Source organism: Lemur catta, chromosome 18, assembly GCF_020740605.2.
Source record: "Lemur catta isolate mLemCat1 chromosome 18, mLemCat1.pri, whole genome shotgun sequence".
Classification (NCBI taxonomy): domain Eukaryota; kingdom Metazoa; phylum Chordata; class Mammalia; order Primates; family Lemuridae; genus Lemur; species Lemur catta.
In genome coordinates, this window is record NC_059145.1 from 44,086,723 (window position 1) to 45,240,155 (window position 1,153,433).

Consider the following 1,153,433-nt stretch of genomic DNA (forward strand, 5'->3'; position numbering starts at 1 on the left):
ATGGAAACATCTGCCCATGTGTACCGATGGCAGAGCTGTTGCCCACAAGCGCCTTTTATTTAGGGTAAAATTAACAAACCCATTCTGTTCCTTCAACCCCTGCTTGGTACATATGACCTTCTTTAACCCTTTCATTTGTATGATTCTGGGGTTGCTTCAGAAGCATTATTTAGTGAATTATTCCCATGACTTGACCCCCAGGATTCTATTTTGTTTAATGGACCTTCTATCGAGAGCATACAATACGAAGGCCTATTTAGGGCAAAACCATTTACTGCGTATATTCGTTTTGTGTACTTGCTGTCCATGTCGCACAAGCCTCTTAGTGTTTTCGTGTAACAGCATAGATCTATTTTGAGTAAATTATGGGTATGTTTTGACAAACTCTCACAGAGTAGTAAAATCTAAACTTGGGTAAATGTATGTAAAGAACATGGTATAGTCATTTATATCCTATGTAGATATAAATAAATGATGTGGCTCCAGAAGTGGGAGGAGACTAACTCTAAGGCGTTTATTAACATGCGTGTTTGCACTTGTGTGAAAAATTCTGAGTTATGCGTCCTTTTTGCTGGATGGTATGATGTGGGGCTGACAGTGGGAGGGGGTTGTTGCGAGAAGGTCTTCTCGTGAAGTCTAGACAGGTGCAAGGGTTCAGATAGCCGTTAGCAATAATCGCCACCCAAAAGAGCAGTCACGTCACTGCACTAGGGGCTGGGAGGCCTGCTTCCTTTGCAGGCTCTGCCTCCCCCGCTGGGTCCCTGGGCAGGCATGCTCCCTGCTCTGGGCTTCTGTCTGTAACTGTTACCTCCCAGGACCAGCCTAGGCACAGGATGACCACCAGGAGGCGCAGCTGCTGGCCATATCATCAGGTTCCCAGCCTGGGGCCTGTGCCCTTTTGCAGAGGCCGTTCCTGCAGCAGCTGATAAAATTCCCAGAAAGGAAGCAAATGCACCATCCTCTCCTGACTATCGTCTAAACACACTGGGGAATTCATACTCCAAGTATCACTATACCATCTGTCCTGAGTCAGAATCTTTTAGAGGAAGGCAATAACTTCTGAAGTCAACATCTGAGTTACTGGGTGCTGGGATTTGGGAGTTGACAGAGCTTCAGATACCATCTGGTTTAACCTTCTTGTTGCTCAGGTGGGGAAGCTGAGCAACGAGAGGAGGGAGCCAGTGACAGTACAGCCCAGAGCTCTGTCCCCTGTGAACAAGGGGCAGCAGCCACAAAGAATAAAAGGGGGCTAGGTGCCAAGGCTCACGCCTGTGATCCCAGCACTTAGGGAAGCCGAGGCAGGAGGATCACTTGAGGCCAGTTCAAGACCATCCTGGGCAACATAAGCAAGACCTGTCCCTACAAAAAGTAAAATAAATTAGCCAGGCATGGTGATAGCATATGCCTGTAGCCCCAGCTACTCAGGAGGCTGAGGCAGGAGGACTGCTTGAGCCCAAGAGTTCAAGGCTGTAGTGAGCTATGATTGTGCCACTGCACTCTACCCGGGTGACTGAGGGAGACTCTGTCTCAAAAAAGAATAAAAGGTGATTTTGGCCCATGGAGGTGTCCGTTCTATGGCAGGAGGACTGGGGAGGAGTTCAGGCTAATGTGTTGCCTTCTTTTTTCCTGGGCCCTGCCCCGTGAAGGGGGCCAGCTGCCAAGCTCCTTGGGCAGTGCCACTGGAGGAGAGGCTCTGAGAGGAAGGGGCCACCCCTGCCTGGCTCAGCTGAGTCAGCTCCTAAGATGTCGCTGGATCAAATGTGAAAGGCAAAATCTATAGAGTTCATCAAAGAACACGCAGAATACCTTTGTGGCCTGTGGTGGAAAAGGACTTTTTAAACGAAAATGTCATGGGCACAACCCTGAAGGCAAAGAGATCGACGAATTTAGTTATATATAAATAAGGATTTCATGGGCAAAATTACAATAATGTGGGAAGATATTTATAATGCCTGAAGGGATTAATACAGAAGCAATTCCCATAGCTCAGCAAGAAAGAGGAATCCAAATAGAAAAATGAGCAATGTACAGAAAACCCAAAAAAGCTAATAAGCATATGAAGAGATTTAAAATCATTACATCTACAGAGAAATACATATTAAAACAATAGTTTTAATTTTTTAAATACTTTTAAGGTACCACATTGCATCTCTGAGTTTGGCCAAACCTGCAAAGCTGGGTGGCACCGGGTGAAGGTGGGGGTGTGGGCTGCAGGGCCCCGCGCGGAGCTGGCAGTGGTGGGGAGGCAGTTGGAGACAGGACCCTTGAAACTGGGGATGGACACGCTTGAAGCTCTGACTCGGTGGAGCAAGGGCAACATATGTAAACTAAACATCTGTAACCCTGTAATATGTTAAGATAAAAAAAATTAAAAAAAAAAGAGGTAATTGAAATAAAACGAAGTCCTGTAGGTGGGCCCAAGTCCGTTAGGACTAGTGTCCGTAAGAGATTAGGACTCAGGCCCAGGGGAAAGGCCACGTGAAGGCGCAAGGAGAAGACAGCCATCAGGCACCTTGATCTCCGACTGTTTAGCCTGCAGAATTATGAGAAAATAAATTTCTGTTGTTTAAGCCACCCAGATTCTGATACGTTTTTATGGCAGCCCCAGGAAACGAATACAGCGTACCTGCCCAAATAAAGCATGTGCACACCTTGCGATATGGAAATTTTACCCCTGGTTATATGTCCCGTGAGAATTCCTACACAGATCGTTAAGGGAACATGTATGAAGACGAGTTCACTGAAGCACTGTTTGTGTTGGTGGAAAGCAACCTGTGTGTCCATCATGGACAGGTTAAGTGCGCACCATGGAGCGCCATGGAGCAGGCAGAAGTATCAGATTTAGATGTAACATCACAACATGGATGGATCGTCACAACTCAGAGCTGGGTAAAAAATGATGTTTATAAGATTAGAAATAGATGCATACAAAATGGTGAAATATTTTGTAAGGATATATGCAAAAAGATACACGTTAAATACATGGGAATGGGTGCCTGCAAGGGACCAGGAACATGAGAGTTAAGTGTAGGATAATAAGGAATTTTAAAAAAAGAAGGTTTCTAGACTCAACAGTCAGGTCTGAAAGCTCTGGGAGAACAAGATGGGCTGCATTTCCCTTGGGGGATCTTGTCCTGGGTGTTCCCAGCCCCGGAGGAGACTGAGAAGGCCGGCCTTTGGGGGACTCCAAAGCCCCGTTGTGCTGCCGGAGCGTTTGAGCCTGCCGGGCTGCTTGGGTAGGGGGCATCTGAAGCCGAGGCCAGGGGCTGTGTTGGTCAGGGAGGGCTCTGGAGGCCATGGGGGATGTGGAAGGACGGAGAGCAGAGAGGAGAAGACTCCAGAGGGGAAAGCGGGCTGGTGGGAGCTGGCTCTGGCCACCAAGCCACCAGGGACTCTCTCCTCCCCAGATTCAGGGCGTCTGACCAGTAGTTTCCTGGCCAAGGCTCTTTCCCACACGACGCACGCACTCAGCTGAAGGGCTCTCACGAGGACAAGGGACACAGCTGCTGGGGGAAAGAGGTGCTCCCCAAGGCAAGGCCTTTCTCCCACCCCAGAAATAGCCTGTTCTGGCCACAGCGCCCAGAGGGTGAGGCTGGGGAAGGAAAGCTGGAGGCCGGTGGGAGTGGTGGGTGGGTAAAGGTGGCCAGGACCATCATGGCCCTGGGGGGTTGTCCCAGGAACATTTTCTGAGGCCCCAGGGATCAGACCAAGGGCCAGGGGCAAGGAACACAGGGCCGACATTGGAATGAACTTTCTCACAGAGCTGTCCAGCGGGGGTTGCACAGGCAGGGAGTGCTCCACCCGGGAGGTGTGCAAGCAGAGATGGGATGTGTCGGATGGGATCTTGGAACATGCTGTCCCCATCCTGCAGACATTGTCTTGTCCTGAATGCTGGCGCAGGAGGGGACATTTGCCTATCTCCCGCATACCTCCTGTTGCATCCATCCCACAGGGCAAGCCAGACGCCAGTTGCAGGAAACAGCCTGTGCCAGCTCCCGTTTGAAGAGTAAATATTAGTCTTTTCAAGAGCTGCCTGTTCTCTGTCACTTGGCACTGAGGACACTGAGCCGGGGGGCGGGGGGGGCCCTCTTGTTCCCCACGGCCAAATGGAGTCTGTGAGCCCAGATCGCTGCTGCAGTGGAGGCCCAAGAAACAAGCCTCTCCGCGCCCAGCCAAGCATCCTCTCCCCATTGCTCTGCCAGCAGTGAGCACCTGAGCCCCTGCGCAAGGGAACGGGGTTCAGACAGTGCTGAGACCCCGATCCCCAGCCCCAAGCTCGCCTCGGATACTGTCCAGGCTAGTTCTGCAGAGGCAGGGACCTCAAGGCCTCTGAGCCTCAGCTCTGACACACCTGGTTTAAAATCCTCTGATTTTCAGGAAGGAGTGGACTGCTCCTGCTTCACTGCCAACCCCTTGAGGAGGCCTCCTCTGACCACCCCAACTAACAGAACACCCCCTCACTCTAGCCCTCACCCTGTTTGCTTGCTTCTGAAATTTTTCTCGTTTATTATCTGTCTCCACACATTAGAGGGTCAGCTCCATGAGGGCAGGGGCTCTGCCTTGTTCTCCATGGCATCCTGGGTATCTAGAATTGTGCACACAGGAATTATTTGCTGAATAAACATAATGACAGTAATATTTTGAAAACATCAAATAGATATATTTCTCATCTCTCTGCCCCTGAAATTATATCCCTCTGAAGCCACTCCACCATTATGACCCAGGGAAAGGCAGAGAAGGGGATGTCATCTCTGAAAGGAAGAAGCCAGGATGGAGGGGAAGGGAAGGAAGCCCACGCTACAGCTGGTGAAGGGTGGAAAGGAGATGGGGAAGAGTCTGTCTGACACTGATGTGTCTCAGTCTCATCATCTGGGATGAAATTTTGGGGGAAAAATTGAAAGCTGAAAATAGAGGGGGGTGTGTCCCACTCTGTGTTTGGAAGACAGCTCCCAGGCCACCTATGCCCTGTAAGTGCCCCTTCTGGATAAAAATGGTGGAGCTACAGATTTAATGGCCAGAAGGCCTGGAAGGGATCCACAAGTTCCTGTGTGCTCCCCAAGCCGTGAGGAAGGTGGCCGAGTTGGAACTGGCGGACCTATCATGGTGCTACCATGGTTAATGGTGAAGTGAGTCTGCCATAGAAGCCATGGTGAGGGCAGCACACACCCAAGGCTGGATGGAGGCATGGCTGAGACTGACTGGAGGGGTCTGAGAGGCCAGAGCGAGCCACAAAGGGACTGGGTCAGCTTGGGTAGACCCTGGGGCTCCATCCCAGAGAGCAGGCTATGCGTACTCCAGTGACAGTCTGTAGCAGCAGGGCCAGCGAGTGTCCATGAAGACCCTAGTGCACAAGGACCTTTGTATGAGGTTCCTCTTCCCCGCCCCCAGCAGGCCACCCGTATTAGACCCTCTGCCTTGAATCCTATTGGCCCACCTTTGCCAGCTTCCTGCAGGAGTAACCTGACAGCAACTCAGCTCATCTACACCCCATAGCTAGCACTTTCTGCCCAAGGGCTCCTCTGGCTACGTACGGGGGGACACTTGCAGGAACCTGCTTAATGCTCATGCCTGCCAAGCCTGGAAGGATGAGGGGGTTGACATGGGCAAACCTTGAGCACTAGATGATGGGAATCAGTGGCCAATGGTCTCCTTTTATGTCCCACAGGAGGACAATTCTGAGGCGTGTCTGCCAGCTCCTCAGCAGGTCCCAGTGGCAATGAATTCCCATTGCCCCAGCAGTGGCCACCTCAGTAACTAACCTTTATATTGGCTGTCCTCATTTCCCTGTTTCATTCTTCTCTGTTTCCTGGTCACAGACCCTTGTCTGAGGCTCTGCTTTTTGGGGACTTGGGCTATAATGCCACCCAGGTCCCTGTGCTAGAAATTATCTATTGGTATTTGGTCTCTTCTCTTGCCCCTTCCATATTCCTCTGTGTTACAGGGGCTGGAAGGCTCAAGACTGCCTTTCCCAAATTCCCGTGCTGCTAGAGATCTAATGCAACTTAGGCTCTGCCAGAGGGAAGCACTGCCAAGAGAGTCAGAGGTAGGAGGGAGGTGGAGGCCTACAGCATGGGGCTGATGAGTGGGATCTGGCAGACAAGAGTGTTTTGCAGCAGCAGGAGACTATGTTCCTTCCACTTTCTTGTCACCAGCTTAATGGATGTGCAATTGGGAGGTTGCAATAATTTTCTGCAAGGTGGCAGCTGTGGTGGTGTGACCATGAAGGATAAAGGTGGTCCAAACTTCCAATCCTTCAAGGCTTCCAACATTTAATTCCCTACATTAAATATCTTTCTGCGCAAAACACCTAGAGTGTTTTATGTTTCCTGCACTGAACCAGGTTTAGCTCCTTCACCTTCACCATATACTACATCACCAGGCTCAGGTAGAGGGAATCTGAAAGATCACACATTTACCCAAAGAGACATCCAAAAAGGGACTGTAAGTCAGACTCTGTTGCTTACCTACTCAATAGCCATTCCCTCCTCTTCCTCAGCAGCTCAACTTCCCTTATAGAAGCTGGCCTCTCTTGCAGCTGGGATTTGGGTATGTAAACTAATCCAGGCCTGAGGAGAGTGTGCAGAAGGTGGGTCCTGGGATAGGTTATCTCCCCTGATTAAATGACTCACATAGAAGAAATTCTCCTCCCCGCCCGCTGATGGGATTCTGTGAGAACATGATGCTTGGGGCAGCAATGGCCATTTTGTAATCATGAGAAGATAAGTCTGAGGCTCAAAGTCTATATACGAGAATGGCAGAGTGGACAGATATAAAACACCCAGGTAGGTCTATGATGACATTGTTGAGCTGCTGAATTTGTCCTGGAGCTGCCTACTTCTAGCAGGCCTCACCCCGGCAGGATCCTCTTCTGAGCTACATAGAGGCCGGTCTAGAGCCCTCCAGAGTTTCTTCCATGCTGAAATCCTGGGACTCAGGGATGCTGGGAGCCCTGGGGGCTGGGCTGGGACTAGGGTGAGGCAAGTGAGGTACTTGCCTTGGGTACAAAATTTAAGGGGTGGCAAAAAATCTTGCTAATCAAGATAATATTTTAAAAAATGAAAATTAATGCAAAAAGTATAAGAACAAAACATCAAGATTTTATACATAGAATCAGAGTCACCAACTAGGTCTTCTCTTCTTGTGTTTCCACACAGGGTACCCCCGGTGGTCTCCTTTATGAAAATCCATACAACAAAGAGGCAGGGCTCTGGGATTTGGAGAACTGGGTTCAAGGCCAGGCTTTACCAATGATGGTGCTGACAATCCCAAGCAAGTCCCTTTCCTTCTCTGGACTTTGGCTACCCCGCCTGTCCTGCATGGAGGCTGGGGCATTGCCAGGGCGGCCTCCTGACCTATCCTCCTCATCCCCATGGCCTGCTCAGGACACAGCCTCTTCCTTGGAGGCTGTGTCTCCAGGGCCATCGACTCCTGGCTATTAATATCTCGTCCATCCCTGCCCTGATCAGGGTGTTTAATGACTGCCAGCTGTGGCTCTGGCCCCCTCCCCCGGGAAAGATAAGAGCAGTTCCTGTTCCCACATTGGAGGGGGGGCTGGGTCATTGCTCATTAAAACAGGCCCTGGGTGATCGGTGGGAATGGAGGGCTGAATCCGACTCCTCGCCCCACCCCTGCCAGCACACTCCCCACACACCCCTCCCCTACAGGGGCTGCCCTCGTCTCCCAGCTCCCTGTCTGGGCCCTGTCACTTTAGGTCCTGATTCCAATGGGGCTTCTCCACAGACGTCCCACAGACATTACATTCAGCATGTCCCAAAGCAGGTCATTGTCTCCCCAACCCTCCTCCTCCTCCCTCACCTGGATGATGGATTGACAGCCTTGCCCAGGCCTGCCCCTTAGGCCCTTCTCAGCAGCCAGAGTGGCCTGCCCAAAGCCCACCCGCCTCCACTTGGCCTCACGTAGGAAGCCTCCACGTGCTCCTGTGGGAAAGGGACCCCTATGCCTGCTCCCCTGGATTCAGGTGTCCTTGGCAGCCATCATGCTCCCTTGGGCCCCAGAGTCCCCTGCCTAGTCCTTGGAGAAAACCTCAGTGTTGCCTCTCCTAAGAAGCTGTCATCCATTCTGCTGGCAGACTGGATGTCCTCCTTGGGCAGCCTGTGCCCTGGTGTGGCAGGAATCACCCACGTGGTGGCCTCCACCACGTAGAGGATGGTGGCTCTCTGCACTGGGATGGTGGGGGCTTCCTTGTCCTTGCCTTCCCAGGAGGTACCCACCTGACTTAATTGGGCCTTGCCCTCAGGGACTGGGGTCAGGGCTCAGGGAGGGGCCGGGGTCCAGCCTGTGGCCAACCAGAGGCTGGGTTCTACCTGGGGTTGCAGCTGGGCCTGAGGCAGGGTTTGTGTCAGTGGCCTGGGCCTGAGGACAGGCCTTGGGCCTCCTTCATTCCATGCTAACCCTGAAAACCAGTGCTGTGGCCTCACCACCTCCTCCTGCTTGTATCTCCCTCTGCCTGGACCTCAGGAGAAAGACCTGCCCTCTGTGTCACTTGGCCTCCTGGGAAGGGGCCTTGTTTGGGCCTTGAGGCCAACTTTGGCGAAGTCCTCGTAGCACCCACCAGGTGGCGATAAAGATGAGTTGGCCTGGCCCGACAGGTGCCTGGCAGGGCAGGAGGGGGACGTGGGCCTGGGGAGGAGGAAGGGGGCTGGGAGAAATCTGCTCGTGGTCACCCCTATCCATGACTGTTCTCGGCCTCGGATGCCTGTCTGTGGCCTCTGCCCACCTGAGACTGTGTTTCAGTTTTCCCCATCCCCGAATGCCCATCACTGAGCTTTTCCTCTTGTCACCTCTCTGGGCAGGGCCCCACCTATGTTTTCCTTTTTGTTGCCCACGTCTTGGGTCTCTCTGCTTCTTTCACTCTCCACCCTCTCAGCTGATAACTTCTCCCCTCCCCAGGGCTGCCTGCCTTACCCTAAAGCCATTACACACTAATGGGGGATTTCAGTGGCTGTGGTGTGTGGGCCAGGTCCAGCTCGGTGTGGGGGCCCCGCCTGGCCTTCACACAGCTCAGGCAGCCCGTAGGGTCCCTGACCGGGAAGGCAGGGTGCTGCCCTTTCCTCTGCAAACACTCTGCTCCCACGGGCCTGCTGGTTCTTCTCATTTCTGTTTCCTCTCTCCCTCCGCCCTCTTCTACCAGCCTGAGCTCGCCTCTCAAGAGGGAGTCCTGCCAGTTTCTGACCTTCTCCCTGCACAGCCTCCATCCTCTGTGTATTCCCCAGCCCCCCGGATGACTTGAGCTCCCCCTCTCCAGCCGCTGTCCTTTCCCTGAGCCCAGAGTGGGTGGCAGAGGGCTCTGGGCTGTCCCCTCCTTGTCAGCCATCCACACCTTAGCCAGGAGCTAAGCTAAGCCAGCTAGCACCCTCCCCTATTGTGCAGGTGGAGAAACTGGTGCCCAGAGATGGGTGGGGGTCTGCTCACCGTCTCTGAGAAAGTCTGAAGCAGATTTGGGACTAAAAGACTAGGGCTGGGTCTTCTGGACCTTACTGAGGGGCATGGGCGGATGAGTTCCCTGGAACTGGTTCAGAGAGGCACTAAGTAGGGAGGGGAGTGAGTGACACGCCCCAGCTGGATGAAGGGAGCATGGACAGACCACCTGCTCCCTATCTCTCATCACCTATGCCTCGGGGAGGCAGGGATGTGAGACACCCAGGGAAGACTGGAACCAGTGCCAGATGCCCAACACCCCACCTCAGCTCTCCACTATGGGCACTTCATTGGCAGTCATCACTGTTGGTCTGGGCAGGGGGAGGGGAAGGAGGGTGCCAAGAATGCTCTCTCCAGTGGGCCTGGAGTGCCTGAGGCCAAGACCAAGGGCACCATGTCCTTGTCATCCTACAGCTGAGCGTGCACAGGGCAGGGCGTGGAGTGTGAATCTAGAGGGAGAGAGTCTGCCACCCCCAGGGATGCTGGAAATGCTGATCAAAGGGCATTTCCCTGAGGCTGCCCAGCCCCAGGTTCACAGTCACTCTTATCCTGGCCTGATCATCCCTGACCTGGGCCTCTGAGGGATGCTGGGTTGGAGCTGTCCTTTGATGATGGGTCCTGGGCTGGCACTGAGTAGGACAAGGCTTTGAAGGAGCCTTGCAGGCACATCTGAGCCTTTGCCAGCCTATTCTCACAAGTTTTTACCAGCGTGGCATCCCTCTCCTGTTCCTTCAGCAAGTTTGCAGGAGGCAGAACCCAACGAGGGTGGCTCGGGCAAGGCTTTGGAGACAGCTCTTGCTGAGTGACATCTACTTCACCATGCTCCATCTCCATCTAAACCTTTCTATTAGTCGTATTGTCTCTGCTCAGTGACATTTGTGCTGTCCTCTACCTCTTGGCTGAGCCCTGGGCAATGAAGACACGGTCATTCTATACCTTGTTTGCTCCTTGTCTTCAGGAATGACTGAGACCTGTGAAACACTCCCAGTTAACTATATCTGGGACCACAGGAAGCTCTGTCAGATGTTTTGTATTGATCCAAGACTAGAATGATCGCTTCTTGGCTGGACTTAGGGATTGGGGGACATAATGGAGACCGGGTCTAACTTCATCACACTCAGAAGAAAGAGGATACAACTTGAAAAGATGGGAGTTGAAGGCCCTCAGAACTGTGTGGTTCTCACATGGAAATGGGTGTGTGTGAGGAGGTTGCTGTCAAAAGCCAGAGGGGTGGTGACATCTGGCTTCAGCATTGCTGTGGACACCCCTCCTTGGGGTGGGGGGAGATTGCTGCAAGGTGAAAACTGGTTCCCATTTTAGGCCATGTGAGAACATCAACCACCAGGAGAACCAAGCCAATCCAAGCCAGTATTTATTGTCGCACAAGCCTGTGCAGTCCTGAGGGGACCATCTGGTGGGGGTGTGGGTAGGAAGCTGTGTGGCCACAGGGGTGAAGGGCAGACAGAGGATGCCATGAACTAACTCTTGTCCAGATGATACATGGGCTGAAGGACACCCCAGCCACACTCCAGGGAGGGTAGGGTGGGAACAGGGACTCAGGAATAATGGCAGTAACAATATGAGTGGTGATACAAATAGCCAAGAGGATCCAGCTGGTTACAGTATACAAAAGGTAGCAGTTAAGAGTCTGTGCTTTCACCTTTCCATCAGCCAGATCTGAGTTCAAATCCTGTCTGTGCGACAGGGGTGAGGTACCTGCTCTCTGTGAGACTGTTTCCTGATCCATGAAATAGGCACAGTAATTCCCACTTTGCTGGGTTGATTCGAGGATGAAGGGGCCCAGGAGCGCACGTCTCTGAGCCCGGTTACAATAGTTGGCACATAGGTGGGCAGCCAAGGAGGGCAGCTCTTGATCCCTGTTGCTTCCACAGCCTGTGGGATGCGTATGACTGGTGTCACTGATTGCACTTGACGGATGAAGCCGGATGGAGCTTGGAGAGCAGGTAGGCTTACTCCGAGACCTCAGCATTTGCTGGCTGCTGTCTCCTCACTTTCCGGAGGCCTCAGAGTTCCTCAGTCCGTGGGTTGCATTGTTCCAGCCACCAGACTGACGCTCCACTTCAGGGGGACTACAAAGGTAGCCGTGCTCCCCAAACCAAAACTCCGGGCAGACAGACTAACTCACTCACCTTGAGAAGCTGGTAGCTAAGAGGAGGGCACCCGAGGAGAGACCCGCATCTTCAGAGAGACGCCTGAATGGCAATGCTGAACCCACAGGAACTTGGCAGCGATGGTGAAACTTCAGGCACTGTCGGGGCTGGTGGTGGTGGCGGCCCTCCGGTGCAGGGCCTTTCTGCCCGCAGATCACAGCGTTGTTTGAGGGTGAGCGGTTGCTTTCCTCTGATTGGGCAGAAGAGCTACCAGGGGCGGAGTCAGGATGAAAGTATGCAGATTTCTTGCCCTTGATTGGAGGAGGGACCTCTAGAGGAGGAGTCTGATGACTAAGTCCCACCCCACATTCTCCAGGGGACCGGCTCCCAGATCTGCTACTTGCCTAGAAACGCACGAGGCCGGTGCGAGGGCCGCGTTCTCCAGGAGTGTCCGGATGCCCTGGGGGTTGGGGCAGCCTCCGAGCCCAGGGCTGGGGCTGGCCGCGCCCGGGGAAGGCCTCAGTCCCCAGCACCGGCCGGGGTGGGTGAGAGGGGGCGGGAGGGGCCGCCTTGGGCCCCTGGGCTCCTGGTGGTCAGACCAGGGAGACTTCGGCCTGAAAACTGGAGGAGCGGCGCGCGCCCGGGCTGACGCGGGTCAGCATGGACACCTGTGTGCTGCACGTGGCGCCGTTGCTGCCTCCCAATGGGTGCTGGTATTTGGGGCTCCAGCCTAGGACACCCTGCAGGTGCCAGCGCCGCCACTTCCGTCGCAGCTCCGCCTGCACCTAGGAGAGGGGAGGGTGGTTGCCCACTGCTGATTGGGCTTCTCTCGATTTAGGGTGCTGAGCCTGCCAGTCATATCCTCTTTGGGAAGTCTAAATGGAGAGACCCAGATGCTGCCTTGGGCAGTGCAGAGTTGGGACTGGGTTGGGGTCAAGGTCAAATCAAGGCCTTGGAGTGGGAGGAGGTGAGAGGAAGAGAGGATCAGAGAATGCAGTCCAAGGAGGGAGAGGGATGCTGCCTAGGGGCGGCTGTACACAGTTTTCCTTACCCTGGCCCTCCAGCTCACTTGAGCTCATCCAAGTGGATTTTTGTGCATTGTAACCAGGGCTCCACAGTAACTCAACCTTCACTTGCAGCGCCCCCCTCCCCCACTCTGCACACAGCCACTGAACTGGGTGTTTCTCAAACTCTAAGGCACACATGAGACCCCAGGGGTTTTTGTTAAAATGCAGATTCTAAGCCAGAAGGTCTGGGGTGGTCCCAGGGATTTGAATTTTTAACAAGGTCCTAAGTGACCCTGATGCTACTAGTGGAGCATCACAGTTGGAGTAATAAGGTTTAACCTGTCTTGCTCTGGACCCTGGGCCTGGGAGTTCAAGGTCTGGGAGGGGCTTACCTCACCATTGAGGAAGCAGTAGAGGATGGCCACCACAAAACCCTGGGGAGAAAGGGGACAGGAGAGGTGAGGTAGACAGGTCTCAGGAGCTCCCAACCCTAGCCCCACCCCTGTGTTCCCCTGGTTAAGGAAAGGGCTAAGCACAAAGTACTTAACCAATACTTAATACAGTGAAAAGACTGGAATCCGGTGGCAAGGCCCCAGGTTAATCCCCCTAAAGGCCAGAGGAGAATGTAGGCTTAAGTCAACAGTTCGTACCTGGAAAGACCCCACGATGAGCTCAAAGACCATTTTCGCTTCAGTCTTAAAGTTGTCGGGGAAGAAGGCAAACATGATGTAGTGCACTCCAAACAGGGGGATCAGCAGGAGCGTGGACTTGGCCAGTCTCCTGAGGACAGGGGAGGGGCAGGCCCTGGGTATGTGTGTCCACACGTGTGGATACGATAGGGCCTGGCATGGGAAGCTGGGAGCACAGAGATGGGGACACTGACCAGGATGTGTGAGAGGGACTGTTGGCTTCCCGAAATATTATGCCCACATATGCTCCAGTTCCATATCCGCAGTGCCTCTGCCCTCATGCCCACAAAGGGAAATGCTGTAGGGAAGCACGAGGGAGAAAGAACCCCCCTATTCTTGCTCTTCTGGAGGAAAGAGCATGCAGGAGGGGCCGGTAGGGGATGATGTATAACAGCGGATTTCAGCTAATGGAGAGATGTTCTCAGGTAACAAGAGATCGTGGTTCCGCCTCTCCTGGTCTCAGTTTCCCCAATCTGTATGATGGGGTAAATGCATGCTAAACATAGTCAAATTACAGAAACAGGGGCCCACTCTAAACTTGGAAGTGCTTTGGGTGCTATGAAGTGCAGTGCATTTACGAGAGAACATTCCCTACTGGGAATGAAGACTTCTGGGAAAGAAGTCTTTCTAATTGGGGTGCTGACCACAGGGCCACTTGGGAGGGTGATAGGTGCCCAAGTTTGTGCTTGCTCACCAGGGATGACCCAGGGTTAATCAGTGGAGTCCTCTGTCTTTGGCTTTTCTACTGTGTCCACTCCTCCAGGAGTTGCCACTTTTCTGTGGGGTTGCATCCCTCTCCCTATACCTCCCCATGCAATGCACACACTCTCAGTATGCTCTGAGGGACCAGCTCCTCCTTCACAGCCTTGTGTGTTCAGTAGGGTGGGCATTCACTCTAAATGCCCGCCCCTCTCCCATGCACAGAGTTCAGGCCTCCCAGCCACCTGACCTCATAGCTGGCCCTGGCAGTGTGAGCCGTGGTTCCCTGGCTGGGAGAGGTCTGGGTGCAGGGTGATTAAGGAGAGTCTCTGCCTCTATCTCTCCTGCCTTGGCAGTCAGGCCAGGGAGGCCTAGCCTGGGGCCTGAGGTCCCACAGCTGGCCCTGCCCTTCCCAGCTCTTCCCCGACCTGGTTCCCAGTCATGCGAAGATCCTGAGCACTGCCCACCCCTCCTTGGCTACAAACCTATCCTACATGCCAGAGACTGACAGATGGAGGCTTTCTTTAAATTGAAGGCTTATGGGGAGGTGGAGAGTGGGAGCTCACAGCCTCTCCTCGAGGAGCTCCATCTCCAGCTCCTCCCCCCTCCCCTGCCTGCTGACAGCTGTTTCCTTTCCATCGCACCCACATGGACCTGGCCATGACCATGACCAGCTCTCTTTGCCTCAGATTCAAGCCCTTTCAAACCTTCGTACATTGGGGGAAATAAGGCCCCATCAGCGAAGGAGAGGATGCGGGTGCACAGGCCAGATGTGCTGCCCCTCAGCAAACTGCAGACCCTCCAGGGCCCTTGCTTCTCAGACAGGAAGGGAAGCTCTGCCTACACACCCAGCAGGAGAGCATACTGTCACACCAGGAATGTGAGTCTTAGTCTCATCAGAGACAGTCACAGCATTCCAGAATAGAATCCTAAATCCAGCAGCTCGTGACATTCTAGCCGGGAATCTTAGAACCACAGCTCAGACTCCCTAGGGAGAAGCCAGGCCAAGAAGAACATTCTAGAACCTCAGGACTGGGAGGCCCTTGTGGGGTGTTCCAGGTTTGTCTTGTGTGCACAGCACTGCTACTCAATCTCTTGTTCCTGTCCGTGGGCATGCAGACCCTACTTGCCTTCCCATAGCCTCCCTTTTCACATTTTCATGTTTCTTTAGCTCTGCCTTCAAGCCCTGTGGCTCCCGTGAAAACATGCCTGTTTCCCCAGTCCTCCCAAGCACAGGGAACAGTCCTCACACCTTTCCAAGCACTGTCCCAAGAACACTGTGCCCCCTTCTCCCTGCCCATGGTGATGTGCTCCCAAACCCTGAGGAGGGGGGAGTGTGTATCAGTTTCCCCTCTGTAAAAAGGGGACAATTTTACAGGGGACTGTGTGGATGAAATGAGATGACGCAAGGAAACCCCTTAGCACATGTCTGGCATGTAAACTGCAGACACCATTATTATTATTGGGGAATATTGAGTCCTGAATGTGCTGCCTCATTGGTACACTGGGAGTGCCTCCAGGGCATTCCTCTGCTCTGCATTTATTGCACCCCCTTTCTGTGCCAGGTACATGCCAGGGACTGGGCACATGGTATGAATAAGACGCAGGTTGTCTCTGTCTTCTCGAGTCTCCTGGCTTGGCAGCAGATGCACACCTGGGAAGGATGCCAGGTAAGTGAGTGCAGAAGCAGACTTTGGCTCTGAGGGCAGCCTGCTGAGGGCAGGGCTGTGGCAGGGGACACTGGTGGGCTGAGCCAGGCCATGGTGGAGGTGGGCAAGAGCAATGTGGCTTTTTGGTGACTCTGGATGTTTAGGGTAGGGAGACTTCAAGGAGATGTGGGATGGGTTGAGCACCGGGGGTGGAGGTACTGGGGGATCAGAGCACTGGGCCCACACTCACGAGTATGGGCTGCTGTCACTCTTCCTGATATCTGGGGGCTGCAGTTTCTGAACCAGGATTCGGATGATGCAAATAAACAAGATGAAGTTCACCTAGTGGGTGAGGGCCCAAGATCGGGCAGTCAGAGACGGGAGGTTGGGGTGGCCAGTCCCCTGGGCTGCCGGCCTGGCTCCTTCCCCAGGGTCCTGCTGCCCCCATCTTCCCTCTTCCTTAGCTCTTCCCCTGTGGGCAGGTCATCCAGGGACTCTGCTTCGTGTCCCAAGGACTGGGTCCCCCAACCCGTTTACTCTAGAGAAAGAACTGATGGGTAGGGATGGGAGTGGCCCTGCATTAGGCATTGGGAAGCCTATGTTTCAGCTCTCACCCAGGCACTAATTTCCTGTGTGACCTGAGGTAAGTTGCCTCCCTCTGGGCCTCAGTTTCCCCATCTCCAAGTGGTTGGAGGCCTTACCAAGATGGAGGCGAGGATGGGGCCCTTTATGATCCACCACAATGGGGAGTCGATGGTGTCCCAGCATCTGAGCAGAGTATGGTGGGGAGAGAGAGAGAGGTTGTCCTCAGCAGAGTCAGCAGTCCTCTCCCTTGTCCCCGGCTCTGCCGCCGAGCCCTTTGGGAACTCTGGGCCCAGAATCTGTTGCTCCCCAGGTCCCTCTCCAGCCTCCCACTCTGGGCCAAGTGCTGTGGTTTGTCCACATGCCAAGCCTGGGTGGCACCATCAACCCACCCAGGGGATCTGTCCCCAGTGATGGCAGCCGGGGGGAACGGTGGGTGACAGCTCACCCATAATCCTCAAAATGGATCCTGGTGATGGTCCACACCATGGTGAATGTGCTGGGCACCCCTGTCAGGGCCAGGGGACAAAGAAAGAGAGAAAAGGGCATGGGAAACAGGGGTAGAGGGCATGAGGGAGAGATTTAGGAGGAGGAACCAGAGAACGGGAGAGAGAGAGAACAGGGTGGATATTCAGGGCTGCCATCTATGGTTGCCTAGGTTGTTCACTGTGCAAAGATGCTGCACTGAAATGGTGAAGGTATATGCCTGAGGGGCTGTGTCCACTCAGAGGGACATCTGTTTCTAATTTTGACAGAGTCACCTTATAGATTAGGTATGTTTCAGGGGCTGAAGGAGAAATGGAAGGATATTCACAGAATCTGTCCCATAGGTCAGCCCTGGGTGCAGCTGCCTGAGGACACCTCCCTAGGCTCAGACATTTGGGGGACTTTTCTCAACCCTTGGCCAAGATCCTTGTATACAGGCAGGACCTGCAGCCTAGGCAAGATCTAAGACTGCAGGCTGGGTTGGCACCTTCCCCTAGTGAGTTCCCCTGGCCTTGTCCCCTCTGTCCCCAGTTTGGCAGCCCTCCCTGGTACCATACCCCAGCCGATGAGTATGTACCCCCAGAAGTACTTCCTCTCGGAGAAGAAGGAGACGGCAAGCAGGGTGTGCAGGTAGAGGCCCTCCACCAGCAGCCAGAAGAAGTTGGCCATGACACAGTACTGGAAGAAGACCATGGCCGCCTTACAGCCCACCTGCAGGGGGAGGAGCAAAGAGAGGACTCACTGGGGCTAGAAGGGGTCTTTGACTGCCCACACCCCTGTCTGGAGGGACAAACCTAGTTACAGTGCAGCCAACTAAATCTCTTAGTTGTTTTGTATTATCTCCTTAAAAATGTACTCATTGGTTTTCTCATTATCCCTGATTTTAGATCATCTGATGCTTTGGGATAAGCTGGTGATTTTAATTATCCATCCATCAATTCATCATCTATCCATCTTTTCTTCTACATATCTATCCACCCATCTACTTGTACAATTATCCACCCACTCACCTATCCATTTATCGATTTAGTTACCCATCTATGCACTAGACATCCTCTACCAAGTCATCCATCTATCCATCTTCCATCCATGAATCCATCCCTCATCTATTCATTTCACTTATCTATCAGTCCTTACACCCATTCACCTATCTCTCTATTCATTTACTAACCCACCCACCCAGCCATCTATCCATCCATGCATCTATGCACCTACCCATCTAATGCATCCATTAGTCCACTCATGCATCCATCCACCTATCTTCCCACCCACCCCTCTACCCACCGTCTGTTCAATCTTCCTTGCTTTATCCATCTATTCTTCTGCCTACTCAGCTATTCACACATCTATTTACTCCACTAGCCACCAATCTGCCCATCCACTCACACCCCCATTCATTCATCTCATTCCAATTAGGATTGAAAGTAGCTGGAAGAAGTATGAGGGAGAATTCTTGCTTGAGTGTGCACGAGTCTGCTGAATGTGTGGGGGTGTGGGCTGTGGACTATTGAGTGAGGCCCAGGCAGAAGTGTGGAGCAGAGACGGACTGAGAAGAGGGCAGAGGAGGGGGAAGTAGAAGTGAAGGAAAGAAAAGGGGAGGGTGGCCATTCCTTCTGGGGGTCAGGGAGACCCCTGAGTAGGGTAGTCATGGGGCTCTGGGTGTCCCATCTGGCATGTTTGGAAGGTCTCTGGGCCCTCTGTTCCCTCCCAGAAAGTCTCCCATTTCAGATCAAGCCTAGATGCCTGTGAGCCAGGGCTTCAAGCCACCCTTCTCCAGGAAGCCCTCTAGCTTCCACGTCCCCCTGTACCCAGAACTCCAGTTCCCACCCTTCCTTCCTATACTCTTGTCTTTGAGACATCTTCAGAGAGACACTGCCCTTCCCCTCCCCTCCCCTCCCCTCCCTGTGGTAGGAAAGTCTTTCCTCAGGCTGTGCTTCAGTCCCTCCAGCTACAGGAGGGCTTGTGCCCTCCACCTTCCCCCCATTTGCTCTGCAAGAATAATTCAGCTCTTTAAGGTACAGGACAGTTACCTGTACTTTCACCATGTCTTAGAAAAGCTTCGCAGAGGTGCCGGTGAACTGGGAAGCCAGTCTCCACAGTTACCCTTAGCCAGTGCACTGGGGGCTGCAGGCTGTGCAGTGCTCACACTGCGCGTGTCTGACTTGGCCCCCAGGTCCTGCGATGGATCCTCTGAGGAGCTCTGGGAATGGCCAAGGTGGGTCCCTGGGTTTTCTCTCCCCCTTGTTGAGATGCCTGTGATTCCACTATCATAGGTTCCCTCTTTGGGGAGAAGGTACTACTGACCCCTGATATAGTGCATTGCTTCTGGGGTCACTCATGAAGCAATGAGTCACCATTCCACAAGGAATGGGTGGGAGCTAGGGCCGGTCTCAAGCTTCTGTCCTAGCTCACGGGCACTCAGTGAGGGGCCTTTAGCGCAGAATCACTTGGAGGTGGACCCCCTAGTGACTGGCAATGAATTCCTTATGTGGTCCCTTAACCTTCCTTCTGCAGGGGCAGAACAGAAGAGGAGGACCCACTCCAGATGGCAAGGGGAGGTCTGGGGAGTGGGAAGGGTGGCATGGTGAGCTGAGCCCTGGGGATGCAAACAGCAGACTCAGAAGGAATCTTGGAAGTCCTTGCACAGATGGGGAAACTGAGTAAGTCCCCCAAGGCCATACAGGAAGTTAGCAACTGGGGTGGGATGGGGCTCTGAGCTGTGGCTGTGAAGTGTCCCATTTCCCATCTGCTTTTCTCATTGGCAGGGGCAGGTCAGTAAGTTCCCAGATGTCTGAATGACATCTGCTGTTGCTGGGAGGGGAGTGGGATTTGAGGAGTTGCCAGGTGGGGCTGGGTGGGGGTTTGGCCACCTTGGACTGAGAGAGAGAAAGAGAGGGAGGGGGAGGAGGGAAGAGGGAGAGGGAGGGGCAGGAGGGGAAGAGGAGATTTTGGTGATTAAAGATGAAGGGAGACTGGGGAAGGTGGGCCATGGCGGGGGTCCTCACCGAGCCCCCAGAGCAGTGGTCCAATTCCCCGCTGTTGTAGAGGATCAAGTCTTTGATGAAGACTGCGGCAGCCCTCAAGATGAAGGATATGAAGAGGTTCATGTGGATGTAGTTCCGCGTGCAATGGAGCTTCCTGCATGGGGCGGGGCAGATCTGGGAGGCTGAAGGGACATCCACCCCCACCTCAGCCAACGTCATCCTATGCTCTGAGCAAGGGGTGCTGGGGAGCATGTGGCCTCCAGAGTGCAGGCTCTGCCTTGAAGGGGGACCCGTCCTGAGCTGCAGGCCTGCCCCCAGGAGCCCCATCCTCCTGTGCAGCTGGGCTTCTAAGCGCTTCAGCCTCCACTGTGGCCCTGCCCCAGAAGCCTCATTCCAGGGTGCAGGCCCCACCCTCTGGTCTCTACCCCCAGGTGCAGGGCCATCCTGTGGGGGACTAGGCTACAGCAGATGGAACACCTTGGCCACCTACCATCTCTAGGGAGGCTGGCCTGGCAGGGTGGCTTGGGCAGGGATTGTGACAGTGGAGGGGGCCAGGACATGCCTGGGCCAGTATGGGTTTGACCACTGGAGTGACACTTGCAGGTCTGCTTTGAGCCCGGTTGCTTGGGCTGGGCCTCACCTGAACAGGCTCAGGATAGCTGTGGCAACCAGAAGGGTGGCAAGGGACAGGCTGTAGCCAATGGTGTAGCCGGTCTTCACAGAACTGTAGAACATTTTCTGCTGCTGCTGGGGGAAGATGGGTAAGGACTTTGCGGGGATTTGGGGGGCTTGCACAGGCGGTATTGGCAGGGGTGCCCCAGCCTTGGCAGATAAGGCCCGGGGCTACCAAGAGCAGCTGAGGGGCATCCTTCAATCCCCTGACCCCCTAACAGCCCAGTTGCCACGGACAGGACAGGACCGCATCTCAGGGCGGGAGTGGGGGTTGAATTCACTCTGTCCTTGCTTCTTCACGAGGGGTAAGTCATTGAGGGAAAGAGTGACGACCTCATGCATTCCATGTGCTCATTGGCTCCTTCTGCAGCTCTGTGCCAACTCTGGGCTCAGCACCCTAGGGGACCCCCATGAGGCCCTCTCTCTGGAGGCTCACAGGGAGTGCAGAATGTTAAATATGACCCCGGGGCTAATTTCCCACTTTGGGCTCTCAGGGGCTGGTGTCAGCAGGATCAGGGCAAAATGGCCTTTCTAGGGGAACAAGGTTGGGCCCCAGGGGCTTCTTGCTTGGTCCCTCTCCCGATGCCCTCCCCATGGACACACGGACAGAACAACAGCCACCGGGCAAGCCCCTCCTTCCTCTCCACCTCCCACACCCTGCCCCAGCAGAGGCAAGCAGTTAAGAGGGATTTAGGGGAATTAGGGCCTAAGGCCCCAGTGGGCTTCAAAGGCCTCTGAGAAATCGCTGCTGCCTTGCGGGGAGTGAAAGCCCTGTGCGGGAAGGGTGGGGCAGATGTCATCATAGACAGACACACATGCGTTTATACCCCAAAGCGGTGAGGGGCTCCTGGCTGAGGACCCCAGTTATACTCTAGCCTCCCCATCTATATCACTACCCGGCTCCCCAGGTCCTCACAGAGACCACCTGTGCTCAACCTGCTGCAGAGGCAGATCCCTGTCCAGGGACTGAGGACAACAGGTCCTGTTCCTGTCTCTGTCCTTGTCCCTGTCCCTGATTGGCTTTTGAGTATCTGAGGCTGGCTTCTTCTAGGACCCACACCTCAGTTTCCCCTCTGGATGTGACAGGGTGATGGTATCTGCCGGCCTTGCCACCTCCAGGACTGGAGCGGGGCTCCCACCAGCCAGTCTGGGGGGCCCCCGGCCTGGGGATGCTGCTTTTGCTGCTCTGGGGACCCCCTCCTGTGCATCATCCTCATGAAAGCCTCCTCCCACTCCCTGTCAGGGGCAGCCAGGGGATCAGCCTCCAGAAAGGCAGGCCTGGAGAGGGAGGAGGCTTGAGGAGGGCGGACCCGGGAGTACAGGCTCCCACACAGACAGCAGCCGTCTGTGGGCAGGGGTGAAAGGTGCCCAGGTGGGCCAGGTGCTCTGCAGGCGGGGTAGGGGTGCACTGAGGCCCACCTCATGCAAATTTGATGCCTTGTCATCCAAGCCACAGGCAATCGGGTAGGGGCCGGGCTCCAGGTGTGTCCAGCCTTCATCGGTGCAGCTGCGGCTCACGTTGTGGCCTGGGTCGGGGGCAGGGGCAGGGAGGAGGGAGGCTGAGGCTGGGAGCAGGGCTGGTCCCTGGAGTAGGCCACGGAGACCTGGCTGTCTGTGTGCTTGGCACAGGGCAGAGGACTCAGGCCTGCTCCCCCCAGCCCCGGTGCTGTCAGACTCCAGCTGCCTGGACACCCAGGGCACCACGGGGCACCTGGGGCAGGGAGGAGCCCCTGCAGGGCTGCCAGGGGACCCTCCTGCACAGATGACAGAAGCAGAGCAGGCATTCCTGGGCTCATTCCTACCCCTGCCATGGTCTGAACCTGACCCCAGGTACAACATAAACTCTGATCCTTGTCACAGACTGCCTGGATCCTTGTCACAGAAGGATCCCTGACCCTTGCCGTGAGCTGAATGCTGAACCTCGTTCAGCTGGGGCCACAGCTGGGGTGGGGGCGCGTGTCTGCCTCGGCCTGCGGGGCTGGGATTCCTCCCACACCTGGGGGAGCTCAGATGTGCTGCTGGAGAGGCCCCCAAGTGTGGCTATGGGCGTGGGGGCTGGAGGACGCCTGATGAGGGTGCAGATCTGGAATCCTCGTAGGTGGAGAAGCAGGCAGTTCCCGCAGGGGCACCTGCCCAGGCAGGGGTGCGTGAAAGGGGAACGGGGCAGCACAGCACTGCAGGAGCTTTGGGTAGAAACCAGTTGAGGCTGGAGCTACAGGGCAGCGGCACTCTCCACTGTGCTTGCAGGCTAAAGGCCGCAGCAAAGGGACAGGGCTACTCAGGAGGCACGTGAGGTGAGGGGTGTCACCAAGGCTCCCCACTCTCCAGCCCTGGGGAGTGTCCTCTCCCCTGAGGGAGGGGAGGGGTTGAATGGGCAAGGGTGAGGGAGAGGATTACTCATTCATCACCGGCACTGTCACCACCGTTGTCAGCTTCGTGCGTCAGTTTTTGAGGACTTTTCACGTGCTGGTGCTGCACAGATCACTTTAGGCACATCCCGTTTAATCCCTTCACCATCCACCAAGCAAGGTAAGTGCGTTTCACAGCTGAGAAGTGGAGGTCCCAAGAGGTGGGTCACTTGCCCCAGGCCACACAGAGAGGACAAGATAGAGCTGGTCTGGTCTCGAGTCTTCCCAGGTAAGCTTGGCCTCGCCTGCACTGAGGTGACCTGAGGACTTGCTTCGGTGTCCAGGTGCAGAGCTTTGGGAGGGGTCAAGCTGTCCTGTGAGCTCAGGGAGGGTCACTGTGCACGTGTGTTTGATATTTCCAAACTTTGCATTGTGCCAGGAATATGCCAGATGTTCCATGTTCACTGTTTCTGTAAATTGTGGCAACCCTTTGAAAGAGGCCTTATTCCCCTATTTTATGGAGATGAACTGAGGGATGGCTGGGGCTGGGGGAGGACAGCCAGGAAAGAGCAGCCCAGGGCTGGCTCTATCTCCACTGCGTGGCCCGGGGAAGGCAGGGAAGGACCTTGCCGAAGAAGGGGCATTGGGCTGGGCCAGTTTCCTGCCTTGGCAGCCCCTTTTCTTCCCCGGGGTTCCCAGCCACATCGGGGCAAGAGGCTCCAAGGTGAGGAGAAGGGTCTTAGCTGCCCCTACCCAGCCCTCCCAGCTTCCCACCATTGCAGCCTGAGGTGGGCCTGGCTCGGAGCCCTCAGTCCAGCCCCTCTTCAAACTGCAGGCCCGGCCCCAGCCTCAGCTCTCAGGAGCTCACGCGGGCTCTGAGGCCATGGCTCCACCCCAGATCCGATTCTTTTGGGGACTTCCCCCCACCAGGGTCGGGTGGGTCAAAAAGAGGGATAAGGCCCAAATCAACCAGCTGTGAGCTGGGCCTCTAAAGCTCCGGCTTCCTATTCTCCAGAGGGACCAGAGCTTCATGAGGCCAGGCACCGTGACAAAGCGAGCACCTGGCATCGTGAATTACGCTAGCAGCATAACTGCTATGACTCATCAGCACCTACACAACCTACACGGCAGCTTCACATGCTGTGTGTGTGTGAGTGTGTGAGTGGGGTGGCAGGGTAAACATTAATGTGTTAAGGCTAGCGATCAGGAGTTTTCATTTGTCCCACTGAAAGGTGGGGATCCCCAGGCTAAGAGAAGTGAGGTGACTTGGCCACGGTCGCAGCAGGCCTGGGATGCAGACCAAGACTCCAGATCTTCCTGGGCTCCCAACAGTGGCCAAAGGGGCACCCTTGGAGCCCTGGCTGCCGTCGATGGTGGGCAGGGGACAGGATGGGGGGTCATCTTCAGGGCTAGATGGCTTCTTTGGGGAGGCCTGGGACTGTGGTCCAGGCCTCAAAGCGAGCTGCTCTCTAGGAGATCCCAAAGGCGGTCACCATGGGACCCAGAGAAGCAGCCAAGAGTTTCTCTCCAGGGTGGGCCTGGGAAACTGCAGGCCCTGTGTCTGTGGAGAGGGATATGGAGGGCAGGAGGGAGGTGGCAAGGGACTTTAACCCCGTGCTGGGAGGGGCACCTCCATTCTCCCAGTCTCCTCCCACTCACCATGTGTCAAAGAGCGGTCACGGCCCCTGCTCCTCCCTGGGCTTCTCCACCTCCTGAAAAGCACCACTCAGTGACTGGAGCCAGAAACTGGGGGGTCATTCTCTCCTCACTCCCTTCCCCTCTCCCCCATCTGTCACCAGTCCTATCCCAGACTCTCTTCCCTCAACACCACCACCATCTCATTTCCCCTGCATTAGGTAGGAGCCTCTGGATGGTCTCCCTGCTTTCCTACCCCTGTCCCCCAAGCAGCTGGGAGGATAGTTCTCACACCCAGGCCTGACCACGGAGCCCTCCTGCTGAAATTCCTCCCATGCGCCCCATCCCAGCCAGCAAGGGCAAGCTTCTTAGTTGGCACGGAGACTTCCTTATCCATGGCATCGTGACGCAGGTGGTGGGGAGAGGAGGTGTCCCGTAGACTCCACAGACATGGTGAGAATTGATGTCTATTGAGTTTTCTCAACCAAAATAGCCATCCTACTTTTTATTCTAAAAAAAAATCTCTTTATCCACTCTCACTGCAGGTATGAGTAACAACAACAGAAAAAATGTCTCTCTAAATATTTGAAGATAAAAACACCGCAGATCTGCAGACTGCAAAGTAAAGAAGTGAGCCACCATGAACGCTTTGGTGCGTTCATGAGCAATCCCTTGCCTGGCCAGGCCACCTCCTCCAGGTGTTTCCTCCAGCCGGGGTAGATGACTTCTTCCTAAACCCCCATGATTTTTATCATCTGTAAGCTTCCCTCAGCTTTGCCTGTAGAACCAGGTCTCTTCCTGGGGGGATACTCCTTCCCCAGTCCTGTTATCCAAAGACATGGGAGTCAGCGTGGGCATCATCCTACCCTACACTTGCAAACTTCTCTCTTTGGAATTTAAGGTCAGTTGCTCACACCTTCTTCATCTATTAGTAGTTACTCAGGAAAACACCCTCTTGCCTCTACATTTTGAAACCCTAATCACAGTCTTCTATTTCTCTCCACCGTTTTCAGAGACTAGGCCCACCAAGTGTAGCTGTGCAGGTTGTTCACTGCACAAGGGCATCTGGCCGATGGCCACGGGGGCAAAAACCTACTTCATATTCAGCTTGCCACTTTGGGCTGTGGGCTCTAGTGAGAGGCTGATTCTTCTGGAGCAAGGGCTGACGTTTTCTCATCTGCACAAAGGCACCGTGTGGACCCCACTGATGCTGGCAGCCTCAGGGTTAGCCAGACAGGGGGCTGGAGTCCAGGTTCTCAAGTGAAGGAGCTGCCCTGGCACATTCCAGCAGGGACAGAAGGAAGAACCGTTGGGAGGAATGCAGTTAGCAGAGTGTCAGGGAGGAAGGCAATTAGCAGGTGCTTCCAGGGATCTGAGAGAAGGCTGGTTCCCAGGCTCTGCTGATGGTCTGTGCTGTGAGACCTGCCAGAGGAGCCCCTCTCGGACCTGCTCAGGCACTGGGTCCCCCTGGTGGAGGGCTGGGCCAGTTGGGCGCCAACCTGGACCATGGCACTGCCTGTGACTGTTTCCAGACTCCTCAGGAGGGCTTTGAGGTCTGTCCTTCACCAGTGAGGGCACAATACCAAGCACTGCGGGGAAAACTGGCCCATCCCAAAGAGACTATTTGGTCCACCTCCCACCCCCACTTTACAGAGAGACGGGGGTCCAGGGAGGAAAGGCCGCCTGGAGTGAGAGGCAATCGAGTCTTTTTGCTCACTCCTTGAATCCTTATCTAAGGCTGCTCCTTATAAGTACCCCCTACCCAGACCTGCTCCTCCTTCAGTCCTCCCCACCCAGTCCTGCTCCTCCCTCAGTCCTCCCACACAGACCTACTCCTCATAAGTCCTCCCCATCCAGACCCACTCCTCCCTCATCCCTTCCCACCCAGTCCTGCTCCTCCTCAGTCCTCCCCACCCAGTCCTGCTCCTCCTCAATCCTCCCCACCCCGTCCAGCTCTTTCTTCCCTCCAGCTCATTAAACCTAGACCTGGGAGAGAGAGGGGAACCCTTGATTCCTCCCTCTCTCCCCCTCGCTCTCCCCCAAGCCCTCCATAGACAAATCTCCCACTTTTCTCCTCCACCACACTCTCTACCAGAATCCGAGCCATCATCCTTGCTCACCTGCCTTGTGATTGGGTTTCCCATTTACACTCCTAGAATCCTTCCTTCTCACAGAAACTGGAGTTATCAGTTAAAAACCTAAATCGGACTGTGTCAGTTTCCTGCTTAAAACCCCGCCAGAGGCTTCTCACTGGACTTAGGAAAAAAACCAAGTATTCGGCTCAGTCTGGCAGGCCCTGCATAGCCTGGGCCCCGTCCCTGCCCCTTCTCTCCCCTCTCCTCCTCCCCTGCGCTCTCTGTGAATGCTTGTTCCGCGGGCTCTGCGTTCTCTCTCTCAATTGTCCGCCTGCCTAGGATCTTTTTCTCGTGGTTCCGTCTCACCTCCAGGTCTTTGGACGGCACCCGAGGTGTCTGTCACCTCCTCAGAGGTGTTCATGAACACCGGCCTTATGTCGTTCCCACCCTCCTTTTTCTCTCCCCCAGCACTTCTTATTGTTTAGGATACATTTGTTTGTTTTCTTACTAAACATCTCTCCAACTAGAACGCTAGCTCCCCAAGAGCAGCCTGGGGGCTGTTGTGTCCCCTCCCCACCATGCTTGTGCAGCCCAGTGCCTGGCACTCCAGGGCTGCTCACTCGCTGTGTGACAGAATGACCGAATGTATGTCGTAAGCCTCTTTAAGCCCTAATGGCAAGAAAGCCCACTTCCTGAAGGGGCTCCCCTTCTTCTTTTCTGCCTCATATGTGAACATTCATTTAAGCAGAACGTGACGGCGTGTGTAAGCAGAGCCCCAGAGGTCACTGGCTCCAGGCAGTGAAAGACTGAATCATGACCAGCCCAAGGCAACAGGAACATGGGAGCCATAATGTAATCAAGTGCCTGTCAGTCAATCAGTTATCAATTGTTGAGCAAATATTTAGCGAGCCTTTCCCACAGGCTTATCTGTATGTGAAGAGCTAATCAAATCCCATGAGTCCTTCAGAGGCCCAGTGCCATGGCCTTCTCTGCCAGCCCCCCAGGCTGCAGCCCCTTTGGCCACTTTCCTTTGCCTGTCCTCCTCCTTGAGAGGTGAGTCCCCACTCCAGGCGGCCCGCTCACATCACCCCAGCTCCCTCCCTTCAACCTGGGGCTCCTACCTTGAATGGGGGAGAAGAGCGTGAAAATGGCGGGGCAAGCCAAGACGACCACCTGGCCCTGAGGGGTGGCTGGCCAGCAGGTGAGGTTGTCCCACATCTTGCTGCAGCCTGTGGGGTGAAGGCAGAGGACACAAGGGTCAGCATGGTCACTAGGTGTCTCCAGCCCTGGGGCCTGAGCCCAGAGGCACCCACTCTCTTCCTCCTGCCACCAGGCTCCCACCTGAGACTCAGGTCTCAGAGGGGAGGCACGGCCCTGCCCAGGCTATATTGGGCCTGTCTTGACAGGGAGGCAGGGAGAGGTGGCACGACTATAGCTCCTCGGTCCTCAGTGAGGGATGGAGCACCCCCCATCACTGGCGGGGGGGAGGGTTATTTGTTGCAGCAACTGAGGGGCCTCACCTGGCATTTGATGGACAGGCACCAGGGATGCCAGGCAGGCAACCTGGATGGTCCTGCACAGTGATGAACTGTCTCACGTTCTGCCTGGCTTTCAGATGAGCCACTGCAAATTTGTGTAGATGAAAACCTTTCGTAATGACCACGGCCTGGACTCTTACTCGTTTCACATATAAACACAAGGTAGCCATTGCACAGGTTTGACATACATGAAGTTTTCCAGGAATGCAACCACTGAGTAAAGGGAGCCAAGACTGTGCTTTATTTTGTTCGGAACTTTCCTGAGAGTTGTTCAACGTTTTGGAAAATCATGTTACCTACAGCAGAGCTGCCTGTAATATTTGAGTCACTGATACAACCGCCCGCACATGTCAATCTACATTTATAGGTCTCACATTCCCGGAATTTATATTTATAGGCACAACCTACAGACTACATCTTCTTTTAGTGCAATCATGCCTGAACGTGTATGCAGTATTTTATTAGAAATTACTTGCCTTTTAATTATTCTTTCACATAACAGCTAGAACATCACTTTTTATAAAAGTGAATGAGCGTGTGTCCTGAATTTCGTTTTATGACAGTATAGGAGGCATTAGAAAAAGTCTGTTATAAAAACAAGGTGTTGGGCTAATGAGTATATTGGGGTATGGCTAGTTCTTGAGCAACACAGGTGCTCAGCAGCCCTGGCCAGCAAAGCTCAGATTGTGAATTGTGACGGTGGGGGTGTTGTCAGAGAGTGAGCTCAGAGAAAATTGCGTCACAGGCTGTGTTCTGCACCATGTAGCTATTCACCTTGCAGAGCCTGGCCAGGGACGGGTGCTCAGTGGGGTTCCTAAGGGTCTGCTTTAAGGGCAGACGCAAATGCCACGCTTTTGCCTGTTCAAGAGCTGAGTGCCCCTGGAGGACTAAGACTACTCTGGACCCCCTCCCTTGAGGGAGACTTAATTGTCTCTTTGCAATCCTGCCAGTCCTTAGATTTGCTCAGGAAACCCAACCCCTGAGCCAAAGTCAACGCCAGCTGGGCCAAGCCCAGCCCAGCCCAGGTCCGAAGGTTCACGAGTTCCCAAGAGGGGAGTCTGGGAAGAGGAGGTGGAGGGATGTCCTCACTTGGGGAGCAGCCTCAGCACTCTGAGTGCTGGAGTGGGCTGGCAGAGGGGAGGGGTCCCTTCTGGGGCTGCAGCAGTCGGGCGGTGCCTGCAGCTGAAGGCTGAGGAGGACCCCCGCATCCTCAGGGCCTGGCCGAAGAGTACGGCCTCCCTTCCTCGTGGACCCCAACCATCTCCACCCCAGGCTGTCCTGAGGGCTCTGTGGTGTCACCCTGGCTGCCAGTCCCTCTCCCATTCTGTGCCAGCTCTCTGGAGGCCATGTAGGGGCCCTTCAGACCAGTCAAATCCTGCTCATGGTTCAAGACTCTGTTATTGTAATAATAGCAAACACTTACATAGCCTTTGTGTGTGCCAGGCACTGCTCTAACCACTTTAAATGAATGACTTATTTAACTCTTCTGTTTCACAGCGGGGGACACTGAGGCACAGAGCAATTAGGCAACTAGTCCGAGGTCCCACCGCCGGTGAGTGGCGCGGCCTACGCACAGCCTCCCTCTCCTCCTGGCCAGGAGGGCTCAGTGTCATTTCTCTGGGAATTTTGTTGCTGCTGGACTTTGTTTACCCTTCTCTGACAGTGCTGGGCACACCCTGTTTTGTAGGCCAGCTATTGTTTCTGAGTCCCGGCCAGGTTCGGACTCTCTGAATCTCCAGCCGCCGGCACAGGTTGGGGAGCAGATTTGGGGCTGGGTCTCTGGCCCTGAGCTCTCCTTCACCAGGGGTGGGACAGAAGAGAAGGGGACTGGGCTCTGCCCTTGGGGAGGCCACACTTGACCTCAAGGAATCTCAGCGCAACCGAGGCTGGGCTGTGAACTGCACTGGGTCAGTGAGCAGGGCAGTGGGCCGGGCAGGGGAGCCAGGGAGGAGAGGCCAGTCTGGGGGATGTGGTGAGGGGAGGCCCTACAGGAGCCAGGGCAGGGCTGGTTTGCTAAGGCAGCAGGGTTGGGGTGACAGCAGCAGAGGGGGTGACAGCCATGAAAATATTTAGTGTCTGGACTGGCCTGTTGTCCTGGGCTGGGCCCTGGGAGTATTTTGGGTGTGCTTGCCGCAGGGAGACCTCACAGGCTCCAAGACACACGTCACCAGGCCCATAGAGACGCCGGGCCCAGGGTGGCTGTGTGTGCCCATTAGGGACTGTGACCCCAAAAGGAAAGCCCAGCCCCAAGCCTGGGTGGGGGATGGTGAGGCCAGGTGGGGTGAGCCTCTGCTGTGTCATTTCATAGACTTGTGTGCACACAAACACACACACTGACATGTACTTCTAGGCACACGGAACCCCAGACACACATGCAGACATACATACCTGTACACTTATCTGGACATGGGAAGACCACGGACACAAGCAAACAGCACACAGAGACACACAACCCACAGAGACATGCGTGCATAGGGACAGACATGTCTGGGCGTACCACCAGCATTCACACTGATGGGCACACGCCCAAACTGACACGCAGCACACCAGGCGGACACGTCTAGCCATGTGCGGGCCTAAGTAGACACACACTCCCGACTCACAACGACAGAGTCAGACACAGAGTTACAGAGACACCGGCCCGGACAGACGTGGGCCAGGAGCACACACCTGGTTGTGCACGAACATACAGAGAGCCCTACACGGCCATGGGCAGACCCATGGCGCCTGACCCATGCCTGCCTCCTCTGGATCCCAGGCTGCTGGTGACAGGCTGTTGGCACCCAGCAGGCATGCTGTGCCAGCAATGACCTCATCAGAATCACGAGGGTGGCCTGCCTCAGGGCCTGGGAGGTGCTGCAGTGAGGCCTAGAGTCTGGGGTCTGGGCCTCTCAGGGCTGCCCGTAATCCCACCACTGGGGCCTGCGGAGGCCTGTCTGCAGCCTGGGCCTGCCCCCCTGCCCTGGCGAGGTGGGCTGGGGCACGTAGGGAGTGGCAGGTCCAGCCACCCCTTGACCCAGGCCTCAGTCTCCGGGGCCTAGGAAACAGGGGGCCGTCCTGCCTTGAGACCCAGGGGAGGCAAAGCCTCTCTGTGAGGCTGAACACACTCACTTACAGCGCAGGAGCCGGAGAGCTGGGTACGGGGGCTGAGAAAAGGGACCCGGGAGGGGTCACAGAACCGTCAGCCTCAGAAAGGTGGCGAGGGAGCCTGGGGGCGGGGAAGACGTAAAGATGCTCCGGCTCCTGAGCAAGGCTGCTCCGTAAGGAAGCTCAGCCTCGGGGCAGGGCCTGGGACGGAGACCCAGAGCAGGCACTGCCACCTCTCTGCCTCCAGCCCTGAGGCGCCAGCCCCCCCTCCGCATCGTGAGCCTTGAACCTGACACCCCCCTCCCACTTCCTGCGTGCCTCCCACCTTCCCAGCCTCTCTGTTTCTTCCCACCTGCCCACCCGCCAAGTCTGGCTCCAGTGGCGCCTCTCCCAGGAACTCCTCCCGTGCTCACCCTGGGCTGCTCTGAGCTAAGGGCGGGTGACGGCCCCGCTGTCTGGTCTGGGAAGCCGGCACCACCCCTCGCACTGCCAGGCTGGAGCTCTCCCAGACCCCTGAGGGAGGAGCCGGCAGCCCCGTGTGCTCAGCCTCCGGGGCTGACCTTGACTCGGCTAATCAGCAGGATAATGAGCTGATGGTTCCTCTGGCCGGCTGAGCCTGGGCTGGGAAGGGGAGGCCAGTGTGTGCACCTGGGTAGGCCTAGGGGCCTGCGTGTGCGTGTGCGTGTGCGTGTGTGGCGTCACCATAAGTCCTCTGGGTGTCCCGGTGGCAGAGCCTAGGCTTGAGAGGAAGGAGCTGAGCCTCCCTCCCCGCCATGGTGAGTATTCCAGACCTGTCTGACTAGCCTGGTGCCCCTTCTTGCTCTGGACTGCTGAGCTGGCTTTGAGCTCCACGTGGCCCCTGTGGGGGTCACACACTGTGACTGAATGTCCCCTGCTCTTTGAGATGCTAATATAGTACAGGAGCTAATCCAGGAGTGTGGGGTTCTGGGGCCGTTGTCCCCATCCCGGCCCTCCTTTGGGTGGGGTGGGGATTCCTGGAACTTGCCTACTCTGACTGGCCGTGCGTCCCGCCACGCAGCGCCCTGGGCCTCCCATCCCTGGTGGGCTGGCGGCCACGGGCCTCATCTCCATTTTTCCTGGAGAAGAGGGAGAGGGAGCCCAAAGGCAGATTGGCTCCCTGCGCTTTTCAGAGCCCCTGTTTAGTACGTCCTCCTCAGCTGGTGCAGGGAGCTCCCCAGACCTGGGCTGGGGTACGGGGGACGTGGAGGCCAGTCAGCCCCTTCCTTCTTCCATCTGGCCCCCCAGGCCCTCCTCACCAGCCAGCAGCTCCGTGGTGTGATTCCCTGTCCTGGGGTCCCCATCCAACAAACGTGGAACGAATGTGACTTGGACCGGGGCTCACGAGGTGAGGAAACACGGGGTCCTGCGGGGGTCTGCAGCACCCCCCCCACGGTGCCCTCACCTGCGGTGGTGTCGTTCTCCAGCTGGGCCTCGTCCAGGCACTGCTTGCGCTGCACCTCGATCATCCGCAGGTAGTCACACTCCTGCTGCAGCATGGCTGCCTGGCTGCCCTGGGGGACAGAGACGGGGAGGGGCTCATCGGCCTCACCACTCCCTCAGGAGTGCGGAGGGCCCTGCGCCCAACTGCTCTCACCCTGGAGGAGACCCAAGTTCAGCTGAACCCCAGTTGCAGCCCCAGACTGAAACCCGATCCTACCTGGATCTGACCTCAAACAGTTGTCCACTGTCCCCAAAGTCAGGCCCACCTTGAGGGCCCTGTCATGGCTTCTTACTGGCTCCCCCAACAGTGCTGCAGCTATAACAACTCTGTCTCTTTGTGGGTGGCACGACCCCGGACAGAGGCAAGAGGGCCTCTCCTTAGAGCCCTGAGCTGGCCCTCTGGACACTGCCACTCTCCAGCTTGGCTTGGGGGTCCTCTGTCCCTGCCCGGGTCTCCCTGGATGGGTGGGGCCCAGCTAGCGCTACCTTGCTGTGGGGAATTAGATCCTGGCCTCTGGTCCCTGGGGCCAGCCCTGGGAGGAATCCAGGAGTCCGGCTACATTTTCCGGCCTTTGTCCTCGCTCCAGGAGCCTGCGCTCTGTCCCCTGGTTTCTGGGCTGGGAAGGGGACTCGGGCCCTACTTGCCCAGATCTCCCCTGCCTCCTTTCTAGGGTCTAAATAATTCAAGCTGTGCCAGATCTAATGGGGGTGGGGAAGTTTAAGGAAGTAAAAGAGGCCCGTCTAGGAGCCCAGCAGCCCTCCCCTCCCCCGAGAAGGGGGGCAGAAGGGACAGGAAAGCCCAAGCTTCTTCCCTCACCACCTCTGGGCCTTGGCCAAGCATCAGGGGTGGGGCCAGACCTGTGTGACAGGGGATGCTGGCTTTGGGGAAGAAGACATGTGAGTCGGGGGATTGGCTGTCCAGGCACAGCCAGAGAAAATCAGGCCTTGGGAACTCTTGGGTGGGGAAGGGCAAGTGAAGGCCTCCACGGAGAAACCGCTGAGCAGGTGGCAGCTCTTTTCTCTTTGACTTTAGGAAAGTGGCTGCTGGCCCTGGCAACCCCACATAGTTTCCTCATCTCTGCCTGGGGAGGAGAACGTCACAGTCCCTGCCGGGGGCATAGGAGAGGGTCCAGCAAGACCTCTCCAGAATCACACGTTCTCAGTGTCTCCTCTAGCTTGGCCCTCCCACCTTGGCTCTTGCCTCCCTGGGCTTCAATCCCTCCCTAGGGACTTAGGGTTTCTTACAGTGGGTCTGTGGGAAGAGCATAGGTGGGGGGCTCCCCCTCATTTCCTTCCTTTAGGGGGCCCCACCTGGCTTGCAGGCACCAAAATACTCAGCACTTTGACCATTGTTCTACGTAAGTCAGCCCCATTGTGGGCTCTGCATCCCAGGTGGCAGTGAGCTCTCCATTGCTGTGGATGGAGAGAGGTCCAAGCGGATGCTGGACACCACAGTGTCCAAGAGGCCACACAGTTAAGTCCCTGCCACCTCCACAGCTCCCCCATTCCCTGCTGAAGGCTTTTGTTGGGCCTCATTGTGTCACAGGTCCCCTGTCGCCCAGCTTGGCCATATGCAGATGACACCATGGCTGACCTGGCCCAGGTCTAGGGGAGGACTCCTTGCCCAGGGCTGCTCTCAGTCTCCAGCATCCAGACCTCACCTGCCCGTGTGCCAGTGGCCTGGCAGCCACACAGCAAACATGGGTTCTATCTTGGATTTTTAACTTTATCAGCGAGTTGGGGTAAAGACATTAAATGGTGAGTCATTTAAAACTTGGCATATACTAAAGTAACACGGATCCGTTATGGAGTGGATACAGTCATTAATATTTGTATAACTGTTAAAAGAAAAGAGACGAGACTTAAAGGAAACTCTGTGCCTGTGGTTTCTCTTTGGGGTCATGTGCTTCCCCTCTTTCCCATAGGGTACTCAGACTGAAATGCTCAACGTGCTCTGTCTTGAGGGGTCTGTTTCTGGCTTCCTCAAGTATAGGGGGAAGAATGGCCAGGTGGATCTCAGAGGTGGCCTCTGGAAGAGGAACCTGGGGACTGGCTGCCCAAGCTTGTGTCCCACCTTTGGTCTATTTTGCTTGTCTTGGAGCACACTTCTCTCCCAGGTACCTTCCTGGCTCTGTTGTCCACCTGCAACAGGTTCTTTCTGCTTTCCGGTCCCTTCCCAGCCTCTCCTGATCCTCCTGCCCATTCCACCTCCCATCACACTGCAGCGTGAATGCAGGATGGTTGGTAGTGGACATCTGTTTCCGCCTTCCACCATCCTTTACTTCTCTCTGGTGCCATGTCCTCACCTCTGTCTGGGAAGCTGTCTCCTTCCCTACTCCGAGTTCATGGGGGTCTGATGAACCCTCTTCCAGGAGATTGACATGTGACCAAGACTTAAGTCAACCAGAGCATTCCAGGCCACAGTGCCTGGCACATGGCCCACGTCAGGCTACTCAGAGCCAGGAAGCTCACCCCTGGGACTTTGGATTAAGCAATGAGGCAAGTGGATTTGTTTTTTCCCACTGGAGTGGAAACCTTAAAGGACGCAGGGGCTGGAGCTTCTGCTGCCATCTTGTCGACAAGTGAAACGTGATAATGAAGGCCGCACAACTGAAGGCAGAATAGAGAGCTGGAGAAAAACCAGGCCCTCTTCCCATGATCTGAGCCCCTGAATCCAGCCATGCCTGAAATCAGCTCTGCTTCCAGCAACATAAGCCAATGCTTTTCTTTATGGCTTGAGTCAGTTGAGTTTTATGTCCCTGTAACTAAAAGTGTCCAGCCTTATGGGCTGAGAAAGGACAATGGATGACCTTACTTTCTGGGCCCTCCTAAGCTAGGGCTATGGCCATGTGGTTTGCCAACAGATATTTCGTTCCCAATCACTGTGGGCACCTAGGGTTTTGGCAGCTTCCGCTTCCCACTGTCTGAGGGTAGAAGGTGTTGGGTCAGCTTCTCTAGCCAACTCTGCTCCCCTAGCAGCACAGCTACAGAGGCTTCATGAAGGGCAGTTCACAGAGAAGGGAGGGGTGGGTACGGGAGCCTAGGGTGTCTCTGAATAAAATGGGGGTGGTCTGGAAGATGAGCTCTGTCTTTGCCACAATTTAGTTGAGTGCTGGGCCCATCTGGAGAGGGGTAGAGGAAATGGAGACCTAAAAAAGGACCTGAGGTCACTCAGCAAATGCACATTCCCAGACGGGACCTAGGTCTCTGACCACTGATCTGGACCCCATCAACCCTTTTGCACAGCCTTGCCTTGGGCCATCTGGTCAACCATTGCCCTTTGAGGGCCAGGGCCAGGGCCAGGGCCAGGGCAGCTCCCTCCAGCCCTTATCACTGAGGAATTCAGGCAGACTTTGGACTTCCTTTCTCACTTATTTCCCTATTCTAAACATCCTCATTATCCCTCTGGACTCCAGGCACGTGGAGAGAGTTGGAAAATTCCCTGGCTGAATATAGCCAAGTCTACTGATCCCGGGGAAGAGTTCTAGGGTGGGATCTAGCTGGAGTGTGGGGTTCATACAGAGTGGGTATTCTGTACCCATTCTGTAGGGGTAGGTCTTGGAGGATATGTAAGAGTTAGATAATTAGAGGTAGAGTAAGAGCACCCCAGAAAGCAGGAGTGGCTTGTGCACAAGCATGGAGGCATGCAAATGCCTAATACATGCAAAGTTGCAAGAAGCTTGGTAGAGCTGCAGCAAGGAATTCTGTGGGATCAGGAGACAAGTTGGATTAGGGGTGGGATTGGAAGGGCTGGGATGCCAGTTTTGAAGTAGGAACTTTGACCCCTAGGCCTTTGGGGACCATCAGAGATTTGAAGCAGGAGCCTGAGGATGGGGGTCACACATTTTACAAAGATCCCTCAGGTTGTAGGTGGTGGGGGTGAAAGCTACTGCACCAGTCCAGGCAGGGACTGATGAGGCCTGGGTTGAGGCAGGCAGGGGAGTTGGTATAGAGAGGAGAAGGCCAAAGTGATCAGGTAGAATTAACAGGATTTGGTTAATTCCCATCCCCAACCAGACTCAGGGCTCTCTTGCCAACTCCTTTTCAGTCACTTCCCACATCCAGCTAATAGCATGGTACGGGACAGAAGACGACCAGGATTGAGGAGATGCTGTGGGCTTCCTTACTCCTGCCTGGGTCCCTTCTCCTGACCTCAGGAACGCCTGTCCTAGAGAAGGTATTGGGAGCCCAGTCTGGTCCCAAACTTTCCAGCCTCAGCTCAGCTGCAGGGTCAAGCTGACTTTAAGCTTATTCTTGGAGCTCAGCCCAGCACAGGAATTGGTGAGGGGCTCAGGTGAAAGTCCTGCTTTCTCCTCCCCATGTGGGCTTCCTGAGATCTGGGGCAAAGGCTGGGGTGGGGATGGGCGTGAGGGTGAAGATGCTTGGAGTTGTAGCTGTTAGATGCTAGGAGCTCTGAAAGACAGGGTGGGTCCAGCTCCGGTTAGTAGGCCATATCCAGTCCCCTTGTGGGCAGCCTGAGACCAGCTACTGCCTAAGGTCAGAACCCCCAGCCTCAACTCCGGGGAGCAGGAGTCCCCCTGAGGAGCAGCTGGTCTCCGAAAGGAGGGCCAAATGCAGTAGGCTGGCTAAGGTGAGACAGGAGGAAGACTCTGTCTGCAACTCTCCACGTACTGGGAGCCACCATGGAAGATTTTGATTTGTGCTTCTGAGGTTTGTCATAGGAGGGCTCTTTTCTTCCTGCCCGAGCCTGTTAGAGGTGGCAGGGGGATTGGGAGTAGAGGGCAGTAGAGGAGGCTCGGCAGTGGTCCCATTTACCTTCTCCCCCACTATTCCAGCCTTTAACAGAAGCCATCTCATACTCCACCATTTATTTACGCCAATCCCAGAAATCGTGGGGTAACAAAGAGACACAGGGGAAACCGAGGACTCGGAGAGAAAGCAGTGTGATCAAAGGCACACGGGACCACAGCCCGACATCCCAGCCTGCCCCTGTGTGCTGGCTCTTGTGTGTGAACTGGTAAGGAGATGGAGGTCCTGTCGTGAGAGGCCAGCGGGGAGGAGGGAAGGGCAGGAAGGGAGGCGGTGAGGGACATAGGAGGGTGTGGTAGATGGTGGGATCCAGAAGTCACAGAAGAGAGGGGAAACATGCTCCCAGCTTTGCAGACTGCACCAAAAGAAGTTGAAATAAAGCCTCATCTTATACGTGAAGAGGCAGGAGGACGCCTGCTGGGGTGACAGGAATGTGTAATAGATTGACCTGGGTGGTGGCTACACAGGTGTATACACACGTGTGACAAATCACTGAGCTGTCACTTCAGATTTTTACATTTTACTATTATAATTAAAATATCTCTAATGTCCCAGGGCAGTGTGTGGTGTGCCATAGTCCCTCTGGAAGAAGTGGCTCTTCTTGGTGAGGTGGCAGAGCACAGTTAAGATCACACGTTCCAGAATCAGACTGTCTGCCACTTCCTGGCTGGGTGACTTGGGCAACTTAATCATCCTCATCTGTAAAATGGGGACAGAAACAGTATGACCTACTTCTAGGGTTGTGTCAAGGGTCACATGTAAAGGACACTAGCCAGGCACTAGGGGACAGCCAGCAGGGTTAGCAGTTATCGCCAAAGCCCTAGTTTGGCCCTCATGCCAGGCTGGCCCTGCCGTCTATGCCCCGGCCTGGCCACAGTCGTAGTGCCTTGCATAATCCCAGGCAGTCTGAAGGTCCTACCCATAGGCAGCCATACCTACCAGAGAGGTCTCGAGTCTGTCAGCTCCCCTCGTCCCCTACTGCAGTCTGATTTCTCTTCCTTTTTCTGTATTTTTACATCCCTTTGCCAATAGCCCAAAGTCTGCTCTCTGCAAATCCAAATTTTGCCAGCCACACCTCCTCTTGGGGAAGGCTGAGCTCTGGGTGGTAGAAGAGTAGAATGAGAAGTGGGGTGTGTGTGTGTGTGTGTGTGTGTGTGTGTGTGTGTGTGTGTGTGTGTTGCTGGAGTGGGAGGGTGGACACAGGGATACAGGTTTGGGCTTCGGGCCAGAAAGAACTTTCCACAGCTCAGAGTGATACCAGGACAAGAACTCTTACAATTAGGAGAATCCAAGCAAAGACACTGAGCTGGTTCCCATCTAAGGGCTCTTCTTGGAAAGTTTCCTTTGGGCCATGAAGCCTTCCAGGGTTTCTTTGCAGAGGATCATGTAGTGATGGCAGGGACAGCAGGGATTCTGGCTAAGCATTCAGTTTAAATCCCCTGCCCCTTGAAAGTAGTCCTGGCCACCCCTAGGGAACGGGGGTTTGCAGGACTCAGTTTACAAACACAATGCCTGTGGGCGACATCGGAGTTGGGGCCACCTGCAAAGAGTTGGGCACTAGCACAGGGAATCACAAGGCTGTGAGTCCTCGGTACACAGAGATTGGTTGGTGACTCTTCCTCTCCTCTGGTGACCCGTTGTTCAGGAAGAACTTGTTTTTAAGTTAGATAGCAGGAGGCACTTCCTGAGAGATATAAATCCTCATCTCACGAACCACATGAGAAGGGATGCGTGTAAAAACAACCCTGCCCGGTGCAGCCCAGCTCGATGTTCACTGCCAGGGCACCCTGCTCCTTCCTCATGACCTGCCAGCTCTCGGTGCAGGCCCATCAGACAGAGATAGGAAAGCTCCTGTGACAAGGCCACCCCCCAATGACATCATCACTCATCTTGTGGTGCTTGATTAAATTCTGGCTGGGGATATTTGAACACTAGATATTAAGGGATCCCTGTGAATTTTGTTAGGTGTAACGATAGTATCATAGTTATATGGGAAAATGTCCTTTGGTTTTAGAGATGTGTCTTGAAATAATTTGGGGTAGAAGGTCAGGATGTCTATATTTTACTTTAAAATACTTCAGCCAAAAAGCAAATAATGCAAATCTTAATTGTCAAATGTTGATAATTGTCAAACCTAGGAATTTGGGTAGTTGCATGTTCATTATAGTATTCTCTCTACTTGTTTGAAAATTTTCATAATAAAAGTAAAAATATATAACTGTACATGTGGTGGAGAGATTGAATTATGTTTCTTTTTCATCTTCACAAATGCTTCTAAGGTATTAGAGAGAGTTTGTACATATTGAAATTTTCCACTTGGTGTAATGAAAACCGTTTTGTGTTGGGAAGTTGAATGGGAGGATGCAGTCTGGGAGGTTGACAGAAGGCGCTGGGAGACAGGGACAAGACCTCTTACAGTCCGCAGGCCCCATTCCTCCTGCATGGCTGGGGGGCCACGGTGAGGGGCCCAGCAGTGGCAGGAGGGTGGCAGGCTAGAGGCCCCACCCTGGCGTCATGGCACATGCTGGATTTCTACTGAGGCTGCCTGTGGTGTGAGAGGTCCCGGAGCCTCACCCCCCAGGTTGTCTGGCCACCTCATGAGGTCACCCCCCATCCCCAGGACTCCTGCCTGCCCTGGGGACCCCTGGGCAGGTGGGGGGAAAGAGATGGCTGTATAAAGGTCCACAGGGCTCCCAAGCTGGGACCAAGGGGAAGGGATGACTCATTACACAGTTCACACCACCACTTTCACTGCCTCCTTCAAAGCTCACAGGAGTCCTCCCTGGAAGACCAACCCTGTTTCACAGAGACACTGGGCTCCAGGGGAAGATTATGTCCCCAGGTGGGGCTGGCTCTAGCCCAGCCTCCTCTTCCCAGTTCCCTGTCACCTCCCTTTTGTGGTGAAGAAACTGAGGCCCTTGCACAGAGATTAAAGATGTTCCCCAGACCAACCGACCATCGCCGTGGAGTAGAGTGGGGACCAGGTCTCCTGGACCCAGCTTGGGCTCCCCATGGAAGCCCCAGAAACTTCAGGGCACCAGGATGGGAGGGTGGAAACTTCTGAAGGGAGCTCCTTCTTCCAGCACAGTCCCTGGGGTTCCCTGGGCAGGCCTAACTGAGGCTGTCACTTTACTCGAGGAGGGGACCTAACCTAGCTGCAGCCCAAAGCTCACAGGGTGACCTGTTGGGGGCCAAGAGAGCCTGGGCAGCTATGACCAGCCTCTGGAGAGGCTAGAAGCAGGCGGCAGGGGCAGAAGGATGCCTATGGCAAGGTGAGGCCTTCAGGAGCCAGTGGCCAGTACCCTATCTTAGAGGGATTGGAGGAGCCAAGCCTGCCCCAACTCCTGAGCCATCCCAGACTCTGTGGGGAGCTGGGAGTGAGCTGGGAGCTTCCTCCTTCTTCTGGGGTCAGGCCTATTGGTCCTGCCAACAGAGGAGTGAAAGGTTGTTCCATTTGGCCAAACTATTCACAGCACTGTCCTGCCTCCTCCAGGGAGCCTTCCCTGACTGTTCCTCTCACAACCCCTGCCCCCAGTTCTGGGAGGCTGTGCTCTCACTCCACCTGGGCTCTCCCTTCCAAGTCACTGGGTCTGGTCTCCCCCACCAGCACGAGAATCTTCCCAGGGCCTGGGTCTGCTCCTCCTCTGTGACCCGTGGTCACACACCCCCCTACCCTTGTTGCCCTGAGCAACTCTGTTACCGGTGGGAAGTCCCCGTGCCTGCTGTACAGGGGGGCAGGGGCGGTGGAAGGCCCGGCTGGCCTTGGGGCACACTTCCTGCTCTGAGACACTGGAGGTTTTCTTTACCTTTTTGCTTCCCTGTTCAGAGATTTCCCTTTCCCAGGCGGAGGTCAGGGCACCACCATAAACAGGAGTGACTTAGCCTTGGGCCTTCAACCTGAACTTTGCAGCTGCCATTTTATGACTGTGATAACGTCCTCCCTGAGTCTGGCTGGAGCAGGATTGCCTGGTGTCCATTCCATGAGGGAGCGAGCGGTAGCTGGAGGGGAGGAGGGGGAGGCAGAGAGGAAAATGGGGGCCCCTCTCTCCAGCCTGACCTCACCCGGTCCTGGCTGAGTCCCTTCCCCTTGCCCTGTGGGACCGCCCTGCACTGGGCTGTGAGGAACATGGGAAGGTGAGAGACCCCAGCCCTTGACCCCACGGGACGGTCAGAACAGTCCCCACTGGGAGGTGAGTAGAGCTGAAGGGTTGGGGGGAGGGTTTAGTTTGCGGAAGCAATCAGGGAAGGCTGTCTAGAGGAGGAGACAGAGTTGGGCACTAAATGAATACGATGTGGAGAGACAGGGGAGGTAGGCATTGGAGGAGCCAGGCTTGGGCTGTCTCAGGAGGTGGGAGGCAGATATGGCTTGGTGTGAGAGGAGCCCCCACTGAAACCATTCTGCCCTGGGCTCAGAGCCTTCAGGGAGAGGGGGAATGGGGCATCAGCAGTGGTCCCAATATCCCTTGCTCATCCCAGAGGCGTTTCAGTGGCTGGGGCCCAGGGTTGGGCGAGCCAGAGAGCTGTCAGTGAGGTCTGGAGGCTTCCTGACACTGAGGGGCTGAGAGTGGTGGCAGAGCTGTGGCCTAAGGGCCAGAGCTTGGTGAGGCTTCAAGTGCTGGGGGGGGGGGTGTCTCATGGCTATCAGTGGGAGGAGGGGAGGCTCCTGCCAGTTGCCAGAGGTCTGCTCCCAGGACAGGCAATGAGCTTCCCTCCCCAAGGTGTGCAAGACATCAGCTAACAGAAGCACAGAGATTCCTCTCCTGGTGGGGGCGACAGTAAGGGAGGTGATCATGGGATAGAATGGACTAGATAATCAAGATCCCTCATACTCTCCCAGCCAATCTGGAGCGGGCATTTTAGGCCCTGCCCAAGCAGCAACTCCAGATTACTCAAGGCCTGGGGTAGGATTAGGGAGAAAATCAACTTCCGTCCAGGGGGACAGGTGTGTCACTTGTGTCTCTGGGCCTCACTTTGTCCATCTGTAAAATGGCCTTGGGTAGACTCCGTGAGCCTTGAGGTCTTCTTGTTTTTAGAGTAAGATGAACCATGCATCTCCTTCCTCAACCAGGGTCTACTCTGTGGCCCAGGTGAGTCATCCACAGACACATACACAAGAACACCCACACACAGGGCACATGGGTACACATGTGTCAGGGGCATACACATGCCTCTGTTGGTAGGAAGCAGGAGGCCACTGTAAGTTGGCTGTTGGCTCCCTGCTCAGCTTTCTCCATGCACATGCCTGTCCCCTCCTGTTAAACACCATCCCTAACCCCGCACTGCCCACCCACCTTCCACCTTGACTTCCCCTATCTTTTTGCTCTGCTCAGTGGGAGGGCAAAAGAAGGGGTCTGCCTGCCACCCACCTGATCCCAAGAGCCCCTTCTCAGGCCCAGCGCTGGGTCTGATTCTGACACCCCACAGACACCTCCAGACAGGCTCAGCACACAACGACGACCCACAGTGTATCAGACCTTCCATTTCACGCGACCACAGTGCCCGACCCTGCGCCCACTGGCCTCCCCACTCCACGCACGCCCGCAGCCACTACAAGGAAGGCAAGTCTGGGGCCGACGCTTTCCCCCCGCCCCTCCACCGATGCTGAGCCGCGAAGGGCTGGGCAGGACCAGGACCCCAGCCCTCGGGTCTGGATCCGGTCTGGGACGGAGAAGGCGAGACCGGGCGATCGGCGCCCCTATTCCCCCGACACAGACGCGCGCACGGACGGCCGGGCTCCCGCCGCCCCCACTCCACCCCCGGCTGCAGGGACTGCGGGCGGCGCGGCGGACACTCACCGCGGGGCCGAGGGCGCAGGCGAGGGCGCCTGCCAGCACGCACAGCCAGCGGGCGGGCGGCAGGCTTGGCAGGCGCATGGTCCGCCCTGAGCCCGCGGCGCGCGGTCCCGCGCCAGTAAGGGGCTGGCGGGCGGCGCACCACGCGGGCGGTGGCCGGGAGCCTGGCAGACTGGAGCTGCCGGCTCGGCGGCCGCGGCGCTAAGAGGCGCCGATTGGGGCCGGGGGCGGGCCCCGGGGGCTCGTCTGACGGGCGGCGCGTCTAGCCAATGGATCGGAGGGGGCGGGGCCGCCGCGCAGGTAGGGGGCGGGGCCGAGGCGCCCCCGCGAGCGGGGAGTCCCCGCGCTCCCTCCGCGGGCCGCACGTCGGTCTTCCGTGGTGAGGCGTTCGCAGGCCTTCTGCTCGGAGCTCGGGGACCTCGAGACCCCGGCACGCCCCATCCGCCCCTGCGCGGCTCACGACGTTCCCAAGCGCCTGGCTGGGGTCTCCCACCTCCGCACACCCGCTCAGCCCCATCCCGGGGCTCTGCCTTCGGAGCCACCTCCTCCACGAGGCCTCTCCGGCAGCCCCCCACTTCCCACTTCTGCAGCTCAGAGGGCTTGTGCGCGTAGACCCGATTGCCAGACAGAAAGTGCCACTTACCTGCCCCGGCGGCGGGCTGGGGCCTCGCACAGGGCCTGGGGCTGCCAGCGACCGGGAGTAGGTGGGGCCGTTGTCTGGTCCATTTTCGACCCCCCCAACTCATCCGTCGCGCCGAAGAGGCCGGGGAGGGAGGGGAAGAGAGGGCGCGAACCAGGCCGGACTCTGAGTTCCTCGGCGCCGGCCCTGCTCCCGGGAGACGCGGCGGGGCTCTCGACTCTGGATGAGCGCCCCAGCCCCCGAACCCCCGGGGACCTCTTCCAAGGGGGATGGCGCGTCCGCGCCCTCGCAGGTCTTGGCCGGGCACCTCCCGAGGGAGGCGGGGCCGAAATTCCAGCGCCCTCGCGCGGGGAAGGAAGGTCTGTTTCCAGCCCGCGGATCGATTTGGCAGCTGACCTAAAACGAACCATAGACCTCGTACTCACCCGCTTTCCCTACTTTGCAGCCAGGGAGACTGGGGTGCAGAGGGGCCAGGACCCGAGCTGCCTGCCTCTAGTGCTGCGCTTCCAAGGCTGGGCGGCTCTTCCCCTGGGTGACAGCCGGCTGGTCCTTCGGGCTCGGTCTGTTCGCCCCTAGAATGGCGCGCGGGTTCGCCGGCTCTGCGCCCTGGGAGCGCGTTTTCCTGTGACCAAGCGCAGGTGGCTGACTCGCCCTCCTTCCGAGGGTTCAAACCCGCACAATAGAGGCTGGAGGTGGCGGTCGTGGAGGCGGGATAGGATGGATGGTGGAGCAGTGTGATAGGAGGAGGGCGCAGGACGCGCGGCTACTCTAAGGAGGCCCGGCTCCAGGCGTCGGCTGACCAGCAGGTGCGCTGCAGTTCCCAAAGGACTCACTCGGGCTTCCCTCCCTACAGCGAGAGACACTCGGGCCGCCGCAGTGGGGTGGGCTTGAGGGGAGTCAGGGAAAAGCTGGGAAAGGATGAGCTCCCAACCCTCCTCTCCCAGGCCTATCTGGGGTGCTCACACTTGCTTTCCTCTCTCTCTCTCTCTCCTCTCCTTTCTTCCCCCTTCCATCATTCCACCCTCCTTCCTTCTTTTCTCCTCTCTCTGCCTCTGTTCCCTCCTTCCCTCTCTCCTTCCCTCCCTCCTTCTTTTCTTCCCACGCATGATTATTAGTTGCTTGTTGTGTGCCAGACCCTGTGCTGTTCACTGAGGGCACAGAGGTGGAGAAGCTGGAGGCAATCCCTTGCCAGAGGAGGACTCTGGCAGCTATCGTGCTCCCCACAGTTTCTACTTCTCTCTAGATATAATCAATGAGCCTGGACACACGCCTTCCCCCAGATTTGGGAGCTGTGGTGGTCCTCTGCCCTGGCCTTTCTGGGGCTTGAGCCCAAGGCCCCTAGTGGAGAGAGTGTCCAAATGATCGCCAGATATCTCTTGCTAACCGCACTCCTGGGGGCCCCCATTAGCTCCGGAATCAGGGATATCTGCTCTCAGTTCCCCAGCAAAGCAGCAGAATAATGTCCTTATTCTGGGGCATTGCCTCTGCTGGCATGGTGTCCTAGGAGCCTAGACATGAAGAGCAGATCTGTGGGCTTTGGCTCTCGTAAATCTTCAGCCCCATGGGCTGAGGCCTCAACACATTCTGCAGAAATCCCACCATTAGTGCTCCATCCCTGTGGCCTGTTGAAGTTCTCCTACTGTCTCTGAGGATAGGGGTCTTGGGTACTTGAGAGTGCATTGATGGGGATGAGGGTGGGGGATAGGAGGGAGCCAGACCCCACTTTGCCATGTGACTGGCCCCCAACTGGTGGCTGGTGGTCAGGGTGAGGAAGGAAGGAGAGGGAATCTTAAGGCTACCAGTGGGGTGGGTTGCCTTCCCCTAGCTCTGGAGGATGGCCCACATCCCCCCTCCTCAGTTGGAGGCTGGAGGAGTTAAGAGTGATCAGCGGGGCCTCCTGATGCCCTTGCAGTCCTCGATCCCAGGACAGGACTGGAGAAGGTGACTCAGGGAGAATAGTTTCCCTGCAGATTCTTTGCAATAAAAATCAGTTCTTTGTTCTTTCAGAATTGTTCCCCTGGGGGATCCACCCTTCCTTACCTATCAAAGGGCCTAAAACATATTCAGAAGTGAAAGGAGCAGAAAAAAGAAAATAGCAAAACTGAATAGAAACCTACAAAATCCAACCAACACTAAGTTTGACCATGTTCCAACTAATTTGTTCCCAAATGTCCTGTCCTATATTCTGAGGCACTTGGGGTGGAGGATGATCAACCATGGACCCACTCTTGGAAAGTCCTGTGGAATCTGATGAGAGACCCATTCTTTGGCTCACCCAGGTGATCTGGGAAGGCATCTGGGAGTGGGAGGGACATCAGAAGAAGAGATGGGGCAGACAGGCTACCTGAGGGAATGGGAAGCAGTCACAGGAATCTCTGTTCCTCATCCCCCACCCTGTCCAGAGCCTGAGCCCCTCTGGAGCCCAGTCCAAGCTGTGGATGGACCACAGCCAACTCCTGCTCTCTGTTCCCCCATGCCCTGCTGCATGGATTTCTCCCTGGGGTCCCCGTTATTGGATTTCTGAAACCTGTCCCCAATCTCTTGCCCAAGCTCCCACTTCCCTTCCAGATGCCAGCATCTCAGGGCTGCAGGATGCAGGAGGTGGGGGGGGGGAGAGAGAAGCAGAGTCACTTGCCATCCCCCGTGACAACAGGCACGGTGGGAAGGGAATCTGCAGTTACTCATTCTGAGCCTGCCTGGCTTCCTGCCTGTCTCATCCCTGTGGTGTGTGCCACCCTCGCCTCCTCTAGTCCTTTAAGCCACCTGTCAGAATCGTGCGCTCACTGCCTTCAAGGCTCCCAGCTCAGGAGCTCAGTGGTGGTGAGGTTCGGTGGTGGAGTAGGAGGGACCACAGGGTGGCCTTGACCTGCACGGTGGAGGCCAGGCCATGGCAAGGTGAGGAAACCACCTGGCTTGTGAACTCACTGCTGTAGGATTCCTCTGCCAGAGGCGCCCACACTGTTGTCTGGATGCAGGCAGTGTTCGACCTTTCTGGGCTTCTGAGTTGGAGGGACCTACACCTACACCCTTTGGTCTTTATCCGTCGAGTGGGGCTGGATAAAGCCCCAGGGATGTGACGTGTTCACCACCTCCCCGGGCTGCCCCTTCCTGTGTAGGGCCAGCTCTTCCTGCGAGGAGATGCAATTTAACTCCAAGCTGTGATTTGGTGGAGGCCAGGAGAAGCCTGGGCAGGTATTTAAAGAAGAAATATTCCCTTTATCCCTTCTGTAACAGCATGCATGGAATATCATTCCTTCTCCCCTCACATATCACCACCTACAGGTATGGCCCTGTGACAGGGGCTGGGGATGTGACTGTGACTTAGACATGGGGAGCCTAGCACTGCTTGGGTGGGGGCGTGTGGGGATCTTCTGGTGGTGCTGCAGCCCTACCCGGGAAGAAAACCAAGTGCACGGAGTGCAGGTGATGGAGGAAGAATTGTCCTGACTTGACAGATGTGGAAATGAAGCTCAAGGACCACTTCTGACGTGGCCATTCCTTGGTCCTGGAGGCTGGGGCTTAGAGCTCTGGGTGTGTGTGGGGAGAGTGTCAGCTATGGCTGTGTCAGTTCAGATCCTCCAGTGAGCAGATGCTAAGATGGAGTTAGGCGAGTGGAAGTTTATTGGATGGCAGGGGGACCTGGGACAGAGAAAGGAAGAGAAAGCAGGATCGGGCAGAGAGAACTTTAGACTGTGATGCAGATCTGAAAGAGCCAGTGGGTTCTTATGCAGAGGTTGCACAGAGCAGTCTTAGTAACCCCACTGTGCTCAGTCAGTGGCGGGGGCCATCTGGGAAGAGCGTGGTGTTGGCTCAAACGCTGTGTGCTCGCTGCACTCCTCACAGCTGAATGGCAAGCTCTTTCTTGAGAAAGATCCAAGTGATGTACCTCTATAGCTCCTCCAGAGGGGAAACTGAGGCATGGAACATGAAGGGGAGTGAGAGAGCTCTTGCTCCAGGGGACAGAGAAAAAAGAGACCTAGGTCCTACCCCTGAGAGCTCCTAGGCTGGGCACAGGGAAGACAGGCCAGAGAAGAACTCCTTCCCTCAAAATTCCAGGGCTGAGTTTGGTCCAGGGGGTCAGTAGTCTGTCATCAGGCAGCTTAGCATGGGAGTCATGGTGCAATGAGTCTGGGAGACTCCAGAGAGGAAGACTGCTCCCTGCTGTCTACTATTCAATGGCAAGCCACAATCTCTGGTCAAATGCTTACTGCAGCATCTGTGTGTGTGTGTGTGTGTGTGTGTGTGTGTGTGTGTGTGTGTGTGCGCGTGTGTGTCCGTTCTTGAATGTCTTTGTGTGTCCATGTATAAGAGCATGTGCCCTTGTGTTTGGGCATGAGTCTGTGCAGACACATCGCTCCCAGCCAGGGGTCTGAGAGGAGGGCCTGGCCAGTGTGTGTTGGGAGAAGGCAGAGTTAGGGGCAAGGTTCAGAGTAGATGGGGCAGAGAGGGAATGAGACTGAAAGAGGGTGCCCAGCACCAGAGCACCAGATGGTACCAGAACAGCCCTAAGAGCTAATTTCAGAGGCAGTGAATTCTTGGAGGGTTGTGGGGGCACTTGCCTCCCCAGGGAGAGCTCAGACTAACTCCACAGGGGATCTCAAAGTTCTCACGCTCACTTCTCCCATCCCCAGCCCTGTTTTCCTGAGAACTGGTGTGTAGCTGAGCTTGGGCAGAGATTCTGATTCTGGAAAGGGGAGATAATGTGGGAGGGACAAAACAGATATGGAATTTAAGTAGCGTAATCAATGCCACCAGAGATTAGTGTGTGTGTTAAAATTTAAGAGTATTCACTGAAAAAAACAAAGGAAGTCCCTATGTAACTCCTAAACAACTGGAAGAAGGAAAAAATCAAACCAAGAAAACTCCATTAATCCAATAAAAGATTTTTATGTATAGGAGGATTCAAAACAAAAATACATGATAAATAGAAGCATAAAATCGGATATCAGGAATAATTACAGATATTAATCATCATAGTCAATGTGAATGAGTGAGAATTTTAAATGGAAAACATTAAAAAGTGCAAAAGCATAGTTCATATTTTTAGACCATTCAATTTATCAAGAAGAAATAAAACTGCTAAACATCTATGCATCTAATGAAATAGCTTCAAGATATATACAAAGATATATTAAAAGAGGAGGAATTGTCAAATCTACAGTCATGGATGGTGGAAGACTTGAGTACCCTTCTCCCAGGAATTCCATTCAGCTGTCAAAATAACTAGAGCCACATCTCTCTTTAGGGGTATATATAACTAAAAATATGATGAGCAAGGAAAGTAAGTTGCAGAATGGTATATATGGTACCATGTTTCTTATATAGCACTTAAAATCTATACTACATCTATCAAACAATATTACGTAACTTTTATGGATACATAAATCTGTAGCAAAGTATAAAAAATATCCAGGAATGCTAAACACCAAAGGCATGTTATTGGTTACCTCTGCAGAGAGAGGGAAGGGAATGGAATAAGGGAGACGTATTAGTTTTCAATTGCTGTATAACAAGTTAGCACAAACGTTGCAGCTTGAAACAACACTCATTTATTATCGAAGATTTTCTATAGTCAGAGGTCTAGATATGGGTTAGCTAGAAGTCAAGATGTTATCCAGGGCTATGGTCTCATATGGAGCTCAGGGTCCCCTTTCAAGTTCGTTCAGGTTGTTGGCAGAATTCAATTCCTTGCAGGGATAGGACTGCCTTTTATTTTTCTTTCTTTATTTTTTTGCTAGCCATTGGCTGTGGGGCCATTCTCAGCTCGCAAAGGCTGACCTCAAGTCCTAGCCACATGGCCCTCTCCATAAGCAGTTTATAACATAGATGCTTACTTTTTTTTTTTTTAACCAGGCCAATAAGAGAGCATCTGCTCCAGCTTTGAAGCTCTCTAACTTCTTCTGTCTCCGATCTCTAGAGCCTTTTTAAAAAGGGCTCACCTGATTAAATGAGGCCCACCTAGACTCAAGGGGAGGGGATTATACAGGGCGTGCACACCAGGGAGCAGGAATCTTGGGTGCCATCTTAGAATTCTGCCAACCACAGGAGGGATACACAGAGGGTCCTCAATTACACTGAATGTTTTATTTCTTTAAAAAAATATCTACAGCAAATATGGCATTATGTTAAAGTCTAATAAAACTGGGTGTTGGATGCTTTGGGTTTAATTTTCTTATTCTCTTCTCCTATGTGTTTGGAAATAATTCACATACATACATAATTAATATATTTAAGAAACACCAAAAATCACCATTCTAAGTAATTATTGTAGTAAGGAAGTAAAAATTGAAATGACAAATTAGTTAAAAATGAATAAACAATGAGTACTATTAATAAAACTAGAGAGATATTAACATTATAGTAATTAGAGGAAAATTGATAGCCTTAATTACACTTATTACAAGGAAGACTGAAAATTAGTAAAATAAGTTTACAGCTAAATATACTAGAAAAGAAACAACAAATTAAATCCAAAGAAAGAAGGAAGGAATTAGTAAAGATAAAAATAGAAAGTAATGCAATCAAAATCAAATATTGAATTAATGAATAAAACAAATAAACCTTCCTGTTGAATAGACCAGTAAATATACAAAGGTTTAGCAAGCCTGATCAAGAATGAAAGTGGAAACATAAAAGAAAAGGAACATAGAACTAGGAATAGAGAATATTTAAAAACTGTAAGAAGATACTACTTTTATGTCAGTGTATTGAACATCTAGATGAAATGGGTGTTTTTCCAGAGAAATATAAATTATTAAATTTCCCCTTAAAAAAGATAGCAGGCTAAGATAGCTTTATAGGAGAATTCTAAAATTCTTTAGGGCACAGAAAACTCCTGTGTAATTAAACTGCTCAGAAGCAGCAAAGAAGATGGAACTTTTTCCAGCATATTCTATGAAGTGTCATACTGCTGATATTAAAACAAAGCAAGGATAGGGTAAGTAAAGAAAACTGTATTTCCATTTTATAATTTAACGGATATTAATACATAAATATATTTATGAATTACTTTAATATATAATTTAACATTTAATGTTGAATTCATGTTCATACATAAACACAGAAGCAAAAATTAAATGACAAGGCCCCTAAACTGCAAAGTCATCTCACTTCCTGAGCTGAGACAAGGGAGATAAATCGTGGCTGCCCCACTGGGGACGTCTGTCATTAGCTGAAGGCCTCACCAGCCAGGCAGGAGTCGAGACTGGAGGAGAGGGTGCTGGCTGGTGGCGTGGAGGCTGCCCTTGGTAAAGTAGATGTTTCCAGAAAGGGGTGGGCCCAGAGTCAGGGCTTCCCTGGGCAGAGAAGGTAGAGCCCAGCCCAGGTGTGTGCTAGTCAGGCGAGGGCCTTGGGACCCTGAAGAAATGCGCTGGGGAATCCAGGCACAGACATCATCTTTCAGGGAGGGGTGGGCGCGTCTATTCAGCTTTTGTTTCACGGAACAGCAGGACCTAGGATCTGCCCTGAGGCCTTTGCAGTGGCCACTGTGTGATTCCCCAGACTGAAGGGTGAGCCCAGGACTGGGGCCAGGCTTGTGGCTTGAAGACCAGGCAGAGAGAGCAAGAGACCTGGGATAGGTTAGGAGAAACTAGCTCTGGTCCTTCTTCTGTCCCCCACTCCGGCAACAGGTGTCCAGCAAAGAGGCCTCTGGGCACATAGGCCTGACTGTGCTAACAGGCAGACAGCCATGCTCACTAAACGCTTCTTATCATCTCTGTTACTCTGATTATTCCCAGAGTCCCAGCCTCGTGCTCTGCCCTCTGATATCTCTGGGAGTGCGTGTCTACTCTCCCTTGGGAGACGAGGCTATTTTAGAGTCCCAAGGCCCTCTTGAAAGTGGCACGGTCCCTGCTGGCCGTCCACACACGGTGAGGAGGGCTGGTGCCCGGTCACTGGACAGGAACAGTGGTCTGCAGTCTGGGGTCTGTGGCAGCCAGCCTCAGGCCTCACTGGGGCCAGAAGCCCTCAGTCTTCCTCCCAGCCTTTCCTTCATTTGGGTGGGAATCTCAGTCCACAGACTCAGGCTCAAGAAATATGGCTTGTATTTATTTTCTAGAATTCAAACTAATTTTTTCTTTATACCCTCATTACACCAGGTTGGCAGAATATAGAACTTCAGCCTTGCTTGGGTTTTGGGTGGTTTGCACCAGGGAAACATTAGGGAGCCCCTTCCTTCTATCCTTCCCTTGGTGCTGGGCCACGTTGGTTGGTGCCAAGACCTGCATTAGCCCAACTTGCATGGTCCTGGCAAGTCCAGGGGCTGCAGCTTTGGGGCATCCTGTGTCCAGCCTCCTGGAGTGGCCTGAAGTCCCCATCCTGAGGCAGGAGCAGGTGAGGAGCACTGCTCAAGGGAGGCAGTTTGGGGGAATCCCAGGGAAGTCCTCCCCTTCTCCTCACCAGTTCCCAGGCTTGGTAACTAAAAACAAATGCCTGGACAGGAAATGTCTTAAGGCCACTTCTGCTTTCCTCCCAGCCTCAACTCTCCTCTGCGGTGAGAGATCATCTGCTGAGAGAGGAATCATTTCCAGGGAGAAGAACAGAAAAGAATATCTCCTGCTCTCTTTGGAAAGTTGGGCCCTATCAGCACCCCCATGTCCCTACATCTACTCCCCACCAACTGGGGCCAGAACTGCCTTAGGCTAGGGTGATGTTCGCTATAAGGAGGGAAGAGTAGCCCCAGCAGCACCCTCTTTCCTCCTTTGGAAGAAACTCAGAGGGGGTAGCCTTCAGCAAGGAGAGACCAGGCCCGGGAGGCTGGGGTGGTGACCAGAGAAATCAAACTGAAGCTACCTGCAAGCTAGTTGCAGAGACAAACCAATTGGGTGGGAACGAGGCCAGGAAGATGCTTGCTGAAGATGAAAAGAGGCGGGAGGAAGGAGAGATGCGGGAGGAGGGATGAGGAGGGAAGGGAGGGTGGTTAGAGGAAGGAAAGTTGGGAGAGAAGAAAGGAATGGGGTGGGGAGGAGGAAGCCCAATCCTGGCACAAGGGGAGGAAGGGGAAGTCTTCCCCTGCAAGCCCGTCCCTGCCTCTTCTGTCCCGCCCTTTGCTTCCAGTCTCAGCTCATCTTCATGTCATCCTCACCTGCTCACCAGCTCACCTGCTCACCTGCTCACTGCAGTAGCTTCCTCAGAATCTCTGCTTTCTCCTTGGCGCCCTACTCTCCAATCTCACCATCTGGGTTGAGTATTATGTTATTATTATTATCTTTTAATTTCCTAAGAAGAGCTTCAGAATACACAAAGTGGATAAAATATTACTAATGTAATGATCTCTCCTGCACCCATCCCTTAATTTGTTTCCTCTGTGCCTCCACCTCAACCATGATCCCTTTGAATCGAGTCGCAGATCTACCATTTTATCTGTAAATATTTCAGTATGTATCTCTAAAGGGTAAGGACTCTTAAAAAAGTCACCACAAGACCATTACACACAACACCATGCCACACCTACAAAATACAACATTCCTTAACAGTGTTCATACCCAGTCAGTATTTCATTTTCATTGCCTCATAAGTGCCTTCGTTGTCTACCAGCTGTTGGTTTCAGTCAGATGCACGTGTTAGAATTTCATATCGAGGCTCTCTGTCTCTGCTTGTGCCTCCTTCCAAGCTCTCTTTTGAAGAGAACTGGGTTGTTGGTTCTGTACATCATCAGTATCCTACACGTGGAGCTTGATGATTGTGTCTCTGTGGTGTTATTTAACCTGTTTCTCTCGGACTGACTATTTTGGAACACGTTGTAAAATGTCAGTGAGATCCCGTGGCTCCTTAGTTCACAGTGCTCTCCAGGCTTGAGCGATCCACCTGGACTCCCCTTCTTCTCCCTTCTTATCCTCCCCGCTCTCCCTCCAGCCACAGCAGCCTCCCTGCTACCTTGAGAATTTATTCCTAGACCCCCTTTTGCTTTTGGGCCTGCACTGGCTGTTCTGCTGTTGGGAATGCTCTCCCCCACATACCTCCATGGCTCCCTACCTCTCTTCTCAACACTGCCCTCTTTCCTCAGTACTGTAACCTGCTTCCTCCCCCAACTCCCAAACCTTCTTACTCTGTCTACTTTTTTTCCATAACGCTTATCACCTACTAAGTAAGGTCCATGTCATTCAATTTTTCGTGAATTTACTTTATTATAGCCGTTCTCTCTCCTCTCTGCTAGTAATAGAATATCAGTTCCATGAGGGCAGGGATTTTCAGGTGTCTTGTTCCACAATGTACCTCAAGTCCCTAGAACAGTACCTGGCACACAGTAGGGCCTCTATTCTTATTTATTGAATGAACGAATGAATGAATGAGTTTTCCTAAAACTCAGAGCTGACCCTGCCCTCCCTCCGCCCCCAGGTTTCTAATGCTGCCCTCCTCCCTGGTCTGAGGAAAACCCTCCAGGCCCTTCTTGCCTGGCCTTGGAGGCTCTTCACCACCTGGGTCCTGCAGCCTCCCTCCCTGCCCCAGCCTGGGCGCTGCCTTGTGGACCACTGTGCACTGTCACGCCTCTGCACCTCTGCCCGCCCCCCTCACTCTGCCAGGAATGCCTTCCTCCACGCGTCTCTCAGGGGAGACTTTGTCATGCCCGGGGCTCGAATCCATGCCAGTCATGCCCTCTGGAAAGACTTCGGGGGGCTTCTGCTGAGAGGCCAGAGTGGATCAGTGAAGCTTGGACAAGCGAGAGAAACTGAGATCTCCCCAGAGGCCTTTCTTGCTCAGACCTATCTCTGATTCTAGGCGTTGGCCAAGCCTGCCCCGTGACCACAGGCTGATTTCTAACTCTGATCTGGGCCTCCAGCCAGGGTTACCCGTGACTCCAGGCTGACCCCTGACCCCAACCTGATCCCTAACCCTGATCATAGCCTCCATCCAGACTGACCCATGACACCAGGATGATACCTGACTAGATACAGGCCTCAGTTCAGCCCGACTTCTGACCCCATGGTGATCCCTGGCCCTGAGCCCAGCTCCAGCCCACACTCCTGATGTGGAAGTGAGAGAGTGTGGCTGGCTCCCAGCAGGCGGTCTCTGAGTCTCTGGGTCCACAGCCTCCAGTGGACAGCCAGGGCCTTAAGGCAGGGAGTTTCTGGGGCACCTGACGGCAGTTCTTACATCTGCTCTCTCTCTACCCATCCCAACCCAGTGGGCACTACCTACCTGGCAAGCGACCTCCAGGCTAGCTGCCAAGGGATGGGAGGAACTGGCTGGACAAGCCCCTGCCTCTGTTTGCACTGGTCTGAGTAAAAATAGCCTCAGCTACACAAGCCTCTCTCACTTCCTCCCTGTGCTGGAGCCTGCCCAGGCCTGAGCCCCTTGCCAACTGTGCCTGGCCCCGGCCTCCTCTTGCCCGAGATGGGACAGGGCCCAGAAAGATGAGGACACGGGCTCTGACAGTGTTAGTGGCCCGGCTGCAGCCCAAGCGAGCCCAGACAGCTGCTGCCACTCTGGGAAGCCACCCTGAGTTGACTGTTGGCTTCTTTTGCTTTGTGGTGGCCCTAGTTTATGACATTATTTATCCCCGTTTGGGTGTGTACCTGCCTATCCTCTGCCTTGCGGCTGGAGGACCTGCGGTAGGGAGGGAGCAAGGAGGGAGCTGAGCCCCTGGCCTGGGAGCTCCCAGGCCACTTGAGGAGACCAGAGTTCCCTGCGGGGATGAGGCGGGGTATGCGTGGTGGCTGCAGGTTGGGCTCAGCCCTTCTGGGTGGTGTGGATCAGGGGAGGGCTCAGTGGGAACGTGCCCTGAAGGGAATGGAAGATCAGGAGGAGAGGTTTTGCACTGGTGGTAGGCGTGTGTGTATGAGTGTGTGTGTGTGTGGTGTGTGTAACCTGCAGCGTGGGAGCACAGGGGGGCTAGCGGGCAGAGGCCTTGCTGGAGGGTAACTGTGGAGCAGCAGATGACCACAAGGAGGCCTCCTGCCTCAGGAAAGTACAGAACCGAGTGTTTTAAAGAAATGTCTCACCCTGGCCTAGGGAACATGCCAATTATGGGGACACCTGGCCTTGAGGATCCCTTAATCTGGGGCCAGACTAGGGCTGGGATCTTGGCCTTCTCTCCACAGGGGTGGCTTGGACATGCTTTATCATGACCAGGCTGCTCTAGCCTGGCACATGCTGGCCATTCGGCTGTTGGAGTCACTTCCTTGTCCTCCTCATGTCAGTGTGGAAACACACTAGCGTAGGACATGTCTGTCACCCAGTGCCCTTCTGGTGGGGAGGAAACCACCGCTCCCCTGCTCTTGGCCCAGTGGTTCCGTGTTGGGTGGGGCTCATCTCCACTCTGGCTCCAGTGGTGAGCGCCTGCCCCAGGCTTGGCCAGCGAGAGCCATGTTGATGGTCACATGCCCTGAGCAGGGCCAATGAGCATCAGTTCTGGAACTTTTGCTGGAACTATGGGAAAGAGACTTGCTTTTCTGCTATCATGCCAGGAACATGAAAGCCTGCTGCTGTTGTGGCCCTATTTACCTGCCTTGAGATTTGAGCCAACACAAGGAAATCAGATCCAAGAGATAGTGAGAGGCAGATTTCTGAGGACGTTGTTTGAGTTCCTGAATCCAGCTGCATCTAAAGCCCCGTGGACTTTGCAGTTTCTGAGATATAAATCTCTTCTCTGCTTAAGCCGAGGTATGCTGGGTTTTTGCCACATGGAACATAAAGAGTTCTGATAGTCCTCCAGTTGTTCAGGGACAGCAGAGGCCACCTTGGGGAGGAGTGGGAAAGTGCCTGTGGCGTGTCTCAGCTCCAGGACAGAGAGGCACTTCCTGTGCCCTTGGTGTTGCCTCTGCTGCCGCCTCGTGGAGTCTCTCCTGGGTCTGCTGCTCTTTCTTTTCCGTTAGCGAGTAGAGTCAGCGTGGCTCCCCAGGTGCTCCTTCACAGTGGGGACAGCCTCAGCCTCAGGCTGGCTTCTGCATCCCCCTAACCCCACCCCTCCTGCATTCCACGTGGAAGAAGTGCTAACGTGTGAAAGGGAGGCAGTCTTCACGATATGGAAGACAGTGGAAGTCTCCATTTATTTCTTTATTTCCGGGGACTCGTTTCCATGTGAAATCTGTCAGGAGAGCACACGTTGGGCGGAAGTTTTGGATGCTGCATTTGTTAGGATACTCCTTCAGCTACGTGCGACAGAGACCAAAAGAACAGTGGCTTAAATAAGATCCAAGTCTGTTTCCTTTTCCTAGAGAAGCCAGGGTTGGTGTGGGGCTGTTGCTGGGATGTCAGGGGCCCAGGAATCTTCCACCTGGCTGCCCCACTCTCCCTTGAATGTTGTCTGCGTCAGTTTTTGTACGGGTCTGCTCGGGCTGCTATAACAAAGTTTTAATATCATAGGCTTGGTGGCTTAAAAAGTAGAAATTCATTTTCTCACAGTTCTGGAGGCTGGAAGTCTGAGATCAAGGTGTCAGTAGAGCTGGTTTCTGAGTGCTGTGAGAAGCCCACCTATCTCGTCAAGCATCTGGTGGTTGCGGGAAACCTTTGGCCTTTTTCATGGAAAAATTGTCTTCCATGAAGACGGTCCCTGGTGCCAAAAATGTTGGGGACCGCTGCTCTAGCTCATGCCTGGTACCTTACTTCTTGGCCCTGTCTCCCCTGCCTTGAGTGACAACCAACATGGGCCCTCTCCAGGAAAGCCCTGGAATGTGGGCGCTGTCACTCCCAGACTCCCAACTGGGAAATGGAGGGCTGCCCCGTGCATCCCTGGACATAAACCCCAATCCAGGCGGCCGCAGCCCAGCGCCCACTGGGCTCTTGCTCTCTGCTCCACCCTGCCGGGATCCCTCTCCTGCTATGCTCCATGCTGGGCAGAGTGGAAACATTCAGAAGTTGAAGGCATAAATGTCAATTTAAAAAATAATTATTAATAGAAAGAAGACAAGATGGAGAAAAGCGCTTTTCTGGGCAGTCTGGCAGCGCAGCCCCTGCCCCAGAGCACTGGTTTCTAAGCGTTCCCGCCCACCTCTGCAAGCGTTGAATGAGAGCCCCTCCTGGCTGGAGCCCACCTGCTGCCCTGTTTCGTGGGGGTCTCTCCATGGCAGGGGTTTGAACCTTTCCGCTTCTTCTGAAGCCCGTGAACCCTCATTAGGATGTTTTTAAATGCATAAAAAACAAAAAAACATAAAGGTTTATGAAGAGCGAGACCCCATCTCTACTAAAAATAGAAAAAATTAGCCGGGCATGGTGGCGAGTGCCTGTAGTCCCAGCTACTCGGGAGGCTGAGGCAGGAGGATCACTTGAGCCCAGGAGTTTGAGGTTGCTGTGAGCTAGGCTGACGCCACGGCACTCTAGCCAGGGCAACAGAGTGAGACTCTGCCTCAAAAAAAAAAAAAAAATGATTATGAAAGAAATCAATTTGGGTCCTAGTGATGGATACGTGTTTTTTTAGTCATGTATCAAATGGCAAGATCTACTGGCAGGCTGAGTAACCACAGTGATTTTAAAGTAGTGATGAGAGTAAATGACATTTTGAGACATCTCTACCCATGGTGATATGAGATGAAAATGTGTGAAATTTCTATTGGTGACAAAGTCATAGCTCCTGCTGATACCGCTGGCTTTGTTGCCTACCTTCACAGTCAAAGAAAATGCTAAACTTCAGCTAAAATGGAATAAAGTAGCCATTTTTTCCTACTCAATATGTATGGACCCCCTAAATTTCTATTCAAGTATTTCTTGGGGGCCATTGGACCCAGGGCTAAGATCCCCTGTTCTATGGAAGCGTTAACTGAGATATGTCACCTTCTCAGGCCACATGGCCCACACCGGAGACTCTCTCCCTGCCTGGGTGGGTTCACTTAAGCCATTGAAGTTGGGGGCCCTGCCAGCATGCGTGGCTTGTGCTGATGTTCTGTGTCCAGACATGGGGAACAAGAGGGGAGTCTTGAGACATGTTCACCATGGATTCCGGGTGTTGCGGGGTAAGGACGGTGGGGCTGGAAGGTATTGGCCATCTCCTAAGGAAGGACTGGGGAGCATGCCCCTGCCCTGCAACTCTGCACTCAAAAAAGGCTTTTCTCCTGATAGGTGGCTTGGGCATGGTTTTGGTTAAGCTCTGAGCCCCAGGAGATCCCAAAGGGAGTGGAGAGATGTAGAAGGTGCCTCAGTGGGCTCGAGTTCTCCTGTGGATTAGGGGTAGGATCGTCCAGGAATGAGGTCTGGGGCTATTGCAGGGCTTCCTTTCCAGTGCCGACCCTGCAGCATCCTCGGTGGCCCTAGACAGCCGGGTGAGAACCTGGAAGAGGAAAAGAGGAAGGAATACTGGTTTAGCGGCTACTACAGGATCCTTAAACTTAGGCGTGTAAGAAACTACTTTCTGTTCCACGACCCAAGTTATTGCTGATTTTGGGCCTCTGCTCTGGCTACAACGGCAGAAAACTAAGTCCCATTGATTTTCCAGGTTTGTTGCCTTTTTCGGGGGTTGAGTCAAAGCTCTGGGGGCTGATAGGGGTTCCCACGGTGGTCTGCTGCTTGCTTGCTCTGCCTGTGGGGTCAGAAAACTGCCTGAGGCTCTGGCTCTGCCTGGGGACCCAGATCTCCGGGGGACAGGCAGAGTCTTTTCTGCAGGGCCACCCCAGCATGTCCACTTCCTCTTTGGGGTCTTTCTGCCTCCAGGGGGTTCTGTCTGGGGAGTGGGCCTAGGCCATTTTGCTCTTGAGTTTCATGACCTTTTTCTGCTGTCACCACTTCCTCGTGGGTCTTGATACTGTCCTCAGGGGCATCTGGCATTATCTATAGGCCAGGCGGACTCACAGGTGTTTCTCTCCTTTCTAGTCCCCTGCCTCCGTTGGATTCCTCTAGAAACAGGCCTTGAGACCAGAACTTGAGCACAGATAATTTATCTGGGAGGCCATCCTAGGAAGCACTCGCAGGGGAGTGGGGGTGAGAGAGGAAAGGGAAGGTTAGTGAGCAGGTTGCCACTGTGGGGGGGCCGGAGCTGGGAGACTGTAGAACACACCTCAGAGTGTTCCCATTCCCATCTGCAGGCTGAGGAAGCTGGGGTGTCTCTTCATCAACTCCCATCTGTTGTGGTTTGAAGGTGATCCCAGGGAGGCCTGACCCCAGCCTGCCCATGCATTGTCCTTGTATATCCTGTGCCCCGAAAAGCCCGTGGGCAGGGAATTGTAGGTGCTCCCAGTAGAAAGTTACAGGTGTGTTTTGCTAGGGAAGTGCGTGCAAAGGGGATATGGGCAGGGCACCGTCCACTCTACCTCCCTTTCCTGGGTGATGTATCCAGGTCCACAGGCTGCTTGAGAGGAAGGGGAGAAAACCTCTGCTACCTGTTAGAAACACCCTCCTGTGCACTGGCCTCCTTCAGGGCTCCCCCCGCCAGTTGTGCTCTCGTGCCTGTGTTTGGGGGTCCCTGGATGGAGCTCTGCAGGCTGGATGGGGAATAGTGCAAAGATGAACCAGATTTAGCCCTGGCTGGAGGTGACTGGGACAGGAAGAAATGAAACACTGAGACAGTATTTTACGTGAGACAAACTATTGTCCAGGCCACCAGAGGCAGACAAGAGTGCTGGGGAGCCTTCAGGAAGGAAGGCAGCATCTCTGCTGGGAGCCCGGAGGTGCCAGGGAGGCGCTGGCCTGTGAAGCCCAGCGGGGTTTGCAGGGTGGAGGGGGGTGAGGGCATCCCCAGTGGAAGGTGCAGGAACAGCAAAAAAGCTGTGGCTGCAAAGTCCAGGGAGGACAGGACTGGAATGGGGAGGGGGGCTCAGCCAGGGCACAGGAAAGGAGATGTCAACAGGCAGGCAGGCTGGGCCCAGCTCCACCCCGCTAAGCCCTAGGGCACTTCCTGCCACTGGTGCATGTCTTGGCTTCAGGGCAGCTCTGCTTGTGCCAGCTGCCAGGTGCTCCAGTTAGAAGCCACTACCCTCATGAGCTAGCGTGGGATCAGCTGCTTTGAGGCTCGGAGCTCTGGATGCCTTAGAGGTTTGTAAATAGCCAGATTAAAAAGCTAATTGCAGCGTTTCCCTAAGCCTGGCTCATCCCTGTCAGTGACCAGTTTTGTTTGATTTCTGGTGGGGGCTGTGGAAGCTGCAGAGATGGGCTCAGTGGGATCCCGGGCAAACCTGAGCCTCAAGGCATGGAGGGTGCCCTGCCCTGGGAGAGCAGGGATCTGACTTCGAGGGCGGCTTTGGCTATGCCCACCTGGCCTCTGTGCTGGGCAGTGACATTCACCCTCGAGTGCACTTTCCGGGAGCCTTTGGAGGAGGAGGGAAGAGCATTCAAGGGCACCAGCCAACTGCCCAGGGACTAATCGAGGGCTCAGCCTCCCTCAGCCCCCCACGCCCTGGCAGGAGGAGGAACAGGCTACAGGGCTGCAGAGCAGAGGTAGCAAGGCTCAGAGGCCACCAGCGCACTTCAATCCAGCCTGACCCTAGAGATGCTTGCTGACCTAGGTGGCTTTTGATCAGCATCTCAGCTCTGCCCCTTGGTCCTCCACTACCTCCAGCCCATCCCTGGGTGCCTGGCTCTGGGTCTCCTGTCTTACTCCTTCAACCTCTGTGAGTTCCCACAGCCTCCCAATCTCCCCACAGCCTGGTTTCCCACCCACCTTACTGCCCTGCCAGAGAAGCCTTTCCAAAACACACCACCCTGTGCCACTCTCCCAACCCCACCTTCAAGGGCTCCCGTTGCCTGAAGAATGCAGTTCCTCAGACTGACATCACAGCTCCCCAACTCTTGACAGGGTGTGGTGAAGCACTTTGGAATGGGGGCAGTGCACTTGGGCTTCTTGGTTTGAGTTCCAGCTCCACCACTGTGTGACCTTGGAAAGGTGCTTAACTTCTCTGTTTCCACGGAAATCTCAGTTTCCATGTCTGTGAAATGGGGATAATAATAATCCCTAAATCCTTGAATTTGTGAGGATTAAATAATTAGTACATGGAAAGCACTCAGCACAGTTCGTGACATGTAGCAAGTACTCAGTAAAATGTAGCCGCCATCTTGTTTCCCACTACCCTTGCCCCCACTGCCACCTAATATTTTGAGTCCTGACAGCCACCCTCAACTATCTCAATGACCCAAAGTGCTGTCAAGCTTTCCCAGTGCAGCCCTGTACTAGTTGTCTATTGTTGTGTCACAAATGAGCACAAACTTAGCAGCTTAAATCAATGAACATTTATCATCTCCCAGTTTCCGTGGGTCAGATGTCTGAGCATTGCACAACTGGGTCCTCTACTTTTGGGTCTCATGAGGCTGTAATCAAGGTGTCACTCAAGGCTGTGGTCTTATCTGAGGAAGGATTTGCTTCCTAGCTCACATAGCTGTTGACAGACTTAAGTTCCTTTAAGCTATAGGACTAAGGACCTGGTTTTCTTGCCACCTGCCAGAGGTCCCCGCAGGCTGTGAGCTGGAGGCTGCTGGAGGTCCTTGTGATGTGATGTCCCCAGCATGGCTGCTTGTTTCCTCACAACCAGTGAGGGGGAGACTCCAGCAAGATGTACACAACATTTTTATATAATGTAAGCATGTTATCATGTATACATAATCACACACATCTTGTCACCTTTCCTGCACTCTGTTTGCTAGAAGCAGGTCACAGGTTCTGCCCACACTGAAGAGAAAGGATCGCACAAGTCAACACCAGGAAGCAGGGATCATGGTGACCACCCGTCTGTCTCAGGCCCCAACTCTGCTCCTGCTCAGGCTGCTGCTGCCGGCTGGAAGGCTCTCTTTCTGTATTTCAAGGTCCAACTTGCTCCCTCCCTCCCACTGGGTTGGGTTCTGGAGGTACCAAAATGAGCAAGACGGTCTGGCCTATCGAGTTTTCCCTCCAAGAATCTCTCCCTCATCACCCATAACTCTCAGCTTATATGCATAATAGGACGTTTGTGCTATTGTCCCTGCGACAACATTGTGGTATTTGTGTAGACAAGTCTGTCTCACAGATTCAGGTTTCTTCTAGGGTCCCAGCCTCTACAAGTTCAAGGCTGAGTGTGGGTCAGGGTCAGGGCTTGGTCCCAGGCCAGGCATGCTGGAGAGGGACTGGGCTTGTGTTAGACTGGTCAATGAGAACGGATCAATCGGTTTTCAGAAACAAGCACAGGTCTTTTCAGAAGCCACAGTGAGCCTGAAGCTGTCAAGACCCTGGTTCTCTCCACGAACTAAGGTGGTTGCACTGACAGCTGCAGGTAGCAGCTGACAGCAGGGTTTATTTTCCATACTCTATGGAGCCAGCAAGAACTGGCAGGAAGCAACAGGAGTGAGTTAGGTGTGTCACAGAATGAGCTGTTGTTTCTTGCTGTCAAAGACCCATCCGGAAGGGATGAGAGGCAAACCCACCCTTCCAGGAGCCTGGTTCCAAGGTCTGGGTGCTCCTTACTGCCAGGGAGGAGTCAACAGCCTCTTTGTATTCCAGAGCTGGCACTTGGGAGGGATAGAGGTGTCCTACCGGGCTCCTGGAGGAAACAGGAGGAAACTGGATTGTCCAGGAAAAGGGAGGGTGGAGGCTTTGCTTTGAGGGTCTGGGTGGGGGTTGGTGACCAGACCCTGGGGTGCAAAAGTTCCTAATTCTAATTATGGATTTTCAATTTCTTTTTTCAACTGTCTCACGTATTTAAGGCTCTGTTATTTGGTATCTATACATTTAGGATTGCTATATATTTCTGGTGGATTGATCCTTTTATCTTTAAATAATGACCCTCGTTGTCTGTAGTATTTTTTTTATCTTGACGTCTACCTTATGTGATATTAATATAGCCACTTCAGATTTTCTTTGCCTTGAAATCCACTGTATCTGATATTAATACAGCCTTTTTTGGGCTCAATGTTTGTATGGTTTTTTCCACCCTTATAATTTTGAACTACTTTTGTCTTTGTATTTCTTGTAGGCAGCATATTGTTGTATCATCTGTTTAATCTGCTCTGCCAATATCTGTCTTTTTATTGGTGTATTTACATTAATTGATGATTTGCCATTTTATTATATATTTTCTGTTGTTCCATCTACTTCTCATTTGTTGTTTCTCTTTTCTTACCTTCTTATAGGTTACTTGAACTTTTGTTAGGATTCCATATTGATTTATTTATAGAGTTTTTTGAGTATATTGCTTTGTATAGTTTTTCTTCTAGGTGTAATTTTTCAGTACGTAAAAAATGTGCCACTTTCTCCTCATATTCATGGTCTCCGATGAGAAATTTGCTGTCATTTGAATTGGTATTGTGCCATAAGTAATGCATTGTTTTTCTTTGACTGCTTTTAAGATTTTTTTCTGTCTTTAGTTTTCAGGAGTTTAATTACAACATGTTTTGGCATGGGTTTATTTGGTTTCTATTAGTTGGAGCTTGTCAAATCTATAGGTTTATATGTTTTCTTAAATTTGGGAAGTTTTCAGTGATTATTTATTCAAACAATATTTCATTTCTATTTTCTCTTTCCTCTCCTGGCATTCCAATAGTATGAATATTATGTCTTTTGTGACTGCCCACGGGTACCTTTAAAAAAATTAATACATTTTATTTTTCAGAGCAGTTTTAGGTTCACAGAAAAACTGAATGGAAAGTACAAAGAGTTCCCACAAACCTTCTGACCCACACATGTACAACCTCCTCAACTATTGATATCCCCCACCACAGTGGTACATTTGTTATAATTGATGAATTTACATTGACATACCATTATTATTAATACCCAAAGTCCACAGTTTACATTAGGGCTCACATTTGGTGTTTTACATTCTAAGGATTTTGACAGATATATAATGACATATAGCCACTATAGTAGTATCATACAAAATTGTTTCATTACCCTAAAAATCCTCTGTGTTCTGCCAAAACTGCATAGTTGTTTTAAAATGATCACTATTAGTGTAAACAAGTCTTGTGCACTCTTCTCCAAAGTAACTTCTTATTGCTTGGTAAAATAATCTGTGAGGTATGTATATATAACCTGAGAAAAATCTGAAAAGCACACATTCATCTCAGCAGATTTATCTCTGCCAACATGAATCTTGGTAGTATATGCAAAAATGAGCTCAGAATTACACATGACTCTAAAAAAGAACCTCATGTTTTGAATTAGAATAAAGGCAAATCCATGCAGTATTTGTGAAAACTAGATCCAAGTCACATAGTGTTCTCAAAAGTCCCTATTTTGAGTTAAAGCAGATTAAAACAAATCCAAGCAGTATTTGTACTAACAAGCACAAATTCAGACAAATTTAGGTAGTCTTTGGTATCTAGACCTTGAATCCGGACCTTGGAACTGTACCTAGACCTTGGGCAGCATGCTGGTTTTTGTGAACCTGTGACCTCAATTCAAGACATTTTATTTTTTGTGGACTTAGAGAATGGATTGATATCTTTAATTTTGGATCTAGATCTTGGACCCAGACCTCTGATATGATCATGATATGAACTTGGATATGGACTTTGGTCCTGTACCTTGAAACTGGACATGGACTTTGGAATGGACCTGGGACTTCTACCTCCAAACTCATAGTTGGACCTCAGACCCGAACATCAGACCTGAACCTGGACATGACTATAGATGTGGATGTTGGACTGGGACTTCTGACTTGACCATCAGCATTGGACCTATAATTTGGACCTTGCTTCTGGACTTTGGTAATGGAATTCTGGCTATGTTACTGGACTTGGACATGTTCCTTGGACTTAGGCTTTGAACCGGGGCAAGGACTTCAAATGTATACATTATATCTTGAAGTTGGTCCTAGGACCTGTACCTCAAATGTGAACCAGAATCTGGATAATGGACATTTGGCCTGACCTCTAAATTTGGACATGGACTGTGAACATGGATGTGGATGTTGGACCTGGGCTTTGGACCTTTGAAATAGACCCTGACCTTGTATTAGCAACTTAATCTTGGACCTGAACTTTGTACTTGAAATATGGACCCAGACCTCAGACGTAGACTGTGGTCTTAGACAAGGGTCTTGGGCCAAGACCTAGTCCTTGAATCTGAACCTTGTACCTGGATTCAGACCTTGAACTGGTCCCTGAACCTTACACATTGACCTAGACGATGGATATGGATTTGGACCTTGGACCCAACCTAGGATCTCAACATTGGATTTGGGTTTGTCCAGGACCTGGGACTTGACCTTGGACCTTCTCCTTGGTCATGAACTTGGATTTGGGACTTTAATCTTAGGCCTTGACATTTATTTTTGATCTTGGAGCTTAGACTTGGGCATGATCTTGTTTGAAACTTGGTGCTAAAACTTGATCCTGGACCAAGACTGTGGGGTCAGGCTTTGGACCTGGATCTTAGACCCAAATTTTGACCTGGTTCTACATATTGAAACTGGATTTATGATGTGGATTTGAATTGGATCTGGGAGCTGGAACTTAGATCTGTATCTTGGACCTTAGACCTGGACCTCTAAACTTGGACTTGGACCTCAGACCTGGAATGCTGACCGGGACTTGGAACTGACTTGGGATGTGAATTTTGGACCTGGAATTTAGTCATGGATTTTTTTTTTCAGTTCTTTGGATCTGCCAGTATACCTGGAACTTGAACCTGGATCTGGATTTTATACTTACATATTAGTCTAAACATAGACTAAGACCTGGACCTTAGATCTTGTCCTTGACCCTCTAAAATGAACTTACATTGGAGCTGACCTTGGATCTGGAACTAGAGTCAGATCTTGGAAATCAATCTTGGGCTTTGGACCAGAACCTCAGTCCTCGATCTTGAACCCTGACTTCATACCTAGATCTTGGATCTAAATTTTGGATCTTGACCTCAGACTTTAAAATTTGTTTCTTTGATCTGAACTTACATCTTGAAATTAGACATGAATCTGGGCCTTGGGCCTGGATCTTGAACCTAGCTTTGATCTAGAGATTGAACCTGAACTTAGATGGGGAAATTAGACTTGAACATGGACCTCGGACCTGTATATGTATCTGGTCCTTATACCAGGACCTGGACCTTGGGCATCTGCATTGAATTTGCATTTGGATCTGGACTCAACCTGGAATTGGACTTGAACCTTTAAATTCAATCTTGGTCCTTGGACGTAAACCCAGCCCTGACCTTGACCAGAACCTGGACATGGTCCAGGATGTGGCTGTTAGAACTTTGATTTGAACCTGGGGCCTGGACCTCACACCTGGAACTTGAACTTCAACCTAGACCATGAGCAAAGACCTTGAACTTTGTTTTTGAAAATCAAACTGAAATTCAAACTGAACATTAAACCTTTGAACTTGACCTGGATGTTTGATTTTCACTTGGACTCTGATGGGAATGAGAACCTGCCATTGTACTTGGATTTGTCCTGGACCTTAAACCTAGACCTTGGACCTGGACCTGGTCCTTGGACCTAAACTTTGAACTTAGAATTCAGACTTTGAAATATAAATTGGACCCTGGGCTTTGACTTAGATTCATCCTGGACCTTTGACCTTGGATGTGGATTTTTCAGGACATTAAACCTGAACTTAGATCTGTTTATTGGTCAGGACCTAAAACGTGGACCTGGACTTTGATTTTACACCAGTCATTGACTTCATAATGTTCCTCTACCTTAAACCTGGAACTTTCACATGACTTTTTTTAAACCTTGATCTGGACCAGGACCTACACTTTGGAACCAGACCTTGGACTTTGGACTTTGACTTTGGTCTGGATAATTAACCTTGAAAATGGACCTCAGACCTAGACCTGACCTTAGAGATTGATTTTGGATCTGGACCTCTGATCTAGACATGTATATTGAACCTCAACATTGAACCTGGGTTTTCCTAGTTACTTGGATGTGACCTTAGAGCTGGAACTTGGATGTAGACCTATACCTTGGACTTAGACCTTGGACTTGGGCCTTGGACCTGGAACTCAGACATGGCCCTCTAACCTTATGTGTTGACTTTAGGCTTATACCACTGTCATGGACCAGGACCTGAATTTGTATATGAATGTGGAGTGTGAACCAGGGACTTGACATGGACATAGGACCTGGTCTTTGGACTGAGACTTGTATAGTTCCTTGTATCTGACCTTAAACCTGGAACTTGGTCTTGGAACTGGACCTTGGTCTTGGATCTTGGCCCTATATCTGGCTTTGGACCTTGGACCTAGAGCTCAGAACTGTGCTCTGCACCTGGACTTTGATCCTGAGCATTAGATCAAGAATGCTAACCTTAGACTTGGACTTCAACCTTGAATGTGACCTTTGGACCTTGTACCCAGACCTAGAACCAGAATCTTGGATTTTGCTTTGCATTGGATATTAGGCCAGATCTTAGACATGGAAATTGGACATGGACCTAGACCTTTTCGTTTGACTTTGGACCTGGACTTTGATGTAACTAAAGTTTGGACTTTGATTCAGATTCTGAGCTTGTTTTCTTTCTTGTCATGGAAGTATATCTGACTTTATTTAATTTTCAGTAAGAACATACTTTTGAGAGCAATATATGAGACTGGGCTTGTGTATACATTTGGGAAAACTGCTTGTTTTTTCAAACACTTATCTGATTCATCTTAATTGGCTCTAACGTTCAATAAGAAAGTTCTTTTGATAACAATATGTGATAATGGACTTTTTCACACAAACACTGTTTAGATTCACTTTAACTCACTCTAACTTGCAATAGGAACTTTTGCAAACTCTATGTGGTTCTTGGCTCATTTTGTGATAATGGAATTTTTCACACAAACACTGTTCAGATTCACTTTAACTCACTCTGACTTGCAATAGGAACTTTTGCAAACTCTATGTGATTCTTGGCTCATTTTCGCAAATGCTGTCAGGATTCTTCAGTGTAATTGAGAGGAATGTGTGTTTGTTTAGATTTTTGCTTAGATAATACTTAAGTTATTATGGTTTGTTTTACAAAGAAAGGGAGGTCCATGTCTGAGGTCTAGGTTCAAAGTCTAAATTCCGTTTCTGAAGTCCTGAACCTAGATCTAACACCAATGGTCTGGATCCATATCAAGTCTAAATTCTAGGCCTAAGGTCAGGACTAATATGAGTTCAAAGCAGGTCCAAGATCCAGGTCCAAAATCCATATTGAAATCTGAGGTCTAGGCCTAGATCCAATGCCAAAGTCTAAATCCAGGTCCAAAATTCAGTTTCATGATCCAAGTCCAGAGCAAATTTTCATGTGTTAAGTCAGCTCCTATGTGTGTTTCAAAGCAAGATCCAAGGTCTAAGTCCAAGATCCATATTCAAGTCTGAGATCCAGGTTCAAAGTCCAGTTTTTAAAGCCCAGGTCCATGGTCAGGTCTAATGATCTGGTCAAATCCAGTCTAAGGTGAAGGTTTAATGTCCGGATACAAAGTGTAAGTCCATGTCCAAGGTTAAGATCAAGGTTTATGGCCCAGGTTCAAAGTCCATGTCCATCACCCAGGATCTCATACCCAGATCTAGGTCTACAGTCAAATTTGAGGTCCTGGATAAATCCAAGAATAGCTTGAGGTCCAACGTCCAGGTCAAGTGTCATGTGGCTAGAGGTCTTATGTCCAGTTTCAAGGACTTCATTCAAGGTCAGTCCAGGTCTATGTCCAATGTCCAGGTCTGATGTCACTGTCCAATTTCTAGGTCAAAGGCCCATAGTTTATCCTTAGAGTCCAGGTCCAAGGTCTATGTCTGAGTTCTATATCTGAGATTTAAAATCTAGGACTTCTTGTTCTTCCCTGTGATGCAAAACAAACAAAAAATAAATAAATAAAATATAGGACTAATGTACTGGTCCTAGTTTCATAGTTTTATTTCAAGGTCCAAGTCTAGGTCCAGGTCTAGGTCTATGATTCAGGTTCTAAGTCCAGTTAAAATTCAGTTTCAAGGTACAGGTACAAGGTCAGTCTAGATTGAGGCATAAGTTCCACATCTAAAGTCATGATCCAATTTTCATTTCAAAGTTATGAAGTTTATTCTTATTCAAGATTAATATTCAGAGTTTCAATTCAAAATCCAGGTATAAAACTCAAAGTCTACAATGGAGGTCCAGGTCCAAGTTTCAAGGTTCTGTTCCAAGGCTCAGAATCTGGCTTCAGATGTAGGTCCAAGGACTAGGTGTGATATCAGGTCAAAGGAGCTTTCAAATTCTGGTCCCAGGTCAAACTAAACACCCAGGCCCCATTCCAAGAACAACGGTTCAAGTCTACATCTGAAAAACATCCAAAATTGAAATTTCTCTTCCAAAATCCAGGAGTAGATCTTGGTCCTGGTCCAAAGTCCAGGTCCAGGGTCCATGTCTACAGTCAGGTCTAATATCAAGGTCCATGTTTATGGTCCTGAACAAATCCAGTTCCAAGGGTCTAAGGTCAGGTCCAAGGTACTCATTAAACATAATGTTATTTTTCATCATATAACTGAACACAGTTGACCCTTGAACAACACAGGTTTTAACTGCATGGGTCCACATATATGTGGATTTTTATCAATAAACATACTGAAAAATTTTTTGATAATTGAGAGAATTTGAAAAAACTCACAAAGTATGTAGCCTTGAAATATTAAAAAATTTAAGAAAAAATATGTCATGAATACATAAAACATATGTAGATACTAGTCTATTTTATCACGTACTACCATAAAATATACACAAATCTATTTTAAAGAGTTAAAATTTATCAAAACTTACACACATACTTACAGACTGTACATGGTGCCATTTGTAGTCAAGAGAAATGTAAACAAATATAACAAAGCAGTATTAAATAGTAACTGCATAAAATTAACTGTGATGCATACTGTACTATTGTAATAATTTTGTAGTCACCTTCTGTTGCTATTGGGGTGAGCTCAAGTGTTGGGAGTAGCCACTTAAAATGCCATGTGATGCTAAGCATCTCTACATGAGCAGTTCGTCTCTCCAGTAAATTGCCTATTGCAGTAAAAAAGTGATGTTTTGCAGCTTTCACATATTTTTCATTGTGTTTAGTGCAACACTGTAAACCTTCAATAACACCATGGGACCCATACCATGCCACTAATGATGCTGGAAGTGCTCCAAAGCAGCAGAGAAAAGTCATGACATTACAAGAGAAAATTAAATTGCTTGATGTGTATCATAGATTGAGGTCTGCTGCTGAGATTGTCCTCCATTTAAAGATAAATCCGGTGTAAGGACCATTGTAAAAAAGAGAAAGGGAAATTCATGAAGCTGTTGCTACAGCAGATGCAAAAACCTTGGAGTTTTTGTGAAATAGCTTTTTATCTTCTATTGGAAATGCAACTTTTATATGGGTACAGGACTGCTGTAAGAAAGGCATACCTATAGACTCTTACGATTAAAGAAAAAGTGAAGTCATCATGTGACAATTTAAAGCAAAAGAGAGGTGAAGGATCTAAAGCTGGATAATTTAATGACAGCGTAGGATGATTTGATACTTTTAGAAAGAGATTTGGCTTAAAAATTTCAAAATAATGGGAGAATCAGTTTCAGCCAACCAAGAGGCAGCAGATAAGTTCACAAATGCCATTAAAAAAATCATTGAGGTGAAAGGATATCTGTCTGAATGGGGTTTTAGTGCAGGTGAAAGTGCACTATTCTGAAAAAAAATACCACAAGGGATATTTATTAGTAAGGAAGAAAAGCAAGCACCAGAATTTAAAGGCAGGAAGAGATAGGCTAACTCTATTTTGTGCAAATGCAGTTGGGTTTATGATCTGGACTGCCCTTATTTGTAAAGCTGTCCTTTGGCCAATCTTCAGAGACTTTGAACGATTGTCTGCTAATTTTGGTAAGTTTAATAGATGTTTCTCTGTGGGAGTAGTTTCCCAGGCTCCTCACACTGCCATCCTATTGTAAGGTTCTATAGTATATGTTAAGCTGTATAGTAATAGCACTAGAAGGTATACTGTGATAAATGAAAGAAATATACTATTAATATAAACACCAAAGCAAACAAAAATAACACAGCAATGAGCTAACCAAGAACTATTAAATCATAAAAATGCTTAGTAAAAAAGGTAGAAATAGAGGAAAAGGGTAACAAGGCACAGAATGAAACAAATAAAAACCCAACTTTTTTATATTTCTATTAAATATAAATGGTCTAAGAAGATCAATTTAAATGCAGAGATTGTCAGACTACATTTTAAAAAGCTGCCTATAAGAAATCTCTTTAATTAAAGACAAAAAGGTTTTAAAGTTAAAAAATGGAAAAAGATATACCATGCTAATAATCAAAAGAAATATCAGATCAAGTTGATTTCAGGGCAAAGACTATTAGCAGGGATAAGGAAGATAATTTTATGATGAAAAGGGGGTCAAAAAATCCTAACCATTTATGTTCCTAATAATAGAGCTTCAAAATACATGAAGCAAAAACTGAGAGAACTGCAAGGAGAAGTAGACAAATCCACAATGCTATTCAGAGATTGTAACATCTGTATTGGTTTTTTATTGCTGCTGAAACAAATTATCCCAAACTTAGTGGTTTAAAACAACATATATTATGTTATGGTTCCTTATGTCAGAAGTCTGATGCAGATGTCCCTGGGTTAACATAAAAGTTTGCCAGGCCTCATTCCTTTCTGGAGGCTCTAGGGGAGAATCTGTTTCCTTGTCTTTCCCAGTTCATAGAGGCCGTTAGTATTGCTTGGCTCATGCTCCCCTTCCTCCATCTTCAAAGACTGTAATGTTGCATCTCTCTGACATTTTTTCTGACCACATCTGAGAAAGGCTCTTCTTTTTTAAGGACTCATGTGATTATATTGAGCTCACCTTGATAATTCAGGATGCTGTCCCTATCTTGAGGTCTGTAACCTTAATCACATCTGCAAAGTCACTTTTGTCATGTGAAGTCAAAGGTACCATTCAGAGGTCAAGACTCAAAATCTGAGTTTAACATCAGATTCAGGGTCCAGTACCATACTAGGTAAAAGATCAACGTCTGATTTTCAAGTCCAAAGTCCAAGTACAGGTCCATTGTATAGGTTGTAATCCAAGGTTAAGGCCAAGTTTACGTCTGAAGTCCAGGTCCAAGACCTAGGCACAAAGTCCAATTCTAGGTTTGAGGTCAAGATTCAAGGTCAATGTCCAAGGTTCACTTCCAATGTCCAGGTCCATATTTGGTCCAAAGTCTATGTTTAGATCTGAGTTCCAGGTCCAATATCCACGACAAAGGTCAAGGCCAGAATCAGTTCTGAGGTCTGAGGTTCAGGTCCAAGGACCAAATCCAAAGTCCACATTCACTACAAAGGTCCAAGGAACAAGACCCAGGTCTAGGTCCATGTTCTGGATATAAGATCAGATCCAAAGATCTGGAAAATCTCCATCCAATATAGGCCACAGTCCAAGCCAAGAACCATGTCCAAGTTTAGGTCTGAAGTCCAGGTTCTGGGTCTATATCTTAAGTTATAGGTCCAAATCCAATGTTCTGTCTCAACATCTAGTTGAATGGGACTTTGAACGTGAACATGTACATGGACCTGGACTTTGGAACAGAACCTTGAACACTGGCTCTGGCCCTGACACTGGATATCTGACTTGCACCTGGGACCTAGACATTGGAACTAAACCCTTAAGAATACACCCTAAGGTAATCTGTGGCCCTTTCACCTGCATCTTAAATGAACCTTCTAATATCTAGGCTATTCATTCCTTAATCTCTCCTACTTCAAAATGCTTGTTCTCAATCCTGCCTTTGCTATTTAAGTCCTGTGTTCACACCCAGACTTTACCACTGCCAATTAACTGCAACTGCTACAATCTTAATGTCAACATCCCACTTTCCGACCACCATCTGCTAACTTTCTTGCTCACATCCTTCAGCAACAATTCTTTTGACCTTATCAGGATCTTCAATCCGGCTGACCCCACCACCTCTTTGTTGCCTTTTACATACCCTCCAGGTCTTCACTTCCATTCTTACCCAGCCTAGTTTCCAGGGTCAGTCATTATAATCACTCCCTCGCAGATACCCTCAACTCCCTCCCCCTACTTTTACTTCAATGTATCCACTAAGCTAAAGAATAACCTTGGTCAAACCCACCTAGCCACTTACCATGTGCCCATACAGCTCCATGTGGCTGGAGAAATATGCATAACATGCTACTAATCTACTGTATTGTCCCAGTTTATCTCTCTTGCCAATTGCATGTTTTCTCTCTTCAAACCTCAAACACCTCTCACCCTCACTCTCAGCTGATGACCTCACCTCATACTTCACTAAGAAAGCTGAAGTAATCAGAAGAAAAAATTCACAGGCTCCTGCCCCACACCCACCAACATACCTGTTTGCATCTGAGCCCATAAACTCTAGCTCCTGTCTTGTTGCTAACAACGAACTATGTTCGTATCGAGTGCCAACTCCTCGCACGTGCGCTAGATCCCATTCTGTCTTGCTTTCTAAAATATACTGCTTCAGCCGTTCTTCCCTCTCTTTCCTGCATCATCCTTTCTCTTTCTACTGAATCTTTTTCATCAACATCCAAACCTGCTGATTTTTCTCTTGTCTTAAAAAAATCATCTTTTAATATAAAATTCCCTTCTATTTACAGCACCATTTCTATTCTTCTCCTTACAGAAATACTTGAGTCTTCTGTGCTTATGCTTTGCAGTTTATCTCCTTTGAATCTCTCCTGCACAGCTCCAATCAGGTTTTTGTCCCCACCACTGCACTCGGACTGCTCTTGCCAGGATCTCCGTTGGCTTTCATGTTGTTACAGCTATTGGTCAACTCTCAGGCTGTATTCTATTAATACTTGATCTACTATCAACATTCTACGCAATACCCCACTCTTTTCTTTTTGAAAACCTTGGGAGAAGGCCGGGCGCGGTGGCTCACGCCTGTAATCCTAGCACTCTGGGAGGCCGAGGTGGGCGGATTGTTTGAGCTCAGGAGTTCGAGACCAGCCTGAGCAAGAGCGAGACCCCGTCTCTACTAAAAATAGAAAGAAACTATCTGGCCAACTAAAATATATATAGAAAAAATTAGCCGGGCATGGTGGTGCATGCCTGTAGTCCCAGCTACCCGGGAGGCTGAGGCAGTAGGATCGCTTAAGCCCAGGAGTTTGAGGTTGCTGTGAGCTAGGCTGACGCCACGGCACTCACTCTAGCCCGGGCAACAGAGCGAGACTCTGTCTCAAAAAAAAAAAAAAAAAAAAAAAGAAAACCTTGGGAGCTCATACTGAGGGGGCAGACCTGGTCTACCTCAGGTGGAGGTACTGACAGAAGGACACTGGATGCCATGACACAAGGGCAGATGTGCACAGTACATTCCACAGGTAATATCCTAGACAGAAAATCCACAAATAACAAAAAATGCCTTTGCTGACAACCCCATCATTCTTAAGGGCAAATTTCCCATCTAGATCAATTGGTTTCATCAATTAGTCTGCCCAAATACTAAAAACAAGACTGTATGTTCCACAGACTGTAAGTTTTTTCTTTTATAAACCTTTCCTTTGCTTTTTTACATGATCAATCTCCCTTGGTTACAAGCAAATTTTCAGCTGTGCTCTAACTAAACATTTCTGCTTACTCTTACCAATTTTTGGAAGTTACTGTTTAAGATACTGCTTTCTTTTGAGCTGATCAAATTATGAGCCTGAAAGTGCCCTCTTTGGTCCTTTGGGTCCTGGCTCACCTTCTTCATCATCTCTGCAAAGTCCCACTGTTTGGTAACCAAACTCTTTGGCTGTTGCACACTGAGCATGGCTCTTGGCTGTGTCTGGTTCTATTCTGATTGTTTTGCACATGGCCATTCTATTCTCTCTGTTAGTGGTGACAAAGTGTTTGCTGTACAATATATATATTTTTTTACTTTCTGTCTTAAGGATTCTGATATCTTCTGCATTGGGGGTATTTGCCTATTATCAGACCACAAAACTTTGATTCTTTTTGTTTGAGACAGAGTCTCCCTCTGTTGCCTGGCTGGAGTGCAGTAGCGTCATCATAGCTCACTGCAGCCTCAAACTCCTGGGCTCCAGTGATCCTCCTGCCTCAGCCTCTCAGGTAGCTGGGACTATAGATGCACATCACCATACTTGGCTAATTTTTTCTTTTTTTAGTAGAGAAGAGCGTCTCACTCTTTCTCAGGCTGGTCTCAAACTCCTGAGCTCAAGCGATCCTCCTGCCTCAGCCTCCCAGAGTGCTAGGAATATAGGCAAATCACTTATGTACTTCTATATTATAAACTATTTGTCTTTTTGTCTGTTACAGTTTGGGGCACTCCACAACTGTGCTTAGGTTCAGTAATTTGCTAGAAGGACTTGCAGAACTCAGCAAAGCTGTTATATCCATGGTTACGGTTTGTTACAGTAAAAAGATACAGATTAAAATCAGCATGGGAAGGCCAGGCACAGTGGCTCACGCTTGTAATCCTAGCATTCTGGGAGGCCAAGGCGGGAGGACCACTTGAGCTCAGGAGTTCAAGACTAGCCTGAGCAAGAGGAAGACTCCATCTCTACTAAAAAACTAGAAAAAAATAAGCTGGGCAATGAAAAATAGAAAAAAAAAATTAGCCAAGCATGGTGGTGCAAGCCTGTAGTCCCAGCTACTCAGGAGGCTGAGGCAGGAGGATCGCTTGAGCCCAGGAGTTTGAGGTTGCTGTGAGCTAGGCTGATGCCATGGCACTCAAGCCTGGGCAACAGAGTGAGACTTTGTCTCAAAAAAACAAAAATAAATAAAATGAATAAATAAAAGTCAGTCTTATAAAAAAAATCAGCATGGGAAAAGCACACAGGACAAAGTTCAGGAGAGACCAGGCATGGAGCTCCCAGTTGTCCTCGCCCAAAGCAGTCAGGTGTTCAGTGTTTATTTCTCCAGCAACAATATGTGGCAATATACACAAAGTATCGCCAACCAGGGAAGCTCACCCGAGCCTCAGTGTCCAGAGTTTCTATTACGGGTCAGTCACATAGACACGGTTGACTACGTTGGTCACTGACATAAGTCTGTAGCCCTCTAGATGTCCAGCTGATACCACGTGGCCTAGGGCTCCCACCTGAAATCACATTGTTAGTATAGACTCTCTGATGGCTCAAGGCCCCTAGATAAACAATGACACTCTTATCAGGCAGGACATTTCAAAGGCTCAGAGGTTACCTTCCAGCAGCTAGAGGCAAAGGGCCAAATCCTTCTTTAGACAAGGTTAATCCTTTATTTCCCAACTGTTGATAGCATCCTCTCTGTTATTTGCTTATCTGTGCAGCCGTGTGAACTTAAATCACTACCAAATAGAATTCACCCCCACCTCACACCAAACATCCTGAAATGAACAATAGCCCCGGATGAAGAAATATCACAGTAAATGCACCTTTAAGAACCTTGATATTTCCCTGCACTTCCTTTGTGGATCTCCCCTAACTTACTGGCGAGTTTATGCTGAGACCCAACAAATCGTGCTCATTTTCATAGCTGATGACCATTTACCCGTCTATTATATGTAGTTACATGTTGTTGTCTTTCTTATTTCAGAAATGGAAACATCTTGGTCCTTTAGGTCATTACTGCCTACCAGCTAAAGGCTGGAAAGAGTTGCACTTTGAGAGTGAGAGTCTAAATCATTCTGGTCTGGGCACTGAAAGCTGTCTCCTCGTTGAGAGCCTGGCAAGACCTGGATGAGCACCTGTTTTTTGGTTTAGAACCTAAACTCAAGTGGTCCTCCTGCCTCGGCCTCCCAGAGTGCTAGGATTACAGGCGTGACCCACCACGCCTGGCCTTCCCATACTGATTTTCATCTGTATCCTTTCACTATAACAAACCGTAACCATGGATATGACAGCTTTGCTGAGTTCTGCAAGTCCTTCTAGCAAATCACTGAACCTAAGCATGGTTGTGGAGTTCCCTAAACTGTAACAGACAAAAAGACAAATAGCACCTGTCTTTTAGTTTAGAGGCTCAGATCGCAGTCCTGGCTGTGATGTCTGTTTGTGTGTGAAGACCTCAGAAGCTCCAATAAGGCAAAGAGAGTAATTGACTTATAGGTGTCAGTACTTGCTTTTGACTGGGGGTGGTTTTTGTTTTTTGTCTTTTCTGAGACAGAGTCTTGCTCTGTTGCCTGGGCTAGAGTGCCATGGCATCAGCCTAGCTCACAGCAATCTCAAACTCCTGGGCTTAAGCAATCCTTCTGCCTCAGCCTCCTGAGTAGCTGGGACTACAGGCATGCGCCACCGTGCCCGGCTAATTTTTTCTATATATATTTTTAGCTGTCTATATAATTTCTTTCTATTTTTAGTAGCGATGGGGTCTCGCTCTTGCTCAGGCTGGTCTCGAGATCCTGACCTTGAGCGATCCTCCCACCTCGGCCTCCCAGAATTCTAGGATTACAGGCATGAGCCACTGCGCCTGGCCCCTTGACTGAGGTTTTAACAGAGAGACTTCCAGTTCTCTGTGTCTGTAAATGAGGAAAAGTCCTCCTCTCTTTCTGTGTGAGTGTAGTCCTATTATGGCTGTGGCCACTTCTCTTTAGGGGGAAGAATTTTAGACATTAATTGGTCATTTGTCATTTGTGTGCACCTTGGACATGCCTAATTCATACAGCCAATCTACCACCACAGGAAGGAAATGTATACAAAGAGTTACAAAACTGAAATTGGTTTTTCATGGTGTTGAGAGCAGCAAGCTATAGCTTCTAAGTAAGATTAACCGATTTGTACAAGAACTTTACAAATGAGCCTAAAGTGTGTATTCACAAGTTTAAATTCCAGCTGGAATGGAAATGCTAGAAATAGATCATTGTATTTGGCTTGCCCAGAAATTCATGGATGCCCTCTACCCCAAAGCCTAAGTTTTGAATACATCATTTTTTGCCTTCTCCTTTCTCTTGAATATGAAAAGTTTTCTGAGCAAACGAATTAGTATATCCTTCCCTCCCTTCAGAGGAAACCAACAAGTTAAATTATAAACTCTCTTAAATTTAAAAAGTTCATTGAGAACAACACGTGGCTACTTAAATCCACCATTTATTCCTGACTATAGGCCAAACAGCAAAGGGAACACTCAAGCTGCAGACTCAGCACATGACATCACAGAGCATCTTCATTCATTGGCTAAAACAGTCCTGCAGTAGAACTATTCTAGCCTGTTCTCTAGCCAGCCAAAGGGATGTGTGTGTGATAGCTAATGCATCTTGTAATTCCTGGGTGACCACTAAAGGGAGAAGACAATCAACTGGGAGAAAAGGACACTTGGTTTTCTAACGTTGGCCAACCCAGTCTATGGCATATTGCCCTGAAGGTGCCTGATCTCGCCTAATGTTGGCCAACCTGATCTGTGGGATTTAGTCTCTTGGTGAAAGTCGGGCTGATGAGGAAACTGGATAATGAAGTGGGTGTTATGTTTTTCTCTTGGTATTTGCAAGTATATTCTTTCTTGCCTTACTCTGCTGTTTCATCTCTTGGTGCTTAAACATTTCTATACAGCTGTTAACCCAAGCCGACATCCAGCTGATGGTACCACATCAAAACGAAACTGGGTCCCTGTGGCTTTCTAGTTTTGGGGGGAGCTCAGATTGACCAAAAGGAAGACCGAGAAGTCACATTGGGGGCTTGGAGAGATGACCTGGCTGAGCCAAGGTGGAGACACTGGCAGAAAGACCCTGGCCACCGAGATAGAGGCAGGTGCACCAGCTGCACTGCAGCAGAGACCTGTGGGCTTCTCAGACGCCTCACAAAGAACCGAACTGCCTTCCCTAACTCTGCCAGCATTTTGAAGGGCATACTGCCTTCCCTGGGTGTTTTCAACCATCCTACTCGAGGACAACAATCAAGGCTCTGCTCCACAGGCTGTTGGTGAGTTTTCCTTTACAAATCCTGCTTTTGCCTTTGTTTAGAGTGATGATTTACACATGGTTGCTCTGTCTGGTACATGAATACATTTTCAGCTGTTCACAAAGTTAATGTCTCTAAGTTATTCTTTGGCATACTTTATTCATTTGGCTTTTAAGCCTCTCTGCTCTTTTGATTTCTATCTACCCCATTTGGATCCTCTTTCTTGGGCTCTTTTGCTAATTCCTTCTCATCTCCCTGACTTCTAAACATTGCCAGTGTCCCTGGGTTCAGTATTTGGACCACCTGCCTTCTCCATCTATATTCATTCATGTTTATCTCCTCCAGACTTACAGCCCCAACTACCTCTGTATATATTTAATAATTACAACTCCCAAATTTATGCCTCCAGCCTAAGCTCTTCCATGATTACCAAACGTGTCTCAGAAGGAATCTGAAATCTCATTGGGTAGATATTGTGAGTACCCTATTGTGGCGGTCAGGAGTTCTCCCTGGTTATGCCTTGGTTCTGCTCACAGAGAAGTTATTTCTTCTCCATTATCCTTCTTGGCTAATCTGAGGTGGGAGTTGGGAATATATTCTTGTAGGCTGCATAGATGTCTTACCCTACTTCCTGCTGAATAAAGAAAGTTGGGGGACCAGGGGTCAATCACAGGATTCTTCTAGTCCAGGATCATTTCTTTGGCAGTTCAAAACCTTAGTGAATTGACTGTCTGTCTGGTCCTGGTCAGTTGCATGGACCTGCAACCATGAATGCAGTTCTTTCCAAGACCCAGTTCTCAGGTTCACCATATTCTTTGCTTTTTTCTCCAGCTCCCTTCCCTCTCCCTCGTTCTCACTCCGAAGAGTGAGGGTACCAGACTTCTATGGAAAAGCTCTATTATTAATCTGATTTTTGTCAAGAGTCTGAGTTTTAGCAGATTTTGTACTCAAAGGCTTTCTCAGCGTTGTAAGTGGAATCTCTAAGCAGTTGTCTTTTTCAGTATTGTGAGGCCCTACATTCCTATATTATCTCTATTTAGTTTTATTTCTGATGGCAAATGAGTCCCAAAGTGCTTCTTTTTCTTGTAATATCTGGCCACTGAGGTCAATGCCAACTGATACCATTATTTCATTTCCAACCTTCTGCTAGAGCCACTAGTTTATTAGTTACATGATCTACCTCCCAAATTATTGCAGGTGAGAGTTTTCCCAAAGGTTTTGCCATGACATAACTTGGCATATTATCTTTCCAGGCTTCTGTATCAGTTTTCTTGACACTGTTGTCTGACTGTTAAGCCATTTCTTAGGTTTTTGTTATAGCAGTACCTCTTTATGATACTAATTTTCTGCATTAGTCAGGATCAGCTAGGTTATGCTGTAGTAACAAAAATCCCCCAAATGTCAGTGATTTAACACAACAAAAGGCTATGCATACTGGCAGATGGGATGGGAGACTGCTTCACAGTCATTTAGGAACTGAAGCTGACTGAGGCACCATCATTTTGTAGTTACTATATCTGGGACCAATGGCCAAGAAAGGAGAGAGACTGGAAACTTCTACATGAGACTTTTTCACTGCCTCGGCCCAGGAATGTTACATGTCACTTCTGTTCATATTTCAGACTGTTCATATTTCATAGGTCAGAACTAGTCATATGATCCCAAAACAATTACAAGGAGGCTGAGAAATGCAGTCTTCTCTAGATATTATCTACCTCATTTCATTGCACTGGCGGTAGCCCTACAGTCTGTCCTCAACACAGGCTTTGGTTTTATTATTATTATTATTTCTTGTCTTTTATTTACTGCTATATCCCCAATGCTTGGTACATAGTAAGTGCTTAATAAATATGTAATGAATGAATGACTAAACAGACTAAAGTTTCTTAGCTGAATGTAATGGGGTGGGGGGAGGGAAGAAACCACCAGGTCCAAGCACCCATGGGCACATTGGAGAGTTGGAGTTGAAGGTGTGTGACCTCCAGGAGGTGGGTGGATGTGGACTAAATACATACCTAGGGAGCTGGGGTACATAATCCCTTCTCAGGGAAAGGCGCTAAGGCCCTCCCTGGATATGTCAGGGCGTCAAACTTACAGCTGGGATGGTGCCATCCTGTCTGAGATCCCGTAAGCAAGGATGGAATCTCAGCCTGCCAGCCTAGGATCCTGTCCAGAAATGGTCCCAAGGTGGAAACTGAGTTTTCCATGAATCACTGGGCCAGGGTTGCTGGTGTGTATTGGGCCCAAATTACTAATTTCATTCGTGGTCTGGGATCCTTGAACCATGAAATCAATTTAAAAACTGATTCTGAGAAGACTTGCATGTGAATGTTCTTAGCATCTTTATTCATAAGCTGCAAACTGGAAATAAATATTTATAATAGGAAAATGGATAAACAGTTTGTGGTATAACATCATACAACGGAATCCTACCAGTGATAAAAAAGAACAAACTACTGAAACACACAAAAACATGGACAAATTCCAAAAGCATTATTTAAGTGAAAGAATTCAGACATAAAAAAGCACATACTATATGAGTTCATTATGGGAAGTTCTAGAACGGGCAAAACTCGTCAGGGAGTGCTTCCTGGCAGGGTGTGGAGACTGGCTGGGAAGCTGCCCAAGGGCACTTTCTGGAGGGATGTAGACATGCCATGTGTGATCAGGGCGGTGGTTACATGGGTGTGTATGGGGTCAAAACTTATTGAAATGCATCTTATTGACATAACAGACACATTTATAAAAAGTCATTAGAAAATAAAAAGTTGATTTAAGGAGACAAAAATAAAATAGATTCTAAGCTGGTGAACTCAGTGGGACCTGGGCAGAGGTAACCGCAAAACTGCCGAGAGCCGACACTGTTGGTTGTGAACCCACCTGTCTTGTTCAAACCCCTCCTCGTGGATTTGACCCATCACCAGCTCCAGGCATGGGCAGCCCTAATGGTCCAACCTTGAGCTCACTCCTCTACTGGTGACTGGTTCACAGAAAGACGTGTGACACAATTTGGGCCAATGAGAAGCCAGAAGTCTGTTGGGCATTCCTCTTGGGACAAAATTTCCATACTTCTGTAAAAGGAAATTAAATGGGATTTTTTTTCCATCTCAGTTTCATCTGAGGACCCAAATGGGTCAAATTCTCACTTTGTCATCTACCAGCTATGTGCTTCAGCTTCCTCATCTTTAAAGTGGGGATAACAATAGCAGCTTTGCTTGACATTGTTGATTTACTCATTTTGTTACAAGTAATTTTTTGAGCGCTTGCTGTATGCCAGGAATTGTTCTAAGGGCTGAGGAATATAGTATTGAACAAAACTGGTGGCATCTCCACTATAAATGAGACAATGAAGGTAAAATCCACAATAGCATCCAATTCACAGTAGTGGAAGTTAAAGGATCATTTTCAAAAACTGGTAAACTCGCAACTCTTATATAGATATAAAAATGAACACATCATAGGAATTTTATGTACCTAATTAATGAGAGAACTGTAAAAATGTCACAGATCAAAAGAGACTCTAAAGAACAGATACATTTATAGATAGATTAAGAATATTAAAATGAATGTTCAAATGGATGCAAAACTGGCTTTTCCGTAGAAGACTGAACAGAATTTATTTACATGTCTCTAGGCAAGAACAATTTTGCATTGCTATCAGTTATCTACGAAATACACAGCTGCAAATTAGCTTCCATAGAATTAGGATCAGCTAACCCAGACCAGTGTGCTCCAAACAATGCATAGTTTTCCACTGAAGTGCAAAGTTTTCAGTTCTGTTGGCCAAGTGGGTTTCCTGTATAAACTCAAAGAACTTCTCTAATTGTGAACCCAAAAGTGCACAGTGTCAGAGGAGCTCTGGGTGTGGTGGAGGCACATGCCAGGGGCTGCAGAGTAGGTTATCAGGGCAGGCTTCACGGAGGAGTTGATGCTGGCGTTGTGTTGAAGGACGCGTAGGTATACACCTGGCAGACAGCAGGGAGGAGAAGGGCACACCAGGAAGAGGAAACACATCAATAAAGGCAGAATTAGTTACAAGTAATAGAAATAGACATGAGTTTGTTTAAGCAAGAAGTGGGGATTTATTATATGGTCACAGGGTGTCTCATGGGCCTAGAGGCAAGGATGAAGGAGTGCCTTGGAATGATCTGGAAGCAGGGACCTGGGAGCAGTGGTATGGGCCCCCATTTTCCACCTTTACTCCTCTTTGCTTAGTTGTTTCTTGCTCTTGTCAAAGATAAATCAGGACACTAGTTGGAGCAGTAATGATAGACTTCATTTAGCAAATAACCATTGCGATGGGAAGAGGATCCAACTGAACTGAACTCAACCTCAGCTTGTGCAGAGCCGCCTGAGCATTTTAAAGGGGTAATAAGGGAGTAGAGATGGGGAACAAGCTCGAGGGCTTGAGCAGAGACTGGGTTTGTTAATCCTGTGTGTGTCTCCTACAGGAGAAAACAATGCAAGTTAGAGCCAGGTACCCTGAGTCGGGAGAGAGAGCGCCCAGTGTTCGCATTTCAAAGAGATGGCTCTCAAGTCCTTGAGAAGACAGTTCTGAGTGGTGGAAGATCTACATTTTAAAGGGGGAGAGAAAGATTTCCAACTTAAGCTTTCTGAAGTAGCTGCTCTAAGTGGTGGGGGGCAGGGGTTTGGGTGCCTGTCTATTGTTCCAGGTTTGGGCTGGAACAAAAGTAAGTTCTCCTGGCAGCAGTGAGCTTTCTTAGGTGGGCACAAGAAGGTGGGTAGGGTCATCCTAAAGATGATGTAGCCTTGAGTGGTTAGTGTTTGTTCAAGTCTTTCAGCGTGGAGGTGGACAAAAGCATTTGTGCTCAGAGTCTACAGTTTTTAATAGGCCAAAGTTGAGGGCTAGTTGAAAAGAGGGCTCAGAGGAGCCTGTCTAGAGTTTGGTCAAGAAGACCAAATGTTGTCACTCTCTCCCCACAGACTGGCCCCCTTTGTTTTCGAGTCCATGTGGTAGAACGGGGCTGCTTTAGGCGAGTTCCCTGGAGGCAGAGCCTGGGCTGGGGATGTGGATCATCTGTCGGGGCGGGGCTCTCAGGTGAAGCTTGTGATGGAGGGGAGCAGCATGACGGGGAAGGAGTGGGGTTGAGCAAGGATAAAGCCTGCCCCAGTGGAGGGGTCTTTGGGATGTGAATCTACTGCAGAATTGTTGTGCCTCGAGGGCTGTCGGCTGGGGGCTGCCAGGCTGTGCAGCAGGAGATTTTCCCGAGTAGGGGTAGAGTTGGCATGTTAGCAGCCAACACAGCACATGTGAGATGGGTGCACCTACCCTGATAGAGGGATCTGGCCTGGGCACCCACAACATAAAGTTTCGAGCTGCCACCTACACCTCCTTTGAGATCCCAGCCAATCTGAGCTTGGAATCTCTTACATCTGCGGTCCCCAACTCCCTTCCGGGTCAAGGACCGCTGCTGGTCCATGGCTGTTAGGAACTGGGCCGCAGAGCTCCGCTCCTCCCTCCCCCCAGCTTCACCCCCCATTCCCCCACCCCCGTGGAAAAATTGTCTTCCATGAAACTTAGGAATGGGGCTGCACAGCAGGAGGGGAACAGCAAGGGAAGAAGCTTCATCTGTATTTACAGCCACTCCCCATCTCCGCACTGCCCTCCCCAACCCCTGTCCGTGGAAAAATCATCTTCCACGAAACTGGTACCTGGTGCCAAAAAGTTTGGGGACTGCTGTCTTACATCAATTTAATATTTTGAGGGTGGGAGCTCTCTGATTATTAGCCCCACTTCAAACCAGTCCATTATGGTCTGCGGGCCAGGCCCACTTGCCCACTCTTGTGGACAGTAGGGGTGGTGGCAGGCATTTTGCTAAGATGCCAAGGCCCCAGAGGCACCACTCATGTTGTAGTCTATGTGGCTGTGGCCTGGGGATGCCATTCACACAGGACACAATGTGTAAGGTACCCTGCGGTGGTATCATGGGGTCTTTAGTGGCAGGGGGTGAAGGGCATTTCCCAGACAGGAGGCTGGGCACATCAGCAGGACCCAGAGCACAGAGGACTTTGTCCTCCTCAGTAAGGCTTTTTACCCTCACTCTTCCACCCAAGGGGGGGAGTTGGCAGAGAATTGCCAGCTGAGGACAAAACTAGAAAGGGGGCTCTCACTTCAGTGTCCCAAGTCAGTGGGGGAGGCCCCTTACTGAATTGCATCTTCCTTATCAAAACTTTCTTGCCCCATGTCCCGGTCCCTTGGCCTTTCTGTCTCCTGCACAAGAGCTGGCTCGTCTGGTGAACAGCGGAAGCACCGATGCCTTAGCAACATACGCAAACCTTGGCAACCACTGCTCTCAAAGTGCCTTTCCTTGAAGGAGAGACTCTAATCGTGGGAACCCCAAGCCCTTTGGGGACAGGGTTTCCAGGAGGGCTTTAGGAACGTGTCTCATGGCGATTGTCTGTTTCCAGCACACTGCCTCCATCTCTGTCCTATCGGCCTCAGTGGGAGCCCCAGGCACGGGGCCATGTGGCAGTATCACCACCAGGTGGCAGTGGCGCCATGTTCTTAAGGTCTTAGACATTCATTCAGCCTGACGGTTTACTTTGTGTAAATAAAAGGAGAGCAGGAGGGATGGAGCCCAGGCTGTGGAGCCACCCAGTGGCATGGGAATCACTGCTCTGCCACTTAGCGGCTGTGGGCCTTGGGCAAGGGGCTGGATTTGTGCCTTGGTTTCCTCCCCCATACTGGGTAGTTGTGTCAGTGATAAAGTCCCAGGGTCAGAACTAACCATGTCACTGCACCAGGTTTCAAGCTAAGCCCCAATCTCCTAGAACCATAATTTATTGAGGGCTTATTATGTTTCAGGCTTTCTTTGCATATATTAACTGATTGACTCCTCAGAAAAGCCTGTGAGACACATCCCATAATCATCCTCATTTTCCAGAGGGGAAAATCGAGGCACAGAGTGGTTCAGTAACTTGTCCAATGTCACACAGCTAACATAAAGCAATGCTGGGATTCAAACCCAGGCCAGCTGCTTCAGAGCCCCTCTCACCTAACTACTTGGCTAAACCACACCTAACACCAATGGGTGTTACGATCCGCTCCCTCTTGTGGTCACTAGCCACAGCCACGGCAGAGACTGTTTTCTGAAGAAAAGAAAAGAGAGTAAAATCAGAAGAAAGACAAAGAAAGATGCTTCGTCATCAGGCCACCCAAAGCCTTGTCAGCTTTGCAGGGTTCATGACATGTGAACCTAAAGCTCTGCTGAAAGAGCCTTTCACATGGCATTAATGTCTTTTGCATCCTACAGAAGTAGCCTCCATCACCCTCTAAATTTCTTCCACTCCGGATGAAATGGGTCTCTGCAGCCCGGCTTCTTAGAGTATGCAGGGATCTCGAGGGAGGCATTGCGGGCTCTCTTCTGGAGCCATCACTCCCCTTTGGTGCCCATGCCGAGAGTCTAAAACATGTCTCCTAATCCCCTTCACGCAGCCTCCTGTGCCCCTGCATTCCTGGCGGGCCAGTGCTGGCATGAAGGATGGCAGCTGAATCCCGAGCACCTTCTGTGCTGGGCTTACTGTCACCACAGTGGCAGGAATGTCTTTGCCCGGCGCTGCCCTCACGTCACAGGGCCTGCGGCAGCAGCCACCTGCTCTGGAATCCCTCAGCCCACGCACGCTGTGGGCAGCCTGCAGGCGAGCCCTCACCCAGAAGCCGAGTCTGGGGCTCTCTCGGATGCAGAGCATTTTCCTTCTCCTGCGCAGGCCATGGTGGCCGTGCTCCGCCAGACGTTCCGGGCCCCCTCTGCCCTGCAGCCCTTCCTTGTCTTTGTCGTCCTCACCATGCTCAGGGAGAGGAGGCTCTTTAGGTCTCCCCTGGAAGAGTGGAGCAAGTAGGGCTGCCGGACTCAGCAGATAAAAATACAGGTCACCCAGTTAGACTTGAGTTTCAGGTAAACAATGAGTACTTTTTTAGTATAAGTATGTCCCACATATTGCATTTTATCTGGCAGCTGTAGGTGTGGGACCCTGTCCCCTAGGATCCCCCGCTGGTGTGGAGTCTCCGTTGTATTCTTCACACTCCACAGGATCCATCTGGAAACAGGGCCATTTATGGGAGTGGGGAGGGGAGCCCCAGTGTTTGCCTCTCTTGCTACCCCTTGACATCCCAGATGCTCTGCCTACCGCTCTCTGCCCTGGGAATCCTCCCCTCCTCGGAGGCAGGAGAAATGAGCCCTGATCTATATCACGGGTCTTCAAAGTTTATAGGTAATAAATTTCATGCCCTGAGTCCTTCCAGTTCTTACAACTCAAAGTTGACTTTTGGAATTTAAAAGCCAAGATTTCAACCATCTTCTCCCATCTCTGCCGTATCAACCCTTCTCTGCAGGAGGTCTTTGCTGTTGGGGCTGAGGAAGCGCCAGGCCCGGGAGGAAACGCAGCGCACGTTTCCAGGCGTTCCCTAGCAGCACACAGAGGGGCTCACGTAGATCTCCCCACGGTTCCATCCTTATTCCTGTCCCAACCCGTTGTTTCCATGGCCACTGGGGTGTTGGTGCTACAGTTGTCAGACTGTTAAAGGACAGGTGTGCCTGGCCCATTCACATCTTTCTCCCCATCATCTGTCAGAAAATGCAGCAATCAGCTCTTTATGCTGCTCCCTGGAGAGGCCTGTCATCGTGTCTGCTCCGTCAGCGGATGCCAAATGCTTCGCCTCGGAGAATCCCAGCCCATCCATCTGCCGCGTGATCAGGACTGAGCTGAGAAGAGAGAGGAGGCTGCGGAGACTTTTGGAAACTGAGAGGTTCTTTACTGCAGCCAGGCACCCCTTCTAGCAGATGTTGCCGCAATGTCCCTGCGTCTTCCTAACCGAGCATCTGCGGAATGAGCTCAGGACACGCAGCCTGGTTCTGCAGACGTGTTCAGGAGCCCGAGGGCACCTGGGCATGACGCTCCTACACGGCACAGTGAACCTGTGAGACGAAGGGAAATGGGGAGCTAATTCTGGCAAGTGTTTTTCCTCCGCCATCAGGCTAAAAACGTACCCATTGGTGTAAGACACAGGCCTTAGTCACAGAGAAAAGTGAACGTGTGACGAAGAGAAGCGTCCTACAGTTGGCAAACTTGCTGCGAATTCGCACTGCCTAAATCAAAGTCACTGACATTTTTGGAAGATCCAAATTTAATCAAGGCTTTTTTGAAAGATTCAAACTGAATCAGGAAGACATGAGGGCTTATTAGCAGCATGAATCTTGATGACGAGTTGGGGTTGTGTTGGCTAGAAAGCATAATCACTGAAAGGGGTAAGAAATTCAATTTCACAGGATTTGGGAGAGGGGCCGGTTTGAAGTCACGTCATTAGGGTCAAGTGAGGGAAGAACAGTCATGTCTGAGATGCCAGGTTCACCCCAACGTGGAGCTTGGAACATCTTGGGAATAGACTCCTGTGATTATCTGACTTTTTGATTCTAGCCATCCCAGTGGCATAAAATGGCATCTTGTTGTGGTTTTGATTTGCATTTTCCCGATGTTGCGCGGCCTTCTCTCACCCGTGTAAGGCTGTCTGTCCATTCCGCCCGGCCTTTCCCCACCGATGCCCCCTCAGACAGGAGCCGCCCCTGCCGTGGCTGCTGGGAAAAGGCTACCTTTCCCTTACAGGCCTTCTGAAGGGCAGCGCGTGGGTCCTGGCGGCTGGAGGGAATTTTGTTTGCCATGCATGAGCTGGGGTAGAGTTCAATTTGGTGGAGAGTTGCAGCGTTTGAAGGAGGGAGGGCACGGGAGAAGGTTCGAGCAGTTGGAGAAAGATCAGGAGAGAGAAACTGAGCATGGCTGGTGCCCAGCAAGGGAAATGAGGGGAGAGCTGACCAAAGGGGGAGTTTGTAACGAAATGCCATGTGCCCTACCGTGGAACCTCCCTAGGAGCCTGCCTCGGGATGCCAGCTAGGCTTCACTGCTCACAGAGGTCTTGTGGAGAATTTTTTCATCTTCATTTTGTGTGCATGTCTGTGTGTGTGTGTGTTTGTGTGTGTGTGTGTTTGTGTGTGTGTGTGTGTGTGTGTGTGTGTGCAGTGATGGAGGGAGGATGTGAGGCAATCTGAATCAGACATCTGGGTTGGTGTGGCCTGAAATCAGGGATTTGCAGGGACAGTCAATATGTAGGTGACAGGCCTATTGGCACTAGCTGAAGGAGTGTTTCTTAATGTATAGTTGGAGCAGCCAGGTGCTCGATAAATGCTGGTTCCTGGGCCCCATCCCAGACCTGTTGAATCAGCGTCATTTGGAGTGGAGCCCAGGAGGCAGCATTTCCAAGAGCCACCCTGGGTGATTCTCTTGCTCCCTCAAGTTTGAGAACCACCAGAGGGACCCTAGGACCCCCTGTCTGTTCTTGCTCCCAGCCCTTTTGTTTCCAGTGGTGGGGACGAGGGGGTCGTGTAACCCCAAACCTCGTGGACACACTTCTCAGGGGCCAGGGCCTTCCGAGCAGGCTGGCTGCAGGCCCACCTTGTTTGGTTTCCTCTGCATGTTTGCTGTAGGCCTCGCTCCGTATTTCTGACATCTGGCTGACATCTAGCAAGCTTCCTCTCATTTTATATTTCTTGAGTTATTTCACAGAGTGGGGGGGAGATGGCCAAAGCCTTCACCAGGATGTCTCTTTGGAGTCCTTCCTCACACTCCAGTGACAGAGCCAGGCACAAACGTGTGCTCTCAGATTTGACTGCTTTTATTTATTTTTTTTAAATATTCAGGCTGAGCAGGCCTGACCCCCTCCCTCCAATCGAGCCCCCACTTTCCTTTTCTACCAACAGGTGGGCTCTCGAGTGAGCCCTGGGCAGCAGGAATGGTACGTGTGTGATTGTGGCTCGCTAAGCCTCACGGTCCAAAGCCCATGCAAGGTTCTAATCTGTAGAATAAATTTTCCCTCCAATGGGTGATCACATTCCAGACATTAATAAGAATAATGATTAAAAATGCGGGTGAAACTGGTACATTGAATAAGTACAATTCATGTCATAATCAAAATGCAATTTTATTTTTGTCTCAGGTGGTCCCTTTAAATTTTTTTCAGGTGAGTCATTTTCCCCACCCACCCCCTGGACAGAAACGTGAATAACTTGTTTCCCACTCAGTCTTAGGTAACGGACAGTCTTACTTTGAGTTAGTGATGAGAATGCACCCAACTGAGGATATTAATCAACACCTCAGTCTTTGCCTCTTTTAAAATGTGGGTTTGATTATTATTCACATATGGGGAGGCCAATAGATCAGAAGATGGCGGCCATTGAAAAGACAGTTTTTTTATGCTCACAGACCCCAAGAGGACACACCACGCCATGGGGGCCACGTGGGGCAGCACCAGGCTCAGGCAAGAAACTCTATTGTGGTTTCGCTGGAAGGAACAGGTGAGGCACGTCAAGCAGGTGTAGGACCGGCTAGTTTGAATAATTTCCGCAGGCTCTGGGGTGCAGGCTCTGCCTGGTTGCCTGGTGGCTGGTGCTGGAGTGATTAGGGTGGGTAGACTGTGGCTCAGAGTGGGAGAGCCTGATAGGAGAGGTGGCTGGGGAACGGGCTCTGGACGGGTTGGCTGCATATGAGAGGTATGCTTACAGGCTGGTGGAATTTCCTTTTACCCCCTCTAGGAATTGGCTAGCCTTGGGAGGGACAGTCTCTCCAGGGTGAACTTGGCCCCAAGATGTCAAAGTATCGAAAATATGGACTAAAAAGACACGATTACTACATCACTCAAAGGTGAGACTTCTCTCCATGCCAAGGTCTGTGGTTGGCAGCTGTCTCCCTGCTTTTCCTCCACCCCCTCACCCCCACCAGGAAGCTGCTGCTTGAGATGCCACCAGGGTTAAGTTGGAGGCGGGAAAGTAGGTGTGGACTTGGCCAGTAGTGTGTAGCACTGTGTGCCCCATGACCCTGGGCTGGCCCAGGTGGCCCACTTTTTATGGCCCTTACCCTCCCAGCTGTCCCCGTGAGCAGGATTTAACATGGCCCATATCTAGGCCACGGGACACACACTCCCTTGATTTCCCAGGTAACAGTGAGACTCTAGGCCATGGTGCCCCCAACTCAGAGACCCCGAAGAAGCAGCTCTCTGCACGTTCCCACTGAAGCCCCCCTCTCTGGACCTGGAGTAGTGGAGGTGGCACCCCATCCAACTCTTCAGGCCCCCGCATGCTTTCTCCAAAGAATTCCACCTCCAGTCTTACTGTTTCCACACTCTGACCTGGTTTTACGTCCTGTATTCAGCTGAGGGTTCCCTCTTCCTCCGTTAGTCTGCATACGGGGAGGCTGAGTCTCAGACTTTCTTCGTCATCGGAGGGTTATCATGTGAAACATCCTCTGACTCTGAGGCCCGGGGAGCTCTCTTTTATCATCCTACTACATACGCAACAAGATTGTGCAACTGCTCAGGCTTACCTCTTTTCCTGCTGCCTGGGTATTGGGAACTTCATGATTCATAGAGCAGAGTTCCACTTTTTAGAGTAGAGTAGAAACACAAGTTAGCAAGACAACATTTTCCATGAGTTTCTGGGAAGATGTTTCTTTCCAGGTTATTACCTTTGCCCATCCAGAGCTACCTGGGGAGGGGCCAGAGCTGCTCAGATGGTGACTGCCTCCCCTGACTTCCTTCTCCCCCTTCCCTCAACTTATTTACTAAAAATACTCCATATATTTAAGGAAAGCCCCAGAGGGCTGGAGGCGGTGGCCCGGCGAGGGGCAGATGGGTTGGAGGGATCTCTGGGATCATGAATCTGGAGTGAACTGAGGTTTCCCCCCGAGACTTCATCTGTTTATCCCCAAGGATCACTAACACCCCCCTGAGTCCAGCCTAGATCGGGAGCCTGTATTTAAGTCCACAGAAGCAGGTCTTCCTGCACCCAACACACTGAGGAGTTGTAGGGGGGAAACGTGGTTGGAGACTGAGCAGAATAGCTTCAGGAACTTACAGTCCCTGATAAGATATATTTCCAAGTAGTCAGTTCTCCACTTTTTCAAAGATTTTATGACTTTTCTTGTCCAGAAAAAAAAAAAAAATTCAGGCATTTGATGTTTCTGAAAACCAGCTTCAGGCAGAACCTTAAACGCGTCTGAAGTTGTGATCACAGAAGCAATAAGCTCCCGTGGGGCTGAGGTGCTACAGGGCATTTCATGATAAATTGATCAGAGCCACAGGAGCCAAATCTTTATAAATAATTCCTGCATCCTTCATTACTCGTTACTTGCCATCAGCCCACTGGGGGCAATTAGTTTGCAGAGAAAGAAGCAGCTTCCCGTTTACATAGCCGCATTCACTGCACTTTTATTTTTATGAACACTTCATTTCCTAAATCTCCAGATTAATTTTTGCAGTGCTGGGGATTTTTTTTATTTATGAAAACCCTGTAAAACTTTTGCGCTGCAAGTGAAATTAAGGAATTATCCAACCATTTTGGGGTCCTCTCCTAACAAATTGAGCCCCCAATGTTTTCTGGGCACTGTGTTAGGAAGGGGATACAAAATCCATGCAGACATGTCCCTGAGCTGGAGGAATGCACAGAGGTAAAATCGGTTAGAGTTCAGTGCCACGAAAAGCAGATAAAGGGTTAGAGGAGGATGCCCAGGACAGCTGGGTTTTGAAGAATGTATAGAAATCAGACAAACAAAGGAGGGAGGAAGGGTCTGCCAGGCATAGGGAACAGCGTAGGCGAAGGCATGGAGGTCTGATGCAGTGTGGGGGTCCAGGAGCCAAGAGGACCCTTCCCGCTCCTGCTGGTGCCTGGGGAGGCAGCAAGGCATCAGAGGGAGGAGGGCTGTGTCGTGCCTCTAGGCAGAATGGGTCACTCCCTGGTGTTTTACAGAGTAGAAATATATAATCCCGGGTGAGTCTGCTATTTAGAAAATACAAAAAGCTTCAAAAGCATTTCTGCAAATAATAGAATCTTATTAATAAAATTGCAATTTAAAGAAAAGAAAAAAGAGACCAATTTTGAGGAAAAGAAAAATAAAAATTTCATCTGGCCAGGCGTGGTGGCGCATATCTGTAGCCCCAGCTACTCAGGAGGCTGAGGTGAGAGGTTCGCTTGAGCCTAGGAGTTCAAGTCCAACCTGGGACTCTCTAACAATACAAAACAAAAACGTTATCAGAAAGTAAAAGAAAAGTATCCAAAAGAATAATTTCTTGAGTTTGATTTGGAAACTGTAGTATGTATCTAATACTTCTAAAATACATCCATATATAAAAATGCATATATATGTGTATATATATGCACATATATTAGTTTGTGTTTTTTAATTGAGGTATAAGTTACATACAGTAATATTTACAAATATGGAGCTTGATGAATTCTCACATATGCATACACCAGGACACAGAACATTTCCATCATAAGAGAATGTTCCCTCGTGCCCCTTCCAGGCAATCCTCCCAGTCCAGACGTAACCACCGTTCTATTAATAACTTCTGTCCCCATACATTACTTTTGCTTGTCCTTGAGCTTTCTTTAAATGGAATCACTCAATATGCGCCTTTTTGTGTCTTTTTTCTTTTGCTCAGCACAATGCTTGTAAGATTTATCTTTCTTGTTGCATAGTTTGTTGCCGTTTGTTATTTTTCATCCTTGAGCAGTGTTCCATTGTATGAATATACCACACTCTGTTTATCCATTCTCCTGTTGATGGACATTCGGGTTGTTTCCACTTTTTGACTATTGTGAATAAATTTGCTGTAAATATTTTTGTAGGGTTTTTTGGACATGCACTCATTTCTCTTAGGTATCTGCCTACTTTTGGGTTGGCAGTCTAAAGTCATGGTATTGGTTTCACACTTCCACCAGCAGTATATGAGTGAATTCTATTTTCAAGATGAGTAATGCAGCATCCAGTAAGTACACCTGGTCACTCGCATTTTTGGAGGACTTGCCCAGTGAGCACAGGGCTGGAAACAGGGACCCTTGGGTCTGAAGCTCAAGCCCTGCCTCCCAGCCCTCTATGTGGTGCTGGTCACCTCATTTTTCTGTGTCTTGGATTCTTTGTCTGTAAGTAAGTGTAGGGGCATTCTGGGTGGTCAGGCTTCTGTGGTGGCTCAGGGCTTTCATTGAGACAGATTCAAGAAGCAGGAAACTGCTAGATTCTTAAGGCCTGGATTCCGCAATCGATACAAGGTCACAGTGTTACTTCCGTTTTATTCTATTGCTCAAAGCAGTCACAAAGCACACCCGCATTCAAGAGGAAGGGACATAAATCTTACCTCTCAAAGGGAGGATTGTCAAAGAGTTTGTAGATTGTAGCTGCTCTTGCCACGGGGGTTGCAGGCATCGGGAAAGGGAACATGACCTTGGGTGAAGAAGCTCGTGGCAGCTGAGCTAATTGCCAAAGGGGCTGGCAGCTGAGGGCTGTCTGCCAGCAGCACTCCCAGCAGCCAGGGAAATAACTTCTTTATTCCTGCAGGGAGATCTGGAAGGCATATCCCAGTGTCTAACACAGGGCTTATCATAAAAATTATAATGAGTCATAAAATGATGAAGAAAGTTACATTTCTTGCCACCTGCATTTGTGTGCTGTGAATCATGCCTCCAACATATGAATTCCATGATTTCAAGAACAGGACTATATGAGTTGTTGCTCTGACGTAAGACTGATGATCTTCTTTGCCCTTTAGAAAGAGCGAAGGCCCCTGGTCTTCCTTCCCCACAGACCTGAGCATAAAACTAGGACCCACACAGCCGTTTGCCTGTAAACTGCCAAATGTCAAGGGCAAGAGGGGGATTGTTATTTTATTTTCTTCAGTGAAAGGTGAGAGAGGCCCATAAGACAAGAGCATCTTATTTCTTGGTTTTCCTGGAGCCAGGAGTCAAACAGGACAGGGGCAGGAGCCTCGGATAACAATTGCCTTAGGCAGGGAGTGAGACCTTTCGCCAGGTTGTCTCTGAGACGTGAGATGTTTATCTTATGATAGTGGCTACTTGGAATTAAATAATGTACTATGTCTTGGACCCTTTTACATATTCCAAATGGGAGTGACTGGTTGTGAGCAGCAGAGACAGAAAATGAGCTGTCATGAAGCCGAACCCAGACAGCAGCATACTGTGGAAGTGCGAACTTCCACATCCCTCAGGCAGAAATTTTGGGGATCTCTGTCCAGCTAAGAAATAGAAAGGGTTTCTTCTTCAGGGGTTGTCTCAGTCAGTTTGGGCTGCTACAACAAAGTACCCTAGACTGGGTGGCTGATAAACAATAGAAATCTATTTCTTAGGGTTCTGGAGGCTGCAAGTCCAAGCTCAGGGTGCCAGCATGATTGGTTCTGGTGAGGGCTCTCCTTTGGGCTGCAGACTGACAACTTCTTGCTGGGTCCTCACCTGGTAAAAAAAAAAAAGGGCTAGCAAGCTCCCTGGGGTCCTTTATATAAGGGCACGAATCCCATTCATGGGGGCTCCTCCTTCATGACCTAGTCACCTCCCAAAGGCCCCACCTCCTAATACCATCACAGCGGGGGTTAGGAGGTCAATATATAAATTGGTGGGGGGACACCAACATTCAGTCCATTGCAGGGGGCCATTGGTCTATCAGTGCTGTTCAACAGAGCTTTCTGGGATGATGAAAATGTTCTATTCTGTTCTATCCAATATGGTGGCCACTGGGCACTTGAAGTGTGGCTGGTGTGATTGACAGGCTGAATTTTAAATTGATTTAATTTGGCTAGTCCACTGCGTAGGACAGCTAAGTCTACAGTCCTGCTGTCTAAGTGTGGTTTGGAGAGTAGCAGCACAGGCAGCACCTGGGAGCTTGAGAAAAAATGCAGATTCTCAGGTCCCACTCCAGACCTGTGACTCAGAATCTGCATCTTAGCACAACTCCCCAGGGGATTTGTGTGTCTAACTGAAGATGACTTTTTAAGGACCCACCCCACTCCCAAGCCTCACGTTCTATCATCCCATGATCCACTGTGGAGGAGCGTGAGCAGGGGATTGGAAAAGAATGGCAAGATCCCGGGTTTCAGAAGGAAAGAACTGGGTTAGACACGGGCAGAGTTTCCCGGCAGGTGGTTGCGAGGGGCAGGGTGTTCTGTGAAGGGGCAGGGATGAGAACAGCCTCCTGGGAAGGTTTTGGTGCCTGCACCCAAGTGGCCAGCCAGGAATGTGCTTAGGAGACCCACCCCGCTTGCTCCAGAGGATGGCAGGCGACTGGAATCCTCCTGGGACATCCCCATTAGGTCTTTTAGATGGCTGGGGACAGCCTGAAAATGCGCCCCCTTTGTGTCCCCCAACTTGCCAAATTCAGAATCCTCTCAACTGATTGGAAAATATCTGTCATGCTCCTCTTTGGGGTCAAACACATTTTATTTTATGTGTTTCAGATAGTTTCTTTTCCATTTTTTAGATCTCTCCTCTCCCCTACCTTCTTTTTACTTTAGTTCTAGCTGTCAAGGCTGTTATTTCAACCCATTCCTACTTCTTTTAATAGCTACCTCATTTTTTTTTTTTGAGAAAATCCAGAGTTACTGTGATTTCTGTCCTCCCTCCCCCACCTCCGCCCCCTAAGTTTGATGTCTGTCTTTTAAACAAGCTTTTCTAGTTTCCGTTCTTTCCCTTGGGGCTCTGTGGTTGTTTGTCTCTCCACATGGCAGTCATTTTTACTTTCCCTACATTCCCGTTATTTCTCTGTAAAAGCCATTAAATCTGAGGTAATAACACTTGCCCACAATGAAGAAATGCTCAGCATCATTGTGCTCTAGCGTTCCCTTTGAGGCTGCCATATATTTTTTGAAGACAAGTTTGTGAACATGCCTCATCTCTCCAGGATCTGTTAGAAAAACAGCGAGACTTTTTGCTCCCCAACCTGGGAGCTAGAAACAGGGGAGCCACTGCTGGCACCAGCCGAGCGTCACGAAGTGTACAGTGCAGGACAGCTCAGTGTCGGCTGTGGATAAGACGTTAAATGTCATGCCATCTGTTCAGCAAATATCCACTCATTTATTCAACACGCAATCCTTGCGTGCCTACTGGGGACCCCAAAGAAGGCTGAACCCAGTCTGGGCCCCCAGAAGATCACAAGTAATAGTGGTGTCCCCTGTGTGGTATCAAGCAGGAGTGGGAGCCATGGAGCCTAGCGGGGTGGGGTGGGCTGGATTGCTAATGTTTTCATAGGAAGAGAGGAGGAGTGAAGGAGTGAACCCTGCCCCCCAGTCTGAAGATGGGGAGAAGCCACATGGCTAGAGCACTCTCTATTCCAGTTGATGTGTGTGGTTTGGGGCTCACTGCTGGAGGAAAGATAGGTCGGGAAGACCAAGCATTTCTGTAGGGAGGAGTGGTAGAGGGGAATGGAGGAAGCAGGTGACAGGAAGTGGATGGCACAGGGGCAAACTGCTCAACAAGGGATGTCCACCCGGGCTCCAAAGGCCTTGGGAGATGGATATGGGAAACCCCAGGAGGCCTCAGCAGTGAGGCCTCGACCCATGTGTGATGTGGGTGCACAATATCGGGGTGGGGGGGGTGGTGACCAGCTGGCTTTGAAATAAGCCTATGAGCTCCTCCAGTGAGAATAGTTCAAACCTCCATTAGGAGCCAGGGAGTATTCATTTCAGGGGAAAACCAGTGAGGTGGGATTGCAAACAAAGTCTCTGGAAATATGTGCATGGAATGGCCGGGCTCTGAAAGCTAACTGGTCCCAGCAATATTAATAACAGTGCATCCTGCGGAAAGCTTCTCTGGTGCCAGGCACTTTTCTAAGGGCCTGTGTTAGCTCATTTCATCATCACAGCAATCCACATCGACCTGCACTCAACGAGTGACTACTGAGTCTCTCCCACGTGCCGGGCGCCGTATGTACCACGTGCTGGGGTTACAGCAGTGAGCCTCGCGGAGAAAAATCACTGCCCTCCTGGATATTACCTCCTAGCAGGAGGTTTGAGGGCGATGATAATCAAATATAAGTACGTAATATATTAGACAGCGACAGTGCTATGGAATGTAAAGGCAGGAATAAAGGGGAAGGGGCAGTTAGGGAGGCCGAGGGAAGTAGGTACTATTACATCACCATTTCACAGATGGGAAAAAGCTATACATCAACGAATTCTTGAAAAACTGCCTATTAAATGCTTTAAATTAAGTATTGGGCAAATCGATGAAGCTGTTTTGCCAGAGTCTGTGATGGAGTCCGTTCTTTATCTTGAATGGATTAAAAATGTTTTGGAAAAGAGCAACATTCCCTGTTGCTTGTGCCAATCCTTGCCATATAAAACAGTAGAGTAGGTATGACATCCTGCCCTCTCACCACTTCACCCCTCTGAGTTCTAGCAGTTGGTGTGGAGGTGAATGCCAGTAGCAGGGAGGAAGGGAGAGGAGACAGGGAGAGAGAGAGGGAGACTCACTCCACTGTCCAGCCTGAGTCCAGCTTCATACCCCTCAGGGATTTTGCTCCTTCAGGAGCCTCCTACATCCTGTGGTGCTCCCTGGGTGGGACACTGAGGACCGATAGGCAGAAGGCAGGGACAGAACATCCCCTCCCCTCCTCCCCCCACCCCATACAGGCTGGTGGGCAGAAGGGCACTACAGCAAAATGTTGCCACTGTGCATCCCAGAACCCAGGTAAATACTCCATAGTTTAGGGGGAATTGATCATCCAGTGAATTCATTTTCTGGGGCCTGATTTGGATCTGTGCCTAGTAGATTCTGACTAATAGATGATTGATCATTTCTCTTCTCTCTCTCCCCATACGTATTGTTAAATTGTATGGACTCCACCAGTGGTTTCCAAATTCTGGACTCAGGTTATGCTGCCTGAATTAGAATCACCTGGTGGTGGTGGTGGTGGGTGGAGGCTTTGAGACAATACAGGTAACCCTGCCCTACCTAAGAGATTCTGAGTCAGGAGGATGAGAGAGGGAGAGAGGCAGAGAGTGCACCTGTGCACTGGAATATTTATTTTTTAAAAGCTCCCAAATGATTCTTTAGCCATGAGACTAGACCCACAAAGAGCTGGGTTGTTTCACACTTCTCCTGGTAACTTCACCTTCATTTCTCTGACGGTCTATCCTCCCTCAATCCTTGTACTCAAGGTTAGATCATGAAACCTAGATAGGTTTCACTGTCTGGCAAAAAAGAGCCCCAGAGGGTAGGCTGGAGAAGCCCTGATGGGCGGAGGTTGGGCTCCATGGAAGACTCTGGATTTGCTGACTGGGGTAGGGAAGCCGAGGGGAGGAGTGGAGTACACTGGATTGCAGAGGGGGTGGGGAGGGGGCATCGAGAGGGCTTGGGGGGTGGATAACATGGCAAGGAGGCAGAAGGGATGGAGGAGAAGACTGAAGTGATAGGATGTCTGGTGGGAACATTTGAATAAATTCGACTTTCATAACCCAGCTTCCCATCCTGTTCCCAAATCTTCAATAAACTCTATATTACCCACCAGTGCTTGGGAGTTTTTCAACTTTTAATTAATATTTCAAACACATACAAAATTTGGAGAATAATATTATGAACCCACATGAATCACGTGTTGGCCACGTTCAATGATGGTCAATGTCAATGTTAATGTCCTCCCTCTACTGCTCTCCCAGATTATTCTGGAGAAAATCCCAGAGAGTATGTACTTTTATCCGTAAACATTTCAGTGTGTGTCTAAAATAATATTTTTCTTTAAAAACATAACCACAGTACCATTATTGTAGCTAAAATTTAACAATTTATTATTATACACAGAGTCAGCATTCATATTTATCAGATCAACTCAAATTTATTTTACATTTGGTTCATTTCAAGTAAGATCCAAATATGGTCCATGCATTCCAATCAGCCAGTAAGTTACCTCTCTTATTTTTTGAAATTTTTGTGTTAAAGAAACTAGGTTGCTCACCTATAGAATTTCCCATGGTCTGGATGTTGTTGATTGCATCTCCATGGCAACATATAAGAAGTTCTCTGTCCTGGGTATTTTTTGAAAATTGGTGGTTTGATAGAGGCTGTTTTGACAAGACCATTTCACGGGTGTGCTGTGTTCTTTGATCAGGAGGCACACACGGTCCAGTGATCTCCGCTTCGGGGATGTGAGCAGCCACTGATGCTCAATACTCAAATCCACTAATTCATTAGGGGTTGCAAACTGGTGATGTTCTAATTTCATCATTGCTTCTTCATTTATTAGCTAAAATTCTTCTGTAAAGAGAAATGCCCCCTCAACTTTTCAGTTACATTCAGTTACAATGTGTACAGGGAAAGCATGATACATGTTTTGATTCTTTCCCTTTATTAATTTTCAAAACAATAAGCACATCTCCTAGTACTCTGGGAGTTGTGTCTGGATGACAAAAAACTGAGCTTGACTTGTGCAGAAGGAGGGAGGGTGGAGCCCTCACATTCTCTAAATAGCTTTGCAGGAGAGGTGTTAACATGTTCATTTTTATGAACGAGGAAATGGAGACCCAGAGGCAGTATAAATTAATAAGTGGAGGAGCCTGGATTTTATCTCAGGTTGGCCTGGCTGCAGAGACCAAACTCTGCTGCGAGCCACAGCTCTTTTCCTAGGGCTGTGGGGAATTCACCTAATCCTGAGGTCTGGCTGGCAGAAGCGTCTTCCTGCTCTGGCTTGCCAGAAATCAATAATATGTAGTCTGGAAAAATGACATGTGTATCCTTGAGGAAGAATACTCTTAATTGAAATTACATTTTAATCACAATTACAGCACTGAATTCTTTGTTTTCAGAAAACTTGTTTTGTTAAGTAGTTTCCCAAAGTCAGACCTCAGGCTAGGCTGCTTCAGTCAGGTTTACATGATTCACTTATAACAATAGGCTGTGACGGAATATCATGATTTGCAATCGTGTGGTAAACATTCCGGGTACATGTGACTGAAAGAACCTTGTATTGGAAGGGGCTTATTTATAAAGGAGTCTGAGGATTAACCGTAGGAATGAAAGGATGTACTGAAAGCGGAAGGGCAGCATAGGTCATAAAGAAATTTGTATATTGACATTGTTTAATTGGCAGCTGCATGAGGAATCATCAAAACAGTCAGTGAATTAATGAAGATTATCCGTCAAGGTGCCTTCTGTTGCAAGAGACTCAAACTGGGTTGAGCATGGAATCACAGGATTTATTAGTTAAACTGTCCAGGGGTATATCTGAATGGACTCCAGGGCTCAAGATGCTGTGTTCAGGACCTGGTTTCTCTCTTTGCTTCTTGGCTCTACTTGCTTTGTGTTGAATGCATGCTCACAAAGACTCTCCTCTGTGGTCCCAATGTGGCAACTGCTAGCTTCTGGCTCCTGCAGCTACAGCCTTCATGGCTGGCATCAATAACAAACTTAACTGGCATTTGTTTAATTTTTATCGAGTCTTTTTGGTACTGAATGTGTCGCGTGCCTATCCCTGACCCAATCACTGTAGCCAGGGGAATGGAACACACTGATTGGCTCAGCCCTAGGTCACGTGCTCCAACCTCGTGCTCAGGGGCTGAAAGTGGGTAGACTCTAAAAGGAATAAGGATGGTGATATCAGAAGAGTGAATGAGTAAGGGGAAGCAAACACAGCAGAATTCCATTTTGGTCTTATCTAGAAAATTCTGAGATGGATTTAAGGAAGGGATTCAAGGGTCTGTGGGTTTCCTGAAATTGCAGATACAAGTTTGTGTTAATGTCCATTTTTCAGGGAGAGGATGTGTAGCTTTGATCAGATTATCAAGGAGGTCCATGACTCAGAAGAGTTGGCCATTCTGACATAATGGCAGATACTCAACCAGACTGATTTGCTTTTTAAAAACCGAGACTTTATATTTGTACTGTCATCTTGAATGCTTTCCATATAAGATGTAAAATTTGCTTTTTAGCCAACTTTTATCAAATGACAGTGAAATACTGATAAGAATTTAGTTTATATCATGTTTTCAGGATCTAGAAGTTATAGATTCCCCCTTTTCTCCACCAAGAAAGCCCTGTGGCTGGGGTCACAATACGACAGAGGTCGCCAACTCTTCAGGTGAAGCAATGCCTATGGACCTCACAGGCCTTGTCACTGAGTCTCCAGACTCATGGCATCGGAAGCTGGGGGTGGGGCCCAGCAACTGTGTTGTGTTAACAAGCCCCCAGCAGACCCTAACGAGCACTCCAGTTTGAGAACTGCTGCTCTAAGATTCCACAAAGCATGGAATGTCTCTCCCAGTGTTTATTTAGGCTTTTGCCTTATCCACAGAGGGCAAGCTTGTGTCCTCACCAGAAGCCAGCTGCCACCTGCTCTCCTCAGAGCCTGGCTCAGTGGCCCCTGTTTGCTCATGGATGGAGATCTGCTCATTCTGGCTGAGTAAAGGCCCTTTGGGAATTACTTCCTTGTAATGATTCCAAAGCCTCTCACAGGCTGATATTTTCCTGCTAATCCCAGGCCAGGGCCCAGTGTGTGTGTCGTTGACACCAGATAATGTAGTCTTCTGGCTGATACAGTGGCTGGTGAGCAAACATTGGGCGGCTGGCAGAATCCCTGATTTCCTGAACATTCACAATCACAGATTCATTGAAGTTTAAATGCACTGAGACCTATGCCCTTGCCCTTTGTGTTTGCCAGGAGATAAGGTTATCCATTTGCAATCGTTGTAAATAGCCACCCCTCATTTCCCCTCCAACTTGCACTTTGGATTTTAATCAGGTTCAAAGCCTGCTTGGCATTTTGCTTATTTTCCTTATCTGTTTGACTCAAAGGCTAGCCCAGGGATGCTTAGACTTTAGTGTGCACACGAATCACCCAGGGATCTTGTTAAAATGCAGATTCTAATTCAGCAGACCTGGGGTGGGGCCTGAGATTCTACGTTTCTAACAAGCTCCCAGGTGATGCTAATGCTCCTTCAAGGTCCACGCGTCTAATAGCAAAGGGCCAGGCCAATGGCCTTCCACCCTGGGTGCACACCAGAGTCACTTGGGGAGTTGCAGAAACACTGGTGGCTGGTCCCCACTCTCAGATGCTCAGAGGTGGCTGGTGTAGGTTGTGACATCTCAGGTGATTCTGATGTGCAGCCATGGTTGAGCACCCCTGGGCTGACCCTCTCAGCCTTCAGTCTCGGCCTGCTAGCTCCTCCTCACCTGCCAGAGTGACCCGCTCACAGCCCCTCTGTGCTGTACTCATGGGTACTCTTCTTCTTGGTCCTTGCCATTCACAGACAGCTTACTGTGGGCCGGGAACTGTCCACACAGCCTGATGAGGTCAGCACTACTTTCAGCCCCATTTTGCATGTAGGGACACTGAGGTTTGAGAAGTGAGGTTTCTTGTCCTAGGTCACACAGCTATTAAGCAGCAGCATGAGGACCCACCCAGGTCTTCTGTCCCTGGAGCACAAAAGTAGCAGAGTGTGGGTTTAAAAGGATGATGTCTGGAGGATCCACGACTTACTCTCTGTGCGACCTCGGGCAGGTACTTAGATGGTGCAAACATTAGGTGTCCCTGTAAAACGGTGGTCTCAGTACCCACTTTCCAGGACTGTCAGGAGCATAAAAGGAGATGACCTATGTAAACCATGCCCCAGAGCCCCGACCACAGGAAAGGTTGTCACTGTCTCAACACCAGGGGCATCTCCATGGCACTTTCTGTGGGCCCCTGTTCTTTGGCACTGGACACAGGCTTCTGGATTGTAACTCACCTTTTCTATGCTCACATCAGCTCTTCAAGTGGAAAACAAGTTCCTTCAGGGCAGAAAGGTATAAGCATGAAATAGGTGTGAAGGTGATTTTTTTTGATTCATGGCTTCAAATGTGTTTTCTTTGCCCCACAGGGCCTTGCAGTGGGAGGTAGTGGATTCCCCAGTGTTGGTCAGTTGATGGAATTTACACTTAGCCAATGGAAGATAATCGTGTTGGAAACAGAACTATCATATAAATATAAGCAATTACCCAGTTGGAGTCATTCGTTCATTCATTTATTCATTGCCTTCTGTTCACTTAGACCCCATGAGTGACTGAAGACAACTCAGCCTGAATGTCCCAAACCACAGGCAGGCCTGCTGTGCGGCTCCTTCCCCACATTAGGGGCTGAGGGCTGAGGAGGGGGAGCTCTAGCTCAGGTGTATCTCATGTATTCATGTACCTCCTTTTAGAGGCTCCACAACCAAGACATTCCTACTTTTCAAGTCCACATCCTGGGAAACCCCTCAGTCCCAGACAGACTGGGACAGTTGGTCACCTTACCATAGCCACAGGTAGCCACACAGGTCCAGGGCCATGTCCCTTTCTTTCCCAAGCCCAAGTCCTTTGTGCCTTTCAGCCTTCTTTCCTTATGGAGGGCCCTTTGGGATGAGAGGACTCCTGCTGGTTTTCTTCCCTCCGCTTGGTGACATGGGCTCACAAGCCCCCCAGGCTTGGGAATGGCATTTCTGCCTCCCGCCACGCCTGAACTCACAGGTCGTGATGGGTCCCCTGCCTGCTCCCTGCGCAGTGTTTCTCTTGGCACAGCCTGACATCTTTCTCCATCCTTTTCAGTGCACTGTGGGCAGCTGAGGGTGGCTTTGTCCTGACATGGGCAGCAACAAAAGTGTTCACAAAAGAAAACACCTCCACTCCTTCCTCCTTTAACCAGCCGTTCTCAGGGCGTGAACACACTTCGCCTCAGACAAGCACTCAATGAGTACACAAAAGCAGGGCTGTTTTCTTTCTGATGCCAGTTGAATATTTTTAAACTAGGCAAGCAACACCCTAGCTAAAAATGCTCAGATTTGAAAATAAACGTGTGGCAGACTTACACAAATCCCTTGAATCAGTTAGGGATGCTTTCAGTAGCAAGGAACAATACGTGGCAGAGGGGGGCTCATGCAACAGGGCTTCGTTTCTCTTACATAAGAAGAAGTCTGGAGGTGGGTAGCTGCTGATATTGATTCAGGCTCTGAATTGGTGTCAATGCCATCCTCTAGGCGCCTTCATGTCAAAAAATGGCAGCAACAATTCCAGACATCATGACTCGAGCAGCCATGTTCAAAGAAGAGGCGACTGGACTAGCACAGGGACGCTCTCCTTCCTTTTCTGTCTCTTACCAAGGAGGGACCAATGGTTCCCAGCACACTTCCCCTTACATCCTACTGGCCAGAACTGGGTGATACACCCACCCACAGGCCAGACGGGCAGATCCCACCTTCTTTGAAAATTAAGTGGTCTCTGTCCTGTGTTTATACTGGAGTTCTTTTAGGGAGGGTTGGCTCTGGTTGTGCCACCAAAAATGTATTCCCAGCCCTCTTTCTTTGGGACTCAGAAGCCCCGAATTCTAATCCTGGTCCTATTTACTGTCTTGCTCACATATGAAGAACATGCTGAACTGGATGCAGCGTCCCCAAGCCTGGATATGCCCTCTGTGGGCCACCTGGGAAGGAAGTACAAGAGGTGAGCTGGTAGTGAAAGATTCTGCATGAGATCACTTTTTATTGATGGATTCACGGCAAGAAACAATTTTGAAAACGGGTAAATTAGATTGTTTTCAAGGTGAACTTCTACCTGGAATGTTTGTGAGTGTCTGCAGGATTGCCTGGCCAGCATCTTTTCTTGTCTCCAGGCACTCTTTGCAGTCGCTGTACAGATACTGACACAGATACAAATGCAATTATAGACTGTGGTATCTGATGGTGTCCACAGAACAGATGGAAATCCAGCTGTGCGGGAAGGCTCTGGAAACGTCCAGCGAGGGCCAAGGGCTGGGGCAGACTGAGGGACCTCAACTCCATGAGAGCAAGTGGAACTCAGGGGTTCAGGGCCAGCTCCACATCACCAAGTCGGCAGTGGCTGAGCCAGGCCCTGATTCAGGGCTTCTGGCTTCTGTAAGTGACTTGAGACTTGAATGCCACTGGCTGGAGAGGGGGAAGGAACGCCCTCTTCCTCTCCCCTTTACTTCCTCTCCCTCCTCTTCCTCCCTACCCCTCCTCCTCCTTTTTATTCTTCTCTTTCTTCTCCTCCTTCTACCCTTCCCGTTCTCCTCTTCCTCCTTGTTTTAATGTCAAAAACAGTATTTATTGAGCATCTACTATGGACCAGGCACTGTGTTAAGCATTTTACATACATTTATCTCATTTAATTTCCCCAATAAGCCTATGAGGTAGATTCTATTAATATTATTATCCCCATTGGATAGCTGAAGAGTTGAAGCAAGAAGAGATAAATTATGTGTTCTCAGTCACACAGCTAGGAAACGGTAGAGCCAGGTTTTAGAGCCCCAGGTCTTTTTATAGCCTCTTTAAAAATCTACTTATTTTTCACGTTAAAAGGATGGTGTGATGTGCGCCTTTCTGCCCCTCAGCCAGGCTTTCTGGCTTTGAACAACCTGCCACTCCTGCTTAGGTCTCTCTTTCTCTCAATATATACACATATAATACTTCCTTTTTGTCAAACCATCCAGAATAATCATTTGCAGACAAAGTTTTACCCCTAAATACTTTAGTTTAAGTCCCAAGAACAAGGACATTTGCCTTTCTAACTTCAATGCCGTTGTCAACCCAAGAAAATCAACTTTATTTCAATTACATGATGCAACGCACAGACCATACCTGAATGTCCTCAATAGTCCCATAAATGTCCTTTATAGCTATTTTTTTTCAATCCAGAATCTAGTGAAGGTTTATGAACTATTGCCTTTGGCTATTATGAAACTTTAATATCCCCCAGTGAAGGACAGTTCTCCACTTCCCTCCATTCTTTGTGATCCTAAATCCTTTGGAACATCCTTCAGAACAGTCTTTAGAACATTTGTATTCTGCAATTTATTTCTTTGTGATTATTCGGGTCAAACACTTCTGGTAAGAATGCCCCAAGGTGCTGTTGTGTGTCCCCTGCATGGCATCAGGGGCACATAATGTCAGGCTGTCCCACTGCTGTCAGTGCCAAGCCAGGCACCTTGGTTAGAGTGAATTGCTCCATGTAAAGCATCCTCAGTTGTAATTAATCTAGGCTGGGGAGGGAAGGAAACTGTTATCAGTCGGAGTCCTTGGTTGTAAGTGACAGAAAACCAATTCAAACCTGCTTCAACACAAAATGGGAATTTACTGTCTCAAGTACTGGCAAGTATAAGGGGTTTTCTGGCTTTAGTTTGCTGGATCCAAATTTCAACATCATGTCATCAGGTTGTCAATCTCTCTCCTCCATCTCTTGATGTTTTCCTTTCTGTTGGTTTCTTCCACAGGCTGGCTCTTGCTCCATGACGGAAAAAGTGATTACAGCTCCAGGCTCACAGATCCTTACAATTAGTCATGCCAGGAAGAGACAACTGGTCTACAGTCAGGGGTGTCATGGTCCAATCACAGTGAGGACAACACAGCATCCCAGGAGGGACACAGTGGATTAACTTGTTTGGCAAAAACAAAATGGGACACAAAAGGAGAAACAGTTCCAGTTATCTAAGAGAGGCAACCTCTTTGCAAAATAATATATACAAAGCATCACCCAGGCAAGGCAGCCGGGTGGTTGGACATGTATCCTCTGAGTAAGACAGCTGGTGTCTTGTAGCTTGTAACCTTGGGCAAATCGTGTAATCTTCCTGAGCTCAATTTCCTTACCTGTAAACTGAGGATCTAACTGAGAAGGTTACTGAGCATTAAATAAGATGATACATGTAAAAGGCTCAGCCCAAGTCTAGCATATAGTAAGTGCTTAATAGATGCTGGCTATTATTTTCACAAGGTGTTTCTTTTGTATGGAGTAGTAAGATGCTATGTCTATGTCTTATGGTGGGTTGGGTAACCAGACTGAATCTTCTGATGAACAAAACTAAAAATGCTACATTAAAAAAAAATGCATCCATGAGGGAAAAAAAACATCAAAACATGCCAGCCTAAAATTCAGTGACAGTGACAGTGGAATCCAGAGAGGTAAGTGGGATATTGTGTCTGGATTTTGCCTTGAGGGCACAGTGTTGTGAGGCTTTGGGGAGGAGAGGTGGTGCCCAGCTGGAGACCTCTATAAAGCAGGGGCTCCAAAGAGACCCACACTCAGTGCAAGGTGAACCAGTGCCCCACTCTGGGGACTGCAAGGAAGATTGCTTGTCTTAAACCTGGGTACTGAGTGACCGGGGAGAAAGGATTTCTATGTCCTCTGAGAAGTCTTTACCACCAGCTAGCCTGAAAGCATAGACAATAGGCTCACACCTGGCAGACCTCAGGTATTGGAATATTGAGTCAGAGGATATAAAATACATGTGTTTAATATGGTTTCAATAAAAGAAAGCCAGGTTAAAAACATGAGTAAAGAAAAAGCAGATTTGAAAAAGAGCCAAATAGAGCTTATAAATATGAAAAATCAATGAGATGAAAAACTCAATTTGTGGATTTAACAGCAGATTCAACATACCCTAAGAGTGAATTTGTGAGCTGGAAGATAGATCTGAAGAAATGATGCAGATATTCAGACATGAGGAATAGGAGAGGTTAAGAAACATGGAGGATGGAGTGAGGTGACAGTGCCTAAGAACGACTCAGAAGTAATGAAAGCATCTGATCGACAGATTCAGGGAACTCAACACACCTCCAGCAGGATAAATAAGTAAAAGGAAACCCACTGAGTGAAGGACACAGGGAGGGACATGCAGAGTGCCCAGAGTACCACTGAGCGACATGGTGGTCCCCTTGGGCAGGTGGCAGGGGGCTGAGAGCATGGTTTCCAGAACGGAGCCTTTGCCCAGTCACTTAACTGGTGACCTTAGATAAGTCATTCCTAAACCTTAGCTTCTTCCTCATAAAATGGGCCTAATAATCCTAATACTATTTAACAGTTGGGAAGGTCGTGCAGATTAAATGACCTAAATGACCTAATTCATATTATTCCCTTAGTCTAGGTACTTGACACTTCAGCAGGGCTCAAGAAATGCCAGCTTCTGTTCTAGAGGAGGTGGAGCTTTCCACATCTCTAGAGGCACTTGAGCATGGTGCTCCTGGTGGGTAGGGACCGAGAGAGGCAGGTCTCGAGCACACTCCACCCCCTCGTTCTGGTGACCTCCTTGCCCATCCTCCAGTACTGTTTCCACATCTCCTCCTCAGTGCAGCCTTCCTTGTCCCCACTCTGCCCCACCCTGGGCAGGTTGGGGCTTTCTTCTCTTTGCCCCACAAAATTGTGAATGAACTTCTATCATGGTATTTCTTAGAGTGCCACTGATTATTATTTTTTTAACCTGCATAAGTACTCCACCATGCTATGAGCTTGTTTTCGTGTCCCTAGCACTTGGTGCAGTTTTAGCAAATATTAGGGCCTAAACGGTATTTTCAGATGAGTGAATGTGGCAAAAACCATGAGCCATTTCTCTAAGATAGAGAGAATTCTCCCCACTTGGCCCAGTGTACACAACCAGTGCATTAGACCCCGTTGGTAACAGAAAACCCATTCCATCCAGCCATGCCCAGTGACTCAAGAACAGGGCAAATGATGGGGCCACAAACTCTAGTGCCTTTGCCTGAGGAGGCCCCCTCATCATGAGAGATTCTAGATCCATTTTTCTGGGAAAGGTAAATACCATATCAGGAAAAAAAGGAAATTCTCTTCCCTCTGGGAATTAGACCTTTGCTGGAGGTTGCGTGATTGCGATGTCAGACTGACAAGTCAATTCTGCAAGAACGGTCATAGGGTGGCTTGTCAACAGGCAGCCCGAGCAGATGGTTGCCTGGAGACTCAGGCCACAGCAAGAACAGAGTCGCAGGGATGTGTCGGTTACCAATTGCTGTATAACAACCTCCTCACCCCAAACTTAAAGCAGTGGCTTAAAACAAGAATGATCCATTATTGCTCACTAGGCTGTGGGTTAACTGGACAGTTCTACTTATCTCAATTGGATGTGATTGATCTTGGATGTCATCATTCATCTATGTATGGTCATCTAGGGCCGGGCAATCTAGAGCGACCTTACTCACATGTCTAGTAGTTAACTGGTTGTCTGCTGTGGCAACAGGGGTGACCGGTGCCACCCATCTCTCAGATGAGGCCAGGCTTGTTCGCGGGGAGGTGGCAGGGTTCAGAGCAGGCAGAGGCTGCAAGGTGCCTTGAGGCCTCAGCTCAGCCCTGGCATTGCATCATCCCACTGCAATCTACTGGTCAAGACAAGACACGAGGTCAACACAGACTCAAGGGTGGGAAAGATGACACGCTTTGATGGGAGGAACTAAAAGCCACAGAGCAAAGGGGCACGGATTGGAGAAGACTGTGGAATTGTGGCTCATTTCTTTCTAAACAGTCTACCACTGTGGATGAGGGAGATGTTTCTTTTTTGACATCATGCCTTTTCAGTGATGGCAGTTTCTGCAGATGGAATGTTTCTTGATTAACTGATTTCTTTGAGAACATATTGGTTTTCTATCAACCAATCTCCACATAAGTCTGCTCTTATGCCCCACCCACATCTGAGTTCTTTGATTTCTCTGAAAGGTCCCCAATGCTGAGGGTGCTGGGTCCCGTGAGGAACGAGCACCAGCCCAAGGCTCTCCCAGGCCTTGAGCAAGGAAAGGAAAGGACCTTCTCACGGAAAGCCAAGGAGTTGCCCGCACCCCTACGGCAGCCTATTGAATGAAAGCTTCACCATGTCAAAGGGGAGGGCTGGGGCCACTTTGGCACCTTCTCTGGATGCCCAGATTGCTCCAAGGGCAGAGAACTGAGCAGTGAGCTCTCTGTGCAGGACCCGCTTGAGGGAAATGTCTCTGCAGTGCCAAAGGGGCCCGGGAGGCTCCAGGGCTTGTGGGAACTGGGACATGGGGAAGCTCTAGGACCAGGGGAGAGAATGTCTCAGCACTGCACTTTCCCCAGAACAAGGGCACCCCCTGCAGGCTCAACCCTCATGGTGACACAATGCTCTGGCAAGCTCCAGTCTTTTCCTCTCGGGTTTTAGGGTAGTGGAGTATGCCTCTTTTCTAGTAATTTCCATCAAAATCCTAAGCTTCTCTCTGATTGGCCTAGCTTAGCTCACTTGATCATTATGGAACCAACCACAGGGCCCAGAAAAATGAGATGTGCTGATTGGCTTCCACCTGGTCACGTGCCCTCTGGGGGCTGTGGGAGGACCCGCCTTATACCACAGGAGAGGGAGGAATGGGTGTATGTGACAGAAATTGTGGGGTGGTGTTCCCTGTGTGGAGGCAAAGTGTAAATGTCCACCTCACAGAGGTTGGGAGCACTCTGTAGTGACAGAGACAGATTTGTCCCTAGTGGATGCAGGTTCAGCACACAACAAGTGGCAGCATCTCATCCCTTAAATCTGGAGTTCAGGACCAGCCTTGAGGCTGGTTCAGTCCGTTTTCTGTGCACACTGAACTTTTGTACATTATTTTTCTCTTGACTCTGTATATTTTATTTTTCACATTTGTCTTCCCCATTAGCCTGGCAGTTCAAGTTTAAGGGCAGGGGTTGCGTTTTGTTCTTTACTGGAGCCCAACCTGGACCCGGCACATAGACTGTGCTTACTAACTGCTGTTTCAATGACCGAATGAATTTGGAAAGAAACAGGAGTAGGACGTCCTGGTTTGACGTGGGGTGGGGGAGGGACAGCTGTGTCTGACTATAATCATCGTCTAACTCGGAACCTGGACCTTTTGTCCAGTCCACAGTCCTCAGCTCCACCAGCTGTGCTATCGAAGTGTGAGCTGGACCTTTTGTTTATTTGCATAGGCCTATGCATTTTTTCCTAAATTTAAAAAACAAAATAGCTCTAGAAAGTTCTAACTAGATTCATGCTGCCAAGTTGCTAAAAACTGATGGGGGCTGTGTGTGTGTGTGTGTCTGTGTGTGAAAACTCACAGCATGAGAGCAGTTATTCAGTCTACTTTCTGTTCCACCATTAAAACATTTCACAACATTTTATCTAATTTTTTGAAAAGATAATTTATTTACTTGTTTTAAAAATCATAGTCATTGTCTTAAGTTTCTTGCCTATCTTTCCATACACATAACAAGCAAATATTCATTAATATTATCCTCTTTTGCAAAATGGTTGCATACCAAGATACTGATCTGAACCTCCCGCTCTTCTCATTTAACCATATTTCATGAATATCTTTCCATATTAGGATATAGAAAGCTGCCCCATTGATTTCAAGGCTGCAAAGAAGTCTATTGAATGAAATTTATTCATAATTTATGCAATCAACTCCCTTTTGATAGAGACATAAGTTGTTTTCAATTTTTTCTACTTTAACCAAATGCTTTGCTGCTTCAGTGAGAACATTGTACATATATCGTCTCACACACTAAATGCACAGGAGCAGAGTTCCTGGCTCATGTGGAATGTGCGTTTGTATTTTTTTATTTTTGGGGGGTAATTTTGCTAGGTATCACCAAACTGGACATCATAGGAGTATAAGTATTTATACTCCAGACTGTGTGAGAATGTGTTTCCTCACAGGTTTGCCAGTACGGTGTGTTATCACACTGGGATTTTGCCATTTCAGTATGGGATACATGGCTTTGATTTGCACGTCTTTTATTATGAGTGCATTTAGCACATTTTCATGTTTGAGGCCATTTGCATTTCTCTTTCTGTGAACTCTCGGTTGATGTCCTTTGCCCATTTATCAATTATTCTTTAAATAATGAGGCCTTTTGTTTCAGGTTCATCTATGCCTCTTCCTGGGAAGACTTTTACCTTGAAATCAGCTACTAACTTTATTCTGAATAATTAGAATTGGCTAGGGGTAGGCCCCCAGCAAAATGAATTTGAACTCTACTAGCAGCACCCTCTTAGGAATGCTTACTCTGTGGTGGCTCTGAGTTTTATGCACGTGGTCTCATTGTAGCCTCCCAACAACCTACCTTATTGATGAAGACACTGAGGCACTGAGAGGATGAGTGAAGTTCCCTCGGTCACACCGCTAGTGAGTGGAAAAACTAGGATGCAAACACAGAGCCACATTGCTTCAGCCAAGTCCATGCTCTGAATCAGGGATCGGCAAACGTTTTTGGTAAAGGGCTGGATAGTGAACATTTTAGGTTTTGCTGATCCTTCTCTGTCTCAACTGCTCAACTCTGCCATTGTAGCCAAAAGCAGCCATTAGACAATACATAAACAAATGGGTGTGGCTGTGTTACAATACAATTAGTTATAAAAACAGTTGGTTGGCCAGATTTTCCCCGTGGGCTGTAGTTTGCCAACCCTTGCCCTAAACCGTTCCGTAATGTCCCTGTCCTGACTTCAGTAACAATAACAGTAGCAAGCTTTGTGCTTTCTAGTGCATCTCAAAGACCCCTGTTCTCATCCCAGCAGATACACTGAAGTCTCTACACAAGATTAGAAGTCTGGACAAACAGCAAGGAGGGAATGGGGGAGGCAGAGAAGGTCTAGTAGCCACGCCAACTCTGAAGGACCTCAGTTCCCCTATCCTGACTCTGGAAGAAGAGACATAGTCCTTCATGGCTAGGGATTTTCTGGAAAACATAAACATTCAGTTTTATCTTTAAAAAGCTATTTACAAGTACACAAAGCTGCAGAATGCTCTATGGTGGTAAGTAGCACTACTGATTTCTGAAAATCCAGTTGAAGGGTATAAGGAAATAGAAATGCAGCACCAGTACTAATCTACAATTAAGTGTGCATAAGGCTCAAGGCAGGATGGCCAACCATTCCAGACAAATACGAGTTGGTCACCCTAGTTCAAGGTAATAATCAAAACTAAGTTGAGTGCTTTGAAAGACTTGATAAAGGCAAATTATTAAAAAGATACTTTTCTAAAGGAGTAAGAGTGAGCAATGTAACCAAGAAAGTTTGGGAAAATCCTAAAAATCCAGAAGACATTGCTTTGCTTATGTCTTGACCTTCTTGCTTCACTTTAAAGATACAGGAAATAGAAATGGAACATAGCACGGTGTGATTTACACAAAAAAGTTTAAGCAGTGCTCTAGCCAGTGACTCAGCTAAGAAAAGGCCAACACTAAAGATTGGTGAGTGAATAGGCACTTATAGATTTAAGCTTCAGTGTCTATGGCCTGGTTTTACTTTTTTCTTTTACAATTCTCCACATGACCATTTTCAATTAATCAACTAATTACCAGTCCTAACTGAGTCAGCCAGAAGGACTTCTGTATTTTCAAAAGGCCAATTTACCCTCCATCATCTCAATATATCTTAACTTTTGGAGCCAAAAGGGATCTTAAAGATAACCCAGTCTGATGCCCTCATGACACAAATGAGGTTGCCCAGGTTCCAAGAGAGGATGACCTTGACCGTGGCCCCATGGTGAGTAGAGGAGCTAAATGAGGGCTTTTCCCACTGCTTCACCTAGAAGGTGGTCCTATGATGGCCCACCCCAGAAGATTGCTGTGGAAGGCAGATTACTGGTTCCCCAAATGTGTCCACGCCTTAAGCCCTGGATCCTCTGAATATGTTAGTTTACATGGCAAAAGGGGCTTTGCAGATGTGACTAAGGTTAAGGACTTTAAGATGGGGAGATTATCCTGGATAGTCTCCGTGGACTAGTCTAATCACATGAGTCCTAGGAAGTGGAAGGGGAGGAAGAAAAGTGGGTCAGAAAGATGCAACAACAGAACAGAAGAAGAGGCAGGAGAAATTCCATGTGTGAAAGGGTTTGACCCACCCTTGCTGGCTTTGAAGGTAGAGGAAGGCGGACAGAGCTGAGAAATGCAGACAGCCCTTAGCAGCTGGGAACAGCCCTCAGCTGCCAGCCAGCAAGGAGATGGGGAAGTTAGCCCTACAACTGCGAGGAACTATTCTGCCAGCAACTCTGCTGGCACCTTGATTTTAGCCCTGCGGGACCCAAGTCTGACTTTTTTTTTATTCTTTTTTTTTTGAGATGGAGTCTCACTCTGTCACGCAGGCTGGAGTGCACCACTGGTGCGATCATAGCTCGCTGCAGCCTCGAACTCCTGGGCTCCAACAATCCTCCTGCCTCAGCCTCCCAGAGTGCTGGCATTACAGGCGTGAGCCACCATGTCTGGCCTGACTTCTGAGCTATAGAACTTCAAGATAATAAACTGTGTTGTTTAAGCCACTAAATTGATGGTAATTTGTTTCAGTAGCAATAGAAAACTAACACAAATGTGATGGTGACAGACCCCTTCCTTTTTCTGAATATTCTGGTGCATAGCAACTGATGTCATAGAAAAGATTCTAGAAGAGCAGGTCTTGCAGAGGGACCCTTGGGTGAAGGCAAACAAGTTATTGAGGAAGTGGCATCTGAAAACTCCAGGGAAGCAAGCGTAGGTAGAACAACTTCCCTGCAACAGACGCCAAGGCTGCGGCAGCGGCTGCTCTCCTGCTCCCCTCCGCAAGGCACCGGCAGACTGGCAAGTGGGTATGTGGTGGGCAGGGGCCAGGATGGGCAGGACCGTACCCAACTGCAGGAGACGCTTATCAGAAATTTCACTTAGTGCTCCTCGGGTGGCAGTTCTGCTGCGAAGAGTAGTTTTTGTTCATCTGTTCATTTAACAAAGGTCCCTTAAGCACCTACTATGCCCCAGATTTGTTCTAAGTTCTGGGGATAAAGCAGAGAACAAAACAGACTAGGTTTCTGCATTCCTCATGCTCACGCTCTGGTATGGCAGACAGAAAATAAGCAAGTGAACAAATAAATGAACGAGGGAATTGCTGCTATTGACTTATGTTAGAAAGAAAATAAAAATAATCTTCTGTGATGGGGCAGTGATCAAAGAATCTTCTTTGAGGTAGTGATCATCGGAGCTGAGATCACGACAAGAGGAAGCAGACTATGTGATGGTCAGGGTGGTCGTGTTCTAGGCAGGAGGAATGGCTGGTGCAAAGGGCCTGTGGCATATTCAAGAAAAAGAAATATGCAAGGTGGCTGTGGTGAGGTGGAGGTGAAGGTGAACAAAGGAGAGAGTGGTGCGGAATCATCCTGGAGAGGCGCTCAGCAGCTATGTCAGGAGGGTCTTGTCAGCCAGGTTGAGGAGTTGGGATCTTATCCTGCAAGGGGAATCCATCGCAGGTGAGTGATGTACTAGATACAAGCTTTTGAAAAGGCCCTTCTAGCTGCTGTGTGGAGAATAGATCTAGGGGAGTATGTCAGAGGGGAATATAGTCAGAAAACCTCTACCGTGGTCAGAGATGGTGGTGGTCTGGACCAGGATGATGGCAGAAGAGATGGAGGAAGGTGGGTAGGTTTTGGAAGAACAGCAGACATCACTCCCTGCTGAACTGGCTGCTGGAGAGGAGGGAAGGTGACAGGACTCAGCATGCCTTTTATGAGTTGAGACAGGGCCTGAAAATATTGTTTGATCTGTTGAGATGAAAACATCGACTTTCCCCCTATGTGCTGAAATTCAGTTCTTAAGCTAAGGACATGGAGTGCAGCCAGAGATCAGAACAGCAAGTATCCATAGGAGACCTAGTGCTTTGCACATTTAACTCATTTAGTCTTGAGATCAACACAATTAGTACTATTTGAATCTCTGTTAGAGATGAGGAAACTGAGGCACAGAGAAGTTGAGTAACTTGTGTAAGATCTCTGCTGGGATCACTGATACTCTGGCCATGGAGGGGTAAAGCTGGGATGTGGACCCAGGCGATCTGGTTCCCAAGTCTGAGCTCTTATACACCAGGCCCTGCTGGAGTTTGCATTTGGCGTGATGGTCATGTCTGCAGCTGTACTTCCTTTCCTTTGCTCAAGTTAGACATTTTGTCTAGGTCAATGGTTCTTAACAGGGGGCAATTCTGTCTTGTTTGGGACATTTCTGTTTGTCACAACTGTGGAGGCAGAGTTACTGGCATCTAGAGATCAGGTATGTTCCTAAACAATTTCAATGCACAGGACAATCCCCAGAGCAAAGAATTTTCCAGCCCAAGTGCCAAGGTGGAGAACCCCTGGTGTAGGTGAATGTAGCCTGGAGGATATGCGTACGCCTGTGAATGGTGACAGACAGGAAGGTGCAGTTGATTGGCCAGTTGATGTACACTGATGGAGTGTTAGGGGCCATGGGAATGCTGGGAAGAAGAGATGTCCTAACTTACAATTGCTTCAACGTGAAATGAGTGAGATACAAACCAAGAAGAAGCCAGTGGGTTTTGCTGGAGGGAGAGAAGTGGTGGTGGTGGACAGCGGGGAATTCGAGAGTGCAGTTGCCCTGGAAAATAGGAGAAGAGGCAGGGCCTCAGGTATCCCAGGTTTGCAGTGACCTGGAGCAGAGAATTAGGATGGGAAGAAGTATCATGGTTATGCCAGGCGAGACTCCCATTTTCCTGAACACGCTCTACTGCACACCCCTGCCCCACAGTGCCCTTCTCTTCCTTCAGAGGACCAGTGTCCCCGTGATCTTGGTGGGAATTATCTGTGACTCCGCCCACTCACCTGGCCACCATTGCCCTGTGCTGCCGAGCACCTGGAGAAGATGAAGGCATCTGTGGTTCTCTCCCTCATTGGCTGCCTGGTCGTTTCAAGTGGTGCTCGCATCTTGGGGCGTTGCACAGTGGCTAAGAAGCTCCACCATGGAGGCCTGAGTTATTATGAGGGCTACAGCCTTGAAAACTGTGAGTAGGCCCTCTCAGCACGCCCCCACTCACCTCCTTGCCCTCCATCCCCGGCCCAGGCACCCCCAACTCCAGCTCTCCTGAGAGCCACACACCTCCTGTTCTTTCTTAGGGGTGTGCCTGGCTTATTTTGAGAGCAAGTTCAACCCCACGGCCGTCTATGAGAACGCAAATGAAGGCTACACTGGCTTCGGCCTCTTTCAGATCCGCAGCAATGACTGGTGTGGCCACGGCAGGAGCCGCTGCCACATGGAATGCTCCGGTATGTCCCCTCCTTCCATCCCACGCTGGGGCACTGGAGGCTGTGGCACTGTCCTCAGAGGTCTGCCTTCCCAATGGCCAGAGTTTACGAGTTTGGAAGAGGCAGGAGGAGGGCCTGGCAGGAGCTGGGCTAAGCTGTATCGAGGGAGGTGTCCCAGGAAGGCTGAGCGTGGCACTGCCAGGGTGGACAGTGAGAAAGGGCTGTGGTGAGTCAGGTAAGCTAGTGATGGAGACCCACATCCAGATGGGCAGAGAAGGTGCTGGGATGTTGAGAGGAGCTGCAGGCATCAGAGCCTGTCTCAGCCTGAAGGGTGGGCCTGATTTCACCCACGCTTAGCCACCACTCCCTTCTGCAAGGGGGCAGATGCTGCCACTTGGACAGGCAGAGTGGTCACTAGGAGGAGACAGGAGCAGGTCATCCTAGGGAGACCTTGCCTACTGCTCTTAGGGGTCCCAAGTACCTGTGGTCAAGAGGAGGCAGTTGTCCAGGATTCACTCATTCCAGGAGCATTTATTGAGCACCCTCTAGGTGCCAGGCCTTTTGGAGTTGTCAATCTAGTGCTTGTTAACTGCCAGGTACTCTTCTAAGCCCTTGACAGGTATTAAGTCATCTAATGTTCATAATGACCCTCATGACGTGGGTACTGTTATTATCCTCATTTTCTAAATGGGGAAACTGAGGCCCTGAGAGGGTGAGTACATGCCCAAGGCCACACAGCTAGTGAGTGGTAGAGCTGAGAGGCAAACCCAAGCACTTGGCTCCCAGGTTGGGCTAAACCAAGGGGCTGCGCAGCCGGGCCAGGTCTCCCTGATGCCGGAGGCTGTCTGTCTGCAGAAGGAGGACTAAGCATCCCAGCATCTTCAGGGCCTCCCTACTGAGCAGTCCTCCCTCCACCTTGATGGGTGAGAACTGTCCTAGAGCCTGTGGCTTCTGAGCTGGGTCTTTAGGAGACAGGGTGGAGAGGGTGAGGCGAAGGCTTGCAGCCTTCTCCTGTGGCCTGGGGACCACCTGCCTTGTGTTGGGTTCCATGATTGGCCTTGGGAGTCCAGAGAGGAGTAAGAAAGCCCCTGGATTCAAGGAGAGGCAGGACTGCAAAGTAGGAGGAAACGGCACAGGAACCTGGCAGGAACCTGGCAGGAATCCCAGCCGCTCCCATTAGGAGCCACATGAGCTTGTGCAAGTCACTTCCTGGAGCTTCCCTGTCTGTGAAGTGGGGACAATATTAACTAACTCTTAGGGTTGCCGTGAGCATTAAATGGGATAATGTGTGTAAAATGTCATGCAGGGCACATAGTGAATTACAACAATCATAATCTAGTTGGGGAGACAGATACATTAACAGTATAATTTAATCACATTTGAAATCAATTACATTAATTAATTTGAATTTAAATAGAATGGTGAAATATTCAGTGTTACCCTGAGCTTCCTGGTAGCCAAGGCAAAAAGAGAAACACAGTAGGCTCATAATTTATATTTCATATGAATATGCACACAGACACACACACACACGTATCTTCAGAATCCAATGGGAGAGACACACGATTATCTATCTGTAATAGAGTTAGTAGTGGGTGTTGTGATGAAAATATGGTGGGCTAGAGATCCTGAAAAACTCTCCTACTAGGTGGAATGTAAAAAAGAAAATAAAAAACACCCACATCTTTTAAAGTGCCTGGCTGAGTTGGCAAGGAAGGAAGGGAAATCCCTAGAGGGTAGAAAGGGGAGCGAGAATCCAGACATGTGCGTGAGGACTGAAGCAGATAATGATCGTGAGGCATCAGGGATTCTCTGCAGCCCAGTGCACAGGTGTAATGGCCACAGTGTCTGCAGAGCCTGAGCGAGGTGAGGAGGTGCAATGGAGACCTCCACGGAAAGCTGAGACACGGAAGGCCTGCATGGTCAGGGGATAGGGATGAGCTAGAAAATCCCCAAAGCGAAAAGATTCCAAGTAGAGGGAGAAAACAGCCTTCCTTGGGAATTCACAACCGCAAGCCGATCAGATTCACAAGGAGACAAGTCACCACGTGGAGGTACTAGACCCTGAGCTAGGTGCTGCGGGCAGCTCAGAGGAATCATATACTTCTCCTGTCAGGCAAAGCGAGGAACAGAAATAGCACAGGCTTTGAGGCCACACGGAATCTTGGCGCCACTTCTTACAAGCTCTGGGCTTTGAGGCTCAGTTTTCTTATCTGTAAGATGGAGATAATAACAATATCTATCTCACAAGGCTTTTATGAGTTATTGGTGCACTGTCATGTATGTCAAGTGTCGAGCACAGTGTCTGGGATACTGCCTGGTGCTTGACAAATACAACTTCCCTCTGTCTGAAGAATTTACAAGGTAGATGGGGATTAGGATATATGTATGTATGTAACAGGTAAGTACTGAATCAAAGTGGCATTTTATTCAGAAGAGGGGAGATGGTGGGGTAGGTCGTCAGTGGCAGACTTTTACGGACTGTGCTGCTTGGATGAGCAGATCCAGGCTGGGAGGTAAGCATGAACAAAGTCCTGGAGAGAAACTGCCTATGATCCCTAAGCTGTGGGTGTCGTGGGCAGAGCAGCCACCTTCAGGGTGGGCACTATCTGTGTCTCCTGCCTGTGACGTGCCTCCCATGGGCTCGGAGAGGGAAGCAATAGGAGGTAGGTTTATAGAAGTGGGAAAGCATATTGGACACCACTGGACTAAACCGAGGATTTGGAGTTCTGTTTTACAGGCAACCAGGGGGCACTGAAGTGACTTTTTAAGGAAAAGCAATCAGACTAGATTAGAGAAAGGGGAGACTAGCGTGGATAAGAAGGAGGGTAGCACAACAAGTGGGAGGTCTTGGGTTCCACATTCTGAGGAGGGAATGGAAGGATGAGAGCATAGACTTGTTGGTTGCTCAGAGGCACTGCTGGGCTTTCCCACGTGCTGTTCCCTGTGCCTGGACAATTTTCCTCCTGTGACTCCCTCGGTCTCCTTTACTTACCTGCTCCTTTAGATGTCTCTTTGCCCAGTAACCTTCCCTGACACTTCAAGTCTGAGTTAGGTGCCCCTACTAAATGCTCCTTCATCAAGCTGCATCCTCCCATCATCCTAGGTATCCAGTGTATTATTTAATATAATTTCCCGTGACTCTACCCCCTTCCAGATCGCAGGCTTTGTGGTGACAGGGATCAGTTTGGGGTTTATCGTGTTCGCCTTTGTATCTTCACTGCTTCTTATATCGCTCAGAACAGAATAGTCAATACACACATATGTCTTAATGGAAAACTTATTATGAGAATTACAAGAAAAAAAATCAATGAATTTGGGAAAAGATGACTACATCTGCTACCTGCTAGGGTTGTCTGAGAAAAATCTAGGGATAGATTTCCTCTTGCAATTACACAAAGCCTTGCGTGTGGGAGTACCCTGTACCTTCCCTGACATCACGCTAGCTTCGCTGTCACATGGTGGTGTGGTATATTCCACTTTATTTTCTCCACAGATTTACTGAACCAGAATTTGCAGAAGACAATTGAATGTGTCAAGACAATTGTAAAAGGGAAAGATGGGATGGGATCATGGTAAGTGTACATTTTTATATAGCCTGTATCAATGGCCTTCGCCCATTATCTTTACTCTTGATCTTGGCCAAATCTTGGCTGCTGCACAGCTGTAGTCCCGAACTCATGGGCTCCCACACCAAGGCAAGTAGCAGGACACTATCGAGTTCCACGATCCCAGGGCCATGGAAGGACGGAAATAATTATCAGACAGATTGTATTGAGTTTGAAACAAATTTCTGTGTTTATTGTAATAATATCTGCATTTTTATAATCATCTCTGATTAAACTCTTACAAGGTTTTTGTATACTTTTAAGGTTCTTGATGCATGTGGTGAAATGACTCTCTGGCAGACTTGTACCGATTTCTATTTATTTTTTCCTTTTTTTTGAGACAGGGTCTCACTGTGTTGCCCTGGCTAGAGTACAGTGACATCATCATAGCTCACAGCACCTCAAACTCTCCTGGGCTCAAGCGATCCTCCTGTGTCAGCCTCCCAAGTAGCTGGGACTACAGACATGCACCACCATACCTGGCTAATTTTTCTATTTTTTGTAGAGACTGGTCTTGCTCTTGCCCAGGCTGGTCTCAATCTCTTAACCTCAAGCAATCCTCCTGCCTTGCCTTCCCATAGTGCTAGGATTACAGGCACGAGCCACCATGCCAGGTCCCAATTTCTATTTCTATAAAGAGTTTAATGAAATGCCTATTTACTGTACCTTCATCAGTCACAAAACCTTTGCCATTTGAAGGATGAGTAACAATTTTGTCTTCTTTTGTCTTTATACTATCCCATTAGGGCATTTTCCCCTATTTTTGTTATAGATATTATTTCATGCTTTTTTTTTCCGTCCCTGTCCTTTGCCTATTTTTTTAATTCAAGTCATCATATTAATTTGAAAGAACTCTTTATATATCAGCTATATTAACTAATTATTGTATAATTGCCATCCAAAATAACTGCAACTCTGATTTCCTCTTTAATCAGATATTTGTTTAGGGAAGCATTCGAAAATTTACATGTGGGCTTGTATCTGACTTCTTTCACTCAACATTATATTTGTTCATGTTATTGTGTGTAGTTGTAATTCATCCATTTTCATTGTTGTATAGTATTCTATTGTATGAATACACCACACTTATTTATCTATTCTTTTATTGGTAGGCATTCGAGTAGTTTCTACTTTTTCAGTGCTACCCATGAACATTCTATACTTATCTTTTGGTGAATATATAAATGGCTTTCCATTGATTATAGTGAGGAATAAAATTTCTGGCCGTAAGATATGCATATTTTCAGATTTTCTAAAGAGATTTTTATCAGTTTATACTGCCGTCAGCAGTTACGGGTTTTAGTTGCTCCCCACTCTCAACAGTGCTTGGTATTTTCTAACTTATGCTTATGACTGTGTAGGGTATTGCATTATGGTTTTACTTTGCATGTCCCTGATGACTGAGGTGGAGCACCTTTTCAAATGTTTATTGGCAATTTAGATGTCCTTTTATCTGAAATGCCTGTTCAAATCTTTTGTCAGTTTTGCTATTGTGCTGTCTTTTTCTTATTAATTTGTAAGAGATATTTATATATTCTGAGTAAATATTTTTTGTTGCGTACGTGTATTGCAAATATCTTTCATGCTGTTGATAAACAGAAGTTGTTAGGCTTAATGTAGTCTAATTTATTACTACTTGCCCTTTATGGTTATCTTTAACAAATATTTGCCTAGTCCTTGGTCATGAGGATATTGTCCTTTTTTTCTAAAAGTTTTATTGTTTTACCTTTCATATTTGGCTCTACAACACCCTTTTTCTTACTTTATTGCATTGGCTAGGATTGCCATACATGTTTAATAGAAGTGATGATAGTGGCACCTTTGTCTCATTCCTAATAGCGCAGGTAAGAAGTTCAACATTTTATCATTACATGTGATGTTTTCTTCAAGTTTTCTGAGATATTCTTAATCAGATTAAGAATGTTTCTTTATATTTATAGTTTGTTAAAGGTTTTTAAACATGAATTGGGTGTTTAATTTTGGTTATTACATTTTTAGTGTTTTTTTTTTTTTTTGGCAGTTCTGTGTTAGCTTATCCAGCTTCCTTTTAAAATTCAAACTGTTGTCTTTTTAAACCTCTCTTCTCTCCCAGTACTTTATCCAGAGGTCATGGCTGATTTCATCTTATTGAGGATATCAATTTTATGAAACTTACTTCTAGATCCTGTAGTATATTATTTTCAGAAAAATGTTCCTCTAAATTTTATTATGATGCCCCCTTTTCTTCTTGTGGTATTTCCTCATAGGTGCCATATTAGTTTTATTTTCTTTACTATTCCTTGAATAAGGACAGATTTACCTATATTCAGTATTTGCCAAATAGATTGCAACAGGCTTTTTCTTATCTCTGGTCACTGTTACTTGGGTGATAGCCAAACCCTTCTCTCAGATGTCCATTTCGGGGTGGACTGGTGGCTCATCTCTTGGCCCAATTTCCAGTTTGGAGATTTTGCTGGTGTGAGTGTTTGGCTCTTTCTGATAGGCTGAACCAATAGAGTACACGGAAACCCTCATTTTCAGCATGTACTGCCACCACCTCCATCTATGCCATTTATCATGGCAGCCCTGCACCATCCAGGGGACACTTACCACCACAAATTGACACCTTTCCCTGCCTTTTTTCTCCCTATCCCACATCTCATGATTGCCTGCCTGGGTGATTCTGGGCATCGTAGTGTCCAGTTAGATCTATAAACAGTGTCATATTTCCTTAATTCTGATGGTACCATTTTTCCTATCTTAATATTTCTGAAATTAGTCTTTACTTTGCAATCAATGTATCCTCTCCCAAAGGTTAAATTATTGATGAATCTTAAAAGAGAAGATATCTTACAATAGAGAAAATCCTTTAATGATAGCTACAATCTCTTGACTGCTTTAGTGTATAGACTTTGTATGTTTACATACACATCATCACTTAATATCCTCACAAATCCCTCTGTATTGAATATTCTTATCTTCATTTTTAACGTGAGGAAACTGAGGCACAGAGAATAACTTACCCATGGCCACAGCAGTAGGATCAATCCTGGGTCTGTGCTATTCTAAGCCTCAGCTATCCCCAGGCTACTCAAAGAGATGAGGATGGTTGTCACAGAAGATCTGTGCTCTGGCTGTATAGAAAGCAACCAAAGGACAGCTGTTCAGAGCTCCTGTGGGACCAGACTCAGGGTTTCCGAGAGGGTCAGACAGTGGGAGGGAGAGACCTGCAAGTGGACTCATTTCATGGGGAAAGCCTAGGTGGTGGTGTTCCCTATCATAACCCATGAGCTGTCTAGGCAGTGGGGAACCCGTCTAGGATCTGGCACAGGAGTGTGTCTTTCTCAGACGTTAGGCCTTTTCGTTGTTGCTTTTTTTTTTTTCTTTCAGTCTCTTTAAGGTATTTTGGAACCAAATTCAGAGATTGTTTTTCTTGCTTTTGTATCTCCATCATCTGGCTTTGTGCCTGGCACATAACGGTTGCCCCCTAAATGCTGGTTGAAAAGATAACGCTGCATTTGGGGCTATTATCCAGAAGCCATTCATAACATTTTTATTTTTAAAATTTATTGTTTATTATTTTTAAAATGAAAAATAAATTTTTTCCTCTTAGCAGCCTCCAGAAGGTTACCACTATTAATATATCTTATAAATCAGAGAAAAATGTATGCACAAATATTTTTAAATACATATGGAATCCCAGTGTAAACACTGACCTGCACATTGTTTTTTTTTCTTATTAATAGAGCTCATGAAACTTGGCCTACTTTAAGGTCTCTACAGTCTCTGTAACAGCTGTTTAGTGTACCCCACTGTATAGATGCTGCAAGTAATTTATCTGCCAGTCCCCTACTGATGAACATTTAGGTTGTTCCCATTTTTGTTGTTGCTGCTGATGATGTTACAATTCTATAGTAAGTGTCTTGCTTTTGGAACTTTTATGTTCCTTCAAGTGTATCCTTAGGGAAATCCTTTGAAGGGGATCTGTTGGGACTAATCAGTGCATTTAGGGTAGTTGCTAAATTGTCGTTTGGAGAAGGGGCACCTTCAGCCACACTGCACGAGGGGTCCTGTGTCCCCTTAGCCCACCAGCCTGGGGTGTCAAAAATTTATGCAGTTTTGGGAAATTGGGAGATATAAAATCATACCATTCTGTTTTGCTTTGCATTTTTAAATTACAAAAGAAGTTGAGCATCTTTTCATGTGATTATTGGCCATTTTTCTGAAAACTGCTTACTCATTCTTAGCCCATTTTGCTACGGGATTGATGTTTTTTTCTTCTCATTGACTTTTTTATGTGTCCTTTATAAATTAGGTTTATTAGAACTTTGTTCATCATATCTGTGTGAACTATTTTTTCAGGTTTCTTATTTGTATTTTGACTTTTTTAAATAGTATTTTCATCCTACAAGAGTTTTACAGTTGCACAGAATCAGATTCCTTGATCTTTTATGGCTTCTGGGTTTATACAAAATCTCCTTCTTAGAAAGGTTTCTTACACTCCAAGATTGTCAATAAGTTGAGCCATGTTTTCCTCTGTATTAGTACAGTGTTGATACAAAATAAGCCCTACATTAAATTTTTGATGAATTAAAAAATAAAATTTTTATGATTTCATGTTTTTATGATTAAAATAAGTCCCTCTTGGAACTTATTTTGATATAAAAAGTGAGCTAGGGGTCCAGCTCTATATTTTTCAAATGGCTTGTCACTGGTCCCAGCACCACTTGGTCATTAACCTATTTTCACCACTAATTTAACAGATCGCATTTTAAAATAAAAGTCCCTTATTAACGTTAACTGTTTTCGGAGTGTTTGAAATACCTTTCATACATGGTCTTGACTTTCCAAGTCACTTTGGAAGCTTGTTTGACCCCCTAGGGTAAGCACTAATGAGCTAATGTCAGCCTTGCTGTATGGCTCTAAGTAGAGAGATGTGAAGCCAGGCTGACCAAGGCCTTCTTACCCACCCAGGTTCCCAGTGTGGTGAGCTCTTATTAAGCTAATGGGCAGCCACGTCTTTTCCAAAGCTCAGATGGGGCAGCTCTGTGGGTTGGGACACACGGGAAAGGAGAAGACCAAGACCCTGGAAGTCCCCAGGAGTCCCTTCTGCAATGTCTGCCCTGGGGACATGCAGAGCCTTGGGATTTCTGAAAACTGCCATACTTTTATATTTATTTTCCCTGCTGCTATATAGCTATGAAGGGCCAGTTTGCACTACAGGACCCCCTACCCTGGAGGACCCAGGGAGGCCCGCCCAGCTGGGTGGGGCTGACCAGACAGGATTTCTGATGTCCTACAGCTGCTGGTGCTTCCCCCAGCCTGTCAGTAGCCAGAGGAGAGGCTGAGGGGTGGGTGCCGGCACAGGGACTGGGAACAGGAGAATCACTTTTAGGGGCACCAGGAGAAAAGGTTAGAGAAACTCAGTCCTGCTGAGCCAGGCGGGGTGGAGGGAGGAGTTGGAAAGAGTTTTGGAGGGTGAGGAGAGAAGCAGGCACATGGAAAGGTGAAGGTGGCCCTAACGGTTCTGCTCTTAGCCCTCGGGTCTGCCAAGGACTCAGCACATGACCTCGGGCAAGTCACAGAACATTTCTGAAGCTCACTTTGGAGAAGCTAATGATGATTCCCTTGCAGTGCTGGGGGAGAATTTCAGGGTTCACAGCTCAGCCTCCCCGTCTCACCATGCAGGGTTTTTGGAATGGCGTCATGGTTCTGTGGGCACCAGGGTGGGGGAAGCACCGGCATTCATTGGGGACATGGCCCTGGAGGTGTACGAAAGCCTTCAGAGTCGTGCCCACAGCAGGGGTGGCAAACTCAATCGCTCCAGGGGCCAGCCCTGCAGTGTAAATGCTTGGGCTGGAGCCCCTCCCGTTCACTCTCTCTGCCTTCCTCTCCGCAGGCCCACCTGGTCCCATTTCTGCAAGTATTCCGACACCCTGGCGCACTGGCTAGACGGTTGCAAGCTGTAGCCACCCGAGTGGTCCCCGTAACACTCACCAGTTGCGTCTTATGAGTGAAGATGCTTTTCTGTTTGCTGCTTCACTCAATCCTGTTGATTATCTCACCGCTTGACAGCTCCAGATGGAAAAGGACAAAAATTTGCTTCATGCAATGCGGGACGCAGAATAAACCAACTTAGTTACTCAACCTGGGCCAAAGGTCCCCGCTTGTATTATTATATTGCAATTGTTACTCTGATCACCATTGTTATGATTCATTATTATTTAATCCCAGATGGAGGATTTGAAGGGAGGAAACTATCCGGAAAACAACACATATCCATGAACCTCAGTATCAAATAGGGAGAGGAAGGAAAGACACCGTGGAAGCAAAGAGTCAAAGAAGAGAGGAAGTGAGGCTGGTCCAAGCAGGGCCTCCAGTGCCAGCGCGTGTCCACGCTGGGACACTCAGGGGGACGTGAGGTGATCACGGAATCCTCTTCACGCTTCTACGCAGAAAAGCAAGAGACAGTTGCTCTTTTCTTGTAGAAAGTTAAATAACACATACACTAGAGATATTGTGAAAATACAGATATGTTAAAAAGGAGCAGAGTCCTCCCATGGTCCCGGTACCCAAAGACAATTGCTGTTTTATTTTGATTGCATTTCCTTCTGGTCTTTTCTCTGGATAGGGTTTTTATTCTTTTTCAACGATGCTGTGATAATACTGCAGATGGAGAGTTTTGTGCCTGATGTTTTAGAAAGAAAGCAAACAAATATGGCCATAAACATTTCCCCTGTGTGTCTTCTGATTTTAAGCAGAAAGGGGTTTACTTCAGGAGTTTAGTGGCTTACAGACTCCTTGCATGGGATGGAGCAACAGGTGTGAGCCTGGGCTTCCTGGACACGCCTGCCGAGACCTGGCAGCAGCAGCAGTAGCAGAGGTATCTGCTCATCAGGTCAGGTCACCTGTGGGGCCCACACCAAAGGGGGTTTGGAAAGCAAAGACCTTAACCTTTCAGCTCTTGCACGGGAAGGAAAGAACTAGAGTGGTTTCGAGAGATCGTGTTTGCAGCATCTATGTCAATGTAGTGATATAGATTGTTCAAAATGCAATTTTAGTGCCAGTTAATATTCTAGTGTATGAATGTACCATATTTTGTTTCACTTTTTCCCTACTGTTAGATTTTTAGATGTTGCCATTTTTGAAACCTTGCAAAGAATGCTGTAGTACTTGCCTGGGGCTGCTCCTTTTTTTTTTTTTTTTGAGACAGAGTCTCACTTTGTTGCCCAGGCTAGAGTGCGGTGGCGTCAGCCTAGCTCACAGCAACCTCAAACTCCTGGGCTTAAGCGATCCTCCTGCCTCAGCCTCCCGAGTAGCTGGGACTACAGGCATGCACCACCATGGCCGGCTAATTTTTTTTCTATATATATTTTTAGTTGTCCAGATAATTTTTATTTCTATTTTTAGTAGAGACGGGGTCTTGCTCAGGCTGGTCTCGAACTCCTGACCTCGAGTGATCCACCCGCCTCGGCCTCCCAGAGGGCTAGGATTATAGGCACGAGCCACCGCACCCGGCCGGGGCTGTTCCTTTTAAAATTTTTTATATTTAAAAAATTACACAAACAACTTGTATTTAATGAAGACAACTTGGAGAGTATAGATAGCCATAAAGAAGGAAATTTAAAATACCCATCATCTCCCCACTGGAAATGGAAGTTTGCATCATTGTTATGTAGCTAAAGTTGAGGAAACCCTGACTTAGGGATGGCTAGTGTTCAACTTTTGGTGTGTATCCTTCCCTACATTATTGTGTGTGCGTATGTGTGTGTGCATTTTTTCCCCCTTACAAACATGGATTACTACTAAATATACAATTTTCTACCTTGCTTTCTTCACTCAATATTTTGCGGTCTAATATTTCTAGGTCTATGCCAGGGATCCCAGAGCCATTTTTAATGACCACATGGAATCCCATTATATGGACAATCTGTGATATTTATAATCACCTTAAGGGCAGGCAGAGCTTAAGCAAATTAGCCCTTCTTTTTGTTTGTGTCTTGGTCACTTTCAGGAAGGACAAGAAATGGCTGTAAGTTAGAATTTCAGGGGCAGAACTTTTGCTCAAGTTCAGGAATGATTGATCAGTTTAACCAAATGGTTCTGTGTGGTTTTCCCTCCTCTCTAGAGAAATGGGTATTTGATATTTCCCTACCACACAGCATGAATCAGACGGTACAATCCCTGCTAGCAGCAGCACTTTCTGTTGAGATCAATGAGAAGTTTTGAGACCTTGAGAGCAACTTTTTTATTGAGCTGGGAACCCCACACTGTTTCCGAGGGTGGGTTCAAGAGTGCTGATGCACATGACCTCAACCCAGAATTAATGACAACCCACAATTGATTACAACACTGTCTCCTCAAGTGCCAAACCCAGCGTGCTGCCGCCTCCTTCCAGCCCATTACTTCTGCTGCAGCTCATCGTCCTCTAATGGCCACTGTGTCAACACGGGCATGAGGCGTGAGGACAAAGCAAATGTTAGTGTATTGATTGGAACGGCCTCTCCAGGGTTTCCCAACATCAACTCCTGGCTTGGTGAGCTCAAGCCCACTGATGTTGGGCATTACAACGAGCATTCATTCTGGGGCCAGAGAGCCTTGTCTGGTGCACAGAATGATCAAAGCTGGATTAGGAAATCTCAACAATAGCAATGCCTGTTATTATTACTTCTATGTCCAGCAGCTACCACATTAACTCCAATTTTATAAATATTACACAAAGACCTTTGCATACAGTGTTCCCAAACTTTGGAAAACCTTATTAGGTAGGAATGAATTATAACCATATTGCAGGTGGGATAACTGACACTTGGAGGGGTTACAAAAGTGATGAAGATGGGACGGTATCTCCTCAAAACCCATGGCTCTTACACATAACCCCCTCTAAACCCTGGTACTGTATTGGTGTTAATTTTCCATTCCATTCATTAGCTAGAAAATTGGGTCTCCAGCTTTTTAATTAAGATGTTGTGTTAAAGAGGTATTAGGCAACTAGCATAAGACATTGGGTCATTGTCATGGTGCCCAGTTCAAAGGCTGGGAAATTGAGGGAACTTTCTCAACTGCATAAATCAATAGAGAAGACAGTGTGGTGATCTGTAGCATTCGAAACTTCTGTCATGACAAAATTCACCTGTTAAAATGCTATTTCCTGGGCTATGCCCCAGACCTACTCTGAATTCATATCTCCAGGGGTGTGGCCCAGAAATCTGTATTTTAAAAGTATGTCCAGACAAATCTGATCTTTGGGAAATTTGGGAGAAATCTGGGAAATTCGGGAGCACAGGGTTGGGAAGAATCAGAAGCCGTAGGGACCATACCTGGCTCTGCTACTTATGGTTGAACCACTTCACTCCCTGAGCCGCATTTTTCCTGTCTGCAGACTGAATGACACTGGCTGGACCAGCCACACAGTGGCGGTGTTGCAGGGGTGGCAGTGAGGCCATGGGGCTTCTGGTTCCCGGGCCCTCCAGCACCATGCTAACTTGATGAGTGAAAACTCTGCTACAGGTCTGCCGCCAGGAGGGCCCGGAGTGTGTGTGTGCGTGTGCGTGTGTGTGTGTGTGTGTGGCCATTGCTCCCTGGTGCCACGTGTAACCTGCAGCGTAGTCTGGCCAAGTCAGTTACTGGGGTAAGAAGATTGTACCTCACTCACCCTCAGGACACTGCTTTCCAGCGCTCCCCTTCAGTGGCACTGGTCCCTGTGTGGTTCTGGAGCTAGAGGCAAGCCAGGAGCCCCACTCCTCACTGCTGCCTCCTCCCTGAAGTTCCTGAGCTCCTTTGAGGCAGGTGCTCCTCCTCCACTCTCCTGCCCCTGCCCCTCCTTCACTGACGGGCTCCTGATACACTGTTTTCTGAAGTCATCACTTCTGATGGCTTCAGTGTTTATGTAGATGAGCCACCAGCACCCTGGCATCTCAGTTCCTGGAGGTCAACACCTGCAAAGATCTCATCCTCCACCTTCCTTCAGCTACCACTCTGATGGCCACACCTTAGCCTTGTCATTACTAGTAATTCCATCACCTTAAAAATCTCAATTCCAAGACCCCATTCTTTGATCACCACCTTGCATCTTTTCATTGCACCCCCAAACAGTTCTCTGATGCCAACAATTCTTCAACTCCACTGGGGTCTCTCAGGGTTGACCCTATCACCCTTAAACCATCCCTCATCTCCCTCATGTCCTCACTTCTCTCCTGCCCTGGCTTAGATTCCAGAGCTGCCACTGCAATGATGTCATGCGTGCACCCTCATCCCCCCGCCCCGCTCTCCTCTTTCTGACATCCTCACGTGGCTACCCCATCCCAGTGAAACCCAGCTCTCTGCCTACTCTGCATTGCAGCCAAGTGGCTGTACATATTTAGAGAAGAAAAAAACCTCACCAAACTGTGTTGACTGGTGTCACTTTGAATTCCTGACAACCATCATCAAATGGGCTTTTATATTTCCAGTCTCTTAGGTGACTGTTTCACACCCAATCCTCTCTCTTTAAATCTCCAACACCTCCTCCCTCACCCACCCTCTTAGCTGCTGCTTTCTCTTCCACTGAGGAAATAGAAGCTTCAGATAAGACCATCTGCAGCCCCATGCCCACCTCTGCCCGCTTTGCCCCTGTTGTCATGGATGAACTGTGGATGCTCCTGGCAGCCAGCCTCCACCTGCTGCCTGGATCTCACCCTCCTCCCCAACCCCGCCTTGTCTCACTTTACAAGGGGCAAGTGATAATGTGCTGTCACTTTCCCCTCCTGCTCCATTGCTTACACCATCATTACAACTTATTGTAATCTCTGCCAGCCTCTGATTTCCTGCCATTTCCTCAGAAGATTCCTCAGAACAATTGTCCCAGCTCCCTCTCTTCTCTGAATCCTTCCCATTCTCTCTTGAACCCACTTCATTGGAAGCACGTTTGTTACAGTCACCAATGATTTCATATGGACAAATCTTCCGATCAATTCTCAGTCCGCATCTTCACTCCAGTGGCACTTGACACGGTTGATCCCTCCCTCCTTAGAACATTTAACTCACCGTCTTTCGGGCCACCAGATGTTGTCCCACCTCACTGGCCATTACACCTTCACCTCCTCTGTTGCTGTTCCCTCTTCTTCCTGGTCAGTGTTGGAGGGACCCAGCCTCAGTCCTCAGACCTCTTCTCTGCTTTCATCTACACCCACAATTTAAAGTAGTATTGGTATGTTTCAGACTTCCAAATTTATACACAGACACATATATATTTATTACCCAATATTTCCCTCAAACTCCAAACTCACATGCAAAATGCCTGTTTCACAGTCCACGTGACTGTTTATTAGACACCTGTACAGACTGTACAGCAGCAGCAGAAAGTGGATGTGCATTGACAGGGGCCCAGAGATCTCGGGCACAGACTTCTTTGTCCTCACACTGCTGGGTCACACAGGACACGCACTGTCTCCAGGTCTTATACCGTCCTTGGTGTGCGTGGGGTGGGAAGCACCTCCGTACCAGAAAGCCTGGTCGTGATGGGGGTGTCTCCCACTGAGCTGGTCACATGGTCATGCTGTAGCTGTGTGACCAGCCTCAACCACTGAACCCTCTTCCAGGCTCTACCAAAACCAGATGCAAACTATCAGTCTGATTATCTTCCTAAATAATGCTGACAGGCTGGTTCATCTTGTTCCAAAGTAACTCCCTGACCTAAGGGTAGAACATCACTTTTCTTTAGTTAATATGTCCCATAGTACTGGTCTCAGGGGTCATTTGCTCTAGAGATAGGCATGTAGTCATTATAGACCATCTACAATGAACGCATGCTATGCAGATGCCACAACAGTGAATGTGGCACTCTGTGGGCCCGTGGATGGGGTGAGGGCGCTGGTAGAAGCATTGCAGGGAGGTGGGGAGGGCCGGCAAGCATTCCCGTGAATATAGACACAGCTGCTCCTGCCAGGACAAAAGGGGCCCAGTATAGTTCCCCTACCCAACAGTGGCCAGCTGGTGCCTCTGGGGAATGGTGTCCTGTTAGGGGCATCAGTGGTCTGTGCGGCTGGTAGGTTGGACAGGTCAGTTTTGGCAAAGAGAAATCCATGTTGCTGAGGACATCTGTGAACTTCATCCCTGCCACCATAGCCACTTTGCTCACCAGGTGTGGCTGTGGAAGGAGGCTGCCAACACTCACAGCTCATCTTGTCTACTGGGCTATTGGAAGCCTCACCTGCTGTGGGTGCCCTACGGTGAGCATGCCCACTAGAGGCAGATGTCCTCACACTCTGTCCCCATTCCTTGAGGGCTATCTGCAAATCCCTTCCCCAGCCCTTAACGGTCACCAATCTTCCAGTCTTGTTCCTTCTAAATCCCTGGCCATCCAGCCAAATCCTCAGCCACCTCCTATAAGTCAGCATGTATGTCTACCTTTGAACATCTTTCTTTCCAGAAAAAGTGAACAACCCACTGTCTTGTTTAAAGTTCGCCTGTAGGGACAATTTTCCTTCCCACTGTCCTCTGCATAACGCAATAGCAGTTTGCATCTAGTTGGTGCAGCACCCTGCATAGATCCATCCATGAATTTGGCCTGAGTTTTTTTTTTTTCCCCCCTCAGTCAACATGTCATAAAGAACTCCCCAGGAAGCTGTAAGTGAGGACGGAGGGAGTAGAAAGAGGTATGACAGGGATCTGAGCCACCTGCTTGGGCAGCTTTCAGCCTTTAGGATGTGCTTGAGCCCCATTTAGATCTGTCACTTTCACTTGATGAGGGCCTGCTGCTGCACACATTGTGACCTGGACAATCAGAGAACATCTACTTCAAAATGGACGGTTCAGATCATATGGTCACTTGGTCTCCTACAATCAGCCTTAGTAGCAAGGCAGGGACTGCTTCTCAAAAGGAAAATAGTCAATATTTCCGGAACAGAGCACAGCTTTGCTTCAAGACCCAGGGGACTATGCTGTGACTTTCCTGTCAGGGCTTTCCAGAGGCTCCACGGAATTAGTTGCTAGCAAAAATTGGCAGAAGAGCTACAGGAGCAAAAGTCAGCCACCTCTAGCGTGCACTGCAGCCGTGGTGCGAGGAGTCAGAAAGTTGCTGATGCTTCCAGGATGGCTGGAACTTGCAGGAAACTGCTGCCAACTTCCCAGCAACTCGGCAGCCTTGAGTGAGTAAGTGGCAGCGGAAGACGTAGCCTGCTGCAGGAACTCTGGCCTTCAAAGTCTAGACGTGTACCAGTTTCTGTCGGATGAAGAATGTCTATTACCTCCCTTCTGCCTTCTGAATCTCTGTGAATGCATCTCAGCGGTGAAGCCCAGACGGCATCTGGAAACGCATCGGCACAGGGACCTCCCAGGCCCCCAGCTCCCACAACCCCGGAGAGGACACAGAAGCAGGTGCGAGCAGAGCTGAGGGCAATAGACAGTATCTTGGCCGTTTGCACTTGGAAATGAATGAACAATGCGATTGTTTTGCCTAGACGCAATCGTGTGGCTGTCAGTCCCTCAGTAGCCCCAAACTTCTTGGCTAGGCACGTAGAGCCCCCCTTGCTTCCCTACCTCTCCCCACCCTATCCTCAAATCTCAGTCAGGGCAGCTGTCATCACAAAATGTTTTTATTATCTATAAATCATCCATTTTGAGGGCACATGGAATTTTAAATTTAGGTTTCGAAAATAGCCTCGATAGAACTGATTGTCATTTTTACGAGATACCCCATCTACGTGTACAGTCATTAAAAACAAGGGCTCACATAACTAGCATAGCAATTCTGAACACCTTTTCAGTGAATGTTTAAAAATTTTACTGGTGTCAGTTTATATCCAGGTCTCTTGGATGCCACCTCTCTTGTGCTGAGGGTCTCAAGAACTATTAAGCTCTGCTGGCACTCAGAACTCATGGCTCTCTGAGGGGGATTCTCTGCGCGTCTCCCCAGCTTCCTGAGACAGCTGATGGATCACGAGTGACTACAGGGGAAACTGAGCTCCCGAACAACCCTCAAGCCTGGTGGAAGGAGCCCGGTTTGCCTCCTCAGACGGTCTGCATCTGTGCTGTTGCTCTCCAGCCATGAGTGTTCACCCGGTCGCTTGTCTCCTGGGAGCTTTGTTTTTGTTGTTATTTGTTGTTGTTTTCGCTTTTAAGATCAGGATAAAGTCCAGGCTTGCATGATTACTGGAGGCTGGAGAAGCGTCTGATGCAGCTTCTGACCCTTGGGCAGGGAGCTCCAGAAACACTCTTTATTTGCCAACCATGCGCACAGGTGGGTGGGAGATGTTTGTAACTCCCCCCAAGCGTTTCACTGACTGCGTTGTTTCCTGCGTATGCCTCCCCCTTTGATGGTTTCTTCTGGCTACCCACTCTCACAGACGAGCTGCAGGGAAGGGAGCCCCACTTACCGGCCAGGCATGAGCAGGAGGGGAAAGGAGAGAGGGGCTGTGTGCGAGAATCACTCTCCTGCTCATGCCCCCTGGAGGCTGTGGTTGCCATGTTTTTGCTACCTTGGAGCCTGGGAGGTGAAGACCGCTTGGCTGACAGGTGGGAAGGGTCTCCCTGGCTCAGTGAGCTCAGTCCCAACCATCAGCTGGGGAGGGCCTTCCCCCTTTAGGCAGAAGCGGCAGGTGGTCAAGACAGAGGCCCAGGGCAGTGTGGGAGAGCCGGTCCTGGCTGGCGACAGGAGGACCGAGGAGGGAGGCAGGTCTGCAGGGCATCAGTGTTGCTGGGCTATGAGGCAGAGCGGCTGAGCTTGGACAGCTCGGCAAGTTTCATGTTCCTGATATGTTTTCTCTTCATTTCTCCTTTCCTCTTTTTGAAAATCTCTTCTCCCCATCTCCCGGCCCCCCCCAAACTTGTTTAAAAGGAAATCAATGGCAGCGGGAGGGTGGTGGGGGAGGGTGAGGGGTGTAGCACCAAGTGAAGAGGTGCAGAGACGAGGATGCTTCACCCCCTGGGGCTCTCCCTCCACAGCTTTGGGGGCTCCAGCAGGATCTGTGTTTTCCCTTCACAGGAAAGTCAGGCTCTTATAAGGAGAGACAATACATTTTCTATCCTTTCTCCGTCTCTTCTGTAGCAGTAGGAACTAACATACATACAAGAGATTTTCTATTTGTATGAGGCGAATGCTAGGTGGTTTACTTAAGTTATCCCATGAAATCCTTCATTCCAACCTTATGAAGTGGGCATTTGGGTTCCAGCTCCACCATGTCCTGACCTAAGGCACAAAACTTCATCTTACCAAGTCTCTTTTCCCTCAGCTGCAAAATGGGGATAATAATAGATAATAATAATAATAAAAAAACATTGGGTTGTTGTGAAGGTTCAATGAAATACTGCACAGTATGTGATTATCATCCTCAGAGGAAGAAATGAAGAAATATGGAATGACTTTGAAATAAAAAAGGAAAAACAAAATATGGAATACAAGTGAAATAAAATGGGGGGAATGGAGTAATATTAAGGCTTGAGGTGGAGGAATCTAGTAGAGAAGTAAAATGTGCAAATATAAAGGTGAATTTAAAAATCCTTTTATTATGGAAAACTTTAAACATGTAAGGACAAAGCACAGTGAACCCCCATGTCCCCATCGTTCAGTTTCCTCCATTATCAACTTGTAGCCAACTTTGTTTCTTCTGTATCCCGCCTCTTCCTTCAATACAGGTTTGAAACAAATCCAAGATATCACAGCATTTTATCTGTGAATATTTTAATATGTCTCTGAAAAATAAAGACTTAAAAATCTAAATAGAACCATTATCACATCTAAAAAATTAACAGGAATTTCTTCAAATCAACAAACTTCACTGTTCAAATTTTAAAGAAAAAAATTTAAAAGAGAGAGAATAGTAAAATTATCTAACTTCTTGTTACTTCTGAAAATCTACTTAAACCATGTAATAGGCACAATAATGGTCCCCCCAAAGAGATAATAAAATGACCATTTTCTGCTAGTGCAAAGAAGAACAGGCACCTGGATATGTGGAGGGGCAGGGGAGGGCTGGGGTCTGACGGACCCTCAGGTAGGCTTTGAGCCATTTAGCCTCACTTTGACCACACTCTCAGGAGTAATTGCTGAGGTACCTCAGGTTGCATCCATTATGCTGCTGGCCGATGAGCCAGCTTTCTGGGGGCTGCTAAGTCAGTTACCACACAGCCATCTGCTTTCTCACTTCCAACATGCTGTCAAGTTGTCTCTTCTGCTTGTCCTTGAAAGTTTATATGTTTTTTAAACAATCCTTGAAGCTAAAATGGAGGCAATTTAGGGAAGCAGTTTAAAACAGGGCCTTTGGGGTCCAGTGGATCTAGGTTATAGTTCTAGCTCCATGATTTACCAGCTGTGGGAACCCGGGAAAGTTGGTCACCTCTAAATCTAAATAAATTGATCTAAATAAACTAGACAATTAATAAGGAAACTGGGAAATTAATATAATGATTGGGGTTATATGAAGAGTAAATGAGATGTACCCAATGCATGAAATACACTAAACAATTAATAAAAGCTAGCTAGCATATCACAATAATCACAATAATAATTTTCTTGATAATTAAATATTAATATGACATATAATGTTGAATAGATTGAAAGCCTGGCAAATAATAATTTGTCAAAGACTGTCTCTTCCCTGGAACAAAGACTATCTGTCAAGATTACAAACACAAACACACACACACACACACACACACTTTCTGTATTGTCTGCTATGGGCTAATTTAGTACATCCCGTGATTAAGGAATATCTTTCTACAACTTTGGTTAGCAAGGGAAGAGAGAAATGAGCCAGCCATTAGGACATTGTGCAGTCTGACCCACAGAACAGACTGCAAATATTAGTTATTGCTATTAGTTGAAGACTTTGTGTATGCACCATTGAGCACCATTCCTGGCACACAGTAGGTGAGCCATGTGTGGCCTCTGAAGTTGCATCTGTATTCTTATTCCTTCTCCTCTCTAGGAGATAATTGGCCCTCTCTGTTTTGCCATGATAGATGCTTTTTTTTTTTTTTTTGAGACAGAGTCTCACTTTGTTGCCTGGCCTAGAGTGTCGTGGCGTCAGCCTAGCTCACAGCAACCTCAAACTCCTGAGCTCCAGCAATCCTAGTGCCTCAGCCTCCCGAGTAGCTGGGACTACAGGCATGTGCCACCATGACTGGCTAATTTTTTCTATATATATTTTAGTTGTCCATATAATTTCTTTCTATTTTTAGTAGAGATGGGGTCTCGCCCTTGCTCAGGCTGGATAGATGCTTTAAAATCTTTAAATGTGTGTTAGAATACAGTGTGATTCCAGGGATGTTTATTCTCCTTCACATAAAGCTATAGTTTGTGTTAATAGCTTTATACACTTTGGTACAGGACACACAAGTCAGAGTGTAATTCAGTTGGATTCTAACGAAGGTCAGTGACCAGGACTTGGCCTTCAGGAGGTTTCTCCTACCGAGTGTTTTGAAGGGCAAATATAAATGAGAGTTCCTATGACTATTTCTTTGGGCAAAGGCAGATTTATTTCTGTAGAATTTTATATTCTACAGCGATCTCCATCCGATGAAATGGGACCTGGCAAAGAAGTCAGTGAATTGCTTAAGCTTTCCCATGAGACTTGGCCTTTAAAATATTTCTGATTTTGGGTCACTTTTTGCCATTTCAGACAGATTTTTCTTCCAAGACATTCCAATTTATTATCTCAGCAGTCAATTCTTGCTCCTTCCAGATGTGCTGTCATTTCAATGTTGGCTTTCATTTTTTCCCAGCTTCTTTCAAAGTTCAGGACCATATGCCAACTTTAAGCCAGTTGGCTTTGATCACCTCACACAGCCAGCAAAGAATATGGCCCAGTTCATTGTGTATGCATTATTTTTAAACGAAATTCTTGAATAATCTCTTGGTTTAGTTAATTCCTTTGGTGTGGGGAGGACTTTCTTTAGATAAATTGATATAGATTGAAATACTGAAATTTGGCAAAGACAGATTCAAGATTGCATTCACGTCTTGGGGCAGGCATTTATAAAATGAATGGGGTGAGGGAATAGCTTAAAGAGCAGGAAAGGTTCAACATGGATCATTGCATCAGTTAGCTCTTGGCACAATGATGCTATGTAACAAACTACTCTAGACCTCAGTAGCCTGCAATAGTAAGCATTTATTTTCCTCTTTTGTGTCTGCAGGTCATCTGATCTAAGCTGGGCTCAGCAGGACTTGGCTCCAGCTAGCAGTTGGGCTCAGGTCTGCACCATTGAGTTTTTCACTTTTCCTGGGACCACTGAGCTACCCTGGGAAGTGCTTTTCATGGCAGAAGCACAGGAAAGCAAGCCCAACCACACAAGTATATTTTATGTCACATCTGCTGACATCTCACTGGCCAAAGCCAATAACATATCCAAATACAGAGTTGAGGGGCAGGGAAGTGCACACCAACCATGAGGCCAAAAGAGGTCACATGGCCTAGCCTAACATCAATGGAGCAAGGAAGTACATTTCTCCCATGGAAGCATGGTGGGAGGAGTGAATATTTGTTACCAGTCATCCTTGATCAGTGCACTCCAGAGGTCCAAGAAAGAGAAATCCTGTGATGCAGATGTTTGTTCTTTTAGACGAGTGGTTCTCAAAGTGTGGTCCTTGCACCACCATCAGCATTACATGGGAAATGTTTAGAAAGAAAATTCTTAGGCCCACTCTGGACCTACTGAATCAGAAACTCTGAGGGTGGGATAATCACATGTAGAGAGAACACTCTGATCTTCTAATTTTAATACACAGGGATTGAGTTTACACTGAAGAGAGAAGTATTAGTTAACGTGGTTCAGCTGACCACCAACCACTTTCAGCAGAGGAAGCTGGTAAATGCAAGGGCTACCTGGTTCTGTGATTTTGTTTACTCCATGCCTCTTTATGGGAAACAGACCATGAGCATAAATCCTGGCTTCACAATTTACCGGCCATGTGACTTTGGGCAAATAACTTACACTCACTAGATCTTAGCTTACTTATCCATAAAACAGGGCAGGAAACATTGTCCTTCTTTGAGAAGATGCCTGAAGTGTAGGCTTGGCCCCCCTAGCCATAGGTGATAAATCCCAGATAGATAATTGACTTTAGTTTGAGCTTCTGTAACAAATTACCAGAGACTGGGTGGCTTAAGCAACAAACATTATTTCTCATAGTTCTGGAGGCTGAGAAGTCCAAAACCAAGGTGCCAGTAGATCTGGTATCTGGTTAAGGCCTGCTTCCTGGCTTGCAGATGGCTGTCTTCTTCTTGTGTCCTCACATGGCAGGGAGCAGAGGGAGAGATCTCATGTCTCCTCCTCTTTTCATAAGGGCATTAATCTCCTCATAAGGGTTTCACCCTCATGACCTAATCTAACAAGAATCACCTCCCAAAGGCCCCACCTCCAAATGCTATCACATTGGGGATTAGGATTTCAACATACGAATTTTGGGAGGACACATTCAGTCCATAACATGACCTGAGTGAGCCAATCTGATGACCTTTTGAGAAGTTTGGGATTTTGCGATGAGAAACACAGAAGCTGGAAGATAGTAGGGCTGAGACTCTTTGATGGTAGAGTTCTAGCGAGCAGGGATTTAACTCCTAGTGATGAAGCATATGGGTCTTTTGTTGGTTCCTGGCCTTCTGGGATCCACGAGATACCATGAGTACTACTAATAAACTCCTTTGCATGAGCTGGTGTGGTAGATTGAAAATATGGTCACACATTTTTGATATTCCTCCCCTCGAGACGTGGGGTCTATGCCCCTCCCAGAGTCTATTAATTGGTGATTGCAAGACTATTAGAATACAGTGGAAGTTACGTTATACCATTTTCCAGGTCCAGGCCTTAAGAAACTGCCAGCTTATACTTTCTTTCTCATGATCCTTGCTCTTGGAACCCAGCCCCCATGTTGAGGGGAAGCCCAGGCTGCCCATGTAGACAGAAACTAACCACCAGCACCAACTTACCAGCAATATGAGTGAGCTGTTTTGGAAGAAGATCTTCCTGCCTCAACCCAGCTGTCCCAGCTGATGCCACATGGAGCAGGCACAAGCTGTCCCTGCTGAGCCCTGCCCAAATTGCAGGTTTGTGAGCAAAGCAAACCATTGCTATTGGTCTAAGCCACTCGGTTTGGAGTTGCTGGGTGCACAGCAGTAGGTGAATGGAGTAGCCAGCTCGAGTTTTTTTTTTTCTGTTGCTCACAACCAGAGGAGGAGTAGCACAGAGAATAAGCACTTGGGCTCTGGATTCAAATCCTGATTTGCCACTTGCTAGGTGTGATTTGGGGGCCAGTTGTGACATCTTTATGCATATTGGTTTTCTCACTTGTTAAATGAGGAGAGAAATAGAAAAACAGGGCTTTTTCATTAGGTCATTGTGAGAATTAAGTAAGATTATTCCTGTAGAGTATTTAGGGCAGTTCCTGATACAGTGAGCACAGAATAGCATGTAAGCTGCTCTCCATCTTATTAATACAGAATTGTTTTTCAGGGATGGCTGCAAGGTAGCACACCTTAACACATGGAATCAGCTGAGTAGAGGTGAGGTGGGAAGAAATGAGGAGTCCCTGACCCCAGCATGGGGCCTCTTACTCACAGGGGCAAAACAGGTCATTAAACTACCACATATTGTCTCCTAGGAGCCAAACCATGTGGCCAGTGGTAAAGCATTTGGGAACAAATCAGCAAAAATGTCAGAGTATTGCAGGGACTGGAGACTGTCTACAGACTTTAGTAAGTGCCTCAGGAATGACACAAGCTCCAGGCAAGCTGGGATGGCCACCTGAAAGCACAGTGACAGCCACAAAATGGATATATAACTCTGGCAAGGGAGACCCTTGCTGCCAACCCTCTGAGGCTGCAGAGAGGCAAACAATCAGGTCTTGCTAAATTTCAGAGGCCATGCTCTCCTGCCCCTAAATGAGTGCCCTGGTGAACACTGCAGGCCCCTGGAGGGGCTAGAAGAGACAGCATTGCTGATTTTGTGCCAATCCCAGCACCTCCTGCTGCGCCCCTGGGGACCTTGCCACCCCGGGAGTGGCTGTTGGCTCACAAATCCTACAGCCCTGGGAATAGCTCATGAATCCCATGCGGATGAGCCTTCGTGGGTTTTGTCTGCACAAAACATCCCCATCCCGTTGGCCATCCCAGACAGATCCAGAGGAAAACCTAATCTTGGCTGCATCCAACATGCTCTTTGACCTCGGACTGAGAGACAGAGACAGTAATGTCACCAGAGACACATCAGCAAACCTGCTGCTGCATCCACAGACCTGCCGGTGGCTCCTGCTCTTCTCAAGCCTTGGGTTGGCCTTTCCTTTTCACTTCAAGGCACACAGCAGTACTTACCTACTAAATACCACTTTTTGTTTCAGCTAGCCAGAATCTGCCACCCAAAGTAATGTAATATAATGGATATTTTAAAACCCCAGCAAGTGATCTACCCCTTCGGCACGCAGTGAGGGTTAGAGGAGATGAGTGGTCAAGGTAACCAGCCCAGTGCCTGGACAAAGTATGCTGAACACATGCGCTTCCCTGTCACCCCATTCCTTCTCCCAGGTACATGCTCAGGAGACACACTTGTCACTACGGAGGCCAGACTGCTCTGGGATATTGTCCTACTGCCTCAGGATCCTGCAGCCCTCTACTCATCTCATTTGCATGCCTAATGCAATTTCTGAGTATGATGTGTAGTCATCACAGCTACAAATGCTGGGAGATTTATTAGATTCCCTAGTTCTATAGATGAGGTTCAATTTTTTATAAATTCTTACTTTTGCTGAGCAATTTAATATGCCATTGTCTAGGCAACAGCATTTTCCTCAATTAGATTTTGAGACTAATATGGAAGGAACTTTCCCCCTTCCTCTGCAACAATATTAGATAAGGCCACAAGTCCTGACCAAGAACAAAATTTGCTGGTGCCTCACGGGGAGTGTCAAACCGGATTCTCTTTTGCAGCAGTGTGGCTTCCCACCGTCCCCTCTAGGGCTGGCGTCTTGTTGGGGCGGTTGAGGCTGCCAGTGGGAAGAGCCACAGCCACAGTGGGGGCCAGGTACTGGCCATCCAGAGAAAGCCCCACCAGGGGACACTGGCCTTGGAGAAGGAGTCCCTCGTTGGGGTCTGGATCTCAGCCACATAAACTTAGAAATTCAATCTTTAAAGTTCCAGCAGTTATTGGATGCTTGAATGAATCACCATAACCAAGGAGGGGCCTGAGAACAAACCGGATACAAAATTGAATAATTTCAAGCAGCCTGGAGGTTCACATCAGTCGGATGAGCACATCTCCCTGGAGGCCTTGCTCCTCCGGAAGCCAGGTTGACCCGCAGTGGCATGGTAAACACGACTGGGAATGCAAGGCTCTGACTGCCTAATGTGACGATTTAGTGGCTCCAGGCTTCCCAGGAAGGGGGGCGGGCGGGCCCTGCAACCTTCTTCAGGGCTCCCTAGTTGACCACCCTCCGTGCACGGACCCATTCTCCCTGCAAAGGGTCGATTCCACTGCAGGCCTAGAGCTTTGCACGACTGCGAACTCCTCAGTGAGCTGATTTTATGACTTAACTTTCAGGACAATCTTAACTCCTTCCTTTCCACGCTCTTGGGGGTCTCTTTCAGTCACCCCCATGTGGGTAGAATCATGGTTTTGACTGCACGCGAGGGCGGGGAGGATCGGGGGTTGGGGTGCCGGGCGGAATGGGGCCGCGGTCCGCGTGGCGCAGGGCTAGGAGTCGGCGCTCAGGCGGTGCCCTTAGCCCGTTTAATCCTCCCAACCCTCCTGTGAGCAAAGTGCTAGGATATTTCCCAATTGGCTGAATGGCAAATAGGATAAATTTATTTGTTTCGTTTAATTATTTAGTTTTAATTGAGCAGTTTCCATTCTGTCTTAAGAGCATTTTAAAAGAACATTCCACGTCCTCACTCTCGCTTCCTGCTGCTGCCACTGGAGCCTGAGGATGAAGAGGGGGCAGTAGGGGGAGATAAAAGAAGTGAAATATATTCTTTAATAAGGAGAATTCTTATGAGCATATTCTTCATTTATGTTTTCTTACTCATAAGGACAACATATTCCTATGGCATACATATTCTCACGCATGTGTTCGCCTCTGTGTCCCCCCGCAGCTGGCCCCTCGCTAGTCCCCTGGCTTCTGGGCTCTTCCCTCACCACCCCCCTCTCCCCTCCTTGCTCAGCGCTTCCATCTGCAGCTGCATCGGCAGAAAGTTAGGGCAGGCACAAGTTGCACACGCCATAAAATCCTGTTGTGGAGACAAGATGAAAGCTGCAAAGAAAAATGGAACACTTAAAGTAATCAAATAATTTGGTGAGTCGCTCACTTGGCAGATTGGCTCTCAGCGTATTGGGCCCAACTAGTCACTGGGCTTGGCTTTGGGGTAGCTGTCTGTAGGTGACCTGGACTTATTTTCTGGATGAGGAAGCAGAGGCTGGAGATGCTGAGGAAGTTGCCTCAGGTCATGATAATCAGTGTCAGATGCATGATTTTGAAAAGGTCTGACTGAAATTCAGTTGGTCTTTGTGTCATTCAGTAGGATAAGTGCATAACAGAGAGGACAGGATGAAACTCAGAGTGGCTCCTGCTCTTGGTGCAGCTAAAGAGCTGCTTGCAGGATAGCTGATTTTCAAGCACCCAAACTCAAATACTACAAGGGCCAGGAAGGAGAGAAAATCACTGAGGAGTGAAGAAACTAGAAAAATCTAATTTACTCTAAGAAAAACCACAATGCAAAACGTGATGCTACATGGCTCCTGGCACTTGGCCCCAGTGGCAGAGATATAATAGGGGCAGATGGGGACAGTGGTAAAGGAGGAGCTGCCATCAGTGTTATGGATCCTGTGACTTTTCAAAAAGAGCTGGAAGGTGAGGGGTGTGGCTCACGCCTGTAATCCCAACACTTTGGGAAGGCGGGAGGATTGCTTGAGGCCAGGAGTTCAAGACCAGCCTGTTTCTACAAAAAATTTAAAAAACTAGCCAGGTGTGATGGCGCTTGCCCTGTAGTCCCAGCTACTCAGGAGGCTGAGGTGGGAGGATCGCTTGAGCCCAGGAGTTCAAGGCAGCAGTGAGCTATGATGATGTAGACTCTATCTCTAAAAAAAAAAAAAAAAAGCTGGAAATCCTGATTTTGATATAAAATCTCCCAAGTTGTAAGTGTAACTTCAAATCAATTTAAAACACAGGTGGGCAATTCTAAGCAAATTTACATACTGGAGCTGGTTTATAAATTTGTGGACTTGACGGTTGGCATGGAATCATTACTGAATCCCAAGGTTGAGTCAAAAGTATAGGTTTTGTGGGGTGCTGGGAGGGACTGAAAATTCTGACTGCAATAAAGCCTAGATGAAGCAGCCAAGAAATGACCCAATACTTACAAGAATGACATTTAACCACTAAAAAGAAATCAATTTCAAATACATCACCCAGCACTTGGAACGAATAGTTTAAAGGACAGGCTTTGGAACTTGAAAAACCTGGTGTTGAATCCCAGCTCTGCCACTTACCTGTTGGGCAACCCTAAGCAAATCAATTAATCTCTCAATGCCTTTGTTTGCTCACATCTGAATTCTCGTGAGGTTTCAATGCAATAAGACATGATGAGCAAGATAACTAACAGATGGATGGTTCTCAAGAAATTGTACTTACTAAAGTAGCTATAATGAAAATTATTATGATGATAATGATAACGATTATTATCAGTACATATGTTCATAAACCTCGAGGAAAGCTCTAATGGGAACTCAGCTTCTGAAAGTTCTTTTCCTAGGTACTTTTTCGTGAGGATGAGGCACATTGGTGTCAGTTTTTCATTTCGTTATACATTTGGAAGTAACAAATCTTTTTGTAGCATTTTTTTTTTTTGTAGTTCTATCCACAAAGCATTTAGGGAGCTCAAGTAATCTGTTCAAATCCAAACCCAGTGGGAATTTTTTGACACTTAACTTGTATAGATGCTTAAGGCATCTCAAAAAGCTTCTATCCACTGGCCTTTGAGGGAGGCTGTGCCTTGGGAGGATTCACACCGAATTCTGCCCCTTCTCATGCACAGGCCTTCTTGATTCTGTTCTCCATCCCTTCCAGCTTGCCCATCTCTTAGTGTGCTAATCGGCTCAGCCCAATCTGAAATCACTGCAGGTGATCAGAGAGGCGATCATCCTCAAGGTTCACCTACCAGGACCTGCACACACACATGCACACCTTCCCCTGCTCCCATACTGGGGCTGAAGCTAAACACTTTATACTGAGTGCTGGGTAAGGGTGTGCATGTGAAACAGGGACCTTTGTGTTTTGAAAAGAGTGAGAAAATCTCTCAACATGGTCCCAAGTTTCCCCAGGAGAGAAAATTAATATGCTACAAATGTGGCCAACACCCAGGAACACAGGGCTTGGGGCTTCTGGGACTACTGATGACAAATGTCTGGGACCCTGTACTCATTTCCAACCCACTCCCTACCTCCAGGGCTCCCTGCTCCAGCTCTAGACATCTAGGTTTTGCATCCCAGTTGCAGCCCAAGCTCAGACCTGATATGACAGATCTGGTTCTCCTGATGAGCTTTGGGCCCTTGGGACAGACGCTGTGGGTTCCCCACCCTGACCATTCCCGTGCACACGGACCCCATGATGTCAGCCTCCAGCAGCTGCGACTTGTTGCCTGAAGAAGGCTTTCTCTGGCTCCTTAAGGCCACTGAGCTGGTGCCAGCTGTGCTGGGAAGTTAAGCCCCGCCCCCAGCAGCCCTCACCGGTGGTGGATGCGAGGTGGGGTGGATAAATACCCCACTTCCTCACCCTTTGCTGGGGAACAACTCTGAGGTGTGCTCCACCCATCTCCTAGATGTGCCCAGTGGGACTGAACTGCACCTGCCCTCAGGGGTGACCTACACATTAAAGCACCCGCATCGCTGCCTCCCTCCCTGTGACTCACTTTCCCACCCCGTACTGGTGTTTCCTAGAATCACATCCCGGATCAACTCTCGCTCTCCACTCCTTGTCTCAGTGTCTGCATCTGGCAGCCCTCTCTCTTAGCTTATGAAGTAAGAGGATATTCACTCACCACCTTCACGTGTCAGACACTGCACTCACCTCACATCTGCTCTCTGACACGGGTGCTGTCATCACTCCCGAGTGACAAATGAGAAAATGGAGGTCACCAGGCCAGCAAGTGGCAGAGCCAGGATTTGAACTCAGCTCTTTCTGGCTCCCAAAGTCTTTCCTGCCCCATCACATGACACTCACCTAGTTCCTTCCACCCTGCTCTCTCCCCTGCCTGACTAAGCCCTGGCTACCAGGACAGAAGTGGACATGGCTGACCAGTTACTGTGACACCAATTATCACTGTACGTAAAGAGCAGGAAATTGTAATACAGGCACTGATTGTACTGAGACAGCTGGCTCCAGCCCACAGAGGCAGGCAGCACTATTATTTTAAGAATCTTCCTGGGCACAGACTAGCAGTCTTTGTGGCTGTGGAGGTTGGCACAGGAATGGTGATGCCCTCCCCATTAACAGGCTGTGTGGGAAGACCTAATGGAAAAACCCAGCTTGGAGACTCTCTAGTCTGCTTTGCCATGAAACTTTCTACTCCTTGTGAGGCCTGGAGAACTGACAATTTGGAGGTCTGGCTCCTAATTCCCACGCTTCCCTTTATTGTGTGCGTGAGTTTAGGCTCCTTGCTTCCCCACGCTGGTCCTTGGGTTTGTGGGTTACACATACTGAATCTATGAGCACAAGCCGACATGGTCCCATCGACTGTTGCATGAAACACCGAGTGAATTCTAAGTGTTGGGTGCTTCCTTTGGATGTTTTTCAATAATGTTTGGTGTGTGGCTGACCCCAGACCAAACTTCATTCTTGGACAGGGTAAATGAAACAATGGTCATGTCCCATCTCAGATCAAAAGAAATACATGATTGGCCAAAAACATATTTGTATTATGTTCTGATCCTGGTCCAAGATTCTAGAAGAGGTAGACATTTGTTCATCCGTGGATTCAAATAACCAACAACCCTTTAGAGCATACCTGAGTTTGGCATCAGGGTGTGATGGGTAGGCATGGCCAAGTGACCCAGTCCTGGGTGTAGGATAGCCATGGAAACTTAAGAGTTCTAGAACCAGCTAAAAATGGAAGATTGGGTGTTCTGACCAACAAGGTACTTGTTTATGGACACAGCCCCTGCAAGCTGGCTGTAACTCTCTCAGTCCTGTCCCCTCTCCTCCAAACCCAAGCCCCTTTATAAAGCCTATCTGCTGTCCCACTGCTCAGACCCCCCTTATGTGCTGCCAGTTTCTACACAAAGTTCATGCAAGACTAATGCTTTTAAAATGAGGTCTAAGAAAGAATTACTAATCAAGAGTATCGTTTTTTAAACAGAACTGCCTTTTTCTACTCTTTATATAAACTCTATTGTGTTGGTCTAACAAGGCACTATTTTAAACTTTTTAAAAAATTTTCTCCGATAGCTCTTAAAGATATTTTGTAAAGACTTTGCTATAAAGATTTTGTAATAAAATGGTCTAAAGTTTCCATTTTTTAAAACATTACCATTTTTAAAAAATGTTTTGAAAGCTAGAAAACAACTTATGCATATTCTGTATATGTATAGCAGCACATTTCATTTATGGAAATATGTTCTCAGAGTATTTATTTACTAATATTTTATCTTAAGCCATGTCTTATGTTGAGAGTGTGACATTGTTGGAATAACCTTTGAAAATGAGTAACACAAGGCCCTGTAAATACATGATAACTGCACACAGATTTTACATATTTGCAGACCAAAAATGATGTAAAACTAGTTGTAGTCTTCTACGGTTTTGTAACAAGTTGTACAAATGACTATAAAAAAATACAAAAGTAGACAATACAGGGCCTTTGACTGCAAGTGTCAGGAAATGCCACTGGAAAGTAGTTAACAGGGATGTGTGTGGTGGGAAAAGACTTGGGCTCTCTCTGCCTCTCTTGAGTGATGGCCTCAACGAGCTCCCCTCTAGTAAGGAATAATCCCAGCAGCTCTGCAGAGGAAGATAGGCACTGTCCAGACTGCTCCCAGCATTGCAGGGGGAAGAGGGGAGGCCCAGGGGAGAATCAGGAAAGGCTTCATGGAGGAGGTGATGTTTGAAAGGTGCACAGGACTTCGGCAGCTGGAGAGGGAGAGAAGATGCTCCAGGCAAAGTCTTCCAGGGAGGGGCAAGGGAGCCTGTTCAGGACACAAGTTGTTTCAGTCAGATGCAGCCGAGGCTACCTGAAGAGAAAGAAAGAGGAGAAAAAGGCTGGAAACGACCATTCAGATCATACGAGGAAGCTTCTGAGTTCAGACCGAGAGGCAGGCAGTTCTGCAGAGGTTTGGGTAGATGAGCTCTACTCGTGTTTTGAGTTACAAGAAACAAAGATCAGTTCGAACTAACTTTAGCAAAGAGAGGAATTTATTAGAAGGCTATGATGAAGGCCACAGAAATGAAGGAAAAGTTGACCACTGGGTCTCAGAAAATATAGGTATCAGGACATCTAGAAGGAAATAGTGGTGGAATAAGGAACAGTATATTAGTCAGATGTGGCTGACATAAAGCTGCTTAAACAAACAGTCCCCAAGTCTTAGTGGTTGACAATCACCAACATTTCATTTTTCTTGTTCATAGGCCTAAGCATCGGCTGGGACGGCTCTACTTCAGGCCGCAGCTAAGTTTAGGTCTGTAACACATGTCTCCTCATTCTCCCTGGGCCAGTGGCTGCCTGGCCAGAGCAAGTGCCATGGAGAAAGAGAAGGAAAAATAAGGAGCTGGGAGTCCATGAAAGGTGTGTGTGTGTGTGTGTGTGTGTGTGTGTGTGTGTGTGTGTGTGTGTGTGTGTGTGTGTGTGTGTTGGGTGGGGCATGTGTTTCAAGGAAAGATGTCATAGCTACTAAATAGGGGCGGTTTTGCCAGTGGGATTACAATACTGAGGCCAGCCAGCCAGAGCCCTTCCTCTGCTCAGAACCTTCAGGACCAGCTTTTCCCTACTTCTGACTGAGGATGCAGAGCACCCTGGAGGCATCAGTCTTATCCCCCAGCCTGACAGCGTGGGAGCCCTAGAGTGGCTTTACACATTCCTGCTCGGACCAGGTGAGAAAGCAGAACTCGCAGGAAGCAGCCTGCACGCCCAGATGCTTGGGTGAAGCCTTGAGCCGTGTGGCCCCCTGGTACTCGCCAAGGCCCCAAGAGATCAGATCGCTCAGGGTTTGAGGGGTAGGAGAGTTAAAACCTCCCTTCTGGATCCAAGATGAAAGCACGCAGCTTCCCACTGGCCCTCAGGATGGGGAGCAAAGCTTCCAAAGTTTGTCCCCGAAGCCGTCCCTCTTCCCCAACTCTCTCTGAGAGCCTGGGGCTCCCCTGGGAGAACAGCCTTGTCAACGGCATCTCGTTAGGTGCTGTGCCTTTGGCTGCTCTCTAGTTCAAAGACAAAACTTTGTATTCCAACTGGTGATTTTCCTCTCTTGGCCAGGGCCGAAGCTTCTGTTTCTATAAGCGGAGCCCTGGTTGCTAGGTGACATCCTCACTCCTGGTTCCAGAGGCGGCTAAGGTAGAAATGAACCAAAGAGAGCTGAAGCTTCCATTTTAAAGACAAAATACGAAAACTAAAAGAGGAAATAAGACCCTGAGTTAATTGGAGAGTTATATAACAACCAGACATGGTTCTAATGACCTCCCCATCACCCTGCCAAGACCAGTGGGATAAATTTAAATGTATTTTTCAAAATTGGAAAAAAGTAGGAAGTTGAACTGATAAATATAGTTGACTCCTTTGATTGGGGAAGGGAACTTCTAATTACATAGCTTTTCTAAGCTCCATCAATCAGATGTATACCTTCATTAGCCTCCCAGTTGTTAGTGGGACTTATTAAAACAATTAGCTCTGCGGAGAACTGCAGCCATCAGCATTTCTGACAGCTGTGCCAGGGATTTAAACTTTTCATTAAAATTGGATGGAGGCTTTGCAAATCAATAAGGAGTAGATGAACATTCCAAGTGAAAAATGAGCAAAGAATGTGAATAGGCAATTCACAAAAGAACCACAAATGGCCAATAAACAAATGAAAAATTTCCAAACTCATTAGCAACTGAGGAAATACATTAGAACAATAATGAGGAAGCATTTAAAATCTATTAAACAGCAAATATTTTTTAAATGATAATATACAGGATGGGCGAATGTGTGGTGAATCTGCTGTTTTTATGTGCTTGGTTGGAAGGCTGGAAGGCTGGAAGGTTGGAAGGCTCCTTTGGCCAGCCTAGATAACTCCAGGGAACCGACAGATGACAGAGCAAGAAATAAATGCTGGCCAGGCATGGTGGCTCACTCCTGTAATCCCCGAACTTTGGGAGGCTGAGGCAGAGGGATCACTTCAGGCCAGGAGTTTTAGGTCAGCTTGGGCAACAAGTGAGACCCAATCTCTACAAAAATCTTAAAATTTTTTTTTTTTAAAAAAGAGAATCCTTGTAATTGCATACTACTGAAATTTGGGGGCTATTTTGTTATACAGCATTATTCTGGCAGTTGATGATGGAGGCACCCTTTGAGATCTTTTCCTATACACATTTTTAAACCAAAATAAGATAATACTATGCAGTTTTGTAAGCCATTTGCTTCCAATCTTATATTTAGATAAATTTTTATTTTATCTAATACTCAATCCATATTTGAATTTCTCCAATTGGCCAAAATTTACCCTTTATAGCTGGTCTATCCAAACCAGTTTCAAATCAAGGATCTGACTTTGCATCTGGTTATGTTCTTAAATCTCTTTTAATCTAGCACAGTCCCCTTTTGTATGACACTGGCATGTTGAAGTTGGATGTTTTTTGGCTAAAGTACACTGTGTGTTTCCCAGTGCAGCACTCTGGGAGCAATAATGCCTGTATGTCCCTTTTTGTGACGCTCTCTGATACAAGACAAGGAAACCCAAGGCTAAAGCCTGGCTGGTTTGATCAGTAACGATACAAGCAGGCACTTTTGGATTTACAGTTGATTACTTACAAAGACCGTGAGAGGAAGTATGCTAAAGGTACCAGTTCTCCTGATCCTTGTCCTGCATGTCAAGAAGATGACACTGAGAGAAAAGGGGGCCAGATGACTGCAACGCAAGCTGTAGGATGCTCCACTGCTGAGGAGCCGGGTGTGGACTGCAGCTAAGCAGAGTCATTCTCTGCAGCAACACTCTGAGGTGGGGAGTGACGGGGGGAGCCCTATAGCACTTCAGAACGTGGGGGCGATGAGAAACTCTTTCGTGACAGTCTCCCAGGGCAGATAGGGAGGTGCGTGGGAGATGGCCCACAACTGCTGTTTGCACGTCTCTCATCCTCTGGTGTTCCGGGAGGATCACTAGATGTTCTGCCAAGACCAAGACGAGCTGTGGCTCAAGCCTTTGGCTGTGTGTGTCATGTGAGGTCACTCCACCATGGTGGAGCTGTTTCCCTACACCTTCCTGAGAGACCACACATTTCACTGTCACAGGAGGCTAGTGACAGTCTGAATCCTCCACTGGAAATGACCCGTGTGACATTCCTATGGCGCCGTATGGGTGCTTAGTTCCCATTGGCCATTCACCCGAGGATTGTAACAACGAGTACCACTTGCCTGAATCACCCATTTCACAGTGTTGGTGGAGTGATGTTTCTCTGTTTGCCATTCCTTCTACATCTGTTAGCTCGATTCTTTGGTGATGCAGGGCTTTCCCTCAGCAACTCAGGCTGTTTCCTCTGAAATAAAGTTCCTACTGAAAATGTGGGGTTGATGCTTGATTTTTACAACTGCATCTTCCAACATTTTATTATTAAAAATATATAGAAGAGTTGAAAGAATAATATTGTGAATACTCCTATACCCACCACTTAGATCAAACAACTGTTAACATTTCCAGTATTTGATTTATCTCTCTGTGTATATATATATTTTTTTCTGAAAATAAATTGCAGATATCATGACACCTCACACCTAATTATTTTAGCATGCATCTCCTTAGAATAAGGATATTTTACTACATAAACACAATGCCCTTGTGACTCCTAAGATAATGAATCCCTAATATCAGCCAATATTAGACCCATATTTAAATTTCCCCAATTGTTCCCCCAAATTATTTCTCTTATAGCTGTTTAAAAAATAAGTTGAGTCCAATCAAATTTCATGCATTACATTGACTGTGTCTATTTAGCCTATTTAACCTAGAATCATAATAAACCTATTTTTTCCCCATGGAACTGATTTTTGAAGAGACTAGGCCAGTTGTTTTATAGAATGTCTCACATCCTGGATTAATTTAACTGCTTCTTTATAATTCACTCGACTTGTTCTTCTACCTTCCTGGATTTCTTTTAGATACAAATTTTGTCCAAAAGCTTGATTGGATCTAAGTTAAACAGTTTTGGCATCCTGGGTAATGCTGTATCCTTCATGTTGCATATTTTCAGGAGACACATGTTAGATTGTTCCACTGCAAGGAATGCTACATTTAATCACTTAGTTAAGTTGGTGACTACCAGAGTTCTCCAATAGAAAAGCACACTTTCCCTTGTATACTAAGGGTGATTCTTTGGTACAGTGTTAACATATATTCTCTAGTAGCCTTTCACCTAATGGTTTTAGCATCTACTATGTTCTGAATGTTTGTGTCTCCACAAATTTCATAAATTGAATCCTAGTCCCCAGTGTAATGGTATTAGGAGGTGGGGCTTTTAGGAGGTGATTAGGTCATGAGGGTGGAGCCCTCATAAATGGGATTAATGCCCTTATAAAAGAGACCCCAGAGAGTTCCCTCATCTCTTCCACCATGTGGAGAAACAGTGAGAAGTCACCATCTATGAACCAGAAAGCAGGCCCTCACCAGACATCAAATCTGCTGGCAACTTGATCTTGGACTTCCCAGGCTCCAAGACTGTGAGAATAAATATCTGTTATTTATAAGCCACCTGGTCTATGGTACTTTGTTGTAGCAGCCCAAATGGACTAAGACAGCATCCAAGAACAATTATTGCCTGAATTGGTTATTACATTGGGTTTTGCAAAATGGTGCTTTTCTAAGTATATTCTTCCTTCTTTGTCTATAAGCTGTTATTTTTCTGTAAAGAACAGCTTCCCCTAATCAACTGGGAATGAACTAAAGTTCCTACACAAAACAAGCAGAGCACATGTCTTTTTTGTCCTTGAAATATCAATAAAGACTTGATATATTAGTTATCTCCAATGGCAGCAATTGAATTTTTTCTTTTTTCTCTCTCTTTTAAAAATTATTACTATGGACTTGTGGGTCTTTGTTTATTCATTGTTTTATAATACATTGCAACCATTATTCTTTTTGAGGCTCAAACTGTATCAAATTTGAGTGGGAAGCCTTGCAAACTGGCTCTTGTGACATGTCCCTAGTGTATACTTCACCATAACCCTCATTACTTAAAATTCTTTTACTTAAAAAGGAATACATCAAGAGTGAACCCTGATGTAAAACATGGACTTTGGGTGATAATGATGTGTCAGTGTAGGTTCATCCATTGTAGCAAGTGTACCACTCTGGGGCCGGATGCTAGTAACTGGGGAGGCCGTGCATGTGTCAGGGCAGGACTGTATGGGAAATCTCTGTACGTTTCTCTCAATTTTGCTGCAAACCTAAAACTTAGCTGTAAAAAATAAAGCCTATTTTCAAAAAAGAAATATATTAATTTCAATTATAAAATAGCAAACAATAATTATATAGAATAAAATATAGAAGTCTTCATCACTCTTCTGTCCTTCCCTCCTCTCCCCCTTCCCTTCTTCCCATCCTTCCAACTCCTTCTCAGAGGTAATGGCTGGGGACTGTTGAGGACACTCCATTTCCTGCACCCACGCTGTGCTATGCAGGTGCGAAGAAGAACAAGGAAGATGTCCATGTGCTGATATAGAGTGATTGCAGGACATATGGTCAAGTATAAAAAAATCAAGGTGCAGAACAGGAGAAATAAGAATATACGCATGAGAAATAAGAATATACGCATGCATATATTACACACTTATATACATTTGCTTGCTTTTACAAAAAGAAACACTGGAAAGGTAAACAAGAAACTGATAAAAACAGCTGCCCATAGGAGGTGGAATGGGGAAAGTGAAGGAGAGGATAGGAAGGGAAATGAGGCTTCTCTGAATGTAGCTTTTCATATAATTTTGACTTTACATAATCAGGAAATGAAATGAAATCAAACAGAAAAAAGGCAAACTTTAAAATTGAAAATGTATTAGGCTAAAGGAACTCAACTGCATACCAAATTATTAGCATAGTCACACAGAGAAAAAAATGTTTTTCAGACATCTCTGACACAGTTCTCTGGTTGTGTATCTTTCGTGAGATATATTCCAAGAGTAAAAAGAACTGCAAGAAGATATTCAAGGTCACTTTTTAGTTTTATTAGTAATAGCAATAGTAGTGCTTTAATTTTGGAACAATTTTGGGTAGGTTGTAACATAAAGCAAAGAAATAAATACTTGAAACTATTCTATTTACGTCATAGAATAAAGCAAATAAGTAAATATATTCTAATATTATTAGGAGCCAAATTTTTTCAGAATAAGGGGAAAGAGATTTAAGTACAATAGACAATAGAAAACCTACAATGTTAAATCCAAATTGAAGTAAATATGAACTCATAATTTTATATATTTGCCTTGTCCACTAAAAGGGGCTAGAAGCCATAATACCCCAGAAAGCAATGAGCACACCAGGCACCTGAATCTTACCTTCCAAACACAATACCATTCCCCACTCAAATGAACGAGGGCTCCTTAGAGAAATGGCTGATTCCAGGGCCGAGCCAGGGAAGTGCAATGGGAGTCTCAAATGTCTTGTTGGTCCAGAAAACAAGAAAATGCTTAAAGACTGATGGTACATTGTTTGCCGGGGCCTGAAGAGTTCCCTATATATAGGACTTTCAGTTTTAAAATTGAGACAAACAGGACACTCTAATCAAGTCCTCTATGAATGGACATTTGGATTGTTTCCAATTTTTTGCTATTATAACTAATATCACTATGAAAAACTCCTGTATATGTTTTTGTCATTCATGATGATTGAGATCAAGTTCTTCCAAACTCCTAGGAATGTTGATATTTTGACTTCCTCCCATGAATCATGAATGTTCTTAATGGCATCTAGAATGGCGAATCCTTTCCAGAAGGTTTTCAATTTACTTTGCCCAAATCCATCAGAGGGAGCACTATCGATGGCAGCTATAGCCTTATGAAATTTATTTCTTAAATAACAAGATTTGAAAATCAGACTTACTCCTTGGTCTATGGCTGTTGTGTTAGCAGGCATGAAAACAACATTCATCTCCTTGTACATCTCCATCAGAGCTCTTGGGTGACTAGAGGTACTGTCAATGAGCAGTAATATTTTGAGAGGAATCCTTTTTTCTGAGCAGTTCTCAATAGTGGGCTTAAAAGATACAGTAAACCATGCTGTAAATAGATATGCTGTCATGTAGGCTTTGTTGTTCCATTTATAGAGCATGGGCAGTGTAGATTTAGCATAACTCTGAAGGGCCCTAGGATTTTCAGAATGGTAAATGAGCATTGACTTCAACTTAAAGACACCAGCTGCATCATCCACTAACGAGAGAGTCAGCCTGTCCTTTGAAGTTTTGAAGCCAGGCATCAACTTCTCTCTAGCTGTGAAAGTCTTAGATGGCATCTTCTTCCAATAAAAGGCTGTTTTGTCTACATTGAAAGTTCAGTGTAGCCACCTTCATTTATTATCTTAGCTAGATCTTCTGGATAACTTGCTGCAGCTTCTCCATCAGTACTTGCTGCTTCACCTTGCACGTTTGTGTCATGGAGACAGACAGCTTCTTTCCTTAAACCTCGTGAAGCAATATTTGCTAGCTTCAAACTTTTCTTCTGCAGCTTCCTCACCTCTCTCAGCCTTCATGGAATTGAAGAGAGTTAAGGTCGTGCACTGGATTAGGCTTCAGCTCAAGGGCGTGTTGTGATCTCCTATCCAGACCACTAAAACTTTCTCCATTTCAGCAATAAGACTGTTTTGCTTTCTTGTCATTCGTTCACTGGAGTAGCACTTTCAGTTTTATTCAAGAACTTTTCCTTTTCATTCACAACTTGGCTAACTGTTTGGCACAAGAGGCTTGCAGCCTGTCTTGGCTTTCAACATGCCTTCCTCACTAAGCTTCATCATTTCTAGCTTTTTATTTAAAGGGAGAGACATGCAAATCTTCCTTTCAAACTTGAACACTTGGAGGCCATTGTAAGGTTATGAATTGGCCTAACTTCAATATTGTTATGAATCAGAGAATAAGGAGGCCCAAAGAGAGGGAGAGAAATTGGGGACTAGAGGTCAGAACACACACATTTATTGATTAAGCTCACTGTCTTCTATGGGTGCGGTTTGTGGTGTCCCAAAACAATTACTATAGTAACATCAAAGATTACTGATCACAGATCACTGCAACACATATAACAAGAATGAAAAAGTCAGAAATATTGCGAGAATTACCAAAATGTGACACAGACACAAAGTGAGCCCATGTTCTTGGAGAAATGGTGCTTACAGACGTGCTTGACACACAGTTGCCACAAACCTCCAACTTGTAAAAAATGCAGTAGCTTATCTGTCAAGTGCAGTAAAGCAAAGCTCAAAAAAATGAGATGGTCCTGTATTTCAAAATTTTACCACTTGTTAAATGTGTATAAATGTTTGTTATATTATTGTCTATACTTTTCCATATTTTAAAAATATTTCAGAATTAAAATATTTGTAGGCATGTATATTTTAGAGAGTGAGAAAAAAGTCAGAATGCAAAAGAGTGAGAATGACATTATAAGACCAGAATTAAGACCTCTAATTTGTATAAAGGATGAAGGGGAGGAGGGGGTGGGGGAGGAAAAAGAAGGAGGAAGGAAGAGGAGGAGGAAAAGGAGTAAATCCATTTACAAACACCTGTACTCTAACTCCATTAGCTACAAATTCCCTGTAGGACCACCTGTAGTGGCCCGGTAACACCTTGGGCAGTTCACCAGCGACTGAAAAGAGTGCAGCTGACTTACCTATAAGCCCTGGTGTGGAAAATCTCCAAGATGCATTCTAGCAAGTGAAAGAAGCAAACACTGCCTGACAGTGAGAGTGTTGTCGCCTGTTCCCAGTGATTATCTCAGAGGAGGGGTAGGACAGAGGGAGGGAGTGGTGGAGGACTAAATTCCTGCATTGCTTTTTTAATGGAAATGATTTTAAAGTGGTGAAGATCACGGGAGAAGTGCAGGCAAAGGCCCTTAAAGGAAACAAGGAAGGCTCATGGAGGAGGTGCAGGCCCTGAGGAACAGGTGGGATCTGGAAGGCACAAGTAGGCAGGGGAAGGGACAGGACGGCAGGCCAAAGCCTTTGAGGGGGAGAGTAGGGGTGGCTCTGGGAAGGGCTTATGCACCTGGATCATAGGCTGGGGCCAGGTCGGGCTGGATTAGATGTATCAGACTAGGAAGTTTGGTTCTACCTACCCCTCAGCATCTTCCCCCAAACAAACAGACCACTGCCTTGAGGAGCAGCAGTTGCCCAAGCAGAGCTGGGCCCCGCAGACCGATGTGAGCTCAGCCTGGAGGCTGCCGGGAGATGGGCCAAGGCAAAGACCAGCCCCAAGTGCCACATTCCTGAGAGTGGAGGTGGGTGGGAGGAGAGAGGCCGCAGGGCAAGCGCTTCCCTCCCCAGCTATGGTCAACTGCTGGGCACAGGGCTTGGTGCCAAGAATGAAAGTGTAATCTGCTAATTAAGCTAATTGTCTGAAAGGGACTTTTTTTGTATAGTCATCAAAAAGAGGCATAATGAGCATAAAAACAAAGGGATCTTTTATTTTCTCATTCATGCCTTAATCATCATTTCAAGTACCCTGGCCCAGTGGGTGTAATTACAGCCTCTTGGTACAGAACTAAAGCTGGTTTCCCAGAGGACACTGAGTTCACATCCCTGTTCTGCCAGAAAGCTGGCCCTGTGCTGCTAGCAACTTCGGGAATTAAGAATCTGCTTCTCTCTGTGCCCAGAGTTAACTGGACACCTTCCAACCACACAGAGATGGGCCTTTCAGAACACCAAGAGACAGAGACTCTGGAACACACTTCTCTCTCCCTATGCAATGGAGAAGTCATTTTGTGATAGAAAAACTTGGTGTGTAGTGGGGCCATGGGTGCCGGGCAGCCAAAAGTGACAACTGTCCCCTCTGGACAGTGTTCCTCTGAGGCCTGCAGGCAGAATGCAGAGCACTCTGGCAATGAAACTGGAGTGTTCCGGAACCCGTGGTGAGAGGCCACTGATGGGTGGTAACAGAGAAGTAGGCAGAATGGACACATGAGCCGTCCCCAGACCCACTGGAAGGCCACCTCTAGGCAGCTGTTCATCCACATGGCCTGGGAGACCTGGGCCGTCAGCCATCTTTGTTGAAGGGCTGCTCTTTCGCAGCCCACTTTGCCTGCAGGGGAGAGGGAGCGGGGAGACGCAGGGAATTCACACCTGGGCCGCCATTACGCAATGACTGGCAGGTGGGAATGCCCCAGCTCCATCGCCCCTGGCCCCCCTTTCCCAGAGTTTCCCCTTAGGATTAAGCGCCAGTTGCCCACCGCAGTCACTGGCTTAATAACACACCCTACCTTGCCCAGATATCTTTCTTCTTCACCTACCCATGTTCCTTCTGCCTCCAAAGTAAACTACTTGCACTCAAATCCTTGTTTTAGAGTCGGCTTTAAAGGAGTTCAAACTAAGATCCACTGTGTGAACCTTGCTGAGAGTAACTCTGTCCTTAAGCCGTCACGCATTAGGCCATTTGGTTCATCCAAGCCCTCCTGAGTCCTGCTCACCACTCAGCCTCTGCACTTGGCTGCCGGTTCCCCAGCTGCGTTCTGCATCCTTGGATGTGCCTCGGGAGCCTCTACGGGAGGAGGAGTAGGTGATTCTGGGGACCCCTCGCTCTGTACCAGTCTGAGTGGCTCTGCTTTAAGCTGTTTTGCATACAGATTGAATTTAAAGAAAGGGTCTGCTACTGCTGCTGAAGGGAAAAAGGTGATAGTGAGCGAGCACTAAGCTCCCCACAATGGGAATCTGCTCTTAAGGGTTCTGAGCTCCTCAACGTTCTGAGCTTACCAGCTTGCCCATGGTCACCATGCAGGGCCACACGGGAGATGTCTGCTGGCTCTGTCCCTTTGCCACCACCCTGGCATTGCAATAGCTGCCTGAGCAAAGGATGTGCTCCATTGCCACGTGTGCCCATGTTTCTCTCCCTTCCTGAATCTCCAGTCTGCACTGCTCTTCCACCTCTTACATTCCATCCAACCCAGTTAAATGGACTGTTCACTCTCCCTAATTTGCAGGGACACTGTCCTTACTTGGTAGCTGTGGTAGGCAAAATAATGTCCCTTTCCCAAAGCTGCCACTCCCCGGCCCCAGGAACTTGTGAATATGTTACTTTGCATGGCAAAAGAGACTTTGCAGATGCGATGGAGTTAAGGATCTTGAGGTGGGGAGAGTGGCCTGGAGTACCCGGGTGTCCCAGGGCAATCATGAGAGTCCTTGTGTGAAAGAGCAGGGCAGGAGGTCAGAGTCAGAGTGCTGTGACGAGAGATGGACTTGGCCAGCTGTTGCTGGCTTTGGAGATGGAAGGGCGCATGAGCCAGCGGATGCGGGTGGCCTCTAGAGGCTGAGAAAGGCAAGGAAATGGATTCTAGAGCTTCCATAAAGAAATGCAGCCCTGCTGACACATTGATTTTAGCCCAGTGGAATCCATTTCAGATTTCTGACCTCCAGAACTGTGGATAGTAAATTTTTGTTGTTTTAAGCCACTAAGTCTGTGGAAATTTGTTACAGCGCCATTAGGAGACTAACACCACATCTTTGCTTTGTGCTGCTCCCTCTGCCTGGGACGCCTCCCTTCCCTTGCCCCGACTCCACGAGTCCTCCTAACCTCTCAATGCCCGGCTCAAGTGCCACCGCTTACCATGAACTTCACTGGATCTGGCCTCTCCCCACAGCTGGCGTCCACCCCTTGGGAAGTGTCCAACACTGTCCCCTCATCCACAGCCCAGGCCCAGGACGGCTCCTTTGCCCATAAAACGCTCCAGTCAGTAGCAACAGTTTTTCCCTTTAGTACAACTGGTTCAGACCGATATTTTCAAGAATTTTACTAAAACAAAGGGCAAAGAGAATGACCTCCCAAAACACACACGTGAGAAAAATTTGTGATGTTCCCAAGTACAAATTTTTGATCCTGAATATCCGGTAGTAGCAGCAAAATGCTGTACTGATGTCCTGTGATTTCCTGCTTAGAGCGGCCCTAGGCACGGCCCTGGTTTCCTGGCCCGTCCTCCATGCCTGGCTCCGTCCGTGTCTTCCAGACAATATCTTGTCCATGCTTGAGCCGCCTGATCCCCTCTGAGACCTCCCTCATTTGTGGGCTCACCGCCCCCCCCCCCACATCGCATTGGCTCACTCGATTCCCAGAAAGTCCCAACCCGTCTGCAGCCTTAGGAAGGGTTCTCCTGATGCTCACAATGCCAGAGGGGCCGTGTAATTGACCGTCCAAACTGAGACACTTTTGAGAGTGAAAGCAGTTATTAATATAATAACCATACTTGGAAAATTGGTGTAAACCCGACTGTCCTGGGCCAACCAGGAGGTTTGGCCACCCTGGCAATGAGTGGTCTGCCTCCTCCTGGCTTGGGTTGTTTGAGGACCCCCTGGGAGCAGTCAGGGCTGTAACCCTCCTCTCTGCAGTTCATCCACGAATGCTGACAGGTGGAACAACGTCCTAACCTCACTGTAACCACCCAGACATAAAAGAATGACAGTCAGACACCAACAGAAGGACCAAATCAGTGGAGGATTAACAAGTATTTTGTGAAAAATTGTGCTCTGTGCTCAGATAAGTCTGGAAAAGCTGGTTCACATAAAAGTGAGAAAATTTTGGTCTTTAAGTGCGGAACTTATCAGGACTCTTAATATCTTAATGTGCATTAGGAAGCTCCAAGAAGAAAATACAGTATGCCATGTTTCCTAAATTTATTTTCCTATGGCCCATGCTCATCTCAGAATACACATGGCCACCTTCCCGGAATCACATATCCACGCTCCTTGAGGGATAATTTGAGGCAGATCCGAAGTATCAGAGTGGACAGTGTACTCTGATTTGGGAAATCCCAGTTCCCCTTCACAGGAAGGCTCCGGAAATAGCCAGCTTATCCCCAAAACATCCTTGGGATCCAGCAAGCCCTCCTTCCCCCTGTGTGGTAGAGAAGGCTGCGGGGAAGAGTAGGGTGCTGCCAGCCAGGAGCTGAGTGACAGGTAACTCTGGCCTGGCCGGGCGCTTTTTCTCCTGAGAGATGGCTGTTTCAGCAGTTGCTCTACCTTTTGCAAAGAAACCCAGGGGACTGTAGATAGTGAAGTGATAACCCAGCGGGGGTCTCTATCTTCAGCCTCACCCTTGGACTTGAGGCCCTGAAGATAGGCCTGCTTCCTATCACAGATTTATTTTTACTGTCTTCCGAGCCGGACAACAGCACAGCTGTTTATAGGTGGTGATTGATCTGAGCGTTGATTTTTGCCTGGAGGAGCCAAAGTCCCTGCAGTCTGCACAGCTACAGTCCTCATCCATAATGCATGAGGCTGGAGACCCATAACAAAGACACATCCAGGCCAAGGCCTGCAGGAGCTGAGTATCCACATGGGGAAAATGAGGAACATTTTCTCCTGCAAGAGTCGGCATTTATCATCCCCCCGTTTCTGTCATCCTCCTGGGCTTTTATTCCTAGGCAATTTTGTATCTTCGAGTGCTTCATGATTAGAAATGAATCAAACTCAGCTCATCGTATTGACCAGGGGCAGTTCACACCCAGGTATTGTGCAGACAGGGCACGTGTGCAGCGGGCAGAGCGTTGGTCAGGAGACTGGAAGACCCGGGCCTGTCTCTGGTGTCTGCCCCTTGCCAGCTCTGGGTCTCATGCTTGCTTGTTTGTTTGTTAATCCATAAAATAAGATGTTTGAGTAAGATTATAATAAGTGAGTCTGGTATATCAAAGTTTACTCACCAAGACTCAGATATGCGTACAATGTAATTTTGTGTATATACACACACACACATACACACTTGACAACATATTGCATTAGAGTCATTCCCCTCTAAGGTCAGAAAACATTTACATTTACCAATTAAAGTTATTTCTGCCTCTCCTAATTTGAATGCCTCTTTTGTGTAAATATTCAGTTAATTCTAAGTTCAACTTCCTGCCTGGAATAATGATGCTCACCTCTCAAGGAGTCTCCCTACCCCTCTTCCTTTCCAAACAGCTGTCAATGCAGAGGAAAGCACATGAATTCTCATGGTGTGTCAGGGAAGAAGGACTAGTCTCCATGCATCGTCCTCCAGGTCCCTGCCAGCCTTCTCTGAGCAGCTGTCACCCCACCCCGGCCACCGGCTTCTCTGCACGGCATCTACTGACTAGGCTGTGGCTGCTCCTGCCTGGTCTTCAGGTACAGAGCAGGGTCTCATGCTGATGGCCGTGATCCTGCCATCGCCCCTGGTCTGGAAGTCCCTGTTATGAGTCTTCCTTGTTCCAGCTCCAGGCCTCTCTGCATTCGCCTGGACTCTCTGGTGGCACCTGTAGCCTGAGGCTTCCAGGAGCCCCATCCCAGTCCCACCCCCCTGGGCACCTCCCTCTACCAGCATTGCTCTAAGCTGGCACTCCATGCTGGGTCTGAGATCTGTGATCCCTGTCATCTTGCCACCCTGCAACCCTGGGTCAAGGCCTGGGGGTGGGGGATCTTGAATCTCTTCTTAAAGACCCAGGTGCTCTGTGTTAAGAGTAAATCTTTGTGCATGGACCTCCAAGCTTTGCTTTGATATACAAAGGCATGTAGTCCAAAGGGCACAGCTGTTCTAGATCCAAGGTCCCTCTATCGGGTGGAAATAAATTCCATGACAGGTAAGGAGGTGGGCAAGAGAGGAGAGATACACACATACAATCATTCAGATTCTGACTCCTAACCTGTAGGTTCAGACCTGGTCAGGATGACGTAGAAGGAAAGATCTGGAGATGGGTCTGAGTAAGATACATGTAGCTATAGAAGCTACATGTATGGTCTCAGAGATGGTCACCAGCATGCTAGAAAACTAGACCTGTCTCCTCCCACCAGCCCTTCCTCCCCCACCTGACTTCTAACTGAAGTCTCTGGTTGGGCCACATGGAACAGTTCAAACCAGAAAGCTGAGAATCACCAACTCACAATTGACTGAGGTGTGTGGCATGGGGGTTGGCTTTAGAAATACTCTGGCTAAGCCCCATCAGATGCTAGAAGAAACCAGAACCGAGCAGCCTTAAACCTATATAGCCTGAAAAGCAGGGAAAAACTATGAACAAGTTAAAGTAAATGCTGAGACTCCTAAAATGTCTTCTACATTTGGGTGACGCTAAGTGAGGAGCAAAGCTCTGTGGGGCAGATGCTACATGCCGGAAGCAGTGATCCAGTGGCTGGTGACATGAGGTTGATGGAATGCTGGTAGAGCTGAGGTTTACCTCCAGTCTTTATAGCCATTTCTCACTGATGCAATGCCATGTCCCCCCATGATGCCTGCCCCCAATCACAGGAGCTGATGCACCAGAACCTCCATTATTACCAACCAAAACTACTGGCCCAATTTTCCATGTCTTTCAGTCATGCAACCCCTCTAAACTGTCTTAGTTTGGATTCCCCCAGAAGATGAACCTGAGAAAGAATTCAAGTGCAAGTCATTTATTTGGGAGGTAAAGGGAACGCCAGGAGGGGAGAGGGAAAGTGAGACAGTGAAAGAAAGACAGCCAGCAAAAGATGTTTTACTGCCAGCTACCATGTAACTAGAGCTCATTTGCCTCTTTTGCAGACTTTAGTGTTTTGCTTTCTTCACATCCAGACCTTTGGGGCAGACCTGGCTGACAGCCAGCCTAATTTTTCTCTTTCTTACTAGCATCATTCCCTGGTGGTGTTGGGCATAGCCACATACCTAGGTGGAAAAACTACAGTTCCCAGCCTTCCTTACAACTTAGAGAGGCCACATGACATGATCATGTTCCTTGAGACCTATATGGAGGTTGTCCAGGGATTTTGGGGAAAAGGGTACTTTCTGGACATAGGTGTCACCTCCCTCCTGGCCCCTTTCCTTTAACTGCTGCTAGAATATGGGTATGGTAGCAGAAGTTCAGCAGCCATCTTGTGGTTGTGAGAGAAAGGCCTAAAGATTTGGAAACACCAAAGAATCGGTCCTGATATCCTTAAGATACTAAGCAAACACACTATGTTACTTGAGGGAAATGAGCCCCAATCATGTCTATGTCACTTTTATTTAGGTTTTCTGCTACCCAAAGCCAAACCTAATCCCTTCCTGGAACACTTTTCTTCTGGAAACAATAGTCAATTTTCCTTTAGGGAACCATCCTCTCCCATTCTTAGTGCATGGAATTTAGGTGAAAGTGACATCAACTTCAGGTTACCGGGGTGGGCACATGACCCAGGCTTGCCTAATCAGAACACAGTGATTAACTCAAGTGGATGGCCAAAACTGGGCCACTAGAAGTCCTCTCTGTGTCTCTTGCTGGAATTATTGAGAAAGAGGCTTTCTCTACCCACTAAGAAAATAACTAAAAAATCATTAAAAGAATTAAATGTTACATTAGAAAATATTCACTTAATGCAAAAGAAAGCAGTAAAGGAAGAACAGAAGAATAAAAATAACATGAGAAAATGACATTTAGGAAAAAAACTAAAATGGCATTGGCAAATCTAACTATATCAATAATACCATTAAATATGAATAGATTAAATAATCCAATCAAAAGGCAGAGATTGTCAGACTGGATTAACAAAAACAACATTCAATTGTATGCTGACAATAGGAAACACACTTTAAATTCAAGACACAAATAAGTTGAAAATAAAAAGAGGGAAAAGATATATCATACAAATAGCAGCCATGACAAAGCTGGAGCAGCTATACCAATATTAGAAAAATAGTCTCTGATGCACAAAAAAGTTACTAGAAATGAAAAGGAATGTTTTATAATGATACAGGGATTAATCTGTCAGGAAGATGTAACAATTATAAATATATATGCACTGAACAAGAGAGTCCCAACATACCTGAAGCAATACTGACAATTGAAGGAAGAAATAGAAAAGTCCACAATAGTTCATATTAATTTCGTAAGACTACCATAATAAGATATTACAAACGTGGTGGCTTAAACCAACAGAAATTTAGTCTCAGTTTGGAGGATAGAAATTCTAAATCGAGGCCGGGCGTGGTGGCTCACGCTTGTAATCCTAGCGCTCTGGGAGCCCGAGGTGGGAGGATCTCTCGAGGTCAGGAGTTTGAGACCAGCCTGAGCAAGAGTGAGACCCCATCTCTATGAAAATAGAAAGAAATGATCTGGCCAACTAAAAATATATATAGAAAAAATTAGCTGGGCATGGTGGCACATGCCTGTTGTCCCAGCTACTCGGGAGGCTGAGGCAGTAGGATTGCTTGAGCCCAGGAGTTTGAGGTTGCTGTGAGCTAGGCTGACACCACAGCACTCTAGCCTGGGCAACAGAGTGAGACTCTGTCTCAAAAAAAAAAAAAAAAGAATAAGAACTATCTCAAACCAATAGCCTAACCTTCCACCTTAAAAAACCAGGAAAAGAAAAAAAAAAAAAACTAGATAAAGAAGATCTAACTAAGCCCAAAGTTAGCAGAAGGAAGGACATAAAAAGATTAGAATGGAAATAAATGAAATAGAGAATAGAAAAAAAATATAGAAAACCAATGAAACCAAAGGTTGATTCTTTGAAAATCAACAAGATTGAGCAATCTTTAGCTAGAATGACCAAGGAAAAAAAAAAGAGAAGACTCAAATTACTAAAATCAGGAAAGAAAGAGTGAACATTACTACTGACCTTACAGAAAGGATTATAAGGGAATATTATTAATATGAACAATTGCATGCCAATAAATTAGATAACTTTGATGAAATGGATAAATTCCTAGAAAGAAATAAACTATGAACATTTATTCAAGAAGAAATAGAAAACCTGAATAGGCCTATAACAAATAAAGAGAGTCAATTATCAAATTTTTAAAAAGCTCTGTGTGAAGATAAAGCCAGATCTAGATGGCTTTACTGGTGAATTCTACCAAACATTTTAAAGAACAACCAATAGCAATTCTTCACAAACTTTTCCCAAAACTGGAAGAGGAAGGAACACTTTCCTACTGATTCTGTGAGACCAAAATTATTCTGATACCAAAGCCAAAGACATCACAGGAACTCTACAGACCAATATATCTTACGCACATAGAAACAAAAATCTTCAACAAAATACTAGCAATCAAAATCCAGCAACATATAAAAAGCATTATACACCATAGCCAAGTGGGATTTATCCCAGGAATGAAAGATTGTTTAACATCTGAAAGAGTATGAATGTAATACAGTATATCAATAGAATAAAAACCAAAACCCACATGATCATCTTAATATACTTAGGGTTTCATAAAATACAATATACTTTCATGATTAAAACACTAAACAAACAAAGAATAGAAGGGAGCATCCTCAACTTGATAAAGAACATCTATGAAAACCCTACCGTTTACATAATACTTGATGGTGAAAGACTGAAATCTTTTACTCTGAGATAAGGAAAAGAAAAGGAAAGTTCACTCTCACTGCTTCTATCCTCCAGTGCTGTACTGGAGGTTCTAGTCAGGGCTAGTAGGCCCGAAAAAGAAATAAAAGGCATCCAGATTGGAAAGGAAGAAGTAAAACTTTCTCTATTTGTGGATAACACGATCTTGTATGTAGGAAATCCTAAGGAATCCACAACAAAACTATTAGAACTAATAAAAGAGTTTAGCAAAGTTGTAGGATACAAAAGCAACACACAAAAACAACTGTATTTTTATACAGTACCAATGAATGAGCCAAAAAGGAAATTAAGAAAACAATTCCATTTACAATAGAATCAAAAAGAATAAAATATCTAGGAATAAGGTTAAAAAAAGAAGTGCAAAACTTACACTCTGAACACTAAAAAATATTTTTGAAAGAAATTAAGGTCTAAACACATGGAAAGACACTCCATGTTCATGGATCAGAAGACTGAAGACCTAGTAGGGTTAAGATGGCAATACTCTCCAATTGGTCTATAGATTCAATGCAGTACCTGTGAAAACCCCAGTTGGTTTCTTTGTAGAAATTAATAAGAGATCCTAAATTCATATGGAAATTCAAGTGACCCAGAATAGTGAAGGGAATCTTAAAAACAACAAAGTTAGAGGACTCACACTTCCTGATCTCAAAACTGCTATAAAGCTGCACTAATGAAAACAGACATATAGCTCAGTGGAATAGAATTGAGAGTCCAGAAATAAACTCTCATATTTTGGGTAAATTGGTTTTTCCACAAGGATGCCGAGGCAATTCAATTGGGGAAAGAAGAGACTTTTCAACAAAATGGCACTGAAACAACTAAAAAAAAGAGAGCAGCTTTTTCTCTGGTTTTAAACTGGCAGAATAAAAACTTGAAACTGCTAGTGATCATATGTGCCTATCTCTGAATGAAGCCCACACAAAAGAAAGACGTGGTAAGGGGAAAAGTTTCCTGTAGATATCATATGAGCTCCTGATTCAGCCATGCCTGAAGCCATACACTCCCTGGACTTATTGGTTACGTGAACCAATTAATTCCTTTGTTTTGTTTTAAAAATTCTATATTTGGTTTCTGTCACTTACAATTGAAAATATCCTGACTTGTATAGCAATATTGGCAACCTGGTTTTGTAGGGTTTCCCTTGGTTTTGAATCTCACTTTACTTTATAATATGACTTCCAGAATTTTCTCAGCTACATAAACCCTGGTGTGGGTAAAAGGTACCCAACTCTGTGCACAGATAGGCTGGGCCCTAAGAAATGTCTCCACTGAGCCCACCCCTCACTCAAGGCAGAGCAGAGGTAGAAGCCTAGTGACCTGGGGTTCAGAGCCAACGGTCACTATGGAACACAAGGCTGATTTTGCAGCAGAGGCAGCTTTGATTTCCGCCACTTCTTGGAAAATGCTGTAGACAATCAGATGTAAAATATAGAGTGAGTGAACTCGTTAAAGCCAAGAATCATTTGATGTGGGGATAAAAAGTGACACAAAACCCAGTTAGTTTCTGAAAAATTGAAATTTATTCAAGCTATCCAATTTAGCAAAAGCAAGACAACAAATATAAATTTTTAAGCTGGAAGAAATCTAAGATGTTATCTGGCTCAGCGGCTTCTATTTTACAAACCAAGTTAATTTAAGAAAAACAACTTTCCTTCCTCTTCACTTGAAATAGTACTTTTAGGTCCTTATTTCACTCCAAATAAGCCCAGGGTGGCAGGGGAAGCCAGAGCCTCATGGTTGGCTGTCAAGATGCCATGGACTGGCCATGCATTGACCATCCAACAATGCTATTTTCTTACCAAGCCAAATACCATCATCTTATTAAAATTCACTCTGAGCAGATTTGAAGTTGCATTTTTAAATCTAATTACACAGTCTGGGTTTGTGAGGAAGTGATCTGAGGTAGGGGTAGGACTTCAGACAGACAGGCAGCGGTCGAGCTCAGAGAGGAAGGCAAGAGTAGAGGGACCAGGGAAAGTGTCTGAGGTCCAGAAAGCAAGAAGAGAGTCCACAGTCAGTCCAGGGTGGGAGAAGAGGGGTCAATCAGGTCTCGCTTCCAGGGCTTCAGAGAAAGCAGGAATGAGGAGCACTGGGTAGGAGACTAAAGAGCAAACGCTGGGGATCTGGGTGAGGTCGGGGCCCGCAGAGGTCAGCAAGAGGACCAGAGGGCCGTGGAACCAGGTGGAGCTCAAGGGCAGCAGCAAGGACTGGACAGGCTCCCGTGTTCCTGGCCAAGTGGACAATGCGGGGCAGTTCCTGCCTTCACCCCTATCTGGCTCTCCTGAGGTCTCTCTCCCCACCTTGACCCGGCCTCAGACCTGGCCCCCACCTTCCCCCTTGCTGGGCTCTGCGTGCCCTGGCGTTGGACCTGGCGCCAGCCTTCGGAAGTTGGCATCTGCCCTCCAGTGTACTACCCGTGCTTCTGACTATAAATCAGCCTTCTCACAACCCCTCTTTGGGTTGGATTAATTTGCTAGAACAGCTCACAGAACTCAGGGAAACACATTTGCTAGTTTACTGTAAAGGATATTTTAAAGGATACAAATAAACAGCTAGATGAAGAGATATATAGGAGGACGTCTGGAAGGGTCCCCAGCACAGGAGTCTCTGTTCCTGGGGAGTTGGGGTGCACCACTCTCCCTGCTCCCTGCATGGGGACAAATAAGCCTCCACTTGTACAGAGTTCTCAAAAGCCTGTCCTTCAGGGCTTTTCTGGAGGCTTCATTTTGTAGGCATGATTAAATCATTGGCCATTGGTGAACTTAACCTTCAGCCCCTCTTCCCTGCCTGGAGGCTGGAGGCGGGGCTGAAAAGTCCCAACCCCCTAATCCAGCTTAAGTCTTTCCTGTGGCCACCTCCCATCCTGGAGCTACCTAGGGGCTGCCAGCCAGCAGCCAGCTCATTGGCATACAAAAAGACATCGCTTTGGAGATTCTGAGGATCTTAGGAGTCGTATGCCAGGAAATAGGGACAAAGACCAGATATATATTTCACAATATCATACATGGGCCCCAGGAACTTGTAAGTCAAATCCCCATTTCATCTTAAAAGCTTCATCACAAACATGAAACTGTAAGTGCACCCAAGGGCCATTCAGACCATACTGCTAGGTAGGCTAAAGGGAAGCCATTTTGCCTCCCATATGCTTTTGGCTTGCTCTGTCTCAAGGTTTAGAATCAGCCTGCTGCTTGCTTACACAGCTGCCGGGTAGGAGATCAGAAAATGACCTTAAGAAAAAACAGATCAAGAGTCCAGAATAGGCCAACCACAGGCGGCTGATGACAAGATCCGACCTCTATCGAGCAAGTCATGGCGACTTGCACAAAGCTTGCTTTCTGCCACCAACTCCCTTCACCCCTTCCCTTTATAAGTTGCTCAGTGAGCAGAGGAGATGAGATGGTCTTTGAGACAATAGTCTGTCATCGCCTCTCGTGGTTGGTTCTAGGGTGGCAGACAGCTGAACCTGCATCTGGCAACAAAGCTACTTGAATTTTTAAAACAGTAACAGTGCAAGACTGCAATGCAGTGCTAATTAGATATAATAGCAATTAGTATTTTTAAATGGTGTATCCAGAAGAGAGGTGATGATTAATATGACAGGGTAATTAATCCATCTGCTGAATTAATTACCACTTTTCTCATCATCTGGGCTAGCAGAGTGTTAGACAAATTAGAGGAACACTGTTGGTCAAAGCAAGAATATTAGAACCAACCTAAAAGTGTAGTTGAAAAGTTTAATAAATTATTTATGGAATACTCTGGATCTCTTTTTAAAAATGAAATGAAATTCCTTGCTGTGTCCTGAGAAGATATCCATGGTTCTTAGTACCTGGCATAGAGACAGCACCAAGAAAAAAAAAATTATTAAATGAATAAGTGGAGAAAACTTAATTGAACAAAATTTTGTTAAGTAAACAAAAATAAACAATACTTAGAACATAATTCCATTTAAAAAGGGATATATGTGTTCAAAGATATTTTTTCATATCTGTATATTAAAAGAAAAACATTAGACAAATTAAATTTAACAGAATTTAATTGCACAAAGAATGATTCTGGAATTGGGCAGCCCCCTAGAATCAGAACAGGTTCAGAGAAATTCCAGGGCTGCCACAGGGTTGGATAGTATTTATGGACAGAAAAAGGAAAGCAACTGACATAAAACAGAAGAGATGTATAGAAACAGGTGGGATGGTTAGTTACTTCTCAGCATTTGCCTCCTTTGAACATGATTTGAACAGGTGGCCACCTGTGATTGGCCAAGACTCTGTAACTGGTACAAGAGTAGGTTACAATCTGTGTATACATCCCGTTAGGTTACAGTTCACTATGTGCAGAGAAACCTTCAGGCTGAACTTAAAATATGTAAGGAGACAGCTTTAGGCTAAACTTAATTTAACAGTAGAAACACAACAAATATCTGGATGAGTATGTGCCAAACTGCTACAGTGGTTACTTCTAAAAAAAGGGATAGGAAGACAGAGAAGAGATTTTTCACTTCAGAAAAAAAATAAATCAGGCTTTAGAAGGATAAGTGCTCAAGGTATGTAAAATGAAACAAGCAAGATATAAAACTTCACATCAATACAATCACACTTTTATAAGACATTTAGGATATATATTTGTTTCTAAAAGTAAAAGAATATGCAAAAAACTAAGAGTAATCATCTTTAGATGGTGGGTGGTGACTGACTCTTGGGATTTTTTTATGCTTTTTTTGTATTTTCCAAATGTCCACAGTAAAGCTTCATTATTTTCATCATATGCAGACTTGTGCTTTGTAAAAGAAAATTTTAAAAATAGGAAGCATTCCCATACTCAGTTTTGCTAGTGTGAAGGCATGTTCCTTATACCTGTAACTCAAGGGAGATTTGCCTGGGTTGCCTGCCTATAAAATGAGAAAATCTTTCACACTGGCAAGGGACAGAAATCTTATCCAACAACTTGAAATCCTTTGTAACCTATCCTCCCAGGTACCCACAGGGCAAGGGAACAAGCCTCTATAGCATGTATGTCAAGCTGTCCCCAGCCAAAGTGACTTCTGACTCATTGTGCTGCTCCCAATAGATTTCGGGATTAGTCAGCTTCAAAACAAAATGGTGCAAGTTTTACATAAATAGGCAAACATCACAAAAAATTGGAATTCTGTGTGTGTTTATAAAGGGGTGGTGCATACCCAGAAGACCCTGTGATAGAATAAAAGGCAAGTTCAAATACCAGGGAGCCTCTGCAGGCAGCTTTGCAGGCAGCAATGGGGACAAACAGCAAGAGAAAGGAAGAAAAAGGCACATGCTGCATGTTAGTTTGTGAACAATATAAACTTTAGGACACCCCCTCAAAATAAGTGAGGGTCACTTTGAGGGGTCAGTTTGATACCATATGGCTAGCAAGCCAATAGGCATTTTATCCAAATAAGGCTAAATCTTCAAGCACAAGTGCAAATCATAAGGGACAACAGTTTCCAACCTCCTCTGTAAGAGCACCCGACTCCGGAAGGCAGTAGAAAAACATCTGCCATGTCTGGGAGGAAAGTGTTGTGAGCTAAGAACTCTACACCCACTAATTTTGTCTTTCATGAGTAAAGAAAACATAGATATTGTCATAAAAGCTTGAACCTATGACAGGGCAAAGACCCACAACACCCAAATGTGGGTAGGCAGGGGGCATCCCTAAGAGTCAGAGAATCCCTCCCACAGAGCTTTTCTAGAGACCTTAGACTTTGATTCTTCAGATCGAGGTAGCCCATCCAATACACTGTGAGGCTATAAATAGATAAAACCTAGAGTGTGATTTGTTAATGTGAAACAACAGTCTTAAATTATATATACACTTTGATCTAGCAGTTCCACTACCAAGAAGAAAAGAAACCAAGTCCTGAGCAAAGATTTATTTGTAAGGATGCTAATTATCATAAAAAGAAATCAGAAATATTGTAAATGTCCAAATATGGGGAATTGGTTCAATAAATTGCAAGACATGACCACCCACTGAATATTACTAGTTGGTTCTCCAACTTTGGGGCACATGACTGGATTGCATTTTCTGGCCCCCTCTGGTCGGGTGTGGTTATGTGTCTTATTTTGGCCAATGAATAGTAAACAAAAGTAACATATGTTCAATCCAAGTGTATAATTACCAGTGCTATACCTTCCAGAGGTCTCTGTTCAATCTGCCACAGTGACCAGCAATGTTCTAGATATGGTTGCTCCATAAGGCTGTGTCTGGGAATAATGCTAACAATGACATAGAGCAGCAGAGTACCCGCATGTAACCTGAGTGAAAAATAAGCTGTGAGATTTGGGGATTGTTTGTTACTGCAGCATAACGTAGCCTATCCTGAGTGATACAAAAATAAATGATGCAACCTCTGATAAAAATGATCTAGTATATTTAATGACAGAGGCACATATTCACAGAATACTGTTACATTTAAGAGCAGCTACAAAACATCATATTCAATTTAAACCAGTTTCATATATCTATACAAAGTAAAAATACTGAGGAATATTCCACAAATTTTGTTGATCAAAGTTATGAAATTATGTAAGAATTTTGTGTGTATATTAATGAGGGAAATCAGTACCTTCTTCATAAGCAAAATAGTTTTATGTCACATATCCTAAAAGTTAAAAACTTTGAAAAATCCTATAATTCTTTTACAAGTATAGATCTGATCTGCCTTTCTTATTTATATTTTAATTTTTTTCACTATTACTCTACCCTCCCTACTCTCATAATGTACACTTGAATTCTTTTCAAATGTATACTCTTAGTTTTGTGGGTTTTTTTGTTTTTGTTTGTTTTAGTACCAGGACCTTCTTCTATAGCTCTCAAAACAATTTCTGAAAAGAGGGAGGGAGTCTTGTATTACACTCATATATGTAAAAAAGAAATAAGATGGAATTGTCATCTACTTCTGGCTGGTGGAAACTCCTCAAAAGTCATATTTTAAAATATTTCAAGTCTGGTCTTATTTCACAACAGTGTTTCTCTATATTTTTTCCCCAAAATTTCTACACAGAATATGCATTAATATAATTGGGGGATAGTTATATAAAAAATTACTTGGGCCATCCCAAAACTCTGCATTTTTAAAAGACTCCCAGATGATTCTAATTTGTACTAAATTTTGAGAACCACTCTTCTAAACTTATTCTTTAAAATCCCTCATCCTTTTCCGAATTTCAATTAGGATGGTCAAACAAATATAACCGAAAGCTGAGAGAAGATACTGCTAGAATGGAATGCCAAAAACATTCAGGAATATTTTCAAGATATAGCAAAATGAGATGAGATTCAGAGGTGGGCTGACTGATGCACAATTCATCACAAGTGAAGGAACCACTTCTGGGGAGAAAAGCATGGGAGACCCACAGCCCAGCAGAACCCTGTTAACATCCCTTTGCTCCCAGCCTGGGAGCTGGAGAAGAGTGCAGACCATGGGATGATACCATGGGTATCTAACAATACCTTTATTATTGTAGGAAAGTGCTTTCTATTCCTAATTTGAGTGCTTTTATTTTTTCTTTCTGGAATGAGTTGATTTTTATTAAATTTTTCCATCATCTATTAAAATGTGCATATAATTTTCTTCCTTAATATGTTAATAAAGTGATTTACATTAAACATTTCCTAAAGTTGAATCATGTTTGCATAGCTGTTATGAATCTTACTGTTAACATGTTACTTGATTTAATTTGCCTTTTTTTCCTCAAAATGCTCATTTTTATAAACTGAGCTAGGTGTACAACTTTCCTTCCTTCCTTCCTTCCTCCCTCCCTCCCTGCCTTCCTTGCCTCCTTCCTTCTTCTGATTTTGGTATCATGATTATGCTAGCCTTGTAAAATATATTCAAAAGATTTCCATATTTTTACTTGATTAAGTAAAATATTATTAATAATAGAAATTTTACTTAAGTAATATGGGAATTTTTAGTCCCTTAAAATTCTAGTAAAACTTGCCAGAAAAATTGATTGAACTTGGTAACATGTTAGTATAGACAATCTTTCCAATTTTCCTCTATGTTTATTGATATTTTTAAATTTCCTATTTCTTTTGTCAATTTGATCATTTGATTCCTACAAAATCATGTGGGTTTTTTCTCTTTCAAATTTGTTATTATAAAGTTTTGTATAATATTCTCTTTGATTTTGTAAAACTCCAATGTATTTGCAGTCACAAAACCTTTATCATTTATAATGTTGCTTATTATTGTCTCCTCTTATTTTATCTTGATTAAACTTGTCACAACTTGTCTGTTTTATTTGTGTCCCCTCTCCTCCAAAAAAATTTTCTTAAAGGAAAAAAAGAGAAAAAGTACTCCTACAGGTTCTATTGCTCCATTTCATTGGTTTCTGTTTTTATATTTATTATTTACTTACTTTGGGAGGTTACTTTTATGTGTTGTTCTTAGCTTCTTGAGTTGAAGGCTCAGTTCATTTATTTTTTAAAAATACCATATTTTCTAATAAATATATTAAGACTATGCTTTTTTTTTTACCATGACTTTGGCTGTATCCCACAGATTTTTTTATATAGTGCCTCTTGTCATTTATTTCTAATTAGTCTATAAGTTCAGTTTTATTTTTTTCTCTGTAATTCCAAGTATTTTGGAAGGACTGTTTTCTATTTCAATCAAGTAAATCATTTGGGGGAATTTTAAATTTAGTTTATTTGTTTGTTTTTTGCTGTCATTTGTTGTTTATTAAATTTGTAGAGTACTTCTTTTTAGAAAAGGTTGAAATTTGCTTTTAGGTCTAAAATATGCTGCTTACATTTTTGGTGAATGTTCCACATTTGTTTAAAAAGAATGTGTGTTCTTTCATGTAGGATATAGAACTCTTTATGTAGCTGTTATAGCAAGCTTAGTATTCAAATCCTGTAAAGTCTTGCTTGTTATTTGCCTATTGATTTCTACACTTGATCTTAGCCAAAAGGCCGGGAAGTTATGCCTATTGATTTCTGAGAGATCTGTTAATCTCTGCATCAATTAGCTATTTCTGCAAAACAAACCACCTCAATTCAAGGGTTTAAAACAACAATCATTTATTATTACTCATGTATCTGTGGTCAAGTGGGGCTCTATTGATCTGTGATAGTCTTGGCTGAGTGCCTACTTCAGGCTGTGGTGGCCAGGGTAGCTATGGTGGCTCTGCTTCTAACTGCAGGTCAGTGCATCAACTAGGGTGGCAGTAGTTGATTCTAGTCCCTACTGCCAGTCTGTGGGTTAGCTGGCAGACCAGGTCAGCAGTGAATAAAACTGCTCTGCCAAGTCAACTTGCTGGTTCAAAAATCAGGAAAACATGTGCACCTATGTAAAGAATTCTGTTCCATCCAGTTTTATAATCTGCCCTGAGCCTGGTCTAACACTCTAAAGATCCACATGGTGGGTTAAATAGTGGTCCCCCAAAACATGTATAGGTCTTAATCCCCAATGTCTGTGAATGTGACCTTATTTGGAAATAGTGTCTTTGCAGATAAAATTAAGTTAAAGATCTTGATATGAGACCACCCTGGCTATAGAGTGGGCCCTAAATCCAGTCACCAAATGCCCTTATAAGAGGCAGCAAAGGAGAAGACACAGAGACACACAGAGAAGGCAAGGTGAAGAGGGCAGAGAATAGAGTGATGCATCTGCAAGTCAAAACACCAAAGAATTGCTGGCAACCACAGAAAGCTAAGAGAGAGGCATGGACTAGATTCTCCCTCAGAGCCTTCAGGAGCCAATCCTGCTGATACCTTGATTTTGGACCTCGAGAATCTTTTGGCATTTAGAACCGTGAAATAATAAATTAATGTTGTTTAAGCCACTCAGTTTGTAGTCACTTGTCATAGCAGTGTCTTAGTCTGTTTGGGCTACTAGAACAAATTACCATAGCCTGAGTGGCTTATAAGCAATAGAAGTTTATTTCCCACAGTCCTGGAGGCTGGAAGTTCCAGATCAGAGCGCCAGCATGGGCGAGTTCTTGTGAGGGTCGTTTTCTGGGTTGTAGACTGCTGACTTCTCACTGTGTTCTCACATGGTAGAAGGGGCAAGGCAGCTCTCTGGGACCTCCTTTTAAGGCTACTAGTCCCATTCATGAAGCTGCTCCCACACATGTCCTCTAGGTCTTGCTGACACATAGTAATAAGTTCCATAAATTGTCTTGACATTTAAGCTATTTCTTCCCCATCCTGGCTGTACTTGGGTCTGACTCAGTTGTTCGCCTGGAGGCAATGAGAAATGGTGGGACCAAGTCTGGAAGAAAATTAGTATCTCTTCGTGAGGCAACAGTTCAAGTGAGGTCAACTCAGTCTCCAGGAAAAGGGAAACTATTCTCTTCCGACAGAGGGAAGAGGTTGCTTTTGCCAACCAGGGGAGTTCAAGGGAATGTGGGGGTTAAAGAATGTTTGATTCAGCTACCAATGTGTTCCCAATCCAGATCTAACTCTTTCACTATTAGCTACCTCATATAGTCTTTGCTGCATCTCTGCCATTAGAATCAGATTTTAGGTCTGATTTTCAGCACAATCTGATCCATGACTATAGCAGATAAGGATCTCCTTAAAAACTGCCACACAGGTGTTAGAAGTGAGGACAGTAGTCACCATTGGGACGAGGGAGGTGGGCATGGAAGGGAACATAAGCAGGGCTTTTTAGATGCTGGTAATTTTATATGTATTAATCTGGGGACTGGTTAGATGTCTGTGTTCACTTTGTGGCAATTCATCAAGGTCTATAGTTACCATATGTGCACTTTTCTACAGGTTACACTTCAATGAGAGTTTTTCTTGTAAAAAAGGTTTAAAATAATGAAAATAAAAGCTGCCATAGAAGCTCTCTGGCTTTGCAAGTATATTGACTTAGGCTCCAAGCACTTTGGGAGGTCAAGGCAGGAGGATTGCATGAGGCCACGAGTTCAAAACTAACCTGTTCAATATAGTGAGACCCCATCTCTACAAAAAGTTAAAAAAATTTAGCTGGGCACTGTGGCTCATGCCTATAATCCCAGCTGATTTGGAGACCAAGATAGGAGGGTTGCCTGAGCCCAGAAGTTTGAGTGTGCAATGAGCTGTGATTGTACCACTGCACTCCAGCCTGGGTAACAGAGTGAGACTCCATCTCAAAAAAGAAAAAAAGAAAGAAAAGAAAAGGAAAAAAAAGTAGATTGACTGCCCTGAGCCAGTCATTCCCTTTTCATAAGTTTCTTGTGCTGTCATAAATACCAGACTGTTCCATATTCATTTTAATTAATATTATTTCCATAGCAATTAAGGAAAGCTACTATACAGTCTCTGAGGATGTTGCCTTATAACGCGTTCTTCAGAAATCAGAGTCTGAGGCAAGAATTAAAGCGCTCACATTTTATTTGAGAGATGCCAACCCAGAATAATAGGGGAGAGGGGAAAGGGAAATAAACAAGAAAAAATGAGGGAGGCAACGCACTCACCACTGCTTCACAACGAGGCCACAAAGAGACACGCTAGACCTACAGCTGACAAGTTAATGCACCACTTCAAATCTTCTCGGCCCTATTTCTTACTCCAGTCACTTCTGTGGCAGCAGTTCTACACAGGTCCCAACCAGCTTTACGCAGGTGCAGTCTGAGAGTGCCTTTCCCTGGCCCTCTCCTCCTGCCCCAGGGTTACTCTGACGCCATGGCTTGGGATGCTGGGGGAACCCACTCAGTACGCATGCGTGCACAGCCTGGAAATACCCAGGAGTTAACATCCACGGGGCAGCAGGAGCTGATGGATAAGTGCTTCCCTTTCCTACCACAGAAGGGCAGTTCTGAAATGCATCTCACAAGGCTCCTTAGATCACCACACGTCATCAAGCACCAGTCACCAGCCATAGTGGGGCCCACTTAATCACGGATCTTGATATTGGCTTTCCCTCCTCTGTTTCACTCCCCCTGTCTCCCACTCCTGCTCCTTGGGATCACTTCCCAAGTTAATGATCTGTGTGCTAGCCTAGTCTCTGGCCTTGCTTCAGGCAGAACAAACAAAGCAGAATCATTCAAGAGGATGTTTGTCCAGCACGCATGACAGCTCACAAGTAGGAACTACACCTTGAAGTGGTCACAGGAGAGAGAGGATCCCTCCTATCTCCCATTTTCCCTGGTCAAATCTTACCTCACAAGGAGACAACTCCCAGTCCTTCTAGGTTGTATCTTCTGGCTCCTTGTTAACCATTCAGGAAGTCTGATCTCATGTTCCAAGGGAGACTGATGGGGTAGGTGGGAGTCAGGGAGGGGATGGAGCAAAGCAACCCAACAAGGTGTACAAGTTTAGTGTCCTATACAAGGGAGGACATCATATTAGGAGAAGCAAGAGAATTGAAAGTTGGCAGAGTTTAAGAGTCTACAGAACATTCATTCACATGGAGAATCTGTCCAGAAAGCTGTTAAAGTTCAGATCTGGACCTCAGGAGAGACACCAGAGCTGGAGGTGTGGATTTGGGAATAGTCGGGACACAAGAGGCCTGGAAGCCATGGCGAAGACGTGGCCAGTCTAAGGAAGGGAGAAGAGAAACGTTCATGTCAGAGCTCGGGATCCAAGGAGGGCAGACGGACGGTGCAGAAGAAGGGAAGCCAGGGGGAGAGGACAATTCGAGTGAGAGGGAGCACCAGGGGCGTGTTCTGCCGTGGAGGCCAAAGGAGAGAAGGAGAGAGTGTGCCAATGCTGTGGGGAGGCCAGGCAGAATGAAGACTGAGAAAGCATCTGTCCTGCCGGGCAACTAGGACGCCAGCTGTGAATCCCGTGAACACTCCGCTGGGCAGGAACGTGGGCACGGGAGCCAGACCACAGCGGGTGAGGGGAGGCCAGGCGGGAAGTAGCACCGGCCTCCATAGACGCTCTCGGAGGAACCGCAGTGTTGGCAGGGAGGGCAGAGTTGGGGACAGGAAAAGAGCCAATGTTCACCCAGCGAGGACTTCCCGCAGGGTGTCCTCCCCAACTTCGCTCCACAATGCTGGGAGACGGGGACCATCCCGGCAAGAGAGGAAAGGAAACAGGCTGGTGAACTTGCTGGTCCAAGGTCACAAGACTGGTAAGGGGTGAATTTGCGCCCAGGATCATCTGACTCTGATTTTTCTGCTACATTATACAACAGAGAGGAAAGAAAAGATCTGGGAAGGGCGCTTCAGGCTGGGAGGGACTGGAGTTTACGCGCAGAGGAAGAGCCAGAGGAAAGGAGGGGCTGGAAGACCCAAGTAGAGAGTGAGAGTTGGAGATTGTCCCAGAGACGGTGGGAGGCGGCGGGAGAATGCCATAGGTATGTCATCTGGTGGAAAATTCAACAAATAATAAAAGCATGGACATGTTTTTATCTCTGTGTTGCGCTTCTCTTTATTTTCCAGTCTATAAATGAACAGATAGCCCTCAAACTTCCTTGCCCAGAAATTAGGTCATCTTGCTCACTAAAATAGCACTGGGCCTGGAAAAGCATGAGTAGGTGGGTGCAAGAAGCCTCTTACCCACAGGCCCAAGGCCTAAAATACTCCTCGCTAAGGATGAAAACAACATTATATAATGAACAAGAAATACCAGCACTGCTGTGGAAGTGGCAAGAGACTGTAAAAGAAAAGCATTTTTTTCCTTGTCTACAATTTTAAACTTTTTATTTTAAAATGATTAGAGATTCATAGGAAGTAAAATAAATAAAAGTTTTTGCATGAAATTATTTATTTTTCTAGCCAGTTGGCAAAAAATATTAAATATTAACAATATGTAATGTTGGCAAAGGTGCAGGGATAGAGGCTGTTTGGCGGACAATTGGACTGTACCTTTAGGATTGAGCACCCATGTATACTTTGATTCAGTCGTTCCAAATGTAGGAGAACTACTTAGACATCTGCACAAAGAGGGTAACTGTTCATCAGAAGGGACATAATACATCAATAAGTGAAATTCCATTCAGCCATTAAATAAAGATGGAGAAAATGTATGTCTATCAATATAGGAATTTCTCCAAACTGAAAAAAAGCAAGTCAAAAAGCAGTACTATAGTACATTATGACATTATTTATTTAATGTCAGAACAAACATAAGTCAAATTATCTTCATAGCTGCATTAGAGTCAAAGGAGAGAAATGAGAAAGCAGGATAAGATAATTAATGTGGTATTTTATTGTCTTGGTACTGTCTTACTGTTTTGCAATGAGAATACATTTCACATTTCATTTTGTGTTTAGATTTTTTTTAGAGAGTGGATGAGAACTTCTAGCAGGATAATAGCTGCGTGAGACTGCATCTTCCTTCTTTTCCTTACTGTCACGTACAACTCCATTTTAAGCAAAACTAGACTCCTACCATTCTCACCCAAAGTTCAGCAGTTTTTAAAAAACAAATCCTCCTCATTTTATTGTTTGCCTTTGGTTTATTCCAAAGCCCTGAAATCATCATTTTTTAAAATATTTCCACCCAGTTTTTAGTTGTTTTTGGAAGAGAGGATTTGGGGTCCTTTTCACTCCATCATCACTAAAACTCAACCATTTAATATTTACTTGAATTTATGATTTTCTTTCTTTTTTTTTTTTTTGCAGAGCCAATGTTTTTATTTTCATACAGTGTATATTAGTTTTCTAAGGCTGTCATAACAAAATATCACAAACTAGGGGACTTAAAACACCAGAAATTTATTCTGTCACAGTTAGGAAGCTGGAAGTCTGAAATCAAGGTGTGGGCAGGGCCCTCCTCTCTCCGAAGGCTCTAGGGGAGAGTCTGTTCCATGCCTTTGCTCTTAGCTTCTGGTGGTGTTGGCAGCTGCTGGCATTCCGTGGCTTGTAGGCATCACTCCAGCCTCTGCCTCTGTCATCGCGTGGCCTTCTACTTGCGTATCTTCACATCGTCTTCCCACTGTGCGTGCCTACGTCTGCTTCTCCACTTAGAAGGACACCAGTCATATTGGATTAGGGCTGTGAAAGTTGTCAGAATAAAAATAGAGTCACTTGTGTTAGAAACCCTGAGAAATAGAGCCAGGGAAGTCTGTGAAGCGGGGGTTCTCACGGACAAATGCCTGATAACAAGGATTATCACAAATGCAAAAATAACAACCTTGCACAAAGCCCATTGCAGGCTTACACAAAAAATACTCTGTGAGGACATCTGCCCTGCAACTGCCTGTCCAGCCTTGGACTGGCACCACCCTCGTTATCTTTGTAGCTAAGGATAATTATCTCAAAACAATTATGTAATCCTCTTCATTTTTCCTTTAAAAACCTTCGTGTTTCTTCACCTCTCTGAGTACACACATAGTTACTACGGCACACGTATTCCCCTTGCAGTGCCTATTCCTGGATAAACGTCATTTTCTTTTAGAGAGTCTTTCTCTCTGTTATTTAGGTTGACAAAATGGTGTCTCCGAAGTGGGACTGAAGTGAGCTCACCTGGGGTGGACTGCCCTGGAATCAGTACTGACTGAGCCCTCTGCACTTCCCACTTCTGTGAGCCACCTTTTCTGCCCTGGTGAATCTCCTCTTGAACTCTTGGACTCCTTCCCTTTGGAGGATTCTTTTTTACTTGACGTGGGATCTGATTTGGTGATAAGGCCATCTTAATAAAGTACCTTGCATCTCTTCTGGGATGATAAAAGACTTTTTGTCTTTTCTGGCAAGCCCTTTCTGGTATAAGAACAATATCCTCCTGGCTTGAGTACTCTGATGTCTACGGAATTTACGTTTCGTCTGGTTCTGCATGCCTGGTTAATATTTTGTTTGGTCTGCATGCCTGGCTTAAAATTTTTGTGAACACTCTTATTTTTAGTTTCATTTTGGTTTGGTTATGTGCATCTGTAAATGATTTGGCTCTTTTTTCCCCCCTGCTTATTCCTGAACATCTTCTGAGAGCAAAAATAAACATTCTAAAGGGTGGGCACAAGATAGGCAATTAAAAGCCACTAGGGCAGTCACCACTATCTAAAACATTGGTCCAAACTCTTTGACAAGAATAGTAAGATTTTCTTTGCTCTCAAAAGATTAATAAGAAACAAAATGAGATACTCAAACATTAAGACGTGCCAGATTTTCAGGGACTCCCATTGGTTACATGGCTATTTTTAATGCGTGTTTTTAAATCAATGGCCATTTTGAGGATCATTCAGACTCCCCAAGCTTATTTTTCGTAGAGCTGAATTAAAAACTGCAACTATACAGTTAACATGTAGAGCCTTCTGAGTTCTCTCTCTCTCTCTCTGTCTTTTTCTGCCTACTTTGAATCTGCTGGCTTTGCTGCTGGTGTTGAGGAAAATTTGCTGCTTATAGAATTCCACCCAGGATTTTTAAAAAATGGTGTTACAGGGCTTTCAAATTAATGGCTTTACAAGTTACAACAGCTCCATGGCAACCAACAGCCCAGACACGTTTTAGAAATGTCAGTTCAGGTTTACCTGACTAACAATTGCTTAGGATGTGGAACAGTTAATTAGAGGAGTAATATTCTAAAAGAAAAGAACTAGATAAATGTTTACAAAAGTTAGACTCTCAAATCAAGCAGGTCAAAATCCTGAGCTCAGAGCAGTAATGTGAGGTATCTCTGTCTTGCATAAAAATTGCTCTGCCTGCCATGCAGGAGCCAGGAAAAGCCAAAAAACAAGCAAACAAACACACACCGCACTAAAATGCTTCCTTGTCCGTATTGACCAGCCAAGAGCACCACACACACACACACACACACACACACACACACACGCACACGCACACACAAAGATAGATTTGCTACTAAAAAATTCAAGCCTACTTGGAGATTTTCTTATACAATTCAGCCAGTTCTAGCCAAAAAAAAAAAAAAAAAATTGAATAACCCTAAACTCATTTGAAACTGAGAAAAGAGTAAAAGATTGAAAAAAACAAAACAAAACAAACTGCTTTGCCCAAAACTTTGGTCCACAGTCTTCATTAGATTACCTATCAGGGCAAATAAAATTTAGCCATGGGAACCAGGTCCCATTTTGTAAAAAATACAATTTGGATCCAACTGTTTTTTTATAAACCAGTGAGTTTTTATTACTATATTTTACTGTCTCATGACTAATTCTAAAATGAAAGCTGTAAGATTTTCTTTATATGTGTGTATATGTGTTTGTGTGTTTATGCATGTTATATGGTGTGTCTACATGGTAAAAAATGGCATAGTCAGCCAGAAATTCCTCAAGGAATTCTATTTTAGTTGGCTTAAATAAAATGAGCTCTCATATAAAATATATAGTAATTAACCTAAATGCCTATTAGTGTATGTGACTTAAGTAAATCTTTAATAAATAAGCTGGTTTTAAATTTGTTGATAAGATAAAAATAGCAATGTCTTCAGAATTGTTAGCATACATTTTTGTCTGGGTTTACTGGTCAAACAAGATTCTATTTGTCTCTGCTAAATACTTTAAGATCATAACACTATAAACTTGGCCTAAAAACAAAATGATCTTTGTATAACTCCTTGATAAGTAAGACTAATTTAACGTTGTTGGTTTAATAAAAGCAGCGGTATCTTCTGAGTTACCAGCAGAACACTCATATATTTAACTTTAAGGTTCTTACTTAGGTGAACACCTGCTATCGACAGACTATAAAAATGGTTAACAGGGAAATAACTTGAAATGATTACTAGCTTTCTCAAATATCTCAGTTTTCATAAGTGATCTGGGTATAATTGATAAAAAAATAAACAAATTGGGTGTAAATGGGATAAATGTTTATAAATCAACTTTTCATGTAATTTAAAATCTTAAAGTTATGTTAAGTGATAGATACTCATTAAATGTCTGGGTCATTTTCAAGTAAGATAAAATACTGGAAAATAAATTGCTGAACATAAATATAAGTTTGTTCTTGGCTTCTTATGTTTTATAGAAAAACTAAGTATATTTGGGTCTATTAATACACATAAAAATTATGTTACGGGGAAACATATTTTATGAAATCATAAAATGATTCTGGTCTATGAAATACTGATAAGTGACAGTTCAAAATTTCTTGCTTCCTTGATTTTCACTAGAAACTAAGGTTACAAAGAGTTAAAAATCCTAATTAATAATCAATCCTGTGTATAGAATGTATCAGAAATGCATCTTAGATGAGAAAAATTATAACAAAGGCATAAAAATGTGTTCTTTATTGAGGAAAAAAATAATAATTTTGTCTAAATGCAGAGGTTATTAAATATTGTTTCAAAATATGGATTTAGGAAGGAAATATAAACAAGATAGAAAGAAACCAGTAAGAGAGAGAGAGATGTGAAGAAAGTTATAAGTATGAAGATGTATTTAGGGTAAGGAAAGTTAAAAAGAAAAAAGAATAATTTTGTATGAGAAGGAATCTTGTGTGGCAAATTTTTTTCCCTAAAGTAAATTGACTTGTTATTTAAGAAAAAGGAATTATAGGACAAAGCAGAAAATCTAAGCATGTCATGGAAAGTCTGTGTAAGTCATGAAAGGTTTGTGAAGGATGAATTTATGAAAGAAGTTTTTGTATGTTGGCAAATTCGCTATAATTAAAAGGAAATTTTAAGTCTTCCCCAAAAAATACACTGATACAGGCTGAGCAGTGGCTCACACCCATAATCCTAGCACTCTGGAGGCCGAGGTGGGAGGATTGCTTGAGCTTAGGAGTTCAAGACCAGCCTGAGCAAGAGTCAGACCCTGTCTCTACTAAAAATAGAAAAATTAGCCTCTAAAAATAGGAAAATTAGATAGGCATTGTGGTACACGCCTGTAGTCCCAGCTACTCGGGAGGCTGAGGCAAGAGGATCGCTTGAGCCCAGGAGTTTGAGGTTGCAGTGAGAACGCTGCACTGTAGCCTGGGTGACAGCGAGACTGTCTCAAAAAAAAAAAAAAAACAACAAAAAACCACTGATACAAAATGAAAAATGTGCTAACCTAGACAGTAGATTTGTGACAATATCTGTGAACCACCACAGTGCCTCATGCCCTGTGTCATCAACTTCCCCAGTGTAAAGGAACATGGGTATTCCTTCACTTCAGCCTTCCGAATGTCTCTTGTGGCCCATGCCAACTCACAACTATGCAGAGAAGGGAATTTTTGGCCAGGTTGACAAAATAGGAGAATGGCATGATCTGACTTAAGTTTCTTTTAATAAATTTTATTTCTTAGAGCAGTTTTAGGTTCACAGCCAAATTGAGTAGAAAGTACATATAAACATTCATGTGAAGCTCCCATATGCCCTGTGCCCCCACGCATGTACAGCATCCCCCACTACCAATAACTCACATCAGAGTGCTACATTTGTTACAATTGATGAACCCACATTGACACATCATTATTTCCCAAAGTTCATAGTTTATGTTAGTGTTCACTCCCAATGTTGAACATACTGTGGTTTTGGACAGATGTGTAATGACATGTATCCACCATTATAGTACCATACACAGTAGTTTTACTGCCCTAACAGTTCTCTGTGCTTTGCCTATTCATCCCTCTCCTCTCCCCAAGCCCTGACAACCGCTCATCTTTTCACTGTCTCCATAGTTTAGCCTTTTCCAGACTGTTACATGGTTGGAATCATATAGTTTGTAGCCTTTTCAGATTGGCTTCTTTCATTTGGCCATATGAATTTAAGGTTACTCTATGTCTTTTCATGGTTTGGTAGCTCATTGTTTTTGGTGCTGAATAATTTTCCATTGTCTGGATCTACCACAGTTTGTTTATTCACTAACACATTGAAGGACATCTTGGCTGTTTCTAAGTTTTGGCAATTAAAAATACAACTCCTATCAACCTTCATGTGAAGTTTTTGTGTGGATATAAGTTTTCAGCTCTTTTGGGTAAATACCAAGGAGCACAACTGCTGAATTATATGGTGAGAATATTTTAGTTTTGTGAGAAACTGCCAAACTGTCTTCCAAAGTGGCTGTACCATTCTGTATTCCTACCAGCAATGATGAATGTTTCTGTTGCTCCCCATCCTTGCCAGCATTTGGTGTCAGTGTTATGGATTTTGGCCAACTAATAGTTGTGTAGTGGTATCCCATTGTTGTTTTATTTTGCATTTTCCTGAAGACATAAGATGTGCAGCATCTTTTCATATGTTTATTTGCCATTTTTATATCTTCTCAGGTGAGGTATCTGTTCAGGTCTTTCCCCACTTTTAAGTTCAGTTGTTTATTTTCTTATTGTTGAGTTTTCAGTATTTGTATATTTTAGATAACAGTCCTTTATTAGCCATGTATTTTGCAAATATTTTTTTCCCAGCCTCTAACTTGTCTTCCCATTTGCTTGATAACTTAAGTTTTTAAAGGATTACTCTGGATGCTCTTGAATAATCCAATTGAGGCACACCTGTGTCTTGGACCAGGGAGTACTGGGAAGTGGTTATATAACGAAAGCACAAGAAAAAGAACTTGCTGATGGATTGGATGTCATACGTTAGGAAAAGAAATTGGTTAACGGTTACTCTAAGGTTTTTGGCATGAGCAACCTAAAAGATGGAGTTGCCATTAACTGAGATGAGGTGGCTGGTGGAAGATTTTCCATCTTTAATGATTTCAATGTACTTCCCCTGGTGCCCCACCATCTCTCCAGATGAGGAGGCACTCAGGAATTGATTACCAATTCATTTGACATTAATTTCTAATGTAATTGCAATGTGGCTTTATAAGAGATTAAAAAAATGATTTTTTCAGGTAGCAAATATTGGCCACCTGTAGCCCTAAAATACTGAAAAGACCCAAGATATGAGAGATGATATTTGTTCAACAATAGAATTGTACTCGTCAATTTTTTATTGCCTGGGAGAGAATATATGGGGAAAATTTGAGCATGATTTATTTGTACATGTAAATGATATCAGTTTTAATGGCGCCTTCTTACTGTCTCCAAGCCTAAAATTAGGTCCCAAAGGTAGTTTACTTGGTGGTAATGGTGGGGCAAAGCAAAGGCTAACTGCCCACAGTCTCAAAATGGACCTTGTCAAGTTACGCTCAGCACTTTTAAATGTTCACCCGATGAGCTAGTCTTAAAGTATGTTTATATAAAACACTTTAAACCTTCCTTTAGGAGAGTCAGACCTGGATGAGATTTTAGGATGCCTTTAGTCCATTCCTCTGCTTTAGACTGGACCATGGCTACTTCAATTCATAAAGATAAGAATGTATCTTTTTTAAAAAATGGAATGCCACAAGGAGCAACTTCACTATTTCTGCAATTAATTTGCTTCATTGTTTAGAGACGTTGGCATTTAAAGGCAATCCTCCTACATTCCTTGTGCTCCGGTTTAAACTTAGTTTCTTTGGTTCTAAGCTTGGCAAAGACAAAGCACCCAGGATCAGTCCCTGTGCACCTCTCCACCCTCATTTCTCACCATCCCCTAACACGCTGGGCTCTTCTTGGCTAGCTCCTATTGCAAAGTTCCCAAATCACATGCCACCGCCCAGGCTAGCATATGGCTTGTTTCTCAAAGGATGGCGAGAGAAAAACTTCTAGGAAGTTGAGTTGGGCAGAGAGCGCCTCCCCACCTGTTCAGAAGGGGCAGCTCCATCCTATTGAGACACTGTTTTTTAACTTGCTTTAACATTATTACTAGAGGTTCTAGAAAAATGGAAACTAATCTACAGTGACAGAAAAGAGGTTAGTGGTTGCCTGAGTCGAGGTGAACTGAGGGAGGGAAGGAGTACCAGGAAACTTTTAGGGGAGATGGACGTGTTTGTTATCTTGATTGTGGTGGCGGCTTCGTGGGTGTGTACATATGTCAAAACTGATCAAAGTATACACTCTAAGTATGTGTGATTTATTGTATTTTAATTACACCTCAATGACGTTGTTTTAAAAATTCTTACTAGCTTTTAGTTCAACTTCTTTCAGATCTGGCCTAATTTCAGATGCCGTGGCTTACTAATTTGCAGGGCTGATAGCTTGTCTCTCTCCAGTCCCCAGAGCTGGAAACCACAGCAGTGACATCCTCACACAAGCCCTGCTTTGTAAATCAGCCTTCGTTCCCTGTAATCATGTAACCACTTGACTGTCAATGGGGCTTAGAGAAATTAAGTAGATTACAATTTGTTCCTGCCAGAGAGCGCCACACTCGCAGTTCAGCTGTGTGTGGGCCACCCTGTGACATTGGAGAGGCAGACCTGGCTCAGTACAATGGACATTCACAGATGAATATTCTGAAGAGGACATTCAACTTCGTGCATATAGACTGTCACCCCCGTGAAGGCCTTCTCAAGGCTATGAGTAGGTCTCACTCATTCAAAATGTTTGCTGGGGTGAATTGGGGTTCACTGAGTATTTCCTTCCCAGGACTATCCCAGCTGCGTGAGAGGGGAAGAGATCTAAGTCTCCCCTGTATCAGTTCCACCAGTTTTCCTCCATCCCCTTTGCAGGGAGCAGCGAAGAGAGATTGGAAGAACACTGAGCATCTTACAACTCCAGAGCCTTCCAGAGCAAGGGCTCAAATTGCGTCTAGCTCCAAGGCAAGGCAGAAGAAAGCTGGAGAGGATGATGATCAACACACATATCCACATCTGAACCAGCTTCTCCAAGGAGGAGTGTGGATCTTTGATTCCAATCACAGATATCCGTCTGGTTGTTCTTCTATGGCCACCTAAACAGAGATGATCTCAACTTCTTAATAAGTTAAAAACCACTCATTTAGATAGTTCTATATATTTTAAATGAATTTAACAGTCAGGCTATCAGTCAATTGGGAATCTAAATTGCCACAATATGTATCTTTTGCAGGTTATGACCTATCACATTATTAACTTGAATAAATGACACTAATTGCAATTAATAATGATATTATTAATAAATATATTTTAAAATGCATCAACAGCACCAAACATTTGTATTCCTGGCACTGTCGTATATTATAGGCACTGAGATATAAAACACGGTCCCTGCTCTCAGGAGTTAGACAGAGGGCATCTAGATCAAAAAATGAACACAATACATTAAAATGAAACTAGGGTAGATGCATGACAGTCTAGGGTGATTAGCAAGGCTGCACTGAGTCAACGAAAGTTAAACCAAGGTTTTAAGAAAATGAATGGTACCTTTACACCTACATGCATGGTTTATTTCATTTATTCTCATTGGAAAATTTCTGCCTCAATTGAAAAATACTGTATCACAGTTATTTTTTCATTAAACTAATATTCCTGCCCTGCTCAATAGTCAGTAACTTTATTTAGGTGTGATAAAGCAACCTAACATCACTTTATTAACCCCCACAGCCAGAATAGAGTCTCAGATAGCATCTTCAAATAATGAATTGCATAAACAATGTGACCAACTTTAATTTCAAGGAACATGCTGGTCACGTGGGATTATAAAATAAGGAAGTTAGTAAAAATTGAAACATCCACCCAGACAAAAAAGAAATCTGCTTCCCTGAAAGCTGGGAAAAAGAGAAGAATTTGTATCCACATTAAACATAATTCTTTGATAATCATCCTACATGATGCATGAATCAGTCACAACTACCACTTGTTGCTTTGACATTTATTTAATCTAAGGAATTTGGCAATTTCTCCTGCCTTCAGGTCCAGATACTTGTGGGTATCTTCCTTTTCATGACCTATATAAAGTACTTGGTTATTGTTTTCTGAGAAAATACGGAGTTGTAATCCCTTCTCCAATAATGAATATTTACTTCAGTAACATATCCAGGTTTTACCGCCTTTCTCTGTTTCTGTGCATGCAACAAGTCTTCATTTCAATGCTAAGTTGTAGTGTAACTTTCTGAGGCATTTTAAATAGCACTTAAAATTAACACACATAATACCAATTAATGCACATTGTTGGAGTGATATCAGTATGAACAATCAAGGCCAAGTTTGTGCATCTGCAGGCCCTGACAACCACAAGCCATCTAGTCTCCAGCAATTGTAAGATGCTGTAGATTGTGACATATGTCCTTATTTCAGAAATGTTAAATGTGGAAAAAATATCTAAAACTTAGAATTGACAAAATATGGTAAACATAAATTTTTATATACACAACACATATATTTTTTATATGACCTAGAACCATATCTAAAGGAAATAATTTGCTTACAAAAGGTCTTCTAATTGCAGTTCCCACTTTGACAACTTCAAGCACACTTCAAAGTTAGATCACCATTGACCTGTTAGTTGGCCTAATTTTGCAAACTGGGCTACAATTTAAGCACACTTCTCACAAAACGAAAATAATTACAATGTGGGTATTGTGAAGGGCATTCCTTGCACTCACCACACACACCCAGCTGGGTAAGTGTAAATCATCTGAAGCATATGTCCTTTCCTATGGGGACTGATTTTAGTTAAGGGTTGCTTTCTCAGACTCAGTAATTACTGTAAATGTCTCTGCCCCAAGCATGAGGGGAAAAGATGCTGCTGTAGGACTTGCAGCCTTTTCTTAAAAGCAGAACCAAGGCAGTTCCCAGCTCTGGGCTGGGGTTTGTGGGAGAGATGCTGCTGGTGATCACAATGCCACACCTTCCCCCCAGCCCTCAACCCTGGAAACGTACATGAATGATCCAGGCTCCTTACAACTGGCTTTCGGTATATCTAACTTTTCTAAAGTTGGAAACTATTATATTTAGGCAAGATGAGAGTTTATTTCCTTAAGCTAACCCTAAAAGTGCAACGTCTTTTGTTATTGGTTTTTGACTTTCCAAGTGTCTAGGAAATTTATTAGGAAATTCCAATGAGCAAAAAGCACACTTCAGTTTTCAATGATGATAGTAATAGTTGGCATATATGATGTGTGGTCATGTGTTAGGACGTCACATGCATGATCTAACCCTGACAGCTACCAGGAGAAGTAGATGCCATTAACATGCTCATTTTGTAACAGAAGGAAGCGTCTGAAAAAGGGCAAAATGTTTTACAAGTTTTCTCTTTAAAACCCCTCACCCTTGTTGAGGAATTAAAACCTGCATTACTGCCCAAGGCCAGTAATCAGAGAGGCAGAGGAGTGTTCTTTGTTCTCTGTTTTCTAGTATCTTAAACCACAAGAGATGGCTGAACAGAATTATCTGGACAAGGTCACAAGATCACCTTCACTGGAGATGCTATAGTTAAACAGCAATCACCCGAAGCTGGAAACCCCCTTTAAAAACCCTTTTATTCTGCTTCAAGGGGGGATGATGGTTCTTTAAGACAAGAGTCTGCTAACTTCCTCATTTGCTGGCAAATTAATTAACTTCTCTTTCCTTTTCCTCAAATCACGTGTCCTTATTCTTTGTTTGGCCTTGGGGACAAGTACCAAACTTTTGGTAACAATTTTGCAGATGAAAAACTGAGGATCAGAGAGACAGAGTAACACAGGCAGGGACACACAGCTGGGAGGGACAGAGCAGGTATTTAAAGTTGAGCCTATCTCATGCCAAAGTCCATGCTCTTATGACTAAAAGAATGTTCTCCCCTAACACCCATGCTTCCTCACCCAAACCCCCTTCAAGTATAACCTGCCATTTCAATTAAGAATAGTTTTTCACCCAAGAGAGTGTCTGAGAAGGCAAGAAATAAATGCTAAGCTCATACCTCAAAGTGCAGAGTGAGCTCACAGTTGGCTACAAGTGTCCTATCCCAGCAGAGTGGGGAGAAGCCCAGTGAGCACCCCATTTTCCAAGCCCAGCAGGCGTGGTCTTTACTTGATTCACCAACATCACACAAAGTCCATGGGTTCCCAGCTTCCCAGTACCTACCCGATTCCTTAAACCAATGTTTGCCGTAAGAGGGGTTTGAGAATCTATTCTCAGGTGTTCTTGGCCAAATCTGGACAAACATAACAGGCAAATTTGGAAAACTCAGCTAACTGTAAGTAGGGGAGGGAAAGGCTCCAGGGTTGAGCTGGAGGGCACCTGGGCACAGAAACATTCTTCTGTAGATGTCCTTACTCTGGCTTGGCCCCAGAACTCCAGCCCAGAGAGACGGCAGACGCAGGTGGGGAAACTGTGGAGTCAGGAAGTGTGGAGGTCACTACCAGAAAGAGCTCCTGCAGAGGCTAGTGTTGGAGTGATTAGTTATGCAGCAATAGGTATTCAAATAAAAGAAGAAAGGAAGGAAGGAAGGGAGGGAGGGAAGAAAGGAGGGGAACAAGGGTTGGATTCAGGAGGCTGTGATAAGAGCCCCGGTAAGAGCCAACGAGGACCTAAGCTATAGAAATTGACAGAAAAAAACAAATTCACCTTTGATTTGACTCAGAAAGCTCAGAGCCTCTAAGCCGTGACGGACGTGCGAACAACCCCGCAACCAGAATTCCCACTGTCGAAGGCTTCAAAGCTGAACGATAAACCATCAGACATTTTGGTAGCGGCCCCAGAAAAGGGCCTATTTGTAACTTTTCCCTGAGAGGAAAAGCATGTTTTGGCTGACAGAGGTGAGCCGGTGCCAGCCACCAGAATCGTCATTGCCCTCCCCAGCAAGTCCTCCGAAGGAGCGTGTCCCGAGGGTGGCTGCCCGGTGGATACAGGTGAACACGTGAGTGAGGGGAGGGATGTGTCACATCCCCGTGGCACCTGGCATCCCTCCTTCCCTTTCCTAAATGCGTCCGCTCTTTTTTCCTTTTCATGATGATTCAGCAACTCATTTATTTTATGTGGACAGAATCTCTCTCCCACCAAAAAGAAATAACAATAAGCCTGGTTTTCCCAGAACAGTCCTAGTGCTTGACACCAAGACAGCTGCTTAGAAAGAACAGCCTGTGAAGAGTCTCTCTCTCTCTCTCAGCATTCAAATAATTACAACTGGGCCTCTCCATTCAGAAGCCTGTGGGGACTGGGATGTCCTTTGTAGCATCCGTGGGGAGGGGAGGGACTTGGCGATAAGCCCTGGGGCTCCTCCTTCCCTTCCAGCACAGGGAGGCTTTGAACGTTTCACCCACTCATGCTCAGTCTAATGCCATGCATGTGTGTGTGTGTGTGTGCGTGTGTGCGTGTGCACATACATGCTAACCCACCAGACAACTAGAAAGAATGAGAAGGCATATTTGCACATCTCAGTGGTGGGGAGATCTCAACAGGAGCTGGCTTGGGTCTAAGCCCATCTGGAATTGACTACATGAAGCCCCTTCCCCCATCCCCACTCCATGGTGGGGATGAGGGATGGGGGTCCAGCAGCCTGAAGTCTAATCGTCTGCTGTAGTGGACATTGTGTTCTGCCCAGGTGCCCTTGGGTCCCTTGTGTGGTTTCTATCCTCCCTTCATACCCCTCCAGCTTCTAGTGGTTTCCACTTGGGACCTGTCTGGCGGGCTGTGTTCAGGCTGTGACAGTCTCTCTGCCTGCACCTACAGAGAACCACAAGTGCCGGTGAGTTTACCTGCCCCAGGCCTGCCCTCTGCCAATGACTGGCAGGTGTGGGAGTATGAGAGCCCAGCACCTTGCCACAAGCTCCCGCAGATCTTCCCTGCAGGCTCAGGCTGAGGCCACCCTCTGTGGGACTTTGTGTGAGACCACACCCTTCCTTGGCAACACCTGTCCCTGTCCTGCTCCCCCGCCAGTCCTGCCTGGGAATGCTTCCTGATGCATCACTCAGGTAGGCTTCTGGGAAGCCCAGCCTAAGACATCCCAGCAGCCTGTGAGAAAGAAACCTCCCGGCCCTATCTACAGAGGTTCCAATGCAGTAGGTCTGAGACGAGGCCCCGACTTTGCCTTTGTAACAAGCAGTCTGGATTACTCTGAAGTAGGGGATTGGTGGACTCCATGTTGAGAATGATTGGTCCAAAATTAGTGACTCAGACTCGAGGAAATGTACACTTAGGGGTTATTGTGTGGTTTGATGGTCCTAAAAAAGGATGAGGGTCTGGATGCTGGGGTGAGGCTGCGCCTATGGGAACATTGAGGGCTATAGAACGTTCAAGCTTGACGAGCAAATGCCTTGTCAACTTGTATAAAAGGAACCTCCTCAACCTGCCAAGATAAGTCCTAGTGTTCATATCCACACGTCAGCCCCTGGCCCCTGGCCCCTGGAAGAAGGAAACTCTTCAAAGCCAAACATCACTACTCCACTTATCACTGGATCAAGGACTGTGCAGATCTCTTAGCCACCTGACCAGCAGGGAGTTTATTGCCTGTGCACGGGGGTGATCCGCATGAGGCATATTTTTAACTCCAGAACATGACTCAAGTTGATGGAAGCTGGGAATTCAACCACCACAGTGTGGGTTTCCTCAGCAGTAGACCCTGAGCAAAGGCTTTAAGGGCAAGTGGTTTGTTTAGGAGGTGACCCCACGAAACTCAGGTAGAGAAACAAGGAAGTGCGACTGGGCAGGGAAGGCCAGTACAGGGTGCATTTCTGAGCATGTTACCACCAAGGGCCCCTGGGGCTGAGTCCTGCTGGGGAACCCCAGGAGCCAGCGTGGAGCATGGCCTCAGAGCGAGCCCACCCACAGAAAGGGAGCACTGGGGCATTTGTCCACCACTTGCCATCAGTCACTGGTGGAGGGCTGCTCCCAGGGGGCATTCATTCCCCAGGACTTGAACCCTGGCTCCCTCAACAGAAAGAACACTTGAGCAAAAAGTCACAGGGCAGGGAGCTGAAAGTCAGGCCAGCTTGCAGAGAAAAGACGTGGGCAGGGCACCCACAAGGTCTAATAAAGCATCTACATTAATAGCTGCTGGCCTGCCCTGCAAAGGCAAGCTCTCCCCAGTCACACTCCGTCACACTGCCTATTGTAGGATCCTTTTTCAAGCAAGAGAGCAAATAGTTATGAGTGGAAGAAAAAGAAACACAGCACATCCACGAAACCAGCAGCACCTTCTCTAAATGAATCCTTTAGGCCCATCTGTGTCTACCCAAGGAAAGCAGATTGCTTTGTAAGTTCCAGGGCTTTGGCTGCTAACAAACCCAGCTCCTGGCGTCTGATTTTCTCGGCTGTGTGCACAGTACTTGCGTATGCCTTTAGCAGCCTGGCACCTCTTGCAGCAATTAGGGTTGCCAAGAAATAGCTGCACTTTCTCTCCTGCTCTCTGCATCCATAATTCCTCTTTAAAATTAGCATCTTGTTATACAAGGGGTCGTCCACAGGGAGCCCAGAATAAACCTCCTGCAACTTGGCAGTTTTAGTGGACTTGAGCTTTTAGTGTCATTTGCCCTCTACTTTTACCTCAATGAAGCCACCGTTCCCAAAAAAGAAAATGAGTGAAGAACCCAGAAGGCTTGGAATGGATTTGTGTAACTGAGACAACCCCAAGATGCCTCTCACCTCTACTCCGTCCTCCCGTGGGTTGTTTCCTCCATGGTTCCTCATTCTGGGACCAGTCTTTTTGTTCTCAGAAGAGCTGAATGTAGAAAAGAAGTAAAAATGCAAGTTTTCTTGTTCCCAAGACCTCACCTCATACCACTGTGGTTTATCCCCTTGATACCTCACAATGTTCTAGGAAGCGATTCTGACCCACCTCATTTGAGAATTGTGCAAATGCAGGGTCTTGAGACCACGGTGGCTTGCTCTGGGTTACAGACAGAAGGTGGGAGACTTAGGACTCAAATCTAGTATCATTTTCACTATGAAACCCCAGGGTCAGAGAGGAAAGAGAATGGTGTCCGCCATGAGAAAGAGGACACATGTCTTAAATATTTCTCCTCTTGGTGCACATGTTCCCCAACAACCAAGAAGAAAAGGAGACTTGTGTGTTTCTGCAGTTTCAATATGTTACAGCATCTTTCCTGGGGTTTACACTTAAGGGCTGCAAGAGACATTGTTGATGCTTCACCCCAGAACCCCTCAGCCCTTCTGAGTGCACCTGCAGCTGCAGGGGACAGTTCTCGTGCAGGCTGCTGGCTTCCCACATCGAGCACCTGCATCTTTCTCCTCTGCCTGTCTTAGTGTTACTTGCCCCTACCCTGCCTTCACAGTAACCCCCAAACAGTAGGAGATAGGAGTGGTGGATAAATGCTCCAAGGGGACAATTCTAAGGTGTTTGCATACAGTTTCTCAGAGGGGTCCCAGCAAGACTGAGCCCCAGTTGTCCCCAGCAGTGACTTAACCCATACTTTGCGGACTTTTCTCTCTTCCCTGTCTCACTTCCCCACCTAGACCGTTCAGCTCTCTGGCATGGCCTCCACTATGATACCACCTGCCTCCAGGTCTTTGTCTCAGGGTCTGTTTGGGGGGTTGGGGTGGGAATAAATAAACCAAGACAGGATCCAAAATATAAACCAAGATGCTTGTTTGAGGACCTAGTCTATTTTTCCTCCCAACTCCAAGCTCCAGCAACTTACATAAGAAACACAATCTGGCAGATAAAATCGAATTCTCGTTCCTCTTCAAGTCCTCAGTAGCCCCTGGGCACAGCACCCAGAAGCTCCCCGCTCACCTGGAGGCCCGTCTGGAGACACCATCTCTGGAGAAGTCAAGGAAGCTCGTAAACAAACTCCTTCCTTCACTCATCATCCTGGGTGCTAGGAAAATACGTGCACAGACCCCTCATTTCCAGGCTGCCAATTTTCCGAATTTTGTTGTACCGGATGGAGGTTCATGCTATTCCTCAAGGAAAGGACGTTGTGCAAATCTAAATAGAATTTTTATGTTCATTGTAAAATTCCTGCTGCCCAAATACCACTGCTTTGTAGGATGAAATGTTTTTCTCTTTTTGTTTTGGCTGCCTTCCCCACTAACATGCCCTCTGGACACTGCTCAGCATTCTCCCTATGCGAAGTAGCCTCAAAGTTGCTTTTCCTAAAACCCTGGACCTCCAGAGAACTATTAAGGCTGGCACTGTCCACCTCCCTGCTGAAATCTGGGACCTTTCTTTCCACCTTTGGGTCTCAGGTTTGTCCAGGAGAAGTTGGGCACAGACGGGGTGATGTGGTCAGACCCAATGGTCACTAATTAGCAGGGAGACGAGGAAGAAGAAATGTGTGTTTGGTGATCTTTTTGCACCACTTCTCTCTTTTGATGACCACATCCTGTCCCCGACACACACACACACACACACACACACACACACACACACACACACACTCCATTGCATTTTGCTGGAGCCCCTGCTTTCCATCCCTGCTCCCAACATTTGCTCTCCTGCTTTCCCCAGGTTGAGTTAGGGTACAAAGAAAGAGGTTGAGCATGATTAGGGCATGATTAGCCCTTAGATGTCCACACTCTTAAGGTCTGGATCCCCAGTCCCGTCTGACTCAACATCCCCTTTTGACAACACATATTTCACATTCTCCCTTTAGTATCCTGAAATAACATTTATAGCTATTACAACATAGCTACTGACAAAGGTTCTCTCCTTGACCAAACTCTAGCCAGGTTCTTCTGAGCTTTTTCTCAACCTTGCCCTATAAAGACTTGAGCAAACACTAACAGAGTTTCTAACAGCCCAAGGCCACATCCTTACGGTGACTCTAGCCCCTTTAAAGTGTTTGCCTGAGAAAACTCAAGGTTACCGCGAGAATCCACTGCTTGCTCCAGCCAACACCTGAAGATAGGGCCCCTGACTTCCAGCCTCTGCAGAAGGGAAGGAGCCTAATTTTGAAAAGCGCCAGTTAACAAACCCAGATGGGTTTCACATGGACCAACGCACACACTCACCTGCTTCCCACTTTCTGTAATTGTTCACTTCCCCGACTCTACTGAGCCTCCGCTCACCTGCTTCCCTGTTCCTCATTCCCCCTTTAAAACATCTGGCCACCTCTGTACAAATCGAAGTTAAGCTTGGTTCACACTGGGCTCTTAATAGCATATTACTGATTAAAGTCTGTCATTATCACTTTAACTAGTGTCCAGCTTTGTTTATCTTTTATATTACACCCAGGATGTTTTAAAAAATCAATATAATGCCCCAAATATAATATGAATAGAAAATACATTATATACTAAAAGGAAAGCAATTTATAATGCAATGATATGTATCGCAACATGTAAATGTTCAGGCACAACTAACTAGAAGACACACGAAATTGTCCGACATGCACCCACTTAGGAATGAGTAAGTCTGGATTTAAGACAAGTAAAACTGTGCAAAAATACTTCAGTTTTTATAGGTTACATGAAGCTAGATTTTAGGCTTGGATAGTTATAGACAGACTTTTCACCTATGTGAATGTCCAGTGGGTCATCCGATATCATGTGCTCATCCATCCAGAGGGTTGCCTGGTCCCCTCCCACCAAATGCCAGTAGCTACCCCCATGACTGTGCCCACCACAGTACTAGCTGCACTTTAATTCATCAGTTCCACTGCTAGGTAAATTTGGGGATGTGTAGAAAGATGTATATTTAAGGAGCACTGGTAATAATTGGAAAATATTGGAAACTATTTAAATTTCTATGAATAGGGCACTGGCTACGTAAACTAAGGTACGTACCATGGCATATTCTACAGACATTGAGGTAGAATTATGCTAACAATATAAAGTGACCTCAAATTCATATTTTAAGTGAAAAAAGCAAACTAGAGAAATTATGTGTTATATGCTTCCTTTGAAGACTATATGTGTGTGTGTGCGCGCGCGAGTTTGATACTTAATTTGATTTGCTCATATGTACATGGACTCTGTCTGAAAGAACTTAGTAAAAACTGGAAGAGCATCTCGCCTCTGTGTGGTAGAGAGACAGGGATGAGGGGAAGAATTAGTTTTCACTATATACCCTTCTGTACCTTTTACATTTTGAATTATCTGCATTTAATACCTATTCAAACCATTTCCTTTTACTTTAATTTTTAAAACTATGAGCCTTCCCGCATACGGTTGTCCGGGAACAGCTGTGTCCCCAAGCCTTAAAGGAGAGGAAATGGCTGCCACTCGGGCAGCAGGCAGGTTGGTAAGGTGGGAGACGTCTCTGCTGGTGGCTGGGACCATTCCAGGGGACACAGAGTTGCCCTCCGCTGTGAGGGGACCTCAGCTTCAGAGGGGAGCTGGATCAGCAGGACCACAAAGACTCCCAAATGCCCGTCAAATCATTTGGGTCTCACTGTTCACTGACGATTCTCAAGCAGAGCCTGAGAGGCTTCTTCTAAACCCTCCGCAAAGGAAAGTGAGCCAGAGGACAGGCCTGAGGACGCTGGTGGCTGGTTTTTCCAGCAACTAAGCAGCTCCTTGTGGCTTTTCAATATTATTTTGAAAAGCGAAAGGAAGTCTGGAGGTCACTCAGCTAGGAGCTGGCCTCTCGTTCCTGTCATTCGTGAGGTGACCTCCCATTTCTGGTGGCTGTTACGTCCCTGGCTAAATGAAATGGTGCTAAGACCGATCCCTGTGGCTAGTTGGGAGGCAATGAACATATCAAGAGTCGGCGAGGACTTTTCATTCACAACTGTGCGCCTTCTAAATTCAGTCAACTAAACTGATGAGACTAACAGCTGAACTTGGTAAACGTTTATAGGTCACTTCGTACGTGTCCAGCACAATCCGTGCACTGGGTGAATAAGTCACAGTTCCTGCCCCCGGGCAGATGAGATGCTCACATAGATGAAGAATTCATTTAACAAATATTCATTGAGCAGCTGCTAGGTACCAAGCATGCTGTAGGAAATTAAGATAAAATGTAAGGCCGGGCGCAGTGGCTCACGCCTGTAATCCTAGCACTCTGGGAGGCCGAGGCGGGTGGATCGCTCGAGGTCAGGAGTTCGAGACCAGCCTGAGCAAGAGCAAGACCCCATCTCTACTAAAAATAGAAGAGAAATTATACGGACAGCTAAAAACATATATATATATAGAAAAAATTAACCGGGCATGGTGGCGCATGCCTGTAGTCCCAGCTACTCGGGAGGCTGAGGCAGAAGGATCGCTTGAGCCTAGGAGTTTGAGGTTGCTGTGAGCTAGGCTGATGCCACGGCACTCACTCTAGCCCGGGCAACAGAGTGAGACTCTGTCTCAAAAAAAAAAAAAAAAGAAATAAAGAAATAAATGTCTGTTGTTAAAGCCACCCAGTCCCTGGTATTTTTGTTAGAGCAGCCTGGGCTAAGACACAGTCACCACTGATGTCCTTTTGTTTTCTCCCCTGTGGCTATTCCCACCTCAGCCATAGGCTTCTATCTCCTCTGCCCCGAAGGCTTATTCTGGCTCTGCAGGGGCCTATTTGGAAGTGAAGGGGGAGCTAACATCCCCTGGAGCAGTCCTCAGCTAACGGGGAAATGGGAGTTGGTGGGAGTTGGTGGGTAAATGCCGCAGACTCGCCTCCTGGCCTCAGGTGGGCTGGTTAGGAGACATGTTCCAAGAAGCATCTCAGGGAGACCTCAGGGGGACTGGTCCACAGCAGTAACCCAATCATTACTCGCATGTCATTGTCTTCCCTTTCTCCCCTGCTCCCTCACTCCTGCTTCCTTGGGACCTCTCCCAAATAAATTCCTCACACCCAGGTGCTTGTCTCAGATTCTGCTTTTGTAGGAACCCAACCTAAGACAAGACATTCCAAAGACATTTATCATTAGGAAAAGGAAACACTGTTCACAATGACCACAGCTATGTGAACTAAAATAAAATCCTAAGTACCCTCCTGCTCCCACTGAGTGAATGGACCCACTCTTGGTCAAGGGGACCCATAAAAAAACAAACAAAAAAAGCTTAAACCTGAGTTGCTGGCCATGAGCAGAAGGGAGGTCAGACACCTAGTCATGCCCTGTCCCTTTGGAGTTATTTTTTGTAACAATAAAATACAAAATCACTAACAAGCCTAAGGCCATGTAAGGCAAAGGTTAAACCCGCTGGTCATTGATTTACTTAAGTAAATCACTTGAATATCCATATATGTCCAGTGGCTTGTCTCTGATTAACAGACTTCTTTAACTTAAAACAGTCCAAGCGTTTACACAAAATTTCATTTCTTTAACCAATTGCAAATCAAAGAATCTTTAAACCCACCTATAACCTGTACTCCCTGATTCAAGATGTTCTGCCTTTTAGGGCCAAACCAATGTACTCCTTCCATGTATTTATTTATGACTTTATGTGTAATTCCTGTCTCCCTGAAATGTATGAAACCAAACTGTAACCCAGCCACATTGAGACCACTTGCTCAAGGCTTCTTGGGTGTGGCTCTCTGGGCCATGGTCGCACATATTCGGCTCAGAATAGACCTCTTTAAATTATTTTAAAGAGTTTGGGTTCTTTTCTGTTGACAGCTACTTCCTTCTTTTCAGGCAAATCATTCTAGATATTCGCAGATGAGAACGGTTATGTGGGCCTTTGAAATGTTCCAGGACAAATAATGTATTTCTAATATTAATATATGTTTAGGAGAAAAAACACAAGACCCAAATCAGAAGCCTTCAAACCATCGCATCTCTGATCACAGCAAACAGTCTTCTGACCTCTGTTAAATGGGGATAGCTTGTAACGACCTTAAATTCTATGAATAATAAATCAAGAGGCTCTAGCATGTCCCGGGAAATTCCAAGTTTTCTACAAACACAAAATGGACATGACTTTGAGATACTTCCCGTGACTAAAACATCCTACATTGAAAACATCACATCTATTTCAGGGACTGCTTTTCGGGGATGCCTCCCCAACTCTGAACCAGACCTCATTTAAATTCTTTTCAACACAATCAGATGGAAATTTCTAGACTCCAAAGCCAGTAAGCAGTCACAGGTTTCCTCTCACCACTACTCCCTTTCAAATGGGGCACATGGACGTGATCTCTGTGCTTTCGGTCTTTTATAACCTCCCATATCCACATCATGAGGAGCTCCAGGCCCCAGATGGTAAATCTCACTCGGGTACTAGGAAGCAGTTGGGGGCGGGAAGAACAGAGAGGCCACTGCCTTTTTTATTCCTTTCCTGAGACAAGAGGACGGGCTTAGGATAAAATGTAATTATCATCTCACATTTGATGAAATACAAAACCACCTCCAAGCAAGGGTGAACTCTCCAATGAGGTAACTCTCATCACAACTTCCCTTTTCTTTATTTGGACTGAAACCATTCAGCAAAACCGTTCTTTGTAAGGTACACAGCGAGGACACAGCAAAGAGCCTAGCAGAGGGTCCTCAGACAGAGGTTTGCATGTGTCCGTGCAGATTCCCTGCCCAGCCCCTCCCCCAGACCCTCACCTTGCTCTACTTTTCTCGTAAGGATGTGTGTCCATCCTTGACCTGCCATGCATGAGATGTATTTTTCTTGTTTATTATTGTCTCCCCCCACTGGAATGGAAGAACCATGAGCACAGGGATTGTGTCTGTTTTGCTCACTGTCATATCCCAACTCTACCTGTTAGAGAGTTGCTGACTTTGGTAGGATTATACTGAAATTAGGCAGACTTGGGGCAGGTGGTTTATTTGGGAGATGAGAAAGAAATGAGACATATAAGACAAGGAAGGAGGAAAAGCCAATTAACGAGATGTTATCAAGGGCACTGCTGCTGGCAAAGGACCTTTGAGAAGTTTCCAGAAGCTTCCAGAACGGTCCATACAGATGAAAGACTGGGGTTTCTATCCCTCATTGTCTGAAGATTGCCCTCTGGGGAGTTAACACCCTTACTTCCAGACTGAACCTCTGCTGGGGCTGAGCTCTGAAGGAAAGAAGTAGAGGGGGGTGGTTTGGAAGCGTGAGGTGGCAGTGCTGTCTGAGAGCTGAAAACTGCCCAGCCCAGCTGGAGCCAGAGCTGGTGCAGAGCACCCAAGGCATCTGCTTCAGGAGGCATCAGGCAAATACCTTTCTAGTGACCAAATGGATTCTCTTTAATGCAGATATGCATATGCATTGCAGGAAAAGTGCAGGCTCCAGGCCCAACTGGCTTAGGAACAATGGTCAGAATTACTAGTGTCCTCTGACCCATTAAGAAGGAAAAATTGTTACTATGGCCAAGAAGTTCAGAACCCTTTTGATGTTTTATTTTCCTAACAGATCTATAACACACTCCTGCTCAGAATTCCCATTTCTAGGGGGTGAGGGGCAGAGTGGCTACAGCATTATTGTAAATGAAAATGCCCCCACACAGCCCCTCTCCCAGCTTCTGATAGACCTTTTCCCCTCTGGCTTCTGCCTGTGGCATTTGCACTCTGGCCTCTTGGCCACTCCTCTGGTTCTGATCCAGCTCTTTCCTTAACCTGCTCCTGCATGCTGTCACTCCTCAGGGGTCTGTCTAGAGGCACCCCCCCTCACGCCACCTGCCTTTCTTGACTCGCTACAACTCCCAGGCTGGCAGCCACCACCCTCATGTCAGACTCTGGGCCCACATCTCCAATGCCCCTCTGTCCTGAGCTCAGGACACAGGTTCCTAACCTCCTCTTGGACTGTCCATGCACAAATGGTAAGCTCAATCCCATACGGAACTTATGGCCCACCCTACCTCCACACAAACCTGCTTTGCCTCCTGAATTCCCTGTCTCCAGTAACACTTTGCTACCCGCCCTTGCCCCCCAACTTGGAAACTTAAGGTCAGCCTCAGTCACCAGGTCCGGTTGTTCCCACAGGTTTCTTGAACCACAAGCAGTTGTTCCCTGGGTGGCTAGAATCTTTGTTCTTTTCTGTAATTTTATTTATTCTGTCATGTTCTCTGAACACTTATGACTTGCATAATGTTTATTATGTTTCTGAATAATTAATGGGTTTCATAATGGTTTATTTTCCTAAATATAAATCTCCCTTGATCCCTTGTGGCCCTCAATCCCCAAGCACTCCCGCCCAGCCCTTCCAGTCTCTCTGTCCTTGGAACACCTTCTGCATCACCACCTGATTCATTTTTCTAAAACCGTAACCCCATTCCCTAGGTCCCCTCATCAAAACATTGCTCTGAGATGTTACCATATACATCGCTAGCACATGGAGGTGTTTGTTTACTTGTTCCTCCAGCTCCCACGTTGCATTGTCAGCTCCTGTTCACACAGCATCCCCAGGGCCTGGTACAAAGCAGTGTTCAATAAATAGTAATTAAGTGGACAGAGGGAAGGGAGTTAAATAACTGGCATAAAGTAGGGAAGTTCTATAGAAGTGTGTTCTCAGAGTTCTCAAAGTGTGGTCAGACCAGCCGCTTCATCATGGCCAGGGAATGTGTTGGAAATGCAGATTCTCGGGCTCCATCAGAAGCTCTACATGTGTTTGAACAAGCCCTTTAGGTGATTCTGCTCTATAACAAGTTTACGGTTCCAGACATGTCTTGCAACCATCACAAATAAAACTAGTTTCCCCAACTACACAAACCTTAGCAGCCTTGTGGGGAAATCACTGGAAAGCATTTAATCAGCTGCTGTTTCAAAAATGTTGCCTGTAGGTTGCAGAAATGCAGCTGCCTTTCAGGATTAGAAAGGGAGGCAGCAACCAGAGGCATCTCCCGGCCCCCGCGCCCACCCGACCCACACACAAGCGAACCCACCGTCCCTCCAAGCTGGGAGTTCCAGAGCTCAGTACAGATTCCGATTTTAAAAGAAACACTTCCAAATCTTCCTCCTTGCATCCGAGAGGGATGAGGGAAGGAAGAGGGGAGGAGTTGAGGCCCTGGGGTTCGGCGATGGCCCGTGGTGTCTCCAGGTCCCAGGCTGGGAGACCCCGGTGCGCAGAGACCCGGAGGGCCTTGGCGAGGCGCTGTTCTTCCTCGCGCCTCGGTTTGATCGTCTGTGAAATGGGGTTGGCCGTGCCTTTGCAGGGACCGTGGGCTCAAGCACCAGCCAGCAAACTCCAAGCCAAAGGGCTTCAGGGTGTAGACGACCACGACTTCGGGTGGCCCCGCTGCGCAGCCAGGGGGGCAACAGCGCGGGGAAGGGCGCCCGGCAGCCCCGGTGCCTTCCTTCTCTCCTCCGGGCGGTGAGTGGCAGGGGCGAGGCCCTGGTCTCCAGGCCGAGCAGCCCGGGTTCTGGCGGGGACCGAGCTGGGGACGTGAGTGCTCCGGGAGGCTGGGAGGGGCGGATGCCGCTGCCGACCCGAGCTTGGGGGGCTCCCTGACCCTCGCCGGCGCCGACGAGGAGCTGCGGGCGCCGCGGGAGCGGGATGACCCAGGAAGCTCAGCCCTTTCCCAAACCAGATGCCTCTGAGCAAAGCCAGTCGGTGTCATCCCCATTTTACAGCTGCTTAAGCAGAGGCCCAGGACGGTGACAGCCAGCTGTGGCCGGAACCCTTTCACTGGTCCGGGAACTGTTGCCCTCGGAATCTTGGGGGACTTCGAGGGGGACTATTAAAAGGGCTGAGAAGAAAGCGAAGACCCCGGCTCCTCCTCCCTCCCTCGAGGAAGCCCCCAGGGGCGAAAGGCCAGAGCCTCCGGGGCTCTGAGAGGGGCCGCCGCCACCCCCCGTCGGAATTACGCCTTGCTGACTCTCAGCCCTGCCTAGTGTCCCCTCAGTTTCCTTTGTGGCCCCAAAGCGGACTAAACCCGGGCACTTTCTCCATCCCTCCAGGAGGAAACGCCAGAAACCCGCGTCCCCACCCCGGAGAGCCCCGCCGGGACCGCGCGGCGGGGAGGCAGCGGGACAGGACGGGGCGGGGGCGGGAGCTCCCTGGACAGGGCGGGGGACTGGACCCGGGGCGTCCCGCCAACCCCCTCCACTGGGCTACTTCCTCTCTGCCCCCAGGAGCCACTCCAGACGGTTGTCGCCCCGTGTCCGCCCTCCGAGCACGTGTTGCCGCGGGGCTGCGTCAGCGCTGGGTGAGCAGGCGACTGGCCGGCGGCGCCGGGCGGGGCTATTTAAGAGGCAGCCGGTGGCCCGGCCATCCCGAGCCTGGCGCGGCGGCGGGGCTGAGCCGCGGGGACGCTGAGCCGGCGGCGTCTGAGCCGAAGGTAGGTCCCTGCGCTCGCCCTCGAGGGAGTCAGCCCTCTTGCGTCTTTGAAGAATGCTGTCTTCAGCTTGGTACCCCTTTCCCTTCCCCCCCCCCGTGTCTTCCCTCCGACAGCTGTAAAGACATTTCTTAAAGTCAGAAGTAACGGCAGTGGGTCTAAAAATGAGGGCCGGGTGGGGAGAGCCGCTTTGGAGACTTTCCCACGCCCGCATGGTTCTTCTCTTTTGCGTACAACGCTGAAATACCCATTTGCTAGGATTCGCATGCAAATCAGGGTTTTCAAATAAAATACCAAGAGGGTTGAAGGCTTAAATTCATTTCCTAAATACCGAAGGAAATTTCAAAGCTTTGGGGAGGGAAAGAAACGTGCGGGTGTTTTATCTGCTGCCGGATCTAGAATGCAGCGGGGCTTTGGCCGCGACTGAGGGCTGGGCGCATATTTCTCATTTTTAAAACCCTGCCTATGTTTTGCGAAGTGGTTTATTGCCATTTCCCATGTGCACCGTGAGAAAACTTTATAAATATGGCTTTTATTCCTCCTACATTTTAAACTGTGCTTCTCTTTTTTCACCACTTACTGTATTTGCATATTGAAAGTTTCTTAGGTATCTGGGAAGGTGCTTCCTTTCCTCCCACAGCGTCTTCCCTTTTGGGTATTTTTCTGGCTATCTTTAATCCCATGCTATTCCGGTTAGAAGAGAGGCACTCTACAACAGCTTCCTCAAACTTTAGGAAAGCAGACATTCCTTCTGCTAAACACGGCAGAACACAGGGTCTCTCTCCGCCGCTGGGCACTGGGTGTGGATTACCCGAAAGACGAGCCGGGTGCACCTGGATGCGCACGGTGGCCCTGGGCTGGGGTCTGCACTCGGCGAGTCCTGGTGCCGGCGCCTGCCTGGCAGGTCCGGAGCGCCAGCGTTTGGTCTGAGCCTGCTTCTGGGAGCCCGACCCCCCGCAGGAGGCCTGGGATGCCCAGCCTTTCCGTGAACACCCCCTCCTCCTTTGCTCTCCACAGCAATGAACCGGGGCGTGTGCCTGTGCGTGCTGATGGCCGTCCTGGCGGCGGGCGCTCTGACGCAGCCCGTGTCCCCGGCAGATCCCGCGGGCTCCGGGGTGCCACGGGCAGAGGAGCCGCCCCGGAGGCAGCTGAGGTCGGTGCAGAGGACGGATGGCGAGTCCCGAGGGCACCTGGGCGCGCTGCTGGCCAGATACATCCAGCAGGCCCGGAAAGGTAAGGATGCTGCCTCCTCATCCCTCACTTCTTCCCCTGCCCCGGGCTCCCAATCCTGACCCCCTTCGCTAGCGCCTGCCTGTTGGAAGTAACCCCGAGGTGGGAAACACAGGCGACAGGTTAAACTGATAGGCTTTTTTCACTCTCCTTTCCTGAGTTACACTGCACTGAACTGTGCAGTTTTCTGGACGTCTTTTATAGCAAACAGAGATAGTGTGGAGGACTTAATTTATTAGTAAAGGGAACCTTCTTAAAGAGCTCTCTTTGAACAAATGTTTAGCAGTGGTGCTGTTTAAGCTCAACACCATTTTATGAAGACATTAAAAGATAATTACTGACCCCTAGAAAAGAGTTCCCAGATATACTGAATACCCTCTACTGAAAATGCGCAGGACCTGGGAGCCACACAGACAGCAATCATGGTCTGGACTGGAGGCAGTGTTTTCTACCAGCTTTATCCATGGTGACACTGATGATGAACACTGGCTGTGGGGCAGGGTGCTAAACTGGACAAACACACCTTTCAGCAAGCACAGTAGAGGGGACGTGGGAGGTGGGTCCCCTTTGCCAGGAAGCTCTCTTACCCAACTGGTGTGCCAGGGCCTGAATTTGAACCCTAACCCATGGCTTGACTGGAGAGGGAGAAAATGGAGGGCTCTGTTCTCCAGAGTCTCCTGTGGGTTTATGTAAAGGTGAGACTGGAATTCCTTGACCAGGGGATTCAGAAGGAAGGAACAAGGTAATCTGTTATATTTCTTCCTCTCTTTGGGAAATTGCCCCAACTACCAACTTCTGTTTTGCTTTCCTGCTAGTTAACTTGAAAGAGATGGAAATACTAGTCAGATGACAGAGAAATCTTAAAGCTTTGGGGTTCCTGCTGATTCTCTGTCTGAAAGTAATTCAGTATCTGTCCTCAGCTGTGGGTTGAATTTTAGCCAAACCAGTCTGAAATATATATCCTAGGCTATTCATTGAGCCATAAATCTGGAACCCCCCTCTCCAACTTTAGGGAACATCCGAGAGAAACTGTTCTAGCAAAAAAACTAGTTACCAAATTATTTCGTAGAACCAACACTTGACAATGGCTCTTATAGTACAAATCTCAGCTGGAAAGTTCTTCCTAGGCCTTCTTCTCAACTCCCCTCTCCGTCTGCCTTCAGCTTATTGTGCCAAACAAAACCAGGTGGGAATAGCAGTCATTTGGAAATTTAGCTACCAAAACCCAGGATCAATGCTAGCCAGAAAACAATTCTGTTCTTCTATTTGACAAATGTGCACTAGGAATACATTCTTACACATGTAAATACTGCACAGTTTCTTTGGCTATTTTGCATATTTTTAGATCCTATCATATTTTACTCAACTATAGTATATATTATGCTTAGAGGTTCTAAACATGACAATGTACTCTTTGAGCAGTGCTTAAGAGGTTATCATCGGGACAACTATTATATAACCATAATAATTTAAAATAAAAAAATTTAAATAAATAAAATAGAGTTTATCATTAGTAATTATCTGTACAGCCTTCAATGATCTGTGGAAAAAGCAATTCTATTGGAGGGCTGAGGGGCTGAGACATCTACACCTGCCCCATGGCCAGGAAAGCCCTGATGCTATATCTGTATTGCCTCTCTCGGTCCTCACAACTGTCCTGAGCAGTAAGTATTATTGTACCTATTTTGTCAGGGTGGAAGCTGGGGCTCTAGAAGCATGAATAATCTACATGTGCTTGTACATCTAGGCAGCAGTAGGGCTGAGACTTCTTCCAAGTCCTGTCTCCCCAGAGGATCTGGAAGCCATGCGGCTTTCCAGCTGTACTGTCCATTCTGCATTTTAAACTGTAAAGAAGCCAGTCCCTTCAATTCAATTCCATAGATCAGTTTTGAGCCCCTAGTCTATGTCAGCGCAGGGAAATGAGTGAGGACTCTGGTGAAAACAGATGACATGAGGACAGAGCTGGAATGGGAAAATTGAGGTGTGTAATAAATGCCACTTCCATGGCTGAACACGGTGCCCCCACCAACAACCGAGGCTGCTTGTTCACATTGAAGCTGTCACTTTGCTTCCACTATGTGGGTATCCAGGTTGTGCCCAGTCCTTACAGTGGGCATTCTTAATCAGAGCAGGCAGGAGGATGGGTCATATTTCCATGTGACTATATACAGGTAATTGGGTCTGCAGGTTTTGCTGGAGAAAGGTGTTGAACAATTAAACAGCAGAGGCTGTTTTTCTTCTGCATAGGCTGGGACATCTGCACAAAAGGCTGGAATGTGCTGCGTTGGTTCTTAGTTCCAAGACTGAGCGTAGATAGGGGTGGGGAGAGAAAGGTGGGGATATTCTTCCTGTTTATAACTTAGCTTACTTAATTGCATTACCCAGTAAGACAGGATAACTGCCTCTGCGGTGTCATTCATCAGTAACTAAGCCACGGTCTGACTATAGTCCACCTATGGGCAGGAGCTGGCAAGGGCAGCCTCATGCAGAAGGGCTACAGCCAGCATCAGCAGAGGTGGGGACACGGTGAGCCCCAACACAAGGGGAACCATTGAGTGAGTCTCCACTCCTCTACTCCTGAAGGGCCTCCTTTCTTAACCCTTAGTTTGCACAGGAGAAGGCATTATACTGATTTCATACCCCTGAGGCCACTCACTGTCTGTCCTGTGGGCTTCATGTCCCTGCTCCTTCAGTGTGAATTATACAGGAGGATCACCCTGTTCCTGAAGACTTGACATCCATCCCAAAGGACAATTTCAGGTTCAGTTATTACATTTTGGTCAAATGGCTAATTTAAATCACCTCTATTATCACCTGTCGCCCACACTTCTTTGAGTGTTACTGACTCAAAGTGCCAAGATTTTAATCTGACAATGTGTCTTTGTCTGAATATAATCTTTTTTAAAAGAAGGTAACTTTCAAAGTAATAATTTTCAAACATTATTTATATAGCAATGGGACTTGATTCCATTTTTTAAAAAATCATTCCAACATCAAGATACTGTAATTGCACTACCTTAATGACAAGCTCTCCAAACACGTCACATATCCTCAGGGATATCAAGGGGTGAAATTTGGAAATGGGCAAGTACTGGAGAATTCCTTGGTTCATCTACATAAGCAAGACACCCTTAGGGGCAGGGAGACTATAGGAGAACCTATGCAAGGGCCCAGTCTGTGCAAGGCAGGAGGAAATGAATCCACCTAAATACTCGTAGAACATAAAACACTCTGATTACTAGTAAATATTGCCTTCTCTCCGGTGACACAGACATGGGTCTTTCTCCTCGCTTAGGTTTTGGTCCAACAATTCCACTGCCTTGATAGCTCCTTGATACCTTTAAGAAGGTCTACGTTATCTTTTGTCTGGCTTTTTCCATTGTTCTCCTTCACTAACTGAACTAGTGAAGCCCTCAGATATGATACCCCTATTTCTTTCCTCCCTGTTCCTTTCAGCTCCTTCTGGCCGAATGTCCGTCGTTAAGAACCTGCAGAGCCTGGACCCCAGCCACAGGATAAGTGACCGGGACTACATGGGCTGGATGGATTTTGGCCGGCGCAGTGCCGAGGAGTACGAGTACCCCTCCTAGGGGACCTGGCCTCCCTCAGCCTGGCAGGAAGCAACCTCCTGACCCAGAGGAGACAGAATAAGAAAACAATCACACTCATAACTCGTTGTCTCTGAAGTCTGACATTTTAAGTATCTATTTATTAAGTTCTCAATGTGAAAAATCTGTCTGTAAGATTGTCCAGTGCAACCATACACCTCAGCAGAATTGTGAAAATGGAAGACAAAATGTTTCCTTCATCTGTGACTCCTGGTCCTAAAATGTTGCTATCCTATTAAAGTGATTTCATTCTGCCCCTCACTCCCCGTGTCTACTGAGGGCAAAGGGCTCCATTTAGTCCTGAGAACGTGCAAAGAGGGAAGGCTGATATACGGCACCCCAGGATGAACCCCTGTAGGAGATGTCCCAGAAAGGGATTGGGAATCGAAGGTAGGGCATGGAGCTCACTTCCTTGCTGCAGGTGAGGCAGCCAGCGAAAACGCTTTCTGTGGCCGGCTCCAGGGCCCAGCTCTGGCCACCCTGACACCTGCTCTCCTCAGCCAACCCCGTCCCACACCAAGCTTTCCTTGAGGTTCTCTTGGCTTTTAAACAAGTTATACCCAATACTGGGCAGTGCTTTTGCGTGCATTTGATTGCTCCGGGGCCCTGTGGCCCAGAGGTTATTGTCCTTCGTTCACAGATGAGAAAACAGGCTCTGAGGGGTGATGGTGACTGGCCACGTGCCCCAGCTAACGACATTCACAGACTGCTAGGTTAGTGGGACCTTCATCATTCTAGCACTTCTTAAACTCCAGAGTGCATGGGCATCACCCTGGGAATCTTGTTAAACGGCACTTTCTGATGCAGCAAGTCTGGGCTGGGGCCTGAGCAAGCTCCCAGGTGACGTCAATGCTGCTGGTCCCAGACTGCAGTTGGTGGTGGAGAGAAAAGCCTGTGACTGCTTTTCCTGGAGCCCTGCTATATTTTACAATCAGTGGGAGTGTTGGGAGGACTCTGGTAGTTATCCAGGGCAGAAGCCGATCCATCCGTCGGTCCTCCACAGGGATCAGTAAGGGGAACTAGGCGGAGGGGACACCCAGAGACGATCCAGGACCCACCACCCACAACGCAGCCTTCCCATGCCTCCTGCTGAGGCCTCCAGGACCTCAGGTCCTCGTCCAGCAGAGGCCCTAGGCGGCCCAGTGCAGCAGAACATGACAGCCCCATGGGGAAAGACATTGAAAACAATACTGGCAAATCTGCAGGTGGTCACAGAGGGGCTCTACCCAGCCTGCCATCTCCCACAGCTGGCATGCAGTGCCATCTCCCTTAGTGGTGGAGACGGGACACTATGAAAGTCCTCAGAGGGAGCCCCAGGAAGACTGGGTCAGTGCAATTCCTTCATTTGAGCTGAAGTTGGAATTCAGTGTAAAACTTAGACTCCAAATAGATAACACACAGTATTACTCCCTTCTGAGAGTCCTACCTCATCCACTCCCTACAATTTGGTCTCCAAGACTGCCTCATATCATAGCTATCCAATCCCCATTCAATCCAAAATATCCAGATGCCTGTTTTTTAGAACCCCCTCCTTGCAAAAAACACTATATTTGTGGGTGTGTAGGGGACACTGGCTGTGAAAGGGAATGACAATGTGCACCCATGTGTGTGTGTGTGTGTGTGTGTTGTGTGTGTGTGTGTGTGTGTGTGTGTGTGTGTGTGTACTGCGGTTGGGGAATGAATGAGGGACTTGGAACTTAATATAAAATCAGTAGTGCAGACTGAATGATGAAAATCTGATCCGAATTAATGAATTATGAATCATCAGAGAAGTGGGTGTTCCTGAAAATATCATTTCAAAGGTAAAGTCATGACTCATACAAATACAAAATGAACACATGTCAAAGATGTCATTTAATTCATCAATTAATAAAGGAACCAGTAAGATGTTACAATCACTTCAAAGGAGAACCTAAAGGACAGACACATCTGGACAGTCAGGAATGCTGAAATGAATTTGCTAACCGACAGAAAACTGGTTCATATCTACAGGTCAATAAAGTGCAGCGTTTGGAATAGTGTAAGTAGCCCAGCCAAAGACCCAGACCCCAACAGCATCAGATAAATGCCCAGGAAGGTTCCATAGAAAGGACACCCAATAATCCAAGTCTTTCACAACTTTTCCTAATGTGGGAAAGAGAAAGGAAAGAACGTTTCCCGGCCTCCTCTTGGGTGCAGGGCACCAGACAAAGAGCCTCGTGAGTATCAGCTCAGGAAACTGTCCCAGTCCTGCAAGGTAACCATGATTCCGCTCCTCCAAGAGGAAACCAGAGCTCAGAGAAGCTAAGTGACTTGTAGGTGCACACACTGCCCACAAATGGCAGTGCCAGGATTTAAGCAGCTGGTTCTGGAATTTCTATGTGAGAGGACTTAGAGCCACCATCCGGCAGGGAAGGATCCTGGAGACTTGTCTGGAAGCTGCACCTACACAATGAGGATGCAGAATTAGTGTGTATGATAGTGTGTGGGGTCTCTGAGGGGATGTGATGGAGCTCACTGGTCAGGACTGGGAGAGCCCAAAGACCTGTCCGTTAATGCTTCCAGCACCACCGCTGGATTCAGGCTGACACCTTCTAACCGCAAGGTCCCTGCTCTCATCTCTATGCCACATGCTGTCGCAGGGGCCCAGGAACAAGGACATACAACCCAGCCCTTCCTTCCTCAGGGGGTCACGCCAGGCTCCCGCAGCTAAGCTGACTGACTCTCACAGACAAGCCAGCTGCTCCTCAAGCTCCACTTTAAAGAGTCCTGCAGAGCTCACATCCAATCAGAAAGCCACATCCTCTGCCCTGTGCCCCCATCCCTCCACCGACACCTGGCTTCCACTTGCTCCACACCTCACCCCTCCTCCCCACCTTCGCTCTTCTTTCCCGCTAGCTGTCTGTCCTTCTGGAATCCCTTCAGCCTGTAGGAACTCCATCTGGGCCATGTCCCCCTACAGCTGTTCCTGCTGTTTCCACCTTCATCTCTGCCAATTAAGCCTGCTTAAAAGGCTCCCTTATGTTTATCCACTGGAATTTGAAAGCTGAAAATGGCAACGGCTATCATTCTAGCCCCACACACATCCTACCCTACCCCACTCCCATTTTATAGATCACAAACTTGCCCCAAATCACACAATGAATTAGTGACGGCTTCTCTCTGGAATGAACTCCTTGCCAGGCTGAGACATAAAGGATTGCCTGGTGGTCCCTGCATTTGCTGACACTTCTGGATTTTTGGCTTAAGAGACCTAGCCTGCCCTGACCTGTGGCTGTGCAAGTTTCACCATGGCCAGAGGGTGGGCAGGATTCAGTCGCCCAAGATTTACTTTACCAAAACCTGGCTGTAACATCTCTCCCGTAAACAAAGGGAACATATGCCCTTAACCTGTGGAACTCAAATGGCATCTTCACTCTCAGGCCCAGCCAACCCCAGGTAAAAGAAAGGGAAGAGTGGGAGAAAGATAGTCTATGTTCATTCTTTTAAAAAACAATGAAAACACCCCCCTTTTTTCTCACCTCTGGTTTGAAGAGCCAAAGAATCCTGACTGCCTAGCTAGATTCCAGGTACTTTGAATTTTTTTCCTAGCATCTTCAAATTGATGCTAGGCCTGAAGATAAATTAAACAGAAGTCAAGCAAAAAGAGAGAAAATCGTTGCCTCACTAATTTCCCCTGGGTTCTGGGTTCTGAAAACATCTACCACCAGACATTAAAATGATTTGTTTGTTTCTGTCTCCTACTCTGAGCTATATCCTCCCACAGAACCAGGATGGGGGTGGGGGTCCCAGATGAGAGAGCGCCTGCCCTGACTCCCCGCATCCCCAAGGCCCACGCTGGACAGACCTGCCCCCAGACAGCCTCATCGACACTCCCACCTCTCTGACCTTGTCTCTTATCACCACCCCCCACTCACTCATTCCGCTCCAGCCTCACTGCCACCCTTGCCGTTCCTTGAAAACACTGAACTCCTCCTACCTCAGGGCCTTAGCACCTGCTGTTCCCTCTGCCTAGTTCACTCTCCCTCCCAAAAGTATGGCTGGACCTCTCAGCTCATTCAGCTCTAACACTTCCTGGTCAAAGAGGCTGTCCTGACTATCCTCTCTAAAAAAGCTCCTCTAAGCCAGGTGTGATGGTTCATGCCTGTAGTCCCAGCTACTCAGGAGGCCAAAGAAGGAGGATCACTTGAGCCTAAGAGTTCTAGTCCAGCCTGGGCATCTGGACCCCACCTCTAAAAAATTTTTTTTAATTTAAAAAAATTTAAAAATCCTCTTCCAGCTCTCTATCTCCTTCCCTTTTCTTTTCATGCTTATTATCACTTGGAATTACATTGTATATGTATTTATTCATTGGTTCTGCCTCACCAGTGAATACAGAACACCAATGTTCCGTCCGCTCTGTTAGGGCAGGGATTTCTGTCTGTTTTATGCATTGCTATATTCCCAACACCTACTACAGGCTAGGTACATAGTAGATATTCAGCAAATATTTGTTTATCTGCATAATTAATCAGTAAGGGAAAAATCTCTCTGGATCCCTGCTACTCGGGTCACAGATTGGTTTTAAAAGCATTTTCATCACATAATTTGTTTTAAAAATTAGAAAGGGAAAGCAGGCTCAGTGACAGGGCCAGGTCCTTCCAAGATAGGCATAAGTTGCAGAGCAGACCACCTGCACAAAAAGATGGCTAACAGCATGCACGGCATCCATGGAGAGTAAAGTGTGCCCCACCCCAAACACACAGGCGCACACACACATGCACACACACACACATGTCCTGCCCTATTTCTCTTGCTGCAGTTAAAATCCAGAAAGGGTTGGCAATACCTGAGAAGGAAAAAGAGGAGCACTGACAATTTTCATTACATTTACTCAGAATGTTAAAGAAGGGCAAACTACCCAAATTAATGTACCTCCAGTTAGCTAATGTACATCCAGTTAACCAAGCAATTATTTAAATAATGAGTATGAGGATGATGTAGAATTGAAAAATGCTTGTGATCCACATAAAGTGAAAAGGTCTTCTGATCACTTTAAGTTTATTGGCCAATTAATGGGATTACGTGAAAATAATGGTCGCCATGGTAGGGTCACAGGATCACAGGTATTTTTCTTTCTCTTCTCCGAACTACCTGCAATATTGGTGGATCCTCCTTACATCAGCTGTTATAAGGCTCAGCTCTCAGGCTACGCCAGTCTACAGAGAAACATCGGGTCACAAGAACAGCCACAAAACTAGTTCTTCACCCACCTCCTTTACCAAGGAAACATCCCAATTCTCTGCAGACGATTTAGCCAATCACTGAGTTTTGTCACCTGCGTGGCCACCCACATGTCCACCCTTTTCCCCGCCTCAGTTCCCTCTCACTAAAGCCACGAAGCCCCCAGGGGATATCACCTCTGCTGGCAGAGAATGTTTCATCTGACGCACCCACCCACAGGCTCTGGCCCAGCATCTAGAGTCTTCTGATGCCTCCCATCCTTAGCATGGGAGCCTGGGCCATACTGCTGGCATTTTATTCTCTCTGAGTCTCAACAGCATCCTGCAAGGCCCGGATGCCATGGGAACCTCTGTCATAAGCAGTTACTGTCAAAGACACCAGCTGCCCCAGCCAGGTGACTGTACTGCATCCCCTCAGTGTGTAAGTCCTTTACTTGACTTTATCGTGTTCCAGAAACACCATTGGCCTCTGAAGGCCACTTTTGTACATCTGAAATCTCTGCATTTACTTTGTAAATTGAAAATGATAGTTGAATCACATGGGTAATCCATTCTTTATACCTGGTGGCTACCCTTGGGCTCAGCAGGGAAGAGATGATGCTGAGGTGCCACTAGGCCCTGCTGGGATGGAAGCAGGGCATAGCCTCTGTCTGGGGAACTTCATCAATTCCTTTACAGCAGGTTTGCTCCTACGAATGCCCTTAGCTTTCCTTCTTCTGAGAATGCCTTTATTTCACCTACATTCTTGAAGGATATTTTTGCTGGATTTAGAATTCTAGGGTAACAGTTCTTTTCTTTTAGCATTTTAAAAACACCGTGTCACTTCCTACAGTCTCCGTGGTTTCTGGCAAGAAATCTGCAGTCATCCAAGCCATTGTTCCCCCACAGATAATGAGCCCCCGTTTTCGCTGACTGCTTTCAAGATTAGCTTCATCTGTAGCTTTCAGTAGTTTGATTATGTTCTGTCTGGGTGTGGATTTCTTTGAGTTTATCCTGTTCAGAGTTTGTTCATGTCTTGAATGTGTAAGTTTATATTTTTCACCCAAATTGGGAAGTTTTCAACCTTTATTTCTTCAAATATTTTTTCAGCATCACACTTTTTCTTCTCTCTTTCTGGGATCCTGGTGACACAGATGTTAGACCTTTTGTTGTTGTGCCACATGTCAGAGAGGCTCTGTTAATTTTATTTTCATTCTTTTTGTTTGTCTGTGTAGTTTACATTGGATAATTTCTGTTTACATATCTTCAAGTTCACTGACTCTTTCCTTTCTCATTTCTATTCTGCTAATGAGTCCAACCAGTGTTTCTTAGTTTGGTTTGTGTATTTCTAAGTTCCAAAATCTCTATTTATATCCATTTCTTTGCTAAGATTGTCTATTTTAACATTTGTTTTCAAGAATGTTTGCAATTGCTCATTTGAGCACTTTTATAGTAGCTGCTTTATAAAGATGTCGGACTTTATACTAAGTCTAAAGTCTGTGAAATCTCATCATGGGTGCCTGTTCATTGTCTTTTCCAAAGAAAATTGAAATTTTCCTCGTTCTTCGTATGCTCAGTAATTTTGGATTTTATCCTGGACAATTTAAATATTACATGATGATACTCTGTATCTTGTTTAAATCTTATGGAAAAAGGTTGACTTTTTTTTTTTTTTAACCAGGGGATAGACCTGGTTAGGTTCAGTCTGCAAGTTCCCACCTATCTTCTGTGGGCTGTGGGTCCAATGTCTGCTCAGTTTTCAAAGATTTATGCGGCTGGTTGGTGTCATTTCAGGTGTGCGCCACCCAGTGGCCAGACTGGGGACTCGGTGGTGGTCTATCCATTACCTGAGTTCTCAAAAGCCTTTGGCATGTTAATTAGGGCCACGTGTGGCTTGAGGTGAGCCCCAGAATTCATAAACTGCATGGAGTCATTTTCCTGAGCTCCTTCCTCTCTGTAATCAACACAGTACTTTGGGTACCCTGGAGCTTCCCTTTTTTGGTCCTTCACCCAGAGACTTGGGGTTCTGGTTACTCTGATGCTACCACACATCCATGTTGGGGACTATGTTCAGGCCCAAGTGGTAAGAGAACTGCGAGAGGGAACAAATCAGTGGAGGATGGCCCACCCTCGGATCACCGCTCCCCTGAACGAAGAGCGGGGTTCCCTTCCTCAGAGTTCGGCTCCTACCGGTCTCGCACCAACTGTGGCCACTGCAGACATCCAACAAAGAGAATAAATAAAAACCCGGAGAATGGTCATGCTCTCTCTGGGCACAAGGAGTTCCCTTTTTCACCCCTTGAGCTGTGTCCCCCAGAGCCCTCTTCCAGTTTCCTGCTCTGTTAAGTTCAGGCCAGGGGGTGCCAGGGGACTGGGGGAATGGTAAATGCACTACTGTTTGATGTCCTTCAAATTCTGTGTTCTCCCCCAATCTGCCTGCTGCTGTTTTCTTTTCATTGTCCTCAAATAGCTGCTTTATACATTCGCTCCAGGAGTTATCATCAGTGGAAAGGATGGGGAAAATGCACTTACCACATCTTACCTGGAATCAGAGCATCAGAGTTTTTAAATGCAGAAATTTCCATTCATAGGGTGTCGGGCAGGGAGGAATGGATGGGTATATTCACACCTATTGGGTGTGGTGTGCACCGTCTGGGGATGGACACGCTTGAAGCTCAGACTCAGGTGGGGAAAAGGCAATATATGTAACCTAAACATCTGTCACCCCGTAATATGCTGAAATAAAAAGGAATAATTAAAAAAAAAGAACTATCTCATTAACATCCCAGCTTTCTCTGAGAATCTGGCAATGATGAGTCTGCATTTCTGCATGGTGACAATGTGGGGGCCATGGCTTGGCTGTCACTTGAGACAGGCGTGTGCTCTCTCACAGGCCAGCCTCACACATTTGTGTTACATTTGCAACCGTGGCTTTAAGGGAGATTGAAACCACCTACTCCCCGAAGGTCGGGCTGTGTGGACGCCACTCAGACGCAGCTACGCAGCTGCCTCTCGACTCGCCTGTTGCCAGCTCTTTCCTCTCTTCCCAGCCTCTGGCCCAAGTTCACCTGCTGAAGGCCTGGCTGAAGCCTCCTCTTAGGGCCCCACCTCATCTTCCCTCAATCCCCCTGTTCTTCCTTTCATGTTGGCTTCTCTCCCTCCTGCTGTTCCCCCAGGACCTCAGCCCAACTCTGAGCCACTGGGCCCAGCTGCACCCCCATGGACTTGCCCTGTGGCTGTCTGCCTGCCACCTACCCTCGAGAAGGGCACCAGCCACTGCCTTCAGGGCCTGCCCCTGCCTTCTCTCAGCCTGCCAGGGCCTGGTAGTTTCTGCTGGAACTCTAAACCTGATGAAATATTATCTCAAGATGTGCTGAATGTTTAAAACTGGTATCAGGCTCTTCCCTAAGAATGGAAGGTTAATTTTATTATCTTAATTTGCAATCCTTTAATGACTCCCAAGAGGCTTCTGATGTGGAAAATCTCCAGAGGGAAGAAGAGTCTCTGACAAGTGGGATGAGTTATATTTAATCAAGCTCCAGCACTAGCATATTTTCTGTCTTTTCCTTCCCAAGGCTCGCATGCCAGTCTGGGCACATAGAAACGGGCACAGTAGGCAGTCATTCGAGCCTTACCTGCCCTAATGCCTCTGAACTGCAGCCACAATGGCTTCAACACGCTCCATCTTCCTCTAAGTCCGATTCCAGAAAAAAGTCAACAGCTCTCCTGCAGCAACTTGTGTGGACTATTCCAAGCCTTCACCGGCTTAACAAAGTGTGCTGAAATGTACGTGTTTGCCAGGTACTGTGTTGATGTAGCAGGTACAGAGACCCAGCCATGTGGGGGATTCAGAAAAGGCAGTCATAGGACAATGTGCCAAGAACTATGACAGATAGTATGCAGAGGCAGGAAGAAAGTAGAACAGCAGAGCTGACTGACACAGGTGGTCAGCCAGGCAGCGGCCTGGGGGTACGAGTCTCTAAGGAACCTCTGACACCACCGCAGCAAATAGGAACCCAGGAGTCAGTGAAGTTCTTCATACCCCCTAACTGGAGAAATGCAGTCTGTTCCACCCACTACGGAAGACAACAGCACCCTCAAGTGGAAATTTTTTTTTAAAAATACTCCTCAAGGTGCCAGCTTCTCTCTGTTTAAGGCTCTGGCTCTACAGTAGTCCCCTTTATCCATGGGAGGGGTCCGTGTCCAAGACCCCCCCGCCCCCGTGCATACCTGAGACCGTGGATAGTGGCGAACCCTATGTATACTATCTCATGTTTTTCCATCTGATAACGAAGCCGGCTGCCAGGTGACCAGTGGGGGGAGAGCGTCTACGGTGTGGCTATGCTGAACAAGGGGGTGATTCACATGGCGACAGGATGAAGTGGGAGGGCACAAGTTTTCATCACGCTGCTTAAAACATTGCTCAATTTAAAACTTATGGATTATTTCTGGAATTTTCTGCTTAATATCTTCAAACTGGTTGGTTGACTGTGGGTCGCTGAAAACACAGAAAGCAAATGGCAGATAAGGGGGGACTGCTGTCCAATCACTGAAGTCTGCAAGATTCGGGTCCATTTCTCCTTTCCACCCAGTCAGCGGAAATTTTAAAACCCGATAATTCAGGGCATGGGGCTGTTTTCTAAGAATGGGTGGTTTATTGTATTATTTTACTTTTGAACGTTTAGTAGGGCTACTAAAAGGCTCCTGGATTTGGAAAATCACCCACCCCACGAAACTGAAGAGGGAACAAGGAAGACTGACAAGTGAAACATTTTTTGTAGATTTAAAACTGAGAAAATAAAAAAAAAAAATAACCTCAGAGGTATTTTGAAGGCAACTTGGTAACTATGGTTACCTCTAATTAGTGAGTGCCTTATGCCTTCCAGATTTGAGTGAAGAAAAACTGAAAGGGAAAACAATTCCAAATAAGTAAAAATGTTAAGTTCCATCAAGTGCATATAATGAACATAAAAACAAGATACAGACGTTTGTCAATAGCAAATCAACTCTCCTCACCTTCCCCTTCCCCTTCTGTGTCTCTCCCTGCCTAGCAAGGACTCGCAAACCAAAACAGGGAGTTAAGAAAATCTCCTGGATGGAGGTGACACCGGAGGGCAGCATGCAGAAGGACAGGCAGCTCACTGCAGAGTCGGGCCAACACCGAAGTCCTAACTGTGGCTGAATTACGGCGAAAGTGTAAGCTACCCAAACGCACTCCTGTTCTGTGCTGAACACTGGGGGGCAGATGCACCTGGCTATGGTCCCCATCAGAAGTACCTAATCATTTCTGGGATTTGAGCTTGGGCAGAGAGGGAAGGTCCAAGAGGAATTGTTCTGGGGTCCACCCTAGGATTCCTGTGAGAAGGAGCCACGAAAAACACAGCCACACACAGAGCAGAGAGGAAGCAGCATCTACTGCACACATCTCAGTTTCCTCGCTCTCTCCCGGAGCCGAGACCCTTGCGAAGGCCCTGTCCCTTTCCTTCGCACCTTTCGTCTAGCCCTTCAGTGCTTGGCTTAACTTTAAAATGTATTTAGAATGCACTCACTTTTCACCACTGCCATTGTCACTACCTTCGTGGCCGGACATGGTGCTGCCACACCTTCCCCAGACCCTGCCCCTGGAAACTGGTTAAATGCCTTTTGAGCAACTGGCATTGCCACACCATCTGAGCATGTGCCCAGTAGTGTGGACCAGTTCAAGGTCATTGCACTCTCCCAGCGAGTTCCAGGTGGCCTGCGACTGTTTGCTAACAGATGCAGGCAATGGGGCCACATTACAACATGTGAGACTCTAAGGTCAGTTGGTCAGCCATAAGACAACAGCGTATAAAAATCTGAGCAAATGTAAGCATGTATTTATTTTTCTAACTAGTTACTTTCACCATCAAGTTAATTCTAATCAAGTTTTTTTAAAACTTATAGTTCAACGTTATTATCTAAGGTGGGGATGTAAAATGTGTATTATTTATTTATTAGCCAGAATTTACAGATTGTAAACAACAAAACAAGCTCCACTGGAAATTTTTTGTCAAGAAATTAGATTTATCATCTTTCTTTCTCATCGGCATCTCTTTCTGAGGCTGGTTTCTCTATCATGTTATTGAACGAAAACAAGCTTAGACACTATCGCCTGCAGATAGCACTACTGTCAGCCTGAACTAGCTGAGATAAACTGAAAGAATACAGTCCTCATTTATCACACTAAAAACGTTAATATTGATATAAACAGTGCTCATTCAAAGTGAGGGTATGTGTTTGATACAGAAAATTACTACTTCACTCGTAACTTATTTTTAGTTACAGCTGCGGAATGACAGCAGTTGAGTATCTCAGTGAGTCTCTGTATCGAATGCGCCATGCACACTTTCAGTGAATAATGGTACTGTCTTCATAATTCTTTTATTTTTTCCTATGCTTGTTCTTATGTTTTTGAAGGGTAATTTAATGTCTGCTGAATCTCATATTTTTAAAAGGGGGCTTATATTTTGCATTTCCTTGTTTTGTATTTTATTTTTCCTATAATTCTTTATTATTATATTTTACAAAAATATTGGCCAATGGTAGATTGATAAAAGTTAAAAAAAAACCAAAAAAACCAATCCTTCTCCACTAAGGAAGGGTTGAGGAGTACTGAGCTATGTGTCTGAAAAGTCCCAGAGGCTTCGATGGCCACTGCCACCCGGCTAAGCCATCCCTTTTCATCCCTGTGCACAGTCATGCCGAGTCAGGACTCCAGTCTTGAGAGGACAGCCACAGAGGGACCAGAGCCTGGACTCCGGCTGACGGGGTGGAGGTACCTACACACCTAGTTCCTGAGTCAGGCAGCTTCACTTTCTGTGACGGGTCAGTTGCACAGGTTGCTCAGAACCCCAGGACCGCTGAGCACACAATACAACTGCTTTGCTAATCACAGGCTGGTGGCCCAAAGGTGGCAGAGGCCACCATTAGCTGGAAGTCAGGCAACCAGGAGAGCTGAGTTGAATGCTGCCGCTGCTCCTCTGGGCCTCAGTGTCACCGGTGACTAAGAGAGGCCCTCAGGAAGGACTGTGGTCTATGTACTGGGGAGTGTGGGAGGACCCAGCGTTGTTCTACTCTGTCTTTTCTAAAAAGATGTGCAGAAACCTTTCCTGCCACTTGGGAATTTCCTCTACCAATGGTCCCCAGTGCTACCAGCTTCCTGGAGCTTGGAAACTGCTGAATTCTGCCCTGCCCTGCCCGTGGTGGGCCCCAGGTTCCTCTCTCGCTTCCTTTCCCTGGATCTGTCACATCTACTCGCAGGCATTGCTGAGCCTCGATGCTGCTGCTTCCTGAGGCTGCTGGTCTGCACTAAAGGAGAGGATTTCCCTCCTTGGTTTTAAGTTCTGTTTGTGGGACCTCAGTGCAGGATCAGCCAGAACCTTGGGCACTGGGCACAGGGAATGCCCCAGTACTGCCGAGCAAACACTTCCTTTAACCCCGGATTCAATCATTGTGCTGGGGCTTTGTAGGGCTTAGGAGATACAGGCCTAAGTACTAAGGAGAAAAGGGGCATAATGTCTGCAACTCACTTTCAAACGTTTCCAGAAAAAAGCAAAGAACAACAATATTTTTAAAAGAAAGATGCATTTAAAAGAAGTGGGTTGATTTCAAAAGGTGGGAAGTACCCTAATAATGCAGAATATGCTTTGTAAACTCTTTTTTAATGCCTTCCTGTTTCCTGGGTGTGGCAGAAGGATATGCAAAGTGGTTTCCTCCCCATTCTGTGCTGAATTTCTTCACTGAATTTCCAAGCCTGTGGGCATGCTGCCCTCCCTCCTGGACACCTCCTTCCCCTCACCTGGAGATCCTAGACCGCCTGTGACTCCTCCAGCGGCTCCCCACCCCCAGCAGAGGGACTCCTTCCACCATAACCATGGCCACTTCTGCTGCCCCCACAGACTGAGGCCCTCGGGGGCTGGGACTGGGTCTGGGTCCTCTCTGGATCCCCAGAACAGCATGGGACTGAGTCCTGACATCTTGAAAGGAAGAGTGGGAGGTGAGAACTCAGGCGAGAAGACCCCTCAGCCTAAGGAATCCTTGGGGGTCTAGCACTGCACCACTACCCCCAAGCCACTGCAGCCCCCAAACCCACTGAAGCTCCAGAAAGGACGCCAGACCCCTGGTCCTGAGGAGCGGCTCTGGAATGTGAAGGGCCAGGCCTTCCTCCTGGGCATTTTCTCCCGACTCGCACCCTGGACAACTCTCTATGTACAGCAATGCTGTTGTGCTCTGGGAGGCACAGTTGCCTGCCCTGAAGTGCATTCCTGAGAAAAGCAAACCCGCCTGCTCTTGTGACTGCATCCCCAGGGCGGGGTCCTTCAGGTCTTCTGCTGTCATCGAGTGCCCTCTACTGGCTACAGAAAAACAAACCCTCCTAGGATGTGAAGTTCCAATGTACTCAGATGTGCAAAAAATTAATTTTGTTTTTTTTTCCCTAAGTCTCAACTTAATCCCTGTTATGAGCACCCAAACAATTCAGATAATTCAGAATGACTTTCCCCCTCCACAGCTTCTCCCCAGGTGGCATCTAGGTTCTGGGTGCCCAGACTGGCCAGGGCTGCAGGGGAAACACGCATCCATCTCCTTCGTCCTGTTGGCAACCCCCTGCTCCAGGGCATACCTGCCTCCCTGCTCCCAGGCAATGTGTGGAAGTGATTCCCTCACCGGTCTGGGGCCAAGTACTTCAGGATCTCCCTGAGACGTCTCCGCTGAGACCCACCTGCTGCCGTCTCTACTTTCCTCACTGCCCCGCGCTGTTGCTGCTCCTTGATGGGGGTGAGTTGCTGCGGAGGAGCTCTGGGACATCCCTGCTTCCCCAGGCCCCCCCAGCAAAATGAGTTCATCTGTCCTTGGATGCCCAGGCTCATCCGGGGCTTCTCCCATAACTTTGAACGTGGCCCACGGACAGGGAAAGGTGAAGGGTTCCCACACTGGTTGCAGGCTGGAATCCGTCTCCAACTCCCTCCGCTTGGGGAACCTTTGTCTGGTCCTTGTCCTGTGTGTCTGGCAAGTAGAAGTAGCAGAGGGACAGTGAGTAGTAACAAGAAAAACTGGCTCAACGGGTTTTCATTCCAAATCTTTTGGTCTTATGCAGAAAAAACCTATGCTCAACTTTTTCTTTCCTCACAACTGAAAACCAAGAATTTGGCATCTTTGTTTTCTGGTCCTATCAACCGCCCCTTTGACAACTTCCCCCTTAGGCCATGGTGTCCTCTGGTTGAACTCCCTGGGCTAGGGGCAGGGCTCGGGATAGGCATGGAGAAATTCAACAGAGAACAGGGAAGAAGCACCCAACAACCCTGAACTTCCTCCTGCCACACTCACAAGACAGAAGAATGCATTTGATATTATTAATAATAGCTTACAAAATGTGTATCATTACAGTGCTTCCTGCCTTTTGAGAATAACTTTTTTATGTGCTTTTTTTTTTAAAAAAAAAGTCTTATTCTTTGCTTTTTCTGAAAACTTTGAAAGTAACTTGCAGACATCAATCCCCTTTCTCTTAATCCTTTAGCATGTATCTCCTAGGAAATAGTGAAACCGCCCTTTATAAAATTAATAAATGGTCACAGGGTGGGAACTGTGGTGGGGAAATATATATATAAAACCAGCCATTGTTCCCGAGCTTGCTTTCCTGTAATTGCTCACTGCTCAGGAGTCCCCTAGCTGATGGTTATGAAGATTCTTAGCTTTCTTCACTGCTCCCATAAATATCATCACCCTTCAGAAACCTAAGGGCTAGTTTTTGAGATGTCTTCCAGGCCCTGCATTCCAGTGGACCAGCTGACCCACCCAGACCAGTGGCCCATACCAAGGAGCTGACTCAACTAGTCTTGTGACCCACACCCAAGCACTGACTCAGCACAAGAAGACAATTTCTGCACCCCTATGGTTCCACCCAAACCCAGCCAATCAGCAGACCAGACTGCCTACCCCTTTGCCAACCAAACTATCTTTAAAAACTCTTTCTCCCAAATTCTCGAGGAGATGGATTCGAGAACTTCTTCACACCTGCTCGCATGATGCCTGCGATATTAAACTCTTTCTCTGCTGTAGCCCCTGCTGTCTCAGTGCACTGGCTTCCTCCTGAATGGCAGGCAATGAACCTGGTAAGGCTGTAACAATAGGATGTGCTCTTACATATCTACAGTACAACCATTGAATTCAGGAAATTTCATACTGACACAATTTTAAAAACATATGCTCTATATTCAAATTTCTCTAACTGTTCCAATATTTTATACCATCTTTTCTACTCCAGTATCCAATTCAAACCATGCATTGCATTAATTGTCTCTTTATCCTCCTTTAATCTACAACAGCTCCTCAGTCTTTCATGATGTTGACTTTTTTTTTTAAGGGATAGCTACATTGTTTTATAAAATATCCCTCAATGTGTCAACCTCCTCATTCAGGCTTTGCATTTGTGGTAGGAACAGCACGGGGACATATGTGTCCTTCCTAGTGCATCACAGATGTGGTGACTGCTATCAGTTTGTCTCATTTTGGGTAAATTTCATGACTTGTTTAAAGTGGTGTGCCACAGGTTGTCTACCTCAAAGATACCTCCCCCCCTTCCCTCTGTAAATTAATAAGCATTCTGTGGGAAGATACAATGTGTGTAAATATTCTGCTACCTGACAAATTCTTCCCCTGTGGTTTTAGTATCTCTTGTGGTCTGAATTAGTTGTTATTGTTATGGTTGCAAAATGGTGTTTTTTCCTAATTCTATTGTCCCTTCTATATTTGTCACTCATCGTTCTACTATTACTATAAGAAAGAGCTTAAAGGAATGTATTCTAGGACCCCTTTTCACCCCTCCTCCACACCTTTACCCTCTCCTTGGAATCCTTCCCCACTTGGCAAATCCTGCTCTTCCTTGAAGCCCAGATCCAGGGTCTCCTTGGCTCAAAGCCTCCCCTGCCCCAGCTGGGCAGATAAACCTGCCCATTCTTTCTTCCTTCCCTTCAAGCAAGGTGGGCTGCAGTGTCTGGCCTTCTCAGAGCTCCTGACACAAGGAGTGGCTGGGGAAGAGGAACCCTTCCATGGCAGAACTCCCACCCAACCTCCACCTGATCTCGTGCAGTGGTTCTCAAACTGAAATGCCCACCAGAATCACCTGGAGGGCTTCTTAAGACACAGATGCCTGGGCCCTACCCCCACAGAGTCTAATGCACTAGTCAAAAATCTCACTGGTTTAACAGCAAACGCTTGTTTCTCCTTAAGATCACATCAAATACGGGTTGGCAGGGAGCTCTGGTCCACACACTCAGAGACCCAGGATGATGAGACTCCATTTCAACATGAGGCTTCCAGGTGTAACACAGGAAGAGGGGAGCATGGAGAATCGTGCATGGATTTTTCTCTGCTCTCAGCCCCCTGGCCAGAACTAATCACATGACCTGCCCACTGGCAGCGGCTGGGAAACATGGGGATCAGACGGACCATTTGCAAGCACCGTGGCTTCTCTGCCACCACTGCGCTCCCCTTATCCCACCAGCCCACAGCCACATGGGCCTCTCTGTGCTCCTCAAACACACCAAAGCACGTTTTTACCCTCTAGACCTCTGCACTAGCTGCTCTCTGCCCAAATGCTCCTGTGCCCGACCTCACATGGTTGACTCAACTGTCTCCTCCCAGGAGAGGCTTTCTCTGCTCAGACCGAAACACCCACCCACCCCTTCACACCACTCTATTTTAATTCCCTGCACAGCCCTTATTATTCCATGCTTGGTGTCACTGTTCTCTCAATAGAATGTCCATTCTATGAGAGCAAAAATTGGCTCACTTGTTCATCACTGTCTCCGTAGTACCTACAACAATGCCTGGCACATGGTAGGTGCTAAAATATATTTACTCAACCAATAAATGCTGAAGTGTATTACTGTTTCCATTTTACAGGTTAAAAAAATGGAGGACCCAAAGAGGGTAAGTGGCTTGCCCAAGGTCACACCACTACCAAATGGCAGCAACTGCTTTAAAATCCATGATGCCATATTCTACTAGTGTGTTATTTGCATGATTTCACTGCTTTCAAGTATTAAGGTGGCTGAATAAGCTTTATTTTATCCTTTTACTCTCACAATTCCCCATCGAGTGGGTCTCCGCTGTCCTTGGTTCCTAAGTCTCTTTTTTTTTTTTTTTTTTTTTTTGAGACAGAGTCTCACTTGTTGCCCGGGCTAGAGTGAGTGCCGTGGCGTCAGCCTAGCTCACAGCAACCTCAAACTCCTGGGCTTAAGCGATCCTCCTGCCTCAGCCTTCCGAGTGGCTGGGACTACAGGCATGCACCACCATGCCCGGCTACTTTTTTTTTTTTTTTTTTGCGTATATATATTTTTAGTTGTCCAGATAATTTCTTTCTATTTTTTTTTTTTAGTAGAGACGGGGTCTCGCTCTTGCTCAGGCTGGTCTCGAACACCCGACCTGGAGCGATCCACCCGCCTCGGCCTCCCAGAGTGCTAGGATTACAGGCGTGAGCCACCGCGCCCGGCCCTTCCTAAGTCTCTTAACACGACTCTGTGGAAGGCAATCTGGCTGGCAACATCTAGGAATTTATCCCCCAGATCTGCTCATACATGTGGAAAATCACGTGCAAAGTCTTCATTACAAAGCTGTGATAGCAAAAGATTAGAATTAATTCAATAGCCACCTGTAGGAGATTGGTTCATAGGGGTATGGATTCACAGGGGGTATGTGGGCACGGTGGAATAGTACACAGCCCTGAAAAGTGAGGGAGAGCTTCAGGTTCTGGTTGGAAAGATGTCTAAGGTATCACATTGAAAGAAAGAGGCATATAATTGTATATCAAGCATATGCTTTTCATTTAATTTCCCTAAAGAGCTAAATATCTTCAAATCTTACATAAAGAGATCATCTTCTTGATGAAAATATAAAAACAAAATAAAAATCAAACAGCAGTGTGGTTTCCATCATTTGAACTTATTTTATTGATACTCATTAGTGAGTAAAATTTTATTGTTGATTTTTGATGCATTACAACACACTTTTGGTAGTGGTTGCATAATGTTGATCGTTTATTTACTATACTAAAGACTGCAACCTCCGAATTGCCAATTTTTTACACGGTTTTTCTGGTGATGATGGGTGGCTCCTCTCTCTGAATACATAAAGTGGTCCATTCAGTCCATAGTTTTCCTATTCCTTTGTTATTCTACCTACTGCTTTAAAATACATTCAAATAAAAAGATATAAGTTACTTGCAGTGAGTGCACACATACAACAGCGAGGAGAACTGAGATCATAATTAACCAACACTCTTTGTGTTCAGAGAATAAATAGTCTGAAATCATGGGACTGAAGCTTGCTCCTTGGGGACTTTCTCAGAGTATCCTCAGTGGACATAAGGTTGCCCTCACTTAACTGAAGGACACATCTGCTGGGGGGAGGACACAGAACGACAATTTCATTTACACGGGATGTTTTCCTTCTATAAATGTCTGGAACAAGTGGTCATGGAACACCGGGATGGAAAGTGCAGTCCTCAGATTAGAATAAATAAATAAACTGCTCGGATTGGAATGCCACAGACACACTGGGACTGGAGCTGGGAGGAGAGGATGTTTGTTTAAAATACGGCACACACAAACAATAAATAAAAGTTTGAAACTTAACCGGCGACAGCAACAGGACCAGGCTCCCTTGTTTGTTCGTGGTTCTTTTCACAAGCACCTCTATCTTTTCCTAAGGATAAAAAGTGGCACAAGGAGACAAAAGGCTTTGAGGGGAGAAAATATTTTGTGGTGACCATTCACTGTTTTGAGACAAGAGGGAAAAACACGTGGGCCTTGACTGGCCACCCTCGAGTTCCGGAGTAAGGCCTGCGGCCGGGAGGACGCCAAGATCTCGTTTCTCCCTTGAACCAGTCTGGTATTGCATTTGGTTGTGGTTCTTCCCCTTTACGTTTACTGCTGACACAGGTCTTTAATAAGCTTTTTCCCTACCCTCTTTCCTTTCAATCCTATTGTCAACGTTGTCTTGGGTCTGGTCCTACATCAATTTGGTTGTGACACTGGGTCCCAGAAATAAGCCGCTATCTCCTTAGCAGCTTGGTGTGTTTGAAATTTGTATTTCGGAGTCATAGAACCACACAGAGAACATACACTACCAGTACCGTTACTTCCCTGCATATAAAAAACCGGAAAAATAAAACAAATCACACAGAACACGGATGGGGCTGCTGAACAACGCAGCAGGGGCGTAAATACATTCTCTTTCGGGCCAGATGTTTGGCCTGACAGCTGATTACAAAACACAGGATGACTTCAAGTTGAAGGCATGGAAAGAAAACCTCGAGAAAGAAACGACTGCCCGCTGAGGCAGAGCAGTGAAGGTCGTGGAGAAGCTGGGCCACCCATGGAAGAAAGAAGAGCTCTCCGACTGTGAACGCTACAGCAGCTGCACGTGGCTGAGGACGGAGGCTCCTCGCGCTCTCACAGGGTGGGTGGGCAGGGCCAGGTGTCCAACGGCACCCAGAGGCATCACGACCCGAGCCGTGACAGCTCATAGTGTGCAACACAGGTGGTCAGCCACGGAATTCACTGGTTTCCTATCCACGGGACAAGAACACACGTGGGAGTTTCAGTGCTTCTCGGAAGGAAAGAAGAAAAGGACACCACCTGCCCCCAGGTTAGCAGGGGTGACGTCCTCATGAGAGTGGTGACAGCACAGGGGCACTTCCTGTGGCATCTGAAGACAGAGCAGGGCAGATATGAGCTCTCCGAGTCCTATGTACACATTTTACAGAGTTTCCACTCCCCCTCCATTAGGCACGAGGTTGGTTTGTGTAGTTCAGGAGGGGATGGACGGAGAAAGGAAGAGAGAAGAGAGTGCACTGAGGGGGGAAGAGAGGGAGGTGGGGCACAGGACGGGAGAGTGTTGGTCTCCTCCAGGGCAACGGGGCCCCTCCCATCCTCACCGTAAGCTAGTTTGTTTGGGGAGCTTAGCACCCATCAAGATGCCCGAGGTGAGAGTCACGGGAGCTTTCATCTGCATGCTGGACCCCACCATGGTGGGGAAGCTACGATTCCGTCGGATGCCACTGCTGAGCTGCAGCCCGCCGATGGCACTGGTGACTGTGGGGCATCCGAGAGGCAGGCCCTCGGGTACCAGGCCTCCAGGGACAAGGGCTTGTGCAGGCCCTGGGGGCCCACAAAGGAGAGGCCCTGGCTCCTCAGTCAAGGTGGGGACGTGGGCTCGCCCTGAGTTCACCACTTTGGCCACCCCAAACCTCCTGACTTTGTCCACGAGGTTGAGGTTGGAGACAGACACGTCTGTCTGGCTCTCGCTGCTGCGCACGTTCTTCTTTTCCCTCACCTCCCTTAGGATGGAGCTGGCCGGCTTGGAAGCCAGGAAGTTGTCATAGGGAGGGCTTGTGCACTTGAACTCAAAGGAGGGCGGGGAGGACGTGGGCGTCTGCATGGGCGAGTTCGGCGGCGTGGAGGGGATCACAGCCATCCTGGGAGCGTAGGAGTGCAGGAGGGAGCCCCGGCCGGCCCTGTCCCAGCTCTGCGGGTCATAGACAGCCGCGGAAATGCCCCGCTCCTTCAGCAGCCACACGAGCCCCAGGGACGTGCTCATGGTGGTCGTGGACTCACGGACGTTAGTGAAGGATTCGGCCAGGCTCAGTCTCCGTGGAGTGCATGGTGTGGCCACCGGCGTGGACTTCAAGTGGCTGGCGCTGCCACAAGCTGGAGTTGGGGCTGAGTTAAGGCTGAAAGGGAGACGCGACAGGTTATTCGTCACAAATGCCCACATGCGCCACAGAAAGGCTCAGTGGCCAGTCTCCTGCAGGGGGTACAGGGCAGGCCTGGGACACGGCGAGGGGACTCCCCCAGCTGAGGACCTCCAGATGCCTCTGTCCACGTCTGCTCCTCCGTCTCCCCCAGGGAGGCCTTGGATTCCCTTAAATGGGGGCAGGAAGCCACACATGATCCCCTGTGCACATCCCCGGCAGGTGGGTATAACTATGCCCTTGCAGATGAAGAAACAGACCCAAAGCTTACGTGGTTTCCTCGGTTATCACACTTGGTTATTAAGTGGACAACTCCAAATTCAAGTGCAAGTCTCAGTGACCCCAAGGCTATCAGAGAAGAGGGAAGGAAGCCCTTTGAGAAAGAAGCTTTCCTTCCCTACGAAATTTACTCAAATCCCTAACACCTACTTCTCCCTGAGGTGAGACATGAACCAGGTCTAGGGGATATGAGCTCTTTCTTATTTTAGGAACGGCAAAAATGGCCACAGCGGGTGGGCCAGGCAGTACACATTGTCAGTGGGCTCCCAGCTCCCTGGCACGGTGCTCCTTCCTCCATACTGTGCTGCCCTGAATCCTCTTCACCTGCTTGTCCAAATCCATTTTGCCCAGTGGAGCTATGGGGTCACGGGAGGCCACGTCACGTATGAGTAGATCTGCGTCTACAGCACTACCTGAACAGAGCCCCGCTAAATCCTGGGAAACCTGAGTTCCCAAAGGAAAGCAGAAAGATTTGTTCATTCACTGTGTCAAGAGGGAAATGTATTGCTGTCTGCTTAAAAAACAGGGAAGGTTCTCTTTTAACAGCTGCTACTGGGGTGGGGGGAAGCCCTGCACTGATTCTAAACGAGCACCCAAGGGGCAAAGACGAACATCCCTCCTAACAGTCTCATGGGACCTCCCTGGAGCTGCTTGAGGACTTGGCTGGAGCTGCCAGCACCCCTTGGAGGTCAGCTGGGTGGTCCCCAGGAGCTGGACCGAGACCCTCTCCCCAGACTGGCAGTGGGAGGTCCAGATGCTTTGGCTAAAGCACCAAACAGGGCAAAGGGAAGGCAGAGGGCCCATCGTGGAGCGGGGCCCCCTCCTCTGGGCAAGACAGTTCAAAAGCAAGGACAGCTGGAGGCAGCACTTGACTCCACACTCAGGTGACCACACCACGGGCCGGGCAGCACAGGGTGGGACCACAGAACAGGCCCATCTCACACACGCTCAGGAGTGGGGGTGCTGGCAGGTTGGGAGCACTCAGGGAAACATGAGATTAGAAACCAAAGCAGACTCTTAAGGTTAAAAATGTGGATTTTTCAAAAGGCACAGGTGGAATTTTACAAATGTTGATACGCAGTCAACAGAGGGCAAAAAAGTTCTAGACTTAAAATCTTGTTCATATGGCCATTCCTAGGGAGATTTTCAACTTTGTTCCAAGTGGCCTTGCTTTCAAACTCAGGCAAAAGAGCCCTCTCTTGCTACCGACTTGTGCCCCCGACGTGGCTGTACGCAGACACGTGTGTGGCTGAGTCCTCTGGCTACGGTCAGAAGAGTGACATCTAGTGACCTAGGGCACCAGCCTCCCGCGGGGGAAGCTGTGTCCCATGGTTTTTAGAAACAGTCTCTTCCAAACATAAAGCCACAGGACGAGGAAGCCAGGTTCTCCGGGGGCAGGGAGGGCGATGGGGAAGACAAAGGTAGAATTTACAGATCCCCATCTGGTGAGAACTTCGGGTTAGGCCTTTATTAGTGCTGGCACTTGGCTCGACCAGGGGTGTTTAGACGGGGTTAGGGGTATCGACTGTCAAAGGCCGCGTTAGCCAGGTGCAACCACAGAGACACATCCACGGCTAAGTCCCCGGGTTAGTGGCGGCCACGCGTGCACACACAGCCCCTTCCACGTGACCCTGCCAGGGCAGGCCCTGCTGGCAGTGTGCTCACCCCCCGCCTCGCCTGTGGGCTCAGACTCTCTGCCCTACATCTCCTCTCAGCTCAACGGGGCAGAGGGCCGCTTCGCCGTCCTCCTCACATGACCTGCGGAGAATCATTCATAGTTTAAGGTGCCCCTTGGGTGGCTGCTGCCTGCGAGCCAGCCCTCCTTACCGCCCTCCCTTCCTGCTGCGCCTTCCGTCACCCCAGCACCTTGCCTGACTGCGTCACAGAGAGGACGGCCGAGGGGGTCTCTTCTGTGTCGGGGAGACCATTTTCCCTTTCACTGGAAGCTGCGGAAGGCCTGAAATCAAGCCAAACAGACCAACCACCCACGCAAGTCCTCCCGACAGGCGGTGCACGAGAGAGCGGGGCACACGGCTCCATCTTGGAGTTTTGGCATTTTGGTCACTATAGTCTGGCTGTGGCGCGTGGCTCCTGGCATCTATTCCAGAGGCACAGGGCCCCCCACGGGGCTCAGTAACGCCCTACTGACGAAACTTTGGGACAAACGTCCAAGAGGCTTTGCTGTAGAGCCTGTGGTAGTGTCAGCTTCAGCTGTTACGGAGGGGCCTAAGAATCCATTCCGTGGCCAACTAAAAGGGCAACTGAAGGTGGGTCCAGGTCTCTTTATCTGAGCTGGATCTGAATCAGTAAGATCCTCAATCAAAAGGAAAGATGGGACCCAGAATAGACAATTGCAAACGCTGATGAGATGCTTAAGCTGGCTACAGTTGGTTTTTAAACGACCCTCTCTACTTGGCTTTCCTCAACATTAAACCTTGCAGGTAAGAGGGTGCTCCAACCTCACCCCACCCCTCCCCACCTGGGGCTGGGGCCCCTTACCTTGGTGTGACCCGAGTGAGCTCATCTGAAGGATGCAGGATGCGGCAGGTGGTGAAGGTGAAGGTGGAGTTGGTCTGTGACATGCACTTCCCAGGGTGGTGCGCTAAATTGGGGGGAACAAAACATATTCCTTGCATCTAAGTATAATAACGTTAAAAATAAAAATCCAGCATGACCCTCAACAGATGCAAGAAATGATGAGCTACCTTGCTGACTGGACCTGGGCGGGGAAGGTGAAACACACATGTTCTGGACTGAAGGTGGTTCCTCAAAAAATAACTACAATTTTGAGCAGTGGTCTGCAGAGCATAGAATTCCAGCTTCCGACCCAATCCAGACAAGGTTCCTCATCAGTATTCTTGGGCCAGTAGTGGATCCAGTTGGAATGAGGGGGAGGGCATTAAAGGGCCTTTGTGGGTAAATTTGGTTTCCCTCCTCAGGTCAGAATCTGGTATCTTCTTTTGTTGCTTTGTATTTGTTTTCATTGGTAAACAGGTGCCAAAACTCTGCTTGGAGGAAGGGGAGAGGTGCAGGCAGGGAAAGGCACATGGCACCTGGAAACAGGGCAAGGCTCATGGCTCCCTTTTCTGTTCACACAAAAAGGGGCTTAGGGAAGCTGGCTCCACTACTGCCTATTTGTGATCACCACGGTGGGAGATGGGGACCTCAGCTGCCTCAGCGACAGTGGGGCAAGAGCTCCAGAGATTGGGGCTCTCTGGGGTGCTAAGCTCCAGGATCAAGTCTGGTCTGACACACGGTGGTGCAAGCAGCATGGGTCCCCCCTCCTCACCCCCTGCTGCTTTCTTGTCATCTCTGTGATGTCTGACTTCTAACGAAAATGAGAGGGCAACACGTTGTCCTCAATTTACTTCCTTTCAATGCTCTAACAAGCTGTTGTTGAGGCGGCTGAGGACTATGTTCAGGAGCAGAGTAAATCACAGAAGTGCTAGGACCATGCATCAGAAAGCTGGCAAAGGAATGAGTAATAGAGGCTATGGGAGACATCATGATTGCAGAGGTCAACCTCATTCATAACTCAGGCATCAGGGGAAAAAAAAGAAAAAAAAAAAAGATGCTGCACCAACTAGCATGCACAATGAAGTACTGGGATGATTCTCCCACCCCACCCTTTCCCTCCCTCCCCTCTGCCCCTGTAGCAGCTCAGCCCCCAGAGACCTCCTGGGAGAAAACGGATTAGGATATCAGAGGCCATGAAGATTCAAAAGGCTGTGAACTAGAATCTTCTAGCTCCTTATGGTAAGTTTTCTCTTGGATTTGACAAAAAGGGAAAGGGAAACAAAACAGAATAAGTTGGTGTCCCAAACCTACAGATCCACACACAGTTAACTGTGTCTTAAAAGAAAACGAGGAACAAAAAATAATAATAATAATAATACTGGAGACAAACAAATTGAAGCAAGCAGGACAAACCAGAGCACAAAAATGGTGACAGTGACTAGAGGAGCAAGGCAAGGCTAGTTTGCCCCATTGTGGTCTGACCCAGCTCTGTGTCAAAGGAGGCCCCCGTGGCACCTGGCGGGGCAGCCAGCACACGACCGCGAGAGCAAACTCTCCGTAGGGAGCTCCAGGCAAAGCGGGAGAGAGGGAAAAAAACACATAAAAATAGCCTTTATGAATCTTTGTCTCCCAACCAATAAACGTCATGGTTTCGGAACTCCGATAACTAAGAAATTGCTGCAAGCAAAACGAAAATGGAATAAGCTATGAAGAAAAGGCAACCAAACAATCACGATTCTCTTACTGCAATCAGGTCTAGAAACAAAAGCAACAAAATGCCTGAGAAAAGCATCCCAAACAGTAGGCATGAGGAGTTATTTGGGAAGGGAGGAAAAAGCAGGAAATAGAAATAATTAAGACAAAATAGTTGAAAGAGAGATAACATTAAAAAAAAATCAAACAAGGCTGGATTTAAAATCAGAAGTGTACCCCATTTAAACACATGGCCAGAATATCAAATCAAAAGGTCCCAAATGTTCACGTCCTCCTCCCCCACCCTCATGTATTAGATCTTCAATCACAACAGGTAGCGCAAGATGGACATTTTAGAGACGTAGTTGGATCAGCAGAAGCAAAACCCATCTTATACAAATGGGTTTTGGGGATAGGAAAAGGCTGCTAAAAATTCACAAGTCACCACTCCCCAGAAGCAATGAATAGCTTTAGAAGACCAAGGAAGATCAACAAGTATCAAAAGTGCCAAAGCCAGAGGTTCAGCCCTTCCAAAATACCACAGGGACGCCTGGACCCGCGAGCTGTCCGCATGTCACCACTGACTGCCGGGCCGCTGCTGCACCACCCTTCCTTGGGACAACAACATAGACACAGTGAGTGGCCCGAGGCTGGGCTCGCCAGAGGCTCCTCGTGCTTGCCACAGAGAAGCAACAGGCTGATTCCCAAAGCCCTGGATGCAGGGAGAGAGCAAGTTCTAAAAAAAGAAAAACAAGAGGCACATAAAACATTCTTCTTGGCAGGGCACAAGGGACTCGTGGTGAGGGTTCACCACTTAAGTCACCAAGACCACGGCACACACTGAAGCTTTATCCAAACCAGAAGTTCTTTGCAGGTATTATGTGTTCATCTCGTGCTGCTCAATTCGGGAGTTCAAAGGACAGGTTTTTTAGATTTAATGCTTTAACTTCCTACTTATTCTCTCTCTCAACCTGGCTTCAGAGTGTTGTGAGGAGACGGGCAGACATTAAACGGGGTTAGAGTATTAGGAGTGACAAGTACTTTCACTATTTAGCAATCAATTTGCATTTGCCAATAATAAACCCTAGTCTTTTATTATTTTTAATTGTTTTTCCCCCAGGTTCTGACACTGGTACAAAATTTGATTAATCCTTGATTATTCAACATCTTCTATGTTGGTGGGCCAGCATGTACATTTTTTTTTTTCCTGAAAACATATCACATGCAAGCACACAGCCTTCAGCTGGCCGCAGGTGGGGGCATCAGAGGACTTCACAGGGCGGGAGTGCTCCTGCTCACCCGCCCTCAGGTGGACTCCGGCGTGCCTTCCGGCTGGAGCAGGTGCGTGTGTAAGTGGCACTGACTCCCCTGCTCCTCTGGGGCCTGTGAGGCCTGGGACTAGAAAACTGGTGGTTGGGATCCTGCTGCTGCAGCCAGTGATGAAGGGGCCCTGACACGGCCCCCAGTCTCCAACAGAGTTGGGGCACCCTCCCTGGATGTCCCCACAGACTGCGCTGTATAGACCAGGTGGCTGCAGCTGTGTGGAGTGCTCAGGCCTCCCAGGGGCAGGAAAGCCCAGTGCTTTCATCGTGAGAAGAGAAGAGCACAGACAAGGTGCGACACTGGCGGGGCCCAGGGGTGCCACAGGGACTTGGGGGATGACTGGAACTCTGCCACAGAGGCTGCCCACAGAAGCTCTGGACACACCAGCTCCTGCATGTCATTCAGTCCTCGTGGTGCTTTGCTTCCCCCGTCCGTGGGGAAGGGCAGACTGGTAATGTGCTGGGGATAGAAGCAGCTTTCTTTATAATAGGATAAAAGTGATCTTAAACTATACAGTATTTGTACAGGATGATATTAAACCCTTATTTCCAGGCTTAACACTGGCTTGTTTACTATTTTTCTCTGCTTACGTATCTTTCAACAGAGCCCGTCTGGTCCTGCAGCTCTGCAGAGACCTGCGACCGCCCTCCCCCCACCCCCCTGCCATCAGACATCTGGCCAGCAGGAACTCAGGAGGCTTTTATCACAGACTTTGAACCACAAGATCTTTCTCTGGTTTCTGTACAACTTATTTTTGGTTTCTGCAAAATTAAAAGTCAACTCTTCCCACTAGACCACTCTGTCTACTTTCCGTTTCATCTAAGAAGTATATGATTTACGACATGAACAATTTCACAGCATCGCACAAAGAGGGCCAGCAATTCTCTCAGGTGCCCCTGGGGTATCCTCTAGAGAAAAGGGGATTTTTTTGAAGGCTGTTAAAATGTCAAAAGGGCAAATGCAAGAATTTCTTTGGATCCTTCCCAGGACAACAAGGCTGGACCCCATGCCCTCTGTCCCTCCTTCACTAGCAGAGACCAACAGGCACAGGGAGCTGGCCTGGCCGAGCTGCACTGAGAACTTTCCTTACTGGTGATTTCCAAGCCAGTTCAAGAGCACTTCTCCCGAGCCTTTCTAGGCAGAGCAGCAGTACAACTCATCCAGACCTGGACACTGCGTGTTCCCTGACCACGTCAGAAAAGTGGCAGGTGCACACGCCTACTGCTCTGAAACCCACGCAGGTGCCTCTAGGAGCGCTAGAGGGCTCTCCCTGGTTTTCAGGGGTGAGGATGCCATACAGAAACCGCTTTCAACAAGTGGGCTTTGTTCTGGAAACTTTAAGCAGGGTTGACTCCATGCCATTTGTTTTGGAGGAGTCAGTGCTCTCATTCTTTGTTCATTTTTCCACTTCTGGGTTGTAGTTGGCCTGTTTTGCTCTGGTTTAACACACACTCTGTGCAAGAGCACAAGCGCTTCCTCCACATCTCCAAACAGAGGTGGGTGTGAGCAGACCATCCTCCCTGTCCATAACGACCGAACTCCCCTGGAACTGCCACAGAACCAGGGCTGGATGGAGAGGTGTCCCATCAGAGTGGGAACTCGCCGTCACTCCCTCAGGGGAGACCACGGAAAGAAACTTCCCTACACCCAAGGGTCTGTGAACTGAGTGTACCAGATGTTTCCTTTCAGTTCCATGGAGCCCCCAGGCCAACTTGTCCTCACAGGCCCATCTGGACCCTGCTTCTGTGGCCTGTGGTGGAACTAAGGTGTGACAGGACACGGGCTGGCTTGGCTTGGCTCTAACTGGCCCTGCCACCAGGCAAAGCTGCAGGAATGCTCGGCTTTGGCCTTAATGTCTGGCTCCTTTCTACCCAAGCTGTTCTCTTCCCTTCCCTCACTCAGTCGCTGCTCATGAACAGAACCTGGACCCGGCTATCCAACGAGGAAGAGACAAAAGAGGCTAATTCCTGGCTTTTGCCTCTGGGGGCCCCAGATGTGGGAGATTTAGAGGATATTTCAAGGGCAATTTTGACCAAGTATGATTTTTGCCTTCCGCACTGACTTTAGGATCTCAGCCCCAGTTATGACACAGCTCCACTGCAGGGCCATTTCCAGAGAGGATGCCATGAGCTTGTTTGAGAATATTTCTCCCACAGGAAATAGTTTCTGCATATATGAGCATTAAAATTAACTGACCTTCAATCTCTCTATCAGTGTGGTTTGGCTTTAATCCCACCTCTTTCTCACTTTTAATGGTCAAGACAATTCAACTGAACTGTCCGTCCCACTAGCCAACTACTGATTTAACTGTGCGACTTTAACTCTTAATCCTGTACCACATGCAGGCTCTTCCCCACACATGAATACCTAAAATTGAATACTCACAGGACAGGATAATGATTATTTCTGATCAAGTGTACCTTCTATATGAATTAAAACATAAAACATGTCACTGAAATAAAGTAAAACTATAATCTAAAAATTGTTTTAAATAGTTCATTTTAATCATCTAAATTATTTACAATACAATAACATGGAACCATCCTTTTTAAGACATGGGATTATAAAAATCAGCAAATGGTGCTTCAAATAATACATTAAAATATATTAATAATTTTTTTTCAGTGCTCAGAACTTTTTCTCCATGGGACAGCAGGCCCTAGACAAAAGTGCCTAACAGATGAGTCTTCCAAATTTCCTCCCATTGTAAAGGTTTTCTCCCTACTGAGTCCTCCCAGGCAGGTGGCAGCTCCTGGGATAGTGCTGTTTGGCAACACAAAAGCCCAAGCATGGAGGACGGACCAAGGCAGGCACCAGACCAGCCTGGATACAAAGCCTAAGACAGAGGATGCCCTGGGCCTCCTCCTGAAGCCCACCTGTCTGTGACTCCGTGATTGTGGCATAGAGCCACTTGGAGCCTCCGGGATGACTTATTTAGAGACTGATGTACATCTCACGTTCTAAGAATTAAAATGGTCCTGTCATTCCCAATAGAGAAAAAAGAGGTAAATCATTGTTTACGGTTTCCCTCTGAAACCATCTTTTAAAAAGATGAGTCTTACCCAGAAAAGAAGCCCAAAAGAACTCTGCTCTAAATGATCAGATCCTTCCTAAATTACCTTCAGCAACCCAGATAATTCTTTTTTGATCCACACACCTCCAACCTTGCCCTTCCTTCTACAGTTTCAATTGTAAATGTTCGTACTTCGCTTCAAATAAAGTTGCTGGGATGACTGAGCTGCAGGTTTGAGTCAGGAGGGAACAAGCACAAAATATGTCTCTGTTTATGGTGAAGAAAGTAGTCAGGACTCTTTAGTCCTCATAATTGGTCCCCTCTCTCCGTCTGTCCTCTGAGAAAAGTTCTTTTTTGACTTGATAAGCTTTATTCCTTCTGTACAACTTCTCAAAGATGCACCTAATGGTGCTTCTTTGAACTTCTAGGACTCATCTTCTATTGTACCTGTCAGACTGCAGTGAGGACATGCCACTTAACACGATGCCTACCCCCTTCAGCCATAGAACTCAGGCAGACGTCGTGTTTCTGCACCATTGCCTGCCTTCCAGATGGGCACCCGTGCTGATAACAAAGGAGGTACGATGCCACAGCTGGTTTCCCTTTCTTCCCTTTCTTGAATGTGTAGATACGAAATAAGAAACATTTTCATTCCCTCACATGCTTAATCTGATCACTGCTAAAAAAATAAAAACAAACAAAAGAAACCCAAACCATAAACAAACCTATGTGCTAAACAAATCTGCTTTACTTGATGACTCCTCTAAAGTTTATCTCAAAGAAAAAGACAGACCGGGCGCGGTGGCTCATGCCTGTAATCCTAGCACTCTGGGAGGCCGAGGCGGGTGGATTGCTCCAGGTCAGGAGATGGAGACCAGCCTGAGCAAGAGTGAGACCCCCGTCTCTACAAAAAATAGAAAGAAATTATCTGGCCAACTAAATATATATATATATATATATATAGAAAAAATTAGCCGGGCATGGTGGCGCATGCCTGTAGTCCCAGCTACTCGGGAGGCTGAGGCAGAAGGATCGCTTAAGCCCAGGAGTGTGAGGTTGCTGTGAGCTAGGCTGACACCACGGCACTCACTCTAGCCCAGGCAACAGAGCGAGACTCTGTCTCAAAAAAGAAAAAGACAAAAGTTGGTCCCAAATAAAGTCCCTTGACCACAGCTGTCTGAAATTAGCCAGAGGATGCGAGACACTATCAAGAGCCTCAGCTCTTTCCTGCCTTGTATTTCACGGGGAGTGTTGTGGCCTTGACAAATGAAAATCATGAATCACAAGGATATATGTCCTTTCTTCAAACTTGGTGAGTAATGAACGTTATGAGGATGATAACATTGGGTTAATTCATCTTCTTCTGGGTCTCTCCCCTTATCCCACAAGAGCTCTGTCTCTCAAGCACAAGGAACTGAGAGGTCTCGAAGTCAGGCCAAAGCATACTGTTGGGGTAAAGAGTAACCAGGTGACCCCATGAGTCCCAGGGGCCCTGAATACAAAAGCTTTGTCCCAGTTGGCAATTTTGCAAACTCAGGGCCACACCTTTAATGCTGGGGGCAGGGGGAGGTCAGGCAGAGCTCTTTTCTGGATTCATCTAGTGTCTTCTCTCTAGAAGAGCTTAATGATAGTATCTTGGGGCTTATTTAGTTAAGGAGTTTTGCTCAAACACTTTTTCAAAATCCACTTCGAACACAAGTATAAGCTAGAAAGAAAACAACATATGTACCTTCACTGAAGTTAGGGAAGTAAAAGGCTGATCTATCAATGTTGGTCTGAAATCCTGAGTATTTCCTGGGCTTCTTTCTATTTTAATACAGCATACAGGTAAATAGCTTCTTTCTTTCACCTTCTGAACGACCCAGCAGTCATAATTTCCCTAAAACTGCCCAGCCCAGTTTGGAAATCACCAGGGGACTTGAGAATCCGCTCCTCAGACACAGGGAGACACCCATAATGGGAAGAAGGCCGGTGATGTTCTCAGGAGACCCAATAATCCACTTCTTTTTAGCAGCCTTTCCTGCTCCCACTTTAAGAGCCCTGCTGGGCCATGCACCTCCAAGACGGGCAGGGAGCTACACCCATTTGTTACAAATAGGAGGCATCAGACTCTGTATTTAAAAACAGAACCACGCGACGGGAATGCTTTAATCATCACCCACACAGACGAGCGGAAGCTACAGACAGAGAGCCACTACGGATGGTGCCCGGAACAGAGGTGAGAATGGCCCAGAACTCTGCCTCCGGGAAAGGTGCCAAGTTTACAGGACTTATTGTGGTGCCCTCACCAGACCCCTCCTCCTCCTCCTCCTCCTCCTCCTCCTCCTCCGTGGCCGCTGGCGGCTCCTGCATCTCCTCTGGGGAAGCCTGAGGCCAGCTTCGGTAACTTCTGCTGCCTGAGACAGTCGCGTGTGCTCGGGACCTCTCACCTGAGGTCTCTGGGTGCTGAACTGGCGTGGAGGTAGCTAGGCCCGGGAGAGAAATGTGGTCACCTGTGTCATCTTCTTCAAAGTCGTTAAGGCAGTATACTTCGTCCAGGTCAACGTCCAGCGTCCGGAAGCCCTTGGTGACCACACCAGGCCGGGGGTCCAGGATGCCCCCAAGGTGAGGCTGGGCCAACTGCTGCCAGTGGTGAAGGGTGGCAGAACCTTGCAGGAGAAAGGGAAGAGAAGAAGGGAGAGCAGGGAGAAGAGAGGGTTAGGATGAAAGACTAAGATGACGGCTGTTTCCCAAACTCAAAGTGCTTAGTGTGACCCCGGCAAGACCTGAGCCTTTATAGGTGCACTACGGTGGGAACTTCGGTGGAGCTGCCTTGGCCCTTTCTGCCATGCAATAGTAGCTAAGATCCTACCATGTCCAGAAGGAGAACCAATTGAAGGAATCAGCAATTTTTTAAAAAAAGTAAAATTAAAGCCATACTCCGTGTCAAGAGGATTTGGTGACAAAGTCTTTATTATAATCAACTGATGTCAACCCCCAAATTCAACATATTATCATTTTACAACTAGAAGAGGAAAAAATGGCAAGATAAACATAAAAGGAAGGTGCCATGGGTACCAATTTGATGCCAAATACAGATTGCTGATTAACAGGGAGGACTCAGCTCAGGCAGAATAAAATAATGTCAAACCAACCCCAGGACTCACAAGAGAAAAGCAAAAAGAAATTAAAGCAGCACACAGAGATAAGTGATAGGTGTGACCATCACCTCCTTTCCTTAGGTTCTCTGTATGCTGCCAGCAACCTCAAGAGGCCGCGGGCTTAGGGAGAGGAGTCAGGTTAAAGAGGTGTGATTTAAGAACACGGTTAAGTTCACACAGAGGTCTAAAGCAGAGGAGCCCATCTCCTCAGTGACATCAGACCCTGCGACTCAGATGACATCGGGCAAGGTCTGTAATAACACCAGAGTGTGTCCCTAAGGACCTCAAGGTGTCACAGGTGCTCAACAAAGAGAAGCATTCCAAGGCCAAATGTGCTTAGGAAACCTGGATTACGAAGTGTATTTACAAAGGGGCATCTCAGAACCTTTAGTGTGCCATAATGCCCTGGGTTTCTGCCCAACCCATGTGACAAAGCAATCCTTTTTTCCCCTTGGAAGACTCAGTAACACCTCACACGATGCTGGTTATACTGGCGGACGGACTATGAGGCTGAGTTCTAGCCCCGTCCTACAGGTGAAGTCAACCAAGCATACACAGTCACACAAACAAATGTTCTACACTCAAAAGGTGCTTTTGAAAAGGTTCTCAGGCAACAGAAGGCAGGAGCACAATGGATGCCCACACAAATGGACGCCCAGATAGTCGCCATGGATTTACCGAGGGGATACTTATTGGATAGGTGAGGATCCCCCTAGGCTACCAGGCTGCCCTGGGGAGTGAAGAAAAGGAACCAGGGGTGCTAGGAACCAGCAGCTCAGAAGCCAAGATAAAAGAAGGGAAACACCAGCAGGTGGTGGGATGAGGAAGGACTCTCTCGGGTGCCCAAATACCACTGGGACATAATCTCTCAGACAGGAACAATCTCAGCCAGGAAGGTTGAAAAAATTTTGTAAGTGGGCAATTTCAAATCCACTTAAAAGAAAAAAAACCCGTACACACTTCTAATACATGTTTAAAGAGTTCCTAGACAACCACTTCAAGGTCTCTCCCAGTTTCATGTGTGTACATGTATAACAGCAATCTACTTAATCTGGATCTATTGAAGAATATAAGTAAAAATACTCCAAACGCAAAAAATAAAAAAGGTAGTTAAGAGTGAATATAACGAAAGAGGGCATCACATGCCTGTTCTCTCACTAGGTGGCAATATACATCTAGAGCAGTGGTTTTCAACTAGAGATGATTTTACCCCCAGGGGACATCTGGCAATGTCTGGAGACATTTTGGTTGTCACAACTGTGGAGGACGAGGGGGATGCTAATCGCATCTGGTGGGAAGAGGTCAGGGATGCTGCCAAACATCCTACAATGCCCAAGACGGGCCCCACAACAAAGAATGATCCGGCCCCCAATGTCAACAGCGCCAATATTAAGAAAACTTGCTCTAGAGCTGTGGTTCTTAACTCTCAGATATTTTGAGAATCTGAAGGAAGCAGGAGAGCTCCCTTTGGGGAGGACACGTTCCCCAAAGAGAGGGAGCTCCCATGCCAGCAACACTGTCAAACACTGCCAGGACTTTCACAGGCCTGCTGAGACCAGCTCCTGGGATTCTGAGTCCCACGTGCCACGGCTTTTTTTTTTTTTTTTTTAATTAAGCTACCACGTATTGAAGCATGCCTGTATGGCAGTTTGTTTACATGTATTACGTCAACTGACTCCTCAAAATGACCCTATGAACTAAGTAATATTATATACTTGAAAGATGGGGGAGCAGAAGCTGCCTAAAGTTAGATAAATTTACAAAGTCACTTAACCAGTGGTGGCATGGCCAGGCTTCAGAGCTAAAGGCCAGGTTCTTTCAGGAATCTCACACTGCCCGCTCCCCTAAATCCACAGGTCTGAAAACAACAAGGATATCCCTGTTCCATTCAGAAGCCCTGGCCCCTAGCTGCATAAATGGTCAGCAGCAAAACTTCCCAGGGTGTCCAGGGCCTGCCAGGAGATACGCTCCCCTGCTGATGGGAATTCTCGGCCACCCCTAGGGACCCCGTGCACACTACCTAACGGGCCCCTGTCCCTGTGCTCACTGGCTGCATAGGCACATTCCTGATAACAAAACAGCGCCAGGGAGAAGTCTTACACAAGCCATTGTTATGTTCAGCTCTGTGCACCGGGGTCTGTGAAGGATGATTAAGAAATCCCCAGGTACAACGTGGCCACGTCACCTCAGCTGCTGGAAGGGGAAGAAAGGGAAAGCCAACAGACTCTGGAAAGTGAAGGACCATGGCAAGGAAAGGCCTAATTTCCTTGTCCTTCTGAAAGGGGTTTGAGATGTCCACGGTCCACAGGGAAAGAACTCAGGGAGGCTGGAAGTCGGGGCCCCAAGAAGAGTCCTGCAGGCCTCGCTCCTCCATCTGTTCAACAGGCTGCCTCGTCCCTCCACCTCGCACCCACGGGCTCGAGAGAGAAAGGAGCTACAAAGGGTCTGCTGTGTGGCGTGAAAGAGGCTACAGAAATGCATTCCCCGAAACTGCACAGCCAAGGAGACTTAGATTACAACTAAAAGATGTGGAAACGTGCATCATACATGGATTTTTACCCCATGCTTTGCACATCCCTTACATAAGAATAGCCAACCTTTACTGGGCACTTACTAAGTGCTGGGCACTCTTCTGAGAGGTCTACACTTACAATTTGTTAATTCTTCACAATAACCCTGCTGTCTCTATTTTACAGATGAGGAAACTGAGTACAGGGTGGTAAAGGAACTTGCCAGAGGTTGCACAGCCGGCAAGTGGCCAATCCAGGACTGAAACCGAGGCTGGCTCCAGTATCCACTCTCTTCACCCCTATGCACTGCCTCTCAGCAGTGAAGAGGCCTCTCATACACAAGCCTCAGAAATGTAATCAGTAACACCCTGGAATGGCTTTTCTAACCCCCATGCAGGTGTTTTCTCAAACCCTACTGTGCTGTTCCAGTTATGTAACGCTGTGGTGCTCACGGACTATCCCCACTCCTGGCTGGTCCCAAGGCCCCTGGAAGGTTTGCCAAGCCCAGCACCTGGGCAGAACATCTCACACTTCACCTCCCTGCTGCTGCCGCTGCCTGAGCCCCCAGGAAGGAATTCTACCCATCCTCCTGGCTGCCTGAGTCCCTTCTTTCACACAAGAGGGTACACAAATCAAAAAGTAAAAAGCCCAGGTTGCCTCTTTCCTATCCATTTTCCCAGCTCATTATTCAGCCTGGCTTCCTTTACTTGTCAAACACAAAGCTGAAGAGTCTCTGTATTAGCTCCCATTACCAACTCAACGTAACACTGGCCCACTCCTCCCACCCACATAAAAATGAGGCAGGGATTAGGCAACAGGACAAGGAAAGAGAGGAACCTTTCTGTTCGTGGCTGCCACCAAGATAAAGTTCTGTGGAACAAGGGTGTAGACAGCAGGGGAAACCTAACGAGGGTCACTGCCCCTTTCTCTCTACATCCCAGTGTTTCCGCTAAAAAGTTTCCACATCATCAAAGGAGAAGAAAACCAAATCCATGTATGTCAGAGGAGCAGCCAGGACTTAAAAGAACAAAACCTGGGGGATAATGCACAGCTTAGAAGTATATGCTTTCTCTTAATTACACACTGTTTATTTGGAAATACTACCATGGTTATAATTAATCAGAAGGGAAGAGCAAAATTCAGGAGAAGAAATACTGCCTGCCTCAGTCTTTTTACCATAGATCTCTCTCTATCTCTAGTTTGAATGTTTTGTTTGTTCTTCAGTGGCTTAAAACTTATCAGGTAAGATGAAGAGACAAGAGTGCTATAGCATTCTTAAACACCTAGCTCAGCTACTTTGGCTGACACAATAAGCAGATGGCAAGATTAATTAAACAGGTAAGGGAGACACAGATGGGAGACACAGATTGGCTATCTACTGTGATCCCAGCCAACATTCTCCAGGGTACTTTTACCTGGGCTGCTGGAGATCATGGGAATCCTATCAGCTTCTCAGCAGACCAATGGAAAAGGATAAGGTAAGAACATGACCCTAGTAGGATGCTGGTCCAGGTCTCAACACCAGTAACTTGGCCCTGTAGACTTCAGCTGCCGGAATAGGGACAAGTCTGAAGAGCTCAAGTTTAATAAGCACCTGTTAGGTGCCAGGCACAATACAAAACACATCACATTTACTCCTCACAGCAATCTTGTTTGATAGCTATGAGGCTATTTCACACTAAGGGAAACAGGGCTCAAAGGATGGGGTAACTTATCCGACATCACAGAACTGTGCTGAACCTGCAGTCAAGCAGACTTCTATGTCAGCAGCCCACCTTATCAAATTTAACATAGTAACACAAAAAATAACCGGGGAAGGGAGGGAAGAAAGAAAATATTGGATGTACTTTAAACAGCTAAGAAGACAGAACTACAAAATGGAGCCAAATGGACCTGTATCACGTGTTACAGGCCAGAATGATAAGTCATGACTTTTTAATGGTAGTGACTTAGCCTCCAGGGGTGCAGAGTACTATAGATAAAATTCATCTTGCAAATCTAATGGGATTTCCTCTTATTTTTATTAACTGATCACAAAAATACCACTAAGTCACAAGATTAAAAGAAATAAAGATGAATTGGTCAAAACAAATTTTAAAAAATCTCTTCCTGCGATGTGCTTTGAAAATTAATCCAAAAACATGTTCTTGGATGATCTAATGAAACACAGAATCAAATATAGAAAGCAGACAAGACAGAGATGATAAATTCTAATGATCTTTGAAAGACAAAGCAGGAAAAAAAGAAAAGTAAGGCAGAAAGTAAAATTGCAGAAATGAAAGATTTTATTGAAAGAAAAACAGATATAATGTGGATCAGCAAACAATCACCAAGCTTACAACAGAATAAACAATTTAAAAAGAATGAGCCATACCTTTTCTGAACTCTAGGAAGGACCTCAATTATACAATTTAAAAATAATCATAAAAACTGAATAGTCCACTCTTCCTTCCTTAGGGGAATATAGGACCCCCGTCATGTCTTGGGTCTTTAACAAGCACAACCTCACCTTACAGCATGCAATTTCAACAAGGGCAATAGTGCCCCTAAGGGGACAAACAGGTTATTTTGAGGTGAAAATAATGGTATTCTTTTTAGGCACAGGGCACAGATACATGTATAGCACAACAATATACCTGTGTTATTAAAAGTTTGTGAGAGGGATAAGATTACGAAAAAAATGTCTTAAACGGCTCCTTAAAGGTGGCAATAATTTTTAGAAAGTTGAGAAATATTTGCTTACAGAAATTCTGATTTGGCTTTGCATTAGAAATGCAACAGAGAATTCTCAAACACCTTGTCAAATTCATATGGGTTTCCAAACTAAAGGCATACAAAATGGAAAATAAAAACACCTGGTAGCTTTTGGTAGGGTCGTAGTAGGTAAAGGCAAAACATTTTATAATGCCTAAAGCAACAGAAAAGAAAAGAGAAAAAGAAAGAAGAAAGGCAGTTCTTCCCTGAATGTAATCGTCTGAGAGCCCCTGCTACTGACACCGTGGCCGGCCCTGGCAAAGTAGCTGGAGGTCCAGGACTCGCCTCCCTCCCCAGCCGCGCCCTTCGCGGCCGGACTTGGGACTCTGCAGTCTCTTTATAAGGACAAGTCAGAACAGGGGAGCCCACAAATCACTTTCAGGTGGTTATTGGCGGGGGTGGGGGAGGAACCAAAACAGAAACAGTGCTGGCTCGGCAGCCCTCCCTGGCATCAAGATTGCTGCCAGGCCAAGGCCTTCATTCCCCGCACTTCCGAGCCCCCCAGGCTGGACCCGGTGGATTCTGGAAGGCTCGGATTCCCAAGGCTCTAGAGGCGCAGGCGGGAACCCGGAAGGCCCCCCGGCCTGTCCTGCGCCGTCCCCCCGCCGGCTACAGGAACTCGAGCCAGCAGCGCGGGTGGCTGTCGCGGAAGAAGAAGGAGTAGGCGCTACAGGGGGGCCCGGCCCGCCGCACGTGCAGCAGGGCCCACAGGGCGTCGCCGACCAGGGCGGACAGGGGCCGGGGCCCGCCGCGGTCACCTTCCAGCGGCTTCACGATCTGCAGCTTCTCGGGCAGGTAGGAGCGGCCGCCGAAGGCCACGCCGGAGAGGCCGGAGAGCTCGGAGAGGCGGGAGTGCGCGCCCAGGGACGCCACGCTCTCGGGGGGTGAGCCCCGCTCCGCCAGCGCCCGCAGCTTGCGCTCCTGCTCCTCCTCGAAGAACCTCCGCTCCGAGAGGTAGTTCTCCCGGCGCAGGGACAGCCGCCGCAGCGCCGTCTCCAGGTCGTGGGAGCCGGGCGTGCCCGGCGTCCCCGGCTTCTTACTCGGCTCCTCGTTTCTGGAAGGAGAAACGGGCGTGAGAGCGGCCGCCGGCAGGGGACACGGGGGACGCGCCGCTCACGTGCAGGCGACAACCAGAGGCAAACGCCGGCCCTGAAGAACTGCTCCCCTCACTGGGGTTTTCGGGGGTTTGGGGGGCGCAGGGAGGTGCCAAGGACTACGGTGGAATGAAAAGTTGCACATACTAAGTTAAAATCCAGTCGCTCTAAACATCTCCCTCAGGAACATTCTGGAAGAAACCTGCAGGTTGCAGGTCCTGCCTACCAGAAGGGCAACTGGTTCAAGGGACGCTTCTCTTTCCTCTTGAAGCAAAGGAGCTGAAAACTGTGAACAAAACCAGCCCTGAGGGCCGAGTGCGGTAGCTCACGCTTGCAATCCCAGCACTCCGGGAGGCCGAGGCAGGAGGTTTGCTGGAGGTCAAGAGTTTGAGACCAGCCTGAGCGAGAGTAAGACGCCCCACACCGCCGTCTCTACTAAAAATAGAAACAATTAGCCGGCATGGTGGCACACACCCCTAGTCCCAGCTGCATGGGAGGCTGAGGCAGGAGGATGGCTCGAGCCCAGGAGTTTGAGGTTGCAGTGAGCTACGATCACACCACTACACTCTAGCCGGGGTGATACAGCAAGACTCTGTCTCAAAAAACAAAACAAAACATCCCAGCTCTGATCAAGCAGTTTCCCATCTGACCCAAGCAGTCCAGAAGAATCAATTTTATTAAGGAAAAGGGTGCACAAAGTAGACAATGTTGGTGGAGGGAGGAAGTTCGGCAAGGCCTCAGGACAAAGAGGAACTGACCACTGCTGAGGAAGGCCCACTCTACAGATGCACGGCATGACAGACGCTTTTGAGTGCCCTGACTCTCTGCACCCACCTTCTGAAGCAAACCCGATTCTGGCCAGGAGACAGAGAACCTGAGTCCTCCCCAGCCTTTCCAACATCCAAGGTACAAAGGGGTCACAAAACAATGTCTATTTTGTAGTCTAACAGTGAAGATTAACAGAAGAAATATTCATTAATCCTCCCCTTCTAGAAGTTTACAGAAAAGGAGACTTTCTGGTATCATCTTGTTATACCTCTTTAAACTGGTTAAAATATCAGTATCAAGGATATGCATACGCTCAGTGGGTTGCTAGGACAGATTTGGGGAACTGTAATGTCTATCTTTCAGGCAATTCTCATCAACCTCCCTCTTATGATTACTGAACTGCATTCAAACATACTACCCATCCTCTCCCCAAAACAGAAAAATAAGACTCACAGCTCACTCACCCCAGGTCTGCTCCATCTGTTTCCAGGATGATGCTGTTGGTCTTGTTATCAAGGACAACGTTGCCAACATCACTGCCATAGAAGCTGGACCGGGGGGTGCTGACGCAACTGGACAGGAGGGAGTTCATGGCCGAGGACTGGTTGGAGCCGGGGATGTTCATGGGGGAAGGGGTCAGAGACCTCTGCTTGACCACCTGGTTGATGTTTCTCACTGTCTCAAAGACTCGCTTCTGGTGACTGGGGAGAATGCACAACACCCACGAATAAGCAAATGCAGGAATGACCCTGGAGTTAAACCCTCCAAAAGTTATCCATTGAGAAGCCAAAAAGGCACCTGGCCCACGACGAGCCCCCAAGCAGCCTGCTATCCTGTGCCTCCACATGTTTCTCGGGGTGTTTGGTTGCCTCCTCCACCATGTGAAATTTGAGAGACTCAACACCCACTGAATCCAGGACTCCAACGCACAGCTGTGTGCTAGCAAGAGTGATACTGCTCTTCACATCCCTAAAGCTTGACCTACAAATAAAAATACTTACGTATTACTTCTGTCTCTCAGCTAGTTTTCTTCTTTCATGATACGCACTACAGTGCAAGCTCCAGGAGTATGTAGGGCTCAATAAATATTTGTAAATGGATATTTTTTGACCATTCACATAAAAAAAAAAAAGACCTAGAATCAGTCTTAAACTTCTACAATGAGATGAAAAATCCCTGATTTGTCTATTTCTAGAAACTGCTATTTCTAAGAGCAGAACCACACTTTGATGCTAATTGGTTCTGTTTTAAAGAGAAATGCGTAGGCAGGTTTCTGTAACAGCTGCTTCCTTAGGGGCCACAGAGGGTGTCACACATACACTGAAGCTCACATGGACACTTGTCACTCTCGGGATTTCATGGACGTTCCGTCTATGGAATTTGGGTACGGAGAAATCATAATGAAACCTGGTCCACAGGTTCCTTATAAACCACAAGATCTGAAGTTAGGAAGAGAGACAGTGGAAGCCGACATCCCTGGTTGTATTTATAAAGGAAATGGAAGCCTTGCTCCCACCCCTAGAGGAGCCATTCTGTATCTCATACCACATAACTATATTTCTTTTCCTAACAGACGTTACAACATTTTTTAAAATAATGTTCTCCACTGAAAGGAAAGATAAAAATTTGCAGCTATGTCAAGATGGAGCTTGTGTTAAGAAAGATGGGAAATACATCTCTCCTTTTCTAGAACTTTCTGGACGTTCATAATTTGTCTTTAAAACCTAGTAAGAGGAGCTAAGGGATGTTGTCAGCTGTGTCCTATTATTTCCCTTGATCTAGACCGGGAAGGACCACAGTCATCACTGTTGGTGGCGGAGGCCCAAACATTGCTGATTTTTAAACAGCACAGGTCACAAGCTGTCCCTGAGGAGCTCAGAACAATAAAAACTGTCTGGCCGTACGTGATGTCTGGAGACTCGGGCTCTTCCAGCTGCAGCTCCTTGCGCATGGTTCCCTCGATCTCTGCTGCCAAGGAGTCCTGGGAAAAGCCGGAAGACACACCCAAGTGAGCAGCAATTCAAATGCTGTCTCTAAAACAGGTATGCAGCCAGGTGATCCACGCACAGTAAATTGAGCCACCAGAGCCCACAGACATCCCACAACACAAGGCTAACAGATTCCTGCATTGTTAGAGATCCTGGCTGAGCAATCACCAAGGCAGATTCTGAATGTAGCTGTACCATCAGGCACTGAGTGTAAAGCCCCTAACTCACACGCAGCTAAGTGTCCAAAAGCAAACCCTGCGTTCACTTGGCCAAACAATGGAGCTGCAACTGCGGCTACAAGGAGGGACGGAGAACTTATGGGGGAAAGGGGATGTTCAGAATGATGGGGACAGGTGAATTTCCAGATACCTCCAAGCTTACAAACAGTGACATGCATGGCATCACAGCCCACACCCCAGGCTAAGCTATTGTCTATAGGGTCTGCCGCATCCCTCAGCTCACCCAGGATTCTAGCACAGACCGTGCAGGGGAGGGGAACCTGCAGCCTTCTGATTTCAAGATTGTTCTTTTTTAAATGCCAAAGGAGGCAAGAAAAGCTTCATCTTTCTCTTCTGCACCCCTTTTAATAAAAGGATTCGTTCTGTAAAATTTGGATTCAGTCAAAAGGCCCCACTTAAGGACCTAGAAGGCCACAGGTTTCCCACCCCCAGATGGCCTTCCAACTTTGGCTCCCAAGCAAGCATTCCCCACCTCCAAAGGGCACTCTGGCTCTGTGCTGAAGAGAAGGTCTCTACGTGCATGACCTGAGTCATGGGCACTGTCATCTCTAGGCCTCTGCTCTGGTCCTCCCTGGCCTCCCATAGGGAAAGTTCCTCTCCCCAACTATCCATGGCCTGTCACCTTTTAACGACCTGCTCAGGCAATGCAAGATTTCTGTTTCTACCAGGAATCTTACATTGCCTCCCAAGCAGACACCAAACACATTTAAGTCTTTGCTACTTTTCTGAACAATCACTTACACAATGCAGGTGGATGCCCAGAGGACCAAGTGTGTACACAAAAGCACCTGCTGAGCACCAGAAGAGCTCAGAGCAACCTAAAGGGAAGAGCTAAATCTGTGTTAACCAACAGAACTTCCTACAATGCTGGATATGTTCTCTCTCTTCACTGGAACACGTATATATGAGAGCCACTACCACAAACAGCTAGCGAGCACTTGAAATGTGGCCAGGGTGACTGACGAACTGAATTCTTAGTTGTATTTCATGTTAATTGATCTAAATTGACATAGCCACGTGCCCAGTGGCTCCCAGCAGACAGCACATGGGGACCCCAGGGCATCCACCCCCAGCCCCACAGTCCACAGGGACGCTCCAGTCTGGAGACTGGAACCAAGCGGGGGAGACTCCAGAGGAGCCAGTGGGAAGCCCAGTCAAGTGAGGGCTGCTGGGCTTGTTTTCAATTCTTATTCACAAATATGCAGTTTTACTTAGTAATTATTCCCCACAGATTGCCATTAAACATCAGTCTGGTAAAGGGCTTCCCTAGGTGAGTCTGACATCTTTTTAAGTCAGCTTATTTTTCGTAATACTGTTATTTACCATGTAATTCACATTTGGAGTCCTGCAAAATGGAGATGAAGAGACCTTCATACACCTTAAGAAAAACAAGGTATCAAATTTCTACAGTCGGCCCTCCCAATCCATGGGTTCCATATCCTTGGATTCAACCTACCTCAGATGGAAAATTAAAAAAAAAAAAATACAAATAAAAAAAATACAGAGTAATAACTGTTTACATAATATTTACATTGTATTAATATTAGGGTATTATAAGGAATCTAGAGATGGTTTAAAGTATTAAATATATGGGAGGATGTGCACAGATTATATGCAAGTACTAAGCCATTTTATGTCAGGGACTTGGGCATCTGAGGATTTGGGTATCTGTAGGGAGTCCTGGAACTAATCCCCCTGGATACCAAGGTAATTTCAAAGCAATGCTGCAATAAAGTCACAAGCAGGCTCTGAGACTTTTCTGGGCCATGACCCTCCCCCTCTGGCAGTCTGGCGAAGCCTGTGGACCCCTTCTCAGAATAATATTTTTAAAAGAATTATTAGGATTACAAAGGAAGGCAATTATATCAATATGATAACATTTGTGCTATATATACATACATATATATGGCTTCAGGACTGGTAAGTACTATCATTTTGAAGTGGAGATTAGCATCAGCAGTATTTTGAGACATCTGTAACAACTAAAATGTGCTATGAAAATATCTGTGATTTCTACGGGTGACAGACAGAGTCACGGGTGGTGCTAATATCACCGTGGCTTGTTGCCAACCTTCACATAGGAAGGAAACACTGAATACACTTAAAGAGTAATGAAAATAAGAGATATCATTTTCCCCCAAAGTTCCCAGGCCCCTGAATTCAGTCTGGACTCCAGATTAAGAACTCCTACGATAAGGCAAGAGACTTGAACATAGTTGAGCAAAAAGTGCTACTCACTGTTTTACTCAGCAATTAGAATGGCTGGGAGCAAAAGAGGCAGATCTGGGTATTCTGCATGGTGCCATCTTTAGACTGCTTTAAATACCTTTAATGCATAATGCACTTTTAAAATAGCCGTCTTTAAAAACTGGGCTCTGCCAACAGCAACAGAAAAAGGCAAACAAAAGCTTTACCTCAGCAAATACGAAAGCTGAAAATCCCTCCAGAAGAAACTGAAATGCAAATTTTCAATTCAGCTGTTCTCATGCAATGGTTTAGTTTTCAAAGACAAGGTTTGTCCTTGAGAGTGGGTAAGGCAGTGGAGTGAATCTGGGTGCCCAGGAACTCACTGCACCAAGATGAGGTGCCAGGAAAGGGGGGACCCAGGCAAGGAGCCTGCAGAGCTACAAAGGCCAGCGTGTGAGCTGAGTGCAGTTAGTGCTAGATCGGGGAACGTGGGGGTCAGAATGTTCTTTGCTGCTTTTACTGGGATTCCTGGAATCACTGGATCATCCATCTGCCCTTTGAAAAGCTGACTGTGTCTTTCTTTTTGGTTTCTCTTACATTTCAATGAAGAGAGAAAGAGAAAGTTCTATCCTGATTTTGACATGGGTGTGTAAAAGCAAAGAAAAGAGATCCTGATTTCGGGAGAGTGAGCCAGACAAGGAGTAGGGTGAGGACAGGATTTGCTGGGGGTGGCGATGGGAGGCTGAAGGGAAGGAGAGCTCCAAGGAAAGGCCAAATTCAGAAGGGACCAAATTTCACACACATTTATACAGCCATCCACTCCTATCTCATTTGGGGGAGTTTCTCTCAAAATCTCTTCTCTCTTCACAGAGAATCTGGTGTTTCATCAAACCATGGAAGTAAAACCTGAATATAAAGGAGTTCTTGGGAATTCGCTCTTCAAGCCACCTATCAGCCTGTCCATCCATCCATCCATCCAAATGTAGTATCTATTAAGCGTCTACAATTCTACAACATACCAAGTGCTGTGCGAGGTACAGAATATCAAAAGAGGGAAAATGTTACAAATAAGACCTGGTCCCCACCTTCAAGGGGCTTTAGTCTCACAGAAGATAAGGTGAGTGAGCTCATACCCCTGTAACATTTGATTCAGCCTGTGTTGCCCAACTTCTACAAGGAGATTAACCTCCTGGAATATTCCCTTCTCAACAATGTTCCCTGCCAAAGCCCAAACATGAAACAAATCAGGCCAGGGCTAAAAAATTAGATTATGGGGAAATAATATGAAAAATATAAAATTACCAGCCCAAGCACAAAGATAATTTTTTTTTTTTAGATCACAGATACTTAAAACCATCAAGAAAATGATTACTAAGCATACAAAGAATCAGCAAAACTATATGAGCACTTTAGGAATTCCAGAATGCACTTCTGAGGGCAAAATAGCACATACTCTAATAAGATCAGAAAAAATCAGGTACAGCTTGAGCATCCCCTATCTAAAATGCCTGGACCAGTAGTGTTTTGGATTATGGAATTTCTCAGATTTTGGAATTTTTCCAGAATACTTTCCAGTTGAGCATCCCTAATCCAAAAGTCTGAAATTCAAAATGCTCCAGTGACTGATTCCTTTGAGCATCATGTTGATGCTCAAAAGTTTTGGATTCTGGAGCATTTCAGATTTCAGACTGGAAATGCTCAACCTGTATAAGTCACATCTTCCAAATATCTGAGGTTCCCACTAAATTTATCTCTTAATGGCAGGAGGAGAAAAACGACAGATTTCGAGGGATGGAAAATAAGGAATCAATTTCATCTCGTACGGTTAAGAAGCCATCAGCTGGGCTCAAGCACCCTTGACTCAGATCCAGATCCGAGCTGCAGAGTGAGAAGCTAACTGTAAAGACCCAACTCCAGCGGCTGGACTGACTGTCAGACGCCGCCGTCCTAGTGCCAGGGCCCCTGCTGCCCTCCAGCTGGGAAGAAATCACCAGCTCACCATGGGAAACAGGCCCAGCGAATGGTAGCGCCGGGAGGTGGTGTTGGGCATGGTTTTGTTCCGGAGGTTCTTCAGCTCCTCCTGCGCCTCGTGAAGCATCTCCATGCACTCTGCGTATTTGTCCTCCAGCTCACGTAGCTGCGGGAGACCGGGAAAGAGGAGGAGGGTCAGGATCTCCTGAGCACCCAGCTGCGCGCACACCCACCTACCTGAGAGCCAGAGTCCCCAGCATCCCCTGCAATCGGCTGCCCTGTGGGCCTGTGGCCAAATGACAAAGAGTCTTCAAGCCTTGCTTTTTCTTTGACTTGGGGCAAGCTTACAGATGCAGAAATCTTTTAAAATGCTAACAATGGGCAGCTGAGATAAAATCAACTGTAATCAAAAGAAAAGGCAAATCGTCCCACTCTCATATCAAGCCACATCTGTGAACAGGGCTCCTTTCACATGGGGCTCCATGTTGGCTGTTTCACTTATTTGAACATTTACTGGGCACCTGCACGTGGCAGCCTCAGCTGGTGCATGGCCCAGCCTCCCAGGTACGCACAACCAGTGACAGTGCCGGTGGGCACAGAATCAGGTGCAACTGAGAACGACCTCACGAGTAAAGACAAAATTAAATTCAATATAAAAACGGTTAAGATGGACATGACCAAAGCTGTCAAGGGAGGCTGATCTACCTTCACTGCAATCAGAGGCCCTGAAGAAATGAGGGAGAGACACTCACTTCGGCCGTGAGCTGCCGCTGGGCATCCTTAGCAGCCCCCAGGTGCTGGACGAGTTCTTCGTTTTCCACCGCGCACTAAAATGTGGCAGAGATAAATCATCTTCTAAGACACTGAGGTAAGTCCTACTTTTCCCCTCTATTTCCTGATCTACTGTGATCTCATCATTTTCTACAATGTTTATCTTACGCTGAAGTAGAACTTTGTCTTTTATGCAACTCTGAAGTCAGAGTCTTTCCGACACCCGTATTCGTTCTCCATAGGCCACCCACCCCTAGCTCCAAAGCTCTCCGTCAGCATTTCACCCCACACGAACAGCAAAGGCCTAATACAAGAAACTAAATTGATTCTGCTACTTCATCTTAAATCTAAAGCGGATATTGTTTTGCTGCAGAACACACTGGGCACACTGTATAAAAACAAATAATAGACTAGATGATCCATGAGTTAAATTATAAAACTCCATATTTACAGCATCCTTTTAACGAATTCTATTAATGTGCACATTATTCTTAGGAGATAAGTGGTCACAAATAAGACCTCTCGCCAATTCAGGGCAACCAGTTTTATACCATTGAATCTACTAAGCTTCTTCTCCAAATCGGCAGCACAAATCCTAAGACATGAAACTAAAGAGCACTGTCTTCTAGAGTAAATGTCCCTTCCCCATCTCAGTATGGCCACTGTTGTATCAGCCAGAGAAATGCCTTACAGCTTTTGCCTTTTTCTGCAAATCAACGATTTGTGACAGCAGGTGTGTGATCTCCTCTTGCTGTCGGGCAGCATCTTCAGTCTTCTTGGCCAATTCCTCCGAGATACTAGCAATTTGGACGTTGGCATCTCCTTTGACAAAAATACAATAATCACAGGAGTTAAGTCAGAAAACCACACACGCAGACCCAGAGAGAGCAGTTTTCTTCGTGGTTTGTACAGGAAAAACCATCTTTATTACAAGATGGGGAGAGGAGGGGAGAGGGTGCAGGAGGAAGGAATTCACAGTAATCATTTCCTACATGGGGAAGCCAAGCGGCTTCTTCAGGGCTCAACCAGTCATGAGAAGGAACCTGGCCCCTAGCTGTTGGCTGCCCCTGGGCTTGATGTGGGAGCCCAACCCCACTGACCAAGGCTGTCTCCCTAAAGCAAATCAGGCAGGCTCCAGGGGTCAGCCAGGAGGTGCCACACGGAACACAGGTGTGTTTAGTAAAATCCCCACGTTCCACCCATGAACAAATCCACATCACTGACAGAAACCCCTGCTGCACCCTGTTCCAGAAAGGTACTGATGGTGCACAGTGCAATTCCATTCCCTTGGGGTTTCCAGACCATGTTCAGAGGCACAACTCATTTAACTAGACTTGAACATGGGGTGTGTTTCATTTACTTAGCATTTTGCCAAAATGCAAAATACTTAGTATTTTGCCCATTTGCCTTAACCTGTAAACTTATAATGAAGAGGGTAGGGGTAAGTCTTTGCAAAGCTGAGAACCCTGGCTTCAACTGCCACAAATCAGATTATGAATACTAGCGGTAAGCAGTTTTTCCACATCTTCAACACAGGTTTCTGTAGCCGGGCAATATTCCAGTAGAAAGCCAAAATTAAAATACCCATCTCCGTGAGAAACTGAGATGATGTATGGCTGACGACCTAGCACCCAATTCATAAATGGGGAGGGAGGTGCCACACAAGGTCAGGGAGGCCTCCAGTTTTAAGAAAAATGCTACTGAGCCACAGGCTGGCGGGGAGACTGTCCAATCATCATGATGGAATATTCGAGAAAGTAAAAAGGAGGCGTGGGAGGCGGGGAGGGCGGGCGAGGGACATACGCAGCTCCTTCACGCAGTCGTTGACCAGCTGCTGCTCCTTCTCCTCATAGGTGATGGTCTCCGTCTTCAGCTGGCAGGCCTGCGGGCAAGACCCGGGTCAGAGGCCCCCGTCACACCTGGGCAGGTGGGGCAGCCAAGGGCTGAGGCCTGCAGCAGCACTAACCTGGGTCTGGGCAGCCGCCCTCCACATCTCCCCACCTGTCACCCACTGCGCCCCCCATTACAGAAAGTAAATCCGAATTCCCTGCTTAGTTGACGGGTATGTACCCTCAAAGCAGAAAGGCTGACAATGAGTACCACTAGAGGGCGCCACACACAGCAATGGGCAGGAGAGCTACACGCCCTGCTTGGTTGAAAACACCGAAAGCACAGCCATTGAGTCAGTCTACTCATTTGTGTCCGTCCCAGCTCATACATACAGATGCTTTGTGACCATCACGGTGCCTAGCACAGCGCCCTGCCTACAGCGGCATCCTAAAGATAACCCCACAAGAACAGCTAGCGTTTCCCATGCACCTATTTGCCAGACACTGAACTATGAGGTTCTGAGTTGGAATTAAACCTGTTGTGTTTAGCTTAGTACAGCAGGGTCCAACACGAAAGCATGCAAAAAATCTCAGGACTCAGGCCAGGCGCGGTGGCTCAGGCCTGTAATCCTAGCACTCTGGGAGGCCGAGGCGGGTGGATCGTTTGAGCTCAGCAGTTCGAGACCAGCCTGAGCAAGAGCAAGACCCCGTCTCTACTAAAAATAGAAAGAAATTATATGAACACCTAAAAATATATACAGAAAAAATTAGCTGGGCATGGTGGCACATGCCTGTAGTCCCAGCTACTCAGGAGCCTGAGGCAGGAGGATTGCTTGAGCCCAGGAGTTTGAGGTTGCTGTGAGCGAGGCTGATGCCACGGCACTCTAGCCCGGGCAACAGAGTGAGACTCTGTCTCAAAAAAAAAAAAAAAAAAAAATCTCAGGACTCTGGACAGCTTGCACCCCACTAAAAAGGTGAGACAACAGAGATCTCAAGGCCCAATGAAAATGCGCCAGTTGGAGAGAAGATGTCTCGAGCCCTTGGGTCCTGGCCCCAGAGAACACAGGTTCTCACTCCTGAGAACACAGGTGAGGCTTGCAGGAATCTGCAGCTGGGATCCGATACTCTCAGCTGGCTTTGGATGAAGATTCTGACGGAGGGCCATACTGCTGGGTGCCCAGGACTGGGGGATCTACCTGGGGCAGATGCCAGAAGGGGCAGCCCCAGACTCAGAATGGGGAGCACTGGGCTGTGGTCTCGCTCAGCCACTGGCTGGCAGAGGGAACCGGGGCAACATTCTTGGTCAATCTGGGTTTGTGTTTCCCATCAGTAAATAAGGGGCTGGAAGAGGTGGGGTCTAAGAGAATAGGACACACAAGACAGCATCTTGTTCAGTCCAGATGTGAAGATCTTTCCAGCATGCGGCCAAGTTCAAGGTGACAGTCTGACCTACTGGAGGGGCTTTAGGGATCCCAGGGCCAGCTTAGGTGGCCCATAGCTCACACCCGATAAACAGGGCCATACTGTGCCACACCACACCTCTGGCTGGAGAACATTAACATACCACTAATTAAAACAGTACTAATCCTGCATGCATCAGTGTTTCTAGGGAGGGGCAGTGGGTCAAGGGTAGAAAGGCGGCACTTAAGAGTCAGACTTATAAATACTGGCTTTGTCATTTATTAACCCGTATGACCTTGGGAATATGGATACACCTACCAGCCTGGGGCCCATTTTTCTCACTGTGAATGAGAATCAGAGTAACCAGCTTTCAAGCTTTGTTGTGAAAACTAAAAAAGATAAGCACGTGGGCAAAGTGCCTGGCACAATGCTTAGCCAGTAAGACACTCAGAAGCACGAGTCCCCAGGTTGCCTCAGCTCAACCTTTTCAAGTTAATCGTTTAAGAAATATGGCCCCAAGTCCCTGTGTACTGTTTCCTAAGAGCGTATCTGATCTGCAGCGACATGGAGTCGAGCTGGGTTTCCCCTCAGGTGCTGTGGCCGGAGAACACCACGGGAAGACCCCACCGAGGGAGCTTGTGCCCAGTCCACGCACGGCATAATTCACCAGGCTCGCCTGCCCCGGCCTGGGAGGCATGTGCAGTGCCAGCAGCAGTGCCCGGGCACACTGTGCAGCTCTTCCACACAGCGTCACCTTTGAGCACAGCCCTGTGCCCGTGGCCATTCTAGCCAGAGGAGGCAAGTGGGGCCACCACCCTCCAGCAGGGCCAAGGGCAGGAGCATACTTCACCTCGGATCGAAGCACCACATTCTCCTCTTCAAGGTCTTTCAGCTTCTTCTGAAGAGAATCCAAATGAAAGTAATTCTGGACTGAGGAGGATGACTCATTCCTCTTCAACCTGGGGAGAAAGTACACTCACAGCCTAGGGAGAGGGACATTTCCTCCCACCACCTGGAAACCACATGGAGATACAAACAAGGGCTACTTCAAAGAAAGTTCATGAGACCTGCAGGTGTGACAGTGACCCGTGCGACTGCTCTCCCAACCCCAGGCAAACAGCAGCCCTCGACACACGGGCTCACACCACTTAGGACCCACACCCCAACCGTTTATCCACAATTTGCAGTTGTCACATCACCTCAGAATTCAGGGGAGTCAACTCTATTTAAAGCCTGCACAATTCTGGGACGCCTGGAAGTTTACTTAAACACCCATAATGCACTCCTGTGTGCCAAGAACTGTTTTAAGTACTCTGCGTGTATTCACTCAGTTAATGCTCTAACCCTATGACCTAAGTACTTCTGGTATCTCTATTTTACTTGGCCAACAGCATACAGCTAGTAAGTCACAGAGTCAAGATCTGAACCCAGATGCACGGTCTGGGGATGGCGGAGAGCAGCTGACCAGCATTGCTGGTGAAGGTGACCCTGCCCAGGCAGCTCCAAGGACAGCAACGGTGGCCGGCCAGCCTGTGCTCTGGCCTCCAGGCACACAGCCCTCTGGTGACTTACGGGGTTGAGCAAACAGACTCGGGCTCACTCTCCTCCGCGGCGCTGGTGTAGAACTGAAGCAGCTCATCTTTCATGGACAGCTCATGCCGGAGCTGAGACACCTGCACAGACAGAGCCGGGGCCGTCACTTGCTTCCCGAAGGTGACAACATCCCTACTCATGCTCAAATACTTACTGCTTAGTGACAATATTTTTTAAATTTCCCACTAAAAGTGAAGGCATTTAACTGATTTCATGCTATTCAAAGAAATAGGGTTTCAAAGGGTTGAGTTTGATCCCATTTAAAAAAAATACAATCAATTACTTTTTGGCAGCATCCTCCCTGTCTAAATTCCTAATTTTAGGAATTAGGTGGGGAGAATTTGGAAGAAGAGCAGAGAGGGGACTAGAAGACTCTAGAATGATGGTTGGGGGAATGAAACCACTCACGGGCTTCGGAAGGAGCCAGAGGACCAGCTGGGAAAACGGCCAGAGCAATGGATCATGTTACCACGTGAAAGAAAAGGCTCCTAGATTCTGCCCGAACCAAATCCCACCTCCGAATAGAATCCTAGAGATGCCAGCTCTGGGTGGGCCACCACGAGTAGGTCGTCAGCCCTCGCTCTCACACTTGGACAACCACACAGCCCCACCCTGTGACGCACCCTTGAAGGGCCCCTGGCGAAGCCTGGCCAGACCTTGTTCTGTACTCAGCGATCACCAGATAAGAATTTCAGATACAGGGAGAAGAGAGGCAACCATCAGGGACCGGCCATATTGACTCCTGCTAAGATGGTTTTGCAAATTGCACTGATTTATATTAATATTTAAGGTTTTAAAATAAACAAACTGTGCTATAAAATTTTTCATTTGCCCTTTCCCCATTCAGCATAGACGAATATGGAACCAGCGCTGCACATGAGAATCACAATTCCATTTTAATTCCTTCTTGTTTCTAATTTGACTTGGGGTCTATGGTTTATTGCAACTTTCCTACACAACACAATGAAGGTATCATGTCTTCCACGGAGAAGCCAGTTTTATGTGCATAAAAGTTTTAGCTTCAATACTTAGACTGACAATTTAATGATAGGCCAAAGGGGAACATATTATAGTTTTCAAATTCAAAGCTTTTCCAAGGAAAAACGAGGTATTTACACTCCTGGAGAGTAGGAGGCTCCTTGTGCAAGATGAAGCCTGTCCCAGGCAAGGACAGTAATGTGAAGAAGCCGAAAGGTGACCATTTGCTGGTTCCTAGGTGGCAGGTCCCTCTGCTCCAAAGGGGCTGAGGACAGGCCAGGCTGACCTGGCACGCTTTCTCACCAGTCACCTGAAGGAGGGGAATTCAGGTCCTGAGGCTGGGGGCAGGGAATACAGGGATCACTTTATTTCTCCTAGAACACAACAGTGTTCTGCCTGATCGTCTTTTACAGAAGGCCCTAAAACTTTTCTTACATAGTGGCAACTATACTTCATCATATTAAAATTGTCATTTAACCCAGATAACAATGTACTGGGAATAACTTTATCAAGGAAAAACGCTGAATACATCTTAGGGACATGAACAAAAGCATCCCCTCCCACTAAGAAAGTGTCTAATAGAAAACAAGGAAGAAGAAACAGGTAGAGTCCTCACAGTTAAACTTCAGTGGTAAAAGAACAGGTGACAGGAAAGAAGCCACTATGTAGGGCCTGGCTCTAAGCTTCTAATCCTTGTTCTAGCAACCCTGTCTGACTCCACAGCCTCCCTCCCCGTCCACACCACACCCCCTCCAGAAGATCATTCCATTCCTCCTGAACCTAGGCCTCCTGAAGATAAACCTAAAAGTTTCATACCCTTCCTCAAGATTTGTATCATGAAAATAATAGGGTTTCTGTCATGAAAATAACAGGCTATTTTTTTGCTGGTTTTACATGCAGAAAATTATATGGTAATGACGAATGTGAATCGCCACCTTCCCCTGCGTGAGAGCCTAGCAGGGCTCCCTCTGCAGCTGCCATGCCCAGCCTGACCCAGGAGCCCCTGCTCGTCATGGCTCTCGGAGGACAAGGACCGAGGCTGGCCCCGCACACTCCGGCCTGCCCACGAGACAGGGCACCGTGGGCCTACCGACTAAGCGAAGACTGTGCCTACAGGTCCGACCCTGTCCACAGGGAACAGAAGGAGCTGCAAGAAGGTGGCTCTTGGTCTCCGGGTGGCCACTTCAGCACATGCAGCTCTGGGCTCAGGACTTGGGCGCTCCCTCGGGGGGGCCTTTCCATTATAACTGGGGCCCCATTATATCATCCCCTTAAGCCAGGCCTGTGGCTCCCAAGCCCAGGGCGGGGCCTTCCAGAAGTCTTGGCCACCAGCTCCTTACCTCCTCCCTGATGTGTTCCACTTGCTCCTCCAGCAGCTCGTTCCTCTCCGTTAGCGTCTTGTTCTTCTTCAACAATGACTGGCCGATCCGAGCAGCCAATTCTAAATCCCGCTCTTTCTATAAAGGCAAGAGGGAGAACATGGATTCGAAAGACCCATGCTTCCTGAGGGAGCCCACAGTGCTCAGTGTCGAATGAGGAAAACAAGGGCATCTAGAAATGACAAAGGAATTAATAATTCAACACCCCATCGGCATTTGATGCCCGTTAGAAGAGTGACCTCTGCCCACGTAATGTGCAAGAGCTACTCGGACATCAAGCAATGAAAGGGAAGCCTTAAATATAATGAAAACACACCTTTGTTCCTATAGGGGAAAAAAACGCTTCCAAAAACATTTATTTGCTACTGCTGTTGGTATTTGTGTAATCATTTGCTAACTTGTCTCTGCTGAGAGCTGGGCTGTTGTCTTGCCAGGGCCCAGCAGATTGGAAACACTCAGTAGCTGTTTGTTGAATGAATCATGAATACAGAAATTCTAAAATGCTCTTACAATAAAGCTAAGCGCTGACACAGGGGGGCAGGCTCTTTAGCATACATTAGGCTGGAATTTACTAAGTTCCTTATTTTCGCCTCATATGAAACAAAAATGCTTAAAGTTACTCTGAAAAACAATTACGTGCTTTTTTTGTTTTGTTTTTTACCTAGAAAAGGCTACTTAGGCTTTATGTTTTTAAGAAGCTTTCAAGATGGAGAAAGAATGCATAAAAATGCCATACTTCAGAGGCAACGATAATGTTAAGGGCACAGAATGTTCTGTTAGTTCAGCTGATAACATCAATTAAGACAGAACATTACCCGGAGGAAAATCCTTAGTGGCATATAAAGGCACGGCTGCCTTTGTGGGAAGCAAGATGTCCCCTGACAGTGGAAAGATGCCACCACCAAATGCAGACTGATGATTCTGCAACTCTGGGTAGATTCAACTTGCTCACCTTTGGGGGAAGGAGCTGGCAAGGGGAGGAAAAGTCTGAAAAACTAAGTCTGTGCTCATTACTCTGTTCACCTAGTTTAAAAGCAGAATGGAAACATATATTTGGGGGTAGGAAAAAAGCTGGGGAGGAATCCTAGGTTCTGCTCTGACACTGGCCATTGACTACTCACGTGGCCCTAGGGGAATGGCTTCGGCCTCACAAAGATCTGGCACACTACAAAATTAGTTTTTTCAAGCCACTGGTGGGTTGAGAAACCATTTTAGTAATGGCAACTGGCATTTTGTTTTAGTTAAATATGACAGCACAGAACTGAAAACACCAAAGTGCATTCCACATACTAAGGGAATGTTTAAACTTTTGCATTGTCACTTACTTACCTATGTGAGCACTGGGTCACAACCTAAGGTACGGTTCTCACAGCAAGTATTGGTCACAAGTTTAACTGCTCTGGGTGAACCATCCTACTCTAAACTGGGAGAGTTTAGGTTCTGTTTGAACATCCCTGGGCCCAGTTCCCTCATCCATTAAATGGGGGTGGAGGGGCAGGCCAGCTGAGATATCCTTGAGAAAACCTCGTAGCTCTGTTATTCACTGAGTTGTATGATAAAAAGAATAAGCAGCTTTTATTTCTAACTTCTTAACTATCCACCAAATTTTTCCCTGCAATAGCAGCACACCTCCCTGTGCTAACTGTTGCAGGCATTCCACGGAATTATGCGCACAGCACTTGAGGCCCAAGTACACTTGGAGAAGAGTCTGGATTCCACAGCAATTTACTTCCCTCCCGCAGGACGATGAGTACTCTCGTCCCCTGGGTCTTCCATCCCAGAAGCCAGCCGGGCATCACAGCAAGTGGGCTGTAAAACCCCCCAACTCATTCCCACAATGCGTGCCTCCCCATCACAGCCACCTCCAAGAAACACAGCACATGTGGAGAGATTCCTCGATGCACAGGGGACGCAGTGACTCTGCCCACTCAACCCAGATGCTCCTCTCTGTGCATTTATCCACTGGCCACACAGTCTACCAAGACATGTTTACTCGTGGCTCTTTGACACTCCCCAGACTCAACAGTTGTGTTTCTTTGGTATCTATAGGAAAGGACTCAAAGAACTGCATGACAGCACCTGCACAGAATTTGAGTCTCCGGGGCCCAACTCACAATGAGCGCCTAGTCCAGGCGGTTTCTGGGGCTCACTCTTGGTTAAAACTGCAATACCAATGTCCACTTCTCTCTGCCAGTATGGCCTCCACAAATCTCACGCCAAGCCTACTCAATTTCTCTACTGGAACAAGTTCTCAGACTGAATACCCACAGGTGCTTAATTAATGCTCATCAGCTCACTACCTGATGTGAATTAAAATTAAAATTGTAGGCCCTGTGCTAAATGAATGGACCCCTCTTGGCCAAGGGAACCCCAGAAACAGTTTAAAACTGAGTTCTCAGCCATGACAGGATGGGAGAGAGAAAGCACAGTCACACATGGGCACGACTTCCCTTCACAAATATTCATGGCTCCTCCTATAGCTTGTGGAATATGTATATTCGACCACCCCGCTCAGCATAAAATCTTGTTCCTTTTGTCTGTCCTTTGAAGCAAGAGTGCCTGGCCTCTGGCTGGGGCTCTGCTTCCCAATCTGTTGGAATGGCCGCCCAATAGTCTGCTACCCTTTATGAGAAACAAAGCTCTCTTTCTTCCCAAGTATAAACCTCGCTGATTTTTTTTTTTAGCTAACACTGACTACCTGTTCTGCATTGCCTCCGTGCTTCCAAGCTGCTAAGTGCCAATAGGCACAGGCGTTTTGTATGCCTCAGCCACATTCTGTATGCACGTTCCACTGCGAACAAATCAAGCTCAAAGTAGAAGGAAGATGGGTCAGGCAGGCACTGCCAGAGCACCTGGAGATGGAAAGGCTTCCAGCACACGGAGGGCCAGAACCCCAGGGGGACGGGACACAGGCAGGGGCAGAGAAACAAGTGGGGCAGTGAGCGCAACAAGGACGCCTGGTGCCCTACCTAGCACACCTCAAACCCCAGACCGAGGGCCTCCCCACCTCTCCCTGCCCCACACTGGGGGCCACCTTCCTCTGGTCTACACAGGAAATTTAATCTTTAGAGTAAATATAAAGAACACTCTGAGCCGGGTGAGGTGGCTCACGCCTGTAATCCTAGCACTCTGGGAGGTCAAGGTGGGAGGATCGCTCAAGGTCAGGAGTTCGAGACCAGCCTGAGCAAGAGTGAGACCCCTGTCTCTACTAAAAATAGAAAGAAATTAGCTGAACAACTAAAAATATATAGAAAAAATTAGCCAGGCATGGTGGCACATGCCTATAGTCCCAGCTACTCGGGAGGTTGAGGCAGAATGATCACTTGAGCCCAGGAGTGTGAGGTTGCTGTGAGCTAGGCTGACGCCATAGCACTCTAGTCCTGGCAACAGAGCGAGACTCTGTCTCAAAAAAAAAAAAAAAAAAAAGAACAGTCTGCCGGAGGGAAAAAAAGCAAGAAGTTACAGTAAGAATATTTATGGATGAAATTAAAAATTAAACAAAAAAGTTATTGTAGTGTCTCTAGTTTTTTTCTAATTTTACTAAGGCAACAGGCTGGTTGGGTTTCTCTTTGAGAAGTATAAGAATGAAAAAAACTCCCATTTCTCACAACTGGCCAACATAGGATAAATATTTACTTCTAAAAACAAGAAAACAGCTAGGCAATGATGATTGGATTAAACTACAATGAGAATATGAGACTATAAAGAAATAATTTAGGCCCTTGGAAATAAGCTATTAAAAGAACTAGTTCTTTTATTCCCCAGGAACTGAGGCAAGGTGGAGCTCATTCTAATTGCTTGCTCCATCTTCTGGCTGGCTACACTTTGCTTAAAAAGACTGCACCAATGAACACAGGCTGACACACCCACTAGACAGTCAGAACAGCCTACTTCCTACACTTAGCAGCTGACTCATCTCATTCACCAATTTCAGGATAAAAAGCATGACTAAGGGGCCAGTGGAATAACCCTCTCTGTGAGTGGGGAGGAGGTAAGCTTTGCCCAAAGGCGCATTCTGAACAGCAGCAAGCCAGGGCAAGCCAAAGCATCCTCTTCCACTTAAAACCAGGCGCGAACTCTCCACGCTGGCCAAGGCTGTGCTTTGGGACATGCACATCTCCCAGCACCCAGCCTGCCTGTGTGTGGCAGGCACGCTAACCAAAGGGAATGAACAGAAGAAACAGAGCCAAAGCCAGCAAAAAGCACAGCACGGTGCGACTGTCACATGACTGGGGCAGTTAGACTTCAACCAGGAAACCCGCCTGGTTCCGAAGAAAGGCAGTAACTCAGGCATGAATCTTATCAAGACGAGGAACCGAATGGCAACCTATACACAGAGATACCGAGACGTAAACACACCATTGCCAAGATGACCCTTTAAAAATAAAACAAACAAGGCACAACAAAGAACATGAAGAATCCATCCCACTGATACTTTTTTCCAGCAACTCAATTTTTTTAAAAGATGAGACCATACTCTTTACACAGTAACACTCATTTAGGAAATTAACTGTGGGGAAAAGAAAATTCTTGATACCCTGTATTTGCATAAAGGGCTGGAGTCCTCAGCTCCTTTGGAAGTGGTCCTTGCACCCACAAGCAGAGAGAAGGGTCTGGCCTGTGGGGTATCGCCCCACACCCAACACAGCCAGGCAGTGTGCACTCACGGAGGCAGCTTCCCACAGAAAACATTACCTAGTTCATGTTTTCGAGGTAAAAATGTCCCACTGACAAGCGACTAACCACATTAACAAAGACTAACCAGAGTAGTAAACACAACAGCCAAATGCAACAGAGTCCGTGTTTCAGGGCCTGGGTTGGAAAGCTGCCGGGTAATCTTGGGCATCTTTCGTCCTTCACTGTAAAACAGGGGAAACAGTGGTATCTACTTCTGAGAGCTACTGTAGAATTAATGAGATGACTCGTGGACAACACTCAGCTCTCAGTAAAATTTTACCCCTAATAATAAGCATGACAACAAAGGCAGACATTTTATCAAAGGCCTATGATTTCCAAGGTTAAAAAAGAGAAAGAAATCATCCAACAGCAGCAGGGTGTGGTGGCTCATGCCTATAACTCCAGCACTTTGGGAAGCTGAGGCAGGAGGATCACTTGAGACCAGGATTTCAAGATCAGCCTGAGCAACCTAGCAAGATCCTATCTGTGTAAAAATTTAAAAAATTAGCTTGGCATGGTGGCACATGCCTATAGTCCTAGCTACTAGGGAGGCTGAGGCAGGAGGATTCCTTGAGCCAAGCAGTTGGAGGCTGCAGTGAGCTATGATGCCGCCACTGCACTCCAGCCCCAGCAACAGAGTGAGACCCTGACTCCAAAAAAAAAAAAAAAAAAGCAGCCAACAAGGTCCTGCTTTGCTTTGGAACAGCTTCTAACCAATCCAGCAGGACGAACAAAACAAACAGGACTGCAGGATGACTCCTGCACCTAGTGGAGGTACAGACTACCTGCGGCCAGGCCGGGGCCAGCTTCAAAGGTCCTACCTGGGTGGACCCTGCAGCACAAGACTGAGAAGCAGGAAAGGATCAAGGTGATCAAACAGCAGAGATGGCCAAGCGTGGGAGAGCAGGAGGCAGGTCCTGGTGACAGCGGGGAGTAGGAGGAGGATTCAGGGCCATGTACAAGGGGTGGCTTCAAATGCCACACGGAGGAGCTGAGCGTCAGGGAGAGGGACAGTGATCACAGGGTGCTGGGGATGGTGGCGGCTGCAAAGAAGATTAGAGCAGAGAGAAGCTAACATCCCACTGCTGAGGCTCCAGGAGCTTGAGTGGTGGCCTCGGAATAAAAAAGGTATGGATGTAGGACCTCTCTCAGAAGACTTGAGGAGGACACGGGGTGAGAAGCAGATGCCAGAAACATTCTGTAAGATCTGCAGAGCAGTGGCAATGTTGGGAGAAGTGGACACAGCAGGAAGGAGTCATCAATAAACCATTTTCAAAGGTTAGTGGTGCCAGCCGAGGGAGCCTGCCCCGTGGCTGATGCCACCAACACAGCTACACGTGCAGCACCACCCGAAGGCAGAAGGCCTGGCCTCCCAAATGCCTCCCTGACACCTTGTCACACACCCAAAAACCCTGACTTCCCCTTCTGGGGATCGGACAGGAGTGGGCTGCAAGGCAGGTGTGAGAATGCTGGGTGTGCAGAACGAAAAACACAGGAAGGGAGAGACATAAATACCGTGAAAAAAAAATGCCCTTCCAAAAACTCTGGGTCCCATTGCTCCTGCCTACGTCCTGTGTTTCAGCCTTGTCCTCCCACTGGCTGAAAACGATAGCAAAAACGGTTTCTGCATCTCCCATGTTGTTCTGCTCTCTTCCTGGGGAAGACGGTAATGAGCAGTCACATGACCCAATCTCATCTAGACGCTAGAGCAGAAGAAACATGGGTCTAAAAGTCGGCACCTGTTTATTTAAAGCGCAATGTGGTGGTGAGGGTGGTGTATAAGGATGGGCACTTATTCAACAAATTAAGAACCTGCCGTGCTCTGGCCTGCAGATACACACATCACATGCATCTGTGTCTAGAGGCCTTCAAAGCACCTTGATTCTCAACTCCCAAGAGAATGCTGAGAAACTGAGAAAACCATAGTCTCTAAAACACAAGCGGCTCACCTAATTCTAGGCAACTTTCCTGAATTTTTCTTGCCTTGCTTAGTTTGCTTATTTCCATGCTGATACTGCATAATATTCCACCAATCTGATGTCAGTAAAAACTTAAAATACATTAGGAAGAAAGACATAGATGATACACCTTTCTGACATTTTTTAGACACATTTAAAATACACTGTTACAATGTATTTTAGTGCTTTTAAAATCTTAAACTGGGTATTCTACCAAGTATTTAAACACCACTATATTTTGTGTCATTAATACATTCCTTTAAAAACATAAAATACCTGCAAGCACAAAATTACAACTACAAAGGCCTACATAGCTAGTAGTCCAAAAAATAAAACCATTAAATTATACCCTGAGAGGGCCCAATTTCTGAGATTCTTCACTGAAACAGACAATAAGGCCTGCTTTGATGGAAATAAATTAAAATCAATTGTGAACAATTCTTTTGCCTTCCCCCGAAACACTTACCTCCTCAAGAAGCCGAGTGACAGCATCTGTGTCATTATATGTCTTAGTCATCTGGCCAACTCTTTCAGCACATAAAACTGTAAGAAATAAAAAGGACAATGAGACCACCGATGCCACGAACTTGCCAAACAAATGACCCATCTAAAAAAGTGGCCCTAAAGTTGTGCCTGCACATTAGGCACATGGGCTCACTGGTTTCGTGGGGTTCCACTCAACACGACCAGATTTCATTTCCCAGTCCTAGTGGCCAGAAGATGAGTTTCCAGCGGGGAGAGTGACTTCTAATCCCTGAGAAGCCTTGACATTGAGTGTCTGCGTGTGCGCGCACATGTGTGTTTAACGGTACTGCTGAGGGTGAGGTGACGGAGTGGGGTCAGCAACACAGCCGCCCGTGTGTGACTCCTTAGGCCTGTGGGATCCGGACCCCACTGACCACGCACACCCAACCACATGGACAGAGGGGGGTCCTTCAGAAAGCAGACTTTGGTATAATCATTAAACAACAGTGTTAAGCTGATAATGTCATACTGGCAAAGCCCCCTCCTCTCCAAATGGCCTAAATTCTAAGGCTATGCAACCGGTTTCCACACCGTGAAAACTAGGGTGACATTTTTTTAATCTACACCAAAAAGACTACTCATGCTGCTACACACACACACACACACACACACACACACACACACACGGAGTGCTGTTTCATTACATGTACAATTTACTGTGGTCCTAAGAGGCTGCATGCAAGCCACTTTAGGACTGTAGATTTTTGTTCTCCTTCCGTTGGAGAAAAGGGGTGTGCAACAAAAGGCTTTAATCTGCTCCAACACACACACACACACACACACACACACACACACACACACACATATACACACACACACAGAAACCTCAGGGTTGTTTTATTTTAAATCAATGGCAAGGAACTGATTTGCAGTTCCATAAACACCAAGAAGGTAACATGAGTTTTATTCTATGGGGGAAGGACTGAATATAAATGGATTTAGGGCCAAAGTATAAAATTGTTTGAAACCTGTCTCTTTGGGGCTAAGAGCAGACGCTTTCAACCCACATTCAGGATGAGCCCATGCAAGGCATTTGGGAATTAAGTATATTACTAAGTCAAACTCAGTAGCATCACTAACAGCAAACAGCATTGGAATTCAATAGGTCTTTAAATATTTTATTAAATGCAAGTAGAGATCATCCTAGTGAGTGAGCTCAGAGAAATTGGATCTACTGGAATGATTTTCTAGCTTAAGCAGGAGACCTGAAATCTGGCTCTAAATCTGAAACCCCAGCAACACGGCGCCATCAGAGCCGGGAGACAGACCCTCCACCCAGCCTTTCTTGTAGGATCCGATAGGAGAGAGGGAGTGCTGCCTCAGACAGAACTGCCAGGGAAGGCAAGGCAACGGAGATTTATAAGGGTGAGTTTAAACTAGAATCTAATGTGATGTAGATGAAGTCCTGCTCAAATTGCTCTTAGTTCATTCATCAGCTCAAGGTCATGAGAAGTCTTTAAGTGAAGATTCCCGTGCCACTGACAGGAGTTAGTCCCCCCTGTACAGCTGATATTCTGCAAGAGTGTAAATAAAGACCTTGAAGCCCTCCAGTGAATACATGGCTACAAAGCATCCACACCCCCTGTATATGCCAGGAAACAGACCACCTCAGTTAGACAGCCTCTGTGTTTAAACTTGTGTTGTGACTTGAAGGCCTGGTAACATTCCTCTGCTCTCCTCAAATGACTAGTCTATTTTACTCCCTATGTAGGTTCATGAATCCACCATCATTGTGTTGCCCTTTTGTAAATCTAATTTTAAAAAGCTTTAAAATACTTTAACAATTGAACCTAATAAAACGCACACCTGGACCAATGGTCTTTCCAGCATGGTGACATCGTTACCATGCACATAGTGACAAGAGGTCTAGTGTGCCCTTTCATGTCCCCAAGACAGGACAGCTGCAGCTCCGGGTACAAAGGGGTGCAGGAACCTCCCGTAAGTCCCAGGGCCTTTGACTAAGCCTAACTACACAAGTCAGAGGCATAAATGAAAAACTAGTGTCTACCTCAAGCTATGCAAGTGATTATTCCAGTTATGTTTTTAAAAATACACATAATTCCAATTTGGGGGCAGGGGAAAGAAATGTATAGATTTACAGTACACAGAAAAAAACTAGGGTAGCCACAAAAGTTTTCACAGTGGATTGGATCACAAATTTTAACTTTTTGTGCTTCTTTAAAAAAAAAAAAAATCTATAATGACCGTGCACGGATGGGGAAAAAAATTACTTAAAATATTTTTCAGAAAATCTGCAGTTGACTATAAAATAGGGTCCTGGGAGTCTCCCTGGGCTTACTTTAAAAGAAACTGACAGCAGCAGCAGACCTTCACTGGGCACAGTTACTGTGGCCAGGCACAGGCACCGACCATAGCCCTGTGCATGGGTTATCTCCTGTCATCCTCAACGGGGGTAGGCACTTACATTAGCACCCATTTTAGACATCAAGGCCCAAAAAGGCTAAACAACTCACCCAACATCACAAAGCTAGCAAGTAGCAAATTTCAAAATAAGAAAACTCCCAGTAGAGGCAGCAGCCAGCATTTATGGTGCCCCTATTGTCAAGAGGTTGGATCGGCTTTCTCATTTAATCGCAGCAACACTGCAGGGCAGGGGCTCTTACAATGACCACTCCACAGATGGGAACACTGAGGCTCTGAGATGTTAAGAATCCGACATTAAGGACCCAGCTAAGGTCTCAGAGAATGAGGCTGCACTGCAGGGGCTGCACCTAGGCCAGTCTGGCTCCTGGACTAAAACAGCCACAAAGGACACGAGGCCAAGGCGAGGGCTGGCACAAACCATCAACGTTTAGGAAGTGTGTGAACAGAGCAAGAAGCACCGGTGGTGTGGGGAGGGAACGAACCCTGACCCCAGGCTCTGAGGCCCAGCTTTTCAAAGGCGACTGTATCAGGCCAAGAAGCCCTGTACAGCTGTCAATCAACCACAGCGTCTCAGCTTTCCTCTTCCAAGAAATGAGGCGCAGGGGTGCGACCAGTGAGGGTGGGAAAGTAACAAACCATGCCTTTAAACAATAAGATAAGGACAGGCTGTGCTTTTCAAGTACTACCAACTTTCTAGACACTAAATCTACAATAAACTGTGGTCAAGTTTCTCTCCCACAGGAATAGTACTTCAAATAGAAGTTCCATTTCCAACCCAGAGAGCACTACCAAATAAATCCACTTCCACTCAAAAATGTGTCAGGAAATAAAAAGTAAAGGAGCAGCCATAAACCTCTACAATAACTTAATGTGAGAAAATTATTGTCCAACTCCTAGAAAAAGAAGTTAAATGTAACCTGTCTACCTACTATGGCAAAGTGATATAGTGCACACACTGTACCTCTGGCACTATCAAACTAACACTAAACCACCATTATCCTGCACCAGGCTCTGTACTGAACAAAACAGGACGCCTGCCCTCCAGGGGCACACAGAAAGCAGGGCAGCCTGGGGGAGGTGCCCAGGGGGGTTGAGGCCTGGAAAGCCACTGGAGGCTTTCAAGGGGGGAGTGTCCACATGAGCTCTGTACTCCAGAAAGCATCTTGGCTCCAGTGTAGAGCAACAGGGGAGGGGGCATGAGGCAACTCGGGGTGTTCAGGATCAAGGCTGTTAGAGTAATCCAAGGAGATCCTGGGTGGCAGCAGAATGGCAAAAAGGGGGCTCTTTTCTTGAGATTTAAGAGATAAGACTGAGTGGGAGGTAAATCAAAAAGTATAGGATCTGGGCTTCTCACTGGGACAATGGGGACAAGAGTGATGTCCCCCTTCAAGACTGGCATGTGAGGTGGCAGGTCAGGAGCGAGAAGTGGCAGCCCAGTGAGACCTCTGGCATCGGGACAGTCACTGATGTCACTGTGGAATAACATCCCAGGCAGAGGCTGCCTACAACCCGAGGTGGCAGGACGCCCAGCTGACAGAAACACACTCCCAGGAGCTGCAGGTGTGAAATTTTGGTTTGGGAGAATCCACTTTGAGAGGAGAATCAAGATCTTCCTCTTGGGGTGGTCAGTAAAGTAAGGAATCATGAAGTCAGATTTGAATGAGCAGCCCTGGGCTGGCTGACCAGAGAGAGGGAGACACGTGACTGGACTGTCACAGCTCACTGGGGTAACAGAGGCAGGGTGCCCTCACCTGGAAATCAGTAATGCAACTCTTACGCAAATTAAGCCATGTCCAAAACAATTTTAAGAATAAACGTTGCTCTTTCCACTACGTGAGGATACAAGGAGAAGTCAGCCACCTGCAACCCGAAGACGGCCTTCACCAGAACCTAACCACGCCGGCGCCTTGATCTTGGACTTCCGGCCTCCAGAAGTATAAGAAATAAATGTCTGTTGTTGACAAGCCAAAAAGAAGTAGATAAATAAAATAAACGTTGGCACACATTTTCCAGCTCCTGTTCATAAATGTGAGATGCCAAGGAGATGCAGCCGGTGGGAGGCTCGGGAATGACTGTAACTGAGAGGTCCCTGAGAGACACCCCACGGAGGAAGACACAGCAGTCGTGGGGCGCTGGGGTTTTGATCTTGACAGGTCGGACATGGGCTTCCTTCCGAATGAGCCCTCTGGCAAGTGTGGGAGAGGAGGGTAGGCACAAAGTTCAGGCTGAGGGAGGGCTCGAGCAGGTAAGGTTTGGGACCTGTCCAGGAGGTGGGACCCAGGGACCTGACTGGTGGGGTGGGTGGCAGGGACCTCCACAGTTCCATCACGGCAACTTGCCCTCCCCAAGGAACCCTGTCTCCCTGCTACATGTCACATTAACAGGCTTGATGAGGTTCCTTGACATTTTGGCCTTATCCTTCTTTAAGGAGCTACAGTTGCAACACCTCACTTCTCATTTATGTATTTTGGCCGAAAGATTCCCACGAGGTTGTTAGAACAAACAGCTCTCATCACTTCTTGATCTAATTCTGATTACATTTCTCCCATTAACGTCATCTTTACATATCTCTACAGTGAATAAATATTTTACACATACATGTGTGTATGTGTATATAAAACCAAAAATTTCGCAAATCCTCAAGAAGACACTGTTTCCTTATCACTCAGAGACAAGTAGCCAACATCCCCGAGTAGAGAGAAGATATTCAGAACTTCCTCTTATATTTGCATTTTGGGCTATTTGCTTTCTGCCTTATCTATAGGTCATTTAATTAAAACAGTGTTTTTCAACATTTTTTTTTAAGAACGTGAGCTCCATCTCCCCCCAGTAATTTTTCCTCCTATCTTCTGTATCTTGACATCAGTTTTTTAAGAAGTCAAATTTTACTTTCTATTATTTTTATTATAAAATCTAGAAGCAAATTGAATAAACTTCCAAAATAGACATATACCCCTAGAAATTCTGATACTCCCAGTTGAGCAGAGCTGGTACTTGGGTGTCAGAGAAAAGAATGGTCCACAAACCAGTGGACTGCCCCTCTCCCACTTCTGACCAGCAGCAGCAGCTGCCAGGAAGAAAAAGCATCACTACATCTGCCCCTGATCCTCCAGGAAGTGAACTTAACAAATACTTGCTGTCTGCCCTGTTCACAGGGGCAGGGAGTGGAGGTTCACAACCTGGGAGCCACAGCTGAAAAGCTTCCCATAAAATTCTAAACAAGTCACTACTCACGCCAAGTTTCCAGCTATTACAAAACAGAAGTCCCTTAAAGCTTTTGAATTAGTCAGCCCCTGCTCTGCTTAACAATCTTCCTCAGCTCTGCCACTTCCTACAAGCAGCAGCCTCCACACATGGGACGTACAGGGACCATCCCTGCCTGGCCCCAGCGCACCCCTCCCACCTCCTCGCCTACCACCCAAGCCCGCTCTCCGCCGTAGCACATCCACACCCAGTGACGCCACTCTCAGATGTCAGGCCTGGCACTGTGTGCCTGCTATTTCCTTCTGTAGGGACTTTCTCCCACTTCTCCATCTGGGAATTTCCCGCCCTTCCCACAGCCCAGCAAGATGGAGGTACGTCCATGTGGCTGACACCCTATCCAAGTCTCACCTCTTCTGCCCACTTCTGTAAAATCTCTAGTTTTTATAGTCTGCCCAGACACCCAGACCAGGCCAATGTGGCAAAGCGCTTCTGATGGGGGGACATCTTTGTGTGGCTGCTGTGACTCAGCTTACAGCAGCAACGCCCACCCCTCTCTGCCAGACACAGCGCTGGTGAGTTAGGCGCATTTATCCCCACGCTTTAGGACAGGGAAACTGAGACCTCGAGAAGTCGGATGAATTGCCTAAGGTCACAAAGACTTTTTAAAGTCTCCCAAGTATCTACTCAAGAAAAATGAAAACGTATGTCCACACATAAACTTGTATATACGTGTTCATAGCATTATTCATTACAGCCAAAAAGTGGAAACAAATGCCTGTCAATTGGTGAATGAATAAACAAAATGTAGTATATTCATACAGTGGAATGTTATTCAGCCATAAAAATGAAGTACTTATGAATATTAATACATGCTACAGCAGAGATAGGCCCCAAATTCCTTATGCTCAGTAAAAACCAGACACAAAAATACCACGTATTTTCTGTTTTTATTCCTATAAAGTATCACAGAAGGCAAACTATGGAGATAAAAAGATTAGTGGTTGCCTAGGAGTGGAAGTGTAAGCAGGGCTTAATTGTATACAGACATGAGGGATTTCCCTGGAGGGTGTGCAAAGTTCTAAACCTCTTTTATGGTGATGGTTGCACAACTCAGTGAATTGACCAAACATTATTGAGTTGTCCAGTCAAATGGGTGAATTTTACAGTATGTAAATTATATGTCAATATTTTATGTTACCAAATAACATGCAAACAAGCATCCCTGAAGCACACCATATTCCAGCCATTCTTTTATTACCTCAACCCCTGACTGAGCCCTCCTTGGGCTACAATGGTGTAGTCAGCCAGCAAGATTGTTTAGGAATGGCAAATCGCCCGCTAAGAAACCAGCACTGACGAAGAGCACAGAAAGGTACTAATCTGTCCCATGTAGACTGTTTTTAATTAGAGAATTGTCATTAAAATTTAGTCAGATGGGAGATAGCACTTCATGAAACACCCATACCTGAGAGCCATCTCCACCCAATTTTTAACAAGAGCTCGACTTTGAACTCTCTCCCCAGGCACAAACCTCTTCTGTGCTCCCAAGTTACAGCCACCTCCTTGGAGGTGCAGCCAAGTCTCTCACTTTGCTGTTGTCCCTCAATATTTATCTTCAGAATAACCTGGCCTTCACTGACTAGTCCTAGTGAATTAACTACTAAGTCCTATACGACACACAGTACTTGGTTTTAAAAACAAAACAAAACCTAAGTATGTTGATGTAGGCCTCAACGTGGACACTGGGACAGGGTGAGGGCCCACAGTACTTGGTCATAAAAAATAATGCTCACTGCTCTACAATTAAAACAAAACAAAAAAAGGCACCACAGTTTCATTTTATTCTGATCCAAATGTCTTCATGTCAAAAATGGCTGCAGCTGGGCAGGCAGAACAAACCTAACAAACGCTTACAAACCTTCTTCCTGCCAGGCCTGTTTAAGTCACATGAAGGCAGCTGAGTCTTACTCATTTGGGGTCAGACACACAGTTGATACTTAAAAAAATGGAAAAAGCTGTTTTACTTGCAAAGAACAGCTCATTTCTCACCAACATCTCAGAGAGGGGTGAAAAACATAAATGCCCTGGTGTATATTTCATCACCCCAAGGTGAGCGTGTGTTCTGGTGAGTCCTGTCCCCGGCCACAAGGCTCTGCAGAAAAAGCCCTCACAGGACACTAAGAGAAGAGGTGGGAAGCTGCTAAGACAGACGCATTAACAAGAAGGCAACAACTAAGTGGCTGTGGTCCTAGGCTGGGAGCAAATGGGCAGCCTGCTACCCCTCCCCCCACCAGACAGGCACTGGGGACCCCAGCTTTCACGTGAAGGTCTCTGGGGCAGCGGCAGGGGCAGAGGCCAGCCCAGAGCCAGGCCCACCACGATCAGCAGTCTGTATGGCCGCTACCCATGTCTGTGTGGTGCCCATCTCTGCCCTGGGAGGCAGGAGTGAGGTGTCACTTGCCAAGGGCAGAGACCTACACAGTACAGCTCGGGCTTCACCTCACTGCTCATTAGTGCCATTATTAACTGCACCTGTAGTGTCACTATCTTACTGGCTCACTTTCCCTTGTCTCGGTAGGCTGAGAGCAGGGTGCCAAAGTGAGTTATTTAAGAGGCAGAAATGCCAACCTCTCCCCTGGCATTTTACAAAAATTATTTCACTTAAAACCCAGGACAACCCCTGCAACACAAATATGATCCCCATTTAACAAACCAGACAGAGACAGAGGCCAAGTGGCTAGGCCAAGGTCAGGCGAGACATAACCATGGACTTGAACCAAGTTTGCTGCGTGCTATAATCGTTCACCCCACCCCAAAATGGAACACCCAATGTTTATCCACAGCGATTTTTTATCATCAAGACGTTTAATGAGATGATAACCAAATGGCTCGCTCTTGAGCACTCGCCAGGTGCCTGGCACTCTAAGTGCTGTGTGTACATCAACTCTTTTAATGTTTACATCCATGAGGAAAGTATGACTACTGCCCCATATTAGGAAGAAACTGCCCAAGATCACAGAGCTATTATGGGAGGGCCTCAACTGTTTGACCCCCAACTTGGATTCTTAATTTCTGTTGGGTAAATAAATGAATCCTACCCTCAAGGAATTCTTGACCTAGTTGAGAAGGTTAAGACACACGCATAAATTAGCATAATACAGAGGAGCAAGCAGGAAGTGCCAGGTGAGAGATGCTGCTGGCAACTTCAGACACAAGAAAGCTGGGGATACCAGATGTGGGGAGAGCAGCAAAAGGACCCCAAGATATAGATTGTGAGGGAGCTCTGCCCGTGGCCAGCCTTGGGGTGATGCTGGTGCCCCAACTCCATTAGGAGAGCCACCCTAATGCGAGTGACATCACAGGAGCAAGTGACATGACAGGAGCAACTGACATTGCAGGAGGTCTATGTGGGACAGCCACGGACACCTAGAACCAAACCCCAAGTCCAGACCAGGACAAGGAAAGCCATGAGCAAAGAGACCTTTGTAACTGCTGCAGTGGGTACTGATAAGCCACGCCAGCTCCTCCCTCATCCATGACCCAGCGGGACAGTCATGCACAGTGCCCTTGAGTGCCGCTGGTCACACTGTATTAACACAGACACCAGGACCCAGGCCCCTTCTCTGGGGCTGACGTTCCCACTCCGCAGCCTGCAGAGGCCTGAAGCATGACAGCTCAGCACCCCAGGCCCAGTCCTTTCCCACCAGGCCCAGCCCACCCCCTGCAGCCCAGGAATGCCCGCTCAAGCCGGAGGAATGTGCTCTATTTGTGCTGCTTCTCCAGATTGCCTGGGAACCAAGTGGAGAACCTGGGTGGCCAGCAGGTGCAGCCGCTGGACAGAAACATGGGAGGCTCTGGGTTCCTACCACCAACTGGCACTTTTTTCCATCTGTTTTGCCAGATTATAATTTCTGGTCAGTGCCCGACACCTGAAAACTGCCTTTGTGCAAAAGACTGATGCTGCCTGCTCTTAAAGCCACCCCTATGGAGGGCAGGATACACTCTTTCCTGTAAGCCTGTGGCCTCGGGGAACCTACACCTGCTAACGAAAGCACTCAGACTCCAGACCACGGCACGTGCTCTTTCCAAATCCTGCCACCTCCTGAGCAATCCTGAGTGACAACTGCCAGAAATTTAATGCCTCATCTTGCAAATGGGTAATAGCCTTGGAAATGCCCAGGTGAGAAGAAATTAGGAAGTCAGGCTTCTTAAAGCATTTCCTTGAGAAAACAATGGGAATCTGCCATGCAACAAACCACAATGAACTGATGATGAGAAACTGCCCTTTTCACCAGTGTTTTCCTCATGCCAGTGCAGCTGCTCAGGCACAGAGAGGGACAATGACCCATTACTTGACCTTACCATGAGGACAGAGGCCTGGAGAAAGGAAAGCAAACAGAGCCCTCCTCCAAGAACTCCACTCAGCACCTCAGATCAATTTTGTTTTCTGCACTGTGCGAGTTTTCGGTGGCCAGAAAACACACAGCCCAAATGTTTCCTCTCTCTGGAATGACAATGAGAGCAAAGCCGCCTCTCCTGGTGCCTGGTCTCCCAGGAGCACCCACCTCGTGGGTTAAAAGAATTAAATGAGATGATACCAGGGAAGGGCCTAGAACTGTATCAGCTTTGAGCCTGGGGCATGGTGGAAGGCTGATCCCTTGCATGCCCTGTGCTTCCAGCCGGGGGACCCAGCACAAGGCCAACTTCGCAGAGCCTCGGGTGCTTTGATGGCACCATGGGCATAATGTTCATCCCAAAGGCTGTTTTAAAGATTAAATGGGTAACATCAGAAAGTGCCCAGCACCCCACAAGGTGACCAGGAGAGGACAACAAATGTATCCTATATCCATAACTCTCAAAGCAACTCAAATACTATAATAACTGTGTCCTGTAGTTTTCAACCAAAAGCGCCTCTTTTAGACCATGTAGAAAACCACCTCAGAACCCAGGTAACACAGTTAGACCCAAATCCCTGCACGTATTTCCACTACTCAGAGAGCACTTGTCTTCCACATGTGGAACCTGCATCCTGTGAACTCAAGATAAGGTGGTGTGACCGTGACAGTGACACACGCAGTCCTGCCCAGCCTGCTCTGGGATACATGTTTCCAGCAAAACTGGCCACAAAACCAAACCCTCCAAGTCGTTATCTTCCTCATCTGCACCACCGACTTCGTTCAGGCCAGAAGCAGACCTTAAAAGTGAGTTGGTTTTATTTTACAAAGAAAACGAAGCATGTTGATAATAAAGTGTTTTGAGGTTACTGTCATGAACATATTATTAATACTTCATCTACAAGGCCAGCAAACATATTTTACTAGAGAAAGGGGGGAAAGAAGAGAATATGCAATAATTGGCTACCATAAGATGGCAACTACAGGGCAGGGTCCCCTCCCTTGAGTGCTACCACAGGCAGAGACAGACACTGCTATCTAAGCGATATGATCAGCACAGGACAATGTGCACTGGAATCACCCAGAGGCGTGTTCAAACCCAGAGTTTGTGATTCAGCAGGTCTGGGGTGGGGCCCAAGAATGTGCATTTCTAACAAGCTCCTAGGTGACGCTGACACTGTTGGTCAGGGACTCCACTGTGAGAACTGCTAGCAAGAGCAGAGCGCTCTACAGCCATTCCAAATAGTTGGGACCACTTACTAGCTGTGTGACTTTAAATGAGTTACTTAAGTTTCCTCCTATAACCCTTTAAAATGGAAACTACGACAGTACTTAAGCTCATGAGTGTTTTAAGGATTCAAGGCATGAGTCCACATAAAGTATTTATTATAATAATAAAATGGTGCCTGGCACATAGTGAGTGCACAATAAACATTTGCTACCATCATCTGGCTCTCAGTTTTTAAAAAAGTTCATATATATATATATATATATATATATATATATATATACACGTGTATGTATGTATGTATATAAAATCAGAAAAAGGAAAATTCACAAGAAAATTTTAACAGTAGCCCATGATGGCCACTGTCGGGCACACAAGGAATGAAACCTGGGCCCTAAAGCTGACCTCTTGCCTGTGTAACTGGAGTTTGTTAAATATTTCACTGGCAGGTACTCATCATAAACCTGTGTATCAGATGCAAAACAAAGACAGATGGAATCAGTCGCCCTCCACCAGAACCTAAGACACCAAAACTTTCTCCCTCAACTGCATATTTACCTTATCTTATGCACAGCCCCGCCGAGCACCAATCAGAACCACGAGAATGTAACTGTTGCCTCACTACCTGCTTCCCCCACCTTCTGTGCCACACGCATACCCCTGTTAGAAAATGTGTACATACTGTGCCTCATGTAACCATACCAGGACATACTCTCAGTCTGTGTCCCACCCGCCCACCCCTGGCTTACGTCCTCAAACTTGGCTCAGAGTAAATCTAACCTTGTGTTCTCTAAGTTCTAGTGCCTGTTATTTCATTTGGTCAACAAAATATATGGAGAGTGTATGTGTGTGTATGCACACATCTCTTCATATATATATATTTCATATATGAACAGTACACAACACAATTTTTTCTTCTTTTGATTAGGATATATGATATTGCTCCAGAATATTGTATAGCCTTTAATTTAGAATCGTAAGTTTCAATGATTGGTTTTTTTAAATCATCTTGTTATGCTTTAAAGGCAGCAGCTCATCTCGTACTTTAACATGCACGCGCACCATCTGGAGATCTGGTCAAAATGCAGATCTGACTCAGTGGGCCTGGGCTGGGGCCTGAGAGTCTGCATTTCTAGCAAGCTCCCAGGTGATGCGGGCACTGGCTGCACTTGCAGCAGCTCGGCTTCAAGGCACAGGAAGCTAACCCAGCGAAATCGGGGCTGGCCCTAGTTCCACAGGAGCAGGTGGATGCCCTTCTCTTGTCATTCCTCTCCCCTCCCGTCTCCTCCCTCAGAGGGCCAGGAGCGCCAGCCAGGCTCCAGGCCTCAGCACTGGGCCCCTTGCTCTCTGGCTTGTCCCACTGTTTCTTCCCTTTCTCCAGTAAAATATTTTTAGCTGTCCTGGAGGTGAAGTATTAATATTTTCAGGACAGTAACTTCAAAAGAAAAACACTTTCAATATATAACAGATTATAAATAATTTTGAAAATAAAAGTTATCCTGAGACATGAAAACAGACCATCCTGACTGAAGCAGACTTCGGAAAACGTACTCTGGTTGTTTTTACTCAAGACACCTAAGGAATGTCCATGTAGGTCACTGTTTAAACATCCTGATAACCCCCAAAAGCCCCCTTCTCTGGGCTGTGGGTGAAGGCCCCAGAAGCCCCTCTAGGAACTCACACGGGCATCTGGGCCTATCTTTACTTAACACCCTCCTTCCCCGTGGGCTCCCAGGTGATTTAAGGTTGGCCCTTGGGCTTTTCTCATTGAAATATTTCTAAGTTTAAAAAAATCCTTATTTCAGATCAGTGATTAATCATTTTTTTAAAAATAAATACTGCCAGCACAAAAACATGCTGTATTTAATAACGACTCAGTCTGTTGTCCATTAACTTACAGAAACCCATTCAGTTTCAAGAAAACCGTTGAAACTCTTAAACCAGAGTGCTGGAGTGCCACAAAGGAAAAAGACAAAAAAACAATTACTGACATTTGCAGCAACATGGATGAATTTCAAAGACCTTTTTTAAGCAACAGAAGCCGGACACAATACACACTGTTTGAATCTGTTCACAAAGATCAAGAAATGACAAAACAAATGTAAGGTGACAGAAGTCAGAACAATGGCTTCTGGGGAGGTGGGTAAACTAGAGGGGGGGGGCCGGGTACTTCCAGTGGAGCTGGAAATGCTGCTTTTCTGGCTGGGCATCTTAAAAGGGCGGCTTTAGGCCATTCACATGAATCTGTGTATTTTAAATTGTACCTCAATAAAAAAAAAAAAAGAATGCTATGAAATCAGTAAAACAGTTAAGCCTATTTAGACGCTATCGACAAAAGGATAAAATCTGAGCAAAGTACAGAATTTACCCTCTTCCAAGAGGTCCAAGGTGTCATACTGCTCGTGGGTGGGTTTCCTCTCTTCATCCTGGCAGTCATACTCAAAACATTCTTCTTCCCCTTCCACGTCTCTCAGGGACATTGCTGAAGTCAGCCCCAAACTGAAACACCACCCTAAGGGGCCGTCCTTGAGGGAGCTCTGGGCTGCATGCCCAGAGGAGCCATGGGGGCCCGGGCCCACGGGGCACACGCTGGGCCCTGGCCTGGGCCACAGGCATGCCCTGGCTCAGCTGTAGTGGAGGGGAGTGTGTAGAGCCACAGCCCAGCATCACACAGGGAGGACCCGGAAGGGGGCGGCTCCCAGGAGCCTGGAGGAGGGATGGGGCGGGGAGAAGCACCTGGTGGAGCAGGAATGCCTGACAGGTGCAGTGGATTTGGAGGGGTGCCCGGCAGGCAGGTACAGGACCTCGGCAAGCTCTCTCCTCCAGATTGTCTCCACTTCTTCTCCCCCCAGGAGCAATGAGGAATGGTAGCTTCCTGGAAGTTTCATAGCAACTGCACAGGGTGATACCAACCAAGCCCTAGGCAGGTACACCTGTCTAAAGGTAGGCTGCTAGCAGAGGAGGTACCCTGGTGAAGCAATGCCCAACGCCTTCAGATGACAGATTTCCTGTGGCACGCTTGAGAAGCAGAGACAAATCTGACTGTGACATCAGCCCGACGACAGTGCCAAGCAGGGGAAGGGAGTGATCATTCTGAATTCTAGCGAAAGGAAAAAAATGCAGTAACCAATACTGTGTTAGGCTTAATTCATCCCAGTCCTTCTTTGGTAATAATACATTGCCTTTTCTCTTCATGAATCTGCATTTTATAAATCCCACTGTTACTCTAAATCTGTGTTTTCACAGCCAAATTTATAAAGATCTCTTCCACCTGCTAGAACAAGGCAAGAAAAAAATCTAAAGCCTAATAGCTTGCAGTGCTGCCTGAAAAAAAGAATCCACAGTGTAATTGCACATCTTGACACCAAGTCCTCCGTACTGTCTGATTTTGCCTGTAAAGTGGGAACGGCAGGTTGCTCCATCAACCCAGTGAACAGTGGCCTCCGGTGCTGGCATCTCAGAGAATCGCAGCTCATTCTGCAATCCCGGTGCTTCAGCCATCTCCCAGCTCCGTGGCAGATCTCCCTGCTCCAAGCTACACCAGGGGGCCTATTCAACCTCTCTGGCGAGTTGCCTCCCCCAAGAAACCAAGGGAAAAGATTTTAGCACAGACAAGATCATCATAAAAGAATACTCTGCACAAGTTCAGGGACTACGTCTCATTCATCTTTGAATCCTCAGTGCTGAGGATTCTGCTTAGGTAGCTAAAAATGTCTGCTAAACTTAACTGCTACCTCCATAAAGACTAATATAAGATCATATGCAAGTGCCTCTGAATATAAAATCAGAATATAATAAAGATTTTATTAAAAAATTATTACAAAACCTAGGAACCTTTGTATTCTTTGGTTAATTTTTTTAGAATCTGAAAATGAGTGCCACCTTCTACCATGGTAAAGATGTGTTCTTTGTAAAAAGGGCGTACAGAAATTCAGAGGCAGGGAGTTCAAAATCGCATTTTGAAAACTGCATGAGCTTTAAATATTACATACACATGCTCAGAAAAAAATCTTTCTTTAATCTCAATAAACATCAGATTCGATTTGTTAATTCAATTCAGATGACACTGGGCACATCTTTAAGATCTTCTTAATGAGACAGGTATTCTGAACCCCTGGGAAGGAGGGTGGAAGGAAAGCAGAACTTCCACCTTGTGCGTGATTCATTCAGCAAGTATCGGAATGACTATAAGGGCAGGATACTGTGCTGGGCCACACTGTACATAAATGAAAACACAAGCTAATTTCACAGATTTGAAAACACTCTCAAGTGATTTCACTCATAATCAAGTCATTTATACTCATCTTTTAACTCAATCTAGGCTACCCTTAACAAATGATATCCAAGTCTCTATACGTTAAATAAACATTTAGAACATGACATTTTTTATTAATTGTTTCCCAACTTTTAATTATGAAAATATTTAAATATACTGAATAGTTTAAAGAATACTACAGTGGGGTGTGAAAGTGCGTGCCCATAGTACTACTTGGGAGGTAGAGGCTGAGCCCAGGAGTTCAAGGCCAGCCTGGGCAACATAGCGAGACCCTGTCTCAAAATAATAATGATAATAATAATAATGCAACAGTGAACACCTATATGCCTCCACCAGAACTGATCAATGAATATTTTGCTTTTTAGGAGGGACATCGTTGAAAGCTACAGAAAAGTTACAAGAATAGTACCAAAAAATTCCTGGATATCTTTCATCCAGATTCCTTAAATGGTAACATTTTACTACATTTATTTTCTCTTTCTACATCGAGACAATACTATTATCTAATCCACAGACCTTACTGAGATTTTCCTCAGTTGTTCCAATAATATCCTTTATGGCAAAGAAATCCAAGATCGTGTGCTGCATTCAGCTGACGGGTCTCTTTAGTCTCCTTTAATCTGCAACAGTTTCTGAGCTTTTGTATTTCAAGACAGTTGATATTTTTGAACAACACAGGCCAATTATTTTGTAGGCTGTCCCTTACTTTGGGTATGCTAATGTTTCTTATGATTAGGTTCGGTTTATGAGCTTTAGGCAAGACCACCACAGAAGTGGCACTGCCTTCTCAGTGCGCTTACCGGGAGGCCCTGCTGTGGGTCACTATGCCCATGCTGACTTTGTTCATTTGGCTCAGGCGACACCTGCCAGGTTTCTCCACTATAAAGTTACTACTGTCCCCTTTGTTGTTCAAAAGTGATATACTTTGAGACCACTAGTTTTGATGATTCTTGCCTTAATCAGTTATTAGGATAGATGAAAAATGGTGAATTTCTAATTCCATCATTCCTGCACTCATTAGTTAACTGTCTACTTTAGTAATAACTTTTTCTTCTCTCCCATTTAGTCATTCATTTATTTATATCAGCATGGACTTGTGCTGTCTTACTTTATTCCATGAGTTATAATCCTTTACCATTACTATTTATTTGGATCTTCAAATGGTCCCACATTAGGCCAGCTGAAACCCCTTCAGGCTGCGTAGGACATGACATTTTGAACACAGGACCGCCCTGGACTCTTCATGTTGCCCCGTTTCTCAGGGTTTAGACACTCTTTAGGATACCCCTTCAGCCAATCTCTTCTTTCCTCCCACTATGTGGGATGTGAGGGAATTCTCAGAACTCACGCACATCCGCATTCACTTCAATGTTAAAGCCAAAGATGGGCCAAAGAGCATCTTCTCTGATAGAGAGTGGTTTCTCCAAAAGTCAAAGCAAAACATGACCCCCAGAGGGCAACAATAAAGCCTGGGAATCCCTGTGCCCAGTGAGGGATGGAGAGAGCTAGACCAGGCTGCAGATGGAGCCTGGACCTGGAGGGGTGAGAGACAGGTAGCAGAGATGCGTGTGCTGTACCAGAGGCATGGACCAGAGCAGGGAGGCAGCCAGTGGGTTCCTGACCCACCTCTGGGAACGCTGGACAGGAAGGCCAGAGGAGGAAGGTGTCAACCACCTCCTGCAGGGCAGAGGGACATCTTTCTGTAAGTGTCCCCTGCTCCACCATAGAAGTCATCTTCCCAAAGAGCTACCCAGCATTGTCCAAAGGGTGGCCACAAGCCATTGGTGCTATTTACATTTAAATGGCTTAAAATAAAATTCAAAATGCAATCACACTAGCCACATTTCTAGTGCCCACTGCCACATGTGGCTAGTGGCTAGCATATGTGACAGCACAGAAGGGAACATTTGCACCATCACAAAAGGTTTCACTGGACAGCACTGATCTAAAGCATGCCCCTTATTTTCAAGATGTGAGCTTGAGACTTTCTTGGCCCCACACCCTCCATCTCCCCTGGAGCCTCTGCTTCCAGCCTGACCTCCCACCACACCTCATTCATACAAAATGAGCTGCTAACTTCTGCCCACATAATGCTCCTGCCTTAGCTCACCTGTGAAAGGGACCAGACTGCCACCCCAAAATACACCACCTTGGCATAAGGATTATTTTGAGCAGAAGGCAATCGAGGAAAAGCAGATGCAAGAAAAGCTCTAAAAATAGGAAATTTACATTTGTAAAGGTTTTTCCCTCTCCTGTACCATCTCTCATCAATGGATAAGGCACCCACTTGAATCTGTGCACACCTAACTAAACCATCTTTGCTTATCACTTCCTAGTCACTGCCCCCCCTTAACCCACACCCCAACAAGAGCCCCAAACCCCTTTTCCTTTGTCTCACCTCTTCTTCACACTTTGTCACCCCTTGGGATGGTATATATACCTCCAAATTCTAAATGCCTCTCTGTGATTGTCCCTGTTTATGCATGTAATTACATCTTTTTTTTTCTTGTTAATCTGTCTTTTATCAGTTTAATTTGCAGGGGTCCTGGCCACTGAACCTAGTGGGGTAGAGGGATGAAGCTTTTCCTCCCCTACACCTGCAATATTCCCCACCTCTCTAGGCCTAAATCCTTCCATCTTCCGAAGTCTGGTTCAGCACGACTCCCCTTTCCTTCAGGGGGCACAGGCATCCTTGTCTCTTCTTACCTGTCCCACCCATGCTCTATGTGCCACCCCCTGCATTTCACTCCTCTGCCCCAGAGAGCAGGGCTAGCCTGATATTAAGGTCATGACTCCAAGGACCTTGCTTACGCCACTTAACTATTATAAAACTATTTACATTTCATTCCTTTTTTTTTTTTTTTTTTAAATCACCTCAACAACCTTTTAGGAGAGTGCTGTGCCTGGAAAGAGTCAACCTCTACCTTCAAGGAAGCATCACACAATAAACACAAGGCAAAGAAATGGGGGTCTGTTTGCACTGACGCTTAGGGAAACAAAGTGCAGGAAAATCAGAAAAATCATCTCAGAAACTTAGCTCTTCAATTAATGCTTAAAATAACCCTAAGAGAACTTTACTCAGGAGCCAGCCACCCCCATCCTGGGGTGACATTTTGGAGGTCACTGAAATCAAGTGAGTAACAGAACACACGTGATCGCCCTTGTGTATTGCCAGGGATTTTCGTTATGGAAGTCATAAAAACAACTTCTGCAGCAATCTGTCTGAGTTTCCTCATTTGCAAATTAGTATGAATGGACCACCTCCTGCCCCAACACTCAAATCTGTGATACCTTCAAAGGGGTGGGGGGCGTGGGAAGGAGAGCAAGTCTGATCACAAAAGACTCCGCTGCAGGAAACAGGTGGTCACAACACTGCACCTTGTTCAAAATACCATTTGCCTTTTCAAAGAGATATATTTTCAAAGAACTTAATAACTAGTACTGTTTCTGAGAAAATAAAATAAAGCTCTGACCTGGCTCTTCACCACTTACCAAGAACTATTCCTTTATTTACACTCTTCACACAGCTCCAACCACTGTGGTTACTCCCACGTTCCAGATGGGGAATCCGGTTTTGCAGAGGCTCGAGGAAGTCCCCAGACGTGTCCATACACAGAGGGCAAAACAGGCCTCAAGCACAGACTCCAAGAGAGAACTCTGCTATTCTACTTATTTTTGGAATAACTACAAAAAGGCACACTTTCTTTAACTTAAGGATATATAATGAACCCAACCTTTTATAAGCACGCTTTTTAAAAGGTGACCAGTGTAGCCAAGAAACAATCTAAGATTCCGAGACTGACCTAAGGAATTATTTTTCAGACCCCAGTTCCTGGGGTTGCTCTCTGCTGACATTAGCACAGTTTCCCAAACACACCTGATATAAAGAAAACATGTGCTAAAAATTTAGATTTCTCACGGCTTCCCTTAGTCTGAAGTGAGTCTGAGAATCTGCTTTATTAATAAGCATGTGATTTTCAATGATTTCCCTAGTTTTAGAAGTTCTGCACCAGAGATCAGACCTATCCAATCCAGGTAACTAAGACTCTGCTTGACACCAGAGTTTAAACTGTAAACACTGAGTACACATATGCAAATTCTACAATTTACTGTTATATTATGTTGATCACTGGTTATTTCAAATCTCTAAAACTTAAGGTATTGGGCAAACAACCCTCCCCTCGCCAATTTCTTATTATTATAAGCCCCTGCCCCATGCCTCTTACTGTATGGGGAAGAGAGGGAGGCAGAGATAAGATGGATTTAGGACCACCACAACTAAAATTGATAAAGGAGACAGATACAATTATTCAACACTGAATAAAGCGCTCCTAAACCTCAAAGATGAGGGAACAGTGTCATCTCTCAATTCTAACTGTTAAAGAGGGGTCCTAGTTGAGCTGTGATCTATATTCCCATCCATACATATTAATTTTTCAGTGCTAACACTGCAATTTAAGTGTGAGTCAGTAACTCTGACATAAACGATGATTTTGCATCTTTTTCAAAACATTTGACTCACCTTTCATTGGTATCAGAAGTTCCCTAGAAGTTTCCTTCATTAATGATTCAGGTGCCAAATGATAAATAAGAGAGACAAAGCAATGCTGTGTGTCTGCTGATTTGCAATCAAAAAGGTGCACGTAATCAGGGGGAGATTTCATTTCCAGACTGAAGTGCCCGACACAGAACAAACCCAACTAGTTAGAAACGTGTAAACAAGTCACCACACAATCAGCACATACCTGAAATCCCCTTTTTGTAGGTTTTCTAAACCAGACCATTTTGGGGCTTCAGTTCCTTTTACTCCCTTTTTTGCTGTCTCTTTAGATGGGATTACAAAAATGCCAGTTGTCCCAGTAAATTCTGTCCCAACAACCTTCTTCCCTTCATCCATAATGGCACAAGAGGTTAAAGGGCAAGTACTCTGCTCAGCATACATTCGGACAGTAACAGCAGTCAATATCTATTTACCCTTGGACAGATGAGCCGTCTCCTCTTCCATTTTCCTTTGCTCTTGGAAGAAGAGAGATCAGGGTGTCTCGGGGCCAAAAGACTCAACTGAGGCACTGCCGGGTAAGAAAATCCTTCCGATGGAGACCCAGATAAGAGCAGGCCTCCTCGCACCGTCCAGATTGACCAAGGCCACTGACTGGCTTTATTTTGGGGTGTAAAGAGAACTGGATGGTGTAGCAACTGGGTCAAGACATTAAGAAATCTCCCTCCCCCACTTCTAGGATGCCATCCACTGGGGACATGGCCACACCCGACTCTTCCACAGGCCTGTGACAGGCACTCTGCTGTGACCAACGCTCCGTAATTCAATGGTACTTAATCAATTACTTAAGTTATGGAGTCACAAATCGCCAAGGAAATGAGAAGAGGTCAATGACGGTTTCCACAAAGAAGTATCTCTTTAATTGCCTCTTGGAGTTAGGTAATGGATGGGAGCTAGTTTCAAGAATGAGCATATCCAAAGGAAAAAAGAATTCACTCATCCTTTCCCTCATGACCCTGGGAGCTGCCTCCACTCCTTGTTACCCAGGATACTTAGAGACACACACAGGCCCAACATGACAAGGTCTTCACCTAATGCTAGGGGACAGTGGGGCTCAACTGGCAAAGTTTCCCAGGTATTTAAATACCACCCCCTGAGAAAGCCTCTTGGCCCCTCTTCTGTAGCCCATAGTCATGGCAAAAATCAGCAGATAAGAGACAATTATGTAGTTCTTCAGCTTACTAACTAGGCCAGGTCCCAGCCTGTTACATCATTCAGGCTAATCAAACGTAGTCACTGTTAGAGCAATCTGAAACTCCCGATTCAATTAAAAAGCAGTTACCTTACCTATTAATGGCTCAAGTGGGGCTGGGAACATATCGCTGGGGAACAGACCCTCAAAGTATATATATTAACTATGTCCTTTTTTTTTTTTAAGGCATGTAATTTAAGGGCCATTTTCAAGAAGAAATTTAAAAAGACAGATTAACTATGTAATATACAATTTTGATGTCCAATGACATAGAACCTGAGACCCCTCCCCCCGGTGTGACCTCTGAGAACACACCAGAGCACTACTTTCCGTGTGCCTGAAACCTCCCGAGACCTGTCCTGCCACACACTGGCCTCCACCCAGTTCTCCTCTGGAATGTGCCACACCCTCCCTGCACAAACCAGGATAGTGACAGGATACATTCTCTCCCTGCCCCTCCCGACACCTCCCCACACCCATTTCTGCTGGATCCGACAAGCAAAATTTATTTGAATCACCCGCTTAGTGGGAAGCTGCTCCTGCCTTTTCTCCAGCCTCCCCAGGGCCTCCGGGTCTGGGCTCAGGAAAGGGCAGAAACCTCCAGGCCTCCTGCTGACAGTCTAAGAAGCCACCTCCTGAATACACTATTCCAGCCTCCAGGTTCCTAACCCCTCGGACAGTAAGAGCACAGTGAACACATTTCCACCTGCACACACACAAGCATCAACACCACACTCACGTCTCACACCAAAGAGAATTCAATCCAACAGAAGTCTAATGCCTGCCAGCCTAGCACACCAAAACCCATCTCCCCCTTCTGAGCAAATGACCGTACATACCGCAGAGGAGTCTCCACGGTAAAGAGCCCTGCCCACCTGCCACCTCCTCCACCGCGGCTTTGGAATTGTCAGAGTCATGCATGTCTGCCGATGGTGCTAGTTCTAGTGCCTCCCCCCGCCCGTCTCCCGAGAAGGTTTCAGGACACCCCCCCAGTGGCAGACAATGTCCCTATATATTCCCACTCTGTTTTGCAGGGGCCATAATTACCATCCGAGCATTCTTCATAATACCAGTCTAGTTCATAATAATCCGCTTCGATAAATTTCTGCATAGTCAGTATTCTTGCAGAGGGAAGAACGGACTTCACAGCACCATCAACGTCAAGTAAAACGCTGCCATGCCTCCCTGTCCTTCCAGGACACTGGGCAGAAGAGCATCCCGAAACACACCAGAATTAGGCTGTGCATTCTTAATGACAGTCTGGAGCCAGAACAGGAAAAGGGGCAGTGAAAAGAAAAATCCTACGGGGGAGAGGGAGAGTAGGAGGAGCAGAAAGGGAGGCAATTTGCAGAGCTATCTAAGACCCTGGCAGCCCTGCTAATAAAGCGGCACTGGACGGCAGCCCTGAATGGGAGTAGCCAGGATCGTCCTATCCAGACGCCCGGAGGGTGACGTCAGGGACACACACCACCACCGGCCGTCTCACTCGAGCCACGTCTCCTGCTCACTGCTCATCTTTCAATCTAACTGTTGCCATAGAAACTGGCCGGCTCTAAAAAATGATGCAGAGATGGAGGAAATGTCTTCCAAGGATGTTGGGAGCAGAGGCTGAGAGACGCCACACAGGGAGGGTGCAGGCGGGTGGGGGACGGCTTGGCGCCATCACCTCTGGCAAATGTGAGGACAAGCTTATTTGCTCTATTCTGGGTCACCACAGAAAGAGTCTAAATTTGGAAAACACCATCTTTTAAAATCTGCAAACCATTACTTCTGGTTTTCTTTCCCCAACCTGATTTAAAACATTAAACATTGTTTAAAATTTTTGACCACACCTAAAGGAAATGTAGATTACTTATAAAATGGAAACATTTTCATTTAGATACAGTACCATTCTCTGCTCATGCCTTTTCTCAAACTTCTGGGAAAGCAGCCTGCCCCCCCCACACAGAGGAGACAAACAGGGGACAGCCCCGTCACAAAGGGCTCAGGCAGCACGACAAGCCGTCTCAGGAATGCTCACGCGTGCAATCAGAGTACAAAATACACACCAGGACACAGCCCACCTCAGGAAGGTGCTTGCCTCTGGGGAGGGAGGGAGCGAATGAGGCTTTAAAACTGTCCTTATAAATGCACCTGTAATGTTTTATTTCCTTCAAAAAATAGAGAGTTAACATTTATTAGTCCTAAGAATTTGACATGTTTGACATACTTCACAATAAAAATAAGGTAGTAGAGAATTAGATTTTAGACGTACTATAGGTTAAAGTTCATCCCCTAAAACAGGGTTCGTCAACCTCAGCACTACTGATACGTGGGGTTAGATAATTCTTCGTTGTGAAAGTCTGTCCTGGGCACTGGAGGATGTTTAGCAGCAGTCCTGGTCCCCACCCACTAAATGCCAGTAGCGCCACCCTCTACTCCCCAGATGTGACAGCATGTCTCCATACATTACCAAATGTCCCCTGGACACAAAATCACCTGGTTGAGAACCCTGCCCTAAACCAAAACTGCTTACTTCACTGGCCCATTGGCCAGGTACTATAGGTATCTGCTGGTGTCAACAGCAGCATATATACATAAATGTGTATGTGTATATCTATATACGTATATATGTGTGTGTGTGTCTGCCTGCTTGTGTGTGTAACAGAAAATTAAGAGGAAAACTATATATACACACACACACACATCTTATATACAGAATCTTTAGCAGAATCTATACTTTGTATTAATACAAATTTATCTCAATCTTCCTAAATGATTGGGAGCTGAAGAGCCTGTAATTGCTGTGCTGTGAGGGCCTCAAAGCTGGCTTCTTGTCCCCTGCCTCTGTTCCAGAAGCCTCTCCGTGCTCGGGGGCACCCTCTCCTCACTGCAGGACCAAGCCTTGGGACCTTCCCACCCGCCAGGTGGCTTGCTGAGCCCATTTGGCCCAGCCTGTTCCCTTGTGGGCCGTGCAGTCTCCACCCTTTAGCACTATCAAATAGCACAGCCTCAAATCCCAGAAGGGAAAAGAGAAGTTAAAGGCAGGGGACCCCAAAAACAAGCAGGCAGGGAAACCATCCCTGCATGGGGCAGAGGAACCACACATATTGGTGAGGAATCTTGGCTAAAGTTATTAACAGGTTTTCAGAAAACTTCAGAAAACGAAGAGGACAAAAGAATGACACCATCCCTGGCCATGTTGTCCGCTGGCTGTCACCTGTACTCTGGAGGACCGGTGCCCCTCTGTCATCTCCTTTTCCTCCAAGGCATCTCCAACCTGACTCCAGATTCTTCCTGGTCAAAGTAGAGATCATATCCCTGGGCCTCCCTCACTTACTTTCATCCCTCTTCCCAACCCCAACCTGAATGCACACTGTAAGTTTTCTAGGACATGTGAGTATTTAAAGTTGTCTATGATTCTAATTCTTCCTATAACTGCCCCTGTTATCTGACACATCTCGTCTTTCCCTCTGGTCCTTTATCATCCCTTTCTCCGACAACAGCCCCAAGCAAACCACCAAACGGCCCTCTCAGACATCATTCCTCAAAACAGGGGAGCGGAGCTGGCATCCCCAAGTTTTCTGAAGTTTTGTTTTTGTTAAAGTTCCTTAAGGTATTTCTAAAAAGATAATGATAAACCTCATGAATACACAAATGAACAGTTAACAGACTCCTCAGAAATCAGCAACGTTCAACAGGTTCAATCCAATATGTCTGGGGAGGACGTCCAATATGAATGTGCAAAATGAAGATTTAAAAAAGAAACAGGAAATGCAAATGCCTCAAAGCACGACATGAAAGTCAGATGAGGACAGAAACCTCTTAAACAAAGGCTTGGCACATTTACCCTGCAGCGCTATGCATTTGTTTAATATTTTATTCATGCCCCGTCACCCATAAGAACAAATGAAAAATAATGGATGGACAGATAGGCAGATGGATGGATGGACGGCAATGTAATTTCACAGCAGACAGCGTAGGTTTTTGGAATCAGATGGTCTGAGGTTTGGTTCAGGCCCCTTATTTGCCATCTTGGTGACCTTGTTAGACACATCAGTCTCATTTGCTAAATGGGGGTGACTGCAATACATGCCCCAGAGACAGGATAAAGCTTTCATTAATTAATGCATGGCTGAGCACCTAGCACGGTGCCTGGGATAAAGTGAGTTTGCAACAAATGTTAGTTATGAGCGTCTTCATCACTCTAATTCTTTGAAAAATGAAATAAGCCAGGAAATGAGCAATTAAAAAGACAGTACAAGCTATAATTAGAGAAACGAGGTAGAAACACCATTTATAAGTTTTTCCCAGTGTAATTAATTCAAAGGCACTGGGTTCACAGTAATGAGCAGGAGTGACAGGCAGGGCGGAGGAAGGGGGAAGGGACCTTTCTAAACAGTGATAATGCATCACTGAGCACAACGTACATCAAGTCCAATGACTGCACATATCCAATTCACTTCTGAAGAAAATGGGAAAGAAACAAAACAGTGTATAAATATGCACAAAGAAAATATCGTCATTATGGATAAATTTTATGAGCCTCGAGCACTTCCAAAGTGAACTTTGACTTGAAAACTATTGCACGGGCTCAGAAGGATGAAGTGATATGTCCATAGCTCTGCAAAGATAGTTCCAAGATCAAAATCCAGGTCTATGTGGCTTCAAATCCACTTTCCTTCACATTAATAGTTCCAGCACCCCCTCGACCCAGGCTTATTGCAGCTGAAGAAGCAACCTCCTCCTAACCGATCCTATGCTCTCCCATCACTGCCCGCCTGAGAAAGTTAGGAGAGGAACAGGGACAGGTACCAGGAGCAGCTCAGATAAGCCTCACTGCCACCTGGTCAGCCACCTCTCAGTCACCTGCATCTTCAACCACACCATTTCGGATGCCACCTGCTGCACACCAGGCATCCAGTACTCTACATCCCACTTCATCCTCAAGTCCCTGCAACCCAATGACGCTCCCTCTGTGCAGACACGGAAAAGGGGCTCAATGGTTTGAATCACTTGCTTGGGTTCACAGAGCAAATACAAGAGCATCTGTATATAAACCAGAACGGTCCACATCCTAAGCCTTTTCCACTTTTCAGTAAGTGATTGAGAAAATATCCAAGGATTATTTGCAAATGAAATTTGAAGAAGAAAGGAGGAGGAGGGAGGGAGGAAGAGGAGGAGAGAGAAGAAGAACAACAACTAAGATAAAAACTCAAGTTAGCATCTCAGAGAAAACAAACTGAGAAGTTTTTTAAGAACAAAATAAAAAAATGATCAGCAAAGTAAGAGTTAAATTAAAAATATCAATGTGACTTTATGAGATTTAAAAAATATACTATTTCCAGCTCTGTCACAAAAGTGGCCCTACAAGGACTCCCCTCCAACCCATCAGCAGCACAATGACTCTCTGATGCGCAGCTTTGGGGTAGGCCTTAACAGGGTGCCTTGGAGAGCTGCTGATTCCTATGTCTTGGGGCAGGGAAAAAACAAGATGGGCCTGCAACACCAGGTTTTGAGAAAGCTAAGACCACTCCAAAACGTCCGGGGTGGAAGTGATTAGGTATAGGAGCCATGGGCCAAGTGTCACAATTTGAACATCAAAAAGAGAATACAGTTAATAATGGTTAGAGGGGACAAGTTGAGTCTGTAAAGGCCATGAGTCCTCAATGAATATCAAAATGAAAAGCGGTAACCAAGTGAACAAGGCAACTGATATATAAAGGAAAGAAGGATATATTAGGAAGTTATTCTTAATCCATTTCAGAAAGCAGGAGAGGTGGGCGTGTATGGCTGCTCTGTTTCTGCCACTAATACCTTTTATAAAACATTGTACAAATATGTCCCTAAGTAGCATGGCTATGAATAAGCCAACCGGATCTGGAATGAGGAGGCAGGTACCAAGAAGGGAAAGGCCCGATGCTGTGGGCACTAACTGCACCCGGGTAGGAGGAGGATCAGAGCCAGGCTGCAAGATGATGGATTTAGCCAGGAGGCTCCGGAGGAGAGCTGACAGCCCACACCAGAACCCCCAATTCCTGGGAGATAAAAGCTCAATATGACCCTGCTAATTATAATAGTAAGACAAACAAACCTTGTGTGTGCTTTCAAACACATTCCAGATGAATGTGTCATTAGGGTGGGACAATGTGTTATGTCACTATAGCCAAATGTAAAGAATTTGTCATTTCAGGGAACGGCACCACACTGAAGGTGGCCCCTCCAAAGATATATATCTCTCCACCTGGAAGCTGTGAATGTGGGGAAAGGGTCTTTGCAGGTATAATTAAGTTAAAAGTATGGAGATGAGATCATTCTGGATTCAGGTGGGCCCTAAATCCAATGGCAAGTGTCCTTAGAAGAGAACAGGGAGGGGGCTGGGCACGGTGGCTCACGCCTGTAATCCTAGCACTTTCCCGAGACCTCGTCTCTACTAAAATAGAAAGAAATTAGTTGGACAACTAAAAATATAGAAAAAATTAGCCGGGCATGGTGGCGCATGCCTGTAGTCCCAGCTACTTGACAGGCTGAGGCAGTAGGATTGCTTGAGCCCAGGAGTTTGAGGTTGCTGTGAGCTAGGGTGACGTCAAAGCACTCTAGCCTGAGCAACAGAGTGAGACTCTGTCTCAAAAAAAAAAAATTTTTTTAATTAAAAAAAATAAATCAAAAATTAAAAAAAAAGAAAAGAACAGAGGGGAGAAGACACACAGAGAAGGCAATATGAAGACAGAAGCAGAGACTGGACTGATGCAGCTACAAGCCAAGGGATGCCAAGAAGTGTCACCGGCAGCCACCAGAAACTTCCAGAGAGGTGCAGAATGCATTGTCCCTCAGAGTGTCCAGAAGGAACCAACTATGCTGACACCTTGATTTTGGATTTCTGGACTCCACAACTGTGAGAGAATAAATTTCTGTTGCTTTAAGCCAGTAAGTTTGTGGTAATTTGTTATGGCAGGCCTAGGAAAATAACACAGCTACTCTGAGATAGTGTTTTCTTTCCAGATCCCTGGAAAAATAAAAAATAGATTTAGAACTCACAAAGAAATTATTAAACCTATCGTACCAATGCTTAAGTTAAACAGGAGCATCAGAAATTTTGTTGTCACTGCTGTAAGACCTATATATGTTCCCTTTGGGGAACATTTAAGAGAATCTAAGAGTTGGTCTGTGATGTTAGAGAGAATTAATTACATATGTGTAATCAAATGTAAATGTTTAAAAGAATTTAATGAAATTTCTAAGAGTCTATTAGTTGTACAAGTATATGAAGATTTAAATTTATTTAATACAGTGAAAAAGACGCATGAACACTAACAATTGAGGACTAAAGCACGCCAATACAGTTACGAGTTTGCCCCAGGATGTCTCAGACCTCACAGATCTTGCCACATGCTACCTTCCTCCAGGCCCCCAGGCCCTCTGTGGCTGTGGGAACAAGCAGGTCACACTGCAATGCGTCCTCTTGCTCCTCCCTGCTGCTAGCAAGCAGAACCACCCGGCCGCCCAGCCCCCGTCTGGAACATGCTCCCAGTCCCCAGGGCTTTCCTCCCTGTTGGCCTTCTACCTGCAGGCCACGGCAGCTGGGAAGCCCGAGACAGAAGAGAGCAACATCCACAAGGGGCTTCCTAATCTTCCTCTTGAGCGGGCCACGGGGCTCCTGTGAAATGCAGCCTCACAAGCAGGCCTTCCCTCCATTTGCTTCAGAAAATCAACTGAACAGGATGCTTCTGTGGAGTTCTCTTTCTGATCTTTGTTTTTTTAAACGTTGCCACTGCCAGTCACTGAGCACCCACGGCAGAAGGCAGGCTGCTAATGAACAGCTTGCTGTCAACTACCCCCCCCTCCCAAACCATCTCCCCCTCATTTCAGGCACAGGCGAAGCAGGCACCCATCCCACCTCCAGAGGAAGGCGGGGGAACAAACCCTGATTCCCACAGAACATATCCAAAAGCAGGAAGGTGGCATTCAGCAGAGCACCACAGAGCCAAAGTGCATCCTGGCCTCAATGCAATTCTCATTAAAATCGACCCTATATCTGAGAAGGACGGAGAGAAGAGAAAGAGCTCAGATGTGCTGGGGCATCAGGATACAAATCACACAGTTCTGAGTTTGCCTCCTGCCAGCCTGGGAGAGCTGTATGGGAAATCTCACTCCTATGACCAGAGGGTCATATAGCAGATGCCATGGGCTTCAAAACACAAATAAACCAGAAGCTCAAACAGCCCCAGTTTCACTCCTGCCAAGACTCAGCTGAATGAACCAGCATAGCCTGAGCCCATCGCTGGGAAAGAGCGGATGGGGTGTGAGCTGAGCTGTCACGTCAATTTCCCACCTGAGTCCATTCCAGCTTTGTCTTAGGCGTGCTGAATTAACAAGAAAAGGAAAATGGTCAATCTGCACAGAATTGCTTGCCAAGCATTTGTCTTCTTAAAAAGGAAAAAGAAAGATACTCCACGTTGGCATCTGGTTTGATGAGAAAGAATGGAAGCTGGCAGGTGGCAGGTCACAAAGTAAGCCCAGGGACCATGAGGGCACGTCTGCCCACCAGTATGAGTACCTGGCTGCACTGCTCACCAGACACTGTGCCATGTGCCCTGGCACAGGCTGCTTTTGATCCTCTCCCCAAGAAGGGCACCTTCAATTCCCCCCAGCACCTGGTGCCCAGTCCCACACCTGGGTGGAGGCGTCATGTCCTTGTGTGGATAACATGTCAGAGTAACTGTGCACCCAGGGTATCTCTGCTTATACCTTTGACCCTGCAGACATCTATGTCAGCTAAAAGTGGTGAAGATTGGCCCAAGGAAGAGTCTGCTCGTGTGAGGGGTGAGCAAGAGAGGAGAGAAGGAATGCACCACCATGCCTAGCTAATTGTTTTAAATTGTTGTTTTTTTTTTTTTTGGAGACAGGGTCTTGCTATGTTGCCCAGGTTGGGATGGAACTCCTGGCCTCCCAAAGTGTTGGGATTACAGGTATGGCAACTATTTAAATACATTACTATGTATACATTTTGGTATTATTATTATTATTTTTTTTTTTTTTTTTAGCAAATGATAATAAAGTTTTCCCTGGCAATTAGATAACCTTTCCACCTCAGCACAACCTCCACCCCACCCCTGAAATTTATCTTTCCTTCCTTCATTCCACCCTGCCCCCCACACACCCAGGAGTCTGGAGGAGAACAGACTCCTCATTGTCCTACCAGGCACCCCTCGCCCAAATACATACACACACAGGCACATAGAGACAGACAGAGACACGTACACACACACCCTGACCCCACACACATGCATCCTCTTAGATCACCACCTCATAAAACTATCGCCCACCCCCTTCAGAAGGTCAGCACTGTATGGTATTTACTCATTTACTCTGCACAGGCTGAGTGCATACTGTGATGTCTATTTTTGTTTCACTCAGCATTTTAATTCAGATGAAGGCGATCTTTGGAAGGCGGCAACAAACAAAATGATCTTGTTATTCCATATGTGTGGGTTTTAAATTTTGTTTTGTTTTTACAAAAAAAAATAAGGAAGGAGAAAACTTTTTTTTTTTTAATTTAAAAACATGTGTCTTTGCATTTTCTCTTATTTAACAGGCATTTATTAAGCACTTATTTAATGCAATGCCCTGGGCTAAGGATGTTGGCCCATTCAAGCAGACACGGGCTCTGCTCCATGAATTTACTCCCTGTATATGGTGATTATTTTCAAGAATTTGCAATCTTTTAGAATTTAAGCCTTGCACATATCTAAATCTTAACAAGAAAAAGTTCTACATAATTTAAAACATGCTTAAAGAGTTTTTAAATATTTCGAAGTTTGAGAATTCTTTAAGATTTTCCCTAGAATTATAGCTTGAAAGCAAATTTAATAGCACTTTCATTTAGAAAAAGAAAACATTACAATTTAAAAAAAAAAAATTAAAAGTCCCAACTCTCTTAATTCCCATTACACAATACAGGAAAACTCAAATTAAAAAACTTCCGTAAAACAAAAAAACAATTTTAAAAATTTTATCAAGGAATACTTTTGACCAGAGAGTGAAAAATCCTCAAACACACATCTCAGAGAATCACAGAATGTTTAATGCTGATTAATTTCCAGATAGTAAAACTGAGTCCCAGAACAGTTATAAATGATTTGTCCAAGGTCACACATTTAGTTGGCAGATGATGACACAAGACCCTCCTTGATGGACACAGGACTGGTGAGTCTCCAATCACTTTTATCCCCTAAGGACCATTCAGAAGAGGACCTTCACTATAAGCAAAAGTTACCCAAACCTCAAACAGACATCACCTACCCTACCCAGACTAGCTGCATCTCTCAATTCTAGTCAAACTTCTACAGATAACATGTTACCGTTCTCCCCCATCAAGCTCCCACTGGTTAAAAAGTTTGAGAAGTTGATCCCTTGATGACATTTTGAATTTAAAAAAAAAATGTATTTCTTGAAATGATTTGCCACACTCACATAAACTTTATTTTATTTTAGAGACAGGGTCTTGCTCTGCCACCTAGGCTGGAGTGCAGTGGCACAAGCATAGATCACTGTAACCTTGAACCCCCAGGCTCAAGTGATCCTCCTGCCTCAGCCTCCTGAGTAGCTGGGACGGCAGGCACACCAAAACAGGCGAATTTTTCTCATTTTTTTGTACAGATGGGGTTTCACTATGTTGCTCAGGCTGGGCTCGAACTCCTAGCCTCAAGTGATCCTCCTGCCTTGGCCTCCCAAAGTGGTGGAGTTACAGGTATTTCCAAACATTCACTAATAACAACCTGCACAAAGTAAGAGGAGGTTAAATTCTGTCCATTTTAAGCACCTCAAAAGCAGGTAAGACCTTTTCAAACCAGAAAATAATAAGAAAGAAAAGGTATGAGCTGCACTTGGAGATATTACATTATGGAAGAGAATGAGCTTGGTCCCGCTGGGCTCAGATCCTGTTTCTCACCCTTCCTGTGTGACCTTGGGCAGACAACGAAGGATCCCTCTGGAAAGCAGGCTTCCTCATTTCTAAAATGGGGATAAGAGCAGTCTTCACCTCTGAGGGTTACTGGAAGGACTAAAAGTACCCGGAACACAATAAACGCTCAATGGATGTCACTTTCACTCATCACTAACCACCATCACCTACAAAGCATCCAGCAGAAATTAGAGAGAAAACCTGAAAAGGAGAATTCTGAATCCAAAAAGTGAGGCATCCAACAATATCCAAATCTCCACTGAACATTCTCAGGGGAGGAAAACACCAGGAAGTTGATTAAATCTTACCACCTCACAGAATGGTGCCCCATTCACTCACTCACTCAGCTTCCATTCATCCAGATTTCCTACTAACTCCATGACTCAACATCAGCTAACCAAGAATAAGCCATTTAAAGAATTATTTACCAAAGAGTTAGTAATAATGCAGTTCAAAGAGGCTTAAAAGTAGTCACATCTTCAAGCTCAGTAAATCAATGCCTAGAAATATACCTTAAGGAAACCACGAGTTGGGCGGATAAATACTTATGTAGGAGGATGCTTCCCCATGCAGTATTTGGGGAAGAAGCAGAAATAGCCTAGATTCCTAATAATAGATGAAAGGTCAAATATAAATGATAGAATATTAAGCAACGGTAAAAATTGCGTTTTTCAAGAATTTTAATGCCAGAGGAAATGGTCAACATATAATATTAATTTAAAAAGCATTATGTTGGGCTGGGTGCGGTGGCTCACGCCTGTAAATCCTAGCCCTCTGGAAGGCCAAGGTGGGAGGATGGCTTAATCTCAGGAGTTCGAAACCAGCCTGAGCAAGAGTGAGATCCCGTGAAATAGAAAAATTAGTCTCAGCTAAAAATAGAAAAATTAGCTGAGTGTCGTGGCATGTGCCTGTAGTCCCAGCTACTTGGGAGGCTGAGGCTAGAGGATTGCTTGAGCCCAGGAGTTTGAGGTTGCTGTGAGCTATGGTGATGCCACCACACTCTACCCAGGGCAATAGAGTGAGACTCTGTCTTTAAAAAAAAGCATTATGTTGTTACATATGTACCATATTTGTTGCAGAAAAAAAAACAACTAGAAAAACCTCACAAAAAGTGAGTGGTGGTTGCTAAGTCAGTCATCTTTTGGTTTTCATTTTCCAAATTACCTAAAATCAGCACACTTTTGTGACCAGAAAGAATTGTTATTTTTAAAGCCTATCTTCCTTTAAAGATCATTTATGTTCATTAAAAGGCCAGGCACCAAGAGCTGAGGAATGGGGAAGGTGCCATGACTCTCTAAAATAGTGACAAGTGTGCCTGCTTTCTCACCTGAAAGTCAGAAATGGACCCTACCTCTCAAGGCCATGCCATCACCAACAAAGTCACAGACTTTTCCTCAAACCCACACAAAAGGAAACTGAGGTACAGAGAAGTTCCATGACTTCTTCGCGGTGACAGCAATAAGAGGTTTCAGAGCCAGGGCCGAGGTGCAGATTTAGCACCCACGGATTTAGGAGCTCGGGGGAAGACCCTTTGAGAATGGCAGGGGGTGCTGCTGGGCACCTGCTGCATGTCCACACGTGGGCCCCCACAGAAGCCTGGCAGGTGGTAAGAAAAGCCGGAGTGAGGGTGACAAGCACGTGTTTGGTTTATGGGAGATGCTGGCAACACATCCAGGTGGGAGAGAGAAATGTAGACGTCACCTGCAGAGAGGCAACAGCTAAAGCAGAGAAGGTGTGGGAGAGAGGAGATCCCAAGACAGAACACTGACAAATGTCCCCATTTAAGGAAAAGGGACTTAGCCAACGACAAAAAGCCAGAGACGACTACTAGCCAGAGGAGGCAGAGGAGAACTAGGATGTCGCCACGTATGATTCAATTACACACAAAAACACGCTGAAAATAAAACTTCCAGAGGGAAACACTCTGAATAAGGCTTTCCATGTTTAATCATCACCCTAGTACCTCCTCCAACAAGAGCGCTTAGAAGATGGTATCTCACGATAAGGAGGCTCCTTGTTTTGGTTAGAGGTCAACCAGGAGTACCTGGAAATACAGAGAAGGCAGCAGCCCATTCCTTCATTCAGCCAAGGGCTGGGCCAGGTGCCAGGCTCCACCCTCTGCACAGTAGGAGGAACAAAAGTAACATGATCTCTACCTCCAAGGCACCTGCTATCCAGTTGGTAAAATGAGCATAACATGGTGGGTAAGGGTGTGGGTTTGAAGTTACAAAGACTACCTGGCACAAAAAAGCAACAGCAGTGACAGAGGGGCTTCTCCGATTCCCCTGATGAACCTGCATTTGCCACGGCCTCAAAAAGCCCACAGCTCACTGCCACTGCAGCCAGTGGGCCCCAGCCTCACGTGCCTGGCCATCAGGGCTCCTGTGAATTGCGCTCTTTCCCTACCAGTGGTTGGTTGTGTGTCCCCAAACCTGTTTACATCCATTATGCCTATTAACGTTATTACATAATTGTATTTATTATTTCATGAACAGTTATAAAAAGAAAGCATTGCTTCTATGAAAACTGAGTTTAAAATCTTCAAAGACACATTAAGGATTAAACGGCCAATTAGATTTAGATGAAACTGTTACATATTTGAAAAAAAATCATTTAAACAAAAAGAGGATTATGTACTGCAAATCTAGTGCCTATGTCCCTGGGCGCTCGTGAAGGTAAAGCACTTAGCACAACCCTGGCAAACAGTAAGCACTCACTAGATGTGAACCGTTATTATTATTGGTTATCACTACATCAGCAAATAATTACAAAGAGTGACAGGAGCTACAAAGGCGGGAAAAAAGGAAAGCAATACAAGTGGGGGGGACACCACAGATGGGGCGGCCCAGGAAGGCTTCTCTAGGAGAACACATTTGTGTTGAGAAACAAAGAACAGAAGAGAAAGGGGAGGGGCAGGGGAGCAGCAGCCAAGGTCGTGGGGTTTGCATTTCCGGGGGTCTGAAGCACCAAGCTGGCTGCTGCAGGGTAACAAGAGGATAGAATGAAGCTGGCTGGAGAGAACCAAGAGCCAGGTCACGGGGTCTTCAAAGACCCTTTATTTTATCCAAAAGGCAACGAGAAGCAATCGAGCAGCATAACCCAACTGGATTTCACAGAAAGACCAGCCAGGCTGCTAAGCTGAAAGAGGACTGCAGAGAAGCAAGGGTGGAAGCCGGGAGGGAGGGCAGTCACAGCCGTCCAGGGAGGAGAGGGCAGTGGCTTCAATGAGGGTGGCAGCAGCAGGGCCAGAGAAGGGGTCTGGGATACACCCCGGGGAAGAACTAATAGGACCAGCAGATGCCAGGAGGACATGGAAACTAGATCATGTTGCAGTTATCAAGACAAATGTGTATGGAGGGAGGAAAATGCACTTTGGGCAGTGGATGTGTTAAGCTAATGACTGGGTACATGAGGCTGGGGGAGGAGAGGAGAGGAAAGGAAGGTTAGGGTGGGCATAAATTTGGCAGCCACCAGCATGTGGCCGGAATTCCAGCCTTGGGAGGAGAGGATACAGAGAAGCAGGCTGGGCACACCAACATTAGCACAGCTCATCACAGCCACCTGAAGATCAGAAGGGCTATTTCTGAAGACAGGGCGTGGGAAGGACACATAGTTGGTCCTCTGTGTCCACGAGTTCCACCTTTGCAGAATCTACCAACCGCAGATGGAAAATATTTGGGAACAAAAGCAAAAAATAACCATACAGTAAAAAATAATATAAATTTTTAAAATATAACAACTATTTACATAGCATTTACATTGTATTGGGTATTACAAGGAACCTAGATATGATATAAAGTATACAGAAGGATGTGCATAGGTTATATGCAAATACTTTGCCATTTTACATAAGAGACTTGAGTATCCGCAGATTTTGGCATCTGCGGTTGAGAGCCACTTATTTGGAAGTTCAGGGGAAGAGGAGAAAGAACTGGCGAAAGAGGCTAGAAAGACTGGCCAGAGAGTGAGGAGGGAAGCCTGGGAGCGAGTGAGGCCCTGGAAGCCAGGAGGGCGTCCAGAAGGGAGCGGCCTCCGTGTCAGCCCTGCTCAGGGGTCGAGCAGGATGAGGGAAACAGGAACCTCCAGGTACAGTGGTGGGGGACGGGGGAGTCTAGTCAAACTGCCATGCCAGATGCTCTGGGTCCTCATGCCTTATTCTGAGCAGATTCCCACTCTCCTGGGATGAGGCCCACGTGAGTAAACTGTAATGCATCAGGTTCCTCCCACACACCTGTAAAACCAACTGTAGGAACGCTCGTCACACCTGTGACTGCCTAGGCAGGAGTAAATGAATAAAGGCAGAAGTCGGGGTGTAATACTACTAGAGGTTGCACTTTATGGGCACAACTCTCGAGTGCTGGGGTGAGGAGTGGGGAGACTACACGTGGTTCCTGGCCCCACAACACCGGCTGGACAAGCTTAGCAAGTCATTTCACCTCGGGCCTCTGGAGCCCCATGTGCACAATTAAGTTAGACCAGATTAATGGTCTTTAACTTTTCATCTAAATTTAAATTTTTAAAGATGAAAATGGTTAAGAGGAGCTGGTTTAATATGCAGGTTCCCAGAGCCCACTCCCTCCTCTCACATAAGCAATTCAGTGTAGGATGCCACTGAAGGCCTGAGAGCTGCCTGCATTGGTCCAACCCAGTGCAAAGTCCCTGGGGTAGGTAATAGAAAAACATAACCCAGGAGAGTTTTTATTTCCTAAGGCAGAAAACCTCAGGTGGAACTCAAACAAATCAAGTTCTCAAAGGATTACAGGTGCATACCAGTCACTCAGTAAATACTGTTGGCTGAACCATTAAAATTACTTTACAGTAAAAGCAAACAGTAGAACAACATCTTAAAATTCTTATTTGCTTCATAACCTTCTCTTCTTAGGAAAACAAACTGTCCCAGGTAAAGTCAGAGGTAGAGTGCTCAGTAGATCATCTGCAAGGAAGACAGAAAGGTTTCTTTTCCAGACCAGTGCTTCCTCACCAAAAAGCTACACAGAGAGGCCCCTGGAAGGAAGAACCAAAAGGTGTCATAGCCACCTAAAGACCAACGCAGCAACCTTTGTGTCTGGTGTCTGCTGAATGTTACGTGACCACAGAAGTCTACAGGACACATAGTCATCTTCACCTGGGATCAGGAAAGCGAGACCTGCGGATCACACGCTGGCGATGAAAATTGCAGGGAAGAAGGAAGCCTCATCTTCAAATTAAGCTACATCAGGCTGAGTGTCACTTGGGACAGTGACCATGAGCCGTGGGGGAAAAAAATGAACTTTGTATATGTTAGACATTTTTTTAAACAAATAAACTACTGATATATTCTGAAACTAAGGTTTTGGAGTGGGTTTTGTGTGTTGTGTATGTGTGCGTTTCACCAGATGAGGTTTATCTTTTTAATTCTTTATTTTTTTGAGACAAGAATCTTGCTCTGTCGCCCAGGCTAGAGTGCAGTGGCCTCATCACAGCTCACTGCAGCCTCAAACTCCTGGACTCAAGTAATCCTTCTGCCTCAGCCTCCTGAGAAAAAGGGACTACAAGCATGCACCACCACGCCTGGCTAATTTTTTCTGGTTTTAGTTGCCCAGCTAATTGTTTTTTCTATTTTTTAGTAGAGACGGGTCTTGCTCTTGGCTCAGGCTGGTCTCAAACTCCTGAGCTCAAGCGATCCTCCCACCTTGGCCTCCCAGAGTGCTAGAATTTTTTCCCCTTTTTTATCTATACTGAGAGAGAGAAGTTAAAAGACAGAGTTAGACCAGACAACGCAGATTTGAATCTCAGCACCTCACCTTGCGAGTGTTGTGATTTTGGGGAGGCTTCCTACCTTCCCTGAGCCTCAGTGTCCTCATCTGTGGAACAGGGGTAGCAAGACTATTTAATTCAGAGGTCATGAGCACGAAATGAGATACATGCAGCACCAACAACAGTGCCTGGCACACAGCAAGCACCAAACGCTAACTATTCTTTCTTCCTGTTTGACCATCAAATGCCAAATGTCCCATATTTATGGGTACATTTGCTTTGTGGGTCATTTTCATTTTCTGTGTTTCTTGGATTCATCAGGAGTTAAAAATCCACTTGACTGGGGAAGTGTTGACACTTTTCTGAAAAAGTTATTCTACCACCTGCTAAAGGTGGATGCCCCAAAGCTCTCTCTCGCCCCTTCTCAGCGAGACAGGTGAGGGCCAGATTTTAAAAACCAGACACTGTTTCTCCACTCGGGAATGGCATGCAGGAAAGGGAGCTGAGTTTCGTCTGACTGCCTGAGCGCCAGGCCACGTCTGCCCTGCCTGTGCAGCGCTGTGTAGCTGTCCCACAGGGAGCTCCTCATCCCCACTCCCACCCACAACAGAGAAGCACTGGCCTAACTGATGTGGAAAGGAAATCTAGAATGAAACAAGGGGTTCTGTTGTCTTTTCACGTACCTCACAACTGACGCATTCACAACACAACAGTGAGTCACAGCACTGCAAGTCAGGCATCTCCTAGGTTACACACGTGTAAACAAACACATGAAAGCCAGAAAGACACCAGGTAAAGACCAGGACCTGTGTCTTCCAGCGACCTCTCTGCCACCTGGCAAGCCTCACAAGACGACTTAAAGTCCTAAAATAACATACAAAGGGAAACAATTGTATCTAGAACTTGAGAAAAAGTCTGGGGTATGAACAACAGGAAAAATTCTGCTCTGTGAGTGCTTCTTTATTAATGCATTAAATAACAAAATCTATCAGCACATCTAATAACAAATGTAATTTCAATGAAGGGATGAGTAAAGGCAGTAATTCAAAGTATCTGCCTCTACTGTAACATGACATGAAAATATCTGTGATTTCCACCGGTGACAAAGTCACAGGTCCTGCTAATACCACTGTCTACATTCATGATGAAAGGAAATTTTGCATTTCAGTTAGAAGTTAACGAAACTGAAGACATAATTTTTTCCCCTTTACAAGTTCATAGAACTCCTAAATTCTCTCTGCAGGTCCTTTGGGGGTCCCAGGACCTCAATGTGAGAACCCTGCTCAACAGGGTCCTACATTCAAGAGTTAACACCTGATCATTCAATTAACAGACACTGAGCAAATAGCTACTTTGCTCTAAGTACAGGAACCACACAAAAAAATACAGATTTAAGATAAGGCTTGGATGCAACCACGCTGTAAGAACTTGAGAATCGCTGCTTGATGTTTATCTTGTTTATTTCAGTTTTATTATTAGTTGTGCTATCCACTGTCAAATCCACCAGGATTTGGCAGTGGATAGCAAACAAAAGGCAAACAAACAAACAAAAAGACACAATCTCTGTTCAAGTCTACTGAAACTGTGGTTCGATGTTATGGAATAAACACTGAGCCTTCCATGCTTCCATTTCCTCTGTAATAAAACCAACCCTGCCCAACTGTAGACATTTTACAGGGATGAAATGAGGCAATTCGTGTGAAAGTCCTCTGAAAACTGTGTGGTGTTGCCCATGGATGGTGTTCCTACTGCACTGTGAATGTCAGTGATTAATCAGTGCGTTATGAGAGGGGCAAAGGAGCCTCCTACAATAGAAATGGCCCCTGAGGGGTCCTGCAGAATCACAGGAGGGTCTCCTAAGGAAGTGTTAAGTATCACAGAGAGATTTCCCAAAAAATAATTCTACTGTTCTGTTGTGAATTCTACTGCAGACTTCCTTTACAGGCTGAAGAAAGCAAATGCAAAACCTGCCAGGAAATTACTCCAGACTCAGTTTTCTACCTAATACCACACCTTCCTTGGTGGTACAGATGCCATGAGTAAATAAAAGTGACTTGCAAAGAGCTTCCTACATGCTACAAGACGCAACAGGTGTTCGAAAGCTTCAACTTTAATATCAGTGCAAGTCTAACATGCTTCATAGCTACTCTGGTGGATTACCCTATTTTTACTCCTATTGAAACTAATCATCCACAGTTTTCACAAAGAAATTGTAGGGTTTGCAGCATCAGGTATAAAAACACAAGTCAATTTAAACAAAAATCCTTTTTTTTTTTTTTTTTTTGAGACAGAGTCTTGCTCTGTCACCCCTGCTGGAGTGCAGTGGCATCATCATAGATCACAGCAACCTCAAACTCCTGGGCTCAAGCAATCCTCCTGCCTCAGCTTCCCGAGTAGCTGGGACTACAGGCATGCACTACCACATCAGCTAATTTTTTTCTATTTTTAGTAGAGACGGGCTCTTGCTCTTGCTCAGGCTGTCTTTTCTTATTAATATCTAACAGAGAGATCCTGAAAACAGCCCCAGATGCACCCTTAAAGGAGATACTTGTAGTTCCAACTTGTTTATTATAAATGATCTCACAAATTCAAGAAAATTGGAGAGATCGGTCCATGTTAGTGAAAATAATTACAGAAAACTTTTAGAGATGCATCATAAGCTGGTTTTGAACCAAGTTATCTCCATGGAGAAGCAGGATTACGTCTGCTTTTCCATGGAGGAGGTGACATAATGATACACAGATATATAAATGCCAGGCTGCCATAAACGTTTAAAGAATAAAGTTGTTTCTAAAAAGGCATCTCTTGAATAAACACCAGAAATATCAAGTAATAATTTTTTTAATTATTGCTTTTTTCCCCCAAGTCTGCAATGTCAAGTTGCACAACCTTCTCATCACAACCACACTGAAAAATGCTCACCTAGTGTACTGCTCACCCTACCAGGGATTAGCTCTGCAGCCCACCCACATGATCGGCTCACTGCGACAGGGATATTTTGGCTCTCCAGAATAACCAGCATAGTGAGCTTTCACATGAGAGTCATCGGCCTTGGTACAAATGTCTTGCTATGTCACATAAGTGAGCTGCCTAGTTCCCAATACCTTTGGTTTTAAATGCAGACAAACTCCTTCCCAACAGGAGTTTCTAAGGACTAACGTGGTACTTTTCATAAAAAGGGGGAAATGAGAGCGTTGTCAAATTCTTCTTTATGGTTAAAAAAATGCTGCTTCAAATGAAAATCATACTTGGTCCCCACTACTCTAAAATTTCCACTTAGAACATTTAACATCGAGACCCGTTAGGTGACTAATCCTTGTAGCCACACTTCTCTGACCGCCTCTCTGGAGATGCAGGCCAAAGCACATGCTCACCAGTGCCAGGTCTCAGGTGAGGCCGTGGCTGAGGAGGACCGGTCATCGTACTGACGTCACAACATGAAAGAGCAACTACTTACGGAAGTATTTTAGCGTCTCTTCAATTTGCTCGGTTGTGAGGTCAACGTTGGCATCTGGAGAAATAAGAGGTGTATGGAGCCAGTCGTCGTGGTCATAACCGTAGATGGTATCGGCTCTTAACTTATAATGGGGCAGCTGCTCCTCCAGCAGGCTAATGATCTCGACTTCCGGAAGATCGGTGCTGTTGCACACATCTAAAGAGAAGACCAAGAAATGAGCACCCAGAACTAGTTGGGGCCTTGCTGCTGCTAGTTCACTAAACTGTGGCCTACAGCAAGGGTCTTTGGTTACTTATGTACAGCATGCAGAAGCCAGAAAAGGCCATACCCAGAGTCTTTGTTCAATTTAAATTCTATTCTCAAAACTTAGAATTATGAAGGCCAGGCACAGTGGCTGTAATTCCAACACTTTGGGAGGCCAAGGGGGGAGGATCACTTGAGGCCAGGGGTCCGAGGCTTCAGTGAGTTATGATTACACCACTGCACTCCAGCCTGGGCAACAGAGGGAGACCCTGTCTCTAAAATAAATTAGAATTATGTATGCATACTGCCAACACCTACCCAAGATAGTTCCAGCTGTTTAGTGCCCACTATTTGGGGAGAAAAGCCAAAATTCTTGAGCCTTCATCATCTGGGCTCTTTCCTCTAACTCTTTCTCTGGCCATTCTCTTTCTCTGCCTTCACGTAAGTCAAACCAGTTATAATTTCACCAATACACTTAACTTTTTCCTGCCACTCTTTTACCATTCAAGCTATCCTCTCTCACCTAGAATTTTGCCTTCATTTATTTATTCACCTGTTCATTCATATATACTCCCTTCCATCCATCTATCCATCCATCTGTATCCTGAATACCAGAGGCACAGGACACACAATGGTGAACACAACAGTCATGGTCTTGCCTGTGCAACACTTGTATTCTTACGGGTGTCCAACAATTACACCAGGAGGTGCCCATCCTTCAAGGCATAGCTTGATTATTACCTCTTCCCTGACTGGTGTTTTGAGCACTCCAAGAAGAATTAATCTCTCCCTTCCCTTTTTATTCTATATTCAGACAGCATTTTGTCAGAACTTCTGTTACTACACTTACTAAGTTTTATCTTCTGGGTATTTTAGTATCTGATTCATCTTACTGTGAGAAGGCAAATTTCCATACATAGTTATCCTCGATCCACCACCTGTACCCCACAGCTCCTGGCTCGGGGTGTGTAATAATGGCTGTATGGTGAACCAATCACATTCATTCAGGCCTTTTAATTAAACTGTGAGCATGACAACGTGGCAAACATAACCAGGACACACACAATCTTACCCTCCTTCTCCACCCCAGCATTTACTTATCAAAGGAGAAATGGAGAGAATAAATTAAATAAATGCTAATGTGAGTGATAATCATCTATCAACTAATTCTGACTGCACCCACTGGATCAGTCCACTTCACATAAGGCGTTTGGAGCCGTGATGGGAAACGGCTCGGCTTGCGGGAGCAGCAGTGGGCTTGTTGACCTGTAAACAAACCGAGCGCCTGTGGTGCACACAGCTGGGCAAGAGCAGACGGTTAACTCAGTCTTTTGTTCTAGGAATGAATCTTCAACCAAGAAAAACCAATCAAAAGATAAGAATACTGTTGAGGTCAAACCTTAACAAAGTGGTTGTACCATGTTCTTGCCCTAAACTAGGAAACAAAGGTGGGAAGAACTGAGCACATACTGCAAGTCTCTGTCCCTCCCCAAAGTGTCAGAAAGGACAGGGGAGAAAAAAATACTCTTGATAAATCAAACCACACAACAACGTGGGAAAATGAGGAGGAGGTGCTGAGGATGGATCAAAACTATGAGCTAGTCCTAAAACATGGAGTAGGATCCAACTTAAAGAGAAAGGCTTAGCCCCGCATGCATGTGTGTGCGTACACACACACACACACACACACACACACACACACAGGAAATGAGTGCAGAGGCGGGAGCGGACCCTAGGGTGCTCCACATTAGGAGGCAGCTGTCAGAGGGAGCAGGAAGGGCCTGGGGCAGAGATTCCTTGGAGAACCAAAGCAGGAACAGCAGGGACTGGTCACACCCAGGTAGTACCTGGGACACATGTCCCTAGAAGAACAGCCATGCCAGAGAGTTACCAAAATCCCTGTCTCTTTGTGTTTGACAAGGCAGCCACACAGTGGGGGAAAAAAATATGGAATCCCAGGAAAAGAACGCACAGTTAGGAATCATCACCCCTCAGGCAGGAGCCCACTGAAAACACCTTTCAGCACTCACCCCTCCCACAACTTCCCACCAGCCCACACCACCCTTTCTCACTCAATTCAACATGCAAACCTTCACATGTTGCCTAGAACATTTCCATTCCAGGAAGTCAACATAGGTTTTCAAAGAGCTAAGGAAAGAGTTAATAATTAGGAAGTGAGTGCATTCAGAATTTTATTTGGAGCTTGAGGGAAGCAGCTCAGTCCTGCAGGGGGACTACATCTGCATGCTGAGGCTTCTCTCCCTAATGTGGGAAACTTCACGGCTAGCACACTTGGCACTTCAGCCAGCCAAAAACCAGATCAGACTAGCTCTGCCACTTTGCAAAGGTCTGCCGGGAACAGAAGTTATGTCCTCCCTCAGGACAGAGCAACAGCCCAACCTAAGACAGGAGATTTCTCATATTTCTTCTCATCTGCCACTAGCAACAAAACACCATCCAAAAGGATCAAGATGGGTCTGTAATAAGCAAATATTTCCTCTTCTCACCATCGAGTGAAGGGTAAGTTCCCATAAAGCTCGTCTCCAGGAAAGGCCTCACAGCTATAAAATGCCACCATGTGGCTTAGGGGACATGGGGCCAAGGAGGGCTGATGCCCAGTCGGCGGCACCTCTTGGCTCAACATGGGTCGGATCAAACCATCATTCCACAGCAGCTCCACAAAAGGCAGTGCCAGCCTGTCCCTAGGAGAACAGGCAGGGGACCAACACATTCCCACATGACACACCCACAGGCAGGCTGGAATCCTCTGGTGTCAATGCTATTTGGTGGTGGGGAAGGCAACAGACTCCAGGAAAAGAAAAATCCCTTCTAAGAATAACATGTCACTCGTGAGCATGCTTTCAGCTGCTCAAAAGCTGAGACTTGACCTGTCCTTCAACATTTCCAGGGCTGAAGGTCAACCTATTTACAGTGTGGGTCCTTGTGCCTAAGACATATCATTTTCCTTAAAGCATATGATGACCAGTGAGATAAAGTATCAAAAGGTGAGGCTGTGCCAAAATGCCCTTTTTAAAAACTCTGTATTTGATTTTTTCTGTAACGTGACCAGCCATATAAACAAGTTTTCAGAGCTTGGAAGACCTAGAGAATTAGGGCACAGGAGAGGATTATGGAGACAGCCTATGAAGCTTTCCTTGACCTTGGCCACAGGGCCAGAGGCCCCAAAGACCCCCTGTGGGAGTGGACACCACGTTTGCCACATGGGGAAGACACATCCAAAGCCCGAGGACAGGTAAATCTAATATGGAACCTTCAAAACTCCCCAAGAATGCTCTCAGAGTGCCAAACACCAAGCCAAGTGGCTCCAGAGCATTCTCACAGCAACCTGGAACATAGATATTATTTGCTCTGTCTTGCAAATGAGGAAGCCGAGATGCACAGGGGCTGTGGAACGTCTTGTTGGTCAAGGTCCTGCCGCCACCTAAGTGGCAGATCCAGTATGAGGAGCCTCAGCTGTATGACTGAAAGCTACGCTCTTCTCTCTGCCACCTTCTGCCCATGTCCTGGGAGGGTACACTTGAAATGCTGGGGAATCTCCAGGATATCATCATCAGGAAGTTTCCGTTCTACACAGGTAGAAGACTTCCTGCCTGTGGTAGGGATGCTTAATTAAACACACTGACAAATTAGGGGGGTGTAGAAATGATTTTTCCTTTTAAAGCACAGAAAACAGAGCCAAGAATTGAAGTAGCTTGTCTGCAGAACCATGGAGGGTCAGTGGCCTGAGTAGGACAGCCCTGCCCTCTCTCCTGGAGCTTGTCCAAGCTCCAGATGTGAATGGACACTGCTGGCCCGGCCTGGAGCAAAGCAACCCTCATGCTCTCTGTGGTCGTCATTTCTCCACAGTTCCAACTCACATTAGTAACAAGCTATGAAAATGTGTTCTCAGGTAAGTTTCGAATAGAGAGCATCAATTTCCTTTTGAACCCAAATCCTAATAGGTTCATGGCTTCTGGCAGATCTGTAGTAGCAACAGCCCAATCCCCACCGACCCCCAGCCTGTCAACCGTCAAAAGACCAGGCTGGGCAGGGCGATCAGGGGAAGCCTCAACCCTCAGCATCTCCTCCTTCCCCAGTTACTATCACGGCCCTCGTGGTCGCTCGTGTGAACCAAAAATAAAACCCGAAGCCCTCTGCTAAATGAATGGACCCCTCTTGGCCCCTCAAAACTGAGTCCCCAGCCACACCCGGATGGGAGAGACAACGCACAATTACACACGGACATGACTTCCCTTCATAAATATTCATGATGCCTCCTACAGCTTGTTGAACATGTACATTTGACCACCCCACCCAGTATAAAATCTTGTTCCCTTTTGTCTGTTCTTTGAAGCACGTGTGCCTGGCTTCAGGCGGGGCTCTGCCTCCCAACCTGTTGGAATGGCTACTGGGCAGGTTGCTATATTTTATGAGAAATAAAGCTCTCCTATTTCCAAAGTACAAACCTCGTTAATTGTTTTTTTTTTTTTTTTTTTAGTTACCACTAGTTATATTGCTGCTGGTGCCATCTTTGGAAGGTGCTTTTTAAATCATGCTATTGCTCTCCTTTAAAAACCTCCCAGCGCCCTATAAAGCGCTTCATGATTCAGCCTGCACCTTCCTAGGGCAGAGGCTACTGACTGTTTCCCAACATCCTGCTTCCTCCTTTTGGTAATGTAACCCCCAAGATGTGGACGGGCCCGTGGCCACCCAGCTGAAAACTGCATTTCGCAGCTTTCCCTGCAGTAAGGGAGATCCACACGCCTGGGGAACGGGATGTAAACAGAACTTCCCAGTCGTGCCCTTTCCACCCGTTCAGCTGCAGAGTTGGGTGGGTGCTGGAGCCATCTTCACCTGCACAGGTAAAGACAATGCCCAGGAGATGACCAGAGAAGCCCTGGCTGCCTGGGACAACCTGGTGGAGAGAGTGCTCCTGGACCACCTTCTGCATGGACTTTTAGGAGGGGAAAAAAACAAACGGCTCCCTCAGTGAAGCCACGATTACTGAATATTTTGGTCTCCGTTAAAGCAGCTAAATCGATAATACCCAAACAGCCTTTCTTGTCACACTCAGCCTCTGCTATTTTCTCCAATTTTCCCCTCACTTAAGCCACACCAACTTCTCACCATTCTCCAAATGTGTTTTTTCACAAATCTGGGTTTTCACACCGGCTGTTTCAGCTGCACAAAATGCCCTTCACTGCCCAGCAAACTCCATCTTAAAATGTCACTCAAATGTCACCCTGTATTGCAAAGCCTCCCTGGACCTCTCTGCTCTGGCTTCCACACATAGCACTTGGTACAGAAATGATCTCACTACAATGTGAGAAGTGTTTTCTCCATGTCTCCTCCCCACTAACTGTAAGCCCCTCAGGACAGAGGGCTTTGAATTACCCACCTCTGCATCAACCCTGCCCTCAGCGCCTTGCCCGCAACAATAAGCGCTGGATAAATAACGGAACAAAAGGGAGGAGGAAGCAGCAACCGGTGCAGGTCTAGTCTGTCAACCCCCCGCCTGCCCAGGATGGACAAGGCCAGCCTTCAGCACGAAGCAGGTGGAGCCACCTCGTGTCAAGGTGTTTTCAAGCACCCCTTGGTATCACCCTAGGCCTTTTTCCAGCATGGAGGAAAGTCCCATGGGGAAAAGAATGTCCCCTCAATCACTCAGCAAATGCTGATCCAATACCCGCCATTCTTATGGCACCACTTTGGGAGCAGAACATCACGGGGCTCTTCACCTCTTTAGAACTATAACCCTTCCTTGGCTTTCTCCAAGGCATAAGGTTTGGAGTGGACCCTCCTACCAGGGACAAGGGCTTCCTTTAGGGCTGCCTGGGAGGTGGGAGAGGGTGCTAGAGCCTGCTCAGCACCTGGCAGGTCTAGGGCTGTAGAAGCAGCTATGTCCATTCTACACCTGGCTGGGCTAGAGCCTCACCCCCAGAGAGGGGACAGGAGGAGGTTCCTCTGTCTAGGGATTTGCACCAATGCTCAGGTGACGTGCCAGCTTCACAAAACCTGCCAAGTGCCTGAGACAACGTTTACATTTCACAGCAGAGGCAACAGCTCCAAATTAGCGTCCAACATTTAGAGCTCAGAGAATCTCATGTAAAAATACAGATCTCTGGCCTCTTGGAAGAAGGCAGCAGCATATCTAGGATCCAGGCCCCCCCCCTCTGCAGAGCTGTTAGATGCTCTGAGTGGCAGCTGCCCCCACATGGAGAGCAGGGTAGTCCCAAAGGGGTTTCTGGCCTCTTGCCTGCACGCCAGAGCTCGGGGGCTCTGGTCCCAGGAGAACTAAGACGGGCACAGCTCCAGGGGGTGCTGAGTATGCAGAAAAGCTGTCTAGAAGGAAGGTAGCCCTAAATACTCACCCACTCTGCAGGAGACCTGGGAAAACAGCAAGGGGAGAGGAAAGAATAAAAGAAGGGGGAGATAAAGAGGAAAGGCAGAGGGCACAGAGGAAAGGGGAAAGAAGGACGCCAGGGGAGAGACGGGCGATGGGAGGAAACCAGCACCACGACTGCCACCTGCTGGCAGATCCGAGAGGAGCTGGGTGCCAGCCAGCAGGATAGCAGCCTTGGCTCGCCCTGTCACCCTGCCAAGGCACGTCTTCCTCTGTCTGGGACTCAGTTTCTTCATCTGTAGAATAAAGGCATGAGGCTGCAGAAAAGCTCTCTTCTCACCCTAAACTTCTCTGAGCAGCTAGCGCAGGGTCGCACACTCCAAGGGCTCTGTCTGAGGGCGGCCGCCACCCACAGCACTTCCCTGCCCCACCGAGGCGGCGGGCCCCTCCTCCTCCTCGATATGCTGACTCCTTCTGAGAGACCCGGGACCTGCGTTTTTGTGTGCGATGCCCTGATTTCTAAATGCCAGACACCAACCGAGGGCCAAGTTAAGCGTGCATGCCTCCGGTTTGCATGCTGGGATGTCCCATCCTGGTGCCTCACTCAGGGTCTCGGGAGAACGTTTTAGGCTACGCTAAAGGTGACAATCAAAGAACAAAAAAGGGAACCTTTACTTATCAGATAAGGCCACATTACAGTGGCTTGTCTTTTTTCTATTTTTAATTCCCTGTGCCTACCTGACGCCATTTCTTTGTCCATCAAGTTTCCATTTGGCCATAAGGGCGGTGGGTGAGGAGCATGACCCCAGGGCTGTGCTTGAGCCAATTCTGTCTCCAACCATTACCTCTGGCAGTGACTGCAAACCCGCAGCAATGTTTGAAAGGCTCCCTAAGATGAGATTCCTCACCTCCTCAGCCACTGGTAAACCATTCTGTACAGACTTGGAAACATTTTCTTGAAATTGTAAGGATTAACACATTAACTGCCATGAGAGTTGCATTTAACTCACTCCAGTTTTGACCTCGTGGCCACGTGAAGCATATATAAAATCTTACTTGATATTCTTATTGTTACAGTATGGATAAATTAATTCTAAAAATGTGGGTTAAATGAAGTCAATAAATTTCATTTTTCTGTTTATGTTTACCTTTAAATTATACTCGAAGTTTTTATTCTATTTTCATAATAAAACACTGTGGCCTCAAGGAAAAGTTTCTGATTTTTTGCGTGGCAGTCAATATGTTAAAGGGCACAGACTCAAAGACTCACACATAGGCCATATTAGTGCCAGGGACATAAGTGATACTTTGTAACTGGTGTCTAAGAGACAACCTTCCGGAAAATTCCTCTCTATCATGGGATCATGCAGTTTAGAGTCAGGGAACTTTTTGTTTTTAAGAGACAAGCTCTGGCTCCATCACCCAGGCTGGAGTACAGTGGTGTGAATATAGCTAACTGTCATCTTTTTTTTTTTTTTTTTTTTTTTTGAGACAGAGTCTCACTCTGTTGCCCAGGCTAGAGTGCTGTGGCATCAGCCTAGCTCACAGCAACCTCCAACTCCTAGGCTCAAGCAATCCTCCTGCCTCAGCCTCCCAAGTAGCTGGGACTACAGGCATGCGCCACCATGCCCGGCTAATTTTTTCTGTATATATTTTTAGTTGTCCATATAATTTCTTTCTATTTTTAGTAAAGACGGGGTTTCACTCTTGCTCAGGCTGGTCTCGAACTCCTGAGCTCAAACGATCCACCTGCCTCGGCCTCCCGGAGTGCTAGTATCACAGGTGAGAGCCACCGCACCCAGCCGTCATCTTGATTCCTGGGCTCAAGCAATCCTCCCACATCAGCCTCCTAAGTAGCTAGGACCACAGGTACATGCCACCACACCTGGTTGAATTTTTTTTGTTGTTGTAGAGAGGTCTCGCTATGTTGCCCAGGCTGGTCTCAAACTCCTGGCCTCAAGCGATCCTCCTGCCTCAGCCTCCCAAAGTACTAGGATTACAGGTGTGAGCCACCATGCTTGGCTGAGGAAATTCAGTCTCAGTCATTATTTTCTATACCACAAAAGTTGTGATTCCACAAGTTACAAAAGGACCATCAGAGCTAAAAACTAATGACTCAATCACTTCATTTAATAGAAGAGGATACTATGCTCAGAGAGGTTGAGGAAGTGGTCAAATGTCACAGAGTAAACCAGCAATAAACCCAAGACTGGTGCTCAGCCCGTTGCAAGTCCCACCATGCAAGGGGGCCTCGGAAAGTAGCAACAAAAGCTGCAGATTCTGATTTGTTCTCCACTGTTTGCCCAGCATCCAGAACCCTGTCTGGTAAACAGTAAGTGCTTAATAAATATTTGCTGAACAATGCAAAGCATTTGTATCTATTACTGCATTTTCATTTACTCTCACAAACCAGCAGGCAGTGCAGGACAAGGATTATAAATGAGGAAACCAATGTTTAAAAGATAGAAGGGGAAACTGAGGCCCAGCAAGGTTCAGAGACATGGCGAGGTCCCAAGGTTAAGCAGCGGAGGACCAGGAGCAGGACCTCTTACTCCCTCCAGCCCCTTCCCCTCCCCTTGGCAGCACTGTCTCCTGGCTCACACTCCACCCCAAAGGGACAGGTCCAAGTCTTCCTTTTCCCTTCTGCCTCTCCCCACTGAGGGGCAGCTCACTTGCTGTGAACAGCAAAGAGGGTCCCTAGAAAAGGCAGAAGGACAACCAGAGAAACCCGCCTGGAACTGGAAAGGCAAGGCCAACGAAACCACGCTTCAGAGACAGAAACAAAAACCGACACTGGGGAGTTCTCTGGAATGGCTGCGGCCTTAATTACCACCAGAAGTAACTCTTTCTAAGAAAGAGGATAAACAACTACACTGGTTCAATTCCACGCAGACTGGTGTCAGGTACTGAGCTATCACCTAATCTCACACACACACACACACACACACACACACACACACACACTCCAATGATACATACCCGAAAGGAGCAGCTGAGCGGACATAGCCTGTCCACCCAACTTAGTTGCATGTAGAAACAGGGTCCCCAGTGTGAGGCTAAAGGGTGATCTTGTGCAACGGAACGTGGCACAGTCCACTGGAGCATGCCGGTTTGTTGTGCAACAAGAGAGGGCAAGGGGGGGCAGGGCAAAGGGAAGAAGGAAGGATCCCGCTATGGAGGCCCCAAACTCTCAAAACCAAATTCAGTGTTTTTCAGAAACAGTAACTCCAACGGGCTTTGTACAGAAATCTACAAAAGCAGGTGATAATTATCACAGGTTAGATCGATTCTAATACTAAGACAGAAAGCTATAATTGTACAGAAATTTATTTTAAAAGGAAAAATTCAGGTTTATAAGTCCAGCCCAGAGTTAAACCTCTAGGAAAATACTCAAAAAATGAAGTATTACTGTCCATTTAAATTTGCTTTACTAGGAAATAGAAAAAATACTTTGGATTTCTGATTTTCTCGATAATTTCTCTTAAAAGTGTATCTTACAATTATTAAATAACCAGGAGAAGATTATTTTACATGAAAATATCCAGTGTTGTATGATTGCAATTAAAGTGCTCACAGCTGAACCAGTGTTTAGACAGATGGAGCTGGTATAAATTGGAACAACACTTGCAGTAAACAGTCTGACAGCAGGTTTGGGGAACCAACAATTTGTCCATGATCCTTAAACCAGTAATTACACCTGAGATGAAATCTAAGAAAGTCATCCAAAAAATCAAAAGTGCAAAATAATTAAACATGTTTATGATATACCTGATAAAGTTAAAAACATGCATAACCAGGTTTCCCGAAAGTTAAACACAGAATTACCATATGATGAGGCAACTTCACTTCTGGGCATATACTCAAAAGAAGTGAAAGTGGGTACTGGAACAGATTTTGTACCCATGTTCACAGTAGCATTATTCACAATAGCCATAAGGCAGAAAAAAACTCTAATGTCCATCAACAGATGAACGGATAAACAAACTGCACCCCAGCTAAAGTGCAGTGGAGTCACTATGGCTCAAACTCCCGGGCTCAAGCAATCCTCCTGCCTCAGCCTGTTTGAGTATCTAGAACTATGGAGGGCACCACGATGCCCAGCCTTCAATAGACTTTTTCAAAGATGTTCATTGCATCACCAAAAACAACCTTCATGTTTAGCAAAAGGACAGTATTAAGTAAATCATATCAGCTAAATGAACTGTTACAAAGCCATAAGAATCAATTATCTGTTCATTTCTGGGGAGGGCCATCTGGATAGAAACTGGAAGGAAGATCTGAGGGAACAGTGTTCTGGCAGAGGAACAGTAAACACAAGGAAAGGCCTGCGGCAGCCCATGGCTAGAGCCAAGGGAGGGGCGAGCAAAGGAAGACGAGGAAAGAGAGGCCACAGCACCCGGGAGCTTTGGGCAGCAGCAGGGGGTGTGGACTTACTCCACCTGCAATGGGAAGCCACTTCGCAAGAGCTGCATGACTTGAGGCAAGGATTAAACCGGTCACTGTGGCTGCTGTGTGGACAGATGAAGGGGCTAAGGGTCAGGGGGGTGGTGAGGATGCCACTGCCACAGCCCAGATGAGAAACATGGTGGGTGTGCAGAGAGCAACAGCAGTGGGAGCAGTGATTGGATTCTGGAAACACTGAGGGTAGAGATAGCAGTGCTTGCCGATGGACTGGGTGGAGTTACAAAGATGACATGGCTGAAGAGAAAAATGCTTATCAAATAAGATTATGGGTGGGAAGGGCCTTTTTATATAGATTATAATTATGTAAAAACTATGGATATGTTGTGTCTATAAGCAGGTTATTACAGAATTCAATAATTACATCAACCTATATAAATTGGTCTGTGCAAAGGTTTTAAGGAGAATTTTTAAAACTTTATCATATTTCTCTAAAAGACTTATTTTTCATATTATATAGTGCTAAGTAGCGGCTTTAGAACGTTAGAGCCACTACTGAGAGCCATTAGGGCCATGGGAGCATTAGGACAGTACATATTCTTTTTTAAAATGTCACTGTTAGCTGCTATAATGATTATATAGAAATTAAATGCACTAGAGCTTACTCATTCAAACAAAAACTTTGCTCTTCAAAGTAAGAACTGAGGGGAGGGGTTACATTGCCGTTAGGTTCACAGAATTCCTATTCCCAAACTTTCCTTGGCGTCTTGGCACACTCTGGAGTAGGGACTCGTTTGTTACCACTGAAGATACACACCTGGGATGGGAAGGTGCTTTGAAAACCAGGACCACCGGGGGCCAAGTCTCCTGAAAAAGAGACTCAGGAACGTGCAAACCCTTTTCTGGGTATAACAAAAAAGCAAATATTGCAAGATGCCCTAATTTGTTTTATTTGTTTACTTTTTGGGGTTGGGTTGCTGCCTAAAGTAACCTTTAGAGTGACGAGCCAAGTCAGGAGTGATAATGTCACCCAAAAGCGCCCACAGTCCCTGAAGCTGAGTCCTCAGAGAGACAATAATCCCTGCACCCTGTCGAGGGTTTCTCGGTGAACCACGCAGCCCAGTCTTCCCCCAACTCAGCCCTGGACACGGCACCTTTTAAAACGAAAATGTTGGCTTTTTTTGTTTGTTTGTTTTTAACGTTAGTGATGTAGGAGCAGAGGGATCAGTTAACAAACTTTCAAGCAGCATTCCTTGACTTCTGGATTTATTCCCATCCATCATCTACTTTCCCAGTCTTCACTCTCCTTCACGAGGCTGAGAATAAAGAAAAACAGACATATCCCGCAAGGCTTCAGGTCCAGTTCCAGCACCGTCAAAGACCCTCTCCAGAATGCCTTCCTGCTGTTGCTATTTCCAAAGGAGGCGCAAACCCTACCCCTCACTCTTGTCCACACTGTGCCCAACAGACCAGGACACAACACGCCAATGATCTTCAAGCAGGTGGTAAGGCGCTGCCCGCTGGCCCCTGCCCACCTGTCCACGCTCATCAGCCCAGTCCCCTCATTCCCTCAGCCAACTCTACACAGAGACGGAAAGGCACACACACAATACACCCAAACACTGACCCACACACACACCACACAGCTGCCTTCCCCCATCCTCTCCCCGCTCTTCTTTCCGTCCCAGCATGCACCGTGCTCCCTCCTGCCTCTGAGCCTTTGCTCATGCTGGACCTTCTGCCTGGACACTCTTCCTTTCCCTGACAACTGCCCCTGTGCCCTCAGATCCCAGATAGAGTAACTTCTGCAGGGCCACCTTCCTGGAAAATCAGGCCAAGGCGGGGGGCCCAAAGTTACCCTCTCTCTGCACCTGGCACTTTCCACTAATCACAATTTGTCGTCATTGATTTGGTGACTGATTAGCAGTCTCTGCCACTGGACTACAGCACCATGAGGACAAGGACAGGGTGTGCTCAGGGTCAGAGCCGGCACGCAATAAATGCAGCAGAATGGAAACGGCAACCAGCCTGGTTCTTCACAAGCACCCCCTGCGCCTCGTGCCGGGGAAACCGGCCCTCACCAACAGCAAGCAGAGCAGCGAGGACCTCCGCTGAGTGTCCTGCCAGAGACCGGGGGCTTCTGCCAAAACGACGCCTCACTCATGGTCACAAAAATGCACAAGGCAAGACCTGCTTTCTGTCTTCCACTCCTCTGCTCCTCCCCGGGCCTCAAAGGGCCTGTCTGCCAAATGGCAGAGCTCACACCCCACCTATAAAAGGCAAAGAGCTGAGCCAGGATGACAAAATCCAACATATGGTGCTGGATTGGGTCCTGAAGCAGAAAATATGGGGGTTTTTTGTTTTCCTTTTGCTACAAAGCAGTGATTCTCTCCAATTTTGCCCCTTAGGAGACACTGACAATGTCTGAGGCATTTCTGGTTGCCACAACTGGGAGGGATGCTACTGGCACCCAGCAGGTAGAGGCAGGGACGCTCCTAAACATCCTACCATGCACAGGGCAGTCCCACAACAAAGAACTTCACATTTAAATGACAGCAGTGACACAACAGTGCCACAGTTGAGACACTGCTTTGAAGGACATTAGTAAGACAATGGATAAAATGCAAATGAGAGCTATGGATTAGATACTAATACTGTGTCAATAATAATTTCCTGATTTTGATCATTACAATACAGTTTTATGAGGGCATGTCCTCGTGTATACAAAATACTGAGTATTCGGGTCTTGATATCTGCAACTTACTCTCAAAAGGGAGACGTGAGAAAGAGAGAGAAATGATACATCGAATGAAGTAAAATGTTAGCATTTGGGAAATTTTAGTTGTACTAGATTTGCAACTTATGTCTAAAGTCTAAAAGTATTTCAAAATTTAAAAATTAAAAATATTTTGAAACAAACAAAAATTAAGAGGCTGGTGCAAATCAGCCTTTTAGCTGGCACTTCTATGACTTCAAGGACATGGCATCAGACGTCCTGAGAGAACTTCACAGGTAAGCTTTGGGAGGAGGAAGAGGAAGGAAAAAGGTCTCAAACCACTTGGGCATAGGTCATTAATTCCAAAACTAATTTGAAAATCTCTTTTCTACTTCTTTGCCTTTATTTCTCTCCTCTCCATATACCTTGGAAAGGTCACTTTTGCAATTAAGGAACGCTGAAATAAAAATCCTTCTTTACCAGATCTCTTCACACTTGTCCAATTATTTCCTTAGGGTATTACAGGGAGACATTTGTGTTCATATCACCAAACTGACCCTACACAGCCATACCCATTTATACCCACAAACAAGAGATGAGAATTGGGTCCCCACATTCTCACTACACGGTGTTGTTAAACTTTTAAAGTTTTGCCAATCTGATGGACAACCACTGGTATCTTGCTTTTATCACTGATATAATTTTATTCTTATCAATGAAATTCATACTTTATTAATTACAGTATTTGACATCTTCTTTTAGAAACAGTGGCCATTCATAGTTCTTTTTACAAGTTGTTCATACATGTCCTTTTTCTTGTTTTATCTCTGGGGGTGTTCAACTCTCTATTACTGATACATAGAGGGGTCTTATATAAATCCATTGCCTATCCAACATACTGCAATTATTTTTCCCAGCTTGTCATTTGTCTTGCAACCCTACTCATGTTCACAATTGCTCCCCACTGCCACAACATAACTTTGTGATGCGCTGCTGGGGCACTGGGGAGCAGGGGAGAAACACCAGTGTGGCCTGGACACTATGTTGGTTCATGTAGAATTTTTTGCTAAGCAAGGGGAGTCAGGATAGTGAGAATACTTATGATCTTCAACAGGAAAGGAAAAAGCTCTTCAGCTCTTGTGCTGCAAAGGCAAGAACCCTTTCAGTCCTATTTTAAAGAAATTTAAAATAAGCTCTGCGTCCAGGGCTCCATCCTCAGAGAGATGCACCCCAGCCTTGCATGGCTCTCAGCTTGTGGAGAACTGCACTTTCTCCTGTGCCCACCTTCATGGGAGGCTCAGAGTCCCCATTCCCTGCGTACACCCCACAGCCCTTCCCTCTATTGTTTGTGTGGCTCCAGCCACAGACTTGGAGCTGCCTGCCTGGCCTATTCAAGTTATCTCCCCACGAACAGTTTTTGTAAATGTTCTGGTTACAAAGTTGCATAACTCCCGTTATTTTTAGCGTTTAATTTTTAAGCACACACAAGGTTTTCAGGAACAAATATATCGTGTTGCAGTAAGAATGCCAGTATAAAGTTTAATTTTGTATACTCAAATTGATCGGTCATTTTCTCTATAGCTCTAGCCTTCATGCCATACTTAGGACGGCCTTTCCCATCTCAGGATTATTGAAATAGCCAGTAATATTTTCTTCTCGCACTTTTACGGCTTCATTTTTAACATCATTTCTTTGAACCATCTGGATTCTATTGGGTTTGAAGGAGTTATATAGGGATCCACCTGTACTTTTCTATAACCACCACCCCATCAAGAATAATGGCAAACATTTATGGAGTGCTACCATAAGCACTTACAAGCATTTACATCCATCAACTCATTTACTCCCCCCAACAGCCCTAAGAGTGGAGACTTATCCCTGTTGTACAGGAGGATGAATACACTAACCGAATAACTGGACTCACACCACACAGCTAGAAGCAGTGGACCTGGTTTCCTAACAGTCTGGACCCAGAGGTGACAGTCCTAACCACCACCCCTGTTGCCTCTGGCCCTGAAGACCCTGACCTCACTGATGAAATAATTCCTCCTCATCACTCTTCTTTCTCTAAATTTTTCTCCTATTCCCAACTTCCAGTCTCTTGGGTACTTTGCTTTGAGAGTTCCTTAAACACAGCACATGGCTAAAGCTTCACTTTTGCCCCATTCTGACACCGTGTCTCCAACCAGGAGCCTTACGGTCATGTCAGATACGACGGACCTTACTCCTGCCATGCCTCCTGGTGGTGTGGCTTCTGCAGGTTTCATCACTTTGCTGTCGTTTTGCTTTCTAGAATACATACTACCAGATTCCTTTTTCTTCTAGTGATTTAGAACAGAACTTCCCCAAACACTGATGGGCATGAAGGGTGCCAGGCAGTGTTGAGGGTGGCCTTCAGCCAGGAACTACCTCCATTTACCCACGTGCTACACAGACACCACTGTTTTCTTGTGAGGGTCATGAAGGGAAAGATGAGGGAACGCTGATGGTGAAGGTTCACATCATATTTTAAATTCTGGTCAAGGAGGCACGGTAGAGACTATTTGTGGCCACCTACTATTCATGCTCTCGTTCGTATCAACCCCTGAGCCTCATGGAAAGACTACATTTCTCAGCCTCCCCTGCAGCAAAATGAGACCCAAAGCCTAAGTGCTAGCCAATGAGATATATGCAGTGGCATGTGACCCCTTCCCAAAGGCTACCCTTCCTACATCCTGGAACTTGGACATGATGGCTGGAGCTTTAGCAGCCTTCTTAGACACGAAGTGACCTTAAGGATAGGAACCACAACCAGTGTAGGGGGACCAAAGGACAAGATGAGGCAGGGCCTCTGAGGACAACAGGACTGCACCAGCACTGCAGAGCCTCCCTCTGAACTTCTTATGTGTGAGAGAAAAATGAATTCTGTCGGGTGAAGACACTGTTCTATATAGCCAAACTTAATCCCTTCTGACACAGAGAGTTACCTTCAAATGACTAGAAAGTATATCTGTATTTCTCTAATTATCCACAGCAAAAATAGGATAATCTACTGTACTTCATCTCACCAATCTCCCTCCCACCTCTTGGGTTTTGCTGCTCTAATCTGGGGGGGTTCAGATCAAAGTTTCCTGTTTTCAAATGATTGATAATTTCTTACACTTATACTTGCTTTCTGTTGACCAAAAACATTTTTACCTGTAATATTTACAGTTAGACTCTCTAAGGCTTTCAAGGCAGCCTGAGCAGCTGCCAGAGCTCAGGGCCCACATGCCTCCAGCTGTTCTCTCCTCGTCCCAAAATAGCCTTTACCAGGGAGCAGTGGAAGTCAGTTAGCATCAAGGGGTAAGTGTCAAATTAGCTAGGCAAGGTGGCTCACATCTGTGATCCCAGCTCTTTGGGAGGCTGAGGCAGGAGGATTGCTTGAGGACAGGAGTTTGAGACCAGCCTGGGCAACATAGTGAGACCCCTAACTCTATAAAAACATTTTAAGAAAAAATTAGCTGGGTGAGGTTGCACATGTCTCAGCTCTAGCTACTCAAGAGGCTGAGGCAGGAGGATCCCTTGAGCCCAGGAGTTCAAGGACACAGTGAGCTACAATTACTCCAGCCTGGGTGACAGAGCAGACCCTATCTCTAAAAAATAAAAGAGAGTTAAGTGCCAGATCAGAAAATCTTTATTTTACGAATAGAACAAAATATTGTGAAACCACAATGCCAACCGTACCGCTACCATGCAATGCATTCATCTGTTTTATTGTTAATCTAAATGATTTCCTGAACAGGAAATTCTAATTATAAGTGAACAACAGTTACTTTTTCAAAACATCAAATGAGATCATCTGGATATTAAAAGATTTCAAACTCATCCAAAACATATTACTTCAGCCTGACAATATGCAGTTAATAAAATAGACGAAGAAAACAAATAAAACCCAACAGTAAAATGATTCTGTGCTACTCAGTTTGAAACCAACAAGAATGTGAAATCTAAATGTAGAAAATTACAAAGGACAACCCGTTACAAAGCAGAATACAAATAAAGAAATGTAAAGTTATAATAAAGGAAAAATTTTAAAGTAACTCATCAGGTGTTGTAGTCACTATACACAAAAGTCCAGTGCAAATAAAGTGTCTGTTAAATGTACACTTGAATAGCCGTGAGGACCACTGGAGAAGGATGCTCACTCTCCTTTCAAGGTTAGGGGTGAGTCTGTCAAGAGTCAGGAACAACAAGGGCAGGAGAAACTGAGAGGTGTTTGAAAGCTTATTAAAAACGCAGCCACTCTGGGGGAGATGGGAGCAGACCGGAGGGTGACAGCTAAAGGGTATGGTGTTTCTTTTTGGAGTAATGAAAATGTTCTAAAACTGACTATAGGGATGATTGCACAACCCTGAGAATATACGAAAAGCCATTGATTATGCACTTCATATGGATGAAGTATATGAAGTATGAATTCTATTTCAATGAAGCTGTTACCAAAAAAAGAAAAAAACAACCACAAGGAATTTGAAAGTAGGGCTGCTGAGCACATGTACTACCTTTAAATTCATCAGCAAATCTCCGAAAAACAGAAACAATGCTCACAAAAGATAAATCTGAAGCCACCAGAAAGGTTAAATTGCTTTTTGCATCAACTGTTTAGAAAACCCAAGAGAAAAGGAACTTTTAATACCTTTTACAGACATTTCTACCAAAGACAGAGTAAGCAAAATGAGATTTCGTGCTTAGAAATGATAAACTTTGGGTTCCTAGATTTTCAATGACATGAAACGACTGTTGACGGGTTAACATTGCTGAATGGGTGGGGTGTGACTGGACACACCAACAGCCCTTTGAATTTTACTTGGATTCCCAACTAAAAAGAATTGTTTCTCTCTTATTGTTAAGTTGATGTCCTTGAAGGTCCAGGACAGGAGTCTGCAAACTATGGCGCAGAGGGAAACCCAGCCTCCGCCGTTTAAATAAGTAAAACCCAGCACCCTTCCCTTAGGTAGCGGCCATGGCTGCTTGTGTGCTACCACAGCAGAGCAGCAGCTGTGACTGTGACCATCTGACCTGCAAACCTAAAACACTTACTCTCCGGCCCTTCACAGGAGCTTCCCGACCCCGCTCTAGGCCAGGAGAGCCCGCGCCCTTCCCCCACCCGCCCCGCCCCAAGTCCCCCAGCAAGGCTGAGAAGCAAAGGTTCAGAGCTGACTGGCACCACGAGGCCTTTTCTACGCCCCTCAGCCACTCAAGGCCCACTCCTGTCACCTAAGAATCTTCTAAAACCCAGCCTGTCCGTGTTGTCCACGATTCTTCCTTCATTGCCCACCCTTGCTATGGCTCACTGCAGATGAAGTATCGTTTCCCAACTCTGTGACTCTGGGCCAGGCCACGTGACTTGTTGAGGCCACGGGGATGCGGGTAGACATAACTCCAGATCCAGCCAGAGGCTCCGACTGTGCTGGTGTGGCCGGGTTTGTCCTCCGCCAGGAGGAGAGCCTGTCCCTAGGCAGCCACTGTCCTCACATCCCAAATCCCCAAATGAGAGACAAGCGGAGCAGACCTGAACGGAAGCCCAGCTGACCCCAGGTGACTCATGACCACGAGTGAGAAGTAACTGTTACGGGAGTTGGGAGTTGTCTGTCCGTCAGCACGTCCACAGCCACACCTGCCCGACACACCCCTAACCTACAGCGCTGTCAAGTACGACCACTGACAGCCAGGACAAAGTTCGCCACCGTCAGAATCTCCGTACACGCAGGCTAAGCAAGAAAAACGTGGCCACACTTGGCTTTAATAACAGCCTCCCTTACAAAAAATACTTCTGGAATTAGCTCCAGCGCACAGAGGGAACAGGCATAGAAGAGAGGTTGATGGATCAAGGCAGGAGAAGGGAGGGTGGGATTTCTCTTGTTCTACACACCTAAAGTTGCCTGCCTCCCCCGTCAGACTCGGTGACAGTTAACGCCCTTTCCCCTCTGTCCCTTTCAAAGCTGCAAACCCAGCAGAGCGAGGACTCCCGGCGCCAGCGCCTCCCGGGCCCGCTAGGTGGTGCTGCGTCCCCCCTGGACAGGCCGTCCCTCCCGCCCGGTCCCCGAGGGCTCCAGCTCCACAAAAGGCAAAGGCAGGAGCCGGCCCCAGAAAACTGCTTCCCATTTCTGCTCACAAAAAAAAAAACTCACATAAAGAGGGAGAAATAGCAGTTAAAATAGCACTGGACAAGGAGTTCAAACCTGCAGGTCGGACAACCTGAATGCTCAGTGGTAAGGATTTTTCAATGCTGGAAAAAAAAAAGAGCATAATTACATTTATCGGATAAGCTGAATCCTAACATGTTGGGTTGGGAGTGAGAACAGAATTCCCACCAGAGAAGAGCGGGATGTCAGGGTCCCTCAGCACGGCTCCCCTTTCTGCGTGCTGGGGGTGTGAAGGGGGCGCCCTGTCCACAGCCTCCGCCTGCCCTCATCTTCCCGACCATTCGGAAGCAAGGCCGTCCCTCTCTCCCACTAAGAGATGGTCCAGTTTGTCCCACACACATGGTCCATCATCCAGAGCAACAGCAAGCTGGGGTTTAAACCTCCTGGAAGGTGAAGATGAGGGTCTTGCTCTGAGCTGGCCCACTGGGGTCTGGAGTTGGTGCCAGCATCCCCCGGCTCCCTGGGCCGCCCCCAGTTCATTTCCTCCCACCTGCCTTTAAAAATCTCTGCTCACTTCACACTCATGCCATCCCCTGCCTTCTGCTCACCCACCCTCCCCTTATCACCTCCACCCGGGTACCAGGCTCACGGTCGTCCTCCACCAAGTCCAGCCACTCATCCAGGCTGCTGCCGTCACCCCCAGGGCTTGACACTGTCTGGCTCCCCCACCTCTCAATCAATTCTTGGACCTTGGTACCCCCAGTGGTCCTTCTGACACACACCTCTGCTAGCCACAGCCTGGCCACCTCTGAGACCTAGAATCGAGATGCCCCCTCCCTGACCACAGCCCCTGCCCTCACAGCTCTCCCTCAGTTATCCCCACTAGTCCACGCCGAGCCCCCCAGCCCTAGGATCCCTCCACTTTGCCTCTACCGCCCCACTCCCATCCGGCTTGAACCTCACACCCCTTTGTTTCAACCGTGTTGGTGCCTGAGGCCATCTTCCCTCATTCCCACGGTACTTTCAGGGCACCCACAGGGCAAAACCCAATTCTGCATGAAACCAACTGTCCACCTTGCTCTCCCTGAAGCGGGACTTCCAGACAGGGCTGACTGCGAGCCCAGGAATACCGCGGGCTCCCATTCCCAGAGGGCCCACCCTGCTTAGCACTCCTCCTCCTCCTCCAACACGGTGACACAGGGTGGCACGGTAGGAAGTGAAACGGGCCTGGATAAGGGATGAAACAGCCTCTCAACAACGCAGTAAATCAGGGCAAAAGCGCCTTCTGTGCAGCCTCCAGTTGGAAGGGTGAGCTGGCTCTTTGTGTTCTTTCTCCCCACCCCCTCAGTGGTCAAATTACCTCCGGCAGAACTCAGTCTTCAGCCTTCCCACTTCATTTTATTCAAATGCTCACCTCTTCCTTCCCATTGAACTCTAGCTAATAATTCAAAAGTCTTATTGCACACTGATGACACGCAGAGTGAGTGCTAACAGACCATTCGTTGCAAACTCAACCATCAGTGTCTGGGTAAGAGGGTACAATGCCTGTTAGCCAGACATAACAGGGAAAGGGCCGGTTTAGGACAGGCCAACTTCCCTTCCTCCATGAGCCAGAAAAGCACCAAAGAACATTAACCCAGCACAGCCTGTGACCTGTCACTTCTATCTGAGAAGCTCTACTGAATGCTGCAAAGCTTCCAAAGGCTTCACCAGCCTAAATCCACCTTGGCTGCATAATTTTAAAAAATAAAAAAATTATTTCTCTAAGACGAGGAGAGGAGCAGAGAAAGGAAGGGAAGGAGGGGAAGAGGGAAAGAGAGACACAGGGAAGGAGGAGGGGGAAGCAGAGGGGAAGGGAAGAGAGACAGGTGGAAAGGAGGAAGGAAGAGGGGGAAGAAAAGAAAGGTGGGAGGAGGAGGCATAAGGGGGGAGAGAAGAGAGTGAGAAGAAAAAAAGGGGGGGGAAAGGAAAACTGAAAATAAATGTCCTGCAAGATACTCCTCTGAAAATAGCGCACTCACCATCAGTACCAGAGTGACCCCAGGACTGACCCAGCTCCTGGTATCACCACAGTTTAAAAAGTGAGACCCCTGCAGCCCTTCCCAGACCACACCCCGACTGACCACCTATCAGTATGTGTTTGTTCTGTTTTCCAAGACAGATGTCTGGGAAATTTAAAGACTCAAATCGCAAAATATATGGTGATCCCTGCTCCACTTATATAAGGTACCATGTGCACCCATAGGTGACCCAAAACATGACCCCTCACTTCTGGAATTCAAAATCCAAGCCTAGCAGACAATCAAGTACTAAATGAGGGGGCAGAACGTATAAATAGTAATTATCTTATTTAGAATGACAGAGGCAACCGCTCCATGAGCTAAAACTAGAAACTTGTTAAGAAGCATTTACCTCAGGTCACAGAAGAGACAATAAAAATTCCTCTAGGAAATATTGAAAGATGCCCAACCTCTACACACTGAAAGGATTCAAATCAAGATCACATGTGCTGCGGTTTTATACTCCTCAGCTGGCAAAGAGCAAAGCGTTTGCTGATACCTGGGTGCCGACGGCGCGGGCCCACGCCCTCCCCACATTATCTGAACAACACCCACAGCACCAACTCTGACACTACCCATCAGAACTGAAGCCTCCACTCTAGGAATTCTCACGAGTACCTTCATCACATATTTGCTCAAAGACGTAGGAACATAGATCTATCTCCCAACCCCATCTGCAGTTGTAAAATACTGGAAACAATCCACGTGTCTGTCAATAGGGAAGTAATTAAATCAACTATAGGTCTCGCAGGCGATGAGTAACATGCAGCTGACAAAAAGAAAATGATGGAGGTATGCTAACCGGAAAGGTCTCCAGTATAGATTACTACGCAGAAAAGCAATGGTATGTTTAGTGTATGTCCCCATTTGGAGAAAATTTTAAAGGAATGGAGGGGGCATACTTACTTACACATGCATAGGATATCTTTAGAAAGAAACAGTGTTTCCTTTGGGGAGGAAAGGTAGGGGTCTGGGGATCTGCTGTGGGTGGAAGACCCCAAGGTGCATTCTTCAAACTTGTTTGTGTTTGTTCTGTTGCATACTTTTTAAGTCAGCGCTTCTGGTAGTGAGGAAGAAAGTCCCCTGGAGCACCATTTAAAACACAGTAACTGGAAACAATTTACAGTACCCATCAATAGGGGACTGCTGCAGTGGTTCTTTCTTGGACCTTGAGTAGCCAGCACGATTAGTTAGTTGCCTTTGTGGCTGCCACCCTCGTGGGGATTCTACCTGCAGGGGCAGGGCCTAACTGCTCCTTACGCATCCCAGTGAGGCCTCATCCACGCAGTTACAACTCAAATACAGGTTACATCATTTACTTTAGTTTCTCCTTTATATTACAGTAAGGCATTATATTGATTCTTTTAAAAGTATGTGTTTAAAAGGATTAGTTATCTATTCATTTAATCTCAGATTAATAAAATAGGAATTATAAAATGTTTGTTACAAAAAGAAACATTACGTCTTCCAGGATTGAGAACTGCTGGTTTTTCCTAGTCTGTTCAGGCTGCTATAACAAAACTCCATAAACTTGTGGCTTATAAACAACAAACACTTATTTCTTACATTTCTGGAGGCTGGGAAGTCAAGATCAAGGCACCAGCAGACACAGTGTATGGTGTGGTCCCATTTGTGTTTTTCAGAAAAAGAGTATGTGCAAAAAACTTCTTGGAATCATTTTTTTAGCTGTTACATTGTATTGATGGTGGGGTGAGAGTTACTCTGCACTATGCTTTGGTATACTTTCCAGTTCTACCACTTATGTGTGTTATTTTATAATTTAAAATCCTAGTTAAATGAAACTATTTAAAAAAAAAACAGTGAAGGATAGTAACTTAAATTGGGTCAGAAAATAACACTGCTGGGTCTAAACCCCAAGGATCCCTGTTTTACGTAAGAAGTTAAGCTGCCCCACTCTGTGCCTCCTTAACGGTGGGGGTGATAACAGTACCCACCTCCAGGGTTATGCTGAGGACAAAATGAGTTCCAGGAGCAGTGTCTGGAAGCCTGCCAGGCACAGAGATACTACTCAGTGTCTGCCGTTGTCAGGATTTGTGAAGGCTAATTTTATATGTCAACTTGACTAAGGCCATGGGGTGCCCAGAAATTTGGTCAAAAATTACTCTGGGCGAGATTAATATCTGAATGGGGAGACTGAGCAGAGCAGACTGCCCTTCCTAACACGGATGGGATGGGGCTCATCTGGTCAGCCGAAGGCCTGAATAGAACAAAAAGGCTGGCCCTCTGGCATGTAAGAGAGATTCCTCCTGCCTGACTGCCTTCAAGCTGGGAGGTAGCTCCTTCCAGCCTTCAGACTGAGACACTGGCTCTTCATGGGTCTCAAGCCTACGTGAACTAAAATAAAAGCTTAAGGCTCCCCCTTGACACCAGCTGACTGAACGGACTCCCTCTTGGCCCAGGGGATACCCTAAAACTGAATTGTGGGCCATGAGGAGGGAGGTCAGATGTGCTTCATCATGCTCCCCGCCCCCCTTCCTGGAGATATCCTTTGTAAATCATTAACAGGCCTAAGGCTACGCCAGACAAACCTGCCGGTCCTCAGTTTACACAAATATATGTCCAGTGGCTTATCTCTTCCTTATCTAAAAACATTACAAGCCTTTAGACAAAGCTTCATTTTTTTTTTTTTTTAACCAATTACAAGTCAAAGAGTCTTTAAACCAGCCTATAACCTTAACCAGTAAGCCCCTCCGCTTCGAGATGGCCCTTTTCTGGCCAAACCAATGTGTGCCTTCCATGTCTTGATTTATGACTTTACCTGTAATACCTGTCTTCATGAAATGTATAAGCTTCTTGGGTGTGGCTCTGGGTCATAGTCCTCAAATCTGGCTCCGAATAAACCTCATTAAATTATTTTACAGAGTTTGGCTTCTTTTCCGTTGACACCTATCAGCCTTCAGACTGGAACTACACCAGTGGCTGTCCTGGGTCTCTGGTTGCCAGCTGCAGATCTAGGGACTTGTCAGCCTTCGTAATGGAGTAACCCAATTTTACAACACACACACACACACACACACACACACACACACACACACACACACACCTGATTCTGTTTCTCCAGAAAATCCTACTACAGGATTTATGAAATTCAATTTATTCAGGTCTAATTACAATTATAATGTATAATGTTTCGGCTCATCATTGTTTCAGCTTGATTTGCTCAAGTTTTTCAATATTCACCAGAGATCAAGGGTCAATGAACACAGACAAATTTCTAACTCCAAAGTTCCTCATGGGGTTCATGTGAGTCCAGAGTCACATCTGAATCTACCTACTTGGGCTGATCCTGGCAGAGGTGCACCCCTGTCTGTCAATCCCAGTCAAAGCCCCCACAGCAGACCCCAGCTGAGCAGGACAAGCAGGGCGCCGAGGGCTGAGGCCCACACCTGGCCCCTCTGCCAGCAACTCCGTATTTTTCTATTATAATTTATTACTTGCCACATTTCTAAAATGGTTTGAGGTGGGCAAAGTCTGTAACACTCAGGGGACACATTAAAAACCTGTTTCAAACAAAGAATTAAAACCAATTAGGAAGACGATTAAAAAAAAATCAAACACCTGAGAACTATAACCTTCCCAATTGTGTCAAGAATCTTACAAATTCATTAACTAAATTTTACAATTTATGTCAACAACCCCATGTAATAAATATTCTGCCCACCCATCCCATGGTGAGGATGATCAGCCAGTGGTCACAAAAATCATTTCTAGCATATTTAAAAGGCAGAGGTGAATGTTTTAGTGTTTCTGCAAAGACCAAATGCTCGCTCTAGAAAGCAGCACAACAGGGCCCCATCCTGCATTCCATTTGCAAAAACAAATCAACTGTTAAATAGAGGACATTCCACTGAGGGAAGGAGCAAAAAACCACTTCCAAATTATAGACTTAGAACTAGAGTCTAATTCTAATTCATATTCTTCTCACTGTCAAAGAAGGGATATTTCACTGTCCATTCTTTCGTGTTTCATTCATTAATATATAGCCAAATAGGTAACATTTAGTTTATAAATTTTCAAAAGAAAACATACTGGACAGAAATTTAAGATCTTAATTAATAAAATGTGCACGAAGTCCATAATGTTTTATTTGAGCATGTTTTCAGAAGATACAACGTCAAGTCTGATGGCTTTAATGGGTGATAGAAAAGGAACACATCCTAAACCATGGCCTTCTGATGAGGAGGACTGCAGGCAGGACTGCTCCTAGGCTCTTCCTGAGCAGTCCCCCCTGTTCACACCCCTGCCCACCTCTGTGCTCTGAGGGCAGGACCAGTCCTCACCGACAGACCCCAGCAACTAACATAAGCCCCAGCCAGAGGCTGGCCCTGAATATAATCTTATTGATTCATGCACCTTTAAAGTGTCTTTAGGCTTATTCAGTAAGATTTACGTGTCTTAAAACCTAAAACTGACTGGAACAGGACAAGAGGAGCTCACACATCTCAGAGATTCACTGTTTTTAGGCCCAGAGAGCTTTTAGGAAACAGCGCGTAGACAGGACAGAAACCAGACAGGTCATCAACATCAGACTCTGACCGGCTTAGAGGAAGTGAGGAGAAACACAGCCCCCAGCAAGAGAGATGAGCCGGGCCAGAGGATTAGCAAGCTCTCCATCACCGGGTGTGGACTGGAGTCACAGGGCCAAGCACCTAGTAAAAGACAAAAAGAAAGTAAGGGCGAAAGAGAGGGAAGGAGGGAGAGACGGAGAGAGGGAGAAAGGCTGGTCTAACTCTGTTTTTCACCTTTTGAAAAGTTCCTTGCTGACCCAAGAAACCAGGCTAGGCTCTAAGAAACGGGGGTAAAGGCACAGGATTAGAGAAATCATGGAGCTAGAGAGGCCAGAGGGGGGCTCAGAGACCCCGCTTGCGGCTGCAGAGAACTATGAAGGGGAAAGTGGGAGGAATCCAGGGCACCTGCTCCCAACTCGGCCCTGCTGCTCACACCACACAGGGGTCACTTGCCTCCTCTGAGCCTGGACAAGGGGATGACGGGACATGCAGATGGTGGGGAGCAGCCTCTGAAGTCCCTCCACTCTGCCTGCCAATCATTCAGTGTCACCATTGCCCTACCACATGGCCACCGACAAGCTGCGAAACAGCAGAGAGCAAGACAGAAACAACTCCTCTTGTGGTCTTTTCTCCTTTCCGGCCACACCACAAAGAAAACAAACAGCTGTCACACCCGGCAAACACACTTACCACATGAGTTTGTCCGAATAAGCTTGCCTTGGCCGAGTCCTGGCAGAGTCTGGGCCCTTACGGGCTGCCCGAATTGAAAAACCAATGCCATGTGTGGACGTGAACTCCAAATGCAATTCAGAGAGAGAAGAGATCCTCCATGAGAACCCAGCCTGGGCACGGCCACCCTCGCCTGCCTTCCTCAGCAGTTTTCGGAGTGTGCCTGTTAGGGCAAATCCTAAGACTGAGCTGCCCTGGAAGCACAATGGGTTACGTAACTCCGGGCAGCCTGGGAGCCCTATCGGCTCATCTTGTTAAACCACCCCAAAATGACGCACCCAAAAATGTGATACCTCTAGACTGGGGGCAGGGGAGTAGCAGGGAAAACAGGGCTTTGTGACGGGCATTTTGGTTTTGCCTAAAAATTAGAATGGAACAAAAAGTCTGCTGTTCGTCTCAGGGCTCGCCGGGAACTGGGGGAGGAGTGTATTTATCAGAGGCTGCATGCCAAGCAGCGTCCTGGGAGTGCACTTGGCAGAGCACTAGGAGTGCACACATGCATTCCTGGGGCTACGCTAGGTCTCTCCGATAACCTTCTCCATTTTATGTCTCCTTTCCATGACCGTCTAATCAGACTTTAATCTGAGCATGTTCTGCATCCTCTGGCCGCCCAGCACCTTAAACGCACAACAGCACCTGTGTCTACACTCCTGTGTACCAAGCCTCTGCTAACCATGGCAGCACTGAGCTGTTTTGCAGCTCCCCCACCCCCCTTCCCAACAAAGAACCTCGCATTACCATGTCCCATAGGGTCTGACCTTTCAGCACTGCTTCCTGCTGTTTCTTTGCCCTCCGTGGTCAAGTCCAGAGAAAGTGAAACTACTTTAACAGGCTGATGTTTCCTGGATTGCACTGGTACAGACACCACCAGAATCCCAGGGGTCAGTTCACATGGGCTTTTTTTTTTTTTTTTTTTTCCTTTTTTCTTTTAACTTCTGCCCTTTGTGAACAAAGTTCACATGTTTGGACAAATGTAGATGCAGTTGGGACATCACCTCCTCCACAAAGCCGTCCTGGTCCTCCCCTGTCCTTTCCCCTCCAAGGTTCGGCCAGGCAGCCTCCATGGCACTCTCCTGTGTGCCGTGCTTACCACTGCGCTAACCTCCACTCACTCATCCATCTCCCCAACCAGACTGCGTTCCTGGGCAGCAGAGAACACACGCCCTGGAGATCCACAGACGTGGATGCAACTCCTGCCCCTCAGAGCTCAGGGGCTGCAGGCAAGATGCTGAAGCTTTTCAGATTTAGTCCCTTCACCTGCAAAAAGAGGATAACCATACCCACTTCATGGGGCTGCAGTAATAATTAAACGACACAATTTATTCAGCCAACAAATGTTCAATGAGCACTGGCCACATGTAGGCACTATTTTAGTTACTGGGATTCAGGGGTGCACAAAGCAGACAGAACTTGTCCCTGAGGAGTTTACAGTCGATTGCAAGTTAGGCAGACAAAATGCAAACACACAGCAGCCCAGAGGATGGTTAAGTCTGGGGAGAAAAATAAAGCAGGAAAGGGAGATAGGGAAAGAAGAGGTGGATCACTCTTTACTTAGGGTGGTCACAAAAGGTGTCCAGTGAAATGCCACTTGGAGAAGAAAGAGGGGTCATGAGGACATCTGGGGCTAAGGCAATCCAGGTGTGAGGCAGCAGCAAGAACAAAGGCCCTGAGGCTGGCGCACCTGTACTGCTGAAGGATTAGTGAGCAGGCCAGCATGCCTGGAGCGGAGTGGGGTGAAGCGGGAGCCCATGACTCAGATCCTCAGAGGCCACTGCAAGATGGAGCTCACTATGGGTTTGGAGGAGAGTTCGACCATCTGACTTTATATTAAAAGCCAACTGTCGCGGCTGGTGGAGCACAGACTGCAAAGAGGCAAGGGCGGCAGCAGGAGGCCCAGCTGGGAGGCCAGTGCAATCACCCAGGCATGCCACGAAGGCGGCTGGGACCAGGTGGCTGCTGGGGAGCCGTGAGAAATGGCCAAATTCTGGACACACTCTGAAGATAGAGCCAACAGAACTCCTGGCAAACGGGTGTGAAACAAAAACAGAAGTAATAAAGGCCTCCAAGGTTTTTGGCTTGAGCCACCAGAATAATGCAAGGACCTTTTACAGGGATAGGAAAGCCCCCAAAGCAGGGGTGGGGGTGGAAATCAGGAGCTCATTTTGGGCTGCGTAAGCTAGAGGTGCCTGTTAGGCATCTAAGTAGAAACTTCTGGCATACAGGAGAAAGGTCCGGGTTGAGGACAGAATAGAGGTTGCTCCTAAAACCTAGATACTGGCAAGATCACTTGGTGTGTGGATGTGCACAGGAGAGCAAAGGGGCGGAAGGGCTGAGCCCTGGCCCCCCGATGTCCCCAGACTTGGGAGAAGAGGAGCTGCAGCCACCAAGGCAGGAGGATAGGAGCTCGTGGAGGCCCAGAACCCAAGTGAGGACCATGTTTCCAGGAGAAGGGAGTGGTTGACAGTGTCAGCTACAGATGAACCTTGAAGTAAGGCAAAAACTGAGGATGTACCCCTGGACTGACAAGGCCGTCAGTGCTGGGGGATGGCGGGGCATGAGCCTGTCCACAGTGGGCTCAGGAGAGAACAGAAGAGAAACTGGAGAACGCAGACGGGGGAGCAGAGACACAGGGTACTGACCTGCGGGGAATGCGGGGCTGAGAAGGATTCTACTTAAGAAGGGAGAGATCATAGCATGTTTTTGTGCTGATAGGAAAGATGCATGTTTGAGGGAGTTAAGGATGATCCACTAGAGAAAAGGAAGAAGTTGAAACCACGTCCTTCAGGGAGCAGGTGAGCAGGGGCGGGACTCAGTGCACAGGTGGAGAAGAGTATGGGAGAGGAGGTGTGCAGGGGCCGGGCACTGGGCTGTCTCTGTGCCCATCTATAGCCAGGGAACTCCTGACACCCAGGACGTCCTAAGACTTAACTGGTAACACAGCACAACGAGAACCTACTGGAAGCAAACCTGCATATATTAAACTATCATCAGGCATTAATTTAAACAGGAGGACAAAAGCAAAAACTGCAGGCAAGAATGGGAAATAGGGAAAGATTTGTTCAAGGATACAAAATTATAGCTAGATAGGAGGAATAAATTCTAGTATTCTACAGCACTATAGGATGACTATACTTAACAATATATAGTTTCAAATAGCTAGGAGGATACTGAACATTCCTAACACAAAGAAATGATATGTGTTTGAGATTATGCATATGCTAATTACCCTGATCAGATCACTACACATTATATGCATTGAGACATTACTATGTACCCCATGAATATGTACAATTATAATTTGTCAATAAAAAAATAAATAGAGCAAACTTCTACATGAACACAACTGGATTTAACTAAGATATTTCTACTTGCTGCTGTTAGGCACACCATTCTACACCATTTCCATGGAAAGCCCTCTCTTATGCTGGCTCCAAGCACTTGTCTCAGTGTTTCCCAGGGGAAAAGAAACAAGCAAGAGCTCTAGTACAAAATGCTTGCATAGCAGATGCTGCCAGTGAACTCGAGGTGATCGTCCTGCTCCTGAGACACTGGGAAGTTGTGACTGACACAGGTATCTATGAGAACCACTGTCTGAGCAAATCCTGATGGTGTAGAAAGGGCACAGCACATAGTAGTCCGTTTCTGCATCCCACAGTGACAGCATGTGCTACTTCCATTGCACATAACTTATCTGTGAAGAACTGAGCTTCAGAGAGAGGAGAAAGGGGCTAAACTACACTAAGCACCTACTGGGGGCCAGGCATGCTGCTCACAGCTCAAAGTTACAGTCTTTAACCTTCATGACAATTCTGGAAAGTGCTGTCTACATCTCAGACAGGTCAGTGACTGACACAAGTCACAGAATGATTCACTAGCAAAGCAGGTTCTGGATGCGAGGTCTCATAATGCCAAAGCTCAGGCTCTTCTGCACTGGGTGGTTCCACACATCCCTCCCCCCAAGACTGACTTCTGCAGCTGCAGCCTTCCCCAGTCCTCACTGACGGCCGCCTCCCTCCCTTCCTCCCTAGCAGGGAAAGGGTCCCCATACCGGTAATGGTGCAGGCATCCCGGTACCCTCTGGGGCTGGGAGCATCTTCCACAGCCTCACTTATATAGTGTTCCTCAGGGATGCCCGGGCTGCAGGCTAGGACTGCATGGTTCCACGCCTCTGAAGGGGGCACGGAGCTGGCCAAAGTGTCTTCGTGCAGAGCTGTGGCGTCCAGCTTGGCAGGTTTCACAGGGAGGTGCCCACTGCCATCGGGGGCCCCACTGCCGGAGTCTGGGGCAGTCGGGCAGATGGCCCCCAGTAGGTCTGGTGCACCAGCAGGGGCTCTTCACAGGGAATCTACAGGACAATCCAGAGAGAGGGGCACGGTTACTCAGAGTCTATGAATAAACCTGGACAAATCTTTAAAAAATACGGGCCCCAAGATGATGTGGGTTCACACTGCAAATTCTCAAAAGTGTTTCCTTCAAGTCAAGGCATCTCCAATCACATCAGTTTCAATAAAACAACTGCAGCGAAGTTTCATTCAACTAATCAGGCATCAATACAGACCAAAATAAGGTGCACATGGCTTCATTTACTTATTGAAACCTGCCTTAAAGCAGCTCTGTGCAAAAAATTAACTAGACCACAGCTAAAATGATGATGCCTAAACTGAAGTAAGGATATCCAGGAGACCTGGCAACCATGCCGTGTGTGGGAACAGCTGTGCATTTGCAACCTGTAGCAGACACAAACTGATGTGTTCCTACAGGGTTTATGTACACAAAGTGAGGTAACATCTTTATTTGTATATTAAATCATGGAAGATGTGCTGTATCTAACTCTTCCAACCATGTTATATTCTCAACTCTCTAAGAACTTTAGGGTATGCCCCTACCTTAAGCTACGGCAAGAAATTAGGGGACTCCTTTAAGAAGACTGCTGGAAAAGGGACGGTACATGACACGGGCTGTTGAGGACTCCACTCTGCCTCAGTAACACAAACCTACACGCAGGAGATTTCTCACACATTTCCGGAGAGCACTGTTGCCCCTCCTCCCAGCCCACCTCCACACACACTGCACGTGTGCGTGTGTCCACACACAAACACACACACCTCGCAGAATGTCAAACAGGAATTCAACAAACAAGGCAGGAAGCCTAAAAAACACTCTTTAGCACAAGAGATCTCAAAGCATGGTCTAAGAACCCCTGGGGTTTCCTGAGACTGGTTCAAAGGGTCCACAAAGTCAAAACTATTTTCTACGACTCTTTCACTCTCATTCTTTCACTGAGGGACAGTGGAATTTTCCAGAGATGACATGATGTACGATGATGCCATGGCTCTGAAGAATACTTAATGAAATCTGTGCTTCGGTATCTCTGTGGTTGAAAATCTTATGTTTTAATTTCCAATACAATACATATGAATGAAGACAACTATATAAACAAAAGTTCTTGGGGATGCTCAATAATTCTGAGGGGTCCTGAGACCAAAAAAAATATATATATATATATAAATAATAAACCTTTAGAACCACTGCTTTAATAAATGATGTATTATAGTTCATTTTCTAAAAACAAAAATGGAAAAATGAAGAAGTTAACAGACATTTTACCCAACATGGTACAGTCATTTCTGAAAAAAAACTATAACCCTGAATCCATGACATTTTTCCTCAACAAGAGTTTATTTACAAAAAGACACCAAGAGATCCCTTATCTGAAATACCTGGGACCAGAAGTGTTTCAAAATTTCAGATTTTGGAATATTTGCATTATACTTACCAGCTAAGCATCCCATTAGCCTGAAAATCCAAAATCCAAAATTCTCCAATGAGCATTTCCTCTGAACATCATGTGGATGTTCAAAAAGTTTTGGATCTCGGAATTTCAGATTAGGGATACTCAATCTGTATAAATGAACTCAGCCCAGGTGATAAGCTTCCTACCGTCACTAAAATGGGCAAAAAAATATAAAAATGGGAAGGGGTGTGGGTGTATACCCCTGGTGAAAAGGGAAAGGTAACATGAAAAGCTTGGAACTTTTGGGAATTTCTGCAAGACAATACATAGATAAAACTAGATTGTCATGCCAGTGGAATAAGTTCCTTAGAAATTTAAGTGAAAAACAGTCATGTAAGACTTCTATACCCAATTAAGCTATTACAATATGCAAAGACAACAGAAAACAGGTATTTCAAAACTTAAAGACCCCGATACTCCTTGAGTGGGGTCCAAGTATGCTGACAACTCACGGGCTGTTACTAACACATCAACATCAAGAACTTAAAGGTAAAGAAAACACGATAAAGTAAAAATGGCAGTGAAATTAAGCCAGGAACATTTAAAAGTCAATGTTTAAATAATGCACATGATTCACAAACCTAAATCAAACAGCCCCAAAGAAAAATGGGCAAAGTATATAAAAATTCCTTCCCCTTGCCAAAATACACCCCCCCAAATATTTTAAGGAAATGGTAATTTTAAAGATCTCTTATCAACAAAGATTAAAAAATTACAATAGTGTTCAATTTGGTCATTGTTTTAGGAAACTCATAGTCTTATGCATTCCTGGAGCAGGGTGAGGGGTATAAATTCACAAAGACAGCCTGACAAAATGCATGCGGCTCTCTGGCCCCTGTATGCACAGGTCAGAGGTGTTACTCAAAGAGAACTGCTACAAACCACCTAACATGCAGCAGTAGAGCACTGACTCATTAATTACGGTGCAGCCATAGAGAAGTCAACCACGCCACCATGGAAAGGAAGGTTCAGAGCGGGTATGAATTTGTCAACATGGAAAGATGCCATAGACAGAGAGAAAGTAGAAAATGAATGTGGGCCAGGCGCCGTGGCCCACACCTGTAATCCTAGCACTCTGGGAAACCAGGGCAGAAGGATTGCTAGAGGTTGGGAGTTTAAGACCAGCCTGAGCAAGAGTGAGACCCCATCTCTACTAAAAAATAGGAAAAAAGTTAGCTGGGCAACTAAAAATAGAATAAATTAGCCTGTAGTCCCAGCTACTCGGGAGGCTGAGGCAGGAGGAACTAGCCCAGGAGTTTGAGGTTGCTGTAAGCTAGGCTAACGCCAGGGCAACAGAGCGAGACTTTGTCTCAAAAAAAAAAGAAAGAAAGAAAGAAAAAGAAAATGAACGTGAACTTCAAAAGGTTCTACAAAATGCATTAACAAGTTGAACTTTCACTTAGCCCAGAAACATATTGCTATAAAATAAATATTTCGAGTATAAGCACTTTCTAAAAAATCAAAATTTGGAGACATCAGCAAATGCTCACTCAAGCCTTAAAAGAGAACACAAGCAACAGCTCTGAAGTCCAAAGAATACCTCATATGTGCAGCAACTGGCAAAGTCATTCAAAAGCTTGAGAGGTATCTCTTGAAGTGAAAAGACTAACCTTTCACTTATTAAAATCAAGTGGGAAATACCCTACATTTCTATCAATAGAAAACCAGTTATAAACTACCGTACATCCAAACTACTGAATTCTGTAAAATGAGACAATCCATACAAGGCACCTACCTCCACGCCTGGTACACATTAAGTTCTCAAAATAAGTATTATCACTGACATTATAATTTCCAGATTCTCAGAATCAGGCACCTTTCTTGGTTCCACTACAATATTCATATGTCAGCATTTCCAAAACTATTTTAACATGAAACCTTTCTCCATATACCTATTCACATGGCATTTATTTCATGGAGTACACTTTGGGGGACACTCTATTCTGGACACAACTTTCATGCCTTGTCTACTCTAACACTACTTATCCAGGGCTCATCTCCCCGACAAAATTGTGAGCTCCATGAAAGCATCGGCTGGTCCTGGCACATATTAGGTACTATGTAAATGTTTACAGAATAAACAATAATGATGAAATAAGGGGTTTGGTCCAAATGACTTTGAGGATCCCTCAACACTATAAAGCTGTGGTTCTATGATCCACACAGGAACCAAATTACCTACTGCTAACCTTGAAGACTAACAGAAATCAATGGGAAACCACCTGAAGTATTCCAGGTATACGGACCACACCCCATGGGCTCTCTGGATGGCTCCAATTTAACCCCATGTCATCCTTTTCAATACAAATCAATACACATCAAATGTGATTTAATGGCCAAACATACATAGACCAGGAAGCCTCATTTACAGACCCCTCAAAAGCTGGTTTGCAAGACCCCCATCCAGTTTCTAGCTTGAAGAAAGAGTCAGCATGTGCCCTCTGGGGAGACCCAGGAATTGTGGAAGAAGGAATTATAAAGCTTCCCCAAGGTGCAATGCCTAACTTCACCCAGTACACGGGCATTTCTGAGGCTTCACAGGGGGCTCAGGAACAAAGCAACTGCCAGCCTGGGCGCTCTCTGGCTCCAGCAAACCCTGGCACACCAGGCAAAAGGCTTCTTTCAGGCAGAGGAAACAAACAAGGCTTAAGAAAAGAGAGGGTGGATAGCCCTGAGAGATGAAAGCACCTCTGTTGAATTTACCAAATTCTGCCTAGGGAGCCTGCAGGAAGGCAGGATTTTTCTTAGCAGAGGAGTGAGAAATTCTGCAACCTGGTCAGCTTTTCAGCAAAAGAGGTGCCAGGAAAAGAAGTAGGAGAAAGTGTACACAGAGGCGGCTTTGCAGTTGAGCTGAGCCTGCGGCACTGGCCCAGGTCCACTGCCTCACTCTTCTCAACCCAGCAGTCAATGACTCCAGCACCCAGGTTGTCAAAGAGTACTTGATGGGCTGCTCAAGTTTATTTCAGTTTGTTGCTGGGCTCAAATTTGCTGACAAAGTACATCTGTGCAAGTTCCTAAGATTTTTCTCCCCCTCCAATATGTGATTTTTGTGGCTCAGAACCTGAACTAAAACCCAAAGAGCTGTGTGACGCTGAGGAGATGGTGTCACGTCCCTGGGCCTCAGAGCCCTCTCATCTGGACGAGGAAAGAACTGAACAAGCATCAACAAGCAGCCTTCTAGCTACACCCCTCCAGGAGCTGCAAAAAAAGGGCAGGCAGAATTGCAGGAGGGCTTCTGTGCCCTTCTCCACTCTCCCTCGCGCTACGACCATGAAACCATTCCCATCCACACCTAGGCGACTTCTGGCAGGAGGTCCAAGTCACCAGCAGACAGAGCTGCCCTCTATGAACAATAAGTCACCTATTTCACAAGGAGTAAAAAGGGAGCTCCCTCCAGGACAAACTCAGAAGTTGTAAGGAGAAAACCAGAATTAGCTCCAGATTGGAGCCCCAACAGGTGACAAGGAGAAGCCAGTCCTGGGTGACCCCCTCTGTGGCCAGCCCGGTGCTTGAACTTTCAGGGTTTTCTCTTTCTGGGCAGATGCATCTGATAAACCCAGGGACTGTGATTTTATTCGACAATTCTGAACAAACAGGTCCAAGTACAGCAAAAGTTTTCAAAAGGGGGACAAAGTGTTCACCAGGATTATGTCAGTCTTCTATTGCTGTTGTAACAAATTACCACACACTTAATGGCTTGAGGTAACACCTACTTCTCAAATCCCACTTCCATAGGTTAGAAATCCATCTCACCAAGCTCCCACCAAGGTGTTGGCAGGGGAGTGTCCACTACTGGGGGCTCTGGGAAAGAACCAGTATCCACGCTGATTCAGGTCGCTGGCTGAATTCAGTTGTGGTTATAGGACTGAAGTCTCTGTTTCCAGCTGGCTGTCAGCTGGGACTGGTCCTCGTTCCTGGAGGCTGCCCGTGTTCCTTACGCTTTCCATGAGCTCCTGGAGGCCCCTCTCCAGTCCCTGCACGTGGCCCCCACATCTCAGAGCCAGCAACAGCACATGGAATCATCCTCGTGCTTGGAATCGCCACGATTTCCCCTTCTGCCTTCTTTCTGTTTTTTAAGGGCTCATGCGATTACATGGAGCCCATTCAGGTCATCCAGGATAATCTCCCTATCCTAAGGTCATGTGGTTCACAGCCCTAATTCCACCCGCAAAGTCCCTTCGGGGCAGCGCCTAGATCAGTGCTCGACTGCACAACCGGCGGGCGGCCACCTTCAGGGGATGCATTTAGGATTTTGCCTCCCACAAGGACCTTCCGTTCTGAAGGCACAGGCTGCCTCGGGAGCCCCTGCTGCCCCAAGCCTAGTGAGAAGGCAAACCAGAGTGACCCCACAGCCACCCAGGCCCTCTGGCCCCAGAAGATGACGATTTAGACCTGACACTGAGGGCCAGACAGACCTGGCTTTAGTCCCAGCTCAGCCACCACCTACTGACAGCAGCCTCTGGTCAGGCTGTGAGATTTCTCTCATCTGCAAGAGGTGGGCACCATGGCCTCCTTGTCAAGTTGCTGAAAGAAGCAGACATGATGAAATTAGGTAGCCAGTTGGGCCTAGGACGGGAGGCCTGAGAGTCTCCTCAGGGGTCATAAGTATTTAGCCAATGAACATGCAACAGAGGCATGTTTTAGACACTTTGTTTCTGTCTGAGGAGCAATCACACGGGAAGGCCAGCTAACCTGCAGTCTGTACATGGTCCTAAAGGAAACCAGCCATTTGGCAGCAGGGTGGGCACTCTAGGACCTTGGCTCTCATCTGCAGCCAGCTCGCTCCGAAGGGCCCCCCTTAGGCACAACCAGCACTGGACTCTCCCCACTCTCTGACCAGAGCAATATTCTTTTCTTTGCCATCCTACAGCTACTTCTCTGAGCAAACTGCTGCCTGCTTCGAAGGTGAGGAGACCAACATGTGTTCTTTTAAAGTGCAGACAGCTGTGGCAGTGCTGCAATTGTAAAAGGAGCCATAGGTCTGGCACCATGTTTAGTCATTTACATGTGTGATCTTGCTTAAGGCTTACAACCTATTAAGTAATATCAGCACCCACTTTTTACAGGTTCAGAGAGACTAAATAACTTGTCTAGGATTTGAACCCAGCTTTTTTTTTTTTTTTTTTTTTTTTGAGACAGAGTCTCGTTGTGTTGCCCTGGCTAGAGTGAGTGCCGTGGCGTCAGCCTAGCTCACAGCAACCTCAAACTCCTGGGCTCAAGCGATCCTCCTGCCTCAGCCTCCCGAGTAGCTGGGACTACAGACATGCGCCACCATGCTCGGCTAATTTTTTCTATATATATATTTTTAGTTGTCCAGATAATTTCTTTCTATTTTTTAGTAGAGACGGAGGTCTCGCTCTTGCTCAGGCTGGTCTCGAACTGATCCTCCTGCCTCGGCCTCCCAGAGTGCTAGGATTACAGGCATGAGCCACCACACCCGGCCAAGCCCAGCTTTGAATGGCTCACTCTATTACAACTTGAGTAATACTGTGCTTACGGAAGCCCAGAGTCCCATGGAGATTCAGACATTCTGTGTGATCCTTGACCATTAATTCTCCTACATCTGTCCACTATCTCTTAAAACAACCCTCCTCCCACAACTAGAGCAAAGGAACTCTAGCAAAGACACACTGAGGCTGTTCAAATCCGTGTAAGAAATATGCATGCCCCAGCCAGCCCAAAGACAGGAGCTGACCCCGGGGCCATGCCAGGTAGTAGGTAGCTGGTGGGCAACCATGCAGAAGTCTGCTCCTCCCCAACTTCATCTCACAGTTCTCCTGCCTCATTTGACCTTTCTGGCATTCCCACCAGTCCAGGCCAGCTCCTTAAATAACTGGACAAGTGGCTGAGTAGTGGAAAATATCATGTAAGAGCTGAACATTTGGGAGATGAAGAGGAGACAAGTTGCAAGTTTATAGCAACGATGCCAGGTGGAGGCAAGAGCAAGGGATCAAGAAGCTGCCGTCAGGCTCACAGGACACTCACTACACAGCTCATGACGGGCTTTCAGGAGCACTCCGCCATGTGTCCCACCTGTAACACAACCCAATGCTAGAGCTTGGGAGATCTATTCTCATTTTGTGAGTTGGGGGTGGGGAAAAGGCTTAGGGAAAGGTTAAGTGACTTGATCAAAGTTTCATCTCAGATAATGGAAGCAGGAGCACTGGGAAGTATTCCTTATTACCTGGAAATTTCAACTACTGCTATGCTATGCTGCAAAGGGAAGGAGCATCTTAGGAAAGGGTATGTTGACCACCCACAGAACAAGAGAGATCTGGTTGTAGGAGCTGATACCAGCAACTGCAGTCAGAAAGTCAGAGTAGTGTCAGGGTAACCAAAGGCACAGGAAAGGGATGCCAAATGGTCTCAAAGACGACTGCCAGGGCCTCTTGTGAACTCCTGTGACAGCCCTCGAGGGCCCCTTGAAAACGAGAGGCCAGGACAGCTGGGGGCTATGGGCAGCCCCTGTTACAGATTCTTCCAGAATGACTTCAGGGCAGATTTGCACACGGACTGGGGGCTACCGTGTGGGCTGTAGCACGTGCCTGTCCTCTCTTGCTCTTCCTTTCCCACACTCAGGTTCACACACATGCAAACACACACATACACATACACAAAATAAATGCCACTTTTAAGGCTAAACCTCTCTCTTGGCTATGGAGAAAGTTAATCCCCTCAAATTATAAAGAAATCAACAATCACTCAAAGAAAATTTCCATAACTCAAGGCAACTGGAGAAAAATGAGTCTGACCCAATTTAGTTCCAAAATCCAGCCCTCTCTCTTTTCTAAACTTTGCTTAGGACAGAAGCAAACCCACCAACACAGGCCCTGCTGCCAGTAGTAGCACCTATGAAGTGAGAACAAATCCATTTAATTGATTGAGGTCTCATGAATGAAAAGTACTGTCACGTAACCAAATCCTTTTTTCCAAAAATAATTCGGCTGCAACTAAGAGAACTGAAATGCCCAACCATGCTGCCTTCTGTAAGCCCATCCCTGTCTCCCAGAGTGAGGACGAAAAAGAATAAAAATACAGTACACTCTGACAGTCTTACGTAACAGTCTGCATCTCCCTCTAGCTGATGGCAGCAGATTTATAAAACACCATAAATAGCTCCCTCTCCTGCCGAAGACGACCAGGCTAAGAGGCTGGGCTGCAGAGCCCGCTCACAGCCTGCCTCTCCTCTTTCATCTGCAATGGAACCTTTCTGTGCCTTCCAGCACAAAGCAAGTTCAGTGAGACCAGCTGGCCTGGGCCCAGTGCAGACATGTGTCACTTGAGAGACCCTAAAAGCTAGACAAGATATTTTAAAACTTGGGGTCCTCCCCTGAGAGAGAGCACTCCCAGGCCAGTGTAGGAATGGTAACTATAGTACGTTATTCTGCAGAGGGGCTTCCCTAGCACACCTGGCTAAAAGGCTTGCTGTGTTGGGCAGAGAATGGCCCTTTGGACACCTAATCCTGCCAGCCAAGGGGCGCGAGGCCAGCCTGACAGGCAGCAGGCAGGATGGAGGCGCTTCTCAGAGGAGCAGCACAGCAGTATGTTCCAGGCTCCACTGCAAGTCCTAATCAGAAACTGCAGGGCTCTCTTCACATTCCCAATACACAAGCAGGAATTCTGGAGCCCGGCCAAAGCCTGAGAGGGTGGCGGGAGTGGTAACCTCACCCCAGATCCCTGTGGGGTGGTTCATCAGAAATCTGAGATTCCAGGCTGAAAAGCTATTGCTTTGAAGAAGAGAACTTTGCCTGAGAAGGGCCAGATGTCCTGAAGTAGGATGCTCTGCAGCCCATGTTACATGTGTCATCACTTTGAATGGCAGGGGGTCTCTGGGGGAGAAAGAAAAGGGAGAAAGAGAGCTGAGGTCCACGGGAAGGCAAGCACATGGGGCCTCACCTGCCCTCCCAATGCACAGGCCTGGATTAGCAACAAACCTCACCCAGGCAAGATCAGCGGCTGCCCAGCTGTCACACTCCAGGATGAAGTTAATATAATAACAGAGTGAGAAAGAGGCCTAGGAATGCAGGATGAGGGTGGGAGAGGAAGAAAACAGTTCTGTATTTGTGACCCCTTCTTAGGTCCTGGCTTTTACTGCGCTCACTCCCTAAGAGGAGTTTGGAAGTTTGGCTTTAAAAAAAAAAACAAAAAAAAAAACCCCCACATATAATGACCATGACAAGGAAAAGAGCACTACTGGCTGCCATTTACCGCACAGTGACTGCGTACCTAGCCAGGCCCAGGCACGTTACTCCAGGGAGCGCTTGCCCAAAACTCACAGCAGCCTGCAGGGCCTGCATCACTGCCCTCCTCAAGTCGCTGATGGGGAAACTGGGGCTGAAATAACTTGCCCACAGTCCTGAGAACCTAAAGGTGAGGCTGGTGTTGAACCCAAGCCTCTTCACTACCATAGCACACAAGAAACATGCCAATAAATGTGTAAGGTAAACATCAATGTAGTTCACTATATTCTTCTTTCACCCTTACATAGATTTGAAATTTTTCAGAACAAAAAGTCGGGATATAAAAAGAACAACCCTACATGAAAAAAGAAATTTTAAGATTATAAGATAATGTCAATTTCAAGACAAATGCATTCAAAGAAATCATGAAGATCTTTTCACACCAAAAAATGTTAAAATCCACAATAAAAACACTCATGTATGAATCTTTATTAAAGAAAACTCAATAATAAAATTTTTCAGGAAAAAATATCTCTAGTAATTGAAGAAATGAAAATTAAGATGAGATACAATCATGTTACCTATGGAATGGGCATCAGTCATAATTATAACCTGTGCTGCTGACAAGGGTGCAGGTGATGAGTTCTCTCACACCCAGGAACATGCTTCAAAAGCAATTCCACTTCTACAATTATTTTCTAAGAAAAATCATGATTGTACACAGACATCTAACTTTCCTCTTCTCAGCATTTACATAACAGGTAAAAAATAGAAAATGAAAATGTGTAATAATACGGATTTCAATTAAATAAGGCAGGGTCCATCGCACATCGTGTCTGCACCCATCTCACCATAACAACATTTCCAATGACACTGCAAAGACACACACGGTGGCCAAGAAAAGAAGCTTGGGATAGATTAAGTGGGAAAACGGAAGGTCACAAAACAGGGTGCAGAACATGGTATCTCTATTTAAATAAAAATAAGACACATACAAATATAATTAAGGAATATTTCTAGGAGAATTTCATCTTCACAGGCATCCCATCCCCACCCACAGACCTGCACCCAACAGTCCTGGGTCACCCTCCTTCTTCGGTCTGTGGCTGACCTCCAACACGACAGCCTCACCTCTCCGTGGTTGAGTGAGTGCAACACCACTGCACCATCCTACCCACCCACAACTTTTACAGCCTGGACATGAGCACATTTCCTAATTACGACCACATGGGCACAAATGCATGTCATAAAGCATTTCCACTGCAAGCTCAACCCTTCTGAGGACAGAAAGACACAGTCACCATTAGTCACTGTGTGATGTTGGCCAAGTAAAAGACAGTTAACCCCTAAAACCCTCAGTTTTGTCATCTATAAAATGGGAAGTAATAAATTAACCTAACAATGCAGGGTTGTTGTAAGAATTAAATGAACTAACACACTAAAGCAAGGAAAACGTACTCTAAGCATATAGAATAACACTCAATAAACGACCGCTGGGCAGTTACCACTAAGTTAACTCCCCATAAGAGGCAGTTAATTTGTTGGGGAAATGGGGACCCTATTTCAGCAGGCATTTTCCTACAAGGAAAGGCTATATACAAATTCCAACTACTCATGAATTACATTCCATTCCCTACATTATATGAGCAGAAACTGATTAAAATAAAGATTCACTTCTGCCTGTTCAGTTCACTGCTCAATGCTGGGAACATAGTAAAACTCAATGACTGCACAACGAATTTAGTGACTCACCCTTTATGCTCAAGCCTACTTAAAGTAACCAGTCCAATTCCTTTGTCTTAACTACAACTATATGATAGGACAATTATAATTGCAGCAATCTATAAAGGACAATGGATTTTCACTGAGTCACCTGTCATATTAGGGAATGAAATGTTTCAGAGACTTCCTGAGTGACAGGACAGAATGACGGTCAACCGGGATTGTGTCACGGTCAGCTTCTGAAATTAATCTGCAAAACTTATAAAGCTTGATTTAAAAAAAAAAAAAAAACCTCATCTAAGCACCAAAGAGGAACTGGAAGTTTTTGTTTTAAAGCATGTATTTTGAATAAAGCTTCATTTCCATATCAGCTTCTCAATGTGCCCTGAACTACAGTGAAATCACAGCCTTGTGTTTTTGAAAACAGATTCTGCAGCTATGGAAACAGAAGTTGTCACTATATTCTGACTTCACTGTAGGATCCAGTGAGAAGAAACATCCCAGCCCGGACACAGCTGCTTAGCTACACATATTGTCCTTGTCAGTAAAATGTGCTTAACCATAACCAACAAATAAAGCCCTTAAATTTCTAATTTTCTAGACAAATTGTACCCCATAAAAGTTCCTTCAGCTAACAATTCATACTTCAGGCACATGCGTGAAGAAGTGCCTGATTTTATTAATTCTAAATAATCCCCAGAGAGGCAAGTGGGTTTTACTTGGGCCACATTAAAAGTAACATTCTGGAATTAAGCCAGCTTGATGGCAAAGAAGAAATTCTCTACAAAGCACTAACACAGGCATCTAGAAAGAATGAAGAAAGGATGGGAAACCGTAGCTTGATTTTTTTTTTTCAGCCACTTTTGGTAAATAATCCAAAGCAGATCTTGGGATTTCTCAAGAAGTAGCGTGAATAGTTAGAAATGTGCGGAATTGAGGGCAGAAGCCAAGAGCCTCTGTGTATGAATAGCCCAGGAAACAGCGAGGTCAGGGGCCAGGAGGGGCTAAGGGAAGCATGCCGTGTCTTCCCCACAAAAGGGAACCAGTTAGCCTTTCTCGCTGAAATTCACAGGGCTGTTACTAGGAAGGTCAAAACAGCCATGTACACACCGAGTGAAGAGTGACAGCTGAGCCTTCAGTCACATAGTTTCAAGGGACAGCAAGATGGCCTCAGAGTGAGCAGCCATGACAAGCACAGCACATAAAGGCAAGAGCAAGACAGGAAGTGAAAAGCGGAAACACACTGGCTAGGAGCTGGGCGGAGGGTGGGCGGGGAGGACTGAGGCATGCCCAAGCAGAAGAATGCTCGCTCCTCCCTGGTCTTGCCAGCCACCAAGCCCGAGAACACCAACAGCGGGCAGTCCCACTTCTGCACAGCTCATGACCCCGCTGCTCACGGGGAGCAATGTCCTCACTCGGCTTTCCCAAGCTGGGCTACCTCTTTTTCTCTCCATGACCATCCCATCCCAGAGCAAGTGGCATCTCTCCACGGCCTTGGTGGGCCTAACACATCCCAGAGCTTCCTCTTCACAACTAAAAGTTTAATATGGGTTTGTTTAGTTGTAAGGGCAGGGAAGGCATTTTTGGCAGAAGAAGTAAGAAAACACATAAAAAGTTCAACATGGGAAGAGTTTAAGATTCCAGAGGTAAAGCTGGAGAGGTAGGCAGGGGCAGATCCAGGCCACTCCACCACACACCTCAAGGGGTATTACTCACATTGTAATCTATGCACACTACACTGAGCATAATCCTACACTAAGGTGGCCCTGGCCTCGTACTCCATGGTAAAAAGAGCTTGGCCTTTAACCAGCAGATAAATCCACCAGGGCAGACGTTTTCTCAGCTGCAAAATCCACCCTGACACATTCAATGAGTTAAGTGAAACCATGGGCTTTGACATTAGAAAGCTTCCTGACCAGGTAGTCAGGAATGCTCAGTACAAACACACACCACAGATTTAGATCTGCAGAAAGGCACATGTTTTAAAACCCATTCCAGTACTTCCACAATTCCATGACCTCTAAGTAGAATAAAAAAATATCAAACTTAGGCCAGGCATGGTGGCTCAAGCCTGTAATCCTAGCACTCTGGGAGGCCAAGGGAGGAGGATCACTTGAGGTCAGGAGTTTGAGACCAGCCTACGCAAGAGCGAGACCCCCCTCTCTCTACAAAAAATAGAAAAATTAGCCAGGCGTGGTGTTAGGTACCTGTAGTCCCAGCTACTTGGGAGGCTGAGGCAGGAGGATCACTGGAGCCCAGGAGGTTAAGGTTGCAGTGAGCTACGATGACATCACTGTACTCTAGCTGGGGTGACAGAGTGAGACCCCATCTCAAAAAAAAACAAAAAAAATCAGACTAAACAGATTTTCCCCAACATAACAACAGGTTAAGCATCCCAAATCTGAAAATTCAAAATCTGAAATTCTCTAAAATCTGAAACCTTTTCAGCACTGACATGGTGTTCAAAGAAAATGCTCACTGGAGCATTTTAGATTTCAGATTTTCAAATTTGGGATGCTCAACCAGTAAGTATAATGCAAGTATTCCAAAATCAGAAAAAATCTGAAACACTCATTCCTTACCCAAAATGCTTGGGACCAGCATTTTGGATAAGGAATCCTCAACCTGTATTCAAAAAAAAAAAAAAAAAAAAAAAAAAGTATAGCATAGCTACTTAACCCACTGGAAATATACCCTTAATATTCTAAGGTAAAATTAATTCATAAATCATTATCAGAAAAGCTTTTCATTTCTGGGAAGTCTATCACAAATATTTTAACATATTTTAGGAAACATCTATAAGCTGCTTAAAAAATGTTTATTATGCACTTGTATTCCATGATGTATTCATAATAAAGCAACATCCATTCTATGCTTATTAGTCTAGAATCACATGGTAGCTTCCTGGATTCCAGCTGATAATAATCCAGAGTTCTTAGGAATTAGAAATTACATTTAGGTTAACTCAAACAACAAGTTCAAAAATTTGTTTCACTCCTTAAAGTCTTCCAAAACTGACACCTGATTATCTGTGAAAACATTCACATCTATGACTTGTCACTGGTCTTCCTCCAGTCAGATGGTAACAAGGGCTGGAGCATCCAAAAGGGCTTCGATCACGTGTCTAGTGCCTTGGCAGGGATGGCTGGAAGACTGGGACCTCTCTCTCATGCGGCACCATGTTATCCCCACGTGGCTCCTCAGGCTTCTCATATGGTGGCTGGATCCCAAGAAGGGATATTCAAAGGATGAAGCAGAAACTGCAGATCTCTTTAGACTCAGTCTTAAAGTTACACAGTGTCACTTCTGCCACAATCTACTGGTCAAAATAAGTTAAGGCCAGCCCAGGTTCAAGGGGAAAGGATATAGGCTCTACCTCTCAATGGGAATGTGGCGAGAATTTGTGGCCCACCATGCAGCCCGGAGGGCATCGTTCCCCTTCCACTATAAAGCACAGCCAGGCTGCCCGTCTATTTCTCTTTTCACTGTGTGGCTCATCATACTTCCCAAAAGAGCAAACACTCCCTCACAAAGGCATTCCTGGTAGAAAAGTCTGATATGTTAAAGAACCTGAATGCTTCCTCAGCTATGATCTAGAGCAGGGGTTGGCAAACTTGTTCAGTGAAGAACAAGACAGTGACTATTTCAGGCTTTGAGGGCAATATGGTGTCTGTTGCAACCATGCAACTCTGAGGTTGTAGCACAAAAGCAGCCAAAGACAATATGTAAATGAATGGGTATGGCTGTGTTCCAATAAAGCTTTACTTACCACAACAGGTGGTGGGACAGATTTGGCCCAGAGCACAATTTGCTGACCCCTGGTCTGGGAGAATGAGCACTGGATTTGGGATTGGAGAACCAGGCCTGGAATTCGGACTTCACTGCTCCCTACGAATGTGACCTTGGTTGAATTTCTCAAAGGGTCTGAAGTGTATCTTCCACATCTAAAGAACAGGGATAATGTCACCCATCTCCAAGGAGGTTTGCAGAGTGAGATCACACAGGTGAAAGTGCACTGCACAACCCCTCGGGAAAACAAACACACCTTCACTCCAGCGGAAGGGCCTGAAGTACAGGTGTGGTAGGGAGGGCCAGCCGGGCAGGAGAGAAGGGACTGTGGGGCACTGTTCTCCAAAGAAATGAAGCCTTCACTGATGAAAATTATATTGTACAGCAGCCCAAACAGTCTTTGCTAAACACCTGGCACTGTTTTGCTCTTTCTCAATAGCAAAATACCTTGTTTTAGGGCATGCAGACAACACTGACACAACCCTATTTCACAAATAAGTAGCATGCACAGTCAGTGAGAAGGAAAAAAATCACCAAAATAAACAAGCCTCAGAAGTATTATTACTGAAATACAAAATTTTTTCAGAGGCACAACAGCATAATCACACCATATTTAAGCTGGTTTTGTACCTTCTGAAAGGTTAAACAAAAAATAGTCTCTCAGATAAGCATTTTTTAATGCTAAAAGCATAAGTAGAATTTTTTTTAACACGCAGGTGCAAATTTTCCTTTTCTGAAATTGGCCCTGGTAGAATAAAAACGTTAAAAAAATTTTTTAAAAAAGATCCTTAGCCAAAAAAAACCAAAAGTATTGAAGTATTTTCTTTGCATCTCCACTAGTAGGGTAAGCCTTTATATTAATATCAGTAGTCCACCAAGAGAATAAGAGTTCCACAAGAATAGGCTAGGTGTGTTGGCTCAAGCCTGTAATCCTATCACTTTGAGAGTCCAACCCAGGAGGATTGCTTGAGCCCAGGAGTTTGAGACCAGCCCAAGCAATATAGAAAGACCCCTGTCTTTACAAAAAAATTTAAACGTTAGCCAGATAGGCTGGGCACGGCGGCTCACACCTGTAATCCTAGCACTCTGGGAGGCTGAGGCAGGAGGATTGCTTGACCTCAGGAGTTCGAGACCAGCCTAAGCAACAGTGAGACTCTGTCTCTACCAAAAACAGAAAACATTAGCTGGGCATGGTGGTGCACACCTGTAGTCCTGGCTACTCGAGAGACTGAAGCAAGAGGACCACTTGAGCCCAGGAGTTTGAGGTTGAAGTGAGCTACAATGATGCCACTGTAGTTTAGCCTGGGTGACGCAGCAAGACTCTGTCTCCAAAAAAACAAAAATTTTTAATTAAAAAAAATAAAAATAAAAATTAGCCAGGCACAGCGATGCATGCCTGTAGTCCCAGCTATTCAGGAGGCTGAGGCAAGAGGATCACTTTAAGCCCAGGGTTGAGGCGGCAGTAAGCTATGATGACACCATTGCATGCTAACCTGGACAACAGAGTGAGACGCCATCTCAAAAAAGAAAGAAAGAAAGAAAAGGAATACTGACTACATTCTACACCTGCTTTTGGAAAATTTAATTTCACTCACAGGGAAGTGGACATATTAAAAGCTGAGTGACTTGCCCAAGTCACTCAGCTCGAAACCTTGTCTGCTGTAGGATTCCTGAGGCACACATGAGCAGGATCTCGCTCAGCCACGATTGGGCAGCCTTAGCTAGAGGCAGCTGTCCCACAGCCTCCGCCAGAGACAGCTGCGTTCTGGAGAGATGGCGTCAGCAACATCCTAAAAGGGCGTGGGTTCCCTCTTAAGCCTGGAGTGAGTGCCAATGGCTGTCATCATTCGAACTGAATATCTCCTTCCAAAGCAACCTGGACCACTTCCAGGGCAAAAAGTACTACTGAACAGAGCTAAAATCCAGGCAGATGGATGAGCTTTTTGCTTCTGATCTATCAATTAATAAATTGGTATAGATCGTTGATCATCTGATTCATAAATTAGATGGGAAAAGTGAGATGACTTAGCATAACAAGTAAAAGTGAACATTCCTAAATTCTCTTGTATTTGTACTTAAGCAGAATGGAATTCTCACATGATAGCTGGGATGTCTATATTAAGTATCTCGGGTCAATATTCTGCTAAATAAAGTTCAAGTGGCATTGAGTTCACATGATACTCAGAGCTCTCCAAGCAGCTGATTGTTCTCCCCATATCTCCGGCTTTGGAACTTCAGCTTCAAAGTAGCTCCTTGCCTGCTTTTGCCATGGCCAGAGTCCACTCTGTACCTAGGAGGTGTAAGTATGAGACGCTCTCAAAGGACTGACAGATAACAGAGCTGCCTCCCTCACACTGTGTGCATGTGCATTTGTGTGCACACACAAACCCGTCAGTCTTGAAAACTTAAGGCCAATGGTTATGTAAGATGTTAACACTAGGGGAAGCTGGGTCAAGGGTGTATGGGAACTCTCTGTACTCTCTTTGCAACTTTTCTGCAAATCTAAAATTATACCATACCAAAGAGTTTAAAAAAACAAAACTTTAAGTCAGCTCCAAAGCCTGAGGCACACCATTCCAGTTTTCACAGGGTCTTTCTGCCTAAGTCATTAAATCCCTTGGAGGTCAAGCTTCTTTAGCCCTCAAACGAAGCTGATGCGATCTCCAAGGGACTGAAAAAAAAAAAAAGAAGAAGAAAAAGAAAACCCTGACAAACAGGTGTGACTTTAATATGACAATGTTCCCATTAAGGCTTGTTCCCAGTAACAGACTGCAGCTATAAACCGGTGCGATTGCTAAGGGACACCCGGAGAACAGCACTCCTCCACCCACTACACTACTCTGCCATCCTGCCTCCCTCCTCCCAAACCCAAAGGGGCAACACTGAGGCATATCCCTTTGGTTGCCCTTTATCATTTTAAGTGCAACTAAAATCATTTTTATTTAGTTTTCATGCAGTTGCCTACTCAATATTTAAACAAATATTTCCAGAAGTGATTAAACACTGGCCACCTCTCTGTTCCCCAGAACTCCAGGTCTTGGTGCTTGCTGACCTCTCCCCCACGGATCCTAATGGCCTTCTCTCAACTTTCTTCAGATCTTAGCTGACATACCAACCCCTCAGCAAGCCCTTTCCTGCCCACCTTGTTTAAAATTGCAACCCCTTCCCGTCTTTACTTTTCTTCTTAGCAGCTATTCTTTCTAGTATACTAAATATACTTTATGCATTTGTTTATTGTCCATCTCTCCCACACAGACTATAAGCTCCCTGTGGGTGGGACTTTTGTATGTTTTGTTCGATGCTAATGGGACTTCTTAAAAATCTTCTATAAGCTTGTCCCTATGGGTCTTACTGACATGGTTTTCTAGGATCAATGAGAAAAGAACATTTTAAATAAAGGACAGTTCTTATGCAGGAAAAAAAGTGATTGATATTAATCAAGCACTTTCTGAATCTGCTATGTGCATATAACACTGTCCCCTCATACTTTAAATACTGTGTTATGGCTATACAAAGTATATGAAGTATATGTTACTTTTATGTAAATTATCTCATTCATTCCCCACAAATCTGTAAAGTAGGAGGAGCAGGCATTATCATCCCCATTGCAGAGTGGAGGAAACTGAAGCCAGGACAAGAATCTAATTTACCTAACACCTTGCCTAAAACAGTCTCCATCAGAGCCAGCTGTCTCTCTGTAGGGGAATAAAAAACACTTTGAAATAAGTCACTTTAAATTTTTTCCTAGAAAAAAATAAGCTTTCTGAGTCGGATGATTTTTTTAATGCAACACAAATATAGTAAAGAAAATTATACATGATCCATCACATATATATTCTTGCAGGAAAATGCACAGAAATACCAAGAGAGATAAAAGGAACCATCTGAGGTCTGCTGATAGGCACAAGAAAAAATCAGCCACAATTCTCACTTAGCCACTGTTTTCAAAACTTTATGAGACTTCATAAAGATTACCACAAAGCCTACTGGTGAAGACAAATTGATATCTTTCTAGAACACACTTAACTCAGTTCCCATCCTGGGGTGGGAAGTGGGGGTGGGAATCTCAATCTGTATACAAACAGAGCACACTTGAAGTTCTCTGAAGTCCAAGGCCTACTTATGTCATATGCATGTATATATATACACACACACACACATATATACAGATAAACACACACACCTGGATTTCTTTTGAATTAGGTAAATGCACTTTATCTTAAAAGAAAATCACACACAAAGGGCAGATGGTAAAGAGTAAGCCTGCTAAGAGAGAAATTTTTTCATATTTTAATATCTCTGAAATTGAAGTATGTCTTATAGCCAATGGTACTGTGTTTACTTCACAGCATATTTTTTCTTTCTTAGAGGTACATAAAGCAATGGTGTCTCTTACGATCTGTGGTGTCTCCTTGGTATCTTAACTTTTGATGACACAAAGACTGATATTTCTTTAGAAGGCAGCATGCTATATACACAGTTCTGCACTTTGCTTTTCTTGCTTAGCAGTATATCTTAGATTATTTCTTATCAATGCACACAGAGATGTCTCTTTGACGTTTGCAGATGCACAGTAATCCACTGAATGGACAAATCGTAGCTTCAACCAGTTGTCTAGGGGTGGTAATTTAGACTATTTTAACTGTTTTAAATCTTTTGCCATGTACTGCAATGAATATCCCTGGACAAACACCTTTGTGCATTCCTGAAAGCAGAGGAGAGGTTCCTAGATATCGAAAGGTTGAGTCAAACAAAACTACTTAAATACAGCCAAGTCAGTCATTCCTCCAGCTTTGAGGGAGCAAGGGATGTTCAGCTCAATTAAAATGGCCCAAAAACATTGGCCAAGGCCACACTGGATGTTAGGGGAGATCCTTGCATCAGCCGGGAAGTAGGACAGGTGGACTTTAAAGGTTCCTTCCAGTCCTCAGTTATCACAATAAAGATGAACATGATAAAACAGAATTTAAGGGGAAAGGGATACTTATAAACAAACCTTATCTCAGTTCATCTGCACAACTGCCAGGGGACATGAGTACTAGCTACATTTTAGAGAAGAGGAGGCTCGGAGGAGTAATTTACCCAAAAGCTGGCCACAGTTCTGATTTCCCAACCAAATGCCCACTATGGCAGAGCAGTAAGAGAAGAATAAGCCAAGCCAGGAGAGTACAATGGTGGCAAAAGTAACCCCAGCACAGGGACAAAGGGCAAATCTAGGGAGGAGTAAAAGAGGAAGTGAAGTTTGAGCTCAGCCTTATGAGGACGCTCATAAAATGACATGTTCACGTTTACTGGCATTTAAAATGAAAACTTCTTTCAATTAGTTGTATTTTCTGGTTTCTTTAAACACTTAAGAGCAGACAGCCGGGCACAGCGGCTCATGCCTGCAATCCCAGCACTCTGGAAGGCCAGGGAGACAGGATCACTTAAGGACAGGAGTTTGGGATCAGTCTGGGCAACACAGTGAAACCCCATCTCTACAAAAAACAAAAAAATTAGCTGGGCACAGTAGTGGCTCACACCTGTAATCCTAGCACTCTGAGAGGCCGAGGCAGGAGGACTGCTTAAGGTCAGGAGTTCGAGACCAGCCTGAGCAACAGTTAGACCCCATCTCTACAAAAAAATAGAAAAATTAGCCAGGCATGGTGGCACTCACCCCTAGTCCCAGCTACTTGGGAGGCTGAGGCAGAAGGATCTCTTGAGCCCAGGAGTGTGAGGCTGCAGTGCGCTATGATTATGCCCCTTCACTCTAGCCTGGGAGCCAGAGCGAGACTGTCTCCCCCCCAGAAAAAAATTAGCCAGGTGTGGTGACATGCTCTTGTAGTCCCAGCTACTCAGGAGGCTGAGGCAGGAGGATCACTTGAGCCTGAGAGTTCAAGGTTACAGTGGAGCTATGATCATGCCACTGCACTCCAGCCTGGGTGAAAGAGCAAGATCCCATCTCTAAAAAAAAAAAAAGAAAGAACAGGAAGAGATCAAATAGATTAACAAAGTGCAGGCCACGCAGCAGGTTAAGCAGGGTAAGTTCCCAAGGTTACAGGACACTTGAGGACTTGATGGAGGAGGGACAAATGGCCTGCCCAAGATGCAAATGAGACAGAGCTAACCCGGAATCTAAGTCTATCCCTCCCTTTCTGCTCGGCCACATGCAATGGGTCAGCGTTTGCCTTCTGCAAGGTTCTCCTCAGGTCACAAGAAGAGGGCAGCAGATACAGCACCACCTGCAGACATGACATCACGTCTTCTCCTTACTCACAAGAAAAACCCTCCTCAGCAGACTGCAGCAGAACTTGTCCTAATAGCAATGGCCCACGCCAAAACTATGGCAGAGGGAATGGGGCCACTGTGACTGGCCTGGACCAATCAACGCCCACCTGATTCCCCCTGAACCCCCCACCCCAGCACACTGCAAAGGAGGCTGAAGAGTGAAACAAAATCCAGATTCTGTTAGGAAAGAAGAAAGTGTGGCAGAAGATGGATGTGGGCTGGTAATCAGTTTCCACAACTCCCATCATTCATCCCATTCATTCATTCATTCAAGCATCACCGTGAGCCTGCTGTCTTTGTGAAGAAAATACTTGCACAAAATTGGATTCCAGCCCTCCAGAAGCTTACGGTCCAGCCATTATTTAGGTAAGAATATTCCATTTTCCTTGATATCCAAAGTAGCACTGGATATCCCAGGTGGTCTAAATAGCAAAGAGCAATTTAGAGTGATTTTAATTACTGCACCTTAAAATGCACCAGTGGCCTACTTCCCATCATCATGATTGCTGCCAGCCAGGAAGGTGCTGGATCTGAAATTGGCTGAAGTGGCAGAAGGTGCCCTTCATCAGGCCCCTGTTCTATTCATAGCAGCCATGCATGACTCAGGTTACAGGTTGGTTCAAATCCACATTAATCTAACTCCTCGGACAAAGGCAATTTCAGTACTTAACTTTATCTCTCACACAAGATTTTTATTTTTAAAACCCTAATATTGGAAATAGAAATGTCGAGCTTAAAGGTATTCAGCCTATTATTACAATCAGGGCCAGACAGAAGTAAAGATTGTGAATTTCAAAAAATATACCAAGTACTCAATATTATCTGCTAACATTTAAAGGTCAAGATATGAAAAATGCATACTTTTACACTGCATTTGGGACAATATTAAAAAGCAAATATTTTTACCTTTTTTCTAGATTTCTGAGTAAACAAAAAAAATGCTTTGAATTTTACAATTTCTAATAATTTGCCTAGGTAAAATAATCTAATATCAGTTAATAGGTTTCCTCAATATAATTTAAAAATCAATTATATAGGAGAAAAGAGGGTATTTCTGTTTATGTTGAAATATTTTCAGCATTGTTGAAGGATACTTATGCAAGATCTATTTCAAGTATGATAATTTCCAAAGTCAACAAGCACATGAAAAGATGCTCAACATCATTAGTCATCAGGTAAATGCACATCAAAACCACAATGAGATACCACTTCATACCCATAAGAATGTCTAAAAAGACAGATAATAACAAGTGTTAGTAAGGACATGGACAGACTGGAATCTTCACACACTGCTGGTGAGATGTAAAATGGTGCAACCACTTTGGAAAACAGTCTGGCACTTCCTCAAAAAGTTAAATACAGAGTTACCAGATGATAACCAAGAGTAATGAAAACGAGTCCACACAAAAACTTGTCTATGAATGTTCATAGCGACATTATTTGCAATAGCCAAGAAGTGGGAATCATCCAGAAGTTCACCAACTGATGAATGGATAAACAAAATATCATATATACATGCGATGAAATAGTATCCAGGAATAAAAAGGAATGAAGCACTGGGACCTGCTACAACATGGGTGGGCCCTGAAGATGTTATGCTAAGTGAAAGAAGCCAGTCACAAAGGACCAGCTATTATATGATTCTACTTACAGGAAATGTCCAGAATGGGAAAATCCACAGAAACAGATTAGTGTTTGCTTGGGGCTGGACAGGGGGAAATGGGGAATAACTGCTAATGGATATGGGGCTTCTTTTGGGGGTGATGAAAGTGTTCTAAAATTATGGTGATATTGCACAACTCTGAATAGACTAAAAACCATTGAATTCTACACTTTAAACGGGTGAACTATCTAGCATGTGAATTATATCTCAAAAAAGCTGTTACTTACAAAGCTTTTTAAAAAGTCTTCAGGGTGATGGGACTACTCTGTATCTTTGTGGTGGTGACACAACTCTGTATGGAGGAGTTAAAATTCATTCCACTCTACGCCAAAAGAAAAAAGCATTTTGCTGTATAATTTAAAAAATAAAATTTTTCTCAAAAGTCTAAAGCTTTGGGCATACATGGCTGACATATTACTAACAAAATGTTCAGAGATAATCATGTCAATGATTAGTCTGGAAAATGGGAAATGATTCACCTCTGGCTGATATAGTTATATTTGCAGTGAATAAGATAACCAAGTTATTCCCACTTTCCACCAGACATAAAATTTCTACCACCTATATCTTCAAAATGTTGCAACCATGCTGGAAACAAGTATGACAGAGGTAGATCTGGCTATACAAGTGGTTAGCTGGTGAGCGGTGAGTTCTTTCTGATCCTTCTGCTTAAACCCGCTCACAGCTTCCCATCATTACTAAAACCCAAGCTTCTGATTTCTGGCCTGCAAGGCTCTGGAGAGCAGCCCGTACCTTCCTCTCCTCCTTGACCCTGCCTGCCGGGCTGGGCACAGGAAGAGGCAAGACAGCAGGGCAGGCCATGGAACCAGCCCGACTCTCCAGCCAAAGGGAAGATGGAAGGAGGTCATTCACTGCACAAGTACTCACTGACCATGTTGACGAAATGCTTAGCAAAGCACCTGGCACAGAACAAGCCTTCAGTAAACAGCAGCTGTTGCTACTGGTATAGACGTGCACAGTTCTATGAGAGCCTACTTGCACGTACACACTCAAGTGTTAGCTTCCCAAGGACAGGTCTCTGTCTATCCTGTATCCTCAACAACCCAACGGCAACATGAGCAGGTGCTCAATAAACACACTGATGCCATGATGCTGGTCTTAGAGCACAGGGAAGATTTGGGAAGAGCCAGGATGTTTAGAGAAATTTCTACTAAAATCAAAAGCACACCTTTGTGCATCCAAATACCTTTTGTCACAACTTAAGCAAGTGTCAGGGTAGGGTAGACTGTCTGCAGGGACACAGGTTTTGGTTCCCAATTGTGTGGGATGAGCAGTACATCCATCACAAGACATGGGAAAAGCAAAGGGGACCCTTGGCATTAGGGTCTGGGGTTTCATTTTCACTCAGGGAGGGAGGAAAGGCAGCGAGTGTGAACTTGGAACACCTCTTTGCTTGGGCAGTTCAGGCCTGTTCTATCTGACTAGCCAGGTCAGGCAGGGTCAGTGAGGACTTGGCTCAGGGCAGGCCCTCAGCACGGGTGCCAACCCTGCCCCTGCCAACTTCTCTGGGCCTGGTTCCTGGGGCGGGGGTGGGGAGGCAGTGGCTTCTCCAATAAGGATTTTTCCAGCCTTCGCCTGGGTCCAGTAGGAAAGGAGCCCACACCATAGAATAGAGGCCTTACACAAAGTGTACCCAGCTCCCCCAAGAGGGGGGACTCCCACCCCACCCCCAGAGCAGCCACTCACTTGCCCCAGGGGTCCTCTTTTACCCACCTCTGCTACCAACTTGATCCCTGATTCTGAATGAGACTGTGCTTTCTTTCTCAGTAGAATCCCTTTTCTTTCTGGTTGGGGGTGGGGGGTGTCATCCACCTTTTCTTTTTTTTCACACAGAAAACGAGCTCCGCTATCACACTACGCTAACTGTAAACATTAGATAAAAGTCAACCAGACAGAGTCCATAAGGCCCACCAGCTTACACAAATGGGAAAGAAAAGATTTCATTGTGTGGGACATTGCCTGGGAGAAGCAAGAACTCATAAAACCAGCCATTGTTCAGGAGGAAAGAATCAGACGGCTTTATTCTAGGCAGCACATGAAAAAGCCACATTCAGCCGGCTTGCAGAGTCAGGGAATCTAAATGGCAATGGAGTGGCCCCGGTCAGTTGGCGTTCCCTGCCTTTCCTCCTTAACAGAGAGGTTCAGGATCAGCCAGCAGCACCAACAACTCCAAACGCCATGGGAAAATGAATTCTTGAGGGCCTGTGCATCCAGTCCCCAATTTTCTCAGGGTGAGGGGACCTCTGACCGCCGGAACTCAAATCCTAGGGCTCTCACTACCTTCGGTCCTTAACACTGTGGTGTCTAGGGCTCTTTCATAACAGGGAGGGCACAACACAGAACCATGCATGCAGAGAGATCTCAGCTAGGTTAAATGCACATCCTGCATGCACACAGAATACAGATTGGAAGGAAATCCCCAGAATGCCAACTGCTGTCATCACTAGCATCCACACACAGCCCTAGTTACTTCTTCACATGACGCAGGATAACATAAGTTATTTTTTCCCTTCAAGACTGATTCGTGCTTTTTGGTCCAATTGGCTGCTTTCCCAAACTCAGAGCCTGAATCCATTCAATGATGGCATAAAGGGCTTTAAGCAGTGATGCTGCAAGGGTATTTCCCTCACAAAGCCTCAGATGAGATTACCGTTCCCTCCTTCCAGGCTTTGTGGGACTGACTTCTGTACCAGTCTACAAGATCATTTAAACCAGTCAGAAACATCAGAACCTCCCGGAGGCCTTGCTAAAACACAGATGGCTGGGCCCCTGCGTCCGAGTTTCTGAGGTCTGGAGCAAGGCCCAAGAATTTGCATTTCTGACAAGCTCCCAGATGACGCTGGTTGGGGACCATACGTAGAGCCACTGCTCTAAACCAGCAAGTAGTGTCAAGCCCCACACGTCCCTAAGATACCAATACACTGAACTCTTCAGCACAGGGCTGATGCCACGCCTCTTAGAGCCCTGCCTGGGAAGGGGTGTCATTTTCTTTATGATCATCTTTAAATTCTCTGTGAATCTGGACTTTACTGATTACTCCTCGCTTGTGACAGAGTCTGCAGATTTACTCATTCAAAGTTGGGCACGTGCTAAGCTACCACATCACAAGGGCATAGGGCAGCTTCAGGTCATAAAAGTCTTCCCAGTGAGTCACCAGGGTGTCACTGGGGAGTAGAGAGGATAGGGTTAGAAGGGGGAGAAGTTTAATAAGAAAGAAAATCCCAGCCACACACATTGGGACAGCCACAAGGACTGCTGATGATGAAGCAGCTGGACCTCCACTCTTTCATGATTTATTAATAAAAGATGGAGGTCTCCCAACCTCTGAGGCTACCTGCATAGCACCCATAATTCTCCTTCTCTTCTTTCTCATAATGGCGCATCCAACTGCAAGTGGCAAAGCGCTAGCCATCTCCTATGAGCCTTTCAAAGCCACTTCACCCAGGCCTTGGGCCATCCAAAGCTTCAAGGACAAAAATATGGGAAAGAAGAAAGGATGAAAATTTTCAACAGAATTTTAGAAGATGAGAAGCAGCTGGACCAGGCCTAACTGCCTTCATAAAACAAAGGCAACTAGTGCCTGAGTGGGGTCCCCAGGAGAAGCAAGGGACTCTAAGAAGATTCAGGGCTTGCAGGAACTGTCTGAGGGGGAACTAGGCGTGGGGCCAAAAATGGAGGGATTGGCCAAAGGTTCGTATAAATGAGCACTGTGACACCCTCGCAGCTCCCGAGGTCCTCCTCCCTTCCCTGAACATCGAGGCAATGGTCCCTTCCTCCACTCCTGCAGAAACTGGGGTCAGAGAGGTTGGAACATAGAAGCCTGGGCTCCAGAACACCAGGCACAAATGAAGGCCAGACTGAGAATGGACTAAAAACAGAGGCCTCTCATCTCCCCACCCCCAGCTCCCTTCCCCAACTCGACTGGCCACACACCAGCAGCCAGGCAGGAGACTGGAGGGCTGCCCCCTGGACAAACTGACCACTCCAAGAGAAAAAACAACAGGTACTCGGAGTCCCCAGTGAAAAAGGTACAAGTGCTTTTAGCACTCATCACACAGCCTTATTATCAACGGGCCCTGTCCTGCATACAGACCCAATCAGCCCTTCAAACATGGACAACCAAAGGCCATCAGACACTTGAGGGAAGCCTCTAACTTGCAGACAGACGCCAAAGCAAATAGAAAAAGGAACTCAGGAAACAGAGACAATGAAGGGAACACAAGAAAACTTCAAAAAATTATCATTAATGCCTTCAGAGAGAGAAGGCACTGTACCCAGAAAATAAGAATAGGACATATTCCAAAAAAGTAGGAGGGGCTTTTGGAAGTCAGAAGACAGAGCTTTTGGAAATGAAAAAATTGACAGCAGAAATAAGAAAATAAAAGGACTAAGAATAAAGCTGAGGAAATCTCCAAGAAAATAAAAGAATGAGAGTTAAGAATAGAAAAAAAAGAAAAACAGAGGATCAGTCCCAGAAGAGCTCCAGTATAAGAGAGAGTGATAATGAAAGGAAGAAATTATCAAAGAAATGATGTAAGAAACTTTCCTAGAACTAAAGAATATAAGCTTACTGATGGAAAGAGCCCACTAAGTGCCCAGTGTAATGATTAAAAAAGTCCAATGCAGCATCTGGAAATTTCAGAAGTTTCTAAAAGCTTTCAGAGAAAAAAACAGATGACATAAAAAGGAAGAGGAACCAGGATAGTAAAGGACTATCCTGTCTCAAGGACACCACAGTAAGGCTGGTTAACAGACAATGGGGTATGCCCTCTGATGGCTGAAGGAAACTTATTTCCACCTGGAATTCCATCCCCACTCCAACCACCAGTCGAGCATGACGGCACAATCATGTCCCATATGCCAGGATATTATTTAGAACTACAGACACAAATATCAGAAGAAAAAGCTGAAAGTCAGGAACAATGACTTCTGGGGAACAAGACTGAGGGTTGAGCAGGTGGAACAATGGAAACCACAATGGTTTTAATCGGCCTTTTAGTGTTATTTGACTTTTGAAAAACCACGTACATGGAATTAGCAGGAAATACACTGGACTGACAGCCATGCTGACCTGCACCGTGAGTGACTATGCACAAAGTAAAGCGACATCAGACCCATGGTAACCCCAACAGGTCCACAGCCTGCCTATTTTTCAATAGATAAATTGTGAGAAAAGAAAGTGACGGAGGGGAAATCTACAGATTAAAAGGGACTTAACATACATATCAAGCTCTTTAAAAACAGACAAAATGTTATGGTCCCTGGTAGTTATGATAAAAGGACAGCAGTTACTTTTGAAGGGAGGGAGAGAGGGGCTTCTGACAAAGCTGGCGAAGTTCTAATTCATGACCCGGATGGTTGTCATACCAGGTATTCATCTTGTAATTCACTATCCTATGCCCTGTTTTGTGTGGCTTTCTCCACGTGGTTTTACCAAAATAAATAAGTAAATAAAAGCTTCCTGAAAAGTTATGTGCATGTTATTGTCTGGATGAAAATGATTTATTTAAAAATAAAGTCAAGCAGACATTACACATGCAAGATTCGCTGGCAAGATGCTTCCTGTTAATCAACAGTGGGTATTTCTGAGTAGTATGATTTGGGATAGATTCTTGCTTTCACCTCTGTTCTTTCCTAAATAATTGGAACCTTTAAAATTGACTGTTATACAAAAACAGTAGCCATTAGTTTAAATTTAAAAAGTCAACTATAGGTATCTATGGGCTAATCTTTCAAATCTATGGGTGCTGGAGCTTCCATCTTCCTTGTTTTCTTCCTACTTTACCCGATTAATGTCAAACCCAGAACTGAGGGACTAAAATGGGAAAAAAGAAATTTTAAGTATGTTCATTTTTCTACCTTGCAGATCTGCTAAAAGGTCAGCTTTCATGAGAGCATTTGCATTCCTCTTGTTTCCCTTAAAGATAATTCAGGTATATAAGAATTATGTATTTTTAAAACTGCTTTTCCTTTTAAAAAGTACAATCTAATACCTTGGCCATGCTCAACCTAAAAAATAAATGTAAATATTAAGTACTAAAATGTCACCCTGAATTAGGCAAGATGTACCTATGAATATCTTCAATTTCGATCAAAGTTTCCATCACCCCTTAAAAACTAAATGAGATTAAGGTAATGCTAATAAACAAAAAAATAAATTTATTTCAGGCATTCAGGAAATACCAAAGATCATAATATTCAGAATCAATAACCAAAAAGCATACTTACTGAAAACGAGGAAAAAATTACCACCAGAAATATAACCCATTAGTACATAGGGGTTTATAACTGGGAGTTAGTCTTGGGGGGAAAAAAATTTACATTTCTTCTTCCCAAAGCAAGTACTTTAATTCTAGCAGACACTGTGCTTTCTAGTGTAAACTAAACTTAACAACTATAAACACATTGATTCATCTTCCCCCTCCACGAAGGGCTCCAAGCACTCTGCAGACATTCTCTTGATTCCATCTTCCAGGAGTGGGGATACCACAGTCAGAGGAACTCCAGGCACCAGCTAGTTAGTTTATCCTGGCTTGTCAAATGAGCCAACAAACTTGGGGCGGGGGCGGGGGGGAGGAGGGGGGATGCCTCACAGTCAGGCAACACAGCACAGGGGCCACCAAGGCCCTCAGAGACCCTCATTCCCCTGACTCCATCCTGGGCCACAGACATGACCCTACTCCCAACCTTCTCAAGCTATGGCCCTCTGAGGGTCTCTTAGGAGTTCCTGAAAGGTGCAAAAATTATGTGTGAGTTTTTTTTTTCCTCAAGTGTTAAATCAACAAAAAGATAAAAAATTGCAAAAGTTGCTCAGTCAACATCATGATTATGGAGGAGGCAAAGTTTCCAGTTCCAAATATGATCTGCTACCCAAATGAGTCCCCAGCTGCCATTCAGTTTGGGGACCACTGCCTCAGAACACACATTGCAGGCTTAGACGTTGGCCGACATTGGAGAGGCAACAGGGTGAAGAGGGCCATTCTCTGCAGGCTCACAGACGTGAAGGCACAAGGACTCCTCTTATATAATTCCCCTTATATAATATACTGAACCACTCGATTATCCAAAGTCCACGTCAAGCTCAAATAAACAGATTTTTTTAATTACCTTTATGGGCTAATGGGCAACTGTAACAATGGCCCTGATTCAGAAGTAAGTACCTCTGAATGAAGAGTGCATTATGCAATGCTTCTGTTTACTAAACACAACAGGCTGATTTCTAACTATCTGGAGCCTTGGCTGAGGGTGGCAGCCAGACCACACTGCTTGGGATCACAGAATAACTACAGACTGGGCTAACGACTAGACTCCCAGCCCTGGCAGTGAATTGTGAGTCCAGCAAATGCCCCCTCACTCCCACCCTTCCAAAGCCCGTTCAAGGTGTACGCAACAGCAAGACTTTAAGTACATGCATTAGGCAAAGGATGTTTTCCCTCCACCTAGAATCAGATCAGTGGTGACCCACCACACACCTCACAGAGAGCACTCTTGTTTTTATTTACATGAATAACAGTGTGAGTCCATCTTTAAAATTTTACTCTTGAACAGTTTCCACAGTAGGTTTCCTTTAACTGAAGGTATGAGTCCAGCTTCTAAATAAAGTTATAAAAAGGAAAGGTACACACTCATAGAGATGTAACACACTATGAAATGTGTCCTCAAAAGCAGAAGTTTATGGTAACAATAGATTTCTGCTTTGAGAAATTTTAATCATCACATTTAAATTGCCACATCCAGTTTCCTAATGGGAAAAAAAAAATTCTTTAAGAAACACACAGGCATAAGCTGGTAAAGATTTTATTTTCTTCAAGTAAGATGGTTTTGCAGCTTTAGTTTCTAAAACTGAGCTAACTTGAATCCAGAGAAATCACGTAATTCAAGTGAAAAAACAGAGCACAGAACAGAAAACAGAATATTGGCAGCAGGCTCGTGGCTGTTTCGATGGTTGACCTCTGGCACTAAATCTTCTTAATAATAGAGCATTTATTAATAAGCACTTAACCCTTGGCATGCCCCTTCTCCCCATCCCAGTGGAGGGGGCACCCATGTTGGTTCTACAAGGAGGAGACTGTGACTTCAGGATCTTAACAGGCGGCTGGCAAGTGGCACAGACGGCCTTGAACCCGGGCCGCCTGGCTCCAGAGCCCAACCTCTATGAATCAATTTACTGACTCTTTCTAGGAAAGTTGCCTCTTAAGCAGAGAGAACTCCTTCCACGTAACACAACATAACACAACACAACATAATACAAATGGCCTTTAAGAAAATAAAATGAACAGCAGATAGGGGTAGGGGGCATAGTCTCGATGCTGAGGCAGAACTGAAAAAGCATTATTTAAAATTCCAATATCAGTGGCAAGGTCTCAAATCTAAGGCAACTCAGTACCTTGGGCCATCTGAAGGCTGGGTTTCTGCCCAGGCCTGGGGCTCAGGGCATCGCGGCCCCAGCAAGTCAAGAGAACTAGCTGGTCAGCGGGCCACCGTTCTTACTCCAGAACAACCCACTTCTGAGATCAGGGCAAAGGATCACAACCAGAGGACGTACATTCAAGTTCCCATTCACAAAATAATAAACTTGGACCACTGAAATCTTTTTGTTTTATTAATAATAAAATTTAAAATAATTTAAAAAAAAAGAAACAGCTGGCCAACCGCCAACTGAAAATCATTTTAAAGAGTCGGGAAGAATGCTATCTGTCAAGTAATCAAGTGCTCTTAAGAGGCCAAAGCATGGTCCTCTTCCAAACCGATGTTCTTTCTCGGGCGTTTCAGGGCAAGGTGGGGGACTCCTGTCACCCAACAGGCCAGTGTGAGCAAAGCCAGGGACTCCTCAGACATGGCCAAGGCCTGCAGACAGAGCAAGCCCGTCTGCGACCATGAGATCCTCTTTAAGTCCCACGTCCACAGAGAAAACAAGACCAGGGTCTGGAGTTAGAGAAACACAGGTGAAAAGCCAAAGACAACATCCACCAGAGGCTGGGGACGTTTGCTCACAGGGCTGGGGGCACTGGGGGTAGAGGGGGACAGGGTGAGAGCAAGGACAAAGGGTTCCCAAAGACTAAGGGGGAAGGGAGGGCAGGGATCAGGGGGAGGGGACTAGGAGGAGAAAAAGAGAAGGGGCAAGGGGGGAGGGGAGGAAACAGAGCAAGACGGAGTGGGGAGGAGGCAGGAAGAAAAGGAACGAGGGAAAGACGAGAAGAGGCAGGCAGGAGGGGGACGGGGGAAGAAAGAAGGGAGGAAGAAAGGAGCAAAGGGAAGACAGGAGGAGACAGCTACAAGCAGAGACAAACCCAGGGGCAGCTGAGTGCCTTGAATCGGTTGCTAAGCTGCTGCCCATAAGCCCACAATAACAAAGCTTAAGCTAGGAGATGGCTGCACATATGCTAATCTTCACCCCAGAAGGGGAGGAAAGAGCAGCAAGAACTCTAAAGTCAGGGTTCCTGGGATCAAATTCCGCAGAAAGATCCCTCCTAATGTATTCTTTACAAAGGAGGCCAACATGCTCTGGTAACAAGAACCTAGGATCATTCCTTTTAAAAGATGAGACAAGAAGATCAGCACAATTAGCAACACTTTCAGACCACAACGGGTCAGGGTCTACTTAAATATTAGAGACAGTAATCAGAGCAGTGACAAAAACAGAAGATCTGCACTAGAGAGTGTGGCTCATGCACCATCCACATTAAGAATTGTATTCCTTCTCTGGAACATATACTGTGAAGCAATCATTTTCATGGGTTCATTTTCCAAAAGAAAATGAACAAAGAACTTTAGTTCAATAAAAAACAATTTGCAAGCAAGAACCAATTTCTACTTGGAAGTCTCTATTTCATTGAAAAGAAAAAAGTATTTTCAGTTAATGGAAGTCCTAAAAATAATATTAAAAAAGTAATGAAGTAATTACCTAAAAATCATTTATTCTAATATACCATTATTAATAAAATAAAGATCAAAAATGTATGACCATCTCAATGGATGCAGAAAATGCATGTGACAAAATTCAACACCATTTCAGGATAAAACATTCAACAAATTAGAAATAGAAGGAAACTTCCTCAACCCAGTATACAGTATCTATGAAAAATCCACAGCTAACACCAAAACTTAATAGTGTAAGACTGAATGTTTTGCCCTGATGATCAGGAATAAGACAAGGATGTCTACCCTTGACACTTCTAGTCAAGATTATACTGGAGGTTCTAGCCACAGCAATTCAGCAAGAAAAATAAATAAATGGCACTCATATTAGAAAAGAAGAAATAAAGCTATCTCTATTTATAGATGACCTCTTATATAAATAAAATCCTAAGGAACCCACTAAAAACCATTAGAACAAATACACAAATTCAGCAAGGTTGCAGGATACAAGATCAATACACCAAAATCAGTTGTATTTCTACACACCAGCAATAAACATTCCAAAAATAAAATTAAGAAAATTATTCCATTTATAGTAGCATCAAAAATAATAAAATACTTATGTATAAATTTAACAAAGGTACAAGACCTGTACAGTGAAAACTACAGTGTTTAAAGAAATGAAATCTAAATAAGTGGGAAAACCGCCCAGGATCATGGACTGGAAGACTTAACATTGTCTCCTGAAACAGATTCAATGTAACTCCTATCAAAATCCCAGATGTCTTTTGTTACTGAAATTAACAAACTAGCCTTAAAATTCACAGGGAAATATAAGGGACCTAGAATAGCCAAAATAATCTTGATTTTAAAAAACAAAGTTAGAAGACTCACATTGCCTTATTTCAAAACTTACTATACACCTGTAATAACTATACACTGTAATCAAGACAATGTGGTACTGGCATAAGAAAATAAAGATCATGAAAGAGAACTGAGAACCCAGAAACAAACCCTTACATTTATGGCCCCCTGATTTTCGACAAGAAAATTCAGTGTAGAAAGAACAGTCTTTTTAACAAATGATGGTAGGACAACCAGACAAATACAAAGTTGTTTGTGTAAAGTTGTTTTATACTAAACAATAAAGTTGAACCTCCACCTCATAGAATGAAGTTGGACCCCTATGTCACAAAAATTAACTCAAAATGTGTCTTAGACCTCACTGTAAAAGCTGAAACTATAAAACTCTTAGAAGAAAACAGAGAAATAGATCTTCATGACCTTAAGGCAGGCAATGGTTTTTTTAGACATGACACCAAAATTACAAATGACCAAAAAAAAGATAAATAAGATTTCATCAAAAATAAAAATTTTGTGCTATAAATGACACTTTCAAAAAAGTGAAGACAAACCACAGGAGAAAATATATACAAATCATATATCTGGATAAGGGATTTGTATTCAGAATATATAAAGAACTCCTACAATTCAATAATAACCCAAATTAAAAGTAGGCAAAGAACTTAAATATAAATTTTTCCAAAGATATGCAAATGGCTTATACATGAAAAGATGCTTGACATCATTAGCCATCAGCGAAATGCAAACTACAATGAAACAGCCCTTCATACCCACTAGGATGGCTATAATCAAAATATTAGACAACAAAAAATTTTGGCAAGGATCTAGAGAAAATGGAATCCTAATATTAATACATTGCTGGTGGGAATGTAAAATGGTATAGGCACATTGGAAAACAGCCTGGCAATCCCTCAAAAAGTTAAACACAGAGTTGCCACATAAACAACAATTTTACTCCTAGATGTGTATATTCGAGCAAAATGAAAACATGTCATATGTAAATGTTCAAAGCAGCATTATTTATAATACATAAAAAGTGGAAACAACCCAAATGTCCATCAACCAAACTGATGAATGGATAAATGTGGTATATCCATAAATGGAGTATTATGTGGCAATACAAAGAATTGAGGAATTGCTACATGTTATTATATGGATGATCCTTGAAAACATTATGCTGGATCAAAGAAGCCAAACATAAAAGATCACATATTATATCACTCCATTTACATGACATGTTCAGAACAGGCAAATCCACTAACACAGAAAGCAGATTAGTGGTTGCTTAGGGCTGGAAAATGGGGGGAGGGAGGATTTACCACTGACAGCTAATCAGTATGGGATTTCATTTATGGGGGATAAAATGTTTTTAAATTATACTGTCATGACACTTGCACAACCCTATGATACACTAAAAATCACTAAATTGGACGAATTTTAAGGTATGTGAATTATAGGTCTAGGCTGTTTAAAAAAAAATGTACCCTTGGTATTTGAGTCTAGAGAAATGCAATAGAGCCTTCCTGACCCTGTCCCCAGCACCCTCGCACCACCCCTAGAAGGAGACCTATTTAAAAAATGTTTAAGCACTCTCATGTTATCCACCCTGCTGCAAACCTCTGGGAGTCTCTGACCCACTGCCTCCCTTTCCAGCTGAGGTCCCCCATTAGAAAAGGCAATTGACCTCTCTGAGCTAAAGCCTTGTCGGGCAAGCTGTCAAGGATGTTATGATCCTGTCTTTCACTTATGCGTGGTCCAGCAGCCCTCATGGCACTGTCCCTTTGAATGACCTGTCAGGAATCCAGCACTGATGGCATCCTCTGTACATCACACCACACACAACTCATATCGGGAAGGAGGAGAGGAGGAGAGGCCACCTCGACACAAACCCCTCACCCAGCCACCTGGACCAGTGACTCAGTCTAATTGGCTTCCCAGGATATACACAGGGGTCACTGGGAGGATGAAATGCTATCCTACTATCATGCACACAAACGTTCACTAAATGTCATCTGTTATTGTCATCAAGAAAGGAAAAGCAGGTGATAGAGCCCAATTTTGGAGACAGAGATGATCCCAAGTTCACTCCAATTGGTTCCTCTAACATGTGCTCTCCATACACGGGTCATGCTACCCCCTCCACCTGCATACCTCTCCCTGAGCTCTTGGCTCCTCAGGGAAGCTTTTACTAAATTCCCTGAGTACGCCAAAGCTCCTGCGCTAGTCCCTCGAGGACAATGGCCTCTGTCACAGAACCCATCCCATTTACAACTTGGTATCTGTGAGATTGCATTAGTGTCAGCCTACACTACCAGACTGTGAACTCCAGGAGAGTTTACAAGGATGTGTGTCTGCTCACCACCCCCAGCACCCCGCCTGTCACTCACTCAGCATTTGCCAGGCACCGTGACAAGTCCTGATCATCCACAGGACACGTCACGGATGAGGCCTCTGACCTCTAGCAGCTTCAGGGGAAAGGCTAAAAACAAAACCCAAACCCAGTGAATAAGATCATTAAAGAAAATAGGCACCAAAAAAAAGAAAAGAAAAGAAAATAGGCATAAAATGGGCACAGCATAAATATGTGTCCAATAAATGAATGATGATGAACCTTACCTAATCAGTTGCTTGAATCCTAAAACTCTAAGAACAGCTTCTGTTGCACTGTACCACAATAACTGCACGTTTCTGCTCTGTGGCACCACAGCGCTGTCTGCTGCACTCAGCCAGGTTAAATTCAAAGCAGCGTAAACTCCCTAGAAGGCTAAAAGGTATTTCATTGTATAAAGTCAGGCCTGGTTAGCCCCTAACTCTCAGGACTAGAAGCACACATTTTTTCCAGTGGTGACATGAGTCAGAACAGCCATGGCTATCTCATGACCCAGGAATTCTGCTACACTGCTCTGGTGGTTACAGCTTGGGACTTCAAGGGGTTCACAAACGTGCGGGGGGAAAGCACAGAGAAGCTGCAGAGAAAGCCTGCTGTACTGGGCCAGATCCTTTTTCTAAATCTGTGCCTGCCTAGTCACCCTGGCAGAGGAACAGACCAACTTAAATCTAAGAGTCGTGAGAGGAACACACTTTGAGCATCATGAAAACCACCAAGTAAAAGTTGAAAAGTTCTCGTTTTAGTCATTCAATAAATATTTACTGAGCACCTACTGTGTCCCAGGCACTACTGTGAGGCACTACTGTGAGGCACTACTAATGCTGGGAATATAGAAGAAAACGGGCACAGTGGCTCACACACATAATCCCAGCACTTTGGGAGGCCGAAGCAGGAGGGTTGCTTGAGGCTAAGAATTTGAAACCCACATGAGCAACATAGCAAGACCCTGTACTACACAAAAGAAAAATATTAGCCAGGCTTGGTGTCACACACCTGGAGTCCTAGCTACTCAACAGGCTAAGGCAGGAGGATCACTTGAGCCTAGGAGTTCAAGGCTGCAGTGAGCAATGATGACGCCACTGTACTCTAGCCTGGGCAGCAGAGCAAGACCCTGTCTCTAAAATAATAATAATAAATAAATAATTTTTTTTAAAAAGAAGAAAATGAATCAAAAAAAAAATCCCTGCCCTTGTGGGACCTACAAATCTGCTGGGAGCTCTGATCTCAACATCTCTGCCCCCTACAACACACAGACAAGAACAGCCCTTTAGGGTCAAGTGCCGGATGCCAGGTCAGCCATCTGCGTGTCCCCCACTGTCCAAATGAAACCTCTCGCAGATGCTCACTTCAAGAGGCCACAGACAAAAATATCTGCAGTGACAGGCCACTGTGAAAACTGCTGATATAGATGGGTCACCTGGGGTCAGAGAAGGCTTCCCAACCTCAGGCCAGACCTAAAAGGTGAGCAGAAATGAGCCAAGCTGTCAGAACAAGCTGGGGCTGCCAGAACAGGCTGTGCAGAGAATGGGGGTGGGGTAGGGAAGGTTCTACAGGCAGAGGTACCAGCAGAGGCAGAGCCTTGGAGGAGGGAGAGAAAGCATATAGGAAACTGAAAAAGCTTTGAATAGTTTTAGCAAGAGAAGGAGAGGCAGCAGCCTCTTTGGCCCCATGGGGAGCTCCGGGACTGATTTTAAGCAGGAGAGTGATGGGATTCGAGCTGCACTTTAGAAAGGTCACCTTAGCAGCAGAGTAGAGAAAAATATTAGAGTCGCCAAGCCCAACAAGGCAATCAGGGAAATTTGGGAGGCAACTGACCAGGAGGGGCAGGAGTGAGAGAAAGCAGGGGCTGGGAAAAGGTCGCAGTTCCTGCCTGAGCAGCTGAGGACAGCAGTGGCCTCTATGTGATTGCTCACAGGCAGACCCTTTCCTTTAAGGGGTGGTGGGGGGCGGGGAGTGGGTAATGGTGCTGTTCTCAGCAGTGTTTGTACATCCTACTGTGGCAGTATACAAGGGCAGGCAGGTGGATAAAGGGGTCCAGAGCTCAGGAGACAGATCTGGACCAAGATTTGTCTGTGATGGCAACTAAGGCACAGGCCTGACAGGATCACCAGAGCCAGTGTGCCGTGCAAGGTGCCCAGGGCACACTGTGAGTAACCAACATTGAAAGGCTGCACGGGGTAGAGGAGCCTGCAGCCTGCGAGAAAAACCAAGGCAGTGTGGTTGCAGAAGTAGGAGGAAACCAGAAGGCTGCAGCTTCCCAGAAGCCAAGGAAAGAGCATTTCGAGAAGGCAAGAATGAAGGTAATGTAGACTATGCTGTCAAACATTAAGAATGCCAGGACTGGAGGGTATGCTGCAGACTTAGCACCAAAGGCAAGAGTTATTGGAGGTGGAATGACAGGCTCAGGTGTCTGATGGCAATAAGGACAGAGAAAAGACACATAGGACATTTTAGTGAGATTAGAAGGAAGGAGGGAAACAGCTATTGCAGAGGGGAGTGGAGAACGTGGGTGTCCAGAAAGATGGCAGAGAACTGAGTATGTTATATGATGATGGGATAGAGCCCAGAGAAAGGATGGGGCAGAAGAGACAGAAAGGGGCTAACAGACCAAGTGCTGCTCCTGAGTAGATGGTATGGGACCCAACATGGTGGCACAAATCAGCTCAGGTAGGAAGAGGGCCTCTCCTTTGCTGAACAGGAGCTAGGCTCTTACTCGGCTGGGTGCGAGGGCTGGACGGTAGCCGGTAGCCAAGTCCACTGGCTCTTGCTCACACTGTTAAGGACATCTACTAAAGGCAGAGGGAAAGGCTAGAACAGTCACTGTGGCAAAGGCAGAAAGAGAAGCCTAGAGACACACAAAAGGACCCCTTGGCAGAGCCTGTGGCCCAACTGAAGTTGGTTTATAGGGTCATCATGCTGGGTGACAGGTGATTATGTGACTTCTCTTGGAGAGAAGCAGCTCTAGGAAGGCAGGTGCAGAGTTCTACCAGGTGCACAAGGAAGGACAATGGTGCTCAGTGATAAAAGTATGGGGTGGAGGGGGAGAAGGCAGAAACCTGGACGGGGCAAGGAATACATGCAGTAGGTTGGGAGAACTGACATTCCAAGAACAAGGTGGTTATGCTCAGGATTTCAGAGGTGAACAGGTAACTCTAGGAGATGACACAGTCCAGGTTGAGACCAAAGCAGAGGGTGAAGCAGGGCAGAGAATACCCCTGGAGAGAAGATGGTTAGGGTGCCAGGTGAGACATCAGAACCTAGCATGATGCAGCCAGCCAGGGGAAGGTGATCTGGAACCAAATACCCCAGTCTTCAAGGATGGAAGCAGACAGTCTGGAAACAGAAGGAAGAAGAAGAAGAAATACTGAAATGTCACCAGCCCCAAAGGGATGGAGCTCAGAGCTCCCCTTTATTGAGTACATGCATGTGCTGCCAAACGGCAAGAACAAGGCCGATCTGCACATATACTACCATATCTAATCCCCACATGCACGCTACACAGTCTTATTCTACAGATGGAAAGACTGAGGCTCAGGCTAAGTACTTTCCCAAGATCACAGAGCCTGAACACGCTGTGCCCAGAATTTGAGGTTTGGCTCCGCCCCACCACAGTGGCAGAGAGACAGAGTAGATTGCATTATTTATGCCCCAGCAATCACTCATCCCCATGCGAGAGCTCCCTAATTGCCACTCACACCCTTTCCAAGGAGGAGGGGGCAAGGCCGCCAGGCTGCAGGGTAATAAGGGGCCGGCTGTCCTCCTGAATGGCTCACTGTACTGGCTGAGATGGAGGCAGCGGTAATTACCTACAGCCCATTAAAAAGCACCCAGAATGTGATGTGCTAATAGCTCCAGAACAAACACATTAAAATATCAGTTTTTAAGGAAACACTGGCCCAGAATTTATACGTTTAAAAGGGCTGACTTGATCATAACTCAACAGGAAAAATCCCTTCCTTCCCACATTTCTAAACAAAGCAGCCAGTGTTTTAACTCCAGAGACAATGGAGTTTCATCGTAAGGAGTACAGCAGCCTACCGCACCTGTTTCAGGGGGTTAAAAAATGTTTGGTGCCATCATCTTGGGGCAAAAAAAAAAAAAAAAAAAACCTTAAGGAAATAAAAGATATAACAATAGTCTTGTAGCTAACATTAACACAAAAGTGGGCCTTCAATAATCTGGTGTTTATTTACTTGGATGTCAACAAGACATAGTGGAAAGGCCTGGAAGAGTTCAGAGGTCACGAAGACGGTTCTTCAGGTTGACACACTCTAGGTATGTTTGGGAAAAATCTTAGGGCTTCATACCGCACTTGGCAAGACTCAGCAGCCGTGAACAGCGCAGGGCGCTGGGCAGCCCCTCTGCACCGCACAGGGGACACAAGCCCCACGGCTGCTGCCCGGGAAGCAACAGCACGTTCTGGAACAACCAGCCGTGCCCCACTCATGCCCCACTCGTCCTCACACTGCAGTCCCAAACAAGCCCAGCTCTCATGGGGACTACTCTTTCCATATCCTACCAGAAAGCGCCATTCTTTTCTGTCCTCAAACACTTCAGATTCCAAGAGAACTGCACCTTCTAGATTCTTTACTGATAACCTCAGCCACTTACCCACCTGAAACACTGGCACCTGCTTCAGGAGGGATCCTGCTGAGCGTCCCTGACTCGGTCCCTCCTGGCCTGCAGGTGGAGGAGCCCATCCCCCACTCACTTCTCAGGAGACGTGGACCAGGTCGGGCTGTCTCCCCGACACTTTCCTCAAGGCCAGCAGCTTTGCAGGGTGCGAACTAATCTCAGATTGTTGAGGCCAGCAAGAGTGATAATGGTGAGCCTTGGATCAGCTGTTTAATCTTTTTATAATCTCCCTGGTCCCTGAGATGCTGATCCTTATGGGGGCGGGGGGACACGCTATCGCTCGCCTCACGAATAAAGTGGAAACGCATCTCTCTAATACGTAATAGGATCGTATTTAAAACAGGACATTTCAAATGAGGCAACCGCACCCAGACACGACCTAAGCAAATTTTACAACACATAACACTAGGTATTCTCGAATCTCTTTAAGAATCTTCAGAAAATTTTCAATTTTGAAAATTCAAATAGCTGAGGTTAACTACCATGGACTGCCACTGACACTGTGCTCTGAGGCACGTCACCCCTTTTGGTTTCTGTAATCTGCTCAACAGTTACCGCAGGCTCATTGATTTGGGATGAAGTTTGGGCTTTACCTTCTTCTGCGGAAACAAGTGATTTCTCAGCTACAAAAGAAAGGAACACTCTCGTTCCTCCTCACCCCCAGCCCTGGCTTGAGATGAGGATGCCCCCACTTATTTCTTTGATACTGGGAAAACTTTAACCCACGCAGTCCCTACTAACTGCCTGACCAACAAAATTACATATAACAACGATTTTTAACACCAGGGTTTTTAAATTATGTAAATGCTTCCTGACTTTAAAAATTCCATTCAGAATGCCTGTAAGATCCAGGCATCACCGGTGGCCTCTTCTATCCCCTGGTTCCTCACATGTCCTGACCGTCTACCCCTAAGGCATGGGGAGTCCTTGAGCCACACCCTCCTCCTCCAGCCTGTCCTGGTGCAAAACCCTCCCTTCTCTCCCTTGCCCACTCCTACCGCCCCTACCTTCCCTGGGGCTCCACAGGGCAGCTGGGGATCTGTTTAAAAAGCCAATGGATTTGCATCACTTCCCTGCAGCTTGCTCCATACTCAGAATCCTCCAGCAGCTACCAATCACACTCAAATTAAAATCTTAACTGCTAAAAGTGGCCAACAGGCCAGGGGATGTGGCCTTGCCCTGACCATCTTCCCGGCCTCATCCACGTCCCCTTTCCCCAGGGGCTCCCTGCACTCCAGCCACACTGGCGTCCTTGCAGAGGCCCGCCGCACTTGCCATTTAGTCTGCCTGGGAAGCTTTGCCTTCATGTGTTCCCATGGCTCATTCCCCATTATTCAGTCTCTGCTCGCCCATAACCTTCGCTGCCACCCCATCCTCTCCCCTAGTCACTACCTGGCATCACATCCGACATCTGTGACTCAGTTGTGTCTCTCTCACCTGCCCCCAGACATGGACTATCTCCTTTACTGTCTTATCTCAATGCCTGGCCCAGGGAAGCCACTCAACACATGCTTAGCAATCACTGATCTGTGTCTCCAGCTCCCCATTCTGCCAGAATCCCCTGCTTCCAACCAAAGGTCATTCTTACCTGCCGAAGACCTATGAAATCAGAACCAAGCATACATTTCTGGCACATGCATAAACCACTCAGCAATATTGGGATGCCACATGTAAACACGTGCCCAGACAGCCTGCAGCCACTTGTAATGGGAGGGCGGGGGGCCGCCTTTGCTTTATGATTCCCCTCCTTCACATAAATTAGGGAGATGAAAAATGGTTGTTCCTGGTTTTCTTTCCCAGTCTCTGAATTAGTAGAGAAATGAATGTGAATAATTAGTTGCCCAGTTCAGCACCTCTCTTCTCATACTAGTCTCACTGTATAGTTTAGGCTTTTAGCTTTTTAAAAAAACTTTTTTACAACTAAATTTTTTAAATCCAAAAGTACTTTTCATTTTTCTTTTGAAGAAAAATGCCCAGATGATAGAAACGTTTCTTAAAATGTACTTCTGGCAGTTGTGGCTATTATTAGAATAAGAAATGCTACTAATATATATGCACATATTATCTCGTTATTTTTGAGACAAAAATATAATCAGGTAATTAATTTTGTGTCATAGCCTCAAAATTAATGTAAATATATCAAAATACCAGCACTTTGAAATAAAACAGTAGGAAACTTCTATACTGCATCACTCTGAAATTTAAAAAGTATACAGTGAGGTTGTATCACATAAAAGCCCATTTCCTGTAGAAATTCAGTCCCTCAGAGCAATAATTTAAGTCAATGTGATATTGATCCCATGTTGTGATTCCAAACTGAGATGCAGGTAACTATACAAATGAAGGGAGAGGGAGGGGCCGCACGGAAGTTTACTGGAAAAGTTGATCAATGAGATCCAGGACAACAGCAGCAGGAGAGGAGATCAGCCAAACTCACTAGGCACAAATAATCAGTGCACAAAAATAATCAGCGTCCCTGGCTCATCAGTATGTTCAGGTTAAAGTGGTCCTACACAACAGCCACTCCTGTGCTACAGCAGTGACGAGGACAGTAAGCTAACCATGCAGTTCAAAATAGGCTCCTGTCAAAAATATATCCAGAATATGATGAGCCTTGGACTTACCCACACGCCTTACTCTTTCTGTGAAATGCCCAGGTTCATCTAAAATGGGCAAACCTTCATGTCCCACTATGTCCTCTTCTAGTTCCACACACCATTACATGAAAAGGGCCTCAAAGGTGAAAAGAAGTACAGAAAGGAGGGACAGGGAGAGTGAGAAAACTGAAAAGTAGAGAAAGGAGAGAGAGAGTTAGTGTGGGGGGTGGGGAAAAGGAAAGGATGAGAAAGAAAGAAGAGAAAAAGAAAGAAAGAAAACACAGAGAAACAGAAAAAGCGACAAAGACACAGGGAAAAAAACACAGGAGAAAGAAAAGGAAAAAGTTCATGGGAAAAAAAAACAGTGATGTGTTCCATGGAAAAGCTATTTGTTAGAGTCTTTTTTCCATGTACTGTATTATACCATATGTGGGAAGTGAGCAAGGCTGGAACTCCGCCTAAGAACATCTGCCAAGGACTTTAAAAGCCCTAATAATAGCACAGCTGGTGTCCCCAGCCTAATGAGCTCACCACCCACGTGACTGCTCCTTCCCGAGCAGCTCCTCAGAGAGGCGACAGCCAACAACAGCGACAGTCCCGCCCCCTACCCTCCCCCACATCCATGCTTTATTTCCTCCACCGCCTTCATTCTCCAGTTCCAGAAGCCACCCCCTCCCATTTTCCTGAACGAAGTTATTGTGATCCAGCAGTTCCTTTGAACATACACATTCTTAACATGAAAGGCAAATATCAGAAATAAAAGATGGGGACATCACTACAGATCTTATAGACATTAAAAGGGTAATAGTTTTACACCAATTAATTCAACAGCTAGAATAAAATGGACAGAGTCCTTAAAATATACAACTTACCAAAACTAAGGTAAGAAGAGGGAAGGATCTCAATAACTCTGTATCTAATTCAAAAATGGAATTCCCAATGAAAAACCTTTCCGCAATACAGGATACAGGCGCCTGCAGGAGCCCTGGGCAGGGGAGGAATGTCTGACAGGGAGACTTTCTCACTGACCAGGGCATGTTGCTAGGAAGAAACCAAGCTCAGCAGAATTGTTGGGGGTGGCGGGCAGTGCAAACAAAGAAGTGAGGTTTTCCAAGGTTGGGAAGTTTTAACCCTCTCTTGTATAATTTTTTGAAACTAATTCCCATCACAGTATACTTTTTAAAACACTCTAGCATTTTAAGAAACTGCGCCTTAGCATTAGGAAGGGGCAGGATTTTAGCTTTTAAGGGGAAGTCCAGCAGAAAGTGAGGAGACTCCTGTTGGCACTGGTGCCGTATCCATAGCAATTGTAAGAGGAGCTGAAAAATCTGGGATCTCTCACTCTCAGTCTGGGCAACACATCCTGACCTCTGGGAAGAGCCAAATGGATATGATATATGAGGCTTATTCACAGGGGAAAAACAGAGAAGGCCACATTTCAAAACTCAGCACTTGGTAACACACAATAGCATGATGTGTTTGTAAGCCTGCAGTATTGAGGCTAACAAATTACTAGATTCTATCCCTGTCTACCTGGTAATTATATCAACAGCAATCCCATGATTAGCTAAAAGCAGGACAATCATTAACTTTTCCTACTGTTGAACACTGTTACACCTTAAAACATAGTGTTTTATTCCTTGTTAATACCATAAATAAGCTATGTAAACACTGACAATTTCCTGCTTGGATTTATAACACCAATACTACTGTTGCCATAAGTTAAACAGTGCAAAATTCACAAAAATTCAAATACAACAATTACAGTATTTTGAGGACTATAATAAATACTTTTTATACATTATTCCCTTTTGTTGGATATATACTGAGAAGAATCCTCTCCAAGACACAACATAGCTTTATACAATCATAAAACACTGAAAGCATTAACATAATCAATTGCTATTTCAGTCTTTAGCCTTCCAACCTTGTCCTTTCTCTCTTTTTCGGTCACACATCCAGGTCAAGTCACTCTTTCTCCAGTCTGAGAGATTCCTCCTGGCTCCCCCTTCACGCCCACAACGGTGCCCTGCCAAGCCATATGGGAGCCAGAGGCAAAATGAAAAACCAGTAATACTGATCCTGCCTCTAATTAAAACTTTGTTATTTTGTTCATCATATATTTTTTGCATTTATAGTTTTTAAAGTAGTGAATTAAAATAGTATTTATCTTGATTACTGAGTTTTTACCCTCCCTTAAATTTTGTACCCTAGGCAAGTACCTCAGTGGCTTCACCCCAGTCCAGGCCCCTTGCCCACAATAATAACAATACACCCTGGGCAAACCAAGGAAAGGAAGAATAAATACCCAGGCTTCATTAACTACTCCAAAGACTGGGCAATGGCTGCCTTAAGGATCATCTACAAGGCTATGTGGGGGCATGTGTACATAGCACAGCGAAATTCTGTGGAACAAATACTTCATATCATGTTGCATTACCATCTGAGAGCTGACAAATTAACTAGAACCTTTTATCTAACACAGTGAGCTCCATTAATTTTTACTTACAAACACACATGATACTGTCAATACCGCTCGCAGATAAGCACTAATCTGACCTCTGCCAACATAGGACAATTGTGCCTGTTTTTAAATTTCATGTAAATGGAATCACACAGTGTGTACTTTTGCATCTAGTCTCTTTTGCTCAACATTTTGTCTGCAACATTTGTCCATTTGTGGCTCATATTAGAGCTTCACTTCTTTTTATTGTTAAGTAGTATTCCATTGTATGGTTATACCATAATTTATTTGTGGTCACCTCTTGATGCATATTTGGGTTTTTTCCAGTCTGTGCTAATCATGAGTAAAGCTGCTGTGAACTAAGGCCGTATCATTTCTGTCGAGTATAAGCCCAGGAGGGGACCACTGGACCATAACGCATACGTTCAGCTTTAGGAAATATTAAGTTTTCCAAGTGGTTGTTCTTCTTTGGATGTAGTACATTAGCCTTCTGGTTGTTCCACATCCTCACTAGCACTTGGTATTGTCAGATTTCTTATTTTATCTATTCTCAGGGGGGCTGCAGAGGTATCTGCTAAAACAAGGAATTTTCATGTCTCTCCAATTTTACCGTGATTCTATGACTCCAATAGTATAAACTGTAAAACCTCAAGTAAGATGTATAAGAATCACAAGAAAGTACAGTAAAATCTTTAATTCAGAGCTCACTAATTTCATAAACACATAAATATGAACACCCATGAGACAGATGATCTTGGCAAGGAAACCTGCACATATGTTTATAAAGCTAAGCCAGTATCTCTTCAGAAAAACAGATAACCAAGTTATACAATTACAAGTATTTGCACACCTACTATGTATAAACAAACTCAAAGGACATTTTAGCCCTTATCTCACTTGGCCTCTCAAAGCAGAGTAACCCTGTGAACCCCACCCTTCACCATAAGAACAGTCTCTCCTCCGGCTGGTCATTCCTCTGTGAGTTCTTCTACACGTGACAGCACTACTGTCTACACAGGGCCCCAAACCCTAACCTCAAACTCAGATCTCTCTTCCAAGTGTCAGGCCCAGATGTCTCAGTGCCCTAAACATCTCCACTTGGAAATCTCACTAGCACATCAAACCCAACCCATTCAAAACAGGACCCTCCAGGTCCTCGGCCCTGGGACAGCTCAGTTACAGTAGCCCAGAAACCTCAGCCTCGTCCCTGACTCCGCCCCCTCCGTAACCCTACCACCACCTTCTCAACAAGCAAGCCTTACCTCCTAAACATCGTTCAAGCCCACCCACGTCTTTCCAACCACACCACCAGTCACTACCCCAGTTGTAGTCACCACCCTGAGTCAAGCCGGAGCTTCCATGGCAGGTCTCAGTTGCTGTGGAGGTGGGTGAGGTCTAGGATCACACACTGGCCTGGGACATGTTTACCAAGATGAAGTGGGCCACCTCTCCTGTTCATACCCTGCCCTGCCATGGGCCTTCTCTCTGGAAAATTTACAAAGTGCATTCCTTTTCTGCCCTACTGACCAAATGTGGATGCAACTTCTGAGTTTGTGAGGGCAATTCTCAAACCTCCTTGAGGTTATCACTCTTTGCCATGCTGCCTCTTGCCAAATAGAGAATTCAGGATACTATAAAGAATAAAAATCTGCTTATAAGATAACAAGACGTCCAGGAATATTGATTTTCTTTACCCTCAAATGAGCATCATTTCTCTTCTAACATGAAGAGACCTAGCCCAGCTAAAAGTTTTTCAAGTTAGCATGCAACAGTTGTGAAAACGTTCCACTCGTGCTAATTTCTTTTATTAACACAAAATCCTTTCCTATCTTTCAACTACAGTATAAATACATCTACTGTTTCAGTCAACATTGTAGTCTATTTTGCCAATGACTTGTCACACCTTTTATTCAATGTTGTAATATAACATTCTGCTTGTTTTCTCAAATAGAATGATGTTTTCTCAAATATATAACACCAAACTGCATTTCTTCCACAAGAAAACTTTTTGTCCCTGTGTCCAAATATCAAGTCCAAAGGGATTTTTCTAATACCTTGGGACCATTGTAAAGTTAACCCTTTCTCCTCAAAATCAAAGCAGGGAAGTTAGTTGTCAGCTGAGCAAAAACCATAGCCCTCATGAATGCCTTAGGCCACAGGGGTATTCTTATTAGTGCCAAATCGATGAAGGCCGGCACATCCCCCACAGGGCGTGCTCCAAAATTATTTGTGGATGGATGGGTCATAAGGAGTTCAATAACAACAACAATAATAACGGTTAACACAAAATGCTTCCTCTGAGCCAAGCATAGGTACTAATTCATGTAATCCTCTTAATAACTATATGAGGTTATCACATAAAGTAATGATTCAGGGACTGGCTGTTACAAACAGGACTTTTTTGCTGAGTTCAGCACATCTAAGCATCAATCCTACAGGGGAAAAAAGGAACATGGCTTCAAACACATCAATGGTGTGCTACGTTTTATCCAGACTGTTAAATCTCAAGGTCTTTATTTTTTAACTAATGAATGAAAGCAAAGCTACACCTCACTCAGGTACATAAAGCAGAATTGTACAATTCCCATAGTAGTCAGCATTTTACTGAAAGCATATTCAATATACAAAAGTTAGAATGAAATACTCACTGTCAGGGTGATACTCTCTCCTCTCTGAAAGCCAGTAAACCAACTGTCTCAGGAATTCTGCACCCAAATGTAGCACTCACAGACGTAGTACCAGTGAGTCATACACATAACAAATGTGCTCATTTCCCCCTCTCCACCTTTCCTCTAGATCATTATAGTGCTATTGCTGAATCATAGGTTTGGTTTTTTATTTGTTTAGTGTTTTTAATTCCCTGGTACAAAGCTTACCAATCTCAGCTTTAATATGAAAAGAATCAGCCTGCCTCTTTAGTGTAAGCAACCTCCAATTTTCTTCCCAGGTTTGAAATTCCGCAGTGCAGGCAAGGCCCGTATCTTTGGACCTCTCATTTAATAAAAAATGGCCCTTGATAGCATAAAACTGTGTTGCCAGATCTCTTCAAATATCAGACCACCAAACACCCTAACTCAAAGTCCAATAGGCAAACCAAATTTACTGTTAGAAGCCCATATTCAGACTCATAAAATGTACTGTCGTACTGAGTAAACTTACTTTCTTCTGGAAGTCTCATGTACCACATCCAAAGAACCACTACCACTTGGAATACTTACTAAAGCCAAACATATACCTTATGACCCAGAGAACCTCTCATGGGCATATACTCAACAGAAATGATACTTATAGATTTAGTTCATAGCAGCTTTACTCATGATTACGCTAAACTATTAACAGAAAAAAAAACTTAATGTCCATCAACAGGTGAGCATATAAACAAATTATGGTAGAGCCATACAATGGAATACCGCTCAGCAATGAAAAGGAATGATGCACTCATATGTGCAACAAATGGATGAATGTTGCTGACAAAATGTTGAGCGAAGAGACCAGACACAAAAGTACACACTGTGGTTCCATTTACATGAAGTTCAAAAATAGGCACAATTAACCTATGTTGACAGAGTTCAGACTAGTGGTTACCTACCGACAGGTATCAACAGTACAAGGTGTGCATGCAGGTAAAACTTAGTGGAGCTAAATATGTAAGATAATAAAAAGTTATAGTTAACCTGTCAACTCTTAGATGACAATGCAACATGATGTAAAGTATTTGTTCCACACAAAATTTGTTCCACACAAGTATTTGTCCTCTTCTCACTGCTGTTCTCCACCCAGCACGTGGCTACTTGGCTCTGCCATGAATCTGGACTCTCAATCCCTTTGGCATGAACAGCTGAGCCACCTCCAGTCACTCACTCCAGGACTTTCTCATCACACTGAGGACAATCAATGCTCCTGATCTCCAAGAAATGTTCCCCAATGGTCCCCAGAAAAACATAAATTCAAGGGTGGTTTCTGCACTCAAGGTTTAAATTCCTGACTCAATGATTCAGGTGAAACCAAACCACTTCTAACATTACAGGGAGATATTTTATTTGGGGCCATATCCCAAACTGGAAGTTATTTGATAGGGAGGCAAGCCTGCACTGGATAATATCTGTTCTATTTTTTATACAACTTAAAAACTGAGAGTTCACAGAATGTTAGCATCAAAAAAATACTGACCCACAGAATATGTCGTTGATGTTAACGAACTGCCTGGAAGAACTTTTTGATTTTAGCAAAACAACCAGAGGAACTGATGGAGAACTTCTTAAATTCCACAGTTTCCCACATGCATAAATGCTTTCTCTCTCCAAACCTAGAAAGAGAAGGAAGAAAAAAGATCCTATCCCTACTATAATTAATACCCATTTTAAATGACATAAACTTTCATCTGTCTAATGGAATGTAGGATGTGCTAATAGCCAATCTGTATGAACATAAGTCAGCAGACAGTGGCAGTTTTTAATCAACATAATCATGTCATCTAGTATTTAAGTCTAGTCATTAAAAAGGAGTGCAATAAGAGTGAAGTGCTCTGAATGGTATGCTAAAGAGATAATTTTCAGAAAATGTCAAGCCACTTAATCCACATGTTCAGTTATTTGCAACTAATTTTTAAAAGGAAAAAAATACTTTATAGTCTCCTGAATACCCACAGAATGGTTTTACTTAACATTCAAATCCCGATAATTTACATTCTAGTGGTTCCTTTATTTACTAAGATACCTATTTCCCCTCAATATTGGGGCATCCTTTTCAGATGTTAATGCAAAATCCATTTCCTCTGGGTAGATTATTTTCTGCTTTTGAATGTCCTGGTATATTATAAAGTCTAGAACTAGCAGAGAGTCTGGAAATACTCTAGCTCCAAGATTCTCAAACTGGTTTACATGTACTTACACCGAAGGGGAGCCCCGAGAACCCCAGGGAAAACAAGGCGCATCATCCTCAAGCACTCTGTGACTCAGACAGCAATTTAAAGCATTTTTATATTAAAACAAGATGAGGCCGGTCACAGCGGCTCACACCTGTAATCCCAGCACTTTGGGAGGCCGAGGAGGGAGGCTCTCTTGAGGCCAGGAGTTCCAGACCAGTCTGGGTAACATAGGGAGAACCCCACCTCTACAAAAAATTTTTTTAAAAATTAGCCAAAGGTGGTGGCGGGTGCCTGCAGTCCTGGCCCAGGACTTGCGACTGGGGAGGCAGAGGCAACAGGATCACTTAAGCACAGGGGTTCGAGGCTGTAGTGAGCTATGATTGCACCATGGCACTCTACCCTTAGCAACAGAGTAAGACCTTATCTGTAAAAAAATGTTTTTTAATTCAAAGTTTTTTTTTTTTAAATCCAGATGAATCCTGCACTCTATTCTTCATCAAAGGAACAATTGAGCTAACACTGAAAAGTATAGGCTTGTGCTGGAAACATCACAATGAGCTCTCAAGTCACCCTTTCCAGGGTTCCTTTGCCCCGAAGGTTATGGGGCAAGTTTAAGAAGCATCAATATAAAAGGCTGTGAGTAGCCACCTGAGAAGTCATTGACATTTGTTAGTCTTCATCGAAGGGATTTAGTGCTTCTCAGAAAAGCTCTGACCACTAAACAGGTGAGGCTGAGAGCAGGCCCTCCTAGAATGCTGGACCGGAAGTCCGAACAAGAACTTTAAGAGCTCCCCTTCCACCCTACTCTACCCTCTTCCACTTCAGGTGCACTATTAACAATCACATAATTAAATGAGTTTCTCAATGAATGACACCACACAGGTTTGAATAAAACATACATCAAAGCCTTTATTTAAGCAGCTGCACATGGTTTGGTGCATGTAGCTCAGAGACATCCAGATTTACACATATGCTATTTTTTTTTTTTTTTTTGAGACAGAGTCTCACATCTATTGGCCAGGCTAGAGTGCCGTGGCATCAGCCTAGCTCACAGCAACCCCAAACTCCTGGGCTCAAGCGATCCTCTTGCCTCAGCCTCCCAAGTAGCTGGGACTACAGGCATGCGCCACCATGCCCAGCTAATTTTTTATATATATTTTTAGTTGTCTAGCTAATTTCCTTCAATTTTTTTTGGTAGAGACGGGGTCTCGGTCTTGCTCAGGCTGGTCTCGAACTCCTGAGCTCAAATGATCCACCCGCCTCGGCCTCCCAGAGTGCTGGGATTACGGGGGTGAGCCACCGCGCCTGGCCACACATATGCTATTACTTACTATCTCTTCACTAAAACTTTGAACTTTTCAACACTGAAAGTGGCCTCCATTTGGATACACCTAAGAAGGCAAGTCAGAATAGGGAACGTTTGTTCAGAAAGAAGAGGAAAAAAGAGGGGTGAGGAGCCAGAAAACCCATTCAATAGTGTATCTCTATCCAACAGACACTAACCCAAAACTATAAAATAAAATCTAAGAGCCCACATAAGCCCTGGGGTTCATGTGGAAACAGTTCTCCCCCTAACATCTCCATTTTCTACAAGGAGCATCCTTTTGTCCTCTCCCACAAAAATCACTGTGCATACCAAACGCAGATGAGTTATATAGATCAGGGTCCATTTTCTAAACCAAGGGTCACAGAATCATACATTTGAAGAAGCTGGTCATTGTAACATCACCCCCACGTTTATCAAACTTCCCAACCATATAGCATTAAACTGCAGCAAGCACAAAAGGCTTTACTGAATAGCTAGCTGCAACCCTCAGTGAGTTTAAATGAACTCTTCACCCTCCAATGCCTTTCTCACTTGAGCACTAAAAGAGAAAAAAAGAACTGTCCCTTGTAGGAAAAGTGGCCACCTCCCTGCTTGCCCTCTTTGCCTCTCTTATGAGTTATATAGTGCAACAGAACAATCACATCTATGAAACCACCAACAGCTCATGGAGAAGAGAAAGCCCAAAGTCTCTTCTCCACCTTGGAAGCACTTGGTCAAGATGAGGCCAGATGGTTAATTCAAGAATCATCTAACAATCACAGAGGTCAACCCACTACATGCAAGGTCAGAGGCAGAGGCTCAGAATGCAATGACAGAAAAAGAGTCCACTTCAGAAGGCAAACCTTAAGATGCTGTTAGTTTGGAAACCAAAAGTTTAGGAACTCCTTTCAATGCGAATAATGCTCTATTATTTTCCAAGCCTTTTTACATTATTTGATTTGACCCTCACAATAAACCTATAAAAAGCTAATTACTACTTTAATATCTACTTTATTATCTCTGTTGGGGCTCAAAAAGGTTACCAAATCACAAACCTAATCATGCTGGAATGAGACCTGAAAATCCTTCTACATCATTGTGTCAAACTTTTACAAATACTTTCATTTAAAATACTGTCTCTTTAAACCTTACAACAGCCCAATTAGGCTTGGGGGTTTTGTAGTGGAAGGGGTAACAAAAAGATAAATCCCAGAGAGGGGAGAGCCAGGTCAGGTTAAATAAGGTCACACAGCCAACAGCAAGCCAGAGAGAGAGACTGGAATTTGAATCCAAGTTGCCCACTCTAAGGTCAGTGATCTTCTTAACTCACCAGAGAGAAGGAGCAGAAGCAATACAGCTAGGGTGGAAACACCCTCAACCAAGTGCTGGGAATGGGAAACTGGTCCCTGGGGTATCAAACAGGAAACAGCTGGTGCTGAGGCCAAGCTCAAACTCTTGCCAAACCTGCTGCACTCAGACAAGGGCTTTCTAACCAGCTCACCATGGTGGTGGGGTAGGTGCCATCTGTCACCCCAGGTCCAACTCTCTGAACCTACCAGTCAAGCTCCCTGCCTGTCATCCCCTCCACTCAAACTTGAGAGACCCTCCCCAGTGCAGACTGCAGGGCAGAACAGCACCCAGTCTGACCACCTCCCTCTTTGCTGCTCTTGTTCTTGTAGTTGGAAATTGGAAAGGGCCCTGGAACTATTAGTTTCCCTGTGGTTACTTCCCAGATAACCAAAAGACCCTGCAGGAAAATGTACCAATCCTGGCTACACACTGGCAGATAATATTGACAACGCTTACACATTTGTTTGAAGCAAAGTTCTGGTGAAGCATATGAGGAAAAAAAAATCAGAGGCTTAAACATTCATACTTTGGGAGGCTCTCAAAGTGGAAGCTAATTAGTGTCTGAACAAGTGGAGCGAAGGGCTCTAAAACAGGGAGGTTTAACAGGGACTCAGGGCCAGCCCCAAAAGCAGGCGGACAAGTGACATCTTCCCTAGGCACAACTTTACAAAAGAAGAGACAATACATTTCATTTTATTTGTTTTTACCTGCAAGAGGTTGACCTTGGAGATTAGAAATGAATTTAAAATCTCATGTGAAAAAAGTGACAAAGTGAACTTGTTAACTCTCAGGATGGAAAGGGGAGCTTTAAAAGGCATCTGTCTGGTCCCAGACACGCTCAGACGTCATTTTCATTAAGTTTTGCGGGAGAGTGGGAATCGGGGTGCTGTCCGCGCTCTGGCCTGGCTCAGCTCCAGGCTCTTTGAAGGTCGCCTCACTGTCACCTCGGAGTGCCAGAGCCCGGAATCCAGGCCAAGCAGCGTGGCCGACACGGTGCCCAAAGGGCACCTTTTTGGGTCCCCAGGGCCTCCTGCAGGTGCGGCTGATGCAGGAGCGCTCTACACCCGGGGTCCCCGCGCCCGGCCACTCCCGCCGCCACTCTACCGCGCGCCGACGCTCCCGGAACACTCCTGTCCTTCCCCCTCCCCCGGGCCTGAGGCGCCGGGGGCTCGAGCCAGCGGACCCCCGGCTTACCCGCAACAGGCGCACGGAGCGCGGCCCTGGAGCAGGCGCGGTCCCGGGGTCTCCGGCGCGGGGCTGGCCCGGCGCTCCGCTCTCCCGACCGCCTCCTCCGCCCGGTCCCCGCAGCCCGGCGGCCCCGCTTCCCTGCGCTGCAGCCGGCCGGGCGGCCCCGGGCACCCGCGGCGGGGCTCCGCTTCGGCGCCGCGTCCTCCTGCTGCGCGCCCGCCCGGCGACCGGGGCGCTCCCGGGCTCGGGGTCCGGGGTTCCGGGACGCGGAGGTCGTGTGAGTGCCGGAGACTCTTGGGGGCGCTGGGGCTGCGCGCGGTCCCTCTCCGGGGGCGCCTGGCTCGCGCCGCGCGGGCGTCACGGGCAGGGGGTGCGCGGGGGCGGCGGGCGCGGGGGCGCCGGGGCGGCGGGCGGGGGCGCGACTGCGGACGCGGGCGCTGATGCGGGCGCCTCGGCGCGGCCTCTCGCCATGGCTCCCCGCGGGCGGGCGCTTCGCGCCTCCCCTCCGCGCTGCCGTCACTGCCCGACGCGCGCCGAGCCCTCCCCTCCGCCGGCTCCGCCCGCCGCCGCCTCGCGCCGCCACCTGCGGGCGGCCCTCCAGGATGCCCGCCGGGCGCGTCCGCGCCGCCCGAAGCCGCGCCCCTCCTGCCTCTCAGGCCGCCGCCCTCGGGCCGCACCTGCAATTTTACCGCCGCCGCCGGGTATGGAGAAGGACCTGGGAAATACTTGGATCGGAAAAAGCTTATCACATCCCTCCACGAGCGCTTATTTACTTTTAGCACTTCTCGGTGGCCTTCCAGTGTCAGTCTAAGGGAAGGATGGGGCTCCGCAGCCCTGTCCCGCGCTCCTGGGCTGTTTGTCGTGAACACCGGGGAAGTCCAGGCGTTTCGTCCCTTCAGGGAAGGCTGTCTTCCAGGAAAGCAGCCCTTAGGCTTAAACGGAGGGAGGCTGGAGCCGGGTTAGCGGGGACAATGGAACCAGTAGTCTGAGCAAAATGACACCGAGGGGTGACGCGGAGAAGGACAAAAAGGGGGATCAGGAAACGATCCAGGAAGTAAGCGCTCACAGGCCACTCTATTATGCAAATACTTGTGGACGGTTTAACGGGGAACTACCCACATGAGCTCATTTCCAACTGAGGCTGCTGAGTCTACTTCTTTGGCCTAGTCTTTGCTCAGAGGTCATAGAGGACATTGGGAGGACTTGGAGAAGACTCAGACTAGAACCAAAGGGGCAAGGAAACTAAATCCTACAAAACCTGGTTTCTGATACTGGCAGAAGACTTGAAGAGATCATCTCATGTATGATAAAGATTGGTTCAGGCAAGAATGATCACTCGATGCTAACTCTAGGGGGGGTGTTATTGGGGAGCAGATATTTGCCTGGGTTAATGTGTCTCCCCATAGATGGTTTAGACCTATCAGTAGCAAGAGGGAAATCTTAACTATATAAAGGGCCAGGAAGACAGCACCTTGACCAGGTGATCAAAATTAACATCAGCAGTGAGAGCAGATGGAGATCGTGTCCACATCACCTGTGGAGAATGAGTAACCTGGCTCTAATGATGATGAAACATCTATTAAAAGGGGGCAGGAGCGATATTCTTCAAAAATGTCAGTGTCATTAAAGTCAAAAGAAAGCTTGGCAAATGTTAGCCTAAAGGGTGCTAAAGAGTCAAAACAGCTAAATGCCATACCTGATCCTAGACTGGAGGACAGGAAATGTTATAATGGACGTTCCAAATTACAAAAGCAGAATCCATATGGTAGATTAAAGTATTGGATCAATGTTAAATTTACTGATGTTGATAACTTGTGCTATGGTTATGTACAAGAATATCAGGAAATAACACTGAAGTATCATGAAAGGGGAAAGGATCATGATGTATGCAACTTAGCTTTGAGTGATTTAGGTGGGAAAAGCATCTTGATAGGCAAAAATGATATCAGTGAATCTGTCTGTGCACAAGGTGTACTGCAACATTTCATAAGTGTGAACTTGTTTCCAAATAAAAAGATTCTGAAAAACCATCAAGTGGAGGAGTGAGGTGGGTGAGAGGAAGGCAGGGCTGTGGTTATAAAAGGGCAACACAAGGGATCCTTGTGGTTTTGGAACTGTTAAGTATCTTGATTGTAGTGGTGCAGGTGATAAAATTATACAGAACTTAATACATACAAAAATGAGTATAAGTAAAGCTGGAGAAATCTGAATAAGATAGGTGAATTGCATCAATGTCAATATCCTAGTTATGATATCATGCTAAAGTTTTGCAAAATGTAATCTTTGGGAGAAACTAGGCAAGGTGTATTACTTCTTACAACTGAATGTGAATCTACAATTATCTCAATCAAAATTTCAATTGCAAAAGAAATCATCATGTATCTACCATGTTTGTCTATAAATGGGCATGGCTGCCTGGGAGCATGCAGGAGCAAGTAAGCTGGACCTGTCTCATCGTGGATCTTGAATAGATATGGTGCTGTTACCAACAGCGAAGGAGTTTAAGTAAAAAAACTATTTGAAGTATAATTGACATATCAGTTACCTTCCAATTATGTAACTTCAGAATCCTAGAGCTGGGAGTTCTTTGAGATCATCTAGTCCAACCTTGTCATTTTCAGGAAACTGTGGGCAGATAAGTAGTGCATGACCACAGGAGCATCAAATTAGTGGTAGACCCATAAGTACAACTCTTGTCTGCTGAATATATCCAACTCTCTTTGCACCTTCACCAGCTCCCTGTCACTGCCTATATCCGTGAGATTCAGTCAAGGCTGGTACAGAATTTCGAAGTCATTCATTCATTGGAGTCCCTGACTATCCTGTGGTGCCAGGTGACAGATATGTGGATACCGCCCCTGATGAGAAGGGGCTGGTTTCCCTCTCCCACTCCCAGCTGGAAGGAAGCAGGTGGCAGCCGGGGCCCCAGTGAGTGCCCCAGCTGTGGGCCTGGCCAAGCTCTCATGAGCTACTTGGAGTAGCTGCTGACCGGCTGCCACTGGAAGCCAACAGTACAGGGACCTGGGAGAGAAGCAGGACAGGTACACGGAAGAAAAACCAGTAATTGCCCCAGCGGGTCCTAGCCTTATCCAATATCAGAGGTCTCTGTACCAGAAGCAACTGGCTCCCCTTGGGCTACAGATAGCCACTGTATTCTTTACTTTTGTCAAATCAAATCAAAATCAACGTGTTTATTGGCATTTGCCAGGCCCTGAATTAGTAACTGTGGGAAAACACAAAAAAGAATATCTGATCCCTAACCTTTAGGAGTTCGAAATACAGCACAGACCTAAGGTGGAAATGTGGAAAATGGCCCAACAAAAGGAATTAAGATGCTAGCTGTGTTAGCTTAAATTCCCCCCCCCCCCAAAAGCAGCATTGGAGAAGGACTCACAGACAGGTCATTTCTTTTGGGAAGTGATCCCATGGAATAGAGGTAGTAAAAGCAATTGGGACCAGAAAGAATGAAACAGGGAGGGAGAGAAAGCCTATCCAGGACTTTGTAAACTCTGAGTAACTAGGGCTTAGTCCCACTGAGACCCTCTGAGGAATTGCATAGAATGTGAGATGGAAGGAGCTCCTGCCTCCCATTGGTCAAGTGGATGCTGAGCAAAAAAAGTGAACTAAGAGGATATGACACAGGACATACATGAAAGATACCTGACTCACCAGCAAAAACGCACCCTGTGGATAGGGATTTTTGCCTGCTTAATTCATTGCTGCAGTCCCAGCACCAAGAACAGTGCCTGACTCGTCATAGATATCCAATAAATAGATGCACAATGAATGAAACACTAAGTCAGGTCAACAATAGAAAAGATATAAAAAAATAGGTACATAAGTTGTTTTTCAACAATTTTGTGTGTGTATACCTGTTTGGTTTTTTTGTTTTTGTTTTTGAACTAGGCTAGGGTGATAGAACAGTGAGGGAAACAAGTACATTCCTGGCCCTGGTTGCCCTTTCTGTCCGGGAGAGGAGTCGGATAATATGATACACACATACATGTTCAATTAGCTTGTGAAAAGTGCTGTGAAGAAAAGGATGCAGGTGCTACAGATCGGGGGTATGATAGATTAGTTGGTCCGGGAGGATCTGTCTAAGGACGTAACACTTAACCTGAGACTCAGAAGAGGAACAGAAACCAACCTTACAAAGGGGAGGGACAGCCTCAGACCCAGAGGCAGGAGGCAGAAAAGACCCTTGATGGCTGGAGCCATGGTGGGGTTTCAGGCAAGAGCCAGATCGCAGGCCGTAATGGACTTGGTAAGGAGTAAGAGTTTCAGGTAAGAAGGTGATGTGGACAAAAATCACATTTTCAAAAACTCCTCCAGCTGCTGTGTGGAGGATGCACTCAAGTAGATAATGAAGAACTGGCCGTGGAGGGTACGAGGAAGACCAGACTGATTAAGGGCCAGCCAGGAAGGCTTAGCTCCCACAGCTTCCCCTCCCTGACTTGCACTGCTACCAGTAATCCATCAGTAATACTCTAAAACCCCACTGTAACATCAGCAGGCCCTGACATGACAATTGGTAGAATGTAGGGTTACATAACTGAAGATTTATTAACACAAATATTTCTCAGACAATCTTACAGATAACGTGGGGAGGGGGAAGGAAAAATATTTTCTATTAATTAATAGATGTGTAGGAAATAGATCAATTATTACAAATAAAGCATCAGTTTGAACTGAACTGAAAGCACCCCAAATAATTGTAGGGTACTCACCTATATATACTGCAAGAAAAGAACTGGAACCTATCACCATTCCAGAACAAGAACAAAGGTCCAATCATGTCACATCCACATTATCATGAATATTTTATCCCAGGTTTTAATCTCACATTTATGGAGCACAGAGTATGCGCCAAGCACCATGCTAAGTGCTTTAATAACATCAGCTCCGTAATCCTTACAGCAGCTCTGTGGGATAGCTACTATTATCTGCAGTTTATAGATGAGAAAACTGAGCCTCAGTTAATTAACCATTAATCAACTTACACAAAGTCACACACTATTGACAAAGTCAGAATTCCATCCAGGCTTCTACCTCCATATGACTGATTAAACAAGGAGAGTCAACCTCTGTCTGGGATGATGGGAACAATGGAGAGGGGAGGCCTGGAGTGGGAAAAGAATTCTAGGATTAAGACATGAAGCCTTGTGTTTATAATGCAGACCCATTTCTCATGGACTTCTTAGAAGAAAAACATGGATTTATACCAATAACTTGTTTATTGCATCTAGTCTTCTCCCTTGAATCCATTCGCCTTCCTAAAACAAACCAGATGCTACTACCCTTGTGCTGTAAACTCATCAATAACTCCCTAATGACCTACAGGGGCAGCCCAAACTCCTTCACTCAAGGTACAGTATTCTTCCCTGGCCCTCACCCACCTCTTCAGCCATCTCCCCCACCACCCTTTTCTCCAGCTATGGTGAACCACTGGGATGCCCTCACTTGGGGGCCTGGGACTCAAGTGCCTACAGAAGCCAGGCAGGTGGCATCAATGTGTGAGGGAACGCAGGTAGGGAAAGGGGCAATATGGAGTCTGTCTGCTCTGTCTTTATGGGGTGACCACTGAGCTTCAGCAATTTTTGTGATGTCTGAATGCAAACCCAATGTTGCCTCATCTCCTAGATTTTCAAGAGAAGTCAGAAATCTGGATTATAACTGAAATGTACCTGTTTTAAATTTTGGAAATTAAAAAAAATCAATATTGAAAAGTCTGAAAGTAACCTGGTCACAGGTAAGATCCAGCCGCAGGCCAAAGATCTGTGACCTTGGGTTTCCTTGTCCTCTTCAGCCCTCTCTACCAGCTGTTGCCACTGCCTGCAGTACTTCCTGGTCCTTTCTCCCCCTTTTCTGCCAACTCTTCCTTAATCTTCAGGTCTCCATTTGGATGTTTCTTCCTTTAAGAAGCCACACAACCCCCATCAGGGACCATAACACCTGTACTCTCTCTCCATCCCCACCATGACTCTCAGCATGAGATGTTAGAATTGCCTCTTTCCTTGTCTCTTTCCTCCATTGGATCATGAACTCCTTGTTCACTGTTGTGTATCTGGCACGTAACACACAGTACGTCCACCATAAATATGAATGAATGAACATTTTTGAATTCTTAACTACTTACTCCTACAGCCAGGCCCTAGACAAGGTGTGGTCATGACTCCAAACCCTCCACAATCTTGATTTCATACATCTCACTTTATGACCACCACCACCTCTCTTACTAGCTCACTCCTCCTGGTATTCTGGCCCCAACAATCTCGTGCTTCTAGGACCTATATTTCACTTTCCACTGTCTCTCACACTCCTAATACCCTCTCTGATTTCCTTACTAATCTTAAATTCCATGGTAAATCATTATAATTACTACCTTACATCATCCCTCAGTAAACACCCTCTCTTCTTCATACTTACTTGGCAAGATAAGCCTGAAAAATCCAACTTCCTACCTATTCTATACCTGGCCCCATACAGCTGGACATATTAATAGCTGGAGATAACACTGACCACTCAGATGGGTCTCACTTTAAATTCATAACCATCAGCCCATTCAGGTGGGCTTTAATACTACTGGGCAATTAATAATTCTCTAATCCAGTCCCTCTCCCACTCCCCATGAAAACAACAGCACACTTTTTCTTCTTACAATCCAAGTTCCAACAACTCCTTCCCCATCTTCACTGTCAGATCATGGCCTTGTTTCTTATGTCACTGAGGAAACTGAAGCAATCAAAAGAACCTCTGCAAGCTCCCACCATTACATCTACCCACCTACCTGTGACTGGGATCAAAACCTCTACTGACCTTACTGAAACTAGTGATGAATCATCTCTGTTACAATCAAAAGCCAACTCCTCCCATGGGCAGTAAACCCCATTCCTTCTCACCTACTGCATTGTGCTAAATGGTAGCCCTCCTACCCCAAACGTATTTCATGTCCTAATATCTGAAACCTGTGAACGTGACTTTGTTTGGAAAAAGGGACTTTGCAGATGTAATTAAATTAATGATCGTGAAATGAGATCATCCTAGATTATCTGGGGAGACCCTAAATCCTTTCTGTTCTTTTTTTTTCCTTCTCTCTCTGTTCTCTCCCTCCCTCTCCACCTGGCCCTAAATCCAATGACAGTGTCCTTATAAAAGAAAGGTAGAGGAAGATTTGAGTTAGACAGAATAATAGAAGGCACACAGAGGAGAAGGCAATATGAAGATAGAACACAGAGAGATGTGGCCACAAGCCAAGGGAAACCAACAGCTGCCAGGAGCTGGAAGAGGCAAGGAACAGACTCTCCCGTAGAACCTCCAGAGGGAGTGCCTTACTGCCAACACCTTGATGTCACATTTCTGGCTTCCAGAATTGTGAAAGACCAAGTTTCAGTTGTTTTAAGCCACCAAGTTTGCTATGGCAGCCCTAGGAAACTAATACACCTGCTCAGGTACATCACCACACTAATTCTCCCTGCTCTCCTCCACCATCAGTGCTTTCCTCTCTACTGGGGCATTCTCACCAGCACACAAGCATATTGTTATTCCTTCCATGCTGAACAGAAGAAAAAACTCTCTTAACTTCACCTCCACATCTACATGCCGTATCTGTGCTCTCCTTTATAGCAAATCTCCTTGAAAGAGTTTTTTACTGCCACAGTCTCAGTTCTTCACCATTTTTTCCTTAAACCCATGCCAGCCAGGCTTTTGTCCAGACCACTCCACCCAAACAGCCCTTGTCAAGGTCACCACTGACCTCCATATTGCCATATTGAGTGTTCATTCTCTGTTCTCCTTTTCTTTTTTTTTTTTTTTTTTGAGACAGAGTGTCACTTTGGGGCCCTGGCTAGAGTGAGTGCTGTGGTGTCAGCCTAGCTCACAGCAACCTCAAACTCCTGGGCTTCAGCGATCCTACTGCCTCAGCCTCCCGAGTAGCTGGGACTACAGGCATGCGCCACCATGCCCAGCTAATTTTTTCTATATATATTTTAGTTGGCCAGATAATTTCTTTCTATTTTTAGTAGAGACGGGGTCTCGCTCTTGCTCAGGCTGGTCTCGAACTCCTGACCTCGAGCGATCCACCCACCTCGGCCTCCCAGAGGGCTAGGATTACAGGCGTGAGCCACCGCGCCCGGCCTCCTTTTTTTAATATTTTTTTGAGACAGAGTCTCGCTCTGTCGCCCAGGCTGGAGTGCAGTGGTGTGATCATAGTTCACTGCAAACTCAAACTCCTGGGCTCCGGTGATCCTCCTGCCTCAGCCTCCCCAGTAGCTGGTCTACAGGTAGGTGCCTGTACCATGCCTAGCTAGTTTTTTAATTTTTATTTTGTAGAGATGCTCAGGCTGGTCTTGAACCCCTGGCCTTCAGTGATACTCCTGCCTTGGCCTCCCAAAGTGCTGGGATTACAGACGTGAGCCACTGCACCCAGCCTGTTCTCCCTTTACTTGACCTTTCAGCAGCATTTGATACAACCTCTGTGACCTTTGTCCTGGAAACACTTTCTTTACTTGGCCTCTAGGAAATTGCACTGTATACTCACTTGTTAATGATCTCATCTAATCTTGAGGCTTTAAACACCATCTATACATGGATAGCTCCAAATTTATACTTCCAGCCCAGACTTTCCCCCTAAACTCCAGACTCATGTAAACAAACTTCCTACTTGACACTGCCATTTGGGTGTCTAATAGGCATCTCAACCTCATTATGCCCAAAACTGAACTGCTGGTCTTCTCCTAAGCTCTACTCTTGCATAGTCTCCCAGATTTCAGTTGCTCAAGTCAAAACCCTTGTAATCATCTTTGGCTTCTCTGTTTTTTCCACCCCACTTCCAGTGTATCAGGAAATCCCATTGGTTCGACTTTCAAAATATAATCCAGAATCTACTTCTCACAACTACTTCAGTGGAAGGGGGGATTGGGGACATGTTCATTAAAAGACACAAAATTTCAGCTACATAGGTGGAAGAAGTTCAAGAGATCTATTGTACAACATGGTGACTATAGTTAATAACAATATATTATACAGTAGGCTCCCCATATCTGAATGTGTTCCAAGACCCTCAGCGATGTCTGAAATCATGGATAATACTGAACTCTACATATACTATGTCTTTTTCCCATATATACATACATACCTATGATAAAATTTAATTTATAAATTAGGCATAGTAAGAGATTAACAACAATAAGTAATAATAAAATAGAACAACTCTAACAACAAAAAAAACTTTCTCAAAAAGAGTTACTCGATGAAGAAAGGCTTCTCCATTCAAAGTCATGGGACCACTCCTGTGATAGTGGTCTCAAGGTTGGTCACAAATCTGTATGGACCTGATATGCACACTTAGATTACCATTGCCTTCCTTGGAGTACGTGGACCAAATGGCAGAGCTATTTGCTCACTAGCCATGGCAAACTGGAGAACCTTTCTGGTTCAGGGACCTGCTCAAACTTGGCATTCTTTTCACATCACTTAGAAAATTCAGACTAGTACATCTGAATATGGTATATGTTGCCTCGCAAATCCAAAGAGGTCCACCAAACATTGCACATCTTTCTTGTGAAAACATAAGATGTGGCAAATTATTCTTTGCTTCGAAGGGAATATTCCTACGTATACGGACCTCTGGGTTGTCAGATAATTCAACCAGATAAAAGGGCTCTGCTTTTCTTAGGATTTATCTCCTAAACTCAGAGAGTAAATATGTATATTATCAAGGAATCTAGGATACCTGCTACTTTCATCTTTCCTGATTCTATCAGCATAATGGCCTTAATATGGCGAACCCATGTGATATTCTGCAGGATGATGAGGTGGTCAGTGTCTCTGTGGCCGAAGCTATGGGACTGAGCCAGAGAGGACATAATTCTGAGGCAAAGTTTAAAAGTAAACTACTTACCCTGTCAGGTGAAAGCAAATGGCTTCTTGTGTTCTCTATAATACTGGGATAAAGAAAATTCATTTGCCAAATATCAGGTGACCTATCATATTCTATGAAGGTTGATTGCCTCTAGGAAGGAGACCACATCTGGAAGAGCAACTGCAGTTTAAGTCACCAACTGACAAACCCTATGGTAATCCACTGTCATTTTTCAACATCTTTTGTCCAGGTCAATCTTGCTAGTCAAATAGGAATGTGATAGGAATTATTACCCATGCCTTTTTCAAATTTTGATGGTGGTATATCCCAAGTAGATGCCATATTTACTATTTTAGTGGGTAGGAGTAGCTACAGGAGTGTTTACTTGATTCTTTGAACCATAATAGTCTTTATTTCACAGGTCACAGAGTATATATTCATTCTTCAGTTACTGAATATATATATTCCCACAGCACACTTGGGAGCTAGGAAAATAATCATAGGCTATATTTGGAGTCCTGCTGGGGCTACTGAGATGGACACTGAGGAAGCCCCATTAATCAGTTAATACCCAAAAGTCCCACCCTGATTGATGGACCACATGGATTCTGGGACCTTTGGTAGTACTGTTATTTCAAAGCTAGTGCCCAATAGTTCCCCTAGCGGTCTGGGTATTTCCCTTTCCCTCGTGTACTGTTACTATGGACTATGGCTTCAAGTCTTGTTGGGAAAGGCTAGGAAGAATATATACAGTAGATTTCTGTATGCTATTACTGCATGTTTTCTCGTGAGCATTTGGGCCTCCCTTTCATTCAAGAACTGTGTTCTGATATGTCTTATGTCTGGCACTTAGGTTAGGCGCCATGATTCCCCATCATAGAGTCTCAAATTATACCTCTGTTTTCCAGACCTGAATTTTTTTGGAGGGCTATACAAACCAAATAGTATCTTAGGGTACTGCTATCTATTTTAGTAATAGAGATTACGTAATCAAATAGCCCCTCTTAAACATCCCTGTGGGTGAGAAACTTCTGTTTCCCTCTCCATCCCTGTTGGCTAATTGGCTAATTATGGTAACCACGCTCACCTTGTTTCTCACAGTCATGAACTATTTGATCAAACCGTCCTGGGAACCTGCTATTCCCATTGAAATGAATATACCCATTCCAACTGTAACATTTCCCACTAGTATCCATAGTCTATAGAGAAAAGCCACCTAACTGCTTTTAAGAGATGCTTCTGCTTCTTTCCCAGTATATATCTCAAGACCTTGATAAAGAAAGGGTCTTCTGGCACACATATAAGGAGTGGTTAGGTCTTCTCAGTCTTTGGAGCCCTTTCTCCATATTACTGGCTCTCAAAATGTGGCCAAGGGACCACTGGAAATCCTGAAATCCTTTCAGAGGATGTATTATCTCAAAACTATTTTCATGATATTAATAGTACTATACTGTTATCTGATTTTTTACTCTTATTCTCTGATGAATATACAGAGTTTTCCAGAGACTATATGACACGACATCTCATTAGAGTGAATACAGAAACAGACATGAGAATTCAGTTCTCCCTCCAACAATTCTACTCCTCTCACTAATTTTTCTTCTTTTGAAAAATATAGTCATTTTTATTAAAATGTTACTTGTATGGAAATGTAATGGGTTTATTCTTTTATTAAATATTATTAACTGTTTTTAAAAATTTTCTCAGTTTGAACTTCTAATGTCATAAATTATCAGTCAGTAACTATAGCTCATAAACAAAAGCTTTTTAAGGTCTTCCATAATTTTTAAGAGTGTAAGGAATCCTGAGACCAAAAAATTTGAGAATCTGTGGCCTATAATACAAAGAACTTCTGGTATCACAAGTGCATTTAGCACGGACCACTGTTGAATCTAGTTTTCAGTTAAATCAGTTAAGAACATAGACAAAACTGTAAATTCAACTGATGTAGTTTACAATCCACAGAATTAAACTTTTTTCCTACTCAAGCCATGTAGTTTTAAAATAAGAGATTATTTCTTCACAGTCATAATGATTCCCTAGGTTTCCTTCCAATCTCAACTCATGGGTCTTAAATTCTTTGTGTTTTGTGTGTTTGTGTGTATGTGTCTCCTGTGGCAATCACTTATGGCTTTAAAGCCTTTTTTCTAATAAATATACATTCCAAGCAACTACAGATAACAATATAAACAACTGTTTTCTCACATTCAGCTAAAGGCTGCCAAATTCCCATCTCTTTAAATGAACTGTATTTCATTGCATTTGTTCTCAAGCAGACCAGATATTCACTCCAACTTTCCCCTAATATCTGAGGGTCTTTTGCCAGCATCTACTCTTGGTACCAATTTCTGCATTAGTCAGGGCTCTTAATTTGAAGCAATAGAAATGGACATTGATTAATTTAAACAAAACAGGAATATATTACAAAATACTGGGCAGCTCACAGATTTAATGCAAAGATTAGAGAATTGGGATAAAAAACTAGAAGGGATACAGAGAGCCACAGGGCTAGTGTTAGGGCTAGGCCGGGGCTCAGATTACAGCTACAGCTGGGGTCATTTTGGGCTAGGATAGTGCCAGAGTGATGTTTGGGATATTGCTAAAGTTAGGGTAACAATGGTGCTAGGATTAGGTTTACTTCTAGGGTTATGTCTAGCATTGTAAAAGAGTCAGTTTCACTGTTATACCTTGGATTAGGCTTACGGGTTTTGTGAACTTAAGTTCAAACATTCAAACAGAGTCTTAAGTGTAGAGCCCAGGCTATGTCTAGTGCTATAGTTAAGATTATGGTTATAGGGTTGTCAAGGGAAAAGAATACAAACTCTGTAAAATAATTTAAGGAAGTTTATTCTGAGTCAAATTTGAGGACCATGACCTGAAGCCACACCCAAGAAATCTTGGGCAAGTGGACTCGCTGTGGCTGGGTTACAGTTTGATTTTATACATTTTAGGGAGACGGGGATTACAGGTAAAGTCATAAATCAATACATAAAAGGTATACATTGGTTTGGCCCCAAAAGGTGGGACATGTCAAAGCGGGGGGCTTACAGGTCACTAGGTGGATTTAGGGATTCTTTAGTCGACAATTCGCTGAAAGAGTTAGGTTTTGTCCAAAGACCAGGAATCAGAGGAAAGGAATGCTTGAGTTAAGATAAGGGTCTTCTATCTTTCATGTGACAGAATCAGGTTGGGAAGTAAACCACATCATAAAAACCTGTTTACCGAGAGATTTTATCATTTGTAGGTGTGACTCACCAGGCTCTCTTAGAAAGGAATTTTTGGAGCAAAGAAAAAGATAGAGTTTTCCTCAGGGTGGTGTTAAGTCTCTCATTATGATGTGGTAAGTGCTCTTGATGTCTCATGCATGTTTTCTTTATCAAGCTAATGCACTCACCTTCCATTAACTTTCACAAAAATTACTCCTATCTGGATGGTAACCACCTCAGCTGTGGAAATTAGGCTGCTTACTCCTAGTAGCTGGCAGCCAATGTTTGGCTAATTCTGGCATTCACAAATGACACTGTTGTTTCAAAGTGGGGCCAACACTGGATTGCAGTTTATGGTTTAGAGCTTCCAATGGCTTCAGGCCAAATCAGGTCTCCGGCTAGACTACATCCTTGCTTAGCTTTTCCCTGTGACCTGTCCTGCTTCCCTCACTCCCCTCCGCCTAAGAGCACTTCCCCAATAAATCACACGCACAAGAATCCCCTTCTCAGGTTCTACTTTTAGGCAACTCACAGTGAGCAACAATTCATATATAAGAAGGAGATTCATGTTCTGACTGCCAAAATTGTCAAACATCCACAATGCCTATCTTAATTACAAAAGAAAACAGGACACATACCCCCACTGACTACATATCCTACTCCAGAGACTGTTTCCCTCTCTACTTTCAAGAGGCTCCAGGATGCTGGATCCTATCTTTTTGTTCATTGATTTAGACTCAGGCTAATGTAGTGCCTGGCACATAGGAGGCCCTCAGCATATATTTTTTGAATGGATGGATGGATAATACACAGGATTTCTCTGATTCTGCTCTTATATTGCTGTGGATTCCAGGGAGTACTAATGCCAGACTTTTCCTCTCAGAGCAATCTGATGTTCTCCATCTGTAACCAGGCCATTAGTGCAGCTCAGTGCCCTAATTATTCAACTCTAAATGACTCCTTGTCACACACACACCACTGTCTTGGCTTAACCATTTCCCTCCTCTTTACATCTTCATGATCATCCCTGCTCTTTCATTCTCTGAAGATAATTTTTCTTCCTTCATTATAAAAATTTGAAACAAAAATTATTAACAATTGTCTCCAGCTAGTGCAAAACAGCTCAAAATGGAGCAAAATTAATAAGCTAGAAATACACCTTAATGTATATATTAAAAAATTGGTCTATAATGAGGGAGGCATCACAAATTGTAGAGGAAAGAGAGAATTCTAGTGCTGGGATAAGTGGTTAATTATTATGAGGAGTAATAAATTTATATTCTAATTTCTCAATATTCAACAAAATAAATTTTAGATGATTAAATAATCTGACGTAAAATTGATATAATAAAAGTAGAAAAATAGGCAAATATCTAATCTCCAAACGGGCAATGCCCTTCTAACCTAAAAATTATATATATATATGTATGTGTGTATATATATACACACAGACACACACATATATACAGAGAGAGAGAGAGAGAGAGAGAGAGACAGGGTCTCACTCTGTTGCTCAGGATGGAATGCAGTGGCGTGATCAGAGCTCATTGCAACTTCCAACCTCTGGGCTCAAGTGATCCCCCTGGCTCAGCCTCCCAAGTAGCTAGGACTACAGGCTCCCAGAACCATGCCCAGCTAATTTTTTTATTTTTTATTTTTGTGGCTATGGGGTCTCACCATGTTGCCCAGGCTGGTCTCAAACTCCTAGGCTCTAATGATCCTCCTGCCTCAGCCTTGCAAAGTGCTGGGATTATAGGCGTGAGTCACTGGGTCCGGCCCAAAACAATATTTTAAAAATCACAGAGGAAATGTTAAACCTTTGACACCACCCTATCACACAGGAATTTAGTCTCACAAAAAATCAGAGCTGCTTGCCAAGATTGATGTGTAAGAATGCTTATTTCAGTGTTAACTAGGTAGGAAAGATGAAAGGAACAAGGAGAGAGCGCCTCTCCCTTCCTCCATCAGAGACTGTTCAGGGAGGATGGCCTAATAGTTTGGCCTAGGTTTGTAAAAGAAAACTCTAAATTCAAATAATCTGCAGATTCTTTGTATTGTTAAAGGTAAAAGGAATAGGAGACATTTGTTTAGGAAAACTCCTTAATGACCCTTGCAGATGATAAAAGATTAAGTCACTTATGTCTAGAGAGAGGTGATTAATGGAGAGGTCAGCTGCTGCACCAGATAACTTGATGGGACCTATAATTTTTCCCTGAAGATAAGGAAGAAACAGGGGAAAAGTCCTGGACTGGGTAGAAGAGGTGAGAAGGGAAAACAGAAGGAGCTACAGGCAGAGTCCTAGGGAGGCACCTGTGAGTGGGATGCCTCAGGGGCTTGCAGGATATAAATGTGCCATACTCCATTGTGTCCATTTAAATGTTATACGTATATACACACACACATAAAAATATGTTATATATAATATGTTATATATAAAAATATATACACATACTATATGCATGTTATGTGCACATACATCATACATCTATTATGTATGTGTATATACACACATATATACTATATATAATTATATACATACATACAACTAAAATATATATATTCATTTAAATTATGTGATGTACAGATAAAATTGATAGTACAGTTATGTGGCTCCAAATTCAAAATGTACAAAATGCATCTTTTATACCCAGTCTTGCACCCATCCACATCTCTCCAAAGTCAGCAGTTATTGGTTTCATATACAACCAGTATTCTTCAGGAGATGTTGGAACTATTCTTTGTGAATGTAAGCAAATATCTACATATATTCTTCCCTTTCTCTTTTTCTCTTCATAAATGGTAGCATACAGTAATCAGTGTTATGCACCTTGCTTCCTCCCCTTAATACCTAATCTTGGGGATATTTTCACCTCAGTACACAAAGATCAAATTTGTTAACTAAAAAAAAAAAATGAGGTTGATACTTTGGAAAAGGAGAACTTTATTTCTCATAAAAGGGTTGCAGTCTGTGGGTGGCCATTCCAACAGGCTGGAAAGCAGAGCTCCAGTCAGAAGCCAGGAACACAGGTTTCCAAGGACAGACAAAAGGAACAAGACTTTATACTGAGCAGGGTGGTTAAATATACACATTCAACAAGCTATAGGAGTCATGAATATTTACGAAAAGAGAAATCATGCACATTTGTAATTGTGTTTTATGTCTCCCATCTGCTCATGGCTGAGAACTCAGTTTTAATCTGTTTCTGGGATCCCCTTGGCTGAGAGGGGTCCGTTCAGTTAGCAGAGGTCTTAGGATGTTATTTTTAGTTCACAAATTTATTTCTAATTTAATCAGTCTCCTGCTGACAAACATTTGAGTTATAACTGATTTCTTTTTACTACAAAAAAGGTTGCAGTGAATACTCCCGTGCATAGGTCATTTTGAAAATATAAGGATATATCTATTGGATAAATTCCTAGAAGTGGAATTGATGGATCAATGGGGATATGCATTTGTCATTTTCCTAGATGCTGCCAAATTGCTCTCCCATCAGCAATGAGCAAGTACCTGCTTTTTAATACCCTTACCACTATCATGGCTAATACTCAGTTTTAATCTGTTTCCTTTTCTATGCTGTAACCTCTCTCTGCTTTTGCCACATCTTCAGCAAAGGTCCGTACTATATAGTACCATGGGCTTTGGGGAGTGAAGGAGGTGGTGGAAAGTACTGTTAAAAGTACTGTTGAAGAGGATCACAACATGCCACCACAAAACATGCCACTTTGACATATTGATTATTTTGAACTAAAGGCAATTGAAAAACAGCAGATTTCAGGGTCAGGCTTGGTTATTACTTGGATGGGAGGAGCAGCAGACGCAGGAATGGCTCCCTAATCTCCTCTTTCTGTCTAAAAGCAGGGTATAAATTTCCTATGAGAAGGTAACCTCTCTGTACCAGGAAGAAGAGAACATTCTTAGGACTGGAGGTAGGGAGTTGACATCAAGGTGAATCCGTACAAACCTTACTAAAACAATGCTCATCTTCCATTTGTTTTCCATAAATTTCCTAGTCACTGTCCTACAATTTACCACCTCCTGGCCCAAATCTCTTTCTCTATTGTCTTTTTGCATTTCTACCATGCATTACTTTTTGTTAAAATGGTATATAAGCCCCTAGATCTAGCTATTTATTTAGATCTTCATTTCTTTTCTGTAAAGGCCTCCATGTACACGTTAAAAAAATGAAAGAGTAAACATCAAATAAAATTTGTATGCTTTTCTCCTGTCAATATTTCTTTTGTCAGTTCAATTCACAGGGCCCAGTCACAGAGCTTATGAGACCAGAGGAAAATTTCTCCCCTTCTACACTGTCAGGTATGTGAGGGGAAGTAGGCACAGATGTGAATAGGATGTGCTAGAAATAAGATGAGAAGGGACCAAGCCTTAAAGAATATGCTGTGAGAACAGACCAAAAATATGATTTTCCTGAAAATCCAGCCCACCCTGGAATTGATATAGTATATGCAATGGATGCATTAATTTTGTTATTAAAGGAAAAAACATTCCAAAATGCCATAAATTTTAAGGGCTCTTAGGTTGTTATAAGGGGGAAAATCCCATCCAACAGGGAGGTAGTGTCTGGCTTCTCACACTAATACACTGGTGCCGGAGAGATGATCATGCTCCTTCCAAGGACTTCCAGAGTAATGAACAGCATTAGTTCTGAGGCTCCCAGACTTCAGTTTCTGCCTCCAGGAGAATCCATTCTCTGAGCCTGTGTAACCTGAGAGCGGAGACCCCATGCCATCATGGCAAGCTTGTGTGCCTGGCTCTGTGGGGATTTACAACCTGGAAGAGCACCATGGAAACTATCTCGTGTCCTCTGAATTTATGCCCCTGGCTAGTGGATTTTTTTTCCCCTTCTAATTCATTCATTTATGTTTTTATCTTTAGTAATGCTTGCCTTCTATTTCTTCGGTGATCATTTTGTTATTTTTCTAAGTTTACTATCCTTGAATTAAACCCAGAAAGTAATTGGCAAATCCACAATCATAATGAGCAACTTCAAAACACCTTTCTCAGGAACTGTCAGAGCAAGTAGGACAAAACAACATAAAAAGAAAGTTTGGAAGATGTGAACATGTCAGCCACTAACCTTGAAAATATGCATATGAAATTTTGAACCCAACAGGTAAGAAAAATACCTTCCTCTTTTTAAACACCTGTGGAACATTTAAAAATAGTAGCCATTCATTACACCACAAAGAAAATTTCAATAAGTTCCAAAATCCAAATAACAAAATCTATCCAACTGCTAATTAAAAAACTACAACTTTTAAATATCTCTTGGATTAAAAATAAAATGCAAACTATGGTGCATTTATATCTTTGGAGGTATTAATTGTAATTTTTGAAGTTTTAAAAAGTTTGCTTTCTCATTGTGTTTGCTTCCTTTGAGTTATTGGTTTGCTTATTTTATTTTTTTTAAGAGATGTGGTCTTGCTTTGTTGCCCAGGCCTGAGTGTAGTTTGTTTGTTTGCTTTTATCTCTTTCATGTAAGTCTTTCTTCACATATCTTGATATTTCTGACTATGTGTTCACATGTAAGAGTAAAGCACTAAAAGGCTGATTCAGTGGGGTTTTTTGCACATTTTGGCGGTTTATTAGTGAAAGTCATTTTGTGGTAATAAGGCAGTGAGGTAATTTTTGAAAAAATGACATCTATAAGCATAGTTTCCTTTTATTGGGAGAGTTTTCCTCTTGCCAGATGTTAGTATTATTTCTTGTTCAAATGTCTTTTCCCAACAAATAATATTCCAATCTTTTGACCAGAGATTAGAAGACTAGCTGCCATCATTCTTTGCAGGAAAGGAGGCTAAGGAAAGGCTTCATGATTCAAAAGGCAGATTTTCATTCTCCACTGCCCCAGTTCTTTTGTTCATGTTGCTTAGAAAATATTAATATTTCCATGTTTTATCTTGAAGGCAAAAGCCACTGCAGGAAGACACTGCCCTTGGTGGTAAGGTCTATGGGTAGTGCAGATGGAATTCCTTTCATCCATTATCAAGATGAAGATTAAATGCCCCACGACTCACATGTTAGTGGCTGAGTTAGGTTTGCTTCTGCTATGGACTGTCTTCTTATCTGAAGCCAAGTGCTATCTGTGTACCAAAAATGCTGCTGATTTTCCATCTGATGATGGTTCACTTCCTTGCTCTTAAGCCCTTAGGGTTTCAATCTCAGTCCAGTCGTTTCAGTGAGGTTTTAGAAGGCTTTGTGGTAAATTCACATGGTCAGTTCTTCATCCTGAATCTTAAATCCAAATTATTTTGTGGGGACAATCATAGCCCTTGCTGGGGGTCTTGGTTTTGCTCCCCTCTAAGTGGAAGTGGAATGTCTTTCTTAGGGGCCACACTGAGCACCTCTGAAGTCCTTTAGAGCCTCCAAAATAAGTATTTTTTTGTTCTAACTCCTCTCCAGGATCCAAGTGAATTTTATTAATTTGTTTTCTCTTTCCCTCATAAAAATTTTTGAGTATTTTTACATGCATTATCATTATTATTCACATACACTTCTTTGTAGGAAGAAAATAAAGATTTTTTTTTTCTCCTTTGCAACATCTAACACGGTGCTTTGCCTAAAGAAGGAAATTTCCATGTGGTTGAATCAAGACATTCTTTATGATCATCTAGAGGTGGGGAAGATGAGGCATTATGTGTTCCTGAGAGGAGGAAGTTGCCTGAGAAACTCAGCATTTGATATCCTTCATGTCAGATTCCCTCTTATAAACTATAATGAGAATGAAAATTTAAAATTGAGGTTAAAGTAATGGACATTCTAAAAGCACTCAGCAATTTAAGCAATTCAAAACATGTTTCAGCTCTGTCCTACTCAAGAACCTTATTGGCACTCAACTCTTTTTGAAATTGAACAAATGCCTGTCAAGGTCTAATCTTTGGGCCAGAAGTGGTCACTGAGTAGAGTCCATGTTTTTCTAGTTTGTCTTTTGTGATATTGTCTTATAATTATCTATAGCAGGAGTTCTTAAATTTTTCTGAGTCAATGGCATCTTTGAGAATCTGATTAAACCCATGTACCCTTAAGCCAGAAAAATGCACATGCATACAAAATTTTAACTGTTAACAGGTTCATGTATTGCCTGAAAGCATCCAAGGAACCTAGGCTAAGCAGTCTCAGGATGTGATATTGTTTCTGACATTAACTCATAGGATATTTATCACAACTCAGAATAAAGTGATATTTCATCGTTTTATGTCTTCATTAATTTCAGAGTAGTCCATGAGGAAACTTTTCCATACCAATACTGTTAAACACACACAACTGATAATAATGGATACTATAAGATCCTTGAGAAGGCAGGAAGGGTCAGAAAGAAAAGGATATGATTCACCTGACATCAGAACAGTTTCTCTAGGTAGTGGTTTGCAAAATGTGGTCTTAAACAAGCAACATCGGCATCACCTGGTAACTAGTAGAAATGCAAAATTGTAGGCCTCATCTAGATCTACAGAATAAGGAGTTCTGTGGGCTGAGCCAGAAATCTGTTTGAACAGGCGCTCCAGATGATTCTGATGCTTAAGTTTGAAAACCACTGCGCTAACGAGGCTAATGCGAGGAAGCTGAATGGAGGAGCTGGTTCTAACGCGTCAGGTGGTTGGAATTTGCCGGCACGGAGCTCTGAAAGTCATTAACAAGCAACTAGAGATCAGAGGATCTGGTATGTTTCCTCCACTACAAGGAAGATAATTCACAGCTTTCTCGTTTCTAAAGGGTGAGGAACCCGAGACACCCGCTTCAGAGCCAGACTATGTCACCACGTCCCCCTGAGCTCCCGAAGGACTCTAGAAAGGAAAGAATGGAAGAAAACAGAGGAGGATAGTGGGGGCGGCAAGAGAAGAAATCACAAGGGCCAAGGGCTCCACAGCCCGCAACTCTATCCAGCCAGAGCCGCTCTCGCGGTCCGACACTCCCAGCGCCCCGTTAGGATTGTGGGTTTTTTTTTTTTTTCTTTTTGTAGGCTTGAAGTGAGGTCCGTCTCGGCCCCACTTCCGGCCCCTAGCCAATAGGAACCGAAACGCTCAGCCAATTAGCGCCCTGCATTCCTTCCGGCGTTTCGCGCGCTTCCATGGAGACGGAACGGGCGAATCCGAACACGAGGGGCCGCTGTGAGTCCCGCCTCCCTCCCGTACTTTCCGCTCGGGTCGCGGGCCGGTAGGCGGGGCCTGAGGCCGGCCGCGAAGCCCTCGCAGGGGCGGAAGGAACGCTCGCAGACCCTCACTTCCGGGCCCCAACCAATAAGAGCGGAAACTGCTCAGCCACTCAGCGCCTTGCGCTCCTTCCGGCGTCCTGGGCGCTGTCCTGGAGACAGGGCGGGCGAGTCCAAGCGCGGAGGGGTGCTGGATCCCGCCGGGCCGGACGCTGCTTCCGCGCAGCTCGCTTTGCTTCCCCGCTTTCCCCCGTTCGTCGGCCTGTGGAGCTGACCCGAGGCGGAGGCCCAGAGGAGCGCACCGCGGGAGCAGTCAAGCGGAGTAGCTGCTTCTCCAGACCGAGCGATCAGGTGCGTGGCAGTGGCGGTTTTAGTAGCCCGGGTCTAGGTTCGTCTCCGTCGGCGGACACTGCAGAGAGCGTAGGCGTAGGGGCCCGCCCGGCGGCCCTGATCCTTCTGTCCGTGGACCCCATGCTCCTTGCACTCCCCTCGAGTTGGCCTTACTCTGCGGGCCCTGCTTTGCGCTAGCGTTAAAGTAAAACCCTACCCAGTTTTTTTCGGGCATTGGTTCAGGGCACACGGGACGCCTCTTCCAGGACCCAGGTGAAGCGGAGATTAGGGGTGCTCGTGTTCCTTGGCTTGGGAGACGCGATTTATGAACGCCACCTCTTAAAACCCAGAGGGGGCCGCGGCTTCACCCCCCGGGAGCGCTTCCCGGGCTCCAAGCCGGCCTCGCAGACCGATGTGCCAGGACGGAGCGAGGCTGTGGATGCTGCCAGTTCGCTGGCCAGGAGCTGCCTGGGGAACGAACGGCAGGTGATCACATGGCGACTCCGGGGCTGCAGTTAGTGGCGTCTGTAAAAAGCCGCGAGGAGCAGCACCTGTAGAGCGCTTAGCATAGTGCTCGCCGCCGTTTACGTCCCAGCAAAAGTTGCTTTGGCCGGCCGTTCGCAGAGTTGAGCGTGCGTCAAAGTCACTATAGTGTGTGTATTAACACACATTTTTGGGCCCTGCCTCCGGAATTTCTGATTCTGTACATCTGGGGCGGGGCCGAGAATTTGCAATTCTCATTTCCCAGGTGATGCTGCTTGCTGGTGCGGGAGTCAGCGATCTTGACCAAGGTGGGAGTGATTGAGGGGAGGGTTGCAGTCTTGACCTGCGTACTTGTATCACCTGGCCTATATCAGTTTGTCGAATGTAGCACCTGCCCCCTGAATCTTAAGTGCCTCATTTGCACGTGTGTGATTTGCTCTGCTTTCTGGCTTCTTAGATCCTAAGGCGAACTTGTAGATTACATGCAACTCAAAAGGCGCACCACGTTTTTAGAAAACCAGGAAGAATAAACTGTGCTTTCTGGGAAAGCACGCTTGAGTGAGAAAACTATTAAAAGTTAGGAAGTGATGACTGTGAAAGTGAGGGGAATGGTTACTTAGGGGATCAGGAGGGATTGTGATTGAGGTAGGCTGATGGAGGGGCAAGGTGCTATTTCCTGATGTGGGTGGTGAATATGTGTGTCACTTACGATAATTCATTACCCTATATATTTATTTTGTAGGGTTTTCTGTATTTGTGTTTTATTTGACAATTAAGAGGTAACAGATTTTTAAAAAAGCATATTAGGAAGTCTTCAAAGGGGAACATCTTTGGACTGAGTAAAAAAGAATCTTAGTCATAGAATTTCAGACTTGAAAGATAACTTAGAAAATCATCTGACCTCTTTTTTTTTTTTTTTTTTTTTTTTGAGACCGGGTCTCGTTCACCTGGGCTAGAGTGCAGTGGTGTGATCATAGTTCACTGCAGCCTCCAACTCCTGGGCTCGGGGATCCTCCTGCCTCAGCCTCCCCAAGTAGCTAGGACTACAGGCGTGAGGCAGTGCTCCCTGCCTCCAATTCTTATTTTATCCTAGGAAAATTGAGCCCAGAGAGAAGTGCTTGAAAGTAACAAACCATCCGTATCTAAGCAGGTTTGTAATTGATGTGTTTTGTTCATTTCAAACTGGCTGCTGTGATCAGATGTAGCTACTCAGTAAAGGTTGAGGAAATGAAAGATTCTACTTGATTTTTTTTCCCTTGGTGGCCGGAAACCTTATTTTCAAGAAATCAGTCATATTACATAAAAACTTATTTCATCATCTTGTCCTGATGTAGCTTAATGTAGCCAATTTGTGAATGTTTAATTAAGGCTTTTGTTTGTTTTTTTTCCCTGACTTAGTAGGTTTTCCATCTATTACAATATATTATCAGTTTAATCTTATTTTGGTTATATTACTGTGTATTATTGACCTCTTGCCACATAATTACTCCAGTTAAGTCTACATTTTGGTGGATCGGGACTCGGGATTGGTTCTTTTTAATGAATACGTTTTAGAGAGGAGAGGAATATAAAAGAAACTTCGGAAAACTGTCCTTAAAGGAAATGTATATTAATCTGTGCCTTTTTGGCTTTCCATTTATTTAAATTCAAAATTCTCCATATCTACTTAGAATTCTTAAAATTTCTGTGCTAATAATCTGGTTTCTTCTGATTTGATCTAGACAGTAGGTTTATAATCCAAATAACTGCATGTAATTCCTAGCCTGCAAATTTTTATGTAGAATTTTTCCCATTTTGCAGTAAGTTTTAATTTCACTGGAAGACGGAATCATAGAATTAGTGTTATTGCTAGATTCTTTGAACACTGGTTCTATATATCAGGACAGGTGTCAGCAAACTACTGCTCATGGGCCAACTCTGGCTCTTGGCCTGTTTTTATATGGCTTACAACTGAAGAATGGTTTTAATTCCTTAATATGGTTTGGAAAAACATCAAAAGAATTATATTTTGTTATGTGTGAAAATCATATGAAATTTCAATTTTATTGTTTATAAATTTTTAATGGAACCCAGCTGTGCCCATTTACTTGTCTCTGGATGCTTTACTGGTTTAACAGCAGAGTTGTGAGTAGTTGCAACAGTGAACATAAGGCCTGCAAAGCCTAAAATGTTTTACAGAAAAAACCTAAAGTTTTACAGAAAAAAATTTTCAACACCTGCGCTAGAACAATCTTGGAATTTTTTTCATCTGTAAAATAAATTTTCTTATTCTCTTTGCACCTTATTTAAGCCCCATTTCCCTTAGTTTAGTCTTAAATTCTTTTCAGCTGTAGGTAGCCAGTTTTCTCAAATTTTTTGACGTCTTTAAAATTTTGGCAAAATACACATAACATAAAATTTACCATCTTAACCTTTTTTGAGGATACAGTTCAGTAGTGGTTGAGTATAGTCAGATTGTTACGTACTAATCTCTGTAACTCTTTTCTTCTTGCAAAACTGAAACTCAGCCCATTAAACAACTCCCCATTCTTCCTTTTTCTTACCCCCCTGGCAATTGCCATTCTACTTTCTGTCTTTATGAATTTTACTACTCTAGGTGTTGAGCCTAAAAATACTGATTTATAGAAATGCCTCCTATATTTTTAGAGACAAGATTTGATTTCAGAAGTCAAGCAAGGCTTTGCCTTAAAGGAAAATATAAACATGTTAGTTCACATATCAAAAGCTGCCTCGCCTCAGGAGGGCGTCTCAGTGGTCAGTAACAGCTACATTTAGTTGTAATCTGGGCCTTATGGCTCTCACCTGTTTTAAAAGACAAAGCAGGTCTTGCCTAGAGCCATAGGTTGCCAGAACTGATCAACAAAGACACCTCCCGGGGAGGAGAACTGATTATAAAATATGCTGAGAGCTGATTAAACAGATATATTGCCCGAGCTGGGCCCAGATGAACTATGCGTTTAAAATAAACAAAATAAGACACAACTCATGTTGACTTCTGAAATCTGTTTTAACTCAAAACAACCAGCGCCATGATGTCTCTGTTTACTAAAGTAATAACTGTATCATAAACCTAAAAGTTTACCCTAAAAAATTTAACTCATTATTTACCTAAATAGAGTTAGTTAAATAATCTATAGTAACCTGTTAGAAGACTTTTGACCCTGAACCAAACTATCTATCATTGTATAAACGGCAACGGGAGCCTATATCTGCCCTACAAGTACCTATGTAAAAGTTCAGTCTTTGTTACATCTCCACGGGAAAAAATTATAATCTTCCGGATACCTTCCTTTGTCTGTCTTCATAAACCTTTACTTTATAAACTATATCTTTGGGTCTACATATTATTTTTTATTTCTATTTCCTACTATTTTTTCATCCTTATGCGATGACCCCTGCCTGAGGGATGCGAACAACCCCTTTGTGGAGAACATAACTAACTCCCCGCATCTAGGTACCTCTTACAAGTGGAATCATACAGTATTTGTCTTTTTGTGACTGGCTTATTTTACTTAGCATAATGTTGTCAGGGTTCATCTGTGTTGTAGTATGTGTGAAAATTTCTTTCCTTTTAAAGGCTGAATAATATTCCTGTGTTTGTGTGTATACATATACTGCATTTTCCTTGTCCGTTTATCTGTTGATGGGCACTTGGATTGCTTCTGCCTTGTGGCTTTCGTGAATAATGCTTCTATGAACATAGGTGTACAAAGATCTCCTTGAGACCTGCTTTAAATTCTTTTGGATACATACTCAGAAGTGGAATTACTGGATCTTATGATAATTCTATTTGTTTTGAGCCATACTATTTTTCATAGCTGCTATGCTATTTTGCATTCTTCACCAACAGTACACAAGAGTTCTAATTTCTGTGCATCCTCACTGACATTTGTTTTCTATGTTTTGTTTTTATTTTTATAGTAGACATTCTAATGAGTGTGAGAGTATCTCATTGTGGTTTTGATTTGCTTTTCCCTAAACCTTAGTGATCCTGAGCAGCATCTTTTCATGTACTGCTGACAATTTGTGGTTTTTTTTTTTTTTTTTTTTTTTGAGAAATGACTGTTCAAATCCTTTGGTCATTTTTGAATTGGGTTGTTTTTTGTTGTTGGATTGTGGGAATTCTTCCCCCCCCCCACCATGGGAATTCTTTGTGTTGTAGATATTAATCTCTTATTGGATATATGATTTGTAAGTATTTTCTCCCATTCTGTGGGTTGCCTTTCCACTGTGTTGATAATGCCTCTTGATGCACAGAAATCTTAAATTTTAATGTAATCCACTTTCTTCTTTTGTTGCCTGTGCTTTTGGTGTCTAGCTTATAGCCGTTTTTTGAAAAATTAAGATATAATTCACTTCTTTAAAATTTACAATTCAGTGGTTTTTAGCCTCCAAAATGCTCCAAAATCTGAAACTTTGAGTGCCAACATGATGCTCAAAGGAAATGCTCAGGAAACATTTTGAATTTGGAATACTCAACTGGTAAGTATAATGCAAATATTCCAAAATCCAAAAAAATTCAAAATCGGAAACACTTCTTGTCCCAAGCATTTTGCATAAGGGACATTTAACCTGTATATTTACCCAGTTGTGCAATCATCATCACCACTATTAAATTCCAGTACATTTCATCACCGCAAGAGAAACCCTATACCCATTAACTTAATTGCTTTTTTTTTTTTTTACATTTTCTGTTTCAAAGATTTTGCTGGAAGTTCTGATTTACTGTACATTTGGATACTATATGAAACACAGACTTTTTAAAGAGGATATCTTATGGCTTGGATAATTTGTGAAAAATTTTCTTTCTTTTTTAAAAAAAATTTTGATTCTAATTTAGTCAAATGGAAAGAGTAACAAAGGTAAATTAATATCTTTCCCCAGCTTTATTGAGATATGATCCACAAATAATAATTATATATATTTAAGGTATACAACATGTTTTGATAATGGATACATTGTGGGTTTCTGGGAAGTTTTCTATAGTCTAACATGTATAATTCTTCCAAAGATATGCCAGTGTATGAAAGATTGTTCTTAGTTGAGTGAATACTTTGATTATATTGTTGTAAATTTGTTGGTTAAGGCATCAATTCCACTATTTTAATTCAATTCTAAATAAAATCTAGTCTGATAAGATTGTATCAAGTCCTTATTCATGAAAATTAAAGGGTTATGTTGGCCAAGAAAATGAATTAATTTAACTACTTATACCTTAGATGAAGGATGAAGTGCCTGGTTTAAAAAAGAAAATCTTGATTTAGAACAGGAGTTGATAAGCATTTTCTATTATATAAATGGCCAGATAGTAAATATTTTAGGGTTTGTGCAGCCCATAGGGTGTCTGTCATGATATTCAACTCTGCCACGATAGCAGCCATAGGCAATATATAAATGAATGAGTATGGCTATGTACCAATTAGATTGTACTTACTAAAGCAGGCAGCAGGTGTGATTTGGCCTATAAGCCAGTATTTTGCTGACCTGACTTTCAATTATATTTGGATGGACTCTTACAATCTCTGTGGATTAAATGGAAATATTATCATTCCATATTTATTTACTCAGTAAAGTGTTTTCACATATATTTTCTTAATTTGCTTTTCATGATTTATAAGGTTTAGGTGGGGCATATACAGATGTGCTTGCCATTGTAACAGAAGTAAGAAAGATATTGAGACACAGTGGCTAAAATGTAATTCATACTCTGATTTTGTTACTTGTGTTTGAAATAGCTATTTTCACTTTTTTTTTTAAAGATATTGTTGATAGGAAGTTGAATATTGGTCTGTGAATTGTTTCTTTTATTTATTTTTCCCTTAGCTTTGTTCACCCTATAAAAAGATCGACACTAGTATCCAACACTTGTAAGTGAATTTTCTGAGTTTATAGAATTATTAGATTTATTTACATATTAAATATCCTAGGCTAATTATCCTAGGCTAATTAATTATCCAACTGACTTACACTTATAAGTGTCATTTTTGTTTACTTTTTAGGAGCTAGAGATGCTATTTTATCATCTGTGAGAAGTTGGCCCAGAGATGGAAAACTTTATTCTCTATGAGGAGATTGGCAGAGGAGGCAAGACTGTTGTCTATAAAGGGCGACGGAAGGGAACAATCAATTTCGTAGCTATTCTTTGTACTGATAAGTGCAAGAGGCCTGAAATAACCAACTGGGTAAGTGAAGTGTGTTTCCTCTGGGAAAGACAGCTACGATCAGGTAGAAAAGGTAGCATGGAAGCAGAAGCCATTGAACTCACTATATCAAACACCACATTTTCAATCTGAAATGGCTGAATCAGTTTGGTGCCACCAGTCTTGAATAATGACTAATAAACATATTTAAATAATCACTAACTTAGGTTTTTGGTTTTTTGGCACAAGTCAGCAAAACCATATTCTATATTAGATTATTTACTTTTAAAATTCAGTGTGTGAATATGAAGATTTCCAAGGAAGGACATTGTATGAGAGTGACTTGAAGTAGCTGTGTCATTTTAGAGCCTAGGCTTCTTGGATCATTCCTAGCTTTTTTAAAAAAAATTACAAAATATACATAACATAACATTTACCACTTTAACGGTTTTTAATTGTACAGCTCAATGGTAAGTACGTTCATACTGCTGTGTAACCGTCATCGCCATCTGTCTCCAGAACGCTTTTCACCTTGTAAAACTGAAAGTCTGTACCCCTTAAACTGTAACTCCTCATTTCTTCTTCCTCCATCTTTTGGCAACTATCCTTCTACTTTTCATCTCTATGATTTTAACTACTCTAGGGGTATCTCCTATAAGTGGTATCATACAGTATTTGTCTTTCTGTGACTGGCTTACTTAATAGTGTAATGTCCTCAAGGTTTATCCATGTTGTAGCATATCAGAATTTCCTCCTTTTTAAGGCTGAATTATATTCCATTGTATGTACCTGCCACATTTTGCTTATCCATTCATGTGTCAGTGGACACTTGAGTTGCCTCCATGATTCAGCTATTGTGAATAATGCTGCTGTGAATATGTAGGTACAAATATCTCTTTGAGATCCTGCTTTGAGTTCTTTTGGGTATACCTAAAAGTGAAATTGCTGGATCCTATGGGAATCCTATTTTTAATTTTTTTTTGAAACGGGGTCTTTCTATGTTGCCCAGGTTGGTCTCAACTTCTGGGCTCAAGTGATCCTCCCACCTCAGCCTCCTGAGTAGCTGAGACTACAGGTGTGCCACTCCATCTGGCTCATTTTTAATAATTTGGAGACCTGCCATACTGTTTTACACAGCAGCTTTACCATCTTAACATTCTAACCCAACAGTTCACAAGGGTTCTAATTTCTCCACATCCTCATCAACACTTGTTATTTTCTGGTTTTTTTTTCATAGTAATCAATCCTAATGGATGTGAGGTGGTATCTCATTGTTTTGATTTGCATTTCCCTAATGACTAGTGATGTTGAGCATATTTCTTGTGCTTATTGACAATTTGTATATCTTTTTTGGAGAAATGTTTATTCTTTTGACCATTTCCTTAAGTCCTTCACCCATTTTCTAGTCTGGTTGTTTGTTTTGTTGAGTTTGTTGATATCTTAAGACTGCTAAGTCTTCCAATTTATGAGCATGGGATATTTTTCCATTTCTTTATGTCTTTTCAAAATTTCTTTCAGCAGTGTTTTGTAGTTTTTGTTGTATAAATCATTCACCTTTTCAGTTAATTCTTATGTATTCTTTTTGATGCTATTATAAATAGAGTTTTCTTAATTTCCTTTATAGGATGTACATTTGTTAGTATATAGAAATTCAACTGATTTTTGAGTGTTGGCTTTGTATTCTGCTACTTTGCTAAATTTGTTTTAGTTATGACAGTATTTTTGTAGAATCTTTAGTGTTTTCTACATATAAAATCAGTTATATCATTTGTAAACAGATAATTTTACTTCTTCCTTTCCAATTTGGATGCCATTTCTTTCTTTTTCCTGCCTAATTGCTCTAGCTAGGACTTTCAGTACTATGTTGACTAGAAGTGGTGAAAGCAGGCATTCTTGCCTGTAGCTCATTATCTTAGAGGAAAGGCTTGAGTCTTTCAAAATTGCATGATGTTTGCTTTGGATTTTTCATATACAACTTTCATTATATTGAGATAGATTCTTTCTGCTCCTAGTTTGTGGAGTGTTGTTTTATGAAGGGTGTTGAATTTTGCCAAGGGCTTTTTCTGCATTGACTGAGATGATCATGTGGATTTTTTTTTCATTCTGTTAATGTCATATATTACATGGATATATATTTTTTTGTATCTTGAATCATATTTGTGTTTCAGGAATAAATCCCACTGGGTCATGGGGTATAGTCCTTTCAGTAAACTTTTGAATTCAGTTTGCTAGTATTTTGTTGAGGGACATACCTAGCTTTAAGTAAGATAATATGAGGCACTTAGTGTAGTGCCTGGCGTTTGGTAAGCACTTTCTTATGCATCTTATTTGGTGGTCACCAATGTAACAAGAAATATCTAGAGAATAGAGAGTGAGAGGGAAATATCTAGAACTAGAAGCAGTTGGGAAGAGGGATGTGGGGTCATATGTGGGAAAGAAGGATGAGGCGAGGTAGAGCCGTGTACAAGATTTTTAATGGATATGGAAAGGCTACTGTTTTGTCTGCCTTGCTCCTGATTCATAGATCCCAGGGAAGCCTCTGTGTTTTCCAAGATTCATTCACTCACTTCAACAGTGTTGAGTATCCGCTATTTTAGAGGGCAGGATGATCTGTTACAGACAAATCCTGTCTTTGTGAGCTTATAGTCTGGTAAGAGAGGGGAGATAGGGGATCAAGGTATGTACAAGCTCTTCATTCCCTGTCTTCTAAGGTCTCTTAGTCTTGAAACTCCTGTGCCCAGACCTAGCAGAAGCATTTCAACTCTATTTTCCTTTGCAGGAGTTCATCTTTGGCTACTATTTATTTTCTTTAAATTTTTGTTTTTTTTTTTTCTTTAGAAACAGGGTCTTGCTCTTTTGCCCAGGCTGGAATGCAGTGATGTCATCATAGCTCACTGTAACCTTGAACTCCTGGGCTCAAAGGATCTTCCTGCCTCAGCCTCTCAAGTAGCTGGGCCTGTAGGCATGTGACACCACGCCTGGCTAATTTTAAAGTTTTTTGTAGAGACGGAGTCTCACTATGTTGCTCAGGCCGGTCTTGAACTCCTGGGCTCAAGTGATCCACCTCAGCTTCCCAGAGCATTGGGGTTACAGGTGTGAGCCACCGTGCCTGGCTGGTTTATCGAATATCTAATATGTTCTAGCCACTGCACTGGGTATAGTCACTCCTCACAACTGCCTGTGATATCAGTATTTTCCTAATTTATAGTTTGTATCAGATCTGTTTCTCATGCTTCCTCACCAGTTGAAGAGGCCAGCAGAGTTAGACCAAGAAAAAATTACACGTGAGAAGTTTGACTTCATTGCCTCCCTTCTCCTCCTCTGTGTAGCATTTACCGTTACACGCCCCACTGGCTGCTGTCAGCTGTGCCATGACAGTCCTCCTCGGTACTTTCCCTCGGTTTGGGTCTTTTCATGACCACACTTTTGAGTGTCATAATTTAGTTGTCTCTTGTTCTTTCCTTTTAGGACACTGCCGGGTGATGTATGTAGCTAATACAGCAAACTCATTTTTGTTAAAATATCATCCCCTTCTCTGATCACATTTTGATAGTGTTTTGGAATCCATCGATGGCTTAATTCACAGGGGTGAATAGGGAATTTTCAGAAAGACTCCAGCAGGGCCACTGTGGGAGAAATTTTGAGCCAGGTGACTTTGTGATACTTTTAAGACCTATCAGGATCCAGAACAAATGCCACCTTTTTCTATAAAACTTAAGCCTGATTAAATCACTTGGCTCTTTGACTTCAACAGGGAAACCTGATCACAACAGAGAAACTATCTCACCATGAGAATGCAACTGTGACACACACCACAAATGCTGGATGTGAGCGTGGATGTCAGAATACCAGGGAAAACATCACTACATTAGTAAACGGATGCCTTTCCAAAAAGAGCAAATACTGCTGAGAAATGTACCAGATACTAAGAACAAGTGAATATCTAGTGCAGGGTTTAGATCTTGGAGTCTTAAGCACTCCTGACTAGTATACAGTTCGGTGACTTTTAACAAATAATATCTGACTCAAGACATAGAGCATATCCATCCCTCCAGAAAGTGCCTCCTGCCCTTCCCAGATGTCATCTTCAGATTAGTGTTGCTTATTCTTAAACCTCAAATAAATGGAATCTTGTAGTGTGTGTACTCTTTTGGCGTCACACTTCTTTTTTCTAAGATCATGTTTTTGAGATTCACGTGTGTTATTGCAGGTATTGTAGTTTGTTCCTTCATTGTTAAAAAGTATACCATTTTGAGTGAATCTTTTTATTGAAATAAAATACATGTACACAAAAGCATACAAATCATAATTGTGTGCTCAGATTTTCATAAGCTAAGCATGCCTATACAACCAGTATGCAATCAAGAAATAACATAGGCAGTATTTTAGAAGCCCCTTCATGCCCCCTGCCAGTCCCTCCCTCCCTGTAGAAGGATAATCACTATCTTGACTTTTAACACCACAGATTAGTTTTGCTGATTTTGAGCTTTTTATGATTGGAGAGTCTGAACACATTTGTAAAGTAGAGTTGATAGTTTTGGTCATGGATTGGCTATGAGGTGTGAGAGCAAAGTCAAAGATTCTTCCAGAGCTTTTGGACTAGGTGAATGGATGGATGGTAATGTTGCTTACTGAGAGGGCAAAGCCTAGGAGAAGGATGGATTTGGGCATCTTGATTTTGGGTGCCGATTGGAAGACACTGGATGTTTGAGCTTGCAATTTAGGGGGAAATTCGAGGCAGAGATATAAATTTGAGAAAGAAAACATCTGGAAAGGGCGAAGGCATTGTGGTCAGGATATGGCAGCATCCTGGAGGTGGCAGAGGCAGTACTCTGGAGCTGACAGCTGTGATGGCAGTGTCCTGATTCCCCAGTGTCTTGGTGAGGTCAGGGGCAAGTGCTCCCTTGGTGGCTCAGTTTTATGGTGTGGTTTTGGGAATCCTTCTTAGAATTCAGCCTCGATTCTGTTTCATGAAGCTTGCCATCAATTCAGTGTATTATCTGTGCCCCTTAGAAGTCTTTTTATAGCCAGAATGGCTTCTGTCTTCTGCAACTAAAAATATTGGCCAAATCATGGAGTGTCATGGGAGGTCAAGTAAGGAAAATTATACAGAAAGAAAAGAAATCATTTGTGTGAAATGCAGCTGATAAGGTGAGGACTGAGGACCTTGAAGAGAGTGGTGTCAGTGAAGTGGTGGGGATGAAAGCCAGAATTGGAGTGGGTTTAAGAAGGAGTGGGAGGAGAGAAGGTAGAGGCCATTCTTTAGGCCTTTTGATATATTAAGGAGCCAGAGGGGGGTGATAGCTGGATGGAGATAGAAGGTTAAGATGGGAAGAATTATCTCTGACTTCTGATAAGAGTTGAAATTACATTTCTTAAAGCAGGCGGTTTATAGTCTCTCATGTAAAGGAAGTCCAGCACTTGAAAGCTGGTTCCACCACACCATCAATTCCTCGTCATTCTTCTCTGGTATGCTTAATCCTTGGCTTATGTGCTCAAGGCCATTCACGGTTGCTGGAGGGCCACTGCAACTTTAGCCATCATGTCAGTCTTCCAGGGAGGAAGGGAAAGGAAAGGTGTGCCAGGGTGTTACCTGATATCTTGCATAAAACCCCTTTACAGGTTTTCCGGGAAATCCAGCTAGTGACTCTGTTAACATCTTGTTGGTGTGTCCCGTGCTGCCCCCCCCCCCGCCCCCCTCCGTCTGTGCAGGAGGCAAGGAGACCTTTTCTGGTCAGGCACAAGACTGTTTCCAAAAATATAGGGATTCTGTTATTGAGGACATAGGTGAGGTGGATATTAGGTAAGCAACTGGCAGCCTCTCCACAGAGGTAATACTTGCATGTTTGCATGCTGATGGATAGGCTCCATTAGCAAGGGAAAAATACTCGGCATAGCGTGAAGAGGAGACAGTTGTAGCAGTGAAGTCTGAGGGAGGGTGGGATCTTGTATACAAGAGGAGGCACTGGCTTTTGAAAGGAGCACGGACAGTTGAGGGAAGGCAGGTGTATAGGACAAGATGAAAATTGACTGGTAGATTTTGTGCCAGGAGCTTGAGAAGGTTCTATTCTGACTGATTCTATTTTCTCTGAAAAAAGTAAAGTCATCAGTTAGAAGGTGGGAGGAGGAGGGGAAGACAGTGTCAGAGGTTAGAGGAAAGAAGAGGTGTGAGTAGTCTCTTAAAGAGCAGATTGCCTGGGGCCGTTTGAGATTTGTGATCTCAAGTTTAAGGTAGATCGATCAGCATAGTTTGTTTACTTCGGCTGCTTAAGTGTATGCATAGTGTGTGGAGGGCTGAATGCTAGTGAGGGAGCTGGAAAGTGAGTGCTTGTGGTCGCTGGCTAGGATGTGTGAGGTAATGCAGTTTTTAGTAAAAGTCTAGCAACACCATCCAATAGAAATATAATGGGGACCACAAATCTAATTTAAAATTTCTTCATAGCCACATTGAAAAAGGAAAACCAAATGGGTGAAATTAACTTTAAACCCAGTATGTACAATGTTATTACCATTTCAACATGTAATCAGTATGAAAATTGTTGAGATATTTTTCATTCTCTTTTTGATACGAAGTTTTCAGAATCCTGTGTGTATTTCACACTTGTTGTACGTCTCAGTTCAGACAAGGCGCTTCTCAGGTTCTCAGTAGCCTTATGTGGCATGTGGTTCCCACGTTGAACATAGCAGGTGGATGGGTGGTTGTGAGGGTGGAGGGCAAGATTTAAAGAGGCAGTGTGGCCAGCGTCTTGCAAAAGTGGGCTTGGGGCATATGTTGAACGATGGGGAGTGCTGGGAGGAGGCGCTGGGGCCTTGATCCTGTTGGTGATTCTATTGGAATTGCCACACCTCCTTTATTTTTCATCAGGGCCTCCCCCTTTCTGTGCCTCAATCAGTAGGTGTCCTTAAACATGCTCATTCTCTGGTGGCCTTAGTAGTTTTACAGGTCCTTACAAGGTGCTTCTCACATTCTCTCCTGGTCACTCTGATGCTTGGTTTTCTCCTTACTGTCTTTAAGTTTTGTGGATCCATTTTCCTTCAATTGTGTCGTGGTATGAGCCCATCTAGTTGTTCCGAGAGTGTTCCATTTTTAAAGTAGAAGGCTCTTCACATATGGGCCCATTAGCCTGTGTTAAATGGTAGTAGAGTTTGGATGTGATTTTTTAATTGATATAAAATATTTTATGTATTTATGGGGTCCATGTGAGTATTTGTTACATGCATACATAGAATGTGTAATGATCAAGTCAGGGTATTTGGGGTATCTATCACCTTGAGTATTTATCATTTCTATGTGTTGGTAACATTTCAAGTCTCTCTTCTGGGTACTTTGAAATACATAGTGCATTGTTGCTAACCATAGGAACTCTCCTCTGCTATCAGATATTGGGGCTTATTTGTTCTATCTGACTGTGTTTGTTCCCACTAACCAATCTCTCTTTATCCAACCCACACACCCTTCTCAGCCTCAAAATTTCTTTTTCTGATCAAACTTATGGCAAACCAGACTCAACATTTTTTAAGAACGGAATGCAAAGCACTTTGGTAGCTGTCAGAAATTCTGGGTCTTGATGGTTTGCTACTAATGTACACATTTTAAAAATTTTCCATACTTAGTGGAATTTTAAAGGGAGAAAGCAAAAATTCCAAAACAGCTTAGTATTTTTTTTTTTTTTTTTAAACTGGCAGGTCTTTGCTTCTTTATTTTGGTTTTGGTGCACGAGTATTCTTATGATGTAATGGAAGAGTACATTTTTAAGATTGGTGTATTCATATAATGATTCCTTTTAATTATTAGGGTGAACTGATAACATTAGGATTCAGAAAGGATATTTCTAAAAAGATGGCAGAATCCTTCTGAGAGTTCTTTTAAATGTTATAAAAGTAATACATGTTCACTGTAGAAACTTGGACAATATGGAATAATGAAGAAAACACCGTTGTTCTATCATTTGAGGAAAATTGCTGTTCATGTTTTGGTTTCCTTCTAGTTTTTTTCTATGATTTTTTTCTTTAATGTTTTAACCATGGTACTGTATAATTTTGTTTCTTCCCTTTTTCACTTAACACTGTCATTTTGCTGTGTTGTTACATTAAATAAACATTTTACTGTTGACTTAACATTTTGCTAGTTGATAATACAACTTAGTTAACTATTACTGTGTTATTGAGCATTTAGGTTATTTTTACTTAGTAAACAGTTTCTCCCCTTTGAAAGTATTTTTTTTCCTGGTTATAAAAGTAGTGTGTATTATTATAGAAAATAGAAAATTAGAATTTAAAAACACCAGTAGTTCCACCAGTATAACAGCAGCTATTTTGGAATACACCTTCTGGTCATTTTCCTGTAAATAATTATTTTGCAATTTATATTTACACAAATATACAAAACAGTATTTCACAAGTTTTTAAAAAATCATTTTGAAGAATGTATGTTAAGTTAGCATTTTTCTATGTAACCAGCCTTCAATAACCATCATTTCTAATGTCTGTATAGAATTTGCCCAAATTCCACCATTTTCTTATCCATTTACCAATTATATATTTAGATGTTTCTGAGAGGCAAAGGTTTTTTTTTTTTTTAATTTCAGCATATTATGGGGATACAAATGTTTAGGTTACATATATTGCCCTTCCCCACCCCGAGTCAGAGTTCCAAGCGTGTCCATCCCCTAGATGGTGTTCATCGCACTCATTATGTATGTATATATCCATCCCCTCCTCCCCCCTCCCATCTGCTGAACACCTGATGAATAGTTATTCCTATATGTGCACTTAGGTGTTGGTCAGTTAAAACCAATTTGATGGTGAGTCCATGTGGTGCTTATTTTTCCATTCTTGGGATACTTCACTTAGTAGAATGGGTTCCACCTCTATCCAGGATACTACAAGAGGTGCTAGATCACCGTTGTTTCTTATAGCTGAGTAGTACTCCATGGTATACGTATACAACATTTTATTAATCCACTCATGTATTGATGGGCACTTGGGTTGTTTCCACATCTTTGCAATTGTGAATTGTGCTGTTATAAACATTCAAGTGCAGATGTCTTTTTTATAGAATGTCTTTTGTTCTTTTGGGTAGAGGCAAAGGTTTCAAGAACTTTTTTGAGTGAATGCTGTGTGTTTTTATAGGTCCGTCTCACCCATGAAATTAAACACAAGAATATTGTAACTTTTCATGAATGGTATGAAACCAGCAATCATCTCTGGCTAGTAGTAGAACTCTGCACAGGTAAGAGAGTGTGTAAGAAGTGCCGTGAATGTAGCCACCTTTATGCTATTGAAAAAACAAATGGTGTAAGTTTTGTTACTTTGATATTCTATTGCAAATATAAGTAGTGTTGATATCATTTACTATATTAACATGAAAATCTATTGCTTGATATTAGGAAAGGGTAAAGAGCAAAGATGTTTTTCATAAGAGGAAAAATTATGTAAAATTCAATTTGAGGTTGACTTTGTTACATTACTAAAAACCCTACATGCAAATTTAGAAATATCTTAAAGTAATGATTGATTTATCAAACAAGTTTCCCCAATAAATGAAAAACATTTTAGGTTAAATAGATTAATTAGCTAACAAATATATAAAGTGATTTTCTTATTTTTATGAATTAGGATACTTTATAAAAACTTAAGCAATGTGGAAAAGTACAAAGGTGAACCAACAAATACCACCACCTGGCAATAATTAAAGATAACTTGTTACAGCTGTTGCTTCTCTCAACTCTCTAGGACTACATACAGGGGAAAAGGTGACTACATATATATCTGGGCTTTTAGTTTCAACATTTTAAGAGTTTAGCAGGGAAAAAAGTTAATTAAGTACCACTCTTACTGTACTTTTATTTCTACATTGAATAATAATAAGGAATCAGTAAATAGTAAACTATATTGTAATTACTCACTTTATGACTCTAACTTATTGTATTGGCATTAGAATTTATACAGCTTAATCATAAAAGGGGCAATTTAGAGCAGTAACTTCTTTGCTTTTTATTTTTCTGACTCAACAGGAAAATATTATGGTTGGAATACTTCCACAGATGGACACACTTACAAGGTTATCAGGGGACACCTCTAGTATTACTTTGTGCTTCTGCTGTTTGTTCCCTGACCAGGTGTAATATCCTAACGCTACAGTATGCCTGTATTTGTAATGGTTTCTCACCCCTCACAAGAAAATAAACAAAACCCCAAATACTTTTTACTTCCATCATAGTAATTCTGATTGAACTTTCAGATGCCAGCAGAGACTTCATTTTTCTGAACTTGGCTGTTACAATCTTGTTCTTTAGAAAAATAAAAAGTTTGTTTCTGGCACTTAGATGGTAGAGATCTAACTGGGATCTTGGAGAGTATAGCAATGGAATTTGCAGAGCGCCTGCCTTTGGCCTTTTAACTCATCAATGTGCACACTAGATGTGACTGTTAACTGTTAAGGAAAGTCAGAATGTGACCTGACTTTGCATGTGAGTGAACAAGACTATAATTGCATAATATGATTTAAGTTCACAGTTTTGGGTTACTATTTAACACTAATTTTTGCAGCTGTACATTCACTGAGGGATCCGGAGTTATTATTCTTTCATCCCCCCTGTTTACTTTTTACCACTCTTCCAGACAGAGCAGGTACCCTCCTGGAGTTGGCTCTGGAGCGTGGGCAGACTTCTGTTGCAGTTCTTGGAGGACTGCTGTGTTTGCTCGCTTGTGTGTTTCTGCTGCCAGACTGTCAGGGTTTACTGTTTAATCATTTTTTAATGCTCAGTATCTGCCAGCATAGAACCTCTTGCAGGCAGTCTGTGATGTTGGCTGGTTGAAATGGGTGATTTTAATTAACTTCTTGCAGGTGGTTCCTTAGAAACTGTTATTGCTCAAGATGAAAACCTCCCAGAAGATGTTGTGAGAGAATTTGGGATTGACCTGATTACTGGATTACATCATCTTCATAAACTTGGCATTCTCTTTTGTGACATTTCTCCTGGGAAGGTAATTTATGAAGATTTTGATTTCCTAACTACTTCTGCCTCAATTTAGAGTGCTTTCTCAAAGTTGTTTTTATTTTTAGGTAAAATTTTGTTACAGAACATCTTGAAATTTTATGTTAACATATTTTAAATAAAAGGAAACATTATATTTTAGCTACCTATTTAAGTAGGTTTTTGAACGTGAAATCTCTCCTTTCAGAGCTCTCTGAGTAGTTACTTACTGCTGCTAAGGTATATTGTAAATGATGAGCTGAGTAGGTTTATAACATAAGGCTCTCTTAGCTCCTAAATCATAGTACACACTTATGAACCATATAATGGTTATTTATGTACGATTCCTAATATTATGGATCAGATATTTTCTCTTGTTAAAATTTATCACCATAACTAAATTAATTTTCAATAACTACTTCAAGTGTGGTAGAGACATGAAACCTGCTTAGTTTCTGAGTTGCAGTCAGTCATGACACTTAGAAGTTGTGTGATACTGGACAAGTTATGTTTGGTCTCATTTGCCTCAGTTTCCTTGTCTGTGATATGGAGATAGATGCTTTCAGGGTGGTTGTGAAATTACATATTGTTCTTAGGTGAAGCTTCTAGGGCACTTTCTGGTAGGTAATGTGCTCACAATCAATGGCATCTATTATTGTCTTTGTAAGTATTACACATACTCATAGGAATTGTGTATATTATTGGTCTGAATTTTTACTTCTCCCTTAATGTATGCAAATGAAATGAAAAGTTGAATATTTCATTTTTTAGCTTTATTTTTGTAGGCCATCCAAATGAGAAAATAATTAAACCTAAAAAAGAAAACTCCATAAAAATCCTGCATAAAGAATAGGGGTTCTTGTCTGAAATATGCAGATGCCTCAAGTCTGCAGCCACTCAACTGCCATTGTAGTGCTAAAAGCAGCTATAAAAAATACATAAAGGATTGGGTGTGACTGTGTTTCCATAACTTTATTTATGGACACTGAAATGTGAATTTCATGTAATTTTCTATCAAGAAATCATCATCTTATTTTTTTCCAACCATTTAGAAATATAAAAACCACGTTTTAGCTCAGATGTACAAAAACAGGCAGTGGGTGAGATTTGGCCCAGAGGCTGTGGTTTGTCAGAGTGTGTGGGAGTTGTTGAATAAAGTTCATTATCAGCTGTAACCATCTAAGAAATTCAGGCTGCTTTGTAATGTAACCTGTGTTCTAGAACAGGGGTTGACAAAGATTGGGCAGAGTTCCCCGTTTCTGTAAATAAACTTTTATTGCAACAAAGTCACACCCTTTCAGTATGTATTGTTAGTGTCTGGTGTCAGTGTTAGCAGTAGAATTGAGTAGTCAGGACGAAGGCTGTAGAGCCTGTAAAGTCTAAAATATTCACTAGCTGGCTCTTTAAAAGAAAGGTTGCTGACCCCTGCCAGTGGTTCTCACAGTGTGTTCTCTGGACTGGCAGCATCAGCATGACCTGGGATTTGCTAGAAATGCAGGCTCTTGGGGCCCCCCCCCAGACCTATTGAATCATAAACTCTGGGGGTAGTGACTAGCAGTCTGTGCTTTCACAAGTCCTCCTGGGCATTCTGATGCTCAAATAAGTTTAACAGCCACAGTTGTAGATCAACAGACATCCTTAGTTAAGTATTACTAACTAGAAGTTAAGGGTTAACTTCAAATTGCCTTTAAAAAATCAAAAAAGCCACCTGACCCATTGCAACCACCCAGAAATACTTCTAATGACTCTAGAGGAAACTATAAAAATAATAGAACACTGGTTCCTGGCGTGGTTTCAGCGACCAATAGATAACTTCTAATCACAAGTTTTATTAGCAGACTTGAGCACTTATCACATGCTAGTGACTGTTACAAGCCCTTTGCACGCATAACTTCATCTAATCCTTACAACAGTCTGAAGAGTGAGGTATTATTTTTCCCATTTTATAAATGAAGAGACTGAGGATTAGAAAGGTTGAATAAATTTTTCAGTCCAGACAGCAAGTTAGTAGTGGATCTAGGGCTAAAATCCGGATCTCTGACTTCAAAACCCTAGCTTTAACCCCACATTATACTTCTGTTCTTGAATAAACAACACCTCAGGCAGGTGGGTTTTCAAATCCTTTTTTAGCTGTCATTGAAGGTTGGAGAGTATAGATTGTTCTGTATACATTGTTCTTTATGTTTCCCAAGAGACTGAGGTTTCCTTTCGTGTTTATGATGTGTTCACTACATATATCTGAGAATGGACAATGTAATTTTTTATTAAAATGTTGGGTTTATTTTTCTTCAGCTTTTTTATTTTTTATTTTTTTGAAGGCATTTTATTACAGTTTTTATTTAAATATCCTTAATGACAGTATTGAGTATTTTTTTGCGCTCGTTTGCCATCTATATTACTCGTTTCATAAAGTATCTGTTCAAATCCTTTGCCCATTTACTTAAAAGAGTTATTTGTCTTCTTACTGATTTCTGAATGTTCTTTACATATTCTGGATACAAGTCCTTTATTAGATACGTGCTTTACAAATATGTACTCTCCATTTGTGGCCTATCTTTTGATTTTTCTTTTTTTTTTTTTCTTCAGCTTATTATGGGGGTACAAAAGTTCAGGATATATATATGTATATATATATATATATATATACACACATGCACACGCTTGAAGCTCTGACTTGGGGGGATGGGGGGCATGGGCAATATGTAAATATATATAGCTTCTTTTTAAAAAAAGTTATAAGCACTTATTTTTCTGAGTTATGATGGAGCAAGAAAGCCAATGCTCAAAAGTTCTTTTTTTTGGCTGGGCGTGGTGGCTCACGCCTGAAATCCTGGCACTCTGGGAGGCCGAGGCAGGCCTATTGTTTGAGCTTAAGAGTTTGAGACCAGCCTGAGCAAGAGCGAGACCCCATCTCTACTAAAAAACATAAAAAGAAATTAGCTGGACAACTAAAAATAAATAGAAAAAATTAGCCGGGCTTGGTAGTGCATACCTATAGTCCCAAGGCCGTAGGATTGTGTGAGCCCAGGAGTTTGAGGTTGCTGTGAGCTAGGCTGATGCCATGGCACTCTAGTCCAGGCAATATAGTGAGACTGTGTCTCAAAAAAAAAAAAAAGTTTTGTGTTTGTTTGTTTGTTTTTTTGAGGTGGGATCTTGCTCTGTTGCTCAAGCTGGAGAGTACAGTGATGCGATCATAGCTCACTGTAGCCTCGAACTCCTGTGCTTAAGCAGTCCTCCCTCCTCAGCCTCCTGAGTAGCTGGGACTATAAGCACGTGCCACCATGCCTGACTTCAAAAGTTCTTTAGTGCATTTATAAGAGGTACTATTGGATGTGCAAATCAAGTTGAATTTGTTTCTGAAAACTTTTTTTAATCTTCATAGATACTCTTAGAAGGACCTGGCACGTTGAAGTTTAGCAATTTTTGCTTGGCAAAAGTAGAAGGTGAAAATTTGGAAGAGTTCTTTGCTTTGGTGGCAGCAGAAGAAGGAGGAGGTGGTAGTGGAGAAAATGTACTGAAGAAAAGCATGAAAAGTAGAGTCAAAGGTATGTGGGCCTGGAGACCTTAAAGATCATAACTCAAGTTGTGGGCCACCTACCTAAGTCCCGTGCTTTGGAGATAACGTTGATCTTTTGTCTTACTAGTCAAATAATGTATTGAAAATAGTAATGACCAGGAGAAGTCTGGATATAGGAATGCCTTTGTGGCCTAAAGTTTTCCATATGGATCTAATACTGTGTCAGGCCTGGGGGGAACCTCCAACAAAGCTGTATCTTGTCCGTTTTATGTTGCAGACCACTCATTTAGCACATAAGGAGGGGTTTTTCAGCACTTGGAGTAGTGCCTGGCACACAGTAGTGGCTCAATACATGTTCGTTCAACATTGTTGAGTGGCTGATATTGTGCAATTGAGGCTGATTTCTAGGGGTGCGGTCTTTTTCCTGTTATTTAGGTAATTGTTTTATCCCTCACCCCCTCCCAGTCTTCCTCCTTAGTTTCCAATGTCCATGACACCACTTTATGACCATGTATACCCATTGTTTAGCTCTCACTTATAAGTGAGAACATGTGATATTTGTTTATCCATTCCTGAGATATTTCGTTTAGGATAATGGTCTCCAGTTCCATCCAAGTTGCTACAAAAGACATATTTCATTCCTTTTTATGGCTGAGTAGTCCTCTGTGGTATGTATACACATTTTCTTTATCCGCTTAATCAGTTCATGGGTATTTAGGCTAATTCTTTATCTTTGCAGTTGCCAATTGTGCTGCAATAAATATTTGGGTGCAGATGTCTTTTTGATATAATAACTCTTTTTCCTTTGTGTAGATACCCAGTAGTAGGATTGCTGGATAGAATGGTAGGTCTACTTTTAGTTTTTTGAGCAATCTCCATACTGTTTTCCATAGTGGTTGTACTAATTTACATTCCCACCAACAGTGTATCAACATTCACTTTTCACCACATCCACGCCAACATTTATTGTTATTTGACTTTTTAATAAAGACTATTCTGACAGGGGTAAGGTAGTCACATTGTGGTTTTAATTTGCATTTCTAGAGGTGCATTTTTGGCATGTGGTTTTGACAGTAAGATTGGGCCAGGGTGTTAAAATTGCTGTACTTGAGGGGAGAGTCTGAAGTGATATATTTTATACCTTTTGGGGGAAGTGGTAAAGATCTTTTTTCCTCAAGTTCTATGCCCTGGTACTTGAGACTTTGGGCCATTGAAGGTCTGTGGTACTCACCATGCTGTCAGTTAAGTTGGGTGGCAGTTGAAGGAAAGGGAGCTACGAGAGAGGGTGACATCCTTGGGCTTAGTAGTCATGTGGCCCAGGGACCAGGGAGGAGGATGGGGAGAAGCAGGTTAATTGTAGGCCCCGTAGAAAGGACCAAAGGAAACTTAACCTTCAGGGCTAGCCTTGTATGTGGTAAGAGTTCATGCCCAGGAAGGCTTATAGTGTCCCCAAAATGCATTCCATAGAATGACCAGCATTCTATGAAAATGACTATTGTGGACTATGTTACTATAGAATATTAAGTTCTGAATTATTGTTTATGATTTTATTATAGGAAACAAGGAAGGTGGTATATTTTGGGAGTGCCAAGTAAGGGAAAGAGGGCTGTGTTGTGGAGAAGTCAGAAGTTCTGGCAGTGATGCTCAGTTACTTCTGAGCTTAATACAAGAGTAGTCCCCATGATGGGGCAGGTTAGCCTCTTTGGCCAAGGATGGAGGAGACCCTTGTGACCAGCAGGGCAGAATCGGTTCTGACCTTTGGGATCATCCACATTATAGGCAACTCACCTTCACATCCCTGTGGTATAAAGATAAAAGTAAAACCACTCCAGTTTCTGTTGCCTTCGAGAATTTGCAGTCTTAAGTGTGGTGATGGAATAAGACTCATGAAATAAACATTTTGCCTTTTGACGTATGTGAGTGCCTGGGTGTTGTGGTAGAGTTGATTGTATAGCCATAAAAAAATCTGTTTAACATTGATGCTGATGTAGGGAAAAAATTTTGATTGGGTTGCATGAAGGTAATATTGCAAAGAGCTTCTAATAAGAACATTTGGATTCTAATTCTGTCTTTGCTTCTTTGTAACCTTGAGGATAATGTCACATAGCTTCTAGAAGTTTTAATTTCCTCTTTAAAGCTAGGAGGTTGGACTGGATCATAAAGTGATGGGGATTACGTTGAATGGGGTTCGCTTCTGGCTTAGTGTTGTTGGTTGAGTTAGAGAAGCTAGAAGTCTGGGGTGATTTATGAAATGAGTTTCAAATTTAGAATCCCCAACCTGCAGGTTAGAGTTCAAGTTCCCAGATCTGGTCCCTGAGTGCCTCTCTGTTCTTATGGTGGCTATGAGAATGTACCTCGCTGTCCTTCAACTGTGGGGAGCATAATTGACCTCAGCCTTCAGCTGCTTGAGGGAGACATCCATAACTGCTTTTGCTCTGAGTCCACACTTCCCATGACTGTACCCAGCTAGTGACCAGCACGGTGGGGATGCTCTGATGGCCAACGTTGTTTCAGGGATTCTCCGTGACCTTGCAGAACCTTTCTTAGAAGGCATGGCATCTGAGGATAATTGCACTTAGCTTCCTTCCCTCTCTTTTCACTTGGAGTGTAGTGTGCATTGTGGTCTGACCAGCTCTTCCCATTTTTTCTCATAGGCGTTTCCTATAATAAAACCTTTGCATGGTTAATCCTATCTTGATGTCTGCTTCTTGGAGGACCCAGACTAACTTTCTCTTCCCCTGGCCCCCAGCGCCTTTGCCCTGTGTTCCAGCAACACAGTGTGTTTACGGTTTCCCTGTGTGCTTGTTCTTGTGGCTCCCTTCTGCACTTCATCCCTGGCTCCAGCTTTCTCGAAGAAGACTTCTTCATGACTTTGTCTCTCTGGGTGGCAGGAATTTACTGGACTGAATACTTAGATTTTATTATGAAAGTAATAAAAGAAAAAAGTAACACCTATTATTGAACTTACCATGTAATGTGGGTTTTTTGTGTGGTTGTCTTTCCCCATTGGACTGTGAGTGTAGGGACTTCATATTCCTTTGTTAGTGCATTTATTTGTTAATTCCATTTATTTATTAATTTGACAAAAATTTAGGCATGATTTAGGTACTGGGAATATACATGCGCAACAAACAGGCAAAAGTCCCTCCCCTCATTGAACTTCACATTTCTAACGGGGGACGACAGACATTCACATTCAACAAATATTCGTGAAGCATTTACTAAGTAGTGGGCAGGGTGCCTGGGCATCCTGTGGGCCTTATTTGTCTCTGTTTCCCCAGCATCTAGTGCAGGCAAAAAGCCCCTCTGTGATGGTTGTTGAACAAGTGGATGTGTGTATGAGATGTGACAGCGTGGCAAGATGTTCCGTAGGAGAACTGTACAGCCACGCGTCGGGACACACCAGGCTGCTGGTCTGGCTGTAATGGGCTGTGCAGTTAAAATTTGCTGGAAGGTTTACCTCAGTGTTTTGTTTCCAAATCGTTGGTGATTACTCACTTCATGGAGCAAACATTCTCATTGGGAGGTGGGAAGTTGTTAGAATGGAAGGAGTGTGCCCCAGGGAGAGACAGGGCCCTGGGTTTTGGTAGGTGGTCTGCAACTGCCCAGCTGTGTGATTTACTGGACATTAAGTACCCCTCTAGGCTTCAGTTTCCCTCATCAGGGAATAAGGGAACTTTCTGGCTCTAAAATATGGGATTGCTGTGTAATACCAGACCTTATATATAGTATATGTGGTACACGAGTGCTGGTCACTAAATATCTCCTATTTTCCTTCTGGATATGCCTTAGGATTGCATCTCCCCCCTGGCCAAAGCCAACTAAGTGTGAGCAGAAGTGATATGAGTCACTTTGAGATAGAAATTTTAAGTGCCAATATGCAATTTGCTGTGTTCTTTCTCTCTGCTTGGGTGGCTGAGGAAGCTTGAGTGGAGATGGAGCCTCTCTTTGAGTGACTGTCAGGATCAGAGCCCCTTAGCTGACTGTGATGACATGTAGTTTGAATAATAAACCAACCTTTGTGAAGCCAGTGGATTTTGGGGTTGTTTCTGCTGCTTAACTTAACCTATTTGAGTTAAATAGTAAAACAGAAGGTTCTTTCCATTTGACTACAGGCATACCTCACTTTTTTGCACTTTGCTTTATTGTGTTTCACAGATAATGCCTTTTTTTAAGAAAAAAAAAAGAAACATAGTGAAGGTTTGTGGAAACCCCGTGTCAAGTGAGTCTGTTGGCTCCATTTTTTGCTGTCAAACAACATAGCATGCAATAGAGAAATCTTTTATGAAAGGAAGAATCAATCTATGTGGCCAATTTTATTGTCTTATTTTAAGACATTGCCATAGCTATCCCAGCCTTTAACAATCACCACCTCGATCAGTAGCAGCCATCAACATCAAGGCAAGTCCCCCCACTAGCAAAAACATTGACTCACTGAAGGCTCAGATGACCGTTAACTTTTTTTTATAATAAAGTATTTTTTATTTAAGGCATATACTTTTTTTTTTTTTTTTTTTTTTTTTTTTTTGTAGACAGAGTCTTGCTCTGTTGCCTGGGCTAGAGTGAGTGCCGTGGCATCAGCCTAGCTCACAGCAACCTCAAACTCCTGGGCTTAAGCGATCCTCCTGCCTCAGCCTCCCGAGTAGCTGGGACTACAGGCATGCGCCACCATGCCTGGCTAATTTTTTCTACATATGTATTTTTAGCTGTCCATATAATTTCTTTGTATTTTTAGTAGAGACGGGGTCTCGCTCTTGCTCAGGCTGGTCTCAAACTCCTGAGCTCAAACAATCCACCCACCTCGGCCTCCCAAAGTGCTAGGATTACAGGCGTGAGCCACTGTGCCCGGCCTAAGGCATATACTTTTAAAAGACATAATGCTATTGTACACTTAATAGACTACAGTATAGTGTAAACACAACTTTAACATGTACAGGGCAACTAAAAAATTCGTGTGGATTGCTTCGTGATATTTGTTTTATTGTAATGGTGTGAAACCAAACCTGCAATATCTCTGAAGTATGACTGTATTTAAGTTGTCAGTTTAATAAAAGAATATACCCGAATGTGCCACACTTCTCACTCAGGTGGATTTTCAAAACTGTTTTTATGTCAAAACTGTTATGTATCTTTTGCAAAATGTAACCTTAAAATTAGAAAACATTTAAAAATGTGAAATACCCATGATACTTTAATCATGTATATATTTTCTTCCTGGCATTTTGCTTCTCACCAGACCTTTCCCAGGTAGGTTTGTGTTGGGAACAATACAAATACCTAACAGAGTTGTTCTTTATACTTTGTTTCCAGGATCTCTGGTATATACAGCACCGGAAATCGTGAGGGGTACTGACTTCTCCACCGCCAGTGACCTCTGGTCTTTGGGCTGTCTGCTTTATGAAATGTTTTCAGGTAATTACTTCCTGGTTCAGTATAAAATCAAAACTAGTCTAAAACAAACAATGAGGTTAAGTCTGCAGAATGCAAATATTTCACATATAAGATGTCAAAAAAATGGCTTCATTAAATTTTTATTTATTTTAAGAGATGGGGTCTTGCTCTGTTGCCCAGGCAGGCCTCAAACTCCTGGGCTCAAGCAATCCTCCCATCTCAGGTTCCCAAGTAGCTGCAACTATAGGTGTGCACCAATATGCCCAGCTAAGTTTTTTATATACTAATGTTGGCTGAATTGCTTGGTGTCTAGGCATATGCAGGTTCCTAGGAACTTTTTGACACATAGGTAATTTTTCATAATAATCATCTGGAATGTTGAAATGTGCCTATTTAAAACTGATTATTGTCTTGTGATGTAAATTATTCAGATGTGTTGAGTGGCTCCTGCCACCCTCGGATCATAGTCGTCTATATGTGAGTTTGTGTATTTGTTAGGATGATAAATTTTGAATTAGAGAAATATAAAAATATATAGACAATGCCTGGTACATACTAGGCATTCAATAATTATTGCCACATATTTTTTCTGTGAATTGTGTAATCCTGAGATATCTATAATTGAGATTAGTTTAGAATTATTGATGATAGCAAAATGTTTAATTTTGTTAATTTTCATGTGACTTTAGGAAAACCTCCATTCTTCTCAGATAGTGTTTCAGAATTAATTGAGAAGATTTTATATGAAGATCCTTTGCCACCTATTCCAAAAGGTAAGATTTCTTATGATAAATTGAGTTAACTTACATTTTATGCTTACTAAAGATACACCTTTATCCCAAGTCTGTTTTTATTGATTCATAACCCCCAAAGGTATATTTTATAAATGGTTCCAAATTGATACTTTTAGAAATATTAGCATTTCCTTTGCCATAATTTTTATATACTGAAATGGAAAACAAGTAGTTTCCCTCATTCAAAAACACAAATTATTGTGTTTTGTGTACCTATATCACAAAAAGTCTGGTTTAAAGATTTAAAAAACTCAGGCTGGGCGTGGTGGCTCACGCCTGTAATCCTAGCACTCTGGGAGACCCAGGCAGGAGGATCGCTCGAGGTCAGGAGTTTGAGACCAGCTCTGAGCAAGAGTGAGACCCCATCTCTACTAAAAAATAGAAATTAACCGGACAACTAAAAATATATAGAAAAAAATTTAGCCGGGCATGGTGGCACATGCCTGCAGTCCCAGCTACCCCGGGAGGCTGAGGCAGGAGGATTGCTTGAGCCCAGGAGTTTGAGGTTGCTGTCAGTTGGGCTGATGCCACGGCACTCTAGACCAGGCAACAGAGTGAGACTCTGTCTCCAAAAACAAACAAACAAAACAAACCAAATCTTTATGTATTATTGCTTTTTATGTGTATCATTTACTTAATTTGTACTCATAATCCCATGTGATTATTTCTATATAGTGTTCGAATAGGAACAAATCAAGTATTTCTGAGTTTTTTTTTTTTTTTTTTTGAAACAGAGTCTCGCTCTGTTTCCTGGGCTTAGAGTGCCATGGCATTAGCCTAGCTCACAGCAACCTCAAACTCCTGTAATCCTCCGGCCTCATCCTCTCAAGTGGCTGGTACTACAGGCATGTGCTACCACACCTGACTAATTTTTCTATTTTTAGTAGAGATGGGATCTCTTGCTCAGGCTGGTCTTGAACTCCTGACCTCAAGTGATCCTCCCTCCTTGGCCTCCCAGAGTGCTAGGATTACAGGTGTGAGCCACCGCGCTGAGCCCATTTCTGACTCTATCTTGATGAATCAGAATGCTACCCTTACAAGTTTTAAAAATCTTTTAAACTAGATATATCTGTAGTATTTTAAAAATGTTGGAACTTTAGTCAGATAAACTGTGGTTAATATAGCAATCTACCATTAGCAATAATTTTAAGGAAAGAAACAAAAGGCACAAACATAGTAAAACATTTTGCTGTACACCATTAAAGAAGCTAATCTTTTTTATTTTTTGATGCATAATGGATATTTTGGGGTACATGTGATAATTGAATACATTAATAGAATTTGTAAAGATTAAATCGGTATGCTTATATTTGTCACCTTAAATATTTGTTTATGCTAGGAACATTTGAATTATTCTCTTCTAGCTATTTTGAAATGTACAATAGATTATTGTAAACTGTAGTCACCCTATTGATCTATCGAGCATTAGGTCTTCATTTCAAGAAGTTAATCTTTAGATATATAAATGAAAATAGGATTCTACAAAAATTCTGAGTTTTTAGAAGGAAAAAATTTTCAGAAGTAATGAATGGAGGAAGTAGGAATACAGGATATTTTCAATATTTCAGGAATCATCCTAGGTGAAAACTCTTGATATTTCAAAATTAGTCTGTTTCTTAAAACAAATTGCATTTTTTTGTTTCATTAGTTTTGTCTTAGTTTTTATAGAAATCAGTCATTCCTATTTCTTGAAATGATGGCTTCTGATTTTTTTGTTTTAAATACAGTATCAGTTTCCCCTATAAGTTAAAGGTTTTCATGCAGGGAAGAGAAATCAGAAAATGAAGATTTCAAAGGTTTGGTCAGGATATCATTGGTGGCCATTGTGCCCGATAGTGCCATCTATTTTGATTGCTTTGTGTGAAGGGTGCTTGGGTGTTGTCTTTGGTCATTGTCTTTTTTTTTTTTTTTTTTTTTTTTTTTTGAGACAGAGTCTCACTCTGTTACCCAGGCTAGAGTGCCGTGGCGTCAAGCTCACAGCAACCTCAAACTCCTGGGCTTAAGCGATCCTACTGCCTCAGCCTCCCGAGTAGCTGGGACTACAGGCATGCGCCACCATGCCCGGCTCATTTTTTTTCTATATATGTATAATTTTAACTGTCCAGATCATTTCTTTCTATTTTTAGTAGAGACAGGATCTCGCTCTTGCTCAGGCTGGTCTCGAACTCCTGACCTTGAGTGATCCTCCCGCCTCGGCCTCCCAGAGTGCTAGGATTACAGGCGTGAGCCACCTCACCCAGCCTGGTCATTGTCTTCATGGCCACTTCTTTTAACCATAGACTGATGAATTGGCTATGGTATAGATGTAATTTTAAAAGATAAGACATGAGATTAGTGGACTTGGACAGTGTCATAATGTTGCAAAGCTTATTATTAATATTTCCCTGTTAGATATCTTCAAAATAAAAGATTTGCAAGTATTCTAATAATATCATATTAGAATGTAAAGGTGGTCAAGTTAGGAATGCTTCAGAGAAAACATAATTAATAGTTGAAGACAAGAGTATGAGTTTGTTAGGCTCATGATCCTTATTGCTGTTATTCAATAAAGAGAAAGTTTAGAAGTTAGTTAAGACTAGGTTTTTGAGATTCACTTCTTTGGTGTGGTTTAGGAAAAGTTTTTTATCTTTGTGCTTGGCACTCCCCCCGCCCCAATCCTGCTTCATTAAATATAAGCTGTAATTTTTGTTAATGGATTCCATGTTCTCTTAAAAACAATTTATGTACTTAAAATACTATTACTTTAAAAATTGATGTAGGATATAAAAATAAAGTTGATGTGTTATGTATTTGTTTACTTACTACCTTTTTTGGTTTGGGAAATTGTTTATAGATTCATCTCTTCCTCAAGCTTCATCAGATTTTATTAATTTGCTTGATGGGTTACTTCAAAGAGATCCTCAGAAAAGGTAGGGATGGTATTTTAATGTGGATAAATAGTGGAATCTTTTTTTCCCTTTTATGTACTTCTAAGATAGTGCTTTTCTTAATATACAGATAGCTGTTCAAATTACTTTTTTTAAAAAAGAAGTCTGACTTTGGATTAAGAGGTTTTTCCTCTCAGTTTGCAGGTATTTCTAATCATAAGGAACTTTTGAAATCAGTTTCTCTTTTCATGTATTAAATAGTTGCCTAGTAGGTTGACATGTTTTGTTATAACTCTGGAATCCAAGAAATGCTTTTCTTTCCATTTTATATTTCAGGCTAAAACGGTTTTAGACTATTGAACTAGAGATGATACTGTCAAGATGGTTAACCTACCAGTTGTTAACTGAGTGACATTTAATGTGATGTGTTTTTATGATAATCCTGTCATAATGGGGCTATCAAGTGACAGAACAATAGGAACAGTGTGAATTTTCTGTGACGTGATGGCAGTAAGTTAGAAATCGAGGCTGTGGCTCAGGGCTGGGGAGGCTAGGAGATGGTGGGGCATAGGGAAAGAGGTCTCATTGGCCTAGGAGGCAAGAGCAAGTAGTTTCTAGTTCTGGTTCTGTCACTAGATAAATGAGCAGGTAGAGGAGGAGGTTCAAGGGGTAAAATGGAGAATAATTTTAGTGTAGCATATAAAATACCCCATTCTCTAATTTTATTAAATATGTGAAAAAAAACTGTAGAAGGAAATGCTGATTCTTGTGTAAACTGTAGGACAAACGTCCTTTCAGAATTAATGTTATTGTGGTGGATAATCTTTAGACATCTTTTGATAGGCTATACTTATACCTAATTTATTTAGGATGGTTTATCCACATATGCCTACATTTATAACCCTATATTATATAATTTTTTGCTTAAATGGGACCACTCCATAACCTACTTTTTTTCCTCTCATGGTATGTTATGGATATTTTCCCATATTAATATGTATGTATGTAATATATATCTTAGTCATTTTAAATGGTTGTAGAATGTACATGCATTATCTATAATAAAAAAACTTTAGAATGCTTCTTGATTTGGAATTTATATACCTTGCTACAGAAAATATCCTTTTGTGGGTTTTTTTTAATTGTTTACTTGGTCAGTGATCTCCTTTGTATGAATTTCTCAAAGTGGGATTGCTGGCCTAAGGCTAAAACCATTTAAAAACTTCGATACATTTGCTGCATTCTGGGAACATGTGCTTGTTTACACTTCCAATAACAATATATTAGAAGGCTCCTTCCCTCCCACTCTAACCTACAATGGGCTTTGTTGATCTTTTAAATTTTTGCCAATCTGTTGGGTGAAAAATAAATTTCACTTTATTGGCTATTTTAATTTCTTTTAGTGACCTATAAGTGCCCTTTGTGTAAAAATGTTTTATGTGGTTGCAAATTCTTTCTATTTATTTGTGCTTGCTTTTGATCAGAATTTTTATTTAATATGGAAATTTTGAATAATAAAATTACATACAAATTATTTTCCTTTTTGTTTTTAAATTTAAGTCAGGCTTGATTTTCCCAATCTGATGAGTCCGCCTAGAGATGTACTCTATTAGTAGTAAAACTTAACGCTTTGAAAGTGAGTCTGGGTTTTAGATTCAGCGGAGTCATTTTAATGTGAGCGAATTAGCTAGGAAACATTATTTTGAATCCTTAACAGAGGTGTGAATGTATATAGTCATGCAGCTGATATTCTTGTTTATTTCTGAATGAAGTTCTAAAAGCGAAGTCCCAAGGCTGAAATGTGTCAAATGGTAAGGGTAACTGAAATAATCTTGCCTCTCTTAGGACATAAAAGATGACAGAATTATAGATTGATAATATCTGATATATTTACTTTAGAATTTTGGATTATTTATAGACTCCTTTCATAGACTGGTTGGAAAACCTGAAATAGTCTCATCAGGCTCCATGCAGTAGAACCCTGAGACTACCAAGACCTAGTTGTCAGACTGTTTCATTCCATACCATTTAAGGCTTCTGAATTATTTCTTCTGATTTTGCTAACAGTTAATTGCATACTGAAATGATAGAGTAAAATATAAAACAATTTCAAAGGTACATTTGTATGGAGGTATTTACAAATTGTAAAATCTGGTATTACATGTAATTGGGACATGTCCTGGGAGAAGTCTCCGTGGTAAATCATGTTAAAATAGTTTTAACATTTATGTTTTATGAAGATTAACTTGGACAGGCCTACTGCAACATTCGTTTTGGAAGAATGCTTTCACTAGAGAAGACCAGGAATCAAGCATTGAGGATTTCAGCTTCAGGTAGTATAAACTTATCTTTGCGCATGGGGCATAGTTGTAGGATACTAATGCCCGTTACTATTTTAATTCTGCAGCATCAGTGACCTGAATTTGTATGCTTTCCTAGGAGAAAATCCAGCATTTGTGTAACTAAGGATTGCTTAAAGAGTTTAATCATGGTAACTTTGTGTTCTTGATTTTGCTCATGTTTTGATCAATTGTTTATTCTTCAATCATTTATTTACTATGGTAGTCATTAGTTCTGTTCACTAAATACACTTGCCTTTCCACCTCCTAAGTAAATGGTAGGGTCTCATTTTTCCCTTTTAAGTTAGGTGTGGTCATGTGACTTGCTTTGGCAAATGAAATGTGGGCAGAAGTGATGTGTATTTTTTCCACATAGCAACTTTAAGAGCCAGTGTCTGATTTGCCACATTTCTTTCTCCTGATGAGATATGATTGGGAAGAAAAATGTCAAAATGAAGTTGCTGTCACCCTGGGTCTTGAGTGACTGCGATGAGCATGGCTTTCCTGCCAGCTTTCAATGGCTATGTGCATGAGTGAGGCATAAAGTTACGAGATTCTAAGCCACTAGGATTTGGCAATTCGATGTTACCACTGCACGACCTGGCTCATCTTGCCTAATATGCTTAATTTTTATTATAAAATATTCTTGGCCCAGGACACGTAGTAAGGTTATGGTGTTTGGAAAAGAGCAAGGTGAGAAGTAGTTGAATTAGGGGTAAAGTTCTCCTCATAGTTGACTGAATTTTTCCCTTGAAGTCATTTGGTGGTAAATGGTTTTCTTTTTTCTTTTTTCTTTGTTTGAGACAGTCTCACTCTATTGCCCTGGCTAGAGTGCAGTGGTGTCATCATAGCTCACAGCAACCTCAGACTCCTGGGCTCAAGCGATCCTCCTGCCTCAGACTCCCGAGTAGCTGGGACTACAGGCGTGTGCCACCACACCCAACTAATTTTTCTATTTTTTTGTAGAGATGGGTCTTGCTCTTGCTCTTACGCTGGCTGATGTCAAGCAATCCTCCCACCTTGGCCTCCCAGAGTGCTGGGATTACAGGTCTGAGCTACTGTGCCCGGCCAGTTTTCTGCTTCTTAATTTTGATCTTAACAAATTTAGTGTTCTGGTTAGAGAAGTCTGAGTTCTATTTAAGATTCCTTCCAAACTTGAGTTTCTGTGATCCAGTGAGTTTCAGCTACATATTCTTACTGTTGTTTTAGGCTCTGTGGGAGCTACAGAGAAGTTTAAGTTACAGCTCCCACCTTCTGGTTGCTTATAATCTGGCATGAGGTCAGCATCACATAAAGAAGCCAATGCTAAGGTGTTATCGGTGAACTGGGCTTTGGTCCAGGTCTGTTGGTGTTGGCAAGTGTAGATCACAGAACACCTCTGACCCTCAGGCTGTCTTCTTTAAAATGAGAGAAGTCTTGCTCTGCTACTTTCCCCACAGAGTTGTTGGGGAAAATATGAAATAATATAATTGAAACTACTTTGAAAAATGTAAAAGATATAAATAGTATTATTAATTCTTTACCCTCCTGTCCTTTTTTATTCTGTAAGATGAATATTTAGATCTTTGCAAGTGACTTGAGGGAATAAACTAATGTAACTTAAATTGTTAAAAGCTTTTTGTCTTTTAGTTTGTATATATTTAGAAATGTAGGAAAAATCTCATCACCAACAAAAATTTTTATGTTAACTATGAATGTCTTACGTAGACAGTCATATCATCTGCAAATAGGGACAGTCTTATTTCTGCCCTTTTGATCTACATGCCTTTTTTTTCTTTTTCTTGCCTTATTGCACTTGCAAGGACTTTTCCAGTGATATATTAAATCAGGAATGATGAAAGTGGATATCTTTGGCTGGTTCCTGATTTTAGAGTGAAAGCATTCAGTCTTTCTGCATTAAGTATGAAGCTAGCTAGAAGTTTTTGTAGCTACCCTTTTTCAGTTTGAATGAATGTTCAATTTCGTCAAATGCTTTCCTCTATAATTTGATGTAATCATGTGGTCTTTCTTCTTTAGGCATTTATTGTGGTAAATTACATGAATTGGCTTTCAAATACGGAGCCAGCCCTGCATTCCCACAAGAAACCCTACTTGGTCATGGCTTATTGTAGTTTTTGACTTGCTAGATGCCTTTGGAGCCAAGTGGCAGGAGGACAGTGAGAGAAAAAATGAGAGCAACATGGATTTACCTCATGTTCTTAGATTCATAGCTCTGGTCAGAGAGAAGGGCTCCCATCCCTTAGAGTTTTAAGCACTGGCCAGAATCTGCTGCTGTCCCTAACCAGCTGCTGCAGGATTACCTGCAGGCTGGGCATGACAAAAGGGGAGAAAGAAAAACAAACTAGGGGATCTTCCCTGTCTGCTCTGGCTCTTAGGGCCCCCTTTCTCATTCCGTAAAACAGAAATAGAGGATTTCTCCGGAGGTTCTTTCTGTCTGTACCTGTTGCCTTTTGAGTCCAGGCCGGCCAATACTAGAGGGGATAATAAAGGAAAATTCATTGCTGGTCTTAGTGGTAGTTTCAGCATTTATTTACTTCCCCAGTCCGCCTGCTACCATTTATTTTTCAGAGATAAGGTTTATAGACTTCTTCTTAGTACAATAGCTTCCATACAGAAAGTATCCGTTTTAGCTACTTAATGAAAAATATTGTTTTCTAACTCTACAACTTTGGCAAATGTATTGTGTAATTTAATTATATTTTCCAACCTACTCAGAAGACAATAGAGGGCTCCAAAGTTTGATTGTGTTGGCTTTCTCTTACTGAGTAGCAGTAATCTGAGGAAGTGTCCTGGGCCACAAGATTCCAAGCAGCTTTTGCAGAACCCTCAGAATGAACAAGCAAAAGGGCAGAAGAGTGGTCAAGAACTGAGTCACTCTTTCAGACTAGGTAAGCTTTCATTTCACACTGCTTAGAATGCTGTTTCGGGGAGTTCCTAATTTCAGTATTATCTTTCTTTTTTTTTATCTTTCTCTTTAAATCTGTCTATATTTTGCCTTGCTTATGATATTTTCATTCCTTTACGGGCAATATGTTACTTTCCTGCCACAGAAAATCCAACTGACTTGCGGCCTAAGAATACTCTTGGTGGTCAATTGAACGAATCCATGTTTCTTCTCAGGTATGTAAAAGGAAAAAGCAATAAAAGATCAACGAGAGATAAAAGTTAAGTCGTCTTAAAGCATCTGCTGTCCTGGTGGCAAACCATGTTACACAGAGATAAAGAACAGAGATATTAATGCCAAATTCCAGTTTCACTCTAACTTTTTAATGTTACAGTTAAGTGCTGGCCAGTGGAATCTAGATTTTGCTATGTACAGTACTTTTAAAATTTTTTACCAAGCCAATTTATTTTTCCTATTTATAAGGGTTAAAGCCTCTTCATTTTGTACTTAAAATAGAATTGAATTTAAAATTTCAGAAGTCCAGTGTCTTTATTTGGATAAGGACTTATAGAAAAAAACAGGTCATGTTTTTCTTTAAATACTTTTTAATATGTGACGCTTAAACAATGTAATCATTGAAAGAATTAAGTCAGAGTGGTATCATAAAATGCTTAGGACTAATGTATTTAAACATTTAATAATGTATAAACATGAAATGTATTTGAATAAACTTCTCATAGAGAAATAGTTTTATTTCTTGAAATAGGGGTTATAATAAACTAAAATTTCCTGATCTGTTTTACCCATATTTAAAAATATAAAGTATGTTTTAATTTCTGTTATACCTTTTAAGCATTTTAAATTTAGTTTCTTAGAACCTTATGCAATTTTTGGTATATTGTGTTTTATGTGCTATTTGTTTAATCAATGAATCAACAGATAAGTAAGTGAAAGAGAGGTGAGACCCTTGAACTTTGGGAATTTGAAGAAAATAATTAAGAGACTCTAGTGCTCTGAGGGGAAGGATTTCTTAAAATGTACAAAATTCAAAACCAGGAATAGTGCAGTGGCTCATAGAATAGTGTGGCAGGTATTTACACATGTAGGGAGAATAATTAACAATAGATGCCCACTATAACTTACAGAGGTGCCAATGTAATTTTCCATATAAAATTTTCTGATGTAAAACTATAAATATTTTTCATCCTTTGTAGAATATCTGATCCATTTTATTTAATCCTGCCTATACCAGCAGACATTTAAAAAATAATATAATCAATGTTTGAAGATTTCTAATTTAAAAATACTGTATATAGCATGAAAGCTTTAAATAAAAAATAATAAATTAGCCAGGAAATTAACAGCAATTAGAAAAATTATAATGTCATATGAACACAAATTAGAGTTTAGACTTTTTCTTTTTCTTTTTTTTTTTTTTTTTTTTTTTGAGATAGAGTCTCAGTCTGTTACCCAGGCTAGAGTGCCATGGCATCAGCCTCACTCACAGCAACCTCAAACTCCTGGATTCAAGCAATCCTCCTGCCTCAGCCTCCTGAGTAGCTGAGACTACAGGCACGCACCACCATGCCTGGCTAATTTTTTCTATTTTTAGTAGAGATGAGGTCTCACTCTTGCTCAGGCTGGTCTCCAACTCCTGAGCTCAAGCGATCCTCCTTCCTGGGCTTCCCAGAGTGCTGGAATTACAGGTGTGAGCCATCATGCCTGGCCGAGTTTAGACTTTTTTATGAGATCATACAGAGTCATCATATGTTACCATTTTTCATGAGATATGTTTCTTTTGAGAAAATAGTAATTGGAGGATAAAGTTTCTAAAATCTGAATGTTATCTGGTGTGTATTTTTCAGTTCTCGTCCTACTCCAAGAACTAGCACTGTAGTAGCATTAGGTCCTGGTGAGGATATGACTCAGAAATCACCACAGAAAACTTCTCCTTTGTCTAAGGTGAGCAGAGATAGGAATTTTTTTTTTCTATATAAGATATAGAAGCTCAAAAGAATCATTATAAGTTGATATATAAATTATGGAATAGTAAGTACTTTGAGGGAGAGCCCATTTATTTGCTTCATAGTTGTTTTCTTGGTAACAGCTTTATAGAGATGTAATTGACATTCCATATAATTCACCCATTTAAAAGGTACAATTCAGGGGCTTTTAGCATACTCAGAGTTGTGCAGCCATCACCACAATCAGTTTTGTAATTATTTCATCATCCCACAATGAAACTGTACCCATTGGCATTCACCTGCCGTCATCTGCCCCCACCCTGCCCAGTGTCCCCCCAGTTCTTCCCCATGCTTATCCTAAGCAACCACTAATATATTTTTTGTCTTTATAAATCTACCTATTCTGGACATTTCATATAAATGGAATTGTACAATATATGGTCTTTGTTATTGATTTTATTATGTTTTCAAGATTCATCCAAGCTGTAGCATGTTGTAGATTCCTTTTTATTACCAAATAATATCATATATACATCTTATCCATTCATCACTTCCATCAATATTTGGGTCGATTCTACCTTTTGGCTATTGTGAAAATACTACTGTGAACATTTGTGTACATGTTTTCTGTGGATGTATGTTTTCGTTTATCTTGTGTATATATTCATGAGTGGAATTACTGTGGTATGTGCTAATTCCTTGTTTAACTTTTTGAGGAACTGCCAAACTGTTCTCCAGAGCAGCTGCACCATTTTACATTCTCACCAGCTGTGTATGACAGTTCCAATTTTTACACATCCTTACTAGCATTTATTATTATTATTATTATTTTTTTTGAGACAGAGTCTCACTCTGTTGCACGGGCTAGAGTGAGTGCCGTGGCGTCAGCCTAGCTCACAGCAACCTCAAACTCCTGGGCTTAAGCGATCCTTCTGCCTCAGCCTCCCGAGTAGCTGGGACTACAGGCATGCGCCACCATGCCCAGCTAACTTTATATATATATATATACATATATATATATATGTTTGTTGGCCAGATAATTTCTTTCTATTTTTAGTAGAGACGGGGTCTCGCTCTTGCTCAGGCTGGCACTTATTATTTTTTGTCATTTTAAAGACAATTGTGCTAAAATATTCATAAAATTTACCATTTTGATCATTTCTAAGTATATAGTTCAGTGGCATAGTCACACTGTTGTGCACCCATCACCACCATTTATCTCCAGAACTTCTTCATCCCAAATTGGTACTCTATACCCATAAATAATAACTCTCTATTTCCCATTCCCCTCAGCCTCGGGCAGCCACCATTTTACTTTCTGCTTTGGTCGATGTGCCTATTCTAGGTATCTTGTATAAGTGGAGTCATACAGTATTTGTCTCTGTATGTCTGGCTTATTTCACTTAGCATAATGTCTTTAAGGTTTGTCCATGTTGTAGCATCTACCAGAATTTCATTCCTTTTTAAAACTGAATAATATTCACTCTGACTGTTCATCTGTTGATGGACATTCGTGTTGCTTCCACCTTTTGGCTGTTGTGAATAGTGCTACATTGTCTTTCTTTTTGATTATAGCCATCCTATTTCAAACTGTAGTGTGTATGAAATTCTATGTCTTTGTAGTTTTGATTTGCATTTACCTGATAGATGTTGAATGTCTTTTCATGTGCATATTTCAAATTCTTTACCTATTTTTAATTGGGTTATTTTTTAATTAGTTGTAGAAACTTTTTTTTTTACATATTTTAGATTTATGATTCGTAAAAATTTTTCCCCATTATCTGGGTTGTCCTTTGAGCACAAAGGATTTAAATTTTCATACAGTCTAATTTATCATTTTTGTGTGTGCATTTTGTTGCTGCTTGTGCTTTTGGTGTCATATCTAAGAAACCATTGCCTACTACAAGGTCATGAAGGTTTCTACCCATGTTTTCTTCTAAGAGCTTTATAGTTTTCCATTTAGGTATTTTATCCATTTGAGTTAATTTTTATATATGGCATGAGGTACAGGGTCCAGCTTCATCGTTTTGTATGTAGATATCCAGTTGTCTCAGCACCATTTGTTGAAAGAGTTTTCTTTCCCCATTGAATTGTCTTGGCACCCTTGTTGAAAATCAATTGACTGTAAAGGTGAGGGTTTATTTCTGGACTCTATTCCATTATTCTGTTCGTCTGTCCTTAAGCTGGTAGCAGACTTTGTAGCGTTTTAGTTTTGGTATCAGGAAGTATGCCTCCTCCAACTTTGTTTTTTTTTTTCCCAAGGTTGTTTTACCCATTCTGGGTCCCTTGCGTTTCCATATGACTTTTAGGATTGGCTTGTCAGTTTCTGCAAGGAAGCCAGCTTGGGTTTTAATAGGAATTGCATTGAATCAGTAGATCAGTTTAGGAAGTGTTGCCATCTTAACGATATTAACATTTCCTCTGTGAACACGGGATGTCTTTCTACTTATGTAGGTCTTTAATTGCTTTCAATCATAGTTGTTTTGAATGTAGAAATACTTTGAATTAAATAAGTTTTTCTAAGTTATTTTTATTCTACTTATTGCTTGATAAATATAATTGCTTTTAGTTTTTCCTATAATTTTTTGTAATGTGAAATATATTTGTACCATGTAAAACTTAATTGCTTTGAAATTTAGTGTAAGTGGATTATAATAAAATCTACCTGCTAAGTTTTTCGGTTGTATGTGAAATAGAAAATCAGTGTAAAAATAAAAGCATTCTGAAAAATGATAGATATTGAAGCTGTTCTGGCAGATGATAATTGTAGATGAATGATCATCTCATTGAGAAAATTTAATCAATAATTATTTAAATATATGATAACGTTTTATAATCTTTAAATGATTGTTTTTATTCAATTACAAAAATCTATAGTTGTAGAAAACTGGGCAAATGTAAAAGAGGACAAAGAAAACAAAAATTATTTATAATGCAATCATGCAGAATGAACACTGATTACATTTTGATATTTCTACTTCTGGTTTTATAAATGTTCATTTTCAAACAAGGGAACATAATTTTATAACTTAATTTTTTCATTTAAAGATTGTGATCTCATTGCAATTATTGATCACTTAGTTTATTCCTGAGCATTTTATTTTTTGATATTATGAATGGAATATTAAATTGTTATAACATCATTTGTGCATATGTTCAATTTACATATAGGAAATTATAATTTTTACATACAAATTTTCTAGTTTGTCTACCTTACTAATTCTCATATTCTGATTTTTTAGTTGATTAATTTTAGTTTCCTGGATGTTATATCATCTACATATAAAGATAATTTGGCTACCTCTTTCAAATACTGTTGTTTGTCTTTACTCTGTGGACTAATATAATTTATTAGCAGTTCCTGCACAGTGTTAAATCAGCAGGAATATCCAGCCCTTTGCTCTGTTATTTTTTTTTTAAGTGAGAGTTGTCCCGTTGTGTTGCCCAGGCTGGAGTTCAGTGGCTATTCTCAGGTGCGATTATCATAGCATACAGCAGCTTGAAACTCCTGGTCTCTAGCAGTCCTCCTGCATCAGCCTTCCAAGTAGCTGGGACTACAGGTGCATGCCACCACACCTGGCTTCTGCTCTGTTATTGACTTCTCTCCTTTTATTCTGCCCCCTCCCTCACCCAAGACACCATCCTCTTCATCCAGGCCATTGTAGTAACCTACTAATGTGCCTCCCCAGTTGTCCATCGTTCCCTTCCAATCCATTCTCTGCTGAAGTCAGTGTGACGTGACATACGTGTGTGTGTATGTGTATATATATAAAACTTTTTAAAAAAACTATTAATTACAATTGTCATCGTCTTGAGCAGTGCCAGGCATTGTTTTAAATACTCTAAGGTTATTCTTCACAATCCTGAAAAGTTGTTGGGTTTAATCTTCATTATAGATAAGAAAACAAGGCTTTTTTTTTCTTTTCTTTCTTTTTTTTTTTTTTTTAGCTTTCTTAAGGTCACAGTTAACAAGTGGCAATGTAAGTCTACCCATCTTTCTGTCTTGAAAGTCCGTGTTATTAACCTTAGGAAAAAAAATTTGTTTTAAACACAGAGTTGCTCCTTGCTTTGTGTGTTTTTTATGTGTCTTTTTTCTGAGTTACAAGGGTGGTCTTGGTTTCCAGGAACTTTATTAGCTAACTCTTTTGTTCATTTATCCACACCCTTCTCCCCACTCAGTATTGGATTATTCCTTTTTGTCATTCTTTACTTCACTGGTTTGCTTCTCTGTTTTATTCAGCTTGCTAGTCACTGTTTTGATTGGATTCTTAATGCACGAATCCTTTTTTTTTTTTTTTTTTTTTCTGGATGTGAAATACTAAGGCAGAGCCCTAGGAATAAAACTTTTGTTCAAGTAGAACACAAAGAGACATTCAAAGGAATAACTGATGGTGAACTCTGGTTATTAATTTTGTTAGGTATCAACTCCAACTAGTTTTGACAAATATAAAGATGTTTAACACTTAAGGTAGTAGGTCAGTATGTCAGTCTGAATTTTTTTATGTTACAATTTCAACTTCTTGTCTAATATTCTGAAAGCAGAAATAAATTGATTAGTGTTCTATGAATGAAAGATAAAAGCCATGCTGGTAATTGAGAAACCAATTTGCTTCGTCCCAGTTTAGAACGTCAGACTATAAAGATCTGTTTCGTAGTCCTAACCAGCCTTAGTGGTAAACATAAGGGATTCAGTTACTTTTTTTGAGCTTTGTTTTTTTCATCTGTAAAATGGGAATAATGATACATACAATTTAGGATTTTTGTGAGGATCAAATGAGACTGAAAGTGTTTTGAGTAGTCATTGAAGTACATTGATAATAGGTGCCCTTCTGTGGCGATGTCTTCCTCAGGGTCTTATTAGCTCAGTCTTCTAAAGCTCTTTGCTAGTAACAAAGTCTAATTTTTGTTTTTGTTTCAGATTACAAGTAGACACCTGAGTCAGCAGGACCTGGAATCCCTGATGAGAGAGCTTATCTACACAGACTCAGATCTCGTCATCACCCCAATTATCGACAACCCGAAGGTGTGGAAAGATACCAAAACAACTGAATTTTAGACTTTTCTGTGTTCTGAAATCGGCATGATATTTTCACACAGGATATTTCTTGCCTTATTTTCTTTCCTGTTCCTCTTGTTGTCTGCTTCTATTTCATTTGTGCCACATGTCTGCATTTCCAACTCCTACCCTATCTGTAACCCTCTCCTTTTCCTTCGCTTCCCTGGAGTGGTGTTTTCTCCCCAATGTTCTTAATGTGTTAGCTCTGCCTCTCATTACTGCACTCGTCATATGCTGAGGAGTGCTGCTGGCTTTGTGACCTCAGACATTGGCTCTCAGTCCCTTCATTTCTCCGTACGTACATACATAATTCACTGCCGATGTTCTAGTGGCTGATGTATTATGAAGGCAGATGTCAGGGGGCACTGCTCCCCAGTCTGGGGTGGGCGGGTCACACAGAAATCCTACCCTCTCTTAGGTTTTTAGGCTCCCAGGGTGGAGGGTGGTGAGGAGACACCATGGAGCTTGGGGAACTCTGGTTCACGATGCGCTTCTAATCCAATGTGAGTTTTGTTGCTTCCATTACTAGGGAATGATGAGCACTCTCCTTCAAAGAAAATTAATTTCTCAGTCCCTCTGTTTTCCCTTAATTTCTAGCCCTCAACATACATTGCACCACCTATTCTATATTTTAATTTTTGATTTTGCTGCTTTGCAAAAAATGTCTTTTTCTGTATTGATTCATGATCATTTCCTTTTATCTCATTGGGGAACATTATTGTGGTTTAGACCAAATGGGTTCTTGGATTCATGTTTATTTCATAGATAGACAACAGTTCATATAGCTCATTTAGCTATTTTTCATAATGGAGCTAATTCTTTTTGTAAGTTCAGATGTCTGGCAAAATAACTGTATATTATGCTAAATTTGTTGGGTAATGGGGCATTTTTATGGTGGGCTTTCTGGAACAATTTGTGGTATCTTTTGACCCTATTCTATGTTTCTTTATTTCCTCTTATAACAGACTTTGTAGTTTCTGGGAAACCTTAGTATAAACTTTGTTTATGTTTAACTGTCTATTTTAAACTACATATAGACTTAGGGAAAAGGTTCAAATGTGAGAGTCCCTGTATACCTTTTACCTAGCTGTTCTTAATGTTAACATCTTATAGGACCAGAGTACAGTGAGTAAAACCCAGGAATTAACATGGGTACAGTGCTATTAACTAAACTACCAAATTTATTTGAATTTGTCAGTTGTGCCACTAATGTTGTTTTTTTGTTCCAGGATCCCATGTTATAGTTAGCTGTTATGCCTGTTTCATCTCTTAGTCTGTCCTTGTCTTCCATGGCCTTGTTAGGATTTCTCAGTCTTTGCTTGTCTTTTGTGACCTTGATACTTTGAAGAGTAACTGACCAGGTATTTTGTAGAGTGGCCCTCAATTTGGGTTAATCTTGGGGTTTCTCATGATTAGAATGAGATCATGAATGTAGATTATGAGATTAGAATGAGAGTTTGCATTTTTGGCAAAAATGCTGCAGTAAAGGTTTTTAAAATGTTATATGTAGAGATTTTGGAGAAGTTAGATATAGAAATGATAGTTGAATTTTTAAGTAAAAGTCTGAAGATGAAGTATCTGGCTGTTCCAAACTCATAGATCCAACTACATGGTTTCTCCACTTTCCTCAAATAAATCCTGAACTTTGTTATTCATGCTGTTCCAGCTTCTTAGAATGGTGTCTTCTTTAATATAACAAGTCCTAACTATCCTTCAAGACTTCAGTCCACCTTCCACCTCTTCCATAAATCCTATCCGAACCACGTCAACCTAAAGTGCTTGCTGTATTCTCTATTATTTGAAAGAAATTTCTTTCTGTAAAATGTTTTGTTTGTAATTATGCCCTGCCTGTCTCAAATTGTTACTTAAATATTTTGTTTTATTGTTTAACAACCATTTGTGTCATCTTTATAACTAGAGTATCAACTCTCTAATAGGATCGTGTCTTTTATATCTTTGTATCCCTGTTAGCATAGCACCTCACCCTGGCAGGCGCACAATAGATATTTGAATGACTAAATTTCTAACCCAGAGGTAAATTAGCTAATGTGTAAAGCCCAAGATAGGGTGAAATTTTTTCTGTGAAGCTCAGTTTTATTGCAAATATCAATTGAAATGCTTAAAGATAACTTAATCTATATTTGTGTATTTTAATCTGAAAGGGTATTGTTGAATTATTCTTTTTGGTGACACATTTTACAGCATTCTCTTTTGCCTTTATTGATTTATAACCTGATATAGGGGACATACCAGGAGACAGGTATCTGTCTCAAAAGGCATCTCAAAAGTTTGTTTTTTCTTACCACAGATAATGAAACAACTGCCAATTAAATTTGATCCAAAAATACTGCATCTACCAGCACATTCAGGTAGGATCATAAAGGGCTTATCAAACATGCAGACTCTCTTGTATACAGATACAGATATGAAATTTATTTGCAAATGGAATATTTGTGGATGCATGATTTCCTGTTCTCTTGCCAGTTGGCTATATTCTTAGGGTAGTGTTATGCAAATTGTAAACAATCTGTAGTCCATTTGTGCCAGCTTATGACATTACTCAGCTGAGTCTGGGCTATGCTCTTGTGGGTGGGGAAGTTTCTGTAGAGCTGGGCAAGTTTTCCTGTAGAGTGGGTGGAGTAGGGGGGAGCCTCCTCCTGACCTTCTCATGTAGAGCATTTGAATTTCTACTGTTTATGGTGCTGGTGTGGGTGCACAGGGTTTGGGACCACAGTGGAGAATTGAAATTCTACTCAAGGGACCAGGGCAGTCAAGAACAGGGCCTAGGGTAGTTCACTGCTGTGGAGATGGTGGGGGATGGAGATGCTAAAAGGATGATTGTTATGTTTCTGTTCAACTCATGAAAGTCTTATTTAGGGTGAACATCAGAAATTGTTACATGCCTTAAATTGATTTGTTTGGCATGGCTGGAGTAGAATCTATGATTTGAAGTAAACTTAGTATATTCAAATTTAAATAAATCAACTAATGATTTATATTGGTCAACTTAATTACTGATAAAAACAAAGAAGAAACCATATCGAAGGACATTTTTGAAAAACGAGTGGAGCAAAACATTATTAATAATTCTTTCAGTGCCAAGTAGAACTATTATTTAAGAAAACTTTTCACTTTTGAGCTATTTAGGAAATTATATTTACAATTTATTTTGTTTAAAGATGGAAATCAGCAAAACATGTTAATTTTAGATGGCATCTCACTTCCTAATCTTTGGCTTTTTTTAGGGATTTGAAGGTAGGAATTCCAGGTGCTTTCAGCTCTGATGTTAATGTGGTTATTTTTAGCAGTCATTTTATTGGGATTTTTTAACAACTGTACAATTTCTGACTTTTTCAATATTTTAGGGCTGGGTTGACTTATTTATACAAAGGCTATCTTGTTTTCTTTTACTAATTTCGTTTAACTTTACATTTTGTTGTATTCTAGTTTGCAGGATAATTCTCCTTTAGGCATCTGTTTTCTTTTTTGGAGCAGTTTTCCGTTGAAGTAGTTAAAAAGTCTCCATGGGTAGAAACAGAGATGAGGAATATAGAGAGACAAAAATAGTGTCATCTTTGGAGAAGTTTTGGTTTTGATAGTGCAATGTTACCGTTTTCTTTGTCCTCATCTTAACTATTGATATTCTGTTTGTTTTACATAATGTTTCCAGCAATTCTTTTTTGCATGATATACACTTTGATTATTTTATGTCCTCTGCAGTGGATAAGTTATTATTTCTGAAAGACCAAGACTGGAATGACTTCTTGCAACAAGTGTGTTCGCAGATAGACTCCACTGAGAAGAGTACTGGAGCCTCCAGAACCAAGCTGAATCTCCTTTGCTATTTATGTGTGGTGGCTGGTCACCAGGGGGTGGCCACCAGGCTCCTCCATTCCCCCTTGGTAAGTCTCTGCGATGTGCCTTTATGCGCCTAACTTTTGTGTTTGTATAGAGGTTTAAACAAGTGCTAAAATATTAACTTGATTTAATTACAATGAAAAAAGTGATTTATCAAGAAGATTATAGTTTCATGAAAATTGTCCTGTGTTTAATCCTTGGGTCTAAAAGCAGTTGAGTAGATAGTGACTTTGGACTTTTTTTTTTTTTTTTTGGGAATACTTAGCCTTGCATTTTATGTTAACTTGTAATAATTGTAAAATATTTCTTATATCTGAAATCATAAGAGAAACATTCTCATTAGTGGCTGGAGTGAACTGCCCATGTGGATTAGGGGGCTCCTTTATAATGCAGTTTTCAACCTGGTGAACTGTAAGGTTTCTGATGTGACATTGAAGGGAGACATCGAGTCTCTAAGATTTTTTTTTTTCCTCTTCCCCCTGGGAATATTACTTTTTGGACTGTCCTGGTTCATTGGGAAACTTACGGAAATTTGGCTGAGCTTTTGAAGTCATCTTAAGAAAAGAATTACGGTGGTTTGGAGGGGTTTTTTATAGTGGACCCTGATTTGGGGACTGGCTTGAAAAAATTTAAGTTCATTTGCTTCCAAGATTGTCCTAAGGTTACTTTTTTGAGTGGTTGGTGTGTGTCTGTTGCAGTGGGCGGAGAGGGGGTGGGGTAGACTTTTAGGGAATATAAAGTGGTAGGAGAAACCGAAAGTACTGTTCTTAGTTTTTATTTTTATTTGTATACTGATGCTTTTGCATGTTTGTAAATAATCTCCTTGTGACATGATTCACATTTCAGTTCTATAAAGGTCTGATTTCTTAACTTAGTGGTCACTCTTTGTGTTTTGTGGATTAAATGTACATTTTAACTTTTTATCCTAGTTCCAATTGCTAATCCAGCATTTGCGAATAGCTCCAAACTGGGATATGTAAGTAACATTTATACTTTAAAAATTATTCTTTTTGATTTTATTAATTACAATATATTTATGAAAAGCACAGAATCCTAAATAATTATCAGAAATTATTCTGAAGTATTGATGACTGATTCATAGGCAATTTCTATAGGCATCTCATTTGTAAATTTAAAAAGATGATTTAAAAATAGCCGTTATCCTAATGTTATGAATACGATTCTGGGATTATCTACATTACATTTGAAAACTTATTAACTGTTACTTTTTTGAGTATTTGTTATAAAATACATTAGCTCTCATCTCCATATACTTCCTAGGAGTTTTCCCTTTGTCACTTGTATCTTTCCCTCACGTAGCACACAGCTTTCCTTTGATGTTATTTATAGTCTATCGGCATTATGATTTATAAACTCCTGATGGAAAGAAGTGTACTTGGTTTTTATGGAAGCAGCAAAGCAGGGTGAAAAGCATGCTAGATAACGTGTTGGAATACTCTGGGCTCTGGTTGCCAATGAGACTTGGCCAAATGATTTCGTTTTTCTTTTATTTATTCGTTTTTTTAGAGATAGGGTTTTGCTCTGTTGCCCAGACTAGAGTGCAGTGGCATAATCTTAGCTCAGTGCAGCCTTGAACTCCTAGGCTTAAGTGATCCTCTCACCTTTGCCTCTGGAGTAGCTAGGACTACAGTTGTGGGCTACCATGCCCAGCTAATTTTGTCTTATTTTTTATAGAAACAGGATCTTGCTCTGTTGCCCCGGCTGCTCTTGAACTCCTGGGCACAAGTGATCCTCCCACCTCAGCCTCCCAAAATATTGGGATTACAGGCATGAGTCATTGCACCTGGAGCCTCTTTCTGAATCTCTTCTTCCTGGGCAGTCTGTGTGGGACAAGGAAAAGGCGTAAAGGTTTAGGATTCAGACAGACCTGGGTGTGGATCGCAGATCTGCCCCCTTGGCAAATTGCTTTAACTGCTGAGCCTTTTTCTCATGTGTAAAATAGGGGTAGTGTAACTATGTAAATTTTTGGTTATCTCATTCAAAGCTGAATTATTAATATGTAAAATACCTTGTACAGTGCCTTGTTCTTGGTGCTTAATATATGTTGGAGATGTGGAAGCTGTAGTTATCATCAGGCTTGCTTATCTCTTATGATTGTTAAGAGAAGCATGTGAAAAAATGGAGGTGAAAGGATTTTGTGACTTGTGGTAGTGGTATGATAGTAATTATTTTTTTGCGCTGGCAAAACATGAGGGAAACAATAGGGGTTCACAAAATGCTTCTTTGGGTAATTATTCTTATGCGTCTTCTAATGTTATTCTCCCAAAGTAAAATCTGGTATTGCAAAATAGGATTTCTAGGTAATGGTTGAGCATTTAATACTTTGAGAAGATTTATGGTACGCTCATTAAAAATAAACCAGTGAAATCTTTATTTAAACACTTTTATTTAAAACTTAAGTTATATCCTTGAATGGGGTGCCCCCTGCTGACATTTTAAAGCAGGCATTCTTAATCCTTTCCAGTCCCAGCCCTGGTATCCACCTGGGATTGGTTCCAGGACCCCCAGGGATACCAAAATCCACAGATGCTATTTTTTTCAATTTTTAAAATTGAAGCTTCATTGTAAAACAGTTTTAATTTGAGAAAAATGGTAAGTAGTAAGGTAGATAAGTCCTCTGCTAGGATCCTTCTTTTATTCTCTTTCTCCATTTTGAAACACCATTTCCTCCAGTGAGGCCTTCTCTGACCCCCAGATTATGTTACCCTGCCTGGGGGATAATCACTATTGAAGTAGATATATTTATTCCTTAGCTTTTCTTCTGCATATCAAAAAACAAAATTAGCATCACATGATACAATTTTGTAGTTTTCTCTGCTCCCTGTAATACATATTATATATTTTTAGTGTCAGTAATTTGTCTAAGATGTTTATAAGGTATACCTTTTTATGTTGTGAATATCTGATCATTTTGTTTAACCTATACTATATTTGGATACTACTATATTTTAAACAATATTTTAATGAACATTTTTGTGCTTAAATCTTTGTACCTGCTTTCTTTCTCCCTTTAGGGCAGACTCATAGAATTAGAACAAATGGTAGAAGGCAATAAATATTTTTGTGACTTTTGATACATTGCTAATGTGCGGTTCAAAAACATATCAACATACATTCTCAATGTGTTTAAAAATGCTTTTTTGTTAGAACCTTCAATATTGAATATTTATCAAATTTTATTTTATTTTAGAGACAGGGTCTCTCTCTGTCACCCAGGCTAGAGTGCAGTGGCCTGATCGTAGCTCACTATAGCCTCGAACTTGTGGGCTCAAGCAATCCTCCTGCCTTAGCCTCCCTAGTAGCTGGGACTATAGGCATGTACCACTATGCCCAGCTAATTAAAAAACATTTTTTTTTTTTTTTTTTTTGCAGAGATAGGGGTCTCACTATGTTGCCCAGGCTGGTCTCAAACTCCTGGCCTCAAGCGATCCCCCTGCCTTGGCCTCCTAAAATGCTAGGATAACAGGAATGAGCCATCATGCCCAGCCTATCAAATTTTAAATCCTTCTTTGCCAATCAACTTTATGAGGTCTGATTCACATGCAATAATGGTATAATATTTTAACTTTAAAAATTTTATTAGTTGCAAATTATACATAGCATAAATTTACCATTATAGCCCTTTTTAAGTGTATAATGGCATTAAGTACATTCACATTGTTGTGCAACTATCACCACTATTCATTTTCAGAACTTTTTCATCATCTCAAACATAGGCTCTTAGCCATTAAATAATAATGTCCCCTTTTCCCACCCAAGGCCTGGTGACCTATATTCTACTTTCTGTCTCTCTGAATTTGCTTAGTGTGGGTACCTCATATGTGTAGAATCACATACTATTTGTCTTTTGTCGTCTGATTTACTTCACTTAGATTACTGTTTTCAAGGTTCACCAATATTATAGCATGTGCCGGAATTTCCTTCCTTTTTAAGGCTACATAATAGTCCACTTTATGTATATACCATATTTTGTCTTTTCATCTGTTAGTTGTTTCTACTTTTTGGCTATTATGAATAACGCTGTTATTAACACTGTTGTTTCCTGGTTTTTTTGTTTGTTTTTGGATAATAGCTATCCTGATGGGTGTGAAGTGGTATCTCATGGTTTTGATTTACATTTCCTTTATGATTAGTGATGAGCATTTTTTCATGTGAATTTAGCTATTTGTATATCTTCTTTGGAGAAATGTCTGTTCAAGTCTTTTGCCCGTTTTTGAATCAGTTTGTTTTATGTCGTTGAGTTCTTTATGTATTCTGGATATTAACCCCTTATCAGAGAAATAATTTGCAAATATTTCCTCCCATTCTGTGGGTTGCCTTTTTACTGTGTTATAGTGTCCTTTGATTAAAGTTTGATTAAACTTTTTTTTTTTTTTTTTTTGAGACAGAGTCTTGCTCTGTTGCCCGGGCTAGAGTGAGTGCCGTGGCGTCAGCCTAGCTCACGGCAACCTCAAACTCCTGGGCTTAAGCAATCCTACTGCCTCAGCCTCCCGAGTAGCTGGGACTACAGGCATGTGCCACCATGCCCGGCTAATTTTTTGTATATATATTTTTAGTTGTCCAGATAATTTTTATTTCTATTTTTAGTAGAGACGGGGTCTCGCTCAGGCTGGTCTCGAACTCCTGACCTCGAGCGATCCACCCGCCTCGGCCTCCCAGAGTGCTAGGATTACAGGCGTGAGCCACCGCGCCCGGCCTAAAGTTTGATTAAACTTTGATTAAAGTTTTTAGTTTTGGTGAGGCTCCAATTCATCTATTTTTTCTCTTTTGTTGCCTGTGCTCTTAGTGTCATATTAAAAAATCATTGCCAAATCCAATGTCATAAAGTTTTCCTTCTATGTTTTCTTCTAAGAGTTTTATAGTTTTAGCTTTTATGCTTAGGTTTTTGATTCATTTTGAATTTTTTTTAAATATAAAAGTAAAAAGTTTATTTTATCTTACTGATTTTGAATTAATATTTGTATACAGTGTAAAGTAAGGATCTGACTTCATTTCTTTGCATGTGCATATCCAGTTTTACCTATACCATTTGTTGAAAAGACTGTTTTTTCCCCATTGAATGGTTTTGGCACCGTTATTGGGAGTCATTTGCCCATATCTCTAAGGGTTTATTTCTGAGCTCTCTATTCTATTTCTTTGGTCTGTGTGTCTGGCTTTGTGCTAGTACCACACTGTCTTGATTACTGTAGCTTTGTAGTAAGTTTTAATTGGGAAGTGTGAGACACCCTACTTTGTTCTTCTTTTTCAACATTGTTTTGGCTATTTGGGGGTTCCTTGAGATAAGAATTTTAGGAAGGATTTTTCTATTTTGTAGTGTAAGTTTTATACTTCAATAAGGTATTGAAATAAATGTCAACTTTTTTTAAACATAATTTCTCTGTTCCTTTGTTCCAGTCACCTCTTGGTTGATTGGATTTTATCATTTGGTAGTTCTGTTTGTTTTTTAATTTCCAAGAAGGCCTCTCAGTGGCTCACCTCTATGCTACACTTCGGAGTTTGTGCTCTCTTCCCTGTGCTGACTGGGGCCAACCTCACTTTTTCTTCTTGTGTTTCATTTGATTTTGCTTTTCATTGTCTGAGCTTTTCTTTATTATTACAGGCCTGTGAAATTTTACTAGAACTAGAATTGTACTAGGAATTTCTCTTTACTAATTTGCTTCAGCAGTTGCTCTATTAAATTCCTCATCCCTTCTTTAGCTTTTCTATTTCTTTATGATTTCTTTCTATTTCATCCTTTTCCCATTTCTGAAACTCCTGTAGGATGGGTGTGGGAGAGAAGAGTCTTTGGGCTCTTCTCTCAAGTTTTCGTTGGCTTTCTTACTTTTTTTATTGAGATACAATTCACATACCATAAAATTCACCTTTTTATAACATGTACAGTTCAGTGGGTTTTAATATATTCAAAGTTGTACAACTAGCACCACTATCTAATTTCAGACCATTTTTATCACCTATTGAAACCCTGTACCCATTCTTCCTGCCCCTGGCAACCACTGATTTACTTTCTTTCTATTGATTTCCCTATTCTGGACATTTCATGTAAATGGAATCTTACTGTATGTGGCCTTTTGTGTCTAGTGTCTGTCATTTAGCGTATTTTCAAGGTTCATCCATATTGTAGGATGTATCAGTACTTCATTCTTTTTATAGATGGATAATATCCCCTTGTATGGACAGACTACATTTTGTTTATCCATTCTTGATAGACATTTGGGTTGTTTCCACATTTGGCTGTTGTGAATCAATGCTGCTATGAACATTTGTCTACAAAGTTCTGTGTGAACACATGTTTTTATTTCTCTTGGATACTTACCTAGTAATGGAATTGCTGGATCGTATGGTAACTCTATGTTCAACCTTATGAAGAACTGCCAAACTCTCCTATTGCTCTTTCTTGACTTTATATGTGAGCTCTCCAGCTTGGTATTTATCCCTGCTCATTTTATTGTTTATAATCTCTTGTTAATTTTTTTTTATTTTAACAATCATATTTGAAAGTTTTTGTTCATGTTCTTGTTCTGATTGGTCCTTTTTCTAGCTGCTTACATTCGGTGTATATTTAATTAGCATGTTGATACATTTTTATTTTGGTTGAATAAATCTAGTAGCCAATATTTAATTTTATAGATTAAAAAATGATTCAGTGTTTTATAAATATTTTGAGCTTGTCTTTCAAAAGAGAGAAATGTTTTGTTTCATATCTTTCACTTCATTAGTGAGTGTTTGATAATAAGCATCTGCTTTATAATTGTGAAGAAACTTAGATGTTAACCAAGATGCCCCCTTAAATTGTACATGTGTGTGGAAATTGAAGGATAATTGACTTGCTATTGTCAGTAGCTGATTAGTGGCAAAGCTGGGACTGGATTTTTTTTTTTTGTAACTCTTGGTCCAATATCCTACAAGTATTGTTCAAAATCATTACTTTTAAAGTATAATATTTTCATTTAGAGGTAGAATGCCAATCATAACAATGCCTAGGACTTGTTTAATCTGTTGTATATGTTAAGAGATTTGGGGGCTGGGCGTGGTGGCTCACGCCTGTAACCCTAGCACTCTGAGAGGCCGAGGTGGGCGGATTGTTTGAGCTCAGGAGTTCAAGACTAGCCTGAGCAAGAGCGAGACCCCTTCTCTACTAAAAATAGAAAGAAATTATATGGACAGCTAAAATATATATAGAAAAATCAGCCGGGCATGGTGGCACATGCCTATAGTCCCGGCTACTTGGGAGGCTGAGGCAGAAGGATCGCTTGAGCCCAGGAGTTTGAGGTTGCTGTGAGCTAGGCTGACGCCACGGCACACTAGCCTGGGCACCAGAGTGAGACTCCGTCTCAAAAAAAAAAAAAAAAAAAAAAAAAAAGAGATTTGAATGGGCAATTCAGAAAGTGTTGAAATTCATAAGAATTATTTCTGTATGTTAGAGCTGTGATGACACAAACATTTTCTCTGTGATATTTCTGAGTCTGATTTGTTTCCCCCCATGGTCCCTGTATAGGTTTATTTTAAGACCCTGAAAAATAAGGCTTTCTGGTTAATGTACATACTGATTAGCCTGCACAACATGCATCACTAACTGAGTGCGGTTCTCATCAACTCACCAGTTTTTTTTTTTTTTTTTTTCAATTAAAAAAAAATTTTATCAAAACAATGTTTCTGTATGAAATACTTTTATACATCACACTAAACTTTTTTTTTTTTTTTTTTTTTGAGACAGAATGTCCCTCTGTTGCCTGGGCTAGAGTGCCGTGGCATGGGCCTAGCTCACAGCAACCTCAGACTCCTGGGCTCAGGTGATCTCCTGCCTCAGCCTCCCGAATAGCTAGGACTACAGGCATGTGCCACCACACCTGGCTACTTTTTTTTTTTTCTATTTTTAGTTGCCTAGCTATTTTTTTCTATTTTTAGTAGAGATGGGGGTCTCAGTCTTGCTCAGGCTGGTCTTGAACTCCTAACCTCAGGTGATCCTCCTGTCCTGGCTTCCCAGAGTGCGAGGATTTTTGGCGCAAGCCACTGTGCCTGGCCACTTAAAATGTTATTTTGTAACTTATCAACTTTGCTTTCTGCTGGATACCAAAGTTCTGCCTCATTAAAACTAACTAGTGTTTATTAAAATAGAAAAGTATTTGTAAAACTTTAGATTGTAAAAATTTCTATTAAAATGAATATGTATGTGTTTAACTGTTCAGGTATTAATTACTGCTTATTTAGAAACTCATTGATCTGCTAGCAAATACAACAGAGAACTTTAACCAAATCTCTCTGTCCTCAGATAAAGGGATTAATTTTTTTTCTCTCTTCTCTCTGGTTAAGGCCTTTTTAAAATTTTATTTTCCATTTCACTTTTAAACCACAACTTGTTTAAATTTTGTCACTATTAAAGTATTACAGAGGACATTGCTGTTCATGTCTGCCTATGTACACGAGGGAGAGTTTCTCTGGGCTATGTACATAGGGGAGTGTGTGCCTATGACATTCAATGTTTATTTCACATTCTTGTATCTAATGCTCGTCATTGCATCATATAACTACGTGGAGTTTCATTGGTCCCTGACTCTTCTCTTCAGAGCCTGTTTTCTCTACATTTACAGACGGGCCAAGGTTGCTCGAGTGATTGGATTACTGGCCTCACACACAACTGAGCTCCAGGAAAATACACCTGTTATTGAGGTAATTTCTTTTATTATTGAAATGTTATGAATGACAAAAAAGATTGTTCTTGATTTTATAATTTAGAACATGCAGCTTTCATTGACCTGCACTTAATTTGTCTTTGTGGAATTGTGGCAATTGTTATAAAATGATCACCTCAACAGTCCTATAGGCTTAAGCACAACAGCTCATTTATAACATAGTCTGTTATTAAAAGTGGTATGGCAGAGTTAACAAGGCTCGTGAACTTTCCTCAGTGTTATTTCATTTATTTTTAGATAATGCTTGTTTCATTGCTAGTTTTCTTGTGGTCTACCCAACATTTTATTATAACCAATGTATTTTCTAGTTAAAGCATAGCTCCTAATTCAAATTAAAATTCTTTTGGCTTTTTATCCTGTATTTAATGTTTTCATCCTCACCAGTTGTCAATTATTTCTTGACAACTGATCTCAGTATTTAATGGCCATGCACACACTAAAGATATTTCCTAATATTAGCTGTTTCTTTCAAATATTGATATATACTGGTAAGACTTTGTTATTTAGTTTACCAGTAACTCCAACTCCTGTGAAGTGAATGTTACCATTGTACTGCCTAGTTGAATGTCCTTGAATACTAAAATCTACTTTCCACCTATTCTATTAATATATATTACACTTACTTGATAATAGAGTTTTATTCCTTGGACTGCGAGAGGCTCAAGGGTTAAAATAGACCCCCCCCCCCAGACAAAAACAAAACAAAACAGGGCTTTTAGAGGAAAGGGGAAAACTCCTGAATGAAGGAAAGAAGGGGTAAGGAGAGGGCGTTTTGTAGAGCTGAAGCTGGTGGTGTGGTATTTGGAGGGTGAAGAGAAATTGTCTAGCCAAATACTGTCTGATAGAACTTGGAAATTTTCCAGTGATGGAAAGTTTTCTGCAGTAGCCTCCCTTGGACAGTGGCCTGTCTCTCACAGTCTGGGACTGTCTCTCATTAATGGGAGATTAATCTCACTGTATTTCCTTTGCTTACAATTCTATTTCTACTCCCTGCAAATTTTACTAGTATATCACTGATATACTAGTAAAAACGTCACTAAGCCTGAGCTTTCCCTTTCTTTCTGGGACTAAAAGCAATGAATTGTGACCTATATGCGATTGCTGATGGTACCCACCTTGACTCCCAGAGATGTGTGTAAGGTAGATTTTTACCTAAAAGACTGAGCAGATACATAGGGCAGTGTCACCAGGAAGATGAGAAGGCTTAGGATCTGAAAAGTGGGGGTTCCCTCTGATGGCTCAGAGCAAAAGGTCCCCAGTGAGACAGAGTGGCTACAGGAGATGGGAGAGAACTTAAAGAAAAGTATAAGACAAAGTCCTGAGATTTTACGGGATATTCCTGGATAACCAGATCATGCATTCATTGCTCAGGAGCTGTGTACCATGAAGAAAGAGCCTATGAATATGTAAAGTTTGACTATTGAATTAAATTATTCAGTAGTTACAATAATAAGTAGGATGGATACTTTAGGAAGCTGAGTTAGTGAATTGGAAGATCAGCAGGGTGGATTCTCTTAGGAGTAAGGAAAAAAAAAGATGATAAAAATTACGAACTAAAAAGGCGTACTTGTTAGTTGCAGAAGATCTATTGTTTTGTCCAATATGGTAGCCACCAGCCTTAAGTGGCTACTAAGCACTTGAACAGTTAATCCAAATTGAGATGAGCTATGAGTGGAAAATACCTATTAGATGTTGAAGACTTGACATGAAAAAAAATGTGAATTATCTGTAATTTAAAAAATATTACATATTTTACATTTTCAAATGATAATTTAGGTATATTTGGTTAAATACAATATTAAAATTAATTTCACACATTTTATTTTTTAATGTGGCTACTAAGAAATTTAAAATTACTTGTGGTTTGAAGTACATTTCTGTTGAACAGCTCTATGATAAACATAATGGTATTTTCAGAAAGAGAACAAACAGAGTGAAATAATTGTGAAAGAAATAGTAGAAGAAAGTTTCTTCCTGAACTAAAGGAAGACTGAAATCTTGAGATGAAAGGTCTCACCAAATGTCAAGCAAAACATTGAAAAAAGATGTACATTTAGACATACCCTGGTGAAATGTATAGTTTCAAAGAGAAAAAGACAGAAGACCAAAAATCAGGTTATAAACAAAGAAAAGCAAATCAGATTTACATTTAATTTATTTGTAACATGAAAGGCTATAAGAAAGAGAAAACAGTGGAATAACACTTAAGGGATTGTGTGATCTATGTTTCTCTGTACAGCCATTATATTGCCTATTTGTGAGGACAGAACACATTTTCAGAAATTCAGGGACTCAATCTGAATTTTACCAACATTTCTAAAAAAAGAAAAATTTTTCTTGAGCAAACTGTAGCTGCCTAAAAACAATATTAAGGCAAAGTACAGAAGAAACAAATTTAACTCTAAATAGCATCTGTTAATGTTATGAAGCTTAATCTGGAAAGAATGGATTCTTGAAAAAGAATACACATACTGGCCGGGCGCGGTGGCTCACGCCTGTAATCCTAGCACTCTGGGAGGCCGAGACGGGTGGATCGCTCGAGGTCAGGAGTTCGAGACCAGCCTGAGCAAGAGTGAGACCCCATCTCTACCAAAAATAGAAAGAAATGATTTAGACAGCTAAAAATCTATATAGAAAAAATTAGCCGGGCATGGTGGCTCATGCTTGTAGTCCCAGCTACTTGGGGAGGCTGAGGCAGTAGGATTGCTTAAGCCCAGGAGTTTCAGGTTGCTGTGAGCTAGGCTGACACCACGGCACTCACACTAGCCCGGGTAACAAAGCGAGACTCTGTCTCAAAAAAAAAAAAAAAAAGAATACACATACTGTTAAAAAATTAATAATATGGACATGAATTCCACATTATTTTAAAAGATCTATAAGGGTAGGGGGAGGGAGTAGAAAAAGGCAAGTTCTTAATTTGTTCTAGAATTTCATAGATACTGTTATATTCTTGATATTGATGCTCTGTCATTCATTTATTTCACAAATATTTGTCAGTACTTGTGTATACACAAGGCACTTTCTAGGCATTGGAGTATAGTGTTGAACAATATAGGCAGAAATCTAGTGTGGGAAGAGAGATAAATATATAAAATGTTAGGTGCTGATAGATGCTATGAAAAAGAATCCCCGTAATATTCTGAAATAAAATTAAAAAAAGAAAAAGACAAAGTAGGATAATGGGGTTTAGAAATGATGGGTGGTCATGGTACTCTTTTTAGATAGGTTGTCAGGGAAAGCCTTTGATAGAAACATTCAAGCATAGACCTGAAGGGGTTGAGGGAACAAGCTATGCTATCTGGGGGAAGAGTGTTCCAGGCAGGGTGAACAGCAGTTGCAAAGGACTGGAGATAGGAAAGTGGTTGGCATGTTTTAAGGAACAAGAAGTTGAGTGCATCTGGGACTGAGTGAGCGAGGAAGAGTGGTAGGAGGTAAAGTTATTGAGGTATCCAGGGGTTAGATCATATAGAGCCTTGCTATATATCGTGGTAAGTGAGGATTTGGGATTTTATTCAGAATGAGATGGGAAGCCGTTGGAGGATTGTGAGCAGAGGCTTGCCTTGATGTGGCTTATGTTTGAAAAAGAGCAGTCTATTACCATTCCAGGGACAGGGGCAAGGTAGAATCAGACTGGTTTAGGAGGTGAGAGAGGATGGTGACTTGGACCAGGTTGTTAGTCACACCCGCCCACACACATGCATGCACATGCACATACGCTTTTTACCTGGGCAGCGTTTGAAGAGTGTTGACAGATTTGCTGATTGCTATAGTGATATTTAAAGGCAAGCTTTAATAACTGAGAAGTCTGGCCAGTTGTAAACTCTAATATTCGGTATTTAAAATGCTAAGTCAAATGCAAATCAGAACCAAAATGTAGTATCAGTATAGTCACCAGATTGGCAAAAATTGAAAATCTTCACAAGCCTAAATGTTGGTGAAGAAGAAGAAACTCATTTTTTGCTGATGGGAATGTGAATAAGCAAAGCCATTCTGGAAAACGTTGGCCATGTCTCCTAAAGCTGGATACCTCTCTCTGTGTGTAACCTAGCATCCATTACACTATAACCCAATGTGCCAAATGACGTGTACAAGAATATGTATTAACAGCATTATTTTTAACAGTCCCACATTTAAAAAATAATTTTTTTTTTGAGACCAGTCTTGCTCTCTTACCCAGGCTAGAGTGTAGTGGTGTGATTATAGCTCAAACTCCTGGGCTCAAGCAATCCTCCTGCCTTAACCTCTTGAGTAGCTAGGACTACAGGCATGTGCCCTTACACCCAGCTAATTTTTAAATTTTTTGTATAGACAGGGTCTTGCATTGTTGACCGGGCTGATCTCAAACTCCTGACTTTAAGTGATCCTGCCACCTTGGCCTCCTAAAGTGCTGGGTTACTGGCATGAGCCACCATACCTGGCCAACATAACAGCCCTATGTTTAAAATAACCCATATATGCATCAACAGTAGCCTGGACAAATTATGGCATGTTCACACAATGGAATACTAAATAGCACTGAGAATAATGAACCATAGCATGGGGCAATGGGCCCAAATGAATCTCATGGTCATAGGTACCTGTGCTAAACATCAGTGGGACATTTCCTGGGAAAGACTGATCTATATATTTAGAAATGTTCTAGGGCTGTGATGGTTCTTACCTGAAGTGTCAGCTCCCCCTTGGGCCCGACATGATGGGGGAGAGGTGATTAGAGGTAGATGTCCTGGAAGGGGTATGGAGATGAGAGGTGACTTGTGGCATAGAGTCTGGGGAAGACAGGCCAGAGGCCAACTCTGGAGCTGAGAGGCTGCCCACAGCCCCCGTGGCGTCCTTGTGCATGGGACTCCTCGTGGCAGTCGCTAGGAGATGGTATGATCTGCTGCTGTAGGACTTCTCAAGGGACTGGGCAGAAGGCATCTGTAGTTCCTGGGACCCGTCGCCCTGGGTGAGGTACTCTCCATGCTGTGGCCTGGTCCTCTTGGGACTTGCTGTTGCTGCTTCTGCCACCACCAAGGAAGTTTGGCCCAGCAGTTCCTGAACTGCTTTTGTTGCTTGCACTCACATAGGTTGAGTTCTTTGGCCAGTGTGTGTGCTCAAAGTGTTTCTCCAACTCCCTTTGCTCTTCCTTTCGTAAACGTAATTCCTGATGCTGCCTCCATGGAGAGGGGGGTGGGTGTTGATTCCTGAGGTTCCTGTATCTTTTTTTCCTGCACGGTTCCTTTCCTGGGCATTTGTGATGTTTTATTAATTTTAAATGCAAGAACCTGGGGAAAAGTATACTTATTTCATTAAAAAAAAAGTAATCGTGTATATTTAGCTATCTGGCAAACTGTTTTGAATTAAGCATAATGTATTGCGAACTAAATGTGGCTGGATCATGGGGAGCTTACATCGTAACTTAAATCTGTGCCAGATGCTCCTTTGAGATGCCATCTTTATTTTTTCAATTTTCCGAAACACTTTTTAGTTCTTTAATTCCTGCTATGGACAGTTGGTTTTGATAATTTAAGTAGCCACTAGAGGTCACTCAAGCATTGGAAAAACAGTTATGGAAGTTTAAGAATTTATCTTTCAACTTCAGAAGAAGCAAAATCTGTGAAGGCTTGGCTGGTATATGGTACCATGTTTCATCTTTTTCCTGGACTTAGAAGTTTCTGCTACATGAAATGTGGTTCTATTCTGTTAGTGATTGTTGAAATTATGACAACCATGAAAGCCTTTCCAGAAAAATGCAGAGTCAACACCTTGCACATGATTTCAGGGGTTTCAGGAACCCTGTAGAAGCCATTGGTGAACTTTATGTTCAGGGAGACCAGGTTTCCGTAAAACTCACAATTGGGTGTTTGTAGATAGGTTTTCAGTAAGTCATTAATAAAATTTCAAGTGTGAAATGAATTCTGATTTTTCCAATAGGTTTACCATCAGCAGATAATAAAAATTGTGGTTAAAGACTCTACAAACATTATAAAGACAGACATAGCACCTCATTTTGTCATTCACCCTTGTACCCCACAGTGCCAAGCCAGCAAAGTGATGTGTGCGTTGGGCACTCAGTCAGTGCTGAAGGAGTTAATGAGTGATTATAAGAATGTTACAGTATGATGGTGTAATTTGTTACAAAGAGAAGAAAAGGAGGAAACAAATCTGTTTTACTCTTATGATATGCTTAAGTCTTTTTCATTTTATGCTCTAATCAGTGGCTACAGAAAAGAACTGGTCATGGTCTTCTGCATGCATTTAGAAGCATTTATTTACTGCTTTCTCTCTCTCATAGACAAATGTAGTCATCTGATACACATCTTGATTCCAAGATAACACATTTACCACTCTGTAATCCTTGTGGTTCTTATGTGTAATATAATAATTTTGAGAAATATTTTCAGTATTATGCTGCACGTATGTAGTCTCAAGCTGAAAGGAATATCAACAGACATTCTAAGCTAACCCTTCATTGAAATTTTTTATTATGAAACTAGAGAGACTGGAATCATGAAGCAGCCTCACTCACTCCCACTTTGCCACTTTGCCAGTTTGTTTCATCTCCCTTTTCTGCTTCCACTCCCCCTCTCCCTTTGGCTCCCTCTTCTCTGTTTCTTTCTCTTGCTGGAATATTTTCTTATTTTGTTTTATTTCAAAATATTAAGAAGGCATAAATGTTTTTGTTACATGGTTACCTTGTATATATAATGCTTAAGCCGGGGCTTTGAGTGTGTCCGTCACCAGAATAGTGTTCATTATACCCTATAGGTAAGTTTTTACCCATCATCACCCCCCCTTCTTGGTTTCCAGTGTCCTTTACATCTCTTTGTGCCTGTGTGTGTCCATCATTTTAGCTCCCAGTTATTAGCTGAGTATATGTGGTTTTTGTTTTCATTCCTGAGATACTTTACTTAGGAGAATAATCTCCAGTTCCATCCAGGTTGCTGCAAAAGGCATTATTTCATTCCTTTTTATAGCTGAGTAGTATTCTTGCTGGAATATTTCAAATAAAATCATGTTATTTTACTCAGATATGTATTTTTCTTTTGATTTTCTGATTGGTTGATTGATTGACAGAGTCTCTCTCACTCAGGCTAGAGTGCAGTGGTGTCATTACAGCTCATTGGAGCCTCAAATTCCTGGGCTCCAGTCATCCTTCCTAGTAGCTGGGTCTGTAGGCACTCACCACCATACCTGGCTAATTTTTTCTATTTTTATTGGAGACAAGGTCTTGCTCTTGCCCAGGCTGGTGTTGAACCCCTGGCCTCGAGTGATCCTCTTGCCTTGGCCTCCCAGAGTGCTAGGATTACAGGCATAAGCTACCGCACCTGGCCCATAAATATATTTTGCTAACAGAAAAGGATTTAAAAAAGCATAACCACGATTCCATTCTCACACCCCACAAAATCAACAGTGGTTCTTGAATATGATCTAATACTCAATTAGTGTTCAAATTTTCTTAATGGTCTCATACATACCATTTTGTGACTTTTTCTTTGAGCCAGCATTGAAACAAGGTCCTGTGTTGTGTTTAGAGGATATGACCCTTAAGTCTCTTAATTCCAAACATTTCCTTGTTTGTTATTTTTTAGCATCATTTATTTATTAAAGACAAATTGTCATTTGTCTCAAATAAGACTGGAATGTCAGAAATTTTATAGCACCCTTTGGGTGTTATTTTGCATAGTCCTTTATCACCTGTCTTTCTTGTGGACTGCTGCTGAGATGTAGACCCTTGATTATGTTCAAGTTCAGTGCTGTTTTGAGGGCTGGGGTGGAGGGAATTAGGAATTCTTCATAGTTGGTGCTGTGTATTTCCTATTGCCTCACAGAGGCACATAATGTCTAGTTGTTTCACTATTAATGGGGCTAAGATTGACCACTGGAGTCAGATGTTGTCAGCTTTATTATAAATATTCCCATTACTCTTTTATTTAATAGTTTTAGCAGTGATTGATCATTGTCTAGATGAAATAATCCTTTCAGGTTACAAAATGATAATTCTCTTCTTCTGTAATTCCTTTTCTATTTATAGTTGGAAGTTTTTCTTACAGAAGAGCTTTCCCTGATCAACTATTTGGTTATCCTGAAGTATAGTTTGTTTAGCAAGGCAGGATAAATGCTTGATTGTTTCTCTTTATAGGCCAATTTTCAGAATGAATTGGTGCCTTAGTAATCTCCATAAGTGCCCAATGAGAGTTCATTTGTATTACTAAGAACTTATAGATTTATATATGTATATTTATATATTCTAGTCGTTTGCAGTCATTAGTTTTTTTGATGCTTAAATTGTTTCATCCCCATCCCGTGGGAGCCATTTCAAATTTGCTCCTTCTTGCCTTTGACATAACCCTCCTACTGTCTCTGAAGATTTGCTTGCTTTCTGGCAGTAAGACAGGCTTATCTTGAGAATAGTCAGCCCCTAGTTCTGAAAAAACTTCTATAAGGAACCTTGTTTATACTTAGTTAGAAGTAGTATTTAGAGAACACAATCTGGGTAGGGCTGCTCACTGCCACTAGGGTTATTTCTTCTAGAACATTTCAGAGGTCAGAGCTAGGAAAAAATTTTTAAGGAGAGAATAATTATGAGTTCATTCATATTGATACTTCCAATTCAAATTTAAAATTAGAGTTTTTACCTTTTTGATTTAAAATTTTTATTTTTCTTCTCATAGGCTAAGAATCTTGGCCACTGATGACATTAACATAATTAATTTTTTTAGCCTATAGTTTAGAATAGTTTAAGAATAGTAATAAAATTATTACTAACAGCAAAACTACAAAGTACATTTTTAAGATATTTTGTATCCTATTTTTGGTCCTTGGTATATAGCCCACTAGACAATATACATCCAAATAGTGAATTTTAAAGTCAATTTAAATAATCCTTCACTTTGTACTTCTGTCACCAATATGATATATAGTTATGTATGTTTTTAATTATAATTATTTTTTATTGAAATGTTACAAATATACAGAAATATATACAAAACATAAATGCACTGCTTAATCAGTTATCACAAAGTGAGAACCAAGGAAACTGCCACGGGGTCAAGAAATAGAACATTGACTAGAATATTGCAAGCATAGCAGGAGACCCCCGTGCCTTCTCCCAAGCACTACTCTCTCCCTTTACTGCAAAGGAAGTTACTACTGTAGTTTCTAATACTATGATTATCTTGCCTGCTTTTGAATTTTACTTAAATTGAGTCATATGTATACTTTAGTATCTGGCATCTTTTATTCCATGTTACGTTTATGGAATTTATCCTTATTGCATCTTTATGTACCTGTAGTTCATTTTTATTACATGAATATACTATGTAACTTTTGATGGACATTTGAATTATTTTCTATATTTGACTATTATAAATCTTGTACACAGACATAAATATCACACGTTCTCACTTAAAAGAGGGAGCTACATAATGTGTACACATGGAAGCAGAGTGTAAAACAAAGGACAGAAGAGACGGGTGGAGAGTTGGAGTGGGGTGGATGATGGGAGGTTGCTTGGTGGGTACAATGTATAATGTGTGTTGCTTCAGTGATGTATGTAGTAAAGGCCCTGACTTCACCACAATGCATGCAATATGTCAGTGTAACAAAATTGCACTTGTACCCCATGAATATATGCAAATAAAAAAATAGGAAAAAAAATCTTGCATACACATTTTGATGCACTTGTGCAAGTTTTCTGTTGGCTATGGCTAGGAATAGAATTATACGTTATAGGATATGTGTCTGTTCAACTTTAGAGGTAATCTAAACCATTTCCCAAAAGGGTTGTATAAATTTAAAATCCTTCAACCATGAAAGAATTTTCCATGTTCTGTATTCTCATTAATGCTTGGTATTGGAATAAGATCATGTTAAATAAGGATTTACCAATTTCTTCTTTTATTTTATTTCAGCTTATGGGGGTACAAAAGTTTAGCTTATGTATATTGCCCATTCCCCCCACCCCAAGTCAGAGCTTCATGCGTGTCCATTCCCCAGACAGTGCGCATCACACTCATTATGTAGGTATACACCCATCCCCTCCCCCCACCCCACATCTCCCCGACACCCAATTGTGCATTTAGGTGATGATCAGGGAAACCAATTTGGTGGTGAGTACATGTGATGCTTATTTTTCCATTCTTGGTATACTTCACTTAGTAGAATGGGTTCCAACTCTTTCCAGGAGAACATAAGAGATTTTATATCACCGTTATTTCTTAGTAGGTGTTGAACTTGGGGTTATACGGTATCTGTAAACATGATCATATAATTTTTCTTCCTGTCTCTATTAACAGGTAGATTATATTAATGGAATTCCTAAAATTAAATCACCCTTGCATTTTTAGAAGAAGCTCTACTTGGCTCATATTTTTATAAAGTAATGTTGCAGTCTCTTTGCTAATATTTCTTCTAGAATTGTTTCTCCCTCTATTTTGGCCTCATGACATCAATTTCTTGGAGAGTCCAGGCCATTTGTCTTGTGGAATGTTCCACATTCCAGATTTGTCTGCTTGTTTTTTCTTGATATTGTTAAACTCGTTCCTCAATTTCCTATAAACTGTAAGTTAGGTCTAGAAGCTTGATTAGATTTAGATTAAACTTTTTTTTGGGGGGGGGAATATATTATAGGTGATATTGGGCATCCGTATTTCAGCACATCAGGAAGCGTACAGTGTCAGGTTTTCCCTTATTAGTTGCACTTAACTTTGGTCAGTTGATTAAAGTGGTGCTGCCAAATAACTCCACTGTAAAGGTACATCTTTTCCTTTGCAGTGCCACTTTCATTGTCATGTGATATATACAATAAGAAAATAATTTGAAAAATTATGTAGATTCTAACTCTCCTGTTTTAACATTTTTTAAATTAAAACACACAATTTTAGTTCAGGAAATGTTAATCATCGTATTAACTATCGTCATTACATTTTTCTCTTCTCGTTTTTAACAGATTATTAATTCACTAAGTTCACTACGCTATGCGACATTATTGCCATTATTGTCTTGAAATTAATCCAATTTAGTTAAAATTTATACGTCATGTCCTAACTTTTTTGTGGGATAATCACATTTTGTGATTTAGTTCTTTGAAAGAGTGAAATCTCCTAAGAATTATTGACTTAAGAGTATTGACACTATGTTATTTAGCTTTCTGTTGAATTGGTTTTAGAATTGAATTTTATGATAACCAGTGGATATATGGTGATTTGAAGCATTGTTAAACTTACTTAGCTCTCTCTGAACATTGTGTGCTTTGGGAACTCAAAACATAGTGTGAGATAGAGGCAATTGGCTGTTCCTCCTATTTTTAAGGTTGTTTAAAAGGTGCTCCCCTTTGGGCTCCTGCTTGTATTAAGCTGCACATTTGCATCATTTCCTCTTCTGTCCCTGGTGGCTTGAGTAGTATAGCTTTTCATTGCTAGAACAACTGCACACGGTAAGTTTTGCTATGGTCCTTATTTTCCAAAGTCCTAATTTTCAACTTACAACTCTCTTGAAGAGCAGCTGGTACTTGTTGCACTTTATGGGGTGCATGTATTTTATGTACACACGTGAACTTGTTTTTCCCTATAGTTTTCCGTGTAGCATTTATTATGATTTTGTAAATATTCTAATTAAAAGGTGATGTGTGATCTAATTATGGCAATTTATTAATAGCTATTTAAATAATCTTGAAAATCCTCCCACAGCAAAAACCAAAACAAAACAAAGCTAGAAATGCAGGATAATATGTAACAAAAAAGACTTCAGAATACATAGCTGAATGGGCGAGAAAGGGAAATTCTCAAAAGTCAGAAGCCAGGGAGTAGGGGAAACTGAAATCTTAAATGGTAAGACTCTGAGGCTGCCTGGGACGAATGGTGGTTATTGCTGTATAGTTTTGAGGTTTGATATAATTTGAGAATAGAAGACAAAGCTTTAGGTTTACCTGAGGCTGTTAGTTGGAACTAAGACCCATGAAGAGTTATCATTTTAATAAAATGGGCAATTTGGAAAAAAAAAAGCAACTCACCTATCTGCATAGAGATAACAAGGAAGTTTGGTGATTTTTATCTTCAGCTCTAGAAAGAGAAATAAATCTTCCATATAAATTGTAATTAGTTTTTTGTTTCATTCATGTTTGAGGCATAAATTTATACTTCTCTGAAACTGAAAAATTAACATAAAAATCAGACCTGACCTCCTGGTTCTGGTAATAGTCGATGATCTTGGGCTAACCCTTCTGCCAATAACAATAAGAAATATGGACAGAATATAAAAACAAAAATAGGTAGAAACTGAAGGCAACACACTACTTAAAAGAAGGCAAGTAACTTAGGTGAGCTGTACTTTGAACTGGCTTATCCTTCTGCAGGTGCTCTGAGTTCACACAAAAGGAACAGAGTTCAGGCCGAAAGTGACACTCTTACTGAGCCAAGGGACTGAGGTTGGAATTTGGCCCCACTGGGTAGGTGGAGGTGTCGGTGGAGAAAATAAGTGGGGAAAATCTTAGCAATAGCAGATCACATTATATATATATATAAAAGTTCCTGTACAGTCATTGGCTAAGTTTGAAACTGTGCAAATGCTGAGTGACACCCCATGGAACCTGGCAGAAAGCAGCAGCTGGAAAGTTAAAGAACTGAGTAGAAATTTTAGCAGTTCCCCAGTGCTGGGGCTATAGAGTTTGAAGGTCAAGTCCCACCAAGTTAAGAGGGTCTTGGTGAACACCTTGGGCTTTCCGTTAAAATTTGAGAAGGGCTACACCTTAGGACTAAGTATCATGCCTCAAACTAAGGGCTATACCCTAGGGCTAAAAACCAAGAAAAGATGGTTCTAGCCAAAGCAAAAACCAATCCTTCACAGGATTGAGGTGATTGGAAGGTCTTTTTATTACTTGCCAGAGCAAAACTCAGTACTCTGTGAGGAAAATAAGATTATCCAGGGTCTTTAGTATGTATCCACAAGATTCAGAAGAGAAACTCTTGGTGACCCTGAGTTTTGAACAAAGAGTTCTTAGACTTGAGAACAAAAGCATGATCTATGAAAGGAAAGAGTTAATAGACTGGACTTCATCAAAGTTAAAAACTTTTGCACTGCCAATGACCTGGTTAAAATGACGAAAAGACAGCCTAGATACATGGAGAAGATATTTTCAAACTACCTAACTGGCGAAGGACTCATCTGGAATGTGTCTCAAAACTCAACAGTAAACATCCAATTTGAAAATGCATTGCTGTGGCTCACACCTATAATACCAGTACTTTGGGAGGCAGAGGCAGGAGGATCACTTGAAGCCAGGAGTTTGAGACCAAATTGAGCACGATAGTGAGAATTACTGTTGGATGTTTTTGAAATAAGCAGATAAAAACTCAGTGAGAACCTGGAAGATTTGAAGAGTATAAGTGAAATTGAACTAATTAACATTTATAAAACACTAGTTTCCACTACTCTAAAATACCTTCATTTTGAAGGCACACTGTATAGTCACTAAGACCATGTTCTTGGCCATAAAACATACGTTAATAACAAAGGATTGAAGTCATTAAGCAGATATTCTCTGACCACAATGGAATTAAATTAGAAATTGATAATAAAAGGAAATCTAGAAAATCCCCCAAATGTTGGGAAATTAAGAAAAATACTTGTAACTTCTGAGTCAATGAAGAAATATCAAGAGAATTTAGAAAATATTTTAAACTAAATGATAAGGGACCCCCAACACATCAAAATTTTTATGATGCTACCAAAGTGGGATAAGAGAGAATTCATAGCTTTAAATGAGCATACTAAAACAGTAGTTCCAAAAACTGTATATCACTATTACCTGGAAGGTTTGTTAAAACAAATTGTTGGACCTCACCTCTAAAGTTTCTCATTCAATGGGTCTGGAGTGGGGCATAATAGTTTGCATTTCTAGTAAGTTTCCAGGTAGTGGATTTTTTTTTTTTTTTTGAGACAGAGTCTCACTCTGTTACCCTGGCTAGAGTGCTGTGACATTATCATAGTTCACTGTAACCTCAAACTCCTGGGCTCAAGTGATTCTCCTGTGTCAGCCTCCCAAGTGGCGGGGACTACAGGCACGTGCCACCATGCCTGGCTAATTTTTGATGCTACTGGTTTAGAGACTATATTTTGAGAACTATTATGTTAGACATTGGGTGTTTTAAGTTCCAGTTTGAGAAGCTAGAAAGAGGAGAGCAAATTAAACCCAATGCAATTCAAATAAAGGGAAAAATAAAAATGAGAGCTGAAATCAATTAACTGAAAAAAGTAGCAATAGATTTAAAAAAACCAATGAAACTGTAGTTCATATTTTGGTAACTTGAGTAGAATTATTGAACTGCTGGTCAGTTTGATCAGAAGATAAAGAAAATACAAACCACCAATGTGTCAGGACTGAATGGGAGACAGCAGTATAAATCCAACATTGACTAAAAAGTACTAAGGGGGTAATCTGAATAACTTTATGCCTACATACTTGATAGCTTAAATGAAATGGATAAGTTTCTGAGTATCATAACTTTCTGGAAGTGATAGAAGAAAGGAAAATTTGGGGAGTCCTATATCTGTTTGTACATTATCAAAAAACTTCCCACAGAAACAGTTCCAGGCTTAGATGACTTCACTGATGAATTCAACATACATATATTGTATATTTACACACACACATAGTATATACATTAATACATATTTATACTTCTTTACATTCACTCAACACTGAGTTTACTTAGCTTTATAAGATGGGCAACATAGCATGAATAACAGCATAGTAGTCTCATGGTGTAGTTGTAACTTGCATGTGGTTGTATGAGATGAGGCTGAATGGGTATGGGTCAACTCAATTCAAGGAAGCCATCACATTTAAACTTGTTTGAAGTTTATTCTTATTCCTGAGTTTTGAGTATTATCTGCCGCCTTATCATCTATCTATGTCTGTATGTCTGTCTAAAGAGTTTTTTTATATTCTGAATACAAATCCTATATCCAATATGTGGATTTTCTCTTTGGCATGTCTTTTTATTCTTTTTGTAGTATCTTTAAAAAACAATTTCTTAATTTTGATGAAATCCCATTTATTTTTTTCTTTTATGGATCGTGCTTTTGGTGTCTTATTTAAGAAGTCTTTGTCTAATTCAAGGTTACAAAGAGTTTCTCTTGTGTTTCTTTCTAAAATTTAGTTTTGAGTTTTGTATTTGGACCTATGGTCCATTTTAAGTTAGTTTTGTATAGAGTGTTAGGTATGGATTGAGTGTTTTTCTAACATTCAGTGAACAAATATTTAATGAGCACCTTCTCTGAGCCAAGTAATAGCTTAGTAAGGACAGATGATGAAGAAAACAGACATCATCCTTGTCCTCATGGGAGCTTTCTAATGGGCTATCTCAGTCCATTTGTGTTGCTATAAAGGAATACCTGAGGCTGGGTAATTTATAAAGAAAACAGGTTTATTTGGCTCACAGTTCTGCAGGCTGTACAAAAGGCATGAGGCCGGCATCTGCTTCTGGTGAGGGCTTCAGGTTGGTTCTACTTATGGCAGAAGGTGAAATGGAGCTGGCATGCATGGATGGGTAGAGATCACATGGCTAGAGAGGTAGCAAGAGAGGGGGGAGTTGCCAGCCTCTTTTTAACAACTAGCTCTCGTGGGAACTAAGAGAGAAATCACTCACACCCAGCCCAGGGGGGGCATTAATCTATTCATGAGTGATCCACTTGCATGACCCAAACACCTCCCAATAGGCCCCGCCTTCAACATTGGGGATCAGGTTTTGACATGAGGTTTGGGGGGACAAATGTCCAAACCATCATAGCATGGGTGAAGGATATTAAACAGAGAAAGAGGATGTATTAAAGGAGACTGAGAAGGAACAGTGGTGAAGCAGAAAGAAACTCAGGAAAGTTGCTTTAATGGAAGGGAATAGAGGAGTGTGTGCTACAAAGGAGAAAATGGTTATCTTTTAAAATTACTTCTGAGAGGTAAGTTGAAAATAGACATTTCTATTGGATTTGGTAAGATGAGGGTTATTAATGACTCATAAAGAACAATTTGTTTGAGATAGAAGCCAGATTGGGGTGATTGTATAGAAAAGTAGAGGTGAGCAAGTGATGAATATTTATCTGGATAAGTTTTAGAAAAAGTTTGGCTATAAGCGTGAGGCATGCTAATGGAAAGGTTCACTCCAGGGGGAATCTGGGTGTTGAAGATAGAGGGTAGAGAGGGGGCAGCTGAAAGTATGTAAACCTCAAAATGGGTAGAGGGGAATGAGCCAGGGTGATTGGCCTTAGAGAAGGGACAATTTATTCGCTGTAACAGGAAGAAAAGATTAATGAGTGTAAATGAAGTGGTAGGTAAGATTTGGTGGTGGGAGAATGAGTAATCTTCTGTCTAATGGCTTCTGACTCTGAAATACTGTAAGGCTACCACCAGAAGGAAGATAATGAGTACCCAAGGGATTTGACGTAGAGGAGAAGACATGAAGCTGTCATCTCAGAAGGGGAAAGCTGGTTTGCTAGGAAAAGAGAATAGAAACCAAGTTTGTGATGAAGAATTCGAGGTGAAAGAAACCAATCTGCTTCGTTGTATGCTATTCTTCAGAAAATAGTTGAGTTTCTGTCAGTGGAGGGGTTGATTCTACCTGGAGGTAGAGTAACCCCTTCTAAACCCTCTTGCATAAAGCCCTATGTTTCTGGGTCTCATATCCAAAGCCCGGTCCGGGGGTGGGGAACCTTTTCCTGTTGGAAGGCTGCATTCAAGAAACTTCAATTAGATATACTTAAAAATGTACATTATTTTATAAAAATCTAACTACTATGTACTTAAGTTAAAAAAAAATGAAAACTATTTGTTAATTTTAAAGTTAACTAACCTTTTAATGACTTTGTTGTGTCTGCTTTTTGTTGGAAAACCTTTGAATATTTGGTTGCAGCATGGAGGTCTTAGTTTCAGCTGATCTAGATGGCACCAGTCATTTGTGACCCCAACGGCATCTTGATTGGGGTTAGGTAGGAGAATGTGGATTTGCAGCAATAAGTGGTTGAAAAGCAAGAAAATGTTTTTTTGGGCATGTTGCTGGAGGTATGAGTATTCTACTGCATTTTTCCATATTTCAACTGGATCTTTCTTAGCATCAAACAATGATTTTAAAATGTCACCTACTGTGAGAGCTCAATCAATTGCATCTATAGTTCTTTAGGTGCATTGGGGATATCTAGGTGAAGCTGAAATGCTAATTTGAGTGTGATGTCATGATTCTCAAAAGTCAGTGAACCTTTCATTGTATTCTCCAATTAATAGGTCTGTAACAGCTGTGTATTCTTCAGGTGATTCACATGTATCATCCTGCTCATCAATGACCTTTGCTAACTGGGAAAAATGTTCATCAGAAATTTCTTTTTGAAGAAGTAGTTTGAAAAAAGTTATCTTTTTTCGAAATGCCTTGGATGTTTTGTCACGTATCATATATAAACTTAGTTTTACTTTGCAAAGAAATATTCAAGTCATTTTGATTTGACATTATATCATGCAGAAATGCTGCATTCCTATAGAAATCTTCTCTCGATTCACACTGCTGATTCTGTTCTTCATAAAATTTAAGTATCTGTTCTCGCAGAGATAAAATTTTGGCTAACACCTGTCCTTGCATTAGCCAATACACGTTAGAATGATATATATGGTAAGTTGACACTGAATACCTCATGTTCAACCTTAGCATGTTATGAAACTGATGATGCCATGTTGTATTTGGAAGAATATAGTTAACAATATTTATAGCTTGTTGCAAAGTGTCACTTGAAATAGTAGTTTTAGCACAGAGATTTGGCTGATGTAAGATACAATGAAAAGAAATGAGAGCATCTGGATCTGTTAATACTTTCTTTTCTGTGCAGTAAACCCTTCGTGTTTTCCTGTCATGGAAAGTGCACCATCTGTACATACGCTCGCTAAATTTACCAAATTCAGTCCAACTTCGCTACGTTTATCTTGAAAGTTGTTAAAAATATCTATTCCCCATGTTCTGTTTGCAAGAGTGCCCAAAGCCAGTAACTCTTCGTAGCAAAGAAAATCTTGTTATGACCCAAATGAAGTATAAAACTTGTGCCAAGTAAGTAATATCAGTTGATCCAAAGACATTAAATAATATATATTTTCCTTTTGAAGTATTGCATGAAGTTGTTCTGTTAAGTTAAAAGCTAATTCATGCTGCCGATTGAGTTATGGTTCTCTTTGAAAGAGGCAGTTGTTTCTACTTTGAAATTTTATCGGGGTCTTAGCATCCTACAACCTCAACAGTGCATTCTTTCTCAATTTCTACATGACTGAATGGTTTCCCTTTCTTTCCCCAAGTATATAAGGTACTTTATAAGTTGCTTCAGTGGCATTAGTTCCAGGTCGTATTGCTGCTTGAAAGAATTGTCTTTGCTTTTGCTTTTCTTCTTTCCATTTCTGTAATACAACCTTCCATTCCTGTCTCTCTGATTTAAAATATTTGTGGTCCTTCTGAGTTTTATAATGCTGATGAGCACTGAATTTCTTTAATGTTGATATTGTAGTATCACAAAGCAAACAAATCATCTTCTCTTTAGCACAAATAAGATAGTGTTGCAATTCTCAATCCTTACAAAAAATGTTTTCTTCCTTCAGCATTCTCTTGGTCTTTTTTGACATGATGGGCTGTTAAGCAGACAGAATAAAAAAATACCGTCAAGCTATGCAACTATTCACAGATTCTACTTCGAACAGAAACACAGTGCACTGTTGTCAAAAGCTGATATCAGGCTGGTGTACTCGACCCCCATAAACCACGAGGCCAATCAGCCTCGTGTGGCATTGGCACCAGTCAGGTGGGCGAAGTTAGAACTAAATCATGAGTGTAGCAGCCATCTATTTAGCCCTTATGGCTTACTAATGTTCTAATGGTGCCGGTCAATCTGGGAGAATTATTTCATTGAAACTTATTTTATTCTTTGGTATTTTAAATATGTTCATTTTAAAAACAAAATAAAACAATAAAAGATGAACAAAAATGTATTAATAAAAATAAAAGGATTTGTTCTGTAAAATTTAGATTTAGTCAAAAGGCCACATGTGGCCTTAAGGCTGTATGTTCCCCATCCCTGCCCTACTCTGCCCATTCCGTGTAGGAAAGCAAGTGAAGAAGATCTGGGAGAAGGTGGTTAGCTCATTGGCTTAGTCTTGAGTTTAAAAATTATTGCTGAAAGGCGCACTAAATAAGGAAGTTCTAAAATATATAAGTGGAGGGTAGTGAGTATTTGAATTTGAAAAGTGCCAGAGATGTCAAACTCCAGAGTGTGACTTTGTGGATGGATGGCTGAGTTGGAGCAGAGGAAGACGTCAAGTAACTGAGTTATGAGATCAAGAAGCTGTGTAGTCAGGCTGTTGGGTGTATGTTTCACAAGGATGTCTAAGTTGCTGAATGTGAGCACAGGCGGGAGGGAGCACATACAGGTGGGAGGGAATGTGATGAACAAGGAACCAGTGTCCTTGGTGGAAGGAAGAATGAGCAGTGGCTTTGTCACCCAGGGCTAAGGAGAGGGAGAACGAGGGTGGTACAGTGGTGTAAGCCTCAGCATCACAGGTCCTTTGGCAAGAGAGAGGATTTGGAAGTGTCAGCAGGAGTGAGGACACTAGTCTCACCTTGGCTCAAAATGCAATTTGAATTAGGTTCAAGATTATACTTGTTGCTTGGCAGGGCAACAGGAAGCAAAGAGAGACTTAGGTTTACAGGTGATTTTTCCATCAGAATCTCAAGAGAAACGGTCCCCTCTTTTTTGGATAAAGTGATGTTTAAATTTGGCTCATCTGAGGACTGGGTTAACAGCAGTAACAGCCCAAGACAAAGTACTAGCCAAAATGCTGCAGGTGGGAAGAACTTTTAGTAAATTAGTTAACCATGTTTTTGTTAATGCTTCTCTTTCCAAAATAGGACCTCTTTCTTGTTAATAGCAATTTGTAAAATTTAGATGGTTTCTTGGAAAGACTACTTTATTGGGTTTGGAGGTGAAGTTGAGTTTATATTTTTGCCTTTTTGTTGTTGTTGTTATACTGCCAAATAGACCAGTTTGTACTCCTCTTCTGCTTCAGTGTTTTCTTGATTGTTTTGTAAACTGTATGTTGAGGGGCCATAAGATGTCATATTTCACATCAGATGTGGTGTGTGATCATTTCTGGCTTGTTTATAGCCCTCAGCTTAGACTGATATTATTTATAATCCTCCACGTTGTTAATTTCAGTGAACTTGCTCTTCTATCTCCCTGATAAACTTCTTTTTCTGTTACATTTTGGAAAGCAGGAGAGGCAAATTTGTTGAAAATGATAAAGCAAGAGTTGCATAATATTCAGATTTTTTGTGTAGGAATGAAGTGAAACATTCTGGATTTGTTCAGCTGTCATGCTCAAGTTCATATCATTTGGGGAATTGCAATATTTGAATCACTTTTGCATACAAATTAAACATTTCACATCAAAGAATTCTTAAAAAGCATGCTTTCTAATTTCTTATAATTATGGAATTCATTTAATTTCTTATCTGATATCTTGTAGAACAATTTTTAGCTTCTGTGTTTTCCGTTATGACTAATTTTGATGCTCCTTTTACCTTGACTATGAATATGCCTTTGCTGTATTTTTAGAGTAGCAGTTATGAGGCTTACATATTTGAATGTAATGTAATTTGGTAATCTTTGGGAACCTAGCAAAGCATCACATTTAATTTTCTATTAGATGAAAGAAACATGGAAAGAGAATTGGTGATGGAAAGAATTGCACAAAACACAACTAATCAGAGCTGATCCCTGAAGCAGAAAAATGCAATGAGCTTCCTTTATAATTCTGTGTGAAGAGTGCTGAAAATATGACTTTTAAGAATATAGTAACAACTAAATAATGCTAGTTATGTATAGCAAGCTCAAAATTGTAGTATTAGAGTTCTGTTCTTTGGGCTATAACTTTTAAATTATTACAGCATTAAAAAATCCAGTTTTAATAATAACACAATGGTAACTTAGCTTCTTAAGAAGGCATTTATGTGGTGAGCATAGTTGTGTTCTACTGTTTCTAAATAAAAGTGTTACTCGGCGCTTGATAAATGTATGTGTCATTTACACCCCAGTAGATGTTTACATTGGATACAGAGGAGGAGACCTGCCACAACAGGCTGGCTGTGCCTGGATTATACGCCTCTGGCTTGGTTTCCTTGGCCTGGAATGGTTTCTGCCTCTATCTCTGTCAGGTTTTGTTTGTGGTTTCCAAAGGGCAGCTGTAAAGGTAGGAAGAAGGTATGCGTCTCTTTCCAGTAGAGCTGCCAAGAGTCCTGGCCACAGTACCCATGTTGGTAAGAAAACACTTGTTAGAGTAGCATGACCGTTCCTGTCATCATAGGTACGTTCCAGACTGGGGAGGCCTCTGCAGACTGCTGGTCTTTCCTCGCACCTCCCTCCCGCAGCCACTGCCGCACAGTTGCCATTGGTGAATATTGTTGCTTGATGAGTAGGTAAGATGGGGAATTCAGAGGCTGATTCTCTGATGTTGAGGTGACATGGATCTGTGGTCCTTGGTGATCCCAACAAGTTTTTTTTTTTTTTTTTTTTTAATTTGAGTAAAACTAACTCAAAACTATAAAAGTAATGGTTTGGAAAGGCTTAAAAGGCTGTTACACAAAACGAAACCTGAGAGTTTTTTCAATGGTCAGTCTAAGTGTACATACTGGTGTTCCTTCTGTTGCTAGCAAGAAGAAAAGGATGAATCTAGGTATTAGGGTGGATGTTGTCATTTCCAATATTAATTGATTTCACAAGCTGATAAGGGAAAGTCTAGAAAGTGAACCTTTTCAAAAAGGAATATATCAGTCACAATCCCTAGCAGATGGTGCACTCAAATTGAGATAATTCAGTGATGGTTTATTTATAAAGAGGTGATTAACTGCAAGGGATAATACATTTATTCAGGGTTAGTAATAGTGGAGTTGTTCTTACCTCTTGGCCCAAAGAGAATGGGTGGAAGGGGATGTGGTTTCTGGAACCCAGAAGGAGCTTTGTTCGGGAGGCTGATCTAAAGGGGCAGTAGCATGGATGGTGGAGTGGGCACAAGCCCAGGAAACAGGGCTGACTGATCCATACCTGGAATAGGCATCTATCCTTGTGAGGACAAAATGCTGTTCCTTCCATGATCAGAAGGTTCCAGTGTAATCCACCTGCCCCTGCTTGGGCAGCTGGGCTCTCCAAGGAATGGAGCCACAACTGGGCCTCCATTCCTGGCAGGTTGGGCACCCAACAGTGGCAGTAGCCAAGTCAGCCTTGGTGAGCAGAGGCCCATGTTGTTGAGCCCATGCAAAACTTCTGTCCTGGCCTCTGTGCTGCTTTCTTTGTACATGGGCTCACTGATCAAGCACCAGGGTAACTGGTGGAAGACGCTGACTGGCATCCACAGGATAGTTCTACTCTTCCAGCTGACTGTTGGTGCTCTCTGATGGGCATTTACATGGGTGGGTTATGAATGTCATTACTCTCTGTTTCTATTTCCAGAGCTCCATCTATACCTCTCTCTCCCAGACTTTTTTTTTTTTGTGTGTGAATTTTGTTCTTTCCCATTTCCTGACCCACTGGCCAGCCGATAAGCCCCTGTCTCTGAGTTGGTATAGAACCATTCCTTAGTCCACCTCTCTTTGTCTGTAGTAAATATAGATGTGCCTCCCAAAGTTCTGTCTTGGAGGATTTCCTTTCACCGTTGTCTTTGTGTGCCATCTGTGAGTGGGGTTGTGGCGAAGGGGCCGTCCACTTTCTGCTAATATAACATGTCATGCAGATCTGTATGTGAACCAGGCTTGTGGTTTTTCCTCCTGAGAAGGAAGAAATCTAGAACTTGCTGTGAAGTCGTGGGTGTGGGTTGAGAGAGTGGGGGAGGCAGCTGAGCAGATACAATGGGAGTCTCAGCCACATGCCTGTGGAGTGAGTGAATCTGCTTGGCTTTGTCGGGTACATGCCATTTTGATATTAATATGAAATGCTGCTGTGCAAAACCGATTTCACGGTGACCAAAAAACCTAGAAACTTTCTTACTAAATTTCAAGTGTCAGCTTACTATGCTGATATGAGGGTCAGTTTACCATTGTCTTGGATTCTTGTGGGTCAGAATACTCTGATCACCACATTGTGCGGTGACTCACTGTGGCACTTGTGCCCACCTTGTCTCTGCAATTAAGTGCTGCCGCTGGCCTTTACTAGTCCTAAATCCCATGATTTCCACTGTGATCAGGGAACCCAATTCCATTGTTAGCATTTCCCACTGTCATCTCTGTCCTCTAACGGATAGCCACGTTGGAGCTCTTCACGATGCTGGGCACAAAGATACGTCCTTCAGGCCTCCCCAGGAGTGGTGGTTTAGGGGGTGGCTGAGTAGGTTGTACTTTGTTGAACGATTCCAGCCTTTCCAGTTTTCTGAGCTTTCGCACCCTGTCCTCTGTGGCAGTGGTTCTTATCCTTGGCAGCACATTAGAGTGCCCCAGAGAACTTAAGTGAATTCTTATGTCCAGGCTGTACCCCAGACCAATTAAACCACAGTCTTTGGGGGTAGATGCAGTTGTCCATAGTTTTTATAGCTACGCAGGTGATTCTAACATGCAGGAAATACTGAGTACCACAGTGGTGATTCTCAAAGTGTGGGCCTAGAACAGCAGCATCAGCATCACTTGGCAACTTGTTAGCTTAGCAATGCAAATTCTCAAGACTTACCCCAGACCTACTGAATGAGAAACTCTGAGGATGGGACCTTGCAGCTGTGTTTTTACAAATTCTTCAGTGATTCTCTTGCACACCAAAATTTGAGAACCACTGCTCTAGAGTGTGCTAGGGAAATCCTAGTATTTTGACTTAATTAGCCAGAGGCCATGTTTCAGTTGTCCAGCCTAGCAAACTCCCAGGTGTTTGAATCTCTGGTCTCCGAAGTGTGACGTTGCGAATGTGAGCTGCAGACCTGCTCTGGAGGCCTGAGTTGATTCTCGGGGGAGATTTTTTCCCCCACTGCTTCATTCACTGACACCAAGGTGTCAGCTTTCCTTGCTACCCTCTCCGCTGGTTCATTTCTTATTCATATGTCCTTGGGGGTCCTAACTTAATGTGGATGGTCTTCTATTTGATGGTACACTATGGGCAGGCCCTAGGGTTGTCTCTTGTTCCATTTCAGAAGGTCATTTCAAGGTCACCAAGAGTTTGGCACATCTCTCCCCTATAACCCCAGGTGAAAGTCTCCTGAGTGCTTACTTGTCTCTCTGGTTTCCTATTTTCTCTCTGTTTTCCTCTTTTATTTCTAGCCTATGAGTTTTCCTTAGTTTCTTGCAAATTTAGCTATGTTGTATTGTAAAGATATTTTATCTAGTATTTTTTGTTATTTTCAGTGGGAGGAATATGCAGGATATTTTGTCTGCCGTCTGTGAGAAATGGACAATGGAATTTTAATGAGTAATCTGGTTTTGAACTACAGATTTACTATAGATTTATTGCAGTTTGACATGCAATATCCTAACAGTCTGCATGGCAAGGTTGGTCAGTGTACTTTTTTTTTTTTTTAAATAATGAAGACTTTCTTTTAAAAAGAAGCTTTAGGATTATGGCAAAATTGAGAGAAAAGTACAGAGACATCCCATATACTCCTTTCCTAACACATATACAGCCTCCCCCATTAGCAACATCCCATACCAGAGTGGTATATTTGTTACAATTGATGAACCTACATTGACACATGATTATCACCCAAAGTGATAGTTCATAGTTTAAGTTAGGATTCACTTTTGGTGTTGTACATTATATGGGTTTAGAAGGATGCATGACAACATACACCTGCCATTACATACAGTCTCATACAGAGTATTTTCACTGCCCTTAAAGTTCACTGTGCTCTACCTATTCATCCTTCCTTCCCCTAAACCCCTGACAACCATTGCTCTTTTTACTGTCTCCATGGTTTTGCCTTTTCCAGAATGTCATATACAGTATCTTTTTCATACACTGCTTTTCTTGTGGTTGGTGCTTTGCAACCCTGGTGTCAGATGTATGACATAATGTTGATGCAGATCTTGGCTGCCGCACAAATGATCTTCTACCCTAAGATACGGGTGCAATAGTTCACTGGCTGTTTTGTTAAGTGATTGATTTCAAGTAGTAGAACTCTTTCATTACTGTGTATAACTAGAGTGGTCTCCTTGAATGATTAGGGTTCCTTCTCAGGATAGGCTGGCTTATGTTATGGTAGCAAAGGCCATCAAAATCTCAGAGGCTTGCTGTCTCTTGCCACAGGCCTAGGTGGCTCTTGAGGGCAGCTGACCTCAGCATTCCAGGCTGCTTCCATCTTAGGTGGCATTTCCACCCAGCATAGATGGTGCTTTGGAGTTTCCTGGGGCAAGGGAAGAGAGTATGGAAAATTGTACATAAGTATACATACATCATTTCCATGTTCAGCTAATTGGCCAGAAGTACTAACATGGCCCCACTTAACTCTACGGGGGCTGGAAAATGTTTTTGTGTCCAGCAAGGATGGGGAACTGGGCAGCACTAGTATTACCTACCACTTTTGCAGATTGACTTTGCCTAACTTATGCATAAAAGGGTATTTATTAGAAGAAAATGAGCTGGGTCAAAGGCTCCAAGAGAAGGTTTGGATTAGTCAGAATCTGGCAGCTCCACGGGCTCCCTGGACCAGGACTTTCCCGGAGTTTTGTTTGGGGATATTCCTAGAATGAAAAAGTGAACTTCAGCTATTCCTTTACTCTGTGTGACCCCATTCAAAGTTGAGATTCCTGAGCAAGAGCCTTGCTGGCTGAACTTAGCTTTTGGCCCTGCCCTTGACCCTTTCAGGTTTTGTATTTGGAGGGCAGGATGCCTGATTTGCCATCCTACAGACTAGGGATGGTACAGGAAAGGTATTTCCCCGAAAGGAAGTTGAATGGTGTTAGGACAAGGGACTGCATGGCTGGTGACCAAAAATGGCAAATTTCTTTCGCAGTTGACATTTGTTGACATCTAATTTAAAAAAGTGCAGGAAGTTGATAAAGTTTGTATACCTAATGCCTCCAAACTTTTTAAATGACTGTTAAAGACTGTATGAGAAGTCAACTTATGCATTTTATTTGCTTTTCCTGACACTTCATTATCGTTAAGAGAAGGAATCCACCAGTTATAGGTTGTTTGTTTACATTTAGGCCTCAACAGGGAAGTGACAAGATAGCAGTTCTTGTTTTTCCCTGATTTAGTTTTAGGAGTTAGATGCCAATCACAGGTGCCAATTTGAATGCAGTTACCCAATTAACATGCAGAGAATTAGAGGTAACTTTGATGTCTAGATGTCACCAAACAGAGCTTCTTACAGACAACCTTGGAAGGACATTTTCAAAGTTATTAGATATAAAACAGAATTCTCTTTTCAAACAGTTTTACCATCTTTCTCCCCTGGCTTCATTGGCCCTCCCTTATCTGTCTAGGGTGTCCAGCTTCTTTTTGAACTGACGCTTGTGAAAATGAGGATTTGAAGTTTCAAGTCAACAGATGTGATTTTATTTGCCAAGGCTTAATTATGTACAAGGATCCAAAGGAATCTAAGATTGAATGCAAAAAAAATAGAACATGGATTTAAAAAGGAAATTTTGAAGTTTATAGTGTTATTTTATGTGCCCTCGCTATGTTTGGGACATTCAAAGTAGTGCTCTAAGGAACCACTTAGAGCAAAGGCAGAGTGATAATCAAGTAGAGTTCTCTTTTCATTTAGGATTGTGGAATGCCTCTTATTTCCGGGGTTAGGGAAGAGTACTGAACGGTATAAGATTTTAAAAATTATATTGTTGATGTAATCACTGTTGCTGTATCTCCCACTGGGAGTAGTTAAGTAGGGTTTAAAATGTCCCTTTGGCCTAGCAAAACACTGACCACAAATAGGAAATGCCTGATACTTTTTGGATGTGGAGATTAATTCAGTTTCTATTTGTATTTCCATTAATGTGGACATTCAATAACTACATTTTGAGGGTCAAGAGCAAGCAAATTGTATCCATGCAAGCATCAGAATATAAGTTTTATAACTGCAGAACTTCCAGACCTTTGAGTTCTTCCCAATTCATCATCTTCTGTCTTTCTCTCTTGGACTTGAGACTCAGTTTAGAGCATATGGGATTGAAGTACATTTGACCTTTTGATATCAATCAGATGACTTCAGCTAAAGCCAAAAAGGCCTGGCTCCATCTGGTCACATTTGTTATGCAATGACTTTTGATTTCAAATAAATGGTTGGGGAAATGGTAATACGGTCCTAAATTATTACTTGCAGTATTCAATCAACCAGTCTGGCTGTTGTTGCGGAAGAATAGTTTACATTAGGTTAATAGAACCAGTGATGATGTGGATATGCCTCGAAGTATAATGATGTTAGAAATAAGATAAAAAAAACCTCATTTTCCTTTACTTAGGGTTCTAAAAAAATGCACACTATAGTAGAATAATACCTGAGTATCTGTCCTATTTTTATCTCTTTTGGTTTCAATGTTAGAAGGCCAGGAGGGTTTTTAGAGACTATACGAAACATGCATAAGAGCAATATCCATGTATTACTTAGAGTTTGAAATAGAACTAAATCTGTTTTACTTTTCTCATTCTATTTAGTATTGGCATTTTTCATAAGCCATTGTACCTAGGTCGACAAAAACATTTTTTCTCCTTGGTATTTGTCATTTATGTGTCATATTTGTTCATTATTCTTAGTTTCCCTTTTTAATATTAATATTTCTTTAAAATTTTAAGATAATGGATGGAAAAATCTATGCACAAATAACCTTGCAGAGAACCATTATCTATTGATACTGTTTAAAGCTATCCAAAGTTAACTTTTGCAAGTGAGATGTGAGGTTGCTGTGGCATTACTGGAATAAATTATATGATGTGTATCTATTTACAAGACAGTGAGCTCCAAAGCAATTTCTATTATGCTGGAGGCAGTCCAGACAGTTTTATCACTTTAAGGGTCTGCAGCATTCAAATGTTTTAAATTTCCAGTGACGCTTACTGGTACAAAATACCAGTGGATGATAAAATGGAGAAATGCTGTAAATCCCCACCACTTACTTTGTGAAGCAGAAAACCAGATCTGGGTTTTGAATTTAGTATGAGGTTAACTTTTTTTTACTTGAAGTTTTTATTTTTGAGATAATTGTAGATTCACATGCAGATACTATATATACTTTATCCAGTTTTCCCAAATGGTAAGTAACATTTTGGAGAATTACAGTACAATATTACAAGCAAGATATTGACATTGAAACTGTTAAGTAATAGTACGGTTTCATCACTGCGAGGATCCATCATATCTGCTTCCTTCTACTGCATGTGTCCCTCCCAACCACTAATCTGTTCTCTGTTTCTATTTTTTAAATTTTTATTTAGTTATTGTTTTAGAGACAGGGTCTCACTCTGTCACCCAGGCTGGAGTGCAGTGGTGTGATCATAGCTCAGTGCAGCCTTGAACTCCTGGACTCAAGTGATCCTCCTGCCTCAGCCTCCCGAGTAGCTGAGACTATGTTCCATTTCTATACTTTTGTCATTTTGGGAATGTTGTATAAATAGGATGATATGGTATGTAACCTTTTGGGATTGGCTTTTTGCATTTAGCGTTATTTTCTGATGACTCATCTAGGTTGTATGTATCAATAGTTCCTTTTAATTGCTGTGTAGTATTCCATGGTATGGTTTTAGCAGTTTTTTTAACCATTGCCCATTGAAAGACATCTGGAGGCTGGGTGTGGTGGCTCATGCCTGTAATCTTATCACTTTGGGAGGCTGAGGAGGAGGGATGACGTGAACCCAGGAGTTCTAGCCTGGGTGAGACCTTGTCTCTACAAAAAATGAAAACATTAGCCAGTCATGATGGCATGTGCCTGTAGTTCCAGCTATTCTGGACGCTGAGGCAGGAAGATCCATTGAACCCAGGAGTTCAAGGATACAGTGAGCTATGATTGATTTATTTAGATGCAGCCTAGGTGACAGAGCAAAACTCTGTATTAAAAAAAAGACATCTGAGTTGTTTCTAGTTTTGACAATTACAAACAAAACTGCTATACACATCTATTTACAGGTTTTTATGTGGATAGAAGTCTTCCATTCTCTGGGATAAATGCTCAGGAGTGCAGTTGCTGGGTCCCATGGTAATTGCATGTTTAGTTGTTTTTTTAAAAAGGAAACTGCTAAGCTGTTTCCTAGAGTGACTGTACCATTTTATATTCTCATCAGCAATGTATGAGTGATTGATTTTCTCACCATCCTTACAGCTTTTGGTGTTGTCACTATTTTTCATTTTTACCATTCTCATAGGTGTGTAGTGATATCTTACTTTGGTTTTAATTTGCATTTCCCTAATTGCTAATGATGTTGAATTTCTTTTCATGTGCTTATTTTTATTTGCCAGCTGTATGTCCTCTTTGGTACAGCGTCTCTGCTTTTGGCATCAATTCTACTTTTTGGGTAGTACTAGATTCTAAAGAGTTTATTCTGTATTTTTTATAGAAGTTTTGTAGTTTCGTGTTTTACATTTAAGTCTGTGAACCATTTCGAGTTAATTTTTTGTGTAAAGTGTCAGACTTGGGTTTAGTTTCACTTTTTGCTTTTCCCTTCCATATATTGAATAGCTCTAGCACCATTTATTGAAAAGGTTGACTTTTCTCCGTTGGATTGCCTTTGAACCTTTTTTTTGTTAGTTTGTTTTGTTAATTTTCTTTAGAGGGGTGGTCCTCACTCTATTGTCTAGTCTGGACTGCAGTGGCATGATCATAGGTCACTGAAGCCTCAAACTCCTGGGCTCAGTAATCCTCCCACTTCAGCCTCTTGAGTAGCGGAGACTACAGGCACATGCTACTGTGCCTGACAAGTTTTTTAAACATTTTTTAGTAGAGGTGAGGTCTCCCTGTATTGCCCACGCTGGTCTCTGACTCCTGGCCTCAAGCAATCCTCTTGCCTTGGGCTCCCACAGTGCTGGAATTACAGGCATGAGCCACTGCACCTGGCCTCTGCCTTTGCAACTTCGTCAAAAATCAGCGGGCTATGCCACATGTAGAAGACGGAAACAGGATCCATACCTCTCGCCTCTCACGAAAATCAACTCGTGGTAGATAATAGACTTAAACCTAAGGCATGAAACTATAAGAATTCTAGAAGAAAATGTCAGAAAAACTCTTACAGACATTGGCCTAGAGAAGGGATTTATGAACAAGACCCCAAAGGCAATCAGAACAACAACAAAAATAAATAAATGGGACCTGATCAAATTAAAAAGCTTCTGCACAGCCAAGGAAACTATCACGAGAGCAAACAGACGACCTACAGAATGGGAGAAAATATTCGCATGCTTATACGTCTGATAAAAGGCTGACAACTAGAATTTGTACAGAACTTGGGAAAATCAGCAAGAAAAAATCAACCCCATTAAAAAGTGGGCAAAGGACATGAACAGAAACTTTTCAAAAGAAGATAGACTAATGGCCAACAAACATATGAAAAAAGGCTGAACATCTCTAATCATTAGGGAAATGCAAATCAAAACCATAATGAGGTATTGCTTAACTCCAGTGAGAATGTTTTTTATCAAAAAGTCCTAAAACCGTAAATGTTGGCCTGGATGCAGAAAGATGGGAACACTCATACACTGCTGATGGGACTGCAAATTAGTGCCACCTCTGTGGAAAGTATTATGGAGATACCTGAAAGAGCTAAAAGTAGAACTACCATTTGATCCAGCAATCCCATTACTGGGCATGTACCCAAAGGAAAAAAAAGGTGTTCTATAAAAAAGACATCTGCACTCGAATGTTTATAGCAGTGCAATTCACAATTGCAAAGATGTGGAAACAACCCAAGTGCCCATCAATACATGAGTGGATTAATAAAATGTGGTAGGTATATGTGTACCATGGAGTTCTACTCAGCCACAAAAAGCAATGATGATCTAGCACCTCTTGTATTATCCTGGATAGAGCTGGAGCCCATTCTACTAAGTGGAGTATCATAAGAATGGAAAAACAAGCACCACATGTACTCACCATCAAATTGGCATTAACTGATCACCACTTATGTGCACATATAGTAGTAACATTCATTGGGTGTCGGGCAGGTGGGGGGGTTAGGAAGGGGATGGTTACATTCACACATAATGGGTGTGTTGTGCACCGTCTGGGGGATAGACAAGCTTGGAGCTCTGACTTGGATGGGGCAAAGGCAATATATGTAACCTAAACATTTGTACCCCCATAATATGCTGAAATAAAAAAAATCAGCTGGCTTTGCTTGGTGGAGCTATTCTGGATTCTTTATTCGGTTCCATTGATCTGTGTGTCTATCCCATTAATAATGTGAAACAGTCTTCATTACTGTAGCTATATAAATCTTGAAACCAGTTAAAATAATTCCAACCACTTTATTCTTTTTCAAAATTGTTTGGCTATTTTAATTTTTCTGTCTTTCCATATAGATTTTAGAGTAATCTTGTTAATATCTACAAAGAATCATTCCAGGATTTTGAGAGGAATTGCATTAAACTTGTGTTTCAATTTAGGGAGAATTGATATCTTCACCATGTTGAGTCTTCCTATCTATGTACATAGTATATCAGTCCATTTATTTAGATCTTTGATTTCTTTAAACAGCATTGTATAGTTTCAACATATAAATCCTATGTGTGTTTTGTTAGATTTATACCCGAGTATTTAATTTTTTTTTAGTGATGGTAAATGGTGTTTTAAATTTGTTTCCATGTGTTCATTTCTCATACATAGAAATACAGTTGTTTTTGGAATGCTGATATTGTATCCCTTGACCTTGCCAAACTCACTCACTTTCTAGGAGTTTTTTCTTCTAGATTGCTTGGGACTTACTATGTAGACAGTCATGTCATTTGCAAATAATTATTTTGTATTGGGTGAGTTGTGATAGTTTGTATTTTTTGAGGAGTTGCTTAATTTTGTGTAAGTGGCAAAATTTATATGTATAGAGTTGTTCATAGTATTTCCTTTATTATTCTTTTGATGCCCACTCATTTTCTGTGTAGTTCTTTTATCAATTGTTTAGTTTTTAAATTTAGAAAAAATTTAAAATTTTTATTTTATTTTTTTTTTTTGAGACAGAGTCTTACTCTGTTGCCCAGGCTAGAGTGCTGTGGCATCAGCCTAGCTCACAGCAACCTCAAACTCCTGGGCTCAAGCAATCCTCCTGCTTCAGCCTCCTGAGTAGCTGGGATTACAGGCACGCTCCACCATGCTTGGCTAATTTTTTTCTGTATATATATATTTTTAGTTGTCCATATAATTTCTTTCTATTTTTAGTAGAGACAGGGTCTCGCTCTTGCTCAGGCTGGTCCCGAACAATTTTAAATTTTTAATTGGCAATACAGTGTGATGTTTTGATATATGTATATATTGTGGAATGATTGTATTAAGCTAATTAGCATATCGGTTACCTCACATAATTTTTCTTTGTACTGAGAATATTTAAAACCTACTCTTCTGGGGAATGGTCACGCTTGAATGTTCTGACTCAGGGGGATGGGGGGTGGGGGGGAGGGGATGGGGGTATAACTACATGATGAGTGCAATGCGCACTGTCTGGGGAATGGACATGCTTGAAGTTCTGACTCGCGGGGATGGGCAGGACATGGGCAGTGTATGTGGCCTGAACTTTTGTACCCCCATGATGATAAGCTGAAATAAAAAAAAACAAAAACAAAAAACAAAAGACAAAACCTACTCTTTTGGCAATTGTGAAATATATGTTATTATTAATTGTGATCACCATGTTGTGCACTAGATCTTGAAAACTTGTTCCTCCTGTCTAACTGAAACTTTGTACCCTTTGATCAACATCTCCCAGTTCCTTACCTCAACCCCAGCCTCTCATAACTGTCATTCTAGTCTGTATGACGATAAGTTTGACATCTTAAGATTTCATGTATAAATGAGATCATGCAGTATTTGCCTTTCTGTGCCTGAGAGAGAAGTGTTGAAGTTCTTATCTGTAATTGTGGATTTGTCTGTTTCTCCTTCCAGTTCTGTTGGGTTTTGCTTCACATATTTTGCAGGTCTTTTGTTTGGTGATACTCATTTAGGATTAGTGTTTTTTTTCTTGGTGGATTGACCCTTTTATCATTAATATTATATAACGTTTCTTTTGGTCTCTGGGAATTTTCTTTGGTCTGAAGTCAACTTAATATAATCAATCCTGCTTTCCTTTGATTATTGCTTTATGACATTTTTTCCATCTTTTTAAATAACTAAATAAAATTTATTTTTTAATTTATTTTAAATTCATAATTAGTTGTATATATGGGATATTTTTCCTTTTTTTAATTTTCAACCTAACTGTATCACTATATTTGTTGTGAGTTTCTTGTAGACAATCTATAGTTGGGTCATAGTTTTTTCTTCCACTGTGCCAATCTCTGTTTTTTTGATTGTTGTATTTGGATCATTTACATTTAATTTTTATAGTTTTTTCTTCAATCATCAAACATAATTTAGAAAACTTAATAGGAGAAGGAAAGCTTATTGTATTTACCTATAATTTTTCCTACTGTATTCTTGCTTCCTGTCTGATATGCCAAGGTTTCTTCTTTTATCATATCCTTTCTCTTTGGAATACGTACTTTAGCCATTCTTTTAGGCTAGTGTCCTGGAGACAATTTGTTGTTTTTAATAGGTAAAAAAAAAAAAAAAAAATTGCTGAACATTAGTGGCAATTTCAGATGATTCAGTGTGGTACTAGTGGAGGATCAGTAAAGGTCAAAGGAGAAGGAGACTGTGTAGAAGTGACCTGTTGCAAAGGCTAATGCTGCATGATTCCTTTTTCTTCCAACCACTTCATCTAGAGCAGTGGTCCCTATCCTTTTTGGCACCAGGGACTGGTTCCGTGGAAGACAATTTTTCCATGGACCGGGGATGGGGGGAGTGCTGGTGAGGGGGGTAGGGAAGCGGGGTTGGAGGAGGTGGAGCTCAGGCAGTGATGCACTGCCCTGTTTTCCTGACAGGCCACAGACTGGTACTAGGGGGTGGGGACCACAGATCTAGAGGATTCATTGTGTGTAAGGCAGTGGATTTTGAGAGTTACACATTTGGTACATCCATGCAGTGGAATACTACTCAGCAGTAACATGGATGAATTTCAAATGCATTATGCTGAGTGAAAGAAACTGAACAAAAAAGAATACATAGTATATAATTGCATTTACATAAACTTTAGAAAATGCGAACTAATGAAAAAGTAAATTGGTGGCTGTCTGGGGAGAAGAGAAATGGAGTGGGACAGAGGGATTATAAAGGGACCTTGAGGAAACACTGTGGGTGTTTGTTATCTTGATGGCGGTGATGATTTCACAGACAATACATATGCCAAATGTATCTAATTGTATACTTTAAATATATGCAGTTTGTTGCATGTCAGTTATATCTCAATAGTGGTTTTTAAAAAAATACATTAGCAAGTGTTCCTACAGTACATGGACTATTGTGCAGCTACTTCACCTGTATCTTCAACTTTTCCATACTCTTGTTTACAAAATGAGACCTGTGATTGCATGCTTAGATGTTGTGGCATTGTCAAATTACTTTGAAATTTTTAAATGCTTTCTTTCAGTTTTTAAATTAATGTCTTTATCAGTGGTAAGAAATAGGCTTGTCTGTGTACTACACTTTGAGTCACACTGTTTTAGAGTAATGCTTCCATACTGTTTTGTGTAATTTTTTTTTTCCTGCTCAGAATGGAGCCATTCTCTCTCTCTGACATACTGAAACCATTCTTCATGGTCCTACTTCATGGTCATACTATGATTTGATTCACCTGTGTTCTGGTGTATGCTTTCTGGCAATGAGTGTATGTGATTTTCTTAGCATGACTCCTAGGAAATTAACTAGATCTGATCAAATATTCTGAGTTTCAAAGTGGATTGTACTGAAACTTTGGTATAACATTCCCACTCTCAGAGTTTTGAAGGAATCATGTAAAAATTTAATGCAATATAAGAACTTTTCAAACGGTGGTGTGCTAGAGCATACCAGGGATGTGGCGTGGTTAAAATCTGTGTCCAGATCTTGGCTGTCTAAGTGAGCTGAATAGCTTGGGGCCAGTTTCTGGAACCTTTGTCAGCCTCTGTTTACTTCTTTGAAGATAGGGCAGCAATTGCCTCACAGGATCAGTGATGCAGTGAAAGTGCTTTGTAAACTGAAAAGTGCTATGTGTATATGAGTTTATTTTACTGGATATATTCTTAACCCTTATCTGGGCGAGTTACTATATTTTTCTTCAGGAAGAAGGCACATATTTTGAAAATAATTTGGAAACTAGTTCTTAAAAATGATAAGTCTTATGGAGTGTCTTGCTTTTTACATATAGGTTAAAGAACTGAGAAATACACCCGAAATAATATACTTTTTTCTTTTTTCAGGCAATTGTTCTCTTAACTGAATTAATTAGGGAAAACTTCAGGAACAGCAAATTAAAACAGTGCCTTTTACCAACCCTCGGGGAGCTGATCTATCTTGTAGCCACCCAGGTAAGACTGTCTGATTAACTTTATTGCCATTTAACACGTCTGACATATCCTGGCTGACAAGTATAATATCTTATAAACGTTTTTTGACTTTGCCCCTTAGAGCATGCCTAAGGAACTTAGGAGAAATTTTACCTGTAGGGGAGAGAATTTCTCAGTGTTTCTGTCTCTTTCTATCTCACCCTGTCTCTCTTCTTCCCTCCTTCCCATTGCCTCTTTTCAGTTAAAATGTAGACAATTTGTAGGCCATATTTTAAAACCAATGGACTGAAAGACCCCACAGTACTCTCATCTTTGAAGTTGCTGCCATCTTTGATTCTGTCAGGCAAGAGGAGACCATAGGTTCTCCTTAGTATCTAAATTCAGCTGACTTTCTGGACAATCATCACTTTAAGATAACTACCATAATTGTTATAAAACATCGGTAGTTTAAACTGTTTATCTCTGTAATTAATATTGATAGGTGGAACAACAAATTTCTCTTCCTTGTTCTTCTTTTTCATGACTACCTTCGCTATTCCTGGCCCCTCACATGTCAGAATAAATTTTCAAATCAGCTTGTTCAATTCCACAAATCATCTTTTTTTGAAACTACATTGATTATGCAGATAAATTTGAGAACTGATAGCTTTATGATTTTGAGTCTCCCAAAGCATGTTTGGAATTGTACTGAATCTGTATATTGATTAAGAAAGTATTGCTATCTTTATGATATTTAGTCCTCCATTCATAAAAAATAGTGTTTCCATATATTTTAAAAAATAATTCCATTATAATTATTTCATTCTGTTCAGAAAGCTTTGTTGTATCTATTTTTGGTTGTATTTATTCTCAGGTAATTTTATATTTCAAAGAGCTAACATATTCATGAACCTAGAAAACAAGGCAATAAAGAAAGGTGTACAGGCCAGATGCTGTGGCTCATGCCTATAATCCCAGCACTCTGGGAGGCTGAGGTGGGAGGATTGCTTGAGGCCAGGAGTTTAAGACCAGCCTGGGCAACATAGGGTAGACCCTGTCTCTACAAAATAATAATAACAAAAAAATTAGCTGAGCATACAAAAATTAGCTGTAGTCCTAGCTACTCGGGAGGCTAAGGTTGGAGGATTGCTTGAGCCCAGGAGTTTGAGGCTGCAGTCAGTTATGATTGTGCCACCATATTTCAGCCTGGGAAACAGAGTGAAATTCTGTCTCTTTTGGGGGAGAAAAAGTTTAAAAAAAATTACACAGGAAAAAGTCTTTTTTTAAATTTTTGTGCCACATCTGTCTCGTTCCCCAATAACCATTCTAATTATGTTCTTATGCTTAGAGTTAATTTCGTATATATGAGCAAATATAATTGTAGATTCTTATTTTGTATCATTTTATACAGCAGGTAGAAACTTTTTTCACTTAATTATACAGTATTAAGAATAATATATGGAGATACATATACTGGAGCTGTTTCTTAATAATTAACATGAATGTATTTCTTAATCAGTATTTGTAATTCTCTCCCTCCCTCTTTTTTCTTTTGTGATGTACATTATCTACCAAGTTTTCTGAAAGCTACTTTTCCTTGCATTTCTTTGGGGGTGGGGCTGGAGAGTTTATTTCTACTTTACCATTACCTTGGACCCTCAAGGCCTTGACATCCAAACTCAAATTTACCATGTTTTTCATGCCCTCAGAGTTAAATAAAACTTCAGTGCTAAGTTTATCCCAATTGTCTAATTTTTGGGTTAATTATTCTTTTTGTTCTAGTCAGATCTTTGATGCATTTTAAGGATGTCAGAATAAAACCAGTTACTTTCATTAGAGGAGTAGTCAGTTACCTGGTCTGCCATCTTACGAGTTATATCGGTAATAGGAGTCTAGTCTAATTCTTTTCTTTTTGTCGGGGGGGGGGGGGGGGGGGACTTTTTTTTTTTTAACCTCCCTCCTCTCTCCCATGCCTCACCAGCTTTTTTTTTTCCTTTTTAAAATTTTTAATTATTATGGGTACACAATAGTTGTGTATCTTTATAGGGCATGTGTGATATTTTGATACAGGCATACAATGAGAATGATCAAATCAGGGTAATCGGGGTATCCATCGCCTCAGGCGTTCATCGTTTCTTTGTGTTAGGAGCATTCCAGTTCCACTCTTAGTTATTTTAAAATATACCGTAACTCATTGTTGACTGTAGTGACCCTGTTGTGCTATCAAATATTGTTCATTCTAACTATATTTTTGCACCAATTAACCACCCCCACTTTATTCCCCCCTCATTGCTACCCTTCCCATCTTCTGATAACCCTCATTCTATTCCCTGTCTCCATGAGATCAATTGTTTTTAACATTTAGCTCCCACATATGAGAACATGTGAAATTTGTCTTTCTGTGCTTGGCTTATCTCACCTAAGCATATAATGTCATGTTCTCCAGTTCCATCCACGTTGTTGCAAATGGTAGGATTTCATTGGTTTTTGAATATAATATTCCATTGTGTATATGTGCCATGATTTTTTAGGTTGATTCCAAATCTTGGCTATTGTGAATAATGCTGCAATAAACACAGTGCAGATATCTTTTCCATATACTAAATTTCCCTCCTTTATGTATACCCAGCACTCACCAGCTTAATTGATGTATAATTGGTATAAAATAAACTACATATATTTAAAGATTACAATTCGCTGAATTTTTATTTATGTATACACCTATGAAACCATCACCACAATCAAGATAATGAACATATCTGTCACCTCCAAAAGTTTCCTTAGCACCCTTTGTAATCCTGTCCTGTCTCCATGTAACCACTGATTTGCTTTTTGTCATATAGACTAGTTTGCATTTTTCAGTATCTTATGCACATAGAATCAGACAGAATCATATCCTGCTTGTTTCTAAAAGTAGATCTGGAGAATCATTTTTCATGATATATGCTTTAATTGGATACAAGCTGGGCTATTTTAATAAAGGGATGATTTTTGAGGTCATGACATTTGACTGCATCTTATGATAGCAAACCAGAAAAGGAAGTTAAGTCCCTGGATCTACAAAAATAACTTTCCATGAGATGAGAGCTTTTGTGGAGTTGTTACTTGAATGTAGGTAAACCTTAAAATCTCAGGTCAGGCTGACCTGGTGGAGCTGACTGGAAGTGACAGTATATGCTGTATATAATACACAACCTAAATCCTGCCCTGTTGGCTCTCTAGTGACATCCTAAGGTTCCAAGCTTAGGGATAGAAGACCAGACTGTGATTCTGCAGAGGATATTGATAAGGCAACATATTTTCAGCTTATGTATCTTCTTACTCTTGTCAAGGATATGTATCCCCTGAAGTCCAGGTATTCTTATTTTGTCTTTTTAAATCCAGTCTAATGAGGAGAAAGGGAAAGTCAGTAGGGCTGAGTGTAGCTTAAAGTCCAAGTAAAAGGATGAAAAAAAGGGTCTACTTGGACTGAGTGACTTGAAAGTCACCAGTAATTCAACAAGAGTTTTATATGTTTATTTATTTTACTTGGAGTTAGGGAGGCAGAACTTGTCAGATGGGAGTGGTTTGAGGATTTAAAGGGAGGTGAGGAAGCTGAAAAGGTCAGTGTAAAGTGAGGATGGTTGTGACAAGGGGCCAGGGGCTGAAAAGGGTCTTGTTTTCAAAATGGGAGACAGTGACCCTATTCAAAGGGAAATGTAGGAAACCAGTGAAGATAAGACTAAGGAATGACCCTGAATAAGGCGGAGTGGGAATGAGATCCTGAGCCAGAGTAGAGGAGCCTGTCCTGTTACAACCACTGGGTGGGAGTGCCAGATGGCTTCAGATGTAGATGAATTTGTTGTTCCTTTCTCAGGACTTCCATTATCTCTGTGAAGGAGGCAGGTAGGGGAGGGGATGGGAGGGTCACATGTTTGCAGTAGGCCCCTTAGAGAGTTGATCGGAGAAACAGTAGGCCTGGAGAATGATACTGAGGGTCTCCTGGGGTTGCTGATCATAAGTTAGTAATGGACCCTGTGCTCTGTGTTGCCTCCTTCTGTAAGGGCCCAGTTGCCTGAGTGCAGGCCTAGAGAAAACAAGCGACTGTTCGGATTGGTGGCAGGAGTGATTAAAATGGTGGGCCAGGGACTCTCAGTGTTTGTAACGGAAGTTGGTGATAGGCTGGGCGAGAGGAGAGGGATGGGGGGAGAGGGGACAGAGCCCAGTGACATTAAAGGCTGTGGTGGGTGGGCGTTTCGAATAAGTGAACTGGAAGGGAAGAAAGTTGTGTTTGGAAGTTAAATTTAGTTGTGAATTAGCGATTTTTGAGTTGGAGCAGTTCCTGATCATAATGTCCAGGCCAGGGCATGACTATATGTGCAATCGTGTGATTATGTGAGAGTACAGTTTTAATGGGTTACAGTTCTCATCATGGGTATAAAATACTTTTGGATCAGTAATGTACCAGTTCTATCATTTGGGCAGTCTTTTAAATATTTTCTCTAAGTGGAACCTAATTTTTTCTGCTTTAAGAAGATTAATTTTTTTCACCTTTCTGTGTGGCACCTAATTTATTTTGTGATTTTATTTGATAGGTTGCAGGAGTGTTCTTGTGGTTATTACACCAATTTGGTTAATCTTCTGTGAGAGAATTGTTGCTGATTCATTAAGATCAGTGTACCTGGTGATCTCATTTGCTCATTTTTATTAATATTTAGCACAGTGTCTTACGAGGTAGCATATTGCCTTTCACTTGTGCTTATAGGTTATATCTTGAGATATGACTCAAAGTTGTGTTTTTTTGTGCTCTCAAATCATTCCAGACAATGTAATACTTTTTAGTAAGGGTATCTATGTTTCATCTACAATTTTCAGTAGATTTTTTTTTTTAAATAAATCTGGTCATTTTGTCTCCATTCTTTTTATCTAGCTTCTAATAAAGGGATATTATCAATATCATATATAATACAATGAGAAATAGAAGAAACACCTTGTATGTACAATGCAAAAGACACTTGATCTGGTTGTAATTGTTAGGCAGTAAGTAACGCTTTAAGTAGAATATTAAGAAGTTTTAAATAGTTTGTATATTTGGAACCGTGACTTTTTCTTGAATGGGTTAATATCTTTTGTGCTGTTAGCTTCATTGCCTTTTTTTTTCCACTTCATTCCAGGAAGAAAAAAAAAAGAACCCTAGAGAATGCTGGGCTGTTCCCTTGGCTGCATACACAGTGCTAATGAGGTGCCTTCGGGAAGGGGTAAGGCTCCTTTGTTGTCCTCTGTAGACACCCGCAATTGTAATAACCCTTCAGGCACTGTATGAGGATTGTAGCCTGCAGCAGTGCGGGGGCTTGTCAGCCAAGTATTGCTCCTGAATTTAAATAATTCCGACAACCCACCGTGAGCAAGTGACCTACAGTGGAGCAAGTGTAAAAATGAACTAGCTTTCTCATTCGCATATTTAAATGTCTTGCTTTTTAAAAGATGATGGCACATATAAACAACATAACTAGCTTTTAATAGCATAGTCTTAATTACTTCCCCCCCTTTTAAGTTTATTAAGCAAGGTACATGCAGAGAATTTTCCATGAGCCTGAGACACTCATGATTATCTTGTCAGGTTGCCATTTTGAGGTTCAGAAACAGGGAAGCTTCTAGTATCCATTGATTTTAATACTAAGTAGTATTTATTATGCGATATGATTGTTCAGTTTGGTCACATTTCTTATGCTGTTGTTAATGGCTGAAAACCAGCCAGCTGGCCAATCAACCACCTCATATATATGTAGTTCCTATGGGTAACTATGTAAAGGATTTAGTAACTGACCTAAAAGGTTGGTATTTTCTGTTTGCTTTAAACCATTTGACATTGTTTCACCCAAGGCAAAGCCACAGGCTAAAAACATTCCTTAAGGAATGAAAAAGATATATCTGGATAAACATCTTTCTTTCGAGTCCACTACTTCCTATGTTATATGGTAACAGAATAATGTTCCCAGTGTAGAAAGCTCTCCAAGGTCTTCCCCTAGTGATGCAGAAATAAAGTTTGAACACTTCCTATTTTGTTTGAATACTTAATCATTTGTTATTATGGGATATGATAAAATAAGTAAATTGTGCTTTATCAATAAAATGAGAATTAAGTCATTTTGACCTATTGTGAAAAGACATGTTTGGATTCAACACTCAGGGCTTCAAGCTAGGCACACTTGGAGGCACACAGATGAAGAAGGTGAAATGCCTGTTCAGACACTGATCTCACCTATTGTGAGAGCTAAGATTAAAATATAAAATGGAATATGCCAAATACATAAATGCAACAGAACTCAAGGGAGAAAGTTTTCTAGGGATCCCTTTGACAGTGTAAAAGTAATTCTGTTGTATTGTGATAAACATGGGGATGCAGTTATCTCTTTGATATACTGATTTTCTTTCTTTGGATATATACTCAGCTAGGATTGCTGGATATATACTCAGTAGGATTGCTGGATTATATGGTGGTTCTGTTTTTAGCTTTTTGAGGACCCTCTATACTGTTTTTCATAATGGTTATACTAATTTACATTCCCACCAACAGGGTATGAGAATTCCCCTTTGTCCACATCCTCACTAGCATGTTATTTTTTTATCTTTTTGATGAAAGTCGTTTTAACTGGGATGGGATGGTATCTCATTGTGGTTTCAATTTGCATTTCCCTGATAATAGTGATGAACATTTTTTCACATACCTATTGGTATATGAAATATACCATACCATTTGTATGTCTTCTTTTGAGAAATGTCTGTTCAGATTATTTGCCCATTTTTAATCAGATTATTTTTTTTCCTTTTGAGTTGTTTGAGTTCCTTTTGTATTCTGGTTATTAATCCTTTAGCCAAGATATGAAATCAATTTAAGTGCCCATCAACAGGTAAATGGATAAAGAAAATATACTTTTATTCAAAATAGTACTGGAAGTCTTAGCCAGAGCAGTCAGGCAAGAGAAGGAAATCAAGGCTATCCAAATGGGGAAAGAAGAGGTCAAATTATCTCTTTGCTGATGATATGATCTTATATCCAGAAAACCCAAAAGATTCTGCCAAGAGACTGCTAGAACTGATAAATAAATTCAGCAAAGTCTCAGGTTACAAAATCAGTGTACACAAATCAGTAGCATTCTTATATGCCAACAACAGTCAAGCAGAGAATCAAATCAAAGACTCAATACCTTTCACAATAGCAACAAAGAAAATAAAATACCCAGGAATATATTTAACCCAGAAAGTAAAAGACCTCTACAGAGAGAACTACGAAACACTGAGTAAGGAAATAGAGGATGTAAACAAATGGAAAACCACATCATGCTCGTGGATTGGCAGAATCAACATTGTTAAAATGTCTATAATACCCAAAGTGATCTACAGATTCAATGCAATCCCTATTTAACTACCAACATCATTTTTCGCAGATCTAGAAAAAATAATTCTATGCTACATATGGAAGCAGAAAAGGCCCCCCATATAGCCAAAAAAACTTTAAGCAAAAAGTATAAATTGGGAGGCATCACTTTATCAGACTTTAAGCTATACTGGGAATAGAATTACTTTTATACTGTTACTATAATGCTATAGTAACCAAGCCAGCATGATACTGGTACAGGAAGAAAGACATAGACCAATGGATCACAACAGAGAACCTAGACATAAAACCATCTTCATATTACTATCTGATCTTTGACAAAACAGACAAAAACATACACTGGGGAAAAGAGTCCCTGTTCCATAAATAATGCTGGGAAAATTGGAATGGTCACATGTAGAAGACTGAAACAGGATTCACACCTCTCACCACTCACAAAAATTAATTCACGATGGATAACAGACTTAAACCTAAGGCATGAAACTATAAGAATTCTAGAAGAAAATGTTGGAAAAATTCTTATAGATATTGGCCTAGGCAAAGAATTTATGAAGATCTCAAAGGCAGTCACAGCAACAACACAAATAAATAAATGGGACCTCATCAAATGAAAAAGCTTCTGCACAGCCAATGAAACAATCAATAAAGTGAACAGAAAACCTACAGAATGGGAGAAAATATTTGCACACTATAGTATTAATATATATGGAATATGATGGAATATTTTTTAGCCATGAAAAAGAATGATATCCTATTTGTAGCAACATGGATGGGCCTGGAGGACATTATGTTAAGGGAAATAAGCTAGGCACTGACAAATATTGCATATTCTCACTCATGTGGGAGCTAAAAAATTTGATCTCATAGAGGTGGAATTGTGGTTAAGAGGCTGAGAAAGGTATGGGGGAGGGGGAAATAAAGAGGAGTTGGTTAGTGGGTGCCAAAATGCAGTTAAGTAGAAGAAATTTGTTCTAGTGTTTGATAGCATAATAGAGTGACTATGGTTATCAGTAATTTATCATGTATTTCAAAATAGCTGAAAGAGAAGATTTGGAGTATTCTCAGCACAAAGAAATTATAAATGTTTGAGGTGATGCATGTATATCCAATTACCCTGACTTGATGATTAACACATTGTATGCATTTATTAAAATGTCACAAGTACCCCATAAATATATACAGTTATATCAACAAAAAATTCTAAAAGCTTTTCATCTTTAATTTTTAAAACTTGTTATTAGAATAAAAGATGAATAATTCTAATCCCTGAGGTTGTATCTTTTATCTAAAATCTCTTTCCTGCCTCTGCATCAGTTTTTCATTGGGCATAGAATATGAAGAATAATCTTTTGTATCCATGTGTATTATTATTACATAATTTTTTTTTTTTGTTTGTTTGTTTTTGAGACAAAGTCTGGCTCTGTTGCCCGGGCTAGAGTGCCCAGCCTAGCTCACAGCAACCTCAAACTCCTGGGCTCAAGCAATCCTTCTGCCTCAGCCTCCCAAGTAGCTGGGACTACAGGCCTGCGCCACCATGCCCGGCTAATTTTTTCTATATATTTTTAGTTGTCTGGCTAATTTCTTTCTATTTTTTAGTAGAGATAGGGTTTCACTCTTGCTCAGGCTGGTCTCTAGAACTCCTGACCTCGATTGATCCTCCCACAGTGCTAGAATTACAGGCGTGAGCCACCGCACCAGGCCCATAGTTATTGTTAATAACTATAAAATAGTCATAGAGTTTTCTATTTTAGTAGCATAGTTGCCTTTTATTGCCTTGGTATGTGTGGCAAGTCTTGCATGTTTTTCACAAAGGAGGGAATGTCTAGAGCTCTATAACTTATGAAAATTTTATATTGTGTATTTGAAAAGCAGTTAAACATGTGCTTTGGCAGCATATACACTGACATTGTCCCTACAAAACAGATAAATTAGGTGGTGATTATTATCTGTAAAAAAGGATTTCTTTTTTTACAAAAACAATTCAATTATAGAAGTTCTTAAAATAGCATTTGTCTAATGCATTCAAGACATAGTTTAAGGTAAAATAATTTTTAAGCCTTCAACAATTTAAAAACTTTTTTCTGTGTAGAGAACCATTTTTCCAGAAGTTACTGAGATATCTGAATGTAGGTTCTTGTGAAATATACCTCATGTACAGAAAAGTATAACATATAACTTTGACTCAAGCTGCACAAAAGCAAATCATGTAACCAAAATGTTTGTACCCCCATAATATTCAGGGGAAAAAACCAACCAAACAAAATAAAACCAACCCCCCCCAAATGGCCATGTAACCTAGAGAATTCTGTCTCCCTCTTGGACTGCGTCTTGTCCTTTCTTTCAGGGTATAACCACTATTCTTTGGTGATAAACATTCCCATTTTTCTTTATAGTGTTTCCATCTTTGAATGTATTGCTAAACATTAAATCCATTGGTTCTTAATGCTGAGCTCTTTGTAAACAGAATGGCACCATACTTCTTTGAGATTTAATTCTTTTGCTTAAAGCTAGGTTGAAGTTGATATGGCTGATTATGTAAACTATAGCTCATTTGTACCGCTGTGTCTTGTTGGAATATGCCGCTATCTGTGTGTATGTGTGTGTGTGTGTGTGTGTGTATATATATATATATATATATATATATATACACACACACACCCACACCCCCATGTGTATATATCAACTTATACTCCCACCAGCAGTTATGGGAGTACCCATTAATCTACATCTTCTTGAACATTTGGCATAGTCAGACTTCAAATCTTTGTTAATCTGATGGTCATTAAGTGATTTCTTATGATAGTTTTAATGTGCTTATTTCTCTGGTTACTAATAAGGATGACCATCTTTTTCTATTTGGTTTTTTTGGTTTACTCTTTTGAAAAGTGCTTGTCAAGTCTTAAACCTGTTTGTTCTATTGCTTTGTAGGAATTCTACCCTCCACAACCTATTGTTAATAAAATGTTTAAACATTAGAAAAGGAAAGAAAACTGTAATGATCACCTTTGTTCTCGTCACATAGATTCAATAAGTTGTCAACATTTTGCCCTATTTGTTTTCCGGTAGTGTATGTGTATATCCATATGCATGTGCATTTATTCATTTGTTTATTTTCTGAACTGTTTGTAAAAATTACAGATGTCATAGCAGTCCACCTATAGGAATTTTATATGTGTTCTTGATATTAATCTTTTGTTGATATGTGTTGCAGATACTTCCTAATATGTGGTTGGGCCTTTCGTTTTATTTATGGTTTCTGTTGATAGGCAGAAGTTCTTAATTTTAATGTAGTTAAATTTATCAATCTGTCACTTTATGATGTATGCTTTTTGTGTCTAAAGAAATGTTTCCTGCCTCCAACATCATTAAGATAGTCTTTTTTTTTTTTTTGAGACAGAGTCTCACTCTGTTGCCCCGGCTAGAGTGAGTGCCGTGGCATCAGCCTCTAGCTCACAGCAACCTCAAACTCCTGGACTCAAGCGATCCTTCTGCCTCAGCCTCCCGAGTAGCTGGGACTACAGGCATGTGCCACCATACTCGGCTAATTTTTTCTATATATATTTTTAGCTGTCCATATAATTTCTTTCTATTTTTAGTAGAGATGGGGTCTCGCTCATGCTCAGGCTGGTCTTGAACTCCTGAGCTCAAAGAATCCGCCCGCCTCGGCCTCCCAGAGGGGTAGGATTACAGGTGTGAGCCACCGCGCCCGGCCTAAGATAGTCTCTTGCATTTTCTTCTAAAAGTTTTATTTTTCCTTTTCCCATTTAGAGCTTTTTGTAATTGTTTTTTGTATGTAGTGCTATGTATAGGTCTGAGTTTATTTTTAAAAGTGAATGTTGATAAGTGGTTACCTGTATCATTGAGTGATAGTCTGTCTTGTCCCCTCTGCTCTGCATTGTCACCTCTGTCCCATTGGTGTGCACCTGTCTTCCTGGACTCTGGTTCTGTTGGCCTCTTCCTGTGACTCTGTGCCATGCTATCTAAATCAGTAGTCTTCCTTTTTAACATATGTTTTTAATATATGGGAAGTTTTACCCTACCAGTATAATCTTTTTTCAAGAGTTTCTTAGCTATTTTTGCTCTTTTTCACTTGTGTATAATTTCTCCAATCAACTTTTTGAGTTCACCTGTTGGGATGTTGATTGAGAATACATCTATAAATAAATTTGAGGAGAATTAATTGACATTAGCATAACATGGAAGGCCTTCTCAATGAAAATATTAACAGTAGGAAAATGATATATTTGATTTAAAAAAAATCCTAGGGTAAGATGACAACTGATTAAAGTTCAGCTAATGTGTTTATTAAGTTAACACTCTCCAGTAGAGGTCCAATTCTTTACAGTTAAAATTTATGAAACATGTCTTCATATATTATATACTGGCTGGGTGTGGGAAAGGCATTATGCTGTCTTCATTTATTGGGAAAGAGAAATGGTTTTTTTTTTTTTAAAAATTTCTAGTTTTATGCTCTAGCTTTCATTGTTGTTTTGTAACTTCATTTGCTTTGTTTGTTTCTTGTGCCATTGCTAAGTCATTTAAGGCTGTGAACTTCCCTCTTAATCTCTTAGCTATAGCCCATTAGTTTTGACATGCAGTGTTTCCATTATTATTATTTTATACGTAGTCCCTATTTCTAATTTTAAATTTTTTCTTCAGTTAGAGTTGTTTATGAGATGACTTAAACCTTTTCAGGTGGGTGGATTTTATTGCTTTTTTCTTGCCTTTGTTGAATTAATGAAGTTACATTGCCTTATCATCAAGAACGTGGTCTGTTCTATTTATCTCTCTCTTTTTAAAACATTGTGGTGGTAGATACAACATAAAATTGACCATTTTAACCATTAAATGTATAGTTCTGTGTATTAGCACGTTTACGTTGTTGGGCTATTTCTCTTGTTTTTACATCTATTGAGATGTTCTTTTGCTTAACTTATTCCCCCGTCCTTTTTTCTCACATTCAAAACTTGGGTAAGGTACCTTGTCGAACATGGGCTGTTGATTCAGGTTGTTACCCCTTTTCCTTCTCCTTCCAATCTCTGCATTGGGAAGAAAGCAATATGGAAATTTTACTTCTTCATTTTATTGATACGTAGACCTCTTCTTAGAAGGCAATTTTAGTTTTAAATTGTTTTTTTGTTATTCATAGAAAACTAGCCTTGTCATGGGATGTTTATAAACATTATGTGAATGAAGGGTTTTCTAGCCAGGTAAGTTGTGTCAATGGAAAAGAACCCAAATTCTTTAACATAATTTAAAGAGGTTTTTTTCTAAGCTGAATATGTGCTACCATGGCTGCGAAAGCCATGCCCAAGAAGCCTTGAGCTAGTGGTCTCACCGTGGCTGGGTTACAGTTTGGTTTTACACATTTTAGGAAGACAGGAATTACATGTAAAGTCCTAAATCAATATGTGGAAGGCATACATTGCTTTGGCCCAAACAGGCAGGGCATTTGAAGTGGGGAATTACAGATTATAGGTGAGTTTAAAGATTCTTTGATTTGTAATTGGTTAAAGATACAAAGCTTTGTCTAAAGGCTTGGAATGTTTTAAGTTAAGGAAGTCTGCTAATCGTAGACAAGCCACTGGTTATATACGGAGACTCAAATGATTGGTTAAGTAAATTGATGACCTGCAGTTGTGGTTTAATCTTTGTCTTACATAGTCTTAGACTTGTTAATGATTTTGTATTAATATTTTATTGTTACAAAGAGTAACTCCAAAAGGGACAGGGCATAACTATACTTTGTATGTCTGACCTCCCTTCTCCTCATGGCTGGCAGCTCAGCTTTAAGGTTTTTTTGGGAGGGACAGGTCCCCTTGGCCAAGAGAGGGTCTGTTCAGTTGTCTGGGGGGCTTAAGATTTTCTTTTAGTCCACAGTTGGAAGACATTGAGTCACACAAGGTTTGGACAGTTTTGTTTGTTCGTAGTACTTTTCAGAGCTTTAAATTATGAATCTATTCAAGGGGATATTGTATGCAACATTTTCAAAGTTATTCGGCTGCAGACTGTACCTTATCCTGTGTTGTATTGTGAGTTGCACTTTCGGAGAGGAAGCTATAATCTTAGACCAAGACTGTAATGAGTGTGTTAAAATAATTTTCAGTAGGTTTTGTCTTTTTTGAGTTGCCTAAGAAATTATGATCTTCTTTTCCAAACAGGCCAACCTGTTTTATGAACATGATTTCTTTAATTTTGCAATGGTGAGAGAGATGTTAGTGTGATGTTTTTGTCCTTGTTATAGATGTAAATGCTGAGCTGGAAAGAGTGGGAAGTATTTAGAGTGAGAGACTTTTGCTGGAACCCACGTAAGGGAAGGTCTGGTATAGTTGTTGACAAAAGATTGTGGCAGCATAGAAGAAAAGGTATCCATGATGTCACTGAGTCATGGTTTCAGAGGTGATGCTGGCATTTCAGAGACTTGGAGTTGATACTTAGAAGATGTGAATTTTAGTCCTAGATGTGCCACTCTTTAAAGGCTTGATATTGACCAAACCCTGGGGGCTCCACTTGGTGGTGTTTCCTATTTAAAAAAAAAAAAAACTAAAACCTCTGCTTGGTGATCTTCCATGTGCTTCTGGCTGGAGCCCTCTTTCAGTTGGACCCCCCACCCATGCCCTGACTGATGACTTTCCTTTCTGCTGCTTTGCCCTTCATATTTGTGCACAATAGTGAAGAACAATGATCCTTGGAATCATTGCTGTGTTGATCTCAGGAATATTTGGCATTGAATTTAAATAACATATGTTCCATATGTGTATGCAATAGGGAGCCTGAGAAAGTTTTTTTTTTTTTTCTTGAGATGTTTATTCTCTCGATGTAGGGAGCAGCCTACTCTACAGTGCACCTAGAAAAACTGTAAATAGCTCCTAGAATTTCCACGTGTATAGAGGAGAAGATTAATTTGTATATTTGTATCTAATCAACCACATCTTTTTTTTAGCTTGCATAATAGTCTGTATAATTATGGGTGCTGAACTAACACCTGGCATATGTTGTATTTAAAAATGTGAGATTCAAAAAATAAACTGGTTTATTATTCATTTCTGAGCAATAGCTTATTAGATAATTTTTATGTAACAAAATTCTTTTAAAAGGAAATTTAATTTTCATTTTTTAATTAGATCTCTTTGTTCTTTCTGAGAAAACCAGTGGCAAATCATCTGTATGTTTAATTTGAAGAGTTAGAGATTGAATTAAAAAGAAGTACTAGAAATGTTAGCCATTAATGTATTATCTTTGAAATGTTTTACTGGTCACCTAAAACAAAGAAATGAATTAAGATTCTTGGCTTTTGATAAGAGCTAAAATGTACAGTTTTATTTTCTGTTTTTTAAATTGCAATCTAAGTTTAATCTTCTTAATGAAGAAATACATGTGCCATTAACATCAGGTTTTTTGTGGATACTCATAGTTCCACTTGCCTTTTATGTAGTGAAGGTGGGCAATGTGTGTGGAATAGGAACAATGCAGTTTTCTTTCTTTTGAATATCACTATGAATCTAATAATTCAAAAGTTCATAGCTTTTTGAATGCTGTTATGAATAGGATGGCTTACCTGGTGTGGAGTTACCCAATGTGTCTTGAAGTGAACGGTTGAGAATGGTATGAGGGAAGCAATCCTCAGCAAGCACTGAGTGGGGAAGAACAGCTTCCAAAGAATTGGTAGCATAAGAAGCACATAGAGTGTGGCATTTTCATTGCAAGGGTGGGGTTTGTGCTGCCTCTCTTCCTATGGCAGTTACACTCACAGAGGAGGCCCCAGAGTTTGCCTTGGCATGTAAGAACAGATCAAGTATCAGTAGTAATACCTTTCAAGGATTTATATTGGTTGGATTTCTGTGTAAATTTTCATATTCCTTTGACTGTTTTTTACCCATTACACACTTTGTATGCTTAACAAAATCTATAGCTTTTCCATTTCTTTTTCGTTTAATACCTGCCCTTCTGGTTTCTTAACTTATCTTTTTATTATTATTTTTAGCTTAACAGTATTATGGTTAGAGAGAATGATGTATGTGTGATTCCAATCCTTCGGAATTTGTTGAAGTTTGCTTTATGACTTTCAGTATGTGTATACTTAGGGAAAAAAACTAAATTCTGTCATTGTTGGGTGATGTGTGTTTTTTTTTTTTTTCCCTCCATTAGGTCAGGCTTGTGTTAATCTTCCAGATAGAGAGATCTTCTATACTGATTGGTTTTTTTCTGTTTGTTTTACCAGATACTGAGATACGTGTTTAAATTGCCCTCTTTGGTAGGATTGCAATTTTGTCATATTTTGCTTTTGTGTACTTTGAGTGTTAGTTATTAGATATATAAGAATTCAGATTTTTTCTTTGGTTTATTATAATTTTTATTGTGACCTTAAAAAAATCTCCAATAATGTTTTTTATCCAAACTCTAGTTTATCTGATATTAATATAGCTAACCAGCCTCCTTTGGGTGAGGTATGACTTGTGTATCTTTCTCCCTTTTTCAGTCAGTCTTTTTGTAACTTTGTTTTAGATGTCTCTTCATATTGTTTATTTTTAAAAAATTATGCTTTATAATCAATTTCTCTTAACTATAGTATTTAGTCCATTTATGTTTATTGTAATTGTTGGGATGATTCACTTTATAGCTGCCATCTTACTTTGTGCTATTTGTTTCATCTGCTTTATATTTATTTTTTCTTCCTGCCTTTTTTTTTAATTCCTTTTATTTTGTGATTATTCTACTGCTCTTGTTTTTGAAACATAATTTTCCTGTCAATACAATTGTAGGTTGACAATACTTTCTATTAGCAATTAGATATACTATGTCACTGTCTTCTGGCTGCAGCTGTTGCTGCTGGGAAGTCAGCTGTGAGAGCAACTGTGGCTTCTGTGGAAGAACTAACTACTCTGCAAATCACGCGAGGGCCTGCTTGTACTTCTAGCTTATTGTGGGCCTGCTTTCCTGCAGTCTGCACCCCACCTCCAAATACACCGTCACCACTCAACTCAGATTGTCAGATAGTCAGGGAGATGGGGGAGTTATTTCTTGTTCACGTGTATTATACTTAGTTGGGATCTTTACTTTACTTACTACTTACATGGGCCCTCAGCCTTGCCTCTCATTTTCTTGTTCACCTTGTTGGACAAATGATCTCAGAGCAAACACCAGCTTAAGTGTTCTAGGCTCCTCTCAGGGTTCTTGTTTACACAGTTGCTGTCTTAAGAATTTGGTGCCAGTTTACAGATGCTTTTAAGAAGATTTGTTTGTTCATTTTCTTATTTTATATCTAGTATTTTTAGTTGCTTTCAGAGGGCTAGAGTTGTCTAGGTATCTTGGCCAGTATCTTGCAAGAATTGAGAAATCCTGTATCCTTGCTTCAATGAGTTACTAAAGCAGTAAACTGTGTAAATAAATCCCAGTTTCCTTGAAGCCTTTAGAGGAAAGATCAATGTACCAATGTGAAAATAATTAATGTCAATATTTTAGATGTTGATTTTGGTGCTCTTTATTGGAAAAGTAGGCATGTAGACTAAAATTACATTGGTAGCAAAACTTTCTTTTCAAGACTGCCTACAATACATTAGATTTATTTACCACCATTTAAACATAGTACAGCTCTTCATTAATAAGCCTACCTATTTTTCTAATAATCATAGCTTTTATTATCATAGTATGATGAAATAGGTCTTTGATTTAAATAATAGACATTAGTTTAATCCAGTTATCCCCTCCAAAGTGTTAATTAAGCAGAAAATACCACTGATCTTTATGACTTGGATGGTGTCCCACGGGGAATCCCAAGGTCTAGGGTCACTTATTTCAGGTGGTCGCAAGTTGAATTGGCCTGACAATCTCACTGAGTTTATAGAGCGCTGGGATGACACATGGCCCCTTTCCAACCTACGTGCTAAAATAATTGTGATTTTCTAGTACTAGGAATTGGTTCTCTTAGGAATTGACTGACAATTGTGATGTAAAGCACATGTGAAGATATGTGAGCGGGCCTCTGTAAATAGCACATTTCTCCCTTACAGTCAGGGGAGAGGCTTCAGAACTTCATGAGAAATAAGACAAAGAACAGGGCATATGGGGCGAAGTATCATATTTGTATATAATGAGAACTAGGGTGCAGGACATAGCTTATATCTGTGAGCAAATAGGTTTCCATATATTGGACCTCCACACTGAGGAAACTTAGCATTCCCCAGATAGAGCAGCACTCTCCAAATGGGGTACCTATCCAAGTAAGACTTATAACTGGGGAATATGAGAATCCAACTCTGTGGATGGGCCTGTCCCCAAGGGAAAAGGAAGAAGAGCTGAGCATTTAGGGATGTCCAGTTTATTGTTTTGAAATTTGGCAAATAGATGACACATTTTATTTCCCCCTGAGCAAAATGAATGAAGGAACAGGGAGGCTGGAAGTGTTATGTTAATTTATTCTGGCCACATGGAAGGAAACACAGGAATGGGAATATGGGAAGGAAGAGTTCTTTCAGATATTCATTCTGAGAAATGAAATGTGTTGAAGTTTGAGAAATTGAAGTGTGTTTAAAATTTCTGTCAATCTTATAGTTCATGGTATATGCTATTAATAGGAAGTAAAGCTAACATTTATTGAGAATTTACTACTTTTCATGATCAAGATTGTGTTCATATATGCTGTCTTATTTAATTCTCGAACTGCCTTGGGTTTTATATCTCAATTTCATAGATAATGAAGCTGAAGCACAGAGATGAAAATGCCCAAGGAGATATAGCTAGTATAGTGCAAAACCGTGGCTTGAAATTAGATATAGCTCAATATTTTTTCATTTTAAAAATCTTTTTACATCAAAAATACATAAATTTGGATTGAGAAAGTAATACACACATGCTATAACAATCCAAACAATGCAAAAATGTCTAAAGTAGAATTAGTGGAGTCCCTCTCCTCACAACCCATACCTATTATAATCATCATTAACAGAGTGTTGTATATCTTTTTGTGCCCTTCCTTCACTTATATATTTACATATGTATATATGTATACTGTTAAGCAAATGTAGGATATTATACATATAATTCTTTAGTGTATTTTTTAGTATTTTAAATTAAGGTATAATTTATGTAATATAAAATACTCAGATATATAATGTATGTGTATTGTAAATAGTTTTTCTGGGTCTGAGACACTAAGGCTTAATGGTGTCATTATGAGCAGAAATTTAAAATTTTGATGTTTAGTAACTTTTTTATGCTTATTGTGTTTTTGTCTTGGCTAAGAAAGCTTGGCCTACCCCAGGGTAGTCAAGATACTCTATGATCTTTTCTAGAAGCTTTATGGTTCTAACTTTTACATTTAAGTTTGTGATTCATCTCAAATTAATTTGTGAGTATGGAGTTTGCTGAGATGTTTTTTATGGCCCAGAACACGGTCTACCTTGGTAAGGTTTCATGTGATTTTAAAAAGAATGTGTATTCTACTTTTGTTGAGTGGAGTGTTCTGTAAATGTCAAAGTTGGTTGATAGTTACCCACATCTTCTCTGTCTTTACTGACTTTTTATCTCCTTTATTGACTTATAATTATCCATATATTTTTAATAGTGTATGCCTCTAATTTATCACAGTTGACCTACAAATAATGATATACAAATTCATATATAATATATATGAACTCTGTGTAATGTTAAAGCTGTATACTAGAACCTTATCATTATTATTTTTTATAGACAGGGTCTCGCTCTGTCACCCAGGCTGTAGTGCAGTGGCCTGATATAACTCACTGCAACCTTGAGTGCCTGGGCTAAAGCAATCTAACTGCCTCAGCCTCCTGAATAGCTGGGACTATAGGCATGTGCTACCACCCCCAGCTAATTTTTTTTGATATTTTGTAAGCCAAGGTCTGGCTATGTTGCTAGGCTGGTCTGGAACCAGCTTCAAGAGATCCCTCCCCCTTCCACCTCCCAGAGTGCTGGGATTTAGGTGTGAGCCACCCTACCCGGCTCAGAACCTTATTTATATAATGTATACAATGATATACAAGCTCATAAGAACTATTAATATATGTAAGAACATTACACTAGAATAATATAGTACTTCTAGCCATTCTACTTTTGTCATACATTTTACATCTACATGGGTTGTAAACCTCGTAATACATTGTTGTTATTTTTGCTTTAAGCAGCTATGTTTTAAAGAGGTTCAAACAGTAAGGAAAACAGTCTACTATATTTATTTACATATTAACCATTTTTATTCTTTTTTGTATTTCTAGTTTTCCCGTCAACATGATTCTCCTTCTGCCTGAAGGATTTCCTTTAATATTTTTGTAGTGCAGTTCTGCTTGTCATGAATTTGCTCAGCTTTCGCACGTCAGAAGAGTTCATTTTACCTTTGTTTTTGAAAGATATTATTGTTGGGATTTGTAGGTTGACTGTTACCTTTTTTTTCTTTTGGTACATTCAAGATACTGCTCTACTATCTTCTGATTTGTATTGTTTCTGTTCCTCTCTATGGAATATATCTTTTTACTTTAACTGCTTTTAAGGTTTTTTCTTTATTACTGTTTTTTAGCAGTCTGATTGTGATGTACCTTGGTGTGATATATGTCTTTGTTTCTTCTACTTGGGGCTCATTGAAGTTTCTTAGGAATAGAATTATTAGTTTTCACAAATCTTCAAAATTTTCAGCCAGTATTTCAAGTATTTTTTCTGCCTTCCCCCGTTAGGATTCCAGCTACACGTATATTAGATTTTTTGAAGCTGTCTCACAGTTCACTGATGCTGTTCCTTTTTTTTTCTTATTTTCTTTCTGTGTTTATTTTGGATAGTTTTTTACTGCTAATTGCTGTGTCTTCAAGTTTAATCATTTAGTCTACAGTGTCAAATCTGTTCATCGTATCCACTGTATTTTTCCTATAAGACATTGCATTATTTGTCTCTAGATTTTTGATTTGGGTCACTTTTATATCTTCTGTTTCTTTCCTTATGCTTATGCTTGCCTCTTGAGTATATAGGCTGTATTTATAATAGGCATTTAATATCTTTTTACTGATTCTATCATTTCTATTAGGTTTTTTCTTATGAGTGATATTTTCCTGCTTTGCCTCCTTGGTAATATTTAATTAGATGTCAGACACAGTGAATTTTATATTGTTGCGTGCTGATTTTTTTTTTTTATTCTAGTACTTTTGGGCTTTTTCTTGGACTCATTTATGTTACCTGAAAACAGCTGGCTTCTTTTGAAGCTAACTTTTAAGTACTGTTAGGACCATCCAGAATAGCTTTTAGTCTAGGGTTAATTTGGTCACACCACTGAGAACAGTGTCTTCTTCCTTAGGACTCTCCCTGATGTCCTGCATGTAGGTGATTTTCCCACTCTGGCTGAGTGGTACACAAATTATTCCTAGGCCTGAGTGATCTGAGGATTATTCTGCCTGTTCCTTATGATTTTAAAATCATTTTCCAATTTTTGTGTTATATTTATATTGTTTGTTTTCCAGACTATTTCAGCCTTTTTAGTAAAACATGTATAGAATTATGTTATGCTAGCTTGCTAGACAATAATGAAATGATTATTTTTAGTAGGTTTATAATAATCCGAAAGAGTTGCCACATCTTCCAAGATGCCTTAATGCATCCAGGGGCAGATGACACAGTCTTGGTATCATAATAATAACATTATTTGCAGAGGTTATGAAAAAATGACATGTATGCATTTCTCACACTAAATAATCTTTTAATCTCCTTGTTCTGTCTCTCTCTAGGAAGAACGTGTTGTGAATCACATGGCAGCAAAGATTATTGAAAATGTCTGTACTACCTTTTCTACTCAAGCCCAGGGCTTTATTACAGGAGAAATTGGACCCATTTTATGGTACCTATTCAGACATTCTACTGTTGATTCTCTTAGGATAACAGCAATATCGGTAAGATGGAGCATCTTTTGGGGGTATATCTGGGTGTATTTAAACACCAGGTTTGAAGAAATGTACCAGCATAAGTTTAATTGAATAGGCAGGAAACTGAAATCTCAGAGTATAATAATAGTTGGTGAGAGCAGTAACTTGATTTTCTCCTAAAGCAGAATTTAAAAAACTGGGTCTGGAAAACCTTGGGACTGCCAGGGAATTCCAACAGGACCTTGTTAGGACTATGATATTATGGTTTTAAAAACTATCTAGAAGTGGTAGTGGAAAACTGTGGCAGTAGACAGGGTATAGGATTTGGTTTGTTATATTTTTAATGTTCCCTGACTTTTCCTGTTAGTGCCCTCATTCAGATTTTGTTGTTAAATGGGTTTATCATATGGTTCAGATGAATTTAATGTTCAGGCATCTGTGGTTTTGCAGTTTTTGTGTTTTGATTGGTTGTTTATTACTTTGCTCACATGGTTATAATGACTTGGTATAAAGAATAATTATGAAGATATGTTAATATGCTTGTATTAATTTAATACTCTTGACCAAATATAACCCTCTCTCATATGATTTATTTAAATACCTCTTTGAATTACCAATCTCATCTGGGCTCTCCACATTGTATGGCACGCTTGTTGTACCTCTAGTCAGCTCACTCTTGTACTTCTCTCTGTGGCAGTTTCACACCTTATATTCTTTCCTGAAACCTCCAGTCCCACATATTCACCCTGCATCCTCACTAAATGACTTGGCCCCTACTGCCCAGGGCAAATGAATCATCTGTTGACATGCACACCTGTCTTCTCTCAGTTCTTTCCCTCCTGGTACAGTGGACAAGTTGTCCTTTCTTCTGTCAGAGATAAACCTCTTCCTGTGTCTCCAAATATTCTTCCTGGTCCCTTCTTGGGAACCTCATTCGAAATTAAAAATGGTTATTTTTGCCCTTTCCTACATTTCAAGTCTCTTCTCTACTAGATCCTTCTAGTCCACATTCAAGTGTTCTTTAATTTGCTCTATTAAAAACAACAACACAGAACACACACAAACATGTCAGAAGTCCCCAGGCTGCATACCCCCACTTCACAGCCAAACTTCTTTAAAGAATTGTTGCCACATACTGTTGCTTCTTTCTGGCCCATGTTTCCTCCTCGGCCCAATCTGGTACCTGTCCTAAAAATGCCACTGAAGTTGATCTTGATAAAGTTACTAATGACTTTCATGTTGCTAAATCCTGTGGATATTTTTCAGTTCTTATGTTACTTATGTAATCTTAAAAATCAAGGGATTAAAAATCCTGCTTCCTGAATATCATTAAGAAAGTACATATGACATTTGCCTCACACACACACACACACACACACACACACACATCTGCTTCAGGAACCACGTGTTTTCAAAATTAAGAAAGGAATCTCACAGCTAATTATGGTATTAATAATTACAGAGAAATTGTCAGAAAAAGTATCAGAAAGAGTTACAAGGTATACCAGTGAACTTTCTTGAGGCATCTTTGAATCATATTTTAAGGCATCCATTTTAATCCTGGGCCTTTGAAAAAAATGTGTCTTCCTTTAATTGGATTTATGCTATTATTTTCATCTTTGTACTCAGCATGGCTTCTTTTCTTGGTTAAGTTTTTCCGATTGTTTCCACCAAAGTCTCATCCCTAGTCCTTCTTTTCTTCATCTGACTCATCAAGCTTGGCTCTTTCATCTTGGGCTTCTTATACTTTGCTCTTAACATTCATCTGAGTAATTAATTTTTAACTGAAATTTTGCCAGTTGCCCCAATAATGTTTCCTTTATCTTTCCTGCTCCGGGATCTTATTCAGGAGCATGTGTTGTATTTTGTTTTCATAGCTCTGCAGGTCTCCTTCAGTCTGACACAATCCTTTAGTCTTTGTTTATTTCATGTCATTACAATTTTAAAGAGTACAGAGCTTTTATTTTGTAGGGTGAGGCTCAACTTGGGTCTGTCTGGTGTTTCCTCATTAAATCTCTATAGCATCCGTTGATGACTCCTAACTGTACCAGATACCTTTATTGTGGTTGCCATGTGATGATCATTTGTATTGTTCCTTTTACATCAGGGACAGATATTTTCTATAAAAGACCAGATAATAAAAATTTGAGGCTTTGTAGGCCACATCCAGTCTCTGTATTCTTTTTGTGTCTTTTGCTTTCAATAACCCTTTAAAAATGTAAAACCCATTCTTTTTGTCTTGATCATGAGCTATACAAAATCAGGCCATATACCTTAATTGGAATTCTATTTTGAGGATGCACTTTCTCTTCTCCTGCATTTATGTATGTATGTATTTATATCATTGTGGATTCACGGGTATCTGTTTTATTCCGTAAATTGTAATGTGATGCTACTACTATTTATTGTTCAGGTGCTCAAAGCATCCCACATTTGGGCAGTGGGATCCCTTAAGCTGGCTTCTGTGTCTTTTTTACCTATTTTTATCACAGTTGGAGCACTTCCTTACCTTCTCACAAAATACGGTGTTCTGGGCTCATTTTCTACTTTTCCTGCACCAGCCCCGGAATCAGTCATTTCTCCCAGAAATCCTTAGTATTGAGAGATGAAGATTTGCATGCTCTTTGTGCTCATTGCTGGGGGTGGGGGTGGGGATCGTGCCATTGTTTCTAGGCCTTCCTATTGTGCAAAGCTAGATAAAGTATATATACCCATAATACACATTTATATTTTTTAAAATATGTGTCATTGTACATATTTGGGAAAAAACCCTCATGAATTTATATTGATACTTCTATTATAATTTTAATACCTCAAGATTCTTTTTAGTCTTCCCTCTTTCCATGTTTGTAAATCCCTTCTCGGAGAGAAACCGGGATCCCATTATTCTCAGTACATGTACTGATTTGCTCAGTCAGTGAACTGATTTCCGCAGTGTAACAAACTGCCGTCTACTCTGGCTGCTCCTCCGGGTTCCCCTCCATCTCCCTTGCTACTGCCGCTGTGCTTCCTGCGCCCCGCCTTGGCTCAGTGCTCTCTTTTCCCTTGTTGCCCCCCTTCCTCAGACTGATGTACTGACACGGGGAGGGAAGGTTAGGGAAAGCAAAGGGCTAGAAGTCATCTTGGGGACTTGGCCTTCCCTTAACTCCTTACACTTCAGTGTTTACAACCAGCTAGTCAGCCGGCCTGTGATCCTGATTCCTTGGCATCTCTCAGATCTGTCCACCTTTCTGTGGCTGTATAGCTGCCCCCATAATCCAAGCCACCACCGTCTCTCACCTGGATCACTGGAGTAGCTTTCTAAATGGTATTCCAGAGGGCAGTGTTGTGCCCCACCAACTCCATCATCTACACAAAGTCATCTTCCTAAAATCATATCTCCTCCTCTTATCTGCTTAAACTTTTCAAAGCTTTCCACTTTTTTTTGAAGGATTGATAACACTTTATTCAAAGTACTAGGTAGAAGTCAAGAATTGGTGAGTGCTTTCAGTTTTAGGGTAATGTTTAATACTTAAAGCAGATAGCACATTTTGCTTAATAAATTGGTTATGTTTATTTTATTAATGATGCCTTGTAAATTGTAAACTTCTTGAAATCTGGGGCTATGTTTTGTTCATCTCTCTCTCAGTTTGATACCAGGCCTCTTGATTGCAAGTTAGGGCTTTTTTTGCAAAGATTAAGAGGGAGCCTCCTCCTGTCTCACGTGTGAGTCGAGGGCAAGGTTAACATCACGCCCCCTTCTTTACTTGGAGACAAAAATAGGCCACAAAGGGCCTGCTAATATAAAAGGGGGAGGCATAATATAAAAGGAGGGCAGAATATAGCATGAGGTCATTGTTTGTAGATACTAAAAGAAAGTTATTCTGTCATAATCTTAAGAAAATTGCACCTATACTGTGAACAGATTTACATGAAGATTTGTTAGAGGATGAGGTTGTAGAAACTGAGAATATACATCTGGAAGATACTTCACACCCATTCCTGGGGAGGAATGACAATTGCTTCCCAGCTGGGCTGGCTTACGGAGCCAAACTTCCTTCTCAATGTCTTTCCCCATATTCACCTCTCAGGAATATGTCCTGGACCCACTTGGTGATAAAGATCAAAATTCTTAACATGACCTTCAAGATCGTGTATGATTTGGCCCCTGCCTACCTCTTCTGTTTCATCTCCTAACACTCATTCACTGACTCACTGTGTCTCAACCAAACTTATGTTCAGACATTTTCTAGACTTTTTCTGCCTCAGGACCTTTCCCCTTGCCGTTCCCTGTGCCTGGGTGCTCTCTGCTGGCTTTTCACATGGCCGACTCCTCATCTTTCAGATCTCCGCTTAAGTGTCACCTCCTCAGTTAGGATGTCCCTGCTTTTGTTCTCTCCCCTCTAATGAACACAGCTGTATTTATTTAACTTACTTATGCACAATTTTTCCCATTATAGTGCCAGTTCCAGAGAGATAGGAGCCCTGCTTGCTCCTTTTCTGAGCACACGGTAGCTGCTCCATAGATATCTGCTGACTAAATGAATGAATGAGTGGGTGGAGGATAGCATTGCTCAGTGCTGTGGCAGCAGCCTTCTCCTTGTTCCAGTTGTAACTCTCTGCATTTACTGCCTCTGTTGCTAATTATCTGACCCATTTCTCCTGTTGATCTCTTGGCCCCATAGATTCCTCTACACTGGTGTGGCCCCCAGATCAGCAACATCAACATTACTTGGGAATTTGTTAGAAATGTAATTTTCGAGGCCATAACCCGATGCTACTGAATCAGAATCTCTGGGGGTGGTGGGGGAGGAGAGTAGGGAGAGAGGCCCAGGAATCTGCATTTCAACAAACTTCCAGGTGATTTTGCCTGCTGAAGTTTGAGAACCACTGCCCTAGACCTTGGAGCTCTTAAGAAATACTGGCATGGCTTGGAGCAAAAGATGACTAACTTCCCCTTACCACTCAGGAGGGGCCACATTGGTAGGTATTGGTAGTTGGAGGGGAGTGGACCTGACTTGGGGAATGCATTGAATAGATAAAAGTGATTCCTGGAATTATTGGGATTATAGGGAATCTCAATAGGAACCATAGCGGGAACCAGAGAAACCTGTAGAGTTAGGTTGAGTTAAAGTGGTTCCTATGAGGGAGATAACTGGAGTAATCATAGTTCCTGACACACTGAGATTGAAAAGATGTCAGAAGTGAAGTATGCAGGATAATGGTTCTCACTGGTGTTGGAGGAGAGCTTTTCAAGTAGCATTGACTGCTTCCTCTTCTCTGTCCATCCACCCCCTCCCCCTATTCTGGTACATCTTAAGATCTCTCAGGGGTCAGATGAGAGTATGTGTAGTTTGAAAAAACTCCCAGAGTAATTTTATAGGACATCAAAAAATAATCTGGAAGACCAAAAAGAAAACTGTTCTTAAACCTTTTCTTCCTTGGTGATTCTGTTCATGTTTTTAATAGATGTGCAGCTGTCAATTTTGAATGAGTCTATTTCTTGGAAACTGCTTTTATTAAACAGACTGTAAGAAAACCCAAATTCTAGAGGTAACACTAAATGTTTATTTTTAAGTGAATTTTGAACTGGAACTGTTCTCTCCAGTTTTAACATACAATCTCAAACTCTGTTGTAGTAAGTATAATATTTCAAAACCAAATCACTGAAGATAAGACTTGATATTTGATTTTTTAATTCAGAACTATGAGCACTCGAGCACTGATGTACTCTTAAGGCTCTGTGCCTCTGCTCAGTTGCTCTGATGCTCTCAACTGAGTTTGAAATTCAGAAGCAAATTAAAGATTATTTTCTCCATGAGCTTTTCAAAATGGAAAGTCTGTTAGGCTTTTGAGTGGCATTATGAAGAAGACGACATTCTAGTTGCCCTCATATTGCAACTATTGAGTTGCAAAGATTGAGTTTTATACCAATCAATACATATTTTCCTTATTTTATCAATAGGAATACCTTTTAAAGGAAATTCATTCTTGGAGATGGAAAAAATGTCTAATTTTTTTCCTAAGGCTTTCACAAAAATGAAAATATTTTTGAAAGTCTTTTATCTTTTATGTCTTCCTCTGCTCCGCTTGACATCACATTTCTAACAATTCTTCTTATATTTGATCTTTTTATTGTTAATCAAGGCTATAAATCTGTATAAAATATAACTCAGGGAAAAGGAGCTTAAATGCCATTAATTATAATGAGTTTTTAAACATAAAACTATTCTTAGCTTACATTTATTTCTTCTGTCTTTGGAGTCTCTTCCGTACACGTGGACTGTCACCATCTCTTTCTTTTTCTTAACTTTTGAGGGCTTCACTTTGCTTATGGCATAAAATTTAAAGTTCCTAGCTTTGTCGACCAACCCTGGCTCCAGCCTGCTTTTCTAGATGGATCATCAGGTTTTCTTCTGTCCTACTTCACACCTCCTTTCCTACACCCAAGGTATGTCCTAATTGCTTCAGACAAATTGCCCTTCCTAGAGCATGCTTTGCATCTTCATGTCTCCATGTGAGCACTTGTTCTGTTCTTTCAGGCTAGAATTTTCATTACTCACTTTTCCACCTATTTCCCGCCTACCCTTCAAAAACTGGCTCAATATTATCTTCTTTATGTAGCTTTTGTTCACTTGCTTTTCCTTTCTTTCCGGGCATAATTTATTGAGCCCACTTCTATTATAACACTTATTATATTCTGTTAGTTTATTATAAGTTTCATGTGTAATAGTCTACGAGCAATTTAGGAATAGCTCTGGGATCTGACTATATTGGTTTAAATTTCTGCTCTGCCACTGACAACATTCAAGTGGGACTATACACCTTTGGATAAGTTACGTAGGCACTGTATGCTTTAGTTTTATCATCTGTAAAAGGGTAATAATACTATCTTTTTTAATATGTTGTCAGGAGAATTAAATGAGATAATATTCAGATATTCTCAGTGTTCTTCAGATTGTGAACAATAAAATGTTTGATATTAATTTTTGTGACTATTTTTTCAGCACTTAGTTCATTGTCTACACAAAGAAGGTATTTAATAATGTGTTTTATTACTTAAAGTTTTTCTGTATAAACTTATGAATTAATTGTCAATTTAATGGTTATTATAATAGTTTCTAATGTTTTGAAACAACTTCAGTTTTTATTGGCAGCTGGATTATTACTTTGTTTTTAAATTTGTTGAAAAATTTCCAACTTTCTTGTGCCAAAATAAGTAATAAAGGAGCAAGGTAAGCACCTTCTGTTCCACTGCGCAGAAGCATGTGTTACCTTTCGGAGCAATGGTTGATGCACTTAGAGTCGTCTGACAAATCTGTTCTCCTGTCTCTGTAGGCCTTGTGTAGAGTCACTCGCCATTCTCCTACTGCCTTCCAGAGTGTTATTGAGAAGGTGGGACTGAACTCAGTCATAAACTCCCTGACCTCTGCCATCTGCAAAGTTCAGCAGTACATGTTGACCTTATTCACTGCCATGTTGTCCTGCGGGATTCATCTTCAAAGACTAATCCAAGAAAAGGTTTGACTGAGATTTCACCTGTTACTCTACTTTAAAACTTGTTGTTTTCTCCTAGAATTTCAGTGGTACAACAACTAATGACATCTCTGTGTAACTTATTTTTCATTCCGGGGGCCCTTTTTGAACTTTGCCAAACCTCTGTACCACAGAGCATTTATCTGAAGATGTTATGAGTCTTTTAGTAATTAAAATAGAAATCTAGTAAATGGCTTCTGCCTGCTTATTTTAGTAATAAAAAATTGGGCAATTTATGAGTCCTTTCAATACGCTGGTATTTCTTCTGCCTAATCAACCCCGGGTCCCATCTCTTTTTCTCATATCCTTTGTCTTCCTTCGGGAGTGGTCCCTGTATATTTTCTGCTTACTCTGACCTGTTTTTATTCCTTTAGAGCCCCCTCTCTCTGTTTTTAGCTTAGTCCCCTTCTAGCCCTTTAATGTGCCTTTATTTTACATACAGTAGAGTTTGTAGGTATTAAATTCATATCATAGAACCGGATAGCTATAAAGGGGTCTCTGTAGTAGCCTTTCTCAAAGTGCCTTCTCTAGCCCCTCGCTCTAAAGAGTGATCTCTGGACCAGCAGCACTGGTATCATTTGGGAGTATGTTGGGCAAGTGTGTTGGAAATGCAGATTCTCAGGCCCCTCTGCAGACCTGCTGAATCAACATTTTGAGATCGCTAACCGATTTGTTTGAATTGTATGGCTTGAGAAGCCCCGGCTGAGAATATTAATATTTTGTGAAGTGTTAACAGGTGAAAAAAGTAGACCATGGCTACATATAAATTTGGAAAGCAATGGATCAAAGTTAGATATTTTCAATTGTATGACTTTTCCCAGTTTTGAATACGCTAATATGTGTTGTGAATCTTCCTGAGGGGAAAGCAGTGTGCAGCATTCTTTAAACTTACTCTTTAAAATGTGGTGCGCACCATTCTTTAGACCAATCATCCTTTTTTCCCTAAGGATAGAGGAGTACACCTTTCAAATCAGAGTTTTGCAAAACAAAGTGAAAGTAATGCTGTTCGGAAGTTTAGAAAGGAACCACTTAAATACACTATTTACCATAGTTCTTCTGCATTAAATATGACATGTTAAATTTTGTTTTTATAACTAAAGTTAAAATTTCAATAACTATTATGAATCATTATCAGATTTACATAGTAAACTTGATGTGTAAAAGTTCAAATAGAGAGCTAACCACTTCTTGCTTTTACTGTAATTATTCTGGTTTTGATTCTGCTAAAAAGTTTGTGTCTCAGAGAAATGTTTTTTTCAACCACCTGTGTGTCTAGCTTTTGCTATTAAATTTTCTAAGTCATTAAATATTCTTATTGTATTAGAAAAAGTAACACTTGAGTAGTTATACTTTGTAAGTTGTGGTAAGAGAGGCTAAAAGTGTTGGAAGAGTTTTTTTTTTCTACACCCTTAGCACAGGCATGGGTTGATTAAGCCTCAAATATAATATTTCACAAAGACAGTAAAGTAGGATGCATTAATTAATATGATTTTTAATTATTTTATAATATATAACTGCTATTCCATATAAAAGATAAGAATTAATGAACAATTAAATGTGTAGAATGATAATCTTTTGCTTTTAATTAGTATTAGTATTTTTAATTTTTTTTATATATGTATATTTTTAGAGATGATCTCACTCTGTAAGCCCGGGCTGGAGTGCAGTGATGTGATCATAGCTCACTGTAACTTCAAACTCCTGGGCTCAACCCATCCTCCTGCCTCAGCCTCCCGAGTAGTTAGCACTGCAGGTGTGCACCACCATGCCCAGCTAATTTTTTAAAAAGTTTTTTGTAGAGATGAGGTCTCACCATGTTGCCCAGGCTGGTCTCAAACTGCTGGCCCCAAGCAGTCCTCCCACCTTGGCCTCCCAAAGTGCTGGGATTACAGATGTGAGCCACCATACTCAGCCCATGTTAACCATTTTTAAGTGAACAGTTAAGTATATTCATGTTGTTGTAAAACAGATCTCTAGAACTTTTTCATCTTTCAAAACTGAAACTCTATACCCATGAAACATTTTCGGTGATGTTGTGTAATAAGATTCTGGATTTTATTTACATCTATTTTAGTAGGAACCTTCTGCACTGACATTGAATTGGCAGAGGGAAGGAGGGTGCTGCCTTGTTACTGCCAGGTTGGGGTAGAAGCACAGGTCCCCAGTGGACTTCTTTTGACACTTGCGGGGTTAGAAGAGCCCCTTATTACTGCTGGGCAAGAGTAGGAGGCCAGGCTTTCCATGAGACCACCTCCGATGTCATCCTGCCTATCAGGGGCAAGGGCTCCTCATTATTGCCGCCACTGACACTGGTCGGGTGGGAATGGGTGCTGGTGGAAGGTAATGAAGGTGCTGTCTTTCCACCCTGTCCTTTCTGATTCTCACGGCAGGGGAAGGGGGCAAGCTTGTTGCTGCTATACCATATATGGGTGGAGGCCTAGGCTCTTCATTTGGTCTTTACTGATGCAGTGGCTGGGAGGGGAGCCTTGCTATTGTTTGTTGGGATCAAAGCCCCAGATCTCTACTTGATCTTTTCTGACACCATTCTGGCAGAGGATGATGTTGGGGCACCTTGTTATGATCACATGTGGTTCAAAGTCTAGGCTTTCTACTTGCCCTTTATTGATGGAGCTTAGGATGTGGTTTTTCTGTGGCGTTTGGCTGAAGTGGAGTAGCTGTTGTCTAAAAGTTTTCTTGCTTGCTAGGATGCCCCTTTCTTGGTCCTTTGGCTTGAGAGAGAGCTGGTTTTTCTTGTGTTTGTGTGTATGTACCTGTTGGTGTTTCCAGGCCTCCTCCATTCTCCAGCACTCAGTATGGGACATAGGAGGCAAAAGACAACCCAGCAAATGCATTTCTGTGCCCATCCTCAGGCCTTGAGGTCCCTGGCTGGTCTGCCACCTTCTCTCCAGCTTGTAGTTGTCTTCTTCGTGTTTTATATATAATGTCCATGGTTTTTAGTTTAGTGGTAGGAATAACAAAAAGTACATCTTCTCTCTCTTGTCACCTAGGTTTTTAAATATATCTGTTATACCTCAGTAATATACAATGAATTTTCACTTAAAATGCAAGGTTCTATTTTTTATTAATTAAAAATATTTACCATTTATTCCACATTTACTTGGGGCCAAATGCTTAGTGATTTGTAACTTTGAGTCTTTTGCAGATGAGAGACTTAGTGTGTTGAATAATTTTGTCAAATTCATGGAGGATAGAAGTGCTGGGTATAAGTGCTCATGCCGTAACAGGAGGCGCAGACAGTAAACAAGGAAACACAGTAATTCTGGACAGTGTTAGCGCTCTGAAGAACATAAGAGAGGGCATGTGATAGAGTGATGGGAGGGGGCGGTGGTCTGTGTGCCTGTGAAGCAGAAACAGACACTATTAGCCTGGGGTGGGTGGGTGAGTCCTGGAAGGCCCTCCGAGAAGGTGCATTCCAGCCCTGACTGATAAGGAGGAGCTTGCTGTGTAAAGATCTGGGGCCAGAACTTTGTGGTTCAGCGTCCTGAAGTGTGAGAGATCTTGGGGAGATCTGGGAAGACAGAGAAGGCCAGCCGAGTTGGAGGAAGGAGCATGGGAGGAGGCTGGGAAGTTGGAAGAACACCCTGATCACATAGGCTTGTGGTACTGGTCTTCCTAAAGGTTTTTATTTTTAAATTTTTTTTGGCACAGTGGCCATTGTTTTATTTTTATTTAAAGTAGAGAAAAATGCATGCATTTGTCAACATATGTGTGTTTGAGGGGCAGGTTTACCAACCTTATTATTGCTGAGTTGAGGTTGATAGGTCAGAATGAGCAGACGAGGAAGGGACCCAGGAGCACGTACAAAGTGTGCTGTTTCCTGTTGGACAGGGAGAAAGAACTGCACATGGTGTTCTTTTTGGGGAACTGATGCCTGTATATTATAGTCTTTTATTTAAATTGAAATTCAGTCTCCAGAAGATGTCCATTCTCATCCCTTCAAATAAATTGCTGACTCTAAAGAAGAAAAGAAAATTAGCTGTAATCTCACTACCCAGCAGTAATTATTGGTAACATGTTGGTTTATCTCTTTTTAGTTTTTTGTCTGTGTCTATGTATTTTATGCACACATTGACAAAGTTAAGATAAAATTGTGTTGATTTACCTTGCTATTTTCGTGAGTATGTTACTATGTCATTCAATATTCCTCAGAACATTTTTTAGATTTCATATGATTTATTTTGGGAAGCTCCAATAATTTAACTCTTCCTACAATATCAAACTGTTTGCCTTCCATATTTTGGTTCCTATTCACCCCGATGCAGTGAACATCTTGTTACATACACCCTTGTGTTCACCTGTGATAGATTACCTCAAGTGTTACACACATTTATAAGGCTCTGCATTAATACTGCTTGATTGTTTTCTACAAAGGTAGATGATGTGAGTACCATTTACTTATAATTTAGCCATCAGTCATTTAAGCCATATGCTATATTTCTCTTATAATAAAATCTAGAGTTTAGGATTATTTAATTAGCAGAATACTTTATGCTTTCATAGTTATTTGCAGTTAGTAATTAATCTGATTCTACATTTGAAATATCTAACTGTGGCCAGGTTTTCATCTTAAATTACATTAACTGGATGGTGTAGTCTATTCCCTTCTGGATGATACTCATTTTCTTGAGTGGATATTTATGTATTGAAGGAATTTGTTTGGTTCACACTATTACCTACTTGGGTATCCCTGTCCATAGACGATGGTTATCCAGCAGCCATTTGCATTGCTAGTGCTTGATTTATTTTGTGTCATCATCTTTAAAATGATTTGCTTGCCCATAGATGCACTAAATGGCAGAAGATTTCTTTATCTAAAACAAGTGTTACTTCCATACACTGTAATGTAAAAAGTGAGTGATCATAGCTGTGGTGAGAGGGCACTTTTTTTTTTTTTTTTAGAGACAGGCTCTTGGTTCTTTTGCTCAGACTGAAGTGCAGTGGTACAATCATAGTTCACTGTAGCCTTGAACTCCTGGATTCTAGCGATCCTCCCACCTCAGCCTCTCAAGTAGCTGGAATTACAGGCGTGCACCACAACACCCAGCTAATTTTTAAGTTTTTTTGTAGAGATGGGGTCTCGCTGTGTTGCCAAGGCAGGTTTTGAACTCCTGGCCTCCAGTGATCCTCTCACCTTGGCCTCCCAAAGCTCTGGGATCACAGACCTGAGTTGAGTGCACCTTGCCTGAGAGAGGACTCTCTTGATTTACAAATCAAAGTTACAAACCATTTTTCCATTTTTTTCCCCCAAACACTTAACAGAAAACTTTTGAACCATTGGTAGATGGTACTTGATATGTGATTCCTTAATCACTGCTAGATGTAGAGAATGGGTTACCTTTTTACAATTCAGATGTTGGAATCACTGAACATGAAGCCTCTGGAGGGTCTGACTAGGTATAAGAAAAATCCTTGTAGGTTAGTTGTGAATTTCTTTACTAGTTCTTGCACTGTAAACTTTTTTTTTTTTTAGTTTGTAGGTATATTTTTCTGGCTCTTCCAAGCTGTTAATATATTCTGCAAATATTTGACCATCAAGATACAGGGTTGGAGGAGTTTGTGAGTTTATAGATGTGCTGTTTATTGGGGAGAAAGATATTGGATGCGGTCATTATAATTTTCCTTAGTTATAATATCTAAAAACTTAATGTAGCCAATGCTAATTTAATTTTTGTCAGATTGTATTTCATAACTTTAATGAATTTTAGGGTTTATATGTATAATATAGAAAATTCAGAATATGTGGAATATAGAACACAGAAAGCTGAAGTGCTTACCTCCCTGAGGTAATCTCTGTAAAAATTTTAATATATATCCTTTCAAGTTTATATTTGCTGTGCATATATGTACATACACACATATTCACATATTTCCCCCTTCCCTGCTGCCATGAACACATGCTATTAGAGTATTTTTTATAGAAATTGGATCAACTGTATGTTTGGTAACCCATATTTTTCGTATTCAATGATATGTTAGGAGTGTGTGTGTAAGTTAATATGACTCTTCAATATCATTTTAAAAGGTATGACATTCTATCATGTGAAGATATCACAATTTATTTCAATAGTTGCTTATTGCACATTTAAGAATTTCCACTGTTTTTCCAGGGAGAACATTTTCATGGCTAAATTCTTTTGTAGGGACATCCTTAATAATTCCCTTTTAAGTAAATAAACTTTTAAGTAAAATTGCTAGGTTAAGTCTCATTTTAAAAAGTACTTTCCCCCTTGTAGCTTATATATATAACACTGTAGTTTTATATATGTTTGCAAATGGCTACGGTGCCAGTAAAAGGTGTGATAAATTTGAATCCTAACTTTCACATATGCCAAAAATATTTTTTCTTTTATTATTTCAGCATATTATGGGGGTACATAAGTTTAGGTTACATATATTGCCCTTGCCCCCCCCCCCAATCAGAGCTTCAATCGTGTCCATCCCCCAAACAGTGCACATCCCACTCATTATGTATGTATACACCATCCCCTCACCCGCCCCACATCTGCCTGACACCCGATTAATGTTATTCCTAAATGTGCTCTTAGGTGATGATCAGTGAAACCAATTTGATGGTGAGTGCATGTGGTACTTATTACCAAAAATATTTTGATTCAGAGTTTTGTTAAGTGCATGATTATAGTCTTTTCATATCTTTCGATTTTTCTATCTTTCAGATTTTTAACCAAGATACTTAGAGGTCACATGGTAAATTATGGTTTTCATTTTTCACAATCTCCATCTTTTCAAATTCAGTGAACCAGTTATTTTGAGGTTGTTGAAAGTTGTGGCTCTGTTCTAAATATGGTCTCAGAAATCATGCCAGTTGCAAAATCTGCTTTGCCTTCTGACATCAGGATATCTAGTAGAACATGACTCTTTTTGGAGTTTAGAAAATCTAAACAGGACAAGAACAGAACCTAAAAAATATCTGTTTCTGACAGTGTCTCTGAGTAGATATCTTGCAAAACCCTCTCCTAGGCAAAGAATTTATGAAGACCCCAAAGGCAATCACAGCAACAACAAAAATAAATAAATGGGACCTGATTAAATTAAAAAGCTTCTGCACAGCCAAAGAAACTGTCACGAGAGTAAATAGACAACCTACAGAATGGGAAAAAATTTTCGCATGCTACACATCCGAGAAGGGGCTGTGATAACTAGAATCTATTTAGAACTCAGGAAAATCAGCAAGAAAAAAATCAGACAACCCCATCAAAAAGTGGGCAAAGGACATGAATAGAAATTTTTCAAAAGAAGACAGAAGTATGGCCAACAAACATATGAAAAAATGCTCAACATCTCTAATCATCAGGGAAATGCAAATCAAAACCGAAATGAGATATCACTTATCTCCAGTGAGAATGGCCTTTATCAAAAAGTCCCAAAACAATAAATGTCAGCGTGGATGCAGAGAGATAGGAACACTCATACACTGCTGGTTGGACTGCAAACTAGTGCAACCTGTGTGGAAAGCAATATGGAGATAACCTTAAACAGATACAAGTAGACCTACCATTTGATCCAATAATCCCATTATTGGGCATCTACCCAAAAGAACAAAAGCCATTCTGTAACAAAGACGTCTGCACTCGAATGTTTATAGCAGCACAATTTACAATTGCAAAGATGTGGAAACAACCCAAGTGCCCATCAGTCCATGAGTGGATTAATAAAATGTGGCATATGTATACCATGGAGTACTATTCAGCTATAAGAAACAATGGTGATCTAGCACCTCTTGTATTATCCTGGATAGAGCTGGAACCCATTCTACTAAGTGAAGTATCCCAAGAATGGAAAAATAAGCACCACATGTACTCACAATCAAATTGGTTTCACTGATCATCACCTAAGAGCACATTTAGGAATAACATTAATCGGGTGTCGGGCAGATGTGGGGGGGGGAGGGGATGGGTGTATACATACATAATGAGTGTGATGAGCACCGTCTAGGGGATGGACATGCTTGAAGCTCTGATTCAGAGTTGGGGGGGGCAAGGGCAATATACGTAACCTAAACTTTTGTACCCCCATAATATGCTGAAATAAAAAAAAAAAAATTTTTGGATATGCTGGATTGTCCTTGTGAAGACATGCTTGAACTTGCAAAAATAAATAAATAAATAAATAAAACAAAACAAACAAAACACACAGAAATATCCAGAATCTAACAATGAGGATGAAGTGAAAATTAGAAGGGCTACTGTGAGAGTAGTAGGGCAACAGTCTCAGTTACCCATGGATATGTGTGTGTGTTTAATAAAAGCTTCAAACACAAAAAAGGTTGAGAGAATAATATATACCTATCGTAAATAATTTTTAATACATGGACAGTTTTGTTTCATTTATATGCCCTCTCTATTTCTACTTCATTTATATAATTTATATATACTCTTCCTCCCTCTGAATTATTTTGAAGCAAAACCCAGACATCATATCTTTTTTTGTAATTACTTAATATGTATCTGTAGAAGACAAGGACTATTTCAAATAAATACATTCATAATGTCATTAAACACCAAATAATTAACACATTCTTAAAATAGCCATATGCCCACTCAGAGTTCACATTTTCTTGACTGTCATATAAATTATTTTTTTCTAGATTATCTGTTTGAGTCAGGATCAAGCCAAGTTTTTATTTCAGGTTGATTTTTCTGAATTCTATTTAAGTATATAGGTCCCTTTACATCTTTTTTTGCGTCTTTGAAATGAATTTTTTGAGGAAACTAGTCATAGTTTCATAGACTTTTCTATATCTGGATTTTACTGATTGAATTTAGTAAACATAGACAATATGGTGTCCCTTAACATGTGACTCCTGTACTTCTTGTATGCTGGTAGATTTACAAGTTTGATTAGATTTAAATTTGAATTTTTTTGGGGGGGAGGGTAAAGATGCTTCATGGGTGATATGTGTTCTTTAGAGCAAAAGACACATAATAATTACTTGTCTCCTTTTCTGATGTTAAGAGTAAGCAGTGGCTTAAGGCAGGTTCAGTGCAATCTATTGATTATAAATTTCTCTATCAGATTTTCACTTATTGGCTTTAGCAGCCATCAATGACAGTTGTTTAGATATTTTATTATATGCTGATAGTCTGTCATTCTACCTTCATTTACTAATTACAGTTACTCTGTAGGAAAGAAGTCTTATTTACCAACTATTTGGTTATACTGAGGTACAGATTATTTTTTTCTTTGATTTTATTTTTTTGAGACAGTCTCGCTATGTCACCCCAGCTAGAGTGCAGTGGCGTCATTGTAGCTCACTGCAGCATCAAACTCTTCGGCTCAAGTGGTCCTCCTGACTCAGCCTCCCAAGTAGCTGGGACTACAGGTGCATGCGACCATGCCCAGTTAAATTTTAAAGTTTTTGTGAAGATGGCATCTCGCTAATATTGCCAGGCTAGTCTGGAACTCCTGGCTTCAAGCAATCCTGTCACCTTAGCCACCCAAAGCACTGTTGTTATAGGCATGAGCCACCATGCCTGGTGGGATTATTTGTTTTTTTGTTGTTATTGTTGAGTTGAGTTCCTTTTATATTCTGTATATCAGACTCTTGTCATCCATATTTTGCAAACATTTTCTTCCATTTGCAGGTTGTTTACTCTGTTGATGATTTCTTTTGCTGTGTAGAATCTTTTCAGTTTAATTAAATACCATTTGTCAATATTTGGTTTTGTTACCTCTGCTTTTGAGTTCTTAGGAGTAAAAAGCGCAGTGTCCTGAAGAGTTTTCCCTAGGTTTTTGTCCAGAATTTTTATAGTTTCAGGTCTTACATGTAAGGCTTTTATCCATCTTTAGTTGATTTTTGTATATGGTGAGAGACAGGAGTCCAGTTTCATTCTTCTGCATATGGCACTCCGGAAAGGATACATTTATTGAAAAAGGGCATCCTTTCCCCAGTGTATGTTCTTGTTGACTTAGAAGCTCAGTTGGCTGTAGGTATGTGGCTTTATTTCTGGGTTCTCTCTTCTGTTCCACCCATCTGTGTGTCTATTTTTATACCAGTATCATGCTGTTTTGTTTACCATAGCCTTGTAGTATAATATGAAGTTAGGTTACACGATGTCTCCAGCTTTGTTCTTTTTGCTTAGGCTGGCTTTGGCTAATCAGACTCTTTTGGTTCCCTAAGAAATCTTGGATTTAAAAAAAAAAAAAACTTCTGTGGAAAATGATATTGGTACTTTGATAGAATTACATTGAATCTGTAGGTTGTTTGGTCAGTATGGCCATTTTAATGATATTAATTCTTCCAATCCATGAGCATGGAATGTTTTTCTACGTATTTGTGTCATCTATAATTTCTTTCATCAGTGTTTTATAGTTTTATTTGTTAGGGATCCTTTACCTCCTCGTTTAAATATATTCTTAGGTATTTTATTTCATTTTTTGTGCCTATTGTAAATGAAATTGCCTTCTTGATTTCACTCTCAGCTAGATTGTTATTGTTGTATAGAAATGCTACTGATTTTTGTATGTTGATTTTGTGTCCTGAAACTTTATTGAATTCATTTATGAAATTTAAGAGTTTTTGGGTGGAGTCTTTAGGTTTTTCTAGATATAAGATGATACAGTCAGCAAACAGGGATAATTTGTCTTCAGACCACAATGGAATAAAATTAGAAATCAACACCAAGAGCAACTTTGGAAACTATACGTGTTCATGGAAATTAAACATGTTCCTGAAAGATCATTGCATCAATGAAGAAATTAAGACAGATTAAAAAAATTTTTGAAACTAATGAAAATGGAAAGAAAACGCACCAAAATCTGTTGGATACAACAAAGGCAGTGCCAGGGGGGAAGTTTATAGCGTTAAATACCTGCATCTAAAAACTAGAAATTGTACAAATTAACAAGCTTATGTTGCACTAAGGTACTAGGAAAGCAAGAATAACCAAAATTAGCACAAGAGAAGAGGTAAAGATCAGAGCAGAACTAAATGAAAGAGACAAAACAAAAAACCCAAAAAACAAAGGAGGAACAAAACGAAAAGTTGTTTCTTCAGAAGGGTGAACACAATTGATAAACCACTAGCTGGACTAACCAAGAAAAGAAGAGTGAAGATCCAAATTTAAAAAATCAGAAATGAAAAAGACATTACAGCTGATACCATAGAAATATAAAAGATCATCAGAGATTATTATGAACAGCTATATACTGACAAACTAGAAAACCTAGAGAAAATGGATAAATTCCTGGAAACATACAATCTTCTAAGATTGAACCAGGAAGAAATAGAAAACCTGAACAGACCAATAACAAGTAGCAAGATTAAATCAGTAATAAAAAAATCTCCTAATAAACAAAAGCCTAGGACTAGATGAACTTAACAGCCGAATTCTACCAAGCATACAAATAGAATTAATACTAGTCCTCCTACAACTTTTCCAAAAAATAGAGGTGGGAATTCCATCCCCACCCCCTCCTGCCCCACACACTCATTGTATGAGGCCAGTATCACAGATACCAAACCCAGACAAGGACACGAGGAAAAAAGAAAACTACAGACCAATATTCCTGATGAACATAGATACAAAAATTCTCAATGAAATACTAACAAAGTGAATCCAACAGCACATCAAGAAGATAATTTACCATAATCAAGTGGGTTTTATACCAGGGATCCAGGCATGGTTCAACATACATAAATCATTAAATTTGTGGCACATCATATCAGCAGAAATAAGAACAAAAACCACATGATCATCTCAATAGATGCAGAAAAAGCATTTGATAAAATTCAACATCCTTTGTCGTAAAAACCCTCAACAAAGCAGGCATAGAAGGAACATACCTCAAAATACTAAAGGCTATATAATACATACCCACAGCCAACATCATACTGAATGAGTAAAAGTTGAAAGCATTCCCTCTAAAAACTGGAGCAAGACAGCTTTTACCACTCCTATTCAACATAGTACTGGAGGTCTTAGCCAGAGCCGTCAGGCAAGAGAAAGAAAGAAAAGACATCCAGATTGGAAAAGAGGAAGTCTAGTTTTGTTAATTTATAACATTTTAATATAAATTTTATATTATTTGTAAATATAAATTTATAAATTGTGTATTTACGGAATACAACATGATGTTACGGAATACATGTAGATATAAAAAAGGTTACTATAGGCCGGGCGCGGTGGCTCACGCCTGTAATCCTAGCTCTGGGAGGCCGAGGCGGGTGGATCACTCGAGGTCAGGAGTTCGAGACCAGCCTGAGCAAGAGTGAGACCTCGTCTCTACTAAAAATAGAAAGAAATTATCTGGCCAACTAAAAATATATATACAAAAAAATTAGCCGGGCATGGTGGCTCATGCCTGTAGTCCCAGCTACTCGGGAGGCTGAGGCAGTAGGATCGCTTAAGCCCAGGAGTTTGAGGTTGCTGTGAGCTAGGCTGATGCCACGGCACTCACTCTAGCCCGGGTAACAAAGTGACACTCTGTCTCAAAAAAAAAAAAAAAGGTTACTATAGTCAAACAAATTAACATATCCATCATCTCATATAGTTGCCCATTTTTTTGGTTTTTGTGGAAAGGGCAGCTAAAATCTACTCATTTAGCATGAATCCCATATACAGTACAATTTTATTACCTGTAGTCCTCATGTTATATATTGGATCTCTAGACTTCTTCATCTTACATATCTGTTACTTTGTATCCTCTGATCTACATCTCCTCCATTGTCTCCTTCTACTGCCCCTCATAATCATTGTTTTGTTCTCTATCTCTGAGTTTTTATTTTTTTTAGATTCCACTTATAAGTGAGATCATGCAATATTTTTCTTTTTGTGTCCAGCTTATTTTACTTAGCACAGTGTCCTCTAGGCTCATCCATGTTGCGGCAAATGGCAAGATCTCTTTTTTTGGTGGAACTGAATAATAATCCATTGTGTGTATGTACCATGATTTCTTCATTCATTCATTGATGGACACTAGGTTGTTTCCATATTTTGACTATTGTGAACGATGAACATGGGAGCCTGGATATCTCTTCAATATGTGCATTTAAGTTCATTTGGATATATACCCAGAAGTAAGATTACCAGATCATATGGTAGTTCTATTTTTAATTTCTTTAGAAACCTCCATACTGTTTTCCCTAATGGTATACCAATCTACATTCTCACCAAAGAGTTACCTTTTCTTCACACCTTCACCAACATATTATCCTTTGACTTTTTGATAATAGTCATTTTAACAGGTATGAGTTGATATCTCATAGTGGCTTTGATTTGCATTTCCCTGATGATTACTGAGGCTGAACACTTTTTCGCATACCCTTTGGTCATTTTAATGTCGTCTTTGGAGAAGTGTCTCTTTATAAGGCCTTTTGCTTATTTTTTAATCGTGTTATTTTTTTTCACTATTGAGTTGCATGTATTCTTAATAAATTTTGGATATTAACGCCTTATCAGATACATGGTTTACAAATGTATTTTCCCAGTCTGTAGGCTACCATTTCATTTTGTTGATTGTTTCCTTTATTGTGCAGAGGCTTTTTAGTTTGATGTAGTCCCATCATGTCTTTATTTTTGTTTTTGTGCCCTGAGCTTTTGGTATAATAGTCAAAAAATCATTGCTGGCCAGGCGCAGTGGCTCATGCCTGTAATCCTAGCCCTCTGGGAGGCCGAGGCGGGTGGATCGCTCGAGGTCAGGAGTTCGAGACCAGCCTGAGCAAGAGTGAGACCCCGTCTCTACTAAAAATAGAAAAAAATTATCTGGCCAACTAAAAATATATATAGAAAAAATTAGCCCATCTCTGGGGAAAAAAAAAAGAAAGAAAGAAAGAAAGAAAGAAAGGAGAAAGAAAGAAAGAAAGAAAGGAAAAAAAAATATTAGCCAGGTGTGGTGGCGTGCACCTGTAGTCCCTGCTACTTGGAAGACTGAGGTAGGAGGATTGCTTCAGCCCAGGAATTCGAGGCTGCAGTGAGCTGTGATCCCACCACTGTACTCCAGCCTGGGTGACAGAGCAAGAGCCTGTCTTGGGGGTGTGGGGGGTGGGTGAGAGGAAAATGACATTATTACTTGTACTTGTCAATACTTACTCCTCTGTGTTATATTATACTTTTAGTTAAAAGTGTTATAGGAGTATAGATTTTTCTTGTGTGTCATGTATTGAATATTATTTTATTTTATTTTATGTCTGTTAAGACCTCAGATGTAGAGACTAGAGATATGCTCTCTATATATGCCATTGGCTCAGAGATTCATATCTACATGAAGTTGTGACCGCCAGTTGTGTTATTTGTTGACATGCTTCCAGTTGTGTTCTTCTGCTGGGGAATGTTTGTGTGGGATCCAGTGACAGGGAGACTGAGGAACTGTGACTTCCCCAGCAGGATAGAGGGCCCCAGTGTATGTATAGGTAATATGGCACCCACCGTCTTAGCCTGGGTCTGTGGCAGGGCAAAGCGACCCTGTGCAGGCCTGCAGCCTGGTGCTGTGCTCCCAAGAGGCTCAGCGATGGCAGCAGCGCCTGGATTTGACAGGGAAGAAGGGCTCTCTTGACAGATCAGGAGTTGGCAGGCTGCTATGGGTTGTGTGTGTGTGTGTCGGGGGAAATAGACACTCCCACCTACCCTTTCTACTGGATTCCAAATCTCTCGGGGTGTCATCTCTGTCATAATCTTTTTCCTTGTTCTGCTCACAACTTCTTCCTGTGGAATGTCCGGTAAGGGTAGGTTCTGGCACCTTTCCCTAAGTATTTCTCCTCGGCTATGCTTTCTCACCTAAAAGTTTTTCTTTTTTTTGGGACGATCTGGAGACCATTGTCTCTAGTCAGCCATCTTGCTCCTCACCTCCCATTTTTCTCTTTAAAATGGAGATAATATTGTCAATTGTTTATGACTGATATTCAGGCTTAAATGAGATAATACATATTAAAAATTTAGCATGAAGTCTTACCCAAATTAAGAGTGCAAAAACAGAGGCTGATTCTACTTTACTTCCCGCCATCTGTTTGATTATTATAATCTATTAACTCTGAGAATTGACTGCCTTATTTTTTTATGTTTTCTCAAAAAAAATTTTAAATATCTTCCACAGGATTTTGTCTCCACAATTATCCGTTTACTTGACAGCCCCTCAAGTTACATTAGAGCAAAAGCCTTCCTGGTTCTTCTATATATTTTGATTTATAACCGCGAGATGCTGCTGCTCAGTTGCCAAGCAAGGTAAGATTTTCTCTAATGGTTTCATCAAGAACTTCAATTTGGTGCCCATTTTATTAGTAGCTGTATGAATACACACATGTTGCAGGGTATTTCTTGGCCTCTGTGTACCCAGTATTGAAATTTTTTTTCTAAATTTTTCCTGAGGGTTTAGTATTTCACTTACAATCTCTGCTTGGGAGCACTGAGGACCTAGAGGAGAGCTCTGAAACTAAAGCAGGGTGGGATATGCCTGGCATGTCCTAAATCTGAGGACCATCCAAGGTATAGGGTTAACGTTGGTTCTGGTTTGTACCTCTTGGGTATGTTTTGGGGGTCATTTTTGGACCAGTGGTTTGGTTGTATTTTTTGTTCTTCTAAGATTCCGGAAAGAGCAGCCTTGTGGGGTAGGAGGAGGAGCAGGGCAGGGGGCAGGGTGTGTCCTAGGGTCAGCACGTCTTTCTCTCTGGGTTTCAGTTCCTTCCTCTGAAAGGAGGAGCTGTCCTGGATGGTCAAGTTCTTTCACATTCCGACACTTTCTGAGTAACATCTGAACCATCTGTTCCATGCTCCATTGAAGCCTAGAGGATCCTTGAATAACTGGTTTAATGTTTATTTCTAGATCCAGGTGTTTGCTTTACTTAGAATACTGAGCAGAGCCTGGAAGTGCTGAGATTGATCTAGATTAGGGGTTGGCAAACTTTTTCAGGCAGACAGCTGGAAAGTAAATATTTTAGGCTTTGTGGGTCAAGAGGCAAAATTGGGGATATTATATACATACTTACATAAAAAGAGAAAACATTTTCACACATTTTTTATTGATGTAATATACTGTTAATAATTCAGTATAATTTTTTTTTTGTAAATACACATCTACTTATGAGAGGAAGGGAATTCTCTTTGTCGAGGGGAGATAACATTTTGCTTAATTGGGGGTCAAAGTTAGTGTCCTCCTCATCAAATCAGTTGCAAATGTTCATCTATTAGTTCTGATCTTTAATGTGACTTTGTGTGTCTTATCTTTGAAAATGTCTTCACACAGGTAGGTACTGCCAAATACCAGTATCATTTCATGAGCATGTGATTTTAATTGAGCATATTTGTCACTTAAAGGGCAATTTGTAGAATTCTGTTAGATTCTTTTCTTGATATTTGCCTTTTATCATGCCATTATGTTAGATTAATCACTTCCAGTTGAAGGTTGTGTGGAATCTCCTCACAAGCCTCCTTGTTTTTCATCTCTCAGGGATCACTCTCCTTTGTTGTTTTAGTTACAGTGTCTTAAAAACTGGGTGTTTCATGTATTTTGTCTGTGTTTTGGTTGTCTTAGATGGGAGAGTGAGTCCTGTTCCCACGAGTCCATTATGGCCAGAAGCAGAAGTCTCTCTTGTCTATTTTTAACAGCCTCACCACTGGCTTTGCTGCCTTTGATCTCTCCTTGCATTTACCATCATTTTTCACCAGAACAACTAATATAGTTTCACAACAGATGCTCTGACTTCATCTCTTGTACTCAGTCTGGTCTCCGTATAGCAGCTGGACTATCTATATGCACACTGAATCGTAACATCATTTGCTCTGAGACAATACCCCTACCCCTCACTGTGGCCTGCCCTGCCCTGCTGGCTCTAATTTCTGCCTTCTTCTTAGCCTTGTCTCCTACAGCTCCTCTTTGTGCTCACTGCAGCCCAGCCACATGGTTTTCTTGCTGCTTTTTGAATACACTGAGACTATCGTGCTTACATCAGGGCTCCTCTCATTTGCTGTTCCCTGTGCCTGTGATCTCTTCTAGATGTTTGCTTGGCTGGCTTCCTCAGGCCATTTTGTTCTCTGTTCAAGGGTTACTTCCTCTGAGAGCCACTCTGTACACCCTATCTAAGATACCCCCCCGTAACTCCAACTCCAGAAACTCTTTACCTGGAAGGAAGTAAACCACTCAGACCTTCAGAGGCTTAGGCATGACACATATGGCCTTTCTGGGGAATTGCTGTGACTTCTGTGTCTCTGAATGGGTCTTTAGGGACTTTAGCAGTGTTGGGAAAATAGTGGTCTGAAGACATGCCCCTCACCCTGACCACTGCTTGCTCTCTGGAGCAATAGTGAGCAGAGTGCTGTGGAGAAGGGGGCTTGGTGGGTGAGCTTAGCCTTATGGGGCAGCTAACACAGGCTCCATTCTTCCTGCGTGTGTGGCACAGATGGTACCCCATGTGCGGTCCCCTAAGCTTGGGGTGAATACTAGACCTTAGGACTACAGCAGGGACGACATCCATAATGCAGATGCTTTCTGTACATGGTGGTTGGGACCCGTAGTTGTGTTCCCAGGAGATCTGGAGCAGGACTGAAATGGTGGGTCACTCTGCCCCAGTCTGAGAGGCTGTGGGAGGACCACCTCACCTGCCTGCCCTGGAGGAGAACAGTGCCCTCTCGCCACCTGCTTCTTTGCCACATCTGTTCTGACCAGGTGCTGAGTAGGTTAAGCAGTCAGTAGGCAGAGATTTGTCCCAGGCTGTTTAGGGAAACACAGCACATGAAGGAGAAAGAACGGGAAGACCAGGCAGTTCTTACTGATGCAGAACTAATGGAAGAGACAGAAAAGATTTTAACAATTAATGGAAACTCTATGAAGAGGCGCAGTTTTTTTGAAAGTCAGCAGAAGAACTGAAAGAGAATGGTCTCTGCTAGGGATGGCATTGGTTCTTTGAAAGGCAATATGAAAGAACACATGGAACCTTTCAGAGCTGAATTCCAGGAGGAGGAAAGGAACAGATGGAGGAGGATTTCTCATTGAGGAAATCACAGCAGTCATCTTCTGGTTGAACATGCTTTCTTCTGATGCTGTACTCAGAGTAAAGAGTGAAAAAGCTCCAAAACCACAAGGGCAAAGGGAGGATGGCTAAAGCAGATGAATGCTGTTACCTGGTCTTTATATTTTGGTTTAAGGCAATGTTCATTTATTAATCTGACAGTTTCCACGGGTCAGGAGTCTGGGCATGGTGAAACTGGATCCTCTGCTCACATGCTTGAAGTCCAGGTGTTGGCTGGTGCTGTGGTTCTCATTTGAGGATCCTCTTCCAGGCTCACTGAATATTGCAGAATTTCCTTGCAGCTGTAGGACTGATGTCCTCACTTTCTTGCTGGTATTTGGCTTGGATTCTCTGCCAGCTTCTAGAGGCCATCTTTCTTCTTCGTTGGCAGTTTATAAACATTGCTGTTTACTTTCTTCCTGGGAGCAAGTAAAATCACGTCTTATGCCGTAAGTCCCCCTCATACTTCATACATCTTTGATTTCCTTCTTTGGCTATCAGTCAGAGAAAATGACTTTTAAAGGTCTCTCCTGATTAGGCTTATTCAGATAATCTACATATCTTACATATGTCAAGGTTAATTGAATTGGGATTTTAATTCTATCTGCAGACTCCCTTCACAGTATAGATGCTCCTTGACTTATGTTCCAATATACATTATGTCCCAATAAGCCCATTGTAAATTGAAAATATCCTAATTAAAAAAATGCATTTAATACACCTATCCTACTGAACATCATAGTTTAGCCTAGCCTACCTTAAATGTGCTCAGAACACTTACATTAGCCTACAACTGAGCAAAATCATCTAGCACAAAGCCTATTTTATAATAAAGTATTGAATATCTTGTGTAATTTATTGAATACTATACGGAAAATGAAAAACAGAATAGTTGTATGGGTACTAAAAGAATACTTTCTTCTGAATGAGTATTGCTTTCATACCATCTTAAAGTTGGGGGAAAAAAACCCCGTTGTAAGTTGGATACCGTTTGCAGTATCTAGATTAGTGTTTGATAATAGCCAGGTAGGTGGGATTTTGGGGGGAGGGGCATCTTTAGCATTCTTCCGATCATAGTCCCCACGATGGAGGGCTACACAGCTGTGAAAAGGCAGAAGGAAGATCTGTATACACAGCCTTGGAGTCACCTCCAAGATATATTTACTATTACTCCGAAAAAAGTAAGACACATAACAGTATTCATAGCCTACTACCTTTTGTCTAAGAAAGGGGGTAAAAATGGGAAAGATATATATTTACTAATATTCTCAAGAAAAAAGAGTGGAGGATTAAATAAAAAATTAATAGAAATGTCAATTTATTAGGGGTAATAAGAGAATAGGGAGCGGGGCAGGGATGAGGTATATATCTCTGAATGTATCTGTCTTACGATCTAGACTTAAGAACCATGTAAATGCTTTATATAATTAAATTATGAAAATAGATGAAATAAAGCAATCTCTAAAAATTGAAAATAACCTGTGTCAAGTTTGTGGTGTAACTCCCCAGAGAAGAGGTATTTAAAATGCTTTTAACTTACAATATTATGGCAGAATATTTCCAGCTGAATATATTTTCGGGACCAAAAACCCTAGTAAGAAGCCCTAAATTCTGTTCAATATTCTTGTTAATGTTAATATTTATGTTGCTGTATTTTTTTTGTGTATATATATAAAGAGAAAATTAATTATGCCGATTTCAACAGTAACAAAGATTTTCAGAATAAAAGAAAACATACAATTATAAAATAAAAAGTAAAATTCTATCATTCTTAATTTTAATCAAAAGTATTAGGATAAACTCATAATTTATTTTTCTATATTTTTAAGGAAATTATGTATGAAAATACATAGTTTTATCTACTTTCATTAGTCTGCTATGGTTGCCATAACAGTGCCATAGATTGGGTGGCTTGAACAATATAAATTTATCTTCTTACAATTTGTAGACTATAAATCCATGATCAAGGTGCTGGCATGGTTGGTTTTTTGAAGGGCTGGTTTCTGGTGAGCTCTTTTTTTTTGGCTTAAAGATGTCTGTCTTCTTCCTATGTCCTCACGTGGCCTTCCCTCTGTGTGTGCACACTCACAGAATCTTTTCCTCTTTCGGAACACCACTCCTACTGGATTAGGGCCCCACCAAAATGACCTCATTGGGCTATAATTACCTCTTTACAGGCCGTATGTCCAAATATAGTCACATTGAGGGTTAGGGCTTCAAGGTATGGATTTTGGGGGGAACACAATTAAGTTTGTAACACTACTTAGAAGCCAGCATCCAAATTTTAATTTCTAAATATCATTTTCTACTAAAAGAAACCATGTCCTCTTGTATAAATGCGTCCAATTCTCCTACACAGTGTTGCATTCAGGCAAGAGATGAACAAATTGAGGCTGGGGCATGTTGTCATTCCTGAAAGCAAGGAAGTTATCATAGACTGCTAAGGCCATGTTAAAAAGTACACAAGAGCCAACTTGAAGGAAATTCTACTGGCCAAAAGATGGAATTTTGAGAGTTCTTTATATATATTAGACATGAGTCCACTGTTGGATATATGGTTTGAAATTTTGTCTCCCAGTGTGTAGCTTGTCTTTTCATCCCCATAACAGGCTATTTTGCAGAACCAGTCTTTAATTTTAGTGAGGTCCACTTTATCAAGTTTTCCTTTAACAGCTTGTGTTATGACGTCAAGTCTAAGAGCTCTGTCTAGATCCCAAAGATTTTCTCCTATGATTTAAAAAATATTTTTGTAGTTATGTACTTTACATTTAAGTTTGTGATACATTTTGTCTTAATCTCTATACAAAGTGTAAGGTTTAGGTTTTTTTTTTTTGCGTAGGGATATTTAATCGCTCTGGCACCATTTGTTGCAAAGGCTATCTTTCCTTCATTGAAATGCTTTTGCATCTTGTCAAAAATCAGTTGAGCATATTTGTATGGGTTTAATTCTGGGTTCTTTGTACTTTTCCATTGATCTACATGTCTATTCCTTTATCAGTACAACACTGTCTTGGTTACTGTAGCTATATAGTAAGCCTTAATGTTGGGTAGAGTGATTCCTCCCATTTTATTATTTGTCAAGATTGTTTTAGCTATTCTAGTGCCTATACACCTTTCTATATAAGTTTTGGAATGAACTTGTTAATATTTGGCAGAACCTGGCTACTATTTTGATAGGAATCACATTAAACTAATATATCAATTTAGGGACAGTTGATATATTTGCTCTGTTGTCTTCCAATCTATGCATGTGGTATGTCTCTGCATTTATTTAAGTCTTTTTTGTTTTGTTTTGTTTTTTACCTTCTTTCATTAGCATTTTGTAATTTCAACTTACACCTCTTATACATGTTCTTGTTAAATGTGTACCTAAGTATTTCTTTTTTGGGGTGGAACAATTGTAAATGATATTGCGTTTTTAATTTCAATTTCCGCATGTTAATTGTCAGTGTACAGAAATGTGATTTTTGTGTGTGTTGATTTTATATCCTACAACCTTACTAAACTTACCGGTTCTAGGTGTTTTTGTGTGTTTTTTGTTTTTTTTGGTAGGTTTTGGGAGATTTTCTGTATAGACAATCATATCATCTGTAAATATGGACAGGTTTTTTTTCCTTTCTGCTTTGTATGCCCTTTATTTCTTTGTCTTGCCTTGTTATAGTACCTAGAACTTCTAGTACTATGTTGAATAAGAGTGTTGAAAGCAGACATCCTTGCTTTGTTTCTGATCTTGGAGGGAAAGTATTTAGTCTTCTACTGTTAGGTTTGATATTAACTCTAGATTTTCCCATTTTTCCTATCCTCTTTTCCCAATTTTCTTCAGAGTTTTTTTTTTTCCATTATGAGTGGGAGTTGGATTTTGTCTGATGCTTTTTCTCTATCAATTAAAATGACAATAGTTTCTAAGGTGTTGATATGGTACATTATATTAAATGGTTTTCAAATGTTATACCAGTTTTGCATACTTGGTCATGGTGTGTAATTCTCTTACATATGGCTAGATTTGATTTGCTAACATTTTGTTGAGGGTGTTTGCATTTAAGTTCATGAGACATAATGGTTTTTTTTTGTTTGCTTGCTTTCTCCCTCCTTTCTTTCTTCATTTTATAATAGTATCAGTATAATATTAGCCTCATAAAGTGAGTTGGGATGTATGCCTTATTCTTCTATTTTCTGGAAGAGACCGTGTAAAATATGTATTAATTTTTCTTTAAATGTTTGGTAGTATTCTCCAGTGTATCCATCTGGGCCTAAAGATTTATTTTGGGGAGTTGTTAAATTACAAATTCAGTGTTTCTTTAATGGTTGGAAGACTATTCAGATGTTTAACTTTTTTTGGTTGAGTTCTGATAGTTTATGATTTTTGAGGAATTAGTCTATTTTTCTCAATTCTTGAGTTTATGAGCATAAAATTTTTTCTAGTATTTCTTTTCAATCTTTCTAACTGCTGAGGGATTTGTAGTGATATCCCTTTTCATCCCTGATATTGGTGATTTGCACATCTTCTGTTTTTATTTTTATCAGTTTTCCTAGAGATTATCAATTAATATTATTTTTTTTAAGTAACCAACTTTTTGTTTAATTAATTTTCTCTATTGTTTTTCTGTTTTCAATTTCTTCTCTGATTTTTATTACTCTTTCCTTTTGCTTGCTTTGTTTTGCTCTTTTTTAGTTTCTCAAAGTAGAAATAGAGATTATTGATTTAATACTTTTCTCCTTGTAAAAGATCATATAGCATTTAGTATTATAAATCCCTCTTAACAATGCTTTTGTATAGATTTTGATTTTTTAAAAAAACTTCATTCAGTTCAAAGTGTCTTTTTATTTCCTTTGAAACTTCCTCATCGATCCATGTGTTATTTAGAAATGTCTTATTTAATTTCCATATGTTTAGAGATTTTTATGTTGTTATTCTGTTATTGATATATAGTTTGAATTTATTATGATTAGAGAACACACTTTCTGTGATTTCAGTTCTTTTAAATTTATTGAGATTTGTTTTATGGTTTAGTGTGTGGTCCATCTTGGTGAATGGTTCATGGGTGCTTGAAAATGTGCATTCTGCTACTTGTTGGATGGGATGTTCTTTATATGTCAGTTAGATCCTGTTGTTTCATTGTGGTTTTTAGATGTTCTGTATTCTTACTGTTTTTTTTTTCTGTTATTTGTAGCAATTTCTGAAAGTAGGATATTGTATTTCACAGTTATAATTGTGGCTTTGGATGTTTCTCTTTATAGCTCTAAAAATTTTTGTCTCATATATTTGGAGGTTCCATTGTTTGCTACATACATATACTGGTGTATAAATACTTTTATCTTTATGTAAGTCCCTCTTTATCTCTAATAATTTTCTTTGCTCTGAAGTTTACTTCATCTAATATGAATACAGCTACTGCTGCCTTTATTTTAAATTAATGTTTGCATTTTATACCTGTTCCCTTCCTTTTACTTTAAACATATCTGTAGTTTCACATATGAAGTGAGGTTCTTGTAGATAACATACTGTTGGGTCATAATTTTGTATCTACTCTGCCAATCTCTGCCTAATTTTATGATTGGTGTATTGGACCATTTACATCTAAGGTGACTATTGATATGTCAAGGTTTAAGTCTGACATTTTATTCTTTATTTTCTTTGTTTCTCTTTTCTTACCTTCCTATGGGTTACTTGAACATATTTAGGATTCCTTGATTTATTTATAGCATTTGAATATATTTGTAGTGTTACATAGTTTCCTCAGTGGTTGCTTTAGATATTGCAATATACATATGTAATTTTTAACAGTCTCCTACTCTCAACATGTTACCACTGTGAGTGAAGAGCAAACACCTACTTTCCTTTTACTCTCCCCACTTTTAAAATGTAATTGTCTTAAGGATGTTCTCTGCGTGCATTGAGTACTTTATCAGATGGTTACAATTTTTGCTTTAGTCATCTAATGTTTTAAAAAATTTGTTTGAAATAGACCAGACAATTATATCGACCCCTAATTTACCTGTTCTGGTGTTCTTCTTTACTTTCTGATATTCTTAGCCTTATTTATGTTTATCACTTCCTTTAGGTTTAAAGAAATTTCTTTGGACATTTTTAAAGAATAGGTTTGCTGTTAAAAAAAAAAAAACTTTTTTTTTTGAGAAGTCTTTTCCTCTTTATTCCTGAAGTTTATTTTACTGCACTTAAAATTTGTGGTTGATAGTTCTTTTGTTTTGTATTTTTAGTCTTTAAAAATGTTCAACTTTCTTCTAGCCCCCATGGTTTTATATTATGGTTTCAAATGTGTTGTTTTCAATCGGTATTCCTTTATAGGTAACGTGTCATTTCTCTGGCTATTTTGAAAACATTTTCTTTGCTTTTAAGATTTAGAAGTTTAATTGTGATATATCTTTGGTGTGGATTCTTTGGGTTTATCTTATTTGGAGTTTGATTAGTTTCTCGAATCTGTAGATTTATATCTTCTGCTAAATTTGGATATTTGGGGATCATTATTTCTTTGAATACTTTTTCAGTCCCATTCTTCCTATCCTCCTCTTCTTGGGACTCTTGATAATATGAATGTACGGTGTTTTATTATTTTACTATAGGTCCCTGAGACTCTGTTTTTTTTCTTTTGTCTGTTTTCTCTCTGCTTTTCAGATTTGTAAATTCAACTTATCTTTCATTAAGTTCATTCATTCTATTCTCTGTTATCTACACTCTACTGTTGAGCCCATGCACTGAGGTTTTGATCTTGATTATTACATTTTTCAATTCTATATTGTACATTTATTTCTATAACCTCCCCTCCCACAGTGTTTTAAATTATTTCATTAGTTTTAAGAGGATTTATATTGCTTTTTGAAACATTTTTATGACGGCTGCTTGAAAATCCTCGTTAGATCATTCTAGCATCTGATTCTTACTAGCTTTAGTGTGTGTTGATTATCTTTTTTGATCATGTTGTGATTTTCCTGGTTCTTGTTTTGATGAGTGATTTTAGATTGTATCTTGGACATTTGTCCTATTCTTTTAGGAGACTGGGTCCTTATCTCGCTGTCTTTAAGTCCTCTTGTTGCTGGTTGGGCTAACACTAACCTTGCTGGGGAAGCAGATCACTGCCTGCTTCTGCTGGTTGGGAATGGAAGATAGTTCCCCACTCAGACACCTTAACACTTTCCCAGCAGGGAAATCGGGAGAGTGGCCTGCTTTTGTTGGGCAGGGGATAAGAGGTCAGCTTCCTGCTGAGTCTCATGAACACTACCTGTGCTGGGGAATCAGGTAACTGCTGTCTGCTTCTACCAGGCAGGGGATGGACAATTAGGTCCCTATGATGCCTTGCTTGCACCTCTTAGCTGGAGCAGTGGAGTGGGTCACCTGATTGCCTAGTGTAAGAGGATCAACTCCCAATTGTCCTACTACATCTGTGGAGGAGGGAGGGAGAGGATTGTATGTGGTTTTTTGCTGTTGTGTTTCTAGAGTAGAGCAGGTATTGCCAAAATGATTTTCTGTTGTTAAGCCATCTTTTCACTGGTCCCTTGGCTAGGGGAGACAGGCTTTTCTGGGAGATTTTTTGGGTCAGTTGTGGGTTGGAGGCTTCTGTAGGACCCTGTTGGAATATGTGAGGCAATGAGGAAATGAGACTCTGCTGTGTTGTTTCTTAGGCAGTCCACCTTCTTTCCACCTTTCAGAGTCTTCCTATGCTTGTTTTTTTATGTTATGTCCAGGGATTTTTTTAGTTACAAGAGGAGGACTTTGGAGGAATGGGGCTACTCCATTTTGGCAAAACTGGAAATCCAAAGTCACTTTTAGCATTGGTGGTATAGTGGTTAGCATAGCTACCTTCCAAAGTCATTTTTTAAATAAAAAAATGTTAATTTACTTTAATTAACTTATTTTTTAGAGACAGGGTTTTGCTCTGTCACCCAGGCTGGAGCATAGTGCTATAATCATAGCTCACCATAGCCTTTAACTCCTGCGCTCAAGTGAGTCTCTCTCAGCTTCCCAAGGAGCTGGGACTACAGGCGTGAGCCACCGCACCCAGCTCAAAGTCACTTGTAAATATCGCTCATGGAAATGTGAGTTGCAGCAACCTTTTGGAAAATGATTTGGAAACATCTGTAACTATTAACAATATATACCACTTTGGCTTTAACAGGCCTGCATTTGATTTAGCTGCCGGAAATAAAAGTATGAACAGTTCAAGATATGTGAATGAGGGTGTCCAATGCAGTATTGTTTCTAGTGGTGAATACCTGGAAATGCAGTTAATATCCATTGGTATTGAAATGTTTCAATAAATAATGATATAGCTGTAACATAAATAATTCATTTGGTTAACTTGGATGGATATTCATTACATATAGATACGTGAAAAAGGAAAGGGCAGAGTTATATATTAATTATGAAGTTTTTTTAATAAAACAAAAATGGCAAAACTCTTCTGCAGGTATTTTATAAAAGTTCATTAAAAAACAGATATGGAAGAATAATGTCAAATTGGTTATCTTAGGAAGGTGAAATAGGGAGATTATCTTCACTCATTTGTATTTTTAAGCTATTGTAATAAGCATGTTTCACTCCTATAATTAAAACATATTTATAATAAAGAAAAACTAAAAGAAATGTTATCAATAGGTACCAGTTGGTTTTGAAAAATTAAGGGAATTTTTAAAGCAGAGAAAGTTCAGGTTTTTTTAGACTTTTAGATTAAATTTAGTAATATAAATTATTCTCAGAAACAAATACGCAGCCTGTACAGGCTATGGGAAATGGTTGGTATTTTTTCCTTTGTGCTTTGCAGCCTAGGTATTATATTCGTGTGCATATAAAATGCAAGGTTGAATATAAAGTTATGCAAAAGAGAGGCAGCCTTCAGGCTAGAGAGATGTTAAAATTCTCTCTGATGAGTTTATATGGAAAAGTATTCTTCCTTCCTTCCTTGTCCCTTGAAACTGCATTAGCAGCTGGAGTTCTGAGCAAATCACAGTACTGCCCATCTGCCCAAGAACGAAAGCCTCACATCAGTAGCCCATGATAACCTTTGCTACATTATGCAGATATTATTTTCTGCATAGCATCATCACCTTCGGCCTTTTATGGATTAGATTTCAGCACTTTTCTATGATGTCAGCTCTCACATCTATCTAGCATGGGACAGGTAGTGAAATTGAGCTGTCAGGATTAGATAAAAATGATATGAAGGCCCCCAAATATCCACCTATTTCTCTAAATGGCTTCATACTCATATTGAATATGACAGGTGATAAAATAAGGCCTTATGTGTCTCTAGAAATGATAACCCTTTTAGAGGATAAATAGCCTTGTACGTTCATTGTGTAGGTTTGCCATAAGCCTGAAATGCCAGTGGCTCCTGATGGATCAGGTTTTCCTAGAGGTTTTTTTTCCTTCCCCATAACATTACTATTAATATGCTAATCAGTGAAATTAAAAAAATCTTAATTTTAGAAGATTTTTTTAAAAGAAATATTTTCTCTGGATAATTGGTTAACTGTGTGGGGGAAAATTATTTTCTCTGCACACATCATACAGAAGTCAATTCCAGATGGATTAAAGAATTATATACCAAAAAGAAACCATAAACAGCTGGAAGGAAGTATGTTTAAATATGGGCGAAAAAAGATTTTCTGAGTAGAAAAGCAATGAAAGAAACCATAAAAGGAAATACTGATAGTTTGGCTACATATAAATTAGAAACTCTTACATTCCCTCCCAAAATCATAAATAAAATTTATGTGCTAACAAAAACTAAATTTTTGTATCATATATAATCTGTGTGCTGTAAAGAGATTCATAGTGATGTAAATAGATATTCAGCCTCATTAGTAATCAATGAAATGGAAATTAATGTGACATGAGGGACAGTCCTTTTGTTCAGCTCATGCATAACCTCCATCTTTGCCACTTTGGCCCCTTTGTACCTGGGCCCATTGGATGCCTGGAGAAGGAGTCTTGACTGACATTTGCAGAACATGCCATCTTGTTTACCTCATGATTGAGAGCCTCCTCTGAAATGAATGCTCTTTAGCAAACACCACATGGTACATAACTGTCTTTGTGCTTTGTGCCCATTCTAAGAGGTCTACCCACATAATCTCTTTCTCAGAACTTCTTGTCAGCAGCCTTCAAATCTTGTCCTAAGTCCCTGACCATCCTACTAGCTATTAGCCGGTGCCCATGAGTCAGCATGCATCTGTACTTCTAGCCATATCTCAGTTTAAACGTAGAGTATAACACAATGTATCCTTTGAAGATCTGCTCACTGGCTGTTCTTTTTAGGGACACTTCTGATTAGGTTTGTAATGCAGCAGTCTGCCTTCATTCGGTGCCATCTTATTATACTGAACCATTCACTAACCAGACTCAGTGCTTTTCTTTGTCAGTCAACTGGTCATAAATAATTCTTAGTCAGGATTGAGGGGAGGCAATGCAGAGCAGTACGTGTGGAAGGAATCTGAGCCACTACTCATGCAACTTACTCCTGTATTGTGGACCTGTTCAAGCTCAGTCTCTTATGTTCAGTCTGCTTGATGGTTTACCACTATGCATGCCCAACCTGGTGGCTTAGTGAGTTGAGTCAATGATAGGTAACTCAGATCACACGATTGTTCATGTCCATAGTCATGTGTTCATTCTCTATCAGGATCTGTTTCTCAAAAGGAGAATAGTAATCCACAGATGGGCTTTGCTTCTAAACTGGAAAGATCTGTGTTGTCATTCATTTATTGGTGCTTCCCTGGGCCTTCATTTGCCGCAGTCACTCTAATTAGTACTAGATATTCTAGGTCTTACGGCCCCAGTGGCAGAGCAGCTTGTACTACAACTTGAAATTGCCTCAGAGCCTTTGCTCACTCCAGCACCATTCAAAACCAGCAAGTTTGTAGGCTCCTCAGAAAATGAGTGCAAAGAAGACATTCAAGGGTGGCATGTATTGCCCCCTAAATTCACAAAGACCCATCAAGCATTGTGCCCCTTTTTTGGTCATAGTCAGTAGAAGGTATAATAATTTGTCTTTGACTTGGAGGGATGTCCCAATATGTTCTAGACCATAGAGCTCCAGAAAATTCACTGAGGTAGTAGACCCCTGAATTGTTACGAGGCATCTCTTTCTCTTTCTCTCGTGAGTCTAAGCCAACTAAAGCACTTGCTGTTGACTCTTCCTCAGTTCCATCCAGCTCATTGTCATCAAAAATAGTGTACAAGTGTAATGCTCGGTGGCATGTCGAGATATCTAGGTCTTTGCAGGCTGTTCTTGGGCTGAGAGCAGGAGAGTTGGCATAGTTTGAGGCAAGGCAGTGGACATGAACCGTTCACCCTGGAGAGGAAAAGCAGATACGTGCTGGTGGTTCTTCTAGATTGATAGATAAACAAGCCTTTGTCAGGCCAACAGTGACTAAGGTGCCAGGGCTGTGTTGATGTGCTGCAGTAGAGATATTACATCTTAAATCACAGCTGCAATTGGAGTCACATATTTACATTTTTGGATAACCCACTGTCATTAGTCATGATCCATCACAGTTATTTTCCAAGATTTCGCACAAGCCAAATAGACAGCTTAAATGGGGTTAATGGATAATAGATATTATCACCCCTGCACCTCTAGCTTTTTTCTGTTGATACTAAATTCTATGATTTGGTTTTCTATTGATATGGTTTACTGTCTTGGTAGAGAGTGGACATTCTAGACTTCTGCTTGTTTCTTATCATACTAGCCCTCTCTCCATAGATCAGATAGCCAATGTATGGATTCTGCTGGTTGCCAAGTATGTCTATTCTAGTTACATACTTAGGAAATGAGGAAATAATCACAGACTAGGTCCATAGATATGCTGGGGCCACTATAATTTGAATTTTTAGGCCAAAATTCCATTTATTGCCTGACCACCATAAGCTGAGAGACAATAGCTTTAATTAGAAACAGAGACATTGAATTGGATGATGAATTTGCTGAGATTCTGGCAGGGAGATGGAAGAGAGGAAAAATGCGTTTCATGTTTAAAGTACAAATTGTTCCTGCATGGGGGAAAACAACAGTGATAAAGAATGTGCAGTAGACAGACAAAAATGGACTTAGAGTGAAGCAAAGAAAAATGTGGTATTTTGATTCTCTTAAAATAGTGTGTGGCTACAGCAAAGAACCAGTTGTGAAGTTGTCCAGCATGAATCCAAATGGGTTTGAAATCCACAGTTTACATCTTATTCCAGTAGCATACCACGAGAAGATCGCAAGTAGAAATAGGCAGTAGAGTAGTCAATTCATCCCTGGACACATTGAGCTCAGAAGAACTCCAAGAGAATAAGAGGGTCGTCAGGGTGGGGTCCAAGGGTGATAGCATCTTTAAGAAGCTGCCCGGATTAAGTTAAAGCAAGAAGTGTGAACTCTCCACTTTTAAAACTTCTATAATTGACTTCTCACAATGCAGATGTGTCATTCTTTACATGATAGAGTACTGGAATCTTGTCTTCTAACTCCCATCATTTCCAGGCAGTTAGTTCTTCTTTTCTCTTGTGTTCCCTTCTGTTTCTCCTCTTCACCTGCACACTTGGAGCTCCTAATTACCTGTCTGGCTTCCTTTGTCTCTCATCCAATAGCTGTGCCATTATCAGATTAATATTCTTTAAATGCCACTGCCATGAAGTCATTCCTTTCCTTTACAAAATTTTCTTTCTTCAGTCTTCCTGCCATCCCTCTTTTTAGTTAGCATGACCTTTGTGCCAGGTTTGTTGGCACCCAGTTCATTAAAAAAAATTGTTCATAGTGTTGAGAAACTCACCTCTTCTTATCAGCTGTAAAGTCTAAACTTGTCTTGTCCTTCTGCTATTTAGGGCTTGGGGGACTGCTGGGATTTTGCCTCCTCCCCTGGTGGGTTTCTACTTCCTGTGTGCTTGGGCCTTCCCTCAGTCCACGTAATCTATACTGTCATCTTTAAGAAATTCTTTGAGGCCGGGCATGGTGGCTCATGCCTGTAATCCTAGCACTCTGGGAGGCTGAGGGGGGGAGGATCACTTGAGCTCATGAGTTCAAGACCAGCCTGAGCAAGAGCAAGACCCAATCTCTACTAAAAATAGAAAAAATTAGCTGGATATGGTGGTGCATGCCTGTAGTTCCAGCTACTCCAGAGGCTGAGGCAGGAGGATCTCTTGAACCTAGGAGATTGCAGTTGCAATGAGCTATGATGACACCATTGCACTCCACCTGGGGTGACAGAGCAAGACTCTGTCTCAAAAAAAAAAAAAAAAAAAAAAAAGAAATTGTTTGAAAGTTCTGACTGTGAATGGTTGTTTCCTGTTTTTAGGGCTAATATAGCTTTCCATCAGGAATATGAAATAAAAAAAAGGGTAGGGGAATAAAATACTTAGGTTCTACTTGCAGATTGAACTTGCAATTTACCTTTGTAGTTTTAGGGCTCATAGTAGGAACTTAATGTACGTTCCTTTCTTCCCACCTCAGTGTCCTCTTTGCTGGTTCTCCCTTTTCTGCTTTAATGGTAGGCCCTTTTTTTTTCTCTTTCAATACTGTCTTGTGGTGATTTCATATAATGCAGGGCTTCAAACACCACCTGTGTGCTGATAGGCACTTAGATGACCTCCCTACTCAGGCTTATATTATTTAGGTCATTACATATGAAATGTTTGATTTCAAATCAAAAGTGTCATTTATTATATCTCAAACAAGAAACAGTACAATTAATCCAAGTATGCATCTAAACTATCAACACAGTTTTGCCATCTTAATGGTATCTTGTTTATGCCAGCAGTGAAGAAGCCTGGAGAATGAGTGGTGATGAAATCGTGGAAGGCGTTTTCCACAGCTTGTTGAGAATTGAATATTTTTCCTTGCAAGAAGTGGCCCGAAGTCTGGAAGAAGTGATAGTCAGTTGGTGCAATGTCTGGTGAATATGGTGGATGACAGAGGGTTTCGAAGTCCAGCTGCTGTAGTTTGAGCAGCGTTGTTTGTGCCACATGTGATCACATGTTGTCTTGCTAGAGCATTGGCCTGTCTCATCATTTTGTCCAATTGTTTGCAGTAGATCCACTATAATCGATTGACCAGGTTTCATGAGGCTATAGTGGATAGCACCAGTGCTGGAGCATCAAACAGACACCATTGGCTTTTTTTTAATATTTGGGTTTTATTTTTGAATATTTGGTTTTGGACTGTGTTTCACCACTTTGTCTTTATCCATCCATTGTGCTGATCACTTGTGATTGTCAAAAAGAATCCATTTTTTATCACACTTAACGATATGGTGTAGAAATCGTTCGCCTTTATGTTGTGACAGCAAAGAAAGGCAAGCTTTGAGATGATTTCTCTTTTGACGCTCATTTAATTGATGCAGAACCCATCCATCCAGCTTCTTTACCTTGCCGATTTGTTTCAAATGGTTCAATGTTGTTGGAATAGTAACATCAAAACTTGCTGCTAATTCATGCTTAGGTTGAGATGGATTTGCTTCGTCATTATCCACCTTGGTCTTAGGTTGTCCACATGGCTCATTTTCAAAATCAAAATCACCAGAATGGAACTTCTCAACCCATCAACGTACTGTGTGTTCTTGAGGCACATCCTTCCCAAACACATCGTTGATATTTTGAGCTGTCTGCACAGCATTGGTTCCATGATGGAACTCACATTCGAAAATAACATGAATTTTTGACTTATGTGTGATTTTACAAAAATTTTTCTAAAAAAAACTTTGCAAGATAATCACAAGCCAAACCATGTGTTGGAAAGACTGAGGATGTACCGTCACAACAAAAGTGAAACAAGTGTCAAAGTGAAATGTCAGAGATATCAGCTGTCAAATTTAGTACTTAAGGGAATCAAACATTTCATACTTAGTAACCCAATATCTTAACATATTCAGTTATATGCCCCAGAGGAATCTTAAGTTTAACATATACAAATCAAGTCTGCTTCCTAATTCCATCCCAGCCTCCAGACTTCCCCACCTCAACAGTCAAAAGCACTTAGTAACACTCTTTATCCAGTCCTCAAGCCCAAACCTCTGAGCCACCCATACTCTTTTCTTCTCATCACTCAATCCAGTTCATCCACAGATCATGTTGACTCTTCCTCTAAAAGATGTCCCCCCCATTTATCTACTTCTTTCCATCTAGACTGCCCCCACCAAGCACAGCATCTCTTCTTGGCTGTGACACTGGCCTCTGTCTGGTCTCCCTGCTTCTAGTCTTGGAACCCTCCTACCCCCAGTAATCTGTTTCTCACACAGAAGCTAGAATAATTTGATGAAAACATCTTGTATTTAGTTGAATTCAAGACAATATTGATTATATGAAAGTATGAAAGCCTAATTTTTCAATGGCATGTCTAAAAAGAAGTTTCTGGGGGAGGATCATGGTAAATATATATATATATACACACACATACACACATTTTAAAATGAATTTCATGAAATAAATATCTACCTGTAACTTTAAATATTTAACTTATTACTATAGTTACACATAGTTGTGGACAAGTACTTGCATAAGATAATATGCTACTGATTTAGACAATTTTTATTCTTGCATTTCATAAAATTTATTTCAAAATTCCACATGCATCTTTTTAACAGCTTTATTGAAGTGTCACTGTAGCATCTTTGACATCAGTTCTTTGAGTTTCTTCTGCCTCATCTAACACAGTATTCCTGACTACGTAATTTTCTCTTCCTTTTAAATTGTTTCAGAGACAACACTTTTTGCACCCATGTATGATTCTGTCACTGAAAATATTATCTAAACCACAAGTTCTTCTTTTGTTTTATTTTTGACACATAGAAATTGTATATATTTATAGGGTAAAGTGTCATGTTTGGATACATGTGTATCAGGGTATTTAGCATATTCATCACCAAAAACATTTAGCATTTCTTTGTGGTAAGAACAATCAAAATCCTCTCCTAGTTATTTTGAAATGTAGAATACAGTGTTGTTACCCATAGTCCCCCTACAGTGCAGTAGAACACCAGAGCGTATTCCTCCTATTAACTGTAATTTTGTACAGTTTCTCCCCATTTCCTCTTTATGCTCCCTTCCCCATGCTCTGGTAACCACTATTCTGCTCTCTACTTTACGAGATCAGCTTTTTTGGATTCCACATATGAGTGAGATCATACAGTATTTGTCTTTCTGTGCCTGGCTTACATCTCTTAACATAATGTCCTCCAGGTTTATCCATGTTGGTGCAAATGACAGCATTTCATTTGTTTTTATGGCCAAATAGTATTCCAGTGTGTTTATATACCACATTTTCTTTATTCATTCATCCACTGATGGACACTTAGGTTGATTCTATAATTTGGCTGTTGTAAACAGTGGTGCAGGAAATATGAGATTACAGATATCTCTTTGACTTCCTGATTTCCTTTCCTTTGGATAAATACCCAGAAGTGGGATTGCTGGGTCATGTGGTAGTTCTATTTTTTAATATTTTTAGGAAACTGCATACTTTTTCCCATAATGGCTTACACTAATTTAAATTTCCAACAGTAGTGTAAAAGAGTTCTCCTTTTTCTGTGTCCATGCTAACATTTTTTAATTTTTTTCTTTTTGATAATATCCATTCTAATTGGGGTGAAGTGATATGTCATTGTGGTTTTGATTTGCATTTCCTTGATAATTAGTGATGTTGAGTATTTTTCATATACTTGTTGGCCATTTGTATATCTTTTTGAGAAATGTCTATTCTTTTGCCCATTTTTTAAATTAGATTATTTGGTTTTTAGCTATTGGGTTCAGTTCTTTATATATTCTTGATATTAACCCCTTGTGAGATGCATAGTTTGCAAGTATTTTCTCCCACTGTTAAGAGATAGGGGTCCAGCTTCATCTTTTGTATGTGGATATCCAGTTTTGCCAGCACCATATGTTGATGAAACTGTGCTTTTCCCAATGTTTGTTTTGGTGCCTTTGTCAAAAATTAGATGGCTATATATGCATGAATTTATTTTTGTGTCCTCTATTCTGTTTAATTCGTCTTGTGTCTGTTTTTCAGGCAGTACTTTATTGTTTTGGTCACTGTTGCTTTATAATAGTATATTTTGAAGTCAGGTAGTATGATGCCGCTAGCTTTGTTCTTTTTGCTCAAAATTGCTTTGGCTATTCAGAGTCTTTTGTGGTTTCATACAAATTTTAGGATTGTTTTTGCTGTTTCTGTGAAGAATGTCATTGGTATTTTGGTAGGGATTACATTGAATTTGTAGGTCACTTTGAGTAGTATAGATGTTTTAACAATATTAATTCTTTTGGGGGGTGGAGGGAGGGGATGGGGGTATAACTACATGATGAGTGCAATGTGCACTGTCTGGGGAATGGACACGCTTGAAGCTCTGACTCGGGGGGGGGGATGGGCGGTACATGGGCAATATATATAACCTGAACTTTTGTACCCCCATAATAAGCTGAAATAAAAAAAAATATTAATTCTTCTAATCCATGGTCATGGACTGTCTTTACCTTTATTTGTGTCCTCTTCAGTTTTTTTCATCAATGTTCTATAGTTTTTATTGTAAAAATCTTTTTCTTCCTTGGTTAAATTTATTCGTAGCTATTTTGTTTTATTTTCTTGCAGCTGTTATAAATGGCTTTCATGATTTTTTTTGTCAGCTTGCTATTGGTATATAGAAATGCTAATGATTTTTGTATGTTGATTTTGTATCCTGCAACATTATTAAATTTGTTTATTATTTCTAACAGTTTTTTGGTAGTGTCTCTAGGGTTTTCTATATATAAGATCGTGTTGTTGCAAACAGGGACAATTTGACTTCCTCCTTTCCAATTTGGATGCCTTTTTTTTCTTTCTCTTGCCTAATTACTCTGGCTATGGCTATGTTGAATAAAAGTGGTGAAAGTGGATATCATTGTCTTATTCCAGATCTTAGAAGAAAAGCTTTCAGTTTTTCCTTGTTCTATATAATGTTAGCTGTGAGTTAGTCATATGTGGTCTTTATTGTGTTGAAGTATGAACATTCCTTCTGTACCTAATTTGTTGAGAGTTTTTATTATGAAAGCATGTTGAATTTTATCAAATGCTTTTCCTGTATCTATTGAAATGATAATGTGGCTTTTGTCCTTGGTTCTGTTAATGTGATGTATCGCATTTATTGATTTGCATATGTTGAACTATCCTGGCATCCCTGGGATGAGTCCCACTTGATCATGGTGAATGATTTTTTAAAAGTACTGTTGAATTCTGTTTACTAGTATTTTGTTGAGTAGTTTTGCAAATATGTCTATTAGGGTTACTGGCCTATAGTTTTCTTGTCCAGTTTTGTTATTAGGGTGATGCTGGTCTTGTAAAATAAGTTGGGAAGAATTCCTTCCTCTTCAATATTTTGGAGTAGTTTGAAAAGGATTGGTATTAGTTCTTCTTAAATGTTTGGTAGAATTCAGCTGTGAAGTCATCAGGTCCTGAGCTTTATTTTGATGGCAGATTTTATTACTTACTCAGTTTTGTTACTCATATTGGGCTGTTCAGATTTTTTATTTCTTCATGATTCAGTTTTGGTAGGTTGTATTTGTCCTGGAATTAGTCTATTTAAGAATTTTTAATTTTTTGGCATATAGCTGTTCATAATAGTCTTAAGGACCTTTGTATTTCTGTGGTATCAGCTATAACATCTTTTTCATCTCTGATTTTATTTATTTAAATATTCTCTTTTTTAAAGGTTTTTTTATTTTGTTTTTTTCCAAAAAACCCAACTTTTTGTTGATCTTTTATATTTTTTAGTCTCTCTTTCATTGATTTCCTCTATAATTTTTATTGTTTTTTTCCTTCTAATGTTGGGATTAGTTTATTCTCATTTTTCTAGTGCCTTGAATTGCAATAAGTTTTTTTAATTTGAGATCTTTATGGTTTTTTGATCCAAGTGTTCATTGCTGTAAAGTTCCCTCTTAGAACTGCTTTTGCTGTATCCCATAGGTTTTGGTATGTTCTGTTTCCATTTTTATTTTTCTCAAGGAATTTTTAAATATCCATTTTAATTCTTTCATTGTTTAATTTCTGTGTATTGTATAGTTTTCAAAGTTTCTCCTGTTACTGATTTCTAGTTTTATTTTGTTGTGATCAGAAATGATACTTGATATCATTTTGATTTTTAAAAATTTGTTGAGACTTGTTTTGTGGCTTTACGTATGATTTATCCTGGAGAAAGTTCCATGTGCTGATGAGAAGAATATGTATTCTATAGCTATGGGGTGGAATGCTCTGTAAATGTCTATCAGGTTCACTTGGTCTAAAGTACAATATAAATTTGATGTTTCTTTGATTATCTGTGTGAGTGATCTGTCCGTTGCTGAATGTGTAATATTGAAGTCCCCTACTATTTTTATATTACTGTCTGTCTCTCCCTTTAGATCTAATAATATTTCCTCTGTATATTTGGGTCCTCCAGTATTTGAGTGCACATATATTTACAGTTCTTATATCCTGTTGTTAAATTGACCCCCTTTATCATTATATAATGAACTTCTTTGTCTCTTCTTACAATTTTTTGTTTTTAGCTTATTTTATTTGATATAATTATAAGCTACTCTTGCTCTTGTTGGTTTCCTTTTGCATGAAATATCATTTTCCATCCCTTTGCTTTCAGTCTGTGTGTGTCCTTACAGGTGGAGTAAGTTTCTTATAGGCAGCATAGGGTTGGATCTTGTTTTTTTAATCCGTGGAGACAGTCTATATCTTCTAATTGGGGAATTTAATCCATTTCCGTTCAAAGTTGTTATTGACAGATAAGGACTTAGTCCTGCCATTTTGTTGTTTTCAGGGTTTTTTGTATAACTTCTGTTCCTTTCTTTTACTCTTATTGTTTACCTTTGTGGTGTGTTGGTTTTCGGTAGTGATAAGCTTTGATTCCTTTGTCTTTCTCTTTTGTGTATCTACTGTAATTTTTTTCTTTGTGGTTACTATGGGGCTTACACAGAAAATCTTATAGTTGTGATAGACTATCTTAAGCTGATAACAACTTAATTTTAGTAACATACAAATACTCTAAACTTTTACCCTCTTCCCTACAATTTATAATTTTGTTGCCTCAATTTACATATTTTCATATTGTGTTTTCCTTAATGTTATTGTAGCTATAGTTATCATTGACCACTTTAACTTTTAACCTTCCTACTAGAGATTTGAAAGATTATATATCACCATTACATTAATGTAGTATTATGAATTTGATAATGAATTTACCTCTTCCAGTGAGATTTATACTTTCATATGTTTTCATGGTAGTAGTTATAGTTTGTTTCCAATTGAAGCACTCCCTTAAGTGTTTCTTATAGGGACAGTCTAATGGTGATGAATTTCCTCAGCTTTTGTTTGTCTGGAAGAGACTTTATTTCCCTTTTATTTTTGAAGGATAGCTTTTCTGGGTATGGTATTGGAGATTGACAGTGTTACTTTTTTTTTTTTTTTCGTCTCAGCACTTTGAATATATCATTTCATTCTCTCCTGGCTTGTATAGTTTCTGCCAAGAAACCTTCTGATAATCTAATGGCTATTTCTTTATAAGTGACTTGGTGTTTTTCTCTTGCTACTTTCAGAAGTTTTTCTTTGTCCTTGACTTTTGACAGTTTGATTCATAATGTGCCTCTGAGAGAACCTCTTTGAAGTGAATCTGTTTGTGGTCTTTTGAGCTTCATGGATCCAGATGTTCATAGCTCCTCCAAGACTGGGGACATTTGCAGCTATTAGTTCATGAAATCAGCTGTCTGTGCCTTTTTCCATCTATTCTCCCTCTGAAACTCCACAATGCAAAAATTTTTTCACTTAATGGTGTCCCGAAGTCTGTCTTCATTCTTTTTCATTCTTTTTTCCTTGTTTGCCGCCCCCCCTCGCCCCCGACTGAGTCATTTCAAAAAACCTGCCTTCAAGTTTAGAAATTGTTACTTCTGCTTAATCTAGTCTGTTGTTGAAGCTCTAAGTTGTATTTTCAATTTTGTTAATTGAATCCTTTAGCTCACAATTTCTGTTTGGTTGTTTTTTATGATATCTATATTTTTTGGTTAATTTCTCATTCAGATCATGAATTATCCTGATTTCATTGAATTGTGTATCTGCATTCTCTTTTATCTTTCCTACTTTCCTTAAGATTATTATTTTAAATTCCTTTTTATGCAATTTGTAAATTTCCATTTCTTTGGAGTCAGTTACTGGAGAGTTATTGTGTTTCTTTGATGGTGTTTTTCATATTTTCCTGTGTTCCTGCATTGATATCTATGCATCTGGTGCAATCATTGCCTCTTCCAATTTTATTTGTTGGCTTTTGTAAAGACTTTCACCTGCAGATGTCCTATGACGTCATTTGGGTAGGGTGTATTGGCTTTGGTTCCAGGTGGGCAAAGTAGTGTTGTCTTTGTGCGGTTTCTTCAGCTATAGTCAACATCAGCAATGTCTGTGAGTAGCTCAATGACTTTGGCTGCAGGAATTTATGCAGCTGTTCTGCTGGCTTGGGGAAGGGTAGGGGTCACATTGGCTGGATCCACTGGGGCCAGGGCAACATGCTGTCTTGTGTACCATACCAAGGGAGTGCAGAGCTGGTTGACAGGTGGCTTGGGTGCTCCTCCCTTGGCGTAGGGGTACTAGGCTGTCTCTTGTGCCATACCAAAGGGACAGGGGACTCATTGGCTGGTATCTCAGGCATTATTCCTTTAGGTGCATGGTGGCAGACTAGTTCTCTCTGATGGGGTGCTAGGCTGGTGATCGTGGTGTAATGGCACCAGAGCTTTAGTAGTGGCTCTGGTTTCGAGATTGCATTGTTCAACAGCATCTTGGGTCATGAGGGAAGAGGGGCACAATGTGGATTCCTTCTCTGGTTCAGTGTAGCTGTGTGAACTCCTGGCAGCTCCCCAAACTGGGGTCATAGTCCTGTGAGGACTTCAGGATTCTCCAGTAGCAAAAATTGCAAGTTTTCGTGATGCTAATGGGGGATACTGGAGGCCTCCTGCTTACCTTTTTCTCACAGGGGGAAGTCCCTTAAGGTTCTGAGTTGATCACAAATGGGGAGTTGGGGTGGCAGAGGTTGGGTGTTTTGATTCCTACATTCTGCAGCCATCCTGAGTCTCCATGTTCTACAGGGTCTTTGCCACTCCCCTACTGTACTCCAGTGTTCTACTTCAGATACTCTAGTCAAAATGTAGTCTATTTGTTGTTTTGGTTCTTTTTTATGGGGGGTATGATCTCTAGGCATTTCTCATGAGCCATCTTGCTGATGTTACTCTAAAACCACAAGTTCTCATGAGACAGTCCTCTTAAGCATTTGTGTGTGTGTGTGTTTGTAATCTACATAGTTCGATGTGATTATACAAAGTGTGTATATAAAGTGAATATGTATATATATTATTCAGTACTTTTCCTTTTTGTTTTATTTATAACGGGAGGGTTTATCTGAATAATCTAATCCATATTTACCAGAAACTAGAAGTCTACTGTTTTCCTTCTTGAAGTACTTTCTTACTTGACACCCAGGGCACTTTTGGGTTTTTCTTCACCCCTCACCAGGTACCCTTTCTCAGTTTCCTTTGCTTGTCCTTCCTCATTGTCCCAGCCTCCACAGCAGTTCTGTGGCTCAGTCCTCGGATATTCAGTCCCTAGTGATCTCATTTAGTTTAATGGTCTTAAATACCATCTATCCATGGCGTACTCTCAGATTAATGTCATCAGCCCATACCTTTTCCCTGAACTCAGACTCACGTATCAACTTTCTTTCTTTTTTTTTTTTTTGAGACAGAGTCTCACTCTCTTGACTGTGCTAGAGTGCCACCGTGGCGTCAGCCTAGCTCACAGCAACCTCAAACTCCTGGGCTCAAGCGATCCTACTGCCTCAGCCTCCCGAGTAGCTGGGACTTACAGGCATGCACCACCATGCCCGGCTAATTTTTTCTATTTTTAGTTGTTTGGCTAATTTCTTTCTATTTTTAGTAGAGACAGGGTCTTGCTCTTGTTCAGGCTGATCTCGAACTCCTGAGCTCAAGCAATCTTCCCGTCTCGGCCTCCCAAAGTGCTAGGATTACAGGTGTGAGCCACCGTGCCCGGCCACGTATCAACTTTCCACATGGCATCTAAACTTTACTGTCTGATAATGATTTCTCTACCCTATACTTGCTATTCTAGCAGTGTTTACCTATCTCAATAAATGGTAGGTCTGTTCTTTCAGTTCCTTAGTTGCATGGAGTTATTTTTGACTCCTCTCTTTCACATCTCACATCCAATCAACAGCAAATCTAATTATGTGTACCTTAAAAAGGTATCCAGAATCTCATCAATTCACACCATTTCCATACTACCACTCCAGCCAAAGCCACCATAATCTTTCATTTGAACTATTACAGTTGCCTCTTAACAGTTCTTCCTTCTTACATTTCTACAGTCTGTTTCTCCTCACACTATCCGCTATTTTTAACTCACAAATCAGATCACGTCACTTCTCATTGAAAGTAAAACTCAAGGTTCTTACCCCCGCCTACCAGGCCTTACATGGTCGGGGAGCCTGGCTGCCTCTCTGGTCTGTTCTTACACTGTGCTCCAGCCACACAAGTACACATTAAGCATGTGTTTGACTTTGGATATTGCGTGTGCCTTCCTAGTTACCTGGAATGTTTTGTCCTAGCTTCCACATTGCTTGCTTCTTCACCCCTTCTGGTCTCTGCTTAAAAGACAGCCTGTCAGAGAGGCTTTCTCTGACAAGTGACTAGCTGTTTTCTTCTTTTTTGATTTTCTCCATAGGACCTGTTACTACCTATTTTCTAGTTATTTATTTGTTAATTGTCTATTTCATCCCACTTGAATAATATACTCCATAAGTTGTACATACATCAGCTTGAAAAATGCTTAGCACATAGTAGACATTGCAGGTGTTTCTTGAATGAATAACGTCATCATTCTTGTACTCATCGAGGTCATTTGACTGTTGGCATTGCTCTGGCATAGATACCAGAAATGTAAACAGGCATAAGACATGGCAAGTTTGGCCCCAGAGCATGGAGGAGGTACAGCAGGAGGGCTTAATAAAAGGCAGATGAGGAATACATAAAGGTGGATGAGTGTACAGTGAGCAGAGGATTCTTATGGAGATGAGAGTAAGAAAATTATGGTCCGATTAGTGGGAATGAATCATAGAGATAAATGGAGGGAAATGCAGGGTTGGGGACAGTAGTTTTGGAAGCAGGTATATTCTGGGGAGAAATAATCCTATTAAAGATAGTGGGGGACAAAAGAAGAATGTATCTTGTTCCTTTGTAGTTTACTCAGATTTGTGTTTGGAGGGTTGATCTTTTAAACTTGATATACCCTTGTAGAACATTAAGAAATATCATTTTCAGTTTTGTGGTAGAACAATTGTAAAGTGTTTGTGGACACTACGCTCAAATGTTTTCACATTTTATTTCCTTCATAGAATGTGAATTCTTTTAGTAAATAATTTTCCCTTGCCAGTAAAGTCAATTTCTTCTACTATAGCCTGTGCAAACATATCTTGTAATGGGGAGGCACTGGGGAGAGCATGAAGAAACGGAGCATCATTCCAGAGTTAGTTTTATATTGTTATGGATCCCATCAGTCTTTTATTTTTCCCAGCAGATGTAGTAGATACTTTCTTATCTATTAACAGTCTGTACCAGTGTTTGAAAATGATTTGAATAGTTTTTGCCCTAAGTAAAAGATATTTCAAACTATGGTAATTAAGCAACACATTATTAAGTTTTATAGTGGATAATTTAAATTTTAGAGAAAAATTGATTCCTTATAGACAAGTATGAATTTGCTTTTTGATATTAAGTGAATTTGGAGGGGGAATTTCTTCTGTATTCCTGACTACTAAAAGATAAACATTTCCATTTTTCTCTGTTTTGTGTTTTTGGGATACCTGTTGTTAATATGGAGGGTTTCCTGGAACAGGGAGAGAAGCCACTTTTGAATCATCTCAATCTCTGTTTGGATTAAGTTGATCTAAGTTTACTGGTGCCCTAGCTGCCTTCCTGGAGCAAATGTAAATCCTGTGTGGAGAAGTCTAACCCTAGGCCTGAAAATCTCTCTCTAGTTTTCATATATATAGTCTGACACTCAGTAGAAAGTATTCAGACTTCTTCTGAGGACATAAGAAGATATGATAACAAAAACAAAAAAAACCCAAGATAAACAAGAGACAGTATCCACAAGGGATACAGAAAATGGAATTATCGGATACTGACTTTAAAATAACTGTGATTAATATATTTAAGCAGTTTGAAAGATTAAGGATTTCACTGGTGAGCTAGAACTATGAAAATGAACCAAGTGGATATTCTAGAATTGAAAAATGCAGTAACTGAAAGGAAACACTCAGGGGATTGGGTTAACAGCAGATTAGATCTAGCCGAACAGAGATGTAATACGCTGGAGTTACCTGGGATCAGTATAAAGAAATAAAAGTATGGAAAGCATGGAGAAGAGCAGGAGAGACATGGAGGAAACTGAGAAAATAGTGGTTTTTATAATAAATGGTGCTGGATAATTTGGATATCAACATAGGAAAGAAATAAAAACTTTACCCTTAAGTGATACCGTACAATGCAAGTAGATTTCACATTTAAATGTGAAAAGATAAAGGAATAAAGCTTCTAGCAGATAACAAATGAAAATAGCTTTATGACCTTGGGGGGTAGACCAAGATTTTTTTTTAAAGGATGCAAAAGCACTGTCATAAAAGAAAATATTGATAAATTAGACTACCTAAAGATTAGGAACTTCTGTTCATCAAAAGACATTCTTAGAAGAGTATAAAGACAAGCCATAGAGTAAGGGAAGGTATTTGCCACTTAATATGTAGAGAACTGCTTCATCAAGGAGAAAAGAACAGATAACCCAGTAGAAAAATGAGCATAAGACTTGAACAGGTATTTTACAAAAGTGGTTATCTCCAAATGGTCAGTTAATACATGAAAGATGCTTAACCTGATTAGTCACCAGGAAAATTTAGTTCAATCACAATGAGGTACCAATACATACCCACTAGAATGGCTATGATTAAGAAGCCTGATAATGCAGGGTTTTGGCAAGGATGTAGAACAACTGAAATTCTTATAGCTACATGTTGGGGTTGTAAATTGACTTTGTGATCACTTTGGAAAACTGATCAGCAGTGTCTGTTAAGCTGAATCTAGGCATGTCTTGTGATCCAGCAGTTTCATTTCCAAGTATATATCCAATAGAAATGTTCACATGTGTCCAGCATAAGATATGCTTTAGCACTACTCATAAATTGAAGTAGCCCAAATGTCCATCCACAGCAAAATGGATGAATAAATGGTGGTATGTTTACATACTGGAATACTAGGCAGCAATGAAAAAGAATGCGGGTGAACATCAGCACACGTAATCTTGAACAAAGAAGCCAGGCTTTCAGATATTTGGTAGTGTTTACTCTCTTTGTGATTAAGAGCTGAGAGAATGACAGCCTGTTTTAGAAGTTCTCAGTGCATGGGCGAATTTTGTTGACTTTGAGCTTCACACTAAGATCACCTGTATGCGCGTTTTATATGTGAAATTTAGCATCAGTGTTTCTGGATGTTTCTCTTGGGCCAGTTAGTTTTGCCAAAGATGAGCACAAAAAGAGCATTCCAATTGTATGCCTGGAAGGAAGGAATCCGAGGCTGCCAGAGTCCTTCCTGGTAGCCCCCACTGGAGGAAGGGAGCTAAAGTCTCAGTGTTCACTGTACATAAATTCACTTAGTCTCCCTATTTTCAGTTTGGTAGTCCTCTCTTTAACTTGGTCTGCCTAGGCCACAGATTTTCTGTAGAGAATAGATGTTTGGATGTTTGCCTAGTATAAGTCTAGTGGCACTCACCTAGATTCTTTGGGTAGAGGGGGTAATTTAAGGATCAAACTTTTTAGATAAGATTTTGCTAAATATTTAATCTTTACCCCTCTTCCTTCACCCTTAGTTTTAGAAGTATATTTTCAATAAATAGTACCAGGCAAATGATTATTCACTTGGAGAAAGAATGAAATTAGCTTCTTATCTCAACCTGTATGATAAATCGGCTTCCAGTGGACTTCAGTGACAGACAAGAGGAGGAGGAGAAAAAAGGGGAGGGAGAGGGGGAAGAGGAAAGAACCAGACCATGTATAGAATGCCTCCAAATCAGTAACTAAAGATCAACAAGCAGTGGGAGAATGAGCAGAATATCTGAACTGATATTTCAGAAAAGAGGAAATATGAACAGCAAATAATTATCAAAATATGCTTACCATCAGTAATAATTATGAAAATTCAAATTAAGACCACAGGATACCATTTTAGACCCCACAGATGGGTGGAAATTAAATCTGATACTGTTAGGTATTGGTTAGTTTGTAACTCAGAGGGAACTCTGCACTGCTGGTGGGAGTAAATGGGGACAGTCACTTTGGGAACCAGTTTGGCAGTGTGGTGAAGTCAAATGTTTGAGTTTCTGGGATCATCGTCTTAAATTCTTAGCTTAGGCTGATGTCTATGAGAGTTTTTCCAACATTGTCTTCTAGAATTCTTATGGTTTCATGCCTTAGGTTTAAGTCTGTTATCCATCTTGAGCTGATTTTTGTGAGAGGTACAGATCTTGTTTCAGTCTTCTACATGTGGCTATCCAATTTCCCCAGCACCATTTATTGAATAGTCATTCTTTTTCCCAAAGTGTGTTTTTGTCTGGTTTGTAAAAAATCAGACAAAAGCAATCACAGCATCAACAAAAATAAATGAGACCTGTCAAATTAAAAAGCACAGCCAAAGTAACCATCACTAGCTAGAATAGACAACCTACAGAATGGGAGAAAATATTTGCATGTTATACATCTGATAAAAGGCTAATAACTAGAATCTATATAGAACTCAGGAAAATCAGCAAGGAAAAATAGAACAACCCCGTTAAAAAGTAGGCAAAGGACATGAACAGAAACTTTTCAAAAGAAGATAGACTAATGGCCAAGAAACGTATGAAAAAATGCTTAACATCTCTAATCATTAGGGAAATGCAGATCAAAACCACAATGAGATTATCGCTTAATTCCAGTGAGAATGGCTTTTATCAAAAAGTCCCAAAGCAGACCATAAATAAAATTTTGGGGTGCTGCTGTAGTACTGTTTTTGGTTTACTTCTTTCATGAAGTCAGGCTGAGACTTGACACGGAGAGCAAGCATGGATCTTACAAAGAGGGGGTTGTCTGTTGCCTTGCACTCAGCATTGATTATTTGGTAGGGTATCCTGTGTAACTGGCCACTATATCACTGCCCAAAAAAAACAAAAAAAGAGGACTGTGTAAGACAACAATATTACTTAATGTATTAAAAACATTTACATTAAAGTTTTGAGTAGGTAATGCATACTGATGGTTCAAAAAACAAAAAAATTCAAAAAGTGAAAAATTTCTCACCTGTGGCTCATTGCCCCAGAATACCATCATGTACAATTAAGCATCATTATTAGTTGCATATGTATCCCTCTGTATGTTTTTATCTGAGCAAATATGAACATAATTTATTTTCCTTTCTTTTTAAATAAAAAGTATCCTGTTTTAAATGTTGCTTTTTGTGCTTAACACTTCTTGTACTTTTTTTCCTAAAGTATATAAAGAGCTGCTTTTTTTGATAGCTGCATTCTAGTGATGTATCATAGTTTATTTAACTAGTCACCTTTTGATAGACTCCCCCAATTTTTTTGTTGTAAATAGCAGACTATGAATATGTGTCGTATGTATACAAGTATATCTATAGAACAATTTCTTCCTAGAGGTAAAATTACTAGATTTTTAATTTTCAAGAAATTGTCAACTTACTCTCTATGGATTTGTACTGGCTTACATTTTCAACAGCAATGTACTATAGTATTGGTATCCTCAGGGTCTCTGTGGCAGTATTGTCAAACTTTTTGAGTTTTTGCCATGTAAAGGGTAAAAAAAAGATGTCATTTTAATGTATATTTCTCTTATTATGAGCAAAGTGGAACATCTTTTTGCTTGAGCCATTTATATTTTCTTCTGTGTGTATTGCCTTTTCCTATCCCTTGTTCATTTTTTTCTTGTGTCGTTAGTGTGTTTCTAATCACTGGGAGGTGTATGTGTGTGCATGTGTATGTACATATGTAATATTAACCTTTTGTGATATGGATTGGAAATATTTTTCCCATTTGTCTTTTGATTTTGCTCCTGGTATTTTTTTCTAAGTGTTCATTCTTTTTACTTCTCATATAATCCAGCATTATAAATTTCAAGAAAACACACATCAAACAGTAGAATTAAGAAAAGGGCCTTGGGAATAATAAGAGCTAAGGAATTGCTTTAAATAACTAGTTTCAACAGCGGTATTTACCTATTCAGCTAATATTCATTGAATATTCAATTCATGTCAGGAACTGTGCCCAGAAGTGGAAGGATGTGGTGAACAAAATCAGATATAGTCCTTGCTTTTAGGTATTTTTAAGTTTACTGGAATGACAAACATTATCAAACAATCAAAAATACATTATAAAACTGCAGTTGGGTAAGGCCTTAATGTATTCCATGCTATGAGACAATACCATAGAGGGATTTAATTTGAGGAAGTCCATGGAAACTGTGGTAAATTCTGAATTATGTATATGAATTTATTGGCGAGGAGAGGAGAGCCATCCAGACAGAGGCAGAAGCTTGTTGCTGGGGGAGGTACTACTTTTAAGGGACTGAAAGAAGGATGGTGTGACTGAAAGGAGAGAAAACAAAACGAAATTGGAGAGATAGTTGGGGGTCAGGCCTTGTAGGTTATGATAAGGAGTTTTAAGAACTCCCATATTAAATACGATGGGTTACCATTGAGGGGTTTTAAATAGGGGAGTGACTTGATGGACAAAGTTAGTTTAGATGTAGGGTATGTAAGGATTAGAATGACAGAGTATGTACAGTTCAAGTGCCTTTGAGACAAACAGAAGCAGATGTCAAGTCAGCAGTTGAATAGATTGGTTTATAGCTTAATTACTGTGTTTGGGCTTCAGATATGTAATTGGAAGACATCTGTGTATATAGATGGTAATTTAAATCGTTGCTAGGGATGAGATAACCTGGGTCATATAGATGGAAAGAGTAGTTGGCTGAGAACTGTGTCTTGATAAACATAGTCTTGATTTAGGAGCATGAATCAGCAAAAGATAGAGAAGTATCAGCCAGAGAAACTGGAGAAGAAAACTAGGGAAGTATGATGTTATGATAGAAGAACAGGAGCGGCAATAGTTTTGAATGATGCTGACTTGTCAAGATAGGTGAAGGCAGGCAAATGTCCATTGGATTTGATGTCATGGAGATTGTCAGTGACCTTGGACATAGTGAAAGGAGTGAATGCTGGACTGAGAAACAAGTAGGTTGAACAGTAGAGGCAATATGTTTAGATTTATTTTTTAAGAGATTTGACTGAGAAGGGGAAAAGAGAGGCAATAGGGTAGTTGCTAGAAGAGCATGAAAAGTGTTTTGTTAAATGGGAGAGAATGAATATATAAAAGGAAAATGAGTTATTGGCAGTTTTAAGGTTCTGAGAAGGTAGAATAGAATGAGATACAAAGCACAGATGGAAGGAGGGATAGATCCATCGTTGTAATAGGAGGAAATATGTCTAGAATGGGATGCACAGTAGGTGTGCATATTGGGAATTGAGAAGAAGTGGGATTTCTCTAAGATGTTTTCTATTTTTTGTGTGCAATAGGAGACGTAATCACTGACTAAGAGTCTCATCAGAGGATGGAAGTTTAGGGGTTTGAAGAGAAGGCAATTGACTGTGGGAATAAGTTGATAAGGAAGTGTAGTTGGATTGCTGATACTGTTCTGGGCCATTCAATATTGTTTTGGATTTATAGTGGTGTGTATCTGCCCTATGTTTAACTTTAGCATCCTTCTCTGCAGGTGTGTAGAAAGTAGATTGTCAGTTAAAGTGGATTGTCAGATTCATCCAGAGTTCATTTGGCTAGACGGGTGCAAAGAGAAGAAAGAGCAGCAAGAGTGTAATCAAATGACAGTTGGTTTGGTATAATTCAGTCAGGAGGAAAGCAGGGGTGGGGGGGGGGGGAAGAAAGCATTGATGGATTGGGAGGAAATGTCATGGATTCAATTAGTTGAAAAACTGTCATAATGGAGGTATTGGAATAAGAGCAGGTATGATCAGAGGAGGTGTTTGAAATACTTATCTTGGAGTGGGTGCACTGAAGTGCCATCATTTTTAATTTTGAAAAAGCTGTCCTTCAGATGGTGAGGCTGAGTAGGAAGATGTCAGGCAACCCATCTTGGGAAGCAGAAAGGGAAGATGAGTTCCCATTGTCCCTAGTCTTTTCTGTTCTCTCTTCTTAGTTGGGCTGATGGAACAGGTGCCAACTAATTAAGAGGCTCTTGGAATCACTGTCATTCTCTTGGAAGCTCCAGGCAACAGTGATAGTGTATTGTGTTGTAGGTCCGTGGCATCTCCATGCCAGCCCCATTCAGTTCCTCACAACTTATATGGCTGATGTTTTTGGAGTCCGTTTATTATGAAATAGAGGAAGTGTTACTCTTCAGTGGTTTGTTTATTATCAGAAAGTTTTGTGCTCTGAGTTACTTTCAAGTAGTATTGATACATTTCTGCTGATTCGTCAATATTCTCTTTTTCTTCTAACCAGTATCATATTTGTTAGTGTGGCTAGGACCATCATCAGTGACTAGAACAGAGGATGCTAACTGATTGATAAGGAATCAAGGCTAACTTTCTGATTTGGGTTCATCCTCATGTGTTCACTAATAAGGCTCTAGATAGTAATAAACAGAAAGGCAAATGCATGAATAAATCTGTTGAGAGAGACATAAATACTAAGTTTCAAGATGTCACTGCATTTTGTATCATATGTATGTATGTATTATGTATAAAACTCTCTCTCTCCAGTTTACAGTGGGAATTGGTTGGAAGTTCTTTCTGAGAAGTAAAAGTTGGGTGGGATGGTTGGCAACAGAAATGGAGAGATGGATGATGGTGAACAAATGGCTTTTGTATGATGAAATCAGTGGACCTGTTGCCTTTTAGGGAGTTGAGTGGAACGGGAATTTGGGAAAACGACTAGTGAGTCCAGCAAAGGGGAGAAAATATGGAGAGGGCCCAAAACTTTGTAACAACACCCTAAATATCTAAGGTATTGGTCCAGTGTGCTCCCTAGTTCTGGGTTGGAAACAGTGGGCTCAGAAATTAATGTTTAATGAATGCCAGTGGTTTGAAGAAGAAATAAGTTATCTTTAAAAGGCAGTTATTATAAAACTAGTGGACAGAGTGACATGTAAAATCTAGGTGCTTAGATAGTGTCTATCTACATAACCAGTGTTAAACTGAAACCTTTTCTTTGGATTTATGTACACAATTTACTGAAAGAATTTGAGTTTGTGTGAATTGCCTGGGGTCCCAGGCAAATTTAATATCAACAAAAATGCAGTCAATTTGTGGTTCTACTTTGAATCTTTGAAACACCAAGAGCCCTCTTCTTTCCAGACATCTTTGTTTGTCTTTCATTTATCATCTGGAGAATATTGTTCCTTTCCACTGGCCAAAGGGAGATGAAATCAGGGCATTATTTTGTAGTACGTTGGTGGAGAGATTCAAAGTTGCCTTATTTTCTTTCTGCATAAACATTTTGAGTTTTCTAACGTGAAAATTGACTGTGCCTGACAAGCTGCTACAAATCTAAATGCCAACATGATTGGGACTGTGCCCTCTGGAAACACTTGCCTTGGCAGCATTTTTGGACAGATGCTATCAACTGTTTTATCATACGAGGTAATCTTTGCACTTTCCTGTGTGTAGACTGGTGATGTACATCGAGAGAGACAGCAGAAAGACCACTCCAGGCAAGGAGCAGCAAAGTGGCAATGAATACCTGTCCAAATGCCTGGGCCTTCTCATCCGTCACATCGTGCAGGAGCTGCCACGAGTCCTGGGTAAATTGGAGTCGCATCCGCAGGCCCTGTTTCTGGCTAACCTTGCTGTGACTTGGCTTTTAGGCGTCACCTCTTTTTAAATTCTTACTTGTCCCTTCTTGAAGGCGAGTGCAATGACACTTTTTCACGAATATGTAGTTTCAAAATTTAAATTTGTTTTACCTGTTTTTATAATTATTTTGCAGCAATGACATGATGAGCCAATGAGCAGGCTAACAGTTACGTTGAAGTATTAGCTGAGGTAAACTGGCAATTTTAGAAAATAAACAAAAGGAAAGTTTTCTGATTGCTTAAAGTTGGAGTTAAAGTATTATTTTGGGAACTTTTCTCAAGATTTCTTTCTGGCTAAATCTGAAGAAAAAAGTTTCCCTTCAAGTTAGAGCAACAAATTTATTTATTGTTAAAAAGCTTTAAAATGCATAGATTTTCATTTAAAAAAGGAAAATGTTAAAGTTTAATGTTAAAGAATTTTGATACTGGTTTAAAAGTTGAAACTTTCTTTCATTTGAAAAATTATCTTTAAGATAACATATTCTAATAATTATTTGCAAAGGATTTTATTATAGCTAGAGAAATCCTTTATTTCATTATATGCAGAAATTAAAATAATCTAAGGAGTGCATAAATGTAGCTTAAATCCCATTCCATGCTTTTCCAGCAGATGTAGCTATAAACCAGAAATGTCTAGAATGTTAAATGTGATCCAAACTATTATAGTAATGTATACTTAGACTCAGAAGTTCAGAATAGTAAAGTAATGAAAATATCCTCATGGCTGACTGACAGTTACTTTTTACTCCTTACTGATACTTTAAGAGATTATTTTTACCTGTTAATGACTGAAAATAGAGTATGTCAAAATTTATTTCGGTTATCACTATTGTCCGGTTTTTTTTTTTTTTAAACCTTTTTTGGACTGTAACCTTTTTTTTGAAAAATTTTATTTTCTTGAGACACGTTATCACTCTGTTTCCCAGGCTAGAGTGCAGTGGCATCATATTAGCTGACTGACTATAACCTCAAACTTCTGGGATCAAGCAATCTTCAGCCTCCCGAGTAGTTGGAACTACAGGCATGTGCCACCACCACCCTTGGCACATTTTTCTATTTTTTGTAGTGACAGGGTCTTGCTATATTGTTTAGGCTGGTCTTGAATTCCTGGGCTCAAGCAGTCCTCCTGCCTTGGTCTCCCAGTGTGCTAGGATTACAGGCATGAGCCACTGCGCCCAGCGGGGTTGTAACCCTTTTTATCTCCAGCCTGACTGCTATGGTCTGGTCGATTGGTAGCTGAATTTCTTGTTGCCAGACTTACCCTGTTTTAGGATATCATGATAAGATTCTAATGTCCACAAAGCAAGTTTTATTTGTTACTGGATTTATCATTCAATGAGAAGTTTGGGGAATTGATCTCTCTTTACTTCCATCCCATTTTGTTTTTTTAAAAATTGAAATCTATAATTGGTTAATTTATAATTTTGAAATAAATTTTCCTGTTTATAACAGCAATAAGTGCCCAAGGTTGAAATTTGGAAACTTTGAAAAAATTTCTAAAGCCACTACTCTATCATGATCATTTCTAAATTTTATTTTTAATTTTTAGATGAGAGGTTGAATTCATTGATAGAGTGTATATGCAGAATATCATATTCTGTCCCCAGAAACCACAGTGTCTGTTATAATTTCAAAACTTGTGAGTAAAATCACACAGCTTCTAGCCAGTTATTTCATTTGGGGATTCATTACCTTAGAAATCCCATTTTAGTGTTCAAGCAGTGACCAGTGGTACCTGAGTATTTGTGGTTTTTCACCTCCGTGCATGCTTTGGGCTGTGCTTTGCAGGTGACATTCTTAACTCCTTGGCTAATGTTTCTGGCCGCAAACACCCATCAACAGTTCAAGTGAAACAACTGAAGATGTGTCTCCCTCTGATGCCGATAGTGCTTCACCTCGTAACTTCACAGGTACTGTCGTATTAGGGGGAAAGGATATAAACATGGCTCCCTTCTTTGACAACTGGGGTCAAGAAATGTAAACTCAGACAAGACATTTTAATTCTTTTCTTTTTCTTGAACTAAAATTGTACGTGGCTTTCAGTATTTAATCTATGGAAATTCTCATCACACAGGTATTTCGACCTCAAGTTGTAACAGAAGAGTTCCTTTTCAGTTACGGAACTATTCTTGTGAGTAATACTAAATTTTTCTTGTTTCTAATAAAAATGCGGCTGTCTCTACTGTTTGTGGAATTTGATGTCAGAATGAGGTAATTTAAAAATGCTAGTGGTATTTATTTGTCTCTAGGAAAGTGACCTTTTTATATTTTTATCTGTTGACTGTAATAAAATTTGACATTTGGAGAAAAAACACATTCTCTCCTGATAATGTATTTTGTTCAGAGACAGCCCAAATAGGGTAAATAAGTCCATAGACACTCTTTCATAGATTTTGGTATTAAACGTCATGAAAAAAGTTAAAATAATAAAACTGGTGAAAATGGAATGCTAGAACTATATTATCATCATTATTTACTTTGGATTACATTGTCCAATCATGTGCAGTATCTCTTTTTATGATGGCATTTCTCTACATTAAGCTCAGTTTAGCCTTTCCTTTAATTTTGATGATACAGGTATTAATAGAAATGAAAAACAAATCATTGTACTTACTATCTTTGAATTCAGTTTTTGTTCACAAAAATTACCTTTTTGTTTAGATTGTGGTTCATGAATTATGTTATCTTTTTCTCTTGCCTGTAGAAGTTACACTATGTATCGTTGATGACATGAGGAGCTGTAAAAAGGGAAAGCTAAGACCTTAGTCACGCAGCGTCTCCGGTCTTACTCTGATATTAATAATAAACCTAACTGAGATTTTCAAAATGCCATAGAGGTATCTAGTTAAAATGAAGTAGACCTCTCAATTTTATTGTTAGTTTGTTCCACCGACAAGTGAGACTGTGGTTTTCTAGAAGGTTCATAGGGTGCAGTGTGATGATTTTAAGTAAATACAAATACTGAGTGGAGGTCGCTGACAGGAAGCAGTGTGTTTGGGTAATGCAGTAGGGGTCTTTTTTGTGCTCACTTTCGAAGCTTTATCATTCTAGTGTCTTAATCCTGAATTCTGGAAAATAGTTAATTTTCGTAGCACGTTTATGAATTACAAAATTATTAAGGTTTTCATCAATGACCATCTTTAGTTTACTTTGTATTTATTTTAAGTACAATATAGGCATCATTTTAGGATGACTATAGTTCTATATTTATAATCCCATTGCACTGACATACCATGCCTGAAAATGGTAATTTTGCCCTTGTAGCCCACCTTGGAACATTTTGGCACAGTGTGTTCAGAATAGGTATAATTGTCCTGTGTTCTTTCTCCTATTACTTTCTTTTAGTGTGTAGTACTTTTTTCTGCCTACATTAACCTGGTACGCTTTAGGTTTTCAATAAACTACCAAGTGTCTCCGACATAAAAGTCTTCATGCACTTTCAGGAATTATATATCTGTATGTTAGGGAGAACTCATCTGCTTCTTGCAATACTGTGTTCAGAAACGAGAGAGGAGGCCACACTGAGGAAAGGCCCCGGAACAGGAGTACTCTTTGCAAGTTGTGGATGTTTTGTGGGGTCTCCTCTGTGTAGGCACTTTTAGAGAATGGAAAATAACTTGCCTGGTTTAAAGATCTTTATGATATTGAAAATATCTTTAGCATTTTTTTCCTCGATAATCTCACCCAAGTAGAGAGAGTTTGGCAAATAAATTGGAGGAGGCCTTTTTGCTGTGTTCAGGCTATTTTCCTAGTTTAAATCATGGCTAGTCCCAGAATTCTTTCATTATTTTTCTTATTGTATTTGTTTGTTGGCCTGACTTGTATATTCACCTTTCCTTAGACTCAGTGTTGATGGCACTGATGAAATGCTAGCAAAGGGAGAGAATTACTGACTAAAATTCAGGATCTGGATTTAGTTATCCCTACTGTTCTTGTACGCATTATTATGAGTTGTTGAGAGCTGGATGCTGCTTCTATGAGTTAATTCATAGTATTTCCAGAGGACACCAAAAATAGTATTCAAGTTCCAGTGCCCTACTGATGCCATGAGGCATAGTCAACTCATCCAGCATCCTACACAGCCCCTTAGAAACTTGCAGTGCAGATTAGCATATTAAAGTCTCTTGCGTTTTCTGCTTTAAAGCAAAGGTTTTCCAAACTTACTTTAGGGTTTCTTTTTTGGTGAGGAAGGGGAGGGACAGCATAGTTATAAATGTTCTGTAGCTCAGTCCACAGAACGATTGTGTGAAACTGTCTAGTGCGCAGTGCTGCTTCGGTTCTGGTGACATGAGGAAGTAATCCATTCATATTTACCCATACTTAGCATTGTGTTTGTTTTGTTTTTATTTTTATTTTTTTAAGAGACAGATCTTGCTCTGTTGCCCAGGCTGGAGTGTTTTGGTGAGCATTGTGTTTTGTTTTGTTGTTTTTTTTTTTTGAAACAAAGTCTCGCTCTGTTGCCCAGGCTAGAGTGAGTGCCGTGGCATCAGCCTAGCTCACAGCAACCTCAGACTCCTGGGCTCAAGCGATCCTACTGCCTCAGCCTCCCTAGTAGCTGGGACTACAGGCATGCGCCACCATGCCTGGCTAATTTTTTGTATATATATATTTTAGTTGGCCAGATAATTTCTTTCTATTTTTAGTAGAGACGGGGTCTCACTCTTGCTCAGGCTGGTCTCAAACTCCTGACCTCGAGTGATCCACCCGCCTCGGCCTCCCAGAGCTAGGATTACAGGCGTGAGCCACCGCGCCCGGCTGAGCATTGTGTTTTGAAAGATTTATTGGGCCATCTGGAGATAAATATTATTTTCAATATTTTTCAAAATGTATCTGGTAGAGTAGCTACTGTAGTATGGCAGATATATGTCCTTTTATATTTCAAAAATATGCCTTAATTTGAGGCATTCAAACTTAGTGCCCTTTAGTAGCTGTGTCCGGGAGCAGCAAGTTGCTGCCAAGAACTTCTTGGGCTTCTGCTAAAGCAAATCTCCAGGAGCTGCTGGCCTGCCTTGGGGTGAGTGTGGAGATGGTGACCACAGTTGGTCTGATCTCTGCTCATTAGAGGACCTTAAAGGAGCAGGCTGGAGAGGGGATTGGAATTGTGCTTCCCACTGGCTTCATTTTTCATAATGGCACCAGGGCATGGTTTGCCTGTTTGACCTATGCATATTTTTGTTTTTGTAGAAAAATTCAGGATACTACTTATATATGGAGACATGAGTTAGGAATTAACTTTTTGTAAACCTTTTTTTCCCCAAGTAAAATAAAGTTTTAATCTTCTTATATTTTAAAGAAACTAGTGTTTGGAAACAATTCAGCAGGGTACTTTTAAATCATTATCAAGCTTTGAAAGGCTTCTGGCAAAAGAGGACAACCCAGATGATAATGGCTGTTGTCACTTCTTATTGGCAGAAGCAGCCTGTCATCGTCACACCTGGCTCCTTCTCTAGGTGTTAGCAGTCAAATCAAGGACATGCTGTAGGGAAATTCTGTGGTGAATACCATGTTTCTTTTGGTATTCCAAAAGAATTGGGCTCCACTGAATGGGGCTGGGAAACAGAAAGTAATGACATTAAGGAAACATTTTAGGGAAGTCATGTGTATTAACCTAATGCCCACTGTATTTCTGTGGATTGTTTCCTTGGCTATGCAGAAGCTTTTTAGTTTTATGTAATCCTATTTGCCTATTTTTGCTTTTGTTGCTCGTGCTTTTGGATTCAAATCCAAAAAAATCATTGCCTGGCCCATGTCATAGAGTTTTTCCCCTATGGTTTTTTGTAGTTGTTTTATATAGGTTATTAAGTAGGAAATGTCTGATTTTCTTAAGTACTAAGTGTGACAGTTGATATCTCTGACATTTCACTTTGACACTTGTTTTATTTTTTATTGTGAAGGAACATCCTCAGTCTTTCAAACACATGTTTGGGATTGTGATAATCTTCCAAATTTTTTAGAGCAATTTTTCTGAAACCATGAATAAGTCAAAAATTCATATGAGTTCTGTCGTGGAACCAATGCAGTGCAGACAGCTTGAAATATCAATGAAATGTTTGGGTAGGATGTGGCTAATGAACGCACAGTAGGTCCAGGGTTTGAGAAGTTCCATTCTGTTGATTTTAATCATGACAGTGAGCCACGTGGGCAACCTGAGACCAAGGTAGTAGATAATGATGAGCTGAAAGGTGGATAATAATGAATGGAAGCGAATCTCTCTCAAGCTATGTGTAAATTAGCAGCAAGGTTTGACATTACTATTCCCAAAATGTACCATTTGAAAAAAACCAGCAAGGTCAAGAAGCTGGATAGATGGGTTTCACATGAATTAAATGAGCCTCAGAAATCATCTCGAAGCCAGCTTTTTTTTTTTTTTTGCTGTCACAGCATAAAGGTGAAGCATTGCTACACTGTATTGTTACGTGTCATGAAAAATGGATTCTTTTTGACAATCACAAGTGTTCGGTACAATGGTTGGCTAAAGAGACGAAACACAGCCCCAAACCAGATATTCATCGAATAAAGCTAGAGGTGTCTGTGTGGTGGTCTAGTGCTGGTGTTGTCCGCTGTAGCTTCATGAAACCTGGTCAGTTGATTACAGCAGATGTCTACTGCAACCAGTTGGACAAAATAATGAGGATGCTTGTGATTTAGCAGCCAACATTGGTCAATAGAGACAGGCCAATCCTTTTGCAAGACAACATGTGACCACATGTGGCACAAATAGCGCTGCTCAAACTACAGAAGCTGGACTTGGAAACTCTCTGTCCTCTACTGTATTCACCAGACCTTGCACCAACTGACTACCACTTCTTCCAGGCTTTGAACTACTTCTTGAAAGGAAAAATATTCAATTCTCAACAGGCTGTGGAAAACGACTTTTGCAATTTCACAGCCACTTGCTCTCCAGGCTTTTTCACCACTGGCATAAATAAGCTGCTGTTTAGATGGCAAAACTGTGTCTATAGTATAGGTGTATACTTTGATTAATTGTACTGCTTCTTGTTTGAGATATAAGAAACTACACTTTGGATTCGAAATTGGACATTTCATATTTAATGACCTAATAAATAGTTTCAGGTCTTATGTTTTCTGAACATTTTAATGGCTACACGCTGTCCCATTTGTATGAACCATATATAGTTTGATGATTTCAATAAGGCTCAAAAATACACAATAAACTATTTGAGAACACTTGTATGTGTTAAAACTATTCACAAAACCAAAGAAATAATAAATTCATGATAATGGTTATGTCTAGGGGAGAGGCAGGCAGATGGAAGGGGGAGTTTATGCAAGCAATTGGGAGTGTCTTAGTTATTAACTTGACTGGTGGCTTTAAGAGTTTTCTTTGTTCTTTATAACACAAAATATATACGTATGTTCTTTTACATATGTTACATGTATTTTATATTTATCAAATATTTTAAGAAAAACGTTTGGAGAATAGTAGACCAATTTCTACTCTGGGCTAATTGCTTACACTTAATTATTTTTAGTTCTGGGGTCATTTTATATTTTATTTGCCATTTGTTATCATATATAAAGTATTATATATGTATTATTTTGTGAGCCTAAGGGCAAGAACTCTGTTGCAGTGTCTCTGCAAATTAGTGACATGGGTGCTCTGCCTAGTATAGCCGTGGCAGTGATTGTTTCATTGAGATCATGTTCATGAGCAGCTGTTCTGTCTGCAGTACTCAGCCAGGGACGGGGAAGGTCACTCACCCAGGGAGCTGAGTCCTCAGAGAGCTCACAGCCGAGCTGCTCAGGCCTGGCTCCCAAACGGCACTGGAGGTCTTCCTGCAAAGGAAGCAGGAGCATGGTGCCTGGGAGCATGGATAAAAGGGGGTTCAGGTGTCTAGAAGGAACTAAAAACAGTGGTGAAATTTGAAGACAGGCCATGATAACCAAACTGCTGTGGGTTGATGCAGTTTGTACTCAGGGTAGCTATTAATAAGACTTCACCTTCCTTTGAGACGACTGTTTCCCCTGACTAGGTGCCATTGTCACTAACTTCCAAGGTGGTGAGAGAAGTAAGTGTGGCATGTTATTGGAAATGGTTACGTATTGATTGTATCATTCTCACTTTTGCAGGTGTTTAATATTACTACTGAATCTATTCTAACTCTAAATCTCATTGATAGTGATTTGTACATTTAAAAATGATTATAGTTTATAATTTATGTATAGCATTTAATATAATCATTTTAAAACCATAATTATAGTATCTATTATATATGTTGTGAGTATTTATGCCTTCCATGAGTTATTTCTCCAAGAACAATAGGTGTACTTTTGGGCAAAACATTAATTACCTATATTTTATTTCAGAGTAATTTTGAAATCACCATTTATTTAAAAATTTTATTCTTTCCAGAATCATATTAAATCGGTAGACTCAGGAGAAACTAACATAGATGGAGCCATAGGTGAGTAGACCATGGGATGTTTTATGTCTTTATTTGAGGTACTTTTATGTTGTGATTTAGAACACAATAATAATAACACCTATAATAATTAACTGTATTTTTAGGACTAGTGGCATCGGAAGAATTTATCAAGATCACGTTGTCAACTTTTGAAGCAATAATACAGTATCCTATTTTACTGAAAGACTATCGCTCTACGGTCAGTTCTGGCAGCTTTTGATAAAAGCTCTTTTTCATTTATTTGATAATTCTGTATAAAGGAGACCTAATTTACATATGCTTGGCTCATAGGTCTTCCTCATGTGAAAAAAACACTCAGAAAAGCCGCCCTCTCCCTGGCAGGGTGAACATAGGAAATCCCTTGCCTCTGTGTTGACTTCCTTGGGGTTTTTCTTTGTGCATTATTCTGTTTCCCTTCTGGTCCGTACCATACCTTTCCCTCAGCCTACTTCTTGCCTGATTATTTGTTGTAATCCATAGTACAAACCCTTGGAGCAGAATATTTCAACTTTGGCACTAAGGGCATTTTGGGATGGACAATTTGTTGTGGGGGACCATCCTGTGCCTTGTGGGATGTTTGGCAGCATCCCTGGCCTCTACCCGCTATAGGCTGATAGCACCTGCTCGGTCTCCCTTCATGTGTGACAACCAACTGTCTCCACACATTGACATATGTCCTCTGGGTGGCAAAATTGCCTCTATTTGAGAACCTGTGCCTTTAAGTGATCCTTAGGCAAGCTGGGTGCTGACTTTAGAGAGAAGGAAACCTCCTCCTTTCCTGTTTGCAGAAAGGCCCCTAGAAGGGGAGCCAGGTAGGAGGACAACTGAGATGGTGGTGTGAGGAGCAGTATCAGGTTTCACCAGCAGGTGGCTTTCCCATCTCCTGCCCCTGCCCCTGCTGAAGCACTGGTGATTTGGTACAGGGGAGCCGTGAGCCTGAGCCTCAGTTCTGGCCTCCTGTCTCATTTAGCCTTTCACCCAAACAACAGTGACTGATTTTGGATAACAAATTATATGGGCAATCGGAGGCATAACGAGTTTGCTCAAGTGGTTGATGATGCAGCTGGGGTGGAACAGTCTTTCAGGAGATCAGGGTAGACAGATGGAGCTGGGAGGAGTAGCAGATCGTGGGGAGCTCTTGGCCATGGTAATGAATTTGGATTTCACTCTGATTATTGGCTATCAATTCCTGAGTGGTTTCATTCCTGTCCCACAAATAATGTTAAACATAATTTTACAGGTAGGAATAATTTTTGCAACAACAGCAATCATTTTGGTATTCTCTTTCATGGTTCCTAGGGCTGCATTATCCAAAGGCTTCTAGAGCATTTCTCTCTGTCTCTCTTCAGGCAGCCCTGACTTCTTCCATGGTAGCTCATGGCTCTAAAGACACATGTCCCGAGAGAGGGGATGAATATTTTTTGAGAGAAGGAAATTTCTACCAATTCTTTATGGTTGTTTTCTTGTTCTTGTTTTATATGTTGTATCGTAAAGTAAAATACAAAAAAGTGTATTAAAGTGTATGTAGTTTAACAGTTCTAAAACAAGCACTCAGGAAATTACCACTCAGTGATTTACCCACAGAGCTTACCACTACCTGGACTGTGATAGTAATCATTCCTGTGTATTTCTGTATAGTCCTGTGTATGCGTTCCTAAACAGTATAGATTGGTTTACCTACTTTGAGCCTTTATCAATACAGAATATATTTATTCATGACGTATTTTTTTTGTTCAGTATTTGTAAGTTATCCATGTTTAATTTTTCATCAGTGTATGGTATCCCACTGTATGAATAGGTGTATATGCATAATCACAGTACCTTTATTTACTCCTGATAGACATTAGGTCGTTTTTCATTTTTGGCATTTATAGGCAATATTTCTATGCATATTGCTGTTTATGTATTTCTAGTGTATATATACTTAAGAAAAGAATTAGTGATTATGGGATATATGTAAACTTAGTTTATCTAGAAAATGCCATGGTGTTTTCCAAAGAGGTGAAACATACCAGTTTACGTTCACATCAGCAGGGCAGTACCTGATGCTTGCCACTCTTCCTAACTCTTGTTATTTTAGACTTTTTAATGGGTATGTATTAAATTCATTTTTTTCAAGATTATTAATGAGGCTGAGTGGTTTTCCCATGTGTATTGACTATTTGGATATACCCATTCTATTTTGTAAAGTGTTCGTTCAGGTATTCTCTTGAGTTAGGCCTTTTCTCATGGAATTCTTTATGTTTTACGGGTACTAGTCCTCTGAAGATTATCGCTTTTGTCAGGTTTTGCAAGCCTCATACAATAAGTTGGGAGGTGTATTCCCTCCTTTTCTATCCTCTAAAGAGTTGAAATTATTTTTTCTTTGAATATTGGTAGAATTTTCCTGTGAAGCTGGATATCTTCTCAGGGAGGTGAGGGTTGTCTTTATAGTTTTTTGTTTCTTCTTAATTCAGTTTTTATTAGTTTTGTTTTCTGTGATTTTGGCTTTTTATTTAGTTTTTAAAATTTATTTGCATAAAGAAGTTCATAATATTTTCTTGCCATCTTTTTGTACTGTTTGTGTAATCTGATGTCTTCTTTTAAAATTTTTGATATTTATTGTTCCTTTTTTCTTGAACAATCTAACCAGAGGTTTGTTAATTTTACTGACTTTATTGAAGAGCCATTATTCAGTTTTGTTAATCTCTTGTATGATGTTTCTTTCCTATTTCATCTATTTGTGCTCTAATAATCCTTGTTTCTTTTCTTTGAGTCTATTTTGTATTTTTCTAACTTTTTGAGATAAATATTTAGCTTGTTAATTTTTCATACTTTTTTCTAATACATGAATTTAAGACTGTGTTTCTCTCTACATACTGCTTTAGCAGCATCCCGCAAGTTTTGGTGTTGTAAAATTGTTATCTTTTAGTCAAAATATTTTCTATTTTTCTTATTTGACTCGGGTTATTTAATTTGTATTTAAATTTCATATGGCTACATATCACTATCTTTGTATAATTGATTTCTAGGTTAATTGCTTTGAAGTTAGAGAATATACTCTGCAATTTCAATCTGTTGAAATTTATTAAGACTTGCTTTTTAGCCCGTTATTAGATTATTTTTTGTAGATGTTCTGTATGTTTGAGAGGAATATGTATTTTGCACATGTTGGGTGCAGTATTCAATATATATCCATTGGGTACATTTATTAGTCATCTTGTTCAAATCTTTCCTTACTAACTTTGGCCTGCTTGTTCTATAAATTACTAAGAGAAGTATGTATAAATCTTCTATTACAAATTTATTTCTTCTTGTAGTTCTGACAGTTTTTGTTTTATATATTTTGAGGCCATGTTACTAGGCACATGTAAATTTCAAATTATGTCTTCTTATGAAATCAGTCTTTTTTCATTGTGAAGTGACTTTTATGTCTAGTAATGCCTTTTGCCTTACTCTATTTTCTCCCACCTTAATACAGTCATACAAGCTTTTTTTGGTTAATATTTGTCTGATATATCTTTTTTGATTCTTTTCCTTTTAACATCTTTCTTTATGTTTTAGATCTATGCCATGAAAATATAGTAGTTTCAAGTAATTTAATTTGTCCAATTTTTGAGTTGTAACTGCAGCATGTACTCCATTTATGCACTGTACTTACCTATTTTTTATTCTTTCTACCATCTTCTTTCAAACTTTTTTTCATGCATACTTTTTTGTCTACTCTCTTGTGGTGTTGATTAAATTTTTCTTTTTTTGTTTTTTCCCTATGTAAGGATGGTATAGGTATACTCTTTTTCTGTTCTTTTAGTGCTTACCCTAAAATTTACATCATGCATATTAACTTATTAAAAGCTAAACTTAGAAACTTTCTTGTCTTTAAGTAATATACAGACCTTAGTCTACTTAACTCCACTCAGTCTCTCGTGATATATATGTTATCATTGTGAGGTATTTTTAAGTCTGCCTTCTTTTTTTAAAAAATTCTATCAGACCTTATTATCACTACTTTAATATAGTTAATGTTCATTTACATTTGTTCCACATATTCACTAATTTTTTTGTTCTTCTTTCCTTCTTAGTTCTCACACCTTCCCTCTATCTTATTTCTGACTGTAGCACATCCTTTATGGTTTCCTTTAGCTTGAGTGTACTGGTGGCAAACTGTCTGGCTGATAAAATCATTATTTCTTGAGGGATATTTTTTCTGAGCATTAAATTCTAGGTTGGCAGTTATTTTTGCTGGGATTTTTTAGCATCATCCATATGTTATTTCGTTATCTTATGTTCTAAATTGCTGCTATTGAGCTTTTAGCTTTTAGTTTTTCCTCTGAAGGGAATTTCTCTTTTTGTCCCCTGTGTCCTCCTAAAAATGTTTTTTGGGGGTGGTGTCCTTGGTTTTCTGTAGATTCACTATGATATAACTAAATGTAAATTCATATTTTACTTATTCTATTTAGGATTCTCTGTGCCTGTTGAATCTGTGGATTGTCCTTTTTTCATCAGTCTGGAAAATTCCCTGGCATTATCTCTGCTATTCTCTGTCCTTTGGTCTGTCTCTTTCAGCAAATCAGATCACACATGCACTAAACTTTCCCACTGTATTTCCTATACTACTTACTGTCTTTTCATATATTCCATCTTCTTCTCTTTCAGTGTTACATTCTGAATGATTTAATTTGTTCTGTTTCTGTCTTCTAGCCATTCTGCCAAATATAGCTATTGAGTTTTTGATTTTGGTTATTTTTCATTTGTAGAAGTTTGTCATCACTAGAAATTCTGTTTGTTTTTTTTTTCCCCCAAATCTATATTGCTTTTTATAGTTTCCTGTTCCCTGTAGATATTTTTCAGTTTGTGATTTATATATTCACATTTGTTAAATGTAGTTCTATAGCATATGTGATAATTCCAATATTTGAAGACGATGAAAGTTGTCCTTTGTCTGTGGTGTCTGTTATATCTCGTTTGTGCCCGAATCATCTTGTTTTCCTGAAGGCCTGATTATTGTTTACTCCGTGCTGGTCATTATCCTTGAAATCCATTTGTGGGCATTCCCTGAAACCTAGTGTGGATGTTGCTTCCTACAGAAAGGCTGCATGTTTGCTTCTGCTTCTAAGGGCTCTGCCAGTTGGCACACGACCTCAGAAGAAGGTTATTTGTACTCAGTGTGCCAATACCTGAGAATGTAGATCTGAGACCATAACTTCCCAGACAGACTTCTGAGTTTTCAGGAGTATGAATGTGTGTAGAGGGATGGGTCTGATGTTATTTTTCATTACTCTGAGAGTTTGATTGCCTCTCTTGCATGTCTGCTCAGTGTAAGGAGACTCCCAAAACTCCATATGCTAGGGGGACGTGGGCCCAGGGGCCCCACTGGAGCCCTCATGTTTGTATTGTTGGTAAACGCTTCCTGGTCACAATCAGTCCAGTGCACTTGTTTTCTCCTCAGCTTTCTACTTAAAGTGTTCATTCAGAAATTGGTCTGAAAATCCCCCCACTATCTTTTTAGATCTTAAGAGTTTTTAGGGTTTGGAGTTTTTATATTGTATGTGGCGTTTTTCATTGTTTTCAGTAAGAGAGTTAATCCAAGTAGAAATTCTGTTTGTCATGGTCATTTTCAGAGCAATGAATTCTAAGTCTTCAATTGAGAAATTGCTTGCTGGGATGTTGCTATTGATTCTTTTGCCTAATGAACAACAACCTCATAGCTAATTTGTTAAGATCCAGTGTTTATAAATATCTATATTGCATTTGAATAGAAATTTAATTGGTTTATTTTCTAATCAGGAAACGCAAGTACACTAATTATTGAAATGATAGCCTCTATTATGATAGATAAGGTATATTGCAACTTTCCAGCTTCATAAAAAATACTTTTAAGGCTATAACTCATGGGAAATTTTCTAATTACTTCTTCTTGGACATGACTGGAATACATGAAGATGGAGATCCATTACCCCAAGGAGCATAAAATTGTTTGAAATGTTAGCACACACTATATTCAAGGCTCCTGATCAATACTTTATTACATGGAAGTGGCTAAATTCATTTAATTCTTGCTAAGCACAAGTGCTTAACTCAGGTTTTTCCCAGAGTTTTTAAGGCCATCTAGCGCCTCAGAATTGGAAGTCATCTCTCTGGCCTACAGAGCAATCACAATGGTTTGTACAGAGAATTTGTTTCCCCTCATGATGGTTTCAAAAAGTCTTATTCATAGCAAAGAGAGAAATACAGGTGACTTTTTAGAAAATTCTGGTAGTAATACACATCATTTACTGAAATATTTTTATATTTCTCTTTTTATTTTTTTTTGAGGCAGAGTTCTGCTCTGTCACCCTGACTAGAGTGCCGTGGCATCAGCCTAGCTCACAGCAACCTCAAACTCCTGGGCTCAAGCAATCCTCCTGCCTCAGCCTCCCGAGTAGCTGGGATTACAGGCATGCGCCACCATGCCCGGCTAATTTTTTCCATATATTTTTAGTTGTCCAGCTAATTTCTTTCTATTTTTTAGTAGAGATGGGGTTTCACTCTTGCTCAGGCTGGTCTCGAACTCCTGAGCTCAAACGATCCTCCCGCCTCAGCCTCCCAGAGTGCTAGGATTACAGGCGTGAGCCACCATGCCCGGCCTATATTTCTTTAACTTTAGAAAATAAGCTAAGCCATAATACTTTTTATGAAGCACCTTTCCCCTTTGTAAATCTTTAAACTAAAGGCTCGAAGCTAATAAATACTGAATAATTTAGTTTTAGTTAAACCAATTATTTGAGTTAATACTACATATTGATGGAAATATACAGCAAACAGAACTTAGAACCTGCTAGTGGGAGTGTAAATTGGTACAGGTACTTTGGAAAACTCTTTGGCAGTAGCTATGGAAGCTGTACAATGTATATACTATGACTCAGCAGTTTCACTTCTTAATATATATTCAATAGAAATGTGAACATATGTTCACCAAAATACATACACAAGAATGCTCATAGCTTCAAACTGGAGACTATCCAAATGCCCATCAACAATCTGTGGGTAAATAAATTATGATATAGTCATACCATGGAATATCCTACAACAGAAAAAGTGAATGATCTATAGTTGGACTTTAACAACATGGATAAATCTCACAAACTTAATATTGAGCTTAAGTTAACAAATATAAAATACCATGATTCCACTTGCATAAAGTTTAAAAATGGACAAAACAAATTTATTACAAGTCAGGATAGTGGTTACCCTTGGGTGGTGACCAGTAGGTGGTGACCAGCAGTGGCTACAAGGGAGCCTCGTGATATCCTTCTATTTCCTTTATGTGGGTGTCCCTCACGTAAGTGTGTTCACACTACGAAAATTAACTGACTTTCATACTCAGGCTAAGTATTCCTTTATGTATCTTATATCTGAGTTAAAACATTTATTTAAATATGAAAAAAATTATATAGAACTTGGTAAATGTAAACCTATATATAGGTTCATTATCTCTTTTCCGAATTGCTTGAGACCAGAAATGCTTCAGGTTTCAGACTTCTTTTGGATTTGGGAATTTTTTTTGCATTATGCTTACCATTTGATTATCCTTAATCCAAACATCTGAAATCTGAAATGCTCCAATGAGCATTTTCTTTGAGCATCATTGTCAGTGCTCAAAAAGTTGCAAGCCAGGTACAGTGGCGTGTGCCTGTAATCCCACCTACTTGGAAGGCTGAGGTGGGAAGATTGCTTGAGCCCAGGAGTTTGAGGTTGGCCTGGACAGCATAGTGAGGCATTCATCTCTAAAGAAGAAAAAGGTTTCAAATTTTGGAGCATTTTTAATTTTAAATTTTGGGATAAAGGATGCTCAACCTATATATATAGTCATGCCTCACTTGATGAGGCTATGTTCTGAGAAATGCATCCTTAGGCAATTTCATCATTGTGCAAACATCACAGAGGGTACTTACACAAACCTAGAAGGTACAGCCTTCTACACACCTAGGCTAAATGGTATGGCCTATTGCTCCTAGGCTACAAACCTGCACAGCACATTACATACTGAATAATGTAGACAGTTGTAACGCAATAGTAAGTGTTTGTATATCTAAACATAGAAAAGGTATGGTGAAAATACAGTATAAAAGATAAAAAATGGTACACCTGTATAGGCATTTACCATGTATGGAGCTTTCAGGACTGAAAGTTGCTCTGGGTCAGTAGGTGAGTGAATATGAAGGCCTAGGACATTACATTACCATAGACTTTTAAATACTGTACACTTAGGCTACACTAAATTTATAAAAATATTTTTCTTTCTTCAGTAATAAATTACATTTAGCTTACTGTAACTTTTTCTTTATAAACTTTTAATTTTTTTAACTTTTTGATTCTTTTATAATAATACTTAGCTTAAAACACATTGTATAGCTGTACAAAAATATTTTTTATATCTTTATAAGATTTTTTTCTATTTTTAAATTTGAAAACTTTTTCCTTTTAAAACTTTTTTGTGGCTCATGCTTGTAGTCCCAGTGGTAGAGGCCAAAGCAGGAAGGTTGCTTAAGCCCAGGAGTTTGAGGTTGCAGTGAGATATGATGATGCCATTGCACCCTAGCCTGGGCAGCAGAGCAAGACCCTGTCTCAAAACAAACAAACAAAAAATTAAGACACACACACACACACACACACATTAGCTTAGGCCTACATAGGGGGTGAGGATCATCAAGTTGTCACTAGGCAATAGGAAGTTTTCAGCTCTATTATAATCTTATGGGACCACCATCATATATGCAATTCGTCAGTGACTGAAACATTGTTATGCAGCACATGACTGTATATTTTTTTTGCAGAGTTAACTGTTATGAATAACCATATCTAGCTTTTATTCTGTATTAGTTTCCTATCGCTGCTATGATAAATTACCACAAATTTTAGTGGCTTAAAACAACACAAATTTATTATCTTACAGTTCTGGAGGGTCAGACATCCGAAATGGGTGTTTGGGGCTAAAATCAAGGTGTCAGCATAGCTGTATTCCTTCTGGAAGCCCTAGGAGAAGAATCTGTTTCCTTGCTTTCCCAGCTTCTAGAGGCCACCTGCATTCTTTGGCTTGTGACCCCCTCTTCCATCTTCACAGGGTCAGTGAAAACTGTTAAAGTTGCAGATGGTTAAAGATGATTAAAAATAGATGTTTAATATTCAGTGTTAAATTGCTGATGTTGCCTTTATAAAATCTCCATCACTCCAAACCCTCAGTCTGGTATACATCTTAAGAACTTGTGAGACTTTTAAATTTAATCCTTGAACAGGGATGATGTTCCATGACTATGCTGCTGGGTGAAAATCAACAAAGACCACACAAACGAGAACAAGCTGGGGCTGTCTATTCAGAGCTTGCTATAGCAAGGGATTTAGCAGCCATCACTGACAGTTTCACTATTTTTTGTACCCCCCTTCACTTCCAACTTAAGGCCAACCAGAGAAAGCAAAATATGCTGCCGTAACCAATCACACAGGATGCCCCACTTCTATCTAACACACCTCCAGATTCCCCATGCCAATAGTCTCCAATCAGGGCACAGCTGGAGTCTCCCCTGTGTTGCCTTAGAAAGCTCTGCCAGTCCCTGCCTGAGCCTCTGCCAAGCGCTGTGTTTACCGGTTGTAGCAGCTGTAGGTTTCAGAGACTAAAATTTCCTCTGGGGACCTTGACTTTGTTTCTCATCTTGTCTTTGCATTTTAAATAAAATCTGTGTCAGGTAGCTTTTTCAGTTGTGATTCTGTGGTGTTATTCAGGAGCCCTATTGATGTGGGGAAGGGAAGTGTTCTGTAGTCCTGTGATTCAGTCTTACTCTTTTAGTGAGCCTGTGCACCTGGGCTATGACCTTCACAGGTACTTCTCAGCTTTTTTTCCCTCCTGGAGGTGAAACGTGAAGGCTAGAGGGAGACAAGAAGGCTGGAGGGGGCCGGAGTTGGGTTTTCCCTTCCCCCAGGTCAGTTAAGTTTTGATAAAACCCTAGCAGGTTAGGCTGTGGTAAAATGGTCTTCTCGGAGTCCAGGCCTTTGTTAAGGACAAAAGAATGTGCCGGGGCTAGTTTGAAATGGTTAATTTTCCCCTCCCCCTGCCAGAAGCACCAGGGGATTTTTCTCAGATGTTCACTCAGAACTTTTTGGGGCTCCTGGAGGTAAAACTCCCAGAAGTTTGGGAGCTCTTCTAAGGCTGGACCTCCAGGAGTTTTTAATCTCTCAGGCTAATCCATGCTCAGTGTCCAGCAATCAGTCAATTACTTTTAAGTTTTTGTACCAGTTGCTGGCTCCAGTGGTGATTTCTGCTTGTGGTAAGTTGTGTTCTCTGAATTTACCTGTCTGTCGGAGATGTCTGTTTTGGAGATGGTGGTTTGCCCTGTGACTTCAATTCTCTGATATATCTGAAGAAAAGTTGTTGATTTTCAGTTTGTTCATCTTTTGCCTTGTTGTGAAGATGGTTGTGATGGTTTCCAAGCTCTTTACATGTTGGACTGGAATCCAGAAATCCATCAATGACCATAGTATCTGTAAATATTTTATATAAATATGTATTTTTTTCTGTACAGGCCATGATATCATAGATACCCTAGAATTCTTTTTTTATTTATTTCAGCTTATTGTGGGAGTACAAAAGTTCAGGTTATATATATTGCCCATGTCCCACTCATCACCCCCCCCCCAGTCAGAACAATTCCCCAGACAGTGCGCAACGTGCTCATCAAGTCGGTATACACCCATCCCCTCCCCACACCCCCCACCTCAGTCCCAAACCCAATTGGTGTTATTCCCAAATGTGCGCTTAGGTGATGATCAGGGAAACCACAATTGCAAAGATGTGGAAACAGCCCAAATGACCATCAATTCATGAGTGGATTAGTAAAATGTGGCATATGTATACCATAGAGGAGTATTACTCAGCTATAAGAAATAACGGTGATATAGAATCCCTTTTGTTCTCCTGGAGAGAGTTGGAACCCATTCTATTAAGTGAAGTATCTCGAGAATGTATACCCTAGAATTTTAGTGCTGTTGTAAATGGAAGCTTTTTGCAATTATGTTATTTAATTGGTTGTTGTAGGTACATAGAAATACTATTGATTCTTGTATATTCATCTTCTGTCTCACAATCTTTTCTGGCTGTGCTTAATTGTTGTGTTTCAAACTTGAGATGGACACTTAGATCACTTATGTCAGTCCTGCTCCTCTGTTAGTGTATACTTTTAAACCTTTAGATAGCTGTTGATCACACTGAGCAGTGTTGATAGTGTATGTATTTCTTTCCTTTGCATCATTTTTGCTTTTGACATAACTAGAAGTTTGGAGTTCTCAAAATATCTTGGTGGAACATCATATCTGTGCTTTGAATGATGTGTCATCACTTAGTAAAAGAGGGTGAACAAAACATCCCTGGTTCGTAGGGTCCTTATACAAATATCTACATATACTATTACATATAAGCTTATTATGTGAAGAGTAGATGGAACCAGGCTAACACTGATGGGCCACTAGCCATGTATGGAGATCTTTACCTACCTGTGTAGGGCATCGTTTCATTGGTTTAGACGGCAAGATGTCACTGGGTTGGCCTGACCTGTATCAGTGTAGAGAATAGGTATACAAACAACAGGAATTTTGTTTATTGTCACCAAAGTAGTTCATGAGATGAAACAGTAGGTTTCAAAGTTAGACTGTAGTAATTTGTCCTTTCTGCATTGGTATTTTAGAGGAGCAAAATGTTCTTAAATATTTTGGATTACATTTCAAACAATATTTTATATGCTCTGATAATTGGGAAATCATAGGGGTAGTTTGTATAGTAGATTTACACCTTATGAATCTACTTTGTCTAAAAATAACCAAGATTAACTTGTCATAGTTCTTTGTTGATATATTTGATAAAACATGGGGATTATGTGTCTTTTTCCCCCAACATTTTCATTGTTATTTAGCTTAAACTTAAGTAATGATCATTAGCTTATACATATTAGTTTGATGGTTTAATGCCAATCTATGCCAACCAGATTTTGTGTTATATACTAAATTTCCTTTCATAAACCCTGAAGGTTTTGAGAAATTACTGTTTTGATTTTCATAAAGTCATTTTGACCTGAAGAGATTTTTCAGAGTTAAATGAGCTTGGTGATTAGTGATTCTGTCTGTGGAAACAACATAGATGGTGGTTGATATTAGCTTTGTGTTTATAGAGATTGGAACCAAGTCTTTTACATGCTTTCTTTTAGGTGGTTGATTATATCCTGCCACCCTTGGTCTCCTTGGTTCAAAGCCAAAATGGTAAGTGTGACAATAACAGCAAAAATTACATCAGTTACATCTTCTGTTTTCATTCTATGTCCATGTAGTCATATTCTTGTTATTTTTTTTCTTTCAAGTGGAATGGAGACTCTTTAGCTTGCGGTTGCTCTCAGAAACCGCATGTCTACTCGTGAACCAGGAAGTTGAGGATGGCGAGGATGCAGCCAGTGTTGATTCCGATAGCAATCTTCTGGCCCTCGTTAGAGATGTCTTACTTCCCCAGTAAGTATAATGCAGCTTTACTCTTACAGAGAAGTGTACGATGTCCAGGAAGCTTCTGTCAAACTAGGTTCAGTGATGGGGTCAGAGTCTTGATGTCGTTATATTAATATTTATGCACATATGTTTATGTTCTCATTGTAAAAGAGGTCTGGAAACAGGCAGTAGCTGTTACACTGACGAATCTCAGTCCATCTTCAGAAACATTTATTTAAAGCTTATTTTCTGCCAGGCTCATGACTCTGAAGTTATACAGATTTAAAGGTGTTAATGGCTCAAGGGGTGAGGTTTATGACTCAAGGTCAATATTATAAGACTACTAGAACATGAAATTTAGGCTTTTGATGGCTCTACTCAGAAATAATAGAGATAGAAGGAAATCTTCCCTTTACCCCAAACTTTTGGAATGGAAATTAAGTTTAGTTACAAACAGGATTTTTCTTGGTGGTATTGGGAAAGGTGGTGGAATAGGTAATGAGTATTAGTTAACAGAAAGGGGTTATTTTTTTCTTTTGCTCCATTTCTTATGTAGCAAACACACAGTGGGATGCTACTGAGACCACCCAACGCAAACATGCAAAACTCCAAAATGGCACTTTATATAGTTAGGGAACACTGTCAGTTTTTTAATTTTTTAATTTATTGATTTTTTTCAAAGACCCTATTTCCAAATATTTATCAAACAGTGATTTAAATTTTAAAGTATATGCCATATATCACTATTAAAGGAGATTTTTGTAAAATTGAATGCTAGATTGTGTATCATGCATTAGTATACGTGCCTGATCATAGCTTCCTTCAAGGTCTAGACTATAGTCTGAGTCAGTTTGGCAGATTTACAAGAATGTTAGCCTTACCCAATGCTCTCTCTTTTTGCTCAACTTCTTAAGATATGTTCTCATTTTTTAAAAAATTAATTATCACAGTACAGAAACCAGATGTAATTACATCCCAATTTTGGCCCATGTTAAGAGTTTGAGCTGTCTTTTGTAGAATTAGGTCCAAATTAAAAAAAACAACTAAAATTACCAGTTGCTAGAGATGAAGCACTCCACCGCCCCTAATTGGCTGGGGAAGGCACCTTTTCCAAGTGTGCAGTTGTTCTGTGTCAAGCCTTCCACTGGTCTAGGGAGCCTGTCTTGACTGATTGGAGGTTGCTGTGTAATGGCTTGATTTATAGGGCCAGCCTCTTGTTTCTTTTTTCCTTCCTACACTTACGCAGTTGGTTTCAGAGAGACCCTTGATAGTGAATACATACAGTAAGAATACTTTTGCTTCTTCCCAAAGTAAGAAAATTGTTATCTATATGGAAAAGAATAAAACTTTGCCATGTGAAGCTTTCTCAGTGATAAACTATCAATATCACTTGCATTTGTTATATATGAGTGTGTGTATATAGTTTATGCTTGTGTGGATTAAATAATAGATTAAAACCTTCTCTAATGGGATTAATTAATTCTTTCAGTGCCATTTTATGCTTGTAAACTATTCATATGTAACTGTATCCATCTTTCTGACAAGAAAATGCCAAAAAATAATACAGTTTTAGCACAAAATGTGATATTTAAAAGGTGTGCTTTGGATATTTATTATCTAAAAACTTGTAGAGGAACCACTTTTCAGAACCCAAGATGTTCTCTCACCATAATAGGGACAGGATTTACTCCAGTGGGACTTGACAGTTAGTAACAACTTCGTAACAGCTCTGCTAATCTGAAATAAAACTTCTTTACATCTGATGTCTGCCCAGTTTCGGAACAGTTTGTAAAATGAAAAGTGTTAACTCTAATTCATTGCTCCTGTGTTATTCATTTGAGCTGGAATAAATAATAAGTATTTTCTTAAATGTGGGTCTTTACCTTTTCCAGAGATAAGGAATTAAAGAGGAAAATGCAAATGTAAGCCACATGGCAGTTCAAGAACATAAATAATGTATTAATAGATGAGTTCAGGTTTTTGTTAAACAGCTTGAAATGCACTTCAGTATAACAGATGATAGTGTGGGATTTACTGGGATGTGATGTGGAATGTTTTCAAAACTTTCGGGCTGATCCTGTTGTGAAGTGCAGGTCTTGGCTCTCTGCATTTGTTTCTAAGCCGTAGTTTCCCCATCTGTAGAATGGGGATAATAGTACCTACCTCAGAAGATAATTGGGAAGATTAAATAGGATACTTCTTGTAAAACACTTAGGACAATATATGGGGCATAGTACACTCCTGACAAATGTTCAGCACCACAGCTATTATTATTAGGCTCATTATTTTGATCTTTCCTATTAATCTTTAAAAGAAAGATTATAATAGTACAATAAATACTATAAATACTTTATAGAAGTACAATAAATACTTCATAGAAGTGAAGTGGCCATTAAAATAGATAATGTTTATTGTGCCTAGATGACATATATAGTAAGGGCTCAATAAATGTTATTTAAAATTTTTAAAAATAAAATAAAAGTAATGCATTCATTTAACTTTCTTGACTGTGGAAAACTGGAACCTTGGCAAGGAATTTGGTCTTTGAAGATAACTCTTGGTAATTATAAGTTTAGAAATGCCAATAATGGAAAATTCATACTCTCTATTGAATATGTAAATATAGCTTAAGAATTATGTTTCTAGAGTTCAGAGGAGCTATATAGTATCCACTTCAATTTGGCAAGTAGACATATTGATGTTGATACTTTTAATTTTGTTAAAGTTTTATTCCTCCTTTGACCTTAAACAATACTTTAGATAAAGCCAACCTGACAGTCCTTTCATGCACATGTATGGTACACTCCACATTATTCACATGAAAGTATTATGTTAGTCAAGACTATTTTATTTGCAAGTAATAACATCCAATTCAAATTGACTTAGAAAATAAATTGCTCACATAACTGAGAAGTCAAAGACTTGTACTGGCATCAAATATAGCTGGATTCAGGGGTTTGATTTATGTCTGCAATACTGTGTGTGTGTCTTTCCCACCATCTCTCTGCTCTGCCTACATCTGCATGGCTTTTTTCTTAGATATGCTCCTATGTTCCTTCCACTTGGTGGTTAAATGGCTCCAGGGGGGTGATCCTAGAGAAAGGGCAGATGTCTTTTCTAATAGCTCTGGCAAAATTCCCAGGAATAACAGTAGTTTAATCTGAAGTACCATATAATATCTGTGTTCCAGGTGCTTATCAGAACTGCTGTGTAATATGAATGAAAACTCAGTAAGAAAAAACATCTATGTTAGTGTTCTCCAGAGAAACAGAACAAATAGGGTGTGTAGAGTGTGTGTGTGTGTGTATGTGTGTGTGTATGTATGTATAAAATAGAGATTTATTGTAAGGAATTGGCTCACATGTTTATGGAGGCTGAGAAGTCCCAAGATCTGCAGTCTGGAGGCCCAGGAGAGCCTATGATGGTGTAGTTCCCACTGGAAAGCTGGCAGGCTTAAGGCTGAAGAAGAGCGAATGTTTCGGTTCCAGTTTGAAGGCAGGGAAAGACCTTTGTCCCCATTCAAGGTAGTCAGGCAGGAGGAGTTCCCTCATACTCAGCCTTTTTGCTCTATTCAGGTCTTCAGTTGATTGGATGAGACCCATCCACATTAGGGAGGGCAATCTTCTTTACTCAGTGTACTGATTCAAATGTTACTTGCCCAGAAACACCCTCACAGACACACCCAGAATGACGTTCGGCCAAATGTCTGGATTCCCATGGCTCAATCAACTTGATACGTAAAATTAACCATCAAAACATGTATCATAAATATCATGAATGAATTGCTTGCTATTTAGATTGAGTTGATATAAAAAAACCATTGCCTCTTCTCAATGTGCATGCTTTACTTTCTGAAGAGATAAACTTTTGTCGTGAGGTAAACTTTAGTTATATTTGCTTAGTGCCTACTGTATGTGGATTATAATACTGTTTATAGAGAGTTGGTATTTGAGTTAGACTTTGAAGCCTGGGTATGACTGGACAGAAAAGGAATGGGCACCCCAGGCACAAATGGGGTAAGGCAGGGTGTGGGAGAGGCAGCGTACTGGGCAGTAAGCAAACCAGCTTGTTTCCTGCCGAAACCTGCATGTGAGAGTTACACGAAGTAAGCTGGGTGAGAAAGGATGTTTTCTCCCTTCACCAGCTCATTTACTCATCCAATGCTAAATGCGTCTTATTTCTCAGGCATGTTTCTAGTTGGAAAAATTAATGATCTACATGGGTATAGCCTCTGACTTTATGGAACTTACTCTCTGACAGAGCCAAAAATTCAGAAATTTTTTTAACTGAAGACATTCATATATCATATAAGTATAAATGTTCACTGAAGCATTAAATATTGACGCTGCCTTTCTTAAACTGTGGCCCTACCTAATGTTAATCTGGAGGGAGCTTGTGTTCTTTCGGAAACACTGCTTTGCTTTTGAGTTTCACAGTTCACCCATATAACTTTCTAAAGCTCAGAGTTTGTCAACGTTCTGTGCCCTTAGGACCCTATTTCCTGTGGCCTACCTATTATTTGATAACATCTCCCAGAACTTTAGTCATTTGCCCATCACAATTTTGGGAATGCTGCTTAATTAAGGGCAATTTTCACTGAGGTCAAGAACAAGAAAAGGATGCTCAGCATCAAAACTTTTATAATTTTGGACTATAAGTATTAATATAATACAAGAAAATTAAACCCTACATATTCTGTTAATTTTCTATTGATGCATAACAAATTTCCACAGACTTGGTGGCTTAAAGCAACACCCATTTATTTATTAGGTTGCAGTACTGTCGGACAAAAGTCAGACACAGTGTTACTGGGTGCCCTGCTCAAGTTCCCATGCAGCTGAAATCAAGGCGTCTGCTGGTCTGAGTCCTTGTCTGGCAGAATTCAGTTTCTTGTGGTTCGTGTTAGTTTTTTAGGGCTCCCATAACAAATTGCCACAAAATGGCTGGCTTAAAACAACAGAAATGTGTTCCTTGGCAGTTCAGGAGGCCAGAAATCTGAAATCAAGGTGTTGGTCGCAGTGTTGGTTCCTTTGGGAAGCTCTGAGGGAGAATCTCTTCCGTGCTTATGCCCCAGCTTCTGTTGGCTGCTGGCAGTCCTTGGCTTGTGGCAGCATCAACTCCAATCGGTGCCTCCCCTGTGTCTTTGTGTTGGAATTCCCCTCTGCCTTTCTCTTATGAGAACAGCTGTCATTGGATTTAGGACCTACCCTAACTCCAGGACGATCTTATCTTGAGATCCTTAGTTACATTTTTGGAGACCCTTTTTCCAAATAAGGTCACATTCTCATGTTCTGGGCATTAGGATTTGGACATATCTTTTTTGGGGTCATTATTCAATCCACTACGCAGCTGTAGGACCAAAGTGCCCATATCTGTGTTGCCATACGTTCCTTAGGGTACCTGCATTTCTTCCCAGGAAAGCCCTCCGTTTTCAGGCTGGAAACAGGTTGTCAAATCCCCCACCATGCTTGGAATCTCTCTAACTTCTGCCACCAGCTTGACGAAACTCTGCTTATTAAAGCTGGTGATATTGGCCATTGGTAATGTTTATCTTGGGGCTCATGTATTTGGATTCCAATCTTGGCCTTGCCATTGACTTGGTGTGTGCGCCCTCATTTCCTCCTCCCCCTCCTTCTTTCAGTTGTCCTCCTTTCTTTAAGATAGTTGAAATGCCAGTAACATAACCAGGTTATCTGTATGATTAATGAGAAAACGTTTTTTCTTTTCTGGGAAGAAAGATACCCCATATCCTCAGAAAATGACCATGATTTTTATTCAGCTGAGAGACAAGATTTACTTTTAAAGGTTTATGTAGAAGAGAATAGGCATTATTTAATGGAACTTAAGCCCAAATCGACCTTATTAATTAAAATCAGCACCTCTTAGAAGTTTAATATCAAAGTCATTATCAATGAACTCTTAGTACCAAGAGTAGTCTTACGCTATTTGAACATTTTTTCTGAGACCTGTTACATGAGGTGAGGACATTTCTCTTTTAGTATTTCACCATAAATGGGACTAGATCCTTCATGCAGGAAACACCACTGCTTATTTTTGGGCAGGAGGAAATTTTAATATTTGTACAAATGTAAATCTAATTTGTACTACATTATGTGATTGTGCATTTGCAATTTAAGACCTTTCCTTTCTTCCTCCCCACCTCCTTTCTTTCTTAGTTAATTCATTCAACAAATATATATACTGAGTGATTTCCACGTGCCAGACACTGGGGAATACAGTGGTGAACAATATTGAATCCCTTTCCCTCAGTGAGCTGACATTCCAGTGGGCAAAACACAACAGTAAACAAACAAATGTATGAGATGACTTCAGAAATTGTGAGTACTGTCAAGGACAGTAGAGAAAGGACAAAGTGAAGGATAAGTGGAATGAGGGAGGGGCTGTTTTAGATAGGATAGTCAGGGAAGGTTTAAGCGATGTGGCAAGCCATGGGGAAAATTTGCTACACTGTGTGCTTTTGGCAGAATGGAACCATTTTGCCAACATGAATTTTAGTTTTGTGTATTGTTTTAGCTTTGAGTGTTTGTACTGATAAAGGGATCGTGCTGATATAAATGTGCTTACTATGTTTTAATGACAGTTGGCATTCAGCATTTCTCTTTTGGGGAAAATGAGTACAGCCTTTCTTTTTTGTAATTCTCTTGTGACCTGTAAAATCATCAGGGCCATAATGACTTCATAAAATATTAAGACTTTGTTTTTAGAATCTGAGAAATATATTCCTTACAAATTAGAATTGTATTTCCTTTTAGGAATTGGAATTTATAAATGAACTCTATTAGTGGCAACACACTGTAGGGTTGTTTAGCTGTCTTAGGAATAATGTCCAGGAAAAGTCATGAGTTTGAGTATCTAATTTCTCTGCTTGTGGCTCAAAGAACATCTGGGTGATTCTGTATTGCTTCTTTGTCTCTACCACAAGCTTTTTATGTTAAAATAGGTATGAGTCTTATCATCTTTGATAGGAATCAGAATAGAAAGGAATATTTCATTTTTGCTCTTTCCTTAGATAATTCTTTTGCAGATAAAATTTAACTTACATTTTTGCATCAGAAAGAAACATCATGACATTCTACTTTTTTCTCTTTACTTAATCCTTTTATAATGTTTTGAGTCTATACCTAAATTGCTACATTTAGATACAGTGATTTCCACCCCCCTCCCAGGGATATAACCTATAGCAATCTAAGTTGGCATAATTTTGTAGAGGCAAAAATGGGGCGTAAAGATAATATTCTTTGACCCCTCTCAATGAGGATAATTCTACTTTTCTAGTTCTTTGGATATATTTTGTAAAATGTGACTATTGCTTTATTGAAATAGTTTCTATTAGCGTTTTAAACTTTTGTCATGAAAATTCGCTGTTGATCTGATTGAAGAGGCTAGAAGACAGTAGGGCTTCACTATCTGAAATTATATTTAACACTTATTTTGAAATTGTCCCTTTCTCTTAAATTATAAATATGTGTATATATCTGTTGGTCCTCCCACATGACTGTCCATTTCTCCATTCACTTATGTATCCATTTAACTGTTGATGTACTTAAATATTTATGCATCCATACAAAACACCAGTGAATCACATAGAGCTCAGATCACATAAAAATCACAAGATGGGAGTCCCCAAGGTAACTATTTTTTTGATTTATACACTATCTCATTTCATAAAATTTTGAAATTGACTTGAGATGTCACCTAGTTCAAATTTTGGAAGAGACTGTACAGAAATGTCAAAGAGCGTAAGCCATCTACCTCTGTCTCATGGCAGTCCAGGGGGAAGTCTTTGGCCTTTCAAGTGGTAGATTTTGCCTCAGTGCTTTTGCTGTTTGGCAGCCTCCTCTGTATCGAAACCTAGCACATCTCTTTCCTCTAAGCTCTTCAAGCCTCAGGTCTCTTTTATACTCTGTCAGTTTTGCATTTTAACACATTGCCTTTCTCACATCCTTTCTGTGCTCTGAAACCTGTAGAACATAATATTTATAATATCTACCTAGCCTTTCCCGACTCTCAGTGTTTTTCCTCTTGCCTATACTATTTTAAGTTAATATTTTCCTGCTCTACTCTGGTTTCTCCCTTCCTGGTGAGATTTAGTTAGTACTCTCTGAAATTTCGGGCTTGGAATCTGTCTCTCCTCCCTACTCCCAGACATCGTATTGTTAATATCTATATCTGTGACTATATCTATACTTACATAACACTATTTTATTGGCTGTCTTGTAATCTACTTATTATCTATGCATACATTTAGATGTGCTAAAAATCATTTTAACAGTTCTGTTACTGAACATCTAGGATTTTCCCACTATTTTACATTATATACAATGCTGCAGAGATGATTTTTATAACTATATCTTTGTGTGCATCCTTATTTCCTTTTGTTGAATCTCTAGAGTTGCTGTGTCAAAATTTGGATACATTTTTAAAGTCTTTGATATGTTTTGCCAAAGTTTTCAAAGATGATGGACAGTTTATGCTACCAGTTTCTCTGTAGGAAACTGTCCATTTTACTGCACCCTTGTTTGCTCTATCTTGCATTCTTGCAGGTATTAATGAAGTGTAGACCATTTCCCCCCATGCTTCTTGACCATTTATATTCTTCCTAGGTGAGTTTTGTCCATTTTTCTAGTGGTATGTTTATTGTTTACAGTGGCTCTGTAAATAATAAGAATATTAACTCTTTGTTTTACCAACATTCTGCAAATAATTTTTGCCTCATTTGGTTTGTGCTGGTGGTTTTGCTATTGAGAAATATTTAATATTTAAAACACTTTAAAATTATAAATATTTTTCTCATTCATTTCATACTTGTCATGCTGAAGAGGTATTCTTACCCAAGCATCTATGAATACTTATTTTTAGTATTCTAATGAAGCAAAATCATTTTACTTAAAATTTTAATTGATTGGAGATACATATTCATAAGGTACGGCCTGACTGTTCAGTCTAACTCCCTGCCAAGTGTCATTTTTCTTTTGATTTATAGTCATGCGTCACTTAAGATGGGGATAAATTCTGAGAAATGTGCCATTAAGTGGTTCTGTATTTGTGCAAACATCATAGAGTTATTTATACAAACCTGGGTGGTATAGCCTACGACACACTTAGGCTATATGGTATGGCCTCTTACTCCTAGGTTATAAACCTCTACAGCCTGTGACTGTAATGAATACTGTAGGCAATTATAATAACACGATGGTAAATATTCATGTATCTGAAACAGAAAAGGTACAGTAAAACAAAATCCTATGGGACCACCATCGTATATGCAGTCTGTTGTTGACCAAAACATCATCATGGAGCATGTGACTGTGTATGTGTATTCTTTATCCCACCCTACACTTAATAATTGTTGTGGTTTTATCACGTACTTGAGGTTTATATTTAGCAGGATCCTCCTCAGTGTATTTCATTCTAAAGTTTCCTGGATATTCTGCAGTCTCTCCTTCCCCCTCAAATCTCTGAATATACTCCATTGAGATGCAAATTTGAATTTGTGTCTTAATTCCTGCCTAATGGACCTCTTCAGACAGTGCCTCCTTCCTCCTCTTGACACAAGTGGGGACACTTTTCTCCACTTGGCCAATTCTTTGGTCACATTTCTCAGAATAGTTTCTTATGATAATCCAGAGGTATTTAGATGGCCTGTTTCAATTTTCTCCCAGACCACCTAATTGGGCATGGTTTATACCAGGTACTTGGACAAGGTGTAGGGATTTACTCATTTTAGGATTAGGAGGGAAGAATGAAGAGGCAGGGGTTATCTCATCTTCACCTGCTTGCCTTGGGTCCCAAATATGTGATTTTGAGGGGTTTTCTCTTATTTGGCATAGATGTGAATTTAGTATGAGTGGCCTTTCCTGCCTGGATTCCAGCTGCTTTGGCCCCTTGCAAAGACACCTTGGTTAGAGAAGATCCTAGAGGTAGAAGGGTGGGGTTCAGGGACACTGTCTGGACAAGATACTGTCAAGTCAACAGTGATGTCAATCTGCGGCCAGGCTCAGGCACTTGGAGTGCTCCTCCCCTGCCCTGTCCATCAAAATGGCCAGCTGTTCACTGGCCACTCTTCTGAGGCCATTTCAGGAGTAAGGGCTCATCACTATTTTTTTTTCCTGCTAAATTGCATTCGGGGAGTGCAGAATCCAACTACTACTACCAGCTTAGCTGCTTTCTCTCTTTAGAAGACAAGCTTAATAAATCACAACATACTTGTGGCTAGATCTTGCTGACCATTACAAACCTATGTTTGATTAAACTAGAATATGTTCAATATTTGTATTCTAAACATATCCATTATGAATTTTACCCTTCTTTTTTTTCCAACACAAGGAAAATAGGACAATATTCTTTGAGAAAATTCTCATGCACAGGCCAGGACAAGATTCATTCCCTCCCTCTGTTTCAAGGTTAGATTACCTCACATGACCTCAAGACAGTTCTGTTTCAGTCAGGAATGTTTTAGCAGTATTTTCTTCTTACATGTAGATGGCTACATGTTTCATGTTACGTTGATTTTTAAATATATTTTCCAGTCCTATTGAGAACATTTTTCTATTATATTTCTAAATAGCGTCCATATTTTCTTTCGTGCTTTCCACACAAGCATATGAGTAAGAAGATCATTTGGGAAGCTTTTTAAAAATTCATAGGCTTGTGGCTCCTTCCCTGAGGAGCTGGTTACCCAGGGTACGTGATGGACTCGTCAGAAACTTTTCACCCTCACTTCATTTGAGACTCCCTGGCCAGACAATTTCTAAAATTTGGGCAAGCAGTGGAGAAGGGCATTCTTCTCCTATTTCTAACTTTAATGGCAGTGGCTCTCAGTCAAAAGTTTGCTCAGCAGGTGTGGGGTGTTAGACCCTGCACATTCTAGAGGAACTGGCCCTTGACTGCTTTCTGGGAGAGAGAACTTCTAAGCAGTTGTAACATCCTGTCTGATAAGGGTGTCTTTGTATCCCTGAGGGCCTTCTGCCATGCCTGATAATTTATGCTAACGTTGTGAATTATGGTGGGGGCCTTGGGCCGCAGCATATCAGCCTGACCTCTGGAGGGGCTGGAGACTGAGCCTAAGGTCAGCTCGCAGGCGGTCCATGCCTATGTGACTGACCCCCCCGTAAACACCCTGGACGCCAAGGCTCAGGTGAGCTGTTTTGTTTTGTTGGCAGTACTTCACATGTGTTGTCACACACTGCTGCTTGGAGAACTAAGCACTGTTTGTACTGGGAGAGGACAACCAGAAACTTGTGCCTGGTCTCTTCTGGACTCTGCAATATGTGCCTTTTATCTTCGATGATTTTTCATCTGTATCCTTTCATTGTTGTAAACCACAGTTGCTAGTATAACAAGTTTTCTGAGTTCTGTGAGTCCTTCTGGCAAATCATTGAACTTGAGAACATTGTTGGGTACCCTGGACTCAGGATCATAAGAGCTTTTTATTTCATAAGAATGTGTAGTCGGGGAGAGGAACTAATGATCTCTCCCTAGTATGCTAAGTTGTTTCTTTTTATTTTTTTTATTTTAGCACATTATGGAGGTACAAATGTTTAGGTTACATATATTGCCTTTGACCCACCTGAGTCAGAGCTTCAAGTGTGTCCATCCCCCAGATGGTGCGCACCACACTCATTAGGTGTGAATATACCCATTCCCTCTTCCCCCTCCCACCTGCCCGACACCTGATGAATGTTACTACATATGTTCACTTAAGTGTTGATCAGTTAATACCAGTTTGATGGTGAGTACATGTGGTGCTTGTTTTTCCATTCTTGTGATATTTCACTTAGTAGAATGGGCTCCAGCTCTATCCAGGATAATACAAGAGGTGCTATATCACCATCGTTTTTGGTAGCTGAGTAGAACTCCATGGTATACATATATACATCTTATTAATCCACTCATGTATTGATGGGCACTTGGGTTGTTTCTGCATCTTTGCAATTGTGAATTGTCCTGCTGTAAACATTCGAGTGCAGATGTCTTTTTTATAGAATGTCTTTTGTTCCTTTGGGTAGATGCCCAGCAATGGGATTGCTGGATCAAATGATAGTAATATGGAGATACCTCAAAGAACTAAAAGTTGTTTCTTTTTTAACAAAATTTGAATTGGATGTTAAATTTTTATCAAATACATTGTTATCACTTCTGAAGATATTTGCTTGATTTTTGTTTTATTCATATGATAAAATATATTAACTGATTTCCTAATGTTGGTTTTTTTTCAGTGTTGAAATTACTCAGGCGTGGTTAGGTTGTATTTTTTTAACATGTCATTTTCTTGTCATACTTGGGCAAATCTTTTAACTGTTATAATTTAAAAATTTTAGCAAAATTTACAAAATATGGTACTTCCTGGCTTCTTAAGCAGAACACTGTATCCAACTTAACATTTTCTTGACTCACTATTCCCATTTTGAACATTACGTTGTATGATGGGCCCTCAGCCCCCACTGAGGTATGAGCAACCTCTTACTCTATATTAAATGCTCCACGGACTGCTTTCTAGAGTTCTTAGGATTGCTTTCTTTTGTTTTTCCTATACTTTCAAGACCCACTTCTCGTAATTCTTAGGTTGCCTTTCTGTAATAATCCCTCTCCTCCATTTACTTGGCTCCTTTCTAATGGCTGTGGGCTTACAGGCTATATAATTAAGCTTGTTATATAATGATTTCCAAAATGAGACTAAATAAGCGTGAGTAAGAGCCTGGGGCCCTGTTCTGTAAACGAAGAGCATCTGTTTCGTGTCACAGATTTTTAAATATCCATTTTGGATTTTCAGAGATATTTTTCTCCCTTTTTAGTTGTTGACTGTTGAAGAGAAGTCATAAAGTAGATTAGTTTGTTTGTTCATTCACTTGATATTTATTGAGCATCTACATTGTGCTGTATACTGGATGGCTGAACCCAAATAAATAAGACATAGTATATAAACCAGCCTCTGCTTAGCAAATAACATGGGAGAGCAGTCTGAATTTTGTTGTAGAAACTTTTGATAAAGACATTTTGAGTTTTATTCTTTTTGATAATATTAATTTGTGATTTTAAGTATTAATCAGAATACTATGCAGAAAAAAGTTAACATAGCAGGCCTGAAACTGCTATGCTTATAAAGTCCTGTTTGTACCAGGTGTGGTAGCGTGCACCTATAGTCCCAGCTACTCGGGAGGCCAAGGTGGGAGGATCACTTGAGTTCACAACCAGCCTGCGCAACATAGCGAGGCACCATCTCTTAAAAAAAAAAATGAAATTAGCTTGGCATGGTGGCACACTCCTGTAGTCCCAGCTACTCTAGAGGCTGAGGTGCAAGGATCACTTCAGTCCAGGAATTTGAGGCTGCAGTGAGTTGTGATCGCACCACTGCATTTCAGCCTGGGTGACAGAGTGAGAACCTATCTCAAAGAAGTCCTGTCTGCAAGGTTGGCCCATGGCTAAGCATTTTGGAACTTGTTCTCAGAGTGCTTCCAGTTAACATTTACCTAGTGAAAGTAGTTCACTGTGCCGCAACTATTTGTGCAAACAGTCTGGCTCATGCCAAACCCCTGCTTTCCTTCTGGGAGTCTGGAATTTTGATATGTTAGGCAGAGGTTGCCTAGACGCCCAGCCCCCAGTGAAGACCCTGGTCACCAAGTCTCTAATGGGCTTCAAACACACGTGCTGTGCTGTGCTGCATTTTCATTGCCGGGGAAAGAGTGTGCTGTGTGTGGCCCCTCATGGGGGAGAGAGCATAAGGAAACCTGTATGTGGAATTCTCCAGGCTTCTTCCTCTGTCATTTTCCTATGTGATTCAGTGGTGTGTCTTTGCTGTGTTGCTATGCTGAGCCTCATGAGTTCTCTGTGTGAGCCGTGCTGAGTCCTGTGAGTTCTCTAGTGAATCTCTGAATGTGAGGGTGGTGTTGGAGCCCCTCAACACAAATGCCTAATGTTTGTTGATCTCTCATTACGTGCCCAGTTCAATACTAATTGTTTTACATGGATTTTCCCATTGAATCTTCTCAACAATGATATCCCATGAGGTAGGTCAGTACCATCATCACCATTGGCAAGTGAAGCTATTTGAAGCTTCATGAGGTTAAGTAACCTGTGAAAGCCCTATTAACTCATAGGTTTATTTCAGTATCTATATATTTTTCAGATATTTGCGCTTTATGGTCTATTATTGTTCTGTTCAGAGTAGCTTTTAAGAGGAAAACTACTGACTTTTTTTTTTTTTTTTTAGAGACAGGGTCTCACTGTGTCATTCAGGCTGGAGTGCAGTCATGCGATCATAGCTCACTGCAACCTGGAACTACTGGGCTCAAGTGATCCTCTTGCCTCAGCCTCCTGAGTAGCTGGGTCTATAGGCACATGCCACTATACTTGGCTAATTTTTCTATTTTTTGTAAAGATGGTGTCTCACTATGTTTGTTACCCAGGCTGGTCTTGAACTCCTGGCTTCAAGCAATCCTCCTGCCTTGGCCTCCCAAAGTGCGGGGACTACAGGTGTGTACCACCATGCCTGGCCATGAGTGTTTTTTAAAATGTCTTCATCATTTCATTTTAGATATGAGCACATTCTCATAGAGCCTGACCCAGTACCAGCATATGCTCTGAAACTGCTAGTTGCAATGACTGAACACAACCCAACTTTTACCAGGTACTGTAAGTTCAAATTTCTTTTTCGTGTTTCTCATCTATAAAATGAATTTTATATGTTATGAAAATGTTGTTAAAGATGAGGAGATCCAAAAGGCCAATGTTTGAGCTGTCAAAGTGGTAATTTTTTTGTGTTTTCATGGGTGATAATGTCTGTCATTTATGCTGTTTGGCTCTTATACTCAAATTTTTATGTCTTATTAGAGTTTGCATACTGTGGAATGCATGATGCCTTAAAGTGATAATTTTTTTTTTTTTTTTTTTTTGAGGCAGAGTCTTGCTCTGTCACCTGGGCTAGAGTGTAGTGGCATCATCATAGCTCACTGCAACCTCCCATTCCTGGACTCAAGTGATCCTCCCAAAGTAGCTGGGATTACAGGAGTGCGCTACTACACCCTGCTAATTTTTTCTATTTTTTTGTAGAGACAGGGTCTTGCTATTTCCCAGGCTGGTCTGGAACTCCTGGGCTCAAGCGATCCTCCTGCCTCACCCTCCCAGAGTGCTGAGATTATAGGTGTGAGCCACCAGGCCTGGCCAAAAATGATAAATTCTTTAAGGAGAAAAAAGTACTATGTATACTTTTAAAAATGTTAATTGGTGACTCATTTTGTACTTAACAGTTTATTAAATCTCAGTAGTATTTAGGAACTATAACTTGCTACCATTTTATTTAGTGAACATACTTTTTTTTTTAAGTAGTGGAGAGCTTTTGCCATTATTGAAGGTACTGAATATGATGATGGCAAGATTTTTTAGAACTAGTTGCTGCAGTACGTGTGGTCTTGTAAAAGACATTTTGAGAGAACACCCAGGTCCACAGACGGGGAAGGGAGGAAGAGGTCCTCCTCGTTTTCAAACAAGAAAATTAGTCATCTTGTACAGCTGATATCTGAGGACCTTTTGGAGTATGAACACCGTCTGCGGGGACAGTGCATCTCCAGAGTGGCCAGTCCGTGTTTAAGGAAGAACTAAATCTAAATCACATAGTCCTAACCACCTTGATTTCCTCTGATCTGCTGTCCAGTCACAGAAAGTACTGCATTATTATGAGCCATCATCACCAGCTGTTGTTACTAGCAAACCAGAAGGTCTGCTTTTAGGGAGTATCCATAATTAGTGAAAAGCTGAAGCAAACCAGTCTTCCCAGCAGGTTTGCTGTGACCGAGTCACAGGGGTGCCTGGATGGGCCTGGTCTTTGGGACATCCACAGCACTGGGGCTGTGGCTGCTCTCAGGCCTGTTGCCTTCTCTCCTCCATTTGCAAAGGGTGCCATGCAGATATCACCCTGCATTCTCTGTGCTGTGTTGCAAAAGAGCCTGGGGCACAGAACCTTTTTATCTTTGCCAATTTGAAGCTCTGTTTCTATAGCCTTTTAGAGAGCCTGACCAATGAGCCTTCCAAATTCACCACTCAGAAGGCACCATTCTCTCTTCCTGAAGAAGAAATTTAATTCTAAAGGGTGAATCTATATTAGAAGTTGAATAAACATTCAGCTAGTTGTTTCTTTCCTGGACCTTTGACATCAAGTACTAATACTGTACACTAATTTTATCCTTTCATTAAATTGGATTTACTTTTTTCATATTACGTTTACCTCATTCATGTGACATGTTTTCTAGACTCCTCTTCCTTCTTGTCAACTCTCTGTTAAAATCAGCTGAATTTCCTCACATGGGGTGGGGCATAAACAAACAGAAACAGATAATCAATGGCCTCTATAGAACCTTTTTATTAAAAAAAAATGATCACAGATTAGGTTTGGAAATCAATTTAGTTTATTAAAAAAGAGTTTACAAACAGAAGTTAATGGACCAATTTTAGTAAATATTTTTGTTTTAATTGAACAAGTAATATTTGTATATATTGTCCTTGTCTTAAATTCTAACAATAAAATCAAGGGGTCCCCTTGGCTTACTTGTTCCCCCATCCATCCCTTCTGCCTCTCATGTCTCTCCCCCAGGGGAGGAGTTGTTATTTTGGTGTGTGTTCTTCCTGAACTTTTTCTGCCTGCTTAAATTCAATATATATACACACACACACAGACTGAAATAAATCACTTTCTTTGTGGTGGTTGATTTAAAAAAAAAAAATCATAGATAGTATTATTCTGTATGTATTTTCCTGAAATTTGGTTTTTCATTTATCACAATGATTTGGAGATCTTTTTATATCAGTATTTATTCATATTCTTGCTAATATTTTGCCAAATGAATGAAAATGGGAATTAATTTTATTTCATATTTAACTACTAATATGGAATCTTTTAATGTTTATTCACTGTATTTAATTAAAATGTAAAAGGTGCATTGCCTTCAACCTTCAGTTCGACTTCTAAAAATTCATTCTAGAGAAAAACTCACAAATTCACAAATATTTCCACTGAGGCAAATCTTAAAAATGAGAAAATTTTATATAAATAAAAATTAAATTAGTATATAGCTATAATATAGACCACTGTATAGACCATTATAACAATTTAAAAAGGCAAGATAAAATTTGAATACTGATATACAAAGATATCTAAATAACTTATTAGCTGAAATTACTTATTTACCTGCCCTCCTTCCCCCAATACTATCTTTGCCTTACTTGTGTTTTTTTCCTAGATTATGTTCTGTTTGCCTTTTCCCAGGAAACAAGGTGTTCAAATAAGACTTGCCCCATGTCAGTTCTGGCTGAGGCTCTAGAGGTCAAGAGCAATGCCTTAAAGGCCAATTACTACTTCCCCACCCACCAACACACACACTTTGAAGGGGGAGGTCTTAGCAAACTGTGTGCAACTTGTGAAGTCCATTCATATACTTCAAAGGGGGAGGTATGGGGTAGGAAAAAATAATAAGTAATTAGACTTCGGAGTTTGTTTTAATTTCCCTAGCTGGAGTTTAAAAAATGAATTTTAAGTGCAACATTTTGGAAAGAGTAATAAATTTTTAGTGGAAAAAAGAGAATAATTTAAAAAGATAGAGGCTGAGAAGTTTTGTTCCTTCTTCTGTCCACCCTGTTCTCTTCATCTTTTTATCATTCCCTGTGGTTAGCTGCTTTTATTCATTTTGTGTCCAAATGCAAGCTAACGTGAGTATGTATTTTCTCCTTTCTCCTAGGTTTATTGAGGTATAATTTACAAAGAGTAAAATTCACTTGTTTTAGGTATACATTTCTATGAATTTTTACAAACATGTACAATTGTGTAAACCATTACCACAATGAAGATAGAGGGTTTCTCTTTTTATTTCTTTCTTTATTTTTTCTTATCACTCAAGAATCGTGGCTTGTTGGAGATAGTGTTTCCATCATTCCAGAAAGTTCCCTTGTACCCCTTTGAATGTTAGCTTATAAAATTCTGATTGCCTGGGGAAGATGACCAAATTGATCTTATATTTCATTTTAGTTTTTAAAATCTGTTTTTCAGAGTTAATACAGAACATGTTGGAACTTCATTATTTGAAAGAGTATGTATACAGAGAAAAACACCTCTTAAAAATATGACAGCTCTATTGAAATATAATTCATATACCATCTGTACTTCTTTTTGACAGAAACACAGTATTGTCTTTTATGAATATTACATATTGATTTAACAAGTCCCTTTTTGGTGAACTTTTTTCCTAATCTTTTTGTATTATAACACAAAACTACAATTAATGACATAGGTCATTTATCACATGTGTGAACATATGTGTAGGATAAATAATGAGAAGTGGAATTGCTTCATCAAAGGGTATTTAAAGCTGGGCTGGGCAGCTTATGCCTGTACTCCCAGCACTTTGGGAGGTCAAGATGGGAGGATTGCTTAAGGCCAGGAGTTTGAGATCAGCCTGGGCAACACGGTGAAACCCCATCTCTACAAAAAATAAAAAATTAGCTGGGTGTGGTGGTGCACACCTATAGTTCCAGCTTCTCAGGAGGCTGAGGCAGGAGGATTGCTTGAGCTCAGACATTCAAGGGTATGAGCTATGATGACACCACTGCACTCCAGCCTGGACAACAGAGTTTGAGACCCCATCTCAAAAAAAAAAAAAATGTATTTAAGCCAGTGATTTCTAAACTTGTCTGTACATTAGTATCACTTGTAGGTCTTTAACAAATTGTGAAGCCCAGGCCATAACCTAGGCCAATTAAATCACAATCTGTAGGGCTGGACACAGGCATCAGTAATTATTGAAGCTTCCCAGCTGATTAAATGTTCAAACAAGTTTGAGAACCACTGGTATAAGCTATCTTAATTTTGAAAGATGTTGCCAAATTACCCCCGCTCTGCGTTGTGCCTGTTTTCTCTCTACCAGATGTGTATGAGAGTGCCTATTTGTGCAAAACTTTTATCACATTAGTGTATGTGTGTTCTTTGCCATTCATTTACATGAAAATTGAGTCTTTGACATTAATTTCTAGCCTTATTGCATTGTGATCAGATAATATTTTTTGTTCTGTTTCTAGTTTTTATATTTCTTTTGTTTGTGGCCTAATATGGTCGATTTTTGTGAATGTTCTATGGTTATTTGCTGTAACCAAAACAAAATTAGTCCTAGTGCTGAAGAGTGTCACCCCTACTTTTAACAAGTGCCTAAAATGGTAACTTGTTAACCTTAAAGGTCATCCTGAGTGGCTTGGTAGCAGTGGTTTTTAGGCAAAATACTTTCCTATAAAGGTATGTCAAGAGTAGAATACCTTAATTGTTTTGTGCAGACAAGTTTCTAATCATGTAACAATAAGCATGAGCCATTTGTTATAAATTTAACTTACTAATTTGATCCAACAGCATCACATTCTTTGAAGCATCTTAATATAACTTGTAGATACTATGAGTTTAGAGTACCAAGTAATAATGATTAGAACATTAAACCATCCTATGTCAAGTGAAGCGTTATTATTTTTATGTGTTTATTCTTATTTTATAGGATTCTTAGTTTATAAAGAAATCCTCAAAGCTTAATCATAGCACCATTGAGAATTTATTGTTCCCCTTCAAATGAGGGACATGAGCACAACAAAGATTTTATTATTATTTTTATTTTTTAAAACACTACTGCCCTGGTGGATCTAGTTTATTATTGAGTGCATAGCAGAAAGGTAAATTGCTTGCCATGTTGATGCAGTTTTACTGGGAGAAATGTGTCAACTCCCCTGAGCTCTGCCCTTTTTCTCTTCTTAATTTTACAGTAGGTTGCACCAGACCATTCCTCTCAGAGAGAGCAATACCCTGGTGGCTTGTTTCCATTAAGAGCTAATTAGTTTTTAGCAAATCTTCCTCAGCAAACAAATTCAACTGGAACTTCTTTGAGGTCTTTTGGAGCAAAATTTAGCTCTTTAAAAAAAATTTTTTTTATGCTCTGTGTCTGAGGAGAATTGTTACCATTCTAGTTTGCTCAAAAACGTTAGAACTCTTTGTTTTATGGCAAGATTCATAAAAATGCTGTTCAGACAAATGAAATTTTAGGGATCTCTTAAATGAAGTTCACAGTGAATCAATGGTGTAGCCTTCAGTAAAAAGTACTTCTGGCCTTAGAGTCACCAGTCTTCAACTGACTTCTCTCATTGGTTTTTGATTCATTTGTTCAATCTTTCATTCGTTTATCAGACATCTAATTGGCAACTACCGAGTGATGACCAGGATAAATGATAAGATAAAGTTCTGACCCTAAGAGTGCTTAGTAAGAATGCTCAGTATTATTAATATTTAACGGAGGAGACAGATTTATAATTAGGCTTTTGTTAAACAGTGTAATGAGTTCAATGAGATAGTCATGTCTGGAAGATTGTAGTAGCATCTAAAGGAATTTAACCCAACTAGCTGTATGATCTTGGCCAAGTTACTTGTCTGTACTTCCCTCCTTTGGAAAATAAGAGTAATATTAGCACTTGGTCTGTACAAAATGCTGTATAAGTTTCGCCTTCTCTTCTTCTCCTTTCCATCCTTCCCTTCTTTCCCCCTTTTCATTATGATTAGAGGAAGAAGGATTAATAGAACTATTCCTTAAAGAGGAATGCTTGAAGAGGTAACCCCTTTGACAGAAGGTAGAAGTGTTTGGTGATACTGATTCAAGCCAGAGCTCCAGCACCCTACAAAGAATTGAAAGAACAAAAAATGTTTTCAATAGCAGAAAGAAACTGCATGGGGGGGGGGCAGTCATTTTGGATTAACTTTGGCTAAGAATTGTGGAGGCCACTGAGAGCACCCCAGTCACAAGATGACTTCCGTTTGAGCTTGTCTTCCAGTTTATATACCTTAATAGAATTAGGCTTTTCCACATTCTGTTATATGTAGTTTCAATTTTGTAATCTGGGTAAAGTAGAAGCCCAAATCATCACAGATGTTTGAAATGTTTCCCTGTTGTTAAAAATAAGCCATTTATGTTTGTTTCCCCCTCAATTAGCCAAATTAATACAGTTAAAATATTTCATCTGATGAAATCTCAGTAAGTGAAATAACTATGTAAAACTTTATTGTTAAAATTATAATGCATTGATTTCTTCAGAAATAAGTTGCTGTTTCTCAGACTGCCTGTGGATATTGAAAAGCCTCGCAGTGAGAAGCAAGTTGGTCTCTGAGGCTCCCATTTCCATTTTAGCATCCTCATATATGTGGTTTGCCAGCCCGCTGCAGAATGAGTACAAGACTCTCCAGCAGGGGCTGAGCTCTTGAGCATCTGTGTTTAACTTGCTCTTTCCTCTTTCTGTGGACATAGCCTGTCTTCCAGTGTTCTCAGCTGCTTGTTCAAGTTGGGTACTCATCTACACTTCTTACTGAGGTAGAATTTTAGCAGATAAAGCAAGTGTAAAAGATTTAAAATACTGAGAAAATTTTGCAGTTTTGCTCTTTTTATTGCTCTTTTGAATCAAGAGCTTTATTCGACCCCTTTTCTCTGTGCCTTAATTTTAGGATTATAATGCGTACTTGTCCAACATGTTTTATTGGTGTTTAAAAACTGTGTAAGAATTTGATAATTTTATAATTGTCAAATTTGCCGAGGTATTTTGTATTCTCCCACTGATACCCTTTTAACAGTTATGAACATAAATTTTATTTTACTTTTGAAAAGTTTTGTTTTTCCTGAGAAAGTCCTTTTTCTTGATTCAACTTCTAGTGGTTGTTAACTATCTTTGAAAGCTGTTTGTAAAATAGCATCTCCCATCCTATCAAAGAGTTGATAGTTGGATGTTTATGTTGTCTTGTTTGGTTCTAGAGAAATCCACAATTTATAATTATATTTCAAATATACATGTGTTGTCCTTGCAATGGATTTCTTGATTTGTGAGCCTGTTGAGTTTGTGTTTGCTGGACTGTAGCCAGGACAGTTATTTCAATATAGCGGTATTTTCTCATTATTTTCTTTCACTGTAGATGTGAGTTCATGGTCACGTTAATTCTTAATAGTTATTTCTGGGTCAGAAGCAGATAGCTTTTTTGGTGTGAAATTTATAAGAAACCACTTAGGTTTGTTGTGCACATTTACAAATAGTGATTCCCCAGATGTACATTATAGAGTAGCTTTAAATCTGAGTGTGAATTCGGGAAAGCGTTTTATGTTTCGCAAGGCATCCGAAGGTCTGTAAACTTTCTCTTGTTATCTAAAGCAGAGATTGGCAAACTACAACCAACAGGGCCGCTGGCTTGCAGCCTGTGTCTGTGTGGCTGGGGAAGGAAGAGTGGTATTTACATTTTTAAAGGGTTGTAAAACTTACAGACAGAGACCCTGTGTCTGGCAAAGGCTAAAATATTTCTGACATTTTTCAGAAAATGTTTGCTGACTCTTGCTCTAAAGGAATAGAACTTTTTTGTCTTTATTCATGTGAACACAGAAATATTGGAATTTTAGAGCTGTATGGAACTTTGGAGATAATTTGGGTATTTTGAAATGTAGATTTTATTATTATTCAGTGTAGTGAGGCCAACAGATCAGGAGATAATTGTCATTGAAAAGATGGCTTGTTACACTCACAGACCCCAAGGGAAGAGAGAGGCGTCCCTGGGGAAGCACCAGGCAGGGCTAGTCAGGGGCGGCCAGCAGGTGGAGGAAAACGTGGACGAGAACCTTTGTTGTGGTTTTCATGGGGAGGAACGGGCAAGACACGGTAAGCAGGCTTGGGATTGGTTAGTTTGAATAATTTCAGTGGGCTCTGGGGTGGAGGTGTTGTCCCTGGTTGTCTGGTGCCTGGCTCTGGAGTGATTAGGGCAGGGAAGTAGCGGCCCAGAGTGTTAAGAGCTCAGCAAAGGATGTGAGTAGGGGTGTGGGCTCTGGATAGGTTGGTTTGCATAGGAAAGGCACGTTCAAAGGCTTGTTGTTAGCACTATCTCTAGGAATTAGCTAGTCCTGGAATGGGCATTCCCTCCAGGGTTAGCAAGACCCCAAGATGTCACATCATCAAATACACAGAGTAAAAAGATATGAATAGTACACTGGGCCAGTGTCTTCACTTTACATATGAGGAAAATAAAGCTCTAATAGAAAAATGTGTGTCTCAAGCCCCACAATCAATTTGAAGCAAGATCAGATTTTGGGTCCAGACCTCCTGGTCCATTGTTTTTTGTGCTACCCAGAAAAGCCACTTTTTTAAAGAAATTAAAGTGAGTATCACAGTAGACTTAATGTCAAAGTGTTTTTAAGTTTCACTGTGTCACATTTACTTATAAGAGCAGTCCGGTTTCTCAACGTAGTCATCCTCAGCATCGCGGGGATAAAAGCAACAGCATGATTCCCCTTTGTTTCCCTCTGCCACCATCCTGAGGCCTGGCACCCACCTCTCTTTGCTTTTCACCACTGTGTTGCTCCTGGCACTATTTGACTTACAGTATGATCCTAGTTAGTGGTTCAGTTCAACCTCCCTCTTCTCCCACCTTCTAGGTTTTGAACCCTGCTCTGGCTCACGACTTAAACCACACTGACAGGGTTGACATTCCTCCTCATCATGTTATGATATAACTCATCATTGTATATCCTGTAGAAATAAGTCTCTTTACATAAGCACTTTATGAAATAAGGGTTACATTAATTCTCTCCATCCACTCCAGTATTCTCTTTCTGTTAGGGTCATAGGAAAACACTAAGCTAAATGCTTAGGAGTTTGGTCTGAAGGTATTCTATTTTTCTTATTCATGAGGAAGATGAATAGTAATCTAAATCTGTTTTGATGTTATTTATGTTTTTAGGGATATAAAACACTCTTATGTGAGTTTTTGCCTGTTATAGATGGTAGTAAATCCTTCTGCTTATTTTTTTCTGTTATCTCACTCACTATCACAGAGATCTCCCTTAAGTTCATGGTAACTTGGTGAACATTTCATTGCCTATCCATATTGTTGGGGTTCAGCTGGGTCCATTGAGACTGTTTATCTCCGCAGTCAGGGACAACTCAGTCTTTAGAATCCATACGCTCACAGGCTAGAGACTTGATCACTTCAGTTCTCCTTCTCTGGCTTTCATGGGTTCAATGACAGCTCTCCTCATGGAGTGGCAACGAGAGTCTGGCAGAGAGCCCTGCATGGTGATGTCTCTTTGGTCGCATGGTGCCCAGGCTTGAGTATACGCTTATATTAGAAGGTAGCATTTAGTTGAAATCTTTGGTCAGAGCTTCCTGGGTATTTTGGGGCCTACAATTAACACTAATTCACAGTTCCGTCCTTCTGTGTTTAAAAAGAAGTATGGAGATCATCATTGTTAACAGAATACTACCTAACATTTTCCCCTGAAGTATTTCCTTAGTTTCCCACAAGAAAATTCATTTTTACTTTTCTCAGAGTCTCTTGAGGTCTTGTGATTTATTTGCATCATGAAACTTAGCATTTTTCTACCTGCAAGAAAAGCTGTCGTTCTTTCATTCCACAAGTAGTTATGTTCACCGAGTGGGACAAAACAGACAGGGTCCTTGCTTTCATGGAGCTTACAATTAAATGGGGGTAATAGACAATAAACAAGGAAATGAATTTTAAAAACATAACCTCCACTAGTTATAAGTGCTGTGAAGAGTAGGAGAATGGGGAGTTTTATGGGCTAGGCCTACGGTGAGCTATTTTTGAGAAGGGAGACAGGAGAGCCTCTTTAGGAAGGTGACATGCAAGACTAAAGTGAGGAAATTTATTAGCTGTGCTAATGCTAGCTGCAGTATTAAAAAGCAAGCCTCCAGTTTTCAGGGACCTTCAAAAGGGGAGAATAACAGTGTCAAATGCTGCTAGAAGGGTCAGTGTGATGAGGATGGAGAATTAACCATGATAATTGGCAACAGGAGATGTAACTTCCTTAAGGGCGATTTTCAATGGCACCTGTGGCAGGAGCCTGGTGGAGTGGGTTGTGGAGAGAGTGATAAAGTGCAGACAGGGAACACCAATTACCCTAAAGGAGTTCTGCTATGACGGAGAGCTGAAAAATGGGGAGCTGGAAGGAGATACAGGGTCAGGGAGGTTTTCTGTTTTTAAGGTGACCAATATTTTAGTGATATTTCTATGTAACAGGAACAATCTACTAAAGGGGTTGATAAATTGCAGTTTTCCTGGCCAAATCCAGCCCACCACCTACTTTAGTAGGTGAAACGTTGTTGGAACACAGCCGTTCCCATTCTTTCGTGTATTGTCTGTGACTGTGTTTGCACTACAGTGGCAGAGGTGAGTAGCTGTGAAAGAGACTGAAAGTTTTCTGACCCTTAATCTCCTGGAAAGGTTAAAACTGATCATGTAGGATGATAAGTTAGACTGATGTCCTCCCTCCCTAGGGGCTATCATCCCCTCCCCCCAACACTATATTCCCTGAGGTAGAAGTATTCAAATCCAGTACACAGGTGGAGGGGTAATTGAGCTGGAAAGTTAGGGAGTGGTGTTCTGGCTTTGAGATGCTTAACAGTGAGATTTTTGAAGTGGTGCCATTAGTAGTCATAAAACTGTCTAGGAAATTGAGTGATTGAGGGTAGGCTGAAAAAAGAGTTTGGAAGTGATGAGGTCAGTGAATTGGGAGGATAAGATACTGAATTCTTATTTGTGTAATTGGAGACTATATTACATATTGCTATTTTTAGAATATTTGTAAAAACAATGTCTGACACTGTCCTAAGGGCTTGTGGCTGTTTATGTATTTGTATTTGGAGCTGTAGTCATTTGGTATGATATTTCCTTTGTTTCCTACTTTAAGATAATTAGTAAAAAATGATAGGTATTGTTGTGGTCATTTTTATGAGCTCCTCTTTTTACACTAGCCTTTTAAAAAAATTATTAAGATGTAATTATTCTCCTTATGGAAAAACATGTTACATTTCCCCTAATAAATTATTTAAGCATGTTCAGAATTTACTACTTAATTTTACCTCTTTCAGATTGGACAGAGGGACTCACCTGTTTGAGTCTTTCAGTCTACTATGAACCTTTCCTAACGGTGGGTTCTAGCCTGAGTCTTCCAGGATTTAACAGCAGTAGTTTTTATGAGTTAAGGGTTGTAATTATTGTTGGGTCATTCTTCCATTTGCTCCTTGAACTCTTGCTTAAAACTGGTGTCATCCAGGTTCCTTGCTAGAATGTTGGTGAAGTCTCAGGTACACTGTGCCCTTGGCCGTATTTTATCACCTTCTCATTATTTGCTCGGACATGCATTTTGAGACACAGTTCGGGGCTGTGATTCTCCATGTCTTTCCTAGTGAAGCTTGACAGGGTCCTGGAGGAGTGGGCATTGGGTGCAGCCCACAGGTCCCTGGTCATGTCCTAAGCTCTTCTCTAGGAAGAGCCCTAGGGTCCTGGGCCAGCAGACAAAACCAGAAACTGCTCCACAGACTCTGTGGCCATTGCGCAGATGATATGAGAACATCGTGAAAATAGTAGTGCTCACATACCGTAATTATTTTACTGCAGGAGGTCTAGTCTGGGCTCTCAGAGTGTGATGTAAACTCCAGAGCTAAACCCCACGCCTCCTGAGCAGTTACACATTGGGCTTAGTTGAGTGGCAGCTTCCTCAGTTTACCAGTTGTTAAGAAATGATTCAGTTATATAAAGTAACCTTTCTACAGGGCTTGTGCAGAGAGTCCACAGTGCACTTTTCTAGCTGGTCTAGCGAGGAGGTAAGAGCTCTAAGTGACCTGTGTGCCACTAGAAATGGGACCTCCCTTTTGCACAATGCTAGGATGAGGATGTCAATGTCCATGAGAAGATGGTGATCATGGTGGCACTGGTAAAACTGAAACCTTCACAAGCTTTCGTAGGCCATTGGCCATCCCAACATTGATACCCTTCAGTGGTACTCTTGGTTTCTCATACACACAAAGCTCTAGGATCAAAGCAATCTACCTTATCCTTTACCATAATAAACAATTTTCTACTTCTTCATCCAGCAACTATAGATAAATCTTCAGGATTTAGAAGGGATATTCTTTAAAGTACTTGTTTGTTTAACATCAGATTAACATCTTCATTTGACTGGTTTATTCGAAATGTATAAAGGTGGCAGTTGCCTTGGACCAGAATATTAATGTAGGAAATATTTATTTTGACAGATATACTCATTTATCTTTGCTTGGTGGGAGTTTTTAACTTTTCTTATTGGCTTCTTTGATTTTTGCCTTTTGGTTATTGTTCTCACAAAACAAATTTATTTTGCTTCTGATGGTGTTAAAATGTACAGTACTGAAGACAGTGACAAAACTAAACATTGTCTTACCATGAAGCGTTTTAATGGTGCCTTTATATTCTGTATTTATATGGTTATTGGGTCTCTCTATGTATCAAGATAGTCAATTCAGTAACTGCTACTTATTTGGTTTTTACGACCAGCAAAACCATCAGCTCATGGCATCCTAACTGTAGACATAATAGCTAAACAAAATCTCTTGATATGATCGTTGCACTTTCTGAGGTCTGAAAGAATCAATCCCTTCACATTATTTGCCAAGTTTTAACATCATGGTTTGCATTTTCTTTTGGTGATTTACCAGTGTAACTTACCATTTTAGAATTAACAGAGTACTTGTGCTGCAAATTCTTTTTTGTTGTACTTATCTATTCTTGCAAAATCATGCATTGTTGTGAATATGTTGCATATACTTGCCATTGTCAGTCAACTAGATAGAGCGATGTGAAGCCCAGCTGAATGGAATGTAACATGAGGCACAAAACGCAGACTCTGAATTCGTTTGTCATGTCTCAACACCAAATCTTCTTCCATATCAAGAGTCTTCTGATTTTAGGTGATGACAGTTATTGGTTAGAATATATTACAGTGTTTGCTGTACAGATGTAGCCTCAGCCATATAATTAAAGAGCATAAGAACTGCCAGACTAAACAGTAGTCTGAGTTTCAAATAATGTTCTGTGACTTGCTTGGCACATTTTTATTACCATCTCAAACATGTGTTATCACTTAGCATTCTTTGCCATAGCATATTACATAGGAAAAAAAACCCAGGCAGTCAAGTTGACTAATCATGGTTCTTCAATGAGGTGAATGCCTCTGAGACACTTTTATACCCTTAGAATGCACCATTTGTGTGTGTGTGTGTGTGTGTGTGTGTATGCATTTCTTCTGTCTGCTTGGAGTCATAAATTCTGCTTTAACCCAGATGTTTATAAAGTAAACAAAAAGTCATCTTTTAGAGACCGATTTCATTAGGTATCTTGAGATTCTAATGTGGGGTGGGCCCAAAGGGAAAATGGACAAAGGACATGAAACGGCTATTTTTAACAATAAACATGAAAAAGAGTCACCCTCATTAATAATCAAAGAAAATTCCTTTAAGATAATAAGGTATTTAAAAAAACTGGTAGAGTTGTTTTTTTCTTAATAGCTCTCGAGAGTGTAGTAATGTGTACTTTCATACACTGCTGCTTCCCTTTTAAAGTAGTATATCCTTGAACCCTAAAGCACAGGCAACAAAAGCAAAAATAGATAAATGAGACTACATCAACCTAAAAAGCTTCTGAACAGCTAAGGAAACAATCAAAAGAGTAAAGAGACAACCTACAGAATGGGAGAAAATATTTGCAAACTATACATCTGATAAGGGGTTAATAATGGCCAAAATATATAAGGAACTTAACTCAATAGTAAGAAAACAACCTGATTAAAAAAATCGACAAAAGATCTGAGCAAACATTTCTCAAAAGAAAATATACAAACGGTTGACAGATATATGAACAAATGTTCAACATCACTAATCATCAGGGAAATGTAAGTTAAAACCACAATGATATAACACCTCACACCAGTTAGAATGGCTGCTATCAAAAAGATGAAAGATAACAAGTGTTTGAGAAGATGTGGAGAAAAGGAGACCCTTGTACATTGTTGGTGGGAATGTAACTTAGCACAGCCATTACAGAAAACAATAGGGAGTTTCCTCAAAAAATTAAAAATACAACTACTGCATGATCCAGCAATCCTACTGCTGGGCATATATCCAGAGGAATGGAAATCATTGTCTTGAAAAGAGATTGTACCTCCATGTTTATTGCAGTGTTATTCACAGTAGCCAAGATAGAGTTAACCTGAGTGCCCCTCAATGGATGAATACATAAAGAAAATATGGTAGATAAGCACAATAGAATACTATTCAGCCTTAATACAGAGGGAAATCCTATCATCTGTGACAACATAATGAACCTGGAGGACATTATGTTAAGTAAAATAAGCCAGGCACAGGAAGGCAAATGCTGCATGATCTCACTTATATGTGGAATGTAAAAATTTTGAACTCAGAAAGGAGCATGGTGGTTACCGGGGGAGAGGGGTAGGGGATGGGGCTGTTGGGGAGATGTTAGTCAAAGAATAAAAAATTTCAATTAGATGGGAGGATTAAGTTTAAGAGATATAATGTACAACATGGTGACTGTAGTTAATAACAATGTATTGTATTCTTGAAAATTGCTAAGACAGTAGATTTTAAATGTTCTCACCACAAAAAAAGATATATCAGGAAATGCATATATTAATTAGCTTGATTTAGCCATTCTGTGATGTATGTGTATTTCAAAACATGTACATGATAAATATATACAATTTTAATTTGTCAAGTAAAATGAAGTTATAGATTAGTATATCCTTTGTGATGAGCAAACTCTCAGTGTATATTAAACCTTGAATATGTTTGATTCCTGTTTTAGAAATATATCCTAAGGAAATAGTGAAAGATGTGCACAAATGTTTATGTAAAATAGTGCCCATTAAAACATTTTAAACAACAACAATAATAATAGCAAAGACAGCTAGGATCTGTCTTCAAAGAAAGCATTTTATGTTCCAGACAATGCTGGAAGCTTCACAGGTACAACCTTATTTCCTCCTCAGCACTGCAAAGTGAAGTAGGTGGTAGTATTACGTATGAGGAGGTAACGCTCAAGAGTTTATGTAAGTTTCCCGGGAACACAGAGGTAGGAAAATTGAGTGAGGATTGGAATCCATCTGAAGTGGTCCCTGTACCCCACTACTTTTATTTTCTTTCCAGTGTATAGGGGTAAAAAGTGGAAAAGAAGGGTCCATCCAAAGAGGACAAGTTAAATAAATTGTAGAGTAGAAAACTATGTAGCTAAAAGAACTTATATTTTAGATGGCTTTAAGGACATGGGAAATGTTTTTAATGTTTAAAAAAACAATAAAATTTGAACTTTTTCTCCTATCCCCTATCCTGATATATCTAACAGGCTCTTAAATTAGGCAGATTTTAGTTCTCACCCCATAGCCATTGCTGGCTTTGTAGGTGACTATAAGCAAATGGCTCCACCAGCATGTACTTCAGTGTCTACCTCTGTAAAATGGACGTAGCCTCGTTGTTACTAAGTGAGGCACAGATGTCCAGGCACACAGCACAGTGCAGCACGGGACTTGCTCACTGAATGGCAGCTAGTATGTTAAAGGTGAGGTTGATCCTATGTCCATATGAGTAGAAAAAAGACAATATATCTAAATTTATCAATGACTTTCTCAGTGATGGAATTATATTTTCTTTGTAATACTTTCCTAGTTTTCCAAATGTAACGTTAATAAAATATTTATGCTTGTGTATTTATACATTTTATATAAATATTATATATAAACAGTTGTATATAGTTATAATTTTTTTAAAATTTAATATAATTGGGACAAAACTGTAAATTTGTTAAGCACACACATACTCATGCACACAAGCTGGTGGTTCTTATGAAACATTAGCATTAATGACAATCCTAACCCTTTTTAATGGTTTTCATGGTCAACAAGATAGCCTTAGTTCAATGCTTTCAAATTGATCATCACTGTATTTTTGTCTCTTAGTACCTTAGTATCATGGATTGATCTTAGAAATATCTCTTGAAACCGGCTTGGGAATACTGCAATTACTCAGTATCCATAATGAAAGTGTAAATTACAGGAATTGGGACTAAATCTAAAATCTGAGCATCAAAGAGGAGGAACAGGGTTTTAACTTGTTCTTTTTTGACTCTTTTCCGTTCCACCTTCATTGACGTTCTTTCTTTTTATATCATGTGAACATTGAGACCATAGGGTTTATTTTTTTCGTGCCAACTCTTTAAATATTGGGTTTGTGCCCTCAGTTCTCTTTTAACTCTTCTTTCCAAACTTCATCTTCTTGTCCAAACATGCTTTTATCCTCTATACATCAGAGCAGTCAGGGTTATAAACTCTGAAACATGAGCTGTGTTACCTTGGTGTAGTGAGTTCTTATAATTTTATGTTGCCTTGGCACCCATCTTGAACACAAGTAACTTTCTCGTACCAGAAGTGGGGCTGAGTCATCCTGGACAGTTTCCGGTTCTGTATCACACCCAAATGGCTCAAGCCAGTGGCCAGAGATAAGAACTAAGAGCTGGGCTCCCCACTTTTTCTGCTGCTTCCTTTAAAGGGGCCATTCAAGCATTTGCCCACAAACTTAAAGTGACCCATGTGCTATCAACTGCTAGTTGCCACACACTTCTTTCTCTGTCTCTGACTCTTCATTCGCGCCTCTCGTGACCCAGGGACGGAGGACTGTTCTCCTGACTCATTATGCCCTTTTGGTCCAGGCTCTGTAAGTAAAAATCTTTTAACTTGTTTCCTGTTGTGGTGGTGTATTGAATTTGCACCTCCCATCTGAAGAACTAAGGGCTGCCCCAGAACAGGTTTTCCCTGGGATGATGGAGAGCGTAACATCAGCTCCTAGAGCCAGAGCCAAGGTCAGGCAAGAGCCACAAGGGCATCTGTTCCCTGTGTGAGGGACTCCGTGGTTGTGGGTCAGGCAACTAGTATCAGTCCACCAGCTAAAAGAAATATCCCGTGAAAGGCACACTGTGAACACCCCGTCCAGATCCCCTTCACTTCCTGTTAGGGCAGGGTTGCTGCTGCTTTGGTACTGGAACATGAGTTTAGCTGGGGGCTTTCAGAATACTTGGCTAAGGCTCAATGCTGCTTTTCTCCTCTGTAGAATACGGTTAATTATTCCCACCTCACAGTTAGGATTAAGTGAGAGGTGAAGCAGTGAGCACAGTGCATCTCTGCACAGGGAGCTCCAGGACTTGGGATTGCTTGCTGCGATGTGCGTCGCTCTGGGTGGTGGTCCTGGTGGTAGCCTCCTGGTAGGACAAATCAGGTACCTGGAGTCATTCTTGATCTCTTCTCTCCTCTCCTGAATCCAGTAGATTATCAAGTCCTGCTGATAACAACCTTGTTAGTATCTGTCTTCATTGCCTTTTCCTATGGGTTCCTGCTTTGATCCTGTTCCTGTTACTTCTTGAGAGTGGTCATAGTCTATTAACAGATCTGCTTGTTCCCAGTTCTTTTTGTTTTCAATCCATTGTCCTCCTGTGTCCTGAATAATCTTTGTAAAAATACGAAGCTGGTAATGACATCACTTTGCCTAATCCTCCCCAGTCACCTAGAGCAGGGCTCAGCAAACCTTTTCTGTAAAAGGCCAGATAGTAAATATTTTAAGCTTTGCAGGCCATATGGTCTTTGTTACAGCTCCTCTGCCAGTGTAGTATAAAAGCAAACATAGACAATATGTAAGTGAATGAATGTGGCTGTGTTCCAATAACATTTTACTTAGGAAACTGAAAGTTGAATTTTATACAACTCTCATATATCACCAAATATTCCTACATTGATTTTCTTGAACCGTTTAAAAACCTAACAACTGTTCTTAGCTGTGGGCCGTACAAATACAGGCAGCCCTCAGGGTTTGGCCTGCAGACTGTAGTTTGCCAACCCCAACCTGGAGGAAAATGTTCAAACTCCTCAGCATGATGAATAAGATCTTTTGTGAGCTGCCCTGGCTTATTCCTCCAGCCTGATCCTTTGCTATCTTCTTTTTACCTCTTCTATTTACGTAATAAACTTGCTTTCTCATTTGCTTTTCACTGCCCTCGTGAGCCACCTGGTTTTGCCTTCTGTCCTGCTGTCCCTTTGCCCAGGACACGCTTCATCCCTGTCTGTCCTCCCTTCCCTCCACTGCCCACTGCCAACGCCGGCCCCTCTGCTGAAGCTCGAGCCGCACCTACGCCGTGGAATGCCGGCTCCGATCTAAGCTTCCTCGGTTGTATTTCAGCCCCTCGACTTGCCACTTAACCGATGTACTTCTTTGTGCTTTAATTTCTCATCTGAAGAAAAAAAGATGATGTCTACCTCTTAAGCTTTTTCTTTTCTTTCTTTTTTTAATTTTTTGGTTGGAATTCAGTGAGTTAGCACATGTGTAGCACTCGGAGCTGTGTGTTCTAGTAGCAACTGCGCAGTCCGGGTTTACTGCTGTCGTCATTATCGGCTGCGCTCTGAAGCCTTTACGTTTCCCTCAGATAGAAAAGGCTACCTCTGCTGTCCCTGCTACAATGCTTGCTGTAGCTGTCAGTTAGCTCAGTGCACGGCACATGAAAGACACTAAGTAAATGTTTTTGAGTGAATGGGAGAGAAAAGAGAGAAATCTTAGTCTGATTTCAAGTAGATTCTAAAAGAAAAATCTCTTGCATTTCATTATGTATCAGGAAAAAAGGAAACTTTAGAAAGTAAGCAGGTTCCTTAAATTGAAAGAATTTTAAAAATACATGCAGTTTCTGTTTTTTGTTGTTGGATTCATATCTGTAGGAGAAAGGAAATGCTGGCCAGATGTACAGTCTAGTTGCCTCTGCTCGGTGCCCCTGGTCAATCCTTTATGTCACTGACAGTTTCTTTCTGTTCACTTCTCTTCCCACTCTGGAGCAAGGATGAGCATGCCCCTTACCTGTTGTTTCAACACGTGGAGCTGTGGGATGAATGCGGGATCATGTCTTGTGAAGAGTGCCAGGGATTCAAAGAATCATTAGAGGATGGAGGCCAGCTGCAGAGCCGCAGGGTTCAGAAAGGCAGAGAGAGGGAGGCAGGACCCAGGCAGAACAGAAAGCGCTGGACAGTATGTGGGGATGAGGGGCCAAATTTGGTCTGGTTAGCAAGAGCATCATTGACTTTGTAGGGACAATTCATGTAAAGTCTTGGACAAAATAAAGCTTTTAGGCACATCACAGCATCTGGAGTTGGGAGTCAGAGATGCCTTGTAAAAAAGTTCCACACGCTGTTTGGAGATCCTCTTGACTACAGCTCTCTCATTTCTCCTTTTGTGCTTTCTGTGATAGATACATTTTGTGGTCTTATTTCATTCAACAGACGTGGATTATCACAGGGCTGTATTGGGCATCTGTTGAGGTAACAGTTGTAAAAGCATTTTGCATAGTTGTTAGTGCAACATGAAATTCTTCTATTTACATTTAAAAATTCCTTTCTATTGGAAAACACTTGCTTTTAATCTAACTAAAGTTTCTTTTACTAAAATTCATATCTTTGTCTTGCTATGTTAAGCAATGGGAAATTTCTGTAAATAGGAGGTACAGTCTAGTATGGCTTCGTATTCTAACTTAATTCTGAGACTTTCTCAGCAAATGAGGCAGTCAGCCTTATAATTCACATTAAGTTATTTCCATATGATGTATGTTGTTTTGCCGCCTGGGGTGTAAACTTCCTCGGGGAAGAACTGTAGTGCCTGGCCCTAAGAAGGACTGCGGATCTTCGTCAAATGACCAGGTCTAAAATTTATCTGTGCTGAAGCTGCTGAAATCTCAACCTTGCTCCCTTTTTTATGAAAAATAACTCCTCATATGTGTACCTTTATTGACAAGCCTTCTGCAGTTCTCTGCGAGCGGATTAGCGAGCATTGCAGGCAAGGGCAAACGTTTCAAGGAGAAATATTACAAATGTTATTGCTTTCAGGGTAGACATAATGTCATACCGTAACTAAACATTATGAAACCATTTCTTTTTGAAGCCGAATCAGTGAACCAAAAATTTGAAATTCAGCTTGCTGTTAGAGATTTTTAATTTAAAATGACTGTCCTTGGTCCACTAGACTGGTACATTATGTAAATGAGAAAGCTTTGTTTGTAGTCTAGTGCTCAGTTACTGCATAAATATGAAATCTAAAACTCTTAACCAGCATTGTTGGAAAGCTAAACAAAGTCCAGCTTCTGTTTAGGTTTGTACACAAGTTGGCCAGAAGCAGCTTGTTTGGAGAATCAAATGTAAATTATTTTTTAAAAAGGAGGCGTGGGTAAGATGGAACTGGGGAGAGGGACAAGGTCTGGCATGTGGTGGGCAGAACTCTAAGAGGGCCTTCAGGATTCCCAGCCGCTGTTGTATACACACCTTCTTCCAGTCAGGTAAACACTAATTTAGTGCTGTTGTGAAGGGATATTGCAGGTGTAACGAAGGTTCCAAATTAGTGAACCTTAAAATATGGAGATTATCTGGATGGGCCTTACTGATCATATGAGCCCTTTAAATCTGGTCTGGAAGTCAGAGACAGGAAAGTCAAAGAGATTTGAAGCTTGAGAAGGATTTGACGTGGAAGAGATGCTTCCTTGTTGGTCCTGGCATGGGGGGCTCACGGGGCAAGGAATATGAGTGGCTGTGGGTGCTCAGAGAGATTCTTAGCTGACGGCCAGCAAGGACATAGGGATCTAAGTCCTACAACGGTAGGAAACTGAATTCTGCCACCAATACGAATGAGGTTGGAACGAGGTAGGTCCCCTCTACCCCCAGCCTCTAGACTAGAACTTAGCTCAGCCGACACATTAATTCCAGCCTTGTGATCCTCTGAAATGATAACCCAGCCATGCTAAGCTAGACTTCTGACCTGTAGAACATTGAACTAATAAATGGAGGTTGTTTTAAACTGGTAAGTTTGTGGTCATTTGTTGTGCAACAACGCAAAACTAATACAAGGCCCCTAGTCGTGTCTCCCTTGGATCACTGTAGTAACCTTTTTTTTTTTTTTTTTTAAAGTAGAGGCAGGGTCTCACTCTGTCACTCAGGCTGGAGTACAGTGGCATGATCATAGCTCACTGCAGCCTCCAATTCCTGGGCTCAAGCAATCCTCCTGCCTCAGCCTCCTGAGTAGCTGGGACTACAGGTGCACAACCACCACACCTGGCTAATTTTACTTATTATTTTTAGAGAAGGGGTTTTTACTATGTTGCCCAGGCTGGTCTCGAACTCCTGGCCTCAAGCAATCCTCCCGCCTTGGCCTCCCAAAGTGCTAGGATTATAGGTGTGAAGCACCATGCCTGGCCTGTAGTAACCTATTAACTAATCTCTCTAGTTCTGTAAATTAGTGCTACTCAGTCTGTGGTGAAGAAGCGGTTTTTAAAATTTCTATTTGTTGCAGACCAGTATTGTGGCAGATTGTGTTTTACAAAGATGTCCGCAAAAATATCTCCCATCCCACATGCTGTTCTGTAGCCTGACTGTACACTCCCCACCAGGAGGCAAAGGCTAGTTTGCATCCACTTGAATCTGACCTGCTTATGCCCACCTAGAACACAAGGAAAGTGGTGCTGCGTAACTTCCAAGGCTAGGTCAGAAGAGACCATGCAGCTTCCACCTGGTTCTCTAGGAACACCTGCTCTCCAGACACTGGCTCCTTGGATGCTCTCTCGGCACCCAGCTGTCACGCTGGGAGAGGCCGAGCCACGTGGAGGGGGCAGCAGCAAGTGCTCCAGACAACAGAGTTAACTGAGTCCTCCTGGAATCATCACAGCCCAGGTGGCAGATGTGTGAGTGAGGAAGCCCTCAGATGATTATAGCCCCCCGCTGTTCTTGTCCACCTCCCACCCCAGCCTTTGGGTCTTCCTAGCTGAGGCCTCAAACATCATGGAGCAAAGACAAGTCATCCCCAGCTTGCCCTGTCCAAATTCATGACCCCTAGGATCTATGAGCATCAAAATGGTTATTGCTTCATGCCACTAGGTGTGGAGTATTTAGTTATGCAGCAAAAGGTAGCTGGAGTAAATATTTTTATAAAATACTATAAAATGAAATTCAGAAAAAGACACTGAATATAAGCAAAACTAACAGTGTCCTTTCTATGCTACTCTGTTGGTCGAACCAGCTACAAACCTGCCCAGACTTACACAGAGAAGACACAGACCCTTCATCTCCAAGGGAGAAGAGTCAAAGAATTCAGGAGTCATTAAAAAAAGTAACAACTTTAAATTTTGAAATAATTTTAGTCTTACAGAGAAGTTGTGAAAGTAGTACAAAGAATTTCCATGTGCCCTTCAGCTAGTTTTCACTAATGTTAACATCTCACAGAGCCATTATATAGTTACCAAAATCAGGAAATTAGCATCGATATAGTAATACTGTTAACTAAACTGCAGATCATATTCCAGTTTTGCCAGTTTTCCAACTAGTGTCCTTTTTCTGGTCCAGGATCTAGTCTGGGATCCTACATTGCAGTTAGTCTTCATGTCTTTTCAGTCTGGGGCAGTTCCTCAGTCCGTCCTTGTCTTTCATGACCATAACACTTTTGAAGTGTATGGGGTAGTTATTTTATAAGATGCCCTTCAGTTTGAGTTTGATGTTTTTCATGATCAGATTGAGGTTATGCATTTTGGCAGGACTACCACAGAAGTGATGCTGTGCCTTCCTCACCGCGTCATGTCTGAGTAAACCTGATGACCCTATGTCTTGTTACTGGGATGTGAAACTCACTCCCTTCGTGGCCTCGGTCGGGTTTCTCAGGCACTGTAAATATAGCTTATGGGGAGGTACTGTGGCTGATATCCTGTTTTTCATTATATTTTGGTGGGGTTGTGTTTTAAAACTGTCCCAAACTTCAATTTTTTTTTTTTTAATCAGTAGAGCCAATAGACACAAACACAATCTTTCAAATTTCTGTAATAATCTTGTCATAGACCTGTGAACAGTTTGCAGGCTGGCTCTGGGCTGCAGACCACACTTTGAGGAGCAGTTGCTCTCCTTCTCCTAGTTCATTTTTCCTGTCACAGTCAGATTAGAGTTTGAACAGCAAATCTAATTGTGTCATTCTGCTTAAAACCCTCAGGGGCCTCTCGTAACCTTTAGGGCAAAACCCAGTGTCTTAACATGGAATTCAAGGCTGCATCAATCTGTTCGTCTTTCACGTTGACCTTTTAGTATTTAAAATGCTCTGCTGGCGCTTCTCCTTACCCCCCACCCGCCGTGTGTGCACACCTGCCCCCTGCACACACTTGAACTGCCAATTCCTAATGTCTTTCAAGGCACATAAACACTGTCTCTCACCGGTCTGGGCTAGCAAGGTTTTCCTCACATCTGTTCCCTTACGTCCTGTGCATACGAGTGTATCTGTGATAGAAGTTAATTCCATTGTTATATTTGTTTATCTGTCAACCGACTTGAGGGCGTGGACTTTTGAGTTTCTAGTATTATATTAGCCTATGGCAAGGCCTCAGCAGTGTTAATCATAAATTGAGTGCTGAGATAGTTTCCAGAAAAAAAAAAAGCCTCTGTGCTAGGTAAGATGAGTATGGCCAGATGGATGCCTGAAGGATAGAGACGGTGGATGAAGTGCTTTGGGGAGGACGGTGTCCCTGCTGGATGGTGCTGGCTCACAGGACAGTGGATCCAGATGTAACGCCCTTGCTTCATGTGTCTCATCCCTCCCCGCGTGGTTAGGTAAAAACCCCAAGCAAGCAAGCAAACCCAAGGCAGGGCAGCTCCGGAGAACCACCCAGTGGTCTCCTTGTACCCGCCTTGTCACTCTTGGGCACTCCTTTCTTTGTTTGCAAAACTGAGTGAAGAACAGGCAGAGATCCTTTGCCTTCTCTTCCTCTACCTCTTCTTAGCTTCCCTGCTCTGTGAATATGGGAGTATGGTGGGGCAGGGCCAGAGGGACTTTAGTTCTTTTAACACTGTTCTTGATTCATCCCTACATGGCCTTGGGGCAGAACTCTTAAATTTTAAAGGAAAGTTTAAAAATGTTAATAATGGCGTGAAATTTAGCCCAACCAACTTCTGTAGCTCTCTGAATAGAAGTGGGGTTAATCTCCCTATTCCTACTTTTCCTAAATTGCAACTAGGAATTTATATCTAAAATTGCCAGATTTACTTCATATGGTAAACTAAAATAAAGTCCTAAGACTCCCAACCAACTGAATGGACCCCCTCTTGGACAAGGGGACCCCAGAGAAACCTTAAAACTGAGTTCCCAGCCATGATGTGATGGGAGGTGAGACAGCCTTGTTAAACCCTCTCCCTGCCACTGGGCTTTCTTCCCTAAGGGCTAAACAGAAACCAGTCTCACCTCCCTTTTGGTGGTTCAGGCCAACATTCCTTCCTGGTAAGAGCCGCTGACTGTGAAGTGGTTCCGACCAGTCTATAGAGGATGTGCAATGAGGGTTTCGTGTCCTCTGCTTCACCTTTTGATGTCAGAGGGCTGAAAACTCTGTGTAAACACTGCCGTTTTTTGTACATGTGTCCTATGAAGGGGCATGAAGCTCAGTTGTCCATGCTCATGTTTCTCCTTTCAAAGATACATTCATGACTCTTCCTACAGTTTGTTAAATATGTACATTCAGCCACCTTGCTCAGCATAAATTCCTGTTTCTGGACATTTCCTTGAAGTACAGGCTCTCGGCTTCTGCCCGAGGCTGTTGCTTCCCAGCCTGTCAGAAAGGCCGCCCTGCGGGCTGCAGCCCTTGTGAGAAATGAAGCTCTCCTTTCCAAGTTTACGAACCTCATCATTTCTTCATTTAACAATCTTTACCCTTTGTTTGCAATGTACATGAAATGCAACTGTGCCAGAAAATAGAGAAAAACAAGGCCATCACGATTCCGTAGGCCACTGCTAATGACTTTACCTCAAAAGCAAGTATTCTTTCTTACACCAAAAGTATTGACCCATTATTTGAAGTATGCATTTTAATTATTTAGTAATCATTGCACATTTGTGATAAAATCCTCTCATAGGTCAATTTGTGCTTTTAGCTTACATAGATAAAGCTCAATAATTTAGATTGTATTTAAACATATGACATTTTAAATACTATTTATTGATGCTTAAACTATCAAACATCAATAAATAAATTTAAAAAAATTTGCAACATTGAGGGTAGTGTTTACTTTGGGGACAGGAGGGTGTTAGAAGGCCAAATAATGTGTTCTAAAGATTTTCATAAGTTTATTCAAATTTTATAGTTGACACAGTACCTCCTTTGTTAGTAATATAAAAAATCCTAGTGAATCTTCTGAGACAAAACTTTGTAGAGAAGACTCTTTAACTACACAGAATCTGTCATTAAATTAAGGGAGAAACGAACAAAGACCTAGGTAAAGTAGTCCCAGGAACTACATTTGGGAGCTATATTTCAATTTACTCATCTGGGATTACTTATACACATTGTGCTTAGACGGCTAACATAAAGGAAGAAAAGTATACTGTAACATAGTTAATAAGTTCACAATCCTTTGAAGATCAGAGATCATTTCAAAAAGATCTCTGTTTGGTTTTGGTTTAAAAAAATGTAGATAAATCACTTCCCGTCCTTCAGGCTTTTCATAAACCATAGACATTTCATTGTTTTAGGATTCAGGATATAACAGGCCTCTGTAGTAAAATGATACCAGTGATTTAAATCATGGTGGCCAGCCACAACAGAACCCCCAAAATAAGATAGGTTTTTGCATCATTATTTTCCAAGGGCTGCTATGATGATTTCAGACTTGCTGCCTGAAGAATTCCCTGAGAATCAGCAGCATCAACTTTTCTTTTAGAGGTAAGCCTCATCCTCTGTGGCCGAAGTACTGCATTAAATGAAGGGTGCTCTGAGTAGAGCTCATGACTCAAAGAGTCCATTGAGGGTTTGATCACTGGGGACCTGAGCCACCAATTGGATCTATCCTGTATGAGAAGAGATGCTTAACATAAGGACAGTGATTTTTTCAAAACCACATTGTAAGAATGCAGTGAAAGACAAAATGAATATTGTCGCTAAAGCAATCTCCTTAAATCTGTGGATATCAGATATTTTATCGGCAACTCACAGTTAAAAAAATAAAAGCAAAGCATTTTATGCCATGACTGAATACATCACAGAACAAAGCTACGTGTGACACCCTTGGATATTCTTTGTTTTATTGTTTTTAATTAAAAACATGCTGGTCAATACTCAGTAAACACGTCTCATTGTCCGCATATTGGTCACTTCCCACATTTTAGAAAAATACTGCTTTTAATAGATACTGCTTTTACAGATAATTTTAAATGATTGCAGCTACCCTTGTTCCTTACTTGCTTTAGAGTTCCTCTATTGGAATCACATGAAAGGTTAGTTCATAAGTCATAGAAAACAACTAAAAATATTCATTTTATTTAGCTTGAGTTCCCTTTTTATTTATCAGGGAATACTGTATGTGGCTGTAAATTATGTTAGTCAAGAACAAAAATTGTTACGGTTGATTGTGTTCAGAAGAATGCGAAGATGGAGTGTTAGACTTTAGAGTCAGAGGAATTGTAAGAAGTAATCCACGCCAGCCTGCCCATCATGCAGAGGCCTGGAGAAGAAATAGCTGGGATTTTGAAGAATGAATTATGGTAGTTTTATGTGGTTATATCTTAATAGAATATATTTTAAAATACTATCATCAAAGGGCTGGTGTGAGTGGATGTTCTTGGTCTGAATGATGGAGTAGACTAACTTCCAGGTACCATTGCAGAAGTAGGGTATTTATGTTCTTGTGACTTTCTTGGCCTTGGTTGCTAGGGCAACTCTGAGATACATGTTTGGCTATTTTAGCCTGAGCCTAATAATAGTGTATATAATACAAATTTAAGACGACGAATTTAGGGAAAGAGAGAGTTAACATCTAGGAAGCTGAGGAAGAAGACTGTAAATTTCCTTGGCCTGAAGTTGTGCATGGTGTGTGCATCTCCTGTCCTAGCTAGGCATAGTGTGAGGAGCTTCATCCTCACATAGGAGCAGCCTTCAGTTGCCTAGGAAACTGAGAGCATTTAAATGAACTTAATGTTTGTAATCAAAATCTTTTCCCCCCTAATATATTGAAACTACAGAAATAATCACATTTATTTTTAAAATTTGTTAACATTATTTTAAATTGTTTTATTTTTAAATAATCGCATACATTTATGGAGTAGAGTATGATATTATGATACATGTATACATTATGGAATGAGGCTAATTAACATCTATCACCTCACTTTTTTTGTTGTGAGAACATTTAAAATCTATTCTTTTAGCAATATGGAAATATAAAATGCATTATTATTTTTTTAGTTACATACCATAGTATTTAATAAAATGCATTAGTATTGACTAACTTACTCCTCCTGTCTAAATGAACTTTGTACCCTTTGACTTACATCTCCCCTTTCCCTGTCCACCACCCTCCCCACTCACTATTTTACTCTCTGCTTCTATTGAGTTCCATGTTTTGAGATTCCACATATAAGTGAGATCGTGTGGTATTTGTCTGTCTGTGCCTGGCTTATTTCACTTGGCATAATGTTCTCCAGGTTCCTCCATGTTGTCACAAATAGCAGAATTTCCTGTTTTTTTAAGGCTGACTAGTATTCCATTGTGTATGGACACCACATTTTCTCTATTCATTCATCCATTGATGAGCATTTAGGTTGTTTCCATATCTTGCCTTTTGTGGATAATGCTGCAATGAGCAGTAATTACATTTATTTTTGCTAGGCACCAAGGTAGGCCTTTCTAAGTGCTTCAGTCTTTGGGAAAAATATAGTATCTCACTTTCTCTTAACAAATACTTGCAAACACTGCAGTCTTTTTTGGTTAGTTTCATAGGATTGATCATCCTTTTGGGAATCCAGATGATAAAATTCCCTTTCCATCCACCTGGTGTTTTCTGTAAAATAGGCAAATTGCACACACCTACAACGTATGCAACATGATGCTTATCTTAAGCTCTGTGGTTTGTCATACAAAGTTAATTCTAATAAAATGGTAAAAAGGAATATGACTTTTTTTTCTCGATTGAAGCAAGAGTTAGCAAACTATAACTTGTTGCCCAAACTATGGCCTAGTGCCTGTTTTTGTAAATAAAGTTTTATTGGAATACAGCAATGCCAATTTATTTGTGTATTATTTATGGCTGCTTTCACTTTACAATGACAGAATTGAGAGTTGCTATTGAGACAGTGTGACCTGCAAAACCTGAAATATTTACTGCCTGGCCCATTATGGAAAAAATGTTTGACAATTCCTAGAGTAAAGGAAAATTTAGAAATTTAAGTATTGTTCTTAATAAAAACTGACTTTTGAATGGTTTGGGTTTTATCAAGGCTGTTTTCTCTTAAATTACATGAAAAAAATCTTCTGTTACAATTGATGACAATTTACAACTAGATTTGATAAGGAAAAGTGCCTAGGGTCTACCAGGTGATTGGTGTCCAATTTTTTAAAAATTAAAGATCATTAAAATTCATTGTACATTAATTTCTTAATGCTAAGAAGACAGCTAATGAGACATATATAAAAAATTACTCCATGGCATGCTTATGATTTAACTGTGCAGTGAGGGTTGGTTATATTATTTCTGCTGACATTAACTGTTTTGATAGTCTTGATAATTGTGAATTTTAATTTTTACATTAAAATATCAGTCTTTTTGAGATTTTACTTGCTACGGATCAATAAGGCTAGTAGTCACTTGCAAAGAAACTTCATATTATGTTTAATAGCTGTTAGTTTAGTGTTTAAGAATTTTAGCAATAAAATGTGGGGGCTGTAGTGCTCCATATCAGGGCAACAGTTTAAATATGTATTGTCTAACATGTGGTTATGTTTTCATCTTTTCTAACAGACTCGTGGAAGAAAGCAAACTGATCCCACTCATTTTTGAAGTAATTCTGGTAAGAAAGGAAATGTGCACTTGAAATTCAAGTGAGATTTTGGAATTTTAAAGATTTTGGCTGAGTTGTATAGTTGATTTGCTCACCCTGATTCTGCTCCAAAGTATTGTCTGTCGTTTATTGTCTCACTTAATCTCTTCAGACTACAGCTTTCATATCTGTAAAGGGATGTCAAGCTCTGAAATTTTATAGGGACACTGTTTCATGACATACCCTCTTCTTACAAATCCTGTAGATTTGAGTTTTATGGTATTAAGCAATATGCATTTTCTAACGTAGAATACTTTATCTGAGGTTGGTTTGTGGAGGGAGGGCATAATGATTATGGTTACACTTTACTGTGACTTTTCTGATGTTTAATATGAAGCCTTCTGACTTTGTACTTCCTGGGTACCAACAGATCAGCAGTTTTATGCCTGTGGTCATATGGTTGTCTTCTTCAGAACTTAGAGTAGCTCAGCTTCCATACACCATTTTTCTATTCACAGAATACAAAAACATCTATTTGAAAAACAACTATTAAAGAAAATCTTTCATCTATGTTTCTTATTTGTAGAGAATAAAATGGGATGCAGAGTTGACTTTCTTCATCTCTGTTGAATCCTTAATTATACTAAATATAGATCTGTGAGTTAGGCTGAAAATTGAATTGTGCTTATAGCAAGGGAGTGCCTGTGGCCAAAGAAAGATTCTGTTATATCTCGGTGTGTTATCCCCTTTTACCAAGAACTTTGCCTCCATAGCTCGATGACAGTATTAGGGACAAAGGAGGGGACACTTCCCCAGCCAGATCAGCCTAACCCACCTTGGTCATCAATGGAGCATCAGCTGTGATAGTTTGATAACCCTACAATGGAAAATAAACTTTCCATAATCATCCTGAAATCTTAATCTACAAATTTTTTTTGTGTGTGCTATTACGCCCTTATGGTGAAAGCTTTATTTTTTTTAGCTACAGATCACCCTTTCCTTTTCAGGAGAGCTTAGTGGGTTTGCTGAGCTGTTTGCATTGGATGGGGTGCAGGAGTGGCAGTGGGGTAGTGTTCCCAAAGCATACTCAAGTGACAAGATGACAGCTGCCTTGCTGAATGGAATATGCAAGGTTAGAGCCTGGATTGAATTGCTTAGAATAGTAAAAGGGGATTTTAGAGACAGCATAAGAAGGTGGGATAGAGAAAAGGGAGATAAAGAAATTTGTAGATCAAGAGCTGTCTAATGGGGATTTTTATGTTTTGCCTAGTGGCATGTATGTTTCCCCACCTTTGGTAAGGTGCACATTACTTGTTAATTTGTTTTGGAGGACAGTGGTGTAACAAACTGCTGAGTTTGGCACATGGTTGGACATGGGACAAGAATGAAAACTATCCAAACTCAGCCACTTTTGGCATGTATTTGGAAAGAGACTGGTGTTGTAGACATTCTAGAGCTAGAATGGACCTTAATGGGTGGATGTGATTCATCTTCTTGCTTTGGCCGGAGAGCTTCTAACCTGCTACGGTCACTACAGCGCCTTCTATGACTGGTAGAAAGTTCTCATTCTATCCTTTGGCAATCGTCTCAAAGTCTAAAATTGCAACATATAAAATTCCTTCTTGTAGGTTACCAAAGCCCTTCCATACTTGATTAATCTTTTGTTTGATTGATTAATGCCACAATTTAAACTCTTGTCATTGTAGTATGGCTGTTGTAGGGAGTGGGTGGAAGGTGACATCCGTTCTATGTGTCGAGATTGTAGTTGGTCCTGAGCCCTGTGGTCTCACAGGCATGTCTGAAATGATGTCCTTGCTCTAACCAGAACAGCTCCATGCTCAGGTTTCTTATAGGATATTATTTTAAAAAGAGATCCTGCTGCTAAAAAGTAAAGAAGAAAAATATTTGAAATCAGTCCTTTATGGGACAGGACTTTGATGTCCTTGAAGAACATTATTAAATTCCTATTTTATTTTTGTCTTTCTTGAGTTTAATGATCTCAACTTTTTTTCTCTGTACAAATACATTTTTTAATCAATGAAATGTCTTTGTAGCAGTTATCCTGTGAACTATTATCTTGGCCTTTTAAAATTTTTGTCACTGAGGTAGACATAATATAGTATTTTATTGATTCTATGATGCACACTTTTTTCAGATTTAACATTTCTCAAACCGAGATATACTTTCCAAATCAGTGACATTTTACAGTTGCTTTCAGCCAGGTGAACTGGTTGTCATTGGCTTAACCAATTTATTTCAATTTTATTTTCCTTTTTATAAATGCCTAAGAGTGATATATTATAAAAATCTGTGTCTGAATAAGTCTAAAAGCTCTTTCAATAAAAAGTAAATAAAAATTCTAAGTAATAAGAAACCATGTCATAGTTTAATTGGCCACATTTTTCTTTCTTAGTACTTGATAAAATAATGGTGCATCTTAGAACTGATGGATTTCTACATTCAAGGAAACACAGTATATACTTCAGTTTGGTTTGGTTTCTAAGTTTGAGGGCTTAGGTGGTGTCTAGCATATATATCTGGCAGCTTCTAGCAATGATTTGACCAGAATGAGGCAAAATGGGAAGATTGTATGGTACCCTGCATGCTTGGCTTACTACTTATGCCTTCTAGCCACCCATTAAAAAAACAACAAAGCAGCATTTGACTCTTTCAGTTGGTGGTCTCCAGTGACTTCTTGATGACTTTTTCTTTTACTTTTAGCCCATAACTTTTCCAGCTTCTGTTTGATATACTTAAAGCCTGCTTGCAGGCTTTGTAACGTCCTTCCTCCTTTTTGGAGTTCTTCCTATGATGTACCCTTCCCAGCATTGCTCTCCTACATGTTTTTCATTAAGAAGGTGATCGTGTTTCTTCTGATGGAATTGCAGGCAGCTTCTCTGTTTTTCCTGCAGGCATGGAGACAAGTAAAGGTGAGGGGAACAGAATTCCGAATTTGACGTCCTATTTGTACAAAAGAGCCATGTAGAAATCTTAGGAAGAGCAGACATTTCTAGAGCTGTGTGATAGACCAATAGCTCCAAGCATGAATTCAAACTGGTTAAATAATCAATTGAAATTAATTTTATTATTTTGGAAAAAATATAAAAGCAATCTCCAGTTTCACAGTCTACGTAGGGGACACAGGGCTACTTTTGGTCTGGATGGCCAGTATGTAGGCCCTCTGAATTCATGTTGCAAGGAGAAAACGATGTATAAGCACACGTAAGAGTGTACCTAATAAGAGCTTTATGGAGGGAGGAATAGAAAGCTGTGGACCCTGAGGAGGGAGTGACCAACTCTGCTGAGTAGGGGAGGGGAGTCTCACAGAAGTGACTTTTGAACAGGGCCCTGAGGGAAAAGGAAGAGTTATTTGGAGGGGAGAGGGGTGGCAGTCCAGCTTGGGGGATGGGAAGGCCAGGTTAGCGTATGGAATGCTGAGTACAGTAGTAGTCTCTCAGTATCTGAGAGGGATTGGTTCTAGGACCTTACCCCCCATACCGTAATCCTGTGGGCCCCAACCCCAGGTCTGCTGCCATGACCTGTTAGGAACTGGGTCATGCATCACTGTGGAACTGGCCGCACAGCAGGAGGTGAGCGGCTGCAGGTGGGCAAGCAGGCAGTGGAAGCTGCCTCTGTATTTACACTGCTCCTGTATAGCTGCTGTCCTTCCCCCACCGTGGAAAAATTGTCTTCCATGAAACCGGTCCCTGGTGCCAAAAAGGTTGGGAGTGGCTGCCATAATCCATAGGTACTCAGGTCCCTTGTACATCCTCCTGTATACTTTTAATCGTCTCTAGATAACCTGTAATACCCAATACAATATAAATGCTATGTAAATAGTTGTTATACTGTATTTTTAAATTTGTATTTTTTTATTGTTATTTTTAATTTTTTTCCCCAATATTTTTGATCTGTGGTGGTTGAATGTGGAATGCGTGTATAGGGAAGGCCAGCTGCCCTTAGATGTGCTTAAGTACATGGAGCGGAGGCCATGGAAAAGTGGTGGGAAGTGAGGCCAGAGGGTAGTTTGGAACAAAATCCTTCAGGGCTTTATAGTGTGATCATTGGCTTTGCCAATAATTTATGCTTTTTAAAATCCTCTACTTGAGAAAAAAATCTTCTAACACTCTTATGCTGCAGGAGGTATGTGCGATGAGGAGGTGGGCTGATCAGCCACAGGTTGGGACTCAGGGAGAATCAGGCTAGGGTCACGGGCATGTACTGGAAACTTGAGCGTCCGTGCTCCTTCAGTCACTGGGTGAAAGCTGGACTCTGGGAGCTCCTGCCAGTCTCCATCAGTGAGGCTTGAGGTCAGCCTAGGGGACTTTGGGGAAGGGAGCATAAAAAACAGCTGGCTGGTCTCAGAGGTTTGATCTGAAATCCCAGGAGTTCTAACACCATGTTCAGGGTAGAGACCAGGCAGAATGTTTTCAATCTTGAGCTCCAACTGCAACTTTCCCTGCTTTTGGCACACCAAGCGGTGGAGAAAGTCAGGGTGGCTGATTACTTACAAAACTGGGTGCTATTCCCCTGACAGGGCCTACCTGGCTGAGAGCTCTGCATTTTCAGTGGCAGCACAGGCAGCTGTGTTAGACAGTGAGTGGAGGCTCACACATTGTGCACTGGATTAAGCTGAATGCATTTGTAACATGCACAGTCTTCAGGGTCTACATCACTAAGGCAGTCTGGATCTGCTTAATAAATGCAGGTTCCTGAAAAACAGGAGCCATCAGAAGATGGCTTGGCTTTGGAGTGCAGAATCGCTGGATCTGCAGGACGGAGGACATTCTTTTTTTTACTTTGCCACTTTCCAAAGGGTAGAAACCGCTTTTAAATGCATCTTAAATGTGAATTTGGATGTATCAGCCTTTGGGTTTTGCTATAACTCTAATCTTTCTTCATTTTATTTCAGTGGTTTATGTTTTGGCCTACTTCAATAAATCATTTTAATGCCAAGTAATATAGGCAAACTCTATTTTATTGGAAAAAAATCTTTATTCATGGCAGATTTTCCAATATGTGCCAAAATATTGCTGTCATGATATTTTATGTGTCTATTCCAAAACAAACAATTAAAGAGCAATTTCAGTGGCAAATGTTAACAATAAAAATGGGATTAGCAATACACTAGTTTGAAAATTATGTTGTTTTAACAATTCTAGAGGATAGGAGTTGAAGCAAGCTTTAGTAAATCTTTCAAGTCAACTGTATCTTTAGAAAAGAGTCTCTTTATGGATCCTTGGAGCCCAAAGGATTTAATCACGGAGACACCAGTGTAGTATAGACTGACAGTCACATTACATTTAAGGAATGTTTTCAATCCTGTGCATTCATCAGGCTTATAGAATTGGGGTTTGCTCTACTCTAGTTGAAACTCAACTAATATGGGTTGGTTCTTAGAGTATGTTAAAATGACAAGTTCTTTATAATTTTAAGAATTTATATGCTTGTGTTCAGTATACCATTAATGAGGTTCTGCTATGCACATGGGCAAAAATTTCTAAAATAGAAAACAAGATTTGATTAAAATTTCAAAACGTTTGATTTAGGAAGATACTTTTAAATTTGTATGAAGAGTATCTGCCAGATGCAGGAGATAAATCTCATTCTTCAACCTACATTTATACCCATTCGGGGCTTTTGTAGATTGAAGAATGTAGCCGTACAACAAATTTCTGTAGTATACAAAGGTGACTTTACATACTGCTAACATAGACTGCCATTAAAGTATGTACTGAGGTGCTTTTTTGGGAAATGAAAATGGATTTGCACAGATCCATTCTTGGTAGCTTGTATCATAAATTTGTCCTTACAAAATATCTTTCTAGGGCTAGGGTACAATCTATTGTCACTGGATTGAATGAAGTGAAGTTGTTCATCTAGCAAGTGAACAAATAACTGTGATCGTTTCCATGTTAGCTGAATAAATGGATTGAATTAAGTAAAATAAGCTTAGTAAACTTGGGCTAAATACAGCATAACTAGTTCTGCATAATCAGTGCCAGTAAAGACAGACTTTATTATGCCAAAAACCACATATTGTACACAATTTTAAAAAGCTACAATAGGGCTTAGTATGTCTTTGGCCAATCATAGGGCCCAGATTGAGAACCTGTGACATACAGCCTCTCCTACACCAGTGGAATCTTGAGTTTTATCATCATCATTCTTGTTTCTAGATCTAAGTCCTGGGCTTCACTTTGAGGAAAAGGTAGTATGTATCCATCCTTCCTTCTTTCGAAAGAAGACAGCCTAGTTAAGAAACATAGGAGAGAAGTACCTAAGTGATAAGATGTTAAATAATGTTCTTCCCAAGATCATAAGCTTTTTGGTTTTTACTTCTTTTCTTTTTTTTTTTTTTTTTTTTTAAAAAAGCAAAGTTTAGTACAGTTTATTGGCTTTAAAAAAATCTATAGTCTGGTTATAAGTAGTAATAGTAGATGAGATAGGACATTGCTTCTTGTTCATTCACCCTTTACTTTTTCTCCTCATCTGTTGACTTTATCTTTCTTTTTAACTTTCTTTTTTAAAAAATTTTTATTTATTTATTTTTATTATTATTTCAGCATATTGTGGGGGTATAAAAGTTTAGGTTATGTATATTGCCCTTGCCCCCCACCCCCCGAGTCAGAGCTTCAAACATGTCCATCCCCTAGACAGTGCGCATTACACTCATTATGTATGTATATACCCATCCCCTCCCCCCCCCACATCTGCCCAACACCCTATTAATGTTATTCCTAAATGTGCTCTTAGGTGATGATCAGTGAAACCAATTTGATGGTTAGTACATGTGGTGCTTATTTTTCTATTCTTGGGATACTTCACTTAGTAGAATGGGTTTCAACTTTATCCAGGAGAACATAAGAGATTCTATATCCCCATTATTTCTTATAGCTGAGTAGTACTCCATGGTATACATATACCACATTTTATTAAGCCACTCATGTATTGATGGGCACTTGGGTTGTTTCCACATCTTTGCAATTGTGAATTGTGCTGCTATAAACATTCGGGTGCATATGTCTTTTTTATAGAATGTCTTTTGTTCTTTTGGGTAGATGCCCAATAATGGGATTGCTGGTTAAAATGGTAGGTCTGCTTGAATCTGTTTAAGGTATCTCCATATTGCTTTCCACAGAGGTTGCACTAGTTTTCAGTCCCACCAGCAGTGTATGAGTGTCCCAGTCTCTCCGCATCCACGCCAACATTTATTGTTATGGGACTTTTTGATAAAGGCCATTCTCACTGGAGTTAAGTGATATCTCATTGTGGTTTTGATTTCCATTTCTCTGATGATTAGAGATGTTAAGCATTTTTTCATGTTTCATGGCCATTCTTCTGTCTTTTGAAAAATTTCTGTTCTTATGTACTTTGCCCACTTTTTAATAGGATTGTTGGAGTTTTTCTTGCTGATTTTCCTGAGTTCTAAATAGATTCTAGTTATCAGTCCTTTATCAGATATGTAGCATGCGAAAATTTTTTCCCATTCTGTAAGTTGTCTATTTACTCTCGTGACAGTTTCTTTGGCTGTGCAGAAGCTTTTTAATTTAATCAGGTCTCATTTATTTATTTTTGTTGTTGCTGTGATTGCCTTTGGGGTCTTCTTCATAAATTCTTTGCCTAGGCCAATTTCTATAAGAGTATTTCCCACATTTTCTTCTAGAATTCTAATAGTTTCACACCTAAGGTTTAAGTCTGTTATCCACCGTGATTTGATTTTTGTGTGAGGTGAAAAGTGTGGGTCCTGTTTCAGTCTTCTACAGGTGGCTATCCAGTTTTCTCAGTACCATTTTTGAATAAGGATTCTTTTCCCCAGAGTATGTTTTTCTCTGCTTTGTCAAAGATTAGATGGCTATATGAGGATGGTTTTATATCTGGATTCTCGATTCTGTTCCACTGGTCTGTGTTCCTGTTCTTGTGCCAATACCAAGCTGTTTTAATAACCACAGCCTTATAAAAAAAAAAAATAACCACAGCTTTGTAGTATAGTTTGAAGTCTGGTAAATTAATACCTCCCATTTTGTTCTTGTTGCCTAATATTGCTTTTGCTAAATGGGGTCTTCTCTGGTTCCATACAAAGTGTAAAATAATTTTTTCTATATCTGTGAAAAATGATGTTGGTAATTTAATAGAGATTGCATTGTATCTGTAGATCACTTTGGGTAGTATAGACATTTTAACAATGTTGATTCTTATGATCCACGAGCATGGTATGGTTTTTCTACCTGTTTACGTGCTCTACAATTTCCTTCCTCGGTGTTTCATAGTTCTCCCTATAGAGGTCTTTTACCTCCTAAGTTAAATGTATTCCTAGGTACTTTATTTTCTTTGTTGCTATTGTGAAGGGTATTGAGTCTTTGATTTGGTTCTCAGTTTGACTGTTACTGGCATATATGAATGCCTCTGATTTGTGTGTATTGATTTTGTATCTTGAGATTCTGCTGAATTCATTTATGAGTTCCAGGAGTCTGTTGAATCCTTGGGGTTTTCTAGATATAATATCATAAGCAAAGGGTGAGAGTTTGATCTCTTCTGTCCCCATTTGGACACCCTTGATTCTGCTCTCCTGCCTGATTGCTCTTTCAAGGACTTCTAGCACTATGGAATTGGAAAATGAAATAGCCAGGGTTCTTTAGTTTGATGTACTCACAAAGGACAGTGGTTGTGGCTCTTCTTAATTTTGGCTGTGGTGAGTGATGACACTCAACTTCTTCCCTAACTGCAGACTCTCAGGGAGTGCCAGTCATTAGCCATTGGCCAATTCTGGTTTCGGGCTTGTGTTATAAAATGTAATGCTTACTGTGGTCAGACTTGCCTAGTCATACTACTCCCAAACCATGTATTCTTGGAGCCCTTTGAAAGATGGAACAAAGTAAATGACTAATGGTAAATGCAAAGAATTACTGGAAGAACCTAGTATAAAATCAGTAATTACTCATTCTCAATATGTAACCACTGAAATTTTACTTTTTCTCAAAATTCTTCAGTAACATAGACCTCCAAAAGTTCATTCATGAAAACAACTGAAAATACCCACTTTTTCAGAAAGTAGAAATATCAGCAAAAAGTTACTAGTTTTGATTAAATAAAGCAGCAAATATATATTAGCATTTGCTTTTGACGCTCTGCATTTGTTTTCTTGGATGAACAAAAAAAAACAAAACAAAACAAACAGAATTTATGTGCTTACTCAGAGCTACAAAGGATATTCAGACTGAGCCAGGAAATCTGATGTACTAAATCAGTTTACAGATTTATGGGAAAAGTGGAGCTTTTTAAATAGCTCCAGCAAGTCAAATTGCATTTTGGATTTATTAAAGGTACTAAATTGGAGAAAGACTGATGCAAAGCCAGTGAGGGCAAGTTATTACATAGAAATTTTAGGTTGTTTTTGTAACGAAAACAATGCATACTTGTAACATAGAGATATCTAACATAGCATGTGACAGTTTCCCATAATTTCATGGCTTACAACTAGATGCATATTCTCCTCGTTATTTTCCAGGCATGTATTGTATCTGTATCAGTTTTTTCCAAAAATGAGACCATACTGAATATTCTATTTTGTATATGTCTTTATAAGGTCCGTGGCAGCAGCGTTGGATGGATGTGTGTGTGTGTGTGTGTGTGTGTGTGTGTGTGTGTGTGCATGCTTGCATGCGCGTGCATATGCCCATATGTATTCTTTGTGCAGTTTATTTCATTGTATTAGCACAATTTATTTAGCCAGTCTCCATTGATGGACATTGCAAGGCCCCTCCAATTTCTGCTAATATGAGGAACACTGAACAGAGCATCTCTGTCACATCTTTGTCCTCCTATGTAAGTTTCCATAGGATAAGTTCTTAAAAGTTGAATTGTTACACCAAACTATATGCATCCTTTGTATATTAATATTACTTGCCAAATGGTGAAATACAGTTTCCTACACAGTTGTAGTATAAAGTAACACCTGCTTTGTCACACTCTTAGCACAACTGGATATTATCAGTTTGTATTTTGACCTGTTTTCTTTTCACTGTGACAGTCACATTTATCAGTCTTTTTTGCTTGTAGTTTCTGTTTTCCAGTATGCTTAGGAAAAGATTTTTCAGCCAGGTTATAAAATATTTATCTTTTATTCTATACATTTATAGTTTCATAATTAAATTGTAAATCTTTGCTCCAGAATAATTTTGTTGTCAGGAATGAGTACAAATACAGCTTATCTCTTCCCCAGATCTCCTTCTTACCATCATCAAGTTGTTCCAAGAGCATTTATTGATTTAATCCATCATTATGGTGACTTGAGATCCCTCTCTGTCACCATATTAAAAAATCAACTCAAAGTGAATTAAAGACTTAAACATAAAACATGAAACTATGAAACTACTAGAAGAAAACATAGGGGAAATGCTTCAGGACATTGGTCTAGGCAAAGATTTTATAGGTAAGACTACAAAATCATAGGCAACAAAACCAAAAATAGACAAATGGGACTATGTCAAACAAAAAAGCTTCTGTACAGCAAAGGAAACAGTAAACAAGGCGAAGAGACAATCTGTTGAATGGGAGAAAGTATTTGCAAACTGTTCATCCAACAGGGGACTAATATCCAGAATATGCAAGGAACTCAGTAGCAAAAAACCCAAATAATCCAATTCAAACTACTCAAAGGATCTGAATAGACATTTCTTCAAAGAAGACTAAAAATGACCAAATATATGAAAAATGCTCAGCATCACTAATCATCAGGGAAATGCAAATCAAAACCACAATGAGATACCATCTCACCCCTGTTAGAATGGCTATTATCAAAGAGATAAAAGATAACAAATGCTGGCAAGGATGCTGAGAAAAGGGAACTCTCATGCATTGTTGGTGGGAATGTAAATTAGTATAGTCATTATGAAAAAGAGTATGGAGGTTTCTCAAAGAACTAGAAATAGAACTACCATATTATCCAGTAATCCCACTGCTGGGATTGTATTTATACAAAGGAAAGGAAATCAGTATATTGAAGAGATACTTACACCCAAAGGTTTACTGCAGCACTATTCACAACAGCCAAGATATATTGGCTATTCAGTCAGCAAATGAATGGATAAAGAAAATGTGGTGTATATACACATGGAATACTATTCAGCCATAAAAAGAATAAAATCCTATGATTTGTGGCAACATGGATGAACCTGGAGGACATTATGTTAAGAGAAATAAGTCAGGCACAGGAAGATAAATATTGCAGATTCCTACACACATATGGGAGCTAAAAATAAAATTGAGCTCATAGAAATAGAAGGTAGAAATATGGTTATTAGAGGCTGGTAAGAGTTGGGGGAGGAGGTGATAGGGAGAGATTGGTTAGTGGATACCAAATTATAGTTAGTTAGGGGGAATAAATCTTAGTGTTCTACAGCACTATAAAGTGAGTATGGTTAACAATAATTTGTTGTATATTTTCATAAGGCTAGAAGAGAGAATTCCAAATGTTCCAGCACAAAGAAAGGATAAATGTTTAAGGTGATGGATATCCTAATTATCCCAATTTGATCATTACACGTTGTATGCATATGTTGAAAGATCACTTTGTACCCTATAAATATATACAGTTATTATGTGTCAACTAAAAATAAAAGGTAAAAAAATACCATATTTATCACTGTTCATTATATTTTATATGTTTATTTCTGTATTGACATCAAATAAGCTGCATATATTTAAAATGTATAATTTGATGAGGTTTACATGTTTATGCAATCAAGATAATGAACATATTTATTATCTTCCCAAATTTCCTTGTGCCTATTGCAATTTTCCTTACCTAACCCCATTTCTGCCCCAGGCAACTATTTAAAAAAATTTTTTAATCCATTTTATTGAGTTATGATTGACATATGAAAAGCTGTACATATTTAACATATGCATCTAAATATGTCTGGGGATGAGTACACACTCATGAAACCATCACCCTCATCAAGGCTATAAACATATCCATCCCCTCCCGAGTTTTCTTCAGCTCTCTTTTTTATTGTTGGGTTTTTTTGTTTTGTTGTGTATGTGTGTGTGTGGGTGTGTGATTTTTGGTGATATGACACTTAACATAAGATCTACCCTCATGGCAAATTTTTTTTTTTTTTTTGAGACAGAGTGTCACTTTATTGCCCTGGCTAGAGTGAGTGCCGTGGCATCAGCCTAGCTCACAGCAACCTCAAACTCCTGGGCTTAAGCAATCCTACTGCCTCAGCCTCCTGAATAGCTGGGACTACAGGCATGCGCCACCATGCCCGGCTAATTTTTTCTATATATATTTTTAGTTGGCCAGCTAATTTGTTTCTATTTTTAGTAGAGACGGGGTCTCGCTCTTGCTCAGGCTGGTCTCGAACTCCTGACCTCGAGCGATCCACCCGCCTTGGCCTCCCAGAGCTAGGATTACAGGCGTGAGCCACCATGCCCGGCCCCTCATGGCAAATTTAAAGTATACAATTCAGTATTGTTAGCTATGGGCATAATATTTTATATAGTAGATCTCCAGAACTCATTTATCTCGCACAACCGAAACTTTTTATCCTTTAAATATCACCTCCCATTTCCTCTTTCCCCCAAACCCTGATGACCATGGTTCTATTCTGTGCTTCTATGAATTGGACTATTTTAGATCCCGTACATAAGTGAGATCACAAAGTTTTTGTCTTTCTGTGTCTGTTTTATTTCACTTAACATAATGCCATCTAGGTTCATCCATGTTGTCCTGAATGGCTGGATTTTCTTCTTTTTTTAAGGCTGAATAATAGAGACTAAGGCCCTTGGCCCCCTGAAGCTTTGCTGAAAATCACTGACATGAGGCAAATTGATTAATAGGATAAAATGCATATAAATTTTCTTTAATGTGCATACATACACAGGAGCCTTCAGAATGAAGACCCAACCCCCCAGTGCGCTTCAGAAGCTTATATACCATCTTGAGGTTATAGAAGGAATGTGGGCTTCAACCATGGCCAAAAAAACAGGCTGTGGTGGTAAGTCAGGTTTTAGTGGCAAGACAGGTAAGCTACAGGAGGGAGACAAGAGGAGGCTTGGCTAGCAAAGGTGCTTTTGTTATATAGATGAAACCTCACAGGTAGCAGCCTTCAGAGAGAATAGATGGCAAATGTTTCTTTCAGACGTCTAAAAGTGTCAGACAGTTAATCTTTTCCCAGATCTGGGCAAAGGAATCCTGGCTGCATTAATGTAGATTTTCTGTGGATATAAATTTCCCCCACAAAGGACAGCCTTGCAGGGCTACTTCTGATTTCTGGCCCTCTGATAGCCATCTCAAAATATGTCAAAAAATATACTTTGGGGTAAAATATTTTAATTTCCTTCGGTATATACCACAGGTTCTTTACCCATTCTTCTGTCGACAGATATTTAGGTTTTTTCTATATCTTGGCTATTGTGAATAATGCTGCAATGAACATGGGAGTGCAGATACCTCGAGTTAATGATTCAATTCCTTTGGATACATACCTAGAGTGGGATTGCTGCAGCATATGGCAGTTCTATTTTTAATTTTTAAAGAGACTTCTGTACTGTTTTCTCTAATGGCTATATCAGTTTACATTCTCACCAACAATGTTCACCAACCCTTTTCTCCATAATCCTGTCAACACTTTTTTTTTTTAATAGCCTTCCTAACATGAATGAAGTGATATTTTATTGTGGTTTTGATTTGTATTTCCCTGAGGATTAGTGGTGCTGAGCACTTTTTTATATACCTGTTGGCTATTTGCATGTCTTCTTTGGAGAAATGTCTATTCAGGTCCTTTGCCCACATTTTAATCAGGTTATTTTTTGTTGAGTTACATGAGTTCCTTACATATTTTGGCTATCAACCCCCTATCAGATATATGGCTGGCAAATATTTTCTTCCATTTTGTTGGTTGCCTTTTTATTTTGTTGATTATTTCCTTTGCTGTGCAGGAACTTTTTAGTTTGATGTAGAAACCATTTGTCTATTTTTTATTTTGTTGCCTCTGCTTTTGGTGTCATAGCCAAACATTATTGCCAAGGCTAATGTCAAGGAAGTTTTCTCCTGTACTTTCTTCTAGGAGTCTTATGGCTTCATATCTTACCTGTAGATCTTTAATTCATTTTGAGTTGGTTTTTGTATATGGTCTAAGAAAAGGGTTCCATTTCTTTCTTTTTCATATGAATATCCAGGTTTCCTAGCACCATTTATTGAAGAGACTGACCTTTCCCCATTGTGTATGCTTGGTGCCCTTGTCAAAAATTATTTGAATATATATACATTAGTTTATTTCTGGGATCTCTGTTCTGTTCCATTGTCCTATGTATCTTTTTCATGACAGTACCATACTATTTTGATTACTATAGCTTTGCAATATAATTTGAAATCAGGAATTGTGAGGCCTCTCTAGCTTTGTTCTTCTTGCTCAAGATAGCTTTGGCTATTATAAACCTGTAGTTCCATATGAATTTTAGGATTTTTTTCGATTTCTGTGAAAAATGTCATTGGAATTTTGACAGGATTACATTGAATCTGTAGATTTTGGGGGGTAGTAGGCACATTTTACCAATATTCTTTCAATCCATGAACACAAGATATTTTCCCATTTATTTGTGTCTAATTTCTTTCATCAGTGTTTTACAGTTTTCAGCGCACAGATCTTTCACTTTCTTGGTTAAATTTATACCTATGTAGTTTACACTTTTTGCTGGTATTGTAAATTGGAACCATGTAAATGAGATTGTTTTCTTAATTTATTTTCTGATAATTCATCATCAGTGTATAGATATGTGAGTGATTTCTGAACATTGATTTTATGTCAACTTTACTGAATTTATTAGTTCTAATAGTTTTTCACGAAAAATGTTTATCATTTGCAGAGACATTTTTACATCTTCCCAATTTGGGTACCTTTTATTTCTTTTTCTTCCTTAGTTACTTCCAGTTATATGTAAAATAGAATTGGTGAGAGTGGCCATCCTTGCATTGTTACTGATCTTCACAGAAAAGCTTTCAGCTTGTCACTGTTGAGTATGGTGTTATCTGTAGGCTTGTCAAGTGTGGTCTTCATTATGTTGAGTTATATTCCTTCTATTCCAAATTTGATGAGAATTTTTATCATAAAACGCTACTAAATTTTGTCAGATGTTTTTCCTGTATCTACTAAAATGATCATATGATTTGTATCCTTCATTCGGTTAATAAAATGTTATTACATTTATACATTTGTGTATGTTGAACCATCCGTACATCTCAGGAATAAATCTCACTTGATGATGGTGGAGTTTAATATCCTGTGGAATTCTGTTTGCTAGTATTTTGTTGAGGATTTTTGCATCTATGTTCTTTAGGGATATTGGCGCGCAATTTTCTTTTCTTGTAGTGTGCTTGTTGGCGTTTGGTATGAGGGCATTGCTGGCTTCATAAAATGAGTTAGGAAATATTCCCTTTTATTAAATTTGTTGGAAGAGTTTGAGAATGACTGGCATTAATTCATCTTTAAATGTTTGGAGGAATTTACCAGCAAAGCTGTCAGGTCTTTGGCTTTTCACTGTTGGGAAGTTTTTGATTACTTATTCAGTCTCCTTACTTGTTATTGCTATGCTCACATTTTCTATTTCTTCATGGTTTAGTCTTGCTAGATTAAGTGTTTCTAGGAATATATCCATTTTTTCCCCAGGTTATCCAATTTGTTGGTATATAATTGTTCATAGTACTCTCTTATCCTATTATATTTCTGTGGTATTAGTTGTAATATTTCCTTTTTTATTTATAATCTTGAGTATTGCCCTTTTTTTCAGTTAGTTTAGCTAAAGGTTTGTCGATTTTGTTTATTTTTCTAAAAAACCAATTCTTAGTTTTGTCGATTATTTAATATTGTTATTCTGGTTTCTGTTTCATTTATTTCTGCTCTAATCTCTATTATTTTCTTCCTTCTCTAACTAATGGATATACTACAGTTTACTTATCCATTCACTTGTTGATAGACATTTGGATTGTTTCCATTTTGGGGCTATTATGAATAACACTAGCTATGAACATTAATGTATAAGTTTTTATGTGATGTTTCTGTTACTCTTAGGTAAATGCCTAGGGATGGAATGGCTGAGTTATATAAGGTGTATGTTTAACCTTTATGAAACTACAAAACCATTTTTCAAAGTATCTGTGCCATTTTAGATTCCCATCAGATGTGTGGGAGAGTTGGCAGTTGCCCCGCATTTTTGCTAATGCATGGAATGATTAATCTTTTTAGTTTTAGACATTCTAATGGATTTGTAGTAGTATATCAGTGAAACTTCCATTTGTATTTTCCTAATGCCTTCTGCTACTGGCCTTATTTGTCATCTGTATGTATTCTTTGGTGAAGTATCTGTACAAACTTTTGGCTATTTGTAATTGAATTATTTATTTTCTTGTTATTAAGTTGTAAGAGTTCTTTTTTATATCTAGATACAAGCACTTTGTCAGGTATGTATTCTGAATTTTTTTGTAGTTATAGCTTCCCTTTTCATTTTCACAATAATGTCTTTTGAAGACTAAAAGTTACTGATTTTTTGGTTTTTTTAATTCTTTAGAGATGGGAGTCCTGCTCTGTTGCCCAGGCTGGTCTCCTGGGCTCAAGCAATCCTTTCATCTCAGCCTCCCGAGTAGGTGGAAGTATAAGGCACATACCCCCATACCCAGCTTTAAAAGTTTTTAATTTTGATAAAGTCCAAATACTATTTTTTTCCTTTTAATACTAGGTATTTTTTGTATCCTACTTTAAGAAATACTTGCCAAGCCAAGTTCACAAAATTTTCTCCTGTTTTATTTTAGAAGCATAACAGTTGTAGCTCTTAAATTTAGATCTATGGTATATTTGAGTTAGTTTTTGTATATGGTGTGAAATAAGAATTGAAGTTCATTTTCTTGATTCTGTCCAATTTTTCCAGTGCAATTTGCTGAAAAGATTGTCCTTTTTTCATTGAATTACCTTGACATCTTTGGTTAAAAGTTAATATTTTGTAAATATTCCCTTTATACTGGCAAGGAATGTGTGTTCTGCTGCTGTTGATTAGAGTGTTCTACGAATGTCAGTTAGGTCAAATAGGTTGTTAGTGTTGTTCAAGTCTTCTTTGTCTTTACCTGGTTTTCTCTTGTCTGTCACTTATTGAGAAAGGGATGATGGAGTCTCCTACTATAATTCTGGCTTTGACTATTTCTCCTTCCTCTCATTTCAGTTTTGTTTTCAGTTTTGAATATCTGTTATTCCATGTAAAAATTAAATTTAGGATTTGTGTCATCTGGATAAATGAACCCCTTTATCATCAGTAGATGACCCTTTTTATCCCTGGCAGTAGTTTTAGTCCTGAAAGCTATTTTACATGATAATAATATCACCACTGTGACTTTTTTTGGTTAATGTTATAATAGTAAGACGTATCTTTTTCTCTCTCTTAACTCTTAGTTTGTCTATGCCTTTAAACTTGTTTTCTTGAAGATAGGCCTAGTTGGGACTCGTCTGACGTCTTTTCAATCTGGCAATATTAGTCTTCTTTTTAAGGAATTCAGAACTTATTTATTTAATGTAATTATTGATACTATTGTATTTAAACCTACCCTCTTACTACCAGTTTTTTTATTGTAACTTCTATTCTTTTTTATTTATTTATATTCCCGTTTACTTTTGGATCAGTTGAATATTTTTCTTTTTTGTGGTTGGTTAAGGTTCACAATTCATCTTTAATTTGCTCCGGTCGACCTACTGTCTTGTAGATAATTACCTTGATGTAATGGTCACCTCCAAATATACTGCTGGACAAAGTAGTCGAGAGCTCATTGAACATAAAACATCACAGATCAAATTAAAAAACTCACAAAACATGATTTATTAAATCAATTAAGTATACATAGTAAGAAGCAAAGGGGAGGGTAAATTAACACATTTTAGGTATGGTGCAAGCTGGGTGAAGTACACACTCCTAAATCCTGGGGAACAATATATTCGTGTTTACCCTCCCTCTCTGTTTTATCAGCTTTCTTCAGAGTTGAAATTTAAGAAAGAGGGTCCACAGATGGAAAGAATCGTGGGCCAATAACATATTGGCTGTATAAGAGACACAGATATTTAGAGTTGACCTTGGCTGTAGCTTGACAATGAGCTTACTGAACATCCATGGATTTTATTTATGTTTCCTAGGCAAAGAACACACAGGGCCTAAATAGATGTCAGCAATGTGTGGCTTATTTTAAACTTCCTATTTACTGAATATACGGTGTTTCCTATATGTTTTGTATATTATGACTATTTAAGGCCCAGATGTTTCATGTATGTTTAATGACTCATGAATATTAGGTATGTTTTGGGCCTTTTATCCATTTCTATTCATGTTTAACACACATATGTTCTATTTATACGTGATACTTCTCATAAGCATCCTGTTTTTCATCTATGTTGGAATTAAATAATCTCTAGTAATATAGAAATGTGCTTTATACCACTTCATGTCTTAGTAAGAACCTTACAGCCATATACTTCTATTTTTAGTGACTTCCAGTAACATACATCATAAAATCCAACTCTTGCAAAACCCTACGTGATCTCACTGTGGCTGCCTCTTGCCTCATGTCATCTCTTTTTTTCCCCTTCCTCACTGTGCTTTCATCACTTTGACCTCTTAGCTTACTGAATAGGCTATGCATAGGCCTACTTTTTTCCTAACTCAGGACCTTCGCTTTTACTATCACCTCTCCCCAGAATGTTTTTCTCCCATCTCTTTGCATGGCTGAGTACTTCTCACACTTCCATTTTTGTGGAGGCCTTTCTTCCCTGCCTCCTCTAAATAGTTCTGTGAGAATAACTGGCCATGTCTCTCTCCCCAGTAGCCATAGGTATTAAGTAGCCACTCACTACCTATCAAATAGTTATAGTGTAGTGCAGTATTATTTTTAATGTAGTATTGGATTTAATATGCAGTTTTTTAGGATTTTAAAATATGTATAAATGAATTTGGTCTATAATTTCTACTAATGCTCTTTTAAAAATAACTTTATATTTTGAAATACTTATAATTTCACTTTACAAAGATGTGCACAGAGGTCCCTTGTACTTCACCCAGTTTCTCCCAATGGTTATATCTTATAAACTATAGTACACTATCAATACCAGGAAATCTACATTTGGTGGTGTATAATGTGTATGCATAGTTCTATAAGTTTTTTTTAAATTTCCTGTAGTCAAATAGGTATTTTGATTCTGTGCCCATTGCCCTTCCTCATACCTACCCAAACTGCTTCTTCCACAGGTTTTCCCCATCTCAGTAAAATATACACCTCCCTACCCACATAATATACTCTGTGATCACCGTTTCTTCTTGCTCTAAACATAGCTCAGTTTGTCTCTTTTCCATCTGCCTTAGCAGCACTGTAGTCCAAGCCACGTTGTGTCTCTCCTGGACTGCCACGGTGTTGCCTGACTCATGTCCCTGCTTCTCCTTTTATCCCCCCTGCTGTCTGTGTTCCATATAGCAGCCAGATTTGATCTTAAAAATGAAAATGATACATCCCTCTCTAGCTTAAAACCTCAACATCCAGTAGAAAACAAATCCAAACACCTATAACTGAACTTAAAAAGCCCCACATCATCTGTCCCCTGCATCTCTCTTCCACCCCATCTCATACCATCTGCCCCTTCACCTGTGTTCTTCAGCCGCGGTGGCCTTTGTGTTTCTCCAGCTTCTCAAGCTGCTTCCACCTTAGATTTTTATGCAAAGTTCCATTTGCCTGGAATGCTCTTCTCTCACCTTGGTGTGGCTGGTCCCTCTTGTCATTCAAGTTTCAGTCTAAATCTTCCTCCTCTAGGAAGCCTCCACCCAGAAGAAGTACTCACTCACTGTCTATCAGATCACCCAATTTTAATTTCTCATGGCCCTTAACACTTTCTGATAGTTTTCTTGTTTGTCAACTTTGTGTCTGTACTCATTATGATTTAAGCCTCCTGAGAATAGCAGGGATATTCTCTCTGTCATGTTCAGTACTGTAAAACCAGTTCCTAGAACAGTGAGTGGCACATGAGTAGTGTTGATTAAAAAGTAATTGAATGAATGAATGAAGAAACTCTGTGCCATTTTCTTTTCACATATGTATTTTTTCCTAGTTAAAAAATTTTCATTATAGAAATGAATAATTTTTTTTATTATAGAATAATGGAAGATGAAAATCACCTTTTTACAACTACCTAGGGGTAATCATGTTAACATTTGAGTATATTGCCTTCCAGTTATACATGTGCTTGTATATATAAGAAAATATGCATGTTCTCATTTCCTGATGGTTTGTATGAATTCAAAATTATACGTTCTGGACCAGGAAATGGTAACATGTAAGATATAACTTTTAAAAGTTACTACTGTCTTTTAAAAATAACACTTGCTATTTTTCTTTTTATGCAAGTACTACATTTAGATCTTCATTGTATAAAAACTAAAATATAAAGAAAAGCCTGAAGAAGAAACTAGAAATTAGCTATGATCCTATTTCCAGAGATAATGTCATAGCTAACATTTTAGTGTATATAGTTCTGGGCTTGTTTCTATGTATCTCTCTCTATATATACATCGTTACCGTCGTAGATAGAGATATCAACTATTGGTAGCCATCTTTTTGCATGGTTCCAATATGCATGAATTTCAGTTACCATGGTTTAGTTAAATAACTCTAGTTTCCCAGCAACATGGTTCAGATTTCAGTTACCACAGAGTGTGTGTATGTATGTATGTGTATATATGTGTGTGTAAATACAAACTTCACTGCTAGCTCTTTAATCAACAAATCACTAAATAAATAACAGATGCACATCACATCATGATCAATGGCCTGTCACATCACTTCTTTCAAAGTCTGTCGGTGATTTGTCACTGTGCATCAGTTCTTGATCAGACAGCAAAATGCATAGTTGTTTTTTCCTTGTCTCCCAGTGATAAACCCACATGACCTTTTACAAAAATGGTTAGTTGAAATAGAGATTGGCCAACAAAGATAAAAGTTCAGCAAAGAAACATACTGTGATACTGGTAATGAAATTTGAATCAAACATAAGTGGATTGGAGAAGAAAGAGCTGATTGTTCTAATGTTGGCCTGTTGCTGTCCTACAAGCTCTAGATAGGCAGCCAGAGGAACTCAGGGAAGGTGAACTTATTGACGCTGATGAGGAAAATGGTTGTGACAAAAAGCATGAAGATGTCTCAGAGGAAGAGATGTAAAGAAAACCTGACATTAAAGGAACTCACACAGATATGTCACAATACTGAAAACACAAAGGGTAAAATGTTAGAAAGGAGTATGACAGTTCCCCAAGGCATAGACAAGATAGTCTGTGTTGTAAGTTACATGTTGAAAAGAAGGTGGCTAGCACTGTTCAAACTACTCTTCATAAGTGTTTCATAAAGAAGTAAAACATTTTAATTCTCAATGTTTCTAATGTTTTAAATTACAGTGTACTAAAGAAATAATAGGGTGACTATTTTATTTCTCTGCACATTTGTAACTGATAATAGGAGTTTTTAATGTTTTGATAACAAATTTTAAAGATTATGGAACAACTATAATTTTTCCTGTTAATAAGATCACTTTGCACAGTGTCAGCTTGTATGGCCGTTTTAATAGTTCCACACTAACTGTGTAACGTGGGGGCTGCCTGTATAGAACCATTATCTGCGTTCTATGGCCAGATATTTGCACATACACATTTTATTTCTACGTATGTTATGAGCCTGATAATATGTTACTACTTTATCCAATCCTTTTAAATAAATTTAAACATGATAAAAATAAGTTTTTAAAAAATATTTACCTACATATTTACCTGTTTTAGGAGTTCTTCATTCCTTTGTATAGATTTACATTTCATTTTTATCTTTTTTTAACACTTAACTAATTTCTTCCTTCCTCCCTCCCTCCTTCCTTTTTCCTCCCTTCCCTCCCCTCCCCTCCCCTCCCCTCCCCTCCCCTCCCCTCCCCTCCCCTCCCCTCTCCTCCCCTCTGCTTTTGTTTGCTGAAATGTTCACCTTCATCTTTGAGGGATGTTTTCACTGAGTACAACTTTTTGTTTGTTACTTTTTATTTTAATACTTCCAAGATGCTGTTTCAATGTCCTCTGGCTTGCACAGTTACTAATGACAAATCTGCTGTCATTTTTATACTTACATGTTTTTCTATATAATGTTTCTCCCTCTCCCCAACTGATTTTAAGATTTTCCTTTCATTTCTGGTTGTCAGCAATCTGATTATGATTTGTCTTGGTGTATGGGTGTGTGTGTGTTGTGTGTGTATGTATGTAAATGTTTAACTATCTCATGGTTTGTTGAGCTTCTTGCATCTGTGAATTTATAATTTTCCTCAAATAAGAAATTCTTGGCCAGGCGCAGTGGCTCATGCCTGTAATCCTAGCACTCTGGGAGACCTAGGCAGGTGGATCGTTTGAGCTCAGGAGTTTGAGACCAGCCTGTGCAAGAGCGAGACCCCGTCTCTACTGAAAATAGAAAGAAATTAGCTGGACAACTGAAAATATATATAAAAAATTAGCTGGGCTTGGTGTAGTCCCAGCTACTCAGGAGGCTGAGGCAGGAGAATGGCTTGAGCCAGGAATTTGAGGTTGCTGTGAGCTAGGCTGATGCCACGGCCAGGTCCTAGGCAGTAGGACCACCACGCTGAATAACATTTAGCCTTTGCCTTCAGGTGACTTCATCCAGTTATAATCAAGTAGATACATGCTGTTGGTAATTGCGAGGACTAAGGCACCAGGTGACTGTTTCATTGTTTTTGTCTAATTATTTTTAAGGTAATAAATAGTTCTTTCTCAGTGTTTTGAAACTGTGCACTTACGCGGAGTCAAATTCAACTTCAGTGCATTTATCAGTGTGGTAGGCAGAATTCTAATACGCCTCCCATGATCTCCATCCTGTTACATGCCAAAGGGGAGTTTGCAGATGTAATTAAATCACCAGTCAGTTGACCTTCAGGTAAGGAGTTTCTGCAGGTCCTAATGGTTAGGACCCAGATGAGCCTGCCTAGAATTCAGACCTACAGAAACTGAGATAATAAATGAGTGTTGTTGTGGTGGTTTTTTGCCCCTAAAATTTAAAAGTTTATTAATATTATCAAAAATCCAGTCTATGTTCAAATTTCCAATTGTCTTACATATGATTTTTTTTATAGTTTATTGAATAAGTTGCTCATATTGATATTATATAAGAGATAGTTGTATCTCTGAAGCTCTTTTGCTCTATATGTTCCTTTCCTTATTTTTCTTTCTTTTTGATTTATTTGTTGAAGAAACAAATTTTCCTGGGGTACTTCCCACAGACTACATTCTCATAGTGTCATTTAACATGTTCTGTGACCACTTTTCATTTCTATATTTTTCTAAACACATGACATTAAATTTACCATCTTAACCATTTCTACGTGTGAAGTTTATTAGTGTTCGTATATTCACAGTGTTGTAAAGCAGATCTCCAGAACTTTTTTGTTTTGCAAAACGGAAGGTGTGTACCCATTAAACACTGTTTTCCCCTCTTCCTTCCCCTAATCCCTTTGCAACCACCTGTCTACTTTCTGTTTCTATGATTTTGACTACTTTACATCTTCATATGAATGAATCATACAGTGTTTTCCCTTTTGTGCCTGGCGTATTTCACTTAGTGTAATGTTCTTGAGGTTCATCCATGTTGTCACAAATGACAGAACTGCCTTCTTCTTTAAGGCTGAATAGTATCCTAATGTGTGTGTATACCACATTTTCCTTATCTGTTCATTTGTTGACGGACGCTTAAGTTGATTCCATATCTTGGCTGTTGGGAATAATGCTGCAGTGAATATGGATGTGCAGTTATCCTTTTGAGATCCTGTTTTGAATTTGTTTCTATATATACCCAGAAGTGGGATTACTAGATCATATGACAATTTAATTTTAAATTTTTTTAGAAACTTCCGTACTGTTTCCCATAATGGTTACATCATTTTATTATACATTCTCAGCAATAATGTACGAGGGTTCCAATTTCTCCATATCCTCACCAACATTTGTTATTTTTTTTTTTATAGTGGTCAACCTAATGGGTGTGAGGTGATATCCCATTGTGGTTTTGATTTGCATTTCTGTTATAATTAGTGATGTTGAGCATCTTTTCATATGCTTGTTAGCAATTTGTATATCTTCTTTGAATATATCTTCTTGTCTATTCAAGTCCTTTGCCTATTTTTAATTGGGTTTTGTTGTTGCGATATAGGAGTTTCTTATATATTCTGGATAGTAACCCTTTATCAGATATATGATTTGCAAATATTTTCTTCTGTTCTGTAGGTTGTTTTGTCACTCTGTTGATTGTTTCCTTTGTGCACAGAAGTTTTTAAATTTGATGTCCCATTTGTTTTTATTTTGTTGCTTGTGCTTTTGGTGTCATATTCAAGAAATTATTACCAAAGCCAGTGTCCTGAAGGTTTCTCCTGTGTTTTCTTCTAGGAGTTTTATAGTTTTAGGTCTTATATTTAGGTCTGTAATCCGTTTTGGGTTTATTTTTATATATGGTGTAAGGGTCCAACTTCATTTGTTTGCATGTAGATACCCAGTTTTCCCAATGCCATTTGCGGAAAACAGTGTTCTTTTCCATTGTGAGGCTTGGCAGCTTATCAAAGGTCATTTACCCAGATGTACACAGGTTTATTTTGGGGCTCCTTATTTTGTTCCCTTGGTCTGTATGTCTGTATTTATACCAGTGCTATCCGGTCTTGATTATTGTTTTTTTTAGTATGTTTTAAAATCATAAAGTGTGAGACTTTCAAGTTTGTACTTCTTGTTTAAGATCATTTTGGCTATTTGGGGTCCCTTGAGATTCCATATGAATTTTAGGAATTTTTTTCTATTTCTGCTAAAAATGCCATTGGGATTTTGATGGAGATTGCATTGAATCTGTAGATTCCTTTGGGTAGTATGGGCATTTAAACAATATTAAGTTTTCTAATCTATGAACATAGGATGTCTTCCCACTTATTTGTGTCTATTTTTACTTCTCTTAGCAATGTTTTGTAGTTTTTGGTGTACAAGCCTTTTTCCTCCTTGTTTAGGTTTATTTCTAAGTATTCTATTTGCTGCTATTATAAATGGGATTGTTTTCTTAATTTTTTTTCAGATTAGTTATTGTTATTATATATGCTATGGTGAATTTTCATGAATTCTCTGTGTGCACTTGAAAATTATTTTTGGCTATTCTCTATTTATATGAGTCAGAATTTGATATTATCTTATTGAGCATATTATTCAAGTCTTGCTTATCTTTATTGATTTTTTCCCCTTCATCTGTCTCAGATTGAGGGAAGTGAATAAAGTACCCTATTATTAGTGTGTTTCTGCATGTTTCTCTCCACATCTCCTGGTTTATCAAAGTTGTTGCTGTGTTATTGGGTGCATACATGTTAATAATTATTATTTCTTTTAAGTGTTATAATCCATAGTCGAGAGTTGTTTCATTAATTTGTCTATTAGAATATTTTTCTCTCCCTTTAAACCTTAATGCAAAGTTAGAAGAGAAAACAGAGGTGGATTCATATCTGGGCATTGTATAGTCTCCTCCTAATCTCCATAGATACCATTTTTTTAAAATCAGGGATTTTCCTCATTAGGCCTTCTAATTTCTAATAGATTCAATCAAGATTTGGCCCAGAGACCAAAGATTTGGCCATTTAATTAGGCCATTTAATTGTGATTCCAGTTAGGCTTCATAGCTTTTTCATCATGACACTTTTTGGAAGCAAGCATGCTTTGGAAAGAATCTTTAAAATACCACCTGCATATATGACAGGCACTTCTGTTCTCTGCAGAGACCAGCGAGAACAGCCATTTCCATCTTTCTCTGCTGCATTCTGCATTTGCGTGCCCCTTGACAGATTGCATAATTGTTCACAATTTACCACGCTGTACCCTAGGATTCACATGTCAATGGCTTTACAGGAGCATCCTGGTGAAAGCAAACAATCTAGCAATTCCGGTCAATAACAACAAAGCACTACAAACATGATAAGAGTCCACCCAAAAGTGAGAGAAGCTGGGCATGGTGGCTCATGGCCATAGTCCCAGTGACTCCAGGAGGCTGAGGCAGGAGGATGACTTGAGCCCACGAGTTTGAGGTTACGGTGAGCTGTGGTTATGCCACTGCACTCCAGCCTGGATGACAGAGTGAGAAATCACATCTTAAAAAAAAGAAAAGTGGGAGGAGAGGGAGCATGAAGACCAAGGGCTGAGGATGGAGGTGACAGGGAATGTAGGACACGTCAGCACAGGAAGTATGTGTGATGTGGCTGCCCTTTCAGGGTGGGAATAGAAAGAGCCGCCTGGTCGGAAAATGATTGTGTCTCTAGCAGGTGATGTGTTACTGTTGAATAAGACTTTAATTATAGTGTAATGCTTTCCTCACAAATACAAATATAAAATAAAGTATTCATCTCCCTGAATGGTTACTTCCTGATTGCAGAATGGGTAAAATTTTTAGATGATCCATCTCTTCTTATTAATCCCACAGGGGTTCACAGTAGAAAATAAATGAGACTTATTTATGCTTGCAAATCAAATTGCCATAAAAGGTTGTTTCAATAGACAGAGGCAAAATCATAATAAAATAATTTAGTAAAAACGGGAGCTAAGAGTATGCTTAATGGAACATGATGAGATTTAATTTTCTTACTATTTCTATCATTAAAGCTCCATTATCTTTTCTGAGACCTCATTTAGGCTTCCTGCCACACCGCAGTTCTGAGGCATTTCTGGGGCACATATAGAAGCCTGTGAGTTCCATTAAAAAACAAAAATAGCTGATAATATTCTGTTCTTTCATTTTTGCTGTTTGATAACAATGTCTCACATCCAGAATTTCTTATATTTTCTTCCTCAGCCCATCTCTCGAAAGCCATAAATATCATTATCTAAGAGCTCTCACACAAAAGAAGTTCAATTCTAGAATTGAAAACAAAACTAAGACTTGTTGATGAATGTCTCTGAGGATTCTTAAGAATTCATGGAGTTATATCCCTTTGCCTTCAAGCATATCCACAGGTAAATCATATTTGTAGGTAATAACAGAATCAGTAATCAGTAGTAGTGCTAGCCTTTTATGTTTTGTAGCACTTGATAGGTGAGAATAGTCAAGAATCCACACACTTTAAAAACTTCTGGAAAATATTGCCGCTTTGGTTTAAGGTAACCAGGGAGAGGGTGCTGGCCTTTTCAACCCGAGAGGCAGAGCCTAGTTAATTTAGGTTCAGTTTGAAGTCAGTGCCCAGAGGCCCAGAGGGCCGGGTGCAAGCAGAAGGTGGGTGTTGAGGTCATGGGTTGAAGGCCGCGTCGGGGGTGAGTTGAAGACTCTGAGGAGCTGACAGTGACAGTGGCCCTGCGGGGCTGACCACAGGCTGACTGCCCCTCTCCTCACTCTGTCCAGACATGATATGCTTGATATCTCTGATTTATAATGACAGTGTATTTCTAGTTTGTTTTTAACTCCACTGAATCCAAAGGAAATTAATATTCCAGGTCCTCATTAACCAAGATTTAGTGTGGATTCCAAAAGTCTTAGCCAGGTGCTGAGAGTAATCGGCTTCGGTGTGCCTTTGTAGCTTCCCATTTCTCTCAGCCACATGTTTCTGTGTCTCATCTTGTCTGTGGGAGCCGCAGTCTGTGCTCCTCTGCAGGCTCTCAGCCTCCCCCCAGGCTGCTGCTGCCTCCTGCCCAGAGCCCTCACCATCTCCTTCCTAAAACCTTTCTGCTCGCTCCGCCTCACCCCTGCTGTGCCTTGGTCAGGCCCAGCGCCACCCTCAGCCTGCGTGTTGTCCAGCCTGCTGCCACCTGCATAGGACGCTCCCCAAGAGCTGGTATCTGGGGGCAGGTTTGGGGCACTTCATAAGGATCCCGGGTGGGCCTGACATACACGCTGCTCTTCATACAGATTGTCGAAGGAATGGCATTCCGTTGTGTGCAAAGGAGAGTATTCATTTTTTACTTTCTTCAAAATAGCCTATTTTGTATAATATAAAGGATATTAGCAAGGCAGACTAATCAAAATGATGAATAATCAACAAATTGTTCACATATTACTTTATTATAGATGTATGTGTACATATGTTTGTGTTTTAAATGTATACAATTTCACATTAAAACCTCTTGTTTTGGGGGGGAAGCTTAGCTACAAGCCATTCATTGTGTCCAAATGGGTCCTCTGTTTTGTTTTCTATATCATAAAACTCTGTGATTGAGAAGACAGTGGTAATTCATAAATGTACTCCTTCCCCCAACTCCCTGGCCAATATTTGTGTGATGAAGTTGGGCTTCATAGTAACGTAGCTGGATTCTGATATGCAGGATTCTTTGGGGGCTGAAGAAAGGCAGGCTTCTAAGGATTTTTTTTTTTTTTGCAATATATGACAACTTTATATTGTTCTTAGGTTGAACAGTGTGTATTACGGAAAGGGGTGAATGGGGGACACTAGTCTTGTGCTAAAACTTATATTTGATCTTTGTTGTAATCCACACATGACTAAGACTGTGCAGAACAGTTTTGTTTGAATACAGTCACAAAGCTTAGAAATTGTTAAAATTTAACCTCTCATTCAAATATTCTCCCTGTGTGTTCTTTCCTGGGAATAATTTGGGTTTAACATCAAAGGATGTTAGAGCAGAAAAGGGCCTTGGAGGTTGGTTAGCCTGAGTCCTCAGCAGATCACCTCCCCCGGGGCCTGTGAGCTGCCCTGTTTCCTTCCCTGCTGCTTGCTTCTGGGCGGAGCTCCCAGCTGTGCACCTGGATGAGGCAGCAGATGCAAAAAACGATGAGGCTGGGAACTCTCAGGTGCTGTAGAGGAGCAGCTCTCTGTCAGATGTGTGGTTTTAAGCAACATGTATGCAGCTACCTGAGGTTTTAGCTCTTTTTTCTGCCTTTAGTGTGTCTGGTGTCAATGGCTTGGGTGCTGTGGCTCAGTCATTGCTGTGAGCGTATTTCTGTCTGGGAGAGTGTCCGCAGCCTGGGTGTTGCAGAGCCTACCTGGAGTTGAACTTCAGAGTATGTGGAAATGAAACTGTATTAATTTTGATACATAGATTATTTCTTGTGCCTCCAAAACAGGGAGTTACTTTTTTTATTGGTTTGTTTAACTTGTTACTTATGCCCTGAGAAATAAGATTCTAAGATTACCTAATAAGATTGGCTAATAATAAAATCCAGTGCTCCATGAATGGTGTATGGATGTCCCTGAAACTCAGGGGCATCTCTCCAAAATCACCGCCCCTTCTCTGCCTATCCCACACAAACACAAGCTCATGACAGCCGTCACTGGTGCTTGTCCATTGTCATGCATGCCAGCAGAAGAATTCTGTGCCAGCAAGTCAGCCTGAGGGGACCACATGGCTAGTCATCAGCAGCTCATCAAAATTCACATGCAGAAAGGGCTGTGACACCATCACTCTGTATTCTCACAGGGGGTGGCCGAGTGAGAGTGTGATAGCAAGAAAGCAATCTTGATGACTCCTGTGCTCGGTGAATTGAGAAACAGCTTGAAGTGCCTGGAGCTAAGAGAGTCAGAGAGGGAGACTGTACTTGTTTTTCTACTCCTGTCTGTGGGGAATGGCATGGCTCACGCTGGGAAGCCACTAGGCAATGCTGAAGTGCAGGGACAGAGCTGCTGCCTCTGTGCACCTTGCTCTGACCTGTCGGTTAGCAGTTGGAGCATCCAGTGGCTGGACACACATAGGTCTGTGGACTCACTGTTAGCAAACACATGCCAGTTCCAGATTGAGGTGAACTGCTGCCCTGTGATGGGCAGACCTTTGGATTTAGCACCTGCAAACTTGATGTTGTACCCTAAGCTTAGCTTCACTGGACTCAGTTTTCCTTCTTGGGGAAAGCCATCTGTTCCTTCTCCCTTACCATCCTCCCTTCTTCTCCAGCCTTTCTCACTTCCATCCTTCCTCTGTCCTTTCATTCTTAGCACTCATTTTGATTTATGATTTTCTCTTTGACCTGCACAAGGAAAATTTAATCAAGATGGCTTGACACATAAGCCCTTAAAGCTAGAAGCTCATTTAGTGGGATATAGAAGTTAAAAATATGAAAAGACCCACTTTAGCCCAGATGACAGAGGGAGACTCTGTCTCAAAGAAAGAAAGAAAAGACCAAAGCGTACCCTTTCCTTCCTTCCCACTTCCTCATTCCTAAGTTCCAGGGATTGTTCATGGACTAGTGGGGCTGGTGCTTCAGTGCAGAGACGGTGGGTGTGACCAAGTAGACACTGCTCAGATGAGTCCTGGGTGCTCAGCATATAGCCAGGAACCTCCATAAGTGTTTGTCCCAGAGTAGATATTGAAGAGGAAGGTTGGGTTTCAGCTTGTGTCTCAGGGCCCTTATTAGACTGCCAATCTGGCTTGGCCTAAGAAATTAATTTAAACTCTCCAGAATTCCCTTCTGGACTTCAGAGATGGAGAGTGGAAAATATATGGTCACTTTCTCCCTCGGTCAAGTTAGTCAGTCTCCTGACATCTGGAATCTCCTTATTTGTCTTGTTTGTCCAGCACATGTCCTGCTTATTTTATGCACAGGGTCTGCGGATTCAGTGATCCCTTCTCCCACACCTTTTCCCACTGCAAGACTTCTTGATGGACCCTTCTCATAGTTCTCCAACATGGGACTTTGGACATATTTTTTGACCCACTTTTAATACTGCTCAGTTTATATCTAGAGTAGCTTCTAATTCCAGTTATGAAAAAAAAATGCTAGTAAGGACACAAAAGATTATCTGGGAGGTGAACATTTTCTGAGATCATTTTATCCCATTGTAACCACTGATTATCCAAGATGGCATAGTTTCTGTCACTGTGTGGCCAAAAATGAGCTTATTGAGTGTTCCAAAATGATTATATAAATATAACTGTTATTATCTAAGTAGAGTCTAAGAAAAGGAAAGCTGACTGCCCTAGGTTCAGGAGATGGGGAACAGAAGTGTGATTATGCATAAAATACCAAGAGCAGCAAATTCCAGGGTGACTGACAGATCCAGGATGCCTTTTGCTGCTGATTTTTAAACCTGCCATATACATACATGCTTGCAGTTCCCCCAAGGTCTGACATATTACCTGCTCAGAATATTTTACTGGAAAAAGGTGCTGCTTGCTTAAAATTTCAGCCCTGATTGTAAGATGGCTTTTACCTCTAGAGAGAGCCCTCTGCTACAAAAACTGAAAAATTCTATTAGATTCAGTAAATATTTTGCAGAGGGGGCATGAGGGTCAGCAGGCTTTATGTTGGAGTATTCCCATTTTAATCAGCAATAGCCTCTTACCACCGCTGTTCAGGGGTAGGAGCCGACCTACCAAAGAAGGTGTTAAGGGCAACTGATCGTGCAGCTCCAAGGAGCAGTGTTTACAGTGTTACTCCAGTGTGGGGGAAAAAAAGGTATCTGTTGTAAAGTTACAATATATCCTTGAGTTGCTTCTTGGCCTTTGGCTAAGATCAAGTGTAAAGTCACACCCTTGACCACATATACTCTGACATGTGTAGGGGAAGGACTGTGAGGGGCAGTGGGAGGTACTGGGAAAGGAAGACGTACTTTGGAGTTTAAGTCCTAGCCCTACTCCTTATATTCACTTCTTGGAGATTCAGTTTCCTTGTCTTTAAAACGACAAGATTGCACTAGAAAGAGTCTCTGAGATTCTTGCGTTGCTCCAGGTTTTCCAGCTGGTTTGGGGCAGGCTAGGGCTTAGAACTGAGCTCAGTCCAGTTTTCTTTCTGCTCTGAGGCACCATTCCTTTACGCTCTTTAAAACCTTAGCTTTAGATAAACTTCTAGCCAGTTCCCACTGACATCTTTTTCCTGCAGGATTTACCAGTATCTGAAACGGGGACTGTTGAGTATCCACACTTGGTAAACTCGCCTTAGGAAAACTGTGCACATTCCCATGGTAAGAGATAGCTCTAATTGAAAACTGCCTTGTGATCACTGTATGCATTGATCTTTCTTTTCATTTTCACCATGTGTTATATTTTCTTTCTTTAGGATGGGACACTTTTTTATATTTTTGAGCAATTATCTTTTATGGAGAATCCCGTTCAAACTGTGTTTCATTACAACGTGTTTCAGAATTTTAGAAGTATATGTTTCCCATGCTAATGCAAATGCTCCATTAGTACTTGGCAATTATTTAGCATGTGAGAGATTTTGTGTATTTTAAAGTAAAAAAATCTGAATCCATCACTTGTTGCAAACATTATTCAAAAGTAAATATATACCGATTGAAAACTTCTTGAGAAAGGCCATTTTTATCCTTTTGTAGTTCTGTTTCACACCATTATATAGCAAATTTTAGGTGCTCAATAAATATTTATAATTGCTTAATTGAAGGCAGTTAATTTCTTGAAGGAGGCTCTCAAGAGCTGTTTCTCCCTTCTCCAGCTGTATTCACCCAAGCAACTTTGAGCAGGATTACTCTTGCATTAATTTTTCAGAGGCCACTGTGTACCAGGCACAACACATAGGCACTGGGACATGGTTATCCTTTCCCCAAGGAGCTTGGCATTGGCGAGGAAGGGGAAGACCCAACAGTTAACGTACACATGGTAGGTGCGGTGGCTAGAACAGCATGGGAGGTGATGAAAACACTGTTCAACACAAGCTTCTCAGCTTCAAGAAACATCTGGCCTGAATTTTTAAAAGTGACATTAATTTGCTAAGACTTTATTATCATTATTTTATTTGTCTTATTATTTTCACTTTTGGACAGAGCCAGGGATACGAGGAGCAGGCTGAAGGAGTTGTGTAGTCAGGATGCACACTTCTGTTTTCTTATTTCTCCTCTGTACTTCAGGCTGGTCATTGGCTCAGACAGTGTATTGCAGGGCAGATTGGCCTGTCTCTCAACACCCCAGGCAGATACATAAAAGGGGCTCAGTCCATCCTTAGGGAGTCTGGTCCTGGCAGCTTCCCTTTGGCTCCGTTGCCAGGGTTCTCCTGCCTGAGCGGCATTGGCTCTGACCCACTGCTCCTGCCTTGAGGCATAGGGCCCTGTCAGGAGCCTAGAGGATGGCAGCTTCCTGCTAGAAGCCTAAATAACATGAAAGGGTAGGGCCAGGAAAGCCAAGTGACACAATTAACCTGCCAGAAGGGCATTCACAGCACACTGCCACTGGGGTTGAGTGAGGACTGGAATTCTAAAGACAAGCTCAGCGTGCTGATTGACAAATGGTACCAGTTGATCAAACCCTCCCTCCTATGCCAGCTGGAATGTATCGCTGATCATAACTTGTATTTGCTGCTGCTAGAGGGCCTCTACAGTATCTGTCAGTCAAATTTAAACATAATTTTCAATTCCCGTCTCATGTCTTGGATCAGAAAGGTAAAGGGAGGCCTTCAAATGATGATGCCCTATGTAAAAGAAGGGACTTAACTCTATACCTCTAGCCTCTTAGAGTGAGAGCACCATATGTTTTTGGCCCAGATGGGAGAAAAAATCATGCTTCAAAGTTCTCTCTTAGCCTCCCCAGCGGTCGTCGAGCCTGCTCAGCCCCCGGAGGCCGTGATCATGTTGGCAGAGGGCACAACTGGCAGAGCAAATGCCCAGTGGCATTTACCCCAGCCCCAACTTCATCATACACCAGACATTTCCACTTTGGACCCCCAAATCCTGTCCTTGCTTTCCAGGAAATCTATATATATATTTGTGAGGTAAATGACTGAATTAATTTTAAATTACCCTGTGCCCTCTCAGTTTAATTCAGCTTGTCCCCTTCCTTGTTACTCACCCCTAGGGGTCAGTATTTGGCTCAACAAGTCGTGAGAAGATTTCCAAAATCATGAAGTGCTACTTCTCTGGGATTGGGAGCACTGGAGTGACAACATCCTTGCTGGGCCATTCCATGAGTCTTGTAGCTTCCTCTCCTTTTGGGGCTTTAAATCCCACCATGGCTGCTATCACACGAACTGGACTGTGGAGCCAGTGGTCTTGGGCCTGTTGTAAACTAATGTGGTCCCTTGGCCTGCAGCCTCTTAGATTTAAGTTCCAGGAAGGGAGGCAGTCTTTGCCACCTTAGAGGAGTCTGGTAGCAGCAGGGGAGGTAAGGCTGGAGGTCGGGACACCTACTAGGAGATTGTGGTCATCCCAGCCAAGGATGGCAATTGCCTGATCTCAAGCAGGTGAGTGGGATGGAGAGCGGAGGATGCCCAGGGGGTCCTGTGGCTGACTGGATGAGGCAGACAACAGACAGGTGGTGGTCCTGATGGTCCCAAGATTTGTGGCTGGGTGGCTGGGCAGGTTGTAGGGCCTTTCATTGAAAGGGGAAACAGAAAAGAAGGAAACAAGGGCAAAGGAGGCAATGAACTCAATCCAGATTCCGTTGAGTTTGAGCTGCCTGTGGAATAGCCTCTTGGAAAATCATCAAGAATATGGAAAAGTGTCCTTTTCCCCTCAAACATATTTATTTCACTTGAATGCTGTGACTCTTTTCTGAGCACGGGGCTCAGAGCTCTGGGAATCTAGCCAGGTGGAACAGTGTTTGCAAAGGAAAGTGAGTGGACACACCCAACTGCATCCTGAAGCAGCAGTCTGGTCCCATTGCACACGTGTGTGCACAGTAGACTAGTGTTCTTAGCACATTGAAATTTTTTTCCTGAAATGTAGTCTAAATGTGTGTTGAATAAGATATACTGCGTCTCTAAGAGATTATGGATGCTATGTGTACAACACCACTTGTGTGCTTTCACTTTCCATTTTCTCTGTGGTTTCTCATCCTTCAGATTAGTTGTGGTCTTTTAATTAGTTGTCTTTTAAATTCTGACCTACACCAAAGGCAAAAGCGAGTAACTGTGGTTCACTGTTACTTTCAGTTATTAAAGGTGTCTTCTATCTTGACTATTCAGATCCCTACCCAACTTTTTAATCTGGACATCTGAGTCTTTTAGTGTCATTTATGGTATCAAATATTAGAATATCAAATATTATAATGCCCTGTCTACAGTGACACCACTTTGGAAAGGCTGATCATTTTTTTTTTTTTTTTACTGGTGTTTCCTTGCTGTGTCCTTGGTATTTCTGAGCTGTCCTTTTTAAGCACTGAAGCAATTAGTTCTGAGAAGGCTGATCTTCAGGGTCCAGTGCTCTCCTGCCTTTCATTTGTTGAAGCTGTACATTTTAATGAAGTTGTTTCATCTATGTTGCCAAACACTAGAATTTTGCTGCTTCAATTCTAATTATCTCTACTGGCAAATGATATGTTTTATTAGTGCTCTCAAGTGTTCTGTTAAATGTCCATACACTATGGTGTTAGGCACATAAATTAGATCAGCTGTGCTTATGGATGAAGGAGTTAAATATTTCCATCACTGTCTTAAAGTGCGGTGGGGATTGCCTTCTGTGGGGTATCGATGTTGCCTTCTGTGAGCTGTTTCCTCTCTCAGCCACCAACCAACACAAACACAAGTGTCCTGAATACTGTGGCTATTAATGGTGGCTCTACTATATGTTTTTATTCTTTTGGGTAATTTGCTCATTCTTTCCTTTCTTGTAGTTGCCTACCACCTACATTGTGCTTCTTGGGTTGTACGTCTTACAGCATAATGATAAACATTAAAGGCACTTAAATGAAACCAGGAGTTCCCAGTGGTGGTGGCAGAGGTAGGCTACACTGTGGCACGAAAGGAGGAAGGACAAGCACCACCGTAGCAGCCCCAAATTGGTGTTTCTTGGGTCCTTCTCACTGCCCCCACTCTGGATTCCTTTCTGTTTCTCCCAGGTTACCCTGTGGGTCCACAGGTGGATTTGGTTAACCTGGAGTATGCTGACTGGCCTAGGTGACCTGGCACCACCCTCACCCTATTTGTGGTTGTAAGGCAATGCTGCATGTGATTAGGGGCATGGTTTCTGCCATCCTGCAGACCAAATCCCAGCTTCACCACTGAAGAGCTTGGGAAGTTACAGTTGACCTCGCAAACCTCAGTTCTTATTGATAAAAAGAGCAGAACCGTAGCACCTGGCATGTTCTGTAAGGATTAAATGAGATGATGTATGTAAAGTGCTTGGGGCGCAGGCCATGGCACGTAGTAAGTTCTCAATACATTGTCGGGGCAGCCTTACCCCAGCTTAGGCCCACGTGGCTGCCATGCTGCTGCCTGACAAGGTAGACCCTCAGGCTGCCTGATGCCTGGGCCCCTGACTCTGTCCCAAAGGCCCTGTTGCAGGTCATCACCTGCTTTTGTCTCTCTTGCATGTGTCAGGGCACCAATGGTATGAACCCCTTGCTTTATTAATGAGCCGCAGAGATTGACAAAAAAGAAAACACCAGGATTTTACCTAGCCTGCTGTTACCGTCCTTTCAACCTGGGGCTCAGGCATAAATTTGGGGGAGTTGGAGGGGCTGTCCCAGAGGAGCATCTAATGATGACACAGTCTTTAATCAGAATTGTCTCTCCCCTCCAACTCTGGCCTGTGGTCTTGGAACCAAACTTTGTCTCCTTTTCTATTTCCACCAGTCTTCCAGATCTGTCCAAGAAGAACTCTAGCTGCACATGTTTATTCTCACATTTTCTCTTTTCATATAATCCTCTACACTGTCTTTAAGAAGTAAATGCGATATTTTTTCAACGCATAATTTATCCCCTGCAGGCTAATACGATTGTGAACCAAGAATAAATCTTATTAAAGTTGCTAAGAGAAATGAAATAAATTTGATAAAAGTTAATAGAAGTGTGCTTAATTCACATTTATACCTTCTCAACTGCTCTTTGCACATATTTAGCATTTTTTTCCTGGGGAAATTATGATCTAGTCCAGAACAGTAGCTGTCTTAGTTCTCCTATTAAACCACATCATCATCTTGAGTAGGAGCAATTTCTCTGTTTTGAGGTCTTCCTCCCTAGCACTATGTAAGAAGGCACATACACCCATATGAAGAAAGAGCAAGTAAATTCTGTAATACAATTTTTATAATTTTCATAAAGCCCCCACTTTATACTGAACAAAGTTCACAAACTATGAATAGTTTAAAAACCATCAGGAAAGAAAATAAAAAACAACAGTCTTTTTAATAATTTCTAGAATAGAAAAAGCAATTTTCCCCAATCTGGCTACAGGATTATTCATCTCTTTTTTATTCTGTGCATCAAATATATTTTTTCCCTAAGTACCCCTGGTCATAATGTTCGTTAGGGATGTTTGATAGTCAGAGTGTACCTTAGCTTTACACTCCTCTGCATGCTGCAGAGGGCTTCATTCTGCAGTGACTCTGGGATCCCTAGGTAGGGAACCCCATAACCTGCTTGGCTGGGATCTGATCCTGGGATCTTAAGTGTCCAGAGGTAACAGAGATTTGGAGAGTTGCCTTTTGTATTAAAGGAAATGCCTATATTAACAAGTGGCACTCACTGCCTGAACACAGGAAAAGCTAAAGTATTGGCTTCAGAACAAGCAAAATAATTGCCAAGGGCATCATAGAAAAGGTGCATTCAGTCGTAAAAATGTATATTTCAAAGAAACAATGGATTTACCTCCAGTAAGGCTGACCTATATTTGCTGACAGATGGGTCTTTGAACAAGGAGCAGTATGTGTCATTTTACCAAATGGGACCAAAAATAAAAGATTTATTAGCTTCACTTTTCTTCACAAGAATAGGTTTTCTATGTATCGTTAGTTACTTTATCATGAATAACATGTAGTGTCATCTTGGTGCTTATTAATCATCCTTTCCTTCCAACCAACTGTAAGAGTAATTAGATGAAATTGGTGGCAGACCATCGCTTCTGCATTAATCTTCTTAAGCTGGTGTCAGTGAAACGTTCAAACATTAACACCTACCACAAAAGTGCTCTTAAGCGTGTTTCTGAAGTTTGAAATTTTCCGTTATCAGTATTTGGAAAGCAAACTCTTTGTCTTGTATCGAGCAGAGATGTAGATGGTAAAACCCATGTGAAGTCAAGTGTCTCTCATCACTGGGAGGCACAGGTCATGCAATGTAGGTCCTTTGTAAGCTTTGGAAGCCACCTGTCCAGTCGAGAGGTTCCTGGCCAGCCTGCTTCATGTTATCACTCTGGTACCCAGGCTTTTGTGATGCAGGGGTGTCTTAATGAAGAGGGAAAAGCTCCCTGAACTCACCAAGTGGGTTCTTGGCTTCACGAGGGAAGGAATTCAAGAGCAGCCAGGTAGCAGCAGAAAGTTTATTGAGAAAAAGACGACAGTAGATCTTACTCCACAGACATAGTGTAGGGGTCCTTTCCTGAGCAGGAGGGGGGCCCTTCTGGGACAATAGTAACACTAGGAGAGGTAAGTGTAGACAGTCTGTAAGGCATCCATCCTCAGGTGGTCCCGGGTGGTGACTTGCTGGCAACTTCCTTGTTCAGGGTGGTTAGGGTCTGGTATGGGTCAAAATGGCTACGCTTAGGCTCTCTTGATCTTCCTTTTCTACCTTATCCCTACATTCGTTGGAGCCTCTGCTGTCTGGAAGGTCACTGGTCACAGAAGCGAAAGGAAAGATAGGACAATGAAGCCCTCATTGCTTCTTAAGGCTTCTGCCCAAATGAGTTTAATTGGTCAAAACAAGGCTCGTTTTCATCTCTAGGTACAAGTGGACAGAGAAATGCCGTTCTACTCTATACCTAGGAGAGAGAAGTGGGAAATTTATTAGTCATTTATAATGACTATCTCAAAGCAAAAACTGTAGGCGAATCATTAAATGGAAAGCTGGTTCCTTGAAAACTCCAAGAGATAGACAAAGCTTTGGTGAGTCTGATCAACAAGAGAGAGGACACTGTGTGAAAGGCGATTTATGAATAAATAGGGTTCAGAGAAGATTTATGAAGGTATAAGAGAATGCTATGTATGATTTTATTACAATATGTTGGAATATTTGGACATTGTAGATGATTTTCTAGGAAAATGGAAATAACCAAAATCAGGTTAAGGTGTTGTAGATACCTGAATAGAAGATTTTTTTTTAATTTTAAGTTCTACTGGTGTGATATTGTGAAATATATATTAATTTTTGATCTTCACTCCTGTTTCCTGGCATACAACTCCTTAGAAATTCCTAAGTGTCATCTTTTTGTATGCTAATGAGTTGACTGGTGGCTGGCAGCCACTAGGTAGCTTCTGGATGGGGACTGGTCACCAGAAAGACCACAACAGGATTAGATCCCTTTCTCTGGGGATGCCATAGAGGCTGTAGGTTAAGTTGATCTTTTAATGAAGCGTCCATAAAAACCCAAAAGGACAGGGTTGATAGCTTCAGGATTGCTGAAAAAAATACGTGGAGCTTCCTAGAGGGTGGCCTACCCAGGTAGGGCGTGGAAGCTCCCTGCCTCTTCCTCCTGAGAAAAGAAAAATAGCTCAGAGCTGTGTGAAGTATGCAAAATTGAACATACCCAGCGTGACATGAGTTTGGGACTTCGTCCATGCTCCCCACCACCACTCATGCTCAGATTCAGTTGTGAGAGGCATTTTATTCCTGACTAGCTGCATCCCCCCATATCTGCATGTTCCTGGAATTTGTAATACAAAGAGCAATGTATAGCCAATTAACAGCTTATATTAATTTAATGTAAATTCTTGGTGAACACCTTAGGAACTGCCTCTTCTTTTCCTTTAAAAATCCACATGTAACTGCTGCTGATTAGAGCTTATATTCAGAGCAACTTGAATCTATGCCTGGGTTGCAGTCTTCAAACTTGACCCACATAAACTCTCTGTTTATATTATGTTTGCCTCAGTTTTTTTCCCCTTAGGTTGACAACCCCATACTTTGCCCTGTGTATCTCTTCATCTGTATCCTTTGTAACATCCTTTATAATAAACTGATAAACGTGTTTCCCTGAGTTCTGTGAACCACTCTAGCAGATTAATTGACCCCAAAGAGGGGGTTGTGGGAACCCCAGCTTGAAGCCGGTCAGTCAGAAGTTGCAGAGGCCTGGACTTGTAGCTAGTATCTGAAGTGGGGGTAGTCTTTTGGGACTGAGCCCTCACACTATGGGATCTGACACAATCTCCAGGTAGATGGGGTTGGAATTGAATTGGAGGGCACCCAGCTGGTGTCTGCTGAAGAATCAATTGCTTGCTTGGTGTGTGAGGAAAACCCTGCCACCACCACTACTTTTGGTCATAGAGTCTTCTGTGTTGGTTGTTGTTGAGTGAGAGAATAGAAAAAGCACTTTGAGTTTATGTGTGAGTTCTTCCACACAACTGGTAAGAGTGTGCTGAGCCTAGTTACTTTTACAAGTAAGTTCTACCAAGTCTCCCAGAAACAGATACTAGATGCACAATAAATATTCATGGAATAAAATGAGTGGAAGAGGCTAGCATGAAATTGATACTAAAATCAGACAAGGATGTCAATCATAGGTCAGTATCACTTATAAACATAGATGAAACAATTCTAGAACAACTTAGCTAACAGAACCTAGAAATATATTAAAATAAATGCATCTCCCCTCCTTCAAATCTTTGCTCACATGTTACCTTCTGAAAGAGCAATGCTTTGCTTGCTCTATTTAACGTTGCAAGCTTCCCCCCCAGCACTCCCTAAACCACCTCATCCTGTTCTCTGTCATCTCCCATAGCATGTACCTTGTAACGTAGGAGTCTGCAACGTTTTTGGCACCAGGGACCAGTTTCATGGAAGACAATCCACAGACGGGGTGGGGGCAGGTGGGGGAGGCAGAGCTTAGGCTGTGATGTGAGGGATGGACACAGCTGTAAATACAGAGGAAGCTTTGTCCCCTCACCCTCTGCTCACCTCCTGCTGTGAGGCTCAGTTCCTGAGCTTCATGGAAGACAGTTTTTCTATGGACCCAGACAGCGGGGATGGCAGAGCTCAGGCAGTGATGCATGGCCCAGTTGTTGGGGACCAGAGTTGTCACATATCCTATAATTATTTATTACACTTATTGTTTATTGTCTTCTCCCCCTGCTACAAGGTAAACACCATAAGGGCAGGTTTTTGGTGTTTTTTTGTTGTTGTTGTTGTTGTTTTTCCCTGTTCACTGATATAAGGCAAGTACCTAGAATATTTGGCCCTTAATAAGTATTTGTTGCAAAAATGAATTAATCCCAAGTGCGACATGGGATCCTGAATTGGATCCCAGAACAGAAAAGGATATTAGTGGAAAACTGGTGAAATTTAAATTAAGTCTGTAGCTGAGTTGTTAGAATTGTATCAGTGTTAATTTCTTAGTTTTGGTCAATGTAATGTGGTTAGGTAAGCTGGGTGAGGGCATAGAAACTCTCTGTACTATCTTTGCAACTCATCTGTAAAGCTGAAATTATTTCTAAAGAAAAGTTTATTAAAATGAATTAATCCAAGGAGAACTAAGAGGCTTCAGCATTTGAAAAGTAAAATAAAATTTCTGTTCAAATGATTCCTTCTTGGTGCGTCTTGTCCTGACTACCCAATTTAAAATCACACCCAGCCACATAGCTGCCCGCTCAACCTCACTCCCCTGCTGCTCTTGTCTTTCTTGCCAGAGCACTTGGTACCTTCTAACGCTTTATACCGGTCACTTACTCATTATGCTGCTGTTTGTTGTCTATTTCTGTGAGGAACTTTGTTTTGTTCACAGGTACACCTCAAGTGCCTAGAACAGTACCTGGCACAAAATAACTATTCCTTAGTTATTTGTTGAATGAATAATAAATATATAAATTACATTTTGGGGTACACCTCAAGTGCCTAGAACAGGACCTGGCACAAAATAGCTATTCCTTAGTTATTTGTTGAATGAATAATAAATATGATATAAATTACATTTTTTAAAAAACCCCCAGCAAACCATATATTTCTCTGTGTGTGTGAGAGAGGAAGGCAGGGAGGGAGGGAAAACGAATAGGAAAATGTCTGGGTGAAGCCTACTAGTGGACCCACTTGTTGCTTTTCAGGATGGGACTAGCTCTTAGCAGAGTGGTCAAGAACAGGGCCTGGACTAGAGTGAGGCAAGCCAGACTCCTAGAACCCTCACGCTTAGTGAGTACGTGCATGAACCCAAGAGGGAACACCTCCCTGCATTTTTCACCCAGTTTGTCTCCCTGGCCTCATCCTAATCCCAGACCTTAAAGACTTTCTGTTTATTTTTGAATTGTGTGACATTTCATATTTTCAATGATAATCGGTTAATTGTTTAATTTTTTTAAATTCAGAGAAATGAAAAAGGGAACAAAAGAAAAGCAAGCTATTTTTTGAGATATTTTTAAAATTACAAAGAAATTATTTGTTTTGAAAATGAGAAATTAAGACTGAAGAATTACTCATTTTCTGCATTTTCTTTAGGGCCCAAGTTACTCCCTACTGTATGATATTAAGTGTTGAGGAAGGTAAACTCCACTCTTTTAGGTCCTACATGAAGTTTATTGCACTGAAGCAGTAATATAATTAGTCAGATCCAACATAACCATAAATGTGCTGTGCTAGACTAAAGTGGGAAAATATCAGTACCAGGATAATCTTGAAACTACAGAAACATTTCTTTAAGTAGTTTTCTTTTGTGATCTCAAACTCACTTTCAAGCATGGTCGCCCGGGCTCCATATACTCAATCTCTCATCATTCCTTTGCTGCACACTTAAGAGCACAGAGGGCCACGTGTTGCCCCTCAGGTCATGGGCAGGGGATGGCATGACACAGCACTACTGTCTGAATGGTTTACTCTCTCTCCCAGTTCACTTAATTCACTGATGGGGCGTGTCTTACCACAGAAAGATTTGCTTCATTAAAGTGCAAAAAGATAATCATTTAACGTTGTGCAAAGAATGAAGGGATGGAGATCATTTTCTCATTTGTCTTTATGATGATGTAATTGTATTTCTGTATGGTTATTATGGAAATTATGATCTATTGCAGGAACATCAGGAGAGCATTCTGGGTAACACCATGCAAAGTGTGATTGCATTACTCAACAATCTTGTTACCTGCAAAGATTTGAATATGAAGCTACTTTATGAACAAGGTAAATGCTTCTTAGAGTTGAGTTTTGCTTCTGATTCTGGTAAAGTCTGCCTATTTGTAAGTTTGCTCATCTTATGTAATGGGGCGTCTGGAAGTACTATTTAAAATTGATGAGTCCAAATAGATAGTTCAGAATCTATAAATAATAATGATATTGCCAGCAAAAATTAGAAGTGGGGTTAGATATAGGGATAGTTTCCCTAAATTAATTTGTTCTCTTTCACGGCACAAAGTCAATAGGCACTGCTTAAAGATGATAAGCAAAGAAATAGAACTGTAAGGATATTATTTAGATTGATGGCTACCTCGTCTCAGTCTGTTTTGTGTTGCTGTAACTGGATACTTGACACTGGATAATTTATAACAAAAAGAAATTTATTTCTTACAGCTCTAGAGTCTAGGAAGTCCAAGGTCAAGGGCCCACATCTGGTGAGGGCCTTCTTGCTGGTGGGGACTCCGCAGAGTTCTGAGGTGGTGCAGGGCGTCACATGGTGAGGGGCTGAGCATGCCAGCTCAGGTCTCTCTTCCTCCTCTTATAAAGCTACTAATGTCCTACCCTCAGGACCTCATCTAATCCCAGTTACCTCCCAAAGGCCCCACCTCTCAAATACTATAGTCAGATTTCCCACACTCTTACTACCATTGCAATGGGGATTAAGTTTCAGCATGATTTTCAGAGGGGACAAACATTCAAACCGTAACACTGCCAATGAAAATAAAAACAGATATGGCCAAAAGCACCTTGGAAAATGAGACTGGACGGGTTGAGAGTGGCTTGCTTTACATATTATGCATATTTGTACCGTTATAATTTTTAAAATCATGTCCAGTCATGTATTAACTACAGGGATATGTTCTGAGAAATGCATCATTAGGCAATTTTGTCGATATGGGAACATCATAGCGCGCACTGACATAAGCATAGCTGGAGCAGCCTACTGCACACCTAGGCTATGTGGTGTGGCCCATTGCTTGTAGGCTACAAGCCTGTACAGCATGTGACTGTACTGAATACTGTAGGCAACTGTAGCACAATGGTAAGTATTTGTGTATCTAATACATCTAATCATAGAAAAGATACAGTAAACATAAGGTATAAAAGATAAAAAATGGTCTCCTGCATAGGGCACTTACCATGAGTGGACCTTTTACAGGACTGGAAGTTGCTCTGGGTCAGTGAGTGAGTGAGAGGTGAGTGCATGTGAAGGCCTGGGACATGACTGTACACTGCTGTACGCTTTGTAAACACTGTACACGTAAGCTGCACTAAATATATAAAAAATATTTTTTCTTTCTGCAGTGATAAACTAACCTTAGCTTACTGTAACTTGTTTACTTTATAAACTTTTAATTTTCTAAAAACTTTTTGACTGTTTTGTAGTAACACTTAGCTTAAGACACAAACATATTGTACAGCTTTATGTCCTTACCCTATAAGTGTTTTTCCACTTGAAATTTTTTTCACTTTTTAAGCTTTTTTGCTACCAACTGAGACACAAACACCTATATTAGCCTAGACCTACGCTGGATAAGGATCATTAAGATGTTACTAGGTGATAGGATTATAATATAGATCTATTACAATCTTATGTGTCCACCATCATATATGTGGTATGTGGTCGACCAAAATGTCATTATAAAGTGCATGACTATATATATTCTACTTTTATATTAATAAAATAATAAAAGCTTTCATTGGAATTGTTCAGAAAAGTAAGACTTGGACAAAATTGGTCACTGAATAAAATTATCAAGTCACTGTTCTGATTTTGCCCCAAGAATTTAGAGTTCTAATTCTATGTGGTCATTATACCTAAATGTTGGTAATATTTTTTTTCTCCCTTAAGAAACATGTGTTCACATCCAGTGATAAATATTGCCAACAGTTGTGGGGCTTTGGTACATAGAGATCTTTATTTTACACAGCAGCCTCCTATTCTGTTTATGGATATAGCATAATTTATTTAACCAGTGCTCTAGTGATGGATATGTGCTGTTTCCAATATTTAGCTATTACAAATAGTTCTGCAGTGAATAACCTTATACATACACATTCTTTCACATGGGAGCAGGACTATCTATAGGATAAATTACTGGAATTGGAACTGTTAGATCAAAGGGTATATATATTTATAATTTTTGTAGATATTGATAAGTTGCCCTAAGTGATGTGCCAATTTCTACTACCACCAAGCCGCATGAGATTGCTTGTCTTTGAATCTAAGAGCGTGTTAAGTTTCCCTGTTTGTTCAAGACTTTTTTATGTTTGTCAGAGATGTTTTGTAATTTTCTTTATATAGGCCTTGTGCATTTCTTGTTGTTTATTTCTTCCTAGATATTATATCATTTTTGCTTGTTATTAGAAATAAGGAATTTTCTCCCATTAAGACTTCCAATTTATTCTCTGTGTTTGAAAGTTTTTGATTTCTGTATATGCATTATTATACCTGTTAATTCTTTTATCATTGTCAGTAGTAGTAATTTTTAGATGATTCCCCTAGTTTTCCAGTTATATAATCATAATAATTGAAATAATGATAGTTTTCTTTCCAGTTTTATAATGCTACTTTTTCCCTTTTGTCTAATTACAAGATTCAAAGAGAATGGGATAGAGGATATCTTGGATTTGTTTCAAGATCTTTTTTGCTGGTTAAGGAGGTACCCATCTATTTTTTAATTTTATCTGTTTTCTTTTGTAATCAAGAGTAAGTAATGAAACCCTCAGCCAAAATTATACTTAATGGGGAAAAGTTGAAGGCATTTCCACTTAGAACTGGGGAAAGACAAGGATGCCCACTGTCACCACTTCTATTCAATGTAGTTCTGGAAGTCCTAGCCAGAACAATCAGGCAAGAGAAGGAAATTAAGGGTATCCAAATGGGGAAAGCAGAGGAGGTTAAACTATTGCTCTTTGCTGATGATGTGATTTTTTTTTTTTTTTTTTTTTGAGACAGAATCTTACTCTGTTGCCCAGGCTAGAGTGCCGTGGCATCAGCCTAGCTCACAGCAACCTCAAACTCCTGGGCTTAAGCAATCCTCCTGCCTCAGCCTCCCGAGTAGCTGGGACTACAGGCATGTGCCACCATGCCCGGCTAATTTTTTCTATATATTTTTAGTTCAGCTAATTTATTTCTATTTTTAGTAGACAGGGTCTTGCTCTTGCTCAGGCTGGTCTGAACTCCTGACCTCAAGTGATCCACCCGCCTCGGCCTCCCAGAGTGCTAGGATTACAGGCGTGAGCCACCACGCCTGGCCAATATGATCTTATTATCTAGAAACCCCAAAGATTCCTCCAAGGGGCTTCTGGAATTTATGAATAAATTCAGACAAGTCTCAGGTTACAAAAATCAATATACGCAAATCAGTAGCATTTCTATATGTCAACAACAGTCAGGCTGAGAATCAAACTAAAGACTCAATACCTTTCACAATAGCTATAAAGAAAAAAATACCTAGGAATATATTTAACCAAGGATATGAAAGATCTCTCTAAAGACAACTATGAGTCACTGAGGAAGGAAATTGCAGGTGATGTAAACAAATGGCAAAACATATCATGCTCATGGATCAGCAGAATCAACATTGTTAAAATGTCTATACTACCCAAAGTAATTTACATATTCAATGTAATCTCCATCAAAATATCAATGTCATTTTTCACAGATCTAGAAAAAATAATTCTGTGTTTCTTTTGGAACCACAAAAGAGCCTGAAGAGCCAAAACAACCTTAAGCAAAAGGAACAAATCTAGAGGCATTACTTTACCAGATTTTAAGCTGTACTACAAGGCTATAGTAAACAAAACAGCATGGTACTGGCACAAAAATAGAGACATAGGCCAATGGAATAGAACAGAGAACCCAGATATAAAACCATCCACATAGTACCACCTGATCTTTGACAAAGCAGATGACAATATACACTGGGGAAAAGATTCCCTATTCGACAAATGGTACTGGGAAAATTGGATAACCACATGTAGAAGATTGAAACAGGATCCATATCTCTGACCTCTCACTAAAATTAATTCAAGATGGATAACAGACTTAAACCTAAGACATGAAACCATAAGAATTCTAGAAGAAAATGTTGGAAAAACTCTTCTAAATATCAGCCTAGGCAAAGAATTTATGAAGAAGACCCCAAAGGTAATCACAGCAATAACAACAACAATAACAACAACAACAACAACAACAACAACAACATAAATAAATAAATAAATAAATAAATAAATAAATAAATAAATAAGACTTGATTAAATTAAAAGGCTTCTGCACAGCCAAGGAAACAATCAACAGAGAAAATAGACAACTTACAGAATGGGAGAAAATATTCACATGCTATGTGTCTGATAAAGGGTTAATAATCAGAATCTGTAGCAAATCAGCCAGAAAACAAATATCAAACAACCCCATTAAAAAGTGGATCAAAAACATGAACAGAAGCTTTTCGAAAGAAGATAGACTAATGGCCAGAAACATGAAAAAATGATTAGCGTTACTAATCATCAGGGAAATGCAAATCAAAACCACAATGAAATACCACTAACCCCAATAAGAATGGCTTTCATCAAAAAGTCTCAAAACAGTAGATGCTGGTGACCATGTGGAGAGAAAGGAACACTTATATGTTGTTAATGGAACTGCGAATTCGTACAACCTCTATGGAAAATAGTATGGAGATTTCTCAAGAACTAAAAGTAGACTTACCATTTGATCCAGCAATCCCACTACTGGGTATTTACTCAAAGCAAAAAAAGTCATTTTATCAAAAAGACACTTGCACTCAAATGTTTATAGCAGCACAATTCACAATTGCAAAGATATGGAATCAACCCAAGTGCCCATCAAATCATGAGTGGATTAATGAAACACGGCATATTATACCCTGGAATACTACTCAGCCATAAAAAATGAATTAATACCTTTTGTAACAATCTGGATGGAACTGGAAACCATTCTCCTTAGTGACGTATGGCAAGAATGGAAAAACAAACACCGTGTGTATTCACTCTTAAATTGGAACTAACCAAACAACACTCATGTGCACAGATGGAAGTAAAACTCAGTGGAAATCAAGCAGGTGCAGGGGGAGGGGATGGGTGAAATCATACCTAATGGGTACAATGTACAGTTTCTGGGCAATAGGTACACTTATAACTTTGTCTCAAGCAGTACAAAAGCAATCCATGTAACCAAAACATTTGTACCCCTCTAATATTCTGAAATTTAGAAAATGGAGTAGGAGAAAAAATGTTGATGAATTTTTGAGCAAAAGAAAAAAAAATGACTTTATCAAATGCTTTCTTGGCCTCTATGAAAATGGTTTAGATTTTTCTTTGAATCTATCCGTGTAATGGATTATATTTAATAGGTTACCTCATATTGAACTCGTCCTAGTGTTTGAGTCATTACCCATAGTTAATTATGATATATTGTTCTTTGTGCTAATTCTTTGCTGATATCTTATTCAGGATTTTTCATTGCCATTCATCAGAGTGATTTGTGTGTTTGTTTTTGATGGGGAAAATACATTCTTTGCCAGATGTTGATGTTAATGCTATCTTCTTTTTTTTTTTTAAAAAAAAAAAAGAAGTATTTTTCTCTTTTTGTGCTTCTGGAAAAGTTCAGTTATCATTGGAATTATCTGTTCCTTAAAAGATTGGTAGAATTCCCTTGTGGAGTCATCTGGTTGGAGCTGTCTTTTGGAGATATGACAGTGGTGGTAGCTCTTTGATGCCATCCTCTGCAGTGATAATGAAACTCTGTATTTTCCCATCTTTTCTAAAGTCAGTTTTAGTAAATTACATTTTCCTAGAAAATTTTTATTTCATACATACTTTCAAATCTATTCCCATATAGTTGGACAAAATAAGTTGTTATGAATCTTTTATTTATCTAAGTTTTGGAAATTAATCTCATTTCCATTTTTTATATTATGTATTTTTTTTTTGAGACAGAGTCTTGCTCTGTCACCCCTGCTGGGGTGCAGTGGCATGATCATAACTCATTGCAGCCTTGAACTTCTAGGCTCAAGTGATCCTCCTGCCTCAGCCTCTGGAGTAGCTAGGACCACAGATATGGGTGGCCATACCCGGCTAATTAGATAGATCTCACTATGTTACACAGGCTGGACTTGAACTCCTAGCCTCAAGCCATCTTCCCTCCTCAGCTTTCGAAAGTGCTAGGATTATAGGCATGAACCACCATGCCTGGCCTACTTTTGAATTTTAGTGACTAATAAGACAATGATTTTACTATTATAGTATATGTGTCTATTTTTTGTCCAAACCAGTTTTGGCATTTACTTATTACTCCTACTTAAAAAAATGAAAGTCAATTTCTGTTTTTATCTATTCTTTATGCTTTTTATGAGTTTGTTTTGTCATTCTTTTTCTAGGTTTTTAAGTAAGATGTTTTAACTCTGATTTTATGAATTTTCTTCAAGTATTACCTTATCTATACTGGATTCAAGAATTCTCATCTATAGTTCTTTGATCATCTTTGTTTTCCATATATATTTCAATTTTGGTTTGTGTTCCCTCATTGAGTCAAGAGTTGTTTAGGAAAGAAGCTATAATTTTTTAAGGCTTTTTAATTTTTATTATTTCTAGTTTATTCTTATTGATGTATAACATTTGTATTTATATTACATTTATATTTGTATTTATATTATATTTGTATTTGTATTTATGGAGTATGTATGATATTTTGATACATGCATAGAATGTGTAATGATTGAATGAGGGTATTTGATATATATTTGCCAGCATCTGTTATTTTTTGTCTTTTTGATAACCACCACTCTAACTTGGGTAAGATGATATCTCATTGATATCTGTTGATGGCTCATAAAGCCATTAATAGAAACGATTTCTGAGGGGACCTATGTGTTGGATTTACTAGACAGGTTTTTAAATCAGCTATTATAAGTATTTGGAAAGAACCACAGAAAACCATGTCTAAAGAATTAGAGGAAAATATGAAAATTATGTCTCACCAAATAGATAATATCAATAAGATATAGAAATACTACAAAAAGAACAAAATAGAAATTCTGAGGTTGAACAGTAGAATAACTGAAATGAAAAATTCACTAAAAGGACTCAATGACATATTGGAATTGACAGAAAAAAAGAATCAGCTAATTTGAAGGTTATCATTTCTGACCTTACAGAAATAAAAAGGATTATAAGGGCATACTATGAACAACTATATGTCAGCAAATTAGATAACTAAGATCAAATTTCTAGAAAGACAAACTACTAAAACTGACTGAAGAAGAAATAGAAAATATGAATAGACTTATAACAAAAGATTGAATTAGTGATTGAAAACATTCCACAAAGTGTGTGAATACAAGCGGGCATGGTTCATTGAACATAAGAAAATAACCCAGGGGGCTGTCCTTTGGAGGCTGGGTACTACAGTGTGCTCTCTAGCCCCTAACAATTCTGTCTTTTCCACATACAAAATACAACATTGTCCTAGTATTTCTCCAAATCTCATCTTATTAAAGGATCAGTTTCAGGCTTCATAATAAGGATCTTAACATCTAAAATAAGTCTATATTCACGTGAGGCTTCTTGGGTACATTTCCTCAGGTGCAGCTCCTTGAATGCTGTTCCTTTCAATCTTGAAGACCCATGAACTAAGGACACAAATTATCTGCTCCTCTACATTCCCAGACTACAATGATGAGACACAGTAAGGAGCATCATAGATCCTCTGATTTAAAAAGGACATAAACAGATGGTACCTAGCAGTTGTTAATCCAGGCAATGCCGAAATCTTGGTGGACACATTTCTTTAGTTTTCTTTGCTCCAGAGGAAAAAATATTCTTTGCTTTGGGCAAATTTCTGCTCCCTGGAAATGCTTCTCTGTGGCTCTTGCCTCTACTGTCTGAACTATTCTTCCTTTTTCATAAGAATATTTCATATTTATAGTGAATAGATTTCTTAGCTTGATTCCCATTCATAGAAGTTTGGGGGGCCCTGAAGCCTCTTTGTATTCTGAAATGAATTGTCCCTGTCCTTTTTAGTTCAAGCTGGAGGTGATTCTGATGATACAATTCAATTGAAATCATTATAGTTTCCTATAAACCATTGTTCATTCCATTAAACAAAAAGCACCCCCCCACCCATGAATCTCTTCAAAACATCCTCCTCTCTAACTTTGGCTGAGAATCAGGATACTGTGGAGTGATGCCCTTGACATTCTTAGTAGCCCTAGTGGCTAGCTGAGGTAGTGGATGAGGAGTCAGGTACCTGAAATTGAGATGACGGAGGTTTGAAAGCATGGGATTGTATGAATGAGTTGGGAGAGCGGGCAAACGTCCTAGAGGACAGGAGCTTAGGGAACTGAAAGATCAGGCATGGAAGGATTGTCTGTAAGGTGATCTAGGTGGCTTCTGAAGTTTTGTGTTCAGTGGGTTGTGAGAATTGAAGTACCAGAGAGTCCACAAGTGGATTGACTATGGAGCCAAAGAAGCCTAAGCGTCAGGCGCCCTTGTTTACACAGGGGCAATTTTACAGTCATAATTTTATTTTCTTCTTACAGTCCCTCCCTGTCTCCAACTGTATACACTTTGGTTCTCATAAAACCTAGACACATTCTAGGTTTTATGGAGTGAAGTAGAAATCACAAAAATAATAATTATGGCAGGAGTAGTGTCAGGGAGGGTGACAATGAGCTTGAGGGGACGGGGAGTGATTTATTTAGTGGTCTGAGGGTGATGACAACTGGAGGATAGCAAGTAGGTGGTGCAGACTAGTGATCTGAGATTCAGTGAACTACAGCCTGCTGCTGGCTGCTTACTTTGACGTAAAGTTTTGTGGGAGCATAGGCGTGTCCATTCATTGGTGTCTTGACTGTGGCCAGTTTTGTGCTGCAGTGGCAGTATTGAATAGTTGAGACAAAGACTGTGTGGCCCACAAAGCTTATAATACATTTGACCCTCAAATAACATGGGTTTGAACTGTGTGGGGTCCACTTATATGTGGATTTGTTTCAATAACTATATTGGACAATTTGGGGGGATTTGTGACAATTTGTAAAACATTGTAGACAAATTGTGTAGCCTAGAAGTATTGAAAAAAATTAAGGAAAAGATATGTCATAAAAGCATAAAATATATGTAGATACTAGTCTATTTTATTATTTTATACCATAAAATATACAAAAGTGTACTATAAAAAGTTAAAATTTATCAAAACTTATACATATAAACACAGGTGGTATATGGTACCATTCACAGTTGAGGGAAATATAAACAAATGTAAAGATACAGTATTAAATCATAAGTGTATAAAATTAACTGTGGTCGTACCGTACTACTGTGATAATTTTATAGCCACCTCCTGTTGCTATTGTAGTGAGCTTAAGTTTTGTGAGTGTCTGCTTAAAACGCTGTGTGATGCTAATTATCTCCTCATAAGGAGTTTGCCTCTCCAGGAAATTGCGTATTGCAGTAAAAAGTGATCTCTTAAGGTTCTTGTGTGTTTTTCATTGTGTTTAGTGCAAGAATGTAAACCCACACAAAGTGCCACTAGTGATGCTGGAAGTACTTCCAAGAAGCTGATAAAATGCATGATGTTACAAGAAAAAGTTGAATTGGTTGATATATACCATAGATTGAAGTTGCACCATTTCAAGATAAATGAATCCAGTGAAAGGACCACTGTAAAATAAAAAAGAAAGAAAAGAAAAGGAAATTTTTGAAGCTGTTGCTGTAACTACCCAGCAACCTCACACTTTTTTCAGAATACCCACTTATCTCACATTGAAGATGCAGCTTTTGTGTGGGTCTGGGATTGCTATAAGAAAGGCATACTGGTTGGGCATGATGGCTCACACCTGTAGTGCCAGCACTTTAGAAGGCCAAGGCAGGAGGACTGCTTGAGGCCAGGAGTTTGAGACCAGCCTGGGCAACATAGTGAGACCTCATCTCTACAAAAAATTTAAAAAAATAAAATAAATCAACTGGGCATCATGGCATGTACTTGTAGTCAACTACTTGGAAGGCTGAGGCAGGAGGATCACTTGAACCGAGGAATTTGAGGTTGCTGTGAGCTGTGATGATACCACTGCAGCCTTGCTTGGGCAATAGAGCGAAACCCTGTGTCAAAAAGAGAGGTATACCTATACATTCTTACCATGATTCTAATAAAAGTAAAGTCATTATATGACAACTTAAAGGGAAGACAAAAGATCTAAAGGTAGAGAATTTAATGCCAGCAAAGGATGGTTTGATAATTTTAGAAAGAGGTTTGGCATAAAAAAGTCTAGATAACAGGAGAAGTACCTTCTGCCAACCAAGAGGCAGCATATGAGTTCCCAGGTGCCATTAAGAAAATCAGTGAGGAGAAGGATATCTGCCTCAATAGGTTTTAATGCAGCCAGTGCCCTATTCTGGGAAAAAAGAAATGCCACAAAGTACATTTATTAGTAAGGAAGAGAAGCAGGCACCAGGATTTAAGTTAGGAAGGGATAGGCTAACTCTACTATTTTGTGAAAATGCAATTGAGTTTATGATCAGGACTGCCTTTATCTATTAAGCTACTAACCCCCAAGCCTTGAAGGGAAAGATAAACACCAGCTGCCAGTCTCTTGGTTATAAACAAGAAGACTTGGACAACAAGAACCCTTTTTCTGGATTGGTTCCATCGATGCTTTGTTCCTGAAGTCAGGAAATACTTTGCCAGTAAGGGACTGCCTTTTAAAGTTGTTTAGATATTGGACCATGTCCCTGGCCACCGAAAACCGTGTGAGTTCAACACGTAAGAAATCATAGTGGTCTACTTGCCCTCAAACACAACGTCTCTCAGCCTCTAGATCGGGGGGCGGGGGGTGTCATAAGGACCTTTAAGACTGATATACATAGTACTCTCTGAAAAGGATCATTGTCACTGTGGGGGAGAACCTGGCCAGAACATCACAAAGGTCTGGAAGGATCACACCACTGAAGATGCCGTAATGGTTATAGGAAAAGCCGTGAAAGCCATCAAGCCTGAAACAACTATTTCTTGCTGGAGAAAACCGTGTCCAGCTGTTTTGTACATGACTTTACGGGATTTACGACAGTGCCATCAAAGAAATCATGAAAGATATTATGGATATGGCAAAAAAGGTAGAGGGTAAGGTTTCAAGATATGGATTTTGGAGACATTCAAGAGCTAACAGACACCACACCAGAGGAATTAAGAGAAGATTACTTGATGGAGAGGAGTGCTTCTGAACCAGTGCCAAGTGACGAAGAAGAAAATGTAGAAGAAGCAGTTTGCCAGAAAACAAATTGACGTTAGACAATCTGGCAGAAGGGTTCCGATTATTTAAGAGTGCTTTTGATTTCTTTTATAGACCCTTCTATGATATAGGCACTGAAACTAAAGCAAATGGTAGAAGAAGAATTGGTACCGTATGGAAGATATATGGAAATATTTTTTGAGAAATGAAAAAGTTAAAAAGTCAGACGGAATTTACGATGTACTTCTGTCAAGTTACACGGAGTGTGCCTGCCTCTTCTGCCTCCCCTTCTACCTCCTCCACCTCTGCCACCCCCCAGACAGCAAGACTAACCCTTCTTCCTCCTCCCCCTCCTTTGTCTGCACAAGGTGAACATGATGAGGATGAAGGCCTTTATGATTATCCACTTACACTTAATGAATGGTAAATATATTTTCTCTTCCTTTTGATTTTCCTAATAACATTTTCTTTTTTCCAGCTTATATTATTGTAAGAACACAGTATATAATACATAGAACATGCAAAATTGGCCCAAAAATGTGTTAATTGTTTATATTTTCAGTAAGGTCAACAATAGGCTATTGGTATTTAAATTTGGGGGGAGTCAAAAGTTATATGTGGATTTTTGACTGTGTGGGAAATCCACACCCCTAACAAATACAGGGTCATCAGATTTTAAGAAAAAGTTTGCCAACTCTGTGTCTAGTGGCAACACAGAACAAGGCAACATCCCCCAGGCCCAGCGGTAAAAGCAGAGAGGGAAAAGAAGTGTCTGTCATTTGGAAGGGCCTCAGGGAGCCTGGGGCCTAAGAGGCAGTTTCAGATAGAGTGGGAAGGTAAGAGGAACAGAGAGAAAAGAAGTTGATGATGTGAGCGATTTTGCTGATTAACTGACTGTGAGCTCCAGAAGTGGCAGTGGAAGGGCTTCAGAAGTTGGAGTGGGTGGGATGTGCATCTGAAAGGGAGACGTGCAAATCCCCTGCTGGAGCAGGGGGGTGACCTGATGTTCGTGAGCTGCTTGCTGCAGCATAAGCAGACAAAGGGCGTGATGAGTCCAGGTGGTCTTAAGGCCGAGGAGGGTGGTCAGGTTGTGAGTATAAGGGGAATGGACAGGTAGGGAGGGGGTTTCCAGGAGTACAGAGAGCTCACAAACTTTATCCTGCCTCCTGCTGGTGGACTTTGGAGGGGAGGGGTGGCCCATGTGGCCTGAAGAACAGTCTGATTCCAGTCTCCGGAGGTGAGCCACCCATGTCTGACTTGGCATCACACTCTGCTGCTGTCAGAACTCCCTGGCTACTAAGTGTGTGGGCTTATTTTTTAAAAGTTGGTTAAAGGTCTCATAGATGTTTGTAAAGCCAGAGGGTATGAAGATTCAGTGGAGGATGGCCACATGGAGCGTCTCAGACAGCCTGTCACTATGTGGGTTTGGAGCATATGAAGTCTTCTTTGGAAGCTTTGCTTTTGATCAGTTCTGCCTCAATCATTGGTTTATATATTTTTATTACATTTCATATAGAATTAAGTTCCAGATTTCAAACATACAGAACTATTTCTAATACTGATACTTTAAAAATTGCCCAATATAGGTGAATTACATGTAGATAAAGAAGTGGAAATGATTGTTCCCTGCTTTAAGTGCTTCATCACAGCATGGTATTAGTCATTGTCAAACTGAGTTTCATCCTCAGACCACACACCAATGCTAATAGGTTGCAATAAGGGTGAATTCTAAGGTGCACATTTGTTTTTCTCATGTTATAGCATCTCTGAAGTCAGTGCATCAGCCACTGCTGTCCGGGTGGAGGTTCTGACATAATTAACTGCTACTACTAGCACGTCTGTGTTGAGCCTTGCAGAATGGGCATGAGCACCCCAGAAGTAAACCCAGAGATGTCAGGGGACTGCTGCAGCAGTGCCCTCATGCACCAGTACTCTGGATGGAACAACATGAACATTGATGATTCTGAGTTGAAAAATGAGAAGACTCAGGCTTCAAATGGGAAGGGCTTTTTAGGATAACTTAACCAACTAATTTTACTTCTGTTTTCCTTTTTTATGTATGCATAAAGGCAATATAGAGAAAAACCACGTTAAAGTAAGTCTCTAAGAGCATTTGCATTGAGTATAAGGTGAATTTCTAAGTGATAAATCATGCAACGTAATGCACTTAGCATTTTTTCTTTCTTAGTGTTGTATAAAATAATGATGTTCCTTTCTTTGATCAATGTCATCTTAGAGTGAATGCAGTGTGGTAGGTAATGTACGTAACAACTTCAGTACATTGTCTGTTGCCTGGTAGACATGCCACAAACTACACAAATTTTGAGAAATAGTCTTGCTGATGTTATCAGCATGCAACTGCATTATATAATTCAGTTTTTCTGAATGAAATGTTTAGGAAAAGAATTATAAAACAAAGTAAGGCTTTTTGTTTATATTTGAAAATTATTAGTGATTAACATTTTAAAACTGGCTGCTGGCTCATCCCCGTGCAATGACCTTTCAATAGAGGATATTAATTCCTTAATTCCAGCTTCAGTTTTACCAGCAGACTGTCAGACTAATGGATTTACATGACACACTGCAGCACCAAAAAACTGTAGCATCTCCAAAGAAGCATTTAAAGAAATTGTGTTTGTCTCTGCCGGTTTATGGGATGTCAGAAATCAAAATACTCATTTCTTACTGGATTTATTATTAAACAGTCTAAACCGGTGTTTACTCAAGAGACCAGAAAATCACTGTGAGAGTTGTTTAGGCTTTAAGAATAACGTGCAATTGATAGCTCTCTTCTATTTCTTTACCTTTAAGAATAACATTCAGAATAATGCATAGCAGGGGCTGGCAAACTCTCCTTGCAAAAGACCAGACAGTAAATATTTTAGGCTTGTGGGTCATATGGTCTTTGCCGCTACTACTCACTTCTGCCAATAGAGCATGAAAACAAGCTTCAGAGCATCCATCAAAGAATGGACATGACTGGTTTCCATAAAATTCCGTTTACAAAATTAGGTAGGTGGCCAGCCTGTAGGCCATGGTTTGCCAACCCCTGTCCACTCACTAATTCAAATAAGCTCGTTCAAAACTACTCTTAAATCTTCACAAGTCAACACATTTATAAAATTTAGTTATTAAACTATGATTTAACTCAAGCGATAGAGACATTACAACTTAAGAATAAGGTTGCTGGGACTATGGGACTATGAAGAAAAAGGGGAAAATATACCCTAAGGGTTTAATCTAAAATCAATAAATCTTACTGTGTCAGTTAGTCTTTGCTAGATAATAAACCACCCAAAGTAAAGTGACTTCAAATAACAATTACTTATGTGCTCACTGTTGCTCACTCACATGCTGCAGCCTCAGTTGGGATGGGGCCTCTCTCCACATGGCCTCTCATCCTTCAGGAGGCTCGCTCAGGCCTTTTGGCATGGTGGCAGCATTCGAAGAGGGCCTGAGTGGAAGCTGTAAGGCCTCTTGGTGCCTAGGCTTGGAAATTTCATGTTGCTTCCATCAGATTGTATTGGTTGAAGGAAGTCATTAAGCCAGTCTTGTTCAAGGGTTAGGAAAAGAAACTCCTCTTGATGACATGAACTGCAAAGAATTTGTACCCATCTTTAATCTACCATGGTTGCCTAGGACTTTGCAACCAGAGCTTTTCACAACATTATAATTGGTGCATCTGGTTCAGGGGTTGGCAAACTTTAATCTATAAAGGGCCAGACATACTTTCAGCTATGTGGGCAATATAATATCTGTTACAACTACTCAACTCTTCCTGTAGCACTATAACAGCTGCAAACTGTTCCTTTGATCAGTGTCATCTTAGAGTCAATACAGTATGGTAGGTAATGTACGTAACGTAAATGAATGGATCTGACTATGTTCCAATAAAACTTTATTTGCATGGATAGTTTGCCCCCCAGATGTAGCTCATCCATTAAGTCATTGAACAAATATTTGTATTTAGTCATTGTTCTAGGTGCAAGGAATACAGCAATGAATAAAACTGACAAAAATCTCTACCTTCATGGAGCTTATATTCTGGTAGAAAAAGTAAGCAACAAGCAAAACAATTGAATAATAAGTTTATGTTAGCTAATGCTATATGTTAGGTGGTGATAAATACTGAGGAAAAAAATGAAACCAAGAAGGGGGATAAGAAGTATCTGGGAGGGAGGGAGTGGGGACTGAAATCCTGCACTGGGTAGTCAGGGAGGGAAGGCCTGACTGTTAAGTAAGCTTGAAGGCTGTTTAGAAGCCAGCCATGCAGATACCTGGGGAAGAGAACAGTAAGTGCAAAAGCCCAAGGTGGGAGCGTGCTGGACATGTCGGAGGATCAGCAGGGAGGCCAGTGTGGCTGCAGTAAAGGAAATGCTGGAAGAGCAGTAGGAAAAATCAGCAGAACTTGTTAGTGCATTCAGGGTATACATGGTCATTTTTGTCAAAAGCTATTGAAAGCATTAAAATCATTTGGGAACTTGTGACTGCCTACCTACGTTTCTTCCTTGGCTAACTTGTTTATATTAGGTCAGTGGTTTGGGAAGCTCAGAGTAAGGCCTGGAAGAATCCCACATGGGACTAATGATAATCTCAGTTCAAACACCATTGCAGTAGATTCAGCTCCCACTGGGACTGGAGTCTTTTGTATGCTGTCGTCTTGAGAGATTACAGTGTGAATGGGTCTGGCATTAGAAAAGTCCTTTTTCTGCACAAGGCGACACACTCCATCTTTGAAAAATTTCTAATTGTTGCAAAGTGTTTCTTTATATTGAGCTGAAATTGCTTCTCTGTAATTTCTACCCTATTTGATTCTGGTTTTGCCCTTTGCAACTACTCAAACATTTGTTATTTCAGTTTACCTATAGGAGGAATAAAATGCCTCACAGTGTTAAATCTGCAAGTAAAGTTTAAATTATAGTAATATCATATTTGGTATTTTATAATGTCTTACGTTTAAGATGCTAGAAATATTTTATTGATTTTTTTTCAGCTATTTACGAGAGACATTTTTATTTCTTTGTTACTCTGTATTACTGTTTATAGTATCCCTTGTTAACATACCTGCCAAAATGTTTGATGTTCCTTGATTTTAACATTCATTTTACTTTACCCATTATTGAGGATAATTTACTCAGTTATACTAATTAATTCTGATTGTTTACTTTCAAGCTGTATCAACTATTGTTGAATTTAAAACCACTTGTAACTCAGTGAATTAGGATAAAAAAAAAAATCTATTATCTTGACTTCTTTTTTTTTTTTTTGAGACAGTCTTGCTCTGTTGCCCAGGCTAGAGTGCTGTGGCATCAGCCTAGCTCACAGCAGCCTCCAACTCCTGGGCTCAAGCAATCCTCCTGCCTCAGCCTCTGGAATAGCTGGGACTACAGGCACATGCCACCACACCCAGCTAATTTTGTCTATTTTTAGTAGAGTTGAGGTCTCGCTCTTGCCCAGGCTGATCTGGAACTTCTGACCTGAAGTAATCCTCCTGCCTTAGCTCCCAGAGTGCTAGAATCACAGGCATGAACCATTGTACCCAGCCTGTCTTGACTCTTGTCTGTAGATTGGCAGGGACTCAGCTCTAGGCTGAGTTGTGACAACATTGTGTCACAAATTGCCTACCTTGGGGCAGCTTAGGTGGAGTAGCTCCCACATACCCCAGTAAAGTTTGGTTCTAGTATAGTTGTTTAGTTCTGGATGAAGTCTGGATGGCCCTTAAGTGCATTCAGTGGCCATGGTCAATGCCACCAAAATAATCATGCTAGCCTTTCATGGCATAATGGCCCAGTGCAACTCTCTGACTGCCTTGGCTTAATTTCCCTGATGGTCCCAACATGTCACTTCAGTTTCCTGAAACCCATCTCTTGAATGCACTGGTTTAGCTAACAATAATTCCTGTATTCTCCTTGTCTATAGTTGTGATGATATGGAATGACTGATTTTAAGGACTTGTATTTAAGTTTCTTAAGGTAGTGCTAGAAAATATTTCACTCTTCTATATTTGGTGAAATTTCATTTGTTTAATGTATAGCTTTTTGTTGAGATATACTTTATATATCACAAAATCCACCAGTTTTAAAGTGCATAATTCAGTGTTCTTTTAGTATATTTGCAAGGTCGTGCAACTGTCTTCTCTATCTAATTCCAGAACAGTTTCATCACCTCAAAAAAAACAAAAACAGAAACAATTACCCCTTTGCAGTCTCTCCCCATTCAGTTCTTTCCCCAGTTCCTGGCAACCACTGAGCTACTTTCTATCCCTATAGATTTGCCTGTCTGGACATTTTATATACATGGAATTATACCATATGTGGTCTTTGTGTCTGGCTCCTTTCACTTAGTATTAATGTATAAATTTTAATGTTAATAGAAAAGGCATGATAATCTATTAATAATTTAAAATATTAATATCCAAGAAGCTTTTATGTGTTTAAATAACAGACTTATTTTCATAAGGTATTTGAACTTTTCTTATTTCTTACCACCTTGATATTGCTAAAACTTTGCATTAAGAAGTTGTTCCTATTTGCTTAAAAGGGTATTTTTAAAGATGGCTACATGAAGGTTTGACTGAAACAAATTCTTATGATAATGAAGAGTAAATTCAGTAGCTTTGCTCAAACTTTTCTCATTTTAATGAATCATGGAAATATGTGAGTATAAGGAATGTCTCAAAAAAATTGAACTTTAATTAAACATAGAGTGGGCATTGCTTGAATTTAACATAGTTACTCATTAAGATAATGTTACTAAACTTTATTTAAGAATAGTATGTAAAGTGGATGCCAAATTGGCTTTTCTTTTCTCTCAAAGATGCTTTGATAACTCTTCTGTTAAGCTAAAACTTGGATAAAGATAGACTTGAGTTAAAACGTGGCAACAGCAGGATCTCAAGTTAAATCTTAGGATACGTCTTCTTTCTTGGACAAGAACATGCTGCAGGCTTAGTTTTCAATGCTCCAGGTAAGGACGAGACAAAACTGAGTAACTGGAAAATTCTTTATTGAACTCAATTTATACATGACAGCATTATCCATTAATGGAATAACGAGATCCTTAATGGAATCATGAGATTTGAGGCAAGGTTCTCTTTCAGTTGATATTGCTACAAAGTATATCTTTTCATTTCTGATCCTGACATTCATACCAGCATTTTATGATACTTAATGAATCAATGGGAAAGCCTGTACTTTTCCCCATTTGTTTGGTTTCCTACTTATAAAGTAGCTGTAATAATACTTGACTCATCTAGGTACCAGGCAGGTGAATGAATTGTTAAGAGACTTTGAAACCTCCCCAGGAAAGATGCTGTAGTTAACAACACACTGTCTTAACAAGTAGGCTATAAAATGAATTTCTTATACATAAATGTCTGTTTCTATAAATTTCCATTGATAAATTCAAGTATACAGTTAGACCTAGGTTCTAACAGAAAACTATAATATATATTGACCCGAGAAGGCAGGAATTGGGAGAATGGCTTCAGGGTGTAGGAGTGTAAAGTGATCTCCAAGTTGACTGTCTGTCATTTGTGCTGCTTGTGGATGTTTGCCTACAGGCTGTGGCCAGTCTCCTGTCTTATCAAGTTACTTATGTATCCTGCTCTCTGGGGGAGTACACTGTTTGAATTTTTCTTCTATAAAATGAAAAATGTAGAGACCTGAAATTCCATCAGGCTAACTTTAACTCAAAGAATCTGTTTCCTTAGTTGCAGTTCCATCATTGTATTACATGTATGTGATTAACCTGTAACATAGCTGTGTCCTACATTTATAGTTGTTTTCTGATAGCTCTCTAGGGCCAAACTTTTGTCTGTCTTCTTTAAGGAAATATCATAAAACTATGCTATCTGCTCCAACTATATCACAGAACTATAGTTTTATACAGTGTGTTCTTTAGAAGCTGTTAGAAATCCTAGTTAGAGAATTGTGCCAACAGAAAAGTGTAATCATCCAGGTTGGAAGAGTATAATAAATCTCCACTAAAAACATTTGACTTTTGAAATTTTTCCTTATACTTGTGCAAAAGCATTATTGTGAGGAGATAATGAAATAATAGGCATGGAGGTGCTATTACATCCCCAAAGTTGTCCATATAAATGTGTGATGTTAAATTAATTAAGTCTCATGCTCTAGTGACTGAGCTAGATGAGCATCTTGATATTACATTAATTACACTACCTGAGTTTAGTGTTCGAGAGAGAATTAGGCAGGCAGTATTGTTCTGTGGTTGATAACAACGGCCTGGAGCCAGACTGCCTAGGTTCTAATCCTGACTCTGCTATATGCCACTTGAATAGCCCTGAACTAGCTACTTAATGTCTTTGTGCCTCAGTTTCCTCAACTGTGTAATGGGGGTAATAAGAATACACCCACTCACCCATCTCATAAGGTTGTGGTGAAAATTAAGTTAATATTCATAAAGCATTTGGAACAGTGCCTGGCACATAGTAAGCATCATAGAAATGCTAGTTACTATATTGTTAACTTTGGTCAAATCCCAGAGAGAATTTCTACCCTTGCTTTTCCCCCCTTGATGCTTCACACTTGGGGAGCTCATGTGTATCTGCTCCTTAATCTCAAGTGGCTGACACTCTGTAGAGGTGGGAAGGAGAAATGAAGAGCTGCAGAGTGAGGGTGTGGTGTGTGACAGGCACTATGTGCAATGCAAAATGACATGTTCTGGTGACAGTACTAACCATCAAGGACAGAGAAAGGATGCAGAAAAAGTTAGTAACATACAAGGCACAGCGAGGGAGCAGTGACAGGACTTGGAGCCCGAGCTGCCTGGAGAGGGCTGCCTTACAGGAACCAGACCTTTGGGAGTAGGATCCTGGCCTCACTCTGATCCCACCCTTTGATTTCTAGTCAATGGCTCCCTGTGGCTGAACCCTTTGGGAAACCAGAGGACAAGAGAGTCCCTTGATGCCATCCATACTTTTCAGCTACTGGGTGGAGAGTGGATAAGGAAGGGAAGCAGAAGACATCCAGTGTGTGAATCAAAATCATTTTTTCTTGCTATTAAGAAATCGAAATTTGTTTTAGACTCTATTTTATTTATAGAAACAGGCAACATTAGAAATAAAGTCATTGTGCTCCTTGCTGTCTTGCTTCCCCTTGTAACCACACATTAGGATTTTAGTCTTACTGAGGTGCTTATGTGAGAAGTACAAGAAGCTTGATGTCTGTCACATCTTTCACTTGCTTAAGTTACAGAGAATCCCCAGTTGGACACTTGTATGGACTGGATCATAGTAGAGAATAGAAAACATGTTTTAGGAACTGAAACATTTATCTGAGCCCTGTTATAGCTTCCAGCGGTGTTCTCTGTATCCTTTTAAGACCACCAAAAGGAATAAAATTTGATCTGTTGATTGATTTTTCATCAGTTCTTACCCAGTTTCTCATGTGATAATGGCATACTCTTGGGACCCAGCTGGCTAAGGTCCTAGGGGTAGATCCTTTTGCTTTGGTGCACAGTGAAAACCACTGGAACCATAATCTTGGATTTAGCAGACCAATTTTGGGGACCAAAAAACTTTCAAGCAGTGATCTCATTTTTGCTTCTTTCATATTGTTTGACTTTGATTTTGAAATATGGAGAACAATGTGTTAATAAATAAATAGAGCTTCCCATTTTTTAAAATATCTCATTGAGATAGAATGGCCCGTATATTGTTCCTTCTCTTCTCAAGAGCCTTCTCGCCAGTGTTCAGTCAGGTTTCATAATGTCTAAAGTACTCTGAGATAGCAAAGCCATAGCATTTTTTTCAATGTAAAAAGATATTTAACAAGCTTTTTTTATTAGATGGGATTAAAAACATGTTTAAAAATAGTAAGGAGGGATGTATAACAGAAGGTGTGAATCTATAATGGTGTCGGGGTAACAGCACACAGTGACGTGTACCTCCTATAAAAATCACAGAGAGGTACTGAAAGACCTTTTTATGAAGCTGTCTTCCAAAAAAGAAGATATAAGTCCATTATTTAGGGAAGAATTTGGGTTAGCATGCGAACTAAAGAAGGTAACATGGTATGGTAATTGAAATAGCTGGGTTTAAATCTGGAGTCTACAACTTATTTGGAGAGATCGTTTGGGCCTTACTCTCTCCAGGGATAACCTACTTTATGTTTGCTTTGAGAATTAAATGATAATTATATGTAAATTTCCATGCATAATTATTGAATTAGCATAACTATTTAAAAGTAAGTACTAAAAATAGCTGAGAGAGTGATCCTCACATGGGACCACATATGCGGATCATGAGAAAGAGAGAAGGGAAACCCAAGATAAGTGATTAGATTCTAAGACATTATCACCCATTTTAAATGAGTTGAACTTTACCAACCCAAATAGGTTTCAATGCTAGATACTGAAAAATCCACAAATATGATCTTAGAGCCATTGTTCTTAAGAAGTTACAAAGAAATAGAAGTACATAAGCAATTAGGGTAGAAAATATCTCATTTTCAAAAAGGGGAATTGAAGGATTTCAGAACTGCAGATAAGTATGTTTGTTTAGACAAAATGATGCTGTTAGTTTTTGATAATTGAAAAAAGGAAGGCCTAATCAGGGCAGGCCTGAGACCATATTTAAGAGGTGCTAATGGAGATGAGATCTGGGAGACGGAAATCATGACTTCTCAGGTCGTACAGTCAGAAAGACTGTAAACATTTTGGCAGAGGACTCTGTTAGGGTGGGTGATGCTAGCTGGTCGGAATAAATAAACAAACTGAAATGTCAGTGGATTTAACACAGAAGAAGTTGATTTATCAGTGGTATAATGGTAGAGTGTGTGGTGTTCCTGGTCAGTGGGTAGCTTTCTTCCATGTGGTACCTGCCTCCTTCCATTTCATGGCTCCATCATTTCCTAGGGTCTTGGAATCCTCTGGATATAGCAAGCAGAAGAGTAAAATAGTGGAAAAGGTACACCTGCTGCTTAAGAATCCAAGCTGGAGGAGGAAATGATTTCAAATCATGTATCTGATAAGGGATTAACATCCAGAATATATAAAGAACTCCTACAGCTGAACAAGAGAAAAACAATCCAGTTCAAAAATAGGCAAAGGATTCAAGTAGACATTTCTCCAAAGAAAGCATACAAGTGGCCAATAGGCACTCGAAAAGATATTCAACATTATTAATAATTTGAGAAATGCAAATCAAAACTACAATGAAATACTACTTCATATAATATAACACTATGACTATTACTAAAAAAATGGAAAATAAGTGTTGATGAGGGTGTGGAGGAATTGGAACCCAGATACATTGTTGGTAGGAATGTAAAATGGTACAGCCATTGAGGAAAACAGTATGGCGGTTTGTCATAAAGTTAAATGTGGAATTACCATATGATTCAGCAGTTCTACTCCTGTAATATTCCCAAAAGAATTGAAAACAGAGACTCAAACACATATACCCAAATGTTTATAGCAGCATTACTCACAATAGCCAAAGAGTAGAAACAACTCATGTCTCTGTCGTCAGATGGAAAGATAAACCAAATGTGGTATATGCATATAATGGAATATTATTCAGCTGTAAAAAGGAATAAAATTCTGATACATGATACAATATGGATGAATCTTGAAAAAAATTACAATAAGTAAAAAAAAAAAAAGGTAGACACCAAAGGACAAATATTATATGATTTCACTTATGTGAGGTACCTGGAAGAGACAATTTCATAGAGACGAAAAGCAGAAAAGGGATCAACAGGCTGGGGGGAGAGAGAATGAGGAGTTATTGTTTATGGGTATAGAATTTCTGTTTGGAATGATGCAGAAGTTCTGGAAAAATAGTGATGGTTACACAGCATGATGAGTATACTTAATGCCACTGAATTGTATGCTTAAAATTTGTTAAAATGGTAAATTTTTATGTTGTGCATATTTTACCACAGTTAAAGAAACACAGCTGGAAATGACATACATCGCTTTTGTTCACATTCCATTGATGAGAAGTAGTCTCATGGCCAGGTCAGGATGCAGAGAGTTTGGGTAATGCAGTGTCTGGTTGAGCAACCACTTCTCAGAAATAATTCCACAGTTTGGAAAGAAGAGCATGAATATCTTGTGGATAGCCAGCTATTTTGGCCACAGAGCCCAAATTTAAAAATTCTTTTTTTGGTATACATGCAACTTTCAAAATAGTAAATCACATTTAGAGGCAACACCTTGAAACTGTAGGGTCAGAAGGTCCTGAAAACTTCTTATCAAACTTGATAGATAAAAGAAATATTAAAGTTCCCATTTTACCAATTTTAAAGTGAGTAAAATGTTTCTTGAATTAGTGTGTACTCTGAGTCTTATCATTAAGGCTTTCATTAATTCATCTTGATTCTCCTGACCCTGTTTTCCCCACATGTTCATGTATGTTTCTAATTCAAATTCTCTATCCAGGAGGAGACAACTGCATGGCGTCCCAACTGTGGGACACGAAAGGTCTCCTCTGTATGAGGAAGGATGTTGAGTTTAATTATGGGTGAAACATTTTAAGAGAAGTGTTGCAGGTAAAACTACTCATCGTTAGTCCTCCAGGATAGTGAGGCAAATGGGAACCATTCCTCCCCAGGAGCGGTGGAAGATGCTGGGATGTTTGGCTTGTACACCAGATGACTAATTGGAGCTCTGAGAGGTGTCTTCAGGTACGTGTCTACCTCTCCTGTGTGGCAGGGTGGAGGTTCATGCTGTGAGAGGCTCCATAAGACAGGACCGTATGTCCTAGTGAAAGTTCCAGGGCAGCCCTTCGTGTTCAGCGTAAGAAAGATCTTTCCGGCAAGTTGAAGACGGAACTACGTAGAGGCAACTTCTGGACATAGTGAGTGCTCTGCACTGTCAATGCCCCAGCAGTCTCCAAGGAGGACTGAACAGAGAGGCAATTCCAGTGGGAATTGCTCCAGCGGTAGGAGGTGGGCTTATGGCCCCTAGGGCCCCTTCCATTCTATAATTTTTTTCTTATGTTTGTCAGTGTTTGCAAACATTCCTGCAGTTTCCAAGATGAAAAGCAGGGGAGAAGTTAATGTAATGAAAGAAAGCTATTGAGATGTAAATTGTTTTCTCTGTAAGTGCTTTCATAATGTGCTGAAACATACATTCACTTTTATTCCCTTATGTCTAGGCTGCTGACACTCAGGAACTAAAGATGGAAATGTGGAATCAAGCAGGTTATACTCATACAAAGAGAGGCAGCTAACATCTGGCTCTTGCGTTTTTCCTCTGACTGATAGAATCAGTACTGCATAGTGTCTCTAATGCCTTCTCTTTTATATGCTTAGTTTTAGAGAAAAATCTAATGTCAGGCAGCAATTGTTGCAGCACATTGCTGCCATATTCAGCAAACAGTAGGACATTTAAAGTGAAGGCAGTTATTAGTGGGATTAAAACAGTAATAAAACTTTATAGAGGCGTTTAATAACTCATTTACAGATCATGAAACAAAGCTAATAGTCAACCTTCATGGGTGAAGTGTTCTATTTGTCTTGTGGTCCACTGCTTTGACTTTTAGTCAAATGTCAAGAGATCACTTAGATTTCAAATGTCTTTATGTGCATCTTATTGTTAAGGCCTGTAGAATTTTGCACATTTAGAAAATGGTTCCCCAAAGAGCAATGATCTAGCAATAACATTTTTAATAAAAAGTAAGGTATCGGCTCTTTCTACTTACAGATATATAAATGAGTGATTGGCAAACAGTAAAATGATCTTTAGTCTACATAAGCACCAAACTTTGGATTTAATCCAGTCTTCTTCTCTACGTGGCTCTCAGTTACAGCTCTAAATAGCAGAATAGGTTATAGGCCATTTATCTCCCTTTCTGTTAACAATTTCCACCATAATTGAGTATTTCTGGACATTATAGTTTGTGTTTTCTTCCCTCCTAACTGCTCGCTCGCTCTGGTGTGTGCGCGTGCGCTCTCGCTCTCTCTCTGTCTATATGTATATATATGTGTACACACACACACACACACACACACACCACCCATGCCCAGAAGATTTGCTTTCCTGTTGGAGATAATTATTCTGATTTGGGTTTTGTTTCCTTCAATTTCATTCAACAGACCTTTTTTGGATCATAGAATGTTTAGAGTGGGAGTAGTGATAAAAATAATTTGTTTAAACCCGTCACTGTACAGATGACAAAAGCTAGGCCAATGACATGCAGAAGCTTCTCTGGGCTTCCCTGGCTGGAAAGTGGCTGAGATGGCTCTGAGAATGCAGAAGTTCCAACCCAAGCTGCCTTCCTTCCCTCCCTGTGGCCTCACCAAACCTCTCTCTGACCAACCTCTCTGTTCAGAGCAGCAAGCACTTAGCTAGGACACCATTAGATACTCTTTTCTTCTTCTTATTTGATACCAGGCTTTTGCTTTAGTTTTTGTTTATTGTTTATGAAATGGACTAGAACACTGCCCTCTCTTTAAGGATAAAGTTATTGATGGCTTGAGGTCCCTCGTTTATATACACACTTCAGTATCTTCTCCCTTGATGTGCTTGGTGACCAGTGGCATGCATGGTTTTTTGTTTGTTTGTTTGTTTGTTTTTTGAAACATCTGGCCAGTGTTTAGAGAAGGCATTTCTGCCCAGAGAGTAAAGTCATGCTAACCCATTCTCTTGGGAGTTTCGTAAGGATCTTATGTTCTTTAATCCTGGGCTTCTAACAACTGTTCTCCCTGGCTGAAGATGGCGTAACTGTAGTGCTCTGACAGGCAGCTGGCATGGAAAACCTGATCCATATTTTAAAGATAAGGTTCAAAAATCTAAAAAGAGAAGTTGTTATATTTGAAATAGAGAAGAAAAGATCATCGTTTGAGGGCAGGTCTATTTTATGTAATCGATCCAGCAAGTGGGTGGGTGACATGACCATACAATGCTCAGTCCTCCTAATTGTATCTCAACAGAATAATCATCCAAAGGGTTTCATTCAGTCAGCTTAATCAGTTATTTGTCGTTGGATAGAGGGGTACTCATTGCTATTTTTCCAGCACAACTCTTTGCATGTCATGTTTGCTCAGTAAAGATTTATTAAATGAATTAATGAAAGAATGAACAAATGAACTGTGGACTCATATATTGTTGGAGGGCAAAAATGTGCACATATATAAATGTAAACATTGTCATAATCCCCCATTTCAACTGAATAGGAAAACTAAAGTCAAATGCCCCCCTCAACTTAAACTTTCCAATTAAATGTGGTCTAATTATTTTTTAGTTTTAAATGGCCTGACTGTAAGTCAATATGTAGTCCGTTCAAAATCCAGCTCCCCCTTGGGACAGTCTCTCCTATTTCCTAATATAGAGTATGGATTTACAGAGGTGCTTTGCATGTCCTTGTGGGGGCAGGGAGAAGAGAGGGGCTCCTTGGATCCCCTTATGATGAGAAATCATATTTTAAGATAATTTAGTCTAATTTAAATGTATAAAATGCATTTTAGTTTTTAATCAAATATTCCTCATTATTTTTGAAAGTATGATTTAGTATTTTATGATAGAGAAGGTTGAAGATTTAGTTTTTCTTAATGAACAGATTTTATTTTTTAAAGCAGTATTAGGTTTATAAAAACAATTGAGCAGAAAGTACAGAGACACTCTGCCCCATACGCCTCTCCCCATTTCCCTTATTAACATATTAGTGTGTTATATTGGTTACCATTGATGAACCAATATCGATACATTAAATAAATCCATAGTTTACATCAGGGTGAACTGTTATCTATAACCCTATTACATCACTCTTTGGTGAACCCTAATCTATGAGTTTTGCTAAGTGCATAATGTCATGTGTCTACCATTACAGTGTCATACAGAATAGTTTTACTGTCCTAGAAATCCTGTGTTCCTCCTATTGAAGCTTCCCTTTCTCCAGACCACAGCACCTGGCAACCACTGATCTTTTTAATGTCTCTGTAGTTTTGCCTTTTCCAGGATGTCATATAGTTGGAACCCTATAGCCTTTTCAGACTGGCTGCTTTTACTTAGTGATATGTATTTAAGGGCCCTCCATTTCTTTTTATGGCTTGATAGCTCATTCCTTTTTATTGCTGATAATATGCTGTTATATGAATTACCACAGTTTGTTTATTTGCCTATTAAAGGACATCTTGGTTGCTTCCAGTTTTTGACAATTAATTAATAAAGCTGCTACAGACATTTGTATTCAGGTTTTTGTGTGGACCTAAGTTTTTCACTTGTACATAAATACCAAGGAGTGCCATTGCTGGGTCGTATGGTAATATGTTTAGTTTTGTAAGAAACTGCCAAACTGTCTTCCAAAGTGGCTGTGCCATTTAATATTTCCACCAGCAACGAACTGGTGTTCCCATTCATCTTTGTCCATTCCTGCTGCCATAACAAAATATCTGAGACTGAGTAACTTATAAAGAACATAAATTTATTTTCTTGCAGTTCTGTAGGCTGGGAAGTCCAAGATCAAGATGCTGGAAAATTTGGAATCTGGTGAGGGCTGCTGTCTGCTTCCAAGATGATGCCTTTCATTGTGTCCTCATGTGGCAGAAGGGGCAAAAGGGCCTACCTAGTTCCCTCAAGCCCTTTTCTAAGGATTCTAATTCCATTTGTGAGGGCAGAGCCATGACTTAATCACCTCCTAAGGGCCCCATATTTTAATACTATTACATTGAATCTTAGATTCCAGGATATGAATTTTGGGGGGATATGTAGATTCAAATCATAGTATTATTGCTCCACATCCTTGCCAGCATTTAGTCTTATCAGTGTTTTGGATTTTAGTCATTCTAATAGGTGTGTGTGGTGATATCTGACTGTTGTTTTCATTTGTAATTCCCTAATGACACATGATGGTAAGTATCTTTTCAGATGCTTGTTTGCCATTTGTTTATCTTCTTTGATGAGGTATCTGTTCAGATCTTTTGCCCGTTTTTAATTGGGTTGTTTGTTTCCTTATTGTTGAGCTTTAAGGATTCTTATATATTTTGGATACACATTCTTTGTTAGATATGTTTTGCGAATATTTTTACCCAGTCTGTGACTTGTCTTTTTAATTTCTTCAAGTTTAATTTATTCTTATACTTGGTTTTAATAGCTGTTATAACTAAAAAGTAAACCTCATAAACAAGGCATAGATCTGAGTGGAAAAAGTACATCATTGACTCTGCTTTCTAAATTATACTTATTTTTAAATCCATGTACTACTTATGCAAAGGGTTTTTTTTTATAATTTATGTAGTAAAATATTTCCCCAGAATGTCACCTATTCTTACTAACTAATTCGAACATGTTATATTCCTATATAGATTTAAGACCTACTGAGATTTACTTGGAAAATGTTTAAATGAGTGTGAAAATTGTTTCCAATTTCTTTGTTGTATTTTATTTACTTTGTATTGAGGTTTAACATGCATGTGGTAAAGTACATTAATTTTAAGCATACAGCTTAATGAATTTTTACAGATGTATACACATGTAAAATCAACACATAGATCAAGATAAAGAACATTTCTGCTGCACTAGAAAATTCCATTAAGTCTCTTTCCAGTCAGTGCTCATACTCACAGCTAATCAATCTTCTGATAAATTTTACTTAGAGTGTTATCTTTGTAATCTTACCTTGAGAATGTATTTTTATTTTAATTCAAATCAAAGCAGCTATTCTGTCAGTGATTTTGCTTATATAGATTTTAATAAAAAACATATTTAGTAAATGAATTATTTACTGTCAAGAATATATCTTCAGCATATCTTTAGGTGACTCACAGAAAAAGTAATTATTTGAACATCTCTTGATAGGAACAGAGTCTGGAAATATCATGAGTGGTGTTCATTTTGAAATAGCTATGCTGAGATCCAACCTCCACAATATATTTGTTCAAGTACTTGGTGCTTCAGATTTTCAGCAATACTTTCTAAAAATTCCCAGTGATATTTATTGATAAACATTAAATTCAGTGTTTTTATTATTGTTGTTATTGTATTAATGTATTATTTCAGCTGTTTTTACCATGGGAAGAAAAGTGTTTCCCCCAGTGGTTTGTGGTTTTCTGACTTTTACTGTAAAATATGAAACCTCACAGGGGTTTCTAAATATTTATCATTTAGTTCATAAAATGTTGAGAAGTACTACACCAAGAAGAAAATCACATGAAATATAGAGTTTTCTTTTACTTTCTTCCTTCGTTCCCTTCCTTTCCCTCCCTCCCTCCCCTCCCCCTTCTCTCCTCTCCTCTGCACAGGGTCTCACACTGTTGCCCATACTAGAGCTCAGTGGCATCATCATAGCTCATTGCAGCCTCAAACTCATGGGCTCAAGTGATCCTCCTGCCTCAACCTCCTAAAGTGCTGGGATTGCAGATGTGAGCCACTGTGCTTGGCTGAGTTTTATTTTTCTATTGTAGGTGATTAGTTTTAAAGTTTCTTGCTAATTATGATGGCTTCATATTATTTCTTCCTAAAATATCAAGGCAAAATACATGGCAAGATTCATTTGACAGTAGTATAATGCTTTTCATACTTTCCATTTTTTTAATCTGGCTTTTCATATCTAATTAACTTGGCATTGTTTTTAATGCTATGTTGTGACTGGGGAAAACTAGGAAGCAGAATTGCTCTGATTTTGTTTGTTTGCTCGCACCTGTCTGTATCATTAGTATTACAGTTCCATTTTTTTGGTGGAAATCTTTAAGGTACTGGTCTATTTTTTGATAACTAGATAATATAATAGGTACGTTCATTTAACCAGGCATACATGAACTGCTTTATGCTGGATATATGTATGCACAGTATGCTGACATTTGACAGAAACTCGTGGGATGGACCTCTCTGACTCGCTTGCGGCGTGTACCTGCCCTTTGCTCCAGAGACCCAGCACTCCCTTTCTGCGAGGCAGGGGGATGCATGGGTCCTGTGAAAAGACCAGCTTTAGATATTATTCTTTTGGTAAAAATAATCATAAAACACATTCTAATATTTTTTTTTTTAAATCACACTCCAATGGATCACTCTGGAGAGCTATGGTCTAAAATAACAAAACACTTGCTTAAGTATAATAAACAGAGAACAGGAAAATGATTCACCAGTGAAGGACTGATGTTTAAGGCAAGAGTAGAGAGCTGAGGGGAAAAATAAACAGAGAAGTTGGTGATAAATTTGTGGAAATGTCAAGAAAAATCTTAGAAGATTCTAGAAAGGAAGTGAAGAAGCAGTAGTGGCAGCAGCAACAAAAAAGAAAATGGCTGCAATCCGAGGTTTCTGCAGAGACCCTGCTGTGTCGCTCAGCACTTGGGAAGAATGTTGGATGAGTCACTGTCAACTTTCACTCTTCTTCCTCCAGTGTATGTCCATTCTATTTCTACACTTGGGGAACCCACGAACTGTCCTCTCAGCGAGAGTGGATCGCGGGAGTAACTGTGTCAGGACCAGGAGACGGGTGAGGACATGACACCAGCAGCCTGGAGCACCTTCTCTTTGGCTTGTGCTTCTGTGCACTGGGATCTTTATCCTTGCACACTAATTGATGTGAGTGCTAGCAGGAGGGAATAAAGAAGCTATAATGGAGACTAATAATAAATGTTACTGTGCCCTGTAATCTATTTTTAAGATGATTATATTAATGTATGTACAATTTATGTGAAACAGGCATTTCTAGTTTAGTTTTTCTTGCTGTATGGACAGTTAAAAGAACAACACTACAGAAAATGCATTTGACAAAATATAATATTTATAACTTAAAAATTGTTGGTTTGCTCAGATTAGAAGGCAATTACTTTAGCTTGATAAATAATATTTGCCAAAGAACTAAGGAAGATATCATTTTTAATAGTGAAATATTGGAAATTTCATCCTGAAATTGAGAACAAGACAAAGATGTCCACCATGCCCGTTTTTATTAAACATTCTCTTGGAAGTCCTAGCCAGTACAATTAGTTAAGAAAAAAATAGATGCATAAGAAGTAGAAAGGAAGTACAATTACCATTATTTTCAGGCAACATGATTGTGAACCCAGAAAATTCAAAAGAATTTACAAACTATTAAAATTTATAAGCAAGTTAGCAAGGTCACAAGGCACAAAGTCAATATAAAAAAAATCGATTGATATAAAATTTATATTAAAAATTTATTTCTACCAACCATAAAAATAAAAAACTTAAAGATTTAAGTTACAGTAGCATCTATAAAAAATACCTAGGAATACATCTAAGAAACAAAACTTCTATACTGAAAATTATAAAACATTGAGAGACATGTACAAGGATGTTCATAGTACAGTATTTATAATAACAAAAAACTGGAAACTTCTCAAATATTCATCAACACTAGAATACTTAAGTACTGTGGTATAGTCACATGATGGAATGCTACACAGCTATAATAATGAATGAATTGGAACTATTATACTGTTAATACAGTCTGGATGTATCACATGAACATAACATGATTCTAGTTATATATAGTACAAAACAAGGCAGCTAATCTTTGATGTCAGAAGTCAAGGTAGTGATGACTTTTGGGAGCGGGGGTGGGGTGGGGTGGGGTTAATGTCTCAAAGGAGCATAAGAGGATTTTGAGTGCTGATGATGTTCTCACTCTTGAGCTATGGGGCGTTTATGTGGGTGTGTTCAACTTGTACAAATTCATCTAGCTGTATACTTGTGATATGTACGCTTTTTATATGCCTCCTACACATCAATAAAAAATTTTTCTGAAAAAAGCCTGCTTATATATGCAGATAGTAGCTTGACAGTGGGTATATATGTGCCTTAGATTCAGTTGGTTAGATTGGATTGTTATTTGACACTATTGCATAATAGCTGTGTGCCCTTGCACACCTAGCCAGGGCACATGTCTGGATACCTCCTCATCTGTAAGATGGGATTAATATTACCCTTGTTTAGTTATATTAAGAATTAATATTGGCATATAGATATCCTAGAAAATGTGCTTATTTCCTTCCCTTTAGGGGACAATGTATATGTTTATGCATGTGTGTTTATAAAAATATACATATATATACACACACACATAGTGCATCTATGATAGAAAGCAGCAATTCTAGCGAATTTTAAACTATAACTCTTGATTAGATTGAGAATGATATATGTACGAATGAAATGTTATCTCTAGACATATGTTTGTAGTTTACATTTATAGACCTAAGTATAACTATGTATTTATGTGGCTATGTTCAGATATAGAGCAAAAGTGACTGAAGATTTTTTACAGTGAGATTTTGCCTATATATTTTTCCCTTTAAAAGCTGTCATGTAAAATAAAATGTATGATTAGTTGCATTTAGTTGTTATAGATGATAGGTTAAGATCTAATAATGATTTTTCTCCCTTTGTAGCTTGTCAGATTTAATCAGTAGGTAATCAGACGTTGATGGCAAATGCAATTCAGAATTAAGCTCTGCACTTCCACATTTGCATGCATCAGTCTGAAGGCCCGAGCCATTTTATAGTCCAAAATAACAGAAATAGCTTTATTTCCATTCATTTAGTCACATATCCATTTATTTAAATATTTGTTGAAAACTGATTCTAGCTCCTTTTCTAGGCACTGGTCACAACAGTGGGTAAAACAAAGGCTCCCCTGTCTTACATTCTAGGGGACAGAGACAGTAAATAACCTGTGTGGTAAAAATGTCAGATGTTGACATAAACAGCAAAGGGGTGGGACATGTGAGATGGGGGTTGTGTGTGCAGGGTGACCGTGGAAGGCCTCTCTTTTTACGGTGTTGTTTGAGTGAGACATGAAGTAGGGAGGGGAGACTCAGGCCAGTATGTAGGGGATGAGCATTCTCTGCCTGACCAGCTAAATACTCCAGTCTTAATTCAAAATCAAACAACCCAAAGTACAAATATTTAGTATATCTCTATTTTTATCGGGTGATTTTGTTGTTTTTTGTTTGGTTTGCTTGGTTTTTGTATGTTTGGGCTCAACCAAAATGGCGTTTCCTATTGCTGAAATCAAAGCACTGATTCAAATCACTAGTTCCAGTGTTGAAGTTCTAGAATCAAATATTTCTAGTTCTAACTCTTTTCAGGGTCTTTGCTTACTTCTGAAATATATTTACTGTCATGAGTAAAGTTCAGATATTTTCAGGAAAACAGAGGATTGCTTTATATCATCTTAAGACATTGAAATGCCAGATGTTAACCGACAGGTTTCTCCTTTCTTTAAAAGACAAAACATACCAAATGATTCATAAAGCATATATGCTAATTACATATATATTATACTTTTAAGTTAAATATACTCTGAAAGGAGATACCATTACTTAGGTTAATTTTTCAGCCGGTTCAGAACTCAGTGTTTTTAATATTTCTCAAAATTCTAACCTAAATAGATGATTTCTAAAAAGTTTCGGTACCTTATGACATTAGCAGGAATTTTCCTCAGAGTATTTGAGTGGACAAGAACTTTGGAGCTCTTTTAATCTGATTTCTCCATGTTAGTGAGGAGGACTGAAGGCAGGTGGGGTGCCCTGCAGAACTAGAGCTGGTGACTGGGATCTGTAGATGCTGAAACCGATGCCTTCTCTGTTTCCTGGGTCGCCTTTAGGTCACAGCGTGCCCACAGCATAAAGGAAGAGCCTGTGACGTGCTTATTTATATAACCAGTCTGCAAAAAGTTTTGCACGTATTGAGTTTGCTGGCAACAAAGTCTTAGTCTCTTGTTGACTTTGTTATTGCGTTGTGCTTCCTGTGGCTGTGACCCTTCCACTGACAGATCTTCAGGTCACCAGTTAGAACTTAAGCCTTGTCCAGTTCCCTGAGATGGTTTTAGTGCACTAACCTGATTTCTTGTAAGAGTTGTGAAATGAAATGGTGTTTTGGTAAGAAAAGCTTTGCTTTCTTCTAGAAGACAGAAGTTCTGGACAATTCACATTTACTCATAATTGTAACTTAGTCCTTTAGGTATGTAAGATTTTTTTTCTAATTCCTGTGGGGCTAAATGTTTTCTGTCCTCTTCGTTAACCAGGTGGTGGGTTACCATTTCTAATGAGTTTTTTGAATTTATGTAACTAATAAAAAGCCCATCTAAAGTACAGGTATTCTTTTCTTAAGCTAACTTATCAGGAGTTGCATTGCTGTGTCAAAAGGCATTACATTTTTTATGACAACCCATGGGTGCTATGTGTACGTTTAACCAGGTTTATTGAGATAATTTACAGACAAAGAAATGCACTAAGTGCGATTTGATGAGTACATAGTTATGAAACTGCCACCATAATCAAGATGTAGAACACTTCCATCACCCCAGTTTCCGGATTCCTTGTGCCTCCTTGCAGTGAATTTCCTCACCTACTCCTAGCTCCTGGTAGACGCTAAATTTTTATGTTTCTATAGTTTTGCCTTTTAAAAAAATGTCATGTAAATGGACTCTCAACTCCACCTCCCTGATTCCTGAAGAAAGGTTGCCTACCGTTGCTCAGCTTGGCCTCTCTTGCCCTTCACACCCACTCTCCCTCTAACCACCACAGAAGATAAATACTGACATAACAAAGCTCCTACCCAGGCCCCATCTTAGACCAATGAAATCATGATTTTGTATAGTGGACCCTGGCATAGATATTTTTTAAAAACTGGAGTTCTCAACTGCTGAGAACCGGTGCCTTCAATGGTTTGAGTAGAAAAAAAGGTAAGATGAAAATTAATGGGCTAGGCTTCCAATTAAAGAAATTAGAAAAAAACAAGAACCCTGAAGACAGTAAAAGGAAGAAAATAATAAAGGCAAGAGCAGAAATGAATGAAGCAGAACAGTTCAATAATGCAGTAGGAAAGATCAACAAAGCCAACTGATATGTCCTTGAAAGAACTGATAAAATTAAAAAAGCTCAAGGAAGGCTTAAGATAAAAAGGAAAGAAGGTACAAATAAACAATATTAAGAATGATAAAGAGGAAATAATACTGATATAGTAGGGACTGGAGAGGTAAGGGAATACTATGGAAATATGATGCTAATAAATTTGAACACGTAAAGTTAGAAAAATATAGCTTACCAAACTTGATTCAAGAAGTAAAAAGTCTGAATTGTATTATAACTAACATGACTGTATAATTTAGCATCCAAACCTAGACATTTTTTAAAATTATGCTGGCTCAATATGTGTAAACCAATAGTATTCTAGACTAACCATTAAAGAAACTAAAAAATCTTCCTAGAAAGAATACATCCGGCTCAGGTGGTTTGTTTTACAGGGGAGTTCTATTAAAAGTTCAAAGGCCATATAATTCCAATCTTACATTCTTTCATTGAACAGAGTAACAGTTAATATCCCTAACTCGTTTTATGAGGTCAGTATAACCTTACATTGAAATTAGCCTAGGACAATACATTAACAAAAAAAGTAACAGATCAATCTCATATGTAAACATAAACAGCAAACAGAATCCAGTGAAATTTGGAAAAGAAAATACAGTATGAACATTTGGCTTCAACCCAGTAATCTAAGAATGGTTTAACATTAGAAAAATCTATAAAATGCCGCTAACTGCATTCACATGTTGAAGAAGAAAAACTTACCACTTCAATTGATGAGAAAACCATTTGATAAAATTCAACACCCGTTTAGGATTAAAAAAAAAACAAAAACTCTTAGCTAAATAAAAATAGAAGAAAAGTATTTACCAAAAACATCCAGCAAACCTAAATCATAAGGTAATGCTTAAGAAGCTTTACTTCTGCAAATTAGAAATAGGACTGTTGCTCACTTATACTAAAGCTCCTATCTAGCACAGAACAACAATTGAAGGACATAAAAAGTACAATTGTAAGAAATAAAACTGTCATTACTTACAGATGTTATAATCATCTACACAGAAAGCCCAAGGAATATACAGGAAACTTGTTAGAAATAATAATGCAGATTAGCAAATTGGCTAAATAGGAGATCAATATATAAAAAATTGTATTTCTATACATTAAATATATAATTTTAAAAGATACTATTTAAATAACAATAGTCTCAATAAATTAATCAAAATAACTGCAAATTATTTGCATAGAAATTTATAAAACTTTATTAAATGATAGCAGGAAAGACTAAATAAACGAAAATATATAATTTGTTTATAGATAAGAAGACTTAATGTAGCAAAGATATCAGCTTTCTCCCAAGTGGTTTGTGAACTCAATGGAATTGAAATAAGTATCCCAACAGCGTTTTTGTGTTGGGAACTTGATCATGTGATTCAAAAATTTATATGGAAGAGGAAAGGCAAAATGTCAAATTCTACTGATTAAGATTACAGAGTTTTACAGCCTGGCGTGGTGGCTCACGCCTGTAATCCTAGCACTCTGGATGGCTGAGGTGGGAGGATCGCTCGAGGTCAAGAGTTAGAGACCAGCCTAAGCAAGAGTGAGACCCGATCTCTACTAAAAAAAATAGAAAGAAATTAGCTGGACAACTAAAAATATATATAAACAATTAGCCGGGCATGGTGGCGCATGCCTGTAGTCCCAGCTACTCGGGAGGCTGAGGCAGGAGGATCGCTTGAGTCCAGTAGTTTGAGGTTGCTGTGAGCTAGTGTGATGCCACGGCACTCTAGCCTGGGCAACAGAGTGAGACTCTGTCTCAAAAAAAAAAAAAAAAAAAAGAGTACAGAGTTTTGGTCCAGGTATGGTCAAATAAAGCAATGGAATAAAAAGATTGCTCAGAAACAGAGCCATACTTGTTCCATGACAGAAATGGAATTCCAGATCTGTGAGAAAAATGATGAAATGGTCAATAAATGGTCCTGGAGTAATTATATCTCACTGTGGGAAAAGATGAAATTGGATCTCTATTTTATAGCATTCACAAGAACCAAGTCCAGGCATTTTATATATTAATATCTAAATATAAAAGACTAAAGGTTTTAGAAGAAAATGTTGGATCATGTCTTTATGACCTCAAGGTAGGTAAAGATTTTTAAAATGCTAATCATAAAAGATTGACAAAGTTGTTACCTTAAATTAAAAAAAAAAATCTATTCATGAAAAGACACTATGGAAACTGAAAAGATAAGGCACAAACTGAAAGAAGCTATTTCTGACACATGTAATCACATACAATTAATTTCCTGTACATATGAAGAACTTCCTCAATTTAATAAGAATTGAAAAAGATAACCCAATAGAAAATTAAGTGAAGAAAATAAAACAGGTACTACTGAAGAGATAGCATAAATGGCAAACAAATGTGAAAAAAAGGCTCAACCTTTTTAATAATTGGGAAATAAAAATTAAGACCCCCTGAGATACCATTTTTATATTATTAAATTGGCTCTAGATTGTTGGGAAAGTTATGGACCAAATTGAATGTTGTAATGCAAGTGTACATTGATAATATTACTGTGGACAACAGTTTGGCACTATCTTGTAAAGCTGAACATTTGTATATCTTATTACTGAGGAATTCCTTTCCGACAAAGACACCCTACAGAAACTCTTGCATATATGAATTGAGAGAAATGCTTAAAAATACTCAAAGTGGCATGGAAACAACCCAAATGAACATCAATAGATTGGCTACATAAATGTGCTAAAATCATATACTGGAATGTTTTCTAGCAGTGAAAATGAATGAATCAAAGCTATATGCAAAAACACGGATAAATTTTAGAAACAAAATATTGAGTGAGAAAAGACAAGCTGTAGAATTCTACATGTAGTATGATAAACAATTTTACAAAACTCAGGAACAAAATTAAACAATATATTTAGGGTTACATACATATAATAATACTGTGAAAACAAAAGCAAGGGAATAAAACATTCAAAATCCAAAATAGTGGATATATCTAGGGAGGATTATCCAGGGAGATTAATTGGAGTTGGTGATATTCTAACTTGAGTATAATGTGTATGAATATTCATCTTATTAGGCTTCATGATTTACTTATATTCTGCCTGTACTCTTTTGATTATATCAAAATATCACAAAATTTATTAATAACATTAGAATACGATTAAGGATTATTTAGAAAATAGTGGCTCAGGGAAAGCTGTGTTTTCAGTTAAGCTGTTCTCAGATTAAAGTTAATAGGCTTGAATTCGTTTTAGTAACAAGAAAAGTAAAGATCAATTTTACAACTCAGGAAGTTCAAATGAAAGCAGGAGCAGAATGGAGGAATTAATAAGTATTTTAGCCAAATAGTTGAAAGCTAAAAGTAAAATTAGATAACAGAACATGGTTCAGAGTTGAACTCTTTTTGCATAGGCAAACAAGACTACACAACAAGGTCAGACAGCTACAAGATGTCCAGCAGACCTTTAGCTGGGGTTGCTTCTGTGAGGTTCTGAATTCCACGTGGGGACTGACCCTTCAGCCTAAGGAATGGTGGGCAGGACTCACGTGGTGGTCTTGTAGGCAGGGAGTCTCTGTTCATAAACAACCTCTTATCTCTGATACATTGTATGTGGTTTCCAGAAATTTGACTACTAACATGCCTAGCTAGCTGTGGTCACATTTACAATTTTCCTGTTTGGTGTTTGCTTAGCTTCTTGAATTTGGAAGTATACATTTTGTTTTACCAAATGTGGTAAACTAATAGCTATTATTTTTTAAAATATTATTTCTCCCCCATTCTCTCTTTTTTCCCCTGGAGCCCCAATTATTGTATATATAATATAGATATATGTATAGTATGTGTATTAGTCTATTTGTCATGGTGTGGCAGATTATTGAGTCTCTATTTTTTTTAAATCTAGTTTTATTTTTTTCTCTTTTCTTCAGGTTAAATAATTTTTATAGATCTATCTTCAGGTTTACTAACCTTTTTTTCTGTCGTTTCTGGTCTGTTCTTCATCTCAACCAGTGCTTCATTTCAGATGATGTACTTTTTAGTTTTACAATTTGCATTTTGTTTATTGTTTTTGTTTCTTAATGAGTTCCGATCTGTTAATTCATTATGCCCATATTTTCCTTTATGTCTTTCAATATATTATTATTAGCTGCTCTTAAAATCAGGGTCATCTTGGTGTCTCTTTCTATTTAACATATTTTTTCCTGGTTATGGGTTACATTTCCTTGTTTCTTTGCTTGTATAATAATTTTTGATTGCATGGTGGTGGTTCTGAAGGCTACATTGTGAATCTAAATTTTGTTGTCTTCCTTTAGAGAATCTTAGGTTATTTTCTGGCTGTTACTCTATTTCCTGGTGGTCCAACTTGATTCTTTCAAGGCTTGTTTGTTACCATGGATCTATTAGTAAGGTGTGGGTTTTTTGGGGTCTCAGTTGAACAGTCAGAGTGTTTGGCAAGATCTCTTCACTCTGAATTGTCAGAATTCATCTCTCAGCTCTGTGCAATCTTCAGACTCTTCGTTCAACTCACACATTGTAGTGGGCTGTCCTCTATCACACCCACATTTTAGTACTTGGCCAAAGACTTTAGGGTACTGCTGTGCAGATTTCTGAAGTTCCTTTTTTGAGCGGCTCCAATCTCTTTGTTACTCTACCTGGAAACCTCTCTTTCCGTCAGCAAACTGTAACTCCAATCCCTGCCTTATCTTCAGCAAAGTAAGACTGCCATCTTCTGCTTGGGCCCTGCCACCCTGCGTCTTAGTTTGGAAAGTTACTCCAGGCACAATGTCAGGGTGACTATAGGGCTCATTTCATGTGTTTTCCCTCTCTCAGGAGTCAGTCTTGCACTGCTTGTTGTCTTATTGAAAAATGATTGCCTCATATATTTTGTCTAGGTTAAACGTGGTTTGTAATAGAAGGACTAGTTTGGTACCAGTTATATTTTCATTACTGGATATCAGAGTCCTCCCTGAGTCTGTTATTAATGTGAAATTTACTTGTTATGAGTATCTCTTCATTTATTTAATGGCCATTTATATCTCATTCTCCTTGCTCTTTTCCTTTGGCCACTTTTCTACTATGTTTTTGGTATTTTCTTAATGGCTTGTCAGTGTTTTTTTATAAATAAGTAAAAATTGATCTCTGTGACATGTTTTGTAAACATTTATCGTTTTGTTTGACTTTTGATTTTTGTTAATGTTGTATTTTACTACAGAAATATGAGATTTTTAGGAAGTATTATTTAAAAATCTTTTATGACTTCAGGCTTTTGTCTTATATTAGGAATGCTTTCTCCACTTGAAATTAAAAATTTTTTTTAAGTTTATTCTATCCATTCTATAGATTCAGTTTTGATTATTAAATCATTGATCCACCTGGAATTTATTTTGTTACAAGTCGTGAGAGTAGGACTTATTATTTTATGACTACTCAGTAGTGCCAATGCTGTTAACTGGATATTTTATCTTTTCTCCATTGATCTGAAATGCCATGCTTTTGTACTAAATTTTTGCATATTTGTGCATAGATTTTAGGTCTTTATTTTTTTTCCCTTTGACTTTTCTATTCATGTGCTAGTGCCAAACTCTTTTAATTTTTGTAGTGTTGTTATATATTTAAGTATATGGTTGGGGTAGTTCCAGCTTCCAGTTACTTTACCTTTTAAAGCAGTTTCCTTGCTATTTGACTTTTTTATTTTTTCCACAATAACTTTGTAATTAGTCTAGTTTCAAAAACTTGTTGATTGCTTATTTGTATTGCAATTACTTTTAATTCATAGTAATTTAGGAAGAATTGATATTTTCTTAGATATTGAAATTTTCTGTCTAAAAACATTATATAGCTCTCCATTTAAGTCTGTCTGCTTCTGTGTTCCTCAATAGTGTTTTGAAGTGTTTCTTCATGTAGAACTTCCATAGTTCTTGTTAAATTTATTCTTAGATATCGCATCATCTTTTGTTGCTATTGTAAATGCAATCTTTTCTTCTATTTTGTTTTCTGATTATTACTCTTTCACTGAATTTTTTCTCTTTTTGCAACAATTTCTAACCTTCACTTAAATACTGTCACCATCCTTGTCTGCTTTTCTCACTGTCATCCACACAGACATTTATTGAGCACTGGTTGGTGTCAGCTACAGAGTTGGGCTCTGAGTAGAATGATGCAGAACCAATAGTCTAATAGTCTTTCTTTTTTTTTTTTTTTTGAGACAGAGTCTCGCTCTTTTGCCCAGGCTAGAGTGCCATGGAGTCAGCCTAGCTCACAGCAACTTCAAACTCCTGGGCTCAAGCAATCCTCCTGCCTCAGCCTCCCGAGTAGCTGAGACTACAGGCATGCGCCACCATGCCCGGCTAATTTTTTATATATATATAATTGTAGCTGTCCAGATCATTTCTTTCTATTTTTTTTTAGTAGAGACGGGGTCTCGCTCTTGCTCAGGCTGGTCTCGAACTCCTGACCTCGAGCGATCCACCCACCTCGGCCTCCCAGAGTGCTAGGATTACAGGCGTGAGCCACTGCGCCCGGCCTAATAGTCTTTCTTATCTCAATTAATTTACTTATTGCTTGATTCATTCAATAAGTATTTACTGATGAACACCTTTTGTATTCCCAAACCCATGTTAGACATTATAGAAAACTCTCAAAAAGCATCTAGCTCAGTTCAAATAAATACACACACACACACACACACTATATATATATTTAAAATGTGTTTTTCATTCCATTAGAGTGATGTTGAGCATGATTAGGCTATCCCTAATCATTGGATAGAGATCAGAGGCAGAGAGAACTGTTAGGGAAAGAAAACAGTTATTTTATTTAATTTAATTGCTTCTTGCTATGTTGTCTAGGCTGGAGTGCAGTGATTATTCACAGGTATGATCGTAGCATACTGCAGGCTCAAACATCTGGGCTCAAACAATCCTCCTGCCTCAGCCTTCCTGGTACCTGGGACTGTAGGCGTGTGCCACTGTGCTCAGCTAAAACAGTTGTTTTAGATATGTGGCAATAAACATCACAGCTGGATACAGGAAAGGAACTGTGACATACAGAGTCATTTCAGAGACATGGTAAAAGGGGCACAGTCAGGACCGAGTAACAGACATTTGTGTTGTGAGGGAGAAGATAGCATTGCCATTAGGGTTTCAAATCACAGGGATCGGAAAACTCACCATGTCTTTGGTCTATTCCTAAAGATGTCTGGGAGTCATGTCCTCTGAATGGGGTTAATAATTAAAGTTGGGAAAGAAAGAATTCGTATGTGAGAATAATCCTAGCCACACTCCATGTGTATTAATATTAATCCTCTATGTTTTAGGCTTTATGATGTTTAGAATCTAGTGACTAGAATTTTGCTAGCCAAGATTGTTGGGCAGTGACATCTGAGGGACAGATTTAAGTAACTAATTCACAGGATAACTTGTGTTTACTGGATCTTAGGGTGTATTAGTGCCAACTTCCTTAAAAATGTAGCAGCAAAGTAGGTGTATTTCCTGTATGGAAAAGAACAACTTTGCAGATAGGGCCCGGGGACATGGAGCTTGGGGAGAAAGCATCTATTCTTACCCAGGTGGGGTCAAGAGGAGAAAAGATTGTGCCAGGAAGGGGGGTGGTGCTGCTCTGTGGCCCCTTGTGCTGTTAGGAGGATCTGGCTCCATCACCGGAGGAGATCCAGGTACTGACTGTGAGGCACTGGGCCAAGCATGAGACTGAAAGCAAGAGTTAGATCGTACCCTGCTTTCTGAATACACCCAGTCTTCAGCAGACCCCATTACCATCCCATTGCACCTGATAAAGGATTGTATTACCAGCCAGCTAGTGATGAGCAATAGAGAACCCAGCAGGGCGGTGAGAAATAAGACAGGGTTGAGAGTTGATGATCCAACGCTGAAGTGTTTGTTAGTAAAGTCTTTGGCAATTCTAATCATGACTTTAATAGTGGAAAAATAGAAAGAAAACATATTTGTCTCCATTGTTGGTAAAAGAAAGAGAGATAGGATAATATTTTAAGGGGGCTTCAAGACAGTTGAAAGTTTCCTTAGGAATTGAGAAATTGGCATATTTGTAAAAAAGACAGATGAAAGGGAGCAATGAAGGCAACTGACACTGAAGTGAATAACTCAGAGGGAGGAGTTTGGGGAGGAAGAAGGGACTGAGGTGGAGCCTAAGTGTGAAGGTGGCTCCTGAGTGAGATCCGTCTTATTCCGAGACCTCCAGGAAGGCTGACTCGAGTGTGCTGTTTTCTGTATCCCTGATGCTCACGTTATGCCCCTGTGCCAAAGCCGTTAGACAAGCAGAGCCAGCACTTCAGCCCCACAGCAGCCAAGTGGTACACCTTTTCTTGGTATCACGTTTTCTCATGGCTGAGACACTTGAAACTTTTTTCAGGATGGAATAAACCTCACAAAAGTGTCAGAATGTAACACGAGTTTCACTTGGTCTTGGAGAGGCTCAAACTGAACCCTGCACAGAGGCCCGTTAGCAAATTGGTAAGTTTTGGGCCACCATATAAAAATGCTTGAAGTACTGTCAAACTTTCTTGTTTTTAATTCTTCACAACATATAAAATATTTGTATCTTTTCCAATCACAAAAGCAATGCATATTTATTATAAAAATGTAAACAGTGCAGAAGTGTATGAAGTTAAAAGCTAACTCACCTCCAGAGATGAGCTGGGTTGTGTGTGTGTGTGTGGAGCTTATTAAGCAGAGCTAAGCAGTGAGGGGGAATCCAGGTCTGGGTCACGCCTGACTTCCAGCTCTCTGGACGCTCTTCACTTTCTCATCTGCAAAGTGGTGGGAATAATAACAGCGTGGCCATGGAGGCTGAGATGAGATAGTGTGTGTAAATATAATGTGTGTGAAACAGCACAGTCCTTGAAAAATGAGAAGTATTCAATTTAAAAATTACTCTCAAATGCCTGTAACATACATGCCAAAAACTAAAATTGGATTATTCCCTATGTATTATTTTCTAACTTGGTTTTCCATACTATTGTCATAGACACGTTTCTACATCAGTACATGTAGTTCCACTTCATTTTTATAATGGTTCCCGATCTCATTATTCTCTTGCCTCTCCAAGTAGGCTTTTCTAATTGTTAAGGTGAACACTTTTCATAGAGTTATTGATCATGTGTATTTCTTTGCTAAATAGCTGTTGCTTATCCTTTACTTGTGAGTAACTGGGATACTTGTCTTTTTCTTAATGATTTGTAAAATCTCCTTGTAAAATGGATATTAACACATTTTACATTAACTCTTGTTAAAGACACACGAGTTAACTTTATTGATTAAGGCTTTTGTCAAGTAGCAATTCTAAACCTTTTTATTGTCAAATCCATCAGTGTTTTCTGGTATACTTTCTGATAACCTTTCCCACTTGAAAGTTTGTTTTTATATTGAAAGCTTTAATCTAGCTGGGATTAGATTTTATGAATTATGTGAAGTATAGGGATTTATCCTTAATTTTTTTTAAATGATTAGGCAATTATGCAAGCACTATTTATTCTTCCTAGAATTTGAAATTCATATTTTTCATGCTCCTATTTATATAAGAATTTATACATTTATATACCAAATTCCTATTATCTATATCTGGACTCATTGTTTTGTCCCATTGGTGTGGCTCTTAATTCCTATATTGGAATCACAATATTTTAATTACTGTAATATTGGAGTGTATTTTGATATTTGATGTGGCAAGTATTCTCTTTTTGAAAAAATACCCAACTATTATTAAGCATTTATCTTTTCAAATAAACTGTAAAATGTTATATTTCCCAAAAATCCCAACAAGATTTTTATTACCAATATTAATTATATGTCAATTTGCATTATATTTGTATCTTCATATGTACTTTCATTTCAGGGTCTTGTGCTTTTCCATTTTTATTCAGGTCTCCTTTTACATCTTTCTGTAATGTGTTATATTCTTCTTTACATAGTTCTTACATTTTGGATCACATTGATTCCTAAGAAGTTTTGTCATTTAAATTGTAGTTTAGTTATGAAAAGAATTTTTTTTATTATGTATTTGTAGTGGATATTGTCAGTATTAAGGAAAACTTTACACCCTGGTAACAGCAGTTTCTTCTCATTTCTTCTTGGTTTACAATCACATCTACAAATAATGATAAGTTTAACCATTTGTTTTTGGTATTTTTAGTTTATTCCCTTTCTTTATTGCTTTGGCTAGATTATGCCACAGAATTTTGAATAAAAATTGGGAGAGTAGGCAGCCTTTTCTTGCTTCCTGACTTTAAATGGATATGCTTCTAGTGTTTCCCTTTAGAGACTATATACACAAACGGACAGTGGCCAGATCATATGTGGAAATAGAATTTGGATCCACAACCTCTGTGGCAACTAGCCCAGGAAGCTAAACCACAGCTTCTGTAGCAGTTGGCCCAAACTACTCAGGACTTGGTCAATGACTGCCAGCTTCTCTGATTTTTGCACCCACTTCCAACTCAGGATCAGCCACAGAAAGCCAAATATGCTCCCCAAACCAATAATATAAGATGTTCTACTTCTGGTTAGCCCACCCACCTCCAGGTTGATGGAGGACAACAACCTCCATCAATGCATACCTGGCACCTTCCTGTTGTTTTGCTATGAAGCTCTCCCACTCCTCCCTTGCCTGCCTTTGAGGCTCTGTCAAACGCAAGTGACAGTTGACTCTTGCAATAGCAAGTTCTGAATAGCCTCTGCTTATTCTCATTCGGGTGACGTTTGTTTATTTCTGCACATTATTAAGTATAATGTTCGTTAACGGGTTTTCTAATGATTAATCAGCAACAAATTTCTAGAATGAGTCCTTCTTTTGTCATGTTGTAATGCCAGTTATTTAGCACATATTTCTTGAACACCTACTATGAGCCAGGGACCGTGCAAGGCTTAGGTGATGCAGGAATAACCCACATAGGTGTTTTTCCTGCTCTTGTGGAATTTGTGGTCAATAGGAAGATGGACATTCATCAGAGAAGTGCATGCACTTGATTGTGGAATAGAGGGGAAGGCTCCAGAAAACTAAAAAGGGGTGTCTGGGGGGGACCCTAGAAGATGGGGTATCCTGAAAGCCAAGGAAAGGCATTTCCAAAAGGTCAAATGTATCAAGAGTCATCCTGAGGTCAAGTGCAAAGAGGAAAAGAATGAGTATTATGCTCTTTTGCATTTAAACACATTTTCTCATGTATTTTCCTTTATGGTTATTTCTGCCAGCTTCATCTTTTACATTCATATATAAGTAAGCATTTAGAAGTCCTCTTATAACTTGAATTGATTTCCAATGTGACCTCAAGTTTTTCAGGACTTTGATATGTAAAAGTTGCATATTGAATTCTTCCTGATATTTATTTTCTCCACCAGAAAACTGAAAATGAAATGGGCTCCCTACTGATTGTTGTCATTTACCCGACTGCACTGGTGTTGAATATCTAACGTTGCTCTGCTTCTGCTGCAGCAGCAGCTAGGATGGGCTCCCTCTGTGAGTGGCACCTGTTAATTAACTATTGCAGAAAGATGTCACTGAAGTAGAAGACTGTCACAGGATAATAGACCTGCTGTGTACAAATGCTAAAATAACTTGTGCAAAATAAGATTTTAATGAAGCAGATTTATTTTCAAGGTAGAATGCCTGGTTGCCACAGCAATTTTCTATCCTTTTTATTTACTTATTTTTTAGCCCTTAATATTTCTCCAGTGGTGGGAGCAATTCAACTTTCCATGTCAAGCCCTCTCACTTACCTATCTTATCCTTTTTTGTTCCTAATTGCATCTTTTTAAACACGTGAGTTTTTTTTTCCATCCACACTTTAGATTTACTAGTCTTATTTTTTCCTTTTCCATTTTCAGTCATCTTAGTTTACAGAAAAGCAGTCTTGCAAAGTGGGTAATAGCACAGACCTTGGAGCCACACGGCCTAAGTAAGGTTATCTACCCTTTCTGAGCCTCAGTTTCATCATCTGTGAAATGGAGTTGTTGAGGGGATATGCATTAGATATTTGAAAGCATTTAGAATAGTACCTGGCACATGGTAAGAACCATATAGGTAACAGTTGTCACTGTTTCTCTACACTGGGTTATCCCAATGTTAAATTTTTAGCTTTAGAATATTGACTTATAATAGTCATCATGCCTCTCTGTTGAAATCATATTTGTCATCATGCCTCTCTATTAAAAATGTATGGAAATAATCTTTTATGTAGAGTTTTAACAGGTTTAGAGATCAGTAATATGATTTGTTTGCCATGTTCTGACTTACAAAATATCAGAGCTGAAAGAAACCTCAAACATCCCATGGTTCTCCTTCTCCATTTTCATGGGAGGAAATTAAGGCTCCATAAAATGGTCACTTGGTCAGGTCGCGGTAGCGCTGCGACCAGAATGTGCGTCTCCAGGTTCCCAGTCCAGTGTGCTTTCTCTGTTCAAATGTAAACAATATGGTTTTCCTCCTGTTTTGGTCAGCCAAAAATGAGCCAGTTCATAAACTTTTCCTACAAAATGATGTACTGAATATAGAGCGTCTCCAATATTATCAAATTGGGTTGTCTAAGTTCTTGATGCATCAGTTGATGCCAACTCAGAAGTGCATCTCCTTCCTTGGTAAAGACAACAGACTAAGTCAAGGCAACCACTTTTGCTCCCACCTTATATTAGTTTGCTATTGCCATAGTAACAAAGCTACAAGCTTAGTGGCTTAAAACAACACAAAAATTTGTTCTCTTACAGTTCTGGAGGTCAGAAGTCTAAAGTCAAGGTGTTGGCCAGGCTTCATTGCTTCTGGAGGCTTCCGTTTCCTTGCCTTGAAAAACCACGTTGAAACACTACTAGAGACCACCTACATTCCTTGGCTTGTGGTCCCTTCCTTGCCTCACTTCAGCTTCTTGCTTCTGTCACGTATCTCCTGCTGCCCAGTCAGATCTCCTGCCTCCCTCTGATGAGGATCCCAGTGATTCCACTGGGCCCACTTGGGTAATCCAGGACAGTCTCCCCATCTCAAGATCCTTAACTTAATCACATTTGCAAAGTCCCTTTTGCCGTATCAGGTCGTATTCACAGGGTCCAGGGATTAGGATATGGCTGTCTTTGGGTGGGGAGTGGCATTATTCAGCTTACCACACTCTCAAAGTGCCATTTAAGCAAGAGTCAAGTCTTCTAAATTATTAACTCCAGGGAAAACAAAATGTTGCCCAGGAAAAGAAAAATAATCACAGTTTTCTACATTATTTAGCTGAGAATAGTGTTTATGTGCAGTCCTAGCTATGTAATCACTAAATATCCATTTGATTGAAAGTAAGAGCGAACCATAGCGGGGGATGGGGCGGGAACTGTGTGCATGTGAGGTGGGGGTGGGGCAGAGAGCTGCATCTTCGTATTTCACAGTAGGAAGTCAACAGATAATGCCTAAAACTCAAAAAAATCTTGAAGCAACAATGCAAATGTGTTACTTAGAAAGACGAAGGTAAATAAAATAATCAAGTAAAAAAAGTGAAAATAATTGCTTCTGAGGAGGGGAAGGTGAGGTGGGACTGTGGTAAGACTTCTCACTCTGATAACAATAAAAACAATAAATACAGATGGAAAGGAAGGGAAGGAGGGAGAAATAATGTTCGGAAAAATCAAGAAAGAAACTTGAAACTTGACAACTGGAGACTGCTAATGTAGCCCACTAAAAGAAGATTAAAAAAAACCAAAAACAACTCCCAGTCCATTGTGTTGGTTAGGACTCTTACCTGCATGTGTCAGAAACGTAAACTAGCTAAGGGAAGAGGAGAGGAGAACGGCTTAATGCAGGCAACAACCATGCCAGGGCCCCAGGAACAGCGGAACCAAGGGCTCAAACCTGAATCCCCTCTCCTCAAACTCCCTGCTGTGGCCATGACTTTGCTTTTCATTCTTGCTACAGTCTAGCTTCTGGCTCCTCTGTCCTCGAGATGAGACATCATCACTGCCACTCCCAAGCTTCGAATGCTAAAACATGTGCCTCAGACAGATGCCACTGTCTCCTCCCCTGCCCCTTTTCTGGAACACCAGGGAAAGGAAACATCTGGCTGTGGCCAGGAAGCCAGTCGCCTTGTGCAGAATGGCTGCTGCACAGTAACCGGGTGGTACGTGAACTCACGGTTTCTCCTTCTAGGGATTGTTAATGATATTATGTAATTTTATTTGTAAAACAGGACACTATGCAGTTTAAAATAATGAGTTATACTGTGGTAAAATGTCTCTAATACACAGTTGATCCTTGAACAACATGGGGGTTAGGTGTGCCAACCCCACACACAATCAAAAATCTGCATCTAAATTCTGACTCCCCAAAGACTTAACTACGAATAGCTTGTTGGTCGGAAAGCTTTACTGATAACACAGATGGTCAGTTAATACACGTTTTGTATGTCGTGTGTATTATATACTGTATTCTTATAATAAAGCTAGAGAAGAAATTATTAAGATAATCATAAAAAAGAGAAAATACATTTACTGTTCATTAAGTGGAAGTGCATCATCGTGGTGAAGGTCTTGGTCCTTGTCTTTACATTAAGTAGACTGAGGAGGAGGAAGAGCAGGGGTTGGTCTTGCTGTCTCAGGGGTGGCAGAGGTGGAAGAAAATCTGTGTGTAAGGGGGCCCCTGCGGTTAAAGCCCATGTTGTTCAAGGGTCAGCTGTATTCTTCAGTGGAAAAAAAGTAAGCTATAGAATATATCCTATGCATAATGTATAATATGTATATTTACAAATAATTCATATACTTAAAATCTATAGCAAACTCTTACCCATGGTGCGTTTTGAGGAAATAGGGTGTCAGTGAAGTTTTCATTATCTATATCATACTTTTATATAAAAATACATATATTATTTGACTTTTTATAGAATATGATAAAAAATGAGAATTTGTCTATAATGAGTATATATTGCTTTTCTAGTAAGAGGCCAGTGGGAGAAATTGTTACCTCTTTGCTTTGCTTACGGGATAAAAATCTCAAGTCTCCTATCCTGTAGGAGTTTAGGAGTCTGCATACCTGCTCTTTCTACCCGCCTGCCCGGCCTCGTACTGCTGTCCTCCCAGGCCCTGTGCTCTAGGCTTCCCACTAGTGCTTGAACACAGAATGTTTAAGACCCAACCACAAATTTTCTCATTGTTTATAGACTGTACCGGCATGTCCTTCCTCCTCCCTTCTGCCTGTCCAAATCCAGACGTCCTGCCAAGTCGGCTTCAAGTCCCTCCTTCCCCACAAACCCTTCCCTGCCCTCTCACTGATCATCATCTCCTCTGACCAACAGCACCAACTGGCACTTCATTCTGTGGTGCAGTCCACGTGCAGATATCTTTGTATGGGCTCTGAGAGGAAGGGGACCATTCCTTATGTTTTTGTAGTTCCTTCGTTGTTGAGCACTGTAAAAATGACATTATAAATGCTCAGCATATTTGAGTGAACCAGGGAGTGAAAGAATGATGCATGGTTTCTCCTGAATGTTTACCTGGCATCTTAGAGCTAGATGACAGGGGAGGAAGCAAGAGAAGGGCTGAGGATTTTCTGGGGTGTGAGGTTCCAGAGGATGTGCTCTAGCTCAGTCCCAGCTCACAAAAGCCTCTTCGTAATTCAGCATGTGCTGAATTAAAGTCAGAATGGAATGAGACAAAGCTTTTAGGCTTTTGAGGGAGACCCTGGGCTGTGTTGCTGCTGAGCGATCAGCCTCCCTCCCAGGAAGGGTTCCCTCCCTGCCCCTCCACCCCACTCTCTGTTCCCAGCACTTTCCTGGCATTGGAATAGGTGATCAATCATCCATTTCTCATCCATTCCCTGGCAGAAATTGCTAAGGAGGTTTACGTACCTTTGAGTTGATAGGATTAGTCATAAACAGCATTGTATCTTAAGTTTGAAGTTAGCATCCACTTTTCACTTACAAAAATTGTTCCAGGTTATTTGTTTAAATCAGTTGTAAGCCATGTTAGCTATCTCTGAGTCGTCAAATATGAGTGTACCTTCAGTGCAGAAATCCCTTAAGTGTTAAACTTCTCCTTTCAGGGGTTTTATAACTGACTTTGTTCTGTCCAAGACTTTTGATTCTCAACTATGTAACTTGGACCTCTTTTTGATCATGTAGCTAAAATTCAGGGTCTCTGCTTAAATCAGAAAAGGACATTACAATCCGCTGAGACAAAATACCAGAATAAAGTTTATGCTTGGAATAATTCAGCATAATGTTCTGTGCTAGTTAGGAGGGTCCAGGGACTGCTGTGGGCTCAGAGGGGAGCTGGGTGAGTTTGTTTTTCTGATACTCACATGCACAAAGTTTTCTTAGGAAAGTGATTCAAAATGAATGCTCTGAGTACAGAGCCTCTTTAGGTTTTTGGAAGAAAACATTTAATTAAAACGTTACCCTCTGTCATATTTGAGAAGTCCCAGCCTATGATCCATGAGGTTCTGTCAGATTACAGGTTCAGTGGGTTACTCTCCTTCAGCGGAACAGAGAATTGTGGATTAGCTTAGTAATATTCACCGAGCTTGAAACCTCCCCTGCCTGGGGAAAAGCAAACTCCCCTGGTCCCTGGTGTTTGGGCAGGATGAAGGTGAAGGCTTTAGATGAAGAAGCCAAATCTCCAGGCCAGAGGGACTGCAGAATTGGCGTACAAATGCATTAGGAGGATCAAAGCTGGGGAAAGGCGTTGGCCTGGCAGTAAGCACAGTGTAGACGCCCCTGGCCTCCTCTGCCAACCTCAGTGAGCCTGTTGGACCCATGCTTAGCAGGCCTGGAATAGTGAAGGTAAATCCTATGCTGGGATGGTTCAGAAATTTTTAACCTTAGGGATGTGTGGTTATATTTTCATGTGGGGTCATTTCTGTGTGTAGATCGCTGCTTGTTAAGCTTTGGCCAAACAGGTTGAGTATACTTGGGTGCTGTATGGCTTAGGGAACCCCACAGTTCACAGATGCCTTTATTTATACTCTGTCAGTGTGTCCAACATGCGCATTGCCACTTTTATCCTCTAAGTTTTCTATTTAAAAGCAGACTTTTAACTCAGCTGATTTGATGTGACTTCTGGTTTTAGTGATTAAGCATTGATCAATTTGGGAAAGATGATGTCCCCACACTGAATTTCACAAATGCTTGTATGCTCCTTTTCCAGATTGCCTGTTTAGGTTGACTTTAATGAATCCTAGTGCAAATGACCACATGTTTGTATGATGTGAATGTAAAATTATCTAGAAGGAAGCGTCTTTGTAGGAGGGTTACGTTTGGATTTAGCGTGTTATATTCGAATTATTAAAGATAGAAATATAAAGTACTTTCAAAAGCTTGGAAATTCAAAGTGTACTCTTAGTTCTCTACTCCAACAGATTTTGAAAAAGTAATAATATTATAAGGACACTATGACCAGAGCTGGGAACAGCTCATGCACATTAACGTTCCCAGAACATTCAACACTTGAAAATAACTTATGGAGAAGACTCCGTTAGGGATTTGCTTATAATTAATACAAAATAATTCTTGGATTTTGTTTGATGAGTTGTTTATAATTAATGCAAAATAATTTTTGGGTTCTTTGACTTAATGAATTTTGGTGTCTTTTAGAAATGTTAGAATAGAGTATTAAGAAGTTATTGTGATGGCATTTGACCAGAGGACTAGGAAATTCTAGAACACTATCCCAGATACCTTTGTACGGCATCTCTGAGGGAGGTGATAGGCGTGGAAGGCACAGAAGGCTCTTTATTATGCTGGTCTGCACAGAGGTTTCTTTTTAGCCACACTGGTGTGGAGACAGAAGGTGGCTATGTCTTTCCCTGTGTATTTGCTTCAGTGTTTAAACTTCAGTGTTGGATCTTAACATTTTGTGCAAGAAAACTTCTCTCTTCTCTTCAAGTAGATGTGATTATTAATAGCTAGAACCGATGGAAAGAGACAGGAGACCCAGGGACCTCTGAAGCAGAGCTGACCTAAGCCACAGGTAGCTACTGCACCTCAGACTGGGTCTAGACAAGACAGGAGAAGGAGAAAAGGAGGGAGGAAAACAAAGCAAGGAACGGCTCAGCCTTGCCCAAGGGTCAAGCCTCTAGCCATGCCGCATTTTCACGAGCCTTATTGAAGAAGAGGAACATAGAAAGAGTCATGCACCCATGTACACTAACATTTTGATCCTTTGGAAAGTTTTCACTCTGGAGAACACAGCCTTGGCAGTGTCCTTGAACTTCACTTCATCTCTTTGGAGGTAGAGTATCTTTCTCTTGGTCATGACTTGTCTGTGGAAAAGAATAAAAGTAGGAAGATAGAGGAATGTTAACTTTTCCCCCTTCCTACCCAAGGCTTCTCCCTTGACTTGCTTTGCCTCCTTTTTAGATGTATTCCTTCACTTCAGTAAAATGCATTATTTATTAGCCTGTCTACAGAGCTTTGGCAGCATTAGCAGTTTAATCTTCAAGTCCCAATAGGAAAGGTGTGAGGACTATTTGTTCTCTTTGCTTCCTTTGGGGCTATGGACCACTGGTGTTGTCAGCCCTATGCAAATACAGATTCCAGCCCTCCTTCCTACCTTCCGAGAAACTATTTCCTAACTTCCTCTGTAGGGAAATTCTGGAAACAGCATGGGAGCAAATATGTCAAAACCTACATGGTTTGTGGGAAAATGCAATGAGGAAGATCTGGCAACTTGAAGTCTGACTTCCGTCTGCAGTATCTAGCAGATTTTACTAATGATGGTCATCAGTGGTCTGGAAATTGCTAAATCAGTGAACTTTTTCCAGGCTTTGAATTGTGTCAGTTGGACATTCTTTTTTTTAATTTTTATTTTTAATTGTAAATTGAAATTATAGTTGTATATATTTATGAAGCACAACGCGATGTGATTTATGAATATAATGTAGAATAATTGAATCAAGCTAGTTAACATATCCATCACCTCAAATACTAATTTTTTGTGGTGAGAATATTTGAAATTTGCTTTCTTAGTGATTTTTGAAATGAACATGGGATATATTTCCATTTATTTGTGTCTTCTTCAATTTCTTTCATTAATGTTTTGTAGTTTCAATGTACAAGTCTTTCACTATCTTTACTAAATTACTCCTAAGTATTTTATATGTTTGTAGCTGTTGTAAATGAGATTGTTCTTTTGATTTCTTTTCAGAAAGTTCATTGTTAGTATATAGAAATGCTACTGATATTTGTGTGTTGATTCTTGTATCCTGTGGCTTTACTATATTTATTAGTTCTAATAGCTTTTTGGTGGAATCTTTAGGGTTTTCTCTATATAAGATCATGTCATTGGCAAACAGCAACACTTTCACTTTTTGCTTTCCTATTTGGGTGGCTTTTGTTTCTTTCTGTTGCTTAATTACTCTGGCAAGAACTTCTAATACTCGGTTGAATAGAAGTGGCAAGAGTGGACATCCTTTTCTTGTTCTGGATCTTAAAGGAAAGGGTTTCAGTTTTTCGCTGTTGAGTATAACGTTAGCTGTGGGCTTACCATATGTGGCCTTTATTGTGTTGAGGTACATTCCTTCTATACCTAATTTGTTGAGAGTTTTTATTATGAAAAGATGTTGAATTTTGTCAAATTCCTCTACATCTGTTGGTATTATCATATGATTTTTGTCCTTCATTCTTATGTGAGGTGTATCATATTTATTGGTTTGCATATGTTGAACCATCCCTGCATCCCAGGGATAAATCCCACTTGATCATGGTGAATGAATGAATGATCCTTTTATTGTGTGTTGCATTAGGTTTGTTAGTGTTCCGTTGAGGATTTTTACATCTATATTCATTGAAGATAATGAATTATAATTTTCTTTTCTTGTGATGTTCTTGTATGGCTTTGGTATGAGGGTAATGCTGATCTCATAAAAAGAATATGGAAGTATTACTTCCTCTTTGATTTTTTGGGAGATTTTGTGAAGGATTGGTATTAGTTTTTATTTAAATGTTTAGTAGAAGTAAGCAGTGAAGCCATCAGGTGCTGGGCTTTTCTTTGACGGAAGACTTTTTGTTACTGATTCAATCCCCTCACTTGTTATTGGTCTGTTCAGATTTTCTATGTCTTTATGACTCAGTCTTGGCAGGTTGTGTGTAGTTAGAAATATATCCATTTTTTCTAGGTTATTCAGTTGTTTGGCATTTAATTGTTCACAATAATTTCTTATAATTCTTTGTATTTCTGTATCATGTCTCCTATTTCATGTCTGATTTTATTTATTTGAGTCTTCTCTCTTTTTTTCTTAGTTTAGCAAAAGGTTTGTCAATTTTGTTCATGTTTTCAAAAAACCAGCTCTTAGTTTCATTGATCTTTAGTGTTGCTTTTCCAGTCTCTGTTCCATTTATTTCTGCTCTGATCTTTATAATTTTTTTCCTTCAACTAACATTGGGCTTAACTTGTTCTTTTTTCTGTTTTTTTATTTTTGTTTCTTTTTGGTATAATATTAAGTAGTTTGAGAGTTTTCGTCTTTTTTGATGTGGGCATTTATTTATGTAGAATTTAGTAATGCAATAATAACAGGCTTTTTTATTAGAACTGTTTTTACTGCATCCCATAAGTTTTGGTACTTTGTGTTTCCATTTTCACTTATCTCAAGATAGTTTTTAATTTCCTTTTTAATTTCTTCATTGACCCACTGGTTGCTTAGAAGTATGTTGTTTAATTTACAAGTGTTTTGTCAGTTTTCCAAAGTTTCTCGTGTTATTGATTTCTAGTTTTCCATACCATTGTGGTTGGAAAAGGCACTTGATATGATTTTAATTTTCTTAAATTTACTAAAACTTATCTCGTGTCCTAATATATGATCTATCTTGGAGAATGTTCCATGTGCACTTAAGAAGAATGTGTATTCTGTTGCTATTGGATGGAATGGTCTGTATATGTCTGTTAAGTTTATTTGGTCTACAGGGTTGTTCAATTCCAGGTTTCCTTATTAATTTTCTGTCTGGATTATTAGTCCATTGCTGTAAGAGGGGTAGGTTCTGTATTATTACTGTATTGCAATCTAACTCTCCTTTCAGATTCTTTAATACTTGCCTTATATATTTAGATGCTCTGATGTTTGCTGCATATATATTTATAGTTGTTATATCCTCTTGATGAATTGACTCCTTTATCATTATATAATGCCCTTCTTTGTTTCTTTTTACACTTTTTGGCTTAAAGTCTGTTTTGCCTGATATTAACTACCCTCACTCTCTTTTAGCTTCCACTTGCATGGGATATCTTTTTCCATCCCTTCACTTTTAGTCTATGCGTGTCCTTCAAAGTGAGGTGAGTCTCTTGTAGGCAGCACATAGTTGGGTCTTGTTTTATTTTTTTTAATCCATTCAGTCACACTCTTTATTGGAGGATTTAATCCATTTACATTTAAGGTAATAGGTGCTAGTTAAGGACTTACTACTACTGTTTTGTTAAAAAATTTTTTTGTCATTTGGTAGATACTTTGTTTCTTTTTTCCTCTCTTGCTATCTTCCTTTATGGTTTGATGGTTTTCTGTTTTGATGAATTTGGTTGGAGGCCTCTGCAGTTCCTTTACCTATAAGTTTTCTGTATACTTTGGATCTTTTCTACTTCTGTTTTGTGTATCTACTATGGAGTTTTGCTTTGTGGTTACCACAAGGCTTTCATAGAACATCTTATATTTATAACAGTCTATTTTATTTCAAGCAGATGACCACTTCACTTTGATTGTGTACAACAACTCTATGCTTTTATTCCCTCCCCATTTTATGTTTTTGATGTCAGAATTTACATCATTTTGTAATATGTATCCATTGACAATTTATTTTAGCTATAGCTGTTATTAATAGTTTTTTCTTTTCACCCTTGTACTAGGGATAAAATTGCTTTACATGTCACCTTTAAAGTCCTAGAGCATTCTGAATGTGACTTTATATTACTTATATTATTGAGTTTTGTGCTTTGTGTGTTTTATGTTATTTAATAGTGGTCTTTTGTTTTAGCTTAAAGAACTCTTCCTTAGCAATTTATGTAAGGCAGGCCTAGTGGTGATGAATTCTCTTAGCTTTTGTTTGTCTGGGAAAGTTTTTGTTTCTCTTTCATTTCAGGATAGCTTTGTTAGGTAAAATATTCTTATTTGACAGCTTTTTTCCTTCAGTACTTTGAATATATCATCCCACTCTCACCTGGCTTGCAAGGTTTCTGCTGAGAAATCTGCTAATCTGCTGAGAGTTGCATTGGGATTCCTTTGTGTGTGATATGTTTCTTGTATCTTACTCCTCAGAATTTTTTCTTCATTTTTGATTTCTGATAGTTTGATTATTATATGTTTTGGTGAACCACTCTTTGGATTGAATTTGATTGAAGGCCTCTACAGTTCCTTTACATATATGTTAACATCTATCCCTAGATTAGGGAATTTTCAGCCATTATTTCTTTAATTAAATATTTTCTGGCCCTTTTCTCTTTCTTCTCCTTCTTGAATTCCTGTTATGCATAGGTTATGTCTCTTGATGGTATCTCTTAATCCCTGTAGGTTTTCTTCATCCTTTTTCATTCTTTTTACTCCTCTGATTGGATAATTTCAAATGTTCTGCCTTCAAGTTCACTATTCTTCAGCTTGATCAAACTTTCTGTTGAAGCTCTCCATTGCATTTTTCAGTTCAGTAATTGTATTCTTCTCTAGGATTTCTATTTTTTAAATTGTTTCTGTTCCTATTTTTGTTTCTATTTCTTTATTAAATTTCTTATTTTTTACATGTGTTTTTGAAAATTTCATTTTATTTTTTTATTCATATATTCTAGTAGTTCACTGAATTTCTTTAGGAGGATTATTCTAAGTTCTTTGTCATTTCATAGACCTCCCTTTCTTTAGAGTCCATTATTGGAACTTTGTTAGTTTCTTTTGGAGGTGTCATGATTTTCTTCTTTCATAATTTGTGTGTTCTTGCATTGGTCTCTGAACATTTGAAGAGACAGCCATCTTTTTAGTGTTTTACAGGTGTTCCTTGACAAGAATAGACCTTCACTATTTCATTGAGCTATGATTTTGGATGGACCATCTGGTAATGACCCTGGGCAGGCATATCTTGCTTTGGGCTCTTTAGATAGCTGGGCTGCTGCCTTTGCTCTGAGTTAGGGTGAGGACTAGCTGGGCTCTGCTATCCAGTGAGACTACTTATTGGGCTCTGTAGTCAGGCTGAGCTGCTGGATGGGCACTACAGTTGCCTCTGATTGGGCCAGGTCACTGGTTATATTCTCTGGCCAGACGGTAGCACTGTTTGAGTCCAGCAGGTAGATGTTGGTACCTCTAATTGGACACACTACTGCTGGCAGGTACACAGAGCTATACCACTAAGATTTACATGCTGGTTGCTGTGGGCTCTGCCTCCCTTCTTTGTTTCTGCCTAACCCCAGGTGGTCTAGCTGTGCTATTTTTTCCTGTGTTCCTTATGAAATGAGATGGGAGTGGGCTTCCTGGAAAGTGTCTCTGAATGCTGAGAAAGCTGGATGTGCACTTCTGGTTCTCTTCCCTCTGTAGAAACTGTAGTCCCTGGGGACTCTTCTCTTCATGGCCCTGTGCCAACTTGGGGGAGGGGGAAGGGTGATGCAGTCAAAGACCATTTCTTTTACCCTTTTCATGCAGAAAAGTTCTGTGGACCATACAGGTGACTCAAGCTTATTCCCAATTTGGGGGATTTTCACCAATGTGTTCTTGTCTGTGAATAGTTGCTAGTTGAACTTTCTGAGGGGGGTAGTGAAGTCTGAGACCTACTATTCTGCCATTTTGCTGATGTCCAATTAGATATTTTTGATACCTCCCCCTTTTTTAAAAAAAAATTCTAGTCATTCCTTGTTACCCATGAAATTATACTATCATGATTCCTGCTTTATTATATTAGCATGTTTGCCTCCATTTTCTCCATACATCCCTACCACTGTCTGGGATTTACTCAACCGTCAGCCTTTGACTCTGTGCCTCTCTTAAGTCTGGCCTGTCCTTTGGTAACTTTTCCATTCTCTTTCATCCTCTCCCCCCTCTTTTTTTAGTCTTAATTGCTACCTGGTTTCTAGGACTGAATCGCCAAATGCCTTTGGACATTGACACTTTGGATGCCCTTCTGTTATCTCAAACTCAGCATATCTTAAAAACTAACTTATAATTCCTAGAAAACTCACTCCCCCATTTCTTCCTGTGAGAGTATAGTGCCAAGAGTAGACCAAGTCCTCCATAAATGCTACTATCAACCCTGTGCAGACTGCACGCACTACTTGATTTATCTGCCTCAAACACTGCTCTAGTCTATCCTAACGTGAATTTTTTAGCTCTGCATTTTCAAATTTAAGTATATTTTATATGCAGTAAATGTACAGATCTTATATAAATATATAGAGTTCAATTAGTTTTGAAAAATACATACAGTCCTGTAACCAATATCCCATTAAAGTATAGAACATTTCTGTCACCTTAGAAAGTTCCATCTTGCCCCTTTCCTATAAGCAACTACTGTTCTAATCTCAATCAACAGAGACAAGTTTTCTTTAGAACTTTAAATAAATGTATTCATACAACTCAATTTATACAGTTTTTTTATTTCTGAGATCTGTCTCTCAGCATTGGTTTTGAGATTCATCCATATTGTTGTAGGATTCAGTGGTTGATTTCTTTATATTGCTGGGTAGTATTCCATTGCATGATTATATCTCAGTTCTCCTCTTGATGGACACTTGGGATATTTCTAGTTTGCAGGTATTTTGATAAATAGCTCTAATAAAGCTCTAATGATTCTTTATGTGGACATATGTTTTTATTTTGCTTGGATAAATACCTAGGAGTAGAATTGCTTAGATAATATGGTAAATGTATATTTAAATTTATTTAAAATAAAACTGCCAACAATTTTCTCATTCACAATATATACGAGTTCTGTTCACTCCACATTATTACCAACATTTGGTGTTGGGTTTTTTCATTGTAATTATTTCTATTTATGTGTGGTGATATCTCATTGTGATTTTAATTTGCATTTCCCTGATGACTGGTGATGTTGAACACTTTTCATTTGCTTGTTGACTATTGATATATCTTTTGTGAACTGACTAATCAAGCCTTTTACTCATTTTTAAAATTGGATTATTTGTCTTTTTATTATTGAGTTGTAGGTATTATTTATATATTCTAGGTATAATTTTTGTTTTATACATATAACTATATATAATCATAGAGAGAGAGAGAGAGAGAATGTTTTCTCCTAGTCGTGCAATTTCCTATTTGTTTTTTTAATAGTGTCTTTTGATTTACAAGTTTTAATTTTTGATGAAGTCTAATTTACACATTTTTTAATGATCAGGTCTTTTTTGCTCTTAAGAAATCTTACCTATCTCTTAGTTGCAAATATCTTCTCTTACATTTTCTCTTAGAACCTTTTAGCTTTTATGTGCCAATCTATGATTCATCTGAAATTAATTTTTGCATATTGTGGGAGATAGTGGTCAAGGACCTTTCTTTTTCTCCCATATGAATACTCAATTTTTCTATGCCTTTTTGTTGAAAATAATTGTTTGTCTAAAGAATTCCCTTGATGAAATTCATTTGATCATATATTGTGGGTCCATTTCTGGACTCTGGCATTAGAAATACCTGCATGAACTCATTATTTTTCTTAAAGAGGTATATACTTCTTATCTCCTTTCACTGAATCAATGACCCAATAGCAATGACCATCTCTAGTGCTCAGATCACAGCCTCTAAATACCCATTCTTATTAAAACACACACACACACATACACACACACACACACACACACACACCCCTTAGAGAAGTAGCAAATGCCCAGTCTGAGACAGGAATTCTATAATATAAACTTGAGGCGTAGTATAGCAGAAGCAAGGATACTTTCAAGAGGTTCTCAGTGGCCAAGGATGGGACATGTTGAGCATAAAAAAGACTAACGATTGAAACCAATAAAATATATTATTTAAAAAACTATTATATTCATAGTGATGCTATAAAATGAAGTCATTAGTAACTTTTGGTAGTTTCTAGATTGCTCTACCCAGCACCACCCCTACCTTGGTCATCTTTGGTAGTTGCTAACACTCTAAAATCATTGTTCTGAAAACTAGGAAATGACAGGAAAGAATAAACATTTATCTTTTTGTTTTCAAACCATATTTTATAATAACCAAATAGCTGACAAGCGATGGTTCTTTATGGAAGAAAAACAACTTAAAATATGCAGAAGGAATGATAGAATTTGAAAATCACCATCTTGCCATATCTAATGAAATAATAGGACTAGACAATGATATTAGCAGACAACATCAGATGGGGAACTTTATAATGGATAGTGTAGGCTGATAATCTCTGAATCCATGGGTCAATTTTAATATCACTGAGACAGATGGCATATCTTTCCAGATAAGATATAGCAGGAAATACAGAGCACCAGCCCCAAGTATTGTTGCCAAAGGAATTGAACCTGAATTAAATTGAATCTCTGGACCTGATTACCAGTTTACAGGAAATATAGAGATATAGGAACAATACTATGAGAAAATCTACAAGAAAGATGTTCAAAAAATAAATGGCACAAAAATTGTGTATGTGGGAAGGATTGTTAGATATTAAAGGAGACTTAAAATCCACAGCCAAATGGAATGTGTGGACCTGGTTTGCATACTGATTCAAACTAATTGTTAAAAAAAAAAAAGAGTTTTAAGATAATTGAGGACTACATTAGGAAATATGTTGATTTTATTAAATGGCAGTGGCATTGTAATTAAAAGAGTCTTTATCTGTTAGACTATACAGAAGAGTTTACAAGGAGAAATAACATGATATCTGGTATTTGCTTAAATATTTTTTAAAAAGATAAGATAGACACAATGTTGGTAATTGTTAAAAAGGATAATGGAGGATCATTTTACAGAGCTGTCTCAACTTTTTTTTTCATAATAAAAATTTAAACATGAAAAACGTGCATTTTGACCCTGAAGTGAAAGTTCTAGCTATGAAAAACATTGAAAATATGGCTGAGATAGGCCACTTAAAATCATGTTAATGGGTTTTTATGGCATTATCCCTGTTGTGAAGAAATATTCTTATCTCATACTTTATTTCTAATCTTATCTGACCTCCTTCCCCCGGGAGCTGGTGACTTCAGTGTGTAAAATCAGAGTTTGGTATTTGTTGCCTGCTTTTTACATAGCAGGCTGGGAAGACTTTCCTTACCAGCAGGGATTTGATTGCATTCATCCTTTGCACTCCTTCCTTGAAGACTGAATGAAGATCAGGAAGAACATTGCTGCCCGCCAGCTGTTTACTCTGAATCAAGCAGTGTGTATGTGGTGCTCAAGGGCCCACCTCTGCCTCCTGAAGAGCCAGGTCTTTTTCTGCTGCTCACAGGGCTGGACTTCACCAGTCCTCATACTCACCCCCTTCACCTTTCAGCTACATGATGTGTCACAAAGTCATCAGGAGCCCCAAAAGGAAAACATCTTCTCTTGCAGCATGTATTTACTAAGTACTGTGTTTTTAAGCCCTTCTGCCCTATCTATAGCTCATAGATGCCAAGGGTTGATTCATGGCATGCACATGGGTGATGCATTGTAGCTCTAAGGAAAATGCTTGGTGGTGCAATACACATGCTGTAATAATTGCTTTTCTGCACTGTGTGTCACAGATGATATGTGCTATCAGACCTCGTCATTTGATAAAGAAATTTTGACAATAATTCTACTGTTTCTTCAATTATATTCATCTTCAGCCATGAAACTTGGGGTTTTTTTTGTTTTGTTTTGTTTGTTTGCTTTTATTTAAGACATCTTAGCGGCTTTGTGACTTGTACCTGTTTTTGCCATAAGGAGCTTTGCCACAGTAGAGCTTTGAATGATGCCTCTGCAATTTTGGCATATCTCTGCCTTTAATGACAAAGTCAGTTATTTTCGCAGTCTAAGAATTATTTTGCAATTTTTGGGAAAACTAGATTGGTTTGCTGGAAGCACACTGCATAGAAGACATGCCAAAGCTTGAATGTCTGTGCTTGGGGACTAGGGACAAGTGGATTACAGGTCCAGTAAAATCCAACTTTTTTTTTTTTTTTTTTTTTTTTTTGAGGCAGAGTCTCGCTTTGTTGCCTGGCTAGTGAGTGCCGTGGCGTCAGCCTAGCTCACAGCAACCTCAAACTCCTGGGCTTAAGCAATCCTCCTGCCTCAGCCTCCTGAGTAGCTGGGACTACAGGCATGCGCCACCATGCCCGGCTAGTTTTTTCTGTATGTATTTTAGTTGGCCAGATAATTTCTTTCTATTTTTTTTTTTTTTGGTAGAGACGGGGGTCTCACTCTTGCTCAGGCTGGTCTCGAACTACTGACCTCGAGTGATCCACCCACCGCGGCCTCCCAGAGTGCTAGGATTACAGGCGTGAGCCACCGCGCTCGGCCTAAAATCCAACTTTTAATACACGTCAGACTTCCTTACCATGCTTTTCCCCCCCCGTCTGCTTGTGTAAAATTTTTATCTTTGAAGATCTACTTTTCTTTTTGAAACATTTGGATTCATGCACTACTGATGCTAAAGGTCTCATTCATCATTTAGGTTTATAACATTATTTCATGTGTATTTTCACTTTTTTCATATTTGTTTTTTGTGAATTCAAAGAGTAATGCTATATAATAGTAACAATAAAAATATCAGTCCAGATGTAAACAATAATGCCCCCAAAATGTGAAAATATATTTGTTGTGACAGACTACATCTAACCAAAAAGTTAGTGAAGACCAACTACACTGTTAATGTGAGATTTGTATGGACAAAATGATAGAACCTGGAAATATCTAAATTTCAAAATTTTTAAAAATTATAATTAATCTGACAATTTGAAATACATGAGAAAAAAAATTGCTTCATTGCTTTTTGCTCTTGAAACCACCCAGTTACTTGTAAACCCCTTGAGAGACCAGACCACTGGGTCGTGGTCCCTGATTCATACGCTGAAGAATGCTGGCTCCAAACGAGAATCTGCAGACAGCATATTCATATTCAAAATGTTTTTCTTCCACATCAGGGAGTCCTCAGACACTGTGAGGCCTGCTTCTGTAGGACTGTGTTTCTCTAAGTGTGGTTTTGGGAACCCTTACATCAAAATCACTTGGGAAACTTCTTTAACAAGTGTATTCCCAGACTGTCTCCCAGGCTCCTGAGCAGACTCTCTGGGAGTGAGGCCTGGAAACCTGCATTTTAAACAACTTTCCCTAGTGAATCTGGTAAGAATACAGTTTAAGTACTGCTGAGGGTTTATGCAACACAGAGTAAGAATGCCTGTCCAAACGACACACTATTTTTATAATTCGTGATGAGTATTTTTTCCTTCTCCTTTTCTACCCTCAGGACTTGTCACTCATGTCTGTAACCTGTTCACTGAAACTGCCACACTGTGCTTGGATATGAACAATAAAAACAACAACGAGATGGCGGCCGCACTGCTGTTTTCCCTGCTTGATATTTTGCACGGCATGCTGACCTACACGTCCAGCATTGTGCGAGTGGCCTTGCAGGTAGAGGATCTCTTTCCCTGTGTTTTGAGCAGCCCTACTCCTTGTCACACTTCCCTTTCACTCTCCTCTTTCTAATCTTCCTCTAGCGTGTCTTTATTTGTTTTAAAAGAACATAGCATCCTACAGAAAGAGTCTACCAAAAAGCCATATTTGAGTGACCACTGTCAAGAACAGAGAATTTGATCACAAAATCCTAAGGGAAAACAGGAGAGGCCTAGTAAGTAAAGACTTAGCATTAGTTGGGAAACTGCTCCTGACCAAGGAGAGCATTTGCCTTAGGTACACCCTGTGGTTGGGCAAGCAGTGTGCAGCCTTTCGTGTCCAGAGACGGCACTCCAGCCCACCCTCAGCAGGCTGGATCAGCTTGCTGGGAACAATAGGTTGAGAGTTTATGCACAAACACATACATATATTTGTATACACATCTACCTACATATACAACACCTAAACTGTTTTCTTTCCCTTATGATTGATAACATGGAATTGTGAGATGGTTTTGAGGCTTAGAGGTATATTCAATGATTATGGAAAAAGTCAATTTGCCCTCAACTGTAACCTATATATATGTATTTTTAAATCCCAGCAAGCTTTTTATTTTATTTTATTTTTATTTCAGCTTATTATGGGGGTACAAAAGTTTAGATTATGTATATTGCCCATGCCCCCCATCCCCCCAGAGTCAGAGCTTCAAGCATGTCCATTTCCCAGACAGTGTGCATCACACTCATTATATAGGTACACACCCATCCCCTCCCCCCACCCCCACATCTGTCCGACACCCAGTTGGTGTTATTCCCAAATGTGCTCTTAGGTGATGATCGGGGAAACCAATTTGCTGGTGAGCACATGTGGTGCTTATTTTTCCATTCTTGGGATACTCCACTTAGTAGAATGGGTTCCAACTCTTTCCAGGAGAACAAAAGAGATTCTATATCACCGTGTAACCTATATTTATTTAGCATTCTGCTCGAAGGAAGGGAGGAAGGAGGGAGGGAGGGAGGGAAGGAAGGGAGGAAGGAGGGAGGGAGGGAGGGAAGGAAGGAAGGAAGGGAGGGAGGGAGGGAGGGAGGGAGGGGATGTGGTTTTATTGAATAGCTTCTGTGTTAGCTGCCTCCCCATGCCTGTTTCATTTAATGCTCTCTCTAACCAACTGAGTCAACTTATGCTTAGATCAAGCGTAAGGCACATGGCCAATGTGAAGTCATTGTTATATTTAAAATCCTGATAAAATTGCAAGAGATGTACATCAGATGGTAGCCTCTAGCTTGGATAGATGCAGAAGCTCAAGTTGAAACCAAACTGTTTTGATACGTTGCCAAGAGTCACAGTAGCAGAGCCAAGAATGAATCCCTAGGCCCTTCTTGAATCTCTGCTATTCATCATTATGATAAATGGTATCTTTTACCCTCAGTTAAGCTGGTCAAGTATTTAGCTTGTCTAATATGGTTTAATAAATAACTCCAAGATCCCCTCAGCAAATATGATAGGTAGTTACTGAGTATTTAACCCAAACTGTAAAGCCAGTAGATTAACATGGCTTTTGAATTACCCATTGCTCTTATTTGCTCATCTGTAAGGATTCTAAATTAACAGTAAAGCATTGTGAAGTACTCATGAAATCCTGAATTATGCATTTCTCCTATTTTTTCCTCTCTTTTCTAGTAAATCTCTTCAGAGAAAGTTGTTTAATTTTTTTAATTTTTCAATTGTTAATTCTTATGGGTACATAATAGTGGTATATCTTTATAGGGTACATGTGATCTTTTGATACAGGCATACAGTGTGAATTAATCAAATCAGGGTAATTGGGTATCCATCACCTCAGGCATTTATCATTTGTGTTAGGAGCATTCCAATTCCATACTTTTAGTTATTTTAAAGTGTACTCTAGCTTATTGTTGGTTATAGTCACATTATGCTATCAAATATGAATATTGTTTCTTATTTCATTTTCCACAGTGGTAGTTTTATGTAATTCTTTGAGATGTAGTCAGTAGTTACTCTCACAAGGTGCTTTGATGATACCAATCTGTAAAAGATTGTCTTGTAGGTTGTAGATTTAGAAAGGATCAGAAGTTAAAAATCTCCAGAATGATAGAAATCTTTTATTATAAGTGATAAGCTACATATTCAGGGGATGTTTAAAAGAGAAGTCCTTAATACAAAAATTTTATAGTTCTCTTTTTTCAATTTGCTAGTTTGCCCATAGATCAGTGTTTTTAATTTTTTTTTTTTGTATTTGTCCATACCACTGTCCATTTCACTGCTATCATCTTTCTAAATCCTCCCTCATAATGTCTGCCACATATTGCTTTTGGCCTTGACCACTGACTTTGATCTCCATGATACCTGGTGTTAGTCTGAAAGAGGTAGAGTTCTTGAGGCTGAATTAGGGGAAAGAGTTGGGAAGAGTTGCTTCCATCACGCCTGGAGGAAAAAAAGAAGAAGAGTTGGGAAAAGAAATAGAATGTGCATCAAAGACACATCCGCCTGAAACATGGATAAGTGCTTTCTAAAACCTGAAGTCACTGCTTCCATTTATAAACATACTTCTCACACTGGGGATTCTTCTGCACTGAAAACCTTTATCTACTTCTAATAGGAGCTTCTTTTAAGTCAAGGAATTGAGGGAGGCCAGCACTTAAAATTATAATAGTGCTTAGGTTTATAAGGCATATTCTTTTCCAGGGAGGAGAATGGTATGCTGCAGGTGTGTGTGCTGGGGAGGGGGCAGGCAGGTGTCAGAATCTCTATCAGGAGTTCCGTCCCTTCCCCCACCCTGCACTGTGATTCAGAATTGGACCCAGTTTCATCCCCTGAGTGTCATGTGTAGAAGATACAGAGGTGGAGACAAATAATGCCCTTGAGACCCACTGGTGTGGTGGGGCGTGTGGGCCTTGCAGGCTGGCAGGCCTGGATCAAATCCCAGACGCAATACTTTTCACCTGTATGATTTGAACAAGTTACTTCACCTGACTGTCAGTTTCTTCATCTAAAGTAGATATGATAACTACTCTGCAGGGTTAGTGTGAGACTTAAATGAGAGAATAAAATATATGTGCTTATATATAAATATAATATTACCTGGCCCAGGAAAGGGAAACCATAAGTGGTTGCTATATCATGAATAGCAACAAGAAGAAAGGTACTCACCTTCTTGTTTACAGGGGCTTTCTGTGGCCCATGACTGCCTCATGTCTGTCCCTGGTACGTGGGAGGGCACTCAGTTCATATTTACTGACTAAAATGACTCCCAGCAGGCTTATGAGTTGTTATTGTTTTGTTTTGTACTTACGAGTTTAGCATAGGGGTAGGCACCTATATTTTCAGCAGAGATCAAGAGAGAAAGGGTGTTAGCTCTCAGGGAGCTTAAAGTTTAGGAGGGAGGATTGTCGCTACACAAATGATGAAGCAAATCTTCATCTTACTATATGCATGAAAGTGCAGCAATGCAAAGGTACAGGGTGCTGCAGAATGAATAGTGGGAGAGGGCGCCAAACCCAGTCTGAGGTTAAGGAGGGCTTTTCTAGGGACGGTAAATATTTATTATTATAATCCAGATCACCTCACTTCCCAGTCTGGGGCTTGCCTATCATTTCTGAGGTGGCCTAGGGAAGCTTGTTGTATGATTCTCCTGATAGGAGGACAGTTAAACTGCTGTTGATTTGCAGATGTGTTGGTACTGTTGGAAGACTGAAGTGTGGCCACTGCATCTTTCGCAGTCCAACACACAAATAAAAGCTATCCGTGGTAAGGGGCTGTAGTCTCTCTCGTCAGTATTTCTTGGAGTTATCCAGTTTGACTTCTCCATGGCCTTCCCCTGTTAACTTTTCCCCATGAGCTACCCTCTATCTGGTAGTTGAATGGAGATGAGATTGTTCTGCCATAGCCCATAATCCTGATCACATCTCTCCCCTCCTTTAAAAACTCAGTGACGCCTCACTGAGTTACATCTATGATATAACTTTCTGACTCCTTGCCAAGACATTCAAGGCCTTACACGATCCTAGCCCAGGGAACCTTCCAGCCTCACCTGCGAGTCCTCCATGCTGCCCATATCCCAAGCAAACAGTTGCATTGCCATTGTCTACATGGATCTTCTACCCAGTCATTCCTTTTCCTTTCCTCATAAGATTTATAGCACCTGAAATATCTTTACTCCATATTACTGCCTGTAGACCTCATCCTCACCATCCATATGGTAAAGTCAATTGTCACATTCGCCTACTTTCCCCGGCCACCCAAACTTTGTTTCTACCTCTGTTAACAGCAGTTTTCACATTCTGCTGTTTGCAGTTATTTGGAACCTTCTCATCCTTTTAATTAAACTGTGAGATCCTAGAGAGTGGGGACTGAGTCATGTTCATCTCTGCATCACGAGCTTGCAGATGGTGGTGTTTGGGGAGCACAGTAAATGTTCAATTGAATTGACCCAGGCCGCCTCGTAGACAGTTATACTCCAGTGTGTGTTTGACCTGCTTGAGGTAGAGGAACTTCTTAAGGAATTGACTGTCTCTTGTTTTCTACAGATGCCTTACCTCTGTTTATTCAGCAGACCTCTGTGGAGTCCCCATCTCTCCGCACTAGATCCATGCATTAATAGCAATGCTAGATGTAAGAGAATTGTATTATACCTGGCCTTTTTGTTTATGCTGAGAAGTTAGCTATATTCTCTTATCTCATTTTAGGTAATGCTGATTGCCATTTAATATTAAATATGCTCATGAGTTAACATTTCTAGGTTTTATATGTTTAATACCATTAAAGTTTTTATTCCACCCGGAGTTCTCCTCTGAGATCCCTAGTCGTATATCCAGCAGCTTGCTCAATATAACCACTAGAAAGTCCCATGGTCCAAAACTGAACTCAGGATTTGCGTCCCAAACCCATTCCCCTGCCAGCAACTTGCCCCTCTCAGCTTGCTGTGGAAACCAGAGACCTGAGAGTCATTCTTAAAATTTCCCTCTTTCATATCCCACATCTAATCTGTCACCAAATGATGCATATTTTCCCTAAATATCTCACAAGTTCAATTACTTCTCTCACACCTTGCTGCTACTCCCTACTCCCCTGGTCCAGGCTGCCATCCTCTCTTGCCTGGACTTTAACAGCTGCGGGGAGTCAAGAACACTGGGCGGCTAGTAGTGGGTTAAGTCCACCCACAGCAACGACAAAAGGCAGTGAGTTCTGGAAAGGGCTCAATGGGACGAGAGGCAAAGGAGGTTGGAGAGGACAGTGGTGATGTCATGGCAGAGAGGGAAGCCCTGTGCAAAATGTGCAAAGAAGGCTCCAAATCTGGGGGTCAGGAGACTGACCTGAGGGAGTGTGGTGATGGAGAATTGGAGAGAGACTGAGAGAAGAGTTAGGGCTGGGCCTCTGTATTTGTTTCTGGGCTTCAATGTTTATTGCTGCACAGAGCTCCCACTGTGAACCAATAACTTAGGGAAGAGAGCTGTATTTCTAATGCATTCCTCTTGTACACCTCTCTGCTGTGCAAAGCTGCAGCATTCTCTTTCTTCTGGAACCGCTGGCAGCTTTGCAAGGAGGTGGTACATGAATACTGGTGGGCAGGGTCTGGATATTTCTTGATAACAATAACAAATGACTGTCAGTCTTGGAGAATCTAGGGAACCACTGGATATCCTGGTGGGAAAAGTCCCCTAGTGTGTGCTTGTTCTGTGGCCCCATGGGCTTGCTCACAGATGTTTGGAGAGGAAGCAGTGGCACCATGCCCCTCACTGCTGCCTCGGTCCTGATTTGCAAGACCGCTTATCTCACCCAAGAGGGAATCAATCTACTCTAAAGGAAAATGTGTTAATGTGGAAAGGCTGGTATTCCATGTTCGATCGTGTTTCAGAGGGCAAGGGATCAACAGCCAAGATTCAGAAAGGTTCAGGCCTCTAGGATAGTGCTGCACATTTGCTTTTTGGAAGGAAATTCCACCTTTCTGATAACAGTCAATCAGGGAGGTAGGGGGAGAGGGAACTCCACGCTAACGATTGCCATTATTCCTTTTAGCTATAGAAAGGTGCAAGTTGTTAAAAGTTAGACATCTGATTTTCAGTCAAGTCCTTCTGAACCAAAGAATGCAGGCAATTGAAATTCTGTCCATAGGCCAGACATTCAAGGCAAGAAGGAAACTAGGCATTCGTGAGAAGGACCCCGGAGTCCAGGTTAATGACCCAAGGCCAGGCAGCCTGCAGCCTGCTCTGACGGCCCCCAGCGAAGGTCATTATCTAAAAGTGGTTCTGTCTCTCCTGAGGAAAAATAGAAAGAGAAGAGTGAGTGAAATGTGTATATACAACAGTATACATATTACATCAACAAAATAAGTAATCAGTACCTTCTTCAGTATAAAATTATTCATTTCTATTCAACTCCTTTGGAATCAGACAGTTCTATAAAACTCCTGGGAGAAGAGACACTTAAAGTAAAAATCACTCACTCATTTCTTACTTTCATTGTAGTTTAAGCCTATGCATTCGAAGGAACGTAGACCCATATTTGAAGCCTATTCATGCAGTGATACATTGGACAAATATTCTAATGTTATCCGAGCATGTGCAGGTACATATAGGATGAAAGCATAGCAGAATGCATTTAGTAGGTATCATGTAATGTGCATAAAAATGTCCAGAGGAGATTAGCATTTGTGACTTAGTGTCAGATGGCCTGGGTTTGTCCTCCGGCTTTGACACTCATTATCTGTGGGATTTTAGACAAACTACTTAGCTTTTCTAAACTTCAGTTCTCTCACCTGAAAAATGGGGATAACAGCACCTAGTCTCAGGAAAGTTGGAAAGATGAAGCGCTTGCCCACTGCGGAGTGTGGGGCATCACCATCATTCCCCCCGCAGCAGCGCTTGCTGGATCTGTGCGCTGTCCAGGTCTGCCTGTGTAGCCAGAGCTGGTGGCAGTGGCAATGTGTACACTCTCTGTTGTGTTATAGCAAAGCATAATGTCTCTTCTGGGGCCTCTGTCTGTTCCGTACTCAGGGACAAGGAGGTAGAATGCTTCCTCGGCCCCTTTCACCTGCTAGACTGGGTGGACCTGTCTCCGACAGCCAAGCTGACGAATCACTAAAACCCCCTTTCGTTTCTCTTTCCCTGCTTCAGGCCCAGAAGTCTGGCTCACAAGGGAACACCCAGGCCGCAGAAGACCTGCTGCTGCTCAGCAAACCCCTGACAGACCTCATCGGCCTGCTCGTTCCGCTGGTAAGGGCTCACCCGTTTGTGTGTCTTTCAGCATATCACTGAGGTAGAAGTAGTTTTATTTGCATTTCATGATATCTTGAGTTTGTATGTTATTTTCATCCCCTTCAAAACCAGACCCAAAATAAACTTCAGAAGATTATGTGGCCTGGAAATACTAAATTTCTACTTTATTTTAAAACCAGGTGTGGCTTATCATTCATTTAAATAGATATTTAAGTAAGGCAGAATCGCAAATCTAATTACTTAACGAACGTGAGGTAAAAAATTCAACAAATGAATTCCGACAAGGAAGAAGAAATCGTCATGGGAATGCATTCCCTTTCCGAAAGATATGTTAGAGTTATGTTCGGCACACAGGACTCCCCAGACATGTGAAAGCACAGGCCCAGACCTAGGGCATACCCCTCAAACTCAGCAGAAATGAAATGAAATAGGTGAAATTAAATAAAAACAGGTTTTAAGACTATACAAGACCACTGAATATATGAAAAGAGCCCAAAAGAAACTTGCAGTTTGGACACACTAAATAGTTCTAACAAAACCTGAAAAGGGCCCACTGTGTAGACACATGACTCCCATCCTTGGACAAAGCACTCAGCCAGAGGGGTCAGTTGATGAAACTCCGTAAGTGTCATGAGAACCTCTCCATATTTGTGGCTACAAGAACTGGGCGTGCAGGTAACCTGGGGAAGTGGGTCACCAACGCCTCCACCCCTCCCAGAGGCAGGCAGACAGCTCTTGAGTTCTGTAAAGACTGCTAGTGTTTGGCTTTTCCCGCCCTGTGGCTCAGAAGAAGACAAATGCAGTTTAGATAAATAATTCTGTAGACTTAATCATATTCAACAAGTAATGGTTTGGTTCAAATGAGAGAGAAAAAGGGGAAGGAATCAACCAATACTGAGTTATATTAAATAACAGCATGTAAGAAATAGAGCAGTCACAAAAAAGTAGCAGAGGGCTCACAGTGAAGTGATGGAACAACCCAAACCCCCAGGAAACTGGACATGCCCTTGACAAAGTGGAAGGATCTTTGGTGCAGAACTTTGCACAAAGTTACAGGGCAAATAGCAAAGCTAACCACTCCAGCTCAGCGTACAAGGCTGAATCCTGACAGCCAGCTCTCTCACAGGTAGAGGACAGGCTCCTGTGAACAGAAAGGAAAGACTAACACAAGCAACCTACTCCTTAGGGACATATAAAGGACTCAAAACAGCCTTATTACGTGTAAGTAAACTTGTGCAATATGTGATATGTAGGACCACATTTATATTTATGGCAAAAAAAAAGGTTAAAAGAAAAATAGCTTAAGAAAGACAGATGAAGAATCCATTATAGATCAAACTTTTAGGACACTCCATTTGGCACGTATATCTTGTAGACAAGGTTTTGGTGTTTGCCACATTCTAAGATTTGTTTTTTTGAATGGGTGAATTTATTACAATCAGACTTATTGTTAAAACTTATCATTGGTCTTTATTTTATATGTTCTTTCTAAATGTTTTCTTTTATTGGGTATAAGATTTAATGCAAAAAACCTTTAACAGGACAAGGGAAAGGATTCTATAATGGTAAAGGATAAAATCCACAGGAAGATGTAACTGCTATGAATCTTTTTGAATCAAATATCAGAGTGTGGAACTATATAAACAGAGAAGGACAGAAAACATACAGGGAGAAATCCAAGAAACATGCTGGTATTAAGAAATTGAACATAGCTTTCTCATTGCTTGACAGATCAAGAGGGTAGAAATGATGCTATAGGGCAGGGATTGGCAAACTGTGGCCTGTGGACTAAATCTGGCCAACTGCTTATTTTTATAAATAAAGTTTTACTGGAACACAACCATATGGACAATTCATTTACATATTGTCTATGGCTGCTTTTGCACCTAAATGGCAGAGTAGTTATAACAGAGATCATAGAGCCTACAAGCATATATTTTTTATTTTTTGGCTCCTTACAGAAAATGTTTGTTGACCCCTGGTATGTAAGATACGAATACTTTAATAACATTGATATAATAGAAATATATTTATCTTCGTACTCTGAAAATAGAGTCTGCACCTTCTTTTCAATTTTCTGGAAAATACTTTTAAAAAATTGACTGTGCATTATCAATAAATTCCACTAAATAGGAATTGTATAGACCGCATTCTTTAACCATAATACTACAATTAAACTGGAGGGAAAAATAAAACAATTGAAGATGTACTGTTAGCAAATATTATCCATGAGTACAAAGAATAAGATAATGTGCACATATCAGTCTAGGTCCAATCAGGAGACAGAAACTATACAGTGATTTGAATAGGAACATTATTAAGCTATGACAAAAGGATAACTGTAAGATTTTTAAAGAACTCTCTAGGGTACCTTAAAGCTGAGAGAAAATAACCAAGGAAGGACAAACTTGGAAAGGGGACCCCTCCCCAAGGCTGTGGGTCAGACCTCACTGGAGAAGACATAGCTGCAGCCCACAGCACAGTGGAGATGTTTGCTGGGTTGCCAGGGCTGGAGCTGGTTGCTGGGAAAGTGGGGAACAATCCTCCAGGGTGCAGGGAAATTCTGGCCAATGGGCAGGCACACAGAGGGAGGCAGGGTGCCCCTGTGGGCGGAAGGCCTGCAGTGCTTATTGGGAGGACCACAGGAAACAAACCCCTGGAGGAAGCAGTCCAGCAGGCGGAGTTGGGCCTCCAGGGCATAGTGTCCATGTTGGGAGGGCAGCAGGACGATGATCACAGGCTAGATGAGGGCTGAGGGTTGCTGAGGGACCACAAATTCTGGGCACATGGTAGGGCAGCATACCCCTGATGCCATCACTTACAGTTATCATCAAGTGCAGCCACCAGAACCATCTGGAGAGGCCCTGACTCCTGAAGCATGCCTCCAGCATCCCCTCCTGACTAATCTCACCATCACACTCTAAAGGAGGAACGCTTCAAGGAATTCTGCCCATTGTCACAGAGAATGTACTGAAGGGTGAATTTGGAGCTGAGAGGGAGTGAATAGATAACTGGCACACAGATCAAACTGAGTTCATTCTAGGAAAGTAAATGATCAAGTGCTAGGGAATCTCACATTCCTCAAAGTCACATGGCTTGTAAGTGATAAAGTCTGTATTCAAACATGTCGCTGTCTAACTCCCACTAGCAATGGATGTGTTCTAGTTGTCTCAGATATTGTCAGTTATTTTTTTAAAATTTTTTTTGCCATTCCAAAAGGTATGTAGGGATGTTTCATTGTTTCAACGTGCATTTCTATAATTAGTTTTATTGAGCATTTTTTCATATGCTTATCTGCTACTATTTGTATTTTAAAGTTATTTTTAAAATAGAATTTTATTCATAATATGAATACATTAAAAGTAAAAGGAAATTGAGTTACCTTTTAAAAAAACATTTTAAATGTATAATTTCAGTGTGTACAAAATTCCGTAGTGTTTTAAAATCAAATTATAGTTCCCTGGAAGACGTTTAACTAACTTTAATTAATTAATTAATTTTAACTTTATATTTTTGCCAATTCTATAATCTTTCTAGTTAAGAACATTCAGTTGCCCTTTCTCAAATGGAACTTTTCCATGATATTCATCTTCCATGGAATTATAAATTAAAAATGACAAAGAAGATAAAATCTAAGAAGTAAAGTGGATACAAGTAAAATAATAGCAGCAATAATAGTGAAAGTCTGTATTGCAGAGAGCTTATGGCCCTGGGCTCAATCTACCTCTGTCACTTACCAAGTGTGTGACATTGGGCAAATATTAAGTAACACTATTTCTTACTTAATTTACTGATGACACCACAGTTTCCTCATCTGTAAAATGGGGTTAATAATACTAACTAGATCATGAGGTTATTGTGAGGATTAAATGAACAGTACCTGGCACATAGTAAGTGCTTAACCAATACAGCTATGTAAAAAGTGGTACACATTTGTACCACTGTTAGTTATCTAATGCTGACAGTGAGCTAGATTCTGCTATTAGTGCTTTTACCTTTGATCTTATTTAGTCCTTTTTTTTTTTTTTTTTATGATGTAGGCCTGTCCTCACATACAAATAAGGACCCTAAAGCTTCCAGAGGTTAAAAATACAGAATAGCAGAGCTAGGTGTCTGACCTCAAAGTCCACATTTTCTTCATCACCATCCTACTTGGCTTCTGGATTAACACAAACACATTAAACTCTTAACTTTATTACGTGTTTGTAAATAAATATTCTCACTGAAAGAGAATATTAATACATTTGATTAGACAGCCATTCTGGGTTTTTTTTTTTTTTTTACACGTTTTCTTTTTTTAAAAATTTTGGATAGAAGGTATTCTTAGCTAAAACATGGAGTCATCTCCAGATACATCTTTTTGTAGTTGATGGAGTTGTTCTAAATGGAGGCTACTTTTTGCCTTTTGTCCTAAGGGCAAACAAACCTAGAATGTGGACACATAAATGGAAAAAAAAAATGTTTGTAGACTTCACAAAGCATTTTTGTTTAAGGAGGATAAAAGGAGTTATTTTACCCTTTATATCTAGTTTCTTAGCAGAGTTAACTAGGAGATATAAATGATTAAGATATGCCTTTAGAAGGCTCGGAACAGCAGCACCGAGTGGCTCGGATGAGCTTGGGTTTGCTGACTCTCCTTACAATACCTGCCCTGATTACACTGTTTTTAATTGCTGGGTTTGAGTGATTAGACTTAAATCTCAAGAGAAGGGTGTAGACGGTCCTACCTCCTCTCCTGGAAGAATCTGCCTTATTCAGAATTGTTTGTTGAACAGGCATCTGTCCCAATAGTCTAATCTAACAACCAAAATACAGTCAGCCATGATGAAAAATCCCTGGAGTGGAGCAGTAGCTGAAACTCGAAATGCAGACTTGATTTTCTACCCTGGAGTGGACTAGGTGCTGCCTGGGGATCTTTCTGGAGATTCTGGAGATTCTGAAGTGGATGAAAAGCAGAGGACTGGGAGTTTGGAGCAGATAGGTGGTTTTTCTACAGGCAGCGCAGGTGTGTTGAATAGGGCAGTTTGCATCTACCAAGTTCAAAATCAGAAGGTTCCACCAGAAGGTTGACTATGGGAATTCTGGGTGGGGGGAATAGGGTGGGAGGTGGTCAGTTTGGAGCATAAAATATGAAAAATTTTTTTGTTGCTGTTTGAGAATTTTTGCATTTAAATACTTATTTAGCATGCTTTATGTATTCTTCCCCATTCTTTTTCTGCCCATTATAAAACTTAAACACAACAAAGTACTACCTTGGGCACTAGATTTGAGGCTGACACCTTTCTTTCTTTTTAATTCCTTTGTAGTGCCTTGAACCTTATAAAATTGCCAATATTTCACCATTTTTGGCCTACAAAAGTGGTGATTTCATTTGGTTCAAACTTATATTAGGAATATGTGGCAGTTTTTTGGTTTATGCTACAAATAGGTCCTGAGATTCATGTAGCCTATTTACTATACATAGTATTATCCCCTAACTACTTGAATGGGAATGAAACATGAGAGTGGGCCCCAAAACCAGGGTCTGGCCTGATGGCCATTCTTGGCTTTGTGCAGGAAAGAATTCAAGCATGAGCCTTAAGTTGAAAATGAAAGCAACATTTATTAAACAAAGAGCAAGCAGGCTACCCCATACACAGAGTAGTCCCTGTACATTGTTGGCAAATGCTATTTATGGCTCTTGATTATATGCCAAATAAGGAGTAGATTATTCATGGATTTTCTAAGAGTAGAAATTTCCAGGAATTGGGGGTTCTCCTCTTTTCATACCATATAAGGTAACTTCCAGGGGTTGTCATGGTGATTGTAAACTGTCTTGGTGCTGGCGGGGGATTCTGTTAGTATGTTAATACATTATAAGCAGCGTCTAAGGAACTACAAGGGAGAGCAGAGGTCTGTTCTCATCACCATCTTGGCTCTTACTGGTCTTAAATGGTTTCTTCCCTGCATCCTGTTTTTGTTAGCTGCCTTGGTTGGGGTCTTGCAACTTTTTAATGAGTTGGACCTGCCAGTTCCTATCTCAGGAATATGATATGATTCTGGCCAGAGGTTTCCAGATGGTTGGAGGAGCCATGGCCTTGAAGTCAGAAGTCCAAGACTTAATGTCTGTCTCTGCTGCTACCCAGCTGTGTGATCTTGGATGAAGCACTCTTCCTCTCTGAGCCTCGGAGGATTAAATGAGGTGATGCATGTAAAGGTGCCTAGGTTGGTGCTGGGTTCTTTCTGTAAATTAACTGCTTTTTTTTTTTTAGACTTTGGCAGTTCTTGATTATCATTTCTCTAAAATTTCCCCTTTGATCACATATTATCTTCAGTTTGATTTTTTGCCTTACTCTCTGCTTGCTATTTTTTATTGCAGTAGCCACTCCTGCACTCGTTAAGCACTCTATCTTTTGTCTCTTTTCACTCAGCCTGCCTGCGACGCTACCCCTTTGCTCAGTGTGGGGTCCTTTGCAGGCAGATTCTTGGAGTCTGCTTTATAGACACCCCTACTTGTGTTTATGAATTCTCCCCAAAGACCCCCTTTCGTGGCCTGTCCCTCTCCAGGTTGTCATCTGGGTTCTTACCTTCCATATTTACATATGTAAAAAGCTTGGGGTCTGGTTTCCTTGAATAAATCTACTGCTAATAGGTCTTCATGACTTTCCCCTGAAATTCCCCTTGGAGCAGATTCTTTCACTGTCCCTTTTAGGGTCCTGGATCCTCTTGGCGATGCTGTCCAGCGTTTAGGAGAGGCGACTGCCCAGGGGATAAAACTGTCCTCTGAGGGGTTTTTCCTAGCTCTTTTGGACACTGAGTTCCTGTTAATAGTAACTTGATCACACTTAAGTTCTAGTGTATTGGCCAGACGTCTGCCTACTGTATGTGAGCTGTATTGTGTACAGTATGTGCACATTTATCACCGGAGCCGTTAGGTTTAAAAATGGCCTGTGACAAGAACATTGCCATATGTCTTCTCTGGGAAAGATTAACACACATTTATAGCTGTATATAAAGTGAAGAAAAATAGTAATAAGGCTGTTGAGGACCTAAACTAGAGCACATAGAGACCAAAGATAAATTTTACAGTAGTTGTTAAAAATTGTAATAGGTTACAGAATGAAGTACTGGAATTGCTTTCCCGTAGGGAAAAATAAACAGACTTTCAGTTTTCATCTGACATGGATAATTTTGGAGGCATTTGGCCTAAAGGCAAGAGAATGAACATGTTAGCTTTTGAGGTTCTTTCCAGATACGGTCCTGTGAAAGTAAACCTACTTATCCTTGAGAGAATATGAAACATGTCAACCTATAATTTATGACCTATGTTTATAATACACACTGTAGGAGAATCATAGTGAAATGTGTATATAAGACAGTGATTCTTTTTTTTTTTTTTTTTTGAGACAGAGTCTCACTTTGTTGCCCCGGCTAGAGTGAGTGCCGTGGCATCAGCCTAGCTCACAGCAACCTCAGACTCCTGGGCTTAAGCGATCCTACTGCCTCAGCCTCCTGAGTAGCTGGGACTACAGGCATGAGCCACCATGCCCGGCTAATTTTTTTGTATATATATATTTTTAGTTGGCCAGATAATTTCTTTCTATTTTTAGTAGAGACGGGGTCTCACTCTTGCTCAGGCTGGTCTCGAACTCCTGACCTCGAGCGATCCACCCGCCTCGGCCTCCCAGAGCTAGGATTACAGGCGTGAGCCACCGCGCCCGGCCAAGACAGTGATTCTTAATCTGTTTTGAGAATCTAATGATTCTAGACTACTTGCCCATAAAAATGCCTAGATTCGCTTATATGCAAAGTTCTGTACTTCTGCAAACATTCAAAATTTCAGGGGGGATTTCAAACCCTCGATTGGTAACTATAGTATAAGAAGTGGCTAATATAGTTGACTGTATCTCCTGAAGGAAAGATAAAGTAAGGTAATTGTTTGACCAAAATGTTTTATGTCTTGAGAAAATGAAAATCCATGCTATACATTCTAGATGAATTTCTAAACTAGATAATGGCTTTAAGAAATTATGCTACAGCCTGCTTATAGGAGATACTGTTTTTAAAATACTTTATTATATATCAAAGATGCCAGTATTTTGACTGGTTTATATACATCTATACATTTCGTATTAATCATGTATGCCTTTTTTGGCCGTTGGAAAGATGTCCCTCTATAGTCTGTTTAGGATCCCAGTCCTCCCCCTGCATCAAAGCGTGAACTCTTTTCTGTGCTAAATGACTGGGGGACTGTGTGGTCACCTGAATAGCTAATGATTCTGATCAATTCATGTTTCTGAAATCACTGCCAATTTTAAAAATGAATAAGGTAAAATTTAAAAAATTAAAAATAAAACTAAATATAGAGAAAATCAATTTCTGTTTTTTATTTTCTGATTTCTTCCCTTCGAGAAATACGTGAGCCGATTTTTCTCTCTAAATGGTGGCAGACTGGGACTTGTCTGTTCGTTCCCTTCCCTGCCGCCTTCACAGTCAGTGGCATGAAATACAGGTAATGGTTTATGGTGAGTGTGGCTTGTGGTGATGAAGCCCAGAGGTATTAGGTTGTCTTTTTGCAAGTCAAGCCCAAGACACTGGCATTTTACTGGTTCTACACTAAGCAGCTCCCCTAAGGAGTCACTCTCCCATTGAATGATGATGCCCTCTTTCTGACTAGCCACTGCTTGTCTGTCTATTGGACATTTCTACTGGATGCACCATAAGTACCTCAGATTCAACACGGTTAAAACAAACTCATAATTACCCATCAAAACTGTTCCTCCTCTTGTGCTCTGTCAATGAGTGACACTAACTTCCACTCAGTTGCCCAAGCCAAGAACGCAGGCATCATCCTTGTCTCTTCTCTTCCTTCACCACGCTGCCCTGTCTCATCAAGCCCCAGCAGCCCTGCCACCCAAATACATCACAGGCTGTCACTTTCTTCCCATTGCCACAGACGCTGTCATGAAGGCCGCCACCATCTTCTTGCACTTCTATTAATAGGACCACAGGGGCCTTCACCTGGATTCTCTGCCTGATCTTGCACTCTCTGCTCTCTTCTCCACAGTGGAGACAGAGTACTCTCTCCAAAATGCAAAATTCATCCTGCCACTCATCAACTTAAAACCCTTCAGTGTTCCCCCTACCCTTGGATAAACTCCAACTTCTTAATATGTTTATGAAACCATAGATAATCAGACCCTTTCTTATATTTCCAGCCTTTTCTCTTGATGTTCCTTGTCCTACTCTATGTTCCGCATCCCAACTTTTTTCAGTTCTTGCAACATGCTTTGATTCCCTTGGCCTCCGTCTCCTTTAATTTGGTGGCCCTTCCTTGGCTTTCAGGCCTTGGCTTCAGTGTCACTTTTTCCAGGAAGTTACTATGCCTGCCAAGACTGGGTTAGGTTGAACCTGACCCCGGCTCCCATGGCGTCCCTATCTTCCTCAGTTCTAACACATCTCATTACCTGGTACCGAAGTCACTTGTTTATGTTGCTGTCTCTCTCACTAGACCATAAACCCTAGGAGCGAAATCTAATTTGCTTCACTTTGGGGCCTGGTACAGAGAAGAGATTCAATTAATGTTTGTGTAGGAAAGGAATTGAAGAGCTAACAAATGTAGTATACTTTCTTAGTGTAACTGAGAGAATAGACCAAGTCTGGTAAGACATAGATTTAAGTACAAATTTATCAAGATAGTTTGTCTGCACCCCTGCTGCTGCCCCTCCACCCTGCCCCCCAGCTGAGCTAGCCTCTCCTAGGAGATGGTAGTGGTGATGGCTTACCAGCTCCTTTGCAGATTGCATTATCTGGATTTCTCTCTAGAGGTTGCCCTCTTCTTAGCAGGGTTTGCCCTGACATTCACGGGGCAGCCTACGTTCCTGAAATAACCTATACTCTATCTTTGATTGACAAGAAAGGGTACAAAAGGGCAGACAGCATTACCTAGGGATACGCGTGTTTCTAGAAAATTGCTATACTTGTAATAACTGCAATACATAAAAACCTAGCCCTAGGATCCCAGCAGCATGATGAGCGTAGAAGCCTCTGGGCAGTCAAAATAGATGCCACAGCATCATTACCCTTTTCCAACAGAAAAGTTTCCAGGGCTCTGACATTCAGTGTTTAGATTTGGATAGCTTTAGGAAAGAAAGGTCCTGTAACTACAGATCTGTTTTCTCCCGTTACTTCTTATAGCTTGTCTTTAAGTGCTTGTCATGTAGCAATATGATTTTTAATGGCATTTTGTTATTGAACAAGGGTGTCTCCTCTGGGTTGAGTAAGAAAAAATTCACTTATGTGGTAGGATATGAGGGTGCCAGAAAGCAACTCCTCCAGAAAGTCATGCTCACCCATTGATGCCCCGCACTCTAGCATTCTCACGTCCTCTTTTCAAGCCCTCTGTCAGGTAGCAATGCTTTAATAGGAATGCAGCGCGCTAATAGAACACAGGATAGAATGATGGAAGAAAGAGAAATGGGATTTAGAGGGACTAAAGACAGAATTGAATGTGGAGCTGTGAAACATGGGTCATGCCAAAAGCAAAGTTTAGCTAATGAAAAGGTTTTTATGGGTATACTTTATTCCCTGTTCCCAGTACACTTACTTTGATTTAAAACTGTAAGCTAAGAATAATTTTGGATAATTAATGGCTGAGTTTTTTTGAGCATCAGTGAAGAAAGTGTGTCTTAATAATTGGACTCTTATAACCAGATCTAAAGGTTAACTATTAGAACCAGCTAAAAACACATCAGAATTTTAGTTTGACTTTATACATCTCATTTATCATGTAAAAATTGGAAAGGATGGTAATAACCTATAGTTTTTGGAGTTCCAGAACTTAAATTGATTTATGAGGCGTAGTGTCTGTAAAGAGGTCATATACATAAAGAGGTGATTTAAATTTGTGATCCCCAATGCCCAGGCTGTGAACCGGAACCAGTCTGTGGCCTGTTAGGAACCGAGCCATACAGCAGGAGGTGAGCTGTGGGCAGGCGGGTGAGCGAGTGAGCAGTTTCATCTGTGTTTACGGCTGCTCCCATGGCTCACATCACCACATAAGCTGTGCCTCCTGTCAGATCAGCGATGGCATGAGATTCTTATGGGAGCTTGAACCCTATTGTAAACTGCGCATACGAGGGATCTAGGTTGCACACTCCTTATGAGAATCTAATGCCTGATGATCCGAGGTGCAGCGAGGCAGTGATGCTAGTGCTGGGGAGCAGCTATATATACAGATTATCATTAGCAGAGAAGTTTGACTGCACAATAAATGTAATGTGCTTGAATTATCCCCAAATCATCCCTCCCAGCCCCCCGGTCCATGGAAAAATTGTCTTCCATGAAACCGGTCCCTGATGCCAAAAAGGTCAGGGACCGCTGATTTAAATTATTTAGAAATAGATAACCCAAGAGAAAAGAGGGTAAAGGACTTAAGCTGGTAATTCACAATAAAAAAAATACATATGCCCAATGTTAATTTCACCAACCACATCTAACCTCACTAGTAATAAAGGAAATTAAATGAAAGAAAATGAAATACAAGTTTTTTACTTTTTCAATCTTTAAAATTGGAAGCTGGCTGTGGTAATATAGATTATAAATTAAAATGTAAATTTGTATGTATCAAAAGCCTTGAAATTATTTATACCTTTGAATGTGGTCATTCCACTTCTATAAACTTATACATGGGAAATAGCCAGAGAAGTAGAGAAATTTGTGTAAACAGATATACTCAAAGCATTATGTTTAGTATCAAAAACTTTGTTAATAACCTATATGTTGCTCAATTATAAATTAAATTCTATTCTTAGGGTAGAATTCTGTGATACCATTAAATCATATTTCCCAAGCATATTTAGCAATGTGGGAAAATATTTATAACATAGGTTAAATGAAATATCAGAATATGTATTATAACATGCTAATTTAAAAAATGTATTTAAAAGGTATAGTAATTGAAAATATATGTAATTTAAAAATATGTATTTATAAATCAGGGTAATTTCATAATTAGTATATATCCTGATGTATATATCACGCAAAGAGGCAGTCTTTGCTTTGCATGGTTCTGATATGTACAAATTTCAGTTAAATAATATCAGTCCTCTTAATAGCATGGTCCAAATTTCAGTTACTGTTTTATATTGACCAAGAATAATTGCATGAAGTACAAATTTTGCTGCTAGCTCTTCAGTCAAGAAATCGCTATCTAAGTTACATGTGCACATCACCATCAGTGACCAATCATGTCACTTACTTCAAAGTCTGTCAGCAGTTGGTCACTGTGCATCCTTTATTTATTTTGTGTGCAGACAGCAAAGCATGCAGTTATGTTGTCTCCTTTTCCCCTGGTGATAAATCCAGGTGGCATTTTACAAAAATGGATAATTGAAAGAAGGATTTTTCTAGCAAAGAAACTAACAGTGATAATGTGGGAAGTGAAATTTGAATGGAATGTAAATGGCATTATGGAAGAAATTGCTGACTGTAGGAATGTTAACACTGCTGCCATTTGATAGGCCCTGGATATGTAGCCAGAGAAACCTGGAGAAAGTAAACTCATCTACATGAATGAGAAAGTGGTTTTGATGAAGGGGATAGAGATGTCCCAGAGGAAGTGACACAGGCAAACAACTTTACATTAAAAGAACTCTGGGAAATATTCCATGGCATGAAAGTACAAAGGATAAAATGTGGCTAATTTATCCTTACTGAGAAAGGAGCATGACAATTCACCAAGGCATAGAAAAGGTGCTCTCTCCATATCATAAATTATGTGAGAAGAACTCTGAGTTTCTCACAGTAGCTGTTATAAATAGAATTCTCTCTTTAATTCTGCCAGCAAACATCAGCATACTATCTTGTTGACTGGAGACTAAGAACAGGTTGGGTTGGTTGGCTTTCCTGTGGCAATAAATTGGCTGTGTAGTGCTACAGTAAACAATTTTTTGCCTCCAAAATAAGCAGCTATATATGACTTAGCAGAGCATAAAACTTTATGCTGAACTTATGTCGAACCTAGATATGTTGCTTTTCTGCTTTAAGACTTGGTAAGTTTCATGTCTTGGCATCTGGTGCAACATCGGTGAAATTATAAGGATAATAGTTTCTTTTAAGACAGTTGAAATTTTTTTTGATCTCTATTACTTGTGACATTTGCTAATCTTAATTAATTTTTTATGGTCTTCCTGAGGGAGCTAGATCGTGCCCCTCTGCTGCAGAGGACACAGGGGCTTGGTTTCCAACACCAGCGGCCATGCTTGGGTCTGCTTTCTAACTACTATCTAAGAACATGGCTGCCTTGACCCCCTCCCCAGGCAGTCAGACCATTTTGGGCAGATGACCCCTAATACATCTCTATCCACTAAGCCAGTACAGCTGATTGACACAGTGTATAAAGGCTCCTTTTTCATCTAGTTCTTTGAACAATTCACCAGGGAGTTAAAATGACCATTTTCTGCCAGCGAGGGAGTGGTTGGACTAGAAGAACTCTGCTGGCCCCTAGAAGCTCTATCATTTTAAAACTTACTTGAAAGATAATGAAATATCTAACATATAATGAAAGATAATAAAAATACCTAGTATCAGTTTCAAACGAAACTATATACTTGTATATAGCATAGCATTTTCAAAAAGCATCAACCAGTAATGCAGATGCCTCTCAACGTACAGTGGGGCTGTATCCCAATAAACCCGTCATACTTTGAAAGTATTGCAAGTCAAAATGTGTTTACTACACCTAACCTACCAAACATCATATTGGCCTCGCCTGCCTTAAACATACTCAGAACACTTACATCAGCCTATAGTTGAGCAAAATCAACTAAGACAGAGCCTATTTTGTAATAAGGTGTTGAATATGTCATGTAAATTTATTGAATACTATTCTGAACATGAAAAACCGAGTGGTTGTGTGAATACTCAAAGTGCAGTTTCTACTGAGCGCACAAATGCATCTTCTTTTTGCACCATTGTAAGTCGAAAAACCGTAAGTTGAACCATAGTAAATTGGGGACCATCTGTATTCTTAAGGAAGTTGGTTATGTGCAGTTTTTTCCATTTTATTACTATTAAATGATCGCTTAGGTGAAACAGTAATTATATACATAGTTCAAAGTTGTTTATTCTCACATAGAATTTTATTATTTTTGAGTTATTTTGGGCTACGCATGCATGAAATAAGTTGAGAAGCATCAGTTTTGATCGATTTGACCTCATTAGCATCCTTCGTCGAAAGAGTATAGTTATTTTGGATTGTTAGCATATGTGTAGATCTTCTAATAGGTATTTTTATTTTCGTTTTGATTGGACACCCTATGATCATTGGCAGTTAGATTTCCACAGTTTCTGTGTGTCCTTGAGATTAAACTGCCTTGAGGAACTATAGTGAGAGACATCTCTAAAGACTTGAGACGTGAGATTCATTTCCCAAGATCCAAGGAGCAGGCCTGTTGGACTGAATGCTTTCATGTGCAACAGACAACCACCCATTTTACAGAGAAGTAAATTTAAGTATAAATTGTTTGGGTAGGCTATTCCTATCTTTCATTTTGTCAGTGTGAATTGAAGGGGAAATTTTCCAACTCATAACTTTTTTATAATTATGGTTTAGCTCATAATTAAAGATTCACTTGAGGCAAAAATCGGAAACTCACATTTCATGTAAATGAAACCTGAAGCTGTTTGGAATGTAGAGGCCAAGATAATTACCAAATCTATCACGCAGAAACACTGCAAATACAGAAAATTCAATGTTTAACCCAGTGATCGGTTTCCCTTAATTTATCACCGAGAGAAAAATAAATTGACTATTTAAGAACTAAACTCCTTTTTTCTGTACGTTATTGTTTAAAAGTTAATTCAAACTAACACACTTTGACCATTAACACTGGGAAAACATACTAAAATATAAAACAACAGTAAAATAAGGTAATATATTTCTATACTGGGACTTCACATATGTGGTACCAAAAAGTGCAAATGAAAAATGAGTTGGACATCCTGATTATGGGCAGATTAGCACCCATCTGAGTTTTTAATGCACCTGTATGATTTATAGTGTCTTGCATATTTTATCTAAATATTTTGGGCATTTGACAAATAGATTCTATATACCAGTGTCCTTTGTAAAATCATAAAAATAATATACCAGTAAAAATAATTCAAACTCTTTAAAAATGTTAATAAATAAGTAAACATCTTCCTCTCATCTAGACTTAGAGAAAAAAATATTTGCTTTTACAATTACATATATGAGGGCTGTCCAGAAAATATACAGCTATTATTAACATAATGAGAACAGTTACATGGCTGGGTACTTTCCAGACAGCCCTCATATATGTGTGTGTGTGTATAAATGAAGTATGTATGTCCTTTTTTTATACAATAGGATCATAGTATAACTACAGTTTGCAACTTGGCTTTTTTCTCCTTTCTTTGTGTATTTTATCAAAATTTCCATATCAAAGTAAAATTTTCACTCTAAAGTTTTGATTTTTGGAGGATTTCAGATTTTCAGATTAGGGATGCTCAACCTGTATAACTATCTTTGATGGCTGTACCACTGTATGAATATATCATAATCAAGTTAGTTACATCTCCTATTAATGGATGTTTAGGCTTCTAGATGTGTGTATGTGTGGGGGTAATTTTGCTGATAAATAGAGCTGCACTGAAAATTTTTGTTAGATATATCTATGTTTACTTGTACTTATATAATCGTAGGATAAATTCTTTGAAATAGAATTGTTAGGTAAGAGATTGTGAACTTTTAATATTGATATATATTGCCAAATTGCCCTCCCTGAAAGGTAGAGGACCAGTGTCATTCTCGCCAAAAGAGAGATTGCCTGTGTCCCATAGCCTTGCTGATACTGTTTTATGAAACTGCAGCATTTTGCTCTTCTGATATATGAAACCTCATAGATCTTTGATGTTTTTCATGTCTTTCATTGTGAATGTTTAGTATCTTTTGTAGGTAAATTGCCATTTGTATGTCTTTTTCCTGTATATTGCTTTTGTGTAAACTTTGCCCATTTTATTCTATTTAGTTTACCTTTTGCTATTGATTTGTAAGAGCTCTTTGTATAATGAAAAAGCTATTCTTTTGTCAGAACAAATACACTTTTTCAATTTCTTCTTGTATTTTTTTATATGTATCTTCACTATAAGGATAGTTTTCTTAGTCAAATTTATCAATGTCTTTCTTTATGATTTTTGAGTTTTATGTCATGTTTTAAAAGGTCTTCCACCTTCAGGATTATAATTATAGTCACCCACATTTTCTTCTAGTACTTTCATGGTTTTATTTTTTACATTTAGATATTTGATTTATTCAAGATTATTTTTTTTTCAAGATTATTTTGTTGTAAGGAGTAAGGTGGACATCTATGGTGGTACATTGGTGAAAGATCTCAGACATCAAGTACTGTTAAGATTTTGTTTCATTGGTTTTTAGTTATCCTTTGCCATATAATTATTAAATAAGTGGGAGTGGTACCTGCATATCTTAGGAATTTATCATTTGTTTTACTGAATGTGATTGATTATATTTATTCTTTTTATCATAGTCATTAAATAATTGGGAATAGTATTTGTCCCGGAGATAATAGCAGAGCATCTCCTGTGAAACTATCTCCTTGACCTAACTTGTTGCCTTCCTAATAAAACTAAACAAAATGGAAATAGAGTTGAGTAGTGGCTTTCAGGTAGGATGGTTACTCTGGCATATTCCCCAAGGATTACACAGAAGAGCCTTGTTTTTGTGTCATATGAACCTCCAGAGAAAGCAGCATTTTCAGGACTGGTTTCCCCTCTGGAAAGACACTTTTCTTCATTGGTTTATCAGAGAGAAACAGACTTAAGACACACTATGTTGTTTCTTTTGTGGTGATGAAGAAAACTTCATTTAAAGGTGAGGTGCTGAGATAGATAACAGATAGCTTTCCATGCCCGTATTTTTTAAAATCTCTATTTCAAGGTCATACTCATAATCATTTTAGCTTGTCGAAGCTGGTCTTTAATGTCTTAACCTCCTAAAATTATGTATACTAGATTTTTAAACTGTAGAAGCTGCTGTTGCCTTGCTCTCAGCAGAGATAATGGCATAATAGGATGGAGCTGTGTATTTATAGGTAACAGCAACAAGAAAGAAATGGTTGCATCTTTAAAAGTTGAAAACGAAACAATGTTATCTCATTGATGTGACATTCTGTGTGAGACTGTTCAGCAGGAGATCATGGTATTTCCGTGAGTCAGTTGGGTCATCCCTGAATACCCGTTTGTTTAACTGTGGTTGAGTTGGCTTCAGTGATTATCAGATGAATGACCATGGGCCAGTTAGTAAGCCTCTCTTGCTACATCAAGAAAGGGATGGAATTATAACACTTCACAGGATTGTTGGGAGGACTAAAGAAGAAATGCATGAAGAGCTCTTAGCACAACAATTGGCACAGCACTTGGCACATGGTAAATCCGCCCCCCCCATGTTTGCATTTATCTCTTTGCTTTATTGTTACTGGTGGTGGTATTATTTTGATACAAGTAGTGTATTACAAATAGTGTGGTGAAAAACCTATTACGGCTACAATCAATGAAATACAATTCCTAGGTGTCTTTAGATGTGGGCCATATTCAAGATGAGCAGTAAACTCCCTGAGTTTGCTTTGTTTTATTTTTGCCACCCTCCTCCAAAAGCCCATTGATTGCATGTAAGCTGAGAAAGCATGGCTGTGCATCATTTTTGAAACAGGAAAATATGGATATTTAATAGTGTGGATATTTACCCATAACTATGATACGGTAAAGTTAGCAGTTTTGATAATGATGTTTGGCTTTTTTGTTTTGTTTAATGCCTGCAAAATTATCCTGCCTATGGCTCCCAGAGGCCCTTCCCATACTGCATGTTCTATAATCATATTACTGATCTAATAAACATCTATCTCTTATTGTAATAAACTCTTTGTGAACAGCCTCATTAATGTGCTGAAATAATGTACCCGGGGGTATTTCCAACAATTTTATTGTAGCTCTAAAATTAGCTGCCCTAATGGCTCTATTGGTGCAAAAACTGCCACTTCAGCTCCAGCGATTTGAGTCCTCTGCTATGCCACACAGATCATGAAGGTACAGGGAGCAGAGCTCACGGTAGAGGCACTTTGGGGGCAACAAAGTCCTGTGGTATAAAATTGTAGACAAACAATCTCATTTTAATTTTAATTCTGGATCAGTCTCTTTGAATAAATAAACCATTATTTTGTAAAGCTGAGACTTTACCTTATGGAATTTATGCTAAATGTCTAGAAGGCTTAACTATGTTTAACCCATTTTATGTAGAGAATTTTATTCTTTTAGCTGTAAAGTTGTAAAAATTGCCTGATTTGGTAAGTTTTTACTGTTAGGAAGTAGTTTTTTAAAGCCTTTTATTAGCCTTGCAATTTTATTATAAAATATCCATTCTTTTAATGGAAATAACTTTTCTTGAGAATAAATGTATTATCTCCTATTCTTTTTCATTTAGGGTATCTTCTCTACCTCAAATGTATATTATTTAGATATGAGCCCTTCAGAAAGGAATTATTTTAGTATGAAGAGGATTTCATGTATTTTTCAGTATCCTGGATTCAGTAAATAGTAATTTTAACAGACTTCTAGACCATATAATTCTGTAATACACTTTTGAATCTTATAACCAAAAAGTTACATTTCTAAGTTTCTTTGTTCCTTATTTGATGATCATAGGAAATTATGATGGTATGTTATTTGAACAGCTAAAGGCAGTCTGAGCCCTTCCCACCTTCTCTGTTGGTTATAGCAAGTCTTGGATTTGACCAGTACTAGGAGTCATTACATAGGGTGCCTAGGAAATTTTTTCTTTTTTTAATTTTAGTGGTAAAAAACGCAGATTTGTTTCAGATATTTGAATTGACAGAGATATCGTAAGTACCTTATAACAATTCAAACAATATGGAATTGATTAAAGTTTCCCTCTCTTGTGACCCTACCCCCAGTGTAACCACCATTTACATTTGACATGTGTCCTTGCATTTTCTATTACAAGCACTTATATCATTGATTTTCTTTTTTTGTTGTTTTTGCTTTCATTTTAAAAAATAGGACCATAATATACATATTTTGTAACTTTTATTTTAGTATGACGAACATCTTTCCAAGTCAGTACTTATGCATCAATCTCATTCTTTTTAATAGCTGCATAGTGTGTTTTAGTATGAATGTACTATTATTTACTCAGTTCAAACATCTGATGGATGGCCATTTAGATTGTTTCCAGTTATTTGCTATTACAAATGTGGTATAATAAACATCTTTGTATGGTTTTGGTACTTCCACATTTCTTTTGATTAGATAAACTCCCAGAAGTGAGATGGCTGGATAAAAACTTGCTTTTGTTTTAATAAGTACTAATTGTCATGTAACTTCCCAGAAGATTCTAACAATTTATATTCCAATTAAACAGTGTATAAATGTACCTGCTTTCCTACATCTTCACAAGCATTGCATCTTCTGAGTCTTTTTAAAATTTTTTGTCCATTTGATAGGTAAAAATGATATCTCACAAACTTTCAATTTGGATTCTGTGGCTCTAGCATTAAGAAAGAGAAAGGAAATGCAGGCACATGACTGCAAAGTATGTGTAACATTAAGGCACGAAATGTGGAGGATACAGACAAGTAGATTTTATAGAAAAGTATAAATTATCAAAATTGATATCAGAATAGATAAAAATATCAAACTTCAGAAGTTGCTTTAAATTTGATCACCTAACGATATGCTTCTCAGCCTCTTTGTGTAAATAAGAATCTGCCAGGTCTAATTTGTTTTCACCATAAGAGGTAGAGTAAAGAGGGAAATGCCAGTCCAACAAAGAACTCCTACAAGTATTTACGCCCTGTAGAAATTCAAAGATGTCAATATAAATATTATCACCAAAGCAAACACTGTTAGGTAAGATAACCAATCAAAAATTTTTATCTTTTAAGAGATGAATGTTTATTTCATGGGACACGATCACCCTTTCTGCCTTCTAGGTATCTTACAAGACTTCTTTATTAGAAATAGCGTTTTCAAGGACTGTTTTATGACAGAGAATAGAATCTGCTTTTCTGTAGCTGCAGGGGAAAAGGGAACATTTTTCTCTTTATTATCCTGGTAAGATTTCTTTCCCAAGCAGTTGGAAGGCTGCCCATTTGAAGGGTAAATACTAGAATTTAATTTGTTACCTCCAAGAGAAAAAGAAATCTTATTATAATATGAAAAAATAAACAAACGAGTGGATCATGGAGATGTGATATTTTGTATCTACAAGATCTATCATTAAAATGTTGCCAGGCCTAGATGGTTTTACATGTACATTCTAAAGTTTCAAGGAATGGACAACTCCTATGCTATTTAAATGATTCAGAGTATAGAAAAAGTTGGAAAGCTTCCTGGTTAATTTTCTTGAAGGTATCATGAGTCTCATACCGTAGCCTACTTTAAAACAGCACAGAACAACTAAAGATCACCTTCACATAGGAATATAAGTAAAAAAAAAATTTTTTTTAAATAGTAAATCAAATCTAGCAATACATTAAAAGACCAATATAACCAAACAGAGTTTGATTCAGGAATTTAAGACTAGTTCAAGCACTAGAAAAATGTGACTTAGTATCTTAAAAAATTGAAGGAGAATAAAAACACGGCCTTAATAAGTGATGTTAAAAAGTTCAGCTAGTCATTCTTCCTTTTGTAAAACTCCATTTAAGATAGAGTTATCCTTTCAAACATATTGAAGGTTATTTCCTAGAAATCGATAATAAACATTTTAAATTAACACTAAAACATTTTCATTAAAATTGAAAAAGAAGAATGACAGTAATAGTTAACAGTATGGGGGGTATAGGTAATGCTGTAAGATAAGAGAAATAAATCTTTAGTCTAAAAATGATTACTTGTAGTTAATAAGATTTTCATACCTAAAAAAAGAAATTAAAAAAATTTATCGGACCTAAAAAGCAAATTGTAGTAAATAGGCTACATATAATACACAGAAATCAATAACTTTCCTTTATGCTGGCATTAATTTGAAAGAAATAGAAATGGGGGAAAATCCCTTTCACAGAAGTAACTAAAATCACTCTATAGGCCGGGCGCGGTGGCTCACGCTTGTAATCCTAGCACTCTGGGAGGCCGAGGTGGGTGGATCGCTCGAGGTCAGGAGTTCGAGACCAGCCTCAGCAAGAGGGAGACCCCGTCTCTACTAAAAAAAGAGAAAGAAATTATCTGGCCAACTAAAATATATGTATATATAGAAAAAAATTAGCCGGGCATGGTGGCGCATGCCTGTAGTCCCAGCTACTGGGGAGGCTGAGGCAGTAGGATCGTTTGAGCCCAGGAGTTTGAGGTTGCTGTGAGCTAGGCTGACGCCATGGCACTCACTCTAGCCCGAGCAACAGAGTGAGACTCTCTCTCAAAAAAAAAAAAAAAAAAAAAAAAAAAATCACTCTATAAAAGACTAAAATAAATGTAACAAGAAAATACAAGTGTCATATGATGATAACTATAAGAAAACTTAAAAGACATAAAGTATGACCTAAGTGATGTCAGAGACATGCCAAGTACCTGGAAGTAAGACTATCACTAAAAATGTTAATTCTTCTCAAATTAATATACAGATTTAAAGTAATTTTTATCATAATCCCATCCACCCTTGTTAGTTCCTTGAAATGACCCTACAGAATAAATGTGAGCAACTTGCCAAGAGAATTTTGAACAGAAAGGCTTCTTTTCACTTTTCTTTTATTCCATACATTCGTCTCCCGTGTCTCACAAGACCTCTTTAAAGGAAAAGCACAGGAACTCAAAAAGGAATAAAGTTATAATAATGAAGAGGAAGGAGACACAGGTGTCAGTAGCAAATTAAGATTTCAACATACTTCTGGGAGGCAGAAGGCAGATGGAAGCCTGTAGAAGGATTAAATGGGGCAGAGGAAGCCCAGCCCAAAACACCTTGCGAGGGTGTTCAAGGACAGTGGACATTCACCTTCCTACTGAAACCCCACAGCACCTCTGGCCTCAGGAGGAGATGGAAAGAGGGACATTTTCAAGTCTATAAAGAATAGCTCTGCCATTCGAGCTCTCTTATGCTTGTCTTCAGTCTCCACATGCCAAAGACCAAGCCACCTGGCATGTGCCCCTGAGCCCCCACAATGATGCCAGGAATGTTCCCTAAAGAACTTGAAGCTGAGAGGAAATCAGACAGTGCCCCAGAGCAAAGCAGTCCTGGTTTTCTGCAGCGTGGTGGTGGTAGAAGTGATGGTGAGGCTTCCCTGAAGAAAGCTGTCCAAGCTCCACACCTGCCACTGCAGGGCAGTGCTACCACCTCTGTCCACAGGTGATCTCATTAGCTCCTTGCTTTTCATGGTATCTACACTTGGAGGATTTCCAGATTTGTATCTTTAGCCATGACCTGTCCCCCGAACTCCGTTGTCGAATATCTATTGCCTACATGATATCTGCATGAGGCCGTGCAAGCAGATGGTGGTGTGAGCTGTAGGACAGCAGTTTCACTGACTCTTTTGCAGGTTCTATGTCATCCTGCTCTCCTCTCTTTTTCTAGCCTGTCCTCCTTGCACATTCACTCCAGTCACACTGCCTCACTGCTGGTCCTTGGAAACAGCAAGCCACCGCTGTCACAGGGCTTCCCCGCCAACACCTCAACTTTTTTATTATCAAAACTTTCAAACAGAAAAGCTGAAAGAATTGCACAGTGAGCACATACATAACTACCACCTGCATTCTATAATTGTTTTCTATATTTTATCATTTATCCATCTTCCCATCAATGCGTCTTATTTTTTGATGCATTATAAAGTCATGCCAGAGGTCTTTTGAACTTAGCATTCTAACCTTGGAAAGCTCTTCCCCCCAACACTCACGTGGCTCCTTCCCTCACTTAAATTGGCTGTCTGTTCAAAGAATATTTCCTCAGAGAATCCATTGCTAATAACCCTCTCCGCAATGGGCTTATCAGGCCTGACCTTGTATTATGTACCCACTCAGTTACTGTCTGCCTCCCCGTCTAGAATGAGCACTCTAGGAGAGAGGGACGGTACCTGCTTTGTCCACCTGTTCTCTCAGCATCAGGACAATTCCTGGCACATGGTAGATGCTCTTGGCAGAGACTTCAACTTGTCCACCAACATCCAGTCTCCTTATGGACACTGTAGGGATGGAAAAACTCTACCTCCGTCCTCTTAGGATCCTGGCTGGGCCTGAGAATTAGATGAACAGGAGAAAAGCATACAAATTTATTTAATACAAGTTTTATGTGGAGTAGTCAATATACCGGAGTGGTATTTTTTAACTCCTTCAACACCCACAGTAAAAGCTGTATTTCCCAGCTTCGCTTCTGGCTCATTGTGACCATGTGACTGACCAAGGTCAGGCCAGTGAGAAGTGAACAGAAGTGATCCATGTCACATCCAGGATCCACTCTTACTATCACCTGCCTTTTTTCCTGTTCCAGCTGCCTAGGTGGGAGGAGCCTCTGTGTACCTTGAAAACTAACAGGAACCCAGGTTTTGCAGGGTCAGCCTCTCTGCAGCTTAAGTACAATCAATTATCTACCGTCTTGTAGGGACATATGATTTCCTCCAGACTTAGCGAAACTGGCCTTCTGTGAGTTGTTCGTACGTAGTCACAGCCTCCATCTGACCCCACATCGCTCCTTGGGAAGTTACCCGATTCACATTTTCCTCCCTCTTTCAGGCGTTTCAGCAGTGTTTTGCAGCCTTGCCTTTCCTGTGCTCCTAGACATAGTCCCATTTCTTTCCCAGGCTCTTTTCCCTGACAGTTTCCTTGCTGATATCTCCCCACATCCTCACCTTAGCTCAGTTACTAGTAGAGTAACTTTCTGTCCCTCCCCAAAAAGCTTTCTTTCCCTCCCAAAACCACATCTGAATCTGATGCCTCTGGGGTTTCTCCAGGAACAAGTGCTGTGCAGACCAGAATGCTTCATTGCATGAATGTGCCCTCCACTCCTCACTGTCTCTCACACGCACAGAGGTGGAAGAGAGTGAGCTTCCAGGTGCACACTCCTTGGCCCCCAGTAGCTTTTTGCTAGCTATAATGCAGGCCCCTTCTTATGGAGCTCCCCAGGGGCTGTAGCCATGGCATTCTATTGGTAATGCTCCCATCACATTGACATTTCAGTGCACTGTCGCTGAGCGTGGCTGCCATCAGTGTGTCCTGCCCCCGACTCTCCTTCATAAAGTACTTTGTAATTCCTGATTCTAAGTCCACTCTCTTCCATGCCCAAATTTTATCTCATTTGGATAAATTCTGTTCCCCCTTTCTCCCCACCTTTTCCTCTTGAGTAATAAGTCTAAATAAGTTACGTGGGTCACATGTCTCCTTTTATCACATGGGGTGTTTCCAGCCCTGTGTTGTAGCCCTGTCTGTCCTGCTCCTGCAAGCATCCCTCATCCCTGTTTCAGGCTGCATTTCCTGGCAATTTTGTTGTGGATCTCTTTTCTCCTTTTCTTTTTCCAAGCAGCACTATTGCAAACCTCTGTAATATCAGTAAGCATTACCTGCGTCACTCCAGATATGTGATCATTTTTCTGTTGTAAAGTATTCAAAGGGAAGAACCATTAGAAGCAGATAGTTTTGTTTTGGGGAGGGGTGCAGCAGTTGAAAAATTAAATGCTTGGAAGAGGCACTTCATCACATGAGGGCATCATTCCAGGAGTGAGGACTGTGGAAGGATGGGGACCCGGGAGAGGCTGTGCCAGGTCCAGCTCTGTTCAGCAGTCAACACGAAGCAATGAGGACCTGCAAGGGGTACTTCTGATTTCACAGAGAAAATGGGAAATCCAGGTTTTTATGTGAAATCTTCCAATTATTAAATTTTGGAAACTGATATTAAATCTTTAAAATACCCCGGAACAAATGAAACAGGCCTGTGGGGCAGATTTGTACCAGGGCCTACCAGTTTACATCTTCTCTGTCAGACACAAAACCTAGTTCATTTTTATTTATGTGTTAGGACTTAACGTGTAGCACAGTTATGTTTCCTACTGTTACTGCTGTATCGAAATTATCGTTTTCCTGGAAATGTATGACTTTTTGATGTGATTTTGTAAAGATCATATGGCCACATTCCCCTTAGAGGGGAGTTTGTTTTTTAAAAAGTCATTGGAACAATAATGTTTGACATATAAAAATTTACTTTATTTGCAGTTTATATTAGCTGCATTACTTGAGGGTATCTCCGTTCTCTAACTCCGCTTTGTCTTTGACCTCCTGCCATTGGGTGTTTGTATCGGCGCACGTATTTAGCACATGTCCACCGAGTGCCTGCTTTGTACCAGGTGCACTAAGCAGGCCAGCTGTCATGGGCTAAAACAAACGAGTGGACACATTCATTTCTAAGAGTGACGAGTAGTCTTAATCATGAAAAAGGAGAGGTGCTACAGTACTGCAGAGTGGTTTTGGAGGTTGGAAAGGGGGATTAGGAATAAGATGAGTATCCCTTTATATTGGGCGGTTAGGAAGGAGCTCTCTGAGGAGGTGGCCTTGAACTGAGTCATGATTTGTGTGTAGGCACCCTTGTGAAAATAGGCGGTGAGCACGCCAGGCAGAGGACATTGCAGCTGCCACACCCTGAGCAGCACCGTGGCACTCCACGTGAAGGAGAGCCAGAGTGTTTCAGGCATCACGGGCAGGGGCAGAGGAGTGTGCAGGTAAGGCAGGAGAGGCCAGGGGCCTGGCCATGCAGGCTCGGTGGGTGGGCCACAGGAAGGCTTTGGCCCGTGTTCTAAATGCAGTGAGAAGTCATTGGAGGTTTTAAGCAGGGGAGTGTGACATGATCCAATTTAAGCTTTTGAGGAAAAAAAATCACTGTGGCTCCTGTGTGGAAAATGGACTGCAGGAGCACAAGTGGAGCATAGTGGGGCATTTGGTGATTTCTCAGGTGGCTGTCTCAAACCTACTTCTCTCAGCCATCGGTGACAGAATCCACCCAAGTGTCTAAGGTAGAGAGATAGGAAGAGCAGAAGGTAGCATAGTCAGGGCAAGGCTTCCCAACAGAACTCAGGATCTTAGAGGTCACTGTTAACACATTCCTCTTCCATGTTTTCTAAAACTTTGCTGTTGTAGTAGAATTATTTAAATCTCCTTCTGTATTGACAGTTATGGCTTTTTAAATGAGCTATGTTTTCCCCTTCTTTAGTTATTGACATAGAAACTGTCATTTCATAATGCACATGAAAAATGCATTATGCAAGTTAGTTGGGACAGTGCAGGAGGCCCAGAAGTCAAGGTTGATTTGATCTGTCTGTGACTTTCAACTTGTTTTCAGATTTTTTTTACCTAGTACTCTGGTCTGTGATATATAGACTTATACCTAAATCAATAAAGGTAGTGACAGGTTTTCTTCCCTCTAAATTTCCACATTTAAAAATATAATGTGCCTGGGGTCCAAGGACATTAAAGAGTACCCTCCCTTCTCAAGGGAAAGGGGCCGGTGTCGAGGCTGTGGGCAACACAGTTTCCTTGGGCTGTGTCATCTGGAATTATCACCAATCTTCAGCTTAATGATATTTCCTGCTGCCTCTTTAGCTGAGTTTGGGCAGGAGTGATATATGAAAATGAAGAGGAACAGGATTGATGGCCTAACAGGAAATCTTGTTAAAGATGTCCTAACACTACAGATGAAATCTCCTCTCCAGGTGCTTTTAGGTAGTATAAAAAGTATAGAACTAAGTGATTATTTTTTTTCTTTCTTGGTTAGTGTATTCTCATCTCTGAAAATAAATGTTTTGATATAATTATTGAGAAAGCACTGCAGCAGGCAATATTTTTAAGATAGAATATAAAATAAAAAACATTTTAGAATGCATTGTATCACATAAATTGAATAAAGGGAAGTATATGCAGCACAACTATGATTTTAAATTGTTTTAAAACAGTCTTTAAAATTCAAGCGTAAGTTTACTTTGAAATATGTCCAAATTGTGTATATGTATGTATTTATATCTTATCTCTCCCACAAAGCATTTTGGGTGGCTAATAAAAATGTTTACCATAAAGTTAGGGTTCATAGAAAATATAAGATGCCAAATGGACATACTTATACTAAAACTGGATTTGTTGTTTATCTGAAGTTCAAATTTAATTGGGTGCTTCTTTTGTTAAGTCTGACAACCCTAAATAAAGTAGGAAATATGAATAAAGCAATGAAGATAATAGAGGGTGAAGTTTCTATACACATAAACAGCCTAATATAATGACTAAAGTTGGGCCATGTTTTTGGTTTTGAGACTCTTAGTTGCCAGACAAAAATGGAAATAAAATCATTAACAAGATATACATTGCCTAGAAAGGAGGAGAAAAAGGAAAGAAAAATACAGATTCCTTAGGACAAGAAAGATTTTCTGGTTTTTAGGTTTGAAAGAACATTTTTTTATGGGTCTCCATGAAAGGGGCCGCTTTGTGATGATGGGGGTTGGGGTGGTAATATCTACTTTTTATTGAGCATTTTATGAACTAGATAGTGGCTTTTGAAGAGCAGAAGCTTTTAATTTAGAAGAAGTCAGTGTTTATCATTTTTTCCCCCTTTTGTAAACCATGCTTTTGCAGTCATAGCTAAGAAATCTTTCACCTATCCATGGTCAAAAATATTTTCTCTTATGTTTTCTCTTAGGGGTTTTACAGTTTTAGTTTGTATATTCAGGCTTATCCATTTTGAGTTCATTTTGGTACACGAGGCTTATGTTCTTGCATATTGTTTGAGCATTTGTTGGAAATGTGTTCTCAACTGCATTGCCATTGACCTTTATCAAAAATCAGCTGACTATGTTTGTGTGAGCCTATTTCTGGGCGCTTCTTTTTCAGGTTTGCTTTGGATATTCTATGTTCTTTGCATTTTCATATGAAACTTAAACTTGGCTTGTCAATTTCTGCCAAATAGAAAAAAACCTATGGGATTTTGATTGTGTTGAATCTACAAAGTAATTTGGGGAAATAGGCATCTTCATAATATTGAGTCATCTGACTAATGAGCAAGGTATATCCCTCCATTTATTTAGGTCCTTTTTAATTTCTCTCAGCAATATTTTATATCTTTCAATGTATAGATAATTCACTTTTTGTCAGATTTATTCCTAAGTATTTTTAATTTTTTGATGCTACTGTATGGGTATTGTTTATCTTAATTTTGTTTGTTGCTTAATGAAAAGTACAGTCAATTTTGTATGTTGCTCTTTAATCGTGCTACTTTGTTAAACTCATCAGATTTAAATCACATCAGATTTTCTTCATAGAGGATCAGACTTATGCAAATAAAGTTATAGTACTTCTTCCTTTCCAATCTGGATGCCACTGGCCAGAACCTCCCAAACAATAGTGAGTAGAAGTGGTGCGAGAAGACATCCCTGTCTACCTTCCTGATCTCAGGGGGGAGCGTTCAGTCTCCTACATGCCCTTTATCAGGTTGAAGAAGTTGCCTTCTATCCTATTTTGCATTATAAATAGGAGTCAGATATTGTCAAATACCTTTTCTATTGAGATGATCATGTGGTTTGGGGTATGGTGTTATGGGTTAACTTGTGTCCTTCAAAAAACATACGTTGAAGTCCTAACCTCCACTACTCCAAAATGTATGTATTTGTACATAGGGTTCTTGCAGATACAATTAGTTAAGATGAGGTTATTCTGGAGTATGGTGGGCCTCTCATCCAATATAACTGGTGTCCTTATAAGAAGATAGCCACATAGAGACAAAAATCCCCAGGGAGAATGGCATGTAAAGACAGAGGCAGTGGTTGGAGTTATGCTGCCATAAATCAAAGGGGCTACCAACTATAAGAGGCAAGGAAGGACCCTTCCCTGGAGGCTTCAGAAGAAGCATGGCCCTGCCAAAACCTTGCTTTCAGATATCTAGCCTCCAGAACTGTGGACGAGAAAGTTCTGTTGTTTTAAGCTACCCAGTTTGTACGACTTTGGTATGGCAGCCCTAGGAAACTAATACATGTGGTTTATCACATTGACAGGCTTTTGAATGTTAAACTGCCCCTGCAGTCCTAGGATAGTCTCCACGTAGTCATAATATGTTATCCTTTTAGTATATCGTTGGATTTTATTTGCTGTAATTTTGTTTAGAATGTTTGCATCTATGTTCATGAGGCTTATTGTTCTATAGTTTACTTATTCTGTCTTTGTCTAGTTTTGGTGTCAAGATAATGTTGATCTCAGAGAAGGAATTCCCTCCTCTTCAATTTTCTTAAAGACTTTGTATAGATCAGTATTGTATTTTAAAAAAAAGTTTATTGAGAAATAATTCACATATGTAAAATTAACCCCTTTAGAGTGTTAATTCAATGATTTTTGTATATTCATGGAATTATGCAACCATTATCTAATTATAAAAATATTTTCATCACCCCCCCACCCCCCGCAAAGCAATCTCATACTCATTAGAAGTCACTCCCCTTTTTCTCTTCTCTACACCTCCAGTCAATCACTGATTTACATTCCATTTCTGTGGATTGGCCTATTCTGGGTATTTCATACATATGGAAAAATATATATACAGTATATATAGTATATAGTATACTACATATATACTACATATATATAGTACATAGTGTGTATATATATGTACTACATATATATGGTATATATACACACACATATACATAGTATGTGGTCATTCCTTTCCTTTGTTCTTCTAGCCTGATGTCTTGAGGTTAATTCATGTTTATAGCATGTATCAGTACTTCATTCCTTGTTATTCCTGAGTAATATTCCATTATATGGGTATGTCACATTTGTGTTTCCATTCATCAGTTAATAGACATTTGAGTTGTTTTTACGTTTTGGCTATTATGCATGATATTGCTATGAATGTTTGTGTACAATTGCTGTATAAACATATGCTTTCTTTCTCTCGAGTAGATATATACTTAGGGGTCAAATGGTAAGTCTGTGTCTAACCTTTTGAGGAACTGCCAGACTGTTTTCCAGAGTTCTTGCACCATTAACATTTCTACTAGCAGTGTATGAGGGTTTCAGTTTCTCCACATCTTTGCCAACTTCTTGTCATTGTCTGTGTTTTTGATTATAGCCTTCCTATTGTATGTGAACTGGTATCTCATCATCATGCCTCAATATGCATTGTCCTGATGGCTCATGATACAGAACATCTTCTTGTGCGCTTACCATTTGCATACCTTCTTTGGAAAAATGTCTATTCAAATCCTTTGCCCTTTTAAAAATTGAATTCTTTTTATTATCGAGTTGTAATAATTTTTACATATTGTATATATACAAGTCCCTTATCAGATATTAGATTTACAAAATATTTCTCTTGTTCTGTGGGTTGTCTTTTCACTTTTCACTCATTTACAGCACAAAAATTATAAATTTTGATGAAGTTTAATTTATCTATTTTTTCTTATGTTGCTTGTGCTTTTGGCATCATACCTAAGAAACCATAGCCTAACGTAAGGTGACGAAGACTTACTCCTATGTTTTCTTCTACAAGTTTTTGTACGTTTAGCTCTTATATTAAGGTTTTGATCCATTTTGAATTTTCCTAATATGGTGTGATGTAGGGGCCCGGTTTTATTTTTTATATGTGGATATCCAGTTTTCTCAGCACCATTTGTTGAAAAGAGCATCCTCCTCCAACTCCCATTGAATTGTCTTGGCACCCTTGTCAAAAATCAATTGGCCATAAATGTAAAGGTTTGTTTCTGGGCTTCTAATTCTATTCCATTGATCTATATGTCTGTCTTTATGCCTGTACCACACTGGTTGGATTACTGTAGCTTTGTTACAAATTTTGAAATTAGGAAGTAGGAGTCCTCCAACTATATTCTTCCTCTTTCATATTGTTTTGGCTATTCTTCGTGCATTCTATTTCTATATGGATTTTAGGATCAACTTATCAATTTCTGCAAAACAAAACAGCTATAACTTTGATAGAGAATGCTTTGAATCTGTAGATCAATTTCAGGTATATTGCGATCTTAACATGGCATCCATGAACATGGGAAGTATTTCCATTTATTAATATATGGACATTCTTTTAATTTTGTCAGGGTTTTTACAATGTTTTGTAGCTTTCAGTGGGTATTACATTTCTTTTGCTAATTTTATTTCTAAATATTCTATTCATTTTAATGCTATTATAAATGAAATCATTTTCTTAATTTCAACTTTAGATTATTCATTGCTAGTGTATAGAAACACAATTGATTATTTTGTATACTAATCTCATATCTTCAGCCTTGTTGAACTTGTGTTTGTTTATTAGTTCTAAAAGTTCTTTAATGGATTCCTTAGGATTTTCTATATATAAGATCATGTCATCTACAAAGAGAAATAATTGTATTTCTTTCTAGGTGCTTTTTATTTCTTTTCCTTACCTAATTCCCCTAGCTAATGCCTCAATATAATGATGACTAAAAGTGGCAAGAGTGAATATCACTGTTTGTTCATGATCTTAGGAGAAAGGAATTCACTTTTGCTGTTAGGTATGTTAGCTATAGATTTTCCATAGATGTCCTTTCAGTTGAGAAAGTTACCTTCTGTTACTAATGTGTTGAGTGTTTTTGTCATGAAAAGATGTTTCATTTTGTCAAATTCTTCTTTTTTGACTATTGAGAGGAGCATGTAGTTTTTGTCCTTTATTATAATACTATTGTATATAACATTGATTAATTTTCGTATGTTAAACTAATTTTGCATTCCTAGGATAAATCCCACTTGGTCATGGTGTATAATACTTTTAATATATAGCTGATTTGGTTTGGTAGTATTTTGTTGAGGATTTTTGCATCTATATTCATAAGGGATATTGGCTTATAGTTTTATTTTCTTGTAATGTCTTTGGTTTTAGTATCAGGGTAGTACTGTCCTCATAGAATGAGTTTGGAAGTATTCCTTTTTTTTTTTTTTTTTTTTTTTTTAGTTTTCTGAAAGAATTTGTATAGAATTGGTATTTCTTCTTCCTTAAAGAAGTAGAATTCACCAGTAAAGCCATCTGGCTGTGGAGTTTTCTTTCAGGAAGGTTTTTAGCCATAAATTTATTTTCTCTAATGGACAATATGCTACCCAGGTTATCTATTACTTCTTGAGGTAGCTTCAGCCTGTTTTCTTTTTTCTGGTAATTTGTCACATCAACACTAGCTGTCTTGGTCTTTTGGGACTTTTTGTTCTTCTCTTTTCAAATTAAGGAACCCACTGGGATCCACATTTATTGTCCTTCTTGTACTTAGGCCTGGAAACACTCTCAAATCTCTAATCTGGGACAATAATAGAGCTCACCCTGTTTCTTTATCTCTCAGGGATCACTGTTCTTCATTGCCTGATGTCTAGTGTCTTAATAACCATTGTTTTATGCATTTCTATACCAGTTTGTTGTTTCAGGCGGTTGGGTATATCCATTTTCTGTTATTACTGGGAAGATTTTATACCTGACAATATTTCTTAATGGAAAACAAAACAAAACAAACAAACAAAAAAAAACAAAGACATTTTCAGATCTACAAGGATCCAGCAAATAAATCCCCCTGGAAAATATTACTTATAACAACATCCTCCAATTGTTTAAACAATGACACAAAATTAACTCAAAAATAAAGAAATTTTAGAGTTGATTGAAATAGAAGCCCAAGTACTTGTGCCTATCTTACCAACTACCCCAAATCTATGAAAATAGAGAAGGATTAAATGTGTCTTACAATGCTGGGAGAACAGAAAGAGAAGCTGTTAATGGAAAAGAAATGTTATGCAATTACTAGATAATAGAAGGCAGATGGGACTGAACTGAAATAGTGGAGAAACCTAACATACATAAGAGAAAACTAACCAGAAGGTAGGAACAGCTGCAGAAAATCTATAAACTCAGAGTGAGGTGGAAAACTGATAGAGGCCCTAGGCACCTACCAGGCGAATTGAAGGTTAACATTCAGAACAGTCAGGCCTCTCCCCTTATCCACATTGCTCTGCCTTGTTCCAGCATCAGAATTCAAGTACTGCACTGTGGAAAGGGTGAACTGTCTATCTGAGGTGATTTCTAATATGGGGGTCAGCCTAGGAAAGCAGCTTTGGGGAGTCAGAGGGAAAGAGAATACAAATGGGGTGGGCAGACAGGGAAGCCACTTAAAGAAACAGGCATGTACAAATGCAGAGGAAATCCAAGCCAGCTGCCTATAGTAATCTACCCAATCGTTCATTCATAAAACAGAAAATCAAAGACCATTAGACTTTTGGGGAAGTATAACAGCAAGAAGTAGAAAGACCAAGGTAAATAAAGAAAACAGCTGAGCACAGAAGAAACAAAGGTGCTAGAAAGTGTTGTGGCTTGAATCAAGGCCCCCCACAAAAAATAATATAGATATAATAATATTATAGTATAGTATAGTATTATTATATTATAATCATGGCCCCCCAGTACCTCAGAATGTGACATTGTTTGAAAATAGTGTCATTCCAGATGTGATTAGTTAAGATGAAGTTACACTTAAGTGGTGGGGCCCAAATCCAGTGTGACTGCTGTTCTTATAAGAAGATGGCCAGGTAAAGACACAGGCACACCCCTAGGGAGAATGCCATGCGATGATGAAGGCAGAGTTTGGAATTACGCAGCTGCAAGCTAAAGAACACTAAAGATTGCCAGTAAATCACTAGAAGCTAGGAAGAAGTAAAGGATTTCCTTATGGGTTTCAGAGGGAGCTTGATTTCAGACTTCTAGCTTCCAGCACTGTGTGGCAATACATTTCTATAGTTTATATTATCCAGTTTGTAATACTTTGTAATGGCAGCCCTAGCAAACTAATACAGGGGTGGAGGGGGTAAAAGAAACTAATCATTATCATTGGAAAAAATGGAAGAAATGTTCAAGTAACCTAAAGGAAGATAGAAAAAAGAGAATGAGAGAAATGAAAAATAGGAAATGGAAGACAAATAATAAAATTGCATGTTAGACTTAAGTACCAGTTAAAAGACAGAGATAGAGTGTTTTATTTGTTTTATGCTGCTATAACAATACCACAGGTTGGGTAATTTATAACGAACACAAGTTTATTGTCTCATGGTTCTGAAGGCTGGGAATTACAAATCAAGAGGCTGGCATCTGGTGAGGACCTTTTTGCTATGTCATAACATGGTGGAAGGGTAAAGAGAGGGTAAAAGAAAGAGAATAAGAAGACACTGGAACTCATCCTTTTATAATGAACCCACTCCTGCAATGATGGCATTTTTTAACTCATTTATGAGGACAGAGCCCTCAGGACTTGATCAACTCTTAAAAGTCCACCTTCTAATACTGTTGCACTGTTGATTAAATTTCCAACGTATGTTTTTGGAAACATTGAAACTATGGCAGAGTGGCTAACAAAACATGATCCAACAACATGCTGTCTACAAGAAACTCACTTCAAATATAATGAATGAATATATAGGCAGATTGAAAGCGAAAGCATAGAAAAATATGTATCATGTAAATAGTAATTTTGAAAAGCAAGAATGGCCATATTAATATCAGATAAAGTAGACTTCAGAGTAAGAAAAATTACTAGACAGAGAGGAAGAGCCACTGAAGTAACATAATTATTTTAAATGTATGCACACCAAGCAACAAAACCTCAAAACACATGAAGCAAAAAATGATAGAACTAAAAAGAAATAGACAAATCAATTAAAGCTGAGGACTTCAGACCCCACTTAGCAACTGATAGAACAACTAGACAGAAAATCGTCAAGAATATAGAAAAATTGAACAGTACAACCAACAGGGTATAACTGGTATATTAATATGTAGAACACTCTAATAACAAAGGCAGAATACACATTTTTTTCCATTGCCCTTGGAACACTTACCAATATAGATTGCATGGTGGGCCCTAAGAGAAACTTAAACAAATGTGAAAGAATTGAAATAGTATGGAGTGTGTTCTCTGGCCATGATGGAATCAAGCTAGAAATCAATAATAGAAGGACAATAGGAAGATTTCCAATACTTAAAAAGTAAATGCACTTCTAAATAATTCATGAATAAAAGAGGAAGTCTCAAAGGAAATTTTTTAAATGCATAGAACTGACTGGAAATGAAAATATCAGTGTATCAAATATGTAGGATATAGCCAAAAGCAGTCCTGAGAAAAAAATTTATAGCACTAAAAGCTTTTAGAGAAAAAGAAAAAAAGGAAAAGAGGAAAGGTCTTAAATTAATAATCTAAGTTCCTACCACCAGAAACTAGAAAAATAACAGCAAAATTAACTCAAAGCAACCAAAAGCAAGGAAATTATAAAGATAAAAACCAGAAAGCAATGAAATTGAAAATAGGAAAACAATAGAGAAAAATCAATGAAACAAAAAGCTAACTCTTTGGGGGAAAAAAATTCAATAAAATTGAAAAACCTCTGCCAAAATGATGAAGAAGAGAGAGGACAAAAATGACCAATATAAGGAATGAAACAAGAGATGTCAGTGTATATCTGCAGCCATTAAAAGACTATTCCAAATTCCAAATTAGAAACAACTCAAATCTTCTTTATGGGTGAGTATTAAATTGTGGTACATCTATAACACGGACTACTACTCAGTAATTAAAAGAAATGAACTATTGATACACACAAAAACTTGGATGAATCTCATAGAAATTATGCCAAGTAAAGAAAGCCATACATGCAGTGTGAGTCCATTTATGTAACTTACTTGAAATGACAAAATGGTGAACGGGTTAGTGATACCAGGGGTTAGGAATGGAGGAGGAACAGTGTTGGCTGTTGCTAAAAAAGGAATCCTTATGATGGAACTGTTCTGTATCTTGATGGTAGAAGTTGTCACCAAATCTACACATGTGATAAAATTATGTAGGGTTAAATACGCATGTGCGCACACACACACAAACAAATTATATATAAAATCGGCAAAATCAGAATAAGATTGATCATTGTATCAATATTAACTTCCTGGTTGTACTATATTTATTATATGAGATATTGTATATAAGAAATTACACTATAGTTATATATTTCCATTGGGGAAACTGGGTGAGGTATGTATGGGATCTCTGTATTTTTTCTTACAATTGAACAAGAACCTACAAATATCTCCAAATCAGAGATGGATTCACATGCAAAAGAATGAAGTTGGATCCCTGGTCACACCATATACTAAAAGTAACTTAAAATGCATCAAAGACCTCAGTGTAAAAACTAAAACTATAAAGTTCTTAGAAGAAAACATAGGCATGAGTTTTCATGACGTTGGGGTAGGCAATGGTTTCTTAGGTATGTCACCAAAATCATATATCTATAGCCAAATGATAAAACAGATAAATTGTATTCCTCAAAATAAAAATATTTTGTGCCTCAAGGGTACTATCAAGAAAGTGAAAAGACAACCTGCAGAATGGAAAAAAATTAAAAATCATGTATTTGGTGAGCACTTACATTTAAAATATACAAACAACTCTTAGAACTCAATCATACAAAGATATAAATAACCTATTTTTAAAATGAGCAAAGGATCTGCACAGACATTTCTCCAAAGAACATATACAAATGGCCAATAAGCACATGAAAAGATATTCCACATCATGAGCCATCAGGGAAGTACAAATGAAAACCACAATGAATTTACCTCTGTAACTACTGGGATGGCTGTAGTTAAAAAGACAGGTAATAACAAGTGTTGGTGAGAATATGGGGACGCTGGAACTCTCATACATTGCTGGTGCAAATGGCAGCTTCGGAAAACAGTCTGGCACTTCCTCAAAAAGGTTAAACATAGAGTTACCATAGGACCCAGCAATTCCACTCCTAGATACATACCCAAAGGAAATGAAAACACATGTCCCCACAAAAACTGGTAGCTACATAAATGTTCATAGCACCATTATTCATAATAGCACAAAAATGAAAACATCTCACATGTCCATCAATTGATGAATGGATAAATAATATGTGATATATCTATATAACATAATATTATTAGGTAATAAAAAGAAATGAAGTACTGATACATGCTACAGTATGGATGGACCTTGAAAATATGCTAAGTAAAAGAAACTAATCACAAAGGATCACATTTTGTTTGATTTCATGTATCTGAAATGTCCAGAATGGGCATATCTATTGAAACAGAAAACAGATCAGCGTGGAGGTGGGGGGATGGCAAGGTCACTGCTAAAGGGCATAGGATTTCTTTTTTGGGTTGATGAAAATGTTTTAAAATTGTGGTAATGGTTGCATGATTCTGTCAATATACTAAAAACTTTTGAATAGTACACTTGGGGTAAATTGTATGGTATAGAAATTAATTATATATCAATGAAGCTTATACAAATAAAACTTTAAAATACAAAAGAAGGTTAAAATGCTTATAGGATTTCATATTATAACTTTTAATACATAGAAATAATACTCTCCCATCTGTTTAGTCAATAATGATTTGGACACAGACAAGGTCAAAGTGTTCCTTAATGTCCTCTAGGAAGTAGACTTTTCCTAAACAAGTTACTAGTAAACAAGAGTATAAAGGAATATGCCTCTGAAAAATCAAACTATTTCCACACCCATTGACACACACACATCCCTGTAAGTATATGTGTGTAGGTTAGATATACATATAAAACATACATTGATCTTCTGCTAGTTACAGGCCATTCTTTTCCATGGATTAATGTACCTATGAGTGGATGAATGGATAAAGAAAATGTGGTAGATATACGCAATGGAAAATGTGGTAGATATACACAATGGAAAATGTGGTAGATATACACAATGGAAAATGTGGTAGATATACACAATGGAATACTATTTGGCCATAAAAGAGAATGAAATCCTGTCATTTGTGACAACAAATGGGTGAATCTGGAGGACACTATATTAAGTGAAACAAGCCAACCACAGAAAGATGAATACCACATGATCACTCATATGCCAAACCTATAAAGTTGATCTCATAGAAGTAGAGAGTAAGAATAGTGGTTACCAGAGGCTGGAAAGGGGAAGAGGGGATGGAGGTAATGAGGAGAGGTTGGTCAATGGGTACAAAGTTACAGTTAGATAGGAGGAATGAGTTCTAGTGTTGCATTGCACAGTAGGGTGAATATATTTAATAATAATATATTGCATATTTCAAAATAGCTAGAAGATAGAATTTTTAATGTTCTCACCAAAAAGAAATGATAAATGTATGAGGTGATGGATATGCTAATTATCCTAATTCATTTACACATGTGTAATTCATTTACACATATATTCATTGTATATATGTATTGAAACATCACATTCTACCCCATAACTATGTACATCTATTATGTGTCAATTAAAAATAGCATAAAAGTTTTTTAAAAAAGAAAGAAAGGACTGCAGGACCTTCTGATTTTGTGCTGTTAGCCTTGTTTGAGCTACTGTATACACTCTGAAAAAGATGCATTTAAAAAATAGTCAGACTTTGTACTCAGGCTGATGCTCCCATCATTAAGCCAAATTTTACTGTATTTCTTGAGGAATACTAAATACCATCTTCGGTGGAATTTAAGTAGTCCTGTTTGTTAATTTTCAGCTTCCTAGTGAGGATCCTGAAATTTTTGATGTTTCATCCAAGTGTCTGTCTATACTGGTTCAGCTATATGGAGGGGAAAACCCAGACAGCCTGTCTCCTGAAAATGTGGAAACTTTTGCCGATTTGCTGGTATCCAAGGAGGACCCAAAGGAGCAGAAACTTCTGTTGAGGATTCTCAGAAGAATGGTGAGTTCACACAGAAACTTGGGGTAACCATGGGTGACTTCAGTGGCAGCTACATGGACAGTGAGTAGTCATTTCTTGGACCTAATTTCAGATTTCCAGAAAAGTTGTAAGAGTAGTAAAAGAACTCTCAGTTACCTTTCTCCATAGTCACCTATTTTTAGCATTTATGGTATTATATCTTATCTGCATATGCATATATTTTTTCTGAACTGTTTGAGAGAAAGTTAGAGACATTGTGTGTCTACATGTCTTAATACGTAAGTATGTATTTCCTAAAAAAAAAGAAAATATTCTATTACTTAAATATAGTGAACAAAATCAGGAAATTTAACATTGATGCAATTCTTTTACTAATCTGCCATCCATATTCCAATTTGGTCAGCTGAACCAATAACTTTTATAACCTTTTTTCTAGTATAGGATACAGTCTAGGAGTACGTATTTTAGTAGACATGAGTCTTTAATCTGGAATAGTCTTGCAGTCTTTCTCTATCTGTCACTACATTTTTGAAGAACATAGGCTGAGTATTTTGTAGCGCCTCCTTCAACTTGGGTCTGTCTGATGTTTGCTCATGCCTAGATTCATGAATACTCCGTAAGTGACATTGGTCCTTCTCAATCCCTCACATCCAAGTGCTCATGATGGGTGTTTGCCTGTTCCTGGTGGTATTAGTTTTGATCACTTGGTTTAATCAATGTGTAGTTATTATTTTAATTTTGTAATAATTACAAAATGGATATTTCTATTAAATAACTCCTAGCATTCTACCATGGGGAAAAACTTTCCCTTCTGCCCCATTTATTTTATTTTTTAAAAATATGTATAGATGATATCAATTTGAAAGTACTTTTGAAGACTGACTTATTTTCTGTCTCTAGTAAATCCTATTCTGCTGATTTTGAAGGCCATTATTTACAGTAACTAGTGCTGAAGTTAATCAAGGATGGAGGTCCTGTTAGTCTGTCATCTTCTGGTTTGTCAGTCTGTACTCACTTCTAAATCCTATTATTCTGAGGGGTCCTTTGGCAACTGGATGCTCCAGAGAGTTATACTCAAAATGACTTTGTGCCCATTTGATAAGTAGACAGCTGCAGCGAGTGACCCAGTGGAATCTACTTGACAAGTGATGGGTGACAGAAGTAACTAGAAGGAGGGAGACAAAGAGATTGATCATCCCTACTGCTATATTATGCTTTTGTACAGCCATGTCCCCCTCCCCCCAAACAAGACTTACTGTCTCAGCATAGTCTTTGATTACCTGAGTGACAGGATGATGACACGGTCTAGGCCAGTTTCCCAAAGTATAGAGTAAATACTTTTGAGTACAGTAGATCTTAGAGATGACATTAAATCATGTAATAAGGAAGCTTTTCCTTTCCAGTTTTATTTTGATTTTTCTGATTGTTCAAGGCAAAAGTCTCAGTTTGGTACAGCTGTGCCTTTAATACCTCTCTAATCCTTCAGAATCTCCCTTTTTAACAGGCCTCTCAGACTCTCATCTTTTACAGTGGAGATAAGGTATTTCCTTAAAAATTATTTTATTTAAAGAAAAAAGATAGTCTAAAGGCAAGTACTAGAGAATATAGCAATACAGGTGATATGTAGATATGGCAAAACTATGAATTTGATAGAGAATGACAAAAGCTTGGGAAATATTAATCTGATACAGTTAAATTTGTAGAGATCTATAGTCTCTTCTTTGAAACACAGGACCAGATTTTTTTTTTTTTGAAATTTAGAGTTTTAGATCTTTTTGGCATAAAGCTTATTATACCTAATATCATATGATGCCCAGAGGAGATAGTGCCAGTGTTAAGTACAGTAATATTTCTGCAGCAAAATATATGAATGATCACACCAAGTGGGGTTAAATAAAGACTAAACATGGGCTCATGTGGGTTCAGGTCAAGTTTTGCTACCAGATATGTTTCAGAACCAAAAACTTATGGGGCAAATTTTGATTTTCAGAGCTTTCTAGATTTCGGAAGGCAAGGTAGATTGCAGGTAATATATTGTGGATCTGTCTTTGGAAATAAATTGCAGTATTTGCACTGATCAAATCAATCATGCAGGAAGCAAATTTAGACCCCAACTTGATTAAAATAGCCAGATCCCACCATCTTTTATTTTATGTTACTGTTTAAAATGATTTCTGTGTGGTGTCTGACCTGCCACATAGGGCCACATAGATTTTATTTGTGGAAGACAGTTGAATCCAAGTGACTTTTATCTGTGTATGTGAAAACAGAAGTAGATCCTGGTGATGCTCATCCTTTTTTTTTTATTGTGGTAAAATATACATAACATAAAATTTACTGTTTTAACCATTTTTAAGTGTACACTTCAGTGACATTAAATACATTCACATTGTTGTACAACCATCACTACCATTCATTTCCACAACTTCTTCATCCTCCCAACTGCAACTCTGTGCCCATTAAACAATAACTTCCCATGCCTCTCCCCCAGCCTCTGGCAACCACCATTCTGCTTTCTGTGCCTATGAATTTGACTACTCGAAGTACCTCATTTAAGTGGAATCGTACAATATTTGTCCTTTTGTGTCTGGCTTATTTCACTTAGCATAATGTCCTCAAGCTTCAGCTTCATCCATGTTGTAGCATATGTCACAATCTCCTTCCTTTTTAAGGCTGAATAATATTCTATTATATGTATATACCACATTTTTTAAAACACCGATTTATCCGTTGATGGAAATTTGAGTTATTCCACATTTTCTGCGCCATACTTATTATTATTAGAATTGACTCATGAATTTTTCTTTTATTCAGTGAGTTATAATCCACTCCTGTCCTGGATTTGGCCAGGAGACACTTCTGGATGTATGTGTGTCTTTTGACATGCCCCCATCCTTTTAGGGGAGCACTTTCCAACATGATATTCCAGGCTCATCTTGTATGATTGCTCCAGCCCTGGAATCAGCCATTCCTCCAAGGAACTATAGAGCTTTCTTGTGTGGTGTTTGGAAAGTAAGATGCAAAAATGTTCTGGGTTGAGATTATATCAACTGTTTGTTTGCTTAACAAAAAAACAGCCTAGATAGTAGTCCCAAAAGTCAAAATATAATGTTTTCTACTGTCTCCTAGAGAGTATCTCTGTAAGTCACACTAACCCGTTGATGTCTCTAATTTAGCTGTTCAAGAATGTCTGTAATGTTTGCAGGCTAGCCATCTGTGATAAATGGCTTGAAGTCTTCTAAAAGCTTCCTAATTTACCCCTGGGTCAGTCAATGTTGGATTCAAGTTGTATAAAACACACAGAGATTCGGAGGGCACCAATCAGCTCAGTTGTGACCTTGAACTTGCTTATCCTGAAGCTCAGTTTTACTTAAATTGAGTACAGGCAGTTCCCAACCTACCATGGTCAACTTACGATTTCTCAACTTTAAGATGGCATGAAAGTGATACTCTTTCAGTAGAAGCTATACTTCAAGTACCCGTACAACCATTCTATTTTTCACTTTGTATACAGTATTCAAAAAATTACATGAGATATTCAGCACTTTGTTGTGAAATAGGCTTTGTTTTAGATGATTTTGTCCAACTATAGTCTAATGTAAGTGTTCTGAGCACATTAAGGTAGGCTAGGAAACACATAGGATGGAGGAGAGACAACAAGGAGAGGTGTAGTGGAGGGAAGAAGTTACGGAGGTCCTGTAGCCCTTGTAAAGACCAGCCTTTAATCCCAAGTGAGATAGGAGCCTTTGGAGGGTTTTGAGCAGAAGAGTGAGATGATCTGCTTGCTGCATTGAGAATGGTCACTGGAGAGGGCGAGGGATGAGAGATGTGTGTTGGGAGACTCCTGCATCCAGGAGAGTCCTGATCGTGGCTTGGAGAGGGTAAAAAGTGGTCATATTTTGGATATATCTTGAAAGTAGAGCCAATAGAATTTGCTGACAGGTTGGATAGAGACTGTGAAACAAAGAGAATAGTCAAAGATTATTCCAATTTTGGCCTAAGCCAACACTAAGATGCCTAAAACTGCAGGAGGAGCTGATTTGGGGTGAGAGAGGAAATCTGGAGCTCAGTTTTTAGCATGTTACATTTTCGACACCTGTCAAGACCTCCAACTGGGAACATCAAGTTGGCCTGGAATTCCAAGTGAGAGAGGTCTGAACTAGAACGAGGAATGATGGGGGGGGTGGTAATCAGAATGTGGGTGCTTGAATGTGGATCCTGGAGGGTCGCGATTTAATGGTGGTGACCAGGTCTAGGATAAAGCCACAGGCGTGAGTGTTTGAGGTGCAGAGGAGGACAAGATCATTGGAGGAAAAGCCAAAGAACTGAGTGGTTCTGGAGGGCCTGTAAATGGATTCTTTTCCTCCATCACTTGGGGCTCTGCCAATGATTCTAGATTTTTTTGCATATTATCTTTCACATTATCAAGATTGAGTGATGACACATTGTAACATCTTTCATATTTAACCTTCTCTGCACCATCATAAAACTGAGTCTATTTTGCAAATATTTAAGATCTTTGTCAATTTTCCATTGCTATTAAAATTAAGTATTCCTTTTTTAATTGCCTGCCCTGTCTTCACCTTTGAAGAGATTTTCTCTTCTTCAGCTGTTAATCATCCAGTCTTGGGTTTATCTGTCAGACTCTTACTCTGTCAGACCCTTTGGGTGTGGTTCTTTCACCATTACTGGCACTGATTTCTTGAAATCCCACATCTTTTGCAAGATTTGATTTTTTTCTTCATATTTGTGTTTGAACATATGAGGGCCAATCACCCATCAGTTGATCAGTGAACTTGCTTGGGGCCCCAAGGACTTGTGCTTTCCAAGTCAGTCAGAGTTCCTGGTGGCTTGAGTGTTGAAAATAAATATTTAGGTAATGAGGATCCTTTGCCACTCCGTAACTACCGGTTTAGCATAGTGAGCCTATGATCCCGCATGCAGGCATGGCTTCTGTTCAAGAATTTGCCTTTAAAATCAAGCATCACAATAAATGACCCTTTTGATCTGTGTCAATAGGCATTTACTGTGACTTAAAAAAAAATATTTTGGCATGTAGAGGTAATGAGTAAGGCTGAGCTAACCACATAATCTCCTTCCACTGTTTCTGCTTAGAACATTTAGGAAATGTCTGGGAAAAGGTAGGTGGCCCATAGATGTGTCATAGAGAGTTCAAGTCTCATTGGCATTGTAGGCAATTGAGCCAAACATACTAGACCAGTATCCCAGTGATATTCATGAAATTGTTGTTGATGCCTGTCATAACCTTTTTTGTTTCAGGGATTAGCCTTTTCCAACACCATTGCTAAAGGAAATGTTTGGAAAGTATTCCTGAGAATTATTTCCCGCGGCATCTTGATTTCCTATTTCAGTTGAAAGCATGCTGCTATCATGACCCTCCTTGAAGCAAGTAATGACTGGGGCTCTCTTTTCAAGTAATCCTTGCCTCCCTCTCTGATTTATACACAGAACATGTTTATCCTTTCTTCGGAGAAAGTCTCAAAGTTCCATACAGCATAATTTTTTCAGGATAATAAGCACTTTTATTTACTATAAAATGATAATACTTTCTTTCTTTGAAACATCTCTAGAAACATTATAGATTTCATTAATTGGATCTCCAAAATATTTGGTTTTAAGTTTCACAGAAGTTTTGATGCTACTTGCCTTTTTTTATTCCTTCATTGTAATGTGGAGAAACTAAGCCTGTTTATAAACTCCACATGGATCTTTTGTGTAATGGTTACGAGCAGGTTTTAATGAAATTTGAGAGTGTCTCTAGAGATCACAGATACCGGGGCCTTTAACGTTGTGGTGTTGCTTAGCAACCTGGAAGTCATTACATTTCCAGGCTCTGTAATAACATGATATACTTTTCTTTGCTAGTCTCTGATGAAAATGTAATGGAAATAATCCCTTTCTAAAGGTTGCACTCTATGAGTGGGCAGCAAAATAGATTTTTTTTTTCCCCTCTTTTCACGGCCTGGGCAGGTTTTAATTTAGTGCACAAAGTATTGTTTTCTGAATGTTGCATGTGACAGAATGGAGTATATTCTGAGATGATATTCTTAAAAGGAAGGCCTACTGTTCTGAAGTAATGTTTACAAATGCCATAGCAATTGTTAACGTACATCTGTGTACTTTCACCATGTTGAAGAGAAAATTGGATTTATTAGTTGACCACCAGTTAGTGCAAGAATGTCTGCTTATTCCATCCAGGTATTTGCAAGTATTAGACAGGTATTAGGAGTATAATAAAACCATATCCTTTAATAGGAGCAAAGCCAGTCTAAATTATTGAAAGTTTTGACTTACAGACTATTTTTGAAAAAATATTTGTGTAACTTTTAAAGTAGTATTTTTAAATTTCAAAAGTAATATGTAACTTGTACATGAAGTTCATATCAGCATTGTTCGTAATAGACAAAAAGTAGAGACAACCCAAATGTCATTCAACTGATGAATGAATAAGAAAAATGTGACATATCCTTGTAATAGAATATTATTTAGCTATAAAAAAGAATGAAGTACTCATACCTGCTACAACATGGGTAGACCTTGGAAGCATTATGCTAATTAAGGAGGTCAGACACTAAACACCACATGCTGTTTGATCCCATTTATATGAAATATCTAGAATAGATGAATACATGGATTAGTGATCCACAGAATTTATAAAGCTGCAGAAAGATTGTGGTTGCTAGGAATGGGATGTGACTGCCAATGAGTATGAGTTTTATTTGGGGTTGATGTGTTCTAAAGTTGATTGAGGTGGTGGTTGCACAACTCTGAGTATACTAAAAAACCACTGCATTGTACACTTTAAAATGGTGAATTTCATGGTATGTGAATTTGTTATTTAAAAAATCACAATGTAACAAAAAAGGAATATATAGTCATGGTAGATAACTTACAAAATATCTGAATAAAAAGGAGAAAATAGTGTTATCCTTAAACTTATAACTCTTAGATTATCATGGTTAATATTTTGGTTTATTTCTTTCTAATCAACACAGTATGCATACAAAAACACATATGCCTACAAACACACATATACATGTATACATATATGCATACAAACACATATATACATATATTAACATATATTTGTCAATGAATTCAGATTTTAAATCATAATGAAGAGTTCATGTGTTTACCTTGCTTGCCTCCCCAAATTCTATTGAAATGATCAAAGTAAGTAATGAAAATAAATAAAAATGCACAATCTCACTGAAAACAGAGCAGGTTATCAATAATAGATGCCTAATTTGAGAAATTTCTGGAAGACGGAGTTGGTTTGACAGAAAGAGTTTTCAGAATGTGGGAGAGCACAGAGCACCACAGACAGACAGGAAGCAGGCACAGGGAGAAGCTCTGGAAGCATCCCAGGCTCGGGGGCAGCAGGGGTTCAGGCGGAGAGCACAGGCTCACCACAGGATCTTCTCCTGGGTGCCCTGTGGGTGGGCACAAGAGTAACTGAATTCCAGACTGGGCTGCCTGGCCCCTCAGAGCCACGGCCCTCCACTCAAGGGGATTCCTAACCTTCCTTCCCTGTTCCTTCCCCCAACTGAAGTCTTTATTCATTTCTCACTAACTCCCGGGCAAGACTGCTATAGCTCTCAGCAGCATCCACTTAGGAGGAGATCCCCAAGGAAATTAAAGCAAGATCTTAAAAATTACTGAGGTAGCTCATCAGGCTGCTGCATATATCTTCATTTATGAATATGAACAGACAAGGAAGGATCACTGGATATTTGAGGAAGGTGCATAGCCAAAGAGTGGCCATAGCTGAACCAGAAAAGCCAACAGCCATAGGAAAAATAGAGATAATGTAAGAAAACAGGTCTTTAAAAACATTCTAATTAGTATCCTCACAAAGACTTGAAAGATTATTACGTCCATAAAATAAAACATGACTTTCAAATTTTAAAATCCAGTTCAGGGATTGAATAACAGAATAAACTCTGACAAAAGCCAAGTGAATTGTTTATAAAAACAACTTGAAGAGTTCTTTCTGAACACAGAGTGAGAAAATCGTTAGGAATTGTGGCAGGTGGATCCAAGAAATCCAGCAGCTCTTCATGGGAACAGTATGTTAGCACCACAGGTCTGGTGAGTCACCAAAATTGAATACCCTCCTGGCGTAGAGAGAAAGGAATTGCACCTAGAGTGGGGCAATGAAGCCCTGTGACTGGGATTCCTTTTGTCGCCGAGGTCTCTCTGCTATGGGGAGCCTGAGCAACCAGAATGCTGCATGCTATTTGCCTTGAGAACATCTCCAGCCCCTGCACTTGTGCCATTGTTAGCCTGGTTTGTGAGACTGTCCCATCTTCTCTGGATTGGATGATTGAACCTGTGAAGCCTTTCAGTATATGTGGTTAACAGATCACCCTTTGTTGAGATAAACAGTGAATCTATCCAAATGGTTTCTGAACAATTCACTTTGCACTATGAAGTATTTGATTTTAACCAACTTGATTTATATCTTTAATCAAGAAAATCAGTGATCCTAATTTTCTTTTTTTAAAAGCGTTTAGTTCATTGGATATGGCCTAAGTACATAATTGTTTTTACATTGAGGTAGATGAAAATTTAACTTTACAAGGTACTTGTTCTGTGTTTGCAGTGAAAGAGTTCATTTAGCATAATGGTCAAGAATAGGGCCTGGGGGTTAGGCAGCCCTGGGTTCAAGTCTCACTTCTTTATTTGGTAAACAATTGGGCAGGGAAGGTATCTTCACTGAGTCTCAGTTTAGTAATCTAAAAACTGGACATAATGATATTTCTACATAAGTTTGCTGTGAGGATTAAATGAGATAGTGTAAGCAAAGTGCTTGGCATGTACCTTAACATCCTCATCATCATTTTTATTCCTATGTTAAATTTCTGGCTACACTAGAAAATTTAGTTGTCTTATTTCTTAAATACATATTACTTTCTGCCCGTATGATGGAAAAACATTAGGATAAGAAAACTATCTGCTGGTTATTTGAAGGTATTCCAAATTTGCTTCATCCAGCTTTCATGGAACCTCAGGATCATGAAGGCTGCCGCATATTGTCAAATTTTGTCTATTCTCTTCTTCTTTCTCTTAAATGAGGCAAATGTTACTGTTCACTGTGATGTGAAGAAACACTCATTCATGGCATGCCCTAGTAGGACAGCTGGATTTTTCCAAACTATATGATGAGATTATCCAGCAAAAAGAACTTCTGGATTCTGAATCCCATGTGTAGGAAAAATGCTGAAATACTGCCATCTCTGGCAGAATTTGACAGTGTGATGAAGATAACAGGACCTCTACCCCTTTTTGACCCAAAATATGGTCCCAGACCTGCATTGCATCATTACTTGGGAGCTTATTTGAAATGAGGAATCTCAGACCCTACCCCATGCCTGCTGAATCAGAATCTGCATTTTAACGAGGCCCCCAGGATATGTGCATATCCTTTAAGAAATGCTGCTGTAGAGGCTGCTCCTGAGAATCCAGAATGGGTTGTTATTGAGGCCATGAAAAAGATTTGAGTCTGGGAGATTCCCTTTGCAGAACCCAGTCTGTCTTTAGCCAGTTCCATATACTTTAAATTATGTTTGCTAGAAAGAGGACTGGAAAGCTCATTTGTTTGTCCATTTATTTCTAGAAGGCTGCTAACATCTAATTTAAAAAGTCTTTTATTTCTTATTTTAAGGTTTCTTTTGTTTGAAAATGATAATTATATTCCAAATTGACGTGTCTGTTTATGGTCTTCTGTCTCTGGAGTCTAGTTTATCTAGTGAAGAATTCACAAGTGGGGAGACTTTGAATAGCACTAGAAGAGAAATATCAGGATGAGAATATTGATTTAATGAACCTGTGAAACAGGCTAGCCAAAAAAGTACAAGAGATTTCCTATCTGATAAAATGGTAACATCCACCTACTGATGCATTAATAACGCAGTAATGCGCACAGGGTCCAGCGCAGGGCCTGGTGGAGGGCAGGCGGGCCAGTGTTGCTGCTGATCAATCATTTCAGGGACAAAGGCCAGGAAATGGGGGTGGGGAGTTATTGAGTGAACCCTTCTCCACAATCACCAGTGACTGGATTAAGAGAAGAGACTTGGGCGTGGGGTTCAAATCTTCACTCTGCCCCTTACCTGCTATGTGTCCTTGGGCTCGGCACTTCAGTGTGGAAGCTGAGTGCCGATTTATCTGCTAGGGCCCTTGTATGATGATTACAGGAGATAATTATGCAAAGAGTCTGTCAAAGCAAGCCATCAGTAAAAGACAAACACACATACATGCACAAGATACATACTTTGGAAATGGCAGTTGTCTTAATAAATGTGCAGGACCCAGGCACACATCCCTACCCGATTACTGGCTTTCATCCTTATTTCATCAGTAACGGCCCTGTTCTGTTTGAGCACACACACCCTTCCTGTCTGCTGAGGGGTTCAGTGATGGGTAAACTAGAAGGCACCCTGCATCATGCACATATTTTTATTGCTTGCCTCTGCAAGAACCAGAGCTCTGAAGTTAGCTTTCCTGGAGCCACAGAGAGGAAGCAATCCTGGGCCAGCAGCAGCTTCCCAGCACAGAGGCCTCTGTTCCTCTTTCCCCAAACCAGGGATCAACTTTGCTGTGTCTGGCTCACAAGAGCACAGAGCAGTCAACAGAGCTGCTCATGACTTATGCAAGAAGATAGGTGATCCCATCTGGCCTCCCTCAAAGTCTTGACCCTTCCCTGGCCCTTCCCTGCTGCCAACACATAATCCTTAGCCCCCAGGGAACCAGAGGCCTGTTGCCAATTACTGTGGGCATCTCTGTGTGCCCCCCAGGGATTTCCTTGTGCCTTGTTAGGCTTAATTGCATGGCCACTGAGAGCTAGAGCCTCTGGTATTGTTTCTTCAGTGGCCCTGGGGCATCCTGGGGACAGGCAGTGTGGCTCAGAGAGTCCACTGCCAAGTCCTGTGCAGGCCTGCTGCCGCCATTACCACCACAAAGGCTGGGGAACAGCCAGGCTGCGTGGCAGTGCCTCAGCTGCAGCGAATGGTGCTGGAGACCGTGTCACCGCACAGAAACTTTCCAGGAACAGTACAGCCGGATCGGGGCTGTGCTTTCTTGGTGCCTGGATCATGAGCCTCTGAGCCGTTGTGAAGCTGGAATGTTCTCTGCTGCTAAGTGCTTCTGCCAGGGATGTTCTACTTACTGTCATCAACTCTTAATCGGATGGCTCTGTAGACTGGGAAATGATTTTCTTTAAAGTTACTGTTTTGCCCGTTGCCTTAATAATGATGTAAAATCCAGCATATATTGAGTACTGTCTCTGGGCTGGCCCCTGACCTGAGGCACTGATGTGGATAATATTAGAATAACCCTACTAGGGGAGGTATTTTCACCCCCATTTTACAGTTGAGGAAACTGAGGCATAGGAGGCCAGATGAGTCAGTGGTGGAGCTAGAATTTGAACCCAGATATTTTTTAACTTAACATTTTTAACTGTCGAATAGTGATAATTGTATAATATCACATTTATCCCAAATAAGAAAGAATTGGCAAAATCCTTCAGGGACTTATTTTTAGAAATGTGTTGCTGATTTGCATGTTCTTTTTTTTATTTTATAGAATTTTTTAATTGTGGTAAAATATACATAACATAAAATTTACCACTTTAACCATTTTTAAATGTACAATTCAGTAGAATTAAGTACATTCTCATTGCAGTGCAACCAGCACCACTATCCATCTCCAGAACTTTTTCACCTTCTCAAGCTAAAGGTCTGTACTGACTAAATAATAACTCCCCATTCCTCCTCACCCCAATCTCTGGCAGCCACCATTCTACTTTCCGTCTCTGTGAATTGTCTGACAATTCCAGGTCCCTCATATTAGTGGATTCATACAGTATTTGTCCTTTTGTGTCTGGCTTAATTCACTTAGTATGATGTCTTCAGGGTTCATCCTTGTAGGATGCATCAGAATTTCATTCCTTTCTGAGGCTAGGTAGTATTCCAATGTATGCATATGGCACAATTTGTTTCTCCATTGATTTGAATGCTCTTAATGATCTCTGCTTATCAATAGCTTGAATATGTCAATCTCTAATTCAACCATAAATTTGAATGCTACCTTTTCTATTAAAATTGTCTTTTCTCAAAAAAAATCCTAAAACAACTTAGCACTGTCATACCTAGGAACTGTCTGTGTACCTTAGACAATAGCACTCTGGAAGGGTTGCATTCCTCATGCTCTTTAAGCCACAGGTCTGTGCCTGTAGGCTTTCCTGCCTGAAAGGAATTTGCTAGACTCAGCCATCTTATTATGGTTAACCCTCTGCTGTCTGACATGACCAAAAAGTAGGCTGTTCTGGTTAATCAAGGTGTCTGACCAATGCCACTCTCAGAAAACCAGAATGCAGTAAGATATGCTTATCAGCAAAATTTTTTCAACACAAATGATTCTTTGTTTGACTGTTTAGAACTCCTTTCTGAAAGTACAGTGACCCGCGTGAGTAAAACATGAAATATAGGCTTATTCAATTATCTTGTTTTATAAGCAGGTTGAAGCTCTTACTTCATAATAATATAAATACAAAAATAGCCACCTTCTCTAGAAATAATACCAAAATGCTAGAGCCTGTCTTTAAAGATTTTATGGCAGAAACTTGCATTTAATACAAATTTGTTATATCAAAATTTGAATAAGATGCTACATTTTATTATTATAGATATTTCACACTCACACAAAAATGTGGAGAACAAAAAATAGAGACTTATGTAGCCACCACTCAATAAAGTGCTGCTTAAAAAAATCTTCTAGTTAATTAGGTATATAAAAACTTATAAAATAATCTCCAAATAATGATATATTTTCACAGTATGGTTTCCAAGCTTCTAAATAGTTTTACATTTGTATGTCCAAGAAATTCTGGATTTAGCCACCTGCTTAACAAGGAATGGCCTTTTAGCCGGGCATGGTGGCGCATGCCTGTAGTCCCAGCTACCCGGGAAACTGAGGCAGGAGGATCGCTTAAGCCCAGGAGTTTGAGGTTGCTGTGAGCTAGGCTGACGCCACGGCACTCACTCTAGCCCGGGCAACAGAGCGAGACTCTGTCTCAAAAAAAAAAAAAAAAAAGGAATGGCCCACTGTCAGGCCTGATCCCAGGAAAAGATGAGTGTGTCCAAGAGTACTTTGCAAACAAGAGGGTAAGGAATTAGTACTTTTGCTAATTTTATGTATTTTTTCCTGAGTTTTAACTCATCACATTGGAGTTTTCTCTCAATCAAATCTAAGTTTATAATTTTCTGTTTAAAAATCTTTGAGGCCAGGTGTCGTGGCTCATGCTTGTAATCCTGGCACTCTTGGAAGGCTGAGGCAAGAGAACCACTTGAGTTCAGGAGTTCGAGACCAGCCTGAGCAAGAATGAGACCCCCGTCTCTACAAAAAATAGAAAAAATCAGCCGGGCATGGTGGCATGTGCCTGTAGTCCCAGCTACTCGGGAGGCTGAGGCGGGAGGATCGCTTGAGCTCAGGAGTTTGAGGTTTCAGTGAGCTATGATGACGCCACTGCACTCTACCAGGGTGACAGAGCAGGACTCTGTCTCAAAAAAAAAAAAAAAAAATCTTTTAAAGATATCCAAACTCATAATTTTATCTCTTGGCTGATGATCTTTCTTCATGTGTCACTAAGAAAACAGGCCAGGAGAGAACGCCTCGGGCTCCCTGCGCTGCACGGCTTCTGCCACCTGCCTGCACTTGTGCCATGCGGGCTGCTGCCTCCTGCCCGCAGAGGAGCTGCCCAGCCGCAGGCTCCGCGCCAGACCCGCCCGAGCCCTCTTGCTCAAGGGTGTCCCATAGCATCTCCCCCCCGCCCCCGTCCCTCTCCGGCACCTTCAAAGTGCCCCTTCCCGGATCTTTCCCATCAGAATACGGTATACCGACATACCACCCATCTTTCAAACAGAAAATCATAAGCTCTCTTGATCCACGTTCCTGTACGACTCTGCCCGTGTCTCTGCCCTGTCCCCAGCAGAAGCCCTTGGGACAGTTGTCTAGACTCGCAGTCCCCAGCTAGCCGGCCTTCCTTCCCCGCAGCTCTCGCCCCGGAGACCAGCTCAGTCCGTGGCTTGCTTGGCCTTTGGCACGGCGGTGACTCCTCTTCAGGAGCGCGCTTCCCTTGGTTTCCAGGACTCGCGCCCTCTGACCTCTCCTCCTGACTCCCGGCCGTTCCTCCTGTCGCCGTGGCTCTCTCTAAATGCTGCGGTGCCTGGGGACGGGGCCCGGGACACATCTCCCCTCCGACTGCGTTTGCTCCCTGCGGGAGCTCGGCCAGTCCCTCCTTTTCCTGTCATCCTTACGCCTGGGCCTCTGGCCTCGTCCCTTCAGTGCACCCGGGCCCCCGAGCTGGAGTCTGGCAGAGTCAGCCACCTGCTCCGCACCATGCTTGTCACGGCCCCAGGCCTGCCGCCCCTTCGCTCCAGCCCGCCTCGGGGGTGCAGCTTCGGGTTTCTCACGCCAGACCTCGTGCACGGCGCGCCTCTCCGGGAGGGTGGCCTCTGAGCAGAGGCCTGAAGGGACTGAGGGAACAAGTCACCTTCGCCTCCCCTCTCTCCCGCCACCCCCATCACCCGCACGTTCTGCTGGCTCTACTCTGGACATAGGTCAAGAATCTGGGTGGCCCTGTCCTGACCTGACACCCCACATGTGGATTACCGGAACCACCTGGAACTAGTCTCCCCACTTCCCCATTGCCCCCCAGCCCCACCCCACCATCCATTCCCAGCACAGCACTGGGGGGCGCTTACAACCTGAGTTGGGTCATGGCACGAAGACCCCCAGGTGGCTGTTCATCTCAGTGCACGCCACGCCGCTGCCTTATCTACGAGGCTCGTGCCTTCTGGCCTCCACCACCTGCCCACCCCCCTCTTCCCCTGCCCCTTTTCTTCTTGCTCACCCCAGTCCTGATGCACTTGCTGTTTCTCAGACGCACCAAGCATGCTTGTACCTCCAGGCCTTTGTATGTGCTGTGCCCTCTTTCTGGAAGGTTCTTCCACATACCCACATGGCCTCTTCCCTTCCTTCTAAGTGTCATCCCCACTATGGGGGCCTTCCCTGAACAACCTACAGGAATGGGGCGGCCCTTTCTCTGCCTCTGCATCCTCTGCCTCCGGGTCAGGTTCTCTTTTTCTCGTTTACACTATTGTCTTATTGTGTTTCGTTTATTTTCTTTTGTTTATCTGCCTAAGATATAAGCACAATGAGGACAAGGAATTTATTCACTTTCAACCTCATTGCTATATCCCTAGCACCTAGAATTGTACTGGGCGTATGGTTTGTTTAAATAAACGTGTGCTTTTGTAAACTGTGCACCTGCTCCTCCCCGGACAGGCTCAAGCCACAGGCTGTTGTGCAGAGCCCACTCCATTGTAGTGTGTTTGCTCCCAAACGTCCTGTGGCCAGAGATCATGTGAGAGGCAGTGTGGCATAATGTGAACAAACACACAGGCTCTGAAGCCAAAATAGCAGAGTTTAAACCTGGCTCTAACACTTACTGGCACTGTAACCTTAGGTTACTTAACCTGTCTGTGCCTCCAATTTCCTCATCTGTAAAATGGGCTTCTAATAGTATTTTTCTTATATAAGGCCGTTGTGAGTATCAGATGAGTTACTTCTGTAAAAGCAGTTAGAGCAGTGCCCAGCATATGGTAGTACTATCTAAGTGTAAGTTATATTATTTTTATTCATCTTTGGATCTGCCGTGATACCTGCCACAGTAGGCTGAATTAAGTGGGCACTCATCAAATCCACAGGTCTCCCTTCGGAGGTGTAGCCTAAGAGGGAGGGGGGGGTGTCGGATTGGTAGGCAGCACAGCTGTACCTGAGCTTTTACCATGTCCTGAACATGTTCAACACCATGTCCTGGGCCCGGCTCAGTGCTGGGCTCTGTGCTGCACATAGCTCCCACCCTGTGGAGCTGTGAGATCCTGGACCACATGCAGTCTGTAATTACATCTTGTGGCTGTCACCCACCCTGAGGCTGCGGTGGTGTTCCTGGCAGCCCAGCATTCAGGGGACTGTTCTGCCCACGCACCACTGACACATCCTCACGGTTGCTCGGGTGGGGTGGAGGGTGACTGGCACTTATTCCCTCCAAGATACCTTTCATGACGAGGCAAGATTTTCATGCCAGGTCTAGGGTTAAGTCTTCACTCTACACTGGGAAACCTTGGGCAAGTTACTTAACTCCCTTGAACATTTCTTTATCAATAAACCAGAGATTACAGCATCTGCTTCATAGGTGACTATGAAGGTCAAATGTTTACCCAAATGTCCTCACATACTCCAAGCTTCTAGGGTCACCATTTCCTTATCTCCAAATAAAATGGCTCATATACTGTGGGGCCCAACACGCTCTCATGGTTGCAGAGGATGCCTGCAAAGTGGAAGGGGCTTAGATGCTACTGGTCACCTACCCCCCGAATTCCTGCTCGCCTCCCACCATCGCACCTGAGCTCCCCTCTTTCATCAGGTGTTGGGAGGGAGCATGCCTGAGCCATGAGGCCTTGTTCTACCTTGTTCTCCACTTCCCAGGCTGCCCCTCCCTTCAGCTCCTGCCCCCTCTGCCTCGGGACTTGCTCCTGCCACTTGCAGCTGCTCCGCGGGCTCCGGGCTCTGATGGGCTTTGCCTGGTTTCACTTTACCTTCCACCCTGATCCTGTCTTCCTTGTGAACCACATAAAGAACATTTATTTTCTTAGCAAAATTAAATCTTTGCTTTTATTTTCTGATTGTACAGGTAGCATATCACCTTTAGGGAAAACAATTCAGGCATTACAGAACATTACGGAAATGGCTGAGAAAGTTTCAAATCCTAAAAAGAAAAGGAGTCATACCATATATCCTGTCCTACAACTGCCTTTTTGCACGGGCTTGTATGGCATGGAGTTTTTATCGCATTAGTCTACAGTTAATAAATAGTAAGGACATAGCTTCTGATGCTGTGATTTGGGACACTCCCACATCCTTGGACTTCTGCGAGTGATTATATTAGAAATGTACAGTTGGGGTCACTGAGAACTTGGAGACAGGAGAGACTATCAAGGGAGAGGGCAGTAGATGATGTACACCTGCTGGTGACAAATCAAACGTGTTCCTGCCAGGCAGCTTCAGTTCTGTCCGTGTGTCTGGCGTATCCCAGTCACTGCCACCTCTCAGTCTCATAGTAATAGGACTTGATGTCGTTTGAGTGATCGTCTTTCCTTTATAGGAAAACATGTAAAGTCACAGAAGAGTCAAAGAACAGTTTGGCGTGGAGAACACAAGGGCATGGGGCCTCTCCACAGTGGTTTTGAAATAGGGAAACAAATTTAATTACAAGGACTATGGCCTTTCATCTCACCAAGGCCAGAATGATAGACAATTTAAATTACTTATAAGGAAAAATTATGTGATAGTGAAATATCCAGGTGCATATCTGAGAGAGGCTGTGGGGGTCCTTAGGGCTAGAAAACTGGTTTGCATAGAGTATTTGTTTGTAAGTTTCCTGTTTTGAATTTGATGACATTTTTAAGCTGGCTATTTCATTTCAGCATACTCAGTAATGAAATAAACAAAGTGTGAAATATGAGACAGTGCTAGTTAAACATTTATACCAGCCCTACCCTGTCATTTCTTGAAACTATTAAAATGTAATGTTTTTATATGAAATCATTATAAATTTATAACAAGTCTAATCTGTGGTGATGCAGTGTTCCATGGACTGTGAATTATTGTTCTAAATTTCGGTTGGCAGATGCTGTCTTTGAGCAATGTGCTGGGACGATTAGTTCCTATGATGCAGTGTAAGAATATATCTTCTAATTTGCATAAAACATGAGTGCTGATTATACAGTTTGATTTGAGACCCTTCTAAAATATTTTTCCAAACAATAATCTTGACAGTCAGCTCTCTTACAATAAGAAAGTTGATTATGAATACTGCCCTGAAGACTTTTCACTCCAAAATCTCTATTAAGAATGTATCCATAGAGAAGATAACTCAAAAAAATCCCTGAGTCTTCAAGATGGGTGCAATAATTGGTCTATTGCAGAAGGTAGGTTATGTAGGGCTTTTGCTAAGCCCAAGAGCATTCTTGAGTTTGGCGGTTGAGATTCAACCCAGGATCATCTATCTCTCTCTTCCCAGGTCCAGTCTTAGATGTATGTAGGTGGACCAAAAGCTACCATTCTGGCATTATTGAAGAGTACTAAGAGTGCCTTTCCACCTCAAAGTATCTGTGTCTTTCGGGCCTTCCTTGAAAGTCCTCATCAGTTCTTAAAATAGAGATCTTTCCTTGGGGAACAAGCCCTTGTTAATAGGCACACATTCTTAGAAAGGTGATGCCTTTACCCTTAGCACAGTTTCTTGGCAAGTAAGAGTTTTCCAGCTGCTTTGCAATGTAGTAGAGAGTCGAGAGCAACTCCTTCAAGAAGATGAAGAGGAACCTAGAAGTGCTTTGATGCATGTGTTGGAGGAAGGGAAAGAAGATGGCCCAGGTCTGTAGGGAGAGAGGCATCCACCAGGTAGGGGTCAGGTCAGCAAGCCAGTTTGGATTTCCGTCATATGACAGAGGTCAAATGTTCAACCTAGAGAAGACTGCACAGCAGTGCTCGTTTGCAATTACATGTGTCCATAATGAATGCAGATTTGGAAAACAAGTTGTAATCTAGTAAACACAGCTTTAGTGGGCTCGCCCAAATCTAGCAGAATTTGATTGCCCTATCTCAGAGTGGGGCCCTCATTTCCTGATCTTCCAGGCCTCTTTTGTAAGCTGGCCTCTGCCAAGCTTCTGTCTGTCCCTAACTTAAGAGCAGGAAGTACAATAAGGTGTACTCTATTGTATCTTGACCTCGAAGAGCTCTCAGTCTAGCAGGTAAGAGACATGCTGCCCCATAGTGTTGCCGCACAATGTTTGTAATTAAATGAGAACTACCTGCAAACCTGGTCTATACCTGAGATAGCCAGTTGAAACCAGGCTCCGTTGAAATCTCTGAGACAGCCAGAGAGGCTTGATTTATAATGAATGTGATGGATGAAAATGCTGAGCAGTAAAGGTTGGAAAAGTAGAAGCCCCTGCCAAGTTACTTGAGCCTTCAGTAAAAGGTGACTGGACTCTGTGGTTTTGTAAGGCTCCTATGCATGATATGTTCCCAGCACAGCCTCTGCCTGGCCACTGTGGACTGGTGGGAGAACGAAGGGAGTGACGGAGTGGCCAGCAAGGCACCAAGCATAGTCATGCTCTTAGGTGGCTCACGTTGGACTACATGCCCCAGCCTCCTTTGCATTCAGGTTCCACTGGTGGTGTGTGAGCACATGTGTGTGACTTGTGGATTTAGGTTCCTTAGGAGGAGGTGCCTTTTCAGCCCTCCGTGCCCATTTGCCAGCTGACTGCAAAGGGCTCTGAGATCCCTACGGGATGGAGGAGCCACAAGATGGGAGGAGCATGGGTCTCTGAGGCACCAGAGAACCACCTTTGAAACTTGCACTGAGCTGTCTATGAGAAGAAACAAGGAATAAACTTCTAAGGTGTTAAGTCACTGAGCTCTGGGTGGGGAACTGTTACTTCATCTAGCGTTATTTTAACTGATATAGTAGGTGTAGTCTACGGAAGTAAAACTAGTGAAGTGGTAACGCAGCCTTTCCTTGTTTGCTTTAGTTGTTACTGACTTCATGTTAACCCTCTACTGCTCCAGGCTACTAATGTGTTAATACAAATGTGTGCCTGTATCACTGGCCTTCTGAATGGAGCTTAATCTGGTCTGTAGTCAGTGAAGTAGGTCAGTGCTTGGTGGAGCCGGGTCCTGCTTGTTCTAAGAGCCAGTGGGAACCTGATGTCCAGAGAGGGTTCCAAGATGGGGAGAATCAGGAACAATGGACACCAAGCTTAAAATTTCTACAGGGTAAGCAGGAGACAGAATCCCCGGGATAGGCCAAAGTCAAGTCGTTTCTTACATTCCCAAACCCAAAGGGGAAGGCTTCCAGATACTACTGGCCCTGAAAGCAAGTCCAGTAGAGTAAAAGCATAAAAGGAAAAGGTGAGAGGCCTTTTCTGAGGTCCGTGGGTGCTATTATGACACCCAAGCGGGTGGAAGATGGTGCTGCTCTCTTTTGCTTAAGATTTGAAAACGCACGTGCTCTGCTGTCTTACTGACCTCAAAGGCTCACACATTCCCTGGGAACTAGAACCTTAGGTTAGGTCCCTTGAGTTATCTGCCTTTCCTGTAGGCTAAGCAGTCTCCTGTTTGGGCTTTGAACTCTGTAGAGATGAGTCTGGGAACTTAGTCCAAGGGACGAGGTTAAGCAAAAAGGAGCTAAGCTGCTCTCCCAGGCAAATCAGAAGGGGCCTGTCCTGGGAGGGGAAGTTAGTATGGTGTTTATTATTTTTGGCTGCTTCTTAGTGGCAGAGTCCTGAGCCTGGGGCTGAGAGGATGGGGAGAATGAGCTCATACCTGGGAGAGAAGGGGTCCAGAATATGAAGGGAACAAGGAAGCAGTGGCTGATGGGGGACCCCCAGCAATGAGACTTGGGAACATCAAAACGTGATGCATTTTTTTCTTTCTGGAATGTCAAATCCCTTCTGATACTACCAGTAAATACTGTGTTCAGGACTAGCCAGTGGTGCCTCAAGGGTAAGGGGGTAGCGTGCGTCCTCGGCAGGGCACCGTGCAGGGGTGGCCCTCACCATTCCTCTGTAACCACAGTAATGCTTGCAGCCTTTATGTGGAGGAGGAGTCAGTGGTCCCCGAGGCCAGATGGGGATGAGGTGTCAAGTCAGAGGATGCCTGCAGACAAGTAAAGAGTGCAAGGCCACGCCAGATATTATAGAAATGGGCCAGAGACACCCCAAGCCCTCTTCTTCAAATCCACTAGAGCAGTATTTCTTTCATTATGCACCTGAAGGAACCTTTTTAGATTTTTTTTCTTAATTGCCTCTCCCTATAAAATTTTAATACTGCAGATAGGCTGTGTGTTTTTATATATTATGGTCCTTAGATATTATCATTGTAATATCTAAGATTGAGCCCCTCCCCCCGTGAACCAATTTTCACCCCTTTGGGAGCAGTCCTAGAAGCAGATGACCTAGAGAGGAGGGAAGGTCAGATATTCCACCCCATGGGCGGGGTGACCCTCGTAGTCATGGGGGTGCCTGACTCTGGCACAGCAGAATGAAAGGAGCACCTTCTGCCCCGTGGCCTGGAGATTCACCGTGCAGCAGGGATCCTCCCTGTGAGAAGATGGCTCCGTTCGGAAAGGCATAAACCTGGACTGGTTCCAAGGGGTTTAAGTAGCTGATATGGCTCTTGTAGCATTTCAGAGGGGTGGGGGGCTAGAGTACTACAGCTTGTAGGCTGAATAAGAAGAGAAAGAATGAAACAACTCCGTGTCAGATACCACCCACTGTGGAATCCCTGGAAGTTCTAATTTTTAATATTTCGAATTCCATCCTATAGGGATTGGTGGTTATGCCACTTTCATTCAGCAGCACCTGGGGGGAATTCCTGGTGTACATCTGGGAAAGCGGCCTGTGGCTTTTGTCCATCCTGTTGTTGCAGTCACAGAGCTCCTGGTTTAACTCTTTTCATGAAGAAGGAATTCCCGTTAGTTTCTCCCCTTCCACATGCTCTGGCACCAGGCTGTCTGCCACCAGTCCCGCAGAAGTCGTATTTCCTGCTGTGATAAGTCGTCTTTGTGGAGACCCAAGGCCCCAGATCACCGGCTAGTTCAGAGGTTCATCGAGTTGTGATGCGGGTTGTAAGGTCGCGATGCAGAAGGCAAATCAGGAGATTTGTTGCTTTCCAGCAAATTCTTAGAAGGCTTGACTCATCTTCTATCCTAAGCACTCCTGTCTGAAGTGGGAAGGAGAGCCCTTCTCAGAGCAGTCTGCAAGGGAGAAGTTTATCACTGGACATGCTTAGAAATTTTGTTTTGATTTTTCCCCTACGAATGAGGGAAATCTTTTATTGCAAGGTCCTGTAGGCCCTGTTACTAATGCTTCTCAGACATTCTGAGCTTTCATTCTAGAAAGGGAGGATGGAAGCAGTTGTCTTGTGAACTTCCCGGTGCTGGAAGAGGACCCTGAAGGTTAGCCTCTGAAAAGACAAACCCTCATTAATTTCTTTGCGAAAGAAATCTGCACACTTCTGGCAACACCACCCAACTCCTGTGCAGGCGACTCCTGTGCCTGCTTTAGGATGGATGCCTAGACTTGGTGTCTGTCCCGTGAAGACAGGCTGCTCCAGGGAGGCACATTTTGCTGAACACAGTGACACTTACTGAAAGACACAAGCACAAATCTGCTTGCGGTCCCAGCTACTTGGGAGACTGAGGCAGGAAGATTGCTTGAGCCCGGGAGTTTGAGTCCAGCCTGGCAACATAGCAAGACCCTATCTCTAAAAACAAAAAACAACAACAACAACAACAAAGACACAGTAAAGAGTGAACCATGAATTCATTGCAAAGAATCCTAGATGATCTGGGGTTGTTTGATAAAGGAAGCTTTAGTTATTAACACAACACAAAAACACACATGCACACACCTAGCTATCAAACATTATGCCACACTCTCAGCTTCTTATGCAAGCTAAACAATAGCAAGCCTTCAAATTGTAGTTTATTCTTTTTGTTGTTGTTGTTTATAGAGACAGGGTCTTGCTCTGCCACCCAGGCTGGAGTATAGCGGCACAATCATAGCTCACTACAGCTTTGAATTCCTGGGATCAAGGGAAGCGATCCTTCTGCCTCAGTCTCCCAAGTAGCTAGGACTACAGGTGCATACAACCACGCCTGGCTATTTTTTTAAAAAAATTTTTATAAAGATGGGGTCTCACCATGTTCCCTAGGCTGGTCTCGAACTCCTGGCCTCAAGCAATTCTCCCACCTCCGTCTCCCAAAGTGCTAGGATTACAGGTGTGAGCCACTGTGTAGTTTATTCTTAAGCAGCATTACTTTTTGGTTTATGTGCATAATAGACACATAAAAAAGATAGCAAAAGATATATAATTCTTCATAAAGATTATTTCTGTTTATGTTAAGGAAATAAAATTCTAATGAAATAAAATTCATTATATGAAAACCTTGTGTTTCTCTTTATGCATGTCTTTCTGGAGAAAGGATCCATAATTTTTCTCTCATCCTACAAAAGACCCATGTCTCAAAAACAAAAAGCCAGAAAAACAAAATCAAAATCAAATGATCAAGAGCATGCTACCCCACTGCAGAGAAGAGTGACAGCCATGTTAGGATATTATAAAACTGTTTCTTCAGCTTACACTTTTATTATCTTCTTAGGTTAAATATGAGAATGTTAAATATGATGAATAGTAGGTTTGCATAAAATATGGAAAAGATCTGTTTGTGAAGAAATGACTTTCACAAATCACATTTATCATAAAGTAGTATTAAATTATAAAATATGTACCATGTGCCTATAAAATATACCCATGAAATAGCATAGAGAATTTATGTCCATATTAATAATGGCAAGATGGACTGAATAAGCTACATCTTATTTTTCAGAAAGATACATGTGGCCTTGATAGTGGTGCCACAGTGATATTTCCTTTATAGGGGGAAAACTTACATAAAGAAAAGTTCTGCTATTTCATTGAAAGTAGGAATAAAGTACGTTGGGCCCTATATTCCGTAGTGAGACTCCTCTAAGGAGAAACTTCTATGCCTTATATTTGTGCCCAGAACTCCAAAAGGGAATCTGAATTTTATGTTTATATTTGACAGATGGACTGAGGGTAGAAAAGACACTCTTTTTGGCCTACTTTGCCTTTCCTCAAGTTCAGTTCTGCAAGAGGAACAGGGATGTAGAAGCTGCTTGTGATGACTACTACTGGTAGTGCCAGTGCTAGTTCCGCTACTACTTCTGCTCCTAAAGGTCTTCTCATGTGTCTGCCATGAAATGGTGGGTGTTGGTGAATGGGATAGTTCTATGCTGGCTTCTTAGGAAGACTTAGGCATAGGGGCTGGAGGGTAGAGAAGTCTGGCTTAAGTCATCCCAAGTTGAATAGACCTAGAGGTCAGCTCTCAGAAACCAACCTAGATAGTGAGGTTTCCTCAAGGATGTCCCCAGAGGTCTGCAGTTCCTGAGCATACATTTATTCAGCAGGTACTTATTTTGTTCCTGGTCAAGTTGCAAGAGCCCATGACTGCCTTCTAGGAGTTATATCAGATATGAATGGAAGGCTAGATGGCTATTTTTGTTGTGAGAAAAGTAAGCTCCACAAGTGACAAATTGTGAGTTGGGGGTATATGGTGAATTCGCTAGAGTTCAGCCTTCTGCCTCAGGTGGCCCTTAGTATGGCCTGAGCCCTAGAGATCCCTGGTCTTCCGCTCAGACTGCAGCACTTCTGACTGAAGGGAGCCACCGACCCCATCTCCATTTGGACCCTAAAGGTTGACCTGGGAGGAGTGAACCACTCAGACCTCAGCTGAGATCCGCAAATCCGCCTGTCCCTATCTTCCTAATACCTCACCGCTCATGCAGGTAACAGGTACTGATGCTTCTTGTAAGGGTACTTTGGCTCCTTGGGTCTCTCAGAGACCTGGTTGCAGGTGGCCTTGCAGAAAACATTCACTTCTCTGGAGTCACTGAGCTTTCTGAGTCTCCCAGAAGCTAAGAATTAAGGACTCTGGCCCACTCTGGTGAGGTACAGCCAAACCCTGTTGTTTATTTCTTACTAATTCACATTATGCCAAATTGAATAGGTAAGTAAAGTCATGAATGTGGAAACTCCTGGGAAATATGATACATTGTGCAGATATAGGGGACTTCTGTTCACCTCTTTTGATTTTTCCTGCTGTAAAGCTAACAGTGCTCCAAGAGGTCTTATACGTACGTACATTTACCCTTGTTTTACTGGGGCTTGGTGTGCGTGCTCGGTTGTATTTGTCTTGCTTGGAGTGTAAAGTTCTTGGGCAGCATAAGGAGCGGGACAGACTTTGGAGTCAGAACAGTTTTTAGCTGTTTGGGCCTCTTTGCAGTCACTCAGCCTCTCTGGCCCCCATTTCCTCCTCTATAAAGCAAGGGCAATAATACGGACATTCTAGAGTTGCTCTGAGAAAGAAATTAAGAATGTAAGCAAAGCCTTTGCACAAACCTTGGCACTTCATAGGCACTCTAAATGATAGCCTGTGCTTTCTTCCCTCGGACGCCTTGCGTAGGGACCCAGAAGTGCTGAGTTGTGTTGGCCGGAGGGGAATGCAACACCTGAGCCTTTCGCAGTTGAGACCCTATTCGTTTTGCCTCCTCTCCATCCAGGTGCTTTTTTAACTTATTAAATCAGCAAGTCTGCCTGTTCCTGTCTTCCTAATACCTTACTGCTCATGCAGGTAGCAGGTACTGATGCGTCTTGTAAGTAAAGCAATACGCTCAGGGTTACCCTGAGATCACCCTGCCCCCAGTGGGTTAAGAGTAGATGACACAATGCAGGATAACAAAGTGGCCCGTGCCAGGAGGAGAGCCTCTTTTCTCTGGCCATACTAGGTAGGGCAAGTTTCTTAGAGAAAGCGGTATCCGAGATGCATTTTGTGTGTGATTTGTACGTGCAGATATGAAGAGAACAGCATTCCAGATACAGGGAACAGCATGAACAAGAGTATGGGAGCGGGAAAGGGAGAACCACATGTGAGTGGAAAAGAAGTTTTAGACAGAGCGTTACATGCATGAAAGGGAGGAGGAGGAAGAAATGAAGTTGGCAAGACAAATCCGAGCCTGATCCAAGGCAGGCGTGGCTGCTTCTGGATTTTTGAGAGCTGGGGGACAACACGCTTCCCTTATTGGCTGGGATGTCATAGGCTTCCTAGTTTCACTCTTTTAGACTATGAACTCTGAACCAGAAAGATTTGAAATAAGAATTCTTTATGCTTTTTCCAAAAATGAAAAGAGGTTTTGCATACTAAAGACTTGAAAGCAATATCCACGTAACGAGTCTAGTGAGCACACGCATAGCTTTGGACTGAGTTGATTACTGGAATAAACTTTAAAGCTGCTGTAATGCGCCTTTGAACTCAGCCGTAGCCGCAATGACGGCACTTTTATTCAGGGCCTGTTCTAGTCAGGAAAAGGTATAAATCTTTATTTGTGAATCCTGTGTGGGTTTTTTTTTTCCCTAAATATTTGTTCCTGTGTCTGAAAAGGGGGGATTCCAGTGACTAAATTCTGTAATTGGAGTTCTTTGAAAATAAATCCTGAGTAATGACTCATATATTGTAGATTATTTTTAAGCCATTAGAAAAGTTTGAAGCTCATCAGAAAAAGCACTGAGTCTATATGTGACCAAGCCCTCAAATCCTAATGACTGACTCACACTCTTGTCATGTTAAATGCTGTACACTTCAGAATACTTGGAAATGATTTTTAAATTAATTATTTTAGAAAAAGAGAACTCAAGACTAGGCAGCCCCTGCTTGCTGCCATCTTTTTCAATTATTTTTACTTCAGATTTATTTTCCACAGTGCACACAAAAATGTACTTCTTCCTTATTCATTGTGCAGTTATTATGAAAAGTAGTTCCCAGTGAAAATTGACATAATCGAAAAACTTGAAAATATTAATCTAAGTCCAAGAGAATGAAATGGCAGAATTCTTCTCCTTACTCTTTTAAACCTAGCTCCCTCCCTGCTCACATCTACCTTGGCCGGACTTACCTCCTGCCCTCCAGCATCCCAGTCTGGGCCCCAGTGGAGCACTGAGCTCGCTTTCTGCAGAGAAGGGGAAGCAAGAACTTCAGTATGCCGAAAAGGATAGAGATGTGATTGAAGAGGAAATCAAGGGTCACTCATGAGGCAGTGCAAACAGTTTAAGTCCTGGATGTTGTGATGTATCGCAACGTGAGTAGTGGGTTGTGGAAGAGTTGAGAAGAAAAGACAGTCCCACCTTACTGCCTTACTTAAAGCCTGGCCAGTGAGTCTCCACTGCCCTCTGATGAGGCCTGGAGTCTTGAATTTGGCTCATGAAGTCCTTCCTGACTTCTGTCATCTCTCTGGAGTTGCCTGTCTCACCTCTTCTCTGTATACTCTGCACCCCAGCTGTTCTGGTCCCAGCAGTCCCCTCACCTGGCTGTACATTTGCCCACTACCTGGAAGAGTGTTCCTTCCCAACCCCAACTCCTGTCCCCACCTGTGCCCCTGCAAGTCCCTGCTCTCTGTACAAGTCTCAGTTCCCAGCCTTTTCCCACCCAGGTCAGAACACATCTTGTGCTACCCCCGTCGCAGCATTTTATGACTTCTCTAGGTTTAGTTTCTGTATGTCCAGGGCAGTTTTAAGAACTGCTGTACAGCATTTAGCAGTGCACGTGGAACATACATAGAAGATACTTAGACATCAGGAAGGAGGGAGGACAGAAGGACCAGAGGAAGGAAAGAAGGAGAGAGGAAAGAGAGGAAGAGATTTGAATGCAAGGGATTATGCCAGGCACTGGTAATAAAAAATGAGCAAAAAAAAAAAAAAAAATCCCATTAGGAGCTCACAGCCTAATGGGGAAGAGAGATTCACACAAAATTATTGCAGATGCAATATGAGGAAGCATGTAATAGTGGTGTGAACCAAGGGCCACGGAACCCACTCGAGGCAGCTCCTGAACATGAGAATGAGGCCTTGCTCAGGATCGCAGGAACAGGGAAGGGTCCTAGGACTGGCGGGGCTGGGCAGTGGGGGGTGCGATTGCCCTGGATTGAAGGCTGACCGTGAGGTGCCATCTGCAGCCTCAGGTGCTTCTGCTTGAGATGACTGGCTCAGTCCTGTGCTTGCTGTAGGGCCCTCTGAGGAGCTCCGGGCTTGAGTGCCCAGCACTGCAGAAGAATCAGCCCCCTCTGGTCCCTCCAGGAGTGGGAGCACTCTCGCGCAGGAACGGGGAGACGGGGGGCTGGCAGCGCTAGTATTGCCCTGGTGATGCCGCTGGAGTAGAGAACACAGACGGGCAAATGTATACAGGCTTATCAAATCTGAGCATGAGCGCGTATAATCCTGTTTAAAGTGTTTAAAAATATATAGGTAATATAAAGATGTTTAAAGTGTTGTCTAAGTGAGTCACTTTTTTTCTCCAAGTAAATTGTGTAAAACCAGCGAGGAGAGCACCCCAGCCCTGCCGCGGCTCCTCGTTCCCCATTTATGTCCCTGTCAGTAATCTCCTCACGTGGCCCGGGGTGGCAAATAGAAAGATAATTAGCATTAGGCTGTGGGAGAAGCTTCCACAGTGACAGAGGCTTACTCATTGTTATGTATGATTACAATGCGATGGGAACTTGGGAGGATTCAAATTAAAACAAGACCGCAGCTTGTCGGTGGTTTAGTTTTTTGTTCATGTGACTCTTTATTAGGCAGTAGCTGCTTGTGTATTTCTTATATGACTTTAGCTCTAATAACAGTGGCAACATCCTAATTATTAGAGGCCTCTAAATCAACTTTGATTGCAACATAGACAAGGAAAATCTATTAGAAACCTCAGGCCCTGTGGAAACTCGAGGTGGATGCGTTAGACTGTAGTGCAAGTCCATGCATTAGCCCTCTGGGCAGCGCTTTCCTCCTCGCTCTGGTCTCTTTCTTGAGAATGTGGACTGGCCCGTGGCTGTGCATTTCTGATATGGCCGTGGGATTTGCCTGTGTCTGTGCGTGAGAACTCAATAGGGAAGCTTCGTTCTGAACCCTCAAGTCATTAATTTACTCTCCCGTATGCTGCTGTACTTAGCACTGACCAAAAGGAGTGAGGGAAACTCATTAAACCACGTGACAGTTTATTCCCCTTCATCCCTGTCTTATCACAAGCTGTATTTAATTTTTTTATCCCAAAATTACTTTATTTAACACATCTACTGAAATGTTGTGCTCCCTTGGCTTTTAATAAAGCAAACTTTGTTTATAATCAGGAAATTCCTTTCTGATTTATGAGGCCATTTTGTAGATACTTCAGGTTCCATTTCATTTCTTAAACAATGTGAGAAAGAAATTCTAAAGTATGTTTTTGCCATCCATTTATTTATTTGTGTCGCTCCTCTGAGGGGTGAACATCATCCCTTCGAGGGAAATAAAATGTGGGAATGGGGTCTCCATGGAGAGCCTGTGGGAACAACTGTGACTGCCATAAAGTCACTTGCCCTAGTTTCTCAATTGCAGGCTGCTGCCCCCAGCCCATCATTTCTCTTGTTCTTTGCCTTTGTGGCCTCTACCAGAGGATGCAGTCAAGAGTCTTGGGAAGAATAACCCTGAGTCCAGTGGCCAGAGATGAGAGGTGCTGCCTGCCCCGCTGGGTGTGGGAGCATGGAGTGGGGACGGGCAGGATGGGGAGACAGGCTCACGCCTGCCACTTGTGTGTGTTCATCTGTCCTGTGCCAGACCCTGCTACAGACTGGTGATTTTATGCCTAGGGATCTCTGATGACAAAGTTGATGGGAGAGAAGAGAAAAAACAAGGGGTTTGAGAGGTGGGGTTATTTCAAAATTTCCCCTTTCCCTCTCAGTTATAGGCTATAAAGAATTTACAATAGAGGCAAATAATATGCTCGATGAGGATGACCTAGGCACTGTGTCTTTTTGAAATCAAAGTTACGATACAGCGATAGTGATGGTTCTAGTATCAGTGTTTCTCTTTTTCAGCTGCTGTTCTGGTTTGGGTGTGTCTCCATGGTGTACATACACATTCACATGTGGGGCTATGGTTGTTAAAGCCATGTTTTGTCTTCATCATGCTTAAAGCGATGTTCCCAGTATAGCTCCTCCAAAGAGCTCAGTTACCCAACAAAACCATAGTCTCAAATCATGTACTTTTTCTGAACTGAGACTAGTCTTTTTGTTACCATCTGTAATGGTTATCTATTGCTACAAAAGTGCAAAACACAATAATATAATAAACCACCCCAAAACTCTGTAGCATGCCTCAAGAAGCATGCATTTATTGATCGTGTGATTGCAGGTCATCTGGGTTCCGCTGATCTAGGCTAGGCTCAGCGGGCTCCATTCTCCAGAGCCAGTGGACTAGTCAGGGCAAGATCTTCTCAAGGCAGTAGCAGAAGCACAAAAGACCAAACCCAACCATGCGAGGACATTCCAGGCCTCTGCTGGTGCTGTATTCACTAACATCCCATTGGCCAAATCAAGTCACAAGGTTAAGCCCCAAATCAAGGAGATACAAAGTATCTCTACCCACCCTGAAGCAAAAACAAGTCACCTGGCCAAGCCCAAGTGAATATTTGTTTAAAAATAATATAAACTATAATGCCATCATAGGGCCTGGCCATGTAAGGTAAATCTCCCATCAGTCCGTTTGTTCTTCCCTTACTGTTTATACGGAAACATACACAGCAACAGTCTCAACACTTGAGGGTGTAACCACAGTGCTTGTCAGAGAGTTAAGAACTCACATGCTGGAGAAACTTGTAGCCTTTTAATCAAGAGGGAATACCAGTTATATCCCTGGCCTGGGATGCTCCCAGCAGTGGGATGGCACAACAGCTGGGTTTCCATTTGGAAATTTGAGGAGGCTGGTTCTATACTCAGCTTGGAATCATTCTCTTACCCCTGTCCCCAGTCGTACTGTTTGTACATATGTCTGTCTCCTCTGCTGGGCTCTGATTTCCTTCAGGAGGAGACACTTGCTCCTTTGTCCCTTGTATGCCCACACCAACCCCATCCATCTCCATAAGAGATTCTCAGTGAATGTATACAAAATGGCAGAAACTTCAGTTTAGCGCTGAGAGTAGTTACCAGTATGAACCTGGACTTATTTTCGTATCATTTTAATCATAGCACATCAGAGATGAAAGAACTTTTAGAGATCATCTATTAATAGTTCAGCACTGTCCAGAACTTTCTGCAATGATGACAGCGTTTTTTATCTGTACTCTCCAGTACAGTAGCCACTGGCCATAGATGGCTATTGAGTATTCCAAACATGTCCAGTGCTGTTAGGAACTGGATTTTAATTTTATTTAATTTTCATTAATTTAGACTAAAATAGCCTGTAACTACTATGAATATATTAGGTAGTAGCTTGTAACTACTATATTAGGCAGTATTGATCTATGTAATCCCCTTTTGGCCCAGAGTAGACGTCAGTAGATATGTCTTGAATGAATGAATGAGAAAGAAAGAAATGACCCCATCCAAGGTCATGCAACTGACTCACAGAAAAGCCAGAATAAGACCCTGGGACCTTGGACAGGCTTGCCTGGGCACTGCCCTCCGCCTTCCCTCCTTCACCTCTTAGAGGCCTGTATTTGCATTGGTTTGACCTTAATTTTGTACTTGTAACCTTCTAACAATATATGAACACCTTACAGTCAAATAGGTTGGAGGAAAAAACCAGAAAAATAAAACTATTTTTCTGTCTTTAGTAATTTGAAGAGTGAGCATTAAAAACCCAATCAAACATCAAATAATTTTTACACAGTAGAAATAATATATACTTTCCATCCAAATTAAAACACATGCTCCTAGCAATTTAATTATGCAAATGTTATATAAGCAGCAGTGGAAACAGTGTTAAAGGGGAAGAATGAAGATTGATAAGCTAAAATTTCTGGTGACATTTTCCTTTTTAATTTCCTCTTTTGGTTAATATTATGCTGATTTTCATGCACTGCTTAGGTGGGTACTTTGTTTCTTTGTAATAAGAGCCTCTACAAATTTATGCAAATAATATTAATCACTGTTGAGAAAAACAGCAGCCACTACCATCCCTACTGCCCACGAGTGTTAGGCAACAGCAATAGATGAATATTGAGCTATGCATATGATTAAATACACTGGTAAGCAAAGCTGCTGTGTTCAGGAAAGGTTGTTTTCCCTCTAGCTGCACGGAGAATTCTAAATTCTAAAATGTAATTCCCACCTTTGCTGTAAGGGTGGCCCAAAGCAAAAACTTGAAGAGTGGACAGAGATTGTCTGGCCCCTAGCTCATCAGAGAAGCCCCATTCCACCTGGCCCTTACGGCGAGGAACTCTGTCTTAGGGTGAGTCCCTCCAAAGCAGACTCTGGGATGAGGAAGTGCTCCCAGGAGAAACCTGTCAGGGAGCAGGGGAAGCAGGACAGGGAAAGAGGGGAAGCCAGCAGTATGGGATCTCAGAGTCCTGTGGAGGGTGGCTTCCTCCTGGTTCCATAGGAGGCACTGCATTTATCTTTAGAATCTGTCCCCACTCAAGGCCAGGAACTGGGCTTTCGTGTGTGGCGCTCAAGTCAGACATTGGCAAGGGCCACTATGGGCTGTAAATCCCGGGGCACTGGCAGCTGTTGGAAGTGCAGGCAGAGTGGCTGCTGGCAGACCGAGAGCAGTCCTCTGCCGAGAGCTGCTGGTGCAGGCCTGTGGACAGGGGTGAAAACCAGAAAAGAGACCCAAGGGGATTGGGAGAGCCCTGGCAGTGCCCATCAGAACCTCACCCTGGCGCCTGCCCACTGCTGGCATGCTCCACCTTGCTGCTTGCCGTAGCTAATTGATGTGCTAACCTGACTGGGCTAAGGGATGCCCAGATAGCTGGTTAAACGTCATTTCTGGCTGTGTCTGGAAGCGTGTTTCTGGAAGAGATGAGCACTGAATTAATGCTGATGGTAGACTGAGTACAGCAGATGGCCCTCCCCGGGGCGGGTGGGTGTCCCCAATCTAGTGAGGGCCTGAACAGAACAAAAAGGTAAAAGATGGGACAATTCATTACCTGATTGCTTGGGCTGGGACTTCAATCTTCTGCCCTCGGCATTCCTGGTTCTCAGTCCTTCAGCCTCTTACTAGACTCTATACTACCTGCTCTCTGGCTCTCAGGCCTTCAGACTATACCACCAGCTTTCCTGGGTCTCCAGCTCACAGGTAACAAATCACAGGTCTTCCGAACCTCCATAATTGTCTGAACGAATACTTCACAATAAATCACTTTATACGTGTACACACACACGTACGTAAATAAATACAAATACACACATATGCATACACGTTATCCTATGAGTTCTTTTTCAGTGGGAACGCTGACTAGTATACTGCTCTACCCTCCAACGCACACTGGATCTTTTCCCTGGAGTCCTACTGGGGACTGGAGAGCTTTCTGGTAAATTATGTCCACACAAGTGGTATTTTTTAAATAAAGGCTTTTATTCCATCAGATCACGTTAGGATTTTAAGAGCAGTCCTCAGAGTTTTAAAGCAGAGGGGTGAGCAATGGAGGAAATTTGTAGAAAGGCCAGTGGAGAAGGCAATCAGATCAAGAGAGCTAATCACGGGTTAGGCTAGCTAATAAGGAACATACATAATGCAGAAATTAATGTTTGCTTTTCTCTAGCATCTTAGAATTCCTTTCTAAAGTCTGGGAATGCTGTAGTGATTCTTCCCTATTCACAGCCGGAACGTTCAGGGCTTGGTTATGCAGCGCAGATAATTTCCAAGGGCCCACGGCTCTGTCACAGTTGGGGGAAGGGAAGCTGGAATTCCAGGGGCCAGGCACCCTTATGTCAAAGTACCCCAATCCTATTGGAGAAAAATTGGAGCTGCACTTTTTCTCTTCTTATTTACTTCCTCTCTTTCAAAGGTATCCCTCTGAAGGCTCTCTCTGCAAAGCAGAAATGCTATTTTGAAGGTGAACATAAAAGCTTTCTTGGCAAAGAAATTACTTTGTTCCATTTGAGAAACCTCTCTGCTTTGAGAGAAGAGAGGATATGAGGCTATGGGAACTTGATTAACTCTCATCATCTTTCCCTCTGGTTTTCAGAGATGAGGCTAGGCAGAAAGGTTCTCAGCGTCCGTCTGTCCCATGAACACCAGCCTACCCCGTAATCACAGCACTTCAAGGGCTGCCATATCCAGAGATGCCTGAGATTTTGGGATTCCTATTAGGGTGGGGAAGCTAGAGGGCTGAACTCAGGGCCCATGCAGCGGGAAAGGAATCAGATTTGGGTTTCTGTCTGCCGTTAGAGCTGGTTCTGCTACTAAATGGCTTTGAAAATTCTACCGTATGAAATGAGGACAGTAGTACCTTAGCACATTGTGCAAAGGGTACATTATAAACTGTAAAGTACTGTTCAATTTTAGTTGGTAGTGAATTCTGGCTGTGCATGTGTGTGCCTGCATTTGCATGCATGTTTTTTCCTTTTTTAGCACATGCAGTTGGTGTTGATGCCCCTCAGGTACCTGCCCTCCCCTCCCTACACCCCTTAGAACAGGCGAGGTAAGGAGTCCCTGTTCTCACACAGATCCTTCCTGACAGCAGTGATAACAGAGGGACAGCTCTTATTCCTGCACTTCTCCCTACCCTACCTCATACAAGGAATCTGTCAAAGCAATGTCAATTTTAATTTATCAAAATTATCAAAATTCTTATTTTTATATAAATATAATAAATATGTACTGTAAAATAGTACTTTGTACTCCGGAAATATAAAATTCAAAATAAAATGGAATAATTATCATTGGAAGATAGGATTTTGAGTTATAATAGGACCTGGATTTGAGACCTGAATTTGCTATTGGTTTATTGTGTGCCGTGCATTCTCTCTGAGCTTCAGTTTCCCCATCTGGAAAATGGGGCTAAGCCCAAGTAGAAGGATTATTGTGACACTCCAGTAAGATGACGTTCGAGAAAACATTGTGACCTGTATAGTACTTCTCATACTGAGTTACATCATCAGCATCCCCAGTAGAGTGATCTAGAGCTGCAGTGTAGCCCCCTGGTTTTACAGATGAGGAAGCTGGGCCCCAGTTTGGTTAGACTCTCCAGTGTTCCTGACAGTGGACTGTAACAGCTTCCTGTCCAAGTGCATCCCACATGCGCCAGACAGCTGGCAAACATTGGCACAGCCTGCCAGTCTCCCAGGCTGCCCAGCAGGCCCAGTCCTGCCTGGTACCATCCAATCTCAGGCTCTGTCGGTGCAAATGCTGGAGACCTGAGGGAGTTAGTGGCATGGCTGAAGGGGCAGACTATGGGCATTTGTAAAAGAGGGTGGGCGGCATGGTCTTGGGGGTAAAATAAGGTTTTGGATGTTGTTTCCCTTCTGGTGCCTTTGAATCAGCCCCATGCCTGCCTGTACCAGCAAGTTCTTGCCTTGAACCTTAAATGCATCGCCTCCTCCCGAGAGTTGGTGAGAAGTGGCCTTCTGTGCTTGTTCAGATGAAGTGACACAGAGTAGAAGTCCGTAGAGCAGGCCTTTGTCACACTTCTTCCCTAAGCTGGACCCCAGTAACATTGAAGAATATTTCAGAAGGGGCTTGAAGTTCTCCCACCATTATTTTCTGATACATTTTCTTGTATGTTTTAAACTTATCATGTAGGACCCTTTATTGTGTTTTATTTTCCTAGAGCTCTTGCTGATCGTTTCTTTTGTACAGAAAGTGTTTTCCTCCAGAGATAGTTTTGCTGTCACAGTGTATTTCTTGGTAACGGGACTGGTGTCCTATTGGGAGTGCCCAGGCTGGGCCTCAGCGTGTCGCAGGTGATGGTGAGCAGAGTCCTCGTTCTGCCACTCACCCTCCCAGCTTGGCCTGGTCCCCAGCGGGAGCTGAGTAAGCTTGGGTTGAGGACAGGATTAAACCATAGTTCTTCATGGCCAAGACTATATATTCAGCTGCCATAGCTTGTTCCTTCCTCCCTCCTTCCTTCCCTCCCTCTGCATATCTCTGTATCTGTCAGAAAGCCGTGTTCTAGAACAGGTTTTAAATGGCTTGTGGCATGGTTTTTCCTGTTTTCTGGTTAAATATCTTTTTTAAAAGCATATGAGCATTTTTTTATTTGGGTTGCCTCATGTTGATGTGTTTCTTTCCATTTTTACCCATTCCCTTAGAGGCTTTGGGTGGATACTTTTAAATATCTAAAATAAGAAATACTTTGAGATGAGAATTTTGGTAATATTCGAAGATCAAATACATCCTATCCTTATCCTGCTGATATCCAACTCCCTTAAAGTCCTTATGACTCCAGGACACACCTGTTTTGTAATTACCAATTTCCGTGGGGTAGGTTATGCACAATATTCTTTAACAAAATAGCTGCCTACTTATGCACTTCACAGGCCTTAATTTTCTTGTATCTTGTGTCATTAGTGGTTGTAACTTTTTTGCAAGGGGAAAAAGTCTTTAATTTTATCTCACTATTTCTTCGTTTTTTACTCTGTTTCCAAGAAACATTAGCTACCACCAAGATATATTTTAATAATTTCCAACCCCATTAAACTTGATAATATGAAGATAGAGATATTCTTACCTAGGTAGTGAGGAATGTTTTAAGTCAATGAAAATAGAGATTAATAAGAATTCAGCCCACTGATGTTTTCTGTCATCAAAATCCCGGGTCATGAAATGTGATTCTTTACAAGGTGCAGATCGTCTTTACCATGAAGCTAACCAGCGTTAAACCACCTGTGCCTTAGTTGCTAACTTAAATTAAGCTATTTTAAAACTTCACTCTCAATGAGTATACTTAATACTATTGTTTTGTGACTTAATTATCCATTCTGCTTGCCTTACCAAGGACGTTTATAAAGAAGGGACTGTATGCTATTGTTAAAAACACCATTTAAGAAATCACCATAGAATGTTCAACGTTTTGTTTCTCTCATTAGTGTAAACAGCAGCTTACCTTTGTTGACCTTTCTCTTTTTCACCCTCAACTCTATAAATTTTTATCCTGCCTTAAATTCTCCATCCCCAGGAGACAGGCCACCATTTTTGGTGGTCCCTTCCCCTCTAGCCAAGACATTTGGGGCAACTTCTACCCTTTCACTTCTTCCTTTCCCGTTTGTCTGAGTCTTATTTATCTCTACTCCTTCAAAGGATGAATTAAAACAGAAGTTACTTAAACACGAAACTTTTTCTTTTTACTCTTTGTAGTTAATTCTTTTCCACAAATGTTCCAATATGTTTTCATGTATTAATATACACATCTCAGATATCTTTCTTTAGGCAGTACACTTCAAAGACCCAGAACCCTTTCTTTGTTTTACTGGTTTGTAGCCTCCCAGGGGGACTTCCTGCTGCCCCACTTGGAGAGCCCTGGAAGTGGAGGGGGAGCCGCAGCGGCGGGCAGAGAGCAGCACCTGCAGAGCCCACAGAGTGTCACTTTTTATATGTATTTATGGACATGCTTGAAAGTAGGTGCACCGGTTTTTTTCTCCCATAGTCTAAAAGGAAAAATAATCATAAAAAATCCTCCAAAGTCATCATAGAGGTCAAAAAATTTAGAGCTGGAAGGAGGCTAGGATATCAGATCAGACACCCTGTCTTTGTTGCCCTGGTTTGGGATCCCCCCCAGAGTGACAGGGAGAAACAAAGAACCCAAATGGCTAATAGAGACTTAAGAGACTCACAAGCCTCCAGGGGAGAGTAGATGAGGCAGCTTTTCAACCCAATTCACAGAAATAATTTTAACAAAGGTTTCTATAGGTTAAACCCTCTTCAGTTTGCGGCCCCTTTCACAAACCCTCCCTGATCACCCCTCTTCCCATCACCATAGCAACCATATGTCATAATAAACAATCGGGGAAGAAGCAGTTGTGCAAATGTTACCTTGTCCTACCCTCAGTTTTGCCAGTGTGGATGTATGTGTGTGGGTTCCTTAGTTATCCTGTGCTGTGAACTTTTATTCTCCTGTCTAGATCTTCACATCTTATATGGCACCTAACCATTAAAATAAGAAAGCCAGGCCTGGAAGCTTAATTAACTTGGCACTATTTCACTTAGATCAGTGGTTCCCCAGTATCAATTCATGGCCCAGCTGCCTTGGAGTCAGCTGGGCCACAGTCCAGACCAGCTAAATCACAATCTCTAGTCATGGTGTCCAGGAATCTGAATTCTTAATGTTCCCCACTGATCCTGATGTTCTGCCAGGCTGGCCAATTGTGGTTTATTTTCTACTATTCCTGTCCCAAGTAGCTAGTGTTCCAACCTTGCCTATATATTCTACATAGCAAATAGGTGAAAAGTAAAACAGCTCTGTTCACATCTTGCCTAGATCACAAAAGAAAACTATGAGAAATGTTTTAGACAAAGAAAAATGAAGACTGTCACAAGATGGAACTACCCTTGGTTACCCTTAGGTAAGATAAGATTTCAGAACTAGAAAAGTACCAGACATCACGGCAAAGAAAGAATAATGCAGACCGAAGTGGATGTGAAACATGTACTTTGTTTCTCTTTTTCTCAGCAGATGCCCAATAGAGATTCACCAGTTCTGATTATGTATCCAACTTCTCAGAACTAACTTTTAGCAATTTATAGCACATCTTTGTTGAAAGCAATATAAAAGATGTCCCAATCATGAATAGAAGTGAGTGGGAACTACCACACACTGGTTCCCCTCTGTTTCACGGGCATGTTGAGGCTGTGTGGATTGGGTTTGCTATTATAACACTAACTTCTATAATCCCACTGGCAATCAGTGTGCAGTTTGAAATTGTTTAGGCCACATTTGTCTGCATGATTCAATTCAGTGACTTGATCTGCAATATCTATAGATGATGTCCTTATTCTGTCTTTGATACAGTCTGAAATGGAACCTTCAGGAAAGACTTATTCTCATGGTGTAGAGATTTATCATGGCTGTGCATAAGTTATGTTATCATCCTGTCCTCTGGATCTCTAAGGCACAATGGTTGCTTGAAAAAAACATTTTTTTGGTGATAGTTTCCTTGGCTGTGCAGAAGCTTTTTAATTTGATCAGATCCCATTTTATTTTTTTTTGTTGTTGCTGTGACTGCCTTTGGGGTCTTCTCCATAAATTCTTTCCCTAGGCCAATGTCTATAAGAGTTTTTCCAACAGTTACTTCTAGAATTCTTATAGTTTCGTGCCTTAGATTTAAGTCTGTTATTCATCGTGAGTTGATTTTTGTGAGAGGTAACAGGTGTGGATCCTGTTTCAGTCTTCTACATGTGGCTATCCAGTTTTCCCAGCATCATTTATTGAATAAGGATTTTTTTCCGCAGTGTATGTTTTTGTCTGCTTTGTCAAAGATTAGATGGCTAGATAAGGATGGTTTTATATCCTAGTTCTCAGTTGTGTTCCATTGGTCTATGTCTCTGTTCTTGTGCCAGTACCATGCTATTTTAGTTACTATAGTCTTGTAGTATAGTTTGAAGTCTGGTAAATTGATGCCTCCCAATTTGTTCCTTTTGCTTAAGATTACTTTTGCTATATGTGTTCTTCTTTGATTCCATATGAAGCATAGAATTATTTTTTCTAGATCTGTGTAAAATGATATTGGTATTTTAATAGGGATTGCATTGAATCTGTAGATCACTTTGGGTAGTATAGACATTTTAACAATGTTGATTCTGCTGACTCATGAGCATGGTATGGTTTTCCACCTGTTTACACACCAGATGTTTATAGCAGCACAATTCACAATTACAAAGACATGGAAACAACCCAAGTACCCATCAATAAATGAGTGGATTAATAAAATGTGTTATATGTATACCATGGAGTTCTACTCAGCCACAAAAAACAATGGTGATCTAGCACCTCTTGTATTGTCCTGGTTAGAGCTGGAGCCCATTCTACTAAATGAAGTATTACAGGAATGGAAAAACAAGCACCACGTGTACTCACCATCAAATTAGTATTAATTGATCAACACTTATATGCACATATAGTAGTAACATTCATCGGGTGTCAGGCGGGTGGAGGGGAATGGGTATGTTCACACCTAATGGGTGCGGTAACATTCATCGGGTGTCAGGCGGGTGGAGGGGAATGGGTATGTTCACACCTAATGGGTGTGGTGCGCACCGTCTGGGGGATGGACACGCTTGAAGCTCTGACTTGAGTGGGGCAAAGGCAATATATGTAACCTAAGCATTTGTACCCTCATAATATGCTGAAATTAAAAAAAAATTTGTTTCAGATGATGACTAGAAAATATTTTAAAAGTTCGTTAAAGTTGGCCTAAAGATTTTAAAGTTGGTACCAACTTTCTTAAAGAAAGGATCTTAAACTACTAATACTTTTATCTTGCCTGCTATACCATCTGTCTATCCAAGCAGAGCAGTGCAGACTTAGCCCATTGAGCAGTTAAGATTTCTGGCTTCCCACCAAGACTGTTATTGGGAAGATGGGAAGCTAGAAATACCATCCTTTTGTTAGCACTGAGTGTCATTAACGATGATGAAATCAAGTAGATTCATGCTTGAGTCGACTATTTTCCAGAATTTTCCTAAAATCATTTGAATGCTCAATTGGAATTCACAAATGTTGTGGCCCCCAGATCTGCTTTGTAATCAGTGCTTTTGAAATAGATAAGCTTTGAAATGGAAATGTAGGTTTGTTGATTTGTATTTTTTTCCCTCTTGACTGGGTGATCTCTGCTTACTAGAGGAATCAGCCCTCTCCTGGAGGCCATATAGTAGCCATGTGCAGATTTCCAATGGGTACTAAAGAAAGATTCATGAACTGTTAAGATCTGACATCCCAAGACCATCATTTAATTATGATCTTGACAATTTCATATTATGTTTTATTTTTAACAGCTATTTATTTTAGCATATAGAAAGCTTGGAAAGACAGGTGAAAAGAAAGATTATACCATAGTCTCAAATAAATTATTATTTATAATTTTGGTATATTTTCTTCTAACCCTGTATCTACTCAGTCCATATTAACAAACATTCATTGATCACTTGCTCTTTATATGGTACCAAGGAAGAATCATATATTATTGACAGAGAACAATTGAATTATCAGGGAACATTTATTAAATAATCCAAATGGATAAAACAAAGTGCTAAGAAATTTATCTCAAACAACTTTAGACATTCTGTGAAATTGATGAAGGTGTTGGGGAATGATAAGGGAAGTAAATTATAGAGAAAGTTTATTTCTACCTTCAATCTGTAAAATACTTAAGAAAATGTATCAGAAAATATAGGAAAAAAATGAGAAACTGAGGAATCCTAAATACCATTGTGATACTTTTGGTACACTGGGGTTGGGGATGTGGCCAGAAAATAAAAACCATAGGAATAACCTTAGGCAGACATTTTTCTTCTTGTTTTCACTTTTTTCCAGGGATCTAAAGGCACAGAATTAATATTAAACAGTCAGGTTTTATTCTATAATTGCACACATTATTATTCCAAGGATACTCCATTTTCTTTATGTAATTGCAGTAGATTAGCTGTCAAGAACCCTAGAGTACATACCCAGTGTGAATTGACTTGCCCAAATGTTTCTGTTCTCTTGATGAGTCCCTTACGTGCATCACTGCTATACCATTTCCTCAATTGTTGGCCTGAAGGAGCACCCTTCCCCCAGGTGGACAGTCTTGCTTGATGCAATTCAGACTAGATAGATCTCTCACCCTAATGAATGCTTGCAGGCCTGACCTATAGGGCTAACCGATACCTAAATCAGTTTGGGGACAATTCCCTTCTTTCACCCAGTTGGCTGCTGTACCTGAAAGAGTACACTAGGGAGTTTAGTAATAGCCCAAGAGCCCTGGTCTTGAAGCTGCTTTGGTGTTTTCGTGAGGGGTGTGAGTGTCGAATGAACAGATCCTTTAGTCTTTACAAAACTACAGTCCCACATGATAAGCTGCAGATCTCAGGTGGCTCCCTGTGGAGACTGGCAGAGATTGGCTGTTCCTCCCAGCCTCTGCCACCTTCCTTTGACCTCCCTGCGTAGTTGCTCTCTGACCCTCTGACCTCTGTAGCCAGTGTGAACATGACAGCATGGCTTTGTAAAAACCCAGAACCTCACACGACTACCGCCATGGCCTTGACTAGACTATTTCCATAGCCTTAGCTCTGCTGCCTGGAACTATTTTGAGGCCCAAGTGATAATGTGGATATAAAAGTTCTTTTAAACCACGAAGTGCTGGGGCAAAAGGGTTCTTTGGCGTTTTTAGATGACTTAGGGGTGAGCATGGCTCTGAGCCTCTGACTGCCCAGTCACCCCTCACTTGGATGATGCATGTACTCCTTACAGCACCATTGGTGGCTTCCATAAGTGCAGTTTGACGCCCCCTTGGAGTCCCTGAATGCTTATTCCTGGGTTGGGTTTGTAGAAAAGTAGAAGAACAGTTAGCCATAGCCTAGCTTTGGTTTTGCCTGTAAGAACTGCCTGAGGAACTGGGGTAGGATGTGAGCAGTGGCCAGCTTGGGGAAATGGCCAAACATGTTCAGATTGTCAGATAATTTGTAAAACTCATAAAGAGAGGTCAGTATAGAGTCAATTTTCTTGGGAAAGCACAATCAGTCCCCAGAAGCTTGGGGCAGGAGATAAGCTGATTGTAGTTAGTGGAATAGAACAAGGAGGAAATAGGCATGAGGGCTTTGGAGAGAGACAGAGCACCTTGTGCTGGCAAATTGTAATCTCTCTGGCATCAGCTCCTCCATTGAGTCCAGAAAGCTCAGCGACAGCAGGATTGTAAAATCTGTGGCAGGAAACAGCTTTTAGCTTCAGAGGAGAAACGAGTTTAACTGTTTAGAGAGGAATCATTGGGCCTGTGCGGATAAGGTCAATTAATGTGATATTAATCTGAAACATCTTCCTATTAGTACACATTAGGGAACTTTAATTTGGATATTTATGTTTCAGTCATCCCATATGTTTTTGTATTTTTAGTCCATAACGTGACACCATTTTTCAAATCTAGTATGCTCTTCCAATAAAAACCCTTTCTTACGAAGAGCTTTATTTCTTTATTAAAATGATTTAAAACCCCTAACATATATAAACAAAGGTGTTTATTGCTACATTATATTATTGAAGACTTGGAAACAATCTACATGTTCATTGATGGGATGTATGGGATATCTATTATGTAAGTTTTGGTCCGTCTGTATAATGGAATACTACTCTGTTCTTAAAAAAATGAGGTAGAATTAGATGTATTGATAGGAAAAGGTGTTTATGGTATTGAGTTGTACAACTGTATTTATAGTAAGATCTCATTTTTATAAATATATTTCATTAAATAAGGAAAGAATCTATAAGAAACAGTCATCAAACTATTAATGGTGAAAGTTGTAAAGGGAAAAATTTTGTTTTCTTATCTATGTGTATATGTATTGATCTGAGGCATTTGAGTGTTTTCAGTGAGCATGCCTTTTTTTCCTAGAATTAAAATTCCTTTAAAATTAAGCACCAATAGAAAGAAAAAGATCACTAGCAGCAGCAGATACTATAACTTCTTTAAACTAGACTCACTGTTCCCAAGATTGAGCCAAGTTTAGAAAATGAAAAAACAGAGATTTCAGAGTAGCCAATTGATATTCCCCATCATCTTCTGTTTAAGAATTTGAACTATTGAGAGCTGAGAGTGGTGGCTCACACTTGTAATCACAGCAACTCAGGAGGCTGAGGTAGGAGGATAGCTTGGAGCCAAGAGTTCAAGACCAGCCTGGGCAACATAGTAAGACCCCATTTCTAATAAAATGTAAAAAAAATTGGCTGGGTATGGTGGCATGTGCCTGTAGTTCAAGCTATTTGGGAGGCCAAGACCGGAGGATTGCATGAGCCCAGGAATTTGAGGCTGCAGTGAGCTATGATCACACCACTGCACTCCAGCCTGGTGCCAAAATGAGACCCTGTCTCTTAAAAAAAAAAAAAGAATTTGAACTGTTGATACATTGCAGCATCCTAGATGAATCTCGAAAGCATGTACTAAGTGAAAGAAGCCAGACTGAAAAGGTTATATATTATATGATTCCATTTATTGGACAGTTTTCAAAATGACAAAACTATAGAGGTGGAGATGAGATCAGTGGTTACCGTGGTTTAGAGCAAAGGGCAGCACAAAGAATTTTTTTAATGATGGAAAGTTTGGTATCTTGATTATGGCGGTGGTGGTAAATGTGAAATTAACATGTTAAAATTCATAAAGCTATACACAAAATAATTTTATTGTATGTGAATTTTAAAAAAATAAGAAATTTTAAAATCAAAAAATAAAGAACAGGAAGCCAAAGACTATACATCTAAGCCACTGTAAGAACGTGGCTGTAGTTTTCCAGTCATTCAGCACCATGTGCCTACACCACTCTGCGGGGCTTGCTCTCCTTCGTTAAGCAGCAGAGGGAGCCTCACCCTCACGTCTCCCCAGGGCATCCATCAGTTCCTCTACTCAAGAACTTTAGGGGATTGTCCGGTTTCTGTTTGAGCAAAGCCCCATGTCGGGCAGCTCAGCACCTTTCAAGACTTCCGACTAGATTTGCATATGCCTTCTATGAAGCTTGCAATTCTTCCCTGTAACTTCCACCACCAGAATCTAAGTTTGCTCAATGACATGATGTGGAATAACTTCAGTCCCTCTTCTTTCATACAATTCTAGAAATATCTGTATATTACAGTCATATCTCTCTTCTTTTGCTATCCCCACCTCTCCTCTCAACTATTTTTTTTTGTACTGGTTTCTAGACTCTCCATTGCTGTGGTGTCTTGTCTACTGTCTCGTTTGTCAGTGTCCCTCTGAAAATGCGTTGGCCAGATCAGTGTGATTCTTCACCTGTGGTGTGATAGTTGGGAACAAAGCCAGTCTGCCCTCTTGCTGATCCTAACACGGTTTTGCTGTTAATGATGCTAGTGGTCATGTGGCCATCTCTAGGAGCCGCGTCACTTGTGGACTCGAAGTGCCCAGATACTGTGTTTTCACATGTGCTGCTGCGAAGCCACTTCTTCCCTCATCGTATTCAGCAGCAGTAGGTCCTTTGTCTTTCACTGCAGAACTCTGCATTTATCCTATTCTGTTACATCTTTTTAGGGTGGGCCATTCCAGACTATTCAGATCATTTTGCGTCCTACGTGGTTCTGACATCTGGCACTTCCCCCATTCTTCTCAGCCTCAGACATGCCACCTCTTCACCTGAGTCGGTAATATAGTCCCTCTTCCTAAAAGAGTTAAAGAAGGGAGATGTTTGCATTTCATTTTTGCCCCATCAGCTCTGACTCACTGGGGTAGCCTGTTCCACAGGAAAAGAAATGCCATCTTACGCTGCTCTGTGCCGGTGTTCCTTTGTGAAAAGATTCCTCTTGTGTTCCTGATGTTGTCACTCTTTATATGTGACTGTTAATTGTACGCCTTGATGCTAGTTTAGGTTGCTGGGGCAGGACGGCGCCACATAAATACAAGTCATCGTCCTAATTAGCATCGCTGCATACTTAAGCAGGCCTGAAACCTTGCAGCCTCCTCTGGCGCTTCATAGGTGTGTAGTTATTATGAAATTACTACACATCTGGATGTCTTATTTCCATAATTGCTGTACTTGAAAGGTGACGACTGGCCTGTTCTAGAATGAAAAGGTGTTAATTATATTAATAATCAGGAATTCTGAGGCAGCTTCTCTTAGTGAGTCCTAGAGGTGTGTGGGTTCTCGAGACGGCAGAGAAGGCAGGTAGCCAGTGACCTGATGCCAGGGTAAGGGTCAAAGGACATAAGTAGAAGTAGAGACACTATAGAGAAAAGTGACAAAAATGAATTATAAATGGCCATGGAGGCAATTTGTTGGCATGATTTAAAAGTACACTTGATATAATGAGGTAAATTAAATAGGCTGGGGATTTGGTGTAATTTGCTTCTCCACAAAGTGCCCTATGGGCTTTCTCTAGCAAGATCCCTTCTTCCAGTAGATAGCTTGCTCAGGATATGAGGGTAAATGGAGAAGGTACTAGATTGTACTTTTTCTTCCCCTTCCAGAAACCAGGGGTTTATTTTCAAACATCTTTTTTTTCTTATTTCATCAGTAAAACAAAATAAGTCATCCAAAGCAAAAGTTCTGTGCTGGTCCACCTTGTTGAAAGCTTGGAAACACAAGGGCAAAAAGCCTAGCACAAAAATGCAATGTTATCAGATACTGGCCGGTTTCATATAGTTGTATAGCTATTCCTAAACTGGCTGGTCAAGAGATTGCATTCCGCTGGGAGCCCTTCCATACATGTTACAAAGGCCTTGCTCTTGACGGGGTGAGAGGGGGTTCTCGCTTCTACATCGGTGGTCCCTCTGATTGCTAGCTGGCTGAAGGGTGTCCCTGTCCTCTGTCCTTTACTGTGTCCCTCCAAAAGCATCATGCACTGTCAAAGAGGACCATTTATAAATGGCCTTGAAATAGTCAAACTGTCCATCCTCACCCATCCAGGTGGAGTGAAAGAGAAAAGAAGAAACAGCTTAAAACTTTTATAAAATGTATTTTATACATGACCACCAAAATACACATTGCATGTGAGCTTTTTTGTTTTTTTTATTTAGAACTCCCCAAACTTGTACCCTATTGTCTGTCAGCTTCTTTTCACTTAAGTCTACCATTCACCTATTATTTTTCCTTTTGCTCTTTGTTGACACAGGAGGTAGCATATAATATTATTCTACTATGTATGTGTTCTTGTATATATATAAAAGCATGTAAATATAACTTTTTTTAACTTAAGCTTCAACAAATGTGGTAGTTGCAGGGGAGAATTGGGAATTGTAGCAGGCAGGCATTTCAATCAAAGATTCTAAATTGCACTTCAGTTAATAATGAAATTCTTGCAGGAATTAGCTGCAAACTTGTATTTAAGAATCAAATTTGAAGAGTTGTCTGTATTGATTTGTGAGGTGTAATGGTGCTACTCATGATCAGAATGCTGTGAATCTGCTGCCTGCAGAGAGCACAGGAGAGACCAGAGCAGTGTGTTCTGGGGGAGCCCGAGCTGCAGACAGCGCCCACACTCCTGCTGTGCTGGAGCCAACAGTCCCCGCTCGCGGGCGGCCGGGAGCCCGGTCATTATGTACACTGATTTTTACTGGAGTATGATAAAGACCTGGTTTTATTTTGTTACATACAAAATCTATTATTTGTATATATTTATATATTATATATGTACATGTATGGATGCATATATATAATTCATTTATGTATATCTCATATATTTTTAATATATAAAATGAAATCTGTTCTTTTATTAAAAACATCTTCAGTGCCAAGCACTTTTCTCCACACATGCAATTTCAGTGTCTTTGAAAACAGTTTTTGAATTTACTGAATGCGTAAGTATTTACATCAAAAGTATCTGTTTATTACATGATAGCATGGGCTCTGCTTTCCTTTTCATATTTAATTGGAGTTTAATGCTGATCTTTCTTTTAGGAAAGCAATGAAAAATCTATATTTAGATTTGGAAAAGTTGTTCCTATCTCCAGTCCATCTATAGCTCATCTTAATTGTTCCGGCTCCGCAGGACACCCCTACCTCCTGGGCTTCTTTCAGTGTTCTTACTTTTCTGAGTGACTATACTGGTATTGTCGTTCTCTACCTCAGGAATTCCTGGGAGAATATTGCCATTATATCCATCTTGTAGTCACTAGGGACTGAGTGTATGATGTCAAGCTGTACTTTAAAGAAAAACGTATCATTTAAGCTATCAGAAAATTGTAGGTTAGGCTGTGAAGAAATCAGGGACATTCTTACCGCTGTAACAAGCCCTACTGGTCCTTCCCTGCCTCCCTGCTGCTGTAGATGATCTCATTTGGCTGGGTAATTACCTCCTTTGGAAAGATGGTCGTTTGTTTTTACTTCTGTGCTGCCAATGTTTTTCCAGCTTAATGTCTTAGTATAACTCTACCTCCATGCGAGTGAAATGTGCATAGTTTGTCATGAGACGCTGGATTGAAAACAAGGAAACCAAAGGAGACTCTCCTAAGATCACAATGTACAAGATGAAGGAGGAAAATGCCCTTCTATTGCCTTTGATGAAATGGGAGAAAAATGCTGGCAGGTGGAGGCCCAGAGAGAGAGGGTGACCTTCCCTTCACACCTCCGCTTTTGCCTGTGCTGCTCCCCCATCGTGCTTTCCTGTCCAGACCCCCTCCCTCCTTGACGGCCCACTGCCATTTCCGCCTGCCATCTGCATAGCTGAGTCAGCTCCCCCTCTTCTGTCTGCACCCTGAGTGGTTGCACCTCTGATTGGCAGTTAATCCTCTATACCTGATGGTAGTTTGCTGTGCCTTGTTTTCTCCTGAGCTTTTATTAAACTTTTCATATCTTCTCTCCCTGCCAAAATAAGGAACGGATCCTTTGTACAGCTCTGTGCCTCTGTATAGCTCTGTGCATAGAGTGTACAGGCCTTTGTGTTGCTCTGTGCACAGAGTAGACGCTCACTGAGTGCACTGAATTTTTGATACAAGATCTCATGAAGGAAGCAGGTGTTCAGCACTCCCCCGAGTCAGTTTAGCTTTCTTAGTCACAGGCAATTGATTAGTAGGTATATAGTGACACAACTAGATGTCTTCTCCCTAGGGGCAAGATCTGCATCTCTTTGTGTCCCTTCAGGTCCCTAGGACAGGCTGGGCACAACAGAGAGTCTCAGAACCTGCTAAATGAATTAAAAGGAAGAGCAGGGACTGCCTTCTAGACGCTAAGGCCTGAGCTGAAATAACCTTGACCTCAGAACCCTGAGCTTGGGCTGACCTGGCCTCCTGCTGGGCTCTGCCTATGGTGACAGTCAGTCATAATTCCTTAAAGGAAAATAACAGAAATGCTGTGGGATCATGAAACAGCTCCAGATAACCAGGTGCAAGCCTCACTGCCTTCCCAGTTTATGAACCCGTGGAGGTAACTGACCTACACTACCCACAAGAAAGGAGAACAATTTCAAATCTATTTATTTTTCTATGTTATTAAATCCTAAAGTCTCTCTATTCCTTGGTGCTTTTGAATTGCAATTATTTTGCTTGTTACTTTTTGTTGACTCAGTAAAAACACCCTTCATTTAAGCCCCTTCCAGCGTGTCTGCCTTTTCCCCGGTCTGCAAGTGCTGACAGGAGTGAGAATTGGACGGGTTGGGGAGTGCGGCAGACTTGCAGGTGTGTTTGCGTCCTGCCCACTGGGCAGCAGGGCCACCTGCACCGCTGCAGGATTCCTGGGTGTCAGCTCTTTGGCAGCTGGCGAAGAATTTACTTTTTTTGGTATAGTAATGCTAAGACCACTGAAGGTATTTAGTCAATAATGTAAATCCTAATTAGTGAAAATGTTCATTTCTTTGTCTTATAGTTGAATTTAAAGTTTCTCTCTTTAGATAGAGGAACATGCCCTTATATATTTTTTTCTGGTTTTTTGTTTTGTTTTGTTTGTTTTTGTTGTTCAGCTAGGGGTAAGGATTTAGTTTTTTCTTCTCCTTCTCCAATATCTACCCCCATTCCCCTTTCCACTCTCGTGTATTTAATATATGGCTTTGAATATGCATCATTGGTGTGTGTGCATACGTATCACAACATGGACGGAGTTTAAAACTATTATGTATACACACATGGCTGTTATGTATGTACGTGTATATATGTAGAGAGAATACACATACACGAGAGCTCTTTTGTGTGTGTGCTTTTAACTTACACAAATGACATTGTACTATTGATCTTGTTCTTTTTTAAAACTTTTTTTAACCTAACAACCTACTTTTAAACTCCATTCATGTTACTATATGTACATTTAGTTCTTTACCTCTAGTATATAAATCCAGGAATGGACTTGCTGGGCCATACGGCGTGGGCATAATTTATTTCTTCAGTCAGTACTGTCGGATCATTTGACACAGTGCTTTCCCTGGGCTAAACCCTCCACCAGTGTTCTTGAGGGTTCCTGGCTCTTGCACATCCTTGCCAGGCATTTATATCCATTTTGATGGGTATAAACAGTGTCTCGTTGTAAATTTAATTTGCCTTTCTTAGCAAATAAATGCTTCTATGGATTTTCTATCCATATCCTTTGCCCATTCTTCTACTGGTACCCCTGGCTTTTTCTGGTTGATTTGCGGACGTTGCTTATGTATTGTAGATATTTATCTTTAGATCTAAAGATGGAAAACGTCATCTCCATGGCTGTCATGTTTGTTGACTTTGCTTACAGTGTCTTTCATTCACCAGAAAAATAGCAACTATTTGCTTAAGCTTTGCTTAAGAAGCCTTTCCCTGGCCGGGCGCGGTGGCTCACGCCTGTAATCCTAGCACTCTGGGAGGCCGAGGCGGGCGGATTGTTTAAACTCAGGAGTTCGAGACCAGCCTGAGCAAGAGCGAGACCCCATCTCTACTAAAAATAGAAAGAAATTATATGGACAGCTAAATATATATATAGGAAAAACATTAGCTGGGCATGGTGGCGCATGCCTGTAGTCCCAGCTACTCGGGAGGCTGAGGCAGTTGGATCGCTTGAGCCCAGGAGTTTGAGGTTGCTGTGAGCTAGGCTGATGCCACGGCACTCTAGCCTGGGCAGGGCAACAGAGTGAGACTCTGTCTCAAAAAAAAAAAAAAAAGAAGCCTTTCCCTAATCCCTGGTCATAAAGATAACGACCTCTAAAGTGTGTCCTTGTTTTCACCTTAATTTTTGAAATGTCACCCTGTAAATATTTGACACACATTTATTTCTGGTTTTGTTTAATTTGAGTGAAGCAAAAATCTTGAATATAGTTTTTGAGATCCAGTCTAGCCACCAGTACATATTGAGCATTAGATAATTTGGCCAGAAATAAGCATTCCTCATTTCTTATACCAAGGGTTCTCAAACTTTAGTGTTCATGGGAATTACCTGGGAGCATGGTAGAAAGGTAAATTCTTGATTCCTGCATGAGATTCTGGTTCATTCAGTGGAGTGGGGCTCAGTAATATGCTTTCCGTCCAGTGCAGGTGGTCTGCATGTAGTATTTTGAGTGATACTATCTTACAGTGGTTCCTATCCTGCAGATATATCACTTTAAGAAACATCGTCCACCACAACCCAAATAAGGGACTTTGAGCGAAGGAAATGCAGTGGAAAATTCACCTGCAACATCGAGCCAGCCACTGAGTACTGCAGCCATTGGAGCAGGGTGTCAAGCGTGTCGCTGCATGTGGGAATCAAGGCTTCCGTATGGAAGAATTGTTGAATATTTTATACCCCTACTTCTTTTCACACTAATGCTGTGTTTCCAACAGGCACTGCTTCTTGTGAGGACTAGAAAAGATTTTTCTGAGCCCATTACCATCCTAATTAACACCTCTCCTCTTCTTTTAAAGAGCCCCCCTGAAGTAGTTAATAGAAATGTGAGATCTTGGAAGGAAGCACCTTCCCAGGGTGCAAGTTTGTTGCATTATAAAGGGAAAAAGTAAGAACCAGAGAGACCTGGCAATTAAGATCCATGGACAATTTCCAGGCTCAAAATATGACAGTAGGATATAATTGCATTAAATTACTGAATCTTAAAACTTGTTCCAAAGCAGCCTGGATGGCTTATTTAAAAGATGAGCCTCTCAGGATCAATTCAGGGGAATATTCAAAATTGAGAAAAATTCTTGTCCAGGACAGTGGTAGGCAGAAGTTGTTCTCAGTGCCCAGTTTCAGTCCTTGGGCCATGCAAATTTAGTGTTTTCTTCAGTCCTGTAGAAACTAGAGGAATTTATGCCGGGTTTCTTAGTCTCCCAAGGATCCAACTACTGTCCTTGTTATTGGAAAATGGCTTGTGATCCCAACAGCTGACTTGCATTATCACATTTGTCATCACTGTCAGGGTAATAATAGTGACATCCCTGCAATGTATAGCTGGGTTTACATGGGACTTTCCCCTAGGTTATCTCATAATTATAATGGCTGCCCTCTGTCGAGTACCCAGGAGAAGGTTGTTGCTTCATATGTATATTACCCTAATCTTCCTGAGAAATCTGTACATTTATAGTTGGGGAAACAAAGGCTCAAAAGCATTAGAAGAGTTTCCCTTAAGTGACATAACCAGTAAACAGGAGAGCTAGAATCAGAATTCAGGTAGCAGATTCTCCAGTCATGCATAGCCTGTTTAGTAATTTGAAGAAAATAAAAGTTTATTATTATTTAAACCCTCAAACATATTTAAAATATAACATTTATATTACTACTGAGTTTTAAATTATGAAAAAATTTTAGGGCTATATACTTGAAGAAACTATGGAATCTATAGTAGTTGATTTCACTATTTGTAGAATAGTGATTGGGCTATAATCAATAGCCCAGTAAAAGCCTGGGCTCTTCATTTATTAATTCAATGACTCTGGCTCTACCATTGATTAATTCAATGATTCTGGTAGAGTTATTTAACCTCTCTGAGTCTCAGTTTCCAGATGTATAAATTGGGTGCAATAGTAATACCCATCTCATGTAGTTCTTATGAGGATTACATGACATGATACATATAAAGTATTTAGGAAAGTATTAGGCACATGAGAAACACCCAGTAGATATTAAATGTTTAAAAAATGAATATGGTGGCTATGATGCCCTTCACCTTGGCAGATTGGAGTTGATGGTCTCCAATCTTGCTTTGACCATGTACCAACATGTGTATAGTCTAGTAAAACAATGCATGCAAAGGTTTCTTCTTATTAAATAAAACCTAGATTTTCAGAGAGCCATAGGCCTACAGGTTCTCCCTTTTGATTGAGCTCTCCCCAAATTGACAACACTTATACACTTAACTTATTCTTGATGAATTACAGTAATCATGCATGTATACATGAAAAGTGCTTTTAGATATTGAGCTGTTAAGATCTCAGTGGAAACAAGGTATCCTAATAGCTCTTGGAATGGAGACCCTGTGGGTTAAAGAGTATAAATTGCCATCTTGAGCACATCTTTGTACTAGTCCGTAATGCCCCCATCCCAGAGCCAATGCCCAAGTGTGCCTAAGAACTGTGCAGCCTGCAAGTCCATTTTAAAGGTTGCCTCAGTCTCCACACTGCCACATAAGTGTTTCTGGGGCCATCTTGTATTAGCGTTAACATGGCATTTAAGAAAAATAAGGACCCTATTTCTAGAAAGCATGCCAGAAATACCTAAACTCATTTTCATAGACCTGTTACAGATAATCATATCTTTTCAGACACAATTCTTTATTCCATCAAATCCACCATAATACAATCAGTAGTATTGACTCCTCCATACTAGGGTTCTTTTTACAATTAAATTCACATACGTTGGAAGTAAATTTGAGTTTCTGGATAGATCTGTCTGTCATCTTCTACAGGTTATAGGGGGCATCACTGATTAAGACCTCTTCATTCCAAATATAGCCCATTTTTTGCAAGGCATGGTTGGACACACAGTGTTGATCAGCCATGTCTCAGTTGTTTTTCTGAACTCACAGACTACACTGCTGCTTGCTGGCTGCTGTCACTCCAGGATAACTCAGGTGGCTGGCTGACCCTGGCCATCAGGATTTCCCTCAGGACATACTATAAGCCCTGGACCTTTCTTCCTACCAGCACTCTGCATAATACCCAAACTAAAGAAAAGATTCTCCTTAAAATGTTTTTGGATAACCGCAATTATAATCCAAAACACAAATTTTTTATGTGGCAAATCTTTATTTTGACTCTCGGTACTATTATGTTTTAAAGATAACTTAAGAAAACTAAAGTTTTGAACCAAAAACTAGATATAACTATGCCTACTTACTGAATTCAAAATCAAATCTAATTATCCATTTTTATTAAAATATACAAACAACCATATTTTAAAACTAACCTAACAATCTAATTTAAACCAATGTGGACTTCTTAAAATTGTAATATCAAACCTGTTCTATACATTGAAATTTTGTTTTGAGACTCCAATTTTTAAAATACCTTCTCAACTATCTATGCCAGAGAAAATCCCACCTCTTGCTCTTTGTCTCCCAACATTCATGGAATGGAAGAGTTAAAAGTACCTAATTTTTTTCTATCTTTTTTTTTTTCTGCCTATATTTTCCTCCATTAGGATTTTCTCAAGAGATAAGAGGAAGAGTTGAGAGCATCTTTTGCCTTTAAACTCATTAATAATTCACCTTAACCTCTGGGACAACAGTGTTGATATACCTATTAGTTTAAAGGGTCAATAAAATGACATCAACAGGAGGAGGGAGGTCAAGTGACTAATTCCCTGCAGCATCTGTGATTTCACAGTAAGCAGATATAAAAGGAGAATTGGCAGCAGCTTCCCACCCTCAGGACCAGAAAGTATTCTAGTGTGTCACTCACAGGTATTCTGGTGGGTGGCAGAGCCCCTGTATGTAGCTTGGCTAACACTGTACTGTGGGATAAATCACACCTTCCGGAATATTTGAGTAAATTTCTTCATCAAAATTACAATTCTATTCAGCTATTTATCTCGAGGTTCCCACTATAATAAAATCAGTGATTTATTGTTCACAGGGATATACTATTTGACCAAGAAGAAAAGTAATTGTACTTTGGTTAACTGGGTGGTGGGGGGAGGTGTGGAAGGAGTAGAAGGACATCAGACTGGAATTTTCCCCGACCCTCCCCCCAGGACTAAGCCTCTGGGGTTGTTCCTCAGTGGGTGTGGCTTGGGCATGTGCAGTCACCCTCGGAAGATCATGGTTTTAGCAGAGCTCTCTTTGTCTCTCTCCCTGATCTCTGTGTTAAGTTCTCTGCATCTTTGGTATCACATCCAGCTGTCAGCCTCCACTGGTGGATTGCTATGTTTGTTTTCAAGAGCATTCTGGGGCAAAAAGTGCAGCACCATCTGATCCAGTTGAGCTCAGGGCCCTTTGCATGAGTAGTTTTCGAGGCCAGTCTTTCAGGTTTGCTTTGACTCCAATAGGGCTCCTCTGAGCTACCCTTCTCCTTGGTTTTCTCTAGTAAAGAAGCTGGGCTACAGTTTAGCTTGTTGCTTACAATGAAACCACCAGCTCCCACTAACTTGCTCACCACCAAAATCTCCTTAGTTTTTGAAAGCATCCTTGGGCTTGAACTTCCTCATACTTGTTTCAAGTAAAGTCAGCTCCTTTGGGGAGAGCTTTGGAGTTCTTTGTTCTTCAGGCCTGCCTCTTTTCCCAGGCAAAATCTCTCAGCCATGACTGTGGAGCTTGGGGAAGGGCCAGTGGCCTGTTTGTGTCAGAGAGACACCCCTGCTTTACAAGTAGGATGCCCGGTAGAGGCGGTAGCCTCCGGTCCCATCAGTTTGACTCTTCCAGCACGGACCTTTGCCCTGGGAGCAAACTGGGGTGAGGGCAGTCAGGGTCCAGTATTCTTAGTGTGGCACACCTGACATAGCAACTGCTCTCTGAGTGGGAGGTTGGTGGAGGAAGCCTCTCTGTTGAACTTGCCTGGAATTTAGCCTCTATGTCACATAGTGACAGGATGAGACATGCTGGTGGCTTGTCCCTGCTGGATATATCGTAACCTTAACTGGGAACTAGTGGGAGAATGAGCCCTATATTCTTAGGTGCACCAGCCTAGAATGGAATTTCTGTCATGCTGAGCTGGGAAGGGGAAGGGATGGAGAGGATCATGGTTGAAATACCATAAATTTAGACTGTTCTGACTAGGTTTGGGTAGATTTTCTTAAATAAATGTTTCTTCCTTTGTGTTATGCCCTTAAGACAGTTTCAGGCACTTAAAATGATTGTTTTTTTAAATAATTTCTACCAGTTATGCTTGTTTTGCTGGGGACTGGGTCTGTGGAGCTCCTCATGTCACCATTCCAGAAGTCTAGAGCACCATTTTTACTCGACAGAATAACTACTGACAGACTAACTATGATTAGACTTGAGCATTTGGCAGGCATTTTATCAAAAATGAACACAGTAAGTCTGTGACTTTAAGGAAAATAACTGACATTTGTTGCCATAAAATTTGAGTTTTCAAGCAAAATTAGAATTTTAGAAAATGTGTAATCACCGCTGAGAGTCTGACAGCTTCCCAATGGTGATGTTAATGAATGTGATTTTTTCGATACTAAATAATGAAATGTGTCAACATTTTGGCAGATCTTTATAACTCAGTAGACCAATATTTTCCAGATGACAAATGTATGAGTTTACAAAATTTTATATGGCAAGAAACCCATTCAAAGTGCAGGATAAACCAATGGATTTTAATGTAACAAAGTACGAGAAGTTTACTAATGTGGTTTCCATTCCGTGTCCCCATTATCCTTAAGAAACTTCCACTTGTTGAATTTTAGTATAGTATCAAAGAAGAATTTCCACAACTATATGAAAATTCTATTATGCTACTTCTCTGTTTTCCAACTACATATCTGTGTGATGCTGAATTTTTTCATATACTTCAACGAACACAGTATATCCCAGCAGATTGAATGCAGAAGCAGATATGAGAATCCAAATGTCTTCTTATAAGACACACATTAAAGAATTAGCAAAAGTGTAAAACAGTGTCACTTTTGTTCCTAATTTTTCTTGTTTTGGAAAATACATTTAAAAAAATAAAATATATGCTAATATGCATGGTTTTATTATTTTTAAATGAATTTATAAATATTTTTACATGTCTCGGTTTTCATTTCTCATGTATTAAATACTAATAAATATACCCTGCGTAAACAAAAACTCTTTGAGGTCCTCAATTTTTAAGAATGAAAAGAGTTCTGAGACCAAAATGTTTAAAAACCACTGACCTAATAGAGACCCATATGTAATCTCCATTAGCTCAATGGTTTTAAATATATATACATGTTTTTATACATATATATAAATATTTTGAGAAAGAGAGAGAGAATTAGAAATCTTTCCTGTCTGCCTGAAAAAAGAAGAGAAAGAGGGAGAGATAGGTGAAGGGCTGCACCAAAGGAAGATACATTCTTTACAAGGACACATGGAACAATTATAGATTATATGCTCAGACTGCATTTCCAATCACAGTTAAATTAGAAATGACTGATAAAATATACCATCCCCATCACCACTGTTACCTCTACCATTGTTTGTTTGGAAACTATAGAATATATGTACTTCTAAGTAATTTATGACTTTAAAATAATTTGATAAGGTTAAAACAGAAAATATTTAGAAATGTTCTGGTTATTGATTGCTGCAAAACAAACCGTGCTAAAACTTAGTGGCCTAAGTTATTTTTCTAGCAGATCTGTAGTTTGGGTTGGGCTCAGTAAAGTCAGCTTGTGTCCGCTCCACAGGGTATCAACTTCACAAGCTGAAACACCTGTACATGGCCTCTTCGTGTAGCCTGGGCTTCCCCAGGACATGGAGGCTAGGTTCTAAGGGTGGCCATCTCAGGAGCTCTAGAGCCTTGCAGAAGCTGTATCACCTTTTATGACCTAGCTTCAGAAGTCACTTAGCTTCAGAAGTGAACACCATCTGTCCATTCAAGGTCAGTCCCTAAGGCTGGTCTGAATTCAAAAAGAGGGAAATTAGATTCTATTTTTGATGGGAGGAGTGTCAGAGAACTTCCAGGCATGTTTTAAAACCACTATAGAACTGAAGAAATAAAATTATATGGTTTAACTAAAGCAGCACTTTAGTACTTTAGCTAGAAATAGATTTTTATCATTAAAGATGAACTTTAAAAACAAGAAACATTGAAAATAAGTGTGAACGTTCAACTAAAGAAGCTTGTAAAAGAATAACAGGATAAACCCAATGACAGCAGAGGAATAAAATGCTAAGTATAAGAACAGAAACCAATGAAATGTAAAACAATGGAAAAATGGAGAAGATAAACCAACAGCTGTCCTTTGAAAATGTTAGTAAAATAGTCCAATTATCTAAGGAAAAACAGAAGAACAAATATTTACCAACAATGTTAGCCACAGCTAACATTTAGTAAGCACTAAATATATTATTAATAGTTTTTATTGCCCATGTATTACATATAATACATTAATATATATTAGTAGTTTTTATTGCCAATATATTATTAATAGTTTTTATTGCCACGGACTGATCTAAGCATATTATATCCATTAACCAGTGTAATTCTCCCAACCATATGAAATTGGTACTTTAGATAACCCTAATTTACAAATGATGAAACCAAAGCATTATAGAGGTTAAATAATTTGCCCATGAAACACACAGCCACTAAGTGCCTTAATACTTTTCAACTCTGCTGTCTCTCTGTTTGTGCTCCCCTTTTCGTTCTTGCTGGTGTTTGCGTCTTTTCTCTTTTTCTCTTGAGCAACCTTTCCAGAGGTTTGTCTACCCTACCGGTCTTCTCTAAGAACTGCTTGTGGGTTTTGTTGGTGTTTTTGTGTACGTTTGTTTCCATTTCATTCATCTTTTCTCCTGTAGTTATTATTTCTTTTCTTCTATTTTCTTTGGATTTATTCTGCTTTTCTTTTCCTAATTTATTAATTTGCATGATGAGCTAATTACTTTTTAGCCTGTCTTCTTTTCTAATGTGAGTGTTTAGGGCTACAAATAACCCTCCTGGGGCCCCTGACCCTGTATTCCACAAGTTGTGATATATGGTGTTTTTATTATCACTTAGTTCTAAGTTTTTTAACAATTTTATTATAATCCCATTTTGAATTATGAGTTAAAAATGTAGTTTTAGATTTCAAAACCTATCAGGGTTTTTTTGTTTGATTGTTTTTTGAGATAGAGTCTCACTCTGTTGCCTGGGTAGAGTCCAGTGATGTCATCGTAGCTCACTGCAACCTCAAACTCCTGGGCTCAAGCAATCCTCCTGGTATCAGCCTCCTGAGTAGCTGGGACTACAGGTGCATGCCACCACGCCCAGCTATTTTTTTCTATTTATAGTAGAGACAGAGTCTCACTCTTGCTCAGGTTGTTCCTGAACTCCTGACCTCAAGCAATCCTCCCACCTTGGCCTGTAATGCTAGGATTACAGGCATGAGCTACCCCCGCCTGGCCAAAACCTATGGGTTTTGTTGTTTTCATTGACTTCTAACTGAATTGCATTATGGTCAGAGAATACTATGGTTTCTATTTCTTGAAAAATTTTGAAACTTGCTTTATGGCCCAGTATGCGATTACTTTTTATAAATATCCAATCCTCCCACCTCATGTATGTTAGAAGAAATGTGCACTCTAATTGTTGGGCGTAAAACTCTATGTATGCCCATTAAATTGAGCTAGTTAATTATTTTGCTTAACGTCTAGAATAAAGTTTGGCAAAATATCTGGGTACTGCAGGTTAGCCAAGTTGACACAAAAAATTAGCCATCACACTTATTATTTTGTTTTTCATCCTTTTACTTTCAGCCTTTTTCTGCTTTTATGAGTTAGGTAAATTTCATGTAAATTTATACAGAAAAGTTAGATTTTGTTTTTATCTGTTCTGACACTCTGTTTTTTAACTGATCAGTTTATTCCATTTGCATTTATTGTGATCATGTTTAGAGTTAGTTTTTTCTACCATTTTACTTTGTGTTCTCTATTTACTTTGTTTTTCTGATTCTTTCCACTCCCTGCCTTTTTCCTCCTGGCTTCTAACAAAGTGGTGGTAAGGTAAATAAATCTATACCTTTTATTCCCTGTTTAATTGAAAGGTATATATTCTGTTTCTTTTATTTGGTAATTATCTTAAAAACATAACACGTATAATTGATTTAAGAAAGGTTAAAAACAATGTTGCACAAGGAATGGACCACAGATTGGTGCCAGTCTAAGAACTATTCTATACCAATTCATATGTGGTTAAGTATAAAGATTATAAGTAAGCATTTAGAAACATCTGGGTCAATTTGATGTTGCCAGTACATCCAAGGATGTTATCATTTTCTTAGAGATTTATTTTTATTATATTTTAGAAAAGATCATTTCATGGTGAATTGGGAAAAAAGTTGGAGGGGAGTTAATCACAGATAGTTTGAGAATCACTAAAGTTAATCAAGATTTCTAGCTTTCTCCCAAACAATACAATGACCTGAAATCTTTTAATTCTATTTACCCCTCTATAACCTATATTTATTGTCATCCAGTGTTTTAGACCCATTTGTAAATATACACTCTAAAATGAGTCATTTTTGTTATGTTTGTTTCTTTAAAGGACATTGGTTAGATTTACCCATATATTTACCAAAATTTCTTTGCTTATTATTTCTTAGTGTATTTTCGTCTTTCTAAAATACCTCATTTGGTAGTTTTTTCATCAAGGTTTTTTACTGATAAGCTTTGCCTATTTTTGTTTTTCAGAAAAACATCTTTATTTTAACCTATCTTTTGGATAATTATATAAATAAAATTATGATGTTCTAAAGTAATCATTCTAAAACACTCATTAAGTCTTCTACGATGTTCTTTCAGTACTTCCAGAACATTATCCCACTGTTGTCTGCATTGTAAATGTTGAAAAGTCTGCTTTGAGTCTAGTTGCCATTTTTTAATAGGTGATCAATCTTTTTTCTCTGATTTTAAAATCTTCTCACAGCCAGGTGCAGTGGCATGTAGTCCCACCTACTTAGGAGGCTGAGACAGGAGAATCCTTTGAGCCCAGGGGTTCGGGGCTGGAGTGCACTGTGATGGCACATGAGAATAGCCACCGTGCTCCTGCCTGGGCAACATAGTGAGATCCTGTTTCTTTAAGGAAAAATCTTCCCTTTGTCTTTGGTGTTCCACAGTTTCACAACAATGTTTTTAGGTATGGCTAGAAAATATGGCTATTTTCTGTTTCTTTCCCTGGATTCATTGTTCTTCATGAAACTGAAAATTCATATCTTTCATACTTTCTAGAAAATTATGAGCTACTGCCTCTTAAATATTGCTGCTCCCTGTTTTCTCTCCATTTTCTTCTTCTTAAGCTTTTATTTAATGAATGTTGGGTCCTCTAATTCTATCTTCTTAACTTCTTGTACATATTTTCCTCCACTTTAGCTTTCTGTCATGTGCTCTGAGTGGTTTCTTCATACAGGTTGGGTATCCCTTATCCAAAATTCTTGGGAATAGAAGTGTTTCTGATTTTGGCATATTTGCATATTCTAATCCAAAAATCTGAAATCTAAAGTGCTTTCATGAGCATTTCCATTGAGTGTCATGTCAGCGCTCAAAAAGTTTCAGATTTTGGAGCATTTCAGGTTTTGGATTTTCAGATTAGGGATGCTCACCCTGCATCTGTTTTTCTACTTATTTGCTCTCTCTTCATTTATTGCTTATCCATTGCTTGGCCGAGTCTTTGAAGTTTTAATTTTAGTAAGTACACTTTTTATTTCTTAGATTTAAATGGAGTTCTTTCAGTTATTTCCAATATCTGCTTCTAATATTTGTATTCTGATCTGTTCTTTTTGATTCTTTCTTCTGTACATTTCATCAACTTAATCTTTGTAGTTTTTATTCAGTAATTTAGTTCTATGAACTTTCTCCGAGTCCAGTATTTCTGTTTGTGAGCTTCAGTCGAGGTGGATCATTTACTCCTGTGCCTTGTAATTTGAGTGTGTGAGGCGCTCATCTTCACAGTTATCTTTTTGTCTCCAGGGAAGCTACAGTCTGTGTTGAGGGTGTGTTTGTCATGAGCTGTTTTATTTTTTATTCTTCCAGATACTTTAAAGGTATTACCCTTCAGAGAGTCCTTTTTAGTGTGTATGTGTGCATGTTTGTGTGTGTTTTTCACTGAGTTTCCTGGACTCTACAGGGGTGAAAAATTCAAACTATAAACCAGATAAAAGCCAAACCATAGCTACAGATTCTCAGGGTGAATTTGTTTGGACCCAGAGCTCAGGCCGTGCTTGAGGTCAAGCTTCCTTTACTGTCCTTGTGTCAGTGGGAAGATAATTTCTACTCTGTCCCTGAGGGCGTGGCTATGTCATTCTCACATCCCTTCTTACATATGCCGTTAGGTGCTGTGGAAACTCAAGCTTTTGGGTGTCAAAATGAGCACATTCGTAGGCAGCCACATCAGCTACCACAGCTCTCAGTTTTAATTTCCTTTTTTCTGTTTTCCACTGGGGATTTCTCTGTTTCCTTCCTAGTTTAGCTATATCTTTAAGGGGATGCGGGCTCTAATTTATCACCACATCTAGGATTTTATAGCTTGAGAATTTTTAGTCTATACAGGCCCTAATGTTATATTATTAGAAATGGAACTCTCTCAATGCATCTGTATCATCAGGAAAAGTCTTAACATATTTAATTTAAAAGAAAAAAAAAAGCCCCCACTCTTACAGAGGGCTAGAGTTTTCCTCCCTAGGGTGCAAATCTTCCCCCTCCAGTCATGGTTCTTTTTCTGGGGTCAGAGCGCAGAAAAGGATTCCCAAGCCATGGCCTTTGCCTGCTGTTGTTCTTTCACTCACTCTCCTCTTCTACTTTTGAATCGCCTTCCCAGTGAGCACCTCTTATTTTTATCATCATCCAGCTCTTGCTTCCCTCCTCATTCCTGTTTCCATCTTTTTTCTCCTTTTTCTCCCCACCATTTAAGCAACACAATCAAATCAGTAACTTACTCTGCAGAGCCTGTATCATTTTGGTGGCCTGGCACATGCACCCCTCTCCATATTAGAGGATTGTTCCCCACCTTACAACACTTGGCAGGCAACAGAGACAGCCTCTGATGATAATACTACATCCTCACTATTCCTCCTCCTTTGCGGCTGGGCCAAAGGCAGGAGATCTCAGCTCTCCTGTCAGACTCCCTCATTGCACACAGTGCCACGAGAGCTAATGACATAAGCAAGGGATGGGGAGTTTGCTCTCTTGAGAAGTAACCACATCCCAGGTTGCCAGATTGCTTCTCAGCACTACGGAGCAGAAGCAGGGCTGTGGCCAGTCGTGGTGGCAGTATCACTGCCTTCCTCCTTGTGGCCCCGGTGCCAGCTGGAGTGTCTTGTAGCAGTGGTGGTGATTGTTAATGGGCTTTGTCCCTAGCAGCTTAGCCTCAAGTTTTCCAGCTCCCCACAAAATCATGAGCCCCCAATATCTTTCTCTGCTGAAATCATCCATAGTTGACCCCTGCAGCTTGCTACTAAAAACTAAGAACCCCAAATGTTACACTTTTCAGTGTTAACTCCTGAGCCAACGTGTCCGTGTTCTTGAGCTGTCCCTGCATGGACTTTTTCCACACAGCCTTCACTTAAATGTAGACCTGCTTTGTCTGTCTCAGAGATACTCAGTGGCTGATATACCAGCCAGATTGTTCACCATTTTACATATGATACTGAGTTCCCCTGCATTTTCCAGCCTTCAAATGTTGTCCCTTTCTTTAGTGTACAAATTTAATGGCAATAGCACCTATTTGGCAAATATTTCTGAGAATTCTTGGGAAGCTTTGAGGACCTCTTGGTTGCCACTGCTCACCCCTTGTTCCCATGCGGCTCCCAAATTCAATCCCAGTCACTACTGCAGGCAGCTGTCCTGCCCAGCACAGCTTACCTCACAGCGCAGGTACATCCCCAGGGCGTGCCACCCAAAGCAACCCTGAGTTACAGACTCGAGCATGTCAGAAGGAAATCACAGTGCAGGAAAAGCACATTTATAGCTGTGATCTTTAAGACCATCACTACTCCCTGGCCCCAGGAAACCCCCCCATCTCAGAGGACACTGCTGGACATGTATGTAAAAAACTCACTTCTGTTTGTGAATAATTGAAAGTTGATTGTCTGTATTTTACTGTGTGAAGAAATAGGGAGAAATCAGGCTGAGACCTCAGTGGACCCACTAAGACATTTGTATGTTACTCCTGATATACTCTAATATAAATGTGGTGGTACATTTCTGCAGTCACAAAATCTTAATTTTAATGAATGCTACTTTTCTTTCTTTGGGAAGTAGAATTAACACTCCAGCATGAACTAGAAATGCTAAATTGTTAATAGCCTCCCTAGAGTTTTACTTCTTGCTATGACACCTTCAACAATTTAATCTTAATTTAGGCAGAATAAAATATCCCAGTATAGGCTCCCGAGCTTGAAGGCTCTTTAACTGTTCTTCAAAAATAGGAAAATCTTTTTCTCCAAACTCTGAGAAGAGGATGTCAAAATCAGTTAAGAGCCAAATAATTATTATCAGAGACAATGCTATAATCTTTAAAAACTGTAATAACTTGCAAATAATTATAAAATTTGCTCATTTGTATTTGAATGTTTGGCATCATGACTTTTGAATATGACATTGAATTTGTTCCTTCTGACATAAATCCACAATTCTGTCTTCCATTCTTTTGCTATAGTCTGTTTTAGTATATTCCATTTTAAGAAAAATTTCACTTGTTCTTTAATGTTATGAAACTCCCCCACATTGAAGTAGAGATATTTTATTTAGATTTTTGAATATTTAAACTTGTGTATCTAAAATTTGGCATAGGTAGAGCCAAAGATGGATGCTATGTTAACATAGATCACTGAAATGTTTAAAATTATCCATCATGTCACCAGTAGATTCATTGTGAATTTTTTATTTGGAATAGAGCTTGTCATTATTTCCCTTTATTTTAAAATTATTTGCTCACTTTAAATAAGCACGGCTTTGTAACTTGGAAAGTGAACTTTTTGGAGAATAATTGCAAAGTAAATAAAACTGTGCTGCAACTGGGCAATATTCTAAATATTTCAAGTACTTTGCAGATAGATAAGTAAATAGCTCATTACAACATGCTGAATTTTCATAAAACTACCTCTTTAGACATATACTTTATTATTCATAGAATAATCTGCCACTTCTTGGTTCTCATTGGCCATCTATTCTGTATTCTTTCTTCAACAGATACTCCAGGCATTTAAAAGCAGGAATGGGAGAGTAGCCTTTGCTGGCATCCCTTTTCTCTCTTTTATTCCTGGCTTCCAGACATATGAAAAACCCTACTAACTAACTTAAATAATTTAATTAAGTTTTGAGTCCAATATTATGTTGTTTCCACTCAGTAATGAGTTGAGGAAGACTCTGTTTATCTCTGATAGAAAAGTTAAACACATTTTAAATTGATAGTCAAACGCTTTAAATATATCTGCTCAATTCTCCATTAGCCAAGCATTTTTTACGATGCTTAATTATGTAAAAGTGGCTTCCTGTGGGAGCATATGAAATGCTCACCTTGTTCATCCATGTGCTTCACGTGATCATAATTTCCCCATGTTCTTGTTTGGACTCCTGGCATTCAATATCAATGAGGCCTAGTCCTCAGTTCAATATTAAATAGAAAATGTTAAATTTGTTAATAGTATAAAAATATTTATTAATCCAGAGGCCAAGATTGTTTTAGAACCTTAAGCTGAATTTTACTGTAGATAAGCAACATCAAATAACTCTTAGAATTCTACTTCCGAAAAGATAATAGCTGACTTATTTTTCATAGGCATATTTTGTTCTTATGAGTATCCTGATTATGAAATACTTTGGCGATGACATATCTGGACAATGTACATTGAATGGTATTCCAACCTCTTGATTTTGTGTTTATGTTTTGTCATGTTTCTTCATTTGTTATTAATGGATACTTAAAGGGACTTAAAATGCATCACTTACAGTAAGTGCACTTACTCGAATGTATTCCTTTGCAATACTGTAAACACAGCACACCAGAAAGCCTATTTCTGTGGAAAATAATGATCAACCATTCCAGCCAGTGCTTAAGCAATTGTCTGGTTGTAAGTTAAATAAATTAGGATTGGTGTGAAATCTTTTCAGCTGGCTATATACCATTAAATAAGTTAGCACTCACGTGTTATTTCAGTTCCTGGTGTATAACTTGGAGCTAATTAGAAGGTATCTTGGGTCCTGGGGAGATTCAGTCCATCCTATTGTCATTATATTGAAATGCACATTTCCCCTAATCTTAAAAGATTGAATAGCATTTCTTTTAAAAAATGAAATAAAATGCCAGCTGGTTAAAAGAGAAAAAAATCTAGTTAGTATAATATTTTCCGCATCAATAGCACCATCCCTGCAGGGTATTGATTTCTCCCCATCTCGCTCAGCTCTCAGTCTCCACTAATGAAGGCAGTAGGCAGTGAGGATGATCCCCGGGCGATAAATGATTCAGAAATCACGGCTTTTCATTTCGTAGTGAAATACAGCAGCCTCCCTTGACCTTTTCTGGACCAAGTTCTGCTCCATCCACATGGACTGCAAGATCTTGGACAAGTCCCTGAGCCTGAGGAATTCAGTCACACCAAACAGTCTTCCATGACTCTCCTCAATCTGGACTCGCCTGCTTCCCTGCTGTGACTTCAGGTCCTGCTATTCTAGGTCAGAAAAAAAGCCAAAAAAAAAAAAAAATCTGTGAAATAATCAAGATTTAATATAATAATAAGGGAGAAGAAAAAATTAACTCTTTTATTAATATAAATTTCAGTGCTTTAACAGCTGTGAGCCACAAATCATTTGTATCGTGTCTGGGAGGGTGTCCTGCTAGCATTCCCCTGGCTGGGATCCACGTGGTGCTTTTGCACAGCTGTCTGGGTGTGCTGTGGAAGGGGACAGGAGCCTCACCAGGCCGCATGTGGCTGTGTGCTTGCACTGTTAGGCCTTGGTTAAGACAAAGCTTTGCCCAGGTGTGGTCATATTGCTTGGGTAGTGTTTGGCAACTACAGAATAATTCTTACTACAGAAATCAGTGAAAACTTACTGTAAAATCCTCTAGAGTTTGTTGTCAAGTTTTTGTTACCCCTTTAACATGATTATCTTGAGTAATGCTCATTATAAACATCCATTTAGAGGAAAGTTACATATTTTCACATGAGAGTTCCTCCTCTAAAACTTGTTTTAGAAAAGCAGATACTCCCCAGTTTCTACAATTTAAAGCTGTTGTAAATGGCCCAAAATTAAATATCTGAGTAACGCTGACCTCTTCCTTAGTTCTCTGCATTTTCAAAATTGTATGCCAACCTCGTTTGTCCAGTGGTATATAAATCAGACAGCTCCATGGTTGCTCCAGGCTTTCATCCATTCAAAGAAATGTAACCAAAGCTCTCATTTTTCAATTTTTCATCTACTAAATTTATACCTCCTAAAAATAAATCCAGTACTGGCAAGTGTGTGATGAAACTGGTGCTCTTTCCCTGCTGGTGATATTGGTGAAAATTGGTTCGGCCCCTACAAAAAGTATCTAATGGCCTCTTTCAAGAGCCATATTATTGTTAATAACCTTGACTCAGTAATTCTGCTCCTAAGAATCTATCTTGAAGAAATCATCTAAAACATGGAATATTTTATATGTATAAAATTATTTATAATTTTCAGCAATCGGAAGCAACCTAAAAGTCTACCAACATGGGCATGATTAGGTAAATTATATTATACTCCTCCAGTGGAATATTTTATAGCATTAGAGGTTGTTATAATAAATACGGATTAGTTACATGGAAAATATGTAGGCTATAATAGTTGGAAGTTATGCAACAAAAATAGCATGTTCACTGGGATTATAAATTACTCCTCCTTAGCAACGGATCGAAGAACATGAGAATCTCCTCATCCAAATATTTAGGAGACCCCCAACTCTATCAGTTAAATATCACAGCATTGGCAAATCAGTCTGAAACTTACTGACTTGGAACAAGAGCCACTTACGTAGCTCATGATTCTGCAGATCAGCTGTTGAGGCTGGGAGCTATGGGGGAGGCTTGCTTGTCTTGACTGGGCTCTCTCATGCATCCTTGGTCAGCTGCAGGTTAGGTAGGTGGCACTGCTGATCTCAGCTGGGCTGTCCCATATATCTGGGTCCTGGGCTGGGACAGCTGGGCCCCATGTGGCCTATCATTCTCCATCGGGCTAGCCCAGGCTTGTTCTCATAGACAGAAGTCCAAAAGGGAGAATGGGAGCATACAAAACCTCTTGAGTCCTAGGCTTGGCACTGGTACAACAGCATTTCCATCACATCCTGTTAATCAACACAAGTGACAAGCCAGCCAAGATTCAAGGATGGGAACTAGACTCTACCTCTTCGTGGGAGGAGCTGCAATGTCACATTGTCAGAGGTGTGGATACTGGGAGGAGAATTATCACAGCCATTTTTGCAACCATTCTACCCCTAACTCTAACTCACTCATTCTAACTTACTGAATCCTCAAGTTTCCTTATAACCCTCAGTGATTCTCTAAAGAGTTCAGGGATTCCAAATCTGGTGCTTTACCCTAAGGCTGAGATTCTAGCAGAACACTCCAGGTTGCATCCCTTTGGATTGATCATTGTGCCTATTCTGACTGCTCAGTCCTATTTCACAGTATTTCTTAAATATTTTGAATAATCTCTTCTGTTTGACCATCTATGATTTGGGGACCTTCCAGTAAATATGAAAGTTCAAACCTTCCCAGGGTTATTGCTCTGCTAATATACAGTTTGGAGAACATAATTGTGAAGTGACTTAATCTTCAACAATAGCAGAGAGCATGATTATGGTAGCTGGGACCCATATTTCTTGTATCTAGGTCAAAATCTTATTTTCTTTTTGATTTAAGGTAGATAAGACAAGAATAGTAAGATCTAAATATTTCCAAACAGTACGAATTCTGGGTAATATTTTTGTTTAGCAGGAAAACATTAGTGGACAAGGACAATAATGGAATAGTGTTGAAGTTTCGAGAGACTGACTTTTGGGGACTCAACAATTTGGGATTGAATAGTGATCCTTAACTCTTTATTGTCTTTAAACTCTTAGAAAAAGCTAATGCTTTTGTCTTTTGAATCTTAATGTTAACTCTTCTTATTGACAGAAAAACTGAAATAGTTCATCTGGAAACCCACAAGCTGAATATTAAAAATATTTCAGTAGCTTTCTGTTTGAGGTGATAAATTAATCTTGTAAGCCAAATATTATTTTCCATCTGTTACATTTTAAACTGGAAGTCACTTGCTGTATATGGTATATGATATTATTTGGGTATCTGATTTTCCCATTCATCCACAGAATCAAATGATAGATGCGATACCCTCAGTGGTGACGGGAAACTTTTTATCTGCTGTAAACCTGTAAGGCAAAGTGCTACCTGGTTAGTTGTTGACCGAGGACTTGTTGATTTCTGTTAGGCCTTTGACCTGTAGGTGCTAAAAATGCGCAACATTGCCGGGCTTCATAACCTTGGATACGGTGAGCTGATGTTTACGCTCTTCTGCAATGTGATAATGCATTAGCCCATACAAAACTTCTGACAGCTTCACCATCTTCACCTTCATGTGGGGAGAGAATTTGTGTCTGGCAAAACAGTTGGCTTTTGAAACCAGTACTGGTCCATCAGAAATCCAGTATATCCAATATTGGAGAAAACAAATCAGCTAATTGTGTGAATTTTTCTTTGACTTCAGTTGAGTCCAGTGGCTTCATTCCTATAAAACTTTTAAAAAGTATTGGCCCCTAACTCCCAAGGATTCTGACTTGCTGAGTCTGGAGGGACCTGGAAATCTGTGTGTCAAAGTGGTATAGGTGATTCTGCTGGGTAGCAGGGGCTGAGACCCCTTGCGTTAGACCTGTGTCGAGAAAGAAAGGTTTTGCCAGTCCCTTTATGTGGGTTCAACATCAGCATCCGCTCACCTCCTGCTTTGCTGGTGCAACATGCTGGACCACTTCATGGGACCCTCACATGGTATGGCATCGGTCTCAAAATCAAAAAGATGAGGCACACCCTTCATTCCTCTTTCAACATATTTGTAGCAGGAGGAAGCTAACCACTGGCCCTCACGGTGATGGCAGAGAGGCAGGGACTAGGGTTTGAGAAGGAGCCCAGGGTCACAAAGAACATATACCGGAAAATTAAACAGCAAATAGGTGCCGACCTCCACGATGCTGATGTATACATAGCAGGCGCTCATAGAGGTGGCAGGAGGGAGAGAAATTTCTGAAGACATTGGGCCCCTAAAGGGTGGATGGGCTCCAGTGAGGCAAGGGGAGAGCACATTTTCAGCAGGAGAGTGGCACATGGCAGCACCAGAACACAGCCCCTTTTACTGTCTCAGGCTCCGTTTGCAGAAGGGGAAAGTGTGATGGGCCTTGCATAAAAAATGTGTAGGGTTAGACCTTACTAATCCCACTGCATTTGACTTCCATTTCCTCAATGTATAAAAATTCTTCCTCTTCCATCCATCTCTCCTTCCTTCCTTCTTTCCCTCCTGCCCCCTCCTTCCCTCTGTGTTCACTTGTTTCTCCCCTCCTTCAGTGGCCCCATTCTGCTTGTTCTTGGTCTGGACGTGTCCTCCGCTTAAGGCCCTGTGCAGTCTGGCCCCTGCCTCCTCTCGCCTCACTCGCACCTCCAGCCGTGAGGGCCTCAGCTGCTTCCTCAGACCTTTTCTTGTCTCAGAGCCCTTCCGCCTAGAATTCTCTCTGCTCCCCAGTTCTTCCTCCGATGTGGCTGCCTCCCTTTCTCCTTTAGGCCTCAGCGTAGATGTCACCTCCCACCAAGGCCTCTGATGACTTAGGAATAATTCTTTTTCCACCCCTGGCACTGAGAGATGGCAGCCTCTTACAGAGTCCCCAGCTGGTGGGCAGAGTTTTCATGCCTGTTCCACCGGCTGGACAGACCTCCCTGACTCAGAGTGGCAGCTAAGGAAGCTCATCTCTGGTTTGCCCAGTCTGGGGCTGTGGCCTGTAGCACCTGCCAGCTGGCACTAACGCCCGCCCCAGTGGTGGACACTAAGGCCAAGGTCCCCAGAGGGTTTTAGCTTCCAGTCCTGCTCTTTATCACCCCCCAGGGGTGCCTTTCTTCAAGACAGTTATATGTTTCCTTTTTTTCCCCTTTATTAGAGACTTAATTTTTTAGAGCGATTTTATTTTCATAACAAAATTAAGATGAAATTATAGAGATTTCCCAGTATATTTTCTGCCCCCTACACGCACACAGCCTCCCCCACTGTCAACGTTCCCCACTAGAGAATACATTTGCCACAACTGATGAATCTACATTGACATATCACAAAGTCCATAGTTTACATGTAGGGTTCACTCTTGGTGTTGTACATTCTATGGGCTTGAACAAATGTATAATGACATGTGTCCATCGTCATAGTGTCATACAGAGTAGTTTCACTGCCCTAAAAATCCTCTGTGCTCCACTTGTTCATCTCTTCCCCACCCTGAAACCCCTGACAGCCGCGGATCATTTCACTGGTCTCCGTAGTCTTGCCTTTTCCAGAATGCCATATAGTTGGAATCGTATAGTATGTAGCCTTTTTCAGATTGGCTTCTTTGCCTTATACTACACATTTAAGGTTCCTCCATGTCTACATGGCTTGATAGCTCCTATCTTTTTAATGCTGAATAATATTCCATTGTCTGGATGTATCGCAGCTTATTTATCCATTTATCTACTGAAGGACACATTGGTCGCTTCCGAATTTTGACAATTATGAGTAAAGCTGCTATAAACAACTGTGGGCAGGTTTTTGTGTGGACATAAGTTTTCAACTTCTTTGAGTAAATTCCAAAGATCATGATTGCTAGATAGTAAGGTAATAGTAGTTTACCTTACAAAACCTCTTAGTTTTGCAAGAAACTGCTAAAATGTCTTTTAAAGTGGCTATACTGTTTTACACTCCCACAAACAATGAATGAGAGTTCCTATTGCTCTGCATCCTTGCTAGTATTTGGTATCATCAGTGTTCCAGATTCTGGCCGTTCTGAAAGGTGTATAGTGGTATCTCATTGTTTTAATTGGCATTTTCTGATCATATATGATGTAGAGCACCTTTTCATGTGCTTATTTGACATCTGTATATCTACTTTGGTGAGGTGTTTGTTAAAATCTTTCTTTCATTTTTTACTTGTTTTCTTATTGTTCAGCTTTCAGAGTTCTTTGTATATTTTGGATAACAGTCCTTTATCAGATGTGTCTTTTGCAAGTATTTTCTCCCACTCTATGGCAGAAGTTTTTAATTTTAATGAAACTCAGATTGTCAATTATTTCTTCCATGAATCATGCCTTTGGTGTTTTATCTAAAAAGTCATTGTCATTCCCAAGGTCATCTAGATTTTCTCCCATGTTATTTTCTAGGAGTTTTATAGTTTTGCATTTTATACTTAGATCTGTGATCCATTTTGAATTAATATTTATGAGTGGTGAAAGGTCTTTGTCTATTATTCCAGCATTATTTGTTGAAAAGATTGTCTTTGCTCCATCGTTTTGCCTTTGCTCCTTTGTCAAAGATCAATTGACTGTATTTATGTGGGTCTATTTCTGGGCTCTCTATTCTGTTCCATTGATATATTTGTCTCTTCTTTCACCAGTACCACACAGTCTTGATTACTGTAGCTTTATAAGTCTTGGAATTGGATAGTGTCAGTTCTCCAACTTTGTTCTTCTCTTATCAATATTGTGATGGCTATTCTGTGTCATTTGCCTCTCCATATAAACTTTAGAATCAGTTTGTCAGTGTCCACAAAGTAATCTCCTAGGATTTTGGTTGGGATTGCACTGAGCCTATAGATTGAGTTGGGAAGAACCGGCATCTTTATAATATTGAGTCTTCCTATCTATGAACATGGAATAAAGAACATTAGGTTTTTTATTTCATTTATTACATTTTTGTAGTTTTCCTCACATAGATCTTGTACATATTTTGTTAGCTTTAAACCTAAGTGTTTTTTTTAGGTGCTAATGTAAATAGTATCACATTTTTAATTTTAAATTCCAGGCCAGATGTGGTGGCTCACACCTATAATCCTAGCACGTTGGGAGGCCATGGTGGGAGAATCACTTGAGCCCAGGAATTTGAGACCAGCCTGAGCAACATAGCAAGACCTTATCTCTGCAAAAAAATTTAAAAATTATCCAGGCTTGGAGGTATACACTGCTAGTCCCAGCTAATTGGAAGGCTGAAAAAGAATTGTTGGAGCCCAGGAGTTTGAGGTTGTAGTGAGCTATGATGATGCCACTGCACTCTAGTCTGGACAACAGTGAGACGCTGCAAAAAAAAAAAAAAAAAAAAAAAAAAATCCCACTGTTTGTTGCTGTTATGTAGGAAAGTGATTGACTTTTGTATTTTAACACTGTATCCTGCAGCCTTACTATATCGCTTATTAGTTCCAGGAGATTCCTTTGAATTTCCTACGTAGACAGTCGTGTCACCTATGAACAAAGATACCTTTATGTCTTATTTCTCAACACCTTTTATTTCCTTTTCCTGTTATTACATTAGCTAAAACTTCCAGTACAGTATTGGAAAGGAGTAATGAGAGGGGACATCCTTGCCTTGTTCCTGACATGTTTCTTTTACATTTTGGTTCTATGCTACCCAGAACTTCAATGTGTTTGAACAAAAGGGAGACTTTTCATATCACTGCTGCTGGCCATATTGACCTGAAATCACATTATCTGTATAAAACATATCTGATCATTTCCTTTTTCATAAAAACTCTCATAATTCTTTCCTACCAACAGAATAAGGTCCAAACTCCTTAGCATGGAACACAGAGCCTGTCACAGCTGGTCCAAAATGTTCTGCTTTCTTAGTCCATTGGTGCTGCTTTAACAGAATACCACCCACTGGGTAATTTGTAAAGAACAGAAATTTATTTCTCACAGCTCTGGAGGCCGTGAAATCCAAGATAAAGACACCAGTAGGTTCACTGTCAGGTGAGGGTCTAATCTCTGCTACCAAGATGGTGCCTTGAATGCTACATCCTCCAGAGGAGAGGAATGTTGTGCCTCATGTGGCAGAATAGCAGAAGAGAGTGAACCCACTGCTGCAAGCCCTGTTTATAGCAGCATTAATCCATTCATGAAGGCAGAGCCCTTGTGACCTCAGCACCTCCCATTAGGCCCCACCTCCCAACACTGTTGCATTGGGGATTAAGTTTCCAGCACATGAATTTGGGGGGACACATTCAGACCATAGCATCTCTCCACTCTTATCTCTTAGCATCCTCCATTGCAAATGCCACCAGTGACATCAACCCCCTGGGCTAGGACCTGAATTCACAACAGCTTTCCACCCCTTCATGTGTTGATTCACACTGTTCTCTTTACTGGGAGTCATTTTGCTTCCTGTCTACCTTTCAGATTGCCTCTAATCCTTCAAGATGCAGGTGAAATGTCACCGCTGCTATGAAGCCCTCCCTATGTACTACAGATGAAATTAGTATTTCCACAGGGCTCCATAGCACATTTTATGATAATGACAGCTAAGAATAGATAACAAGTTACTATATGCCAGACATTGTTCTGAGCATACTTTTTAACTCATTTACTCCTCACAGAAACTCTTGAGCTACTCTTATCAATCCCCTATTTTACCATTGAGAAAACAAGGCAAAGAGAGTTTACATGTTGCTGGGGATCATGTTGCCAGAAAACAGTGGAGATACGATTGGAACCCAGGGTGTCTGACTACAAAGCCCAGGGCAAACACTAGATGGCCTTCAGAGATTCCTCTGTGATGTTATAGCCAGTAATATGTTGTTTGGGAATTTAGTTCTCCATTTGATGGTGAGTCTTTGAGAGTGGGGTTGTATTGTATTTATATCAGGGTCTCTGACTGCCCCAGCATTGGCCTTTGCCCAGAACAGATGGTGACCAAGTGAATGGAGGACTGACATTCAGCTGCCATAATATTGTTCTCTTTTTGCCACCCCTGATCTTAATCCCATTTTTGTGTTGCCTTGACCTTGCATGGAATACTGCCAGCTTTGTTTCTGACCTTTCATTTGTATGTGTGTTTGCATATTTTCATTTCTTCTAATAATCCCATCACTGTTTTCCTGTGAATCTTAAAGTTGCTTCCTAGCATAGTAACCTAAACGGTTTTGCCTTATGTCTATTAATTTTAACCTTATTTATATTCTTAATATTATCAATCCTATTCATGGGGCTTCTTATAATTAAAATAAGAATTAATTAAAACCTTCATTCATTCTTTGTATCTTCCCACTGCAAACCAAATATATTCAATATCTATTCTTTTTCTTTAAATTTTGTATGTTCCCAAAGATAATTGCTGTCATTAAAATCATAAGGTGAAAATATTCTTTTACTTGAAATGCACAATATTGATCCTTCATTGTTAATAGATATTATTCATACAGCTGTGTTACAATGTAAGAGAGTTTTATCTAGTGTTTTTATATAAATTATAAAAAACAATAATTCACATGTTACTCCTCTGGCCTTTCCCCCATTCTCTCAGCCAGTCTGACTCCCTGGATTGTCTGGTTACAGGATCTTGTTGCTGTTCCTGGGATGCGATTCAAGGGAAAAACTCTACGTCTCAAATCTCAGTTTCAATTTAATTTTGTATTAGTTCTATTACTATTGACTAATTAGGCATTGTTTCTTCTCTGTTTTGACTTAATGTGCATGCCCCAAAGAAGCATTTTTTAATTCTCGCAATCTTTCCTGATATAAAATAGAAAAGAACCATTCCATCAGTTAGAGTTTTTAAAGTTTTTTTCTCTTAGTATAGAAAAAAGACCCTTCCCGATGTTGTGCCTTCTGGTTCTCAGTTCGTCTTTCAGTATTTGCATGGGTTTTCCTGATGGCCCCTAATGCCCTGGTTGTCGCCATCTTTGGGCTGTGTGCTGGGAGGGGACAGGTAGGGCAGTTGTTACTCTAGAAGGCCTTCCACATCTTCTGTTTTATGATGAGAGTGTGACTATCCGCTGTGTAAACAGAAAGCTGACTCAGCTTCAGGTCAAAGACTTGGGGAGGGGCCCACGGAGAGGGCAATAGAGGGACCACTGGTCAGGAGCCTTGGATGAAAGTCCAGAGAATTGTTGGCAAGTCATTTGATCCTTCTGAACCTCTGCTTATTAAGTGGGAGAAACAATACCTATCTCAAAGTTTTGTGGTGAGTTGAAAGACTTGTCTTTACAAATGACTTACAGTTACCACCTTCCACTTAGTAGTAGCTGCTGCTGTTATTATTATTTATTTGTAAACTTTTTGATGAATAACATACCTACAGAAAATCACAAGTGACAGCATGATGAATGTTCATAAACTAAATACACCTGTGTAACCAGCACCCACCTTGACAGAGCATTGCAGCACCCCCAAAGCCCCCTCATGTCACCTAGCAATTTTTATTCATGTAGATTAGTTCCTTTATTTTAGCTGCTGAATAGTGCTCTGTTACATAATTATAACATAGATTGCTTATCCATTTCCTCTCCTGAGGGGCATTAGACTGTTTTTTGCTTCTTTTCCTTTCCTTTTCTTTTCCCCACTCCCTTCCCTCCTTCTTTTCTTCTTCTTTTGCCTATTACAAGAAACACTGTAATCCTGTACACATTTTATATCAGGCAGTGGCTAGTGAAGAAAACAGAAGCATTCTAAGTGTTCCAGTCAAGAGGAGAGTGAATACAGGCAATTGAAAGGATGAAGGAAGTGAAAATCAGGAGCTTCTGCCAGTGTTCAAGGAGTCAGGACTTGCAGGGATGACAGCAAACCGCCAAAAATATTCTCAGCTGCCTGTGCCACTGAAGTCTTAGGAGGAGGCCTAGAAACTGCTAGCAAACCTCACATCAGCCATCTACTAATTCCCAGGCAACTGCCTACGTTGTCCCCAGCGAATACAGCTTCTCTTTGCCTGTCTTCCAAGTGTCATGTGATTGACCTCCCTAGCAAAATCTAATCTGGAGCCTGCTGGCAGGGGAGTCTGGGAATTGTAGTTTCCAGGGTTCCTGCGTACAGGCAGGAGTGTGGAAGGGTGGGATGGTCCTGAGAGGGTGCATGTACGACAGCCTTTCCCACACACAGCGCACGCCCTAGAGGAGTCTGGGTAATTCTGGTCAGCACCTGGTACATGCCTTATAACGTTGCCTCAGCGATAGAATTTAGCCCACTTGGGACTCCTTGAACTTTTCCCAGTGCAAGCCCACTAGTCACTAATACCACCATAAAGCCAGAAAGGGCTCTTTGAGGAGTGGAAGCCAGTTGAAGATGACAGAAGCCTAGGAGGGCAGCAGTAGAACCCCAAGAGTGAGAGCAGAGGCTTTGAAGCTAGACTATGAAGGCTCAAATCCCAGCTCCCTCACTTTCCAGTTGTTGCAAGTTACTTAACCTCTGTCTCAAGTTCCTCATCTGTTAAATGGAGGTAATAATAGTAAATTCAGCATCCACTAGTTGCATGATTATAAGTGAGTTAATACACAAAAAGTACCGGTTACATAGTAAATTTTTAACAATCTTAGCTGTCACCATCATTGTCATCATCATCCCTATAATATCACATGGCAGAGAGCTTACCAGGTCTTATACCAAAATGAAGTTGATCTAATAAGAAGATGCAGGGTTAGGGTGGCTCTCTGGTATTAGACAGACTCTCTCTCTTCCTTGGGCTTCCCCAAATTCTGAGCTCTAAGTTCCCTCTGTACAGTGAGGACAGGTTGGACGAATATGCCCCAGGATGCCTTCTGCCCTGTCTACCAGGGACTCTGTAGCCGCCTTCAACCTGAGTTTCCAGGGGATGCTCTAGGATACCGCCCAGGCTTTTATTGTTTGAAAGGTCACCTCTATTTCTGTCAATATGAAATGTTTGTGTTCAGGCACCCAAATTGTATTCAACTCACCTTGTATTCTGTGGCTATTTTCAACAGTGCTAAATTTCTGAGGGAATTTTATGACAGTACTTATGATTATTTTCAGTAGGTGTTGGGTCCAGGTGATTATAAAATCTAATGGAGAATTCAGAGTAGACAGAGTTGCCCTTGGGGATTTAATCATTTCTTCCAGTCATTTTATTGCACTGTGTCTTGTCCTGCCAATACCTGAAACAGTAAACTCAGTAAGTAATAGCTGTAATTTAAAAATGTTCAGTGCACTCAGTTGGTAGTGTGTGACTCCAAAATTAGGAACATTTTTAAGTGTGTGGTTTATAATTGCCATAACAACAGCAACAGCAAAACAAAACAATTCAAATAGGTTAACTAAAAATTTTAAAATGTACGAGAGATGCAGCCAATAGAAGAATAGAGAAAGGCAGGAAGCCTGGGAGGTGCCAGCTGCTCCTGCCCCTCCCGCCGCTCCCCCTCAGTGCTCTGTCTTGGGGCCCTCCACCGCCACAGCGCCCCCCATGCCGTGGACCCCAACAGTCAGACGGGCGCCCTGCTAGGGGTGCCTGCTCTGTTAGGAACTGGAACAAAGGGGGGCGGAAAGGTTCGCCACCTTTGGAAACCTTGGCCATTCAGTCGCTGCAAAGAGGGTTTCATCCCTGAACAAACACAGCCACTGAGCCGGTCCCTGAGGGGGTTGGCAGGTCTTTCCCTTGAGCACTGAGTGCTCAAACTTTGGGGGGTTATGACAGTTAAGATTCCTCAAAGTATTCTGGGGTCATGTATTATTTATTATATTATCAGCAAATAACAAAAACTCCAAGTCAGATTGGTTTAAACAGGGAGCAGATGAATTGTATCTCATGGAAACATCCAGTGGTACGGGAGGTTCCAAGGCCCCGCCTCGCTTCTCTTTCTCGAATTTCCCTCCTGAGCCGCCTCCCTGGCCTGCAGCAGGGTGTTTTCAGCAGGTCTGAGTCTTATTCTTACCCAGACATGACCCCCCAGGCTCGCCAAGACGGCCCGGATCTCAGAGAAGGAAATCTTTCCCAGAAGCCCTCAGCACACTTCCTCTGGAGCCTCGCTGGCCGGATTGGGGTTAGTGCCTTCACCGAGAATCGGGGTACCGGGATTACCTCTGGGGCAGCGGGGAGGCAGCTCACCTTTCCTGGGGCGAGCCATGTCGGGGAGGAATTCTGTAGGGAAGGGAAAAAGAGAGATGTCTTATGTCTACTACCTGTTGGATCTCATATTATTTTCTGTTTGTGAAATGACTTTAAGTTTAGTCTTCCCACAAAACTATATATAGAGGATAAGAATCAGACTCAAACTGTGTTTTGTATAATTCCATCCTCATCAAAGAAATCACTGCTCTTTTCACACCCACCTCAGATTCAAGCAGCCTGAAAGTAACTCCAAAGACATTTAACCCAATCAGATTATATCTACACAGGCTCATGGGATCAAGACCCAAAAGAAGTTTCAGCCTAGTTTAAGAAAACAGGCCACGTGTGCCCTGTCCTCAAATGTCCCCCTGTGTAGCTCTGGCAAATAACAAGGTTCATTGGACTAAACGTCTATGAGCAAACGTGACTTCGGCCTCGGTGCAACTTTCCCGGATGACTCTAGTTTGTATATTTAGACTCGGGCAAATGTTAATATCATCCTAAAAGGGTGTTCTTACTGTGTGTATTTGGTTTAGAGAAAAACTCAGCTTCTACGAGACCCAGATCTCTCACTGGAAAGTCAGCGCTTTATTTGAAGAGTGCTCAAACCCCCAGAGAGATTTAATGTCTCAGGGGTGAAAGAATCTAGAATGTGCCCTCCATCAGTCATGACTGTGACCTGTCCTTTGCAGAGCAAAGTTACACAACCAAATTTCACCCCATGGGGCCCCCATTTGGTCTTATTTTGGGCTTAGAAAAATCAATAGAGAGATAAGCATCATATTCCATTCACAGGCGGGTCCATATCCCAGGGGCAGAAAACAGAGGAAGCTGCATTGTTTTTTGTCCTCACATCATTTCAGTTCTGGAGCCAGCAGGAAACTGTATCCCCCTCTCCGGCACTCAGTCCTATTTTCCTTCCTTCCACCACGTTAAACTGAAACAGTTTCTTTCTTCCTCCTTGTGAGAATAAAAGTCTCCAACTCCTTTGCTTATTTAGCCATTACGAACCCACCTGCCTGCCTGCTCGGGAACTTCCCGCATTTCTGCTCTTGGCTCACCTTTTTAATCCCCCCCAATTCAGTCCCCACCCTGACCTTGCCATTTTCCATCAAGGTTTTCACCCGTTTCTGCCATAAGCTCCAGGTTACCGCCAGGCTCGTTGACGTGCCGACGGTGCGTTGTCCTCTCTGCCGTCTGAGTGGTTTGCAGGAAGAGTACACGTGAAGACGTGGTCTGACTCCTAGGCCTGTAGTCTTGTGGCCCCTGGAAGTGCAGTTGAGTGAGGATGACAGACAGCCCTTGGAGGGTGGTTGGCCTCTGCCTTCTGGACAGCTGTCACTGCTAGGTCGAAGGCCTTGCGGAGGGACTGACAGCAAGAGGCAGGGAGAGATGGTGCGTGGAGAGGGGAGGCCCTGAGTGTGGGAAGGACTAGGAAAAAGGTGCTGTGTGATTTTGGCCGGATGCCAAGCCACAAATCTCTATTTCTGTGCCACTACTGATTGTAAGCCGGGGGCCATCTGTCTTCACTCAGCCCCAGCCTCCCTTTCTCCTTAGCCATGGCCATGGCAGCCCTGGGCGTTGCCCGGACCCTGGCAAAGCTTTTCTCCCTACCTTTACATGTGCCCTGCCTCTTCCTCCTGAAGGCTTGGTTGTTCCTGGACAGGCCTTGGGGCTGCACCCACAGGGACCCTCTGCTGGTTGTCCCCCACCTCAGCCTTCCGGCTGCTTCCACTCCCTCACCTGCTTTCCCTCATGGCTTACGGTGGGCTTGTAGCCTCTGAGTCCTGGGCCAGGCAGATCTAGAAATGCAAGCTCATGCAACAACCAGATTAACTTAGTGCCAAATCCAGGCTCTGGAACTTCACACTCTGTCTCTCTGAGCCCCACTCACTGCCTCTGAAAAACAGAGATCAAAATAATTCCTATTTCAGAGGGTTATTACAAGGATTCAAGAAGATAATGTATAAGAGACTTTCACAAACCCTAATGCACTGCAATTATCTTAAAGGAAATTGTTACATATCGATCTCTGAAAATGCAAACAGCCCCTCATTCAGCCTGGCCCATCAGCATGTCCATCAAAATGAGGTTCCAGAAAAGATATTCTTTCCTTAAATATTGATGAAACCTTTAAGGCACTCTCTGGTTCAAATTTCAATTGATTAAAAAGAATATAAAATGAGCGGTCTCCTATCCAATCCTGCTTTCTAGCTACCAAATTCTCCTCCCTGGAGGCAGCCTTTATTATTACCTTTGTGTGTATCACCCCGGCGGGGCTTCATGCACGTGCAGGAAAGTGCTGGCTGTTCCTTCTCCTCCCCCTGACGCAGGTGGCAGCTGCTCTGCATACTGCTCCTTGCTTTCTCTCCCCTTCCCCGTCAGTTTTATCTTTGCCGATCAGATAGGTTGAAATGGTGTTTTGCTGTTGCTTTAATTTGTGTTTTACTTATTGTAAGTGAGGTTAGGGACTGTTTTCTACCTAAAAGCCCATGTGAACTGGCTTTTCAGATGTTTTGCCCAGTTCCTTTGAGTTGACCTTATACTTACTGAGTTTCAAGAGCTCTTTGCTAGTCATACAAGGCCATTGTAATACATGTTACAGCTGTTTTCCCAGTTTATTGTTTCCTTTTTGATTCCATTAATATTACTTGTTTCCATGCAGACTTTTATTTTATATAGTCAAATTTCTGTCATGAACTTTGGTAAGAAAGAAGAAAGACAGAGCTATTCAACTCTGAAGTTTGATTTTGGTCAATCTGTCTCGAGCTTTTATTATTTTTATACCACCTATTGTTATCCTCTAACCAGCTGAAGGGGGCAAGGGCTGGAGCTTTGACCTGAATGGTTCTAGGAAGCAAGGGACAGTCCAGAATTCTGAGTCCTGGGGCAAATTGAGAATATAGATGAGATCTGAAGTGAAGGGTTTGCCTTGGAGGGAGGCTCCAAGGTCCCGGTAATCAGAACATAGGGATTCCGCAGAGCTATGAAGAAAGAAGTATTTTGTTAAACTGGGGTTGGATTAAGGGTGCCAAGCCTGTTCCAGACTTACTGTCCTCAGGCAACTTAGGAGAATGAGAGAATTCCCCTAGTCAGTGGATTCGAACCTGCACGGTTGAGGTCAGCCATTGTGGCAGAGTCTGGTGTTCATAGACACATAGACATACCTTCTCTAGCTCATTTTCTCTAATGAGATGCCAAGTCCTGCCTTTGTGGGTCAGATCAGCAGTAATCCCATCTGTTACATATTCCGTCATTGTGGAATCCTGGAATCAGGAGCTAGTAAAGGGGTTGATTCTTGATCCTTTCTGCACTGATGTCGCGTTCTGTGCTGACGTCCCTTCTTTAATACAGTCATAGGCAAAGCCCATGCCCAGTGAGGACAGCTTATTAACCAACTGCTCTGCATGGGGGTCCGATGGCAGAAGCAGCTGAGTCAGTCTTGGAGGGGATGGCAGCGAGGCACATTTCTTGAGCAAGTGGTGTCGCCTTGGGCCTTGCAAATGTTAGGAAAGATTCTGAGCAAGTTCACCAGCAGCTGGGCTGTTCTCTTTTGAGCATTCAGACATCTGATGGATATTCCAGCTTGTCAGAACTAGTAGCCAGAAAGTTTGCTCTGAATGCCATTACTGATTTTTCTCCACCCCTTATCTCCCCACCCTTTGGCCATTCTCCTAAAGCCAGATTCTAATCTTTCTTTGAAAAGGGCATTTCTCAAAAGAAATGTTTTCTGTCTCTGCTAGACACTTCTGCAGCAAGGGAAGATGAACAGCAGCTTTGATCTTGTAGGCATTCTTTTTAAGTTTGATCTTTTGATCTAATGTTTTGTTTCTATATACTTAATGGTTTGCCTCAAAATCGCCTAAATACCAGGTCAAATAAGACAAATACTTTCAAAAGCAAAACCCATAGCAATGCTTTCTTGTTACCCCTAACAAAGTGCTATAAAATTGTTCTTTGCAACCAGCAAATTGTTTCTAAGTTGGCAGAAGGTGACGAGAACTTCTCGGTCTCTGTGACCATGGATCACTGACCTTAGATGATCGCCAAAGCCCAAGTAGCAAATCACACATCAGTAACTCTGCTTTGTCACTGTCCTAACATTCTTCATGGGACGTAATAGATAATTTACTTCTTCTAGGGCATTTGCCAAGCACCACGGGCTGTGCAAGATTGCCTTTGTCTTTCCTGTGAGGGTTGTGGGACGACCTAGTTCACTCTACTTTAACCCCATCGGATCATGAGCCTCTGAGCCAGGTTAGCATGCAGTGTAGGCCACAGACGTCGCCGGCATTCTCACACAGAATTATTAGTGGACAGAGCACTGAATCCAGGGTCATCAGAGTTGGGTAACGGTGCTGGAGGCATCTTTTCTCATCACCCTTTGTCTTCCACCACATAAATAGAAGTCCTAGGCACATGAGTCCGTCCGTGAGGTACAAGACTCAGAGAAATGCCAACACATTGGAGCGATATAAAATTGGAACATAGCTCCACAGGATTTAATTGACTGCATTTGGTGTTTGGGGTATCAGAAATCTGAACCAGTGAATCAAACCCACCGACATTTTATTCTGGTTCAATGTAGTTATACCCATGTATTCTAGGCCAAGACCTGCAATAATTTGACTATATCTTTGCCAAAATAGTCTTATGAATAATTAATTTTAAGATTCTGTGGTTGCCACTCATCTTTAAATCCATGAGTCAGTCCCTAGGCCTTTTTCAAAAGTTAATTAATCTACATTTTTGCAAAGGAAAACATTACCACTGTGATAGAACTAATGTGTGTATCAGAGCCAGTTTAGTGGGCAGTGCAGAACATGAACATCTCAGGCCTTCCCACACAGAATTATTAGTGGACAGTTATTAGTGGCTGTCTGTGTTGCTGTGAAACCTTAAAATACACTGCAAACTAATGCATGTGTACAAAAAATGGAAAACTGGAAACATCCCAGGTATCCAACAATAAAGGAATGGTTAGATAAATTTTGGACGTGTAAGCATTACAAATGAATACATGAGGATGTCTCCTTCTGGTCAAGACAGAGTATTAGGACCCAGATTTGCCCTCCTGCCTGAATAGCCAAAAAAGAAAAAGAAAAGAATACACAAAACAATGATTTTAAAGACACTGGACATCAGGCAGTGAAAGATAGTGACCCCTGAGAGATGGTACACGAAAGGGGTGAGTCCTGTGAGTGCCCTGGCTTACTGCTTTGGGAGTGTGCAGGCCACAGCGTACGGAGGGTGTCTTAGTCTGTTTTGTATTGCTATGAAAGAATGCCTGAGACTGGGTAAGTTATAAAGAAGAGAGGTTTATTGTAGTCACGGTTTTGCAGGCTGAATAGTTCAAGGGCGTGGCCCTGGCTTCTTGGCAAGGGCTTTTGTGCTGCATCACAACAAGGCAGGAAAGGTCAAAGGGGAAGTGGACACGTGTGAAGAGAGGGAAACCTGAGAAACGTCCTGGCTTTATAACAACCCACTCTCTCAGAACCAATCCATTCCCACAAAAACGGATCCATTCTCTCGAGAGCATGAAGTCTCACTATGGTAAGAACAGCGCCAGTCCGTTTATGCGGGATCTGCCCCGTGACCCAGACACCTCCCGCTAGGCCTCACCTCCCAACCCTGCCACAGTGGCGATAAAATTTCAACACGGGTGTTAATGGGAACAAGCACACCATATCCAAACCATAGCAGAGGAGGAACTGAGGTAGGGCCCAGCAGGTTCTGAGTTGAGAAGACAGAGCTGAGAGTCCGAGAAAGACCATGGCAGGTAGAGTTCATGGAACGCTGTACTGGAGAGAAACCCTGGAGTATCCAGGAGTGCTGCTCAGCACCTGTATGTGAGCTCAGGGCAAGAGCCATCCAAATGGATTAAAGGGAACAGTGCGCAGTGCTGGTTCAGGGCTAGGAATAATGCCTGTTTCCACCAGGCAAACTAGAAAACCTTATAGTTCATGGAGCCTGGGTAGAATATACAGAAGGATGTTGCCTTAGTAGTGGGGTAGTTAGCCCTAGACTGAGCATTGCTTCCACCCTGCCTAGCAAATCAGAAAAGGAAAACCTCAAAGGATCAAAATGTTGCCAATAATTTAATTGCATCCCCAAATAAACATCAAGAATATTCTTAGAAATACAAAAATATCAAGTACCCAACAAGGTAAATTTTATAATGTCTGGCATCAAAGATTACGAGGCATGCAAAGAAGCAGAAAAATACAATCAAAACCAATCCAGAACTGACACAGATGTTAGAATTGGCAGACAAGGATGTTAAAAGTTGTTACAACTGTATTTTGTATGTTTTAAAAGTTTAGCAGACACATGGAAGATATTTTTTAAAAGACCTAAGGAGAACTTTAGAGGTGAAAACTATAAAGTCTGAGATGAAAAATACAGGGGATGTGATTTACAGCAGATCAGACATTGCAGAAGGAAAATTAGTGAGTTTGTGTACATAGTGATAGAAGGTATTCAAAATGAAACACAGAAAGAATTCTTTTAAAAAAGAAAGATAGGCCAGGCACAGTGGCTCAGGCCTGTAATCCCTGTACTTTGGGAGGCCGAGGCAGGAGGATCACTTGTGGCCAGAAGTTCAAGACCTTCCTGAGCAATCTTAGTGAGACCCTGTCTCTACAAAGAATAGAAATAATCAGCCAGGTGTAATGGCACACACTTGTAGTCCCAGCTACTTGGGAACCCAGGAGTTTGAGGTTGCAGTGAGCTATGATGATACCACAGTACTCTAGCCTGGGTAACAGAGCGAGACCCTGTCTCAAAAAAAAAAAAAATTATTAGATAATTTCACGTGGCATAATATATGTGTGATTGGAGTCTCTGAAAAAAGGGGGGCAGGGGAGAGCAATAAAAATATTTGAAAAAATAATACTTAAAAAATTTTTCTAAATGTGATGAAAACTATAAACTCACAGATCCAGTGTGCTCAATGAACCCCGATCTCAAGAAATATGAAGCTACACCAAGGCATATCACAATCAAATTGCTCAAAAGCAGAGATAAAAAGGAAAAAGAAGCATAACATACAGAGGAACAAAAGATGATGCCACCGTCTTATAAACAATGCAAATGAGAAGACAGCGAAGCCACATCTTTATTGAAAGGAAAAAACTGTCAACCTAGGATTCTATTACATATCCAGCAAAAAATATCTTTCAAAATTAAAGGCAACAAAAGCAGTTTCAGATACATAAAAGCTGAAAGAATTCATTACCGGCAGACCAGCACTACACGAAGCCCTTCAGGCAGAAGGAAAATGATTCCAAATTGAAATCTGGGTGTACACAAAGGAATGAAAAACATCAGCAACGGTAACTACACTGCCCCAGTACTCTCAAATGAACTATGAGAGTTCAGAGTAGCCTTATTTGTAACAGTCCAAATCTATTAACAACCCAAATGTCAATCAACAGGTGATCAGATAACAAACTGTGGCATATCCACACAATCAAGTACTACTCAGCAGTAAAAGGAATGAATGTTGATACACGCTACAACACGGATGAATCTCAAAATAACTGTTTTGTGAAAGAAGCCAAAGAAGAGTATATACTACATGGTTCCATTTATACAGAATTTTAGGAAATGCAAAGTGGCATGTAGTGACAGAAAGCAGATCAGCCTGGAAGTGGGGGTGGGTGTGAGAGGGAGAAGAAGGGAGGGACTGCAAAAGGGCACAGGGAAACCTTTGGAGATGATGGATATGCTCACCATCTTGACATGGTGTTGGTTTCACAATTACATACGTATGTCCAAACTTAGCAAATTGCACAGCTTCTATTTGCATAGTTTATTATATGTTAATTAAATCTCAACAAAGCTGTTAAAAATTAATATCTGAAGACAGAGTAGAATGTGGGAAAGACATAGGAAAAGGACACAGAAAAATATAGAAGACACAGTTTTATAAACCCCTATAACCTAAAACAGCAACTCAGAATACTTAAAAATTATACACACACACACACACATAACACACATATGTATGTATGTATATATAAGCCCTGTAACAACTAGGTCAAAAACTACATACAACATAGATGATAGATCTATCAAGAAATAATTGAGAAAGGTAGTGATGTTTAGAAAAAAGTTATTGCAATAATTTTACCAGTTGTTTTAATACAAATATGAATAAATAAAAGATAAAAAATGTACTCTATTCTCAGACTTTGCCATTTTATGGGATTTGAATTTTAATTACTGTATTTAAGGTTTTTAATGATTGCCTTAGAAAATTAATCTTTCTGTGCCGCAATCTCTGCTGATGTATAAAATGAGGACATTAATAGTGTTTAACTCCTAGAAGCTTAAATGAACTAGTTCACTTCTAAGTGCTTGGAACCATACCTGGCATTCAGTAAGCACTCAATACATGTTAGCTTTTACCACTACCAGCTACTAACAGAATGTTGCCTCCAGGACTGCCTTGGATCCAGAAAGTAGAACTTTTAAATGCTGATTCGTCCCCTATCTCTGTGTACTCAGAGAAAAGCAACAAAAACTGAAAAAGGGATGGGGAGAAAAGGGGAAAGGCTTTGCTTCCTAGTTTCTGCTTCCTGGCTCCAAGGAAACAAGACCCCACAAATGTGCAGAGCAATTCTTTGGGTCCCATGGGGAGAGGGGTGGGCGTCGTGGACAGGGAGCCAGTCAGGGCTTCCTTCAATGTCACAGACCCCTGGCTGGGTTGGGAATGATGGATGAAGTGAGTAGCTGGCCTGCACGTCCAGTCCCAGCTCTCAGGAGCTCCCAGTTAGGGGTTTGTGTCCTCCCCCACCTGGCTGGGCCTTGCCACCAGCTCTTTCCTCTGCACTCTGGGCCCCTGTTTGAGCAGGTGGTTTTCATTTTGTTTTACAGAACATTGTTTCTCTGAGTGATCTCTTGGCCTCCAATCTTAGCTAACAACCTTGCCTGTCATTGTCTTAGGCTGTTTACGGTGGTGTGTGTGTGTGCTTGTGTTGTATGTGTGTATTTATTCTAATACATGCATGTATATTCCAACTAATAGAGGAAGCAGTCCACTTTGTAATTTTCATGTAACAGTTCATACTGATGAGTCGTATTTTTCTCACTCCACCTTTAAGCTTGAGGTGGAGTCATCACAAAGTATTACGGGTGGAAAGGAGTTGAGCCTCCAAGGAGTTAAGGATTCTCCCAGCACCTTCCAACCACAGTCACGTACAAGTGCTTTACTGTCTACTTCTCTTTATTAAGTAATTTAACTTTACAAGAAACTGTAAAACCAAACGGTTATAATTTGGATAACTTTAAGAGGCATGGAGATTGTACTACTTAAAAGAATACTATGACTTTGGGAGATCAAGGTGGGAGGATCACTTGAGGCCAGGAGTTCAAGACCAACCTGGGCAATAGCAAGACTCCATCTCTACCAAAAAAAAAAAAAAAAAAATACCATGAAGGTCCTTCTCTTATGTAGATAATCTACATAATAATCTGTTTTTCATAAATTTGCATCTTTACACAATGCAGTTCATTAAAACAGAATCCTTATGATCTTAACTCATGTTTCATTACCATGAGCCAAAGCATCTTAACAGGAGGTGGAATGGATTGTAGCCTTGTAATATCCCTCAATTACAGGAGCCATCGGATAATGCTGTATTCTCCCACCTCATCCAGACATTGCAAGGCGGTGCATTTGCACAGGACTGTCAAGTCCTAGAGCTCATTTATCTGTCTAAGCCAGGGCTCTGCTTATAGGATTTTCTGTAAAAGGACATGTTGAGTGACATGTCAGATCCTACAGTCTGGGACCTTTATTCCTTTCATGGATTTGCATTGAAATTAGTAGTAAAGCTAATGTAAGTAGATGGAATTATTCATTTCCTGGGGATACCTGTGATTATGCCCTAAATACAAAACAAAGAAGTCCTTCTCATCATACATTTTTTTCCAGAATTCTGTGTTCTAAAACTCATATAGAACTAATTTCAGATGTGTGTGATAAAGCTTGCTTTAAATTCTCAAGCGGGTCATATGGGGAAAAGAACTACTTGGTGGCAGGTGAGTGCCAGTTGGTCAGGCTGTGCACTGTGTTTCCTGGGTGGGCTGGGTCAGCGTAACTCGCGAGCACTGTGGTCCAGACTGCAGCTGAGGGCTGGCCTCTGCGAGCTTGTCTGACGTGCTGCTCCTCGGCCGGCTTCCCAGCACCTTGACTGCTTTTTTACAGGCTTTCTTGGTCTTGTAGACAGCTTGGCTTGTACTCCAGAGTTGAAGGCCCCTTTGTTTTTTCTCAGTGTCCCTTGATGGTTGAGACCAGGGATTCTAAGTCAGGAAGACCGTGGCTGGTCACTTTGCCTCATGAGATGGCAGTTTCCTCATCTGCACGTGAAAGTAGGAGCAGGAGTCATGCTGCTCTGAGGTCCATAGTAGTAGTGCATGTGACGGACTTTTCTCCAAGGCTCTTGTCAAATTAGGACCTAAGAGTCATGCAGAATTCATAGAGTTAAGGTACTTAGAGTTTCCAATGTTTTACATCCACGATGTTCACATTTCAGGATAAATGAGTCTGTCTAAAACAAGTTTTAAAAAGCCTCAGCACCCCTCCCCCCCATGCATTTGCTCACACAGGCACCTGGCCACAGGGGGGAGGTGGCAAGCCGGTGACGTTCTCTACGTAGAAGGTGCAGAGGCAGCTCCACCCCGATTCCTGCTGCCTTTGCTGCCTGCAGGCCGCCTCCTGAGCAGGGCCCATGGGGGTGCAGGGCCACAGAAGTACAGGGAGGCTGTTTGGAGGCAGGGCTAGCAGCACTTCAGCTAGAAGGAAGAGTAGGAGTTCTCCCTTCTCCCTCTGTTGAAACCCTTTCCTCAGTCTTAACTTATTTTCCTGGCTTTGCTCAGTGAAAACCTTCTCGGAATACTTTTGCATTTCAACTGGGGTTCATGAAGCACTTGTAAGTTATCAATACTCTAACTCACGTGAAAACACTTGGAAGGTTTTCTTCTAGGATAATGTTCCTAGGCTTCCCAGAGTCCTAAGCTTGTACTCAGAGCCATGAAGAAACAATGATAGGCCGGGCGCGGTGGCTCATGCCTGTAATCCTAGCACTCGGGGAGGCCGAGGCGGACGGATTGTTTGAGCTCAGGAGTTCGAGACCAGCCTGAGCAGGAGTGAGACCCCATCTCTACTAAAAATAGAAAGAAACTATATGGACAGTTAAAAATGTGTATAGAAAAAATTAGCCGGGCCTGGTGGCGCATGCCTGTAGTCCCAGCTACTCGGGAGGCTGAGGCAGGAGGATCGCTTGAGCCCAGGAGTCTGAGGTTGCTGTGAGCTAGGCTGACGCCACGGCACTCTAGCCCCAGCAACAGAGTGAGACTCTGTCTCAAAAAAAAAAAAAAAAAAAAAGAAACAATGATAAAGCCCAGCCTGTTTGTGGCCAGCGGCCTGTCCCTGGTGGCTCACCTGGATTGGTGGGGAGTCTCTCTTGGTCTTAGAGCTCTCAGACCTTGCCTCTGCGAGGCCTTCTCCTCACATGTCCCCCTTAGCTCTGCAAAATGTGTGAGCAGAGTCTCCAGCCAACCTGAGGCTTTTCTAGAGCCTCAGTTTCATCCACTAGTGACTCAGTGGGAACAAAGCTCTTGTGTCCCTGTTAAAGTGCCCAGAGTCTCCCAGAAGGAGTGATTGCCACATGGTGGTCACAGCTCCTTTGAGTCCAGGATCCCAAACCCTGTCCTGCCACCAGTACCAGCCTCTGCCCCAGCTGGGTCTCTACAAGGGTGAGGGACAGAGGCTGGGAGAGGGTGGTAAACTCAGCCTGTCATAGCCTTTTATAGAGGAATATCCAGGCTCCTTGATGTTGCCCCTGGAAGCCTCTGAGACTTGCTTCAGTTAATTTTATCTCAAGGCCAATTTGATCCTTGGCCAAGAGAAGTCATTTCCTTTACATACAGATTCTGCTGGGATCTGTGTGGTCCATCAGATTTGCCCCAGAACAGGGAATGTGTGGGTCAGCAGATGCCTGGGAGCTTTCCAAGCGCGCCCCCACCCCCCTACACACACAGCTTCTTGTCACCACCCAGTTGTGCACAGTGGATGCTTTGGGGTCTGCAGACTGCTGACCTGTCTCTCTGAAACAGGTGCAAACCCAGAGACTTCACGAGTACCTTCCCTCCTCCTGGAGCCAGACTTCATCAAGGGCATCACAGTGTTTCCAAATGGAGTCTGTCAGTATTTGATCAAGTCTCTCAACAAAAATAACAGCCAACATGAGAGTTTTCAGCTGTCCAGCAGTCAATATGAGGCCTAAATTTTGATTAATTGGTGCCTGACGGCTTTAATCATGTAAACCAAATGTGCTTTAATTTTCCTTTAGATTTTATTTTCCTCCTAATTTTGTCAATTTTGAAGGAATTTCGGTGGCCCCTAATGTTTCGTTAGAGGGTCACGGAAGTAGGTGGGGAAGTCTGGAGGGCAGTGCAAGGCCGCAGCGGAAGTGAGCGGACTCAGCTCAGATGGCTCCACCAGCTCGTTGGCAGTGGTTGTCCAACTGTGTTCAGCCTTGTTCTGACTCATGTTGAGGAGGGTCTTAAGGTGACAGTGAGTCTCATGGAGGTGGCTGTCTCTGAGTCCTAGGAAGCATGAGGGTCATTCTCAAAGCCACCACCCCCAGGGTCACACTTCTGCTGGCTGTGGCTACCTATGGCCATGGAGCTGCCACCAACCCTGAAGAGGCCCCTCACCTGCCTTCCTGACTGAAGGCTTAGTGCCCGGCCCAGACTGATGATCCTGGGGTGTTGGCCCACCCTCCATTCCCTAGGCCTGGCCACCTCTCATGTCCCTCAGTCCCCGAGGCCCACTGTCCCATCTTACAAATCCCAACTTGATACCTTTGGAGTTCTTTGTGATGGCTTCTCTCAGGGCCTGTGGGGACCGAGTAGTAGGCCCCAACCCTGTGCCACCTCCCAGGTCTCCCTTCCATACTTGTGGACTCAGTGGATTCCCTGCAGCAAAGGTGTGTTTGCTCAATAGAGCACGTTACTAAGAGCAGAAATGACAGCTGGCCATACACAACTGACCTTTCCCGCAGTTGTAACATGTGTTTCAGGAGGAGGCTGAAGACTTCACTCATTTAAGTGACAGTTTCACCATGTGTTAAAACTTAACGAAAAAATAAAATGCTCATCTAATAAGTCTTTTGAAAAGATTGCTAACAATTGGCAATTAGTTGATCTCCCCTCCACTCAGTGAGTATATAATAGTGTTGCCCATTTTCAAATGTAAGTTCTGTTTCTCCTCTTCTCTGAAGAGTGCTTGAGTTACTTTATTTCTGATAGAAATCTCAAGGGTTCTGTTTCCATATGTGAAGGATGCAGACCTTTCTGCCATTTACTCAGAAAGGGAGTATTTGGACATTTGGCCCTGCAGTGCTTGGCTTGGTTGACGTGCTCACCCCAACAGCCACCTGCCAGCTCACACCTACCCCGAGGTGTCTTCTCGATTGAAGCCTTGGTGGAAGGGCAGGGAGGAGATGTCAGGTCAGCATGGTCAGGGCTCTGGTACCGGCACGTGAGCTCCTGGGTGAGGTGCCTAGTCCCTGTCGCCTCTCACCTGGACCACTCCGCAGTGACTCCTGCCTGGCTCCCTGCTTCCAGCTGGTCCCTGATCCTGCAGCTTCGAAATGTCTACCCAGCTCGTTCCCACTCAGGCCTTGGTGCTTGCTGCTGTCTCCCCTTTTTAGAGCACAAGGCCTGCAGATACTCTCACTGCTGGTTCTCTCATCCTTCTACCTCAGCTCAAGTGTCAGCTTTCAGGGACACTGTCCTGGCCAACTTTACACCACTGCTCTCCTCTCCCCCTGCTTCATTTTCTTCATGACACCCACAGGCATCTCAAGTTATTTTGTTTACGTTTTAGTTGTCTGTCTCACAGTGGAAGCTCTACCGTGACACCCCCAGGATACATCCCCAGGATCTAAAGAGTCCCCACATAGTAGGTGTTCAGTATATCCTGTCTTCTCCCCCACAGAATTACATTTTATGTTTTTACTTTAGATTGTGAGCATTTTCCTGATTGTCCCTATTTATAGTGGCTGAGTCACCACAGAGCAGTCTAGTGGTTGACAGCCTCCCCACTTTATAGAGTGAGGAACTGAGGAACGAAGGAAGTTGTGGGGCTTATTTGGCCTTGTTGACCTGACATCGTTCTACTTGGCTCCCCTCCATCCAGTGGAAGGTTCAGAGAAAGGGCTGGAGACGGGCACTGTTAGGCCACTTCTCCTACCTACTTCTCCTTTCCCACCTTAGAGCCCCCATCACATATGCTCCCCTCACAGCTCAAAATAGTGATTCCATTGTCAAAAGGCACCTCAGTATGACCCGTAGTATTCCTAAAGTCCTGCTGGGAATCGTTGGGATCAAGTGTGCATAGTATCTACTCACACAGTTCCTCACTTCTTATGACCCAAGTTCTCCCACTCTCCGAAATCACACCATGGTTACTACTTTGAATATTTTCTCTCGTGGGGAGACAATTCCAGCTGCATCCATGGTTGACCTCCTAGTGCCAATCCTTGGAAATCTCTTCTCTCATGCTTATCTTAGTATGCGCTTGGTTTGGGTCCTCTTGGGCAAAATGGTATGTCCTGATCCTTTATTTCACCAGAACTTTCTTTGGGCCAACCTCTAGTTTATTCTTATATCCACAAGAAGTCCACACCATAAATTTTGCCAATGAAAACTGTTTTTTCCTCACTTATTTTGGACTTGACTGTTGTAGATAGTTAGATAAGGCCTAAAAGATTTCCCACGCCAGCTATATTATATTCAATATTTTAAACTTACTGGATTTAATGGCCAGAAACTGATGTAATTATGAACAGTTTCTAAGCAATAAGGGCAATTTTACTGCCCTGCAGAGAGTTGAGAGAACTGGCTGGCCTAAAATGAAGAAGGAGGGTAGCTATGGATAATTTTCTTCTAGAAAATAGTCATGTCTTATGGGGTGAAAAAGAAAAACATTCGTGTCTTCAGCATGTCATTTCCGCGGCCTCTAGATTGAGCAGGTGCCCACAGGTGCAGAGAGTTTGGGCAAGAGAGAAGAGCAGAGGTGTCAGGCTAGGTTGAGGAGCGTACAGACGTCAGGAGGGAAGAAAGGTCAAGAGAGAGAAGAAAATCCCTCAACACTGGTGTGTTCTCGCCAAAGCCTGCTCTCCCATACTGCTCGATAATGGAACGCGAGCCCGCCATCCTTGCTCCTGCGCACACTGCCTTTCCAAATCTGGAAATGTCAGTGGAGAGGAGCAGTGCTGCCCACTTTGGGCTGGCTCCAGAGGCTTCTGACGCAAACACTGCAGGCCACGCCACTTCCTCAGAGGCCTGGGCTCCCCCGCCGTAGAGTGTCAGCACCCTCACTACACATGGGAGGTGTCCATTCCTGCCTTCCCCAGCCACAACTGGCCCTGTTGCTGTGTCAGGTGCTCCTGCAGACAGACCCTCATGACAGGAGGCAAAGAGGACATGGTGACCAGGGCGGGAAGCCACAGAGGGACGACAAAGGGCAGCACAGCAACAGGGTGGGATGCAGGAGAGAGTCGGCCAGATCTGGGCTTCCACCCCAGCTCCACTACCGACCACCACCTCACCCCGTCTCTAACAAGGGATCACAGGGGACCATCCTCCTAGGAGCACTGTGAAGAGAACATGAGATGATGGCCCACAGTGGCTGTCCAGCAAGCTGCTGATTCACTTCCCATCACCAGCCAGGACAGACCGCCCCCTGTGAGTGCCAAGCGAGATGTGCAAAGCCTCTGGTAGCCAGGCTCTGAGAGACGTTGCCAAATGTGTGGTGGGCTCCATACCAGGGACAGCTTACTGGACAGTGTGCAGGGTCCACAGACTCCTTTGGTCAAGACCAGGAGCCCCCGATTCTGTCCAGGAGAGAGATTCTCTGGTCCCTGCTCCCACTGGAAATGAGGAGGAGCAACAACAGTGGTGGGGAGCAAAGGGGGCCAGTGGGTGGGCCATTTATGCAAAGTCACCCAGCAGGTGGGTAGAGGAGCTAGAGTGAAACCCTGTGTAGTCAGTCATTTATTATCATTAATCAGCCAATCAGCCCACAGCTGTATAGGAAACTTAAAGGAAGATGGGAGGATGGAGTGGTCTCTTGGGAAGAGCAAGGGTCTTAAAGTTGCAGTTAATGGGTCAAATCTCAGTGCCTCAGGCTGAGTGACCTTGGATGAGTCACACAAGACCTCCTTGCCTCCATTTCCTCATCTGTAAAATAAATATAGTAATACTTGTTTTTCAAGGTTGTCAAAAAGAAGATAATATATTTGAAAGCACTTAACTCCATTCCTGGATACAGTAGGTACTCAGAAATGTTAATTTCATTTCTTGACCCAAATCCCAAGCCCTTTTTACTCAAAGGCTTTTTGACTTATTTATTCCTGTAGATAAAGATGAATCACAACAGTTTCTACCTGAAACCTAGGTTTTGTTGGCTTTACTCCTGCACATCTGCTAATGCCCTGTGCAGACTTCCTTCCCCCACTCAGTTCTTCTGGAGCCCGCAATGTGGAGACTCCTGGATGTTCTTGAACAGCAGGTGGTTTGCCATTTTCTTCCTCTCCTGTCCCAGCCTCCTTCACCTTGAGGAATCATTGTATTCCAGATGCTACCACTTTCTCAGATCTCAGTACTACGCAGGGTCTTTAACATAGTGAGTTTAAGCTAGCTATACTATGCTTCATGCAGAATGTGGAAGAAGCCACGCATGGTGGCCCACCTGGATGCAAAGATGGCACTGCTTATGCTCCAATACCGTTCAGGGTGCTTAGTGCAATATCTCTGTCTCCCTGCAGAGAACCTGCATTCATGGAGGTCTGGGCCAAATCCTGGTGAGCAGGGCTTTGTGACTGGGCTGCCTCATCTGTAGGACCCAGCTCTTCCCTGAAGCCCCAGCTGGTACCCCTTGTCCTTGGTGATCAGCAGATCCACTGACAGGAATCCTTAGGGACACCTACAGTTCTCTTTCATCATCCCCTGCTTCCTAACCCTGGACAGAAGGGGCCTCACTTGGTTTTTCTGAGGAACCTAAAGTTGCTAAATGGACTCCAGGGAAGGCACAGATGCCCTGAGGCAGCCCAGGCTGTGCATGAGAATTACTCCATTCTGTCTCAGCTGCGCTCAGCATCCTGTGGAAGATGTGATGAGCATATGGGCCCGGTTGCAGAGCAGCATGTGTTAATGCAGACTTGCTATAATCTGAATATCCAAGGTGAGACCCTGGCAGCAGCTTGCGAAGTTTCTGGAACGCCCCAGAATGCACACTGCAATGCCAGGTAGAAAGTGCGTGCTGGAGGGACTGCCAGATTGCATCACGCTGACCAGAGGTTCTCCAGATCCCATCCTGGCGTCAGGTGGCAAGCGGGTGGCGTGTCTCAATACGCAACTGGGAGAAATGGCTTTGAAGTAACATGAAAACTCCAGCTGAAGAGAAGACAAAGTATATGTTAAGAGAACAAAATAAAGGGGCTGGATGGATAGGTTTATTTTTGAAATTTAAACTCTCTGAAGTAAAGTTGTCATAGTTACCTGCTTGTTTTTACTTGTATTTATGAGATCTGAAGGCTACAGAATTAAAATAATCCTCCCCTGTGTGATGTGTGTGTCTGTAGTAATAAGCGCCAAGGAGCACCTGGGCTGTGTGCACCGTGTCAGCTTCACCCCCTGATTTGTGTTTTCCTCGTCTGTCGGTGTTGCCTGGGCCTGTCGAGAGGCATCCCTGGTTAGAAAGCTGGAGCTCACGTGGCTTCACTTTGCCACACACATTCAGGACTACGAAAGATACAGACATATATTATCACACACTCATGAAGTGCCACAGCCTGCCCGCATCTGACTCAGTCACAGCCACGTATCTTTCCACACCAAAAACCATTTCTAAATACAGAAGCCTACGCTGGAGCATTTTACGAGCTTCATGAGGATGATGCTGTGAGTCATATTTATGAGCATAAATTCATGATGTGCCGTGGTGATAGACCACAGAAGTGCATGCTGATCTGCATGTTTTTTAAGGCCTCAGAGAAGGGTATACCCAGGCTTGGAGAAGACACTAGGCTTGGATTTGTCCCTCAGTGGCCACTTTGCAGTGGGCAAGCCATGGTCTTCCCTGTTGTCACAACTTGCCTGCAAACTGAAGAGGCTGGCCACCTTCAGGGTTCTGCCATTACCAGGGAGCATAGCATTGCTCCTCTTGCTAGTTTGCACTTGGGGAAGCTGAAATGCAGAAAAGAGCCATCCCAAACTCTGTACTGCACAGTGTTGTGTAGAAAGCCACACCTTACAATCTGTGAGCCTGGTAGGAAATTTGAGGGATGATTCTGCAGAACACTGGCATCTCCTTTCAATGTTTGGGTTATACCAAGTGGTACATGAATGCCAGATTGACACAGTGCCATGTTAAAGTGACCATTGCAGAAGGTTGAATAAAATTATGTATTTACCCAAAGTGCATTATCTGACTTTTTAATATATGTATGTACCCCCAACAGATGCAAAGGAATTGTCTTTCCAAGTTGATCCTAATTGTAAGCTCAAATCTCCAACTCTTATGATTTTTCCCTTAAAGACCCCATGTTTTGAACAATACCTGTCTACCAGGTGAACTTCATGTATTTAGTATAATTCATGTTTCTGTTTTGATTGGTGTTAGCCATATAGCTACCAGTCAGATGCCTCAGCAGCATGAGATAACGACTAACACTCCAGCCTCAGCTGATACATTTTTAGCATAAAGCAGAGAAATGTGAGGCAGACATGACTTTGTTTGCAGGAAATGGATGCCAGCCATTTGATGTTCTGAAATATTGAAATCCACTCATGGACTCGAGGTCCAGGAACCTCTGCTGTACATTATTGCAAAATAAAATTGAGTTTGCTTGTCTTGACTTATGGGGAATTAACTGACTATAATAATGAAAATAACTACAGGAAGTAGGTATTATGTTTATACTCTTCTCCAGTCTTCTCTCATGTTTTTTTCTTTTCTTTTTTCTACCTACCTTTTAAACAGAAACTTATATTATTTTCTTAAAGAGTCACTGCAGTGCCCTTTCTTGTCTTCTGTCATCACAGCCAGGAGAAGTTCTCGAATAGTCACTTAGCCATGAATTCAACATCACAGTGGACAAGGGTCACTTTACTCCTCCTCCATTTAGAATACCAAGGAGATTTCTCTGTGGGTCTCAGTGTGCACAAAACATTCTCTGCTTAGGTAGCACAAAAGAGAAGTAGGTGGATGATTTTTTGAGCAGACCCACAATTGGGTTATTGAGAAAATTTAAGTATTGAGAAAATAGAAGATTAAGGGCTACCTTGGTAGATATAGTGGACTCTAATATTTCTAAAAGAAAGTTGGTTCCCATCTTAATGTATAACCTTCAATGGCCTAAGAGGAGACTTGGGAGAAAGGAGCAATTCATTCCTAGGATCATGCATTTCGAAGCCACTTGAAATCCTAATATTGCAACCTGGACTAATTATAAAAAGTGGTTTGGTGTCATGGGTCAAAACAATTTAGCAAGGCAAATTAAAACTCTTTTTCAAACATTACCCGGACTTATTTTTACTGGTATCTCATTCTGAAAATCACATCAGACTATTCAGGTTTGATTGCATTCCAAGTGATGCATGCATGGCTTCCTTGTTGTTTTTCCATTTCCCTGTTGAAGGACATCTTGGTTGCTTCTACTTTTTAGCAATTATGAATAAAGCTGAAATAGAATTTTGCATACATGCTTTAATGTGGATGTAAGTTTTCAATTCACTTGGGTATATACTCAAGAGTGCAATTGCTAGGCCATACGGTAAGACTGTGTTTAATTTTATAAGAAATTACCAAACTGTCTTCCAAAGTGCTATACAATTTTGCATTCCCTCCAGTAATAAATGAGAATTTCTATTATTCTGCATCCTCACTAACATTTGTTATTATCAGTTTTATGAATTTTAGGCATTCTAATAAGTATGTAGTGGTATTACATTGCCATTTTAGCATGCATTTCCCTAGTGACAAATGATGTTGAACATCTTTTCTCATTTGCCACCCATGTATCTTCTTTGGTGAAGTGTCTACTCAGATTTTCTGCCTATTTTTAACATTGGGCTGGTTTTTTCTCTTATTGTTGAATTTTAAGAGTTCTTTTTATGTTCTGGATATAAGTCCTTTATCAGATATGTGAGTTGCAAATGAAAAGCCTATCTTTCCATTCTCTTATTAGAATTTTCAAAGAGCAAAGTATTTAATCTTGATAAAGTCCAATTTGTCAATTTTTATCTTTCAGGGATTGTGTTTTTGTGTTAAAAACTCATTGAAAAACCCAAGGTCACATAGACTTTCTCCTGTGTTTTCTTCTAGAAGTTTTACATTTTACATTTAGATCCATGATCCGTTTTTAATTATGTTTTATATAAGGTATAAGATACGTTCGCAGGTTCATGTTTTTGCATATGGACATGCATCTATTCTAGCACACTTGCTCAAAAGACTTCACTCATTGAATTACCTTTGCACCTTTGTCAAAATTTTGACAATATTTGTATAGTTCTATTTCTGGGCTTTCTATTCTGTTCCATTGATCTATACATGCATCCCTCTGCCAATAGCACAGTGCCATGGTTTTTGTAGCCATGTAGTAAATCCTAAAACTGGATAGTATGATTCCTTGAATTTTATTTGGCTTTTCCAAAATTGTTTTATTTATTCTGGTTCCTTTATCTTTCTATACAAGTTTTATAATCGATTATTCTATACTACAAAGATCCTCCTCGGATTTTGACAGAAATGTCGTTAAACTTAGATTTTGAAAGAAATCATATCTTTATCCTATGGAGCCTTCTAATCCTTGACTATGGTATATCCACTTATTTTTTTTCTTTCATCAGCATGTTACAGTTTTTGTCATACAGACCCTGATATATCTTATTAGCTTTATGCCTTTGAAATTTGTCAGAACTTGCCTTATGACCCAGCATTTGGTGTACTTTGGAAATTTTCCATGCACACTTGAATATATATTCTGCAATTTTTAGATTAATTTTTCTGTATATGTAAATTGGGTCAAGTTTGTTAATTTTGTTGTATAGAACTTCTCTGTCCCTTCTGGGTTAGGTATGCACATTACAGGGAGAGATTGAAAAGCGTCCCACCACGATTATGGATCTAACTCTCACTTTGGTTTTGTCATTTTTATTTATTTGCTTTATGTATTTTGAGGCTGTGATTAGGGGCATATGAATTTAGAATTGGTGTATCTTCCTGATCAACTGATCTTTTTATAAATATGAGATATTCCTCTTTAGTTATGCTTATTGCCTTAAAATCTGCTTTGGTATTAGCTATGCCAACTGTCTTTGATTACTATTTGCATGGCATATCTTTTTCCCATTCTTTAACTTGCAACTATTATGTGCCCTCATATTTAAAGTATGTATCTTACAAGCTACATATACATATATACATACATATATACACACACAGACATATGTGTATGTGTTGTTTTTTATTTTGTTTATATCCAATTTCAAATCTTAATCCTTTATTTGGAATATTTGGTAAATTTACATTTAATGTAAAGTATTGATATTTGGGGGCTTAACATTTACTCTTGATTTCTGCTCTTGGTTATTTCCTTCCCTCTTTGGGTTTGGGTTTGTTTGCTCTTTTTTTCCCCCCTAGTTTCTTGATGCGGAAGCTTGAATTATTGATTTGGGACATTTCTTCTTTCCTAAAATAAGTATTTAGTCCTATAAATTTCCCTTGAAGAAGCATTACTTTAACTGTATCCCAGATTTTGTATAGTCATTTTCACTCATCTAAGAACATTTACTAATTTTCTTTTGGGATGTCCTCCTTGACCCTTGGAATTTTTTTTTATTTTTATTTTTTTGACTCAGGGTCTCACTCTGTTGCCTGAGCATGAGTGCAGTGGCATTGTCATAGCTCACACTGCATCCTCAAACTCCTGGGCTCAAGTGATCCTCCTGCCTTAGCCTCCTGAGTAGCTGGGACTACAGGCACATGCCAGTTTGCCTAGCTAATTTTTTAATTTTTTTCATAGAGACAGGGTCTTACTATGTTGTTGAGGCTAGTCTGGAACTCCTGACCTCAAGCAATCCTCCTGCCTCAGCCTCCCAAATTGCTGAGACTACAGGTGTAAGCCACCACACCTGGCTCCTCTGGATTATTTAGGAATGTGTTGTTTAATTCCAAGTGATTGGAAATATTCCTATTATCTTTGTTTTTAATTTCTAGTTTAATTCCATTATGGTCAGAGAATATATTTTTTATGGTTTTAGTTCTTTTAAATTTGTTAAGATTTGCTTTATGACATAGAATATTGTATACATTGGCGAATGTTCCTAGATTCTTTGAAAAAATGTATATATTATTGTTGATGGATTCAGTGCTCTACAAATGTCACTGAGATCCAAGTAGTTGATGTACTGCTTGGTTCTCCTCGCTAATGTTTTGTCTACTCATCCTATTTGTTTACCATGAGAAGAGTTTTGAAGTCTCCAACTACAATTGTGGATTTATCTGTTTTTCCTTTCAGTTGTATCAGTTTTGGCTTTGTATATTTGGAATTTCTGTTGTTAGATGCATACACATTTATTGTTATGTCTTCTTGGTTACATAACCCTTTGATCAAAATATGTCCCTAATTTATCTCTGGTAATTTTCTTTGTTCTGAAGTCTACTTTGCCTGATATTAATATAGCCACTCTAGCTTTCTTTTGATTTACGTTGGCATGTTTCATCTTTTTCCATCCTTTTATGTTTAACCAACCTATCTCATTATATTTGAATTAAGATTCTTGTAGATAGTATATAGTTGGGTCGTTTTTTTTTAGTCATTTAGAAAATTCCTTGTGATACTTAGTTAATTTATATTTAAAGTAATTCTTGATATGTTAGGATTTAGTCTACCTTTTTATATGATTTCTGTTATTTCCAGTGTTTTCATTTCCTCACTTTTCTGTTCCCTGGCTTCTTTTAAGCTATTTGAACAGTTTTATTATTAAATTTTAATTTATCTATTGTGTTTTTTACTTTACCTCTTTATATAATTTTTTTTAATAGTTGATATTGGAATTACAAAATACTTAACTTTTCACATTGTACTATGATTAATATTGTACGACTTCAATTGGAATATATACTACTGCCAGGGGTGGTGGCTCACACCTGTAATCCCAGCACTTTGAGAGGGTGAGGTGGGAGGATTGCTTGTGGCCAGGAGTTTGAGACCAGCCTGGACAACATAGTGAGACTCTGTCTCTAAAAAAAAGTATTTTTTTTAATTAGCTGGATCTGGTGGTGTGCGCCTCTAATTTTACTTACTTAGGAAGCTGAGGTAGTAGGATGGCTTGAGCCCAGGAGTTAGAGGTCGAAGTGAGCTATGATCACACCATTACACTCCAACCTGGGCAACAGAGTGAGGCCTTGACTCTTAAAAGAAAAAGAAACCTTACTACCTTTGCCCTCCCCCACTTATGTTCCAGCTGTCTTGTATATTACATCTACATACTTTGAAAACCCCATCAGAATATGTTATATTTTATGCTTTTCTAAGACCAAACATCTTCTAAAGAAAGAGAACATCTATTTCTGTGCTCTTTATTCCTGATGTTCCAAGTTTCCTTCTGGTATTAATATTATTTCCTTCTCTTTGAAGAACTTCCTTTAGTAATTCTTTTATAGCAGCTCTGTTTCTGCTAGCTTTCCTTCATTTGAGAATGTCTTTATTTCACCTTCATTCCTGAATAACATTTTGACATCATGATATCATTCCTGAATGATTTTTGCTAGATACAGAGTTCTAGGTTGATAGTTTCTTTCTTTTAGCACGTTGAACATGGTGTGCCACTCTCTTCTGGCCTCAATGGCTTCTGATGAGAAATCCACAGTAGTTCAAATCATTGTTACCCTACAGGTAATGCATCATTTTTTTCTTCCTGCTTTCAAGATTTTGTCTTTAGCAAGTTTGATAATGATGTGTTTGGATGTGGATTTCTTTGGGTTTATGTTGTTTGGGTTTTACTCAGCTTCTTGAATCTGTAGGTTTCTTTCTTTCATCATACTCAGAATAGTCTTAGTTATTATTTCTTCAAATACCTTTCATCCATTCATTCTCTGTTCTCTCTTTCTGGAACTCCAATGACACAAACCTTTTGTTATTGTCCCACAGGTCCCTGAGGAGTCATTTGTGTTTGCATCTTTTTTTCCTCTTCATTGCTCAGATTGGATAATTTCTTTTTTTTCTTTTTTTCTTTTTTCTTTTTTTTTTGAGACAGAGTCTCGCTCTGTTGCCTGGGCTAGAGTGCCGTGGTGTCAGCCTAGCTTACAGCAACCTCAAACTCATGGGCTTAAGCAATCCTTCTGCCTCAGCCTCCCGAGTAGCTGGGAACTACAGGCATGTGCCACCATGCCCAGCTAATTTTTCTCTATATACATTTTTTTAGCTGTCCATATAATTTCTTTCTATTTTTAGTAGAGACGGGGGTCTTGCTCTTGCTGAGGCTGGTCTCGAACTCCTGACCTCGAGCGATCCACCCGCCTCGGCCTCCCAGAGTGCTAGGATTACAGGCGTGAGCCACCGCGCCCAGCCAGGATTGGATAATTTCTATTGCTCTATCTTCAATCACTGACTCCTTCCTTTTAACATCTCCATGCTGCTATTGAGTCCGTACAATGAGATTTTTACAAATTTTGGTTATTATATTTTTAGTTCTAAAATTTCCATTTGGTTCTTCTTTATATTTTCTGAGTTTTTTTACTGATACATTCTATTATTTTAATACTTGTTTCAAGAGTGATTGCTTTTTTTAGCATCTTTATAATAACACTTTTAAGGCTTTGTGAGATAATTCCAACATCTATGTCATTTTATTCATTGTCTTCCATTGATTGTCTCTTTTCATGTGAGTTGAGATTTTTATGGTTGTTTGTATGCCAAGTAATTTTTAATTTTATCCCGGCCATTTCATATATTACATTATGAGACTCTGTCTTGTTGAAACCCCACAGAGAATATTGATATTTTTGTTTTAGCAAGCGATTATGCTGGTTAGATTCAGGCTGCAGGTTGGAACTGTAATTTCAGTGTCAAAGGTTTTGTAGTTCTATGTGGCTCTATCTGGTGTGTCCCTCCCCTCAGGGGTCAGTCTGGGATGTGGGCAGAGAGTTATCTGTTAGTTTAGTTCCTGGAGTCCTTGGTATGCTATTAGGATCAGTTCCAGCATGCACAGGTTGGGGAAGAGCCCAGGAATTCACAAACAGTTTCATAGGATTGTTTTCCTGAGCTCTTTCTGATGCATTATCTCCCCAGTACTTTCTGGTTCCCTGGGTTTCCCATTTTCTCTCTGGCCAGAAACTGCCCACTTCCACAATTGTGCCACATTCAGGCCAAATAGTAAGAAAATAGAGACAGAGGAAAGAGTTTTGTCTGCAGGCTCTTGTTGCTGCTGCCACTGCCACCACTGCCACTGCAGAATGGCCTGGGGCACAAGAGGATGGAGGAAAAGGAGTGAAAAAACCTGGAGTGTTTCATCTACTCTCTGTGGACTTTGGGGAGTCCCCTTCCCCTCTCCTCAGGCTGGGTTTCTCTTGGAGCTTTTTGTCTGCCCCACAACACTCACTTCTGGAGTTTGGGCTTGTGGAGTTTGGGCTGGGAAAGAAGTACTAAGCTCACCATGAGTTTTAGTGGTGCTTGGAATTCAGTGTCTGCCCCCATCTGCTGTTGCTGTTACTTTTCAGTGTTCTCCAATAGCTGTGCTGTGAACTTGGTCCGGGGTTTTTTGTTTAGAGTTGGGGTCTTGCTCTGTCACCCAGGCTGGAGTGCAGTGGCCCAATCATAGCTCACCATAACCTCGAACTCCTGGGTTCAACTGATCCTCTTACCTCAGCCTCCCGAGTAACTGGGACTACAGGTGCATCAACATGCCTAGTTAATTTAATTTTTTTTTTTTTTTTTTTAGTGAAAGGTTCTTGCTGTGTTATCCAGGCTGGTCTCAAACTCCTGGCCTTAAGCAATCCTCCTGCCTCAGCCTCCCAAAGTGTTGGGATTGCAGGCATGAGCCACCTCCTCTGGCTTGTTCAGGTTTGATAGTTGCATGCAAAGGGAGAGAAAGGGTGGCATGTGTTTTTCACTGTCTTACCCAGAACTGGAACCTGTGACTGATATAATTTTAAAACGTTATTTTTCTAATTAAAAATATATCCTTATATACAAGACAACAGTTGTTATTAATAAGAGTTCAGTTAAGCAGCATAAATCACATAGTTTTCAATTAATTCTTTCAGCTTTGTTTATGTCTACATTTATGTCTCAGCTGCACATGATGATACTATTTTGGTCTCTTCCTTTGATCACATAATTCTCACTGTGTTTTTTTGTTTGCACCTTCTAACCAGCCTTGTGGGGGAATGTAGTCTTGTCATTTCTTTGCAACTTGTGGGTGATTTTCTGGGAGCATACCCTCTGCCCGCAATCCTACAGTAGGGCTGGTTGGGGGCAGTGAGCCTGGATGTAGGTCAGCTGAGCTCTCTGAGGCTGTTCTGAGAAAAATCAGGTGGGAATCTTCACCCAAGACCCCTGATGTGGAGTGCACCTTCAGTAGAAGTTTGTGTATACTTCAGACATAATTGAACTACAGCTGACATTTTCAGAAAGTAGTGTTTTTAACTCAAGTTGGGTGTAATTTCAGAACAAATTTACATGCAGCTCTTTTAAGATGCAAATCTTTGCAAAAATCACACCTGATGCAGTCGAACTGGCAGCTGTTCTCTGGCACACTCAGGAAGTGGGAGAGAATCTCAGTGGAGGTGCAAATTCATTCACGTGTAATTCGGAGTTCATGTGGAGGGTTAGTTACCCCTGTGACCTTCCTATCATTATGAGTGATTGGTTAAGAAATGTTCAGCCTCTTCTTGAGAACTGGGGAGATAATAATCCGGCTTTGGTTGCTGTGATCAAAGTCAGTTGAAGGCAGCCTGGCTCCAGCTTCATGGTGGGGAGAGAAGCAGGCTCCATGTGAACTCCTGCAGCAGCCCCTTAATTTCACTGAGCCTCTGCTACCTCATATATAAAACATGCCACACACTTACCTTGCAAGGTGAGGCTGTTGAGAAGAATAAATGAGAAAACATACAGGAAACTGCAGAGCCTTCTGAAATGTAAAGTGCCATATTAGTGTTTATTATAAAAATTTTAAACAATCAAAGGTGAAAATAGGATGTGAATGATGAATTAAGAGGTGTAAGTCTAATAGTAGAATCAAAGATTCGTTCCTTAAGCCATCTCTGCTCTGCCTCCCAGGACGTGGACTGGTTTTATTGCGGGGGCTGGGGGTGGGTTATGAATTACAAGGTCTCTGGGAGCTGGGGCTGGGTAAATCCCCCTCTGAGCCCCTTCCAGCCCTGAGAGTTCATGACTCTGTAAGCAGGTGCCACAGAGCCAGGGATGCCCAGGTATATTTCTCCAGGACTGTGGTGATTCGCGTGGGCGCACTTCCTGGGGTTTGGTTATTAGTCCCTCTTCTCCCAGGCCCCCCAGGTCCCCAGGCCCCCAGGATCATGATCCTTCTGCCCACTGGAAAGAGAGCATGTTGGGCTCAGAGCCCCAAGGACACATTTCCAGTTACTAGCCGGCCCCACAATGTCCCAGCACTGACAACACAGTTTTGCTTTAACTGGAAAGGTCAGGAGCCCAGACCCAGAGCCCCCTGAGGGATCCACATGAGGCAGCCCGCCCTGTACTGGCCATCCCCAGCCCCAACAGCCTCCCTCTCGCCCAGCCCCGGGGGTCACCAGCGTCTTGCCTCGACCCCGATGGCCAGCAAATCCCCACGGTCAGCAGTGCCCTCGGGGTGGGGTGGAGGGGGGTACATGCCCCCCAGAGCCTCGGGCAGCGCCTGCTGGCCTGGCACTCAGTGCCCACGCAGCGGGGTACGAACCAGGGATGGGCGGGCTGATCACCTCCTTCTCCCTCCCACCCTTGCAGATCACCTCCAACGAGACACACCTGGAGGGCTTCAGGAGCACGGGCAGCCTCCTGCGGGCTCTGGAGCGGCTGGCCCCCGCCAGTGGGTAAGTGGCCCGGGGGGCAGGCCAGCAAACGCTCTCAGCCATTCCTTTCTCCACTGCTCTCCGGCCCCCCATCGCCTCCACTCCGGGACCGCCACCTCCCAGCCTGCCATCGCCCGCTGAGGGCCCTCCCGGTGTGGGCACCCCGCGGTGAGGGAGGCGAGAAGGTCCGAGTCCTGTCAGGGGGACAGGGGGGACGGCACCCCAGCCTGAGGCCTCGGAGGAGGCTGAGTGGATGACGGCCCGTGGGAGGTGCAGGGGACCCCTGGGAGAGGCAGCACGTGGCCTGTCCTGCTGGTCTTCGGGTGCACAGTCAGTGTGTCTGGGACACCCTGGAAGTGGGAGCCACGCAGGCCTGTCACCCGGGAGCGCGGTACCCACTGTGAAAGCAGGCACTGGCGTCCCAGCCAGCCCCGCAGGGACACCGAGGCTCTGAGGAGCGAGAGGGAGAGCTCCCAGGGTGCACCCCCCCCCCAGGACTTGAGAGGGGGTGGCAGGTGGTGGGAGGGGGCTTACGTATTTTTACATTCTTATCCACCATGTTAGCGTCAAGCGAGCAAAGAAAAACTGCAGGGACTAAAGAGAAAGTTGCCCCAGGTATCCACCCTCCGGGCAGCCGGAGCCTGGCTGTGGCGGCTCTGTGAATGCATTCGCACCTCCTGCCCCAGGCCACTGTCCCCAGAGCTGAGGGAGGTGGCTAGAAGTTGTGGCCTGAGCCCCCCGGCTCTCCCCACCCTAGGGAGGAGGCCCCACCTCCTAGAGGTGCCCGGCCTTCACTGCCCCTAGGACGGGTCTGCCATTTCCCGATAGTTTCTGTTCCTCTCAGAACTGCAGGGTTCTGTGACATCTGCTTCCTGGTGTGTTTTGGGTTTGGTATTAATTTTAAGAGAAATTGTGTGGCTGAGGCATCGCTAAGGTGGTGGTGAGTCTGCAGAGAAGGCGCGGTGCCAGCCAGCCTTTTGCATGTAGTCCTGGATTTGGGGGGGCAGGAGGACCCACCCCTTAGCCCCCCACCCTTTCCTCCTTAGCCTAAACCCAAGGAGTAAGCTCTTGCTCGTGGCTTTCTGCGAGGCGAGGTAAAGGAGAGCCTGACTTGGGTCGGAGGGGCCCCGACCCACCCCGCTGGGCCCTGGCTGTAAGGCCGGACCACGGGCCTCCGGCTAGACCGCTGTGTGAGGAGCAGGTAACAGCCATCCCCAGGATCCTGGCCTTGTGCAAAACTCCGTGACAAAGACACCCCAAGTGGCTTTGTTTGTGCTGAGGAGGGTACGGGGAAAGCAGGGAGAGGAGTTTGACAGACAGCTCCTGAGAGCCCCTCCTGGCCAGGTGCCTACAAGACTCCTGCAGGTAGCAGGGGCCGCCGACCGCCTTTAGGCCAAAGCTATTGCATCCTCATGCTGGACAAATTTGGACCTTATGCGTCAAAACAAGGCTCAGTGCTCCCATGAGGCTGGTGGCCTCTTCTGCACTCACACCCAGCACGCCGGCATCTAAAATGTCTACGCCAGGCACATCTGTTGGGTGGGGTGGTGGCCACTGCGAAGTTGTCTCATTTGGGCTTTGTGCCGATGGCCCAACCAGAAAGGGTTTTCTTGTGTCAGCCGAGAATGCGTGGACTGCGGCGTTCCCAGTGCTGATGAGGCTGGTCCGCCGTCCCTGCCGGCCTCCCTGGGGCTGCTCTGGTGGGCGGGGCCGCATCAGACTAGCCCGGACGCAGCCGGAGGCAGGCCCGGTTCAAACGCATTCCCGCCTCCCGCAGGGCCTTTGATGCGCGGAGCAGGAATGCATGGCACCGCCTCCGGTCGCAGCCCCACTGCCCCCCGTGTCGTTTATGCACCCCCCTCCACCACCCGTCTGTTTGGTAACAGCTCTATTTCTGTGCAGTCAAGAGGGTGCCACAAGCTAATTTTACACTTCAAGGGTCACTGCTATGTGTCCGTCTTTTCTTTACTAACGGTTGTTAAGGCACAGGTTTAAATGTGTTTCAAACAATCTGCTCCGGTAACAAAGTTTCCATTTTAAGCTCTTAATTGCACACCCATGCCAATGAGAGTAAGCAGCCCCAAGCTCTTATGGGCCAGGAAGTGGCACCATGGAGCAGTGGGTCTGGGACAGTCAAGTCAGCTCCTGCAGCCCATGGAGGGACCCAGGGCCGGGTGGGGTCTGGCTGCCGTGGGCCTGACTTGCCCTCACAGCGCAGTAGCAGTCTCCTGGCAGGGCTGGCTCAGATGTTGAGCGGTGGCTACAGCCAGGAGCTCAGGCCTAGCTTAGGGGGCCCGCCATCGCCAGTTCTGAGCCCACGTGGACTGCAGGCTGGGGATTCTCACCTCACAGCCCTGGAGCCAGGGTTCTGCTTCCCCGAAGATGCACATGGGCAGCTCTCGGAAGCAGCTGGCCCATCAGACATCAGGTGCCAAAGGGGCCAGCCCCTTTGAAAGAGGGGCATTTTACCGGGGAGATGCCTGTTTAGTGTCTCCCCTTTGCTTTTCTTTTCACAGTTCGTCTGCCGACAGTGTTGTGGCTTCCTTAGCCCTGGAAATCCTCAGGCTGCTGGGCACTCGGCAAGAAGGCACTTAGCACAAGCCCACCGTGTGGCACCAGCCCCAGCTGCACGGGCAGGGTCAGCTCGCAAGCACACTCACCACGTCACCACCCACAGCTGTATTTGGACCTAATAAAGTCAGCTGAACCCAGAACCTGCTGGCTTAAGTGCTCTTACTGATTCCGGGGCCCAGGAAACCGACTGAGAATGGACTTCCTCGGTTCCTGTGGGATGCATCTTGGGAGCCCAGGTTTGCTGCCTGTTCTCAGAAACGTCCTTTTGCTCTCTGTGTGGGCCAGGCAGGCCTCCTCCAAAGTGAGCCGTGCCTGTGCTGACCAAGTAGACGAGAAGCACAGTCCTCAGCCTGCCGGCCTCTGTGAGCATCTCTCCCCCTGGAGACACCAGGCAGGAATTATCTCCCAAGCACAACTCCAAGGCAAGCCTTTGGAGGCTAGTTTGAGCCTCTTCCTCCCACTTTTACCTGCCTGGCTTTTTTCATTGCAGGGACAGACTGATTCCAAGAATCCCCGGGAGGACTGAGTAAGACTTACTAACTGGCACAGACTGTTAGAAGTCTGCCTAAGGAATACGAAATGCTCAAGGAACACTGGCTTCCTGGAAGGTCTGTCCACCCAGATGGGATGATGGCATCAGGGTAGAATCATTCTCTACTTTTACCTCCTGACCCCTTGCCCTTGAAATCTTTCTAGCTTCTGCCTCATGTTCCCTCATACAGATGCCTGAGAGCCTCCTCTGTGAGAGCCCAGACAGTATCTGGTGGGCACGGGAGGGATGCTGGGAGTGTGGTACTAGGGAAGGCTTGCTCTCGGAACCTGGACTGGAAGGTAGGGGTGGGCCTGGGTAGCTCCAACCGGATGAGTAAACCGAAGTCATCCCTTGGCCTCTCTGGGGACTCCTTTTCCCCATCTGCAAAAGGAGAGGGCTAGACTGGATCAATGGGTGCTAACCCTCTCCCAGCGCCAATGCTCTGTGCTTAAGAGAGGGCACTTGCCCCATAACAAACACTGCCCAGATGGATTCTGTCCCAGGCAGCAGCCACCTGCTAGTGGACTGGGTGGGACAGCAGAAGTGGTAGCCTTGTAGGCCCACAGATGGCCCCATCTATGGCATCATGGGAGGCTGATCTGATCATACCGTCACCGACAGCCCCACTTTGACACAGCGATCTGGGGGGTTTGCCAATTTCCATTGGCTTTACAATGAAAACAGCTCTGTGCACAACCGCATCAAAGGCCTGTATGTCTATTACCTTACTTAATCCCCACCACAACCTGCAAAGCTGGCCTTCTTAGCTTCATTCACAGATGAGAAAAGCAGCTCACAGGAGCCATGCCATTGCCCAAGGCCCGGTTACTTGGTTGCACCCTGGACTCTGACTCCATAGCCTATGTGTGTTCCCCAGGGAGACGTTCAGAGCTTAAGCTGTGAATAATTGGGGGGTAAGAGTATGTCCCACCCAGGAACAGGCAGCTTCATTTGACCTTTCGTAGCCTACTTACTGCCCATGGTTAGGAGGCCCCACTATTTAAGTCCTGTGTGCGATGTGCCCATCCCCAGGCTGGGTACGTCCATGTGGCCCTGGCCTGGCTGGAATTGCCTGTTTCTGGGAGTGAGGGGGAGCAGCTGACGCAGCAGCCAGAGGCCTGGATTTCAGCTCGTGGCTTTGCCTGCCAGACCCAAGAACAGGCCCAGGTCTCCTTGCGTTCCCTGCTTTCTCCCTTCATTCGCTTCTTCAGGGAACTGCCCTGGGGTTCTGGGAATAGAGTCCTCTCAGAATGTATTTCCGAACAGTGGAAGATTCTTCTTCCTTCTTTCCCCTTTTCAGTTGAGCAGGGAGGGGAGGACTCTGCTATTTAGCATAAAACAGGAAGGTTTTAACATTCCGGAACTATTTTGTTGAGTGTACCACTCCTGTTCCTGAGCCCCACAACATTGCCTTTTTGGGGAAAGGCATATCTGAGTAAGCAGGAGGCAAGGAGATGATGGTCCCAAGCAGAGCTATTGCCCTGCCAAAAGTGCTCGGTCACTAGTGCTAGTCCATGCCAAGCCTTGTACCCTGGTGTGAGGCTGTGTCCTCCTGAGGGAATCGATCCTTTTTGTCATTGTCACAAAGGATTTGTAAGGAAAGCAGCACCCCAGGTCCCAGTGAGTTCAGAGGTGGGTGACGTGAGCTTAGAATGGTAACCCCTCCTTCCCCTCCCTAGGCCTGTACCTGGTATTTGGCATTTTCAGGCTGTCTCCATTCTGAGAACAGAGCTGGCCCGTCCCTTGTCAGAGATCTCAAGATTCTGGCAGTGGGCAAAGGGCCCAGACCCAGACACCTATTGGCCTTCTCCTTCCCTGTCCCCAAGCTTCAGCTATTTGATAATTGGCTACAACCCACTGGCTCAGCCTCTCCGGGGTGAGTGGTGTTACTGAGGTCATAGAGATAGGTCGGAGGCAGCAGGAGGCCCAGGGAGCTGCACCAGACTGTCTCCTCTCCCTCCACTAACAGCAGGCCCAAAGCTTCAAGACCTTGCCTTAACTTACAGCCTGAGTGGATGTCTACTGAGCTGTCCCTTTGGGAAGCACCATTTGGGTGACTCTGGTCACAGGTGTCCTGAGGAGCTGACAATCATCTGGGGCAGCTAAGTAGGTGGGTCTGTCTTAGGGTTCTTTGCACTTGTCTGTCTTTTCACATTTCCCATATTACCTACCTCGTGAGATTCTCAGGTCAACCTGTCGACAAAGGGCAGGAATTCTCCGTGCTTAGCTCAGAAAGCACAAGCACAGGCTCTGGCAGTTAAGGCTCTTGGGAGAGGAACTGGGTCTCTCCTGCCTCCACTTGAAGCAAGAAGCCCTTTTTCTTCCCTCCCTTGGCAACAGAAAAATACCATGTAGAAATAAATCTGCCTGATAAATGCAGTGGCTGAGGTAGAAAGTGAGGGGGGAAGAGGCTATAAGAAAGGGGCTTGGCCCCCTGGGGTGGGGGAAGGACAAGACCAGCCAAAGCTCACGAGGCTTTGGCCCCAATAAGCTCCAGGGGGGCTGAGAGGAGGGAAGTGTGGGAGCAAGAAACCGTGGGCTTTTAAATCCTACTCCTGGCCTCTCTCATCAGAGGCGTGATGTTGAGGTGGCAGAGGACAGATGCATTCTTTAGGTGTTTTAGTAAGTACTTTTGAATAGGTAATATTCAATCCATAAGCCGGGCAAAAACACCTACGATGTAGTGTGTCTCCCTCACCCTGCTGTCTCTCCCTGCCTCAGCCTCCTCCCCAACATGCCTGCTGTCACTAGGGTCTTTGTAGACATCCAGGGTTAGGCTGTGCATGCTCAAGTCTTCACAAAGACTCTACAACCCCCCTTTTTACCCAAATGTTAGCAGCTGTAAACTCTGCTCATTTTTCTGCTTCATGATGTATTTTGAAGATCCCTTTGTATCAAAACATAGCTTTATGTGCTGCGTTTTTTCCCTTTTGACTGCAGTGGTCCACCAAATGGATGCATCCTAATCTGCTTAACTAGTCAGTCCCCTCTTGATGGATATTGGGGTTGCTATTACCCACCAAGCTGCAGTGAATATCCTTGCACTTCCTTCTTGTGTGAGCATACCTTAAATTAATTCTGAGAGTAGAACTGCTTTGTCAGAGTAGCTCTGCTGGCCTTATCTAACATGGAAATTCAAGAGTTTATGGACACAAGGACCTTTCACTGTTCATGCCAAAACATACCTTGGAAATACATAGGGTTACTGTCCCAGCCTGTCTGAAAGGCTGGGGCTTCCCCTTTGCCTCCCTGCATACCCTGTACCTGTACTGAGCACTGACCTGCCCACCCCACTCCTGCTCCACTGAGGCCTGTGCTATCCCTCCAGCTTACTGGAGTCGCATGGGGTGGGGGGTGGAACAGACCCCATAAAGGACTTTTTCTTATCCAGCAGGAACTACTTGGTAAGAAAAAGAACTGTCTTCTCAGTACCCCCACCCTTCCTATCATTTTGTAATTGTACTTTTGGTGGTTGATTTGCTCAAGGCAAGGAAATGCTGTTAGATTCTCAACAATCAAAAATCGACTCAGCATTCTTTGCTTTATAAACCAAACAGCACGATTCAGCTTTTGTTTTTATTATGGTAACCAAAACAAGAATTAAAGAGAGTGTATTTATCTCAAGATCTTTCACTGTGAAGGATTGAAATAATCAGATCAAATCCTTATGTCTAGAACATCTGCTCCAACATGGAAAACCTTAATTCTTTGGCTCAATGGTGGTCACAGCAGTAGGATCAAATGTCTAATTCCCACAGCTGTCTCCTAACTACATTATGACTGAATAAAGGAGAAGGAAAGCTCACAGTGGAAAGCCCTCCTACTCTGAACAGCCATGTTCCAGTTTTCTCATCTTAACCTCCCATACCCACCGCGGGCCAGAAATGCAGGTGGGTAGCACCCCATTTAGGCCATCCCACTACTATTTCTGGTATTGAAAACGTGATTCCTCACTTTCCTCAGCATTCTGCCCTGAGGATGGGTTAGGTATCTTGCCAGCATCCTATAAACCGCCATCCCCAGGTAACTGCTATTCTGATTTCTGTAGTCATCTGTCTACAGTCATCTGACTGTAGTCAGTCTTTTTGGCTTTACCATCCATGGATGCTTTCCTTCTAATAGCTTGTCCTTTTTTCTTCAATCATTGAAGACCAAGAAAGTCCTAAAGCATGTATTTGAAACTTGCTTTTGTTCAATATTATTTCTGAGATATACCCATACTATGCCCACACCCATATTCTGTAAAATAGTATTTTTATTATTATGTCTCTTGTGTGAACAAAGCAATTGTTGGACAAGTGGGCTTCCGATGTGGCTTGTCACACTGTGCCCTACCAAGCCATAATGAAGCTTGATGCCACAGAAAAAAAAATCAGTAATACTGATATTGCCTTTACTTGAAATCTCGCTATTTTATTAGTAATGGATGTTTTCCTATATTACAGTTTTATTCAAGGAGCTGCCTAGTTCCATACCTTTATGAAAAAGTCCCTCTTCTTCCACAGTGACCTCCAATGCTACCTCTGAAGTGTCTGTAGATGCCTATGTCTTATTCTGGTCCATCAATCTCTATTTCTATCCTTGTATCAGTAAGCGTTAACACATTAATTGCCATGTTGAGTTGTATTTAACTCTCACTGGTTTTGAGCCTGGGGGCCTCATGAAACATATGTAACTTACACATCTCCTCACCTTGGGAGTTACGAGAACTATTTTTCAAGTTGCATTTAACAGATTTTTCATTAAATTACAAAGGATTGTTTTGTTTTCAGAGTGTTTGTTTATTCTATTTTCATAATGACACTGTGTCCCCAGGGAAAACGTTTTTTTTTTTTTTCCTACCGTGCCAATGGGTTAACTACCTTTAGCTTCAGTTAGGGCTTGAGAACTGCGAGAGCAAACCTTTCTCTCTTATCCTTTATATGTGTCTTTGCTATTCTTCCCTATTAGGACTTCTGAGTACATCTTAGAACCACCTTGCTGAAGCAGATTAACTTTCATATTAAGTTTTTAAATGGAACTTCAAAAACATAGTAACATTAGGCAAAGCTCTGAAGAGATTTTCTGGTTTAAAAAAGTTTTTTAAATGAAATATCCTACTGTAATGATTTATGTTAAAAGCTGAACTTACTGAAGATTTTTACTGTGTTAACCTACCAACCGCTCTAGGCTTGAAATACTAGCTGGTTCTGTTTGTCATACATGAGGCAGAACTTGAGACCTACCACCTCACCAGCTATGTGAATTTTTTTTTTTTTTTTTTTGCAAATCCAATTACATTTCGGACCACAGTGAAGAATTTGTTTTTGTAAAGCAGGGGCATTCACAAAAGGTTCTCCCCAGATGAAGCAGATTTTTAACATAAAGGAACTGAAGAATGTATGTTTGTCTAATAGTCACTATCATTATAAAAACAGTAAATAAATAATAAAAACAGTAAATCAAAAACAGCCCTCCCTAAAGCACAAAACACTTTTAACTTTTTAAAAGACCAAATCACAAGTCTTGACAGGTCTGCTCTAAGAGACGAACTAATCTTGTCAGACCTACCACGGGGATGATAGGATCATCTGGCAGACAGTATAGAAGGCGGCCCATTCTGGTTCTGATTTTGTTCAGATAATTAAGTGTTGATGTTTATCAGTTCAAAGTGGAGTTGAAGGAATTCCCCTTTCCAAATGAGTCACACTTGTGTGAAGGTGCTTGAAGTCCAAATCCAGGTAGTTATTAGCATTTTTCATTATTATCTTAATGGAATGAAACCATCTGAAGGGGTTTCGGATGAGGGATGTCTATGTGGCTTTCAGTTTTAATGCCTCTGAACTGAGGAGCTGTTGTTGGTCACTTGAGCAAAAGGGCCAAGGCTGAAGGAGTCTTGGCCACAGGCTACTAAGCCCAGAGTCCTTCAGTTGGAGACAGCAGAATCTCTCCTCCCACAAAAGCCAATCAATCAATCACAGTGTTCAAGGCTGAAACACTTTTTTGGGGTGCAATTTAACCCAAGGCCCGGTGCTAAAGAAACATGGCAAATAATCCCATCTTAAGGTAAGACCCTCTCTATTAAAACTTTTACTTCACTAGGTGCATTTTCCTCAGGATGAAGTTGAGTTGGATAAGCTTACTTAACCTCATGAACCATTTAATGACAAGGAAACATGACACAATCGAATGAATTAAAAGTTTAATTCTGAACCATTTTTATAACCGCATTTTCTCTTGAAGCATTGTATCACAGCAGGTTACAACAACTTTGGGATAAAAGGCAACTGGTAAACTGTCCAAAGCAAGGTTCCAAATAACACCTTTTACTGATTTACCCTACCCATACATATCCCAAATAAAGTTTTTGATCAAAAACATGAAATAGATCCACCTGCTTATTTTAAGCATATTAAAAAGGAAACTAATTGGACCATTTCTATTTGTCTATTTTATACAAAAAGGCTACACAATGTTACACTTTATTCAGATTACAATTAGAGTGATTATGAATTAGTGTTCTACACCATTACTCAATTCTTAAAAATTAGAAATTGCTGTAGCAGTATTCACTATAACTTAACACTATGAGAGACTTAAAAAACTAACAGTTACTGCAAAAAAAATTAAAGAGCTACTTCAAAGCAAGCAAAGTCAGTACCATTACAGATATTTAAAAAAAATTTTTTTAACAAGCAAGGCTAGAGTTTGATAAATTCCATCTTGTGATCCATTCTTGTGCATTCTTCACTTCTTGAGTCACTCCCAAAATCCATTTGTATTGTTACTCCTCGACCAAAAAGGACCAGAACAAAAAGTTTACTTCAATTGTTCCCATAGGAAACTCAGCTTGGTTAGTGTGTCAGGCACTTTCTGAGATACCAGCCCACCCCTCGAGCCCTCTCAGCAACTCTACAGGCCAATCACAAAGCAAGTTCAGACAATACAGCTGTATAAAGAGAGAAAGGCTGCTATTAATGTTTAAAACAGCAAATGTTACTCATCTGAGTATTAAGTTGCAAAAGCTGTGGCAAAAAACATTAAAGTTAATAACTTCCACACATGATCACATAACAACCAGAAATCTGAGAACATTCATATGTTCCAAGACATCTCCTTTCAAAGCATATATCTGTTTTTGTGGCAGATTTACAAATAGGCCTAAACCACTCCCACCCTACCAACCAAGTCTTTCTGAAGTTCTGTAGGCAGAGTAAAAGTATTTTACCCAAACTGGCTTTTTAAAACTTCTTACCTAAAGAATGGTTTACAGGTCAGTATCAAACCAGGCCAGCTGATTGCTGTCACCTGGAGGCAGCCCATCCATGAGGTCCTGGGCATGCCCCAGATCAGGCAGCCCATCAACTGGATAGTCAGCACCAGGGTGGTGGCCACCCATCTCATGCTCCATCATGGGGTCCATACCCAAGGCATCCTGGCCGTATCCACCAGAGTGAAAAGAACGATAGCTAGGATCTAGAAGAGTCAAGGGTGGCCACAAAATGGGCGGGGGAAGAAACAGACATACAAGTTAACACTGAGGTTAGGGCATCCAAAGTTTGGCAGTAATCTTGCCAGAAAGCATTGCTTTCTAGCCTCTTTCAACTTCTAGCTTTCTTCAGCCAAGTCATTACTCAGTGCCAGGCCACCCGTGAGACTACACAATGTTTCCACCAGAGTCACACTAGCAGGTTCTAATCACACCATTACTCTACTCCTGAACACTTTGCATTTACCCTGGCAGAGACTTAAGGTTCCTAAGGAACAGAAGCAGGAATCTACCGTCTGACCACCGAGGCAGTACGAAGTCGTGGGAAGGAGATCAAGACACAATAAAGAGGTCTGGCAGACATAATCTATCTGTTGGAAAGTCAGGTGATACTCACTATAGTACTGAGAAAACTCAAGACACTATTTGCAATAAAACATGTTTTATCTTAAGAGTTAACATCTATCCATCTGTCATGGTAAGAAGCCTATGAGCTTTAGTGGCTTAGTAATTAGGTAAAACCAGATGAGGTTATAAATTTAAGATGGTTATAGTCGTTAGTGGTCTATTCCATCCTCCATCTTCATTACCCAGATATGAATTAGCTTTTCAAGAAAACCCTGATAATGCAACTATGTAAATACCCACCCCAGACCTGAGGCAAGAGTTTCCCGTACTCTCACTTCCCTGGATAGGTTATAGATAAAGGCATTTTGAGTTCTCTGACCAGAAAGGAGAATTAAAAAACAGGCAAACTGTAACATCCTGCACGCAGAGGCCCAGTAGTAGTGTGTACTTGTTGGTGTGGTACGATCTTGTTGCTTGCTCAGTGTGGGGCTCAGAATTCCCTGTGCTCCATAAAGATACTGTTACTGACTCTGAAATTTAAGAACTGCTTCTAATTGCAGCCACTACTTTTCTGCCAACTGTGGTTTCCAGATGAGCAAACTGACTCTTTTGATAAAGCTTTAGAACTTTAAATTGATCAGAAGTTAATCAAGAAATATGAGGCACATACCATCCTGGCGATATCCAAGGGGTTCTCCCTGGGCACCAATATCAAGTCCAAGATCAGCAGTCTAGGTAAGCAGGCACAAGGCATGGAAGAAGAGAAAGCAAAATGAAAATTCTCAAAAGTATACTCTCTAATATTTTCTAAGCATACTTACTTTCAGATTACAAAAGGAAAAAAGAACTCACACATTATAAAATACTTCCAAACAGATGTTCTTCAAAACACCCCTCAAAGTTTTTTTATTTTGCACATAGTATTAAAAATATTCACTAATTTATTCTTTCAACAAATATATACTAAGCACCTATGTGCCAGGCACTGCTCTAAGGGTGCTAGAGACACAGCAGTAAACAAAACAGGCAAAAACACCTTCCCTCCACAGGAGCTGCTGACAGATAGGATGTGTTATATAATATGAAAGAAAGATTTTTAGCCTGAGCACCTGGACGAACAAAGCTGCCATTAACTGAGACAGAGAAGACTAAGAACAGGTTTGGGGAAAGGGGTGCGTGGGAAAAGTTAAGGACTCAAGTTGGAACATGTCAATAAGATGACTATTAAAAACCCAACTAACATATTACTCACTGGTAATCTGCATTTTTTAACCAAACCATCTCTTTCCATTCACTCAATAAATAGAACCCACTGTATGACTACCATAGTTGATCACTATGGGGTGGGATAAGATAAACTTCAAGGGTGGTCCTAATTTTATTAGAAACAATGTTTCAATGAACACCTATCCTACACCGCTACTGAGGACAAATACTGAAGACAAATTCATAGCAGAAATTGAAACAGAAAAGTATACGAAAAGTTTAGTGATTTTTTTTTACGTAGTGATAAACTGACCTCCAACTAATGGTATTTAATAAACTGCCTCTCTTTCTTTATACCCTTTTGAAAAATCTTTAATCTGGTTAACACTTTCATCTATCTCACTCATGAATTCTAATGTTAAGCAGCGCAACTTCTTTTTAATGATTCTGAACAGGCTCTTTAAAAGTTGTATTTCTCCCTCACAGCAGTTGTTGGAGAGCATAAAGAATGAGCACTCAAACAAGAAGCCACCTTACCTGGTCTAGGAAACTACCAGATAAATGTGCTGACATTTGCCTACCTCATTCCAAGCCATTGGCTCTGTTCTGAAGAGAGAACTGGTCAGCTCAACTGAAAGACGTTTCTTATAATCTTGTGGCTTGTCCTCAGACATACGGAATAAAACAGCAGCTGCATATGTCGCTAGGAGAGGAAGGAACAAAAGGCCCTTGAGAAAAAGCTAAGGCTTCACTGTACACATCTGCTACATGCTTTGGTTCCTTTTCTACTTACCCACACCTTCATTCCTAGAGTGAAGTAACTCTGTCAGAGGAGCTGTGGCTCCCTCAGCTTCGATAGCTTCTGCAGCCTCCTTGTCCTGAGCAAGTTCACAGAGGACTCCTGCAGCTACTCTCTGGATATTTTCAATAGGAGAATAAAGCAGCTAAAGAGAAAACACACACAAATAAAACCTAATTAAATCTAAAACTAAACCATGGCAAGCACCCCACTGTGGTGCAAACATTCCAATTTAGAGTATAAGAGGCATTCACACTGTTTGTATTAAATCATATTCTCTGAATTTTATGTTCTAGGGTGTTTTAATGCTCTGGAAACACTGGATTTCCAGAATATTTGCAGCTATGAACCCCTTCTCCAGAGGCAATTGTGATTCATCTAAGATTTAGAAAACCCAGAGTTGGTTGAAGGCTTATGACCTGCCAGGCCACTTCTCCTCCTTCTAAAACTGAGCACCCCTAGAAGTGTAGTCTTCTACCCTCTTCTTCAGGCTCTAGTCTCAATGTTTCTCCTTCTACTGACCAAGAAAAATGAAGGAAATCTTCATAAAATTACATGTTGCCCCTACTTGTCCCTAGTTTTCTGAAATTTTGTTATCATTAAAATCTTTAAATTTTATGGACATATAAAATCTAGAACACCTCACTTACAACCCACATACCTGCACAAACAATGGGATGGTATTTAGTCCTCTGATGACGATTCGGTTGTGAACATCCCGAGCTAGGATGTGAAGGGCTCCGGTGCAACCTTCAACTATTTCTTCCATGCGGACCCCCTCCTAACAAAAGAAAACGTGGTTAACAGATAGGGCATTCTCCTCTCTAAAGTTTATGAACATGAAAGGCTTTCCATTCTGAGTAGCAATTACAAGACTAGAGTTATTCACATTATATACCCAAAGTTCCCTATAATCTGCAATGAGTTCAGGAATGCAGGAGAATTCCATTAAGTTATGTGTCACCCAGAGCAGGTCTCCTGGCAGCACTAACTCACAACAGCACTCCTCCCCCACACACAGTGCTGTGCACAATGAAGTACAGCTTCCATAACCTCTGAATCCCACAGACAATTTTCTTACAGTAGGGGCACCAACCACTTTGGGTAAAAAGTATATAAAAAGAGAAGATGGGAAAGTAATGCTCAGACTTCGTCAATGTTTTTCTTTTATATGCCCCCTCTACTTTTGTATATCTTCAGTATGTGGTGAAAACTTTGCCAAGTTTTAGTACCAACTGTTAAAATTCCACTGAGTTGCCCCAGAAAATCCACTCTTCACTTCTTCCAAAACTATTCAACTGATAGCCTATATGGGAAAAGGAAGTTAGCTCTTGCAATATGTAAGTACCATCTGCTTGCCCTGTTTATAGGTTTGAGTTTTAAAAGGGATTATGATTCTGCTACTTTTAGCAGCTTTTATAAATAACTTGATTTTTATGAGGACACAAAACCTCCTTTCTTCCTAGAGATTTAAAATAAAAGGTACCCTCAGCATTCTATTTAAGCCACCCCATAGAGATGGGCCAATACCAAAAGTAACAAATGGAGAAAGCCATAGCCCTAATGTGAGCACATACATATAACAACTAGCAATACAAGATTCCCCAAATCTGTTCCAGTAAAGTCCATCTTTGTTTTCTAAAGTAACCTAATTAAATAAGAGAAAACTCTTTGAATGCCCTGAATCTTACAGTCTGAGGAAGCAGAAGTGCCTTTAGATTATGTACTTGTAACGAAGCTAGGTATAAGACTCAAAGCTTGGTATCAAAGTTGTAGGCTGAGATTATTATGAGTGAAGATTCCAGAAATGCTATTACTTATTCTTGAAATTTGTCGATACTATATTCTTAGGTCCACGAAAATAGTTTAAACTTTACGGAAGAGTAAAAAGCCTGTTAAATATTTATAGACAGAACTGATGTTTCAGTGGGGGATAAGAAGCTCTGAAATCAGACAGACTTGGATTCAAATTATGGCTCTACCTCTTCCTAAGGAGGTTAGCCATTGTATAGATTAAATGTGAATACTGCATGCAGTGCCTAACCCTACAGCAGTAAATCACACCCTATACCCCCTTTGTAACACTGACCATGCAAAGGACATGTCCTAGAAAACATGACTAGGGGCCACATTATTCCTTATCATCTCTGCAGCCACAGAAATGTGTCTGTGTTTTTAGTCATTAGCAGCCCTACAGATGGAGGAGCCAATAACCAAAGAAGTTCAGGATCCTTTGGATTTATGCATTCCTTTTAAATAGCTGGGTGTCACTATAAAGATTTACCCACCACAAACTGCTGCTGTGTTCCACCCATGGATGTACGGCGCTGAGTATCTTGATGTGCACGAACAAGCAATTGAACTAGTCGTGGAATGGCACCCTGCTCACGCAAAGGTGCATGATTGGCTGGGCAAAGGGCAAGATTTCTAATCAATCCAACGGTAGCCTGCAGATAAGAGGGAAAGAATTGGCATACAACCCAACAGAATCATTTCCTTAGCCTAAAATTCCCAGCATGTTAAATGTACCGGTAATAACTAAAAATAACACTGACTACACAAACATTTCAGAATCCAACCCCCGTCACACCCATACTTCCCATTTACTAAGAACACAATTCCTATGTATCAATCCCTATGCCTGGACAGCCTTCCAATAGCTGGAGATAGTTCATTTTCAATTCTACAACATTCTACTTTGACAATTTACCTTTATCAGAGGCCAATGGGATGGTGGGTGCAGGAGTTTAACCACAACTGGTAGTCCATAGTGAAGGCGAACAGCATTCTGGGCCATCTCTGCTTCCTGGTGTCGGCTGGTCAGATGACGAAGAGCACAGATGGCAGGCTCAGTGATGTCCTCCCTGTCCCCAGCACGAAGGACAGTACGCACAAGTGCCTCTATACCACCCACTTGGCACACCATCATCTTGTTCTTATAATTATTGCAAGTGAGGTTAGAAAGAATTCCAGCTGCACAGGTGACCACATTAATATCATCTGAACCCAGAAGCTGAACAAGAGTCCCAAGAAGACCTTCCATCCCTTCCTATAGAGATAAAAACAGATGGTCAGTACATACTCACCTGGACTATTACCAAGGCTCCAGTTTACTCAGAACTTACCTGTTTAGTTGCAGCATCTGAAAGATTCCTAAGAGTCCAAAGACAGTTCTGAACAAGACGTTGACTTGGATCTGTTAGATGAAGTCCTAAAGCTTGCATTCCACCTGGAAAATTAAAAAGGATAAGGCAATGGCCATTAGCTAGAAGTTTCTGACTATCAGCCCTAAATGTCTTCTCTAGTCTTCAGTGTCCACCTTCATTTCCAAAGCTTACCTCCCTCCCCCTAAGTACTTTATTTCCTCTCATTTTCTAGAATTTTGCTCAGTTTCCCTCTCTTTGCCAGTTCACCTCACTAGTGACAAACTGTCAAATAGCTACTATTCCTTTCTATGTGGAAAAAACCTTCATTATCTCTACTATCCCCCTGTAAGTAACATTCTCATTACTTATTTCCTTTCATCCATTCAATCATTTCAACATTATTTATTCAGTACCAACTCTATTCTGAGTTGGAGATATACCAGTGAGCAAAATATTAAAAAATTCTTACCCTCATAGAGTTTATGGTCTATCTGGAGGAAGCAGACAATTAACAAATACATAGTTAATGAACTAAAACCATACAGTTTGTCAGATGGTATTAAAATGGTACGGAGAAAACCAGCACAAGACGATGTGGGGGAGGGGGCTACAATTTTTGTAGAGTACTTAGGTAATCTTAGTGTGAAGGTGACATCTGAACAAACACCTGAAGAAGCTATGTAAATTCCTGGGGTAAATAATCTACGAAGAAGATACTGAAACACTTACTGCCAGATATTGTGTAAAAGTCACTGACTCCAAAACATGTGTTCCAAAGGTTCACAACCTTCCAGCATTTAGTACTCTTAAGTGAGGGACATTTACTCTGGGCAGTGAATATAAATGGAAGCCCAAACCCCAAAACTGGTTTAACTTCACCCATCTCTCTCCAACTCAAATGACTTCTGAATGCAGTTAAGAGACACTTTCCCCCTTGTCTCCATGGTCATCCTTTAGGTCTGTTTTATTTTCTCAGATTAGGTTAGGCCTACTTGCTATAATTTTCATGGTACCCTGTACTTCTCCTTCATAGCATTTACCACAACTATAATTGAGTCTACCTTCACTAGAAGACCATCTCTATCATGTTCCTTTCTCACAGCAGCTCTAGCTACCTAACAGAGTGACCTACATAAGACTGATGCTCAGTATTTGTTAAATGACAAATTCTCTCCCATCATAAGACTTCATTCCCTCCATCTATGTAACTATTAACTTTAAGAGAATTTTTCTGAAACCCAGATACCCATCAAAATGGCCTGTAGAGACTTTAAAAACACACGCAAATTCTGATTTAGCAGGTTTAAGGTAAAAAAAAGTCCCATGCAGACTTTTGGCATGACTTTGAGGCTCCCCTACCTCTGTTTCCTGCTGCCCTTACCCCCATACACTAAGAGAGAAACTTCCAAATCTCTAACCCTGTCTTCTCTTGAATTCTACTATCATACATTTCCAGCTACCTACTGACCTTTTAGTCATTTTAAATGTCAGCTTCTTATTTTGTTCAAAAATTAGCAATCCCTTCTGATGGTTCCATTTATCTTCATGGTATCAATGTTCTCCCCACCACAAACCATTTTTGGTTGCTCCCTTAGTCTCTGTATTATTACATTCTGTGATTCTTTCAGAAGTCTCAAACATTTGTTCTTTGCTGTGTATTTCTAACACCAAACTATTTCACTCCTAGAAGCCTATAATATCTCAGCTGTCTGGTATTCTTGCTTTTGGTCAAATTGTTAATCTACACAATGTTAGTATTAATATTCCAAACACACCACTGTGGTTGCTTTGCTACTGATAAAAATGAGAAACTTTTGATGGTGGTTTAAGACAAAAGCCAGATTCTTTAGTATAACCTTGAGGAACCTTTAGAATTTGGATCCCACCTAGCCTCCCAAACTGACCTTACTATTCTACAAGATATTTACAAATTGAGTTTTTCATGCTTTATTCCAGCTGGAATAAAGCATGAAAAACTCAATTTGTAAATATCTTACAGGGCCTAGAATGTCTTATATGTTATGGCCTGGCCCAGCTCATCAACCTCATCCTTGGCCATTCACTCCATTACTAAGTTCTATTTACATACACTTTCTCTTTAGCACCTGGAACTCCACAACCTCTTTCCTACCTCCAGGACATAGAGTATGACGTTTCTTTTTGTCTACTTGGAAAGCATTTAACCCACACTTCTCATATACAATAGGTTCCCTTCTCATCCTGCAATCCCATTTAACATCCCCTTTTCAGGAAGGCCCCTTCCCTCTCCATCTAAATAGCCAGCTCCCTGCCCATTAATTGTCACCACTATTTGCTGTTCATTTCTCACACAGTATTCATTCCAATTTACAATCACCACACTTTTTTGCATATTTTTGTCACTGTCACAAAATAAGACTGTAAGAATAAGCACAGGGACCATATCTATTGTTACTCAATGTATACCATGTGCTTATTAAATTGCTTGAAATACAGTAAGTCCTGATGTATCTTTTCAGAATAAACAAATGAACATCAGAATAACCTGGGAGAACTAATTAAAACGAAGATTCTTAGGCTTCCAATCTCATACATTGCCAGCTACCTTACTGTCACTTCAAATAAACTTTCAAATTTGTCTTGCTATAAAAACATCCCAGAGATTCTGATCTAAAAATCTGTATTTTTACCAAGCACTACAGGTTATTTCTGGAAAAGATGGCAGAATTTATATCCCCTCATTCTATGTGAACTCATCCACACTTGTCTATCATACCCAAGCCTATGGTCCCACTGCCAGCAGCTACCTTGAACAATCATAATCCCCCTTTCTCCCATAAATTTGAACAAAATTACTCTCAGCAAGTAGGAAAAATAGGTGTTACCAGAACTATACCTTTACCCAACATTTTCTTTCATTAAATGCCTTTATATTTTTCCTCTTTCAGTTTGACCTGAAACTTGATTTAAGAGTCTAGGTATACTGAGAGCCAGAACAGAGTTTAAAAAAAAAAAATCCACAGCCTGAGCAAGAGTGAGACCCGTCTCTACAAAAAATAGAAAAATTAGCCGGGCATGCTGGTGCTCATGCCTGTAGTCCCAGCTACTCGGAAGGCTGAGGCAGGAGGATTGCTTCAGCCCAGGAGTTAGAGGTTGCAGTGAGCTATGATAACACCTCTGTACTCTAGCCCAGGTGATAGTGCGAGACCCTTTCTCAAAAAAAATAAAAAATAAAAAAAAAAATAAAAAGAAAGAAAGAAAGAAAGAAAAATGTCTAGGTAGATGTTAGATGGGTTACTAAAGAAGAAAGGATGCTAGGTAGCTGAAGAGTAACTGTATCTTCATGGCAAAAAAACAAGAGGCCCTGGTGCAAACTATTCTTTTCCTCAACCACCAACATACACACAATATAAACTACAACCTACAAGTTGCCTCATTAAAAATACTTAAAACAAAAAAATTGTTTTTCCATATTAGACTACCTGTTCACTGAGAATACAGAATACCAGGGCAAAACACTGCATTCATGAGCATCCACTAACAAATCAAGAAATATCATTTTGCTATATAAAATTGTACTTCATTAGAATTTGTCATAATTTCCCATAAATATTCACAGGTCTGTTAGCAAAGCAAATTTTGGTTTTACACAAAACCGAAATTAAAGGCAAATTTTATCAAAGAATATATGCTATCATTTTTGATGGGGAGTAAGAATGCCACTTATACTAGTTTTAAACAACACCAATCCAGGTTGCAAACACTTTCAATGTGATCCTGGCTGCAAACTGAATAGAACCATCTATTTTTAGTCTGTTAAATTCTATTAAGAACTAATAAAATTTAGAACTAAAAAATGTAACTAATTAGAATAGCAGATGCTGTACACAAGACTCGGAATAGATACATATACTTACCAGCCTCTACGATAGCCGGTTTATTACTAGAGCAGACAGACAGCACCTTCAGAACTCTGCTTGTGGTCCACAGTAGTTTCTCATAAGTGTAGGTCCTCATGATATTTACTAAAGCTTGGGGTCCACCACTAGCCAGTATGATCAGCTAAAAACATGTATATATATTGTTAGTGATGGAATCTTGATCAAACACCTGGAAAAAAGGTGTATTACCAACCTATTATACAAGACTTTCAGCCAGGTTACCACTGGACTTAAATGTATTCCTGGGCCCCATCACTCAAACCCCCACACTGGGGGCCTTATCCAACTCCTCCTATACAGCATTCCACTCAAAATCAGGCATCCCAGTCCTTCCAAGAATATATCAACTCTGGCCCAATTTCCTTCTTCCCAAACCAATCATAACAACAACAACAACAAAAAACATACAGAAACCATGTTGGTATGTAATAGTAATGCCCAAATATGAAAGTTATAATATCAAAACTGATTTGTTGAAAATTTGAATCAGAATAGGCACTTAAAACTCCTTAACCATTTGGCCCTTTGATTTCCTTAATTATATCTATCTTAAAAAGAGATACCATAAAATAATCATTCACTCTTGCTCTTTACTTCTCTGTATACCGTCATCTCCTGCCCCTGCCCCAGTTTTCTGAAAACAAATCTCATCACTTCATGCCTCTGCTAAAAACTGTTTCCACTGCTCTTTTAACATTAACATGCCCTGCAAAGCCCTGTGGGATCTGCCCTGCCTATCCCAATAGCCTCATCTCAACCTTTCCTCCTCCTCACTCTTGATTCCTTAAACTCCCCAAACTCACCACGTTTCTCCCTCTCTAAAACTTTTCAAAGACGCCATTTTCTCACATAACCTTTACTTAGTCAAATCCCTTCTCAACCTTGAAAGCTGAACTCAACCATCACTTCCTCCAAGATGTCTTCTTGAACCCTCAAAACAGGGTCTATTTCACTTGTTACATGCTCTCATAGACCCTCTTCTTCTTCCTAACATGTGGGTTAAATATTAATTTGATTATTTTGATGTCTACCTCCCACCTAAGAATGAAAATAGGAACAGAATCTTGCCTTCTATATCACTAGTGCTTAGCACAGTGTTTTACAAACATTCAAATATTTAAAGGAATAGAGATGTCCAACTTTTCTGGATACATACAAAGGGGTGAGGCATACTATGAATCGGTAAGAGTGCATGGAATGACATGACACTGGGAGGTCTCCAATGCTCCATGAAAACCTTATTAAGAACAATTCTTTTACCTTGCTTTCCTGATTGCCATAAGCTAAAATCTGAAGGCAGTCTGTTGTAATAGCCAAGAATTTAACATTTGTTTTGTTGAGCAAGGCAACCATTTTCTGCAGCCCACCAGCTAAACGCACTGCCATCTTAGCTCCTTCTTGATGTAATAAAAGGTTGTGGAGAGTTGTAATGGCATAAAACAACACAGAATCCACCGGTGAACTGGGAAGAAGAAAAAACCCTCATCAGAAAAGTTGTGATTATATTCTTCTATTTCTCAGCTTCAAGCATTCTGACAATGTTTTCTTACCCAAGCATCTTCACCAGGGCAGGAATGCCTCCAGACTTAAAGATGGCCAACAAGCCCTCACGATGATGGGAAAGGTTATGCAAGGTTCCAGCAGTGCAACGAGCTGTTTCCACATCATTTGTATTCTGCATAGTACGTACAATAGCAGACACCATCTGAGGAGAACGCATGATGGCATGTCTGGAAGCTTCTTTTTTAGAAAGCTGATGGACCATAACTGCAGCCTTATTAACCACCACCTATAATATACAAATTAGGAGACATCATTAGCTTCCAAATACTGATATAGGTAAATACTCTGAAACTACTCCTTGAGAGTTTCCTTCAAAGCAGATTGAAAAGCTAGCCATGTCATTGTTTACCTGGTCCTCATCATTTAGCAGCTTTGTCAGTTCAGGGATTGCACGTGTGGCAAGTTCTGCATCATCTTGATAGTTAATTAAGTTTACAACTGCATGTTTCAGCATCTGTGATGGTTCAGCCAAACGCTGGACATTAGTGGGATGAGCGGCATCAAACTGCGTAGATGGGATCTGCATACCCTCATCTAATGTCTCAGGGAACATAGCAGCTCGTACCCTCTGAGCTCGAGTCATCGCATACTGTCCATCAATATCTGGAAAAGGTAAACTTAACACTCACTATCCACAGTTCAGCATTTATTCAAGGATCTGTTATCCTAAATGGTAAAGGTTATATTGTAATCACGCCCTTTTCTTCACCACAATGTTTTATTTAAGGTATTACATACTAACTTTTTAAGAGTAACTATTTAATTTTCCCAAAACTGCATTCTGACTTTCAGTAGGGCAATAATACTCTTACCAGCTACTTGTTCTTGAGTGAAGGACTGAGAAAATCCCTGTTCCCACTCATACAGGACTTGGGAGGTATCCACATCCTCTTCCTCAGGATTGCCTTTACCACTCAGAGAAGGAGCTGTGGTAGTGGCACCAGAATGAATTCCAGAGTCCAGGTAAGACTGTTGCTGCCAGTGACTAACAGCTGCTTTTCTGTCTGGCTCCATGGCCATGTCCAACTCCATCAAATCAGCTGTGAAAATGAAACAGTATTAGCATTAGTATATTGGAAATGTTACCTTAATTTAAAAAAAAAAACTGCAACAGGACCCATTGAAGTATCCTCAGAAATAAAGTCAAATCTGAAAGACAGCCAAGAAAAGCAGAATGATGGTCAAGATTAGCTAGTGATGAAATATCTATGTCTTTAGGGGACCACCTAACAGTTACTCACTGAATCAGTGGAAGAATGGTACTGCATCCGGGCTCCACAAGCAGTCATCCAGACTAGATTCCTGCCGGTGGCTTGTTTACTATTTCACCAAGCCATTAGAAGTAGTGAGCATAAAATGGAGCGAAAGGTGGCCTGACAAGTAAGCAGGGAGAGAGGAAAGCAGGGGGATCTGAGCCAGACTGGGTTAATGGCAATCAAGCAGAGTCCCAATTCAGTAACTAGAGATTTATAACACAAACCTTGAGTAGCCATTGTCCACACAGGATTTTCAAAACACTTGTACGGTGTACTTCAGATACCCTAAAAAAGTTAATCAAAAGTCATTAGAATTTAAACTTAGCTTGATTTTAATACTCATAAGTCACTGGGATGCCTGCTAAATGTCATGTATTTTGCCCACGAAGAAAACCAAATCCTCCTTTACCAAATGATACAATTAAACACAGACCTCATGTTCTCCTCCAGATACCTCAAACCATAGCTCTATCATTGTTGAAACCCTAAGTGAAAACTACTCCTTAACACATACCTCTTTTTAGTAGAACTATAAATTACAGATATTCAGGATGCTGATGTAAAAGCAAAAAGGTTCTAATAATGAAAGCCTGGGAGAGGTGAAAAAAACTATTCAAAAGTCAACTCCTCTTTAAATTCCTAAAGGCCTTTTTTTAATCTCTCACTGAAAAATTCATAGATCCCCTAAGCAGTAGAGGTCCAATGGGATTTTAAAAACACCAAATTTTCATTAAACTAGTCAGATGTTTTCTTTTCTAATACAGTGCCATCTATAACTTTATTATAAAGCAGATTTTGGTGACTGGATCAGAACAATGGATTTTAGGGTTTTTTTACTAAGAAATAAAATTACTTTTCAAATGAAAAATCTGCAACACAAATAGCAATGACTTATGATAAATACAAATTTACCAACTGGGATACTATTTTGATTAATATAAAAAATTTAATCATTTTATTCATATAAAAAATCTTAGTATTTAATTTATGTCTGTATGTTGTCTTTAGTGTGCAATACAGGAAAAACACCAAATCACACAGGGAACTATTTGCAAATGAGAATAATTTAAAGGTTCACAGCCTCCAGATAGTTCTAATAAAATTTCCTTTATTACAATGTCTTCCCCAAACAAGATCATCTTGCACTACAAATTAACGTAATGAATGTTTACAAATTAACATATTGGATGTGCAAAGATATGAAGTAAGATATTTAAGTATGAACTATGTTTTCAGTTACTGCACAAGGAAATAAAAATGTTTAATGAAGAAGGAAACTACGTGCTAACATCCTATTTTCTCTGTGTAAACAAAGCATGGGTTGATTATTCCTAGAATTGTTCTTCCAACACTAAATTTTTATAATCACCAAGAAACTGACACGTAAAGCTGACAAGAGTCGTGGATGGCTGTTTCAGTGTCCACAGTAGAAATAACTGACAATTTATGTACAAGGCAAAATGAAGGACAGAAAATAATAAAGATGATTCTACTCCACAAAAATCTTTTATTTGAAGATAATTTACTAAGCAGGATTATGTGTTTAATGTTTTGATTCAATAGGACTGGAGTGGAACATACAAATTTCCATTCTTAATGAACAGTCTAGGATGCAGGCAAGTGATCTGCAGAGAACACCTTGGAAAATACTGTGCTATTAATAGAAGGCACCCAGGTTCTCTGCCCACTGATGCTACATTTTAGGTTCTATCTTTTGATTATCTCTGTCACTAGCTATTTAACTACTTTCCCACTCTTCTGAAAAGTGGGTTCCCCTCACCAGCCCTCAGTATATCCTCCAACAGGAGACTTAAAACATGTTCTACACTGAGCTTCTCCCTTTGGTCAATGCCAACAGGCTCAGAACCAACTTGTCACGTTTACAGGCTGTATGGCAGTTTAAGAAGGGCTTCAATACATCCAGCTTCCAGGAAAAAACTTTTAACTATGTTGTTTTCTTCTTGATGCAAAGACAAAATATTTTAGTCATGTTACTGTGTAAAATCTGTTTATGTAAGCTGACCTGATAACTTGACCATGATTTATAATGATTTTATAGAAAAAAAGCAAGCTCATGTTCCAAAGTACACTATCCATTTGTATGTTGGGACTTCTCAACACTATTTTTTTTAAGCACTTTAAAATGTATGCAACGTAGGCCGGGCGCAGTGGCTCACGCCTGTAATCCTAGCACTCAGGGAGGCCAAGGCGGGTGGATCGCTCAAGGTCAGGAGTTTGAGACCAGCCTGAGCAAGAGCGAGACCCCATCTCTACTAAAAATAGAAAGAAATTATATGGACAACTAAAAATCTATATAGAAAAAATTAGCCGGGCATAGTGGCTCATGCCTGTAGTCCCAGCTACTCGGGAGGCTGAGGCAGTAGGATCGCTTAAGCCGAGGAGTCTGAGGTTGCTGTGAGCTAGGCTGACGCCACGGCACTCACTCTAGCCAGGCAACAAAGCGAGACTCTGTCTCAAAAAAAAAAAAAAAAAAAATGTATGCAACATACATAAAAACTCTTCTTGCTTCTCACTGCAACCCTATGAGATGCAGGAGGGCAAATGTCAATCAACACGTAGATAAGTGAAAACTAAGGGTGAAAAGGGAGATCTACATAGGCAAAGGCAAAGACCCACTCGCTCCTATAATACTGCTCTACAAACAGATTCAAGTATATCAAAAATCCGAGCATTATTCACTAAAGAAATCAAATAGACTGTCCAGAGAGAACTAGGGCAGAATCTTGCCCCAAAGGAAAAACTTCCTCATTCCTCCTTTGGCCAGTGCCTTCTGAGGGCTGGCTCCCCTCCACCACACCCTGCCAATCACTAACAGCCCAATCCTAGTGCTTGCAACCAACCAAGGCTTACCAATCACTTAAGTAAAAGGGTCAACATCAAAGGACAAAGTTCAAGAAAAATCAACAGAAAAACTGACTCCATCACAACACAGACAGAACTTAAAAATGGGGGTAGGGTAGGGAGAGAAAGAGAGCATTTCAATTTAGTACCCTATAAAGAATGAAAAATACAAAAAGTTCAACAGAAACTGAAGTTGAAAAAAAATCTCCTAGAGCATAAAAAAAAGACAAAGACACAAAATACAAAAGAAGAAAACAAATGAGGATCAATCTAGGAGATTAACACTCCAACTAACAGGCATTTCAGAAAGAATTATGAAAAATAAAAATGGAGAAAATCCACTAAGTACCAGTCAAAATGAGGGGAAGGATACTTAATATTACAAAATACAGTTACGTGCCACATAATGCCATTTCAGTCAATGATGGATACATATACTACAGTGGTCCCATAAGATTATAATGTATTTTTACTGTACTTTTTCTATGTTTACATACACATTTACCATTGTGTTACAGCTGCCTACAGTAATATACCGTAGAGGTCTGTAGCCTAGGAGCGATGAGCTATACCATATAGCCTAGGTGGGCAATAGGCTGTACCACCTAGGTTTGTTAAGCACTGTACTAAACGTTCCAATGCACGTGATCATTGACTACAGACTCCATCAGAATGCTTCATGTCCTGACAGCTTTATCACCAACAAGTGATGTTTTGACAAATAAAGTGGATGTTGGAGGATGGCCCACATACGTATTTCCATCCAGTCTCATGAAGTGGTGGGCATGTGCATCTTTCATTTTTCTTCTTTTTGCTACTTAAACATATACTCTAATTATATATTTTATAAAGACTACCTCAAAATTCATCTTTGTATTATTTAATGATTTAAACCCCACAAATGTCTATCAAAGTCAATGTGAAAATTCTTGATACAACTAATACAGATTTCACATTAAAGTTATTTTTCCAGTTCCTAGCAGGACAAAATTATCTTATTAATAATTACCTTAGTTTTCAAAAGTTTGAGTATTGGGGAGTAACTCTGCTACATAAAAATAGATACATTATAAAACAACAGTTTTATACTGGCAGTTCACACTAACAATTCACTTTTCCAATAATCTGTACTAAAAGAACCAAAGCCAATTACTTATTCTTTGTTTTAAAATAAGAAAATGCTACTCTATTTTAGGAGCTTTATAAACTTTTGATATACCTTCAGGGATTAAAAAAAAGTTCCTAGTAAAATTTAATCTGTAAATCTAAAAATATATGTATGTACATTTTCATTAACTGTCACTGGTAGTTACTTGCCATTTAAAAAATTCATACAGTTTCCTCAATCTTCCAAAATGTTTTAGCACTTTTCATTCAACACAAACATTTTAAGTCACTACGCACACTATCTTCCTTTCTGCTTTCTTCCTTCATAGCTTTCTTCAGTTCTCTGTGGTGTGTTTGTGTATGTGTTCCTTTCTGGGAAGAGTCTTGTCTTCCTGGAATGGCCAATAAGCAAAAAATATCAAATGACCCTTGCTGATCCCAACACTAAAATGTATGCTTTTGGTATTGTCTTTAAAAAATGTAGGTGCAAAAATGGCTACTAGAAATATGAAATGTCTTTGTGACTAGGAAAAATTAGGATGTTTACCAAATGATCTCTTCCTTTCTTCATAACTTACTGTCTTCCTACCTCAGCCATAAAATAATATGTGCTTAGTATAAAACACTACTTCTTTGTTGTCTCTGTACGTCTACCACATAGTTAATGATAACATTTTGGTATATTTGATACATTAAACTTCCTGCTATATATTTTTTTAAATAAAAATATAAAAATCAATTCCTTGTGAAGTCCATTATAAAATATCATCTGGATTGTATCGTATGTCTATACTATAATTTAAGCATATCCATTCTGGATATTTAGTTTATCCTTCCCCCTTTGTCTGCTATTCCTACAATCTACAATGCTGAAAAACACCCTTGCATATAAAGAATTCTCTTAATTTCTTGCACTGCCAAAAATTCTAGGAGTAGTATTACTGGGTTAAAGGGTAAGAAATTTTTTAAGTCCCTTGATACACAGCTCCAAAATACGGACAAAGCATTAATTGATATAATTTTCACAGAAGGCATTGTACAAGTGGCCAGGTTACCAAAGACTTGTTAGTATCAACTGTTATCTCAGACAACTTTTGATAGATATGTCCATCCATGTAATGTATATACCACCACCCACCCCATCCTACAAGTTTTTCTAAATTCGGAGTAGTTCAAATGCTTAAAAAGAATTTTTTTTTTTTTTTTTTTACATACAGCCTTTGGGCTTGCTAGATTTTTGATGTGGTACATGTACACAATATACACAAGAAGCCCCTTGGATAATCGTTGATATAGCAAATTTAGGCCAATTGTATGTGTCTTAGAATATAATTTTACCATTTAAAATAATTAGATTATGGTAGTATCTTTTGCATTTCTGATTAATTGTTAGTCTCACCAATGAGTAACTTCATGCAGAATCGTTGGTCATTTAATACAACCATAAAGTAGTACTGGTCCTTTGGAAAAAAAAGAGAATGTTTTAAAACAATTTCACTCTATCTCCAAGAACAAATTATTACAAAAAGCAAATACTGTTTTTCTGCAGCTTGTATTACAATAATATAAGCAACCAGAGACTGATATTTTAAAATACACCTATCTCAAAGCACATTCTAAACAGGCTTTATTTAAATAGGCACACTTTTGTAATTTCCAAAAATAATTTTATACCAAGTAAGTTTACAAAACAAAACAATGATTCATATGGTTTGTGCACTACTAATAAAAGTATACAAAGAATACATACATAATAGCTTCTTTTTTTTTTTTTTTTGAGACAGAGTCTCACTTTGTTGCCCTGGCTAGAGTGAGTGCCGTGGCGTCACCCTAGCTCACAGCAACCTCAAACTCCTGGGCTCAAGCGATCCTCCTGCCTCAGCCTCCCGAGTAGCTGGGACTACAGGCATGCACCACCATGCCTGGCTAATTTTTTCTATATATATTTTCAGTTGTCCAGATAATTTTTTTAATTTCTATTTTTAGTAGAGACGGGGTCTCGCTCAGGCTGGTCACAAACTCCTGACCTCGAGCGATCCACCCGCCTCGGCCTCCCAGAGGGCTAGGATTACAGGCGTGAGCCACCGCGCCCGGCCAATAGCTTAATAATGAGGCAATGGGCTGGGGCAAGGGGGAGATGCCAGCAAAGGGAATAGGATGAGAAAGGTTATTAAAGATTGGCTTCAATTGTTTAGCAGGCTTTTGTTTTTGTTTTTTAAAGTCAAACAAACACAACAAAACCGCATCTGTTGATCTGGGTAGTGAATACTTGGGTGTTTGTTACATATTCTCTATAATTTGTATAGCAAAAAAAAATGGCTGAATGAAAATAAGAAAGTAGGCATGTATCAGCATTTCAGATCAAACAAAGCCCAAATGTTATTTTCAAAATAAGAATACCTTTGTACCTTTAACCTTTTAAAACAATTAAAATAGAGTTACCCAAAAGAGACATTAGTATGTTATGTACACTTTTCGTAAATCAGCTAAACCATACTCAAGTCTCAAATATGAGGATAAAATATTTCCATTTCCTTGAAAAGGTAGCAGTAACAAAAGCTAAAAAGGCTGCACATCTATTTTAGAAAGCTAAGGATTGTAGCTGTGTGGGAGAATCTGTTTCTGCTACATCTTGGAACTGAAAATCCTACTTCTCTCAACTTCACAAAATGATTGCCTAAATACTTTTAAACTTGAGGACAATAGTTAACATTCTTGAGACACTTTTATACCCATTTTATAGTCTCATAAGGCTGAACAGAAAACAACTCTTAGTTCAACTAAATTTTTAATAGAAGTGGCCATTATAATTATATACAAAAACTTTCCATACACAAAGACAGAAAAATATAATCACAAAAAGATTTCATTCATAATAACAAAAGCACATAAGAGTAAATGGAGAGATAAGTCTTGTTTTTGACTAAAAAAATTCTGTATTGTATAAAGGTGTCTCTAACTTAGTTTAAAAATTCAATGTACCCCCAACAAAATTCTAGTTGATTTCGTCAGGACTGAAAAATTATTCTCCAGTTCATTTGGAATGGAAGTGTAAGGGTAATAAAAATTCAGAAATAACTCTGAGAAGGGACCAGTTCTATCAGATACAAAGATAACATTATAAACCAACAGCACAGCCATTATTGTATTATTAGGAACAGATAAATAAGAGACTATAGTAATCAGAAAAATACCCAGATATAACATGACAATTTCCTAACTGAAGAAGGTAATATTTCAATTAGTGGGAGAAAGTGGATTACTTGATTAATAGTATTGGGAAAAATGGGCTTGTCATTCTAAAAGGCATTTTTTACTTTTTGGAGACAGAGTCTTGCTCTGTCACCCCAGCTAGAGTGCATGGGAATCATCATAGCTCACTGCAACCTCCAACTCCTGGGCTCAAGTGATCCTCCTGCCTCAGCCTCTTAAGTAGCTGAGACTATAGGCACGTGACACCAAGCCAGGCTAATTTTTCTATTTTTTTGTAGAGACAGGGTCTCACTTTTGCTCAGGCTGATCTTGAACTCCTGAGCTCAAGCAATCCTCCCACCTCGGCCTCCCACAGTGCTAGGATTACAGGCATAAGCCACTGTGCCCAGCCTACAAGGCATTTTTTATCCTTGTTTTACTACATTAAAATCAAACCTATATTCACCAAGTATTTATCTGTAAAAAATTAAAATGAGATAAAATATGAGTATATGTAAAAATAAAACCATGCACGATCAATGTAAGCATGAGTTGAAATTCTGAAACAAAAAGGAAAACACATGATAATTTGTATGTGTGTATAATTTTTAAAATCTGGCAAAAACCCATCACATAAAAAGTAATTCAAAAAATGACGTACTGCAACCTGTGAAACATGATTAAAGGCTAATATCCACAATACACAAAAAACTGAGGACAAATCAATAAGAAAAAAATAACTATACTCCAGGGAAAGGACAGGAACAAGTATTTCAAAGGAAAAATTAAAAAGCAAGCAATAAATATATATAAAAGATATTTAGATCCATTTACTTTCTGCTTGTCAGATTGGCTAAGATTGATAATACCTACTGCTGATAAGGATATAGTTAAACTGGCAAGCTTTTGGAGGGCAAGCTAACACTATCCATTAAATATTAAGTATAAATACGCTTTGACTTAAAAATTCCATTTTTGTAACACAAATGTATTCTGCAGGCATATTCACAGAAGCATGCCAAGAAGTCTATATAGTGAAGCATTCATAGAATAAAAGCTGGAAATTACCCAAATGCCCATCAACAAGGGATTGAATAAAAAATAATTTATCCACTAAATGGAATACACATTCACTCACTGAACAAATTTTAAGCAACTTTTATGTTACTGTCATTACAATAACAATGAATAACAGTGTCAAGGTCATACATCTAATGAAGCTTATATTCCACTACTAGGGAATTAAGCAATAAAAACAAGACAATTTAGAGTGAAGACTGCTGTGAAGAAAATAAGGTGAAAGAGTGTGACTGGTGGGGGAGGAGTGCTATTCTAATGGGTGGTCAGGGAAGGCCTCTCTGAGAAAGTGACATCTGAGCAGAGAAGGAGTAGCTAGCCAGGTAAAGATGGGGCAGAGCACTCCAGGCAGAGCACAAGTGCAAAGGAAGGAATGAGCTTAATGTGGTAAAGATATTGATCAATGAGGATGTAAAATACAATCCAATGGGCACTGGGAAGCCCCTTAAGCAACATAATCCGTGATAGAGGCTTTTTAAAATTCACTCTAGCAGCTACATGGGAGGGAAAAAGGCCATAAAAGGCAAAAGCAAAGCAGGGAGACAGCAGTTAGGGAGTTGCTGTAGTCCTGCAGGTGAGAGGGGGTGGTGGATTACTATGCAGTTGTTAAAAAGAATGAAAAAGGTCTACACACAGAAAAAAATGCTCAATATGTATCAAGTATTCAAATAATTTGCACAGCTTTTTACATAATTCTTTGCATACATCTGCAGAACCAAATGTATAGAAATAATATATTATTATTAGAAATAATATTTGTCCAGGTATAAAAGGCTAAGTGGCTTTTAAAATGAACTTTCTGCAAAAGAAATGTGGCAACTACTCAGCCAATCATTTTGCCTCAAGTCACAGACTGCTAAAAACAAAAGTGACATATTCTTTGGAAAAATAACCAATGTTTTCTAAAGCAAGGAAACAGCATAAATTATTTTTACATTTAGGAAAATGTCATTTACTTATATCAAATTTCCTATTTTTAGTAATTTAGCATTTTCATTCATTCCTAGTTCTTATTCTATTAAAGTGGCAGTATTCTAAGAATCAACTGCATTACAAAGTAATGCCAGGTTTCTGACTAAGTCATTTATGGTGCTTTTGACAGCATTAACTTCAAGATACTGCCTTGCGATATCAGCTTAAACACCTAATTTTGTCCTTGACATAGTTAACAAGGTAACATAAATTCCTAACAACTTCAGTTCTGAGCCCAATGTTATTTCATTGAATCTTCCTAGCAACCTCATACAGTAGATATTATTCCCCAAATTATCAGATGAGAAAACTGACTAACAGTAGTTAATACAAGAGTACAGCTAATAAATTGTTCAGGTAAAATTCAAATCCAGGTCTGTTTGTAGCTCAGTACATGCCCTTTCAATCTTATGATATTTCCCACCCCTCATTCTTTACTTATTGCAAGAGTTTCCCTTTTCCACTATACTAGCACACTGACCTTTAAAAAAGAAAATTTTAAAAGCTCAATGAATGAACTGTGAGAGCTGAGACTGTACCTTTAGTATGTCACTGTTTCCAAAGTGATCAGCATATACAAAACTCTTAAATATTTTTGTGGTTCCAATGTGCCAATAAAAAAATAAAATGCTCAAAAAGTAGAAAGTAGAACATACAAACTGTAATAGAGAGGCTTAGATAGCCAATAACAATTATTTACAACCTAAGAGGTTTCTTTTTTAATTTTTTTTAATTTCAGAATATTATGGAGGTACAAACGTTTTGGTCATATGAATTGCTTTCGTACAGTCTGAGTCAAAGTTCTAAGTGTGTTTGTCACCCATATAGTGTGCATTGTACCCATTAGGTATGAATTTACCCATTCCTCCGCCCCGTTCCACCTACTTGATTTCTGCTGAATTTTACTACCACATGGGCAAAATGAGCGTTCACAAGAGATTTCTTAAATGCCTTCAGAATCGTGAGGGATTCATTTATGATGAATGTATATCATCCAGAACAGAAAACTTTTTCTGTAAAGTAGCAGAAAGTAAATATTTTAGCTGCTACAAGTCATAAGCTCTTTGCCACAACTACTCAACTCTGCTATTGTAGTGTGAACACAGCCACAGATAACATGCCTGATAATGAGCATGGCTGTGCCCCAATAAAATTTCATTCACAGAAACTGAAATTTGAATTTCATATAATTTTCACGTGTCACAAAATATTATCCTTTTTTTTAAGCCATTTTAAAACATAAAAACCATTCTTAGTTCACAGGCTATACAAAAACAGATGGCCAGCAGTAGTTTGCCAAATCCCCATTTGTTTATTATATACTTTCCCTGAGAACAAAGGCAAGTAAATTTATGTTTTAATTAAGCATATTAAGCCTAAATGTGAAGACCTGTAACAGAAAGGGTTTTTAAAGTGGGGCCAACAGGTTACTGGGAGGTCACAAAGTTTTCTTCCATAAGTATCTTCAAAAATAGATTCTTAACCTTTAGCAACTTTCTGTCCTGACCAAACCTGTCAAATTTATGTTATTCTCCCAAACAGAAAGACATTTGCTGCCTTTGACGGCCTTACCCTAGAAATAAGTCTCATAATTATGAGGCTCTCATATTTAGGAAGAAAAGAATGTACCAGAAAGTAGAGTGAACTAGGAATCTTTATTTCCAAAATGTGACTGCTTTTGTTATTTCAATACAAAAACTTCAAGGACTACTCTCATCTTTGTTCTACTGAGTCAAAAAATACACCAATAAATGAGTCATAATCTGGAGCTATATAAGAATGCTCCATTGCTATATTTTTTCTCAATTTATCAGATGTGATGTTAATCAAAAGGCATTTTTTTTCCCCACAAGAAAGCTTTCCCATGACTCGTTTATTTACACAACAGTTTCAGGAGCTAGCAATACCAATAGTATAAATACAATGTATAGCTTTCATTCATTTATTCAACAAATATTTATGCATAAGCTACATACCAGAATCTGTAATAGATATGGGGTATACAGTAGTGATTTAAACAGACATGGTCCTAGCATTCTTAAGACAGAGACAGACAACAACTGAATAAACAATGGCAAAGAGTGGGTAAGTGTATAACTAAATAACAAGTGGGAGAAGGGAGTGGAATGACATAAGCACAAATGGAAGGTCCCACTCAGAGTGGCCAGAGATTTCTTGAGAGTAACCTTAAAGCTGAGACTTGAAAGATCCAAAAGGGCTAGCATGCAAGAAGCAGAGCAGCCAACATTCCAGAAATAGGAAAAAACATGCACAAAAACCCAAAGTCATGAAATAACACGATCATCTTTCAAAAACAAACCGTTGAGGCCGGGTGCGGTGGCTCACGCCTGTAATCCTAGCACTCTGGGAGGCTGAGGCAGGTAGATCGTTTGAGCTAGGGAGTTCAAGACCAGCCTGAGCAAGAGTGAGACCCCGTCTCTACTAAAAAATAGAAATTAGCCGGACAACTCAAAATATACAGAAAAAATTAGCCGGGCATGGTGGCGCATGGCTGTAGTCCCAGCTACTTGGGAGGCTGAGGCAGGAGGATCACCTCAGCCCAGGAGTTTGAGGTTGCTGTGAGCTAGGCTGTTGCCTTGGTGCCACAGCACTTTAGCCCCGGCAACAGAGTGAGACTCTGTCTTGAGGAAGAAAAAAATGAACCGTTGAGATCAGTGTGGTTTGATTATATAGCGGAGGAGTTAAATGTAATGAGATGAGATTGAAAATAGCCAGATCATGTAGGGTTCTCAGTGCCACTGAAAGTCATGAAGGATTATAAGCAGGTGAATAACAAGATCCCATTTAAGTTTTTAAAAGCTGGTGCTGGCTATAACTTAAAAAATTGGAAGGGAACAAGAGAGAAAGAACGGAAACCAATAAAGCAGCTATGGCAATAGTTCAGGTGATAGATGGTGGTGGCTTATGCTAGGGTAGTAGCACTAGGGACAAGAAGTAGCTAGATTAGAGAAATACTTTGGAGGCAGAAAAAACAGGCTCTGTTGATGAACTGAATATAGTAGATATGAGAGAACTTAAAGTAGATGAGAGGAATTAAAGATGTCTCCTAGATATCTGGCTTGACCAATTAGGTTGTCATACTAAGTCTGTTGCCATGTAAGAAAAAAGAAATGTGTTTCTAAAACTGCACTGTCCAAAACAATAGTCAATAGACACATGTGGCTATTTACATTTAAATTTAATTTAGTATTAAAAATTTAGTTAATCAGTCACATAGCCACATTTCAAGTGTTCAATAGCCACATGTAGATGATGCCTACCATACTGGACAGCACAGACAGAGAATATTTTCACCATCACAGAAAGTGTGGACTACTGGACAGTGCTATTCTAGAAGGATGTAAGAAATGTGCCAAATGCAGAGTGATCCAGCAAAATTAAGCTAAAAGGCATCCATTTGATTGGTCAACACCAGCAATGAACTCAGCAAGAGCTCATTCACTGGAATAACGTAGACAGAACACAAACTGGAATGGGAATGAAAAGTGGAGGCCATGTACATAGGCTATCTGTTTCAGACTCTGAAAGGGAGCAGAAAAATAAATGAGGTATTAGGTGGAGGGAAACAAAGGGTGGACAATTCGAGAATAATCATTCAACAAACCATTATTGAGCACCTATAAGTTCCAGATACTATTCTGGGTACCAAGGATACAAAAACAGGACAAGGACCCTCAATGGGAGAAAAAAAACAAAAAAGTGAACAAATGTTACTCCAGAGTATGATTAAGTACCACAAACTAAATAAATGAAGATATTATCACAAAGTAAAAGTGGGTGAACAGGGAAGACCTCAATGTGGAAGTGATATCTGACATCAGCGATAAATGCTTGATCAGTTCGAGGAAAGACAAAAAGGCTGAAGAGGAATGAGTGGAGAAAAGCAGTAGGTTCGTCACCTACTGGGATGTGGTCCAAACACGTATGAGTTTGTGCTTTTACTGAACGAGATGGTAAGCCCCAACTGAAAAGTTAGATGATCTTTAGAAAGAATTACCCTGGCTACCGTGTTGAGAATGCATTTGAGAAAAAGTGTAAGCAGGAGACCAGTTAGAAGCTCTTTGCAATAACACAGGCAAAAGATTAAGATGGTAGGCTATAGATAAATGGTTAAGATTTTGGATATACAGACATGTGACACATAACATTTTGGTTGACTATGGGCTTCACATACAACAGTAGCCCCATAAGATTATAATGGAGCTGAAAAGTTCCTATCATCTAGTGATGTCATAGCTATTGTAACAGTGCAGCACAATGTGTTTTGCTGGTGTAAACAAACATTGTGCTGCCACTCCTACTCAAAAGTATACAGCACATACAATTATGTACAGTACATAATACCTGATAGTAAATGACTGTTACTGGTTTATATAGTTACTATATTAAAATGTTATCATTATTTTAGAATGTATTCCTTCTGCTTACAAAAACAAAAGTTAACTGTAAAACAGCCTCAGTCAAGTCCTTCAGGGGATATTCCAGAAGAAGGCATTACTATCATAGGAGATAACAGCTTCATGCATGTTACTGCCCCTACAGACCTTCCAGTGGGACAAGATACAGAGGTAGAAGATGGTGATAGTGATGATTCTGAGCCTTAGTAGGCCTACAATAACATGCTTTCGTCTTAGTTTTTAACACAAAAGCTTAAAAATTTTTAAAAAAGTAATAGAAAACCGCTTATAGAATAAGAATATAAATAAAGGAAATGTTTTTGTACAGCTGTACAATGTGTTTGTGTTTTAAGCCAAGTGTTGTTACAAAACAGCAAAAAGGTCAAAAAAAATTAAAGTTTATAAAGTAAAAAAGTTACAGTAAGGTAAGGTTAATGTGTTATTGAAGATAAAAACTTTTTAAAATAAATTTAGAGTAGCTTAAGTATACAGTCTTTATAAAGTCTACAGCAGTATACAGTAACAATAATGTCCTAGGTTTTTCACATTCACTCACCACTCACTCTCCCAGAGCAACTTCCAGTCCTGCAGGCTCTATTCATAAGTGTTCTACATAGGTGTACCATTTTTTATCTTTTATATGGTTTTTTTTACTGTACTTTTTCTATGTTTAGATATGTTTAGATACCTTTGTGTTACAATTGCCCCAACAGTATCCATTATAGTCACATGCTGTGCAGGTTTGTAGCCTAGGAGCAACAGGCCATACCATATAGCCTAGGTGTGTAGTAGAGGCTATTCCATCTAGGTTTGTGTGAGTATACTCTATAATGTCCGCATAACTATGATCTGGCCTACGGATGCATTCTCAGAACATATCCCTATTGTTATGTGACACATGACTATATCTTGAAGGGAGAGCAGACAGGATTTGCAGGGAGGATTTAGATATGGGGTGTGATAGAAAGAAGTCAAGAACCACAAGATTTTAAGCTTGAGTAGCTGGAAAGACAGATTTGCATTTTGGAAAGACTAAGAGAAGCAGCTTTGGGGGAAATTGGGAGGTCATTTTTAGATATGTTAATTTCAAGATGCTTCACAGACATCTAAAATGTTGAAAAGAAAATAATAGCTAGGTGTGAGAAATCTAGAGAGTTCAGGAGAGAAACCCAGGCTAGGGATATATGTTTGGAAGTCATCAGCAAACAGATGTAAATACTATCTGTTTAAAGCTGTACGACTGGAGTAAATATGGACAACAAAAAAGGAGAGATCCAGGGACTAAACTTCTAGTCACTCCAACACAGAGGTTGAAGAGATAATGGAAAAACAAGCAATTGCCAGTGAGATAGGAAAAAAACCTGTTAGCAGAAGTGGTGGCCTAGAAGCCAATGAAAAAGCATTTCAAGCAACTGTAGCAATTGTGCCAAATGCCACTAACAGGTTACATGAAATGACAACTGGAAATTTATAACATGTTGGTCACCAGTGGGGATTCAAAAGAAAAGGGGAGACAAGCATATAACCAATTGTTTTAAGGCGTTTTGCCGTAATGAGATACAGACTGGGGGTGGCGGGTGAAAGGAGAAACGGAGAAAAGATTTTTTAAATGAGATAATACCATGTTTGTATACTCATGGGAAGAGTCATTAGAGTAGGAAAAACCAATGACGCAAGAGAAGGAAGAATGCCAGAGTAATAAATATGCTTATGAGCAAGAGGGGATAGGATCTAGTGTTCTAGATACCATCTAGATAGGAACTAATTGGCGTCATCTTGGAACACTACAGTTCATTCATAGTGACAAAGAAGGTAAAGTGCACAGTTACAGACACTAGGGATCACTCAGCAGGAAGCCAGAGAGGGACAAGGTTGTTGAGCATATAAACAAGAAACTGATTGTGATTCAATATGAAATTTCAGCTGTGTACAAGTGAGGGTGAGGGACATGGAAAAACTTGGATAGATAGATTGTGGGCCCCAGTGGAACTGAGGAGCTGCTGGAATTGAAGTATTTACTAAAGGAATGAGAAAGTGGGATGCTTGAAATGAGATTAGGGGAGGGGCCACAGGTACTGATAAAAGACAAGGTATTCTAGAATAAGACCATGGCATATGTAGATGAATTAGGGTGGTAAATAAGATCAACAGAGAAGAGTAAATTAAGGAGATAAGAGGTCAGGACATTGGAAGCATCTCCTACATTAATGCTACTCAAAGTGCCAGACCACAACACCAAAAGGAGCTTACAGAAAATTATAAATCAACATACTGCTTCCTTCATCAAGTGTCTTGCTACAAAGAAAGTAAGCTGAATTAAATAGTGAGCTTAATGACAGGTGACTTACATACATTCTGGCATAAACTGCTTATTGCAATTCATACTGGTAACAGTTCACAGACCAGACCACATTTTGAGTAGCACTGCTCTACATGGATAGTTGATGTCACCAGGACTTATGACAGATCTAAAGGAGACAGTGACAATGAGCCAGGAGCTAACAATGTTGAAGAAAGAAGGTGAATGACCCAGGCAGGTTGGTAGATGCCCAAAACAAAGACAGGTAGTGAGTAGTATGATTTGATGACATGAAAGTCAAAGCTTGAAGTTTTGGAAAAGAATGGTCAAGTAGTGACAACAAGGAACAAAGACACTTAGTCTACACCTCTCAGTTCAATGTTATAAAGTGTGCAAGAAAGGGAAAAATTCACCACCTGAGAGAGCTGCAGGGCAAGCGGCAGCATTATCAGGGAAAGGCTAGGTTACAGTTGCAGTAAGAAAGAAAAAGGAACATTCACAGAACAGACTAAGAATATATCAGGGACTTGCAGATGACTATGAGTTCCAGAAGGCTACAATGAATGGATTTCACGAAATGATTAAAGGTGGGAGATGGGGACCAAAAAAAAGCAACAGGATTAGAGTCTAAAGGATAAGAGTAATAATATAAGAGCAAGGTATAACTAAAGTAACAAAGTCCTTGAAAAGACATGCCTCAGGATTGGCCTCTGACCAGAATGCAATACTTCCTTCATTGTAAATAAAGATGACCCCTTGGCCGGGCGAGGTGGCTCACGCCTGTAATCCTAGCACTCTGGGAGGCCGTGGCGGGTGGATTGCTCAAGGTCAGGAGTTCGAGACCAGCCTGAGCGAGACCCCATCTCTACTAAAAATAGAAAGAAATTATCTGGCCAACTAAAAATATATATAGGAAAAATTAGCTGGGCATGGTGGCACATGCCTGTAGTCCCAGCTACTCGGGAGGCTGAGGCAGGAGGATCGCTTAAGCCCAGGAGTTTGAGGTTGCTGTGAGCTAGGCTGACGCCACGGCATTCACTCTAGCCAGGGCAACACAGCGAGACTCTGTCTCAAAAAAAAAAAAAAAAAAAAAGCAGATGACCCCTTGATGCAGACTGATAACAAGGTGAAGGGGCTCCTGCTTAGTTTCTGATGGAGGAAGAGGGATTTGGAGGAGGAAAGAGAACGTACTAAATAGCCCTTCTGTCTTAGGTCTTTCTAGAGAAATGTAATAGCATCTGGGGTATAATGGCAATAAAAAAGAACCTGAGACCGTTACCATACAGTCGGGATTCTTCAAGCAGGATTCATAAATATTCCTTAAAAAAAAAAAATCCTATTTTGCTATTTCCCAGCTTCCACTTATCACTGATACCATTTTAACTATCATTACTCTGCCTCAAGAGTGACTCCTGATCTTCTGGCATTCCTAAACAACTCATCTCTAAACTTTCTAGCCTCATGTGGAATAGAATGGCTGGCACTCTGATTCAGGACCCAGGAAAAACAACAGCAGAATTAAAGGAGGAAATAGTGATCTATCAGATACAAAATAAAATAGTTAGGCTTAAAAACTGAGCAAACATTAAAATTAAGCAAAATGCCACAAACCTGATATACTAGATGTATACATCTATTTAAAGAGTGGTATGTCAGTATACTATGTTTTCTAAATAACATTTAGTTTCTACTTTTGCATCTAAATGAACTATAAGGTGTAAGTAATGTTTGACATTGCTACATTCTTTCAGTAGCTCAAAAAGGCATTTAAGTGTCTACCTCAGCACTTTCCTACAAAGGCTAGGCTACACAGGGGAATGGAACTCCACTTGGATTAAAAAGTATTTTCAAGAATCCCTCGTTCCTCCCTTATACATGTGGCATTCATCTAGTATATGCGAAACTTCAAAGACAAATTCCCTACACCCTTTACCCCAAAACCACTTAATTACACTTTAAAAAAAAATGCAGTTCTTAAAGACTGTTACAGCTGTTCAGTTTACTTCATAATAAAGGAAAATTGGTAGCAGTTGCAACAACCATCCCTCAGTGCAGCAAATTACTATAACCATTTAAGATCATCTTCAAATTGCACTCCCAAGAAATTTTGCAGTTAATTTATCTCCTCACATATTTACATGGATAATGTCCAATAAAGTATGTGTTTTACATATATGTACATATCTACCACCATTATTTCAGCTTTATAAAACCCTGTTAATATTAAACTAAGCCTAACCCTTCAGCTTTTATATATCTTTTGCTTCCAACTCAGATCAGCTACCAGCATTTAAGATTTATTTATCATAGGTTTGTATGCCACATAGACTGATCAACTTGAAAGAACCTAAAGTTAAAAATACCCCCCCCGTAGTTTTAAAACTAATTGTTTAACATACCTGTTTAAATCCGTTAAAAAGAAAATATCAGTCCAGCAACATGTGAGTTATCAAATCACAAGTAAAACCATGGGAATATTAATGAAAAAACTAAAAGGTGGAAGTAAGTAAGGGAGAAAATGGGAAGTGCTATGAAGCAGTTTTGCCCAGCTGTTCACACTCTTCAAACTGTCATAAGGCATGAGAAAAGAGAGCCTTTTCAACAAGTTCAAAAGAAATCAGACGTAGGAAACTTCTGGAATATTACAAAAGAAACTTTACAGTGACTCCATGAAGAGTCACATGGGGATTGTGGGATACGCTGGGGGGGGGGGGCGGGTAAAATGCCTCTGGGATTAATGTTTCAAGAAAGGGTCACTGATCTGCTTGCATTTTACACCATATCACAATAAAAATAATTGCAGCCTACAGCACTATTTTCAGATGATGCTTTTAAAAACCAATGGTTTTGCATTTTCAGTCCAGGCATAGCTTGCCATTTAAACATGAAGTCTGAAGACTAAACACCCAACTTTTCAAACTCTGGAAATGAAAAACCTTGTTAGCAGCAAAAGATTTAACCAAAATCTATTTAATTGCCTAAATTTACACTGACCAAAAGCAATATGCCATTAATTTAAATAAAACATATTCAATTAATTTTTAATTATTTAAACTGTTTTTAAGTTTTGGATCTAGTCCAATAGTAACAGTTTAGGTTAGAAATGCAGAGCTCTGCTGTAAACTAGGACATGATTCAAAGACTTCAGTGAAATTTGAGGCTGACATGAATTGTGTATACATAGTCAGAATTTGTCCAGCATCTTGAGTGCCTTCACAGATTAAGTAAATTCCTAATCTATAATCAACTGATATAAGACATTTTCCAAATGCCTAATACAAACCTAATAGTTTAACAATGATATTTCCTAGATTATATAAATTCACTGAAAGAATAATTTCAGTGATCATTATATATACGTGCTCCAAATAGGACTAGGTTACAAACTGGAAGTATTCTGCCAATAGATTTAATTTGTGCTAAACAGTGCCTTAAAATATGAATTTCACTCACCATCATTTGCAAATTGAGAGATGTACATTAATCTGATTTCCTGTTTCTCTCAGAGAAAAAAAATCAGATGATCTGGCAACGGAAACTATATTCCTACACAATGGCTGAAGCTGCTTATGACTGACTGACTAGATGGGACATATGTGCTCCAATTTGTCCCAGTTACCCATACCTATCTGGTCCTGAAGACACCTGAGTAGCCACTCCCACTACAATGTAATAAGACCAATCCCACACGGCTTTCGAAAGCCATCATTATATTTTACTCACATTTCTTGAACATAAAATTGCAGTATGCTACATTATGAAGGCAAGTAGCCAATTTCAAGGGACAAACTAACTCCCCAGTAGCAAATGTTTTTTCAGTGAGTTGTATGTACATAATTTTAAAAAGAACTTTCAAATCTACTCTCATTTCTCAAATCCTGAGAAACTGGAACAGAAGCTTAAAGACAGTAAATGCCCACCATCCGGTTAGGGTTAAGAATAAAAGCTTAAAGACAGTAAATTTGAAGAAATGCTGCAAATGCTAAGCACCAACTTGAACATCACTAATTACAAATATGATCCTTGATAGAGGAATACTTAATCCTTCTTAAAATAATCATTCACACAAAGCACTGGAGGCATTTTCACTTTTTTAAAAAAAATAACCAGATATAACAATAGTACATTTCCACAAAATTACACTGAATTCCAAGGGCAAAGTAGAGCATTCAATGATACCGTCATTTACTCTTCCTACAGTATTAACATTTAGTTTCATTTTAACAACATATCCTGGAAAATAAATTTAAAAAATCCAAACCCTGATAATCTTCCATAAGCTGATCATTTGACTTCCAAAAGCTAATTCAGAATAAGCTTCATTCCTGTTACTAATCAGACTGATCTGAAACAAGTATTTTCAGAAAATAATGTCACTAATAAAAATGTCATGAACTTTAACAAAGGGACCTAGAAAAAGCTCTTTATTGATAAGTTTAAAGGGCAACATACTGTTATTATGCATCACAGCCCACTCCTCTGTACAAATGAGACCCTATAGTCACTAGGGTATATTTTAGTTCACATACACTAACTCAAATAAAACTAATTGAGCACTTGCTCATGTTTTACTGTGAAAATGATTTTAGACAAACTGACAATTCACATCTTCATTAACTTTTTCTGAGAATTTTAGTTTCTGTAATTCAACAACACGGCTAAATATTATGATCTTTTACCTCCTAATGTGTTATATTGAGTTTCTGATTTACCATTATATTTAAGCAGAGCTGCATATTTAAAGTGACTGAAAAAAATCCCTAATTTGACTTTTCTCCTGCAAATACTGGTTGAGATGACATTTTCTCAAGCCAGCGTTTTAATTAGCAGTACTGATATAAATGAATTATTCCATAATGCAAAGTTTTCTTAATTGAGTCTCATAAGAACTCTTCATAAAAATATTCACACAAACTTGCTGGAATAAAAAAAAAAAAATAAAGCACCAAATTATATCCACTGGAGGGCACTCAACATGACCAAAACATTCAATGAAAACATGCCCTAACACTATTAGCTCTGCTGCTTCAGGTTTCAGGGAGGCTTTGGGCGGGGGCAGGGGCGGGGAGTGTCTCTTAATAGAAGAGATGCCCACAATAAACTTGATCAAAAAAAAATGGTTAAACCCTAAAAATGGGTTTGTAATGTGACTTTCTCTTTTAAGAGCTTCTTTTTCCTTAGGGAGAGAGCAGTTTATATGCATACTTCAAAGATAGCAGGATTCAGGCCTCAACAGATGAATCCAGGTTTCAAATGAGTCAAGCTCAGTCTTGCATGAAACACAAAAGCAGCTTTCTTAAGTAAACAGAGGAAATAAAGAACTTTCTCCTGAATTTGAGTGAGGAAAAACTATAGGAGTTAACTCCCACTCATTTTCAATTAATGCAAATCACATATTTTCCTTTTGTGAAACCTGAGGAGTATGTATTTATTTGAACCTATTACTCTAGTTATCTATCACACTAAATTGTAACAATATGACATAAACAATAGTCTATTAAAGAAGGAGAACTAATTCTGCAAATCAGTATCTTCTCAATGAAGGTACAGGAGGCAACAGCTACATACGACTGACAAATCAGAAGCAGCTCCTGGGCTATGTTTACTTTTACAGTATAAAAATGTTTTCATTCAAGCTGTTTCAACAATAGATACCATAGTTCCAATAAAAAGAGAGCTACAAGAAAACAACTAAGTTAACACAAGTAATGTTTTCAAAAACAATGTCACAAATCAACATGTAGAACTACAAGAGTTGCAAATACTTTCTATTAGAAGTCTGTCCAGTTCTACAAGAATTCATCCTTTTTGTCTTGGGTTAGCAGTCAAGCATGCTTCTGACTGAGCTAAAAGTACAAACTTAAAATTTGCCACCTACTCATCTACAAGTTATTGTCAGTAGCTAGGACACCACAAAAAAACAAAGAAAATCATCTTATTTATAACTGGACAGAAGTATAATTTCATTTCATTAACACTAATGTTTCATTTGGCTGAATATACTTAAAAAGTCCATTTCAGGAGTTCTAATTTCACTGCTACTTTTATAACTATAAAGGAATGATACTCAAACTTTTGAATTCTCCACGCCCCTAGTTTCAACAATACTTAACACACTCTTCTACCCACCGCACCCGATGAAAAAGAGAATAATTGCAGATACTTTTTCTAAGCACCACATTTCAAAGTACCCTTGGAGAAACTTGCCTCCTTGTTTTCCCTTCCTATCTTGGTGGTGGTGGTGATGTTATGAAAATAAGCATATAGACCTTCACTTATGACGATTTTCATTCCAGTCATTGCTGGGAACAGCAGGAAGCTCAATTCAGTTTGATAAATTTTAATATTGGAATATATGTTTCCTACATCATAATCTTGGTAAAGGAAGTAATCAGATGACAGTTAAAAAAAAAATGAAACCATACTTCTTCAATACTTCTTGATACCTGAACACCGTTAAATGCTTCATTTTTCACTAGCCACCTTATTTTTTAAAAGTTCATGTTTCCAGAAAACTGTTTTAAATGACTGTTTTGGTTTCTGGGAGACTGTCAAGCCTAGAACTCCACAGGGCTCTAAGTTACATGCTATACTATGCTTTCTTAGCCCAGTCTCCTCCACCCCCAACTCCCCCGGGACTTCAAACATGAATAGTCTCAGCATTCCTTTAATCCTATAGAATAGACTTCTGCAAGTTTTTCAAGTTACTGTTGCAATCATTTCAGGGCCTTGTCCTTGCACATGGCCTTCAGAACAAAGATTAGGCCAAAGTAATGAATACTGGGTGCAAATTAATCAAATTTTGTCTAGTGTGAAAGGACATCCTCAAATCAACCGTAAGGGTACTTTTTTTTTTAAATTCAGATATTTTGAGGATTTAAATGTTAGAGTAAAATAAATGTAGCAGCAGCCTTCGTTCAATCAAAAAGCCTCCAAAGTAGAAATTTATGTCACCAATTTAAGCAGACAATAAACAGCAGCATAACGTAAATAACACTTCAAGTTAAATTTAGTATTTCTTAGGATGAAAACAAGTTAACACGAAGACATATGAAGGTACTGAACGTTCAGCAAGTGTTAAGTAAATAATGAAATGGCTTTCTAAATTCTAGACAAAATACTTTTACAACTTAGCGATCTGAAAAACATTAGCCTAGACTTTATCAAAGGAAATGCTGCCATTTCTTCAAGTTGATGTCTAGTCTAAGCCACCATTATTCATGATACAAAGCTCTTATTTCACTAAAACCACTCCTCGATTTCCTTTTGCCGACCTCTGCATGCCAGCAGCCCAGTCGCTCTTCATTCACCACTCACAAACGGGGGGGGGGGGGGGGGCACAGATGTCTGGAAGATACAAAGTTTGAGACAATGCTCCCACCGCAAGGGAACAGAAAACGAAGGAAACAACTACAACTGCAACTACAACCGACTGCCAAAGCCTGGGAGGTTCAGAAGCGGGCTATGGGAACTTTGAAAGTCTCGGTTCAAAGTCCTCTCCGCAGACAAAACATTGAAAGAAGCTGCAACGCCTGAATTTCATTTGGCCAATTTCGTAGCGAGGGAAAAATCCACTCCGCTGAAAAGAAAACGTGCTCCAAAGTTCAACTACCCTAAAACTATTTGAATAAATTATTTCTACTAACAAAATTCTTGAAGCAGTTAAAGAGGCTGAATCCCGCGGTTCCCTTGATAAGCAGTAGTAAGCAAGTCACCCTCGCCTCCCCCTTCCCCCTTAATTCACTGGGGTCCCGTACTCACTGCCATAAACCCAGAAGACTCGCAGGACATTACACATCGCTTTCACTCACTGCAAGGTACGAGAAAATATAGGCGCAAGACATGGATTTTTATCATGTGCACACCCTACTGACGCATCGCACCGGCTGCACGAAGAGTTTAGTTACTCTGCTAAGGCTTAAAGTTGCTTCGATTCAAACTCACACAGGCAGAGCATTTAAAAAAAAAAAAATTAACACTTCCCTAATGTTCCTTACGAACGAAAGAGGAAATCTGGAGAGAAAGTCCACCGGCCCTATCCCCCAGGCAGACGGGACCTGGGGTGGCGTCCCCGCCTCGGCGCGCGAACCCCAACTCGCGGCCGGGGCTGGGAAGGCGGAGTCCCCTGTCCCCACCCCGCCCCCCACCCCGGCCCCAGCGCATCCCGAGGCGCAGGGTCCCTCCCCCAGACTCGGCCGCGGCGGGAGCCCGGGACGGAAACCACGGCCCCCGCCCCCACCTCCACCCCGCCGGCCATCCGGGCTCCCGGACGCGCCCCCGCGGCACCCCCTCCCCGCCCGCGGCGCCCCGGGGGCCCCCGAGGGGCAGCGCGACCGGAACCCAGGCCCGGCCGCCGCCCTCCGCGCCCCGGGCGCGGCTCGCCCCCGGCAGCCGTCTGGGCCCCCGGCTTCCCGCCCCAGGCCTCCGGGCTGCGCCGGGCCCGGGTCCCCGCCCGCCGCCGGGACCGCGCGCCGGCGACTAAGTTTGGCTCCGAGAGGGAGCGGGAGCAGCCCCGGAAGGGTGAGGGACGGAACGCTCGGGCACCTCAGGGGACAGGCTCCTCCCGCCGCGGGGTCCGACCGTCCTCGGCCTGCGGTGGCGGCTCGGCGGGGACTGGAGCTACTCCTCGGACCTTCCTCCGTCTCCGCCTCCCCTCGCTCTCCGCTCCCGGGGCCGGGCTAGCGCGGCTGCCACAGACCGAGAGGCTTAAAATGGCGCCGCACAAGGAGCTCTTATAAGGCGCACGGAAGCCGCTGTATCCTGCCGCGGCCGGCGCAGCGCGGAGCGTTCCGCCGCGCGAGGACAAGGGGCGGGGCGCGGGCGGGCGGCGGAAAGTAGTCCCCGCGCCGCCCGCCGCCGTCGGGCCGCCCCGGGTCAGGGCGCGGTGCCCGCGCGCCCCTCGGACGCTCCCGGGGTGCAGGCTGGCGGCTGGCGGCCGCGCGGTACCGGAGGGCTGCCCGTCAGGGCGCCGTGGTCTGCAGCGGGGAAGCCGAGCCCTCGCCGGCCGGGTCGGGGGCGGGCGGCCCCGGGGTCCGCCTCTGTCCCAAGCCCGACGCCCCCGCCCCGCGCGTACCCCTAACCTTGAGGCAGACGCGGGGCTCGCCGCGCGCTTCTTGCTGCCCGCGGGAGGTGGCGCCTCGGCCCGGCCCTCAGGGGTCGCGCGTTGCTAGTGGAGCAGATTCTGGGAGGCAGAAGTTCGGGGCCCGGGCGGCAGCGGCGGGGGCTCGGGGGTGCCAGGGCTGCCGCTGCGCCGCCCTCGGTCTGGGGACGCCGCCTCCCAACGGGCTGCTCAGCTTTTGGGGTCGGGAACCACCGGGCCGAGCCGCCTCCTGTCCCCACTCCCGAAGGCTGTGAACTCGGTAGAATGGACGCCAAACCCGCAATTCAACAAGTCCTTACGAAGTACTTACTGTGAACAAATAACTAATGGAAATGGATTAGCTCCAGAGCACTGTCAATTCGGTTAATTCTTATAGATTCTATTTTTATCTGGTTACACTTGTCACTAGGTATCAATAGATTTATTTGTGGGGATGTTTCTTTGGAGGAGCTGCATTTCTACAGTGTTGCTTATTTGAGAAATCCATGTTGTTTATAGAAGGAACTATCTATTAGGCAGCCTCTAATTTTTAAACTATTTTCTGTTCTTCAAAAACATTTTCTTGTTCGTTTCAATAGGTTGAAGTTGGGGTCTTCATTTCCCTTGGAAATGTTTCCATTGTGATACAGCAAGATTAGTGTTTGTCAAAGCTGAACAATTATGATCGATTCACTTTCTCTAGTCTATTGTTTTATGCTTATTTTTCCTCCAAAACAATGGAGTACAAAAAGCAATAGTGAAAGTTATCTCAGTGCTTTTATCATAGGACTACAATTAATGCATGCGAACAATAGGTCTTTAGACATAGGTACAAGCAGGAAACCTACTTACTAATTCACGCATAGAGGTAGGATGTATAGTTTCAGGCATAGCTATTTCAGGGCCAACATATTATTTAAATAACTTATTTTTCTCTCTTAAAGATATTTTACTGTATACAGTGGTAATGTCAACTGCTGCCTGTCACTGTAGCACATGTGGGCCACTGCAGTGGAAAAAGTCCACACACTAAAATGATATTGAGTGAGATCCATTGTCTAGAATGACTTTCTCATTTGTATCTTTCTTAGTAATTCTGTAGAATTAAGTGTTAGCAGTTGGTTGTAGTTAACTCAGCTGGTCACAATTCAAAGACTGAACAGAAAAAGGTATTTCATCAAAGCAACGTTTCTAATATAAACTCAAAAGTATAAATGGCATTTTTGGGTGCTGATCTACAATTTTAATTGTCATATACAGAGTTAAAAAATGTGCACCTGATTTGATTAAAGTCATACATTCAAAATAAGATGACTGATTAACCACAATTAGAGAATTTTTTTAAAAAAACAAATATTTGTTTTTTCTATGTTCAGTTTATTTTTGCTGAATAAGGCACACTGTTAAAATTGGTTTAAAAAAATGCACCAACAGAAAATCTAAAGATTAAAACACTTCTGTATTTGTATTTCTGTAATCCAGTACCAAAATAATTGAAGAATTTTTCTAAAATTTAGATACTTTAATCTAAATTTAAAATTATGATTTTTTTAATCCCTATTGATACTTTAAGCAAACACATGTTAATTAAAGAAAATGTAAAATTTCCAATAATGCAGCATGCTGTTTTTCCCGTCAAATTTAAGTATACTGAAGAATTACTGGGTAACTAGTATTAAAACAAGTTGGTTAAATTTAACATAATGCTCAGAATTTTTATTTGCATCTTTCAGAAAGGAAAAATTGTTTCAATTGTCTCAACAAAAATATGAGATGAATAACTTTTGTGAAATGAAGACAAATACTATCAGTAAACCAAAGAGAAACACAGTATCAAAATACTGAATGAGTTGGTGAAACAAGTAATTTTGTAAAAATAATTTTTAAAAATTGACCTTGAACAATACATTTCATAAAAATACTTGGTTGTCTTTTTTATGCCTTTTCCTTCTAGAGCCAGCCCCCTGGGTTTGACATAAATTAATTTTGTGAAACAGCGACAGACAAATGGTTCTAAATTTTATGCTCCAAATTGTCTCCAGCTAGTTTAACAGAGAAGATATTTTTTGTCATGACATTAGAACATTGGCATATCAAACAGTGGCCACACAGAACCTGAATGTAAAGTGTCCTTTCCCTAAAATACATGCTTTTGAACCTTTAAGCAAAATAATAAATGCCCAGATTGTTTTCACATTTCAGACAGAAACATTAATCTAGCCAGCATTCTAAGGTCTGCCCACTTTTTGGATACTTAACTCTATCCAATCCATTAATTAAACATTTATTGAGCACCTAAGACAATGAGCTTCCTTTAGAGAGAGGGAAACGGATGACTGGCTCCTTCTGATTAGGTCCCTTAAATTAATGTAAAATTGTAACTGTTAATCAACCCTACTTGAAAATAGGCAGAAGCGGTAGAAAACCAGCTGTGAAACTAGGGTGTGGTCTCCTTTGGACTCTACATCCCAACCCCCTTGGGAAGAATCCCTCCCAGCACACAGGTGAGGATAATATTCCACACATTTAAAAACAATCAATCCCAATGCTCTAAGAAGGCCTGTTAAAAATATTTCTTTATGAAAACACTGGACAATAATCAGGATCAGCTTTTCATTTAGCAGTTCATCAAGTGGGCTATTTATGGATTGGGACTTTTGATTTGCAATACATCATCTCAGGGTTCAGTGTTATCTTTTGATTTCTTTCCAGCTGAACAGGCTAAGTAGTTGTAAATACCTCTTGTCAGACTACATGGTTGGCTATTCTCGCACACAGAAGTAATCTAGGAACCCACTGGGCAAGTTCAGCGGAGAGCCACCGTGGAAAGCTTGCAGCTGATGTGCACTGCAGAGCGAGGGAGGAGCAGTGAAGGTGCCGAGGGGGATGGCCATGGTGGTTGCGGTGGCCTGGTGGCTTTGGTTATTCCAGAAACACCCTTCATGCTTGGAGTTACGTGTGCTCTCAAGGCCTTCATTGGTTTGCCACACTAAGCAAGTACATTTTAATGGCTACTATAGAAAATGTGAAGGAGAAGCAATGGAGACATCATCTATGATATTCAAGGAATATAAAGGTATATGTTTCTCAATATTTCTAAGAACTGAGACAAATACCGCTGCATTGCTAAGAAATCATGCTTCAAGACACACACACACCCAACATACGCGCGCGCACACACACACACCCTCACACACCCCTTTATTAAAAATTTCAAAATGGTTGCAGATATTTCATTTCATTCACAAGAAGGTTAAAGGCGTTTCCCATCGCAAGAAGGATTAACTTACCGGAGGATTCTGGGACTGCAGATGTATACTGCGGCAAAATCCTAAATTCATCGAAAAAAATGATTTCTGGACTCCAGCTGCTAAAAAATAATAGAATTATAGTAAATCATGGATAAGATTAAAACAAACTATTTTCACTTTCCAAAGTATTCAGAAAAAAAATGATTCTTTTCTTTTAAATCATTTCTTTAAACAATGCAAATTTTAAAGTAGCTTTTCTTTCCAGACCTCGCAGCGCCATGAAATCGATAATTTTTGATCTTTTGGTTAGTAGGCAACATGGTGAGCTATTGCAGGAACTGCAGGCAGCAGACATGTTCTTGTCAGCTAAAAATTTTCATATTGTTTTTGAATCCATTGAGATTTGTAGATGTGTTATCACCGGCTTTTTTTTTGTTTTAGCTTGCACTAGGCTATAGGGACGCAAACCCTCAGTTTATCGACATATACATGTCTATTGCTTTATATATATTAAAAACAGGGAGTCTTACTGGATCTTAAACAAAAAATTATGTAAAAGGAGTGGCTGGTGTGATTATAATCCCATCATGCAGGGTCCACGGTTCCCATTTAGTGAAATTTCGCAGAGGGCAACTTCTTAAGAACATCCCTGCTGTGCAGAGTGAAAAGCATGAACAAACCAAAGACAGAATTCATCTGTGTTTATATTTTACAAACAATGAAAAACCTACTCTTTGTATGCCTTTTTTTCCCCCACCTTATTATTTCATGAAAACTGCAGCATTTTCCCCGCCCCCATCCAAACACTCACCACCCCAGCACTGCAGTATTCTGTCCCTCTTTGCTTCTCCTTCGTCTTCTTTTTCGCTTTCACAAATTCTGCACGCGCCATCTTTGTGTAGGGTGATTCTCTGCTAATTTCACTTACCCATTCTCTTACAAATCAGTTCAGAAATAGAAAATTATAGTGCGCTTTGGGGCTTAATTTGCCTAAATTTCTTTCAGTCTCCCGTTCTGACATAGAAAAATGGAGACGACAGGGGGGAAAGTCAAAAAAAAAAAAAAAAAAAAGGAGAGAGAGAGAGATATTTCTATTATTGCCATAACCTGTTGTATACAGTGGTAATAAAAAATATTATTAACATAATAGCAACAGCTGCAGCCTAAATAGAAGCTATGAGATAATTAATGTGCTACAACAAATTAATTTGCTGCAGGTGCTTCTGCTGTGAACTGAGTAACCCATGCCATATAAAGTCTAAATACAATTATGATTCCCCCCACACACTAAAACAAAATACAGAGCAAAATGTCCTGTCTGGTGAATATGCCTATTTAAAAAACAAAATCCTCTCCAGTCCATTTCCCCCTGCCTCCCCCACCCCATCCTGAATGGTTTAGTCGTGAGTGGGTGAGTGTGGAGTTGTATCAGCTGTGTATATGTGTATGAGTGTTATGGGGTATGGCATTTTTAAACATACGAAGGTTTTATGCTGTGTCTTAGTTGGAAAACATATGGATAGGCTATAGATTTCTTTAAAAAATTACAGGTAGTTTGTAATGCTTAAGAGCTTTATTGGTTTTAGGACAAAAATTAGATGTGTCCATGTGTATAGCTAGAAGAAAAAGAACAGTGGTGAGCAGATACCTAACTGAATTAACAATTTAAAAAATCATCTGTCTTATAAAAGAAAGAAGGGTGTTTACAGTGTGGCATTCTTCATCAATATGAAAGAGAGATTTTTTTTTATACTCACTTGCTGTCAAGTTGTGTTTATGAAGAGTGGTTGCTGGTTATATCACAAGTGTGTGCCAGAAATATATTGTATCGGGGTAACACGGCAGGGGCCTGGAGGAGATCACAGTGCCAGAAACAAATGTCCATTTTCTATTTTGTACCACTCAGCAAAAAAATAACTTTGGGCCTAGAAAAGTGGAGGAACATACAGGTTGAATTTTTTTTTAACAACTTGGCTAAAACATTCTTAAAGATAAAGTCATTTCTGATGTCTCTCCTAGTAATACTGCTGAAAGAAATGACATTTTTGTTTACACTGCAGTCTTAATTTGTTGTTCGTTAAAAAACACAAAGCATATACATTTTATCATGGTCAAATTTTCAAGGTTATTAGTTATTAAAATTTATTTTGTTGGATGATCTTAAAATTTAATACTAAATCTTAAAATACAATAAATTAGTTTCTTATATAATGCACAGATATTAACAGCATTTTGGTGTAACTTTGGAGAAATTTTAGTTCTAGGAGAAGATATAAAAGTATTCAAAAAGAACACTATTCCAAGTATACCAGAAGGGACACTGCGTTTGCATGGATTTTCTTTAAAACATATTTAATTTCATACTTGTTTGAGGTGGACAAGCAATGCTCTGAGTCACCACCATTCTTTGCGGAGGTGCCGCATGTTTAGCACACCATTTCTCATTCAGTGTCGGACATGTGTTTTACTCCATCTTTCTTTTGTTTATACTAAAGCTTTTTCTTCATAATCCATTTTCAAATCTGCTCATGTTTTGAATTTGCAATTATAGGATTTGAATTGGGGGAAAAGAAAATAAACAAAGATCATATTGGTTTTCTTTGAAAAAGAAGAGAAATAGCTAATTCTTTGATAAAAATGAGGAAAGTTAACAAGTATAAAATATATACATCCTCTCTGGGATTTTACAGTAATTTTCATGGCAGCTGACTGTCATGCCACCAAATGGAACTCTCTGAAATCATATAGTTCTATAATTTTAAAATTAACTGGGGAAAAGAAGGAAGTACTTTAATTTCTGTTGCTCCAAGAGATCGTCCATTCAAAATATTTTTCCTTCAGCCATAAATTGTATGAGAAACTATGCTGTAAGAAATCAAGATAGTAAATGTCTAACACACACATTCCTCTTTCCTATTAATGTTCTCTTTTCATAGCAAACCTATCTTAGTTCTTTCAACCTTTTCTCATATAGCTTAGTTTTCAGAATCCTTATTCTTAAGATTGTCAATACAAGTGACATTGTACAGGTTCTGAACAATAAAAAAAATGGTGGTGGTTGTAAGCCAGTTCATTTTGGGGTGTTTTGTTACATAGGAAAAGCTAACTAATAGATGATTCAATTTTGGGCTTGTTTTTAATAATCACATCATACTGCAGTTTTATCCTGAGCTGCTTGTCTTCCAAAACAGAAATTTCTAAAGATTTTTAATTGTGCAGTCCTCTTAGTAAAATAATTTTGTATGTGTACCCCCTGAATGTGTTTATTTAAATTATATACATGTCCTGCTGTCAGTACATACATTAAATATCAACGAAGCTTGAGTTCTTTTTTTTAAGGTAAAAAGTAAATGTAGGGGTTATAGTATTTTATTTCCTCATTCCAGTGAGTCCTCATATACTTTCTGGGTTATGGTCACTCCACTCAGAACCACTGTTCTTAACTCTCAAATCTTTTCCATAATGTGCTTTAAAGCATCATTTCACCCATTCTGAATTTGTGCAATTTGTTTTTTAAAACTGAACTTGGAGCTTAATATGTTATAGTTACTGATTATCTCAGAAACCTTTGGGGAATTACACCTTGATCTTTTCTATTAACGGACTTTAAATAAACCTCCTTTGGTAAAAACCACCATTCATGTTTCCAGCAAATATACCTAGAACATATACTGGTTTATGGAGTCTCTTGGGTCACCATTTTCTCTTAATATTTAACTTTTGTGTGTGTGTATATAAATCCTGTGTCTTTCCCTTTAATACTGTTTCACAAGGAAGTGTTAACAAAGAGGATAAGGATGCTTTTTCAATGTCAAATGATTCTGAGATACTTCACTTAATAATAGTTGTACTTTTGGTATCTGCTGATTAAGAATCTATAATGACAAAAAGCTGCTATAAATTCAGTATTGATTTTAAACAAATTTGTGTTTTATTAAACCCAGTGGAGTCTGCATGGATTTGAATGCCATGTAAACATGTGGAAGACTCATTTTTCCATGCTCAGACACTGCTTAGGGCCGGTATGGGGTCTTGGAGCCCTTGCTTAACTTGGTAGTTAGAAAGCCACGCTGTGATGAACACAGGAGATGCAATCCCATTCTGCCATGCTGGTGTCACCTGCAGTAATGTCTCCTGCCGTAGCAGTAACCACAGTGGTACTGAGCGTCACCACAATCTTAATAGTGGCCTCCATTGATTGAGCTTCTGCCAGGTATGAAGCTCTGACCTTCACAACGCAGTGAACTTCACTCTTCATGTTTAAGTCCTCTTTTAACCATCATAACTAGTGAAATATAGGGAAACCTTATTTTCTCCATTCCACATTTTGGAAATTGTGACTTGGTTTGCACAGATTATAAGCTAAATAAACAGCTGGAATTTGAACTCTAGACTTGTACTATCCAAGAGCCATTAGCCACATGTGGCTACTTACATTTAAATAAATTAAAATTAAATTAAATTTCTCAGTCTCATTAACACATTTTAAGCACTCAATAGCCATATGTGGCTACTATATTGCACAGCACAAAGAATATCTCCATCATTGCAGTAAGTTCCACTGGACAGTCCTGAATTAGGCTGACGAACTGCAAAGTCTCCACTGTAACCACTGGATTTAATCTGCCTTACCCATTCATTCCTTTAGTCATTAATTCATTCAACAAACATTTACTGAATACCTGCTATGTGCTAGGCACCACATTGGACACCTGAGAGTTATCTCACTGCATTGTTGTCAAAAGCAAATGAAATGACATGAAAGCTTTTTAAGTCATAAGGTTCTAGAAAAAAGTGACATACTTTTCTGTTGTAGTTGCTGTGGTGTGATGAGACTGCTTCATTGAGAGCAAGGTCTGTTTTACTCATCTTGAAATTCTCTTTTCAGTCCCCCGTACACCCCCCACAGCACTTAGCAGGGTACACAGGGTACAGTACCCATCAGAAGTGAATGCAGAGCCTCACATTTGTCAGTTTTTGTCTGAACACCTTCTGAACCTTTTTCCTAAGCTTGGGAAATTCCTCAGGTAGAGTATTATGGGCAACATGGGCCGTGGGAGCTGGAGCATGAGGTCTCAGCTCAGCGAATCAGATGCTTCTCTTTGGTGCTTTGACTGGAGCAGATGACACGAAGAAGCAGAGGCAGATTTAATTATTTCAGATTGCAAAATAATACATGCACCATGTAAAACATTCAAACAAATCAGAAATGTGTGAGATAGAATGAAAGTGTCCCATAATTCCATGCCACAAGATCTCCATCAGCATTTCTAGATTTTTGAATTAAATAATGCATTCACATATGTATATGTGTGTATATGTTTATATGTGTATATATATTTATGTTTATGTATAGGTAGATATAATACATTTCTCTTGGACTGGTACACCAGGCAGATTCATTAGCTTGGCTTGATTGAATTAATATAGCCTTTCCCTTTCTTTTTGTTATATATATATTTTTTTTTCTAGTAAAATTATTTTATTAAGTTATAATATCCATATCCAACAGCTTGAAATAAAATTTCCGTGGTATTCAATTGAACTGTATGTCACTTTCTTTTAGAATGTCCATTTTTTTTCATTAAATTAATTTCTAAACCACTCTATGTGCTCAGATACAGGTTTTTGGAAAGACCACAACTCACCAGCTCCACGAAGTGATGAACTGGTCCTTGCTTTGGAAAACCCTCCAAGTGTTATGTCCGTAAATATACATATATTTCACCCTGTCTGCCAGTTCCCACCACTGCTCTCACATTAATGCTGTTGATAATTTCTTCTGAATCCTGTCAATTCCTCTGAGACAAATATGAGTTTGTGTTACTTTTTTATACAAAACACTCCTTTTTATACAAAAGCTAGTATAATTTTCTTGCACTTTATTTTTGTCACTTAACATATCCTGGAAATCTTGCTGTATGAGTACCCAGAGTGCTGCCTCATTTGTTTTTATAACTGCATGGCATTCCATGTACCTTAATTTATATAACTAGCCCCTCCCCATTGATGGACATTAGGTTGGTTGTTTCCAGGCATTTGTCACTACAAATAGTGCTGCATAATAATTTCGTGTGTGTGTCATTTACAACATGTGCAAATCTTAACGGTAGGATCAATTCCCAGAAGTGAGACTGCTGAGTCAAAGGACATACGCACCAAGAGAGGAATCAGTATGCTACTGTCAAATTGCCAATATCTAATAGGCATTCCCAATTATCATAGGTGTTGTAACCATTTCCATTTTCACCAGGAATATCTGCAAATGCCAGTTCTCTGGCAGTTTCATCAATGGAGGGTGTGTGGAAGATACTTCTATGCCCACCATACTCTCTAGACAGTCATCTTTATACTATAGCTGCAACTCTCTGCCCCAGGGCTTTTTTTCTTCTTTTCCTTCTCCTTCTCTTCCTCCTCCTCCTCCTCCTTCTTCTGGAAGCAGTCTTGGCCTGTGTGTGAGTGTGGGGATGGATAGGGCAGAAGTGCCTAAGAGTTAATTCCACACAAGCAGCAATCAACCAATGATGACTAGGGAGCAGATGGATAGATGGATACCTCTGCTTTCTCACTTGGAGAGGGGGAAATTCTAAAGTGTGCTTACACTGTCTCGCACAGTTCCCCATCTGAGCTCCAGGTACCCACAGTGGTGACTGGCTTGATCCTGTCTGGACTTCTTTCTCTTCCTCACTTCCCTTCGGGTGTTTCCTGAACTCACCTTCCAAATAAACTACTTACACTAAACTACTTGGGAGAACCCAATCTAACAGTGTGTCATCAAACTTTTGGAATTTTATAATGATAGCTCAGTGTAATTTGAATTTGCATTTCTCTTTCAGATGAGGTTGAGCATATTTTTATACATCTGAGTATTTTTCCTTTTATTTCTGTGAACTGAGGGTCATATATCTTGTCTATTGGTTCTTCAATTTTTATAAAATCTCTATAGTAGGAAGACTCAGTCTTTGTATGTGATATGACTATTTTTTCAGTTTGTTGTTTGTATTTGTTTATGGTGTTTTTATGTTTTTTTGTCTTCTCCTCCTCTTTCTGCTCCTCTTCCTGCTCCTCCTTCTCTTCCTACTTCTTTGGCTATTTAGGAGGTTCTCTTTTTATGTAGGCAAATAATTAATCTTTTTTTTTTTGTCTCTTCTGCATACTGAGTCATAGTTAGAAATGCTTTTCTCCATTCCAAGTTATAGAAGAAGAATCCCATGTTTTCTAATAATACTTTTTATTTTTACATTTGTATCTTTAATCTATTTGGAATTTATTCTAGAGGAAGTTCAACAACTTTTACCTTCATTGTGATTTTTTTTGGTCTGTGGTCTCTCCCAGAATCACCCACCACTATGGAGACTGCCCTTGGATTACCGTGAGCAAGATGTCATATTTCACTGCCCAAACCTATTTCCTCTTGCAAACGATTGTGAGTCTCTCAGCTTTCCTTATAGCTTGGCCTTTACTACCCTTATTAGCAGAAGAGTTTCCTGATGCAGCATCTCTGTATCTGAAATAGCCTCTCTGTATCTTTTTACTTTACTGTGCCCATATTTTATATCCATCAAATGTATACATTTTCTTCTTTTCCCATGAGTCTTCATGTTTTTCTTTTGTTCTGCTCAAAATGGCAGAGCAACTTGTATGCCATCTTCATATGGCATTGGACCCAGTCTCTCCTAAAATTGCAGCATGTTTTTAATTGCAGGCTCAAAAAATAATTCAGAGGGCCTTAATGATTTTTAAATCTGACTGTTGCAACTCATCATGCTGTTGTGTACATTTTAAATCTATTTTTGTCTTGATGGTTATTCACTCTTAGAGAGAAACATATTAAAAATAGATAGATGATGGATAGACAGACATGACTTTTATTCCTCTCTAGAATGTCATAAGCTGTCACACAAGTCACATCTGCACACAAACTTGATTAAATTCAGTTGTGTTGGCCAAAGCAGGCTAACTGGAAGGATTAAACCTTTTCTGATTTTTTGCTGCCTGTTTGATTGTCCCTTAGCTGTGCTTCTAAAAATATTGCTTTTGCACTTCCGGTTCTTTTTTATGATATACTGGGCCACTTCTACTCCCAAACGTGGATGAAACATACTCACTGATCTTAGGGTTTTTTTTCTAATTGAGTAGCATTCACGGAGGCATAATCTTTCTTAGAAACAATGAAAGAAGGCCATCGTATTCTATTGGCCTGGTTAACTGTCTCACTATTGAGTTAGAGACCCTACTCAACGCTAGGCGAGGAAACCAGCCAGAATTTCGTCCTTTCATGGATGTTTTTAGCTCCTTTTGCCCACGTGTTACAAGGAAAGTGTGTCACCTCTACCTGTTTACTCAACTGCTTCTGTGTGTACCAGACTCTGATTGCTTTACCCGGAAAGAAAATATTCCTGCCTATGGCAACTATAATAGAATAACTGCAAGATCTACTTTCACAGACACTTTTAAAGGCCTTACTGGCTTTTTCTTGCATAAGACCAGGGCAGTAAAACCGGGTGGCAAAATGCCCATCTCCCCATCAGGCCTCCATTCTCTCTGCAAGTTTTCAGTTTAGCCTCTGTGGAAACTTCCATCGCAGACATCTCCCTGGCACCCCCACCCTCCTCATCAGAATACTCCTCCCCTGGGTATCGCTAGCTGTGGAATTGTAAGGCACCATTATAATAAAGGTGACAATGACAGATCTCAAGGAAGTGGAGCTCCAAAGTGAGGGAGGGAGACACATCAGAGAGAACAGGCTCCGCAAGCCCGATAATGAGCATGGAGAGGACTTTTTCTGCTTATGGGTGAAAAAGACAGGGAAGTCTCTGTTTGAAGACAAAGCACATAATAATGTGATCACAGAGCCCTCCTAATGGGGCCGATGTGATGTTCAGAAAACGTATTCTTTTCACTGTCTTATTCTCATATTCCAGTGGAAGAGGTCTTCAAATAACTGTTTACTCAATGCAGCTAACTTGGTAATGCCACACTCTAGCCAAGATTTTTATACTGCAAAATTATACACAGGTGATTATGTTTATAATTGACTTAATGACCTTGAATCTCATAGGTGAGTTTTTCCAGACTTCTTGCCACAGTTGGAATAAAAAAAAGTTTGGTCAGATGTAAGCCCCTTAGTAATATTGTCAATTTATTTCCAAAGGATTTTATAATACGCTTGGGTGCTCCCTTGCCTTTTTCTTCTCCCGAAAGGTAAGGAGGCTTTTATGGAAATTTATAACTTGGTTCAACTAGTACCGCACAGCACTGCCAGCTTCCTGTGTAAAGAATGCCCTGTTTTCCCCAGGTCTGAATTTGGGATGCAGGCCCTCTGTAGGGGGCGACCTGACATCCCCTTGGTGTTCAGGAAGGAAACCAGGCCACACCCTGCCTCCTGTTGCCAGAGGCAGCTGCTGCTCGCAGGTTAGCAAGGTATGCAATGCTCACATTTCTCTTGGACTGGGACATGGGACCGGATTCATTAGCTTGGCTCCATTGGCTCCATATAGCCTTTCCTTTTCTTTCTTTCTGTTGATTGATTTGCCAGTCACTGAGCCTGGCAATCAGAAAGTCACTCCAAAGTTACGGCTTTCTCAAGCAAATATGGAGAATGGGGAACTTCCCAGAGCTATTCTTTGCCATCAGGCTTTCTGAATGGTTCCTGAAATAAGGACCAAGAAAGATAGTCCCCCAGCCATTTTTGCTTAGGGCTTGGGATGTGGGGAGAAATGAGGAATGACTGTCAATGGGTATGGGGTTTCTTTTTGGAGTGATGGAATTATTCTAAAATTGACTGTGGTGATGGTTGCAAAATTTTGTGATTATATTAAAAACCACTGAGTTGTACACTTTAAATGGGGAAATTATATGGCATGTGAATTATATATCAATAAATCTGTTATAAAATTTATTCACATATTTTATTGTTAGCAATTAATCCTATTCTTCCAGGATCCCATCCTTAATGAATCTCATGATATGCACCTCTCAAGAGCAGTATGTAGTTGCCTGTGACTAAGTGCAGGTGTCAAAAGAGATGGGCAGAGTTTGTGCAAACTTTGTGCCTGTGACAGACTCAGCTCATACATTTCTTATAAACACTACTATGTAACTTGTTCACTTCAAAATAGGGAATCTAATTTTTGTATTATGTCCTATAGAAAGCATAACATTAATTTTTAAAATGTTGGTTTCAGCCTGAGCAAGAGTAAGACCCCGTCTCTACTAAAAATAGAAAAAATTAGCCGGGCATGGTGGCGCATGCCTGTGGTCCCAGCTACTTGGGAGGCTGAGGCAGGAGGATCGCTTGAGCCCAGGAGTTTGAGGTTGCTGTGAGCTAGGCTGATGCTACGGTACTCTAGTCTGGGCAACAGAGTGAGACTCTGTATCAAAAAAAAAAAAAAAAAAAGGTAAATAAAGGTCAGAAATACATATTACTAACATCTTATTTTCACTACCTGCCCGTCACCTGGCACTTCCTGAGTCACTGGCTGGAGGGATCACGTGTGAACATTCCCAGTGGAACTTTAGGGTTATATACTTCAGCGTTCTAGGAGGGATGCTGTGGGTAGGGTCTGAATCCCGTGCTCTGCCCACGTTTTGGATTGCCTGTGCCATTTCTTCACCCTTCCCTTACTTTGGTGTTCACCACCAAGAGCCATTACCTGCATTTTTTTAGAGGATTGTCCTCAGTCTACTGGAACCCACTTCGTCTGCATGCACAGAGAGCCAGCAGTGCCTGGGAATTTATGTGCCCATCCACACAGGGAGTGGCCCTTAATCAATGACTAAGGGGCGCAGATAGGGAGAGAGATGGAATGGCCAGCTCCCTTGTCTCGGGTCCAGACAACTCCGAGGCACAACTCACTCCGGAGCTCCTTGTCGGATCAGGCTGAATCCACCCTCCAAGGGACTCTGTTTGGGATCACACCCTTGCTTGGGTTCTTACCTTTCCCTGTCTTGCTTCCTTGGCTTTGTTACCAATCTCCCCTGGCAGCACTTCCTTTATAAATCACTTGCACACCAATCTTTATCTCAGAGTCTGCCTTTAGAGAACTCGACCTAAGACCGCAGTCAGCATGTCTGGTGTGTGTGTTCAGCCTGGGCCTGCCGTGGGTGCAGCTGCTCTGCGTATCTCAGCTGGCTGGGGGACTCTGGACGGGCCATTCTCTCCAGAGCACTGGAGTGCTTGGGGAGATGAGGGGGCAGCTGGGATTTGGCATTTTTCCCGTAGCTCCTCAGAAGCCTTGATGAAACCGCAGCTCCTCAGGCTGGGCTCATGGCTCTAGGGCAGCCTTGCCTAGAGTGGCGGTGGGGGACACTGGCTGAGTCCTCCTGGCCCCAAGGAGAGTGAATCCACCCCTGCCCCTACCCTATTCAGGATGCTCTATGCATAGATGTGTGGGTGTGCATTTTAGGGGACATCTACCCTTACATGGACTCTAACCTGGGCCCCGGTGACTCCTGAGCATCTTCCTGTTCTCTCAGTTTTAATCTAGGTCTACCTGTGCCCTAGGAGCCCCTGACTGCATGACTTTGACAGACATCCTCTTCTACTTCACGGCCTTTGCATAATGAGGGCCAGTATGAGGTTTCCTACCAGCTGAGCATGGCCAGTGCACACTCCTATGTCAGACAGCTTAGGTTCTACTTCGCCCTTCAACGCTTACTGGCTGTGAGAACGTGGAGAAGTCATAAGCCTCTCCGAACCTCTCTTTCCTCATCTGTGAGATGGGGAAGCCCCTACCTCATAGGGTAGTTGTGAGCATTAAATGAAATAAGTGTAATATACTTAACACATTTAACACACTATCTAGCACAGAAAAAGTACCCAGTAAATGCATAGTGGCTATGATTTTCTTCTACTCAAAAAAAATGTTCATGTGATTGTCTGTGTTCAACTGGTTGAAGTTTCATGGGATGTATCAAATTTAGAATATATGTTCTCTATGCAATAAAGCATAGTCAACATGGCTTAAATGAAATTCACCTGGGGGACTCTGAAGGCACTTCATAAAGAGGGGCAATTACTTTCCAGAGCAGGGAAAACTGAGAAACAATGAGACACCTGAGGTTCTGCTACTGGAGAAAGGTTTCAGGGTGGGGAAAACAAATGAGAGTTCCTGAATATGAGCCCCTAACAGAAGTATAGGTAGGAGCTGATTTCCAGTTGAGCTGCTTCTTGCATGGGCAGCTCTCATCTCTCTAGGATGAGTGGCATCAGGGATTTATTTATTTAACAGCAGTGATTTTCCCCAGCACCTGGGGGGACCTGGTTAGTGCAAATGTGAATGTGCAGATGCATGATGGTTTGTTTCTCACTTACATTGATTACTGACCAGGGCAGATCCTGTGATGTTTTAGGATCTAGCCCGTAACATCCTTCACATTTCACACCACTTCCTTTTAACATCTACTATAGGAGGGAAAATTGCTATACTGATACAAAACACACATCTGAGAAGCTGCGAAAGCTCTTTTACTCAAAAATGCAGAGTGAAAAGAAAAAAAAAGAAACTGATCTATGCTGTGGAAGTAATGAGAGTGGCTACCTCCTGGAGGAAGATGTGAGGGGTCTTCTGGGGGGGCTTGGAATGTCCTGTTTCTTTAACTGGGTGCTGTTTTGGGGTGTGTTTACTTTGTAAAAATTTGGCAAGGTATACATTATGATATATGTACTTTTCTCCATGTTTGTTTTTCTTCAATAAAATGTTAAAGGCAGCATCAGCTAGATCTTACCGTACAGAAATAATAAAATATCTTGGCGCAGATTCTGAGTTTTTCTGGTTACAGAATGTGGCAGGCACTGCTGAACAACCGAATATTTATTCCTCCCTCCCTTCCTTACCTGCCCAGAGATAGGCCAGACTGACTTTTCCAGCCTCCTTTCAGCTGGGGCATCATTAGGACCAGTGAGATGGAAGAAAGTGTTTGTTGGGGACTGTTGAGGAACCTTTTACTTTCTTGATTAAAGGGACACAGAAAGCTGGCATCATACCTTTGCCCCTTCCTCCTGCCTTGAATACAAATGTGAGGCCTGAAACCTAGGCAACTGTACTGTGACAAGAGAAAGTCAGAAGTACTGGCCCTGAGATCTTAAGATTTGTTATGGGAGAAAAAAAGGTTCCTATTTGTTTAAGATAAGTTAATCTTCTTGTTCCACTCCTTGCAACAAAGAATATTCCAAATGGAGAGGAGATCTCCTCCTCTCCCTTTTCCTTCTCTTTCTCTTTGAGATTCAGCTCAGTATGAACAGGAATTTAGCTGAGTATTGACTATAACTGTCTTTCTGGCTTCATAGTAGTTGATAGGTCTGAACTCCATGCACTTAACATTTATACCATTTTATAATGTACCATTGTGCATTATAAAATCTACAATGTATGCTTTTTATAAGGGATAGGTCAAATGTGTAAAATAGTACCAACAGTGAAACGGTGTCTATAAGTATCCTTTGATGGTTTCCTGGAAAAAGAGGTACCACGGTCTAATCCTGTGGTCCCCAACCCCCTGGACATGGCCTGTTAGGAACTGGGCCACACAGCAGGAGGTGAGTGGTGGGTGAGGGAGGGAAGCTTCATCTGTATTTACAGCCCCTCCCCATCACTCACCTCACAGCATAAGCTCCTCCTCCTGTCAGATCAGCCGCGGCATTAGATTCCCATAGAGGTGCAAACCCTACTGTAAACTGCACATGGGAGGGACCTAGGTCGCTCACTTCTTGTGAGAATCTAATGCCTGATGATCTGAGGGGGAGCTGAGGCGGTGAAGCTAGCACTGGGGAGCGGCTGCAAATACAGATTATCATTAACAGAGAGGTTTGACTGCACAATAAATGTAATGAGCTTGCATCATCCTGGAACCATCCCCCCTGCCACCATCTATGGAAAAATTGTCTTCCATGAAACTGGTCCCTGGTGCCAAAAAGGTTGGGGACCATTGGTCTAATCAGTTTGGAAGATACATAAAGTTAAATAGATCTCTTCACTGTGGGAATTCGCTAAGGCTTTAATGTGCCAATACGCAGGAGAAGGAACTGAATTTGTTCCCAGCCCCTTTATGACGTGCATCTTCTGGGACTGTCCCTTGGGGAATGCTACTCGATAGACCTGAGATGCACTTCCCGTGGTATCCTGCTTTCCCCCAGTCCAGCTGAGGGCTGGAGTGAGGCTCTTTGGAGTGAGGCAGTAGGGCGCTAATAGCACAGATGTTATCTGCACACATTCTGCCCCCGGACATCCTAGTGGAGGCATGGATGAATCTGCAATTTACAATATGTTAAATCAATGAAAGAATCAAACTCAGAGTAACACCAGAAGGACCACAGGCTCATGGGGTTCCATTTATTCACATGTATCTCTACTTGGGATGACCCTTTCCTGCTTATTCAAATCCCGCCTATGTTTCAAGACCTTGTTCCAGCCTTCTCCACCACAAAACATTTCCTGACCATACCAATCCACAGTGCTCCTTTATGCTCCAAGCATGTGGTGTTGATCACCAAGAGTCAGGGAAGTTTTATGTTTTCTGTCTTAAGTGTACCATGTTAGAATAGGCCGTGCTTTGCTGCAGCAATAAGCAAAGTCAGAAATACCAATGGCTTATTGCCAGCAAAGATTTACTTCTTGCTTATGTATAATGGAATGCCTGTCAGGCACTTTCCCCCACCTTGTAACTATGCTCTGGAACATGTGGCCTCCAGTGGGAGGAGGAAGATGAAGGAGGGGAACCAGGTCCTAAGTGCATTGGCTTGCAATCCACAATCCAGACCTTGCTCAGGTCCAAACCTAGCTGAAGGGAGGCTGGAGTGAGTGCAGCACGTGATCCACTGAGAACATCAACTGTCTCTGCCACATCTTCTTATGGGGTCATATTTCCTATTAATTTATAAGCATCTTATAAATTAGCAGGTGCACCTTGTACAGTGGTCACCTCTGTTACCTTTGCCTGCCCACCATCCAGTGTCCCTTTTGCGAGGACAGTTCACTGATTTACCCCTCCTCCACTCTAAAGTCACATGGCTGTACTGGGGATGACTCCACCTTTCATGATGGATACGTGATCCAGGCTCGACCAATCAGAAAAAATTCTAAGATTTTTTTTTGTTTTGTTTTGAAATTTTTGGAAAGAGACCCTCTCTCTTTCTGTTGCTCTTAAAACTTGGAGCTCCCGGGGCCACCATGTAGAGAAAACTGGCTTGAGAATGAAGTCAACACAGAAAAAAAGCCGAGCCAAGAGGTAGAGAGAGACAGACACTGGGGTCCTGTTGGTGTCGTTTGAGCTCCTTGCAAGGCTCGATTTATGAGCATGCAACCTGTACAGTCACATAGAGCTCTGAGCTTAGAAGTGCCCTGTGCTTGGTTTAATACTCTTACTTTGTTGTCTTGAAATTCTTAGCAATTTTTGGAAAGGAAGCCCACACTTAACATTATGTACTGGGCCCTGCAAATTATGCAGCTGGTCCTGGCCCCTAGATTTGACCATACCTGAAGCTGCTGATACTCCTACTGGATTTTTTTTGCTGACATAACTCAGAAAATTTCTTTTGAGGTTTTGTCACTTGCAGCTTATATAGAGCTGTCACCACCGTGTAGGTTCCCAGGTGCAAACATCAGCAACTCATTCTAGCCGGTTTAAGCAGAAAAGGAATTTGTTCAAGAATATTAGATAATTCACAGAATCGCTGAGAGGGCCAGAGCAACAGGTCACTGAAAGCATACTGACTAAGAACAGTGGCTAGATTCCTTCCCAGATCTGCTTCCAGGGATATACCCCTGGGCAAAAATATTGTGTTCACTCCCCTGAGTCTGAGGCTTGGATGCTACTTAGAATAATCTGTTGCTGTGCTCAGCAGAATGGATTCCCTGGGGCACCAACTTCACTGTACTAGAATAGTTTCGCAGTCAAAGTCTTATGTGAGCCAGGTGCAATGACTCATACCTGTAATCCCAGCACTTTGGGAGGCTGAGATGGGAGGATCACTTCAGGCTAGGAGTTTGAGACCTGCCTGGGCAACATAGCAACACCCTGTCTACAAAAATATTTTTTTTAAAAATTACCTGGGCATGGTAGTACACACCTGTAGTCCTAGCTGCTGGGAGGCTGAGGCAGGAGGATCACTTGAGCCCAGGAGTTCAAGGTTACAGTGAGCTGTGATTGTGCCACTGCAATCCAGCATGGGCAATAGAGTGAGATCCTATTGTACCGTAGCAGCAAGGGTGGCTAAGCAAGAGTGATTCCTGCTTCTACCCTGGACAAGCACCATAAGCCAGGTCACTTACCCAAAGATGGGCAGGGTGTTTAAAGACGTTGGAAGGCATCCCAAAATAACTAATGCCCACTACTTATATATGCTTGAATTCTACTGAGGACTGTGCGCATAAGAAATACTTCATAAATGTGGAATGAATCAACAGATACATGTACTTTCTGTTACTTTCAGCAATTATGAGGACTCCCAGTATGCCACCCCAACCAGTCCTTAGAACATCTACCCCTTAATGCCCTTTTTAGCACTGTACTAGGCCCTCTTTCCCTTGTAATCTACTATTTTCCACCCACCAGGGATCCCAGCTGGGACAAGAGGGGTGCATTTCTGCAAAGCAAAATACAGCCCAGCTCTTGGGTTATAAGGCCTTGTTTATCTGAAGGCAAGTGGAAGGGAGCTTGCTGGTGTTGTTGGCTGTACAAAGCAAGTCCCACATACTTAACTGTAGCTGGCAGGTGAGAAGCTTATTTCTATGCAAAAATATCTTATTATTGCTAATAATTTTTATGCCAGCTTCCAGCCCATTCATGAGGAGTATTTTTCAGAATTAGCTGTTAACAAAATAATGAACAAAATAAAATGTACAGAGTTAGTAATTATCAGTTTCCTTTGAGGAATCCGCCCTAGAGTTTATCACCAATCTGAAGTAAAAATTAAATAGAACAAAAGAGTGCCTTTGGGAGGGGCGTGAAATCAGCATTTAAAAACACAGTTTTATCCATTTTGTAACTGTGCATTGAATACATTTATTGCAAAGGAGAGGCTGGAGTATAGAAGGTGATCATGGGCTTGAAGGGCTGCATGGGTAAGGGGGGCTCTCAGCTGTTTGGAAGGAGGCTGCAAGTGGCCCGTGGGGAGTGTGTCTTGGTCTCAGAGAGCCAAGGTTGGACAGACATCAGCAGGGCCAAAGTCATGTCTAGACGGGGTGTGATTCTACCAGGGACTTGGGGACATGCAGGATTTAGACCTAGGGAAGAGCAAAGAGCAATTGCTTGTCTCTGTGTCTCAGCTCCTGGGCCCAATTATTTTGAAACTTCACTGCTCGTTGGGGCAGGGTCAGCATGAACTGGGTTCCCGTAAGACGCCGCTCTCTGCCCCCTAGTTGGAAGAAATGACAACAGGCCTCCACTCTCTGAGAGGCCAGACATTGCAACAGCCTTAAGAGTATCCTTCAGAGTTTTGTGGCCCCAAACCCCTCTTATCTGGGAATAAGTCAAAGATGTGCGGTAGTTGCTTAGTAAACATTTGCCAAACAAATGTCTGAGCAGCCTTTGTCGGTGCTATTTCCGCCACCTGGAGCATTCTTCCCCTTTCCGTGCTTCCCATCAGTCACTAAAGCCTCTTGGAATTTTGACAGAAACCATTAAAACATAAAATGAAGTCCATAAATCTTGGGGGAGAGATAGTCTCCCGAATGCCAGGAATGCACACCCCCACCCCCACCAATGTGGGCCACCCCGCCGGCCAGGTTCACCTGACCCCTCCGGTCCTCAGGCACAGCGACTCTGTGCTGTGCAGGGAGGGGAGAATTTCACGTGTTGGATTCTGTGTTTCCACTGAGAGGAGCAGACGCATCCTCTCAGGCAGGTCCCGAATAACCCTGTGCTGCACATTTTCACTGACCTTTAAACCAAAACACAGCAGATGAAGAACAGCCACGAAGATGAGAAGCGCAGCCTGAGAGATTGACTTTGTAAGGATCCAGCCGCCTCTGGGACATCTCCCCTCTGTTCCCGAGTGCAGGCCTTCGTGACTAATGCAAGTCTTCTTGTGCACCCCTGCTGAGAGCCTCCCCGTCCGGCCTCCCTCAGGCTACGGTCTCACTGCCTGTCTTCTGTAGGAGGTGCTGAGGTCTTCTCCACACTGGAGGAGGGACACAGGGTACAAGTAACTCAGCTGCTCTCTCTGAGATGCCAGAACACCCCCTCGAGTCCCTAGGGGAACCCTAGCAATGGGTTTAAATTTACAATCAAACTCATTCCTTTCTGGGCATGTGGAGGGTCACTTTCAGAACTGCGATCCCCCGCCTGCAGCCTCTGGGATCGGGGTGACAAAGTAGAGCAGTAGAGCTCTTACTCCTTTTCTCCCAAATTTGGGCAAGACATAGAGGATTCTTGCAGGATTGGCCAAACTGCAACTCACCACCAAGGTGCTTCTGAATCCTTTCTATTAAACAGGATGCATAAGTCCCCAAAGCAGGCAGACACGTCTTTTCAAAAGAAATGCCAAATCAGCAGCTGCTCACATGTGCTGAAAATATACACAGAAGAATAAATAACATGCTGTAAAGTGCCCCCCTCGTGCTTTATGTTGAAGCCGCTTCAGCTCCACACATTAACCTAGGAAGTGGACGGCCACGTGTTTAGGGCAGGCCTGTGATTGTAAATCTCATGGCTGCCATATTCTGATGGTGTGAACTTCAAGCTGCTTGACCTCTGGGTCTTGGTTTGGAGATTGGCAAAATGGAGATGATAATTACACTGCCTCATAGGGCTGCTGTGAAGACTAAAGGAGACAGGGCAGGTGAATGGCTTAGCACAGTGCCTGGAACATGCCATAGCAGCGCAGGGATTGTCAGTCATTACCCTGGGCTCAGATGTGGCTGGAGGAGAGAGTAGTAAGCCTGAGGGGCTGCTGGAATCCTGAAAGATGCTCTCCCAGGGGATGCAGCAAGCATGAACTAGGGATTTGGGCAGGCAGCAGACGCTGTGGTCCTCAGAGTCAGGAGCCATGCCTCTAACTCTGACCAGCCTCCCTGGTGTGGATGGCTGCCTCAGCCTGGATGACCTTGAATATGAGCAAAGCCACAGACCCAGAAGATATTTGCTTTCTCCACAATTGACTCATCTAATTTTCACCCTCCCTGGGGGGTTGACTGGGTAGAGAGGAGCTCAAGAGAAAAGGAGGGGCTGCATTCCAGAAGGAATTTCTGTCCTGCACTAAGGAATTTGGAGTTTTCTGGAAGCTAGGGTAAGTCTTTCAAAGATTTTAAGCAGGAGGGTGATCAGAATTATGTTTCTTAGAAATCATAAGGGAAGATATTGTATACCCACAGGTGTCTACAGAAGGCTACATAGTCAGGACGCGAGAGGTGGGATAGAGGGGCAGGGGACTCCCAGTCGTTCAGGTAAGAGACGATCCACCCAGACCAAGACGAGGCCCTAGGGATGGAGGGGGAACAAGGAGAAGGGATATGAATGAGAGTAAGCTGTAGAGTAGGCTGAGCTTGGTGCACAGTTGGATGCAGGACCACGTGGTTAACACCAGCTGGGGAGGAGCCACCCAGGGCAGAAAACTAACCGCAAACACAGCAATGGCTTTGACACCAACTCCTCTGAGCGACAAATCAGATCTTGCCTCAGCAAGAATGTGCACGACCCAGCCTGGAGATCCTCAGGGTGCTTTTGGAGAACTTCAAGGTGAACGCACTGAGGAGATTCTGTGCAGGGCCAGAGGCTGGGGAGATTAGCATTCTCCCAGGAGTGTGTGCCCTCCCCTCCCGCTTCCCTGGCCTTGCATCTGGCGGGCCCACTCCCTCCCCCTGCACACAGACCATCACTTGGGAGGGAGGCCTGGGGTGCAGAGAAGACTTTGTCCCTGAGAGAATTCTCTGCCTGCCCTGAATCCCTGGGGATGCCTGCCAGGGAGTAGGGAGCCTCCAGGGAGCTTTGCTTTCTTGCCTCTGAGGCTCTGCAGAGCCCGGCTGTCAGCAGGAGACAGGAGGGCAGCATCCCCTGAGGCTTGGCTATTGTGGAGGAAGCACGTTGGCTCCAGGAGCCCCTGCTGGGGCAAAGGAGGAGGCCAGGGTGACAGCTGTAACTGGTGGCAGTTCACAAGTGAGTACTGGGAGGTACGATACACAGATATCAAGGAAAGACAGAAATGCACCTGGCTGTGCCCCGTACAACTAAGAAAAGCAAAGGTGAATACAGCTACTCAGGCCTGCCGGAGAAACTGCTTGAGGCACAAGTTTGACCATGGGGTCTTTTCTGTTTAAGGAGGCCACTTATCTCTTCATAATAGGTCTTGTGGATGGGTCATGTCAAAACAGTTTTGTGTTACTCTATTCCCACAATGCTGTCTCTCTGGGGTTTGATGTCAGGAAAGGTCTTTACCTAATTTCTAGGATTTCAGCTTTGTGAAACTAGAGCTTTTTCTGTGCGTAAGAATGTCGCCAGACTCTCTGAGAAGAGCCTCAGTGTTGATGAGGCATCTGATTCCAGCCCAGGGAAGTAGGGCTGAAAATTTTCTACCAGTGTGACACTCAGAACAGGTGCATTCATGTTGCCAACTCTCTTCCTCTTGGCTTCAGCTCTGGACTCCGGCTTGGTGTCGTGATTAGTTTTGCCCTGAAGCAGAGTTTCCCAACCTTGGCATTACTGGCATTTTGGGCCACATGATTCCCTGTTATTTGGGGCTGCACTGCATATTGTAGGATGTTCAGCAGCATCCCTGGCATCTAGATACCAGTAGCAGTCCTCCTCCCCCTAGTTGTGACAACCAAAAACGTCCCCAGACATTGTCAAATGCCCTGTGGTGGGCAAAATCACCCCGTGAGAATCACTGGTTTAAAGGAAGGGCTCTGGTTAGAAGTGGTGTCTGGCTTTTTATGTGGAGCCCAATTCTGCTCTGACGTTTGTCCCATGAGAAAAGTGAGAAGGATATGGATGGATGATTCCAAGTGCCATTCCTAGTGATGGATGCCCTCCTTGTCATATCCACTGGGTGGACAAGGTTTCAAAGCCTAGTTCCCACTTCTTCAGGGTAAGAGGGGATGCATTTCAGGTGGGTCATGTGTGCAACACTAGAAAATATTGAATCAAAAGCACAAACCTTATTTTCTTTCCAAGTTTCCTTCAGCTCTACTGAAGTCTTGGGTTTGTACTGGCATCTTTTTTTATCTTGTTAACGCATCTTAGCTAATTTCTTTTTTCCCCCTCCCATTTTATCTTTGTCTTAGCTTTTCTTTGTGCTTTGTACTATCATTGTTTTAGTGGTTACCCTAGTAATTACAAAATGCATCCTTAACTTACCGCAGTGTACTTTAAATCCATACTCTCACCACATCCTGAACATTGCAAGATCCTTACAACAATTTAAATCCATTTATCCCTCTTCGGCCTTTTTGCTCTTGTTGTCATATATTTTACTCCTACATACGTGTTCTTATTATTCTTGATTTAAACCATCAACAGTTTTTATATTTACCCTTTTAGGTGCATTGCATTTCCTCCTTCTATCTAGGAGCATTTTCTTTCTGTACTAAGAAGTTCCTTTAGTATTTCTTCTGTTTTAACACAGACAGAGCAGCTCTCCTTTCTCACGCATTAATATCTGAATTTAGTCAAGATGTTTTTGCTTTCATTGTGTTTATTGTAGTTCTCTACTATTTAAGAAAAAATGATAGTGTTCTTACCATTGAACTTCTCAAAGTAACACATTGGATCGATTTAAAGAAAAATATTAAGCAAATAATCCTCCAGGTAGTACAGACAAAAAACTGAGAAGGTGGTATGGAGATTTTCCAAGTTTGATAATAGAAGCTCAGGAGAGGTGAGGTGCTGTGGGGTGAAGGGAGGAAGGGAGCCAGCTCCCTCTGACTGTGAGCGTTTGTCAAGAGGCCGCTGGTGATGCGGGCTGGACATCAGGGGGAGGGCTCTGCCCACGTGACCGTGGGCAAGTCACACCACTCCTTCCACCCCAGAACGAGGATCATCAAACACAGTGCTAGAAGAAAAGCTTCAGGCATTTTTATAGTTTCAGGTTATTTATAGTTATCTTAAATAATAACTGTCATTTAGAGTGTAGACACTATGTTTCGTGTTTACACTCTGAATTTAGAGTATAAAGTTTAGAGTGTAAACAATATGCTGAAGACCCCATACTAACCGGAAGTCAAGTTGCTATTTTCTATTTTGCCATTTTTCTTTAATTACAAGATTTCTCACACTTATCAGCTTTACTAATTTACTCGCTCAGCAAATGGTTATTGGGAATATTCTTTGTCCCAGTCCTGGATTAGGTGCTGAAGATACAGTGGTGACCAAAAGCAGGGACAGTCCCTGCTCTCTAGTAGCTTGAGCTTAATGTGGAAGGCAGACATTAATCTAACAATCAAAACATAAACGTATGATTGCAAATTAGTTAGGGGCTGAGAAGGGAACCTAGATTCTATAAGGGCACTGTCAGGGCCCTAGCATAGCTTGGGGGTGGGGGTCAGGGGAATCTTCCCAAGGTCATACCCATTATTCCCTCATTGCCACCTTTAATAGATGAACATTTTTCCGGGCAACTATACTGTTTTCATATGTAACTGAATTAAGGGGAATAATCGATTAATTCAACAACATTTTCTGAATACCAACTCTGAGCCGGACACTGTGTCAGGGACTAGGCAAGTAAAGACAACTAGGACAACCTAAATGTGCCTCACATGGGGGAATGGTTGAATTCTGGTACATACATAAAAAGGGATATTGTGGGTTGGATGTTCAGCCTGGCTCCTTCCAGACCCTTATTCTCTTGGCTTTATCCTGATCAGAACGTTTATAAAGAGAAAAAATAAAGGTGAAGGACTCTCCAGAAAGGATAGCTTAAGTGACTTTGTTTTCTTTGTTTCTGCTTCTCCCCTGACAAATGTGGACCTTGGAGTGTGAGGTCTGCCCCCCGGAAAGGCATGTGCAGGGCAATTCCATTCCTGCCTCCCGCTGCAACAGGCCTCACTCCAGCCAGCTGTACCTGCTCACCTCCTTCCACGGGCGGGATTTGGTTCCTGCCTGGGAAGACACAGCCAGCCCAGTGAGAAGTGAGTTGTCACCCCAACATCAGAGTCACATTTGTCCCCAAGCAGTTTCTGTGGGAATCCTGGTCTCTGCTGACTGGCTTTGCCCTCTGGCATTTGGGCTTTCCTGGTTCTATACCTGCCTTGCTCTGCTTGCCAGCATGTTCTTGGTGCAGTCTGCTTGTGATTTTGGCCTCTGTTCAGCATCTGAATCAGTGCTGTCCCACAGAACTTTCTGGAATGATGAAAGTGCTCTATACTCTGTGCTGTCCAAACAGTAAACACTGGCCACATGACTTTTTAATCTTTTTATTATTCAAGGATAAAAAAGTATAGCCAAAGAGAGGCTCTTGTTTACAAATGGGACTTTATAACTTTTAGAGAAGAGAAACCTAAAATATGGAAATTGCAATCATTCATTTGGTGGGGAATGATGTGACTTAAGCAAGGCCAGTGGAGGTCTTCCCCTGAGAGTTTTCCGCTGGAGTTGGAGAAGGGCCCTGACCCTGGGCTTGTGGATCAGGAAGAATCTAAAGTTGGAGAGGATGGTGGCCTTGTTTCTGGCCACCCAGAGAAAGCCTGTCTGCTCTGTGAGAGAATGAGCCAAGCAGAGAGACCGAGGGCTCTGGTCTTGTTTCTCATCCCTAAAAAATAAAAACAATATAAAAATGAGCACTTAATGGCTCAAAAGGATTAGGGAAGATAGGCCAATTAAGAGAATCCAAATGTAAGTGGCTGATTGAGAACACTCAGTGCAGTGGAGACACCAACCTGAGACATTTTTCCCCACTCATCGCTGTGTTCTGTGCTCTCTGCCTTTCTCAACCTTTACTTCAGCTTGGCAGATGCTATAACTTTCTGGCCACTTCGAATGATTAAACACAGCCAGGTCCTGTTAAAAATACCAATATTCTGTGTAATGCCATGATTTCTTCCTTGCTATTGCTGTCTAGATTTGTGGCTCAGAGGACTCGAATGGAGACAGAGCACGGGCTTTCCTTTCCCTTCTCCCCTCACTCTTCTGTCTCTGGCTTGTCTGTGCTTGAGGCCGCGGGAGAGATGGGAAGCAGTGAGGGCAACTTACGTGACTCTCATGTGATGGGGTGATGGGGTGGTCTTGATTTCTCTGTGGGTCCATCTGGGTCTGTCTGAAGCTTGAGGTCTTTCCTGGTGTGGCCATTTCTGGGTAGACAGTGGATGCGGTTTCTTCGGGGCCAGTGCTCAGTTTCATCGCATTTCCATTGCTTAAGACTCTTCAAGGGGTGGCCCTGTCTCCTGTCAACCCTGAGAGCAGTTCAAGTCCCCAGCACCCTTTCTGGGGGGCATCTCCCCTCTTGGTTTGGGGAACTGTGGTTCCTGCTTCCCCCGTAGCCCTCATGCTCCTTCTGCTGGGGTGGAGGTGTCCCCTTTTCTTCCTCCCTGGCACTCTTCATCTGAGTCTCTTCTAAGCCTCCTACTCCAGGCAAGGGGAGGCTGTTCCCATGTGCTCCTCACCTTCAGGAGACATGTGGAAACTCTCCCATGCACTCTCTAAACGTGTTCCCCTCTGCCTGATGTCAGCATTACAAAGAGCTGGGGTGGGGGGAGAAATCTTCTTATAGACACTCCCAATCTCCAAGAGTAATTTTCCTGACCCCTCCTCCCCACTGGTGTCAAGAGAAAGCACTTCCATTTCCCCATCCTTCATGTGGGGGGTGGGGGGAGGTGAGGAATTTTATCTCTGCAGGGACCCTGTGCTGCCCACAAAGCCACATAGATCTCTCCATGGATCCCACTTCCTTGGCTCTCCCAGTGCTCTCCTTGAAGTATTACTCAGGGATGGGGTTGGTGACTGATTTTAGAGTGGCCACTTCTGCTGCCTCTTAGTAAGCCCTGGGGGAGGTGTCAGCTTTTTAGAATGTGGGGGTCATTAGCACTACCTCATTTTCATCTAAGGGTACCAGTTGTCAATTCCATGTCAACAAGAAGGCCAAGTGGACATCCTGTTACAATCATTTGTGAAGTGTTTTGCCACCTCTAGACCAAAAGGCACAAAGGAAGAATTCATCATGCAATGGCTCAGGTCATTTTTCCTGAGAGGTTTGGATTTCAGATAGGCTGTGGCTGTCTATGCAGACATCTACAGGTGGGCAGGAGGAGAAGGCTGAAAAATGCCAAAAAATGTGCCCACGCCCAGGGTGGCTATCTTACCTTCAGGCCAGCGTGACAGTGTTATCAGGGAGAGATCCCATAGGCTATTTGGGAGAAATATCCTCACCTGTGGAAGTGCTACCAATGTGAAAAGACAGGCCCAATTCACCTGCTCCCTTCATTTATCACCTTTGTGGCCCAAGGCAATCACCTTTGCTTCTCTTGGTCTCAATTTCCTCATCTGAAAGATAGGACAATACTATTGACCTTGCGGTGTGGGTTAGAGATGCACCCTGTAGAGTTCCAGAATGGGAGCCCAAAAAACAATAAGCATCAGTCTGGTTTCTGTTCCTATCCTGCATGACAAAGACCACCTCCCCTCCCGCTTTCTCATGGGGGAGAGCCCAGCCTCCCTAACTGCTTTACGTCTCAGATGAGTAGGTTCAGTAGATTAGTTCTCACCAGAGATGGATGGGAGTTAGATTGGTGAGGGCAAAATGTCTGGGGCTGACCAGATCCCAGCAGTTCCTGTGGGGTCATGTTCTTGCTATACCCCCATTCTCTTTGGGGAACTGCCCCTGCTGCACCTGACACCTAGTGCTCCATCATGTTCTGGTAAAGGCTGCCATTCCTAGCACTTTGTGTCCTTGACCTGATAGGGCCAGTCATGGTGCCTCACCCCTGGCAACAGAGGTTAGTCTTGGGATGGGCAAATTAGGGCTTTTTCTGGGATTTATCTAATGTGGAGCTTCCTTTCTTGGATAATGAAATTGAGAGAACGTGTGCCCAGAGCTGCGAGGGACTATGATTTCAGCTTCATGGAATGAAATGAAGTGTCCTAGCAGAGAACAAAGATAAGAAAAGAGAGGGGATGATGGACTGCTGTTGGGTCCCTAGTTCAGGTGACCCTGCCTTCCCGTGGTGTGGTTCTGTGGTAACCTTTACGTTTTTTGCTCTTTTGCCTAAGCTAGTTTGAATTGAGTTTGTCACTTACAAGCAAATGAGTCCTGACCAACACAGGGCCATGCCCCTGGGAGGCCCCACTCTGCCTTCTGCCCCTTGAGATCAGATACTGATACCGGGTTCATCAGTGATGGGCTTGGCAACAGCCTGCTGGTCTGGTTGCTCTCTGAAGACACTCATATAACAGGTCAAGTGGGACTTTACGTTGCCAGTACTTCTAGGGTGAGCCTATGAGAATTGGCATGTGACAGTTGTCTTCAAATGGGGCTCCCTGGATTGTCTCCTGTGGCCTCCTAGGGACAAGACAAGTCTCTGCAGACCTGGGACATGGTCTTGCTCTGACTCCTGGCTTCCTGGGAGAGGACGATGCCTTCCCCTCTCTCTCCAGAGGTTCCTGACCTGGCTGTGGGCTGTCCTGCTCTATTGCCTTTCTAGATGACACCTTGACCCCCCAGGTGAGTATCTTTATGGGAAATTCTGACTCTTGGAAGTCTATTTGAATTCCTTGAAGCTTGTCCTTTAGCTGGTTATTAAATCTGGTTGCACTCCATGGAAATGCTCAGATCCTTTCCCTCAGCTCCTACTGAGCTCTGGGGCCTGAGATTACTAGTGCCATGGGGCCTCGCTGTCAGTCTCCAGTGCCTGCCTGCACCCCTGTCCCTCTGAGGTCCTGTTCCCCGTCATTTCCAATGATGAACAAGGAACCTTGAATCACAAAGAACTGGGTTTGATCCTTGGCCCTATTACTTTTTAGCTTAGTGAATTTGGGCACAAACTTCATCTTGCTGCACCTCCGGTTATTCACTCATAAAATGGGGATATTAATAATACCTACCCCATGAGGTCGCTGACCCTGCAACCAAGGGAACTGTGATTGCAGCTCCTCCCTCTCCCCAGTCACATGTTTAGAGTAGGAAAGGTACAGTTTCCTAAAGGAAGGGCAGAGAATGCTGGATAGAGAAAACACTATTGTCCTTGCAACCCCAAACATCCTTACTAATGTGAAGGCTCATAACATTTTTTTCTAGAACACTCGGTCATCTGTTACCACCTTAAAATACAGTCACTCGGGCCCATATCTGAGTCAACCCTGAGCAGCTACTCCCTCTGCTATAGGAGGGGACCTACAACATTGGTGGTTTCTAGAGGACTGCAGGCTGTGCTCATCCATGAAACACTTCGCTTTTTAGCACCAAAAATTCACTCTGGTCAGTCTGTAAAATGTGTTCAATGATTGGAGCCAATTCAATGCCCGTAAGAGAAACAGTTGCATATTATAGGGCTGTAACTCCCGAAAGAGTCCAGTTTCACCCAAGACCAGCCACTGCCATCAAGAATTCTGAAGTTTTTCCCCAACATACATGTTCATGTTAATTTGCAAGCAGAGGTGCGCTGTAGCAAGCGTGCACTTCAAATGGACCCTTTCTGTGATCTGATCTCTACTTTTGCAAGTTTTAGTTGGAGAATAACAAGGACTTCAGTTTAAGGAACAATTTTGAGCACCTATGACAGAACAGGCACTAAGTTTGGTACCGGGGACACAAAAATGATCAAAAGACACAGTCCCTACCCTTGATGACCTTGCACATAATTAAAGTATCATGTGATAAGTGCAATGATAGAGATGGGCACAGGATGAGAGGCAGCTCAGCCAAATAAGAAGGGATTTGCAGGTGAATCTTGCAGTCACACGTGATTAAATCAGCCATGAGCCGGGCAGGTGCTATGTGCTTCCGCTGTTCTCATACCCTGCATGCTTTCACCTCAGGGCCTTTGCACATATAATTTTTTTTTTTTTTTTGAAACAGGGTCTCATTCTGTTGCTTGGGCTAGAGTGCAGTGGCGTCATCATAGCTCACTACAACCTCAAACTCCTGGGCCCAAGTGATTCCCCTGCCTCAGCCTCCTGAGTAGCTAGGACTTCAGGCATGCGCCACTACACCCAGCTAATGTATTTTTTAAATTTTTTGTAGAGACAGGGGTCTCGCTATGTTGCCCAGGCTGGTCTTGAACTCCTGGCCTCAAGTGATCCTCCCACCTTGGCCTCCCAAAGTGCTGGGATTACCAGCATGAGCCACTGTGCCTGGACATATGATTCTTTTTGCCCAGATTGCTCTTCCCTCAAATGCCCTTATGGATCACCCCCTCATTTTATCCAATATCTGTATCCAAATGCTGTTTTATCAGAGAGGCTATCCCCTGACATCCCATGTAAAAGACTACCCCACTACACATGTAGTTTCTATTCCATATCTGGCTCTATTTTTCTTCATTGTATTTATCACCACTGACATATTATACACTAATTTGTCTTTCTCTGTTTTTTTTTTTTTTTTTTTTTTTTTTTTTGAGACAGAGTCTCGCTCTGTTGCCCAGGCTAGAGTGAGTGTCGTGGCATCAGCCTAGCTCACAGCAACCTCAAACTCCTGGGCTTAAGCGATCCTGCTGCCTCAGCCTCCCAAGTAGCTGGGACTACAGGCATGCGCCACCATGCCCAGCTAAATTTTTCTATGTATATTTTTTAGTTGGCCAGATAATTTCTTTCTATTTTTAGTAGAGATGGAGGTCTCACTCTTGCTCAGGCTCGTCTCGAACTACTGACCTCGAGCGATCTACCCGCCTTGGCCTCCCAGAGTGCTAGGATTACAGGCATGAGCCATCGTGCCTGGCCTAATGTGTCTTTCTCTGTCATGTGCACACACACACACACACACACACACACACACACACTCATTAAAATCAAGAAAGCAGGGACTTAGTACTTTTTTTTTTTTAACTTCTGTATTCCCAGTACCTGGAATAGTGTTTGCCACAGAGTAGATGCTCAGTAAATACAGATTAAATGAATGGGTACATGTCATAATATACCTGGGTGGTATCTCCATATTCAAATTGTACAGTGTGTTTGGGAAAAAGAATAGTAAAAAAAAAAAAAGGAACAAAATGTGGTTGCTGGCTTAATTGAAGTGTGAGCAAAGTGTTCATAGAGCTTGGAGGAGGAAGCTATTAATTCTTCCTCATAGGGAGGGACTGTGGAATGAGGTGACAGTTCAGAGGAGGTCACATTTCAGGTTGATCTTAAAAGATAAATGAGTTTGCCAGCCAAAAAGGGGAGGGGAGTCGTAGCAGTTTCTGTGGGTAGCCATGCCTGTTGGACTCACAGTCCAGGACGTGGCACAGCCGCCCACTGTGTGCACATAACTCTCAGCCTGAGGCTCTTTCCAACGTGGAAGGGCCGTGGCGGGTAGTGCCCTGAGAGCAGCCCTCAGCCAGTGGTGGGTGGGAGTTGGAGGGTAAATGCCCCAACTTCTTTGCCCTGTAAGTGAGACGACTTGGAGGTGAGTTCTGGGGTCTCCAAGGGGCTACCCTGACCCACAGTGGTATCCCGCCTGAGAACACAGCCTTTACTGACTTCCTTTCCCAGTCTCCCCTCCCCGCTGCCCCAGTAGTGTTTCCTGAGATCACCTCCCACACGAACTCTTTCCTCTGGAATCCTTGACTCAGGTCCACTTCTGGGAGAAGCACCTGAGACAGTCATGGTCCCAAAAAGAGCAGGAACGTGGACAAAGACGAGGGGGCTGACTGTGCCTGGCAAGCGTGGGGAGACAGAGGCTGGAGCAAGAGCAAAGCTGTGGCCAGCCTGCAGCTCCGCTGTGAGGCGCATCTAAACATGAGGTTTGACAACAGCACGATGAAGCTGCCGAGCACGTGGAGGATGGGCTTGGAGCCAGCATTTCCTCTTCCACAGCCACAGCTTTTACACAGAGATTTAGCCTTTCAGTTTTTCATCATTCTGTTTGCTGCCCTTTCGTTCCAGACTTTTCGTTTTCTCTCAATCATTGGAAGAGAAATAACACCCCTGCTATGGGAGCCAGACCTCTCTCCATGTGGAAATGGCACTGGGGACCGATCCCAGGGAAAGAGCACACAGCACAGAAGGGCCACCTGGGCGGCACATTATGGCCCGGGGCAGATACTCTCTGGTGCGTGGGCATGACAGTGGGTGGTCTAGGCAAAGGAAGGAAGATATGTGCAGGAAATTCATAAATAAGTGTGGGACTCTTGTGCCTTTAGAGTTGCACATTCAAGTCAAACATCACTGTCATTCAGTGAAATCTCCTTGACTGAGTGGCCAATTGTTCTGAGAGATAATTAAACAGTACCCAAAGCATGAACAATCAATACAAGGCTTGCTTCTGAATGAGATGACAAGAGTAGCAAGTGTTTTGAGATAGAAATCCATTCCCATGGGGGCTGTAAATCTTGCACAGAGAGGGATGCTGGGATCTGGTGGGCAGGTTGGAATGGCTCACAATGTGCCGTCCCTAGATAAGTGACCGGTGGACCTTTTGTCTCCTCCAGTAGGCTGAGAGGAAATTGAGCTGCCAAGCCGTATGAAACTCCTGCTGGAGATTTGGAGGAAGATGAATGGTACTTAAGTAACAAGAAGACCGTGAAATCAAACCATTAAAAAACAATTTCGAGACCAGTCAACTCCCTCACCTTTTTTTCACTGTGATAAAACCCCCAAAAGTCATTGGGTGGTTCCTTTGATCTTGCTCAAGTTGGTGTGTTGACTTTCTCACTACTTTCCATGGAGGCACAAAGGTGATGTTTGCACAGCGGAAATGCTGTCTCTGGGAGAGGATGGGGATGGGGAGGCTCCAGCCCCTTCCTCCTCTTTTCCCTGTTATTTTCCAGCCTTGGGGACAAAGCTGGGATTCTTGGGGCTGAAGTCACCAAGTTGCCTGTAGGTGTTCCCAGGAGAGATACAGTCTCACCAGGCACACTGATTTCTAAAAAGTTCTTTTATCCAGTCTGAGCTCTCTGCTGTTTTCTACCCCATCTCATCCCAGAATCGAGGCTAGAATGGACTCATGTGAGATTTTGGCCCATGCAAGAGGGTGACTTTAAATCTGGTGCTGGCGGCGGTAGAGGTGGTGGTGGTGGGTGTCACCTAGGGTGACATAAATTTTACCTTCTGCCCCAAAAGCCCTTCTATTTTTTATTTAGTTTTTAGTCTGAAATTTAATTTTAACCATATAAAGTACAGACAAATGTATTTTTCTTATGAAAAAATTAAATCAAAACATATTGGATAAAATTAAAGTCCACTTTGACCAAGAGTTCTCACCCTCACTTCCCAGCCTCCCCAGAAGTAACAGCTATTGCAGGAAAGATATACGTCCCTTGGGTCCTTTTTTCTACCCATTCACATGCACATTATATATTTATATCCTTAGAGAAATTATAAAGAATATGTGTTTAAATTCATTAAAGGCATGTACTATTTTTAGTACTATTCTAGAACTTGTTTCTCCATTTGACACAGTCCTTCAGGTTGGTAGGATGGCACTCAGAGCCACTGCTTGGGTCACACAGCCAACAGGGCACGAGGAAGGCTGACGCTCAGCCCACCTCCACTAGCTTCACCCAGAGGAAGAGTGCCTTTCTCTAGTTGGTTTGCCTAGAAGGGATCCTCTTTTTCTAATTCCTATAAAGATATGGTTTGTTCTGTGGTGGCCCTGGATGCATGTCCAATGTTCTATTTAATTGCTTTACAGTATTCTGTAGTGTGGATATATTATATTTCATGCATCCTCCACCATGATTGGACACTTAGGTTGTTTCTAGTTTCTCATGATCATAGGCGATGCTGCATTGAACGGCCTTGGACAGGTCTCTGCCTGCACATGTGCAAGCGTTTCTCCTGAGAAGCAGTGGGCTTGCTTGGTCATAGGGATGCACATTTTAAAGTCTACTAGATGGTGCTTAGTTGCCCACTGAAGGGCCCTGCTGTCCTGCAGTCCCACCAGTAGATCACCAGTAGTGTACACAAGTGCTCATTCCCACCATCCTTGCCAACACTCGATGCTGCCAGATTTCAGTTTTTCCTGATTGCCTTCTGTCTTAGTCTGTTTGGCCTGCTATAACAAAATACCATAAACCAGGTGACTTGTAAACAACAGAAATTTATTTCTCACAGTTCTGGAGGCTGGGAAGTCCAAGACCCAGGTGCCAGCAGATTCAGTGTCTGGTGAGGACCCATTTCCTGGTTTATAAATGGTGTCTTTTTGCTGTGTTCCCCCGTGGTGGAAGGGGCCAGCTAGCTTTCTGAGACCTCTTTTACAAGGGCACTAATTCCATTCATGAAGGCTCTCTCCTCATCACTTAATCACCTCCCAAAGGCCCCACTTCCTAATACCATCACCTTGGTGTTTCCGTTTCAACATATAAAATGTGGGGGGACACATTCAGACTACAGTATCTTTCCCTTCTTAATGTACACTTGGTTGACCCTATTGTGCTGGGGTTGTCCCTAACCTACCATTTTATTTTGCTCCTGGTTTCCTTATCACCTTGATCTCAACCTTGGCTCTCTGGCCACCCAAGCTTCCTGCTCCTTGAGTCATCCACTCTCACAAAGGTCATCTGCCCTCATTCTGGCCTGAATTCTAGGTGGCAAATATGTTGTAGAACAGCAGTGCTTCCACCTGGCTGTGTGACCATGGGACCAGTCACTGGGATGGACCTCAGTTTCCCCACATGAACCATAAAGGAACTGGGTTCCAGACACTCCAGGATCATAGCTCTCAAGTTCTGGCTTAAGTAGGACTAAAAAAATTCATTTAAAAAGACACTCTTGTCCTCATCAGTGCTAACTGTTGTTCTGGCCTGGTTGAAATATTTCCTGTAAGTGCACACACAAATGAGTCGTTTGAAGAGGTAAAGGGTAGGTGTGGATTTCTATTGCTTCTGTCAATTGCATCACCATTCATTTCTGTGTTTTCCTGGGTGGGGACAGGTGATGGAAGAAGGGCCTTTTGGTCTGCCCCAGCTCTCAACTGGCTTGTGAACACTTCCTGAATAAATCGAGCCCACTTCCACCTCTGCAGCCACCTCTTTCTTGTCCTCAGGCCACACCTTTCCCATTCATTCGGCAAGTATCTACTGAGCACCTACAATGTCTCCTTCTGCATGGAAGGAGTGAGAGTGGAAGGTGGAGGAAAGACACAGGGTGGTGGAAAAGTGCTTTTATGAGTTGGAAAACTCTCATGGTTTAGGTCAGTGCTGTCTAATAGAACCATCCGTGATGATAGATATGTTCTGTAACGTTTATGCTGTCCAGCATGGACAAGGGACAAGTGGCCATTGACCACTTGCTGTGGAAGGTATGGTTTGAGATCCCTGTGCAAATGTATGGTGAATATAAGTAAGCCGTACAGTGCTGGGGGCCTTTGCAGACACCTCAGAGCTCAGTCCTCACAATCCTCTCTTTGGAGCCTCAGTCTCTTAATCTGTGGAAAATTGTGTTGAGGACCAAAGCACCTAGAGTGTGCAGGCTTGGCACAGGGTCTAGTTCATCACAGGTGCTCAGTCAGGGGGTATTCCCTTTCCCTCTTGTGGTGTCTTGGTTCTCAGGAATCCTATATGCTTAGGACAGTGAAAAGCTTCCCTCCTGAGGCAGTGGGACTAGGGAGCAGAGCCTGTGCTCCTGGGAGGGGCAGGCGGCAGAGGCCACCTCCTCCTGCAGAGGCTTCCAGAACCTCAGACTCTGATTCACTCAGGTGAGTCGCACAACTTTATGGTCACCACAAATCATATCTCTCTCATTCTGGGGATTTTCAAGGGTGGGAATTGCCTTCCCCACTACCGCCTACTTAGACAGGTGCTGGGACATAATAGGTGCTCAGTCAATAATTGTGGGTGGATTAATCACCCAAAGTCATTACAGTTGAGTGGCAGCCAGAAGCCATGGTTTTTATACCCTCCCAGCTCTGCCTCTTCAGGATAAAGCAAGCTAGGGTTTGAGCCTCAGCTTTGCCGTTGCCTGGCTCTGTGATCTTGGCAAGTGCTGACTCTGCCGGGGGAGTCTTCGTATCCCTGTGCGTCCAGTGGTGTCCTAGAATTCTGTGACCTGAGTACGCATGGGCTGCTTTTGCTGGGCAGGTTTTGAGGCTGGAGGTAGGCTTTGTATATACTTCTCTTCTCGGCCTGGAGTTTGTCCTGGCCGCTCACTCATCCTCCTCTGCCCTTCCCCCACCACATACACAGCGGGAACCTTGCAGTTGGCTTCCTGTGACTCGACAACAGGCGGGCGGTTTTCTCCTTCCCTTCCCTGACCTCACCCAGCAAGCACTCCAGAGGCAGTCAAAGCAAACGGGACTTGAGCAACCTGGCCAGGAAATCTAGAACAAAGGAGGGCTTCTTTTATCAGCTGTTTCCTTTTGTCAGAAGATAAATTATAAGAGTAATAACTGTCAAAAGAAACTGGAACAGAAGAAAAATAAAATAAGTTATACAATACTTGGACGAAATGGAGGCATTCCTTTACTTTTTATTCAATGAGCATGGGATTACTATGTGCTGGGTACGCTGAGCTGTGACTGTTCAGTGGTGTGTAGGACGTGGAGGCTGACCTGTGAGAGCCACAGTTTAGCAGAGGAAATTAGAAATAAGGACCCAGACGAATTACAGTATTGTGTATCTAGGGCTTGGCTGGCTGTGTCTTTTTTTATTACTGTGCCCCTACTGCTTAGGTTTATGCTGGCCTGTAGTCGGTGTTTAACAATTACTTGTTGAGTGAATGAGTGAGTGAATGGATAGGATATTTGGAAAGCCCTTAGAGGGGTCCCCAACCCAGAATTGAGGGGACCATTAAAGCTGCTTGGAAGAAAGGACAGAGAGGCTGGAAGACTTGAAGAAAGAGTAGAAGTTAACAAGGGAGAGGTGTGGGTGAGAGGTAGGGGCAAGCTGGGGTGGGGAGGAGCTGGGTTTGCGGTTGAGGGACCTCACATGGGTGAGGGTGAGGGCCTTGGAAGGTTCAACTGTGTAAAGTTGCCAGTAACTGACCACTTCGACTAAGAAAAACAGCAATTTCCGATATTTCAACCAAATATTTAAAATGCCACTGAATCGTCAGGGTCAAGATCATGTGGGCCTTGTGAGCTGTGTAGAAATTGAATTTTATCCTGAAGGCATGGAGAAGCAATGAAGTTTAACTATTTTGTTTTTCAAAAAAAAGAAAAAAAAAGAAAAGAAAGAAAAGAAAAACCCACAAAAACCAAAAAAAACTAGTTTATTTTTGTATGGCTAATAACTAATTTATGTTAATATTTAAAAATTCAGATTGTATTTGATGACAAGAATATAAAGAAAAAGGAGAACAATCACGTCTGACGGCACCACCCAAATGGCCATAGCCTGCAATTCCGTGCATCCTTTCTAGACTTTTCCCCTCAAGTCTTATGTATGAAGAGGAGTAGGGCACGCAGTTGCTGTTTAGAAGTTGCCAGTGGCCTCTGTGTCTAATAGAGGAGGCTTTAGGTTACCAGGGAAAAATTCATTCTTGTTTTGTGAGTGAGCAGAGTGGGAGAAAAGTGGAGCAGGACTTTTTGGGGCATAATTGTTGCATCTCCTCATAGATGCTCTCATGTGAGGTTGTGGGGGACAAGGTGGGCACGTTTGTGCAAGGCTCAATGAGCCTCCCGAGAGGCAGGACATTGAGATCTAACATCTTCTGCAAAACCAAAACCAAAACCCAAACCAAAAACTTTGGAAATTTGAAAAATAGAGAAAAGTTCAAAAAAGAAAATGATTTTGTATAGTTTCACCAAGCACAATCCCATTATTGACATTTTTGGCATAGGTGTTCCTAGTCCTTTTTCTCTCTACATTATGTTCATGTATATAGTGATGTATCAGACAGGATTAATGTTCAGCAAATCTTCACTCTGCTCCCCTACCTATTATGTGTTCCGTACATGTGCGGGTGCACACACACACACCCTCGTAGAAAATAAGTAGTCATGATTTGTGTCTCTTCTCCTTTTGCCATTGTATTTTAGAATTCTAACTTGGACTTAATACAAATATCCCTAAGAAAGTTCCTGAAGAGATTTTTCAAAATCTTAAAATAAGTCCTTCAAAGCTCCTGGTGATATGCTCTTAACTTCAAGAAGTTCTTTCATTCCCTAAAATTGGTGAATCGAAGCCACTTTTGGTATGTTTTTAGAATTTGTGCCCACTCCTTGTTGTGGTATTATGTCTGTTCATTTGTTGGTTTGTTTCTTTTACCTGTTTTACCCAGAGTAGGCATAACTGGCATTTGACAAGCAACAAGTCAGGTCCTGCACCTCCTCTCCGCCTGTTTTGTGGAATGTAAATGGGTGGCAAGGATGTCTGCACAGTGCCCAGACCTCTGCCCAGAGTGGATAGCTTGTCCACTAGGCAGCCTCTGCAGCCCTCCTGGTCCAGACCCACCACTGCCCCCGCTTCCCTTCCCCTCCTCACCCTCAGTGTCCCAGCCTGACTGCCTCTCCCTGAGGGGGGAAGCCGCTATCTTTATGCCTGGTTCTGCCAACTCAGGCAAATTCTGAGTGAGGCTCAGGGTTGGCCATGGTGAGGCAAAAATCATAGTGATTCGTGATGCTTAATTGATGCACTGAGCACTGAATCCATTCTACCTCTGCTTCCATATTTCTCTTGGGAAAAGACTTCATCTACTGGAAACGAGATGCAAGATAGAGATGTCTCAAAGCCCCGCCTTCTTTGAATCCCTTTCAGTTTTCTGATTTTCTTTAAATGCCTTTAACTTTTGCAGTTCTAGAGAGGAATTCTTTTTCCAAAGCTATTCTTTTTGAATGTGCTCTTCCCATGAATGGCAGTGACACAAGGATGGCCCTGCACTGGTGACCTGGCTCCCCTTTTCTCAGCAGCTTATCCTCTAACAGCTTGTCCTGGCCCCCCAGCTCCCCTTCCTTACATGCCCCGGGGCCAGGCAGGGTTGCCCTTGCAGGTTAAGGGCTCACCTGCCCAGCACCAGTGCCCTGGAGGGTTTCCCTGCGGTCCCTCCGTGGCTGTGTGCTCCTTTTTTTGCTGTCTTGGAACTCCACATTTCCCTCCTTATCTTCTCCTATTCATTTTATTAACCAGAAGAAATTACAGATTCCCTTTGGTCTGGCAGTTAGAACTTGAGCCTTGATAATGACACCTTATTTGTTTATTGTTCTTTTCGCTACCATTTTCTATGATGAACTGTCTAGGCTCATGATAAAAGAGCTTTTTATTCCTCATCTGATATAATATAGCAAGTAATAATAAAGCAAAAAATGGCATACATTTATTGAGTGCTTCCCACACACCAAATAATATTTTATGTGCTTTATATGTATGATCTCTTTTGACCCTAATAATAATCCCCACTCTACAGATGAGAAAAGTTAGATATAGAAAATTTAAATAATTTACTGAAGCTTTAGAGCCAGTGTTCAAACCCAGTCAGTAACCCAGGTTAAGAGCCATTGGAATATATTATGCCGTGTGCAGAAATATTACCTGTGAATCCCATTGACCCACTTCCCTGCTTAAGTGGTCTTGCATTCAGATGCTGTTACTGAAGCACTATTTGTCTTGAGCATATGGATGATCTCAGATGCCCTTTTGAAGGCTCTGCATCAAGACGTTTTTTTTTTTTTTTGTCTATTGTCTATAAGTGGCTGCAGCTGCTCTTCTCAGGGCTCAGAGATGGTCTTTATCATGATTCAGACGTCTTTCCCACAGACCAAAGCAGCACTTTCTGAGAAGAATCTCTGATTACAGCCCCTCCAATTGTGTTCTTAACGACTTGGTCCAGCCTGTGGGCGATTCAGTGACATGCTCAGGGGCTGGGCTGAAGGAAGGAATATACATGTATCAGCCAGGCGCTGGCCTCAACTTCAAAGCCTGCACCTGTGAGGCAGGCGTGGCCATCAACTTCCAGATTCCTGGGGCAACTGTGACAGTCCATAGGTCTAGGCATCAGTGTCCCATGCCTACTGACATATCTTGCCCCTTCGTACCTCACTCCAGCTGCTCCCTTGTGTCAGCCTGTCTGGGTTTTCTACATCCTTTTTTACGCAAATGATACCAGGTGGTATTACTAGGACTAGACTGCTAGAATAAGTCTCCCTGAATGGCTTTATTTGTAATTTCACAGTCATTTTGACTGGTGCAAATGACAATGGTAAAACAAACAAACAAACAAACAAAACAACTGTACGTGCAAAATGCAAAATGGACCTGCAGGGTGGGTTGGCTCCATTGGCAGAGGTGTGGGCTATGGTGGGTGTGGGGCTTCACTGGAATCTACAGTGACCCTGCAGTCTCCTGCAGAGCCCTATGCCCCTGGAAACAAGAAAATGTCATGTAGTAATAGTGTCCCCAGGGATGTCTCTGCTATGGGACACCCCTCCCTCCATCCCATACCTGGATGTTGGGAGAGAATGGTGACCCACCTGCTGGAGGTGAGAACTAGAGACCAGGCGGGTGAGGAGGAGATGGTGAGGAGGGTGAGGGAGGAGCTGAGAAGGTGTGAGGAGTGGTCAGCCCCGCACTGAAGTGTCGAGGGCTGAGAGGCTCACAGCCTCAGCAAGGGCAGCTGTAGCCCAGGGGCCCAGAGCTACAGACGGCAGCTGACAGGCTAAGTCAGGAGATGGTCAAGCACCCAGATAACTCAGACAAAGTGCCCCAGTTACTAATGATTTGTATAAATCAGACTGGCAAAGATGAAAACAACTTATAAAATTGAGTATTGGTGAACACGTGAAGAAAATGGCACTCTCATGCTTGACTGGGGGGACCACAAATTGACTCTAGTTCACAATCTTTTACCTGAGATCCTTGGGGCCAGAGTGTGTTGGAATTTAGAATTTTTCAGATTTTAGAAATGCTTTTTCTAAAATCTGATATACATTATGTAATATATAATTTAAAAATTATATATTATATAATACCTCCTGCAGGGACAAGGGCAATAGCTTATGATCAAATAAATTTATGTATCTTCAGTGAAATGTACAAATATTCAAATTAAGTGGGATAAATAAAGTCTGTAAATAGCCTCGTGTTCATTCAGGTCAGGGTTTGCTACCAGGTGAGTTTAGATACTAAACTTAGAAAAACATTTTCAGTTCTCAGAGTTTTGTGTATAAGGGATTCTAGACCTTACAACTTTTCTAGAGGGCAATTGGAAAATATGTATTAAGAATCTTTTTTTTATTTTTTTGAGACACAGTCTTACTCTGTTGCCCAGGCTAGAGTGCAGTGGAGTCATCATAGCTCACAACAACCTCAGATTCCTGGGCTCAAGAGATCCTTCTGCCTCAGCCTTCCAAAGTGCTAGGATTACAGGCTCACACCACCAGTCCTGGCCAAGAATCTTAAAATGTACAAACCCTTTCACACGACAACTTTACTTCTAGGAATTAGTTCTAAGAAAATAATTATGATTACATGCAACAATCTAGCAATAAGGATGTTCATCACAGCATTATATTTATTTGAACAAAATAGAAACAATCTAAATGTCCACCAATAGGGGATTATTTAAATAAATATAATACATCTGTACGATGAAATTGGAGATGGTCCTTAAAAATATAATGTTTGCGTATTGATTTTGAAAGATGTGCATGATACGTTATTTAGAGAACAAATTTAAGCTATGAATGTAATCATATTTGCATAATGAAACCTGAAAGAGTACACACCAGCTAGGGTTGTCTCTAGGAGTTAGTCTTATGTGTGGCTTTTATTTATTTATTGCTAACGTAGATTTTCTCACATTCTTTAAGTTTGAAAAGTAATCCTCATCAAAAATTTCAAAGAATTCAGATGTATATAAGTTAAAACAGAGGCTTCTACCCTCTCAACCCTCTCATCACCCTCCCTGGAGGTAACACATATCAATTTGGTGTGTTTCCTCCCAGGCCCTTTTCTATGTTTGTAGATACATATAAACTTTAAAGTCATTTTTCCATTCATGGAGTCATAACATGTATGTTCTTCTTTGTCTCCATCTATCATTGACCTCTTTCCCTGCTGCAAGGGTGTACCTTAGTTTGCATAACCCTTTCCACATCGTTGACATTTAAGTAGTTTCTATTTATTTGCTATCTCGAACAATATTGCGGTGAATAACCTTGTACATGTGCCTCTGTGGACCTGTGCACATATTTATATAGAAGAGTTCTTAATTTTAATTTTTCTGATTTCTCTACAGTGAACATATGTTTTTTAGATTATTAAAAATATTATTGAACATATTAAAGGATTCCAACAGACTGTTTCTAAAACCCTGAAGTGACTCAGTTGACTCGTTCTTTCTGAAGGATAAATGAGCTATTCACTAGCACTACCTTGTAAATAAATACCATGTATTTCTGGGCCACACATATTTTTTACAGATTTACCCTCCCCGAGGAGTATCTGATCCAGGGCAGCAGATACACCTGCGCCTGAGGGATGCGGCTGCAGTTGTTAAGCCACGTGGCAGGGGGTGGGTGGGGTGGGTTGTCCTGCGGTGGCTCTGAGTGCCCGCCTTTCACAGGCTGTCTGATGACCTGAGGCCTTTCCTTGGCGGACGGTGGTTGCTGGTGATGCCTGGGAGGCCTCAGTCACTGCTACTAGGGGCCAATGGCCTCCCCTGGGGAGCTGGGCTTTTCTGAAGCTTCAGCCCGGTGGGTCTTTGCGGGTGCACAGGGCTGCGGGATCCCAGCCGAGAGGCTCCCAGACGAGGCAGGGCAGGCAGCGTGGGTCTTTGGCTTGGGCCCAATCTCTGGACCCCCACGTACTCTAGCTTCCCCTTCCTTTTGGGCTTGCAAAATAGACACCACGTTTCCTCAAATTTCAGATATACATTTCTCTTTCACGTTTTAACGTTCCTGCAATCGGAAGCGGGCACGTGGGAGCGTTCCTCCCCCTTGCTCTTTATGAACCTGTGGTTACACAGCTGGGGCAGCGTACAGTTGATGGGGTCCTGGAGTTGGGGAACATAGACACTCCTCATTTCGTCCCCTTCTCCTCCAGCCCCGGCACACGTGCAGCTCCAGCTGGCCCACCCGATCAGGGGCTGGAAAACGCCACCCCTCGCGTTATGTACGGTATGAAGAAAACAGTTGTCACAGTCTTTTCTGAAATGCAGACTGGACGCAGGTGTGAGCAACAGCGCGGCTCCGCGCCCATCCCTCCCAATAACGCCGCTGGAACCCACCTGTGTAATCAGTGGGGGCATAATTAATACAGGAGAGGAGTCTTTCTAACAGATCCGAGCAAGTATATTCTCATAAAAACGGGGCGGGAGGCAGAACCTCACAGGCTTCTACGTGTCGGCCCCAAACGTCCGCTCAGTCGCCGCCCGTCCGCGGCCTCGCGCGTGTGCAGGCCGGGCGGGCGGCGCGGAGGAGACGGACGGAGCGGGCGGGTTCCGAGCGCCGCGCTGGGAGTCGCGGAGGGCGGGCTCCGAGAGCTGCGGGAACCCACGGGCGCGGGAAGTTGCAGCTGCAGCAAGAGCATCTTTGGAAGACAAGGTAACTTGGTAGTGTGGCTGACCGTGGAAGACGCAGACACTAGAGTTTATGCAGCGCCCGCTATGCGCTGCGATCCCGTCTCAGTCAGCCCCGGGGGACATGTTCAGACCTCCCCGCTCAGATGCGCAGATGGCAACAGGGGCTCAGGGCGGAGCCCAGCCGGGGTCGGGTCTCAGGCTTGTCTGACTCTCAAAGCTTAAAGGAAAACATTCTTATCACAACCCAGAATTCCCTTGTTCCTCAGCCCCCTTTCTTCAGTCTTCTCCCCTCGGTCTATCCAGCACACCACTGATGGGATAAACGTTCTAGAACTCTGGCTCGGATTATTCCCTCCACAGCCTGGCTCGCCCACCTCTGCTGCCCCACAGCCTGTGGATCCAACGTGCTCCCCTCTTCACGTCTCGGATGACACGAAGAGATTGGCCTAGATGCCCTCTGAAGTCTCTCCCAGGCCTAAGGGTCGTGGTTTATGGTTGGAAAGGCCAACTCCTCATGAACATTTTACTAATTAATATTATGAGCTTCTGACAGCCAGTAGGCACAAAGCAGCACCCCTGTCCCCAACCACGCTTGCTTTTCTCCTACTCCTTTGCTTATCTTAGTGACTTACCCTCCTTCCACTCAGCTGACCAGGCAGGACCTGGGTCTCAACCTTGGAGCTTCTTTCTCCCCTCACCCTGCCTCACCCGTCAGTCACCGATCATTAATGCTGCTTAAATCCCCTCTAATCCCATCTGTCCTCCCATTCCCACTGCTGCGATCCTAGCTCATCCACTGCAATAGTTTCCTACCTGTTCTTCCTGCCCCTATTTTTGCCCTCCATCCCTTCCAACATTCTCCACACTGCAGCCACATGATCTTTCTAGAAGACAAAGCTGACCGTGTCACTCTGCTATTTTAGATCTCCTCAGTGGCTTCCTCATCCTCCTAAACCCATTAAGATAACCCGCAAGGATTTCCTCATCTGGCCACAAATATTGCTCCAGTGTCATCTTCCTCACCTCCTCCCTTCCCATCCCATGCCCCAGTTGGGCCCACCACCTACAGTGTCATAAAAATATGTGGGGAGAAAATATGTCCTTCTGGAACATGAACACAGACTGAAAATGTTAAGCCAAACCTTTGGAAGGGAGGCACTAAATGAAGGCACTAAAGTTCAACCCCAAAGCAGCATCTTGCCTCAAAGTTGTTTTGTTCCAGTGCTTCCTTTACACACTGAAGAGAGTGATGAGTTAAAGGTCAGGTTCCATGTGGGCGGGGGAGAGTTTCCCGGGGAGCAATGGAGCCAAGCAGGCACTGAGGAGACTGTACACCAGGGCCCTGAAGCACTGTCCCCAGAGTCCCTAGGACAGCTGCCTTCCTCCTGGGTGGGCTGCCCTGCCCAGCATTGCCAACTGCTTCTCCCTCTGAGCTCCTTGTGAGAAGCCATTACTATCACTCAGTTTAATTCCCATTTAATATAGCGTCGAAATAAAAGACTGAGGATTCATGGGTTCGGCCCGTGAAGGTGCAGTGCAAATGTGTGAAAATAAAACATCTCCCGACCTCACCATCAGAGACACAGATTTTATTTATTTTCTTGGGAGTGGAGTGTCTGGTGAGGTAGGTTTTTTTTTTCTTTTGGTTGTTGTTGTTATAGCTCAGTGGAGCATTAAATCTAGGGAGCAGTCTGATCTGTCATAGCCAGAGCCGGCAGGATTGTGGGCTGATGTGACCTGGAGATACAGTCCTCGGAGTTTTGTAATAAATCCCTTGGTCTGTGGCTTGGGGCCCTGAGGGGAGGCTCCAGCCTTGGTCTGCCCTGAGCAAGAGCGTGGAGTTCCAGCAGCAGCCATGATAACACTTGCAGAGTGCATTTCGAGGCCTTGCCTTAGTTTTGGGTCCCCCTAAAGCAGACCCCAGGAGGAGCACAGGGGCTTAGGAAAGTGAGCCAGGGAAGGGAAGGAAACTCATCTAGGATGAGGCAATGAGCAGGCCACCTCTGTGGGCAAGTGGGGCTCAACCACTGCGGGTCCTTAGAGACTGCCCCTGTGTGGGCGAGGAAGTCGGGGTATTTATTCATGCTTCCCTGTCTTGCAGGAGCAGGGTTGCTCTCTGGGGGCATTTTTTGGCTCTGCAACACAACACTGTTGGATTACCTTCCGCATCTCCACTGGTTTTCACTCCACTTTTTGGGCTCCTCCTCCTCCTCATTAAATGTAGGAGTGCCTTAGGGCTCTGTCTCATTCCCGATTTCTTAGTTATGTATACTATCGTCTTACACTACTTTATCTGCTTCCTTGGCTTTAGTTCCACTTGTATGTTCATGACTTTTTAGTGTCCAGCTTGGCAGACTACTAGTTATCTCCCCAAATCTAGTCTCCCCTTCTTCCATATTAATAGAGTTGCATCCAGACCCTGGGCTTCCCAGCTAGATTCTACATTTCCCACCTCTCCGGTTTCTAGGTATGATCAGCTTTGAGGGTTGGCCAGTGGATGTGAGCCAATTGTATCCACGCCAATTGGCTGTGAGCAAAAGCGGTGTGTGCAACTATTGGCTGAGCTCCAGCTTAAAGACAAGCCACTTCCTTGTACCCTCTCTCTTTCTTCCTTCCCACAGGCTGGGGTCCAGACAGTGCAGTAACTTAGCTTTTCCATTCCCGATGAGGACACACTCTGAGGACGGTGCAGGAAAACCACGAAATGAGCCTGGGCTCCTGAATTACCTCATGGAGCAGAGCATCTGTATTTGGAGCTTCTTTGTTACATTATTGCGATTAGCCTATTAATTAAGTAATAAACCAGCTCAGACTTCTCTTCTGAGACCTTGACCCATTTATCCAAATCCAGCTCTACATTTCTACTGGGATGACTCTCAGGCCCTCAATTAAAACTGAACTCTTAAATTTCACTTCCTCCCTCCCCTAATCGAATTCTTCTCCAATATTCTTCTTTTCCATAAATGCCACCTTAGCCAAATCCTTGTATTACCAGAATGCTAAGATCTAATTTTTAACATCCCCCTTTATCTTATCTCCACATCCAATCCAGTTACCAAATCCCACTGATTCTACGTTTAAGATACATCGCATGTCCACACATTTAGTTTTCTTGTTTTATATTTTGGATCTCTAGAGAGAGTAGAGTTCATCTTATACCTCTATTATTACTACAAGTTCGGGTAGAGATCCTTTTTGTTTTATTTTTTCATTTTTTCCCCTACTTTTTCTTACTTTATTTTTTATGCCCACTCCCATATCCCTTCTCTGTGTGGGTACCAGTTCTAATGTGTTTGCCATGAGTCTTGAAACAGGTATATATCTTTGAAAAATACACAGTCTCTGTGCATGCAAGTGTTTTCATTTTTAACGTGGTATTGTAATAGAGCTCTCATTCCAACTTTTGTAATCAACACAATGCTTTTAAAGATTTATCTATATTATCTATGTTGCTACACGAAACTCTAATGCATTATGTCCATTTGTTCTGTGTTCTGTAGTGGCTGGCATCAAATTTTGCTTATTTATTCTCCTAATGATGGATACCTTGGCTACCACAACATCCCTGTTACAAAAAAGAAAAAAAAAAAAGAGTTGTAAAAAAATATCCTCACACAGCTTTCTTCATGGGCCTGGATGTGAGCTCTTCTTGGACAAATATCCAGGAGTGGGATTGGGCATACTTAATTTCGCTAAGTAATGCTACGTTGCTTTCCAGTGGGGCTGCACCCAGTCTTCTCCCTTACCATTAGTGCATGAAGCTTCCTTTCCCCCCAGATGCTTGTCCATTACAATCAAGATACTGGTACTAGCAGATGAAGTGGTATGTACCTCTTGTCCCAGCTACTTGGGAGGCTCAGGTGGGAGGACCGTTTGAGGCCAGGAGTTTGAGGCCAGCCTGGGCAACATAAGTGAAACTCCATCTCAAAAGAAAAAAAATTGTTTAGTACTTTCTATCTGACGTTTTAATTTTAATTTTGCCAACTTTATGTCTACAAAAATTTTGCCAATTTTATGGTGGTATCTCACAATTATTTGAATTGGTGATTGAATGAACTGTGCCAGTGTGTCAGTTCTCGTGCTCTCTAGCCATTCTACCTCCACTTCTTTGAATTGCCTGTTCATATTCTTTGCACATTTTTTCCCTGTTAGATTTCCTGTGATGTTCTTGTTGATTTGCAGGGAGGAATTCCTTTTATCACAGGAACTGTCCTAACCAAGTACTGTCCATGTTTACTTATGTTTATGAGTATGTTGGTAAAGCTCAAACAAACCCACAGGAACAGAGGATTTCCAGTAGTTCATATGGAGACAGGAGGAGGGAGGACTGAGTTACCACCCCACACATGGCAGTGTAGACACGTGAACTCCAAGGAGCCTGTGTTGTGGCAGCTGGAACCACACTCACAGCACTGCTGTGCTACACGCACCACCACTTTATACAAACCAACCTTTCCCAGTTCATGAACAATAGGGGTATTAGTAATTACACACTGAAGAAATTTTAGTTAAATGATGCTTTAAAATTTTTAGCACTCTATTTTGGAGTGCACCATTAAATTGATTGGCCCATTAAAATCAGTGGTTAAAAATGAGTTCATTGTTGAAAAGGAAAAATAATGATAATAATACTGACAGTCACTGAAACAATGGGCCATCCTGCTCAAAAATCAGAAGAATCAGGCCATTCACAAGTGAAATGTAAAATGCGCAAATGGATTTTCTTGCTTTTAGGTCCAACATTGGTGATTTACTTTGAGCCAAATAACATCATTAATCATGCTAAGGAAACATTGTGGGTTTGAATTTCATTCGTTTTAGAGTTTTGCTTGTGTTTAATTTGCAAATTAATTTTTATAGTATTTTTTTAAAGATTTTGTAACCATGAAAATTTTATAGCTATTTTTATGTTTCTACATTTTCAACAACATCATAATAAAAACAATTTTTACAAATACTGGGGGTCCGTAGGGATTTTTCCATTAGCCTTTGAGAACTGTTGCCCCAGGGTACTGGAACGTCCGTAGGGTTGGGGTAAATGGTGGTCACCAAGATAAATTCTAAAATGTCAGGCACCACAGATGAATTCAAATGTGTGTTAAGTTGAGGTGCAGGTCAGAGGCAAGGTCGCCACATGTACAGATTTGTGGTAGGTAAGATGGGCAGGCTTTGGCAGCCATTCCATCCTTCCACTAGTGCCTTCCTTGCTTGCAGTCTCCCAGATCCCCTTGCAGGTTGAGTTCTGTGCAGGACTTAGATTCAGCCTTTCGGGTGGCTCGTGAGTGTGGGGAGGCTGGAGTCTGCTGCCAGGCATTGAGGAGCCGTCTGCGTGGGTCCCAGGGCCCAGCCGCCATCGCTGAGGCTGTCAGGGGGCACGGTGTGGCCGGAGCGCGCCTTTGACGGCGTAGATGTTGTGCTCTCCTGCTTGTGGCGTTACTGATGTGCTTCTCTCTTGGACCACGGCGGGCCCTTCACTGTGGGAGAGGCAACAGCTCTTTTTGGTGGCCCAGTTATTCCTGTGGCTTTGGGAGTTAGTTCAGAAAGCTCAACTTGTTTGTTGCGTGCTTCCAGTGATCCTATGATATAAGCTGTAAATACTCTGTAACGATGCATTCCTGCTTTAGCCTGACTGGAATAGGTTTCATTCTTTGCAACCAAAGCCTGGCTAACATGAGGTCAAACCCCTGCAGGGTGAGACTTTGCGACTGCCCAAGTCAACTTCCCCACAAGGGGCATCACATTTTGTGTGCAGGGCTCTTGCCAAGGCCAGCTCAGATACAGTTTCGGTCTTCACTACTAGGGAGCCCAGAGACAAGACTGTTTGTGGTCAGTGGCACGTGAGTAGCACAGGCATGTGCTTCCCTGGGTTCAGGGATGGGTGGGGTGTGGTCAGGGAAGCCTCACGAAAAGGTAGCCCCTGAACTGGACTTTAGTTAATGACTTGAGGCTAGAGAGGCAGCAAGAAGGAGGGGAGAAGACATGGAAGATAGGCAGGACCATATGAATGGCATACAGAGGGGGAAAAATAAGTGTTGGCCAGATCCTGGAAAGCCTTGAGTGCTAGGAGAAGGATGTAATAATATCTTACTCCTTAAGCAATGGAGAGCCGTTGCAGGTTTTGAGTAGGAGTAACGTGATTAAAGCTGTGCCTTTTCGTTTTTCTCCCTCTCTCGTGAGGATAAAGAAAGCAGTGTTTACATGATAAGCTTTTGGAGTGACTGAGGTTGTTTTATGGTGGTGTGGGACTGAGACTGAAATATTCTTAACATGGCATGTTATTTGGAACTTCAGGAAGTGGGACCCAGGGGAGGCTTGGCATTGGATAAATCTTTTCTGGAAGACGCCAGAAGAGCTACCCCAGGCCCAGCAACAGAACAGTCCATGCTGTAGCTATTGGAGAAGAAACCAAGATTCCTCCCAGGTTCCTGAGAGTGATCCTCAGGTTAGGGTTGTATAGAATGAAAACATCTGAAAAAGATATTTTGCAACATTTATTTCTTTAAGTAGCAAAGTGGGAGAGATGTGATTTCAGGATTTTACCTTCTCTGAGGCAATAATGAAAGGCTGATTGCATTGTTGGAATTTTATATTCTCTAAGAACTATAATTTTGGGGTGGAAACTTTGTAATGGTGAAGGGAATATGAGTTTCATTTCCATCTTGCTGGATGGGGCTGAGGCCCCTGCATGACCTTCCCCAGTGTGCTAGGCTGAATGATGTAGCTGGGATACAGAATGGGGGCAAATTGTCAGGTTGTGGACTTTGCCGTTCAATGAGTGGCCTTTCTTGACACATTGCAGAAATTTCTGGGAGCAATTAAAAAAGAGGCATTGCTTCTGGAGTAAAATTATCTGAAGAGGAACCAAAAGAACAGAGAAAGACCCTGGTACCACGTCTCTGCACAAAGGGTCAAAGCTGGGGGAGGCTGAGCCATGCATCTGGGAGTTTGCCTGACTCTGCACTCCTTTGCTACCCTGGTGTCTTGTTGGAAACTTGAATACCTGGGGAAAGAAAGAAACAATTTTAAGGGCCTCTTTGCTTATCCAGAGTTCATCCCATTTCATCCAAGAAAGCCTCTTCTCTTATCACACAATAAAATCTCTGGGAGAGAGTTCTCTGCCTGTATTTTCCCAGGGATAAAAATATCATGTTTGCCTTTTAAATAACTTCAGGGGAGATTTTTCTCCTTTAGTCAGTTTTGACTCAAGTATCGGTGTCTCTCTGGTTTTGGAGCTATGCTCCCAACAATGTGGATGCTCCCCAAGACCTCTCTGGCTCCATGATTGCCACAGGACATCTAAGGAGAGGAGAGCAGTCCAAGGAGTGCCAGGGGTGAGCTGGTTAGGGACAGCATTTTGGGAACAGAGAAAGGTCCAGAATTCTTTATAATCATTATTTACAATCTAGCCATCTCTCCTCAGGGAGAACTGTCGTTTGCTGGCCAAAGCAGAACAGGATGCTGGGTACCCGACTTAGCAGCCCTTTGGATGAGCAGTCTTAAGCATCTGTTCAATGTGTATTTGGAGGGGGAGGTGTAGAAAGATATTGACTTCCTAATAATAATAGTTTTACATAAAGAATGATGCATTTACCTATTCATTCCTACTTGATCAATAGTTTGAAGAAATTCAGCAAAAATATTGCCTGCTTTTCTGTGTCTCTTCTTTTTAAAGAAATTAATGTTTCTTACAAAGTAAATTCTGCATACTGAAAAAACCAATATGTTAAAATTAATCCAATAGGACTGTAAGGCTTAAAATATTAATATAAAATAGGAATCTTTCATATGCATCCCTCTGCCTTGCCCCCAAGTACCCAAAGGCAAATAGTTTTACCTCCTACTTGTTTCCCTCTACATAATATGCATATTTGTTATTATAATCATTTTATGCTATTAATATCTCTATTTATTTTTATTTCAGCATATTATGGGGGTACAAATGTTTATGTTACATATATTGCCTTTGCCCCACGTGAGTGAGAGCTTCAAGCATGTCCAGTGTGCACCGTCTGGGGTATGGACACACTTAATATCCCTTAATGTGTTGACTTGGATGCTATTTATTAACTTCTTTTAAAATAGCATCCTACTGTCACTTATACTGTCCCTCCCCATTAATCTCAATATAGTTAACATCACAACTTTTAGTTAATCAGATCTGTGTTACATTAGTAAGACTATGAAAATATTGCTCATTGTTGAATCAAGTAGTATAGTATAATTAGGTTCCACTCTTAAAAAAATAGTTCATTTTTTTCTTTGCTTAGTTTTCTATGTAGTATCCAAGGCATTTCTCCCATCCATAATCCATGCCCAGTACTTCTACAGATCTGTCAATATTTTATTAATATTTTTCTCAAGTATATCAAACAATCTATCATCCCCCTGCCTAGAGACCTCCGGATTGATATTCTCATCTTTCTGTCTCCCCCCGTTGTGGTTTCTCTTTGGGACTGGTGCAGATCTGTTTTACTGGCAATTTCTGTCACTGACTCCTTGGATTTGCATCCTGCTTCTTCTGTTTCTCAGTTTATGTTTTCATTTTGTTAAAAAATATCCTCCAGTAGCTTCCTAAGAAAGGATGCATGGGGGATAAAGTTTTTTGAGTCGTTGTATGTGAACTGTCTTTATTTTATCCTCATACTCAGTTGAGAGTTTGTCTGGAAATAGAATTTCAGTTTGAAATTAATTTCACCCTAGAATTGAGGCATAACTCCATTGTTTTCTAGCATTCATAATTGCTGTTGAGATGTCTGATGTAATTCTTTGCATGTTTGTATTCTTTGCAGGGTTTTGTTGTTGTTGTTGTTGTTCTTTCTGGAAATTTTTAGACTACCTTTATCCCTGCTGTCCTGATATTTGATGATGAAGTGCCTTGATGTGAGTCTTTTAAAATTCATTCTCTAAGGTCCACAGTGGAATCTTTGAGTGAGTCCTCTAATTCTTAGAAATTTTATTGTATTATTTGATAATTTCTTCCCTTTTTCTTTTGAAGATCCTAATAGTTAGATGTTGCAACTTTTAGACCAGAGTTTTTCACATTTCAGGTCCCATTAGAAGGTCAAAAAACAATTTAGTGAGTTGTAACAAGCATTAAAAAAATGAAATAGAATAAAATAGAAAATTTTAATTTGTGTATGTGATGGTTAATATTATGTATGAACTTGAATAGGCTAAGGGATACCCAGGCAGCTGATAAAATGTTATTTCTGGGTGTGTCTATGAGGCTGTTTCTGGAACAGATTAGCATATAAATCATGAGTAAAAAAGATCTGCCCTCACCAATGTGGCAGGCATCACCCTCTCCATTGAGGGCCCTGATAGAACAAAGAAGGTGAAGGAAGGGTGAGTTCTCACTCTCTCTTCTTGAGGTGTGACATCTCTCTTCTCCTGCCCTCAGACATCAGAACTCTTGATTCTCAGGCCTTTGGATTCCAGGAGTTATACAAGTGTCCTCCCCTTGCCCCAGGTCTCAGGTCTTTGGCTTTGGCCTGCGAGTTACACCATTGGCTCCCTTGGTTCTCAGGTCTTTAGATTTGGACTGAATTACACCACTCACTTTCATGGTTCTACCACTTGCAGATGGGAAACAATGGACTTCTCAGCCTCTATAATTGGGTGAGCCAATTTCCATAATAAATACCCTCTTATATATCTATATATGTCCTATTGGTTCTGTTTCTCTGGAGAACACCGACTGAATGACTGATATGGCATATCATGTAACAAGTATTAGTACTGTATGTATCTATGTGTGGTAGGTTTTGATGTAATAATAAATGCATTTATTACTGTGAGTCATGGTAAAAAAATGTTTACACAGCACTGTAGATTGCTTAATTTTCTTATCCTTGCTATTCTGTTATCAATTCCTTTGCCTTCTTGTTTTACTTTCTTCTAAGCCTTCTACTGAATTTAAAATTTTGGCTATCAGGTTTTTAATTCCTAGGAGCTCTATTTGCTATTTATTCCTTTTCTACTGTACCTCTGGTCCTTACCACTCCAGTGTGTGCTGGCCTGATTTCCTGCTGACAGAGCCTGTGTTTCTTTTCCTGAAGTCTTTCTTTGTTCACTGAAGCCCATTTGACCCATCCACAGGATAAGTTATACCTGCCAGGGAATTAATACTCCCTTTTTCTTTCCCTTGCCACCTCCCACCACAGACTGTAGAAGTTGGTATAAAAATATCCAGCTTATCTGAGAATAATATGAGGCCTATGTTTTACCTGGTTTCTAATTTTCTTTAGGGATTAAACTCTAATGACCCATAGTGGTAAATGGTCAACAACACACTTTTTATTGGCTGCTCTTCCTTTCTTGTCTAACTTCCTCACTTCCCTTTATTCCAAAATAAATTATTTGCACTTGAATTCTTATCTCAGGGTCTGTTTCTTGGGGACTTATACGTCTGACCAAATTACTAGGTGATGCTTCTCAGCCTCTCAGGGGGATTTGCTTTATAAACGGTTGCTTTGTCTCCCTGGAAAAAGTCTGCTCCATCCCTGTAGGAGCAAGCAAGTTTTAGGTTTGGGCCTTACTGCATGGATATTTCTGATCAAAGCCAGGATATGGCCTCATGTGGGGAGGTGAAGTTGACAGCTTGTTCCACCAACACATGAGCCCTGGACCATATGAAGAAGGGCCTTGTTCCAAGCGATGATAATGTTTGGCACAAATTTGATTCACCCCAGAATATCCTCACCTTCTGTCAGGGATCAACCTTGACACTTCCATACCCACCAGGCCATTGGCAAACCCTGAAGACAGATGGGTCTCCCAAGGACTGTAGCCCTTGACTTTCTAGTTCATGTTGAACCCGTCACAGTGGCCTCAAGAAGCAGGACAGTTCAGGCTTGAGAGTGGGAGACCATCAAAAAATAATTAATCATGAAGTTATTCTTTATTGGCTCCATCAGGGTTAATCGTGGGAATTAAAAAGGGGTGTGTGTGGCTGAGCGCCCTGCTGTTTATTTTAATAGCTGTCTTACATCTTGAGGGGAAAAACAGTGAAAGAGCTGAGCTGAGCTGGAATAAACCCAAGTTTAGCTTTCAGTCAAATGTAGCATGTGGCGTTCTGGGGAGCTTGGCTGGCAGCACTGAGGAGGACTGAGAGGGGGCAGGAAGGAGTCCCAGGTGAGAGGTGTGGGTAGGTGATTCCTGACCACTGAGGTGACCTGTGCCAAGGAACACCTCCCCCTGTGTGGTCTGTTGACTGCCTAACAACAAATCTTGACTACCATATTTCTTTTGACTGTTTTGCTCCTGCCTCCTTCCTTTTATTCCTACTTCTTCCTCCCAGTGCATAAGTGATCCCTCAGTTCAAATATTGGAACAGCCTGACATTTGATGAGTGTTGTTTTCCTGTGATCCATATAGCTGGGTTGTGTAGGTTTCAGCTTGGTGGCCAGATGACAGCCAATTCCTGGAAAAAGCAGGGTCTTTATGCTGGGGGTGTCGGAGCTGGGGAGGGGATACTAGAGGCCATTTCCTTTGTGTCCAGGGCAAGAAGTACTTCCTGAGACCAAAGACAAGCTTTGCCACCTTGAGGAGTGTACCTGTGCCCCCAGGGAGGTAAAGACAGGATGTTCCAGTCAGTGCCAGTGCTGAATCCTGAAAAAGGAGACAGAAACCCAGCTTCTCTCCCACAGTATCCAGGTGGGTGTTGGGGGTGACTGAGCCTTTTATTTGAGGGAACAGGTATGGCATTCTACAGCCACCATCTCTGTGATGATACACACCCCAAACTCCCCTTTGCGCTGAGCTCACCTAGTTCCTTTAGCCTTGTCCTTGGGATCTGCCATGGAGGGGCCCAAGCACATGGAAATGGACTGAGAGTCCCTCAAGAATCAAGCAAAGCAATGCTTGCTGGTGGTTAACCTGGAATTTTAGCTAGTAATCCCATCTCCTGGGATTCATGCTCATCTTGTTCCCAGCTTCTAGGAGGCATCTCCAGCTCAGGCACAAGGGACCGTATGGCTGGTGCCTGCCCAGTCTACCTCCTATAGCCCTCACACACCCTCTTGCCTCACTCTTGCTAGCCCACGTCCCCCTTCTGTCTTTCTCTCTCTGGTCATCTTTTGAGACATACTTCTCCAGTGTCCTGACCTCAACCCAGCCCCTGAGGTCAGTGTGCTGACCTCAACCAAGCCCATCCTCTGGTCTCCTTGCAGCCCAGGGGGCCTTCTGCCCTGCAACCTGAGCCTCAGGGGACTGCTGGCCATCCCTCAAGGAGAAGGTGTGAACAATATTTGTACAGGGAGGTCACTCAGTCACTTCGTCCCACCACCAGTTCATTCTACCTCTATTGCCCCCAGCAACCCCCAATGTACTGAGAATCCCTTCCTGAGTTGTCCAGCTGCCTTGCCTGTGTTTTGCTTCCTTATTCACTGTGACTCCTTTGCAAGGGTTCCCTTTCTTTTTGTGGGGAGGGGTTCAAATTCTCTCTTTTAGGAGGAGATATCCCTCTGGTATTATTTTAGTTGTAGCTTGCCTTTCTTAAAAACAAGGATCCATGTCTTTGCATTTATCTGCTTGAGGCAAAGAGAGGGTAGTCAGTATTAGTCCCTGAGCCTAGAGCTTTAGGACATCTAGGATACAGAGAAAGAAATCTTTTTACCTATGTTAGCCATTCATTGCTATGTACCAAACAATGCAAAGACTTGGTGGCTTAAAACAACAACCATTTATTTAGGTTATGGTGCTATGAGTCAACAATTTGGGCTGGGCTCAGCTGAGTGGTTCTTTTGGTCTCGGTTGGACATATTCCTGAGCCTGTGGACAGCTGGCAAGTTCACTCATGAACTATTGTTTCCTTCACATGTCTGGTGGTTGGCTGGCTGTTGGCTTGTCTCTATGCCATGTGACTTCCTATCTACCAGCAGCTAGTTCTGGTTTCTTCACCTGGTGGGTGGACAGGGTTCAAAAAGAATGAGCAGAAATATACAAGACCTCTTTTGCCTAGGCTCAAAACTGTTTTAGTGTCACATCTTCTGCTTGTTGGTTAAAGCAAGGGCAAGGCTAGCATAGACTCAAAGGAAAGAATAGAGGGTCTGGAAAGGTACATTGCAAAGGAATACGGATAAGGGAAGGGTGTGGAATTGTGCCCAATTTTGCAAATAATCTGCCTATTACACTATCTCTGCACTACTCTTTCTCTTCATAAGAGGCATGGTGACATTCAAGCAGCACTGTTCTTTAGGTCCAGAATTTTCTACATAGGCTCCGTTTCCACCTCCAAGCAATGGTCCCCATAGTGCAAGAGGTGGGTGTTGGGGCAGCAGATGATACGGAACCTCCTGTGCATCAGCACCACAGGGATCCCAGGGTGAACTAGGCTGTCCCTGGAAAGGCTGACAGCCTTGAGGGGATGGAAATAAATTAAACAAATATTTCAAAACAATCCCCCAGGTCTTGTGATAATATGAAGTGAGGAAATAGTGCAGGCTTCCCCTCCCCATTTTTTGAGCTTACAATTTTGAAATAATTTCAGATTTACAAAAAAGTTGTGCATAGGAACTCTGTGTACTGTTAATTTGACTTCTCTTAATGTTAACATCTTGCATAACCATGGTACAATGATAAAAACAAAGAAATTAACATTGGTATAACCCTATTAACCAATCTGCAGACTTTATTCATATTTTGCCAATTGTCTCACTAATGTCTTCTTTCCAGTCCGGGATTCAATCCAGGATCCCACATTGCACTTAGTTGTTGTGTCTCCTGAACTTCCTTTAATCTGTGAAAGTTTCTCAGTCTTTCCTTGCCTTTTATAACTGTGGCACTTTGAAAAATGTCAGCCAGTCATTTTGTAGAATGTCTCTTAATATGGGTTTGTGAGATACAATGTTAGCATGTCAATAAGTATCTTGTGAGGAGATACTTTAAGAGTATGAAAATATCCTATGCTCAGTGTAAATTTGTCCACTAGTTTTAGCATCAGTGTTGGATTATTGCCCACAACCATTTTAATGTGGTGATTGCCAAATGGTAATTTTCTATTTCCATCATTCCTTGTACATTTTTATTAATTAGAATTCTGTAAGAAAGAACTGTCCCTTCTTAGTCATTTATTTATTTATCCGATTATTTATTTACATCAGTGTGGACTCTTGGATATTTACTTTATGTAATGGCTTGCAATCCATTACTATCATTGTTTTGCTAGAGCAAGCCCTCTTAAATGGTGAGGGACCACAGAGTGTCTTACTGATCTGTAAAGTGCTGGTCACTTCCTGCAGAGTGTGAGGCCTCAAGGGCAGGGCCTGGGTTACATGCACGTCTGCGTCTCCCAGGCCTCGGGTCCTGCATGATGCCTGGCACAGTGTGCTGAATGAGTGAATGAATGAATGAATAATGATTTTAGTGCCTTGAAGTAGAGCAATAGTAAGAACTCTAGAGGCCCTAAGCTTCAGAAGGTTTATTGTGCTTCTTTCTCCAAGCTTAATTAGTTAAAACAAAGCAAAGCAAAAATAAAAACAAAAATACTGTAAACTATAAAATATATAAGGAAGGCCAAACCAGTTCTGAGTATTTTTTATATTGGCTACCCAGCTGTCTTTAATTTTTGGAAATATCAAAATTGTTTAAAAAGAGTTGCTGGTTACCTCGGTTTGCTAGTGCCTCAAACACATGCCATGTCTACCTGTAGATCACTGGGCACCTCTTGGAGGAGCTGGGGGCTGACATCACAGAGGAGGGGACACATTTGAGGTGGATCTTCAAGGTACGTAGCCATTTCACAGGCAGAAGAAAGGGAGAAGAATATTTCAGGCAGAGGACGTAGCACATGCAGAGCCCAAAGGAGTGAAAAAGGGTAACATTTTGGCCAAATGGTCAAGAGCTCATGTAGAGGAAGGGCAGGGCATGGGACCTGGGTGGGAAATAATAGGTAGGAAATTAGAAGAAGCCTTGAATGTCATATTAAGGGGTTTGCACTTGATCCTACAGGTAATGGGGAACCAAAGCAGGTTTTCAGTTGGGCAATGATAACATGCATTCATTTAAGAAAAGGTTATTGAACATGTACCACCTGGTGGTACAATTCTGGAAAAGACCCAGTCCCGGTCCTCATGGAGCCAGGAGGGAGAGAATGTCAGTTGATATACAACAACCAGAGTTTCTATAAAAGATCCACGTGTGGGATGAGACTGATGGCAGAGGTGAACTGGCAGGGAGGCAGGGAGGGAGTAACTCATCTCCTTCCTCTTTCCTGCCCTGCTCTGCTTGGGCACACTCCAGGTCCACAGGTGACAGAGGAAGGCAGTAAGGACGGCCTTGCCTCACACAGCCCTGCAGGCAATCCGAGGTGAGAATGGGGCCTTCAGTCCAGGCCACTCTCTCTACAAACAGGAGAAACCCTTCCTCTACAAAAACTCTTATCGCTACGGTGTTGGGGCAAAGACTCCTGGACTTCATGTGGCTCGGTGCCCAGAAACTCAGAGATACCCAAGGATAGGAGGTTTGGTGTAGGAAGGGCAGTGTTTATCTGCTGAATTTAGATTCCTGCTCTTTATTGTGAAGCTATCACCCCCAAACACAAATGATATAGGTCACTGATGTTTGCTGTGGGTGCCACGTCCATATCCCCTCATTGCAGTGTACTTCCAGCAGCCAGTACCTGCGTCTCTTTGCTGGAGGCATTCTCTGCAGACAGCATGCACAAGCTCAAAGAGCCCGAGAACTCATGCCCTCCTTCCAGCTGTCCATGACCAAAGCCCAGCAGGATTATGTTGACAAATACTCCAGCTCCCTTGCCCTTCATGTGTAGTAACTCTGAGGTGTGTTCTACACAGTCTCCCAGAGTTTTGGTGGGGGGCTGGTGGTGTTAAGCTCCAGTTGCCCGCAGCAACCACACCCTTTATCGGCTCCTTCCCTCCTGTCCCACTTCTGATTCCTCTACAGGTGTTTCTGGGATCCCCTCCCAGATTAACTACCCCCACCCGAATGAATCCTAGCTTCAGGATCTGCCTCTGGGGGACCCACATTAAGATGACATAACACATGGTGTATCTGAGAGGAAGCATCTTGTCATTTGCACGACAAGGTAAGCCGCCCTGGCTTACCTCATTTAGTGCGGGAACGGGCTGCTGTCAGTAGGGGCAGAGTCAGCCAGGGCGGCTGCCACCCAGCCCCTCTCCGCTTCCACTTTTTGTTGCCATCTTCATCCCCTGATATTTGTCAAATGCCACCCCAGACTTTGGAGCCCGAGGAAAGGAGAGATCACATCAGACGCTGAGCTCAGGCAGGGTCTGCTTAAAACAAGCAAGACTCCAGGAGAAGGAATCCACAGCTCATCCTTTCTCAGCCGCTTCCTTGTAAATAGCAAGGAGCAGCTCCACTTTTTTTTTTTTTTCTTGGCAGCCTAATCACTAAGAACTCCTCTCTGGTGGTACTTTTTTTAGAGCATAATAGAAGGTGTGATATCTTGTGAGAGGCGCCAGAATCACTTGGAGAATGGCAGCTCTGGGATTGAAGGAGGAGGTGACAAGTTCCTGGGAATATTAAAGATTAACACCAAATACTTTGTTGCTATTTAACTCTCTGACGATTCATGTTGCTGAAGCGGAAACAGAACATTTCTTTCCCTCCCTTCTGTTTATTCCTTCTCTTCTCTGTTCTGGGGATTCAGAAGCTGTGGATGTCAGATGCCAACTCCTTAAGGGCTGAAATGGTTTTATATAATAACGGAGAGGGGGAGCCTACAAAATGAAGAAAGAATCTAATTCAGCGCTTAGGCTGCAATGGGAACTGGAAGCGAGGGGGGAGCATTCTTAAAAATAGCTCACTCGGAGAGAAGAATGCAGCTTGTCTCCCAGCGGCAGGCGCAACCCTTGGGTGAATTATAGGAACCTACTGTAGGCTTGTGCGTTCTCTTTTGAAATGTTGATCGTGGCTAAAAGGAGGCGGTTGAATGGAAGGCTGCTGGTGACTGACACTCCAGCAGCCCTTGGCGCTGGCAGAGCCCGCCAGGCCTCCCTTTGCAGCCCGCTCAGGCAGCTTGCGGCTGGGTTGCCTGTGCCCTCTTCCCTCCCACTCATTATTGATGCAGCCCCTATTGCCAGAGCTCCAAACCCTTCACAGAGGTGCACACAAGGCTCTAAAGGAGGATGGGGACAGAGCCTTGGGGCACCCAGGGAAAGTGGGGGGAGAGGTGGAGAGAGAATGAAGACAGAGGAGTGAGACAGGAGATAATGATGGAGCACCCAGGGACCCAGTGGCCCCAAGAGACATAATGAGAGGATGGCAAGCGTGAGAAGAGAGAGAGAGGGAGAGAGAGAGTGCACCCAGATGGGGACGCAAAAAGCCCCCAGGGACAAGCAGCAGGAATCCAGACAGACACACATGGAAGGAAGGAGGAGAATCAGTGATGGGAGGAGAAGGAGGCAGCAGTTTCATCGCTGGGTAATGAAAGGGAACGGGGCCCAGGCTCCAAATGACCCACGATTCCTACATCCCAACCCTGCCTGCCCTGTGTTTACAATAGTCACATCATGTCACGCCTGAATTTGTTTTGTCTTTGCTTCTAATGGACAACTTCCGGGGAAAGTGGGCAAATCTTACGATTATCGCAGACTTTCACTGAAGTCCTTCAGCTTGGCAGGTGGTCACTGATGTGCCCAGGGCATCCAGGGACCTCTGCGTCAGCCCCTTCTCCTCTCTGGAAGGTTTGCCTTGGATTGATTGCAAGTCCCAGTGTCCTATCTGCATCCCCTCAGGCTCCCCTACACTGGGCAGTGACCCCTGATTGCTTCTTCCCTGGTCAGAGATGCCTCAGAAAATGTGTGTGCAGGCAGACAAGGTGACCCAGGGACCTTGCTGTAGCGTCTTCCAAATCTAAACCAACAAGGAGGAGGAGGAGGGGAAGAGGGCAAGGGCTTTCTCTGCATTTCTGGTGTCTAGCAGGACACTGTCATGGGGGCTCAAGCTGTGCTCCCGGCACCTGCCCACATCGCTTTGGCACCTTCCATTCCCATACCTGCTGCCAGATTCTGACCTCGAGCACACGTGTCTCTCTGGGGACTTTGACCACAAGAGTGTTTGGCCTTTCTAGGAGGAGCCCTAAACCAATGACCAGTGTACAAACGCCCCAGCTTCCTTGTCCCTTGGGTAGCACTGCTCTGAGGCATGTCCTATACAGTTTCCCCAAGAGCCCCCGTGGGACTGAGCCCCTGTTGGCCACAGAGGTGCCCGCTAACACCCCCGTATTGCCTTCCTTTCCTTCCCTGTCTCACTTTCCCGACCACCCTACTGGACCTTCCTGGGATCGCCTCCCAGATAAACTGTGTGTCCTCAAACTCTTATCTTCCTTGGGGGAACCTAGTCCCAGGAGACAGCCGCTGTGTGGTTCAGGCAGTTTCCTCCCGGCTCACGCAATTCAAGGCAACGTAACGTGCTGTGTCAGCACAGTGTAAAGCCCCTCACAGGACAGGGAGTATTTCCTGCCAGCTTGGTTGGAGGGGCCATTCTGGCCTGGATTTCCTAGAGACGACCCAGAGAACTTGCTGGGGTTGCTGTGGGGACTGTCAGACAGGAGCTGCCTTAATGAACGAACAACAGAAAGACGAGCAAACGGTGGAAAAAGAGTAAGCACAGTAACTTTCACACTTTGACAGATGTCTTTGAGGATTAAAAACGCAGATCAAATCAAAAGCCCTTAAAGCAAAGCCTGAGTGTGGAGTGAGAAGCTGACCTGGCCTGTCTTGGCCCTTCTCAAACTCTGATTACGATCGTCACCTGGGAGGCGGACGCAGGCAGTAGAAACACGCGGTGTTGCTGCCTATGCTCCCAAGGAGAGTGGCCCTGGGGTCTCAGGAGAGGTGTTGGGGTGTCTGGGAAGAGTCTGACCCCTGGAGGAGACAGGCTAGGGTTGAGGCCCTGCTCCGTTGTGCTCTAGTTGTGTTACCCTGAGCAAAAGATTTAACCTCTCTGAACCTCAGTTTCCCCACCTGTAAACTGGAGCTGTAACCTCACAGAATTGTCGTGAAGATTAAAAACAACGTAGTGCATGTCTGACAGCTAGTATCAACCATAACTTCCTTTTGTTCTTCTTGCCGTCCTCCAAGGGAGCCAGATGCCAAGTGTAGGGTAAAAGGAATTGTGTCCTGAGTGTCCCGGCCGCAGGGTCAGGCGTCGAGGCAGCCGGCCACCACATCCCCGCACGCAGCCGGCCTGCGTCACCGGGCGTGGGAAAGAGACGTAAACGCTGATGGGCGTTAAACACGAGTTAGGCATGCCATTCCGCACCACCGACACATTTCAAAAGTGCACATCACAAGGCTCTTGTTGAAGCCCTGGCGGCCAGCCAGGGTCAGGCCACAAAAGGAAGTTGTTTCCTCGCTGGAGCTCCTGGGCGGCCGGGCGTGGCCAGAGCGCCAGGCACGTCACTGCCGCGTGCAGGGCTCTTTGGTGACCTCCTGCCCTCCTCTCCATTCTTTCTCCTGTGGACCCGGCTGCGAACATCCCAGGTGACCATGGCCCAGCCAGCCGGGAAAGTCAGCTTTCACCTGACCCTTCCTATGTCACAGAAACATCAAGTCTATGATGGTCACACAAGGTCTCTTGCTGCGGCGCCCTGAGCCTTCCGGGACCCTCCCCTGGATCTTGTCCCCTTAGAGGACCAAGGAAAAGGTTCTGTTATCCACAGTTGGTAGAAATCACATTCTGTCTCTATCGTCGGGGTTTGAAAGGCGGCCACGGGCCAGGAGGGAGCAGGAGGTCTGGGATGCAGCTGGCGCAAGTCAGGCCTCATTCCCGGCAGACGATCTGCAAATATTTACCGAGGGTCTGCTCTGGGCTAGCTCCGTGCCCAGGTCTGCGGGGCACACAGAGACGCCCTGTGTGAGACAAGGAGCTTATGTTCCGACTGGGAGCACCAGACTGACACACAGGAAACCGGGGGGTCCTGTTGACCCTGAGTGCGTGTTTAATGCTCGGTTGTGTGGGGAGGTCCAGGCCAAACACGGAGACGCTGGCCTTACCCTCCGTGATTGGTGCATCCTCCGAGTCCGGAGGAGGCTGTGGGAGGATTGTTGCTTTGCCCATGGACTTCCCTGCCACCAGCACTCAGGCCACTAAGTCCTCAGATGGTTCCCCCATGACCCTCTCTGGTCCCTGTTTACTCTTGTTGGTTTTTTTTTTTTTTTTTTTTGCCCCATATCTTCAGCCCTACCTGTTTTATCCCTTCAAACTAAGAGTAAAAACATTCAGAAAATGTTTGCATTTATTGATTGGCCCTCACAAGAAGCTTGTAAGGGGGGGTCCTGCTATTTTTGTTTTGCAGAGGAGGAAACAGGTTGAATGAGGTGAGTGGCATGCCCAGGATCCCACAGGGAGCTGCCCTGCCATCCTGTGTGGCCCGTCACTCAGGGTTCCCACTGAGGAGCAGGACTTGTTTAGGGTGTAAACATACTGGCAGAGTCAGCCCTGGGCTTGCGTTTGCAAAAATGTCAATCCATGGCAGCAAGACACTCTGAATATCACATAAATAGACTCTAAATCCCAAGAAATGAAAAGTTTCCACTCATAATTCCTATGTGCCTACCCATCTGTCACAGGTCTCTATTTCAGTAAACATTTATACACACTCTTGTACGCATAGAAATATAATGCCTCAAATGATGGGACAGTAGGATGTCTTTTTTCATTTTATCTCAAGTCATTAAACTCTCATTGGCCAGACGGTGTGATTGACACTCCCTGAGGGCCTACGGCTGGTCTGTTTGACTGCTTCCTCAGTTCTACTGAGTCCACTCACCTTCTTGCTCTGCATGAAACAACATCTCTCATTGGGACTTGAGGGAGTTCAATACATAGCATGGCTCTTCCTCACATGAATTCCAAACCACTGAGGCAGGTCTCTGGGTTGATGATGAAATTATCGGCTTCTTCACCAGCAGAGCTGATGGTGGAGAATGCAGATTAGCTGTGCAGCAGCTGTGGACCTCAAAATACTGAACCCCAGATCAGGCAGACTTATCTCCCAACCGGGCTTTGCTCAAGCATTGCAGTTCTCGCCAGATGGGGGCTGACCCTGCATTTGGGGAGCAGGCCACCCAGAGCCCAAAGATGAAAGGACTTCTTGGTAGCTTCTTTAAACCTCACCAGATCAGAAAAGAGTATAGGGCGAGGAGAGGTCAGGGTTACCATGTGGGAAAGTCCCCTTGCCCAACAGTGCAGACCATGCCAAACCAAACCTTCCCTGCACAAATGGTGGGGTCACTTGCCATAAACACGCCCTTTCTACGCCCATGTAACTCAACTCTGGCTGCCTTGGAGACCTATCATGAATTCAGGGGTTGAAGGTCAATTTGTTGGTAGCTGCCTAGGGTTGTTCCTTGGTCAGGGATGAGAGGGTGGAGAAAGGGACCTTGACGATCTATTACAACATTTTCCTGCACTAAGAGGCTTAATAATATGGTAATGGTGATGGTGGTAATTTACAACAAGGGGCTTAGCACAGTGCTAGGCACATAGTAACTGCTTAATGAATATTTGCTCTTTTTAGGTCCAATGAATGCTTGTAGTTCCCCTTATACTAGGGGAACGAGAGAGAGTGTTTGGATTGGGGGAAACAGGGGCTAATGTTGAGTTGTGGCTCAGTCACCGGGGGAGTGGAGCCTCCGGCCTTGGAGGAAGGGAAAGGTGGTCGTAGCTAGTCAGAGACAGACGTGGAAACGGAGATGGAGGCAGCCAAGGACAAGTTTCTACTTTTTTCTTTGCAGAGGGAGCTCCTAGGATCCAGGAAGATCATGGACAGCCCCCTTCTTGGTCATTGTATTGAGTCACTTATGAGAACATTCTCTCTCTCTCTCTCTCTTTTTTTCTCCCTTCTGGCCTTATGTTCTCCCCCCCACCCCTTCTCCTTCTCTCTCTCTCTGCCTTCCAAACTCCTGGACCTCCTGCCCTCTCTAATTTCATTAGGCTTCAGCCTTGGATCTGGCCCCTGCATTTTTCAGGCAACGAGAGCAAGCCCTGACTATGTTGTGACGTTCTTTTCGACAAAACTGCCTTTTAGGTAAATACTTTTTGGGCCAATCTCACTGAATTAACTATCTGGGTCATTTGAATTTCTTCTCCGGGAAATAATTATGGCCTTTGGGAAATGTAAAGTGTACTGCAGTCCTGTGAGTGGAGAGAAAATACCAGCCTCCCTCTCCGTATGCCACCTCCTTCCATTTCTATGTGACCCAGGGAACCAAATTAGCAGTGACTCCCATCTCAGGGGCCCACTGTTGCTTTGGATCTCTCTGGGGAAGTCCCTTAGGCATTCAAGGTAGCTCTGCACGTGAGGGAGATAATATTCCTGTTACTTTTCTATGTGGGAGAGCAGCAACTTCCTTCCAAGCAGCTAAAATTTTTTTGAAAAATAACATTCTGTATATTCCCTCGCCAATTCTAGATGGTGAAATAGAGAAGCAAGTGGTGTTTTTACCATGCTGTGGTATTGGGAGGACCACCGTTTGCTTCAGGGTGCAAGGCAAGAACAAAAGCTCATATACCTGAGTTGGGGGGTTGCTGGAGGGGGTAGCTGAGTGATTTGTTTATGGTTATGAAATGTAGTAGAAGAAGCTGCCAGCCCCTTCTCTGGCTGGGGGATGGAGGGAGTCATGTTGGATATGCAAATGGCTCCTTTTCTTCATAAAAATGTAAGATCAGGAGGGCACTGGTGCCCTGTGGGAAGGGTGGATACCCTTTGGCCTGAGCAAGGCTGGCTCTTCCTGATATGGCTTTGGAGGCAGAGCTGGCAGGAGTGAAGATGGTGGGTAAGTTTGCTAGGGTGTCAGAACAAAGTGCCACAGACTGGGTGGTTTAAACGGCAGAAATTAATTTTCTCACAGTTATGGAGGCTATGAGGCCAAGATCAAGGTGCTGGCAGGGTTGGTCTTCCCTGCGGCCTCTCTCCTTGGCTTGTAGATGGCCGTCTTCTCCTCCCTGCATCTTCACGTGGTTGCCCCTCTGTGCATGTCTATGTCTTAATCGCTTCTTCTTACGAGGGCACCAGTCCTATCGGAGTGAGGCATACCCACGTGACCTAGTTTTGCCTTAGTTACCTCTTTAAAGGCCTTTCTTCAAGTATGGTCACATTCTGAGGTACTGGGGGTTAAGACTTCAACATTTGAATTTTGGGGGGACACCATTCAGCCCCTAACAGCCCTCCTAGGAGGGGAGGTGGGAAGGTGGAAGTCTGGTGAATGAAGGACACAGGGGATGTGACTGGGGAAACCTCATGCTGCTGATGTTCAGAGGTCTCAGGACCTCTCCGGTGCACTGGGTAGTCCTGGCAGAGGTCCCTCGGCCAGAGGACACCAAGAAGCCCAAAGGTGAGCTCACCAAGGAGGAAGGGAGGCCTGGGCTGGTGACCCAGGCCCCCAGCAGGAACCAGGTGTGCTTGCACATGGGGCGTGGGGCAAGGGCTCAAGCCTGGGGAGGAGAGCTGAGGCTGCATGTTCCTCCAACTGTGCATATGGAACTAGCTGAGCACATGACTGTGAATCAAAAGAACTGCCAGCCTGGAGGCCACACTGGGGCAACACAGGCTGTGCAGAGGCCTGTGCAAGTGAGCCCGCTGTGCACAGTTGTGCAAGCTGCACACTATGTGGTTGTGTCCTGCAGTCACGTGACCGTGTATGAGAACAGCACCCCTGGAGGTAGGCTGCGGCCGGGAGGCTGGGCACTGTGGCTCTGTCCCCAGAGAAGGAGCAGCCATGCAAGTTTGCAGGACCAGCTTTCAAAGGTGACACCATGTGGCAGCAACAGAAGCCACAGTAGGAGTGGGAGCTGAGCAGATTCTGCTTTTCTCTCCTCCAGACATTTGGCCGCAGGACTAACCTCTTAAGTCTGCATAAGGCCCAGGAATATTGGGGGACAAGAAGATAAAAAGTCCAAAGGAGGAATTTTCTTCCAGATAAGGAGGGAAGGAGGGAATTGAGTGATTGAAGAACGGAAGGGATGTGACTGGTTTGTACCCTAAGCTGGTTACATGGGTCATATCCGTCATAGTAAGATCTCTTTGAAGAGAGTGAACACCTTTTTGGAAGGGGTTTTAAATATCTATGTTTTGGGTTTTGGTTCAAGTTTTGACCAACTGTGCATCTAAAACCATATCTGTTTTATCAACAGGGTAGGGATTCATGTACTGGCACTTTGAGGTATTGGCCTCAAGAAATTTATTAATGCTGAAGAAGAGACCTGGATTATTCAGTGAATTCTGTCCCAGGTGCAAGTTGACTGCCTTCAGTGAGGAAATACTCTGTCTTAGGGTAGGTTTCTCAGAAGCAGGCTCGAGACAGGCATCCATGGGAGACTGATTTATCAAGGAGGTGCCCCCAGAAGAAACTAGGAAGGGAGTGGGGAAGCAGGGCAGAGTGGGAAACCAGGCAAAGACGTGGTCCTAGGCAGAGTCTCAGCCTTAGCCTGGTCCCACAGGGTGCTCTGGAGGGTGCCCACCTCAGGCTTTGTCCTGCCTGGAGGCATCTGCACTGGGCTTTCATAGTCCCCAAACAGTCAATCTTTGGCTAAGGGCTACCTGGGAGGTCGTAAACACCCAGGCACTTCCAGCTTTTGCTCATGGGAGCAGAGTGCTGCAGGAGCCCCTAGACAGCCCGTCTTCCCAAGGGAGAGGCAGGTGTGGCTGTTAGAAGCAAAGCACCAAAGCAGTTCAAGGAGGGGTGCACAGAAGGTGTAGAAAGGATGCCCTGGGGTCTGGGCAGAGCTCCACCCACTGTCCCACTTCACTACTGAGCAGCTGGAGTGCCTCGGGTTGACTCCTTTCTCCTGGAATTGTTTTAAGACCTGATTCAGCAGGGGAGCACGAAGCTTGGATCAGAACCGTTGAGGATGAGGGTAGCTCTTGGACTCAGCAGCTTTGTGACCTCGGGCAGGTGACTCTGACCTTCACTTTCCTCACTGGCAGGATGGAATGGTAATTCTTCCCTCACAGAGGGTTGTGAAGATAAAAGAGGTAGTGCCTGCCAAGGGCCTGGCTCCCCACTTGGCACACCATAGGGATGCGTGAAATGCCAACTCCCTACCTCCCACCCCAACCCCCATCTTGGGGAAGAACCAGTTTCACCGTGTCTGCTAAAAGTCCCTGCAACCTGCTCATTTTGTTTATGTACCGTTCTGGGGAAGGTAACAATTTAGATGGCAAATTGCACTGCCAGAGCTGGGGAGTTGGTGTATTAATTCCCGACTATTTACTGTGACAGCTTTAAAGCTCAATATCTCAGGGAGTGCTGGGGCTCCCACTCCGCAGCGCACAGAATTGCAAAGATGCCGCACCTGGCTGCTTCCTGGCAACATCGAGCAGTTCACTGGATCACAAGTTTCCATCATCTCCTCTGCTCAGAGATTCTGGGAACAAGATCCTGGGAGCACTCGAAGTGCTGGCTGACTTTATCCTGTTCCTCTCCCAGCAGCTCAGGGACAGCTGCCAACACTACGCTGGAGGAGCCCACCCTTTCCTTCTTGAGGAGCACAGACAAGTCCCTCCCCAATGCCGTGTAGTTCTGCACCAGTTGGCCGTGAAAGTGCCACCTGTCTTGTTCAGGCCACAGGGGCATTCAGACTAGAGGTGACCTGGGAGGCAGCACTGATGAAGCTCCCGTCTCTCTTCTTCAATTCAGGCCTCAAGCAAACGTCCATTGGGTAGTATTATCCCCCTACTGCAGGTTGGAATACTGAGGCTTGAACAAGTTCTCACAGCCAGTGAGAGATAGAACCCAACGTTGGACTGACTCTAAAGTGGGAGACACCAGGCCACACTGCCTCTCCATGCCCCCAGGTCTGGGCAAAGAGGAGAAGTCAGGGTCCTTCCTATAGCACCCGAGGCTTTTTAAAGAGATTGAGGGGCTCCACATGTGCTTCATGCCTACATTCCCCTGTGATACCTTTTCTATCCTCTGCCTCCTTCAGAAAAATAAATCACTACAGAGCAATCTAGCGAGTGCCTTGTATTCCTTGGGCACGATGTTGGAGACAGTCCCACCCTCTATCCTTGACAGCATATTAGAGCATTCCTTCCAAACAAATTGCTTAAAGTGAACACGAGAACATTTTCTTCACCAGAATTTCTCATTATGTGTAAAACGGCACCCCTGCCTTCGGGTTGTTGGGAAGTAGCTGTGCTAAGCGGAGTGCCTGGCACCTAGTAAATCCTCAGTGACCGTTCCTGATTATAATTGCTGTCAGCCTCCTGCAGCGGGGTGCTCCTTTGTGTCTTCGGTGAGTGGGAGGATGTACTTCACTTCAAATCTGAGCTGATTTGTGGAAAGGTAATTATGAAACCATGGCTCTCTGTGACAGCTGAATCCAAAGAGGGATTGTGTCTCCAGCACTGGCCAACAGAACTTCCTAAGACTATGGAAAATTTCTATCCGACACACCGTCCAATGCAATAGCTATTAGGCACGTGTGGCTGGTGAGCACTTGAAGTGTGGCAAGTGCAAATGAGAACTTGAATTTTTAGTTTTAATTATTTTAAATCTAGATAGCCACATGTGGCTAGCGGCTACTGATTTGAGCAGCACAGATGTAGCCCTCATTTTATAGTGACTTATGGAGGCTATTTAAACTTTAACCAGGGCATACTTGAATGTTCTAAAATCATTTATTGCTAGAATAGATACACCCCAGTAAAAAGAAGAAACATGGTAGCGGGGTAATAAAGGATTTGCTGATCATTCCTTGGCATTCCTTGCCTAAGACAAGCAGTTATAACTGATTTCTGACTTGCAGATTGATGAAGGACCCCTGCAGGGGATCATGATAGTCAGAGCCAAGGTAGGCTGGTGATGTTCTCAGTCTCAAACTGAAATGGGAGTGAAGGTGTTTGGGCCCCTTCTCATCCAAATACTATAGGCAAGTTTCCACTGATGTTTCTTGTAGACACCTTCCAAACTGTCCTTTAAAAAAATACAATGCACAATATTATTACCTTGTAACACAGTTATTCCATTTCTAGGGGTTTATACTGAAAAGATAACTCCCAAATAAGGAAATAAAATTTTACACATAATGATGTTAATTGTAGTTGTACTTACATTGGTAGACTCTTGGAAACAAGCCACATGTTCATTAACAGAAGGACTAAAGGAACTGCAGAATAAAATATTGGAAACAAATCCAATGGTTAAGAAGAAAATGGCTAAGAAATTACCTGATGTCAATGTGATGGACTATTCTGTAACCCTTAAAATCACATTTATATTATTAGGTCATTAAGTATGAAAAGTCTGATTTTGAATCAAAAGTTTAGTTTATTATATCTCAAATAAGAAGCAGTACAATTAATCAACGTATGCACCTAAACTATTGACACAGTTTTGCCATCTTAACAGTAGCTTCTTTATGCCAGCAGCGAAGAAGCCTGGACAGCAAGTGGTGATGAAATCATGAAAGGCGTTTTCCATGGCTTGTTGAGAATTGAATATTTTTCCTTATGAGAAGTGGTCCAAAGCCTGGAAGAAGTGGCAGTCAGTTGGCACAAGGTCTTGTGAATATGGTGGATGACAGAGTTTCTAAGTCCAGCTTCTATAGTTTGAGCAGTATTGTTTTTTTGTGACATGTGGTCTTGCAAGAGGATTGGCCTATCTCTATTGACCAATCTCGGCTGCTTAATCGTAAGCATCCTCATCATTTCATCAAATTGGTTGCAGTAGACATCTGCTGTAATGGATTGACTAGCTTTCACGAAGCTGTAGTGGATAATACCACTATTGGACCACCAAACATAAACCACTAGCGTTTTTTGATGAATATTCAGCTTTGGACTGTGTTTCTGCACTTCATCTTTATCCAATCATTGTGCTGAATGCTTGCGATTGTCAAAAAGAATCCATTTTTCATCACATGTGACAATACGGTGTAGAAATGGTTCACCTTTATGTTGCAACAGCGAAGAAAGGCAAGCTTCGAGACGATTTCTCTTCTGATGCTTGTTTAATTCATGCAGAACCTATCCATCCAGCTTCTTTACCTTGCCCATTTATTTCAAGTGGTCCAATGTTGCTTTGCTTGAGGCTTCGATGTCAAATCCTGTTAAAAGATTCTTAAGTCAGAAGGCCAGGAAGTTCTGCATCTACCCTAAAATAAATCCGTAAGAGGAGCCTTTTAGAAATCCAAACAGCCAGCGACACTTTTGGAAGCAAGTGCTCAGAATCAGTGTGCTGGATGACACACTGACAGATGACTCAGTAAAGTGACCTGCATCATGGACACTGCTTGTGCCGTGGACACTGTCTTTTGTCCTCTGGACAGAGAGGTTGGAGCAAACAGCTTACTAACTGGTCATGGCAGGAGAGAGTGAGGAGGAGCAGGGTGTAGAACAGGCCAGAGGCTGATCTCCCTGAGCTACTGCTGCTGGTGGGATTGGAGAGAGGGCAAGGCGGTGGGGACCAGAGAATGAGGGAATGCAGAGGAGGTTAGTGTCCAGGATAGGGACACAGTGATGGAGGACATCCTGGCCAGGTAATATTTTTTAATTCTCCTGGTTTCTTGAATAGAAAAATTAGTCTTTATGCTAAAAGGAGTTTTCCCATAAATGATTTAGGGAAATTCTGATACTTATAGTCCTTCTGGGAAGGGATGCCAAATGCAAACCCAATATTGTCTGTAGGCACACAAGGAGTCAAGGCCAGCGGAAAGCCTGGTTTCAACCAACACTCATTGAATGTCCACTTCACTCTAGGCACATCATGCACGTTAATACACCTGTACCTGTGTCATCTAGCACGCAACCTTCCAGGCCTCGCCTTCCAAAAATATCTATTGCTATGTAGATTTTTGAAAGACTCCTCTTGTTGGTTTAGACACAGAGTCAAGTAGACTACTGACTTAAGAATCCTCTTCATATGTTAATAGGATTTGACTCAGGAGCCTCAAGGAAAGCAGATAGGAATGGGTGTGAGAGAGAAAGATGAGAGGTGTGGCTGTCTACTGGTTGCTCACAGTAGAGTAAGGGAGACAGGTATGGCAGCCAATAATTACACCACCATGTAGTGGGTGTTTAAACAAGGCTCAACACTGCATTTTGGAGCTCAAAGGAAAGATGAGTAACTGGGGAGCAGGCGGAGGAAGGTAAGAGGAGGAGAAGTGAGTTGAGGAGCAGCAGTAGCGTAGCAAGCCTTGTCAAATAGGTAGTAGGGATGGGAGGGGAAGGCACGCACTCTAGAGGGGGTTCAGCATGGCACAGGTGCAGAGGTCGGCAAAGGCATGGCGTATACAGGGAAGCATGGGGAGCACTGTGCCCTGGGGGTGTGTGTGTGCTGCAATCCTGGGAGCTGAGGCTGGGGAGGGAGGCAGCCTGTGTGCCAAGTGGAGCAGTCAGGGCTTAGGCTGTTGGGGAATGGCAGAGGATTTTGAACAGGAATTTTTGTGATTAGCTTTGTTTTCTAGAATTGGAACTGGATATTCTTCCTTCCTTATCAGACTGTGGGTATAAATGAAGTGACATTTATAGTGAGATTGGCATTTTGCTCCTGTAATTTCAGATGACCCTGCCACCTGCTGAACTACAGGGAAACAACCTCTTTTAAGGATCCCAACCCAACTATGGTATCTCAGGGAGGAGCTGGGATCGGGGTGGTTCTTGCTGGTAATTTCCGGCCTTTTCCTGCCTGGTCGGTCACTCAGAGGCTCTCCAGCCTGGGGCTGCAGTTTCCCTCCCACAGGCTCTCCTGCCCTCACCCAGACCACCTGTGCTCACCTGTCTTCTGCAGGTAGGGAAGGTGCTCCTTCGTGTTCTGTCCTGTTCTCTCGTCTTTATCTCTCATATCCATTCCTATCTGCTTTCCTGGAGATTCTTGAGTCAAATCCTATTAACATATGGAGAGGACTCATAAGTCAGTTGGCTATGCAATGCTGTGGCTAATCAACAAGAGGAGTCTTAAAACTCTGCGGGCCCATGGAAGAGTTACTTAGGCCTAGAAATATCACAAAGTTTCATCAAACTTATTTTTTTTTTTAGCTTGAGACCCATCCCCCTCTTCCTAACGTACAGAGCTGGATTTGAGGCTCATTTTTAAGGAAACATTTGCTGGTTTGGGCTATTCTTGAAAGCCTTTTAGCCTCCCCTGATTCAGGTCATCTGTATGAGTTTGTGGTTGAATTAAATTCCCAGCAAATCAGAAATATTTTAGAAAGCATTTTGAATTTGGGGAGGTTTTCCATGATGAATGCTGTGCCTCTCTTCTTTAGTGTCAATAATTATATAGCAGGAGGCAGAGGGCACAGTGAACGTGGATGGTTTCTGGAATCAAACTGCAGTCAAATCTCGGTTTTTACCACTTACTGTGTGGCTGTGAGCACTCACTTAGTTTTGTTCTGTCTCAATTTGCTCATCTATAAAATGGGGATAATAACAGTATCTACTACATAGAATTATTGCAAAAATTAATGGGTGAAGAAAGTTTAGTGCTGTGCTTGGCACAACATAAGGGCTCAGTAAATGCGATGGTGGTGATGGTGATAATTTTGAGAAGCAGCTGCTTTCTGTGCCAGCTGACAGGGAGAAAGGAAAGAGTCGTAAAGATGCAGCCATGTGGAAGGAGATTAAATCAGTAGAACTTTCAGATGGGTTGAGCTGGGGGAAGTGGCTTTGTCTTCCAAATGGGCAGAGCTGCAAGAGGATGAAGAGTATTTTTCTGTGGATAAGATTCAGGCTAGGGCTGACTACTCTTTTTACAGGGGATTTTAAGTGTAGCTTTGCCCAGAGTTGGGGGGAATAAATGACCTGAGTTGGATAAGTATCGTCTGTTTGAAACGATGTGGCTCTCATCACAGGGTGTGGAGGAGTTTGAAAAAGTGAGCTATTGAAGAAGATAAGCTGCAAAAGGAAGCAAATATTTCCCTTTTGCTTGTGCACTCTAGTTGTTCTGAAAGCACAGCATCGGCAGGCTCGGAGACTAATTGAATAATTGCTGGAAGCCCCCAGCTCTCTTCTGGCAGCAGAGGCTCTGGGGCAGAAGGTTCCTCAGCTGCTCACTAAGGAAGGCTGGTTCGTGCCCACCCTGGCCTTGGAGCCTGGTGCTGCTGCTCAGTGTTTAGCCTGGAAGGCAGGACATGTCCTCATGAATTTTACTGTCTCAGATTGTTTTTGTTTATAGGCAGGGAATGTGGTGGGACCACTGGCACCCCAGGAGGCCCCCTCCAAGCCCGATGTCCCAGTGATTTTGTGCCCCAGACTGGGTAGGGAGGGTGGATCGAGTGTCCACAGTGGCCAAGCTGGGTGGTGCTCCGTGAAGAAGTCCTGTGTCCGCATGTTCTTTAGCAATTCCCAGCACTTGTGGACTGTGTGGGGCATTAATAGCTGACCAGCCACCAAGAGCAGGGGTCTCTTCATTCCTCAGCCCTCCATTTTTGTGTAAAAATAATTTTCTATTATCAAAGGCTTCACATTAAAATTTTAGTAATTAAATAAAGTTAATTTTAGCAAAAGAAAGAAAAACTCCCCTTCCCACCAACACAATTGTTTTTGTACCTTCTCCTTTAGTCTTAGTCCTCTTGTGAATATAGTTTTAAAGATTTGCAACTAATCCCCTACAACTGGTAGTCTTGGTTTTACTCAACATTGTAAGTATCATTAGTGCTGCTATATGGTTTTCATGATTATGTTTTAGGGTTTCATGATATAATTTCCATGGATACCATTATTTATTTAATCATTTCATATTAATGCATATTTAGATCTTTTTTTTTACTTTTGCCTATGGTAGTGATTGCTGTACGAATGCCTTTGTATTCATAGTTAGTTTCTTCTGTTAAATTCTTCCTTTAGATAAAATCCAAGAAATAGGCTTACTGGGTTGAAAGGTATGAACATTTTTATTCTTTTTAATATATGTTACCTTCCAAAAGGATCAAACCAATTTACAATTTTACCAGCTATGTATGATGGTACCATTTCCTTTCCAACTTCTTTCACATTGGCTATTGCCATTAAAGTATGTATTACACATTTTTGTATGTACTGAAACATAGAACCTCATATCTGCTTCAGTTGCATTTCTTGGATTTTTAATATCTCCCCTCTATCTGACACTTTTGGCCAGGAAAACCTACTAATTCACCATGCTCTGCTGGCCTTAACTTTCTAGGACATTCCCACAAACCCCAACTTAATCCTGAATCCATTTTCATTGATTCTTAAACCCAACTAGAATCTCCCTTCCTGCTCCTGGTCCCCACCAGATTGGATTCTCTTCCAGATTCTTTGAGTGTGGCATGTTTTCCATCTAGTGGACTCCTCCAATTGTTTCAATTAAGACATTGCTGTTCCATGCTCTCTAGACAACATTGCTCCCTCTCTTGATGGTAGGCACTGATTTAGACAATTAGTACAAGTGGTGAAGAACCTTTTCCCATACATTTGATTACAATGTGTTTTCTCCTATGGGAGCTATGTCCCTTGCTATTTCATTTATTCATTTCTTCCAATAAAGATTACTGAGTGCCTAAGATATTCTGGATGGGAGAGATATGACAGAGAAGATACAAGCTCTACCCTCGTCCAGCTCATGTTCTTTTGGGGACACACACTATGAACCAGCAAGTGAGTGAATGTATATGTCAGGCAGTCATAAGTGCTAAGGAGACAAATGCTAAGGTAGGGTAAAGGGACAGACACTGCTGGGGAAGTGTGGGCAAAGGTGTGCTGGAGTTGGCTTGCACCAGCTCTGGGAAATTGTGTGCTTCATATTCAATGTTGGTAGCTTGAAATTGGCCACAGTGGGAATATTAAGTTAGACACAAAAACACTGTAATTCAGAGACAGCTTGTTGTTAAGAACTTGCCAGCGTACTCCCAGATATGAGATTACTATTTTGTGTGGGTTAGTCAGGGAAAATCTCACTGAGAAGGCAACATTTGTGGAGAGACCTGGAGAAGGTGAGGGAGGGAGCCATATAGGTGTCTGGCAGAACAGCATTCCAGGCAGAGGGAACAGCCAGTGCAAAGTCTTGAGGCAAGGTATGGTTGGCATATTTTAGGCATGGCAACGAGGCCAATGAAGAAGATTTAAAGGGGGTGGAAAGAAAGAGAAAAGTGGTAAGAAATGAGATGGCAAGCAAGGTGGCAGGGGACTTATAGGAGATAAGGTCAGATGCTGGCCTTGTAGGTCATTGTAAATACTCTCCTGATTTGAGATGGAAGCCATTGGAGAATTTTGAGTTAAGAAGTGACAGATTCTGATTTATGTTATAAAAGGATCACTCTGGCTGCCATGTTGAGAATAGAACTATAGAAGAGCAGAATTCCAATCATGAGAAGGCTCTAAAAATAATCCAGGAAAGAGCTGATGGTTGCTTGGATTGGTGGTGGAGGTGGTGAGCGATGGTTCAATTCTGAATATGTAGTCAGGGAAGAACCAACAGTATTTGCTAACGGATCAGATAGGCTGTGTGTGAGAAAGAAGCCACGGATGACCCCTTTCCATTAAGGCCATTTCTTATATTAACTCCAAAGAGACTGTTTCAGTTCAGGAAGATTGCGGGCATGGGGGCAGAGTCTACCACCCAGTGGTTTGTTTGGTTTATATTTCATTCTTTACATAAATCTTGTTGCAAGGAAAGATTCCCTTTCAACCATGTTTGATTCTGAGCAATTCAGTCCTCAAGAAGCCAGCCAAGTACAACAGTGGGGGAAAGTGCTAAATGTCCACAAAGGTCCATTTTCCCCTCTCCTATACCTAGCAGCAGAGTTTACGCTGGACATGAGGCATCTCTGGAACCAAGTGTGGGCCAAGGGGAGGTGAGTGGAAGTGTCACTTCCAGGTGATTGTCAGGAACAAGAAAAGCATTTTTCTGAAATTCCTCTCTTCTTAGACCATAAGCTCAGTCACAGATGTCAGATGGGCCCATGACTTGGCTTTCACGATGCAGCCAAAGACTGCGGAGTGACAGGATGGAGGGAACTAAGGCTCTGTGTCACCATGTGGAGCAGACTGCTCGGCCCCGCAGGACTGTCATATGAGAAAGGAAGTACCAGCTTCCTCACAGCACAGCTTCCTGGGAGTCTTCCATTCCAGCAGCTTAGCCTTTTCCCTAACAGATACAAACACCAATTCCAAAACAAAAAAACCAACCAGCAGAACATCAGAAAGTTGAAAGTGACATATTCCAACTGATGAGGAAAGCCCGAAGGAGCAGAACCTTTTGATGAGTACAAAATGGCAGGAGACCAAGGGCAAACGGCCATCCGGCAGCTGGAAGCTCCCGCAGAAGGCTGGCCATGAGTAAATGGGGGTGGCGAGTTCAGACTTACACTGGCAACAGGGAGTAGAAAGACGCTGGGTGAAGGAGAGGAAAGAATGCTGGAGTTTTAAGGCAAGAAGATTTTCCCGGTATGAGATCAATACGCACTGAGAAGTGGAGCTGAGGACCAAGCATGGGCCTAGTGTGGAAGTTGTTCCACTGGGGAGAGGGCAAATATAAAAAACCATCCCAAGAGAAGATATTCTTGCAGTCCCTGAGGAGGTGAGCAGGAATGACCCAGTAGATCTTTTGAAAAATATGTCTTTTATGGGCCACGCCTAACCTAATCTATGGCGAGGGAGGGGAAAAAGATGCCTAACAACCTTCCCCATTAAAGTTAATAGGGAATCCCCTATAAAGTCGAAGGGCAGAAGATGGTATGATAAATCTATATGATTATTTCATGAAGCTTCCAAAAGATAAATAAGGCTCGTAAGAGACGTGTTTATTGGTGAACAATTTATGTCGGTGTACGTACCCTCAGCTGGAATGTAATTGCTGAGGATAAGGTGGGAAACGATTGCCGAGTCTGACTCCAGCTGGCGCTGCACCCGTGGGAATGCAGTAAATAACTGCTGAATCACAATGAATATAAAGTGGCGCGCTGGGCGAACACTTCCAGAGAGCCAACGCATCCCTCTTCACTCTCTTTAAGAAGCTGGGATTGCCTGGCACTTGGGGGAAGCAGCAAGGTTTCCTTCGAAGGCTAGGGCAGTATCTCTGGTAGGAGGAAAGAAGCAGCGCCCAGTACCCCGGGGCCCTGTTGAGGCACCTGTGTGAGCCCAAGTTTCAGCTGGAGGAACTGGATTTCCACCTTCTCCGTAGCCCTCTGGGCAAGTCTGCCGCTGAAAGAGCTCTGCCTGCTTCCCTTCTCTCTGCATTTCCCACACTTTGTCACTCTGCAGGGACATTCCTATAGTTCCACTCCTTATCTCTCAAATATGGTCTCTTGTGGTTTGGCGTTTAGCCCACCACTCTGCAAAGGCTGCTCCTGCTGCTGCTGTGCAGTGTGCTGGTGAATAGGCACATGGGCTATAAAGTGGACCTGCTTGGGTTCAAATCCTGGCCATGCCATGTATCAGCTCTGTGATGCTGGGCCTAGTGTCCGCATTTGGGAAATGAAGATAATCCTTGTTTATGTCTATTTTTCCCACTAGACTGTGACCTCCATGAGGGCAGAAACTGGGGCTACTTTTTTTCTAATATTCCTAGATGCTAGAACAACAATAGGTATACCAGAGGTGCTCATAAATGGTTATCTAAAAACATGAGTGTGTGGAGAGATGAACTGGTGTCCAGCTGAGGTCAGGTCCCCCAAAGAAAAGGCAATGGGCTGTCCTACCCTAATTAGTTGGGTATGTATATACGGGGGCTATCACATTAGACTAAAGTTTCTAGAAGACTTGAAGAAGCCTATTAGCTACAAGGCACAGTGAATAGGGTGGAGACAGGGTGGGGATTGGCTATCAGCGTCCACCTCATCAGGATTCTCCAGGGTAATGTGAGTTAAATAGGGAAGGGCGGTCGTGAGGACCACCTTAGGGAAGCACAAAGTGGTTACCAGTTGGACTTCCTTTAAGCCCGTTGTTATTATTTGCAAAAAGGACCACAAATTATTCCCCTCTCCATAACCACGCCTCTCTGCAGTAGCACTTTGCAGTTCTTCCCACCAGGAGGTGAGGTCTATTTGAATCTGGGCTGGCCTTATGGCTTGCTTTAGCCAACTGAAAATGGCGGAAGTGTCAGTTCTCAGTCTACGTACGCCTCAAGAGGCCTTTGTGGACTTTTCTCTCTTCAAAACCTGTCCAGGCACGTGAACTAGCCCAGGCTGGCCTGCTGGATGATATGAGATCAAGTGAATCAGAGCCGAGTCAACCCAGTGGTCCAGGGTGGGCCTCAGAAACGTGAGATGGCACAGTGAATATCAGCAAAGCCCACCAACGGCTGACCTGTGGCTGGACACAGATGTATGAGGGAGCCTAGCCAAGGGCAGGACCACCCAGGTGAGCCCAGCCTGAAGTGCAATACACGGTACCATGGGCTAAGTAAATTGCAGCTAAGTAAAACTAGGCTACTTAGTTTTGGGGTGGTTATGCAGCAATAGATAAGTAATATATCATTTAACACAGCTGGGTGGGCTCTGAGAGTCAGAGAAAGTGATATGTGTCCCTTACCTCATATTCAGCTCTCACTGCAAACAAATGCCATTGCCCTTGAAACTTATCTATCTATTTATTTGAGACAGAGTCTTGCCCTGTCTCCCGGCTAGAGTACAGTAGTGTCATCATAGCTTGCAGCAACCTCAAACTCCCGGGTTCTAGTGATCCTCCTGCCTCAGCCTCCCAGTAGCTGGGACTACAGGCACGTGCCACTGTGCCTGGCTAATTTTCCTACTTTTTGTAGAGACAGGGTCTCGCCATGTTGCTTGGGCTGGTCTCAAACTCCTGTCTCAAGCGTTCCTCCCTCCTCGGCCTCCCAAAGTGCTAGGATTACAGGTGTGAACCATGTGCCTGGCCTTTAAAACTTCATTTTATCAGGCATTATACGGGAACATTTCTAACTAATGTCTGGGTCAACGGCACAGCTGATAAATAGGACGATCAGTCCACATCCTGTCTCCAGAGGCTCAGTTCCAGAGTCTCTCTTGTCTTTGGGCATCACTTCAAGCAGAGCCAGCTGCAATGGCGACGTCATCCACAAAAGATCTACCTCAGCTCTGTCTGCCACTCGTGGGTAAGCACAGGAGCTTAAAGACTGTGGCACTGACAGGTCTAGGCTTGAAACCTGACACTGACTAGCTGTGGGATATAAACTCCTTGAGTGTCAGTTTTTTCATCAGCAAAATGGGGACAGTCACACTTGCCTCATAGGGTCATTGTTAAGATTAAATGTGGTAGTTCACGTATGGGGCCCAGCCCACTATAGGATTCTTGTGAGAGTGGGGGAGTCACGGAGGTGGGGAGGCTAGAAGAGGCGTGTGCTCCCACGCAAATGGGGAAATAGTCCCAGGGCCTCCTTGCCAGCTACAGGCCTAAGTCCTCCTTGTTGGAGGAGGCCGAGGGTAAGTGAGGCTGCCCCTCTGCCTCAGAAATCATGAGCCCGGGAGTGGGTCCTGCCTTTAAAGACTTAGTCAATGTCCTGGTCAAGACAGGGCCACACTCTTGGCAAAACTTCTCTACTCTTGGTGCAGGCAAGATAGTGTTTAGTGAATTTCTTCCAATTTTTGAGCCCAGAAGTGATTGTCCTGGTGTTTTCCACACAGAAGAACATGCAAGTTGAGAATAGTTTGCTCATTTGCACCCAGTTCCACCCCTTCCCCACCCAGGCTTCTCCCACCCGTCACATTGCTCCAATTCCTGTGGGCCAGCGTGCTGAGCCCAGGGTGTGTATTTACGCCCATCAGAAGTCTGATTGAGGGTTAGGAAAAATCATCTGGGATGTGATGACAATCACAGGCACGGACCCTAGAGTTGTGGCTGCTGTTTCTTTTCATAGACTACTCCCAGGGGGCCTTGGTTCTAAGCAGTTGCCAATATCTGCTGAAAAGGTTCATATTTCCCCATGGCTGTAGAAAACTTTAAAGGGGAAAACACTTAAGTGTTGGGTCATCTCCTCTTTTATCACCCTAAATTTCTTTCCATAGTCTTCCCTAATTTTTGTACACATATACATATATGCACATTGATATACATATATGAATTTTCTTTCTATATATATGTATGAAGAGAGAATACATATATGTACAATAGGATCATACTGATTACTAGCCTTTATTTTACACTTAATAGATCAAAACATCATTTCTGATTAGTAAATATTTATTAAAAGGGCATAATTTGGAGGCAAAAGTCAAATTTGGTGCATATAGGATTTGTTTGGCAGTGTTTTTAAGGACTTGAATTTGAACACCTTAAGAAGAGGCATATATCCTTCAATCCCTGACTGGCCCTGGAGGCATCTGAAGTTGTCATCTTGAGTTTTATATCATTGTTTATAATTACTATTATCCTACCATGTCAATATTTCTCAGTAGAGCAATTTTGGCAATTTTGAACCAGACAGTTCCTTGTTGCCTGGGACTATTTTGTACAGTGCAGGACGTTTAGCATCCCTGGCCCCCACCAACTCCATGCTAGGAGTGCCCCCCGGTCTATGTGATAACCAAGACTTACACCATGCATGTCCACACTGGACCATCAGTTCTCGGCTTGGGCTAATGATGAAATCATCATAGACTCTCCTACATAGATATGTTTAAGGATGATGACCTTATGTCCTAGTTTACCTGGGACAGTCCCAAGGACTCCTGTGGTTCAGGTATATTTATTAATAGCACCCCCTTTCACTGTCAAAAGTACCCCTGTTTGGATGATAGGCTGGTTGATCACCCTAAGTATAAGGCCCTGTTTAGTAATGGCTAGACTGGTCAGGTTCTGCCCAAGAAAGACTAAATGTGCCAAAGGTTCTAAGCATGTCTTCCCAGAGTTAACCTGTTTGTCACATGGTGAATGGCTTCTACTGGGGATGTTATGGACAGAACTGACTTCCAGCTCCAGAGCTGAACGTCAGGGCAGTCAGCAACACAGGTACATTTTAAAAAATGTGGGCAAGGATTGGTTTAAAGCCAGAAATAGGTTGGAGAAACAGGTTGTCTGGTAGCCCCTTTGATTCAAGAAGACCTAGAGTGGTATCATTCCCACTGAGAATGCATGGTCTAGAGGCTTGCCCAGGCTCCATGTTTTACAGATTAAGAAACTGAGGCCCAGAGAAAGGAAGGGAAGCAGAACCTCAGGGTATGAAGGGCTTATGGGTCCCCTTGCCCTCCCCACCTTGGGAGTTTGCATTTCCCCTGAGCATATGCACAGGTGGAGGGTTAGCCTCACTCAGAACCTTGAACCATGGGTCATAGATACTACCCAGGCAAGAGGCAGAGGCAGAACCCAGGGCTCCCCAATCTTGGACCAGAACTCTTTACTTGGTCCCTTCTGTCTCTTCTTGGATTTATTCCTAAGATGCTTAAATCTCCATCCTTCCATGTAAATCTAAAAGATGAAACAGGCTTGGAAATGCCAGGTGTCTCTGAGAGAGGGTTCCCAGAAGCTACAGGAGATACACATTCAACAGTTGCTTAAAAAACAAGCACAGTGAGTGAGAACCTTCTGTGGGCTGGTTTGAGAAGTGGATTTCATTATATTTGACCTTGGACACCTTCTAGCCATCTCACTAATGCTTCATTCATTCTGGGCTTGGGAGGACTTTTCCCCAGGAGCCATGCCCGTGCAGCAGCCGGTTGTCTGGGATATGGAAGAGGATTCACCTCAAACCTTCTAACTCTGGAAGGGTTGGGCTCCCAGCATGGAAGATGGCTTGGGTTGACCTGGCTGCAGACCTCACTTCTGCCTGATCCTGTTTCCAGCTGGATCTTTAAGTGTTCTGAGCAGTCCCCATGCAGGAAACATGCTGTGTATTGAAAGCCAAGTTTCTTGCTATTGTTTATTCTTATTTTTGGCCTATTAAGGGATTATGCTCCTTTAAAGAGACCTGTCAGCCATTCCTTGTGGGTAGCTCTGTGTATTGACACATGATTTGCTCTGTGTTGGCTAGACATGAATCTCTGACATTGTAATAATCTGGAGACCACAGAATTTTACAAGAGGTGGTGATTTTCCTTCCATTAAGTTTGTTGAATGTTGTTTCTGATAGAAACATCTATCATCTAACCTCATCTGCTTATCTAACCTCACCTTTGATTCAAGCTCCTCACCAGGAATGGTGTACTGTTTCTGGATTATTAGAATTAAAACTATTCTGAACAGATGTGGTATAAAACACTTTGGGGATTAATTCAAGTTAATATAAAATATTAATCTAAATAATGCTATCATTTGGTGCGCACTATGTGCTGTATCTTTGCTAAGCACTTTCATGAACTACCTCATTTAATCCTTATAACTCCATTGTGATGTATGTATTATTAATTCTCTCATTTTACAAAGTATAAAGTTGAGGCCCAGAGAAGTTGAGTTGCTTGCTCAAGAGTACACAGCTACTAAATGGCAGAGCTAGCATTCAACTTCAGGTCAGCCTGCTGCAGAGCCTCATCTTGACTACAGCATTATAGTCAATGCCCAGAGAACTTGGGGGAAGGGTGCCCCATTTACTCCTTTTTCAGAGGCATATAAACTCCCAGTGCCTCTTCTTACCAGGGATGCAGTGTGGGGTCACAAAGAGAGATCTGTCCCTGAAGTCAGAAGATCTGGATTTGAGTAGCAACACCTGTCCTGCCTGAATTAAGTTTATTGTGAAGATCGAATGCTACAATGCACATGATTAAGGTCTTTATAATTGTAGGTTGTGATGGCTTTTATAAAAGATGGCTCTTATGTATACCTGTTTCTACCTGTGCATGTGTAATACAACACTGCCCCCCACTCCCACACATCCAATGATGATGGATGTATATCAGGTTGCTCCCAGTTGGACAAGTCATCCTCGGGACTGGGATTTCTAAAGTGGAAGGGACCTAAGAGATCATCTGTACATTACAAATCAGGAAAATGAAGTTTGGTAAAAGATTTCTTTGTACTTTTCCCTGGACTAGCAGAATGACTAGAAGAAGCAAACGGTGCAGCTGGAATCTGGGCCCATTGGGTTAGAGACCAATGATGCAAGGGTAGGCAGGAACCAAAAGAGATATAACATTTACATGTAGTATAGGTTATTAAGTATGAAATGTCGTATATCCTTAAGTACTAAGTTTGACAGTTGATATCTTTGGCTTTCACTTTGACACTTCTTGTTTTATTTTTATTGTGAAGGTACGTCCTCAGTCTTTCAAGCACATGTTTTGGCTTGTGATTATCTTTCAAAAAGTTTTTAGAAAAATTTTTGTAAAGCCATGGGTAAGTCAAAAATTTGTGTTATTTTCGAATATGAGTTCCATTATGGAACAAATACAGTACAGACAGCTCAAAATATCATCAAAGCGTTTGGGAAGGATGTAGCTAATAAACACACAGTACACTGATGGTTTGAGATGTTTCATTCTGGTGATTTTAATCTTGAAAATGAGCCATGTGGGTGACCTGAGACCAAGGTGGATAATGATGAGCTGAAAGCTGTAGGAGAAGTGAATCCATTTCAACCTACATGTAAATTAGCAGGAAGGTTTGACATTACTATTCCAACATAATTGGACCACTTGAAACAAAGGGGCAAGGTAAAGAAGGTGGATGGGCTGGTCCGAAGGTAGTGAGTTATCTCACTTGATTGTTCACAGTCAGTTACAGATTGAACTCCTTGTTCTACTACTTTACCCCCTCCTCACTACTGCACTTGACTAGTCTTTAAAAAACAAATAAGCTGGATGGATAGGTTCTAGATGAATTAAATGAGCGTCAGAAGAGAAATCGTCTCAAAGCTTGCCTTTCTTTGCTGTAGCAACATAAAGTCAAACAATTTCTACACCGTATTGTCATGTGTGATGAAAAATGGATTCTTTTTGACAATTGCAAGCATTCAGCACAATGGTTGGATAAAGATGAAGTGCAGAAACACAGTCCAAAACTGAATATTCTTCAAAAAAAGCTAATGGTGTCTGCTTGGTGGTCCAACACTGGTATTATCCACTACAGCTTCATGAAACCTCATCAGTGGATTACAACAGATGTCTATTGCAACCAGTTGGATGAAATGATGAGGATGCTTGCAATTAAGAATCCGAGATTGGTCCCTAGAGACAGGCCCATCCTCTTGCAAGACAATGCTTGACCACATGTCGCACAAAGAATGCTGCTCAAACTACAGACGCTGCACTTGGAAACTCTCTGTCATCTACCATATTCGCCAGACCTTGCACCAACTGACTACCACTTCTTCCAGGCTTTGGACCACTTCTTGCAAGGAGAAATATTCAATTCTCCACAAGCTGTGGAAAATGTCTTTTGCAATTTCATCACCACTTGCTCTCTAGGCTTCTTCACTGCTGACATAAACATGCTACCATTAAGATGGCAAAACTGTGTCTATAGTTTAGATGCATACTTCGATTAATTGTACTGCTTCTTCTTTGAGACATAATAAACTCCACTTTTGATTTGAAATCGGACATTTCATATTTAATAACCTAATATATGGGCCACTTCTCCCACCTAATAATATTGGAAAGCTTGGGTCACCTAGTAGGATGAACCCAGTCTAGATTTGGAGAGGAGCAGACTGGAGCCAGACAGTTGGCCAAGATTGCCGGGGGGAGCAAGAAGGGAAGGTTCCAGGTGGGTGGACAGTGCTACCTATAAGGGAGAGTATTCAGAAAGCTTCACCGCCTGAGGTGAGCTGATGCTATTTCTTCTTCTCATGTCTTCACTTTCCATGTGTACTGTACAGTGTTCTATGGCTCCCTACCTGTGGGTAATTAAGTTTTATTATGTTTAAGGAAGTTGACCTGAGAGTATATATTTGATGTCCCAAGACTAGGAAGTGCCCCAGCGGGGAAACTGCATTGAGTCTATGAACTTGGGTGAAAAAGACCCAGGTGAAGATTTCATCCCACAAGGCATAAGGGGCCAGTTGTTCTTTATAGAAGTGACTTGGGCAAAATTCCATACTAATTCCACCCGTGATGCCCCTAGACTTCACAGCTACCAACTCTTTTCTCAAAGGTCTGGTTGACCCCACACTCTTTTTTTCTAGTCTTCCTGCAAATGCCTGGTCCTAAACCAAACTAGATGAGAGGGTACCAACAAATAATCCAAGTCCACAGCTGACAAAACAACCCACAGCACACGTCTTGCACCCAGATGGGGACTGGAAGTCAACTGTGTCATCTGTCTTTATGGAAGAAAGCATGTTATTATACTAATTACAGTGTACTGGGCTTGACTGGGAACTAAATATAGATATATGTGGCTTCTAGAGACAGGCATCAACATTCCTTTGGCTTTCTGTGCTATGTGATTTTTTTAGAGAAATCTTTGTCTTGATTAGAAAAAAAAAAAAAGGCTGCCAAAAGCTGTGCTGTCTTATGCATTTTCAAAAGGGCAGTCTGCATTTGACCAGTGCTGCTGTCACCTTTGCCATGTTCACAGTGCTGTTCCCTACTGTCACGTAAAAGCAACAAAACAGGCAGCCCCACCCTGTGTCTCTCTGTTGCAGTTTTTCAATTTCTGGGCTCCTTGCATCACTTAATGAAGAACTGCACACCACAGCCCAGCCTAGGAGGGCCCAAGAGACCTTCTCCCTGGAGAAGATACTGGAGAGAGGTTTGGGCTGATTCTGCAACAGGATGAGAGAAGGAATTAGCATATATTGAGTTCTTGCTGTGTGCTCCCCTGTGCCAGATGCTTTTGCTGATCACTGCAGAAACTCTGGGAGGTAAATGAATTGGAGGCTCTGGATAAAGAAGCAAATGGTACAGCTGGAATCTGGGCCCATGTCGGCTCGGTCCAAGCCCATGTTCTCCATGTGTTATGTCAGGATACAATTAATCCATGGCAGGAAATACAAACTTCTTTGTTCCCTTTCTTGCCCATGTAATATCTCTTAGGTGATATAGTGGAGGTGAAATGAGAAAAGATAGGAAACACTCTTACTACTTCTGTTCTCAGGCAGGCATAATAAATTTATGTCCACAAACTGAAATGCCTTTGGTGGCCTGGTGGCATAGGTAAATATGAGTGAAGTGTGATGAATAGCATGTTGGGGAGAGGGGTGCTACAATGGAACCAGGACCCACAGATATGCTGTGTTGAAAGGCATCAGCATTCATGCTTTTAAAATCATTGTTGGCCAAACCAAGCATGCCTGTGAACCAGTCAGGACCAAGGACCGCCATGTGGGGACTACTGATTCAAACATCCATCTAGGTGTCGACAGCAGTGTACCCTGCCAGGTGCCAATGTACCCTGCCTAGCGTGTCCCTTTAGGCATTGATATTTGCTTCGATGTCCTCATTCTCTAAAAAGGAGAATAAATATATCACCTACACAAATTTAAAGACTACATCCCCCTCCAACAGTAGAAATAAAGTGAGAGTTAACTTTATTCTTTGTACTTTCCTTTCAAATTATTTTACGTATTAAAAGAAAATGTAGCATGTGAGACCCTGAAAGCAACATTAGTGTGTCAGTCCATTTTATAGATGAAGAAACTGAAGTCCAGAGAGAAAGGAGCCTTCCTAGTTTCACAGAGTAGTTATTAGGAAAGCTTGTCTTAGAGGACCTGACTTCAGGCCAGCAGTCCTTTCATACATACCCATCCACGTACTAGTGTGTGGGCCAGACAGCAGTCAAAGTATGATGTGTGGAAAAGCTTGCAGTGGTGGTTATACTGCCTTACGGTCAAGGTTAGGCAATGTGACTCTGTTCAGCCATCACAGGAGGACTGGACAGAATTTTCTTGAAAGGCGTCTTGGCTGAGTATACCCGTATCAAAATGTGAAGATGTGAGCCTGGCTCTCTAACCCAACCCCTGCTTGGCCTGGGCTATATACAAGCTGTGACCATCCAGATGGGAGATGTCCTAAGAAGGATGCTTTTGGTCTGAGAATGAAACAGTGAAGTCCTCCCTCTGAATGAAGCAAGAGGCTCTGAGTGAACAGGTAAACGTTAAACTAAATTAAAAACCCTACATCCTCTGGGCTGAAATTTGTTCTAGCTCTAGATGAAAGGTGCTTTGAATTCCTTGAGGGAAAGAATCAGAATATTAGAGGTAGAAGGAACTCTGAAGAAGAACCAGTCAAATTCTTCATCACCAATGGGGAAACAGGTGCAGGAGGGGAAGGCATGATCACCCTTAAGGTGTGTGAGCCCTAGAAAAATATTTTTTGCAGTGTCCCTATCCCTATCTGTACAGACTATTTGATAATAAATGTACTAGAAAATTTATGAGCCCACCTAAGGCATAGTGATTTATCAGAAAAGATTTAGAATAATGAGTAAAGGTACTTAATGTGTTTGTTTATTGTCCTATTGGTGCATGTAGAATTTCTTAAGGTATCTAGGCACTCTCCATTTTTAGGTCTGAGAACAATCTCTCTATGTTTTTTATTGTGAAATACACTGTTCCTGGGTAATTTCGTATTTCCCACTGTGAGAAAAAGGTAGCAACACTCACAATACCATGTTATTTGGAAGCTTTTTGTACTGAAAAAAAAAATAGATTTTCTTGCCTCTGCAGTTCCCTAATGCCATGTATTTAATGCTGGCTTTATCATTAACTTGTGACACTGTATCATGTAATTTGCCACCTGTGAATAATGGCTTCCAGCGACTCTCTCAAAGGTTGTTACTGTGCTTCACAAGTGATGACCACTGTATCAGTCAGTGTCAACCAGAGAAACAGAAAAAGTAAGATATGTATATATTAAGAGATTTATTGCAAGGAATTGGCTTACATGATTGTGGGGCTGGGTATGGCTAGGTAAGTCTTAAATCCACAGGGCAGGCTGTCAGGAAGGGCAGGGGAAACTGTTGGACACAAGCTAAAGCTTCTGTCCACAGGTAGAATTTCCTTCTCTTCAGTAAAGCCTCAGCTCTGTCCTTACCTTTCAATTGATTGGATGGGGCCGACCCAGACTAGCTAGGATAATCTCATGTTGTGGATATGCTTAACATCTACAATCAGTGACTTCATGTAAAGGAGATGCTGTGGACAGTAGCTTTACCTATGTCCAAAATGTTCAGTCTGCCCTTCCTTACAGCCTGCCCTGTGGATTTAAGACTTGCTTAGCCATAGCCAGCCCCACAATACATGCTGAGGAAATGAAGCCCTATTCAATAAATGGTACTGGGAAAACTGGATAGCCACATGCAGAAGAATGAAACAGGACTCCTCTCTCTCACCACTCACAAAAATTAATTCAAGATGGATAAAAGACTTAAATATAAAGCATGAAACCATACGGATTCTAGAGGAAAATGTAGGAAAAACTCTTCTAGCTATAACCCTTGGAAAAGAATTTATGACTAAGACTCCAGTGGCAATCACAGCAACAATAAAAATAAATAAATTGGATTTGATTACACTAAAAAGTGCACAGCTAAGGAGATAATCAACAGAGCAAGTAGACATCCTGCAGAATGGAAGAAAATATTCACAAGCTATATATCCAATAAAGGGCTAATATCCAGAATCCACAAAAATCTCAGGGAAATTAGCAAGAAAAAAACCAAACAACCAAATTAAAAAGTGGGCAAAAGACATGAACAGAAGCTTTTCAAAAGAAGACAGACAAATGGCAAATAAACATATGAAAAAATGTCTGACATCACTAATCATCAGGGAATTAAAACCACAATGAGATATCATCTTATCCCTGTTAGAACGGCTTTTATTAAAAAGTCTAAAGACAACAGATGTTGACGTGGATGCAGAGAAAAAAGAATGGTTATGCTTACACTGTGGATGGGACTGCAAATTAGTACAATCTCTATGGAAAACAGTATGGAGATTCCTCAAAGAACTAAAAGTAGACCTACCATTCAATCCAGCAAGCCCACTACTCAGTATCTACCCAAATGAAAAGAAGTCATTGTATCAAAAGGACATCCATACTCAAAAGTGTATTGCAGCACAATTCGCAATTGCAAAGATGTGGAATCAATCCAAGTGCTCAGCAATTCACGAGATTAACAAAATGTGGTATATGTATACCATGGAGCACTACTCAGCCATAGAAAGGATGAATTACTGCGTTTTGCAACAGTTTGGATGGAACTGGTGACCATTATCCTAAGTGATGTATCACAAGAATGGAAAAATAAGCACCATGTACTCACTATTTAACTGGAACTAATTGATGAGCACACATGTGCACATAGGAATGTAAAACGTAGTAGAAATCAAGTGGTGGGGAGGGTGGATGATGGGAGGGGCAAAAATCTACCTAATGGGTACAATGAACACTAGTTAGGTGATGGGCACACTTATAGCTGTAACTCAAGCATCACAAAAGTGATCCATGTAACCAAAACATTTGTACCCCTTTAATACTTTGAAATAAACAAAACCTGACAACTAAAAATGCAAGTCTTATCCAGAGTATGCTGGGAAATATGAATGAGAATCAGTGGTGATCTGTTGATAGTTCGGAGACCTGACTTCATCTTGTGTCTGATGTGAGTGAGTGTCACCTCAAATCAGCAATATCAGCATCATCTGGCAGCCCAATCTTGTGAGATTTCTTAAAAGAGATACCACACCACAAGGGGGAATGAATGTGCATCAGGCGGTCCTAGGACAACTGTTTAAAGATGAGTCTGGGAGCTCCTCAGTCATCAGGTCAACCCTATACATGGGATAGAGAGTGAGAGGGTTTTCCAAAAAGGAGAAATGGGTATTGGGGCCCACACAGGTTCCGGTCCATGTTCAAGATGTCCCACCCAAATAGTAGTACTGGCCCTGGCTGGTTCCAAGCACTGAAGTGTTTTAGGGATGCCTTGAAGAAGGCATTCCAAAGTGAGGGTTAAGGGTTGGGGGTTGGGTGGATTTTGGGGATTGACAGTAAAGGTGGGGGAGTGGTGCTAAGGCATGGGGATTAGAGCAGGGGCCCCACTTAATTACCTGGTCTGAGTGTGATTCTAGGAGAAGGAAATTGTTCAGGTTCACATGGCTGGTTGTTGGCAAACCTGTGGTGTCAGTGAGGTATGATCAAGAAGGTTATTGCTAGTAATTATTAAGGGACTGAAGCTTGCAAATGCTTTATTTAAAAAAGTAGGACAGATTTATGGTAATTCCCACGATAACCTCACTCTTACTCACTTGCACTGATGTGCTTTCTTGAGAGGCAGAGGAAAGGAGGGAGGCAGAGGAAAGGAGGGAAGCAGAGCTAGCCCAATGGGAACATAACCTGGCTGCATGATATGTTTGTTTTTAAGGGTTCCTTCTAACAAAGGAATGGCCCATTGGGACAATTGGGCCAGGATGCCAGTAGACAAAGGGTACTAAGTACTAAAGCATTACTAAAATGTAACAAAATGAAAAAAAGCTACAATTCCCATAACTCTTAGAAAGCAAATAGTACATCAGTGGTTCAGGGATGGAGGGGTAGGAGTGGGTGAGCCTGCTAAGGAGTATGTGAAAAACAAACAAAAACCCAGAAAATACCAATTGTTGGTGAGGATATCGAGCAACTAGTATACTGCTGATGGAATTGTAACTTAGTATAGTCACTGTGGGCAGCTGTTTGGCAGCATCTACTAACGACAAACATGTGCCTTCCTTTCCCTATGATCAAGCGATTTCACTGTTCCCCTCTCTCTCTATTTCTGTCTATGTCTATGTCTCTGTCTATGTCTATGTCTATCTCTGTATCTATATGTCTGTCTGACAGAAATATCTACATATGTTCACTGAAAGATATTTCTAGATTATTCATAGAAACTCTATGCATGGTAGCAAGAACTGGAAACTTTCCAAGTGCCCGACACCTGTAGAATGGATAAATAGATTGTGGTATATTTACACCACGAAATACGATCAACAAAGTGAATGAACAATTTTCAAGTACATATAACAATGTAGATGAATCTCACTTGCTATCAAGCATAAGAAGGTAAACACAAAAGAGAATATCTTACATGATTTCATCCATAAAAAGAACAAACACTGGCAAGCTAATCTTTCCTGTTAGAAGTTGAGATAGTGGTTATCCTTAGGAGGAGGCAAGGAAGGGAACATGAGGGGAGGATTCTGGAATACTGGTGATGTTATTATTATTTTTAAAAATCTGGATTCTGGTCACAAGGTGTGTTCAGTTTGTGAAAACTCATGAAATACTCATAATATGTGTAATTTTCCACATATTTATATTTTAGCAACAAGTTAAAAGAAAAGAGGGAAACTCCATTCTTCCTCTACTTAGTACTCATCTTCTTCAAATAAATATTAAACTGACATTTAAAGAGTATTGGTTTGAAGGTGTGACAAATTATTAGCTTATCCTGAATCCCTGCATATTCCCTTCTGGCCATTGTCCCTCCCAAGCATCCATGATGACCTCCCTGTGTGCTGTGGTGGAAATGCACAGGGAGCTGTCACCTGGGATACTGTCCCATCCTTATTAAGGCATGAAGAGCTAAACATAGCAGTTCCTTACCCTTGACATTTTCCTTTCCATGAACATTCAGCCCCTTCATGTGAAGGGGGTTTGATTCCTCCTCAGCAGCTAGCTGATACTCCGGAGCACCGGGCAAGAGAGAGGAATGCTTGTAATAATCATTTTGGTCGCAGTTCCACACCATACCATGGGGTCCTTGTTTCCTCCTTTCCTTTCCCTTGCCTCTCCACTGCCTCTTTCCTCCTCCTGCCTCTTTTCCTTCTCTGCCTGACTATGCCTTCAATCTCCCAGAGATGCCCGGGAGAATTCCTGGGTCACTGTGATACTCAGTAGATTCTATGGCTTATTCAAGAATCAAGCAGATCCGAGTTTAAAATGTGACAATCTCTTACCAAAGAACCTGCAAAAATCATTTAGCCTCCCTCGACTTCAGTTTTCTCATTTCAACAAAGGGAAAATAATGACATCTATCTCATCAAATCACTGGAGGTCTAAATGAAATAAAATTGATGATGTCTGGAGTAAAATAGATGCTTAATACATATCTGCCTCCCTGTGTCCTCCTGGTTTTTGCAAGAGGTTTCTAATACTGACTGGGGCACAGATGAGTAACAAGCTGCTGTTTTTCAATCCCTGATTATCTGAAACATTGCAGCGATGCTTTGGTTTTTTCATGAATGATTATCAGCACCTAAAGGGATTGTGTAACATCAGGAAAAGTGATTTAACAAAGGCCAGAAGTGATAAATTTCCGGTGGAGAAGGGGTTCCTGGGGGAAGGCCAAATGCATTCCCTATACGGCCACCTGTGGACAAGACTCTCGATGTGGGGTGAGGGTAGAAACTAGAATGGAAGACTCAACAGCATCATTTGTTGTCAAACCACCTGGACGATGAGGAGGGCTATTTCTTAAGGACCATGTCCATCAACAACATTTAGCCTCACTTTATATTATTGAAATGTCTCCTTAATTCTGGATTTGATGAAAGCCCATGTGTTAAGCAGAGAGAGAAAAAATCCAAGTTCTGACTTTGTCCTTCTGAGATTTTATTCTTCTCTCTTTAATCCCACCACAGTTCACTCCCTTGCTTCTAGGTGGTAAAGAAAGAAGAGTTTTTTGTGAATGAAAGAATCCAGGGGTGGCATCTATCCTTTCCCATCCTCAGACTTCTCTGTTTAAGTTTTGGGAGGTTCCTATCTTCAATGGCAACTGTTGTCCTAACTCAGGACACTTTGTTTTCAAAGTATCATGCTAATTCCAGACACACTTCTGCATTAAATCCATTTGTGTAGCATCAGGAAATGTTAAACTGGAGATTGCTCAGCACAGAAAAAATGAAATGGAGGCTTGAGCAAGTTTCCAAGATACTAAACTGGGCTTCTAGAAAGATTAGAGCTTTGATTTTCTTTGGTTATGCCAAAAGCTCTACCTTGAGTCCCCATGTCTCAATCAATAGCCTCAAACCTGACCCAACCTCATTACTGTCCCTTAGGGGCTGAAGGAAGTGGTAAGAGGAGACCTAGAATTTGCCCCAGACACTAATACTGAATGAGAGTTTCCCAAGGAGATGAGAATGGAAGGCTTTGCGGGCAGAGAAATAGCACGGGCAGAAGTGTGGTGTCTGGAATTAGGATGACCTTTTCAGGAATTGTAAATAGCCTGAAATGACTAGAGTATAAAACAGGAAGGAGGATAAATGAGGTTGGAGGGGATGGGGAAGTGACTACTCATGGATGGCTTTTTGAATTCTAGGCTGAGGAATTCTGGATTTAACTCCACCCCTTCAAAGTTCTCCTGCAATAATACAATTTCCTCAGCAAAAACTCTTTCATGTTCAAGTGCTGTGATATTTTACAGAGTGGGGGGAGCCTCCTCTCTGCTGTCTTCCACATAGACCAACACAGATTCCATAATGGCAAAAAAATTATGCTACAACCCTGCCCCAAACCCTCCACTGTGTCTCGAATCTATAGGATTAGGTGTAATTTCCTTTGCATGGCATTGAAGGTCACGTAGGGTCAGTCCTTGCTCATTCTCCAGCTGGGTACACCATTGCTTCTGGGTGATGGGGCCCATTTGGGAGGCGGGATTATACCAGACACTGGAGCTATAAAGATGAGCAAGAGACAGTGTCAATCTAGGTGGTGGGACTGATACGCAAATGGGCTGAAAGTTCTGATAATTCTATGTGCAGGTGTCAGAGAAGCAAGTGTACTTAAAAGTTCAGGAGAGAGAGAGGGAGGGAGACCCAGCGGTGGAAATGTTAAACATTGCCTGTTCACAGGGAGAATGGAGAGATCTGGTCTCAAAGTCTTGGCTGACACTGGGGCTGGAGTCCCAGCCCTGAGTTACTAGCTGGGTGCTACTTACTCTCTTTGAGTCTCATTTTCTACTTTTCTAAATGAGGAAAAGCATCCTTGCTCTTCCCACTGCACAGAGTGGTTTTGTAGGATTTAGATGAGATATTGTGTGCCAAAAACCTTCAGGAACTATACAGCATTTGAGAAATAGAAAGGGTTATTGAGGGTATGGCTGGCAGACTCTGCCTCTAGGGCATGGGACTTAAGAAAGTAGAAATCCAGTTCCGCTTTTGCACGGAGTCACATGGCTCTGGTTGGGCTCTGTCACCTTGTTGAGCAGAATCGCCATAAAAATGGAGATATCACTAATGGCTGCATAGCTTTGGTCCTTGATGCCCAGAAATCTGGAATCCTGCAGGAGAGGGCCTGCAGGAATTCACTGGCAACTTGTTTTGTTTATGGTCCCCCAAGGAGCCTCTGGATGAAGAGCTGCAACATCCAGAGTTCAGTATTGATCGTGTTTATGATTTAAACACTCAGAGACCAAGGAATTGGCTGCTTTGATGTGGATTGATGGTTTCCTGATGGCTTATGACAGGTGCAGCCAGGGACCTCTCCTCCAAGCCTGGAAGAATCATCCTCGGCTGTTAAACAGCTCAATCGTTTCTCATTCCTGGCATCTGCCCCATCCACCAGCTCCTCTTCCTTCCTCTCTTACCTGCTTGGCCCTTCCTGGGCTGCTGCCAAACGTGACCCCCATGAACTGGGAGCCTCAGGCTGCTGGGCTGTCAGAGTCAGAGTCAAGGATGGAAAAGGATCAACATTTGTAGGATGTCTTCTAGAGTGCCAGTGTGGTCATCCTATTACCAACTTTGCAAAGTAGGTATCATTGGTCCCATTTTACAGAAGAGCCTGCAGAAGAGACTAGAAGGAGAAGAGGGAGGGAGAGGGAGAGAGGAAGTAGGACTGTCGCTGGGGTGTAATAAATCGAAGCTCTGGGTGTGGTGCATTGGGAGCCACCAGGCTGTACTGCAGAGGGCTCGGGATGCAGTGGGCAGGAAAAAGGAACGAAGAGGAGTAGGTAGCTTTGCCCAAAGCTGATCTGGAACAAAAACCCTAGGTGTAGACATAAGTGAGTCTACACATGTCATTAACTGCCTCTTCTAGACATATCCCTGCAAGTTGCTGTGTGGAGTTTTTTGGTGCCTTCTTTTCTAGTTTAACTGATTTCCTTGGGGATGGCAGGGCTGGATATGTCCCTGGAGAGGCCCTGGACATGTCCAGGAAGCCTCAGAAAAAGAGCTGAGTAGACCGGCTCCCACTAAGGCAGGGAGAGAGCCCAGGGCTCCGAGTCCCTCATCTGGGGCCATCTACACTGGCCCCTTTATAGCTCTGTCACACACTGGCCTCTCCTGTGTACTCCCGCAGAGCTTGGTACAACCCTCTCACAATGACGATGGTCAGAGAGCCCAAAGCTCGGAGCTCAGGAGGCTCTGTGAGCGGGGCTGGGGGCGCACTGACTCTGGAAGGAAAAAGGAGGCGAGAAGCCCCAAAGGTGCTTGCACAGGCTTGCCACAATCCTGCGATGTAGTAAACAGGAACGACATAGGTTGCCAGCTTGCCTTGCTGACTCAGGTTAAAACCAATTCCACAAACACTCATTGCATACATGACCCTGGGCTATAATGCTCAAAGGTGGACAGGACATGGTCACAGTAACCACAGGGCAGTGCAGAATGGCATGTAGGCTCTGACGGAGGCCCACACTAAGGGCCGAGGGGAGTCGGTGGCGGGAGGGAAGCTGGGCACAACCATTACTCCTTCAGTGATTCAGCAGACACTGACCAAACTCTTACCCCGCTTGGGGAGCTGAGGATACAGAGATAAGGGCACAGTCCTTGTCACTGGGGAATCGCAGGACACAGGCAATTATCAAACAATTTTAAAAATTTGACAATAAATGTATGCCCAGAGAACTCTGATGCCTAATCCCTATGAGGAAGGGATGGCTTCCTGGAGGAGGTGACCTCTGAATTAGCTGGATAAAGGATGCAGTCTTGACGCATAAAGGATGAGTAGACATTAGTGCTTGGTGTGTCCAGTGAGCTACAAGCAGTGGGAGCTAGTCTGTCTGTACAGGTGGGCACTTGTGTGTTGGAGATGGCAGCTGGGAGGGAACGGGAGACGGGGCTGAGAAGTGGTCAGAACAGACCGTGTGTGTATTGGATGTCTGTAGTGTTTTGCAGGCTCTCAGGAGCCAGTGAAGGAGGCGCTGGTGGGTCCAGATCTGTGTTCTATAAGCATTGCTCTGGCTGTGGCACAGAGGCTGGGCTGAGAGGAGAATTGCCTCAGTCATGCAGGCAAGAAGCTATGAGGGCTTCGTGAGTCATGGCTTGCACGGGCCTCAGATGAAGGAATGCAGGATTGCTGGTGACTCCAGGAGATGTCCACAGGTAGAGGCATCGTGAGCTGCGGGCTGTTGCTCAATGACATTGCAATGTAGCTGTACCAGTCATGGTTTTTAGTTACAGGCGTCAGAAGCCAACCGTGGCTGGTTGAAGCAGAGAGTTGAATGGAAAGAACACCGGGTGGCTGGAAATTCAGGAGGAAGGCACACAGCTCAGCCGGAGGATAAGCAGCATGGAGCAGCGCCCAGAACCCCATGGTGGAAGGGGTCTGGAGAAATTTCTCTGCTTTGGCCACTGAACCTTGGGCACTACTGTTGGCACTGCTGGCACCTCTGTGCCACAACCTTGAACCTGCAGGAGAGAGAGAGAGAGAGAGAGAGAGAGAGAGAGAGAGAGAGAGAGAGAGAGAGAGAGAGAGAGTGCACGTGCTCCACCATTCCTGTCTCTAGCTCCTGAGTCAAAGCCCAGCACGGCACACGGTTGGTGGATCCTGGTCACAGCCTGTGCCCAGGCTGCAAAGCCCACCGGGAAAGCCAGTTTCTGCCGTTTTCTGCATCTGCACCGGGAAGCAGGCATTGAAGACAATGAAGACTCAGAAAGTGGGAACTCCCCAAATGAAAAGGGACTCCAGATATCAGATGGCCAAATAAAATGATCAATATTCACTGTCGTAGCCTTAGTCGAGAACTGAGGAGCGGGGGGCAGTGCCAGGGAGCTGATGGTATAATGTTCTCTCACAGGCATTGAGTGATTACTCTCTGCGCCAAGTGCTCTACATGCTGTATCTCATTTAATCCTCCTGACGAATCTCCCAGGCCATTGCTAATATTGTACCCATTTTACAAAGGAGACAACTGGTTTGCAGCCCTGGCCACGGCACATACCTAGTAGGTGGCTGAGCTGAGATTTAGCACAGGCAGTCTATCTTCCAAGACCGCGGTCACACCTCCCTGAATGAGGGCTGTGTGGGGAACTCTAGGTGTATTTTGTAAAGTTAGTGCACTGGAATCCGCTATCCCTAGGCCTCGCCATTCAAATGATGTCACGCTAGCTGTCAACAGGAACTTCTGAAAATCCCATCTCAAAGTATTTCTGGGAATTGCCAAGAACACCTGGTGTGGCTTGTGAGTCAGACCAGGTTATTGGAGGCCCCTGTGCTGTCACCTCCCTCTGCCAAACCCAGGCCTGCTGGGGGGGCTTCTGGCCATGCTGAGCCACTCCGGGGTGGGCAGTAGTGGGCGGCACCCTCCTGCTGCCACTCTCGGCCACACTGCGGATCTCCCCCAACCCTCTCCCAACTGAGTCACCTGTGCTACACAGCCCTCCCCGCCTGCCACAACTGCCAGCCATGCCTGAGATCCTCCAGGGCCACGGCCCTCCCCTGGGAGAGGCCTTCAGGAGCAGATCTCTGCAGCTCACCTGGCCATGATGCTTTTGGCCCTCAGGGGGCCTGACTGTGCCCTGAGAGGGGAGGAGAAGGTGAGCTCCTCTTGGCTACACTCTTGCGACAGGGGACCTAGAGCAAGGCTACTTGGATCCCCAAGAGCCTCGGACTTCAATGGCACATCAAATTTAGATATTTTCACGAGCCAAACCCGTTTCTGTTCCAGGGCCTACACAGACCATCAGCGCAGCGACATCAGTACCCTGCAGACCTGGGGCCAGAAAGCAGCCAGTTGTGACATCCTCCCTCTTCCTCTCTGCCTTCCTTTCTGATAATTGGGTCAAATCATTCTTCTCCCACTCTGGTCTCACATTCATGAAGTCATTGTGGACTGATTATCTGTAAAACGGGGATAGTAATGATGATATCTCTCTGTCTTGATTCGGGCCTCCCTGCAAGCAGACTTGAGACAAGGGCTTGGATGCAGGAGTCTCATTTGGGAGGCGATCCCAGGAAGCAGGAGCGAAGGAGCAGAAAGAATGGGCGGGGAGGGGGCACACCAACATGAGGGCGTGTCACTGGGTATTGCTGCTGGCAGTGGGAACCCGATCACATTAGGACGTCCGAGCAGCACACACAAGCCGCCCAGGACTGGCCTCCTGAAGGAAGGCAGGCAGGAGCATCTGCCCACGGCTCCCAGGCCCCTCGGTGGAGAGTTTCCCGGGGGCGGGGGGATTGGAGGGCTGGGGGTTCCTTCCCTTCCTTGCCCTTCAGAGAGCTGAGCTGGCTCCTGCAGCTTCAGCGAGTCCCTGAGGCAGAGAGGAGCATGCCACGAGCATATGTCTAAGGGACATTGTCCTGAAGTAAAGGGTGGGGCAAACGGGCATGATACAGCCCTGAAAACGTATACTGTACTTCCCTGCGAGATTGTTACCGCACATGAGTTAATTTACGTGAAGTGCCTAGAACAGTGCCCGCCCCAGTAAGGCCACACTGTGTGTATGTGTGTGACTATTGCAAGGTGCCTGGCGCTTCTCCCGGCTCTGTGGGTACACCCTCATGGGACTTACCTTCAGTTCACAAAACATGCCTCATTTATGTGTCAAAACTCTGGTTATTGGTACTGTTCTTTTGCCAGGAGATTCTCGGACTCCTTGTGGACCGGTCTGTTTGGGGACAGTCAGGTGGCGTGGTCCCCCCGGCCTGCTGGCCGCGTCGGTATCTTGCTCCGTCTTTCTTCCATTTTGGAGCCTGCCCCGCCACGCCCTGCTCTTCAGGGTCCCGAGCAAAGATTCGACAACTAAGGTTTGAATCCTGGATGTGAAACAATCAGATACAAGTTGTCCATCTTCTGAATTATACCCTGCTGGGAAGAGAGAACAGCTTCAGACCAAAGTCACTTGGCTTTTTAATAATTGATGGGTAAGAGATTGCAGCATGTGCAAAAACACGCTTTCTGGATATGCCACTGAGTGGTTTAGGCAGAAGAAACTGCTCTCGCAATGCCCTGGAGGCCAGCCCTGCCCTCAGCTAGTCTGATGACCTAATCCCTTCACATGGGGGAGGGCCGGAGCATTGGAGTCCAGGCACTGATTGCACTTTTCCACCGGAGCCTTCTGGAAGCAGATCCAGTCCAGCCGGGGCTTATCTGTCCAAGCTTGCCGACCTGCTCCCAGTGCACGGGCCAGCCCTGAATAGGAATGTCCAGTCCCCCTACCCCTGCCTCGTTCCCAGACCACGCCTTGACTGTTCTGGCCTCATACCTGTCCCTAAGATGTGACACTTGATATGGCCCTTGAGGACTGCCTTGGTCATCTCCTTGACACTCACACTGACTCCCTGGGTTCCTGCAGTTCCTGGCTTCACAGGGGAGCTGTCCTCTCAGCTGTATGACAACACAGCCCGGGTGGCGAGGGTCTGGGGCCTGCTCTGGCCCCACCTTGGCTCTCCCAAATGGGAACTGGTAAGGTCTCACCCAGGGTGAAAGCCAGAATTCACTTTCTTTTTAAATGTTAATATATTTCTATGAAAATATGTCTTTATAGCTCCATAATCCCCTATCCATAATCTCAAAATCCAAAAGCTCTGAAAGCCCAAAGTTGGTTGTAATCTATTAATAAGTAGCAGCAAATGACTAATTTCATTTGCCTGAAGTATCTGACCTGCACTAAGCGGAGGCTGTTTACAGCCTTTATCGATCTCACTTGGTGTGAATATGCATCCGTGCTGCTGCACAAGTATTCATGCCATTGAAGATGAGATGTCTGCAGTGTGCACGCCGAATCACCTTTCTAAAATGCATTCTGCATTCTGAAACACACCTGGCCCCAAGAGTTTTGGATGAAGGATTGAGGCCTATAAAAGGATTGTCCCAGGGAAGACTTAGGGCCTTGGAGAAGTGACCATGAGTGGCCATTACTCTCCCAAGCTTGGTGATGCAGGGAACCAGGAGCAGCTGCAGCCTGAGTTAGATATCCCTAGACCCTTCAGGATAACTACAGAGTCAGGACATAAGGACAGTCATAGTGACATCCCTTCCATTAGAAAGAAAAGAAAAATTTGCTCCCCGTGCTCCATACTCATTAATTCAGCATCACCCTCAACAGCTGAAACCCCTTCAGAAAGACTGGGATGTCTTCTAGATAGTATTTCTGTCTTTTCCTTTCCCTGTTCCATTTTTGCCTTCTTCCCTTTGCTTCATCCCTCAACTATCCCCCTTTCTTGTGTTTTTGTTTATAAAGAAGCAGCTTCTGCAGCCTGAACTGCAAGTGAGAGGTCATCTTGCTCTGCTTCTGGTTCTGCCCCCACTGGGAGTGTGATTCTGGGGAAAAGAAGAGAGAAAAGGAGCCCACATTCGTGGAAGGCCAACGGTGTGCCGGGCGCTTCTGCTTGGAGTGGGCAGAGGCATGTTTGGAACACACTCGGTGTCTGCCCCCGGATTTTTTAGTCCCCTCTTGGATGACCCATGCCTGATCCAGAGTGGGGGACGGGGTTGTAGACTGACCTTGGAGGCTCAGTGTGAAATCTTCCCAGAGGGGGCCCTGAGATGAGGGTTCTGGGAGGTGGGGGAACCGTGGTTGGGAGGTGGAGAACAGAGCTGGCGGTGACTGCAGCCTAATCCTCCGGGGAAACTCTGGGAACCGGCACGGAACACACCTCGAAGTTCTCCCCGGCGGTGTGAGGGAGCTGGGGTGTGTGTACGCCGTCTCCTGAGAGTCGCGGGCAGAGGGCTGCTGGGGTAGGACGGTGATGCCCGGGCACTTCCTGTCTGCTTCCCGAAGGCCAAGGTCTCAAGCACAGAGATGGGGACGCTGGGGCTTGAAGTTGATTGTCACATGTCATCCTCAGGTCCAAAAAATACTGGCAAGGCACTGGCAGCACCTGGTACAGTTCTTTTCACTAAACATTCAAAGGAATTTTGACACGACTTCATCAGAAGAAGGAAAAGAACACCAGCTCTGGGCCTCACCCCGCCATTTTGGCTGTGCTCACAAGAGCCAGAAGAGCCTGGAGGGCAGTGCTGTGCACGGTGCTGGGGTCCTCTGGGCCTAGGGAGGGCAGGGGCCGGGGGAAGGGCAGGGGTGGCCGCTGGAGGGAGTCATTCTGTGGGGCTGCGGTGATGGTGCTGGTGGCGGCCGTGCCCCTGGGCGTGGGAGTGGGTGTCAGCAACTGAAGTGGGCCCTGCAGGCAGCAGGCAGTGCTGCTTTTTAGCCCTTGCAGACTTCGGCAACTATTCCTGAATAGGGCTAGAGTAGGCGAGGGAAGACTGGTGGGCATGGTCGTACATTCAGCTTGATGCCCTGTGACCTCTCTTGGGCTGGAAGTCCCACTTGTGTCCTGTGAGGTGGGTCCCGTTGGTGCTGGGTGACGCCGAAGTTGCTGACTGGCTCAGAGCCCTTCTAGGGCAGGAGTTGTCACACTTTCTGCTGCTAGATATTATAGGCTTTATGGTCCCTACTGCCTTTGTTGCAACTACTCAGCTCCCCTGTTGTAGCAAGAAATGGACGCGGACAATGTGTAAAGAATGCATATATTCCAACACAACTTTAGTTATGGATACTGAAGTTTGAATTTTATATGATTTTCATGTGTAATTTTACCCTTTTTTATTTTTTTTTCAGAGGCAGGGTCTCGCTCTGTTGCCCAGGCTGGAGTATAGTGGTGTGATCATGGGTCACTGTGACCCTGCAACCTTGAAGTCCCAGACGCAAGGGATCCTCCTGCCTTAGCCTCCCAAGTAATTGGGACTACAGGCATGCCACTGTGCCCAGCTATTTTTTAAATTTTTTTGTAGCGATACGGTCTTGCCACGTTGCCCAGGCTGATCTCAAACTCCTGGCCTCAAGCAATCCTCCTGCCGTGGCCTCCCAAAGTGCTGGGAATTACAGGCATGAGCCACTGCTCTGGCCACAAACTTTTATGCTTTTTATGATTTTTTTTCCAGCCAATTAAAAAGGTAAAAACTATTTTTAGCATGTGAGCCATACTAAAACAGGCTGTGGGCTGAATTTGGCCCATGGGTTGTATTTGCAGACCCTTGTTCTAGGACTTCTCTTTGACTTGGGCTCAAGGGTTAAGGGCAGGTTTCCTGCTGATTCTGGACAACTTAGGGGAAGCACACCGCCTTCCAGCTCTGGGAGATGAGCAGCTCCCACCCTGAGGGAAGGGCTCACAGCAGGGAGCTAGAGCCCGGCCCAGGGAAGGCTTGGATTCCTATTTGCCAAGCTTCTCTCATTTGCTGCTCCCGAAAGTGCCAATCTGCATCACCAGTCTCAGGCCCATCACTTTGGGAATTTTACCAGGTTTCAGAGAGTAACAAGGAGGCTTTGGGGGAAATAAAGGTAAAATATTTGGGTGACACTGGGTATAGTTAAAATGTAGACTTTTGGGCCATATTGATCTGGGTTTAGGTCCCAGCTCTGTTATTTATAGCCTAGTGACCTTGATCAAGGTACCTAATCTTTCTGGGCCCAATTTCGTCATCTGGAAAATGTGGGGGAATAACAATCTGCCTCTTGGGCTTACTTTGAGGATAATTATGTTGAAAGATCTTGAATCAAGCTCAGCTTGGCAACTCATCTTTACTTCGTGGATGGTTTTAAAAATTATTTTTAATACCAACTTCACTACATTGTGGTAGAAATGAAATGAGATAAATTTGTAAAGGGCTCAAAGACATGGTAAATGCTAAGAAAATGGTCTCTACTATTATAAATGTGGCAGAGAAAAAAAGGCTGGGTGTTTCTCTGTCCTCTCCTTGGGATGGCAGCTCTCTAGGTGAGAAGAAGAGGCAGAATGGCACCAGCCATACTTCTGATTTCAGGATGTTTGTGTCCTTTGCCTTTCTGGAGTTCCTGAGTAGAAAATACCTTTGATAGCAATTGGATCTGGATACCACGTTTTTGAAGCCCAAATGACAAACAAGAGATTATGAGACTGACTGCAGTTATCTTTTCCCAGCTGCATGGAAGATCCTGTCATTTTCATCACACAACTATGAATGCTTTTATCTCTTTCTCCCTTCTCATGTGCTCCTGGAGCACATGCAAGCAAGCCCTGACATTGAGAACACATTCTATTAACTATTATCTGGAAGATGGGACATCAATATAGGAGTTTTGCTTTGTATATCAGATGGAAATTTCCTTTGGGAAATGCTGAATTAGTGCAGTCTCAAGGTTGAAGTCGCCTCATACGTACATCATAGTCCTGAGGTTAAGGATCACCCAGATTTCCCCCCAAATCCTTTCCTACTCCTCCAACAATGAAATAGGATATGAGGCAACTCTGGGCCCTAGTGGGAAAAGGAAGCTGGCTTTCTGTAACGTGAGCATGAGCTCCTTAGGCAGTGTAGATGCAACAGGTGACAGAGCCAGAGGGACAAGTGAACAGGCTGAGCACAGACCCCGTGGGGCCCCAGAGATGCACTCTTTAGTATTCATTCCACCCCATGTGGTCAGCCTAAGTGGATCCCGGTAATCCCCATTTTCCTTGCCAGAGATTGGGTAAGTAAAGCGCATGTTGCCCACTCCTGACCAATGAGACGTGAGGAAAAGCCTGTGTGGGGGTGGGGTGGGGGGAGGGAGGCACTGGGGAAGGTTTATGCTCTCTGAAGAAGGACACTCAGAGAGACAGTCATTCTTCTTCCTGTGCATTTTGCTCTGAGCACTTGGTCCTGATGTGTCATCCTGCTCTCACCCCTAGGAGAGGCCAGCATCAAAGGTGATTGAATGGCAAGAGGGAAGGTTCCTGGGTCCCTAAGAGCAGTATCACCTGGCACCTGACCTGCACCCGCTTTTGTCTCTGTCCCTCCTCATTGTTGAAGTCAGTTGAGTTGGACCTCTCTGTTCCTTGCAGCCCAAAGCATCCTCACTGAGCTCGTTGGTGCCACATCCTTGACAGAGGAGCATCCACTAAGGTGAGAAATAAGGGAAGATGTACAATGGACAATGAGGGGTGGGACACTTTTAATGGGTTAGCAAAACACACCTTGATTCTACCTGGATCAGCCTCAAAAACTTGTATTAATTAATTGACTTATCAGTGAGCTTGTATTTGGGTGCCTACCGCATGGGCGGCATAGGAACAGGTCTTTCCAGGAATAAAAGAGTCATATAAAACATTGTTCTAGTCTTCAAGCATCATAAAATTTAGTTGGTGGAGACAAGACTAGAAATAAAATAAAATAAATGGTTTAGAGAAGGGCGTGATCAGCGTGTGCTGGAGTAGGTGAAAGCTTCATGGAGATGGGGAAAGCTGAGCTGGCCCTTAATCAGCAGCAAAGACAAAGCTGAGGACATTGATAGGTTAAGCAACATGCTCCAGATTACACTGCCAGAAAGTGGTGGAACTGGGGTTCAAACCCAGGATGTTGGACTCCTTCCGACCCTGTGCATGTAACTACTGTACAGGGATGCACTTACACTCCCGATATAGATACATGAGCCTGGAATGCTGATTTATTAATTTCTTTTCTTTCTTTCTTTTTTTTTTTTTTTTTTTTGAGACAGAGTCTCACTCTGTTGCCTGGGCTAGAGTGAGTGCCGTGGCGTCAGCCTAGCTCACAGCAACCTCAAACTCCTGGGCTCAAGCGATCCTACTGCCTCAGCCTCCTGAGTAGCTGAGACTACAGGCATGCGCCACCATGCCCGGCTAATTTTTTCTATATATATTTTTAGCTTTCCATATAATTCCTTTCTATTTTTAGTAGAGACGGGGTCTCGCTCTTGCTCAGGCTGGTCTCGAACTCCTGAGCTCAAACAATCTGCCCGCCTCGGCCTCCCAGAGTGCTAGGATTATAGGCGTGAGCCACTGCACCCAGCCTATTAATTTCTGATGAGAAATAGAATTGGCCAACATTGTAAATCCAAAATTTGTGAAGTCAAGTTACATTCAGAAGGCCCCTGAGGGAGCCTGAAGCAGATTAACAGACGGGATGCCCCTGACACCAGGATGGGGGCATGTGTTTCAGGGGCTCGTCTTCCTCTCCCTGGATAGATCCTGGTAAGAGAATGGCCAAGTTTGGAGTCTTGGGGCTCCCATTTACATGCTCCAGGCTATTTCTAAAGTCTTTCTCCAGTCTTGGTATAGCTCAGCTGGCCAGGCCTCTAGGCATTAATTATATTCACATTTAATTCGATAGTATACTGGTAAATGTTTAACAAATGGCTCTCTAGGGGGGGAAAATAGCCCTGATTTGTCACGTGTGCCAAATCAAGTTCTATGGTGTAAATACACCACCAAGAAGGATTCCAGGCTACCAGCAGGAAGCGGTGCTCACAATGGCTCTCCCCAGTGGTCCAGGCAGGCTCCAGCACACGGCTGTGGTCACGTTGCGTCCTGTTTCCCAGAGACTATCCCCAGATGCCCTGATGGGAATTATGGGGTGTTCCCAGACTTCTCAGTAGAACATTTACCAAATCAGTTACAGCCATTGTATGTGAACTTTTTCAGTTTAATTCTTGGGAAATGGCCTTATTTCCAAATTCTTGGAAAACACTTTATTTTCACCACCATATACCACCAACTAACACAGTTGTAAGGTGGCCAAAGAAACGGAAGATGAATTTCCTTTTCATATTGCCTAAAGTCCAGAGTTCTGTGAAAAAAAAAAAAAAAAAAAAAACCTGTAAAGAGTGAGGTTAGGAGTCTGTGCTGGACTGAGCAATGGCATGGGTAGGAATATTTAAATGAGTGCAGAAGAATCTTCTGCAACACCACCACCCTCACCCCCTGCCTCACTTTGCTGTCTTGCCCAACATAAAATGACAGGGAAAAATATCTGTGTTGCCTGGTAACAGCCCTGGATGCAGGGAGACCAGTCAACACAATTCTGAATTAAGGTAACAACAATCCACAAAAATATCCATCTTGAGGATTTATGGGAAAACCGCAGTGTAGTTATAGTCTTATGAGCTGGTGGGGAAGTCCCATTAGCTTTGGGTATTGGATTATTTAAGATGAAATATCTGGGATATGGATGTTTTTTTCTGGGAAGAATAATCTACTCTGAGGCCGTCAAAATCAATAGGCCACTTTGAAGGCTGACTGGAGCCATTATTGGTAATGTTTAGGTTGTGTTTGTGAATCAACAATTCAGCAAAAATAGGGCCATTTAGTAGTTCCCACTGAGACCCCTACTTGTCAATTGTGCAATGAAGTCTCTCCACCCACTGAAAGCCCCAGCGTCCCCAAGGGCTGTTGTGAGCCGATGGGGAGCCCAAACGCTGACACCAGGACGAAGGATTCCAGATGGTTCTTCCAGGATGGACAGCCATCCCAGTGTGCCTGCGACCGAGGAGTTTCACAGAATGATGAACTTTTAGCACTAAAACCAGTAAGGTCCTGGGCACAATGGGATGGTTGGTCATCCTAGATCAGGGGTTCTCACCTGGAGGTGATTTTGTCCCCCAAGTGGTATTGCCAGATGAAATAGCAGATGCTCTGTTAAGTGTGAATTTCAAATAAACAATGAATAATTTTTTATTATAAGTATGTCTCAAATATTACAATGGGGCACACATGGCAAAAATAATTATTCTTTGGTTATCTAGGATTTTTTTTTTTTTTTTTTTTTGGTAAATCTGGCAGCCCTACCCCCAAGAGATGTTTGTCAATGATTGGAAGCATTTTTGGTTGTCACAACCATAACATGGCAGGTGGCGCTATTAGCATCTACTGAGTAGAGGCCAGGGATGCTGCTAAACTTCCTATGATGCACCAATGTTTGTGCAGCCCCACAACAAAGAATTATCTGGCCTGAAATGTCAGCAGTGCAGAGGTTGAGAAAGCCTGCCCTAGATCTTAAACAAGTAGGCACCATGTAGCGCCATCTTCCTTGGGAGAACACAAAAGGATTGACATGGGCTTCCCTGCTTCAGGCACACAGGTGGAAAAATGTCATATACGTCCCCGACCTTTAATACTTTCAGTTAGATGCAGCCAAACAGCCATTAGGAGCTTAAGAAGTGTGACTCTAGCAAAAAGCTTTCCCTTTGCCAGGCTGTCTTCGAGGCAGGGTGTGCCATCAGACAGTAGTGCAGATACAAGCCGGATCAGGGTGGTCTCCAGGACGCCTCCATCCAGACTTCTGTGGTGACATTTCCTCACACCCCTGAAGCTTGCTCTTCGCTTTGAAAACAGAGCTTCAGAATGTGTCCATTGTTTTACATACACCATTCTGGCTGCGCCTGCAGTTTTCCTGAAGGAAACTGTAGCAGCAGGAATTTTGTGTAACACTATAATAAGGGGGCTTTATCCTTTCAAAAATACATCCTTTCTCCTTGTTGCCAGCTCTCCCACAGTCCTGTGAAAAGTGTAGCTAAGAAGCTACTGAGGAGTTTTTATGTTTTTCCTGTCTTACTATAGCTCATATCAAGCAACAGAAGGCAATTCTTCTGCAGTTTACGCTTAGGCACACTAGCTTGAGTGAATGAACAGATCCAAGTGTCAATTCTGTGCCCGTCTTCCTATTGTGTACGAAGTGAAATGTGAAAAGTGGCACCTGCTTAAAAGGAATTGTTGAATTTGAATACTCTAGGTACCTCATATAAGTGGAATTAGTGTTTAATGCGTATGGGGTTTCAGTTTAGGAAGATGAGAAAGTTCTGGAGATGGAAGGTGGTGATGGTTGCACAACAATGTGATTGTACTTAATGCCACAGAACTGTGTACTTAAAATGGTTAAAATGGTAGAATGTACGTTATGTATATTTAAGCACAATTAGAAAAAGAATTGGTGGTATGATATTTATCTACACATATGATAAGTGCTCAATAAATGCTTATGGTTCTTTATCTAAAGTTGACCTTGGTCTAACTGTTTACATATTTTCCCCCCACAAACTTGGTAACTGCCTCGTCATTCTGGTTCCTTATCCTTAAAGTTAAGTGGACAGTGCCTCTGTCTCCTGCTCTTTGTTCTTAAGTCCAGCAGTCACTTGAGGATAGAAATATATTTTCTGTTTGGAAATGACTCTTACTCTTCCAAAGTCAGATCCTGCTAAGTCTTGATTTTTCCCCAAGTATATACCTGATACTTAGGGATCTCTTGTCTTTTCCCAGAGTTTGGGAAAGCTGTGTGTCATTCTGGTTTGAATTTTGTTTGTGCCCATCATAAGATTTCTAAATTGTTATCCACTGACAGTCCAGGGTGGTAACTGATAAAGCAACTCATGGAGCCAGATAGCACTGGGTTTGAGTCCCAGCTCTGCCCCAGCGAACCCTGTGACCGTGAGGACACTACTTAACCCCTCTGGGCCACCCCTTCCTTATCTGTGATGTGAGAATTAAAAGGGGTAATGAAGTTGCCTGGCCCAAAGAAAGCACTAGATAAATGTTAGCTGTTACAGTCATAGATGCATTCCACACAGATGATCCTAAAAGGAAACTTGTAGCGTTTCCATTCTAGCAATTTATTCTCTTCATTCCATGTTTGCTTCCTGGGAAGTAGGCAGAACTGGGAATACTCTTCCCCATTTTACACATGAAGTAACAGACACTTAGGAGCATAAAATATCTGTCCCAAGATCATGCAGTGACTCCCTACAGAGCTGGAGCTCTTTCCCTGTCCATTCCTTATTCCTTTCCCTTTTTCAGAGTTTTTAGGGACAGAAGGAGTTTCTTAGGGACACCATGGGCTCAGTTTTCATTTCATACATGGCTTCAGATCTCTTTGCAGAGAGTTTGAGCATCCAGTAGTGAGGGGGGAAAGCTGGTTGTTGATCGGCCCCATAGCCAATACACACACTCAGGTACACACACACACACACACATATGCACAGACACACACACATATACACACACACGCACATATACATAGACAGACACACACATGCACACACGCATAGACACACACACATATACATACACACACACATATACATAGAGAGACACACACATGCACACACGCATAGACACACACACACACACACACACACACACACACACACACACACACACATACACAAGCAGCTGTGAGATGGCTGACAATGGCCCAAAAGTGGGAGAGAAGCTGGTTTTGGTGACTTTGGGTTCCCTCAGGAATTGTTGGTAGAAGCTCTGTGTGTGTATGTGGGGCGGGGAGGTGTGTGTATGTTTCAGAGGGAATACCATGTCAGCCAGCTATACAGAATTTGAAATAATTTTTGCTTAACTCCTAACTGGCATCTCCCACATCACTACTCCACATCTACTTTAAAAAGCCAACTTTTTTTAAACCTGAACTGTGTCACTTTCTCAGTCAACAATCTTCGTGACCACCTATCACCTTCCAAGTGAAGCCAGGCCTGAAGCCTGGTGCAAAGACCTGCACGATGTGCCCCACTGTCCACCAGCAGGCAGGAGGCAGTGCTTGCCCGGCACGACACCCAGCCCTCCCTGTCCTCCAGCCATGTGGAGTGACACGCCCCTTCCCCAGGCCTGGGCCTTTGCACACGGGGATCCTTGGATCATTCTATCTGTACCATTCTCTCTGTCCCACCTTTTCCCCCTGAGGCTGAACTAGCAGTCTTGCCCGCCAGCGTTTTTCCTGGACATTCCTTTGTCCTTAGGCCAATCTTCTCATTCTCTATTTCAGTGGCCTGCTTACTCTCATTTTTCCTCAACTAGACTGTGCACTGGAGGGTGAGGATTGTATCTGAGTCCCATCTGATTTCCCAGTTCATAGAACAAGGCCTGGCCCCACTAGGCATCTGTACAAGCTTAAACTTGCAAAATAATGAAGGGATGGTTTAGAATTCTGGAGGCATCTTTTCACAGAAACAGTGTTGAAAATGACTCTGTGTTCTCAGTAGCCCACTGACTGGGGATGACCTCTGAGTTCTGTGGGATTACAACAGCCTGGCCCTCAACCCCCATCAAGGAGTAACAGTGAGGACTGGGGCCTTGATCCCAACTCCAGGCATGGACTTGATTGGGCTGGAAGTAATCCCTATGGCCTGGCCTATGATCGGTTTAGGACCAGTGAGTGACCCATTTTGATGAGACTCAAGGAGAGGGTGGCTAGAGGTTCTGTGGAAGTTCTTGGAGGAGGCAGAAAGCCAGGTGGCTCCTGACAGCCATCACAAGAGCAGGAGGAGATCCAGGTGTAGGATGAAGGATGTGGCTCTGTAGAAGGCAGAGAGGAAGGGCCAAAAAAGCCTGGTTCCCCGGTGAACATGAGGGACTGCTGGATGAATCCTTCAAGCCATCCATTTCTGATTTCCATAATGTGTGCCAGCAAGATTTCTTGTTTTGGGAACCATTTGAGCTGGGTTTTCCGTCACCTGCAGTTGGAAGCAGGACTGATCTTTGTGAAGCTAAATCAATATAAGCTTGAGGACTCTTCCCTCACACAGGCTCCTCGAAAGGCCCTGGGTGTATTCCCAGGGTTCCACATGTTTCTAAAATCAGCAAAAGCAATGTATTTTAACCATAATCCATGCAAACCACCACCTCTTCCCACTCTGACGCCCCTCTGTCACACTGCCCCTAGGGTCGGGCAAGTTGGAGCAGTCACAGGCAGTCTGAGAATCTGGCCATGGCAGAGATGAACTGACCACTCATTCAGTTGAGTGTGGAGGGATATGGCTCACAGTCACTTAGGGACTCAGCTAAGTCATGCTGGATGGTCCAGTGTAGGATGAGTTCCAAGAATTCCGTTGCCACCCACACAGCTGACTCACCTGGCAATGTGCCTGGAAGGTGCAGGGCCACAGGTTGCCAGCATGAGACAGAGACCTCAGCACCCAGCATGGAACCATATGGAGGGCGGGGGAGAAACGAGATTTGAAATATATTCTGAGGAAATTTCTTCCATTTACCAGACATATGAAATTCATTTCTCTTAATGCCTTGTCGCAACAGAAGTTCTCCCCTGTCAGATATGACAGCATTGACCTTCTAGTAGGACGCTATGATGATGACGTAGATGACAAACTGGTTAATCAGCGTCTCCAACTCAAAGCATAGTTAAAGATGGGTCACTGCGTAAGAAAACTTAAAAGCTCTGAAAACTTTCAGCTTGAGAGAAGTTTCCTAAATTTGACAATAGTCCTAAAAATGGACATGATCTTATCAATAACAAGTTGTGAAGCTACGAGAAAAAAACTATCAGTAATGAAAAAAATTTGATGACTTGTGTTAAAGTCTGAATTATCATCTGTTGGCTCTAGAGAAAAATGATATTATAGAATGATTGTCATGTCATAAAGCAATCAAAGAGAATACAGCCAAAAGCATTCAGAGAAAAAAGTATTTTAGGGGGACATCAGGCAGTTATTAAGTAAAAATAACATGCTATTTTTTGGGGGGGGCAGATTTTGTAATGTTTCTGTTGTCAGTGTTTAAAAGTTTATAATTTGTTTTCATTTTTTTCTCATCATCCTAGGTATTTGTTTTCTTACCTAATTTTGTATTGGTAATTTTGTTGGTTTTTTTTGCTAAAAAGAGGTCTCTAGTCATAAGCCTGGGGCCTCACAGCACCTGCCTCTGCTCTGACTGGAACAACCTGCCTTGGGGTGCTCGCAGAGCCCCTGCTGGGTTGCTCGTGGGCTCTTGCACTGCTGTGTGGCCCAGGGGCAGCAGAGCCCACCTGAGGGAACAGGTCGTATTAGTAGGACCGTCACCAAGAGAAATCATGGATGTTTTTCTAACCCACTAATGTTTTTGTAGTTACCTCAAGATGCCATTTAAATTCATTGTTACTTCAAATTGCAGTCATTATTAGACACGCTGCTAGATTTTATTTCACGTGTTGATACGGAAGCATATCCATTGCTATATCACAGATTGTACTTTATAGTTTAATAATGATTTCCATATAATTAGTTTCCTTTGTAATCTATTATTTGATTTAAGTCATTTAAAAATATTCCTCCGAGAAGGAGTCCATAGGACCAGAGTGCCTTAGGGGTTCACGGCACTGGTGGGATTAAGAACACCCGTGATAAAGGACGTTGCAAGTACAGGGAGAGAGAAGTTCATGGGATAAGGAGAAAAGAACTGTGCATCACCTAGATGGCCAGCTTGTGGCTCTGAATAGGATTTATCAGCTACGTATTCACCCAAAAAACATTTATCGAACATCTACTGTGTGATGACTTATATATACACTATGTCACTTAATCCAATTCAACACTCCCTTTTCGAGGCGTTTTACAGAAGGAGAAATGAAGGCTTAGAGAGCTTAAGTAACTTGCCCAGTGTCGTATGGCTGCTAAGTGGGAGGGAGAGCAGGAATCTGGCGAAGTGGTAATTGTGATTCTCTCCTGGTGAGGGACTGAGTGCCCCGTTAGAGGGAGCACAAGGGCATTGTCATCTAACCCAGCCTGTGGGGAGGCAGGAAGGCTACCTGCGTTTTGATATTTGAGTAGGAGCTGGCAATGCCTGGGAGCCTGGAGGGGTGAGACAGCTGCCCATGCAGATAACACAGCATGGAGGAGGCCTTGGGAGCAGACAGAGACAGCTACAGAGGCAGAGGAAGGTCATCTTGGATTCCTCCCCCAATGAACCCTTCAAACCCCAGTGGGATGGGACTTGTTCTAGCTTCGTTGTTGGGTTGAGACAGATTTCTGATTTAGGCCACAGTCTTCTCTCTGGGCCACCTAGGGTGACTAACTATCTAGGTTTGTTTGGGACTAAAGGGTTTCCCAGGATGCAGAACTTGCAGGCAATACTGGGAAGATCCCAGGCAAATCAGGATGCGTTGGTCACCCTAGGAATCTGGAAGGACAGCCTTTCTGGCAAATTGAAATATCGCTCTCCTCTCTTCTCAAGCCCAGGCAGGGAAGGTGATGTCCACCCACAGCTCGTGGTTTGTGGCATGGGGAGGAAGTCTGAGGCCATGGCAGTTCAGCTGCTCCCCCGTCCTCCCACTTAGCTCTGTTCTTGGATCTGAAAAGAGCAAAGCTCCAGCCCCACAGCCATCCCCCGTGTTTCCTCCAGCACAGTCTGCAGAGTCCACACACCCAAACTAACTGTTGATTGATTGGCTGGGTCTTCATCCTTCGGACCGCAGCTGCTTCACATACAAAAACCTCGTTGGCACGTAAGGTGTCCCTGCAGGCCTCGTGGAGGCCATGGGCCAGCCACAGTATCTGTGGCTCACTTTAAGTTCTTCTACCAAAGACCAGACCAACGCTTCTCAAATGACACGGTCTATAACAATCCCTGAGCTTGTTTGTGAAAATGCAGACTCCTAGACCTGTACTCCTAGAGAGTCAAGTTCAGCATGTCTAGAGTGTGGCTGAGGAACTGTACTGTCTACAAGCTCTTTAAGGAATAGTGGTGTGGGAAAATTCTCTTTTCCCCCAGACACTGGAAAAGAGAATTTTAAATGCACCCGGAAATTTTACCTATTGGAATTTATCCTAAAGGCAAGTGCACAAACATGAATTTAAGAGAATTATTCCAGCATTGTTAAAACAGAAAAACATAGGAGAAAATCTAGATATTGATTAAGTAAAATTTGGTATCTCTATACAATGAAATGGTAGGCAGCCATCAAAAAATGTTATTACGGATCTCTATTGAATTGGAAAGATGGTCAGCACATATATTTTTAAAAATATTTTTATTTTGAAATCAGTTTAGATTTATAGCAAAATTGCAGATGGCATAGAGAGTTCTGGTATACCTGGTACACAAACTTCCCTAAATATTAACATCTTGCATAACCATGATTTATCAAAACTAAGACATTAGTATCTATATAATTTTATTTATTAAGCTATCAACTTTATTCAAAATTTACCAGTTTTTCACTAAGCCTCTTTTTTCTCTTCCAGGATCTAATCCAGGATACCATGTTGCATTTAGTTGTCATTTGTCCTTAGTATCCTCCAGTCTGTGAGCGTTTCTCAGTCTTTTTGTATTTCTCATGATCTTGACAGTTTTGAAGAGGACTGATCAGATGTTTTGTAGGATGTCCCTCAATTTGGTTTTGTCTGATATTTTGTCATGATTAGACTGGGGTTGAAGATTTTGGGGAAGAATACCATTGAGGCCACTGAGGCGAAGTGTCATTCTCATTGCATCTTAGCAGAGAGTACATGGTATCAACGTGATTTACTGGTGATATGAGTCTTCATCACTTCGTTAAGGTGGGGTTTGCCAGATTCGTCCACCATAGAGCTGTATTTTTCTTTTTCCGTTTGTGAGAAGTGAGTCACTAGATCCAGTCCACGCTGGAGAGAAGGGGAATTAAGCTCCACCCTCTGCAGTGAGGAGTATCAAAGAACACACAGCAGACATTTTTAAGGGTTAAAAAGCAAGTTACAAAACAGTATATATCATATGACTCCATTTTTGTAGGAAAAATATTTTTATGCCTTCATAAAATTTTACAAGAGAATAAACCACGACATTAACAACAGCTACCTCTGGGTGATGAGAGAGCAGTGATTTTTTTTCCCCTTCATTTCGCTAATCTAATTTTTCTAATAAATTTTCATTATGAATAGGTATAACTTGTATTATAAAAAGTTAAAGAAAACAAAAAGACAAAAGGCAATATTCAAGGTTTGGTCATGATTGAAGCTTGGAGGCAGAAATGAATAATCCAATCAAGATGCTATAATCTTGGGCTGAAACAAAATTTCCAGGGAGAAATGCAGCTGCAACACTTAACCCAAAATCCAAGGGCACAGATACAGGATGGAGGGGTGGGGAAGACCTGGTGAGACAACAAGAACTCTGTGGAAACAAGCCCTGAGTTTGGGGTTTTTTATTTTTTCTGAAACCACAGTTTCAGTCTCAGCTTATAAGGTGTGTGACTGCTAACACTGTTGATGCAGAAGCGGGGTTAGTGCCCAGCTCAAGGGGAGACCTTGTAGCAAGTGTCCTCTGCACTCACAGTCGCCTTACAGCCAGCAACTTCTTACTGCAAGCACCTGTCTACCTGTGGCTTCTCTAGCCTCAGTGCTGTACTTGGCCTGTGTCTGGGGTAGTTCAGGGTGCCAGGGAGTTAACACCTGTCTTAATCCATTTGTGTTGCTATAAAGGAAATACCTGAGGCTGGGTAATTTATAAAGAAAAGAGGTTTATTTGGCTCACAGCTCTGCAGGTTGTACAAGAAGCATGGCACCAGCATCTAATTTCTGGTGAGGGCCTCAGGCTGCTTCCACCCATGGCAGCAGGGGAAGGGGAGCAGGTGTGTGCAGAGATTGCGAGGTGACAGAAAGCGAGAGAGGAAGAGGAGAAGGTGCCAGGCTCTTCTTAACAACCAATTCTCCTGGGAACTAAGAGTGAGAACTCACTCACTCCTGTGAGAATGGCAGCAAGCCATTCATGAGGGATCTACCCACATGACCCAAGCACCTCCCACCAGGCCCCAGCCCCAACACTGGGGATCAAACTTCAACACAAGACTTGGCGGGGCCAAACAAACCGTATCTAAACTGTAATAACACATCAGGGGCAGCCTCAACAAGTAGACAGATGGGAGTTGGGGACTAACTGCCCAGCCTCCTTCTCCTCGGGTCGGGCTGCCCTACAGCATGCTCTATGGTTGCCCAGAATTCCTGGGGAGGGGGGCGCCCTGGTTGTCCACGATTATAATTGCTCATTAACCCTTCTTCACTGGTTGTCTCCCTACCTACCCTACTGGTATCTCCTGGGATCACCTCACAGATAAATTCCTTGCACTATAATCCATTGCTGGGGACCCTGGCTGAAGGCAGTCCCATTGTCTCTGGAGCTCAGGTTCACTTCAGGTTCAATAACTGTATCCATGTTATTCATAGGAAGGAACTGTCATAGTCTGAGTCTTCACACCAAGTCAGAGGGCTTATGACTGGATGAACCAGAGACGTTTAACTTAAGGGAGATTTTGAAGAGATGGGCAAGGTACTTTCAAATGCCTGGAAGGTGTCTCAATACAAGAGATGTGTGTTCTCTCTACTGCAAAATGAGAGACCAGCACTGACATGAACCCTATACAGTAATAATGAGTGTTCTCACCAAGCTATATTGGCTTCTTTAGGCAGGGACTGAGTTTTCTCAACTTGCCACCCTTAGTAAACCAGCATGGGGGTTGTCAAAAAAGCAAAGACTTGTAGGAAACATTCCCTGCTTCTCCTGCCGAGTATCTCATTCCTTTAGAGAATTTACCCCTCCCTCCCTTCAAGTCTTTTGGTACAGACAGGATAGACACTCCTACCCTAGCTCCATATTCCTTCTCTCTTGATGCAGTGATTGGTTCAGGGATGGGCACATGACCCAATTTGATCCAATCAGAGTGAGTGGTAGGACCTGTGAAAGGAGCCAACAGAAGAGTTGCTCTTGCCTCCCCTGGAGGATAAGTGGCCCAGTCTGCAATGGCCATTTTGCCAACACCAAGGTTGACCCAGGAACACCAGGAGAGCTTAGGGATGAGTGGGACAACAACATGGAAGGCAGAGTGGAAGAGGAGCACTACCTGATCCTTGGTGACAAGCCTTACTTAAAACCATTTTTCCCCCTAGTAACACCTTTTATCAGGTAAGTCAATTTGAGTGGGTTTTCTGTCACTTGCAGTATTATGTTAAAATTGAATCTGGGCTCAACATAGGTTTACTGGTGGATAAGTGGTATAAAACTGGAGCAGATTTCAGGTAGCTTTAGAGAAGAGTTTGTTGAAACTCAGAGCTCTGAAATATAGAACAGAATGCCCTCTGAGGAATACGTTTTACATTTCCAAGGGTGTAAGCATAGGCTGAATCACCATTCTGTCTGGGGTGCTGAAGAAGGAATCCCTGTGGGTGGGGGATGGGTCTGTATGAAGGAGGAAATAGAGCCTTTCCCACTTTAACAATATATCGTGTATAAACTCAGCAGACAGAAAGCTGTGGATCTTTAAGAGGACCCACAGTCTGAAGGTGATAATACAATATAAAGTTCTGACTAGAGAAGTGATTTGCGGCCCAGTTATTCCCTGTTATTCTACACTCTTGGAATATTCCAGGCTTGGGGAGGAAGAGGAAGAATTCTGAGTGTGATCCAGGAGAATGACAAAGTGGCATCGGAGTTGGGTGGCAAGAGGGCCCCATAGATCCCACGGCTGAGCGGGACCCTGTGGAGAGCAGCTGGTCACCAGGGACAAGTCCCATTTGAAGGTCTGGCTGCAGTTCAAGGGCCCAGTCAACCCTTACCCTGCTGACAGGGTGGGCACAGGGTCTTACAGGCATCTGTTCATACCCTGGCATATGTGTCAAGAGGAGGGTTTGCTCCAGGGGTTTGATGACACATTTAAAGGCATACGAAAGAGTAGGCTTCCATTGGTTTATTCCCAATGTATTTTTTTTCTTTCTTTTCAACCGGTTTCTGAATTTATGAATAACTGATGGTGGAACTAGCTGGTTCTTTTTTATTCTGTGGGGGTTTACCATCTTGCCGTTCTTTATATTCACATGTGTGAAGCTAAGCCTAGAGCCAAGGGCTTAGGAACTCTGGGGTCTGCCAGATCCACGTGTAAGTCCTAGCTCTGCCACTGGCCTCCTGTGTGATCACAGGAAACATATTTACCTCTCTGGGCCTTACTTCTCTTATCCATAAAACGAGACTCATGACATCTACCTCACAGAGCCACTGTAAAAATAAAACACAAAAATTATGCAAAAATCTTGGCGTACCCCACATGCTCAAATAGTGAACGGCATAAAATGCTTATGTGGGATCTTGAGGGACTCCCTGACCCTTGAGACCCGGGAAGACACAATTCATTTGAAGCTTTATTCTATGGTTATAGAGGGCCAAAGCCCTTTTCAAATTCCCTGGGGTCTTCTGTTCTTTCAGGTACTATATCATTCAAGGATAGGCCGGGAAGATAGGTAGTTGAGGCCAAACAGGAAACACATATGTGCAAAGTATGACGAGAGGGAACGGTGCAAACTGTGGCAAGGTGGAGAGGGTGGGCCCTGCCAGCAACAGCTGCTGCTCTTGGCGCCAGCCAATGGCTGCCAGGCAGGAATGAGGGTTGAATGATACCAATTATTTAAGAGAAGCCAAAAAGTCAGATTTTTTTTTTTCCCTTAAATTCTCTTGAGTTTTAAATGTCTTCAAATAATTGAAAAAAGTCAAAACTTGTATAGGCCAAGCGAAGTGGGAGCCAGGGCTGAATTTGGCATGTAACACTGGTTTGCTACGTTTGCTTTGAAGTCTGGGGGGCGGCCTCTGATCTGCAAATGCCAAGGCCACATGGCCTCTGGCCCTGCTCTCTGTCCCACTGGTTTCCATCCATCCTCCCGAACGCTGTGATGCAAAGACATTGCATGGGTCCGACATGTCCTTCCATGTGTCGACAGCTGCTGACACAGTGTGAAAACCATCAAGGGTGGGAGGAATGAGAGCAGGCAGTGAGATCAAAGTTTCTGGAACTCCCTCCTCCTCCATGCAGACATTCCATTTCCTTGGAGGCTGAAAGTCAGCCTGCCTCGACTCAGGTCATTTCAATTACATTTCCTAAACATTAGTGCACGTCGAGCACTGTGCTAGCCCTTGGGGATGTTCTTTGCCTGCCTACTATGTACTCAGCACAGAGTGAGGTGTTTTAATACTTTGTCTCATGACAACCTTATGATTTAGACATTATCCTCCTTGTTTTACCTGTGGAGGAAAAAAAGTCTCGAGAGTGGTGTAGCCACTTGCCCAAAGTCACCTAGCTAGTAGGTGACAAAGCTGGGTTTCAATCCCTAGTCCTTGTTGGCTTCAGGTTCCCATGCTTTTTTAGGATGCAAACAAGGTAAGCGTAAAGACTGCAGCAAATGTGATAAGCATTGCCACAGTGCCAGGAAGGACAGAAAAGGGAGGGGCCTTCCCCAGAGAGTCCATGCGTCAGTGTGCTCATGGATTGCTGGGGGTCTTGTTAGACTGTGGTTCTGAGCCAGCAGGGCCAGGTGGGCCTCCAGAGTCTGCCGTCCTGGGAAGTGCCCTGGTGATACCTCCTGCTGCTCTGTTTGCTGCACTTGGAGAAGCAAAGCTGTGTTCCTTGATCTCAGGCTGGGCCCTCCCAGCCTTGAGAAGCGCTCCTTGATCAGAATGGCCACAAGGCAAGGCTGTGGCTGGTCACTGTGAATCCATTATTCCTGGCAAAACAGTCCTCCTGCCTGGCTACTTCCTGTGAGATCAGAAGAGTGTACCTGTACACACAGGTAAAGTCATTTTTTTCCCCTTCACCCAGGTTCTTCCATGCAGGTTAAATGTTCTTCCCTCCAGTTCTTCCCTGGGCACATCCTGGCCAGCATAAACCACCACGCTGGGGTTTCCTCTGTCTCTGCAGGAAACTAGAACACTTGGGTGGAACAGAGGATCTGCAGACACCCTCTTCTGATGTGTAGCTGCTCACGGTGGCCAAGAACTTCGAGGCCACTGTCGAATTTGTTCCTCAGTCATCATTATACACATGTTGCAGATGGCAGTCAGGTCACTTTATGGTTCTCATGAGTCCAGGATTCCTGATTTCAGAAGAGGGGAAGTGGACTTAAGCTGTAGCAGGAGTGACTCTGAGTGGTAAACACGGTGGGAACGCAGGCCCCACGCCCGGTGTGAAAGGGGACAGAGAACTTATCCTGGGAGAGCACCCTGGATCCAAGCTGAAGGGGGATAAGGAGAGGGGTGGAGAGGTGATCCTGGCCCCCACGCTAGAACTGCTGAGTCAGAGACTCCGGAGGTGGGGCCCAGCACTCTGCGCTGTTACTAAGTTCTATAAGACACGGTGGTGCCTACTTACGTTTGAGAACCACTCTTCTACATCAAGCAAGGGGGACTGGATTCAGCCTTCACATGCATTCTTGTTGACCAGTATAGTGTTTGAAACTTTTTGAATTGGTTTCTAATGTTTCAAAATTGGCCGTTTTTTTCATGAAAATCCACGTTTCTAGATTTTCTTGGGAGAAGATATAGGAAGATCTAGACACAGGGGATTCTCACACTTGCTTGGCAATAATTGTCTGAAGCTGAGGAGAGGCTACTGCTATTGGAAAGGGCACAGGCCCTCCTGGGAGCAGCAGCCCTTGTTACTTATCTCTGTGGCCAGCTTCACTCATTTCCACCTGGAGGCATTAGAGCCACTGGCCTGTGACCTATATAATGTCTAGTGTCACCTCAAGCTCACATTCGTTCAACATGGATTTGCTGAACACTGGGACTTCTGCTGCCCGCATAACCTTCTTCTCTCACCCCGTTCTCAACTCCTTCCACTTTTTGCTAAGACAGAAAAAAAAGAACAGACTGAGTGTTCCCAGACTTAGTGCAACACCCAGAGCACAGACATGTGAGTCAATTAACATCAGCGAGAAAGTGGTTTATTTGTTTAACCTTCACTCCCCTCCGATCTCACTCCTGAGAAAGTGAACTCATTATCACGTTCAGAAGGGAAGGGACGGTGCATTTCTGCTAGGCTTGGAAGGGTTTTACCTATGGTTTGGGGTCACCAGGGGTGGACAAGCTCCGCTTTTGGCAGCTGGTGGCCCCTCAGCCTGCGCTTGCCTGGGACAATTGATGCCCATTGATGATCCTCTCTGTGCCAAACCTGGGATGGGCTCTGAGGAAACGTACAGCTGATGGGGACCCTCCCTCTGTTTCTTCTTTTGGAAAGGTCTGGGAGGGTCAGAGGGTATAGGTCATTCTGCATTATCAACCCCAAACACATAGTCCTAAACCTTCCCTTGCAGGTGGCAGAAGCTCTGCCCTCTATAAATTCCTTCAGCTCCTTGCAGTGTCCCTTTTCACAAAGTAAATATCCCTACGTGAGGTCCATTGGGTCACTTGGTTTGCAAGCAAGGTGTGGGTTCTGGGGAAGAAATGAAGATAAACACTGGGGAGAAGGGGGGATGGTAGAGTACATGTGTGTGGGACGGAGGGAATACGGCAAAGGTACACTTGACTTTTCTGCACTAGCCCTGACTTGAGAGCCCAGGGCATGCTCAGTTGGGCCTGGCTCTCCAAGGGGACCCAGAGTGACTGGGTGGGAATCAGGCAGTGCAAGAGTTTCTGCTGGGCTCCTGTTGCTGCTGACCACTTTCTGGGGCCTGTTCACTAGAGGGTGTAGAGGCCAGGGAGGGGAGGTAGGTCCTGGGGCCACGTGGGGCCATAGGGGTGGGGTATGTGGCCGGGAGGCTGCATAAGGACCATAGGGTGGGAGGCTGAAGTAAGGCCGGGGAGGCAAAGATGGCTAAGGGTCTTCTGTATAAGAGTAGTGCCACTGGGGTGCCACCATGCTGCTCCTTCCAGCTTGGCTTGCCTCTCTTTGCTATGGGTTGTTCTAGAATGATGCCTGCCATCAGCTGGACACGTTCTTCAAAAAGGATGGGAGGTGGAGAGCAGGGAAGAGGTCTAGGAATCAGGAAATTTAGTCATGAAACATAAGCCTCACTTCAACCCTGCACAGTATGGAGTTATGTTCCCATGTGGCCCAAATATTGGCTGAGATCAGTTGATCCTTTGCAATCTAAGCAGAGATGGCTTTACCTCGTCCCCAGCCCACTCCCTTTCCCTCACTATCTGTGATGCCCCAGGGCTGGGGTGCTTGTGGTCACTTCCCAGCTTGTCACCTCAGGTCACGAGGCTCATTTCCTGCCATTGCTTGCTCTTCCAAAGCAAGGTCGTGGGGGGAAGGCTCTGATGCACCTGGCTTTCTTCTATTAATTTGCTCTTTGGGGAGAACAGCCATGGATGTTGGGTAGGGCCAAAGTGCTGCACTGTCAGCAAGTTGTATCTCTGCAGTGACAGCCAGCCCAGCACACTTTTCTCAGTTTAACACACCAGTGGGTACATTGTACCTCATAGCTCAGAATCAATAAAGTCAAGGCAATTTCCTTAACATGCCATCAATAAGAGATTATGGAAGGGGGAGGGTTTTCTTTAGAAGCCAATGCCTTACTAAAGTTCAAATGAGGCAATATATAGTAAAATAAATTCAATCTCTATTTTCACTCCTTGCAATTTTAGTGGAGACTAAATGAAATGGAACTGTGTTGATCCTAACCCGTTCAATATATCTTCACTTCCTAAGAACCAAGGTCATTTTTACCTTCATGGGAAGGGAGGTAAAATATAAAATACTCACCCATACTGAACAGAAATGCATTTGCAGGTTTTTGAAAGCCAGGTAGATGACTGATATATTATGTAATTCATTTCATGGCACAGCTGAATGTGTTTTATAGATAGTGTTTAACCTTGCCAATTCTGCTCTGAGATAATCCCCCTTCTGAGGATAAAAATCATATATTTAACATAAAAGGAAAGGTTGGGAGGAGACAAGCAGCATAGTGTGTCCTGTACGACAGATAACCAGAAGTTGCTTCCACAGAAAGATGATCAGAGCAGGTTCATTGCCGCCTCGCCTTATTAGCTAATCATCATGTTAATACTAATCAGGAGCGAGGTGATAACCACTTGAGTGGCACTGAGGCAGTGCGCTGCTGAATGACAAAATGAACCCAGCGCTGCATGGCAGGATGGCATGTGGGCAGTGGCACGGACTGAAGCCAGGATGGACCCGGGATGGATTTTCTGCTCTGTGCAGAGTGTGTTCTGTGGACTGGGGTCATTTACTGACCCTTTTGAGCCTCGATTTCCTTGTTAGTGAAATAGGAGTAACAACATGCACAATAGCAGATCACATTGGTTATTTATCTGTTATCCATTTCCCTTCCTCCTCCTTTCTAACAGCTGTGTTTTGCGCAGGTTTTCCCACCCCTACTTCCATAGAGGAATCTTGATTCATCCCAAGCAGTACACGGAAGTCCCTGACATCTGTTATTGGTCTGGGGAAGGCACAGGATCCCAGTTGGTCCAATCAGATTGGAAGAGAGGTATTTTTACTTTCTCCTGGGGGTAGGAACAAAGAAGCACATTGTCCCAACGGCCATTGGTGGCCACCTGAAAGTCACTTGAGAAACTAGACTTGATGTGAAGGCAGAAGTGAGAATGGCAAACACTGAGGCAGGAAGGCCCTAGGTCCTCAATAACCTCAGTGATTGTGCTGTGCCTGTAACCACCCAGCTTCTGGGCTCCTAGGTGTAGATAAATATTAGTTGTTTAAAAATAAATGATAAGTTTATTTTAAAAGCCATTTCAAACTGGGATTTTCTGTTACAGGCCATGCAATGTGTTCCAACCAATAAACTACCTCAGAGGACTGTCGCAAGGATTAGGGGCAAGAAGGTCTATGTATCGGGCTGTCCAACAGACGTTTCTGTGATGATGGAAATGCTCTTTATTGCACTGTCCTATACAGCAGCCATTAGCCACACATGACTACTGAGCCCTTGAAATGTAGCGAGAGCAGCTGAAGAACTGAATTTTAAATTTCATTTAATTTCAATTAATTTGAACTAGAAATTTAAATAGCTACCTGTGGCTAGCAGATACTGTGTTGTACAGCACAGACCTATAGAACCGTCTGGCATAGTATCTGGAACCTACAAGGAGTCAATGAATGTTGGCTTCTTTTCCTATGTCCCCCACACCCCCTCCATCCCCCTCTGAAAACTCATTTGGTCACCAACTTCTCAACAGGTAGCAAAAAGGGCAGGAGGCAGTAATTTTGAAGGTGAAGAGAGCCAAGCATTGGAAAGAGAACTGGACTTGAGGGTCAGACCTGAACAGATGTTTTCAATAACAGTGTTTGAACTTTGTTTCTAGCCTGGTTACCCAGTGAAGCCAGGACCGTGTGTTGTTGGAGGCCCAAGAAAAAGCCACTTCTTGCCAGTGGCTGTGGGCAGATTAAGATGTTGGTCTACAGATAAGTGATGACTTAAGACTTAGCAGACGCTTCCAGACAATTTAACAACCCAGTGCGCATGATAAAAGTTTCCTAAGAGCCCCTGTCCTCTGAGGGCTCATATATATGAAGCAGCCAAGCCTTAGGTGCTGCGTTCTATGCTGTGACCATTATGGCTCCCATTCTGGCAGGTAATGTCACCTCCCAGAATGGCCTTCAGAGAGAATCCTGGGCTGCAGGGGTTGGGCTCCTTCACTGGGTGACTGGGAGCAATGTTTGTTCCCTACAAATTGTGTTCATTGTCATCTGCTGTTACCCAACCCAACCCCCATCTTTATTCCTCTACCAACCCCATCTTCCCCTCTGCCTCCAACTTGGCTACCACCTGGCAGCTGTTTCATTGACAGAAGGGAAATATCAGGGTCCTTTTTAAGCTAGGACAGTGAAATATCAATGTCCAGCATGCTTGGGGGAAAAATCTTACTAAATCTCCCAATTCTACCAAGACTGGAAGTATGGTGTGCCCAAAGACTGGCTCAGTCCCACAGGCTTTGTAGGGGAAGTGTGCTATTGTTGGCACCCCAAAATATAGGCATGTTGGATTCAGAATTCTCTGTATTTTGGGTTTTTATTCTTTTAAAAAATTTATTGAGATGTAACAAAGTACACAAAGCTTAAGTGTACATCTTGATGAATTTTTTCATGTGTGTGTGTGTGTGTGTGTGTGTGTGTATACACACCATGTAACTCCTTCCCAGAACAAGGAATCCCAGTCTATATCTTCCTTCAAAAGTAATGACTTTTCTGATTTATATCACTATGGATTGGTTTTTCCTGTTCAAGAACTTTGCATTAACTGAATCACACAGCTTCTCTGCTCAGCATTATGTGTGTGAGGTGAATTCAGATTGTTGCATGTAGCAGAGTGTGTTCTTTTCCATTCCATTTTACAGTACAGTATTCCACTGTACTGACTATATCAGATTTTATCCATTCCACTCTTTCTGGACTTTTGGACTATTTCTAGTTTTCGGTTATTATGAATAAAGCCACTACAAACATTTTTGTACATGTGCTTTGGCAGACATATGCATTTACTTTAATTGGGTTTGTAGCCAAGAGTGGAATTGCTGGAGTATAAACTTCTATGTATACTTAGCTTTAGTAGATGCTGTCAGAGTTTTCCAAAGTGACTGCACTCATTTATACTCCCATAAACAATGTATGAGAGTTCCAGTTTCTCCATAGCCTCACCCAAACTTAGTAATGTCAGTGCTTTTAATTTTAGTTATTCTTGTGTGTTTGGAAATTCTGGTGGGAGCATATTACCAGATTTTGAAGCTCAGAGTCAGAGGTTGGCAAAACATGGCCCATGGGACAGATTCAGACCACTGTCTGTTTTTGACACAAAGTTTTATTGGAACACAACCATGTTCATTCATTTAGGAATTGTCTATGACTACTTTTACACTTAAACAGCCAAGTTGAATACTTGCAACAGAGACCATATGGCCCACAGTGCTTAAAATAGCTGGCCATTTATAGAAGTTTTCTGCACCTGGTTAAAATAAGTGGTTCATGGAAAAACTGTTTCAGTATCATTGTAGACATCTTGTTGCTGTTTTCTTGGCTTTATGGGGCAGGCAACAGGGCACAGCTGCTCAAGTGGTATCCTTGGCACCTGGTGCTGGGATGGGTTACAGCATACTGGGATGTTGATCCTCGCAGCCCTCAAGGCAGATGGACAGGGCTTGGGGCAGTCGGAGTTTCCGGGATGGTCTTCTCTGGTTTTGAGCAGTCTTGATGGTTAGTCCCAGTGTGTGGTGTAAACACGATACTTTTCTGAGTGTTCCATGACTTGTAAAAGTTTAGGAGGCCCTCAGACAGGAGTCCACACCAGCTGTCTTCATTTTCACAAGCCCTCCAACTGCCTTCTACCTCTCTCTGCTCACTGAAATCCCAAATCCAGGTTTTTTTCTCAAGTCCTAATTTTTCTTCATCTCCTTGTGGCATTAGACACTGTTTGCTGCTCCTTCTGCAAAACGCTTGCTGGCCTTGTCTGTGTAATAATTATAATACTGGTGAACATTCACTGGGTTCCTCCTATGGGATGTAAGATTCACATGTAGCATCTTAGCTGTTTATCACAACAACCAGACATAGAAGGTATTGTCAGCCCAGACTTACAGTTGAGGAAATGGTTTCAGCAAGTCTCAGTTCCCAGTCAGTGAGTGGAAGAGCAGGGGTGTGCACCTGGGTTTGTGGGACTTGACTGTGGACACTCCCCAGAAGGTCAGCATTACCTCCCACTGCGAGATACTGTTGCTGTTCCTCTGATCTTAAGGATCTTCTTTTGTTTTGGCTTTTGTTCCTTCTGCTGTCCCCTATCTCCTCTTTCCCCCAGGCTCAGATCTTAATCTCCTCTCTTTGCTATTCACTCTTTCCCTCCTTTCCCTCAAGGTCTGGATCATGGTTTCAACTTTAACTTTGATCCTGAATGTGAATTAATATTGATTTTTCGGGGGGTGTTCTGAAGACTTTACAAGTGGTATCTCATTAAATCCTCAACATAACCCTGAAGGTCAAGGCAGCACCCACTTCACAGAGGAGGGAACTTAAGCTGAGAGGAGTTCATTGACTTGGCTGAAAGCCACTCAGTTGGAGGGTGATGAGATAGCGCAGCTCTAAGCCAGCTCTGGTACTACCCCAAAGCCCATGAGTATGTAGGACATCCCCATCCCCACACCAGTTGAATTTCAGTCTGGATCCCCAACTTCTTATGGGACATGTCTGCTCGTATATTTCGTCAAGACCTTGAGTACAACATGTCTGAAACCAGGCTCATCTTTCTATCTTCCTGTTCCATGCCAGTTCTGCCTTAAAAATTCCCTGTTTCCCACTGTTCTTTTGGGCATGTGTGTTGAAGTTTATAAGTCACCTTGGAGTCCAGAGTCTCCATTCTGTACCATTCCTTCTGAAATTCAGTGCAACGTTACCTGCTTTCATCTGTCTGCCTTTGTATCCACCTGGGCATGTACACGTCTCATCAAGGCAGGGTCGACTGTTCATTACCATCTTTCATGGTGGCCTACAAACTTGCCTGGGCCTCAGAGTCAACTGCAGTCTTGTTTTTTTCCCAAGTAGGTTCCTGACCGGAACATCTGCTTAAGTGAATCTGAAGTGAGGTTGAGAATCTGCACTTTTAACAAGCGCCTTTGAGATTTTAACGCAGAGAGCTGTGCACCTTACTCTGAGAAACGCTGACCTAGTGCAACTCTTTTTCACAGGTGCAACCCTGCGTTCACAGGTGAGGGCACTGAGACCAGAAGGGGGAAGGCGGAGGAGAACCGGCTGGCAGCCGACCCTCATCTCCGGCTTCTCTTGTACCCTCCTTTGTGCCTCTTCTGTGATTTTCTTTGCACAGATCAGAGGCTCAGGGATTCTTGGTAGAATGAATGAATTTGAAGGTCTTTTCCCTAATATCTCAAAGTTATTCTCTGGGTGTGAAGTGAAAAGATGTCTGGAAAGCTGCAAGAATTCTGCCTTCCAGTAGGATTTGTTGGGTAGGAAGTGGTGGGGCTGAGGGCATTCTATAGAACACCTGACCAGCGCTCTTCAACACTGTCAAGGTCAATCAAAACAAGAGAAGTCTGAGAAACTGTCCCAGTCAAGAGGCACCTAAGGAGACATGACAACTAAATGTAATGTGGTGTTCTGGATGGGATACTGGGTCAGAAAAAGGACCATTAGGTAAAAACTAAGGAAAGATGAACTTTAATTAACTTAAAAAAGGAAGTGGTAGAGCAGGAATCTAAACTACTAATGCTGTCTTCCCTTTAGCACATGGGAAGGTTCACAGGGATTCGGTCACAACCTCAGTGTCAACATCTCAGCCTATTCACAAAGTTGATGCTGGATATGTTTGCAAAGACTGACACTAGCCCATGAGTGCTTTGTCCCCTTCACTTGTTCATTTGCTGAGATGGGTGCCCACGACGATCTGGCTGGTCTGAAGACCTGGATAATACAAGCAGGTCACTGAGAGCAAGACCTTGGCATTGGGGGCTGGAAGGACAGTGCAGAGATTTCAACAGATACTGCAACCAAACCTAGCCCTGACACTCATCAGCTGTGAGACCTTAGGTGTGTTATTTGTCCTTCTCATCAGTTGAATGGAGGTGACAGTACCCTTCTTGCAAAGCTATTATGGGTATTTGGTGAGTGTCAACCCAGGGGCACAGTAGACAATACCTGGAAGACGGTACTTTACTTACGGCACTCTTTGGCCAGGCATTGAGAGTTTCAGGTTGGCTAAACATGACAATTCTGGGACCTCTCAGGACTTCTCTCTCCAACTTGTTTTCCAGGTTGGGCTCTATTCCATCCCTGCAGTGCTGGGGGTAAACTTCCTCCCAGAAGTCCCTCACCCCCACTGCTGTGCTTGGCTGGGCAACCCCAGCCATAACTCAGACCTCTGGGTCATTAGAAATGAAACATTTATCTGCCCTGGTCCCAGATGCCATTTTTACTGGTATCTAAAAATAAAAATAATAGTAATTTCCTAAATGTCAACCTAGCATCCACCCAGCCAGCTCAAGTTGTTCCTCTGGGCACACTGTGAGAGAAGCCACTCGTGCCCCATCCAGATCGCAGACCTCCGACCCACCACCCTGTCAGTGTCAGCGGGCTGCCCGGGGAGAGAACGCAGTCCGGCAGTCCAGCATTCCGAGGAGGAAGCTTCCATCCAGCCTGCGCTCAGCTTGCTGTCTCAGAGCCTGGGGCTCTCCCCTCCCTAGCCTGCCCCTTCAACATTGGCTAAGGACACTGGGAGAAGGAGGAAAGAGGCAAGAGGCGGGGGAGTCAGGGAGGGGAGAGAGAGCGAAAGAGAGAGGGAAGACCCTGACAGCTTAAAGGTGAAAGAGGTAGTTCTGGTAGATAAGTAACAAATGTGTCTTCCTCCTGCATGAACTGTTCATGCAGCCGATTAGATTTAGCATCACCCAGAATCATTCTCTGATGTACTCTGTGCCACGCGGGGGAAGATTTACAAGTCCAATTCTCAGAGATGCTGTACTGGGGAGTTATGGCATCTCTGCACAGTGCAGCCAGGGAGGCCAGGAAAGTTTCATGCAATTTAAAACACTCCATAGATCTTTCCGGACACCTTCTCGATACATCACTGTGGTTGTTGGCTGTTCCAACAGAGGCAGGGAGCAGGTTTAGGATTGGCAGACCCCTGAAGGATGCAACACTTCTGGGTAGCCGTGGGCCCCACTCTGGGGGTCACTAACTCAGGCAGAGATGCTGGGGCTCCTCCTCGAGTAAACTCAGTTGTGCCCCAGGGACCTGGATTCCCGGGGGCTGGTGTGTGTTTTAAAAGTTTTTGATTACATAAGTAATGTCTAAATGCATTCTCCTTGTAAAAGGAAAATCAAAGCAATACGGATACTCTAAAGTCCTGTTCATGCATCATTCTCAAACTTTTTCTCACCTCAAGAAGTAGCTGCTGTTATCATTTGGGTGGGCTTTTTCTAGAACCTTTCAATGCATACCTATATACCTTTCTATGCATCCACTTATATGAATGCATAGAAACATATCGTTTTGTGTGCGTGTGTGAGGTTTATTTCTTCTCTCCCTCCCTCTCTTCCTTCTTTCCTGTCTTTTCCTTTCTCTCTCTCTACCTTTAAAAAATATTTATTCATGTAGGTATTTGTTTATTTACATAGTGTATGCATGTCCTGGAATTTGCTACTTTCAACAGGTGTGCCAGTTTGGGGTCCTCTGGGAGGCAAACACTGAGAGCCTGGGAATGTAAGAGGTTAATTGGGATGATGCTTGTGAAAGATAAAGGGGAAGAGAGTGGGGATGGACAGAGGGAGCGCAGGCCTGACAGTCTGGGCCAGCCCAGTGGGAGCTCAGAGTTACCACTGCCTTTCAGAAGAGTGTCTCGCTGGGCAGAAGTGGCCAGGCCTTAGTACCCCAGCCAGGCTCAGTCACTGGCTAGGAGACGCCCAGGAAGAGCAGGGACTCAACTCAAACGCTGCAGTGAGCCCCGAAAGCTCTGCAGGTGCAGACTGTCAGCTCACTGCGCTCCTTGCGGCTGAGCAGAAAGCGCTTTCTTGAAGGGAGACCTGGGTGGCTCAGCTGCACGGCTGCCTCTTGGATCATGGAATCTCTTCATGCGAGGTATGTGTATTTTTTGTTCAAGCGCGTTTACCAGAATGAGTTTATTACAACTGACTTAGTCATTCCCCTTCTGATGGACACTTAGGGTGTTTCCCTCTTTGCTATTAGGAACAGGGTAGTAATCAGCATCCTTGAAGAGCACCCTGTGTCTTCCTTCCACAGCAGGTGCTGATAAGGGCTTCTCTGGAGGTAAACATGGCATGGAGGAATTTCTGGCTAAAAGATGCCCACTATGAATTCGGGTATTCCAGGCAAATGGCCCTCTCAATGGGCCACGTACAATGACCTTTTCTCTGGCAGGATGGGAGAGTCTGCATTTCCCACACTCCCAGCAGGTATGGGTTTGATTAGGAATTTCTGCCTTTGAGGTCGGCCTCCCTGTGTTGGGCCTCTGACCCCTTTTGTCCAGGCTTTGGCTCCTGACACCTGCTGCTGCATCCTCAGAATATTCCTCCACCTCACCCTTTGTCCTGTGTTTGCCTTGCCGGCCCGTGGCCAGCTGAAATGGGAAATATAGGGTTTATGTTTATAGACTCTGCAAACAACCATGGACATCCACTCACAGCTCTTCCAGTTACTAACTATGATGCTTGACAAGTTACTTAACCTGTCTTTGCACCTCAATTTCCCCATGTGTATGATGAGGATAATAACGGCACATACTTCACAGGGTAGAGTTGGTACATGTAGAGTGCTTAGCACCCTGCCTTGGACATAGTAAAGCCAATGAATACATTTTAGCTACTGTTATTATCTGGCCTCCTGGCGTGGACCTTTGTATCTTGCCGATCATACAGCCAGTTTTTCAGTGTTGATGCTCATTTGCCAAGTGTCTTGCTCTTGCGAGTAGACTCCCCTAAATCTAGACCAGCTTCACTTTTGGTTTAGGAAACGTGGTCAGCCCAGTGTTTCCCCAGGGCCTGGCTCCTTTCAGTGTCTCCTGGCGTCAGCCTTCCTGCTCACACCCTGCGTATCTTTCCAGCCTTCTAGACATACCTCCTGCTCCGTGCTGGAGCCTGACGTAGTTGGATAAACGCATGTGATTCTCAGCCTTTGTTTCAAATCTTAGTTGGTGTTGACTATACTGATTACAAAATACAGAAACACCCCAATTATTCAAATCTTGACTCTATAACTTGTGAAACTTAGTTTTTTCAACTGTAAAATGGGATTGGAAGTATGAGCTACCTTATAGGCCTATTTTGAGGATTGCGGGAGACAACATGTGCAAAAAATTTAGAGCCGTGCTCAGCAAATGGTACTAACGCTGTTATCTCCCCAGAAACTGACCATTTTTTAATGCTATTCCCTTATGCCTCCTGGTTAACTGAAAATTTACTGTTTCCATGCTTACTACAGTCAGATGAGACTTGTATTTAGTTGAGTTAGGTGTATGGTAACAGGGGCTGGCGTAAAGAGATGGGGCAATTCCAACTGGGGACAGAATTGGCCAAAGCAAAGGTCAGACCCAGCTTTCCTGTCTGCTCAAGTGAAACATCTTCGTTGCGATGTCTATGTAGGTATAAGTGTCCTGTACTCCATGCTGCAGGGTCACGTCACTGCAGAGAAACGTGAAAGTGTCCCCAGGTAAAGCCACAAGGAACTACCCAGCTACCACTCACCATTACCTTCAGGATCTTGGGTCCAGCATTGTTATGGTCAATTTAAAAAAAGAAAAGAAATAGAACCCCTCCCCACCAGAAGTTGTGATTTTTATGTGAAACTTCTCAATTTTATGATGTTGACAACTAACGCAAGTGAACTCGGCCAGCCAGCTTATGCCTCCGCACAGTCTGTGTATAACTTACATCACCGGAAAGCTGATGGAGTCTTCCTCTCTAAAGCACACGGTAACTTCACAGGTTGGTGGCACATTTAAGTGGCAGTTATGGGACACTTTGGAATTTCAGTGGTCTACATTAAACACTTCCTTCTTTAGGCTCCCTGATTTTATTTCTTCTGGGGTCCTGCTGGACTTCTGTTAATGATGTCTTCCCTTCCCTTCCCCCTTTTCCACAGGGCAAGTGATCAAGTGGGCTGCCTGTCACATAACAGTCGTCAAATAATCGCAAAGTTAGGAATCCGGGGACATCTTTTCCCTGGTAACTCTTTCAGTTTGTATCTTTCCTCCTGGAGTGAAATTAAAGCTATTTTTCAGCAACCTGTTGAACCAGATGGAGAGCAAGTCTTCTCTGGGACCACAAATCTCCCTTCAGTCTTCCTCTTTGTATCTGGGGGGTAGCATTTTTCATTTCCAAGGGTTTTATTTACAAGTTGCACAAGCTCCCTTCTTTCTGGCTCTGTCCTTTGTCTATGTCTGGGCACCATCTCATTGTCACACACTGAAAAATGAAGCATGTTTTGTGCATACTTTCACAGAATTCTGTTGAGGGCTCAGGGTCTCCAGCTTGGTGGGTTTCCTGGAGCTTGGGGGCAGGAGGGAGGGTGCCCATCAGGACTAGGACTGGCGCTGTCCTATAGCAGGGTAACGACTTCTCCCGGGACCACCACCTTGGTCGCCACCTTGACTGACTCTTCCTGCCCTACACATGGAGGAGATAAAGAGCTGTTGTAGGATGGGTTTGAAACTTATTTTTAGCAGGGGGAGCCTTTCTCTACATGACGTTGTATACGGAAGGTTAGTATGTGAAAGAAACAAAGGAGGAGCTGCTCTCCTTGGAGAGCCTGGCGTGCTCAGCCCCTCAGCCCCTCCTCGGCCTCCTCCCAATTGGAGTGGCTCCTGGATATTCCTCAGACTCTGAGATGCTGCAGAAGAAATTCGTGTTCCAGTCCAGAGTATTTCTGCCAATTGTTCCTTCACTTTTCCCAGACAAACTTTAGTAACTGGAGTGGACACTGTGCTCTGTCCAGACCCACTCAGATCTCTTATCACATCTGTATGTCCCTCCCTGGCTTTGGGAATTGCTGCTTCTGATAGCAGAGGACTGGCTGCCCTCCCGGCCCTGGAGCCCATCTGCCTGTGAAGAGCCGCGAGTGCTGGGGAGTTTACATCCCCAGGGATGACTAATGGCCGATGCCTGGCTGGGGAAGGATTCCGAGAGCCCAGCTCCCTTCGCTGAGCCTCCCTTCCCTGCGCGACTGTCAGGCGTACCTTACCCTGCAGAGCTGCCCAAGCTGCCCTCTGAGGGCCTTCGCCCAAGATCACAGTCTTGCTGCATTTTCTCCCCTTCTCTGTCCTGCTTCCTTCTCTCCTGTACTGCTCTCGCCTGTGAGCGTGTCCTTACTAAATTACCCGCATCCAAATCCTGTCTCGGGTTCCCCCCAGTCCTGCCTGTCTCTCCCAGGCTCCGTGCTTTCTCTTCTTTTTCCCTCTTTTCTTTGGCTGTTCTTCAGTCAGCATCTGCAGGTACAGAGGGGCCCACCCACCAGTGGCTTTTTGGGATCCAGGAAACTGTCTGGTTGGGCCTGCAGCCGTTTCTCTCTTCTGTTGTGTTGTTTTTTTTTCTGGGAAGCACAACTTACAAGCCAATGTTTGACTTATCAAGGACTTTGTTGCCTTGGAAACACCAGGCGAGGAGACTGAGGAGCCAGGCAAACCCAAGTCTAAGAGAGCTGGTGCCGGGGCATCTTTGCAGTGGGGGCTGCTTCTGCAGGGGTCTGCCAGTGAGGAGGCTCGCAGCCCCTCCCCTTCCCATGGCCGCGCCCACTCAAGAGCTAATGCTCGTCAGAAGTTTGAGGATGAGCCTTTCAAGCTTTTAATTTTTATTAGGAAGATTCCTTCTTCCTCTTTTTTTTTTTTTTTGAAGCAGAGTCTCTCTCTGTCACCCGGACTAGAGTACAGTGGCACAATCACAGCTTGCTGCAACCTCAAACTACTACTGGGCTCAAGCAATTCTCCTGCCTCAGCCTCCTGGGTAGCTGGGACTACGGGTGCACACCACCACACCTGGCTAATTTTTTAATTTTTTGTAGAGATGGGGTCTTGCTCTTGCTCAGGCTGGTCTTGAATTCCTGGCTTCAAGCAATCCTCCTGCCTTGGCCTCCTAGAATGCTAGGATTATAGGCATGAGCTGCTGCACCCGGCCCAAGCTTTTGATTAACAGTTTCCTTTATGAATCCAAATTAAGGTCAGTGCACTTTCCCCATATCTACTACACCAAAGAGCACAGCAAAATGGTTCTTCCTTAAGGTTCCATGTCCGCCTGGCTTTTAAGTGGCTAATGTCTCAGGTGCACTAGTGACTGGGACAGGCAGTGAGGGGGAATGAGGGAGGCAGACAATATCTTTGGGCCCCAAAAGCCCTTCTTGACCCCACAAGACTGCTTAGGGTCCTTACCAAGTGTTCCTGCAGACCCCCTGCTGCTTCATTTCATATAGCATTTTCTACTTGCCTATTTACTTGTCTAGTTGATGAGGTTGAAGGGAAATGTCTGGGTCTGAAGGGTTTGAAGTCACTGAACAATAATAAGGAACAGCCCCAGGGTGAACATGAGAATGTAATTTGGACATGGAAGAAAATAGGTCACTCTTCATATTCGTAGACTATTTTTTAAATAAAAAAGTCAGGGCACAAGATCTCATAAGTACTTATGGGAACTGTGGGAGGGAACAGTAATAAATCAGAGTGGGCTGCCCTTGTCATTAAGCTGTGTCTGAGCTTCTAGCCCCATAGCTCTCCTACCCCATCCCTGGGCCCACCTGCACATTTGTCAAAGGTCGTAGACTGGCTCACTCCCCTCTCCTCCATCCCACTCCTGCAGCATCCTAGGCACTCCTGGGAGATCGTTCTGACACCCGACAGGATCTTGATCTGCTCAGTCTTCGTGGCCTTCCCCTCCACTCTTCCACCCTGTGGCACCTGCTGGACTCTGTCCGCTCACAGCCGCTGTTGACTCTGCCTCTCTGAGCTCAGCCTCTTGCCCATCCCTGATCTCCACCACGTTGGCTCTTTGCATTGTGCTTTTATTTCCGGGTTTCTTCTCTATTTAGGGGCTCAATCAGCCGCCTCTTGGTTTTACATCATCCTCTCTTTGGCCAGCACCTTCCACTCCCTGCCTCTGGGCCTGCAGCACCACTCTGTAAACCTTGTCCACCCTCTCCCTCTTGTCTAGTCTTCTAGGGGCAATCACAGCAGTCCCACCTGCTCCCTCAATGCCGCTCAGCGTGTATACCTGTGCCCAGTTTCTTCTGCTTGTCCACTGCGGCTGTTTCGAGCCCATTCTTGGGTGGATAAACTCGCCACACTGCGGAAGAAAGGAGGTCCCCAGCATGAACTCCTCCACTCCCTGTCCTATTTACTCCAAACCCATTGCACCTTGTCTCCCCCTCTTCTTTTTACTTCCTGTCTCCTGTCTAGGGAAATCAGGTCTAGGGCTAGATATCACTTCTTCCAGGAAGTCTTCCCTCGCCCCCTCCACCCCTGCCAGCCAAGACTAGGGTCCCCTCCTGGGTTTTACACACCCTGATTTTAACACCATCCCACCGTGCTGTAATGGTTGATTCACTGTACAACTCTCTTTCTGGGCCGTGAGCTCCTTGAGGGCAGAAGCAGTGTTTTTCTTGTTCTCTTATATCCCCAGTACCTGGCAGAGTGCCTGGCACATAGCAAGGGCTTGACACATGTTGTTGAATGAATGAATCTCTTCTTTATACAATGAGTCCATTCACCTGCATTCTGGATCCTTTCCCTCCCTGGTCCCTTGTGCTTTCAATTGTTCCTTATCTGTTTTGCATTCAGCTATTGTGATTGTCATTATTAACAATATCATTATTATTATGGCCACTATTTATTAGACACTTACTGTGTTTCCGTAAACAGTAAGGTGTTTGCTAAATACCTTACATACATGCTCCAGTTGGATCCTTGTAAGAGTCCTATGAGGGTAGTCTTATCCGCACTTTCCCAGTGACATTTAAACATAATTAAGTCTGCTTAATTTAAAGCAAAGTCCTTCCTAGACTCTGCATGCCCCTCCACCTAATGCCATATATCTTTCATTATATTTCCACTCCGTTTCCAAAGTGTCGTCTCTATCGGCTGTTGCCCTGCTCTGACCCCTCTCTCACTCCCAGCTCCCTGGAACCCAGCCCTGTCTGCCTATGAAAGCTCCCACTGACGTCACCAGTGACCTCCACGGCTAACACGGGGACTGCTTCCAGGCTTATCTTCCCAGTTCTGCAGCAGCAGAGCACACTGCTGGCCACTCCCTCCCTGTGGCTCACTTTCCTTTCCAGCTTGCATTTCCTCTGGCCCCGTTTAGTGTTTGTGTTCCTGGAGCTCAATTCTTAGCTTTTTTTTTTTTCTCCTGCTCCTTTCCCTCTCTCCAGGCGTTCTCTGCTTCAGCTTACCTGAAAATCCTGCTGGCATCCCAGGCTGCTGCTCCCCACACCGCAGAACCACAGGGCCACGGCGTCTGCATCCACCCAGATGACACTTCCACGGGAGCCAGACTCACTGCACCAGTGACACTAGCGTCCGCCCAGTGGCCCAAGTAAAAATGTCATCACAACTTTTGGTTCTTTCTTTTCTCTTCCACCCTACATATAACCAGCCACTGAATCACATTTACTCCTCATGCTGGGCTTCTCTCATGTCTGTTTTTCACCTCTGTCTTCACTGAAGTTGTCCTAGTTCTGAGAGCCACTATGTTTTGGCTGGTCAGTTGTAGTGGTCTCTTGCATGCCTTTCTGTTCATCCAATAAATATAGTAGTATTGTTAAAATAAAAATACAATGATATTTATTGCGCTTTAATTCCTCAATGGCTCCCTATTTCCCTTAGGAAAAAGTCTTAAATGCTTAGCGTGACTGTGAAGGCCCTTCTTGATCTGAGCACTCATGTCTTTTCTAGCCTCATGTCCTGCCTGCACCCCCGTCTGTGCTCACCTCCCCACCTTACATTTTGCACTAGAAACACTGGCCCACATGCCCGCCTGAGAATCAGCCAAGCTCTCCCTCACCGCTGAATCTTTACCTCGGTTCTCTCTCCTGCTTGATGACTGTCCAACTCCTCCTTCACTCCTTTCATCATAGCAGTTACCTCATTGCATTACAAATACTAGAGTTTCTCTTTGTAGCCCTATTAGACCGTGAGCATCCAGAGGACACAGATTTTGCCTTTATACTTTTATAATGCCAGTGCCAGTGCAGGGATTGGCACGGATAGGCTGTAATTCAAGAAAAATTTTTATTATATTTTGCTGCATGTACACTATTTAAATGAATGATCAATTCTTAGGGTCAGAGGCAGATCATATAATTCCATGACCCAATTGTGGGTAACATTTTGGGTTTAAAATCAGCGATGCTGGCAAAGAACATTCTTGGTACCTCTTTCCCCTCCCTGCTTTCCATGGACGGGCTCAGGAACTGTGGGAAATCAGGCAGACAGTGTTTGGGGAGGAAAACGGGCTGGCATGATACAGCCAATGGGCAGATTTGTATTTGCCCACCAGGTACCTTAAAACCCGCAGGTCTTTGCATTTAGTCAAGACGTTAAGGCCACCAGCCCAGAAGGTGGCCTTTAATATTAATATCCGGCCTTTGTGGGCAGCCTCTTTATTTGAAAAATTCAGGTTTTTTACTCTATTTCTTCCATCTCCTTCAAAGAATCCCTGATCCTGAAATCTCCCAGGGGGTAGACTCCTGATCACAGCACAGGTGAATAACTAGAGAGGGCTGCCATTACCCGAGCTCGAATAAAAATTATTTTTTGATTCCTCCAAGCTGTTCCTCCTAGTCTCCTAAAGGGACATAATCCAGATTGGAGTCTGGATATAGAGGGGTTGAACTAGATGATCTTTAATGAGCTAAAACACTGCAATCCATGGGACGTGGAACAATCTCTGAGAACCAAGCTTGTCTTGAGACTTTTAGCAGAAAGGTAAATTATATGGTGGGATTTCTTCTTTGTCTTCACTGGGGTATTTAACGTCTGGAAATGGCCTATTAACTCTCTTGTGCAGGTGCTACCACCATGTGAACATGCCCGGGCTGGCCTGCTGGAGAATGAAAGACACGTGTCCCAGCCACCCTGTCACCTAGCTGATAGCAAGCCCATCCCCCAAAGAGCCACCTGAATGATTTGCTTTGTCTGCAGGTTCATGAAGGAGCCCAGCTGACACCAGAGTAATCACCCAGCTGAGCACGGCCTGAAGGAACGACTCTCAGAATGGCGAGCTAAAGAAATGGCGGTTGTTTTAAGCCACTAAATTTTGGAATAGCCTGCTTGGAAGCAAAAATGAGCTACTAGTATCTGTGATGCTGATTTTCATGCTACAGCTCAGCAGACAAGGAAGTGGAAGTGGTAGATAAAGGCACAAAGCAACAGGGAATGAGCCAGGTCTCTGGCTCACAGGTCACCCAAGCAGAGAGAGAACCAGGCAAGGAAGGGAGAAGCGAGTTGGCACACGGATGGATTCAGAGCTGAGTCAAGCAGACAGGCAGCTGTTGGGCTGCAAAGCCACAGACCCACCTCCTTTCCCTTGGGGGCAGGTCCGGCAGCTCCTTTAGTCCTAGTCTAGGCAAAACAACAGACAGGTTTTTTGTGTTTCTGTCAGAAAGGAACTTAAGGTTTTATGAGACAGCCTCAGCGCCTTACCACAGGAGCGCTTAATTTGTGGAGTTTAAGGGCCAAGTGGGAACAATGACGGAGAGAAGAGTGTCTCTGGAATAAGCCTAGTCCGAGGTGCCAACGGCTTCTAGTTCTGAAGGGCAGAATGTGGAAAGTAGTAATTTGCTCTGGCCCAGCCAGGGACTAGAATGTTAAACGTAAACAGCTGTTTGCCTTGTAATGGTCTGGAAGGCTCCGTGACGGGGGTGAGTCATAGGATTTTAGATCTGGAACGGGTCTTAAAGATTGTCTTGTGGGAAATCTCTATCCTCCACTTGAATGCTTCATTCTGTTTTTATAGTTACTTATACAAGCAACACCTGGACACACAGTCGGCTCTCCAACTCCATGGGCTCTCAATCCACAGATTCCACCAACCTCAGATCAAAAATATTAAAAAAAAGAAGGCAACAAAAAATAGCAATACAACAATAAAAACTAATACAAATTAAAATACAGCATAACAACTATTTACATAGAATTTACATTGTACTAGGTATTATAGGTAACCTGAATATGATTTCAAGTATACAGGAGGATGTGAGTAGGTTATATGCACGTACTACAACACCATTTTATATAAGAGATTTGAGCATCTGCAGACTTTGGTATCTGTGGGGGTCCTGAGACAATTCCTCCCCTCCCCCATACTGAGGGATGACTGCATTCTCCATGTGAATTAGTCAGAGGATGGCGACATGCCATGGCACCCTCACCCACCCTTGCAGAAGCAGCCAGTGTTAGCAGGGAGTGAGCCTCCCCCCACTTCATTCTATCTATTGACATTCACATAAAAATGGACACAGATTTACTTTTCTATTGCTACATTATAAAACCATCATATGTTTTAAATTTGATTTCTTTCACCAACTGGTATGTTTTTAAGATCTTTTTGTGTCAGTACATAGAGGGCAAACTGATTTTTTAAAGGCTGCGTAGCATTCTATCATATGGATATCCACGCTCTAGTAACTTCTCCATTTTTTATGGAAAAAGTAGATTGCTTCTACTTCTTAGGCTATTCTAAATTTCAAAGCAAGAAACGTTTTTGTGCATAGCTGCACATTTGTTTAGGATAGATTCTTAGGAAGGTAATTGCTAGAATGTGGGGCATATATATTTCTAAGGTTTGGCATAATTTGCTTTTAAACCATCTCCACTTGGTGTCTGCTCTAGGGAAGCTCTTTAACTACCGTTTTTTTTAAATCAGTTGATATTTTATTCAGGCTTTGCCTCTTCTTTAATTAATTTTTAAAATTTATTTTTTCCCCAGGAAATCATTCATTACATACAGATTTTCAAATTTGCTGGTAATTATGTTGTATATATGTAATGTCTTTTAATTTATGAAAATATCCCCTTACTTGGCTTTATGTTCCTTTCTTGTTGTTAATATTGTTTGTGTCTTCTACATTTTTTCTTTACCAGATGTGCCAGAGGTGTATCTGTTTGTTGGTCTTTTAAAAGAACAAGTTTATTGATTTTTCTTTCTTTCATTTTCTAGCCTATTAATTTCTGCTTTTATTGTTGTTAAATTTCCCTACTTCTTTGGAACTATTCTGTAGAACTTTAATGTACTTTCCTGGGTATTGGGCTCAGTTCATTTATTTTTAAGATTTTTAGTTTTCTAATCTATGCATTTAAAGCTGTAACTTTCCCTTTGAGAACTGGTTTTGATGTGTGGTATTCTTATGGTTCTTCACTTTTAAATAGTAGTAATTTCTATTTTACTTTTTCTTTTACCCAAAAATTATATTTAAGACTTTTTTGATATTCCTAAGCAGATCGTTTTTTGGCTATTACATATTGGTTTCTAATTTGATGGCATTGTGGTCAAAGAATATGGCCTATATGATCTCTGCTGTAGGAAAAAATTTTTTTGAGATTTTATGTGTGTGTTTGTGTGTGTGTATGTAATGCATGGTTCAACTTTTGTGAAAATTTCAAGTGGGCTTGGAAAGAATGCTCATGCTTTTTCTCTTTCTTATCAAATTTATTATTACAGAATTCAAATTCTCTGTGTCTTAAAGGTTTTGCTTAACTTATGAGAGATAAACAAATATTTTTCCTGATGGTGAATTTGTAGATTTTTTTCTCCCTTAGAATTTTGTATCTTTTTGACAGTTGGGCCTTTGTCAATATGAAATACTTCTCTTTCAATGTCTTTTGCCTTGACTTCTATTTGTGTAGTATGTGTAAATAATAAAATATGTGTAAGTAAATTTTATTTTGTTTACAATTTGCTTGGATTATCTTCTCTATTCCTTTATTTTAGACATTGCTACCTAAGAGATGCAATGTAGTCTAGGGGTAGAATTCAAAGCTCACCTTTGTCACTACCTGGCTGGGAAGCCGCAAGCAAGTTACCTGACCTCTTTGTGCTTCAGTTTCTCATCTATAAAAGGAGAATAATAACGGTGCTTTTCCATGAACTTGTGGGGATTAAACATAGAGTGAATGCTTAATAAATATTAGAAATTATTATTATTATTTTATGTGTGTGATCTTTCTTTTATTTCAGCTTATTATGGGGGTACAAGTGTGTCATGGGGGTACAAGCTTCAAGTGTGTCCATTCCCCAGACAGTGCACATCACACTCATCATGTAGGTATATACCCATCCCCATTCTATTAAGTGAAGTATCCCAAGAATGGAAAAATAAGCACCACATGTACTCACCAGCAAATTGGTTTCCCTGATCATCACCTAAATGCACATTTGGGAATAACACCAATTGGGTATCGGACAGAGGTGGGGGGTGAGAGGAGGGGATGGGTGTATACCTACACGATGAGTGTGATGCTCACTGTCTGGGGAATGGACACGCTTGAAGTTCTGACTGGGGGGGGATGGGTGGTGGGGGGAGGGGATGGGTGATCTTAATGTATAGTTGGATGTTTAAAACCCATTCTCAGAACCCCCTTTATTTAAGTAATGAATTTAAAACATTTATATTTTTAAAAGTCTTAAATAGTTTTACAATTCACCCACTTTAAGTATATAATTAAATGATTTTCAATTTATCATTTAATTAATAAATGTACAGTGTTGTGCCATTATTAATTCATTCCGATTTTACAATATTTCCATAATTCCAAAAATATCTCTTATATCCATTTGCAGTCACTTTCCATTCCCACTCCCAGTCCTAGGCAACTACTAACCTACTTTCTGTCTCTCTAGACTTGCCTTTTCTAGACATTTTACAAAAAGAAATCTTATAATATGTGGTCTTTTGCATTTGGCTTCTTTTACTTAGCATAATGTTCTTGAGGTCCATCCATGTGGTAGCATGTATCAGTAGTTTGTTCCTTTTAAATTTCTGAGCAGTATTCCTGTGAATGGATATATATGTTATCACTTGGACATTTTCATTGTTCCCACTTTTTGACATGCTTGTAGCTCTAACTCAGGTGAGGCAAAGGCAATATATGTAACCTAAACATTTGTACCCCCATAATATCCTGAAATAAAAAAACATTAGTGAGCAATTTAAATTTAACTGTTAATGAGGCATCTTTGTTTCTGTTCATTAAAGATGACTATCAATGTTAAAAAAAAAAGAAAATGCTGCTATGAGTATTTACCTATGAATATTCACGTGGACATATGTTTTCATTACTTTCATGGAGTAGCATTGCTGGGTTGTATGGTGTGGTTATATTTAACCTTTTAAGAAGTTGTCAAAATTTTTCCCAAAGTGGTTGCACCATCTTACATACAGTTTCTCCACATCCTTGCCAACACTTGGTATGTTAGTCTTTTTAATAACTCAATTAAAATGGGCAAAATATTTGAGTTTATATTTCATCAAAGAAGAAATGTGAATGACCAATAAGTATATCTTTTACTAAAGATGTTTGTTATTAGGAAAAAGCAAATTAAAATCACAATGAAATACTACTTCATACCCACAAAATGGCAATAATAAATTTTTGCACATTTTAAAATTGGGTTGAATATTTTCCAATTCCTCCTATGAGACCAATGTTACACTGGTGCTAAAACCACACAAAGGCATCACAAGAAAACTAAAGATCAATATTTTTATGAATATAGACATAAAAATCCTCAATGAAATGTTGGCAAACTGAATCCAGCAATCTATAAAAAGAATTATACACCATGACTAAGTGGGATTGATCCTGGGAATGCAAGATTGGTTTAACATCTGAAAATCTATTAGTGTAATGCACTGTATCAACAGAATGCAGGACAAAAAACACATGATCATCTCAATAAATGCAGAAAAGGCAATGGACAAAATTTAACACCTTTTCACGATGAAAAACAACAATAGCACCACATCCTCCCCCCCCAACACAAAACACTCACCAAAGTAGGACTAGAAGGGAAATTTTTCAACCTGATAAATGGAATCTGTGAAAACCCACAACTAACAATGCTTAACAGTGAAAAACTGAAAGCGTTTCCTCTAAGACTGAGACAAAGATGTCTGCTCTGGCCACTTCTATTCAACATCTCGCCTCCCCGATAGCCAGGGCAATTAGGGAAGAATGTGACCAAAAAAAAAAAAAAAAAAAGGTATTCAGACTGGAAAAAAGAAGCAAAATCATCTCTATTTGCAGATGACATGATCTTGTATATAGTCCTAAGATATCCACTGAAAGACTATGAGGATTAATAAACAAGTTGAGCAAGGTTGCAGAATACAAGGTCAATATACAAAAAAATCAATTTTGTTTTTATATAAAATTGCAATTATATTACAGTTAACTTTATACTGCAATTAACAATCCAAAAATAAAAGTTAAAATTGAGTTGTCTGCCTTTTACTATTGAGTGGTAAATGTTCTTTATATATTCTGGATAACAGTATTTTATCAGATATATGATTTTCAAATATTTTTCCCCAATCTGTGGCTGGTCTTTTCATTTTCTTAATGGTGTCTTTGAAGTGCAAACATTTTTCATTTTTATGAAGTTGAATTTATCATTTTTTCTTTTATGGATAGTTCTTTTGGTTTCATATCTAAGAAATCTCTACCTAACCCAAAATTATAAAGATTTTCTCTTATGCATTCTTCTAAATGTGTTATGGTTTAGTTTTTACATTTTGTGTTAATTTTTGTTCATAGTATGGGAGAGTGGTGTAAAATCATCTTTCTGGATGTGGATATCCACTTATCCCAGTACCGTATGTTAAAATAACTATTCATTACCCATTGACTTGCTTTGATATGATTCTCAAGTATCAATTGACCATAAATGTAAGGGTTTATTTTTGGATGCTCAGTTCTGCCAATATATTTATCTTCATGCTTGTACCATACTGTCTTGGTTACTTCTAGCTTTATAGTAAGTTTTGAAATTAGAACTTGTAAGCCCTCTAAATTTGTTCTTCTTTTTCAAGATCCTTTTGGTTACTCTGAGTCATCTAAATTTCCGTAAAAATTTTAGGATTAGCTTGACAATTTCTGCAAAAAAAAAAAAAAAAAAGAAAGAAAAGAAAACAAAAAAAAAAATCAGCCAGCTGAGATTTGGATTGAATCTATAGATTCAATGAAGGATGGATGTTAATTCTTCTTTAAACGTTTTGGTAGAATTAACTGGTGAAGCTGTCTGGTCCTGTACTTTTATTTATGGGAAAATTTTATACACTTTGGTCAATCTCCAGAATCTTTAAATGGTTGTTTATTACAATGTTATCCAGCTTTATTGTTTCTTTTTGATGAAAGAATTTTCCAAGTTCCTCCCTCAGCCATTTCAGAAGTCCTCCCTTTTCCCCTCTCCACCATTTACATTTATTGCAAATCTTTATACAATACAAACTTATTCCTGCTGGCTAATTTTAGTTTTCTATTTACCATGTTTTCATGTTATCTTTTCCCCATTCTGCCTTTTAGCAAATTAATTGTATTTTCTTTGATCCTTTGCTTTCTTAATCATTTGAAAATTTATATACCATTGCTTGTCTTCTAGGTTACCCTTAATTTTTAAATAAATACATTTAAACATTTTTTCTATCAATGTCTAAAATCAATCAGTATTTATATCCTCTCTCCAAATAAAATACCAGTAGCTTATTTTTGTTTTCCTAGTCTCTCTGCCATCTTCCTCCCCACTCCTCTCCAATATCACCTCTCCTGTGCAGATCATTTGACATTTTATCTTCAATTTTAATTTTTGTTCTTTTTATTAGTATGCCTTTTTAGATAGTTAAGAATTTTGTTGATTTCTTTGCCACCATTCTTTCTTCACTGCACCTCAGACACCCACTCACATGGTCATTTTCTAGTTTAGACTTTATCATTCATAAGAAGTGAATCATGACCTAATTCTCCATTTTAAATATCCCACTATCTAACTATCATTGCCTTTCCTTCTAGCTCACTAGTTTGATTCTTTCATGGCAGAAAATATCTGACTTTACTGAAACTTCCAACTCTTTGACTTTACCTTTATCATCATCTTTCATGTCTAATTTCCTCCTTACCCCCTTCAGGTTATGGAGGCCGCACAGTATAATCACCCCCTTATAAACATTCTTTGCTCCTCTCTCTCCCCATTATTACTTCTGGAAAAACAACCTACTTACACCCAATTTTCTACTCACTCTATATTTGTATCCAAGAAGCTGAATATTACTGGAGGAAATTATGTTAGGTCACTTCAGATTTATGACTTTAGATCTCAAATGGGCACTGAACCCTTCCAGAGACTCCTACTAGCTACTCTTCCCTAATCAACTTACTTTTCTATCCTTGTACTCTCCCAAATAGTTGTTTTACTTCTTCTCTTCTTCCTTCAAGCCTCTAATGGGACCTCTCAGTCTCAACTCAATTCCAACTTTATAGAGAAAAACAATTCAATTAGATGAGAATGATCTTATCTTTCTACCTTTCAGTCTGTGTTTTAGTCCGTTTGTGCTGCTATAACAGAATGCTTGAGACTGGATCATTTTTAAAGAACAGAAATTTATTTCTCACAGTTTGGGAGCCTAAGAAGTCCAGCGTCAAGGTGCTGGCAGGTTTGGTGTTTGGTGAGAGTCCGTCCAGTTTCTGCTTCCAAGATGGCACTTTGGGTGCTGCATTCCTTGGAGGGAAGGAACCCTGGGTCCCCACATGGCAGACGGGAAAAAAAGGGTGAAATTTCCTCCATCAAGCCCTTATATAAAGGCATCTAATCTCATTTATGAGGAAGGGGCCCTCATGACTCAATCACCTCCCAAAGGCCACACCTCCCAATACTGTTGCATTGGGGATTAAGTTTCCACATGAATTTTGGGGGACCCATTCAGACCATAGCAGTCTTCCCCTCCGCCTGCATTTGTACCCCATTGTTACCATGAAAGACTTATGTTATCTCCTTTTTAAGCCCTGCATTTTACTGTGGGTCCTATCCCCTCTCTGCTCAAGGATTCCTCTACTGAAAATATTCCCTTTCTTTCCTCCATTAACACTTTCTCCATTTCAAATAGGTTATTCTCATATGTACATACCTTCATCTTCTACCTTAAATAAAACATTCTAGATCTAGCATCACCTTCCAGCTACCTGTCTCCACCCCTCATTTCTGTTTCCAGTCCCAGAAAAACTCATGGAAATTTCTGAATACAAACAAACCTTTCAAGTTCCTTGCCTCCCATTTCTACCTCAGTCACTCCAGCCACACTCATCCTCATCAATCCACACCAAGAGGGCTTTTACTAAGATTGCCTTTGACCTACATTTTGCCAAAGTTGAAGATCAATTTTCTGTCCTCATCTGACCTCTCAGTGGCATTTGATCCAACTGATTCCCCCCTCCTCCTTTGAAACTCTACTTTGAAACTCATCCAATCCTGAGATAACACACTCTTCTTGTTTTTCTCTTATCCCATTGCCCACAATTTTTTAGTCTCTCTTACTGGTTGCTGCTTCTGCTGCAGATCTCTAAATGCTGGAATGCCCAAGACTCTTTCCTAAGCCTTCTTCTCTATCCAGATTCTGTTGGTGGTTTCCTTTAGTCTCATGTATATAAATGAAATGGAGGTGTTATTGCCTCTTAGATTTCAATCAGCAGATCAGATCTTCACTCTGAGTTTTAGACTTTTATATGCAACTATCAACTCAACATCTTCACTTCCTTATCCATTAGACATCTCAGCCTTCAGGTGTCCCAAGAGAAGGATTGGGTACTGCACCCTCCCGTCCTAGCCCCAACTGTCCCCTCTCAGTCATCCCATAGCACTACCTGTCACCACCATCTGTGCAGTTTGTGGTGCCAAAAACCTGGTTAGTTGCAATTCTTCTCTTTCCCACATACTTCACATGCAATCCATTGGCAGGTCTTGCTGGCTTTACCTCAAATCCACATTTCAAATCTGTCTACTTCCTTTATAATTTCACTACTTTGATTTTAGTCCAATTTACCTTCATTCTGGACAGCATTAATAGACTCCTTAGTGGTCTCACTGCCTCCATTCTTGCCTCTCTAGCAGTCAGAATAAAATTCACGCTATGTAATATTTCTGACCCAGAAAATTTGCACAGAAAAGTGCAAAGAATAGCATAACAAACTTCCATGTATCCATAATCCAGTATTTAAAAAATATTATCGACACAGTCGAAGGCTCCATGAGAACCTCCCTGATTATTTCTTGCTCCTTTCTAGAGGTTACTGCCACCTTTAATCTGGTGGTTATTACTCCTACATGTGTCTTTATACTTCATACACACACACACACACACACACACACACACACACACACACGCACACACACCCGTATGCAACATGTCATTTTATTTTCCATGCTTTAAAACTTTGTATAGACACCATGCATTCAGAAAATAAGAATATAGTTTGCTTTAAAAAATAGTGCCCTGACTTGGAAGACCCCAAATTGCCAAGCTTGGGCCACTGTGTTGACCTTCTCCTGATTCCTTGGCTGGATTTTTTCGTAGGGATGCCTGTGGCATTCTTAAATGGTTATGATTCTATCTTTCTTCTGACCTCAAGATGTCTGGATCCAAATCGGTGAGGCTCCTCAATTGCACAGGGCCTCTTGACTCTCATTGCTTGCATTGACCCACCCTCTGGCTACTTCTGATTTTTCCCTCTGTTCCCACTTCTCATCTATATTGTTTGGAATCATGTATACACTTCTGTAAGTTGCTGCAAACCTTTTCTTATAATTGGGCAAGGAATAGGTAAATAGGTAAATAAGTAAATTTGACAGCTCCCAGAGGAAAGAGAAGAGTTTGATACAGACCCCTTGCATTGTGGCAGTAAATCATCTTTTTTTGCATTCAGGATTCTGTGCTGCAACTGACCAGGTCACCTTGTACTGTCATAGAGGCTAATCTGATGTTTTAATAACACTTTAGGATTAACTGCATTATTCAAAATCATGCTGTAAAGGACCATGAACCATAAACCAGCTGCTCAAACACCTTATCTCACAATGTCATCATAAAGACATCCCAAGTCCCATTTGCATTGGAGTAGGGAGGTAAAATAAAGATGTTGGAAGTTGCTCTCAGGATTCAAATTGATGATGTAATATATTTAAAGTCACCTCTTTCAAACCTTCTGTTTCTTCAAAATGACCCCAGTGGCGATTTTCAAGGACCGGTGAGTACCGTGGTAGGTTGTATCAGAAGGTTAGTCTGTGGGATGATGGGGAATATAGTAATTGTCTTCAGCCATGACAACAGTCATCATGGGAGAGGGAGATTATATTTTTTCTGTATGGCCCCAGGCTAGAGGTTTCACTTCAGCGACAGAAAGGAGCTTTCTCATGGTCAAAGCCGGCCCAAGATGGAAAGCTTGAGCTGAACTAGGTGGCTTGCTGATTCCATTCAGCACCTGTCCTTTAGGACGTGCCTCCCACTCGATGCCCTTGCAACCTTCTCCCTGAGTGTTTTCTCTGGCTGCAGCAGTGTGCATGGCCCATGTACAGAGGCAGTCAGAACTGTTGGGGCGTCAATGCTCCCAGGAACAGCTCTCAACCAAAACCATTCAGGAGTTGGTGGATAAACACCCTGTCTTCCCTGTGCCTCAGATAGGGTATATCTGAGGGGTGGTCTATACACTCTCACAGAGGTCTCCAGTGGTATTGAGCCCTAAAGGCCCACAGCAGTAACACACTCATCAATCGCCTTGTCATGGCTGCCTTCCCTTTCTGGTCTCACATCCCCGCTTTCCTATTCTGAATCCTGGGACTACTTTCCAAATAAACTAGTGGAACTAAAATTCTTGTTTCAGAGTCTGCTTCTGGGGACCATGGTCTAAGACAGCACCCTTGTGAGTAGGTTATTTGTTGCAGCTTTCCTTTGCCTCTTAGGGGATAGTGGCGCCTGGTTATAGGGAGTCTGTCAACAGTTTGTCTTGGGAGAGGCGAAGTTCAATAAAATTAATTAAACAAGACTCTGAAATGGCTACTTCTCCTCTTCAGAAGCAAATGGTCCACCAAGCATAATTCTCAAGAAATGGCAATGAAATCTCATCAGTGCCGCAAGTGAGGAAAGATCACAGGGTGATTACATCACTGAGAATGGAAGGACTCATTCTGATTAGCAGGGTAAGGAAGGTTCCAAGGAAATGTGACATTTGAGTTGGGTCTAGAAGACAACAAAGTTCAACAGGCAAGAGATAAGGAAAATAAAAGGAGAAAAACAATTTCCACCAGAAGAGAAGGCTTACCAAACTCATCTTCTGCCAGATTGATCATATGTGCTCAGAAATAATTTAAAGAAACAAGAAAAAAAGGAAATAATAAATAACACAAACAAGCATATAAGTAAATAATTAAAAAAAATAACAATTCAAATAGTGATAATGACTGAAAGTGTAAATCTGTGAGAATTTAACAGGAAATGTATTGACAAGTCATACAAAAACCTTACAAATTACAACACAAATGTGTTGCTATGTTAGCTCTTGGATCAAAAAAAAAGGAGAATGCTGAGTGAATCAGCTATGTCCTCGGGTTGGAAAAAATGAAGTCTCCATCAGCTATAAAATTAAAAAAAATTACTCATTACTAAAAAGTTCATAGATATTCTTTTACACACTATTAATTGAAAGTGACAATTCTGAAAGTGCTTAAGAACTTCATGAAAATATGATAACACTATGGACATTTGGAGGAAGGGCATACGACTTCTCAAAGGCAGTCTCATTATCCTCACTTACTGTCTTTGGATTGTTCTGACATGACAGGTGAGAGGGAGTCCTTCAAAGAAAGAGTCACTGAAGAGGGCAGAACAGAGTTTTGTATTGGCCACCCCCCAGCAGAGCTGCACCAGTGTGCTGAGTGGAGAGAGAGAAATCTGTGTGTCTGAGGTAGGGAGAGTGAAGTGATTATGGGACTTTGATTGGAACTTAGGACTATCCTGTCACAGGGGAACACAGCACAGGGCAGAATTCTGCCAGGACCCACGGATGGAGCATTTAGACCAGCCCAGACAGAGGGAACTCCTCTGCCCCCAAACTTGGGTTCCGGCTAGCCCCTCCACTGAGTGACAAAACATGTTCTGGGGCTGGGAATAAATTTGTAAGGCAGTCAGACCACAAAGTCTACAGTCCTTGGGTTATTCCTGTGGCTGTGCTGGTTCAGAGCCAGTGGACTTTGGGGTACAAGTGACCTGGTGAGACACAGTAGAGGTGGCTAAACCAGTGCCTGTGTCACTCCTCCCCCAGTTCCAGGCAGAGCAGTTCAAGGAGAGTCTTCTTCCACTTGGGGAAAGGAAAGGGAAGAGTTCAAAGGACTTTGTTTTGCAACTTGGGTACCAGCTCAGCCACAGTAAAATGAAGTACCAAGCAGACTCCTGAAACCCCTGAGTCTAGGCCCTAGTTCCTGGACAGTATTTCTAGACTCACCCTGGGTCAGAAAGAAACATGCTCCCCTGAAGGGAAGGACCCAGTTCTGGCAGAATTCACTACTGGCTGACTAAAGAGCCCTTGGGCTTTGAATAAAACATCAGAGGTAGCCAGGTAATAGTTTACTACTGCCTTTGGGTGAGACTGGGGTGGCTTCGGGTATTACCTGGCATGGTCCCAGCTGTGGTGGCCACAAAAGAGTGCCCACATCACTTTTCCTCCAACTCCAGTAACACAGCAGAGAGAGCCAGGGAATAGAGTGATAGATTTTGCCTGGTAATCCAGGGAATTCACCCATATCTTACCCAAGTCCCTCAAGGTGGTACCATCAGGAGTCTGCAAGAGTTGCAACATCACAGGGCTTGCAGCGCCCCCAGTGCTGATGTAGCTGTAGTGACCAAAGATTTAGATTACAACACTCAATCCCCTTTGAATATCTGGAAAGCTGTCTCAAGAAGGACAGGTTCAAATAAGCCCAGACTGTGCAGATTAAAATAAATACCTAACTCTTCAATACCTATACATTGATGAACATCCACAAGCATCAAAAACATCAGGAAAACATGACCTCATCAAATGAACTAAAGAAGTTACCAGTGACCAATCCCAGAGTAATGGTGTCATGTGACCTTTCAGACAAAGAATTCAAAATAGCTGTATTGAAGAAGCTCAATGAACTTCAAGACAACACAGAGAAGGAATTCAGAAGCCTATCAGAGAAATTTAACAAAGAGATTGAAATAACAAAAAAAGCAGAAGTTCTGGACCTGAAAAATTCAATTGACAAACTGAGAAATGCATCAGTCTCTCAACAGTAGAATTAATCAAGTGGAAGAAATCAAGCACAATGTGTCAAGTGTGAAGAATGTCAATGTGTGCTCTGGGGGGAGCAGGGGCCTGTGTGTTTTGGAGACCACTGTGTCCTCAGCAGTATGGACAGTGCTCGGGATTTATTAGATGCTCGATGAACATGGGTTGAATTTGCTGGTGTCCAAATGTCCTCAATGGTCATCAGCCACGTTCAGAAGAAACCGAAGTCCTCTAGGGAGACGACACTTTTCACGTCTAGAAGGGATGCATGTCAGAGGAAGCCAAAAGTTAGAAATCTGACTGATGTCGGAGATGAAGAGGTATTTTTGTTCTCGGTAACTCATTCTGATGAAGGCTCTTATGCAGTGAGAAGCCCTGAGATATAGGAGGCCAAGCTCTTAGTTCATGTCTGATACCACTCAGCACAGAGCATACCCAGAGAGCTTGTGCCCACAGGCTGCTCCGAGGCAGACCTGCTCTGCTTGGGCTGTGCTCTGCTAGGCACACCTGAAGGTGTTCAGGATCCTCCTTATCTCATTCCCAGATGTTGTCCAACATGGTCCCTGGAATGTTGGGAAGAGAATGACAGCCAGCTGGACATGGAGTTGGTCCTCAGAGGTTGAGCAAGCGAAGTAACAACTTGCTGGCCCTTCCACCTCTTCTTAGGGCTTGGCCAAGCTGGCCTTGGGGTTGTCTGTGAACCAGAATTTGTTGCACCAGGAGCCAGGGAGCCTAGCTTTTAATCTGATCAATGAGAGGGTTGGAGTGATTGATGATGAGGAAGTGGAGCTTGAAGAGTGGGGCAGGCACCCAGGTGTGCTGGTCCTTTCATCTTCACATCAAATGCTACCTGCTGAGTTACAGGGCACAGGTTGGGAGTGGGGGCCTAAGAGTAGGCAGCTGCTGCTCAAAAGCAAAGGTGGGCCACGTGGCTGAAGACAGCTGCCTGTAAATAACAGGCTGCAATTCCTGGAAGGTGCAGACAGGTAAGAGTCTCTTAGCAGATGAAAGAGCCACAGCTGATAACATACATAATAATTTAATAAATTAATTTGCTTATTATTTATTTACTCATTTACTGATTCATTTGTTAATTTAACAAGCCTCTATAGCCCTGGTCCTCAAAGTGTAGTCCATGGACCAGCAGCATGAACATCACCTGGGAGAGCTTGTCAGAAATGCAGAATCTCAGGTTCCACCTCAGTGCTGGAACCACAATCTGCATTTTGACAAAATTCCCAGGGGATTCTTACCACCCACAAATCAGAAGGTCTGATCTACAAGATTGTTCTTGTGCCCACTACTGGGGAGGGCCCTACAGGGAGGGTGCCTACAGAGGCTGGGAGGGTGCATCTGGCAAACATTACACCCCTGCTGTGAGGTGCTTTGAGGAGGGGCCCAGGTGCACCTCCCGCAGGTGTTACTTCTGAGAAGACATATTCCACACCTGGTTTATTCTTTCCCGAAGTTCATGTAACATCTGCCTACTTCAACAAGATACGAATGCAAATGACAATAGCACACAACAGTGACAGTATAGCAAGGGAGGTATGAAGGCCTTTGAAATAAAGGCACCAAAGGCCCCCCAGACCCTTCTCTTGTGGCCTCTCCCTACTCCACTGAAATTCTCAGTGACTTCCCACCAAAGAAAACCTTCTCTTTCTGGATCAGCTCTGCCAAGAATCCCTCACACCTCTGTGTGAATTCAAATCAGTGACTGTGTGAGTTTCTATAGTCTTGATAACGGTTGCACCTGTGCCAGAGTCCACACACTGGTGAAGGAGGCATCCGGGGGCCGGGAAAGTGCTGCCATTCAGGTGAGCCTTGACAATTCGGAATGCAGGGCCTGAAACCAGAGAAATCTGAAGAGCACTTTGCAGTTTATGAAAGTGCTTCTGTATGTTCTTATATTACAGGTGAAGAGACTGAAGTTCAGAGAGATTGTGACTTGCCCGAAGTCACACAACAAGTAAGTGGTTAAGCTGAGATTCCAACGTAGTCTCCAACTAGAAATTTTATGTTCTTCGTACTGTTAGGCTGCTATATTAGGAGAGTTCTTGGTTATTCAAGAAGCTGCAAGTCCCTCTTCTTTTTCCATTTTTCATCAATTCATGCAAAAAAGATTTATTGAGCACTTTTGCAGGTACAAGGATAGCATCTCTTTCTCTTTCTCTGTCTCTCTCTCTCTCTCTCATCTCCCTTTCCATCCAATCCAATTGTTATCTTCAACTCACAAAACTTACAGACCAAAAAAGGAGAAAGGACATACTGAGAAGACTGTATCATGTCCCTGTCCCTCTGGTAGGAACGAAACTTGAAACGTGGCTTCAACACCCAATTTCTTGGCCTCATGGAGTCTGATGTCTTCCCAGTGGCAAATGCTAATTTTCAGAGTCAGAGTTCACTCTCTCTTGGGCTCTTTACCGCCAGCTCCTGCATCACGCCTGCGAACCATATTTCCTTCTGTGTCAGTGGGCACGTGGCGCTAAGCCACTTTACCACTGCCCAGAAAACACCCACTTGTGCCAGGCATTTTGTGAACTTAGATAATGCATTGAAAGTTGAGGGTCTCAGAGCAGCAATCACCTTGTGAGTGTGTGGCAGTTCTCCCTTTGTCTGTTCTGCTCACCCACTCTTCCCCACTCTGGGAAGCTCCAATTCTTCGTCTTCTGGAGCATGTCACTCAGCCACCTCCTAACCTCAAAGTTTGACAATCCAGATGTATCATAGTGCTCAGAGAAGAAAAAGACTTTCTCTGTGCCATGAGGACTTTAGACTACAGTTGATAGTTTATCTTTAAATAAACTATTTTATTGATATGTAATGTACATATAGAGAGTGCACACATTATTTAATAAATTTTCACAAAGTGAGCACACCTGTGTAACCAAGAGCCAGGCCAAGAAACAAAACATAAGTAGTATCCAGGGCCACCTAAGACAGTTGGTAATTTTAATAGAAAATTTTTCTTGCTATCACAAACATGAGAAGAATATGGAAAGTTCCACGAGGGAGAACAATATCCTCCCAGAAAATGGAGGAGACTTTGGTCTGGCTGGAGGGATCAGAGAAGGCTCTAGAACTAGGCCCTGCAAGATGGATGACATTTAGTCCAACAGAGAAGGGATGGGTGTGTGGGTGGTATGTGCCGGGACAGCTCGGGTGTACGAAAGGGCGTGGAGGTTTCAGCAGTCATCAAGGAGCCCAGTCTGGTCTGTGTCTGGAAATGGGAAGAGTGGTGTAGAATGTTGGAGAAGCTAAGGCTGGGGCTACATTGCGAAGGCTGTGGAATGGCAGTGCAGGTGTTATTCTTGCACAATTTTAGACAAATCTATTACGACTGTGTTGCAACTGACAAAAAAACCCTCAGATTTATTTACACACACAAAAAATAATAAAATAAAACCCACAGCATACTGTATTGCGTCAGACATTGCTTGATCCAGGGTTCAAATGATGACTGAGACTAGTTCCCCCCCAGCCCTGGTATTTTATCTCAGTCCTTGGAGTTGTCACAGTTTAATTTGGGTTCCCCAAAGCAGACCCTGAGGCAAGGATTTAAATGTGATTTGGGAAGGGCGGGAAGTTCCAATGGGAGTGTGAGGAAGTGAGGTGAGGGGGGGAAATGGTGGGAGCATTGGGAGCTTAACCCCACTGTGAAGCCCTGGGGAACCTGGTAGAACACCCGCCTCAGTGTGACCCCACTCGAGGGGAGGAGGCTGGGACAACTCCCGTCAGTGGTTAAGTGAGTGAGGGTTGCCGGGAGGGCAGGGAGAATTCATTTCCTGATACTTCCTGCTGCTGGGTCTCAGAGAGCGAAGGTTTCTGAGAGTCCCGAGAAAGCCCACAGGCAGGGAGGTCTCCCCCCTGAAGGGGGAGACCCATGGGTAGGTGGGACCCCTGCCCTGGCTTTCATTTCATCCAAATTGCGTCATTTGAATTAATCCCTGAGGTCAGGGGCAGGTGATTGGGGAGGGGAAGGAATCTCATGCCATGAGCTGATTCAGCAGAGGACAGAGGAGAGGCTCGTTCACAGGGCAGGATGAGGAGGCTGGCTGGGGTGTCCTGGGGGCGTCCTGCAGGCAGCTGATAGATGGTGTGGAAGCCGGGGAAAGGGCTTGGACTGAAGGTGCTTGTGTGTTTTTATCATCATGTGGGTTTTCCCAAAGCAGACCCTGAGACAAGCACTTGGGTGCAGGCAGTGTATTTGGGAGGTGGTCCCGAAAGCAGGGCCGAGGAGGTGGGAAAGTGGGACAGGGAGGGAAAGCGGGTGGCTCAGGGTGTCAGTGAGCAGGGCGCTCTGGGGCTTCCTGGCAAGCAGCATAGAACACACCTCACAATCTCTCTCCACAGTGTGAGGAAACTGGGATTTCTAACTCCCACACTCCCATCCGTCACTGGCTGAGACACATTCTGAGGCATTTTGCCCCCCGCCCCCCGGTCTTTCACACCTGACCTGTATGCGCACCAGGCATGTGACTGCGGCTGGAGAACGTCCTCAGGGCGGCAGGCAGGGCAGCCCCCAGCAACCTGGGCACCAGCTGGCTGCAGGAATCTTCCAGGGCGGATCACAGGCACGTGGCCATGGCTGGGGCACCGCCATCCTCTGCTGCTGTGTCCTTCCTGTCCTGCCGCAGAGCCCCCAGGTGGGGAGCACAGAAACCCCGACTCCCGCTCCTGCTACCCACCCCTTTTGTCTTTGGATTCTCCATTCTCTGTTCCCAGGCGGCCCCAGAGCCCTGTCTTCTCTTTTCCCACTGCCTGTACCTCCACAGTGGCCCTGGCCAGTGTTCTAGTCAGAAAATGTAGTTTTTTGATGAACTCCCATGTTAAAAATAACCAAGGAATAAAGACTTGGGGTTGGGGTGTGTGTCAAATGTAACTCCAAGATTGTCCCTGGGAATGGAAATGGCAGTTATGTGGGCAGGAAAAAAATCTATGACCCGGCCTGTATCCATTGGTGTAAAGAAATCAGTGGTTCTCGAGGGGCCTGGAGGGTGTTTTAGAAGTTCTGGGGAGCCTCTTTCAAACCAGATACACGCCCTGCCCTGTCCTCCGAATCTGATGCCACTACAGGGGTTAGGGGTGGGGACACGGCCCCCTCTCTGCCTTGCTGGTGGAGAAGCCCTGTGTGTAATCTGGGAAGTTACTGATGGGTGAGCCTTGGAACTCAATGTGGAGGCCGCGGGAAAGCTGAGAATTCCTGGTTTGAACTATAACCCTGTATCCACAACCGCAGCAGAGTGGGAGGAAGCTGTGGAGAGATGTGGGTTGGAAGTGAGACCTGACTAGCCACTGACCTTCGGGCACCTCAGTTTCATCGCCTGTAAAATGGGATTGTTGTGGGAATTAACAGAGTTTCTGGCACATTGCTTCATTGACACTTTTTTTTTTTTTTTTGCAGTTAACTCCTGGAGTGCTCTTTAATGCAGAGGCCCTAATCTAATGACTGCGGGATAGCAGTCTCCTAGGCCCTCCCTGCCACCCACACTTCAAACCCTCCTGCCAAGCTGCTCAGTGTCTCCCTCTCACCGTGTGAGCTCCCTTTGTTATTGTCAAAGGGGCCCTTGAAGTTGGCGGGGAGGGGAGTGTGGGGGGGGGAAGGTCAGGAAGAGCTTCCTCACCTCATGGTCACAGCTGTTGCAGAGCCACCTCACTGTTTTTTAGGGGGAGGCCTTAGGAGAGTAGGGATGCCCTGGAGACTGGTTCAGATGTCCCAGAGGCCAAAGTGTGGATAAGGTCTGCTTGTGAGTCTTGTGACAAAGGGTGATGTTTAACAGGGAAGGCTTAGCTGAGGCTGGGAGAGGAAGGTGAACATTCTTCCTTGCAGAGAGAGGGGCGGTGAGCACCACAGGCAGATCACCTCCTCAGAGACACTTTCCTGACTCTCCCACTACTCTTCCCAAGGTGAATTTCAGCTCTACAGAGCACACCCTCTCCAAAGAACTGTCAGTCACATCTATTAGGTCATTTCTCACTTTCTTGTATGCCTTTAATTAGTACTGAAATCATTGCCCTCTAATATTCAACATATATATTTTTTAAAATGCAATAAACAAATAAAGAAAATAGCACACACACAAACTAGCACACACAAGAAAATTTCATTTACATTCCTTAAAAGGCACTGATGGCTGTGGATTCTCCAAGAAGCCTGGGTAAGTTAACAATGTATCCTAAATGCAAATGCAAATCCAAATGCCACCAGAGTGAAAAGCCACTTGCTGTCATTTGCAGGAGAGGAAGTGGGTGGAAATTCCCAGGAATTCCCTCGGTGAATCCTGCAGAGGCATTGCCTCAAGGAGACTGACCCTAAATATAGCAGGTGCAGCTGGCCGCAGGCTGGGAAGCATTTCTTGGCTGTTCTTCACCCTTGGCCAGGAGGGACTCTGCCTGATACTCTGCTATCTTTTCTTCCTCCTGGATCATGGTGACATGCTCTGAGCCTTTTTTTTTTTTAAAGCTGTATGTGACAAAATAAAAAGGAAATTGCTGAGCTCTGCTCCCTCCCCTATTCGCTTCAGCCCATGAGAGCTAAGGACACATTTTTGGCTCTTTTTTGGGCAACTCTGCATGCACATACTAATGTACTGGGAATCCAAGCAGAAAGCTCATGTGATGAGAGCCTGACCAATTAAAGTCCCCCTCATGTGGGACCTCTAAGAATTTCTGTCACATGAGAACTCTGCTGAGGAGATGAAGATGATGCAAAGTAACCTCGTCTAGTATATTCCACTGGTCACTTCCAATGCTGAAGAATGGCACAACCCTGTGCTTAATTCACTCTGAAATAAGGTGGGAAATAAATGAAGAGAAGAAAAATTACACAGAGTTAGATACATGTTAGTACAGTTGGCCCTCCTGTTTGCATGTTCTGCATCCATGGATAGAAGTCCACAGATACTGAGGGATAACCTTACGTATTTTCTATCTGTGGTTGGTGGAACCCAAAGGTTGGGTTACTGACAGCCAACTGTACTGTGCCAGTTTATGTAAGGGACTTGAGCATCTGAGGGGTACGGGAACCAGTCTCCTGTGGTTACAGAGGGCTGACTGTGTATGTAGCATTTGCATATAGAGTGTATTTTGAGAACAGTTTGCAAGTACTCTATATTCAGGAACCCACTATGTGTGATGCACACCCATATTTGAATCCTTCTGTAATAGGATTTGCTGAAAAGCAGAGAAAGATGGGACCATTCCAAAAAAGGTGTTCTAAAGAAATAATATTATACTCCTATACCACACCATACACAGAAATATACTCAAAGAGGATTAAGAAATTAAACCTAACAACAAAAATAAAGTCATGTACTGTATGGCAATATTTTGATTAGCAATGGACTGCACATACCACCATGGTACCATAAGAATATAACAGAGCTGAAAAATTCCTATCGCCCAGTGATGTCATGGCCATCATAATGTTGTAGCACAAGGTTGGAGGACTCACGCTGCCAGATTTCAAGACTTACTATAAAGCTAGAATGATAAAGAGAGTGTGGTATTTGAGAAAGGATAAACATGAAGATCAATGAAACAATAGAAAGTCCAGAAATAAACATACACATCTATGCTTGATTGATTTTCAACAAAATTGCAAAGGCAATTTAATAGAATCAAGTTAGTCTTTTCAGTGCAGTGGGCCAGAACAATTGAATATACACATGCAAACAAACAAAAAGCCTTGATCCATACCTCATACCATAAGCACACATCAACTCAAAATTGATCATAGATCTAGACCTGAAACTATAAAACTTCTAGAAGAAAATATTGGATAAAATCTTTGTGAATGTGGGTTAAGCAAAGATTTCTTAAATACAACATCAAAAGCAATATCTATAAAAGAAAAATAATAAATTAGACTTCATCAAAATTAAGAACTTCTGCTCTTTGAAAAACATTGTTTAAGAGAAAGAATAGGCAAACTATAGACTGGGGGAGAATAATTGTAAATCATATATCTGATAGAGATTTTGTATGTATTAAGAATTCTTAAAACTCAACAATAAGAAAACAAACAACCAAATTAAAAACGGACAAAAGGATTGAACATTTACCTAAAAGATATATAGATAGCAAGTAAGCACATATCATTAGTCATTAGAGTAAAGCAAATTAAAATCACTAGATACCCTGGTATAACAATCAGGATGGCAAAAGAAAGGAAGAAAGGAAAGAAGGAAGGAAGGAAGGAAAGTCTCAAGCCTATCTGGGACTGCTTGATTCAGATCTTGTTCTTTCACAAACAGCAACCACCGCTGAATCAGTTCAATGCCAACTGGACTCCTTATGAAGACCATCCTGTCTGGAAGATGATACAGGTCAATATAGGCATTGAAGACACTTCTGAATCTCTGCACGCACATTGTGTTCTTACCACTTGCAATAGCAGAGTATAAGGCATATTAGAGGTCAGCTAGTTTGTGCTGGATCAGCTATCACTGAGCCACGAGCCATGATGGTCCCACATTATGCTGGGCTAGCTTCTGTAAAATACAGCCCACAGGATGATCGATTAATGCCATTAACCATGTGGCTTGATGCTGTAGACTGTGATTGACAGGTGTCTTAATAGGTGTGGGTGGGTGGCAGGTGATGAAACTTGTTTCAGCACTTTGGTTTATTCATAAGCTGTAGAAATGACTTTTCTTCTAAAGGATGACTTTTAAGGGAAAAATCTGTATGATTATAGAAGACAATTTTTGTGATATGTTGGCCTTATAGCTCATCCAAGTATTGCTCACCTGATAACATTCCAGGTGATTGAGAATAGGGTCTAACATTTAGCATGACTAGTCAAAAGATTTTGATGAGAAATCCATATAGGTTTCTGCAAAATGAATGCAACGGAAGAATTTCTTGATATAAATCTATCTTGATATAAATCAATATATATTTATCCATCTATTTAGTTTGAGAAAGGCTGTAGGTTCTTATTAACAGTAGTGTCAGGCAAATATTAGAGTTATAAAATTTAAAGGTACATATGACCTCTGTATTGCATAAATTAAAACTTCCAGAAAAACTTAGACCTTAGAAAGGTCATTCAGTGGCTGGGTCTGTTGAGACACAGTGAAGCAGATGGTTGCTCAATCCTAGTAACTGTCTTTTGAAAAATAACCTTTTGTTTCCCCTTAATTACAAGTTTCTTTTCTTATAAAAAATTTTACATGTGATTTCATCCTTTTACATCACCCACCTGGATACGGCAGGATGAGGGTGGTAGGTGCCCAGTTGTAAACTTTCCGATAGGCTTAAGGGGCGACACAAAGAAACCTCAAAAACACAGGCTTGCAAGAGACAGAGAACATTAGGGGAGAACAGGAAGAATGAGGACTGGGGTGAAGACCATGCCTGTAGGGCAGGGACTTGCCGGGCGACCCAGACTTCCGATAAACAGTAGAAGGGTCCAAAACAGCAGAGGCAGGATGTGGGACTCTAGGCATGAGTGTGATGAGGTTCCTCAGAGATGAGTCCTCTAGCCAGGCCACAGTGGGCAGGGCCATCTGGTTACTCCCCAGAACAAGGGTGTGGTGGACCCTCCGCAGATTCAGGGCTCAGGCCAAAAAGGCTGAAGCTGAGGACCAGACTTATGGATAATGGAGTATGAAAGGTGGGCCCAGCACAATGGACGGTAGTGAAAGGCTGAGGCAGGGATACCTTTGGTGGCCAGGTGACTCATCACAGAAGATTTCAGCCCTGTGGCTCAGCAGGAGAAATTCCAACCCATATGCTGGGGCTGGGATGCTGACATGCTTTCTGCTATAAGGTATGTCCCTGATTGGCCAAGGATATACCTTGCATCTTGAATGGTGTAGTCTTCTCATAAGAAGCTCAGTATGGTCCAGGTAGACATAGAGCTGTCTGTCAAGCCAAGCACAACTTAGCACACTGCCCTCAGAACGTCTCCCGCGCCATGCTCTGCTTATTCCTGCAGCCTTGGCCACATGGCCTCTTTATTTTTCCTTAGGAAGTCCAATCCATCTCCTGCCTCAGGGCCTGCCTCAGGTACAGCACTGGCTGTACCCTCTGCCTGTACTGCTTTTCCCATAGACATCTACTTGGCTTACTCCCTCATTTTATTCCAGTTTTTGCTCTAATAACCTTTTAAGAAAGGTCTTTCCAAATCATTCTTACTGAAATAGCACCTTTTCTTTCTCTAGCCTCTTCACCTGCATTTTCCTTGATAGCACTTACAATTCCTTGATATTACATCACCTATTTGTTGTATACTGTGTATATTCTGACTATAATAAAATCATTATGAGGGTAGAACTTTGTTTATTTGCCATCATATCTTTAATGTGTAGAACTGGGCTTGGTAGAAAGAGATGCTTAAGAAATATGTGTTGAATGAATGATTAAATGAATAAGCAAACAAATGAACAACTGTGTAGTGCCCATCATATGTAGTGGGAAGCTCTGGTGTGTGTCACCAGGGCTCATGTGGCTTGATCAGCACAGTTAATGAAATGGAGTTGCCTGAAGTGGCCAGCGGTCCCCAGAGAGCATTGCAAGACTCCATAAAACTCGGGGTTGCTGAGTGTTGTGAAGAGAAGCTGTCAGTTCACAGTGAATCTTCCTACTGTGTGGTGCTCTCCCCAACTGTTTTTCCCATCTCCTGTGGACAATGGCAGCCCCGACTGACACAGCACCCCCAGACCTCTAGCAGGGGCTGGAGACTGGCAGTCTCTAGGGCAAGTTGCACCCTTGGGAACAACCAAGGAACTCCATCCGCAGGAAACAAAACCCTCTAATTTGTATTCTCAGTAAGATTCAAGGGGACAATGTACTTATCAAAAGGTAGAATTCTGAGATCAGGATAGATTGCTTTCTGATGAAAAACATGAATTCCTTAATTTAGAAAACCATCGTGAACAGAATGAATAGCATAGTGAATAAGGTATAAAAGAGACTCATTGATTTTGAAGGGTGGTTTGATAAATTATCTGATTATTCAGAGATGTAAAAAGATTTCTTATAAGTGTAAAAAGATTTCTTATAAGTGTAAAAAGATTGAGATGATGAGCAAAAAGATAAGAGTCATGAAAAATGGATTCAGGAGGTATAGTAAAAGCCATTTTCTTGAGCTAAAAAAAGACTAGAATCTTTAGATCAATAGGGCTTACCAAATACCAGAGAAATTAATATAAAGAAAGGCACACAGAAATACCCTGGCAAGTTTTTAAACCTTCTAAGAATAAGAAAAAAATTCTTGTAATAACCATGCAGAGAAAACAAACAAAAATGACCAAGCTGACAGCTCACTTCTTTTCTGTGCAACTGTAAAGATCAGAGGAAAAAGGGGCAACATTACAGATGGTGATTGAACAATTCCAAGGCACAGCAAATGGAGAGAACTTCCCAGACAGACAAGGCCGTTGAAAGGATACAACTCACTTTCCTTTCTTAATTCGTTTTCTCAAAAAGCAATCCAGTGATCTTAGAGACAATTCACAACAAAGAACTCAAGTATGGAGAAAGTACTATATGAAAGAGTGTGGTGAGCTATGACATAGCTTATAGTTAGAAGTGCCGTGTAAATCATTATCGTTTATTGTGTAAGAAAACTTAATACAAATGCAAAAATAATTATGAAAGGAAAAAGATTCATAATGTAACAACATTATTAACTTGGATTTAAAAGCCAAGGTTATACTAAAACATCTTGGGAAGTTGGAGGTAGACTTGGATTTAAAAGCCAAGGTTATACTAAAGCATCTTGGGAAGTTGGAGGTAGACTTCCATTTAAAAGCCAAGGTTATACTAAAGCATCTTGGGAAGTTGGGAAAGAAATGATAGCGTGTGGATCTCTCATTTTCCATGGAGAGTTTCAACAGGTCCCATATAAAAGAACATGAGAGCAACTATTTTTGAACTGTAAGGGTAACCATGAATCCAGCAAAAATAGAATTCACAACGTTCAGATCACTTGGGTAAAAAGAGTGAATAAGCAAAAGACATTTGGCAAAACACAGGAGGAAAAGAAGCAAAAAGGCATAGAAAACAAGGCATAAACTAAGATGAGAGAAATAAGAGCAAATATGTAAATCTCCATAGTAAATGTGATAATGAGTAACATAACAGCAAAGACTCCCAGACCAGATCCAAACACAGGTTGTTTATAAGAGACATTTGTTAAAACAATGATGGACAGCTTAGAATAAGTTAATAAGTAAATACATAAATAAATAAATGGAGGTGCAAGATTATACCAGAATAAGGCACACAATTTTTTTAAAAAAAGCAATCTGTTTAAAATGAAGGCTTGTGCAAGGAAGCCTTGCTATTCCTCTTGGCAAGAGCATTGTGTTTATGTGGAAGAAATGCAAGAACGAGCCACTGGGGTGGCATTGGGAGCCCAAGGGCAAGTGCAAGCGTCAGAGGATGCTCACTAACCTGCTGAGCAGGACCCGGAGAGGACTTAATTTTGATCTCAAGAGAGAATTAGAGAGAGAAGAAAAGGAGCCAGCAAGATGCTGGTAGGCTGTATTCTACATAATGCTAACTTCTTTATGCGCTCCCTGAAATTTCAGTTAGTTCAGCCAAAACCCCTGCTAAACTTGGGCATCAGTGGGCTCTTTAAGGAAATGGGTAAAGAAGTTTAGTTTTATGGCCAAGTTGATTAAAAATGAAATATTTAAATTAAAAAATATTTAAAGATGCAGAGGGGACCATAGGAAGCCCCAGCAATGGCAGCAATGTTGGGGAGCTCTTTATAGTTTTCCACAGGGCATGGATTGGGAGTTTGACTCTGATTATAACGAAGATTTGAGACACACGCAGCCCCGACCCGAGCACAAGCTGAGGACTGGAATGTAGCAAATGCAGGCTCTACGCCAGCTATCACAGCACTCATGCCTAGGGATGGTGGAGTGCAGAGCTGCGGGTACAGAGTGTGTGTTCCTGGCTGCTGTGCTGGGGACATGGGAGGTGCCCCATAAATGACTGCCATTGAGGTTGGGCCTGTGGCCTCAGCTGAAATAAAGGTGCAGCAGGCCATGCCAACGATCCACCTAGATCCCCTCAGACCCCTTTTATCCATTTTTGTGTGCTCCCTGCCTTTGGTGTTTTCACTTCCAACAGCCAGCGCCTGTTTTCATGGAGGACCCTCGGGCTGCCCACCAGGCCCACCTGTAGGAAGGGCTGGAGATGCCTTGACTTCTCCACCACAGCCCTTAGCCAGAGACCAGTGGCTGTGGGAGGATTCAAGCCCATTCCCTTTTCTGAGGCGTAACTTGCATTCGAGAGCAAAACTTACACTCTGGAGCTCCTGCATGCGGGATCCGGCTGAAATTATGCTCTGCGGCCTTGCCTGAGCTGGCTCCCTTGTGTGGCTTTCTCCCTTCCTCTGTCTTACACTCCTCCACTCCCTTATCAGGTTCTCACCTCAGCATCTGCTTCTGGAGAGTCCAGTTAAAACCCAGGTGTCAGGCCTCTTGCCGCTCTGGCTCTTCCTCTAATCAAATTACCTCCCTTTGCTTTGGCTTCCTGCCAGAAGCAAGACCATGATTTGTTTCCTGGGTAGTCCCTCTTTAAGGAATGAATGAATTATCCTGCAAATGCTAGCATTAGGGTGTACGCTCACATTAGCACCTTGCTCTTGGAGGACCTGGTAACGAATGTCCCCAACCAGCTTTCTGGAAACTGCAATGCCACCATTCAGGCTGCTAGCCATTGATTCCCTCTTCATCTGCGCCAGCCTTCTCCTTTTGCGACTGATACTTCTTTGTCATAGGGGACTGTTCCATGCACTTTAGAATGTTTAGCAGCATTCCTGGCCTCCACCCACTGGGTGCCAAAGGCATTTCCCTTTGCCTCTCAGGTTGTGATAACCAAATATGTCCCCAGACATTGCAAATGTTCTCTGGGAGAAAAATCGCAACTAGTTAAAGGCCACTGATCTGTACTGGTCCCCAGTGCTATGGCAGGTCCTACCACCCCAACTTCCCTCACTCTCTGGAGTGAGAATCCATTTCTTCCCCCTCTTTCATGACAAGGTTTATTAATGGTAAGAGTAGGGTTGTTCTTGACCTTTAAGCTAGCTTATCAGTGTCTGGCATTTTTTTGGCCTCGGTTATCTCCGACTTTAGTAGCTCTCTCCAAGACCCTAGCTCAGGCTCAAAAGCTTTCTCACTCCTCCTAGAGGAGCACATTCTATAATAAATAGTCTTGACTTTTGATTTTCCTCTTCTTTGTTAATAGGGGAGTGATTTTCCCAAGGTGTTCCACAGTGTTGAGGACCATTCACGGGACCGGTCAGAACAGGCTTCTGGTTCTGAAGATGGATACCCAGCCACACTCACTAGCTTGACCCTCTCCATCCAGGAATGTGAGTCCCCCACGCTGAAGAGCCAGCAGCAGGAGAACATGAACAAGATTTATAACATACCTGGGAGAAAATGTGGCCCAAGCCAATGTGGTTATTTGTCACATCCCTTTCACTTGAAGCTGTTCAGAACATTCTGTGTAATTCTCCCTGGCCATGTGGGGGTTGTGGAATGCGCATGGAGTTTGGTCAATGAACTTATCATAGCTGTATGACTTTGAAAAAGTTTCTTAACCTTAACAGAGGCTCAGTTTCTTGATCTAAAAATGGGTGCCTACCTATGGGTAGGTTTTTTTTTTTTTTAAATAAAATAAGATAACATATGCAAAATTACATGGTCAAATATGTAGCCCAGAGTTGGCACTCAATAAAAGGTAATTACTGCTGTCCTTTAGGAGACTGAGCAGGCAAGTGCATTACAACCCAGGAGATCAATTTATATTACAGTAACTCTCTGTGGGTGGGCAGGAGCCGGATCCTACTTTGTGTGTTAGGTTATGAAATCCAAGGTTTGTCTTTTAGGCAAAGAAGAGCCACAGACTGGCTATACACAGATTGACCCTGGTTGATAAATTTGGGGGGTGATGAGTGGTGAGTCAATTTACATTTTCATATCGCACAAAGAAGTTCTGATAATTCTGGTCAGTAGCAATGCTTAAAAGACCAGTCACAGGCCTCTGCCTGACTTTTCACTGTGCTTCAGACATAGACAAGGTCTGGGTTTGTCTCTCCCAGGCTGCTGGCCTGCTCTTGTCAAGCTTACCAATGGGTTTTATCCTGCAAAACTATAAATAATTTTCTATCCTCATTCTACTTTACTTCTCAGCAGCATTTTATACAATAACACTGTCCTAGCCTGGCTTCCATTATACTGTACTCTGCAGGGTTCTTGTCTTTTTACATTAAAATATCAAACATATAGAAAGTATTTTAGACACCCATATATCCACCACCAAGATCAAACAGAATTTTATGTCTTGTCCTATTAATTCAAACTCTACTGCTTCTTGTATTTCACTTCTTTCTTCTGGATTTAATTTTTTTTTTTCATCACAAAGTGTATCCTTACTTCAGGGAAAAATTCCTGAGTGGTAGATTCTCCTAGTTTTTGTTTGAAAATGTCATTATTTTGCTCGTACTCTTAAATGATATTTAGCTGAGTATAGACTTTTAGATTAAGAATGGATTGTTTCCTTGGTTATTTTATAATATTATACCAATCTTCTGTTACTGTAGAAAAATTTATTGTCAGAGTAAACATTTTTTGTGAACACTCTATCTTCTTTCTTTGGTTGCTGTTGTGGTTTTCTTTGTTTTCGGTGTTTTGTAGTTTTACAGCAGAGTGTGGATTTATCTATCTTGCTTGGAAACTTTGTCAATCTGAGAATTCATGTTTTTCATCAATCTTAATCTTTTTCTTTTTCTAGTATTGCATTTCCTCTTTATTTTCTCTCTGAAACTCCTTTTAGGTAAATGTTGCACTTTCTCATATGTCCTCAAAATTTTTTACTTCTCTTGTATTGAAAGGTCTTTTATATTGTGAATATTTTATATTTCTGTGCTACATGTGGGTATTTTCCTTAGATCTATCTTCTAGACAACTAATTCTCTATTCAGCTACATATAATCTGATCTTTCACATTAATTTTAATGATGGTATTTTTTATTTCAAAAAGTTTCCATTTGGATACTAGACTACTTCTTCCAGGGTAATGAAGTAACAAGGACCAGATTTATCCTGCTGAATGAATAAACCACAAACAAACAAACACACAAACAAAGTCTATGAAGTAATAGTTTACAAAGTATTGAACATGAAGGAATGAATAACAGTGGTCCCTGGGAGACAGAAAGCACATACAGTGAGCCCCAGCTTACTATCTTGGGAGGATTTCCAGACCACAGAGCGGGGAGAAGAGCCAAGATGAAACCTGGAAGTCTCCTTGAGTTGAGGAGATAAAGCCATGAGAGAGATCAAGACAGCTGGAGTTTGCAGGGTAGGCAACTGAGACGAGGAGAGATATGCATAAAAAGAAAGCCCCAGAGATCTGTGGAGGGTCCCTCTTAAATATTCAGCAGACTACTGATCAGTACAAAAGTGTAAGGAAACCACCCAAGGGTAAGGGAAGAACTACTTGAAACGACTAGAGATAAAAGTGCCTTGTGCTCACACAGGCTGGGAATAGTGCCTGTTCCCACCAGCCACACTGGGAAACGTATGACAACATTGGCATAAAGACCAGTGACGGGAAAACTGAAGTAGACTATTGTAAAGTTCTTACACTGCTTGAAGTGGATGTCATAGCACTTGAAGGTAGACTATGATAACTTAAAGATAAAAAGTATAAACTCTAAAATAATAAAACCAAGCACTAAACCCAATAAATAAAAAAGGAAATAAAGTGAAAACATAAAAATGTTTAAATAATTTTCCCCCCAATAAAGGTCAGAAAATGAAGGAAAGGGAACAAAGAACAGATGGAGTAAATGGAAAACAAACAGCAAGAGGACAGACTTAAAACTAATGACAATAGCCAATTAAATGTAAATGGTTTAAACATGCCCATTAGAGATTGTCATATTGGATTAAAAGAGCGAGATACAACTAAATGACATTTAAAATAAATGCACTTTAAATACAAAGATACAAATAGGCTAAGAGTAAAGGATGGAAAAATTGTACTATGCTAAAACTAGTCAAAAACTGAAAAAGGGCTAGAGTGACCATATGAAATGTTAGGCACAGTAGATTTCAGAGCAAAGAATATTTCATAAGGGTAAAGGAATCATTCATGAAGGTCATTCACAAACCTAATAACAGGGCTTCAAATACATAAAGCAAAGACTAATAGAATTTCAAGGATACAGAAGACAAAATCCACAAAAATAGTTGGAAATCTCAGTAACTCTCAATAATTGACACAACAAAGCAGAAAATTAATATGCATATGAGACTTGAACTATGCAATAAAACAACTTGACCTCACTGAAGTTTATAGAACATTCTACTCAACAACAAAATACATACTTTTTAAAAGTGCATATAAAGAATACCAAAATGGAGAATACTTTGGGTCAGAAAACAAGTTTTATTAAATTTAAAATGTTTCAAAGTATACAAAGTGTTTTCTGACCACAAAAAATTAAATTAGAAATCAACAACAGAAAGATTTCTGGAAAATTTACAAATATTTGGAAACTAAGTAGCACACTCCTAAGTAACCCATGGGTCAAAGAAGAAATAAAGAAGGGGAATTATAAAGTATTTTGAGTTGAATGAAAATTTAAAAATAACATACCAAAATTTGTGGGACACCACCAAAGAAGCACTTGGAGAGAAATTCATAGCACTAACTGCCTATTTTTGAAAAGAAGAAAGGTCTTAAATTAATAATCTTAGTTTTAACCTTAAGGAACTAGAAAAATAAGAGCAAATTAAACCCAAAGTAAACAGAGAAAGAGTAAGATTAATATCAGAATGAAAATCTGTGAAATAGAAAACAGGAAAATAATAGAAAAAATCAATTAAGACAAATAATATTGGTTGAAATTACCAACATTAAGAATGAGGGAGGTGATGTCACTCCAGAGCCTATCATATTAAAAGGATAATAAATTAAATACTATGACTAACTTTATGCCAATAAATTTGTCAACTTAGAGGAAATGAACAAATCCTTCAAAGGGCAAAGCTTGCACAGGAAGAAATACACAATCTTATTTGCCCTAAATATGCTAAAGAAATTGAATTTGTAGTTAAAAACATTTCTAGGAAGAAAACTCCTGGCCCAGATGGTTCATTTGTGATTCTACCACATATGTAATGAAGAAATAGTATTAATACCAATTCTACACAAACTCTTTCATAAAATTTAAAAGATTGGAAAAGTCTGTTCATGATTTTTGCCCACTTTTTGATAGGGTTATTTGTTTTTTTCTTGATAATTTGTTTGAGTTCTTTGTAGATTCTGGATATTAGCCCTTTGTCGGATATATACTTTGCAAATATTTTCTCCCATTCCGTAGGTTGTCTGTTTCCTCTGTTGATTATTTCCTTTGACGGGTACACTGAAAGCACTGACTTTGGCAATGATACAATTCATCCCTGCAACAAAAAATACTTGTACCCTCTAAATTTTTTGAAATAAGAATAAACAAATAAAATTTCATTTAGTGAAAAAAAGTAAATAAAAGATTAGAATACTTTGTAACTTACTCCGTGAAGCCAGATTCACCCTGAAATGAAAACCAGACAAAACTTTTAAGAAAAGAAAATTAAAGACCAATATTCCTCATGAACATAACAAGCAAAAACTCTCCAACAGAATACTAAAAAATGAATCTAGCACCATACAAAAAGGACAATACATTATGACCAAGAGGTACTTATTTCATTTGCTGCTTAACATTTGAAAACCAAACTATGTAATTTGTCTTACCAACAAACTAAAAATGATCCTCTCAATAGATATAGAAAAAAGGCATTTGACAATATTCAGTATTGATTCATGATAAAAACTCTCCACAAACCAAGAATTAAAGGAAACTTTCATAACTTGATTAAGGACATCTACAAAAACTTAACAAATAATGATATACTTAATACTAAAGGAATAATTATTTCCCTGCTAAGATAGGGACAAGGCAAGAATGTCTGCTCTTACCACTTCTGTTCAACACTGTGCTGAAGATCTTAGTTCATGCAAAAAGGCCAGAAAGAGAAATAAAAGGCATACAAATTGTAAAGTAAAAAATAAAATTATCCTCACTTATAGAAGACATGATTGCCTACATAGAATCTCCAAAACAATCTACAAAAAACAAATAAAACTAATAAATGGATTTAGTAAATTTGCATGGTACAATATCAATATATAAAACTCAATTATAATTCTATAAATTAATAATAAACAATTGTACACTGAAATAAAAAATGTCATTTACAACAGAATCAAAAAGTCTAAAAAAAATACTTAGGGACAAATTTGGCAAAAGATGTGAAAGACCTGTACACTGAGAACTAGAAAACATTGCTTAGAGAAATTAAAGAAGACTTAAATAAATGGAGAGGTAAGCTTTGCTCATGGGTTGGAAGACTCCATATAGTTAAGATGGATATCATTCTTAGATTGATCTATAGATTCAACACAGTTCCCCTCAAAATTCTAGTAGGCTTTTTGTAAAAATTGACATCCTGACTCTAAAATTCTTCTGGAACAGCAGTGGGACTAGAATAACCAAAACAATTTTGGAAAAGAACAAAGTTGGATGGCTGAAATTTCCATATTTCAAGACTTACTATAAAGCTACAGTAATCAAGATAACGTGGTATTGGTGTCAAATTAGACAAATAGATTAATGAAACAGAAGAGAGGACACAGAAATTGGCCCACACAAAAGTAAACCACTGATTTTTTACATAAAGGTGCAATGGCAAAAAATTAAAAAAAGGTTGGTCTTTTCAATAAATGATACTGGACAATTAGATATCCAGATGCAAAATGAACACACACAGACACGCATACTTGAACTTGAATCCTTATCTTGCACCATGTACAAATATTAACTCAAAATGGATGATAGACCTAAATGGTAAACCTAAAAATATAAAACTTGTAAAAGAAAAAAGAGAGAAACATATTTTTGATCTTTGTCTTAAGAAAAGATTTCTCTGGTATGATACCAAAAAGAAAATTTAATAAAATGAATGACATCTAAATTAAAAACCTCTGCTCTTGAAGGACACAGTTGGAAGAGTGAAAAGGCAAGCCACAGACTGGCAGGAAATATTGCAAAGTGTATTCTAAAAAAAAAAAAAAAAGAAGCCCCAACTTGTATGCCCCATGTATAAAGATGTTTCATAATTCAATAATCAAAAAACAAACAAGCCAATTTAAAAAATTAGGTGAAAGATTTGAAGGGACACTTCACCAAAGAAGATACACAGATTTCAAATGAGCACATCACAGGATTCTCAACACAGTCATCAGAGAAATTCAAATAAAAACTACAATGTAGTTCTACTACACACATTCTAATAGGAATGTATCAAATGACATACAAAAAAAAAAGATCCTACCAAGTGTTGGCAAGAATGTGGAGGAACGGAAACTCTCCACACTCTTGGTGTGGGTGTTAAATGGTACAATCTCCTTTGAAAACAGTTTTCCCATTCCACTCCTAAGTGTTTGTCTAAGAGAGAGAGAAAAAAGGCACATGCTCATACAAAGGCCTGTACATGAATATGTACTTTATTTGAAATAGCCAAAAATTGGAAGCAACTCAAATGTCTATCAATTGGCAAATGGTGAAAGAAATTGTGGTGTATTCATACAGTGGAGTACTATTCAGCAATAAAAGGAATGAACTATTGCTTTTATAGCAATGTAGATGAATCTCAAAATAATTATGCTAAATAAAAGAATCCAAACAAGAGTACATATTCTATAATTTCATTGATATAAAAATTCAGAAAATGCAAACCCATCTACAATGTCAAAAAGCAGATCAGGGATGATTTGGAGAGGGTTGAGGAGAGCAGGGAGAGGAAGGATTGCAAAGGGCGTGAGGGAACTTTTAGAGGTAATGGATAAGTTCACTATCTTGATTAAATGGCTTCCTGTCTCTGCTGAGATTAACTCTGACCCTGTAGGTGGGGAAATCAGAGGACTCAGCTATGAGGGCCTGAGGGCAGTGAAGGCAGAACCAAGAGGGGACAAAGAGTTAAATTCCCACTGCTCGGGTGGTGGCTATACCCACAGCCCCAAGCGTCCAGCGTCAGAAGCAAGATCATTCTGTGCCATATCCGGGTGGCTCCTCCCATCCTGTAGAGAAGCTGTGTGGTGCAGTGGAGAGAGCAGTAATTTGGGATCGGTACTAAGCCAGAGTTCAGATGCCAGCTCTGCTACCTGCTGGTGGTGTCATCTGGGGTAATGTATTTGGCGTCCCTGAACGTTGGTGCCCCCAGGAAGTGGTAATAATCGTTTCCCCAAGCAACACCTTAAGACTATTCCTATACCGTATGTGCCCTCAAGGTTTGGTTATAAGAACTCATTGGGTCTTTCTGTGATTTGTAAAGGCCCTTTCTTCTTTTTCTCTGCAATACTGTTGGGTTCTTAGACTTGGACCCTTGGTGTTTGTTGAGGAATTTGTCTGGTGTACATCCTTTGGCCCTTTCCCATTCTGGATGCCTAAGTTCAGAGTCACAGACCCCAAGCCCCAAGCCCCAAGCCCCAGACCCAGCCATCCAGTCCCATCCACATCCAGCCTGTGAGGTGGGTTTCAGGCAGGAACAAGACCTACTTTATTTATGGTTATGGGCTTTGATAAATAATACGTATAAAACACCCACCACATGGTAGAGACCCAAGGGATGTGACTTTCTCTTTTCTTCTCTCTAAGGGAAGAATGTGGATGATATCTGAGTGAGCCAAGTTGCCTGTCATGCTAAGCCTCCAGTTCTACATTGCAAATCCAGATGTGGTTTGCCCAGTGCTGCTTCTCAACTGTCATGCTTGGATGTGTAGCATTGCAAAGTGCTGTTTGGGCTCTGCTGTAACGGTAAGCACTGTTCTCAGTGGAGAGGAATTTAATCTCATTATCACCAGCAGTCTGGTTAGGGCTGATGGCCCTGCCACGGGATTGCAGACCCTATCAAGAAGCTAAGGTGCATCACTTCCAGGAGATGTATGATTGCCACTGCAAAATTATTTTTAGGAAGTTGCTTTTTTTGTCCAGAACATTCACCTGAAAATAGCTCTGAGCATTGTGGAGGCAGCACCTTGCAGAGTGCTGAACTGAAAGCTCCAGCCTGAAGATGCATGGAGCAGATTTTACCTCTTGTAGATTTTGTAAAAACACAAAACATGTTGATAACAAATAGCTGATATAAAAAGCTTGAGAATATGGTCCAAATTCAATTCATTTCTTGTCTTTTATCTAGGAAGAGTCTAAGTATCATGCTAGGGACAGGAGTGAAACAATTACTATTTGTTCTTCCTCCCAGATAATAGAGGATCATTCTATTGTATTCCTGTTCACAAGTCGTTTTCTTTTTTCCTTGCTAACAGAGTCCTAATTTTGTTCAGGAAGCAAGTCATGTAAGCCAATCTTGGCAATCCATTCCATTTTGCCAGTGATTGGTCTTGGGGTGGACACGAGAGCCAGGGCTGGCAAAGGAGATGGAAGAAGCTTCCAGGGACTTCTGGAAGGGGTGGGGGATACAAAAAGAGAGCATCACAAGCAGGAAGCCCTGTTCCACCAGCTCTTCCCCCTGGTGGAAGGCCATGAGGATATGATGTCTGGAGTTGCAGCAGCCATCTTGTCCCCTAAGACCACAGTCACAGCCTATGGAAGTAAAGCCAGCTTCCTGAAGAGACGGAGTGGAAACCTTGGTCCTTCGTGACTCAGTGAACTGATAAGTCAAACCTTGGACTACGTACCTCTGGACTTTGTTATAATTAAAGAATAAAAATCATAGTGGCTTAAACCACTGAAGACTGGGCTTTTGTTATTTGCAGGTAAAAATAATCCTAAGGGATGCACACCCACTGGTTTCCTCCAATATATGCTCTCCCCATCTTCCTTAGTACATAGACACCCCCCATTTTCATCTGGGCATATGACCACTTGGATAAATGCTCTATTTCCTGGACTTCCTTACAACTAAGTGTGCCCATGTGACCAATGAGACATTAGCAGATGTGTCAGGTAACAGCTCCTGGGAACCAGCCTTTAAAATTTTGGTGTATTTTCTCCATCCCTTTCTTTATTCGGCTACCTAGAACGAGAATGTGGTGGCTGGAACTTCAACCACTACCTTGGACTGTGAAGGCAAAGTCTTCTCCTAGGTAGGAAAAGTGAAAATGTGAGAGAGCCTGGATCCCGGAGCCCCTTGTAGGGAAGAACAGCCCTAGGTTTTCCACCTCCAGACTTGTACATGACAGACAAGTAAGCCTCTGACATGTGTAAGCCATCATTATTTTGGTACTCTGTTGACATAGCTGAACTTAATCCCAACTGCCCTACTAAATGAGTAGCCGCTGAGGAACCCACTGCCCACTGTGGCCATTGTACCAGGGGGTCTGCAGCAGCCCTCTCACTTCAAGAATAAAAGGAAGACGTACACAGTAAGGAAAGGAGCAAATTTTTAAAGTTTTCCCCCAACTACTAAAAATGACTTTTTGACCAAACCAACAGCTTGTTACCAGCAGGAATCAGTGCCATAGGAAGGGCAATCAGGATGGATGCTGAAGAGAAACTCAAGGAGAAACCTAAGGAGAATTTTTGGCTAATGAGAGGAGAGGCTAGAGAGGGGAAGCCAGCGAGAAAAGGGAGATAGCAAACAAAGGTGTCACACTAAAAACAGAAAGCCCAGTGTTTCTCTCCTGCCCCCTGCAAGCTCTGAGATTTGACCTATGGACATGAGCCAGGGAACCATCTAAGAATCCATGAGATTCCAAGGTAACCCCATAGAGGGTGACCAGGAAACAGGGAAGCAGCTGAGTACAAGCAGAAAGCATCCACCCAAAAAGGATGGCAAGAAAGACCCACATCTTTAGCCAAGCCTGTGAGTGAAGGCATCTGTGATTTGGGATGAGTTTGTTCAAAGGAATTTTAGCATCCATATAGATTACTGACTCCATGTCTAGAATAAAGAGGTATGGGTGTATTCCATTTAACCAATATTTATTGAGCACCAGCTATGTGCTGGGCCTTTATAACGTATGTTTTAGATCAGAGATCAGCAAACTTTTTCTGCAAAGGGCTAGATAGCAAATACTTTGGGCTTTGTGGGCCATGCAGTCTTTGTTGTATTATAGCTACTCAACCCTGCCACTATAGTGAGAAAGCAGCCATGGATAATATGTAAACAAATGTGTGTTGTGGTGTCTCAATAAAACTTTGTTTATAAAAACAGATGGTAGGGTGGATTTGGCTGTAGTTTTTCAATTCCTGTTTTAGATGCCAAGCACTGTGTTACATACTCTAAAAATAGTTCATTTATCAAGAACCTGCAATTTGCCTGACATTGTCCTAGATCTTTCAAAACATTGGCTCTCATTATTCTAATAAGAATCCTGTAAGTTTTGTGGATGAGACAGTGACATTTGGAGATAGTACATAACACAGCCTCAGGATCACAGCCAGTAACAATGCAGGGATGTCGACTCAAACCTGTCTCTAAAATCTGTGCCCATATGAATACCTCCCTCTCACATTATTTTCTGCTAATGTAATTTCTCTTCTATGTGCGTCCTGCCTGTGAGATTGTCAGCAGGCACACCTGACCACATTGCAGACATTCCCCAAGGACCGGAAGAGAGGAACATGCCAGCAAAGCTCATGGAACGAGATGCTAACACAAACATTGTCTCATTTAACACATTTCCTGCAGACAGAACAGTCAGCTTCAGATTGTGGGTGGGAAAGGAAGGGAGAGACAATTGGAGGAAAAAAGAGAGGCACGAGGCTCTGAGGAATTCCACAGCAGAATAGCCTAATTATAGAGTCTCCTCTCCTGGGCCTGAGAACCCAGTGGGCAGGAAGTGAAAAATAACATGCCAGTTAATAAGGACCTACCATGTGCTGACCTCTGTATTAAGGCCTTTCTTTCCATGATCTTATTTAATCCCCACAAAGTCCCCATGATATTTGTACTGAGACCCCTTTTCTTAGTGGGATCAGAGACTCAGAGAGTTGGGTAGATTGCACAGGGCCACCCAGCTAGTGAGGAACAGAGCTGAGAATTAAGGGCATGTGCCTCACTCCAAAGCCCAAGCCCTCTCTCCTGTAGCACGGCTTTCCAGAGCCACTCTTGAGGTGGCAGAGCAACAGGGCTTCTCTGGGAGTGGTTTATCCAACAGGCTACACACCACTGATCATAGTGTGTGTGTGTTCGAGTCTTGGTTCTCTCTGCTCCTTTCTCTTTGGGCAGAGCAGCAAAATATGCAGGAATGGCAAGTGCACTGGCCTCAGAAGGAGGGAGCTGGATCAAATCCTGGCATTCCACAAAGAGCAAATGAAGGTGCTTCAGCAATCAGGGTGTTCTGCAAAAATGAGAATAATAAAGACCTGTGTCACGAGGTTGTTGTGAGAATAAAATATGAAGATGAGCACAAACACTTTGCACGGTGCTTGGTTCGTACATGAGGGCTCAACAGTTGTTGGCTGAATCTGAATGTACATTGAGTAGCGGTGAACATTTGGGAAGTAGTGTGGCCTGTTGGTTGAAGTATGAGCCTCCCAGCATCAAACAGACATCCTGGCTCTGCCATTTACTAACAACTGACCTAGGGAAAGTCACATAACTTTCCAAGACTTGATTTTCTTCTCTGTGAAGTGGAACAAATACTAGTGACTGCATCATAGGGTTCTATAGAGGATTAAATGAGAAAGTCTAGATAAAGGACTGTGCCCACCAAATTGCAAAAGCTCCACAAATGTAGCTATTATTATGTTATGATTATGTTTATTATATAAGGGCTCATATATTTTTTATTTCAGAATACTACGGGGGTACAAATGTTTTGGTTACGTGGATTACTCTTGCATTGCTTGAATCAAAGTACTAAGTGTGCCCGTCATCCAGATAGTGCACATTGAACCGTAAGGTATGGTTTCACCTATCCCCTCCTCCCCTCTCCCACCTGCATGATTTCCATTGAGTTTTACTGCCATCTGTGCACATGAGTGCTGACTGATTAGTTCCAATTTAATAGTGAGTACATGTGGTGTTTGTTTTTCCATTCTTGCGATTTCACTTAGAAGGATGGTCTCAGTTCCTTCCAGATTGTTGCAAAAGGTATTAATTCATTTTTTATGGCTGAGTAGTACTCTGTGGTGGACATATACCACATTTTATTAATCCACTCATGAATTGATGGGCACTTGGGTTTATTCCACATCTTTGTGATTGTGAATTACAAAAAATATTCTAGTGCAAGTGTCTTTTTGATAAAATGACTTTTTTCCCTTTGGGTATTATTAAAGAAGGAAAGAGGGAAGGAAATACTGATGGGAAGGGCTGAAGCTTATGGTCCAAGGGAAGGATTTTCTTGCTTCTCTTTGAGTTGCCTGACAGTGTGCCCATCCTGACATAGCATTAAATTGCATGGACTGCTCAGGGCCAATGTGGACTGAGGAGAATTAGGGGCTATAGGAGTGGGGTGAGGTGGGAGCCAGAGGCTCTTTTGAGAGAAAAAATAACAAATTAGTCTACTTTATTTTTAAATTTATTTGTTTTAAATTTAGTTATTCATTAGTTGAGTATTTATTGACCACTTATCATACCCCAGGCACTGTGCTGGCTCCCGGGATACAGGAGTGAACAGAAGCTTACAGTATAGTGGGAGGGCCAAACACCCAAGAAGAAAACCAGATTAGTCTATAATAAGAAATCATGATATTTTCTGGGGAAGAAAACAACTGAGTGCTCTGAATGAGAGTAACAGGAAGCGCTTTCAGCTGAGTGGCCAGGAGAGGCCCTGGGGAGGTCTGGCAGGCAGAACTTCACCTGAGACGGATAGGTAGGAAGGAAACGACCCCACAAAACACAGGGGAGAGGGGCAATTCCAGGCACAGGGGACCACAGTGTGAAGACCTGAAAGTGAGAAAGGATTTGATGCCACAGAGGAACGGAGGGACTGGGATGCTGGAAGTAGGGAAAGAGGGGTTTGAGGAGAGGCTGGTGACAGCTGGGGACTTTGCCGGCTCCATTAGAGTTAGGTTCTTTCTGAAGCCATTGAAGGATTTGAACGAAGGGATGGCAATCTGCTTGGTGCTTTGGCAAAGCTATTCTGGCTACTCTGTGAAAGCAAGTGCAGAATAGAAGTGGGAGGCCAACTGCAACAGGACGTGGTGATGGACTGAATGTGTGAGCAAGAAGGAAAGAGAAACTCAAGGACGATGCCTAGAATCTGGCTTGAGCAACTGGTGGACATTTGGTGGAGGAATGAGTTATGGGCTTCATTTTAAACAAATTAAATTTGAGACTCTGTGACATATCCAAATGTGTGATAATGAGCCTAGAGCTAGCAAGAGAGGTCTGGACTGGAAATATATCTTTGAACATTGTCAGCATTTGCATAATGTTTAAAACCATGGGCCAACTCAGTGTCCAGGGCTCCAACTGACACCCATTCTTATCCTCTCCCTCTTGTGCCAGTTGGCATTGAATCTTAATAGAACCCCGGGTGCCCCGCTGAGCCCAGCATGCGCAAACACCTTTGCAGTGGCCTACCCTGGCAGGTGGTCTTTGGGGCACACCAGACCTCCTCTTCTTCCCTACAACAGTCTTGTGTTAGCAGGGGCAGTCCAGAGCCCCACGCCATGACACCTTTCTTCTTAGAAAGGCCCCAGGCGCTGAGCACTGTCCATGAGGACTGGCGAGGTAAGAGGTACAACAGGCAAGAGCGTGGGCTGAGGGCCCAGTGCAGCATGTGCAGCTTCGTGCAGGATGTTTTCTGGTTCCTCAGTCTCGAGATCTTTGTATCTCAGGTCCTAGGCTCTTCCCAGCTCTGGAGGAGCCCAGGTCTCTTTCACTGAGCATTCTTTTCCCAATTTTAGCATTGCATGTTCAACGATCTTTAGCAAATACTCAACTCCCTCAAGATTTCTTTCTAGTTTCTTCTAAACATTCACCTAAGTTTTTTCACGCTCTTTCTTCCAGAAGTTAGTTAAACAGAGTTATCAGAAGCAGGGCCTCTTTCTGGACTCAGTTGGTGTTTCTCCAAGTTGCTTGTTATCTGCTATGGTCACTGACCTGCTGGGACCGAGGTATAAACACCTCTGCTCAGAGACAGAAGGCCGGTTAAGGGAGGCCGCAGGTAACCAGCTGGTGGGAGTTTGCTGTGGGGAAACAGCATTTGGCTTAGGTCCAGGCAACCGTAGTTCGATGCTGGATCTGCCTGGTGTTAGCTGTGTGACATAGGGCATGCCACTTAACCTCTCTTTGCCTCAGTTTCTGCATCTGTAGTGATAATTTCAGGATTGTTGTTGGATTATGGAGAATATGGGAAAATGCTTTCTATACTGTAAATAGAATTACAAAGGTAATATGTTATTTCCTGTGCACAGCACTCGGCAATTTGTGTAATTAGAGTCTCCTGCACTTCTGCTTCTCCCAGTTGCTTCCGATCGTTAATGTCCAGAGGGCTAGATCAGGCAAGCCCAGGCAGCTGCGAGGGGCTTTGAGGAGGCAGAGGGTTGTGACAGCTTATTCTGTCTAAAGATGTCTCATGTCATTGTGCTTTTGTGCTTTCAAGGAAAAGCTGCAAACTTTTCTTTTTTTCTGTCTTGATTCGTACAGTGACAGCCATCGATGCACATTTTGTCTAATAGGCGAATATTAAGATTGTTAAGATGTCAGAGTGGGCAGAGAGGATGCAGGGAACAGAAAAGGGAGGGGAAAGTCACAGTTTATGCAGGTGTTAGTGCTAACATCATGTTTTGTTTTGTTTTTCTTTACCCAAACAAATAAATTAAAAAAGCAGCCCACTTTTCTTTCTTGTCTACCCTTCCTTCACTCTCATTTGCGCAGGGCTCTGCTGGGGCAGGGACTTGCCATAACCCCAGCGCGTTTGCTATCTGTTCTCCCTACCTGCTACCTGAGAAGGGTTTTCAAGCTGACCTAAGTACAGCTGCATCCACTTGGACGTGAATGTCTGGGAGTTCACGGGTTTGTCTGCCCTTCTGGCCTGAGGGAGCTGGGCAGAAGCCTCCTCGATGTCTGTGTTGACTCTCTCTGTTTTTCTGGTTTCTCTCTGGCCCCGTTTCCTGTTCACCTCTGTCCTCCACTGTCTGGTAGGCTTGACTCATAGGAAACCACAGCCAAGTCACCTGGTTGGTCTGAGTCACTGACCCTTGGAGCATCTCTTTCTTAAAAAATAATAGAGACAAAAGTAAGTGCCTAAGTAAGTATTGCATTTTGCAATAAATTTCAGCCTAGTATTGCTTTAAATGGTTAGTTCTGGGAATTCCCCACTCGTGTCCAGTGACTTATCTTTGGCAACTGTGATATAAGCAAATCATTTATCTCCTGGCAACTGACTTCCCTCCTCCCTCCTTTTATCCCTTCCTCCTTGGCTTCCGCAAGTATTTGCAGAGAATCGGCTGTGGTCCAGGCACTACATTAAGTCCCGAACATAGAAATGAAGACACAGCATGATCTTTGACAAGCTCCTGCTGCACATAGGAAATGGACCTATAAACATATGTAAACACGTGTGACAAGTTCATGGTAAGGGACAGCACAGGGCGGCACTGAACTCAGCCTTGGGATTGTCCTGGCCACGTGGCTGCGTGTGAGCAAGCCAGGGGAGGTGGGCAGGAGAGACGTTCTAGGCAGGATCAGACGGTTCTCTGCCACCGTCCTTTCTGGTCAACTGAAATGTTCTCTTAAACAGCAGCTTTCACGGGGGCCACCTGAGGTTGTGCAACTTCTCCCAGACACGCAGGAGATCTCTACAGCAGGGAGCGTGTGGGCAGAGGGTTAGGGGGGAAGGAAGGTGGAGGCGGGTGGTCCCTTTCTTAGAGCTCCCACACCGACCAGGGGAGGCTGATAGGGTGAGATCTGTCGGTTGTTTAGAAGGGCACCACCTGCTGCTCCCCACGAGCGCTCTGTTAGCAAGCATTTGCTCAGACCCCTGTGGGCTGACTGCACTTCGCAGGGTACAGAATAATGTCTGGGCCCTGCCCTCACGGAATGTCCAAGCTGCAAATGGACAGAAAAGCGTACTTCAAGGGGATGTGTGTTTCCAGGCCGTGAAAGGGTGCTCTGGCATTGGCAGGCTGAAAATATCACCCAAAGGTCTGACCGGCATCGGCAGCTGTTACATATTACTGGGGTCCAAAGGTCTGGCCTTGAATGTCTTATTTTTTTTTTCTCCCAATATCCCTGCTTTAAAATAGACCAAAAAAAAAAAAACCTTAAAAACAGTCTTGTTTACTTTATCCAAGATTAAAGAGCTTGAACCGACTTGGACAGTCTAAATGGATTTTTAAGTGCTTTATGGACAAGTACCCTAATTGCTAAAATGCTAGGCTGGGCTTCCGCGATTCTTGTGCGGTGCTTGTATTGTCTGGGTTTGCTTATTTACTCTCCTTGTTAGAGGTCAAAAGCTAAGTCTCAGATTAGAAGATTTTAATTTCTGAAGCTATGGATTGAAACAAGTTCTCCAGAGCCATGTCGCACTATGAGCAGTGGCCTTACGTTTTTTTTCTTGAGTAGGCCAGTCCAAGGCCTAACAACATCTCTAATCCAACACTATACATGAGACACTAGTGAGGAATTAAAGCTTCCAAGAGGAACAGATCACAATCCATGTGTCTCGGGAACACAGAACAGCCACAGAGAAGTGCAGGAAGGGTGCAGCTAGAGTCTCTGGCCTCTCCTTCCTCTTCCTTTCACCTATCTTAGAAGCATCCTGGGACCATCAAAAGAGCCCGGAATGTAGAGACCCAGGTTCTAAGTGCCAATCCTGTCACTGAGGGACAGTGCGACTCTGGGTGGGACACTTCACCTCTCTGAGTCTCAGTTTTTCCATTTGTGAAGTGAGGACAGTAATATCTGCCTTGACGGTTGCTTACGGCATCTACACCACAAGGCTGAGAGCTCAGGCACCTCCAAAGTCATCAGTCTCAAGAGAGTTCTCAGGAAGGAGTCCTTCTCCGAGAGACACAAGTCCTGAAAATTTTGTGGAAATCATTCTCACAGTGTCAAAATAAATTATATTTAGGGAATTTTTTCAGGGACTAAGAAGAATTTTTTAAACACTTTGTAAAGATGTATTGCAATATTCTTGGCAGAGACCTAGGGGGACAGGGCAATTTACATAATTTTTTTTGGAATTGATCATCTACTTAGCTGATTATTCATCAAAGGTGTGCATGGCCTTTCTCTTTCTGCTGTGTAATTTTAGCAGTTACGTTTCTCATGACGTCTGCAAGATGGCAGGCAGGAAGTGAACGCTGCACTGTAGGCCCACCATCCGGGAAAGGGAGACTGAGTCAACCTGGCTTTTATAGACCCATGAGATGGGTCTGCAGGACACCAGGATGCTGAGCTGGTGGCTCAGATCTGGGGACCCAGATGACTGGTTCTGTCAGGGGCTAGAGTCACCCACCAGATGGGGCAGCCCTTCCATCATGTGGTTCCTGAACAGCTTTCACTGATAACTAAGGGAATGCCCATTGTTCTCTGGAGAGTAGGACCAAGGCCTATTCTAGAAACCTGCAGGGGAAATAAAGGGAGATAAAAGCCAAACTGTGAAGCACGTATTGTTTTTTCAAGCACTGTCTAGCTGGTATGTGTATTGGATGGGGCATCGCCCTTGCCCTTGGGACAGGCTCACAGTCTGGCAGGGAGGCAGACAGCGACTCTGACCCTAAAGCGGGGTGCTGTGAGGGGAGCACGGACAGCCAGAGACTCGTTGTAATGAAGGCAACAGGAAGGGGGTTTGTGGAGGGTACAGTCTGAGCCAGACCTCGAAGGCTGAGTGGACTGAAAGAGAAGGTAGGAAGAGGGGTGGGCAAAGAGGCCTTACACAAAGGCAGCTGGATTTTCAGACATACAGAGGTGTGAAAACAGATGTTGTGTTTAGGGGCAGCAAGTTCCGTGAGAATGAGCTGCGGAGCATAGGACGTGAGACCTGGAGCGAAGTGGGGACTGCGTGGCCTCTGTTATCTGCACAGGCACTTGCTGGATTTCTCTTTATTATTATTATCAGGATAACTTAAAATAGTTGACAAGATGCATATTGACATAGGTCTCTTTTCATTTACTTTTCATTTATTTACTGTGCATCATGGTAAACTATTTTAATCTCTGTACTCAGATCACAAGAAATCAAGAATATTGTCTTTAATTATGAGTTTAATCTTTGCCTCCATTTTCTGCTCTGGGACAAAGAAAGACCCTTACAAGCTCCCCGAAAAAAGAGAATCCAGATGATCTGGGAACCAGAACTATGTTTCTAGCTTCCAACGGAAGCTTATTGAAAGAAAAGGAGAGTAATAACATGAAATAATAAATAAATAAAATAAAAGCTGGACTCATATTCAAGATAGCATTACTATGTCAGGGCAAAAGAAAAACATCTTGAGAAATGCAAGGACTGGAAGGTGCACCACCCAGGTGTTGTGTCCAGGGGGAATTCATGTGAGGATTGACCTGGCGTCCCTTCCCCAAACCAAATGAAAGTCAAAAGATCTGAAGAGCAGGTTGGAAATAGCAGTAAGCAAGAACTCTTCCAGGGCATAGAGTAAAATCTAAATGGAGGGAATTCCAGTTAAAGTTAACCACATATTTGCTACTTCTCTCTCTTGTGACCACACCACACCTTCTTCAGAAGGATGGGAGCAGGGAGGTGAGTTTTGGTGGTATCACTACACAATTTTGAATCATTTTAACAGGAAATCAATAGAATCAATAAAATTGACAATATAAAAATATTTAGAAACATGTAGGTTAATATCAGGAGAAAACAGTTCAAAGAAGCAAGAATAATTGCTCGTAGGGAGTGGGCTTAGAGACTGGAAGGGTTGGGGTGGGGGCTGTAATTGTTTATTCTAACTCTTTTGCTATTATTTGATTGTGTAATGATTTGTAGATGTAACACTTGCATTATACGCCCTCTGCACTGCTTCAGATTGTCTACGCTTCACCTGTGCTATTCAAACCTTAGCTGTGGTAACTGGTTCTACAAAGGATCTGACCAGCTTCCTGCAGGTGCAGCGGGACAGTCACTTGCCTCAGGCCCATGCCTTGTGCTTCTTACTTCATGCCCTTGGGCATCTCTGTGAAGTCCCAGGCAGGAGCCATCGTGGGAACCTGCTCATTTCTCACGTATGTGCAACCTGGAAATGCAAGGGAGTTAACACTCCATAAGGCCAACCTCTGACCCACGGTGGGTGGGGGTTCTGAGCTGATGGATGAATACTTCCCTCCTTCTTCCTCTGGATGGATGGTTCTGAGACAGGATTCGTGGCAGTCCCCCCAGGATGGAGCAACCCGCCACCTGCAGTCACGGCTGAGCAATAGTACATCTTTGTCCTGGCTCACCCTCCTTCCCTGCTTCACTGTCCAGGCACTTGTCGCTCGTCCCCTGAATCAAGTCCCCAGCAAGCCTTGGTGTCAGGCTTTGCTCTCTGGCAAACCTAAGAAAACTCTAAAATGATTAAAAACTTTTAAGCAAAGGCAAAAAGGAAAGAAGAGAAAAGTAATTAAATAACCTACTTTTTGAAAAAGATCTAAGTGGAAGATGGTACTACAACAAGGAAATGCGAAGTGTAAATACAGAATTTTTGAAACCCTTATTGAGAAAAACCAATGGTTTTGAATTTATAATTATGGGCTCTCTCAGCAAAACTACAAGTTGAAGGAGGAATGAAATGCTGTATTAAGTAAGAAATGCTCCAAAGTTTCCTTCCCAAGGAGAGGTGAAGGGGACTGCACTGGCAAATGTCTTTTTGGGGACAGAATGGCCATTATTTAATTTCACATGTCCATGGAAAATATAGGCTTAAATAGGTAATAAAGGTGGGGAAGAAGCCCCTAGCAGAATGGAGAAACGTAATAACAGCTGGATATTAATGGTGGGGGGTGCGGTAGGGGTTAGTATAAGGAAAAAAACTGTGGTCAAGCCACATGCTAGAAAAAAATATAAATCAGAAAAAATAAGTATAATAAATAGAAAACATTAAAAAAAGGAAAAGTATTAAATTTAAATATACCATTTAATCCAATAATCACAAAAGTGTTGACATTTCCTTAAAAAAACAACAAAGACTCTCGGGTTAAAAAAAACTAAACAGGCAAAATTTCATCTACACAAAGTTTATGAGACATATCTAAAAGTAAATATTAAAGAAATATTAAGTTTTTTTTTCTTTGAGACAGTTTTTTTTTTCTCTTGCTTGGGCTAGAGTGCCGTGGCATCAGCCTAGCTCACAGCAACCTCAAATTCCTGGGCTCAAACGGTTGATCCTCCTGCCTCAGCCTCCC

General features: G+C 42.5%; 6 protein-coding genes across 25 annotated transcripts; 3 read left to right on the plus strand and 3 right to left on the minus strand.

The window, feature by feature from the left end:
* Nucleotides 1-10,797: 10,797 nt before the first annotated feature.
* Nucleotides 10,798-43,862, minus strand: VIPR1 (vasoactive intestinal peptide receptor 1). Of its 5 annotated transcripts, none has more exons than XM_045529876.1 (13): nt 43,667-43,862; nt 32,424-32,532; nt 27,497-27,604; nt 21,737-21,843; nt 20,286-20,392; nt 19,667-19,799; nt 17,219-17,372; nt 16,624-16,684; nt 16,295-16,361; nt 15,844-15,935; nt 13,207-13,336; nt 12,949-12,990; nt 10,798-12,334 (listed from the first exon to the last, which is right to left on the minus strand). In XM_045529876.1, exons 2-13 carry the CDS (start codon nt 32,515-32,517, stop codon nt 12,143-12,145), a joined length of 1,287 nt encoding a protein of 428 aa, XP_045385832.1. In that variant the 5' UTR covers nt 32,518-32,532; nt 43,667-43,862; the 3' UTR covers nt 10,798-12,142. The 5 variants fall into 5 exon arrangements, with proteins under 5 accessions (XP_045385832.1, XP_045385831.1, XP_045385830.1 ...); XM_045529875.1 differs by lacking the exon at nt 43,667-43,862 and adding an exon at nt 43,027-43,189 and having other exon boundaries at nt 20,286-20,389; XM_045529874.1 differs by lacking the exon at nt 43,667-43,862 and adding an exon at nt 43,027-43,189.
* A 73,566-nt stretch (nt 43,863-117,428) lies between these two features.
* On the plus strand, nt 117,429-127,642 carry LYZL4 (lysozyme like 4). The gene is made up of 4 exons (XM_045530425.1): nt 117,429-117,627; nt 117,740-117,889; nt 121,365-121,443; nt 127,355-127,642. The coding sequence occupies exons 1-4, from the start codon at nt 117,489-117,491 to the stop codon at nt 127,422-127,424; spliced, it is 438 nt and encodes a 145-aa protein (XP_045386381.1). The 5' UTR covers nt 117,429-117,488; the 3' UTR covers nt 127,425-127,642.
* Nucleotides 127,643-207,595: 79,953 nt separating this feature from the next.
* Nucleotides 207,596-212,763, plus strand: CCK (cholecystokinin). Its single transcript, XM_045530966.1, has 3 exons — nt 207,596-207,674; nt 208,689-208,904; nt 212,358-212,763. The coding sequence occupies exons 2-3, from the start codon at nt 208,691-208,693 to the stop codon at nt 212,489-212,491; spliced, it is 348 nt and encodes a 115-aa protein (XP_045386922.1). The 5' UTR covers nt 207,596-207,674; nt 208,689-208,690; the 3' UTR covers nt 212,492-212,763.
* A 17,867-nt stretch (nt 212,764-230,630) lies between these two features.
* TRAK1 (trafficking kinesin protein 1) lies at nt 230,631-402,288 on the minus strand. 9 transcript variants are annotated; one of them, XM_045530941.1, is made up of 17 exons: nt 402,272-402,288; nt 315,420-315,614; nt 273,989-274,065; nt 266,849-266,965; nt 264,510-264,610; nt 263,788-263,896; nt 261,511-261,589; nt 260,399-260,529; nt 259,689-259,763; nt 258,965-259,102; nt 254,456-254,532; nt 253,016-253,252; nt 251,448-251,743; nt 244,778-244,933; nt 238,489-238,557; nt 236,240-236,342; nt 230,631-233,440 (listed from the first exon to the last, which is right to left on the minus strand). In XM_045530941.1, exons 3-17 carry the CDS (start codon nt 274,037-274,039, stop codon nt 232,642-232,644), a joined length of 2,538 nt encoding a protein of 845 aa, XP_045386897.1. In that variant the 5' UTR covers nt 274,040-274,065; nt 315,420-315,614; nt 402,272-402,288; the 3' UTR covers nt 230,631-232,641. The 9 variants fall into 9 exon arrangements, with proteins under 9 accessions (XP_045386897.1, XP_045386895.1, XP_045386896.1 ...); XM_045530939.1 differs by lacking the exon at nt 402,272-402,288 and adding an exon at nt 401,505-401,624; XM_045530940.1 differs by lacking the exon at nt 402,272-402,288 and adding an exon at nt 346,593-346,878.
* Nucleotides 402,289-422,870: 20,582 nt separating this feature from the next.
* ULK4 (unc-51 like kinase 4) lies at nt 422,871-920,310 on the plus strand. 5 transcript variants are annotated; one of them, XM_045530712.1, is made up of 38 exons: nt 422,876-423,082; nt 429,368-429,411; nt 429,544-429,726; nt 438,817-438,916; nt 440,534-440,673; nt 444,046-444,208; nt 449,491-449,592; nt 450,261-450,344; nt 453,199-453,274; nt 455,473-455,565; nt 458,341-458,459; nt 458,622-458,691; nt 460,321-460,417; nt 465,338-465,442; nt 467,784-467,844; nt 469,196-469,377; nt 470,263-470,309; nt 477,943-478,021; nt 513,473-513,580; nt 518,692-518,775; nt 534,641-534,802; nt 542,093-542,275; nt 557,360-557,487; nt 593,050-593,183; nt 595,023-595,144; nt 595,309-595,365; nt 601,609-601,660; nt 601,765-601,859; nt 613,870-613,921; nt 614,020-614,164; nt 628,692-628,784; nt 657,859-657,907; nt 700,745-700,850; nt 765,184-765,350; nt 772,466-772,564; nt 811,134-811,319; nt 917,532-917,617; nt 920,113-920,310. In XM_045530712.1, the coding sequence occupies exons 3-38, from the start codon at nt 429,589-429,591 to the stop codon at nt 920,189-920,191; spliced, it is 3,843 nt and encodes a 1,280-aa protein (XP_045386668.1). In that variant the 5' UTR covers nt 422,876-423,082; nt 429,368-429,411; nt 429,544-429,588; the 3' UTR covers nt 920,192-920,310. The 5 variants fall into 5 exon arrangements, with proteins under 5 accessions (XP_045386670.1, XP_045386671.1, XP_045386669.1 ...); XM_045530711.1 differs by lacking the exon at nt 429,368-429,411; XM_045530713.1 differs by lacking the exons at nt 429,368-429,411; nt 628,692-628,784 and having other exon boundaries at nt 422,875-423,082.
* Nucleotides 920,311-926,868: 6,558 nt separating this feature from the next.
* On the minus strand, nt 926,869-965,124 carry CTNNB1 (catenin beta 1). 4 transcript variants are annotated; one of them, XM_045530718.1, is made up of 16 exons: nt 964,880-965,066; nt 940,633-940,693; nt 939,965-940,192; nt 939,502-939,755; nt 939,140-939,378; nt 938,850-939,051; nt 937,566-937,710; nt 933,649-933,752; nt 933,234-933,572; nt 932,812-932,970; nt 931,185-931,304; nt 930,518-930,668; nt 930,306-930,427; nt 929,189-929,249; nt 927,937-928,157; nt 926,869-927,471 (listed from the first exon to the last, which is right to left on the minus strand). In XM_045530718.1, exons 2-15 carry the CDS (start codon nt 940,643-940,645, stop codon nt 927,949-927,951), a joined length of 2,346 nt encoding a protein of 781 aa, XP_045386674.1. In that variant the 5' UTR covers nt 940,646-940,693; nt 964,880-965,066; the 3' UTR covers nt 926,869-927,471; nt 927,937-927,948. The 4 variants fall into 4 exon arrangements, with proteins under 4 accessions (XP_045386674.1, XP_045386673.1, XP_045386676.1 ...); XM_045530717.1 differs by having other exon boundaries at nt 926,869-927,630; XM_045530720.1 differs by adding an exon at nt 945,777-945,837 and having other exon boundaries at nt 926,869-928,157; nt 964,880-965,056.
* Between the last annotated feature and the right edge of the window lie 188,309 nt (nt 965,125-1,153,433).

What these genes read in the sequence shown, in the direction of transcription:
- LYZL4 (XM_045530425.1), top strand. Translation starts at nt 117,489, where the DNA reads ATGAAGGCATCTGTGGTTCTCTCCCTCATTGGCTGCCTGGTCGTTTCA. An exon ending in GGGCTACAGCCTTGAAAACT is followed by an intron (nt 117,628 to 117,739) that starts GTGAGTAGGCCC and finishes GTTCTTTCTTAG; the next exon opens with GGGTGTGCCTGGCTTATTTT. An exon ending in AAAGATGGGATGGGATCATG is followed by an intron (nt 121,444 to 127,354) that starts GTAAGTGTACAT and finishes TCCTCTCCGCAG; the next exon opens with GCCCACCTGGTCCCATTTCT.
- VIPR1 (XM_045529871.1), bottom strand. Translation starts at nt 22,156, where the DNA reads ATGTTGTACCTGGGGTCAGGTTCAGACCATGGCAGGGGTAGGAATGAG. An exon ending in CCATCCTCGCCTCCATCTTG is followed by an intron (nt 15,936 to 16,294) that starts GTAAGGCCTCCA and finishes CTCACCCACTAG; the next exon opens with GTGAACTTCATCTTGTTTAT. An exon ending in TCATCGTGGGGTCTTTCCAG is followed by an intron (nt 12,991 to 13,206) that starts GTACGAACTGTT and finishes CTTTCTCCCCAG; the next exon opens with GGTTTTGTGGTGGCCATCCT.
- TRAK1 (XM_045530935.1), bottom strand. Translation starts at nt 342,596, where the DNA reads ATGGCATTGGTTTTTCAATTCGGGCAGCCCGTAAGGGCCCAGACTCTG. An exon ending in TCACTCGGCTTCTTGAGGAG is followed by an intron (nt 266,966 to 273,988) that starts GTAAGTGTTTCG and finishes TTGCCTTTATAG; the next exon opens with AAAGAGCGGGATTTAGAATT. An exon ending in TGGAACACATCAGGGAGGAG is followed by an intron (nt 264,611 to 266,848) that starts GTAAGGAGCTGG and finishes CTGTCTGTGCAG; the next exon opens with GTGTCTCAGCTCCGGCATGA.
- CCK (XM_045530966.1), top strand. Translation starts at nt 208,691, where the DNA reads ATGAACCGGGGCGTGTGCCTGTGCGTGCTGATGGCCGTCCTGGCGGCG. An exon ending in CATCCAGCAGGCCCGGAAAG is followed by an intron (nt 208,905 to 212,357) that starts GTAAGGATGCTG and finishes TGTTCCTTTCAG; the next exon opens with CTCCTTCTGGCCGAATGTCC.
- CTNNB1 (XM_045530719.1), bottom strand. An exon ending in AGCCAATGGCTTGGAATGAG is followed by an intron (nt 929,250 to 930,305) that starts GTAGGCAAATGT and finishes CTGCTTACCTAG; the next exon opens with ACTGCTGATCTTGGACTTGA. An exon ending in CCTTGGATATCGCCAGGATG is followed by an intron (nt 928,158 to 929,188) that starts GTATGTGCCTCA and finishes TGACTCTTCTAG; the next exon opens with ATCCTAGCTATCGTTCTTTT.
- ULK4 (XM_045530712.1), top strand. Translation starts at nt 429,589, where the DNA reads ATGGAAAACTTTATTCTCTATGAGGAGATTGGCAGAGGAGGCAAGACT. An exon ending in AAACTTCTCCTTTGTCTAAG is followed by an intron (nt 460,418 to 465,337) that starts GTGAGCAGAGAT and finishes TTTTTGTTTCAG; the next exon opens with ATTACAAGTAGACACCTGAG. An exon ending in AAAATACACCTGTTATTGAG is followed by an intron (nt 478,022 to 513,472) that starts GTAATTTCTTTT and finishes TTCTTTTTTCAG; the next exon opens with GCAATTGTTCTCTTAACTGA.